This window comes from Lutra lutra, chromosome 2 (genome assembly GCF_902655055.1).
Source record: "Lutra lutra chromosome 2, mLutLut1.2, whole genome shotgun sequence".
NCBI classification, from domain to species: domain Eukaryota; kingdom Metazoa; phylum Chordata; class Mammalia; order Carnivora; family Mustelidae; genus Lutra; species Lutra lutra.
Genome location: NC_062279.1, coordinates 88,088,011 through 89,241,443, shown reverse-complemented (window position 1 = coordinate 89,241,443; position 1,153,433 = coordinate 88,088,011). Strand labels below are relative to the sequence as shown.

The 1,153,433-nt window shown below is 38.4% G+C and overlaps 6 protein-coding genes, 2 long non-coding RNA genes, 1 other non-coding gene and 3 pseudogenes across 41 annotated transcripts; 7 read left to right on the top strand and 5 right to left on the bottom strand.

Moving 5' to 3' along the window:
- Positions 1-3,528: 3,528 nt before the first annotated feature.
- Positions 3,529-231,191, bottom strand: AFF1 (ALF transcription elongation factor 1). Of its 6 annotated transcripts, none has more exons than XM_047717922.1 (24): positions 230,911-231,191; positions 214,778-214,851; positions 115,720-115,840; positions 114,384-115,304; positions 75,643-75,684; positions 70,454-70,540; positions 69,455-69,491; positions 66,063-66,114; positions 56,519-56,573; positions 56,360-56,397; positions 53,370-53,526; positions 47,305-48,270; positions 37,970-38,073; positions 36,733-36,988; positions 35,904-35,995; positions 35,662-35,722; positions 31,650-31,786; positions 30,995-31,063; positions 30,232-30,369; positions 28,105-28,310; positions 20,859-27,069; positions 18,765-18,950; positions 18,391-18,465; positions 3,529-5,607 (listed from the first exon to the last, which is right to left on the bottom strand). In XM_047717922.1, exons 2-21 carry the CDS (start codon positions 214,813-214,815, stop codon positions 26,948-26,950), a joined length of 3,699 nt encoding a protein of 1,232 aa, XP_047573878.1. In that variant the 5' UTR covers positions 214,816-214,851; positions 230,911-231,191; the 3' UTR covers positions 3,529-5,607; positions 18,391-18,465; positions 18,765-18,950; positions 20,859-26,947. The 6 variants fall into 6 exon arrangements, with proteins under 6 accessions (XP_047573878.1, XP_047573873.1, XP_047573876.1 ...); XM_047717917.1 differs by having other exon boundaries at positions 75,643-75,687; positions 230,911-231,190; XM_047717920.1 differs by having other exon boundaries at positions 18,765-18,945; positions 75,643-75,687; positions 230,911-231,190.
- LOC125093145 (uncharacterized) lies at positions 153,075-154,496 on the top strand. Its single transcript, XR_007125163.1, has 2 exons — positions 153,075-153,182; positions 154,198-154,496. It is a non-coding gene; the product is annotated as an uncharacterized LOC125093145 (long non-coding RNA).
- Positions 231,192-268,403: 37,212 nt separating the features above from the next.
- Positions 268,404-274,553, bottom strand: LOC125093143 (uncharacterized). 2 transcript variants are annotated; one of them, XR_007125161.1, is made up of 3 exons: positions 274,225-274,553; positions 273,658-273,706; positions 268,404-268,459 (listed from the first exon to the last, which is right to left on the bottom strand). It is a non-coding gene; the product is annotated as an uncharacterized LOC125093143 (long non-coding RNA). The 2 variants fall into 2 exon arrangements; XR_007125162.1 differs by lacking the exon at positions 268,404-268,459 and adding an exon at positions 271,451-271,516 and having other exon boundaries at positions 274,225-274,549.
- A 1-nt stretch (position 274,554) lies between these two features.
- Positions 274,555-279,114, top strand: C2H4orf36 (chromosome 2 C4orf36 homolog). 4 transcript variants are annotated; one of them, XM_047717915.1, is made up of 5 exons: positions 274,555-274,606; positions 274,643-274,819; positions 275,264-275,400; positions 278,484-278,638; positions 278,872-279,114. In XM_047717915.1, the coding sequence occupies exons 3-5, from the start codon at positions 275,336-275,338 to the stop codon at positions 279,003-279,005; spliced, it is 354 nt and encodes a 117-aa protein (XP_047573871.1). In that variant the 5' UTR covers positions 274,555-274,606; positions 274,643-274,819; positions 275,264-275,335; the 3' UTR covers positions 279,006-279,114. The 4 variants fall into 4 exon arrangements, with proteins under 4 accessions (XP_047573871.1, XP_047573870.1, XP_047573872.1 ...); XM_047717914.1 differs by having other exon boundaries at positions 274,643-274,867; positions 278,872-279,094; XM_047717916.1 differs by lacking the exons at positions 274,555-274,606; positions 274,643-274,819 and adding an exon at positions 274,885-274,905 and having other exon boundaries at positions 278,872-279,094.
- A 19,675-nt stretch (positions 279,115-298,789) lies between these two features.
- On the top strand, positions 298,790-328,368 carry SLC10A6 (solute carrier family 10 member 6). Its single transcript, XM_047717912.1, has 6 exons — positions 298,790-299,173; positions 314,243-314,361; positions 316,306-316,394; positions 318,940-319,115; positions 321,786-321,943; positions 326,505-328,368. The coding sequence occupies exons 1-6, from the start codon at positions 298,797-298,799 to the stop codon at positions 326,717-326,719; spliced, it is 1,134 nt and encodes a 377-aa protein (XP_047573868.1). The 5' UTR covers positions 298,790-298,796; the 3' UTR covers positions 326,720-328,368.
- Positions 328,369-334,229: 5,861 nt separating this feature from the next.
- PTPN13 (protein tyrosine phosphatase non-receptor type 13) lies at positions 334,230-542,521 on the bottom strand. 10 transcript variants are annotated; one of them, XM_047717886.1, is made up of 48 exons: positions 542,022-542,521; positions 492,367-492,486; positions 466,309-466,487; positions 456,955-457,020; positions 454,663-454,848; positions 446,964-447,051; positions 436,400-436,963; positions 423,961-424,056; positions 423,453-423,546; positions 415,317-415,536; positions 410,631-410,705; positions 410,325-410,499; positions 408,239-408,392; positions 407,834-407,972; positions 406,753-406,905; positions 403,666-403,848; positions 400,325-400,487; positions 395,377-395,794; positions 395,142-395,239; positions 393,510-393,566; positions 385,433-385,522; positions 384,994-385,101; positions 384,470-384,601; positions 380,404-380,867; positions 379,200-379,346; positions 377,864-377,957; positions 377,158-377,243; positions 376,315-376,474; positions 374,733-374,947; positions 374,518-374,616; positions 371,259-371,623; positions 370,121-370,304; positions 368,885-369,043; positions 368,174-368,345; positions 367,865-368,075; positions 364,589-364,656; positions 361,480-361,541; positions 358,992-359,136; positions 357,992-358,129; positions 357,805-357,893; positions 352,906-352,961; positions 349,394-349,500; positions 347,097-347,245; positions 345,559-345,649; positions 342,220-342,557; positions 339,993-340,208; positions 337,293-337,355; positions 334,230-334,931 (listed from the first exon to the last, which is right to left on the bottom strand). In XM_047717886.1, the coding sequence occupies exons 2-48, from the start codon at positions 492,479-492,481 to the stop codon at positions 334,842-334,844; spliced, it is 7,521 nt and encodes a 2,506-aa protein (XP_047573842.1). In that variant the 5' UTR covers positions 492,482-492,486; positions 542,022-542,521; the 3' UTR covers positions 334,230-334,841. The 10 variants fall into 10 exon arrangements, with proteins under 10 accessions (XP_047573842.1, XP_047573844.1, XP_047573843.1 ...); XM_047717888.1 differs by having other exon boundaries at positions 359,043-359,136; XM_047717887.1 differs by having other exon boundaries at positions 379,215-379,346.
- On the top strand, positions 440,670-442,313 carry LOC125093833 (phosphatidylinositol-glycan biosynthesis class F protein-like; annotated as a pseudogene).
- Positions 447,969-448,438, top strand: LOC125093139 (40S ribosomal protein S24-like; annotated as a pseudogene).
- Positions 542,522-542,720: 199 nt separating the features above from the next.
- On the top strand, positions 542,721-1,141,085 carry MAPK10 (mitogen-activated protein kinase 10). 15 transcript variants are annotated; one of them, XM_047717902.1, is made up of 16 exons: positions 542,721-542,907; positions 543,007-543,105; positions 546,577-546,651; positions 816,992-817,106; positions 980,742-980,813; positions 1,005,025-1,005,194; positions 1,053,618-1,053,747; positions 1,057,855-1,057,913; positions 1,058,771-1,058,909; positions 1,059,624-1,059,789; positions 1,062,501-1,062,572; positions 1,089,282-1,089,464; positions 1,093,028-1,093,152; positions 1,123,695-1,123,758; positions 1,125,713-1,125,790; positions 1,139,690-1,141,085. In XM_047717902.1, the coding sequence occupies exons 5-16, from the start codon at positions 980,748-980,750 to the stop codon at positions 1,139,830-1,139,832; spliced, it is 1,395 nt and encodes a 464-aa protein (XP_047573858.1). In that variant the 5' UTR covers positions 542,721-542,907; positions 543,007-543,105; positions 546,577-546,651; positions 816,992-817,106; positions 980,742-980,747; the 3' UTR covers positions 1,139,833-1,141,085. The 15 variants fall into 15 exon arrangements, 13 of the variants coding, with proteins under 13 accessions (XP_047573858.1, XP_047573855.1, XP_047573856.1 ...); XM_047717899.1 differs by having other exon boundaries at positions 542,721-543,105; XR_007125159.1 differs by lacking the exons at positions 542,721-542,907; positions 543,007-543,105; positions 546,577-546,651 and adding exons at positions 811,285-811,810; positions 1,119,041-1,119,111 and having other exon boundaries at positions 1,139,690-1,139,825.
- On the bottom strand, positions 647,628-648,091 carry LOC125094101 (ATP synthase F(0) complex subunit C2, mitochondrial-like; annotated as a pseudogene).
- On the bottom strand, positions 889,783-889,887 carry LOC125094553 (U6 spliceosomal RNA). Its single transcript, XR_007125573.1, has one exon. It is a non-coding gene; the product is annotated as a U6 spliceosomal RNA (small nuclear RNA).
- LOC125093140 (transcription initiation factor IIA subunit 2-like) lies at positions 1,079,052-1,079,542 on the top strand. The gene has a single exon (XM_047717910.1). It carries the CDS (start codon positions 1,079,052-1,079,054, stop codon positions 1,079,388-1,079,390), a length of 339 nt encoding a protein of 112 aa, XP_047573866.1. The 3' UTR covers positions 1,079,391-1,079,542.
- Positions 1,141,086-1,153,433: the final 12,348 nt, after the last annotated feature.

Sequence of the window (1,153,433 nt, the reverse complement as noted above, 5' to 3'; positions counted from 1 at the left end):
GAGATCATGACCTGAGCCGAAGGCAGAGGCTTTAACCCACTGAGCCACCCAGGCACCCCTGAAACACTTTCCTCTTGAAGTAAATGTGTTTATTTCACTTTAATCTGGTAATGTGGTGAATCACACATTTAAAATTTTTTAAATGTTGAGCCGTCTTTACATTCTTGGGCTAAAGCCAACTTGATCATTAAGTAAGGATTTTTTTTTTTTAAATACAGTTCAGAACTTTAATTGCTGATATTTTGTTTAAGACTTTACATCTGTGCTCAGAGTGAGATTAATCTGTAACTTTGTTTTCATTGTTTTTAGCCTCATAAAATGAGTTATGGAATATTCTGTTCTATGAATTACTTAACATTGAGATCCACTTTTTGAACATCTGCTAGAACTTAATTATAAAACCACTAGGGCCTACAGTTTTCTTTTGTGGCAAAATTCACTACCAGTTCATTATTTTATTGATAATAGCATATTTTAGAATTTTTAAGTCGGTTTGGCAAGCTTTGTTTTTTTAAAATGCCAACATTTTCTGGATCCCACAAGTTATATTTTCATTATTTCATTTCATTAATGTTCACTTCTAAATAATTTTATGTTTATTACAAGTTTTTCTTTGAGCCATGAATTTAGAAGTGGTTTTTTTTTTTAAGATTTTATTTATTTGACAGACAGATCACAAGTAGGCAGAGAGGCAGGCAGAGAAAGGAGGAAGCAGGCTCCCCGCTGAGCAGAGAGCCCCATGCGGGGCTCCATCCCAGGACCCTGGGATCATGACCTGAGCCGAAGGCAGAGGCTTTAATCCACTGAGCCACCCAGGCGCCCCCTAGAAGTGTATTTTTAAATTACTGTTTTTAATTTCATTTGATCAGTGATCATGATCTATTTGATTCCACTTCATGGAAATATATTGAACTTGTCTTATGGCCAATTATGGAGTTAAATTTTGTTATTTATATAAAACTATTTTTGCACTATATCAAACTAGCAGTTCGTGCTGCTCAATCTTCTTATACGTTGCCATTTTTTCCTTTCTAATCTCTTCCTCAACAGAGGAAGTGTAATCATATTATAATTAGTTGTATGTGTTGAGGTTTTAGATGAGTTGAGCATTTTAAGTTGTGTGTTTTCAGATGTGTATTTGTTTCTAGGAACTTTATCCTGAAAGGGAGTTCTCACTGGTTAGTTTTGAGAGTTCATGGCCCAAAAATACTTCAGCGTTTTCAGACCTGTCTCAGAACCTTTGCTTTCTCAGTATTTGAGAAGGCAAAACCCCATCCAGTTTCGGTACTGTCCCAGAGCTGCTACTCCGAATTTTCCAGTTGTGGTTCACATTCCTGGTTGCTTTCCCCCTGCTCAGCACACTAAAATTCATCATCTCTCTTCCAACATTTGTTACTCAGTATTTTAGTTGTTTCCCAATCCACATGTAAACATATTTCTTTGGGTTCACTTTGGTCATTTTTCTTTTGTGATCTTGGACATTCCTTCTGAGGTTCTTTGTTTTCTAAAGGATGTTTTTCTAGAAGTTACTTTAAGGAAGTTCAAGATCATTCAGCTTCTGTTCATCTGAAAATGTCATTTTACTGCCATTTTTAGATCTAAAAATTTTTTTTAAATGTAGTTGACAAAATCATGTATTTATATATTAAAGACTCAGGGCTGAGTCTGAGGTCCATACTGGGTGTAGAGATTACATTTCTATATGGGGTGGGGGACATGATTTGACGTATATATATCCATCACCTCACTGTCGCTCTTATGTGTCTGGTGAGAACGCTTACAGTCTAGTCTCACCAGATTTCAAGTACACAATACTTACTGTTAATACTAGTTAATACTTTTCTTTCAACAATTTGAAGTTATTACACTATCATCTGGTTTCCTTTGTAGTTTAAGATAACTACTGTCCTTTCCTTCCTATGGAATCTCCTTTTACTTTCTGCTACTATTCAAATCTTTTCATCTGTTCTGTAGTGTCTTTATAATGTATCTAGATGGGTGTCTATTTATCATGTCATCTTTCTGCTCATAAAATTTCAACCCCCGACTCTGAATATCACTTCTTTTTCTGGGACCTTGCAGAGAGCTGAAATGAAAAGTAATAAAATAGTTTAATCTGCTGTTACACCACTGAATCTCTAATTTCAATGCTGTTTTTCATTCCCAAAATATTATCTCATTGTCTTTTAGATAGCCTTGGCCTAAAGCTTTTTGATTCTTTTTTGCTTTTGTTTCTTTGAGCATTTCATGCATAGTGAACTTTATATCCTGTGGCTGGTAATTCTAGGTCTGAAGTCTTTGGGGGGTCCTAAATCTATTTATTGTCAATGAATTTTTCTTTATGGTGCCATGCTACCACTGCTTGTGATGATTTTGTGAATGCTTTCTTGGTTGAATTTGTGGGACTCCAAAGGTTCTAAATCGGCCATGTTTTTCTCAGGTTTTCCATTTCTTTTTTTTCTTTTTTTTTTTTTTAAAGATTTTATTTAAGGTTTTCCATTTCTTTTCTAGGCCATGAACTGCCCCTTGGACACTACAGCCCTCTTCTTGGTTCCTGGTCTAATTTGGGGTACTTGGCTCCGCTCCTCCCCTTACCATTCATGCAAGGTTTAGTCTCAGTCCCAGTGCTGATAAGGGCAGGTGTCCTCAGGACAACTATGGCTTTTCTATTTACCATTCCTGTTTATACATTGTCCTTGGAGGCTTCCCTGCTTTCCTGAAAATCTAGTTAGCATCTTAAAATGTTATTTTATCCAGTAACTAATAGTAATGGGAAAGCCCTTCGGAGGGTGCTGGCTCACTTAGCAGGCACAGCATGGGACTCTTGGTCTCAAGGTCATGAGATCAATCCCCATGCTGGGCCTAGCACTTACTTTAAAAAATAGTAAGATGGGGCACCAGTGGCTCAGTGGTTTAAAGCCTCTGCCTTCAGCTCAGGTCATGATCTCAGCGTCCTGGGATCGAGCCCCGCCTTGGGCTCTCTGCTCAGCAGGGAGCCTGCTTCCTCCTCTCTCTCTCTGCCTGCCTCTCTGCCTACTTGTGATCTCTGTCAAATGAATAAATAAAATCTTAAAAACAAACAAAAAAACCCCTTCATTTAAAAAATAGTAAGGTGTATTTTATTTTTTTAAATTAGCCTTTAGTACTTCCACAAGTAGAGTGTTGCCACTGCCGTTCTAGAGCCAAAGAAAATGATGTAGCTTTGTCTTGATATTCTCTTAACTTTCTCTTACTACTACCGGACCCCTTTGTACAATTTAATTGAGTATATTAGGGGTGCCTGGGTGGCTCAGTGGGTTAAGCCGCTGCCTTCGGCTCAGGTCATGATCCCAGGGTCCTGGGACCAAGCCCCGCATCGGGCTCTCTGCTCAGTATGGTGCCTGCTTCCTCCTCTCTCTCTGCCTGCTTCTCTGCCTGCTTGTGATCTCTATCAAATAAAAATAAAATCTTAAAAAAAATCATTGTAACTGAGTATCTTAGACCTTAAACTGAGTTTTTAGTCCCAGGTATTTGTTATACCTGGAGGTTTGTTTTTCGTGTTTGTTTGTTTTCTTAAGATTTTATTTGAGAGAGTGAGAGGGAGCAAACAAGGGCAGGGGAGAAGTAGACCCCCCACAGAGCCACTCAGGGTGCCCCTTGAAGTTTCTTTCTTGAGTAAATTTAAAAATCAGGAATTTATAAAGGATAATTCAGGATATATAACATTACTTTGGAATAGATGTGTCTATCACTTCTTGTCTCCAGTATGAGTTTTTTTATACACACCAGACCCTTAATTTGATACTATAAATCCCTTTATAAATGTGACTCCACAGTACTGGTTTTCATTAAGAGAATATTTGTGTTCTGCCTGAAGCTTTGCAACTTTTTTTTTAGTGTTTCCATTTTGGCCTCTGGCCAAAAGTAATAAATTTTTTACCTGATTCCCCTGCCCCTGCCACATTCATCTGTAAACAATGTTCTTTTTTCCTGTCTGGAAACCAGAGCCTAGGACTGAAAGGATTCAGGGCTATTTGTATTATATTCTAACAGTGCTCTCATTTTTTCCTTCTACTTCATTTCTCAGTACCTATTCTAATGCAGTATTAAATCAGTGTGTTTTGGATCCAGCTTTATTGAGGTATAATTTATATAAAATTCATTTACCATGTTCATAATCCATCCTTTACCAAGTTTAGAGTTGTGCCAACATTACCATAATCCAGATTTAAACATTTTCATCAATCCCTGCCCCCACATTTTTATGACCCTTCCTGCAATTCATCTCCACTTCTCCCCAGGCAGCCAGTGATGTGGTTTCCTTCTTTAAATTTGCCTTTTCTGGGTATAGGTGAAATCGTATTCTAGACAGTTTTGCATCTGGCTTCTTAGTATAAATATTTTGAGGTTCACCTCAAAAACCAATCTATACTCTAGCATTTTTATTGCTGAATAGCATATATCCTCTTCTGTATATATCACATTGTTTATCCAGTCACCAACTGGTTACCAACTTTTGGCTATTTCTGAACTTTTGACAGCAGCAGCATACATAACAGAATACCAATTACCAAAGTAGTAATTAATAAAAGTTTATTGTGCATATACTGGGAGCATTCAAACCACGGAATGAGGCTCAAGGGTGTATTATCAAAGAGTTTATGTAGTGGGAAAGCATGACTGTTTATTCTTCCCAGTGATTAACAAGGAACTGGTCAGTGGTCACCTCTTATCAACTTTGGGAAACATTTCAAGTTTTGCTTATGAATTTTAGAATCATAAGCAAGAAATGACCCAGGTCAAGTTAATCTTGCAAAGTGAGTTCAGTGTGTATGACTAAACTGGTTTTGTCGGCCCAAGGAATTTTTAAGGTTGGTCTCCATTTGTTTTTAATAACCGCCCCCTTTTGGTCATTTCCTTGGCAGGCTGAGAGTACTATTAACCAGTACAGTGCTGTTCTCAGTTACCACCGTTCATCGAGTCACACCACAGAATCACGTGTTCAGGGTTTTCATCCAGTTGAGTTGTCAGACTGGAGGGCCGTGTAGTCACCATCTTCACTGTACCTGGGGTTACTGTTGCGTTCATCCAGTTGTCTGGTAATGGTATGTCGGCGGCTGTGACAGGCACCGAAAACCCTCAAGAGCGGACAACGCATCGGAGAGGTGAATATGATGGCTGTAAGGAAAACAGCACCAAGGACTGGAAGATTCCCCAGAGTGGAGATAACCACTTGGGGGAAAAAAATGAAACCCACTTACATACACAGGCACAACATGATGTATTAGCATTCATGTCCTCACGATTTCTTAAAACACCCTTATATTCGTCCTGCCCTGATTCAGCTGAGCTTTCACCTGAATTAGGTCTCTGTATAATGTGAGCCAACAGGTAGTTTAACAAGATGCATTTCAGCGGAAACAAAAGATAAAAATTAATAGTTCCAGTAAACTGCAGAGCTGTCAGTTGAGAAAATTTCTAGTGTTGGGTTCAGATGGAGTGGGGGCAAGCAGTGAGAGTCTACAGGTCTTCCTGGTTTGCAGTGTGAACGTGAGTGAGACAGCGAAGCTGTGGTGAGGATTTCTCTGAAGTTTGTATCCAACTGTGCAGCTTTAAGCTTGCATGGCTCTGGGGGAAAAGGGAAGTTTTAGTTTTATAGTAATTCTAAGTCAAAAGAGTGGGAGAAAACTGGATGTGTTAGTTTTTGGAGTTCTAGCCAGATACTGGAACAAACTAGAAGAATGCAGAATCTAGTCTAGTTTACAGGTAGAAAATAAACCTCAAAAACAACAGCACTAGAATCTTACTGAAAGGCAATTTTTTTTTTAAGATTTTATTTATTTATTTGACAGAGATCACAAGTAGGCAGAGAGGCAGGCAGAGTGAGAGGGAGAAACAGGCTCCCCGCTGAGCAGAGAGCCCGATGTGGGGCTCGATCCCAGGACCCCGGGATCATGACCTGAGCTGAAGGCAGAGGCTTTAACCCACTGAGCCACCCAGGTGCCCCTGAAAGGCAATTTTTTAAAAGAGATTTTATTTATTTATGTATTTGTTAGAGAGCGAGCACAAGCGGAGGGAGCAGCAGGTTTCCCGCTGAGCAAGGAGCCTGACTCCAGACTCTATCCCAGGACCCTGGTCAGACACTTAACCCACTGAGCCATCCAGGTATCCAGAAAGGTTAATTTTTCTCATCGCTCCCACTATGATCAGAGATAATGACAATAGACTAATTTGTTTGCAAAGTAAATCCAGTTTCAATAAAGTTGACCTAATTAACTACCCAAGTGCAGCAAGTAAGAATAGGGACTGACTGGTTTGCTGGGACTTTTTTTTTTTTTTTAAAGATTTTATTTATTTGACAGAGAGAGAAAGAGAGATCACAAGCAGGCAGGGAGGCAGGCAGAGAGAGGAGGAAGCAGGCTCTCCGCTGAGCAGAGAGCCCGATGTGGGGCTCAATCCCAGGACCCTGGGATCATGACCTGAGCCAAAGGCAGAGGCTTAACCCACTGAGCCACCCAGGCGCCCCTTGCTGGGACTTTTTTATGATAAGGAATCTCAGATGGGACTTTAAAAAGCTTGAGACTAGGAAGCCAAGCCTAGGACTTACCCAACAGTGTCCTTTTACAAAGAGAACAGATTCTTACTGAACCAATTAATTTTTTTTTTGAGAGAGAGGGAGAGAGAGCATGTGTGCACGCACGCGAGTGGGGTTTGCAGGGGAGGGCAGAGAGAATCTTAGGCAGCCTCTATGCCCAATGCAGAGACCTGCATGGGGCTCCATCTCACAACCCTGAGATCATGAACTGAGCTAAAAACAAGAGTCAGACATTCAATTGACAGCCACCCAGGCTACCCTGAACTAATTAAATCGTTTTCAAAATCTGGAGAGATCAGGTGGAGAGAAAGTGATAAATGCTTCAGCCTTTGTTGCAAACATACACTTTGCCAAATTACTGTAAGTTACAGATAGCTTAAGAGAGGAGAAAAAGGGGTCCTTTGAAAAAACATTAAAGAACCAGCAGTGTTTTAAATGAAATCATAAAAATTCTAATCATCTTCATAAATTCATTTAGTTGTACGTAATTGTTTTGTTTCATCTTGCATTAGCAGCTTTATGAATCAATTTTCCATTAGAGCTTTAGAAATTCTTACCCAGTTTAGTGTTATGAAAGTTCCCAGAAGCCTGCATCTTTGAATAATTGTCAAGCTCTTTTCCATGAATTTCTTTTAAAATGAAGCATTTTTGCAGGAACATTTCTGCAAAATCATCAGAGTAAACAACTACTGTATATAATTGGCAAAAGACTTAAAAATCTGGTGACAACGGGGCGCCTGGGTGGCTCAGTGGCTTAAAGCCTCTGCCTAAAGTTCAGGTCATGATCTCAGGGTCCTGGGATCGAGCCCCACATCGGGCTCTCTGCTCAGCGGGGAGCCTGCTTCCATCTCTCTCTGCCTCTCTGCCTACTTGTGATCTCTGTCAAATAAATATATAAAATCTTTAAAAAAAAAATCTGGTGACAATTCCTATATATACACCCCCAAAATGATGCAACTGGCAAGTAAATTTGGTTATTTTATATGATCTATTTTAAGATCCTACTTGAAACTATGATAATACTGTACCAGGACATGAAATTCTTGAAAATCTTATTCTTATTTTAATGACCTCTATATCCCAGAAATAGGCTCTAAGAAGGTTAAGCAATTACAAATTATTTGACATTTCCCATGCAATTTAATGTATCAAATAAGACTAAATAAATTAGTACTTCTCTTTTTCATTCAGAATTTGATTTGGGGAAGTTTGTCAAAAATGTCAAAAGATTTAAAACATTTGATCCAATATGATCATTGGCCACTGTGACAAAATACTTTGTTATCCATTCAACCAAAGTGGTGATTTCAGAGGCAAATACAGAAAAGTTTCATAGTTGTAAAAAACCTTAGCTTTTTTAATAGAGAAGACTCAAAGGTGTGAAGCAGGAAATATTTTCTAAGACACAGCTTTGTTTCCTAGGCAAATTAGATTAAATTTTTTAAAAAAACCCACTTTGGGACGCCTGGGTGGCTCAGTGGGTTAAGCCGCTGCCTTCGGCTCAGGTCATGATCCCAGGGTCCTGGGATCGAGTCCCGCGTTGGGCTCCTTGCTCAGCAGGGAGCCTGCCTCTCTCTCCGCCTCTGCCTGCCTCTCTGCCTGCTTGTGTGCTTTCCCTCTCTTTCTTAAAAAAAAAAAAAAAAAAAAAAAAAAAAAAAAAAAAAAAAAAAAAAACCACTTTGTTGACAATTTCTTATTAAAAGCAGACCAATAATCTAAGAAAAAAAACTTGGTTCTTTTAACAGAGAGGAAACGAAATTTTAATTTTGCATCAGTACACTTTTGATCTTAAATATCTTTTTAAAACTTAATGAAGGGGCCCCTGGGTGGCTCAATGGGTTAAGCCTCTGCCTTCGGCTCAGGTCATGATCTCAGGGTCCTGGGATGGAGCCCCGCATCGGGCTCTCTGCTCAGCGAGAAGCCTGCTTCCCCCTCTCTGCCTACTTGTGATCTCTGTCAAATAAAATAAAAATTAAAAAAAACTTAAATCCATTCTAATCTTGGCTTGATCACACACGAGATTCCTTTCTCAAGATTCCCTTTTCACAAACCCTCTGTAACTTTCTATATCCAATTAGGTTTTGTCATTTTTCCTTTCTTCTTCTGGAACAATCATTTTACTTTAGGACAAAATTATTTTTTTTCCTAAAAAGGCAAAACCCCAAAGTCCTTCATACCTTTCCTTATGCAAAAAACACATTCTATTTTCCTTACCTTTTTTTTTTTTTTTTTAAGTAGGCTCCATGCCCAGCATGAACCCAACATAGAGCCTTGAACTCATGACCTTGAGATCAAGACCCAAGTTGAGACCAGGAGTTGGATGCTCAACTGACAGCTACCCAGGTGCCCCTCCTTACCTACTTTTCATCTACAGTTCATTGGGGTTTTTTTTCCCCCAAAGATTTTGACAGATCACAAGTAGGCAGAGAGGCAGAGAGGAGGAAGCAGGCTCCCCACTGAGCAGGGAGCCCAATGCGGGGCTCAATCCCAGGACCTTGGGATCATGACCTGAGCCAAAGGCAGAGGCTTAACCCACTGAGCCACCCAGGCGCCCCTACAGTTCGTTTTTTTAGCCCTCTTATTTCTAATAGTTTTAATTACATATATTAGAATTCTTAGCTGTTTTCACTAGGAATTACGGATTCTAAGGAAAAAAAATTGTGGGTTGACAAATTTATAAATATATCTCATAGTTTCTAGAAGTATATTCTTCCTCAGGTTTTCTTGGTGTGGCACCAACCATGCTTACTAATGAACCCAAATATCTTTTATCTCCCTGTAGAAAATTAAAAAGCCCAAAGTAGGTACACATTAAATGCTAAATGTAAGTTTAGAAATGATCTAGACATTCAATGAATATCCATCATTCAGTGTAAATTAGTACAAACGTCAAGTTACTGGTTTAAACACTCATGTTTGGATTAGGCATCAACCAACCAACCATCTTATTTTTCTTTTTGGCAAATTTTGAAGACATACCTGCTTTTATTAAACTAGCAAACTTAAACAAGTTTTTATTTATCTAAGATTATCTCAGATCATATGACCTTGAAAAACATCTGGGTTAGTTCTTTTATACTTCTGACAGTATACTTGGTAACACTTAATTTTCTTCAAGTGAATTAAATAGAACTCTTTGCAATTTAATTTGGGTAATACCATCTGGAAGAAGAAAAATAATCACACCTGTAATATACAAAGGCATACATAAACATACAGACCCACAGAGATCTTAAAGCTTTTGTTGTGAAAATTTTACCCACATCTCAGGGACAAAAGTCAAAAGAATTGTTGGATCCAAGTTGGTTTTTGGTTTTTTTGTTTGTTTTTTGGGAGAGCGCACATGCCTGCGACAGTGGAGGGAGTAGGAGCAGAGGGAGAGAATCTTAAGCAGGCTGCAAAACCAGCACGGAGCCCGACGAGGGGCTTGATCTCACGATCCCAAGATCATGACCTGAGAAGAAATCAAGAGTGGGACCTGCAACCAACTGGAGCCCCCCAGGTGCCTCCCAAACTGTGTTTCTGACAGATGGACATTTGTACACCGTAAGAATGCTTTCAGAGCTCTTTCTGGAGTCATTTGTCTTTTAGAAGCTTCTGCATATCAGTGAAAGGATGCATTCCATGGTCTCTGAAAGGTTTGGAATCTTCTAAGGTGCTTCTTAAGGTAGACCTATCTACACTAAACGTTCCCCAACGTGGTCACCACAATTTCAAAAGTTCACTCATTTTCCAAAAAGGCAGAAGAGCCTCCTCCATAGACCACGCAGAAATTATCTTTGCCTTTAGGTGTCTAGACAGCCCTATTTTCCTAATGGTTTCAGAACATGGGGAATCACATTCCATGCCCCCACCATTCACCCTCTGAACAGAACAGAGTGACTCACCAGGAAGCCCCAACAAGCAAAATGCAGGTGTGCACTGGCGAGCTCGAAGCACAAAGAACAGAGCTCAGATCCCACAGACCTCCCCTCAGGGTCCAGGATCAGTGAGAAAGCAGGGAGCCCGGGGGCTTCGTGGGTACCAGCACCTGCTGGTTCACTGGCCTTGGCAGACATTTGGGGTCTACTTTGGATCCCACTTCTGTTGCCAGGACATGGGGAAAATTCAGAAATAACAGAAGTAAAACCAACCCATCACCAAAGCAGTAATTAGTAAAAGTATATTGTACACAGCAGGAGCACTCAAACCAAAACATGGAATGAGGCTCAGAGGAATATTTGTTCTCAAGCAGCTTATATAGTGAGAAAGCAGCAGCTGTTTGTTCTTCAGCGTTTGGTTGCAGGAGAATTTTCTTAAGTGGCGGGGAACTGGTCAGTGTGTTTTCTCCTACCACCTTTGGGAACTGTTCAGGTTTTGGTTATGATTTTCGGAGGCATAAACAAGAAATGACCCAGGTCAAGCTAGTCTTGCAAAATAAGCCAAATTAAGTTTTGTTTGTGTGACTAAATTGGTTTTGTCTGTTCAGAGAATTTTCAAGGCTAGTCTCTTTTTTAAACACTGCCATGAATGTTGATGAGCATGTCTCTACATGTTTTATCTTCATAGGTTCATACAACTGGAACTGTTGGGTTGTACGGTTACAATTTTTAAGAAACTACCAAACTTATCCACAGTGGCTGTATTATATCCTATTCCCATCCGCACAGTATGAGGTTGCTGGCTGCTTTTCATCATCTCCTACAATGCATACTGTCTTCTTTGCTTACAGCCATTCTACTGGGTGTGAAGAGGGACCTTTCGTGGTTAAATCCATGTATTTTTTCCTAAGGGAAATGTCTGCTCTCTAGTGGTGCATTCTGCATATTGCACTTGGAATAAGGGCACTAATGAAAAGCTTAAAGCTAAAACTTGTTAAAATTTACATTCATTTCATGTTGTGCCTGCATTGCTTAACAGAGTGCAATTTGAGGCCCAGGTTCAAAATGTTTTCCTCATTACCACTAATAGTAATCCTCAGGAGCTGGCTGTTGGCTTTGGTTTGGACTTAATCCCTAGAGGTACATTATGGTCAAAACTCTACGTTTTTGGGCTTCAGATCTCCCCACTTTACGCACGCGGATCTTCTGGTGTGTGGGTTTACACCTGCGAGTGGCTAATGCCTATGACTAAGGGGAGGAAGAGGACAGAGTTTTGTTGACTCAAACCTACCACATCCTTTCAAGTCAGAGCCAGAGAAGGAAATAATTCTTACTAGGGAATGAATGTAAATTCCTTTTAATGAACTGCACACAAATGGAATGTCTAGTGGCTCCTTGGTATTTTCAGGTAACACTCTGTAAATATGCCTGTAGAGAGCTGTAAAGTTTTAGGAGAATGGGTCTCAGCTGACCACAGGCTCCCAGGTTCTGCTGAAAGAAGATTCTGAGCACTGTGCACATTAAAAATAGCAAAGAAATTGAGCCAAGGAAGGAACCTGGCCAGGGATTTACTTTCTTACAGGAATGTATATTTGTTAAGTAATGAAAGATGTGGCTTCAGGAAATGAGGGAAGTAGAACCAAACATTTAATGGCTTAACGTAAGAACCTACGACTTGTGCTTTAATAGAACAGGATATCACACTTTTTAAAAAAACAGAATGTCCGTATGTGAAATTCCCCTAACTTCCTGTGTTGTAGGTGTACGCATCATGCTAACAACGCATCAGACTATCCTTCAACATCCATTCAACAACTTTGGATATTCGTTGTGTATGTGTAGATACACATACACATAAATACATATGCAAAGGCCTGAACACAGAATAGTAGAGAATATAACGGATGGCCTCCCTGTGACATTTTTGTACACAGTAATTCTAATATTCCGAACTGAGGTAGCTAGAAAGGTGTAAGGTTTAGAATAGAAGAAGGTCTATTCAACTTCAGGTTAAGCACTGGATAGAAGGGAAAATTAAAATACTCTGGAATTAAAATAATTTTAAACATGTATTAGAACTTTAAAGATGTTGCTATAATGAATGCTGCCATATATAAAGAACATGTAGAAACTTTGATTCATCCATTATTGCTGTCATGATGACCAAAACAAAATAAGGAGATACTGGAATTATTAAACAGGGACATATTTTTTTCTTCTGCCTTTTGAAAATTGGTGTTTTAGAGGCAAGTCCGGTGAACAGTATTGTTTAACTCTTCCCAGAAAAATGACCGTAAAATAAGATGTATGCTTGCCCATCTAGTCCCGCAAACGACTCCAAAGCGTTCTCCACCTGTTTGGAACAGCGCTCACACAATGCACATGTGCAACTGTCCCCCACCCCAAGATGATGATTTTGAAGGACAATGGCTGTTTAATAAGTTCTGTGTATCCCTAAATTTTAACCCATCACACTTAACAAATATATTACTAACATTATTCACTTCACAGACTTTAGGATAGCCCTTCTTTTTAGTCACGAGTGAGGAAATACAGCACCAGACATTCAGGTGACTTGTACAAGGTAGAGGATGATGGAATACTGTTTCTGGCTTCTGGTTATTTTTCCTAGACACTGTATTGTGAAAGTGAGATGTGTCCTGCTGAGCCAAGGCATTCAGCCTTCAAAGTCATCAGTGTCTGAGCTAAAGTTTTATTTGGTCCTATATTCTCCAACCTGGAGGGCCCTGGGTGGCTGGGTAGGGGGGTGGGTGGGAATCCATGCTGTTGCCTGTTTCAGTTATTTCATATTTGCTGGGATTTTAACCTTTAAAGCTTACTTTGTACTGCTCATGACTTTAGACTTTTGTTTTATGCTAGTTTCTTTAAAGGTTTATCACTAATTTGTTTTATTGTATTAAATAAGACATGTCCTCATTAAAAGAAAAAAACCTGTCAATTTCAGCATGCACTAGAGGTGTACTTATTAGTTCTAGTAAATGGAGAAAATCTGCAAGGCATGAGCAAAGCAACATCAGACTCGGAAAATCCCCCACGGTGCTGGTCACTGTCTAATGACGCAGATTCTCAGGACTTCCTTCTCAAGTTGTATTTTACAGACCTTCTAATTCCTACCCACAACCCGATTTTATGAATTGTTAGAACAGAGTTAGGATACTGGTTGTAGATGACATTAAAACAGCTTATTAAAAAACAAAAAACAGCAGCTTATATTGGTGCCTGGGTAGCTTAACTGGTTAAACGTCTGACTCTTGGGTTTGGCTCAGGTCAAAATCTCGGGGTCCTAAGATCGAGCCCCGCATCGGGCTTGTCGGCTTGTTCCTCTCCTTCCCACTTGGCATGTGTATGTGTTCTCTCTTAAATAAAATCTTAAAACAAACAAACAAACAACAACAACAAAAAACACCCCCCCCCCAGAAACAGCTTAAAAAAAAAAAAAAAAAAAAAGCCACATTTCCTCTAGCTCATTCCCATAAGCAAAATCCTTCATCATAAAAGTCAGACAAATCTGTATCATAATCTGGGTCTCACATTTTATTACCTGCTTGACCATAACTTACTCACCTTTAGTTTATCACCTATAAACCATAATAATGACTAATTTGAAAGGTGGTTTTAAAAATATAGACTATGGAAAATATACAGCACAAGTAGTTTTTAACCCATGATCCTTTCCCCTTCCCCAGGTTTCCATTTTCTAGGTCTATTGTGCCATAGGGATGGGGATGTATCATGGATATAGTAAATGAAAGGAAAAAAGGCTGAGCAGCTCCATTTTGCTCCAGGGAATTTAGGACAAATACACAGCACACAAGAGGAGTGCTGTCCTCTGCCTAATAGATAAACTGGCTTATACCATGCTGTGAAGCTTAAAATAACTCAGTCTGAACAGTGTAGCCATAGGGTGTTAGTTTTACAAAAGCATCTATATTAGGACTGGCTGGAGGTAAGGACAACGGCGATCTGAAGTTACCTGTCACCTGGATGGAAAAGAGACACGCCCATCCGGAGCTGGGCACCCGGCCCTATGCTCCATGGTAACACATTCTGAGGCAGGTCACTTGACACAAAGCTCAGGCTACTGAATGGACCGAAGTAAACTTCACAGGGATAAAAGATCAGTCTTCCCTGGTTCTTTTACCTTTATTAAAATAAGCAAGTATCAGGTTAATAAGATTGCAGTCAAATGAGGCTTGGGACTGACCTGTGACTAATTTTAATCTCTATAGGCCATAAAGAAACCTACGGTGACATTCATTCTGCACATCCAGTGGGCTGCAAAACTGCCAGTATTTCAGAGTTTTCAATTTATCCAGGATGAATGTCATTTGCTTGGACAAGTAATATGTTCTAAAGATTAATGGACCTTCAAATTCTGTATGTCCGTGTTGTGTATATGGTCTCACTTAGGGATCGATCATCACCTCCAACAGGGTTGGAAAAAAAAGAAATGGGAATTGTAAGCAGCTCATGGATGATGTTTGGAGCAAACTTGGGAACAGTCAATGCAGTGGGTTAGAGGCTATCAACAACCTAGTCCAGGTCTCCTTATTTACAAATTAGAAGAAAGATAACCTCATAGAAAATGAGCTAAGCACAGGAACAGGCATTCCATGGAATCAGAAACAAATGGCCAATACACTTGTGACAAAATGGTCAATTTCAGTTGTCAGAGGAGTGCAAATTGTATAAGGTTTTTCACATTGTATCCAAAGCTGGCAAAGATGTATGCCCAAGCTGATAAAGGCCTTATGTAAAAATCCCACAGCCAACATCATACTCAATGGTGGAAAACTGAGAGCCCTTCCCCTAAGGTCGGAGCAAGACAAGGATGTCCACTCTCGCCAGTTTTACTCAGCATAGTACTGGGAGTCCACTATAGCACTCGATAACAAAAAGAAATAAAAGGCATCCTGATTGGTAAGGAAGAAGTAAAACTCACTGCTCACTGTATGCAGATGACAGGATACTACAAGGAGAAAACCCTGGAGACCCTACCAGGAAACTACTAGAACCAATGAATGAATTCAGTAAGGTCGCAGGATACGAAATCAATGCACAATGCCATCTGCTGCATTCTTATGCACTAATAATGAAGGAGCAGAAAGAGAAATTAAGAAAACAATCCCATTTATAATTGCATCAAAAGGAATAAAATACCTAAGAATAAACTTAAGAAGGTGAAAGACCCATCTATACTCTGAAAACTGATTTAATGAAAAAAAAAAAAAACAAAAACAACAAAAAAAAAAAAAACCTCTGAAACACTGACGACTGGAATTAAAGATGACGCAAAGAGATGGAAAGACATTCCATGCTCATAGGTTGGAAGAATAAATGCTGTTAAAATGTCTACATTACTCAAAGCAATCTACAGATTTAATGTAATCCCTATCAAAACACTAGCAGCATTTTTCACAGAACTAGAACAAACAATCCTAAGATTTGTATGGAACCACAAAAGACCCCGGATAGCCAAAGCAACTGGAAAAAGAGAAAGAAAACTGGAGGTATCACAATTCTGGATTTCAAACTGTATTATAAAGGGGTGGTAAATAAAACAGCATGGTACTAACATAACGATTGACAGATCAATGGAATAGAAGAAAACCCAGATATGAACCCACAATTACATGGTCAATTAATCTTCACCCATAAAGAATATTCATCAATAAATGAATATACAAGGGCACCTGGGTGGCTCAGTTGGTTAATTAAGCCACTGCCTTCGGCTCAGGTCATGATCCCAGAGTCCCAGGATCGAGGCCCGCATCAGGCTCCCAGCTCCGTGAGGAATCTGCTTCTCCCTGACCTTCTCCCTTCTCATGCTCTCTCTTACTCACTCTCTCTCTCTCTCTCTCTCAAATAAATAAATAAAATCTTTTTTAAAAAATGAATATACAGTGGAAAAAAGACAGTCTCTTCAACAAATGATGTTGGTAAAACTAGACAGCTACATGCAAAGGAATGAAACCAGACCACTTTCTTTCATCCATAGAAACAAACTCAAAATGGATTAAAGACCTAGATGTGAGACCTGAAATCATAAAAAATTTTTGGAGAGCACAGGCAGTAATTTCTCTGACACTGGCCATAGCAACATTTTTCTAGCTATGTTCCATAAACTATCGAGACTACGTCAAAATGAAAAGCTTGTGCACAACAAATCAAGAAAAGTAAAATGCAACCTACTGAATGGGAGAAGATATTTGCAAATAACTTATCCAATAAAGGGTTACTATCCAAAATATATTAAAAACTTACATAACTCAACATCTAAAAAAACCAAATAATCCAGAAGACATGAACAGATGTGAACAGATATTTCTCCAAAGAAGACAGACACACGAAAAGATGCTCAACACCACTCACCACCAGGAAATGCAAATCAAAACCACCGTGAGGGGGACGCCGGGGTGGCTCAGTTAAGCATCTTCCTTCAGCTCAGGTCATGATCGCAGGGTCCTGGGATCCAGTCCCACCTTGGGCTCCTCGCTCAGCAAGGAGCCTGCTTCTCCCCCTGCTTCTCACTCCCCCTGCTGGTACACTTGTACTCTTTCTCTGGCAAATAAAATCTTAAGGAAAAAAAAAAAAGCCAAAAAAAGAAAAACCCTAAACAAACCACCATGAGGTATTGCTTCATACCTCTCAGAATGTCTAAAATCAAAAACACAAGAAACAAGTGTTGGTGAGGATATAGAGAGAAAGGAATCCTCTTGCACTGTTGGTGGGGATGTAAGCTGGTGTAGCCGCTGCAGGGGAAACATTATGGAAGGTTCTCAAAAAATTAAAAATAGGACTGCTCTATGATCCAGCAATTGTGTTATGGGGTATTTTACCCCCAAAATACAAAAACACTAATTCAAAGGGATACATGCACTCCTATGTTTACTGCATCATTACTTACCATAGCCAAACTATGGAAGCATTCCAAGTGTCCACTGATAGATGAACGGATAAAGAAGATGTGTTATATACAACAGGAGAGTATTATTCAGCCATTGAAAAGAATGAAATCTTGCTATTTGCAACATGGATAGAGCTAGAGAGTATAATGCTAAATGAAATGTCCGTCAGAAAAAGACAAATGCCGTAAGATCTTACTCATAGGTGGAATTTAAGAAACAAATGAGTGGGGGGAAAAAGACAAACCAAGAAACAGACTCTTAACTATAGAGAACAAGCTAATGGCTAACCAGAGGGGAGGTGTGGGGGGTGTGTGGAAAGATTAAAGAGTAAATTTATCACGATGATAAATAAATAAGGGGGGGTGGAGAGTACACGCCCATCCACAGTTGGTATGAGAGCTTTTTGGGAGAAGTGGTTTGGTTAACATAAAAAATTTTAAATTTAACTTATCTTTTGATGCAGATATCCCCCTTACAAAAATTTATCCTATAAAAATACTTAAAAGAATGCAAGATGATGTGTATATCAAGATTCCTCAAAAAAAAATAAAAAACAAACCCAAAACCTCAGTAGAGCACTGTAGCAGACTAATGGGACTGGGGGGTGCCCAGGGGAGGCATGTATGCATAATGCAAGAATGTTTACAGAAAGGGCGATATATCCTTACTGAATAATATTTCGTAGCCAAAATAGGATTACCATAAAAAGACTGAAGAAACTGAAAAGAATGAGAATACAGTATATTCCACATTTATGTTTATAAACAAGGTGTAAGTGCATAATAAAAGTTCTGGAATGAAATGCAACAAATTTCATGGCTCTTAACTCTAGAAGGAAAGGGATGAAGTATGTCTGCCCTTGCAATTTCTGCTCTGTATGCTTTTTATGTCATTTGATTTTTTTTTAATAGCCTATGTGTAAATCAGTTGAAAACAGGACTTTTTAAAAAAATCCCAAAATGATCTACATGTATATGTAGGCTTGGGAAGCTCTGCAAAGCCACTCTAGCCTATCACTTACTCCCACCTTAAGATGCTTGGCGAATCCTCAGTTGCAATCGTGGGTGCTGAGTCCTGCCTACAAGAAGAGTTTCTTCAAAGACTGCAGGACAAAGATGGAAAAGCAGGGAGCTGACAGTGAAATTTGAAGACATACTTCTAAAGCCCATGCCGTTGAGTACAACTTATTTTTCAAATCCAAGAGTGTACGTAACTGTAGAAAAATATGTGTGTGTGTGTGCCTGTGTGTGTGTGCTGTTGTTTAGATGATAATTTACAGGAATATTTAGCAGTAGAGAGCTACAAACCCATCATTGTTTCTGCCGCCTACCCATGAAGTAAGGTAAATGAGAAGTTAGGACTGGGCCCCAGTAATAGAAAAGGGTGATTTACAGCACTTACCCAGGACAGGAACATAGTCTTTTGAAGCTAAAATAGAATTGTCTGTTTAGAAAGTGTTCCAGGTCTGCCCTCCAGTCTGTTGGAATGGCACAGTTCTTTATTATCTGAGCCTTGATGTCGCACTAGAGTCTTGCCTTCAGCGGAGTGTGGTCTACGGGAAACCACAGACACCGACAGAGTCCTGTTCTAAGACAAAACAGACGAGACAAGGACATTTATCTGAGCACAGCCGAAGTACCCGCAGATAAATCTCTGGTCATATTACAGTAAAGACCCGTTGTGCTTCAGTCGTTTAGAATGGCTTGGAAGATTCTCAACAGCTAGATGTCCCAAGTAGCTGGGGATGTGACCATTGTCATGTCCAACAACCCTGGCAAACAGTGAACAAACATCTATTTACATAATCCAGGCTCCCAAAGTGCAGAAATGCTTGCCAATACAAAGCCTGAGAAGGACACAAAGGGCAAGGACAGCTCACCTGAGTCGGCACCAGTACTCAGTGATAACACCGCTGCCTCACAGCACCCCTAGACACCACAAGCAGAAACTACAAAGACATTGGTAGAAGTTGGCCTACTTAAAACAAACTTCACTTATAAGAGCCATATTAAAAACTGAAATGTGAAAGATAGAAATCTTTCTAACACAGTAAGAGGTTAATATCCCAAATACATAAATCAGCCTGAAAGGGATCATCTATTCTTTTTTTTTTTTTTTTGTCATAGAGAGAGAAGCGAGAGTGAGCACAGGCAGACAGAGTGGCAGGCAGAGGCAGAGGGAGAAGCAGGCTCCCCGCCAAGCAAGGAGCCCGATGTGGGACTCGATCCCAGGACGCTGGGATCATGACCTGAGCCGAAGGCAGCTGCTTAACCAACTGAGCCACCCAGGCGTCCCGCGGGATCATCTATTCTTTTCTGTTGCTCAGCTTCCTCTCTCTTCCTTGAGAACCCTTCCTAATGGTGAACTCACTACATGATTGAGGTGAAAACCTTCCGCCTATCTACTGAGCTGGGCACTTGAACTGGGTGTTAGGGTACTGGTCATATAACCCACACTCTGCGAATGGCAGCTTGGTATGGGATGGGAAAAAATAGTACCATAGGGACAAAATGTAAGAAGCCACCGTTTCCCACCTAAAGAATTAGGTGGGGATTCCCGCCCCTCCCCGTGCCTTGCATTCTCCAAACATGATACCCAGGCTTGGTAAATGAACAGGTTATCAGTGCATGCTAAAATCACGAAGTGTCCGAGGTTGTGGGACCAGGGAAAAGCCTGTATTCACAACAGCGTTTCAGTGATTGTATCCTAACCAAACATCCAAAGTCAGCATCACTAACATTTTTAGCTGCCTCCTGATAGGACACAATGTGAAGTACACCACATCCCCCATGGGGTCCTGCCAAATATCATCCAGCCTCTAAGACCTAACCCCAGTTTGCGGGAAATACAGGATTTGGACAAATGAATTAAAGGATGCTTCGGGAAACACACAAATCCAAGATGTAGGACATCATATTTTTTAAAAGATTTTTTTATATAATGACTAAATGTTACACACGAAACTTGACTGAATCCTGGTTTAAAAAAGAAGCTCCAAGACCTCTCAGGGACAATTACACAAATTTTAACATGAACTGAGTATTAGAGGTCTGTTGAAAACTTTTCTTAGATGATACCAGATGAAATGCGTGAACTTTTTTGGACTGAAACCTAATTCAACATACATATATACATGGCACACATTTACCTAAGGACATATGGTAAAATTTTAATTGCTGAATCTGTCCAAGTAGTTTGATTCAGGGATGGCTGTGGAAACATTCTTTACCATAGCACCTAATTAGAAATAATCTCAGTGTCTAACAAGGATGTTGGCTAAATAAACTGGTACAACCAACGAAGGATAATAACTACGAACATCTGTAACAGACAAGACAGGACATGGGACTTTTTTGTGTGAAAAAGATGAAAACCAAAGATTTTATGAACTGTCTGTCAAAGCCTAATTCAAATGAGTATCTGCCCTTTAGCTTCTCTTAATGAGAACTAAAAAGACTCCCTTTTCCCCACACATGCTTGCCTTTTTGTGCTTACCAGTTCCTGCTGCTTGTCGATTCTACCACAAGCTTGCTGAGTGAGGATGGGGGTCTGTTCAGCAGGACCAATGCAAGTAGAGGTCACCTAACCTACAGAACAAAAAATGAAACAAAAAGAGGAGGGTAGTGAGGTCTTTCTCAGTGTTCAGTCAGAGGCTAGAGGGTAGCTGTGGGGATATTGTGGTGCAGTAAGGGGAAGAAGTAAATTAAAGGAGCCACGAACATTTGTGAATGTTCATGCCAGGTACTATGCTAAGCTCTCCAGAACCATCTAGCCCAATCCTTACCATCTTACTACTAGTTAGACACCAAATCAACGAAGCTGATAAAGGCGAAAACCCCAGAGAGGTTAAGTGACTTGCCCAAGGCCACACAGCAAACTCAAGAACCAGGATTCAAATTCACCAAGTCAGATTTCAGCACCTCAGTTTTTCCTGATTTACCAAAATCACTGAGGAAGAACATGAGTTCTTTCAGAGTAGCAAAGGGAGGAGAGATCAGACGGCCTCTCAAAGCCTTTCAGTACTAACAAATCTGTCCACCCAACAAATATTGAAAACAGGCAAATTATGGTCACCGGTGCACCTGGCACTCAATGTCAGAAAGAGAAGATACCACACTCGTGAGAGGTTAATCTGTGTGACAGAAGTTCTTAAAAATAAAAGAAGGATGAGCTTCCCTCTGCCCACATGTCTTTTCCCATTTCAACAAAATAAATAATAAATGAGGGTGTGTTATTCCACCATGTCAGAATCTTCTTGGCTGTAAGTGGTAATTATATATAGCAATTTTAGGAATTACTTTATTCAGGCAAAATGAAAGCATGGATTCAACCCCAGTGATTTCTCTAAATTTTTATTAATTTTTTTTTTTACAGCTCGATCCTCTTGTGAAAAGGAAAGAATTTGAAGATTAACAAGTCAATTACATTTTTTTTAAACAGCAATTAATCCTCATTACAGAGAACAACAAACAAAAGATCTGTGGCACGTTATCTTTGGAAAGATCTTTTGCAAATTTTTCTTCTAAAAAAAGAAAACTATAATTTTCACAGATCACATATGTCTCTTTCAAAGGACTATACAAGGCGGCTAAATTTTATTCACAAAAGCCCCAAGTTGCAGTTCCATTGCTGAAGTAGATAAAATACATGGAGTCCCCGTCACTTGGGTTGCACATCTTCCCATTGAGAGCATCACTGCTTCCCTATCCTACGTACAAACTCACTGTGTGGACTAGACAGCTGGCACGTTATTCCACAAGAACTAAAGACAAATTCATATTTCAGACCAGTGATCGTTTATCAACTGGACCAACTTACTCCTTTTTTAAACAATTTTAATACCAAGATTTGACTTCCTCTAAAGTTATAAGAAAGCAACAAATATATAATATAATATAATATATAATGGTAATAAATAAAAAAAGGCAACCCTGCTCAGGTATCATCCAAAACATGATCACATTCAGAAAGAAACAAAAAACAAAGAAGATTTGGGACACATGCCTATAAACACACACACACACACACACACACGCACACAAGAACAGTGTATACTTGATATCTGAGGGGATATGTGCAGTAATTTTAACAATACACGTTGATGGCCCGAACAAAAGGCGAAGTTAATACTGCCTGTGTTAAGCATCACTTAAACATCTACTTTTAAGCAAAGCACATTACCTTCCTTAGGTCGGCCATCGCCTGGTCTTACCAGTGCAGCTGGGCCAGCCTTGCTGCCAGTGGTCTTATTCCCTTGTCCTTCCAGACCAGTAGAGTATCATCTAGGCTCACAGGAGCTGTGTTTCCTTCCTGTCTTTGTGGGTAGAGAAATACAGGCACTTTCTTACCCATCACAGTACCTGTTGAGATCTGTTGCACAGTGGAACATAGTGTGATTTCCCTGGGACAATGGGAAATTCACAGCCCCCGTAAGCAGACAGATGGTGCTTGCCAACTCATCGTTAAGAACTCAAGAACATGGCCAGTGTCATCATTCTCAGTCGACGAGAAACCAACACAACTGGATTGCATACTGGAGGTTTATATGGTAGAAATACCACCTGCGGTGTTTGAAGGAAAATCCGCAACACCATGTAATTCTGCCACTCCACCTCCAGCAAACAAAATGACGGAAGATAAAAAGGCACAGGAGAAACCTTCTATTCGTTAATTCTCAATAGGACCAAAAACAATCAAAAGAGACAACCCACTGCAGAAAGGGAACAAAGAAGTACCGCCATGATCTCCTACATGCCTCAAGGGCCATTTACATAACTCACTTTCCAGTGAGCAAATCTCTGCATCTGTGTTTCTAAAAGAAGCTCAACTACTCTAGCAAAATGGAAATACTGGTACTTGATGGTAAAGACTGTAATAGAATAAGTGGCAATGTTTTTCAAAGATTTGTGTAGTGTCTGGGGAAAAAAAATCCTTAAGAAAAAAAGCAGACCCGGTGGTGGGAGGTAGGGAATCAAGCCTTCCTGGATTCATTAACCTGAAGATGAATAAATACGCATCAAACTTCATGAAGCAGGAGAACAAAAGGTGCAAGACCCACATTAACATGTCTTAAAGCCGTATCAAAATAAATACAGCATTATCCCCAAATTAGTATTATTTCAAAACTAGGTTTGGTCAACAAAGGCACAAGGAATACATCTAATTCAAACAGCCTTATACTCTGTGTGTGTGAATGTTTGCATGCATACAACACACACATGTCCTTTCTAGATTAGACACAAAAGCTGTTCATTTTGGAGGACATAATGGTTCATCTTTTTGCTTCTAAAATTATTGGGCAGGAATCCTAACAAAATAGTAAGCTCCTGACTCTACTACCATGAATATTTAAGGTACCAATTAAGGCAAATTTTCGGCCAGAAAGGGGTCGACTGTTAGGTTCTCAAAAGCCTGAGATCTGGAATTAAAGGATATAAACGTGTTCTAACTTGTCTGGGGGAGAAAGCAAAGTATCTTGGTCAAAACAGATCTATAAAATAAAGGTCATTTTATTTAAAAAAAATAAAATGACTCCGTGTCATTCACTGAGTGTGACGTAGAAGCCATTCTGTTGCGGTTCTCATCCTGACAAGAGGCCTGCTGGACCCTCGCTTCTTCACCACAGCTTGCATGTGGGCAGTGTTTTCACATTCTTAACCCAGTGTCATTTGGCAAATTTCAGTGAAGCGTCTTTCATTCTTTAGCAGGACCCCTAGTCTGGCTAAAATCTCAAGCTCAGTGATTCACATTTTAATTATCTCCAGAAAGGACAGAAACATTCAACATTTTAAAAAGTAAAACAGTGTTCTTCCATTTCTTAGTAAAGACACACACACACATACACACACGCACATGAACACACAAAACTGTAGTGCCAAAGGCAAGATTTTACAATTTTCACTCCTTAAGATATTTTTGTATTTGTCTCATTTTATAATCTAGTCCTTTCAATTATCTACCTCAGTACAAATTCTGCCTTTGGGAATTTAAGCATGCAGTGAAAAAGTGCAGTGATTTTTAAAATTCTCTAGATTTCTATATACAACTGTAACAGGAAAAAGACCTTATGAACATTAAGGATTCATCAGCCACTATTTTTCACATACTCTATTTAAAAAGTAGCCACCGGGAATCCTTTTAGGTACAATGCAGTAAGAATCAGAAATACTCCATGTTCAAAATACTACAAATTGATCTCTGCAAATTGATTAGTTTTTCAAGGGACAAATTTTCAATATAAAGGTCAGGGGGGAAAAACACTACTCACAAAGAATAAGGCCACTGAGAAAGCAATTGGTTTTTTGGTTTTTGTTTTTTTTTTTCCTTTTTCTTTTAGAAGTGGCTGAGAAATGGACTCAGAAATGTCTTCAGTCACAGGAGCGCTGTTGCTCATAGATGGCGCGCACGCGCGCGCGCGCACACACACACACACACTCCAACACAGTCTGCATAGATCATAACCTGTCTGAAGATGACATGGCCTCCCAAACTGACAGGTGACTTGTACTGGGGAATGGTGGGTTAAGGGGGACAGAGAAGACCAAGTGAATAAGGGGGGAAAGGACATTAAATAATCACATAAACCTCATTCTGGTGTCCTGTTTCACACATATTAAGAGATGGACACGATGTCACAACCCACCAGACAATTACTGCTTAATTAACGGAAGGTTCTGTTGAATGGCTCTGCTTCAGAACATCAGTGAATGAAATAGGTCCATCAAGATCACATATCCGGTTCTCATGCTCAGATATATTCCTGTTGGACGTAACTCTCTGGCCTTCACCAAACATGAGGTGCCAAACCTCTCAACTAGCTACCGATAAAAAAGAATAGGTTGGATAAGACACTGAAGGAACAGCTTCACACAGACAATTCATAAGTGAAAATCATCACCACTCCCATCCTCTACACATCCCTTTATGTACTGACCAAATCACTGAGTTCTTACATTCCTCATACGGACTTTTGACCTCTTCATTATAAAGATGGCATTCCCTTCTTCATTAGTAGTATGAAAATGACAAACATTCTGGGTAGGAAACAAAATGTAAAGGGGCAGAATGGGATAAAGGGAGAGAAAAATGAACCAAGGGTAGTGATAACACTCACTCCTCAATTTTAATACATGTGCAAATTCTACTTCTAAAAGGGATATCAAGAATTGGCTTTTAAAAATACTGAACTCAAAATAATGCTTCCAATAACCTTCAAAGTTTCGATTAAAAAAAATCTGTGCTTATGGTTATGTGGGAATTTTGATTGTTTTCTTTCCTTTTAGGTCATTCCCTATGAACTTGGTTTAATATCTCTAATACGGCAATAACAACATATGGGAAGGCCACAGTTCCTCTTCAATCCAATCAAATCTAGTTGATTGAGAACACTTTGGAGTGAAGGCATGCGGTGACAATTTTTTTTTTTTAAGTCTAATTAACCACCCAAATCTCCATATCCTCTCAGGAAGTTAATTTACCCTAGACAATCAAGGGCTCAAAAAATCTACTTTTGCTATAAATATAAAATAATCTGTAGCAGAAAAATATAGCCTCTCTAAGAAGTAGATTTCATTTTTGTTTGCTGACAAAATTGTGAGTTGGTTAGACAACATGAGTTACCACATAACTTTAGACCACAGATCAGCACCTCAAATTCCAGCTCTACTTAAACAAAAACTAAAAAGCACTTTAGCCATCTGGTCAGGTATAAATGTTGGTTCCCTTCTTCCCCAAGGTAGAAAATTCAGAATATAGTCAACGGTTGACTGCCTTTCGCTGAAGCAGGGGGTAGGGACCGCAGCGCCACATCCTCCATTGTGCGTGCGAGCTCAAGATGGCTTCCCCGTGGGCGGTAGCTCCTCCCTCCACTGCTCCGACTTACGCTGACTCCCAGCAGTGACGGACAAATCAGAACTGGGGTGAACGCATGGTACTCCAGGCAATGGGGGAGCGGGGTGGGGAGGGGGAGTTGCCTTCGATTTCATAAATTGTGACAATACTTGGTATTATCAAAGCCACTGTTCACAGGCAGAAAGTGGGGTACAGTGGAGTCCTTCACAACTTAGCTTTATAGATGACCGTCAAAATTTACTAAACAAATATTTCCCCCAAAACTTAAAAGAAAAAAAATCATCCACAGAACCCTACACCAAAATTCATTGTTTAAAAAAGTTCCTTCTGCGACTAGACTAGGGTGGCTACTGAGGTGACAGGAACGTGCTCTCAGAACTGAAACTGCTTCTCCTCATTTCATCTGCCGTTTGCATCCTGCTGGTTAAAAAAAGTACGGAAATGTTTCTAGACCACTCACACGCCCACTCAGTCTACATTGCACTTCTGTCCTTTAGTTAGGAAAGGCAAGATCATCTCTGAGGCCAGCCTCCTCCTTTCTGCTTCTGCATAACCACCATGTCCAACCAACGATCACATAAGTTCTTGAAAGTTTAAGTGGACAAGAGTCCTGGCCATCTCATGGTGCTTCTCTTCTCAAGTTTGGTGTCTTGATGAGACAAACGTCTGAACTGTTTTTGAGGCTTTCAATGTGCAAAAAAGTCCCCAAGAAATCAAATCAACTTGGGCCTCCGTTAAGGTGTTTTGGTTGCTTGCTTTAGCCGCTGAAAACCCTGTCTTGTATAGTACACCAGATCCATCAAACTGCTGTTGAGGGCCAAGGCACACACACTTGTGCTGAGCTGAGCAAAAAATTCTGCAAACAAAGCAAAACCAAAACCAAGTAAACACATTTGCACACACAGAAATAAAAATGGAAACATAAAAAGTCAACATTCCAGCAACTGTATCCCCACAACATTCCGTACACTTCATCACAGCAAAAAATCGCAGTCTCCTGTAATGGCTCACTGGTTCTCCACGTCCCTCCACAACACTGGAATGTAAGCCCTGGGCTGGTTCTTGAGCTGAATCCATAATGCCTGGCACAGTGGCTTGTGCTGGAAAATACCCAACCTGCACTACTGGGTCAATGGATGGGTGAATCAAAGAAAATCAAACCAAACTCCCAACATGTGAAGAGCATCATTAGTCTGCTAAGAAAGAGAGTAAAATTCTAGGAGGCAATGAGAAATACAAGTGGCTATAGGTGGTGGGCCACTGCCTTCCCTACAGCCAGGAAAGAATCTGGAACGGCATTACCGGGGCAGTTACATATCAGCATTTACTCAGTGGTCCCCGGACTGACAGGGAGCAGTTCCTCTAACAACAGGGAGCAGTTAGAGGGACAGGGAGCAGTTCCTCTAACAACACACACTATCCCATCTCCCGAACTTTCTCCAAGGTTTCTTCTTCTCAAAGTCGTCTCAGGAATGTTTTCTAGGCCACACTTCTTATACTGTTGCTAACCGTCTTTCTCAACAGGTACTGAAAACAAACATGCGACTCAGTATTTAGGTCACACGACCTCAGGTACCAAGCTGGTCGTGTGCAGAGACAGCAGGTCCCTTCCCCTCTTCACCTGCCTCGCCCCTCTGCTAGCATGTCAGTTCAGGCTGACACAGTGACACCAGAACTTCTAGGGGGCAACCGCTCCTAAGTTAACACGGAGGTCTGACTCCGCACCACAGAGCTCAAGAAAGAACTGCGGCTGGGTCACGAGGCAGAACGGAGGAGAGCAAATACCTACACACTCCCTTCTCTTCAGAACACGGAACATAAACTCCAAACCAACAACGTTCCTCCCTCCTGCTCCCCATGCCCCAGGAGTTACCACCACAGAGCCATTTACCTTTATTCTTCCTTGTAAGGACTTCAGCCTGCTCCCAAAGATCAAAGGCGGTAAGGACATGGGAAGTAATGGTGACATATGAAGATGTCATGTTTTGGATGGTGACAGGCATGCCGCTGCTCCCTACGCTGCCAGCACTTGGCTGGGACCCGACAGAGCCAGCAGGAGAAGGCATTGGAGAGAGAGGGGACGGTGTGCCTGTGGTTCTGGAAAGCAGGAGAAAGAAGAGAACTGGTGAGTCACCTAAACCCGCAGACTACGGACTACTTGTCTCTGGGACTGCAGTCCAGTTATAGAGTTCTGAGGTGTACTAGCCAAAACAATCACTTCCAGAAGATCAGAGATGCCTTTCACCTTCAGTATTTGGAGACTTTATTTCAGGACACACAAGATGGGGCCCATCAAACAGAGAATGTAACTGGGTGGAAGCAAGGTGTCCTTCGCTGGACACGGAATCAGGAGGCACATTATGTTCCAAATACGCTCGTTCCATTTCCAGTCCACTCCCTCGGCCTGGAAGCCCTTCCTTCCCCGCCCCCAACAACTCAGTTCTAGCTTCCACCAAGACAATGCTTCCCCGTGAAGATGGTTCTCATCTCCTACATCTTCGTTCTCTCATCCAGTCAAACAAGGACTGACACCAGCTCCACGCTCGGCACTCTTCTGGACCCCAGATAGACAGCATAGCCTCCCTCTGGCCACCACCTGAACTGGTCTCTTCGCATTTACCTATTAATTTACCCACTGCACTTCTCACATCCCATTATACTCTTGCGCCTATTTCTTTTCCTTCCTTGAAGGCTGGGACCATTTCTTACGAATCATGGCATTTCTGGCACTTAACACTGAGAGGAGGCTCTTCCTAATAAGTATCTACTGAATCGGTGCTTGGCTGAACCAAGGACAGGATGCCTCCGAGGAGATGGACAGGAGGCACTGCACCTCAGGGGATGCGCTCTTCTCCCTGTTCTCCTTCTGGCTACCTACCTGCACGGGCCTTGATGGGCCTCAAGTGAGAAACATGCGGAAAACACTGAGATGGGAAAGGTAATGGAAAGATCAAGGTCAAGCAGCAGGAGCCTCATGATTGGGTCCATCTGCCCTTGGGGGCTGCAGGGACCCCAAGTGTCCCCCACAGAATATATACCGTGAAGGACTAGAGAGCAATCTCCACGAGGGCAGAAATTCTTGTCTGCTTTGTTTACTGCTTTATCCTCTGTGCCTAAAAACAAGGTTTGGTAGAGAAAACCAAGTTTATAGTTTGCTATAAACTGGCTGGGCAAATGGGGAAGGAGTTATCTAAAATAATGTGAATGACAATTAATTAACTTAGAATTAACATCTGAGGTGAGTGGCATGAAAATTTTCGGAAGTAAGAAGTTACTTCTCAGTCAGGACTTTTTTTTTTTTTTTTAAAGAGAGGCCATATGGGAATCTCTCCTTTTGAATGTGCTAGAAATGGGGCAGTCTTCTAGGTGATATTCTTAAAATAGCAGAACTTATCAGAACTGGGAACTTTTCAAGGAATATAACCAAATTAAAAAAAAAAAAATACTAGGCAAGTACTACAGGGTAGAAAATTTTAACTTCATCTTAACAACACCTGCACAAAAATTCTGTTTCTCACCATCTTATGGCACAAATGAACACCTTCAGTTCACAAAGGAGGTGGGAGTTAGCGAGAGATAGTTTTCATTATTAATAGTACTGTCATGGACCCTAGATAAGGGGATTTGGTTCTAGAAAGTTCTTATTTACTGAAATGCCAAGACAATATGTCCTACAGACAGAGAAAAGACTTTGGCTCTAGTTGGCTCTGCCTGTTTTGTGTTGTCAGACGTATCTGTAGATCCTCAAAGCTCTAAAATTTTGACCTGAGATTCTCTGTAATTATCTTCTTAAGTTACTGACTCAGCAGACTTATAACCTTTCCTTGACTTGTAACCATTCCTCAAAGAGGTAGAAATACACTAATAATTTAAGTTTAAGGAGCAATTCAGCACACAGATGTAACACAATTTTTGGAAAGCCAAAGTCATACAAATGGCTGCAAAAGCAAGAGGTAAACATAGAGGTATATAAAGGTAACCTGATTCTGAGAATTATTTAAATTAGACTTTTCATTACCTTGCAACGCATGGAGAAGGCGCCTGGGCAACTTTGAAAAGACTGCTGAAGTGTTCGTTAAGAGCACGAGAATACTTTATTGCTATATCTTTTTTACAACGAAACATCGCCATGTTCAAAATGGACTGGCAACGCATGCTATGAACATAAACAGAAGTGAGAGTGAAGTGTTACTTTTGTAAACACAAGTACCAGCACTACACAAAGCCATCTAACTAACTTTTCACAGTCTAAGGAACACACAGGGCTTTCCTCATCTACGTGAGGAAGAACATCTTAAGACTCTTACTGTTCACACTATCCTCAAAAGGAAATCAGACATAAAGGGGTGCCTGGGTGGCTCAGTCACCTGAGCACCCCATTCTGGATTTTGGCTCAGGTCACGGCTTCAGGGTCCTGAGATCAAGCCCTAGGTTGGGCTCTACGCTAGGTGTGGAGCCTGCTTAAGGTATTCTCTCTCTCCTTCTCTCTGTCCCTCCCCACAAAGTAAACATTGGTGGAAAAACACAAATACATAGAAATATCACTTAAGTTATGAGACCAAAGCATCTACTGAGTCAACAGTAAAATGGCGGTAGATGCCTTTCATAAAAAGTAACTATCAGTGGGATTAACCCCTTGCCCACACACTCTACTTTCTGGTATTGTTTTGCCTTTCACTATTAATTTCCATGTGAAGAAAACAAATTTCAAAATTTTTTTTTGTAACAGCAAAAGATGCAACAGCAAATACCATTTAGACAAGTGAAAAAAATGTACACACCATAAAACAGCAAATATTTTCTCTTGTGGAGCTGAGGCGTCTGAGAAGGATTTTAATGACATTATAAATCTATAGGAAAATGCAAAAATACATCAGGTTAACCAAAGGCAGTTAGAAAAGCCAAGGCGCAAAGTCATCTTATTTTGTTTGTCTTGGTTTTATGTTGATTTTCCTGAAGATGTGAAGACATGAAAACCACGCAGAAAAAAACCCCAGGCTTTAGAGCAGTAATTCAGGCCATTCAGCAAAGCAGGCAAAAACATGTCTCTTCTCTGGCCTGTCTACCTGCTGGGAACCACGTAGACTCAAGTCCTCACTGAGTCCCCTGCCCAAACACAGATAAAAAAGGGAGCTGACCCGGAGCTGCCAACACATCTGATAAGACAGCCAAACTGGAAAAACCCGCCTCTCCCTGAAAGGCCTGGCATTTCACAGTCCGCCTGGCAAAAGGACGGAGCTGGACCAAGTCCCTCCATTCTAGCACTTCAGCTAGGATACAACTTTCATGTTGGGCCCAAGAGATGGTCCTGGATCAGTAACTTTTTTTAAGGCTCTCTTCATTACGTCGTCTTCCTACTACATTTGAATCGATTCCAACAATAAAGGCGAGGACGGAGAAGCACGAAGGAAAATGGCAAAATGACACGGCACTTACTTAATGAGGTCCACGCTTTCTGCGTACACCGAGTAGGCCGACTTGCACGCCGGGCTCTCCGACTCCATGGCAATCCCGCACTCAATAAGGGACAAGGCGGCCTCCAAGTACTTAAAAGCCTTCCCAACCTTGTCCGTCTGCAGAAGAACATGGTCAGCATTAGGCCTCAGACAGACTTAACTGTTTATTTTCTCAACGACATTCTTTACCTCAGCTTCCCTCCACTGTCTTCGGTTAATTATGGCTAAGGAAAAGCCTGAGAATAACTCGAAATAATAACCCAAGCCTGCTGGCCCTGACCCGCTGCAAAATCTCCCTTAGCAAAAAAGTAGTAGGAAAAAGAAAACAATCTTACAAAGACTACTATCTCAAAGTCTTAAACTACATAATCAAACCAAGGCAGTAAGCACGTCATTGTTACGCATGTAAACTACTCACTATGTGATTCTCCTAAGAAGCAGATTTCCTACGCACCTAGACTGACGCAGACACAAATTTCTTTGTATGTGTTGAAGTTTATCATATAAGCAACAGGAAACATTATGGTTTAGGAGCATCTAAGGACTTCTGTCTAACAATAATTGTCTTCTGTATTTTAGAGCCAAACAGATTATCCAACCTCATGTGGAGGTCAGGGTTAAATGTGCAAGGCTATCCCTGGGCCAGCGAGGTTAAAACTTCAGAGTCCCTTAAAGGACAAGGAGAAACATGGAGGAGATCAAATCCTGGCGGTCACCTACACCTGAAGGCGTGCAGCATCGCGGACATGGCCAGCTCCTCCGGGACAGGGATGGCGCCTCCACCTTTCCTCTACACTTGCCATATGCACCACATGTTACGAGAGCAACCAATTCACTCGTATCCAAGTCTGCAGTTTCTGCTAATGCTTTCAATTTGCTACATTCAAAGAGAATTAAAAAGAGCCAAGATGCAAGTGGAGTATAAGGAGATGGTGACATATCGGCAAAGAAAGACAGTGTGGGGCTGCTAATTTTTTAAAAAATAACGTGGATCTTAAATATTTTTTCTAGAGAAAGTCAGGCTCAGAAAATCAGTAACAGTATGGAGGTTCCTCAAAAAGTTAAAAATACAAACACCCTATGATCCAGCAGATGTACTACTAGGTATCTACCTAAATTATACAAAAATACAGATTCAAAGAGGCACACGCACCCCAGTGTTTACAACAGCGTTAGCAACAAGAGCCAAACTAGGGAGAGCACGCCCAGATGTCCACCGACGGATGAATGGATAAAGATGTTGGGGGGAGTGTGTGTGTGTGTAAACATATATATGTATATATAAATGGAATATTACTCAACGATCAAAAAGAATGAAATCTTACCATTTACAGTGGCGTTGATGGAGTCAGAGTGTATTATTGTAAGTGAAATAAGTCAATCAGAGAAAGACAAATACTCTATGATTTCACTTATGGGGAATTTAAGAAACCAAACAGATGAACATAGGGGAAGGGATGGGAAAATAAAAGAAGATAAAAACAGAGAGGGAGGCAAACCATAAAACAGACTCTTGACTGTAGAGAACAAACTGAGGGCTGCTGGAGGGAATGGGTGGGAGGTGGCACTGATGGGTGATGGGCAATAAGTAGGACACTTGTGATCCAACACTGGGTGTTGTATGTAAGTGACGAATCAATAAATTCTACTCCTGAAACTAGTATTACATGATATAGAAAAATTAAGAAAAATTAAGAAAAACTTGAAACATTAAGTATTATATTTAGTAAGTGCTGTCAACTTCTTGTACTTGAAAAATATCTTATATGTTTAAGAAAAAGTGTTTTACATTTCAAAAAAAGAAAAGGAAAAAGAAAATTAGTGACAAAGAATAAAGATCAAATTGGCACGCCCCCCACTAAACCAGCGGTACATGGCTTTACTGGTTTGCTTCACTGGTGAGAATATAACTCCTCAAATTTGTTTACTTAATGCTATCTCTTTCATGGAAATTCCAAGATTTATACGGCCTCAGTTCATAAATGAAAGGAACTACAGTAAAAAGAACTATAGTAACTATATATAAGGTTACTATATAGTTACTATATATAAAATGACTATATAGTTATTATATATAAAGTTACTATATAGTTACTACATATAGTAACTAAAAAAAAGTATAGTAAAACAAAAAATTGCCAATATCCACTTCTTTGAGCAAAGTATTCTGTAAGGCTAACAATGACAATATTCCTGTAATAGCTTCCTGGGTTGCTCTGGAGACGGTGTTCAAGCAGTTGTGTCCTCACTTCCCTACTCAACCTTGAGTAACGCAGAGAAAAAAATACATTCCTCTATGCTCAGAGGTGCACTTAACTATGTGGAATGCAAAAGGGACCGATGTGAGACCTTGTGCAAGTAAGGAGAATTATTACTTTTCTTTATTTGACAGGGGGGTGGAGAGAGAGCTTGACAGCACATGCAAGGAGAAGGTGCAGAGGGAGAAGTAGGCTCCCCGCTGAGCAGGGAGCCTGATGTGGGACTTGATCCCGGGACCCTGGGACCATGACCTGAACTGAAGAAAGATTCTCAACTGACTAAGCCACCCAGGTGCCCCCAAATAAAGGAGAATTAAAGAAGAATAAAGAGGCTGCCCATTCCGGTTTTTGTCCAAACCAGAGTATTTTCAGAGTGAAATGAGCTATTATTAGGTATTAAAATGAGCTGCAACAAGGTATAAAGCAGGACTGAACTGGGCACACTGGGATATATGGGCAGCTTAGGTAGGGAGGAAGAAGAGGTGCATCTGTATAAATTAATTTGTATATAAAACAAAAACAAAGTTCCCTGGACTACTGTTTGAATCATGAAGGAATCCAGTGGCTGAAAGCGTGCAACGTCAACGTTAAGTTTTAGACAACCGGCTGACAAAGTACTGAGTATTTACTCTTTTGCAGATCTCAAAAGGTTCTTACAGTTCTGGCACCAACTTTGGGGTGCAGTCTGCAGGCAGCCAAGAGCATAAGCCAGGACCTGGGAGGGGGTGGCGGGCGGCCACCCTGCTCTTCCCCCGTGGCACAAGGTTCAATAGATGGTATTTGCAGGGGCTGAGGCTCAGAGAAAACATTAAATAAATAAAAGCCCCTGAGTCTTAGATGTTTGAACATGACAAAGGGCCGGCATTATCTAATTATACTGCCACAGCAATGTAAGAGCACATTTAATTATGGATGCAATTAACAACAAAAGCACCACTTCCCAGAAAGTTCCAACAGCCACTGGGTAAAGAGAGCTCATTTTGTAAAAGCATGTTTACCAACACTGCAATCATTATTACCTTCATCTTAAAACTTTACCTAAGGGCACTTGTCTACTCTTCCCTCGGGTTATTATCTCAAGGGCTTGGAGACAATTTTGGAGCAACAGACTACGTCAGCTTCCGTAATCTTTCAGGCGGAACACAAACTGATCAACTTTCAAGAGCAGAACACGCCTCCCACATCCAAAGAACTGACTCAGTGGCAAGAGGAAGCCCTCGTGTATTAAATCAGCACCAGGCAGACTAAACTTCCATTCATTTAGATACAAAACTTGTCACTAGGTACCCTGTATATTCGCCCACGTTCAGACTGAGTCAAAGCAAATAATTTCGCTAAGAATCCGTTACCCCTCACTTGATAAAACCCACTGATCCATGGGGCACCTTGGGGACTCAGTTGGTTAAGCAACTGCCTTCGGCTCAGGTCATGATCCTGGAGTACCAGGATCAAGTCCCACATCGGGCTCCTGCTCTATGGGGAGTCTGCTTCTCCTCTCCATGCTCTCTTTCACGGTCACTCTCTCTCAAATAAATAAATAAATAAATAAATAAATCTTTTAAAACAAACAAAAAAATCCACTGATCCTGCTTTACTTTGTGGCCTCCGTTGGCCCTCTCCCACCCCCTCCGTACCCCCACCCTCACCCTGGAGTTCAGTGATAAGGAATTCAATGAGACCACAGAGATCTTATCAGAAAACATTCTACCAAAGGGACGGAAGAGCCAAACTGACCATTAATTCTGCTTTCTGCTTCAACTTTTTGGCCTCCTTCATGTGAAAATCTGCTTGTTGTCTGAAAGAGAAGCAAAGACCAGGGGTGGGTCAAAGGAACCTGGAATTACTAGACTGGACAGGATGACTGAAGACTAACGGGGTGAAAAAGGCTGGGAGAAGCCAGGGCAGAGGAGGGGGGAAGCTGAGAAGAGGCAGAGGAAACAGGAGGAAAGCAGCAGCAGGAAAAGCCAGGGTCTTACCTGTCAAGCTTCACCGGAGGCTTCCCTGGTTTAGAGTTACCATTTGGCAAAGAAGGCACTAGAAAAGGATATGCAGTATCTCCAGAAGACCCCTTTAAAAAAAAAAATCATCATACAGGTCACACTCCAACAGTTAAAATCATTGACCTAAATATACCACCCCTCTAAATTAGCCCAAAGTAGTAGCTTAAAAAAAGAGGAAATCAAGCACTGTACAATTTAGCTTAGCAAAGCATTTTCCTAGCTAGATTCAGCTTAAACTGTAGGCTCTGAATGTACTGAGGACCACAACGATATGAGACAAGAATGTCCAAAAGACAAGATAACCAACAAACCTAATCATAACGTTTTCTCTTTGTCAACATGCACCCGCCCCCACCACCGCCCCTGCAGGTTGGCAGGAAAAAAGGACCTTGTATTTGAGAAAGTGGCTACTTTTTTCCCATTACGACCAATAATGTAAGTATTTGATACCAAGCATGCAAACCAAGAACTAAGCTGGGTAACATTTTTTTACTGCAAAACACCTGATAGGAAATTAACACAAAAATCTATTCCAATTTTTCACCCCTGAACCACTTTGTTAAGGAAGAATAAATAGCCTCTAAACTTACATGGAAAATTTACCATCTTTTTCACTCTCACAAGGAGAACTTTAACCACAAGTAACTCATTACTGCCTTATTAACAGGGATGAAGAGTCCTGAAATACCATCATGAGGAACCTCTCTTATTTGGGAACTTAAAGCTGTACTGATGGATAAAGTTCCATAAGTTCCAGCCATCATCCCCGCCCCCCACCTGCCCCCCGGCCCCACCACCAACTTACTTTGTGCTCCTGACAGCTTCCAGATCCCTTCCCCTCTACTTTTCTGTGCTTGGGAGCAGAAGAGTCTTTGTGGCTGCCCTTGCTACTACTGGCACTTTGGGGAGGGTCCTGGCTGCAGGGGTCGGCTTCCCGCTTTGGCCTCTTTTGTGCAGGCTTGGCTGGCTTCTGGGAGGAGGAGGAGGAGGAAGAGGAGGATGACGCAGATGGGGGTGGAAGCACTTCCTTCTTTGAGGGCTCAGAGGAGGGCCTGGATGTTCTGGAAGGAGACATCATGCAAAATTAACAAGACAGAACACGAGCCATATAACTTAGTAGTTTAGTTTTAAGAGAAAATGGCTGCTGACACCAAAAATTAAGAAATCATAGAGCACGAAATCCATTCTTGTAGAAAGGCCAAATTTCAGGGACTTTGGGTACCTCTGAGATATCTAGACCAATCTATAAATAATGGATTAAGTTGTATGGTTTGTCACTAAGCTCCCAGAGTCCACCACCCTACTCTCCCCCAAGTTAGTCTTATTAGCTGCTCCCCAACCTGTACCTTTCTCTGACAAGCAGGCTAGCCCAGATGCCACCTCCTCTTTCCTCCTCCATCCTCCCCTCCCCCATATCTCTGTTGGCTCCCACCCAGTGACACTCCGCACTTTCTTTTGCCAAGTCATTTCATGAAACGATTTCTTGAATAAACCAGAGAATGAATAACCGTTATTTTTTTATATTCACACCTTCCTGGAGCAACCCCCTGTCCTGTGGCCACCTTTCTCCAAAGCAAGGGACTTAGGGAATAGGCCTGGGCACCCTCGGTAATCGCCTGAAGAAAGAGCACTGAGCCCAGGCTCCCAGGGTTCAACTGCTAGCTCCAACTGTCAAGAATCTTGTGACTGTGAACAAGTCATTTTCTTTCTCTGTGCCTCTGTTTCCAGTTCTGCAAAGTAGGGATAATAATAATAGCACGCTTCTTGTTTTTGTGAAAAATTCTTTTAGAAAGAAATTACTTCCACATGTTCAGGAAATTTTCCATAGTTAAAATGTCTGAAAAACCTTAGTTTGGGCTCAACAAATTGTGATTTTGCAAAAGGTCCTCATGGATGAAAGCAACGTGAAAACAGAGTGCATCACCAAAATGAGCCCAATGGTGTGCTGATCTGCTCCTACCGCATAGGAGAAATGTTTTTGCCCTTCAAGACCCAGGAAGACTGGATCACCTGTCGGGGCTATTGCTAATCTCTATACTCACTTTGTTTTAGAAGATTCTTTGTGGGAGGATGAAGATGATGACTGTGACTTGGTTTCTTTCTCCGGTCTGGCTTTCTTGCTATCATGGTCTTTCTCTGCTTCAGCCTATTAGTGTATTATAACAAAGTACACTGTTAAAACACAGATGTACGGACAAAACAGAAAAGACTACACAGCAAAGGTAAAGAGAGTCACTGGACTTTCGGCGACACCTATACGCACACAGCAAACTTCTAAGTACCTATACTGTGTGTGTTTCAGGGTACAGAGGGAAGTAGACAATCGAGATTTGGTAATTTGTACAGAGACAGATTTTCGCACAAGGAAGGAGTATTCTTCCCACCCAGAGAAGGGAGGATGTCTATGTCTAAGTAAGGGCTGACAACAGGAAGAGTACGTAATAGTTCTCACCACATCACTGACGTTTTTCTAAATAGAAAAGGATCAATAAAGCATGCATATTCACAGCAAGTGACAAGGGATGATTTTATGAGTAAGGACATCCCCGTTTCTTTCAAAATGACCATCCACTTATGCCCACTAATTTATTCTTTGTATAAAATTAGGAGTGGAGTATTTAAGGCTCACTTTTCATCTAATGAAAAACAAGAATACTGTTGAGAAAGAAACAGGGTTACAAAACCCTCTGTCTGTAACTTACAGAGAGGACTAGAAAGACATACAACAAAAAGCGGTTACTTTGGGATTCTCTTTTTTCTCCTCCACTGACACAACTGTCTTCCTTCCTTTTTAAGAGACTGTCTTTCTCTCTCTATATACATATATGGGGACACATGTTTCTACTTCTCAAGAAACTTGGAAAAAATGAAGGATAAGTATAATTTTAATGAGGGAAGAGTACAAGCAGAATTCTAATTCTACAGAGAGTCACATACCTCAGAAACATCTGTCTGCACCAAATAAAGTGCAAGCTAAATACACGCAATGATTAAGAGAACAAAGAACTCTTCCCGGCAGAAGTCTTTCTCCCTGGTCAACAAGCAGACCAGGTTCACGTAGACTCAGTGACTTCACAGCGGCTTCCTTCCCACGGGTCTGAGCTCACAGAAGCACTCCATGGGAAGAACAGCAAGTGACAATAAAGTGATTGCTGGGAGTCCTTCAATTAATTCTGATGCTCATTTAGAACGAAACTCCTCCAACTGTCAGTTCACCAAGAGAGAAATCTGGGACACCACCCAGTCAATCTAGGACAATCCCTAAAAAACCTGAAATCCTCTGTTAAACCCTTAGAGGAAAGAAAACATTCTTCACGCTAACCGATTGTGAGAGGCCCTGATTTTCACCACCGTCTCTCCCTCATTCCCTAATTTCTACAAGAAAAATGAATAAATTAAGATGGGCAGAGCTTATTAATAAGCAGCTTGGCCCCGCTCAAAGGAAAGGGACTGGGAAAACCATGCCCTTCCCCCACCAGACATTCTGCAAACAAATGTGCCAGAGTGTGCCCGTTCTTTCAGCCCTTTGGGTCTCCTCTGGAAAAGCGTTTTATCTCTTGTTTCAAAATGGACCACTCAAGGTGGCTTACAAAGGTACAGGTTCCTTGGTGTGTACACAAGTGAGACTAGGAAGAAGGGAAAATGTGGGGAGAGAAGAGAAACGAAGTGCAAGGGAAGGCTTCCCCTCCTCCAGGCTGATTCCGCATGGCCTGCACATGGCCGACAGCCGCCAGACGGCCTCTAGACAGAACTTGGACATGGCTGGTCCAAAGTGACTAAGCTCAAAGACTCAGTGCACAAATGGGAAATGTAATTATTTTTATATTGATTAAATGCTGAAGTGGTGATGTTTTAGTTATACTGGATTAAATAAAAATTTAAAAATTATTTTCACTGTTTTTTTTGCCTTTTTGTATTTTTAAATGTGGTTACTAGAAAATTTAAAATCAGATTATGTGGTGTACTTTGTATTCCTAGGAGACAGTGCTGTGCTACAGTTTTCTAGAGGAGATCTGCAAACTGGGCTCTGAACTTTCAATTAGCAACACAAAGGAGGAATTAGGTTAGGGGTTAGGGTTAGGGGTGCCTGGCTGGTTCAGTTGTTTAAGTGTCCGACTTTTGATTTCAGCTCAGGTCATGATCTTGGGGCTGCAGGATCAAGCCCCAGTGTTGGGCTCTGTGCTCAGCAGGGAGTCTGCTTGAAATTCTCTCTCCCTCTGCCCCTCCCCTTGCTCTAACAGCAAAGGTACAGATTACAGATTAGAGAACAACAGAAATATGCTCAGAAATATAACCATTTATTACAGAAGACTGGAGAAAAAGCACCCTGGGGGACCCTAGTAAGGAGAGAATGTGACGTAAATAAACAGGCACATCTTAAAGGCATAGCTGAAAGAGGAGAGGGAATTTCACACAGCTGTTTCTCTTGTGGCCTTCAGCAAGGAAGTCGGGGCCAGCAGCAGAATTCTGGAGCACAATTCAGAAGAAATGAAAGGCGCTGGCACATGCCAGGAGAAGCCTCCTGGGGTTCCACACAGCACACAGACGCCCATCAACAATTCGTAATGGTGACCCTTGATAGATCATCAAGTCTAGCAGAGAAGAGAGAGTAATCTGGAAATGACTGGGTTAAGATAGAACCTTACTATTCTCCTTGTCAGTTAAGAACCTACTGTGCCCAAGTGTGTCTACCACCGGTGAGCCCACTAAATTCCCCTCCGTTTTAGATTAAGGGCTGGGAAGTTGGCCCAGCAACCAGTGTGAGAAGATGGGGGATTTCTCTCTGCGCAAAGTCACAGATTTGCTGAACTATCCAGACAGGCATTAACTTGTACACATGGTAGTTAGCAATATATACTTTTTCCAGTGGAAGGTAATTAATGACACATAGGATAAGTCCCCACGGGAAAACTAGGCATAAACTGTCCACAAGGTTACTTCCTCAAAGGTTACTTCCTTTAAAAAAACAAACACACACACACACACACACAAACAAAAAACAAAAAACAAAAAAGCCCACCAAACCCCAGAGGTGGAATGAGAGTTCATTTTTGTTTGTCTACCTTCACACTGCTTAGGGCATGCTGGTTAGGACCATAAACCAAAGTGGCAGACCTTAGACACCACACATGAGTATAAGCCTGTCACAAGGAGTCAGCCCTCACGAACTGGACACACCCCTGGCTTGTACCAATCAGTGACTTAAGAGAACCGCTACAAAACCCCCAAGAAATCACCAAACACAAACGCTGACACTAACACGAAACGCCCGTGTTGGCGCTGACTAGAGTACTATGCTCACGGCACTGACAGGCAGTGCTGACAAACCATCACATTTTGTAAGCTGGGACAAAGTAAGCCATTAAACCCAATGAGCAACATTTCCCCTCGTGATGGCCCTTGCCTGCCTGACCTCAAGCCTGGGGGCCTAAGGTGAGGGTCTCTGTACATTGTGCACTTGAAACGCCATCATCTGCTGTCTGGAACAGTCACAGAGGCTTCCCTGGAGTAAGCATTTGTGAAGTGGCACAGAAAGTAGGGTGAGTGGCTGAGGTCCCCAGGAGCAGACCCAGTGCTACAACTCTAAGCGGCTGGATTTAGGAAAGGGCCCTGAAACAGCACGCCAAGCAGTACTGAGCGGCGAGAAATGCAGTCTTGAATTCCGAGGCTGAAAAGCAGGAGGCAAGGTGTTCTTCAGATGTTTCTGGGACAAGCAGCCTTTTGAAGATGAGACGAGGGTGATGTACTCTCTCTTCAAGAGGACAAAGAAATCTCCTGCGCCCTGTGGGTTAGCCACAGGCCAAGCCCCATTCCAGGGAACCCTGTGTCTGCTCTGGGCTTTGGGCTTCCCTTTCTCTAGAGGGATAAGCGCATCGACAGCACCTGCATCTGCAACAGGAGGAGGCTGGGGGCTGGTGACTGGTTCGTAACTGACCTGTTTGCTTTTCTTAACCTGTGGGTCAGGCGGCCAAGGATTACCTGCCCGAGGCTGCCCCACCCGCAGAGTCGCAGTCAAGTCCCAAGACCATAAAAGGAAGAGCTCAGGCTGTGCTGGGCCAGGTTGGCTGCCAAAGAAGAGCTCCTGCAGGGCAGCCGCAGGCCTGCCCCAGCATCTGGCTCACCGTCCAAGTACCCACAGGTAGCAAAGGGAAAGCGAAAGCAGCTTTTCCAAAATGGACACTCATTTTAGGCCACAGAGTTTCTACCAGGAGCTTAGCTACAACAAAGCCAAGGAGCATTTAAAAGGGAAACAGATGTAGAAGGTAGAGGGGCGTGGGGGTGGGGACGCGGCACACTGGAGTGGCAGGAATGGGGACAGCAGAGGGACTGAGCCAGGATGACACTCTGTCAGAGTCAGGATACCACCAATCTCAAACCTCTCTCCAATAATCCCCCCCAAGAAGACACTTGGCCACCAAAAAAAAGAGAAACCAACCATCGTGTGTGAAAGAGAAGAACATCGCTAGACCACAGGAGCCAGCGCGAGCTCCAGACCTACTTTTGCTAAGCAGCCAAGTGATGTTAGAGCCTTCCGGGATCCCATTTAGAAAAGGGAACAGCTGAGCTAGTGACCTGTAGTATTTTAGCGCTCAAAACTCTAAGACCGTTGTCTCCCTCATGGAAGCAAGCGGGCTTGGTAGCACCTGGGGACAGGAAAAGTAGAGAAGCAGCCTTCTGGGAAACTCAGGATTTGCCTCTGCAGGAGGTTCACTAAGACAATGACACAGTGGACATCAGGTCCAATTAGCACCAATAATGAGGGCAGGGATTGAGAAGACAGATTACAGTCACTAGGATAAATACTACAGAAAAGGAAAAATAATGCGCTTTCCCCTTCTTCTTGGTGAGGAAATACACAAGCATCAAGATCGGTTTAAAACAGCCTCAGCAGGGGTGTCTGAGTGGCTCAGTCGTTAAGGGTCTTGCCTCTGGCTCAGGTCATGAGCCGGGAGACCTGGGATAGAGCCCAGCATCAGGCAAGCCTGCTTCTCCCTCCCCACTCCCCCTGCTTGTGTTCCCTCTCTCACTATGCCTCTCTCTGTCAAATAAATAAATAAAATCTTTAAATAAATAAATAAAATACAACCTTGGCTACCATCTCATACAGTTATGATGCTCTTCTTAGGGCAATTAACAAGGCATGAAGAAATCAGACATCAGTGACTTTAGGAAACTGTAAGGCATGACTTTTCAAACCCTCGATTTTGAAGAAGACTAACGGGAAATGTTGGTCTGAATAAACCATCAAGGAAAGACAGTCAGACCCTGGATACAAGAAGGGACTGAATGATCTGCAAGCAACAGAAACACAGTTTCCCACGACATCCCAGAACTTCCTCTTCCCATTCCCCAAAACTGACATAAATGACAGCTCCGAAATGTTACTTCCAAAAATGCCAAAGCTTCTTGGTCAGAGAAGCAGTTATTTTGAAAAATGAAAAGGCAGACTTGAATGAATATACCTCCTTGTTTGGCTATCTGTCTACACAATGGTTAGGACAGTCTGGCATTTTATTTGAGAGGCGATCCAGACAATGACTGAAATTAAATGAGATATTACAGGGACACCTGGGCGGCCTAGCCGGTAAAGCGCCTTCAGCTCAAGTCATGACCTCAGGGTCGTGTGAGATCAATTGCTTTATCTGGATCCTTGCTCACAGGGGAGCCTGCTTCTACTTCTGCCTCCCGTTCTGCCTGCCTGTGCTCTCTCTTGCTCGTTCTCTGTCAAATAAAATCTTAAAAAAAAAAAAAAAAAGAGAGAGAGAGAGAGATCTACAAAATGCCTAGAACGCTTAACCCGCACACGGAGCGCCATGCATGTTAGGCGTACTGTTAGAATGATCTCGACTGCACTGGGCTGACTGTGTTTATTCTACTGTACCTCTCGACTTCCATTTGTCCTCACGGCCTGGGAAACATAAGCATGGTTTACAAACTGTTGAAATGAAAACACAAGTTGTATTTGAAGTTCTAAACTATAAGCTAGATGAAGAAATTTGTGGTTTTTGTACGGAGCACTACGTCAAGTCACACCTATTTTCTCCCACAGTTTTCTCCATTTTTCGTCATGAACTGCCCCCTGCCCAGTCCTTTAAAGGAGTAAGTACTTTTCTGCAGAGGCCATGGCTGACAGCTTCATCAGAGCTGCTTTTACCCACCATTACGTCCTTAGGGTGATCTTCTGCTTTTAAGTCTAAAGTGGCTTCAAGGATCTGTTAACCTCCCCAAAATTTGTGCTACATTTTGCACCACGAAAGGAAGAGACAGGATTTAAGCGAAAAACTAACGTTCAGGGGCGGGGGGGAGGTGCCTGGCTGCCTCAGTCAGTAGAGCATGTGACTCAGTCTCACGGTGATTGAGTTTGAACCCCATGACGGGCATGGAGTCTACTGAAAAATCAAAAAAGAAAACAGAGAAAAAAAACAAAATTTCACTAATGTGAAGGATCAGGCACATTCTTCAACTGCTCAGAGAGTTTTCTAGTGTTCACACTTAAAATGAAAGCAATGAACAAACCGTCACCATCCACACTTGTGGCAAAGCGCTGAGGCTTGAACAGAGACCAGACCTGCCTGCCTCGGGGCCCAGGCACACAAACTGGGGGAGGCAGCCGTTCTGTGGGAAGGCCCGAACAGTGGGAGTCAGGGCCCTGACAGGAAACAGGGGAGCCCACCCACTCCGGGAAGGAGCTCAGGTTCATACTCCCAATATTCATAATACCTGGAACCCAGCAGAATAAAACCAAAAGACCATGATTCTCTGATCATGAAATAAGTACACAGTTGGATTATTTTCAAATCAATTTATCAGACAGCTTCTAACTAGTGACATACTTTAGGCAAGGAATTCCTCACTGCCTAGATCCATGATGTCGAAGGAGCCCACCAGAGGATACTCTCGGTCCAAAGAACCAGCTTTGTACAATCCCCAGCCCTGCTGTACGGCTCTGCTCCAGCAGTTCCCAGCTCTGCCAGACATCAGGATTCAAAAAACACCAATGAAGGGGGCAAGAGAGGGGGTGCAAACCCCACTGGCGGCCATAAATGCTTCCGGAGTGACCATCATGTGTAGCCAGGGTCTGGAACAGACCAGTCTGGTTCAGACCCCGATCTTGCCGGTATCACAGTGGAGGGGCAAAACAGTTCCCAGGGGCAGATCTCTGCTGCCTGCCAAAGCATTCAAGAAAGCATATATCTGATTCAGCTGAGAGTCATTATTTCTCCATCCTCTAGACAGAGAGCTAAGTGAGCTGCCCTAGTGGAGCAAGGCCAAGGGCTGGGAACAGCTCTTTAGAGGGCACGACTCACATACTCAACAGGGAGAGCTGAGACTCCCATTCCAGAGCTGCAAGCAATGCTTCTAGATTTGCACTGGGGTATGGACTGGGCTGAGAACTGTCTGCGGAAGCCTCCAATTTCTAACATTCCCAATTAGTACCTATTTTAGAAGCAAATACTTTGCCCCACTCCAGCTAATGCAGAAGGCTCACTAGAGACTAGGTAAGACCATGACGGTTGGGAGATGAATGATAAAAAGATATCGCAGGAGGAAGGGGGCGTAAAGGAGTGCCTTCTTAAAAAATATTTATTTTAGAGCAAGCGAGCAAGAGAGAGAGCATGCACAGGGGGAGGGGCAGAGGCAGAAAACCTTCAAGCAGACTCCCCGCTGAGCACGCAGTCTGATGCAGGGCTTGATCCCATGACCCACGAGACCATGATCTAAGCCAAAACCAAGAGTAAGAGGCTTAACTGGCTGAGCCACCAGGTACCTCCAAGGAGAGTACTTTTGAACCTCTCTTGGGAATATGAGATGTAGGGACCTTTTTCCTAGCCAGGCCCATCACAATTTCATCCATAAAGTTTTACACTTTTTAACACACACCCAGACCATCTTAAAAGTTATCCAACCTGGGAATATACCCTCTTCTAGCTGAAACAGCACTGACCAGAACCGGATCCCACCCAGCCCGAGTTGTCGGCTGCAGTTACGGTGGTGATACACACCCTCACGTCTCATTCAACAAGCTTCTGGAAAAAACAGTCGCCCTTTGCCATTTGATAAAGTCATGTTATATTTTTAACCTAGTGGAGTAATTGGTTGAATCACAGACAGGACAGCAGGCTTCATGATCTTTCTGTCCTTTGTTATTCTTAGCTCAACCTTCAGGACTGAGTAAGAAGTTTTTTTGTGTACTTATAAGAGTGTTAAAAAAATTTTTAACCCTTGTCAGCAGGAAAGAGTTGGCTCTTCTTGGGCCTTTCACTCTGAATCTTGAACAAATTTGGAAAGAATGCCACTGGAGGAAAAAGTCACTTATCTTTTGCCATGAAGCACCAGCAACAGTGTATCAGGAGCTCAGTGATTCAAGATCTAGGAAGGAAGGAAGGAAGGAGTCTGTCCAAAACAGTGGTGTGTCCAAGTTAACTCTGGATCTTAAGTGGTGTATGAATGGTTTTTGTTTTTTTAAAGATTTTATTTATTTCTTTAACAGAGAGAGAGAGAGAAAGAGAGAACCTAAGCAGGGAGAGCGGAAGAGGGAGAAGCAGACTCCCCGATCACCAGGGAGCCTGAGGTGGAGCTCAATCCCAGGACCCTAGGGATCATGACCTGAGCCAAAGGAAGACGCTTCACCAACTGAGCCACCCAGGTGCCCCATGAATGTTTCTCTTTCCCCATTTTGTTTGTTCCTTAAATGAAATTTCCAAAAATTGTGATAACAAAATGACAGATTTTCAATACCTCGTAATATACCATTATCAGTCCTGTTTATTACTCCACAAGGTGTCCTAACCGTGTGTCTAATAGCTCTATAACTTTTTTTTTATAATGTTCTGCTTATGAATAAAAGCCTTTTATAGAGGTCACACATTCTAAATCTGGTGGTTTCAAATTAATGAGGCGCTAGGCAGCCCTGAGTTAAAACACAGATGTAGTACCGGTGCTAAATGGGTCAGACCACGGGAGAAAGCCGGCGTATGGCAGTTCTTTCAGTAATTCAGAACACTGATTAACATTTCAGTTCATGGAAGATACTCATTTCTAGGGCAGAACTTAATAATGGGTTGGGTGGTAAATACCAATGTTATCATAAAAAATAAAGGTGTACCCCAAAATGCTACATTATCCTATAACAAGATATCCTTTTCCATGCCTGCTGCACTTTTTCTCAAACTAGCAAAACTGCTGAAGGGATCTAGCATTTGCTACTGCTTGGAGGCAAAGTGGGAAGCCTGTAGGTCCACAGTGACAGGGTCATTCTGGTGTAGGAGCAAAGGCTACATGAGATCAGAGCAGATTTCCCCCCTGTCCTAAGACAACTCAGGGCTCACAGCCAGCCCCAGGCCAACAGCAGGTACAATCCACCCGCTTCACTCACCTTTCTTTTTTTGGCCAACTTGTTTGAATTGTCTGCTCCTCTCTTCTCCGACTCCAGCTTCTTCCCTGCGGGGGGCTGCTTGTCCTCAGGTTTCCTCGGACGGCCCCCCTTGCCAGGAAGCTGGGGTATCCGAGAAAGAAGGTCCAGGGTTATCTTCACCATCAAGATTGGTGGGGGAGGAGTGTCCCTGAGTGGGGACAGCAGCTTAGGGTCTCTCCCAGGTCCTGGGAGCTTGTCCTTCCTGCGGTCCTCCTGGACGACCACAGCGCGCCGGCAGCCACTAGTCCTGCCGCTGCTGCCACTGCCACCGCTGCCATGAGGCGGGCCCTGGCTCTGCGTCAGGGGAACCAGGGCAAAGTGCTCGGGGCTCCTGGCCCCCACATTGTCCTTCGTGGGCTCTGGGCCCGAGAGTGCCTTTGAGGGGGCCAGCGGCCCGCTCCTGTGCTTCTTCCGCTCGCTGGGGCTGGGTGCCGCGGGCTTGGGCTCTCTGCTGTCTCCGGCACGGGGCCTCCCTTTCGTCTTCACCTTGGGCTTGTCTTTGGAAGGCTGGTCTTTGGAGCCGTATGGAGGGGGTCCTGGCTCACTTTCCACCTGCAGGCCGGCCCGTGGGTCTGCCTGGGCCGAGGCCTTGACAGGCTTCTTGGGTTGTTTGGTTCCAACGGTCTGCCTCTGCAGGGGTTCCTGCTGCGCGGGGGACTTCTGACAGCTTCTCTTGCCGGTGTGGGGGCCTTCAGAGGAGCCCCGAGGGGCTTTGCTGGAGCTTTTGAGGGGAGGATCTTTGGATTCCGTGCGCTCTTGACCGTGACTGGCGGTGGGGCCGCTGCAGTCGCCCCCACCCTTGCCCTTACTGTCCGGGTGCCGAGACGGGGGCTCTGCGTTCCCCTGCGCGTCTGGGGGCGCTGTGGGCTGGCTGACTTTGGTCAGCCAGTTGTCCAGCTGCCATTTGTTCGTTGTGGGAGGCTCAGGCTAAAAACAAAGGACAAGAGAAAAATGTGAACTGACCAAGGATGATAAGCTCTTCTGTGTTAGTCAACCAATTGTACAGGACTCCCCCAGGGAGATGCAGCCATTCCCAAACCTAAGAATTCGGTCCTTTTTATCCTTCTCTTAATTACAGGTCAGAGTCTCTCTCTCTCTCTTCCCCCCAACCCAGGTCAGAGTCTCCTAATAATTAACTCTTAACACAATCTTCCAATCTGTTTGTACTACATGAATTTTTGTTGTAGCACATGCTGACTAATGACAGACCATGAGGTACAGACCACTGACCACTGCTGAGAAATCTTTGTAATATTAAGTGTTTTGTTTTCATGGTAATTACAGTGCGATTTAGACAGAACTGACACATTTTGGCCTGTAAACAATCAGAAAATAAAGGGAGAAATAAAGAATGAACAGAATCCTTTTATCAAAAGGATTTTCAGAAGGCTAATGAATAAATTAATTCTTAGTGATTACCTACAGGCTTTATTCTGTTTTCTGAGACACTTTTCAATTGAAAATGACCTTCCTCAAGACTTGATTTCATCTCTTTACTTAAAAACATTCAACATTCATACATGACAAGGCTGGCAGTATATCACGGATTACAGCCTGACTTTCAAATTTTCACCTTGGTAAAAGAACAAGTGAAGTCATGTTAACCAACTAAATTGGTCGCTAACTTCAGTCCCACTTGAATTCTTTAAAAATCAAACATTAAGTCTCTTGTTAGGGACAATCTTATCTGAATAAGATCTGTTTTTCTGAGAAACACAGGGAGGCTCCAGAGCACACAATTAAAGCGGTGAGATTAGACTGATGATATGTACATCTGATCCAAGGAATAAACAGAGTTCCTGATTTCTGGTATCTTAACTGTTGTTTAAATCTTTGTTGCTGACTGACTACTGATGAATCCCAACAGGTCTCTCTAAGTAGATTATTAAAAGCAGACCCAAGGACATTTGGATCTCCAAGTTCCACTCTATGTCTTGCACATAGTGGTGGACGTGAGATATTTACTTGAGCATTTCCACAGGCATATTACTCTATGTACACATCTTACACCATATGGAAATAAATTCGCATCTAAAAGGGTGGGCAATGATTACACCTTTTGAAAGGGCAGTACATCACCGACATGCTACATGTTTCTAAGACCCATTCATTCTGATGGGTGGTTTGTATGAATCATATACATAGTGCACCAGGATGTTAACTGAAAGATATTCCACGTGGAATCTAACTGGTGAGATGACAGATAAGGAGATCACTGCAGTAGGTGGACGGTATTTTACAGGGAGAGATGGCTAACAATTTTCCTGAGTGGAACGTCCCAAACAATTCAACTCTGTAAGAACACAACAACCTAGTACAGCGAGACATGCGGATATATTGTAAATAGCTAGGAAGAAGTTACGTTAAAAAATGATCAGGTAGGTATTTCCTCGGCTTGGTATTTCCTCGGTTCCAGAAGAGGAACTTTAAGGAACCAGGTATGACTAAACTTTGGCCACAAAGAGGGCTGCAGAACTGTTTTTTCTGCCTGCCCCTTACTGCTGCTTAATCTAATAGATCTCCTTCAGTATCAACGCTACACCCAGGCTCTCATTTGAATTTCAGAGCAGGGAGGAGGGAAGAAGGAAAGTGCCCTAGAGCGCCAGGCATTTATTTTGCCACAGGAAATCTAAAACTGTATTCCATATTCTGAAAAGACAGGAGGATGGTGAAGGGTGGAGAAAAAGATCAGCACCCAATACCTACTTGTCAGACAGTATTTCCTGCAAACACTTTAGGGGGTGGTAATCCAGACGGCTAACTGGGGACAAGGCATTAGGATATATCCTTTGCCACTCACCTTAGGAACTGAACCCTTCAAACTCTGTCTTGGGAGGGGTGCGGCTCTCCCACCTGGGAGGAGTTCACAGCCCACTGGAATCACTGACATACTCTACAGGAGAGGATTTATTCATGAACCAAAAAGGAAAGTCATTCCTGGTATAGATAACATCTGCTCTCCCCCCACCCCAAAACAGGGCAGTATAAGATACATTTAGTAGGAATGTCCTACTAAAGGAATGTCCTGATTACAGAAATAAAACACATTTTCTTCTACCGTGGTCCTAAAAATGTCCAGAAGGCAGGCATATGGCCCAAATGCAGGGTAAAATTGAGTCTATGTACCCAGACAAGGAGAAAGGGTAAGGCCAATCCTTTCTACAGACCTGCTATGGAGACGGGAAAATGTACAGAATTCTTTTAAGGTCAGATATTTGGATGTTGGGAATGGGAAAAACTTTAACATAAGGGATCGACTGAAACGGATTTCACAACGAATTTTAAGTCTAAGTGCTGGGTAGGATCAAGGTTTGGCCTTTGCTTTCTTGTCCTGCCTTTCCTCGTGCCCCACCGCCAGCCTCCCAGGGCTGGCGCAACCCAAACACTGCACACTGGGCATGAAAAAATACCGGACTGGTTTTCATTTGGCACCTTCATAAACGTCTGTCTGTCCCTTTACATCTCCTAACTCCTCAAACTGTCAGAAGTTTGTGTATTTTAGGATGAATTGTAATGCTGAATAAAAAGTTTTGAGGTATACACAAATATGCCCTTTTTATTATTTTATTTTTAGTAAAAACATCATCATTATTAGTGAGTAGGAGTCCTAAAATGAAAGGAAAAGAAAAAGAAGAGAAGTGTGAGAGAGGCCTGCTGTCATAGTAAAAAAGACCTCAGAGTTAGATGGCCATGGGCCTGAATCTTGGTGTCGCTACCTTTTCACAGGGAAAAGACAGCTCCCCATCTCACAGGGTGGACAGAGAGCTAAGTCAAATAATTCATGGAAAAGTACCAAGTGTCTAGGAGGCAAATCAACAAAGGCAGTTTACTACAAAAAACAAACAAACAAAAAACTGGACAATGAATTGATTAGAAAACTAAGGAGATCCTCCTTGAATAACTAAGAATAAAAGCATTTTTTTCTGAACCGAAGCAATAAAAAGACGACGGCTTGTCCATCCTACATATTCTGAAAAGCTGAGATTTACATTTTGATTCACACTATAAAGCAGACACTGAAAGTGGCTTTCCCCCAAGTTCGCCGTCAGCCCATTGACAGACATAGGACATTTGAGATCTCATAAGATCACTGGACTACTTTGTCAAATGAACTTAAAATGGAGCCATAAAAAGCAAAATTCTCAGTGTTAAAACCAGATTTTTAAAAGGGTGAGAAAGTTAAAACAAGTAACTGTGGCCTATTGTGGAATTCATGTTACTCTCACACAGATTTACAAAAAGGCAGGTATTCCTTTTCAAGGCAGAGAAGGTCGTTAAATACACTGGAAAAAATCAAAGACCCAGACTAAGTATTTCTGGTGAAGTCAAGTGTCAGGATATGACATATAAACTGTGTCCCAAATCTAGACAGATCTGCTCATCAACACAAAGGTACAAATAGGAGCCTCTTTGGTAAGGTGCTTTAAAAAAATAAAGTAGGATGGGAACATTTATTTTTCAACTAAGAGTCTCTAAATCTACTCCAGTAACCTTCTGAGCAGTAAGATACAACGGATTCAAAAAAAGATACAATGGTTTCATTAATACAAACACCAGATTAAATTTTTCTTTCAAGTTTCAATTATTCAGCCAAGTCTGTACCATTTCCATTTTATTTCAACTAAATTTTATTATTTAATCTAATTCTCTTCCTTCTTTTATCAACCAAACAAGCATGCAGATTTTTCTAATTGAATAAGGTGAGACATAAAGTAAAGATCTTATAAACAAGGAAGAATCACACAATTTGTCCACAAAGCCTAGTCAGTATCTTTTTCCCTGAGGCACAGAAAAATGATTTCAACAGTAATTAGTATCACGCAAGGAAACATTCCCCAGAAATACAGAGAGTAGTGTCCAAAATCTGAAAGGCATTTTAAGTGCAGTTAATGCTGATTCATGTTTATTCACGCCAGAAAATATTTATTGAGCACTTACTCTGTGTCAGACATAAATTCGTATCTAACAAAAAAATGACAGTTATTTTTCCAGCCTCCCTTGCCCTCCCCCGGCTGTTAAGCTCACTACGTGTTCTCCAGATGCATTCGGTTAATGCTCTAGTGGAACTGCCTTGATTGCTGCACGGCAGAGACAAACACCGGGAACTTTTAACGCTTTCTTAATCAGAAAGGCTCTTTCCCAGGATTCCCATCTAAAATATGCAGAGTAATTTTCTCTATACAAGCTGGTCTAGCTCACCAAGAATGTCTTTCTTCCCTTTTCATGCTGGAAGACTATTGGAAGTAGTCTTCCCCAGCATAATTTTTACATGGCTACTCCAAGTTTTGAGGGCATCTGGCAGCCCAGATTGTTATTAAACTTCTTGTGCTCAACGATCCATAAAAAAAAAAACAGAATAGTATAAATCCTCCAGATAAACTTAATGCTGGCGATTTGCCGTCTCATCCGTTTATCTTACAGAATTTCCCAAGGGTGGGTGACAGGCAAACACAATTAACCCTGTTTCACATGGAGCAAAGGGAGCAAGAAACAGCCCTGGCAAAGCCACTTGGCCATCCATTTAATGCATGGCTTTTAGTGATTCAAAAATAGAACCTCTGATGACTTATAGTAGTTCACGTTCCTGCCATCTGCTAAACTGGGCTGCCTCCTTTTGATTTCCTTAATTCATGCATTCCTGAAATTTCAAAAAGAATTTTCATTAAGATTAAAACAGCAGCCTACTAAAAAACGAGTTCTTTTTTTCAATAGAAGAGAAAAGAAAATGGTGTGCAAACATTCTTAATGAGTTGCTCTTCCCAACAACGCTAGCAACAACAGAGAAGAACTTATCATTTTAAACAGGAGAGAGAAGACCGCTCTCCCAAATCTCTCGTGCCGAACGTCTGGTAAGAAGTCAACGGAAACGGCAGACTCTACGCAGCACGGGAGTCGGAAACAGCCGTCCCAGGGGGGCAGCACCACTCAGCCCAGGGTCAGCACTGGCCCACAGCAGACTCTAGCCCCGAAAGACAGGACGCCGCCATCTTAGATGGCCTCTCTGCCTCCTGGAGGGGACACGGTACCTCAGGAGCCGGAGTTTCTAGGGGCTCATTCTCTTCGCTGTCACTTGAGCTGCTCTCGCTCTCCGAGTCCGAGGAGCTGTCTGAGTCACTGGTGCTCTCTGACTCGGCGCTGCTGGAATGTGCTGAGGCCGCTGCTGCTGGAAGTGACTGCGGGGCACTGCGAAGCAACCCAGACAGAGAGTCTGAAGACACCTCACAAGGTGGATGTTTTCCCTCTCTACGTATTTCCCCTCTTGGCCACTTTGTTGCTACTCAAAAGAAAGGGCCTCAGTATTACCTAATATTACTAAATCAACCATACCATCCAGTTCAGAGAAAGGCCCAGAGGGGCTCAAAAACCAGTGAAAAATCCTTAAAATAGCTCACCAAAGAATTACATAAAAGAGAAGCCTGTGGAATTTTGCTCCTCAAGAACATTTTGAGCCACAAAATTTACATTTGATGGTTTACCAAATTCTATGAGAATCTGGTAAACCAGAGCATGGACAGGCCGCCTATTTTTCTAAGTAAAGTTTTGTTGGAACATGTCCACTCCCATTATTTTACATATTCTCTATGTCTGCCTTTACACCCTAGAAGCAGAGCTGAATAGTTTCCAGACAGGCTAGACGGCCCACAAAGCCTAAAATACTTACTTTCTGACCCTTTAAGTTTACTTTAAGTGGGTATATATTAGCCCAAAGAAGTTAATTTACCAAAGAAGAACAAAAACATTAAAATCTCCCTCTATTCTCTATATGAAAACTACCCAAATGGTAACCAGAGAATATTGAATATACTGAATATAAATGGGTGTTCCTCTAGACAGTGACCTCAAAGGTAATCCAGTCACACTCTTGGGTAGGATGATAAAAGAGGCCTTTCTTTACAACTGGCTTAGCATCACCCCCCAAAACCACCCAAAGCAGAGATTAACTACTCCAGTTTTAAGAACAGGGCAATCAGGGCATGTGGGTGGCTCAGAGAGTTAAGTGTCTGCCTTTGGCTCAGGTCATGATTCCCAGCTCCTGGGATCGAGTCCTATGTCTGGCTCCCAGCTCAGCGAGAAGTCTACTTCTCCCTCTCCCTCTGCCTCTCCCCTCTGCTTGTGCTGTCTCAAATGAATAAATAAAATCTCAAAAAAAAAAAGGAAGAAGAAGAAGCAGGTGGTGGCAATAATTCTAGGTCAGTGAGAAAACACACAATGATCGCACTCCTGGAGACACACACAGAATTTCACAGCCCGTCTTAAAAATTTGCCCTGGATGGAATTAGCCACAGCAATAAATCAATAACTGAAATCTTGAAAGCCTCCACATCTACCTAAAATATGAAATAACTTACTAAATGAAATTGTTTATTAAAATAAGTAGAAAAAAATATTATATAAAAGTCACTAGTTGAAGTAATTTTAAAACACACACACTATGCTATGATGTAATTTCCTCATATAAAAACGTTACATGGAGCTTGTGATCCCTTTCACACTGGTAGCTTAAGTCAGTGATGACTGGAATGAGATGCACTCTTAATGTTATTCCTGCTTCTAATTTATGGCCACCTTTCCTTTTTTCTTTTCTGTCACTTTCAAGTTAGGCTGTTTTGTCATAATTTACAGGACCTTAAAAGCTACCAGAAATTACTGAACAGAATATAAACAAATGAGCAGAGCTTATGAATATACGATCTTTCTCCACATGAACTATCACATCGCCTGTTCGACAGGAAGAGTTTATTGTTGTGCTTGTCTCAGAATGCATGACCTCATCTCACCAAGTACAACAGCTACTGCAGTTTAACTCTTTGCCCGTGGAAGGCAGGTAATGGAATATTAAATCATTAAATTCAGTACCAGAGGAAAATATTATAAAGGTAGTTCAGATAACTCCCATTTCCAAAAACTAAAGCATCTTATTTTCTGAAATATGGCTGCTGTTTACAAAGTGAAAAGAGTGCCATTTTTCATCACACTAACATGCATTCTAGCTCATTTTTAAAAGCAGCTGAGGGGCACCTAGCTGGGCTCCATCGGTAGAGCATGGAACTCCTGATCTCGGGGTTGTGGGTTCAAGCCCCATGTTCGGTATAGAGATTACTTAAAATCTATTTATAAAATGAATTAAAATAAAATGAAAGTAGCTGAAACAATTAGAAATTCATGACTGAGAAAACAGGCACTATAGAAAAGAATTTACAGAAATGATTCAGCTTTATGATTTTTGAAAACAGCAAATATATCTTCCATAAAAACTTTCATAAAAACATTGGGCTCTTTATAGCATAACCTTTAAAATACTGGTTATATAATACTGATGAAAGTGATTTCAGCTTATTTTTAAACTCTCAAAAAAATTATTTTAATTAAAGATTTTATTTATTTTATTTGACCAAGAGAGGGAGCGCATGCACAAAGAGAGGGGGAGCACCAGAGGGAGAGGGAGAAGCAGACTCCCTACTGAGCAGGGAGCTGATGTGAGGCTGACATGGGCTCTGTGCCAGGACCGTGGAATCATGACCTGAGCTGAAGGCAGACACTTAACCGACAGAGCTACCCAGGCGCCCCCAAAATTTTATTTATTTTTAAAGATTTTATTTATTTACTTGAGAGAGTGAGAGAGAATGAGCACAAGCAAAGGGAAAGGCAGACCTCCACTGAGCAGGGAGCCTGATGCAGGACTTGATCCCAGGATCCCAAGATCCTGACCTGAGCTGAAGGCAGACACTCAACTGACTGAGTCACCCAGGCGCCCCATAAACTCAAAAATTTTAAACATCTAAACTGATGTTTTTGGTATGTACAGGGACTTTCTCTTTTATAGCATTAACAACCTCTCCAGGCTGACTAGAGCTTCAAAAAATTTAGAGCTTCCAAAAAATTAAATAGGTACTTTCTTCTAACTGTGATCCTTCATGTCCTTCCCCAGGATGAAGCTATGAAAGCACTAAATAGGGCTGTATTTCCTCCATTTGGTAGAAAAGGCAAACACTTTGCTCGCACACGCACACGATACCTTGGAGGTGCAGATGCAGGAGGAGGCTTCTCTGGGCTCTAGGAATTCACAATAAGGGGAAGGAGGACGAGGAAAAGAACAAACAACAGGTTAGGATACACAGCTCAGAAATACCAGATTTAAAAGGATTCTTGGTATGTTGGGGTGTACAAAACTTACTTGTTCGTTGTCACTGTCCTCACTGTCACTGAGCTGAAGGTCATCTTCAAGCATGCTGAAATGGGCAGGGACAGAGACATTGTGGGATTTAAAATATTTCTAGAAACTTGTTTCAGCATACAAATAGAAAATATGCTTAATGATTAAAAAAAGAGGGATGGGATAGGTCTAATTTTAATTTATTCATCAAATGCTTCATTTTCCTGGAAATGCAAGTTTTACTACTAGAACACAGAAACGCGTTTAGTCCACGCTCCTTACCACCTCAAGACTGACTCTCTGACACATTCTGAGCATTAAAAAAGCAGAACTACCACAAGATTGGGATCTGTGGCCAGCCCTGAGACTCAAGTTCCCAGGTCTATAAACACAAAACAAACAAGAACAACAACAAAGACAAGAACACATGCACAACACACTCTACTTTCTTCTATAGTCTCTGAATGGAATAAGTGATTAACCATTAATAAGCTAATAGTAGATAAGTACTTGTGAAGTGTTGCGAATGGTGTCAGGACACCTTAAGAAGTGCTCTACGTGAACTCCATACACAGTAAGATACAGGAAGCTATTGAGGCCGTGGTCACCAAACCATGCAGGTACCTTCCACTTCTGTCCAAAGGACATTATTAATATTGTGCTTTATTTTTCACTGCTCCCCCCCATGCAAATTCTCACACACAAAGTCTGCTTAAACACTAATTATTTGAAAGAGTAGTAATACAAATAATCTTGTTGTCTAAACAGTATGTTTAACCTTACTGATATCACTCTGGTGAAAATAAAACCTCAGTTCATTTCCTCAAAGTTATCATCATACTTATATCTACGCATTCTGGCTTATGAGCAACCTAAATATTAAAAGCAAACATGACACTTCAATTTTTTAAAAAGTCATTTTCCAATCTGTACATGTTTACTGAAATCTTAGCCCTTCCCTGTTTCCTCCCTCTTACCATCTTCCATGGGGATGCCTATGTATCAAAAGAATGAATTAGTCGTTAACTGCTTGCTCCCACTTCCCCCCAATTTATGAGCATAACTATTTGAGGAAATATTATTAGTGCAAGTGAAAACAAAGCCAATCTGCTTAAGTATTATTAATGCTCCAAAAAGCAAAATTATGTTGGAGGTTAGAATTCTTTAGTATTTCTAAAAACACCTCTTCAACCAATAATCTGACCAGTGATTTTTACTATAAACCCATTAGCCTGCCACTGAAGTTAGCAAGTATGATTACTTTGAGAATCCTTGGTAAAATCACTGTATTTTCTAATGAAAATAAATGCTAAAACTTGGCTCTTTCATAAGGACCACCTACATGCAGTGTTGTAACTCTGCCAAGGAACTATTTTCACCAACAAATGTACTAAAACTATCCTGTAATCAAGTTTCTAAAAAATATGAAAACTGCTAGCTACTTATAAATGTAGAGGCTGCTTGATATTTACCTAACGAGAGCTCCCTTATTTTAGCAAGGCTAGAAAACACAACCTTCAGATGCAGGACTTGGCAGTAGATATCATAATCATGATGGTATACAAGAAAAAGTCACACAACAGTGTTACTTGCCAAGTCGTGGCTTGGCTGGGGTATACCTAAGCTAAAGATAAACGATGTATCTTTGAATAAATATAAGGTATAATACAACCCGAAACAAAACAAAACAAAACCCGACAGTGTATTCAATATTAACTACCACCAATAAAACCACAAGAAGTGGACCTCTTGGTTTCTAAGTCACTGAGTTTTGCATAAAACTGATTTGCTTTAATTTCCTGAAACATCAATAACCAGGTAACTAATCACAATTCCTCTTGTAAGCAGGGGGTTAAATATTCTAAGTTGTCTGCCTGGCTTCCACAAATACATTCTGCTAACACATTAAGCTAGAAAGCATATGTTCTGACTTTTTGCTCTACTTGTTCTTAGGGAATAAAAGGGACTGTAAAAATGTCCCAGATTCTAAGAATTTCCCCTTTAGAGTCTTACATAGACAATAACAAAATAAGCCTGCAGGTATGACACCTACAGAGATGAGGGACAGTGACCTCAAGGAAGAATGCTCCAGATATCACCAAAGAAACACTCAGAAAGCAATGATAAACCAATAGGGTCAAACAAAATCTACCACTTATGTAGGATATACTGGTTATTTATACATGATATTTCATTTAATCAAAATTCATGGTCCAATTTATTTGATACAAAAATCAGTTTGTTATTGTTAAGAGTGAGCTCCAATAGGCCCAATGTGGGGCTTGAACTCACGACCCCAAGATCAAGAGTCGCATGTTCTATCAATTGAGACAGCCAGGCACCCAAGGCAAAAATCAACAAAGTGAATTGTCCGTGTCTGCCACCTCTGCTAAGAGCAACCACAGAATCTTCCAGAAACCAGAGTTTATTATATCACCAGAATAGCAGCTCAACATAAACCAGCATGCTATTAGTGGGGCTAAGAAAGATACTTCTAAAAGCTTTTTTTTTAGCAAACCTGTACTGAATCTATAGTAAGAAAAAAGTTATTTAAAAACCGTATCTAAGTTTTACTAATACAGAAAATTATGAATGCCAATGTGACTTAAAAAAGAAAGAATCCATATAGTTGGGGGAAATCTAACTTGATAAAAGATAAAGGTTTTATTTTTAGAGATAAGGACAAAAATTTAAAGGAAGCAGCTGCTAAAATCGCCAACTTGTCCCACCAACAAATCTATCTGAGGCCAAGCACATAACTCTAGCACACCTCCCATGGTACATGTGGGAGAACTGGTCCTTAATGTGAAAAATGGGAAAACTAATTACAGCACATCTGGGTGACCAGCTCTGTACTCACTAGATGGGAATCGAACCTCTTAGACCCTGTCTCACTCCTACCAGTTAGATCTAGGTCAAGAGAGCATAAGGCCCGGGGCACCTGGGTGGCTCAGTGGGTTAAGCCGCTGCCTTCGGCTCGGGTCATGATCTCGGGGTCCTGGGATCGAGTCCCGCGTCGGGCTCTCTGCTCAGCAGGGAGCCTGCTTCCCTCTCTCTCTCTCTCTCTCTGCCTGCCTCTCCATCTACTTGTGATCTCTCTCTGTCAAATAAATAAATAAAATCTTAAAAAAAAAAAAAAAAAAAAAAGAGAGCATAAGGCCCAAGGGACATCCTCAACTAGAAGCTTTTCTGGGACAGGACCAAGTCATTTTCACCTTCACATCTTCTATATCCAGGACTTGGCAGGTAACCCTAAAAGGCCAGCTGAACGAGTTGCACCCCACCTGCTGAGGAGGTAACAGTACCAGAGAGCTGTGCCCACCGTGTCATCAGAGTCTCCAGACACTGCCTTTACTTACGGCCCTGCAGGCTGCCCCTGATCATCCCCTCACACTCTGAGGGCAAGGAAACGGCTCAGAATGGCCGCGGAGCCCGCGCGGCCCCAGATCTGGAACGCAAAAGCCATCTCACACGATCGCCTTGCTCCGGCCCATAGAGGGCGTAATGGCTAGAAAACCTACGTGACAGGACCAAACCTAAAGCTCCAGACTCCCTGGACAGAGAAAGACTTTGATTTAAAAAGAAAACAGTAATTATCCTGTTGGAATAAAATGGATACACTCTTTTTCCCTTGTGAAAATAGATGAATTATAAACCTTCTATACTTTTAAAATTGGTTAAATGACTAATCTCACTTCCAAACACCAAGACAAAAGCAGCTATTTCAAAGCATATGCCGCCATACGGCCTACCTTGGCACCGTTCAAAAGAAGCCCAACACTCAGGTACAGCAACTCTTTGAACTAACACGTAGACTTAACCACATTTTACATTACTGGTGAGGTACAGTTTTTACTTAAAGGTTACAAACAGTCCTCAAACCCCTTTGTACAAATACATTCTTCAGGCAGCTGCTCTGCAAAGCTCAGAGGGCCATGGACACGTTCTGGCAGGCAGGCTTCGGTGACTCAGAGCCCGATTGTTACTGTGTGAAGACACACAAGACAAGCCTTGATTCCTTTTCCATTCCCCAGTCCTGGGCTTGCCAGAGACTTCACTGACAATAGTCTGTAACATCTCAATTCAAACCCCAAAACTACTTAAATAAGCTGATTTTTTAGATCAGCATTTCCCCCAACCCGGCCATACATTTTATTTGGAAAAGAGCAAGTGAAGGCAAGATCATGATAATTAATAAGTCACACCCCGGGTATTAGGTGTGTATAAGATGGCTAGTAATACTTTTCAGAAACCGCTAATGGAACATGTGAGAAGGTGTGAACTTGAATAATCTCACAAACTGAAAACTGACTTGAGGATAGAACAGGCAAGAGAGGGCAGAGAAAGAGAAAGAGGCTGGCTCCAAAGCAGAAGTAGGTAATTCCCCAAACCTAAAATTCAATCAGGCTGTGATTTCCTTTTTTTGATCAAGGGTAGAAATAAGGACTGCAAATGTTTTGCAGGAGCCGGTGGAAGACAACAAATTATGGAGAAAGCTCCACATATAGGAAATGAAAAACTGGAAAAGCAAAGCTCAAGAAGTTGTGCTACTGCATATGAGGGGAACTGTCCAAATGGGGACAGTGGCTGGCATTATTCAAATTCACGGAGGGATGGTCTATGGGAGATGATAAACAAACAAGACAGGGGAAAGGGACAACACACAGAGTAATTAAGGTTTCGGTCGATAAAGTAAAAATTGTCACAGGTGTAAAAGACTATTTAAAATCCATGGATGGGGGTGACTGGGTGGCTCAGTGGGTTAAAGCCTCTGCCTTCGGCTCAGGTCATGATCTCAGGGTCCTGGGATCGAGCCCCACATTGGGGTCTCAGCAGGGAGCTGCCTCCCTCTCTCTCTCTCTGCCTGTCTCTCTGCCTACTTGTGATCTCTGTCAAATACATAAATAAAATCTTTAAAAAAAAAATAAAATAAAATCCATGGATGAAGTGAAGATTATCTGAGGTCACATAAGGACATGAGAAAAATTACAAGAATATAAACAAGGGGAAATCTAAAGTTAGTAAGTAAGATTAAATCAGTAAGTATGACAGGGGTGGCTTAGTTAGTAAGAGCATGCAACTCTTGATCTTGGGGGTTGTGAGTTCGGGCCCCATGTTAAGTGGAGAGATTACTTAAAAAAATAAGTATGACAGGGGTGCCTGGATGGCTCAGTTGGTTGGGCCTCTGCCTTCGGCTCAGGTCATGATCTCAGAGTCCTGAGATCGAGCCCCGCATCGGGCTCCCTGATCAGTGGGGAGTCTGCTTCTCTCCCTCTCCTTCTCCCTCTCTCCCACCCCCCTCTCTCTTTGCCTCTCTGCCTACTTGTGGTCTGTCAATAAATAAATAAATAAATAAATAAATAAATAAATAAATAGTAAGTATGACAAATAAGGTATTAGTGCAAGAATGACATACTGGGGGCACCTGGGTGGCTCAGTGGGTTAAAGCCTCTGCCTTCGGCTCAGGTCATGGTCCCAGTGTCCTGGGATCGAGCCCCACATCAGGCTCTGTGCTCTGCAGGGAGCCTGCTTCCTCCTCTCTCTCTATCTGTCTGCCTCTCTGCCTACTTGTGATCTCTGTCTGTCAAATAAATAAATAAAATCTTTAAAAAAAAAAAAAAAAAAAAGAATGACATACTGGACAACCAGGAAAAACCTAGAAAAATTATTGCTAGAAATCCCATGTATTAGTATTGTTTATACATGTATTTAATGAATTATCTGTGCGACAGTCTTCTTTTCACATTTACTCTCAGTACTTACTACATGCCAGGCCCTGCTCTAGATTCCGTGGATATAACTCTACACACAGACAAAATCCCTGCCTTCTGACCCTTACAGTCTAAGAGATAAACAATAAAATATATACTTTCCCAGTGAAAAGGAAAATAAACAACTAAAATATTTTTTCCCAATGGGTAAAAAGCCTATGGAGGGGAATAAAAGAGTAAAATGGATGTGGGTATTGCTTTTCTACATGCGGCAGTTAGGGAAGTGTACACTGGTAAGGGGATGGCATCCACTGCAGGAATAGAAGGTAGAGTGACTGGGGCACAGAAAACAGCAAGGAGGGGCGCCTGGGTGGCTTAGTGAAGCATCTGCCTTCAGCTCAGGTCATGATCCCAGAGTCCTGGGATGGAGCCCCTCATCAGCCTCCCTGCTCGGTGGGGAGCCTGCTTCTCCCTGTCTGCACCCCACCCCCGCTTGTGTTCTCTTTCTCTCTCAAATAAAATCAATAAAAAGGAGGAAAGAAAGAAGAAAGGAAAGAGGGAAAAAAAGGAAAGTGGGAAGTAAAGGGGAAAGGAAAGAAAAGAAAAAAAGCAAGGAGGCCAATGTGGCCACAATGGGAAGTATACCAGAATATGGGGGAAGAGGGATTGTAAGGGGGGTAAAGGGGTAAGTTTCTGGCAGGCTTTGGAGGTCCTTTGCAGGGTAGGACAGAATACACATTCTTATGGAAACAGACCACATCTTGTGGATTTAATAGCCCAGCATCCCACAGTGGGTGGAATGCACAAACTGCCCTCAGGGCTAACAGATTGTTGGCGAATTAAAACATATCTTATTCAGGGGCACCTGGGTGGCTCAATGGGTTAAAGCCCGGGCCTTCAGCTCGGGTGGTGATCCTGTGGTCCTGGGATAGAGCCCTGAGTCAGGCTTTCTGCTTAGGGGGGAACCTGCTTCCCCCTCTCTTTCTCCCTGCCTCTCCCCCTACTTGAGATCTCTGTCTGTTGAATAAATAAAATCTTAAAAAAAAAAAAAAAATCCGTATTCAATCTTTCAGTCCATTTTAAATTAGTCTACAGTCACTTACTGCAGGAAATTAGCAGTTACAATCAAATGTGAGACTTAAATGGACCTCCACAAGCTCCTTCAAAACCACGCTTTGCAAAGGCAAAGGAACTACTTCAAAGTTGTCACTGCCTGTAAGAATTACGACTCCCAATGTTTTCAAATGGCTTCAGAGCCTGCTGCAAGATCTATCAAGCCCCTTTAGACGTGGCAGAAATTCTCTGCCTCCCTCTCTCATCATTCAGACTCCAGATCACATGTCACCTCCTCTGTGAGACCTTTCCTGACCTCCCTCCCGGAAGTATCGCCACCACCCAAAAGAACTGCTTGCTCCCCAAGCCTGTCACCATCGCAGCACCTAGTCTGTACAACATGCCACCACATTAAGTTACAAGACACAGAAGACAAGAATTCTATCTTAGTGGCCACTGCTTCCAAGTACCTAGAGCAGCACCGGGCACACGGCATGCGTTCACTAATTATGCCCCGAACGGAGGAGTGGAAGCAATTTTTGGAAAGATCTCCAGGTCATCTGGAACCAAGTCCAGAGAACAATATTATAACGATTCCCAACTACTAGCAACTGAAAGAAAAAGCATTAAGACCTAGATTGGTTTTTTAAAACCACAGTACACAGATCCCAAAATGAACATTTTTTCGCCCTGACATTCCAAGTGCATGAGACCATCTCTCTGGCACTCTGCCACTCACATACTTTCACTGCACGTCCAAAAGCCTTCACACGGACACTAGATCAGACTGACCAAGGAGCACTAACAGATGGGACATACCAAGTCTGAAACCAGGACTGCACTTTCCAAACTAATCAGGACACAGGAGTGATTCCTTTCCCCAGAGGTAAGCTCCGGGATCCATCCCGGCAGCCCCGCCCACCCAACCACAACCAGAGCCCCCTCCTTCTCTCCAGAACCCCGCTACCACTTTCCTCGGTCATGCTTCCCTTTCCTCTTCACCTCCATGGGCCCGGCCTTCCTCCCCTCCTTCGGTCTCCTAGGATCATAACAAATACTCTTTTCCAGGTGATTTTATATATGGCAAATGAACAGTTCTGTAAAGAAAGCACTACGTATGTCGGAAGACAGAAGCAGGGCTGTGACACACTTGCAGGCACCTCTGAGTCCAGGTCTTGAACTCAGAAGGAGGACGGCCCGGCTCTCTGAGGAGCAAAACCAGCACAGAAAATGGCCCAAGACCCTACCAACTCCTGGTGCCTGAAAGCTGATGGAAATGGGTGTGAGAGGGTGTGACATTGGCCTGCAAGGTCTGAAGCTGCTTCCTGGGTCCTGCTCCCATCCAGTGGCCTTTCCTCCTCTCCCCACAGGCTCAAGGACAAGACCGCTGCCTTCTCTCCGTGCTGCTGCCACCACACACTGCTCCGTGGGGAACCCTGCCTTCTCTTCCTCCAGCAAAGGGGGATGCAAGCTCTTCAATCCCTCCTTCCTTGCTGCTCCAAAAGACACTGAAGGTAAAAGGCCTTTTACCGTCTAAAGGGCTTTATTACCAATCATTACAGAGAGCACAAGGTGTAAAACCTTGGGGGAAGTTCGAGCTTCCAGAGAACCACTACAATTGCGGTCCCTCATGCTACAGTTTCTGTTCTCCCCCAGCCAGCGAATGGTTTAACAAAGCTCCTCCTTACTCCAGAATTCAAGAGCCAGTAACATTTAAAAAGGAAGGAAGAAAGAAAGAGAGGGAAAAAGGAAAGAAAAGGCACACAGGGTTAAAAACTTTTTTGTTTTTTCCTGGTAAAGGACAATAAAAAGAAGCAAAAATCTCACCATGTGCCAGTACCACAAATGAAGTCTTATTACATGCACCAAAAAGTCCATCATTCAAACTGTAATAAATTAATCTTTATAAAAAACATCTCGCCATATTGTTCTCTTTTTCTTATTTTGCAATAGAGAAGTGAAACAGGACATCGAGGAGCTGGTGCTTGGGAGCAGTGATTTAACCGGGTCCCACATTCAGTCACAGTTAAAAGATAAAACAAGCTCTCTGCCTCGAGGACACAGTTTTTCAAAATATCCAGCCCCCAGCAATGAGCCCTTCCGAGATACACGGAACCAGTGGCGCCCAGAGCCAAGCTGAAGCTTTACCCTGACATCCTGGGAGGTTGGCAGCTCAAGGGCAGCGACCAATTAGATACTGAAGGAGTATCACTTTGTTCTCAAAAACCTTTGGCAGTTGGATGAAAAGAAATAAGTATTACTTCAATACCATCAAGAAATGACAATGTGGGTTCAATCGCTGACTTAAAAACCTTTATTATGTACTTTAAACTGTTCTAAAAACCCCAAATGTATCTAGACTTACTTGGCCTTAATAAAGAACAGCTGGGCAACAGGACTCGTTCTTTATTACTCAGAATTAGGCCAAAAAAGTGGCAAAAAAAAAAAAAAATCTCAAATTGTACACAACCCCTTAAATTTGTTTTCCACAGCAAAAGCTATTTAAGACTGAAATTTACCACGCTAAGACCTTCTGTTTTCCACAGTTAATATGTAAAGAATGGCTCAAATGCTTTTCTTTTGAGAAAACCCCTTAGCAAACTCTCTTGTGGTACCTGACCCTTCAGCAGAAGAACTTAATCCAGGCACAAATGTAGGGCACTGCTTCGTTTTATAATGCAGCAGTAGTTTATGAAAGTCATTACTTGAAAGCAGTAGGAAAAAATCTAAGCAATGGATTTACATGGGAAATTAATGATGTCACGTTATAAACTTTTAATTAACAAAAGCATTTTACTTACGATGTCCCCTGCTGAGAATTAGTGTGGATTTTTGAAGATGTATCATATTGTTCTGTGAGGGGAGGAAAATGATCAGAGCAGCACAATGAGATACATTCTTGAGTTTATTTGTTATAAATCCCCCTTTTTTGTGCTGTCCCCGACCCTCCGTCCTCACCTCTTCCACCTGAACACTTAGTCTACTTCGACTCAGTCAACCATGGTGCCTGCTATACACACTGCACTTGGTACAATCTCACCATTATAGAATACCACTTATGTTACCTCTAGAAAGACGACTTGCTCAGAATCGAAAAATCCTACCCCTGCTGGCAGCACATCCTACCCCATGGCTGGCAACTTTCCTATCCGCTGGAGACCTGACTTTCTCTGATGTCAGCTGGCAGTGGGGGACTCCCATGGAAGCCCCAGGACAGGGCTGCTCTCACTCCCACCTCATCTGCCCCTCCCCATCTATCAATGACTTACTAGCACTTCCTTTTTGCAGCCTCTGACCTCTGTAGAGTGTGAGTTCCCTCTCACCTGTCCCCCCATTATTCAACACCTGCCCCCATTCACTTATTCATACTGCCTCGTAGACACAAGATGTGCAAGGCATTCGACCCTATCCTCGATGAGTTCGCAAGTGACTGAGGAATGTGATAGGCACAAAAATATCTCCAATGGCGGGCAGCGTGAGAGGAGCACACAAATTAACCACATAAATGAACTGTCTCAGGAATCTAAGAATGGTCTCTCTATTGGTTGTGACTAAAAGAAGGCAAGTCAGACAAAGAGCAAAATGAACTGTGTCACAAAAGATGGGGGAGATTTTGACAGAATGCTAGCCAAAGGGAGAGGGGGAGGAAGGCCTTCAGGCAGGAGACAGTGCGAGCAGGGGCTTAGAAGAGGGAAGATTTAAAATGGCACAGAATTGGTAAAGGATGGGGTGCAAAATGTGTGGATACCATGGGAAGACAGGTGAAGGTCAGATTTAGAGGGCACTGAATGCCAGGGTAGTAAGTTATAACTCTGTTTGGCAATGACACACCACCAGTAATAGGGACATGACAGACTCCTCAGAAAGACTAGTGGTGCCACCTGGTAGAACCTAGGAGCTTCCCTAGAAGGGAATGGGCAATATTAACCGTGAAGGCAACAAACTATCTTCTGGGAAGCTGCTTTAGGCTTGATGTAATAGGGAACTGGAAGTGGAATGGAAATCCGGGAGCCTTTTAGCCCGGGGGTTGAATGAGATTTCCCAAAGTGTCATGTGGAGATCTTGCAATTAATCACTTCATCCTCACGGTGGCAGCAGCTCTTACATGGTGTTTGTAACTGCTTCCCCTCAGGGCTACTACAAACTGGAGGGGCTAAGGTCACTGTTCTCCTCACTCACAGGGACTCTCATATACGGGTCTTCACTGGGTTTGAAGCGCCACAAGGCTCTGGTTGTCCTTAGGCATACTTCATTCTCCGCAGACTCCAAAACCTTAGGATAATTCTCTCTTCACCCAACATACAACTAGACCTCTCGAGGGTTCAACTAGGCCCCACTCTCACAAAATAAACAAGGTTCCCCGGGACATGGACAGACAGAGTGGCAGCAGCATGAAAAACCACAGGATAAGCATAGATAGAGTGAGCCAAGACCCACTGGAGACGTGCCAGGCTCTGAAAACGCCTCGGAGCGAGGAGAGATGGGCCCACACTACTCCACCTGCTGGCCGAGAGGGCCACCCATCCTCCACCAAGAAAGGGCTTACCAGCTCCTCTTCAGCTAGATTTTGCTAAAAGGGGAAATCAAACAATTTAAAGGCTTAAAAGGTCTTTCTAAACCAGGAGTCAGCAATCATCAAAGCTGTAACCCAGTGGGAGGCATATGATCCACCAGCCAGACAGCCCTAGCAAATGGGGAGCGGGGACAGCAAGGGGTAAAGGGGCATACAGCAAGCCTGGACAAAGCTGAGCCAGCCATCCAGCAGAGCCCTGTGCCACTCCACTGCTTATCTGTCTCTGGAGAGGCTGCCAAGATGCTGAGAGAAAAAGATGCCCCCATCTCTGCAAGAAGCCATTAATTTCTGTTAATTTTACCTTGCCGCTTTTTACGATACTATGGCAAGATGACCAGGTTTCTTTCTCTGCGTTTGGGGGAAATTCAGGTCTCATTCGGTATCTAGAGCAGAGGATGGCAAACTTTTTCTATAAAGGTCAGACAGCAAATATTTCAGACTTTGCATGCTGTACCTTGTTGCATAATAATAAATGAACAGGCATGGCTGTGTCCTGAGAAAACCTTCTTTATAAAAACGAGCTGCAGAACAGATCAACTCTCAGGATAGATCTCAGGATATGGTGGGCCCACCCCTGCTCTAGAGGAAAGAATATTCTGTTTCATGCTTTCCTCATCTTTTCTATTCTCCTCATATCCTTGCAATTTAAACTGTAAAAAATTCAGGGAAAAAATGTAAGTGAGAGAATAGAAGGAGGTGGGGAGATTTGAGGAAGAGTCATCTCCATGGAGTACCTCTGTGCAACCTTCTCCCAACATACATACGTACCCTACTTCGTTGTCCTATTATTTTGGAAGACTAATACTTCAGAACTTGGACACGTACCACATATTAATAAACTAAATGACTGCAGGGGCGCCTGGGTGGCTCAGTGGTTAACCGGCTGCCTTTGGCTCAGGTCATGATCCCAGCATCGGGCTCCCTGCTCAGTGGGAAGCCTGCTTCCCCCTCTCCCACTCCCCTGCTTGTGTTCCCTCTCTCTCTGTGTCCATCAAATAAATAAATAAACTCTTTTAAAAGGGTGGGGAGGTGCGGCTGGGTGGCTCAGTCGGTAAAGCATCTGCCTTCAGGTCAAGTCAACATCCCACGGTCCTGGGATCGAGCCCCACATCGGGCTGCCTGCTCCATGGGGAGCCTGCTTCTCCCTCTGTCCCTCCCCCTGCTTGTCTCTCATGACCTCTCTCTCAAATAATTAAATAAAATCTTAAAAAAAAAAAAAAAAAGAAGAAGAAGAAGAAGAAGCTATGTACTCTATTCATATAAATTTCTTACTTTTGTTAGGAAAAAAACACAAGAACCACACAAAATACCCCAATCTGTTCTATATACCATTTCTGGGTTGCTTTCAGAGTCACATTCATGATGTATGGATAGATCAGTAACTGTATTTGTTATAATTATGACACATTATATTTGTCAAGTACTTTACTAGGACATCATCATTAACTCTGCAACAATCTGAAATTCCACCTAAAGAACAGCTTATTGCTTGTGCTCCCTTCCTAGTCTTTCAAAACAGGAAGCCCTCATCTGTGCTGGGCTATTTTTCATTTTATTTTTTTTATATTAAAACAACAAAAACTTTGCTTTGGTCTCCAATGCAATAAAAGCTCCACTTACTTTGGTTTTGGGTTGCAGAACTGATGTGCTGAGAATCCTAGAAAGAAAAAAAAAATCTCTAGTTATTAAAATATTAAGGTTTATAAATCTAAGGCTGCATCACTGCTAACTGTGATGAACACTGATAAATGGGTTTTATTTTTTCTATTTATTACTTATTTCTTCTACTCTTACCTAGAACTTATTTTTCCTTGGGTGTTGAGCAAACATCTATTTATTTATTTCCACAAAGTATAATGTTTTACCTTAAAGCCAGTAACAAAGAACAACATTAAAAAAAACTATCATGAGAAAATATGTAAAGTATCTAATACAACAAATTCAGGTCTGGTAGATATAACCTCTTTTGAAAACAGTTTCATGGAAAGAAATAGCTATGATATATTAAGAGTATGCATGTATACCAACCTGGACAGAACACAGATCTGAAGGTGCTATTCTATACCCTGAAGCTTATCCCAAAATACAAATAAGCAAAGGAAAATGGGAGTGTTTAAAACACACTGTTCAAAACTACTTCAACGGAAACATGCAAGTCAGCAACTGATCCACTTGTTATTAAAACCAGCACTAACGTAGATGATCACAGCAAACCTGAAGAAAATTAGGAGGCATGAAAAGTCTAAGATCTACGTGTTACACATGTACCTAAATTCCAGATGAGGAATCAGACAACTACCTCGCTTACTTACCCTGGACTTCTGTTTTCCCATGTCTCAGTAAGAAGACTCAAATGAGAGAATTGACTGAAAAGCCCAAAAAACTTTCATAAGCTATAAAACCTTGTACAAATATATATAAGATGTTCCTACTCACATTAACTTGGGGAGTGAAGTGTTTGAAAACATTATGAAGCACTTTAAGAAGCTAAATTAGTGGCAAATTTAACCTAATCTGTGAAGATTTCAACAGTCAGTACTAGGTTAATCTAGCTCACAACAATACTTCAGACTTTCAAGAGGTGTGGATACAGTGCCTGCTGTACTTGGAAGGAATTACCTTTGTGGGAAAAGGAAATTTGGAGGGCTCAGCTGTACTAGGCGTGTGTATTGCTGTCAAAGGAGGCGGCCATGAGTGGGTCATTTCCTGGAAAGAGATTTGGAAAAGAAAGAGTAAATTATAAATAGAACACTTACTGCTACATAAGTTAACTTTTTAAACTAATGTAAAGTGCACTGGTGGTAAATAAAAAGTGGAATCTTAAAAGTTATTTTACTTTTTTAAAAGACTCCTACTTAACGGGTTATGTTCAAACGCTGAAAACCTCCAACTCACCAAACAGAAATCAGTCCAAAGAAGAAAATCAAGAATACAGAACATGAACGGTCTTAACACTGTATAAAGCATATAAACAGTAATAGGTATTAACAGAGCTTATGTAACTGGGAGCATGGAGTCTCTACTCAATGCTTTCTTTCTCCTTCAGCTTCTTTATTGCATTTCCTGGAATTATTTAAGTTCAAAGGAAGAAGAACTTTCCTGTTTGACTTAAGCAAACAAGTAATTCAGGTCACTTGTTCCACTTGGGAGAGTTTTAATGGATTTGACCCTCCCCTGATACACACTATTAGTACATACAAATTTTTTTTTTGAGGAAGGGGCCTTAAAAAATTACCTTCCCTTTCCAGTAATAGAAGTTTCACTTCTATTCACTATTTTCATGGAGGCAAGATTTCTCCCTCACAAATTAATATATTTATCTTGACATGAATTCTTCTTTTCTAAGCACACTCATGACCTAACAGTCCATTTTGCTAAAACACTGGGGGAAAACGGGTCAGATTAAACATGTGTAATCACAAATACATGCATGCATGTGTGTGTTCACACACGCACACACACACTTTGGTAAAGAGCTAAAATGGCATTGGAGATCATTCATATCAACTTTTTTTTTTTTAAGATTTTATTTATTTGTGAGAGAGAGAGAGAGAGCTCAATCAAGAGGAGCAGCAGGCAGAGGGAGAAGCAGACTCCCTGCTGGGTGGAGAGCCCGGTACGGGTCTCAATCCCAGGACCCCGGGATCATGACCTGAGCTGAAGACAGATGCTTAACCAACTGAGCCACCCAGGTGTCCCTCAACCCCTTCATTTTTATAGATGAGAAAACTGAGTCAGAATGACTAGATCAGGCTGATGGCTGAGAACACAGAGCGTGGGTTTGCTCCTCCGGTCTAACAGCAGGAAGTTCATTCCCACATGTGTCACACTTGCCTGGGAAACTGGCTTAAAGATGGACAGGCAACTTCCTACCAACAAGCTGATGACCCCAGACTGTGCTGAATTACTTCACTTGTACAACACAGTATATTACAGAACACTGCACTCTTTTCAGAGTGCGGACAACCTCTCCATTACCAAAGAAATGCCACCTGATCCTTGAACAACTGGAGATGGATCTCTAGCAGTATTTCCATTCCCAACCTCTGCACCTTCTCCCTTGCCTTTCCCCACAGCCACTCTCTGGGCTGCTATCACCGCAGGACAGACATAAGTGACCTGCCACAGGGATAAGCAAAGTCTCCGAGGCTAGCTTTCTTAATTTTTGCTAAAGGTGAAGACATACCCCTGCCTACAGACTAACCCTCTGTTTTGTGCAGCACAAAGGAAGAATTCTGTCCTCAAATCCCGGACTGGAATCTGAACTCTGATCTTTACCAGCCCCAGGGAGCCCAAGGTGCCTGAGCCCTCTGGCACCTGTTCTCAGTGAAAGGTGAACTAAGACCATTTATTTTCCTGAGGGGTGATAATTTATGTACTGTTGTATTGGTCATAGAAAGTACTTAATAAATTAAGAGCATCCTAACTTCTAATTAAGTCTAGTTTCTCAAGAATATCAATATTGCACCAAAGAGAGCTCCCTCCTGTTTTATTTATTTTACTATCCTTTAAGGAATGGGATCATTATATTGCTACAATGTAAAAATGCAATTAATTGAAGTGTTTGAAAGTATCCCCTCTCTTCGTTTTCCAAGAATTTTTTTAGAATCCCAATGGTATCTATGGCTTTTAGTCACCAATTATTCCCAGAAAATGTCTATTGTACTCACAATGCCCAAGGCTGCCCCAGCTATTAAATTAGGCCGTTGGAAAGTGCATCAACTCTTTCAGGCCCTAAGTTGTTTGCCAAAAGTCTGAAAGAATTTATATACTTCCCTAAATGCCTAGCTTACTGGAGGGAGTTAGGCCTTAGGAGAATCGCGGCCATAAGGCGAGGAGGCTGCCCACAATTGCATGCAAGGCCAGGAATTCGCTACCCACCTTAGCAATAACTTATCATCACACCTGCCTCAGTCTTGGCTTCTAGGCACCATGGATGCTATAGCTTCTCACTCTCCACCTTGCTCCTTCTACTCTAGACACACCACCTAGCTCCTGATGCTCTTCTATTATACCGACCTGTTCCCACCTCAAAGGTTTTTTGCATTCTTTCCTCTTCATTCACCTGCCGTAGGACTCACAGTACTTAGCAATACCTGACATTTTTATTACATAATTATCTTTCCCCACAATCCCCTTTAGAGCAAGAACTCAAGTCGTCTTCATACAGAATCCCCAGTGCCTAGGAAAGTATTTGAGCCTTAGTGGGCATTTGTTGCATAAATGAATGAACGAACGCTAGTGCTGCCACTGACTGTCACAGCGTCACTGGGAGGCTACACCGAGGTCATGTCCCCGAGGACTGTACTAACTTTCCCAGGAGGTTGCCCAGGCGATCACACTGTAAGGGGAGAACAAGCTGTTTCCATACACCCAATGAGGACATGAGGGCACAGTGCCCTGTCTGAAGCTCGTATGGGACCAATTCCTAGTTTCTAGTAGTGTCTATCTGGTATCTCCTTACCCCCATTAGCCTTCAGAAATACAGGCCACTCCCTCCCCTTCATTAAAACACTTCCATTTTTAATATTTCCACCAGAGAACCAAATAGTATCATCTACGACTGATTTTTTTTTTCTGTTAGGGAACTATTTACTGCTTCTATTGCCCATCAGAAAGATTTACGTTAGGATTCTTGGCGATCTTCATAGATTGCTCATACAAGAGAAGAACAAGAACCATGAGGCAGAGGAAAATACCTGGATCAGCAAGAGAGGGGGAGCTAGATCACACGCCAGAGATCATCTATTAGCCCAGGGCCTTCAATTTACTTGCAAGGAAACCAAGGCCCAAGGCAGTACACGTGATGTAGCTGGAGCTCCAAAGAGAGGAGAAAAGAAGGGGCACAGACTCCAAGTCTCTGCTGTGCAAAGGCCTGTGCCCCTTCTCAGTCCAGGACAGCCTTCTGTCTGGTTTCTGTACAATTTCCAAAAGAAAAAACTCCTCTGGTTGTCTGCATTAACCATTCACTTTCATGTATTTCCAGGTAAGGAAAAACCCATCAAAGTGATGTTGGCTTAGAGGTGGAGAGTTTATTAAATGGGTTTATTAAATTAAAATTGTTTGTCTGGTGCTCTAATACCATCGTCCTAATTAAGGGATTCCACAAGTAATATATTAACCCACATCAAAACCTAAGAGTAGCATTTGACATATACAGAAGACAAACTTATCTACATTGTTGCATATACTTTTGTAGTAACTATAAAACAAATCACATACACTTTCAGAGAAAATGCTAAACCTTATTTTACAACTAAGTCATCTGTTGTTTTTATGACTCATCATACCAAAAGATTTCAGAAATCGCAGAAGGAAAGGATGAAACAAAAGCTTGATCAAGATAACCTGTTTATTATTAATCGTTCAAGTTGCTTCAGAAATACTGCTCAATTCTAGCAGAACAAAGCATGTTTTCTTAGAGATATTTCTTTCTCAGAAGATCCTAACTTCAAAAGTAGGGGACAAAGAAAACAAAAATGATGGGACTACTTTCTATACTTTCTAAACATCTGGGCAGGCACTACCTTAGTCAAAATTTTTGCAAGTGAGAAGGTAAGCTATAGAATTACTGGTTTCAGGGGCGCCTGGGGGACGCAGTCGGTTGAATGTCTGAGACCCTTGGTTTCAGCTCAGGTAGTGATCTCAGGGTCATGACATCAAGCCCCGCACTGGGCTCTGGGAGGAGTCTCTGTCTCCTTCTACCAAACCAACTCCCCTAATCGCACTCTCTCTCTAAAATAAATCAATAAATCTTAAAAAAAAAAAAAAAAAAAAAAAAAAAAAAAGAACTGGTTTCAGTTCCACCTTACTTTACAACGGAAAATTAAAGGAAAAAATTGGGCAAACATGTATTTTGAGGGAAAGTGAGCAGTGATGATACAAATGAACAGGTCCATGTGTCATGTATATTTGCACTTCAAAAATAAGATCAGAAAACTTCTAGTAAAAGATAAAGCAAGAATATCATTAAATCCCACACAGAGGAAAGTTAAAAAGCTGAAGAAAAAGGATGAGAAATAAACAAAACCCTTAGTTACTACTATTATAGTACTTGGGGGGCATTAAATTTAGCTCTAGATTTCCTGGAAATTAAAGCCAAAATGGGAAACTCAACAACTTATATAATTCTTCTCTGATAAAAAGAAAGCATGCTGGTTCATGAGAAGAATGGATTTATTTTTTCCTGGAGCTGAATTCTAGGAGGCATTTGTTGTCCTTGTGCAAAAAGCCTTGAACCTACACATGATGGGTTCAATGATATATCTGCAGAAGCAGTACAAATGTTCATGGCACCATCTCAAGAAACAAGAGTGAAAAATAACCCTTCACGGTAGGCTTATAGATGTCCATTTACTTTCTACTGCTTTTTAAAAAATTCCTTTAAAAATTCATGGCCTCACTAAAGATGAGGCCATACCTATCGGGTGTGACCTACAAAATACCAAGAGGGATACATCTAGCACTATTTAACCCCTTAAATTAAGAGGCCTTCTCTTCCTGAGAAGTGAGCCACTCTTGTGGGTCTTTATGAACAACCATCAGAAAAACCTGAGCGAGGTCTTGAAACTCTAGTCCAAATGCCTTGCAGCTTGTAGACTTTAATTAACAGAATCTGTCAGAGAGCTCCATTAGGCTCTTAAGAGTCCCTCTGTTCCTATTCTGGTTTATTTTGCATTGGAAGGTGTGAGGAGGGGAACTGTTTGAAGGGGTTTGGAATGGCAACTGTTCATTAAAGTCAAAGTCAATGGATATCCGTCTACTTCCTTCAGTATTTCTTCAAATGGAGAAACAGTAAAGGAACTCACCTTCAGAATCTCTTCAACACAATGAACTTCATTGGAGTAGGTCTGCTAAAAGTGGGGGAAAAAAAAAAAGGAAAATCTTAGCACAAACAAACAAAATCCAACTCAAGCGATGATACTAGTGGGTACTGGTATTCATCCAGCAACACTGCTGCAAGGGTGACCACCTTAGGACCACCTTTCACTGGCAGAGTAGTAGGAGCTTCACATTCTGGAGCAAACAAGACCAGAGACCAACCTGACTTCATCCGGGGGGGAACGCTTCTGCTGGAGACAAATGGAGACTAATTTGGACCCTCGGGTCAACATTTCCAAAGGAAAACGTATACCTTAAAGAAAATTAGTAAATCTAGAGGAATAATAGACATAATGAAAGTGGAGGCAGAAAGACAGGAAAGAGGGGTCACAGCTTGCTCCGTAGTAACATCTGTCCAGCCAGCCAAGGGAAATGAACACAGTGATGGAAATCAGGTGGACACCTCAGTGAGCCCACAGTAAAGAGGCGAACACCAAATCAAGGATAGTTTAGATTTTCTGGGTAATAATCTAGCTGGCCAAAGACTGTCTTTAAAATAATGGCATTCACTCTAATGTCTCTACCCCTCCTTCAAGTCAGCATTTCACAGTATATATGCACATGTATACACACACGTACACACAAACATGCCCCGTATTTCCCCAGAGAAAGACCCCAGGGAGAGAGGAGTTTTCCTAGTGGCCTCTATGAAAGATCTACTACTTATACTTCTTCCTGATTCTCAGCTAAACAAATGACAGCTGCTACCACTACTATCACCACCACAGCCAGTGTCTAGGAAATGTCATTTTTACAGTCTTTATATCTTTAAGTGCAAAGAAAATGGAAAAGTAAAACAAAAAACACTAAAACAAAACAACAACAACCAAAAAAAACAATTTTTCCTTAACTAGAGACATGAAACAAATCCCATGACCTCATCCTTTTCACTGGAAAAGCAACTTTTTGCTCTGTGTCAATTCAGAGCCAAGTGCCCTGGGCAAGTTCTATACAACACACACCCCTCCTGTGACTGCCACTACTGTGTGCATAAAGCACTGGTCTTCCCAGTCCGTGGGGTCCAATACCTGCCTCACAGCTGGAGAGGAGAAGAAAGGGGTTTTTTCCTGGCTCTCATTTCTAATCTGAGTGTAATTTAATACAGCATTAGTTGCCAATTCCTGATCTAGGATTCATTAACTCACCACTCCAGTTTAAGGATGAAGGAAAAGGAAAGAAAAGAGCATATAACACTCACACGGTCGTGCAATCAAACTGAACAGGCATGTCAATGTTCAAATGTGATTTACCCTGACTGGGTCTGTTCTTAAAACATGCAAATTTCATGGAAACAATTGTGTCGAAATGTTTGCACTTTGATATTTTTGAGGAAGTTAGAAGGTATAACCAAAGAATCAAGGGTATCCCTTGATGTCCTATCAGATCTGCCTTTAGGCATTCTGCATGTCACTAACTACATTTCCTTACCTGCTTTTTGGTTTTTTCAAAACCATTAAGAGATGCCTAAAAATTGGGCCAAACGTAACCAAACCTTTTAGTACAAATGTCAGAAACAGAACTGAATGCTGTTTTGACCTGAGAGTAAAAGGTAAGAATAGTCTATGGTTTCAATTTTTCACATGCATCATCAGGAAAAATAACAATTATAAGTTGAAGGTGAATCAATACAATAGAGCATATAGCATATTACTACCGACCCTGGTCAAACAGTCCCCTCATTCCCATCTGTTCCTGGAATGCAAACAGGAATCCAATCAACATGTCTGGGAATCAACGAAATAGTGAAGCATGTTGGAATGAGAGAGAAAAAGATTTGCCCACTGCTTCTGACAGAATGAGATGTGAAGGCTGTAACTTCAGGACGCTAATAAAAGACTTTCCAATCTTCGTAATTATTCAAGGAGTCAACACTTAGCCAAGATGCTTTATGTCACTAAAAGATTTTTTTCCTAAAGCTTTATTACATGAGATGAAGCAGAACTGAAGAAATTTTTCTAAAGCTCAGAATTTATTAGTATCTGGGTATGATAAATATTGCTAAGTAGACAAACTTTAACCCATTTAACCCATTTAAAATTGTAAATAAGGTCTTAGTGTTCAAGCATTCATTCGTTTTATTTACTGTGATTTTTTCCTATTAGATCCACTATGAGAGTGGGAATATTTCAAGGGAGTGCAGGAATTCCATTCCAAATACATGAGGGTATTAACATATTTAAAGACCTCTGAGCAGCACTGTTTATAATAGCAAATAACTGGAAATAATCAAATACCCAAAAACAGGAGTCTAGCTAAAGACCTTCACACATCCACACAGCAGTGTGCTACAGAGAATTAAAATAATAATGTAAATGTACGGGCTTGCATGGAAAGATGCTTAAGATATTTTCAATTTGTTCTTTAGAAATAATTTTGTATTGAGAGAAAAGTTGTGAAAACAGAAAATAGAAAAAAAAATTCCCACAAACCGTTCACCCAGATTCCCCAAATGTCAGCATCCTACCACATTTTTTATTTTTTTCTCTCCCACCCATCTACCCTGAACCATTTTTAAGAGTAAGTCAGAGAGAGTTAATGCCCCTTCACTCTTAAATACCTCTGTGAGTACCAAGATGTATTTTTAAAATGATATTTAACTATTTAACAGAGGGGAGGTTTCCAAGATAGTCTGAATAACACGAGCCCATTTTATGTTCCATCTACCTGAGATTCTGATCTCTACTCTTCTGCCGACCCAAATTAGAGACTCTAGTTTAAGAGGGTATGTGTTTCAAATGTGTCTGCAGAGAAAGATCTGTAAGGACAGGCTCCCTTGTTTCATCAAGTAGAGTCTGGCACCTCCAAGTCTGCTGCCAGAAGGAGACCTTCCAAAAGGGGGGGGGGGGGGGGAGTTCAACAAACCATTATGGCCCAATCCCTTACTTAAAATCCACTTTGGCCACAGGGTCTCCCACTGAGCTCTGCCATTCCTGCTGGGAGAATCCAGGCTCCTTGGAACAAACACTGCAGCCCAAGAGGAAGTAAACACTAAGCCTCTCTAAAGCACAGCCTAGTTAAGGCTGAAGATCTTCAGGTAAGACCTCCCCAAAGAATAAGAGGTGACAAAAAGCAACAACAAGGAAAATCTCTGCTAGCTGCACGAATCAGGAAGTTGTACTTCGCAGGTCCCTTCCTCGTCCAGCTCTTGCTCCCAGTGTGTAGACAGTGACTACAACCACAAATCCTACTACCGTCTCTCACATTCAACATCTAGGTTCCTAGGGGAGTGCAGCTCTTCCCTCCTGCCCACTTGTGGCTACCTCACAAATCTGGTGTCTGTGTGTAGACTGACCTCGTTTCCTCACTAGGGTATGGCCTTAACACAGGAACCGTAATTCTATTCAACTAAAAATAAAATGATAGCAGCTACTTACTGAATACCTATTGTACCTGGCATGGCATTAACCTCTTTACCTACTATTATTTCCTCTATTTGATACCATCTATTGTAAAATGCAACAGCATTGGCTTGGGGGGCAGAGGCAGGGAGACTGCACTAAATGTCCCCATCAATTGTAGATCTGGCCCTCATTACAGAAACATAAAAATGACATACCACAGCTAACGTTACATTCAACTATGAAAAGCTAGAAGCTTTTCCTCTAAGATGGGGAATAAGACAAGGATGCCTACTTCTGCCACTTTATTCAACAGAGTAACTGGAAGTTACTAGGCACAGCAATCAGACGAGGAACAAAAGGCATTCAAACTGGAAAATAAGTATAACTGTCCCAATTTGCAGATGACATACTATATATAGAAAACTCTAAAGACTTCACCAGAAAACTATTAGAATAAATGAATTCAGTAAAGCTTCAGGATACAAAATAATATACATAAATCTGCTGCATTTCTGTATACTAGTAACTATCAGAAAGAGAAATTAAGAAAACAATCCCAGGGAGTGCCTGGGTTAAGTGGGTTCAGCCCCACTGGGCTCAGTGGGTTAAGTCTCTGCCTTCAGCTCAGGTCATGATCTCAGAGTCCTGGGACTCAAACCCTCCCCCGAAAAATCTGGCTCCCTGCTCAGCAGGGAGCCTGCTTCCCCACCCTCCCACCCCTGCCTCTCTGCCTACTTGTGATCTCTCTGTCAAATAAATAAAATCTTAAAAAAAAAAAAGAAAAGAAAAAAAGAAAACAATCCCATTTATAATTACATCCAAAAACAAACCCATACAAAACACCTAGGAATAAATTTAAACAAGAAAGTAAAAGACCAAGACTCTGAAAACGAGAAGACCCTGATGAAAGAAACTGAAAATAATACAAATAAACAAACATATATCATGCTCATAGACTAGAAGAATATTGTTAAAACGTCCATACTACCCAAAAATAAAACATTCATACTACCCAAAACAATCCACAGATTCAGTGTCATCTATCAAAACACCAATGGTATTTTTCACAGAACTAGAACAAACAGTACTGGAATTTGTACAGAACCAAAATAGACTCAAACAGCCCAAGCAGTCTTGAGAAAGAAGAACAAAGCTGAAGGTATCACACTCCCTGATCTCAAACTATACTACAAAGCTATAGTAAGCAAAACAATATGGTACTGGTACAAGAATAGACACAGAGAGCAAGAGACCAGAATAGAGTCCAGAAATATAAACCTGCTTGTACAGTCAATTAATCTTCAACAAAGGAAGCAAGAATATACAATGGGAAAAAGACTCTTAAATAAATGGTGCTGGGAACACTGGACAGCTACATACAAAAGAATGTAACTGCATCACCTTCTTACATCATACACAAAAATAAACTAAAAAATGGATTAGAGACTTAAATCTAAGACCGGAAACCATGAAAGTCCTGGGGGTGGGGGGGAACCCTAGGCAGTAATCTCTTGGACATCGTCTAAGCAGTACTTGTTTGGATCTGTCTGCTCAGGCAAGAACAAAAGTAAAGATAAATAAATGGGACCACATCAAACTAAAAGTCTTCTGCACAGTAAGGGAAACTATCAGCAAAACAAAAAGGCAACCTACTGAATGGGAGAGGAGAATATTTGCAAATGATATAATCAATAAGGGATTAACACTCAAAATACACACAGAACTCACGACTACTATCCAGAAAACAATCCAATTAAGAAATGGGCAGGATGCCTGGGTGGCTCAGTCGGTTAAGCCGCTGCCTGCCTTCAGCTCAGGTTGTGATCCCAGGGTCATAGGATCAAGTCCCACATCGGGCTCCTTGCTCAACAGGGAGCCTGCCTCTCTCTCTCTGCCTCTGCCTGCCACTGTACTTGCTTGTGCTCTTTTTCTGACAAATAAATAAAGTCTTAAAAAAAAAAAAATGGGGGCGCCTGGGTGGCTCAGTGGGTTAAGCCTCTGCCTTCGGCTCAGGTCATGATCTCAGGGTCCTGGGATCACGCCCCACATGGGACTCTCTGCTCAACAGGGAGCCTGCTTCTTCCTCTCTCTCTCTCTCTCTCTCTCTCTCTCTCTCTGCTTACCTCTCTGCCTACTTGTGATCTCTCTCTGTCAAATAAATAAATAAAATCTTAAAAAAAAAAAAAAAAGGAAAGACTTAACAAAGGAAATAAACTCATAGATACAAAGAGCAATTTGGTTGCCAGAGGAGGGGAAGGGGTTTGGGGGCGGCTGAGGAAAAGGGATAAAGAGATACAAACTTCCAGTTATAAAATAAATAAGACACAGGATGCAATCAATGTACAGCATAGGGAATATAGTTAATAACAGGTAACAACTTTGTATAGTGACAGATGGTAGCTAGATTTATTATGGTGATCACTCCATAATGTATATAAAGATTGAATCACTATGTTGTACAATTGAAACTAATATTGTGTGTCAATTACACTTTGGCAACAACAAAATAAATCTCTGAGGGAATTCTGTATTAACACTCCAATTCTATCAACTTCCGTGGTATGTATTATCCCGTTTTCTAAAGTGAGATTGAATTTTGGAGAAATTAAGGTACATGTCCGAAGTCACACAATGCTCTGGACTGGCTGAGGCTGGGTTCACAACAGTGTTAAAACTACCTTTCCAAACACCTCCAACATTCGGGCAAGGGACAAACACGTTTTAGCATTTTAAGGAGGGGACGTGATTCCAGTTGTCTTATGCATGACCAAACACATTTTTTTAAGAACAATGTTTTGCCTCTGTTCGTGCAAAGTAGTACTCTGGGATTCAGATCTAACTGCCTCTTAGCACTACAGGTGCGTCAGACTAGAAAAGGCATCAACACTGGCCTCGTTCTGATTTCTTACTCCTCTTGGAATGACACCGTAAGCATACGGAAATGCACTGATATCAAAATAAAATACGTTCGTAAATGTCTTCTAAGCATGACTCAAGTTTGTTTTAGTTTTAGTAAGCTGAAAAGAGCTGGAGGGAAGAACTCACCACTGAGACCAGGAAGCCCTTCGCAATATTGTATCTTAAGTCTCTCAAGTTTCAACAGAGCAGCACTTCTGTAACAACGCTGTTCTCAAACACCCTTAGTTATCACTAACCAGGAACCGGAGGGAGCACAAAGGCAGCATGCAGAGGAAGGAAGCCAGAAGATCTTGAATTCTAGCTCTGGCTCTGCTGAGGACTGGCTCTCTAATGCCGCCTGAGATTCAAGTTCTTTGGGACTATTTCCTGATGGTGATAAAGGGATAGTATTACCAATCCTAACCAATACACATCTGCTGGTATGCTTTCAGGCTCAGAACTCAGAACATGAAAATAAATTTCCAGATTTTAGCTTTAGAGACTTCTTACACACTAGTTCATCCAAATTATATGTCAATGTCTTAAGTAACAGACTACTGGAAATAAACGTACTGGGGACAAAAGGGAAATTTTTTGCATTGTTTCCTCCTTAGAAACATTAGGACTACTCTTAGAAACTATTTTTCACCTGACTGGCAAAACAAAAAACTGACAATACTGTGTCTATAAGATAGTTATGAGGAAACAGGCACTCTAATACACTGGTTAGTGGCAGGGTAACAGGTCACAACTTTGGAAGACCCCAATTAGGCAAAAGCCCCCAAATTCTAATTTTCTGTACTCTGACACAGCAATGTGGCTTCTAGCACCAACTTCTAGGTGTACACACAGTCATCTGTACAAAGTTAGTCACTTCAGCCTAGTTTGCAAATAGTGAGAGACTGGGAACAATCTAAATGCCCATCTAGGGATAACTGGCTAAGAAAACTGTGATACGTGCCCCTTACACAAAAGTACTATGCAGCTATGACGGAATGAGGACTGTCTTCATGTACTGATTTGGGGGCAATCTCCAAGATGTATTGTTAAGCAATAAACATAAAGGGAAAAGGGGAAAAAAATAGGTGCAGTGTATGCCAGGATCTGTATCAGTGACAAGACAATGGAAGAGAACATGAAGGTGGAGTTACTAATGATACCTGAAACACCACTGAGAATATGGACGAGAGGAAGCCTGGCACATCAGCGGCTTCCAGAAGGGAGAATTAAGGGGTCGGGGGGTGTCAGTGGGAAGCTTTTCTATGTACATATTTTTATCCTTTAAATTCTCTATCACAAAATAGATTATCTATTCATAAATAAAAAGAAAATCAGGCTGAGATTTTTAAAAATAGGGATAAAAATTTTTACTCAAAGTACAGTCAAATGTCTTCTGCCACATTTGTCTTTACTTTCTATTAGTCTTCCTCTAAGTGACTTTCCTTCTCCCAAACACACACCTATGTGCATCTATTCCCAGCCTCTTCCTCACTGCTCTGGGCTTGCCCCAGCTAAAGCTCAGTGCGCCGAGCTGCTCGTAGCTTTGCGGTCAGCCTTCCATCGGCGCCTGTGAGGTGTTCCTGTGGAAATCCGGGACTACTGTTAAGGTGTGGGCCAGGGTCTACTAACTAATTCACTCTTTCTTCCCAAACTAACCTACAAAGTCCTTGAAAGAGGTGCACTGTTTGGGTTTGCTTTTTTAGAATCAGTCAAAATACTTAAATACTGAGCAGCCACATATGAAATACACAAAACCTCGTGAGGAAGAAATAAGACAATATATGTTAAAGCTAATGCTATACAAACAAATGCAGGCATTTATCATGAAGATGCCATAATCCCCATTTCCAAGAGATAGATTAGAGAAGGAAACCAAAAGGCCTGCCTGAGCAAGGTTCTGACGCAAAATTAATTTTATTCTGTGAATACAAAGTAAATTCCCTCAACAGCGAGGCCTATTACAAGAACACGCTCATACTGCTTGGGTGTGCCTACTTAGGCTGGAAAGTTATAAAGGTGCTAGAAATATTAGATTTCAGAAGCATCAAGCCCTTTGGGCAACTATCTAAACATCTACTTCCACACCTGGTATTTTAGAAGACTTTTTAAAATCCCTAGACAGATTTATAGGCACACTTATGGTACAAATATTTTTAAACACAAAGCTATAGATCGTTAATATGGAAGGAGGGATAATGAGCTTGGAAACAGAACAGGGCACTCTTAACAGTGTAATAGTATTTGGTAAATTGCAAGCGAACTTTAACTGTTAAATTCTAAAAAATTAGGGGCGCCTGGGTGGCTCAGTGGGTTAAAGCCTCTGCCTTCGGCTCAGGTCATGATCCCAGGGTCCTGGGATCAAGCCCCGCATCGGGCTCTCTGCGCAGCAGGGACCCTGCTTCTCCCTCTCTCTGCCTTCCTCTCTGCCTACTTGTGATCTTTGTCTGTCAAATAAATAAATAAATAAAAATTTAAAAAAAAATTCTAAAAAATTAAACACCCTCCTATCGCTCCCCAAATATTTTCAAGTAATGGAAAGGTTCTGAATAGACCTTAAAATGTGATATGCTCTAATATGTAGCAAAGAATCACTCACATTTCCTTGGAACCCTTTTTTTAAATGCCAAACTGTCTGCCACACATGAAGGCTACCACAATTAATGTCATGCCAATTGCAGAAATCTCTATCTATAGCTCTCCAAATAAATTTTTCAAGGAAAGACAATGATAAAGGACAAAATCATTTTAAAGATGAGGGATGTCTATAGGACACCTACAGTTATCATCCACCAAAAATTTACTATGGAAAGACCATGCTTTCTACTTATATTGGAGGCTCTAGAAAGAGCGGTCGTGTGGAAACAGAGGTGTCACAAACACTGGCAGACCTTTTCTGGAAGTCTCCTTACTCCTTGACTCCCTACCTTCAACTCTAAAAGATAGCCTTAGTGTTTTCATTTGTTTTCCACAGCCTCGTTTCTTATTTGATGGGGTGTAGGGGTTTATTCATCTCTGTGTCTCCCAAGACCTCAGCATAATTCTGGACTAACACAAATGAGCAAGTAATATTTGTGAAACAAATTTGCTTTTGTCATTTCATGGCATCTCTGACAAAATTCAGAAACATGAACTTACCAAAAAGAATGAGTATTTTAGGCAAATTCTCTTTTTCCTATATATTAGAAGCAATGTTTGTTCTTACTTGTAACATTCCAGACAGACATCTTCACAGAACAATGACACTTCTTAAAATACAGAAATCCTCAATTTAAAAAAATATATTACAACAAAATTCCATCACGACCACCAAACCCCATCAGATGTTCTTAAAGAGTATGGGGATGTGAATTTCTCCAGGCAAAGTTTCAGATGTAAGAGTAAAACAGGAGATCATGACTAGTGAGAGAGGGGGTACATCAGACATGCTTGGGTTGGGGTGAGGAAAGGCATGTGTCTCCTTGAGAGAGGACATCAAGAAATATTCTAGGGATGAACACAGAATAAGAATGCTGGAAGCCTGGAAGATGGGGTGACACCCCAATTCACTTATTAAACAAAAGCTAATATCCCTGATTTAAAAGTTCACCTTTAGGTAAACTCCAATTTTTATAGGCAAATTATTATTTCCTTGTCTTTCATGAACTAAAGCAAACTAAAAATGAGAAGAACCCTAAATATTATTACTCAAACTTATAAAACCTCACCAGAAGTATTCTGAACTTTTAAAGATAAGTATGAATATGTTTACTGTTCCTTTCCAGGCACTTTGATTTTACCTAATTTGCTTTAGTATCATTAATATTTAATTTTTCTAAAATGTGTGAAATTGGGGCTCCTGGGTGGCTCAGTGGGTTAGGCCTCTGCCTTCGGCTCAGGTCATGATCCCAGCGTCCTGGGATGGAGCCCCGCATCAGGCTCTCTGCTCAGCGGGGAGCCTGTTTCCTCCTCTCTGCCTACTTGTAATTTCTGTCAAATAAAAAGTAAAATGTGTGAAATTTATAAAAGCTCATAATTTATATTAACTACTTAAAATAGTCTGGAAATTCTGTTTAGATCTCTATTAAAACAAAGTATCTTTTCATTATGGAACCTAGGATCTAGTTCTTAAGATTTGTTTTAAATAGATAAAAATACGGACAGTGACTAGCCTTCCCCACATACATAATTATAAAAACTTCATCTAAATGTACAAATGGGGGCGCCTGGGTGGCTCAGCGGGTTAAAGCCTCTGCCTTCGGCTCAGGTCATGATCCCAGGGTCCTGGGATCGAGCCCCACATCGGGCTCTCTGCTCAGCAGGGAGCCTGCTTCCTCCCTCTCTCTCTCTCTCTCTCTCTCTGCCTGCCTCTCTGCCTACTTGTAATCTCTGTCAAATAAATAAATAAAATCTTAAAAAAAAAATAAAATAAATGTACAAATGAATGTGAACACTAGAAGTGTTGGTTTCATTTATTTTATTACTATTATTTTCCTAAGATTGCCTGAGTGTGTACATTTTAATGTATTTGGCAAGGCTTCTGTAGAGCCACAGGTAACAGTTCCAATTAAAAAAAAAAAAAAATACTGGGGCGCCTGGGTGGCTCAGTCATTAGATGTCTGCCTTCGGCTCAAGTCGTGGTCTCGGGGTCCTGGGATAGAGCCCCGCATCGGGCTCCCTGCTCGGCGGGGAGCCTGCTTCTCCCTCTCCCACTCCCCCCAGCTTGTGTTCCCTCTCTCACTGTGTCTGTCTCTGTCTCTCTCTCTGTCAAATAAATAAATATTTTAAAAATACTATTTATGTTTATGCACCATGTACAGAAATGTCTTCAGTAGATATTATTTATGATGATGTCAACTAGTTTTCTTGGTATAAAAGTTAAGTGGAAGGGGGTCTACCTGAGGCAGGTTTAACTGACTTAAAAACAAAGAACCTGGATGAAAAACAAATGTAAAAAACTTCCCACTGTTTGACAGTACTTCTGTCTAATCTTGGTAATGCACCACCTTTCTAACTTTTTGGCTGAGAACCACTACCATTCAGCATGTAATAAGGTATCAGAAATCTCCAATGCTCTTGAGACTTGAAAACACTGGGCCTTTGATGAGAAGATCACATGAGACCCCATGAAGCCCACTGTGGGCTTAGCAACCATGAATGATTTAGTAAGAGTGGCTAAAAAGGCACTGCTTTAAGGAAGGAAGAAAAAAAAAAAAAAGGAAGGAAGGAAGGAATGAAAGGGAAAGGGAAAAGAAAGAAGGAAAAGAGTAAAGAGCGAGAAAGAGGCATCTCAAAGAACAAGTCTGGACACTGGTTCCAGTGATAATAAACTGACAAGTTCTTTCAAATGAACCAAACTATATGATCTATTCCTTCCAGAAACAACCCTATTCACTGAAACAATCTTAACAGTTTTCTCTAATAGAGACTTAATTTTTTTTTATTTTTGAGTGGGTACATTAATTTGCAGAGCATGAAGACTTTCAATTAAAATATATCACTGTAGGGAGGGTGTTACACTGCAGTGTGATGGTGTTTGATGACCATGCTTACCCCCAATTCCATCCCACCCTTCTTTCTCCTGCACTCACTCGTGTGTGCTCATGCGCTCTCTCTCTCTCTCTCTCTCTCTCTCTCTCACACACACACACACACACACACGCGCGCGCATATGATTGCTCTCTCACAAATCATATTAACTGATGGTTCTGAGTCTAAAACAACACCACTAAATTACTTTGTCAACCACGACCGGATTTATAGATACATAAACCTGTATTACTGCTCCTCCTTTGAGTGTATGTGTCTATCAAACTTAAGTGGCAAACAGTGTTCAGGAACCATGTCTAATTCTATAGGGTGCCTGGACTTTTTTTTCCAAAGCTGAGCAAAAGCTAAGCCTAGAAAGGCACCAGAAAAAAATTTTCCATCAGTTTCTGGATTAGGTTGAAAGAAACTGAAGTCATATGAATAAGATAAGCCATTTAATCCATGCTTTGTCTGAAAGAACATAAAGATTTTTATCTTGGGTTTATTCCAAGAGTAATCTTAACAGTCCCCTCTGGGCTAGGTGTGGGTTGTCTGTCTCCTGGCATGATGACTTTTCAAAACAAAAAACAGAACCCAGTGGAAAAAAAAAGGACAGAAAATTACTGAAGCAGGCATAAATGCTCTGAGGAAGCAATTTGAGCTTCAAACTACCTTGGGGATTACTGATACTATAATAAACAGAGGAGAGAAGGAAAATAAAGATGGCCTTGCCCTTTATATCTAATTCTGAGCAAGTAAATTCCCCCATTTCTTGGGGCTTTAATGTTAAGTAACAAACAACCAGGTTGCTTGCAAGGGTCTAGAAAAAGGGCCAAAGATCATTTTGGGAAAGTAGAATTCATTTAATATTGTAACATTATGAATGGTTACAAATCACTTATTCAATCCTATCATCAAAGAGGACCTAAAATGAAGAGACAATTTTGCTTTTCCAAAATCTATTAAAAACCAGATTCAATCATTCTTTTTTAGGGAAAAAAATAATAAAGTTTACTAATTCCACTGACTCTCTGGTAGATTTAATAATCTTTTTCTTTTCCTGCATTATCTTTGCATGTAAATTTGGTCTGAAAGTTTAGACAAACTGCAACAAGATCCTAGTAGAGCTCATCTCATAAAGTGATTTACTCTACTGGTCAAAGTGAAAAAGTTTAATAACAGTGTTTTGAACAAATATTTAGTCACTCAACAAGTGCTAGGTTTTTTTTGTTTTGTTTTTTAATATATAAATGCAAGGGGCAGGATAAATATATATAAAAATTTTTTCTTTGCAGGGCACCTGGGTGTTTCAGTTGGTTGAGCACCCAACTCTTGATTTCAGCTCAAGGTCACAATCTCAGGGTGGTGAGACAGAGCCCCAAATGGGGCTTCATGCTAAGGGTAGAACCTGCTTGGGACTCTCTCTCTCGTTCTCCCTCCGCCCCTCCCCCAGCTCATGCACCGGCTCTCTCAAAAAAAATAAGCAAAATAAATTTTAGTCTTGCATGTATCTTAAATAGGTATTTCATATGTGCAAATCAAGAACACTCTTTGCTTGTAAAATAAATGTACTCTAATATCTATTTTTTATTTATTTACTTTATTTAAATTAAATATATTTATTATTAATTTATAAATTAAATATTTATTATTTATTTACTAATTTATTTACTTACTTTGATTTATTTACTTAAAGATTTTATTTATTTACTTATTTGAGAGTGTGTGAGTGGCAGGAGGAGCGGAGGGAGAAGGACAAGCAGACTGAGCAGAGCAGGGAGCCCAATGCCCAGCTCAATCCCATGACCCTGAGATCACCACCTGAGGTGAAATCAAGAATTGGATGCCTAACCAAACCAGCTGAGCCACCCAGGTGCCCCTCATACCTGCTGAATTTAAAGCATTTTAAACATTCAGACTATATATAATCACTATTCTAAAAGTTGCAGCAGCAAACAGTTTATGCCCATCATATGACCCAGCTCACAACTTGCCCCACGTCGGTATTTTCCACTCTCACTCTCCCCGTTCTTCTCATTCCCTCAACAATGACACACACCTGCAGTAAAGTTTTAAAAGTACTCTTGACTTAAGCCCAGAGCCCTTAACCTAAGACTCCCAACTGTCTGACAGTTTTTTTTTTAATTTATTTATTTTTAAAGATTGTATTTATTTATTTGAGAGAGAGAGCATGAGGGGGGAGAGGGTCAGAGGGAGAAGCAGATTTATTTCCCACTGAGCAGGGAGCCAGATGCAGGACTCGATCCTGGGACTCCAGGATTTTGACCTGAACTGAACTGAAATGAACCAAGTGAGGTGAAATCAAGAATTGGATGCCTAACCAACCGAGCCACCCAGGCGCCCTGTTTTAAGGCAAGGGTAAGTCAACCCTATCTGTCGTAATTCACAATATTCTTGCATTTATTGTCGTTCCTGATTTCCTAGGCTACAGAATCTATGTGCCAGAGAAGAGAGAATATGAAAAATGGTCGACCATTCCAACAGTGGCAACAAAACAATTCCTTTTGAAAACTGCCTTTAAGAGAAGGGAGGGTCAAATGAGCAGAAGTAAATTACATCTGAGTCGTACATAAATCCAACTGTGGTTCTCCTGACTACTCCTTACACCTGGCACACGGCCTGCTGAGAAGACGCTCTTGGAGCACAGGTCACTTTTTTACTGACAGTGTCATAATCAATCACAGTGCCAGCCTGGGGGATGAGGATAGGAAAGGGCACACGCTATTTAAAAAGTCCTTTCACTCTATAAAGTTCTTTAACTGGTATACAGCCGAATCTTCTGTAAAAATAAGCAATATTATTTATACTGCCACAATAATGCTGTCTACCAAGTAACAGTAGGTGAACCTGAAGAATTTTAGGCTCCAGAGCAGGAAGTCTTATATGCTTTATCTTTTTTTTTTTTTTTTAGATTTTATTTAGGGGCAGCTGGGTGGCTCAGTGGGCTCTCTGCTTGGCAGGGAGCCTGTTTCGCCCCCTCTCTCTGCCTGTCTCTCTGCCTACTTGTGATCTCTGTCAAATAAATAAATCTTCCCCCCCCAAAGATTATTATTATTATTATTTAACACAGAGAGATCACAAGTAGGCAGAGGGGCAGGCAGAGAGAGGGGGGAAGCAGGCTCCCCACCAAGCAGAGAGCCCAATGCAGGGTCTGATCCCAGGACCCTGGGATCATGACCTGAGCTGAAGGCAGAGGCTTTAACCCACTGAGCCACCCAGGCGCTCCTGTTTTATTATCTCTTTTAGTAAAACTTTTAAGAGCCATCTCAATGTCAAACATTGTTTCCTTAATAAAATTCTCTCAAAAGCTTTTTGTAGGACAAAATAAGCCAGTTTCTTCTGGACTTAATTAGAACAAGTTCTTAAAACAAACACTATTTATGACAGGCTTAAGTCACTTGAAAACTCTATCCCTTTCTAAATCTGAAGCTAATAGGTCCTCCGACTCATTTTAGTACACAGTTCCTACTTTTAAAAAAGCCCAAAGGTAGGAGTGCCTGGGTGGCTCAGTCAGTTAAGCGTCTGCCTTTAGCTCAGGTCATGATCCCAGAGTCCTGCCATCCAGCTTCATCAGGCTCCCTGTTCAGCAGGCAGTCTGCTTTGCCTGCTCCGTCTGCCTGCTGCTCCCTCTACTTGTGCTCTCTCGCTCACTCTCTTTTTCTCTCAGTCTGTGTCAAATAAATAAATAAAATCTTTAAAAAAAGAAGAGCTCAAAGGTATAACCTGAATTCAAATCAATCAAGGAAACATTCACACTATAGTAACTTGAGGGTCCGCCCTCCTCTCTCGTTACTTGTGCCCAATTTCTCCACTTTCTTGTTGTTGACACAAGATTCACTACTGCTTCATCTTAAACAAATTCTGTCTTCTGAGGGGAAAAAAATGTAAACACCGTCATCTTCTCTAACTAGCCTTTCAGCACATAAATTTACATCCCACACAGACACAGCCTATGTGACCATGAACTATGCTGAATAAACTAATTAAGAACCAAATAACTGTAAGAATACTAAAATCCATCTCCTACACTTGCCCGTACCAAAGTAAAATTACCTCAAAATATTCTTTTACTGCTGAAAATCAATTATTACTTATAAGTTAAAATTTGGGCAGGAGTCCCACAATCATTTGAATTTGACCCAAATTCCATTTGCTGGAAAACAAAAGCAAAGCAATAAAAGCCAAGGGGGGGAAAGGAGAGAGAGGGAGAGAAACCAGAATGGGGAAACATACACATGTATACACACACACACGCAAGCTTTTAACCTGCCAATATCTTCCATTTGTACCTCTACTTTTTTAGAAAGACAAAAGAAACCATCAGTATTTGCCAAGAGATCTGGAAGTTCAAGACCAGAGTTTGAAAGATGGACCCCCCCCCAAAAAAAAGAAAGAAAGAAAGAAAGGAAAAGAAATCTAAGTGGTAAAGAACTGCTTAAAGTGTTTTTTAATTTCTTTACAAAGGATTGCCAAAAATGGGCTGTGACTGCATACAGATAGAAAACAATAACATTATACTTTTTCTACTTTTACTCCATTCTTTCATTAGAAAGAGACAGTGACAGAGAAAGGAAAATCCATAATCCAAACCAACAACCTCGAAAATCTCAGGAGATATTCAGTCTCTAGTGGCAGCCAAAAGGGGAAGGAAAAAAAAAAAAAGCCGCAGCACACACCACACCACACCACCTGTCTGCTACCTGTCAAGTGTATAGCAAGGGAGGGGCCATGGGAGGGGCCGTACACCTGGGGCTGGAAGCTTACTGACCTTGTTTAGAAGGTCAGGCACGCAGCAGCGCTCAACTAGAGGTTACTCTGACCTTTCTCCTCTTTGATGTTACCCCTAGCAGAGGCGGCAAAAGAGAAGAGAGGCAAGAGAAAGGGAGGGAACAAGAGAAGGGCAGGATGGAGGGAGAGGAAGGGGGAGGGAGAGAGGTTTCTTCCTCTTCTGAGGCCTCACTTTCTCACCTGCTTGCTCCCCACCTGAATGTCAGGCGCGCACTTGCTGGTACTTACTGCGGGGCAGCTGTTCACTGAGGGTACTTACCTCTGTGAGCATGTCTTACTGCCTTCCTACATGGCAAAAAGCTCCCCTGTTTTCCTACATCCCCTTGCCAGCCCTCACCGGTGCCACTAGGCCACTGTCTTTTGTGCGAGAGGCTGCAATGGCGGCCCTGACAGGAAAGAACTTTTAATCTCTTCCCTTGTACTGAGCCATAAGAAGCAGCGAGTGCTCCCGGCACAACTCCCCTGGCTCTGCTCCTAAAAATGCTCTCTCAAGTACACCGTTGCTTAGCAATATTCGCCTTCCCCCTGTACATTTGAAATTGGCAACATCTGTCCCTTTAGCAGTTTTGACTTGTGCAAAGCACCATGCTCACAGTTTAAAAACATACGGCTTTAGGAAATGGGCAATCCTCCACTCTTCCTGTCACAACCAGGCATGTGAAGACCCCCCCAAAATGGTTTAAATCTTCACTCTGCTGTACTTTGCTTTCAAGGTTGATATAAAAATTTTCATGATTTAAAAGTGCCAATAGCACAAAAGCAAAATTTGGAAGCCACCACTGGGAGTTCCTATTAAACCCCACCTAATAAGTGTCTGCAGGATGACACCTGAGGATGGGCGGGAAGTAAATGCCATTCAGCTCAAAATTATCTAACTAATTCTATCACCAGGTACTATATACACATATGTATCAGAGAAAACATAATGCATATTAGTAAGTATGTATAACATATAAATACAGGCAATGTATTCACAGACTAGGATAGGCAATGTTCACGCTCACATCAGAACCCAACTGCATTAACAAAAAGACACCAACACAGACACACACACACTGATCAATGGCAAAGGAACCTAAAGAGTCTAGAGAAAAAAAAAATCATTTAAGTAATTCCAGCATTATGTATTTCAAAACAAATGATCTTAAGTTTCCTAAGCTTTTTAAATTTATCCCTCAACAGTCATCTTAGTATTTTGCTAAAGTTACTCATTAACGTGAAAGTAGTTCATAATGCTGTAATTTTACACATAAGAAAAAAATCTAACATAAAAATGATTTTTATGGGTAGTATATAGGTTCTGCAAATAACTTTACTTACCTAATACACTGATGGGAAATAAAAATCCGAGTAATAAAAAGCATAAAAGTCAACAGAGAACTGAATGACATACTCTGTGCGTTGGAACTTTGGTGTGCCATTATTTTTGTTTCTTTAAAGAAATCAGGATACAGTTTTCTTTTTGGCCAAACCAATTTTGACAGATTAGAAACACATGTTTTCAAAGACATTCTATAGGAACAGAGTTCCAGCTACAAAGGGCAGGGTGACCTACTGGTCTCATCAAGTCTACCTGGAACTCATAAGCAGCAGAAAAGACTAGGTGATTCTTATGGCCACTAAAAATACATCCAAATGGTCCTTGATTCTGCAAATTTAATGGCAGCCCTGAATTCCCATTAACCTGCATGGATCTATAATCCTGCTTAGCCAACAAACATGACTTCAACACCCCAGAAACCACTTCCCATCGTAGCTCATCACTCATACATGCCCAGATGCAAACAGAAATTCTGGTGAAGTGAGGCTTTTTACTGCACTTTATGAGAGGAACCTGAGCAGACTTTGCAAGCGGGGATTCTCAAAAGTCTCAAATGTTCCTCCAAGTCACCCTCAGTGGTTCTGGCCTTGCAGGGTAGTGCTTTTGAGCAAGGGTCTGCCCCAAACTAGACAGACCAACTTCCAGATAAGGCTCTGCCAGGAACCAACTAATTACAAGCTCACAGCATGGAAAAGGCTTAAACACAGTACCTGGTAGACTGTACATTCTTAATAAAATATATCATTTTTACTCTTATACTCTTACAAAAGCCTCAGTTTTTTAAAAATTTTCTTTTTCCCATCCTACTAAACTTTCCCACTTCTCCACACCACCACCCAAAAACAACCTTTATTTAATTAATGTGTATGAAAACTTCCTCTGGAAGGGGGGAGAGAACTCTGAAGGAATGAATGAATGACAACAAACTTTCTATTTTTTAATAATTATATAATATAATCCTTGCTTGTACCTTCCTCTGATTTATCCCTGAACAGCCAAGGTATCCTCAGCTTTGGAGCAGCCATCACCTGTGGACGCTTGTGTCTGCAATATGTTTCTAATAAGTTCTGAATTAATTAATGTGGGGAAAACACAGTAATTTGTAGAGGCTGGCTCCAGGCCCTGGGGACTGGCAGGATGGAAGAACCCTGGGCAGGGTCTCTGGTGCTGTCCACCAGGCAAGTGCTGATAAGCCCTAAGGGTTCCGCTGAGCCTGCCTCCAGGAGAGCCTTCGCGTCAAGCCATTTAATAGACAAGAAGAAAGTGCAAAAAAAGCTTTTCCTGAGAAGAGGACCAGCCAGGGGAAAACAGTGACTGCCCACGTCACCACTGCCCTTCTCCATGACTGCCCTTCTGCAGAGTCTACTGGGCGGGCAATCAATGAGGGGTCACTAGAAAGCCAAACCCTTACTTAACCAACTAGAGCATTCTTGAGAATATCTCCATTCTGATGCTTCTGGCATGAGACTTACTCTTAAGGATGAATGCCATGCATGACCTATCCCAAGCAAGGGAACTAAAACACAGGCTGTAATACTCATCAAAATCAGTTGTGTCTTGGGGCACCTGGGTGGCTCAGTGGGTTAAGGCCTCTGCCTTCAGCTCAGGTCATGATCTCAGGGTCCTGGGATCAAGTCCCCACATCAGGCTCTCTGCTCAGCAGGGAGCCTGCTTCCTCCTCTCTCTCTGCCTGCCTCCCTGCCTACTTGTGATCTCTCTGTCAATTAAATAAATAAAATCTTAAAAAAAAAAAATCAGTTGTGTCTTCATTACCATGTAGGGATAACTCTACCCTATTCTGGCATCTTGAAGAAAATCTATGGCCCTTGTACTGTTTCCACCTCTGAAAAAATACTCAAATAGAATTAAGCCCCAAACTCCTTCAAATCCTACATACCTAGTAACTTTGCAGAACAACCTGCTGGCAGAGTCAGAAATAAATTTCAAACAGTATTATCATAAAAGTGTTCTAAAAAATATTCCTCACTCAAGAAAAATTTCTATAGTATGATACTGGTAGCAGCAGTAGCAGCTATCAGTAGTAGAAACATTTATTAAGTACCAGTTGAACAGAAGAGGCAGAGGAAGGGGGCACGGAAACTGGGGACAAAATTGAGTTCTGAACAGAGAGAAGCTCTTCAAGCATGAAGAGGTCCTTCACTGGTGAAGACAAGGAAATGTTTTAAGTCACCACCAGGCCTCAAGCTTATTTTCCTTCTCTGACACCGGCCCATCGCTAGCCAAACTTTGTAAATTCTTTCCTCTGTGATTCAAAGTATAGTCTGAAGCAGTTTTACCCAGACTCCAGTCATTTCCACACGATCTTGACAAGGACGCCATATTATATCACAGCACTGCCTATATTATTTCCTTTAAATCAACTTATGATCAATTTAGTTTTTCACTGGCCTTGCCATAAGTAACAATATTTATGAAATCCTGAATTCGAAGTGCTGATACATTTTTTTTTTTTTAAACTCACTTTAAGATACATAAAATAAATACCGGTGGCACGACCCTGTTTTGGAAGTTCAGATACTAATCAATATTATTTGAACCAAAAACTGAACGGATGTCCTGGGACATTTCATTGATGTTTTTCAGAAAAGCTGTGGTGACTTCCCTACTTCATAAAGTCATCCTATTTTAGTAGTTTATATAAGTGTTGCCCATCCTCTGTATCAGACTCAGGAAACCTTAAGAAATTATGTGAATATGCCTACTCGTGGCTATCCTTACTGGATTTGTGACCCAGATGACAAAATTAACACTCTACGACCTGCAGTTCAGTACCATAATTTTCCCCCCATATGTTTCGTGATGCCCAAATTGATTAAAAGCTCTTCGCAACTAGCCCACATGGAGATCTCCCAACAAACACAATTCCGAAATCCTGAAAACACAGCAGGTACTCAGTAATTTATTAGGGTACAAAATATTCATTCGGGTCTCTTATTTTAAAAAGCATTATTTTAGGGGTGCCTGAGTGGCTCAGTGGATTAAAGCCTCTGCCTTCGGCTCAGGTCATGATCTCAGGGTCCTGGGATCTAGCCCCGCATCGGGCTCTCTGCTCAGCAGGGAGTCTGCTTCCCCCCTCTCTCTCTGCCTGCCTCTCTGCCTGCTTGTGATCTGTCAAATATATAAGTAAAATCTTTTTTTAAAAAATGCGTTATTTTACAATTTGAACAAAATTAAATGCATGACATAGAATTTCATTACTTCACCAAGACACCTAAGAACCACAATCAAACCAACCCAAAACATTAGGACACTTCTTGGGATCTTGATGATTTCTAAACATAGTTATAAAGTCAGTAAAGGTAACTTGAAGATGGGTAATATACCATTTTCCTATGGTGTGAATTTGCTTTTACTGTTCCTGCATGCCCACGAAGGTGGGACATCATACAACCTACTCTATGTCAGGCAAATGTATATCCCATTTCATCTTCCTATTGGTCCTGAAGCTCAAGAAGAAATGTCTCGGGCGCCTGGGTGGCTCAGTGGTTAAAGCCTCTGCCTTCGGCTCAGGTCATGATCTCAGGGTCCTGGGATCGAGTCCCGCATCGGGCTCTCTGCTCGGCAGGGAGCCTGCCTCCTCCTCCTGTCTCTCTCTGCCTGCCTCTCTGCCTACTTGTAATCTGTCTGTCAAATAAATTTTAAAAAAATCTTTAAAAAAAAAAAAAGAAGAAGAAGAAATGTCTCATTTAAAGAGGGAGGAAAATGAACCCAGGCATTCTGACGCCATAGTGCCATCTGTTAGACAGATTACCTCCCATTTTTATTTCTTTAAAGACTTCGCTCAAAACTACTGGGGTGCCTGGATGGCTCAGTCGGTTGAAATCTTGCTTTTGGGTCTGGCCATGATCTCAGGGTCTGGGCTGGGCGTGGAGACTATTTAAGAATTCTTTAGGTTCTGCTCCCTCTGCCCCACTCTTCCCTCCCCCTTGCATGCACACAATGCTGCTACGAGTAAGAGGAGGAAGAGAGGGAAGGAAGGAGGAAGGAGGTAGAGAAGGAGGAAGGAAGGAAAGGGGGTGAGATGAAGGAATAAATTAATTCAAAACAATTAAAAGTACCCAAATTTCGGATTCTAAGCCAAGGCAAAGAGGTGAATCTACAAAATTACTCATACACTCAGACAATATTAGAATAACTATGATAACAACATAGACACAGCAGCTATTAAATATTTACTATATGCCAGTCACTGAGGATTTCATGTACATTTTCTTATTTAAGCCTGACAACTACTTTATAAGAAAAATTCTATTATTTCTGTTGTACAGAAAAGTAATTTTTAGTATGTATGTATGTACGTATTTCAGTATTTAAGTAATTTGCCTGTAGTCTAAAAGCTAGTTTGAGATAATGCAAACCCAAGTATTCCTTAATCCAAAAATCATACTCTTAACCACTACCTATAATGTCTTAAAAAGTCCCATCTAATTAGCCAAAAAACAAACAAAATAAACAAGATTACAGAAAAAAATTTACAGTGTATCTTCATTCCCTTCAACAACTCCAAAGTTTCTAGTGTCCCATGGATTATATGTTCTATTATAGATTATTTACTCCTAGTTATTAATAAGTATTAACACATCAAAATTCTCAGTAATGATATCGACAGAGGAGAAACAAAATCATACCCAACAAGAAAGAATAGTTCGGAAATTCTCCAAAACAGACACACCCCAGTTCTTAAATAGTACCCTATACTAATTAAGTACTATGTGCATATCTGTATAAGTATAGAAACCTGTACCCTATAGAAACTTCAACATGAGTTGTCCACACAACTACAGGAACAATATTGTTAAGATCAGCCTTTTGGGGGGTGATGGGAGTCTCTGGAGCTACCCAGGAGTCAAAGCTATTGTATCTCTTTCTCTCTTCCACTTCCTGTTTCAACCAATAAAGTCTGTTCATATCATAAAAATAAAAACAGAAACAAAAACATGTATAAATGTTGCTAAGATCAGAGGAAGGAAAGCAGCTCTTATTTGCTGAATGGGCACTGAAAGCCCATTTCCCATTATTTGCTACAGAAATAAGAAAAATTAATTTTGAATAAAAGGTATTGAAGAATATGCTACTGGACTCCGTATAGGAGACGGCATCAGCATCCAACTGCCAAGAATTCAAATTCCTTTAAAAAAAAAAAAAAAAAAAAAAAGAGGGGCGCCTGGGTGACTCAGTGGGTTAAGCTGCTGCCTTCGGCTCGGGTCATGATCTCAGGGTCCTGGGATCTAGTCCCGCGTCGGGCTCTCTGCTCAGCAGGGAGCCTGCTTCCCTCTCTCTCTCTCTCTCTCTGCCTGCCTCTCTGTCTACCTGTGATCTCTCTCTGTCAAATAAATAAATAAAATCTTTAAAAAAAAAAGGAAAAAAAAGAATCGTAATATTTCAGAGCTGAGAAAAGCATGACTGACTGACTACCCACCTCCTCATTTAGTAAAACTAAGACAGCAAATATTTCTACACGGAAATTTTCTACAAGAAAAATGAGAACCCATGTTCCATGGTTTTGGGCGGTAGCAAACAACTTTAAAAAGTTAAGTAAGCTAACACTGTGGGGTTTTCTTTAAAATGACTTAAGTGTCTGAATCATACATTTAAAGGCTTATCAGAAAACATCTCTATATTTGGAAAGGGGCAAAAGATGAAGAAGCAAAGCAGGACCAACTTTACACAATTTCTTTTAAAAGTGTGAAAATCAGGGATGGGCTGACTCAGTTGGAAGAGCGTTCGACTCTTGATCTCAGGATTGTAAGTTCAAGTCCCGCGTTGGGCACAGAGCTTAATTTAAAAAAAAAAAAAAAAAAAGTTTGAAAATCAACTACTTTTCACTTTAACTAGATACCACTAAACACATTTCATTATAAAACCTGAAAAGATATGTCTTTTGCATGTCTGAGTTTTCATCCATCAGATCTGTCCGCGGGGGGGAACAATCATAAGGATATAGAAATACCTGAATTCGCAGAGAGCGAACACTGTCACTCACAGGGCTCAAGCAAGGTCGGGGAGCAAGCCAGCGTGTATGTCCTAAAGGATTAGCCAATCGCTGCTTTGCAGGAATGTAAGACCTATGTTGCCAATGCTTAAAGGGAAAAAAAATTAAAATCCAGATTTCAATGTGACACTAATTTTCAGTCTAATTTTCAGTCCCTGGCCTTCCGAGGCTGTGGACTCTCTAAAGTTGGCTTTAGTGCTTCCTTCTCTCACAAACTGGGGGGGGGGGGGGGGGCTGCGTAGGGGAACACCATACACGGAACACGCTCACTTTGAAGACATGAGTCTCTTTTTCTATGAAGCAAAGCCCCACCTATATCACAGACATCTTCAGTCCTCAGGGAGACCGTGAAAGGGCCATCTGTGTGGGGGACACAGGATGGTCAGCCCCACGGCTATACTGTGCAATGGTCCTGTTTGCCACACGAGCACCTGCCAAAGCCTGCTTCAGGGGCTTGGCATATGCAGCCTGACAGATCACCAGAAACACGAAACCAAGTAGGCAAAACAAACCACAGTGTAGTTATTTTACATGACTTGCATGGAATAAATCTGTGAACTATAGGTGAGTCATCACATAATAAAGGACTCAATTAGGTTCAGAACAACACACCAGTGTTTTGCCTCATGGTAGCAACTAGCTCACTGGGATCTTGAGAGAGTATAAGGAACATAAAGGACCCTGGTGTCCCTGTTTTACTCTTTCCTGCAAGATAATTAATCTTACTAGAAAATTAAACCCAGGTTGCCAGCTGGGCATTTTCAGGGTCAATAATTCTTAAGTTACTAGGATACCAATTAATGATACCCAAGTGGCCTAGAAGAGTTAATGCCCCTACCCAAAATGGTTGGCCCATTCCCAAAAAAGTGATTCATTCAATGGCAAAATATTTAAAATTGAGAGTCCTCCAAGATTAACAGCAATTTTATCATATGTGAGCACTTATAGAAAAATAAACCCAAAATTCACTGAAGGAAATTTGGTGTCTTATTTAATAAAGAGGAAAGCACCTTACATACATGACAGATACAGAAAAATCATGACTTTCCAAATTTTATAGTACATAAAACCACCTGATTAATCTCTAAACTCAATACTAAAAGTCCAGCAATTAGGAGGCTGGAGCTCTACTAAGAACACCTAATGATCAGATTAGGCTGCTTATTTTCAAATCCACACATCAGAATGCCTAGCGTGACCCAGGAAATACTTAGGATGAAAATGGTAAGTCAAACAATTTAAGAAATTGCCGAACTTAGTGTCCTAAATAGGTGTCCTAAATAGGAAATACAGTCCTGCATCAAACTGTCCCCCCACACACTCCGATAAACATTTGTAATAGATTATCTTTCAGACCACAGATTCAATGGAACTAAGAACTTGAGCTCAGCACAGAACAGGAAAATCCCTGTTTTTGCTCCTGTCCTCCCTTGTGCTAAACACAAAGGATAAAGAAGCAAAAGAGACACAAGATTCTGCCCTCAAAATGTTTTTACCACCTGGAGAAGGACACGGAGGATAACACCAAGAAGTCCTGAGACAGAAGCCTGGGTACCAGGAGCACGGAGGAGAAGCCATCTCTTTCAGGGTCTGGGGGATACAGAAATGACAAGGAAGCATCAAGCAGGAGGGCCCTATCCCATGCATGCAGAAACAGGTAAGAATCCCATCAAGAAAGCAACTGGGGGAGGGAGAAGTTGGAGAGCAGGCAATTGGAAATAATCTAGATTTTCATCTTGGGCAATGAAGAGGTACTGAAGGATTTTTTTTTTCTTTAAAGATTCTATTTATTGGGGCACCTGGGTGGCTCAGTGGGTTAAAGCCTCTGCCTTCGGCTCAGGTCATGATCCCAGGGTCCTGGGATCAAGCCCCGCATCGGGCTCTCTGCTCAGCAGGGAGCCTGCTTCCCCTCCTCTCTCTCTGCCTGCCTTCTGTCTACTTGTGAGCTCTCTCTCTCTGTCAAATAAAGAAATAAAATCTTTAAAAAAAAAAAAAGATTCTATTTATTTATTTGACAGAGAGAGAGAGATAGAGAGAAAGGGAACACAAGCAGGGGAGAGGGAGAAGGGAGAAGCAGGGAGAGGGAGAAGCAGGCTTCCCGTGGATAAGGCAGCCTGATGTGGGGCTTGATCCCAGGATGCTGGGATGATGACCTGAGCCGAAGGTAGACACTTAATGACTGAGCCACACCCAGGCACCCCGTACTGAAGGATTTTAAACTAGAATGACTTGCTTCGATTTTCATATAATAAAATCATACTCTTGTGCAGCAGTATGGCAGGTAGTTTAAAGAGAAGGAAAAGGGCAGAGAAAGACAGGTTAGAAAGAAGGTACAGTAGTTCATGGGTGCCTGGATGGCTCAGTTGGCTAAGCATCTGCATTCGGCTCAGGTCACGATCCCGGGGTCCTGGGATCAAACCCCACGTCGGGCTCCCTGCTCGGCAGGAAGCCTGCTTTTCTCCCTCTCCTACTCCCCCTGCTTGTATTCCCTCTCTCGCTGTCTCTCTGTCAAATAAGTGATAAAATCTTAAAAAAAAAAAAAAAAAGAAGTAATAGTAGTAGTAGTAGTGGTAGTAGTAATTACAGCAGTTCAAAGTCAGCTTTAATAAAAATCTGAACCAAAGATGGGACCATGAGGGACAGAGAAAAGGAGAAGCTTTCAACGTTATTTAGCAGGCAACACCCACGGGACTGGGTTGACAAGTGGATAGTGCAGGGGATTGGAAGGAATGGAGACTGACAACCAGGAAGAAGGAGAATGTTTCGTGTGGATGAAGAGGTACAGGAAACGTTAACGAAATCCGTCAGAGGCGCTGAATTTGAGATGCCTGTGCAGCGTCAACAAGAGTGGGATTAAGATGATCTAGAGCTGAAAAAACTTTCTGCAGTTTTAGGCTAAAAAAATCAATTTGGTGGTCACGAGGGGGCAAGCAGTTAACTCTTGTGTGCAGATGAGATCACCAGCAAAAGGCTGCAGAATGAGAAAGGATGGCTGAAGGCAGAGCTTGGGGAAGAGGCGGGGAAGGCAGCCTCCGGTGGGGACTGTTAAAGCATGTGTGAAGAGGCAGGAGAAAAACCAGTGGGCAGTGTGTCAGGGCACGGTGGTCAACAGTGTCAGAGGCCATGTAGAGGCCAAGCAGGCCTCGCCCACCTCAAGAGTGCGCCGTGACTCTGTCCACCAGACGTCCAGTGCTGGCAGCACTATTGGGGGCATGGGAACCTCGCAGCCTGCGATGGGTTCCGAGATTACCTGGAAGGAGAGGACGCACACAAAGTATGTTTACTTCTTTCTCAGAGCTTTGGCTAGGAAAGGAACAAGAAAGAGGTAATTAGAGTAAAACAGGAGTGAGGAAAGGCCCGACTATAACTACAGACTCTTCAGAAAGAGGCAAGTAATAAGGGAAAGGCTTAAAGTAACCAAAAGGGGTGTGCAGATTCAAGGGCAAGAGAAGGATCAGCCCCTTCTGTGAGATCGAAGGGAAAGAGGTAAATGGTGGATGTAAATACGGATTTGGGGGGTTAGGGAGGTCAATGTAGGAGAGAACTGAGAGATCTCGTAACTGGTGGCCTCCTTCCTTAAGGGGTAGAAACCTCAGAGAAAGCCATATGGCCACCACCACCAAGACTGAGTTTCAGTCATCGTGAATCATCTGTTCCGCCCAATACGTGCATTTATCAGGCACTGACAGGAAGGCAAGGCCGTGGAGAAAAGCAGAGATCTTAATGGTTCAAATCAAAGTGTTAAACAAATGAACATTACTCCACAAAAGCCACGTTTTGTGGCAGAAAGAGGATGGGAACTAGGAGCCAAGACTCCTGGTTTCATGTCCCCAGCTCTGCCACTTAGGAGTTCAAATCATTAAACTTCTTAGAGACTGCATTCCATGGCATGTAAAACGGTGATTCATGCCACCGGCCCTAATTCACAAGGTTGCTGTGACAATCAAGAGAGAAACAAATAAGCAAGTACTTTGGAATTAAAAAGGGGTGGGGTGTCGGTGGCAGTGAAATACTTTCAAGTGCCTTAGTCGAAGGGACAGATTTATACCAGGAGCTGCCAAGCTATGGGAATGTGGCCACAGGAGCATAGGGGCTTTTGCTGTCAGGCAGGGCTGGGCAGCAGTGCCCCTCAGCAAACCAATTCTTTTTTTTTTTTTTTTTTTAAAGATTTTATTTATTTGACAGAGAGAGCGAGATCACAAGTAGGCAGAGAGGCAGGCAGAGAGAGAGGAGGAAGCAGGCTCCCTGCGGAGCAGAGAACCCAATGCGGGGCTTGATCCCAGGACCCTGGGATCATGACCTGAGCTGAAGGCAGAGGCTTTAACCCACTGAGCCACTCAGGCGCCCCTCAGCAAACCAATTCTTGAAATGTTCTTGATAACATCACCCCTAAGCAAATGCTGTCTTTCCCTAGGCTCTTCGCTGTCTGATTTTAACACTTGTATATCAAATTTTTAGGGCTTTATTCAAGCTAGCATCTTAACTTGGAATTCCTGGTCCCCTTGATCTGATCCCACCCACATTTCTAAAGCATACACCAATCAGTGTTCAAAGCCTTTCTACTTGCCCAACATCTCATTCTGATAACCCTCTTTCTATATTCTACCTTTTCCTTAAAGCCCAGTTCAAATTTTAACTCTAATTGCTCCTTCTACCCGCCCCCACTGAGCTCTTGTTACGTGCCAAATGCTGTTCTAAGCATTTGACATAGACTGCCCTCAATCTAGTGGCTCCCCTGTACAGATAAATAAACTAGTATCAACACGGCAAGGTCAAGTTTCCTGCCCAAGGTCTCACAGAATTGTAACCCCATGCTGAAGTGTCTGCCATCAAGCCAAATTAATTTCTCCTCTTTATTAAGCACCGGAGCTTGGATAAATTATTCATAAGGAACTGAAAAATTTCACAAACTGTCACCATTCTCAGGATGTAGGCTCATCTCCCCATCTTTCTGCTCTGCCTCTCCCCAAGCACTCTTGCTAGGTTCCTGCGTCTTCCCTCCATGTTCCTTCTCTCCACTTTACCGCAGCCTGGAATGCACTTTTGCCAATACCCAAAACTGGAAGTGATACAAAAGTCCACCCTCAAAGAATGTACAACTTCCTCTTCTGAAAGACAGCATAAAGTAGGGGTCATAGTTAAGAGTGTGGATGCAAGCCAGACTACTTAGCTCTGGATTCCAGCGCCAGCACTTAAGGCCTGGGTAAACCCGGACAAACGAATCTCTCTATTCCCTCTGTTGAGTCTTTCGGTAAAACTGCAGTAATAACAATGCCTACCACATGGGATAGATGCAAGGATTAAATGAGTTAATGCACAAAAAGCATTTAGAAATGTTCCCACCGTAAAGGAAAAAGGAGAACCGGGTGAGCATTAGAAGACCACAATTAGCAGTTCAACACTACCTTGTTCGTACTGATGATACTTTGTATTGTTTTATACTATGTAATAAATGTACTGCATCAGTGTCTTTCTCTCCCATTAGCTCCCTTTATATCTAGTGGGTGTTCAAATGCTTGTGAACTAAAAAGGCAGAAACCTAGAATGTAAAGAGGTAAATCCTTCCAGACCAAACGGTTTCTGACAAGAAAAGAATTCTTAACATTTTTAAAGAATGTCCACATTATTTGATAATAAAAAAAGAACTTTTTCATAAGTTAACATGTTCTCAAGTATGAAAAAAATGTTAGAAGTAAATTCTACAGCATAAGAATTCTGTAAAAAAAAATAAAAATAGATTTTGTAAGTTTATAAGTGTTTGTAAGAACTGCAGTAAATGTGAACAACATGGAATGCTTACTTTAATTCACACAGCTCAATTCAAAGCTTCAAATTCCGGTCCAATATATATTTTCAGAGTTCTACTATTTGTACACTGGAACACACAAAAAACCCAAGATGATTTATCTAAGGGACAGAGCTAGAAATAGGACCTCTAATTACTTAAATACTGAGGCCCCTAGATTAAAACATTAAACCTCAAAACCCTTCAGCCAAAGGATTAAGGAGATTAGAGTGGGCTTGACAAATTACCACAGGGTTAGGGGGGAAAAAATGCAGACAGAAAGTAGGCCAAGCTTACACAAGGAATGAAATGGAAGTTCAAGAGAAAACTAATGCTGTGTGTGCACCCTGAACCTCTAGGGGGGAAAGGACTGTCAATCCAGTGATTTCAACAATTAAAGAAAACAGTATCAGTATAAAAATAGCTCTTATAAAGTTCTTGGAAAATGTGAACATGCAGCAAAGTTAACCTTGGAAAAGAACGATTTTCAAATAGATCTTGGCAACTGGAGAAAAGAAATACAAGGCCAAAGAATAAACTTGTTATGATAACAAGAACCAGGATTCTCTCTTAAAAGGAATTCTGCTTAAACAGCTCATTAGTATTGGCCACTCCCATCAAACAACCCAAATCAAAGCTACTAACTCGGTCATCAACAGACTCCCCTTGGAATATTTGGTTTTCTGTCCCTGAAGATTATCTGTTGGCTCAAAATAAATCACAATTCATCTAGTCAAGAGCTAAAATGACTCCAGTGGCTACGTGAGAGCCTGGGAGAGCACTCGGCCTGGAAAGATTCTAAAGAGTTGAATGTCTACATTTTGGCAAAGGCACAACATGAGGGACCTAGGAGGGATCCAATAACTCTCCACAAACATCTCAAGTGTGAAAACAATGAGAAGGAACAGGAATTTCTTATCCTGGTACCAAATGTACTTCTGGCATTTTTTAGAAGGAAGAGAAGAACATAAAACAAACAAAACAGCTCCAATTAATAGCACCCAAAAAGACTTTCAAGGTTCAACTGCAAGCTTTCTTCTTGGGCTACTATATATAATTCCATTATTCATAGTAACTAATGTCTAGCAACTTTTGAGCTTCTCAAAAATATCTTGCCTAGGGTGTCTGGGTGGCTCAGTGGGTTAAGCCTCTGCCTTCGGCTCGAGTCGTGGTCTCAGCGTCCTGGGATCGAGTCCCGCATGGGGTTGTTTGCTCAGCAGAGAGCCTGCTTCCCCCTCTCTCTCTGCCTACTTGTGATTTCTCTCTCTGTGTGTCAAATAAATAAATAAAATCTTTTTTTCTTAATTTTTTTTAAAGAGTTTATTTATTTGACAGAGAGAGAGATCACAAGTAGGCAGAGAAGCAGGCAGAGAGAGAGAAGGAAACAGGCTCCTCGCTGAGCAGAGAGCCCGATGTGGGACTCGATCCCAGGACCCTGGGATCATGACCTGAGCTGAAGGCAGAGGCTTAACCCGCTGAGCCACCCAGGCACCCCATAAATAAAATCTTAAAAAAAAAAAAAAAAAAATCTTGCCTATATTACTCAGAATGTTTCCTTCAGAGTTGAACCTGTTTCTTCAAACTCAAAAAATTACTAGGATCAGGAAATTAAAGGCAGCAGCTTCCACTCAGCTCTAGCTGGTGAAACTGAAATTGTATTTTTCACCAGACTTCTCCAGTTTGTAATTATGGGCTCAAAGGAAAAACAAACACACACTCTCTCTCTCTCTCTCTCCCCCTCTCCCTCTCTCTCTCCCCACTCTCTCGGGCAAAACAAAATAGTCCATAGGCCCAATCTAGTGCTCGGGGTTGTTTGTAGTTTCTGCTCTAAAATTTCTGTCCGTCACTTGCTACTATTTTTTCACTTCTATATTTAGGTATTTGGGGGCTCTAGCATCTAGCCAGCCTCTAAGCAGATCAGTGAGTTACTATTTAATATTTCTCATAGACTGGAAGTATTCTGCTCCAGACACCCAGCATCATCAGGGACTTGTGTACACAGACAGCCTCCCCACTTTGTTACCATTTCCTTAACACAAACATTTAAGTAGAGCAGGTCTGCCCAAGCTAACGGAGCACTAACTCCTGGAATCTAATTTAATTTGCTATGAAAGAGTTACTGTAATAAAAACATCTTTAGAAAACTGAAGAAAGCTAGATAAGCTGGACAAGGTCGTATCAGAATCTTACTCTCCCCACAAGCCTGACAATGTTGGGGACACAAGAAAGGAAACAGGGACCATGGAGAAAGGAGAGCAGAGTGTTTGGAGTCTTTCTCCCTCATTCCTTCCCTGGGGCTGCTCTCATTCAATTCAGCCTGATCTTTTTGTCTGAGGCCCACTTGGGAGACACTAGGACCACCATGAAGAGGGCTGTCTTCCACCATGCTGGGGTGGGTTTTCAGCCCTTGTCGAGTAGTTTTCCTGTCCACGCTCTAGAACAAACCTCCTGAAAACCACAGACAAAGATTCTGGAGCCTACGTATACCTGCAGAACCATCTCCTAAGGTGGAAGACTAGGGATTCTTATTTCCTACAACTTGTATCTTTAGCTGCCTTCCCCAGGCGGTTCTGATGTGCTGCCAAGTTTCGGAATGAATGCAAAAAAATCCCCTTGGATCTACAGTACTGAGTTTATACCCCAAGAGGACTTGTCACGGTCTCTGCACATCACGTGGCATTAGCCAGTGGCACACGCTGCTCCCTCTTACTGGAATACTGAGGCTGCCTAACCCTTAGCACATCTGCCATGGTCTGAAGGTCTATGTGCTCCCCAAATTCATGCTGAATTCCTAAACTCATGCGGAAACCCCAAAGGTGATGGCAGAAAGAGGTGGCGCCTTTGGGCAGAGCCCTTGCCAATGGGATCAGTGCCTTATAAAGAAGTTCCAGAGATCCCAGCTCCTTTCACCAAGTGAGAATACAGTGAGAAAACGCCAACTAGGAACTAGAAAGAAGGTCCTCTTGAGAATGTGATTACTCCTAGTGCCTTGACCCTGGACTTCCAGCCTTCGGAACTGCGAGAAATAAATTTCTGTTGTTTATAAGCTACCCAGTCTGTGGTATTTTGTTCACAGCAGCCCAAACAGACTAAGACAACCACTCACTTCTGTGACTTTTACTCGCTATTTAGGTCTTGTTTGAATTCTTCTCTGAGCTCCTTCATTCTAAGCCACAGCCCCTCTTTATCCCTCTTACAACAAATTGTGGATTCCTTCCTTTACAGAGCTTGCCCAAGTTCTTACAATTTAATCTGAGTGGCTATCTGCATGATGTCAGTTCCTAACTAGATGGTCAAGGTCCAAGAGGCTCAGAACCACGTGTTTTGCCCACTGTTTTAACCCCATTCCCAGCACGAGGCCTGCCACATAGTAGGTGCTCTGGGTATTTTAGTTAGAAGGTGCAGAGCTGCTGATGTGTACAGGGGAGAATGAACTACTGAACCTCACATCAACAGGATACGTGACACCAACACACCAAAGCTGAACTGCCTCAAGGGTTAGTTGCTCTTTTCAAGGTTTAAGGTAATAAGAGAACTAATATGGAAGTAGGAAAGACTATTTGCACATATGAATGCACAGTGAGTCACTATTACACAATTTTCCACTGTGGATTAATTCGCACTGTTAGGCTGGCAGTTTACTGCAAATGGAAGGCTCAGTTTAGGAATTGCCATGAGTCAAGATAGTCCAACAACAATGAATTCACAGCCGCAGGTGACACCCAGGTTTTGGAAACTAGGTAGAAGCTTTTGGTAACAGAAATCATTCCTCACTGATGCCATAAGAGGCCACAAGGAAATCGGAAACCACCAGGACTCAAAATCGGATTCATCTGGAGGGGTATGGCACGGGGCCACGTAAGGAGATAGAAGCAGCGACAAATTCAAGTTCATAGTAAGTTCTCCAGATGCCAGTCAGTTATTTGAATAAATTAAGATAACTGTACCATTTACATGCATACTTCAAGCTAAGTGAAAAAAACAGAAAGCAATCATTTCTACTACTTTATAAGCAGAGTCTCATGTTCCCAGCATGGTCTTCAGTTTCTGTTTCTGAAGACCCAACCCATCCTCATTGCTTCCCACCTGCTTGCAGCCCCTTGCCACTCGTAAGCTGAGCCAGGAAGGGCCTTGCTTCAGGGAATTTTCAGGCAGTCTAGTCCTAAAGCTTTAAATACCTATTATACGCAAACGTAGCCCAAACCTATCATTTCCAGTCTTAACATTTTTTTCTGAGCTGGTCTACAACTTGTCGCATCTACCTGGACAAATAATGACATATCAAACTTAATATCTGATCTACTCAGACCTCCTGGTTTTCCCTCCAGACTTGTTCCACTCAGGTCATGCCCACCTCAGCAGCAGTTACCATCCCAGCATCCAAATCTATCAAGTCAAACAATCCTTGATGTCTCACTTTTCCTCACCTCAGGCGCACTCCCATCTCCAGTCAACCAAAGCCCTACCAGGTCCCTGCCAAAAACATCTGGAATCTGCCTGGTCCACTCCTATTATCCTACTCCAAACTGTCATCATCTCTCAAGCCCTACCTGGTCTCCCTGCTTCCAGCCCTGTCCCTCAAGCCATTTTCTACCCAGAAGCCAGAATGATTTTTTTCAGAAAAGGAAGATCCATCTCTGCCCCGCTCAAGACCTTCCAGCAGTCTCCATTCGTACTTAATAAGCCTAAGTAGAAAGATCACAGAACTGAGAGTTTGAGCTCCAGCTCTGCTACTAACTGTAAATCTTGGCCAAATTCTGCAACTTCCTCCTCCCAGGCCTTAGTTACAAAATGAAAGGGCTGTGTACATTTAGCTACAGAAGTCTAATATTCTAAACCCAGTACACAACTTAAAATGCCCGTCTTGGCTTATTCCATTTCTGTGTCAATAAAACATCTATTTCATAAAGCTTGTAATCTAATCCCCCACTCCCCATCCTGGGGCCTATGCTCAGGAACACAACACAGACATGCCCCAGTTTTTCTCTCACTTTCATCTGATATCTTTGGGTGGAAAAGAAGGATGGGGCAACTGGGTGGCTCAGCTGGCTGAGCATCCAACTCCTGATCTCAGCTCAGGTCTTGATCTCGGGGTCATGAGTTCAAGCCTGTGCTGGGCTCCACGCAGGGCATGGAGCCTACTTTAAAAAAAAAAAAAAAAGGATGGGTGCCTAGGTGGCTCACTCAAGTCAAGCATTTGCCTTTGACTCAGGTCATGATCTCAGAGTCCTGGGATCAAGCTGGGCTTCAGGCTCCCTGCTCAGTCGGAAGTCTTCTCCCTCTGTCCCTCTGCCTTCCCTACCATCGCTTGTTGGGTCTCAAATAAAATTAAAAGAGGGATAGAGAGGAATTTCACTCAGCCTTCAGCTTGGTTGGGCAGGTCCATCTGATGTGGCAACTCTACTGCTAGAAAGTGTCCGAGTCTTGGCTGTACCCCTCCGATGGGTCATTTCAAGCTGCTAGATATCTTCCAGATGACACAAAACTAAAACTGACACGCCCACAGAAACCAAGGGCAGATTTTTGTGAGCCAGGCCTCAATGTGGTCAGATTATTGACCTTTTGGGGCCCCTGCGTGGCTCAGTCAGTTAAGGATCTGCCTTCAGCTCAGGTCACGATCCCAGGGTCCTGGGATAAGCCCCGCACTGGGCGCTCCCTGCTCAGCAGGGAGGCTGCTTCTCCCTCCCGGTCTGCCTCCTACACCCCAACCATACTCTGTCTTTCTCACTCTCTTTCTCAAATAAAAGAATAAAACCTTCAACAACAACAACAACAACAAAAAGAATATTGACCTTTGGATCATTTTTGTCCTGTAGGATTCTAGGAAAGACTAAGTTTTAACTGTGAGAATGACTTATTCCAGAAAAGAGTATCATTTTTTAGGAGAACCAAGTAAAATATACAAACCACGTTTGTTTCCCACAAAATGCAAGGGCAGTGTGGTGTAAGGAACTCACATGGACGTGGCTTGAGAATGAAGGAGAGCCAGGCAGTCGAGACGATTTTCCCAATTTGGTTCTTTTTTTTTTTTTTTTTTTAAAGATTTTATTTATTTATTTGACAGAGACAAATCACAAGTAAGCAGAGAGGCAGGCAGAGAGAGAGGAGGAAGCAGGCTCCCTGCTGAGCAGAAAGCCCGATGTGGGGCTCGAACCCAGGACCTGGGATCATGACCTGAGCCGAAGGCAGCGGCTTAACCCACTGAGCCACCCAGGCGCCCCCCAATTTGGTTCATTTCTTAAAATACTGTTTCGTGGAAGCCGTGGGGAAGGGGGTGGCAGCAAAGAAACAAACCGCAAAACCCTCAAACCCAGAAAGCCAGAAAAGAAAACCTCCTCCGACTTGCTTTAGGACAAATTAAGCAAATAAAGGAAAACCACTTAGCTATCCCCACGCCCCTTCTCTCAGGGCTACCAAGAGCCAACTTCCTCTATCCCCCATTCTCTAGCCTTCTTCCCCACCGTCACAGTCACAAACATCCCTAGATACTCCTAATATTCTGGTTGTATATCCAGAGTTTACTTGCTCGGGGGTGAATTCCCTGCGTTTTTGGAGCCCCATCTCTATGCCTTCCTTTGATTCATTAGAATATTAAAATTTGAGATCTTAATACCCCTGCTTCCTGGACTGACACCCCCTCCACTCTGAGGTCTTGGCTCTGAACTCCCCCTTCACACCGGCTGCGCAGCGCCCTCCATGTGCGCAGGGACTCCAAGGCAGTTGGTACTACAGCCGGTACTAGCATGAGAACCCTGAAGAGAAACTAGGCAGAGCCATCATATTAAAATGAACGCTTGCTGCAAACACAGGCCAGACACAGAAAAGTTTACATCTACTCAAACTACTGCCAGCAGAAGACCCTGTGCCAAGAAAACCCCATTCTCCAATTACCGAACCTGGGGAGGATTTTGCTCATTTCAAAGATCCACTCAGAAAATACTCGGGCCATCTGGCATGGTCCTAGGTTTGAAATACACACTAAATCTGAGGAGCTTTGAGGCCTTAGAGAAATCTCAACTTGGCTTATCTGTCTTTCACCAAGGAAGGAAAAAGTTAACCAGGACTCTCCTCTGGAAGGTCTACTGGAAATCCGATTGGTTGACCACAGTAACCAGGTTCCCAGCTTTAAGGCTGCCATCTGAAACTTTTTCCAAGTACCAAGCAGTAGGACAGTCTGCACTCAGTCTGCACTCTAATTGTTTCTGGTGTGGAGGCTGACCTACACACTACTAGACTGTCATCGCCCCTGTGGCAGGGACCAGTACTGGCTTGGCATTTCACCCCCCACTTAGACATATGGTCCAGCATTTGGTAAACAATGTAAACATTTGCTGATTTTTCTTGAATTTGCTTTAAAGCAATTTTTAGTTGCTTTTTTTTTTTTTTTTTTAAAGAAAATACATTTAAATTCACCTCTCATTGGTTTTTTAAACTGGGAAAAACAGAACATACCTTATTTGACAAACAAAGCAAAGAAATTCACACTAAGTTCTTCACTGAAAAAATTATAAAGCAGGCTGACTGGCCATTATGAGGGGGGGATATCTCACTTCATCCCACTCCACCCTAATTTGCTGCCTACCCCTCCACCCAGGACAGCACAAAACGTTTTTAACAAATATCTCATTACAGTGAATCTTCATGACTTGAGGTTAAATGTAGAGCTCTGCCAGCCTGATCACTTCCACCACTTGCTGTCCTCCCCCTTTCCCATTTTTCCCTCAGCCTCCACACAAGTCCCATTCTGAGGACATCCAGACTCACTCCAGCTCAACAGCTGACTGTGGACAGAGCATAACCTCTTCTAAACCAAAAGCTGACACCCCAGAGGAACAGATTTTCCTCCTTCAAGATAAGGGTTATCTTTCCTGGAGTCTGTTTGGTTTTGTTTTTAAGCCTTAAGGAATTTTTTACCTTCAAGCCCCAGGTAAGACTGCAATCTGGTTGCACACTGAAGCCTCTGAGCAATGGATATGCAAATTAGAAGGTTTATACAATAGCTGTGACTAAACCAAGGACATTACCTTAACAGATAAGCTTTCAGACAAATTCACTTCAAACATTCCACTTTGCACTACTAATCTGAATTTTGGAGTAACTATTGCTAATTTAGAATTTCACTGATAAGATATGGGCCCTGATTCTCTTCATTCAAATACAATGCAGCCATTTACCAAAGGAGCGGGAGAAAGGAATTTTTTTGTTGTTGTTTAAAAAGATAAAAGTATTTTGGTCACTTGAAAAAAACATTGCTGAATAGCTTTCTATATCGTCTTTGTGACTCACTTCAAAGGAGACACCCCCAGTCTTCTTAGGTGGTAAATAAAAATACATCAGACAGAACTTTAGTTTCAGATTTTCTTGTAATTTACACGGAACACATCTTTAGAAATACTTTGCCTTCAACATTTTAATCTCTTATTTTTACTTTTTTATGGTTTGGATCTCAGAAAAATCAACTGGAGCTGAGGAAGTAACCCACATTGGGCTCCCTGCTCAGCGGGAAGCCTGCTTCTCCTCCCACTCCCCCTGCTTGTGTTCCCTCTCTCTGTCAAATAAATTAAAAAAAAAAAAAGTCAGTGTTCCCCCAAACAAGTAAAGACAAAAACAAAAACAAAAAACCATGACAGCTCAAAATCTTCCTGAAACTTTCTCATGATAAATACCATGACTTGGCTGTGGGCCATACAGATGTATACATTTTTCAAAACATAGCAAACTGTACTCTTAAATCTATACTTTACAGCATATAAATTATGGTTCAGTAAAAATACTGAAAAACAACAACAAAAAACCTTCCTGAAAATCACATTTCAGTATCTGTTAGCAATAATTCCTATCAGACCTGAGTTCTCTGTGGGGCAACAAGATCCTAAAGCCAAAAAGGAATCTCACAACCCAAAAGCCACGGATACCCAGGTCCCCACTTCTCCAGAAACTTCCATCTCGAATTTTCCTTCACACTGGAATTGCCCCAGATACAAAATTCCACTCACCTCAGCTGACTGAGATGGCATCTTCAGCTTGGTGAGCTTGGCTTTGGCAGGCACTTTTAAGTCTGTTTTTTCAAAGGTCTGTGGCCGGTAGTCTTCCGGCAGTGGTTTCAGTTCAGGAGACTCACTAGGAGCCTGATCTTGACCATCCATGGGCCGGACATAAGCCGTGGGCTTCTGCTGCATTGCAGCAGTTTTTGAGGGGAGGGAGGGTGGGGGGAAAGTCTGAGAAGGTGGCTGGGGAGGGGCCACGCCAAGGCTGGCAACTGCCACTAAACTGTCTTGAGGAGTCTCTTTATCGTGGGCCTTTACCACGAGGTCTTTGGGAGATTTGGCCGGGCAATAGCCTTTGCTGTTACTGTTACTGCTGTGAACCTTGCTGCTTCCTTGTGTCCTGGGAAGAGTTTGCTGGTTGGAATGTACAGGTGACAGTGGGGGAACTGGAGAAGGCAAGCAGAGTAAGGGAGCGAGCTCCCTCTCTGGAGCCAAGCCTGTCACCATAGCACAGCGGTCTCCATCAGCTCTGCGCTCACCCTTTTTGTGATGACTGGAGCCGCAGCCCTCCTGACTGAGGTGATCTTGGGTCAGGTGCTGGCTGTCTGGTGGGCCATAGCTTTTGACATGAGGATTTGACATTGGTTCCATTCTTGGCTGTGCCATCTTTGGATTGTGGCTAATGTTACCAACAGGAAGTGGTCCAGAGGCAGGAGTGTTAACAGGCTGGTGGTGGGCACTAGTGTGGAAGGAGTGGGGTGGAATGCTGCTCCCCTTCTCAGGAAATAAAGGATATCTTGGCTTTCCCAACCTACTTTCAGAAGCATCCAAGTGATGAGGGTGGGACTTGGTACTAAGGAACTCCTTCACTTCTTCATAGTTTCCCAACATGTTCTGTATTCGACTGGATAGCTCATCACCTTTTTCTGTCTGGAAAAAGATAGCAGAGTTAGATTGGAGTGGGGGAGGCGCGTGGAGGGCACTAAGGAAAATCAGCATTTAATAAATAATGTTACATAGTACCATTTAAAGGAAAAAAAAAAAAACAAACTTCAATTTAATGTGTAACCTAACATTTAACATGCAGTTTAAACTCGGTTCCCCTGTTGAGAAGTCTGTCCTGGACAAACATTACTAAAGACAGGAGACTAACATTACAAAAGAAGATCACAAACTCTAGCAATTTGAACAAGGTTCAGAGAATTTTCATAGTTTGTTTTCAAAGACAATCTAAGATAAGTTGTCTTATTTCCACATATATGGCCCTTGTTCAAACTCACCTTCATCACAGAGTTAAACATGGTGATAAATCAGGCTTTCTAGTATTCAATAAATAAATAAATACCTTATAGGGCTCTCCAAAAAGGGGGATCTTTTCAGGAAAGGCCTCTTTCTCTTGGTGAGCTTCCTGGTTGCGTCTTTCCTTCTCTCTAATTCGAAGCAGGTTTCTGTCTTCATTGTACAAGCTGTTTCAGATGCCACAAAAGAATAAAAATAATGAAATGTATCAGTGTCCAAGTTTTGCTATGCATATGTGCATGTATGAGGGAGACCAGGAGAAGTCAACAAGAAGTGATGACAAGGGTAAGGTTTTAAAGAAGGCCTAAGTCCCTCAACCCACTCCTGGATTAAAGGCTGTGACTCTCCGGCCTTGGTCCTGGCTCCAGAAACCTAAGCATTCACTCTGGAATACTGACTCAGGACTGACTCCAAACTGAACAGTCTTTTATAGGCAGTCGTGGAACAGAGACAAGATTAATGATATTTTTACTTTCAGCTTGCAAAATATGGGGTAGAGGTAGGAGCTTTTCATCTGACGGAGTCGGCAGGATGTGAACTTTAAGAAAGGCTGTTTTCCTGGATCAGTATTATACATTTTGGAAGATTAAAATCAAAAGGCTTATTTCATAATTAAAAGATTACCAAGCACCCAAAACAGCATTTACTTTATTCTCAGCCTATCCTACTGGGAGTGTCTTGGCATGTTAAACCCAAAAAGATAATTTTTATTTCTCATTTCAAATATCAGGGATGGGAAAATCCAATTTTAGATGTCAGCTTTACCTACCAAGAAGTCTGATAATCTGATTGCCCTACTTAAACCACATAAAAATACATCCTAAATCATCAGCCCTGGCACCAAAAGGGGTTAAAAATGCATTCACTGACAAATGGCAGAGAAGGAAACCAACCAGAGTGCAGTTTTAGCCAGTAGGTAAACCAAAGTGGGCCTGCCTCAGGTGGGGAACACAGGCCACACCCTCCTGACCCCCCACATGGGATATATAATAATGAAAACAGGAACTATAAACTGAATTTTTGCCCTCATACACTTGCTTCCAGGGCAGCTACTGAATCTTTGCCCCCAACATTATGTGAATAAATAAGAAGGAAAACATTAGACTGTCCTGCTAAAACCGTATGTACATTTAGAAACTCCGGTCCTGATCTCAGACACCCCTTTTTCCTGACTCTCTGCTCTCATGACTTCTCTTATTCCCTCTTACTGCTCTCCCTGCCTCCCCAACATCTTGTCCCTCTAAACTAGCTTTTTCATGGACATAAACACAATCTAAGCTATGGTTCTCATGCCACTGTCCACATTTTAAAATACCAGGCATTTGGTGGCTCTTTGTTGATGCAGAATAAACTAAATCCTTGCTTTGGCGCTAAAATCCCCCCAAGAATCTGGAACAGATCTACTCTAGATATTACCCCCCACTGTTTCCCTGCAGGCCTGCCCCATGCATTCTAACCAGCCAGCCATGTCCATTCCCCAAACATACCCTGTTAAAAGCAGTCTTTTGCATTCCACTCCCCACCCCAGAACTCTGAACGATAACCAATTCTTCCAAGACCAGCTTACCCATGAAATAGGATTCTCCTGCAAACCATCTCTGTATTCCAGGCATTCCAGACTATTCCTTACTCCTCCTTGGTATCCGGACTTTGATGCTTTCATTCTAATCACACACATTTCCTCTGCTTCTCTCTCAACCTCACATCCCCATCCCCAATTTTCAGCTACCAGCACATCTCCTGAGTGGTTCCGATGATACCCACTCTAAAAGCTTCCTCAAATCCACCAAGCCTGTGCTGATGGAAGATACTGATTGCTTCTCTCTCCTCCTCACCTTTCCCCCAGAATGTGAACTCCATCAAAACAGAACCTCTCATTTATTTCTCTCCTGATCCTAATGCATGGTACTTTACACAGAAACTAATTATTAAATATTTTCAAATTAAAAAACAGCCACTATGCTTACAGTGTATTTTTAAAAACACACTTGTAATTAAAAATAAAATTAACTCTGGAAGACATATGCAAAAACAATTTTTTTAAAAAACAGCCATTTAAAAAAGTGATTTTTCTCTATCTCCATAGCCTTAAGGTGGTAGGGAGTCTAAGCTACTTGGCTATATTCACCTAGATGTGGAAAAGAATTCCCTGCTTAGACCACCACAACAAAAACTTTTCCTAAACGATGGATATCTCGATGGCCTACTTTATAGGAGAACTACAAGGGAACAATTTATGTTGAAGTCAACATACTGAAAAGAGGAGAAAAAAACTAAATCAGAAACTGGCTTTGGAGTCTTCTTTAACAGAGCTTGAATCTCACATGTTTTGGACAGTCAGATTTATCTCTGGTTGAAAGAAGCATGGTGGACTTGATCACTCAGGAATTCCTTTCAGTTATTTTAGAATTTTGGTAATTCCTCAATGGCTTTTAAAAATTTAAAAAAAAAAAAAAAGAGGGTTGATCAGGAAGTGACTTTTTCCCTTCAAACTTGCTCTTCCCGCCACTTTGTTTGCAGAGGGGGTGGGGAACGCAACTGTCCTGTGAGCAACCTGAAGGACGAGCATCCCTTTTCCAAAGTTCCTTGGTATGAGGACCCCGCATGGGGTGCACACAGCAGCAGCTTCCCCAGGGCATCTGCTTTACCATTCTCTCCCTTCCTGATTCTGCGGGTTCCAACACTCGAGTCCCGGCCCACTTCTGAATCGCTACCTTTGTCTCCAAAAAGGTAATCCCAAATGGCAAAATTCTCAGCTCCAGATTGAAAACTGGGGGTGTGAACAAGTAGTGCCTCAACCATCAGGCCGCCTGGGGTCCTCACGTAATTTTCCTGTCAATGTCACACATACCTGTAAGAAAAGCTACTCTGGCTAAAAAGTACTGAAGTGTTTCTAAATTGATCAGCACCGCCTTATCTCGATATCAGTTCCGTAAGTTTTTCCCACACACTTCTAGGTTTTAGTTCTAAAATAAAAAAATTGCTATGGAAATAATAAGAACCCAATTTTACAACATTCCGAACACTGGCTTATTGCTATGTGATTCAAAAATCAAGGTACCTCCCACAGGGAAGAAATCCCATTAAATTAGGGACTCTGTTTAATTAAAGGTTTACTTCATTAGATTAAAAAAGTTAAAACCCACATCAAGATTTTTATTGGCAGACATATGGAATACTATACCAATTTTGAAACAAGCTTTGATTTTTTTTTTTAAGATTAACCACTACCCTTCTTCAATTGAAAAACCCAAAAAATAGTGAGATGAGAAAAGACCACACAAGTGGCCATGGTAGGATGAGTTTTAGGAGGTCTAGACTTTGTGAAAGAAACACACTCTCCCCCCTCATCCTCCCTTGGGTCTCACTCCCCAAGGCTCCTCCCCAAGGGCAGGGCAGAAGAAGGCAGAAGAGACAGGAAGTGATGAGTCCACAATTCCCAGGACTACACTGGATCGGCAGTGGGCTCTCACTCTTCTGGACTGTCTACCTTCTCCTTGCCATTGACCAGGTTTTACCAGTTGTACTGGGGAGAGCTTTCTGGTTTATCTGGGTTTTACTTCCTCTAAGTTTTCAACGGTTTAAAGAATGGTTTCTTAAGGTTCATAAGCAATTTTTTTCATGAATATCTTCTTTTTCTTGGTTCCATTTTGGTATCAGGGGAAACACAAATTTTAGAAGTATCAACATAATAAGTAGCATAAGTAAGTAAATCACTGTTCAGCCTTACACATCATTTTTAATCCAAGCTACAAGAAAAGAGCGGGTGGATGGAAAATTTTCAATGAGGGGATTTTAGGTAGCAGTACATGTTCTACATGATTCACAGACTGTTAATTACCTTTGAATAATTACAAGTTGGCTATCACTTCATTTAATTAAAGGTGGCGTTTCTCCTCTGGTGTAGAGGAGAAAACATTCTCCCTCTCAGGATAACCTCATCCCGACATCAGCCTTCATCAGCCTTTCAGGGTCAGAGTTCCTCATTGTTCCACACAGAACAGAGTGAGGCACAAGTGCTCCTTCCCTGCTCCCCACAGAGCATTTTGTATGAGATGAGGAGTTCCCAAACCAGTGAGCACTAGAATCACCTGGAGGACCTGCTGGAACGTGGAGCGCAAAGACTTATCCCCCACCCCGAGTTTCTGAATCAGTAGATCCCATGCAGGGCAACTTTCTGGGTGGTTCTGAGGAGTACAAGAGAGCATATTCTTCTTGGGCTCTGTGGATCACTTTAATAAAGCTTACCAAAAACAGGAGCAACGATGACAGCTACAACAAGGCTGCCAAGGACTGCCACTACTCAATGTCTGCTATTCAGTCAACACGGATGTAGGCACATCACACCTGTCCCCTATTTAATTTTCACAACACCTCCATCAGAGGTAGAGTATGACCCCCATTTTCTGGGTGGGGGAGAAAAAAAAGATAAAGCTCAGAGATTAATCTGCGGTAAATGATAGACCTTAAAATTCAAATGCTGGTCTGCTTGGCAAAAGCGCATGTATTCTTAATCACAGTTCTGCCAGCAAGTTCTGCACAGCAAGGCTGTGGTAAGTAGGGCAACAACAAAGGCAGTGTGCTGTACGTGTGCTCACTCACAATCACTCCTAATTCCTTGTTCTCAAAGATAAGCGAGGTTTTATCCCTGCCAGCAGAGCAATCTCAGAACCACGAAATATGTTTGGTTAAATGTATCCACACGGGTCTGTCTTTGCCGACCGACCTGACACAGAGCCCTTGGAGAGAGGACCGGGCGGCAGCATTAAGTTACTCCTCCAGTTTAAAAACTGCATTACAATTCTTATTTTAGAGGCCTTTTTTTTTTCTTTTTGGAGCCCTTTTTAATTTACACATTTGAGGTCCCTAGCTCCATGATAACCTCTGGATTCACAAGTCATCTCCAATGTGCTAAGGGGCTCTTCACATTCATTTCTTTCAAGGACGGGCTGTAAATAAACTTGCACCAAACCTGCCATTCTACGCCCGACATCAGGCCCCCCTCCCAGGAACTTCTGGCCACTGACCTAGGCCATGTTGCTTGGGCCACGATGCCTGTTGTCTGGTCAGCCCAGAAGTCCCCACCTAGGGAGAAAAAGGCCACCAAATCAGAGGAGGCTCTGACGCACTGACAGCACTCATAAACAAGGCCCCAGGAGTAGGGGATGTGTGTGCAAAGTCTGACCCCCAGAGCAGATAGCCAGGAGTTCCACCACAAATCCACCTAAGTAAAATAGGGACTTATTGTCAGTCGCCACACGCCTGCTTTTGAGATATATACTACTGTCCACCAGCCGTGGAGGTGCAGTGCTGATACATCAAAAAGATCCCTGCAAAATACAACAAACTACCTGCCTCCACTTTTATTATTTTCTTTTAAAGATTTTTTATTTATTTATTTGACAGACAGAGATCACAAGTAGACAGAAAGCCAGGCAGAGAGAGAGGAGGAAGCAGGCTCCCTGCTGAGCAGAGTCCTGGGATCATGACCTGGGCCAAAGGCAGAGGCCTTAACCCACTGAACCACCCAGGCGCCTCCCACCCCACCCTAGGCTTGAGTTTCCAGAGCCTGGTGTGCCCAGCAGAACACAAGTGCACAAGCCATTGCGAAGGGGGGCTGTGCCACAGATGCCTGCAGCGACCAAATTCTGCCGCTCTCATCCACACAGGAGCCTGAGCGACGCTGGGAAATGGAAAATCTGCCAGGATGCTCTCACTCTCTGAGAGGTGGTGAAACTCCTGAGGAATTCAGAGCTGCCCGTTCAGCCGAACGCAGTCATTTAGTCAAGCCCATGCTGGGGCCTGTCGGGGCCCACTGACTCTGACTTTTCAAATGCTCCTCCTTGGAGTTGTGGGTGGGTGTGGTAAAACACTCTGAATAGAAGGACGAAATCACAGTCCGTAGGGACTCATGAGAGCGATCCTCTTTCTCACCCTGCCTTGCACTGAAAAAGGAAAGGAACGGACGTGGAAGGAGGAACAGACGGTACCAGGAAGGCCCATGTTGAGCGTGAGCTGAGGGGCAGCATGGGGCTAGGCCATCGTCTGGCTGGGAGCATCTTCTTCCAGGCTGGAGCCCACGGGCCCTGCTGCTAATCTAGGTTAGTCATGCAGGATCGCTGGATGCCAGTGGGCGCTTCCATGGCAACACTGGCCCACGGGGCAGGCTGTGCACAGCTGACTATGCATTTATCACCCTTGACTGGCCACTTCACACAGACCTGCCCCTGATAGATGTGACCAACTCTCTAGAACTCACGTTTAAAAGTTTAATTCTCCCTTGGGGGACAGAGTGTAATTTCTCCAGTGTAGTCATCTCCTGAGGCATGGAAGAGACATTTGGCCGGAAGGGAAAGAAAAATCCTCAAATCAACAACGTACATTCATTTTGGAAAAGAAGGGTCTTTTTACTGCTTTAGAAGCAGCACTACATCACTCTGATTTGAATATACAAAAGATCAAACAAAACGAAAAACTCTCAAATCTGTTTCCAAAAGTTGGGCAAGCCTGGTTTAGAGACAGTGACAGAACATGTCACAAACCAAGAGGCAGAAGGATGGCAGGTTTGGGATCTTACTCTTGTGCAAGCGACCTTTCTATTTCATTCTGAAAACCACCCCTGTTGACTTTTACACTCTATCTTCTGGCCCTTTTTTCCCAAGTTTCTCTAGCCGGACAATCTAACATCCAGGAAACATTTTTCACACACTACAGAAAAAAGTCAATATACTTCAAAGCACAAAGTTGGCTTTGTCATTAAAACTGTATCAGTCATCAATACAAGTTAAACATGAGAAATCAACATGGCTCCATGTTAGAATGAAGAAGTGTTGCTTCAAAGAATGGAAAATCTTTTCTTTCGCTTTGTGCATATGAAAGAATTTTCAACAAGCTTTCTTGTAATAAAAATCACGAGGCTAAATCTTCCAAAGATTTCACCTTTATTACTTCCCCCATCACCTAACACACACGACACAAAGAAAAAACAATCAAAGACTTAATCCTTAATTTCAAAAACCAAATCTGATTTAATATAAAAGATAAGTATCAGCCAAGGGAAATGACAAAACAGCATTATGTCACCGTTGTTTTCCTGGAGGAGCTCCCAGGGGATCTTCTCAAAGTAACAGCTCTCTGCTACTCACTTCTGCTTGCCACAGAAGACTCAGCCTTATTAGAATACTGCAAGAGTTGTACAGAACTCCCATTTTGCAAAATTAAATCAACCTTTAAGATTTTTTTATGTAATTTAAAGGCATACGATAAGTTTTAAACTAAGTGAGAGAGCCTCTACCCAGGCAAACTTGAGTCAAAGTCAGTCACTTCCATCCTAATTTTTTATGTAATTTAAAGGCATACGATAAGTTTTAAACTAAGTGAGAGAGCCTCTACCCAGGCAAACTTGAGTCAAAGTCAGCCACTTCCATCCTAATGAGAGTCATGTTAATTTACCTTTCAAAATCAATCTGCCACTTACTTTGCTGCATGCATGTTAGTATGTAGCAAAGGCCTGAAAGGATTCACTTATAAAAATCTATCAAGAAGGAGCACCAGGTTAGGGTGGAGGAGGTAAGTGGTAGTGTGGTGGTTTAAGGAATATTTTAACTTTTTTTTTCCCCCCAAAAGAAAGTATCCATTTACTATTTGTGTAGTTAAAATTTTTGATTAAAAACAAAAGAAAATGCCTCGTACAGCATCAAGATCAGGACTAAAGAAATACAAAGGTGTTGAACATTTCGTCAGTAATCCTCACTGGAACCTATGAACACAGTTTTGGATGCTGGACTCAGTCTTCTTTTTTTTTTTTTTATATCTTATTTACTTATTTGACACAGAGAGAGAGGGAGACAGCGAGAGAGGAAACGCAAGCAGAATGAGTGAGAGGGAGAAAAGCAGACTCACCGCTAAACGGGGAGCCCAACTCGGGGGCTTGATCCCAGGACTCTGAGATCATGACCTGAGCCGAAGGCAGCCGCTTAACAACTGAGCCACCAAAGCGCCCCTAAATGTGTCTTTTACCTTTTTTTTTTTTTTTTTTTTAATATTTTAGTTATTTGAGAGAGCGTGCGCACAAGCAGGGGGATCAGCAGAGGGAGGAGGAGAAGCGGAGGCAGACGTTTAACGACTAAGCCACCCAGGCATCCCTGGACTCAGTCGTTGATCATTACTAATAATTACAGGCCATCTGCACAAGGCAGTGCCTTAGAGACTATGTTCCAAAGTCCAAACACAAGCGGCTGTTATTTAGAAAAGTATCTTATCTTAACAGATCATAAATATATTCAAGAGGCATATTTACCCTATAGATGGAAAAGCACAAGAATCTGTCTTCTCCAATGATCTTAAAAGGCCAGTGAGGAAAGCTGTGTGGGTGGGGATACACAGCTCTAACAAGAGGAGGATGAGGGGAAGGGAGACAGATGAGAAACTGCATTTCTGTGTAGGACATAGTCCCTTATCTTCTAAACATGTTTTTTTTTTTAATGCATTTTAACATTAAAAAAAAAGATGAAGAACTAGTACTGACTGAGGAAGGTCATCATGCAAATGGCACAATTACACAAACCCCAAGAGTAGGAAGAAATCGCTCCTCACCTTGAAGATTTGACAATCTATATGCTAGGGGTTAGTAAATATACCATTTGAAATGTGAAGACATTAATGTTACTGAGAAATTCCAGAAAACGGCAGTCTCTCGGAGGGATCCCTAAAATGCTGACAGTTTTTACTTCCGGTTCACTGAAAGCAGATACAGAAATCACCCTCCCTTCCCTCAGTGGCAAAAGGCTCACTAGAGATAAATCTGCCACCTGACTATTTCTGTCCCCCCATTTAATTAGAAAGGTCCCCGGTGTTCTGAGCTCCCTCAGTCCGCCTGCTTTACTGGCAACTGCACATTTGGCACCAATGAGAAACATGGGTAGCAGCTGTTGGCTCTTCCCCTACAGGTCTCATTTGTACTAGGATCAACCAGAGCACTGGCCTCATTACCATGCCGTTCTTCTTACATACTCAACTGACCATGAAGGACCACATCACATACCTATAAAATAATGAGGCTGGCGAAAGTCTGCTCATTACAGCCACAAAATAAAAGAATGCAGTGGTCACAAACGAAGAATGTAGACTAGCAAGCTCAAAGTTCTGGGCTTTTCTTTAAATGCTTGTCTCATTTATTTACACTCAACAACAACAACAACAACAACAGTTTGGGGTATTAAACCTATTAAGCATCCAAAATTCAAATGAAGCATCGTGTGGACTTCTTACTTGCGACTCAGTACGGAGTACGGCCCCAACAGGCTCCTTGCCTGGGCGACTCTGCTCCACACAGGTACCTCATCGAATTTTCTAAAAATCATGAATCTGATCTTATTATTCACCTATTTATAACTTTTTCCGAGCCAAATGCTGCCTACAGGATTAAAGATGATTGGTGGTTAAGCCAAGCACACCCTTCATGGTTGGGCTCCAATGAGAAGCCTCTAACTTTCAGGGGGCAAGACCTCTTTCTGCTTATTTCTCACCCCAAAGTAGATTAAGACCCACTTCTGCCCCTCTCTCTCTTCTAGACACTACAAAAACAAGAAATTGGGAGGCATGGGGCGGGGGCCACAGTCCTTGTCTCTGCCAGTTCTCTCATGAACTCCTCCCTTGACTTTGAAAACCTTCTGAAATATCCCTGCCCCTCAGTCACAGTCCCCAGCCCCAAGCTCCACTCTCACCTCCCATCCCTGCTGTGAATGATTCCTTTCTCCGCCATACATCTGTTTTTGCAAATCTGTCCATGTTTACATTTACAAAAACCAGATAGAGTGCACACGTGCCTACAGATTTTCTTTATTAGAATGAGCTCCTTAAAGGCAAGACTACTCCTGAGAGTACAATGCTCAGTAAAAAGTGATGCTTATTACACACATCTGACTTGATTATATTCAAACATTACTCAATTTCAAACAATCCAGAATTCTACTCAAGTCTGCCAGTCTTATTCATTATCTGATGACAAAATATGATTCACTGTCTGATACCTAAAACTGACTTTACCAGATTGTTGTACCCATCAAATGACTCAAGTTTGGAAGGAGGCTGACAGCTCTCTTTCCTAGGTCAGCCACGAAAGCTGCCTCAGAAAACACCGTATGTTTATCAGTTAATATTACAGGCTTTCATTTTTCAGTTACTATATTACTAGTCATGAAAGTCCAAGTATACTACACCAAAAAAAAAAAGTGTGAGTTATATTTATAGCAAACACACATTTAATTTTAAATCAAATCAAGTAAGATTCAGAATGATATTAATAAGCTGCCTCTAGGACTAAAACTTCAACAACAAAAATCCCACAATGAAAAATCTCTCCATGCTGTTATAAATGCATAGTGGGGAAAACAAAACAAAAAATACAGGATCTAAGGAGTTTTAAAACACAAATGAGGGGCACCTGGGTGGCTCAGTGGGTTAAGCCTCTGCCTTCCGCTCAGGTCATGATCTCAGGGTCCTGGGATCCAGCCCCGCATTGGGTTCTCTGCTCAGTGGAGAGCCTGCTTCCCTTCCTCTCTCTCTGCCTGCCTCTCTATTTGTGATCTCTTTCTGTCAAATAAATAAATAAAATCTTAAAAAAAAAAAAAAAAAAAAAGAAAGAAACACACACAAATGAGATTATGTGGCTCCTCCTACTGCTGAAAGATCACCGCAGGCTTCCCTTAGCGTTCAAGATTAAAACCCAGAAGCCTCACCTAGAAGGCTCCATCCCAGCACACCTCCTTTTTTTTTTTAATTAACATATATTATTTGTCCCGGGGGTACGGGTCTGTGAATTGTCAGGCTTACACATTTCACAGCACTCAGCATAGGACATACCCTCCCCAATGTCCATTACCCAGTCACTCTATCCATCTCCCCCACCCCTAGCAGCCCTCAGTTTGTTTTGTGAGATTAAGAGTCTCTTATGGTTTGTCTCCCTCCTGATCCCATCTAGTTTCATTTTTTTCCCTCCCTACCCACCACGACCCCGCCCACCTCTCAAATTCCTCATATCAGGGAGATCATATGATAATTGTCTTTCTCTGATTGACTTATTACACTCAGCATAATACCCTCTAGTTCCATCCACATTGTTGCAAATGGCAAGATTTCATTTCTTTTGAAGGCTGCACAGTATTCCATTGTATATCTATACCACATCTTCTTTATCCATTCATCTGTTGATGGACATCTAGATTCTTTCCATAGTTTGGCTATTGTGGACATTGCTGCTACAAACATTCAGGTGCACGTGCCCCTTCGGATCACTTCTTTGTATCTTTAGGGTAAATATCCAGTAGTGCAATTCCTGGATCATAGGGTAGCTCTATTTTCAACTTTCTGAGGAACCTCCATGCTGTTTTCCACAGTGGCTGCACCAGGTTGCATTCCCACCAACAATGTAGGAGGGTTCCCCTTCTTTTTCCGCATCCTGTCCAGCATCTGTCATTCCCTGACTTGTTAATTTTAGCCATTCTGACTGGTGTAAGGTGGTATCTCATTGAGCACACCTCCTCTTAAATGCTACCTCCAGATATATTCCCCTCCCTCTGCCCTTCTCAAATACTAGCCACAACGGCCTTTTCATGCCTGGATTGAGTGGAGCAGTGCATTGCTGATCCCCACCAGGATGCTCTATCCAGAGAGCTGAGGGCCTTGTCACCAACACCTCAGGTTAAGCGCACTCTTCCACAGGTCCCAGATCCAAATGGGCACTTGGCCCCACCAGCAGGAGTTCTGCAGCACTCCTCCCTGCTTCATCTCTTTATCACTATCTAAACCTATCTTGTCTATCCATTTATCTGTTTAAATTATGTCTGGCTCTCCACCCTCACCTCCTCCAAGAATGTAAGTTTCAGAAGGTCAGATACCATTTCTCTCTCCCAGCACACTGTGTACCCAACACTAACCCATTAGGCTAAACGAGTATTGGCTGAATGGATGGAAATCGGCATACAGATGCAGAACCTCAAGTAGTGGTTTCTTTTAAAAACAAAACTATAATAACAACAAAAAAACCATACAATCTGAAGCTAACAGAAGCATTTTCAAGAGACAGTACAAAAGAGTATTTTTTTAAACCAGGCAGATATGGACAGCATCCTACAAATAACAGATTCATAGATCAAATTGTCAAGTACCACACAGAAAGCAAGAGAAAGACAAATCATTCCTAAACTCATCTTGTATCTCACGAGACTGCTGAAATGCCTCTAAGGGGATTTAAAAAAAAAAAAAGCAACTATTCTCTCAAGTAATTATTCAGGAGCAAGTGTATTTTTTGTTTGTTGAGAAGAGTCTTGAGAGATCAAACATATGAAGTGGATATTTTTTGTCACTTCACATCCTGAGCACCCGCTAATTCCCAACATACATCCAACTGAATGAATTACATTCTACAGAACAGCTTAAAAACTATACAGATTTACCATTCGGAGGAAAAGTCCCTCCCAATGACTGAACGCACACACATTCCAGAGAACCAATTGCACCGCATATGATAAGAAGAACTCTTTGAAACCGGGCCAATGTACCAAGTACTACTTCAGCCAGAATAAATGCTCAGCATTTAGACTTGCTAACCAACAGCAAAAAGCAACAGGAAAAGGCTTACATTTGGAAAATGAAAGGAAAAACAATGTCTATGTATTGATAAGAACAGTGAAGAACAATGGGATAATAAGGAAACTGGCAAGAGGTGATTTATTTTTCTAAAGAAGAAAATATTAAGAAACATTTTTTTTTTAAGATTTTATTTATTTGACAGAGAGAAATCACAAGTAGGCAGAGAGACAGAGGGGAGGAAGCAGGCTCCCTGCGGAGCAGAGAGCCCGATGCGGGCGGGGCTCGATCCCAGGACCTGGGATCATGACCTGAGCCGAAGGCAGAGGCTTTAACCCACTGAGCCACCCAGGCGCCCCAGAAACATTTATTCTTTACATGAGTACAGAGAGACCCATCAGCACATTTCAGTTACTGAACAAACAAACAAAAAATGGTACGGCTCCTCCTCCATTCAGCTAATGAAACTCACTCCGTTACGGGAGCCTAGCAAGGACTAAACCCAAGGATGGATCTTCCATTCTCTGGTCAACTCACAACCTCCAGTAGAAGCTGCTGCCAACTACATGTTAAACAGGGGAAAGAAGCTGCTGTGGACATGTATATACAATATGATCAACCTTCTACCACAGAAAAAAATTCTTTTTCAGGCTCCAACATAAAAACACAAAGATATCCAAACCTACTTGCATATCACACAAAACAGATGACAACAATGTAAGAAACGAGTGTTGGTGTGTTTTTACAGAATCGTCAAGCTTTTTCTTTACCTCCCTACTTACAGTCATCTTCTTTTGGTTTAATTGCACATGTCACATTTGTTTTCACAGAAAGAAAGCTTAATGTCACAAAAACTAGAGGCAGCCTCATTATTCTATTCCATTTCATCCCACAGACATTTCAAGAAGGAAGAACAGGGAGATTATTATATAGGAGAAGAAAGCTGGAAACATGTATTGGTATTTTATATGGCAACAAGCAACAATTACATGTTTCTAAATATTCTCATTTTCATCATAACCCCAGCTCACCTCCTACCACTGGCTATAATTGGCATCTCCTTAAAGCTAAACAGTAAGTCATTGTTTTTCTGGAGAAGTCTCCCTTCATTTTGACCTCTGCTAAGCAGTGTTATGAGCCTTACAAAGCTTGTCAGGATTCTTTGGCCTGGATTTTGGCCCAGCCACAGACATTTATATGCAGAATATATCATCTTTTCCCCATCACTGCCAACAAGCAGTTCACTTGCTTAAAACAAAGGGTATTTATCAAACTTAATACACAACCCTCTACCTTCTTCAACACAAGTAAACTAGAATCTGAGAATTCACTCCATTTTTTTTTTAAGTACATTTCAGGAGCTTCAAAGATTGTGTCTTTTATAATCCTATAAAATTTCCATTTTTAGCTCTCTGAGAAGCAGAAGCAAATATATCCATTGTAAGGAAACAATAAGCAAACATTTAAAGTTACCAAATGCCCTGATGATTTATATTAAAAAACCTCCGACTGTAAAAGTTTCTTCCAACAGAATTGCATTTAAATATTATGCCACTTAAAGTTATTTAAGAGTACGAAGGCACTTCTATGGTTTTCCAGAGTCCAACTAAGATCTTAAGCCTCACAGAATAAAAAACAGAAAATCTATTTGTTTCCAGTCAATACTGACTCCCCGTCTATGTGCTAGACCTAAGGACAAAAGAAGTAAGGGTTCTACAATCTAGGGGGAGAAATACAAAAGGGGGGTAGGGGCAGACTGCTAAGAGTGATTGCAGAGGTTGGTTCCAAGTGCTAAAGAATCAGGGGAGAAAAACACCAACTCTCAAGGAAGGGGGCTGGGATGATTTACTTAAGAGCGGTGACATCTGAGCTTGAAGAATGGACAGGACTTTGGAAGAGGGGAGGGTGTCCCCACGCCCCTTCTGAGAAAGCATGTAAGTTGTGGAGGGGTGATCAGTCACCACGGGGTGTTTGCACCATCTTACTTCATTCCCCAACTCCAGCTCCAAATTTCTCCTCAAAAGGGTCCAAAGAACCACTGACAATTCATGGGGATAACGGCCTTTTGCAGCTATCTGCTCCACTTGGCTGGCTTAGAGCCTCCGTGATATTTTAGGGCGGCAATCCCCTGAGAATTGCCTGTGGACTTTCCTCAGCCTGGAACAATGACCTCAAATTACTTTGCACATAAAAAACCGTCAATTTTAGGAAAAGAACTGAGTGGGGATGTCACAGTTTAGAACGCAAATGGACTTAACTGGCCTCAGATGATCGCAAAAACAAAACTGACCACTCCTCCCACCCCTCCATTCTCCTCATAGCCCAAAGAATATAGTCCGGGTGCCCACTTGCTCTGTAAAGTCTGGCCTGACTTCCTAATTCAAATGATTTTACACTATTTTCAAGACCTCTTCCTGTCCTTGTGTTTGTTGAGCCAGCAGTCACAATTCCGTATTTTAAAAGTTCAGTAATAAATTTAAAAGGAGGGGCACCTGAGTGGCTCAGTGTGTTAAAGCCTCTCCCTTCGGCTCAGGTCATGATCCCAGGGTTCTGGGATCGAGCCCTGCATCGCATTGGGCTCTCTGCTCAGCGGGGAGCCTGCTTCCTCCTCTCTCTGCCTGCCTTTCTGCCTACTTGTGATCTCTGTCTGTCAAATAAATAAATAAAATCTTTAAAAAAAAAAAAAAAAAGAATAAGGCTACCAGTGGCAAAGAGGGGGGATAAAAAACTCCAATTTGAATGAACATTGATCAATGCTTGAATTTCAACCTAAAAGTGTACAGTAACCAAAGTTTGCAGAAACAAAAAGATGAACTAGACCAGAGGTTAGTAAACTGGCTCGTGAGGTGAATCTCGCCTAGCTATCTATTTTTATAAATAAAGATTTATTGCAACACAGCCCCACACTGTGTATGGTCACTTTGGTCCTGGAACAGCAGAGGAGACTTGTTACAACAAAGACTGCATGGACAGCAAAGCCTGAGATACTTACCATCTGGTCCTTTACAGAAAAAGTTTGTCAGCCCTTGGACTAGACCCTAAATTATCAAGAAACATAAAGGTGAATTTTTTTAAAGTTATTTTGAAGTGTTTCATTTTAAAGGAGTACAAAATTATTTCAGAAATAGTTCCTTCTGAAACATGTAAGGCTTTCAGTAACAACCAAATTTCTCTCTTATCAGCTTTCCTGACCTGAGGGGGAAAGATGAGAAATCTCCACTCTTGTCTCTATCTAGTTTTAATAAGCCTTACTCTTTTATTCCAAAATATTAGCATAATGTAGTATGTGGTAAAAAGTGTGCCAAGCTGGCAACCTCCAGGGTCTGGCACCACCTGCTGTATGATCTTATCTACTCCCTCCAGGACTCAGCTCTAATACCCTGCCTGGCCTTGTGGTCAACAGCCTCAAAAGGCTGGTTGAGGGTGGTAACCTCGACCAGGCTGAAAGTGGTAAAAAGTGTATGTTGGTGAAAGTTTGGGAAACGTAGGGGGCATAAAAACCATTCCCGTCACTGGTTCCAGCTGCATCTTCAACAGAATAATGGACTTCACACTACAATTATGTAGGATTTTTAGGATGACGTGAATGGGGAAGGACAGAATATGAGGGAGATCGCAGAGCAAAAGAAAACCTAAGGAGAAGCTCTGGGATTAAAAACTCCCGAGGCACAGTGAGTCCATCCAACTTCCCTGAGCTATCTACTCAGGCAGGCGGGTGTGGTTTGCGGAAAATATGAAGAATTAAGGCAGTGGTTGCTATTTTCTTTTTTTAAGACTTTATTTGTTTATTTGACAGACAAGAGATCACAAGCAGGCAGAGAAGCAGGCAGAGAGAGAGAGAGGTGGAAGCAGGCTCCCTGTTGAGCAGAGAGCCATGTGCGGGGCTTGATCCCAGGACCCTGGGATCATGACCTGAGCCAAAGGCAGAGGCTTTAACCTGCTGAGCCACCCGGGCGCTCCACCCCGCCAGTGGTTGCTATTGAAGGTCAGAACTTACTGTTCCTCAAGTGTCCTGGTTCTTGACAAGTCTGGTGAGAGACTGCATCACTGTATTTGAATACCTTTATTTAAATAAAAGGACATTTGTCAGGTTGACAGTGTGAAGACACAAGCTGCCAGCCTTGATAAAATTAAACTGAGATCTTCAAATAAAGGTAGAGTGAACCCCTAACACATTTTAATCTTATTCCTTGGATTTAAAGCCTTGTAGGGGATCTCTCTCTAATTATGGCTATCCTCTCTCTGCACTCAGGGTAATGTTGCTTCCCTACAACTCTAGCCCAATCACACACTCAACCATTCCCTTACAATAAAATAGATGAGAAGTGGCTGAAATGTTTACATTAGACTTTACCAAAAACGCCAGAGGATAACAGAACAGAAATAAACAGGTTACATCCAACCAGATAATTTGACTGACAAATTACAACTTGCCCACTTAACCTCGGGGGCCCCTGGTATCTACGGACCCACCACCAGGTTACTTGGGAAGGCATTCTTTCACTCCCAGACTTCTCTCATTCATCCTGGATCATCCATGCAGGGTGAGTGACATTAACTAAGTCCACCTCTTTCAGGAGAGACCCTCATCTCCCTACGGATGACTTCCACAGCACGATCCTGGAAGAACACGACCCAGCCATCCTGGCACCCCTCCACTACATGTGCTCCTTAAGCAGCAGGCTTTAATTACATTCAGTCACATGCATTCCACTGTTATCCAGAAATAGGGAATCCTTACAGAAGACAAGGGTCTGTACTCCCCCATGAAGTATCTTGACTGGGAAAAGGGCTAATCCAAAAAAAAAAAAAAAAAAAAAGTAATGATTTTGGACTCAAGCCTTCAAAGCACTCTATAAAGAAGGCTTTGCTTATTTTAAAGAAGCAGTCACCATATGCCTAGTCACAGAAGAATTTTTAGTCTGTGACAGTCAGGGGAGAAGTCATTTTAAAAACAGTGCCTGGGTGGCTCAGTTGGTTAAGTGTCTGCCTTGGGCTCAGGTCATGATCCCAGGATCCTGGGATCAAGTCCCATGTCAGGCTTCTTGCTCAGTGGGAAGTCTGCTTCTGCCATTCCCTCTGTCTGTACTCTCTCCCTTTCTCTCTGTCAAATAAATAAATAAAATATTTAAAAATCATCATAATAAAATAAAAACAATATTCAAGACACGCCCAGGTGGCTCAGTCGGTAAAGCGTCTGACTGTTGATTTCAACTCAGGTCATGATCTCAGGGTCCTGGGATCAAGCCCTGGTTGGCTCCCTGCTCAGTGGGGTGTCTGTTTGAGGAGTTCTGTCCCTCTTCCTCTGCCCCTCCTCCTGCTTACTCTGTCTCTCTCAAAATAAATAAATCTTTAAAAATAATTAAAAAATTAAAAAATACACAGAAATGATACCTTGAAAGGAGAAAAATAAAACAGGAATGAGTCCATTTACTCATCTTCTAATCATCTTCCCACATACATACCGAAAAATAATCCTAAAATTAGTTCTATATCTTCACAGGGGTTTGGGTTATAGAGACATATACACTATCAAAATGTACCAGAACACCTAAAATTTGTGCGTTTCCTGGCATACCTGACTTGTGGTTAAAGGGGAAAAACCCTGTAAATAAATACTTTAGTTAATGACATACAAGCTGAAGTATTTGGGGATCTGCAATTGACCCAAGGAGCATAAGAATTAATGGATGATACAGCAATGAAGAGATGAGTACATTCGTGTTAACACAAATACAGTGTTAATAGTTTAATCTAGGAATAAGGCTTTTTACTATGAAATTCTCCCAACTTCCTGAATGTTTAAAAATTTTCTTAATACAATGTTAGGGAAAAGAGCCACAAGAATAAATGAGTAAATATGGCAGGATCTAAGAGGCTACCAAACACGGGTAGACCCCACACGGTTTCATCACACACACCTACAGATACAACGTGGGTTTAACCAGAAGTCTCCATCAGAGAGGGGTAAGGGGGTGGTGGTGCACCCGAGTGGCCCACCCTGCCAAGCGTCCGACTCTTGGTTTCAGCTCAGGTCCTGATCTCAGCCCACACTGGACTGTGAGCTCAGCAGGGAGCCTGTTAGAGATGCCTGGGTGGCTCAGACAGTTAAGGGGTTGCCTTTGGCTGGGATCGTGATCCCAGGGTTCTAGCATCGAGTCCCATGTCAGGCTCATTGCTCAGTGGGGAGCCTGCTTCTCTCTCTGCCTCTGCCTGCTTGTGCTCTCTCTCTCTCTGACAAATAAATAAAATCTTAAAAAAAAAAAAAAAAAAGTGGTGGGTAAGTGGGAAGCACAAATTCAGCTATTAACTAGTATAGTGGCTCCGTGAAAGGCAAGGAACTGAAGAGTGGTCCTGAACTCTGTGAGGTAGACGATGACAGCTGCTGTTGGCAGAAGTGAAACAGCCTGAGCATATGTGTGCCTGCACGCTGCACAAGTTTATCTGTGTGTGCGCACTGAGCAAAACCTAACCTCGCTCCTTCAAAACCTTCCGCTCTGCTCTATCGAGAAGCTACAAGGGATCCAGCAGAGACACATGCATCTGGAGGAGGACATTTCAGAATCCCATTTGGAAAGCTTTCAGGGCAACCTCCTTAGCCGCCACGAGACTTAATTCACCTCTCCCTCCCCCCCTCCTCCAATCTTCACCTTTGTAAAAGAAAAATCATTGTTTTTTTCCCCTACTTGAGAACTAGGTTGGTTGAGGTTTCAGAAAATTAATCTCCTCCAATTCTTGTCCTACTTCTTCACGTACAGATTTAGTGCCTATAAAGGAACCACTGGAATCACATTTCCTTCTTCATATTTCAAAGTGTTTTTCCTGCAAGACCTTCCCAACAAAATTACCAAGCCAGAAAGCTCTGGGCTTTAAGGAGGGCCTGATTCTATGGTTTCCCTAGTTTAAGTTACATCTGATATCTAAGACACAAAAGGCCCGACATTTTAGACATGCACTGTACACAAGTAAATTTGTAATACAATAGGTGGTTATCATACACCTACCAATCTCCCTTTCTGCATATTTTCTCCCTTGAGTTGAAAAATACTGCTGCAGTCAAGCTTTTCCCCACCAGATATGTTGAGGCCCCATGTCACTCAGAATTCTTTCCTTGCCGCTTTAAAAGGCTCGCTTTAGTTCTCTGCTAATGGGCTCCCTCACCTCTGACCCCTCCACGTCACCTCCTGCAACAGAGCAACGGGATGGCCACTCAAGGTCCCCGAATCCAGACAGCTGTGTATCAGTCTCCTAAGCAGCTTGGCTGAACTCGAGGAAGGCAGAGAGGAAGCTGAGTAATACACAACAGGATGGGACACTCTGGTCACCAGCATCAGACACTTGTTAAGAGCATAGTCTCTGGAGTGAGGGATGGTTCACACATGTGCTCCAGGACTTTCGAGTAGTGTCCTCTGGGCAAGTCATTTAAGCTGAATGTCAGCCATTTAAAAAAGGTTGTGGTCATCACAGTACCAGTTCCCTAAAACCAGTGTGAGGTTTAAGTGACTAATGCCTTATAGTACCACAGTAAACTGAAAGCACTCAGGCAAGAAAGAAAGGAGAAACCCGAAAATGTCTCCAGATGCCCCTCCAGTTGTGCTCTTTTAAAAAAAACCCAGGTTTTACACTTTCCAAATTTGCAGTTTCTATCTATGCAAGGCTTTGTCCTCCCCAACACCTCTCCTTTCCTCACCACCACCTTCAGAAGTGTTTCTTCCATTTCTCCCTTTCCTACAGGGCTATGGAACCCACATGGTGCCCAGCTGCAGCCTACACACTCGCACTACCTCCTAAACAAACAGGCTAACTGACACACCTCTGAGGCCGGCACTGGGTGAGCGGAGTCTGAACAGATGTTCTCTGAGGCACAGATATCCGCATACCTGTGAAGAGAGCAGGGGTTCAACTCTGGCACTACAGACATTCTGAACCAAATCATTCTGTGTGTCAGAGAACGCATCCTAAGACGTCTGGCAGGATCCCTGGCCTCCACCTTAGGTAATGGCAGCACACTGTTTTCCTGGCTGTGACAATCAAATACGTTTCTAGACTTTGCCAAATATCCCAGAGGGCGGTGGGGGTAAAATAACCTCCTTCTCTTTTCCCTGCCTCCCCTGTGTTGAGAGGCACTGCTGGAGAGTATCAGAAATATTCCCCCAAGTCACAGCATTCATTTCCTACTGAAGCAGCAGCTACCACAATCGGCATATTCAGAACAGGCACGGGAAATCGTAATGACTACATCTGTGACATGTCAAAATTCTGTCACTACTAGCTACGGCCGACAGGGTAAGTCACAAACTCAAAGCTCGAACTGTACCAAAGGTTCAAAACTGTTGTAAGAATTAAGTGAACTAATGCATACATAAGTGCGTAGCCCAGGGCCTGGCAAAGGGTAAGTATTCACTAACCCCTGAGCTACTATTAGTAAGCATATACAGGTTCTCCCCTCACCCATTCTTTCTATGTTCCTCCCACCTATCTCCCCAAGGACAAAGTAAAATAATTCAATACTAAACACAGTACAATGGTCCCTAGAGCTGATAACATATGCAGTGGGGTAAGACCAGAAGAAGAAAAGGAGAATCCAAGAATGGCAGAAGTATGGTGTCTTGCAGCAGAGGCAAAGGTGTACACACATTCCCACTCAACAGGAAGAGGCAGAAGGATGCCTGTTCACTCCAAAACGAGTTTCTTATAAGGAAGCAGCATCCTGAAAGAGGAAGGGTACAAGGAATTTCACATCTTCTATCCAGGGAAGTTCCATCCACGTAATTCTCCCTTTTCAAATAATACAGGGGTTCTCTGAGTTACAAATACCCCACAGCTTCAAATAGTTGTATTGTCTCTCCTTAAATCCCCATGCAGTAAGTAACCAAGTTGTGGGGAAAAGGCACTTCCCAGCGCAGGGCACTAGCAAACACTGACCTCACATTTCTTCTGTATGTTTCTTCACCCTGAGAGGAATTTTACACATACTAGGTTTCCCTACTCTCATCTCGTTCCCTTTTCCTGTTTCATACACCTCAGTTAAGAGACACACACACAAAAAAATGCTCCATTTTCTCCATCCCTCTTTTCCTCCATAGTAAACCAAGAAGCACTGACCATACAGGTAAGTGTATTAAGGACAAAGATGACATTTATGTGAGTCTAGAGTAGATGAGTAGAGGCTGTGAGGCAGATGTCACTTGCTGGCTCTGTAACCATGATCAGTCCATCACTGAGAGTCAGTCACTTAATCTCCATGAGCCTCAGTTTCTTCATCTGTACAATGGCAGGGATAACCCCTGCCCTACAGATTCAATGATATCAATTATGTGAATTCTTGGCTCAAAGCTCAAAACATAAAAGAAGGCACACTAAAAGGACTGCTATTATCATATACCAAAATTATACATAATGTCTGTGTCCTTCAAATACCCAAAGTTTACCAACAGAAATACTCCCAAGAGAATTCATTTTTTCCACCTTTTCTCCCTATTAAACCTAAAGGTCCCTTACAACACTCATCCCTCTCACCAAAAGAACCAACTTAAGCAGAAGATACTGTCTTATTCAAGCATGGTTCATCCGCCTTGTTTAATCAATTGTACTGTTTTCCATTATTTTACCACATGTTTGACATTTTGGCACCATAAGTGAAGAAACATTCTGGGTTCAGCCTGGGGCCTAACCTTCATCACACGATTTTTGTTGCTGCTTCTGCAAAATATTTTCTGTGCTCCAAACCCATTTCTGGAAGAAGAGCAGTTTGTAAATAGGAAACCATGCATGCTTTCTTTTTAAATTACCAACATCTATTGAAATAACATCCACTCTTACCAGCAATTCAACTATGAAAACATAATGAAAGAAATGATTTTGAATTAAATAAGAAAGGTTTCCTCTCCCCTTCCCCCCACCCCACCCCCCAAAAAAAGATTACAGTGGCTCTTGCTGTCCTATTTGGGCACAATTTTTAAAGAAATTCTATAAACATACAAGACCTGAATTTTTCTATTCCTGATCATCTAAACAATTGAAAGTTTATAAAGTTAAAGACAACTGCCAAAAATCTGTTTATTTCCTTATCACTTTTAAAATGAGATCACAGGGGCACCTGGGTGGCTCAGTTGGTTGGGCAGCTGCCTTCGGCTCAGGTCATGATCCCAGCGTCCTGGGATCGAGTCCCGCATCGGGCTCCTTGCTCATCAGGGAGCCTGCTTCTCCCTCTGCCTCTGCCTACCACTCTGTCTGCCTGTGCTCATGCTCGCTCCCTCTCTCTCTCTGACAAATAAATAAATAAAATCTTTAAAAAAAAAAATTTTTTTTAAAAAATGAGATCACAAAAGCAAGAACTGCAATTTTTTATTGGCTAATTTTATTTTTTTATTTTTTAGGGATTTTATTTATTTATTTGACAGACAGAGATCACAATTTGGCAGAGAGCCCAATGGGGGGGGGGCTTGATCCCAGGACTGGGGGATCATGACCCGGGCTGAAGGCAGAGTCTTTAACCCACTGAGCCACCCAGGCGCCCCTTTTTATTGGCTAATTTTAAACTAACATTTAAAAGTACAATGAGGGGCGCCTGGGTGGCTCAGTGGGTTAAGCCGCTGCCTTCGGCTCAGGTCATGATCTCAGGGTCTTGGGATGGAGTCCCGCGTCGGGCTCTCTGCTCAGTAGGGAGCCTGCTTCCCTCTCTCTTTCTCTCTGCCTGCCTCTCTGTCTAATTGTGATCTCTCTCTCTCTCTCTCTCTGTCAAATAAATAAATAAATAATCTTTAAAAATAAATAAATAAAAGTACAATGAGAAATGACCATTTCAGTCTGCATTAGGATTCCAACCTCTGCTGAGGCAACATCTGTGTTTGATGTGAGCACATGTATACATGTACCTGTGTGTACGAACAGAAAAGAAAAATCCCAGGTCTTCGATTTTTAGTTTGTGAGTTATACTAGTAGCTCTTCTTCAATTATGACAGTCTTATAAATAAACACAAATGAGCGAAGCTCATAAATATGGTATTCAGAGTAGTTTCCATACCCAGCATCATGAACAGACAGTAACACCTATGTGTGGCAGTATGTTAATATCTGTCACTACCTTGGCTCCTAGCAGAAGGTATAAAATAACACCTTGCTTTAGTCAATATTAACTAGGCTGCTTTTGGCTTTTAAAAATATACTCTTAGCATGGCATTTCTAAGCACAAAAAGAACTTAAAGTCTTATGTTCCTCTTCAAATTTAAGACAAAATGACAATCTAAAATAAAAAATCACAACAGCCTAAAGCAACCACCACTTCATCTTTTTCCCCACACATTCAATAAATCACCTATCAAGCATATATCAAGAATGATTCAAAATTTTGCAACATTTATGTGTAAAGAAAAAGCGGAAAAGGAACAAGAATGAATTGTTTGGTCAGGTTGTTGAAAATTACAGAAGATGCTTCCCTTAATTAAAATTAACTTTAACATATTATTGCTTTTGTTTTACTGAATTACAGAACATTTCAACGAGTTGAAATTGCATCTATTATGGTCAAGAAAAAGTGAATGAAAAAAAGTCTGCTCAGAAGTGAGATCCTCTCAGGGCACCTGACTGACTCAATCAGTGGAGCATGTAACTCTTCATCTTGGATTGTGAGTTCAAGCCCCACGCTGGGTGCAGAGATTACTGAAAAATAAAATCTTAAAAAAAGAAAGTTTTAAAAAAGAAAAGAAAACAGATCTTTTCTACAGCAACAGAGACCACAAAATCCTCCTTCTGCCTAAAGTCCAATATAAGTCACCTATAGAAATATGATTCCACTCCAGAGAGATTAACAATGCATTCCTCTGGAACAAAAGCAAATGTGTATCTTCACTTCCTCCTGGAGAAACTGAGGCAAACAAGATTTCCCAGACATCCCAAGATAAACAAGCATGTCTGCCTAGTGATTCAGGAGTCCCTGGCACCCAAACCTACTCTTTTCCATATTATGAAAATCTGCAAAGAACAGAGTAATCCTGTCTAAAACTTTAATACTTCTGAAAAACAGGATGAGGTTTTTATAGGAAGTCATCCCATTTAAAGGCCACTAGCTATTCTTTTTTTACAGATACTAAGTTGATCTTGAAAAATATCCATGAGAACTCCAAAAGCACAAGTATGGCTCTCTCCCATATCAACACACATTGTAAAGGTACAGTGATTGAGTCTGGCAATGGCTCTTGAATAGAGAGAACAGGATGGCTACTCTGGAGGGAGAGGAGAAGGCTCTAGAACCCTCACCTCTTAAACCAAAATAAAATCCACACAGATAAAAGATATAAAGATACGGCTTTTAAAAAAAATATATCACCAATACTCAAAGAAACCTTCTGGAAGAAGACTTAAGGAATTAAGACTTGGCAGGGAGGCAACTTAAAATGAAGACATAACAATTATGAATATCTACGCAACAGAAGAACCATGTCAACATTCGTAAAGCAAAAATTTCAGAAGATTATTAGGAGAAATAAAAGCTCATTGACCGTATCAGACTCATTGTATCTCTCAGTCCACAAAATGGACAAAAATAAGAATGCAGAAATTATGTAACACAGGTCTAATGCACAAACCCACATTTAACTCTGGACCCTGAAGATAAAGAATACACATTCTTCTTCTATGTTCACAATACGTTCATAAAATTATCACATATTATGCCACAAGAGGTCCACAACTAAATATGTTTGGTTGAAAATGACTGCAAAGCAGAGGTACAGGAGAGATGAGGTGATAATGAACACAGGATCCCTGAAGTAACTCGTATAACCAAACACAGCTGTGACGCAGGCGGCGGAAAGAACTTTCAGTTCCTATAGTAGTTCCTTGTGATCACATTTTTTCAAGAAGCCACAGAATCCCTTGAGAAAGAGGTACTTACACCAGCTGCTACTTCCTAAAATACCCAAGGTAGAAGATGATCTATTTCCTATTTCTGAGAGACTAAAAGAACTCCACCTTCCACTGTGTTTTCACATTTAATTATCTTCAATGAGAAGTTCGTTCCTGGGCTTTTTCTTAAACCCCGGAACACATATAACTTATTAATTCAAGATCTGTTTTGGGCAGAGGGGGAGGCCATCTTTCACCACACTTCCTATAGCAGTCTTTCACACGCATAAAAGGTCGCTTTGTAAATTAACCTTCGTATTTAATAGCCAGGCTAAATATCCTCCTTACTGTCTACATCTTCACTTCCTCATGACTGGACTCCCTGAGCTGGGACTTCCCTAATTCTATCGCCAATCCTTATTTGATGGCTTTCCAAACTAAGTGTACTATCACATTTCTTTTCCACATGTTTAACTTGTTTATATTTATGCACCAATTATGGCAAGCTCTTCGAAAACATAGTCCCTATTTTAAAAGTACAATTTGTTATGGAACTCATTTTGGCTTTATCAAAAAACAAAATAAAACAAAACACAGGGCTGAGTTTTGATAGAATTAATCCACAAAAATAATTTTTATTTCAAGAAACTGCCTCATGGCAGTATTTCCTAAAACCATACTTGCCCTGTTGAAAAAATGCTACCTTTCCACTATCATCACTTATTTCCATGTATATTCTGAAAGGGCAATTACTTTTAACACACATCATGACCTGCCTTTTCTCCACTTCAGGTCAACTTTGTCAGAGGTCCTTGAGACTGACGTGAGATCAAGTTCCACACTCCATTATTCTCTGTCACGGCACCCCATTTGTTTTTGTCATGGTGCTTTAACAGTTTGTGATTGTTTCATTGGCCAGTTTAACTTTATGTCCTCCACCCAACCTCCCCACCCTGCCACCAGCTATGAGCGTCTCTTCACACGGGGGGAGGCAGACAGATGGGTCTTAACCAGCTTAGAGCCCTGCACACACTGTGGTCAGCTCTCAGTGAGCAGCAAGGCATTCATCAATACACAATATGGATAATATTAAAAGCACTGTGAACTGGTCACAGCCATAAAGCTATTAATGCTGATATAATCTTTAAAGGGGGTAGGTACATTAATCCCCAGAAGCAGTGAATTCCAGTGACATGCCATAATGTTCTGAGGCTCCAAAGCTGAAAGCACACTGGGCAGACTCATGAAAGGCAGCCATGTAGGAGACTGCAAACCAGGGCCTCACAGCTCTTTTACAGAAAAGCAGCGGGAGTGCTGAAAAGATGATTCACTTTCACTACCATCACACACACACACACACACACATCTAAAGACAACTCCAGAGCATTTCATGAAGTATTTTTGTTCATAAAATAGATCTATCTTTTCCTGAAGTTTGGAACACACGACTGACTGGGGGCATATGGTCACCACCTTCCTCTAGCAGGACCCAAGTTTTAAAGATAATTTCCAGAAGCTCCACGCAGATAACCTATCTCTGCATGCAAGACTGCAGTGAATGGGAACAGCTAATTTTTGCCTGAATGTTTTTATTTAAAAAAAAAAATGCATTTAAATGACAATATCTAGGTTTATTTTGCAGTTCTGAAATAAGGGATTTATATATGTTTATAAAATGCATATATGTAAAATTTATATATATTTACAAAATGTAGTTTAATATAAATATTTTACAAAAACATATACAGCTATTTGCGGGGTTTATGAGCTGTGTGTTGGAAGATTCACTTCCTATTTTGACAAAAACATGCACTTATAACTTTAAATGTTAATTTGGTTTTAAGTATTCCTGGATACAAGTTTCTTCGTCAAAAAGCCCAACCAATTTTATATATACTATAAAGTATTTTCTATGAAAAAACTGTTGTGTTTTTAAGCCACAAGTATTTAAAGTATCATTTTAATAATCAAATGCAAAACTGACCAGATCTCAGAACCACCAGTTCCACAGTTCAGCTGCCTCTAAAGATAGCAAAATAACTTGCAAAAAATTGACTGAATTAGATCAATTTGGGCTAAGGTGGACATATAGTCTGAAAACAGTTCAGTGGTTTTTTTTTTTTCAAAAGTAAGGCATAAAACTATCCCAGGACCCAGCAATTCAACCAAGCAAAAAAGGAAAATGCACGTCTACATAAAGACTTGCATGCAAATGTTCACAGGAGCATTATTCCTAAGTCCCCACCCCTAACCCATGAGCACAAACACACACACATGAGAGAGAGAGAGAGAAACAACCAGTCCATCATATTCAAGCAGCAGATTGCTATTCAGTTATTATAAGGAGAGAACTGATACATGCTACGCCATAGATGAACCTCAAAAAAAAATCGTGGAAGTGAAAAAAGCCAGATGTTAGAAACCACAAGATTCCATGTAGGTGAAGTACCCACAGAAAGCCACATTTACAAACAAAAAGATTTTTGTATGGGGCAAGGAACACGGATTACCTATAAATGGACATAAGAGACCTTACTGGGGAGATAAGCTGTCCTAAAAATGATTTATGGTGGTGGCTGTATCACTTGAGTAAAAATAGTAAAATTGTACACTTGAAATGGGCAACTCTTATGATATGTAAAATATACTTCAAAGCTGTACAGGGAAAGAAAAAAAAACTTGGGCTAAGAAAATAATTCATAAAATGAGAAATAACATAAGAGATAAAAAGATCTGGGTGACAGTGAATGTATCCTGATTAAAGCAAGCTATTCCTCTCCCCCTTCTGCCAAAAAAGTCATTTACCAAGCAGCCAAAGACCAAGTAGGCATAAAGTTTCTACTCCACTCTTTAAAATAATAGATAACAACAACACCTTGGAGGTACCACCAGAATATGGGTGACCTCAGGAAGAAACCAAGTTTTATTCTAGGATTATCATGAGAACTGTCATGATCTTTTCAAAGCCTATGAATTAAAGTCCACATCATGTAAATCTAATGATTTTCACTTTATCCTTAGAAAAACATGACTTAAAATAAGAAAAATATGAAGCTGTTTGTAAGAATAAGGCAGCTCTCAACCATCGGCAAAATGATAAAAATTATCAAACTCAATCTTTTATTAACTTCCAATCTGGTTAGGGGTTTTCTTGTCTTCTGGGCACAGTTCCCATTTAAAAAAAAAAAAAAAACGGTTTAATCAGTATTCTGAATTTTACTAAAACCAAGGGACACAACAAGCAGACAACATTCATCTCTTTATTCTTTCCAACATTTTCAGCTTGAAACTGATTTTGGAAACAAATGTAACATACTGGGTTCCACTGTATCTTTTTACAATGCTAATGTTAGTAAATGTGCCTGCCTAATTTCTTTCCTGCAGTGCAAAGTTTATATTTACACAGCTTTTTTAAATGGAGAGTTAGCACAAGCATGGTTTAACTCTAAAAGAGAAGTGAGGGGTAAAGAGAGCTACACCAACTGCAAAATAACAGAAAACCCTAATTCTTAGAAGTGTAATTACAGATCAACGCTACTTGGGGAAAAAAATGAGAGTTAGCTATGTGTTCCTGCCCGGAATTTTGTACCAATAAATATCCCTTTTAACAATTTTTTTAAAGTATTTAAAATTCAACATATTAACTCAAGAGGTTCTGTTTTCCTTTATAAACACACACACCAAAATCATAATATCATGTACTAGAAACAGCTAACACTATCAACTTACTAGGTAGGCCATCTTACTTAGAAATGTCTATGGTAAAATATTAATTTATCAATCAGGAGAAAAAATAAGTAATTTCTGCAAAACCAGGAAACGGGTTTCATTCCTTTACAAAAAACAAAGGGAACTGGTTAGTTTTATACCACTTTCCAAAAATTTACATCCACAGTAAATCAGGTACACCTGCATTTTTAAGGCAACAAGAATAAGGAGAGCAATTTAATAAGTCATCCAGATGCACATTATCCAGAATGAAAGTCGGGTGAGAGACCAGGCTCTATCATGACCACATATATTACATGCACCAAATCAAAATTTAATTACACTGCAGGATACAGTTTGTGAATTGTGCTACATAGTTTATCAACTGCTCCCCTTTTGACAGGGCCATTTCCTGAAGGAAAGTTCCAAGAACTGAAAAGTTACAACACCTACATACCAGAAAGTGTTTCCTGAATTTTGCTACATGAACTAACATCTGCTATAATTTGAACATTTACTTCCCAGTAGGAATCCCATTTAAAATTTTTGTTGAACATTATTTGTTCAACAATAGTAGATGCAGATAATGTTTTGTTAAAACAACAACAAAAAACCCCAAAACCACCACCACCACCACTACCACCTTTCAGTTTCATACAGTTTGGATATAACTGACCAATTCACAGTTGTAACTTTTCCCCTGGGAACAAAAACATCTGCCACCTGATAAACTGGAGTATGTGTGGTAGAGTATCCATTCGTAGTTTTGGGAGGCAGCCCAGAACAGGAGAGGGCAAATTAAATATCCAGGCCCCTGAGAAGAAACAATTCTTAGGAAAGTGCTGCATAATCAAAATTGGGTATTACTTCTTGGTATCTTCCTTTTCCTTTTATTTCTTAAATTTTAAGAGCATCTGGACACTTCAGCAGTTAGTTTGTAACAGATACATAAATTTACAGAGATACAACCTACCTTTCCTATCAACCTCTTGTCTATTTCAATGGGGGAAGGAGGCCATGTGTATATATCAGGATATATTAAGTCAAAATGTAACTGCACTGTGTATCTCTCACACACATATCTCTCACATACAGACTCCATTTCACAAAGGGTAGTAGGGTGGGCCTCTGGCCTCAGAGAAGGTCTCCACCCAAGCTCCACCCCAGACCTGTCCAATCAGTATGGCGGAGAGGGGGTTGAATCAACACATTGGCAAGCACTCCTGGTGATTCTAGTGTCTAGTCAAGTTTGAGAACCTTGAACTTAATAGAACTACACTGCATCTAAAATATTTTCTCAAAAAAAAAAAATTATTTTCTCTAATTGACAGTCCAGCAGTAAGCAACACCAAAAAGAAATGCAAGATCATGTGGGGTAAAATACAGGTAAGCCTGTTAACATCCTTAACTCTCTTCTAGCCCACCCAAAGGATCGTATCATGTCAGCCCACAAGTCTCCAAGTATTCATTATCACATGAGCCATTATGGAGGAACAACAATAGTTTTTGAGTGTGGTCAAATTGCGGGTGCCCTTTGAAGGGTGCCCTTTAAAATACCTAATACCAAAGTAATGGCCATTTAGGTATCAACTGACAATATATATTTCCTCCTTCAGTTAGCTTCCGTTCTTTTTGACAAGATGTCACTACTGGGATTCCTCTTACTATATTAACTTGACATCAAATTCCTGCCTGAGTAATAGCCTTAAGAATCTGGTCATTCAATCAGGTTAAATTAAAAACAAAGCCAATAAACCATAACAAGGAAACACGTTCACCAGAGAACAAGACTTGCAGGATATTAAGTCCGCTGGCTTTGTGGCTGTTGGGTTAAGCTTTAACTCACTGGGGATAGCTTGGAAAAGGGAAAAGTTTGCACAGAGGAAAGATTCTCAACACTGATCACTGCCAAAACACAAAAAGTCCACACTTGGGATTGTTTTGAAGTTAATTTTTACTTTAGGGTCTCCAGGGCATTAATACCAAGAGATCTTATTTTCCCTCTTGAGGCCTAAAGCTAAGCACCACCTGACACATTTGTATTTGAGAAAGGTATTACTGTGCATTCTACCTGCTTTATTATTCGAGCAAATGAATACATGTATACTCATAATAAAATTAACAATCTGAAGCAGAGCTAAAATACAACTTTATCTCTCCCAATTGTTTTCACTTACGTAAAAAAGGTAATCATGTAAGCTGCTGTAAAGTTATGTACACACCCTATGCCAACAAAATGTAACTGAACCACAACAGAGATTATGATATTCAAGCTTGTTATGTTTATACTTCTGAGCCAAGAAACTTTGTCCTAAAGATGCAGACTGAACTTCCAACTAGTACGGAGGGGAAAATCAGAATACACTACTCGCTGTAGTTCTCACTACAACTCATGTACAGGACTTTCTCTTTTAAAAGACAGATTCTGGAATTAAGTTTATTTGCCAATCTTGGAAAACAAACGAAATAGAGAAATTTCCTAATAGAAAACTAAGTTTATATATTTAGAAGCAATCAAATTATATGTTATACCTCAAAGCAGTAATGAAGATAATTGGCTTTGTAATTCCTCCACTCTACAGCTACTGGGTAATACATAGATTTGGATGTTCAAACCAACTGACAGTAGCAAAATGAGATTTCCCTGTACCCAGTACCAAAATGAGATAATCCCCATGATTAAGACAACATTTTTCATTACTGAGAATACATGAAATTTAAATTGCTTAAATGCAGCATTCACTAAATTCCATTTTCAGAAGCGTATAAGAGCTATTGAATATCTTTTCACAGAATCCCCTAAATCTCTTGAAAGATCACGTGCTTTAATGTTGCCAAAGAACATCCCCATAAACCAGCTGACTGAAAAAAATGACTCAATTCTCTTTCTTTATCTTGGAAGAAGCTGTCGTCTGTGAGTCAGGAAGCTCAGCTGGCTTCTCAGGATGAACCAGAAGGAAATCACTTAAGAGACCTGTCTGTGTTTCTCTTCTGTCAAGGACACTGTTTACAATGGCGTCATAAGGGAAAAAATGAAGACATTCACTGGGTCAGAATACTGCATAAATTATTTCCCTCTTGAAATCACTTCCTTGAACCGCACTTTCCAAAATACCGGAGCATTCTTCTTTGATATTTGCTCATACTCCATCAGAGCTTCTTTGCTTTCATGAATTTTCTTCTAGGGTAATCAGCAGTTCACAAATCAGGAGGGCAGAGGACAGAGCAAAACTGGTTCTACACCAGTTTAAGAGCAATGCTTTTTGCAATGGAAAAATTTCCCTCACCAGTCAGAGATCCACCAAAAACCGGCTTCATAATAATCTTGGGAACAATCTGATTCTGCTTTATTATTATTATTTTTTTAAACTTCATTAACTTCAGTCAAATTCAAACAAAAACACTGTGGGAGAACTGACTAAACCTAATTTCCTTTTGCAATTTGTCTGAAAGTGCTTTCTTGCAAGATGTGCTCAGCCACCAGATGCTACTCTCCTACAGAATTTCAACTCGCCCCTCCCCTCCCTCTTAGGGGCAGGGAGCAGAGGGCTTCCCCAGGAGCACAAGGTGGGTTTTGAAACTGGCTAATTCGTGGCTGTAGGTGAAGGTATGTATATATTCCTTTCTACAACTCAAAGATTGCTTCAAAGAAGGGGTTAGTAGAGATGAGGAACCAGACAAAGCCCTTCTTTCTGTTTTATCCATCAACACACTCCTCAATCTAAAGCAAGCTAATCCTCACAGCAAAGTATAAATCTTCAAACTACTAAGATTCCAAAGGCTTGCCTTTCTCAAAAGAGGGCATGCCAGGTTATATACTCTATAAAGCATTCTGAGCCTGAGATCAGATTTTGGACACTAAGGCCATGATGATCTATTTCACATTAAAGAAAGCAAGTCTGTTACAATTCCCAACAGAAAGTAGTCAATGTATCTGTTGTATTTACAGATTCCAACCTGAGAGCTGAGGCATAGCATATGTCTTGCTTTAACTGATACTGCATTTCTAAGTGGCTGCCTTTCTCTGCAACTCCAATATTCAAACCAAATATTAAATGTTTTCAAAATATTGACCCAAAATCTAATTTTTTTAAATGTAAGGAAGTGACCTCTCATTCAAGAGATGTCTCCCCACTTCTGGGAGAAAACAATGAACCACAAAGCAAAACAAAATAATCAATTTCCTACTTTTGGGCGCCCCCCCCCATTTTTAGGTTTTAAAATGAGGGAGGGGACAGGTCAACTTCAATTTATAAAGGTTCACAAGCTAAGAAATACTTAGGTAGTCCCTCACTCACTCAAAATACTTTTAGCTTATGCTCGAGATAGTAAAAATGTGAGACATCTTAAGGAGCTGACAATAGAAGACAAATACACTGCCTAGCCTATTCACATGAAAAATTAGTGATATACCAACCATAAGTATCAAATGAAGAATATTACCTTACAGCAATGCCAAACCATGACAGAAAAGTGCCAAGGCCATCTCATGTATTCACTGTCAGGGCCAAAAAATTCATTTTCATCCAAGTTCTCATCTACCTGTTCTACTAAGGAAAAAAAAAAAAGTCAAACTATTTTAAATAGTGCACCATGAAACGACTGTGTTTAGAACAAATTGAGCTATGAATCTTGGGGCCAATAAGTCCAACAATCCAAACTAATTGTTCCAAGAGCAAACAGATACTATGGGTGGCACTTGGGCAAGATTTTACAACCCTAGATTATAAATCAGAGGTGATGGTTTTGTTTCTCTTAACACTGCTCTCAACAATTCCACCCAGCTTGAGGTTTCCTTGAAATCCAAAAATATGTGCCATCTTCTCTTCAGAGAATCTAAAAGAGAATCTTTAGAGAATCTCAAAGATTACCTACTGTCCCACAAAACACAATGTCTAGAAGTGCCTGGATGGCTCAGTCGGTTAAGCATCAGCCTTCAGCTCAGGTCATGATCCCAAAGTCATAGGACCAGGCCTATCCCTGCTCAGTGGAGAGCCTGCTTCTTCCTCTGTCCCCCCTCCCCACAAATAAATCTTTAAAAAGACAGACAGACAAATACAACGTCTATATGAGCACGGACCACATTCCAGATCTAACTGTAGAAAATGAATACTTACAACTTGTGAGATAGACTCCCATTATGCAGGCTAAGAAAACAACAGCCATCATGGCCTCAGTGGCTTTGTTCCTAATTCAGGGGCCTGTCTGAAGTCCAGGTATTAGAGCAGAATATACACAGTCCTCCTAATCCAATTACTAACAAGATCAACTACCATACTGATAATTCAGATTTTTCCCTTTTGTAGCAAAGCACTTTTAGCAGAAATTGCTTTTTGTACACTTATATTGAGGCTCTGAAGCTTCCTTTTCACAGCTCACCTCAGGATTAAAGGGGAAGGTCTGGAAGTAAGGAAATGCTATAGAGCAGCTCCAGTCAGGCTCTGTTCTTTCTACCTATGTGTCCTCAGGGAAGAAAAAGGCTGGCTGGGCCTCAGTTTCTTTAACTATAAATGTGAAAAATAAAAGGACTTACCTATTTAAGTGACTAAGAAAGATCAAAGACATAATCCAATTAAAGCAGCTGTGCCTGGCACACTACATGCAGTGTCCAATTAGCTATTACCTCATTTTACTCTTAAAGAGCTGAGGCACTGAAATCACTTGCACCTGAGTTCCGATCCCAGCTCTCTGTTACTGAATTCTGTTGGATGGTATTTACTTAATTTCTTAGACCAAGGTATTTTAATCGAAGGCCTTATTCCACAGACCCCCTTGGCAGTTAAATTTCATTAAAGGTTAGCAAAACAAAGATGCAACTCTTGCTTCTCACCTAAGTTTTCCCACTACTTGGTCCCAAGAACCCCTTTCTTAGAATAACCGAGAACGTGGGGGCAGGGGATAAACCACGAAACTGAGAGGATTAAACATCCAAAGCAGATATCGCACTATACGGAGTAGTTGCTTCTCTTCCTGGAAAGTTCTCTTAGGAAAAAAATCTCCAATTTTATGTGACCCAAACTTCAGTGTTCAAGCATCTATTTCTTTCACTGGTACACCTGGGTTTTCAGACCTGAAACATATTTAGCCCTCTAAGACATCCCCAAATCACTGTACTACATCAAATATCAACTGGAAGACCTCTATTACTTCAAATAGGTGACACCAAACTACTTTCTAGTAAAACTAAAAGTTAAAAAAGGACTTAAATATAACTCCTAAGTTTCCCTTAGCACCAGATACTGTCACAACTAAAACGAGTTCACACACAACAGTCTGACTTGTGTAATGATCACTGATGCCTTGTCACCACTCCTTAACACTCATCACAAAAAAAGGAACCAACCATGGAAAGTCAGAGCCCGGGGTTCTTAAAAAGAGCGTTCCTCTGACAGCAACTGTAGTTCATTATCCTCTCCCCTCACCAGCCCCGGTACATTCCCGGTCTTTGCCTACTCAGCAGATTCTCGCAAGCTGTGCCGTTTGATGTGGAATACATTTTAGCAGTAAAATTTTCGATCACTCACCAGCCAAATTCTCAACCACCTTCTCCAAGGCGAGGTGTTTTTACATTAAGTGCCTCCAAAATTCCGACCAAAATACTAACCGTCCCCCCCTCCCCGCCACTTTCAAATCAAGAGACCTAAAGGGAGGTGCACAAAGAAACTAAATGAAAATTTGGGCCAAGGCAAACAAGTGAAAACAACTTAATTCCTCCGAAAATAACAATTATTTTGGAAGACGGAAGAAATTTAACTTCTTACTTTAACTCAACCCCTCTCCTCTATTCCGCAGGAATTGTCCAGTATACTCTCCCAACTGTTTGTCCCCCCACCCCGAGCTTTTTTTTTTTTTTTTTTTTTAAATCTGACGTTAAGTAATGAACCACAGCATCGGGAATGATGAGAAAGCAATGACAAAGCTGCTTCCTGCCGGTCTTCTTCGCAGCACCCCAACCCTCCCCCCCCCACCCCTGCCCGCAACCTTCAATTCCCCTAGCCACGAACACAATTTAAAAAGTTTCTCTCGGCGCCCGGCTTACCTTGACTGGGCTGCCATCATTCAGTTTACAGAGCTCAAGGACTTCTGTCCATCGGAGCCTTCAACCCGCGGCCCTTCCGCCAGCGCCGCGCTCACCATTTGCTGGGGCCGGGCGGGGACGGTCTCCCCAGCGCGACTCCCCGGCGTTACCGGACTACCTGCTCCCGAACCCGGGCGTCCTCAGTGCAGCTCCGGGCTCGGGCCGTATAGGCTCCCACTAAGCCTGATGGACATCCGGGCACTGGGGCCTCTGCAGGCGAACTACACTTTGGACCAGCTCGGGGAACGTCGCGTCCGTGTGCAGAGCCAGTGAGATCCCTCGGGGCGATTTCGCAGAAGGGAAACCGGAGAAGCCCACGGCCACAGCCCACCAGCGCACAGCTCCCAGCGAGCAGCACCAGAGCTCGGGCCGGCGTCGGAAGAGAAGCGAAATCGTCTGTCCGCTCCCTGAAAGTTGCCGGAGTTCGCCCGAATACCCCCTGCCAAGAAAGTTCTGGTGGTACGGTCCGCCTCCTTAAATGGGCACGGCGCTCCGCGGGCCCGAGCCGGAGGCTGCGCCGGGCGGGGGCAGCGAGCCCGAACGCCGACGCACCCCGCGCGCCCGCTCGCTCGCGGTCGAGCCCCGCCTGCAGGCTCCTGGCTAGCGTTCTCTTGCCAGGTTTTAACAATGTACAAACACACCGCGGGAACACACAGTACCCGGCCGCTCTTAGAACTCCAGCTCCGATCTGAGTATTTGTTGAATATCGGGCCCCAACAGGCTGCAGGGAGCAAGACACACAACCACAGCAGCAGTAAACCACGTTCGCTCCTTTTGATCATTCCAATGCGTGCAGTCAGGAAATGTGCAACTAACGCACCCTTGTTTTACTTTGCTCGCTTTCGGTTTTGATTTCATTACATTGAGAAAACATTTACAAGACGCCCTTCCCTTTCTTGGGACAACATACAGATTACAAAGTAAACAATAACTCATTTTGGGGTTGGCATTTTAAAAACAATCACGGAGGGGGCGCCTGGGTGGCTCAGTGGGTTAAGCTGCTGCCTTCGGCTCAGGTCATGATCTCAGGGTCCTGGGATCGAGTCCCACATCGGGCTCTCTGCTCAGCGGGAAGCCTGCTTCCCTCTCTCTCTCTCTCTGCCTTCCTCTCCGTCTACTTGTGATCTCTCTCTGTCAAATAAATAAAAATAAAAATCTTTAAAAAAAACAAAAACAAAAACAATCACTGAGGATGCAAACCATCAACGTAGTGAACACTCTTCAAGAAGTACAAACCCAAACGGGCCCTACTAAGAGGACCAGGGAAGGCATTTGAGCAGTGCCTGAAGGTAAGCAGGGCAAACCTTAGGTGGGCAGAGACGGAAGACGGCTGGGCTACCCTATCTCGCGGGCTCCAGCAGCACACTGTAGGAACTGGAAACTTAAATGAATGCCTGCCCTGGAGACTCCTCAGTTCCCCCTGGAGCCGTTCCAGTGTTGCCCACCTCACAAAGAGGTACTCCGGACTGTATTACTAATAAGCCATGGAATACCGGCATGTTGACCTCTGGCGAGAAAACATACAATGCTGGGAGGAAGGCCCAGTGCATCTTTATGTGTGGTTCTGGAAGTGTGATCAGTGGACTCTGGGGAGTCCCCAAGAACCTCTCAGAGGTCAGAACTATTTTTAGAGTAACACAAAGACATGGCCTGTCTTGTTCACTGTGCTGACATTTGCAGTAATGGTGCAAAAGCAATTGTAACTGCTGGCGTGTTAGCACCAACCAAGGCAGTGGCTGCAAACAGCACTAATATCAGGGCATTCTTCACCACCACACACTAGCAGTTAAAACAAGGAGCCTTTCCGAATGTCCTTAATAAAGCAAGCAGCAGGAATGACGACTTTCGTTAAATCTCAACAAGGCCTCAAGTAGAGGTCTTTTTGATGTTCTCTGTGAGAAAATGAGAAGTACACACAAACAGCTCTGCTCCTGCAGAGTGAAGGAAAGGAAAGCACTTGTGTAACTGAGTTGCGAGCTAAACCAGCTGTTTTGTCAGGGACTACCATTTTTAAGCGCAAGAACAAATGATGAACTGTGCTTTTTCCGACTTGGGTTTTCAGCAGTCATTTTCTCAAAAATGAACAAAGTGAGTCTGTTGCCTCAAGGAAAACAACTGACAGTATTTATTGCCGATGATAAAACTGGAGCTTTCAAGCATTTCGGAAAACTTTACATCTGCCACTGTGAGCTTGATAGTGTCTCAATAATTAAAAGACTTTTCCAATGAGATCAGAGGAGGACATAGTCCTGACTTCATTTTGCCTTCAAATCTGTTCTTCTTGTTGTTTTTTTCCCCCTCCAGCTTTACCTGTTAACTCACGCAAGGGATCCAGTGGGCAAACATCCAGTGATGGGAACCAAAACTACCCCCTCTAGCAATAAGGGCTGCCCTCACATCAGCAAGACCCTGCGTGACTGACCCCAAGACAATAATCAACCTGACCTTTTGCTGCTCTGCTGCAGAGTACGCACCAATCTTTGTTGTGTTTTCCCTATATAAACTTAGACATATTCTCAGCACCTTGGAGACAGTTCTTAGGCCATTAGCCCATGGTATTCCTGGTACTGGCTTCACTGAAATAAATTCCTTTCTTGTTTCACTACTCCTGGTCTCTCAGCCTTTAAATTTTGTTAGCGGTGAATGGCAGAACCTGGTTGGTTTGTCGCCGCTTCCCACCTACCCCCTGGCCAGGTGTTCCTGCATCCTTGGGCTCCAGTAACAAATTTTCTGCTGAGTCGGGCCAGGAACTGTGCTTCCATTTTGTCCAGCCCTCTTAGGATTCCTGGTTCTCCGAGAGCTGGTTGCAGGGCGCCAGAGCTCGTCTGTTCATTTCCTAAATCAGGGACTACGACAGGTCGGAGACAACCACAAGTGATTAGTTGACCTCAGGCAGCTGGAGAGTGAAGAGAACAGAGCTGCCAAAACTTGTTTTGGGGACACTCCTTTCCCCTAGCCCCATATAGGAACAAACTGCCTTTGCCACATTTTGTGAAGCAGAGAAATGAACTAAGGAGTAAGTGGGCCCAAAAGACTTTGTTCCTGGTATATGCACGCTGGGCCCCGTCCTTCTCTAGTTCCCTGCTGTCTGAGCTCCTTGAAACCATTTTGGGCTTGCATGGTTCATTCATATGATTTGCAACAAGGAATTTATAGAATTTGTCATTAGAAGTACCGTTAGAAGGAGGGAAGGGACGAGTGGCAAGTAGAAAAGTCAGGATATGTGTTTGTAAGCTCTCTTGAAGTGTGTTTAAGAACGGGAAGTACTATTTCCATATCCCCTCACCGCCCCCTAAAGAGAATACTGGCTGACTAGTCTATTTTTAGCTATGACCCTATGACTAAAAAGAAGATAGTATTTTACTGTAACACCGCCTGGCCTATGTATATTAAGCGCAGAGGAAAGATGCTCCTGAATGACTCTCTTAGAGTTCTTCCTCCCATTCAGTTACCACCAAACAGGGCGTTTTGATTTGGCTTTAGCTTGTGGAGAAGCTGTTTGGTTCAGTTAGTGAAGCCCCAACTTTTGAGGAAGAATGAATGCTAACAGAGGTACTCTTAGCTTCATTTAGTATTTCTACTGTGTTCTTTCTGAACTTTTGCCTACGAAGATGGGAGATACTTCTTTTTCCAAAGAAAGTCCATTAGGACATACTTTGAATAAATGCGGCAGAGGGCTAAAAAGCAACCAGAGAAAAAGCCTGTTTTGCAGGAGGGAAGACAGGAGATGGAGATAAAGGAATGTTAGTCCAAACTTTGAGTCTACCTCCACCCTTGCTGGGGGCACCCTGCCACCTCTGCCACCACCTCCTCCACCCTCCTGTTTCCGTACCACCACCGGTTTGGCTGGCACAGCTGGCTCCTTCGTTATCCTTGGTGCTTCCAGTGCCATGGGCTCCTGCTCCCCCTACCTTCACCATCAAGGAGCAAAAAGCACCCCAAACTGTTGGGCCCCCTCTATACGAGGTGCGAACTAAAGCACCTCCCAAATCAGCAGGAAGGAGTCCAGGAGCTCCCCTAGACTCAACCCACCTACTTCAGATTTCCCCCCAGGAGCCCCAGGTAAAACTGACAGTGGGGAACAAACTGATGGACTTTTTAGGGGACACAGGTGCAGAATACCTGGTATTAAAGCAAATTCAAAGTTGTTAATTAAAAAAGACATGTCTTTAGAGTTATCAGAATTAAATACAAAACTCATTCTACCAAGGTTTACTAAAGGTCGAGTAAGTTCATGTTATCTCTGTTGCAATTGGTCAGCAAAAAGAAGACCCAAAGTGATGGCTAATTTAGTCTCTCTCATGAAGTAATTGTTAAAAGCAAGTCGATTTTTAAAAAGGTTTATAGATAAAAAAAAAATTTTTTTTTTTTTAAGATTTATTTGAGAAAGAGAGCAGGAGCACATTCAAGGTGGGGCGGGGGTGGGGGGGTGCAGAGGAAAACCAAGAGAATCCCAAGCAGACTCCCCACCGAGCCCGGAGGCAGACAGGGGCTTGAGATCATGACCTGAGTGGAAATCAACAGTCAGACACTGAAATCAACTGAGCCACCAGGCACCTCTAAGAGTAAAGTTTTAAACAGCTTTCAAAATCTTTGGTAAACTAATACTTTGAAATTTCACTAGTTAAATAACAAATTGGTTTGAACTCACTGTATATGTAAGTCTTTTCCAAGTAAGATAAAATACTGAAACATTACTTACTAAACACAGGTTTATCTGCTTTTGGCCTCTTATTACAAAGAAAATAAAGATAGTTGGGCCTACTAGTAAACATATTTTATGCTTCATTGAAAGTTATACTATGAAAGAACATATTCCTAAAAATTATGAAATATATTTATAAATTTGTCAACCTAAAGAATTCTGGTTGTAACAGTTCACAGTCGGTTACTAAAGTTTTCACTGGATGTAATTAAGACTGCTAGATGTGATAAGGAGAGCAACTCTCTGTAGGGAAAGTAAGATGTGCTTCTGATAAGAAAGGTTAGGAGAATGGGAGTACAATTTTGTTGCGGAAAAAGAAAGTAGTTTTGTCCCAAAACGAGACTGGTTAGAGAGAGAAAACTTAGGATAAAATCTGAATGTAAGAAACAAAAACAAAAAACAAACCCTTGTGGAAGGTTTGTGAAGGGGAATCTTTGCAAAACAGTTTTGTGCATGTTTCAGGAGTGACTAGGATTGGAATGAATGAATTTTAAAAGGACACTGGTATAAGACTGGGATTTGGGTTTCTTTTTTTCTTTCTGTAAAAATGACAAAGTTTTCTTAGATTATTGGTCTACTCTTGATAAGAAATTGTAAACAAAGTTGTTGTTTTTTTTTTAAATCTGCCCCCAAAAAACAGTTTCCATGTTTTGTCTTTATGAGGTATTTGATTAAGAAGATTAAAACTTCTCATTATTTTTTTTTTAAAGATTTTATTTATTTATTTGACAGAGAGAGATCACAAGTAGATGGAGAGGCAGGCAGAGAGAGAGAGAGGGAAGCAGGATCTCTGCTGAGCAGAGAACCCAATGCGGGACTCGATCCCAGGACCCTGAGATCATGACCTGAGCCGAAGGCAGCGGTTTAACCCACTGAGCCACCCAGGCGCCCAAAACTTCTCATTATTAAAGAGGCTAAGTTTTTGCTAACGACTATGTAACCTATAGAATCTCTTATTGCCACTTGGGTTAAATAAATAATTAAATGTTATATTTTATATTGATTTGTAATTCTATCTAGGCATGTTTCTTTAAAACCTGCGGTTTTAAAAAATGATTAACTTAAAAAATAATAAGACCTGAGGTTTTCAACAATACCTCCCTAAAATTCAAATTCTAAATGAAGTCTTTTTGACTAATCAGGCTTGTTTATTTATTTGTTAAATTACACGGGAAGCACTGTCAAATGATGATAAACCTTCTTAGGTTATACTGCATAGGCAAATGCTGTAACTGTCCTAGAATTTTTTTTATTTTATTTATTTGAGTGAGAGAGTGAGAGAAAGAGAGAGTATGAGGAGGGGAGGGGCAGAGGGAGAAGGAGAAGCAGGCTCCCCTCTGAGCAGGGAGCCCAATACAGGACTCAATCCCAGAACCCTGAGATCATGACCTGAGCAGAAGGCAGATGCTAAACTGACTGAGCCACCCACGCACCCCTCTGCCCTAGAAATTATATTAAATTCTTAAAGTTTTAATATGTCCTGGTATGAGGCCATCACTTGATATTCTACTTACTGAAATGCCATATGTCACAGAAAGAACTGGATCTCCTTATCAACTGCATTATAAAGAACTCATCAGATCTTTAAGCAGCCCATCTCTGAGTCTTCTGTCATTTACACTTACTGTTCTGATGCTCTTGCAAAACATGTTTCATCTTCAAGGAAACTCATGAAAAGGACTTTTGACAAATACGGGTTTCTGATATCCTTAAATCGCAAAACTAAACTGGATAAGAATTTCCAAAACTAATGGAAAAGTTGCAAACAGAACAAGATTTAGTAACAAGGAAGTAAATGAATTGAGGAAGATGTTTATAGTTTTTATGACTCTCCTTTGAAACACTGTTTGTTCTCTCATGTTTGCTCTTCCAGATTTAATGACATTTTTTTCTCTTAAAATATCTATGACTTACAGAAATATGATAAAATAGTCCTTTATGAACGAATGGAAACAATCTTTTCTCCCAATCTGAACCCTCTAGAATTCAGGAACTCTCAGTAAGTATTCTCTTTCATGACAATTATAATTGGTGACATACATTTAATAAGAATCTGTTCTCCTTATAACGGAACACCACTGGAAACACTGGTTATATTACCAAGGCTTTGTGTGGAATGTCATATTTGACAGAGACATACATAGACTCAGATATGACCACATACTTTTAAGGAACTGAAATTGACTTTATGCAGCCAACAGACCTCCTTGAAGATGTGCCCGGATACTCTGCTTACCGAGTTCCCAGGAGCCTTACCAAGTGAGTCAAGAATGTCACTTCCTGGCAGATGCAGGACTTAGGATGCTTGGGGGACCTCAAGAAGAGAGGAATTCACCCAAATCTACAGGTATTGCAGTAGGATCTGATGGCAAATATTTGACTTGACTTCTCACCTTGAGAGGCTATTAAAAGTTCAATCTGAAATTCCTTATAAAAAATTCCAGCAAGGGGCATCTGGGTGGCTCAATCAGTTAAGCATCTGCCTTCAGCGCAAGTCATGATCACAGGGTCCTGGGATGGAGCCCCACATTGGGCTCCCTGCCCAGTGGGGAGCCTGCTTCTACCTCTTCCTCTGCTGCTCCCCCTGCTTGGGCTCTCTGTCAATTACTATTCTTGCTGTGCTTGTGTAAATAATTAGGCCAAGTTTGTTAAAAACTGGACTTGTTTTACAAACTGGTTTTACTATGGCTATCTTTGTTGGAAATGAGGGTGATTTTAGAGAGAAAAATGATGTCTCAATAACACACTTTTGTGGATGTTAGATTCTAGTTTTGATTGTCTTTAAAGGTTTGTTGTTCACCTAACCTACACAGCTTGAGGCAAACTTCAGAGAAATTGCCACAATAACTCACGTATAGACAATCTTCGTGTCTGTCACTCCATGAGGATAATAAAAAGACCCATGGGCATATAACTGAGCAGTTGAACAAGGGGAGGCACTTGCTCGTTAGGAATTCTTAACACTCCCTTCTCAGTCCACATTAAGTCTAAGGTGGCCCACTGGACTAACTTTCTCAAATTATTCACCGAGGTCAAACAGGACCTCCCTGAGGAAACACAAGTTGGAGGTGAATATTTCTCTGGGTATACTTTGCTCCCCTGGTGGGAAGGTACAGCTCATCACCATGTGTTTCCCTTAGGAAAGGAACAGATAAATGCCATCCCCACCCACACCCCACCCTACCCCACGTGTGGGAAATGAAGAACACGGCAGAACTGAGTAGCTAACTGCTGATTAAGTCCAATGGAGTAAAGCTGCTCCCCTATGCAATGAAAAGCTAGATAGTATTCGGGGATCATCTCAGCCAATTCCTGACAACTGTGTAACTCAACCATCACCTTGATGGATTGATTCTATGCGGCCGGGATGGCAAAAATCGCTCCTTAAAAACCACAGAGTGTACCCCACTCTATGGGGTTAGCTATGGACTTGTAGAAATAATGGATGGCTTTCCCTTCCTTATGATTAGATTAGTTGATGTACTTGGGGATGAGCTATCTCCCACTGATTAAATTCAAGTTAAATTCCAGCAATTTCTCATAACTGGGGTATTGTTAAAGCTCAACTTCAGGCAAAGAGGGCTTCTTTTTTTTTTTTTTTTTAAGATTTTATTTATTTATTTCACAGTCAGAGATCACAAGTAGGCAGAGAGAGGGGGAAGCAGGCTCCCCGCTGAGCAGAGAGCCCGATGCGGTGCTCAATCCCAGGACCCTGAGATCATGACCTGAGCCGAAGGCAGAGGCTTAACCCACTGAGCCACCCAGGTGCCCCCAAAGAGCGCTTCTTGACAGTTTTATCCCTTAGCTATATTTGTCCCCGAAGCTGCCTCTATCAATGTGGGGGGCTTTAGCCAAGCATACAACAGCCACCTTTGTGCAAACCCAGCATGCAGTCACTCTCCTAAATGATGAAACCCCAGCAATTCAAAAGGAAGCCCTTCAAAACTCTACGGTCCTTGACATTTTGACTGCAGCCCAAGGAGGAACCTGTGCTCTCATTAAAACAGAATGTTAGGTCTCTATTCCAAATTACTCAAAAAAATGTAACTGAAGCCGTGAAAGATTTAAACAAACACATAACTGCTACAGATGCCCTACTTCTAGATCCTTTCAGCAGCTGACTAAATTCGATTCCTTTTGAATGGAAATATGCCCTGCTAAGCATTGCTGTATTTCTTGTTCATCTTTCTGGTTGTTGTTTGACTCTGTATTTGTCACACAGAAGCCCATGCTTATACCGGCTCAGAGATGCCCTTACCATCCTCCTCAGCAGGGACACAAGAAACCAAATTCTCCTAGCCTGTCAAAATCTTCCATTCCAAAATTCCTACATTACCCCTGGTCCGCGGGAAGTAGTTACAGCAGAAGTGACCGTCATCTGTCCTTCCCTTGAAAGGAATGATGAGGCGACAGTAAGGATTTGAAGAAGGACCCAGTCTTTGCCATGATTTACTCCATTTTGCCTTCAACTTTTTCTGCTTAATAGCTTTGTTTTTCCCTCCAGCTTATCTGTTAACTCAGGCAAAAACACAGCAGGCAAAACATCCCGTGATGGGAACCAAAACTACCCCCTCAAGCATTAAAACTACTCCCCTGATGCCAGCAAGACCCCATGATCCACCCCAAGACAACAGTCAACCTGACCTTTGCTGCTGCTGCTGCTGCTGCGAGTACCTACTGATCTCTGCTCCGCGTCTTCCCCATATAAACTTAGAAGTATTCTCAGCACCTTGGAGACATTTTTAGGACATTAGTCTCTGTCTTCCCAGTGTTGACCTCACTGAAATTCCTTTCTTGTCTCTGGGCCTTTAGATATTTTTAGTGGCAAGTGGCAGAACCTGGTCTGTTTGCCCCCCAGTTGTTCTGGCACCCTTGAGCTCCCATAACAAGATGAGGGAAATAAATGTGATTTTAGAAGATCTGCCTAACTTTGTGACCAGCATCTTCTAATTGAAACAAAGTCATGCATGGGTAGAACAGTCACTGAAAGTGTATGACAGAACAATGGATTTTAATGTATCAAAGTAAAAAAATAAAACACCTCAGTGACAGGATATCAGACTCTATATTGTGACCAAACTTTAAGAAAATATGACTTGTATAGTTTGGGTATAATATCAAAGGAGGCATTAAAATACTGCTGTCCTTTTCTGTGTGAGGCTGGATTGTCTTCATAGATTTCAACAAAACAACACTGGAACAGGGGTGCCTGGGTGGCTCAGTGGGTTGGGCTGCTGCCTTCGGCTCAGGTCATGATCTCAGGGTCCTGGGATCGAATCCCGCATCGGGCTCTCTGCTCAGCAGGGAGTCTGCTTCTCTCTCTCTCTCTCTCTGCCTGCCTCTCTGTCTACTTGTGATCTCTCTCTGTCAAATAAATAAATAAAATCTTAAAAAAAAAAAAACTGGAACAGATAGAATAAAGAAACATATGTGAGAATCTATTGTATTAACCTTCTACTGTGTTAAGAATAAAGAGATTTGCATATGTAAAATAATGCCATAGCTGTGATCAGTTTATTTTATTTTGGAAATAGTTTTTTTCAATAAGAAAGTATTTAAATTAACAATGGGTTTATTATTTTAAATATTTAATGTTTTAAATATCTCAATATCAATTTTTTTAATAAAATATTTTATTTGTCAGAGAGAGAAAAAGAGAGCACAAGCAGGGGGAGCAGCAGACAAAAAGAGAAGCAGCTTCCCCACTGAGCATAGAGCTCAATGAGGGACTCTATCCAAGGACCCTGGGATCATGACCTGAGCTGAAGGCAGATGTCTAACTGAGCCACCCAGGCATCCCTCAGTTTTAATTTCTAATCCAGTAAGCATCAATAGATAAAACCCAAATATGTAAAACTCCTTGGGGTTCTCAATATAATTGTGGGGCACAAACTTTTCCATGTCCTTTGCTAATACTTCCGTGTCCACCTCACCTCTCCACACTCATCATGGCTTCTTCGGCATTACAGGTAATATTCTTATAATTAGTCCCATGTAACCTCTTAGCACCTCCATCAGCTTTGAAAAAATATGGTCAGATCACCTGAGGCTTGTGTTTAAAAAAAAAGTGGAGTCTAGAACGACTGAATCAAAGTCCTCGTGGGCTGAGGTCCCAGGGATATGCATTTCAGCACATTCTCCAGGTAATACTTGTCTGCTTCTAGGTGAGAACCACTTAACCTAGAATTCTAAATGCCTATTTAGAAAATAATGTTAAGAGCTTTTTGATTCACTATCTGTTTATAATGCTTGAATCATTTTATAGCAGCAGTTGGACAGCATTTATCTTCATTGTCAGAGACCTCTATCAAAAAATAATACACCACTGCATGCATAAATTCATAGAGTGATAAACCTTCAAGGAAACAGTATAAACTCAGGGGAAAAGTCTACCCCTAAGAATTTTCTGCTTGCCATTTCCTCCCATGTTTCTCCTACTCTTCTCAATACAAACTAGGATCATCTGTGCTTTAAACAAATTGGTATCAGACACCTAAGTAAGATGAAACAGTATTTCATAAGAGCATTTACTCATCACAGTCTCCACTTACCACAGGCTGGAAATATAACAACAAAATTACATGTTTCCTCTGTGAACTATGTTAATTGTTCTGGCACTATTTAAATAGAAAGAAATGAAAGAATATAGCGAACAGTTCCCCAAAAAGAAAAAGGGAATCACCAGATCATGATTACACCTGAGATTACCCAGGCTGTCAAAACTGTTTGTAAATTAGAGAGGGTAATTTAAAACTGAAGCGGGATTATATTTGACTTGTAATAGATCTAAAAATACTAGAGGAAAGTGCAAGAGAAATTTTCTGGAGTTAGACACTGTCTGTGGCTGAAGTACAGCAATACGAACATGGGTGTTACCACTTCCAAGCATCTGGAAACCACCACAGTGTCCCCACCACAGACCTGTTCAGTAATGAAACTGAACAAAGACAACATTTTTAACCTTTGGCGGGGCGGAGGGGCACAAAATTCTGTGGTTTTCCAATGAAATTTGAGGAGAAAGCCCCACGTATACGTCCGTTATACTCTGATGTGTTCATGATCTCCCTGGCACGCACTGAGGGAGCCCCCTGAGGTCCTGTAGACGTCAAGTGGAGAATGGCTGGGCCCCGAAGCACGCTCAAACTGGACCAGCTCACAGACCCAACTCAGTTTACAAGTAAGAGGTAAGATCACCTGTTCAACCTTCACTGCCCCTTTAAAAACTTGGAGCTATCTTATTAACTACCCAGTGCAGTGAAGAATTGCTAATGAAAACAGAAAGATGTTACAAGACACCAAAACATCATCTATACAACAAAATCAGTTTCTCCGTACAGTGAGAATATGCTAATCAGTTTACATTTTCTGAATTAATCCTAGAGTGACCAAGTATGCTAAAACCAAAAGGTACACAATGTAATAAATAGTATAGAATTTACAAGGTGAGTGCGACAGACTATTTTACAATCCAAGCTATGTTCTTGAATCAAAGAGTATCTTTCTATTAGCTTTGTAAGTTAACAGTCTTTATTTTGTTTTTTTTTAAGATTTTATTTATTTATTTGACAGAGAGAGATCGCAGGTAGGCAATCCGGGGCTCGATTTAGAAGGCAAAATCTTTTTAACATACCTTAGCTGAAATTAAAGGGCAGGGCGGGGGGTGGGGTGGGGGATGGAGAGAGGTTACATAGGTTGCCTTAATCCAAAATGTAAAATGCCTCATTCAATGTACTATACACATTTGGTCCACAACATTCAATGACTCTACTCTTTCATAGCATTTTGGGTCTAAAAGTTACATAGGTCAAATCTCCTAAGGATTATTACTTCATTTCAGTGGAATGTTGTTTAATGAGGGCACTGCAAAATTCGCTTCACCAAAAGACTGCTCAAGGTTCCCAATGGAAGATCTCACATAAAGCAGAAAAGGAGAGAAGAGACAAAGGAAGAATAAAAGGCTGAGCAGTCTGAGGAGGACAGAACTAGCAGGGAAAACTGTATCATAAGCATCACTGGAAATTAACTGGCTCCCTCTTAAGTTATGACCTCAACACAAAGCAGTCCTCCCCTCACCTCTCTTGACCCTCTTCTTCCCCAGGCACTATTCCAAAGCTTTATTCTCCATTTCTCAGGTCCTTTACTGTGGTCTTCAAACTGGTGACCCAAGGAAATTCGCAAGAGGTATGAGGGCAAAGGTTTTAGGTAAACCTCTTTCCAAGGTCCTTAACTCCCAAATGCCCTCTTCAGCCTTTCCCTTCATTTCCCACTTGCCTTTCCCTACCTGACCAAGAAAAGCAGGCCTCTCACTCATCCCAAATCAAGGGTACACTGCTCCAGGGTGTAAACACCTCTGAGGCCAAGAACAGATCTATGTAGGAGAATTCCTGAGCTCCAATCAAGAAATATTCATGGATGGTTCCTCATTAAAGACATTTAGGTAACCAATCTGTAGCAAGGCCCATCCCTTCTCTGGCTAGCTATAGAGAATTACAAAACTAGGTAGAAGATTTTCTCTCATAGGTTTGAAAATGAAGACTTGCAGTTTTTTTCAACATTCTGGTGGGGGGGGGGCGTTTACAGAAGCAAAAATGTTGAGGACTACCACCCAACTTCAGCTCACTCTTCACTGAATGAATGTCTTTTTCTCTACTTCTAGTTTACACTTTTCCACATCTCCTTCTACTTGTGCATTGTTAGAGCATCTCTCCTCACCATCCCCAAGATCCCTGCCCCTCCACACCAATGACTTATTCTCAACCTGCAAACAAGCTCAAGTTTCCAAAACCCCATCCCAATGCATGCATGCACACACACACACACACACACACAGAGCGCCTTAAAAAATTTTCTTTTTGGACTTTTTATTGAGAAAGAAAGAGAGAGAGAGAGATCACAAGCAGGGGAGAAGGGTAGAAGGAGAAGCAGGGAGCCCAGTGTGGGACTTGATCCCAGGACCCAGGCATCATGACCTGAGCCAAAGGCAGAAGCCTAACCGACTGAGCCACCCAGGTGCCCTATTTTTTTTTTTTTAACTTTAGAATAATCATAGCTTTATGGAAAAGTTGCAAAGAATTCCCATATACCTCCTAGTCAATTTCCCCATTTTCACACTTATAGCACTATTTCTCATTGGCCAAAACTGAGAAATCAACACTGGTATATTACTTGGAACTCCAGACTTTGTTTTGAATTCAGTTTTTCCATTAATGTTCTCTATCTGTTCCAAAAGCAAATCCACGGTATTGCACACTTTGTTCTGTGAGAGTATCTCTGTTTTTCTTGGCTTTTCGTGACCTTCACAGTTTTGAGTTCAGACCAGGTGTGCTGTGGAATGTCCCCCTCACCTCCCCCACCAATCTGGGTTTATCTGATGTTTTCCCTTGAAGGAAAGGACAGAATTATACTCCACCTCCTGTAGAGTGTGGGTGGTATCTACACATCCTATTTGAATTCTTCTGTGGGAAGGATTAGCTTCTTCTCCATTTATTAATTCATATAATCATTTCTTTATATCAGTATGGGTTCATGGCTACTTTATCCTTTGGGTTATAGTTCAGTGCTACATTATTTATTTTATTCATCAAATTATTCCAGCCCTGGCCATGGGGTGCTCTCAGGTTAGCTCTTTGTCCCTTTGATTTGCTCCCATACTTTTGTCTTTTTTTTTTTTTAATTATTTTATTTACCCATTTGACAGATCACAAGTAGGCAGAGAGAGAGGGGGGAAGCAGACTCCCTGCTGAGCAGAGAGCCCAATGTGGGGCTCAATCCCAGAATCCCGAGATCATGACCTGAGCCAAAGGCAGAGGCCTAAACCACTGAGCCACCCAGGCGCCCCCTTACTTTTGTCTTTTGAGTACTTCCCTAACTCCTGGTCCTCCAAGATATTCCAGGCTCATTGATTTTTCTCAACCCCGGTTCTAGAACCAGCCATTTCTCTCACGTTATCAGTCTCCTCTTCTTAAAAGCTATCACCTGGGGACGCCTGGGTGGCTCAGTTGGTTAAGCGGCTGCCTTTGGCTCAGGTCATGATCCCAGCGTCCTGGGATCGAGTCCCACATCGGGCTCCTTGCTCAGCGGGGAGCCTGCTTCTCCCTCTGCCTCTGCCTACCACTCTGTCTTCCTGTGCTCATGCTCTCTCTCTCTCTCTCTCTAACAAATAAATAAATAAATAAAATCTTTAAAAAAAAAAAAAAAGCTATCACCTGGGGCACCTGGGTGGCTCAGTTGGCTAAGCACCTGCCTCTTGGTTTCAGCCCAGGTCATGATCTCGAGGTCATGATCTCAGGCTTGTGAAATGGAGCCCCTTGTGAAACGGGTCCCACACGGGGATCCCTGCTCATTTGGGAGTCTCCTTCTCTCCCCCACTTTTCCCCTCTCCCCCTCTCTCCCTTTGCCCCATCCCCCTGCTCTAGTTCTCACTAAATAAATCTTTTAAGAAGAGAGAAAGAAAGAAAGAAAGAAAGAAGCTATCACCCAATCTCCTGCCATCCCAGCCAAACTTCCTAAATGAAGCTTCCTTGGTGATGTCAATGACCACCCTCCTTGGAGCTCTCCTCTGTGGACTTTTAGGATGCCAGTCTATCTGGGGGGAACTCATTTTATAATCTTTCTGCTCACACATCCGGAATTCATTATAAGACGTTAGAAAACTTCACTTAACTCTCAGTCTCTGTATGTGGTCTTGGACAATACCATCAATGACTCTCCAAAAGTTTAACTCAGCCCAAACCTCTCTCCACAACTCCACGTTCATTCTTTCCAGCTGCCCAGAAACATGATCCTGAGTATGAAAAGGCACTCGGAAGGCTGTCCAAAATGTATCATTCACTTAGTGAAAAGTGTGTCACCCTAGAGATGCCAAGAGACACCTATCATTCAGCCTGACCTGCTGCTTAGTCTGCAAAGGGCATTTTCTTTATAAAGGACACAATGCCTCCCACCCCAAAGAAGGGATGGGAAAGAACTGAGAGAAGAAGGCTGAAGTTGGTTCTATTCTTGTAAATAAAAGCAGAAGGCAGAATTTTAAAAGGGCTTTCAATCAGCAGATCAGGAGGGACATGAGTAACAAATCTAAAAAATGTCATTATCCTTATTTTTTTTAAAGATTTTATTTATTTATTTGACAGAGAGAGAGATCACAAGTAGGCAGAGAGGCAGGCAGCGAGAGGGGGAAGCAGGCTCCCCGCTGAGCAGAGAGCCCGATGCGGCGCTCGATCCCAGGATCCTGGGATCATGACCTGAGCTGAAGGCAGAGGCTTTAACCCACTGAGCCACCCACGTGCCCCTGTCATTATCTTTATAATGTGTTTAACTGTAATGAACAGCAGTAAACATCTTAACACCTACTTCCTTACATTTCTAACTAGGAAAAAACAGTGAGTGTGCACCACAACAGGTGGTGTGGGGAGTAGTGCCACCTTAAAAAAAAAGAAAAGACAACATGAGGTAGAGAGACAAAAGACGGCCTGAGAAACAGCCACAGGCCAGACAGTGACCCCCAGCAACTCAACAGGGCCAGAATTAATCAGACCCCAATTCCATCAACCCATTCCTCTCCCCTTGGTCCCTTGGTTATCCACCAGTATCCATCACCCAAACTAAAGATCAGTTACTCCTTTTCCTGGTTCCTTCTCCACATGTAATCACCACCCAAATCACAGAGGTCTCTTAAGATAGTAAAAATGCAGGGGTGCAGGGATACAGGGGTGGGGATCTCTTCACTTGAACTACTTCTCTATTATTTTCAATTTAAAGATTTTTATTTATTTTCAGATTGAATGAAAGAGAGAGCATGCACAGGAAGGACAGAGGGGAGAGAATCTCAAGCAGACTGTGCTCAGTGAGGAGCCAGACGCAGAGCTCGATCCCATGACCCTGAGCTCATGACCTCAGCGGAAACCAAGAGTCAGACATGTTAACCAATGCACCACCCAGATGCCCCTCTATTATTTTCAATTTACACTAGTCTCTAAATGCTTTATCTTCCCCTGGGCTGAATATGCTACCACCTCCTGTTTTATAAAAATATTTAAAGATACAGGAAGATATTATAATATAGCGTAAGGTTTAGGGGGGAAAAAAAGCAATCACAATACAGTGCATTTGTTAGGAAACCACTTCATCAAAATTTACTTGAATATGAATATTAAAAAGTTTGACTGGGCCTCTGTACCAAAATGCTTGCTATAGATATTTCTGGATGAAAGGAGCAAATGGTTTGTCTTATTCTGGGCATCTAAATATTTTCTAATTATTATAAAATGAACATATAGCTGAGCTGCATTCCTAGCCTTTAAAACAAAACAAAAATCACAATTATTATAAAAAATAAACTATAATCAGGGGTGCCTGGGTGGCTCAGTCGGCTAAGCAGCTGCCTTTGGCTAAGGTCATGATCTGAGGGTTCTGAGATGGAGCCCCACATCAGGCTTCCTGCTCAATGGGGAGTCTGCTTCTCCCTCTCCCTCTACTGCTCCCCCTGCTTGTGCCTCACTCATGAGCATGCACACACTCTCTCTCTCAAATAAATAAATAAAATCTTTAAAAAATGAAATAAATAAACTATAATCAAATCTCAGTTCCAGAAAGGAGACCAAGGTCATCTAATCCACATCTCTATGCAAGAATGCTCTCTCTCTACCTAGACTAGTCTAAGAATCTCAGGAACATCTATTGTAATTGAAAAGCAGCCCCTCCCACTGCTGGCCCAGGATGAGACCAGAAAGTTCGGTGCTCCACAGACCTAAAATTGGCTTCCCTGCAGCTGTCATCATTGGTTCTACTTCTGCCCTCTTGATCCTAATGTAGCTGTCCAGCTTTCTTATGCTTACTGTTTGAGAGTATTTCTTATTCTTCTTCCCTTATACCTATGCATGTTTTTAAATTTAAAATGCATCTAAAATAAAATAAAATGTATCTACTGTAAGGGTATTGTGTTGGGTGAAGCCCGGTCTGCTGGATTTTTGCCTTGTAATTGAAATGTTCAGTAACTTATTTTAATTATTGATGTTGTTGGGTTTAAGTTCTACCAACTTGTTTTTTGTCTTCTATTTTCCCTCGAGATTCCTGTTGCACCTTTCCTGCATTCTTTTGCAGATTTTCAGGCCCCACCCAAACCTACAGAATCAGAAAATGTGGGTGTGGCCCAACAACTCGCATCTAGGTGATTCTGTTTTACACGAAAAGTTTAGAAACCCCTGCTCTAGGGCTAACAGAATGCATCCTTAATGTACCAAATTCTATTTAGCGTCAATCTTGTACCTATTCCCAGGTGACACTTTTATCATCTAATTCCTTTTGGAAATTAAAAATAATCACAAGGTCTTCTAGAACCCCTACCATTCTCTTACTTAGTTCAGGTTCTTTCTCATACATCATGATGGGTTGGTTTTGTTTTTGTTTTTGTTTTCCAATAGCTTAAGAATTCTTTCTCTTGCCAACCTCTCCCCACTTAGCCTTCAACACTACTGCCAGAATATATCATTCCTAAAATACACATCAGATGTTACTCTCTTATGGGAAAAAAAGGAAAAGAGAAGATAAAATGCCTGCGGCCTTCAGGATGAAGACCATACTTCTTGCAGGGACATCCAATGCCCATCCCCGTTGGGTCAAACTTCAGCAGCCCTTCCCCTCGGCTAACCCCCTCCACTGCTTCTTCAGCTGATCGCCAAAGACACCCTCCACCAGACACCTCTCATGCCAGGCATCTTTGCACGAGAGTATTTTCTCCCTTGGAATGCTCTTTCTCCCCTCTCTAGCTGGAGACCCCCTACCAATTTTCAAATCCCAACCAACGCAGGTCTTCTCAGAGCCTCCTCTGCTATCTTAACCTTCAAGCTCTCCCACAATCTCCCAGCTCTCCTGTATATCAAGTCACGAGGTGGGACAGGATCAAGGGGAAAGTGTGCTCGTTAGAGGAAAGGCAGCCAAAAGATAACGCTGCTAATAGATAATGACTGAAACAGAGGACTGTGAGGAACTCCCGCTCTCGGCAGCTGTGAGACTGCTTCCAGCACCTGGGCCCGAGGAAGAGCTCTGCCCCCAACCAAAAGAACCTTCTAAGAAGCCCTCTTCATTATGTAATCGCTGGACTCTGCCCTAGGTCCACAAATGGAGATCACTGAACTACTGTCGACATTTCAGAAAGTCCAAAGGAAATCACATATTTGCCCATGGAAAGTAGGAGCAGGACTCTGCTCTGGGCCTTCCTGGAGGGTATGCCAACTCCGTGTGGTAAAACCAGGGAGCTCACGCTCACCAGGAAGTCTGACTGACTGACGAGCTTATGTGGTTTGATTACTTGAAAAATGGGAAGACAGCAAAGATGTTTAAATGGAGTTTCTTTCGTAGAGGGGTTCTTTCAAAACATGGGGTCCAAAGGAGAAGGGAGAAAATAATAATAATTTAAAACACACACACAGAGGACATGACTTAGAAGACAGGTACTTCACAGATGTGAACTAATAATGGGAACCATTCAGATCCTTCAGACTGAGCCCTAGTCCACAGCCTTGACTCTAAAGGAGAGTCACCTGGGGATACGGAAACATTCCCGTCACTCGGGGCCACACCCCAGGCCAATGACTGGAGGTGGGATGCCTGCGTCAGTATTTTTAAAATCTTCTCGGGTAATTTAATGTGAAGCCAAGTTTGAAAACCTCTGCTTTTTAGCCTTGCTACCTCACGTGAGGACGGCAGAGCAGCAGCGGTGGCAGCCCTACATGGGAGGTTGCTTAGAAACACAGAATCATGATCCCAGTGTCCTAGAATTGAGTCCCACATCGGGCTCCTTGTTCAACTCGGAGCCTGCTTTGCCCTCTCACTCTGCCTGCCGTTCCCCCTGCTTATGCTCTCTCTCTCTGACAAATAAATAAATAAAATCTTAAAAGAAAAAAAAAAAAGATCTCATCTCCCCACATACAAAAAGAGGTTATGTCTACTACTGATGTTTGCCTGTGATAGCCAGGCTCTCCCTAAATGGATTTTTTCCCCTAGCCAATGTTTGAATCCAAACGATTCTAAAAACCTAACTTGAGGCACGAGTTTTGCATTCCACTGGCGGGCAGAGCTTCTTCAAAAAATCAGGGGGTTTCATTTGAGGTCCTGAGCTCTGAGCTGCCACGCAGGTCACACGCCAAACAGGAAGATTAAAATGAAACCTAAGCAGCATTTATTAAGCATCTATTATGTCCAAAGCCCCGCACAACCCAATAGGAGAGCTTTAAAAATCCTTGTCTTCTAAGTACTTACTAACTCAGGGAAAGGGCATTTTTCTATGTCCTAAATATCTTGAAAATATAACAAATGTAAAGAACAAAAAGTTGGGGGCGCCTGGGTGGCTCAGTAGGTTAGGCCTCTGCCTTCGGCTCAGGTCGTGGTCTCAGGGTCCTGGGATCGAGCCCCGCATGGGGCTCTCTGCTCAGCAGGGAGCCTGCTTCCCCCCCTCTCTCTGCCTCTCTGCCTACTTGTGGTCTCTGTCAAATAAATAAATAAAAATCTTTAAAAAAACGAACAAAAAGTTGATTAACCAATTATATATCCCTTCATAATCAAGGATCTCTAAGTCACGGAGTTAGTTTTAAACATCATGTTTAAGGATTCCTTTAAGACACTTAGACCAGTTTTAGTTCACAAGTGTTGCCCATAGTCTCAGAAAGAAGGCGACTTCCTGGCTAAGAACGCATCCAGTTCCAGCAGTCTCTGGTGAGAACTCTCAGCTGGGAATTCTACTCCCAGTTGACAGACTAGTTAGTGCCCTTTAACATCTCAAAGCCAGCTGGCCTCCCGCCTTAAAATGATTAACAACTTAATGGGTCCCTAAGCTCCTACCACTTGGAAATTCACAGAAAGATGACTTTTTGCCAAATACAAAATGCCCTCACTGTGTGTGCTTGAGATGTTCAGTAACAGTCCTCAATATCAAAGTCTGGGCACAGTGGCAAGGAGGGTGCTGGAATAATTTTGCTAGTGATAGGAACTGTGAGTGTTTGCTGAGCACCCACAGTACACAGTGCTTTGTCCATATTCAATTAATTTCCACCGCAAGCCATTAAGCCAAGTGCAGTTTCACCATCCCTGCTTTACAGAGAATGATGGTGAGGCCCACGGAATTGGGTGATTTTCTTAGTTACACAGCTGGTAAGTGGCGGGACTGAGCTATGACCTTGCTCTTCATCACTGTGCCAACTGGCCTCTGGAGAAGCTACTCGTTACACTGTCTAGCCGTCAGTCACTGGATCACTTTTTCGGTCTTTTAGGAAATACTTTCCCTGACATTTAGCTATGTTGATTCATCACAGTACTCCCAAATTTGACCTTACTTTTTGAACTCGGCTAGACGGCTTCTGCAAAAGGCAAACAGGGATATATTATCACAGTTGGTCTGGTCTGGTGTTCTCCAGGTGTGTCTGGGGGTTGAAAGAAATTCCAGGGGTGCCTGGCTGGCTCAGTCCATAAAGCACGTGACTCTTAATCTCAAGGTCATGAATTCAAGCCCCACATCAGGCATGAAGCCAACTTAAAATAAAAATAAATATTTTTTTAAAAAGAAATTTGGTATCTGGGGACCAGGGCATCTACCATATTTTAATGACTAAAGATAACAATAATTATTATATACATATATATGTATGTGCGTGCGTGCGTGCGTGTGTGTGTGTGTGTGTGTATAGCAAGTTGAGGTAAACATGGAACTCCAGTGTGGGTTTTTTTTTTTTACCTGATGTTTCAGATGCTTTGAACACTCAAGTTTCCTGCCATAAAGATGTGGTTAAGAGATGCCCGTCTCCCTCCTGGCAGAAAGTCTGTCTTTAAAGCTGTAAGTTAACCTGATGAAGTCTGAGGGATAACAGTAAGGCAGTTATCGATGGTGGTGTCGTGTAGGACAATCACCTTATGAAGAGAAAGTGCTTTCGGAATAAGAACTTGGCTGAAACAATTTCAACTAACAGCATTTCTCTCTCCTCTCTACCCTCTCCTTTAATAAATGCACAGTCGCAGGGAGCCATACATGCAGGTTATATATTTCCAACAACCTTAAGTAAGTGGATCACAGCTGATAAAATAACAAGCAAAAAAAAACATTCTCTATGCAAACAATTTCCCTAATGCTCATACATTTATTCTCAGAGTTGAACCAAGTTCCTGGGAAATACACCATTTTGAACAGCCTCGCAGCCCACACTGTAATATTTAAGCCCCAGTTTTTCCATCAGCTTTGATGACATCTAAAGCATGCTGCCCCAAACATACTTGGCAAGTGCCTCCTTTGTGCTCAGCTTACTCACTGCTGGCAGATCGCAGAGCCGCTCAGGGATGGCAGGCACCCTCTTTGTGGGCAGTCTGAAACTGCCCTTGGGGGACGTGGGATTTCCAGAAGTTGTGTTACACACAAACTCCGCTTACAGCTCTGTCAAGATGTACCTATCCCATGGCCTTGTGTTTTCTTCATACCTCTTTCCTGTCAACAGCTGACCAGGGCTCTCTGAATATTACCAAAGCAGGGGTGCTGACGGCTCCCACCCAAGGGGGCCTGCTATCTTCTACAAGCCTTGTGGTCTTCAAGAAGTGCTGAATTGCTACTACTCCAAGTGGCTATTGCCTCTGGTTTCCACCTGGATCTGAGTTATCAACTCTTGAGGAATGAAGTCTTCCACACAGAAGGTTGACTGTCAGCCAAGTCTAACTCAGCCCAGTCCATAAATTGATTATTGTCAAGCTCCTGCTGGACCCCTCACTCAAAGCTCAGAACTGTTATGGTCAGACCCTGCTCAGGAGAGGGCGAAGGGCCAGGAAAAAAAAAAATCACAGAGGAGTTTTCTAGGGACTAGGATCATCAGGCCATTCAGGCTGCGCCCTAGAGTTCTGCTCACAGAGGTACACTGTTAAATAAAGGCTTCACCACGTGCAACACTACCTCTTGAACTTGAGAGTGTAAGACTCCTAGAAGAAAAACAAGAGGAAGTGGCTATTGCATAAGGAGCAGAGAAAAAAAAACAAGAAAGGCCACTAATCTTATCTCTTCCTTATTTTATAGGTAAGAAACTCAAGCCCCAGCGTTTCCCAGGTTTAAATAGACTTTAATATGATTTCTTAAAAAACATAACCACAATAAAATGATCCCATCTAAAATGTTTTCTTTAAAAACATAAAAACAGGGGGGCGCCTGGGTGGCTCAGTGGGTTAAAGCCTCTGCCTTTGGCTCAGGTCGTGATCCCAGGGTCCTGGGATCCTGCTTCCCCCACTCTCTCTCTCAGCCTGCCGCTCTGCCTACTTCTGATCTGTCAAATAAATAAATAAATAAAATCTTCTAAAAAAATAAAAATAAACATAAAAACAGGGGCACCTGGGTAGCTCAGTTGGTAAAGCACCTGACTCTTAGTTTCAGCTTAGGCGACGATCCCCACTCTGGGGGTCAGCCTCACTCACATCAGGCTCTGAAGTCCCTGCATATTCTCTGCCCCGCCCTACCCACACCCAGGCTCACATGCGTGCTCGCTCTTTCTCTAAAATAAATAAAATCATCTTTAAAAATTAAAGAAAACACAATGTTTTCTTTAATATTAATTACTAACATTAATAAAATTTTCCTTTAATAGCCTCAAATACCCACTCTTCAAATTTAATTAGTATGCTTAGATCAAACAGGATTTTTTTACTACAGGGTTATGTCTCTTGGGTTTTTTAAATAGCCTATACATTTTTTTGCCTACAGATTTGTTGGGAAAAAAAAGACTACTTCCTGTAGTGTACTCAGGTTATGGATTTTGCTGACAGCATGCAGGAAGTGTCCTTAACACGTTTTTCGGTCCACTGTGTTTCCCATAAGCTGACTCAACCAGATCCCTGTCCAAACTTCTGGAAAGACTATTCCAGAAGTGGTTTGTCTACACCCCACTAAATCACATCAGGGTACACAACAGTTTCCTCTTGATAAAAAAAAATCTTAACATTAAATAACAGGTTTATACAGGTATAAATAGCAGGTGTTATTAGCCACCCTAAACCATCCTATTGAAAAGCTTCTCACCAGTTTTTAACCTAATGATATTATCAGCTACTGGTGATCACTGCCTATTCAGTTTGAGAATGCAAATACTGAAATGATAATATTTCAGTGCTATCACTTTATTTGTTAATGTTTTTCTACAAGTAACTTTTCCTCCTTAATTATTTGGCTACCCAGTTTGTTCAGGAAACTAGGATTAATGCTTGATACCTTGTTTTCATTTTTTAAAAATTATGAGCCGGTTTCCTACCAGTTTCCAAAGGTGATTAATGGATGTTGTTGTTTTAATTACCAGTTTAATGGGTGCCTGGGTGGCTCAGTGGATTAAGCCTCTACCTTCGGCTCAGGTCATGATCTCTGGGTCCTCGGATGGAGCCCGGCATCAGCTCCCTGCTCATCAGGGAGCCTGTTTCCCCCCTCTCTGCCTACTTGTGATCTCTCTCCCTCTGTCAAATAAATAAATAAAATCTTTTTTAAAAAATTACCAGTTTAGGGGCGCCTGGGTGGCTCAGTGGGTTAAAGCCTCTGCCTTCGGCTCGGGTCATGATCCCAGGATCCTGGGATCGAGCCCCGCATCGGGCTCTCTGCTCAGCGGGAAGCCTGCCTCCTCCTCCTCTCTCTCTCTCTCTCTCTCTCTGCCTACTTGTGATCTCTGTCTGTCAAATAAATAAATAAAATCTTAAAAAAAAATAAAAAATTACCAGTTTAAATCCCTGGGTTTAAACATATTTGTTATGTTTTAATCCACTCAGTTTTATTCTTCTAAGCTTTTATGCTACCATTTGGCTGCTGGGAAACCCTTCAAATTGTTTTCGGAGTCTTTTTGTTACCACACGAATGGTCTTTAATAGGGCAATGCTTTCTGGTAATGATGAGGAAATTGTAGGCTCATGGTGTACATTTCTAGACCCAGACCTAAAACTGGTCTTCACTTCCTTAAGACCTAGTTTCTTTTATTGGGAAATGGTATGTAAAATCCACACTGTGGGATATGGAAGAGAGCCTTGCTGCTGGCATGGCCATTTTTTAGTTTTTTCCCCTCCAAGAGATAGAGGAAGAAAATGAAGGGTTTTTTGTTTTTGTTTTTTAAAGATTGTATTCAGGGACACCTGGGTGGCTCAGTCGATTGAGCATCTGCCTTCAGCTCAGGTTACGATCCCAGGGTCCCAGGATCAAGCCCCTTGTTGGGTCACCCTGCTCAGCGGGGAGCCTGCTTCTCCCTCTTCCCTGCATTTTTTTTTAAGATTTTATTTATCAGATAGAGATCACAAGTAGGCAGAGAGGCAGGCAGAGAGAGAGAGGGAAGCAGGCTCCCTGCTGAGCACAGAGCCTGATGCAGGGCTCGATCCCAGTACCCTGGGATCATGACCTGAGCTGAAGGCAGAGGCTTTAAGCCACTAAGCCACCCAGGCACCCCTCTTCCCTGCCTTCTGCTTATGCTATCTCTCACTCACTCTCTCTCTCTCTCAAATAAAGAAATATAATCTTTTAAAGAAATAAAAAATAAAAAGATTTTATTTTGTGCAACAGAGCATGCAAGCAGGGGGAGGGACAGAGTGAGAGAACCTTAAACAAGCTCCACGCTCAGTGCAGAGCCCGATGTAGGGCTCACTCTCACAGCCCCAAAATCATGCATGACCTAGGCCAAAATCAAGAGCCAGATGCTCAACCGAGCACCCAGGTGTCCCAAAAATGCAATTTTAGAAAAGACAGTAGGCATCATTAGTTTCCATGGATATTTCTAATTAAATTTAGGATCACCCTGTTTTTACTTACCCTGTTTGATTTTGAAAACTTTGTTTCTTAACAGTAAAGTAACACCTCTGTCATTACTAGCCACTTTTGTTGAGAAAAGTTTACACTGTTTCACCAGATCATTTGAAATACAGATAGTCTTCACTTCACAGAGTAATGAAGGACCATAAAAAGCTGAAATTCTGGTAGTGCCTGGGTCGCTCAATTGACTAAGCCTCTGCCTTAGACTCAGGTCATGATCCCAGAGTCCTGGCATCGAGCCCAGCATTGGGCTCCCTGCTCAGTGGATAGTCTGCTTTTCCCTCTACCTCCCTCCGCCTGTGCTCATGCACTTGCTTATTCTAATAAATAAAATCTTTAAAAAAAAAAAAAAAAAAAAAGGCTGAAACTGCAAAAAACAATCCTAATAATCAATGCAGAAAATTACAATTGTTGGGGTGTCTGAGTGGCTCAGCTGGTTGACCATCTGCCTTCAGCTCAGATCATGATCCTGGGGTTCTGGAATTGAGCCCTGCATCGGGCTCCCTGGTTGGCAGGAGTCTGTTTCTCCCTTTTACTCAGTGTGCATTCAGTCTCTCTCAAAAAATAAAATCTTTTAAAAAAAATTACAACTGTTCCATGTCCTTTACAAATTTCTGTCAAAATACTAAAATGTATGCTATGAGTCTAAAGGTTTACAGGGAAAAAACTTCTATATAACTTACAAGTCACATAACTTAAAAGTAACATAGAAGTTATATATAGGGACGCCTGGGTGGCTCAGTTGGTTAAGCAGCTGCCTTCGGCTCAGGTCATGATCCCGGCGTCCTGGGATCGAGTCCCACTTCGGGCTCCTTGCTTGGCGGCGAGCCTGCTTCTCCCTCTGCCTCTGCCTGCCACTCTGCCTGTGCTCACTCTTGCTTCTCTCTATGACAAATAAATAAATTTTAAAAAAAAAAATCTTTAAAAAAGAAGTTATATATAAATAACATACAAATATGAGAGATAGTTTCTAGGAAAATGAAGAGTAAAACTAGTATTTACTAAATATGCTGTAATTTGGGGCACCTGGGTGGCTCTGTTAGTTCAGTGTCCAATTCTTGATTTCGGCTCAGGTCATGATCTCAGGGTCATGAGACGGAGCTCCAAGTTGGGCTCTGCACTGGGCACAGAGTCTGCTTAAGATTCTTTCCCTCCCTCTCCCTCTGCCCCTTCCCCCGACACTCTTACTCTCAAAATAAAGAAATAAATAAAAAATAAAACTAGATGTAAAACATTAACACATGGAGAATTAGAGGGTTTAATTTCTTTAAGAAAAAACTTTCTAAGAGTACTTTGAACAGTGCTTGCAGTCTTGTCACATAACTCACAACACAAAGCAGACATCTCTTCTACACCTTGGCAAGCCGTCATACTCCTCTAGGCATGGATCAACTTCCAACATTTTAACCTTGGCTCTTTCAGTGTAGTGAAATGTCTCAATGTGGTGAAGTAAGCGTTCCTTTAACATGAGTGCTTCTGGGCACCTCATCCCCCCGAGGACATCACCCTCCTCCTCACCACAACCTCTTTCCTCACTCAGGTCAACAAGCACCTCTCCACGGTGTTCCTCTGTGGCCGCACATTTCCAGTCAGACACTTCTTCTGTAGCTTTCTTTGTGCTCCTTCAGCATTTCTCTCTCAGCATGGTCACTTTCTCTTTCTTTCTGCACTTTCATATTTGTTAGCCAATTCTCTCTTTCGATTATCCATTTCTGTGAAATGCCCCAGGGGTTTATCACTGGGAGACAAGGAGTCAACACAACTACAGGGACCAATCACCAGCAGGCTTTAAAAGAAGTGACACCATTGGTTACCGATGGTGATGCCCTTTGTTATTTATACAGTGATTTGCGGAGTAATGAACAAGTTTGGACTTTGTGAAATTGCTGTGCTAACTGAAATCTGAACCACTGCGTTTCAGGACTGCTGTTACTGAAACCATGATAATGGAAATTTGTGCACACTGGAACTGTGCAAAGCAAGGACACACTATGATTCCTATCAGTAAAGACAAACCACCAGCCTGAGAAACTATTAGATTCATTTCTTTCGTTGTTGCTTTCCATTTTTAAGGGCTGGTTTCACCCTCCATAATTTTGGTTTAATTCTGCTTTATAATTATGTATAACATTTAGCAGTCCCAAGGTGAGCCACAAGGTATATTCAGGAAAATCTAGTTTCTATTTTTGTCCCCCATCAATGTTTGGGTTATCTATTATTCTTTTAATATAAGCAAATGCATATGCATTTTCATATTCTTCCCTTACTGAATTTTACTATATATTTTTTAAAAGATTTTATTTACTTATTTGACAGAGATCACAAGTAGGCAGAGAGGCAGGCAGAGAGAGAGAGAGGAGGAAGCAGGCTCCCAGCTGAGCAGAGAGCCCGATGTGGGGCTGGATCTCAGGACCCTGAGATGATGACCTGAGCCTAAGGCAGAAGCTTAACCCACTGAGCCACCCAGGCGCCTCTTTACTATATTTTTTAAAAAATTATTTACTTAGGGTGCCTGGGTGGCTCAGTTGGTTAGACAACTGCCTTTGGCTCAGGTCATAGTCCTGGCATCCTCGAATGGAGTCCCGCATCAAGCTGCCTGCTTGGCCCGGAGTCTGCTTCTCCCTCTGACCCTACCCCCTCTCATGCTCTCTCTCTCTCTCCTCTCATTCTCCTTCTCTTGAATAAATAAATAAAATCTTAAAAAAAAAAAAAATTACTTATTTTAGAGAGAGAGTGCACCGGCACATGGGCAGTGTGAGGCGGAGGGCAGAAAGAGACAGAATCTCCAGCAAACTCCTTGCTAAGCGAGGAGCCCCACTCCTGGGCTCAAGGCTGGGACCCTGAGATCATGACCTGAGCCAAAATCAAGTCAGATGCATGGGGCACCTGGGTGGCTCACTCGGTTAGGGGTTTGCCTTCAGCTCATGTCATGATCCCAGTGTCCAAGACTGAGCCCCACAATGGGCTCCCTGCTCAGCAGGGAATGTGCTTTTCCCTCTCCCTCCGCCCGGCTCTCCTGCATTCTCTCTCTCTCAAATAAATAAATAAAATCTTTGTTGGAAGGGGAGAATCAGATGCTTAACTCACTGAGCCACTCAGGTGCCCCCCTTCTTTCTGTACATTTAAAAAATACATCATTTTTAAAAAAAATAAAAAAATACATCATTTTAGAAAATGATGTATCTTAGAGATTACACAATAGTACAGAATAAAGTCCTCATTTCATTTTATACCTTTAAAATGCTCCATTATGTTGAAGTACCAGTTTTTTAAGTTTATTTGTTTATGTATGTGTGTATGTAATCTCCGCACCCAATGCGGGGCTTGAACTCAGGACCCTGAGATCCAGAGTTCCATGCTCTTCTGACTGGTGCCCCAGAGTACCAGATTTCTTTTAAACCAACTTCCTAATCATATTTGGATTATTTCATCTTTTGCTTGCTATTACATTTAGTCTGTAATGAATAAACCTGTAGATACCTTTTTCTTATTGTTGCCAGTGTATCTTGGGGATAAATTCCTAGAAGTGAGCTGGCTGAATCAAAGAGTGAATCCAAATGATTTTGCTACTCCCTGCCAACCCCCCCTCAAAGGGTTATAGCATTCTGCATTCCCGCCAGCTATGTATGAAAGTACTTTGTCCCCCTACAGTCTTATCAATAAAACATGTTGTCAAACTTTTTATTTTTACCACCCTGATAGACAAGATATGAGAGCTTAGTTTAGTTTTCATTTGCATCTCTTTTAATTTGCATGACTGCACATCTTTTCTTATTAAAGGAACATTTTAAAAATATAACTGCTCTGACAGGTTTGATATTTTAGAATAAGAGTTTTCAAAGAAAATCTTCACTCAGGGCACCTGGGTCGCTCAGTCAGCTAGGTGTCTGCCTTGGGCTCAGGTCCCAATATCCTGGGATAGAGCCCCGCACTGAGCCCCACATGGAGCCCCAAATCGCATTGGGCTCTCTGCTCAGTGGGGAACCTGCTTCCCCCTCCCCCTCTGCCTGCCTCTCTGCCTACTTGAGATCTTTGTCTGTCAAATAAATAAATAAAATCTTAAAAAAAAAAAAAAAAAAAAACCTGTAACTAGGTACCCCTCATCAAACATGAAACTCAATGCTGTTTATGGATTAAGTCCAAGAACAAAGAGCCCAGAAAGGTACTTTGTCCAACGACAAGGATATATCCCCTGTCCCACATGAGCGGAATAATTTCTATTCAGGATTAAAAATTGAGAAGTGAGCAGGCTTACTGTACAGACTTCACACTGTGCAGTTTACTAAACAGATTCTGTCATGACAAAAAATGGAAACGTAAAATGAAAAATAACCTACCTTCAATGAGACATCATTAAAAAAAATCAAATAATTCTGAGATTCTTTGACTGAAGCAATTATACTTCTAAACAAAAACCCCAATACAGAGGTTACTGGGGTGGCTGAGTCAGTTAAGCATCTGCCTTTGGCTCAGGTCATGATCCCGGGGTCCTGGGATGGAGCCCCAAGGTCTGGAGATGTCTGGGGATAGAGCCCTGGGGTCCTGGGATGGAGCCCTGAGGCAGGGCTCCTTGCCCAGTGAAGGGGCCTGTTTTTCCCTCTTCCTCAGCCTCTTCCCATGCTTCCGAGCTCTCTCGCTGTCAAATAAATAAATAAAATCTTAAAAAAAAAAAAAAAAATACAACCACACCACTCCATAGCCTATTTCTCATCAAACCTCTCAGCAACCATTTACCTTTTCCCTTCCACCCACGATTAAAAGTGTCAGAGTCAACACAACCCCGGGCAGAGTACACAGTTGGTTCATCCTTGTTCCCCCACAGCGCCGTGTGCCGTAGACTCTCCATAAATACTTGGTGAGTTAAAGAATGAAAACACCCTCCCATAGCAACATGCCCAGACTTTTCCATGGGAGGACCTTTCTCCTGAATTATAAGTTAGGACAACTCCCTAGTAAACCTTTCAAATAAATTCAACCACCACCTCTTGAGTGCCCAGCCTGTGCCAGTGTCAAGCCCTGTCCTTGGCAGGGGCATGCAAAGATGAGTAACACACAGCCCTTGACACCCCGGGGGAATTCAGTCTAGTGTGAGAAACACAAACTATAAAGTACAATGGGAACATGCCACCACGGAGATAAAACGGTGTGGGAACACAGGTGAAGGAACACGTAATTATGCAGGGAATGAGGAGAAAAGGTGAGGTCAGAAAATCCACAAAGTACCATCCTGGTCCCCTCCCCACCAACACACAGGCTCCTGCTTGCTCTAAAATGCTATTTGAGAAACTCCAAAATGATCAAGTCGTTCCATGGCAGATACCCCGTGACAAGTCTGCGGCAGGTCCCAGCTTCTCTCCCCGCAGCACCAAGTCCACAAGCAGCAGACCTGTAGTGAGTGTGCACCTGCTCTGCTCGACCCTCTGCCAGGCACTTTATAGGTTCTTATTTAATCCTTACAATAACCTGATGATTTGGCTGCTATCACCTCAGCTTTACAGATGAGGAAACAGAGGCACAGATTTTCCCCCCCCCACCAAAACTTATCCTATAAGTGGGAATGCCAGACGCTGATACCTGAGCCCGGTTCTGGCTCCAGAGCCCCCGCCTTCTTCCCCCCTCTTCCCAGTCTCATTTCCTACCTCTAGGCTCCTCACACTATAAAATATCAGTAGTATCAAAGTACTTAAAAAAAAAATACTTTGGGGGCGCCTGGGTGGCTCAGCCATTAAGAGGCTGACTTCAGCTCAGGCCATGATCCCGGGGTTCTGGGATTGAGCCCTATATTAGGCTCCTGGCTCAGTAGAAAGCCTGCTTCTCCCTCTCCCACTCCCCCTGCTCGTGTACCCTCTCTCGCTGTGTCTCTCCCCGTCAAAATAAATAAATAAAATCTTAAAAAAAAAAAAAAAGACTATTTATTTGAGAGAGAGAACACAAGCAGGGGGAGTGGGAGAGAGAAGCAGGCGTCTCGCCGAACAGGGAGCCCCATGAGGGGGCCTCGGTTATCAAAGGGGCCCAGAGTACCAAAGTACTTTAAACTCTGTGAACACAAGTTATTTTAAGCTTCTGCTTTTGCCTGGAAAGCCCTTCAGTCACCCCTCACAAATCTTCCTCTCTCTCTTAAATAAGTAAAATCTTTAAAGAAAATAAAAATAAGGGGCGCCTGGGTGGCTCAGTGGGTTGGGGCCTCTGCCTTCAGCTCAGGTCATGGTTCCGGGGTCCTGGGATCGAGCCCCTGCATTGGGCTCTCTGCTCGGCGGGGAGCCTGCTTCCCCCTCTCTTTCTGTCTGCCTCTCTGCCTACTTGTGATCTCTGTCTGTCAAGTAAATAAATAAAACCTTTAAAAAAATAATAATAAAATAAAATAAAGAGAAAAAATAAAATTGACTTCCCTACCCTCCAAGTTACTTGCTTTCTCAAATTAAAGGGGTTTTTCGCAGTTTCTAAAATCTGATTTCTTCTCCCCCACCAGAACATAGGCTTCATGGGGGCAGGAAACGTAATGTCTATTCTGTCATACTTCCAACACCTAACCCTAGCACTTAGTGGTATTAATAAATATTTGCATACCTGCCTCCTTATACTACTAACTTCTTGGAAAAAAGACTGTCTTCACCAGTTCTGAATCCCCAACACAGGGGAGCCTGGGTGACTCAGTGGGTTAAAACCTCTGCCTTTGGTCAGGTCATGATCCCAGGGTCCTGGGATCAAATCCGGGATATGGCTCTCTGCTCAGCAGGGAGCCTGCTTCCCCCTCTCTCTCTGCCTGCCCTCTGCCTACTTGTGATCTCGATCTCTCTCCCTCTCTCTCTCTCTCTCTCTGTTAAATAAATAAATAAAATCTTCGAAAAACAAAGTCTTTGCATCCCCAACATATAACACATGGAACCACCTCAATAAATGTTTGCTGAATTAAAGCCAAATTAAGGTTATGGCAGGACCAAAAGGATTTTCCCTGGGGGACAAAGTAGTTTTGGAAGATCATTCAAGGCATGGGACCAATATGGCCAGAAACACAGAGGCAGGAGAAGAGGCAGCACTTGGTGAAAAGGTGCTCTGCACAGCAGGGAGCCTGAGAAAGGTGAGGAAAGCACTGGAGAGGGGAGCAGCCCAGCAGGATGCAGTGAGACTTGGCAGTATTTCTCTTTACGCAGCAATGATCTAGGCAAAGTTTTTAATGGAGTTGTGGATTTTTTTTTTAAGATTTTATTTACTTATTTGAGAGAGAGAGAGAGTATGAGTGAGAGCACAAGGAGGGGAGGAACAGAGGGAGAAGGAGTTACAGACTCCCCATGAGCAGGGATGCGGGGCTTAATCCCAGGGCTCTGAGATCATGACCTGAGCTGAAGGCAGAAGGTTGACCGACTAAGCCACCCAGGTGCCTCCAAGCAGTTGTGTTTGGGGTTTTGTTTTGTTTTTTAAGATTTTATTTATTTGACAGGCAGAGATCACAGGTAGGCAGAGAGGCAGGCAGAGAGAGAGAGGAAAGCAAGGCTCCCCGCTGAGCAGAGAGCCCCATGCGGGGCTCGATCCCAGGACCCTGAGATCATGACCTGAGCTGAAGGCAGAGGCTTTAACCCACTGAGCCACCCAGGCGCCCATGCAGTTGTGGTTTTTGAAAGGTCATTCCAAACAGATAGATAAAGGGATTACAAAAATCCAACCAGCACTGTCAATAACATTCACAAGATGGAAGGAAAAGAAAGAAGGCCTGGAGTCCAAGCCAGAATCTCCTATGCCACAACCTGAAAGCTCATTTTTGTATCAGGATCTGCGTTTTTAGCTAGGCATCAAAATTCCTTTCTGAATTTGATTTACACCACCAAAATGTACCGTCCAGCTTTTTCTCTTAAGTGTATACTAATGCTTTCCTGTGACTCCACATTGTTAACCTTCACTATATTTTATATGAATGCTCTTAGTTACAAGAAATACCATCCTTTCAGGAAATCACAAGTTAGCAATTCTTGAAGCCATTTCTTAATACCTTCATTGGCACTTAAAATCCTAGGAGAAAAGCAACTTCACAGTTACCAAAATGATACTGGTGGAACAACAGTTATTTACACTTAATATGAATCACTGAATGCACACAAACTTAAACCCAGAAGTTGAAATCTGCCATAGCGCCACATTGACCAAGATGATATGATCCCGAAGCCCCCAAAGGAAAGTGGAAATGAGCAGAATAACCATATTTCTCACCGTAGGACACTTAATTCCTTCTACAATCCTGTAACATTTTACTGAGACTGCCCTTAGAGCATTTATCATGCAGTTTCATAATTTATCTGTGTGTCCATCTTGCTAGCTAAACAGACAGGGACTCATATTTTTATCATCTTTGATACATCAGATTTTTTAAAAAGATATTATTTATTTTACAGAGAGAGAGAGAGAGAGCACAAGCAGGGGGAGCAGCAGAGACAGAGGGAGAAGCAGGCTCCCCACATCCCAGTACCCTGGGATCATGACCTGAGCCGAGGGCAAATGCTTAACTGACTGACTGAGCCACCCAGGTGCCCAAATGCAACAGATTTCAACATTCCCCCGGCCATAGTGTTTAATAAGTACTTGCTGAATGAATGAATGAAAACAATTCTCAAAAAGGAGGGCTTTCCTGATAAAAACTCTGTCAGTCCTCGCTGTGATTCTAGGAAATAAAGCTCGACAAATGTGTTATTTGGATACTTCCTTTCTCTTTACCAAGCAATTTGCTTCCAGAAATAATAAGGAAAAAGAGAAGTTGCTACACTAGTCCAAATATCTGCATTAAAGTTTTTTTAATTTAACACCACAATTTGCACACTTCCTTTTTCCCTATGATAAAAGGTGTGGCGATTTCAGAAAAAAAGACAGGGACTGAGGACAAAACGGGAAGCCCAGTGTAAAATTCAGCATCAACTACAAAGCAATTCTGTAGGTTATTTCTATAGAACATGCTCTCACCCCACCCCACCCCTCCAACAGGCTGCAGGAGCCAGTTGTGATGGGCATGGGACCCAACCTAACTGGTCTCCCCACCTCTAGGTCCTGCCAGCTCCACATTTTGCTGCCAAGCTAATCTCTCTACAGCACAGCCTGTGATCAACAGGACCTAATGAAATCATCATTGTCCTCCCCCGTCCAACGCCTCCGTGCAGTGCAGTCGCACTCCTTAAATAAAGTTCACTGCAACAACAGGCCAGAGCCTCAGGGAGGGATCCCTGACCTATCTCACACCCACTAAGGTAAATCCTACAGATTCTCCTTTCCTGGTTTTCTTTGTCCTTCTCACTTTTTTTTTTTTTTTAAAGATTTTATTTATTTATTTGTCAGAGAGAGAGAGAGAGAGAGCACAGGCAGACAGAGTGGCAGGCAGAGGCAGAGGGAGAAGCAGGCTCCCTACAGAACAAGGAGCCCGATGTGGGACTCGATCCCAGGACGCTGGGATCACGACCTGAGCCGAAGGCAGCGGCTTAACCCACTGAGCCACCCAGGCGTCCCCTGTCCTTCTCACTTTTGACCCCATATCCGCTCCCTCTTCCAGGGTTAGTCGGCCTAACCTAGATTAGCTATGACCAATAAAAATATAATGGGGGCTACAAATGTAAGTCTCCATTTGCCAACAGCCACATTAAAAAGGTAAAAAGAAACCAGGGCAATACATTTTAATAATGTTTTAACTTAAAACCAATATAACCAAAAAGTAATTTCCTCGTTTGATTTTTAACCAATACAAAGTTAATGATGAGATGTTTTACTTTTTCTCCTCTCCAGACCAGTCTTTGAAATCTGCCTATACTGTTCTTTTCCAGGCCATCTCAGATCAGACCAGCCACGTTTCAAGCGCCACACATGGCCGGCCAGCAGCCACTGTACTGATAGAACAGCTTGGGCTCAGATACCATGACCCCACAGCACCCACTGCCTCCCTCCTTTTTCACCTCCTGCAAAGACTTGATTCCAGCTGAAAACAGACCTTTCCCCCAAGCCTGTCTTCTTTCATGGCACTCCTCTGGCTGTCCCTTGGGTCCGAAATATCTTCTGGTCCTCTCCAAACTCCAATACCCAGCTCCAGCACTACCTCACTCGTGAAGCCTTTCCGGTTACCCCCACTCATAATTCACCTCTACCTCCTGCGAACTTCCAGTTCTCATCTTGCAACTCTGTAACAACATTAGTGCTGTCGCCTGTTGTACCCAACAGACTGCAAACACCTTAAGGGCATAATACTGCTATTTCTATTATAGCTCTTTTTTTTTTTTTTTAAGATTTTATTTATTTATTTGACAGAGAGATCACAAGCAGGCAGAGAGGCAGGCAGAGAGAGAGGAGGAAGCAGGCTCCCTGCTGAGCAGAGAGCCTGATGCGGGGCTCGATTCCCAGGACTCTGAGATCATGACCTGAGCCGAAGGCAGCGGCTTAACCCACTGAGCCACCCAGGCGCCCCTCTATTATAGCTCTTAAAGAACACGGCATACTGCTTTGCCCACAGCAGACCATGATATATGCTAGCTTCTGATGACGTAACTCTTTAATTTACCAGCTTTATGGTAAGTAAGTGTACCCTTAACATGCACACTCAAGGTACAGATGGTTCCAAGGTAAGTTTAACCACTGAATGCGTAGGTGCATCCAAACCCTGCCTGCTGGGGGGTGAGGGGGGCACGAGGGGAATCAACACTAAGTCATACTCTGACTCAAAATTCTAGCAAACATCCTGGATCAGAAGTATTATCTTGACACAAGAAGAGAGCGAGGCTAGAACCCCTGGAAATCCAGTACAGCATCTTGGGCCTAATGCCATAATAATTCATCAGACATCTAACTATTAAAAATAACATGTTGTAACATATCAGAAAATGGAAAGTCCCAGATTAGATACCCTTATCTCTATGACAGAGTGCCAAAGTGACAGCCAGGAAAACTCGGGGCCTGGTCCCTGCTCTGTAATATTTGACGTTCCTGTACCAAACCTTTAATTCTCTCTACTTGTGGAGTGAGGAGGAAGCACAGTCCCCACCCAGGGCAGAGATAGGGTCTTTCACTCAGGCCCACCACAGTGTAAACGCCACAAAGCTTTCCCGAGGGACCCTGTTAAAAGGACATGCAGACACTGCTACTCCTCCGGTCAAAAATAGTTCTCTATCTGACTCTAACAACTTTCCAGCAGCCTAAAAGCCCTACATAATCTGGATTCCTGCAGGCTCTCTCCGACCTCATCCCTCTCCCCCTGGTCACTGCTCCAGGATCACTGGTTGCCTCGGTCAACGTGCAAAACACATGCTGCCCCAGGGCCTCCGCACAAACTCCCCCTCCCTGAAAAGCTTCCCCACCCCCAGCCTCCAGTCATCTGCCAGGTTCATGCTCTTTCAGGTCTCCAACATTTCCGCATCAGAGAAGCCTGTCTGATGTAAAATACAATAGAGCACCACTTTCCTGCACAGATCTGACACTGCTTACCCCACCAACAGGCCTTCATAACCCAGAGCTGTTACATGTTTACTCTTCGTCTTTCCCTACACTGGACATGAGCTCGGGGAGAGCAAGATCCTGCTGGCTTTATTTGTTCCTGTATCCTCACTGTCCAGAATAATGCCTGGAATGCAAAACAAACAGATATTTACTGGCTGAATAAGTGAATAGGCAACATTTTAACTTTCCTTTGGAAGTAGCAGAACAGGAATGCCTGAGTGGCTCAGTCGGTTAAGCAGCTGCCTTCAATTCAGCTCAGGTCATGATCCCAGGGTCCTGGGATGGAGCCTCCTTGTGCTCCTTTCTGAGCAGGGAGCCTACTTCTCCCTCTCCTCTGCCCCACCCCCCACACACACCTGCTTCTGCTCTCTCTCTCATGAATAAATATTTTTAAAAAGAAAAAAAAAAAAAAAGGAGGAGCACCTGGGTGGTACAGTCAGTTAAGCACCTGATTTTAATTTTGGCTCAGGTAATGATCTCAGGCTTGATCTCAGAGATCAAGTTCCACGTCTGGCTCTGCAACCAGTGCAGAGTCTGCTAGTCCCTCTCCCTTCCTCCACTTGAACGTTGCGCAAACGCACGTGTGCGCTCTCTCTCTCAAATAAGTAAATATTTTAAAAATAAATAAAAAATTAAGAAAGGAATTAAAAAGGGTGGCTGGGTGGCTGAGTGGTTAAGTGACTGCCTTCGGCTCAGGTCATGATTCCAGGGTCCTGGGATCGAGTCCCACATTGGGCTCCCTGCTTGGTGGGAAGCCTGCTTCTCCCTCCCCCCCTCCCCCCGGCTTGTGTTCCCTCTCGCGCTGCCTCTGTCAAATAAATAAAATCTTAAAAAAAGGAAAAAGAACATAACAGAAGAGACCATTCCCTCACTTTTTCAAATAGTTTATAAAGTGTTTTCATTTTGATATAATACATGCACATCAAGAAAAAAAATTACCCATAAGTTTATAAATTTAAAAAACAAAAGTCATGCTACTGGGCGTCCTAAATAATCCTATTCCCAACGAAATTAACACTGCAAAGGTTGGTAAATGTCCTTTCAGACCCATTCTATGTATGTCTACATTCCTATTCATAAAAACAGAATCGTATCTTTTGATTTTATTCTGCAATTCATACACTGTATCATGCCATGTTTACCTATTAATATTATCTCTTTTTTTAATAGCTACTCTTCTATTTTGTAGGTATATCCTAGTTTAGAATTCAGCCCCCTGTTGATGGAATGATTCCTGTGTCTTATTTGAAAAGACAAAAATAGAGTTTCTTGGGTTTGTTTTGTTTTGTTTTGTTTTTTTCCAGGCCAAATAATCTGCCCTCTGGGCTAAGACATTAGGATCTCACCTACACATCCTGAAACATCAAGCAGAAACTGATGTAGATTAATGAAGGAACAGGGAGAAACTCCACACAGAGGGTACCACTTAAGACCTGAAACCAATGGACACAATCTTCTGCTTCCTACCAAAGGGCCCCTTCAACTCTCTTCACAATTCAACAAGCATTTTATAAAGCTACAGATAATTCTCAGGCCCTCTGTTTTCTCCCGTTCTTTTTTCTCTCCTTCTGAAAGATGGATTACCCCAGTCCAGCACTAACCCCCACACAGTCTCAAAAAGAATACCACCTATCAATTCTCTTTCACCCATGTGTTCTGCAGAAGAGATCCGTAAAAGGTCCCTGTGAGACCCTCCAATAGCAGACTTTATTTCCTGAGCTGCCTTCATGATTTATACAGAAATGTCTCCCCCTATTCTGTCTCCAGCAGTGATCCCAGAGCAGGATGTTGCTCATAAATCTTTTCCTTCGGCTTACCCACCACCCACTGACCAGCTTATTTTTACAAGAGTTGCCATTTCCCATACTCCCCTAGTGTAAGCCCCCACGTCACAAAGTCCTGATGCCGAGGTCTTTGTCCATCACAAGAACCAGGCACAGTCAAAATGTCATACTTCTGCCATTGTGAATGCAGAAAATTCTACAAGGCGCCATATATAAAGGAATGTTGATGTATTTAAAAACACACCCTGACTCCAGAGAGACAAAAGCTGGCAAATCGCTAAGAGGCCATGACCATTTCTTGACGGTAGAAGTGAATTCTCATTTGTTTTTAAAATGTTAATTTATGGGGCATCTGGGTGGCTCAGGCAGTTGAGTGTCTGCCTTCAGCTCATGTCATGATCCCGGGGTCCTGGAATAGAGCCCCTCGGCAAGCTCCTTGCTCAGCGGGGAGCTTGCTTCCCCCTCTGCCCCTCCCCCCCAGCTTGTGCTCTCTCTCGCTGTTCACTCTCTCAAATAAATAAAACCTTAAATATACATATAATATTAATTTACTGACTATCTTCTTAGTCCAGGTATAACGCCAGCCTTTGGAGACACAAAGATGACAGCCCTTAAATCAGCTATCTGATCACAGAATCTCGTAAAGCAGCATCACAGCAATTTAGGAAATAAATGCCATAATAACAGGCAGTATCTCCAAGAGGCGGGGGACCACTGCTGCCCACAGGTGACAGCAGAAGCTGCATGGAGCAGGCAAGTGAACCAACAGTTGAACAGCATTTGATATGCTGAGCCATCCTTCCTATGCTCTCTTCTCTTGGCCCCCAACCTAGTACTCCCTTGTTTTTCCTCACAGTCCATTCCTTTTACTTCTCAAGCTCCTTGAAACTTCTTGCCACTGCGTTTCCTCTTCTTGGGCATTTTCATTTTCTCACCCTCCCAAGAAAATCTCATGGATAACTGTGGTCCAATTTCTACTAAACAAATCTGTATCCTAGGTCCAGACCTTCCCCAGAGAGCTCCAGTCTTAGATAACCAACTCCCCACGTGACATCTCCCCTTCTAAGGAGGTGTTTAGGGATCTCAAGCTTAAACACGCCCCCAAAGAACTTACAGCACATCCAGTCTTCCCCACCTTGCCAGCAGCATCTCCCAGTAACAGACCCAAAAAATTAGGCGTTGTTCTTGACCGCTCTCTTTTATACATCCTTTCTGTCCAAATACCTACAAATCCTTTGTCGCTATTTCTCCAAAATTATCCAGAATCGATTTGGTCCTTTCCAGCTCTCCCATGAACCACTTAATAGGCCCCCAACTGGTTTCTCTGCGTCCTCTTCTGCCCTACTGCCTCTTCTGCTCCATTCTCCATTTGATAAGTGACCTTCTAAAATCATGTCAACCATTGACCTATTTATAATTCTTTGAGGACTTCCCCTAAATACAAAGTCAAATTTCTTAGCATGGGTCACCAGATCATTTCCTGGTTTGGTACTCTATTCTCCAGCTTTACTGAAATTTATTCAGTTTCTCAAAAGAGGCTTATGTTTGGGACGCCTGGGTGGCTCAGTTGGTTGGACGACTGCCTTCGGCTCAGGTCATGGTCCCGGGGTCCTGGGATCGAGTCCCACGTCGGGCTCCCAGCTCCATGGGGAGTCTGCTTCTCCCTCTGACCTTCTCCTCCCTCATGCTCTCTCTCACTGTCTCGCTCTCAAATAAATAAATAAAATCTTTAAAAAAAAAAAAAAAGAGGCTTATGTTTTATTTGCTTTTAACCCAAACCCTTCCCAAGTGTGTTTCCTCTGACGTGGAATACATTTTTCTTCTCCCCATTCCACCACCCAACTGTTTCAACTGACTACCTCTTAAACAAACATATATTCATTATCTGCCCTACCTCCTCCTTCTCCAAGAAGTCTGCCTCGATTATTCTGCAAATCTGCATTTAGGTGCCCTTTCCATATGCTCCGGCAAAGCCCTGTACTTCCTGGGCAGCACTTAGAGATGAAGGAAGCAAAGGCAGCGTATGCCAAAGCACATAATTTGAAAGACAAAAGCCTGCAAAAAGAACTTCTGTACAGCTAAGCACCAGGGTTGGTGGAAAAATTGGAGATGAGACTTGAAGAAAAGGCGGAGACCCTGGGGATGGAGGTTTGGGTGCCCCATTAAGGGAATCCAACTATAAACAGTAGATGATAGGGAGCCTTGGAAGTTTTTTAGGGAAAGAAGCAAAATGAATGTAAGGGGAACCTCTTAGCTCAATGCAGTTCCTCCTACTGAGGAGCAGGGATGAAGTCAGAACGGACAGCACCAGATGCACCTTGAGAGAGACAGAGGAATCCGGAGAGGGAAATGATGGCAGTGTGGAAGCAGTTCTGGCTCACAAATCCAGATGTGGGAGTCACCTATCTTAGGTAGGACAGCCACAGTGAGACTGTACAGAGAAAAGATGTGGTAAGAAGGAAGCAAGTTGAGGACAAAGGCTGAGGAATGACAACTTTTATAAAGCAGGAAAGAAAGGAAGTTGTGTGTGGAAGTGGGAGGGGCCGTCAGAAGGGTAAAGAGCTTATGAGCCAGCGTGAGCATCCCAGGGACCTTATTGGGGAATAGGGAAGGCAATATCCCATCATGTGCCCTATTTACTCGGTGGCCCTCTGGACATAGTAGGTGCTGAGCATTTGTTGAAGTGTAAAATAATACACTGAGCTCCTCTGTCCAGGTTACATATATTCCAAAGAAACTACATCTATTTCTCAGATTATCAAGATACTATCTTACTACAAAGAGATACTGGGAGAGACAGTCCAAAACCACACCCATTCCCTGATTCAAAGGACACTATATGTGAATCCTTATGAAAAGAAACAACACAATTTTTCTTCCTACAAGTAATTACCCTCTAGCATTTCAAATTGAGGGTTTTAATGTATTCTATCTTCATAAAGGAGAGAAATCTTTAGTGTAAAAAGGTCATCTGAGTGGATGGAATAGGGAAGAGGTACAGAGACTTGGACAATGACAGACAAACACTGATGGAGAAGACTGGGCATGGGCAAAGGGAAGGTGCAGGCAATACCCAGGAGCTGAAATCGACCCACGATAAAAGGCCAGTCAGCAAACTGGCAGAACTGAGTAACTCTTACTGATTCAAAAATGCCATTAGCCTCCTAATGATACCAAGTTATCAACATGTCCTTTCTGAACCATAACCAAGGACCCCATTGAAAATACATGCAATATTCCTGCTTTTCTGGCTATACTGCTTTCCTAGACACAGACTCAGAATGCCAAGCAGAGGGAAAAAGATGTCTTCCCCTATGGGCCATACCCTTGACTCCTCTTTTGCTCACGGGTTGATAAGAGAAAAGGATTAGCAAGTGCATGTAGAGAACCTGTGCGTTAACCCAAGCCTAACACCCTGGCTCCAAACAGACAACAGTACTGGGAGATGACACTGACAAATTAGCCTGAAAAGTAAAATACATGCGATTTTTTAAGCATTTTTAAGGCTTGCTGTACTTTAAAGCAATTTGGGTTTTTGTTTCGTTTAGCAATATGTTTTTAAAAGGTCAATGAAGATAAATAGGTAGCAGTAAATCACTGTTTACACAATTCTGAAGACTTTACACACAGGCCTTAAAATGTACTTTTTGATAACTGGGTCACCAAGTAATTGCCCCAACTGTGACAAGATTTCACAGAGACACCAAGTTAACGCATTAGTAATACAGCAAGAACTTTGAGCTATCTTTGCCATAAAGAGCAAATGAATACCCATGACAACCGTCCCCCCTCTCTCTCTCTCTCCCTCTGACAGCAACAACAGAGGCAAATTCAATCATTCATTAATCACAGGTTATTTGCAAAGCACAGAGATAATCCTGAGGGATGAAACAGGCCTCTGCTGTAAAAGTAGTTAACAATTTACACAGATGTGTGAAATAACACTGAGACAAAGGAAAATAAGCACCAGAGGTTGTATCCTTCTGGGTCTGATCAGGAAAGAGAAACCACACAATAATATGAACAGAAATTTCATACAAAAAAATACAACTTTCATAGGGGAATTTTTTTTTTTTAAGATTTTATTTATTTATTTGACAAAGAGAGACACAGTGAGAGAGGGAACACAAGCAGGGGCGGTGGGAGGGAGAAGCAGACTTCCCGCTGAGCAGGGAGCCGGATGCGGGCTCCATGCCAAGACCCTGGGATCATGACCTGAGCAGAAGGCAGATGCTTAATGACTGAGCCACCCAGGCGCCCCTCACAGGGGAATTAAAGACAACTCTAAGGGTACCCAGAGCTGAGAGAGGGTACCCAAGGAGGAACAAACTTTGAAGAGGACCCCCTCCCCAAAACTGGAGCTGGGATGTCACTGGAAAGGGCGTGCTGGCAGCCTGCTGGGTGGCAGGGAAGTTGGCTGGAATTGGTCTACAGTCCTAACAGAGCAGCGAGGAACCATCCTCTGGGGTGCAGAGCGGGAGCTGGGCACTTTCACAGGCACGAGGCCTGGAGAGTGCAGTGTCTGCACTGAGAGGAGAAAGCCAAGGGCTGGCACCGAGACAGAGCACCACTGGGGATGGGCACACCCACCATGTGGGTGCTCACAATGACACATGTACAGCGGGAGTGAGAAAGAGAAGCAACTGCAACCAGGAAGAGAGGACCACCCCCCCCCACCCCTCCAGTACCCTCTACTGGCCAAGTTTAACACCGTGCTCCCGGTGAAGGAGAAACAGAGTCGACTTTAACAGAGCAGGTACTGAAGGGTGAAGTTGGAAAAGGGAAGAAATAATGAAACTGGGGCACAGAGGAAAGGACAAAGGTCAGAGTGCACAAAAAGAGCAATACATTTCTTGGGGGATCAGAGTTCTAAAAGAGATATTATTTCAGTGGAACCTGGAAGAATGAGAAAGATTTCTGAAAGACGGGGTGAAGGGGAGGCTGGAAAGTGACAGAAAACTCATTCCAGGTTAAGAGGACGGTTTTATTATTAACTCTGGGATGTTGGGCAAACCATCTCACTTCTTTAAGCCTACCCACCTTATAAGATACCCGGAAGGTTAAAATGCAACAGTGGACTGTTAATAATGCTTTGAAAAAAGTTTAAAACACTAGGGCGCCCACAGGGTTCAGTTGGTTGAGAATCTGACTCCTGGTTTCGCCTCAGGTCATGACCTCCAGGTCGCAGGATCGAGCCCTGGGTAGGCCTGACACTCAGCAAAGAGTCTGCTTGAGATTCTCTCTCTCCCCTCCTTGGGGGCAAGTGTGCGTTCTCTCTCTTTCTGTCTCTCAGAAATAAATGAAAAAATTAATTAAATTTTTAATTAAAAAAATTAAAAAGTATAAAGCACTATATGAAAATCACTTGTAATACCTTTACATTAGTAACTAGAATGCAAGCTCTAGCATGGGCTCCTACCAGCTAACTACTCTCATCCTAACCTCTTCCCTGCCACCCACTCCCCCTAGCTCCTGGGAGACACCTATGACATCAAGGCCCTATCTGTGTAAGTCACTGCTGAATGAATGAGCAGATCTTGGATTATCAGAACAGAGAAGACTTCCCCCCCCTCAAAAGATTTCATTCATTTGACAGACAGAGATCACAAGTAGGCGGAGAGGCAGGCAGAGAGAGAGGAGGAAGCAGGCTCCGCGCTGAGCAGAGAGCCCGATGCGGGGCTCGATCCCAGGACCCTGAGACCATGACCCGAGCCGAAGGCAGAGGCCTAACCCACTGAGCCACCCAGGGGCCCCCAGAGAAGACTTTTCATTTAAAATCAAACTAACCCAGGAGCTCCTGGGTGGCTCAGTCGTTAAGCATCTGCCTTCAGCTAGGGTTATGATTCCGGGGTCCTAAGATTGAGCCCCCCATCAGGCTCTCTGCTTGGGGGGAGCCTGCTTCTCCCTTTCCCACTCCCCCTACTTGGGTTCCCTCTCCCACTGTCTCTCTCTGTCAAATAAATAAATAAAATCTTAAAAAAATAAAATAAAACTAACCCAAAGGAAATATTTCCTTAAAATAAAAAGGTTAAAAAGTATTATTAAATATCCTCTCTACATAATTAGGCATACTTATCTTGATGGATATCCTAATCTATATATATATATATATTTTTTTTTAAGATTATTTATTTATTTGAGAGAGAGACAGTGAAAGAAAGCACATGAAAGGGGAGAAGGTCAGAGGGAAAAGCAGGCTCCCCATGGAGCTGGGAGCCCGATGTGGGATTTGATCCGGGGACTCCGGGATCATGACCTGAGCCGAAGGCAGTTGCTTAACCAACTGAACCATGCAGGTGTCCCCTAAACTATATTCTTAATGTAACATTTTAACAGGAATATGAAATGAGGATTTTATTGAGACATGAATGAGAAGTGTTACCTACCATTTAGGAATTACCCAAACGCTCAGTAATATAAATCCCACAGTAACAAACAAAAACCATTCTCATGCTCACTTAAGCAGCCCATATACTTTAAAAAAAAAAAAAAAAAAATCAATCTCAATCACCTGAGCCCACAGTTTGCAGGAACATGTGATTAGGCAGGTCACACACTGCCACACGGCCAGACCCCTGTCACTGACCAGGTGTTCCAGAGCTGGGTCTCAAGAGCACAGCAGGTCTATTTCCCAAACAGTGCCCAGGGGAGCCCAGGCTTTTAAACCCTAAAGGTGCTTTAGGAACATCAGAGTACAAATTCTCTAGGCCCTGTACGCTAAAATTCTCAAAGGCAGGTCAACAGAAAGGGAAACAAATTAGTATTTATTAAATACTGACTCGTTGTAGGCACACTGCTGGATTTTAAAAAAATACAGTATCTCTTTCATTCTTTCTTTTTTTTTTTTTTTAAGTAGGCTCCATGCCCAACATGGGGCTTGAACTCACGACCCTAAGATTAGGAGTCGTGTGCTCTCCTGACTGAGCCAGCCAGGCGCCTCACATCATTATTCTTATTTTACAGATGAAGGAAGTGGGGTTTGGAGAGGTTAAATAAACTGCCCAACATTACACAATCTAGTGGGGCGAGAATTCAAGCCCAGGTCTAACGGATTTTAAAGCAAACTTTTTCCCTTAAATTTCAGCTGCCTCCAGGTGAAAATCAATGGCAGACTCTCAGTGGGCTCGGTAAGACCTCTACTCACCTGGGTCACTACTGTAGGTTGAGGACATGGGGACAGAAAGGAAAAGTAACACTGACACTAAGAACTGTTCCAAATATCCTCCCCTCTCATTCCCCTCGTTGCCTACGCTCTCAAGTCTTTTGTTTTTGTTTCTTTTTTACAAGCTAGCACATATATTTAAACATAGTTTTTAGACAAGATATAGTCTCAGCTCTCATTTATGAAATATCTTGTCGAATCAACACCTCCATTCTTAAGGACAGTTCCCTATCTCAGTCATCACGCGCACTCTGGAGGAAACTAAGTCTCACCGGATGTTGAAAAGATAATCTGAAATGAGAACTGCTACAACTTTTAACCGTTGAGACGTTGATTTATTACCAGGCCACCACCTGACATCTGTGCCATGCTCTACAGACCACGAGGTGCCCTCCAAGACAACACACACCATCTCACCAGGAGGACGACAGCAGCTTCGCTAGAGGTGAGCTAGGGAGATCCGAACTTATCCTAGGCCGGGCACCACCTCTGTCCCTCAATTCATCTTTTACCTGCCGTTGGCTCATCAGTCACCCAGCACTACCCCTTCTTTCTTGGCCCTTCTCCACCGTCTACACGTCAATGTTAAGAAACCAGCTCTGGATGCATATTTCTGTAACTAGGGAAGCCAGGTCGACACACTGTCCCAGGAACAGCCTTTGATGTAATACTCCTTTATGGTGTCAGAAAAGCAACAGTCCGCTCCAGAAAATCTCTGCCCCAAACCTCAGAGTTTCAAATCAGAGCTCAGAACGTGCTTCCTTACCACAAGCTTCTGCCAAGACAACATGGACCAGGGGGTTAAGGGCACAGGGTCTGGTGATAAAAGGAAGGTAGCCGGAGTATCAACCACCAACCGGTCAGTGAGCGTCTCCTTGCCTTTTTTCATCTGTAAAATACACCCTCACAGGAAACCGAGATTGAAATGAAATCATGCCTATCAAATAAAGACATATTAGCACAAATTCTGGTCTCTGTGCTCCTCAAACCTTAGCCATTATTGGCATCTGAGCTCACAAAGACAATGCTAAGGGAAGCATCTCCCACAGGCTCAGCATTCCAGTATCAGATTATGGTCGCCTCCAAGACTCTTATCTCTGGTTGAATCAGCCCGGCTGGAGGACTGCTTCTCTACCCAACCGTCCAGGGACCTGCTTGCTCCCCTCCAGCTGTGACCTCTGTTCCTTTCTCAAGTTGTACCACTTGTTTGGAAGATACACTCAGAAGGCGATTACCAAACATCTGGAAAGTCAGTAAACACATTAGAAGTCCTGGGTGCCCGGCGCCTTACAAGTTCCACTCGAGTTACAAAGGGCAGTCTCTGACCTTCAATTTAACATCTGGTTGGAGCTTAGACTAACTAACAAAGGAGCCAGGTGAAAACCCAGCAAGAGATAAGCTTGATGGGGAGTTGAGTACACAAGGGAGGGAGTTTACCAAAGGTGGACCTTCAACTCTGCGGGGCTGGATTTATTAATATTTATTTGGGCTTTGGTTCTATAAAATGCTAGATTATTAGTGTTCATAACAGCATCACTTTCAACAGAAACACTGAACATGAAGTGTTCAAATACCATCATTTCGGTGAAAGGTTTCCATCGCATGCAAAGCCCTGCACTACACAAATAACAAAGGAACAGAACTTTCACCTTTAAAAGTAAAACTGAAAATAACAGCCTTTGGACTTCTTTACAAAGTTTTGAGGATTCACTTGAAAACTGGCCTCTTTCTGCGCCACACAGGACTCAGGGAGTTTTTTCCTTGAGGTTGGATGGGAAAAGGAGCAGAGGAAGTGTCTAAGCCCTTAACCACCACAGAGGTACAGAGGTCAAGAAATCTGCCTTGGTCCCCTTAGGGCAACAATCACATCTTCGAACCCAGTGCTCTCAGATCTCCATCTTAGAGGAGGACCCACGAGGCCATCTGGAACCGGGCACACTTATCCCTTATTTGAGAGTCACAGCCAACCCAGAGTAACCTCGGCAGCCTCCTCACGACCTTATCAGAAATCTTCTTCAGTGTGAACAGTCAGAATTCCAATGAGGAGCAACCCCACACTCGGCACTAGGAAACCCTGTTTTCTTTTAATTAAAAAAAAAAAAAAAAAAATGGGAGAGGTCACCCCTCAGCTTTGTTTACAAGTAATGAGTCCAGCAGTCCCCATTTATCACCCCTGGAGATTCTCTTACACTTTGATGTGAAAAGAGTCAGGACCCATTGTGATTTCAACTACTCCAACAGCACTCCTTTCATTTGCAAACGAAGCCCCAGCCCCAGCAAGAACCAACTGTCAGAAAAAAATCATTGCCTTTCCTTCCAATGATTTATCAGAGATGGGGGGAGAGAAGCTGGCTTTAAGACAGACTTTCTAGAAAGGATTCCCAGCACATCCCTAATGAATTCCCAACCTTTGCTAGTTCTTTCGGCCCCTTTCCCAAATTCCACTGCTCACAAAAGGCGACCTTCTCTCTTGAAACCATCCCCTTTGGAGGGGCTTTCTCTCTCTCCTTTAAGCTTACAGACAAAGGCCGAGTGACTTAGCTCAACCCATTTTTTTAAGGTGTTCTCTCCCTCAGGGCAATGCTCCAGAATGAGAAAAATACCTGGCTTGGCCATAACGGACGTTCGACCATCCCAATAACTGGGTCACGAGACATCTGTTTTAAGCCATCTTTGTCATTCTCTGGCAGTAAATGGAATGGAGTATTAAGGAAGTTTAAAATATTTTTTTAAATTTATTTGACAGAGAGAGATCACAAGTAGACAGAGAGGCAGGCAGAGAGAGAGAGAGAGAGAGGGAAGCAGGCTCCCTGCCGAGCAGAGAGCCCGATGCGGGACTCGATCCCAGGACCCTGAGATCATGACCTGAGCCGAAGGCAGCGGCTTAACCCACTGAGCCACCCAGGCGCCCCAGAGCATTAAGGAAGTTTAAAAGGGAAGAGGATTTAAAGATTTCTTAACATATCTAAGTATCCAACAGCGTAGTCAAAAATACACAGCATGACTAGTAAGGATTTGTCAAGTAAACCTTAAAAATTAGAATATAACATACATTTAAAATGTATACAGCTCCTGCTGCCATTTGCAACATGAATGGACCTAGGGACCTAACGCTGAGTGAAGTCTGTCAGAGAAAGACAAATACTGTATGATTTCACTCATGTGGAATTTAAGAAATAAAACAAATGAACAAAGAATAAGAGAGGCAAAGAAAACCCAGACTCTTTTTTTTTTTTTTTAAGATTTTAATTAATTATTTGACAGAGAGACACAGCAAGAGAAGGAACACAAGCAGGGGCAGTGGAAGAGAGAGAGAACAGGCTTCCCGCAGAGCAGGGAGCCCCAAGCAAGGCTGGATCCCAGGCACTGAGCCACCCAGGCACCTCAAAAATCTAGACTCTTAAACATAGAGAACAAACCGGTGGTTGCCAGAGGGGAGGTGAAGGGGGGAGGGGTGAACTAGATAAAGGGGATTCTGAAGAGTAGAGTTCTGTGATGAGCACTGAGTAATGTACAGAATTGTTGAGTCATTATATTGTACACCTCAAACTAGTAACACTGCATGTTAATTATATTTCAATTTTTTAAAAGTGCACAGTTCACAAATGCATTTCACAGAAACATACTCTTGTAACCGGCACCCAGATCAAAACACAGAACAACACCAGCACTGTTGCACTATCCAACTATTTTTAGCAAAAAGACTTATCTTGACTCTAACTGAGCTTTACAGCTAACTTCCATTCTACAGGAAATACCCAGGATAGAACCACAGGGATTGTCAACCTCAGCAATGCTGACATTTGGAGCCAGAAAATTCCTTGTAGTGCGGGCCATCCTGTGCACTGCAGGATATTTAGCAGCACTCCAGTCCTGGACCCACTGGATTTTGACAACTAAAAATCTCTTCAGATGTTGTCAAATGTCCCCCCAACCCTGGGTAGGGGGAGAATTATTCCTGGTTGAAAACCACTGACACACAAGAACAAGTTAAAAACATTAAGAGTTAACAAACAGGGCACCTGGGTGGCTCAGTGGGTTAAGCCGCTGCCTTCAGCTCAGGTCATGATCTCAGGGTCCTGGGATCGAGTCCCACATCGGGCTCTCTGCTCAGCAGGGAGCCTGCTTCCCTCTCTCTCTCTCTCTCTCTGCCTGCCTCTCCGTCTACTTGTGATCTCTCTCTGTCAAATAAATAAATAAAATCTTTAAAAAAAAAAAAAAAAAGAGTTAAACAGATAAATCCACAAAGTAGATCACATAGAGTCAACTCAATTCTACAAGCAGTCCGTCCCTCCCACCCCCATCCCCACCATTCCAGACTTCAAGCTCTATTACAAAGCTGTCATCATCAAGACAGTATGGTACTGCCACAAAAACAGACACATAGATCAATGGAACAGAATAGAGAGCCCAGAAATAGACCCTCAAATCTATAGTCAACTAATCTTCGACAAAGCAGGAAAGAATGTCCCATGGAAAAAAAGACAGTTTCTTCAACAAATGGTGCTGGGAAAATTGGACAGCCACATGCAGAAGAATGAAACTGGACCATTTCCTTACACCACACACAAAAATAGACTCCAAATGGGTGAAAGACCTCAATGTGAGACAGGAATCCATCAAAACCCTTGAGGAGAACACAGGCAGCAACCTCTTCGACCTCAGCTACAGCAACTTCTTCCTAGAAACATCGCCAAAGGCATGGGAAGCAAGGGCAAAAGCGAACTATGGGGACTTCAACAAGATCAAAAGCTTTTGCACAGCAAAGGAAACAGTCAACAGAACCAAAAGACAACTGACAGAATGGGAGAAAATATTCACAAATGACATATCAGATAAAGGGCTAGTATCCAAAATCTATAAAGAACTTATCAAACTCAACACCCAGAGAATAATCCAATCAAGAAATGGGCAGAAGACATGAACAGACATTTCTGCAAAGAAGACATCCAGATGGCCAACAGGCACATGAAACAGTGTTCCACATCACTTGGCATCAGGGAAATACAAATCAAAACCACAATGAGATATCACCTCACACCAGTCAGAATGGCTGAAATTAACAAGTCAGGAAATGGCAGATGCTGGCGAGGATGCCGAGAAATGGGAACCCTCCTACACTGTTGGTGGGAATGCAAGCTGGTGCAGCCACTCTGGAAAACAGCATGGAGATTCCTCAAAAAGTTGAAAATAGAGCTACCCTATGACCCAGGAATTGTACTGTAAATACCCTAAAGATACAAATGTAGTGATCCGAAGGGGCACGTGCACCCGAATGTTTATAGCAGCAATGTCCACAATAGCCAAACTATGGAAAGAACCTAGATGTCCATCAACAGATGAATGGATAAAGAAGATGTGGTATAGCTATACAATGGAATTCTATGCAGCCATCGAAAGAAATGAAATCTTGCCATTTGCCAACAATGTGGATGGAACTAGAGGATATTATGCTTAGCGAAGTAAGTCAATCAGAGAAAGACAATTATCATATGATCTCTCTGATACAAGGAATTTGAGAGACAGGGCAGGGGGTTATGAGGCGTAGGGAAGAAAAAAATGAAACGTGATGGGATCGGGAGGGACACAAACCATAAGAGACTCTTAATCTCAGGAAACAAACTGAGGGTTGCTGGGAGTGGGACAATAGGGACAGGGTGGCTGAGTTATGGACATTGGGAAGGGTATGTGCTATGCTGAGTGCTGTGAAATGTCTAAACCTGATGATTCACAGACCTGTACCCCTGGGGCAAATAATACATTATGTTAATAAAAATAATCAAAAATAAAAAGATACTGTTTGTGACAAAAATAAAAGTAGATGATTATCCTTAGCAATCATTTTAGTGTTATGTGTTGATTACCCAAAGGGATCACAGCAATAAAATACATTTTCTGGATTAAAAAAAACAGAAACAAAAAAACAGATGCCGGGGCACCTGGGTGGTTCAGTGGGTTAAAGCCTCTGCTTTCGGCTCGGGTCACGATCCCAGGGTCCTGGGATAGAGCCCAGCATCGTGCTCTCTGCTCAGCAGGGAGCCTGCTTTCCTTCCTCTCTCTCTCTCTCTCTCTCTGCCTGCCTCTCTGCCTGCTTATGATCTCTGTCAAATAAATTAAAAAAAAAAAAACAAAAAAAACAACAAAAAAAACAGATGCCTGAGATTTACTTTAAAACACTTCAGCAAAGAAGAAAAATTTTAAAAAGACAAAGGATAGGGGCGCCTGGGTGGCTCAGTGGGTTAGGCCACTGCCTTCGGCTCAGGTCATGGTCTCGGGGTCCTGGGATCGAGCCCCGCATCGGGCTCTCTGCTCGGCCGGGAGCCTGCTTTCCCCTCTCTCTCTGCCTGCCTCTCTGCCTGCCTCTCTGCCTACTTGTGATCTCTCTCTCTGTCACATAAAAAAATAAAATAAAAATTTAAAAAAAAAAAAGACAAAGGATAGATTTCTCAAGTGTAGCAAAATACTGAGAAATGTTAAATATGCGAAAAGGTTAATGTCTGAATAGGGACGCCTGGGTGGCTCAGCTCAGTCGTTTAAAGTGTCTGCCTTCAGCTCAAGTCAGGATCCTAGGATCCAGGGATGGAGCCCCACATCAGGCTCCCTGCTCCACAGGAAGCCTGTTCTCCCTTTCCCACTCCCCCTGTTTTAGTTCCTTCTCTTGCTGTCTCTCTATCAAATAAATAAATAAATAAATTTTTAAAAAGTAATGTCTGGGGATGCCTGGATGGCTCAGTTGGTTAAGCGACTGCCTTCGGCTCAGGTCATGATCCTGGAGTCCCAGGATCGAGTCCCATATCGGACTCCCTGCTTGGCAGGGAGTCTGCTTCTCCCTATGACCCTCCTATTTCTCATGCTCATTCTCTCTCTCACACTCTCTCTCTCAAATAAATAAATAAAATCTTAAAAAAAAAAAAAAGTAATGTCTGAATACTTCTATGAAGAAAATGTCTTTAAATTTTTATTTGGAAAATTTTCTTTTAAAGCAAAGGAGAGAAAAGGAAAAGGGTAGGCAAGAACTATGATTAAGTCCATACTAAATTAGATTACCAAGGCCAAAGAGAGCCAATATTATTTCTTTATTGCTGCTTCAATGCACAAGATTTCTTTTCCTCCCTGCCTTTAAACTCTCTCTTCTTAACACGAAGTCCTGGATGACCTCATGCTTCTGGTAGCTTTAATAAGAGGTTCTTCTTATATCTATGAACATCTTACTTACATTAACATACACAATCCAGCATCTACAACTTTAGCAACAAAAATGGTGGCAGTGTACATTGTACTTTATAAAAAAGGCATCGTTTGATGAAGACATCCGAACTTCTTGGTCAAGAGCCGAAATGCAACTGCACAGTCCCTCACATGTTAAATGTTATTCTGTGTAGTAATTTAAGAATTTCACAACCCAAACAAACTACTTGCCCCCAGCATTTCCCAGAGTCTGATTCACACGTTCAGCTATTAACTTCTCCAGGCCTTTGCTTCCTCTCCAGTACACGGAGGCCGATTACCATCTAATCTGACCACTTTACAGGGTTATCCTGAGCTACAGAAAACAAGACTCTGATTCCGAAATAATGTCCTCCAGGCTTCTAGAAACCACAGGAACCTGGAACAAAAATTCTCTTCTTCCTAGCCCTGTTCCACAGATTCTTAAAGAGGCTAACTGCTGCAGCTCCCGGAAAAAAAGGATTATCATCATTGAAGCCTCCCAGAAAGAAGGAAAAGATTCTTCTGCAAATCAGGATACCATAAACTTAGGATCCCTATAAAGATGGTGTAATCCAGGGCAGCTAAGTGGCTCAGTGGGTTGAAGCCTCTGCCTTCGGCTCAGGTCATGGTCCCGGGGTCCCGGGGTCCCCGGGTCCCAGGATCAAGCCCCGCATCATCAGGCTCTCTGCTTGGTGGGGAGCCTGCTTAACCTTCCTCTCTCTCTGCCTGCCCCTCTGCCTACTTGTGATCTCTGTCTGTCAAATAAATAAATAAAATCTTTAAAAAAAAAAAAAAAAAAGATAGTGTAATCCCAAACAGTTTAACTCAATGTCCACCTTATCTATCACCACAGACCAAAGTGTCACCTAAAATCAACTTAGACTAGTATCCATTAGAAGGCAGTAAACAATATTAATCCGTTCTCTTCCAGCTCTCAGCATTAGCACAGCTCAGGGCTGAAGGCAAAGAGAAAAACCACATGCAAATGAATCTGAAACTGACCCACCAACACAGTGAACCGGAACCTAGAATAATCTAAAGATGACTCTAGGGCGCCTCGGTGGCTCAGTTGGTGAAGCGTCTGCCTTCGGCTGGGGTCATGACCCAGGAGTCCCAGAATGGAGTTCTGCATTGGGCTCCCCTGCTCACTGCCTCACCACTCCTCAGGGTGTCTGCTCCTCGCTCCTCCTCTCCCCCCCTCCCCTCTTTCGTGCTTACTTTCTCTCAAATAAGATCTCCAAAAATAAAAAAATAAAGGTGACTCTAAACATGACTCTATGTTACAAGAAAGCAATCCCACTTCTATACCTATCCAAAAGAAATGAAAACATATGTGCAATATTATTCATAATAGCCAAAAAGTGGATACAACCCAAATGTCCATCAATTGGTGAAGAGTAAATAAAACATTGGTATAGCCATACAAAGGATTATGTGGCAAACAAAAAAGAATGAAATATTGACACATACTACACAACATGGATGAGTCTTGAAAACTTTACACTAAGTCAAAGAAGCCAGTCTCACACACACACACACACACACACACACACACACACACACACCCATATTATATGACTGCATTTATAGGTAATGTTCAGAACAGGCAAAACGACTAAGTATATTAATAGGTGCCTGGGGCTAGGGTAGGAAGCAGGCAGCTGCATCTACTGGGAGAGCAATTCTGAAAATGGACTGTAGAAATGGCTGCACAACTCAGCAAATTTACTAAAAATCATTAAATTGCATACTTAAAATGGCGTGTAAATTATACCTCCATAAAGCATTTCTTTGTTTTTGTTTCTTTAATATATAAAGACGATGCTACTTGTAGAAAAGAAAATACCACGCAGCCGTGTTTTCTTATACTCTGTGTGTGATTTAGGACAATCCCGCTGCCAGTATTAAATGTAAAATAGACCACAGTAAAACTTTTAAGTGTATCCACATGCTCTGCAAATAAACACACTCTGTGTTTTGTTCTTAAAGGTCTGTTTCCTCTATGATTCTTCTTTGTACAAATGCTATTCCTGGAGTAGCTCACAAAACAATCTCTTCTATCCAAAGAGTTGCCTCTGAACAAAGCCTTTCCCCTCAGAATTAAGGAAGCTTCTGACTCCCTTGAAATCCACCATTCTACCATCATCGCCAAAGTGGTGGCATTAATAATTCACTCAGGATTTACATTGCAGGAGGTCCTACGATAAGCACTTTACACACATTCTTCTTCTTATCCCCATTTTTTTTTCTTATCCCCATTTTAACGAGGCTTTAAAAGTTGAGCGATTTGCCCTAGTAACCAACGTGCCACAGATCTAAAAATAGCTATCCCACCGCAGGGTCCCACACTCCGGCTTGCCCTATCACAGATGTAATACTAGCTCAACTGGATTTTACTGGAGGAAATTATGCAGTATTTCGATAGTTTAGCCTCCCTCCCCCCAAATTTAACCGTCCCTTTGGGAGATAAGTATTTCTGAAAAAGATTTCCTCAGGTCTGGGATAAGCCTGAAGCCAAACTCTTCTAAACCCCTCAAACTTCGAGACTCATCTTCAATACTACTTCTGACAATGTCACAAACTTAATGATTAGGAACCATTTTCTAAAATAAAGGGATGCAGTATGAGTTCTATAGAGAAAACATTACCGCACTTGTAAATCAGGCCTTAAACGACTTGCTTGGCAAACACAGGAAACCTTCCTGGTTCCCCAGTTCACAATCCAGGTGTGGATTATTTACAGTGCCCAGGCCAATCACTGTTCCAGGAAAACACGGCAAACAGCCATTAATCTCTCTAGTAAGCATCTGGAAGTTAGGCCCCTGATTTACTCACACAAAGAAAATCTGTCCATATAATAGGTGTTAATCGGCTTAACACCTTGTAGCTTCCTTCCTAATTGAGGACTCTCCTCAATCAGGAGAGTTAAACATTATTTCAGACTCTCCTGGGGAAGGAGAGCTTCCAACAGTACAGTACTATAGTACAACTCAGCACTCACAAAATTCAATCTTTCAAATCTTCCCAAATACTGAAAACCATATCTCCGCAGATTTCCTAAAATATGTATAAAAAGTACCTGCTCTTAACGGCAGAAAACACTAAAAACGTGTCCCACAAATCTGGTGGTGGAGCCTAAAATAAAATTACTTTCATTCTTCTGTTCTACCTTCATGTTTTCCACCCATCACCAAGTAACATTTTCCCAAAATATATCGCAGTTCTACTCTCTGGCTTCACTTACCTGGGCCCAGTTTCAGAAGAATGTAATTTAGTAGGCACTTTGTAAAAATTAACTTTAGTTTCAGGATTCCAAGAAGGAAATGAGACATTTCAATCAATAAGTAAGAGTAATAAGGGTAGGGGCGCCTGGGTGGCTCAGTGGGTTAAAGCCTCTGCCTTCGGCTCAGGTCATGATCCCAGGGTCCTGGGATTGAGCTCCAGATCAGGCTCTCTGCTCAGCGGGGAGCCTGCTTCCTCCTCTCTCTCTGCCTGCCTCTCTGCCTACTTGTGATCTCTCTCTCTCTCTGTCAAATAAATAAAATCTTTAAATTAAAAAAAAAAGAGTAATAAGGGTAAGAAGGGAAACAGACTGGTGAAATGGCAAGAAGCCACATTCTCTCAATAAGGAAAAAGAAATAACTAAAAACTCCAGGAAAAATGAAAACACCATTCAAAGATGAAGCAGTTTAAAATGTGGCATGAATCTGAACAATTTACTCAGCTAAAGAACTGATCTGTCCTGACCAAAGTGAACCTTCTCTTTCAAGTGGTACCTGTGATAACTTTGAGCCCATATGAAATATGACCCTATATGAAATACTAAATGAAACCCTAAACCCTATTTTGCTTCCTGGTGAAAATAACATAAATAGGGCTATTGATTTTTCAACTTATATTATCAATTTAGAGACAAAGCTCTTAAGGTACAATTATAAAATGAAATGTGCTGTCAATGTGGACTATTTAAAACTAAAAGCAGAGCTAAGAGTTGGAGGGTGGAAGAGGAAGGAAGAAAGAGTAAGGATAATTATATTATCATATGAGCCTGTGGAAAGTACAAAAGAAAGAAACAAAAATATTTACTACAGACTATATAAAATATACCTAACATAGTAGTCTAGTATAAAATACACTGAGATGGGGCACCTGGGTGGCTCAGTGGGTTAAAACCTCTGCCTTCGGCTCAGGTCATGATCCCAGGGTCCTGGGATGGAGAGCCGACCCCCCCCCCCCCCCCCCCCCCCCCCGCAATTGGGCTCTCTGCTCAGCAGGGAGTCTGCTTCCTCCTCTCTCTGTGCCTGCCTTTCTGACTACTTGTGACCTCTGTTTATCAAATAAATAAATAAAATCTTAAAAAAAAAAATACACTGAGATATTTAAAAGTTAAAGATACTTAAATTTATGAAATAGGATAAAAATAACAAACATCACAACTGAATAGAAAACATAAAAAGTATACGATACGATTAAATAAATAAAATTTGAAAATAAAATAAAATAAAATAAATAAAATTTGAAAGCAAACAAAACAAATTCAAGCTGTTAAAGTCAGAACAGTGGCAGCCTTTGAGGGAGTTAGTAGCTGTGAGGGGACAAGAGGAGGCTTCTAGAAAGCTGGTATTGTCACTTGATGGGCTACACAAGTGTGTTCACTTTGTGAAAACGCACTGAACTGTACTAATAATGTCTGCCCTATTCAGTTTGTTATACACCAATAACAATTTTTAGAAAGAACAAAAAGAAAGGGGAGGAAAAGGAAGGTGGGGGTAAATATAAGTGAGGTGACATTCACTAGTGTCTAATATTGATAAATCTGTAAATCAGAGAATAAGCCTATTATTAATCAGGACTAAAACAAATATTATCTTTACAGATGACATTAATATTCTGCCCACGCTTATGACTTGTGATAGCCCTGAGCAAAGTAAGGGCTCACACTCAGATTTTTATTTAGTTTGAACAATTAGAGTCGCATACTCAATACACATCTGTTTCCTTTCAAGTACGAGCTAGCCCTGGGCCGGTTCCTCATGAATTTTATGGTTTCTTTTTCTCTGGACTACTGAAAAATTAACCTGTCATGATTAAACATTTAAACAGTGAGCTATTGATATATATTAAAAATTGAGCTCCACTGAGGACTTCCCCTAGCTTTATCACTTGTACTGGGTATTAAAACTAAAAGGAGCACATCAGGGAGGCCATGAGTTGAAAAAATAAAACTGGTTCTATAACTGCCAGAATGTTACTATAAATGCCATTTACCCTTCCTAATAATTACTAACAATAGCAAACATATGTAAATAATACAAAATACTTTTTTTATTTATTTATTTTTCTTTTTTTTTTTTTAAGATTTTATTTATTTATTTGACAGAGAGATCACAAGCAGGCAGAGAGGCAGGCAAAGAGAGAGGAGGAAGCAGGCTCCCTGCTGAGCAGAGAGCCCGATGCGGGACTCGATCCCAGGACCCCGAGATCATGACCTGACCCGAAGGCAGCGGCTTAACCCACTTAGCCACCCAGGCGCCCTATTTATTTGTTTTTCTTAAAGACTTCATTTATTTTTTATTTTTTTTTTTAAGATTTTATTTATTTATTTGACAGAGAGAAATCACAAGTAAGCAGAGAGGCAGGCAGAGAGAGAGGAGGAAGCAGGCTCCCTGCTGAGCAGAAAGCCCGATGTGGGGCTCAAACCCAGGACCCTGGGATCATGACCTGAGCCGAAGGCAGACACTTAACGACTGAACAACCCAGGCACACCAAAATACTTTTTAATCTTGCCACTGATAATAGCTTATTATAATTGATTGTGTTATCAGAATTTATATAGGATGCAAATTATATAGAAAATTACATAGAAATTTTTAAAAATCAAATGCCCACAAAAATCTTACAGTTGAAATTTAAAATTTCTTCATCCTCTTAAAGGTTCACCATTCTGATACTTAGATTCCTTGGTAGGAAGACCCAGTTTTAATATGCTATAGACTTCAAGTCTTCCTAATTGATGAAATTCAAAGGAACCCGACTCAAAATGCCAACATTTTTCTAGAAAAGGCCTAATGATAAAAAAAATTAAAAATTAATTGAAAAAATCAAATAAATTAGAAAAGGACTAATGACTTCAGAGGAAACATGGAAATGTAATCAGATGTGAATATAAAAATTCTAAAAACAAAAAGTAATGAAAAGAAGTACCTGAATATTAAAATCTATGGAAATACAGTGAAACAGTAGGGCATCATTGCCAGAAGAAACAACCAATGGAACAAAAGAGTCCAACAGAAGACTCAAGAATATGGGGCGCCTGATGACTCAGTCGTTAAGCATCTGCCTTTGGCTCAGGTCATGATCCCAGGATCCTGAGATCGAGCTAGGTATCGGGCTCCCTGCTTGGCAGGAAGCCTGCTTCTCCCTCCCCAACTCCCCCTGCTACTATTCCCTCTCTTGCTGTCTCTCTCTCTGTCAAATAAATAAATAAAATCTTAAAAAAAAAGACTCAAGAACGTGATGGAATTAAGATGCACCACTCAAATTAGTTGAGAAAAGACAGGTGATTTAATAAATTATATTGAAACAACTGACTAGACTTTTGCTTTAAAAAAAAAAAAATGGCTCCTGGGGCACCTGGGTGGCTCAGTTGGCTAAGCATCCGACTTGATTTCAAGCTCAGATCATGTCAGGATCTTGAGATTGAGCCCCGTATTGGGCTCCCCTCTCAGCAAGAAATCTGCTTGAGACTCCCTCTCTCCCTCTGCTTCTGCCCCTCCCCCAGTTCACGTGTTCACGCATGCTCTTTCTCAAATAAATACATCTTTTTTTTTTTTTTAAAGATTTTATTTATTTATTTGACAGAGAGAGATCACAAGCAGACGGAGAGGCAGGCAGAGAGAGAGAGAGAGGGAAGCAGGCTTCTTGCTGAGCAGAGAGCCCAATGCGGGACTCGATCCCAGGACCCTGAGATCATGACCTGAGCCGAAGGCAGCGGCTTAACCCACTGAGCCACCCAGGCGCCCTAAATACATCTTTTAAAACATTAAATAAGGGGTACCTGGGTGGCTCAGTGGGTTAAAGCCTCTGCCTTCGGCGCAGGTCATGATCCCACAGTCCTGGGATCGAGCCCGTATCAGGCTCTCTGCTCAGCAGGGAGCCTGCTTCCCTCTCTCTCTGCCTGCCTCTGCCTACTTGTGATCTCTCTCTATCTGTCAAATAAATAAATAAATAAATAATCTTAAAAAAATAAAATAAAATAAAATAAAACATTAAATAAATTGGGCACCTGGGTGGCTCAGTGGGTTAAGCCTCTGCCTTCAGCTCAGGTCCTGATCTCAGGGTCCTGGGATCAAGCTCAGCATCTGTCTCTCTGCTCAGTAGGGAGCCTGTTTCCCCCTCTCTCTCTGCCTGTGTCTCTGCCTACTTGTGACCTCTCTCTGTGTGTCAAGTAAACAAATAAAATCTTTTAAAAAATAGTATGAAATAAAAATAAAAATTAAAAAATAAAAAATGGGTCCCTAACATCCCTTGGACTTCTCATTCTCCTACTAATATGGAAATTTATAGCACACACTAGACACTAAAATTAATTACAGACAGATCAAAATATTAAAAAGTCTAAGATCGGGGCGCCTGGGTGGCTCAGTGGGTTAAGCTGCTGCCTTCGGCTCAGGTCATGATCTCGGAGTCCTGGGATCGAGCCCCGCATCGCATCGGGCTCTCTGCTCAGCAGGGAGCCTGCTTCCTCCTCTCTCTGCCTGCCTCTCTGCCTGCTTGTGATCTCTCTGTCAAATAAATAAAAAAATAAAATAAAATAAAATAAAATAAAATAAAATAAATTAAAAAAATAAAAAGTCTAAGATCTGGGGCACCTGGCTGTCTCAGTCAGTACAGCATGTGACTCCTGATCTCAGGGTGTAAGTTCAAGCCCCACATGGAATAGTGAACTAACTTTAATATTCATTAAAAATTTTAAAAATCTAGGGGTGCCTGGGCAGCTCAGTGGGTTAAAGCCTCTGCCTTCAGCTCAGGTCATGATCCCAGAGTCCTGGGATCCAGCCCCGAATCCCCCCACCCGACATGGGGCTCTCTGCTCAGCAGGGAACCTGCTTCCTCCTCTCTCTGCCTCCTCTCTCTCTGCCTGCCTCTCTGCCTACTTGTGATCACTGTCTGTCAAGTAAATAAATAAATAATCAAAACAAAATTTTTTTTTAATGTAAAAGTCTAAGATCTCACATGGGTCACAAATGAAGGGAGCCAAGCAGTAAAGTAAATAGTGAGCCCAATAGTGTGGAAACTGTAGCAAACTAGAAAGCATCTGTGCTCGTCTGAACTTTTTTTTTTTTTTTTTTTTTTTTAAAAACATCAAGTCTTTCTGACAAATACCTGACAAAGAATGTCTGCAGGAGGGAGCAGGTGGGAATTCTGGAGTTCTGGCTGACCCGCAGGTTGAGAGGCTGAACTCGGTGGGCACCCCTGAAGCCCACTGGTGACATATACCACTTGGTAAGTTCTGAATTGGAAGTCTCTAAGCGCTGGCCTTGAGGAAGAGAGCAGCAGCCCTCCAATGGTATCCGAGCACTGCCATGCAGCAGTGGGAGCCCAGTGTTGTTAAATCTTGTATTTCTGAAGAGAAGATGGAAGTCTAGATGGTTATGTAAAAAACATGGGCAGATCTCTTTATTTTTTTTTATTTATTTTTTTTTTTTGGAACACTGTGAGGGGCCAAACAAAACCCATCTGGTGACCAGATCTGTCCCAGAGGCCACTGGCTCACAAGTTGATTTAAATGCAAAAAATGAAGGCATTCAAGTGCCAGCAGAGATCACATGATGTTATTTGCACAATCTCGGAGCTGGAAAGACCTTTCTCAGCACAATCAAAACCAGAACCCATAAAGGACAAGGCATTTAACTGCATAAAAATGTAAAACTTATGTGTAGCCGAACATCACGAACAAGCCTGAAGACAGCTGACAACAGCGTCCCAGAGCTCCAGCAGAACGGGGGCTGCTGCAGCCTGGGTCACATGCCTTCCTCTGTGGGGGAGGACAGTGCCCTGTGTCTAACAACAGTACCCCCGGGGCCACCTGGAATAGAGGAAGAGTTTCCTAAATGAGCCAGAAAGGGAAGTAGGAAAGCATCCACGCAGGACCTTCCAGAATTACAGGCACCATCAACTGTTACTGAAGAAATATTAATTGAGTAAGCTTGAGTCGACATGCCTCATACATTAATACATTTCTGAATATCTAACAGTAAAAATGAAAATTGATCAGTGACATTAAGAATTCCCTCTGGATAGCAAATGAGTTATTCTTAACAACTGCTTCAGAATGTTAATAGGCTCCCCTCGGCCAACCCTGATCATGTAGGAGATCGAAGAAGGAAGTTAACTGTATATGCACCCTCAGGAGGAGAGATCTGAAAGCAGTACCACGAAACTGACAGCATTCCCTCCTCCAAAGCTCTCAGGAGAAGGTGGATTTCATGAACAGGTGGCTCATTTCTCCAAAGCTGTGTAATACCGACCAAGATCTTAAACACAGAATCTGATCTACTATAACAGCCATATGTTAAAGACATGAGTTAGGAGGCTCAGAAAGTACTAGACTGAAAGAAAATATGGAGCCAGTCTAACAGGTTTGGCTTCATGCAGAGAAAACGAAAATTTTCCCATATTTTCTCGCACCGTAAAAATGAAAAGGATCACGTTTATGCTTTCAAAAATACATCATCAACTTGAATATTGTCCTATCTTTGAATCGTGGATTTCACCGTTACCTGCTGCTGCTGCTCTGGACTCTTTCAGTAAACGCCATTGCTGCCCGTCAGTGCAAAATAACAAGTCTGCTCATCTGAAAGGGAAAAAGCAACCTGTGAATATTAGCCCATATGTCGACTCATAGGTATACATGACTTGCAAGAAAATCTTACTGAAAACAGAATTCAGTGTTCTCATGTAACTAGAAAGTGGTTCTTCTTCAACTCTCAAGTTGTAGGAACAAACTAGTTACTGTACACCAAAGGCCAAATGTACTTTTACTTTTGATGCTGCTACTCAAAGCCCTCTTAGCAAGAAGAAATGTGCACAAGTTTATCACGAGGAGGAAGGAAGGAAGGAACATCCCCCACCCCACGTCTATTCTTGCCAGAGTACTGCGTTGAGCGCTTTCTAAATGACATTTCACGTAAACATTAAACTTGCAAGGCAGACGCTAATACCCCATATACCAATAAGTAATTTTACAAATAGGAAAACTGAAACTTGGTTTTAAGAAATTTGCCTGAGGTAACAGGTTGTGTGAGCACCCTCCCTAGAATCAAAAGGTAGAAAGGTAAGAGTATGCAAAGAAAGGAAATCAGCCAGTTGGTTTTTACATAAGAATACCTAATTTTAAAAAGTGGGGCAAATAAGGGCAAAACGTAAGAATTGACTTCCACTTCTGAAAGGTGCTTAAACCCCAAAGACATTTTTATTTTTGGGCATTCTCTCAAGAGTAGCAGTCAAGGGGTGCCTGGGTGGCTCAGTGGGTTAAAGCCTCTGCCTTCGGCTCAGGTTATGATCCCAGAGTGCTGGGATCGAGCCCCGCATCGGGCTCTCTGCTCAGCAGGGAACGTGCTTTCCCATCTCTCTCTCTGCCTGCCTCTCTGCCTACTTACGATCTCTCTGTCAAATAAATAAAATATATTTTTTAAAGATTTTATTTATTTATTTGACAGAGATCACAAGCAGGCAGAGAAGCAGGTAGAGAGAGAGAGGGAAGCAGGCTCCCCGCTGAGCAGAGAGCCCAATGCAGGGCTCGATCTCAGGACCCTGGGATCATGACCTGAGCTGAAGGCAGAGGCTTTAACCCACTGAGCCACCCAGGCGCCCCAATAAATAAAATATTAAAAAAAAAAAAAAAAGAAAGAAAGAAAAAGAAAAAGAAAAAAAGAAAAGGTTCTACAACCTGGGCAGACGGCCTTGGTCCTGTCCTGTGTATCTCTAGAAACAACCTTTCTATGGTTAACACTATCACCAGCTGTTTCCTTTTCCCTTTCTTGTATGTATTTGTAATTTACCGTACTTCTCCTAACTTGCTTTAAATAGTTTCCATTTTTCAACCATCCTTAAGGCCAAGGATCTATTACAAATGATCTTGGTACAGATTTAACAAACTATGTGATACAAATGAAAACACACTGAACTCGTAACAGTTTTAGCTTGCCTCTTATGTTTAAGAGACTAACTGTTACACTTCCCGTACAGCTGAAACACTGCATATAGTCCAGCTCTACTCTGACACCTGATAAGGTCTTTTATCTCCTCCTCCATGAAATTAAGTTCGCTGACCACAATGTTTCCGGACCAGTAGATATCACTATCACTCTGTCTCCTCCCCCCAAGAAAGAATGCAACATGGATGCTACAAATATTCTAATTAAACTCCCACAGGTGGAGCTCCAAGTTTTTCAGGGTCAAACATGCTTTGAAGTAGCACACTCCACCCTGCTATAGTAGCCCTACAGGGGCTTAAGCAAGTTTCCTAAATTCTCCATCTGAAATCCCAATCATTCCCCCCACCAACCCTACCACCTCCGTCGCCCTTTTCTCTCCCTTTCCCTCTCTCCAACACACTTTTACTTCCCTTCCCTCTCTTTCTCTACCCCCCTCCCCCCTTCCTTTTTCCACTTACTCCCTCCTCCTTCCCTTTCTCTCCCTTAACCTGTTTTGCTGCTCTCATTTTCTCTCTCTTGACATCTAGGGCTGGGCACACAGCAGGTGCCCAATAAAAGAGTGTGTCATTTCAGCATTATTCTTTGCAACACTGAAGAGTCCATGATGGCAGTCTCCCACACGACCCTCCCAATCAAGACATCCACCTGCTTGCAGGCCAAAAACGTGCCCTCCCTAGGGCTTGTTGGAGAGCAAGAGGGCACGCAGGAGGAAGTAGGTTGGGTTACGGAGGAACACTGACCTTGAGGATGGTCCTAAGTTCTATTTGTTCATTTAAGTCACTAAGCCAGCAAATATTTCCTGAGCATCTACTCTAAGCCATGTAAAGAGAGTAAGGGTGAAGAAAACAGGTTTACCATCACTGAGCTTGCAAACTATAGGAGTTTAGCAAAGATGACACATAAGAAAAATTCACAGATATTGAATATTAAAAGGTACTATAGAGAAAAATTAAAGTGTAGAGTGCCAGCAAGGAACCAAGGTAAGGTGTTGCAATTTTACATAGGGTGATCAGAGACTCTAACATCTGAGCAAAGACCAAAAGGAAATGAGGGGCAAACCATGCAGAACTGCAGTGAAAGATGGTCCTAGAGCTCTAGGTGATAATGATGCGTCAATGCAAATGCATCATTTGTAACTAATATACCACTTTGCTGGGAGATGTGGGTTATGGGGAGGCTGTGCACAGGGGTGGGGAGGGGGGTACGGGGCAGACAGGGAGGTCTATAGGAAATGTCTGTATCCTCTGTTCAATTTTGCTGAGAACAAAAAAACTGTTCTTTAAAAAGTCTATTTTGGGGGTGCCTGAGTGGCTCAGTAGGTTGGGTCTCTGCCTTTGGCTCAGGTCATGATCTCAGGGTCCTGGGATTGAGCCCCACGTCCGGCTCTCTGCTCAGCAGGGAGCCTGCTTCCTCCCCACCCCCACCACCACCTGCCTCTCTGCCTACTGTCTGTCCAATAGATAAACTCTTTTTAATAAAAAAATAAATAAAATAAAAAGTCTATTTTGGGGGCACCTGGGTGGCTCAGTCAATTAAGCAGCTCTTGATTTTGGCTCGGGTCCTGATCTCAGAGTCCTGGGATTGAGCCCTGGCATCAGGCTCCATGCTCAGTGGGGAGTCTGCTTGAGGATTCTCTCTCCCTCTGCCCCTCCCCCAACTCATATGTGTTCACAGTCACACACACGCAAGGGCTCTTGCTCTCTCTCTCTCAAATGAATAACTAAATCTTCAAGGTCTATTCTTTTTAACTGTCTTAGAGATGGACAAGTCCAACACTGAAGGGGTCAGCCAAACCTGTGGGTTTCACCACCGGCTTCTTGGGTGAGTAGATACAATAAAAAGTGAAAGAAACATTCTCTGAGGGATCCAGTGCCAGGGCACAGCCAGGAACTTGTCTATTCAACTCAAATTCTTTATTCTTTAATTTGCCAGGTGGCAGGTGCAAAGAGGCTGCATCCTCAGATTACTGTTATCTCAATTATGTCTCACTAAAAAAAAACAAAGTTAGCCCATGAAAGACTGTTTAGGTGCTGATGTATGAATCACATAGCTGTACGGAGCAGCCATGCAACTCACAAGGTTAGGTTAGGTTGGAATGAAGACCTACTGTAGTCAGGAAGTTATTAACATAAACTACTGCTAAGAAAGGCAATTAGTATATGCTTAGATGTCTCTTTCAAAGACTCTTTCTCAAAAACACGGTCACAAAACTGGACCATTTCCTTACACCATACATAAAATAGACTCAAAATGGATGAAAGACCTCAATGTGAGACAGGAATCCATCAAAATCTTAAGAGTAGAACATGGGCAGCAACCTCTTTGACCTCAGCCACAGCAACTTCTTCCTAGAAACATCGGCAAAGGCAAGAGAAACAAGGGCAAAAATGAACTATGGGGACTTCATCAAGATCAAAAGGTTTGCACAGCAAAGAAAACAGTCAACAAAACCAAAAGACAACCAAGAGAATAAGAGAAGATATTTGCAAATGACATTATCAGATAAAGGGCTAGTATCCAAAATCCATAAAGAACTTATCAAACTCAATAGCCAAAGAACAAATAATCTAATCAAGAAATGGGCAGAAGACATGAACATACATTTCTCCAAAAAAGACATCCAAATGGGGGGTGCCTGGGAGGCTCAGTCGTTGGGTGTCTGCCTTCAGCTCAGGTCATGATCCCAGGGTCCTGGGTTCATGCCCCACATCGGGCTCTCTGCTCGGCAGGAAGCCTGCACCATCCTCTCCCATTCCCCTGCTTCTGTTCTCTCTCTCGCTGTCTCACTCATTCAAATAAATTAATAAAATCTTTTTGAAAATTTAAAAAAAAAAGACATCTAAATGGCCAACAGACACATGAAAAGATGCTCAACATCACTTGGCATCAGAGAAATACAAATCAAAACCACAATGAGATACCACCTCACACCAGTCAGAATGGCTAAAATTAACAAGTTAGGAAGTGAGAGATGTTGGCGAGGATGTGGAGAAAGGGGAACCCTCCTACACTGTTGGTGGGAATGCAAGCTGGTGCAGCCACTCTGGAAAACAGTATGGAGGTTCCTCAAAAAGTTGAAAATAGGGATGCCTGGGTGGCTCGGTTGGTTGGACGACTGCCTTTGGTCAGATCATGATCCTGGAGTCCCGGAATCGAGTCCCGCATCGGGCTCCCGGCTCCGCGGGGAGTCTGCTTCTCTCTCTGACCTTCTACTCGCTCATGCTCTCTCTCTCACTGTCTCTCTCTCAAATAAATAAAATAAAATCTTTAAAAAAAAAAAAAAAAGTTGAAAATAGAGCTACCCTATGACCCAGCAACTGCACTAGTGGGTATTAGCCCCAAAGAAACAAATGTAGTGATCTGAAGGGACACCTGCACCCAAATGTTTATAGCAGCGATGCCCACAACAGCCAAACTATGGAAAGAGCCCAGTTGTCCACTGACAGATGAATGGATAAAGAAGAGGTGGTATGGGCGCCTGGGTGGCTGAGTCGGTTAAGCGGCTGCCTTCGCCTCAGGTCACGACCCCAGGGTTCTGGGACTGCGCCCCCATCGGGATCCCTCATCAGTGGAGAGTCTGCTTCTCCCTCTTCCTCTGCCTGCTGCTCTGCCTACTTTTGCTCTCTATCTCTCTAATAAATAAATAAAATCTTTAAAAAAAAAAAAGAGGTGGTATATATACACAATGGAATATTAAGCAGTCATCACAAAAAATGGAACCTTAGAATTTGCAATGACATGGATGGGTATTATGCTAAGCATAGAGAGTATTATGCTAAGCAAAATAAGTCAATCAGAGAAAGGCAATTATCATATGATCTTACTGATATGTGGAATTTAAGAAACAAAACAGAGGATCATAGGGGAAGAGAGGAAAAAATAAAACAAGAGGAAACCAGAGAGGGCAACAAACCACACGAGACTCTTAATCTTAGGAAACTGAGGGTTGCTGGAGGGGAAGGGCAGTGGAGGGATGGTTGGTGCTGGACGTGAAGGGGAGCATGTGATGTAATGAGCAGTGGGTGTTATACGAGACTGTTGAATCACAGACCTGTCCTCTGAAACCAGTAATACACTGTATGTTAAATAACTGAATTTAAATTTTAGAAATGACTTAAAACAAAAATATAGTCACATGTGTACAAGGGATTATGTGCAATAAAATATTATTTAGAGCATTAAGAAAACTGGTACTGACTTAAGACATGCCAACACAAAAATGGCAAAATCAATTATGACACATCATGAGACGCAACAGATCAAGAGAATACGTTTATCTAAAACAAGATATATAACATACAATGTGAGCCAATTTGCTTAAAAAATGCTTTTTATTTATGCACCATAAACGGGCAAATGTGCATACATGAGCACACATGTGTACACATGTGTACACACACATACACCAAACTGTAACTGGTGACTTCTCCGGAAAGAGGCACATCCATTATATATGCTATGAATCCTTTATTATCTGTATAAACACATTTTTCTCTAAATACAGGGGCTGGGAGGAAAATGGACTGGCCTATAAATATTGAAATCAGAAGGTCTTAAGTTTTCACACATTTTTAAATATTATTTCCCTAGATTATAAAGACAAAATGTGATGGGCAGGGGGCGTTAGTTTAAAATCCTCCTATTAAAAAAAAAAAAAAGCAGAGAAAGTACCAACTTGGCTGTACAGCAAAAAAGAGGATGGGTTCAAGTGAGACAGGTGATCAGTTCTGGCAAATTAAACCCCACCAGCCTCAGTGTTCCCATCCGTAAAATGGAAAGTAGCAAATTTTACAGTATTACTGAAAAGAGTGAATTATACACCCTAGCTAAAATGCCTAGCACACTGACACATCAGAGGCACTCAACACATAGCTGCTCTTGGGGCTTGGACAGGGGGAGAGGAATACATAGCAGCTCTTTTAAGTCAGCAACATCTATGTTACATTTTATATAGGTTAAACAAATATGTTTCATTTGCTAATGTACCCTGCCAGGTCTTCTATAGTCCTTCCAGCCTCTTGCAACAAATTTATTCAGAAGTAAAAATGTCGGGGAGCCTTGGTGGCTCAGTCGGTTAACCATGTGCCTTCCGCTCGGGTCTTGATGCCACAGTCCTAGCATTGAGACCCTGGTCCAGCTCCCTGCTCAGTGGAGGCTGCTTCTCCCTCACCGTCACTCCCTACCCCTCACATCCCTTTCGCATGTGGTATCTCAAATAAATAAAATCTTAAAAAAAAAAAAAGTCATGCATATCAAAGTGCTTTTCTCACCAAAATAGCAGGTAAAATAACTCGAGTAAAAAAAATTTTTCCTTCATTTTTTCTGGTTATTTTCCTGCCAATCAAAGCACATGCTTGGGGAAATTCATATGTTGCTTTTCAGCGACAACAGAGATAAGGTCTCAAAGCCCCATGACCATGACCATGACCCAGTTCCCAAAGAAGAATATGAGGAAAAGAACTCGGTCCAGTTCCAGAGGGAGAGTGGACTGGTCAGTAGTCCCTGTCAAGTCTACTTCCCTTCCCCACACATTCCTCCAGGAGTTAACAGTCTCCTGGTAACAGGCAATGTGTCAGGGGTGAGTCATGGATCATACACTGTTTGCGTCAGCATTCTCCCCCAACTCTGCGCCACGCCGATCATGGCCCCAAATTGAACTGATCACTCACAGTTCCTTTAGCTCTCCAATGACATGTGGCACCCTTAGTTCAGAAATCCATAATGGATTTCCCTGTCTCTTCACCTCAAAATCCTTGTTCAAGAGGACTCTGGTGCTACCCCAAACTCAAGTAAACCTTTCCTATCTTATTGGGTCTCTCATCATTTGGCTCTCTGCCCAGTGATATATTCTCAAAGAGGCCTTGCTGGTTACAGTGGCTAATGTAGTACTGTTGTGCCTTCAACCACATCCTTCAGCCAACCACTCTCAATGCTGTTATAATCTACACGGGTTAGGAATGTGTCTAGCTGCAAGTAACAACTTCTTAATAATGGAAATTTATGGGACGCCTGGGTGGCTCAGTTGGTTGGACGACTGCCTTCGGCTCAGGGCATGATCCTGGGAGTCCCGGGATCGAGTCCCGCATCGGGCTCCCAGCTCCATGGGGAGTCTGCTTCTCTCTCTGACCTTCTCCTTGCTCATGCTCTCTCTCACTGCCTCTCTCTCAAATAAATAAAAAATCTTTAAAAAAAAAAAATAATAATGGAAATTTATCCTTCCAGAGCAAGTCCAGAAGAAGGTGGCTAGTGGTATAGTGTTAGTTGTTCAACAAGGCCATCAAGAACTCTGGCCCTTCTGCTCTGCCATATTTAGCATGGCATCTTCATGTTTGTCACCTCGTGGTATAAAAAGGTTGCTGCCATAACCAGGTATCTTACCTACATTTAAGACTGGAAGAAGATGAGGGCACCTGGGTGGCTCAGTGGGTTAAGCCACTGCCTTCAGCTCAGGTCATGATCTCGGGTACTGGGATCGAGTCCCACATCGGGCTCTCTGCTCAGCAAGAAGCCTGCTTCCCTCTCTCTCTCTCTCTCTCTGCCTGCCTCTCCGTCTACTTGTGATCTCTGTCAAATAAATAAATAAAATCTTTAAAAAAAAAAAAAAAAAGACTGGAAGAAGATGAGAAGAGAAACGTGTGGCTCTGGCAACCAAACCCTTCTCCTTTTGTCGGGAAAAGAAAATCCTTCCCCAAGATGTTGCTTATCAAAAACCAGAGCCAGGTCACATGGCCTCCTAAAGCTACAGGGGAGGCAGGTGAGTCAGGACACAAATTGTTAGCACTGGCTAAGAACAAGCCTGATCTATCGCCTAAGACCAGCACAATGCAGTCCCACACACAATTAAGGTTCTTTTAACAATGAAACAAACGGGAATGGGCATTGGATAGGATAGGAACAGTGCTGGCCACACTTATTTTTCATAGTACTTACCATCTGCAATCACTTTACACAAAATAATAAAAATAAATAAATAAATGTTAACTGCTCACATTCTTTCAAAAGAATACAAGCTCCTGGTCTAGCTCCACATATACACACCCAGAATGTGTCTTTTAAAATAGTCAAGTTGTGGGCGCCTGGGTGGCTCAGTGGGTTAAGCCGCTGCCTATGGCTCAGGTCATGATCTCAGGGTCCTGGGATCGAGTCCCACATCGGGTTCTCTGCTCAGCGGAGATCCTGCTTCCCTCTCTCTCTCTCTGCCTGCCTCTCCATCTACTTGTGATCTCTCTCTGTCAAATAAATAAATAAAATCTTTAAAAAAATAAAATAAAATAAAATAAAATAAAATAAAATAAAATAGTCAAGTTGCTCACAGTAGGCAGGTATTATACTCATATATAAGCACTGAAAGTAGCGGGGATTGCCCAGGTTATCCTGTAGTGGCAAATTAACCTCAAAATCTCAGGGTCTTGACAGAACGAAGGTTTATTTCATATTCACTCCTCATGTCCATTGCATACTGGTGTGTTGGGGTAGGAAAGAGGGCAAAGAGCTTTCCTCTACACTGAGAAACCCAAACTGTTGGAATCTTCTACTATTTCAAAATGTGTCTTCAGGGTTTGTTATAGTAAAAGAGAGCTGGAGGGTCTCAGGAGAGCCACTTAAATGCTTTAGCTCAGAAACACATGTTACTCCCCCAGACAGCCCACTGCACGGAATTAGTCATGTGGCTTTTTTTCCCCCCAAAGTTTTATTTATTTATTTTCCCCCTCCCCCCAGTAATCTGTGCACCCAACATGGGGCTCGAATTCATGACCCCGAGATCAAGAGTTGCATTCCCTTCAAGAGTCCCATGCTCCTTCGACTGAGCCAGCCAGACACCCCCGGAATCAGTCACATGATTCTATGTAATCATAATGAGGCAGAGAAACATAAAGAACACATGAATATGGGTAGTAAATGTTTCTGCCTCATTCTCCATGGGCTGCTACAAAAATGCTCCATCCCATTTTAAAATGCAGACCCATGGGACGCCTGGGTGGCTCAGTTGGTTGAGCAGCTGCCTTCGGCTCGGGTCATGATCCCAGCGTCCTGGGATCGAGTCCCGCATCGGGCTCCTTGCTCATCAGGGAGCCTGCTTCTCCCTCTGCCTCTGCCTGCCATTCTGTCTGCCTGTGCTTGCTCTCTCTCCCTCTCTCTCTCTGACAAATAAATAAATAAAATCTTTAAAAAAAAATAAAAATAAAAATAAAATGCAGACCCATGAAAGAAATTCCTTGGAACAAACTCACAGTTAGGGATACTCAGTAAAGCAATTATTTCATCTTACAAGGTAATACTTACCATTAAAGGCACACATACACACATTGTTCCTTCAGGAATAATAACAGGAAATATCTATGTAGTACGTATTATGCTCTGCTCCATGTACTTGCCAAATTTTAGTACCTTTAATCTACTCAGCTACCCAGTAAGGGAGATCTAATTAGGAGTAACAACCTTATTAACCCTGTCTTGTAAGGGAATGGAAGACTGTTAGAAGCCAGTTCTCCATGCGTCCATGGCATTTCTGCATATTGTACAAGCAGAGGCACGAAAGGTCTTTGTTCCAGACAATGTTTAAGGAACTCTGTATAGAGAACAGCCTTAGAAAAAAAGAGACTGTCTCCTACAGCACAGGGCAGCATGTTTACTGCTCAGTATAAACAGAATAACGTCTCCCCCTCCGGAGCAAAGGGCAGGCATGCTTACTGCCCATTATAAAGGATTAGGATTCCCTTAGCTCAGGATTCCTCTCCTGTAATGCAACCCTTTTTATTTCCAGGTGTCATCTGACTCTCTCCACATCTCGCTTTGGAAAATGGTGCTTAGGGAACCAGTGTAGGAATATGTTGACGGTCTGGCTACGGCTATTATTATGAGCAATAAAGTCATTCCCGTGACCCCATGAAACTGTGGCAGGTTAACCTGTTAGCTTGAAAGTAGGGTAAAATCTCAGAGCCTTCACAGTTTTTTGACAAAAATTTAAGTAATTTGCCTAAGGTGTGACAGCTAGTAGGTGGCACATGCAAGATTCAATCCCAAGCTGTCTGGTTCAATAACCATGCTTTTAAATTTTTAAATTCTCTGCTCTATGGCAGTAGTTCTGGAAGTGTAGTTCCAGAACTAGCATCATCAATATCACTTGTGAACATGTTTCAAATGCAAATTCTTGGGCATTACCCCAGACCTACTGAATCAAAAATCTGGGGGGCTTAAGGGATGGTAGAGGAGACGTTATGTATTGACAAGTCTTCCAGAATATTCTGACAATGTAAGTTTGAAAACCATTGCTATACTGCATATATTCGCCGAATCTATAAAACTGAAGGAAATGGTATATCCTGATTCACATGGGGATATGACTGACCTTTCATAACATAAACAGCTATCAAACTCTAAGGGAGGTGGTTCCGAAGCCCTTGCATGTCATTTTTTTAGGAAGGTAAGAATCTCCATGTGGTGCAAATAAGCACCACATGTCTTTTTAACAGGCCTGCATAATATTTTCCTTTGGAGTCACAAATAGATGTCCAGAATGCTAAATGAAAATACCTGCTTTTTTATTCCCATAATGATCAGAAAGAATTACTTAGCCAAGGGAGAAACACTATTTATATTTTAGAGTCAAGCTGTAATTCTTAAAAAACAGGAAACCACGTATCAACAAAGCCAACTCAGTGTACCATAGTGGAAAGGGCACCAGGCTTTGAGTCACAGAGTCAAGTCACTTAACTTCTTCAACTCAATTTCCTGATTTTAAAATGGAAAATGAACTCCAACTTTAGAGCTGCAATTAAGCTTAAATGATACAGTACTTGAAAGCTGTTGGTAAATAACTTTTATGCTACGTGAATGTTAAGTCCACCTACATGAGTTCTCTTTCTCGATCGTGGTGTTATCACAGTTTCTCCAAAGTTTAGAGTACTGCCTGGCACACAGAAGATGCCCCACACATATGAGGTATTAGGAATGGATCTGAAGCAGTCTGTTAATGATGTAATTGACTTCTCTGGACTCCACTTGTCACAATAATTTCAGCCTTTTAATAGGAAAAAGTCACTTGAAGAAGAAATCCTTAGTCATGTTTAAAATGGGCCAGCTAATTTAAGAAAATCAGCTGATTTTCTTCCCCTGGAGAATACTACTGAAGGAGTTCTGTCCTAAGCATAAGACAGAAACGCCTATTAGCAACCCTGATGGACTTAGAACCTCAGGATTTCAAGTCTACAGTACTCTCTTGTGCATATATGAACAGTCAGGAATAAAGGATGTGTACCTACAAAGAACTACATATTTCACATTTACTTCTACACTGTGGTAAAATTTTAATAAATGGATTACAGGGTTTATGAAATCTATTTTAATAAAATCTGAAATTCAAGTCAGCAAATACTAAATAAACTACTACTGTATAAATAAAAACTACTACTGTATAAATAAAAAAGAGGGACAGCTAGAAAACTACAGCCAATTAAGTATCATTTGGAAAGAGAATATATAATTTAATGAGGAAAATATAATCTACAAAACTTTGTAGATTTATGTTAATGCAGTTCCTTAATTTGTACTCTCTCCAAATCCTTTCTCAATCTCCTGAAAAATTAGTTAATAATCTAGAGTTCTTGAAAAAGGGGAACTTGAAGCTTTTAGCTTCAACAGACATATCTAAGTTAGCAAATGAATTCAAGTTGAAGGTCAGCTTTCAGTACAGGGCTTTAATAGTAAGCATACTATCCCAACTATGTCTTATAATTATCCAAATATTTATAAATAAATTAGCTCTACCTTTTAAAAAGTGAAAGCATCAGTCCATCTTAAGATTTGTAATTTGAGGGGCGCCTGGGTGGCTCAGTGGGTTAAGCCGCTGCCTTCGGCTCAGGTCATGATCCCAGGTCCTGGGTTCGAGCCCCACATCGGGCTTTCTGCTCAGCAGGGAGCCTGCTTCCTCCTCTCTCTCTGCCTGCCTCTCTGCTTACTTGTGATTTCTCTCTGTCAAATAAATAAATAAAATCTTTAAAAAAAAAAAAAAGATTTGTAATTTGAGGGCGCCTGGGTGGCTCAGTGGGTTAAAGCCTCTGCCTTCGGCTCAGGTCGTGATCTCAGGGTCCTGGGATCGAGCCCCGCATCCAGCTCAGTGGGGAGCCTGCTTCCCTTCCTCTCTCTCTGCCTGCCTCTCTGCCTACTTGTGGTCTCTGTCTGTCTGTCAAATAAATAAATAGAATCTTTAAAAAAAAAAAAAAAGATTTGTAATTTGAACGACCAATTAACTTCATAAATGCTTATGTAAATTCATTTGATGAAAGCACAAATTACAGCTGAGCATAAAACTCCTTTCACTTGCTTCTTATTAGAAAAATTATTAAGAGACATCTGGGTGGTGCAGTCGGTTAAGGGACTGACTCTTGGCTTCAGCTCAGGTTGTGTTCTCAGGGTTGTGGGATCAAGCTCCAGACTGGCTCCTGGGCTTGTGCCGAGCAAGGAATCTGCTTAAAGAGTCTCTCTCCCTCTCTCTGTGCCCCCTCCAGCTTGTGCGCACTCTCTCTCTCTCTCTCTCAAATAAATAAATATTTTTTTAGAATTCCAAAGGAAAACAATATTAATTTTTAGAACTGCAAAGGAAAACAATACTAAAAAATTTCCGGAGCGCCTGCATGGCTCAGTGGGTTTAAGCCTCTGCCTTCGGCTCAGGTCATGATTTCAGGGTCCTAGGATCAAGCCCCACATCGGGCTCTCTGCTCAGCGGGGAGCCTGCTTCCCCCTTCTCTCTCTGCCTGTCTCTCTGCCTACTTGTGATCTCTGTCTGTCAAATAAATAAATAAATCTTTTAAAAAACAAACAAAAAAAAAAGTTTGTCCTTTCTAAACTTAATTTTTTTTTAACCCATCTTTTCAACTCAAGGCGATATTACTTCAACTGAACAATCACATGGCTACAGTGACTTGTGGACGTTTTCAGACATGCAACTCATATGTATTGTAATGGGACAATACTCTTCCAAAATTAATCCAAAATCTAATTAAGAACCTTAGTTAAGGGGCGCCTGGGTGGCTCAGTGGGTTAAGCCGCTGCCTTCGGCTCAGGTCATGATCTCAGTGTCCTGGGATGGAGGCCCGCATCGGGCTCTCTGCTCAGCAGGGAGCCTGCTTCCTCCTCTCTCTCTGCCTGCTTGTGATCTCTCTGTCAAATAAATAAATAAAATCTTTAAAAAAAAAAAAAAGAACCTTAGTTAATAAAACAGTAACTTTTAGCTCAACCCAACCCTTCCAAATTCAGTCAAGCCAGATAGGAAAGAGAAGAGACAGCCAGTTTTGATGTAGTCTAACTACTACCTCAAAGTACTAAGTTTTAACACCCCACAGTGAAACAGTGACTTCTGGTGGCAAAAAATGCAGGCATACTCCGCATTTTGCCAGAGAAAGCAATGTTTAAAATTACTGGGCTTTTCTGACCTTAAATTCTCAGTCCCTGGATGACCTCTGTATTCAAATTTGACATGCTGTGATTCTTCAAGATTGTATTTTTTACAGAGTTGAAGAGTTAATCAAATCACAAATGCCAAAGCCACTACAGAAATCTGATTGCTACAGAGAATGTATAAGACATGTTACGTCTTGGGACGCCTGGGTGGCTCAGTTGGTTGGACGACTGCCTTCGGCTCAGGTCATGATCCCGGAGTCCAGGGATCGAGTCCCGCATCGGGCTCCTAGCTCCATGGGGAGTCTGCTTCTCCCTCTGACCTTCTCCTCGCTCATGCTCTCTCTCACTGTCTCTCTCTCAAATAAATAAATAAAATCTTAAAAAAAAAAAAAAGACATGTTATGTCTTATAAAAGGATATCTACATATCCCTTCAACACACTGAGCCACCCAGGAGCCCCTAAGCTCATTTTTTCCAAAGCCTTGTGTCGTAGTCTTCAATGTCTTAAACATCCCAAGTCCTTTCGGTGGTTCCCTCTCTCCTAAATCAGCTAAATTCAAATTAATCTTTCTAGTTTTACACGATAAGTACTACGAGTTGCTCTTTTGCTTTCTCTCCTAGTTTCCCTTAATTCTCTTGGGTCATTACTCTTTAGTACTCTCCATGCCTTTTCTGCATCTTTACCTTCAAATACAATATTTTCTAACACTGGCAAGGGACAACACCTTTAAATTAAAACAGGAGAACCATCCAGAATTTTCAACTCTCCTGTGAATTTATTTCCAGAATATCCACTCAAGGAATCCTTTCCACTAAAGATGAAAGGCAAGCTAAGGAAATACATTAGACAGAGGAAGTAAACATTGAAACAGGGCCATGCCTAGGGATGCTCAAGTCTCTGAAGAGAACTAGATTCATAGTCCAAAGGTCTTTTTCTTTTACCGGCCTTCTATCTCCACCCGGAGCCTGACTGACGCACAGAGCTCCGGGAGAGGTATCCCACCTCTGCCTACTTTCTACGAAATCTGCCAGACCTTGCTCTGAAATAATCTTGCACAAGCAAAATCCCCACACTTTTCAGGGCGCTCCCCTGTCTGATGTTTCTGGGTCTCAATTTCTGAGCTTATTTCACTTTGCAACTGTCCCAGGAACTGGGTCTTCGCCTTAATTACGGTTTCTCATTTAAGGTTTTAAATGTCTGGTTCCTCGATTATAGGTCATTCCCGGCCCCCGGCCCTCAACGTGCACTGACAGTGTTAAAAAAGCCCGATCCCACAATTTAAAAAAACATAGCAAAACATGGTCTGCAAGCGCCCGCTCTCCCTCGTACCTCCCCTCCCCGCAAAAGAGACTGGCTCCCGGAAGAAACGCACACATCTCCACCTCCAAAGCCAAAGGTCTTCCTGGCACAATCTGCATAACAATACTGGGGTGTATGTGAGTGCAGAAACTCCTGTAAGTCCAACCTACTAAGAAAGTATCGAGACCTTCGAAGGTCCCTTGCAAATTCATTAATGTAACTACCATTACGTTAAGGTGGGTACGATTTACACAACTTTCCAATTCCTCTCCCTTTTAATTCGACGACCCTGGTGTTTGCAACGTCGGGGGCTCGAATGCAGCAGTCACGGGAGGATCAGACAACGGCGGGAAAAATTATCAAGAGAAATTAACTAGTTCCACGTTCTGCAGATGCCGTCCCCCTGAGCCCCAGGGGCAAATCACAGAAGGTGCCTTCAACTTTCCCCCTCGCTCTCTCCAGGCTGCGGACCACCGAACACGCGCCTTCCTCTCAATCACCATTAGATCGGACGGGATCCAGTAATTCTCCCAACCACACGCAAAGAGGAGGCTGACAATGACGGGAGGGAAGGGGAACTCGGGATGGATGAGAGAAAAGCCCCGCTTTTACTCCCCGAGAAACTTCTGGGACACTTCTATTACGCAACCCCGAGACTAGGTTCCAAAACAGAACATCCTTCCGCAAGACGCGGGGCGCACCGGGAGACGTCGGATTTGGGAGAGTAGGGAAGGAAAATGGGTCTCTTCCTGTGTTTCCCACCGCTCCACCCCCAGTTCTTCCAGACGCTACCTGCCCCGGATTTGCAAGGGTGATGCGAGCTCCGCGTCTCCTTCGCTCGTTCCCACCGGAAAAGTGGAAACGCCAGCTACTTGAGTCAGCGTGCTGGGAAGCAGGCAGCGAGGCGGGGAGAGCCTGGGCTTCCCAGAAGTCAGCGGCTGCGGCTTTCCCAGCGAGGCTGACCCCCAGCCCGGGGGCGCACAGGGGCTCCGCTTACCTTCCTGACCTTTGCTCCTCCAGTCTCAAGTCTTGCGCCCTCGCCACCTCCGCTCTCCCCTGACCTGTTGCGGTGGGGAAGGGGCGCGGGTGCGGAGAGCGAAGAGGAAAGCGTCCTCCCCCAAGTCAGAGGCGGCTCGCACCAGTCTCCGCTCGCGAGCCGCGGAGGCGAAAATGCAGCTGCGCCCGCGACGCGCGCAGGCGACGGCCGAGTGCGCAGGGGCCGCGCGCTAGTCCGCTTGCTGGCCCACTAGCTCCGAGCGCCCGCAGAGCCTGAACGCCCCGGAGGCAAGGCCACGCCCTCCTCGGGAAGCCCCGCCCCCCGGCCTGGCCCGCCCCCACCCTGCAGCCCCGCGCTAGGCGGATCAGCCTGGCCCACGCCCTCTAGCTGGCACCACCCAAATGGCTAGGAACGTCGCCACCCTCCTCGGGAAACCGGTGGGAGGATCCAGGGGGAGCGGCAGCGGAGGATGGAATACTGCGGTGACCGCACCGGCAGCGTGGGTGACCCTGCCCCGGGCTGATGTGGGGCGCAAGAACCCTTTCTCTTCCTCAGAGGGATTCAGCTCAGCGTCAAGTTCTGACTAAAAGTGGCAAGGAGACCTTCTGCAATTTCCTATACAATTGAAACAGATTCTGTGCCCTTTAAAGGAGATAACACATCTGGAGAGTGTTTTCCAGTTTATAGAGGGCTTTTCACACTCACAGGCCCAACTCATCTTCACAACAACCTTATAAAATAGATACATCATTATTGCCATTTCCCAAATAATGAAACCGAGGAGCTGAAAATTAAGTGTTGTGCCCAAGGTCCGCAAGCTACAAAGTGGCACGGGAAACAGATCTGATTCCAACCTCTGGGTTCTTGCATTTCACTGCCCAAACCCAGAAGATCCTCGTAGGGGTAGGGGTTTTGGCAAACAGAACCAAAGGAAGAAGGGAAAGCTAATGTCTAGTTGAAATGCTAGCTGTTCCTTCTATGAATATAAGGAAAGCATCGAGTTTGGTCTTTGCGCCATCTTTCCTCCCTCACGGAAAGAGATGCAGAAAGATGACACTGAACGGCTCAGATGGGTTTTTACAGTATCATAATGGTTTAAAGTGGGTGAAATTATTTGGATGAAGAAGATTACCTTTCTCAACAGTAATATGATGTAAATGTATAGTAATGAATGAAAATAACCCCCTCAGTGCCCTTTGTATTTCTTCTCACCCTTCTCTTCCCCTTCCTCCTCCTCCTTCTTGTCGCTATTGCTTTGCCCCTCATTACTCCTTCCTCATGTACATGAACGGTGTGGATTGAAAACCTAATCAATAGATATTTGCATTTCCAAATTAAACCTTTGATTACCTGGCTTAATTTCCCATGGACTGTGTTCCAAAATATAACTCTTCTTCCTCCTCCCTATGCTCCCATGATGATATTGATTTGGCTTACCTTAACCGCTTAAATAATGAAGGTGCCTTGGTGTGCCTCCGGACAAAAACTTTAGAGGTCATCTATGAGAAGGAGTCACCTCTGACAGGTGTTTGTATAGTTCTTAAAAGTTTCTAATAGAGATTGGTATTTATTCTAATCAGAACAAACATTTTAACCTTTTTGTTACAGAACTAATACATTTCATTGTAATATATATGTGCATAATATTTTATAATCTAAAGGTCTTTACTATTCCTATCTAAAATTTTTTCCTTTGTCATGTTCCTTTAATCATCCTATTCTACCTCCTAATACCTTCAAACTGGTCAGCTTAGTAAATAATGTTGAGAGTTTGATACTTTTATTTTCCTGCTTTTAAAGCTGAAGGATGTAATTTTGCAACAACTTTTTGTAGAAGATGATGTAGTTTTGCTTCAGAGAGTAGTCCATTCCATTTATATGAATATTCTTAAGGCAGTATGCTAGGTGATAGGCCATATCAATGACAAAGTTTCCAGTGCCTAGCAGAAACAAACAAGTAAATGAATAATTCCAACGCATAGTTCTAGTGATTGATTTCTGGAAAGATGGTAGCTTATTTAAAAACACTAAAGTAAGGGGCGCCTGGGTGGCCCAGTGGGTTAAAGCCTCTGCCTTCGGCTCAGGTCATGATCCCAGGGTCCAGCCCCGCATCCAGCCCCGCATCCAGCCCTGCATCCCTCTCTCTGCTCAGCAGGGGGCCTGCTTCCTCCTCTCTCTCTGCTTGCTTCTCTGCCTACTTGTGAACCCTGTCTGTTAAATAAATATATACACATATATATATTAATATTTTAAAGCACTAAAGTCAAAATTAATTTTTTTTTAAATTTTATTTACTTATTTGAAAGACACAGGGAGAGTGAGAGATGAGAGAGGAGAAGGTCCGAGGGAGAAACAGAATCCCTGCAGAGCTGGGAGCCAAATTCGGGACTCGATCCCAGTATTCCAGGATCACAACCTGAGCCAAAGGCAGTGGCCTAACCAACCGAGACACGCAGGTGCCCAAAATTAATTTTTTTAAGATTTTATTTATTCATTTGACAGAGAGCACAAGCAGGAGGAGCAGCAGGCAGAGGAAGAAGCAGGCCCCCTGCTGAGCAGGGAGCTTGATCCAGAACTCAATCCCAGGACCCTGGGATCAGGGACCTGAGCTGAAGGCAGAGGCTTAACAGACTAAGTCACCCAGGCATCCCCAAAATTAATTTTTTAAGATTTTATTTATTTATTTGACTGAGAGAGCACAAGCAGGTGGAGCAGGAGAGGGAGAATCAGGTTCCCCACTGAGCAGGGATCCCATTGTTTTGGGGCTCAATCCCAGGACTCTGGAGATCATGACCTGAGCCAAAGGCAGATGCCCAACTGACTGAGCCACTTAGGTACCCCTAAATTTTTTCATAATAAATAAAAAGCAGGATAGTTATTCTAGTGAGTTTTTTTTTCTTTCTTTCGAAAGTTGTCTTTCTGAGGCACCTGGCTGACTCAGTGAGAAGAGCATGTGACTCTTGACTTTGGGGTCCTGAGTTTGAGCCCCATGTTGGTGGAGCAATTACTACTGAGGGGCAGAGGGAGAGGGAGAGAGAAAATCTTAAGCAGCCTCCACGCCCAGCATGGACCCAGTGCGGAGCTGGAACTCACGATCCTGAGATCATGACCTGAGCTGAAATCAAGAGTCAGATGCTTAATTAACTGAGCTTCCCACACGCCCCCACTTTTCCCTTTTTAAAGAGTACTTTTAAAACTACCTCTTGGGGTGCCTGGATGGCTCAGTGGGTTAAAGCCTCTGCCTTCAGCTCAGGTCTTGATCCCAGGGTCTGGGGAGGGTCTGAGGATCAAGCCCTGCATCAGGCTCTCTGCTCAGCAGGGAGCCTGCTTCCTCCTCTCTCTCTGCTTGCCTCTCTGCCTACCTTTGATCTCTGTCTGTCAAATAAATAAATAAAATCTTAAAAAAAAAAAAAAACTACCTCTTAATGTAAGGACTCCTGGGATGCTTCTTGACAATTTTCAGCCATGTTTTTATTTAAAATTTAAAGACAAACAAGTGAACACCCTGGGACTCACAGAAATTCATAGGCTGTATTCTCAAAGCACCCGAATGGTACAAAGAGGCAGGAACATAATGTTAAAATGGAGACTGGTGGGAAATGTACCTGCACCATGAAATGGATGGCTGTTGCTTGGCCAGCCTAAAGCGCTCTTAAACTCTGCAGTCAGCAAGACCAGCAGTTTAAATTATGTTACTCCAGGGGCACCTGGGTGGCTCAGTTGGTTAAGCGGCTGTCTTCTCCTCAGGTCATAATCCCGGAGTCCAGAGGATCAAGTCCCACATCGGGCTCCCGGCTCTGCAGGAAGTCTGCTTATCTCTCTGACTCTTCCCTCTCATGGTCTCTCTCTCACTCACTCTCTCAAATATTTAAAAAAAAAGAAAAGAAAAATTACGTTACTCCAAAACTACTGTATGTATATTTCAAAGGGATAATTTCTTCAAAGTGTAAATAAACCTCAACCAAACTGAAAGCTGAGTATACACTTGTAAAAGAAAACAAGCAGGGGCCCCTGGGGGGCTCAATGGGTTAAGCCTCTGCCTTGGGCTCAGATCATATCTCAGAGTTCTGGGATTCAGCCCCGCATCTGGCTCTCTGCTCAGCAGGGAGCCTGCTTCTCCCTCTCTCTCTGCCTGCCTCTCTGCCTACTTGTGATCTCTCTCTCTCTCTCTCTCTCTCTGTCAAATAAATAAATAAAATATTTTAAAAAGAAAAGAAAAGAAAACAAGCAACACAGAGTTGGGAGGTGTACAGATGAGGAGAAAGCGACAGCGAGGAGGGAGGTGGAACATTTAGCCTAAACCAGGTAAGGGAAAGTGGTGGAAGAGCCAGTTCCCCAAAAAAAGAATACAAAGAGGGGGTAGTAGGACTTTGGGGCAAAGATTACAAGGGGCAGTGATAAGATAGAAGATAGGAAAGGTCAACAGGAAACTGCTGGTAAAGTAACCGCCATGCCAAGCTAGAGTTTTCCTTTCATCCTAAGTGCAGTAGGTAGGAGACTTAATCAGGCTGTATTTTATTTTATTTTATTTTATTTTATTTTAAAGATTTATTTATTTGACGGAGAGAGTACAAATAGGGGAGAGGCAGGCAGAGGGAAAGGGAGGAGCAGACTCCCCGCTGACAGGGGGCCTGATGTGGGGATTGATCCCAGAACTCTATGAACCCAATCTGAGCCCAAGACAGTTGCTTAACTGACTGAGCCACCCAGGCGTCTCTGGCTGCATTTTAGACAGACTACTGTGGCTATCTTGTGAAAATGAATAGGAGGGACACCTGGGTGGCTCAGTGGGTTAAATGTCTGCCTTCATCTCAGCAGGGAGCCTGCTTCTCCCTCTGCCTGCCCTCCCCCTGCTTGTGCTCACCTGCTCTCTCTCTGACAAATAAATACAATATTTAAAAAAAAAAAAAAAAGGAAAATGAATAGGACACTGGAAGGCTGCCGTCATAATCCCCAAGACCACGTAGTAAGAAATAGTGCTGAGAGCTCAGCATAGACTGTAGGCAGATACAGAAATTCCTAGCTTTACATCTCAACCAGGGAGGCAGATATGCAAATGTAAACCTGCTGTCTTCCGCTCTAAAAAGAACGAGGTGCAATATTACTGTAATTAAAATAACTTCTTTATTTCATCATGAATATTTAGCAGAAAATATGGTTCCGAGTAACCTGACATCACTTTTTCTAACCAGTACAGTAAAAGTTTCATATGGTGTGGGAGTTTTTACTCATTGCTAGTACATACTACTTCCCAATCCCAGTGGGGATTAGGAATGTTTTTTAGTTATGTGGTAATATTGTTAAACTGATTTCATATTTATAATAGCAATTTGAAAAATCCCAATTAATCTGGAGCAAAAGAACATGAGCACAACATCCATATTTTTCTCTAAAAAATTAATGTGGGATTTAACTGAATTTCCATAATTTATCAGACATTTCACACACAAAATTTTATTTAATTCTCTTGAAAACATGTGTCTATATATAGTTCATGTATAAAGAAGGAAAGAGCTCAGAGAGATCATCTCCATCATGATTATACAGAAAATAAACAGAGGAAGTACTTGAACCCAGCTCTTCTGTGGTTCCAGGTCATGTTCTTACCACTGTACACAGAATTAGATTAGTATAAATATCTCAACTATGTCTATTACAGTTAAATCCACATCAGCAGGCCTGAGAGAGTTAGCAATGGGTTTTTATTCTGACAGTGACATCTGGAGGGTTAAATAGGATGAAGATAAGAAAAATCTGAGTAATTATGGGAAAATCAAATAGCTGGGAAGTACAAAAAGGAAAGACATGATTCAGAGCTAGAGTACAAGAGCCAAGTTATGGTGCCCCCATGGGAGAAGGATTGGTGGTAAGAGTACTTACCAACTATGGCACAACTTCAAGAATTCAATACTCAATACTATGATTCACCTCAACCCATATCTCTCTTCTAAGTTCCAGACTTATTTATTTATTTATTTATTTATTTATTTGACAGAGAGAGAGACAGAGAGGAGTCACAAGCAGAGGCAGGGGCAGAGGGAGAAGCTGGCTACCCGCTGAGCAGGGAGCCCAATGCAGGGCTCCATCCCAGGACCCCGGGATCATGACCTGAGCTGAAGGCAGACACTAACCGACTGAGCCACCCAGGCACCCATGAAAGTTCCAGACTTTCATGCTCATTTGTTCACAGGAAATTTCCACATGGTTGTGCCATAGGCAAAACAAATCAGCATACGAAGTATGAAATACAAATCATTTAATTCTGTCCCCCTATTCTTTCCCAACTCACCCAACCCAATTCCTCCTACTTTGTTTTCAACTTTTTATAATTGTACCATTATAGACCCAAGATTCAGGTTCAAATGTTCATTACCTACCAAGTCATATTTTACTTTCTTTTTTTTTTTTTTTAAGATTTTATTTTTTTATTTGACAGAAAGAGAGTGGGAAGGGCAGAAGGAGAATCAGACTCCGGGCTAAGCAGGGAGCCCGAGGTGGGGCTCGATCCTAGGATGCTGGGATCATGAACTGAGCCAAAGGCAGACACTTAACCGATTGAGCCACACAGGTGTCCCCATATTTTACTTCCTATTTAAATATCTCCCTCCCCTAGACATTCCCTTCCCTTTCTTATTGTATTTCTTCATTCTTTCATTGAATAGCTACTAAGTGTCAAGTACTGACTCTGTTCCATTCTGGGATATAATGACAAATAAGAAACTTGACTTGTCTTTGCACAGTTCACATCTAGAAGGAGAGTATGGAAGGCAGAATTCTAAATGACCCCCAAGATTCCCCATCCTGCTGTGTATTTGCTATTTAACTTTTCTTTCCTTGAATGTCGGTGAGCCCAACCTAATCAGGTGAGCTCTTTTTTTTTAAAAAAAGAAGATCTAGCTGCCAAAGGAGGAGGAAGGCAGAGATATTTGACGCTATAGCAGAAGCTCTCCCATTGGCCTTGAAGGAGAAGATCACCATGTTATAGAGAGGGCCATGTGACAAGGACCGGAAAGTGTCTTTGGGAACTGAGAATAGTCTTTGGACACCAGCTGCAATAAAACAGGAACCTTAGTCATACAACTAATTCTGCCAAGGGAACTTGGAAATGGATCTTTCCTTGGTCAAGCCTGTGGAGGAGGATACAGCGGCCAAAACCTTGATTTCAGCCTGGTAGGATCCTGTGCACCGGGCCCAGGTAAAGTAGTGTGCCTTCTCAGTTACAGAAACTGTGAGGTCAAAAATGTGTATTGTTTTCAACTGTGAGGTTTGTGGTAATTTGTTAGGTAGCAGTAGAAAACTAAAACAAAGAGATAAATTCATTGTTCTACCAGTCTGCTTGGTGCTATGAGGTATGCGTAGAACGCTATTAGAGCATAGATAGGAGCATCTAACAAACACTGATGGACTCAGGGACAACATTCTGTCAGAGGCAGAGCCTAGGATAATAACGAAGAGAAAGAGGGAGTTGGGGGAAATATGAGTCATTAGCAAAGGGCATAATGCTACGTGGACAAAGGGAGATAAACACACACAAGTCCCAAAGTGATGGAGTTCATGGTGAATTTTAGAAACTAGAAATACTTCAGTATGCCCGAAATTAGGAGGAAATTGGTAAAAGATGACGATGGAGATGTAAGAAAGGGCAAGACAAAAACCCAGCCCATGACCCTTCACTGATTGTATAACATGTGCTGGCCCAGGGTGTAGACTCAGCTGTGGTGATGTATCCGTGTGTGTCCGAGTTGCTTATTTGCCTTACATCCAGTCCCAGCTCACCCAGTCTCCGCTGTGGATCACAAGGGATTGATTCTTGCAAATCACCTTTCCTAGGTTGCTGTGCTGGGAAACTGACTTCTGTCTAGGTTTGGCCAATGGATGTCACTGGAAGGAGACTGGAGGGCAGAGTGAGAGGAGACTCTGGAGTGTCTCTCCCCTCCCTCTGCTTTGGGCAGGGCTCCGAGCCAGGGGCTGCCCCTCCTCCCTAGCTCTAGCTCCCCCGTGTCCTGATCAGCAGCTCTGCCTCCTGGGGTCTGCTAACACTGTCTGGCCTTAGTGCCAGCCTTGGAAGTGACCATTGCTTCCTGCAGTTGCTTAATCCCCTGTTTGGTCTTTCAGTTCTTCGGTCCGAAAGACTGTCTTCTCTTATTAAATTCTATTAAATTACCTGGCAGGAGTGTTATTTTCCTAATTGGATCCTCACTGAATCAACATGTTTTAGAGACAAAGAGACTGAACTTCAGAGGTGCCTGGGTGGCTCGGTGGGTTAAAGCCTCTGCCTTCCGCTCAGGTCATGATTCCAGGGTCCTGGGATCGAGCCCCACATCGACTCTCCGCTCAGCAGGGAGCCTGCTTTCCCTCCCCCTCCCTGCCTGCCTCTGCCTACTTGTGATCTCTGTCTGTCAAATAAATAAGTAAAATCTTAAAAAAAAAAAAAAAAAGAGAGAGAGAGAGACTGAAATTCAGAAAGACTGAACAACTTGCTTAGTATCCCGCTAAGTTAGGCTACTGTGGGTCTGGGATAGAGACCAAGTACGGTGACTCTAGCAAGCTGCACTGTGTCTCTGAGTTTACATCACCATACTAAGTGAGCTCCTTTGTATTTCACTACTCCACACCCTCTGAACTGTTCTCCATCCCTCCTCAGTCCTTTCTCTCTTGTGTGTTCTCCACAATGCTGCCAGATGAATCGTCCTAAAGCATATCTCCGGTCATGTGACATATCTGGCACTGGCAAAGAGAACTAAGCACCATCTCTCCATTCTAGACTCCAGACTTTCCAAAAGAGGTGTTTTTTTTTTTTTTTTTTTTTGTTAAAGATTTTACTTATTTATTTGCCAGAGAGATTACAAGTAGGCAGAGAGGCAGGCAGGGGGGCGGGGTGGGAAGCAGGCTCTCTGCTGAGCAGAGAGCCCAATGCAGGGCTGGATCCCAGGACCCTGAGATCATGACCTGAGCCACAGGCAGAGGCTTAACCCACTGAACCACCCAGGAGCCCCTCCAAAAGAGTTCTTAATCAGTCTTTCCGGCTTCACTTTTGTTAAATATTTCACTCTACTAGAAATCTACCCTTTATACTTTTATATCTTTGCTTATATGTTTCTTTCCTTTCCTTTTCTTTCCTTTTTTTTTTAAACAAATTTATGTATTCTTTTAAGTAGACTCCATGCCCAGCAATTAGGGTCCAATGTGGAGCTTGAATTCACTACTCTGAGATTAAGACCTGAACCGAAATCAAGAGTTGGATGCTTAACCAACTGAGCCAACTAGGGACCCCTTTGCGTATACTGTTCCTGTTCCTTTTAGCAAGAATGTTCTCTTTTCATCTTTTGAAATAAATCTCTCTCAGTTCTACCTATTGATAGAATATTTGTCTTTCAAAACTTATTCATTCATTCGTTCATATTCATTCATTCATTCATAAAACAAAAGTGGGCAAGGTACATTCTAGGAGAAAGAAGAAAATTGTTCCTATCATGTAGAGTAGGGATTGGCAAACTTTTTTCTATAAAGGGCCAGATGGCAATTATTTTTTAAATTTTTATTTATTTATTTGACAGAGATCACAAGTAGGCAGAGAAGCAGGCAAAGAGAGAGGGGGAAGCAGGCTCCCCGCTGAGCAGAGAGCCCGATGTGGGGCTCGATCCCAGGACCCTGGGATCATGACCTGAGCCGAAGGTAGAGGCTTTAACCCACTAAGCCACCCACGTGCCCCCAGATGGGAAATATTTTAAATATTTAAACTTTGTGGGCCACATGGTCTCTGTTGGAACTACTCAACTCTTCCATTGTAGCAGAAAAACAGCCGTAGATCATACATAAATGAACATAAATATATCAATAAAACTTTATTTACAAAAATAGATGACAAGCTGGATTAGTCCATAGGCTGTAGTTTGTTGATCTCTCCTTTAGAAACTCATATCAAACAAATGGAAATGCTAGCAGGAAATGATAATGAACAAAACATAGCAAAGAGATGTGGAGAATAGTAGTAGTATCAGCATCTTTGTAAGAGGAGTCTCAAAAGACAAAATGCAAAAGAATAAGGAAGAACAGGATGTTTTATATATTTGAAGAAATAATATATTTGAAGAAATAATAAAAATTCTCATAACTAATGAAGAATGATTTTATTTATCTATTTATTTATTTTTAAAGATTTTATTTATTTATTTGACAGAGAGATCACAAGCAGGCAGAGAGGCAGGCAGAGAGAGGAGGAAGCAGGCTCCCCGCTGAGCAGAGAGCCCGAAGCGGGGCTCGATCCCAGGACTCCGAGATCATGACCTGAGCCGAAGGCAGCGGCCTAACCCACTGAGCCACCCAGGCGCCCCTGAAGAATGATTTTAGATCAGAAAGTTCAGAGAAGACATAAGGAAACACTCAGAGACAAGTTATAGTGAAAGAGTACTAGAGATAAAGAAAAGGTCTGAAACTTTCTAGAAAGAGAGAACATATAATCTGCAAAGGAGAATAGGAATCATACCAATATTAGAATTTTCAACAGCATACTGGCTGCAGGAAGGCAAAGGAGTAGTCTATGTTATACTGAAAAAAAACCCTTGAGCCTAGAATATTATATTCACCCAGATTGTCTTTCAAATATAAAGGTAGGAAAAGTGATATTAAGCCTCAAGTGTACGAGTTCTCAGAAAATTTGCCGCAGAAAGACTCACATTGAAAACGTTTTTGAGGAAGTACAAAAATGAGAAGAAAAATTAAAAAAAATCCTGATGTGTGTTTTTTTTTTAAAGATTTTATTTATTTATTTGACAGAGAGAAATCACAAGTAGGCAGAGAGGCAGGCAGAGAGAGAGGAGGAAGCAGGCTCCCTGCTGAGCAGAAAGCCGGATGTGGGGCTTGAACCCAGGACCTGGGATCATGACCTGAGCCAAAGGCAGCGGCTTAACCCACTGAGCCACCCAGGCGCCCCAATCCTGATGTGTTTTAAGAGAGATCAGAAGTAACTGTATCATATATTTAGGTACAGTTTGTTGTAGCTTTAAAAAAGAAAAAGTAGGCGTGCCTGGGTGGCTCAGATGGTTAACTATCTGCCTTTGGCTACGGTCGTGATCCTAAAGTCCTGGGATCGAGCCCCACATCTGGGCTCCCTGCTCAGAGGGTAGCTTGCTTTCCCCCTCTCCCTCTGCTGTTCCCCCTACTTGTGCTCTCTCACTCTGTCAAATAAATAAAATCTTAAAAAAAGAAAAGAAAAGAAAAAGCAGCTAGAACTAAAGAAAAGAGAAAGAAATAATACATCCATTACAACACAGAACTAAAATCCTAGCTATTATTAATGTGATGGCTGCTTTGGGAGGATATGAAAGGGACAGGAGAGCATGCTAATATATATTTGTTAGGGTAATAATAAGGACTTGATGAGTTTAGGAAATGAATAGAAAGAAAATAAATAAGGTTATGTTTTTATCAGTCTGGAAACAGAGACCACACCCATAATTTATCAGTAATATTTAATGTAATATTATGGACTAACCAAAGGTGGTTAACTATTAGGAGAGGTAAAAGAGAACTCTACAGAATAGCAAATGTGAACACCACAACTATGTCAATGCTTGAGGGAAAACATCCAGCCACCCACTTGGAACAGACCCCGCCCCAACCCGAAGCTGACGTCCTTGGAGAGGATAAGGCTGCATCGACGGGAAGTCCTGCAACAGCCCAGAGCTGGGGCGCGGCCTGCAGGCCAGGGACGGTCCCCTGGAAGCGATCCGTTCAGAGTGGTGGTGAAAGCTGCCACTGGGTCTTCATAGGAGACATCCCAGGAACGGGAAGATCCGAGAAGGGAAGCCACCTACCTCTCTGCTACGTCTTGCGGTGTCCCTCCAGTGCCCTCTGCTGTAAGGCCCAACACTGGACCAGCAGGCAAACAAGCCGAGCTCACAGGGTCCAGCTCCAGGTGGCCTGGGAGCTGGCAAGCAATGAACTGTAACAATCCTCTTCCATTTTTTTTGTCCCACTCAGTGTTATTTTCTTATTATTCATCCATGTTCTATGTGTATATTTACTGAATATACTGCCTTGAGCACACTTCCTAATTAACCTTTTTTGGTGTTTTTTTGGGGTATTTTACTATTGTGTTGGGGGGGGTAGAAAACTAATAATAATGCAAACGACTTAGCCCATAGAAATGGAAACGAATTGTGTTAGTGGAATACAATTGATTATTTCCTGCTGATTAGAACATTTTGTATCTTTTTGTAAATTCATTCTTTTAGCATTCCTTGCATTCTATTTATGTGTGGTGGTTATTTGAATTCTCCTTAGATCTAGTTGTAACATCTTACTGGCTTCTTCATTAATTATTGAGGTAAATAAAACCTGTGACACATATTCATTTTATATTTGTATGAGAGTTATGATCTTAACTTTCTTTCTTTCTTTTTAAAGATTTTATTTGACACAGAAAGAGAGAGCACACAAGCAGGGGGAACATCAAAGGGAGAGGAAGAAGCAGGCTCCCCATCAAGCAGAGAGCCTGATGTGGGCTCAATCCCAGGTTCCTGAGATTATGACCTGAGCTGAAGGGAGATGCCCAACCAAGCCACCCAGGCGCCCTTCTTTCTTTTTCCTTTTCCTTTTCCTTTCCCTTTCCCCTTTCCTTTCCTCTCCTCTTCCCTCCTCTCCCCTCCCCTCCCCTCCCTTCCCCTCCCCTCCCCTCCTCTCCTCTCCTCTCCTCTCCTCTCCTCTCCTCTCCTTTCCTTTCCTATCCTCCCCTTCCCCTCCCTTCCCTTTCCTTTTCCTTTCCTTTCCCTCCTTCCCTCCCTCTCCCTTTCCCCCTTCCTTCCTTCCTTCCTTCCTTCCTTCCTTCCTTCCTTCCTTCCTTTTTTATTTATTTGTCAGAGAGAGAGAGAGAGAACAAGCACAAGCAGGGGGAGCAGGAGAGGAGAAGCATGCTCCCTGCTGAGCAAGGAGCCTGATGCAGAACTTGATCCCAGGACCCTGGGATCATAATCTGAGCAGAGCTTTAAAAAAAAAGGGGGGGGGGCGCGTGGTGGCTCAGTGGGTTAAGCCGCTGCCTTCGGCTCAGGTCATGATCCCAGGTCCTGGGTTCAAGCCCCACATCGGGCTTTCCGCTCGGCGGGGAGCCTGCTTCCTCCTCTCTCTTTGCTTGCCTCTCTGCCTACTTGTGATTTCTCTCTGTCAAATAAATGAATAAAATCTTTAAAAAATAATAATAATAATCTGAGCAGAGGGCAGACACATAACTGACTGAGCCATCCAGATGTCCCCTAAATCTTCATTCTTTTTTTTTTTTGAAGATTTTATTTATTCACTTGACAGACAGAGATCACAAGTAGGCAGAGAGGCAGGCAGAGAGAGAGGAGGAAGCAGGCTCCCCGCAGAGCAGAGAGCCCGATGCGGGGCTTGATCCCAGGACCCTAGGATCGTGACCTGAGCTGAAGGAAGAGGCTTTAACCCACCGAGCCACCCAAGCGCCCCTAAATCTTCATTCTTGAAGCATTTCAGTCCTTGGTATTCCTCCCCCTTGTTATTTTTTGTTTTATTTAATTTAAATTAAATTAATTAACATAAAATATATTATTAGTTTCAGTGGTAGAGTTCAGGGATTCATCAGTTGCATATAATACCCAGTGCTTACTACATCACGTGCCCTCCTTAATGCCCATCACCCAGTTAATCCATGTTCCTATCCACCTCCCCTACAATAACCCCAGTTTGTTTCCTATAGTTAAGAGTCTCTTACGGTTTTTCTCCCTCTCTGGTTTAATCTTATTTTGTTTTCCCCTCCTTTCCTCTATGGTCCTCTGTTTTGGTTCTTAAATTCCGCATATGAGTGAAATCATATGATAATTGTCTTTCTCTGATTGACTTATTTCCCTTAGCATAATACCCTTTAATTCTATCCATGTCATTGCAAATGCTAAGATTTCATCCCTTTTGATGGCTAAGTAATAGTCCACTGTATATATGTACCACTTCTTTATCAATTCATTTATCAGGGGACAGCTGGGCTCTTTTCATAGTTTGGCTATTGTGGACATTGCTGCTATAAACATTGGGGTACTTAATAGTGCAATTGCTGGGTTGTAGAGTAGCTCTCTTTTCAACTATCTGAGAAATCTCCATACTGTTTATCCTGCCCCACCTTCTTAAAAGATTATATTTATTTATTTGACAGACAGATCACAAGTAGGCAGAGAGGCAGGCAGAGAGAGAGGAAAGGAAGCAGGCTCCCTGCTGAGCAGAAAGCCCAACATGGGGCTTGATCCCAGGACCCTGGGATCATGACCCGAGCCGAAGGCAGAGGCTTTAACCCACTGAGCCCCTATCCTGCCCCTTTTTGAATACAGTTTTCTATTAACACTTAACTATTGGGCATGGAAGTACTAAGATATATTCCAGGAAATGCCCTGGGTTTCAGATATAGTCCTGTTTGTACTTATAGGTTAGCAGCAACCTAAGTTCCCTCTTGGTAATTGGGATCAGTCACTCCAGCAGTAGAGGGATGTCTTTTTTTTTTTTTTTTAAGATTTTATTTATTTATTTGAGAGAGAGACAGTGAGAGAGAGCATGAGCGAGGAGAAGGTCAGAGGGAGAAGCAGACTCCCCGTGGAGCTGGGAGCCCGATGCGGGACTCGATCCCGGGACTCCGGGATCATGACCTGAGCCAAAAGCAGTCGTCCAACCAACTGAGCCACCCAGGCGTCTCAGAGGGATGTCTTTTACTGCCTGCTGGTTTGTCACATAAGAAGTCCAAGATGGCCAGGTGGCAGCCTCATCTTCCAATTTAGTGCATGCGTTGTTGTGTCCCCTGGTGGAAGCATTCATCCCTTTGGAACAAAGACCTTTAAAGCAGCAAATCTGAGTTCCCTGGATGGGAAGGAAAAAAACTATGAGTAGGTTATGTGATATAATGGTGAGAGGAGCCACTCCGACTTACATCCCTTGATTCCAGAATCCACATATTCTGGCGTGGAAAAGACAACACCATATAATGATCTCTGATTCAAAGTATACACTGCATTTTGTAAGTCAGAACTCTGGCTTTGAAGATGTTGTCTCACATCTGGCACCATTACTGAGTTTTCAGTAAGCAATTCCACCTTTAAGTTAAAAGTAGCCGCTTATAGATGATGGAGTATGTGATGAAACCAGGCAATTCTGTAGGCTTAAGTTCACTGCTGCATTTCTCTTGGTATGAAATGAGTTTCTTGATCAGAAGCAATGCTGCTGGAATACTGTAATGGTGAATAAGGCATTCTGTGAGTCTACTGATGGAGGTCCTGGCGGAATTATCAGTAGAGGAGGCATCTATACCCAGAATGTGTGTCTATTATAGTGAGGAGGATTTTCTGCCCTCTCAACAATGGAAGAGCTCCAGTGCAGTCTACCTGCTACCAGGCGGCTGGGCAATAGCGTCTTACCAAGGGCCACAGCTGATCTCTGCGGTTGGTGGATATGGCATTCAGCAATAGCATTAGCCAGGTCAGTCTTGGCAATGAGAAGTCCATGTAGTTGGGTCTATGGCTAACTTCCATCCTTGCCATAATCATTTTGTTCATGGGCCCACCGAATAAGCACTGGGTGTCTGGGGAAAGAGGTCTGATCCATAGAGCATCCCATTTTGTCCACTTGATTATTAAGAGCCTCCTCCGTAGTGAACATCCTTTGGTAATCGTTCACATAGACAAAAATATCTTCGCAGTCTATGTCTTTTCCAAGAAGACCACCAACATTCCACTTCTCTATACTTTCTTGTCACTAATATTTCTATCTCTTTTGTCCCCTCACCATCCAAACAAACTGTTAGCAACCACACATGACTCAGTGTAGGTATATCATCTTCTCACATCAGACAAGGCAGATCTATTAGTTTCCTCATTTCTAAGCCACAAATCAGGTGGCTTAGAATAACAAAAGTTTATTGTCTCATAGTTCCACAGGCTAGAAGTCTGAAATCTAAGTGTCAGTAGGGCCATCCTCTCTCTGAAGGCCCCTACGGGGGGATTATTTCTCTCCTCTTCCTAGCTACTGATGGTCGCTGGCGATCCTCGGTGTTCCTTGACTTACAGATATATCACTCCAATCTCTGCCTCTGTGGTCATATGGCATCTTCCCTGTGTATTCAGGTCCAAATTTTCCTCCAGTTCCTGGGTACCAGTTACTGGGTTAGGGCCCATCTTAGTCCAGTATGACCTCATCTTAACTTGGTTATATCGGCAAAGATGCTATTTCCAAATGAGGTCACATTCCCAGGTTCTGAGAGGACATTATTCAATTCAGTACAGTACACAATCCTTCTGAGGCTATTTCCTTTCCCCACTGTCCATTAGGGTTATTTCTGGGTGGAGTTTTGTTTAAACATATTGCAATGAAGTTAAAAGTTAATTACAAAAGTATACATGTAATTTCACGTATTTAAAAATTAAGTTACATATTACTAAATAACCTTTATGTTTAAAAGGAAAGTACAAAGTAAATTAGTACTTAGAAATAAATGATAATGAATATGTTACATGTAAATACTTTTGGATTACAGATAAAGCATTTCTTAGAGAAAAAAATTGTAATTTACAAGTATTTATTAAAAAACAAGATAGGTTTTTTAGTTTAATTAATTTATTTATTTATAAAAGATTTTATTTACTTATTTGACAGACAGAGATCACAAGGAAGCGGAGAGGCAGGCAGAGAGAGAGGAGGAAGCAGGCTCCCTGCCAAGCAGAGAGCCCCATGTGGGGCTCGATTCCAGGACCCTGGGATCATGACCTGAGCCGAAGGCAGAGGCTTTAACCCACTGAGCCACCCAGGCGCCCCTATTTATTTATTTATTTTAAAGATTTTATTTATTTATTTATTTGACAGACAGAAATCACAAGTAGGCAGTAAGGCAGACAGAGAGAGACGGGGAGGGAGGCTCCCTGCCGAACAGAGAACCTAATGCAGGGCTCAATCCCAGGACCCTGGGATCATGACCTGAGCCGAAGGCAGAGACTTTAACCCACTGAGCTACCCAGCACCCCTATTTATTTATTTTTTAAAGATTTAATTAATTTATTTGACAGACAGAAATCACAAGTAGGCAGAGAGGCAGGCAGAGATCGAGGGGGAAGCAGGATCCCCGCAGAGCAGAGAGCCTGATGTGGGGCTTGATCCCAGGACCCTGAGACCATGACCTGAGCCAAAGGTAGAGGCTCAGTCCACTGAGCTACCCAGGCACCCTTAGTTTTTTAAAATTTATTTGAGAGAGAGAGAATCCAGGAGGGTCAGAGGGAGAAGGAGAGAGAATCTCAAGCAGACTCCACAGTGAGTGTAGAGACCAAAGCAGGATGACCTGAATGAGTGAGAAGACATTCCATGCCTTTGGGTTGGATAACTTATTATAAAGAGAGTAACTTTCCCAAATTAATCTATAAATTCAATGCAAACTTCATCAAAATTTTCGTGGAAAATTTTAAGGAACTTGATAAACTCACTCATAGAAAAGAGTAAAAGTCTGTAAATAGCTAAGTCAACCCTGGAAAAGTTGAATAAAAAGTAGATTTTGCTTTATCAGATATTAGGGCATATCACAAAGAAATAGTAATAAATGCTGGATTTTGTTGACATAGAAATAAGTAAGAAATGAGATTGCCATATGGAGACAATAAAACTGGGTCCCTTCCTATTATTATGTACAAGGGGAAACTAAAGATTATTTAAGAGGATAGATATGAAAGATAAAAAATATATTTTAATAGAAGTAAAAGTAGATTTTTTTGGAGCAAGGAACTTGGAAGGTGAGAACTAATCATAGGCAGTGGCCGTGGGGACGTAAGGGTCAAGATATTTAGGAGGTTACCACTGACAGACTTCTATCTTTCTCTGCCTTATATTGCTGTTGCAAAGTTTGGAGGAGATAGCTGAAGTGGGTATAAATTATAAATGTATACACATATACATTGCTTTATATTATATAGTTATGTGTGGTAGTTTTATGGCACAGTGTTACAGGAATAGAATTTGGTGTAAGAAGACCTGAGTTCAAGTCATGGACCTGTCATTGACTTAGTGTGACCATGAGCCTTAGTTTTCTTAGCTCCATAACGTAGATGGTCAAAAAAAGTTAAAACCTGTTACATACTAACTATAGAGCTCAACCTATCAATATCCTGTTTTTCCACTTGGACATCCTCCTTCCTATTATAGTTGATCTTTGGTGTATGTCTGTATCTGGGAATATTCTTTCTTTCACACAATAGATAGCTCAATTCAAACAGGACTTAACAAAAAAGACAAAAAGGGGAAGGGGAATTATTAGCTCTTGTAGATTTAAAATCCATGAATAGATCTAACTTCTAACACGGCTGAATTCAGATGCTCAAAATATATTTCAGGAAGGTGTCCCACTTCATGTCCTGGCTCTCTTCTTCATGAGTTAGGTGTGTCCTGTCTGCTGTTCCCAGGAGTTTCAGGCTTTTATTTCCATAGTTCCAAGATGGAAAGAGGACTTTTTGTTGCAAACTCTCCCAAAAGTTCTGGGATATATGCTGTTTGGGTTAACTTGATTCCCTCTTTCATCCTTGAGTCGGTGGCTGTAGTCAAGCTGGCGGTATTTATGTTGATCAGCTTATGCCAATGTCATGTGATCATTCCTAGAATCTGGGGTGGGGTCAGGTGCACACAAACTATGAGTACTGGAAGTGGGATGGGAGTGGTTTCCAAGGAAACACAGGACTCTATAATAAAAAAGGAGAGGAGGAGGAGGAGGTGTGTGGGAGAGAAAAATAATATTTATTGAATCTTTTCCCTTTTCTTTGTCTTTAGTACTCATTTTAACAGGAAAACATCTATGAAAATGTTGCAGGAACCAGAGACCTGGTGATGAGCTCTTGGGGAGGAACCTGACTTGAATTCAAGGACAGCTGGGTATATGAGAGACAGGGTTGTGCAGGAAGAGTTACTTGGAAACTGGTAAAGCCCCTTCCCTCAACTCCACAGCATACAGAGAGTGTTTTTCTTTAATGAACTTATTCAGATACGGTTCATACCAATGGTTCACTAATTTACAATGCACAAATCAACAGTTTTTTGTAATATACAGAGTTGTGTGACCATGATCACCATCAATTTTAGACACTTCAGCATCCCCAGGAGCAACTCTGTATCCTTTAGCTATCATTCCCTCTCCCCTTAATTTCCCCATCCCACCAGCCTTAGGCAACCACTACTTTTTGTCTCTATAGATTTCCCTATTCTAGGGGCACCTGGGTGGCTCAGTGGGTTAAAGCCTCTGCCTTCAGCTCAGGTCATGATCCCAGGGTCCTGGGATCGAGCCCCACATTGGGCTCTCTGCTTAGCGGGGAGCCTGCTTCCTCCTCTCTCTCTCTCTGCCTGCCTCTCTGCCTACTTGTGATCTCTGTTTGTCAAATAAATAAAAACTTAAAAAAATAAAATAAATAAAATAGATTTCCCTATTCTATACATTCAATATAAATGTAATAATATATATGATCTTTGGTGACTGGCAGCTTTTACTCAGCATAATGTTTCCAAGTTTCATGTATGTTGTTGCATCTATTAGTACTTCATTTCTTTTAATGGTTGAAGAATAGTCCATTATATAGATATACCGTATTTTGTTTATTCCATTCATTAGTTGATGTATGTTTGGGTTGTTTCCAGCTTTGGGTATTGCTTTTGCGTGGAAATATGTTTTGATTTCCCTTAGGTATATATTTAAGGGTGGAATTGCTGGGTTACATGGTAACACTGTTTAACTTTTTGAGGAACTGCCCGATTGTTTTCCCAAATGGCTTTATCACTTTACATTCACAACAAGAATGGAGGAAAGCTCCAATTTCCCCACATCATAGCATGATCTCTCTATTATCTGTGTTTTAAAAAAATCACAGCCATGGGGCACCTGGGTGGCTCAGTGGGTTGAGCCGCTGCCTTCGGCTCAGGTCATGATCTCAGAGTCCTGGGATTGAGCCCCGCATCGGGCTCTCTGCTCAGTAGGGAGCCTGCTTCCTCCTCTCTCTCTGCCTGCCTCTCTGCCTGCTTGTGATCTATCTGTCAAAAAAAAAAAAAAAAAAATCTTAAAAAAAAAAAATCACAGCCATACTAGTAGATGTTATAGTTTTGCTTCGTATTTCCCTAATGGCTAATGATGTTGAGCATCTTTTCGAGTAATTGTTGGCCATTTGTATATCTTCATTGGAAGAAGGTCTGTTCAAATGTGTGTGTGTGTGTGTGTATATATATATGATTTGCAATTTTTTTCTCATTCTGTGGATTGTCTTTCTACTGTCAAGAAGACAGTAAATTTGAAGCACAAATTAAAAAATTTTAAAGTCCAATTTATCCATTTTTCCTTTTGCCACTTGATTTTTATTTTTTTAATATTTTATTTATTTATTTGACAGACAGAGATCACAAGTAGGCAGAGAGGCAGGCAGACAGAGAGGAAGGGAAGCAGGCTCCCTGCTAAGCAGAGAGCCCCATATGGGGCTCGATTCCAGGACCCCGAGATCATGACCCGAGCCGAAGGCAGAGGCTTTAACCCACTGAGCCACCCAGGCACCCCTCGAACTTGATTTTTAACATGCCACACTGCTTTTTTTTTTTTTTTTTTTGTAATTTTTAATTTTGAATATAGTTGACTTCGGGTGTAAAACTTTTAAATATTTATTTATTTATCACCCTTGCTGCTTTTAAACCTGATCCTTCATACAAAAGCTAATCTCTGTTTCTTTTACACATTACACATAAGATCTCACAAATACTTAGGTGAATCCTAAGAATCTTAAAAAAAAAAAAAAGACTCATAAGCATGGGACATCAGAACCTGAATAAGGTGAGAAGGATATCTACCCAGGGGTGGCCAGATATGAAGGGTCAGACCCACAGAAGCTAGGAGGACATCCATGTATGGGAGTGTTTCAGAACTGGGTGCTGGGCCAAGAAAGGAAGGCATCCACACACACGGGAGCAGCCTGGTGGTGGAGTCAGAACCTGAACGTGCAATGAAAGTCATTCATGCTGGGGAGGGGGAGCATCTCAGTGCACTTGAGAGCCCAAATGGTGGGAGAGGGCTTTCATACTGAGGGTGGAATAACCTGGAATAGAGCATGGACTACAAGTGAGATGAACAGGATATCTGCATGGGGGAGAGGGTGGTGGAGGTTTTGGGATAGTGACTATATTCAGGAATATTGATCAAATATTAAGGATAATAAGGGGCAGGTTTCTCACTATTGGAGAAGGGATTAAAAATATAGAAAGGAAGAAAATTGGAATGAAATTTGTGGTGGATTAGGATTGGAGGTATTGGTTTAAACTCACAGTTTTTGATATATAGAGATCGATACACAAACATAGATATAAATACATGTGCATGCATTTACATATATGTATTCACATATACATGTCCATCCATGCATAACATATATGTACACACATGTATTGATGAGATATGTCTCCTGAAAGAACTTGGGAGTAGTGGCATCCCCATAGCCATGAGCAAAACAGTCCCCAGATACTGGTCTCTAAATACCATTTTGAGAGCAGGCGAGGCAGCTTGTGTAAGGATAAAGCCAGGCATTGACTATTGGGAACTGTTCATTCTAGGAACGGAGAGTGGAGCTGCTCACAGCGGGAGCACAGGGTCCTATAGTTGTTTGGGGACCAACTTTGGATCCGCACCAAGACTGAGCTGGATCTCAGCTTTGGATTTATCAGTTAAATGGTGTATTGACAACAGTGTTATCTTTAACATTTCTGAGCCTCAGCTCTTCATTTGTAAATAGGTCACTATAAGTATAGAAAGGGAAAAAATAAGTCAAATGTCTGGTAGATTGTTAGCACTCAGTATTCTTTTTTTTTGGAGATTTTATTTATTTATTTGACAGAGAGAGAGATCATAAGTAGGCAGAGAGGCAGGCAGAGAGAGAAGGAGAAGCAGGCTCCCCACTGAGCAGAGAGTCTAATGCAATTCGGGACTCAATCCCAGGACCCTGGGATCATGACCTGAGCAGAAGGCAGAGGCTTTAACCCACTAAGCCACCCAGGCGCCCTGAGCACTCAGTATTCTTTTTTTCTTTCTTTCTTTTTTTAATTTTTATTTTTTATAAACATATAATGTATTTTTATCCCCAGGGGTACAGGTCTGTGAATTGCCAGGTTTACACACTTCACAGCACTCACCATAGCACATACCCTCCCCAATGTCCATAACCCCACCCTCCTCTCTCAATCCCCCTCCCCCCAGCAACCCTCAGTTTGTTTTGTGAGATTAAGAGTCATTTATGGTTTGTCTCCCTCTCAATCCCATCTTGTTTCATTTACTCTTCTCCTACCCCCTTAACCCCCCATGTTGCATCTCCACTTCCTCATATCAGGGAGATCATATGATAGTTATCTTTCTCCGATTGACTTATTTCGCTAAGCATGATACCCTCTAGTTCCATCCATGTCGTCGCAAATGGCAAGATTTCATTTCTTTTGATGGCTGCATAGTATTCCATTATATATATATATATATATATATATATATATATATATATATACCACATCTTCTTTATCCATTCATCTGTTGATGGACATCTAGGTTCTTTCCATAGTTTGGCTATTGTAGACATTGCTGCTATAAACATTCGGGTGCACGTGCCCCTTCGGATCACTACGTTTGTCGTTTGTATATTGTATATTTAGGGTAAATACCCAGTCACTCAGTATTCTTTTTTTTTTTTTAAGATTTTATTTATTTATTTGACAGAGAGAGATCACAAGCAGGCAGAGAGGCAGGCAGAGAGAGAGGAGGAAGCAGGCTCCCCGCCAAGCAGAGAGACCGATGCGGGGCTCGATCCCAGGACCCTGAGATCATGACCTGAGCCGAAGGCAGCGGCTCAACCCACTGAGCCACCCAGGCGCCCCTCACTCAGTATTCTTAATGAGAACACCAGGAAGGCATGGTGCAGCAGTGAGAAAATAAATCACAGAAATAAACAAAAACAAAAGGACTCTGAAAACTTTCCAAAATCTTCATCTAAGCTCAGAAGGCCAGGAACTTAGTGGAGTTCTAGGGACTTTTCAGTTCCATATACCAGCTATGAAATTAATCTGTAATGCTTTCACATTAATTAAGTCTATTAATATAAAATTTATGGTAGGAGATCTGACCTGTGTGTTGGATTGTCCCAAGAGTGGGGTGTCAGATGGAGTGGAATAAGAGACATTATTCCAGTTTGACTTTATCCCATAGAACTAATGAGCTAGGGAAATTCCTATGAAAATGGGCTGACCCTGGGATCTCACTACGGCTCAAAACAGTTTTCTCAGCTTCCTCCCTCCCTCAGTAGTGCTTATATCCAACAAGTCACCGAGCCTTTCTCCTCAGTTTCCCCACAGTTCTCCTTACTTCACCTCCACTCTGGTTCCAGCCTTCCCTTCTGACTTGGATATTTTGTGCAAAACTTTCTAACTGGTCTTCCTGCCGCTAGTTATTATGTTTCCGAATCATTCTCCATCCTGCCACATGGTGATTTCCATTTTCTCAAGGATTAATCTGATTGCATAATGTCCACAGTAAAACTCCTTAAATCCTATTTCTTCCATGATAAATTTTGCCCTCCTTAGATGGCATTCAAGGACCTCCTGCCACATAAACAGCTACAACCAATAGAGGTCACTCACTCCCTGTCCTTTGGGACCATATTTCACATTTCTTTTTTAAAAAGAATTTATTTATTTATTTATTTGAGAGAAAGAATGTGGGGTGGGGGTGTAGGAGCAGAGGAGGAGGGAGAGGGAGGGGAAAAAAATCTCAAGCAGACTCCTGGCTGGGTGGGGAGCCCAATGTGGGGCTCGATGTCACCACCCTGAGATCACGACCTTAGCTGAAACCAAGAGTCAGACACTTAACTGAGGAGCTGCCCAGGAGCCCCCATATTTCACTTTAAAAAAAAATATTTCACATTTCTACCTAAACTTTTTACCTAAGCCTTCCTTCCTTTTCCTTTTGCAGTGATTGTTTTTTTAATATCTTGTCATTAAAATGTTTTAAATCACAGTTTAAAATGCCCACAGCAAAACAAAGAATATAAAAATCGTGATATAAGGATCAGTCTCCTGTCTATCACATTTCTTGGCAACTACAACTTTTATTCTTGTGGTTATTTTCATATCGTCCTCCATATTTCTAAATAGCTTATGTTGTTACTCAATTAAAAAATTTGCAAACAAACAGAGGTCCAGGACCAGACAGCTTCACAAGGGAATTCTACCAAACATTTGAAGGTTATTTATTTATTTATTCATGAGAGACAGAGAGACAGAGAGAGAGAGGCAGAGGCAGAAAAAGGCTCCCCATGGAGCAGGGAGCCCAATGCTGGACTTGATCCCAGGACTCTGGGATCCTGACCTGAGCTGAAGGCATCACTTAACTGATTGAGCTACCCAGGCACCCAAAACATTGTAGGTTTTAAACTCTACCAAACATTTATTTTTTTTTAAAGATTTTTATTTATTTATTTGAGAGAGTGAGAGCATGAGAGGGGGAGGGTCAGATGGAGAGGCAGACTCCCTGCTGAGCAGGGAGCCTGAGATGGGACTCAATCCGGGGACTCCAAAATCATGACCTGAGCCAAAGGCAGTTGCTTAACCAACTGAGCCACCCAGGGACCCTCTACCAAACATTTAAAGAACAGTTAATATCTATTCTTTTCTAACTATTTAAAAAAAATAGAAAGGAAAGAAAATTTCCAAATTCATTCTATGAGGCAATCCAACATCTCTGATGAACATGGATACAAAAACCCTCAACAAAATACTAGCAAACTGAACCCAACAATACATTAAACAAACAAACTGAACCCAACAATACATTAAAAAAATAATTCGCCACAATCAAGTGGAATTTATTTCTGGGATGCAAAAGTGCTTTAATATTCATTGTGCTACTCACATCAGTAAGAGAAAGGATAGTAAGAGAAAGGATAAAAACCATCTGATCATTTTTTGAACCATATGATCATTTCTTTCTTTCTTTCTTTTTTTTTTTTTTTTGGGTTAAAGATTTTATTTTTTTATTTGACAGAGAGAGACACAGCGAGAGAGGGAACACAAGCAGGGGGACGGGGAAAGGGAGAAGCAGGCTTCCTGCTGATAGGGAGCCCAACGCAGGGCTTGATCCCAGGACCCTGGGATCATGACCTGAGCTGAAGGCAGATGCTTAACCAACTGAGCCACCCAGGCATCCCTGATCATTTCAATAGATGTAGAAAAAGTACTTGATAAATGTCGATCTGTTCATGACAAAAACCCTCAACAAGCAGGTTTAGGGAGAACATATCTCAACATAATAAAGGCCTTATACAAAAACCCATAGCTAATATCATACTCAATGAGGAAAAACTGAGAGCCTTTCCCCTAAGTTCAGGAAGAAGACAAGGATGTCTATGCTCACCACTTTCATTCATCATAGTATTAGAAGTTCTCGCCACAACAATCAGACACAAAAAGAAATAAAAGGCATCCAAATCGGGAAGGAAGAAGTAAAACTTTCACTATCTGCACATGACATGATACTATACAGAGAAAACCTTAAAGATTCCACTAAAAAAACTGCTAGAACTGATACATGAGTTCAGTAAAGTTGCAGGATACAAATCAATGTAGAGAAATCTGTTGCATTTCTACACACCAATAATGAAGAAGCAGAAAGAGAAATGAAGAAAACAATCCCATTTGCAATGGCAACAAAGATAACAAAATACCTAGGAATAAATTTTACCAAAGAGGTAAAAGACCTGTACTCTGAAAACTATAAAATATTGATGAAAGAAATTGAAGACAACACAAAGAAATAGACATTTCATGCTCATGGATTGGAAGAACAAATTTGTTAAAATGCTAATATTACTCAAAGCAATCTACAGAATTAATGCAATCCTTCTCAAAACACCAACAGTATTTTTCATAGAACTGGAACAAACAGTCCTAAAATTTGTATGGAATCATAGGAGATCCTGAATAGCCAAAGCAATCTTGAAAACAAGAACAAAACTGGAGGTATTGCAATTCCAGACTTCAAGTTATACTACAAAGCTGTAGTAATCAAAACATTTCATGGTACTGGCACCAAAATGGACACATAGATTAACAGAACAGAATAGAAAACCCAGAAACAAATCCATGATTATGTGGCCAACTAATCTTCAACATAGCAGGAAAGAATATCCACACACTTTTCCAAAGGGAAAAAGACAGTCTTTTCAGCAAATGGTATTGGGAAAACTGGACATGCAAAGAATGAAACTGGAACATTTCCTTACCCCATACACATGAACATTTTTCCAAAGAAGAGATATGGCCAACATGAAAAGATGCTCAACATCACTTATCATCAGAGAAATGCAAATCAAAACTACCATGAGCTATCCCCTCACTCCTCTCAGAACTGCTGAAATAAAAAAAAAAACACAAGAAACAACAATTGTTGGTGAGGATGTGGTGGAAATGAATCCTTGTGCAATACTGATGGGAAAGCAAACTGTTGCAGCCACGTGAGAAACAGTAAGGAGTTTCCTCAAAAAATTAAGAATAGGGGGCGCCTGGGTGGCTCAGTGGGTTAAAGCCTCTGCCTTAGGCTCAGGTCATGATCCCAGGGTCCTGGGATCGAGCCCCACATCGGGCTCTCTGCTCGGCGGGGAGCCTGCTTCCTCCTCTCTCTCTGCCTCTGCCTACTTGTGATCTCTATCTGTCAAATAAATAAATAAAATCTTTAAAAAAAAATTAAGAATAGAAATACAACGTGATCCAGTAATTGTACTACTGGGTATTTACCCCCAAATTACAAAGACACTAATTCAAATTCAAAGGGATATATGCATCTCTATGTTTATAGCAACATTTACCATAGCCAAATTATGGAAGCAGCTCATGTCCATTGATAGATGAATGGATGAAGAAGAGGTGGTATATAAATATATATATATGAAATTGAGCCATAAAAAATAATGAAATCTTGCCATTTGCAACAACATGGAGGGAGCTAGAGAGTATAATGCTAAACGAAGTAAATCAGTCAGAGAAAGATAAATACCATGATTTCATTCTTATGTGGAATTCAAGAAACAAAACAAATGAATGAAAGGAAAAAAAGAGAAATAAACAAACCAAGAAACAGACTCTTTTTTTTTTTTAAAGATTTTATTTATTGGGCGCCTGGGTGGCTCAGTGGGTTAAGCCGCTCGCTGCCTTCGGCTCAGGTCATGATCTCAGGGTCCTGGGATCGAGTCCCGCGTCGGGCTCTCTGCTCAGCAGGGAGCCTGCTTCCCTTCCTCTCTCTCTGTCTGCCTCTCTGCCTACTTGTGATCTCTGTCTGTCAAATAAATAAATAAAATCTTAAAAAAAAAAGATTTTATTTATTTATTTGACAGAGAGAGAACACAAGTAGGCAGAGAGGCAAGCAGAGAGGAGAGAGAGGAGGAAGCAGGCTCCCGCCGAGCAGAGAGCCCTATGGGGTACTCGATCTTAGGACCCTGAGATCATGACCTGAGCTGAAGGCAGAGGCTTAACCCACCGAGCCACCTAGGCGCCCCATGACTCTTTTTTTTTTTTTTTAAGATTTTATTTATTTTATTTATTTGACAGAGAGAGAGAGAGAGAGAGAGATCACAAATAGGCAGAGAGGCAGGCAGAGAGAAAGGGGGAAGCAGGCTCCCCATTGAGCGGAGAGCCCGATGCGGGGCTCGATCCCAGGACCCTGAGACCATGACCTGAGCCGAAGGCAGAGGCTTAACCCACTGAGCCACCTAGGTGCCCCAAGAAACAGACTCTTAACTAAAGAGAACTGATGGTTGGTTACCAGGGGGTAGGCGGGTGGGGAGATGGGGGAAGTAGGTGAAGAGGGTTAGGAGTATACTTATTATGAGGAGTACTGTGTAATGTAAGAATTGTATAAATACAATTCTAATGTATAGAATGAATATAATACTGTAGGTTAACTATACTGGAATTAAAGTAAAAAAATAAAAAAATTAGGTATCTATGGACTTTCTACTACTGAAAATTTCACTCTTCTTTCACACACACTCACATTTTTCACACCTTTCCTGTCCACATATCCTGCCAGGTGCTAAAGGTGTTTTCCCCTTATAGAAGTGCCCTCAGAGTTTGCCCACCATTATCTTTCTGGGACCTTTCCTCACTTCCCATGATGAAAATCTTATTTACTTACAGTACCTGTCTTCTCCTCATGACGGAGGTCTGGTCTTGCCTCCTGGATTCTATGCTGACACAGGAGACCACACTTAGAGTCCGGAGGAATTACAAAGGGCTTGGGATCTGAACAAGCACTTTTGCTCAGAACCTTTGCATTGTGTCACCTTTAATCATGCACTGGCCTCTCGGCCAACTGTCATCCCTTCTTGACCCAATTCCTCATATGTATGGTGTCACTTTGGACGAACTGGAACTACAGTTCCCAGAATCCCCTTCCTTGCGTGATTTGCCTTAGAGTTGAAAAAAATTGCCCAAGCATGAGATTTGGTAGGTAGTAGAGAAAGAGCAGTCATGCTCTGGAAGAAACACACAGAGAGGTTTGTATAAGTTGGTTGTCCCCACTCTCCCCCATACCCGTGGCGGGTTTTGTATGTTCTTGCTCTCGCCTGCCCCATACCGGGCTCTTCTCTCAAGTGCAGGCCCCACTAACCAGCAGTGACTCCTGGCTGGGCCGTTCCACCCTCACAGCTGAAGCGCCTGGTTTCTCAGTTGGCTTTGCAAGCCCCATCTTGTCCACCTCTGCCAGCACTAAAGGAGGGCTGGTCAGTGACTTTTCCCTGATCCTTCAACTTCTGCTTTTCCCTTAATTCTCCTGCTTCTTCAACAATAGTAGGTAGACGTCATTACAGCTTCTAGCATATAATGAATCCTCAATAAACATTTACTAAACAAATAAAATCTTAAAAACAAAACAAAACAAAACTAAAAGGGGCGCCTGGGTGACTCAGTGGGTTAAGCCTCTGCCTTCGGCTCAGGTCATGATCTCAGGGTCCTGGGATGGAGCCCCGCATCAGGTTCTCTACTCAGCAGGGAGCCTGCTTCCCCCCCACCCCACCGCCGCCTACTTGTGATCTCTCTGTCAAACAAATAAAATCTTAAAAACAAAACAAAACAAAAATAAAATTAACATTTACTAAATGACCTTTTGTTTACAGAAAGAAGTAAAAAGAAAGAAACTACTTGGGGCAGCTGGGTGGCTCAGTTGGCTAAGCATCTGCCTTTGGTTTAAGTCATGATCCCAGGGTCCTGGAATCGAGTCCCGAGTTGGGCTCTCTGTTCAGTGGGGAGCCTGCTTCTTCCTCTCCTTCTGCTGCTCCTAATGTTTATGCTCTCTCTCTCTGTCAAATAAATAAAATCTTAAAAACAAACAACAAGAAAACCAACTACTTGTCTCATTGAACTGGCCTAGATGCCAGATGGTGAAGATTCTCTTCACAATTTTGGCTAAGAGGAAAAGGTGCTTCCCAAACTCTTATTACTTATTTCTTAAAATAATTCCACAAGGCATATTCCTTAAAAAAAAAAAAAAAAAGGCACAGTTGAAATAAAGAAATGAAAGTAGCATACTTAAGATCCTGGGGCAAAAGAGGAAGTAAACCAAAATTAGAACTTGTGGTTATGTTTTCCCGAGCTTACAACTGAAGTTTGGTTAGCAAATCATTAAGTTTTATCTTCCCTACTTTATCACACCCACTTTTGTTCACCATCACCTCTTCTGCACCTTAAATGTATACATATGTATGTTTGTCTAAACATCACCAGGAAAAAAATATATCAAAGTTTATAGAAGTACTTGTTGAAAGTTCTTCAAAGGGGAATATATTCAAGTCAATTTAAAAAAATATTTATTGAGCATGTACGTGTAAGAAAACTTAGACTTCAGGCCAAGTAAGGATGAATAGAGAGTCAATGTGCTGTGATGTTCCCATTGGAGAAAGTTTATAAAGATTCTTTGGTGTGGAACCATTGTTGGTTATTACTCAGTTCCTGTTCTCAGTACCCTGTCTCTTTCTCATTCCTTAGGTGAGTTTTGGGGTTGTGGTTTCACATGAAGATACACCCAAAGTAGCTTAATGGGATTCAGCAGAAACAGGTCCTCCAGGCCTTGCCCCACCTAAGAGAATATTTTATTATTTCCTAGGCAGGTAGTTCTTAAAATTTACCACTAAACTTTCACCTGGAAAGCCTCTTTAAAATGTGGAATCCAGGTTGCTGGGGAAGGGTGGCTGGGTTATGGACACCAGGGAGGGTATGTGCTATGGTGAGTGCTGTGAATTGTGTAAGACTCATGATTCACAGATCTGTACCCGTGGGGCAAACAATACATTATACGTTAAAAAAAAAAAAAAAAAAAAGGACATAGTTATGGAATAGAATGTGGGGAGGATTGCAGAGAAATTAAGAAAATTTTTACTTATTTATAATGAAATTTTGAAGAATGATAATAAGTCAAGGTATTGTAATATTGTGGTATAATATATTGGGGAAACCACCAAAGTAAAAATTTTGCAGAATTTGTTTCTATCCATATTTCCTAATAAATAGCTGAATGATCTTAAAAAAAAAAAAGTAGAATCCAGGGGTGTCTGGCTGGCTCAGTTGGAGAAGCATGTTACTCTTGATCTCGGGGTCATGACTTCAAGTCTCACGTTGGATGTAGAGATCACTTAAAAATAAATAAACTTTAAAAGAATAAAATAAAATGCAGAATCCTGGGCTTCCTTCCTCACACTTCCCAACAACTCTGCTCCTGCTGATTAAAATTCAGGTTAACGGGGCACCTGGGTGGCTCAGTGAATTAAAGCTTCTGCCTTCAGCCTAGGTCATGATCCCAGGGCCCTGGGATTGAGCCCCACATCTGGCTCTCTGCTCAGCGGGGAGCCTGCTTCCCTTCCTCTCTCTCTGCCTGCCTCTCTGCCTGCTTGTGATCTCTGTCAGTTATTTATTTAAAAAATTTAAAAATTTTTAAAAATTTAATTTAAATTTTAAAGAAATTTAAAAAAAAATTTCAGGTTATCTACAGAATTTCTATTTTTCATAAGACTCCAGGCCCTCATCTGATGCAATGGTCTCCAGGCCAGTTTCAGGGAAATGTCCAAAAACACCTGAAAGAGAATCAGCTGGGCACTTATTTTTTGAAAGCTGATTCTCGATCCCTCTGAATTAGAATTTTGGTGGCAGGGCCTGGGAATATTCATTTTAAATTCATCTCCCACTTGATTTTTACGACTTCCCAGATGCCCTTTGAGAAGAATTAGCAGATCTCCTACTTTATATTTAAAGCCCAGTTTAGATACAAAGTCCTCTGGACAGAGAAACAGAAAAAAGAGAAGGCTTTCCTTGCTAGTAAACATTGATTTTAGAATCATTCCTTCCTATACCTTAGAATCTATTCCCGGCTTATTGCTATTCTAAGTATTTCCTGGGAAAAGTCTGGGTTCCCAAGTTCAGGCAGTTCATATACCGTCTGAGGTAGTCAGGACTGCTGGTGGGCTCATCTGAGGCAGCCCTTATTTGCAGATCAAACACAGGCAGGCCCATCAAACAGTAACAGGAGCCACAGAAACCCTGGGGGTTGTTAGGCAGCGTCTTCCTAAAGAATGAGGCCAAGGTCTTTCTGGGGCCACCTGTCTGCTTCCCTGACCCATCCCATTCTGACATTCCTCATTCCCAAAGCCATGTCTAACATTCCAGATGCCAGTTCTGTAAAACAGTCACTTGTCATTCAGATCACTTGAAAAGGGTATGAGGTGGTCGTGGGGAGTGAAACAAGCATCCTGAGATGGATATGGGTTTGAATCTTGGCCTCCCCTGCTTAGCAGGCCTGAGTGTGGACCAGCTACTGAGCCTCAAAGGTAACTGCTGGGAGGGGCCGTGTGAAGTCTGGAAAGCTGGTGTGTGAGAGCACTGGAGAGGGACCAGAGACACGGTACATTCCTCTCTTCCTGACTCCCTAGTTCCTTTCATCCTCATTCATTCCTCCTTATTCCATCTCTCACCCTCCCTGCTGCAGACAGCTGGGCTGGCTTGTAAATTTCAGAAGACTTTCTTCAGCCTCTCCCCTCTTCACGTTGTGGAGGACTCTGCTTAGGCACTACTTGTTCTCACCAGCCTCCCAAAACCAGAGCAACTTCTTGGTCATCTTTGCTGTAGCCAAAGCTGCTGCAAGGACTGACAGGGAACATTTGCTGAGCACCAGGCAAGTGCCAAGTGCCAAGAACTGAAGACACTATAGGAAAAGTGCTTAGGGTGGTGGCTGGCTTATTTAGTCAATTATAGCTATTACTCACCATTGTTTTGCTATTTACTTCTCAAAGTGAGCCTGGATGGGGCGCCTGGGTGGCTAAGTCTGTTAAGGGTCTGCCTTCAGCTCAGGTCATGATCCCGGGCTCCTAGGATCCAGCCCCACATTATCAGACTCCCTGGTCATTGGGGAGTCTGCTTCTCTTCCTCTCCCTCTGCTCCCTACGCACCCTGTGTGTGTGTGTGTGTGTGTGTGCACTCTCTCAAATAAATCAATAAATCTTAAAAATAAAAACAACAAAAAAAGAGAGACTGGAGAGTGGGTCCTGACTGCTGTTCTGCTCTTTACAGGTGAAAAACCTGAGGCCCAGAAGAAACTAAGTAACTTGTTCCCAATCACATGGTGATCAGTGAAATTAGAATTTTAACCCAGTCTAGAGACAGCTTCAAAATCCATACTTTTTCAACTGCCATTATTAAGATCTCAGTATGAGGTCTTACATTCAGAACAAATACGGGAAAACTTCAGAAAAAGCTGCTAGCTCTGGAGATGTACACATTTTCATTTTTTTTGTGTGTGAAAAATTAAAGTGCCTTATAAATAACTTCAAAAAAGTCACACAGTATTTGTGGGTAAAGTGACAACACTAAACAAGAATGGAAATCCATTGATAAGCTGCTGACATTGGGTGATGTGTAGATGGAGATGCGGTATGTGCATCTCTTTGCCTTTGTATATTTTTGAAATTGTCTTCATTGAAGAGTTAAAAACCAAATTCATTTCATGTCTGTCCAAAATATGGTGATTGTGTATGGTAGCAGATTATCTGCTACTCTAAATTTGTAGTTGATAGACTTCATATTTTGTGAGGATTCTGTGATTTTTGAAGATTTGGAAGACTAAGTTTTTAGTTTTTAAACTCTCGAAATATACAAAATTATATTTGCTGTATAATATTTGTTATATAAAATAACACAAAATATTTATATTTGTTGTATAATAATTTGTTGTCTAATATAATTTGTTGTATAAAATTTGTTGTGGCCATGACAGCCCTATGGTGAAAGTCTAATTATCTCCATCTTGCAGATGAAACGCTGCAGCACTGAGGGAACTCCCTGGCTGGAGGACTCTTAGCTAGGGGGAGGGGATTCTGAACTCAGGTGGAATTCTCAGGTCCACACATATTTTGTTGCTTGCCTTGAGGGCACCATGAATACTTATTCATCTTAAGTCTCAGTTGGGAATGATTTTTACCACAAATACGGGGAACCATACTATAGCTTAAGTGGCTTAATCAAAAAAGAGCATTAATATTCTCACGTAATAGGAGATTAGAATGATGCATTTCAGGCATGATGCCACACCTCAGACATGCCTCGGTGGCTCTAGGTGCTTTCCGTCCTTATGCTCAGTCACCCCTGTTGATGCCTTCCCATTGTTACACCTATCTGCTCATTGGCAGGGGACGGTGGCGTCACACAACTTTTCAACGCACTTGTGACACAGGAAGAAAGGTCAGGGGAAGTGCTAGGGAATTCTTAAGGGTTTTTCTCTCCTTAGCAGGAAGCAGAATGTTTCACAGAGGATCCCAGTAGACTTCCTCTTTGTCTCATTGGCCAGAGCTTTGTCCATGGTCACTCCTAGTGAGAAGAAAAACTAGGAAATCGAGGATCTAGTAAAGAAGGATAAAATTACTAGGGTTGAATTTGATAAGTGGTTCGTGAGCCTGAGGACACATTAAATCACTGTGAAGTTGAATTATTGCTGTTATTTAAAAATATATAGATCTTTACTTAGAGTTTTTTTAGAAACAGGGGAGAGGTTTATACCAAATACCACAGCAAAGTTTCTGAAATACACATTTTTTTTTTTTTAAAGATTTTATTTATTTATTTGAGAGAGAGACAGTGAGAGAGAGCATGAGCTAGGAGAAGGTCAGAGGGAGAAGCAGACTCCCCATGGAGCTGGGAGCCTGATGTGGGACTCGATCCCGGGATTCCGGGATCATGACCTGAGCCGAAGGCAGTCGTCCAACCAACTGAGCCACCCAGGCGTCCCTGAAATACACATTTTAACATTTCTCTATCCCCAAAGTCTCGCTTCTTCTATCAGTTACCCTAGCCTCATACTGTCTCTCCAAAAACATGAACAGCTTTGGAATTCTTCTTATTACACCCTCTTTCTACTTTTTTCTCCTCTTAACTCTTAATCATTTCCAGATCTTTCCTTATACTTCTCTTTATCTCTTTCTCATGTAGGAGTCAGCTAGCCTATTGTGTTAATTACCTATTGGTGTAACAAATTAGTCCCAATTTAGTGTCTTAAAATACCCAGGTTATCTCAAAGATTCTGTGGGCCGGGAATTTGAGGGCAGCTTAGTTGGATGTCTGTGGCTCAGTGTCTCTCATGAGGTTATAATTAAGATGTATGCAAGGGCTACGGTCATCTAAAAGCTTGACTCAGGATGGAGGATCTCTTTCTAAGATGGCTCACTCATACAGCTGTTGACTTGAGGCCCGACTTCCTCGCTCCATGGTCTTTCTGTAGGTCTGCTCAACATGGTGGCTGGCTTCTCCCAAAGACAGTGATCTGAAGGTAGCCATAGTGCCTTTTCTGACAAGAGTCTCTGAGGCCTACACTGTCACTTTTATTTTATTCTATTTGTTAGAAGAGGGTTGCACTCAAGGAGAGGAGACTAAAGCACTCTCACTACACACACACACACACACACACACACACACACACACACACATGCATGCACACAAACCATGTTAACTATTAACTATGTGGGGTGGTGGATTATCTCAACCTTGGTAATCATTTTATTTTATTTGAGTTTTTAAAATTTTTTCAAATATTTTATTTATTTATTTGAGATAGAGAGTGGAGCGAGAGAGCAGGAGCAGAGGAGTAGAGGGAGAGGGGGAAGCAGGCTCTCCACTGAGCAGGAAGCCAGATGTGGGGTCGGATCCCCAAACCCTGGGATCATGACCTGAGCTGAAGGCAGAGGGTTAACTGACTGAGCCACCCTGAGACACCCAGGTGTCCCCTGGTAATCATTTTACACTGTACATGCGTAGCAAATCATTACATTGTACACTTTAAATATATATAGTAATATTAGCCAATTTTCTCTCAATATAATAAAAAAAGAACCTATCTTGGAAAATCAAGCAGATGGAAAAAGGATTAAGGAGTAAAATTCACAGACAGTTTTATCATTAGGAAGTCAGTGTTTATGCAAGTCCAAAAAGTTCTACACTTTGAAATAACTTCTCTTAAATCCTGAATTTAAGTAGATTGTGATTTAATGTCTATGGGGGCTTACAGACCTTCCAATTTTAGATTTTGGCTTAAAAAGGGCATCTTAATTCTTTCAAGATGACTTTAACAACTGACAGAAAGGGTGGTGATAATTTCTTTTTCCACATTTCTCTAAGCTGAGAATGTATACTTTTCATAATTGACGTATATCTTCACGGGAAAAGAGAGCCTTACTTGTTTTTACTTTTTGTATTGAACAATAATTGACATGTGCAACTTAGTGACTTGATATTTATATACACTAAGAAATGGTCACCACGGTACATCTAGTTACTATCTGTCACCATATAGTTTTTACAATATTATCGACTATATTCCCATTGTTGTACTTCTCATCCCTGTGGATCATTTATTTTATAACTAGAAGATCATTAACCTTCCTCTCTTTTTTTGTTCACACCCCCTGTTCTCTTCTTCTCTGGCAACAAACACTTCATTCTTTATATCTGAGTCTGTTTCTGTTTTGCTTTGCTTCTTCATTTGCTTTATATTTAGATTGTACATATAAGTGAAATCATATGGTATTTGTCTTTGTATGAATTATTTCACATAGCAGAGTACACTTTAGGTCTATCCATGTGGTTGCGATTGACAAGATTTTATTCTTTTTTATGGCTGTGTAATATTCTATTCTATATATATACATATGTATGTATATGTATATACATACCACATTTTCTTTATCCATTCATCTACTGATGGATGACTTTTCCTATCTTGAATATTGTCAATAGTGCTGCAATAAACATAGGGGGTGCATATGTCTTTTTTAGTGTTTTCATTTTCTTTGGCTAAATATCCAGAAGTGGAATTGCTGGATCATATGGTATTTCTACTTTTAATTTTTTGAGGAGCCTCCATATTGTTTTCCACAGTGGGTGCACCAATGTACATTCCCACAAAAGAGTTTCCTTTTCTCCTCTTCCTTGTCAACACTTGTAATTTCTTATCTTTTTTTTCCCTTGTCTTTTTGACACTAGCCATTCTGACCCTTGTTGGGTGATACCTCATTGAGGTTTTGATTTGCACTTCCCTGATGGTTAGTGATATTTAGTATCTTTGTGTCTGCTGGCTATCTGGATGTCTTCTATGAAAAAATGTGTATTCAGAGCCCCTGTCTGTTTTTTGGAAAAAGATTTATTTATTTATTTTAGTAAAGTTGGGGGGAGAGGGGGAGGGAACGAGAGTCCCAAGCAGACTCCACCTTGAATGCAGAGCCCGACACAGGGCTTGATCTCACATCCCTGAGATCACAACCTGAGCCGAAACCAAGAGTCAGATGCTTAACTAACTGTACCTCCCAGGTGACCTCTCTGTCCATTTTTTAATTGTTTGTTTTTCTGATATTGAGTTCTATGAGCTCTTTTTTTTTTAAAAGATTTATTTATTTATTTATTTATTTGACAGACAGAGATCACAAGTAGGCAGAGAGGCAGGCAGAGAGAGAGGAAGGGAAGCAGGCTCCCTGCTGAGCAGAGAGCCCGACGCGGGACTCGATCTCAGGACCCTGAGATCATGACCTGAGCTGAAGGCAGTGGCTTAACCCACTGAGCCACCCAGGCGCCCATGTTCTATGAGCTCTTTATATATTTTGGATGTTAACCATGTATGGGATATATATAATTTACAAACATCTTTTACCATTCAGTAGACTGTCTTTTTGTTTTGTTGATGGTTTCCTTTGCTTTGCAAAAGCTTTTCAGTTTGATGTAGTCAAAATAGTTTATTTTTGCTTTTGCTGTTTTTGCCTCTGGAGATAGATCTAAAAAAATATTGCTAAAAGTGATGTCACAGAGTTTACCTCCTATGTTTTCTTCTAGGAATTTTATGGTTTCAGGTCTTACATTTAAGTCTTTAATCATTTTGAATTTATTTTTGTATATGGTGTAAAAAAGTGGTTCAGTTTCATTCTTTTTGCATGTTGCTGTGAAAAACTCTAAAAGAGCTTTTCTTACAAATGGGGGTGGGGGGAAAGAGGGACAAATTTTAAACTATGGGGCCAATCACAAAGCTTTGCATACAGAAAGTGCTCGATAGATGTGTGTTAAATTGGCTTGAATCTAATTGAACGAAAGCTTATGATGAACTATGAACCACTGAGATGAATAAAATTAAAAGGACTATATGGATATCATAAGCCAGGGATATAAATCTTCAAAAAAAGAAGGATAGGGCAAATAAACTTGATAGCCTATATGAACTTTAATGAATTCTTTCCTATTTACCTATTTTTAAGTAATGTCTATGCCCAATATGGGGTTTGAACTTATGATCCCAAGATCAAGAGTCACATGTTCTACCTACTGAACCAGCCAGGCACCCTGAACTTTAATGAATTCTTTACATAAATATGTCAAAATACGAAATAGGTAAATTTATTAAAAGTCATTTGCTAACTAATTAACAACTTAGCACTGTAATTACATGAAAGATTTAGAGTCATGGAATCAATCATAAAAATATTTTGGGGAATTACTGGTTTGGTTTCATAAATGACACAAAGGCTTAGACACTTTTCATATTTATAAAGGGTCTCTAACCTAGGTTTTCTTTATTTCTAGTTAGACCTCTTCTATCAGAGCATATTACCTCTTCATCTGGTATGTATCTCCTCAGGAAAAAGCTCAATTGATTCAATTTATTATTTACTTGAAAAATCAATAAAATGTGACTAATTTTAACAAATATTTAATGAATAACTGGAGATCTCATCTTAATTTTCTTATTGTTCCTACTTCCCTAGTTATTATAAATTAGCATGAAATTGAAATGCCAACTGGACTAAAGTAGGTAAGTCCTTTGTTTAAATTAGTACTTTGTAAGGTGACATTGTAACACTTCAAAGCCCTCATATATTACGATGTGTAAAGAAATACCTTTCTTCCTGTTCTTACAACTTACGCCTTATGCCCGCACAGTGGAGCGATTCCAGTGTAGCTGTCGGGGGCTAGCTATCCTGATGCGATCTGCTCCATGGCAGATGCAGGTTCATGGTGCCTGCCAGGGAATCAGCCAGGGGATCCTTACTGCTCTAGACTTTGTTCTGGGGAGAATCCTAGGCTGTAAATCGCATGCCATAGTATTGGATTAGGTAATAGATTCTGACCTGCTTTGTCTCCCAAAGAACAGGAGTTTATCAACTGGGCACCTGGGAAATTGTAATTTATACCTCTAAGGAGAGCAGAGGAGTCTGGACAACTAACTGTGGCTATTATTTTCTGTATGTACAGAAACCTACTCTGTTGGGGGGCCTGGGTGGCTCAGTCGGTTAAGCATCTGTCTTGGGCTCATGTAATGGTCCCAGGAGCCTGGCCAGGATGGAGCCCCAAGTTGGGTTCCCTGCTCAGCAGGGAGTCTGCTTCTTCCTTCCCCTCTGCTGCTCCCCCTGCTTATGCTCTCTTTCTCAAATAAATAAATAAAATCTAAAAAAAAAAAAAAAGAAACCTATTCTGTCAATTTCAAATAAAATGGGCAGGTTGTCAATGTTATTGGAGAGATGCAATGGACATTTCAGGGACAGAGGGATATATAGTTCAGTCAGGAGATCCAGAGAACTCAAAGGAAGTATAGGTCAGGAGTGAAATTGACCTGGGCTAAATTAGGTTCTGCAGTTTACTAGTTGTGTAATTGTAAGCAAGTCATTTAGTAGCCCTATAAACCCTTTTCTTCCTTAACTGTCCTAGGGAAACTATTATCTTCTTCTCCACTAAACTGTGAGGTTCAGATTGCAGGGAGAAGAATGATTGCTGGCATGCAGTAGGTGCCCGAAATATTTTGTTCATCTATGCATGATGAGAAATTAAAAGAATATTTGAAAAGGGCAGTTACAAAAATATTTACAAGTTTATACCTTAAAACCTTGCCTTAATTACAATTCTGGGAAAATGTACAGTATGGTACAGAGAAAAAGATCAGAATTGCATAGTCTTGGTCAAGTTCTGTGACTTTGGAAAATTTTTCCTGCTTAAGGTGCCTCAGTTTTTACTTCTCTAATATCCCTAAAAATCACACCACTAAATTTATAATAGCAAAAATGGTTATGATAATTAAGTGAGGCAATGTGTAGGAAGTACCTTGAACAGTGCCCCAAATGCAGTAAACACACTACTATTGCTTTTTTGTTGCATTACAAGATTGTTAACCTCATCTCTTTGCATACCTGTTTGTACCTCAGTTCTAACAGTAGGTGGCAGCAATGCTCTCTTAATCAATTTGAATGAACACTGCCAATTTTTTGGAATAATTAGTGAAGGCTTACTGTGTGTAGGGCACCAGAAAAGCAGGGGGATAGAGATCATAAAGAAAAGAATGGAAGGGAGGAGGAGGAAAGAAGAAACAGGGGGTGGGTGGGAGACAAAGAAATGTTTAGAAATGATGTGATAATTCAAAAGAAAATACTAAAATAGTCTTTATGGGCGTGGAGCAAGAACCAGATCTCAATTGGACAGCCTTCTACCTTATAGGATTTAATGTTACTTAAAAAATATATTTTATTTATTTATTTGACACAGAGAGATCACAAGTAGGCAGAGAGGCAGGCAGAGAGAGAGAGAGAGAGAGAGAGAGGAGGAAGCAGGTTCCCCGCCCAGCAGAGAGCCCGACGTGGGACTTGATCCCAGGACCCTGGGATCATGACCCGAGCTGTAGGCAGAGGCTCAACTCACTGAGCCACCCAGGCGCCCCTGTTATTTTTGTTTTTAAAGACATGTGGGAGAGTGGTATTTACCATATATTTTCTGTGTTGACAATTTTTTTTTAAATTTTATTTATTTATTTGACAGAGATCACAAGTAGGCAGAGAGGCAGGCAGAGAGAGAGAGAGGAGGAAGCAGGCTCCCTGCTGAGCAGAGAGCCCGATGTGGGGCTTGATCCCAGGACCCTGAGATCATGACCCGAGCTGAAGGCAGAGGCCTCAAGCCACTGAGCCACCCAGGCGCCCCATGTGTTGACAATTTTTAAGTCTCTCTTAACTGGTCCTAGATGAGATTTTAGCTGCCCAGAAGGAATCTATAAAGCATAAGGTGTTTTACCCTTCATTTTTATCAAATTATTAATCTCAATTATAAAAATATAGCTATTTTCCTCTGTGTAACATACTCCTTCTACAATAAGACACTTAGTGTATATTAGTTATCTGCTGCTCTGTAACAAATAGTCTAAAGGTGGGTGGCTTAAAATGATAAGCATTCATTTTCATATTTTCTGAGGGCCAGGAATACTGGAGCGGCTTAGTTAGGTGGTTCTCACTCAGGGTCTCCCATGAAGTTTCAGTGAAGACATCAGCTGGGGCTGCAGTCATCTGAAAGCTTGATGGAGGCTTGGAGGATCTGCTTCCAAGCTGGCTCACTCACGTGGGTGGTGGCAAGAGGCCTCAGCACCTCACCGGTTGTTGGTTAGAGGCCTCTATCCCTTTGCCTGTGAGTTTCTCCATAAGATGGCTTGAGAGTGCCCTAACATGGCATCTGATCTCTTCTAGGGTCTCTCTTGGATTTTCTCACTAGATCCAAGAGAGACCACAAGAAGGAAGCCACAATACCGTTTATGACTTGGTTTCAGAAGTCATACTCTGAAACTTCTACTGTATTTGTTCAAAATGAGTCACCTAGGAAGTAACTAAACACTATTCTCAGGAATCATATACAGGAAGCGAGGTTCAAAAATGGAGAAATCACAGGCTGTCTAATCTCTCTTAGTGGGGCCATGGACATATATATCATCCTCTCCCTGGAGCTTAATTTCTTCCTCCATAAAAAGAGAACAGCCGGGACGCCTGGGTGGCTCAGTTGGTTAAGCGGCTGCCTTCAGCTCAGGTCATGATCCCAGCGTCCTGGGATCGAGTCCCACATCGGGCTCCTTGCTCAGCGGGGAGCCTGCTTCTCCCTCTGCCTCTGCCTACCACTCTGTCTGCCTGTGCTCATGCTCGCTCCCTCTCTCTCTCTCTCTCTCTCTTTCTAACAAATAAATAAATAAATAAAATCTTAAAAAAAAAAAAAAAAAAAAGAGAACAGCCATAGCATCTTGAGCCACAACTCTAAAGTGGCTATTCTCTGCTCCATCTAGGTGTGATTTCAGTTAGCAACTTGGTCTCTATTTTTTCATCTCTAAAATGAAATGATCTTAGACAGTGGCTTTCACACTTTTTAGACCCATTGTGAGAACTATATTTTATATTGAAACTGCATACGCGCAGGCATGAAAAAGAGTCCATATGGATAACAAAAAAGTAAGTTCCACAAAACAATACTTATTCTCATGATGTACTCACATTCACTAGCCTCTGCCCCATTCTATGTTAATTTGTTTGAAAAAAATTCAGTTCAAGATCTACGCATTGATGTTACAGCCCATTGAAGGGTTCAACATTCCTTGTGTTAAAAGCTAACACCCACTCTCACTCCTTGAGGCTCCCTTTTCAATGGTATTAGAACAGAAATGTTAAAGAGTGAAGGAGTCCTCACCTTCTAATTTTGGGGAAGCAAAATGCACCTTCAAACGGGGTTCAAGCCGGGGCGCCTGGGTGGCTCAGTGGGTTAAAGCCTCTGCCTTCGGCTTGGGTCATGATGCCAGGGTCCTGGATTGAGCCCCACATCGGGCTCTCTGCTCTGGGGCAAGCCTGCTTCCCCCCTCTCACACTGCTTGCCTCTCTGCCTACTTGTGATCTCTCTCTGTCAAATAAATTAAAAAAAAGGGGGGGGGTGGTTCAAGCCTACCAGCCTATCCTAATGGGCCGGGAGCTAGTATCAGAGGCTTCTTGTCAGGGTGGAAAGGGTACCGTGTTTAGCTTCAAAAGCTGGCCCTGTCGGGGCGCCTGGGTGGCTCAGTGGGTTAAGCCGCTGCCTTCGGCTCAGGTCATGATCCCAGGTCCTGGGTTCGAGCCCCACATCGGGCTTTCTGCTCAGCAGGGAGCCTGCTTCCTCCTCTCTCTGCCTGCCTCTCTGCCTACTTGTGATTTCTCTCTGTCAAATAAATAAATAAAATCTTCAAAAAAAAAAAAAAAAAAAGCTGGCCCTGCGACTCATGAGCTCTGCCACCTCAGGCAGTCCCTTAACCTGAGTTCATTCCTCCCTTCCATAATTGGAATAGTAAGTATCCCTTGCCTATCTCATAAAGTTGTTAGCAGGCACAAAATGAGACAATTAGTCACTTACCATGTTGGCAGAGAAATGACAGACATGATCTTTATTCCTCACAAGGACCCTGCAAGATACAGAGTATGACACTTGTTTTACAGATGGAGAAATTGAGGATTAGAGAATTTACACAGGCAAGACCTTAAAGTTAGCGAGTGGCAGAACTAGAGTGCCAAGTCCGTTCTGACTCCCAAGACCTATGGGAAGGAGGCATGCTATCTTCATTTGACGTTTAAGTGGTGACCATCGGACGTATTAAAATACAGATTCATCCTGAATCACTTCAGTATAATGACTTCATAAACTGGCCCATGAGTCGACCTTTTCTAATCTGTCATGTCCTGACCACGACAACACGTAACTTATCACAGGTAGGCTTGGGGCTTTTTCGCGTTTCTAGCTGCCTTGACCCACCAGGGACAGCGAACATTGACAATACCGCCTCGCTCACGCTGAACACGTCAGCACTGAGCACATTTCTGTAAGCGGTACCCCCAAATGGTCCCCACAACTAATTCCCCGGGTCGCTTCAGTACAATTCCCTGACATTTAAAAGTGTCATTTTCAGAGAAAGGCCTAGCTTACATCTCTTTCGTTCCCAAGTTTTGTTCCGTCAAGGGTGTGCGAGCCTTGGCCGCTTAACCCGAGGGCCCCCGCGGGACCCTGTCCCGGGCTTGGCTCCCTTAGGCCCCGGCGGGCGGGACTGGCACCACAAAGCCCTTTATTGAAGCCTCCGCGTGACGCGAGGCACCCGGCTCCTGGGCGCTGCCCGCAACTCGGGAGCGAGCAGGACGGAGGCGTGTGCCCGCGGCGCGGGCCCGCAGCTGTGCGCGGCAATGGGCGCCTAATTGGGCGCGCGCTCCGAAACCAGCGAGTGCGGATAATCAGGCGCGGGCGCCCGCTCCCCCTCCCGGGATCCCAGAGACCCGCCCTCGAGGCCCCGGCTGACTGGGCGTGCCGGCCGCGCGTGGGGTGGGGTTGGGAGGAGGGGTGGGGTTGGGAGGGGGGTGGGGTTGGGAGGAGGGGCGGGGCGCCGGCGTGGGAAGGGGCGCTGGGAGGTCCTGCCCCTCCGCCCTCCGCCTCGGGCTCTGCAGGCGGCCGAGGCTCCACCCGCTTCCTGGAGCCGGGTCCCGCTCCGAACTGCGCCCCGGGGCGGCGGGGAGGTTCGCTCCTCCGAAGGGTGGGGGCGAGGAGGGTGGTAGGGGTTCCTACAGTGGGCCGCTTCCGGGTAAGCTGAGATTTCGGAAAAAGGGAAAACCCGGGAAGGTCGGCATTCCTTTAAAGGGCTCGGGCGGGGAACGGGAAGTTCCCGTGTTCGCAGAGCCTTTCGTCGCTTAACGTTGCCCAAGTCCGACACGTTTGGGTGCGGTGTTGGAGCCAGTTTGGCAGGTTGGGCAGTGACGGAATGCCGATGCTGTTAACTTGGCTTTTTCTCCGTCCTCGGTAAGAAAGGATCAAATGAGTTCATGGAAAATGAAAGAGAACACGGTTGTACCTTAGGGGTTCAGCTTCAAGGAATATTTGTTAGGGATGTTCTGACATCCAGAAATGCTCTTTCTAAATCTTTTTATTGTGTGGGTATTAAAGTGAAAGCCATTAATTCTGAGAGTTGCAAACATTACAGGTAAAGCGAACAGAATATGCCAGTCATTCCATCCGGCACCTATGTTAGGAAATTGGACCGTGGTGATTCACCATGGCTTACGGCTTGCCAAGAAAGAACACAGTGAAAACCATATTGCGGGGCAGTTGTTATAACGTGTAAGTATTTTCATCACTGTGAGCATTGACTGGGGGTCGGGAGTGTCCTTGGTAAAATAAAAGTACCGGAAGCCTTATGTTCCCCATGAGATACCGGGCTAGGCGGTTTCAGTTATCTGAATAGTGATTTTTAAAGGGAAATGCTTTTTTTTTTTTAAGATCTTTACTTATTTATTTGACAGAAAGAGATCACAAGTAGGCAGAGAGGCAGGCAGAGAGAGAGGGGCGCGGGGGTGAGGGGGAGCAGGCTCCCCGCTGAGCAGAGAGCCGGATGTGGGGCTCCACCCCAGGACCCTGAGATCATGACCTGAGCCAAGGCAGAGGCTTAACCCAGGGAGCCACCCAGGTGTTCCTAATGGGAAATGCTTTTTTTTTTTTTTAAAGATTTATTTATTTATTTGATGGAGAGAGAGAGAGATCGCAAGCAGGCAGAGAGGCAGGCAGAGAGAGAGGGGGAGAAGCAGGCTCCCTGCTGAGCAGAGAGCCCGATGCGGGGCTCGATTCCAGGACCCTGAGATCATGACCTGAGCCAAGGCAGAGGCTTAACCCACTGAGCCACCCAGGCGCCCCGGGAAATGCTTTTAATAAGAATTTATAAATCATCTTACTTGGTCTTTACAACAAAACAACACAGACTGAGGTTCGGAGAAGTGGGTTGATCAAAATCACACAGTCATGAAGTAAACAAGTGACAGGGATGGAAGTCTGTGTTCTTACTCGGAAGTAATATCTACTACTGTCAATACGTTAAAATTCCTCTGTAGAGAGTGTAAATCTACCTAAAAATGTCAGGTATATCTCCCCCCACCCCCTTAGGTTTTTTTTTTTTTTTTTTCCAAATTATTTACTTGAGAGTGACAGGGAGAACAATCGAGTACAAGCAGGGGGGAGCTATGAACTTTGCTCCCTCTCCCACCATTTCTTGTGTAGCCTAATGGGTAAGACCTCAGATTCTAGAGTCTGACTTTCTGGGTTCAAATCCTAAACCCATGAGCACAACAGCCTTGTGATCTTGAGCAAGTTGTTCTACTCCTGTTTCCTAATCCTTCAAATGAACATAATAATAATACCTGCCTACCTCACAGGGTTGCTGTGGCAATTAAAAATGTTCATATAGGCAAACTGATTAAAATAGTGCCCAGCATACAGCAAATGCTAGATAAAAATTAGGTGTTTTATTCCTCATCTTTCAAAATCAACATATAAGGATAAACCTCATTCTTTCATTCTGTGTATGTACCACAGTGTGTTTAACTAGGCTCTTCCTGTGTGCTATTATTAAGTCTATTTTGTGAGATTTTTTGGACAAAGAATGCTTCAGTGAACATTCTTACAAATGCGTCTTTGTGTCCTTGTTCAAATGCATTTATAAGAATTGTAGACTTCAAGTCCTTCCTTAAAGTTAGATGATGAAGTGGCAAGGAAGCTGGAGGAGGAAAACAAGTAGACCCATGTACAGAACACTCTCATTTCCCTGATTTGTACCAAAGCAGGTCTTCTACCTTTCCTAGTGCATATGAACTCATATAGACTCTATGAGATGAGAAACATGTAGTTGATATTTTAAATTTCCAAACTAGAACATATAAAACAATTCATTTGAAGTTCATGGTGATTATTTTTAGTATTATAGTTTGGGATTTCCTCCCCTTCTCCATTTTTCTGAGGATTCTCTTGGTTCTAGTGCTTCTAAATATCTATTCCTAGGCTAAGTACCAGCTCTGATTCTTAATTAACTTCTGAGTCTCTGTTTCTTTGTCTACCTGCATGGTGGTTATAAAGATTGAAATAAGATCACACAATCAAAGCCTTTGTGTATGTCAAGCACCCTGCTCAATGCTTGATTATTCCCCTTTTCCCTTCCCTAATATGACCCTAATTGTGATCAGCCATAAAAGACTTGGAGCGTACAGTTCTTTCTTTCTTTTTTTTAATTTAAGATTTTATTTATTCATCTGTCAGAGAGAGAGAAAGAGCACAAGCAAGGGGAGAGGCAGGCAGAGGGAATAGCAGGCTCTCCACTGAGCAAGGAGCCTGATATGGGACTCAATTCCAAGACGATGAAATCATGACTGGAGCTCAAGGCAGATGATTAACCTACTAAGCCACCCAGGCATCCCAGAGCATACAGTTCTTAATCACATCCTCTTAAAAGAGATGGAAAGATTGGATTGACTGCAGGGAGGGTTTTTTTTTTTTTAAAGGATTTTATTTATTTATTTGACAGACAGAGATCACAAGTAGACAGAGAGGCAGGCAGAGGGAGAGAGGAGGAAGCAGGCTCCCTGCAGAGCAGAGAGCCTGATGTGGGGCTTGATCCCAGGACACCAGGATCACCACCTGAGCTGAAGGCAGAGGCTTTAACCCACTGAGCCACCCAGGTGCCCAGGGAGGCTATTTTTGAATAAAACTTCCTGCCATTAAAATTCATAATTTTTCAATATATCTCTATGTTAGAATATATGTATGTGTGTGTGTGTATTACGTTATACATTTATTTTATTTTTTTTAAAGATTTTATTTATTTGACAGAGATAGAGATCACAAGTATGCAGAGAGGCAGGCAGAGAGAAAGGGGGAAGCAGGCTCCCTGCCAAGCAGAGAGCCTGATGCGGGGCTCCATTCCAGGACCCTGGGATCATGACCTCAGCTGAAAGGCTTAACCCACTGAGCCATCCAGGTGCCCCTACATTATACATTTAATGTAAGGCTCTTTTTCCTGGCTAAATTTGCAACTCTGGAAAATCCCGAAATCTCCCCATAAGCGAAAATGTCTAGTGGAAAATAGAACTGAGAATTAAGATGTCTTCTGTATATCCCACAATAGATGCTCAGTAAATACTTTTTTTTTTTTTTTAAGATTTTTATTCATTTATTTGACAGAGAGAGATCACAAGCAGTCAGAGAGGCAGGCAGAGAGAGAGGAGGAAGCAGGCTCCCTGCCGAGCAGAGAGCCCGACGCGGGGCTTGATCCCAGGACCCTGAGACCATGACCTGAGCCGAAGGCAGCGGCTTAACCCACTGAGCCACCCAGGCGCCCCTCAGTAAATACTTTTTAATGAATTAATGAATTTTTGCTCCAGACAGGAACCTTGGGAACTTGCACTGCTTACAGAGACCTGGTACACGAACCTAGCCAACATCAAGTTGCCATTCTTGGGAGAAATTTCATTTGGTAGTCCTTTACACCTCAAAAAAACTAAAACCATTAAGAATGCTCTACTCCCTTCTGCAGAATGTAAGTTCTGTAAAAGCTACTTTAGCAAATAGCAAATTTTATCTGTGTTATTTTGCTTATTATCAGAGAAATGTTTAAATATACTCATTCACACCATACCCCTCATCTATGTAGCCCTTCTTGTTTAGTATCGAAGAATGTGAATTTTGCCGTGTGATTCAATGTTCATTTTTAATAATATTATGTCTGGTGAAAAAGGTCCGTTGGATTGCTCCATATATTTTATTTTCCAGCTATGAAACTTGAAAGGGAGTATGAAATGAAGCGCTTGAATCGCCTGAAATGTCAGGAGAATGTAGCTGAGGAAATTCAGCTTTCCCTAAGGGAAAGGCAAGTTGGTTTGAGAAGACCTCTTCCACCTAAGTGATATCATCTCGTAGTTGAACCTGTACTCAGTGCTTTCCACATCCAAAGGCAATGAAGGTCTCCAGCCTTTTGCTGTGTGAAGTTGGGTACAGACCTACAAATGTCCACTGATGGACGAGCCAGCTCCTGTGGGTTGGTGGACAGCTCTGATGGATCTTCTGTGTTCCTGCCACTTACTTCTTCCTTTGTATCACACGTGACAACACTGTAAGTAGATGAAAAAGTAGTTGGAATTAAGTCGTTTATGTGATTAGTCATTGTGATTTTTGTAAAATTGCACCAAGGGAGGAGGAAACTTGTCAGAGATATTATTTTGAATTTGCATCTTTGAGACACCAAAAAGGAGAGAGAAAAATTCTGTTTTTTTTTTTTTTTTAAGATTTTATTTTTCAGTAAACTTCATATCCAACATGGGGCTTGAACTCACAACCATGAGATCAAGCGTCACAGGTTCCAATGACAGAGCCAGCCAGGCATCCAGAGAAAAATTCTTCTAAACATGGTAGACTAAAAAATTTTATTTGGTTAAGAAAAATTTTAGGTTTCATTTTAGTAACTCTTTAGTTTCCAATGTTCAGTAACACATCAATTACTATTCTCATGCCATACTTTATTTTTATCTATCTATCTATCTATCTATCTATCTATCTAGGCTCCATGCCCAGCATGGAGCCCAGTGTGCAGCTTGAACTCACAACTCTGAGATCAAGACCTGAGCAAAATCAAGAGTTGGAGACTCATCTGACTGAGCCACCCAAGGACCCCTCTCATGTGGTACTTTTATTTTTTATTTATTTTTCCTAAAGATTTTATTTATTTATTTGACAGAGAGAGAGAGAGAGAGATCACAAGTAGGCAGAGAGGCAGGTAGAGAGGGGGAAGCAGGCTCACCGTCGGGCAGAGAGCCCAATGTGGGGCTCGATCCTAGGACCCTGAGACCATGACTGGAGCCAAAGGCAGAGGCTCCAACTCACTGAGCCACCCAGGCGCCCCTCATGTGGTACTTTTAAAGTGGCAATTCGTAGAACTTACTTTCTGCTTGTGTTTTCCCAAAAAACCGTCCTTTTGCGTTTGGTTAATTTCGTGTTGTCTCTCTGGGATGTCCTTGGAGCATGTGAAACACACACAAATATATGCAGATGACATGAAAATGCAAAGACCTAATTTTAAGGAAAATGGTTATTTAGAGAGAGGTTAGAGAATGGGGACTTAATAAGCTGAAAAATGTTGGACTAGCATAAATCAGTTTTCCTAGAATTTGAATCCAGCATGGCACAGTTGGATATGAAAGTTATATTTGAGAGGTGCCTGGGTGGCTCAGTCACGAAGTGTCTGCTGTTGGCTCAGGTCATGATCCCAGGGTCCTGGGATCGAGCTTGCATCAGGCTCCCTGCTCAGTGGGAAGCCTGCTTCTCCCTCTCCCACCTCCCCTGCTAGTGTTCTTTCTCTCACTGTGTCTCTGGCAATAAGTTTTTAAAATCTTTAAGAAAATGAAAGTTAGATTTGAGCACAATTTAGTGTTTGTTAGATGAATCAGTAGGGGTTTGGTGTCTTCTGTTCTCTTAGTCTCATTCCCAAAGGTCTCGTGGCCTTGTTAAGAGTTCATGCTTGACACTTGGTGGCCTTCTTCAGCTCTCAGCTTGGCTGCTTCTAGTGGTGTGACCACTAGAGAGTTGCTTTATGTCTCCGAGTTTCAGTTTTCTTTCATGTAAAACAGGAATGTTACTGGTACCTACTACACAGTTGTCTTGAGGATTAAATGGAAACTGGCCCACAGTGAGAATTATTCCACTAGTTATTCCGGTGATCGCTGTGAGCATCACTGCCTTTTTATTGCTGTAATCTCTGAGTATCAGCCTGACTCTGTTGACCTTTGTGGAGATCAAAAGTCTTGAATTTTCAAGAATTGGGTTTTGTTCTTGTCAATGTATATATATTCACCAGACCATACATGAGCTGATTTTTTAGTTTAAAATCTGGCCATTGTACCTATGGCATCTCCTGATTATTTCTGTTTAAAAAACGATAATCTCTGATGATCAGTTTGTCACTTCTGTCTTTTTTTTAGTAAAGATATTTTTAAAAAAATATTTTGTTTATTTATTTGACAGACGGAGATCACAAGTAGGCAGAGAAGCAGGCAGAGAGAGAAGAGGAAGCAGGCTCCCTGCCCAGCAGGGAGCCCGATGAGGGGCTCAATCCCAGGACCCCAGGATCATGACCGGAGCCAAAGGCAGAGGCTCCAACCCACTGAGCCACCCAGGCACCACTTTAGTAAAGATTTTATTTATTCATTTCACAGAGAGAGGCACAGCAAGAGAGGGAACACAAGCAGGGGAAGTGGGAGAGGGAGAAGCAGCTTCCAGTTGAGCAGGGTGTCTGATGTGGTGCTGGATCCCAAGACCCTGGGATCATGACCCAAGGTGAAGGCAGACACCTAATGACTGAGCCACCCCAGTGCCCCATCTTTTTTAAAAAAATTTTTAAAGATTTTATTGATTTATTTGACAGAGCACAAGCACAAGTCTTGTCTTACTTTACCCTGAACTGTTTATTTCCACACGGTTACGTAGCTCTCTCTGATTTCTGTGTTCTCATCATGGGGATTCACTTCACACTCTTTGACGTAGGTGCTCCTGTTTCTTCTGTGTCTGACCATCCTCTTTCTTGGTTTATTTATTTATTTTTATTACAGTGGAGCATATTCTCCAGTGGTTATCTGAGAAAGGGTGCATGTGAGGAAATTTTTTTTGAGGTCTTATCGTCCAAAGTTTGTATTTTATGCTCAGATTTCATTGATAGATTGGCTGAGTGTAGAATTGTAGGTTGTAAATAATGTTTCTTTAAAATTGTGGAGGATTTGTGTATTTCTTTTTAGTTTTTGGTATTGTTAGTGAGCATTCCAAAGTCATTTTTACTTTGGATGCTTTCCTTGAAACCTGCTTTTTTCTCTCTGGAAGCTATGGCATCTTCTAAATCCCACTGTTATGATAGGCATCATGGTGTAAGACTAATAATCCGATACAAGATGGTCAGGTAGAGCCCTGGGCGTAGAGCACGCGCCACCGGGATTGAATGCTGGTTTCACCGCTTATTAAGATGTGTTGTCTGGGACAAATTATTTAACTTTCCTGTGCTTTAGTTCCTTCCCCTGTAAAAGTCGGTAGTGATAGGGGCGCCTGGGTGGCTCAGTCGGTTAAATGTCCGACTCTCGATTTTGGCTCAGGTCATGATATCAGGGTCATGAGATCTAGTCCTGCACTGGGCTCTGTGCTGGATGTGGGGCCTGCTTAAGATTCTCTCTCTGCCTCTGACCCTCCCCCAACTCACGTGCTTTCTCTCTAAAAAAAAAAAAAAAAAAGTGGGTAGTGATAGTTGTGACAAGTAAATGAGTTAAATATGTGAAGCATCTAGAACAGTGCCTGGCACAGAGTAAGCACTAACAGCAGTAACTACTCTTACCAGTACCTGTCATGCTTGGTACTACACAGGCCCTTGCAATCTGAAAATTCATTGCCTTAAGTTGTGGGAAATTATATTAATTTTTTGGTACATATTTCTACTTTATCATTTTCTCAACACATTCTAGAAGTACCATTAATATATGCTACATCTTCTGTACTGGCCTTCTAATTTTTTTATCTTTTCTCTCTTGTTTTCCAACCTTTTGTCTTTTGCTTCAGTTTCTGGAAGAAGCTCTGAGTTTTATCCTCTAACCATTATAAGTGTTTAATTTCTGGTCTCCTATTTTTTCCTCTGAAGGCTTGCTCCTCTCCTTTTTATTTATTTATTTTTATTTTTTATTTATTTATTTTTTAAAAGATTTTATTTATTTATTTGACAGAGAGGCAGGCAGAGAGAGAGAGAGGGGGAAGCAGACTCCCCGCTGAGCAGAGAGCCCGATGCGGGGCTCGATCCCAGGACCCTGGGATCATGACCTGAGCCGAAGGCAGAGGCTTTAACCCACTGAGCCACCCAGGCGCCTCGCTCCTCTCCTTTTTAAAAAGTAACCTTTTTTATTCATGATTGCCTATCTTCCCTTAGCTCTCTGAGGACACAAAATAGATTCTTCTCCCTGAATTGTATGTGTTTCCTCAACACTGTTTTTCTGTTTATTTTTATTTCTGTCTTTCACGCGAAGAGCTCTCCCAGTAATCCAGGTGTGACCATGCATAACTTAAGGAAATAGATGTGGCTTGGCTAATATAGGCCTGACTCAGGGGTCATGGAAGAAGTAGAAACCACAAGACGGTGCCTTTGATTGGATGTGGTTGCGTGAGGGGATGTGTGTGAATGAAGGAGAGGAATTTACGGTGAATTCCAGACTGTGGGTTCGGGAAGGGAAGAATTGTCTTGGGTGTGTAGGAGCTATGTTAATTTTAGGTAAGTTGGTATTGGAAGTTCTTGGTAGACATGAGTGGTGGGTTTTATAGGGAGGAGTGGGTACAGGGAAGAAAGGTGAAACCATGGGTATCTTTGGGCTCATTAGGAGGAGTGCGAAGAATGAACAAGGAGTGGTAGTGAACGTTCTGAAACTTTGGTTGGCTTAGATACTGAAACCCTCGGTGAATTGCATGCTGTATTTTATTTTTAATGAAAAATATTATAGTATAGAAATTTAACAGTAAATAGTTGAAATTTTTGGAAAGAATCTTCATTTTTTTCAGTTGATAAAAATTGTCCTCAGTGAAAACATGGGGTCAGAAGAGGGGGAGAGAGAAGGGAAAGGAAAAAAGAAAAAACCCATATAATAAAATCTTAGATGTAGAAACTCTTTCAGTTGCTCTATTTATATCCTGTAGTCCTCACAATGACCCTGCAAGAAAGAAAGGACAATCACAGAGCAGAGCAGAGTTCTAACATCAGAGGGGAAAAGTTTGTGGATGGGGTTGGGCCAGGATCTTGATGAGGCAGAACTTTCACCAATGGCTGACAGGGCAGCAAGCATAAAGGGGAAAAAAAGAACTCTCCCTTTGTTCACTTTCTTTAAGTACTATATTTATATCCAGTGTAAAACAGATTTAGAGCTTTAGGTGTAGGGCATGGACCACCCAGGACTAAGTACCAGTCCCACCACATAATAGCTGTGTCATCTCAGATAAATTATTGGGCTCTTGCTTTCACTTGGTTTCTCTAGCCTCTTTTTATTGTAGTCTTAAGAATGGTTATCTTCTTTTCATTCCAGTAAATGGTGCAGTTTCTATTCTATTATGTAGGCCAAAAACCTAGTGTCCCTTGCTTTCTCTTTCCTCCCAGTTCAATCCATCTGCAACTCTTGTTGGGTCTGTCTTCAGAAAATATCCCACATGTATCCATTCTTTCTCCACCTCTGTCACACTTATCCACCCCTCCACCATCTCTTGTTTGGAACACAATAAAAGGCCCATAACTGGTCTCCTTGCATTCGTCTTTGGCTTTCTTTAGTCTTCCCTTAGCAGCCATAGTGATTTTTTAAGGGCACTCATGCAGAGGCCCCTGGCTGACTCAGTTGGAAGAACATGGACTCTTGATCTCAGGATCATGACTTTTGAGCCCAACCATGGATGCAGAGATTACTTAAAAAACAAACAAAACTTTAAAAAGTAACATTCATATCATTGCTGAAAAGATCACTTCTCTCTCCCGAGTAATACCCTTTCCTGAGGCCTACAAGGCCCCCCCTATGTTTGTTATTTGATACTTGCTTTCCTTTTGGACCTGTTCCCACTCATCTCTCAGTCCTACTGGGTGCAAAACATTAACCTAATCCTGTATCTGACATATCAGACTTGTTTCTGCCTTGGAACATTTGTACTTGCTGTTTATTTTCCCCAAGGTTGTCTTCCCTCAGACTGTCACAGAGACGTTTCCTAACTATTTAGGGCCCATTCAAATGACATCTCTGGAGGGAGGCTTACTATGACCACCCCCCACAACCCCCCACCCCTGATAAATTGGACTTTCCTTTTACTCAGTCACTTTCTGTGATGGCACCCTCTTTTAATTCCTTTATAGGACTGATGGAATTATCTGCAATTATTTGCTTACTTGTTTTTTTTTTTTTAAGATTTTATTTATTTATTTGACAGAGAGAGATCACAAGTAGGCAGAGAGTCAGGCAGAGAGAGAGAGAGAGGGGAGGAAGCAGGCTCTCCACTGAGCAGAGAGCCTGATGCGGGACTCGATCCCAGGACCCTGAGATCATGACCTGAGCCGAAGGCAGAGGCTTAACCCACTGAGCCACCCAGGCGCCCCTGCTTACTTGTTTGTTATTTTTCCATGGTGTCTCTGTTGTCTACAATAGTATCTACCCATAGTAGCCATTCTATTGATATTTCTTTAATGAATGAGTGTATTACCTTAAAAATTGTTGAAAAGGTGTCACTTTTGTATATGTGCTACCGAAGTGAGCATGAAAAGGTGTCACTTTTGGAGAGAGTGATCAGATGATTTGACTTCTGCTATTTCCTCCCTATATATCCTTTTTTTAAAAAGTAGTCTCTAGGAGCACCTGGGTGGCTCAGGCAGTTAAACATCTACCTTGGGCTCAGTTTATGATCCCAGGGTCTTGGGATCGAGCCCTATGTAGTGCTCCCTGCTCAGTGGGAGTCTACTTCTCCCTCTCCCTCTGCTCCTCTCCTTTGCTCGTGTTGTCGCTTTCTCTCTCTCAAATAAATTAAAAAAAAAAAAAAAAAGGTAATCTCTACACCCAACGTGGGGCTTGAGCTCACAACCCAGAGATCAAGAGTCTCATGCCCTGCTGAATGAGCCAGCCAGGAGCCCCTTCCTATATATGCTTTGACACACATTTTTTTTTTTTTCCAGTTTTATTGGGTATGATTGGATGTACCATAAACTGTATATATTTGAATTACAAGGTAATGAGTTTTGACACCTGTGAGATCAATATCACGATCAAGGTAATGAACATAGTTATCCCCTCGAGTTTTCTTGTGCCCTTGTAATCCATCCCTTTCACTGCTCTTCTTTCCTCAGCCCCCACCCTGCATGCCCCCACCCCCACCCCCAAGCAATCACTGATCTAGCTGCATTCTGGCACTATAGGGTAATTTGTGTTTTTGAGGATTTTATATACATGGAATCGTACAATATGTATTTTTTGGGGGTCCGGCTTCTTTTACTCAGCATATTTGAGAGTCATCCATGTTGTCGTACATGTGTTCCTTTTCATTGCTGAGTGGTTTTCCATTGCATGGATATCCTACCCTTTGTTTATCCATAAACTTTTTGATCGGTTTCTAGTTCTGAACGCTTATAAATACAGCTGCTGTGAGCGTCGTATGGGCATGTTCTTTCGTTTATTTTGAATGAGCACCTCAAGGAGAGGAATGGCTGGGTTGTATGCCAGGTACATGTTTAACCTTGTCCATTTCCAGATCCCTCTTTTAGTTTTGAAGGAATCAGGGGTTAGATGAAGGATTTGTAACCTCCCTATGGTGACACAGCTTTAAAAGAGGTGGGATTGAGATGGAATTCTAGATCCACATGAATTCTAAGTCTAACCTTTTTCAGAAGACTATGCTTGGGGTGCCTGAGTGGCTGAGTTGTTAAGTGTCTGCCTTCGGCTTGCGTCATGATCCCAGGGTCCTGGGATCGAGCCCTGCATCAGGCTCCCTGCTCAGCAGGGAGTCTGTTTCTCCCTCTCCCTCTCCTCCTCCTTGTGTTTCCTCTCCCGATATCTCTGTCAAATAAATGAATAAAATCTTAAAAAAAAAAAAAAGAAGACTATGCTTGGTCCATCTTTGGCCCAATGTCTATGGCTTGTTGAGAAAGTGAATATTGGAAAATATGGCTGGTATGGGGCAAGTAGGTCCTTTACTAAAATTTGGAGTGAGGGATGAGTTTAGCTCAATGGTTTTCCATGAAGGGTGATTTTTGCCTTCCTCCCCCCTCAGGACATTTGGCGATGTCTGTAAACATTTTTGGCTAACTTAACTATAGGGTATCATAAAGGCATCTAATGGGTAAAGTCCAGGGATGCCACCAACTCTCCTACAACACACAGGACATCCCCTGACAACAAGGAGATTTCCAGCCCCAAGTGTCAATGGCATCGAGGCTGCGAGACCCTGATTTAGCTGATTGGTTTAAGCTACTCAGGACACATTGCTGAAACAGAAGTTTGGGTCAAACTGCATGGCTGAGAATCCTGAGGTGGGGGTATTTCCCTAAAAGAAATGCAGCCCATGACAAGAAGAGGAGGAATGCTGGACAGCAATTAGCATGAGCTAGATGTCTCCAGTTCTCTTTTGGCTACTTACATTCAATCATATTCTTCTTTCCATATTATAAAACCTCAAATTATAAAACTCTCAAAATTGTATCGAGTTATACAACAGCTCTGCGTCCAGAATTTCAGTGGTCTTGAGTCTGGATCTTGCAACCAATGGCTAAATAATACACCATTAACCCAATATAACACAATTGATACACCATGATGGAGAGAAGACAGGATGGATACTTATTTTTTTTTTTTTAAAGATTTTATTTATTTATTTGACAGACAGAGATCACAAGTAGGCAGAGAGGCAGGCAGAGAGAGAGGAAGGGAAGCAGGCTCCCTGCTGAGCAGAGAGCCCGATGCGGGGCTCGATCCCAGGACCCTGGGATCATGACCTGAGCCGAAGGCAGCGGCTTTAACCCACTGAGCCACCCAGGCGCCCCGGGTTGGATACTTATAAAGAAAAGGTTTGGCCCTTTAGTCTTCAAGGAGATCATGGGCCACAGACCTGGTGTTCCTTCTTCGGTATTTGGGGGCAGATGGCCAAGGGGTTGCTGAAACTATTCCAACTTCATTGAGTCATTAATCCACCATCAGGGACCTCAAGGTGAAATTCAATTATAGTTTTTTTTTCACTTCATTTGGGAGACAAAGGGGAAGGAACCAGACAATAGGGGCATTGATAGGGAAGTTTATGGATGTTTTCATTGTACCTCAGAACTGATATAACCTATGAGAAGAACCTAGGAATCTTGGCTTACTGTATTTGGAATTATGGGCATCAAATAATAGTCTTTTTTTTTTTAAGATTTTATTTATTTATTTGACAGACAGAGATCACAAGTAGGCAGAGAGGCAGGCAGAGAGAGAGAGAGGAGGAAGCAGGCTCCCCGCTAAGCAGAGAGCCCGATGTGGGGCTTGATCCCAGGACCCTGGGATAATGACCTGAGGTGAAGGCAGAGGCTTTAACCCACTGAGCCACCCAGGTGCCCCTCAAATAATAGTCATAATTGGTCCCTAGGGAAGGCAATGTTGCCAACGTACCCGGAGTCTCAGGCTCTGTTTTCGAATTGTCTAGTAGGCTTCTGCCTTCCATTCATATCTCCTTTCCGTTCATTCCCTTTCCTTCTCCTTGAATTATCTGTCTTCACTCTACGGACTTGTTCTGCACCTTGCAACTTTCACAGCGTTGAAATGTGGCTGTCGTCACCTCCCTGGGCTGCAGTTGCAGGTGACATGTTTTTCTTACGTGGAATTACCTTTCTGTCAAAGCAAATCCTTCCCAGTTCCAGAAGCAGACTTCCTCTCTCATGGTTTCAGAGATTGCTCACCAGAGGACTATTTAGTGTTGGCATTTAGTCTCCTGCTTTCCACCACATATGTAGAACAGGTAAGATAAGCACAACGTGAACCCAACACACAACTGTATACTGGGCAGCCTTCCCTGCACCACCTCCTTCCCCAGAAGCTCTGTCGTATCAGAGCTCAGGTGTTCCCTGGAGGCTCACCATCAGAAAGATAGCAGGGCAGTTTAACAACAGTGAAATTGCTTCACACGAGTCGTGGAAATAGCTAGCATGATTTCCTTCAATTTGAGAGTAGGTATATTTCCTAATTTTGGTTTTATTTTATGATACAATCACATGACAAGTATATATATATATTTTATCCCTTATGGCTCTCTTAGTATTTGAAAGAAATTTTCTAAGCTGTAACAAAAGGTTTTGAAAAACAAATCAGAAAATTGGAAGCAGGAGCAAAGGAGAATTTATTTATTTTTTGATACTGACATTGTTATTTTTCTGGGTGAGATGCAACAGATGCTATTGATAATAATAACCAACACAATAGCTAATATTTATTGAGCACTTCGACTATTCCAGGCACAGTAGCTAGAAAATGTCAGATCAAAAGCTGGAAGCTCAGACCAGATGCTTGCCACTGAGGCCTGGTTTTCCTGTAAAATGCAGATGCTTGAGCTCAGCAGCAGCCTTTATTTTGATTGATTTTGGCTAGAGTACTAGGTACATGGCCTCTGGCTTAGCAATGGAGGGTGGAGAAAAAACACTTCTGATCCTTTTCAAGCCAAGGCTTGAGGGCTTAACCTCTGTTGAAAGTATATAAAAGGGGGCGCCTGGGTGGCTCAGTGGGTTAAAGCCTCTGCCTTCCGCTCAGGTCATGATCTCAGGGTCCTGGGATCGAGCCCCAATCAGACTCTCTGCTCCGCAGGGAGCCTGCTTCCTCCTCTCTCTGCCTGCCTCTCTGCCTACTTGTGATCTCTGTGTCAAATAAATAAATAAAATCTTAAAAAAAAAAAAAGAAAGTATATTAAAGCATATAAAGAACTCTTTTCAGCATTACTGAAAAGTATCTTGCTTTCTCTGCTCCTACCCTTCTTCCTGGGGGTAGTTGGGGTATGTGGTCAAGGATCTATTTTGCTTATATATTCTTTTAGGGAGGCTGCTATGAAATAGCTTACAACCTACAGCGAATGCTAGGTCGTATTCCTTGAATTTAGGATCCTGCGTGTTTGACTCAGGTAGCTACTTCAAAATAAGAGTTGCTCAGCCGTGGGAATTAGGACGTTCCTCTCTTCGGCTGTTGTTCTTTCACAATGTCAGTCAACACCTTTTCTGTGCACCTGCTGCCTCATCTGAAAAGGCACGTGAGTTAAGGGTTTAGGAAGGTGAAGAAGAATGACCAGGATGTGACATATAGTTTGAGTGGGAGGAATAATATTTTATATGAGTGGAACTTGTAAACGCTCATGATTTCATCTATTTTTCATGTATGGTATAGACCCCAGATTTGACTCCTATGATCTCACCTTATCATTTCCTAGCTTAGCCCCTGGAAGGTTGTTTAACTTCTATAAGTTTCTCCCCATTCCTGAGTAAATGAGGGTAATAATGGTACGTGAGTGATAAGATTGTTGGGGGGATTAACTGAAATATTTTTTTTCCTTCCCCATCTTGGACTCTCCAGCTGGGGCCCTGTAAACTAGACAAAAAGGTTAATGAGGGAAAGGAAGTTTATTAACATGTCCATTGCAAATACACATGGGCACACTCAGAGAGTAACTCAAAGAGGTGTTAGAATTTGGGATTATATGGCATCGTAAAAGAATGAGAGAGAAGTGACAAGACAAAGAAAAAGGAGTTTGAGCCTGTAGGGGTGGCAAATTGTGGGAAGGCAAATATATGGGCAAACTAACTGTAGATAAGGTCTAGATTTAGCAAGGTTTTTTCTGTAGATTCCTCTGGGATAGATTTCTCCAGGCTAGTAGGGTCTAGAGGGATCTCTTGGGGTTAGCTTCTGTCCTTCCTGGTAGAGAGGGAAAGGGAGACACCTTTACACATTTATGTCCTATTTTCAGGCCTATAGAGGGAGGGCAGGGAGTTGTGCTTGTATTTGCTTCTTCTCAGTTGTCTTCTGCTCAAAATAATCCTTATGTGAAAGTGGCATATTTTGGGGTGGCGTGTTCTACCACCCTGCACATATAGAGACCTATTACAGGACCCGGTACATAGGAAAGACTCAATACATGCTAGTTGGTTTTACTGTTATCATCACAGAAAATCACTATCAGTTATTTCTCCAATGGCTGACAAATCCCATTAATCTTATCTATTCAAGATTTTCTTATAGTTCTAGGGGTCAAACACTCTGAAAGAAATTTTATTTTATCTTTTTTAAAGATTTTATTTATTTTTTTGACAGAGAAAGAGAGATAGTGAGAGAGGGAACACAAGCAAAGGGAGTGGGAGAGGGAGAAGCAGGCTTCCTGCTGAGTAGGGAGCCCGATGGGGGCGCTCAATCCTGGGTCTCTGGGATCATGACCTGAGCTAAAGGCAGACACTTAATGCCTGAGCCACCCAGGCACCTCCCCCCCCATTTTTTTTTTTTTTTAAAGATTTTATTTATTTGAGAGAGAGCAAGAGCAAGAGCACAAGCGGGGGAGCAGCAGAGGTGGAGGGAGAGAGAGTCTGAAGCAGACTCTGCACCAAGCGCAGAGCTTGGGTGGATCTTGATCCCAGGACCCCAAATCATGACCTGAGCGGAAACCAAGAGTTGGATGCTTAGCCGACTGAGCCACCCAGGTGCCCCAACAGTCCATGAAAATTTATGGTTATAATCTCTCTCTCTCTCTTTTTTTATGGTTATAATCTTTTTTTTTTAAGATTTTATTTATTTATTTGACAGAGATCACAAGTAGGCAGAGAGGCAGGCAGGGAGGGGGGTGGAGAGCAGGCTTCCCGCTGAGCAGAGAGCCCGATGTGGGGCTCGATCCCAGGACCCTGGAATCATGACTGGAGCTGAAGGCAGAGGCTTTTAACCCACTGAGCCACCCAGGCACCCCTTATGGTTATAATCTTAATAACATCTGATCTGACGAGCTGAGGCCAGAAAAGGTTGTTGAGAAAAGGACCACAAATACTATTATAACTAGCATGCCACCTGTGCAGGTAAACACGTCTTTCCAGCTGATTCCAGGTGCTTCATTTTCCCTTCTGGTTATTTTATTCTGAAGGTGGAGGGGTGCTGTTTCAGGGTAAACATTTTGTTAGCCCGCTTTTCTTTGTCCTGACTTGGCCTGTCAGTTCTTCTCACGCCCTTACATTCCATATTCTGCAGGTATCTCTTACCTGGAAGCTTTGGTATTTGTGAGTCTCCCTTATAAAAACCCAAGAACAAAGATAGTGATTGAGTCATCTCAGCAGTCTGGCTCCTCAGAGTCATCAGGCTCTTATCACGTTTTAGGAGCTGCTTGAAATAATCACAACTTCGTCTGTCTCTGTTCCTTTTTCCTTAATTATAAAACAGTAATTTTTGGCCATTTCAAAGATATGACATAGTACCGAAAGTATAACGAAAAAAAATCATCCATAATCCTACATACAGAAGCAATCACTGAATTTTTGCAGTTGAATTTGGTCTCTTTATGTTATTGTTATTTATTTAAGTTTTTGTTTATTAAGTATTCTCTACATCCAATGTGGGACTCGAACTCACAACCCCAAGGTCAAAAATCTGATGCTCTTCTGACTGAGCCAGCCAGGTACCCCTATGTGCTTACTATTTTAACATGGCTGGGAGCATTCTATCTGTACTTATCTATATCTTTTTTTTTTTTTTTGCTTTATCTTCTAATAAAAACATTTCTCATTGTCAAAATATTTACATTTTAAATAGCTCCACAGTATCTCATTGTATCATAGTTTACTTAAATTAGTCTCACTTTGGAAATTTAAAATCCCTGTTTTCTTGATCTATAAATAGCAATGGTAATATAAATAAGAATGTATTTATAAATAATAATGCTGGGGCACCTGGGTGGCTCAGTCTGTTAAGCGTCAGCCTTCGACTCAGGTCATGATCCCAGGGTCCTGGGATTGAGCCACACATCAGGCTCCCTGCTCAGCAGGGAGTCCGCTTCTCCCTCCCCTGCTCCCCTTGCTTGTGCTCTCTCTGTCAAATCAATCAATCAGTCAATCTTAAAACAAACCAACAAACAATGTTATTATGGAATCATTTGCCCCGAATGGAATCATTTGCCCCAATAAATTTCTGCCCGTATTGAAGGTTATTTATGAAGACAGGGTTTTAGACAGTGACAAAGGCTCTGTGACATAGTGCCAGACTTTTCCCTGAAAGTTTACATGAATTTTCAATCAAGAGTTACATGTTCTACAAACTGAGCCAGCCAGGCACCCTGGAACCTATAGGATTCTTTATGTCCTTCAAGCATCTAGATGTTTCCCCTTATACTAATTTTCAGAGTTTGCTGAACAATTCCTTAACCATGTTGAATTACCTTTCATTTTGGCACATTCCCTTCAACCTTTATATTCCTAGACAGAAGAGGCTGGCTTTTTGGTTTTCTTGAAGAGTATCTTTCACCTTTAATTCTATTTGCAGAGAATAGAAATACAGGAGATATTTCCTGTGATTTGTATAGCTGTATCTCAAAATTAAGGTGTATAAATGTGGCACAGATTCAGGTGCATTTTAAGCTTGTGAGTACATAAATTGAGAAATTAGGGATTAGTTGGTTTATTTCTCCATGTTTATTCCAAATTGTGGTATTTTATACCTCAGCTATGTTTAACTGATAGTTTTTTCAGAATGATTCTGTTATTGACTGCTTTCATTGCTTCCCATTGATGTGTTCCAGGAAAATGAGGATAGGCTGAGAATTAGCCTAGGATTTTAATCCTAATGTTAATTGACTTGTCTAATAACACTGGACAAATCATAGGACCCTAGTAGGCCTTTGTTTCCTTATCTGTGAAGCAGGAATGGTAGTAGTTACCTCTTAGAACAGATGTGAAGATTGAATGGGGTCTCATGAACTGCTTCATTAACTTAGGGTATAAATTTGGTCATTCCTTTTAAAAATTTCTAATCACTTGAATCCCCACATGCCAATTACATTTAGGATCCCCTATTTAAAATCTCCTTTACAATACTTTTTAAAGATTTTATTTATTTATTTTAGAGAGACAGAGAGATCGTGAGTGGGGAGAGGGGTTGAGGGAGATGGAGAGGGAGAATCCCAAGCAGAATTTGTGCTGAGCATGATCCCAGGACCCTGAGATATGACTGGAGCTGAAATCAAGAGTCTAATGCTGAACCAACTGAGTCACCCAGGTGCCCCTAAAAATCTCTTTTACAAACTACAAGAGCTCCAGGAGCTTACTCTTTCAAGGGAGTTTCCTTCCCAGGATGGGGACAAACTGGGAAAAACCTGGCATCCACTGGTAGGCCCTGTTTGCAGCTGTTGCTGCTTTATTGGGACCTTTTCAATCAGTTGTTTCTACCCAGTCAGATGGTCTATTGCGCACTGCTGCCTTGCCCCTTCTAGTCCACATCGTTGCATACAACGTGGCGGTGCTAAAGCTTGACCCCTCAAGGTTACTTTTTTTTAGCTTATATCCACATACTCAGTCACTGTGCCCTGTATCATCCTGTGATGTCTGTGCCAGGGTGACTTGATCTAGAGGAAATTGTCCGGACACCCCTTGCTTTCATGGTGGGTCATTGGACTTTAGTATCTTTTCCCGACAGTGGACCTCAGCTGAAACCATCCTAACTCATTTGAGAAATTCTTTTTTTTTTTTTAAATTAATTTTTTATTTTTTCAGCATAACAGTATTCATTATTTTTGCACCACACCCAGTGCTCCATGCAATCTGTGCCCTCTACAATACCCACCACCTGGTGCCCCCAACCTCCCACCCCCCACCCCTTCAAAATTCTCAGATCGTTTTTCAGAGTCCATAGTCTCTCATGGTTCACCTCCCCTTTCAATTTCCCTCAACTCCCTTCTCCTCTCCATCTCCCCTTGTCCTCCATGCTATTTGTTATGCTCCACAAATAAGTGAAACCATACGATAATTGACTCTCTCTGCTTGACTTATTTCACTCAGCATAATCTCTTCCAGTCCCGTCCATGTTGCTACAAAACTTGGGTATTCATCCTTTCTTTTTTCTTTTTTTTTTTTTTTACAGCTTTATAAACATATATTTTTATCCCCAGGGGTACAGGTCTGCGAATCGCCAGGTTTACACACTTCACAGCACTCACCATAGCACATACCCTCCCCAATATCCATAACCCCACCCCCCCTCCCAACCCGCTCCCCCCATCAACCCTCAGTTTGTTTTGTGAGATTAAGAGTCACTTATGGTTTGTCTCCCTCCCAATCCCATCTTGTTTCATTTACTCTTCTCCTACCCCCTCAACCCCCCATGTTGCATCTCCTCTCCCTCATATCAGGGAGATCATATGATAGTTGTCTTTCTCCGATTGACTTATTTCGCTAAGCATGATACCCTCTAGTTCCATCCACGTCGTCGCAAATGGCAAGATTTCATTTCTTTTATGGCTGCATAGTATTCCATTGTGTATATATACCACATCTTCTTTATCCATTCGTCTGTAGATGGACATCTAGGTTCTTTCCATAGTTTGGCTATTGTAGACATTGCTGCTATAAACATTTGGGTGCACGTGCCCCTTCGGATCACTACGTTTGTATCTTTAGGGTAAATACCCAGCAGTGCAATTGCTGGGTCATAGGGTAGTTCTATTTTCAACATTTTGAGGAACCTCCATGCTGTTTTCCAGAGTGGTTGCACCAGCTTGCATTCCCACCAACAGTGTAGGAGGGTTCCCCTTTCTCCGCATCCTCGCCAGCATCTGTCATTTCCTGACTTGTTAATTTTAGCCATTCTGACTGGTGTGAGGTGATATCTCATGGTGGTTTTGATTTGTATTTCCCTGATGCCGAGTGATATGGAGCACTTTTTCATGTGTCTGCTGGCCATCTGGATGTCTTCTTTGCAGAAATGTCTGTTCATGTCCTCTGCCCATTTCTTGATTGGATTATTTGTTCTTTGGGTGTTGAGTTTGCTAAGTTCTTTATAGATTTTGGACACTAGCCCTTTATCTGATATGTCATTTGCAAATATCTTCTCCCATTCTGTCAGTTGTCTTTTGGTTTTGTTCACTGTTTCCTTTGCTGTGCAAAAGCTTTTGATCTTGATAAAATCCCAAAAGTTCATTTTTGCCCTTGCTTCCCTTGCCTTTGGTGATGTTCCTAGGAAGATGTTGCTGCGGCTGAGGTCGAAGAGGTTGCTGCCGGTGTTCTCCTCGAGGATTTTGATGGATTCCTTTCTCACATTGAGATCCTTCATCCATTTTGAGTCTATTTTCGTGTGTGGTGTAAGGAAATGATCCAATTTCATTTTTCTGCATGTGGCTGTCCAATTTTCCCAACACCATTTATTGAAGAGGCTGTCTTTTTTCCATTGGACATTCTTTCCTGCTTTGTCGAAGATGAGTTGACCATAGAGTTGAGGGTCCATTTCTGGGCTCTCTATTCTGTTCCATTGATCTATGTGTCTGTTTTTGTGCCACATTTGAGAACTTCTGATAGCACTTTATTTCAAAGGGTAAGAGTCCAAGGTCACTTTCCCTTTCAGGAAGCTCCTAACATCCACTATGCAATGGAGCCCCTTCCCAGCTATCAGAGCTGAGTACCAAGCAAAAGTTCCTATCAGGTCCTTGATGATGAATGTCTCATTAAACTCAAATTTGGTTAACTAAGAAGGGCCTTTGAGTGACTTTCAGGAACAAAGAGGGTCTGTCAAAGGCTTTTTGACATTATCCAGACAGAAATAATGTGATACCTTCTCTCACTAAAGTAAAAACCAAAGAAAGTCTGCTGCACTAGACACAGACACGTATGTGTGAAGGACCCAGCATACTGTCACCTAGTAGGTGCTTAGAAAATGTTCTGTCTTCCTCCTCCATTCTTCCTCAGCTCGACCACATCTCTGCCCCCTTCAGCTGGAAACACAAAGCTTTCCAAAGACCTAACTCATTCCTAACTGTCCATTTCTCTGCTGAGCTTTTCACTGATATAGCACAGGTGGTTCTGGGTTGTCTTCTTCTTCTTCTTTTTTTTTTGTTAAGGATTTTATTTATTCATTTGTTTGCTATCAGAGAGAGAGAAAGAAAGAGCACACAAGCAGGGGGAGCAGCAGGCAGAGGGAGAAGCAGGCTCCCCACTAAGCAGGGAGCCTGCTGCGGGACTCAATCCCAGGATCCTGGGATCATGACCTGAGCTGAAGGCAGATGTTGAACTTACTAAACCACCCGGGGCCTCCTGGGTTGTCTTCTGACAGGCTCACCAAGCTTGGTGTAAACACTGGCTTATTCTTGAGCTTGAATCAGGAGTTGGTGGCAGTAGGTCCTCATGCTGACCTCTGATGGCTTCCAGCGAGTTTCTACGTTCAGAGCTGCTTTTACGGTGTCTTTGCCTAAGCCAGTTTATACTCTCCACTTTCTTCAAATAGTCAGATTTTTCTTAAAGATTTATTTCTTTATTTTAGTGGGGGAGGGGCAGAGGAAGAGGGAGAGACTCAAGCAGACTCCCTGCTGAGTGTGAAGCCCCCAGTTCAGTCACAACCCTGAGTTCATGACCTGAGCCAAAACCAAGGTTTGGAAGGTCAACCAACTGAGCCACCTAGGTGTCCCTCAAATTGTCAGATTTTGTTTCACATTTGTATTTTATTTGTATTTTTTCAAGATTTTATTTATTTATTTGAGAGGGAGACAGCACAAGCAGAGGGAGGGGCAGAGAGAGAAGCAGACTCCCCGCTGAGTGGGGAGCCTGATGTGGGACTTGATCCCAGGACCCCAGGATCATGACCTGAGCCAAAGGCAGATGCTTAACCAACTGAGCCACCCAGGTGCTCCTTAATTTGTATTTTTATGTAGCAAACATGCTCAGAGCTTTTTGTCATGGAAAATAACTTGCTAATCCAAAAATAAGCAATGCATAGCTAATATTCCTCTTAAGACAGGTAGAGGTGTTTTATAAAGTGTACCTTGTCACCAACCATTACCCCATAAATAAACTTTCTGCTCTCTGAGAAAGGGTGTGGCATCTGCTCTTTTGTAGGTTTAGTTTCATGGAACCATATTTTCCTTGTCTGGTTTTCCAATGAGATGTGTGTCTGTGTGGTTAAGACAAAGAGAAGGGCCCCTGGGCCATTGCGGTCAGAGGCTGGCCTCAGACTATCCCCAGCCTTCAAGACAAGCTCTTTATTACATTCTCTTCCAGAATTCCCAGGCCTCATCACAAGACCCAGGGGTGTGGCATCCCAAAGCCGACTCTGTTCTCCAAAAGAAAGTGACAGCTTCCTTGTATTATTTTGGGTACAGAAATGAGTTTTCACATGTTCGATGAAACAATTCAGGTGCTTAATACCATATTATTCTTTTTTCTATTCAGGTGTTTAATTACTGGCTTCAGATACAAATTCTAGTAGAAAAAGAAGACAAACTGAGGGGTGCCTGGCTGGCTCAGTCAGTAGAGCATGCAACTCCTGACCTCAGGGTCCTGAGTTCAAGCCCTAGGTTGGGTTTGGAGTGTACTTAAAAAAAAAAAAAAAGAGAGAAATCAATAAAGAAGAAAAATTGAGACCAATTCTGAAGCACTCCTGAAATGATCGATCCTTGCTCCCTCCTGACATTTTCTTAACTGAACTTTTGCTTTAATATTTTCAACAGAAATGTTTTGCTAATGCGAGGGGGAGTGGCTTTGGCTTAACGCCTTTGTTTTTTCCAGTTAGCCTTCCTCTCCACAAAGCATTGCATCCTGCTTCTTTGAAATCCCCATTGAATTTGGACAAATTATGTCTTGGCACTCAACCCATTTTCCTGGAACACAATGTGATGCTGACGACACAGCCCAGTCACTCCACTTGACAATAAATTTGCTTGTCTCATTTCACTTGAATATTCAGTGGTGAGTAAGAACAGAAGTGGAAAGCCTTACTTACTGCAGTTTATTATATGTTTCGTGCCCATGATAATTACTTTTATAATGCCATTCATGAATGCATTGATCAGATTAGGCTGAATCACCTGGCTGGCCAATAAGCATTGGAATGATTCTCCATGCATGACTTGGTTGCATTATTACAAAACGTGGCTGAGACCTGCCCAGCCATTGCGGCAGACGTTCATTTGTGATGCTGCCTTAAGGAGATGAAGAGATGAGAGCCAACTGTTCCAGCAGCTCAGCCTGTGCTGCTAACAGTTCAGAAGAGGAGCTGCCAGTGGGACCGGAGGCACATGGGAACCTTGAACTCGTTTTCACAGTGGTGTCCGCCGTGATGATGGGCCTGCTCATGTTCTCCCTGGGATGCTCTGTGGAGTTCCAGAAGCTCTGGGCACACATCAGGAGACCCTGGGGCATTGCTGTGGGACTCCTCTGCCAGTTTGGCCTCATGCCTCTCACAGCCTATCTCCTGGCCATCAGTTTTTCTCTGAAGCCTGTCCAAGCAATTGCCGTTCTCATCATGGGGTGCTGCCCTGGGGGAACCATCTCCAACATTTTCACCTTCTGGGTCGAAGGAGATATGGATCTCAGGTAAGGTACACTAGGGAAGCCCGGAAGTCTCCCCCGATAGCCCTGACACCTTTGTGTTTAAATTCTGCTGATCTTTAGGTAGAGGTTCCAGTGCGTAGTGTTTTATGGATTCTAATCCTGGAAAAAGAGAAAGGACTTTCCTTTCTGAGCTTAAAATGTGCTGGGCTGTGATCATCCGCTGTGTTACTGGCAGCTGCTTCTCTGAGTAGTGGGGCTCGGTTCATGTGTAATAGTGGAGGCAGGTTTCCTCCTCCCCCGATGGCCCGTCCTAGGCATGAACTCATTCTCGCCCACACTGGCAGTGTTAACAGTCTCGGTTCCCAGTCTCCCAGGACATAGGCTGAGCATCCCAGAAAGCTCATGGCAGGGGTCTCTTTGGTGGTGGTGGGAGTGGTGGTGGCAGAACCGGAATGGCGCCCCTGTAGCTCTAGTCAGCAGGTGTTACCTTGACATCTATCTTATGAAGCAAGTATTTGGAAGCACTGGGTAAAGGGGCTTTTGGGGTATGTGACAGACATAGCCTGTTTTAAGTGCTGCTGGAGTTAGTTGAGTTGACCTGGGGAGCAACATCAAGACTTTCATGACTGAAAATGTTCTTTCTTGTTGGTTTGCAGACTAAACATTCATCATTAGCGTCTCATTCTTTTGGGTTAAGCCAGGGACCTTACCCAGTTGTGTAAATAAATGCTCTGTGGGAGACACTAGGCTTTATTATTCATTTACACTTTAATGAGGATGAATTAATCACATATCTTTGGGAGTACCTCTTTTGATACTGAAAAAGGGGCATTTGAAGAAAGAATAGAGGGAACGTTTGGGTGGCTCAGTCCGTTAAACATCTGCAGCCTTCAACTCAGGTCATAATCCCAGGTCCTGGGATCAAGCCCCGAGTTGGGCTCCCTGCTCAGTGGAGAGAATACTTCTCCCTTTGCCTGCTGCTCCCCCCATTTGTGCTCTCTCTCTCTCTCTGACAAAGAAACAAATAAAATCCCTTTTTTTTTTTTTTTTAGAGAAAGAATAGAGAAGGCACAGTTGGGAAAATAAAAGCAAAAAACAGTGGTCTTTCTAGATTCTTTGTTTACTTATGAACCGTTTCACCTCCTACGCAAGGGGAGGATGAGTTATGAATGTAAATCTTTGCTCGATGTGTATGTCATGTAGTTGAGATTTATTACGCGCTCATGGCGAATCCAAGGTGCTGGTGGTGCTGGGAGTTGGCATCAGTGGAACAGCTATAGGTCTGGGCTTCCAGTTCCCTGCATGTGCTGAATGCTTAGCAGACAAACTGTTTCACATGTGATTTTTAATGGGTTCATATTTTCATATGACAATGCTTTGAGTTACCCACTTATTGGGGGTTTGAAAAGAATCACTAATCCAAAAAAAAATACATTAATATGCACTGCTAATGCTGATTACATAAAGTTGATCATTAACATGAAAATTGGAAGATGAAAAGTATTCTTTATGCAGTCTACATATCAGTGGTAAGTTGTGGGGCCTAAATATTCTTGGAAAGGAAAAGGACATTGTATAAGTTGAGTGAGTATGTTGTGAGGCATGAGGTAGGTGCTTTCTGTACTCTTTCTCTTCTTTCGTGGTTCTCATAATAACTTTGTAAGTGACCCTTTCTTATCCTGAGTGTTAACAGCTGAGAAAATGGGGACTCAGATTGGTTAAGGAGTTCGCCAAATGCTACAGCCAAGTATGGAATAAGGCAGATGGGAATTTACATCTGTTTCTCATCACCCTGCAATTTAGGCATTTTCTTCCATGCCATTTATTAACACAAACTTGATCTTCTGTTCTGAGTAGGAGCATAAATTTTAAAGCAGTGGGGCACCTGGGTGGCTTAGTGGTTAAGCCTTTGCCTTCAGCTCAGGTCATGATCTCAGGGTCCTGGGATCGAGTCCCGTGTTGGGCTCTCTGCTCTTCGGGGAGCCTGCTTCCTTCTCTCTCTCTCTCTCTCTGCCTGCCTCTCTGCCCACTTGTGATCTCTCTCTGTCAAATAAATAAAATCTTTAAAAAAAAAAAAATCTTAAAGTAGTGTTCTCAAACACTTCTGCTCTGGGAAAGAGAACATTTATTAACTTCATCTTTTATTAGTCGACATTGTAATAAAAGTACCAGTGAATAGGAAGTCTATAAAAGATAAAGCTCATTTTACTTCCTTTTGCCAACTCTGTCCTTAATTAGTTTCATGTTAGTCAAATTATTTAACCTATAAACCTCATCTCCTCATTTGTAAAATGGGTTACAATTACCTATTCCCCACAAGACTGTATTTTAAGGAGGAAATATACATTCAGGGTGCCAGGCACATGGTAGATACGTAATAAATATTAACTACTTCTCCCCCTTTTTAGAAATTTTGATTGTGAATCTCACAAACAAAAAATAAGCAAAAAACAAAACAAAACCAAACCCTGTAAGAAACAAAATTTTAAAACGGTGACTAAACATTAGATTTTCAAAAGCTTATTGATACGAGTAACAAAAATCTTAATTCTCAGTGAAAATTGCAACTAGGAGAAAATTCAGTGTTCTTGATTGAGTGTCCAAGTTCATTACATTTCTTCCCACTTGATTACCAACAAAAATAACTTTCAAGACAAAAAAAAAATCAGATAGTCCTTTGTAGCAATTCTGTTTTCATGCTAGATAAAACCTTAGGACTTTAGAACATCTTTGTTTCACTAAAGAGGAAATTGAAGTCTAGCTTTGCGCAGATCGCCCAAACATATTTCTCATGCCTTAATTCTGTACTTCATTCAGTCTACCTGTAGTTCTCCTGGTGTTCACCCCAAGCAGGGCGTTTCAGAATCAACATGTATAAACCAGTTTCTGCATTTTGCGTGTGAGACGATAACACCCTCGCTGTCCCAGTCACCTGGGCTCATCACCTAAGCATTCCCCTGTGGCTCCTTTCATTCTTCAGCTAATTCACTCAATCCGATGTCTAGACCTGTGGCCCATCCTCTCATTTGTCACTCACAGCCAGTGCTTCCTCCTCCTCTCCACTGCCTGTTCCTTAGGGCAGGCCCTCATAATTCCTTTCCTGGCCAATTGCAGCATCTTCACAGTCTTCTCGCCATCTTGGGTCTCTCCACCATGGTTTGAGTATGTGGATGAGGCAGCTCTGGGGTCAGACTATCTATATTTAAATCCGGACTTGGTAACTCTTTCCTATAACTGGAAATCATAACACTTTCCTATGGTATTGTAAACAGAAATGGACATGTTATGCATATAAAGGCTTCTCAACACCTAGAGACCTGGGTAGACATTAAGCCAGGTCTAACATACTTCTCCGGGTTTATTTCCTAATAAGCACAAACTAGTCTGTAGTGAAAATGGACTACTCACTGTTCTTTGAATATATCCCACACTTTCCCAACTTCCATTCCCTCACCTGGAATGCCTATTTGGTCCCTTCTAGTCATAATATTGTTCTTCATTATAATTGTTCTGGAAAGCAACAGGCTGGTGTATATATATGAAGAGCCTAAAAAATTACCCTGTTCCTGGACTGAGCTCAGCTCATCTTGGCTAGGTTCTTTTACATGTGTGGGGACTGGATAAATGTAGATTGGTTTTGGATAGCCTCATCTGGGACTACTGGATTCTCTTCCAGAAGGTCTCTCTTCTCCAGCAGGCTAGCCTAGACCTGATCATATGATAGAAGCAGGTTCTGAAAAAGAGGAAGCATACAAAGTCTCTTGATATCTGGGCTGGAAACCAGTTCATCATCATTTTTACCGCATCCCATTGGCCAGTGCCTTTTGCAAGACCAGCCCAGATTCAAGGAATGGAGAAGTAGTTTCTGCCTCTTGATGGGTGAGCTGCAAGGTCAAATTGCAGAGGGCGTGGCTAAGAACAGGGTGAAGAATTGGGGACCTTTTTTTTTTTTTTTAAATTTTATTTATTCACTTGACACAGAGATCACAAGTAGGCAGAGAGGCAGGAAGAGACAGAGAGGAGGAAGCAGGATCCCCACTGAGCAGAGATCCTGATGCGGGGCTCAATCCCAGGACCTCAGGACCATGACCCGAGCCGAAGGCAGAGGCTTTAACCCATTGAGCCAGCCAGGTGCCCCAATTGGGGACCTTTTTACAATCTACTGTACTAAAGATGGACAGAATTCTTGCCTTTGAGGGTAGGACGTGAAAACTAGGATTTGGCATTATACTGTAATGGTTAAGTGCACCCTGGGGCCAGCAAGCAGAGCTGTCACTAACTGGGTCATCTTGGCAGACTATATAAATTCTTTATGCTTCAGGGGCACCTGGATGGCTCAGTTGGTTTAAGTGTCCGACTTGACTTCAGGTCATCATCTCAGGGTTGTAAGAACTATCCCCGCCTTGGGCTCCGCGTCCAGTGTGGAGCCTGCTTAAGATTCTCTGTCTTCCTCTGCTCCCCCTCCTCACTTGTGTGCTCTCTCTCTCTCTCTTAAAAATTAAAAAAAAAAAAAAATTCTTTATGCTTCAGTTTCCTCACTTCTAAAATAGGGGGAAGCATAACCTGCCTCATGGGTTGTACTGACGGTTGAATGAATATACATGAAGTGCGTAGAATCTCAGCCGGCACGAAATGCTCTGCGTCTTTTTAAGGGGCCGGCAAAAGAGCACCGTGTCAGGGTCTGTGTTTTCGTCTCTGCTCAAGAAGCTGTGTGACTGGGGCACCTGGGTGGCTCAGTGGGTTGGGCCGCTGCCTTCAGCTCAGGTCATGATCTCAGGGTCCTGGGATCGAGCCCCGCATCGGGGGTCTCTGCTCAGCAGGGAGCCTGCTTCCTCCTCTCTCTCTGCCTGCCTCTCTGCCTGCTTGTGATCTCTCTCTGTCAAATAAATAAATAAAATCTTAAAAAAAAAAAAAAAGAAGCTGTGTGACTTTGAATAATTGCTTCTCTGGACCTCAATTTCCTCTTTCGTAGAATCAATGCATTAGACTCTCTAAGGTCCTTTTAAAATGTACAGAACATAAAATCGACCATTTGAATCGTTTTCAAGGCTACAGTTCAGTGGCATTATTAGTCCACTGCCGTTGCTGTGGGTCAGCAGTGGCCGTCTCTCCATAGTTCTTATCTTCTCAGACTGAAACTCCGTACTCCTTACACAATAACCCCCTTCCCCTTCAGACCCTGTCAACCACAATCTCCCTTCTGTCTCTTTGAATTGGACTAAATGTCTCACCTAAGTGAAATCGTACAATATCTGTCCTTTTCTATCTGACTTAGATTTCTATCTGACTGACTTCTTCACTTAACATAATGTCTCCAGCGTGCATCCCTGTTGTATCATGTGTCGGAATATCCTTCCTTTTTAAGGCTGTATATTGTGTGTATTCATCCCGTGTATACATGCGCATGTGCAAATCTCCAGATCCATTCAGCTGTCCACGGACACTGCATCGTTTCCTTCGTTTGGCTTTGTGAATAATGCTGCTGTGAACGTGAGTGTGCGTATCCGTTGGCATTCCTGCTTTCAATTCTTTTGGGTATAAAGCGCAGTGGATCTGAGGCCTTTTTAAGTTTTAAGTATTTTGGATAATGGGAAAAGAAAAGCAGTTTGTAAAGTCTGTGTTCCTCGCCCCCCACCCCAGTTTTCAATGTTCTTTTTGAAACTGTTTGACAGAGATGCCTGCCTTCTCTGTCCCCATAGCACCAAATATGTACTACTACTATGTTTTTTAAGATTATATTTATTTATTTGACAGAGACAGCAAGAGAGGGAACACAAGCAGAGGGGAGTGGGAGAGGGAGAAGCAGGCTCCCCGTTGAGCAGGGAGCCCCACCTGGGGCTTGATCCCAGGACCCCAGATGCTCAATGACTGAGCCACCAAGGCCCCCCCAAATATGTACTGCTTGTTATCTGTAGGAGGGCGTGGTATGCCCTGAGCTACTCATCTGCCTGACCCATGACTTCTGCAGTCCCCTCGAGGGCTTGCTCACCTCTGCATGCTCAGTGCCAGCCTGGAGGTGGGAAGGGCTCCAAAATGCCACGTCAGCAACTGAAGGGAACTTTCTGATTGCCTGTGTGTGATTTAGAAACCCCTCTGGAAATGCAGTCTGTTTACTGGTGTGACTCAGGACCACTCCCACTGTCTTTAGTTCGATAACTTTTGATATTCGAGGTCCATTCTTCCCCAAGGATGTAGTTGTGTCCTGGAGCCTGAGGGGTTCAGTGGCCAGTTTTGGCCTTTGACCTTTAAAGTAGCTCTTGGTCCTTCAGCAGGCACCTGAACTTTGGATTCTTCAGGTCAGGCTGACATGGTCTGGTAGGGAACTGAAGATCATCTTAGGAGACAGAACTTCGGGGTGCCTGGACAGCTCAGTTGGTTAAATATCTGCCTTCAGCTCAGGTCATGATCTCAGGGTCTTGGGATGGAGCCCTGCATCGGGCTCCCTGCTCAGCAGAGAGTCTACTTCTCCCTCAGCCTCTGCTCCTCCCTGCTGTGCTCTCTCTCTTTTCCTCTCAAATAAGTAAATAAAATCTTAAAAAAAAAAGAGAGAACTTCGATTGAATCCATGTGACTCCATGAAACTTTCTCTAAGTCTCTGTACCTTCATTTCCTTGCCTATGCAATGGAAATAATGCCTACACATATGGTGGGGTGCCTGGAAGGTGCGGTCAGTTTAGCATCTGACTCTTGGTTTCGGCTCAGGTCGTGATCTCAGGGTCCTGAGATTGAGCCCTACGTCGGGCCCCTAGCTCAGCCCAGAGTTGGCTTAAGACTGTCTCTCCCTCTCCCCACCTCTACCTCTACCCCTCCGCACTTCTAAAATAAATAAATAAATCTTTTATTTATTTATTTACTTATTTTATTTTTTTTAAACATATAATATATTTTTATCCCCAGGGGTACAGGTCTGTGAATCGCTAGGTTTACACACTTCACAGCACTCACCATAGCACATACCCTCCCCAATGTCCATAACCCCACCCCCCTCTCCCAACCCCCCTCCCCCCATCAACCCTCAGTTTGTTTTGTGAGATTAAGAGTCACTTATGGATAAATAAATAAATCTTAAAAAATACCTATCCTATGGTTACTGTATAGATGAAAAGGGAACATATACCTAAAAGCATGAGGTATAATACTTAGCAGGTGGTGCTCAACAAATGCTAGTTATTGTTGTGGAGAGGCAGCAGACAGGAGTAACATTTAGATTGGGGGATAGAAAACCTGGCCTTGAACTCTTTTCTAAGGCCAAGTTGGTTGGACCTGAGCTGATGGCGTACTCCATGTTCATTTGCCTAGCCACATGGTTCTTAATTTTTTTCCAGTGGAGAAGCAAGTGTGTACTTTCATAGTTTTGAATGTTAGAATTCCTAATTTTATTAGTTTGATACAAAAACAACCTTTACATAATTTAAATCCAATTGCAAAATGGTATACTTACAGGCACTGTGTTTTCATATACTGCATATATATGTCATTTCCTTGTTTTAATGGAGGGGCAGGATTTACCTGTTTGTCCGGACTTGCTGAAGCTGTCTCATTATTCTCTGTAATAATTTGGGGAGGGTGATACCATTCTTCTCAGTGCAAGTGGAATCTTGTTATACTGAAGTCAGCTTTTGCCAACAGTTTTCCTAAATGTGAACAGCCAAGAGACCCAGTTAGCCACATCCTCCATTTACACTACACTGGGATTTCATGGCAGTAAAAGGAAAGGTGTAACTTCCACTGTACTCACACACGTTCACTGTGTGCTTTTACAGCTTTGTGAGTATTTCTTTTTTTTTTTTTTAAGATTTTATTTATTCATTTGAGAGAGAGACAGAGAGACAGACAGAGAGCACACAAGCAGGGGAAGGGGCTGAGGGAGAGGCAGAAGCAGACTCCCCACTGAGCAGGGAGACCAACATGTGGCTCAGTCCCAGGACTGGACATCATGACCTGAGCCCAAGGTGGACGCTTAACTGACTGAGCCATCCAGGTGCCCCATTTTTTAAAAAGATTTTATTTACTCATTTGAGGGAGACAGAAAAAACTTTGTGGGTATTTCTAACAGTTGGCAGAGCACCATCTATCAAGCACCATGGGCTTGAACATTTGTGTAAAGGACAGAAGCAGAAACCTATGTAATCAGGGATAAAGAATCAGTCTGATAGAAATCTCACATTTGCTTCCCACAGTTATGAATCTTGCCTCTCTGCTGTTTGTGCCAAAACAATTCAGTGGGAAAGTGCTATGCAACTTCTCCAGAAGTTCAAGATTAAAGCAATGTAATGTGGAATTTCTTTCAGGACTTAGTAATATCAAGAGCCAAGGAATGTGGCATTATCATAGGCTAAGAATTTGGAAGAGCTTCCCTTTACCCTCTTCGTGGATACAGTTTTGAGAGCTGTGGCAAACTGCTTTTCTTCCTTTCTCTGTTCTCTAGGTAGGAAGAAGTCTGCTCCAAGTAATCTTTCTTAATAGGATAAAATAATTTTAAACTTCATATAGAACAAAAATATATGCAAAAACTGCTAAGAAAAGTTTGAAAAGAAAAATTTAAGTGGAGGGGCACCTGGGTGGCTCAGTGGATTAAAGCCTTTGCCTTCGGCTCAGGTCATAGACCCAGGGTCCTGGGATCGAGCCCCAAGTCGGGCTCTCTGCTTGGTGGAGAGCCTGCTTTCATTCCAATCTCTCTCTGCCTGCCTCTCTGCCTACTTGTGTTCTCTGTCTGTCAAATAAATAAATAAAATCTTAAAAAAAAATTTAAGTGGAAGTATTTGTTCTAGTATATGTGAAAACACACTATGAAAACAATGTGATTAGGAGTCTGGTATTTGCTTAGGAAAAAAATACATTGAATACTTTTGGACATTTAACATATAAGGAGGTTGGCGCTTCAATTTACTGGAAAATTACTTATTTAAAGAATAGTATTGACATACTTGCCCCTCAATATAGAAGACATAGATTAGCCTCAGACCTTCCACCATATAAAATATAAATGTTAAATGAGCTAAAAATATAAATATAAAATATCAACCTATAAAAAAGTAAGAAGTGGGGACAACATTTGAATACCCTTAGGATAGGAAGAAATCTTTAACAAGAAAATCTCAGAAGCCATTAAAAAAATGGACAGAGGGCGCCTGAGTGGCTCAGTCTTTAAGTGTCTGCCTTTGGCTCAGGTCATGATCCTGGGGTCCTGGGAATAGAGCCCTGCATCAGGAAGTCTGCTTCTCCCTCTCCCACTCCCCCTGCTTGTGTTCCCTCTCTTGCTGTTTCTCTCTCTGTCAAATAAATACAATCTTTTAAAAAAAATGGACAGATACGAGTATCTCAGTGTATTGCCATGAGTATAGTCAAAAACATACAGTAAGTTTGCAGACACTATTTGTATTATACATGATGATACACACTCTAATTTTAAAAGAGCTCCTACAAGTAGAGAAGAAAAAGTCAGACAGACAAAGCTGTTTACAGAGGACATCCAAGAGGTCAGTAAGTATGAAAGAAAGCACAAGCTCATAGAGGGTCAGATATATAATAAAATAACAGATATTTTTCTGTTTTGTTTTTTGTTTTGTTTTGTTTCTAGATTTTCTTTATTTATTCGAGAGAGAGAATGAGAGAGAGAACACATGAGAGGGGGGAGGGTCAGAGGGAGAAGCAGACTCCCCACTGAGCAGGGAGCCAGATGCTGGACTAGATCCTGGAACTCCAGGATCATGACCTGAGCCAAAGGCAGTCACTTAACCAACTGAGCCACCCAGGCGCCTTAACAGGTGTATTTTTCAATGTTCTCATGAGAATTAAAAGGGATTGATTGTATCCAGTACTGGGCAAGATTGTGAAAGTAACAGTCTTTTTGGAAAATAATATGGTGGTATCTGTTGAAATAAAAAACAGACCTTTGACATAGCAATTCCGTTTTGAGGAATCTATTCTACAGAAATAAAAGAATTATTTCAAGTGAAATTCATATAAGAATGTTTATCATAACTTTGTTTATAGTGGAAAAGCACTCAAAGCAATTTATTCATCACTAATGAAGTGATTGAAGACATGGCATATTTAGATTACAGTGTACTCTGCATTCTTTAAGTGTAAGAATTTAAGCTACATGTATTGCCCTGAAGGGATATCTATGATTAAGGGGAGGAGAAAAGCAACCAAGCCGCAGAGTAAGGTGTACTGTGTGATTGCTTTAAAAAGAAAAAAACAAAGCTAAAAAGAAAGAAAGAAAAATCCTCTATTCATTGAACAAGCAACTAGAAAATAGGAGTGTGTAAAAGAAAAACTTAAGGAAACAAGAAACTAAAAAAGAAAATAGAAGGACCGATTGAAAGAAATAAGAGAAGGGAAATATACAATCACTTGTGAATGACCTAGGTCTGGGTTTCTCTATTTTTTTAAATTAAAAAAATTTTTAAAGATTTTATTTATTTGAGAGACATAGAAAGCATGAGTGGGGGGCGGGAGGTGAGAGGCAGAGGGAGAGGGAGAAGCAGTCTCCTTGCTGAGTAGGCAGCCCCAGAGGGGGCTCAATCCCAGGACCTGAGCCGAAGGCAGGCACTTAACCGACTGAGCCACCCAGGTGCCCCCTAAGTCTGGAGTTCTGAAAAGGGTACCCATCAGCTAAATATTTGCTCCTTAAAATGTTATTTACATTTGTAATTGAAAAAGCTTGATTTTAGTTATTTAGAAGAAAATTTCTCTTTTTCTGGGTTACTACTGAGATGTTTGCCACTGCAATTCAGTGTGAAGGGATCATTTCACTAAGATTTTCAAGGTTCACTTTCAGATACATGACATAGGTGGAAGGCAGAGAGAGCATTGTCCTAGCACCAAGGTACTGACACATTGGTTCATTCTTTGATTCATACATTTATTCAGTAATTATTTTTTTTAAAGATTTTATGTATTTATTTGTCAGAGAGAGAGAGAGAGAAAGCACAAGCAGGCAGAGGCAGAGAGAGAAGCAGGCTCCCTGCTGAGCAAGGAACCCCACATGGGACTCGATCCCAGGATCCTGGGATCATGACCTGAGCTGAAGGCAGCGGCTTAACCGACTGAGCCACCCAGGCGTCCCTATTCAGTAATTATTTAAAGAGCTCCTCCAATGTGCCATAGCATAAGACTGCCAGATTCAAAGCCAATAAGGTCCTTGTCCTCAAGCAACTCACAGTTAGCCAGCCTGCCACACATCGATAGGTAACAAGCACTGGTGTAGGATACGGTATATGAGGTAAGGCCAATAAAAATGTCTAGAGGGCAATGCCAGCTGTTCCTCCAGGATGAACATTCTTAGTGCAGAGAGCTACACCGCAGCACTGAGAAAGGGTAAGCCCATGGTCAGCCAGGTTTGGGTGGAAAATGCTTTCAATATCCCCAAGCCATACATATGCTTGTACATATACAAGCTAAATATACATGGCTTATATTTACAGCAAAGCCCCTCAGTGTAGAATCTGATAGAAAAAATCCTGAATCTTCAGACTGGGAGCCGTGCTAATCAGTTTCCCATAAAGGTGCGCTCCCGAGGTAGGCTGGGAAGTGGTGTGGCTCTCAGTCTCTTGGCCATTTGTGCCCGGGACGCAGAGTGGGCGTGTACTGTGCGCAAGGCAGTCTGTGGTGAGCACTCAAACAATGACTCTTCAAAGGTTTCCAGACTCCTGGATCCGGAGTTGAGGTGGACAGACTCTATCTAGCTCTACCCCCGGGTTGTGTTATGTGATGCTCTATTTGCCTCACCTCATCAAATAGAGCAGCATTAACTGTCTAGAGACAGTTTGTACATGCTTAGACAGGTTGTATAATTTTGCCCTGCAATTAAAAAATATTTTATTGGCCTGAAGGACATCTGATGTCCATTTACCTAGTTCCCCTAATTTTACTGACTCTTTCACTGGTTCCATCACCCAGAGGAGGACAAAGAACAGCCCACGCTTGGGAGTTGGGAGCAGAGGTGAAGGAGGAAAGGATGGTTCTGAGGTGGAGGCATAGAAAACTGGGGGAAGGTTGGATGGTCCCAAATCCACTTCTTGGGCTCTCATCCTTTTTGATCTTCTGCTGGCATTTAGCTTTCATTTGAGGGCTCTTTCTTCTCAGCTTTCAAGAAGCATGTTCTCCTAGGTCTCCGTCCACTCCTCTGCTCTCTCTCTACATGCACCGTGGCTTCCCTCCCTCGCCCCTGTCCAGAGTAGGGTGTCTGCTCCCCGAGCCCCTGGTCTCTCATTATGTATGCTTTCCTCCTTGCACGAAGCTGTGCATTTTACTGTGTCACTAATTCCTGTTCTCCAGTTAAGAAATGTAAAGACTTAGAAAAATAAGGCTTTATATATTTGGAAAAAATAGAAACAACATATTATAACTTTGGGAAGCAATAGCATTCTGTACGATGCAATAAAACTGTGGTAGTCAAGAGTTTTTATGGGTCATGATCTCAGGGTCGTGAGATCGAGCCCCATATGGGCTCAACACTGGGCATGGAGCCTGCTTATTCTCTCCCTCCCACTCACTCTGCCCCTCCCGTCTTCTTAAAAAAGAAAAAGAAAAAAAAAGGAAAAAAGGTCTTTAAAGGTTCTAAACTAAAGGATTTTTACTCCTCTATATTAATGTACTTGCAAATCCTCAAGACTCACAGTACTAAATTTGTTATCCTTTTCACTTGGAGACAATCTCAATCACAGCAAAGAGAAATGAATTGTCTATCAGAGATTATTCCAGCTTCGGGGCGGCTGGGTGGCTCAGTCAGTCATTAAGCGTCTGCCTTTGGCTCAGGTCCTGATCCCAGGGTCCTGGGATGGAGCTCCACATAGGGCTCCCAGCTTGGCGGGAAGGCTGCTTCTCCCTCTCCTTCTCCCTCTGCCTGTGTTCCCTCTCTCACTGTATCTCTCTCTGTCAAATACATAAATAAAATCTTAAAAAAAAAAGAAATCATTCCAGCTTTCTTTAACAAAGACCAAAACTCTGTTCTGGTTATTGTCATTTGTTTTCCTGGTAAAGCTGTGTGGCGTGGCTGTGGTCAGGCTGTTTGGGTTTGGTTCATTCAGCTCCTGCACCTACATTTCATTTCCCAAGATGGCCAGATTCCCAAGTCTAGTGCTGACAGCAGCTGTGGTCCTGAGTTTTCCTTTGCCCACCCAGGATATTTCTGATGCATGTCCTGTTGTCATCCCTAACTTAATGTGTAACACCACCCCCCCAGGTTGATGCTAAGTGACCAGTTCTTTTGTCTGGTCGCTTTTGTCACTTACAGCACCATTTTGGAGTCCAGAAATCTTACTTTTGATTGCAACTCACCACTCCAATTCCTGTTTCTAATCATGGGATTATACAACATTAGAATTCAAAGCAGACTTCTAATTGAGTCTAGCATCCCACATCAGTTCTTTCTTGCTATGGTTCTGTAAATTCTCTGGCTCTGTCCAGCTTGTTCTGTCTGAGAATCTGTGCTGGGGAGTCCCTTTTCTGTCCCTTGGGATCTTAGTGCATGCGGTGTTTGGGTAACTTCTTCTGACAGATATTTATAACACTTCACGCTGGGCAAATGCTTAGCCTTGTGGCAAACTTGCCCTATTTCCATTTCGTGGTAGCAAAATTAGACAAAGAAATTATGCAAGCACAAAGCTACAGACCAATATTTCTTATGAATATTTATGCAAACTTCTAAAAATACAAACGTTTTTTAAAAAGATTGACTTATTTGGGAGAAAGAGAACAGGGGAAGCAGGAGAGGAAGAGAATATCCAAGCAGACGGCTGCTGAACGTGGAGCTCTACACGGGGCTTGATCCTAGGACCCATGAGATTGTGACCTGAGCCGAAGCCAAGAATCGGTTGCTCAACCGACTGAGCCACCCAGGTGTTCCTAAGGCAAACATTTTTAATAGGGCACCTCCATGGATGGATGGCAGGTGTGAAAAATGGTGCAGCTGCTTTGGAAATACCATTTCCTGAGCAAGTTCAGCTGTGATCCAGCAATTCCACTCCTGGTGTCCACCTGAGAGAACTGAATTCATGTCTGCACAAAAAATTGTGCACACATATTCATAGCTGCATTATTCATAGTAACCAAAAATTGGAAACTCCTCAAATGTCTCTCAGTTAATGGAAGGGCAGCAATAATGTGCTCTACCCACGCAATAGACTATTACTCTATCATGAAAAGGAATGGCATGCTGATACCTGCTAAAATGTGGCTGAGGGGCACCTGGGTGGCTCAGTGGGTTAAAGCCTCTGCCTTCGGCTCCTGTCATGATCTCAGGGTCCTGGGATCGAGCCCCACATCGGGCTCTCTGCTCGGCGGGGAGCCTGCTTCTCCCTCTCACTCTGCCTGCCTCTCTGCCTACTTGTGATCTCTCTCAAATAAATAAAATTTAAAAAAAAGAAAAAAAATAAAATGTGGCTGAAGCTCAAAAACATTATGCTAAGTGAAAGAGGCCAGACACACAAAAAGGCCACATATTGTATGACAGTATTCATATGAAAGGTCCAGAATGGGAAATCCGATAAAGACAGAAAACGGATTACTGGTTGCCGGGGACTAGGAAAAGAAGAGCATGAAGAGCAGCAGCTGAGGGGTGGGGTTTCTCCTTGGGTTGATAAAAAAATCATGGAAATAGAGAATGTTGCACAGTCTTGTGAATATATTAAAACACTTAAAATAATGAATTTTATGCTTTATGAATTATAGCTCAATAGAAAAAAAACTGTATAAAGCAAAACCACCACCACCAACAAAACCCCTTATGGCACCTACCAGAACACTGAGGACAACTAGGTTCTCAAATAAATATGGGTTGATGGAGGAGCATCAAGTACTGCTAGAAATCTCTTTCTAGACCACAAATACAGCTGTCATTTGTTGAATCACAAGACAGGAGTGAGCTTCAAGTAACTTGCCCCACGTAATCTCAAAGGCCCTGGGTGTTGCTTTTGGTCAAGACTTAAATCCATCGTTTCAAACTCTTCCTCTTTTTTTTTTTTTTTTTTAAAGTAGGCTCCATGCCCAGTGTGGGGCTTGAACTCATGACCCTGAGATCAAGAGTCACACGCTCCACTGACTGAGCAAGCCAGGCAACCCTCAAACTTCTCCTCTTAAGCATCATTTTAATTTCACTTTCAGCATCACCATGACAACCTGTTCCACAGTGGCCGCTCTGGGAATGATGCCGCTCTGCCTGTATGTCTACACCTTGTCCTGGAATCTTGAGCAGAATCTTACCATCCCGTATCAGAACATAGGTCTGTATGGGGCTGATGGAATGGAATAGTAATAGTAATGGTGAGGGGAATGACAAGAGCTGGTGTTTGTTATGCGTGTCCTCTCTGTGGGTTTCTAAATAAACACGTTCTCCAACACTTCTATATAGATTCTATGACTGGTTCCACTTCCTAGGTTTTTAGGATCATAGAATCTGTTAAGTTACTTTACCAAGTTTGTGCTGCTGATGAGTGAAGAATTGAATGCTGACTCAGGGATCTGATGACAAAATCCAAGCTTTTAACCTTACAAGAGTTCCCATCTGAAAATAAAGAAAGAGAAGTTACTTATTAAAAACATGCTTATATAGTGTACTGCAAAGCCATTGGTCTTGTTAAGATCCAAAGGTTAACTGGATCACAGTGGGTCTAATGAGACCTTACTTCCCCAAACTCCACTTTTCCCATGGCCTGTGAGCCTTGACATTTTTAATGATCCAACATGAATGATTCCTTTCTATCGTTAGAGCGTATCCTCATGCCACAACCATACCCATATTTCTTCCATAGCTCCTTTCAAGACCGTCATTTTTCATTAAACTCTGTCCCCCATTTTAAAAAGATTTTAGGGGCACCTGGGTGGCTCAGTGGGTTAAAGCCTCTGCCTTCGGCTCAGGTCATGATCTCAGGGTCCTGGGATCAAGCCCCACATGGGGCTCTCTGCTCAGCAGGGAGCCTGATCCCCCTTCTCTCTCTGCCTGCCTCTCTGCCTACTTGAGCTCTCTCTCTCTCTCTCTCTGTCCAAAAAAAAAAAAAAAAAAAGACTTTATTTATTTGACAGAGAGTGAGAGGGAACACAAGCAGGGGAAGTGGGAGAGGGAGAAGCAGGCTTCCAGCAGAGTGGGACACCCGACACCGGCCTCGATCCCAGGACCCTGAGATCACGACCTGAGCCAAAAACAGATGCTTAAAGACTGAGCCACCCCTATGCCCCAAACTCTTCCATTTTTCTAGAGATCTCAGTCGACTTACTAGGCTGGGAAGAAAACCTTGGTGAAATGATCTGGTTATTCTCTTTTGCTCAGAGTCTTTGGAGAATTGGCTGAAACTGTGATTCTTAAAACTGTCTTGTCTGGAGTCTCAAGTAATCACTTGGAGAGCTTTACAGCCCAGGGCCCACAGTTCAAAAACAGAAATAGAGCCATGTTCCCCTAACCACTGGAGCCCACTGAATTTGTAAAATTTGAGTGAAATATTGGAAATCATAATTTTATGCACAACTTTTTCTAATTAGTAAGTTGTTTACATATTCTGTTTAGATAATATACTCTAAAAGGCACTTGTGAACAAAACCCAACATATTAGGAGCAACTCATGTAACTTTGCAGCCAGTTTTGCAGGCATTTGGCCAGATTTGGAAGCAAGTGGATTCCTGCTCTGCGGAGCCTGCCTTCAATGCTTTTATTCACTTGCGCTAATTAGAGGGCATTTTTTGCCCGCCCACCTTTGGGTTACTTGGCTACACTTGCAGAATATGAGAAATTGCTTTGGTATGTGGAACAGATGCTGTTTTTATATCTGCAATAGGTATTCTTTACTTTGTGAAACAATTGACCCTTTGGCTTTAAATGGGGAAATAGGAGCTGTGGCCACAGAGGGTTGACCCCTTGCGTAGCAATCAAAGAAGTTTGCCGACTCCTCCTGTTTTCTAATTTTTACATTTCTGGTCGTCTCTAAAATTCCATGTCGTCATCAGAGGGATTTGGAGAGGGAAATGATGGGACATGAACAGTGGCATTCAGTCATAATGTATACCCTTCAAACATCGTCTTCCAGAGGTTTTTTTCCTTTCTTTACATTTGGAGGCGGATCCAGAAATAAAATGCAGCCTTAATTAAAGCCTTTATCTAATGGAAATAGACATGGTTGAGGACTGGGCACTCCAGGGGAGGGGGATATTGTCTGATGGATTTTTCTTCTCCCCAGGAATCACCCTTGTGTGCCTGACCATCCCCGTGGCCTTCGGAATCTATGTGAATTACAGGTGGCCTAAGCAATCCAAAATCATTCTCAAGGTAAGCAGCTCCCAATGGTGGTAAATGAATCCTTACACGCAGAGACTGGAAAGACGGATGGAGACAGTGACTGGAACAGACGGGCCAGTCGGACACAGCCCCACCCCCAGCAATTTTCCTTACGTGTCCTGTGTTTTTGGATCTAGCCTCCCTATTTCTTCCGCTCTTGTCAGCCATGCTCTGTCATTCCCTTCGGCCCACACACTGAGGCTTAGGACACACTGATAAGTGTGGGACTCCTGCTTTAGTGACTATAAAGCTACGGCGTGTGTGTGGCCAGGGAAGAACCTAGAGCCCATGTCTTTACCAGGCTCCACACGAGTGCTGTTGAGGTCAATGCTGGTCAGGTGTGCAGGGCTGGAGGCCCAGGGTGAAGAGTAGGGGTGTTTCCATGAAAAAGTGGGGAGGTGGTTTCAGAAGCATTTCCGAAGAAGCTTCCGGGGTTGTAGTTTGTGCACACAAACCAGGGCTGCTGACCACGTGAACAACTGTCAAAGTGAAATTGTGCAGAATGCACTGAGGAGTCTGGCCATGGAGTGATGGCAGCTAGAACCTCCTACCTCTTCTTGACTTCCCAGCATTGTCCTCTGTCTGCTGGAGGAACAGGCACATGTCTTTGTGTAAAAAAGATCTCCAAAATAACTTTTAAAAATACCTAAAAATGACTTTTAAAAATAAAAGAATAGCTTTAAAAAATGTTGAGGCGTTCTCAACAAATGTGTCAACAACCTAGGATATTTTCGATTTTTCCAAGTATGAATCATTTTGGAAGATGTAAGATTGCGTCATGTGTTGCTTTATGAAGATTTTTACGATGCCCTACTTACATTTTACATTTCCAGAGAAACAGACATTTGGGGCTAATTGGAGGTTCAACGAATACATCTCAGTTCATTTGAGTTCGGGATTTATGATTTCGTTTTTGCCGTGTAGCCCCACATGCCTCTCCACGTACCCACACCAGAGGCTGCTGCTTTCTCCTTTTGGCACAAGACGGAACAACTCCCACGATTCCTCCAGTGAGATGAAGTGGGGAAGAAGGGTTGACAAGCAGACAGAGAGCTGGAGGAAGGCTTCAGTGTTGCACATTTGGATTGCATTTGAGTGGGAGACTGTTATTTCAGTGGGAGAGAATGGCCAGCGCGTTTGTGTATGCTGTAATTTTGTTTGCAAAACAAGAGGACCGAGTGTGATCAGGAACCTCTTACTTTTCAAATACTCTATTTCTGATAAAGTACTATCACGTACTCTGTTTTGTTAATTTTGGTGTTTCCAGATCCTCTGTTAGTCCCTTAGTGTCAATGGAGAAATCATGTAAATTTTCTGTAGGTGACATTTATTGTATGTAAAGAGCAGATTTAAAACCCCTTTCTTTTGCCTATTTCATAGGAGGCGTGACAAAAAATATTTAATAATATGCATAAATATTCTGGAGCACCTTAGTAGAAAACTAGGATAAGTTAATCATTATTTTGATATAGTTTCATTTTCTGCTCTTGGTCCTTTGTTAATTCTAGATATGACATATTTTCTGAACACATTGCTCTTGGTAAATTTTTAACCTTTGAAATCCTTTTATGATAGAAAGACAAAGAGGGATTCTGACAATCAGAGGACTTCTTTGTGTGTTCTAGCATCTTCTCATTAAGAAGCGGCCCAGTCTGTCTTTGTGTTGAGCAGTAAAAATAATCTTGGAGCAGGTCTACAGTGCACTGGTTTGTTTTGGCTTTGTTCTGCTCCCCGTGACCACCTTCTTCTATACCTCAAAACATTTCAAATCCCAGTTGACGCTGTACTAAGTTGTCTACATACTTTGTTGTCTACATGGTATGAATGGGAGCTTGTCAAAGTCCTAATTTCCTCCAAATATTCTGGGTCTGGCTTCCTTTCTCTCTGATCTAAAACTGAAACTATTGGAAATTCCTTTTTGTTGGTTTCTTGTTTTTGCTGAACAATATAAGGAAGAACAGTATTCATTTGGGAGAGGAAAGAGGTATCTCTTAGTATTTATGTTACATTAATGTCAGCCCAGATTGTCTAATAAAGAATGGGTGCATTTCACTTGGAGGAGAGAAGGGCAGGGATCAAGTAAGGAGCCACTGGCAGTCGAGGGGGTGGTAGGAAGAGAGTGGCAGATGGCGAGGCAGTACAGACTTCAGATAAGAGGTTACCAGTGAAGGATCTGAGAAGTGCCTGTAGTGGGGTATTGGAGACTTATTGCCAGATTCCACTTGTCTCATGAATTTGTCCTATCCATGAAAATCTTCACTACCCGTTCCTTCTGGCAAAATCCTCTACTTCAAGGCAAACAATACATAAAATAAGGCTTAGACTGTGTCAAGCCTCACCAGTTTCCAGCTTAGCCAAGTCAGTTGACCAGTTTGGAGCTTAAGTTTCTTTTCCCTAAACTGAGATTGGATTTGGTGGTAAGTCCCCTCTTTGTTCCAAAACACCTAGGTTCCTGGCTTCTTAGAACAGTGATGGACTTTTCAAAATAGAACTAAAAGACCATAATGTTTACATGTATTTTATTGGTTTGCTTTAGATTGGGGCCATTGTTGGTGGGGTCCTCCTTTTGGTGGTCGCAGTTGCTGGTGTGGTGTTGGCAAAAGGATCTTGGAATTCAGACATCACTCTTCTGACCATCAGTTTCATCTTTCCTTTGATTGGCCATGTCACGGGCTTTCTGCTGGCACTTCTTACCCACCAGTCTTGGCAGAGGTACAGTTCAATGATCCCTACACTTTTTTGGAGGAGGATAAAGTAAACAGTCAGCCACTGGCAGGCTTTGCTGCCTGGCTGTGTCAGGAGTCTTGACTTACAAGGTGGATGGAACAGGGTAACTCAACGCAGAGAGGGTGAAAAGATCATGGTAGTTCTTACATAAATGAGAGTAAAGGCCAGATTGATGGGAAGTTGTAATCTGTGAAATTAGGATTGGGTTGTTAACACCATGTGTTGGAATCTGGACACATTTCTCTTCTTATTCTAGTAATTAGATAGGGGTGAGATGGTCTCATTAAATACAGAGATCATCCTAGAGTATAAGCAAAATTCAAGAGATGAAACATTTATCCACACTTATGCCAAATTCTATAAAAGTGCTAGTTCTAAGGGACAAGGGGAGAAAGGACAAACTGGAGACGTAAGAAAGGAATTTATCTGACATATTATCATTACAAGTTGGGGCATATAATTTATAAATTTTTGAAATATTAAAAATGGTAATACTCCATGTTGTTATATCTATAGATGAGTATTAACATACAATGTTGGAGGGAACATAAATTGTCAAAAACTCACCGGAAGGCAATTTCGTTATATCAATAGCCTTATACATATTTATAGCTGTTCACTCAGTGATTTTACTTCTAGAAATCTGTCCTGAAGCTAGGACTCTCAGATAAGCACGCGAATATTGATGTGCAAGGATGTTAATTGCAGTGTTATTTATAAATCTAAAAATAGAAACAATTAAATACCTAACAATAGGGAGATACTTAATTCATGGTGTGTCTATGTGATAGAATATGATGCATCAATTTTAATGCTTTTGGAAAATACTTAAAAGATAAATTTAAAAGAGAATAGAAAATGGGATACATTTTGATTCCCATTTTGTGGAAGAAAGCAAAAGAATTTTATGCATGGAAAAATACTGGAAGAAATACACCATATGCTAATACTGTTTAATTTTGAGTAGTAGGATTAAGAGTAATTTTAGTTTATTAATTTTGGGGGTATATTTCCCAAGGTTTCCAATAAGTATGTACCACTTCTGAAGTCAAAAAAGAATAACTGAAGAAAAGTGAACTAGGTGGTTGAACTTCAGAGGTGGAGTTTGGGAGATGAAAAAGCTTCAAAGATAGATTTAAGTAAAAGAGAACAGAAAGTGGTATGCATTTTGATTTTTATTTTGTAGTAGAAATCTCTTTTTAGTCTACTTGGGGAACATAGAGGATTATGCCAGGTACAGGGTAAGACTCTGTCTGTGGTATCTCATTTACTTTTTACTACAAGCCTGAGAAGTAGTTATTATTAGTACTCCCATTCTACAGATGAGCGAATCCTTCAAGACATTAAATAACGTGACCAAGTTCATAGAGCCAGAATGTGGCGGAGTTAGGAATCGAACGGGGTTTTTTTTGCAAAGCCGATAATCAGGAACACAGACTGCTGAGTGGTTGAAATATAACTGAATCTGGAGAGGAAGTATTGCTATGGCCAAATGTAGTTAACAATCTTGTTTTTTTCATACCTGATGGCTAGAGAAGGATCAGATGGATATACTGCATTTGCCTTGTGAATGGCCCAGGTTTGAGGTCCAGCTGTGCAGCTTAATCATCTCAAGTAATTGGTAGGGTCTGAAAGGAGAGTGGTCTAAAGAAAGCAAAGCAAAGCAAGCCAGAGAGTAAGCACAAATAAAAAAAGAGCTGCAGAACTTGCCCTGTACCAGTATTTTCATGCCCACATTATACCTCCCCTGGTTACCTCCATATTCCAAACCAGCTTGTAGAGAGAGGCTGGTTTATATTCTGAAACACCTCTTTCCTCTCTTCACTTCCATCTATAGAAACCCAAAGACCCCCTTTATAAACTGAAGACAGATGAAACTGCTTAACCCAACCCATGATGTCCTGCTAATGTCTTCCTTTTACTCCCTCCTGATTTTTCTTTTTCAAGTGAGGCTTCTCTCTCTCTCTCTCTTTCTCTCTCTCTCTTTTTGCAATTAGAAAACTACGGAAAAGTAGAAAGAAGGAAAATTGTGTTCCTAAATTCTTTCACCAAAGAATTTTAGACAGGTGGTTTTAGACATTGGCTTTCATTTAGGGTTTTTATGTTTACCTTCAAGTTTTATTTCGTTCCTACTGTTTCATAACTCTAATTCACCTTTCCATTCTCCTCTCCAATCCTCACTCCACACAGACTGGCTCACGGCACATGTACTGCCTCCTAGTAGGCACAGCTCATACCTGTCCCTAGAATGTTAATTGTAGCCACCGTCCCACGTTCAATGGCTCTCACACCATCACCGTTTCATCTGCCTTTGCCTTTTTAAAGCCTTCTCTAACCATTTATGCCACTTTTATGAATTTTTATAGCATCTCCCTGACCCACGATCATATTTTGTCTTGTGTTGTTACTGGACCTTTCCTGTGTGTCAGTCATATCTTTCCACCCAGATTCTTCAGGCAGGTTCCTAGGGTCCTGTTCCGAAGTGCCTCTCCGGAAGGCCACCTGCAGAGCAGACACACTCAGCAAATAATTATTAAATGAGTAAACATTTTTAGTGGCCTAACCTCATAGCTTACATTTATTGCTATATAGAAGAGAAAAATTTAAGAAGAGTCCTTATTGCTAGTAACTTTTGAAAAATACTTTCCTTGGTAGGTGCAGGACAATTTCCTTAGAAACTGGAGCTCAGAATATTCAGATGTGCGTCACCATGCTCCAGCTGTCTTTCACCACCAAGCAGTTGGTCCAGATGCTTAGTTTCCCGTTGGCCTATGGACTCTTCCAGCTGTTGGATGGATTTCTCATTGTTGCAGGTGAGGAGAGCCCCCATTAGGTAGATTTGGTTGAAAATCGTCAGTCCAGTTTACTAACTTCTTTTTCAGTCTGAACATGCATGTGCTACTCTTGTGGTACGTTGTTAGCCTGCCATTTTTTGGGGAAAACAAAGTGCACACACACATTCCTTTGCTTTCATAGCAAAAATATTAAAATATGTGAAAGTAAACTTACAAACAAACATGCTTCACAAAAAACAGTGTACTATTAGAACTTGGATTCTAGGACTTGATAAGTTTCCAGGAGCAATAATTTATCTTCAAAATGACATTTTTTATGTTTCATCAAGAGCCATGAAGTCTTCCAAATGCCAATTATTTCACAATGCTTCTGTGACTAAGAATTGTGCTGAATGGTTGTGAAATATTTTCCAACAATGAAATATGAAACATACACAGATATTGAATTACCACACTTGTATACACAGGTATCCCATATATGGGATATATAAAAATCCATACAGCCAAATATACATCATTTTAGAGTCAGTCCTTAGGTGGGTTCACAGAAAGTAAATTTAAAAAGATATCAATGAGGGCACCTGGGTGGCTCAGTCGGTTAAGCATCTTGACTCTTGGTTTCGGCTCAGGTCATGGTCTCAGGGTTGGGAGATTGAGCCCCATGTCAGGCACTGCTCTCAGCAGGGAGTCTGCTTGAAGATTCCCTCGCTCATACGCCCTCCCAAGTAAATAAATAAGTCTTTTTAAAAAAAGACGTCAGTACATATACACACATATATTTTCATCTTGGACCATTGTAATTTTCACTGTTATCAGGATACTGATATGACTGGTTGTACACTGATTGCTGATATAACAGTCAACATAAGGAATACTTGGGGTTTAAATTTGCCACAAAATAAAAGAGAAATCTTCACAGAGTAAAACTCACTGGTCTTAGATCTAAGTTTTAATTTCTTCTCTTTAGTGCGATTGTGAAGGAAGGACCATGTCAGGCTTGTTCCCAGCTATCTCCCAGCACTCAGGGGAGCACCTGACTCATAGCAAGCAAGCACTCCACAGGTGTTGCTGGTTGACTGACTGACTGACTGAACGAATGAATGGATGAATAGATGAGCCACCAGTGGCCTGAAAGAACGTATGCGTGAGCTGTCAGTGACCTCATTCACAAACGGTCCATTCCAGATAGAAATAGCCATTTTGATACACTGAGTTCTTTTGCTCCATAGTACCCCCCTCCTTTTTTTTATCGAGGTATACTTGACATACATTGTATTAGTTTCAGGTATATAACAAATGATTCATATTTGTGAATATTATGATCACCACAGTAAGTCCAGTTAACTTCTGCCCCATGTGTAGAGGTTTTTTTTCATTGTGATGAGAACTTTTAAAAACTTACTCTCTTGGCAACTTTCAACTGTATAATACAGTATTATCAACTGCAGACACCATGCTGTACATTGCATCCCCATGACTCACGTATTTGATAATTGGAAGTTTGTACCTTTTGACTCCCTTCACTGATACCCCCCACCCGCCCCCCCAGCCCTGGGCAACCACCTATTTATTCTCTATCTCTATGAGCTTGGTTTTGGTATGTTGTATTTCCATTTTTCTTTGTCTCAGGTGTTTTATTTCACTTCTCATTTCTTTGTTGACCCATTGGTTTTTCAATAGCATGTTGTTTAGTCTCCACATATTTGCGAATTTTCAGTTTTCTTCTTGCAGTTGATTTCTAGTTTCGTACCATTGTGGTCAGAAAAGATGCTAGCTATGATTTTAATTTTTCAAACTTGTTAAGCTTGTTTTGTGGCCTAACATATGCTCTACCCTGGAGACTGTTCCATGAGCTCTTGAGAAGAATATATATTCTGTTGTTTTTGGATGGAATGTTCTTTATATATCTGTTAAGCCCATGCGGTCTAATGTGTCATTCAAGGCCAATGTTTCTTTATTGATTTTCTGTCTGGATATTCTATTCATTGATGTAAGTGGGGTATCAAAGACCCATATTATTATTGTGTTGCTGATAATTTCTCCCTTTAGGTCTGTAATATTTGCTTTATATATTTAGGTGTTCCTATGTTGTGTGCATATATATAAATGTTATACCCTCTTGTTGGATTGACCCCTTTGCCATTAGGGAATGCCCTTGTCTCTCTTTACAGGTTTTTTTTTTTTTTAAGATTTTATTTATTTGACAGAGATCACAAGTAGCAGAGAGGCAGGCAGAGAGAGAGGGGGAAGCAGGCTCCCTGCTGAGCAGAGAGCCCGATGTGGGGCTCGATCCCAGGACCCTGAGATCATGATCTGAGCAAAAGCAGAGGTTTAACCCACTGAGCCACCCAGGCACCCCTACAGGTTTTGTTTTAAAGTGTATTTTGTTCGATGTGAGTATAGCTACCCCAGCTTTCTTTTGGTTTCTACTTGCATGAAACATCTTTCTCCATCACTTCACTTTTTCAGTGTCCTTAAATCTTAAGTGAGTCTCCTGTGGGCAGCATAGAAATGGGTCTTGTTTTTTAATCTATTCAGCCACTCTTTAACCTTTTTTTTTTTTTTTAATTTATTTGTCAGAGAGAGAGGGAGAGAGAGCGAGCACAGGCGGACAGAATGGCAGGCAGAGGCAGAGGGAGAAGCAGGCTCCCCGCCAAGCAAGGAGCCCGATGTGGGACTCGATCCCAGGACGCTGGGATCATGACCTGAGCCGAAGGCAGCTGCTTAACCAACTGAGCCACCCAGGCGTCCCCTCTTTAACCTTTTGTTCGGAGACTTTAGTCCATTTACATTTAAAGTAACTGGGCATGGAGTTACTGACATTGACATTGTTTTCTGGCTCTTTCTAGGTCCTTTCTTCTTCTGTTCCTTTCTTCTCCTCTGTGGTTTGATGACTTTCTTTAGCGGTCTGTTTAGACCCCTTTCTCCTTTTTTGTGTATCTACTGTAGATTTCTGCTTGGTGTGTTACCATGAGGCTTACATGTAACAACTTGTATTTATAACAGTCTATTTTAAGTTGGTAACAACCTAAGTTTGAACACATTCTAAAGCCCTACATTTTTATTCCCCCTCCATGTTTTGTTTTTTTTGTTTTTTTTTTGAGGTCATATTTTACATCTTTTTATTTTGTGTATTTCTTAACTAATTACTTTGATTAGTTTTGCAACTTTTGTCTTTTAACCTTCATACTAGCTCTATAAGTGATAAATTCACTACTTTTCTGTATGTTTATCTTTACCAGTGAGATTTATACTTTCATATGTTTTCTCGTTACTAGTTAGCACCCTTTCTTTTCAGCTTAAGGACATCCCTTTAATATTTCTTGTAAGTGTTGATGAACCCCTTTAGATTTTGCTTGTCTGGAAAACTCTTTATTTCACCTCCGCTTCTGAATGATAATTCTGCTGGGTAGAGTGTTCCTCGTTGGAAGTTTTTTCCTTTCAGCACTTTGAATGTATCATGACATTCCTTCTAGCCTACGAAGTTTCTGCTGAAAAATCTGTGGATAGCCTTATGGGGTTCCCCCTGTATGCAACAAGTTGTTTTTCTCTTGCTGCTTTTATGATTCTCTCTTGTCTTTAACTTTTAACATTTTAATTATAATGTGTCTTGGTATGGCTCTTGAGTTTGTCTTATTATGGAACTCTCTTCCTGGACCTAGATGTCAGTTTCTTTTTCTGTGCCTCAGTCTGATGCTGTAAAATGAAGAAATGAGTCTCTTCTACATAAAGTTCTGGGCATTTTTCAAGGGGCTGCTCCTGTGCTGGGCCCTGGGGCAGGACAGTTGGTTTGCAGTTCCTCCATTCACCACAGATCTGTGGTTCTCATGTGCTCCAGACCCGTTGGTCTTAAAAGCCAGATGTTTGGGGGGCTTGTTTCTCAGATACCTATATTAAAAGTTGGAGTGCCTAATCTGGGGTATGAGTCCTTGGCTTCTGAGGGAGAAGGTCCATGTTTTGAGTTCCCTCCTGATTGTGGGTGGCCCTGTCTGGGTGAGGCTTATGGTGAGATTTCATCTCAGTCTTTCCTACCCACTTTCACGTGGTTTCCCTCCCTTCTGTCTGATGTTATGGGGTTGTTCTGACTGTTTTTAGGGTTTTTTCCCCAGAGAAACTTAGTGTGTCTATGGGAGGAGATGAGTTTAGGATCTGCCTATGTTGTCTTCTTCTTCTTCTTCTTCTTTTTTTTTTTTTTAAAGATTTTATTTATTTGAGAGAGGGGAGAGAGAGACAGAGAGAGTGTGCAAGCATGAGCAGGGGAGAGAGGCAGAAGCAGAGGGAAAAGCAGCCTCTCCTCTGAGCGGAGACCCTGATTCGGGACTCAATCCTAGGTGCCAGGGATCATGACCTGAGCCAAAGACACATGTTTAACCAACTGAGCCACTCAGGCGTCCTGCTTATGTTGCCTTTTGGAACTAGAGCCCCATTTTCCATCTCTTTTCCCCCTTCATTTCTGTGTGTTTACACCTATGTGACCCAAAGCAAACATGGCCCCAGAGTACATGATATCACTATATTACAGTCTTTGCTGAAGTGATTTTTCAACACTTGTTTTAACAACACTTGTTTTAACACCCAGCATACAAGATGTACAAGAGGAGACTGAAGAATGAACACAGGAAAAAGGACACAGGTTGTGCAGAAGGCTGCCATAAAAAGAAATCTGCTTCTCTCAAAGAGACCAGTGCTTTCTTGGAGGTGAATGAAGAAGTTGCCTTCACTCCTGGACCTTCAGTGCCGATGGATCTCCACACAGCTCTTGAGCCATCCGGCCCCATCTCCTCTTGTACCTAGTAAGGGTTGCTGGCCTGCCCGGTCTCCGTCTTCCTCAGCGGCCAGTAAAGACAGTGCAGAGCTGATGCGTGGATCTCATTGGCAGGGCCTGTGGGAATATTTGAATATTTATATTTTCATGTGGTTTGTGAATTGTCATTGGATCCATTTTTGAAAATGTATTTCACTTACTTCAGGGAGTTTTTTTTGGGGGGGGGCGTTGCTCAATATGTTTACTGGCTGCTGTGTGTGTTTTTGTCTTCCCGTGCAGTGAAGATTAACTCCTGTTGTTATGCAAAGTCATTCTGGATTAGATGTCACCTCCCACTACATACAGCTCTCATAAAAAAATGTGGTCATGTCTGAAATGGTTGTTATTTTTTAAGGGCTTGGAAATCTTTTGGGATTATAGATGTAATACGGTGTAGAGGGAATTAATGACCACTTGAGGTTAAAATGTGAATGCCCCATATTTTCACTCTCTAATGATAAGCACACGTATAGCCTTCTAATTTTTGTTTGTTATATCATTTTAAGAAACATTGAGATCATTCTATATATACTGTTTCATAAGTCATTTAATGACATAGTATGGAGAATCTTGTCATGTCAGTTTTTGTTGATCTACCTCATTCTTTAGAACAGTGGCTTCACAGAAGTATTCCATTGCATAGAAGGACTGTAATTTATTAAACCATTCCTTATTTGTGGACATTTAAATAGCTTTGAACTTATTGGTATTATAATGCTGCTGCAAATACCCGAATTGTTGTGCAAGTATTTTTAGAGGATCACTTCCTACAACTTGAAATGTCAGGCCAACCTCACATTAAAATGTTGGGCAGGCCGCTGTCCAATGATGTACGGCAGAGACCGAATGGGGCTGGCTTCCCACAGCTGCACCAGTCTGAAGAAGGATCAGTTCTAATTTGTGAAAATATCTCATTTAAGATTGCATTTTAAAAATTATGACTGAAGTAGAGTATTTTTCATGATCACTTGCCTATTCATGTCCTTTGCTTGCCTTTCGATTTGCTTTCCTTTTCGATTGATACATTGTAACACATGACAAATAATGACCCTTTGTCCTGTTTTGTCAACATTTTACCTACTTTCAATCTTTTTTGTTTTCCTATGTCTTTTGTCATATAGAAGCTTTGTATTTTTTACATATTCAGCTTTATTAGTCTTTTTAAAAATGCTTTTTGACCTTGGTGTCTGTCAAATGTTAGAATGTTTATGTTTTTGTGTGGGTTATGAATTGTGAAAGTATTTCTTTTTGAGAATGTATTTGCAGGAAGTTCTGTTTGAGGGTTTGCACAACAAATTTACCCTCTGCTGTGTGTACTGTCTGTCAGCAAAACCCATCCCCCTCTCTTCTTACATTATTAAAAATATTTCCCATATATTTTCCTATGACTTTTATGAACTAAATATGTAAATGGTTATTCCATTTTGCATCTACATTTTTGTGTGGTGTGTTAAGAATCTAATTTTTTTATGGTTAATTAATTGATCCAACATCATATATTGAATCATTCATCTTTCCTGATTTGAAGTGCTGCCTTTCTCATACAACTTCCTATATAATGTGGGACTCTACTTAGTTCCATTTTTCTCTATTTTTATTTGTAAGTTTTGAAATGTGTAAGAAAGTATATTGTCTGAGATTTAGTGCTTTATAATTTTAATTTGTAAGTATTCCCAAGAACCTGTGGGTTAATATGATGGTAATGATTACTGTGGCATATTCACAACAATTAAGAATGCCATTGTGGTAGTACAAAAAGAGCCCCATTAGGTCACAAGTATATTTTTATGGAAAAGAACTATGTAGACTGTGACATGTTTGTTGGTTCTCAACTGCTGCTTTCTTACTTGAGGATTCCATTTATCTACCTGATGAATGTTTATGTGTCAAGAAACTAGTCCGTGCTGTGTCTAGGCCCATGAGACATGCAGCTGTAACACGCAGGAAGGTTCCTGCTGGCAGGGTCATAGTCAGTGGGAATAGATCCCTGCAATGAGTGCTCGCTTTGGCAGCACATATACTAGATCCCTGCAATAAGGAGTCCGTGGAGCTGGGCGCTAACACAAACCCCCAGTTCTAAAATGAGCATTAACATGAACTTTAAAGAATCCACAAAAAATGGATTTCTAGATTGTTTCTTTAAACAGGCACCTAACACAAAGTGGTGAAATCCAATGCTCCGTTCTGAAGATATTAAGTACATGGTCATTATTTACCACAGTCTGGGGACAAAACCACCAAAAGCCACACTCTAAGATAGTCACAACACAAATCAAGGTAAGGAGTTTGAAAGTCGTCCTGTCAGAAAACTGTCATTTCCAGAAGTGGTTTGTAAACGTGGTGCTGAGAACTGGACACAGTCAAGTTGTCCCGGAGGCTACACATTATCTTTCTTATGGAGAATGTAGCTGGAAACGAAAAAAAAGCTCTAGCTGAATAAATTGTATTTTAACTGATCTAAATAATCATGGGTTCGTGGGGGCGCCTGGGTGACTTAGTCAAGCATCCGCCTTCAGCTCAGGTCATGACCTGGGGTCTTGAGATCAAGCCCCCTGTCGGGCTCCCCATTTAGCAGGGAGTCTGATTCTCCTTCTGCCCCGCAGCTCCCCCAACCCCCCTCTCTCAAGGGGGGTTTGAGAGAGTGCTCTCTCTCTCTCTCAAATAAATTTAAAAAAAAAATCTTCAAGCAATAACAAAATAATCATGGATTCATAAAAGCCAGAACCTAAATGAAGCTCAGAAGTGGGGCCAGAGAAATAATATTAAGAATGCAGGGCCCCTGGGTTGCTTGGTGGGTTGGGCCTCTGCCTTCAGCTCAGGTTGTGGTCCCAGGGTCCTGGGATTGGCCTGCATGGGGCTCTCTGCTCCGTGGGGGGGCTGCTCCCCCCTGCCACTCTCTGCCTGCCTCTCTGCCTACTTGTGATCTCTGTCTGTCAAATAAATAAATAAAATCTTTAATTAAAAAAAAAAAAAAAAGGAATGCATTCAGCTCTACATCTGAAAAAGAGCTGCTGGACAGTTGAGAGCCTCAACTTCCCTCCAGAGGGAAGAACATGGGCTTTGCCAGGGCTACTCACTGTATTCCATTTACAGAGCTAGGACACTTTGGGAGTTGGGGGTTGAAGTTAGGCTGACTTCGAATTGAATTCCAACTCTGTTATTTGGGCAACATGGGGCAAGTGACTGTCCCTCTGAACTTTAGTTTCCTCTCTTAAAAAGAGGGTGATAACATTGGATCCTAAACACCCCGGGAGTAGAAAACACTTGGTATGATGTGTGGGAAGTGTGCCCTAAGTGTGAACAGTTCCCTTCCTCCCGCATCTATAATACATCCTAGAGTACAAAGCGGAGTTCAGCCTAATCCCCACAGCCGGTTTAATAAATCGATTTTTTAAAAAAAGATTTTATTAATTTGAAGGAGAGAGAGTGCGTGCAAGCACAAGGTGGAGAGGGGCAGAAGTTGGCTCCCTGCTGAGCAGGGAGACCAACATGGGGTTCAATCCCAGGACCCCGAGATCATGACCTGAGGCATGATCATGATCATGACCAAAGGCAGACACTTAACTGACTGAGTCACCCAGGTGCCTCAGTGAATCATATTTTAGCTACTAAGCAACCTTCTGACCACAAAGTACACACCTTTGTGTGTACTTTGTCCACCTGGAGGGGCCCCACCTGAATAATTACTCATTCTGCTGGATAGAGCTAAGCCAAACACTTGGCAACATAGTTTCTCAGTAAGTATCCGGAGAGTTTGCTTAGCATGACCTCTAGAATATAGAGGTGAATGGATAAAAATACGTAGTCTTCGTGAAGCTGAAGATTACTTTCAAATACTTCCTGTCTGTGAATTTTCAAGTTATAAATTCAGATACTTCTGGGGTTAGAAGGATCTTTTTTTTTTTTTTTTTTAGATTATTTATTTATTTATTTGGCAGACAGAGATCGCAAGTAGGCAGAGAGGCAGGCAGAGAGAGAGAAGGAAGCCTTCAGGCTCCCTGCCGAGCAGAGAGCCTGATGTGGGGCTCGATCCCATGGACCCTGGGATCATGACCTGAGCTGAAGGCAGAGGCTTAACCCTCTGAGCCACCCAGGAGCCCCGGGTTAGGAGGATCTTAAACAACTGAACAGTGTTAGCTACTAAGGAGTGGTGGAAACCGGCAGAAGGGGAAAGGCACATGCTGCTTGCTGCTACCCTATATCTACTGTTCCTTTTGCCCTTATTAACAGAACCAAGATTTTGTTCAGGACAGCAATGACTGGCTAAAATTAGCTTTCTTGAAGTTATAGATGGTTATGTGACACAGTTCTTGTTATTAAGACACAAGTGGGGAAGTCTGCTTGTGATTTCCGGAAAATTTTGCTATCTTGCCCCAGGCACTGATTGGCCCTTTCTCCTTGTCAATCCTATTTCCTTCCTGGAATGTGGATGTAATAGCCATAGCTGAAGCAGCCATTTTCCGGCAGTGAAGGCAAGGCCAGGGTAATCATGTATCTGTTGACATTCTTGAACTGTAGAACCAACCCCAGCAACTGTCTGATTTTGAATTTGTTTTCTTAAGGAAAGAAATCTCTGATCTGTAGAAGCCCGTTTGGTTAGTTTTTGGCAACTTGCAGTCAAATGCAATTCCAAATTAATATATTACAATTTGCATTGGCTTTAAAATATTATGCAGATTAATGCATAATTTGTTAACAATTATCTCCGCCATAACAAAGTACCTTGAATATTTCTGAATTATGTAAAATGGGAACACATTCTCTCAATGTCAAGGTATCTATCACCAGAGGATACTTTTAACTTCTTGGATATATCAGATTGCATTTAGATAACTAGTCATTTTAAAAGCAAGAGATCTAGTAGGCTAACTGGAACCACAGACAGGAACACCTGATTTTTGTGCAACAGCCATTTTTCTCCTTTAACAATGGTAATTCAGAAATATTTTTATTAATGGCACTTACTGAAGTTTTGATTTGGGGACAAATGCTGTTTCTAATCCTGCAATGCTTAGGACTATACTTAAGAAACCATTCTTTTAGGGTGCCTGGGTGGCTCAGTTGGCTGGGTGTCGGCCTTCAGCTCATGGTCATGGTCTTGGGATCAAGTCCCACCTCGGGCTCTGCTTAGTGGGGAAACTACTTCTCCCTCTCCCTCTGACTCTCCTCCCTGCTTCTGCTTTCTCTGTCTCAAATAAAAACATAAAATCTTAATAAAAGATACCATTCATTTATAACATACAATTTCAGTTTTAGAAATAGAGTCCATCACAATTTATGCTTCCCTTTCTGTAGCACAGAGTTGTCACGGGCAAAGAGCTCGGCCAACTCGTTTCCCAGCTTCCTTGCACTTGGGGGCACCATTTGGGCAGTTCATTTGGGCTGAGGGAATGGGTGGCAACGATGTCCTTTGCTTCTACGCCTGCCCAGCTCATAAAATCTCCCATGGGTGGTCCTCTATGCTCTTTCCGCTTTCTGGCTGGGGGAATGGAGACAATTCCCAGGATGACTTTGGAAGTTGTGTGTTGATTATAGAACCTCCTTCAGCGTGGGTTGCTGGAAATTGGAAGAGAGAGCGAGCGATCTTGCTGAGCTGTTCACCTGCCCAGAACCGTTGGGCATACAAGAAATAAGCTTCTATTACGTTTGAGCTGTTACATCTCCTGGTGTATATTTTATAGTACTTAGCTATCTAATGTGTGTTAAGAGCCTCATGGTATTTATCCAGTCATCTGATACCTAAGTGCCCCCGCGTGCCACTTGGCTCAGTGGCCTTACCACGCAAGTGCCATGCACTTTCTTTCTTTCTTTTTTTTTTTTTTTAAGATTTTATTTATTTGACAGAGATCACAAGTAGCAGAGAGGCAGGCAGAGAGAGAGGGGGAAGCAGGCTCCCTGCTGAGCAGAGAGCCCGATGTGGGGCTCGATCCCAAGACCCTGAGATCATGACCTGAGCTGAAGGCAGAGGTTTAATCCACTGAGCCACCCAGGTGCCCCTGCCATGCACTTTCTAACCAGAGTGGCCCTAGCCAATGTCTCATCCCATTCCATGGTAGTGGCGCCAGGTCCCAGATGAGGGCGGTAACATGTTTGCTCTAATGAAGTTTCCATTCAGGGGTCGTAAACTGAAACCACATTTTCTTGCCACAGTTTCCATTTCCTAGCTACATTCTTTCCAGAAAAAAGATCCTTCTTCAGCTTTCCCCTCTCTCCTCTCTGTTGTTGACTGCAGATGATAGCTAATCACCTCCAGCTGCACTGGCTCCCAGGGCCCTGCTGGCCTGGTTTCCTGTGCTTATGACAGGAAAACAAGGACTCAGGATTCCAACGGGCTCAGAACATTAGTTTCCAAATATCTTTTAAAGCAGCAGAGCCCTTTTTTTCAAATGAAATGTTCAGCTACAATGCAATCTATAAAAGCTGTTCTGATTGAAGTAGGAATGGTGGTGGTGATTCTCTTGCCAGATTTGGAGCTACTTCAGACCAGGTGGGGAGTCAAATGTATGGTGGTGGGGTTCTGTGCATTTACTGCTGTCTTCTCCCTCAAACAGCCTCTGATATTCAGGGTTGGATTCCTGCAAATCGTTGCACTTGGATAAGATCAGAAATTCAAGTTTACGAGTTCCAATGCGTTAGTCCCATGAGGACAAATCAAGCAGTCTCCCAGGTTTCGCAGGAGCATCACTTCCGGCTGAGGGGAAAACTGCTGGCAGAATTAGGACTGAGGGAAAGGCGGTCAGCGCTGGGAATCAGAAGCAGGCTCTTTGAGGCAGATCGCTTTCCCTTAAGGCAGAACCAAGTATAATCTCCCAGGAAATGTGATATTGTTTTCTTTTGATTACCCCTTGTCAGCTTAGATATTCTGAGTTTTACTTCAATTAGAACTTGAAAGTATTCTGATTTATGCATCAGGCACAGTAAGCTGGAAGTCAGGGAGGCAGAAGGCAGGGAGACTGAATGTTTTCACTACTGTTGGTCAGTACAGGACCCACACATCACACCCCGAAGATTTACCAGGGTTTCCAACAACGCTCTTGGTCCCTGTGGATGCCATGACTGGGACCAAGTGGGGAGATGGGAAATTGGGGTTCAAAAGTTCTTGCTTCCCCTGAGGCCTGTGTGTTAAGAAGTAACACACTGAAGGGAGATGGTGGAGGGATGGGGTAACTGGGTGATGGGCATTAAAGAGGGCACTTGATGGTTGAGCACTGGGTATTAGATGCAACTGATGAATCACTAAGTTCTACCCCTGGAACCAATAATACAGTATATATTAACCAAATTGAATTTAAATTAAAACACACACACACACACACACACACTGAAGGAACATCTGGGTGGTTCAGTCGGTTAAGCGTCTGACTCTCGAGTCTCAGCTCAGGTCTTGATCTCGGGTTGTGAGTTCAAACCTGGAGTTGGGCTCCACACTGGGAGTAGAGCCTACTTAAAAACAATAAAAAGAAGAAAGAAAGAACACATTGCTGAAAATGTTTGCATACACTTTGGATTGTTCATATTTTTAAGATGTATTTTTATTTACAAAGTGAGATGATGCATAACAAATATAATGCAGTTACAAATGTATCTGATAACTCAATTTTCATGAAAAAGTATATAAATATATTACAGGAAATTCTATATAGTAAACATTAGAAACTGATACAGTAAACATTTGCTACCTTTTTTCTATGCCAATATTACTGTCACTTAAAGCTTAAATACTGGTTTCAAGTATCCCCTATAAAATAACTCTATTAAAATACTGGGAAAGAATTTTGCTATAAACAAGATTGGTGGATTAAAAATAGACTCGGCGTGTCCTTGCAACATCAGCTATAATCAAAAGCTGCCTTAATCACCCCTAAGATCTGCACTGTTCGGTTAGTGTCAAAAAATTTTAAATTATCACAGGCTAAAGTAGCTGTAAAAATACAGCATTTCAATATTATTTATTGTTGTGAAGAATGCCCCTCTAAGGTAGAGGAGAATAAGCATAATGATACTGTATGGACTTGCTGCCCTGTGATCTTTATTTTAAGCAGATAACAGGAACGCCTGTTGGAGGTTGGGAGCGAGACGAAGCATCCAGAAGGCTGTTCTTTTCATGTTATTTCAAAGCTGTGGCTGTTCTTTTTGCTCTTCTTCAGCTTGAAGACGTGTCAGCACATAAAGGATGACTTGATAGCAGAAAATATATTGATCCTATGGCAAGAAAAAAAAAGAGAGAAGACTCTAGATGTATAATATGAGTAATTTTGAAAATATGGAAAAATTTTGTGATAATGTTTAATATAAGAAGCAGGATATAGAATTGTGCAGTGTCATCGAAATGATAAGAAACTGAACCAGACTGACAAAATGAGGAGGGGCAAAGCCGTGGAGGTGAGTGAGTAGGCAGGTGGAAATACCCCAGAGTCCTAACTGAAATTGTCTGTGGTAGGACACATTTATTTCTGTGCTTTGGTAATATTTATAATTTGCTCTTATAATGGAAAAATAAAGTTCCTACAAAATTTCCTCTAGATTTATTGAACTCATCTTGATGTTTTGAAATGTCAAAAAATTAATACCCAAGAAGCTACACAAAATAATATTCTTTAAATATTTGGAACGAAAGAATATGAAAATCAAAGTTTTCGGGAAATCAACTCTTTTTTGGTGAAATTACTCTCTGTTAAGTTGACGATGCAGGGATCTGAGCTTTTTTAAATATACTTTGCAAGGAATTAATGAGTCTGAGGGTGGACAGAAAAAATTCACAATATACTAAATGGAAAGCAACAAAACACTAACGACAGTTGAATCTCATTTAAAATGGTTGGGTGTATGTGAGCATTCATGCCTGTTACACATGTGCTTGGTCTAAAGAATGTAAGAATGTTGTTTAAAACATGCGCAGTTCTGAGAAATAGGAATATAGGTAACCCTTTTATTTCCTTGGTGCTCTTCTGTACTTTAACTTTTCCTACATTTGCACATGATCATCCTTGACTTTCTCTCAGGCCACCAACAATCCATTAGCAAACCTACTTCACACCATGGCCTCTTCTCCCTATATCCACACACTACAGGCTGGGCCCACTGCCTGCTGCCAAACTGACCTCCCTGCTTCTAACCCTGCGTCCTCCTCCCCAAGTCGGTCTTATTCTAATACAGTGGCCAGAGAGGACCTTTACAATGGAAGTCAGGTCATGTCAGTCCACACTGATAATGCTGCGCTGTCTCCATTTCCCTCAGAGAAGACCCCAGGCCCTGGCCCTGTCACCTCCCCTTTTCACCTCAGCCACCCCAACCATGGCCATTCTCAAGCACACCAGGTCTGCTCCTGCCTCAGAGCAGATGGCTTTGTCTGCCTGAAATACTCGTACTCTTGGATAGCCTCATGTGCCCACTGTACCTCCTTCAAGTCTTTGCTTCAGTGTTACTTCCTCGGGCTGCTACTCTATTTAAAATACCTCCCCCAGCCTGCCATGCCTCAACCTCTTTGCCTCGCTCTATTTTTCTTTTTTCTTCTAAAGCACTTACCACCTTCAAAGATCCTATATAACTTACTTAGTTAATGTGTTTAATAACTGCCTTACTCATCACCACCTCATGAGGGGGTCTGGTCTTTGTTCCAAACACGGATGTGCTCCAAGCGCCTACAAGAGTGCCTGGTCCACAGCAGGCCCTCAGTAAGTACTTGTTGAATGAGTCAGTTTCCTGGGTCTAAGGAACTGCTTATACAGATCAGTATGCTTTCTTAACCTAAAAAAGTGTGCAACTCAGCTTAATATTTAGGAGGTTTAACTTGAATTAAAAAGGTATCTGAAGGCTAAGGAGGGAAATTTTAATTTTAAAGATGGTAAACTTCTATATTCTTCAAGAGGTAGAGAAATGTGAATTTATGAGATATGAAAATAGCTTCCATATCCCTCCTCACACTACAAACAGTAAGGATAGTCAAACCATTGAGAGCAGACAGATACTCTATAAAATGTAGTTCCTGTGAAAGACATGTCTGTAGGTCAGCCTGTGATATAACCCATGGTTTGATTTCAGGTAAGAGAAATGGAAAACATTATCAAAACACAGGATACACAAACCTACCCATTCACTCTGCCCCATGAGTGTCTTCTCTAAGCTAAGCAACTCTATCCTGCCTTCTGGACTTCTCGTCTATGCTGCCGAAACCATTCCCTCTCAGGGAATTTCTGTGGCAAGAATGTTACCTTCTTTAAAGTTGGAAATGGGGAAAGAATGCCACTAAATTATATGCTATTTTATATCAACCCAAACTACCCCCCCCCAACATGCTGCCCCATTCTCTATATATTGTTAAGTGCAAATACTGCATTTTCTCATTTCCTGCATTTAAATTAAAGGCAAAATTTAATGAGGTATCTTTGAAGTATTTTAATGTTTTTCTGAATTAGTCTTCATGCTTAAAAAAAAAGTCCTTTATTACCATAAATCTTTGGTTTTATGTTATAACATGGGGACCATTTAAGAAGAGAACCAGAATTTTGAAAACTTCAGAACCTTCATGAAAATCCTCATTAGAAGATACCAACCAAGACTCACCTCTGTCTGAACCATTCCATGTCTTTGCAGCCTCATGCAGCGCACTAAGTCAGAGATGTCAAACTGCCAAAGAAAACAGGGTCTGTGTGTTAGATAAAAAGGGTTACTGAATTTTAACCCCAAAGATTCCATACCTCCTCCTCCTCTTAGCAGTATTGGGAAACTGTTCTGGACAAAAGTCAGTGAACTGATCCTGCCAACATTTGATAATTTTATTTATGATCTTTGTTAAGAATTAGGGGTGGTTATTCTACTTGAAAATCCCCAACAAAAAACATCCACAAAAGAAATTCTCCCCCCTCTGGAATTTGACTAATTTCTCTCTCTCTTTTTAAAAATTTTTAAAGATTTTGGGGCGCCTGGGTGGCTCAGTGGGTTAAAGCCTCTGCCTTCGGCTCAGGTCATGATCCCAAGGTCCTGGGATCGAGCCCCGCATCGGGCTCTCTGCGCAGCGAGGAGCCTGCTTCCCCTTCTCTCTCTCTCTCTGCCTGCCTTTCTGCCTACTTGTGATCTCTGTCTGTCAAATAAATAAATAAAATCTTTAAAAAAAAATAAAAATTTTAAAGATTTTATTTATTTGTCAGAGAGAGAGAGACAGAGACCACACAGGCAGGGGGAGCAGCAGGCAGAGGGAGAGGTAGGCTCCCCACTGAGCAAGGAGCCTGATGTGGGACTCGATCCCAGGCCCCTGGCATCATGACCTGAGTCAAAGGCAGATACTTAACCTGACTGAGGTTAACCTGACTGAGCCACCCAGGCATCCCAGGGATTTGACTATTTTCTAATATCAACATTAAAAAAAAAAAAAAAAAAAAGGTAAACCATTTTTCTTACAGTTTGCTTTTCAGATTAAAATTCCTGATCTTTTTATTTTCACTGATATTGCCACTTTGAAACAAGGGAGAAATAGACTTTGTTTCATTCTACTTAAATTATTGGTAGACACAATAGTGTGTATAGAGCAAGACAATTGCTTTTAGTGAAAATTCTTTAAGAGACCATGATTTTACAGTAAGATATTCTAACATTTTAAGTAAGGTTTATACTAATTTAGATTTTTTTAAAAGATTTTATTTATTTATTTGACAGAGATCACAAGTAGGCAGAGAGGCAAGCAGAGAGAGCGAGAGAGAGAGAGAGAGAGAGAGAGAGGAGGAAGCAGGCTCCCTGCTGAGCAGAGAGCCCGACGTGGGACTCGATCCCAGGACCTGGGATCATGACCTGAGCTGAAGGCAGAGGCTTTAACCTACTGAGCCACCCAGGCGCCCACTAATTTAGATTTTAAATAAGATTATACTCATTAATTTTGTTTACTTAGTAATATTTTTTGAAGTGGGAATAGTTTAGAGACTAGCATCAATTTGTAGAACAAAGTATACATTTCCCACTCATAGGTAAACAATAACAAAAATATGTCTTTTTATTTCATAAATATACTTTCTTTTATGCTTCTCTCTCTACATCTGTTTCTAAAGATTTTTATTTATTCACTTGAGAGAGACTGAGCGCAAGAGCACACAAGTGAGGGGAAGGGCAGAGGGACAAGCAGGCTCCCTGCTGAGCAAGGAGCACACCTCAGGGCCAGATACTAGGACCATGAGATCATGACCTGAGCCATAGTCAGACACTTAACTGACTGAACCACCCAGGCGCCCATACACACACACACACACACACACGCACATTTTTAAAGTAAGCTCCGCACCCAATGTGAGGCTTGCACTCTGAACCCCAAGGTCAAGAGCGGCATGTTCTACCGACTGAACTATCCAGGCACCCCAGTGCTTCAATATTTCTATCCCTAAGTATGACAGTGAAACTGACTTTACCGTGTAGAAGCCTACAGACTATAAAGAGTAAATCTAATATTGCATAAGAAATTTTAAGCACATGGTTAAAACCAGTAGAACAAATATAAAATTGAAATATTACATCTTCTTGATTATGGTCTGAGTAGTTTTGGACATTAACTAAAATAAAAAAAAATTTTAAAAGATTTAATTTGGGGTGGCTGGGTGGCTCAGATGGTTGAGTGTCTTTTTGACTCAGGTCGTGATCCCAGGGTCCTGGGATTGAGTCCCCAGTTGGGCTCCCTGCTCAGTGGGGAGTCTGCTTCTCCTTCTCCCTATGCCTGCTGCTCCCCTTGCTTGTGCTCTTTTTCTTTCTGTCAGATAAATAAATAAAATCTTAAAAAAAAAAAAAGAGTAGATAGTCCTTTAAAAAAAGATATAATGTATTTATTTGAGAGAGAGAGAGAGATCATGTGCATGAGTTGGGGGAAGGGGCAGAGGGAGAGGGAGAAGCAGACTCCTCGCTGAGCTGGGAGCCCTATGTAGGGCTCGATCCCAGGACCCCAAGATCATGACCTGAGGCAAAGGCAGACACTGAACCAAATGAGCCATCCAGGCATCCTTAAAATACAATTTGATATAGTAAGAAAATTAAGGCATTCATAAAAGCTACTAAATAGGGGTGTCTGGCTGCCTCAGTTGGAACATGTGACTCTTGATCTTGGGGTTGTGGGATTGAGCCCCACATCAGGTATAGAGATTACTTACAAAAAATCTTAAGATTTCACTTAAGTAACCCCCCAAAAACCCTGCTAAATAAAAAAATTCCAAGATCATAACACAGTATTAAAAATTAGATTCCACTGTTAATTCTGGTTGACTTCTAGTTCAGCCTGTATGTTGTACTCACTTCCAGATCTTGACTGATTAATCCTAAGACCACATCTATGCATATCAGGGTCCCTGAACGTCCGATGCCAGCGCTGCAGTGTGTGATGATTGGTCCGGATCTATGAATGTGTCTCATGTACGAGATAAAAGTGAGCAAGTCGTCTGGCTGAGAAGGTGTATCGTGGTCTGGCCAGGCAGTGAAATTCAGATGAGAAATATGTCGTATCTCTCCTGTCTGAAATTGTACAATACAAGAAATAGATAAATACTGTATCGTTCGCACATATGTTTTAGTTCTTCATAATATACGGTCCTTTCAAACTTTGACTTGCCCATTGGATCAAATCAAAGGACAGATGCAGGAGACCAGAAGACTCGGTCCCACGACACAGAGAGGTCCCACACCACACATACACTGGTATCAAGGAGATTTTAAACACTGGTAACTTCTTTTGAAACCCTAAAAGCAGATTACATTGATATGAGTAACAACCTTTCTAAATGCCTCCACCTCAAAGGTACTCTAGATAAAAGCCACCGTCAGTGCAATGGCTTACAAGCCCTTGACCCAGCTCCTTCTCAGACCTGACCTGTTCCTGGTAGTCGCTTTGCTCCACCACAGGGACCTCTCTGTGGTTCTTTGAAAACACGAGGTACAGTTCAAGTCTTTGCACTTGCCTTTGCACTTGCTGTTTCTGACTGAAATCCCTCCCTGCCCCCTCATCCCTTGGCTCAATCAACTCCTTTAGAGTTTTTTCCACAGCATCATCAACACTAGTGTTTCCTCATTAAAAAGTGAACTCCATGAGGTCAGAGATTTCTTTTTGTCTGTATGCCTAACTGCTGAATCCCTAGATTCCATAACAGGGCCCAGGCTGTACAAACCTTCTATTAATTAAACAAATCATTTAAGGAATACTGAATGACTGCATTAGCATAAGTAATGGGTAGGCTGGTGTGAATGAATAAAAAGGTATAATCTTTAATTATTTATAAAATCACATAAAAAACCATGAAGGAAATCATTAGGCTATGTTACATGTGACCAACAGAATCAAGTCCAAGTCCAAAAGGAAACCCATTAGGGTTGAGCATCAAACAACATGGGTTTGAATTGTACAGGTCCATTTATATGCGGGTTTTTTTTAATAGTACAGTACTGTAAATATTTTCTCTTCTTTATGATTTCCTTGACATTTTTTTCCCTCTAGCTTAGTTTGTTGTAAGAATCAGTCTATAATACATATAATATCTAAAATATGTGTTAAAGGACTATTCATATTACCAGTAAGACTTTAGGTCAATAGTAGACTGTTAGTAGTTAAGTTTATGGAGAGTCCAAAGTTATACGTGGATTTTGGATTGCATGGGAGTCAGTACCCCTAACTCCCGTTTCATTCAAGGGTCAACCATACTTATACTTAAGCTAGTATTACTGGGAGGAGGGTGAAATTGAGGGAGTGCGGAGGTGAGGAAAAGTAGCAGCTTTAAGGTATATCCATTTATCTCATTCAAGCTAAATTGATTCAAACAGTAGATTCCATTTCTTTTTTTTTTTTTTTTTAAGATTTTTATTTATTTATTTGACAGAGAGAAATCACAAGTAGGCAGAGAGGCAGGCAGAGAGAGAAGGAAGCAGGCTCCCCGCTGAGCAGAAAGCCCGATGTGGGGCTCGAACCCAGGACCTGGGATCATGACCTGAGCCGAAGGCAGCGGCTTAACCCACTGAGCCACCCAGGCGCCCCATCAAGCTAAATTGATTCAATGGTGAGGTGGCCATAGAAGGAATTACCCAAATGACAAACATTTATGCTACAATTGTCCATGCATTACCAAATATGTTGTGCTTATGGGGGAATATTTGCTACTCAGAGATTTTTAATTGATTGTTTTATTCATTCTTAGAGGTTTCACCTTAAAAAACAAAACAAAACAAAAACACATTTCTAGCACATAGCTTCTGAGCCATTCTGTTCTATCACTAAGCAAAGGATGATGGATGGTCACCTTAAAGGCGTGTATTCTCATTTCATCCTAACACAGTATGCATTGGAGGAAACTGGCAGTAAGAAGGTCACACTTAAGTGTCTGTTAGATAAAAAATAATGGGTGACATTAGTTCCACTGAAATGAGAAGCCCCAAGTTTCTGGCTTTCATTTAGAAATATACTGATGTGGAAAGTGTCCAGGCCTGCATTCCAACTAGGAGATAAGCCTTAGGAGACGGGAAGATTTAACTCACTTACCTGAATCTCTTCTAGGGCCATTGCTCGTACTACAAAGCCCTTCAGCTGCTGCATTCTCACGAGAGCCAGCCGAAGCCTGTCACTGACCATTGTTGTTTGGCCTAGAATGTTAGGCCAGTAGCGCTGGCATTTTATTTTTTCCCCTTCTACTTCTTGGGTCATCATGGCTATCACTGTGGATTTTTGTTCCCAAATCATCTGCCAGAAATCTCCAACAGTTGTAGGGAGAGGTCCTTGGCAGGCAATGTAAACAAACTCTTCTTTTCCCACGGGTATCTTAATGAAGCTGGCGTTGATATAGCCGCCTTCATCTCCAAGAGGAACTCTTGTGGCATCATCTGTGAATTTCCCACCACAAAACAGAGCCATCTATATCATGCATTTTTAAACAAGAGCCTCATAAACAGCATGAGTCAAAAATTACGAGAAATTTCTCAGAACCATAAATGAAATCATACTTTTTAATAAAGGCATATTTTCAAATTACAGTCAAATCATTTGATATTTACTCATTTTGCTCTTGTTACAAGTATATCTAAGATGTCAACTCAATGAGTTTCTGACAATTTGATATTATTTACACAGATTTGGTTAATTAAAATTAATAAATCAATTAATACATTTAGAACTTCTTAATAAGTTCCTAGAGAAACAAACATAACTTTGCTACTTCTTATCCATCCTTATTTTTTTTTTAAAGATTTTATTTATTTATTTGACAGAGAGAAATCACAAGTAGACAGAGAGGCAGGCAGAGAGAGAGGGGGAAGCAGGCTCCTCGCTGAGCAGAGAGCCTGATGCGGGGCTCGATCTCAGGGTCCTGGAATCCCAGGACCCTGAGATCATGACTTGAGCCAAAGACAGAGGCTTAACCCACTGAGCCACCCAGGCACCCCTTATCCATCCTTATTTTTAATGACGATAATGATGAATTTAATGAATGACAATGCCAGAATATTATTTCATAAAATAAAAATTAGTATTATAATCAAACGATCAAAGTACTTCTTACAAATATAATTGGCATAATTACCTCTTGTTCATCTAATTAAATTATATACTTTTAAATCAGCAGCCAAAATATTAACCCAGTAAGTAAAAAGGTAACTCACTTTATTCTCCAGGCATACAGGCCCCCATCTTTGTCTGGTTGTAATTTCATAGTCAAAATATAAATTTTCAAACCAGTGAAAACTATATGTAAGCCAACTTGTCCAAGAGAATTAATCAGTATGTACTGTATGTAATCAAAAGTCATTTCTATTTAAAACATTTATAAATTTAACTGGTAATTTCTATGATTATCAAATTACGACTTCAGTAGTGTTTCAAAATCCTCCATCAATTGCCCTTCAATTACTTGACTTCTACCTCTGAGTCCATGGAAAAAAATCCACTCAGTAGTTTTAGATTTATGGCTTATCTCATCTGACTTTGAGAGGCTAGTTTGGACATTTTGGGGGGTGGTGCTGAAATAATTCCTACCTACTTTATGCTGAACCATTATTGATTTCATTTTAAAATGCTAAGATTCAGTTTTCACAGGAAGTTTTCCAAAATAAATTTTTTGTCTTACAACTTGATTGAAAAAATTCAGTTGTATTGTTATTTATTACATGATTTGCCACTATTCTATTTATTTTTGAATTTATGACTTCCTGGTAAAGAAAGGATTGTTGTATCAGACACGGTGGAACCCAGTGTGCTGATATATATAAATATGGCTGATGACTACTGTAAGAAGTTGCTTTAAAAAAAAAGTTGCTAGACATTAATATTTTGGCTATATCCCTATATATTAAAAAAATCACGTTGATTGGTGAAATTAGTAAAATGCGGTAAAAAAAAATTCCCCTTTTTCCTGCTAATATCTGAACAATTCAAACTCTATGCAACTTGGTAGTACCATTGTTGATACCACTGCAGCCACATGCGTGTATAATGTATCATAGAAATTTCTCTGAAGTTAGAATGAGTGGAATAAATAGATGTTGGTGTGACACATGAACTAAGAAACTGCTCATGTTGAAGTGAATTCATGAATGACAATTTTTAAAAAAAAATTTAAATTTATTTTTTTTAAAGAAGGCTCCACATGCAATGTAGGGCTTGAACTCATGACCCTGAGATCAAGAGTCATACAGTCTAGCAACCAAGCCAACTAGGCACTCCTTCCTGTAGAAGCTGATTCATATTTTTTAAAAAAAGATTTTGTTTATTTATTTGTCAGAGAGACAGCGAGAGAGCACAAGCTGGGGGAGCAGCAGACAGAGGGAGAAGCAGACTCCCCACTGAGCCAGGAGCCCGATGTGAAACTCGATCCCACGACCCCAGGATCATGACCTGAGCGGAAAGCAGATGCTTAACTGACTAAGCCACCCAGGCGCCCCAATTCATATATTAAAAAAAAAAAAAAGATTTTATTTATTTATTTGACAGAGAGAGAGAGAGAGAGAGAGAGAGAGAGATCACAAGTAGGCAGAGAGGCAGGCAGAGAAAGAGGGGGAAACAGGCTCCCTGCTTCCTGAGATCACGACCTGAGCCTGAGCTGAAAGCAGAGGCTTAACCCACTGAGCCACCCAGATGCCCCCCAATTCATATTTTTAAGAAGACCTTAAAATTACTGATTTGGGGGGCACCTGGGTGGCTCAGTGGGTTAAGCCGCTGCCTTCGGCTCAGGTCATGATCCCAGAGTCCTGGGATCGAGTCCCGCATCGGGCTCGCTGCTCAGCAGGAAGCCTGCTTCCCTTCCTCTCTCTCTGCCTGCCTCTCTGCCTACTTGTGATCTCTGTCTGTCAAATAAATAAATAAAATCTTTAAAAAAAAAATTACTGATTTGGGGTGCCTGGGTGGCTTAGTCAGTTAAGAATTGGATTCTTGATTTTGGTTCAGGTCATGATCTCAGAGTCATGAGGTAGAGCTCAGGCCCTGCACTTAGCAGGGAGTCTGCTTGAGATTCTCTCCCTTTCCCTCTCCTTCGGTCCCTTCCCTCTCCTCACACATGTGCATGCTCTCTTTCTCTCTCAAATAAATAAATAAATATTTAAAAATAATAAAACTACTGATTTGGCATCACTGATTAATTTCTAATACTATGCTGCAAAATCCATGAATGTCTGAATAGGATATAGCCAAAATTTGATTTTTCAGAATATATATTTTAAAAAGGAATTTACATTGTATATCTAAATGTATTTGTTACTGATATAAATATCTGAATATGTGTTTGTGTGTGTGTGTGCACACTTGTGTTAGAGATAGAGTAAACTAGCACAAAAGTTTTAAATCAGTTCAAATTATATTAGACATATATTTGATTTGAAGCCAAATTAAACTTACAGGGAAGTATATTTTTATATCGATTCTTTCTTCTGTTTTCCTTAGTTTGTCCAATCAGACACTGATCCAAAGGTTTTAATTCTTGAAGATTCTGCAAGAAAAAAATGGAAATAAAGTTAAATTTGCTGAGATAAGCCGTAATTCAGTAACAATTGCAAATGCTTTAAATATGCAGGGTGTAAAACTGGCTACTGATCAGGGCAGACTTTGAGTGTTAAGAAATAGGTATGTTCTGTTAAGATAAGCGAGTCTAAAACCCCAAAACTAATCTGATACACCAGTTGTTGAAATATATTGTTGCAAATATCTTTAACACGTAGTCAACTAAATTTGTGAGGCTGGAATTTGTACCTTAATTTTAAATTTCAGTTTAAAGAGATCTATAATTATATTTTAGGAAAAAAATATAAAAGCAACTTTGGCTTAAAGTAATGAGCTGGAGCAGAATTTCTTGACAATATTGTCTATGGGATCATAGAATATCCCATGTGGCAGAGTTGTGGTTAGATAGTCCTAGATAGTTGGTTTTTAAAGCCAACTTTCACTTTTCATTCACTCATTAATCCACCCATTTTTCTCTTCATCCATCCATCCACGCAAATATATATTGAAAATGCCTCCTAGATGCAGGACACTGTAATAAGTGCTAGGAATACAGTGGTGAGAAAGGAGATATGATTCTGGTTCTCCCTGAGCTTACAGACTACTGGGAGAAAGAATCAGTAAAGAAGTAAACAAATGCTGTGATAAATGCTTTGAAGAAATTAACAAGCTGTATGTTAGGAAAAAAATAAAGATCTACTTTATAGAGTGCTGTGATGGCAGGTCTTTGGAATGGTGACATTTAAACTTAAGCCTTTAAGAAGAAATTGCTGTAAAATGGAGAGGAAGTATTGTGAGATTGTTTCCAATATATGAATGCGATTTACATTATTCTAAATATTAAACACAAAGCATCTATTACATTCCAGAAGCTCTCAAAAGAAGTTAGCTCCTTTCACTTTAGTGGTTATGAAAAGCTCAGGAAGTGGGCAAAGCAAGCATATGGTTTGAGGGAGATGAACAAGGTAAACCTCAAAACCACAGTGGTGCTACATTCCTCTTTGGCCTAGTGGTAAGTATGGACGTTGCCAACAAGACCACATGAGCAAGGGCTCTGAACCACTGCACTGAACAGAGGGGCATATTTCTGGAGCTATATTAAAACTGTTACTAAATAAACCAAATCAACAGTATTCTAATTATAAAGTTTAGTAAATGGTTGGAATTGACCCTTGACTTAAAAAAAAGTCTATCTCTACTCTGAGGCAGGAAAGTTAATCTTTGGAGAGATTTATCAAGCTCCAAAGCAGTTAAGGAGATCTCTTTAAAACAATACAACTAGGATCCTAATTGGGAGAATTAATTTTCTGCTGGATAGGAAAAGATGGTGCCTCTTAGTTGGAAGTAAAGTTGCAAAGTAATGGACATTTTAAAAATTTCTCCTAATTTTGCATAAAACTTTGTTTGGGAAAGAAACATTGGCAGAAGCCACTTACCTCTAGCTCCTTAGAAGGAATTCCTTGATCTAATAAACCTCTCAATGTTTGAATGACTGATTTCAACTTGGTACCAGTGTATTTACCAGAGGGGAGCACTTTGACGATTGGGAGTGCAGCAAGCTCCTCATTTGTCAGAAAGGGATGATCTAAGAGACAATAGTTGATTTTTTAAAAGATTTTATTTATTTATTTATTTATTTATATATAGAGAAAGCACAAGGATGGGGGGGTTGTGGCAGTGGGAGAGGGAGAAGCAGACTCCCAGCTGAGCAGGGAGTCCAACGTGGGGCTTTATCCCAGGACCCTGAGATCATGACCCAAACTGAAGACAGACACTTAACTGACAGAGTCACCCAGGTGCACCGACAGCAGTTGTTTAAAAAAAACAAAACAAAACAAAACAAAAAAACCCCCTCAAAGTGACTTAGCTAATAAGGGAACGGATTTGAGCCTATTCTCACCTCATCTATTTTTACAAAAGCAAGAGTCTTCAGAATTAATAAGGCAGGAGAACAGGCAGGCAGATACCTACAATTAACACAATAAAATCTTGGCCATATAGCAAGGCCCTTGTACCCAACTTTTAAGGAAACACCTCACTGACTGCTCAGAAATTCTTAAGGCTCTTGGCTCTCATGTACTTACAGTTTCTAGAAGAGTTTCAAAATATCTAGTCCTGGTATTGCTTTGCACTTAAATTAACTTCCAAGCACATTGGGGAAAAGATGAAGGGAGATGCTTCACAAATTCCTTATAATGGGACATGCACTAGAAACACGGATGCCTCCTCTCTCTACCCTGGTTTGGTACTCAGTGCCTGTATCCTGGGCATTTGAAAGCTTTCTCAATACAAATTAAAACTGGGGGGTCTCCAGGAGCTTATCAAATGAGTGACATCAGTGTCTTGGGAGAAGTATGTATCTAATTTAGGACCTGCTCTACGGAAACTGCTTATACCAGAAGGCAACTATTATCCTGGAAAAAAGCAGGAGAGAGTTCTTGCTATAGTCTTGCAGCTACAAGTATAGCTTTTGTGATGATGCAGCTACTAGGTAGGCAACAATAACACTGGCTCTGTGGGGTACACAGAGCCGTACAAGATACTTCAAGAAGCTGAATATCCGGTGGGGTGAAGGCTAGTTGTAAATACAGAGTACACTTACAAAAAATAACTCTAAGCTTTTATAGAACAGAGTGTAAAGGCAACAGGAGCCCAAGGGCTGGAGATGAGCATGGGCTACAGAATTTGACAAGAGCACCAACGCTGATACCAACAGTTTACCTAAATCGAAAAAGTGTTAAATCAACTTTAATTTCCTTTAACAACTAAGACTTAATTAACAACTATTAATTTCCTTTAACAACTAAGATTTCAGATTACAAACCATGTCTTTCATTGCATTAATATAACATTGCCTTTATAAAAAAACAGAAATGATACACTAGATGGAGCCTCATTTCTCCACTGCCTCAGTTATAAAATAAAAGAGGCAGTACTAGGATAGAGCAAATGACTCTTAGTTTTAAAAAATGAGGTTAAGATGCAAGGGTATTAATTTCCTATTTTTGAGGGACGCCTGGGTGGCTCAGTTGGTTAAGCAGCTGCCTTCGGCTCAGGTCATGATCCCAGCGTCCTGGGATCGAGTCCCACATCGGGCTCCTTGCTTGGCGGGGAGCCTGCTTCTCCCTCTGCCTCTGCCTGCCATTCTGTCTGCCTGTGCTTGCTCGCTCTCCTCTCTCTCTCTGACAAATAAATAAAATCTTTAAAAAAAAAAAAAAAAAAAAAAAAAAAAATTTCCTATTTTTGAGCTATTCTATCAATTTTATTAGAAATAAAATGCGTTTCTCAACTATTGTCCAGAATGGCAAAATTGTGTGACTTTGTGTTTCTAATTATTTACATGTTTATTTGTGTGTTTTACTTTAAGCCACTGAGAATTTTAGCCTACACTTGTGCAAATATCTAGTTATAAAACTGAATGTTGATGTTTGTTTATGTGATTTTACCTTATGTATGGAAACAAATAATGTACACATACAGTGAAATAACACATCCATATATTCTGAAAACTAACTTTTGAACGCTTTTTTTGATCTATTTTTTTTTAACTCTTTAAAAATTTTTTTATGAACATATAATGTATTATTAGCCCCAGGGGTACAGGTCTGTGAATCGCCAAGTTTACACACTTCACAGCACTCACCATAGCACATACCCTCCCCAATGTCCATAACCCCACCACCCTCTCCCAGTCTATTATTTTTGATGAGAAAATTGCTCAGAAAATTCTTGCCTTTATAGGAATCTTCATGGTTTGTGGTTTCTATTGGCAATTCATCACTTCCCCATGTTATCTCGTCCTCGTCATCTGGCTTCCTTTCTTGTGACTTTTGAATTAAGCTATGACAACAAAACACAGTGGTAATATTTTATTCAGTTTTGTCCCTGAAATAAATTTAAATATTATGTCCTTGATCCCTTTGTTTCCACTACAATTTCATGATATTTAAAAATAAATCATCTGATTAAAAAAACCCAAGTCCAGGGGCGCCTGGGTGGCTCAGTGGGTTAGGCCGCTGCCTTCGGCTCAGGTCATGATCTCAGGGTCCTGGGATTGAGCCCCGCATCTGGCACTCTGCTCAGCAGGGAGCCTGCTTCCTCCTTTCTCTGCCTGCCTCTCTGCCTGCTTGTGATCTCTCTGTCGGATAAATAAATAAAATCTTAAAAAAAAAAAAAAAACAAAAAAAACCCCAAGTCCACAATTCCTAAAATTCATTGGTGATTGGAAATTAAACTCAAGTATAGAATTGTTTAATATAGTCTAAAATTAATCCTCAAACAAAACCTGTCTTGAACCTTAGATTGAAGGAGTCCTCTCTGGGATAGAGAGTGGTTGGTTTCCGCCCTTCAGTGTGGATAACCCATTACAATTGTGTGAGAATAGCTCATCTTTTTTTTTTTTTTTTTCCCTTTTTAAGTAGGCTCAATGCCCAGCGTGAACCCCAACGTGGGGCTTGAACTCACTACCCTGAGATCAAGACCTGAGCTGAAATCAAGAGTTGGACACTTAACTGAGCCACCCAGGCAACCCTCTCTTGTCTTTTTAATAGCTCCCTACTATTGTATTGCATGGCGGTATCTTAATTTATTTATAGAGGTCCCTATGGATAGACATCCATTTTTTGCTACAGTGGGGAGCTAGAAGGACACTTCTGTATCAGGGCACTCACTTAATGTAATAAAGCACAGTACACGTTCTCATTATTTAGGGGTACACAGTAGATGCCATCTCCCCAGTAAGGCGGACGGGTAGGCAAGAGAATCTAGGCAAATGAAATGTTTAGTGACGAGGTGAAAAAGGATAATGTAAAAGGCTGAACACATCTTTCCATTTTCTGATATTCAGGAGGAGCAAGGCAGTACATCTGTCTGATGACAGTAGGACACACCACTAAAGCAAGACATGTACAATTCTCCCCAGACGTCAATAACAGGGCTGCAATTATGCTGCTTTGATGGCGGATGTTTTCCTCTACTCCAGCTAATTGTGGGTTACAATTAACATTTAATTTGCAAGCTCTGCATCCATGAGGTTGCTTTTGTCACCAGTAAGTACATTTTATCTGTAAGGATATAGTTTGGAGATCCTTCCATTAGCCATTACCTTCTTTCTCATTCTTTTGATTAGCTGCTTTAGTATTTCATGGGTGCTTGTGTGAGTATATCTTAACTTATTTTGTGTATATTACCTTTTTTTTGAAGTAAAAATGATTTTGCAATGAAACTTTTATAGAAATGTTTTTGCACACATGTTGTAGTAGGAGCACTTCTTAGAAGTCAAATTACTAGACTGAAGGTTAGGTACTACAGTTCTTTCAATCTATGACATCTATCCCTGCAAGATACACTGTTGTTTACATTAAGAAACAATATTGATGATTGTACATGATTTCAGAGATCGTAAAATTAAAAAGTATCTAAGAATTAGTAATCTGCAGATAAAATTTATGTTAATAGTGTTTCTAACTGCCACCCAAATAAATTACATATACTTATCTACACTTCCTTTTTCCTCCCCTTCCCCTGCCTAACAGAGTAGAGCCTGTCTATATCTTTACAATTACTGGCCACTGGCCCAGATATTTGTTAATCTTTTAAATGTATGTATGTATGTATGTACTTGTGATTTTATTTATTTATATGACAGAGAGAAGAGAGAGAGAGAGAGAGGGAGAGAGGGAACACAAGCAGCAGGAATATGAGGAAGAAGCAGGCTTCCTGCTGAGCAGAGAGCCAGATGGAGGGCTCCATCCCAGGACACTGAGATCATGACCTGAGCTGAAGGCAGACACTGAGCCATCCAGGAACCCCTAATCTTTTAAATTTAAACTGTATGCATTTCTACATTAATAATATGTACCCCTTTAATTTTATTTAGTCAAAAGTAAAGTACTGTCAATTTGCTTTTCTAGGAAAATGTAAGTAGCTCCCTTTGTTAGGTTATTATCTAATATGGGGCAAAACTTATTTATGTACACTCACTTTGTTGGCCAACTGATTTGTATAACTTTAAAAAAAAATTTTTTTTTTTAAATTTATTTGACAGACAGAGATCACAAGTAGGCAGAGAGGCAGGCAGAGAGGGAGGAAGGAAAGCAGGCTCCCCGCTGAGCAGAGAGCCGGATGCAGGGCTCCATCCCAGGACCCTGGGATTGTGACCTGAGCCGAAGGCAGAGGGTTTAACCCACTGAGCCACCCAGGTGCCCCGAACTTTTTTTTTTTTAAGATTTTATTTATTTATTTGACAGAGAGAGATTGCAAGTAGGCATAGAGGCAGGTGGGGGGGTGGGGAAGCAGGCTCCCCGCTGAGCAGAGAGCCTGATGCGGGGCTTGATCCCAGGACCCTGAGCTCATGATCTGAGCCGAAGGCAGAGGCTTAACCACCCCTTGTATAACTTTTTTAAAAAACACTAAACAAGGTATTTGGACAAATCCTCTTTTGTATTTGAGACTGTTTTCAACAAGAGACAAAATTTTGGGATTTTAAAATGTTTCTTATCTTATTTGGCTATATTTTAACCCTTTTAGAAGATAATCACTATCATCATTGTTGGCACATTCCCTTTTATTTTTTTTTTAAGATTTTATTTATTTATTTGACAGACAGAGATCACAAGTAGGCAGAGAGTCAGGCAGAGAGAAAGGAAGGGAAGCAGGCTCCCTGCTGAGCAGAGAGCCCGATGCGGGGTTCGATCCCAGGACTCTGGGATCATGACCTGAGCCGAAGGCAGAGGCTTTAACCCACTGAGCCACCCAGGCGCCCCGGCACATTCCCTTTTAGACCTTTCTTTCAGTTTTCCCATGGTCAAGGATATACTTATTTTTTGGAGGGATGTTTTACTAAACACACTATCACATGTCAGTAGAACCTCCTTGTAACTGTATTTTAAGAATAATCTTAATATTCAAGTGTAGGTCCATAATTTAGTCAAATATTCTCCTTTTATTGGAAAAGAATAAATTAATTTCAAAAGCAATATCTAAATGGAAATCTTCATGGCACTTCTTTCTTTCTTTCTTTGACAGACAGAGATCACAAGTAGACAGAGAGGCAGGCAAAGAGAGAGAGGAGGAAGCAGGCTCCCTGCTAAGCAGAGACCCCGATGCAGGACTCGATCCCAGGACCCTGGGATCACGACCTGAGCCGAAGGCAGAGGCTTAACCCACTGAGCCACCAAGGTGCCCCTTTCATGGCACTTCTAAAAAGGAATGGAATCGTTATACTTTAAAAGATTATTTTCTTACCTTTCACTTTTTACCTTTTCTTCACCATATTCTTCACAGCCGTTCATTTTGACAGACTAAAATAAAGAGAAATAAAAATCCCTTCAGCCCATTGTTAAAAAAAATCAATCTCACAATGTTCAGTTTTTTCCTGTTAATTATTTCCTATATTTACTGTTATGTCCATCCTCCTGTAACAAAGACACGTATGATACTCAAAGTCAAACTGTGGCTAAGGCATCTTGAGTGACCCAAGAGTTTCTGCTGGTTCCACCTGCTCACCTTCACACTCATCTTGGCTTTTCATTTCTTATGTAAGGGTATTAACAGCATAGAGGTAAGGAGAAAGCAAGATGAAAAGCTAAAGTATGATTACTTAGATATGCATATTCGGTATATACTTTTACATGACTTCATTTTTTTTTAAAGAATTTATTTATTTGAGAGAGAAAGAATGAGTATTGGGGAGAGGAAGAGAGAAAAGAAAGAGATAGAGAGACTCAGACTCCCTGCTGAGCAGGGAGCCTGATGCGGTGCTCGATCCCAGGACCCTGAGATCATGACCTGGACTGAAGGCAGATACTTAACCAGCTGAGCCACCCAGGTGCCCTACACTACTTCAGTGTTAAAATCTGAAAATGGGCTCTTCAGAAATGTCTTGGCAATTTTCAATGTATTAAATTATTTTTCCCTTTTATTATTAAAGTAAGGATTCTCTCCATGGAGAACACTGATCAATCAGCTTGTATTGTAACGAAGTATGATGTCTCAGAGACCCAAATACTGCAGGAGCAGTTTGCTACAACTAGAAGAATATGCTAAATTTCATTATTACATGGTTAATAAATCTTACATTTCAATCTTTTTTAAAAAAATTTTTTTAAAGATTGCATTTATTTACTTGACAGAATCAGACAAAGTGGGAGAGGGAAAACAAGTAGGGGGAGTGGGAGAGGGAGAAGCAGGCTTCCCGCTAAGCAGGGAGCCTGACGTGGGGCTCGATCCCAGGACTCTGGGATCAGGACCTGAGCTGAAGTCAGACGCCTAACAACTGAGCCACCCAGGGGCCCCCATTTCAATCTTTAGTAGGACAAATTACCTTAACAATTATTTTAACAAATGCCTGTATTGTCGCTATTATTCCCTTGTTCTTTAAAACACCCTGGGAAGGGCGCCTGGGTGGCTCAGTGGGTAGAGCCTCTGCCTTTAGCGCAAGCCATGATCTCAGGGTCCTGGGATCAGCCCCGCATTGGGCTCTCTGCTCAGCAGGGAGCCTGCTTCTGGCTCTCTGCCTACTTGTGATCTCTCTCTCTGTCAAATAAATAAATAACATCTTTAAAAAGAAATAAATAAAACACTCTGAATCCCATATAAATATTTATCAGGACATGTTTTTATTATAGTTTTAAAAAAATTACACTTATTTATTTACATGTGTACAACTCCCAAGTTGACTACTAGACCATACAAGCAAATTTAGGATAGAAACCCTGACATACCTTCTTACCCTGTTACCCCAGCTTCATCAGAGTCAAACAAGTTCAGTAATAGCTAAATGAATACTTTTCAAAGTTTACTTGATAATTTACACTATGTATATGACTGGCATTCATTCCTTCATTCATAAATAAGACTCAGACATGGGACTTAAGTATTTCATTAAGAAGTAGTCAAGTATAGAGTGACAAATTACAGCTGAGTGACAAATAACTGTGAATTATACTACACTCTTCATAATACAATGATTAGTAGCTTAACTTTTGGCCCATAGGGTTAAAACCCTAAAACTTTCGGGGTTGTACATATAATCTATTTATTCCACTACTGGGTATTTACTTAAGAAAATGAAAACATGAATTTGAAAAGAAGTACCCCTATGTTTATGGCAGGGTTTTTTTTTTTTTTAGTAATCTTTACACCCAAAATGGGGCTTGAACTCACAATCCCGAGATCAAGAGCCATCTGAGCCAGTCAGTGCCCCTACTGGCAGCATTATTTACAATAGCCAAGATATGGAAACAACCCAAGTATCCACCAATAGAGGAATAAAAAAGATGAGATCTTGGCATTTGTGACAACATGGATAGACCAACAGGGTATCATGTTAAGTGAAATAAGACAAAGACAAATATCATATGATTTCACTGAGATGTGGAATCTAAAAAATAAATGAACAAACAAATAACAGAAAGAGACTCATAAATACAGAGAAGAAACTGGTGGTTGCCAGAGTGGACAGGGTTGGGAGTATGGGCAAAACAGGTGAAGGAGATTAAGAGGTACAAACTTTTAGTTATAAAATAAGTAAGTCATGAAGATGAAAAGTACAGCACTGGAAATGGAGTCAGTAATACTGTAATAACTTTCTATGGTTACAGGTGATAAATTATACTTAATGCGGTAAGCACTGAATAATGTATACAATTGTTAAATCACTATGTTGTATAACTAAAATGAATATAACATTGTATTTCAAATATATTTCAATAATAAAAGCTAAAAAAAAAAACCAACCCACAAAGCTTCCAGCGTTGTAGAATACACTGTTAAGAACTGATGCAGTTGGGGCGCCTGGGTGGCTCAGTGGGTTAAAGCCTCTGCCTTTGGCTCAGGTCATGATCCTAGAGCCCTGGGATGGAGCCCTGCATTCCCTGCATTGGGCTCTCTGCTCAGCAGGGAGCCTGCTTCCCCCCTCTCTCTGCCTGCCTCTCTGCCTACTTGTGATCTCTGTCTGTCAAATAAATAAACACAATCTAAAAAAACAAAACAAAACAAAAAACTGATGCAGTTGGAGCGCCTGGCTGGCTCAGTGGGTTAAAGCTTCTGCCTTCGGCTCAAGTCATGACCTCAGAGTCTTGGGATCAAGCCCCCCCATCAGGCTCTCTGCTCAGCGGGGAGCCTGCTTCTCTCTCTGCCTGCCTCTCTGCCTACTTGTGATCTCTCTGTCAAATAAATAAATAAATAAATCTTAAAAAAAAAGAACTGATGCAGTAAGTAATCTGCAATTTGTTTACAGTGATCCCGAAGAGATGCACTTATGAAAAACTGAATATTTTCAGAAGTTGTAAGAAACTTAAAATTAGGGCACCTGGGTGGCTCAGTGGGTTAAAGCCTCTGCCTTTGGCTCTGGTCATGATCTCAGAGTCCTGGGACTGAGCCCCTCATCAGACTCTCTGCTCAGCGTGGAACTTGCTTCCCCCTCACCCCTTTGCCTGCTTGTGATCTCTCTCTGTCAAATAAATAAAATCTTAAAAAAAAAAAAAGAAAGAAAAGAAACTTAAAATTACTCCAATACAGGCACTATTCTAGAAATAAAAGATGAAACAGAAAACTCTTCCAGAATATTGGCTTAGTCTTCCTTGCAGCTATGGAGGTTAGTCATATTTGTCTTTTCTGAATTTGTCTGCTTATGAATATAAATTCCACAGTGATTTTAACACATTTAGAGTTTGGTACAAATGAAACTTCATGTTTTTATCTCAGTACTTTGTTTTTTCCTTTCTTGAATTTGTTTCTTTACTTTTCTTTGTTTTGCTTACTCTTAGTTAAAATCTCTTCTGAAGCAGAAGTTTCATATATTCAAGTGTCAATTTATTAATTTTAAGGATGGACTGACCCAAAATGTTTGGTCATCTTCAATTCTCAAGGTGCAAATTTGTGGGATCTAACAGTACTTTGGTGGTAGAGCAACTATATGATATGAACGTTAATTAAGTAATTAATTAACTAAAGCTTTATTTATTTGAGAGAGAGCGTGAGTTCTCTCATGGTAGGGAGGAACAAAGGGAAAGGGAGAAGCAGACTCCTCACTGGGCAGGGAGCTCAATGCACGGCCTTAATCTTAGGACCCTGAATTCATGACCTGAGCTGAAGGCAGACCTTTAATTGCATGAGCCACCCGGGTGCCCCTTAACCTTAATTTTTAGATTTGTACTGGATAGTTTTACATCCTAATTTCTTCCAAGTGAAATTTAATATCATTTTATCTCAGTACTTTGTTTCCTCCTTTCTTGAATTTGTTTTTTTACTTTCTTATTTTTTTTTCCTTTTTTACACTCTGCTTCTCATTAAAAAAAAAGTTGAAAGATTTTTATGGGACAGTATTTAATTTATGGGTAAATCTAGGGAGAATTTAAACTTTAGGTAAAAAGAATAGAAATATTTAATATTTCTTTTGCTTGTTTGCAGAGCTTTAAAGTTTTTGTAATATAGGTCTTACACATTTTGGGTTGAATTTATGCTTATAGTTTTTTTTTGTTTTTAACTATTGTGAATGAAATTTTACTTAATTACATATTTTATAACCGGTTAAAGCAAAGACTTTGTTATGGTCTGAATTGTGATTCCCCCAGAATTCAGAGGTTGAAGCCCTACTCCCAATGTGACAATGTTTGGAGATAGGTCTTTATGGTGGTAATTAAGGCTGAATGAGGTCATAAGGATGGGGCACCAATTCAACAGGACTGGTGCCCTTGTAAGAAAAGGAAGAAATACCAGGAGTGCACAAACACAGAGGCCATGTGAGGACATAATGAAAAGCTGGCCATCTGTAAGCCAAAGAGAGAGGTCTCATCAGAAACCAACCCTGCTGGCACATTGATCTTGGACTTCCAGTCTCCAAAATTGTGAGAAAAGGAATTTCTGTATTTTAAGCCACCCAGTCGGTGGTATTTTGCGATGGCAGTCCAAGCACATGACCACAGGCTGCAAACTCAAATGTCTACGGGAACAAGACAGATAAATATAAACCTGTGAATGCCAGGGTCAGGGCAGGGGGTGAGCAGTGCTGGGAAATCGGAAACAGTGGAGGCGAGGGAGGCAGAGGAAGGCCTCCGCAGAGAAAGCAAGCTTTCAGTAGGGAGGTACATGATTCTAACAAGATACAGCATCCTAGAATGTTTATCTAGGTATCATCCTTACCTCCGTAAAATCTTCAGGTAACGGTGAACCGTCACAGTCTGTGTCTTCTGCTCTCTCTTCAGATAACTTCCCATTGGTTTTCAATGAACCTGGAAGAGAAATAAATGGGCCAAAAAGAATTAAAATGCTCCCCAGAGGCCTTTTTGTATTCCTTAGTATACTGACTTCTTCCCTCTGGTTCATCTACCTGGAACACAGGCATCTCCTGCTGCGTTATTTTGGTTTAAAAGATTCTGGGCTTCCTCATCCACAACATCCAGCAGAGACTGAATGACTTCAGCTTCTTGAGGATCATCATAGATATCATCTTCTGGTACATTAGATTCTTGGAAAATAGGAATTCACATGAGATTTTACTATAAAAATACTGACATGAGAAAGAGACACTGTGTCAAATCAAGAATAGTACAGCTTTTGGATTTTAAGCCTCGCCTTTGAAAAGCAACCAGGACAGGAAAAGCAGTTTACACTCGTGGAACCTAGTCATTTCTAGTCCCAGCACGACTCTGGCTGCCATGACGAAAGACCACACAAATACAACTTAAAAAGAATAAACCAAAATCTATGTCTGTGAAGCAATAACCTAATGCTTATTTTCCTAAATTAACCCCAAATTATTAATTTATGAAAGAAACTCAACTAAAGAAGTTATGTTACAAAGATTAAGGATATACTAGAGCGCCTGGATGGGTCAGTTGGTTAAGGGTCCAACTCTTGGTTTTCGGCTCAGGTCAGGATATCGGGGTCATGAGATGGGAGCCCCGACGTCCCACACTGTGTTGGGGGTGGAGCCTGCTTAAGATTATCTCACTCCCTCTCTCTCTGCCCAACCCCCCGACTGCCATGGGTGCTCTTGCGCACATGCTCTCTCTTAAAAAAAAAAAATAAAATTTACAAAGATTAAGGATATAAGAGAGTAGCCCAAACATACTCAAGAAACATTTTCTAAATTATTAGGTGAATTGCTGTTTCAAAGAATATAAGCAACACTATCAAACAAAAACAGCTGTCTTTTCTAACATTTAAAAATATTTTTTTAATATTAGAGATGAGAATGAGTACAGGACATTTGTACAGTAATGCCGCTAACAATAATTTTACATTGTTCTTTTATTTCTTTGAACAACAGTCCTTCTTTTTTACACTACAGAAACATGTTTGCCCAATAGCTAATATCTTTTTATTACCTGAATTATTAGGGCATTTAGAGTAACTGGATGATTGATGTGGAAAACTACCTTTGGAGAGAATCAAGTTTGCGGATCCCTTCATTTGATAAGTAGAGCATTTTCCTTCAGGGTACAAAACTTCAGTTATTTCTTCCCCATTAACCTAAGGTATGAAACCAGAGCAAATCATTAGTTTATATTTTACTAATTTCCAGGATTAGGGAGGGACTGTAGATTACCCCACCAGGTTCTTCTCTCCCTCTTTCTTAGTATAAAATCGATTTTCTATCTACCCACAATAGATCAGTGTTTCTAGGAAACATTGGTACAATGGAATGTACAAAGAGGATGGGACTATCCATCACCAAAAATCTCCGGAAACAGATTATACATAACATGAAATCATTATTTTTATGCCAAGAATTCTCACAATGTTTACTATTACAAATTTTGAGTTGCCAAAGAAAACTTTATTACGTAGTATTTCCTAAATCTGTTTGCAGAAATCTTTTTTTTGAGGCATATTTTATGGGACTTATCTTTCATAAAACTTTTTAGGAAAGTTTTATAGGATCACAAAACTTAGAAGTTGAGGGAAAGGGAAAAAAATTGTCTTTTAGGGGCTCCTGGGTGGCTCAGTGGGTTGGGCCTCTGCCTTTGGCTTGGATCATGATCTCAGGGTCCTGGGATGAAACCCCGCATCGGGTGTTCTGCTCAGTGGGGAGCCTGCTTCCCCCCAACTCTCTGCCTGCCTCTCTGTCTACTTGTGATCTCTCTCTCTGTCAAATAAATATATAAAATCTTAAAAAAAATCGTCTTTTAAGTACTAGTGATGCTGTGACTTGGACAGACTCTAGGTTAGCATTCTGGTCAACTGCTGGGTATAAAGACTTTCAAAATCTAGTCTAAATCTCATCTCAATTTAAGAAAAGTAACAATGGGTGCATAACTGTAGTTATTGAATAGAATGTAACTTTCTAATTCCATGGTAAATTGTGAACACTTCATGGTACATGGCCTATTGAAAGAAAACTGATTTGAGCAAAAATGCATCATTAATGACTAGAATAAATTAAAATAAATATATAAAAATAAAAGACGGTTTGCTCTGAAGATCTTACTCTTTTCATCAAGACAAAAGTAGAAATGGTAGATGCAACAGAATTGTTTCTTTATAACTACTGTTTATATAATGTCAAGTTTTACTGGATTGTGAAACTTTAATCTTTTTGAGAAATTCATAGTACAGACATTAGCATCAAGGACAGAACATTGTTTGAACAACTTCCTGGAATATTTGAACTCCAACAAAAAATGTTTGCAACCATGAATAACAAAGGTCCTAGTTTTTAAGTGTTTTATATAATTTAAACAGAAATTAATCCCATCCCTTTCAACAACATGCTGATATTTAAAAAGAAAATGAACATGATACAGTATGACTAACACTAGAAATGCACGAAAATTCAGGTGGTCCAGCTGTGTGTAATTGCAGACCTTTAGAACAAACAGAATAGTGGGTGTTGCTCTATCTCAATTATTTTTGTGTCCCAATCATTTCTGCCTAATAATTCTTCTACTACAATATCTTTTCAGGATTTGCTAGACCAGTGAGCTGAAAGACATAGAATTTTGACCTTCTGGACACCAAATTTTCCTACTATACTAAATCCAACTCTTACCCAGAAATCTTGTTGAGATGATAGGATTTTCAGATTCCTAGGGGACCAATGCCTCAGCTCTGGATCTTACATGGAAAGACTTTCAGATAGTGGGGTTCAGAACAGACTGTATGGGATGTGTGTGGGATTAAACAATTCCACAAAATGAAGACCCAGCTGGGATCATTTTAGAATGTACGTTACATGCCAGAAGAAAATCTTAAAAAGAAATGCTAACCAAACAAATGGGCATATGTAAGGCCTTAAAGAAAAAGCTCAAAGTGGAATTTAGTTACGTATTAAAGCAGTTTTGTTAAACCACCTCCAGATTTTTCTGCACTAATCTTAAATAATTAAGTTGTTACATTTGATTATGCGGTAAAGCATTTCCCATGTCTTTTAAAAAGCAAATAAACCTATATCTTCTGTCAGTGCCATCTGTACTAGCAGTACAGAACTGTCATTTGAGAGTCACTGCTGGTCAACATTAACCCAAAGGACCAGTTCTGCTCTTAATTATGTTCTTCTCTCCTGGGGAGTAAGACACAACCAAAAGAATTGTGCACACTAATAAAAAAAATCCCAGCGTTAAAGCTATCTGTACAAGTAATTAGCTTATACAAGACCTAAATATGTGCCAAATATTGGAGGGTTACTTGTGTGGGGGTTTTTCACTGTGTGCTTTCCTTAGCAAGGCCATGAGTTCACTAAAATAGATTCCAACTTTCACAACATGTATCTAAAAAAGACAAATATTCAAATGTGAAATCAGTTTGGTTCAAGACAAACAAGTTTGTTACAATAGCTAAGGAAGTATGACACAAAGAAGGCGGCCTTTTCCTTACCTTGGAGAATGAATTACTAGGAGTGAGGACAGGTTTGCAGCAAGACTCCACAGGGTGATGACCTGGAAGGGACAACACAGAAAGTCAGGGAAGAGCCAGCTGGAACCACAAGAGGGACATCAAAGGAGTGAAAGAAAACCCACATTTCTGTGCATATTCTTATTTTTTTTAAAAGATTTTATTTATTTATTTGACAGAGAGAGAGGTCACAGTAGGCAGAGAGGCAGGCAGAGAGAGAGGAGGAAGCAGGCTCCCCGCTGAGCAGAGAGCCCGATGTGGGGCTCGATCCCAGGACCCTGAGATCATGACCTGAGCTGAAGGCAGAGGCTTAACCCACTGAGCCACCCAGGTGCCCTTCTGTGCATATTCTTATTTTTATTAGTGTACCAGAAGAGGTCATAATACAAAGTGATTTAAAACCAACTAGAAGGAATCAAATATTACAAAAGGGTTTATCCCAAGGAAAAAGCTAATTTCTTGAAAGAAAATACTATAGTTTGCACGAGAGCTCAGTTTGGGCTGAATGGTTTTACTTTGAGACACTGAATATAAATTACCCTGACTGAATGGGAGAGATAACACATTGTTATGTGACATATGCTCACTTTACTACTTAAGGGAAGGTAGCAAGCCATGTATATCATTTCATAAAGGCAATCGATTTAACACAGTAAAATAAGTTATGGATACAACTAAATAGAACTTTTAACATATGTCTAAGCCAAATGTTAATTTTAACTCTTAGCCATTAGCACGTAGATTCAATACATATACTAAAATAAAATGATCTTTCTTACAGTTAAAAAGTCATATTTAAAAATCATTTGCTTCATTAAATTATATTTTTAAGAGATTTTCTGAAAGATATAGTAGAGTTTGGAAAAGTTAAAAAGGAAAAAAAAATAGAAAAGAAAAAAATACAAATAAGTGTATTCAAGGACGTCTATTTGAGAATGATCTGAAAGTAATTCTACCTAGAGGGGCGTGTGGGTGGCTCAGTGGGTTAAGTGGCAGACTGGTGATTTTGGCTCAGCTCATGATCTCATGGGTGGTGAGGTCAAGCTCAGTGTGGGGCTCTGCACTCAGTGGGGACTCGGCTTGAGAATCTCTCCCTTTGTCCCTGCCCCGACTTGTGTGTGCGCTCAGTCAAATGAATAAATGAATCTTAAAAAAAAAAAAAAAAAAAAATCACCTAGAAAGATGAAGGTTGACCTGAAATTTGTAGGGATAAATTTCTATAATCATGTGGATGATGTTATGAAGAGCTAAGAATGCCTTTTAATATCATTTCCAGGAGATACAATACATTATTAAACTTCCAGGAAAAATACTGAAAGTGCACCAATAATAGACTACTGGTTCAAAAAATCATCCCGAAATAGTACAAAACACAATAGTTTATTACTTGCAATCTCTCCCTCCTATTCCCCTAAATGCCCCTCACCTTCTTTGTCTCCAAGCAACCACTAACCTGCTTTGTCACTATAATTTGGATTTTCTATAATTTTGAAAAAATGGAATAATACAGTATCAACTCTTTTCTGTCTGGCTTCTTTTATTCCAGGGTCTTATTTCGAGGTTATTTTGATTGTGTTGCTATATGTCTCAACAGGCCATTTTTATTACTAAGTAGTATACTTAGTATACTGTTGTTTGGATATATTGGTTCAATAGTTTTTGGACATTTGAGTGGTTTGTGATTTTGATTTTTACCAAGGAAGCTGCTAAAACATTCATGGACAGGTTTCTGTGTCTGAGTAAATAGAGGAGTGGAATGGCTGGGTCATATGGGAGGCCCATGTTTAAATTTTTAAGAAATTGTCTGTTTTATAAAATGGCTATACCATTTTATATTCTCATCACTATAAGAGGGTTCCTATTATTGATAACTATATGATTTTCAGAACTCATAAAGAAATCAGTTCTGTGGAAGTCAAATCAGAGAATCCCATAAAGACAGATCACTGGGCAATTTCTACAAGGCTGGGGTGGCAGAGCACAGCTCTCTTTAGTTAAGATGACCCAGAGGTTCCTAGGAAATGCTCTCCTGACTTTTCTATGAGGTAGTCCGACTCTAATGTGAACTGGAACTAATAGAGCGTAGTAAGGATCCCTAAGGCATTCAAGATAACAGAGCAGGAGGCGAAGAGATGTGCTTTAGTATTTAACAGATAAATCAGAACTGCAGTAATGAGATCCTTTTGGTATTTAGATACTACTGCCTGATAACCTAAAAGTTTACTTGTGTATGAAGTACGGAATTCACATTTCAAATACATTAATTTCACATTCCCCTGTGTCTATCATTCTTATTATTATATTAACACTAGCATTTAAAAGCTACACTTACTGAGCCCAATTATGTAAAGGAGAGCATGGAATCAGACACCCCAGGTTTAAATTCTGGCTTTACATTTATTAACTCTGTGAGCTTGGGCAAGTTGTCAGACTTCTCTGTCTCAGTTTCCCCTTTTATTAATGGAGGATTATAATAACACTATTCTCACGGAGTTGTTGTGAGGACTAAAGCAATTTAAAGAATGCTTAGTCCAGAGTAAGCATTAAATTTATGTTAGCGACTGCCACAATTACTAACACTACAATTTCTATTATTATGCTAAAATGTAAGGCAGATAAGATACTTTGTATATTTGTTGCCTTATTCACAGTGTCCACACCAACACCTGGCACAATGAAGAGATTCAATAATTGTCTGAATAAATTATTATGTGACAATTATTATGATAAGCATTTCACGTATTATTATCCTATTTATCCTTCATTATAAACTTATAAGATAGCTACTATTAATATTCTTATTTTACTGATAGGAAATAGAGGCTTAGATAGGGATCAAGTAACTCGCAAAGGTCACATAGAACTTATAAAATCAGGTCTATTTTGGCCATAAATCCCATGGTCCATGCTACTCTACTATTTCAATGTTTTTATTTAAATGTAATGTTTTGCACTTAGAGAGATCCTGAAAAACACTCTACTCTGGAAGGGCAATAAAAACATTGTAGTGATAGTCTTCAAACTTGTTTTTGGGAAAAAAAAAATTTATCTCTGCATAACTACTTGTATCATAAAACAAATGTATCCTTACCATTGGCTTTGGTTGACTGAGTTGAAAAGGCAGACCTCTTAGAACTTGGGACTACTGGATGACCATCTCTGTGTTATTAAAAAAAAAAGAAAGAAAGAAAAGGGAATTCCAGATTAATATGTTTATTTAAATACCCTTTGAACCATCTGCTAACTATTGAGCTTCAGGAATTTTATTTTATTTATTTATTTTTTTAAAAAAGATTTTATTTATTTATTTGACAGATCACAAGTAGGCAGAGAGGCAGGCAGAGAGAGAGAGAAGGAAGCAGGCTCTCCGAGGAGCAGAGAGCCCGATGTGGGGCTTGATCCCAGGATCCTGGGATCATGACCTGAGCCGAAGGCAGAGGCCCAACACACTGAGCCACCCAGGCACGCCCAGGAATTTTATTTTAGATGGGCTTCAGAGGGAGGACTGGGCACTCCCGAAACTGTAGACAAAATTTGTATCAATTTACATTTACATATTCTCTGGAGAGAGATATTCTTGACTGAAAAAAGATTAAGAATCACTTCTTTACATGATCTTTCTCTAGGTCTGTTTAACACATTACCACATTTCCCCTCTTGTTAAAACATTTGTAATATTCTGATCTAATTAGTTCACTATACTTGGGCGATAGTTCAAAGATAACTTAGGAATTATAGTATTGATCACTACCTTTCATATATCTGAGGCCCTTGATATGTGTTTTTAAAAAATTATTTAAAGTGAAACCTAGACAAAATATATATGTTCAAAGGATCATAAGAAGGATAGTACCACCCGATGTGAAAATCTGTCAAAAAGACAGCACCTGGAAGCAGAGGACTAGTATGCAATCTTCTCATTGCTAGTACTTGAGAGAAAAGAGAGTCTGCCTAAAGTATACAGTGCTAGGAGAAGCAATTTGGGTTCTGTATGTTCTTCTTGGGTACCCTAGGAGTGCAAGGCCCTGACTGCTTTTTATCTGGGCCAATTCTCAAGGCTATGTTTGTAGTGAGAAAGCTTGAGGGATGAGGCAGCCTCTCTCTCCAAATAAAAAGCAGATTTCTTACAGGGTGACATAAAGGGGCAGGTTCTCTCTTCTCCTCGTGGTATTCAATGATACGACCCACTACATGTTCAGGAATCCACTGGGCCCACATGTACCATATTTGGGAGACTTAGAAGATGTGTGGAATTGACACTGATACCACGCCCATGCTGCTCGTGGTGGTTACTCAAAAAATATTTTGTCTCTGATCCAGGAGTTTCATACCTTCTACCAGCACCCAAGAAACAGTAACTGGGTGGTTTATTAGCTTGCAAGTCAGGTAAGACGACAGACCCTGTATAGTTCTTGACACACAGACAAATCTCTATCCCTCTGTTAGAGCTACCCCTTGGACTCTGAAGAGGACAGATGTGTATACAGTAGTGGAGAAAGCTGGACAAAGAAAGAAGGGGAAAGCAATTGTGGCTAGCACCACTATAACTGTAGTGACTACAGTGAAGATAAAAGCAGAAAGGCAAAAGGAAGTGATTTTAGGGCTGGGGTAAAGGGTACTCTATGGATTTTGAGGCCAAAAAATTCGGCTAGAACTATGGTTAGAGGAGATGTTAATTTTCACAAAAATATTTTCCAGGTTGTTTGAACACTTTTCTTCACTAATTAATATTCAGCTACATCTATGAAAATAAATGCAAGCCAATCAAATTTTTAGAAATATAGGAGGGAACAAGATCAGGGATTACATTTAAAGAATTAAAGTACACAGTCTAATTTAAGGTTTGAGAAGGAACAAATGTTTATGATAACATAATTTAATTATAGTTCCTGTATATTGAAAGACATACTATGTAAAACTCACCATGTATCACAGATACAAATGTAACATAAATCTGTAATCCAGAAAGTCTGGTTGTATATACATTGTGGTAGGCAGAATAATAGTCCCACAAAGATGTCTACATTCTAATCTCCAAACCTGTGAATATGTTACCTTACATGGTAGAAGGGATTTTGCAGATGTACGTTAAGGATCTAAAGATGGGGAGATTTGGGTGGGCCCAATGTGATCATGGGGGTCCTTATAAGTGAAATAAGAAGGAAAGGTGGAATCAGAGAAAGAGATGTGAATACAGAAGTAGAGTGCTGTTCCTGTTCGCTTTGAAGATGGAAGAGAGCCATGATCCAAGGGATACAGGCAATCTCTAGAAGGTAGAAAAGACAAGAAAATGGATTTTCTTCTAGAGCCTACGGAAGGAATGCGGCCCTGATAGCAACTTGATTTTCGCCCAGTGAAACCCACTTTGTATTTCTGCTTCTTAAGATAATAAACTTCTATCATTTAAGCCACTATAACTTATAATAAACTTCTATCATTTAAGCCACTATATTTGTAGGAGTTTGAAATGAATACACACATTTTTTTCTAACTCATTTCTATTATTAAGTGAAAGAAAAGTGCCTATTAGCACTTCTTATAATGTGAAATTGTTATAAGGTATAGTGAAAGTGATAATTCTATGCCCCAATGGTTGTAGATATGAGGTTTGGGTAGGACTGACTTTGCCCCAGCTCCAGGAATGGGCCAGGACTGGTCTAGGCCAATCAGTCTCTTTGCCTCAGTTCAGGGACCAGCATTTAGGTCTACGGCAATCAGCAGACCGTCCTTGCTTTATCATGGTTACTGGGGAGACTTGTCAGAAGATTGTTCTGGATAGTGCAGTATGTAGGTGTGAGACATGAAACTGACACAGACATTTAACAATCATGAAGGAAACACAGAAAAGGAAGAATAACTGAAAACAGCAAAAAATGGAACCAGAGCCCGGATCAAATTTTACCTAACGACCAGCTCATCTTTGGACTTTTAAAATCATATAAACCCTTTACTGTTTAAACCAAGTTGAGTTGTATTTTTCCTGTTTACTTACAACTGAAAACATCCTGACGACAATGGTAACCACCCTCTTAGCAACTGCAAACACGTAACCAAACACTAATCCACTTAACGTGCTCTTGGAATCTCCTATCAGTAAGTCTATTCTGGGGGTGCCTGGCTGGTTCAGTTGGAAGGACATGCGACTCTTGATCTTGGGGTTGTGAGTTCGAGCCCCATGTCAGGTATAGAGATTACTTAAATAAATAAAAAATGTTAAAAAAAAAAAAAGTCTGTTCTAACTTTATTAATTCTTGCCAGTTTAGCTGTGAGTTACTAATTTAGGAGTAGCTTTTTAAAATAGCCTAAGTGTAATCAACAGCCTGGCACTTGTGCGAACACACAAAACCCACAAGTAATTGCAGAGTACCTTGTTGCTTTTAGCACCACTGAAGGAAGTGACATGTCTAATGCTCTATTAGCTTCTTCCAAGGTCATTCCTTGTGTGCTGACTCCATTCACATAGTGGATGATGTCCAACAGCTGGAGGTTACCCTCAATGGCTGCAACTGACCTCGGGTTAATATCACTAATATATACCACTTGATGAAGACTGTCATGACCGCCAGATAAGGAAAAACCTTCAGGGAATAGAAAATATTGGTTTCCTCAGTCTTAAGAGTACTTTTTTTAACCTAGCCAAGAAAATCACCCCACACAAAGCTTGAATGTGCATTACCCAACTCCTCCTTGTTGCATGTTAATGTAATGTCAGGGAGCAAATGAGGCAGCACTGGCATCCTGGGTAATTCTAGAACTCGTCCTAGAACTAAACTGACTGTCTTGGGTGCCGCTCGGAGCAGATTCACTGCATCTGTGTGAGTCATGTTTGTAACATCCGTATCATTAACCTACAAAAATGAGAAATAGGCAAAAACAGGATTAGAAGTTGCTACGGAAATACAGTAATCTCCCTACCTATATATTAGCCAGTAAGAGAGTGGTCTCCAATTTATGGCGAATTCTCTTTATTGTGGAAATCATAAATACAATGATCAAATAATTATACGCAAAGTAATAATGTAAAATACAAATGCATCATTATTTTGCAAATATAGGAAATTTATCCTCATAGTAGTTTAAGAAACTTTCTGTCCCTGATACCCAAGATAGCTTATTTAATGCTTTAACTGAGATTACAGGGACTTCCTAATTAAAAAGAAGCTGTAAACATTCCTTCCTAATTAAAAAGGAACTGTAAGTATTCTTACATTCAACTGTAAGAAACTGTTAACCATATAAGGCCTTTATCATTAAGAAGTGGAGATGGGACATATAAACTAAACAATAAATGGAGTGTTATATTAACTCAACCTTCTTGTTCTTCCTTCTCCAGCCTTGGCTTAGTTTTTGGCTATATCTATACAAATCCATTCTGGTAACGTCTCACCTTTATAAGCCGGTCCCCAGGTCTGAGCCTTCCATCACTTTTGGCTGGATCTTGAATGACATCATGAACATAACAACCAATACTCTGATTGCCTTTGGTTACTGTAAAACCCAGGCTTCCTTTTTCTGATTTAATTAGGGTAATGAGGAGTTCTACTTCCTAAGGAAAGAAAACAGTGACTCTTCAGGTTGTCTATTTTTGCTCATCAACACAGAGTTTAAAGTAAATTTTAAAAGGTTACTGAGCTTAACCAAGTGAAGAAGCTAGGTCTATCTGATTCTAGATAGAATGTATCCCCATTTAAAAGTTGGGTTTAGGTACAGTACTATGTATTTGTCTAAAGACAGCAGAGACAAAACCTCCTCATGCTTCAATTTTTTTATTTTCAGGATAACAAGGACTCATATTCATTAGTGGTTATACTATGATGATCAAAGAACACATTTTCCGTGGAAGGTTCAGAAAAACTCTTCATATATTTCTAAACTGTCAAGATAGATACCAAGCATCATAAAAGAAAAGGTTTTCTTGTAAAAACATGAAGCCTTTGGGTGACTAAATATTACAGCTTCATTTAATTGCATAAATAATTTTAAAAAATTTTTTTAAATAAAAAATAATTTTTAAAAAATCTCTAAAAAAAGATTTTGAACAAGATATGAAGGTTGCTTATAGCTTTTCTAAAGGAAATCATTCAAAGATTTTCTTCTCTCTGAGAAAAGATTATTTTCTACTGCTGAAAATGAAACTGAAGATATAGATGTCACACATGCACACACACACACACACACACACACACACACACACCAAGTATCTGGAGAGATTAATTCCAAAATATTTATGATTTTTAGGTGGTGAGATCATCAGTGATTTTAATCATTTTTTTCTTTGTTTTTTAATTTTCTTATAACAAATATTTATTACTTGGATAATAAAAGCAATATTGAAAAAGGCTGTTTCAATCAATGTAAAGGATATTATTCTTGGAAATTTGGCTTCCAAACTGAATGTAAGGGTTAGAAGTCCTAGGGCTATTAGTGCAATGTAAAGGATTCCATTTGGGCACACACAAAAGTGTGGATAAGAAAAAAATTACATTCAAAGTTGATTAAAAATTAAATAGGCAACTCATCAGAATTTGGGAAACAGACACTATTTTAGGTGCTCTACATATATTTCATTTAATCCTTACTTGAGAAAATATGGAGTTTTCTTAATACAGAGGAAACAACTCACCAGCTCAAAGTCTTCAAAGTGGTTTTCCAAGTCATTTTTCAGAGATGTCAAATTTTCTTGTCTAGCTGGTTCAGAAATGTGATATATATGATATTTATCCATTGAATTAGTGCAAGCAGATTCTGCTTGGGGTTGATAGCTCCGTCCAAGAGTCATGTCCGATGGTAGAGGGGAAGGAGGATTGCTACACAAAGAAGCAAGACTATTTTCAAATACATTTCAATCTAATATAGTAAGTTTGTGCCACAAACAGAAAATGCTTAACAAATATTCATGGCTGCATTTGGTTGTGATCCTGACTCTGGATTTTTGCCTGCCTCTGGACTATGAATTTATTTTATATTTATTATATGCTAACATTACCAATTTTTATTCTCTGTCTGGGTATTATGAAGCTCTTCAAGCTGCATAAATTACTAAGACAGGTCAAGTAAATATACTTTTGATTCCTAGTTGTTAATTCAAGGCTGAAGCTAATGTTATCAGAAGCCTAATGTGTGTTTCAGCAGAATAAGGAAAAAAAAGAAATAAGAAAAGAATGCAAGTCTCATTTTGGTAGTTATTTTTGATGATACAATGGGGAAAAAAAACCCCAAACACCCAAGAACTTGAACAAATATGGTTGCAATGGGATATACACAAAGATGTAGCCAAACAATAAAATGTGTGAATAACTGTTAGAGGTATAAATGTAGTCTTTCTTCTTGCCTTTGTTCTTTCAATCATCTTTCCCCACCTTCTGCAGTCTTATATCCGACCTTTTTAAACTCTATGTCTCTTCCCTCCCAACCACTTCTGTTTATATTTGTATTCCCTACTCTCCTGCCCATCACTACCTAAATAGGTCTCTTCTCTTTAAGTAATATGAATGATGATGAAATGCAAACAACTTTCCCGATTTTGAGAAACATGCTCAAGAGATCAGCAAGTCTGAGGTTAAAGGCTAAAGAGCTTACTGGTTTGCTAACTAACACCATCAGGCACAGTAACTAGATACCTAATATAGTCATCATCTGCCTGATCACTGTGAAGCTCATTCACACACAGATGTATTTCATCCTTCGAGAAATGCAGGTTGCTGCTCCCATTACTCACAATAACCGGTTGCTCTGAGTGTGACCCATAATATTGACAATACCTGTCCTCGCCTTCTGGTTTACTGGGTGTTTTCTGAGGGTAGTAAAACATGGTACAAATGGTATCTTCTTGACTTTTAGATGCTTCATGTTGACTTTGTGCCTGGGATACCATGTTGTTAAGAGTCTGATGCAAAGATGAACTCCAGCTCATATTTGGTATTTTTGCTGGAGCTTTCACCAAGTCCTCTTCTCCACTCCCACTACTGTCACTATAACTGTCTCTCCTGGATGGGGATGTGCACGATTTCTTGCTTGTGTCATACATCTCATTTTCATCTGAGCTGGTGCCCTGCTCCACACATGCTGGTTGAGAAGAGTCTTTCGTGTTGTTTGGGAGCACTTGTGCTGGAGAGTGCAGTGGGGTCTGTAATGCACACAGTGAAAAAGAAAGAGTCTGATGACTTATATTAACTTTAGAACACTTTATTGAGGGGTGCTTAGGTGGCTCATTCAGTTAAGCATCTGACTTCGGCTCAGGTTGTGACCTGGGGATCCAGGGATGGAGATCTGAGCTGGGCTCCCGACCCAGAGGGGAGTCTGCTTCTGCCCCTCCCTCTGCCCATGCACACTCTCTCTCACACAATAAATAAATAAAATCTTAAAAAGGAGATGCCTGGGTCGCTCAGTCAGTTTAGCGGCTGCCTTCAGCTCAGGTCATGATCCCAGGGTTCTGGGATCGGGTCCTGCATTGGGCGGGTGGGGGGGGGGGTGCTTGCTCAGCAGGGAGCCTGCTTCTGTCTCTGCCTACTGTTCTCTCTGCTTGTGCCTGCTCTCTTGCTCTCTCTGACAAATAAATAAAATCTTTAAAAAACAAAATCTTAAAAAAATGAACACTTAAATGAAAAGGAACATGTTGAACAACAGCACTTTCTATTAAAATATTCACTTATATTTTGATAATAAAGGTAATTTATGCTCATTGGAGAACAAAACCATATATAAATATCATATATAAAAATAACTGTTGGGCGCCTGCGTGGCTCAGTGGGTTAAGCCTCTGCTTTCAGCTCAGGTCATGATCTCAGAGTCCTGGGATTGAAGCCCGCATCGGGCTCTCTGCTCGGCGGGGAGCCTGTTTCCCCTTCTCTCTCTGTGCCTGCCTCTCTGCCTACTTGTGACCTCTCTCTCTCTGTCAAATAAATAAATAAAATCTTTAAAAAAAAACCAACTCTTAATATTACATGACTTATACTATATTTTATAATTTGTATCCTTTTTTTTTTTTTTTAGGATTTTATTTTTAAGTACTCTCTCTATCTAACATGGGGCTCAAACTCAGGACCCTGAGGTCAAGGGTCGCATGCTCCACTGACTGAAATAGCCAGGCACCCCTGTAAATTACTTTCAAATTTAGGTTTCTATCATGAGTACTTTCTGAAGTCCTTACACATGCTTTGAAAAAAACTGCATAAAACTGCGTAATGATCCCACAATGGCTATGCCTTACATTTATTTCAGAATTATTTTATACGGAATTGTTGCTAACTTTTTACTATTAACAGAAATCCAGAGATTCTTTTTTTTTTTTTTTAAAGATTTTATTTATTTATTTGACAGAGAGGTCACAAGCAGGCAGAGAGGCAGGCAGAGAGAGAGGAGGAAGCAGGCTCCCTGCTGAGCAGAGAGCCCGATGCGGGGCTCGATCCCAGGACTCTGAGATCATGACCTGAGCCGAAGGCAGCGGCTTAACCCACTGAGCCACCCAGGCGCCCCCAGAGATTCTTTGTATGTACATTTCCACCCCAGTTTCTCGTTATTTCCTTATAATTTTCCATTTTTTAAAAAGATTTTATTTATTTATTTGAGAGAGAGAGAGAGAGAGACAGAGATTGCAACAGAGAGCACAAGCAGGAAAGAGAGGAAGAATCAGGCTTCCTGCCTAGCATGGGGCTGGATCCCAGGACCCTGGGATCATAACATGAGCTCAAGGTAGCTGCTCAACTGAGCCACCCAGATGCCCTCCTTGCAACTGTATATTTAATAATCAGCACATAGGATGTTCTTAAAGGCCTTGTTAATATTTCCAGATTGCTTTCTGGAAGGGTTGTATCAATTTATACACTCACTAAGAGAGTTCCACTCAGTTCTTATCTGGTGCCCAAAACCAATGAAATTCTCATAAAATGCTGTTTAAAATACACCTTCAGAAATGAAGCTTTCCTAGTAATGTCCTAACACTACCCCACTCCCTGATATAAAAGCCAAGGTTTCTGGGGCTAGACATTTCTGCTTTTCATATCCAGGAGTCATGTTTATTTTTAATGGAATACTCTTTTAAGTAGACAGGACAAAATCTTTCTTCAGTTATATTATTATTCATCTAAGTATGGATTCCTATCTATCAGCATGTAATTTATAAATAACCATCAGAATAGATTTGGGATCCTTTAACTGTTTCCTTGACATAAGAAAGGGAAATGGACAAACATATTGCTTACTCTATAATTTCTGGAATTAAAAATAAAGTCATAAATTCTTTTTTTTTTTTAAAGATTTTATTCACTTATTTGACAGAGAGAGACATAGAGAGGGAATACAAGAAGGGGGAGTGGGAGAGGTGAGAAGCACGCCTCCTGCTTAGCAGAGAGCCCGATGCGGGGCTCAATCCCAGGACCCTGGGATCATGACCTGAGCCGAAGGCAGACGCTTAACTGACTGAGCCACCCAGGCGCCCCTAAAGGCAGAAATGCTTAAATAATTTTCATTTTTATCTAAACTAGCTCAGAATGAGAATTATGCTTTCCAGTTTGGTTCAATGAAGAAATGGACAAAAGGGTTTTTTTTTTTTTAAAGATTTTATTTATTTATTTGATAGACGGAGATCACAAGTAGGCAGAGAAGCAGGCAGAGAGAAAGGAGGAAGCAGGCTCCCCGCTGAGCAGAGAGCCCGATGCAGGGCTCGATCCCAGGACCCTGAGATCATGACCTGAACCGAAGGCAGAGGCTTTAACCCACTGAGCCACCCAGGTGCCCTGGACAAAAGGATTTTGTAACCATTATTTTGTATCTTTTCCTAATTACACTTAGAAAACAAACTCCTACAATTCTAGAATTCCAGAAGTGGAAAGGAGAGAAAGGAAAGTGAATTGAATTACTTTATATTACAAATGCAGAATGCACTCAGAGGCTCCATGACTCCTAGCTAAAGAATAAGGTAGGATGAAACCCAGGAGCCATCAATCAATGATGAAACCACTGTAGCTGAATTAATCACTCAACTGCTATTCTATAAAAAAACAGACTTTTCACAGGTCTCACCAAAAGAGCAGGGTCAATTTCCGGTAGCACACCAGGTGAAGGTCTACAGAGCAGCAAGGATACTTCTGGGGATGTACCCCTGAGAGCAGATATGACTTCCTAGGGGTATCATGAATGACAAACAAAGATACAGTTCAGCCAGAATTATGAAATCATTATGAAAGGCCAATCCATCTCATTATTAAAAGTGCTACATTTAACACCTGGGGGCTCACCTGCTGAGACAGTCCTTTCAAAGAGGCTCCATTCACTTTCAAGATAACATCTCCCACATCAATTTTTCCACTTTCTGCTGCTGGCTGTCCAGGAAAGAGCTTTTTAACCCTTACTATGCTGGCATTCATTTGTTCAGGAATCAGACTGTCTTCTCGAGAAAAACTGAATCCTAGACCTGAGCTATTTTTCAACAATTTTACTTCAAACGTATTCTCTGGAGAGAAAAAAAAAAGATATAAAAAACTTAAATATTCTTAACATGCTATCTTGAGATGAACATATGAATATACAAACATATATACTTTAAGATACATCTTAAAAAAGCCCATTTTCTCAGAAAATTTATAGCTTTATAGGCACTTACTATACTTTTATTCTATATTCAAATTCTACCTCACACTCTTTTGTTAAGAAAACTTAATAAACTAAGCTGCATGAACTAAGCTACTTGAACAGGAGAGGGTTTTGATATTAAGGTTCTGAAAATAAAATTATGTTTCAATCCCATGTATTTTAAAAGACTGTAGAATAACATAAAAAAAAGAGAAAAATCTGGAAAGGAGAGGAATGAGGAAAATTTGGGTACATAATGGGAGAGAGATGGTAGGAAGAGCAAAACAAATGTTAGAGAAGGGTGGAGGAAAGTAAGTGGATATTCTAATGTTTTAGTGAGGCATACTTTACTTTAGTAAGCTGCAACAGCATTTTGAAGAAATTCTTATCAACAAAATAAGCTGAAAGAATAATAACCAGGAAAGAATGAAAAAAACACATCTAAAGAAGGAGTGATGGAAAAAATAAAGAATACCAGGTAGTAAGATAAAGTGAGTATGCTAATTTTGTTTTCATAATGAGATAAAATAATACAGGTTGGGCTAATTTTTCTCCTTATATTTGTGACTAATTCAGAGGTACTAACATTTGGCAATCAAAAAAGGATTTAAAATAAAAGACAACAATGACTATATACCACCACCATCATTTATAAAGTAAAGGACATCTATGCCCCTAAAAATGAGATAAATGGAATCTCAGAATAAAGGGTACTTTTGTATTATGAACAGTTTTAGCCTTATGAAAGGCTACATCATTCTTAATTTTCCTATTTTCCTACCAAGTAGTGTTATGTCCAAAGGCTTGCAAAATTTTTAAGAAAGACCACTATCTGGCAACTATGAGGTGAATTTCTGCCTAGGGTTAGCTTGACAGATTCATAAAATGAAAGCAAAATATACAAAATGTTAAGAGTCAAGGTTTCATATGGATTTAAAGCCATTCTTGGCAATTATTTGTATATTTTTTTCCTTCGAAAATTTCATTTGAATTTTACACTATTGAAAGCACTATTAGGTGGCCATAATTTGTCTTATGCATGACTTCATTAACTAAGGTCTTTCAAACTCTAAGAGGTGCACATAGGTGTCTTAAAAAAAATTGGTATAGTGCTCCATCAGATTATTTACAGTTGACAAGAGTAATTAGAGAAACTCAGCCATGAATTATGATCCAATATATAAAAATTAAATTTTGAGTAAGTCAGTAAGAAGTTAAAGGTGAGATGACAGTCTCTCGAGGCCTGACCTTCAGTGACAAAGCTGTAGTCTTTGACATGAGTCATTTTCTTCGTTTTTTCTGGGGCTTGACCTTGGGCATCTGGATCTGGAAGGGTACACTGTAGGGACAGGGGGACACGTTCTTTGGATGCTGGAGACTGCCCCTTTTCTAATAACAGGTGAACCACCTGGACAAATGGAATAGCACTTCATTAACTAAGAAGAATTATTAGAAAGTAGATACTTTTTTTGTATAGTTGTTGGTATAAAATCATTTACAATAACTACTTGGTCCACCAAAATATAGGTAGAGGAAGAAAAAAAATGAAGAAACAAAGCAAGGGATTGAAAATCAAAATCAAGGTTTTCTTTTTTTCTCTCCCTCTGCCCTTCTCTCACTTTCTTTTTCTTAAAAAAAAAATTTCTCTTCTAGAATGAACATAAACATGTTATAGAAAATTTGGGCACTAGAATAAAATCACCACTATAATATACAGACCATTAAAAATAATTTGGTAAACTTCAGAAAAAAATTTAGCCTTTGGCTGAAAAATGACTAAAATGAAAATCACTAGGTATTTGTAGATGTTTACAAAAAATTTTAAAAATGCAATCCCCACCATTTCTCCTGTCATATCTGGTAATAATAGGGCTAAATATGATATAGAAAGCCAAGTTTCCTCAGTGAAAAATTTCTGTCATAATACTTGCTTCCCAATTTGAAGGAAAAGAAAATTCCAGAACATTTACAGGAATCAGACTTGGTTTCTTGACTAACAAATTTGGAGACCTAAGCGAGACAGATATTATTCACACATTATTATGTTCTTCTAACATATCTTAAAAGGTTGGTATAATGAGCTATTATTACTTGTCCGGTATTTCTCAGCGTTTCCACAGCCTGCTTGTGGGTAGCTCCTTCCAGACTAACTCCATTGACGGCAAGGACACGATCACCTATAAATTAAGCAGTAATTTTGAAAAAAGCAAAGTTATAAGATAAAGATTCTATATGCTTTTTAATATCTTGTGCTATTGTTTTATATTGATTTATTTGAGGAGAGACTCAGAAATTCTGGACAAACTCAAGTCACAGAGTCTCTTTAATACATACCTACTTTCCAAATTCTATGACTAAATCTTAAATACAATTTTGAACAAGATATTATTGTATGTATTATAGAATCAATTTAAATCATGGAAAAAGATAAACTGACTACAAATGTAGAGAGATTAGAAGAAACTAAGCTAGTTAGTTTTTATTAAAAATGTAGACATCAGAGTGTTTTTACAAGGGCACCATTCCTTTCCCATTTTCTGGCAATTTGCTTCTTCAAAAGTACAAAACATGAAATAAAACACTGTCAAGATATTTTCTGATACTAGAGAATAGGCTGAAAAGAAGAGTTTTTAGAATGACATCAGGGAGTTTTTTAACACTTAAGTCTTAAAATAATTGCACATGTTTTTATTTTATATTATGAGTATTTGAAGTCTCTATCAACTTTCTAATTTCTTATTTATTTGTTGAAGTGATAATCCTATGTATAATTCCTGTACACACACAAACACTCTACCTTTGTGAATTCTACCATCGGACTCAGCTGCTCCCTTGGGAATAACAGCTTTCACATAAATGCCACCATGTCTGACACTGGTATTCACACCTCCCTAAGTGGAAAAAGACAAATAAAATAACATTTTGTCATATGGATAATTTCACACTCCATCTTTCAAATCTGAGACCTAGAAAGCATTCAGTTCCTCAGCCAAACCATCAGCACATCAGCACATGCAATTAATTCAAAACCCAAGAATATTTCTAGCCAGGTTTTCCAAATGTAAAGCAGTTACTCTTTAGAAAACTCTTTACTCAGAAAACAACATGCTGGATCTTGAGTATATGAACTGCTCTCCCTTTGTAAGACTATATCATGCATTACGAGCAAGCAGAAAGCAAAATCCATCTATGCAAAATTAGTATGAGAACATGACTGTCAGAAAAAAACAGCATATAGAGTAATTTACTTCAGATCATATTTGGTAAACTGCAACTTGCAAATCTATGAGTCAAGGAACTTTTTTTTTAATTTTAAAAGGCTCTGGTAGGTTAGTTTTGTTACACTGTAAATGAGACTTAATGAGTAGATTCTCCATCTCTTGTGAATGCACAGGTTTTAGCTCCCTTCACACCAGGAAGATAATAAAATTCTAAAGAAGTCAAGGGCAAGAGGTAAAGAGTTACAATATTTTAAAAAGTGCTTGAAAAAAAAATAAATAAAAAGTGCTTGAAAATTAGGTTTTCTTTTTGACTTCTATATGTTAATAGTGCTATTTCTACCATGTTTGGAAATGGTTTTTCCTAACTAACAATATCCTTTAAATGTCATAAAGATAAATAAATAAACAATTTAGAATTAATAGACTAGAATTCTAAAGTATTTTCATCAAGTAGCCTATGCTTATATTTAAATACTATAAAAGTACATATGTTCCTTGGGAACCTCTAATTTTAATATACTAGTCATGTTTACAATTAGGATATATTATGGGGAGTAAGGGCATGTAAATACACATTAGAATTTATTTATGATGTAGGTTAAAGTGTGTTACCCGATGTTCATGTAGAAGTGTCAAATGTATGTAAAACACACTTATTAATTTTATATTTTCTTAGTCTTGTGTTCAGATTAAGCATTATGAAATCTATGTAGTTTAAGTAAGTAGGATTTGTCTAATTTCTTCTAAACCACAGGAAAAAGTCACTAGCACATAGCTTTTTAAAAAAGTTTTAAGATACAATTTCAATTTGTAATTTGGGAAATTATTTGACAGGTTTCCCTTCAGAAGCAAAATAAATAAGTTGGCATACAATAGGCTGCTGGAAATGGAGAAGAGGAAACATTTGAAAACCTTGTCAAACAGTACCGTGACACTTATCCCCAAGCTGTTATCATTTTTAGCCAGTTCAACCTCAAAGATATCTCCAGGTTTAGGAAGTGATGAAGGAAAAGTTTTAAAATTCATTTTGTTGGATGTATTCATTGAGGAGGAAGATTCCTTAACAAAGAAAAACAAACAAAAGGATTTCTTGTTAGAGTCAAAATGAATTACTACTGGAAGATCAATATATGCTTTTTGGAAAAATTAAGGAAAGCAAGATATTAAGGGATAGACTAAATTCAAAGATCATGAGGGCTGGAAGCCATCTCAGAGATCATCTAATCCAATGCCTTTATATTTTATGGTTGAGGAAATTGAGGTCTAGAGATTAAAGGGCTTGCTTCAGGTCAAACAGCTAGATAAGGCAGAGTGAAGCCCAGAATCCAGTTCAAACCTGGCTTTTACATAATCTTTGTCCAATGTTTTTTATGCTCTCACATTAAGAAAGTATTTCTCTTTCCTTAAAAATCAATATATATCAAGCAGCAGCTTTCAACTGGGACCACTAAGATGAAGGGGCTTCATGCTTACTTTGGTTACATTTACAAATCCAGTATAAACAGAGGCACAACAGCTAAGCCCCATTTGTAAGGGCATAACCCTCTTATGTGGAATGTTGGTTCCTCCGTGAATCAAGAGCTCAAGTTTCTTTTCTGAATCCTCTTGTGAATGTGAGTTTACATTTACATCATTTCTAGGAAATGAGCAATTCTGTATGTTGTTGTTCTTATTATTTTCAAATGTTCAGAACTTTAGAAGAATTTAGGCTATCCACATAGTCAAATGCCCATTATACGAACTGTTTAGGAACAACTATTCCAGATATTAAATTCTTATTGATATAAACATTAAGTATGCAAGAGATAAACAACCTGTAGAAAATAAGCATAACCTGATTATTCATTTCTTTCCCAACTTCCAGGTTGCAAGTATCCAGTATCATAGCCATTTTAGAGTTAGTATTCAAAGCTGCTAAATTGTCTGAAAGTTAGCATCAAATGCAGTAGCAGTTAGTAACACAGGACATAAACTATTCCTCCTTTCCAGAATAAGATAAGCCGTTTATAGTAGGTTATTTTCCTCTGTAATATATTCGCTGTTATTTGTTTTATTCAATGAAAAAAAAAAAAAAAAGAAAACAACAACAAACCCAGAGATTCAAATTAAACTATGCCTTTTTTGGTGTTTGATGATCCTGACTGCTCGAATAAGTAGCTTCATCCGTGTCTGAATCTCCGCGGTCAGAGTAATCTGTTGCATCAGAAATGCCTGGTTTTTTCGTTTTGCCTCGGTTACTGTCCGTAGCAGTCCTCTTCTTCTCAGTGGTTTTGGATATCACCGAAGGGGAAGGGCTGCCGCGCTGTGTTTCCTGCCAGGTTCGGTCACCCGCAGGGCTGGCAAAGAAACCATTGACCTGGCTCTGGGACAAGCTGGCACTTTCAGTCCTGGAATCCTGAGAACTCAGGCTTCCTTCACGCAGGCCCCCAGACAGCCCAAAAGAGCTCTCTGAGACATGCCTTGGGGTACCCTGTGGCCAGCGGTGGTCCTCAGAAGAATCTACAGCACTGTCTTGCATGTAGGAAGGTTTCTTCATGTAGTTTTTCATGCCATTGGCCATGTGCACAGGAGTAGAAGGCACTAGAAGTCAAAATCCATCAAGGGGAATAACAGGTAAGTGACACATATACCTGTGCTTACATACTCGTACAGTGTTTCTTAATGATCGTGAAAGGATTTTACATAGCGTAACGTATTCATAACACCTGATCTGGGGCCTGGAGCCAAAATGAGGACCTGACAAATATCGCAGGTGCTATTTTCTTTGCCCCTTCTTTTGATCATTTCTGTTGCATCTTCTATGAAAGTGCATACCCTCCTTGCCTTAACTCCCCCTTTCCATTCTCTAATACCTATTTCAAGTCAGTCTCCTCTATGAAAACTTCAATTCCCTAACTAGAAATAATCTGAATCATCAAAACTCCTTGCTCCTTATTTAGTGGTTATTTATTTACCTATTTTATATTGTCCTTCTAGACTGCATTTTTTAGACTCCAAATAATTATCAAGGCAACCCCAAATTCCTTATGTATACGGTTCTTATCAAGAGCCACCTAAAGCTTTCCTAAGTAAGACACAAATCAAAGATTTCAGGAAAAAAATTACAGTTGTAAATTTATAAAATATTAAAAGTTCTTTGTGAGCAAGTGAAACCAAGGGAAATTTAAAAGAGGAATGAGCAACTGGAGAGAAAATGTTTGCAAAAATAACAAAAAATAATCAATTATCCCTAACAAAGAGTTTCTAAAAGAAAGAGATGTAAAACTCCTGTACAACAAGGGTATGGAATGTAGACTGGAAATTCAGAGTGAAATACAAATCATAAGTATATGAAAAGATATTCTCACGTTGCTCAGGGATGTGCAGTTTAGTGCAGTTTTCTAGCTCTGTGGCTGATGTAAATGAGAATGACTGATAATTTCTCATACCACTGTTGGTGTGAGGAGAGCACTGTCACATGTACATGGCTGACTAAATATTAATAAAACTTAGGCAATAGATAGCACTTGTCAAAAATTCAAATGGGCATATGCAATCTAATTCTAAGTGTCTAAACTCTAGGAATATGTACATTTTCTAGTGGTGTATATACAAGTGTGTTTGTTGGAAACCACATTTATAAAAGAATTATAGCTATCCTGGATATACAATAAAAGAAAAACATTACATTTTGATGCACCCATGACATGAAATATATCGCCACATGAAAAAAGTGTATATTCATGGATGTTTAGAATATAGAGTATGCAACTTGCAAACTGATATTTAGATTAAAAAAAAGTGTATGTGTCTATGTGTGTGTGTGTGTGTGTGTGTACACAAGAGGCAGTATTTTTTCCCCCCAAATTTATCTCTAATATACAGAGAATGACATAGTCATCAAAGAGTTTCCCTAGAGAATGGGTATAAGGGAACTTTTCTTTTTTACTTCATTGATTTCTGTATAAATTGGATTTGTTTTAACTGACTAGTATGTATTCTATAACTTTAAATATATTAGCAAACAAAGAAAAATAAAAACCTTTCTTTTGGTGGTTGATACCTGAGACAGAAAGCCTAAGGTATATGTTCTAGGTTCTTTGAGTTTTATTTCAAGTTATACTACAGTATAGCTTAACATATGGTAAGATTAATCTAGCTTTCTGAAGTTAACAGTTTCACAGAACTATACTTTAACATTATGCTCTTAACTTTTATTAAGAATAAATAGTAAAAAATAAAATAACCACATGAAAGTCTGCTAAAAAGAAAAGCTTTATTGGTCCCTACACTAGGTAAAGTTTCTCTGCTAAATACTCTCAGTACCTTGGACTTCTTCTTAACATTTATCATAGTTACAATGAAACATTTGTTTAGCTAGTTGTTCAATATTTGCCTTCCCTGATAAAGTGTAAGTCCCATGAGGCTGGCAGAGTTTGTGTCCTGCACATCACAGGCATTCAGTAAACATTTGTTGAACAAATGAATGCATTTTATATAAAATATCTATTGAAAAGAAAATAATGAGGGGAGTCCCTTAGAGCTTTATTTAGATGTAAAATGAGTTTCTTCTGAATTCATATGCTTCTTTTGCTAAAAAAGGGTGAATAAAAGATCCCAATTTTTTTTTCCTTTTTTTTTGGTCTTGGCTGCTTGAAAAGAAGTATGCTACATTTTCAAATGTAATCATCTTCCTCTGCCTAAGGTGATCAGGCTACAATTCAATTATAAGGCTCTTTTGGGCAGTGATGGTGTTTTCTATTTGTTGTGTTTGTTCAAGTAACAAGTACTGAAAACATTATTTATATATGTACATATTTTGTATACACACACACACACACTATATATATATATAAAACACTTAGTGAATAAAAGAAAGTGCAGTCAAAATAACTCGTCTGTATACAACCTGAGAAAGTTTTATGTCACAACATATGGTAAAAAATGTTTTCTTTTTGTTTCTATTGTATCTTAATTGTCTGAAATTATGCCAAAAATCCACTATCTAAACTTGTTTTACAGGTAACATTGAAATATTCTTTTACATATTTCTCAGTATCTTTGGGGTGAAGGTAACTCGCACATAATTAGCACTACAACGTTTTTGAAAAATACTGTTAAAAATCACAACTAAAACTCACATGTAAGTGCTTAATAGGTACCAGGCAATGTGCTAATTCTTTACATGTATTATCTCATTTAATTTTCTTTTCTTTTTTTTTTTTTTTTAAGATTTTATTTATTTATTTGACATAGAGAGATCACAAGCAGGTAGAGAGGCAGGCAGAGAGACAGGAGGAAGCAGGCTCCCTGCTGAGCAGAGAGCCCGATGTGGGACTCGATCCCAGGACTCCGAGATCATGACCTGAGCCGAAGGCAGCGGCTTAACCCACTGAGCCACCCAGGCGCCCATAATTTTCAAAACCTATAAGATAAGCACGTCATATTCAGCATTTGATATATGAGTGGATTGAGGTTTAGCAAATTCAAGTGATTTGCTTGCTGTATGCAGTATTAAGCAGTGGAGACAGAGTCTGACCCTAGACTTTGGAGCTCTTCCCACTGCACGTGCTGTGTGTCCTTCTCTCACAAACACTGCCTCACTACTGCAGCTCCCGAACAACTCTGTGCAAGGTAGACAAGGCAGAGCCAAGATCACTGTCTCATTCTTAACAAAAAATAACCATGACTCAAACTCAAGTCATCTCATCTTGGTCAAGGGCCTTTTCTGCCACAACATGCTAATGGCAGGAATTATGAGACAAAATGGTATGCTCTTGTTTTAAAATTTCTGATGTTTTTATATTTTTATTTTTTACAGTCTTGTTCAGGTTAGGACTTCGTAGATAACAATTACATAGTTATATTAATTAGACAAGGGTAAAGAGTTTTATTTCTGATTGGGCCTAGGAAGGGATGGAATGCAGCAAGTACTCAAGATTTACTTAAGTGATGTCGATTTGGCACAGCAAATCCACTTTTATGCGCAGAGTACTGGAGATGAATGAGATAGAAAATCTCAGAAGTGATGAATGAAAAGTTACACTAATAATGTATAATATTAAACAGAGCTACCTATATTAAATTTTCAGGAAGGAAATAAGGACCTTAAAACCACCTGGAGCTTTAATCTAATCCATGATATGGAAGTATTTGTGAAAAGTGAAACAGAATACACAGCTAAGAAACATCCAAAACATTACCTTTGGGTATCTTCTCTTTTGGCTGAGAGATAACAAGAGTCACATCTTCAGGAGCTTTTTGCAAAATTTCAATCGCAGCATGGTGGCTGACCCCTTCGAGACTCACACTATTCACAGATATCAAACGGTCTCCTGTAAAAACAGACAATCCAGTATTTTCTTTCTTTCTTTTTAAAAATATTTTATTTATTTATTTGACAGACAGAGATCACAAGCAGGCAGAGAGGTAGGCAGAGAGAGAGGGAAGCAGTCTCTCTGCCAAGCAGAGAGCCCCATGTGGGACTCGATCCCAGGACCTGAGATCATGACCCCAGCTGAAGGCAGAGGCTTTAACCCACTGAGCCACCCAGGCACCCGACAATCCAGTATTTTCAAAAACGAAGAGAAATTCATGCTAAGTCTTAGAAATGCTACTGCCGACATTATTTTTCACTATCTTTGTTTTTCCTGAGTTCTACTTTTGCCATCTGTGCAAATTCATGCCTGTCAGTTAAGTACTCAGGAAATCAACTAATGTGAAGTACCTGGCTTTAAGCATCCATCCAAGTCAGCTGGTCCTCCAGGGGTAACTGAACTAATAAATACACCTAGATCCAGTCTTCCCATCTTCTCTCCACCAATGATTTGAAATCCTGTGAAACAGTACATTTAAGAAAGATCTTCATGACACTGGTGCTTTCAAGGACTAATGAGCAGTCTGTCTGATGCAGAGAAGTGTAGAGATTCTCAGATCAGATATGATCAGTAAGTAACACATGTGAAATGGGACTGTTGAATTCGGTAAAAGTTTTGTTTGTGGGCATTTCATCTTTCACATTTCCTGACTAGGTGGGTGGGGTGAAGGGGCTGTGGGGAGGCAACCAGTATCTTGATCCGTGGCGGGCTGGTGCCTTAATGCCAATATTATACTACAGAATGTTTCTCTTTGAACTTTTACTCCCTTGAAGAATCTCAGTGACTTACCTAAGCCATACTTTGCATCTTTTTTCAGGTTCACCAAGGTGATCTCTCTTTCTGGTGAAGATACTATGCTCCATCTTTTGTGTAGCACATCTATTGGAAAAGTATAATGTTAAGATAAAAGAAACATAACACCCTCAGGCATTAAGACCATCTGCTTGTCCCAATTTAAATGTTAATAAAATTCATTAATAGATTACTTGGTCACTTTCAAATTCTCTTTCAAGTAATATTACGCCATCATCTTGTATATTGAATGTGATTGATAGTCGACAAAGGGACTGATTATCATCACATGGTTCAATATATGACTATCATGCCACTGACATCATCATATTAATTCCTCATAAATGATTCCCTGTGAAATAAGTATATTTCAGGTACAAATGAGCAAATAACTCTCAAGAGTTTAATAAATGATTTGAGCAGGTTTACTTACTCAGCTAGTACAGGCAAGAGCCGAACCTTAAACTTAAGTTTTCTGACACTGTTTTTCTGTTACATCATAGGTGACTTCCTGAATTTGACAATGCTTACTATATTAAGAATTTTCCAGTAACTAGTAGTTCACATTTTTACTTGCAATGAATAAAATATTCACGGTCAGTTGTATGGCAAAACAGCAATAAGAGGAAAATGCATTTACTTTTAAAAATCCTGCTAATAATGACTTGGCTAGCACATTTATGTTCTCAAAGGACTTTTATTTACTTATTTGTGGAGCAATCTTATGAGTTAGGTAAAGAGATTTTAAATTACAGCTTTGCAGATGGAGAATAATAGTTCATGACTTGTTCAAAATTACAGTTAGTATCACTCCCAGTAAAATGCCTTTTGTCAGCTTTTCTCTTTTTTGCTGCCATCCTGCTGTGTGTGGCTGACTGTTTCTCGCCATGTCTTCTCACAAGACTTTCAGAATCAAGCGATTCCCAGCCAAGAAACAAAAGCCGAATCGTCCCATTCCCCAGTGGATTCGGACGAAAACTGGTAATAAAGTCAGGTACAACTCCATGAGGAGGTGCTGGAGAAGAACCAGGCTGGGTCTAGAAGGCATCACACATCATGTGATGACATACCTGACTGGCATACATATTTACTTAAGTTGCGTGAAGATCATGTGTTCTATCCTGTCACTCTGTAAACATCCTTCCTACCTGGCCAATAAACACATTTTATCAGGGAATAAATGTGAGACCTTTTGGCTCTAAGAAAAAAAAAAAAAGCCTTAGTCAGTACTTGATAAATGCTAGTTAAATAAATTGAGGGAATGTTAGCATCAGAGCTAGAATTTACTTTTCTTATTTCCACTGAGGGCTTTTTTTTTTTTTTTTTGAGTAGGTTGATCATTCACAAATACCACCGAAATTAAAGCAATAAATATGCTACTTAAGTGTCATGTTAATAAAATTACTTCATTTACTTAGCAATCTGAGCAATGTGAACACACACACACACCCACACTTTCTTTCACCTCTATCTATTAGGGGCTGAATTGTGTCCCTTTACCCCCACCCCCAAATTTATATGTTGAACCCCTGACTCCTAGTACCTTAGAACTTAACTGTATTTGGAGATAGATTAATAAATAAATAATTAACATGAGTTCTTTAGGGCAAATCCTAATCCAGTAGGACTGGTGTCCTTATAAGAGGGAATTTGAATACTGACATGTGCATGCCTGTGGGCACACAGAGGGAAGACCATGAAGACAGAGGGAGAAGACTGCCATCTACAAGCTAAGGAGAGGTCACAGAAGAAATCAATGCTGCCAACATCTTGATCTCAGACTTCTAGCCTCCAGAACTGTGAGAAAATAAGTTTCCGTTCTTTAAGTCACCCAGTCTGTGGGACCTTGTTTTAGCAGCTCTAGCAAATTAATATACTTATAAATATCAATTATAATTCGATAGTTCCAACTGGTTTGTGTGAGAGTGGTGGTATTGATGGTAGATGAATGCAACACATTAGGGAAAATAATTTCTGTAAACAAAACTTTCAAATTAATCTCTACATAGTTCTTAAGTATACTGAAGCTTTTCGAAAATTACAGATTATTTGCCAACATATGACTATCCGTGGATTTAAAATTGTATGAATAAGTTATAAAATAAGTAGTAATTTTGTTACATAACATGTATTAATGCTTAAATGATGCAAACGTGATACTTCATATTCTAGAAATAAACCAACTTAATACCAGAAAAAAATAACAGGAATCATTTGCTCTCTCGAGTCAATTAACTTTGTCCCTTAAACACTAAGAATTAATGCAACTGGCTAGCTCTCTGTAGCATACATGTCCCTATTTCATTGTTTCTTTTTGCCTACAACTTAGTTATAATCGATCAGAGTAGTAGTAGTTCAGTATTTCTAATTAATAAGATTTCAAAAAGAAAAAAAATCACTGGACAATGGTGTGAAAGACCATTATACATCGGGCATGTGTATATATATGTATATAGATACATACACATACATATAAGAATAAAGCCCACGAATTAGTTAATGCCTAGCTTAATATCATCATCTTTTACCCTAAAATAGACAATAAAATGTTTTTATCCTAAAATAGACAAGAATCTCTAATTTTCAGCTCAGATGAACAAAATACAACAGGACAAACCCATAGAATAAAGTGAAACAAATAAAAGGATAAGGTTAGGTTAAGTATTAAATGTATAGTTTTATCCCCATTGTGAAGACAAACTCCCTTTGCTTTATGCAAAGTGTTTTGCCCTCAATTATAAAACTGCTCAATAGTCTTAATGTGCCTAGAGTACCTGTAACAAGTCAAAGGTATGGATTCAAAGTATAAAATCCTATTTTCTTTTCCAATGTATGTACTAACAATATCTGTTATTTATCTTTCTTATTTGGCTAGTGTGTGTGTGTGTGTGTGTGTGTGTGTGTGTGTGTGTTTGAAAAGGTATTTCCCAGGTAAACATTATTAGAATATGTATATAAAATACACACACTGAATGTGCACTGTTTTTATGTACTTGTGTCTAGAAGCAACAGATGCAGCTCTCTACAGTCAAGGATTCACCAGCAGGATTTGCGTAATCACTCAGTTGATTACTTTTTCATCCTCAAATGTTGACTGAACAACTTTCCTGTCAAAGTCCCTCACTAGGCAATTTGGGAAAATAAAATGAGATAATATATATATGAAAGTTGGTGCATAGTAAAAGTGAGCTAGAGAATCAGTCTGGCTTCAAGAGCAAAGACCCAGCCTGAGTAATGGAAATGTTACCAGTCAATGAAACAGCTGCATTACAAAGGCATGATGAGTCAGGCCCGTTAAACAGGAGAGGCTTCTTCCTGCCAGAAATAAAGACTTCAAGGAAACGGGGTAGGATTTTAATAGGTGGATTATGGAGATGGTTATACAGCAATATAAGGCATTAGCAAAGGCTGAGATGGAAAGAAGGTAGAAAGGGTCCTGGAGAAATGTCACAGATCAGTTTGGTTAGAGTACAAGACTTGAGTAGGGCAGAGATAAATATCCTTTCAGAAAGGGGGCTGTGTGCACTCATTCTTTTTAACAGGGTTGTCCTCCTCTGCAGCCCCACCGATATACAGTAAGATACTAATGTGAGCACAGAAAGAAGGCAGGACGGTGTGCAGCTGTGTTACTCCACAGTACTGTGCACATGCCCAGTTTCTGTCTGTATTCTATATGTATTCTCCTCATGTAGATGCTCAAAATACTTTCCCTTTGGTTAAAAAAAAAAAAAAAAAAGACAGAAAGAAGTATCTGAGGGAAATAGTACAGGACAACTCAAGTAAACTGAAAGAAATGAATAGAATTTATGATCTGAAAGTAAGGCAGCCAGGTATTTTAAGAACCAAGACATTTCTGAGTTATTTGTATTATTATATAAAAATAAGCTTTAATATTGAAGGAGTACATATTTTTAAATCCTAAAAGGGATTTTCTTTCTTTTCCCATTAGTATACTCTAGAAACACAGAAAATTCTAAGAACATTTTAAAGTGAAAAAGAGCTTCAACTTCAAATGTCCACTTCTTTAAGTAGCATATGCTGGTGTCATTCCCAATAATGTTTACATGGGAAATATCTTTAGAATAATTGCTAAATGTAAACTTTAGAAAATGTAAACCCTCTCTGCATTAGATACATTTGTTTCACTGTTGCCTCTCTCATCTCTCTTAAAGTTCATGTGGGCATATATAGTCCCTGACTAAAATAACTGTACACACTAATGAAAGATAGATCTACGATTAAACTAAATTTCCTACTAAGACCTTATTTCTGATAAGGCCAACTCAAGTAATCAATCTGAGTATGAGTCAACAATTTTTTTTGCAAGAAAAAATGATTTTATTGGTTACAGATATAGGTCCTTTTCAAGTGTCAGACAGCACCGTGCTACCCAATCTATGAGGAACTGGACTGTAGGTGGAGACGACTCTGGATAAATCCATCAGTCATTCCAGGGGAAAGGCCCATTTCAAATCTTGGAGATGATGGGTCAGCAGCACCATATTGATATAAAAACAAAGATAGGTATTTTTCATTATTATACTACCTAATATACTAACTGCTCCAATGGTAGGGAGAGGGGGATAATAATGGAAATGTGAGTGTTTTATTTCTGTGCCAGCACTAATTAGCTGAATAAACTGGGGCCATATAACATCTCTGGGACTTATTAAACTCACCCATAGAATGTAAAGGCTTGGTTTGAATACACTTTAAATTTCCTTTCAGTTTCAATTTAGCTGACTCTATGTTTTGCATCCGGTCAATTCATATGTCTGTTGAAACCTTCTGTGAGCACTTTGGACTTCAATTTTTATTATAATTTTCAACTTTGTATGTATTCTAATTAAGACTTACATGGAAAAATCTAGCATTAACATTATACTTGTCCTTGACATCTGACTAAACAAAGTGTTTTAAAATCTGCTTATGTAACATTTTATTACTTGGAATAGAGGTTGTCACAAGGACAATAATCAGTCTTAATATTGGGGAAAAAAGCGTATTTCAGTGTCTGTACCAGGTTACTCTGCACTCGAATAACCTACTTTACATGAGCTTTTTGCTTTGTGCATCTTGTTTTTTTTTTTTTTTTTTTTAAAGAATGACTACAGGACCCATTATACACCTATCCAAAAAAACCCCACAACAGATGGCCAACACACAGGAAAAGATAACTGATCAACATTGCTAATTTTCAAAGACATGCAGACCTGAAAAATTAAAAAAAAAAATTTTTTTTTTTGAAGATTAGAATACACTGAATGTACTTGCATGCAAATATAAGAGATCTTCCTTATGGGTTGAAAGTCCAATGAATGAAATATTCTAATCTCCAAAATGATTTAGGGATTCTTAAAGTAAGTGTATGTACTTACCAAAGAGTAGTGCATCTCATTTTTAAGAGTCCAGTGTTTGACCCCATTTTTATGGTTTGGATAGGAAGGAAGGTAATAAATTTAGCTAAGAGTTACTTTTCAATTATATAGTAATCCTGATTTACAGTAAAACAAGAAACACTGAAAACCAATTTTACATAATTGTTGCATCAGTTCTACATTTTCTTTTTTTGGTTTTTACTCTCTTGGGAAGAAGAATTATAAGAAATGTGTGCGTATTTTTTAAAGATGAAGGAACATTTTTTTTGAAATCACAATCAGAGGTTTGTAATCCTTTACATATCTCTGTCTTATTAGAAAATTCATGTCTTTTTTTCTTTTATCTTCTTTGTCAAGTTTCACATTATTTAAGGGTCTCTGAAAGTCACAAAAGGTTAAGATTGAATTCTATTTGTTGGTTCTTGTATTAAATGGTGAATAATTCAGTATTAACTGATGCTAAGTTCTAAGTGTCTTCTAATAATCCTGGCCAGCAAGGAAGAACACTGAAATTAGATAAGAAGTCCTATATTTGATTCATGGGCAAGTAATTTAATTTTTGGATACTCAGTTACCTTATTTGGAAAAATGTGTTTGCCATGTTCTTTTGTATGAATTTTGGACTTGATTCTCAACAGGGCACTAAGTCAGGACTAGATGAGCAGATTCTAAGAGAACTTTGAAGAAAACAAGAAAACAAACTTGTCTGCAAGCCAGCTGGCGTACACCTCCACAGGAAGGTGGGACCTTAGCGGGGGACCCTAACCTCAGAAGACGAGGTTTCTGAAGGATTTTTTTTTTTTAAGATTTTATTTATTTATTTGACAGACAGATCACAAGGAGGCTGAGAGGCAGGCAGAGAGAGAGAGAGAGGAGGAAGCAGGCTCCCTGCTGAGCAGAGAGCCCGATGCGGGGCTCGATCCCAGGACCCTGGGATCATGACCTGAGCCGAAGGCAGAGGCTTAGAGGTTTCTGAAGGTTTAAACAGAGCAACTACCCTGCACATTTTGCTCATTTGGTGTCTACTGCAAATTCATATTCTTTTCCATCAGAACCTAGGTTTAAACACATTTCAGGTTCCCGTCTTTTATTAGATCATTATCCAGCTTCTTTCAAAAGATTAGCTTGGAGAAACAATACCTACAAATAATTAGGCATTATTATGTTAGGACACAGTCTAAAGAGTAAACCAGAGTATGGGCTCAGGAAACACAGATCATGTGTTCAAATCATGGCTCCAGCACTTGCCAGCTCCTTGACATTCTGCACAACTCAACCTCTCTATGTTTTGGTATCTCATTTGTGAAAAGGAAATGATATTACCACCTGCCTCATAGGATTGTTGTGGGAATTAAATGAGGGATTAAACATAAAGCACTTAGAACTCTGTCTGGCACAGGTAAGCACTCAATAACTATTAGTCAAAATTTTTACCAGTATGGACTTGTTAAAATTCGCTATTTTGGACACAGAGATATTCTAAACTAGACCATGCAAGACATCTGGTCACTGTAAAGCTATATATGATGGTCTTAGTAACTTTGTTTAAAAAAAGATTTTACTTTTTTATTTGAGAGAGAGAGCATAAGTAGGCAGAGTGGCAGGTAGAGGGAGAGGGAGAAGCAGGCTCCCCACTAAGCAGAGAGCCTGATGTGGGGCTCGATCCCAGGACCCCGGGATCATGACCTGAGCCAAAGGCAGATGCTTAAGTGAATGAGCCATCTAGGCACCTCCAAATTCATTTTTTATTATTATTTTTTAAAAGATTTTATTTATTTATTTGACAGACAGAGATTTCAAGTAGGCAGAGAGGCAGGCAGAGAGAGAGGAGGAAGCAGGCTCCCTGTTGAGCAGAGAGCCCGATGTGGGGCTCGATCCCAGGACTCTGAGATCATGACCTGAGCCGAAGGCAGAGGCTTTAACCCACTGAGCCACCCAGGCGTCCCCAAATTCATTTTTTAAAAGAAGATTTGAGAACGAGTGCACCCATGCACAAGTGGGGTGAGGGGCAATGGGAGAGGGAGAGAATCTCTAGATGACTCTGCATTGAGCGTGGAGCTGCATGCCGGTTTGATCTCAGGACCCATGAGATCGTGACCTGAGCTGAAACCAAGAGTTGGATGTTCAACCGACTGAGCCACCCAGCTCCTCTTCAAATTCTTTCCATAATATTTAGGATAACACTTGGAGCTAGTCCCTATTTAGTTCTCCAGCATCCCTCTGGCCCCACATGTCTCCATACTGAGATGCTTGCAGTTCCCTGAATCTGTTACCCTCTCGCTTGTATCCCTGTCTGATTACACTATGACCTTGTTCTGGAATGCATCCTCACAACATTCTGTTTGAATTTCCTCCTTTTATCTCCAGAGCCACCTCAAGCATCCTCCATTAAAATAACTGCTTCAGTTAAAACTCTTTTTAGTCAAGATTCTCTTCCACCTGAACTACTATCTTAGTAGCTCTCCAGGTGTCCTTATTTATAATCCATCATTTCTCTAGTTCATCATCTAGTCTACATCACAGGTCCCATCACATCACCATGGTGCTGAAAATCACAGCTCTCCTTTGACTCCAGAGTAAGACCTAAAATTCTTCGAATGGAATTGAAGACTCTTCAATATTATGTCCAAGACTATCTCATGAGGTACAAGAGAAAAGATATGATGGAAAGGAGGGGAAACATTTTGTAAACCTACCATTTTCTTTTAAGGGTACTTGGGATGAAGAATTTCCAGAACTATGCAAAGTCATTCCTGTGGCATAAATTAAATTATTAGACAGTTCATAAAATGGTCAGTGATTTCTGTTAAATTCTATAAAAATCAATAAAACATTGAGGTGGCAACATTTTTAAAAATTTACAATCAGAAGAATGTTTTCCCAAAATGGGCTTATGTATTATTTTTAATGTCTAAGTAAAGCATATTAGCTTGTTTTGCAGAATAAATTTAAACACAAATGTATTGTTTCTGGCAATGACATTTTGATATGTCAAATATGAAATGATGAAACTGAAATGAGTTTTAGAAGCACTTGTTCAAATGTTAAAAGAAAATTTAATATTCAGTAAGAATGAGTAACCTTAATCAAAAAACAAATGCAGAAAATAAATTTTCTTTCATGAGCGAGTTTTACTCTGTATTTTTCAATGAAATATTTACTATTCTACATCTGATATGTGCTGGATTTTTATGGAGATGAAAGCATTTCTAATGAAAATAGCTTAGAATCTACAAGGGATCCCATTATATATGAATACATTTTGAAAAGTATTTTCTAAAAGCTTGAACTAGTGTCTTCTTAGGCTATTTTCAACATATAGGGTGGTGACCTATAAGGAGAAATCTTGCCTTTTATCTCTTTATGGTTTTTCACCAATTCAATTTAAGTTGATGCTGGTGTCATCTCTAAAAGCTGTGGAAGCCCACACTTGATAATGTAATGTTGCTTTCTGTAAAGATCTACCTACTGTAGAGCTCTCTTTTGACTTCATTTACTAAACAGATCTTCAACCCAGCTACAGATAAAAAAGTTATTTTTTAACTTTGTGTAATTATGGTTAAATGATCAAATGTTAGTCTAAGTGAGAGTTAACAAGTATTACTTGGTAAAATAGCAGAAGAGGGTGTTCTTCTTGTTTCTCTTTTGTCTCCCCAGCTGCCTCCTATTACAAGTAGTCATTCACAACTCCGTGCTTAAATATCTACTCCTCTGAAAGAGTCCAGTTGCATTTCCCTTTTACGATGTATTAAGCAACAGGAAACCTGAACTATTTATCTTATAAGATAGTATGTGTTTATAAACTTCTATATTTAAATACTTAGTATGTTCCAGCTAGATGGGAGAATTGGAAAAAAACTTAAAATCAACTAAGAATTTCTACCTACCAAACATAGTACATTTCATAAAATTATCTGGTTTGAGAGATAACTGCATTCCTGCTAAGCTGAAAGTACCCTAAATAAACCTTTCTTTAAAAAGTACAGAATGAGTGGAGCCCACTCCCACAAGCTTGTATGGGAAATCCAAAGGAAGGCTGTCCAAAGCCATGGTACCAGACTGTCTGGGTTCTCTCAGTATGACCGTCACGGTTTTTAACTGTGACAAGAGAAAATGAAGTAACAGTCTGTGCCTTGAAGTAATCACCTGTTAATTCAGCTTTTGATTTGACTTGGTGCATTTTAAGTAGACTAAAATTTCATATTCCTAAGCAGTTTTGGCAATTAGGACATCGGAAAAAAATAATATGTTGGTCACTAACATTATTTCGTTCATTTCACTATGAACATGAGGTACGGGAGAAAGAAGGTAAGCTTATTTATGCTGACCTATAACATATGCTTGCCCCGGGTCTTCAAAGGATGAGGAGTCTGATTCCTGTTTCCTCCTTTCAGGACTTCTATTTAAACTTGCAACAGACTTTGAACTAAAGAGGGAAAAGGAAGGTAGGAGGGGAATGTGTCAATGTAAAAAAATATGGTGAAAATAATAAAATGTCAAAACAAAAACAAATGTATGAAATGTAGAATTTTCACATATGTATTTGGGTAATGATGTTCTTACTTATTAAGTTTTGTGAATCCTGCCAAAGATTCTGTATCAGATCTCGCCATCTGGTGTAATGGTTTTCCTACCAACTCCGCAATGCTCTGTGGTGGGGATTCCATGTTAACAATGACATTTTTCCGATGAGGGTAGAGAGAGGCCTGACTGAGATCGTGGTATGATTTACTCATCCCTCTAGGCTTTTCCTCCCATGAAGCTTTGTCACTCTTCTCTTTTGCACTGTTTTGCAATGGCTGGTAAAGCGACAGCTCTGAGCAGGAGAGCCTCTTCAGAATCTCAGCTTGAACTGACAGAGGTCGAACGGCAAGTTTGTTCAGGGTGCTGCTGGCCAGACTGCCAGTGCTGATTGCTCGTCCCATATTAAATCCTCTAATGGACTCCGCTTGGAGATTCAGGCTCCTAAACGAAGCTCTCTCTACAAGGAAATAGGATGGCTTTACATGATGGAAACACCGCAGTACCTTTATGAGAAGCGTTAGTTCAATAAATAAAATACAGCATGCACTTTTTAATTGTTTTGATTGCCAACATAAGTAGCAGCTTTCCAAGTGTGGCAATTGAGGATCGGAAAAAGGAGTTGGGTTTTCAAACCATCTCTCCATCCTTGTAGCTCTCTTGCAGCCAGGGCCTGGTCAGCATTTCCTACCTCATCTAGTGAATCCTGAGCATCTAATAACGTTTGGGCTTCAGGCTTGCTGAGTCCAAATTCCTAATTACGGGTTTCAGTTAAAAATGAAAACAGCATTTCACAGAAATTTCAACCCCAGTGGTGTCTCGGCTAAAATGCCTGCAAGCCAAGGATGGGGAGAGGGAGAGCTAGAGCCTGGAAAGGCTAACATGAAAAGGAAGCTATGCAGAGGAGAATGTTGCCCAGAGAAAAAGTTCTTGAGTACTACTATATTTTTTTAAAGCTCATGGCAGATTGTGACGGTTGTGCCACCCTGTGAATATACTGAAAACCACTGAATTGTATACTTTCAGTGGGCAAACTATTGAGCATGGGAATTATGTCTCAATAAGACTGTTACCAAAAAAAGAAGAAAAAAAGCTTTTACAGAAAATTATTTCAAAATTTTATTTTATTTTTTCAGTGTTCCAAGATTCATTGTTTATGCACCACACCCAGTGCCAGAAAATGATTTTTTTTTTTGGTTGATATTTCATTACTATGCCAAACTCACCTTCCCACTTGGTTGACTTTTCATGATTTAACTGAGGCACAAGAGCCATGGGAGAATCAAGTATTACGTGCCTTCTTTCATTTTATTGGTTTCGGTTAATAAACGGGATCAAGGAGCAGGGGTTCTCATTATGTTTAAATTCCTCTCACTCCTAAATACACACCCAAAGTCTTTTAGAGGCTCAATTTAGAGATACTCTATGACAAATGCTTGGCTTCCTCTATTTTGTGAGAGCCAATGTCATGGCAATATTTGAGGCTATCAACAAAAGCACCGTATCACAGAATTTTAGCATCAAAATCCTTTCAAGTAAATAAAGAGCCAGGAGCACAAAATTTCAAATGATTTAGTTCATGCATTGGTAATCCACATTCCAAGGGACTCCCCATTTGGTGCCTTCATAGAAAGTACCAACCCTGTGTTGCACACTATAAGGAATACAACTTGACCACTATGTAAAACAGCTGCAAAAACTTTCTTTAAAAAAAAAAAAAAGTCAAATGTTGACTTAGATCTTTAGATTCTGTTTCATTTACCTTCTAATTCCCAGGAGGATTAATAATTAATAGTTTATGTCAGGTATAAAGAGATAGGAAAACACTGAAGATTTTTAAAATGCATCAGAATGAAGTTTAAACAAACATGTTTCATTGTCACCACGAAAATTCAATGTCCTTTCACAGAACTGGAAATGGACACCAAATTAAAACATTTTAGAATAAAAATAAGATATTGGTTTTAAAATTCCCAGAATGATCTTTAGCTTAAAATACAGTTTTATTAGAGCAGATCACACGATTTTTATTTTCTTTTGCTTTGAGAGCAAACTGTGATCAAAGATGTAAAACTGAGTCTTACACAGATTCAACTACCAGGAAATGCCTTTATACCCAACAGGTTTCTTCACCGTTAAGGAAGATGTAGACCACACTTTGGTAGAAAAAGGGACAGACTGTTTTGTAAACATACCTGAGATTATGCTAGACAAATCCATTCACAGCCTAGTCCTGGGGAAGACTGAAAATGCTGCATATATTCATTGGATGGGAGCATAAACCATCCATTTATCTGATCTATCGTTCATCCATTTCACCTGGCAAGGACTCCAGTATGGATTGCCAGGATGGGAAAGGACATTCGAATGAATCTACATCCTCATACTAATGTTTCAGATTTGAATTCAAAGGTTGGCTGTTCTACACAGAATCTGCCATCCACACTACCTAATCTCTGCTTGTGCTGTCATTCAGTACTTTGTACGGTTTGGTATTTCCTTCTATCATCAACTTAACTGTATGCTCTTTTGAGGACAGCGACTTCATTGATTTCTGTTATTTCACAGCACTCGGCATCATCTCTTCCAAGTAGTAAGTGCTCAATAAATGATTATTAATCTAAATTTCATTCTATGCAAATTAGTTTTTTTGAAAACTCATCAAATAAAAATTAAGAGATCAGGGTTCCAGCCTCATTTGACCTCTATTAGGTTAGGTGAGACACTGTGCTCTGACCCTGTTTTCTCATCAGTGAAATTTGGGACTAAAAGGCCTCTAGGATTCTAGCACCATCATTCTATGATGCTAAAGAAGCATCATACATTTGTTAACCCATCAACCGCCTATGGACAACACCGGTTATTTTCACTTGTCTAGTACAGATAGGTAAGTAGGCAGGTAGTTACTTCTATGCCATTAGAACAACAACAACAAAAATTCCTTTAAAGGTTTAACAAAATCTGGGAAAAGATGTAGATAATACCATCTTAAAGTGCTTTCACATATGAGTTCAAGGATACACAGCTGTTGTGTTCCTTGGCACAAACCTGTGAGATATACAGGGTATTCCCACTTTGTGGATGAGGAAAATGAGACTCCTAGAAATCAGTTACTTTCCTATGGGGTCATTATATTACTACTACTATTTCTATTAGTGGTAGTAGTGGTAAAACAATGTTGATGATGGTGAAGATAACAATAATGAATATTTATTCAATACTTACTCTGTGCCAGGCACCTTGAAGGGGGTTACATGTATGAAGTCATTTAATCTTCACAACAACCTCATGATATAGGTATTATCATTATGACTATACTATCATTTTACAGACAAGAACTAAGGTAGAGTTTAAGTGCCTGCCGAAGGTTTCAGAGCTTCAGAGCTATACTTCAGAGCTATAAGTAATAGAGCAAGGTTTGGATCCTGACAGTCTGATCCAGAGTTCACGCTGTTAACTAACTACTACTTTGCTCTTCAGTATAAGAAATGCTGAGGATGAAAGGCTGGCTTTGTGGTTTTGTCTTCTGATTGTTTTCATAATAGCACATTATACCACATCTGTAAGGATGCAACCTTCAATTGTATAATTTTGGTTTGTTATTGATTAGAGTATTAGTCCAAGTAGGAATACTGATAGCTCTAACAAGTTTGATATTTCATTGCACTTTTAAAATATGCAAGAGCATATAATTTTTTAGCAGATCAAAGTAGGTAAAGAAAAGGAATAATGAGATTACTTTACAGCAGTAGTTACCATATTCTAGCATGCATAAAAGTCGTTACCGAAGAAAGCCTGTTAAAACGCAGATTCCAGGGACCCAATACCCAATGATGGTGATTCACCAAGTTTTAGGTAGGTTTCTGGAATCTTCATTTTTAATAAGCATACACCCCTACCATCTTAACTCTGAAAGGCTGAGAAACATCTAGTCATAGGCTGCCATCACCCCAGTCTGATCCAACGGGGAATACATTTTTTTGTACGATTTCAGGATGTGAGGAAGTTTGGATACAGAATTCACAGGACTCTGCCACACAAGTCATCAGTGCTATTCCATTAAATTAAAAAATCTAATTCTTCAGAGTATTTCACAGAAGTTTACAAGAATTTACTATGCAGAACTTGACTTTGTATAACTTTAATCTCTACATGTGGTGTTCCAGAGTAAACTTTAAATATTTCAGTTCTGTTGGAGAATTTTATATATTTAAATCTTTAATTAATTAATTAATTATTATTATTTTTTTTTGAGATATATTTTTTAGAGCTGAATCAGTTTCTTCTGCTGGTTCTTTTTCAAAAAGAACTGAAATCACTCTACTGAGCATTTATACTGGGTATGCGGGTTACCGATTTCAGTCTCTGAAGAGGGACACACTCAAGTAAAAGTAACAGGTGGGAAATCTGCCACCCCCAAACCATTATAGTACGTAACTTCGCTGTCCTGGGTGCACACTCCCCTTGCCCCCTACCTCATTTCTTGTGTTTTTTACCCTCACCTGGAAAGCCCTTCCATTTATCTTAGTTATTTTTGTCCTTCAAATTCCAGTTCAAGTGTCACCACTGCAGTATTCTGGCCTCTGATCTCCCCCTCTCTTACTGCAGATCATGTAGTCTGTTATTAAAACCTGGACCCTCTAATGTGTATTATTGCTTCATGCACATTGGCTTTACCTTCCCCAAAAGTATGTAATTCTACTATGGGTAGAGACTATGACCCAAATGCCATATTTACATCAGTTAGCTTCATGATTTGCACGAAATAGACATTTCAACAGGTACTCCCTGACTGATCTGGGGGGCTGTTTTCAAAATGAACATGAAGTTGAAATCCCAGCTTCATGTGTGGCACCTTTAAAAAGTTGACTTAGTCATTTAACATCTATATACCTTGTAATGTTCATCCTAGACACGGAAAGTCTTTTAAAATTTGTGGCAAAAACCAAGCTTGCACCCTGATCATCTGGCACAATGTTTTTCTCCTTACCAATATCCTGGGCATCTTGGTTGCTCTGTCTTGCTCTCATCTGCAGCTGGAACTTATGCTGGGAAGAGCAGAGGTGGAGCAGGTACTGGCAAACCTTACTGTTGTCTGTCTGGAAAGCATGTTTTATTCCATCCGATGTATTTTGCAATGTGATTTTCTTTTTCTACAACATTAATCAGGGGTGTTAATAATTAGGATGCTTTCCTACCACATGACTGAATTCTGTAACCAATAATAAGTACAGATATTATTTTTATTTTTCATTTAATACTCATTAAGTGTGAGTGTTCCTTGACCTGCATCTAGTATAAACAGACCCTGTTATTATAACAGATTCAGCAAATAAATCAAATTAATATCACTTGTCACTTTCAAATATTATAGCTTAAATCAGACAGTATACAAGCTACCAGCAAGCGAAAAGTTTCTTTTAATATTATTGATATTTTTACTATATTGCAACATTTGCAAACACCATAACTATTTGAAAAAGACATTACAAAAATATATTCTTTTTTTTTTAAAGATTTTATTTATTTATTTGACAGACAGAGATCACAAGTAGACAGAGAGGCAGGCAGAGAGAGAGAGGAGGAAGCAGGCTCCCTGCTGAGCAGAGAGCCCGATGCGGGACTCGATCCCAGGACCCTGAGATCATGACCTGAGCCGAAGGCAGCGGCTCAACCCACTGAGCCACCCAGGCGCCCAAAAATATATTCTTCTTGGGTACAAAAATGAAGTTCAAAAACAATTGATTTATTGATATATAAGAGCTATGATTCTGCCAAAAGAATCTTGATGGCCTGAAGGCTGGTATGGAAATTGTGAGACGTTAAAAGAAAATGTGAGAATAGAGAGGCACCGGGTAACATGGCTGCTGGAATGAGAGATAAAACACATCAACATTTAGAGACTGAGGGATTCTTGCATTCAAATTAGGGGAAACAGGAGAACCACCAATTAGTGTTATCTTTTCAATGTTTCTTGAGAAATAAACGTGTCTTGTGTAAGAGGGCAGCCCAAATGTTGCAACCTCTGGGGTGAGGCTTGCAGATGATCTGTATGTTTTAAAAGACTAGCATTCAGCATGCTAGGAATCTAAGACTAATGTCTCTGGAGAATTACTTAAGTCCAATTAGGTTTTACTCTAGCTCTTGGCTGCTTCTACTGTGCAAATTATTCCCTCTACTCATGTCCCTTGTCTTCAAATGCAGAAACATTTGGTGATATTCACAAATGACACAATAACAGAGTATTACTGAAACTTCAATTGTGCAGGTTTGCCTTCTTCATAATTTCTGGTCTTGTTAAACTATAAATTTTTAAATTGACTTTGTTTATATAAATTCACTAAAACTTTATATCAAAACTATAAATAGAAAACCACTATGCCATAAATAGAATCCAGGTATTAAAAATATGTAATCGGTGTGCCCAGGTCGCTCAGTTGGTTAAGCACCTGCCTTCAGCTCAGGTCATGATCCCAGGATCCTGGGATCGAGCCCTGCATGGGGCTCCCTGTTAAGCAGGGTGTCCGCTTCTTTCTCTTCCTCTGCCCCTGGCACCTGCTCATGCTCTTTCTCTAGCTCAAATAAATAAATAAATAAATAAATAAAATCTTTTAAAAAATATATGTAATCAATGCAATAAAAGCAAAATAAGGTTATTAAATTCTAGCTGAATATGTTGCCAATGAAATCTCTGGGACCCTGTTCTCTCTTTCTTACAAAAGGAAATCAGCAAGTATTAAAGTGGAATTAAAGACTCAGTAGCACCAAACTAGTACCTTGACTAGTAGTAGCATACCTAGTGAATTGAAATAGTTGGGGAATTTTTTTTCCAAACAAACATAACCACAGTCAAGTAATTCCCTAGGATATTGTTCTCCAAAGTTGTAAAGCTGTACAGGTTTGAAACAAATTATAAGAATATTCTAAGTGTTTACTGAAAAACTGGACAAGAAATGTGTCCAAGGGAATTCAGTTGTGAGAGATGAGAAAAGGCGAAGGAGGGTGACATTTCCATCTCCCCAGAGGGTAGTGGGGGTGGGGGGAAAGGAGGGTTTAAAAGGGCTCTGTGTTGGAGAAGGAAGTTTGGGATAAACAAGTTTTGTTAAACACAAGAACAGTCTGCGTGGGAATGCGATCTCTTCTCTATTACTGGAGATCTTTAAAAATGAGCTAATCACAGCTAGTTCTACATATGGCAGGACTGGTGTGCTAGCTTGGCAAACAACTGAGAGCTGAATGCTAGATAATTTATTTGATTTGTTGCCTTTCCTAAATCGGTCCAAATTAGATTTGTAGTTAATTAATCTAAGCTTTCCTGCAGATATTTGCTCTGCCAGCATTTCCACTGGGGAAGGTAAATTATACCAGGGCAATTTCCTGGTCTTGACAATCTTGGGAAGATGAGGCTGTCTGGGCTTTCCTGAGAGAACACATTATTATCTAGGAATCTTAGTGGTACCTCTGGGTTTCACAGGAAACCAACCAACTAACCATCAAGTCTAGAACTGATTTCAAAGGTCTCTAAGTTGAAAATTAACCAGAGTAAGTTGGGACCTTAAGATTGGTATCCTTTAAACAGTGTTCTAGTGGGACTGTATTTTAGCCCAAATATGGGATCTAGTAGTCCTTAGAGATCTCAGTAGTCCTTGCATACCATTAGGAAAACAAATACGTATCTTAACATATTTTTTTATTCACCTCTGGGGCTTCCCAATTGCATTTCAATGTTCAGAACTCCAACGACTTCCAAAATCAAAATACGCCTTTATGGCTTACTATCTTTCATAAACATGATATTCTACAACTTTATCTCCACATGAAGTATACACTAAAACTTAAAACTACAGAAAGTTCTGGGACATTAAAAATTTTTTTCAGTTCATAAAATCCAATAAATCTCTGGACTGCTGAAATTCAAGCATAGTTGCTGTGAGGGCGCCACTATTGAGCTAGACAAAATTTACTAGGGTTAAAATAATTATTTTAAAATATATATTAGAGAGATTCCTCCATGTGAGAAGTTAGTAACCCAGAATAGGTTCTGAATTAATAGAAAGTCAACTTGTTGTAATTTAACTAAGTTAATTGAGCGTGTAACCAGCTAGGAATGTATACTATTCTTTTAAAAATCACTTCCTGATAAAACTAAGACCAAATAAAAATCTCAATAATACTTTCTACAACTGAGAAGAGTTAAATAGTATTAAAATGTATTAGCCCTACTGAATAGAAGAATCTAAAGTTTACTTAAGGATAATCAATTAATAGGTTACATTTGAATTGACAACACGTATTTTAAAATATAACGAAAAGGAGTTTAAATGGACATACGGAAAAAGAAATCTTCTTGGTTTCCCTCCATGGAAAGCGAAGGACTAGTGTGCGAATTCCATTGTGAACCTCAAACACAAGGACACCTTTAGAATAGACTCCAAGCAATATTCCAGTTTGCGACTTTTTCTCAGGGTGCACTCGATGAAAATGAACTCCATATTCTGTCAGTCTTTGGCAGACCTGTTGGAATAATAGCACATCATAGCAATGTACCTTGGTAGAAGGTGACAAAGATATAGAAAGTTGTACCACTGTAGTTTGATATGGAAAGGAGAGTCTTTTCAACAAATGGTGCTGAGGGGTGCCTGGGTGGCTCAGCCGTTAAGCATTTGCCTTCAGCTCAGGTCATGAACCCAGGGTCCTGGGATCCAGCCCTGATAGTTGGGAAACCTGCTTCTCCCTCTCCCACTCCCGCTGCTTGTGTTCCCTCTCTCGCTGTCTTTCTCAGTCAAATAAATAAATAAAATTAAACAAAACAAAACAAATAGTGCCAAAACAAATGGGTATTCACAGGTAAAAAAATGAATCTTGACCTCTATTACACTGAATATATGAAAATTAACCCCAAACGGGTCATAGACCTAAATACAGGAACTACAACCATAAAGCTTAGAAAATCTTTATGGGAACGGATTTGAAAGAAATTTCTTCGTGGGACATAAAAAACATGAACTATAGAATAAAAAAATGGTAAACTGAAACATTTGCTCTTCAAAAGTCAGTGATAAGAAATATAAATGCAATGGGGCACCTGGGTGGCTCAGTCAGTTAAGTGTCTGACTCTTGATTTCAGCTCAGGTCATGATCTCAGGGTGGTGAGATCAAGCCCTGCTCCGTGCTCAGTGGGGAGTCTGCTGCTTAAGATTCTCTCTCTTACCCTCTCAATCTCCCTCTCTTTAAAAAAAAAAAAAAAGGGAAAAGAAAATATAAAGGCAGGCTACATACTGGGAGATAAACATATTATATATCTGAGAAAGGAACTGTACCCAGACATATAGAAAGCATGTATTTCTTAGCAATAAGGAGACACATAACCAGATACAGAGATGGGCAAAAGATTTTATTAAACACTTCAATGGAAAAGATACATGAATGGCAAATAAACACATGAAAAGATGCTCACCGTAAATAGTAATTAGGAAAATACACATTAAAACCACAATGATATACTACTACTTACCTATTTCAGTAATTAAAAAGACTGAGGATACCAAGTATTTTGAGGCTGTGGAGCAACTAGAAATCTCACACATTACTGGTAGTACTGTAACATTGGACAACCACTTTAGAACAATCTGGCAATTTCTTATAAAGTGAAACATGCGCTTTCCAAAGATCCCAGCAAACCTACTCTTAGGTAATCACTCAAAAGAAGTAAAAACCATGTGCTCACATGAAAATGTGTATTTGAAAGTTTACGGAAGCTTTATATCCATCAACTAATGAAAAAATAAATAGGTTGTGTATCTGTAGAAAGAGAAACTACCCAGCAAAAAACAAAAACCAACAAGAAACCAGCCCCCCAACAACAACAGCAAAAAAACCAACAACAACAAAAACTGTTGATATGCGTCATATCATGGATGAATCTCAAAAGTATTCTTTCTAAGTGAAAAGAGCCAGATACAGAAGACTACTACATAATACATAATTCTTTTTATGAAATTCTAGACAAGAAAAAACTATGGTGATAGAAGATCAGTAGTTGCCAAGGGCTGGCATGGTGGTGGTGGGGGATTGACTGCAAAGGGACACGAGGAAGTTTTTTGGTGTTGGAAATGTTTTATATCAAGGGTTGGCAAATCTTTGTCTTTAAAGGACCAGATATGGGATGCCTTGCTGTCTTGGTCCAAAGAGCATGATTTGCAGAAAGATGTAAAAGAAGTATAAATTTAGAAAGGTGTATTAATGTGATTTAAAAAAACTCAGGTTAGAATAAAGATGCTAGAGTTAAAGAGAACGGAGTAACAGGATATATTATTAGAAGGAGTAGGGCAACCCACTTATGCATTAAGCACACTACTTACAGGGAGAACACTAAAGCTCAGGAAGGTTAAATATATTGTCCAAGTTCACACAGCTGGTTGAAACAAGAATTCAAATGCAAGACTGTCTGACTACAAATTCCCAAGCAAATTTTTACCACTATGCTAATCTGCTTTCTACCTTTATTAATAAAAATATAAACTTTTTATGATCTTCAAGTATAAAAATGTAATAACTAAAGGAAAACATAACTACATAATTCAATGTCTTTAAATGTTGACTCAATTTAAATAAAACAAACCCCCTTATATGTCTTAGCACAAACCCTAGATTAAAGGTGATGTAAGTGGGTGGGTGCAACCCCTTCATAGATACATATAGGGCTGGGAACTTTAGTTCCCTTCAATATGGAGCAAATAGAAGGCACACTGTTACATACTAGGGAGCTAAATCAGGAGAATGTTCTGAAAGTTTGTCTTCTCAATAGAATACTATACTTGCTATTCTCATTGGAAGTTAACACAATACTATCTTTCCTGATCATAAATGGACAATTTATCTGAGGTCTCAAAGAAAGCTGGTGGCAGACCTGGAACCATAAAGCCATTTTTTCTGACCCCATTTCATTATCTGAATTAGTCGGCATTTGTGAAACACTATTTTTAGAGGATGTAATTGTATTTTAAGCTTTTTAAGAAAAAACAAAGCAAAATAATTCTAGAATCCATATGACCTCCCCTCTTATAGCCAGTCAAAAAATTCAGTCGTTACTTCTTTATAATGTATCTTGATACATTTATAGTGTATCTTGAGTATGGAACTGAATAAAAGCAGCGAATCTATAGTCATACAGGTATGAGTTCGAATCAGTTTTGCCCCACATACCAGCCATTGACTTTGGGAATATTACATTTGCTCTTTGAGCTTTAGTCCTCTCTTTCACAAGATAATTAAAATACCATGGTTTTAGCCAGGAAGAAGTGAGATAATTCACAGTATCAGTTATTGGCACTTGAGCTTTTAGATACATATGTCCTCCATTTCTTGCTTACTTTGAAAAAGATAGAAACTTTATCATTTGTAATTTTGCATGCTTACCTTTAAAAATTCTAACTCTGTCTCTTTTTCAGAAGCTCCTGCATAGGTATTATGCAATTTTGGTAACTCTTCTTTAACATAGGATAAATCAAGTTTCTCCATCACTCTGGGAGGCAAATAATGCTCCAGTCTAAAATAAGACATACCATGAACCTAGAAGAGAGAATGTTTTTATAAGCAATTGTTTGCCCTCTTCCTTCTATCTTAAAGTTCTTGCCTCAACCAAGAGGTAAGACACTTTTATTTAGACTTCTCCCTGAGGAGTGAGTTTTAGAGGAAATGTATCATTCTTTCTCTTTCATCCAGTGAGGTAAAATGACTGAACTGATTAGCAAGCTTAAAGAGACAGACAATAAGGGCCAAATGTCACTATAGTTGTGGTTAATGTTAAGTATGCTACTCAAGTGGCTCTGATTCTTGCCCCTTGCTTCCTCTCAGATCCACTTTTTTCAGGAATGATTGGCCAGAAACATCTGTTCTCTGTACAGTGAACTCTGCTAGCTTCTCAGCCCATCACAGCATGGATCCATGTGGAAGGCAGAAGACCCCTTCGATCCAGATTTGGCTTGTAACCCTTGTGCCTACTATCCATTAATTAGAAATTGGGAGAAGGAAGGGTAAATGCTAGATATCCTGAAATTGTGAAGCAAGAAATTTTACACAGAAAAAAAGAGAGAGAAAGCTACACTGTACGATTTTATATACCAATGTATATGGGGAACCTAGTCACTCTAAGGTACCAAACTAGCCTCAAAAATCTCCAGATCTTGGGGCACCTTGGTGGCACAGTTGGTTGAGCATCCGACTCTTGATTTCAACTCAGGTCATGACCTCAGGGTTGTGGGACTGAAACGTTGTGTCAAGCTCTATGCTCAGTGGGGAGGCTGCTTGAGATTGTTACTTGACCTCCCTCTGCCTCTCCCACTGTCTTTCTCTCTCTCCGATAGATAAATCCTAAAAAAACCCAACAACAACTCCAGACCTAAATAGCAAACACATCAACCAGGTTCAGTTTTTAATTATGTCGAGGATAAAAATATCAATATAAAAGTGGCCCCTGGAGAAAAAAACCAAATCCTACCTCTGGTTGATAATCTCCATATTCAGCTTGGAGAGCCAAGGATGCCAGCAATAAAGAAGTCTCATCATCACAGTGCATCCTTTCCTCCAAGATATCCTTTCGCAGTTGAAGATAATACTGATGACAGGTCAGGGTATGTCTAGAAAAACAAATGCATACTAAACGTCTATGCTTTATCTTGAATCTGGAGAGATTCTTATTATTGGCATATAAGTTGAGTTCCTAAGATGGTTTATTATCAAGCTTTTAAGGCACAAGAATTTAATAAACTATGTTGAAGGAAATATTTCTTTGATGATAGAGAAGATGTTTTCATTGATCATATTCAAGTAATTCAGTATCAGTAAACTAAAGGGTCCAAAGACCAGAAGCCAAAAAGACAAGAATAGAAACTTGTGTACTCACTGTATCAAACTAACATCATCCATGAAAAATTTAATTCGGAAAAACAAAGTAAAATTAACCGCGGCTTTGCTCTTTTTCTTTGGCTCTTCTTTCCATCCCTCTGGGGCCACTTTGGTTAATTTTAAATCAGGATCAACAAAGAAATATTCATTATCTAAGACAGAATGAGAAAACATTCAGATAAAAATACTTCAATGTTTTCTTCTGATTCCTTTGTGGGTTTTGGTGGGGGGGCTGACTTGCACAAAATAGTTCCACATAAGAATAAAATAAGAAAAAAAAAGAATAAAATAAGATTGTTAAGAAGTATGGCAGGGAATGCTGAGGGCAACTGCATACAGTGGGGGCAATATGATGTGGCTGAGTCTTTTAAGACTGAGGGTTCTAAGGGCAGACAGAACTGGATTCAACTCTACCGCGTCATTTATTATCTGCATGATACTGAAAAAATTATTTAACCTTTCTAGACATTAGTTCTTTTTTTTTTTTAAGGATTTTATTTATTTATTTGACAGACAGAGATCACAAGTAGGCAGAGAGGCAGACAGAGAGGAGGAAGCAGGATCCCTGCTGAGCAGAGAGCCCAATGTGGGGCTCGATCCCAGGTCCCTGGGATCATGACCTGAGCCGAAGGTAGAGGCTTTAACCCACTGAGCCACCCAAGCGCCCCTCTAGACATTAGTTTTCTTGTCTGTAAAATCAGGATAGTGATAATTCCTGCATTATTGTATTATTGTAGGGATCAAATGACCTAAGGCATATAAAACACTTGGAAAGCATGCAGCATATGGTAAGCATTCAATAAATATTAGTTATTATTTACTATTACTGAGTTTTCAACTGAAACCTAGAGGAAAAAATACTCATCATTTTATTTTTTCATTCTATAATTCCATCTAAATATTATTGACTCCAAATAAAAGTTTATTCAATAAAATCTGACTTATCCAGAACGTTCAAGAAATTAGGTGTATTACAAACAGAAATTGTGATTAATTATTCATATGAATGGTATTACCTGATTAGTCTAAACTTTTAATAAGTAAAGTGACAGAACATTAGTAGGCACTAATTGAATGTTTATTGGATGACTCTACAAAGTGAACTATTAGTTTTTAAGAAACGAGAATTCAAAAACTAAATTGAAGGAAACATTTCTTCTGTGACAAAGAAGACATTATCCTAATCTTGTAGGGTTTTAAGATAATTTGATCCTCAACTACAATTGACCGTACTCTGTTGTCTAAGCTAAGTTAAATTTTGAGGTAAACAGGAATTTGATATATTGAAGAGTAATTTATAAATACAATGATTTAGTAACGCCCAACTTCGAAGCAGTAAGAAGCTATGGAAATTCTACCTAATAAATAGGAGTGATTTCTACTGAAGCTATGCTCTGAGACCACTGGGAATGTCACAAAGTTCACTACACAAACGTAAAGCTTAAAAAATACATAAAATGAGGGCGCCTGGGTGGCTCAGTGGGTTAAGCCGCTGCCTTCGGCTCAGGTCATGATCTCAGGGTCCTGGGATCGAGTCCCACATCGGGCTCTCTGCTCAGCAAGAGGCCTGCTTCCCTCTCTCTCTCTGCCTGCCTCTCCGTCTACTTGTGATCTCTGTCTGTCAAATAAATAAATAAAATCTTTAAAAAAAAAAATACGTAAAATGATGTATTTGCCGTCATGAAGTGAAAACGTTTAAAAAAGACACTGTATGTTTTAAGGATGGTAGGCTAAAGAAGCTGATGTGGAGATTCAGAAATAGGATCCTGCTATATATTTAAATTCAGATTAGCAGGATACTAATATCTAGAGTACATATCTAGGCAATTGACATATATAATGATCCCCCAAATATAATAATTAAAATCCACTTTAGTATACTGAGCTAAAGAAAAATCTTCACCATCAGGTAGAGAAGATGCAAAAAGACAAGCTATTAAAACAATGAACCTAACTCCTCCTTCTCAACGCTGATGTGTTCATGTAGTTAACATTTCCCAAGACAAGTTGGGCAATAACAGGTATGGAAGTCAGCTGGTTGCCAAGTTTCCACATTGCACACTGAACTTAAAATATCTTGGTACCTTTGAGGGTAGCTAAAGCAAACAAATGATGTTCCACTAAGCCAATGTGTGCCACGACCATATCAAACACATCTTTACATATAGTTTTGGTATCACAAGTCAGTTCCAGTCTCTGCCCACTCAGAAGCATTATGTTTACTTTTCTTCGGTTATCCTCATTCTTCCCTTTCTTGGCCTACGATTGAAAAAAAAAAAAAAAAAGAATGACATTTATTAAAGTAAACCTTATAAGAATTTTAACTGCTTTTTAAAAGTCATTACTGAAATTATTTTCCAAGAGTAACACAAACTGGTTTTATTACTTACAAGGATAGACCGTGGCAAATCCAAAGATATAAATGGTTCAATCGTCATCTTCACAAACTCAGGGCCAAAGAAATTCTGCAAATTACATAAGTAGAATCAACAGTTTTTACCTTTTAATCTAGGTCTTTCCTTAACAGGCAAAGAATATTAATAATAATGATGATGATAATAATAATAATGATTATAACAATAAAGTACATGTAAAGCCACCACACCAGAACCAGGTGATCTGAAACAAATGTAGGAACTTTAAATAAAAAAGTATGGTAGATTTTATGAAGAACAGGAATGGAATGTAAATGTATACCAAATGTAAACAGAAGTTCTTCCTCAGTTTCCTTTTCTACCAGTGATGTCAAATGTAAAGCCTTGCTTCATACAGTTTTACAAGTTTTTCATTTTTTGGCCTTCAGATAAACTCAGAGTCTCAAAAAAAAGAAATAGGAGTCTTAATTACTGAAGAGTTATCAAGCTCATGATAAGGATTTGGTTTAGTACTACTAAGGTGTGAAGTGATTGAACACAATCTCATTTTCCTTTAGAGAGTGACATTCCCTGTATCCTAAAATAAATGTAGTTAAAGGACAACATCTACTTTGTAATTACAAAATACACATATCCATTCATAATCATGTGCTTGGAAGCCCGTGGCACTCACTGTCTTTTTTTTTTTTTATAAGTAGTTGACAGCTAAGGATATTACAGATATCAGCCTTCGTACCCCATTGCTGCCTCCAGTGAGAAAACATTATCTCAGGAGATAGGGGAGACTGAGGAGCTAGGGAAAGTGGAGTCCACACACTATATTACTGCTTCTTAATCTACTTCTTCCCTGCATGTCTTGCATATCCAGAAGTTTCTGCCAAGAGTGGATAACTGGTTGAGGAAATTACTTAAAATGTTAGACTCCAGGTGAGAGCAGGATTCAGAACAGACTGAGAGATTAGGTGCAAATGTAAAATGTAAAGTAAAATGAAATGGCTAATCTTGAGGCCAAAGTCAGGTGGTGTGTGTGTGTGCACGTATGCATTAATGCACATGATACGTTTGCACTCATGAAGGTTACTGGAGTTTTATTTTTGTTGGTTTCTTCCTTGATTGCTTGGTGTTGGAATTCTATCCAGTTGACCAAGTGTGGAACATGTGACAGATACCATTTAAGTAAAACTTTAACCTTAAGGGTTTGTTAATACTCAACGAACCAGTAGGACACATTTTAAATGAGAACAGAAATAGAGCAGAAAAAATAAAATGGTCTGCCTTGGGAAATATAGAATCCAATACAGATAAACTAATGTAACAGTGTATAAACAAGTTAAAAGGCGTCTGCAACCAGAAGTAACATAGAAAAAATTAGGGGGGCCTGAGTGGCTCAGTTGTTGAGCATCTGCCTTCAGTTACGTCATGATCCCAGGGTCCTGGGATCCAGTCCACATCAGACTCCCTGCTCTGTAGAGAGCCTGTTTCTCCCTCTACTACTCCCCATGCTTGTATTCCCTCTCTTGCTGTGTCTCTGCTAAATAAATAAATAAAATTAAAAAAAAAAAAAAGAAAAAATTAAATACTTAAATTTTGGGAAAGAACATTAATTAAATGGGATGATTGTTCCTTCAACTACTAAAACTACTTTTCAGCACCAAAAACATACCCTTTCTGCTCTTTTCAGAAAAAAACATGTGGTCCTTTGAGGACCACCAGTTCACATACTGTAGCCACTGATACAGGAAGTCTTTGATGAAGAGTTGTTTGTTATTGAAATAGCCAGAAACTGAATGCCTAAAAGGCAACACAGATTTTTAGTGAGATGGCATGTAACAGTGGCATACTGCAAAGGTACAGAATGCCATTTATGAATCTCTAATGAGCCATGTTCAGCATTAGCTCTCTGAAATTATCATTTATGAAAAAGGTGTATATGTACGTGCTCTTTATGCTTTATGCATTCCTTAAATTATTAGAAGCCCACACTATTTTGTATGATATCCTGCCTAGTGTTTAATTTTGACAACGGTATTGGTGATAATGACAAATCGATGAGGCCTTATGGACTTTCTTCCTTTCTGCTTAATCATATTTTATTGGACTCGAGCAACTTTAAAAGTAGACAATATCTTATAAATTACAACCCAATTCCACATTTAAAAAATTAGCATAATAAAGAACAAAGTGGTTTAAAAATTTGGCTAAAATCATATAACAGCATTATTAACAATAGAAACCAGGGGTGTCTGGGTGGCTCAGTGGGTTAAGCCTCTGCCTTCGGCTCAGGTCATGATCTCAGGGTTCTGGGATCGAACCCTGCATCAGGCTCTCTGCTCAGCAGGGAGCCTGCTTCCTCCTCTTTCTCTCTCTGCCTGCCTCTCTGCCTACTTGTGATCTCTGTCTGTCAAATAAATAAATAAAAATCTAAAAAAAAAAACCAACAAAAAACAAACCAGAATAGAAACCAAGTCTTCGAATTTGTGGTTCAAACATTTTTCACCACCCAGTACTGTTTCTTCTCCTTAGAAAACAATGAGGGGAAATTTGAATTCTATCAACTTCAGAGCATATATATATATATGTATATATATATATGCTTTTAAGACAACTTTGAACTCTTAATCTCACAAAACAAACTGAGGGTTGCTGGGGGTGGGTGGGGGGGAGAGGGTGGTTGGGTTATGGACATTGGGGAGGGTATATGCTACGGTGAGTGCTGTGAAGTGTGTAACTGACGACTCACATACCTGTATCCCTGGGGCTAATCATACATTATATGTTAATTTAAAAAAAAAAAAAAAAAGGCAATTCTTTGAAAAGAGCAACAAAAAAACCAAAACAGAATGTGGGTAATACACAGCGCAGAACTAAAAAGAAAAAAATTCATCCTAGATTTTTATCACATTTACTACTATTTATTTCATGTTTGAAGAATTATTTGTATAGGGACATTACAAACAAGATACTGCCTCATGTATCACATTGGTGATGATAAAAGAATAGAAAGACAATATCCTGAGTAGGTAAGACTATGGTGAAAGAGGCATGATCACAGGAAGCATAAAATCATACAAATGTTTTGACGTGCAATCTGACAAGATGAATCAAATGTCTTAAAAGGTGTTTGCCTTTCACTTGGCTATTCTACTTGGAGGAAGTTACCTGAAAAGATTTAGCTAAAGGGATGTTCATCAAAGCATTGCTTGCAATAGCAACAATAACAAATTAGAAGTATTTCCAGTGTCTAGGAGCGCCTGGGTGGCTCAGTCGGTTAAGCATCTGCCTTCATTTCAGGTCATGATCTGGTGGTTCTGGGATTGAGCCAGGCTTGGAGTCCCTCATCGCATGAGGCTCCCTGCTCAGTGGGAAGTCTGCTTCTTCCTTTCCCTTTTCCTTCCTATCCCCCACTCCTGCTCTCTCTCAAATAAATAAATAAAAACTTTGAAAAGAAAAAAAAAGAAATATTTTCAATGTCCAATAACTGGAAACTGATTGAAGAAATCATGGTACATGATAAATTCATATAATGAAGTACTTGACAGCTCTTAACAGTAATACTATAGAGGTTGTAAAATGTTCAAGATATTTTACATGAGGACTGTTCTTTTTAAGCTTAGTTTAGAAAAAAACATATGTTGAAAGAAAAATAAACACATTAAAAAAAATCCCCCTGACGGGGGCGCCTGGGTGGCTCAGTGGGTTAAGCTGCTGCCTTCGGCTCAGGTCATGATCTCAGAGTCCTGGGATCGAGCCCCACATCGGGCTCTCTGCTCGGCAGGGAGCCTGCTTCCTCCTCTCTCTCTGCCTGCCTCTTTGCCTGCTTGTGACCTCTCTGTCAAATAAATAAATAAAATCTTTAAAAAAAAAAAAAAAATCCCCCTGATGTATGACACAGATTTTTTTCCTTTTGTCTTTCAATATTGTAATGCAAAGATACAATGTTTGAAGCTCATGTAATCATCTTTTGACTACAAAGTAAATCACTATCAAAAATCTGAGAATGGCAGAGCAGAAAGATGGAATATACGTGATAACATTCTTGAGCTTCTGAACTAACCCTTCACTCTCTATTCCTATTTTTCTTGGTTTGTGAGATAATAAATTTTTTCTTTTTCTTTTTCTTTTTTTAATTTATTTAACAGACAGAGATCACAAGTAGGCAGAGAGGCAGGCAGAGAGAGAGGAAGGGAAGCAGGCTTCCCACGGAGCAAAGAGCCTGATGCAGGGCTTGATCCCAGGACCCTGAGATCATGACCCGAGCTGAAGGCAGAGGCTTTAACCCACTGAGCCACTCAGGCGCCCCCACCAGTGTAATTATTATGGAATTTTGATTTCATCTACAGGTAACTTTAGGACACCTACAGAATTTAAAAGTGTTTTGCATAACATTTTCCTGTGAGTATGTTAACTAACTGGAATTTTTTTAAAAAAGATTTATTTATTTAAGAGAAAGAGAATGAGAGAGAGAGAGAGAGCATGAGCAGGGGGAGAGGCAGAGGGAGAGGGAGTAGACTCCCCCCTGAGCAGGGAGCCTGACACTGGGCTTGATCCCAGGATCCCGAGATCATGACCCAAACTGAAGGCAGATGCTTAACAGACTGAGCCACCGAGGCACCCAACCAACTGGAATTTAAGTAAAAACTTAAAAAAAGAAATTTCCCTGTGAGATTATGTTTAAATGCAATAATCTGAGAATTAACTTACCCTTAGTTTTCTTTGGGTCATGGCTGTTTCAAGGGCCATTTCTCGTAAGGGATCCCTACTGATGTCAAGCATAGAGGCTTTGATTGTGTCTCCTGGATACAGGCTCAGCCGAGACTGTCTAAGGGCCATTCTGGCTTGCAGCTGCATCATTTCTTCTTCTTGCCGTTTTAGCATAATCTCTTGACTAATTACATTGCCTTCAAGGGGTGTTTCATATTGTCTATTACAGAGAAAAGAGAAGAAAACAATTATTTTGGCCTAATTCAAGAAAGAAAAACAGGTGAAGTAAGATATCATGAATTTAAACAATTTTTATTTAGTCATCCCAGAAGAACCCCTGCAGTAACATTTCAATCCTACTTTTATTTTATTGATAAGTGTATGCTGTCCTGTTTCCACCAGATAGATCTACATGTTCCACCTCTTCTCTAAACATTCTAGCATCCTCTGACAGAGAAAGGGGAACCCTCCTACACTGTTGTTGGGAATGAAAGCTGGTGTAACCACTCTGGAAAACAGCATGGAGGTTCCTCAAAATGTTGAAAATAGAGCTACCCTATGACCCAGCAATTGCACTACTGGGTATCTACCCTAAAGATACAAATGTAGTGATCCGAAGGGGCACGTGCACCCGAATGTTTACAGCAGCAATGTCTACAATAGTCAAACTATGGAAAGAACCTAGATGTCCATCAACAGACGAATGGATAAAGAAGATGTGGTATAGATAGATACACAATGGAATACTATGCAGCCATCAAAAGAAATGAAATCTTGCCATTTGCGACGACGTGGATGGAACTAGAGGGTATCATGCTTAGTGAAATAAGTCAATCGGAGAAAGACAACTATCATATGATCTCCCTGATATGAGGAAGTGGAGATGCAATGTGGGGGGTTTGGGAGGTAGGAAAAGAATAAATGAAACATGATGGGATGGGGAGGGAGACAAACCATAAGAGACTCTTGATCTCACAAAACAAACTGAGGGTTGCTGGAGGGAGAGGGGTCGGGAGAGGGTGGTGGGGTTATGGACATTGGGGAGGGTATGTGCTATGGTGAGTGCTGTGAAGTGTATAAACCTGGTGATTCACAGACCTGCAGCCCTGGGGCTAATAATACATTATATGCTTATAAAAAACTAAAATTTAAAACAACAACAACAACAAAAAGCATTCTAGCATCCTCTGAAACTGCTTCCACTGCAGTTCTCTTCAGATGGGGCTGTTTATTTTTATAGTCCTGTACCACTGGGCCTGCAGATGGGATAGAGTTTCCCCTTAATTCATATTTTTAAAAAAGATTTATTTATTTATTTGAGAGAGAGTGAGAAAGAGCGAGTACAAGCAGGAGGGCAGAGGGAGAGGGAGCGAGAATCCGAAGCAGACTCCATGTGGAGCACAGAGCCTGACGTGGGACTAGATCTCATAATTCTGAGACCACAATCCTAGCTGAATCCAAGAGCTGGACGCTCAACTGACTGCGCCACCCAGGTGCCCCTAGATTCCCCTTATTTCTGCTTCCAGACCATTACTGACCTACAAGAGCCCCCAGCTTCCCTGAAATACATGATATGAAATCACTTATTCCCCCGCTCTGCTTTTGCTCTAGACATTTAGTTGTCCTACTGGTGAACTCTCCCTTATTCATTAGACATTTAAGTACCTGATGTCAGGACTCCTGTCATCATTCAAGATTGTGTTACAGAGGCTGGGGAGTCCTCCAACACTCTAGCCTCCCACACCCCAACCAGCCAGTCATCGACTTCCAAGGTTGTGTCGCCTATAAACAGTAACTGCACTACCTCTAAAAATGTCCTATTTCCATCCTCCAATGAACTCTCTATATAATCTTATCTTTTTCACTCACTACCTCTAATACCCTTCTTCAAATAATTCACTGACTCCACCACTTTCTCTATTACCCATCTTTTACCCTTATACTGAATTCCAAGGCCCATCATTAAAATCACTCTTTTTCTTTTTATATTTTACTTATTTCTTTGACAGAGAGAGACACAGCAAGAGAGGGAACACAAGCAGGGGGAGTGGGAGAGGGAGAAGCAGGTTTCCCGCCAAGCAGGGAGCCTGGTGCAGGGCTCGATCCCAGGACCCTGGGACCACTCTTTTGCAGACAAACTAAACTCTCAAGAAATTGCAGAACCACGCTGACTGATCTCACTGGGCTCTCAGCGCTGTCTGGTAACTTATTTTCTTAGAGAACTACTTGATACCTTCTTCGCCTTCCCTTGTCTTTTCAAAGCTCAAATACTCTCTCCCTCTTTCTCTCTACTGATGACCTTTCCTCAGTTTTCTTGGTGAACTAAAAAGCAATCAGGAAAAAACTTCCTCAACCTATGCCACCAAACTTTCCAGATATACATCCATATGTTCTGTCTTCTCTTCTGTAACCGTGATGGATCTCCTGCAGCCTTACAGAGGCCTGACACCTCTCCGGGGCATGGAATTCCATCCGCTCTCCTACTCAGAGACTTTGCCCTTGCAGTTATTCCTTCACGTGCATTCATACTATCGTACACTATGTTATTGTCATTAGTCTACAAACACGATGTACTATTTCCTACTCAGAACAAAAACAAAATTCTCCTTTGGTTGTACATCCTCTTTTGGACTCTATCCCCATTTTTTCCTGCTGTCTTTCAGAGTAAATTTCTTCGCATCATTTAAGTTTTATCTCCACTTCATCTCCCACTCTCTTGATCTCAAACCAACAGTTTTAGTCCCTACTATTTCACACCAAAGCTGTTCACAAAAATGACTGACCTCATCGTTGTCAAGGTCCAAGGATAATCCTCAATTTTCATTTTACTTGACCTCTAAGCACCAAAAGACACAGTTGCTCAGTCTTTCCTATTCTTTTCATTTGTTTTGTTTCAGAGGCGGGGAGGGGCAAGGGAGAGGGAGAAAGAATCCTAAGCAGGCTCTGCATGCAGCATGGTGTAGGACATGGAGCTGAGCTCATGACCCTGCGATCATGACCTGAGCCGAAATCAAGACACTGGACGCTTAAATGACAGAGCCACCCAGGTGTAGTCCTTCCTAGTCTTAAAATATTTTCCTTCTGGAAAACCTTCTGAAAAAAAAAAATGCTCTTCATTTTCCTTCTACTTTATTGGCTTTTCCTTTTTGGCTCTTTTGTTGGTGCCTCCTTCATTTTTAATATTTTTTCCCTTGTCCAATTTTTCTCATTCACCAGTTGCTTCACAACATAACTGGGGATCATTCTTGATTTCTCTATCCTACAAATCTCCTATCTAATTGAGCAGCAAATCCTGAAAGCACAACCTTGAAAATATCTATATCTGACTCTTCTCTATCACTAGCAATCTAATCTGGGCTATATCCATCCAAATGGATGTGGGGCTAGATCTCACTATCCTTACTTCCTAACTCTTTTACTCCTGTAATCTGTTCTTCAGAGAACAGAACAGAGTAATCCCATTAAATGTATATCAGACCTCTGTTTTCAAGCCCCCAATGGCTTCCCATCATACATCCAAAGTGTTCACTTAAGCTCCTGAGGTATGAGAAGATTTGGATTCTGGTTACTATCTACTCTGCCTTTCTCTCATTCTGCTGCACCCACATGTCCTTCCTGTATTCCTCTGATATACAACACATCTCTCATAATGCAAGGCCTCTGCTCTTGACATTCTCTTTGCCTGGAAGGAACCCTCTGTCTCCTGATATCTGCATAGCTCACCCTGTCACTTAAAATAGTTTTCTGTTAAAATATAATCCTTAGGAAAGGCCTCCTCTAATCACTCTACCTATGTAAAATAGAACTTGGACATCACAACCCTGTACTCTCTATCCCTTCATCCTGCTTTCTTTTTTTTTTTAATGTCTTTTTAAATTAAATTTTTTAGTATTGAAGTGTAGTTGATATACAATGGTATAGTTTCAGGTGAACAACACAGGGTTATGACAATTCTATATCTCTCAATGCTCACACCATGTCAAGTATAGTCAGCATACAAAGTTATTACAATATTATAGACTATATTCTCAATGCTGTACTTTTCATTTCTGTGACTTACTTATTTTATAACTGAAAGAATGTACCTCTTAATCCTCTATATTTATTTCACTCCCTCACTACTTTCACAATCAATAGTTTGTAGGGGCACCTGGGTGGCTCAGTGGGTTAAAGCCTCTGCTTTTGGCTCAGGTCATATTCTCGGGGTCCTGGGATTCAGCCCCACATTGGGCTCTCTGTTCAGTGGGGTGCTTGCTTCCCCCTCTCTCTGCCTGCCTCTCTGCCTACTTGTGACCTCTCTCTGTAAAATAAATAAATAAAGTCTTAAAAAAAAAAGAAAAAAATAGTTTGTTCTCTGTATTAAGGTCTGTTTCTGTTTTGTTTGTTCATTTGTTTTGTTTTCTTAGATTCCACATATAAATGAAATCATATGGTATTCACCTTTCTCTGTTTGACTTATTTCACTCAGCATAATACCCTCTAGGTCCATCCATGTTGTTGCAAATGGCAAGATCTCATTATTTTTTATGGCTGAGTAATATTCCAGGGGGTGTGTGTGTGTGTGTGTGTGTGTGTGTGTGTGTCTTCTCTATCCATTCATCTACTGATGGGCACTTGGGTTGCTTCCATTTCTTGGTTATTGTAAATAGTGTTGTAGTAAACACAGAGATACAAATATGTTTTTAAACTAGTGTTTTCAATTTCCTTTGGGTAAATATCCACTAGTGGAATTATTGGATCATATGGTATTTCTACTTATAATTTTTTGAGGACTCTCCATACTGTTTCCCACAATGGTTGCACCACTTTACATTCCCACCAGCTGTACACCAGATTCCTTTTTCTCCACCTCCTCACCAACACTTGTTTCTTGTCTTTTTGATTTCAGGCATTCTGGCAGGTGTGAGGTGATACCACGTTGTGGTTTTGATTTGCATTTCCCTGATAATTAATGATGTTGAGCATCTTCTCATGTGCCTATCAGTCATCTGTATGTGTTCTTTTTGAAAAAATGTCTATTCAGGTCCGCTGCCCATTTTTAAATTGGATCACTTGGCCTCTTCTTGGTGTGAATTGTATAATTTCTTTATCTATCCTGGGTATGATTCCTTATCAGAAATATCACTTATAGATATCTTCTCCCATTCAGTAGGTTGACTTTTCACTTTGTTGATCAGTTTCCCTCTGTGTGCACTCTCTATCCCCTTAGCCTGCTTTATTTTTCTTTAAAGCACCATCATTATCTGAATGTGCATTACTCACTTGTTTTTTAATGGTTTATTCGCTATCTCTCAACCCTAGAAATTCCTTGAGGGACACTTTTTCTTGGTTTTGTTCATGATTCTATCTCCAGTACCTAAAAGTTCCCAGTACATGGTAGGTACACAGCAATCACTTCTTGAGAAAATGAGAAAATGACAAAATCTCACTTAGTGAGGGGTCAAGGATAATAATAAGAATCTATACATTTTAACTTGCACCTAATATATTTATTAAATATATTAGCTTTCTTGTTCAAATTATTTTAGACCAGAGTTACAAACAGATAGAAAAAATGACTATCAGTTTATCTCTTTCAACACAATATTTGGTAGAGTCCCTATAAAGGCTAAAAAGTTTGAGAGACAACAAAATAAAAAATAAAACCTAAACAAAGCAAACAAATGAACAAAAAACAAAGAAAATCTGAATCATTTAGGAATGAATAAGTAGGTTGCTTTAAGTTAGAAAAATAGGTTACCTCGTCAAGCAGATAGGCACAGAAGCAGTGGGAATTGTATTATGTATAAACTGTACTTCAAAAGTTAACACAGAAAAAACTTAGAGATGTTCTTTGGAAAACAGCTTTGAATATCCTTTTTGGTCACTGAAAGACACTTTTGATAACTCAGAATCAAAAAATTACTCATTCTGCTGTATCTGACTCATAATTTCTTGTTAATTTCCCCCCACCCCCAATGATACAAATCAAAAAGCACTGCCTGGATCTGTTTTTCCATTTCATTTTAGCTAAAGGGAATGGAAATTTTTATAAAGAAGCATGCAAACATGTCTAAATAGAGAACTATTTATAGATCTCACAAATATATGACCTAAAGAACAAAACAGGGCCTCCTAGTTGTATGCCAGCATGCTAAGGATGTTATCAGAAACCTTTGTTCACATTCAGAAAATTCTGCACTGAAATAAGGAATTTAGAGTATTAGTTAATGTGTTTTTCTGTGGGCAGAAAAAGGGGGTGAGATTTGTCTAAAAGAAGTAGAGTTTAGCATCTTACATGGAATATAGCATATACAGAGACTTAACAATCTACTTCTCCTTGAAATACTTTTTTATATATGTCTTTGTCTAATGGAGAGGCTATAAATGACATATTGAGTTTTTCTTTCCCTACTAAAGTGTGAAATAAAAGATAGTTTATAATTAGAATATGATTTAGGTGGCTTTAAAGTTAATGTGCCCTAAAAATAAAACTTGGAAACAAACAGTTGAAACAAATATTCTCTCATAATCTCTTGATGTAACTTATCAAGAAAATTGAAATAAGAGTCACAAAATGATTTAATTTCATTTGGAGGAAGATGTTCTTAAACAACTTTAATAAAAAATCAATTTTTAATACACAAGCCCAATAATTCTCCAGTTGTTATCTTTAACATGTTTTCATTGAGCTGAAGAGCAACATACTATTTATATAAATTTTCTCCAAATTAAATATATAGAGAGGAGTGACTCCCTCAATTCACCACAGAACTGACTGCATTTCAATATTTGCTTTGTATTGCTGTTCATCCCAAAATGCTTTTGTGTCTTTAAGAAAACCGTATAACATCAAACATAAACCTATCTTTGTTTCTTACCTCTTTATTCAAAATTACCCAATCATGGTTATCACCACAATGGGGTCCTAGTAATATAAAATTCTATTATGCAAATAAAATACTGCTTTAGATAAATGAATGCTTATTAGAGCTTTCCTCCAAGGAAATAAAGTTATCATGGATTATTTTAAAAGGCATAAGAGAGAAGAGAAAAAGACATAAATTTAATAAAAACCACAATATTAAAAGGAATAACTTTAGTGTAATGTATTTAATTACTTGGAGTCTAAACCCTAGATAAATTGTCTGTTTTATTCACATGGCTAGGGTTACCTGGTCTATTAATAGTTTACAGGTGTGAAACACTGTCTGCCAGAATTAATTAGCTAAGGGGCAAGTTTTTGTTAATCTCCAAATGATTCTTTTGTATATGGTGATACTTGAATTAAACGAACTAAGATATAAAATTTAAAAGGACTTCCATAGTTTGGGAGTAAATTCTGAAGCAACATCTGGTTCTGTAATAACATATTACAAATGTCAAATTAATGTTTAACATTAACAATATGCTTTTCTTCATGTAAGGGACCTGTGCACACATTTAAAGAAAATACATCAAAATATTCAGTATTGACTTGACACTTTTCAGTTTAAAAAAAGTAAATCAATATATAACTATAATACCACCATCCTAAGCACAGCACAAGAATAATACCTAACACCTTATAAGAAAGGTGAATATTTCCGTATGAAAATGAACTTGAAAGCCCAAATTGAACTTAAAAAAAAAAAAAACCACAAAAAAAACCAAGATAACCTCTTTTAAGCCAGTAAATATGTAGTGAATAGTTAACTTTTTACATAATAGGTTACTTAGTAGTAACCTAGTCATTATTCATTCAACAAAAAATACTCCCTGAAAACCTGCTTGTTTAACCTATTCAACTTTTTGAAAGAGAAATTATTCTCTTAGAAATCAAGGTTTACTATCTTCTCACAGATTCTTGATGCCATCCCTTCAGAATTTCCTGTTAGTAAGTTATTTTAGATACATATTGACAATTTTAATTTCAAGCACAAACTAAAAATAATCACAGCCAATTCTAATTTTAAAAAATTCCAATAACTCAAACATAAACAACTACAATGTCTTCCATGTAATTAAATGAATTTTCAAGAACTCAAAGAAGAGGTAAAGAAAAAGGAAAATAGAGACTATAGAGAAAAGAGGATAATTTTCAAAAATTCTCCCTGATTCTAATTAAAAAAAACTGACATTGGCAATTTAGTGTTACTATTTTTTCATATTACATACCTTGGTCTCTGTGACTGGCTTTGACTTGGGTTTTCATCTACCCCTGTGAAACCGCTGTTGGATTCAAACCTTTTGGAAGCTTCACTTTTTCGTACTAATTAAAGAATGAAAAAAGGAATGAATAAAGAGAAAACTGCACAGGTGATAAAAATATGAAGTAGCCTTATTTAAAACTCAAACATTTAGCAGATACGCTAAGGTAATTTTAACAAATCATGTTCATACCATCAAATTAATGACATAATGTCATTAAACTCTTCAGAGACAAGTCACATTATTTTTGAAGACAATGAATTTTTTCCCATTATGAAAATGACTATATTGTTGTTTGATGATGTTTGATGCTATTAAGGTCCTAAAATACTGTTAAAAAGAGTAATCAGCAGCTTTTTATGATTTTTGTATTTATAGAGAATGATTCTTTTGACACCTTATATCTTAACATCACTGAAAAAGAAGGACGTTCATGGTTTCTCAAAAACATTTTGGTTACTCAAATGTCTCTCACCTTGTCGGAAATCTGATTCAGAGGAAATGATAGATGGACTTTCACTGGAGGTACTAAAGATATCACTGTGGTAAGTTTTGTATCTTCGAATTGGTTCTAAAAAACAAAAACATTAAAAAGCAAATGCATTAACTATTACACACAAATCAAATCAAATATTACATTTACTCTTATGAGACTACAACATTTTATATATTGCTTTAAATTTACCAATTGCTGGATGGTATTCAAACAACATAATTCCAATTTCGAGGCAGTCTGGCATACTGGTTAAGAATCTGGACTCTGACACCAGATTATCTGGGCTTAGATCTCAGCTCACTACTTGCCAGCTGTGTGACATGTTAGGAACTTTCCAGAAATGAGAATCCGAGCATATTACTATTATTTGTTAAAGTCTTCAGGATTCAGTTTAAAACCTCCTTCACTTGGTATCCAAAGCCTTTCATAACCTGGTCTCTGACTACATTTATAGCTGTGGCTCTTAATACTGTGGAGTCACAGATTCATTTATTAGAATTTGATGAAAACTACAGACCTCTCTCCACCCACTCCCCAAAACATACAAAAGCACAAATATTTAAATAGAACATTAAAAATTTAATGTAAGAAAAAAATAGACTGAATGAGTTATCTGAGTCTTTGTGGCAGGATTGGATGTCTACGCAGGATGTTAGTGGATGATAAGCCTGTAGATTGAGAGAGACTGAAGTTGCAAATGATGGTGGAGAAAATTGATGAAAAAAAGGTGCAGGAAACAGAATATGAAAAACAAAACAAAACCCCAACACACATGGATTGTCATTTTGGCAAAGAGGAAGGACTTTTTCTTCTTAAGAAATGACGGACAAGGGAAAGAGTGAAAATACAGAAGGAATCACAAGATAGATACCCATATCAGAGGTTGCCTTACTCCCAGTAATAAAACATGTGTCACTTCCTGGGAGCCAGTGGCTGGGAGCTTGAGAAGAGTAAAGAAATTCTGCTATGAAGAATGTGATAAGAGTCAGTAAAAACCACATGAAAACTTTTATATAGCCATTGAGGGTTTAGATTAGGCTGGAACGCATGAATTTCATTGGAACCAGTCGGAATGGTTTTGCAGCTTTTTCTTGGCACCAGAGAAAGAAAACCATGGGAAACACCTAGAACTGAGGGAGGAGACATGGGATGTATGACGGCACACAATGGATATATGGGAGGGATTCTTTTTCACTAGTCTGCAAGCTTGAGAACTTCACAAAATGAATGGACTTATTCCTGGTGCTGCAAGGTGTTCAGTAGAGATTGTTAAAAGAAAAAGGGATGAATAAATTAATGAAATAGTCAAAAGACACCGCAGGAACCAGGCTTGTAGAACCAGGAGGAAGATGATGGGCTGGAGGACTAAGGAGGTCACGCTGAGACAAAGAAGGAAAAATGGCCACTTGCTAGAAAGGAAGTTGCACATCGTTCTTGGGGCAATGTTTACCTGAGGATGTAGGCATTATACACAACACCCCTATTTTGTTCAGCTTTGTACACACTGAATATGAATAAGAAATAATACCATAATTAATGAAAAGAGTTTTGGGATTGAAAATCCAAATATTTACTAGTACTTTAAAAAAATGATTCCATTCTACCACAAGGAAGTGTGATGGTAAATAAGATAAGTTTTAAAAAAATTTCTCTGGTTTAAGATAAATATGATGGGAAAAGATTTTACAAGACATCAAATAATGGTTTTGTCTAGTTCTATTTAAACTTAACCAATTAACTTAAGTAATTGTTACTTAAGTTAATTGGTTACTTAAGAAGAATTGCTATTTTCCAAGGGCACTGAAGAAGTTTGTTATATTGTTATAGAACTGCCATGTTAAATTTTTGAGGGATTCCCCGAAGTAACTTGAACAGCAAACCTGGCATTGCAATGTACAGGACAGTAAATGAGACCAACAAGGCCAAGGAGAGGACTCAAATGTACAGAGACAATATGGTTTTTACCTTACAAAGAAAAGTACACAGTCTCAATAAGCCTATTTAGTAGACAGAGTAGAGAACTTCAGTCACTTGGATGTTATGCCATGCAATAACAATTTCACACCCCACACTGAATTTACTTTTTAAAAAATTAATTAATTTGTCAGACAGAAAGAGAGAGAGCATGCGAGTATACACAAGCAGGGGAAGCAGCTGGCAGAGGGAGAAGCAGACTCCCCATTGAGCAAGGAGCCTGACTTGGGGCTCGAACCCAGGACCCTGGGATCATGACCTGAACCAAAGGCAGACACTTAACCAACAAACCACCCAGGTGTCCCACGAATTTACTGCTTTATAACTATTTCTGCCAAGTGGGTGTTAAGTTAGTAAATAAATTTTAAGTTGAATTTCCGTTCTTTGGTGGTGCTTCATTATTGTTCTTACATTATTTCCTGAGTCCATGTTCTCTTTCCTTTTTTCGATTCTTGGGTTCCTTCTGTGAGACAAATTAATGTAATATTATCCCCTTTTAAATGCATAACAATAACTCACTTTCCCTTGATGAACTGTTGGTTTGTAAATGTTCTCAGCATCACACCTGCAGGGAGGGAGAGCACTGACATATGATGCCTTATTGTTTTATAGTAATGTGGCACTGGTACTCCAGAAACATGGCGAGGATGACTAGATTTGCAGCACTACTAGGGAACAGAAGGCTTTCTTTTCTTCTTCAAAGACTGGGGTAGGAGTGGAAGTCTGTGTTAATTAAAGTGTAGGAATTGCTTTTGTAAGCTTCTTGTATTCTGGAATGTATCTTTTAAAAATGTTGTCAGCCACGTTCCTTTCATGTAGGGGCATGGCCAGATTAAAATTCCCAGGCATTATTTACTACTCAGTTATGCTTAGGAGAAAGGCTAGCCTTTGTAAGTATTGGCTTTCCATTTCTGAATTAAATAATAAATTTAACCATTTCAAGAATTATTACAAAATTCCCTGCAAACATAAGATTATTACGAACACTTTACCAAGAGTGTATCTTGCATTGGTGTATATGGAGAGCCATATTTTGCATGCTTACAGATCAAGTGATCTGATAGAACATTGCTTGGTTTTCTGAGATGACCTACTTAAAGGCATCCAGTAGACACTAACTAGTTCCAGAGTAGATTCTGTCCACTGTTCTGGTCTGCAGAAGAAGGGTGATCCCTAATTATCCATGCATTGTCTTTACATTATAGACGACTCTTTTTTTTTTTTGAAGGATCCAGATATCACAGATATGTTTTCTATCTATATTTAAATGTATAATAGAAGCACTTTAGGTTTGGTCCAGATCCTAGGAATGGGGTATTTTTTTTTTTTAAGATTTTATTTATTTATGTGAGAGAGAGCATGAGAGGGGAGAAGGTCAGAGGGAGAAGCAAACTCCCCATGGAGCTGGGAGCCCAATGTGGGACCCGATCCCGGGACTCTGGGATCATGACCTGAGCCAAAGGCAGTCGCTTAACCAACTGAGCCACCCAAGCGCCCAGGAATGGGGTCTTAACTGAATGATTAAAAAAGAAAAAAAAAAAATTTTTATTATGAAAACTTCTACAGAGACACAAAAACAGAAAGCACAATACATCCTCACATACCCATCTTCCAGAACAACAAAATCTACTGATTGCTATTTTAATTAAAAAGTATCAGACTATTTTTTTAAACAAAGAAGTGCTTCTAAGTATTTATAGTATACACAAAGTTTTATGAATGCCAAAATTCTTGAACCATGTGAAATGGACTTATTAAGAATATTCAAATACGCTTTTTATAAAATGCACATATGGCCACCTTCACTGCAATGTTAACATTTTAACAGCAAAATTTTAAGCTTTCGCCATTATAATTGCAGAACTGTATTTGACTTTTGTGGGATAGAATTAGATTCAGTATCTGATTTGTTGACTTGCAAATTCCGCAGTTAGTAAATATTTAAATGAAGTTTACATTGTACAAATCAGTGTTCCGGGGTCCATTTAGGGTCATGATTATTCTTCATTTCACTAGACAATTTCCTTCTCTTTGATTTCCTATGAGTACTTAGGTTTTAGATATGGAAAGTGAAGTTGTGGGAAAGAATCTTAGTGTAGAAATAATGAATGCAGAAGAATAAATGCGAGCGTAAAATCAGCCTCGATACATGTCGCCAAAAAAAGCAGCACCAAACTGGGCGTATGTGAGTCTATGTATATAAACACATAGAACACAAAGGAACATTTCTCTCCAAAAGCATTCTGTAGACTAGCGGAGAGAGAATGAGAAGAATAGGATCCACAGAAGGATGGCTTAAAGCATTAACATTTGGAGAGAAGTCTAGTTATAGAGATTTTGTAATCATATATACTCTGATAATTGAAGACATCTTTTCATTTCTAGCACTATTTTACCATAATTGAAAGTATACTATTTTTTTTGTCAGAATACAAGATATAAAAATCTGAGGTATTTTATTATTCTTCAACCATAATCTGATCCTTTAAACAAAAATCACTCCAGCCCTAATATCCTATCGACTTCACTTACATAGTAACAATAAGAGACAGCTTTTCAATAGGCTAGAGCATTTAGCCATAGTTTTGGCAATTAGAGTCATAATTTCTACCACCACTTATCACACTTACCACTTCAAACATATAAAGCTATAGTATGTGATCATGAACACTATACTTTTAATATTTAGCATATCATGGAGATTTACATGATAGTCTAAGCTTACATAAAGTTATTTCAGAGGAAATGTTCAAATCTACAATATTCACATTAAAATCAAACTAAGCCAGCCCAAACTATAATCTAAAAACATAATTTACAAGTGATACATATTCAAGCTTAGACAAGTGACAGGCAGAAAGTAAGACTCAAAACAACTGCAGCATCAGGAACTAAATAACTATAAAAATTTTTTAAACTCTGCATTTTTAAGGTTATGACCCTAATGAAATATTTCAATTTTCAAATACACCAAAGAAACAAAAGTAATAACATTATGTTTTCATATATGAAGTGTTTTTCTCTGCTTTTTTCCAGGGCATTCATTTTAGGGAATAAAGATTATTCCTTTTATATGTTCACTAGAGCCCACTGTATTCTATGTTATATAATGCTACATGCTATGTGAATAGAACATATTCTAAAATCCCTTGAGAGCTAGACATGATCAATAAAATTTTTAATCAGGAGGAACAGAACTCATGCAAGGGTAAAAATACATAACTGAGGAAAAATATATGGAGAAATGCTGTGCCCTGCAAATTACTTTATAGATGTAAAATTTGTGCAGCAGAAAGAATGAAGTTTCCAGTTCCCTCGATCTATATAATGTAGTAGCTACCAATCTGGGCTGTGTCTTGCATCTGGACTGGCTATACCACTCTTCTAGAATCCTCCAGGATCCCGTGTTATAATGACTTCACTGCCCCTTCTAAAGCTTTCAGAGTCCAGAGCTCTAAAGGAAGTTGACTGCATTTGATGTTGGTTGGTAAGGCTATGACTTTCTTGGATTTGGACAAAACACAGGAGAGGGAGGTAGGATGTCTCCTAAATACACAGAATTCATCAGAGAATGTCATATCACATATCTGAAAAAACACTTACTAAATATTTAATATTAATAGCTACATTGCAATACTCAGTTTAGATTAAACCATCACATAGGATATAGTGGTTGGTACTAAGGACATAGCTATGAATTAGACCATGCCAACTTTCTTATTTTATTTTTTTCTTTAAAGATCTTATTTATTCATTCATTTGACAGAGAGAGAGAGAGAGAGAGTGAATGAGCACAAGCAGGGGGAGGGGTACAGGGAGAAGGAGAAGCAACCCCCGACTCAGCATGGAGCGAGAGTTGGGGCTTGATCCTAGGACCCTGGGATCATGACCCGAGCTGAAGGCAGACACTTAACTGAGTGAGCCATCCAGACACCCCCAGACCATGTCAAATTTCTGATATTTATGACGAGAAACAAGCTCCTCAAAACAAAAAATTTCAATGAAAATATGACATCATCCTACATTGGGAAGGTGAGATAAGGCTTCCTGAACCTGGCTATAAATGAAAGTTTTTTTTTTTAATTAATTAATTTATTTCACAGAGAGAGAGAGAGAGATGGAGAGCACATAAAAGTGGGGAGGGGTGTACGGACAGAGAGGGAGAGAAAGAATCTTAAGCAGGCTCCACGCCCAGCACAGAGTGAATGTGGGGCTTGAGCTCAGGACTGAGATCACGACCTGAGCCGAAATCAAGAGTCAGATGTTTAACTGACTGAGCCACCCAGGCGCCTCAGTTTTGGATTTTAAAAGAGAGCTAAGTTTTGAAGAAAAATTTCTCTCTTCATAACATGTCACGAGAAGTATCCTGCATGCTGAACTGTAGTATTTATAAACCCATCCCCTTGTTTTTCTGAAACGCAACTATAAAAACACGTGAACTTTCAGATTCAATCTTCTCATGACAATGAAACAAACATTAAGGTGCCTCAGTAATCAGCGCAGGCTCATGTACTTGAGCATTTACATATTCTGGTTGCACAACACAGAGTTTAAGCTGCATTCACAGGCACAGAATAGCAAACCTAGGCTCGACCAGAGGTCACAACACTGTTGTTTTTAAGCAACAGTTAAGGTTGAAGGAAAGTAGATTGACTTAAAACCCCTTACATAGTAATATTTAACCATGGTCATTTTTGAAGGATTTAATTATATCTGTTTTTCATATTCCCTTCTAGTATTTATACAGAATGCAGAGGAGTTTTGACTGTTGGAAGCCAAATGTTATTCATGGTCCCCGCCCAGGGTGTGGAGTGCTGTTCATACTATACTGACAGTACTGGCTCCAAGTCAGTCTCTCATAATCAGGAATGTGTTGCCAACCCACGCGGCAATGTTAGATAGGGAGCGTGCGGTAATTACATACAAGAGAGACAGTGACAGATACTTCTATAAGAAAACACAATATATCAGATTTTGAGATGGAGTAAAAAGGTGGAAAAAAGATACTAGGAACAAGAGAAAAAGGGAGAAAGTAGACTAGGATAGTCCTCTGCTGGGGTGAAAACAGTGAAATGAAAAGAAAAAAGCAAAAAAAGTCACATTAAATTTTACAATTAGTTTCCACAATATAAACCTGTTATTTTTCTTCCTGCCCCTTCCTTACTGTTTTTTATATGTAGAAAACTATCTGAAAGATTAAGTACTAACTTAGTAAGTATAGAAATAGTCTTATATTTATAATTTTTAAACTTCAACTACAGTTTCTTTCTCAGGGTCTTTTCCGTTCCTTTCTTATTTTGTTCTCAAGGAAATCAGAACACTCAATGTTCACCACTACTCTTTAGTAGTTTACACCCTTATTTCATTGGCTATAGGATAACCATCTTACAAGATCCTATTGTAGGAAAGCTCCATTAAAATACTCTCTACCACAATAGAGCATGAGACATCATAGAGCTCCATCTTAACCCCTATCCAGTGTGGTTTGCTGCAGAAAGAACAAAAACTGCCTCATTTGAGCCTGTTTTCATTTTACTATCTCATTTTACTGTATTAAAAATTATATAATTTTTTTAAGGAAGAGACTGAAGGGGTTTGTTAATTGGTTAGCTAAATGCCCAACCTTCCAGTCAGTAAAAAATTTTCCAAATAACGTATCTGAAATGTATCTCGTTTCTGCCTGAAATCAGAACGGCAGAGTGGAAAAAATCTTTCTCTGGGTTTCAAGAGATCTGGATTCTAAACACAGCTCTGTAATAAATTACGAATTATGTATCTCCTTTGGCAACCTAGACTACTCTGGGCTTTTGAAAGTGAGAGGTTTGGTTTAAATAGTATCCAGATTCCTTCTAGTACCAAACTCTGCTCTTCCCTGTGTTAGCTGGCTGGTTGATGTTGTCAGCTAAGGAAATGCTATAGAGATGATTTAGGAAAAGGCTCCTTTCAAGAGGATGGACTAAGGAAAGGGCTATACATTTGAGGTTGAAGCACACAACTGTCTTTCTTTTTTTTTTCTTAAAGATTTTATTTATTTGAGATAGAGAAAGAGGGAGCGGGACAGAGAGAGACAGCAGGAAGAGGAGCAGAGGGAAAGGGAGAAGCAGACTCTGCAGTGAGTGCACAGCTATACGCAGTGATCAATCCCACAATCCTGAGGTCATGCCCTGAGCTGAAATCAAGAGTCAGATGCTGAACTGACTGAGCCACCCAGGCATCCCAGACAACTGTCTCCCCTATTAGTTCAATGAGCCTCCTTGCATGCTTAAAAGGACAAACCAAAATTTGGCAGTTACTTTTCTTCCAGTTGCTGTATTAATCCAATGAACATTGGAACACATCTTTTTAAAAATTAGGAAGTAACAGAGATTTGGAAATTCTTAGACTAGAGCTCTGAAATCTAGATGGAAATCCACAATTTCCCATAATGATGGAAACGCTATCATTAACTAGTTACGTGGTCTTGGGTAAGTTATTAAATCTTCATGAGCTCAGGAATATATACTCCAAGGCCTCTTCTAATTCTATAATTACTGATAGCCAGTAGCAACTGCCAGATTTAAAGATCACAAAAATCGTACAGAGCACTATTAATATTTTTAAATGGCTTAAAACAAGAGTATTTAAAAAGAAATGTGTCATTAGCAATATCCACTGTTTTGCTTGATTTCTCACACATAAAATAGACCAGTGAAGCCTACTTTTCATGAGAATTAAATGAGATAAATGGGATTTGTATTGTTTTCCACTTTTTTCTTCTTTGTATACTAGCTAAAATCTTTATATTAACAATCTGCGCTTTTCTTTGAACAGCTAACAAATTATTTCACTTTTAGAATATGCACAGTATAAAACCAGCAAATTACTCAACTAAATAACTAAGAATTATTGCTTTTGAATTCCAAACATCAACATTCATTTTGAAGAATACCTTTAGTTTAAAGCAAATATAACTTATTACTACTTTAAAGTTATTATATAATAATGGAGTTTATTTAAGATGGTGTAAGCACTTCCATAATATACCAACATTTTCAAGGTGTTTGTTTAACTTGGTTATAAAATACACTTTGGGAAAAATGAGTACGTTCTTTGTGAGAACAAATGCTTTTGAAAACTTCAATAGCAAAGAAAGATTTCAGGATGAAAATGGTCCTGTATCAAACGATTTAAAGCACATTTTATTTCTAAAAAGAAATCTTTTCGGGGCACCTGGGCGGCTCAGTCGGTTAAAGCCTCTGCCTTCAGCTCAGGTCAGGATCCCAGGATCCTGGGATCGAGCCCCACATCGGGCTCTCTGCTAGGCAGGGAGCCTGCTTCCTCCTCTCTCTCTGCCTGCTTCTCTGCCTGCTTGTGATCTCTGTCTGTCAAATAAATAAGTAAAATCTTAAAAAAAAAAAAAAAGGAAAACAGAACTTTAATATAGAAAAAAAAATACACAGATATAAAAAAAAAGAAATCTTTTCCTTTTCTTCTTTTCTTGAATCTCTTGTAATGAATATAAAATTTCTAAATTTAGAAGTAAGGTTTTTAACAAGTTACCATTTTAATAAATAAGGTCAATAACATTATACATCATCTTTGTAGATATATGTGCATATTTGGAAACAAGTTGTCAACAAATTCGTGTATTTGAATTTCTTTAACACATGTGCCTGCACACATTCCTTACAAGATAAAAGCCTCATATGGAAACTAGGAGATACTTTGGCTTACTGCTCATTTTATATGTAATTAAAAAAAAATCACCTATTCAAACAAAGTATATCAGACTAGTGTAGCATAATTTTACACATTAAATATATTTCCATGACTGTCTGATTTCTTTACTGTTTAGCTCTCAAACCTAAGTTCAATTGTAAAAATAACATTTTCTCAGACTTCACTAAATCATACAACTATTAATTTAACAAATATGAAATAAATAATCTTTTATTTATTTATTTATTTTTAAAGATTTATTTGACAGAGAGAGACACAGTAAGAGAGTGGGGAGTGGGAGAGGGAGAGTGGGAGAGGGAGAAGCAGGCCTCCCGCCAAGCAGGGAGCCTGATGTGGGGCTCGATCCCAGAACCCTGGGACCCTGACCCGAGCTGAAGGCAGACACTTAACGACTGAGCCACCCAGGCGCCCCTGAAGTAAATAATCTTTTAAAACACACACATGAGAACATAAGAAATTAGGATTTAATTTTTAATATTCACACGTTAATTACCCAATTTCTTAAATGTTAGAAATAGACAGCTACATCAATAGGTAGCTTTACTATTTATACTCTGAGACTATCACAGTTTTATCTATTTGAATAAGTAAGGGTTTGTTTGTTTTTTCCCCCCACAAAGGGCAAAAATTCTTCACATAAACTTCTCTACAAGGGCATGTTCATAAGAAGGTCAGGCTGTTTTTCATATGCTAGTTGTTGTACAACATTAAGTAATCATGAAGTACAACTTATGGAAGAGAAGACTTTAAGCTACAGAAAGTGCCTTTTCTGCCTTTCAACTCTAAAAACTTACTGATCAGAGTTAAACAGTAAAATCATGTATATAACAAATTTCTAAGCTATTTTCTGTCCTTGAAAGTTTTCAGATCAAGATTACATACAATCATCTCATAAAGCTGGCTAGTGTTTATTTATTTATTTATTAAGTGCTCACTTCGGCAGCACATATATTTATTTATTTATTAAGATTTTACTTATTTATTTGACAGAGAGAGAGAGCACAAGTAGCGGAGTAGCAGGCAAAGCAACTGGAAAAAGCAGGCTCTTTGCCTGAGCAGGGCGCCCAATGCGGGACTCAATCCCAGGACCTTGGGATCATGATCTGAGCCGAGGGCAGATACTTAACCAACTGAGCCACCCAGGTGCCTCTAGTGTTTTCTTTAAATGCACATACATACATACCTGTAATATCAAATAAGTGTTCAATAATTTCCTGTATAATTTCAAATTCATTGCCAATTTGCAATTCCTGAATTGAAAAAAAGAAGCAAAGCTTCTTTTATTAGAAGTAAAGCACAATGTGTAGATTATGTTCAGTCCAGAGCTAAACTTAACCTTAAGTAACAGAACAAACCAGTGGCAGAGCACTTTAAAAATCAAAAATATTCCACTGGAACAATGGCCTTAAAAATGAATACGACCCTTTATTATGCCACTACTCTTGTTGAACTAGAAACACCTTAAAGTTCTCTCTCAGCTATGTCCCATGTTGCCCTACAAGGCAACGCACCAGTCTATAAATGCATTGAGACATTTTAATCTTCAAAAATGTAGAGGATTAGATTGATAATTCTAATTTTGTTTTCTCTTCCATTTATTTATGTTTAAAAAAGGCCTCTATCCATGTCTAACACATAATTTTATTCTACTCAATACATTGAGGTTTATGTACCAATCAGGTATTTTTGAACTAGAGCTATGCTCTGCAAATAAGAATTTATCATCGATAAAGTTGCACCTCATCCTCATATTGTGATACTTTGATTTGTTAATCCCCTTACATTCATTACCGAATCTACTTTTGTTGAGCACCTTTGACAGATGGGATAACTTACCCTTGAAGGGATTGCGCCCAGTTGCTGAAGAAAGGATCACACTGCTACTGATGCAGTAAATAATTCAAGCTTGGGCTGTCTGCCTCTAAATCAATAAACCTACACACCATAACTTCTAAAATATAGATTTAAAACTTCATTCCAGACCAAACAAATTATGTCCTCTAAGAGTTGCGTCCCCTATGTTTCTTTTTTGAAGTGGGTGGTCTGAGAGCCAAAGCACTCCTACCAGGCTATTCTGCCTCCCTAGAATTGCTGGTTTGGATTACTGCCTCTTATTTCCATTAACCAGTCCTGTAGGGAAGCCTCTTTTGAGAGTGCAAGATACAGGGGGTGCCTGGGTGGCTCAGTGGGTTAAGTCTCTACCTTCGGCTCAGGTCATGATCTCAGGGTCCTGGGATTGAGCCCCGTATCGGGCTCTCTGCTCGGCGGGGAGCCTGCTTCCCCCCATCTCTCTGCCTGCCTCTCTGTCTGCTTATGATCTCTCTCTCTGTCAAAAAAATAAATAAAATCTTAAAAAAAAAAAAGAGAGAGTGCAAGATGCACAGTGCTGTGGAGGAGAAAAACAAGTAGAAAACATTGCTCCTGCCTTGAGAAGCTTACAATCTAAAAACATGCTACCCAAAATATTTAAGTGCTATACAATGCCTGGACTGGGATGCTTACTAGAGATGACTAGATGACTAGAGACAACTAGAGATGAGTAGTGTCGTTTGATTAGGGTTTTGGTGGAGAGGACAGAAACTGACAGAGAAGAGGCTAACATGGTATAAAGCTTTGGCAGTGGAAATAAGACCTGTGGAATGGTTTAATAACCCTTCTTTATTTCAAAACACAATTTTAAATATTTCATTTCAATTCTCTCTCAAACAGATACAAAATTACTGACCTTCTACATTCATGGCTTCTCTCAGAATGTGAAGTTTCTTTTGTCTCTCTCGAATTCGGTCCAAAGCACTTGATATTGCTGAGGAAGTGGGCAATTCTCTCATGTGAAACATTGGATCCACTTTCTGAGGGCCAAAGATATCCAAGGCTATGCTTCCATCCGAGTATCTTGCTTCCTTTTTTCTAGGAGTAGTTGAAGTTCGCACTGTTACTGCCTGAGGGAGGTACTGTCGGAATCCACCAGTTTCCCCAGAAAAGTCTCTGTCAGCTGTGCAAAGCAAGTCCATGGATGAAGCCCAAATCTTCTTCTTGGGAAGCATATCAATGCCAGGGAGAGTTTTTTTTTCTGGGCCACTAGTTTTGAACTGGTAAGGGGAGCAGGCATTTTCAGAATCTTCGTGTCTGGAATTATTATCTGATGAAATGTCCTTGAAATAATCTTCCTCATCTTGTGTGTCTCTGATGGACAGAAATCCCATAGATTTACTAAGCCCTTTGTTAAGAAAGGTCTGATGAGAGAATGGAGACTTGTGTATGTCTAGTACATCAGAAGTAGTGCTTCTTCCTGGAATGATAAGAATCTATCATGTATGCACAGAAGTTTTAGAAAATAACTGGAATGTAACCTTACTATTGACAGTGAAAGTGCTGGTAATTTCCTAAATCTTCCTAATGGAGGATCAGAGATGAAATGGATGGCAGTAATAATGAAAGTGGAAAGAGATGCTATGTTTGTATAACTTTTCATAGTCCAATGTTTCTTACCCAGTGAAAACAATAATGTATTGAGCTTACTTTTTTGACTAGTAGTATTTTATATTCATCAAAGGTGAATTATTTGGTTTTTAAAAATAGACAAAGTAAAAAAAAAAAATAGGCGAAAGTTTCTGATACTATCCAGCTTGGCAGAATATTAATTTAATCCATGAAATGATTTAGGATAATAATAGAATGTAGAGTATACTCCTTTAACTTCTAAAGATATAATTCAACTGCATATCACTTCAACATGAAGACTTGGTATGTTCTGGTTGTTTAAATATTTTTAAAGAAGAAACAGAATTCTTGCTATATTCTGGATGAAAAAAAGATCGCAGCATTTGGAATTCTTAAGTATTAAAGTTTTATTATGATTAAATACATTTTCAGAAAATTTGACTGTTTGAAATCCAGATAATCTGATTGTTCAAATTATGTAAGAATCTTAATTTTTCCAGGGCAGACCATCATGTATTAAAACATGCATTATTTTAATTATTATTTAATTATTTTAATACATTAAAACATGTATTAAAACAAGTCTTTTGGGGCGCCTGGGTGGCTCAGTGGGTTAAGCCACTGCCTTCGGCTCAGGTCATGATCTCAGGGTCCTGGGATCGAGCCCCGCATTGGGCTCTCTGCTCAGCAGGAAGCCTGCTTCCGTTCCTCTCTCTCTGCCTGCCTCTCTGCCTACTTGTGATCTCTCTCTGTCAAATAAATAAATAAAATCTTAAAAAAAAAATAGCCTTTACTCTTAAACATAAATGCATCAATATTTGTCAACTGGAATTAAGTACTAATTCCTTTTATTCTTTGGTCCTTATGTGTTGATGTAGTTAAAAATCAGTAAGGCATTCTAATTTGTTTTATGGCACCAGTCTATAAATGCATTGAGACACAGCAAAAATGTCCAACCAGAAATTAATTTTTGGAATTCAGAGTCAGTAACACAAAAAATCATATATATGTATACTGTATATGTATATTTTATATATATATGTATATGTATGTATGTATATGACTCCACTATAGGAAAAGAAATGTAGAAAAATACTTCAGAGTTACTAACCCAAAAGCCCATGAACACTGAAGATTTCCTATTTGACCTTCTGTGATCCCTCTTAATAACTTATTTGCTATGTATACAATATAAAATAATGACTAAAACTTTCCTAGTAGTAATAAATTGCTTAGTAATTCATCCAAATAAGTCAATTTCCTCTTCAGGGTGATAGCTATAAGCTTTAATTCCCTGACTCCACATTTCACCTTAAAAATCTTAGAAAAGCGAATTCATTTCAGAATGGTCAACAAATAATTTCTTACTGGAAAATTAGACTCAAACATTTTGCTTTTCTTGCAACTCATCTTCCCTGGACATGGATCCACTTAAGTGCAGATAAGGATAACACCAATATTTGGGCCGTGTCATATAAAGAACACTGAGAATATACCACACCACAATTAGACATAGATTGTCACACTCTAGCTTCTAATCTAATTTAAAACTGATAAACACATCTATGTTATAGTATTTTATTTTATTTTTTTTTTTATGTTATAGTATTTTAGAAGTAAATTACATTCTTAAACAAACCTCATATTGAAACTCATTAATTTAAGATTTTATTAAGAAATAGAGAACAGAGATATTCTTGAAAATTAGGTAAAAAATAAGAATTGAAAGGACTTAAGGAATCATACAATCATAGATGAGCTCAACAGTCTGTCTTCTTTTACTGCCTTGATTCCCAAAAAGTAGCCAAAACTTAAAGAAAATCCAACAAATGAGGATTTTGGCAACATCATAAATCCATAGTCAAACACCTTGGACCCTCAATATCAATGTGTTGACAGTAATTTCACTCACTCTCCACAATGCTTCACTTTTCCTCATTTTTCAAATTTCCCACATTAATTCTGTCTTTTCTTTTCTGATGATCTTGTCTCATATTTCATCAAGAAAATAGAATCTGTCAAAAGAAAGCTTCTCATTTTCCCATGGCTAATTTTATACATCTACCGGTGTCTGTCTATCTTTTCTTTCGTCTCAAAAGATGAAATTTTCTACCAGTTGAAGGCGAATTCCCAATATGTGTCCAATCCCCCTTTCATGTTACCCGAGATTTTACTTCTTTGGTTAATGTCTGCCCTCAAACTTAACTAACCCCCTTCTCTGTTGAGTCATTCCCATTAGTATCTCTATAATAAACAAAATCTCTCCCCTGTTACTACATTTCCTTCTAGCTCCCTTTGTCACCAAATTCTTATTTTCCATTAGTACTCTACTGACTTTAGTCAATTTCCAACTTCTCCACACCTTGGGAACTTCCATTATGTAAAACTAATGACCTCCATACTGCTAAATCCAACAGATGTTTTGATCTATATCTTACTTACCTCTCAGCAACAACTGATGGTGATGACAGCTACTTAATGAAGTACTTTCATCTCTTTACAAGACCGGTTTTCTCCTACTTAGACTGCTCATTCTTAATTTTTGCTTTTTCCTCCTCTATTGGAGGATATCTAAATGTTGGAATTCCTCAGGTATCAGTTTCAGAACCTTATCTTTTCACTCTCTTCTTGTATAATTTCATCTACTAACAAAGCTAATTAACTACATACTGATAACTCCCAAGTTGATATTCTTGGCACCAACAACTTCTGGGAGCTCCAATCTCATATAATTGAGACTTCTATGAGTATATCCTAAAAGCACCTCAAACTGAACATGCTTAACACTATTTTTTGCTTGCCACATCCAGAGATGTCCACTCAACTTCAATCTTCCCAGTTTCAGTAAGTGGCATCACTACCTAACTGATGGCTCAAAACATCAGTTTTGAGCACCATCCTGAAATCCTTCATCATCCTTATTGCTTGTATCAAATCCATCAGAAGTGCTGGCTATTTAACTTCTCAAAGATATCTTACTCCATGTAATTATTTCCTTTTTCACTGACATCGCCCTACTCCCAGTTAAGATTATCACTTGACTAGAAAACTGCAACAGCTTCTGGAGAGGGCTCCCTTCTTTCTTCACGCAACTACTTCTCTACTCGGCAGCCAGTGTTATCTTCTCAAACTACATATTCCGTGATGTCACCACCCTTTTATTTTATTTTATTTTTTTAAAAATTTTTTAATATATTTATTTATTTGACAGCAGGAGGGATTACAATTAGAAAGAGAAGCAGACAGAGAGAGGGGGAAAGCAGGCTCCCCACTGGGCAGGAAGCCCGATATGGGGCTCGATCCCAGGACCCCGAGATCATGACCCGAGCTGAAGGCAGAGGCTTAACCCACTGAGCCACCCAGGTGCCCCACCCTTTTAAATAAGTCTCAAAGCATACTATCACACTCAAAATAAAATTAAGACTCCTTTCAGATCTGCCATTTGAATCTTTTAGTCTCATCTCCACTTCTTCTATTCCATCCAGGCCACAGGTTTTCCTGTTAAGTTCTCTTATATGTTAGGACCTTTATACATAAAATTTTCTATGCCCTGAATGGTCCAGACCTTTCTCATGGTTAGTTTTTCTTATTCTATACTTTTATTTGAAATATGACAGTGAGGCCTACCCTAACCACTATTGAAATAATCATTTTCTAAGTGTATCATGAGTCTATTCCATTCCTAACAGGTAGATTTATCATTCTCTTATACGTCATTAGTATTTATTGATGACAATATATTAATGGGCCATGGTATCCTAAAAGAGCCATGTCTTCTCACCAGCCATATGAGACTTAAAACTAATTGCTAATAAGGTGGCTCTTGGATAACTACTGCTCTATAAATGCTAAGCTTTTGCTTTATGCAAATTAATAGATATAAAAAATATTCCAATTCCTATTTATTGGAAGTCCAGAAAGTTAAAAGAAAAGTTCAGAACATTACCATTTTTAGACTCTGTAAGGTAGTACAAAATTGTAATGAAAATAATTTAGAAGTTTGCACTACCTTCCTATTCTGCTTCTACAAAATACGCCAAATTTAACTATTTCTCAATTTGCTCTACATGCCTGAATATCCCATTATGATAGCCAGCTTAAAATTTCATAACCATTATTTATAAAAGATTTTTAAACATAATAAGGTCTCTTCTAGTAGCCAGTAAAATAAACAAAGGAATGGGTAAATAGGAAGAGGACTGTGTGAGAGAGAAGGGGTTGGGAGGGATTGATACTCCTGGGAAAATGGGAAAAAAATTGTGGAGGTGTGAAACAAAGTTCAGAGTGATATGTATATACCTGTTAGATACTGTCTAAAGTAAAATTCTAAGAGCTCTGAGCCACAAAAGCATTAAAGGGAGAAATTTGAGTGTGGATCACTTTTGAAGAAAGAAAAAGGTAGTGGTAGGAAAGAGATGTTTGGGTCTCACAGGCTTGCACCTGCCTAAGGGTCAGGGAAGCCAGTCATACCTAATGGTGGGAGGCAGTAACCCCTGCTTCTCTTCCACAGGCAGGAGAGTTAGACAGCCTCTCAAAACACTGTGAAAGATAACCGATAGCAAGAGACTACTGCATACCCATCTTTTATGCAGATTTTCAATTATCCTAAGCATTTCAGTCCATCATTCTTCTTAGAGAACTTTTCAATATTGGAAACACACTTGACATGGTTGGGCATCTGTTCTGCTTTTGTAACTGCCGTCAAGCTAGTATTATATTTAGTAGTGAAACCAAATACATCCACTAAAAGAAGTTCATTATCATACAAGATGACCAGATTTTTGAAATGCTGTATCTAATTTCTTATGTGATGTTTCTTCTTTCACATAAATTTTGTTCTACATGGAGCACCACTCACAGAGTTGGTGGTGGAAACATTTTCATTTGTAGTTATTTTGTCTACTTTTACTACTGTACCTTTTTCATGTTTGTTAGAACCAAACGTCAAAGCACGGCTAAGAATTTTCAGTAGAAATGGAGTCACCACTTGGGATAACAGTCTTCAGATCATTACAATTTCTAGCTCTATAGGAACATGGCTTGGAGCCTTTTCTAGTCCACTCAATTGGGAAAGACTGTCGCAGATACGGCCCATCTCCTGTACACTTGGAGTGACTTTTGGCTACATGGCTGGCCTTGTGATTTCACCACTGTAGATACACTGGAATAAAAAGCAACTTACATACAAGAACAAATAACTGGAGCAAAGGGAGAGAAGACATTTCTTTGTGCAGATTCCATATAGACTGTGCAGACACATGTATATGGGTCTAAGCCAGGCAGTTCCATTTATAGCACCGTTTTTTAATGTAGTTACAACATGATGTGACTGTTTTTGTAGTACAACATAATGTGCTTTTCTAACCCCTGAGAGATTGTACTTCTAGTTGAAATAAAATATTTATAATAGAAAAAATAAAAAAGGAAAGAGACGTTTGGAGCTAAGTGCTTTTTCCAGTGGGTCTAATATCTTAGGACTGTTTTTGTTTGCCCCCCCACCTTTTTCGGTAATTTTATTTATTTATTTTTTTCAGTGTTCCAAGATTCATTGTTGTGTTTGCTTTTTTGGATGAAAAAGGAGACATACCTTTATCTAGGCAACAGAGATGTGGATTTTGGCTTGTATAAGCACACCCTTTTTAAATCACATATTCTTAACTGGCTCTCAATGCATTTTGTCCTATCAGTGATCCTATCTTCAGCTGTACATCTGGATATGGAATTGCATGATTAACACATCACAAGTGGATAAAATATATATAGCATCACATATCATCATGGTTGCCTTATATTGCTAAAGTACTACTGAAAAAGTTTCACTAATCTGGGAACTAAAAATGAGAGCTCAGCTATAGAATATGGCTCTTTAAATGAGGAGAAACAGGAATTCTAGGCTCATTTTATCAGGTGCATAGGCTGCTAGACCAGTGAAAACCATATACTGTTGTTAGTACCAGTGCTCCTTACTAACTTCATTTGAGACTAGATAAAATGCAATTTCTACACCTGCTTTCCAAATCTTTCTGAACATGTGCTCAGCTATTTTTATTATTTTACTTAAGAGGCAATAAACAGCACTGAAATCATTAAGTACATCTAATAGCTGTGCTCACTACCCATTTTGATCACAGGAAGTTAATGTTATTTTTGAAGGCAATGCCACTGGAGTGACTCTTAAAGGGTTTCAGGTAGAAACTTCTTTAATATTTCCTCATCCTGGGAGAGTTACTAGCTCCTTCCACTATACTCACAGAGCATGCTGGCCCTCTCTTAGGACATTTCTTTCACGATTTTAAAATTATCTGTTATATTAGATATCTGTCATCACTCCCACTCGTTTCCTCACTCCACTCCCAACTGGAACAGTAACATAAGAAACCATGTCTTACCTGTTTCTGTATTTCTAGTTCTTGATTAAAGACATTCCAAAACAATGCTTATAGAATGGATTATTACATAACTCTTGGAAACCTTTTAAACCCAATTTAGGTAGCGTAATCTACCAGAAAGATTACTGTTAAAACACCTGGGTTTTAATTCTAACTTTACCAAACTCAATCCATGAGGTTGGGCAAGCCACTTAATTTCCATATTTCTCATTTCCTTCATCTACGATGCTGCGGACATTACTTATTATACCTTCTTCTTAAAGATGACAGGGTAAATGTACTAACACTCAATGAAATATAATGAGCTCTTCTGAACAAGGGCAACATAAAATTCTAAATTCCACCTCCTTTTTGTTTTTATCAGCATATCATTATCTACCCAGGGGGAATTTAAAAGTTTTTTTGAGAGGAAATCATGAAACCAGAAATCAAAAGATCTCCTACAAAAGTTTTAGATCCTATTACTTAAAAAATCAAATTATTCAAAACAGGATAACCGGTGACTATAGGTGGATTTTACATCTCTTGAAAAGGCTCTGAGTTCAAAGAGAGTTTACAAACAACATTAGATTATATACAATTACAAGTATCCAAATAGAAAATCAAACCATAAACATTCTCCTTTTGGAGAATACACAGCTTGCTAAAAACTAAATGAGGGAAAAATAAATAAAAATAAAATATTTTAAGAACATAAAAAGTCTTCATAATAGGACATATCCCGTTTATTTCAGTCAAATTGAAAAAAATCTCCCTTGTAAAGTACATTTTAACTATATTTGTTAAGTATGATTAACATCAGCTTTAATTGGATATCATCATTCACCTTTCCCCTCATACAAGACTCAAAAGACTTAAGCATCTCTTAGAAGCTAACTTCAAAATGACATTTCAGTATTAAAAGAGGTTTCCTGATTCCCCATCTGTCCTCACAAGTGTGTTCAAGTACACACAAAAAGAAACATGGTATTGTCAATACACCCAAGTTCTGAAGCACTATCATGCTGATCTGATCATGGTGTAGGTTTCCGCCTTAAGCTTGGCAGGAAATGCTTGATTTCTTTTTGCTGAGTGAAGCCATTTTATCAGCATTGGCAGTATAAAATAACAAAATGGGGGCAGACAGCCTGCAAGTTTAGGCCTTTGCTTTTGTTAACAGATCTGAGAGGTAAGATATAAAGAGAGACCTTTCAAGGTCATTGACTCGTAGATAAAAAAATGTTTTGTTAAGTTTCAGTTGAAGAATCAAATCACTTAGACACATTATCCCTAAAATTGTTTACTTCTTTTAACTTAATTCTGTATCTCAATGCCCATTTTGACATCTTCTTTATTGAAAACTACGGCCAGGAGCCTAATAAACTAAAGCTATCAGTACATACAGGTTTCAGGTTGGTTGCAAAGAGAATGCTTTCATAGTGATGTAGTTTAACAAGGCTCTTTGTTACAAGTGACCACTGACGGAGAAGAACTGCACTGCCCAAAACTAACATTTGGGCCCTAAAAAATATTTCTTCTTCACAAGTCCATTTTTTTAATCTTAAGGTTTTTATATTACATTAGTATAAGCCACTGACTATTAGCTGCTAATTGCTTGTCTTAAATAAGTATAATTAGTACATTATGTCAATTTGGTCTTTGAGATGTGGTTTTATACATGTGTTGAAGGCAAATTAAGACCGCCCTTGAGCAGTACTACTGTGGAAAGCAATGCCTAAGAAGAATTTAAGAATTCTCTTGTATTACACTTGATCTCAAAAAGGCTATTAAGTGTAAGGACCTCCAATTCTACCCAAAATGTAAATATAAACAAAATCTGGTGTATCTTGAATGACAAATTGTAATTCCTTACAAATTTCCTTGAGTTTCGATATAGGGAAGATGTAACTCTCCAATAAAGGGATAGGACTATTAGAAAATAAAATCAATGGATAGTCCATTTACAGATTTCTCTGTTAAATTTTTAAAGTTACTTGTGTCAGTTCTAGATTATCTGCATTTGGATAGTCCGTTAGTCAAAAGAATTCTCAAGAGCTATTAGACAATAATATTAAATATTTCTTAATATTGTAAAAAATCACAAAAGGCATTAATAATTTGGTTTAAAACTTCTGATATATTTGTTGTTACAGTAAGAAAATAGTCTATGTTAACACTTGAGTCTTTAAAATTTGGTAAACTAAATATAGCAGAGTAATTTTTTTTCTTTTCTATAAAATTTATGTTGGATATGGATAAAATGGGGGTCTCATATATATAGCAACATTTCTGATTTTTAGGAAAAAATGAAGCATATTTAAAAATTAATAATCAATAATATAATATTATTGTTACTAACTCAACAAATAACAAACAAGCAAACCAACTTCAATTCCATACCATGACCATTTAATGATATTAGGAAAATATAGAAGGAAATTCCAGAAAGTAAGTAACGAACAGGAAGAGAAATAAGGAAGGAAGGGAGAGAGGAATGGAGACGCAGACAGAGAGGGAGGGAGGGAGAAGGATTGGTGGAAGGGAGTAAGAAATTAGAAACATGATAAATAAGAGAAACAGAAATCATTGAAATCTAATTCACTTATTAAAATGCTCATTATGTCTCCTTGAAAAAAACCTTTCTACTTGCTATTGGCATTTAACTATAATTTTCTATTACTCAATTTTAAAACAGGAGTCTGACTGAAAATTTGATGGATTAACAAAGTGCTGCTCTTCTTGGCACCAAGGTTCCCACTATAGCATATCTCAAATCTTTAAAGGGAAAGCAAGGGCATGTGTTATGATGAGCACTGGCTGTTACATGCAATTAATGAACTGTTAAACACTACATCAGAAACTAATGATGTAAAACAAACAAACAAACAAACAACTAATGATTTACTCTATGTTGGCTAACTGAACATCATAATAATTTTAAAAAGGGCAATATTATTCCCTATAAGAAGATGTGTCTATACATGTATTTCCTTACTATACTTGGGCCTCTCTCTATATACACACAAATATAGAGAGAGTTCTAAAATTAACTTGGAGGGTCATTGGTTCCCATCAAAAAAAAAAAAGAGAGAAAGAACTGGAACAGAAAATGGCAGCAAAAATAATGTTGCTTTCTGAAACTTTGATTTAGTACTGTTTCACCTTGCTTTAAAATATATTTTTAATATAAAATTCCATGACACAGATGATAAAGTAAATAAATGTTATTACTGTAATAATATTGGAAAGGAAATGATTTACTGTGGGAGTTCTGTCTTAGTAATGTTTTTTGCATAATTTTAATGGGTTTCTATATTAATACAGTTAGTGCTCTTGTCTGTTCCTTGTCTCCACCTTGCATACTTATGTTCTAATTATGGTCACAATTATCAGATTCCAAAGCCAGGTAAGTATGATTTCATTAAAAGAAACAATGAAATAAGGTTAAAACTTAAAGATTTCCTACTAATATACTCTTACCTGTTGGTAATCCTTTTCCTCTCAATCGGTCTCGAATAGCTTGACTTCGATCAGGCTTTTGTTCATTGTTATGGGAAAGTTGATCCGTCTGTACACAGTAATAAAAAATCAAATTTGACACAAGAATCTCCCCTTCATGTTCATGGTAATTATCTACAGAATGACACCAGTTAGACAATTTTTAGAGTAGTGTTAAGTAAAACACTCCACGTTTGCTATTCTTAATTTGTTTTTCTTCACAGGATTTATGTAGCTCAGTTCTGGCCAATCCATCTTCAGGAAATGAAAGACAAGACAGAAAATTATTTACTAACTAGGAAACAAAGTTAGCTGAACCGAAGTAATTAAAATGAGCTCCATCTGAAAACAATAAACTAGAGGAGTCTTCTTCTGTCTGATAACTATGTTAATCGCTCAAGTTCGATTGTAATTTTAAAAACACATTAATTCTGATATAATAAACTTTCTCCTGATTATAACTAAGCACTGAGGGTACTGACTTAAATTATTTTCAAAAGTAATTTTCTAGATTTTTCCTGCCAGAAATTACATTTTTGAAATGCTTTAAGCCAAGTGGACATACTGAGAGATGATAATTAAATTTAAATCAATGATCTTTTGAATATCCTTTTTAACACAATGCTTGAATAGTCTTAGGCTTTAATAACTTTAACTGAGGGTACTCATTTAAAATAAAGCATATCGGGTGCCTGGGTGGCTCAGTGGGTTAAGCCTCTGCCTTCGGCTCAGGTCTTGATCTCAGGTTCTTGAGATCGAGTCCCGCATCAGGCTCTTGGCTCAGCAGGCTCAGGTCATGATCTCAGGTTCTTGAGATCGAGTCCCGCATCAGGCTCTCGGCTCAGCAGGGAGCCTGTTTCCCCCTCTCTCTCCGCCTGCCTCTCTGCCTACTTGTGATCTCTCTCTGTGTGTCAAATAAATAAATGAAATCTTAAAAAAAAAAAATCACTTTTTTCCTCTCTAGCTGCTGGAACCTCAGCTGCCATTATGAATGCCACAGTAACTGTCCAGTCCGGGAAGTTCGCACCAACTGACTTCTTCAGCTGAAACAAATGGTCATTGATGTTCTTCATTCCGTAAAGGCAACAGTACCTAAGACAGAAATTCGGGAAAAGCCAGCCAAAATGTACAAAACCACACCAGATTTCATCTTTGTGTTTGGACTCAGAACCCATTTTCGTGGTGGCAAGACAAGTGGCTTTGACATGATTTATGATTCAGTAGATTATGCAAAGAAAAATGAACCCAAATCAGACTTGCAAGACATGGCCCGTATGAGAAGAAAAGTACCTCAAGAAAACAGCTAAAGAAACACAAGAACAGAATGAAGGAAGTCAGGGGGACTGAAAAAGCCAATGATGGTGCTGGCAAAAAGAAATGAAGTGTCTAGTAGCGAGCTGGAGATTGGACAACAGAAGAGGAGTAAAGATCCTGCAGTGACTTTATGGGTGGTGATTATGCAGATATTTCATAAGAGGATTAATTAACAAAGAACTTTTAAAAAAACATTAATAAAATAAAGCATATCAGAGGGGAGGTGTGTGAGGGGATGGGTGAAACAGGCAAAGGAGATTAAGAGTACACTTATCATGATGAGCACCTGAGCACAGAGTAATGATGTACAGAACTGTTAAATCACTATATTGTACACCTGAAACTAATCTAACACTGTATGTTAACTATACTGGAATTAGAAACATAAAAAATGTGTTAATGGAAAAAAAGCATATTACCTTTAAAAAACAAAATAAAAGTGTATCAAATTTGATCAAATTCCACATCATAAGGGATGAAAAATTAGAACACTGGGTTTATTTAGATGATCGAGTAGAAGCTTCAAGAAATAAACAAAGGAGGGCGCTTGGGTGGCTCAGTTGGTTAAGCGACTGCCTTCGGCTCAGGTCACGATCCTGGAGTCCAGGCATAGAGTCCCAAATTGGGCTCTCAGCTCTATGGGGAGTCTGCTTCTCCCTCTGACCTTCTCCCCTCTCATGCTCTCTCTCACTCTCTCTCTCTCGAATACATAAATAAAATCTTTAAAAAAAAAAAGAAATAAACGAAATAAACAAAGGAGAGATAATGATGAAGAGATATTAAAGTCTAGCATCAAGAGCATGCATACATATTTGCTTATACACATAGATATACAATCATTTTAATATTCTTCCATTAGTGAAACTTGTTTGAATATGGATTAAAAATCCACTTATGGTAGTAGTTTAAGGTAGTATATTCAAGGTATTATGTTCCCTACTTATAAGAAGACTTAAATGGAAATATTTCTGGAATGATGTCATCCTTTAAATTAAATGGTATTTGTAGTGTATTGAACTATGTTGTCAGTAACTGAAGAGATAAGGAACATCCTGCATCTGGGAATGCCTGCATTGACACTATTATTAATAACAGCTGTCATTTATTGAGCAAGTACTATAAAGCAGGCACTGCTTTAGGCGCTTTACTTACTTTATTTAATCCTCAAAACCCATATGTGGTAGGGTTACTAACCGCGTACTGCTGACAAAGAGATAAATAGTAAGGAAACTTCTAAGAACCTTGAAGAAGCTCCTCAACATTGAAATAATTATCTTCACAACTGTTCAGTAATACGAGTGGATGGTATGTGTTACTATTCCCATTTTACGGATAAGTGGAATCGAGGTCAAAGATACATAACATTAAATCAGTAGAAGAACCAAGACAAGTAAGCTGGCCTGCAGACTTTACATTCTACGCTGATTAACTTTAGGTAGATAAGAGTGATGGTCACCTGAAATGAATTTCACGCTAAGCAAAAGACTAAATCATTCTCTTAGCTCCTGGAGGCAAAACAGTGTCCGAGGAGCAAAACGGCTAACAGCTTGGGCTCTGGGGCCAGAGAGATCTGGGCTCCAACTGTGTCTATAATTTACGAAGTGTGTGGTCATGGGCAGATTATTTAATCTTTCTAACCTTTAGTTTTGTTATCTCTAAAATGAGGGTCAAAGTATCTTTCGTAACCTAAGACTGTTAGGATGAGCAAAAGTGGAAGAGCGCATAAGCCATTTAGCACAGTGCCTGGCATAAAACAAACATTTAAAAAAAAAAAAAAAGGTAGCTGTTGGAGCTCTGTCTGTTGGATGATGACCAGGAGTCTAGCAAGAGCAACGGAAAGCTGAGGGGAACAATGTTATTTCTTCTTAATAGAAATCTGCCTCTGGAAAGGCAGGCTATCCGTATACTAACTCTGATTGACCCTTCTATTCTTCTCTCCTACTCAACAATCCCACAACACACCCCATATCAGACTTAATACTGTTCCTCAAATATATCCCGCTCTTGATGATTTCACAGCATTTATCCAGGCTTACTTCCCTCTGCCTAGATTACATTCTATCAGACTACTGGATCTAGTTCAAAGCGCTATTTTTCGATGCAGTCATAACTTATATACTTTCCCTCAAAACTTCGTAACTTTAAAAATTCTTCCTGTATTGCTTTTCATATCTTCCTCTGCATTTTATAATTAAGCAAATGGTTGTAGAACTTTAAATAAGAGCTCCTAGAAGGTAGAGCAAGTATTTTGCTCAAAGTTGTACCTTCTGTAGTATCCAGACAGCTTTCACATTTAGACGAGCAATTTTAGTTACTGTAATAAACTGGCTTAAATACTACATGTAAAGAGATGAAGATCTTTTATTTAATACAGGCAACTATTAGAAGGACAACAGAATTCCAAGGGGGACTATTTCTTCATTGAAAGAAGGAAGAAAAAATAATTCCAGCAATTTTACATAGGGATAAAATCAGCAAGACAAGTCTTAGAGGAGATGTGGTAAAATAGAAAGATCCCTGGACTAATAGGAAATATGTGTCCCATAAACTCTGTGAGTTTCAATTTCCTTATTTAAAAAGTGAAGGAATTAGTATAGATCACTATTTCTCAAAGGAAGTTTTATGGAACATTAGTATTATGAGGAAATTCGGTAAAAAAAGAAAAAAAAAAGAGAGACCCAAATAAGTTTGGGGAATGTTTTATCTACGTGTGCATCACTCTTGAAGGTGAGTAATATAGTCTAGTGTATTAAAGGCTCTGAGAAATTCTGCAGTGAAAATACATTTTAATTACTCTTACACAGGTTTTCCTCAAACTTATTTGATCAAAAAAGAATTTTTTTTAAAGATTTTATTTATTTATTTGACAGACAGAGATCACAAGTAGGCAGAGAGGCAGACAGAGAGGGAGAAGCAGGCTTCCCGCAGAGCAGAGAGCCTGATGCAGGGCCCGATCCCAGGACCCTGGGATCACGACCTGAGCCCAAGGCAGAGGCTTAACCCACTGAGCCACCCAGTTACCCCGATCACAAAAGAATTTTTAAAAACAAAACTGTATTTGATAATACGTAGGAAACTTTGCTCTGGATAGGTGGCTTTCAGAGCTTTTTCGTCGTTTCACCTTTGTTTAAAAAAAAAAATCAGATGCAGGAATATAAACAAATAAGTAAACTAAGACGGGAGCAGCTCGAGTTAAGGCGGAGAAACAAGCGGGCAAGAGCCCGTTCATTCAGCCTCTACTACCCATCGTCCTTTCATGGAAGTGCCAAGGCTGCACAGGGTACAGTTTACAAACTATTTGCCTGGAAGAATCTGTGAGCCTGTTTCTTGTCAACTAGCAAACTGCATGGAATGCAGATATACCCCTGCCAGCCATACAACATCCTGGTTAAGAGAGCAAAACTGACAAGAAAGAAGCCATCAAGAACACTATGTGACAGTGGCAAATTGTAGTTCACAGAAAGAAGGACCTCACTCAGGTACCACAACTCTAAAGCTTAAGAGCAGAAAAAGTTTGGATCTAGATCAGATATAAAAAACCAAGGAGTATCCAAGTGCTGCATATTCATGTCTTTTTGTCCCAGATAAAGTGTCACTATTACACATGATTTGCAGAGATAGGACTACAGATACAGGGTTTGTTGTTCTTGGGATTTTTCTTACCTATGGCAAGGGAGAGAATGAGAGAGTCCAGGTCTTGGGGCAATCTTGTGGGGATACAAGCATATATCATCTCCTACACAGCAGATGACAGTATCCATAGAAGATGGGGAGAATTTTGGGAATACTTAAGGGGTCCAGACAAATAAGTGGCCAAGAAAGGTGTATAAAGTAACAGAAAGTGCATTATTAATGCTAAAACCCGTTTTGTATGTCAATGTATTTTTCACAATAGACAGGACCACTTGCTGGAAGCGTCTTATGATGTAAGAAAGGAAGCAAGAGTCCATATCTGGGCTCTCTACTCTGTTTCACTGATCTATGTGTCTATTTTTGTGCCAGTACTATAAGGGTCTATTTAACCAGAGCGACTCCATTTTGGTTAAATAGCCATTTTGTTGTTTGTGCAGTAAACTTAAAATTGACCCGGCCCCCCTGAGAAACTTACTTAAAAGCAAGTCCAGAAAACCAGTAAAATGTAGTCAGCTGGTTCCTGATAACAGAGCCCATAATACAAGGGCGAGTCAGGCCAGATGGAGACATCTAATCAGTACGAAGTACTGTTTGTAACAGTGAGAAGGTCTTGCCCAAACCAAAATGACTCCATCTTGGGAAGGACGACCATCTTATTATTCACACTGAATATGTTAACTGACTAAGCCTTCCTGGAAAGTACTGTTTGTAACAGTTCCTGGTATGGGGTAATCTTGAATAACAAGTCACCAGACCAGATGGAACTAGTAGCCAATCAGCAAGAAACACACAAACCCAGTGGGTTGAGATACCAAGATATGAGTTGCAGTTTTACCCAATAAAAGGTAGCCTGTAAGATTGGGAGGGGTCGCTCTCTTTAGAGGCGGCCCTGACCGGTCAGTCGATTCTTGAGCCTGTAAGCTGGGGGTGGTCGCCCTCTTCGGAGACGGCCTTGGCCTGTCAGACTGACTTCTAATACTTGGCAGAGAATAAAGCTTTGCATAACTTTCACTTTGTCTCAGTCTTGTTCCTTTGATAACGGACCCCAACAGTACCATGCTGTCTTGATGATCACAGCTTTGTAATATAGCTTGAAATCAGGCAATGTGATACCCTCAGCAACTCTATGGTCAACTAATCTTCGACAAAGCAGAAAAAAATATCCAATGGAAAAAAAGTCTCTTCAATAAATGGTGCTGGGAAGATTGGACAACTATGTACACAAGAATGAAACTCAACCATTCTCTTACACTATACACAAAGATAAACTTAAAATGGATGAAAGACCTCAATGTAAGACTGGAATCCATCAAAATCCTAAAAGAACATAAGCAGTAACCTCTTCGACATCGGCCATAGCAACTTCTTTCAAGACATGTCTCCAAAAGCGAGGGAAACAAAAGTGAAAATGAAATTTTGGGACTTCATCAAGATAAAAAGCTTTCAACAAAACAAAGAGGCAACCCACGGAATGGGAGAAGTTATTTGCACATGACACTATAGACAAAGGGCTGATATCTAAGATCTATAAAGAAACTACTCAAAAACACCTAAAAAAACAAATAATCAAGTCAAAAAATGGGTAGAAGACATGAACAGACAATTCTCTGAAGAAGACATACAAATGGCTAACAGACATGAAAAAATGTTCATCATCATTAGCCATCAGGGAAATTCAAATCAAAACCACATTGAGATACCACCTTACACCAGTTAGAATGGCAAAAATTGACAAGGCAAGAAAAAACAAGTGTTGGAGAAGTTGTGGAGAAAGGGGAACCCTCTTACACTGTTGGTGGGAATCCAAGTTGGTGCAGCCACTTTGGAAAGCAGTGTGGAGGTTCCTCAAAAAATTAAAAATAGAGCTATCCTCTGACCCAGCAATTGCACTACTGGGGTATTTACCCCCAAAATACAGATGTAGTGAAAAGAAGGGCCATAAGTACCCCAATGTTCATAGGAATAATGTCCACAATAGCCAAACTGTGGAAAGAGCTGAGATGCCCTTCAACAGACGAATGGATAAAGATGATGTGGTCCATATACACAGTGGAATATGACTTAGCCATTAGAAAGGATGAGTACCCAACTTTTGCATCAACATGGATGGGACTGGAGGAGATGATGCTGAGTGAAATAAGTCAAGCAGAGAAAGTCAATTATCATATGATTTCACTTATTTGTGGAACATAAGGGATAGCATGGAGTACATTAGGAGAAGAAAGGGAAAAATGGAGGGGGGTGGGAATTGGAGTGGGAGATGAACCACAAGAGACTATGGGCTCTGGGAAACAAACTGAGGATTTTAGAAGGGAGGGGAATAGTGGGATGGGTGAGCCTAGTGATGGGTTTTAAGGAGGGCACAGATTGCATGGAGCACTTGGTGTTCTACACAAACAATGAATCATGGAACACTACATCAAAAACTAATGATATACTGTATGGGGACTAACATAACTTAATAAAAAAAAAAAGAAAGGAGGCAAGAGCAGACATTTTCAGCTCTAACATGTTCTAAAAAAGGACAAATTCTCATGAAATCTAAGAGATTAAGTTATTGCACTGGGCTTCTAAATTTTAAGTCCTGTTTCAAGTGAACAATTAACATTAGAACAAGGAATTTAAAGTATTGTTCCTAGTCTTCCTTGAGAAAATGCTGCCTATAGTATCTTTAAAAAGAGTTTTGCTAAATTTTAAAATATGACTATATGTACCAGTTGAAACTGTAGCTTACCCCAGAAAGATTTCCCAGAACCAGTTTTACCAACTGCTTCACATAGGAAAATGAAGGTGCACAATTGCTATTTCTGATGTGGGCACTGCAAGCATCCAGAACGGTCCGAACAGAAACTCGAGCATAAATAACGTCTTCACACATTCCAAGCAGGATGCTGTTGAGATGATCCCCAAGCTTGATAGGCTGAATATAAAGAAAGGAAAAGCCACTTTGAAAAGTGTGTGTAAATCTTCTCTAAATGAGATAAGCTATTTCAGGAGTCAGAGGAACCAGACCAAACATACTTCAAATACTTTGAAGGAAAGGAACTCCTTGTCTAGCAGCATATATATTTATATATATATATTTTTTCATAACTCAAAAAAATTATTAGCAGAAGATGGTTAACATAACTCTCCCAAGATAGGAAGTATTACAGAAAACTCAGTGTTTTGTTATTTTTTTTGTATGATAAAGAAATGGAATTCCTCCGTTATTCAAGTCTTTTGGTAAGCAGTTATGTGAATGTGAATGTGTACGCACATTTTGGGTGAATAAATGATTTCCTAACAATCAAAAACATGTAATATATTCAATATAATTTGACACTGATGATAACTTAGATTTCAAATACTACATGACTTAAGATCATTTATATATAAGTTCTCTTTACGCTGGTGAAACAGAGAAACTGTAATATAAGATTTTTTAATTAGTTGACATATTTGTAGAATATTCTATCCAAATGTCCAATAAGTATACTAAAAAATGCAATTAAAACCAAAAAAGAGCCACTACACAACTCAACAGAAAGGCTAAAAAGAAAAAGACTGATAATTTGAAGTACTGATAAGAGAAAAGCATTGTTGGTGGGAGTTTAAACCGGTACAACCATTTTGATGAAGCATGCTCTTCCTGTGACCCTTCCTTTCCACTTCTCATCCATTTGGGTGTTATGTCATCCTTTAGATCTCAGCTTGGATGCAATGCCCTTCAGTAAACTCATCCTAACCCTCAATGTGTAGTTAGAGGCTCCAACTCTGGTTTTCCACAGCACCCCCCATTTTCCTACCATAGCATTCACACACTGTTATAATTGGCTATTTTTATGCCTGTACTCATTGATGTACCCCACAGGGCTGGGCCTTACATTCCAAGTGTCTAGTACAGTGTCTGACACAAGACAGGGGCTTAATACTTCTGAAATGGTATTACATATTTGTAAAATGATTGTGATTTCTGATAGCAAGATATGTTAAAGTTTATACTTCCATTCCAATTTATACATTATTGATATTTACTTAATTTTTGGCTCTCTGAAGAGTATAAAGTATTAATCATAGGCTGTGATCACATTTTACACTAAGTTAGGTTGTACAATATAGGATACCAATATTAGTAATAATTTAATTTTTTCACCTATATTTATAAACTTGGAACTGAGGAGAGAGAGTAAATCGCAGTATTTTTCATGATACAAAATGAGACCAAACCAAGTTGAAGATGTCATCCATCTCTCTTAGGATGGATCTTAGGATGTCTGAATTTTAGACTAAAAGCCTAAATAAAATGCCTATTACTTCTTAATTTGATAAAACAGACCAAAACAACCCTTATACCTAGTTATTTTTGGTTTTGACTTCTACATGCCTAAAATAAAACGTAATTCTGTATGTTATATCTTTGCTTTGATGAAATATAGCTATTTTTAAATTTTCAACTTCAAGTTATTATTATTTTTACATTGGGTCTTCAGGAATCTCTTATTTTAGAAAATAAGAACTAGAAACAGCCCAAAGGTCATCAGAACCCAAAACTTCAGAAAGTGTTGCTTTAATGTCAGTGTCTGTTGCCATAGGCTTAGTGAAGTACGATTTTGAAGGATTAAGGAAAAAAATGTAATAAGTATAAACTGTATTTTGAGACATAGTTAGAACTACTATTCCTATGTGTCTGCATCAAAAAACATTATCACTTTAGTTCAAGAATGAATCATCAACATTTAGAATCCCTCTTATCAGTCATTACAATAGAAGAAATACAGTGGACTCCCATTTCTCTTGCTATAATTTTTGAAGAGGCCACTACACTTCACCGACTAAATTGTATGTAGATAGTAACTGCTATAATTCTAAGAACATTCTGAGAACGATAGTGCCTTTAGTACTTTATAATTTAATTGAGAGTATGACATTATTAATGTGAACAAATAGCATAGGAATGCTGGTATGACTCCTAACATGCTGTAGAACATAAAAATATAAGGAAGAGCTTTCTAAAAAGATGTACAGATGTGACAATTTGACTTACTTGGCTCTGAGGCACTTCGTGATCAGCCCCCCAGTACAAAGTCATTCCAAGAGAATAAATATGGATCTAGGAACAGAATTTTAAAAATCATTTTATGGTGAAATAAAATTTAAAACTTTAGCAAGTACTAAAAAAACACGATTTAGTGAGTACTGTATATTCATGACTTTTTTTGGTCCCAGATAAAGTATAACACATGATTTGAGAAAAATCATCATTTCAAATTTTATGTAAATGTGAGAGCTTAAAATAGAAAAGAATGGAAATTATCACAACAGATTTTTCCCCATAATTCCCCAGCCTATCATCTAGGAGTATTTTTGTTACTTCTAACTTAAGTTTCTTTATGCAAACTCATGCAAATATACTTTGTCCCCCCCCCCTTTTTTTAAACTAAGTAATCTCTATGCCAAATATGGGCCTTGAACTCATTAGCCCAAGATCAAGACTTGCATGCTTTATAGACTGAGCCAGCCAGGTGCCCCACAAATATATATTTTTATAAATGTCAGAAGCTTTAAAAATTACACCACACTTGCATTTTTAAGTTAACAAGAGATATATGTGATGTCATTTTGTACATGCAGCTATTTCTCTCCAATCTCTCGAATTGATTCTCTGAGATTATGTATTGAAGAGTAAGTCATCTGTAGTTTGATACACATTGTTGGATTTCCCTACACAGAAGTTGGGGATATAAAAAACCCATTTTACATTTCTGCCGGCAACATTTAAGAGATTTTTTTCACAAGTCCTGTCTATAGAATATGCTACAAAGATCTGATTTTTGCAAATGTAGAAAGAGAAAAAAATCTCATGAAAGGTTTTCTTTTCACTGAAGTTCTGATTAGCATTTTTCTTAGTAAGAAAGAATGGAGTAATGGAGGAAAAGAAGCTGGGTGAAAAAAGATATTTTTGCATTGTTCGTATGCTTCTTGAGTTTAGAAAAATAATAGCACGTTTTTATGCTCATAGGAGTGATTCAACACAGAAAACTGGAATTGCAGGAGAGAGCAGAGGTTGTTGGGAGAAGACTGTTGAGTAAGTGGGAGGAGTGGAAGTGAAAGCACAAATGAGGGAGTTGGCTTTATGGAGGAGGACGGATGGTTCATCTATGGTAAGGAGACAGAGAAGATGGGAATTTATGTGAGTAATCTGGTAGTGGTATACTGGGAGAAGTTTCTCCTGACTGCTTCTACTTCTTTCCTGTGAAACAGGAAGTGAGATGAAAGTGAGGACAGTTAATCTTATAAGTAATCATTTCCCATTTTTCCTCCTGTTAAGAAATTCAGAGCTAACCTTTTAGCTCATCTCTATCAATACTGCATAATCTTACTACTTGCAATTTTTTTGTACCAGTCTTACTCCAGCACCATCTTATTTTCTTGCCTTTATTTTCACCTTGGTCTTATTTTCTCACATTTATTTTTTAACTCTCTACGCTCTCTCAAATTCTCTTTAGAAACAGGTGAGGTATGCACAAATAAAACTGGGTATTCCTTTTTACAATTTCATAGCACTTTAACCTACTCCAACTTTGTCTCCTAAATGATTCTAAATCTCAGAGTACAAAAGTTGTTCCTCTTTTCAAATATTTTCATTGCTCCCAATTAAAAAAAAAATCCCAATTCTTCATTATGAGAAACAGGGCTCACTCTAACTTGCTTCTACCTCCTTTTTCTAGATAGATTTATAAGTCTTCCTTCTGTTATTACTCCTTCACCTATCATAACCTAAACATTTCAGCACCACTAATTAATTTTCTGTTGCCAAAATAATCCTTCTGTTTCTCAATTTTTCTTGAACAGTTCTTTCTTTCTTCATTTGACAATAAAATTCCTACACATTACTGATGGTCTAGAGATGTATACAATATAAATTTTCCCAAACAGGATAAAGCATTCTCTTTCATGTAGTTATATTTCACTTGCATCTCTAATGAAACAGTTAACTAATATTGCCTATAATATAGTTAAGAAGTGTCCATGTTTGTATTCCTTGAGGAAGTCTTTTTTACATATCTTATAATACCTCTTAGCAACTAACACAGAACTTGCATATAGTATATATTCAATATATGCCTGCTGAACTTCATGAGATGTATACATAGCATAGTGCAGGCTATTTGTATATTTCTGTTCAGATTCTTTTTAAAGAACCTCATATGTGAACACCTTTTCAAAGGGCCTCATATATGAAAAATACTTTTCATGGCTTTAGCATAAATAACTAATTATATATTCAAATATATTTCTCTTAACATATTCATATTGATTTGTGATTCTCGAGTGCTTAAGATTCTTTATTATATTTATTGCTCAATATGCTAAATGAGTTATTATATTTTAATAATTTTTATACATGACTATATAAAATTAGTAGCACAATTCTTAAAACTAGGTTATAAAATTATATACTTGATGATCATCTATGTATATAGTATAATGATTAATTCTGTATGTCAATTTGACTGGGCCACAGGATGCCTAGACAGTTGGTCAAACATTACTCTGGGAATTTTTGTGAGAGTTTTTGGATTAAATGAACACTTAATTTAAGTAGACTGAGTAAAGTAGATTGCTCTCTAATGTGGGTGGGCCTCATCCAATCATTTGAAGGCCTGAGTAGAACAAAATGGTTTACCCATTCCTGAGGAACAAAAACTATCTTTCTGTGTGACTGCATTTGAATGAGGACATCAACTTTTTTCTTGGCTTTGGACTTGAACTGAAACATCAATTCTCCTGGTTGTCAGGCCTTTGGAGTTGGAAAGGACTAGAACTGTCAGACTTGGAAAGTGGACTTAAGAAATTCAGGCAATTAAGTAGATATGTGAAAAGGGAGGAGCCAGAGATAAAGATACAATGAAAATGTGACATGGGTAAGAGGACACTTGAGTGAGCTAGTTAATATACCTCATTTGTCTTTATAGTTATAATGGGCTGGAATGTAAACTCCATAAGTGGAAGGAATTTGTCCCACTTACTACCCTATCCCAGGGCCTAGAACAGCACTTGACATATACCGGAAATATTTAGTGGGTGTTTATTCTCTGCTGGGTATTGTTCTAAGTAACTTACAGGTATTATTTAACTTTCTAATAACCCTATGAGGCAAGTACTATCATTATCCCTTTACATATAAGTCACCTGAACCATAGAAAGGTAAACAAATTGCATGGGGTCACACATCTTTCAAGTGACAAAGCCAGAAATTTTACTCAGAACCCATACTTGATAAATATTTGTTGAAAAATAAAATGGGATAATAATGAAAACAGTCATCACTGAGAAGGCTCACAGATGGAAGGTATTCTTCCACCTCTACATCCATTCTCTAAAGAGGAGATGTTAAGTCTTTGAAGACTTATCTAACTGCCCATAAGTCACTGGGTAAGATACTGCAGTCTGATATGCAGATACCTCTCACCCAGTGATCTCTGTGAAGAAGTAAGAACTGCTTTATGTGTGCTACATAGTTCCTTTTAGCAAAACCCCTTGGCACTTTGTGGCTATGCATTTAATAGCAACAAAGCATAAATAGCTTTGGGTGAAAAAAATCCTGAGTTGTTTCTACTCATTCAACAAATTTTCAGGGCCACTAAGTGGCAGATATGGCATAGACCAACAGTTCTCCAGCTTCAACACAGATCAGTATCATCCGGTAAAACATAGACACAGAGGGTCCTACGTCTAGGATCTCTGATTTAGTAGATCTGGTGTGGGGTCTGAGAACTTGCTTTTCTAACAGGTTCCCATAAGATGCTGAATAGAGCAGAAGGGAAATAACAATGAGTAGGACAGGCAGGGTCCCTTCCATCTCAAACCTTCTGCTATAGTAAACAAGACAAGATAATGCGATGTGGGGCACCTGGGTGGCTCAGTGGGTTAAGCCGCTGCCTTCGGCTCGGGTCATGATCTCAGGGTCCTGGGATGGAGTCCCGCATCGGGCTCTCTGCTCAGCAGGGAGCCTGCTTCCTTTCCTCTCCCTCTCCCTGCCTCTCTGCCTACTTGTGATCTCTCTTTGTCAAATAAATAAGTTAAAAATCTTAAAAAAAAAAAAGATAATGCGATGTACAAGACAGTATACAGAGAGTAGAATTAGTGTAAAAGAAAGCTTTAGATCTACAGGAAATGTTAGCCAGGCAATGAGGGGATGAGACAAGAGCTGAGATGGCATGAAAGAGAATTGGAGGCTGAAGGAAAGGAATTGCAAAGGCTAAGAAAAAAATAAAGCACTTAGCACATCCAAGACATTGAAGTCCAGAATGGCTGAAGCTTAGAGCTTGGGAAAAAGTGTGCTCAGAGGGAAGGCTTGTGCAGTACACACTCAAAGGCCATGGTACGGAGTCTAGAGTTTATTCAAGGGAAACAGAGAATCTGAATAATTTTAAGCAGCAAAAGGATAAGATCAGACATGGGGTTTCAAAATTGTACTGACTATAGTTTAAAGAACAGACTGGACAACTTATATTTATATTGTTGTATACCAGAACTCTCAAACTTCTTCATCTTGCAAAACTGAAACTCTATATCCACTAAACACAAATTTCTCCATCCCTCTCACCAGCCCTGGGTAATCACGTTTCTACTTCCTGTTTCTATGGTCTGTCTACTTTAGATATGTCACAGGAGTATAATCATACGGTATTTGTCTTTGTGTGACTGGCTTATTTGCTGAGCATAATGTCCAAAGGGTTACCCATGTTGTAGCATGTGATAGGATTTCCTTCTTTTTAGAGGCTGTATAATATTCTGTTGGGTGTGTATGCCACATTTTCTTTATCCATTCATCCATCAATGAACATTTCAGTTGCTTCTTCTGAGGTATTAAGAATAATACTGCAATGAATGTGGGTATGCAACTATCTCTTCAAGACCTTGCTTTGAATTCTTTTGGATATACAACCAGAAGTTAGATTGTTGGATTACACAGGAATCACACAGGGATGTCCATACTGTTTTCCATAATGGTCACACCATTTTACATAACTAAAAACAGTGCATAAAAGTTCTGTTGTCTCTGCATCCTTGATAACACTTGCTATTTTTTGTTCTTTTGTTGGTAGCCGTCCTAGTGGGTGTGACAGATTATCTCCACAACCCCAGCATTTAAAATGTTCAAATTAATGATTTTACTTCATATTAGACTCTGGTACTAGACAGTCCTGGAGTTTGTTTATTTGTTTGCTTGTTTGTTTTAGTGATTTGCATAGTGTCCATCATGTAACAAGTATACTTGTCAAATTTATGGATGAATGAATAGACAAATGGGAAGGAGGGGGAAAAAGGATGCATTAATAAGATTTAATATAAAGTAAATAAATTATAATATGCATAAGGGAATTTGGTCTTTTTTTTTTTTAAAGATTTTATTTTTAAGTAATCTCTACACTCAATGTGGAGCTTGAACTTAGAGCTGTGAGATCAAGAGTCACGTGCTCCATGGACTGAGCCAGCCAGGTGCCCCAGGTATTTTTTTGACAAATTCAGTTGAGGCTACTGCTAGGGTTGGAGAAGTCCAGTATTGTTCTTACAAAAATGACCCTTGATATTCAAGAAGCACAAAGATAGTAACAACCATATTTCCTGACATTTAGACAGCAAGTTGGTGGAAACGAACACTTAAAAATGAAGATTCCTTTGGTTTATCAGGGATATAGTACAAATCCCTGGGGCATATCAATATTCTTGAAGACAAATCAAAACAAGAATTTGATTCAGATTCCAATCCCATCAAACTGATTTCAAAAGAACTGCCCAATTAAGTGCATCATGTGCTATGCAAGCAGGAAGTGAACAATTACCATGTAAAACAGAAAAGCCAGAGGATCAAAAGCTTAGTGTGACCTGTATAAACCTGTGTAGTTTTAAAGAGGCATGTTATCTTGAAAAGTAAAATTTTAAGGCAAATAAATGAAAGTGCCTATTTATAGAGCTGGTACTGAAGTAAGTTTTTTCCAAACATATACAGTTTCCAAACAAGTTCCATTGAATAAAGAGAACATTTTTATGCATCAAGGTCTTACTAAGCACTCATTATTATTCACAATACTGTGCTAGGCATTGAGTATTATTTTTAAAAATAACAGTACGCATGTATTGAATGCTAGTTAATGACATATCCTTAACTCATAGAAGTCATGAAATGCAGTTACCATCCTCTTTTTCAGTACACCCCTTCCCCATTAAAATCAGAATATTAGAGTGGTGATTTTTAATTTTAATTTCCATACTAACAATATCAAATTAGTTTCCATGAATTTATTGGCCATTAGTCGTCAAATAGATATATGTTCTTTTGCACCCCACTCCCACCAAAAAAAGAATACTAGAATATAGGACTATTCCTCTGACCTTTGCTTATATTTATATTGCAAACAGGAATGGATCAAGAAAATTGCCTTTGATTTTCTTTACACTTAGAATTACACTGGCGGTTTTGAAGCATGAGTAAACTAGGAGTTCCAATTAGATGCACTAAGAAATCAACTCTACTGCCCATTTTTTCACATGATTATCTGTTTTGTGTGTGTTGAATTTGAGGAGTTCTTTATAGATCTTGGATATCAGCCCTTTGTCTGTAGTATCATTTGCGAAATAAACTGAGGGTTTTGGGGGGGAGAGGGATGGGGGGTTGGGTGAGCCTGGTGGTGTGTATTAAGGAGAGCACATATTGCATGGAGCACTGGGTATGGTGCATAAACAATAAATCTTGGAACACTGAAAAAAATAAAATTAAATTAATAAAATAAAATTTAAAAAAAGAATATTTGAGTGGCCACTGAGCATATGAAAAGATACACTGATCATCAAGGAAATGTACTTACATTTACTTATATATAATATATAGTAAAAAATCATTGTATATATATTTGCATTTCCTTGATGATTAACATGGCAGTATTTCAACCAATTGTTGAAAAGGATGCAAAGCAAATTGAATTCTGACACATTCCTAATGTAAATTTAAATTTGTAAAAATAAATAAATAAGAAATAAATCTGCACAACCACTTGAAAAAACAAACAAACAAAAAGAAATCAACTCTATTTTAACATAGTAATGGCAACAATCCCACACCCATCCATCCCTGCTCCTAAGTACTTAGCCTAGTAATAGATAGGTGTCAAATCACTTTCCCAAACATGTGCTGTAACAGTACCTAAACACAGGACAGTTTACTAGTTTGGGTATCTTGACATCATGGGGCAAAATGGGAAAGCCTTCAGCAAATGAAAAGCACTTGTACACCTGAAATTTCAACTAAGCACTTTTTTCTTTTATTGTGGATTTTCAATACTTTAAAGAATTCATGAACACCTGTGCAAAACTTTTCATAATTAGAAAAAAACCCTAGTGAAATTCAATAGAAATTTTTAAAAGTAAGGTAGGCATGTCTTTATTGCAGTTTTTCTTCATTTTTCTGAGGTCACCAGATCCACTTGAGAGACTGATAAAGTTATGGACACTGTTCTTCAAAAGTGCTCAGACATGCAAAACTTAATATGCTATTTCATTGGTTTGTAAATATCTTGAACCTCAATTAAGATTTAGAGATCCTGGGGCCCCTGGGTGGCTCAGTCGGTCAAATATCTGCCTTCGGCTCAGGTCATGATCTCAGGGTCCTGGGATTGTGCCTTGTGATGGGCTCTCTGCGTGGCGGGATGTCTCTTTGATGATTCTCTCCCTTTGCCCCTCCTCTGGCTCCTGCTCTCTCAAATAAATAACTCTTTCAAGTAAAATGCACATACTTTTTCATTTAATAATTTTACTATTAGAAAATATTAGGTTAATGTGGAATAATGTATGGGAAATGATATTCATACCCAATTCTGAATTCTCCAAGTTCCATATCTAAATTACCACAGTGAGCTGCACACTAACTGTCTATCTATTTTTTTCACAGCCTGATTAGATCTGATGTCAATGGTACTGCCATCATCAGACTGCATATTTCTCTCATAAATTTTCCTTAATTGTTCCGTCAAATGAACTGTCAAACTTTGCTAGCTTCACTTCCATTGTATCCCCTTCATCCATGCCTTTACATTCCCAAGGCATGACTTGATTTTTAGTTCTTCCCCCCAATTATTAAACACCTCAGTTAGATTTCTATACAGTTCAGTTCCTATACATTCTCTTATTTGTGTGTGCAGTATAGATTCTATATATTGTACAGATTCCTATATAATCCAATTCCTATACAATCTTTCATCTTACCTAGTTATCCACTTTTGTAAACATACCCTCTAAAATCACAAATCACACTATGTCACTGTCCTAAAAATATGACTCAGAAGAAAGTCTCAAGGTCTGACATTCAAAGTTTTCTTTATTCTGATCAAATAGCTTTCTTCTTTTTATCCACAGCCTTCCTAGCCTAACTGGTCTAACTAAATATTTCCCTATTACAGTGGGCAATTTCTTACCTCTTATCATTGCATGTAGTAATAACCTTGAGTGTAATGCTCATTTCTACCTATTTTTATTTTTCTAAATTCTATTCATTCTTCATAGTCCAATACAAATGCTACCTTTTCTGTAATTATCATTCTAAGCCAAAAATTGCTCTTCTCCAGCATCCTAATATACTCTACCCCTGTATACAGCATTTATTTCAATCCATATATTACAGATTGTTTTTTTTTTTTTTAAGATTTCATTTATTTGACAGACAGAGATCACAAGTAGGCAGAGAGGCAGGCAGAGAGAGGGGAGGAAGCAGGCTCCCCGCTGAGCAGAGAGCCCGACGCGGGGCTCGATCCCAGGACCCCGGGATCACGACCCGAGCCCAAGGCAGAGGCCTTAACCCACTGAGCCACCCAGGCGCCCCTACAGATGGTTTTATACACATTAATCAGGATCAATTTTCTTCTTCTTCTTCTTCTTCTTTTTTTTAAAGTAGGCTCTACAATCAGTGCAGAGCCCAGTATGGAGCCTGAACTCATGACCTGAATATTGAGACCTGAGCGGAGATTAAGAGTCGGATGCTTAACTGACTGAGCCACCCAAGTATGCTGATCAGGATCAATTTATAGTTATTTTTGCATTTTTCTCACAAGTGCAGTTCTTTATACACAGCAGGCATTTAATAAATATCTTTAAACATGAATTAATTACAGCTCACATTTTAAAAATGTTTTCTTCAATCCATAAATTTTTATAAAACTACTTTGGATTCTTATACAAAATAATGTGAACTTCTTGAATACATAATTATTTAAAATTCAATGGCTGTTTTTTCAGAGGGTTGAGGTAGGTTAGCCCGATGCCTTTTACATTTCCTACTCCACTAAAAAAACAAAAAACAAAAACGAAAACAAAAAATTAAGCAAGAATATTTAAGAATTACCTTTTCAACATCTGAAAGAGAAGTCAGTGACTGATTTTGAAGAACCTCTGGTGCGGTGAATGCACGAAGGTCCTGATTGGAAATATTTTCATCTGTAAATGACACACTACCGGATGGCAGCAACAGCAGAGACCACGGAGAAATGATGAAACCAAGGGCAGCAGGATCAGCTATGCTTACTGGTTTGTAATCACACAGAATATAAAGGAGAAAAAAAAAACCTGTTTAAAATTATAATCGCAGTATAGATCATTTAAATGACTATCCCAACTTACTCATATTTATGTTAACATGTTAACATACACCAAAGCAACATGCTACAAAGAGAATGGGTTTCATGTATCTACTATTGCTAGCATTATTAACAACATCACCTTGATTTGGCTTAACCTTTTAAAACTTAGATGATAAACCTTGGAGAGCAGAAATAGAAAATTTTCACTGTCAGTCATAAGAATTAAATTTGGTTCAAAAACTTGACCACAGTGATATAGATGAGCATAAGGATCGAGTGGTTCCTTAAACTTTGGGAGGGGGGGAATCATGGATTTTTTTGAGGATTTGGTGAAAAATATGGTCTCTTTTTTTGAGGATATAGATAAATATAAAACTGCATACAAAAGAGATTCAAGGATCTCCTTACAGCCCACTCATGGACCTCCTTACAGCCCACTCATGGACCCTATGTTAAGCTTTCCTCATTTAGACTATTGTGTTCTGAAACACAGAAAATAATTCCTTTGATAATTCATCAGATTTGGACTTAGTAAGGTTTCAACTATAGAGAATGTCTCTCGTTTTGCATCAAAATAGATATTTGTCTGAATTCAGATTTGTCTTGTTTGCATTTGTTCATTATTTTGCCAGAATTTCCGACAGCTTCTGTACTACCAAGTGTGATCATTGGGGTCTCTAACATTTTTTTGTTTTAATGTTTGCATGTATGGGTGCCTAATAGCACATGTTTAAGAGAGTATCAAAAACAAAACAAAACAACAACAACAACACCACACACACACACTCTCTCTCTCTCCTTCGATTTCAGCAGGCCTGCTCGCAAAAGTAAAAGTATACATTAGGCTCAACAAAATAGACTTATTAGAGGTAATTTATTCTGTCCTCCCATTGCAAAAGGAAACTAATCTATGTTTTAAGGTAACTGCTACATGACCTGGATTATGGACTCAAGAAACTGCTAGAGGGGAGTCACAAAAGGTCTGTGGCTGCTGGTGCCACTCTTTCTCAGCCCAGCAGGCTGTACTGATATCTCTCTACGTCTAAGAAACTGACCAAAGTCAAAGGTACAATTTGTTAAACATACTACAGTATCTATGCTTTCCTGAAAACAACTTTTATTAGAAGGGAATTATTCATCCTTTCTGACTTTTTAACCAGAATTTGACTTATGTTAATAAAAAGTAAACTATTAAAATTCATTCCTTTTCTGAAGATTAAAAAGACAATTGTATGTTCTCCTGTATTTTTTATGAATCTGAAACATGTCTTTAGTAACTGTGTCAAGGAAGAAAAACGAGTTTGAATGTATCCTTTCATCAGTGAGCACATCTCCTGTTACACTGAAGCTGAGTCACAGACCAGTGGTCCTTATAGTCCCACCCGATCACATCAGGCGGCTAAAAACATGGCCCGCAATTCTTATGGTAAAATATGTTTTAATGAGTCATCACAGCTGGTAAAACCTAAGTATATTGTCTCTCATAACCACTTTACACATTTTCTGTTAAAAGCTTCTTCTTGGGTATTTCATGCATAAATATTACACAGTCTAATGAAAGAGAACTCAAACAGGGCAGAACAATATTTTCCTTGCCTAACAATCCTATTTAAAATACTGATATTTTCCATGTCACAGATATTATAAAACTGTCTACAGTCAATTCCTTTCAAATTAGCAATAAAACGGAACAAACATTAGGAGACCAATAAGGAAGGCCACCTACTAATATCTGGTATGAGATGATGATGGCCTGGAACCACATAGTGGTCGTAGGAGTGGTGAGAACCTGTTGGGACCCGAATGTTTTTTAGAGGTAGCGACAACAGAATTCCTGAAAAACTGGATGTGAAGCAAGAGAATGAGAAGAATCAGGATGACTCCAAGATTTTGGTCTCAGTAATGGGAAGAATGGAGTGTCTTCAACTGAGTTAGAGCACGGGTTGCAGAAGTAGGGGTTGGGAGGTGTTGGTAGGAATCAGAACTTTACTTTGAGACCTACTATGTTTAAGGTAACTATTAGATATTCAAATGGGGGTATCAGTAGGCAGGTGGGTTGGAATTTGGGAGGAAGGTCTGAACTGGAGATACATTTGGGGGGTTAATGGCCTAATAGACGGTATTCAAAGTCTTGTGCCTGGATGAGCTCAGCAAAAAATGAGTTCAGATAGAAAAGAAATCAAGGGCAAGGACCATACCCTTAATGTTAGGACATACTCCAACATTAAGACTAATGGCTCCTTGTCAGTTTTTTTTCCACAGGTTGTTCTTCTTTTGGGCATCTGTGCACGCATGGTGCTACAATCTCCCTCTCACACTTCTTTCACTCATCACTGCCAATCTCCACCCCCACTATTTTAAATGATTCTTTTTATTAGCCTTTCTATGCCATTCCCCAGTATCTAATCCTAAATCTAAGAGAGGAGGCTAGGGTTTTAACTCTCATTTCTGATTCCTGTCAGACTTATTTGGGGATAGAATTATGATTTTTTTGTATACTTGTTACCACTTGAATTTATAAATAATAGGAAATCACAGCTAATGGAGAGGCATAAATCCCACTCAGACATCTAAAGGCTATGTCCTGTCTTGCCATATTGGGTGCTAGTGTCCACTTAGACCAAAAGAGCTTGCTACACTTCTCTTCCTCATTCGAGGCCACAGACTAACCCTACCCCATCCTTGACAGGGTAGCACAGAAGAGAAACTGAAGGTAAAGGTAATCCATGATTGCTTAGCACTACAATATTAAGAGATTTATTTACCAGCACAACCAAGGTCAGCAAAACTATTGGTCCTCTGGCAAGACCTTTTATCTTTCAAATTGTACTTTATACCACAGCTTTGTGTTTGTTTGTTTTTACTGAATATCTAAGGTTATTATATATTATAAACAGTATTATTATATACTGTTTTTATATACAGTTTATATACAGTATTTATATATACTGTTTTTATAAACAGTATTCATATTTAAACACAACCTTCCCAACATGACAAGTCATTTGCTCAGAGAGCCTACAGTACTACTGTAGTACAGTACTACTGGGGAGATAAAGTGTATTTATGAATAAATACAAGATAGAAAGCATAAGGTATCTAAGAGAGAAAAAAGAACACAAAAGGGAGTTTAGAGGACAGCATAATTACTTCAACTACAATGAAGAAAGAATTAATTTCCTTTTTTTTTATATGTGGCCCTTAAATATGAGTAAGATTTGACCATGGTTCATGGTTAAGAGGGAGATTCCAAGAAAAGAAACAGCCAAAGCAAAGACATGTGGTCAGGAAATTATTAAGTTTGTACAAGGAACAGCAAGATCTTTGGGCAGAGAAATGGTAGAGAGCAGTGAGAAACAAAATCACCAAGGCGGGTCATATTTTCACTTATTAGAAAACACATACACATAAAGAAATGACAGATATTTTCATTGTTTTCAAATGTGATTTTTAAAGGTCTGGAAATAGAGCTAAAGCAGCTGCAACAACAAACTGCATTGCTGTCAAATACCCAAAACACACACGTACGACATTTAGTATTAGATTCTTTAGAGAACAGTCAAACCACAAAATATATTTTTCAATAGTTGTAAAGGGTTATGCAAACCTACAAGTGAGGAAATTTAGAGTAGTGGCTCAAATCAGTATAATTCACTGTCCTTGTCTAACCACAAGGGAAGAATTTAAAGCAAATGCATGCAAAATCCTTCACAGAATGCTAACAAAAGAATATTTAAAAATGGAATTCCAGAAGCTTGTAATTTGATGTCCTGTGTTTTACTTGTGTGATGATTATCCTCAAGAATGCTATTATTATGAAACAGTAAATCAGATGTGAACTGATTCCAGTAGTTAAATGATTCTATTTATAGACTTTTACCAACATTCCACAGAAAAAGTTGCTTAAACAAGTGGCAAGAGGCAAAGTTAGAAATAAACAAAAATCTGATATGCAAAGAAATATCTTACTCAGAGCTTCTTTCCAATGTTCCCTTAAAATAAGTCCCATAGACATGCTTGTATTAAAATTTTTTTTAAAGATTTAGTTTATTTATTTGGGAGAGAGCACAGACCTGTGGGTGAGTACAAGTGAGGGGAAGGGTAGAAGGGGAGGTACAGAGAGAGGGAAAGAGAGAATCTCAAGCAGACTCCAAGCTGTTCATGGACCCTGACATGGGGCTCCATCTCACAACCCTGAGATCATGACCTGAGCCAAAATCAGGAGTCGGATGCTTAACCGACTGAGCCACCCAGGTGCCCCACCATACTGTTTTTCCCCAGAAGAGTTTACTTTTTATTGTCTCCTTCATTTTATTTTTTGGCCTTCCAATTATGGTATAAAGATTAGGGCAATGACCATGACCGGTAACAAACATGATAAGAGAACTAAACAGAAATCATCTAAAGACTTAGAATAATGACATCATTTTGGCCTGAAATATCCCTTTGCCTATTTAAGTATATATACAGAAATTGTAGTCCTTCTATTCCATATGTTCTATTAGAGTGCTTGTCAAAAATTTATGCAGTGGCCACTGTTCCAAACTCCAAAAAATTTGATGAAGTCACTCTTAATACACAATTCTCAAAAATTCAGTTTATATGTATATACAAACATATATAGTGTTAAATAAATCATCTGGTATAACAATGCATAAAAAATCGGTTCAGAACGTTTGAACTTTTACTTGATTAGTAAAACTTTGTGATAAATTATTTAAGATTCACTAGGAATTATAGGCTATGCTACAGATCGATTCCCAATTCAAAATTTGTTGATTCCTCATAAATTGTTACTACTGGTTTAAAACTTCAGTTTCTCTGACATGGATTAGAATAAAATAGCAATCTTATTTTGAAAAAAAAAGTGTAAATAATTGGAATTAAGACATCTATTTCTCTCTCTCAAATAAATAAATCTTTAAAAATTAAAAAGAGAGAGAGAGGAAGTATAGTATAATGATTAGGACTTCAGACGGATGCCAGCATCCCTGGGTTAATATCCTAGGTTTGACTTTTATAGCTTATACTGTGATCTTAAATAAGTTACCTAGCCTCTCTTTGCCTCGACTTCCTCATATGATAGGTTAGGTTGTTGTGAGGATTCATGGAAAAAGCCCTTGGAACTGTTCCTGGCACACAGTAAGTACAATACAAAAGTAGTGGCTATTATGCTCTCTTTGGCAGCGCACAGACAACAGTGGTTGCTATTACTATTTAATGTCTTTTCTTTGAAGATACCACATGTAGACAGTACATCTAAGAAAACTCACTGTATTTAAGTTCATCCTCAATCTCCTACTTAGCTCCCCCCCACATGGAATGGAACACAAGGAGCATACCATATATAACAGGTACTGTACATTTCAGAAGAATAGATCAAATTAGATTTTTAGGAACTTTTTGACATCTAGTATCTAGAAGTCATATTAGAAATACGGATAATTTAAAGTATTAAGCATCCTAAAATATTATTTTTTCTTTAATTCCTTGGGGGAATGTACCTTCTATAAGTGTTCTATTTATTATATTGTATTCCTAGTTAGCAATGTTACCAAATTTAGAAAAACTAGTTTACAATTTTATAATCATCCAGTTTGTACTTACTAACTATTCATGTGAAATTGGTGTTTTACTGTACCTAGTGATTATCTTTAGGTATGACATAAATTATTAGATGAAGATGTTTATCTGGGATGTACACATATCAACTATGTTATCAACATACAATTTTAAAAATTTTTATTTGTAATAGAAGTGATAGCATGCTGATAAAATGAAATTATGCAGACATGCCTTCCAAATTGATGTATTTTATGAGCTTCTCTTGACTACAATAGGAAAAAAAGGCATTTTTTTCTTCATGATGACATTTACTCACACTAATATACACATTCTTTTTCTTTTTTGCTTTTAAACACTGAACACATGCAAGCCACCTATCCAAACCACAACCACTGGAATCTTGGTATGGCATCTGATCAATTAGGCTTCTAGTAGTTTTGTTTTGTTTATGCACTTGCAAGATTCTTGAGGTAATTCCAAACCGTGCATCTTGTTAAGAGAACATGAAAGAGATCTGAATTTTAAAAAGAGGTATATAGGCAATCTATATTAGTAAAAGTGAATTGGTTATAATTATTAAAAGCAACAGGGCTTATACAGCTAGATAATATGAATACACAAGGAACCAGGTCCCTATGAATTTGCTCTCTACTTCAGCAAACTTTCTTGGCCACCCAATCCAAAGAGCATGAAAGAAATAGCAGCAGTTCCTTTCACGTCTTCTTTCATTCGTATCATATTCTGAGGAAGTTGTCTACTTTATTCTCTTCATATATTAAGTTCCTCCCCTTTCTTTGCACTCATCAATAAAAACTGCACACCTAAAAATCATACACCAAAATACTGAACAAAATGCTTTTGTAACTCTGTTTTCATACGTTTCTTCTAGAATGGAAGTGTTTTAAGGATATTAACTATGAAATTTTTAAAAAAGATTTTATTTATTTATTTGTCAGAGGAAGAGAGAGATCAAGAGAGTGAGCACAAGCAGAGAGAACAGCAAGCAGAGGCAGAAGCAGGCACCCTGCTGAGCAAGGAGCCCAATGCGGGACTTGATTCCAGCACCATGGGATCAGGACCTGAGCTGAAGGCAGTCGCTTAACTGACTGAGCCACCCAGGCATCCCTGAATTTCTTAAAGATCAGGTACAAAGCAATTACAATGAGGTAATTGCAATATTTGAAAAAAAAAATGAATTTGTTTACAATTCCAACACTTAACCACAGGTTCACAGTCTTTTAAAGGTGTCCTTCCGTCCTGCTCTGCTATGACAATAATTTGCCAATTTACATTTTGCCAGTCACAAAAAAAGGTTATTTTGGAGCTTCATTATGAAGGAAAACAAAGTTTTCTTTCAATACCAGGTAGTTTAAATTATTCACTGAGAGATTATACTTTATTCTATTCTTTTTCTTTTTTTAATTTTATTTATTTATTTGTCAGACAGAGATCACAAGTAAGCAGAGAGACAGGCAGAGAGAGAGGAAGGGAAGCAGGCTCTCGGCCAAGCAGAAAGCTGGACTCGGGGCTCGATCCCAGGACCCTGGGATCATGACCTGAGCCGAAGGCAGAGGCTTTAACCCACTGAGCCACCCAGGCGCCTCTACTTTATTCTATTCTTGAATCTTTATTATTATCAGTTATTCTAAGTATGAGTCAAAAGAAGTGTCAGCTTAGTTCATCAGAATATTGAAACAAACTTTGAATTTACAAAGGATCTGCCTTAGATTGAGGTAACACAAGCCTCCTGTCTCCTAGTGTCCTAAGTCTCAGAATTTTGGTGTGAATTTTTAAAGACAGGGCACAGGATTCTGCACAGTATTTTCTAAAAGCTTCCTGGAGATTCAGATACCTATAACAGTTGAGCTGACACACATAAAAGAACTATTACCCTTAAGAGGGTCAGTAAAATGGTATCACAGCTCAATTAAGTTGCTTCTTGACCTTGTACTTGTTTCATTTCTACGTCAATTAACGGACTGTAAGAAGATCAGGAGATGGAGAGTATGTACGAGTTTATATTCTCCCCTAATGCTTAATTTTTTTTTTCAGTTTATAAAGCCACAAAAGAGGCATTTTTCAAGAGATATGGCAAACGAGAGTGTTTTATTCAAATTATAATACAGTCATTTTGTATTAGAAAAGCAGAATGCCTGTCAGAAATAATTTTAGACTAGAAGTAAGACCTAGATAGTTCTTCTCTATTTATAAGGAAGGAGCTGGATAAATGGCACCAAACTGAAGATCCCACTGTGCATTTAGAAATAAGTTGCCTTACTCACCTAATCAAATGATCTTCATTTGGTTTTTTCTTTCTTGTCCCCAAAGTAAAGAAAACTACAAATGAACTTCCTATGCATTTTGCTTTTTTAAAAAAAATTATTTTTATTAACATATAATGTATTATTTGCCCCAGGGGTACAGGTCTGTGAATCATCAGCTTACTCATTTCATAACACTCACCATAGCACATACCCTCCCCAATAGCCATAACCTAACTACCCTATCCCACCCCCTCCTGCCCCCCAGCAACCTTCAGTTCGTTTTGTGAGTTAATTAAGAGTCTCTTATGGTTTGTCTCCCTCCCGATTCCATCTTGTTTCATTTCTTCCTTGCATTTTGCTTCTTTGCCCCTTTCTACAAATCCAGGGAATATCTATGTTGTACCTCTTCAGGCCTTGCAGGGAGCACCTCTGATCTCCTACCTTGTCTGATATATGCATGTATCCTTACACATACAACTTGTATTTAGAAAAGACACTGGGACTAACAACAAATTTTATTTCCTGAAGGAGAGTCCAAATGTCGAGAACAAAACTATTTCCCATATATGAAATCTTTTACGCTGCAGACTTCTAAAAGACAAATTTGCTTGAAAGTGGTTTCTTGCTGAAAATATGCCAATCATATCTTATTTAACCAACCCAATCAAGTAGTTGTGACAATGCTCATCTTGAATGGTAAAGTCTATTTCAAAACTTGGTTATATTTTGGAACCCAGTGCTAAACTTCTTAAAGCATTGGCATTTTTTTTTTTTTAAGATTTTATTTATTTGACAGAGAGACAGCGAGAGAAGGAACACAGCAGGGGGAGTGGAAAAGCGAGAAACAGGCTCCCATGGAGAAGGGACCTGGATGAGGGTCTTGATCCCAGGACCCTGAGATCATGACCTGAGCCGAAGGTAGACGCTTAACAACTGAGCAGTCCAGGTGCCCCTTTCAAAGGCATTTCTACTGCTTCCCAGCACCTTCCTGACAGCCTCTGTAGATTATGCAGTGGCTGCATTACATTTTGTCAGACAAATTAAACTATAACCAAGGTAATCAGCAACAGAAATAAATTTTAAATTAAAGGCCATTTATAAAACAAGTTTTATTTTTTTCCCTCCAACACATTTTCAAGTACCTAAAAAAACATCTTTTCCCACTACTGCTATCTGAATAACACTGGAGGAAAAAGATTACAAATTTTCAAGAATGAACTCAGCAACTTCTCTTTACTTTCGAGGACCTGGAATTTATACAATAGCTGAAAAACAAAAAATATTAAGGATGACTGGCATTTATTTCATTTTTTAAGAACTGGATGAAAAAGTTAATGAAGTTTAGTTTATATTTTCAATTTCTAGAAAAAGGAAGTACAGAGAGAGACTTTTTTTGCCAGAGAGAAATTGACTTTAATTATGACAACATGATTCCACATGACCATGATCTGAAGCTATTTATGAAAAATATTTTTGTGATTACTAATGCTATTCTCTGCTGCTCTTCAGATACCCCATCCTATTTACATTTTCAAGAATTTGTCCTTCTGAAGAGAAATGGGAGAAGGAGGCTTGTTTGAATGGCAAATGATTCCACTGTCCAAAAAGAAATATTAGGACACATTTCTTGTAAAAATGTAAAACATGACTGATACACATCACCCAAAAGGCAACGATCTTAACTGGTTACTAAATGATAGGAAGCATAAAGCTCCCTTTTAATTTCTGTAGTTGAGAATATAGAGAAGTAATCATAAAACATTTTCTTTAAAAAGCTTGGTCATATAATGTGGATGAATCTCAGAATGTTGAGTAAAAGAATTGAGACACAAAACAGTTTACATTGTATGATTCTATTTATATGATGTTTAAAATAAAGCAAAATTTATATATGTAACAGGTCAGAAGAATGATTATTCTTGGTAGTCAAGAATTAACTAGGAAAACAAAGAAACGCACATGTATATGGCCAAATAATATACAACAAAGGAGACAACACTATACCAATGGGGGAAGACAGTCTCTTCAACAAATGGTGTTGGGAAAACTGGACAGCTACATGCAGAAGAATGAAGGTGGACCACCTTCTCACACCACACACAAAAATAAACTCAAAATGGATTAAAGACCTAAGAGTGAGACCTGAAACCATAAAACTCATAGAAGAGATCATAGGGAATAATTTCTTTGACATAAGCTATAGCAACGTTTTTCTACTTATGTCTCCTCAGGAAAGGAAAACAAAAAACAAAAATAAACTACTGGGATTGCATCAATATAAAAAGCTTTTGGGATGCGTGTGTGGCTCAGTCAGTTAAATGTCTGTCTTTGGCTCAGGTCATTATCCTTGAGTCCCCGGATCAAGCCGGACATCTGCTGGGCTCCTTGCTCCTCTCTCTGACCCCTCCCGCCTTGTGCTCTCCCTCTCTGACTCTCTCTCAAATAAAGAAATGAAATCTTTAAAAAAAAAAAAAAAGTTTTTGCACAGCGAAGGAAACCATCAACAAATAAAAAGGCAACCTTCTGAACAGAAGATATTTGCAAATGATATAGCCAATAACAGATTAAGATCCAAAATATGAAACTAGTTACACAACTCAACACCAAAAAACCAAACAATCTGATTAAAAAATGAACAGAGCTGGATGCATAAGAGGTTCAGTTGGTTAAGCATCTGCCTTCGCCTTAGGTCATGCTCCTTTCTCTACCTGCCACCCACCCTGCTATGCTCTTTCTCTCTGATAAATAAATAAATAACATCTTTAAAAATAAAAAATGAATAAAAAATAAAGATAAGAAATGGAGAGAGGACCTGAAAAGACATTTTACCAAAGACATACAGATGGCCAACAGACACATGAAAAGATGTTCAACATCACTAATCATCAGGGAAATGCAAATCAAAACTACAACTAGATATCATCTTATACCTGTCAGAATGGCTAAAATAAAAAAGACAAGAAATAAGTGTTGGTGAGGATACGGAGAAAAGGGAAAACTGTGCGTTATTGGTAGGAATGTAAACTGGTACAGCCACTGTGAAAAACAGTGTGGAGTTTCCTCAAAAAAATTAAAAACAGAAATATATGATCCAGTAATACCACTACTGGGTATTTACCCAAACAAAACAAAACAAAACAAATTCAAAAAAGATACATGCAGCTCTATGTTTATTACAGCATTATTTACAATAACCAAGATATGGAATTAACCTCAGTGTCCATTGATAGACAAATGGATAAGGAAGATGTGGTACACACACACACACACACACACACACACACACACACAAACACACACATACACACAGGAATATTACAAGTCACAAAAAAGGATGAGATCTTGCCATTTGGGTTAACATGAATGGACCTAGAGGGAATTATGCTAAGTAAGTCTGAAAGAGAAAGACAAATACCATAAGATTTTACTCATATGTGGAATCTAAAATCAAGTAAATAAATAATCAAAAAGCAGAATCATATCTATACACACAGAGAATAAACCAATGGCTGCCAAAAGGGAGAGGGTGGAGGGTAGGAAAAACGAGTGAAGGGAAGTGGGAGATATAGGCTTCCAGTTATGGAATGAATAAGTTATGGGAATAAAAGGCACAGCATAGGTAATACAGTTAATAATATTGTAGGGGCACTTATGTGGTTTAGTCGGTTAAACGCGGAAGTCTTGGTTTTGGCTCAGATCATGACTTTAGGATTATGAGATTGAGCTCTATGTTGGGTGTGGAGCCGGCTTGAGAGTCTCTCTCTCTCCCTCACCCTCTGCCCTTCCCCCACACCACAGGCTCTCTTTCTCTTCCCCCCCAAATTAATAAATATTATAAGAGGGTTTTATGACAAAAGATGGTAGCTACATTTGTGCTGAGCACAGCATAACATATACAGAAGTTGAATCACTGTGTTGTATACCTGAAACTATGTAACACTGTGTCTCAGCTATAATCAAAGAAGGAGGAGGCGGAGGAGAAGGAAGAAGGAGAACTGAAAGGAAGGAGCGTGAGGGAGACCGCCCAGGTTCTATATCTTGATCTGGGTGGTAGTTATATGGGTGTGTGCTTTCATATAATTCATCAGGCTGTACAATTAACAATAATGCTCTTTATTAAGTAGGTGAGGTGGATTAAGAAGTACAAACTTCCAGTTATTAAAAAGAAAAAAGCAAAACACTCGTTACTACATACATGATACCTCAATATTTAAAAAAAAAATCCTTAAATATGAAATTCAAACAATACTTATTGTGAGTAAAATTCTTTTTATCAGCACAGGATGAGGCTAGAAAGAATGACCTGTAGTCAGTTGAATATCTGCTTTTGGCTCAGGTCATGATCCCAGGGTCCTAGGATTTAGCCCCATGTTGGGCTCCCTGCTCAGTGGGGGAGCCTGCTTCACCCTTTCCCTCTGTTTGTGCTCTATCACATGCCCTCTGTCAAGCAAATTTTAAAAAAATGTATGACTCTTTAAATTTGTAAAATGGTCTGTCACATCTCGCGCGAAAAAAATTTCAAATCAAAACAGTGTATTGACTGTGTATTTATGAGGGGGAGGCGTGGTTTACTACAAGTGCTTCATACACTTGTTAAGCAACTGACATTATTCATTTTAAGAATGCTAGATACTAATTTCATGTTTTATGGTTTGTTTCCAGGGAGAGAAATGGGGTAATGCTGTCTGGTTCAAACACACTTAACTTGAAGGACCTGTTCATTGTGGCTTTATAAAGACAGGGCAAGATGTGGCTTGTCAGACAACTGATACACCCTGTTAATCAAGAAAATTATGATTGTAGATAATTAGGAATGTAATATGAAGAGAGTAGTTAGGATTTGGTCTTTTAAAAGCTGCATAGACTGTACAAAGATTTACTCAAAAGATTTTAATCCATAAAAACTTTCTATATTTACTACAAAGGCTTATAAAACCAACCAACCAAGAAATCAGTTTGAAGTTCAGTGCTTTGTCTCCCTTCTCAAGGCTGAGTTCAGTTATTTATTCCTCATTGGTTCTACCAGATTGGAAGTTGCACATTTCTCTCTCTCTCTCTCTTTTTTTTTAAGATTTTATTTATTTGGCAGAGAGAGAGATCACAAGTAGGCAGAGAGGCAGGCAGAGAGGGGGAAGCAGGCTCCCTGCTGAGCAGAAAGCCAGATGTGGGGCTCGATCCTAGGACCCTGAGATCATGACCTGGGCCGAAGGCAGAGGCCTAACCCACTGAAACACCCAGGCACGCCTGCACATTTCTCTTTTTGTTTTCTGATTATCTCACAAATTTTGAAGATATTACTATGCAAGCTCTAAAGTCAATAAACCTATCATTCCCATAAGTCAGACCTTTAAGCTCCTATCATTTACCTGAATATTATTATCTGTAAATTTAAATTTGACATCATCTTTCCTGATGTTTTAATATAGACAATGCTCATTTAGATTTGCCATCAAGTTAGCTAATTGCTGTGCTTATCATTCCTTTGTTAAGCCTTCTTCTTCCTTCTGGGTTAAATTTCCTTCTTCTGGAAATGCATCTTTTAGTAGTTTCTTCAATGATGTTTCATTGATGGTAAATATTCACTTTTTCATGAAAATGCTTTTGTTTTGCCAGTTTAAGAGGACATTAAATTCTATTTGCACATTCTGGTACAGTAGCGATTACCCACATACCGCTTTTAAGAACTGGAAATGTGCCTAACATAAGTGAGAAACTGAATTTCACATATATTTTAAATTTTAAAATGAAAGTGCACCTGCGTGGCTCAGTTGGTTAAGTGACTTCTTGATCTCAGGGTCATGTGTTCAAGCCCTGTGTTGGACTCCATGCTGGTCATGGAGTCTACTTAAAAAAATAAATAAATTTAAGAATGAATATTTATTTAGTTATTGGGAAACTGCTTAAAGTATGCTTGGAACAGCTTGAGTATGTAAATATACTTTTTCATCAATACATTTCATAAGACCTAAATATTCTTGATGAAATTTAGAGTATATTGAGATGGGTTATGAATATAAAATAGATTTTAAATTAGTATAAATAAGTGTACATCTTATTAATACTTTTTAATATTGACTACATATTAGAATATTTTAATAGATTAAATACAGTAAAATTAACTTCATCTATTTCTTTTTTTTTCTTTTTCTTTTTATTTATTTATTTTTTTAAGATTTTATTTTTTTTTAATTTTATTTTTTATAAACATATAATATATTTTTATCCCCAGGGGTACAGGTCTGTGAATCGGCAGGTTTACATACTTCACAGCACTCACCATAGCACATACCCTCCCCAATGTCCATAACCCCACTCCCCCTTCCCAACCCCCCTCCCCCCATCACATCTATTTCTTTTTAAACCTTTTTAAAAATGGCTCCTAGAGAAAGGGGAACCCTCCTACACTGCTGGTGGGAGTGCAAGCTGGTGCAACCACTCTGGAAAACAGTATGGAGGTTCCTCAAAAAGTTGAAAATAGAGCTACCTTATGACTCAGCAATCACACTATTGGGTATTTACTCTAAAGATACAAATGTAGTGATCTGAAGGGGCACGTGAACCGAATGTTTATAGCAGCAATGTCCACAATAGCCAAACTAAGGAAAGAACCTAGAGGTCCATCAACAGATGAATGGATAAAGAAGATGTGATATATATATATAGGAATACTATGCAGCCATCAAAAGAAATGAAATCTTGGGCGCCTGGGTGGCTCAGTGGGTTAAGCCGCTGCCTTCGGCTCAGGTCATGATCTCAGGGTCCTGGGATCGAGCCCCGAATCGGGCTCTCTGCTCAGCGGGGAGCCTGCTTCCTCCTCTCTCTCTGCCTGCCTCTCTGCCTGCTTGTGCTCTCTCTCTGTCAAATAAATAAATAAAAAATCTTTAAAAAAAAAAAAAAAGAAATGAAATCTTGCCATTTGTAATGACGTAGATGGAACTAGAGGGTATTATGCTTAGCGAAATAAGTCAATCAGAGAAAGACAATTATCATATGACCTCCCTGATATGAGGAAGTTGAGAGGCAATGTAGGGGGTTTGGGGGTAGGAAAAGAATAAATGAAACAAGACGGGATCAGGAGGGAGACAAACCATAAGAGATTCTTAATCTCACAAGGGTTGAGTGTTGCTGGGGGGGAGGGGGGGAGGGAGACGGTGGAGGGGTTATGGACATTGGGAAAGGTATGTGCTATGAACTGTGCAAACCTGGTGATTCACAGACCTGTACCCCTGGGGCTAATACATTATATGTTAATAAAAAATTAAAAATAAAAAAAAAACGGCTCCTAGATAATTTTAAATTATATCTATGATACATATTATATTTCCATTAGACAATGTTGTTTTAGGTTCAATAAATTTGTTCTTCAATAAATAGGTTCTTCAATAAATTTTCTTCTTTTATTATTTTAAAAATAATTACAACATATTCTCATAGCACTTTTAAGGTAATATTTTACCAAATTCTGATTCTATTTTTGCTGTTATGAAGTCCACATTTAGCCCAAGTGTTTTTTCATTGTAACTAATCCATGTTTTCTTTTTTGAAGGCTTTAAAAAACTTCTCTTTGTCTATTGTGTTCTGTATGTCCAAGCCCATGAATCTAGGTATGGATATATATCTATTTCTTTTGACTGTGACTTAAACTTCTGGAATATGAAGCTGTATGTATTTAATCAATTCTGAAAAATTCTCTATTATTATATTTTCATTTATTGTTCTATTTCTCATTCTCTCTAGTTTTCTTTTTTGGTACTCATCTTAGGGATATGTTGGACCTTCTCATTCAATCTTCCAAGAACCTTAACTCCCTTATATTTTTAATATCCAAGTGAATTCCTCAGTTCTACTGTACAGTTTACTAATTTTCTCTATAAAAAGAAAAGGGAATCTGTGTAAACTGCTTTTAAAGATCTCCTACGAGGTTATGAGCTTAGGAACTATATATTTAATTTCTAGATGTTTTAATTTTTTATAATCCTGCCTATATTAATTTGCTAAGGTTACCACTACAAGTATCAGAGCCAGAGTAACTTCAACAATAGAATTTTCTCACAATTCTGGAATCTAGAAATATATGAGCATGGTGCCAGTAGGCCTGGTTTCTGTTATGGCCTCTCTCTTTGGCTTGTCAGTGGCCATCTTCTCCTTGTGTCCTCACATAGTCTTTGCTCTGTGTGTGTCTGTCCTAATTTCTTATTATTAAAACATCAGTCATATTGGATTAGAGCCCACTCAAATAATCTCATTTTAACTTAATTAGCTCTTTAAAGACCCACCTCCAAATACAGTCATATCAGGAGCTATCAGGAGTTAGGATTTCAATATAGGACTCTTGAAAGAACAAAATACAGGCTGTAACCCTGCCTGTTTTTAAAATTTTCAGTATCTTGAACTGCCCCCCCATATTTCTATCACTTTAATATATTATACTTTATATACTGTTTATACATACTAATTAGATGATTCTATTATAAGAATTTGATAATTAATTTTTAAAGGTGGGGAATCTGCCTTTGGCTTGGGTCGTGATCTAGGGGTCCTAGATTGGGTCCCACATTGTGTTCCCTGCTTAGCAGGAAGTCTGCTTCTCCCTCTGACCTCTCCTTCTGCCCCTCCCCCTGCTTGTGCTCTCACTCTTTCAAATAATTAAAACTTAAAAAAAAAAAAGAGTTTCAAAACAAACAGAAATCCCCACAGTTTCAAATTAAGAAAAAAAGGCTAAGTTCTAAATTTAAAAACAATTTTTCAAAAACATTTGATATATTTTTAAAGTAGCTATATTAAAGCATAATATGACACATAATAACTACATATATTGAAAGAGTACAATTTGATTTTCTGACATTTGAATACACTTGTAAAACTATTATCGCTATCAAGATAATAAACATATCCACCACCCCACAAAAGTTTTCTAATACACTTTGTAATCCCTGCATTCTATCCTTTCTTCAACTTCTCATCCCCAAGCAACCACTAATCTCCTTTATTGCTATAGTGTAGTTTGCATATTTTAGGGTTTTAGATTAGAATCATACCATATGGGGTTTTTTTTTGTCTGATTTCCTTCATTATTTTGAAATTAACCCACATTGCTCCATGTATCAAAAATTTACCTCTTTTTTCCTCAAAAAGTTGAAAATAGAGCTACCCTATGACCCAGCAATCGCACTACTGGTTTTTACCTTAAAGATACAAATGTAGTGATCCAAAGGCACACGTGTACCCGAATGTTTATAGCAGCAATGTCCACAATAGCCAAACTATGGAAAGAACCTAGAGGTCCATCAACAGATGAATGGATAAAGAAGATGTGGTATATATATTCAATGGAATACTATGCAGCCATCAAAAGAAATGAAATCTTGCCATTTGCAATGACGTGGATGGAACTAGAGGGTATTATGCTAAGTAAAAAAAGTCAATCGGAGAAAGACAATTATCATATGACCTCCCTGATATGAGGAAGTTGAGAGGCAACATGGGGGTTTTTAGGGGTAGGAAGGGAATAAATGAAACAAGATGGGATCGGGAGGGAGATAAACCGTAAGAGACTCTTAATATCACAAAACAAACTGAGAGTTGCCAGGGGGAGGGGGGAAGGGTAAAGGGGGTTGGGTTATGGACATTGGGGAGGGTATGTGCTATGGTGAGTGCTGTGAAGTGTGTAAACCTGGCGATTCACAGACCTGTACCCCTGGGGCTAATAATACATTACATGTCAATAAAAAAAAAAAAGCTTAGCCCTTTTTATTGCTGTGTGTTGTTTCATTATATGGACATACTATAATTTGTTTATCCATTCACCTGTTGAAGGACATTTGGTTTGCTTCCAGGTTTTGCCTACTGCAAATAAAGCTAAGATGAGTATCTACTACAGGGCTTTGTATGAACATAGGTTTTAATTTTTTTTTATTTTTTTTTTAAAGATTTTATTGATTTATTTGACAGAGAGAAATCAGAAGTAGGCAGAGAGGCAGACAGAGAGAAGGGGGGAAGCAGACTCTCCGCCGAGCAGAGAGTCCGATGCGGGGCTTGATCCCAGGACCCTGAGATCATGACCCGAGCCGAAGGCAGAGGCCTAAACCACTGAGCCACCCAGGCACCCCTAGGTTTTAATTTCTTTTGGTTAAGTATTTATAAGTGTATGATAAGTGTATATTTAACTTCTCAAGAAACTTATAAAACAGTTTCTAAAATGTGAAACTGGATCATTTTATATCCCCAGCAGTATATATATTCTAATAGATGTGAAATAATATCTTTGCGGCTTTAATCTTACATCTTCCCGATGACTAATGATATTGAGATTTTGTATTTATTTCCCTGAAGTCTAATAATTTCAAGTTATTTGAAGTCAGAAATTTGCATATCTTCTTTGGAAAGCTAACTCTTCAAATCTTCTGCCTATTTTGGGGGTTTGCTTGCTCCTTACTATTAAGTTTTGAGAATTCTTTATATATTCTGGATACAAGCCTTTTATCAGTTACATCATTTCAAATATTTCCTCCCAGTTTGTGACTTCTCCTGTCATTCTTTTAATAATGTGTTAAGAAGATCTCAGGGTCCTAAGATTGAACACCCTGGGTTCTGTGCTGAGTGTGGAGCCTGCTAATGATTCCCCTCTCCCTTTCCTTCTGCCGCCCCCCTCACTCTCATGCTCTCTCTTTCACACACACAAATTTTTTTTTTTTTGCCTCTATGTTCATGAGTTATATTGGTCTATAGTTTTATTTTCTTTAATATTGTTGTCTGATTTTTTTTAAGATTATTTATTTATTTGGCAGAGAGATCCCAAGTAGGCAGAGAGGCAGACAGAGAGAGAGGGAAGCAGGCTCGCCGCTGAGCAGAGATTCCCAATGTGGGGCTCGATCCCAGGACCCTGAGATCAGGACGTGAGCCAAAGGCAGAGGCTTAACCCGCTGAGCCACCCAGGTGCCCCTTGTCTGATTTTGATATTAATGTTGACCTCACAGAATTAGTTGGGAAGTATTTGCTTCTCTTCAATTTTCTTCAGGTGTTTGATATAGAATTTGCTATTATTTCTTCCATAAATTTTTAGAATTCTCTAGTGAAGCAATGTGGGCTTGGGATTTTCTTTGTGGAACATTTACAAATATACGTTCATTCACCTTCATAGATATAGGGCAATCCAGGTTGTCTACTCATTCTTGAATGAACTTTGGTAGTTTCGTCTTTTAAGGTGTCCGTTTTAATTTCAACACTGAATTTCAATTTCCATTTCAATTTTTTCAACATCTTTGGTCCTAACTTTCCCTTATTATTCCTTTAATATCTGTAGAATCTGAAGTGATACCACTTTTGTCCCCTGATGTTACTTCTCTAAACATCCTGAACATCCTAGAACATCCTCTAAACATCCTAGAAAGGCAATCAATTTTTAAACTTTATTGTCATGTATAATGAAGTAATTTTATGGCTCTAAATAGGTATTGCTCATAATGACTTATTTTAGGATAGTTATATTAATTCTGCTCTGCCAACATTAATTCTTATAAGTCATTTAAATCAGGCCATGTTTCCTTATCTCTAAAAATGATTAGGTGAAATGCATTAAGATCTTTCCAGATCAAAGATCATATTTGATTCTATAAATAAAAATATACATGTATGTGTGGTTGAGTTTATGTATCCCTTGTATGCTATTTTTTCCTTTCAGTAGCAAGAAAATTTCCCTAAAAGTATTTACTTTTCTTTTTTTTTTTAAAAGATTTTATTTATTTTTTTGAGAGAGGTAGAGAGAGCATGAGCAGGGAGGAAGGAGAGGGAGAAAGAGATGCTCTGCTGAGGAAGGAGTCCCACATGGGGCTCGATCCCACAACCCTGGGATACTGATCTGAGCTGAAGGCCGACACAACCAACCGAGCCACCCAGGCACCCTCCCTAAAAGAAAGTTATTTATAGGGGCGCCTGGGTGGCTCAGTGGGTTAAAGCCTCTGCCTTCGGCTCAGGTCATGGGTCCTGGGATCAGGCGCAGGGTCCTGGGATCGAGCCCCAAGTCGGGGGGTGGGGTCCTCTGCTCAATGCGGGGCCTGCTTCCCTCTCTCTCTCTGCCTGTCTCTCTGCCTACTTGTGATCTCTGTCAAATAAACAAATAAAATCTTGATTAAAAAACGAGTTATTTATAATTTATTTACTTATTTATTTTTTACTTACTTACTTATTAATAAATTTATTTATTTATTTGGCATAGATACCTGAGAAAGGGTACACAAGCAGGGGAAGTGGGAGAGGGAGAAGCAGGCTTCCCACTGAACAGGGAGTCCAATGTGGTGCTCAGTCCTGGGATCATGACCTGAGCTAAAGGCAGATGCTTAACAATGGAGCCACCCAGGCACCCTGAAAGTATTTATTAGTGAAAGCAAATGCTCAAAATTAAAAAAAACAAAAAACAAAACCACTTACATTTCACTTAATTTTGATAATAAAATAATACACAATTCTCTAGTAAGACTGTTTTTTAAAAAGGTATCTACAAATTCTACTTTTTTTTTTTTTTAAAGATTTTATTTATTTATTTGACAGAGAGAGATCACAAGTAGATGGAGAGGCAGGCAGAGAGAGAGAGAGAGGGAAGCAGGCTCCCTGCTGAGCAGAGAGCCCGACGCGGGCCTCGATCCCAGGACCCTGAGATCATGACCTGAGCCGAAGGCAGCGGCTTAACCCACTGAGCCACCCAGGCGCCCTACAAATTCTACTTTTTAAATTAGAATTTTTTTGTTCCTCAAAAAGCGAGGAACAGAGAAATTTATTTGATATTTGTCCCAGATATCTGTAGTAATTTGTTTTCATTCACGCATATAAGTGTTTACAGTGAAATACCGCCAAAATGTCTATTTGCCCTGTTCTCTGCAAACTTATTCAAATTTGTTTCCCAAAAAGAAAAAGAAATATAACAGACTTCTCAATTTTCCAAGGATATTTGCTGTTAACTCTGTTTTTATTTAGACAGTGAATGTTGCTCATTTTTTAGCACTTTATCAAAATGCTTTATTCTATTTTTAACTATTTATTTAATTTACCAATTTCATTAATTATTATCTTATTTAATAAACAGGGAACCAGAATGACTACACATAAAGGGTTTATATCCTTGTCTCAGTAAGGGAGACTATCTCTTTTCCTCTGATTAGTCATGAAGGGGAAACATTAGCAACAACCAATCATCCACACTAATACTTTAAAATCCCTTAGATTCAAAACATTGTTTTCTGCAAAGAGCAACAGTTCTGTAACTAAGAAAAAGAAAATGATAGATTTGGGGAATGAATATTATAAACTAAATATTCCAGGGCAGCAGTAATTTCATTTCTAAAGATGATCTAGAAAGCATATGAAGATGGCATTGCTTTCTTATTATCTAGGACTACTTAGTTTTTGCAAGAGTTCATCCGTGATGTAAAATCTAAAATCTTAAGTGAATATATGCTATCCAATCTATTAATAAAGTGCATTGAGAAGCATACAGTTAGAGTGTCACGATATGGAAGGACCCTTAATGAAATTCTTCCAGAACTTTTATTTCACTTACCACTTTAATATCCTATTTAAAAAATAGGCAAAAAAAAAGAGAGGGGTGTCCCTGGGTGGCTCAGTCAGTTAAGCATCTGCCTACGGCTCAGGTCACGATCTGGAGTCCTGGGATTGAGCCCCACACTGAGTCTTGCATCTCGCTCCCTGCTCAGTGGGGGAGTCAGCGTCTCCCTCTCCCTCTGCTCCTTCCCAGCTCATGCATACCCTTGTTCTCTCTCACATAAATAAAATATTTTTAAAAAATAAGCAAAAAAGTAAAATCCAGCTGTCTACTATATTACAAGTGATACATAAATTACAATACAGATGATTTGAAAATAAAGAAGAAAAGATATACTAGGTAAATGGCAAGGAAAGGAAGCAGAGGTGGTAATATTAAGAGCAGACTGGATAGAATTTAAGTCAATAAGTAGTAAAAAGGAATAAAAAAAGAGTTATTTTATATTGATAAAACATCCAGTCCATTTAAATTAGTCATTAGCCATTATATGCATCATACAAAATAGCACAAAAACACATATTGGCAGTAGTAAGAAGACAGGCAAACACATCATTATAATGGGAGATTTTAACGATCTCTATGAATTCGACAGATTAAGTATACAAACTCATATGGTTACAGAAAAATTTCAAAAGCACTAATATTAACAAGGTTAATTTATATCTTAGAAATAGAATATACACATTCCTTTCAAATTCCCACAGGATAATTTTTTTTTTTTAAAGATTTATTTATTTGACGGGGGGGTGGGGGAGAGAGAGAGATCACAAGTAGGCAGAGAGGCAGGCAGAGAGAGAGGGGGATGCAGGCTCCCCGCTGAGCAGAGAGCCCGATATGGGGCTCGATCCCAGGATCCTGAGATCATGACCTGAGCCGAAGGCAGTGGCTTAACCCACTGAGCCACCCAGGTGCCCCCCCACAGGATATTTTACAAATTAGACCATGTGCAAGGCCATAACAAAATCTTGTAAAAATTCTAAAAACTAGTCACATAGATCACACATTTTAACAATCATAAGACACTAAAACTAAGAAACTTGTAATGAAAAGACAACCAATTACCAGCATTACCATCATCTAAATGTGTGGAATTATAGTTTTCAAAAAGTTCTATATTTTTACTTCTCTGAAAAGAAAATCATTTATTATTTATTTATTTTTAAAAAGACTTTACTTCTTTGACACAGAGAGAAAGAGATCACAAGTAGGCAGAGAGGCAGGCAGAGAGAGAGGAGGAAGCAGGGTCCCTGCTGAGCGGAGAGCCTGACGCGGGGCATGATCCCAGGACCCTGGGACCATGATCTGAGCCGAAGGCAGAGGTTTAACCCATGAGCCACGTAGGTGCCCAGTAAACTCATTTAAAGGTGATGTTTTTCAATAAGGTCATGCTTAGATTATCATTATTCTATGAATAACAACCACAATAATTTTGTTTTTTAAAAAAAGGCCAAAAGCCTTAAATTGCTGGGAGGCTCAAAAAGAGGAAAAAAACATCTTCTTAATTTGTGTTCAATAATCTCCCAGTGGAAATGTTTATTTCCAGCCTTGTATTCATAGGAGCTCATACTTGAACCTATATACTGAAAAAGACACAGGAGCCATGTGCAAGTTCAAGATAGAGGAGAAACACCACCCATCAGAACCAAAACTAAGGTTTACATAATAGGCACAAAAAGACAAAACCAAAGGGCGCCTGGGTGGCTCGGTGGGTTAAAGCCTCTGCCTTCGGCTGCGGTCATGATCCCGGGGTTCTGGGATCGAGCCCCACATCGGGCTCTCTGCTCAACAGGGAGCCTGCTTCCCCCTCTCTCTCTGCCTGCCTCTCTGCCTACTTGTGATCTCTCTCTCTGTTAAATAAATAAATAAAATCTTAAAAAAAAGAAAAGACAAAACCAAGAGAAGAAAATGCATTTTAGAAAAACAAACTTCTTAGAGACCACTGTATTTTACTTGCTTTTCCACTGCTAACAGTCCTACTGTTATTCATAAGGGGGTGTACTAGAAAACCAAGACCAACACCATTCCTTCACAAACTAAGCAAAGTAATAATTTTTTTTTTAAAGATTTTATTTATTGATTTGACAGAGAGATCACAAGCAGGCAGAGAGGCAGGCAGAGAGAGGAGGAAGCAGGCTCCCTGCTGAGCAGAGAGCCCGATGCGGGGCTCGATCCCAGGACTCTGAGATCATGACCCGAGCCGAAGGCAGTGGTTTAACCCACTGAGCCACCCAGGCACCCCAGTAATAATTTTTTAATTTCAGTTTGTTATAATAGTCAGGAGAAGAACTTGGGCCAAAAAGACACCGTGTTATCAAACAAAGAAATGAAAATCTAAGAGATTTCAGGTAAAAAAAAAAAATCAAATAAGCATAAATTCCCTCCAAATAAATACAAATTTCCAATTGGCAATTACAGTAGTTGGTAATTTCTAGACTGCCAAAGAAGCCAAATTCAATTTCTCTGTATTACTGTTGTTTCCCTGTGAATTGGACTGCAACTCCCATTGGATAGTGTTTAAGACCTAAATGCCTCACAATTCATTTTATAACATAACCAGTCTCTCCATTGTAATGTGCCAATATGCTGTGCAGTAATTTTATCTCAATGACAAGTACTTTACATTCAGACATTCAATCTCTATTAACATTATAAAATTTGAAAGAAGAAAACCCCCAGGTATTTGCAGTGTGCCAGATACTCTGTATGAGTCATGGCCAGGGCAGTGATCCTGCCATTAGTATAATAAAAAGAGGTATTATCTCTCCCTCCTTTGAACATCTGTAGTACTTACTGCCCCAATCATTTATTTGGCACAGTAAACTCTACACATGCATCCTGTCTGATCTGAGTGAGCCTTTAAGGCCAACGGTGTCCTCTACTTGGGATCTTCCACACAAAACCTCACAGCCAACAGTTGTTTCTTAAATATTAAACTGGCTATTAGCTAAGGAACGCCACCAACATATCCTTCCTTCAACAACATCTTTGGAGCACGGTTACTGCTCTATATTCTGGAATACCCATACTTCTTAATTGTCTGACAATTAAAATTAAAATGAAGCAAAGACAAGGTCTACTTAAAATAGCTAGATTTAAGTAAGTGGCATTATATAAAACGAATACATTTTCTTTAGAGTAATCCTAACTCTAATCAAAGATTCTCAAACACCTAGTTTATAGCAGAATTGGGAGTGGCATTATATAATACGAATACATTTTCTTTAGAGTAATCCTAACTCTAATCAAAGATTCTCAAACACCTAGTTTATAGCAGAATTGGGAGGGCCCTAACACTGTTTCAAATTCCTGTCCCTGGATTAGAATGTAAAAGCAACTATGGCAAAGCTTTATCACCTATCTCCAAACATTCTTCCTCTCTGCTCTAGACCTTCTTATACTCAATGAGTGGTCACCCCTACACCTTCCAAAAGTTTCCCATGGCTCATGGTCTTCAGCGATTCCCCCGCATAATGATTCTCTCACAGGTATCAGAATATCCTTAAGGACTTGATAAACATAAATTGCTGGGCCCTACCCCTAGAGTTTTGTATTCAGTAGGTCTAGCATGGGCCTACGTTATTTGCGTTTCTAACCAATTTCAGATGATGGAGATGCTACCCATCCAGATACCATACTTTGAGAAACCATTATATGCTCAAATCTTCCCCCATTTCTGTAACAATTATTGTGTCTGATTAAATTACTCAAAACAGTTTTAAAGTTTAATTCTTCTTTTAGATGAAGCTTGGTTTCTTTATTTACTATTCTGAATAGGTGTTGGCCATGTGGTCTGAATGGTGAATACCATCTTCATGTAGAGCATTTCAGTAGAGTATTAAATGTTTCTGGACAGTGACTCCCTAACTTTTCCAGCTCCAAAATGCCACACAGTGATTTGGACCAGGTGATCATCTCTATAGGGAAGCACCAAACTAGTTATACAATCTACATTATCCCAATTTGGAGTTACAGGGATACACATATTATTGTTTCTGACAGGAATGTTTTCCCCTGCTTCTCCTCTGGTTAACTTCTCTTCTTTCAGATCTTAGCTCAGAGATGACTTATTCAGGGAACTTTCCTTTTCTTCCCCATGACCGGGTCAAATCCTATTAGGGGTCATAGCCACTGATTCCCCTCCTTTGTAGCCCTTGTCATGGTTGCATTTTTTACATTTGCTTATATATTTTACTAATAGCAATTTTCTGCACTGGATTACAAGCTCCCGTCAATGTTTTTGGTTTTGATCAGCATTGTATTTTCAGCACCTAGCACAATATGAGGGACAAAGAAGATGTTCAAATGAAGGTAGAGAAGATCTGAGCTTTTTTAGTCCAAAGAAAGATAAAAAAAAGTATTCCTTTCTATATTCTGCCTCCTTATGTGTTTTTCACCTGATATGCCAAAAAAAAAAAAAAAAAAAGGACAAAAAGACTTACCTTTTCTGAATAATTCTTGGAGACTTTCAGCACTTTGATTTAATACAGCCCATATTTCTTCTTCCTGCAGAGGTCCACCCCGCACCTCGAGGGCCTCAGCTAGTGACACGTGCATATTACCTAAGAAGCAAAGGTAACAGATGGGGTACACATGAACAACTTGTACTGCACTTACAGTAGTGAAGTTCCCTACTAGTGATGAGAGACTGAGGTTCCTGCCTACCTAATTTCTCAATATGGTCTTCAATCTAGGCATTACCCTACAGCTCAAATTCATAGAGGATAAAGGAACTGGAGGGAAAAAAACCTCAAACCAGCTCCTTGCCCTAGCCCCATAGGGCCAGCTTTTTGGTCTGAACCAGAAAACAGATGATGACTATTCATGGGAGAAAACAGAAAGTTCAAGGTACCAGGAGGCAGCAAAGTGCAGATGATTACATCAAAACAGCCAGACAGAACAGCAGGCCTTACAGATTATGTTCTAGGCTTCCTTCTATGCATCCCAGCTAAAATGAGGAGAGGAGCTCCTACAGCCTCAATGCGTGGAGCTGAACTAAGATGGAGCACGTTTCTTCCACTCACTAACTGATTGCTCTGACTTCGGTCCATGTAGTATAACTATAAGTTTTGCACTGAATGGACTTAAGTACTTCTAGGTCCAACTATGCTGTCAACTTATCATTTGCCCTTGGAAAAGTCATTTCATGTCTAAAACTCAGTTTCTCATATGTGACATGGGAATAATAATAATAATTAATAATAATGATGCCATTTTCGGGTTTATAATGGAGAAAAAGTCTATTCCTGTAAACGTGCTTTGTAATCTAACTCTAGGGAGAATGAATTAAAAACTCAGAAGGGTGACTTTGTAGGGACATTTTTGTAGGGTCAGTTTTTTTCAATGGCATTCAATTAAGTGGGTGATATAATGACAATTTTTAAGGTTTTCTATGGGGCACAATAATCCTTCTTTCATTGTGAAAGGTGGGAATGCAGCTAATCAATATCATCATACATTAAGTTTCCTTCATTGACATTTCTTGAAAAGACAATTGTTCTTCATCACTAAGATTTCTAACCATCCCAACCAATTTAAGCGTAATGTGCATAATGTATATCTCTTGGTAGGCAGAAAGAGATGGGTTTGGAAAAGAAGCTAGAGGAAGTGGAAAATGTTAAATGCTTATTTTCTGTAATTATATCCTTCATTAAATTTTAAAGTTAACATATAAAAAACAGCTGTTTCAGACAAAAGCTGACTTTGTTTATTCAACTAACAAGGATAGCTAATATTTTTTTTTTAATTTGTATTTATGTTACTTTAACCCAGACTGGAAAAAGGCAACTCAAACTACAAATGAGGACAACCTTGTCCTGCCACTTTCCTTTTCAAATGTTTACCATAGCATTTTATGCTTAGGATCTGCCTTGAGGAGTATGCACTTAAATGTACAATGTAGTAGTTAAAAGGGAAGATATAAGATATTGCTTAGAAAAAGCCAAAGGCATTTTTACCTAGCTTATACAGAAGTGATTATTTATTCAGGCACCCATCCCCCCCCAAAATACTCTGTCTCTTATGCACTTGATTAAATGATAGTACATTAAAAAAAAAAAAGAATAAGCTGCATTGCTTTCTAAGAGACATCTGAGTTATTATCTTCTGCATAAAGCACCGTATGAAATTTGAAGTTTCAACAGACACATCAAGATATTATTAGAAATCAGATACCAACAGGATTTGTGAGATAGTCTACCCTGTAGCAAATTTCCAAAGTAAGATGTCTGAGAACAGGTTACCTTGCTCTAAAGCCTACACACAAGATAAAAAGAGTAGAGAGAAAATTGCATATGAAGAAATTTCTTTGAAGATAGCTATACTGATTTTCATGCCCCCACCAAAACAGGAGGTGTATAGAAAGGTGCCTTTGTTTGACCCTACCTGGTAAACGAGGCCTCCATTGGACCCCTATGAGTGCTTCTCTGATATTAGGGAGAATGCCATTGGGAGGACACCACAGACTGGTGCCTGAGGAGGGCACATGAGATTCAGAGTGAGAAAGCATGCTGTTTTTGGGATGGGGAGATGTAAATAAGCAGGCCCACACAGATGGCTAGCTTGGAGCTACCAAAATCCTACTCAGATGATGAAAATGTTACAAAATTCAGGTTGTGGTAATGGTTGCATAACTCCGTGTCTGCACTAAAAACCACTGAAGGTACATTTTAGAAGAGTAAATTTTATGATATGTCAATTATATCTCAGGAAAGTTATCTTAAAAAAACACAAAACCCCAACCCTACTCAGAGTACCTCTTGAGTTCCCAGAGTACCTCCAGAAGGGGGAAGGTGGAGGAAGGGTGGATGAACAGGAAGGATGAGAGGGTAGGAATAGAAGGAGGAGAAGGAAGAGGAAAAAGAATTCAGTACTGGCTCATAGGAGGAATCATTTTCTGAAATGTCACAGGAAATATAGCTCCAGTAAAGGTCTCTGAAGAACACACAAAAGTACACATACGAGAAAGAGTCAGCCTTAAGAACTTACAAGTTCAAAAAGAGTTATGAGTCCGGTAAAAAATTGTTTGCCTCTACCTTTCTTCCTGCCCCCAGTTTAAATTCTGATGCGATCAGATAAAGCAACTTTCCAGTGGGTAAGGAGATAAACAACAGAAAGAAAAAGTCAAGCACGCTGCCTTTCACCTATAGCTAACCGTAGCAAGGGGAGGGAATAGTTTTAGCTTTGAATGAGGACATAACTGCTGATTAATATACTAACTAGGCACTTTTAATTATGGAATTGACACTGTATTTTCAACTTGAGTGACTGTAATTATTAAGTGACTATAAGGAGAGAATGATGGACCTGCGTTTTTAATATTCATTCATTCATTTATTTATTTATTTTGAGAGAGAGAGAGAAAGAGAGAGAGAGAGAGTGGGCCTCCACATGCATGCGAGTGGGAGGGGGCAGAGGGAAAGGAGAGAGAGAATCAAGCAGGCTTCATGCCCAGTGTGGAGCCCGATGTGGGCGTTTGATCTCACCACCATGAGGTCATGACCTGAGCCAAAGTCAAGTGTCAGGCACCTAACTGACTCAGACACCCAGATGCTCCAGAATGAGTTTTTTACATAGAGGCAAGAGAAGAACTTCTCTTATGAAAGGAAGGAAAGAAGGAAGAGAGGACGGAAGGAAGGAAGGGAAACAGAATAAATTGCTTATGATTATACCTTATTCATTGTAAAGAAAGTGATCTGTATCACACACACCAAGTTTTTTTTTTTTTTTTAAAGATTTTATTTATTTATTTGACAGAGAGAGATCACAAGTAGACAGAAAGGCAGGCAGAGAGAGAGAGAGAGAGGGAAGCAGGCTCCCTGCTGAGCAGAGAGCCCGATGCGGGACTCGATCCCAGGACCCTGAGATCATGACCTGAGCCGAAGGCAGCGGCTTAACCCACTGAGCCACCCAGGCGCCCGACCAAGTTTTAAATCTTAAGATACAGATTTTTACTTATTTTTAAAGGAATATGTTTTTAAAATATAACTATTTCCTATAAGAAAATGAAAAAGTAAAAGTAACTTCTCAACCAACAGAATTTTTTTCAGTGTTTGACTTCTCTATCTATAAAGATTACTAGTTATACTTCTGTTGTTTGACTCAATCAGGCTGAATTGTATTTTATTAATCTTCTTAATTTTTATTAAATTTTTTCCTATTTAGTGTAGTGGGATCTCTATGCATCTCTGGTTGGAACTTTTGGAACTCTAAAACATAGAAGGAACATTGTTTTTTCAAACAATATTATCTAGCTACAGAATAGATGGAAATTTATAATTTATAGTTCGCTAAAAAAAAAAGGCTTAAGATTTTTAAAAAGTGCATCACCCTTCTAATCGCCCAGTCTCAAAACTTAATGTAATGTTAGAGCAGCTTTCTAAAAATCAAACACTATACCTTCTAAATTGTCACCATGTTTGGTGACCATCATCATCTTTTTTTCTATTAGTTTTATTCACCTTTACTACAGGTTTCCAGATTATTAGTTCTGAAAGGACAAGACAAAGGAATGAAAGAACGGCAGAAGTAGAAGGATGCAAAAAGGAAAAAAAAAAAGAGAAGAAGTGGAGAAAAGGAAGCTTGAAGTCAACCAATAGACAAGGGAAACAATTTGTCATGAAATTTAATATTTTTTAAGTTTTTTTTTTGGGGGGGGCAGAGGGAGCGAAAGCACAAGCAGGGAAAACGGTAGAGACAGAGAGAAGTAGGTTTCTGCTAAGCAGGGAGCCCACTGTGAGGCTGGATCCCACAACCCTGGGATCATGACCTGAGCCGAAGGCAGACGCTTAATGCATGACCCAGGCGCCCCTGTCATGAAAATTCTTGAAAGTGTATTACTTCAGTTATTTTCTTTAGGCACAGTACCAGATAACCTGGGGTAGAGATGTATGACTGGAATTATTTTACTATCAAAGAGGTTCTGCTTTACAGTAAATTTAACCATATTCTTCACTTTTGTTTCCTTGAATGTTGTTGGTTACATAAATAAGTTTAAGGGAAGACTTTCAAATAAGAAAAATTAATTATATTACATAACCAGAATCATTATTGTGTTTTTAGTTAACACAAGTATTAATCGTCATGACCTTAAATCTGTGCCCAGTCCACAAAGCCACAAAAGGATTCTAACAGATGTCATTTTAATCCTGAGGGATTTGTGTCACTCACAAATAGGGAGCCCAGAAAAGTGATTCCAGAAAGAATGAAATAGTAAACAGATTAATTGAATCCAATCAAGTCAAGTAACAACTTGTCTGGGGGTGGGGGGTAGACTAATGAATTCGGTGTGTCTAAGTTGATTCTAAGGAAATAGGGCTATAAGATTACCCTATTTTAGAACAAAACAACTATAGAATACAGCTGTGTGTATCTGCCACTAGTTTTGGGCAAATATCCACTCACCGTCTTGGCTAAAGACATCTTTGGTCATTAAAAAACCATGAGCTGAGAAAGCAACCCCCCAAATTATAAGTATCTTTTAACCTAAAAGATTCACAATGAAGTTAATAAAAAGTTTAAGAGAAATAAGCTCATATAATGGTATTTTTGAAAATTAAAGAACCTTTGGGGCACCTGGGTGGCTCATTTGGTCAAGTGTCCAACTCCTGATTTTGGCTCAGGTCATGATCTCAGGGTCGGGGGATTGAGCCCTCCACGGGGCTCCCCACTGGGTGGCGTGTCTGCTTGAGATTCTCTCTCTACCCCTCCTCTTGCTCATGCATATGCTCTCTTTAAAATAAATAAATAAATCTTGGGACACCTGGGTGGCTCAGTCGGTTAAATCACTGCCTTCGGCTCAGGTCATATAATCCCAGGGTCCTTGGATCAAGTCCTGCATCGGTTCCTTGCTCAGCAGGGAGCCTGCTTCTCTCTCTGCCTCTGTCTGCTGCTCCCCCTGCCTGCTTGTGCTCACTCTCTCTCTCTCTGACAAATAAACAAATAGATAAAATCTTCAAAAAAAATCTTAAAAAATAAAATTAAAGAATCTGTATATATTTGGTATTTAGTTGTTTCTAATGTTTAAGAGAACTAGGTCAGATACAATAACAGATAGACTTTGTGATGCCAATTTAAATAAAGTAATTGGGAAAATGAGTGCAGGCTTGTATTTTAAAATGTACAAAATGCCACTGGAACATCTAAGAGAACTTAAATCTCAGCATACTTACACGTTTTCATTCATCAGGTTTATTTAAGTACTCGAGAAGGGTTGTTTTTTTGTTTTGTTTTGTTTTTTTTGGTCAGTCAGACAACGGAAATATCTTTTATTTTTAAAGATTTATTTATTTTAGAAAGAGAGAGCATAAGTGGAAGAGGCAGAGGAAGAGGTAGAGAGAGAATCTCAAGCCAACTCTGCAATGAGCAAATCTGACACAGGGCTCAATTTCACCATCCCGGGATCACTACCAGAGCCAAAACCAAGAGTTAGACGTTCAACCAACTGTGCCACCAAGGTGCCCTTGAAATACTTTTAAAAATTTACTGTTAGTTGTATGAGTGCAGTTTAAAATATTTAAGAAAATTTAATTAATAAAGTTTGGAAAATGTGGTTACAAACCAAAGAACTCCTTAAGAGTAACTAAAAATCATCTACAAGTATAACTAAATTGACCTTAGAAGCTTAAGAACTAGGTTTTAGAATTTCTTATTTAATAATAATTTAAAAATTATTTTCAATAACCTTTTCTGCATACCATAATACCCCGGTGGCCATTTTTTAAAAACTCTATTTATTTTAGAAAGAGAGAAAGAGAGAGACAGCACACAAGTGGGCAGGGCAGAGCGAGACGGAAGGAGAATCTCAAGTGGACTCTTCGCTGAGCATGGAGCTGACACAGGGCCGACATGGGGCTCAATCTCACGACCCCAAGATCAGGACCTGAGCTGAAATCAAGAGTTAGATGTTCAATGAACTGCACCACCCAGGCACCCCACAAGCCTTTTTTTTTAAAAGTTAGGAGAAAATCAATTAGACAAACTCTTCTTAGACACAGTATCAAATGGAAAAGGGGACCATCTTGCGTGGTTGACGGGAATGCAAACTGGTGTAGCTGCCCTGGGGAACAGTATGGAGGTTCCTCAAAAAGTTAAAAATAGAGCTATCCTATGATCCACCAATTGTACTAGTAGGTATTTACCCAAAGGATACATAAATACTGATTCTAAGGGGCACCTGCACCCCAAAATTTATAGCAGCAATGTCCACAACAGCCAAACTATGAAAAGAGCCCAGATGCCCACCTGCATATGAATGGATAAAGGGACACTGTGTGTGTACACACAAATATGCACACAGAGACACACAGAGATACACACACACACACAAATACGCAGCCATCAAAAAGAATGAAGGCTTGCGCTGCCTTCGGCTCAGGTCATGATCTCAGGGTCCTGGGATCGAGTCCCGCATCGGGCTCTCTGCTCGGCAGGGAGCCTGCTTCCCTCTCTCTCTCTCTCTGCCTGCCTCTCTGCCTACTCGTGATCTCTCTCTGTCAAATAAATAAATAAATAAAATCTTTAAAAAAAAAAAAGAATGAAGGCTTGCCATTTGCAACAATGTGGATGAAACTAAGGGGTATTATGCTGAATGAAATAAGTCAGAGTAAGACCAATACTATATGATTTCACTAATATGTGGAATTTAAGAAATAAAACAGATGAACATAGGGGAAGGAAAGGAAAAATTAAAAAAAAAATGAAAACAGAGGAGACAAATAATTGTTTGAGGATGGCATTGCCCTGTAGGAAGCCTGTGGGAGTGATTATAAAGCGACATGAGAAAATGACTGGAGATGATGCGTATGTTCATTACCTGTATTGTGATGATGATTTCACAGCTGCATAAATATTTCATAACTTACCAAATTGTATACTTTAAATACGTATAGTTTATTATATACATATGTCAATTATGCATCAATAACACTGTTTAAAAGAGGAAAAACAATCTAAACTTCACAAAAGCAAGACAGCAATGCTTTTCTTTGTCTCATGAAGTTGTCTGAATTTTTTTTTATTGTCAGAAGAAACCAACCCCCAACTTAGGTAACACATGCTTTTTAAAAACAAAACATGCTGAGCGAAGTAAGTCAACCAGAGAAAGACAATTACCATATGATCTCCCTGATATAAGGAATTTGAGAAGTAATGTGGGGGATGGGGGTTGAGAGGTAGGGAAGGAAAAAATGGAATAAGCTGGGATTGGGAGGGAGAAAAACCATAAGAGACTCTTTTTTTTTTAAAAGATTTTATTCATTTACTTGACAGATAGAGATCACAAGTAGTCAGAGAGGCAGGCAGAGAGAGAGGAGAAAGCAGGCTCCCTGCGGAGCAGAGAGCCCGATGTGGGGCTCGATCCCAGGACCCTGGGATCATGACCTGAGCCGAAGGCAGAGGCGCTTTAACCCACTGAGCCACCCAGGTGCCCCCCATAAGAGACTCTTAATCTCACAAAACAAACTGAGGGTTGTGGTGGGGTGGGGGGTAGGGATAGGGTGATTGGGTTATGGACATTGGGGAAGGTATGTGTTATAGTGAGTACTGTGAAGTGTGTAAGCCTGACGATTCACAGACCTGTACCCCTGGGGCTAATAATATATTATATATTAATAAAAAATAAAAAATATTTAAAAAAGTCATATTCCTGCAAAAAACAAAACAAAACACTTGTTTTCTAAGAATTAACTTCTCCCACTTAAAAAACAAATCTATAAGACTACAAAAACAAAATCTATGGCTAAGGTCTACAATCTTCCTCCTCAAACAGCCAAAGCATATCTGAGATGCCATGTAACTTAGACATTGGTAAAATTAGAATTTGTGCTTTGATAACACAATCTTTTTAAAAACCCATTATTCAAGAAAGCAATCCCTTGTTTTTCTCTCAACTTCTAATTTTGTAAGCATTTAGGCCCAAAATGATAAACACAATAATTAGAGGACACATTAAATAGTGTGAGATTATTTCTACTTTTTAACTACTGATCCAGAATGGTTGACACCAAGACAGATACATTCAAAGTAGAAACAATAAAAGCACTATTATAACTCTAGAAGACTGAAAGTGAATCTCCCTAAATAAATGAATAAATACATTACAATTTCTTTCCATTAGGGTATAGGTAAATACAGATTAAAGAGTGGGGAAAAAACATTATTGCCTAATATAGTCCAGAGAGATTAAGGAAGAATTGGGATTTTTTAGGAGAAAAAGAGATAAAACCTAGTGAAGTTTTAATTGGAGGTTGCCACAGAATAGAAAACAGCATGTGTCTAAACATTTTTATTGAAGTTGGAGCAAGGCTTAATATTTGTCAACTTTTCCATTTTACTTTTCCAGTGAGAGAAGAGAAACTAAAACAAACTCAAGCCTAAATTGCTTTTCTGAGCCTCTGGCTCATGTCAACCACTTATCTAAACAGAAATCATATATGCCTGTTCCCTGCTTTCAAAGACAGCTTCAAAAAACAAGAAGAAAAACTCTGGAATGCTTCACCCTCTATATATCACTTAAACTTAGGAGAAAAGTAAAATGGGGGGTGCCTGGGTGGCTCAGCGGGTTAAGCCTCTGCCTTCAGCTTGGGTCATAGTCTCAGGGTCCTGGGATCAAGCCCCGCATTGGGCCCTCTGCTCACTTGGGAGCCTGCTTTCCTTCCTCTCTCTGCCTCTCTGCCTGCCTCTCTGCCTACTTGCGATCTCTGTCAAATAGATAAATAAAATCTTAAAAAAAAAAAAAAAGTAAAATGGGAGGGGGAAATCCCTAATTTCACATGTTACATTTTTCCTCGCCAACTGGGAAGTACCAACAGAAAGTAACGTAATGATAGAATTTCAGTTCTGAGTATTGTCTTTCTACATCACCCCTCCTCCCCACCCACTCACTTTTGCTAAGATTATTGCTTTTTTTTTTTTTTTTTTTTTTTTTTGTCAGACCTTTGGAAATGTCTCCTGAAGGATCATTGCTTTAGAGCACTTACTGGTTGTCCTCAAGAAATGCAGACTTAAAATATATCAGAGGGGGCAGCCACTAAAGGAAACAAATATGCATAAAGCATGAAAGATTAAGAAAAAAATTCCTATTTGTCCCTTATAGCATAATAAACAAATTAGTGTGGTAGGCAGAACTTTGAAATTGCCCTGAACATTCCTTCCATGTTATGAACAGCCTATGTAGGGGGTACATGGCAAAGACCAGGAGTGGCCTACAGGAGCAGGCAGTGTACTCCAGCGAACAACCATTAAGAAAATGGTCCTGCAATCACAAGGAACTGAATTCTAACAACCAGTGAGCATGGCATAGGATTCTGAGCCTGCGATGATACTGTAGTCCCAACTGACATTTTGATTTCAGTCTGGTTAGATCCTAAAAGGGGATCCAGTTAATTTACACCCAGACTCCTGACCAACAAGAAAAGTAAAATCATAAATGTGTTGCTTTAAGATGCTAAATTTTAAGCAGATAATTTGTTACACTAGAAAACTAATACAAATTTTGGTACCTGAACAAGGAATGCTGTATTAATAATAAAAACCTGAGCATGGCTTTGGAATTGGATATTGAATAGAAGCTGTGAGAATTTTGAGATGTGTGATAGGGAAAGTCTAACTTGCCTTGGATAGAACATTAATAGACATCTGGACCTTAATCTGGATGCTGCTGGTAAGGACTCAGAAGGAAATGAGGAACATGGTACAGGCATAACTTGGAGATACTGCGGGTCCAGTTTCACACCACCACAATAAAGTGAGTACTGAAATAAAGCAAATCAAATGAAATTTTTGGTTTCCCAGGGCAGATAAATTATGATTACACTATAAAGTACTAAGTGTACGATAGTGTTATGTTTAAAAAAAAAAAATCACTGTATATACCTTAACTTTACATTTACATTTACACTTAACTTTAGTGCTAAAGAATGCTAAGTGCCATCTAAACTTTCAGTGAATTATCTTGCTGGTAGATGGTCTTGCCTTGATGTTGATGGTGCTAACAGATCAAGGTGGTGGTTGCTAAAGGCTGGGGTGGCTGTGGCAATTTCTTAAAATAAGACAACACTGAAAAGGCCACATTGATGGATTCTTTCAGCATGGCACCCATAGTAGAACTTTTTAAAAAACTGGAGTCAAGCTGGGGCGCCTGGATGGCTCAGTTGGTTAAGCATCTGACTCTTGATTTCTGCTCGGGTCATGATCTTAGGGTTGTGAGCTGGAGCCAAGTGTTGGGCTAAATGTTCAGCAAGGAGACTGCTTGAAATTCTCTCTCTCCTTCTTATTGTCCCTCCACACCTCCCATGTAAGCTCTCTCTTAAATAAATAAATAAGTTTTTAATAATAAATAAAATAAAAACTGGAGTCGATCCTCTCAAACCCTGTTCCTTCTTTATCAATGAAGTTGATGTAATATTCTAGATCCTTTGCTGTCATTTTGACAATCTTCATAGTATCTTCACCAGGAGTAGATTGTATCTCAAGAAACCACTTTCTTAGCTCATCCATAAGAAGCCACTCTTCGTCTGTTAGATTTATCGTGAGGTTGCAGCAATTCAGTCACACCTTTTGGCTCCACTTTTCATTCTAGTTCTTTTGCTATTTCTACCATAGCTGCAGTTACTTCCTCTACTTGCACTCCTCAAATGCATCCTCCATCCGAGGCTCAGAATCCTATGCCAAAGTCAACTTCTTCCAAAAGTCCTATTAATGTTGATACAGTTACCCCTTCCCATGAATCATGAATGTTTTTAATGACATCCAGAAAGTTCAATACTTTCTGGAAGGTTTTCAATGTATTTTTCACAGGCCCATCAGATGAATCACTGTCTATGGCAACTATAATCCTTACAATATGTATTTCTTAAATACAAAGTCACAAATAGTCCTTGATTTATTTATGGGCTGAGAATGGATGTTGTGTCAGCATGCACGAAAACAACATTAGTCTTGTACATGTCCATGAGAGCTCTGGGGTGACCAGGTGAATTGTCAATGAGCACTGATATTTTGAAAGGTATCTTTTTTCCTGAGCAAGCAGGTCTCAAGAATGGGCTTAAATATTCAGTAAACCATGCTATAAATAGATTTGTTGTCATCCGGGCTTTGTTGTTCCATTGAGGTGCAGGCAGATTAGATTTCACATAATTTTTAAGGGCCCGAGGAATTTCAGAATGGTTGAGTATTGAGAGTCACCAGCTGCACTACCCTTAACAAGAGAGCCAGCCTGTGTTTTGAAGCTTTGAAGCCAGGCATCAACTTTTCCTCTCTAAGCCACCTAAGTCCTAGATGGCATTGCCTTCCAATAGAAAGCTATTTCATCTACATTGAAAATCTGTTTACTGATGCCTTCAGTAATCACCTTAGTTAGATCTTCTGAATATCTTGCTGCAGTTTCTACATTACCACCTGCTGCTTCACTTTGACTTTTATGTTATTTTTTAAAAAGATTTTATTTATTTGAGAGAGAGAGAGAGAGAGAGAGAGAGAGCATGAGCAGGGAAAAAGGAGTACAAGGAGACAGACGCAGGCTCCCCACCAAGCAGGGAGCCCGACTGGGACTCGATCCCAGGATCCTGAGATCATGAACTGAGCAGAAGGTAGACGCTTCACTGACTGAGCTACCCAAGAGCCCTTGACTTTTATGTTATAAAGATGGCTTCTTTCCTTAAACTTCATGAAATAACCTCTGCTAGCATCCATCTTCTCTTTTGCAGATTCCTCACCACTCTCAGCTTTCAGAGAACTGAAGAGAATTGGGTCCATATTCTGGATTAGGCTTTGACAAGGGCATCTTGTGTGGCTGGTTTGATCTTCTGTCTTCTATCCAGGCCAATAAAACTTACTCCATATCAGCAATAAGGTTGTTCCACTTTCTTATAATTCCTGTGTTCACTAGAGTAGCACTTATTAATTTTCCTTAAAGAACTTTCCCTTTGCATTTACAACTTGGTTAGCTGTTTGGCACAAGAGACCTAGCTTTTGGCCTATCGTGGATTTTGAAATGCCTTCCTCACTAAGCTTAATTATTTCTAACCTTTGATTTCAAGTGAGAGACATATGATTCTTCCTTTCACTTAAAGGCCCTTGTAGAGTTATTAATTAGCCTGATTTCACTATTGTTGTGTCTCAGGGAATAGGGGAATATGAGGAGTGGGAAAGAGATGGGGGAACTGTCAGTTGGAGGAGCAGTTAGAGTACATGCAATGTTTACTGATTACATTAACAATCTTATATTGGCACAATTTGTGGCATCCCAAAACTATTACAATAGTAACAGCAAAGATTACTGATCACACAGCACCATAACAAAATAGTTAAAAATTTGAAATCTACAAGAGCAAATACTGTTGGAAAAATGGCACTGACAGACTGGCTCAAGGCAGGTTGCCACAAATATTCAACTTCTTAAAAAAAAAAAAAAAGTATCTGCAGAGTGCAGTAAAATGGGGTATGCCTCTACTGGAAGTTGGAATAAGGGGGACCCTTGTTATGTAGTAGCAGAAAGCTTGGCAACGTTGTATCCTACAGTTATATGGAAAGCAGAACTTACCAGTGTTAAAACTGGATATATAACTAAGGACATTTCCAAGTGATGTGTTGAAGGTGTTGTTTGGTTCACTTTTATTCTTTATAGTAAAATGCAAAAGGGAAGAGATAAATTGAGGAACTAGTTACTAAAGAGAAAGGAAATAGGCCTAGATGATTTCTAAAATGCCCAGCCTCTCCAAATAGAAAGATGCTAAAAATAAAAAATGTTTAACAAAAGAACGATGGAGAAAAATACTTTTTTTAAAAAAAGATTTTATTATTTGAGAGAGAGAGAGAGAGAGAGCCCATGAGTGTGTGGGGGGGTGTGCACGGGGAGGGGTAGAAGAACAAGCAGACTCACACTAAGCATGAAGCCCAAGGCAGGGCTCCATCTCACCACCCTGAGATCATGACCTGAGCCAAAATCAAGAGTTGGAGGCTTTCCTGACTGAGTCACCCAGGCACCCCAAAAGATGACTGTCTGGTAAGATTTCAAAAAGATCAAAAGGCCAAAGATTTAGTCACACAAAGGACCCTTTCAATATTTTAAGGGCCTCTAGTAAACTTTGGAGTTTTCCCTTAGCCATCTCAGCAGAGGGCAAAGACAAAAAAAGGATTATTTCATTTCTTGAAAACCCTACAAGTGTAGCTTTTGTCAAATGCAGTGAATCCCTGTGAAAGCCACTCAAAACCCAGAGTTTGAGGAAATTATTTCAGCATAAACACTACCAATTTGAACTAAAATGAAACAGAAGGAATATAAAATGGAAAAAGGCTGTTGGACTCCTCCCAAATGCCTGGCAGAAAGAAGTCTGATAAAACAAAGCAACTGCAAACATATATAACCTTCAAGAAAACGAAGAATGTTTCAGAAGGCAGAACCAAGACTGGGAAGATAGAGTTGAGAGCCATGAATGTCTGTTCCTAGGCTTTGAAACCTAACCCAACCCAGCTGGGCTTGGTCTGCCAACATGGATTTCAGAACTGTTATGGACCAGTGACTCCTTTTTTAACTTTCGATTCTGTCCTTGCTATTTTGAACCATAATGACTATAATAATTATCCTGTGCCTGTACCACTATTTTATGTTGTGATGCTCTTTAATTTTACAGGTTCACAGATGACAAACAGGAGCCTCACCTATATCTAATTTAGATGATTTAAATAAGACTTTGAACTTTGAGCTGATGCTTTAATAAGATGAGAAAACTGGGAACCACGGTAACAGATGGATTTTGCTTCTGTGTATGTAAGGTGTAGGAGACATGAATACTTTAGGTCCAGAAGGTAGGCTGTGGTAGGCAGAATTCTGAGGTGGACTCCTGCCCCTCTGGTATACCAGACCTGTATAATCCCTTCCCCTTGAGTGTGAGCAGGACCTATCAGTAACAAAGGATAGTCTCAGTTGATTAGGTTATGTTAAAGAAGACTCTGTTGGAGCAGATTGTTTGTTTGCTTTAAAGATTTTATTTATTTGACAGAGAGTACAAGCAGGGGAGCAGCAGACAGAGGGAGAAGGAGAAGCAGGTTCCCTGCTGAACAGAGATCCTGACATGGGGCTCAATCCCAGGACCCTAGGATCATGATCTGAGCCTAAGGCAGATGCCTAAATGACCGAGCCACCCAGGCGCCCACTTCATGTTTTAACTGACAAAGCAATTTGCACTGAGGTACCTTTTATAATACTCTGTTTGGGATGTGATGTTACATGGTCCAGAAAGGTTGACCAAGGCTCACACTACTCCAAAGTGAAGTACTCACATAAGCAAGACAAACAGTGACAGTTTATTAAAGAGATTCCTGCTACTTTTCTGATTTTCTACCATTTAGCCTTCAATGTCCATTTATGATCTAACTGATAAGAACCTGACTTTTAGAGGTGTTAGAAGACAGAAGGGAAGAAACACTACTATTCAGCATATAATAGAATATTGTAGATGAAAGTGATGTCTATCTTCACCTCCTGTCCTTTCTTACAAATCTATTAAATCTAAAAAGTTTGGGTAAATTTATACCGCAGTAAAATAAAGTAGTAGGAGTCATTAGTCATTATAGTCTAACTATAGTAGTAGTTAGTCATTATGACTAACATAGTCAGTCTTTGTTAATGTGGACAAAATCAACTTTGATTCTAGAGAAAATAAATGAAAAGAGTAAGCCCAAACAACTTCAGAAGTCACAGATGAAGCATAATAAATCTAAGCATATTCCAGTAGTTCCAACAATAATTACAACTTAATATACAGAGAGAGTAAAAATTCTACTTAAACTGCTTTGTTCTAAAAATGATTTTTGATATTACCAATTTCCACTTCAAAACGTTTAACATGTTGGGGCGCCTGGGTGGCTCAGTGGGTTAAAGCCTCTGCCTTCGGCTCAGGTCATGATCCCAGGGTCCTGGGATCGAGCCCCGCGTCGGGCTCTCTGCTCGGCGGGGAGCCTGCTTCCCTTCCTCTCTCTCTCTGCCTGCCTCTCTGCCTACTTGTGATCTCTGTCTGCCAAATAAATAAATAAAATCTTTAAAAAAAAAAAAAAGTTTAACATGTCAACCTTAAGAATGACTAATTTTTATATCTAAATAATAAATTCAACAAATCTAAAACCCAAATCTAAAAACATTAAGCAGCAATAGAGATATTTATATTGAATGCTGTTGTTCATTATGTGATTTTCATATTATATCACATAATATAATTGTGATTACTAAATTAGGTTATTGTTATAGTTTAAGTAGTAACATGACTTACAAGAACTCATGAATTTAATTTCAAACCATGGGGTTTGGGCTACTGTCTTATTCTGCTGGGAATCCAACTAACTCTAAAAGGATGTATTTCTCAATGTGTCATTTTTATATCTATAATTTTAACTTAATTAACTACACAGTTCTCTTGTGTAACTGTCATAAATAAGAATGACTAATATGCAAAATAATGGAGAACTTTTTACACAAGATAAAGGAATTCTGGCTTATAGACAAATGACAAAATCACTTTGGATAAATTATTCAAATTTACTGTTAATGTATTACAGATTAGAACTGTAATAATATGCTCCACTATAATTCATTTCTCAAAATTCTGACTTGAATTTCTGATTACATCACATCATCTCTTCTAACTCTAATCAATGCCACTCAGTGTCAGAATTTTTACTCATATAATCTCCATCCATTCTCATACAGCAAGTGTTCTCTATATCCAGTTTTTATTGGAGAATGCACCTGCTACCAAGACTTCACTTAATCACATGAGGGCAGTTTATTCCAAAATATAGCTCCAACCTTGAGATAGCCTTGGTCTAAATACTGGATTTTCAATTTTAACTATGTATTTTCTCATTTTTTCCCTGGATAGATACTGTCCTCTGAAATCAAACTCAATAAATCTAAAGCCTAAAACAGACTTTTTCTCCGAATTAGCCACTCAAACTGTTCCAAACAGATTAATGGGACCACTACTTCTCTGGTGGCCAGGCTTAAGGTCCCACTTCTTTGCCTTCTTTTTTTCTCCTTTTCCCCTTCATCCTGTCACCAAAAACTGTTTCTTATCCACTCTTAATATCTCCCAATTTATCTTTCTTTCAAGTCTCATTTTTCCTACCATCCATTCTTTCCCCTTATGTTGTATGTATACATACTTTTGAATTTTTTTTTTTTAAAGATTTTTGTTTATTTATTTGACAGACAGAGATCACAGGTAGGCAGCGAGACAGGCAGAGAGAGAGGAGGAAGCAGGTTCCCTGCTGAGCAGAGAGCCCGATGCGGGGCTGGATCCCAGGACCCTGGGATCATGGCCTGAGCCGAAGGCAGAGGCTTTAACCCACTGAGCCAACCCAGGCGCCCCTACTTTTGAATTTTTTAAAAAACAGTGGTTATTCTGTAAATATATTTCTTTGACTTGTTTTCTTCACTCCAAAACATTTGTGAGAGTCATCATGTTCATCTGTGTTGCTTATTCACTTTCACTACTGAATAGGATTCCACTGTTGGAATTTGGATTGTTTTTAGTTTTTTTGCTAACAAAAATAATATTGCTATGAACATTTTGTATGCATGATAATTGAGAAGAAATTCTGGGCTATATAGTATGCACATCTCTGACACTTAGATAAAGCCAAGTTTCTTTTCTTTTTTCTTTTTTTTAAAAGAATGTGTTTAAAAAAGAAAAAGAATGTGTTTGTCAGAAAGAATGAGAGCACAAGCAGAGGGAGTGGTGGGCAGAGGGAGAAGCAGGCTCCTCACTGAGCAGGGAGCCTGATGTGGGACTCAGTCCCAGGACCCTGGGATCATGACCTAAGCTGAAGGAAGATGCTCAACCGACTAAGCCACCCAGATGTCCCTGATTTTACTTTTATTTACTTTTATTTATTTTTTTATTTTAATTTTATTTAATTTTTTAAAAGATTTTATTTATTTATTTCATAGAGATCACGAGTAGGCTTTAAAAGTAGGCTTTAACCCATTGAGCCACCCAGGCGCCCCTTTTTCCTGTCTTATTGCACAGAACTGTTACTGAGCTTAATCTCCTGTATTATACTCGGTCAGCCAATTAGCTCATTTCAAAAGTGAAACCTTTCTCATTTTGTTTGTTTTGGTTTTCTTTGTTTGTTTGTTTGTTTTGCAGTTTGTCCTCAGGGAGAAAAATATATTCTATAACTTGGAAAGTTCTTACAATCAGACTGAAGAGAATAAACATACTTCATTTTCAACAATGTCAGTAATTTAGTGTGTGTTCTTAGATAAAACATTTCACAAAATTAAGTCCCTTTAACCAAAGCCCAGTTTCAAATGAGGTCTTTGGAAATGAAGAACTTTAAAAAGAAAAAGAAAACTCTACCTCTTGACCCTGTGTAGGAATGATCTTCTGAAGTATTTGTACAGTGCCCTACTACCTTTAAAAATGAAAGTGGGACTGTTTCAGGAGGGACTCAAGTTGAGAACATACCCAAATATTTCATCCATTTGGATACATGAAATACTTTATTTATATAGAACAATATTAGTGATTTTGAGGGTTTCTATCAATTTAGACTAGGATGTCATGAATATTACATATGATATAATATAAATAACAAAACCCAGAAAATACTAAGCATCATGTTCTTTGAATCATAGTGTTCATATATAGTGAGTCACACTCTCCTTCAGTAATAAAAACACAGAACATAATTAACTTACCACTATGCTCATTAATCAGATGCCAGTGTTTAAGGCTTGTTTCTACAACCCAGATTACTGGAGACCTAGCCAGCTTCAGATACCTTTAGATCTTCTCAAACAGATAAAGTCACTATTTTGGAAGTAAGTTTAAGAATAAATGTCAAAAACTATTAAACTTTGTAGCCCCAGCTCTTTTCCCCTCTAATTACCTGAGGGTTTGCAATTACTTGATTACTGCTGAAGAGTTACCCCTTTTGTTTATGTATTTATTGTCCCTGGAAGCCTCTCCTATTTATCCCTAAAACGCAGACTTCCAACGTAATCTTCTGTTGTGTAGGCTACCCACTACCTCTGACTGGATCTTGTACTTCTAGTGTCTCACTGGCTTGTTGAATTCCTTATACTCAGAAGACAGACAAAGTTTGATATGGGATTCACACTGCAAGCTATGAATGTAAGCAGAAAGTCCTTTGTTAGGGGTGTGATCACTTTAACAATTAGTGGACCAAAAATTCTTACATTCACAATAGGCAAGAGAATATTTAATTTTTTTTAAATTTTAATCTTTACTTTCAAAAAAACAGTCTTTGAATATAAACTTGATTGTACTGTATAAATTGTAATTGGGTTCAATTCCACTCTCAAGTCCCTAGAATTATGCCAAAGTATTCCCTAAGGTAATAGAATTTCTTATAAAGCTAGAGAGCATCTTTAATGAAATTTATGTTTGCAATCCCTTATCTGCAATTCCAGAAAAAGCAAAAACATTTTTGTAATTTATTTGAAGGCAAACCTGACCTGAGCTTTTTTGGTGACAAAACCTGACCTGACTTGAGACTATTTATAGTTTTTATTTATCTTGCTTAGCATGAATATTAGTAAGTTTGCCACAGAAATGTTGGTGTATTGGGCTACTGGATGCTGACCTGGATCCAGACCTTTGCTGGAAATGTTTCATAATATACGGTATAAGCACAGCATTAGTTTTCTAAACCCTAAGAAACCCTCATTATGAAAACACAGCTAGTCCAGAGTTTCACCTGAATGGTTGGGAACCTATACATAAATAGACATAAGGGCTAAGGTGAAGCTAGATTTCTTTCTTTCATCTTCTCCTTTCTCTCCATCCCTTTCCCTCTCCCTCTTCTTTCCTTCCTCCTTTTTCTAATAAAGTCAGTAGTTATAATCCAACTAGTAATATTAGATGTGCTAGGAGTTCTGTCCTTTTTTTTTTTTTAAGGTTTTATATGTTTATTTGACAGAGTGAGAGAGAGCACAAGTAGTAGGAGAAGCAGATAGAGGGAGAGGGAGAAGCAGGCTCCCCACTGAGCAAAGAGCCCAATGTGGGGCCCAATCCTAGGACCCTGAGATCATGACCTAAGCCTAAGGCAGACTGAGCCACCTAGGTACCCCAGGAGTTCTGTCCTCAAAACTTTTTTTTCCCCAGATTTTTTTTAAGTACTCTCCACCCATCATGGGGCTCAAACTTAACAACCCAGAGATCAAGAGTCTCGTGTTTTATGGACTAGTCAGCCAGGCACCCCCCTTAATACATTTTAATTGACCTTAATACCTTCTGTATTTCATCATTTACAATGGAATTGATAACAGACAGAACCTTAAAGAAACACTATTCCTTCTTAAAATTTTTACTTTGTCTCCAAAAGGTCATTTGACTTAACACTGCAACCCTGTCATATTAGGTTATTTTGATTTTATTCCTTCTGAATTACAGGTTGAGTAATTACCACACAGCATAGTGTAATTGTGTTGAATTTAGACTGGTACAGTATGAAAACTAGGGCAGTTGCCCTATTCCATACCTTATAGACCAGTCTGAACATAAGTTATAAGTATTATTTTTTATCATTTATTTGAGCTTAGATTTTTTTTTTTTTTTCTTTTTGGCTGATGGTAGTAAAGAGTAACTCTTTAAAAACATACTGTAGGGGCACCTGGGTGGCTCAGTGGGTTAAAGCCTCTGCCTTCGGCTCAGGTCATGGTCCCAGGGTCCTGGGATGGAGCCCTGCATTGGGCTCTCTGCTCAGCAGGAAGCCTGCTTCCCTCTCTCTCTCGCCTGCCTCTCTGCCCACTTGTGATCTCTGTCAGGTAAATAAATAAAATCTTTAAAAATAAAAAATAAAAACATACTGTAGTTTTGAGAGAGAATTACAGAATGCAGAATTCAGGCTTATGGAATTCTCAGTAATTAAATACATAAAATCCTTTTTAAAGTAAGCAAGTGAAGGCTAGAAAAATCTCACCTATTTGTTGTGAATATAAATCATCTGTTTCTAATGATGAGTGTTGAGGTTTTTAAGTGAGTGAAATAAATTGGACTTTAAAAGTAAAATCAGGGGTGCCTGGGTGGCTCAAGTGGGTTAAAGCTTCTGCCTTTGGCTTAGGTCATGATCCCAGGGTTCTGGGATCGAACCCCACATCGGGCTCTCTGCTCAGTGGGGAGCCTGCTTCCTCCTCTCTCTCTCTGCCTGCCTCTGCCTGCTTGTGATCTCTGTCTGTCAAATAAATAAATAAAATCTCTAAAAGTAAAATCAGGGGGCACTTGGGTGGCTCAGTGGATTAAGCCTCTGCTTTCGGCTCAGGTTACAATCTCAGGGTCCTGGGATCGAGTCCCGCATCAGGCTTTCTGCTCAGCAGGGAGCCTGCTTCCCCCTCTCTCTCTGCCTGCCTCTCTGCCTGCTTGTCTGTCAAATAAATAAATAAAGTCTTTAAAAAAAAAACACAGAAAGTACTATATTCCATGAGGTAGGTACTATGATTATTTCATGTTACAAATGAGGAGTTGAGGCACAGAGATTACATAACCGGCCCAGGATTATGTAGCTAGTTCATTGTGGAGCTGGGATGTGAACTCAAGCACTATGAATATCTTCATTTGAAAATGGGGATTGCTGAGTTAGTACATGCAATAATGTTTGAACATGTGCTTGGCACATAACAATCGCTTAATAAATGTTAGCTATTATTATTAAAAATTGGACTACTGACATCTCAATAAAGAAAACTGGATTTTTCAATCTTTCTGGCAGCCCACAGATGGAAATTTGATAAAGAAAAGGGGAATGTAGGCTGCATTTTTATAAGGAAACTAGCCTGAGATAGGCTGAACTATAGATGCAGGGAGCCTGCTTCCTTCTCTCTCTCTGCCCGCCTCTCTGCCTGCTTATGATCTCTCTGTCAAATAAATAAATAAAATCTTTAAAAAAAAAAATTAAAAAAAAAAAAAGAAAATTCATGCTCTTTGATCTTTTAAATATTTGATAAAAGGGTAAATCTTAACTTAAAGAAGAGAAACCGCTGGCTGTTTTAGTAAGCAAACAATACAGATAGAGAAGAGAGAATTCTGGAAGTCTTCCATATCCTGAGGTCTTTCAGTTCTTAGGAGGAGTGGAAAGAGGGCAGTGGGGAAGAGACCCAAATACAACTCCTACCACCATATTATATTTCCATATTTCTAAATGTCTTTTCTACATCTCTTGATTATCTTATTTGACTTATGGTGGGGGTTTTCTTTCTTTTCTTTTTAAGATTTTATGTATTTATTTGAAAGAGAGAGAGTGAGAGAGAGCATGAGTGGGGGGAGGGGCAAAGGGAGAAGAACAAGCAGACTCCCTGCTGGGCAGGGAGCCCACTGCTTGATCCCCAGGGTGGCTGGATCCCAGGACCTTAGATCCCAGGACCCAGATCATGACCTGAGAAAAAGGCAGTTGCTTAGCTCCCTGAGTTACCGAGGCGCCCCTACAGTAGGGCTTTTCTAAGAGTAATATTTATAAATAAGGAGAGAATTTTTGCAGCTAAATTTTAGAAAACTGAATTCTACAATAAGAAGTTACTATTTTTAATTCTGCTTCAATACTTCTGATTAGGTCATGGAAAAAGTCCCAGGTTAATGCTAGTTTGTTTTACTTGCTAATCTCCCTTTTAACAGAGACAGTCCTGAGCTTGAAACCTTGCTGCACAGGCAGGCCACCCTATCATACCTGACATTTCATAACATGATTATGTTTTCATGTATCAAAATGGAATTGACTTTTGCACTTACCTTCCAGTAATGGGACATCTGACTGGTTTTCCATGTAAGAAAATAATACTGATCTAAGATTTCCTTTTTAAACAAATTCAAGCATGAAAATGAGGTATTTTTAAAATACTAAGTAAATGGCATTAAGATATAGCAAAGACTGTAGTATAATGGTAGTACTCAAACAAATACAGTATGAGAAATATAAGCTAATTCTATTCTTAAGGGAAAATAGGTGAAGATGACAGGCATGTCATTTCTACAATTCAAAACTGGGGGCGCCTGGGTGGCTCAGTGGGTTAAGCCTCCACCTTCAGCTCGGGTCACGATCTCAGGGTGCTGGGATCGAGCCCTGCATCAGGTTCTCTGCTCAGCCGGGAGTCTGCTTCCCTTTCTCTCTCCCTGCCTGCCTCTCTGCCTACCTGTGATCTTTGTCTGTCAAATAAATAAAATCTTTAAAAATAAAATATAAAATAAAATAAAATTCAAAACTGAATTTTTTATTTCAACTACTAAAGCTTTCCTCCAGTATTCCCCATTTTGAAATGGAACTGAGCCATTTATTCAGGTCACAAACTTTAGAATCACCTGACCTCTATCTCTCCCTCATATCCCATATTCAATCTCTTAGAAAATACTAGTAGCTCTTATTTCAAAAATAGGTCCTGGGGGCACCTGGGTGGCTCGGTGGATTAAAGCCTCTGCCTTTGGCTCAGGTCATGATCCCAGGGTCCTGGGATCAAGCCCCACATCAGGCTCTCTGCTCAGCAGGGAGCCTGCTTCCTCCCCTCTCTGCCTGCTTCTCTGCCTACTTGTGATCTCCGTCTCTCAAATAAATAAATAAAATCTTAAAAAAAAAAAAATAGGCCCTGAATCCCTCTGACAAGTCTCATGACCTCTACTGCTGCCCTACAGTCTTGGCTACTATATACTGTCTAGAAGAACGCTGTCCAGTCAAACTTCCTACGATGATGGATATGTCTTACATTTGTGCTATCTAGTATGATGAAGTTACTAGCTACATGTGGCTATTGAGCCCTTGAAATACAGCTAGTGCGAGAGAGGAACTGAATTTTAAAATTTTACTTAATTTTTAGGGGCACCTGGGTGGCTCCATTGGTTAAGCATGTAACTCTCGATTTCAGCTCAGGTCTTAACCTCAGGATCATGAGTTCAAGTCCTGCGATTTTTAAGTAAAAACAAAACAAAACATTTACTTAGTTTTAATTAATTTAAATTGTTACATAACTTGTGGCAACTGTACTGGACATTGGAAGTCTAGAAGACCAAAACAGTGGGGTTATAATGGGTCTCTTTGCTTCCTCCCTTACCCCCTTGTACTTTATTCCCAATATAGTACCTATAGTGATCCTGTTTAAATGCAGATCTAATCATGTAATTGCTCTGCTTCTTGGTTTCGCACCTCACTTAGAATGAAAATCTCAGATCTCTACTTAGTTTTATAGCTTCCTACGTAATTTTTCTCCAGGCTACCTCTCCACCTCAACTACTCTCTCACTTTCAGTCCTGACATATTCAATTCTAGCTAGTGACCCAAGCCCTTGCATTCGTCTGTAACACTCCTGTCTCAAATATCCACAAGGCTGAGCCTCCTCACTTTATTCAGTCCTTGATCAATTACCTCACAGAAAGGGGTTCCTTGAGCATCCAATGTGAAATAGGAGCATTACCTCCTCCCTCTCACATCCTTATCCAATTACATAATATTTCACAGCATTTACAATACCTGACCATATAATAATCTTTATTGAAATGTTTCTTGCAGCCAAATGTAAAACTCATGAGGACAGAGATTTTGTCTCTATCGTTAAATGATATATCCTCCAAATATTTATGGAATGACTGAATAAACTTAAATCTCATTTACCCTCTCTTAGCCTCACATTTATATAACAAATGTTTGTTCAGTGCTCATTATTTATAAGGCATTACCTTAGACAATGTGGGTAGGGGCGCCTGGGTGGCTCACTGGGTTAAAGCCTCTGCCTTTGGCTCAGGTCATGATCCCAGGGTCCTGGGATCCAGCCCCACATCAGGCTCTCTGCTCATCAGGGAGCCTGTTTCCTCCTTTCTTTCTCTCTCTGCCTACCTCTCTGCCTACTTGTGATCTCCGTCAAATAAATAAAATCTTAGACAATGTGGGTAATTTAAATTGACAGAAGCCTAAACCTTGTAAACTGGGTCACCAATGGAAAAAATCTCCAAGTTCCTTAAATCCTAAAATGCTGATTCTTCAGCTGGAATTCGTTGAGACTTTCTCATGAGGATGAGAGTAGGAATACAGAGCATATCTGTCCTCTCATATTATAACATTTGCCATCTGGCAGGATGCCTTGGTGGCTCAGTCAGTTAAGCATCTGCCTTCGGCTCAGGTCATGATCTCAGAGTCCTGGGACTGGGTCCCGCATCAGGATCCTTACTCAGTGGAGTAATTGCTCCACTCAGTGCTTCTCCCTCTGCCTGCAGCTCCCCCTGCTTCTGCTCCCTTTCTGACAAATAAATAAATAGAATCTTTAAAACATTTGCCATCTGGAAGGAGTAGTCTTCTCACAGTATTCCTAACAGAATGCAGAAATGTGACTAATGAGTTAAAATTAGGTAGATTTCAGTCCAATACATAGACTCTCCAACAATACTGAAAAACTCTTGAGGTAATATCCTGAAGTGGTCAAGCAGAGGGAAATAACTATATGTAGGGGATAATATATTTTCCTTTACTAGGTGAGTGGAATGGACTTCAGTGACATCTAACATATTTTCCAGGTCTAACATTATACTGACTGTAAAATGCTATAATGAATGCAAGTTAATACATCAGTCATTTTCCGGCAAGTTGCTTCCTGCTTGTTACAAGTAATAAGTCCCAAAGCTGACAAGTAGCAAGTAATTATAATGAGAGTCAAAACAGAGTTAACACACAAATAATCTACTGAACAATGAAGAATACTTTATACCTGTATCATAGAAATATACCCAAGTAACAGGTTGAATCATACAAAATTGATCATATATGACCATTTTCATGGTTCAACTCAAAAACGTGCTAGATTTTATTACCACAGTCACAGTGTTATTTCCACATCAGTGCTATTAGAGAGTCAGTCAGTCATTTAAATGTATTTGGTTAAGAACAGGGCGCTTGGGTGACTCAGTTGGTTAAGCATCTGCAGTTGGTTCAGGTCACGATCCCAGAGTCCTGGGATCAAGTCCTACACTGGGCTCCCTGCTCAGTGTGAAGTCTGCTTCTCCCTCTGTTCCTCAACCTACTCATGCTCTCTCACTCTCTCTCAAATAAATACATAAAATCTTTTAAAGATAAATAAATAAATAAAAATATTTGGTTAAAAAATTAAAATCAATTCAACAGCAAATGCTTTTTTCTAAAATTTCACTTAGACAACAAAATAGAGGTCCTTAGTTCAGGCAGTAGACCATAAGAGAGTCGGTCTTAAAATCAACAACTAATAGGTCAATTAATTCTTAAGATCTTAAAAAACAGCTAAAACAAATTGTGTACTAAAATATGTGTTAATACTAAACATGCAGTTCAGTAGCAGATTCAAACTTGTTAGTGAATAATCAGAACCTGGACGACAACCTCTTACTTCCATTAGTAATTCCATCTTAGGTAATCAGGGCAATTTTGTATTTCTACCAGGTTTTGTCTTCATTCAAAAACCAAGCATAATTTTTAAAGCCTGTTCTTTTATGAAGGGCATTTCAACATTCTAAACCTAAATCTACATCTTAGCAGTCTAGTGTTAGAGGTATTTCCAAAATCAGCAATACTGTCATTGGCACCATTCATTTAGTACTGATTTTTGCATAAGCAAGTTTCACCTTCTCCATTACAGAACTTTCTGTTTAAATGCATGGCCAACACAGAGCAACTTTCATATCAGGAAATGAATTCTGGTGGCTTTTGACTGTAAAAACCCAAAATGATTAAATTTACCTGATAATTCCAATTGATTTTTTTTTAAAGATTTTATTTATTTATTTGATAGAGATTACAAGTAGTCAGAGAGGCAGGCAGAGAGAGAGAGGAGGAAGCAGGTTCCCTGCTGAGCAGAGAGCCCGATGCGGGGCTCAATCCCAGGACCCTGAGATGGTGACCTGAGCTGAAGGCAGAGGCTTTAACCCACTGAGCCACCCAGGCGCCCCCAACTGATTTTTGACTGGTATTGACTAATTGGCCATGACAAAACTACTCTGGCAAAGGCAAAGGAAATACTTAAACATCAAACTAAAGGTAATGACTTCATGAGAAATGATGAAAATTCTTATGACAAATAAGGTGATTCTTCTTGAAGAACGTATCTCATCATTTTGGAAAATTAATCATGACATAAACTCTTAAATGAAAATAAATTTGCATTATAATACAGAAATTTTCCTTTAAACTAATGAGTCAACTTATAGAGCAATTTAGAGTGGGGTTACTTTGTTTTGTTTATACATGGGAGTAATGAAGAATTTTGTTCTCCGGTTAAGCTTATTGATAAAAATTTCACCTTAAACAATGTCTACAAATCTGTCTTATATATTAGAGTACAACAAAGACTACTTTGAATAGCTGAAAATTTGCTGCTATGATGTTTCATACTAAAAGTAAATTAGTATGGTACTTACTTTTCTTAGTCATGTACCTCTTAGTACCTTACCCTTAAAAATACTAGAACTGACAATTATGAATTTAAAAAATATTCAGTTCCTAACAGACATTCTCCCCAACCACTCTTCTTTTTTCTTGGCAGAATCATCTGTCTTCCACTACAGGGGCTGGAAATGCTGGATACTTCCCAGACTCCCTCAGTTAGTTTATAGGCAGCAACCCAATCTAGCTAACGGTACTGAAACACAATCTAGTGAGAGGGAAATTAGGAAAGACTTTCATCCTAATAAAAAGACACATGAGAGAAAACGTCTTTATTCTTTGTCTAGCTATGCAGAAAAAGAGTTAACACAGCAGGCTACTGACGAAGTTGGCCTTTGGCTGGGGTCTGGGAACTTAGATTTTGAGAGGGTTCCCACCATTCCCACAGCTTGGAAGAGTACCTCACTGTCTAAACTGTTTGTTCAAACAATGTGGTTTATACTAAATACGTGCTTTCCTTCCAGGAGTCTGGAATTTTGTACATGTTAGGCCCAGGGAATCTACCTGACTAGCCCCCAGTAAAAATCTGAGCACTGTCTAATGAGTTTCCCTGGTAGACAATATTTAACATGTGTTGTAACAGCTTGTTGCTGAGGGAATTAAGCACATCCTGTGTGACTCCACTGGGAGATGGCTCTCCCAAGTATGCTCTTGGTTACCCTTGCCCTTCACCCCATTGCCTTTTCCCTTTGTTGATTTCCCTTTTGTTGCAGCCAATCTTTTGTGCTGAGTCCTGTGAGTTCTCCTACCAAATCATGGAACCTGGCTTGGTCTTGGGGCCCCCAAAACACAAGCCAGTTGGGTGTCTAAAGGTAATATTTGGAACCGTAGCAGCCATATTTATAGCAACTACTAGAGGATAAGCCTTAAGAATTGGAGAAAATATTCAAAAAATGAGTAGGGGGGAAAAAGGCAAGCAAGTGCAAGCTATGAACCTTATGAAATGCATGATTGAGCTGCTGAATAAGCCTATGAACTTCCTACCTCCAGACATTTATGTTTAACATTTCAAAAATAAGACATTTTAGCATTTGCAATGGAAATAATCCTTATAACTTTTCCAAGCTTACTAAAAAAAGTGATCATCTAAAAGTAAAATAGGATTACTTACAGACATTACTCTTTGGATATTTTAAATTTTAGATTAATTTCTCCAGAAAAGCAAGAAAATAAAAGAAACATAGTTGGAAAACTTCTCATTTCATGGCATTTCTTTAAATAGTAATAACTAAAGTTGGAGAGTGCCTATATTTCAGTAGATTATTCAAAGCTTTGTCCATTTCATCTAAGTTCTGAATTTATTGGCAAAAATCATTGATAATATTCCTTTATGATTCTTTTAATAAATGCAGTAACTGTCATGATAGGTCACCTCTTTTATTTCTGACACTGGTAATTAGAGTCTTCTCTTTTTCCTGATCAGTCTGGCTAGTTTATACATGTACTAGTTCTTCTCAAACAAGCAATTTCAGGTTTCATTAATTTTGTTTGTTTGTTTTCTGTTTCATTTCTCCTCTTATCTTTATTCTTTCTTCTAGTTACTACTTTGTTCCTTTTTCTAGGTGAAGGCTGTTGAGACTTTTCTTACTATTGGTGTTTAGTGCTATAAATTTCCCCTAAGTCTTGCTTGTAGGAGCTTACACCCCACCATTTTAACATATTATGTTGTCATTTTTATCCAGAACAATATACTTTCTCATTTCCTCTTGCAACCATGGGTTCTTCAGAAGTGTTATTTAGTTTTCAAATACTTTAGGATTTTCCAGAGATGCTTTGTAGAACTTGAATACATTTAAATGCATTAAAACTCGCTTTATGGGGGCGCTCAGTCAGTTAAGCATCTGCCTTCAATTCAGGTCATGATCCCAGGGTCCTGGGATCAAACCCCTGATTCGGGTTCCTGCCCAGCGGGTAGTCTGCTTCTCCCTCTCTGCCACACCCCCGCTTCTGCTCTCTCTCTCTTCCATATAAATAAATAAAATCTTAAAAAACAAAACAAAACAAAAAACACCTTCTCCTATGGTCAAGGATATGAACTAACTTGGTGAATATACTGTGTGCACTGTAAAAAAATGTATATTCTGCCATTGTTGGGTGAAGTGTTTTATAAATGTTATTTAGGTCATGTTAGTTGATTGTGATGTTCAAGTATTATACTGTATTGATTTCCTACTTATCCTGTCAGATATTGAGAGAAACATATTGAAATCTCTAACTGTAATTATGGATGTTTCAATTTCTACTCACAGTTCTGTTTTTGCTTTGTTTATTTTGAAGTTCTGATACTAGGTGCATAAGTGTTTAGACCTGCTACATCTTCTTGATATACTGAACTCACTGTCATTATGAAACAGTATTCTTTTTACCCGGGTAAAATTCTTCGTCCTCAGATCAACTTTGTCCATATTAATACATCTAGTTTTCTTTCAATTAGTTTAGTTGACATACTACATATTTTCTTGCACATAATTGGGTCTTGACTTTTTAATCCAATCTGACAAGCTTTGCTATTTTATTGTGGGTTTTAAATAATTTATATTAAATGTGATTATTGAGAGAGGTAGGTTTTATCATTTTGTTATTTTTTTATTTGCCTCATCTGCCCCCCCCTTTTTTGGATTATTATTTTTTTTATAATACCATTTTATCTCTTTTGTTGGCTTTTAGCTGTTAACTGTTTTTTGTTGTTATTTTAGTCACTGCTAAAGGGTTTATAGTGTACACCTTTAACTTATCCACAGTCTACTTCAAGTAACATTACATCAAACTTATATAAGAATCTACATTGTATATTTCCAGTATTCTTCTCCCAACCTGCATTATTGCCATGCATTTCATTTTTACATGTTATAACCCCCATACCACATTGTTATTTTTGTTTAAAGTCAATTATCTTTTTTAAAAAAGGTATTATTATTTTTATATTTATAATTTTATAATATTATTTTAAAAAAGATATTATTATTGCACGTAAGAAAATATAAGCACATTAAGAAGTACCAATCTTTATCCGTAGGTATTTTTAAAATCATTCCTATGTGACTTCAACATTATTATTAGTACAAGTCAGATTACTCAAATTTAAACTTTTTCTTCCATTTATCTGATCTTCTAAGTAAAGTCATAAATGTTGCAACTGTTTTTTAAAATGAAAGAGAAAGATTATTAAATTACTTAGGTCTGTAGTCTAAGTGTTTAGTGAAACCTGGCTAAGGGAATTCAAGGGTTGGTTCCCTGATGATAGAGGTTCATCACTTCCCTGGGACAGACGCAAACATGTTTTTTTCCTCCTTCCATAACTCCAGAGGGCATATTTTGAACTACATAAAGCTAGAAATAGAGACTTTGACTCATTGGCTCTCACATCTGTATAAATTTTTTATCTAAAAATATATTAGAGTTAAAAGTGCCAACTTGGATGGCCTTGACCATTCCACTAGAAATAATCTGATACATGTGAGGAATTAATGACATCTGCCAAGCTGTCTGTTAACTCCTCTTTTATTTCAACCTCCTTAACTCTTTACTTGGTCTCTTTGCCCTATAATCACCTGTTCTGTACTCTTTCCTACTTCCCTGGAAAGGCACTGTAGAAAAATGGCAAAGAACCTAAGCTGTAGTTAGAGTCCGACAGAGTTTAAGTCCCAGTTCCTTCATTTACTATTCTATAGTCTCAGAAAGTTATTTTGCCTTCCTAGAACTTACTTTCTTCATCTGTAATAAGAAAACAGTAATGGTACTTGATTATAGGGCTGCTAGATAGATTAAATCAAACAATATAGGCAAAACTCCTTGCCCATAGTAAGTGGTCAAATGTCATCCATTATTATTTCTTTACTTCATTTTGGGATTTTTTTTTAAAAAGTAGGCTTATCAATCTACTTGTCTCAGACTTTCAGCAATTACCTTTTAAAGATATTTAAATAATAAGAAAAACAGGGCATCTATTACCAAGGTAGTTTGCATTTCCAGTGTTCTTCATTTCACTATGTAGATCCATTTGGTATCACTTCCCTTCTGCCTAAAGGATTTCATTTCTTGTAGTGCAGGTTGGTAATGAATTCGTTCAGCTATTGTATCTCTGAAAAAGCCTTTATTTCACCTCAATTTTGAAAGATTTCATTAGGCAGAGATCTAGGCTGACAGTTTCTTTCAGTAAAGATATTGCTGTACTATATTCTTATTTGCATCATTTCTGGCCAGAAATATACTGCCATCCTTTTTTTGTTCTTCCTGTGAATGTCTTTTTTTTCTTTGACTACATTTAAGATTTTCTCTTTCTCACAGATTTTGAACAGTTTGAATATGAATTGCCTTGGTGTAATCTTCACGCTGGGGTTTATTGAGATTCTGAATCTGTTTACAGCTTTCATCATAGTTGGAAAACTTTCAGCCATTATTTATTAGATTATTTTTTCCATCAGGCCTTCTTTCTCTTCTCCTTTTAGGGACTCAAATTTCATGTATATTAGGTCACTTGAAATTATCCTACAACTCAAACATGTTCTGTTCATTTTTAAATTATTTCCCTTTCTTCGTGTATTTCATTTTGAATCATTTATACTGGTTTGTCTTCCAGTTTACAAATGCTTCCTTCTGCAAAGTTTAATCTGCCATTAATCCCATCCCATCTATTTTTCATCTGACATCATAGTCTCCATCTTTAGAAGTTCATTGTGTTCCTACTTAACTTTTGTACATATGGATTACAGTTACAACTATTATAAAAAATGCACTTATCTGTTGATTCTAACCTCTGTATCAGTTTGGACTCAGTTTAAATGATTTTTCTTCTCATTATGGGTCTTATTTTCCTGCTTCATTTCATGCCTCGAAATTTTTCACTGGATGCTGAGTATGTTAATAAATATTTTTGCGTTTGCTTAGGAATGAAGTTAAATTAGTTGAAAACTTGGAAGTTTCATACTTTTGGGTCTAGCTTTTCAGATTTGTTAGGCTGGCCCAGAGCAATGCTCAGTCCAGGTCTAATTAATTATTCCTCGCTCCTGGAACAGGTTGTTGTGTACTCCACCTACTGTCCCATGAATCTTGAGGTTTCCAGCCTGGTTTGTGGAACAGGGACTATTCCTGGCCCTGCTGACAAGTACTGTTTCCTCTAATTCTTTTGTGTGGTTCTTCTCTACTCAGGAAGTGTCCTCCCATACCTGTACTTGTCGAATACTCTGCTGAATACTTGAAGGGGACCCTCTGCAGGTCTTTGGGGTTCTCTCTCTGTGCTGTTTTCCCTCTCTATTATTCTGTTCTGTAACTCTACTTGCCTCAGTTTTCCTAAACTTTTCAGCAACATCTACCGAATCCAGGGAGTCTACCATGCTCTAACCTGGCTTCCCGTATCTTGCACCACAGCCTAGAAACCCTCTCAAGGTAGTAAGCTGAGCAATCACAAGGCTCACCTTATTTCCATGTCTCAGGGATATCATTATTTGATGTCTGGTGTCTTAAAAATTTTTTGTTTCACAAATTTTGTCCATTTTTTGTTTGTCATCGGCTGGAGGGTAAATCCCTTCCCTGTTATTCCTTCTTGACTAGAAGTCTAAGTTTCACTAGCTTATTATGTTTATTTCTCTGTACTGAACCATTGTAAATGGCATCTCAGTTCAATCATCCCTGATGGATTGGGGTCAAATCTTACACGGTTATGAGGCTGACTCTTTAGATTGTTTCTGTGTGGGTCTTTTCACTAACTGCCTTAAAGGCAGTCATTCTTCTGTTTAAAAAGCACATTTCAAAGAAATAGTACTAAGGCTAAGGAATTTTAATGCTATGGGGAAGAATGTCTAGAAGTTTGTGCAGCTAAGTAAGTCACAAAGTGATTTTCATTCTACAGAGTTTCTATAAGAAGGATTTTTCTTCTTTTATAACTTTTGCAAATGAAAAGAACATTCATGGGAGGAGCAAGGAGATACTGAATGTGGAGGCAGGAAAAAGGAAGAATAGCAGAACTTGAGAAGGGATTGAAAATAAAACTTTCTAAGAAAGAAACCAAAAATCTGATACATTTACACAGCAGACTGTGTCTTTTATTTATTTTAGAAAATAGTCTTTTCTTTCTTCCTACACAAAAATCCAGTGTTTACTTAACTAATACGCTAGGGTGAAATATTAGTCAAAGCAGATAGCTGGAAGCACGATTATCCCTTAATAAATATGAAAACAAAACATGGCAAGTTCTTGCAAGTGTAAGATAGTCAAGATGATTCCCATAGCATAGATTTTTATACCTTTAGCCCATGGGCTTTATTTGGCCTGCAGACATGTTGTATATGGCCTATAGAGTAATGGCCACACCATGTTTTTAAAAAGTGTTATTTGGTGGCCAATATTAATAAACTGGAAGATTTCATGAATTGGAGAGATTTCATATAAAAATTTTGCGGAAAGACAGATGGTAGCACACAAGGTAGGTAACAGATGTCACCTTTGTTAGAGTCAGCCTTTTAGTTCACTACAATGTCAGTGTCCATCATTCACTACTGTTTTCCCCCATCACTCAACTACCCCTGGCCCTCTCAGCATTTTAGATATTTAAGCTAGTGACACCTGATTAAGAGTATGTATGACAATATCCCAACAAATGTACCCATTTTTTTTAACTTAGAAAACAAATATATAAAAGCATCACTATAATATCTTTTTTTTTTTTTTTTGGTAAGGGGAGATGGGATTTTTAGAAAGATAACATTGAAAAGAGTACTTATATAAAATTAAAAAAAAAAGAAAAAAAAAAGAAAAGAGTACTTATTTCCTACCAATTGTAGGAAAGCTGCACCTGGGGCACATTTTAAACTGTAGATTCCTGGTGGTGTAGGAGGTAACCCAAAATGTTTATTTTTAACTAATTCACAGGTAATTCAGATACAGCTCAAATTTGGAAGCCACAACCTATCTTCTGCCTATGTTTCAAAAAGTACACATAAAAGGAAGCATAATTACAAAGAGCTAAAACAATGTTATTAGAAAATTATGCTCTGGCACACTTTTTCTCATAATGCACTTTACTTAAACAGGAAAAATGTAAACTTCAGGTATACAGTAAGAGTAACTCTGTATTTAGTTTTCAGTATTCACTTCAACCAAGAAAACTAGAAAAGCAAGCATTTTTTAAAAAAGGTGCTATATATCAAATTTCTGTATGTCAAAAATTTCTTTTTTTTGGGGGGGGTTTCTTTGCACCGCAGTGCTTTATAAGAGAACTGAAATAAGGGTCCAAGTTCCCCTTACAACTTCATGATCCAACTTCAGCTGTACCCAATACTTGTCAACGTCAGTTAAAAGAAAAATTTCAACTTAAACAAAACTGTACCATTACTGATAAGACATTCAAGTTTGCTTTTTACTATGACAGATTTTTAAGTACTAATAAAAGAATGGGATTAACAGGTCAAAAGTATGAGAAATGTTCGACTAACAGTAAAAAAGAAAAGCAGAAAAATTAAGTGTACTATTATATAAAAAAAGAAAACTTTATTTGTAAAAATTCTTTTCAAAATCAAATAAATTTTTAGCATATTAAAATGGTACATGTTTCACATTTAGGAAGACTAAAACATCAGTATGGCACATCATTCATTAATGTTTCCTCATCGCTTTGGAGACATTACTGAAAATGAAAGATACAGAAGAGCACTCCAGGGAAGGGACCTGGAGATAGGAATAGAAAGATGACTTACTTTCCAATTGCTGTACCTTCCAGTCTTGTACACTATATATGTATTACCTATTCTAAAAAATAAAAAAGTAGTCTTTATGTGCTATAATTAAAGTCTGTACAACACATCTCCTTCATAGGGCAACAAAACTATTTACTTAACAAAAGAACTACATGATCCCTGAAACTATTTGCATGAGAACAGTATACAACTCTTAAGTGCAAAAAAAGAAAAGTAAAAAAAAAAATGTGAAGGCAGTTAAGGAGAGGGTTAATAAGTGACTTTCTGTCTCAAAAAATGTTAGGATACAGTTCCACTTCTCTAAATAAAAGTGAGTGCCAACCAGCTATGTTGTGAATGAATTTTAAAACCACATGATAAACTAAAACTTAGAAACTTTTGGAGTTCTCCTATCAGATACTTTTTACACCACCACATACAAAGCATGCAGGGCTACTGAAAGAGCTGATCCAAAGGAGAAGAAAAGAAACTTTGTTAACAGTCACCAACAGTTTGGGGCTCTGTAAATAACAGCTGTCAACCAAACCAAAGGACAATTTTTAAATGAACTAAGAATGGAATGGAGAGTGGGTCAAAGTATTCTTAATTACCATACCTCAAGAAGATCATTACTTCTAACCCTGAGCTAAAAGTTATAAATGATTCTCACTATTAAAATGTAAACAGGAGAAGGGAACAGACTGACGAGATTCACAATGCTGGTTCTCCCACTTAACTGTCTGTACTACTTTGGGCAAATCTCTACCTCGGCTTCTTTACCTGTAAAAATGAAGATAACAGTAGTATCCACCTTAAGGCTGCTTTGAGGATTAAATATTTACTACATTAAACAGTACAATTTATAAATGTGTGTATTATCATTATTATCTAAACATCCTTATAAAACAATAACCCAGCCTCAAAGTACATCTCTGGTTGTCTAAATCACTGGCTAAGAGAATTTGATGCATTTTAATAAGTAAGCCTCCTCTATATTTTAAAAAAATCATGTAAAATATGTTTCTCAACAGAAAAATTCTGTATGTCATGAGCTCTTCAAAATCTACTCTTCCCCTTACATAACACCATTTAGAACATTTTTGTTTTTTCCTGGCCTTTTCTAAAATTAAAGTTTTCCTATTTGTATTTACCCAAAGAATACAAAAATACTAATTCAAAGGGATACATGCCCTCTGATGTTTATTAGCAGCATTATCTACAGAAGCCAAATTATGGAAACAGCCCAAGTGTCCATCAACTAATGAATGAATAAAGAATATGTGGGATACACACATACTCAGGAATATCATTCAGCCATAAAAAAGAATGAACTCTTGTCATCTGCAACAACATGGATGGAGCTAGAGAGTATAATGCTAAGTGAAATAAGTCAGAGAAAGACAAACAGAATATTATTTCACTCATATGTGGAATTTAAGTAACAATAACAACAAAAAACCAAACAAAAACCAAAATCAAAACCAAGTGGATGGGAAAAGAGAGAGGCAAACCAAGAAACAGACTCTTAATTATAGATAACAAACTCATGGTTACCAGGGTGTAGGTGGATAAAGGATGGGCTGAATGGGTGACGGGGATTTAGGAGGGCACTTGTGATGAGCACCAGGTGTTGCATAGAAGTGTTCAATCACTGTATTATACCTCTGAAACTAATACAACACTATATGTTAACTAACTGGAATTTATTTATTTATTAAAGATTTTATTTATTTATTTGGCAGGCAGAGATTACAAGTAGGCAAGAGGCAGGCAGAGAGAGAAGGGGAAGCAGGCTCCCCATTGAGCAGAGAGCCTGATGTGGGACTCGATCCAAGGACCCTGAGATCATGACCTGAGCCTAACGCAGAGGCTTTAGCCCACAGAGCCACCCAGGTGCCCCACTAACTGGAATTTAAATAAAAACTTTAAAAAACACGAAAATAAATTAAAACCATATCTATCTCAAAAAAAAGATATTTTATTTTAGATTATTTAAAGATTTATTATGTTAAATACACTTTAAGACAATTTTTAATAATTTTAAATATATAAGACTAACTTCTCTGTTTTCATTTAATGAACAATGCATATTACCCAATTAAATTATGTAAGAAAAAAATTAAAGTTTTCATAAAAAATAAAATAAAAACTATGGTTATAATCATGCTTTACTAAGTTTTACCTTTTTTCTATTTATACATTATTTCCACATTATAAACAACCTCTTTAAACCTAAATTTTTGAGGATCACAAAATTCCATTGTAAGGATTTAGAATAATTCATTCCTCCTGTCAGCTACTACATTGTTTCCAATTTTACACCATTACGAATAATGCAGTGATGAGCATTCAAACGTTTTTTAAAGATTTTCAAAAGGGCACTTTATTATCTTTACTTTACTCAACAGTTTATAGAAACTTGACTGCTAAGAAGACCACAGGTCAGGAGAAGGAGACCTTGAGGGAAAAAAAGCTGAAAGGAAAATACACTACCATTCCAAGAATGACTTTTGAAAAGTTCATGAACAATTTCATAAACTTAGATTCCAGCATAGACTATGGAGTTCTCTTACACATTTTCTATGCAAACTGAGGTAATTTCTTCCCTCTCTTTGATACTGTTCATTTTAAAAGATACTACTCACACAAGAAGCTATGTATGGTTAACATCATTAACTTTGGAGTCAAACAGATTCAAAATCCCTGCTCCACAACCTACTAGCTAGTTGTGTGACCTATGACCACTCATTAAGTCTTTCTAAGCCTTAGTTTTCTCATCTATAATTTAAGAGTAATAGCATCCACTGCAGAGGATTGTTGTAAAAATAAATAATATTCTATGTGTCCGATTCTTAAAATAGTGTCTAGCACATAGTAAATACACAAACAGCATCATATCACTTACTGTTTCCAATATTCAATGTTTTGGTCATCTCAAAGACATCATAAATATATGTGGTCTGTGTATAAATTATCGGCTTAATCTACAGATTATGATGGCACAGATAAATATTTACAAACTGATATATTACATAGTTTTTAAAATATTATTCAGTCTAAAAAGCTAATTGTCAAAATATAGAGATATGAAAAGCTCCGGCGCCTGGGGGGCTCAGTTGGTTAAGCAACTGCCTTTGGCTCAGGTAATGATCCTGGAGTCCCAGGATTGAGTCCCATATTGGGCCCTTGCTCAGCGGGGAGTCTGCTTCTCCCTCTGACCTCTCCCCTCTCACACTCTCTCTCTTTCATTCTCTCTCTCCCTCTCAAAATAAATAAATAAAATCTTAAAAAAAAAAAAGAAAATGTCTGTAAAATCCCTCATTTTTTAAAGATTAAATAATAGTTTTAATGGAGTCATAAGAAATGAATTCCATCATTGAAACAATTTCTCTTCTTGGGGTGCCTGGGTGGCTCAGTTGGTTAAGACTCTGCCTTGGGCTTGGGACATGATCTCAGAGTCTTGGGATAGAGCCCCATGTTGGGCTCCTGGCTCAGCCAGGAGTCTCCTTCTCCCTCGCCCCTCTGCTTGTGCTTTTTCTCTCACTCTCTCTCTCTCCCTCTCTCTCAAATAAATAAAATCTTAAAAAAAAAAATTATTTCTCTTCCAACAGAATAAACTAAGTCTTTTTTTTTTCACATGATTAAAGGTCAAATATATTTAAAAGGATGCTAAGTGAATTAGGAGTAATTTATAAGCTAGAGTAACATTAATTCTCCTAGTTTTTTTTTTCCCTTATAGCTATTTGGTAATAAAAAAGCAGTAGAAAAGGAAAGTGCACCAGCTACCATCATGTACACTTTATTACTTTTTTAAGATTTTATTTTTTTATTTGACAGAGAGATAGAGAGGGCCAGAGAGCACAAGCTAGGGTGGTGATGGGGAGAGGATGGCCAAGGGAGAAGGAGACTCCTGATCCCAAGACCCTTGGATCTTGACGTGAGCCAAAGGCAGCTACTTAACCCACCAAGCCACCCAGATGCCCCTTATGTACATTTTATTAATCCTTTAGCCCACCTGGCCAGCTGAGATATATTTTAAGAGTCCTATACTGAATTTTGTTATTAGTTAACAATCAACTAAGTGATTTAGGCAATCAACTATGTGTAAATAGCCTAGAGGATTAGCATTATATTGTTTTAGAAATTAAAGAATAAAGCAAGTCCTGAGTTGGTAAAATACTAATAATATTTTAAAATTATACTTCCTACATCACATTTGCTATAGCAGATAAAGTATTTATCTAAATTACAAATGGAAAGAAGGGCTTATTACAAACTTTTTAGGATTTGCTGTCTGCCAAGTATAATGCTAACTTCTAAGAGGATTAAAAAAATTTTGTAGCAAAAGCAATTTGCAGACAACATTCCCAATTATTTTTAAGTTTTGAATCCTACAGATAACTATAATCATAATAATTAATATAAAAGCTGACAGGAAAGTCACATTAGTGGCAAATAAATAACCTTACAAAGGCAGAACATTAAACAACAGGATGTGATTTTTATTTTAAACACCCTTTCTGAATTTACAGTTTAGATAGCTCACTTTAAATATAATTCCTAATCTCAGAATAAGTGAACCAAACTAACTTATGTACAAAGAATTTCCAATTGAACATCAAACATACTTTAGAGTCAAGATCCTTTGTCAGCTTGTCTTGTTAAAGTGGCAGATAGCAACAAATGATAAATATCTTTCAATCAATAGCTAACAAAACTCAGTAAGAACTGAGGAAAATTACTTCCCATTTGATCCAATGCTTTCAGCCTCAGTGAGGTTTCCTCGTTATGCTAAGCTTCTTATTTTATTTGACCATCACAGACTGCAATAATCCTTATACTTACTGTTTATTTTCTGCAGACATAGATTAGGGCCATCACTGTTCAAATTATTACTGTGCTTATTCATTGTTTTCTAATATCTATTGGTTTCCTATCCGCATTTTTTTAAACCTAGGTTTTAAGTTTTTTGGTAGGAACCATTTCCTTTTATTTTTCAAACATTTCTCAAAATACAGAAAAAAGTTCTAAACAGAGTCACAAATACTTTATAGCCATGTAATTCGTTTAGACAAAAACCAAATGACATACAAGATAAAAATAAATTTATGTTACTTATAAAACATTTCTAATTGTTGCTATTTTAACTGCAGTCAAACAATCCTGTGGGTATTTCTTTTTCTACCAATTTCCATATTTTTCACATATTCAAAGGGATATGGCAGATTTCCTCACTTTATTTCCTTTAAAATGTCAACCATTTTAGTCTTAACATGACCTATATGTAGCTACCATGTCTAAAAAGATCTTACATAGGGGCACCTGGATGGGGCAGTCAGTTAGTACCCAACTCTTGGCTTTGGCTCAGGTTGCAATCTTGAGCTATGAGATCAAGGTGCATCAGGCTCCTCGCTTAGCGCAGCGTCTGCTTGAAATTCTATCTCCCTCTCCACCCCTCATCTAAAATAAATAAATACATCTTTAAAAGCCAATAACAATAATAAGTAAAATAAATAAAAACATTTACATAAAAAACAATCTGATAACCAAGGCATAGCCAATGACCTAACCAAGACAATGTATACTAGAGAGGCTGAAATTTGGGTGATAAAGAGATAAACCATGTGTTAAATATCAAGTGGCAAGTCAATAAAAACAAGTTCCCTTCCATCCCCCCCAAAACCTAGCATATGGTCTATAATTTATCTATGCATACTATAGTGAAAATCCATTAAACTAGAAACAAATGGAGATCAGACGTTAGGAACTCTGGCAAAAACAATAATTGAATCCCCAATATCCATTCTCCTTAATTAGTTTTGGGACAGTCAGCAAGAATCTAGAATTTCTAGCTTCCATAGCAAGTAGGGAAGGCCAGTATAAATAGAAGTCACTAGGTAAGTCTTTCAAGAAAACTTTTTGAAAGGATCAGATTCATCTGGAAGGCACACCCTGTTTTGCCATTTTTCCCATTTCTTCCATATTCTGCCTGCCTGTAAAGACAACATATTTTGAACAGAATGCTGGCAGTCATTTTGTGACCACAGGCCATCTTGAGGAGGAAAGCCATGCATCAAGGAGGTAGAAAAGAAGAGGTCTGAGTTCACTACCAGTCTTGAAACTGTCATACTTGCTCTGGAGTACTGTGCTTGGATTTTGTGATATGTTAGAGAAAAATATATCCCTAAATCCTCCTACACTGTTAGTGGGAATGCAAGCTGGTGCAACCACTCTGGAAAACAGCATGGAGGTTCCTCAAAAAGTTGAAAATAGAGCTACCCTATGACCCAGCAATTGCACTACTGGGTATTAACCCTAAAGATACAAATGTAGTGATCCGAAAGGGCACATGCACCTGAATGTTTATAGCAGCAATGTCCACAATAGCCAAACTATGGAAAGAACCTAGAGGTCCATCAACAGATGAATGGATTAAGAAGATGTGGTATATATATACAATGGAATACTATGCAGCCATCAAAAGAAATGAAATCTTGCCATTTGTGATGACGTGGATGGAACTAGAGGGTATTATGCTTAGCGAAATAACTTAATTGGAGAAAGACAACTATCATATGATCTCCCTGATAAGAAGTCGAGAAGCAGCACGGGGAATTTGGGGGTAGGAAAAGAATAAATGAAACAAGATGGGATCAGGAAGGAGCCAACCATAAGAGACTCTTAATCTCACAAAACAAACTGAGGGTTGCTGGAGGGAGGGGGGTAGGGAGAGGGTGGTTGGGTTATGGACACTGGGGAGGGTATGTGCTATGGTGAGTGCTGTGAAGTGTGTAAACCTGGCGATTCACAGACCTGTACCCTTGGGGCTAATAATACACTATATGTTAATCAAAGAAAAGAAAAATATACCCCTAGCTTCTTTAGGCCATTGAACCTTGTACGCTGTATTTAGGTCTCTTGTACTAGCAATTTCTAATTGGAAAAAGTGAAACCAACAATTCATTGCATTAGTCTTGGATAGGGCAAGCACAAAGAATATCCCAGGCAGCATTTCTCAAATCAGCACTCCTATTATGAGAGATGCTAAGAGATGTACGATGATTTCTGTAGTTACTGACAAATAAATGAAAAATTATATATATATATATATATATATATATATATAAATAAAATCTGGGAGATTAATGAGGTTTATTAGCATATTGAAGATTCTAAGCGTGTTCACAGTATTAGTTAGGAAGTGTGCCCAAACATATATTCTAAACAATTTTAGTTTTTATGCTATACAATACTCCCAGGAATACAACAACCTAAGATTTACAAATATTAGGTAATAGCGCTGTGTGTTTGTGAGATTATGAACATGTATTTTAACATATATTATAAACATGTATTTAAATATATTAGAATTTATATACCTGAGAGTGTTGTATTTCAAAATAGATACTTTAGAAGGATACATACATTTGTCCTCAAACATAATATCAGAAACATTTCTGGGGCTCTTTTTTAAAATTACATTTAGAGTCATATTTTAAAAATCATTCCTTTTACTTTATAAGCATTTTTCATTTTAATTCAAGTTTAATAATTAATTCCTCATTAAATACTCACCTTTCTAAAACAATAACAAATCTTTAATTGAATCAAACCTACTTTCAAAGGTATACTGCCAAAAAGGAGATTCAAAAAAAATGTTATATACGTTTCAAAATTAACTCCAAAACAGGAGATGTAATATTCTAAAAATGAGTACTGTGAAGAGAATGACATTTATTTTTACAAGTTCCACTAAGTGTATAAAAATCACTTATATCAGTAAGTGCAGGATAAGTGAAAGAAACATGTAACCCAAGAAACAAAGTAGTGCCATAAACTGAAACAAAAAAATACATTAAAGTTCATATATTACATTTATCTGTGTTTAAAAAAAAAACTGTTATAAATCGAAGTATACCAAAAATAATAACAGGTAGTATTTATTAAATACTTAGTTTGCATTAGGCACTACTTGAAGTGCTTATGTATATTAACTCATTTGGTCCTTAAAAAATTCCATAAAGGGGCGCCTGGGTGGCTCAGTTGGTTAAAGCATCTGCCTTCGGCTCAGGTCATGATCCCAGGGTCGTGGGATTGAGCCCCACATCTGGTTCTCTGCTCATCAGGGAGTCTGCTACCCCCCCCAACCCTGCCTGCCTACTTGTGATCTCTGTCAAATAAATAAATAAAATATTTTTTAAAAAGTCCTCTGAGAGGTTTGATCATTATCTTCATTTTGCAGATGAGGAAATTAAAGTACACTGAGGTTAAGAAACTTGCACAAGCTAAATCATAGTCAGAAATCAAAACCCAAGCAGACCAGCTCCTTTGTCTATGCTCTAAATACCATGCTATTCTGTCTCTCTAAATCAAGCAGGTGTGGTCAACACCATGCACAGCTGCATCTAAAAACAATTCATATATACTCAGATAGGTACAATTGTGTTCATAAAGTTTTACAAGACAGTTTTACATGTTGTTTAATTTAATCTTCACAGCTGTTCTAGGTCAGTATATCCTGTCAATAAATGGACTTAGTTGGCATGAATTCAAGTAATTAAAGCTCTGTGGTCATAGATTATTCCACTTATCTGCTGTCTTAGAAATGTGTCCTTTCTGTGCCTTGCGGAGGGTCTGGCAGAGAAAAGGGATTCAGTGTATATTTACTGAATAAAGAACAACTAAAAAGGAAGCTGGACATCAGAATGCGGTCAGATTGGTCCCGATTCATCAATACAACTATTATAAAAACACTTAGCTAGCTTGGCTCATCAACAGCGATTCTTTAGTATCCATTTAGGTGGAAGAACAGTATTACTCATTTTTCAATTAAATCTTAGTATCTCAATACAATCGTAAAATTCCTTTGAAGTCAGAAGTCTTGATGTACTAACATAAACACTAAGACTTAGATGTATACTTAAAAAATGACTCAGGATGGTCTTCATTTACACTATGAGTATGATATATTTTGTGGCCACATTAGAACATTTTCTTTTATTTAAAGATTAAAGGAAATTCCTATTAAATTTTAATAATGGAGAATATAGTCTAGATTTTTCATTGTAAGAATTGTATCATATGAGTGTTGGAGGGTATGTTAGCTTGAATTATAACTAAAGTAACAGTATTGTTGGGTACTATGTAATAACATAGTTCCTTTTTGCTATTCATTTGTATACACCTCAAAGCAGTGCTAAAATTTCGAAGTTCTGATTGAAGTGAACTGAATGATACATATCTACAATTTAGTTTTATCTATTTTAGTTTTGATAATTGATCATTTCTGAACTAAAGTTTCTATTCTACTATATGTATATAGATACATATATTTTAATTATTAGCGTTTTGTTTTGCTTTTTGTTTTACAACACTTATTCTAGCTTTCATGAAGTACAGCTATTATAGCTTTGGCAGATTTTCACATAATACTTAAAAAATTGAGAGATGTTATATTTGAAAGACTGCCTGACACTTATACCTTAACCTAAGTATAGATACTAGAAGGATGAATTATACTATGTTCAAATAACTCCATAAAATTACATCTCAGCACAAATTAAGAATATGAAAAATACTGAGGAGGGAATAAATCAAAACCTTTCAATGAGGGAAATTCCTGTACCAAAGTATTGATTTACTTCAAAACTGAATTGTATTATGTTCTCCAGAAGAGATATCTGACTACACTAAGACTTAAAATGATCAATCATCTTTTAATAGTTTAAATGTTTATTTTAAAATGATACTTTTCTAGAAAAAGTGCATTAAGTAATACTTAGTAGTGCTAGGAGAAACTAAATTTCTTAAAAGGGTTCCCTAATTTTAAAAACTTCCCAGACTCTATCTCTTTTCCAAAAAACTCCAAGAAGAAACAAATGGAAAACACCAACTTTGAATATTTCTACCACATTCTCAAGTTGTATAATCATTCTAACCTTAAGTTATTCTACAAGAAAGTTTCATTTTTCCCTCACAGACTACATTAGAGCTAAGTGAAAAAGCATCAAAACATGAAAACAATATTGTATACAAAACAATACATCAGGCATCTTTCAACAAAATAGCTCTCCTTGTCTGGAGGCAACTTGTGTGATCTGAATAGGTTTAAAAAAAAAAAAAAAGCATGTGTTTATGTAAAAGGAAATGTACCATCCACCAATAGGAAAAACAAAAAAAGAATACTTTTAATTGAAAATAATTTGTTTCCATTTCTACTCAGAGCACGCTAAACCAATAAAGAAAACTGATATTTTAGGGTTTGCAGGGGGTGGTATACAAACGAGATGGACTGCACACAGTCCATCTGTGCATCGGTAGTTAACAAGTGGTAAACACCAATAAAATTCATTGACACAGTGTTAGCTTCCAACCACCTCAAATTATTTAGGAACCTCATTTTTTGTTGAAGGGGATGCTTTCCTTTGTGGGAAAAAATAAAGTCTCTCATGCATCTGTATGTTCATGTTAAAACTAATACGCTGGTTTTCTGTTAGAAAATTTGATCATATCATGTGACAACTAAGCGTTTCTATAGGAAAACAAACAAAAAACAAAAACAGCTTAACCAGATAGAAAAACCTAGAATCAAATTCCAACACTTGAATTGAAATGATGACTTTCTCTGTTTCCCAACTTGAAACTGCTGGAGTACATGAGGGCAATGAAGCCACTGGTTAGATTTAGGGCATACTGATGCAAATAATACACACAAGTACACTTGATCTTAGCCAAAAGGCCTAGAAGCGATATACACACAAGTACATTGAAGTTCCACCTCTCAGTTAACTTTGAAAAGGAAAACCTTATAACTAAGTATAGCAGATTGAGAAAGGATGTAATATATGCACCAAATATGTGGTATTTCTCTGCACTAGAAAAAAAGTATAAAAAGTAATATTATATTTTAAATTATAAATCTGAAGGAAATGAATACACACACTCACTTCAGATGACAAGAAAATGGAATATAAATTTCAAAACTGCTAGGTAGTGTATCAACTATGCTACAATAAAAAACTAAAATTAAAAAAAAAACCTTCAGGTAATACAGAATTTTGTGATTATAGAAATTTTCCATATCTGAGCTGTCTGATAGAGCATTTACTAGCCACAAGTGGCTACTGAGCACCTCAAATATGGTTAGCGGGAACGAAAACTTGAATCTTAAATTGCATTTAATTAAATTAATGTAAATTTGGCCACATGTATCTGGGACTGTAACATTGGACAGTGCAGCACTAAAGAAGTAGAGAGAAATATTTGTACCTTAAATTCTGATTCAAATAGTAAAAGTCTTGTACATGGGCATATACCTAGGTATATGAGAGAGTTGTTTCTGAGACAGTTTTTTTTTTTAAATTCTTGTGACGTATGAACAGAAAAGGACTATGACACAACATAAAAATGATGCTGCATTTGTGGGGACAAATTTTCTATACTCATTTTCTAGAGAGGACTAGAATATTGGTTTAAAAGTTAGCTCCAAGTTGTAATTTTCTTAGGGGGCTTCCAAAAATATGGATGCCCAGGTCTCATCCCCCCAACCTTCTGGTTTAATTGGTTTGGGTTGGGTCCTGGGCATAAAAATTTTTAAAGCTACCCTGGTGATTCTAACATGCAGCCAGAGTTGAGTACTACTAAACTAGAAAGAAAAATGAGAAAATGTTTATTAGGCATAGATGCAGTATGCAACTTAAGACATTTCTTTGCTGGTAGGCAAAGACAGCCTTTGACAACCCAAATTTACGTCAAAACACCTGAGGGTTAAATATGAGCTACACATTCTAAACATTCAGAAGTGACTTGGGTTATACAATCATAAATTTTTATCAGTGAATAGTATTCAATTATGTAAAAGAGATTAGAAGCGAAGGAAATAAACGAAATATTGAGTGTCAACTTGCCTTTGCCACTTTCATGTATATTTTATTTCATCCTCAACCTAACTTGGGAGGTAGATATTACTAATTTGCTTAACGATGTGGAAAGTAGATTTAAAGATATTCTCTGGGATTGGACATGTTTGTCAAACAGTAAAGTCCACACTCCACAGTAGAAGGATTCTCTCTGGGGAAGTTTGTTTCAGTAAAATTTCACACTGGAATCAAACAAAAAAACGGAAAAGAGGAAGAAAGAAAAAGGAGGATTCCGTGGTGGAACACAGGATATAAGGCAAACACACTAAAACAGGTACTTTAACCAGTCTGGGTTCCTGCATTATCCAGGTATCTGATAGCAAACCCTGGGAAAAACAGGTTTGTCTGTGGTTCAAATCTACACCAGCCTCTACACCAGACCATTTAGGAGTAGCTGCCTTTTATCCTAAGAAGTTAAACCATTGGTCTCCTACTGCCTCATAAGCTATTTGGTAGAGTCACACATTCTTCGGACAGGATAGAACAAGATGCTTATTCACAGCTAGCTGCCTGACACTAAACAGGGATAAGACAGGGGTTTTAAAGAGTTTTTCATTTTACCCCCTCCACTTAAAGGATTATTGGAACTCCCCACAGAGCATGTTATAGACCACAGTTTTGATATGGTATATTTACTCTGAGCATAGAACTTTTATTTTAACCTAGGCCATGAAAGTCTTACATTAATTTACTCATTAAAAGCCATCTATTAAAAATTCCTGAGTTGTTCAACCCATTTTAATTTTCAATTTAAGGGAGAAAGTTTCTCAGAGAAAAAAAAAAAAAAAAAGGTAAACCCAGAGCAACAAACCCCGCACACCCTACATATCAGGACTAATCCTTCTATCCTGAGACTCAGTGTCTTTTCTCCTTTTTCAGGCTCCCACTCTGTAAAGTGACATTAACACAATGGTGTCACATTTAGTTACATCTGAGGTTAGAAAGAATATCTTCAGTCACTGATCTAATTAATGGCACAGACTTCTCCCAAAGCATATTCCAAAATAGGAATACATAGATAGGATTAACTCCTAAATGCACTGGCTTAGGGTATGGTAGTGTTTCATTTCAATTTCAAATGGTATTTATTACTATTTAATTATACTACCAAAAAAAGTTTCATAATTCAAAATTACAAACTCTTGTCAAAAAAGAGGAAGCAGCAGCAGTAGCTTATCCCCACTAGCCCTTTTCTCCCCAGTATGTTTCAGGACCTGGAAAAAAAATACTAAGTTGATATAAGAAAAGCTATGATGTTTCCCCATCCAATCCTTAGCCGATTAAAAGTGGACTAAAACAAGGATTAGACTTGTTTTTTCTTAATAATAAACAATACATAAACTCCATTTTTAAAAAGAATGATACCTATTATCTACACAGAAACAACTGATTAGCCAATTCTCACATTTACTTCCTGCATTGGAGGCAGGCCTCCAGAAAAAGACAATGTAAGTTCTACAACTTTTGATCCCTATTATAGTGCCCAAATTCATCCTTTAAATTGGCATTCGTTTTAACAGTTTGTGTATGTGTTACTTGTGACATGAAAAGCTATATATAAATATTTTTGGATGTTAGTAATCACCCTCCAAAAACTAAGTAGGCTTTACGTGCAGTAAACATTTGGTGGCACAAATGTAAATTCAAAAAGGCAAACCTAAAAACATGGCAAAAGTCATAATTCTCTAATTGTAAAAGTGAAAGTCATTACAAATTAATCTTTTCTTTCTTAATAAGTAACCACAGATATTTTTCTAGCCTTAATTCCAGCTTCCATCCTACCTTCTCCCCCACACATACTCCCACAAAGCCTCTAGAACATCAAAGTTAGGACACAATGTTATTATGAAAAAGTAGAATACATTTAGGATTGGCTAATAGAGCAGTTAGTCTGCCTGTGTATGCAATTAGTGAATCAATACAAGCATAGACTTAATAAAAAATACTAATGATATTAAAAGGAGAAATAATGTTTTTCAAAGCACCACCACGGCAAGCAGTAAGCATGATGCAAGTTTTCACTTTGATCCTGCTAACCCAGTCATCACGAATTTGGGAAAATACCAACCCTTGTTTCAAAATACAGCGACTTTTCTGTATTTTCCAATCCTTAGCAAAACTCTACAGACGTAAATTTTTAAGTCTTGCTAATTAGTTACCAGTGCCCTTCATCCCGAAGATTAGTTGTCCTACATTTTGTTTAGGTCTCCGCCTTGAAAACAAACCCGATTGCCCCATTTTCTGAGAGGTAAACTCAGCTCCAGGCAGCTCCCTATGAAGTCACCGCGTTTGTTGTTTCAAAGATGCAATTAAACGAACATGACACAAGGCTGTCGAAGAGATTAGTTGGAAGTGTGTGGAGGTGTCAATCATATATGTGGAAGACCAATGAAAACTGTATTGCTACAAATCTATTTTAGTTGTAATATATCTCCCCATTCCCCCTTCTCCAATATATTCACAACGTAGGGCAATTAAACTTGGTGAGAACTTAGTCGACTTTAGCAAACTTTAGCTTTCCAGCTTTCTGTACTTAGAATCCAGCAATGAGCAAAGGCGGGGTGGGGGCGGGGGTGGGGGACTTAACCCAGGCACCGAGAAGAAAAGCAATAAAAGAGCTTGCATCAGGCAGTGTCTCTCCCTCTGCCCCTCTTCCTCCCTTCCCACCCCCTCTTCTCTAAGCCCTTACATATACACATTCTTCTGGGCGGCCTCTAACCACAGCATGTCCACAGTCATTTACAGAAATTAGAAACAGACTCCGGGATCCCTTCCCACAGCACGCACAGCGCAGAGCTGTGCTAGCAGGATGGGGCGATGTCACTCCCTACTACCTCGCAATCTCTTACTCCCCCTCTGGGGTTTCATTCCCAAGAATCCGGCCTTCCTCCACGGAGAAGGTGGGGAAAATTCACAGTGAAATTCCGTCTCATCCTTCCCCACCCAGCACCTCACCGCGAAAACCAAAGAAAAGTTCCTTCCCCACCAGGGCAACAGAGGAGTTGGTTTCAGGGGCCAGAGCAAGAGCTGGGAGAGGAGAGGGAGCGTGGTGTACTTGGTTTTGCACTTCTGCGTGTCCACACCAGAGCCCAGGGCTGCTCTCGTCCTTACCCGCTCGTCCGGAGACCGGTCCTGCTACTGGAGCGCGAGGCGAGGGCTGAGGGGACGCGGCGTCGGGGCGGGCCGCCGGCAGCAGCCTCGGGCGTCGAGAGCCACCACCTCTTCTCCGCCGAGCGGCTGCGGGCGTGGGCCGAAGGAGCTGAAGAAGGAGCCTGGGGAGGGGGAGAAGAGGAGCAGCATCTCCTCCTCCTCCACGCCTCGGAAACGCCCCTCCAGCGGCGACCCCCGCCGACCGCCTGACCCCCGAGCGCTGGAGTTCCCCGTCCGCCCTCCCGGGCACTGCGCGCCTCCCAGAGCTACGCCCAGACTCTCCTGAGCGGGGCGGCTCAACTCCTGCGGCCGGCTCTGAGAGCTGCCGGGTGGGCTAAGGCGGACCGGGGAGCGAGGGACTGCCGCGCGCCAGCGAGACCGTCTCTAGGGGCCGTAATCATGGTGCGTGACCCTCGCCGCACCGCCGCCGCCGGAGCCACTAGCTCCCAGCGCCCGCTCCACCTCAGGCACCCGCGCCGGCCCCGCCCCCGTTCCTGTCACTCAAAAGCCTTCCCGGGCTCCAGGAGGACAGCAATGGGCGCCCGGGCGCTTCCCTCCGCCTCATTGGCCCTCCGGGCCTCCCGCTCCGCCCCCTCCCTAGGGACGAAGTCGCCGGGGAGACCAGCGCCCCGGTTCCCATGACAACCGGTGCCCAGGGCCTGGCTTTTAGAGTTCTGGCTAACTAGACGCTCAGGTTGGTCGCGGGGCAGCGAAGTTTCTATCCCCTGCAGTGCGGACTCCTAATTTCAGGCCACGTCCCCCACGCTTCCAGCTTCCGAAACAGAACTTTATGGCCCTAGGGAGAGTGAGGGAGCGTGAAAAATGTCTAACTGCTTGCTCTTCCCCTGTGAATCTAAGTAACCCCTCCCCCCGCCCCCCCCCCTCGTCCTCCCTGGCCTCCAGCCTTGTTTCCATATTCTCACCGGGTGGATTTGGGCTTTCAAAGGGTGAGGAGAAGAGGGAAGAGAGAGAAAGAGCAGGGCTGTGCCAGCTCCTTGCAGTAATATAGCAACTTGGAAATGGCGAGGTCAACGAAAACAGCTCGGTGAGTTTTCCCACACTTGTAAAGTGATCTTCAAAGGTGTGCTGGCAGCACTTCGTCAACCCCAGATGCCCTCGGGGAAACGCAAATACTCATATTTTTGAAATAAGGATGTAAATTCTTCTGTTAAAATTCCTCTGAAACTAAGATGATCCTAAAGTTAAAAAAATTAAGTAAAAGATTCGACGTAATCAAATAAAATAAAGAATACCCATTTTTCCATATAGCGCTACCCATTGCCACTTGGCAAATTTATGTCCTAGCAGCTATCGCCCTCCTGCACACAGAAAGATTTGGCTTTCCACGATCAACAAGAAAGTCTTCCCGGATTCATGAGCAAACAATATCTTGTCATTGGAGTTTCAAAAGTTTGAATTTACTTTCAGAGGATAAGGTAAACTGGTCCACTCTGGACAGGGGACCTGGGGGTAAACGTAGTTCTGGGCTGACGGTGTTGAGTCCTAGGTGAATCTAAACTTCATGGCTGCTCCAAAATGGAGAGATCTGAGGTAAAATTAAAACTGCAATCCTAGGTTCCCTAGCCCCTGAGGCTGCTGTACATGTATGATGAATGAGGGAATTAATAGTAATGATTTACCTTTGGCGAGCACTTGACTTTTCATTATCTCATTTACTAAATGAATAACTGTGATGGATGTGTTTAGTCAAATATGCCTTGCAAGTATGCACTGAATGTAATTACTCACACTGCTAAATACAATGGAAAATGCACAGCAAAATTTTAAGATAAGGCCCTTGCCCTCAGGGAGCTAACCACAGAGCCTAAGAAAGAAAAGTAGCATTCTTGAAACAATTTGAGATTATGGTTAGAATGTGCAGCCAAACTTTGAGCACAGTAGCAGATGAAAGAAAGTCTGTGGTAGGTTGAATGGGCTGGATTAGTCATATTAAGGAGCTGGGCTCTGAAGAAGGGTAGGTGGTGGGATGAACGAAGCATAGATGAAAAAAGACAGACAATCCAAGGAAACATTAAACCAGGTGCAACAGCAGGAATAGAGAGTGGTGATAGTAAATAATAGTGAGAAGACCAGCCCAGTTGAACTAGAGAAAGAAGTGAAGGATTGGAGTTGGAGCCCCCATTTTCTGAAATAGGAGTTTTTGGGTGTTCTGGTTCACGTATGACAGAGCTGAGGTAGAACATGTGCCTCTGTTTGTCACTGAAAGAAAGTTCATATATTTATTAGAAAGAAAAGCAAATCCATAATACTTGGAATAGCTTGCAAATTCAAGTCAAAAAGAAAGTATGAAGAGTACAGTGTTGATAGGTTGGAAATTTTCTCAAAAGTAGACAAACCAGTGTTGTGAGTATTGTTTTTTTTTTTTTTTCCCCCCTCCATTAAGGCCATTTCAGGTGGTTACCCTCAAGGCTTTTTCACCAGTAATCCTTCTGTTTTGCATGAGGTAAAAAGTTGGTTTTAAAATAAATGGCTATGATACTAAAACCTGATGAAGAGTTTAAAGAGTACACAATAGAGAAATCTACAAGTTAATCTCCTTTTGGATATAATGTAAAATTAAAATGCATACTTAAGATACACTTAGACCCCAGAAGTATGTTAAAAATCCTATTGCAAAATCAAGATAATTATGCCAGGTACATAAGAATGAATCAGTAATAGAAAACTTACTCATTTTGTTGGCTATATTAATATGTCAAGGAAGAAAAAAACCTGTATGAGTGTTTCAGTTGATGATGAAATGGATTTTGTAAAATCCAACATCATTCTTTAATAAAAACTTTTAAAGAATTTAGGATACATACTTTAACAATATCTATTTTATACCCAATCCAGAAGCTTCCTTTATAATGGAACAATTATTCTCATTAAACATGGCAAGAATGCTCATCATCATACCATGAAAGGATATGATAGCCAATCCAATGAGACATGGAATAGGAATACAAAATTAAATACTGAACATAAGTCAGGGTTGTCATTTACTTGCAAAAAGTAAAAAAACTCCAAGGATCAGTTGAAAAACTTTTACAGGCCATGAAAGGTGAGTTAAGTTAACCAGTTTTAAAAATTAACATACAAAATGAAGAGTTTTCCCATGTACAAATTGTAACCAGTTAGAACATACACCATATAAAAAAAATCCTATTTATAATGACCACAGTGAAATAGCTAGAAATGAGTACTAAAAGAAATTAATAAAACTTACTTTTTTAAAAATAAAACTTACTTTAAAAATGAATTTATGAGACAAAAATGTTTGAATAAATAAGAGATAGGGGCACCTGGGTAGCTCACTTGGTTGAGCATCTGACTCTGATCTCAGCTCAGGTTGTGAGTTCAAGCCCTGTGTTGGGTCCACTCCGGGTATGAACTTACTAAAGAAAGAAAAGAAAGAAAGAAAGAGAAAGAATAAATAAACAAACAAATAAATAAATAAAATCTTAAAAAAAATACATGTATCTAGTTATATGGCAATATTTATACCAACTACTATTTCTCTGAGGATTAGAATTACAGTAAACATTGCATTTCTGAAATGTTTTTATTTAAAATCTTTACAACATGTGCCTGTCACTTTTGTTAAAGTCTAGGGTGTTAAGAAGACAAACTGCCAGCTATAAAATAAATAAGTCATGTGGATGTAATGTACACAGTCAGACTGCACTTAATAATACTGTATTGTATATTTGAGAATTGCTGAGAGTAGATCTTAAAAGTTTTCATCACAAGAAAAAAACTTTTTTGTAAATTAATGAAATTGAAACAAAACAAGAAATTGAGTTCCTCAGTCCCGCTACACACAAGTGGCTTGTGGCTGCTGAATGGAAGAGCACAGACACAGAGCGTTTCCATTATCACTAGAAGTCCTTTTGGACAATGCTACCTTAGAGGCTAGCATAGCTGATTTTTCTCTTAAAGACTAAGTAAAAATGATTTCTCTTTTGCCAGCTTCTATAAACAAACAAAAGGGTCAACAGATTATCACTACTAACATAAAGAAACTAAATAGCTGGTCTTAACACATATTTAATTGGGCTCCCAAGTAGCTCATGGACCTCAGAACACTCATCACTTAGAGACCAACCTTGCATCACACTCTAAGTCAGGAACATTTTATGTGGGGCCCATGGATCGCCCCGTAATGGACTCCTTGAGATTGTATTCCAGGTATGTGTGTTTGTGCAGTTATCTAGGGAAAGCATCTGTACATTTCAACACATTCAAAAAGGGGTTTATATCTTTCCAAGAGGTTGAGATTGTGTGCTTTAAATGCCAATGGTTTAAAAATACCACGTTTACCTTGAAGATTGAAATGAATTCTAAGCTAATCTAAGTCTGTAAATAGCCATGTTTTCCCAGCTGGCTTCTTGTGTTCATCTCAATATGAAATATTTGTATTCAGGCTTGTACCAACTATGTTCGTGTTTTTCCTCCTTTAAGCCCAGAAACACATTACCCCACCCCCACTTTTTTTTTTTTTTTTTGCTTACAGAGTAAGGACTGTGATGGGAAATTTGCCCAGGGGAGAAGCAGAAACAAGATAAGTAATCCACCAAAACATGAGCAGGTAATTGGAGCACAAAGTCTGGCAGTGCTTAAGGAAGACTTGGTGAGATGGTACTGACACTTCCAAGCGAACCAAGAATTGGCTGGGGAAAAAAAGCAGCAATGGAAACCAGATTGGACTACAATTACCCTCAGGTCCATTGAATAAACAGGTTGTTTTCTTTTGGTGGTAGCTGAACTCTAGAATGTGAGAATTCCCCTAGGATGTAGAGTTACATGACAGCAATGGCACAGAAAACTCTAAATGTTGGGAGGTGGCCTGGTAGTTCAGTAAATGAAAGAGCACGGCATTTGCACTCAAAAGACCTATGTGCAAATCTTGACAAGTCACTTCTCTTCTTTGAGTGTCATTTTCCTCATTCATAAAGTGAAGGAAATAAGAATAGCTGATATGTCTCACACAGAATAGCCTGTAATGTTCTTTCAGTATTCAACAGGATTATGTGAAATCTGTGTGTGAAAACTGTAAAGTGCTGTTTAAGAAAATCAAAGAACAATAAGAACAAAAGGTATGCAGATTTTTGGTATTAGTTCTAGACTTACTGAGAAATTTTTTTTTTTTTAAATAGTGTCTTTCATTCTGACAAGAAACTTTAAAAAATATCTATCAGGTACCAGGGCTCACTAGTCCCATGAAAGGTTAAGTCAGAAAAAATTGATTGTGGTGCTCCTGTCACTTCCACTCTTCTTTGCCAACAATTCTTAGCTCTTTTCCAATTTACCCCTCCTGGCCCCAGATTGACCAGGATTTGTTAGTCTCTCTGATAGGGCTGGCGGCATGTTAGGCTAAAAAAACCATCACCCACTCCTGCGTTTGCCAGTTGTTTAATGGCTCTGCCTGAGCCAAAACATTTCCTGAATGCCTTGGCTAGAGACTCTCCCTTTTAGCCACTAACGAGTTAAACTGCAAAGGTGTTAACTTTAGAATGTGGAAGTTAAAATTCACTTTACCTTCCAGCTTTCTCTCTTAGCACTTCAGTATGGATTGGTAGTTGTCATGTAAAACCCCAGGGGTGAGAGATACTGGAGCCGTAAACTGTAATTAATGAAGGGGAAGAGGGAAAGAGGGAAGCTAGTTTCAGTGTGAGTGGAAGAGAAAGAGAGAGTGAGAGAGAAGGATTTGCGGGGGGAGAGGTGTGTGCTATGAGGTTGACCGGCAGGGTGATGATACCAAGGGAGGGGATCAGGGAAGTATGCGTAGTACTAAAGGGGTGTGGCGCAGAAGTCAAACTGCCTAATTCTCAATTTTTACTAGGGCTGGTCCTGTCTCTGACTCATTTCTACTACTTGTCCTGGCAAGTTATGTAACTGCCTATTCAGTTTGGTTGAAGGGAGTATGGCAAATAACTGCAACCCTTCTGTTTTTTGAAACTAAGCTGTGTTTGAACATACACAAAGAAATTTAATAAGAACATGCTGTCATCTAAATCTGACCTATAGGGACTTGCCTTAGGGTTCATGACTGCTAATCTTGATTTTCTTAGGTGTTCCCAGAAATGGAGACCAAATCAGAAATTAAGCTTTCTAGTATAAGTTGTGTTTTAAAGAGGGTGATTTCACGCTGTCTGGTGCGAGTGAGCTGCTGTGCAAGAAAGTTGATCATTAAAGGCTTTATTAGGCCGAGTCGGAGTGTTTAATAAAACAAAGCATCACTCTGTAAACATTTCTTAAAAGTTGATTGATTTTTGGGGTGCCTGGGTGGCTCAGTGGGTTAAAGCCTTTGCCTTCAGCTCAGGTCATGATTCCAGGGTCCTGGGATCAAGTCCCGCATTGGGCTCTCTGCTCAGCAGGGAGCCTGCTTCCCCGCTCCTTCTCTCTCTGCCTGCCTCTCTGCCTACTTGTGATCTCTGTCTGTCAAATAAATAAATAAAATCTTAAAAAAAAAAAAGTTGATAGTTGATAGATTCTTACATCTTCTCCTGGAATGTCTAACAGAAAACAGAGGTGAAAAAATAGTCTTATCTGCAGACACTAATGATCAATTTAGGGCTAAATCCTGAGCTAGGATACTCCTATAAACCGGAGAAATGCTGAACCTGCCACATTTTACAACCACAGAAGAGGAAACTTCTTAGAGAGTTGAAGCTGTTAGGATGAGTAGTTCTTTAGTTTACTTTAAAGTTAGAGAATGAGGGGCGCCTGGGTGGCTCAGTGGGTTAAACCTCTGCTTTTGCTCAGGTCATGATCTCAGGGTCCTGAGATTGAGCCCCGAATCGAGCCCTGCATCGGGCTCTCTGCTCAACAGGGGGAGCCTGCTTCCCCCTCTCTCTCTGCCTGCCTCTCTGCCTACTTGTGATCTCTCTGTCAAATAAATAAATAAGATCTTAAAAAAAAATAAAGTTAGAGAACGATTAAAAATTATACATATGCAGGGACGCCTGGGTGGCTCAGTTGGTTGAGGAGCTGCCTTCGGCTCAGGTCATGATCCCAGCGTCCTGGAATCGAGTCCCACATCCGGCTCCTTATTCTGTGGGGAGCCTGCTTCTCCCTCTGCCTCTGCCTGCCACTCTGTCTGCCTGTGCTCGCTCGCTCTCTCTCTTTCTGACAAATAAATAAATAAAATCTTTAAAAAAAATTATACATATGCAAATTAAGTATTTTATTTTTACCAAGAGCCTATTATTATACATTCATTAGCCAATCTCTTGATGTTGGGCCAAGGCTTTTCTGACCATAAATCTGCTGTTGAGAGGTGTAGGTTCTCATTTTTACAGAAACCTTGCATAAATGCAAAATGTTCAATTTTCTGGTTTCGTTTTTTTTTTGTTTTTTTTTTTTAAAGATTTTATTTATTTATTTGACAGAGAGAAATCACAAGTAGGCAGAGAGGCAGGCAGAGAGAGAGGAGGAAGCAGGCTCCCTGCTGAGCAGAAAGCCCGATGTGGGGCTCGAACCCAGGACCTGGGGTCATGACCTGAGCCGAAGGCAGCGGCTTAACCCACTGAGCCACCCAGGCGCCCCTGGTTTCGTTTTTGTTAAAGGAAATGTAGAACTTGAGGACACTTGTGTCATATATTCCAGTTTTTTTTTGCCTCTGGTAATTCATGGCAGTAACTTGTCTTTACATAGCATTCAACTTCATTTTTTAAAAAATTGTGGTACGGACACCTGGGTGGCTCAGTTGGTTGGGCAACTGCCTTCGGCTCGGGTCATGATACCAAGGTCCTGGGATCGAGCCCCGCATGGGGCTCCTGCTCAGTGGGGAGCCTGCTTCTCCCTCTCCCTCTGCTGTTCTGCCTGCTTGTGCTCTCTTGCTCTCTCTGTCAAGTAAATAAATAAAATCTTTAAAAAAAAAATTGTGGTAAAATATACATAACCCAAAATTCACTACTTTAAGTGTTTTTAAATTTCAACTTTATTTTCACTTTGCACTTTGCACTTAGTAAAGTATATAAAAATTAAATTACCTAATTACATTAGCAAGAATAACTCACATTAAGAATTTGGGAAATTAAAACTTTTTTAAAAAGATTTATTTACTTTAGAGAGAGCGAGAGAACCCATGTGCACATGTGATCTGGGTTGGGGGCTGATGGTGGAGGGGTAGAGGGGGAGGGAGAAAAAGAATCCTTAAGCAGGCTCTCCACTTGGTGCTCAGCCCGATGTGAGACTTGATCCCAGGACATGAGATCATGACCTGAACCAAAATCAAGAGTCAGCCGCTTAACCAACGGAGCCATGCAGGTGCCCCTAAAAAAATTGATTTTTATGTAAGCTTCAGAAGGTCACAATTTTAGTCTGTTTTATTCACTGGTGTGTCCCTGCCTCCTAGAATAGAACCTGTCACAGCATGGACACTCAGATACTATTAAGGGAATGAATGAATGGCTACTGGTAGTTATAACTCAGCTGGAGGAAGCATAAATGTGCAGGTATGCTATGATATAGCCCATTAATAAACTTTCAGTGGCTACGGACATCAGTTTTTTTATAGGGGGAATGGAGAACATTGGTTAATCTTATGGTTTGTCTAAATGAAGGTCATTTAATAAAACTGTTTTCTTTCTTTCTTTTTCTTTTTTTTTTTTTGGACTGAACTTTTCTTTAGTAGAGTTATTTTATTTTGAAAAATCCCAATATGGTGTTTAACACAATATCTTATACGCAATAAGTTTCAGAAGATATTAATCTTTGTGGATTGTTGGTTGATCTTGGAGCGAGGAGGGGAAAAGAGACTTTTCTATTCTCTCAAAACAGTTACTGAACTTTGCCATTAATATAAACTCAAAGAATAATGAACTCTCTTCCCTTTGATCAGAGAATATACTCCAATTACTCAGTTTTCAATAAACATTCCCTTGCTTCATTGTAGTTTGAGTGATCCTCCATTCGCTTGTCCAGTTCTCTGTATGCGGAAGTCTTCTCAGTACCATCAATGGCAACTTGAATTAGATGAAGAGTTAAAGTATCTATCATCCAAAAGTATGTTAGCTAAAAATCACTGTCTTTAAAATTCTCACCAGCTTGGCCCATAGACTGGATGGATTCCGGTTATACTACTAACACAGATTGACCCCCATCTTCTTCCATACATAGGACCCCTAGACTCCTGAAAACGTAGGCTACCTCCCATACTTCCAGTATTCTCCAGGTGATGTTTTACATGTGTTCTGTAATGTTTGACTTTGTGCTTATACTCAAACTCCTCCTGAAAATCTAATGCCTGAACATCATTTGCAGTAGTGTGCTTGCTTGTACCCTCCATGAGACAATCAGTATTAGTGTCAAGGAGATCATCTCTCCGTGCTCCTGAAGCTGTCAACAATGAGCCAGAGCTGGGCTGGGCTCAACTGCCAAATTAAGGCCACCATTGTGCCATACTTGGTCACGTGATTCTCGAAGCAACACTGCTTATGTTCATTATATCACCATGTCTCTGATGAGGGGCGCCTGGGTGGCTCAGTTAGTTAATCCTCTGCCTTTGGCTCAGGTCATGATCCCAGGGTCTTGGGATTGAGCTCCACATTGGGCTCCTAGCTTAGGGGAGTCTGCTTTTCCCTCTCCCTGCTATTCATGCATTCTCTGTCTCACTCGCTCGCTCTCACTCTCTCTTTCTCAAAAAAATAGATACAATCTTAAAAAAATAATTTAAAAGGGCGCCTGGGTGGCTCAGTGGGTTAAGCTGCTGCCTTTGGCTCAGGTCACGATCTCAGGGTCCTGGGATCGAGTCCCGCATCGGGCTCTTTGCTCAGCAGGGAGCCTGCTTCCCTCTCTCCCTCTCTGCCTGCCTCTTTGTCTACTTGTGATCTCTCTCTGTCAAATAAATAAATGAAATCTTAAAAAAAAATAAAAGCTAAAGACTAGCTCAAGCAGTCTTTTAAAAAAATCATTTAAAAAATATCTCTGATGACATTAACTATTTTAAGTAGATGGAGATGAAGGGAAGTAGTCATCATGACATGGCTTTGCCTTTGTTGTCCCCACCCTACCCACACACTTGCACTCGTACACATACTCTTTCCCCATTCTTAGGCCAAACATAGGAAGTATTTCTGTGTGTAAGCTCTTTCAGATAGTTGCTTTGAGACATCATCACCCCTCCCATCCAGCAAATAGTCAGATTCTGATAATCAGAATATTGCTGGAGGATGTGGTGGGGAATCAGTACCATTCTTTTTTAGATAAGAGAGATAGTCTCTAGTTAGAGCATCGTCTTTTACTTTGGACATCTAACAATGTTCTTCTCAGTAGAATATAGACTCTTTGAGGACAGTACATCAGAAAGGCTATTAGGTCCAAGAAATAAAATATCTGATAAGTAGTGACTTAAACAGAAAGGATTATTTTTCTCATAAGAAGCCACATGGTAGGCAGCTGCTTCTGATGTCCAAGCCTGGGTCACTGCAGTTCAGTTCTTCTTTGCCTTCCTCTTGTAATCCTAATAGGATGGCTGTAACTGCAGATATACAATTCTCTTTCAAGACCAACAGAACAATGGAGAAGTATGGAGTCAGCCTTTGCTGTTTTCCCTCTCTTCCTCTTTCTCTCTCTCCATATATATATATATATATATATATATATATATATCCACATATATAAAATTTATATATATATGAATTTAATATAAAATTAAAACTTTTCCCAAAAGACTATACTCCAGTATGTATTTACCTTCATATTATTGGCTGAAATTGTCTAAGGCTAAGTACAAGGAAAGCAAGGAAGTAAGTGCTTAGTTTTATAGTGAAGGCGGGAATGGGAAATAGGGTTTGGAAATGGATATTGGATTATGGAAGCAATCACCAGTATCTGCTACTTTAGGATTCTCAGCATGGGTATACTACAGGCAGAGTTTGGTTTTGGTGAGAGTAGAGTGAACAAGTTACATGGATGTAGTAACAATAAGTTTTTTCATGAATCTTTGGTAAACAAGCAAGAACTTTATAAGCTATTTCAATTTAAAACAAATTTTAAATAACAATACAATAATATTTTCATAAAATAATGTATTCATTATCTTTATGTCACTTCAACAATTATATTAACATATTCAACGATAACCACAGTATTAAAATATAAAAGTAGTTATCAACTAAAATTTAGAAATCTTACAAAAGAGATTATACTTTATGTGAAGTATCCTTTGTTTCTCAGTTTCTATGGAAAATATTCTTTCAAATTACTAGTCTTTCAGAGGTCCATTGGTTTAGTTCCCAATTTCTGTTTGGTGGTCATCCGTGCCAGGCCTCTGCCTCTCTCTCCCCCCACACTGTTTTATAAGTGTGTTTTCTTTTCTTTTCTTTTTTTTTTTTTAAGATTTTATTTATTTATTTGACAGAGAGAGATCACAAGTAGACAGAGAGGCAGGCAGAGAGAGAGAGAGGGAAGCAGGCTCCCTGCTGAGCAGAGAGCCCGATGTGGGACTCGATCCCAGGACCCTGAGATCATGACCTGAGCCGAAGGCAGCGGCTTAACCCACTGAGCCACCCAGGCGCCCCTATAAGTGTGTTTTCTTTAGATGATATAGGTATTTCAGTTTTGCTCTAGTTGTAGATTAAGCCAAGTAAAATGTAACAGCTCTAAGGCACAAGAGGCTTGTCATGGAGAAGAAAACAAAGAGCCAAAGTAGTTACTTCGATATGATCATGAATGAAGTTAAGTTTTATATAGTTTTGGCAAAACCAAAGTCGTGAGTTAATATTTGTATGATACATACAAAACGTCTTTTGTTTAATTTTGCCCGTTTCATACTGCTATTATAATCATTCTCTGAAAAGCATATATTTATATTAGTAATATAGCATCTTTCCCTTGAAAATAATATCATTTTGTATGGTACTTCCAACAGTGTAAAGAAAAATGTATTCATTATTTTGCCTTGGACTTTTAAATTTCTTCCTGCCAACATGGATTGCTTTTGACCTTGAAAGAACTAAAAATTCCTTTTGGCTTACCTTTTCTATTCTTTCATAAATGAATTTATAATTGTTGTTACTTTCATTTTTATATATGGTAAATATTGCTTGTACTTTTGAAGACAAAGAAAAAAGCTTATAAATTCACTATAAGATTCCTGAGAATTCTTAATATGCTTGGCACCTGATTAATAATATTTTAGCAGAAAATAAACTTTTATTTAGGCATCAACAAATCATTTGATTCACTTGCCACCTCAGTGTTTGAAGATAGGTATGAGTGATATACCATGTTTTTGTAATCTCTAGAAACTCAATAATAACGTATAACATGCAGTTCAACGGTTATGCAGTGTTTTTATTCCTATTACTATTTTTAAAAATTGATAGTGTATGCAAAGATATATGGATATAGATTGTACAAAGAATTTCAAGTTCTTACATCTCATCTTCATCAGAGGAACACATACAAGGATGTAGAACTCAAAGAAAAATAACTTTGCTATGCAAAACTGAACAAGAGTGAACATATAAATTTGTTCAGACAGAACATCTGCCAGGAGGATTTGATGTGATTGAAATGATCTTTGGAGAAGTATTGTTAAAGTACTTATTGTTTTTCTTTGTTTTTATTTTTGTGCTTGTGAATATATATAATTTTCATGGAAGAACCTTGACTTAATTTTCCTAATTAGAAGACTAATATAATCTATAATTTGACAGTTTTATCATATTTTTGATAGCATATTATTATTTTTTAACCTCTAGAGAGTTGGAAGGAGCATATACCTTCTTTGCTTATGGTAGTTATTAATTAGATAGCTAATTTTTTCTTGTTATTTTATATTTCTTTTCTTTTTTTTTTAAAAGATTTTATTTATTTATTTGACAAGAGAGATCACAAGTAGACAGAGAGGCAGGCAGAGAGAGAGAGGGAAGCAGGCTTCTTGCTGAGCAGAGAGCCCGATGCAGGACTTGATCCCAGGACCCTGAGATCATGACCTGAGCCGAAGGCAGCGGCTTAACCCACTGAGCCACCCAGGCGCCCCTATTTTATATTTCTTAAAATTTTTTCTCTCCTTGCTTTGAGGCATGCAGCTAATTTTTCCATTTCTTTCTGTAGTCTTTTATTTGAGATAAGGGTATGTTCATATACCTAAAGAAATTCAAATAGATATGGTGCAATAACTTCTGATTGTCTCCTAGGTCTCTCCTTATGTTCAAAGTAATTTCTTTCCCCACTTCAGACAGAAGAGAGCCACTAAATTTAATATATACCCCAAAGATAATATTAATTTGAATTGGAAAAGAAGACCATTCATTCAAATACCATTGACATTCTATAATAGTGATTTTCCCATGAATATAGAATAGGCTTTGCTCCTGGGAAGAATCTTAGAAGGGACAGAGAAAAAAAAACCTCTCCTTTGATTTCACAGTTCTAACCAAATTAACCATGCTGTAAAGCCCTGTGAAGAGGAGTATTCCCACGTTAACTTGGTGGATAGTTATGTGCTGCATTTTTTCTTTTTCTCTTCTACCAAGTCCCCATTATGAGCTCCACCCTAAGAAATGGGTTTCCAACTGAGCTGCCCAGGTTGCATGGGGTTGGGGATTGGAAAACAAATGATAGAAAGAAAGGTGGAAGTGTTTAATTATTTATACAATTCCAAGCCCCATAACTTCCCATTAAAATCTTGTTGGAAAAAATTTGATTTCAATGTGATTAGTTAGACTTTTAGCATTTGTTTTATAATCTTTCACTATGCCAAGAATGATATTTTCTTTAGATACGAGAAATTAAAAACTTTGATAAAGTGGCGTGTTATTTAAATTTTAAGCAATTACTATTGAACAGTACAAAAAATGATACAAAATTTAGCCAAACTAAAACCACTGATTTAATTAATTAATTAATTTTTAAAAGAGTTTACTTATTTATTTTAGAGAAAGAGAGTATGCACATGAAAGTGAGGGGAGGAGGAGAGGAGAGAGAGAATCTCAAGCAGACTCCCCACTGAGCAGGGACACCCCCCCACAACCTGGGGCTCGATCCCAGGACCCTGGGATCATGACCTGAGCCAAAGGCAGACACTTAATGACTGAGCCACCCAGGTGCCCCAAAACATAACTATTTGTTAAAGTACAGTACAGGTTTTCTTGAAGTCGGCTTAACTAGTAATTTTAAAATATATTAAAAACAGAAATTGTACACCTGATTTAAAAAAATTTTTTTAGTACCTGAAAACTAAAAAACTTTAAAAATTGTTAAGTAATTATTTCATAATTAAATAGTTAAATAATTGTTATATAATTATTATGATGGTCAATATCTTTAATAGAGAGATGTCATCTCTCTGGACTTAAATTTTCCAATTTATTAAGTGATGAGTCTAAGATGGCCAGACTTTAACTAACATAAATTTTTTTTTAATGATTTTATTTATTTATTTATTTATTTATTTATTTGTGAGAGAGAGCAGAGGCAGGGGGTGGAGCAGAGGGAGAGGGAGAGAAACTCTCAGGCAGATTCCTACTGAGTTTGGAGCCTGACGCAGGGCTGAATCTCATACCCCTGAGATCATGACCTGAGTCGAAATCAAGAGTGAGGCTCTTAACCAACTGAGCTACCCAGGTGCCGCAACTAACATAAATTTTTAAAAAAATATTGTTATGTGAAATAAAGTAAGAAATAGAACAGTGCATATGGGAAAGAAGAAAAATACACACACATATATGCACCTGTATATGTATCTAGATTTGCTGTATTTACATAAAGAAATATTGAGAGGATTCAGCCCATCAAAAATGCTATTAATAGTGGTTACTTGTAAGGAACAGGGAAGAATGGGCAGTATTCATGAATGTGGACAGCAGTTGGAGCAATACTTCTTACTGTATACACTTTGATATCATTTTGCCTTATGAAACATGTGAAATTGCCTAGTCAGAGCAAGCACAGCAAAAGGCACACATACAGAACCTTAAACAGGAAAAGAAATATCTGAGGAAAGAAAATAAAGCTGGAGCGAAGGAAATAGAGATGGGGAAGATTCTTGAAAATGGCTTTTGTTGGGGTGCCTGGGTGGCTTAGTGGGTTGAAGCCTCTGCCTTCGGCTCAGGTCATGATCCCAGGGTTCTGGGATCAGCCCTGCATGGGGCTCTCTGCTCCACAGGGAGCCTGCTTCCTCCTCTCTCTCTCTGCCTGCCTCTCTGCCTACTTGTGATCTCTGTCTGTCAAAATAAATAAATAAAATATTAAAAAAAAAAGAAAAAGAAAAAGAAAATGGCTTTTGTTTTCTCTGAGAGTAAAGAGATACTCTGTTGACCCAATGTATTGCTATAGGAGTGACTTGAACTTGGTATCTTTCTTCCTGTCCCCACAGCTCATCCTGTTAAAGTCTGTTGTTACCATTGCAAGATATTGGGGGGTGGGGGGATGAGTTTCCAAGTTGAATTTGTGTTTTCTATATGGATCTTTAAAGGTTGTGTGATATATACGTATTTAAAAATAATGATTAAGAATAATAGTGTCATCCTTATTTATCTTGGCTCTAATATTTTTTAAAAAATAACTTCATTGTTTCTCTAATATAGATGCTTTTATATATGTAATTATAGAGCTGGTAATCTATCATTATCTAGTAAAGCTATTTTTTCTTGTTTGCTTATAATAAGGTCTGAAATAGCTTTTCCATTAGGAATCCAGATCATCAGGATTTTCTGTCTGAAATCCTTCATTATGTTGCAAGTTGGAACTTGATATGCAAGATGTCAATCAAGACAAAAGTTTTCTTTTTATATATTCTGTCCTCCATGCATTTTTCCTACTTTTCATTTAATCAAAATTTGCTGAGAGACAACTCTTATAAATTGCATTTTTCTAAACACCTCTAAAATATAGGAAACATGGGGCACCTGGGTGGCTCAGTCGTTAAGCGTATCCTTCAGCTCAGGTCATGAACCCAGGGTCCTAGGATTGAGCCCCACATCAGGCTCCGTGCTCCGGAAGCCTGCTTCTCCCTCTCCCACTCCCCCTGCTTCTGTTCCCTTTCTTGCTGTCTGTCTCTGCCAAATAAATAAATAAAATCCTTAAAAAAATTAAAAAAAATTTAAAAATATGGTAAACAATGATTAAGCTGAGAATAGTTTATGATTTGAATGTTCATAAATATTTTAACATTCAAAAATAAATATAATTCAAATAAATCTTCAGTCTTTGAAAAAACAGCAAGAAACAAGAAAAGCAAACAATAAACAACACTCAAAACCAAACAAACCCAAAACAGTCCACTGGCTCTTATTTAGTTGAGGCAACTAGTTTTAATTTTTCCAGCTCTTTCTTCTGATAGTTACTTTCATGTTCCTAAATAACATCCATAAGCTGCTGTTGAAAGGCAGCATACTAAGGTGATATTCAAAAGCTCCTAGAATGCAAATCCCAGCTCTGTAGTCACCACTTCCCTTTATTCTTGGTCACTGTTTCTAAATAGGCACAACTGACATACCATGCCAGGTAGCTTTTTGCTGTAGGCAGCTATTCTGTGCCTTTTAGCATATGTAGTGTATCCGTGGTCTCTCTACCCATTAGATTCCAGTAGCACTCTCCCCCAGGCGGTAACAACGAAAAATGTCTTCAGACATTGCCAAATGTCCCCAGGAGAAACAAATTCACCCCCAATTGCGAACCATGGATCTTGGGGAAGTTAAGCTTTCTGTGACTTTGTTCCTTCACCAGCAAACTGGAATTAGTAATAGAACCAACTCATAGAGCCAATATGAGGACTAAATAAATAGCATTTCTGAAGCATTTACTGCCTTGCACAGTAAGTATTCTATAACTATTTGCTAATTACAGTTATATATTTAATTTTTCAGCTTTATGTTTTATCCATTAGACTTCCATTCCTCTCATTTTCCTAATACAATTATCACAATTTCTGTTTATATTAATATTTGGTATTTATAATGATTATGATAACATATTATTCAAAACTGAGTCACAGTGCATTAGCATATTCATTTATATTCAGTGTATTTATTTTCTTGTACTTTTTTCCCTGCTAGAGTAAATAATTGCATCTTTGTTTTTGATTTTGTTTGCTCAGTTTTCTATGTAGCTAAATATCCCTAGGCTGTCTGTTGGAAACACAAATCTACCTGATAAGATTGGACACATTTGGCAAATCAATAATTTTTCTTTCTCTCTCGTAGATACTCTTCTTAGAGCTTTGCATTCTGCTCCAATATAGACCTGTTGGTCTTTAGGCCTAGCATCTGGAATTTCTTTGCGCCATTGTCCTGGGATTCCTTTTATCTTTATTGTGTGTTTGATCCCCTATTTCTGGATCTTATGCCTTGTTCTTTCTCCTCCTAGTTTTCTCCTTTGATTTAATGAATTACACCCTCCAGTAGACTCTTTGAATGTCTAAAATCTATTTATTTTAATATAATTATTATATTTTGGAAATTATTTTCCCTCAAAATGTTAAAAGTATTATTTCACTGTCTCTTAACTTAAAGAGTTGCAGTTGAAAAGTTTGATACCATTCCAGTTCTGAATATTTGTATATAAATTGTTTCTCCTCAGTGGAATGTTTGCAATTCTTGTCCATTTTGTCCCTGGTGCTCTGAAGTTTCACAACGATGAGCATAATACAGATCTTTTTAATATCATTGTTTTGGGTGCTGAAAATCCAGGCTTTTTAGTTCAGGGAAATTTTCTTGTAATATACCTCCATTAATAACTCTGCTTGTCCCTTTCATCCCACAATACCTCTGCTTTCTCTTTGTGGAGCTACCATTAATAACATGCTGAATCTCAAATTTTCTGATACTCTATTCTCCCTTCATTTTCATCCCTTTGTCTTTTCTCCTCTCTTTTCTGGAAAAAATTTTAAATGTCTTCTTTCTTTCTTCCTTCCTTTCTTCCTTCCTACCTTCCTTCCTTCCTTTCTTTTTTTTTTTTTTGGTTTAGATTTTTAGTTATAGAAGTTCTTTTAAGTTCTTTGAGTGATCCTTTTAAAAATACACAGTATTATGTTATCTTTCCTAGGATGTATTAGCTTTTCCTCTCTCTGAAGATACCAATGATACTTTTGAATATTTTCTTTGCTCATTGTACTGTTTCCTCCAAGTGCCTTTTCCCCACTGTTTATTTGGTTTTGTTTTTATGTTAGAGGCTTCTCTCAAATGTCCTGTGATCCTTGTCTACCCTTTCATGTTTAAGAAATAAAACTATCATTATTTTCAGATGGCATGAATCCAAGTCCCAAGAAATTTTTAAAAAAATCTAAAATTAATGAATGAATTATTTAGCTGTTCTTAGGACACAAAAATCAATTATTTTTCTTTGCAATGAAAGATAGAAATTGAAACTTTAAAAAATATCATAACAGCATCAAAACATGAATATTATAGGATAAATAAGTATTATAGGATAAATCTATAAGATAAATCTATTATAGGAAGATTTATTCACTGAAAACTAAGACACTGGTGATAAAAATGAAAGATGACCTAATAACTGGAGGGATGTGAAAGAAATGCTCTTTTTAAGGTGTGAATTATCTCACATTTATCTATAGAATCCATCAATTCAAATAAAAATTGAAACAACATTTTGGTATAAATGCACAGACTTACTATAAAATTTATTTGGAAATGCAACGGCAAAAGTATTTTGAAACAGAAAAACAAACTACACGGTCAAATGATCTTCAACAAAGATGACAGGGTTATTTAATGATGTAAAAGATAGATTTTTAAAAGATGGTGCAGGAACAATTGAATATCAATTCAAATATGCAAAAAATTTTAATGTGAAATTTTATATTAAACCTAAAAGCTACCTCCCAATAGATAAAGAGAAATTAACTTGAAATGAATCATAGACCAAAAACTATGAAATCTAGTTATCTAGAAAGCTATCTAGAAGAAAGCTTTAAAAATTTTTTAGAAGAAAACATAAAAGAGGGCACCTGGATGGCTCAGTGGGTTAAGCGTCTGCCTTTCACTTGATCCCAGGGTCCTGGGATCAAGTCCTGCACTGGGCTCCCTAGCCAGTTGGGGAGTCTCCTTCTCTCTCCCTTTGCCCCTCCCCCTGGTCATGCTCTCTTTCTTTCTCTCACTTGCTCTCTCTCAAATTAATAAATAAAATCCTTTAAAAAAATCGAAAACATAGAAGGAAATATTTGTGACCTTTGGTTAGCAAAGAGTTCTTAGGACATAAAAAGAATGAACTATAAATGAAAGAAATTAATACATGTTATCAAAATGAAGACCCTGGGAGTGCCTTGCTACCTCAGTCAGTAGACCTTAGGACCCTTGATCTCAGGGTTGTAAGTTCAAGCTTCAAGTTGGGGGTAGGGTTTATTTAAAAAAAAAAAAAAAGAACAATTAAAAAAAAAAGCAAAATTAAGACCTTGTGCTCTTCAAAAGACTATTGCCAATGAAAAAACAAGCAGATTAAAGCCACAGATTAGGAGAAAATATTTGTGAAAGACAAATTAAGAATTTACATACAGGGTCACGGGGTACCTGGGTGGCTCAGTGGGTTAAAGCCTCTGCCTTCGGCTCAGGTCGTGATCCCAGGGTCCTGGGATCGAGCTCCACATCGGGCTCTCTGCTCAGCTGAGAGCCTGCTTCCCCTCCTCTCTGCCTACTTGTGATCTCTGTCAAATAAATAAATAAAATCTTAAAAATATATATATACACACACACACATATATATATTAAGATTTTATTATATATAATATATGTATATATATAAGATTTTATTATATATAATATATGTATACATATTTTATATATATATATATATACACACACATATATATATACGCACACACACAGGGTCACCTGGGTGGCTCAGTTGGTTAAGCAGCCAATTCTTGATTTTCACTCAGGTCATGATCCTCAGGGTCCTGGGATTAAGCCCCGAATCAAGCTCCATACTCAGCGAGGAGTCTGCTTGAAATTCTCTCTCTCTCCTCTCTCTTTGTTACTTCTCCCCCACCCTCTGGGTCTCTTGCTCTCTATCTCTCAAATAAATAAATATTTTTTAAAAATTTATATCCAAAAAATAAAAAGAACTCTCAAAACTCAAGAAAACAACCTAGTTTTTAAAATGAGCGAAAGATTTAAGCAGATATTTCATTAAAGTTGATATCCAGGGGCACCTGGGTGGCTCAGTGGGTTAAGCCTCTGCTTTTGTTTCAGGTCATGATCCCAGGGTCCTGGAATCAAGTCCTGCATTGGGCTCCTTGCTCAGGGGGAGCCTGCTTTTCCCTCTGCCTGCTGCTCCCCCTGCTTATGTTCTCTCTCTCTCTCTCTCTCTCTGACAAATAAATAAATAAAATCTTAAAAAAAAAAAGAGGAGGGTGCATCTAGGTGGCTCAGTCGGTTAAACATCTGCCTTTGGCTCAGGTCATGATTTCAGGGTCCTCCAGGGAACCTGCTTCTCCCTCCCCTGCTCTCCCTGCTATGCTCTCTCTCTCTCTCTCAAATAAATAAAACCTTATAAAAAAAATAAAGAAGATGGGGCTGCCTGGTTGGCTCAGTGGGTTAAGCCTCTGCTTTCAGCCCAGGTCATGATCTCAGGGTCCTGGGATCGAGTCCCACATCGGGCTCTCTGCTAGGCAGGGAGACTGCTTCCTCCTCTCTCTCTCTCTCTCTCTCTCTACTTGTGATCTCTCTCTGTCAAATAAATAAAATCTTTAAAAAAAAAATAAAAAATAAAGAAGATTGGGCACCTAGGTGGCTCAGTCTGTTGAGTATCTGCCTTTGGCTCAGGTCATGATCTCAGGTTTCTGGGACCGAGCCCGGCTTCTGGCTCCCTGCTTGGCAGGAAGCCTGCTTTTCCCTCTCCTACTCCCTCTGCTTGTGTTCCCTCTCTCACTATGCCTCTCTGTCAAATAAATAAATAAAATCTTAAAAAAAAAAAAGAAGATATCCAGCTGGCAAATAAGCACATAATGATTCATAATTATGGATGAATAATTCATTAATTACTGAATATTCAACATAATTCATTAGTGAAATGCAAATAAAAACTAAAATGAGAGGTCATTATATATATTCCAGAATGGCTAAATTTAACAAGTTTGTCACTGCTGTTACTGGTAAGGATGCAGATTACTGGAACCTTCAGACTTTATACTGGTGGGAATGTGATATCATACAACTGCTTTGGAAAACAACTTAGCACTTTCTTATAAAGTTGACAGTTTCACAGAGATGAGACCTGTGCAACCGAATAAGGCCTCATGCTTAGAAAAACCCTACACTTGACTTAATGTTCTACTGTTGTTATATTGAAATCCTTAATAATTTCATCTTCGTTTTGTACTTGTGTCTGGATTTGATCTTGAACTTGTGTTCTGTTTTTGTTTGTTTGTTTGTTTGTTTTGAACTTGTGTTTTGTAATTAAAGTCCTTTGGAGTGCTGGAACACATGCCGTATGTCTGCTACCTCTTGCTGCTCCATTTGCATACAGTGTTCCAGATGCCCCATAAACACATTATTCCAGTGGGTCCATGATGCATGAGAGTTTAGTGAGACTCAGGATTGTACAAGGTAGGCTAGGTATATCTATGACAGAGTAAGTGGGGATAGACAGGCCCGAAAAGTCATGTTATCTGTCTGAATCAGAATTATTTCTAATGCAGAAAGAAGGTAATGGCATTCTAAAAAACACAAATGAGCAAGGAACCCTATCATATTTTTTTAAATTCTTTTTACTTCACAGTATTGATAAAATAGTTATGGTGAAATTATTGATGCCAATAAGTCAAAAGTAGTGAAGTGGTAGAATATGTGCATATTGACACTTGAAATAGATAATTGAGTTAGTTTTATGTAGTATTTCCGCTATTAGGCTAAAAACAAATTACATATGCATGTGTGAGCTACAAAATATGAATTGTGCAATTTCAGTGATTCTATATAGGAATCAAATGCTCTTAAATTTGCATTTAAAAAGGGCATTGTCCAATATAAAGATGAATGGTGAAATTTGGGTTAATAATTTAAATTTAAAATTTTCCTTTCCTTAGAAAAATAATAAATAGCAAATAAGAAAAATACCATGATAAAAAAAAAAAGAAGAAAGAAAAGAAAAAGGAAAAACACCATGACAAGTCAAAGGAGAGACTGAAGAAGAAAAAAAAGACTTTCTATTTCAGTATTTTTTTTTTTAAGATTTTATTTATTTATTTGACAGAGAGAGATCACAAGCAGGCAGAGAGGCAGGCAGAGAGAGAGGAGGAAGCAGGCTCCCTGCTGAGCAGAGAGCCCGATGCGGGGCTCGATCCCAGGACCCTGAGATCATGACCTGAGCCGAAGGCAGCGGCTTAACCCACTGAGCCACCAGGCGCCCCTATTTCAGTATTTTTAATGACCTTTTTTTCCCTGCTTTTTGAACAAGGAGCCCAGCATATTTTATAGCTGACCTATATAAATTAATTATATGCTTAAGTTATAATTTTCTATATGACTGGGGCAGCTGGGTGGCTCAGTGGGTTAAGCATTTGCCTTTGGCTCTAGTCATGTTTCCAGAGGCCTGGGATGGAGCCCTGCATCTGGCTCTCTGCTCAGTGGGGAGTCTGCTTCTCCCTCCCCTTTTCTCCTCCCTCACCCCTGCTTGTGCACTCGCTCTCTCTCTCTCTCTAGCTTGTTCTTGCTTTATCTCAAATCAATAAATAAAATCTTAAAAAAAAAATTAACCATAAGAAGTCCGTTCTTGGGCTTCAATGTAGCATTCACAGGAACTATCCATCCAGATATCCTGTGGAGCTAAATGGGAGAACAGATTAATTCTCATCGTTTAGAATATAGATTTTTACTTTACTTTAATTTAATTTAGTAACCCTTGTCTTGCTTAGTGAACCCAAGTCCAGTGTTTAAAATCTTTGGAGAGTAAATCTCCAGTCTTCCATTGAGTGGAGGGAAGGTTGTTGCCTTGATACATGTGGTTGTCAGGAAATGGGGGATTGAATGGCCTGTTTCTTATTCAGACTTTTAACCAAGCCTCCTATTTGTGGCTCCACTGGCAATCATTTTTTAGAGCTACTAGGTGTCTCCAGTTCCTGAGGTTTTCCAAGGTTTTGCCTAATGAATTCATTTGCTTCTGGATTTTCCCAGTTATAAGTACTTACCTTTCAGCCTCTGGTCTGCTAAGAAGTCAGTTACTACTTGATCAGATACTTTGCAGTTTTCAGTTTATTTTTGACAGTTCTCTCTATTTTCTTTCCAGTGTTTATATTTATTTTTTTAATATTAAAAAAATTCCTTTCCTGCCGTCATTTTTGTGACATTTTATGAGAAAGGAGGGATAAGCATATACATGTGTTCTATTCATTACCTGCCACTGGAAATATATATTTAAAAATTGGATGTCACTTCAAAGATTTTTATTGTTTTTTAAAATTTATTTTCTATAGACTTCTGTCACTAAAAAAATTAAATATTTTACTCTTTTACATAAAACAGTGCAATGTTTAAAAATGAACAGTGAATACACTGAAGGCAGGACAGGCACACAGCAATAAGAAAACACGTAACAAGGACCCACATTCATAGGAGGAGTAGAGATTATGGGGTCTTCACAAGAGCATTTCCCACCCACACTCATCATCAGGCAACTGGTTGTAGTTAGAATCTAGCCCATGGTTGGGGTACAGAGTGAAGAATCATCAACATGTGAAACAAATCATTACCTATTCCTATCAGGGTATCTGCTTATCTGAGAACCTGAACTGACCATGGAAGACTATAGTTTTCCTACCAGCCATCCTTGGTGACCCCTCTGCTTATTCCCCTTGTTTTGTTTATTCCTCCTTAACTTTTCAGACTCAGTCCTATGCAATCTCCTCCCAGAAGTCTACCCTGAAACCATTACACAAAGGTAATTTAGATACTCCTCCCCAATATTTTCATTATTACTTCAGTTCTCAAGTTATAGTCTCTATTGTTGTATTTACCACATTACAGTATAATCACATTTAATTATTTCAGGGGTTAGCACACTTTTTCTGTAAAAGTTTATAGTTAGTAAATATTTTAGGCTTTGCAAACCAAGAGACAAAATCAAGGTTATTATGTAGGTACTTATATAATTCAAGAGAAAATAAAATTTTAATGATTTTTATTGACAAAATTAAAAATAAAATGATAATAAGTATGTTTTCTAATAATAACTGATATAGCTATTGAAGAATGGAATTCTTTCAGAGAGGATACCATTTCTCTTACTTGTGGCTCAAAGTTAGTGTTTCCATTAAATTGATTGCAATTTGTTATCTGTAAAAACCATTCTTAGCTCATGAGCCTTACAAAAATAGGCAGTGAATTTTCCTGACCTGTGTTCTATTTATTTAATTCGTTGTCATTACTATACTTTGAGACCTGGGACCTGTCTTGGTCTTATTTATCTTTGAGTTCCCAGGCAACACACTACCTAGCACATTAAAGGTGCTTACTAACTTAAAACATTTTTTTTTCAAGCAATGAAGAATTGTGAGTCTTTGTTATCTCAGACTTACCTTAATGGGTAATAACTTGACTTTATGTATTACCTTTCCTGTAAGGATTTTAGATGTGTTATGTCATATCTATTATCTAATATGCAATAAGAAAAGGATAAATGTTGTTATTCCCATTTCACTGATAAGAAAGTGATACAGTAGTAGAGAGCTAAGACTAGAACTAAGGAATTATGATTCTTAGCTATGGAGAGTTTTCAAAAGGATTACAGCACATATTCTCAGGTATGTATGTGCTTGTCCATTTCAAGAATTATTAATTATCAGAAAACTCAGAGGTATAAGTAAACTAGCATGTACTAGCATAGATAAGGAAATTACTATAGCACCTGGGGGGAAAAATGCAAAAATTTGACTACAACTTAAAAAAACTCCTAGAAATAATTATCTGATGTCAGACACCATATTTTAAGTAATATTTAAATGTATACCATGCAATATGAGTAACTTAAAAATGCAGTCTTAAAAGAGATATACCAAAATGAATGTTATTACCATAAAGAAATGAGGAAATTGGTGATTATCAGTGAAGAATGATATAAGTTACTTTTATATCTATCTGGCAATTTAGGAAAGGAACAGGATGTTTTCAGTGAGATAAACTTGTATTTTTTTTGTAGCCAGTAATTTCCTAAGAGGTTCCACCCTAGTCTTTGTTTCCAGTGGGTCCATCAGCATCACATCAATGTTATTAACAATGGTATTTATTGAGTACTTTTGAGTTCTAGTTTCTGGGAATAAAAAATAGACAGTAGGCCTGATCCTTGACCTTGGGAAGAGGGGAAAATATGTGTAGGATAAAAATGGATGATATAGGGGCGCCTGGGTGGCTCAGTCGTTAAGCATCTGCCTTTGGCTTGGGTCATGATCCCAGGGTCCTGAGTTCGAGCCCCGCATTGGGCTGCCTCCTCAGCACAAGGCCTGCTTCCCCTTGTCCCATTCCCTCTGCTTATGTTCCCTCTCTCTGTGTGTTCCTCTCTGTCAAATTAATAAAATCTTTTTAAAAAATGGATGATATAATATGAATTAAAGACCACATGGTTGTTCAGACAATACTTGTCAGATGGTTACAGGAAGGAAGTGTTCTGTTCCATGAGGGTATGAATATGTATGGATCTGTTGGTGGGTAGATAGTTGGGAAGACTTCCTGGAAGACGTAGCACTTAAACTGCATCTTCAAGAAAGGTAAAGGGGAAGTGATAAAACACTTGGGAAGGGTTTGAGCAAAACTCTGAAGGCAGAAAGAATGTGAATGATATGTTCAGGAATCAACAAATAGATCAGTCTATCTTGAGCAGGAGTTTTATGTATGTAAGGAAGTAGCTGGAAATACATTTGAAGTGGTAGAGAGCAACGTGAAGAGAAAGGCTGAGTAGAAGAACTTGAAAATTGAGTAGAGAAAGTGGTGAGCTGTCAAAGAAATTTAAACAGGAAGATGGGAAAGGGATAGGCAGCAAGCATGGTAAAAAAGCTGAATCTTATCTATTCCTGGGGCAGAAGCATGTGAATACTGGATTATTTTGGTACATAAATGAGTGCTACATAGAAAATGCTATATCCATGTACTTGTTTTTCATTGTGCTTTATTTCTCTTAGAAATAAATTTCTCTTTGGTTTACAAAAAGCTAAATACAATTTTTTCTGTAATGATTCAGAAGGAACTTGAAGATTTTTCAGTGCCTCAACTGTATGTCCCATTTTTTAATCAATTATGAGATTGTGGATGAGCTGAAGTGTTACCTTTTGGAGAAGATTCCTGTGTTTGAGAGCATCTTTGTAGTCTACCAGAGTGTTAGGAATTATTTATTTAATATCTACATTTAAGATTTTTGTATTCTCTCTAGTCTTTTAATATCACTACAAAGTAATAAAAATGCTGGGAATTAGAACTTTTAGTTCATTTTAACATGGATTTATTCTTCTGAGCAAAGTAAGAAATGAGCATATGTGTAATTTAAAGTATATTCTGCAGGCTCTCGGCTCAGCAGGGAGCCTGCTTCCCCTGCCCCCACCTCTGCCTGCCTCTCTGCCTACTTGTGATCTCTGTCAAATACATTTTAAAAAATATTTAAAAAGGGGGGGCACCTGGGTGGCTCAGTGGGTTAAGCCTCTGCCTTCGGCTCAGGTCATGATCTCAGGGTTCTGGATTGAACCCTGCATCGGGCTCTCTGCTCAGCAGGGAACCTGCTTCCCCCCCACCCCACCCCACCTGCCTCTCTGCCTACTTGTGATCTCTGTCAAATGAATTTAAAAAAAAAAAATTTAAAGTATACTCTAAAAACCCAAATGAATAAATAAAAATATACTCTGGATTTCATCAATAAAAATGTATTGCTCTTGGCTATTAAAAAACAAATTTGTCCATGGATGAGTTTGATTTGACTAATATGTTGTTGGTGTACAGTAGGAGGCTGACCTATCTTCTCTTCTGTCCCCACCTTCTCATATTCTGAGTAAACTGGGGAGCCATCTGGCTGCCACATGTGCAAGCAGCTGTATTCTCAAGTGGGAGTGGGAAATGTAAGAAGAATTCTTACAGAAGCCCATTTGTAGGGTTAGACTTCCTCCTGCTCGTCTGGTTAAGTTCTCAGGATGCCAAACCATTAAGCACACTTTCCAGTGTGGGAGGCCCTTGAAACTCCCCCACATCTCTGGCTTGAATAAATGTAGATTGTTCCACAAGCCTAGGCAAATACTCTATTGTGTTACTCTCCAGAGTAGTTTGACCTTGTACACTTGAAGAATTCTTCCCCAGGAGTCTCTTGCCCTACCGGAAACTTACCCTTTTCAGAGCTTTGAGCCCTAAATGCAGCCTAAAGAACAGTTGCTTGTTCCATCCATTTCCTTAAAATGTGGAGGAAGAGGGGAAAGGATCTCTCCTATGGCCTCATACCTGAGTAGGATCATATAGACTTCTCTGCTTTGCAGAGTGGGGAGTGGGAGAATGGGATTCATTTGGTGGTATCTCAGCATTTCTTCATCCATAGGCAAGTAAATGCCTTGCACAACCCTTTCTTATCTTCTTTTTGTGGTCAGCTAGAATTCCTTTTGAATCAAGTACTAAATCTTAAGGAAGGGAGGGAAGAAAGATGGTACTGGGGAAACCAACAAGAGGCTCTGAGACCAGCTGCTTTGCAGGGAGACAACTCCTGTACTACTTCTGACAGTTGCAGTCTCCTTCCTCTTCTCTCCTTGTGTTTCTTTTTGAAAGCACCATGCATCCAACATTTCTTAGTGGTCAGGAGATAGTTCACCTCATAGCTACATGAACTGGAAGGTAGTAGGTTACATGTATTAAGTAATCAGAAAAGTTACTTCAATCCCAAATGGGCTTTACCGTGATGATACCATAAACATAGAAGATAAAAATAAATAAATATTTCAGCGCATAAAATCTGGACATTTACCTGTTTGTGTATAAATAATGCCACTATTTTGAATAAGTTCTTTTTTAGATATTCTGAATTTCCCCTCTCTCCTGGAATTTTCAGAATGATATCATCCACTGACCTCAATACCTTTTTATAACTTCTTCCTATTTTATGAATGAATGAAATGTTTGTGTGAGAAATTAGAAGTTTCTTGTAAGGAAACTGTAAATCAAGATACAATGATGAATAAAATTCCTTTCTTTAATTATCAAATCTAATTTAATAATTTAGTAATTCAGTCAAAATAAATAATTGATAAAATTATTAGTAAATGTTTATAAATAAATAAAAATATTAACAATCAATTTATTATTAATTATGAAAATAAATTTAAGTTCCACTTCTTTTATTTCTAAAAAACTTTATATAACATTCATCTCTACTATGTATTTGCCCTTCTCTCTGCACTTGCTGGCTCCTCTCACTGTAAGTCTTTGAACACCTCACAAATATTACTAACCTGCTCAATATATATGACACATGCCAAGAGGTATGTGGGGGTTTTTATATGCTTGTAAGGAAGAAAGAAATAAACATAACAATACAAGGTAGTATTTGACTGGTGCCATAAGAGTGATACAAAGAAAGAACTTAGAGCATTTAGATGAGACAGACAGGGACAGAGACACACAGAGAGAAAGATACCAGTTTCGGCTAGGGGAATTCTGGGTAAACTTTATGGAAGAAGAAGCATATGAATGTGACCTTAAATGGGTAGGATTTCAATACACAGAACTCTAAACACAGGGAACAATGTAATCCAGAGTGGAAAAATGGGAAAGTGTATGCCAGTTATAGAGAATGATTTGCCATGGAGTTTAACTTACATGTGGGGATATTGCAGCAGATAAAGTTGATGAGCAGATTGACATATGATTTTAGAAGCATTGAGGCTGAGGCTAGACTAAGAAATTAAAACTTTATTCCAAAGGCATTAGTTCTTGAACTTTTGGACAGAATTATACAATCTTGTATGAATACGATCCCAATGAAAGCTAGAATGAATAGTCAATCCAGGAATGATCAAGTGAGAGGATTTACCAGAGATTAAATTATTTTAGCCTCTTTTTGGAGGACACCATTGTAATAATCTAAGCAGGATTTGGTAAATACCCAAACTGGGATGATAAAAATTAGAATAGGTGGGGGTGGGAGGGAAAGGAATGGTTCATCATAAATTGCAAAGGAGGAAACAGTTTCTATTTCTTCTAACTAGATTGTCAGTTTCCTGAGCACAAGGATTTTGTCTGTGTCTTGTCTCCTTTATTACCTAATTCATCCATGTTCAGATAGTGTGCTTTCACATAATTATGCCTTGTGTAGGCTCTTAAGTGATATGTATATTTCACTCTGTCTGTCTGTCTATCTATCTGTCTCTAGCTCTAGTTCTTCATAAAAAGCAGAACTCAGTAATACCGGACCAGTTTTTCATTTACTGTAAATCAGTAACAGGAGCAACAATGAAGAGTTGATTCTGGAAAAGGAAAGAGGAGGGTTATGAATTGCTCTCAGTGAAAAATGAAAGAGCTTTTGAAACTGAGCTCAAATATGCCTGGAGCACATGAAAGTCTGGTTTATTAAGGCATGATCGAATGATTATTAGAAATACCACCACCACTACTACTACTACTCATTATATTATTCATATATCATAAAAAAATCATGATACACAGCCACTGACAGAGTAATCTAGGAAACTGAGCAGGGCTTTTACTACAATGTAAGAAGAATTTAATGTGCATTGCTCTATTTCTGACATGAACTCTATAAGAGCAAAAGACTTTATTCTTTGTCCAGGTCATTAAATATATCCCATGATGTCCTAGTTCCCAGCAGGAAAGAATCTACTGACTGTATGAAAATGATTTTAACGGAGTACCTGGGTGGCTCAGTTGTTAAGTGTCTGCCCTTGGCTCAGATCATGATCCCAGGGTCCTGGGATGGAGCCCCACAATGAACTCCAAATGGCGCTCACTGCTCAGCAGGAAGCTTGCTTCTCTTTCTCCCACTCCTCTGCTTGTGTTCCCTCTCTCACTATCTCTGTCAAATAAATAAATAAAATCTTTAAAAAATAGAAACGTAAGTGATTTTAAGGCTCTTTGTTTTGAATTGAAAATAGTTTACCAAGTTTCTACCCCAAATCAGTAAGGACTATTGCACAGTTTGGGTTTTTTTCCCCTTCCTGTTTTGCAATGCTAAGTTTATAGCTTGCTGCATCAGTTAAAAAGGGGAATGCCAATATATTACTACTTAACTACTTCAGATTAGCTGTTAGAGAGATAAGGGTGATGAATGGTGTTTAGCTCCAAATGGTGAAATTGACCTAGTTCTAAGCTACCAGATAGAACAGGCAGGTTTATCAGCTACTCCCTAAAATAAATATTTGTGAGTGTGTGGCAAATAAGTATAACTGATTCTATCTGAACCTTAGCATAAGAATTCCATTATAAGCTGCAGTGTATATTGAAAGATGTGTCCTTATTTTGAAAGTTCTCATTTAAGGAAGATGGAATATATTTTTATTTTAGGAAGAAAAGATTATTTTGTAATGTCCAAGCTATATGGCACACTATATGAACTTTTGACAATACTTAAAATATCTAGCAATTGAGATTTGCTCAATCTGACCCTGAGACTTGGAGTGTTATTCATTCATAGTGAAAAGCTATTTTCCCTACTTTAAAAAATTTTTTTAAAAGATTTTATTTATTTATTTGACACAGAGAGAGAGAGAGATCACAAGTAGGCAGAGAGGCAAGCAGAAAGAGGGGGAAGCAGGCTCCCCGCCAAGCAGAGAGCCCGATGTGGGGCTCCATCCCAGGATCCTGAGATTATGACCTGAGCCGAAGGGAGAGGCTTAACCCACTGAGCCACCCAGCTACCCTTATTTTCCCTAAATTATATAAATTAAAAAGTGTGATATACTTAATTAAATCATGGTAAAGTTCATTATATATATATATATATATCTCAGAATTTTTATTTTATTTTATTTTATTATTTTTTTCTATCTCAGAAATTTTAAACAAAATATTTAATCCTGAGATCATATGACTAGTAATGTCCTAAATTTAAAAATTGGTGGTTTTGTGGCTCCTGGGTGACTTGTTGGTTAAGCATATGCTTTCAGCTCAGGTCATGATCTCAGGGTCCTGGGATTGAGCTCCCTGCTCAGCAGGTCTGCTTGTCCCTCTCCCTCTGATCCTCCTCCTTCCTTGAGCTCTCTCTCGCTCCCTGTCTCAAATAAATAAATAACATCTTAAAAAAATAAAAACTGATGGTTTTATATTAAGAAAGGTGAGTGGGCATGAAGGGTACAGTATAGCATAAAATATTTGAATAGTATGGTTTCAAAAGTTTGAAAATTAAAATGGTGTGTTTTCTGCCTTTCCTCTCTTTACCTTTTCCTCAAAGGTAATGATTGCATTGTATTTTACACAATTAACCAAAACAGAGCTGGGAAGAAAAAGACTTTATTGTGAAAAGAGAGACCGTTTGCTGGTAGCATGATCTGATAAAATTTAATGGAACAGTAGGACTTTTTTTTTAATAGTAAGACATTTTAAGAAAACCAAAAGTGGGGTGCCTGGGTGGCTGAGTCAGTTAAGTGTCTGTCTTCAGCCCAGGTCATGATCCTGGGGTCCTGGGATCCAGCCCCACGTTTGGCTCCCTGCTCAGTAGGGAGTCTGCTTCTCCCTCTCCCTCTTCCACTTCCTCTGCTTCCACTTCTCTCTATCAAACAAATAAATAAAATCTTAAAAAAATAAAAAACCCCAAAGCATAAACAAACCAAATTTGGAATAAATCTAATACTAGAGATATCTCCCAATGAGCATTTCCTTTTCATTACCATTTAAGAAAAATTGTATGTAATTTTTAAAATCCTGTGGTTTTTAATTTTCTTTTTAAAAATATTGAAATACAGGGTGCCTGGGTGGCTCAGTGGGTTAAAGCCTCTGCCTTCAGCTCAGGTCATGATCCCAGGGTCCTGGGATCTGAGCCCCAATCGGGCTCTCTGCTCTGCGGAGAGACTGCTTCTTCCTCTCTCTCCCTGCCTGCCTCTCTTGCCTACTTGTAATCTCTGTCTGTCAAATAAATAAATAAAATCTTTAAAAAAAAATTGAAATGCAGTTGATAAACAATGTTATATTAGTTTCAGGTGAACAACATAGTGATTCAACAATTCTGTATATCACCATAAGTGTAGTTGCCATCTGCCACTATACAATGTTATTATAATATTATTAACTATATTCCTGATGCTGCTCTTTTCATCTCTGGGACTTGTCTATTTTATAACTGGAAGTTTGTACCTTTTAATCTCTTTTGCCTATTTCACCCATAATTAAAAATCCTGTGATTTAAAATTTTTTAAAGATGTGCATTATCTCTTTTAATAAGAGACGCTAATCATGCGAGGGATAGAAAAACAAAGCTATTGGATTTGGTTAAGCCTGCAAATAAACTTTTGGAGATGTCTAAACAAAAAATAAGTGATAAGTGATAATAACAAAAAAAGTGATAAAAAGTGTTAGTTTTCTTTTCTCATTTCAGTAGCATACATTTACCACTGAATTAAATAGACATGCAGATTTTTTTTCACAGTCAATGTGAAGCATAGTGCAATAGCAGAGAAACTAGTTGTAACTGGGTTTACGCAGATCTTCAGTTCACAAAGAGCACAAGCCTGAACAAGCCAGCATGAGTCACTGTATGAGGTTGTATCATAATAATATTACCATAAAGGTTTTTAGGTGAATGGCCTCTGTGGACTTTAAAATGTCCTTAAAAGATCTGATACTGTGTGCTAGAATTTCCTGAAAGTTTTATATCTAATTGTAAGTCATATGTACTGTAATTTCTTCAGGGTACCAAGTTGTACATTTAGTCGTAAAATGTCAAAAATCTAAAATAAATCTTCAAAGAGGGAATGTAAATTTTATAGAATGAGAAAGTGATTCAACTAAACTATGTTGATAAATGAGAAACTTGTTCTGTTGAGGATGTTAAAACATTGATGCTGACAGGAAGGAGAAATGAAGAAGCCAATGGCAGGGTTATCTGTGAGGAGTTTCGTAGCTTACACTGAATGAGTCCCTGATTTAGTCTATGTCACTGGGCAAATCTCATACTAATCTCTTTTTGTCTTGGTTTCCTCAACTATAAAAAGGGGATAATAATACCAACCTGTCTCAGAGGGGTGTAGTAAGAATTAATTAAGGCCCATAAAAGCTTTTAAAGGCCAAAGATGAAAGACACCAAAAGAGTACAAAGCCTCATCATTAGCCCTGAAGTTGATGGACTATAGAAATTTGTTTATTGAGGGCGCCTGGGTGGCTCAGTGGGTTAAGCCGCTGCCTTCAGCTCAGGTCATGATCTCAGGGTCCTGGGATCGAGTCCCGCATCGGGCTCTCTGCTCAGCAGGGAGCCTGCTTCCCTCTCTCTCTCTCTGCCTGCCTCTCTGTCTACTTGTGATCTCTCTCTGTCAAATAAACAAATAAAATCTTAAAAAAAAAAAGAAATTTGTTTATTGATGGAGAAATTCTGAAATAAGAATTCAAATAAGAATATACTTTCCTAGATTTATGTGACTTATATTTATGAATTGATTCATAAGTGTGTTTTGTTGGGGTGCTCTATATTTAAATTTTCTTTTTTTTTTTTAAGATTTTATTTATTTATTTGACAGAGAGAGAGATCACAAGTAGGCAGAGAGGCAGGCAGAGAGAGAGAGGGAGAAGCAGGCTCCCCGCCGAGCAGAGAGCCCGATGTGGGGCTCGATTCCAGGACCCTGGGATCATGACCCGAGCCGAAGGCAGAGGCTTTAACCCACTGAGCCACCCAGGCGCCCTATATTTAAATTTTCAATCTAGGCTATCAAGAATGAAGATCATAATAATTTAAAAACAGAAATTGTAGCCCGTTGGAATTAAAAAAATATTTTTTATTTACTTTTTGTTTTACCCTGTGTGTTATCAATAAACTAATCAGGTATTTATTTTTAAAGAATGATTGAGGCTTGTAGAGCTTCTTGGGGGTAGGTGAAAGAATGAACATTAAAGTTTTTGTCACTATTTAGCAGCAAGGTAACAATGTTTCAGTTTAAGATCCAGATGTTATTAAATACTACCTGAGTTAGGACATTTATTTAATCAAGGGAAATATGCTTCTCTGAATGGATGAATTTAAGAGCCAATAGAAAGAGTATATGAAAATAACAATTTCATTTTTAGAAATTTGACTCCTAATGCATCCTACTTGCCCCACCAATCATATATTCAGTTTCTTGGATGCCAAATAATTAATATGAAAACAAAAAACATTGTGATGAATCAGTCACCTCTATGTTCTATAATAAGGAAAAAATACTTGTCACCTACTTTTGGGTGAAATGAAACAGCATTTTGATTTCATTAAATTTCAACAGCTAGTACTAAGTAAATGAACAAATTTACCCTTTTTAATATCAGTTTATCAGAAGTTGGCAAATGATTACAACTAGAGCTAATAAGACTTTTGAGATATTATTCCCTAATTAAATAATTGCTCAGTTGGATGGACTCTTGGGTGACATAAATAAGCAATGAAACTGTCATACCTCAGAGTTCTACCTTTCTTAGGCTTCTAAAATGTACTATTTTTTAGTGATAGCCTTTCATCAGGTTGGTTCATGGGAGCAATTCATTACTGATGTTTATTTTGCTTTGGATTGGGCTGTAAAATTACTCTACAATAACATAACTTAGGAGGTTGTTATTTTAGAATTATTATATCCTATACTGGTTGTGGTCAAGAAAAAGACAGACTGGAAAACGAGAAGTAATAACATCTTTAAAACATTTACTATTGCCATAAAAAAAGATTTGGTTACACTCTACTTAGAATTTCATTAATGAAACACTTCATATTTCATTTGTTAAAAACTCATTTATCCTTTACCCAAAAATTTGAATGTAAACATTAACTGTCAGGGTTGATAGCCATGCAATTAACCAGCTTAATTTTGGTTAGAAGATGAATGATTCACTGCTTTCTTGTGTCTGATGAGTAGGCAAAGCACTGTATTTAAAATGGCTCTGACCCAGAGGGTGAATCTTACTGGTTTCACTGCCCAGCCCACTCAGGAAAAATAAAAGTCCTAGAGGTTACAGCTGATCAGAGACTGAGCATGAAATCGTAAGGGCATCTTATAACTTGACTATCTTGACAATGTTATAAAATGGTTTTCATTTTTCACATTATTGAATTTGAAAAAAATTAAGGATTTTCAGCGTTTGGAAAGTATTTTCTAATTTACCTTTTGGTTTAGTTATTATTTTTTATCTCAGACTTAAAAGGGCTCCGTAATAAATAAACACCATATTTTTGTTTTGCTCAACATCTAATTCTTTTTGCAATCACAGTTCTGTTTTCTGAATTAAAAATATCTTTCCTTTCCCTAGGGTCTGTTTTTTGTAGTCTCTTTTAGTTGACAGAAGTAGATTATCTTCATCTCCAGTGACCAAGTCAGCAATTACTTTGCAGTTTCCTCTGGTCCAAGATTGTCTAAAAATATTTCTTTTCTATTTCTGCTAAATATTACATGAGAGTTAAAGTAAGTTTTTTATCCTTTTTAATGCACATGTGTTATATTTTATTATATTAAGGCAATGGATGAGTATATTTTATTAGAATATCATCTAGAACTTTGTAAAGAGATAGTAAAGCTTTTCATTTAAGATAATTCAGTAAAGATATATTCAGAATGTTTTACCTAAAAGAGCAAGAGGGATGAATAAAAGCTCTTTATACTCTGCAGTAAAAGCAGTTCTAAGAAGGAAGTTTATAGCAATACAGGCCTACTTCAAGAAACAAGAAAAAACTCAAATAAACAATTTAACCTTACGACTAAAGGAACTAGAAAAAGAGAAAAAACAAAGCCTAAAGTTAGTAGATAGAAGGAAATAAAGATCAGAGCAGAAATATATGAAATAGGGATGCCTGGATGGCTCAGTCAGTTAAAGTGTCTGACTCTTGATTTTGGCTCAGGTCATGATCTCAGGATTGTGAGATGGAGCCCCACATTGGGCTCAGTGCTGGGCATGGAACGTGCATAAGATTCTCCTTCTTCCAGGACACCTGGGTGGCCCAGTGGGTTAAAGCCTCTACCTTCGGCTCAGGTCATGGTCTCAGGGTCCTGGGATTAAGTGTCATCGGGCTCTCTGCTCAGTGGGGAGCCTGCTTCCTCCTCTCTCTCTGCCTGCTTCTCTGACTACTTGTGATCTCTATCAAATAAATAAATAAAATCTTAAAAAAAGTTCTCCTTCCTCTGCCCCTCCTGTCCTTCTCTTTCCCTCTCTAGAAAGAAGAAAAAAAAAAATAACATAAAATAAAGACTTAAAAAATGATAGGAAAAAAGCAATGAACCCAAGTACTGGTTCTTTGAAAAGATAAACAAAATGTTAAACCTTTAGCCAGACTGATCAAGGAAAAAGAGAGAGGACCTAAATAGTCAGAAATTAGAGAACTAACAGTCAAGACCACAGAAATACAAAGGATTATAAGAGACCACTATGAAAATTTATATGGCAACAAATTGGACAACCCAGAAGAAGTGGATAATTTCCTAGAAACATATACTCTTCCAAAACTGAATCAGGAAGAAATAAAAAATCTGAACAGACCAATTACTAGTAACAAAATTAAATTGGCAATAAAAAAAAAAACTCCTAGCAAAAAAATGTCGAGGACTAGATGGGTTCACAGCTAAATTCTACCAAATATTTTAAAAAGAGTTAATACCTATTCCCCTCAAACTATTCCAAAAAGTAAAAGAGGAAAAAAAGCTTCCAAATACATTCTATGAGGCTAACATTACTCTGATACCAAAACTAGACAAAGACACTGCGAAAGAAGAAAACTACAGGCCAGTATTCCTGATGAACACAGATGTAAAAATCCTCAACAAAATATTAGCAACCCACATTCAACAATACATAAAAGGAATCATTCACTATAATCAAGTGGAATTTATCCTGGGGATGCAAAGATGGTTCAATATTTGCAAATAAATCAATGTTACACCACATTAACAAAATGAAGGATAAAAATGATGTAGTCATCTCAATAGATACAGAAAAAAAATTTGACAGTATTCAACATTTGTTCATGATATGATAAAAACTCTTTACAAAGTGGGTTTAGAGTGAACATACCTCAATGTAATAAATGTCATATATGAAAAGCCCACAGTTAACATCATACTCAAGGATGAGAAACTAAGAGTTTTTCCTCTAAGATCAGGAACAAGACAAGTCCTAGCCACAGTAATCAAAATGGAAGTCCTAGCCATAGCAATCAGATAAGAAAAAGAAATAAAAGGAATCCAAATTTTCAAGGGAGAAGTTATATTGTCGCTATTTGCAGATGGAAGTCCTAGCCGCAGCAATCAGAAAAAGAAACAAAAGGAATCCAGATTGCTAAGGAAGAAGTTATATTGTCACTATTTGCATATAATATGATACTATACATAGAAAGCCCTAAAGACTCCACCAAAAACCTATTACCAGTAATAAATGAATTCAATAAAGTTACAGGATTCAAAATAAGTACCAGAAACTGATTGCATTTCTATACACTAATAATGAATATGAGAAAGAGAAATTAAGACAGCAATTGCATTACAATTGTACCAAAAATATAAAATACCTAGGAATAAGATTAACCAATGAGGTGGAAAGCCTGTACTCTGAAAAGTACAAAACATTAATGAAAGAAATTAAAGATGATGAAAACAAATGAAAAGATATCCCATGCTCATGGAATGGAAGAATTAATATTGCTAAAATGTTTATACTACACAAAGCAACAACCTACAGATTCAATGCAATCCCTATCAAAATATCAACAGCATTTTTTATAGAACTAGAATAAATAATACTAAAATTTGTATGGAACCACAACCACCAAAGCAATTTTGAGAAAGAACAAAGCTGGAGGTATCTCAATTTCAGATTTCAAGATACACTACAAATCTGTAGCAATCAGAACAGTATAGTACTGTCACAAAAATTGATATAGACCAATGGACAGAATAGAGAGACCAGAAATATGCTCATGCTTATATGATCAATTAGTGTATCTTGGTGGAGGGCATAATTTTCTGTATGCTTTAACATTTTTCAAATAAAAATTAAAAAAGGAAAAAAGGCTCTATGTCCTCAAGAAACTTGTACTTTCTCAGGGTAGCTGATGTAGAATTCAGTGTTCTTCAAATTTCATCAATAATGGATACAGACCAGGTTACATTAAATATAAAAACATGTGCTGCCTTGGCTTTTTCCTATTCCTCTTCATGAATTGTGTTTTGCCCCTCATTTCCCATATGTGTTTCTGAGACAGTGTAGAAAATGTTTGATCAGTTTGACAAAGTGACCAGATAAAATGCTGTGTCTCAAAACAATGAAATCCATACTCTGGATAAAACATAATCTTAGTAGCCAGACTAATCTTCTGGTATCTTCAGATTAAGCTCTTTTATTTTATAAATGGAGTTTCTGATGATTAGTAATACATTCATATCTAGTCAAATAGTCACATTTTTGATTTTCTATGACCCCGGTGGAGACGAGGTTAATTCAAAAGTGCTCCTCATTCTTAAATTAGCTAATAGTTATTGTATTTTCCTCTACAAAACCTCATAAGCTTTTAGTAATGGACAAAGTGTAAACCTGTTTTTTCCCTTATGTGATATTTCATCTTGTTCATTTAAATAACACAGTGAATATAATCAAATAAAAGGTTCAGAGATTAAAATTTATATAATACAGAAAATGGAAGTTCATTAGATAACATCATTTGATTGCTCAAGAATTGATTCTAGGCTAAGACATTCATTGGATCCTAATTTGACATAAGAAATTGAGTTATTAAACCAAAAAACATTTATTCAGCCATATTAAGACATTCTGCTTAGAAATCCAGGACTCAAATTTGCAAAAACCTTGAGATAATGTTTACTGTTACAGAAGTCATTCTAGTGGAAGAAGCAAACACATGAAGAAATAAATTGAATAAAGAGAAATAAATGCTATGGTAGTTGCTAGGAATGTCAGGGATTGCTTGACAAAGGAGGTGAACTCTGGATAGTCTTGAAGACAGAATGCTATATAAAGAAAAGGGGGAAAAGGGCATTTCAGGCAAAGAGAACAAAATGTGCAAAGGCATAGAGTTTTGAAAAGATATGTGAGAAGTTCATTGTGGTTTGGAGCTTAGGGTTGTGGTGTAGAGTGGAAGGAAATGAAATTGGAACAGTGTATTGGGGTTACATCAGGAAGGGCACTGTACTGAGACAAAAGCTTGTCTTTTATAGAGCAGCTAGTGGGAAATCAGGAGAAGTTGTTAAACAAAGGGAAGGATGTAATCGTATTTGTTTGGTAAGAATATAATTATGGCAGGAGTGTAAAAATGGATTGTAAGAGAGATTGATTGGGGAGAGACCAGATAGGGCACTATGTCATTGGTCTAGAGTAGAAACCATAAGAGCCTGAATTGAATTAGTGGCAGTAGAAATGGGAAAGAATGGTCATATTTTGGATATATTTCTAAACAGAAAGGGATAGGATTTGGGTATGGATGGTTAGGGAAGAGTAGGGACTTTAGGATGAGTTTTTTGGATTCAGTTGGGAGAATAAAGATATTGATTTCACTAACCATAATGGGAAATGAGGGAATACTTAAAGAGCTGTGATTATTTTAGTCTTTTTACTGCTTTAGGTTGAAGTGCTTGTTGGATAGCCAGTTAACAAGCATTTGCAAAAAGCTGGACTGGAACTGAAAGATAGGTTGGAACTAGAGATACAGACTTGGGAATTATGAGCATGTAAACAGCTTCTAGAATGTAGATGAAAGCATGTATCTAAAAGTGCAGAAGGGAGTTGCACGGGTGGCTCAGTCTGTTAAGTGTCTGCCTTCAGCTTCGTCATGATCTCAGGGTCCTGGGATTTAACCCCACATTGGGCTCTCTGCTTGCAGGGAATGTGCTCTCCCTCTCCTCCCTGCTTGTGCTTTCTCTTGCTATTTCTCTCTCTCTCTCAAATAAAGAAAATCCTCAAAAAAAAAAAAAAGTGCAGAAGAAATGGCCACCGAGAATGAAACTATGGAAAACATCAACATATAAGACAATGTCCCTCATTCATTTTTAACCCATGCCTTCTTTGAAAATACAAAAATCTCAGCTTACCTCTAATCATGGCAATTCAGATATTTCCCCTCAAAGTTCTGTTATAGCACTTAATTTCTTCACTCCCCTGCCCTCCCTTTCTTTTAAGAATTTCTAATTGAAGAAGTTGTCTATGGCAAAGGAGCCCTTGAAGAAAACTGAGGGGCTCTTAGAGAAGTAGAAGGAAAATCAGGAGTGAATGACATCTTAGAAGACAGGGTCATATTAGTATTATATCCTTACTACAAACCCTGACCAAATTGTATGAACCGAATCTGAGCACTGCCTTTCATCATAGAACTGGGTGGAATGGTTGACTTGGTGCCTGTGTCCCAACAGAGCTGTAGAGGTCTGAGTCCTTCTCTTGGCTTGAGTTCCCCAGCATACTTGGAATTGTGCATATAGTTTTTGTTCCTCTTTTGGGACAGAAAGACCTCAACCCCACCTCCAATTATTTTTCTCTTAAAGCTGCTGAGGTAAAAGTAGAAGGGTTGGAAGAAGGAATCTGGGGTATATGGGAAGAGAGTGAGTGGCTCCATGCCAGTAAGCAAAGCATGTTTGCTTTCCATTTTGTTTGACCCAGTGGCTACTCATGGCTCAACCAAAACTAAGTTCTGATATTTTCAGACCACCCAATGCCCTCTATTAGCTTTGGGGATTCCTTGGCCCTCTCTTTTCCCTCTCAGAGGAGAGTGAGCAGCAATTAAAGCACCATTTAGGTAATTTGTTTCAATCCTGCTTCTTGACACTTAAACTGTAAACATTCAGGAAAAGGTAGGGTGGTGAAAAGCTCCTCCCCCACCTCCCATCTGCCCTTGTCTATTGTTTGGGTAAGCCCTTCACTACTCACTGGGTCCTGGGGAGTCTTCTGATAAGCCTTAACTCAGTTCTTATGATCTCTTGGCTTTGCTCTTCCAGAAAGCTGTGCTTGTCAGTATCCCATGCTTGTCATCAAAAGTTGTCAAATTAGCTTGCCATAGTTTTGTGTATGTTGGCAAAAGACATGAGACTCCCAGGTCAGAATAAGAGGTCTTATTACTCGTCAGGCAAGCATAAGCCATATGAGCTTCATGTTCATGTCATTTATGCCCCCATAAATCTTTTTTTTTAAAGATTTATTTATTTATTTTTTTATTTGACAGACAGGTATCACAAGTAGGCAGAGTGGCAGGCAGAGAGCAAGGGGGAAGCAGGCTCCCCGCTGAGCAGAGAGCCTGACTGGGGGCTTGATCCCAGGACCCTGACCCATGACCCTGGGATCATGACCTGAGCTAAAGGCAGAGGCTTTAACCCACTGAGCCATCCAGACGGCCCTATGACCCCCTACATCTTATGGAGGTGATGTGCATTGGCCCAGGTGAGTGCCACAGAGGCAGTGGTTTTGCATCACAGTTGAAGAACCCTAAGCTTAAGAAACCCCAATCAATTAAGGGGGCTGCAAGATAAGCTGCCCAACCTTTGCCCTGGAGGGAAACATTATCTTAATTATACTGTGCAGCAAACAAACCTGCTGTCTGCTCTAAAGAGATATACTTCTATCTTCCAAGGTTGTTCTTTGTACAGACATCCTTGAAAAGGTAATCTAGAAAAAAAAAGCCATTTCCTCTGCTTGCGTGTTGTGCAGAAATGTGAGAGACCATGGCAAATTGTTTCCCAACTAGTAGAGTCTGAGTATTCTTCTCTTTCTCTCTCTCTTAAACCCTCCCTTTTGTGTTTATTATTTCCTCCTCTTTATTTGTTTTTAAATTGCAATTTAATCCACTAAAATGATCATTTAATAATAGATATCCTCTAATGATAAAAAGCAGAAAAAAATTGTTTTTAAACTTATGAAAATAAAATTCAGGATCTAACTATTATGGCAGCAAAGTGTTGCAAGAAAATATTTGGGTAAATGAAAATTCATGCTATTTTGCTATTTTTGAAGTACTTAATCAACTTTAATGAAAATTCAAAATTAGGAATGATTTTTTTGACAATATTTTACTCACTGTTTATGAGATAAGCTTAATTACAATTACTCATTGAATAAAGGATTCCTAAAATTATAGAAATATTCTTTTATCTGGTTTTGCCTATTAGAAAATTCATAGACAAAAGCAAAACAAAATTTAAAAAATTGACATTACTGCATTTAGCATAATAAGATGTGACCATTAGGGATGCCTGGGTGGCTCAGTTGGTTAAACATCTGCCTTTGGTTCAGGTCATGATCCCAACGTCCTGGGATGGAGACCCGTATGAGGCTCCCTGCTCAGGGGGGAGGGGTGTCTCCTTCTCCCTCTCCACCTCCTGCTCCACCTGTTTTGTGCTCTCTTTCTCTCTCTCTGACAAATAAAAAAATAAAATATGTTTAAAAAAAAGATGGGGTCATTAAATAGTAGCAAACATAAATTTCTATAATATAAATGAAGTAGGTTTATTTGATGAACTAACATATACATACACCATTTTTACTGTAAATATTAGAAGATTGAAGTCAAACCAACTATACAAACTACCACAAACTGGATAACTGTAATGTACTATGGATAGCATTATTGCTGTTCACTTAGTTCTTCTTCCCTATTTTAAAGAAATAAGAGGGTTGTACATACCTGCCTCCTTGAAGCGAGGTGTAACCAGGTGTCTAGCTTTGGCCTATGAAATGTGTGTAGAAGTGACATATGTCACTTTCAGGAAGAAAATTTATTACCAGTGTTGTAGAAACATGGGATGATAATGGTATTTATATATTAAATACCATTAAAAAATACCCATAAAAGTATTATGGGTACCATAATACTGAAGCAACATAGAAAGTAGACGAACACACAAAGAAAAGCAAGCCTCAGAGGACTTCATGTGAGCAAAAATTAAACTTTAATTCTAGGGGCGCCTGGATGGCTCAGTCGTTGGGAGTCTGCCTTTGGCTCAGGTTGTGATCCTGGGGTACTCCGATCGAGCCCCCTGTTGAGCCCCATATTGAGCCCCGTGAGCCCTGTGTCAAGCCCTGCGTTGGGCTCCCTGCTGGGCGGGGGGCCTGCTTCTCCCTCTCCCATTCTCCCTGCTTGTGTTCCCTCTCTTGCTGTGTCTCTCCCTGTTAAATAAATAAATAAAATCTTAAAAAAAAACTTTAATTTTATTGAACCTCTGACATTGGAAGTTTTTTTTTTTTTAAACTGAAGCTCTGCTTTACAGTAATGTTATTGCAACTTTTAAATTTTAAATTCTGATGCATATTGAATGTTCTATCAGCCTTGTAGATCTAACACACCAAAACAAAACAGAAGAACTGTCTGTTGTCATACAGTGGGTATGTGTACTTTTGAGTCCTGAATGTTCAACTTGGGTAAAGGCTCAGAATGTTTATGAGAAAGATATCTCTTAGGAAACATTTACTTGGAGAAGTTTTTTGTCCTTGAAGCAAATGGTAAATATATACTAGTTGTAGATTACTACAACTAGGGAGTTGTACTGATTGGAAAGCTGTTCTTGAAAGGTATTGATAATAATACATAATAACTTACAGGTCATTTGTGAGGTAGATTTTCTTATTTTCTGCCCTGAGAAGTTCCAAGAGGCCTGACTTTTAGGATATAATACGTTTTATGTCTTTTTTTTTTTTTAATGTATTCTTCTTTGATGAGGGTATAGTTTTTGAGGAAAGTATTTTATTTAAAAAAACTTAAATGAACTTAAAATGTCATGTTATAATGCTACTGATTCTTTTTGTATCCCAAATGTTTAAAATAGAATGTAAGTAAATGGAAATAATAAGTAGAAATTTATTAATTCTTTCAACCAGTATTTACTGAGTGCTTATTTTCACTGAAAGCTGTGTTAAGCACTGGGAGGGAATACAACTGAGAACAAAACAGACACTTTCAATTTTCATAAAATGTAACATAAATAAACTAAATAAATATATAATTATTGTCTAGGAGGTAGAAATATAATTCTGTGCTGGGGGAGAGAAGCATTGGCTTTTTAAATCTTAGGAGACTCTAATTTATCAGATTTTCAACTTCCTTTGATTGCAAGCTGTAGGCAGAGTATTTTCTGTCTCTGCAGAGTGGAAGTCCTTTCTACCATTGCTTGAACTCTGGGTGGCTTTAGCTCAAGCTTATAAGAATTTGATGCAGCTGACAAATACCAGTATTCTGATCTTTTTCTAATCTTTTCCTGAGTACTACGTTCTTATTTTTTTATTCTTTATTTAAATTCAATTTAGTTAATATATACTGTGTTATTAGTTACTGGGGTAGAATTTAGTGATTCATCAGTTGCATATAACACCCAGTGCTCATTCCATTAAGTGCCCTCCTTACTTCCCATCACCCAGTTACCCCATCCCCCACCCACCTCCCTTCCAGCAGCCCTCAGTGTGTTTCCTAGAGTTCAGTCTCTCTTATGGTTTGCCTCCCTATTTCCACCTTGTTTTATTTTTCCAAGTACTACATTCTTTTTTTTTTTTTAACCATTTTTTTTTAATAAGTACTACATTCTTAATTAGCAAGTGGTCTGACTTCCAAGTTATCATAAGTAACAGTTTATTAAATATTTTGCTGAGACATAAGAAGGGTTGCTAACTTTCCAGCTCTTTGGAAAGAATTCCAGCTACTTTCATTGAGCTGGTGCTACATATTTCAGGATTTGTCTTTGAAGCAGCCTCTCTTGTACACAGAATTTTTTATTAGTTAGTATTAAATTTGACTCTGATTGGCAGAAATTTTCAAATAATAATGACCTAAAATAGGTTTTCTTTTTTTGTGAGTGCCCTAAAGTAGTTAATAGAAGGTTAGTTTGACATTCCAATGTGTCTAGGATCCAGGGTCATCCTGTCATTTTCCATTGTGGATAAAGGTTACCTCACAGCTTGAGCTGGCTGCTGTCAAAGAATGAAAAATGAGTTGATAGAGAATTGTTTATGTCATGCTCTTTGGCATACTATGTCTGTCTTAAAATGAAAATATTTATTAATTGCTCATTGATCTGAATTTCATTACAATAATTCTAACCTCAGGTTTTTTGTTTGTTTGTTTTGAAGATTTTTTTTTATTTATTTGACAAAGAGAGAGAGAGAGATCACAAGTAGGCAGAGTGGCAGGCGGGCGGGGTGGGGGGGAAGCAGGCTCCCTGCTGAGCAGAGAGCCTGACGTGGGGCTCGATCCCAGGACCTCAGGATCATAACCTGAGCTGAAGGCAGAGGCTTAACCCACTGAGCCACCCAGGCGCCCCTAACCTCAGGTTTTTGGTATTATAACATATATCCACTTTTCTCAAGGATAATGTTGAAATTCCCAAAATGAAATTAACTTTTGTGTGTATGTGAGGAGTTGGATTACAAAAGCAAATGAACCTAAAAATGATGACGAAATTGGTGTTTGGTAAATAGCTACTTTCCTGTGCAGTGATATTTGTGACCCCTTACATTTTGATATTTCTTTTTTTTTTTTTTAAAGATTTTATTTATTTATTTGACAGAGAGATCACAAGCAGGCAGAGAGGCAGGCAGAGAGAGAGGAGGAAGCAGGCTCCCCGCTGAGCAGAGAGCCCGATGCGGGGCTCAATCCCAGGACTCTGAGATCATGACCTGAGCCGAAGGCAGCGGCTTAACCCACTGAGCCACCCAGGCGCCCCCATTTTGATATTTCTGCTCATATAGTATCATTATTTTATTGTTTAAGAAAATTGACATCTGAATCATTTGTAAGTTGAGATCAAGATCAATGATCCCAAAATTCACTTTATCCAGAAGGATAACTCTACTCCAGACAGGTTGATATATTTGTGAGTCTCAACAGGCAATCATATTGTGGTATTGGAAAAATTCTATTGCAAAATTAATTTTCACTCCAGTTCAAAGATTTTTCTGTACAAGTGGAATATAAAATAATAGTTTTGAAAGTGAGGAGCACCTGGGTGGCTCAGTCGTTAATCATCTGCTTTCAGCTCGGGACATGATCCCAGGGTCCGGGGATTGAGCCCTGTATCAGGCTGCCTGCTTGGCAGGAAGTCTGCTTCTTCCTCTCCCACTCCCCCTGCTTGTGTTTCCTCTCTCGCTGTGTCTTTCTCTGTCAAATAAATAAATAAAATCTTTAAAAATATATAGTTTTGAAAGTGATATGGTTAACTCTTGTAGTCTTCATTTATACATGATAAAATTAAAATGAACTTAAAATATTTTCTTTTAAAATATCAGTAAAACAGGGATACCTGGGTGGCTCAGTTGGTTAAGTGTCTGTCTTTGGCTCAGGTCATGATCCCATGGTCCTGGGATCAAGTCCCTAGTCCAGATTCTGGCTCAGTGGGGAGTCTGCTTCTCCCTCTGCCTGCCACTCCCCCTGCTTGTGCTCTCTCTCTGTCTCTCTGACAAATAAAATCTTTAAAAAAAATTAAAGTATGAGTAAAACAAAATAGTCATGATCAAAACTTTGTAGTCTCTGAAAAAAAGTTGGTTTATCTCAAAGTTATCAAATAATAAATATTACTAATTGAAAATGAAGGGCCAAAGGAAATAATTTGGTGTTGGCACAGGTAATTATTTCTCACCATTTTCCAACTAATATACAGTCAGAATACTTTTCAAAGCTGGAAGAAATTGTATAAAATTTTGTTCAAGAATTAATCATGATATAATTGATGCCTTCGTTTTTATACTACATTTAATTAAATGTGTATTTTTTCACTTCTAATTTTTCACAGTGCATACAATTATCTTAAGTTGAACACAGTATTTAGTACATTCAAAAATATTTTTAATAATTTCATCTGTGGATAATTTTTATCACAACCATAATAAATGGTTAAGATTTCTATTTTTATAAATTTTCATTTCTATTTGATACTTTGTAATATATTTATACACCTTGGTATTTTAAATCTACTAAATACTTAGCTTCACTGATTTTTAAAATTTAAAATAAAATATTGGTATTTATACTGGTCTGTTAGCATTAAATGGAATAAATAGTGAATCACCAGTAGTATTTTCACTTTGCTGTAGAACTGAAATGACTAAACTTTAATAGTGAAAGCATCAATTTAGTTGGGCCTCACAGTAATTTTTTTTTTTAAGATTTTATTTATTTGACAGACAGAGATCACAAGTAGGCAGAGAGGCAGACAGAGAGAGAAGAGGAAGCAGGCTGAGCAGAGAGCCCAATGCCGGGCTCGATCCCAAAACCCTGGGATCATAACTGGAGCTGAAGGCAGAGGCTTTAACCCACTGAGCCATCCAGGCACCCTGGGCCTCATAGTACTATAAGACTATAAAAGTATTTGAAAAGAACCAGAACTATCTGAAATATGTTTTTTGTCATTTCCATATCTGAGAGCTGTATATGATGACCTTCTGAACTCTCTTGTTCATAGTGAGCAGGTTGTGGTCTAGTGAGATAATAAAAATACTAGGATTAGAAGTACCACTGAGGGCCTCCAGACCTGCTACTGCTCATAGAAAAGCAGAGATAAGAGGTCTTCTGACTTCAATAATTCAGGTCTCCCTCTTGAACTTTTACAGTGGGAATTTACCTCAGGGATTTTTTTTTTCCCCCGAATGCATTACTGAACCCATCCATATCTGCTTTCAATTGTGGGGCAGGACTGACTTTATGGGTATAGGTCTGGTACTGTGACACAAGACCCACACTTGGTAGTTTCCCTTGTCTGGTTTACTGATCTGTTCTTGCCCTTCTGAAATTCTTAGTAAGAGTTGAGCCCCACATTAAAACAACTTTTTAAAAAGATTTTTATTTATTTATTTGAGAGAGAGAGAAAGAGGGAGAAAGAGAAAGCATGTGCTCATGCATGAGGGGCGGGACAGAGGGGGAGGAAGGGGGACAAGCAGACTCCTTTGGAGCACGGAGCCCGACTTGGGGTACTTGTGGGGCCCCAGCTGGGGCTCCACACAGGGCTTGATCTCCGGATCCTGAGATCATGACTGGGGCCAAACTCAAGAGTTGGAAGCTCAATTGACTAAGTCACTCCGGTAACACCTTGAGCCCCATATTTTCATTTTGTAATGGATCTTGCAAATTATGTAACCAGTTCTGTTGCAGTGGTTTTGCCTTTATTTTTAAAGGAAGAATGATACCCATACTCCCTAATGTATGCCTAATGTATTATTTATTTTTTTAAATGTGAAATTTGTGCTTATTCTATTTGGATGTATTTAGGATTAAGGCAAACCGCCCGTGGTTAGAGAGTAAGTGAAGCAAATGTTTGAAGTGCTGAACTGTATTCTTTCTTCCCATCAACATCCCTCTTCTTTTTTCCTGTCTATCAGGGTCTTTATGCTTCCCTCTGGACTTCCCTTCAGGCCTCTCCCTGACATCCTGCCATGGAAAATGCACAATCACACATATATTTCATTTATGGACATTCCTACCAAGACAAATTTGCTTTCTCCTCCATTACCATAGAGACCTACATTGTATCACTGGAAAGCATTCTCAGATGATATTTTAGTAATTCTTCTCAAGTCTTTTCATCGTGGTCTTAACCACCATGGAAAAAGTGTCTGTTTCCGAGAAGTTGCTCTGGGAAGAACACACCTGCTTTTTTTCCTGTCTTAATCACAGATGCCCATAACATCAGGGATGAGGGGAGAGAAATAGACATGAGGGAGAAAGTACCTTATTTCTTCATGCACTCATTCCTGAGAATCAGCCTTTTAATCTGAAACATCCATTCTATCCCTTAAGAAGTTTTCAGGTGAACAGATCCTTACACTCATTTCAAAACTCTGTATCCTTGCTTGTGCTCACCCTGCCCTGCTTTCTTAGCCTTGTGATGATATACACTTGGGCCTTACAACTTTTTTTTGTCTCCTTAACTGTCCAATATGTTAATATTTGTAATAAGAAAAAAAAAAACCCAACACTTGGAAACATGGCCATGACATTTTTTTCTTGCCTACTTGCCTTCCTCCTTCTTTTGTTCTTGTCCTCCCTCCTTCCTCCCTTCTTTTCTTGTTTTTAAAATTCTTCCTTAGGAAGGAAGTCAGAAGATCTTGTTTCTTCTTGAAATAGTGAAATTTAAAAAAAAAGAAGAAGAAGAAAATGAACAATTTTCAACGTTGAAGGACAAAACTTACGGGCTTGTCTCTGTAACCATGAAGTTGCTCTGTCAGCAAAAGCCCTTTGTTCACCACAGGAAGCAATCTGGTCATAGCAACTTCCTTTCTAGCCCTTCAATAGAACGATTGTCTCTGAAGTTTGCCAGATAGACACACTACCAGAAATCCCCATTGTGAACAAAATGGAAATGATCTTTTTTATAACCACGATCTATACTTAAAGTGGCTACATTTTATTTTACTTACATTTTCTGTTTATTAAATTAGTTTACATTACTCACTGATCTCTGTGTTAGATTTGAAATTGGTGAATGGAAGCAGGTGATGCTTTGATTCGCTGAATTAAAATGATGTTGGGACTTGAAACAGTTTACAAGGGAAGAGAGAGAGAGAGATAAGGGACTATTTAGATGTTTGCAACTTCCTATCCTGCTATATTTTCAGTGAGAATGGTTGGGCGGCAGTTTAACTCTGATGCAGGCTGTGATGTCAGTCTTGTCTGCAGAGTCACTGGTTTTTTGGGGGGCGGTTGTTTAAACCATAAGTCATTTAAGTACCTTCTTGTTTTTAATTTGAGGGTTCTTTATCTCTTCTATGTTACCTCCTGCTCCCTCCCTTCATATTAGAAAATTATTTTCCATTCATGGATTATACTAATAAACACTAGAGAGGCAATGCATGACCTCTTGGGTTATTTTAGAATAATGACTTAATCTCTTGTGAAAAAAAAAAAAAAAAACCCTTCTCAAGCATTCTTTTGGGGGAGATAACCTTCTTATTGGAATTCCTCAATCCCTCCCACATTCTCCATTCTTTTCCCTCCCCATCAGCACACTGACTTTGGCAAAGAGACAAATCACCATTTCTCCCTGTTTGCTTTTCTTCAGTCTCAGTTTAATGACATTTCTACCTTTTATTGTTTTTTTCATTTCTATCCTGTAAAGTTACCTACTGCTAGTTTTGGGGTTCTTTCACTGGAGTGACTGTCTACTAGTGTTTTCTCTTCTCCTTTCCCTTCTTCACTTAGTGATTCATTCCATCTCTTTAAATCTCATCTTGAAACATTCCCGGGCCTGTTTTTTTTGGACTGAGCCTGACTCCCACGCAGTCCTGTTCCCTTTACACTCCCTTAATGTACTTGCCAAGGTTGCAAGTGTGCTTAATTGTATCTTTCCTGCATTCAAATTTTAGTTCTTCTCTTAGTAGTTTAAAAAATTCAAGTTTTTCTTGGAAAAGATCACCCAGTTCATTTCCATTCTATTTTCTTCTTTTAGGTTAGAAATTAAGATAAACAGAAAGAAGGGAAGTCGATTTTTACTATACAGAATTAAAGGGTTTGGGACGTATATTTTCCTTAGAGCCCTAAAAGTTAAAGACATCTCTTGAGACATGGTGGAGAGTTTCGGGCCACGCATTACTCTGGTTCATGGGGAGTTTGTCCTGGGCAAGCCAAAGAGGACGTTTAGACATTATACACAAAAAGAGGAAGAACATTCCCAGAGGAAGTTGCAAGATATGGATATAAGAATGGAAGACCAAAAAAAAAAAAAAAAAGAAAAGAAAACAGGTGAGAGATTAGTTTGATGAAGTTGTGGTTAGTTTAGATAGATACAAAAGTTGCTAGTATGGTCTTCGTTATTCCTGCAGCTTCATTTCTGCTGTACCCTTCTATGTGTCCCTATCTGGGCTACACTTAGGTCCTCTCCCCAGACAGGGCCCCACTAACAGAGGATATGTCATGAAATATCGCACTGCACCCCCTTTGGGCTTCCTTGGCTTTGCGATTTCCTGGATTGAGGCAGTAGCAAATCTGCCTTTCCCTAGGTCCCTCTTTAATTAAGCCTTTCCCCGCCGTCTGTGGCTCTGCTGACCAACTGCATGATAAGGCAATATGCTGTCGATAGGAAGAGATCTAGCACCATCCGGTATGGTGGTGCTCGGGGTTCTTGGGCTAATCGGGGACCGACGTCAGGGTCATGTGCTAGCTGCATTCTCATTTTCGTAACAGGCAATATTGGCTTGTAAAATGTCCCTTCTGAGAGAGATAGCATGAACACAAGATGGAAAACATCAAAGTGATATGGTTAGGTTTCTGTCTCAGAAGCAAAACAAGCAGAGTTCCCTTGAGAGCATTATGAAAGTTAAAACGTTGACTGGAATCACTGGGACACTTATCCTAGAAATGCTGAGAGCTGGAACCTGAGCCTCAGGTCTGGTGGACAGGTCAGTGACCTCTGTGATCTTGTAGGGAGTTTAATCCTTCATTTCACAGTTGAAGAGACTTGAGACACAGGGAGGTTGAGAGACTTAATGAAGGCCCCCTGCTTGTTCCTGACAGAGTCAGACCTAACCTCGGGTCTCTAGGAGCTCCAACGAGTCCTCTTCCTGTTGCCCCACAAGGCCGTATAGTTCTCATGCTTGCTGCTGCTGGCTGACCCAGGATGCCTGGAGACAAAGACCTATGACATGTCTTATTAATGTCATTGGGTTTTCTAACGTTATTTTTCTGGACATATGGATAATACTTCTCTCTTTCCATATTCTGAATAAAAATACAAAGGGGAAATTTAGAGGAGAAGACAAAATTTAAAAATGAAGGGAGAAGAAAATAACAGTATTGGTAATCTCGTTACCCAGAGTGATCATTATTAACATTTTGTTTATTTCCTTCTAATCTTTTCCACACGGAGCTCTGTGTGTGTGTGTGTGCGCGCGCGCACATGCCAGTGTGCTCTTGTGCACGTACAGAATTGGGATTATGTATTTCATATCAGCTGGCATTCTTCGGTTGCAAATAACAGAAACTGACCTAGTTTCAAATTTAAGGAAGGAAAGGAATTTCTTGGCAGGCTACAAAGTCAAAGGAACACCCAGGCCTTGAAAAAATAGGACCCAGGAAAGCAAGCTGCTTTTGTCAGATGAAGAGAGAATAAATACTGGATAGGTCAAAATGGCATTGTACACAGATGTCCTAGTTTTGTAATAACAAATTTTGTGTAAAAAATAACTTTACATTTCTTTGTGACTAAAGTCAGTTTCTTGCCCATTCAGACTTCCTTTCAAGGTCTCTCCTTTTCACCTCACTTCCTCCCTCCCTGGGATGACCTCTGGGAACAGGGGAAGCTCATGCTGCCGTCCTGACACAGGGGATGGGTATATGGGCCTTGTGTTACCATCCAGTTCCTTCTGACTGAGGTCTTCCCTTGTGTGGATTTTGCCTGTGGGTTCCTGGCCCCACTGATCTGCAGCTAATTTAGCACATCCCTTATATTCTGGGCATGGGCAGTGCAGTATAATTGCAGCCGGAAGTTTTGTCATCTCTCCCCAATGTTGCTGAGAACCCATCTCCCCTGGCTTTAGTATGGGGCCATCCTATCCTCCACTGTGGTCATCCTCCACCCCCACCCACCCACAAGTGGTTGTGTTATTGTTCTCAGCTCTGCAGGAACCATCAGGATTGTGGGGGCAGGTGGCTCTTACAGGCCCCTTCTGTCTCTAGTCCTGACCTGTAGCCATTCATAAGGTCTTCAGCAGCCACCCTGTGTTGTCAGTATGCATTCCAAAGTGGCTTCTCCCTGATTTCATGAAGGAAGTGGAAAAGTACCTTCTTTTCTCTGATCCTGGAGCCTATCTGGAGCAGAAGAATCCATCTTGAATTCCAACCCAGGAAGGGCGGCAGTCCTCTCAGGGACTCTTCTTACGTCTTTCTTCATTTTTCCTCTTTCTTCAGTCTTTCTTCTGCAACCTAGGAGGGAATTTTCTTCTTCCTTCCACCAGGCAGGAAATTGACTTTAGGCTAAATACTGCATTATTTTTATTCTGTGATTAATTTTTGTCATCTCTATATGCAAGTCCTCTAGATTTTGCCTCAAAGTTATAATCATGTCCTTTATATTAATTAGAAAAAAACCAATTTACCCACAGTGGCTTAGCTCTTATGTATCAATGCTTTGCTTCCGAGTGGTAAGCGTGCTATGAGTGAAAAATGCATTCAAGCAGAGCAGTGGATTTCTGTTCTCCTAAGGCAATAGCTCCAATTGAGCCAATAGGTAGAGAGCTACAGAACAAAATAAGTGATTTGGTAAAAGGAAAAACCTCAATTAAAAATTTCCAACATAGGTTTATCTTTCTACATTCAGTTTAATATCCTGTGTTTTACTATCAATAGTGTTTTCTTTCTTTTTTCTTTTTTTTTTTTTAAAGATTTTATTTATTTGAGAGAGAGAATGAGAGAGAGAGCATGAGAAGAGGGAGGGTCAGAGGGAGAAGCAGACTCCCCACCAAGCAGGAAGTCCGATGCAGGACTTGATCCCGAGACTCAAGGATCATGACCCGAGCCGAAGGCAGTCACCCAAACAACTGAGCCACCCAGGTGCCTCCTTTTTTTCTTTAAAAAAAATATTTATTTATTTATTTATTTGACAGAGAGAAAGAAAGAAGAGAGCACAAGCAGGGGGTGGGAGTGGGAAGGGTGAGGAGCAGAGGAAGAGGGAGAAGCAGACTCCCCACTGAGCAGAGAGCCCTGATTTGGGGCTTGATCCTGAAACCCTGATCTGATCTGGAGGCAGACACTTAACTGACTGAGCCACCCAGGCACCCCTCGACAGTGTTTTCTAATACAGGGTTGCACAGTACTTAATCATCTACCCAGTTGTTTAGTTGTCCCATTACTCATTTAACCTTCCTCCCATGAAAACTGATAGAGGGAAACCTCACTAAAATGCAGTCAGGAGGCTTGGCAGGGGGAGTTCTCATGCTCCTACCCATATCCTACCACTTATCACCAATTGCAGACCCAATAGGATTTTCCCAGCCCTCACTAGCTTATCAGCTTACGGGAACAAAAGGAGGCCATATTAAAAACTAAAAAGTTCAGTTTGCTCCCCTCCACGCTCTTCTGTTAGCTAATTTGTGAGCACTTAGTGTTTTGGAAATTTTCTCTGAGCCCCGGGATCAAATTTTCCTAAAAGTGCCTAAGGCTTCACCTTTGTGTCCACATACCCACCTCCTTTTGGTTGTCTTTGCCTCAGCCTAGTAGCTGAAGTTTAGAGCTTCAGAATGTTTCGGGCCAAGTGCAGGAGGGTGCCTCCTCTTCTAGTGTGTCACTCTATCTAACAGGCCTCGAGCTGTGCTGGTATGTGCCAGTGCTTCACAAATAATGAAATTGCTCATTTAGATTTGATTTCTTTTTCTTCTCCCTTTCCCTTTTCCTTTCTTTCACTTTCTTCTTTTTCTTTTTCTGAGTGGCCTCTCTCCCTTCATCTGTAGGAGTTCAATGGGGGAGCTGAACTAGAAGATATATCTGAAAGACAGACCAGACTGTACCAATGAAAACTGCTGTTTTATTGGCTGAAACTCATTATTCCTAATTTCTTCCTTTCAAAGTGTTCTTTTACAAGAGGCTCTTCAGTTTGCATACAAATAGGTTTTAAAGCAAGCCCGCCTCAAACATTCAACCTTGCTGAGCATTGATTTTCACTTGGACTCAAGCTGATGTGTCTATTAAAACATTTTTATTTTTATTATTTGTTTATTAAAGATCTTATTAATTTATTTGACAGAGAGAGAGAAAGAGTGCACAAACAAGGGGAGCAGCAGAAGGAGAGGAAGAAGCAGGCTCCCTAGTGATCAGGGAGCCTAATGCCCGCTCCATCCAAGGACCCTGGGATCATGACCTAAGCTGATGGTACACCCTTAACTGACCAAACCACCCAGGCGCTCCTATAACATTTTTGAAAATAATTTTAATTTGGCAGGTGAAATTACGTCTTGTAGGTGTTTAAATTTCATTTCTTTACTATTAATCAGGCCAGGCATTTTTCCACATACTTATTTCTAATTTCTATTTCTTCCCTATGATTTATCTGGTCAAATCCTTTCTCGTTATTCCATGGTATTTCATATGAAATTTAAAAATATTAGTCATTTAGGGATGCCTGGGTGGCTCAGTTGGTTGAGCGGCTGCCTTCGGCTCAAGTCATGATCCCAGCGTCTTGGGATCGAGTCCCCCATCGGGCTCCTTGCTCTGCAGGGATCCTGCTTCTCCCTCTGACACTCTGTCTGCCTGTGCTCTCTCTCTCTCTGACAAATAAATAAATAAATAAAATCTTAAAAAAAATATTAGTCATATAAAGCTTTTTTTGTTTTTAAATATTTTATTTATTTTTTAGAAAGACAGTGCCTGCATGCACACAGGAGCAGAGGGAGGGGCAGAGGAAGCCAGACAGGGAGAAGTCGACTCCCCACTGAGCTGGGAGCCAGACCAACTGCTAGATCCCAGGACCCTAAGATCTTGACCTGAGCTGAAGTCAGACACTTAATTGACAGCCACCCAGGTGCCCCTAGTCATATAAACCTTGGAATCATCATGTTTATTAGAAATAGTTCTTCCATTTTTTGGGGGGGGGTCTTTTCATTATTATTTTTATAAGTATAAAAGTTGAACATTTTTTGATGTACTGTGTTCGTGGATAACAATGAATATGGTAAAGACATTTCCTGCCAATTTGGTTTAAGAGGGTATAAAGCAATTCCAGGGCACCTGGGTGGCTCAGTGAGTTAAGCCTCTGTCTTCAGCTCAGGTCATGGTCTCAGGGTCTTGGGATCGAGCCCCGCATCGGGCTCTCTGCTCAGCGGGGACCCTGCTTCCCCCTCTCTCTCTGCCTGCCTCTCTGCCTACTTGTGCTCTCTCTCTGTCAAATAAATAAAAATCTTTAAAAAAGTCTGTTTAAAAAAAAAAAGGGTATAAAGCAATTCCAACCAAAATCTTGAAAGGTTGGATGTAAAAGCTTACAACGTTATTGTTTAATGGAATAAACAATATGGAATAAAAAAGGACTAAAATCATCCAAAATACACTTAAAGAAAAAGAACAAAACAGACACATTTACCTTACAAGATATTAATATTTATTATAAGGTTGAAGACAGTGTGGTGTGATGCTGGGATAGAATACTCAACTGGGAAAAGTACAGAAAATGGTGCTGGAGTAATTGGTTATTCATATGCAAAAAGAATTTTGTCTCGGTATTCCTCCATATATAAGCAAAAACCCCTGTGGATTAAAGACCAAATTATGAAAGGTAAAACTTTTAAACTTTTAGAAGACAATTCAGGACACTATCTTTTTAAAAGTGGAATAGGAAAAATTTATAAAACAATGCCCACAAAATACAAACTGTAGATTAAAAAATTGATAAGTTCAGCTACATTAAAATTAATAATAGTGGTTTATCAAAAGATAATGACCAGATAAACTGAACGAGAAGACATTTCTATACATATAAACTAGGAAGGATTGGTTCACAGGACAAAGAATCTTGAAAAGCAAAATGATGAAGACACAAACAACCTGATAGAAAATTAGGCAAATGATAAGAACTTTAAATATTTCTTAGGGAAGCTTTGAGACTTGAGTCCCAGTAAGCTGGCTTCTGTGTCCTTTTGACATGTCACCCATCATTCTTCAGATACCTCTTTATTAATGCCACAATGAAGTATCCCAAGCTCATTTGCACTTTCTCTTTCCCAGCCCTTGGATGAGCCATTTCTCCAGGGATCCCTGACTCCTTTTATTTTATTTATTTGTATTTGGAGATTGGCAAATTTCCAAATTTGTATTTGGATATTGGAGAATTATATTTGGAAACCAAGATCTGCCTGCTAGGTACAATTATTACTACCATGGTGTTGCTGCCACTATTCCCTCTCTGTGGACAGAGATAGGAAATACTTGTACACACACACACACACACACACACACACACACACACACCTATCTTTATTTCCATAGAAATCTACAATACTGAAAACCATTATTCAGACAGACACCTCCAATGCTAACTATTATCATGAAGTATATAATACATTTTTGATTAGTATAATATACAATGTTGAAATAAGTGACACTTTTTATTCCTGAAGGGAGTGAGGAGAAGTGAGTTGGGGGAAATCGGAGGGGGAGACAAACCATGAGAGACTGTGGACTCTGAGAAAGAAACAGAGAGTTTTGTGGGGGGTGGGGGAGTGGTAGTGGGTATTAAGGAGGGTATGCATTGCATGGAGCACTGGGTGTGGTGCATAAACAATGAATTTTGGAACACTGAAAATAAAATAAATTAAATTAAAAAAAGAAAGAAAGAAAGACAACCCTAGGCACAAGAAAGCTAATTGTTTTTGAGATGTTCTCTACAACTGAAAGAAGAAAAGTGAAGTTGAATTTTAACAAGACTGAATTTTTCTTTTAAGAAGACAGTATGTAAAGTCCGACTCAGGAAAGTTTTAAAGTTGAAATTAAAATAGAGAAAGCGATTCACTAGAAAGCTTGTGAAACCTCAGGATGAATAAATGTAAGTGTCTGGGCTTTGTGACTGCAGTACATTAGTTGCTCATTGAGGGAATGTACCCTAGTACACATCTGTTTCCATCTAGAAAAATAAACAAAAAAGCCCTTTCTTAGCCCTGGCTCTACTTCTTTGAATTATGTCAAGTAAAATTAAACATTGAAAACCAGAAACTGGGGGCGCCTGGGTGGCTCAGTGGGTTAAGCCGCTGCCTTCAGCTCAGGTCATGATCCCAGGTCCTGGGTTCGAGCCCCGCATCGGGCTTTCTGCTCAGCAGGGAGCCTGCTTCCTCCTCTCTCTCTGTCTGCCTCTCTGCCTACTTGTGATTTCTCTCTGTCAAATAAATAAATAAAAAATCTTAAAAAAAAAAAAAAAAGAAAACCAGAAACTGTCCGAAGAAAGCAGATTTATGTAAGCATATTTACTAGCATAAAGCATTATGTAAAAGGACTGCCTGTTGAGTGTTGAAGAGATTTTTAGTGTGGGTTTTGTTCTCCTATATATCACTAAATTCTTTAGTAGATATTGTTATTGCCTCGATCTTGCCTTGATCCAGACTATCTCCTCATTTTCCTATATCAATTTTCAGTTGATCAGAACCTCAAGGTTATCAGTTTCTAGGGACATGAAAAAATGTCCCCATTCTCTTTCTTATTGAATTGCTTAGACTCACTGTCAATTTCTAAGATACACCCCATAATTTTCTTGGGTCTACTCTATTCTACAAAAATACTATGGCCATAGACTTGATAGAAATTTTCTGGTATTATTTGTATTACATTTGATAAAACATTTTGAAATATCCTGTGCTATATTTCAATAGACAGCGAATGTTTCAAAATTTCAGCCTGGGAATTTGGTGGATCAAATTCTTTGAGTTTAGCTTGTTTTGCACTTTTCCTTTTGAAAGTTGTTTTACTACCATAGGAGGTTAAAGAACTTATGGAGATATCTCATAGCATACAGAATACTTTTAAATGTATTCTTGGATGAATTAAGTATATTTTTGATAGAAAAGAATATAGTTAACCTAGGCTATATCTTCAAGTGATTCTTGAATTGTGCATATTTTTTTAAAGGTTTTATTTTTATTTTGTTCATGAGAGACAAAGAGAGAGAGGCAGAAGCAGAGGGAGAAACAGGCTTCCCCTGGAGCAGGGAACCCAATGTGGGACTCCATCTCAGGACTCTGGGATCATGGCCAGAGCCAGGGCAGATGCTTAACTGACTGAGATATTCAGGTGTCCCTTGGGTTGTCCATTTTGCATAAATCGTTAAATATGTTTAGGCCGTAATTAGCTTGGATTATTTTCTAGCTTAAATTTTGTAATTTTATAATTTTCTAGCTGGCTTTGGCAGAAGAATCTCAGGTGCTCACTTCTCAGACAAAGTTCAAGCGGCCATTTCTTTATTGTCACCAAAAAACTAAAAATAAAAACAAGGATGTAAAAAGCCAGTTATGAGAAGATTGAGAAAAAGTATTAAGTCCTGAACACAAAATCGCATGAGTCCATTGTATTGGTTTTTTAAGTCCCAGGGTAAAACAGGGGCCTCTTCCATGGGCAGGATCAGATAAGTTTCCATTTGCTTCTAAAGATGAGTGGAGAAAGTATTATATAAATTAGCTTTTTATTTTGGGATAATTTTAGGTTCACAAAAAGTTGTAAACGAAGTACAAAGCTTCTGTATATTCCTCAAAATTTTCCCTTAATGATAGTATCTTATAATACCATCATGTATTTGTCAGAACTAAGAAGCCAACATTGGTACATCGCTATTTTTAAACTTCATACTTTATTTGGATTTCTCTAGTTTTTCCACCAATGTCCGTTTTCTGTTCCAGGATCCACTTCAGGATACCACATTACATTTAGTCATCACATCTCCTTAATCCCTTTTAGTCTGTGACAGTTTCTCAAATCCTTCCTTGTTTTTCATGACCTGAATAGTTTTGTGGTATAGCGGTCAGGTGTTTTAGTTTTGTTTTCCTCATGATTAAGTTGAGATTACAAGTTTTTGGAAAGAATATCCAAAGAATATCCAAGAGGGCTAAAGCACCCTTCTCATCACCTCGTATCATAAGTACATGCCATCCACATGACTAAGCCTAGTGATGTTAACTGCTGTTTGTCAGATTTCTCCATTGGAAAGTTACTATTTTCCATTTCTAAACCCTATTCATTGGAAGCAAGTCACTAAATCTCACTCACACTTGAGCGGGGAGAGGGTGTGTGGGGAATTAATCTGTACCTCCAAGAAGCAGGAGTTTCAATGTATATCATTGGGAAGTCATCTGTAAGAAAAATCAATCTCTTCTCCCTCTCACCCCATTTATTTATTTATTCACTCATTTGTATCAATATGGATTCATGTATATTTATTTTATACTTTGGATTGTAATCCATGAGCTCTGGGCTCATCTATATAAGTCCTATCCAAGCCCTAGATTCAGCATTCCTCTGAGAAGCCCTGTTCCTTCAATAGAGAATAATATTTGGAAGAAATTTTATAATGGATTATAGTCTAGGTAGACTTAGACAGATAAAGCCTAGACAATTTTTACAATAGTGATCAATGGCATGATCTAAACTCTGGGAATTTTACCAGAAACCACCCTACTGAGAAATTTAATGAAAATTCCACAAAGACATTTAAGTGAATTATAGGATTGAGGAAGAATATTCATACTATATTGTCTTGGAAATTTTTATTAGAATGAGCAGAATTTATCAAGCTGACAGTATATTAAATCTCTATGATTCATACCTAAGGAGCGTTGAAGTGGAATTCAGTGGGGTCTTTTTTTTTTTTTTTTTAATTTATTTGACAGAGAGAGATCACAAGTAGGCAGAGAGGCAGACAGAGAGAGAGAGAGGAGAAAGCAGGCTCCCTGCCAAGCAGAGAGCCCGATGCGAGACTCGATCCCAGGACCCTGAGATCACAACCTGAGCCGAAGGCAGAGGCTTATTAACCCAATTTCAGTGGGTTCTGAGAACAGCTTGCATGAAATTTGTTGGAACTTAGGTAAACAGGAATAAAATCTAAAATTAATAAATAGGTTCATACTTAAATTTTCTGACTAACTTAAAAAACTATTTTTTATGGATTGATAATTATGATTCTTGAAAATGTAGTAGCATTCTGGTTATATTTCAAAGAAAATGTGGCGTTCATAATCAAAAGCACTAAGAAGAGTAGAAAGACATAAAAGACACTGCTTCTGCCTTCCAGAGAGGTAAATAATACAAGGAAACATTATGTAGTGGGAAAGACAAGTGTTAATGAAGAGCCTTGGGAGCTGTAAAATAAATAAATTTAGTGGCTATGGCAACAGGATCCCTGAGGAGGCTGTATTTTTAAAGGTACCCAGGGCCCATGATTCTAAGCAAAAAGTGGTAGTACATCTGTAAGATGCAGAGGGAAACTGAGATAGTGAAGGAGATTGGTTCTTCTCTCTCTCATGGGGGAAACGTACTCACTAGTCAGGGAATAAGTGAGATTGGGTCCATGGGACTTGAACTCCACAGAGGGTGGGAGAATCAAGCAGTAGGACCATGAGCAGGAAGCAACACCTTGGTGAAATATATTTGGTTAGTAACCCTTATGTTTATAATCTGCTTATATGCTTTATTTGAAAGCTCATTGTTCAGAATCAGGCCGCAAAGCAGTCTAGAAGAAACCAGAGCCAAAAACTGGAAAGAACAAAGGTACATCCAGAGCAAATACTCAGTCCTGTGAGATCTCAGCAGGGAGATATTTGGCTAGTTAAGGATCTTGAAAGAACAAGTGCTGATGGAGATCTCTATTTTGATTTTCTGTCAAACTCTTTGGTACTGTTCTTTCCCCCTCCCTCATGTTGTAAATGATTCATTAAAAAATTTATTTATTTTACTGTAGTAAAATACACATAACATAAAATTTGCTATTTTCATTATTTTTCAGTGTACATTTTAGTTTTATTAAGTACATTCCCATTATTGTGCAACCATCACCACTGTTCATATCTAGAGCTATTCTTCATTCCATACTGAAACTCGGTACCAATTAAACAATTATTCTCCATTCCTCTCTTCCACCAGTCCTTGGTAACCACTATTCTGCTTTCATTGTCTGAAAGGTACCTGTCTACTTTAGGTACCTCATTTAAGCAGAATCATATAATGTCTTCCTTTAGTGTACGACTTATTTCACTTAGCATAATGCCTTTCAAGTTTCATCCATATTGTACTAAAGTAGTCACAGTCAAATTATGCTGAGTTTTTGCTTTTTTTCTGAGTCCATTTCATAGGTTGAAGTATATAGGAAGACACACGAAACACACATAGAAGGACAAAAGTGTGTGGCATCATCAGTAGGGTCCATGGATTCTAAGTGGTTCCAGACACTTTAGCTACTAAAGGCAGAGTTAGAGAGTGAGTTCTAGGCATAGTACTAAGGATATGGGCAACAAAGGACCAAATAAGAGACTGAAACCAATGGTATGAGGCTATGATGTTGGACTGGGGCAGAGATATCAGGCAGGAAGGACCTCGAATTCTGTGAGTCCTAGAGTTGAGTGCATATGGAGGTTACTGTAAATTCAGAAATGTGGAGAGAAAGGTCCCAGGGAGTGACTCACATGTGAGGAAAGGAGGGTACTCTGGCTGGTTGTTGCAAGAAGGTTTTCATAGAAAAGGCAGTATATAAATAACGTGGGTAGAATTTGGACAGGGAGGGAGAACTGGAAGGATGATCTATTCAGAGCAAATGGCATTAGGAGAGGGAGAGAGATGGAAACTACAAGATGCTTTTGGAGCTAAATAGACCAGTTGGCTGACTCTACAGAGGGTTTGTGGAATGCAGAAGGAGATAGGATTAGGTTGATGATGCCAGTTTATACAGTGCACTTATTGCTAGATAAATTATTCTGATTATTTTGTAAATAATGGATCTTATTAGAAAAAGGACCAGCTTTATCTTTCCTTTGCCTGCACTCCTGCAGCCTTAATTTTGACCTTAATTAGAATAGTTAGCATAGTTCATCTTTTGGTAGGTCGTGAAATGTTTGTAACTCCTGTGAGAAAAGAAGCTACCTGAAGGCAGAGCTGTTTTATTCAAGCTCATGTCCCTCAGAGTGTTAAACCACAAAGTTTTGAACTTCTCAGTTCCTCATTAAGCATTCTTTGAATGGAATGATGTTAGATTAGGGACTTTGATGGGAGAATGGGGTAAAATGGTCAAGGCTATTAATTAGGAAGATTAATATGATAAGAATGTGTAAGGGGACACCTGGGTGGCTCAGTCGTTAAGCGTCTCTCTTTGGCTCAGGTCATGATCCCAGGATATCCTGGGATTGAGTCCTGCATTGGGCTCCCTGCCCAGCGAAAAGCCTGCTTCTCCCTCTTCCCTTGTGTTTCCTCTCTTGCTGTGTCTCTCTCTGTCAAACAAATAAATAAAATCTTAAAAAAAAAATGCGTAGGGAAAATAGAGGCAGGTTGACCATAGTGAAGTGGTGAAGTAACAGAAGGTATTTCTCCACTAGCCCTGAAGAAGGGAAGGATTTGAAAACAAATCTGAGAGTTTACCCACTCTTTATATGCCAGTAGTTTTTTATTGATAGCTGAAAACAGAAGTTTGGAAGGAAGAAAGAAAGAAAAACTGAGAAATGAGTCATCAATTACTCTGCCTGCATATTTTCTCCTGTGGAATCCTGAACATGTTACATAACACAGGAGAACAAATATAATTTCTTTTTCTCAGAGGTCACAGAAGTTGGTGTTTCTATAGAAAATGCTGTCTCTATTAGTGAGAAAGTAAAAATGATGCAGCTGTTTTTGTTTCCTGTTTGGATTTATTGTGGTGGTCTTGTGGGTTCAGTGTAGAAGTGTTTCCTACTGTCTGTGAACAGTAGAAAATAACATTATATTTGAACAGATTTTTGTTGGCACATGGAAGCACAGTGAAGTGTTTTCTAGTTATATAGAGATATATAGTCACTGAGAGTTAAGCCTGTGAAATTTACCCACAAGCAGTAGATTAACCACCTTTGCAAGTAAAAAAAAAAAAAAGATTGCCTGTAAGTCTGGGTCTAAAGTGTTTGGACAAACCTTAGGGGATACAAATTCCTCAGCAACACTTTGGCATGAGAAAAATCAGTACTTCGTTTTCCAAATCAAATGAAATCTGGCAACAAGCCCCCACTCATGTTGGGGCTCATGGTGAGAAGCCAAATGTCAATAATTATTAAGGGCTCTTTCCCTTTCCTGAGGGTTTATCTTTGGTAGCTTCCCAGAAACTTGTTAACTAAACTCCTGAGATTTACTTAGAGGATGAGTGACTCCTCTCCCTCTTTCTTGGTACTTGGTGGAATCTTTTGTTGAGGCCTCCTGGTCTGGTGTCTGGCCTTCTCATGTCGCTCAGTTCTAGCCTGGGTGCTTTGTTTCAGTAGAGACCATGACTTGCCATCTCTCACAGCTCCAAATCCTGTCCCCATTCTGTGTTAGAGATTCACCCCTCTATTCCTCTGGCGGCAATTTCTATCTTACCTCCATACCACTTCTGCTGGTCAATTAGCTGAATCTCCTCCAATCTTCCTCAAACACAAAAGCTGATTACTTCCCTTTGGTGAGGGAGGCAAGGAACTAAGGCTTCAGAAACCAGTGCTTCCTTTTTCTTGCGGTGGGGGAAAGAGATTTCTAATCCTTCTTTGGTGAGTCTGTAGCAATAATAACAAATAACAATACGATAGTAAAATAACCCAAACAACCACCACCACCACCTCAAATCAATGCCAAGGTACCAGTTCAGTTTTTTCTGATTAACTCATCGGGTTACATACCATATACTCTAGTCAAGGGTATTTGAGGGTATTCTGAGTGAGGGGTCTTTTTTTCTTTAAAGATTTTATTTATTTATTTGACAGAGAGACAGCAAAGAGGGAACACAAGCAGGGGGAATGGGGGGTGGAGCACTGAGCAGGGAGACTGATGCAGGACTTGATCCCATGACCTGAGCTGAAGGCAGTCCACTTCACGACTGAGCCACCCAGGAACCCCCAGAGGGAGGGGTCTTAAGAACGATGATAATGTAATGGTGTTGCTGGATGCTTTTTCTGCTGGTCCCTCCAGTTCTTGGTCATACCGCTTCGAAGAATGAAGAGGTAGACCAGAAGAAGAGTGGTGGACAGCAAAGTGAAGCTTATTGAATGATAGTAGGAGGCTCCCAAAGTGGGAAGGGACTGGAGAGAGTTGCCGCTGGAATTTCTTAGTCTAGGAGTTATTAGGGGTTTGTTGGCTGGCGATTTTAATCTGATTAACCCTCGATGCGCCTGTCATCCTATCAGGTTTTTGTCCATGTGCTCATCCACCTATCAGGTAGTTGTTCACCTGGGCAAGGGTGGAGGGCTCCTTCCAGGGTGCCGTGAAATCCTTTTAAGGGTGTTTTCCTCTTAGGGAAAGCCCACATGCCTTTCTTCTGACTATCTTTCATTCTTGGGCTCAAATAGAATCATTTACTTTATTACCGGCATAGGCAAAAACTGGTTAACCTGAGAGTTTGATTAACAGATGGGAATCTGGGGAAAAGATAACCAGTGAGCGAGAATTTTTCAGTAAATCTCTAGCAGTCTTTAAATAGTTGGGTTATGTTGGTAGGTATATTGTTATGGTGGAAAAGGAGGCACCAAGTGATCATTAGCTTGACAGTCATGGAAATTATCCAACCCCTCACCTTTGTTCTAATTTCTCCCCTCCTGGTCAGTTCCTGATCCTGCATGGTCAAGGTCTCATCGTGGTAGCCAGGCAGCCCTGAGAAGTCTTATTCATGTGGCCAGTCAGTACCATTTCTCATCTAATTTAGTTCTGTCCAAGTTTAAAAAAAAAAAAAATTGTTTTTAGTAAGATGACTATAGAAAAAAGTATAGCTACTTTTGGTAAGTTCTTGTTTTCCTACTCTATCTATTCTAATCATTTATTTTTTAAAAATTTTTTTAAGATTTTATTTATCTATTTGAGAGAGAGAGACTTGTGTGTGGGCACATGTGTGGAAGGGCAAGGGTGGGGGGCAGAGGAGGAGGGAGAAGGACAGGTGACTCCATGCTGAGCATGAGCCTGTGGCAGGTCTCAATCCCATGAGCCTGAAATCATGACCTGAGCCAAAATCAAGAGTCTAACTGACTTGAGCCATCCACGTGCCCTAACATTCTAATCATTAAGAACTGAAATCATAATGGTGTCTGAGCCCTATATGGACAATGGGAACCAAATGCATAGATAAGACTTACAGGATGTTGAGTAGGAATTTTCTTTTGGCCACTTTACTGTTAAGATCCAAACTGAAGGCAAAAGTCACAATGTGTTCCATATTCTAAATTTATAAAGTCACCAGCAGTTGGGGTCAGCGACCTTCCTGCAGGAGTCTGTGTGAATGGTTCATAGTTAGAGAACTATTTCAACCACTCATCACATCCCCACTTCTCAAGGGAGGTTGGAAGAAGGGAAGACAGCCTTTTGAGGAGTAAATGTACAGTCTATTTTTTCTCTCAAGACCCATATGTGAGGGAGGGGAGCTCAAGTAAATCTCTCAAAAATAAAAGTAAACAAAAAAAAAAAAAAAAAAAAAAAAAAAAAAAAAATAAAAGTAAACATTTTGTAGATTTTTTGTTCCCTGGACATATCTCCTCCTCCTCCTCCTCCTTATCTTTTAAGATTTTATTTATTTATTTGAGAGAGAATGAGAGAAAGAGAGAGCATGAGAAGGGGGAGGTTCAGAGGAGAAGGGGAGAAGCAGACTCCCTGCTAAGCAAAGACCCCAGTGCGGAACTCGATCTTGGGACTCAAGCTCATGACCTGAGCAGAAGGCAGTTGCTGAACCAACTGAGCCACCCAAACACCCCGATGTATGACCTTCTGAGTAGCAGATTTGCTGATGTGCCTTGTGTGCTACTGGAATATAGGAAAAGAACTGAGAAAAGATGGGGTGAGTAGAGTGCATGTAGTTAGAGAGGGGGCCTCTGCCTCAAAGTAGAGGTGAGGAAGTACTCACATGGCTGCAAGATATTGATTCTGAGAGTTGGTTCTGAGAATATATGAAATTAGCAGCCACAGTTGTTCCAGGATTGATGCAGTATGAGGGGTGAAGAGGGGCCTATATGTGGGGGCAAGCCACGAGGGGAGCATCTGCCAAAGGATATAACGAAATCTTTCATCAGAGCACAGTCTTGGAACCACCACTGGTTCTCACAGAGCACATAGACAGTAGTCCAGACTTGTAGTTATCATCAACCCAGGAGAGGACAACAGCTTGCCCAGTCACATGAGGAAATGCTCCTGTTCCTTTTCTTCTTCCTCCCTGCCTCAATCCCACAGCAGCTCATGCCTGGTAGAAGAAGCGGGTGGAGGTAACAAAGAGCCAGAACCTATTCTCTCCACTTCAGTCCCCACATCTGACAAACTCCCTTAAGCCTTTAGTCCTAACTGAAAGCTTCACCTCTTCTGGATCATGGGACAAGCAGAGTGTTGATTATACAACTAGAGTGTTTAAGTGAACAGGACTGAGTCTGAAATAGCTGAATAAGATGGTTATAATAATTATATCTGGTTGAAAAGCACATCATTGGCAAGATGTATTGGAGGAGATGTTTTTTTAATTTAATTTTTTATTGTACAAGTATATTTTATTAGTACATCATCAAAGGGAGGAGCTGTTAATGCAGCAGGAAAGTGGTATTTGTTTGGGAAACTTACTGGAAAAATAAAACCATTACATGTCCATAATGAATTGGTATTCCTTAATAGACAACATTTTTAAACAAATTTTTGAATAATTATATATACACATGTTACAGAATTCAAAGAGAAAGGAAATAGTAAAAATTGGGGTGCCTAGGTGGCTCAGTCGTTAAGTCTGCCTTCAGCTCAGGTCATGATCCAAGGGTCCTGAGATCAAGCCCCACATTGGGTTCCCTGCTTGGCGGGAAGCCTGCTTGTCTGTCTCCTACTCCCCCTGCTTGTGTTCCCTCACTGGCTGTGTCTCTCTCTGTCAAATAAATAAATAAAATCTTGAAAAAAAAAAAAAGAACATGGTAAAAATAAAATATAAGTTTCCCCACCCTTTTCTTTCTCCCAACCATGCAGTTATTATATTTCTTTCTGGAAATACCACAGAATTGCTTTGTATTAAAGTTTTTAAAAATAGTCTTATAATTCTCAATCAACTCTATAATGCTGATGAACATATATAAGAAATATATGGGCCAGGTCCTTCTCTACACCTTAGCATTATTTTTCAGAAGTTCTTGCTAGACAGCGTCATCTTGTCCTCATTATTTCTTTTTGACCCAGTGAATCTGTGTTGAAATTCCCCAAAAGCAAATGTTTAGAATATCCTCTAGTTTTTGCTTTTTAATTTTGAATCTTTGAAACAGCTGTTCCTATATTAGTTATGTTTTATGATTTGCTTATTCCTATATCACTCCTTATATTTTGCTTATTCAAGTAAAACTGCTTTATTCATCAAAGATTTTAAGTCCTGTTCAGAGATGAGTTTAGCATCAGAAAGAACACTGATAATGCTGGTCTCCATTCCTGTCTCCTTGAATCATTTAGGATTCTGTTTAAGTTATGCAACCTTTCTGCTTGCTTCTGTCAGTCATGGAACTGAATAAAGACAACTTACTTTCTTTTTCTTTATACACTGGGGAGAAAGTTTTATTCACCCGGACTGCCTTCGTCACAGGCCAAGAACAGATGTTGAGAAGTTGACTTTTTTTTCAGTGACTGGATTTTAGAACTAGGGTGTGGGTGGGGTCAAAAACAGTTTTCATTGGCCTAAGGCCAAATTAAAATCTAGGTCACATGATTGTAAGCCTGGGAACCTCCTCACTCTCAGGTCTAAATTCGTTTTACAATTCCTTGTCTGATTGTGTGGGGCTTTTATGTCAATGACCATCCTTTAGCTTATAAGCTCCTCAAGGACAGAGGTTGTAAGTTATTTAGTTTGAATACTTCATGACAGAAATCAGAATATTTTGTACATAGCGGGTGGTGGATAAAGTATCTGTTGAGTGACGGGCTAAAGGGCTTAGCCTTAATTCAGTAATGATCAGGATACTTACAACAACAATAAAAACCAAAAGCCAAAAGCCAAAAAAACCTAATTCAGTAATAGAAAGGAGAGAGAGTTTAAATAGAATTGTCTGACCAGAGATATGTTTAGAAAGATGAGCGTGGTGTAGAGTTGTCAGAGTTAGCAAACAATATGGGATGCCCTGTATTTTATCTGGCGTTCCTGGTATATTGTTAATATAGCCTGTGTAGATTGAGGAGGAAGAGAGTGGGGAGAGGCGGGAAATTATTGAAATTACTGTGCAAGAGAATGGTTTCTGACAATGATACACAGGGACTGGATTTGGGGCACACTGTGGGTATAGGATGGGCAGGACTTGCTGACTGGATGTGGGAGGTGAGGGAGAAGTGAAATCCAAAGTGGTCGCTTTGCAAATTTTTTAAAATTTAGATTACTGAGTAGATGACTACAGAAAAAAATCATCTCCAGAAAGCTGGGAGGAGACCAGGTTTGTGTAGGAGAGGAATAGGATTAAGAAAGAAAATAAGTTCCAATTTAAACATTGTCGGTTTAGAAGTGGGAATGACCGGTGGATATTTAGAGATACAAGCTGAGATCCTGGAGGAGATTTAGTAGGGACAGACACATGAACTTTCTGAGAAGGACCTGGAAGCAGAGGGTAGAAAGGTTTTACTGGAATATATCCAGTTATTGATCCAAGGTGAGGATGTGTCTCCTGATGCAGAATTTGGATCAAGAAAGAGAAGAATATAAATGTTCCCTTAAACGGTGGTATATATGTTGTTAGTGTAACTATTTTTGAAATGGTGATGTAAGCCTAACAGAGCAATGGTGAAGCGAGCAGTTTTTCTTGTAGAAATTAATTAATTAATCTTACCAGAGTCACTGACAGCTTTGTCCTTGGGTGAGATACCAAGGGCAAGGAACAATCCTAATAGGTGATGCTGCTTCTGCTTGAGTCCCTTCTGGCTTTCTTGGGTTGTGTATTCTTGGGCAAATATATTGAGGATTCAAAGTAGAGAGATGTGTGTGTGTGTGTGTGTGTGTGTACCACCAGTCCATAACCCTTCTGCAACTTTGCATTTGTGATCAATGAATATGTACTTAAAAAAGTGACTAAATCAATTAATTTTAAATAATTAGCTAGACATACAGTTGTATTAATAATAGCAGCATAAAGGTCATAGAGCAGATGTACTAGAAATTTAGAAAATTCATTATTTCCCATGGGTCTTTCGAGGTCTCAAGGAAGAATTCATTGGGTAGGAAATTTATGTTAGAAAAGCATAGAAACTGGAGAACAGTCCAAAATATATATTACAGCCGTGTCATGTTCTCTTTCCTCAGCGTTCAAGTTCTTGGCTGCACATAGGGACAAAGTCCATGTATAGCGGGGTTGGAATTTTCCCTCCCATGAGGACAGAATGGGATGTCAGCACCTGTGTACAGTGGGCTTTTCCATTGTGGGGAGGAAGAACAGAGTGGGAATAACTGGACAAAAATATTATGAACTAGTGCATAAAACAAAGAAGTCCCAGAGGTAGGAAAATCAGACAGAAGGGTGTAGCTTCCCCTATAGGTAATTCCTCCCCTCTGCAATCAGCAATTGGAGTTTGATAATCTGAGAACTAAGTAAAAATGGAAGGGTTTAAATGTGGAAGGGAAAAAAAAAAAACCCCAAAAACAACCAACCCAGAATTAAAGAAACAAAACTACAACCTCTACCATGACTCCAACAAAACGGGGCGGGGGGAGGCAGGGGGTTGTAGGGGGAGGGGTTGGGGGGGATGGTTTAAATGTTTGGAGCTCCATCTTCTGGTCATGAAACAAGATAGAACTGATAGTGATTAATCATAAATGCTAAAATGTATAGAAAGGAATTATATTACATATATCATTTCAATTAATTTATCTTGTTCTGCCAAATAAACTAGAAACTCTTGAATTTAGAAATTAAGGCTCTTCATCATCTGTTCAATCTCCTGCTTCATTCTCATCCGTTCACCCATTTTAACAGGCACATACTCAAGCCTGCCAGGTAAACAGTACACAGAACTCAGTGGGAGGTGCAAATCCATGAGCCTTGGCACCTGTTTTCAAGGATCCACTCTTGAACTCACATGCCATCAAAAAACCACGTTGGTTAGTTTAGCATAACCACACAAATGGCATGTGAATAATGCTTCTCTCCACAAATGAAAACTTGACAGATGGCTATATTTTCCTTTGACTGGCACGCCAGTCATAATCCTCTCTTCTTTCTAGAAGAAACCATAGATGTAGGTTTGTGGCTGTGAGGTACATAGACATGTACACACACAAGTTTTTTAGTACGTCTAATAAACTCGAGTAGGGGTGTATGTATATGTGACTATGTTTTACACAAGAAGTCAAATATTGTACCACTGTATGCAATTGCTTTTACCCTTAAGAATACATCTTAGAGGGGCACCTGGGTGGCTCAGTTGGTTAAGCATCTGCCTTTGGCTCAGGTCATGATCCCAGGGTCCTGGAATGGAGCCCCAATTTGGGCTCCCCGCTCAGTGGGGTGCCTGCTTCTCCCTCTTCCTCTGCCGTTCTCTCTGCTCATTCTCTCTCTCAGTCTCTCTCTTTCAAATAAATAAGTAAAATCTTTAAAAAAAATACATCTTAGGGATTTACATATGACATTATTATACATATATCTAGTTTAGTTTTTTAATAGTGACATAGTAGTCCATAATATTTAGCTTGTCTCCTTTTTAGGCTTGAATTACAACAATGCTGTGATAAACATTCTTATGCACACGGGTATTTTCTAGGAGAGATGCGGAGAAGTGGGATTGTTGGGCTGCAGGTTATGTGAATTTTGGGTTAGATAGACTATTGCTGGCTGAAGTAGCAAGTATAGTGAAAGAGCTCTTCTTCCACCTTCTTTTGTCTGCATATCTGCCAACACTTCATATTCTCAGACTTTTAAATTCTTGGGGGTCAATCTGATAGCTAAGAACTGGTATTTCTTTCTTTTTTTTTTTTTTAAGATTTTTATTTATTTATTTGACAAAGAGCGATCACAAGTAGGCGGAGAGGCAGGCAGAGAGAGAGGTGGAGGCAGGCTCCCCGCTGAGCAGAGAGCCTGATGTGGGGCTCCATCTCAGGACCCTGAGATCATGACCTGAGCCGAAGGCAGAGGCTTAACCCACTGAGCCACCCAGGTGCCCTGGTATTTTATTGTTATTTTTACTTTTACTTCCCTGGTTGTCCATCTTTTTATGTTTACTAACCATTTCATCTTGGAATTGCCTCTTATTCTTTTCATGTTTATATTCTTTATTCACTTTTATTGTATATATATATATATATATATAAAGGAATCCTTTGTATATTCAGGAAAATAGTTTGTTATAAATGGAAAATATATTTTCTAGAGTATTTCTCCTCTTAAAAATACTGCCAAGGGTGTTATTTATAATATATAGGTTTTAATTTTATTTTAAAGAGTTTTTATTTATTTGATAGACAGAGATTACAAGTAGTCAGAGAGGCAGGCAGGGAGAGAAGAGGAAGCAGGCTCCCCGCTGAGCAGAGAGCCCCATGTGGGGCTTGATCCCAAGACCCGGAGACCATGACCTGAGCCGAAGGCAGAGGCTTAACCCACTGAGCCACCCAGGCGCCCCCATAGGTTTTAATTTATCAACCTAATTTATCCTGATTATTCCTGATATATATCCTTATATAGTCTCATGCATATATATGCTTGGATTTTTGTGTATATTGTAGCAGTTGTGGTCAGAGCCTCACCTATACCCCCTTGGGCCTTACAGCTATGTAAAGCTATCTCAGCTGTATCTGCAAATATACACATGCCTAAGATTTCTTCTTCTAGCCTATTGGTACATTAAAGCCATGTCTATGTTATCTTTGTCATAGAAAATCTTTTAGTGGAACAGTGGGTTCACAGCATATTTTTCAGTATCTCATCTGTAACTAGTATAATACTATGCACTGTGATACAATGGGAAGAGACCGATAAATAAAAATAAATTTATGAGGTACTTACATCTTATGCAGGAATTCACACTTAAGAGAACAAATGAAAAAATAAAACTTTCACAAAACAATTTATCAGTAGAAAATTTATTTGAAAAATTGTTATGAAACTGCTAAATGGTGTGGAGGAATGAAAAGAATGTGGTGTTGGTTAACCAGGAAAACTTACAGAAATAGGTGAAGGTTGAATCGAAATGATGATGTGAGGATGATATTAGGCAAAGAGCAGTAAGCAGGGGACTTTGGTTGGCATGGAAAAATAGTGCAAGGTCAATAATTAGCGTATTGTATTCATGAGGGATGCAGGGTGGGTGGGCTTTGGTGGTGCGAAGGCTCTGCTGGGGACATTTAAAGGGAGGAGGAGGCTGTAGGCAAACTTGGAGGCAGGTGAAGTTGAACTTGGAAGCTCTACTGGACCAGTCTTTTGGCAACTCTTTTCCTACTTTTGGCACTCCCTTTAGACCCATCCCTTCCCCCAGGCAGTCATTATGTGTCTCATTGCCAGCTTTTACTTAGGTACACGCTCACTCAGGTGTAGATGATGACGATTAAAAATTTAGAAAGGCAAAGCAATTGGAGGGTGGGGTGGGAAGAAGAGGAAGAAAGGTTTTTCTACTTAAAATCTAAATATGAACAAGGGCACAGGTGTGAAGGTTTATGGATAATACAGAGAAAAGATAGTGGTTTCATTTGGCTAGTATCGTAGGGTTCCTAATGTTTTTGTGAGGATTTTTTTTTCTTTTTTAAAATTTATTTATTTGCCAGAGATCACAAGTAGTCAGAGAGGCAGGCAGAGAGAGAGAGTGGAAGAGAAGCAGACTCCCTGCTGAGCAGAGAGCCCCATTTGGGGCTGGGTCCCAGGACTCTGGGATCATGACCCAAGCTGAAGGCAGAAGCTTTAACCCACTGAGCCACCCAGGCGCCCCGAGGATTTCTTGTTAATATGGAAAAAAAAATCAATAGGCATCTACATAGTATTGACTGCATTATTAGTATTTTTTGATTGAAAAAGTATAGTGATAAAATATACTTTAAGTTAGTGTTTTAAAATAAAGTGTGTGTGTGTGTTAGAAATGTCTTTAGTTTACAGACAGTAATTGGCATTGTGTGGATTCACAGACCCCTTTATATAACTTATATATCTTATATAAGTTATATATCTATATATCTTATATAACTTATATAACTTCAATACCTCCTTCAATACCCTGTAGCTCCTTCACCTACAGATTGAGTTCTACTGGGCTAGCATAGGGTTTCTATAAGGAGGGTCATTTTATAAGTGATTTGTTCATTCATTGAACAGATATTTATTGAACTAAGGGCAAGGTGTTGTATTAGACTTTGGGACTGTAGCTGTGAAAGAAAGCCCTTTTTGTCTGAAAGCTTATATTCTAGTGGGAAGAGAGAGACAAAAAATAATATATATATAACTATGATATTTTGAAGGGTGTTAAGTGTTATGGAAAATAGGGAGGGCCTGGGTAGGCTAAGAAGACTATTACTCAAATAGAATGGAGAGAGAGAAGCTCTCTAGTCTGGTGATATTTGAATAGACCTTTGAATGCTTTAGAGCCATGCAGCTCTCAGAGGAAGAGTGCTCAGGTCAAGGGAACTGCTGTTGCAAAGCTCCAGAAATGGGAGCATGTTTGTTGTCCTTGAGTAACAATAAGAAGATAGGTATGGCTAGAGTAGGGTTAGAGAGGTGGAGGAGTGCTAAAGGAAGAGGTCAGAAAGGTGGTGGGTAGCCAGCCATAGCATATAGGGTCTTACAGGCCATTGTAAGTGTTTTGAATTTTACCCTACATGAAATAGAAAGAAGCAATTGGAGAACTTTAATTAGAATAGTGACATAATCTGACCTATGTTTTTTTTTTTTTTAAAGATTTTATTTATTTATTTGTCAGAGAGAGAGAGAGAGAGAGAGAGAGCGAGCACAGGCAGACAGAGTGGCAGGCAGAGGCAGAGGGAGAAGCAGGCTCCCCACAGAACAAGGAGCCCGATGTGGGACTCGATCCAAGGACGCTGGGATCATGACCTGAGACAAAGGCAGCGGCTTAAACAACTGAGCCATCCAGGCGTCCCCTGACCTATGTTTTAAAAGTATCACCACGGCTGGGGCATCCGGGTGGCTCAGTTGGTTAAGCGGCTGCCTTCCGCTCAGGTCAGGATTCCAGGGTCCTGGGATCGAGCCCCAGATCGGGCTCCCTGCTCAGCGGAGAGCCTGCTTCTCTCTCTCCCCCTCTCCCTGCCGCTCTGCTTACTTGTGCTCTCTCTCTAGCTCTCTGTCAAATAAACAAAAACAAAAACAAAATAAAAGTATCACCATGGCTGTTTATGAAATAAATTATTAGGTAAGAGTTGAAGCAGGAGACCAAACTGTAGAAATCCAGGCTAGAGATTTAGTCAGATGTTTCTGACTCTTTGAATAAAATTAAGACTGAGAACTGACCCTTGGATTTGGCAATGTGAAGGTACTAAAGAGTATATACTCAATTTGGTAGTAGGCAATAAAGAGCCTTTGAAGATTTTATAGAGAAGTGATATCATCAGCATTGTACTTTATGAAGATCTGTTGGTAGTAGTAGATGAGAAGGATTAGATTATTTATTTGACAGAGAGAGATCACAAGTAGATGGAGAGGCAGGCAGAGAGAGAGAGAGGGAAGCAGGATCTCCACTGAGCAGAGAACCCGATGTGGGACTCGATCCCAGGACCCTGAGATCATGACCTGAGCCGAAGGCAGCGGCTTAACCCACTGAGCCACCCAGGCGCCCAGAGAAGGATTAGATTAAATGGAAAAAAATCTGAGGATAGAAAGCATATTTTAGGTGCCCATTTTATTAAAAGAGTATGGGGTAGCAAAGGTGGGAATGGAAAGAAAGGTTGTTTCAGAGTCTGAATTGAAAAATTAGACAATTGAAGGGATATAGGACAAGATAGAGACAGAAGAGTCAAAGCTAAATTTTAAAAAATTGTGTGATTAGGAAAATTGTAGTTCCACTAATAGAAATAGTCAGGAACAGAGAATGGTATCTGTAATCTTGTCTGTCATAGCTTTGAAGTTCTAGACATCTAGGTTGATGTGCTCACCTTTCAATTATTTTGTTTTTAATGATCTTCTATTGGCAGTTCCTCCTTTGAGACTCCAGAGGCATCTGGTGAATCATGATCTTCTGACTGGCAGAAAGTCAATTCACATTTTTGGAGGTCTTGGCAAAAGGATCCATAGTTCTTAGAATAAACCTTTGTTACTTTGCCTTGTGGTTTATATTGATGATCCACACAAAATAAGAACCACACAAAAAATTCCTTAGTTTCCTTTATGTGCTAACTTTGAGGTGTGCATGGTAAGTTTCGGTGAAGATGTCCTTCAGAATGGAAATGCAAGTGTGGAATATAGAAGGGCAATGAAAATTGAAGATTACAATGTGACAACTAGGTTGCTATCAAACTGGATAAGAATTGCAAGGGAAAGAATGTAAAAAGAGAATATTAATTATAGGTGCTGGAAGAATTCTACATAGTAGGAGTGTTAATTTTAAAAATTGGTGGGGTTGGAGGAGGAGATGTACATTTGAAAGCTATTGAGATTTTAAAAGTTTTCGCCATGTGAAAGAACTGATAATTATGTGATATGATAGAGGTGTTAGCTAATGCTATGATAATGATATTGCAATATATAAATTTATAAAATCAACATGTTATATACCTTAAATTCATGTAATATGTCAATTATATCTCAATTTGAGGAAAAGGGAAGAAAATAAAAAAATATATCAAGAAAATTCCTCAAGAAGAAAATTTTTGTTAGTCAGTCATCTTGATGGACCTATATTGAAGTGATATAGCATGCTATATTCAGAGCATGCTGAGAGTGGTCTGGTGCTGCTATAATGACAAATAAACAAGAAGGTTTATGAAGTTTGAAGGAACAGTCTGGAGGATGAGTGTGAGAAAGTCCAGGACCTGGAAAAAATTGGGAGAAAGGAAAAAATGGAATGGGATGGAGTAGATGTTGGAGTCGAAATGGGACAGGGACTAGGACCCCAAGAGAGATGATCAGTGATAAATTTCTGATTGTGGATGTGGCTTTGGATTTTTAATCACATCTCTTTGATTTTAGGATACCATAATAATGTCCATTTAATAAAAGCTTTTCAGGATAAAATATGACAAGATATTAAATGTAGATAGATTGTGAAAAAAATCAAAATTCCAAAACATTGAAATGGGAAAAATGTATCTTTGAACAGAAATAATTCTACTTGAGATCTTTTGCTATGCTGTGCTGTGCTGTGATACAGTATACCCTCATCTCATGTTGTCACTGAAACTTCAATGAAGATGTATGATCATAGTTATAGTATGATTAGATTTTATGAGAATAAGTGTTTTAGGGAAATTAGTAGAAAGTATTCTGTGTTGAAATCAATACAGAGTAAAGCTGAGGAAACACAAGAGATGATACTTGAGAATTCAGGAGAAGCAAGAAATCTGAGGAGGTGACTCAATATAATGTAAACACCCTTAGAATTTATGAAGATATTAGGTGTGATGTGGGAGATATTTGTTTTCCACATGTATGGTGGTAAGATAGGTATTCTTTCCATTTTAATTCACATAGTATATTTTTAAAGTATGTGTCAATGGAAAGAGGTGGTGACTATTTTGGGGACATCTAGTTTGTAAATACATGGGTCATGACATGTTTGAGAAAGAAAAGAAGAAATGGACATAAGAAAAGTGGTAGAAGAAAATAATCTCTGTATGACTTTATATCTGAACTGGTTAAGATGTCATTGAATTTGTTGACCTTTCAAAGTCTCTTCAGTCCTGTAATGCAATGATCTACCTTTTTTTTTTTTTTTGAGTAAGGGATAATCATTCCAAAAACTGTCTTTACTTTCAAATCAGAAGAATGTTAACTTTGTGCTTTTGGAGGATGAAATGGATATGAGTCTTCTTTACCTTTCTTGTAAACCTGTCCAGATCACAAGTTTTCAAATTGATCAAATTGTTAGGGAAATTGGCAGAAAAGTTCAACCATGTATACTCTGAGTGAAGGACAGTCATTTCGTTCTCTGACACAATGTAATGATGAACCCTGTTTGTTTGTCTCTCATAACTGCCATAGAATTTGTTCTTTGCACAATGATGTATGTGTACATGCATGAATGTTTGTGTGTGTGTGTGTGTGTGTGTGTGTGTGTGTGTATTGTGTTTTCCCTTTGAAGACTCTTAGTTTTCTTTGAAACTGTATGTCCACAGGTAAGCTATGGATGGGTAGTATGCATTTGCCCCAAATAATTTTAAGAGAATTAATGCTTGTCATCACCAGGGACTTCCTATTTGCTATTTTTCTTTCTGTTACACAAGCAAGTGGGCATTAGGATATAGAACTTGAAAAGAGCTTCAAGAGCCCCATGTCACATAATAAAATGATATTTCAGTTTTATATGCCAAAACAATATATATATTACAAATAATACCTTGGTTCAGAAATATATGAAATATTAACATATACTTATTATATAATATAGCTGTGTACTTAGTTGAAAATTGTTGAGGACTGTATATGAAATAGCACACACCTCACCATAGTGCACATTTGAACTCAAGAAACATCAATTGAACTAAAATGTCAGTTTATTGTTTAAATTTCCTATGAACTTTAGGTTACTATTGCTAGTTTCAATCACAAAAAATCAGGGACACCTGGGTAACTCAGTCAGTTAAGCATCTTGCCTTCAGCTCAGGGCATGATCCCAGAGTCCTGGGATCAGGTCCCGTGTTGGGCTCCCTGCTCAGTGGGAAGTCTGCTTCTCCCTCTTCTCTGTTCATGCTCTCTCTCAGATAAATAAAACATTAAAAAAAATCACAAAAAATCAAATTTTCTTTTTTTCAAGTTGTATGGTTTCGAATCACTGCAGATTGAATCTTTATTGTCATATTAAAGTATAAAGACTTAGAAAGCTTACCAGAGATATTTTTATTATTGACCTCTCTAATCAGTTTATAGTCTTAAAAGTTAAGGGGTTTTAAGTAGTTATTACAGAAAAAAAGCATATTGCTCTAATATAAAAGTTTTCAATGTTTGCTTTGTAGATGCAATATATAGATTTAAGTTGTTTCGGGATTCATATTTGACCTAATGTGTATTCATAACTATTTTAGTTGTAATCACATGGCTTTCATTTTGCATGCCTAATAAGGTTAACTGATGAGTCAGACTAATGATATTACTTTATGCTTCTCTAGTATCTTTCATCTACAGATTACTTAATACTTGGTAAGTATTAATTAAACATCACAACACACCTTGGAAGAAAGGTAAGTATTATTAACCTTTTATGAGGAAATCAATACAAGGGGCTTAGGTGAGGCAAATATTAGATATATAAAACTGAGTTTATAGGATAAGGTGTTTAATAATGCTTCTTCCTGGGTATAGGAAGAGAAGCATATGTGTAATTACTACAAAATAACCAATGTTTATGGGGAATGTAAATTGTAAGAGGCCCAGAAGCCTTTGTGAAATTAATTTTGGAGATTAGGTATGAAACTGAGGCTCCCGGTTATATCAGTGTGTATCACCTAGTACCCAAATTTATCTTCTTCCTGATGAAGAAAATCAGGTTAGGATTACTGCTACATGCTTGAACTTAGTAACTCTAATAGAATCATATGATCTGGGTGTTCTAGCACAGCCCTGATTTCAAATGAGCTGATGTGCTCCTCCCATTTGTGGATTCAAAGTGTTCTTATTGTGTGACCTGATTTTTGGTTTGAGAATTGAATCACTATAGCTATTATGGCAAGTTTTGAAACTGTGTTTTATCCCAAAATGAAGTGGGTATTGAGCAATTATCAGGTAATTTGGGTGATTTAGATAGCTGGCTTATCAGTTGCAAATTTCTTTCAAATGCTAGTAACACAGAGAGGAATTGAACAAGATGAAATTTTTTTTTTCTTTCATAAAGCAAGGCTAAGGAAAGATAATACAGGTTTGTATGGGGTGTCTAAAGTGTCTTCAAGGATCCAAGATCTTACTCTTTTTCTCTACCATCCATAACATGTGGTTTCCATCCCTGAGGTTGTCTTAGGGACCAAAATGGTTGCTAGGGTTCCAGATATCAATTACTTGTTCCAGACAAGGAAGTAGGAGGGGCAAAAATGTATACTCTACTTGTCTGTCTTAAGGAGAGTTCTCTGAAGGCTCACTTAGCATTTATTAGCAATCCTTAATTGCAGGGAAGGTTAATAAATGCAGTCATTTTAATTGGACATACCACTACTTGGAATAAAATCAAAGTTTTATTATTAAGGAAAAGAAGAGAATAAATCAGATACTTGAAAAGTATATTTTACTTTACAAAATCCTAATTGCAAAAGGGTGTGGACATCTAGTAGTAATTAGCATTTAATTTTTTTTTTTTTTGCAAGAATGCTTAAGATCTATTCTTTCAGCAAATTTCAATTACACAATATAGTATTGTCAACGATAGTTACCATGCTAGATATTAGATCCTTAGAACTTATTTATTTGTAACTGGAAGTTTGAATCCTTTTACTAACTTCTCTCCATTTTCCTCACCCTTCTCCCAGCCCCTGGCAACCACTATTCTCCTCATTGTTTCTGTAAATTTGACTTTTTATTTTTATTTTTTTATTTTTAAAGATTTTATTTATTTGACAGAGAGAGAAATCACAAATAGGCAGAGAGGCAGGCAGAGAGAGGGGGAAGCAGGCTCTCTGATGCGGGAGAGCCCAATGCGGGACTCGATTCCAGGACCCTGAGATCATGACCTGAGCTGAAGGCAGAGGCTTAACCCACTGAGCCACCCAGGCGCCCTAAGTTTGACTTTTTAAAAAACAATTCCACATATAATTGATACCATTCTGTCTGGTTTGTTTAACTTTGTCTTTCTCTGTCTGGCTCATTTTATTTAACATAATACCCTCAAGGTCTATCTATCCATGTTGTGGTAAATGACAGGATTTCCTTTTTTTTTTTAAAGAATGAATAGACTTTATTTGTGTTTGTATATATGACATTTTCTTCCTTTTTTATGATTTTTTTTTTACTTTTTATGTTTAGTTGAAGTATAGTTGACACACAATATTTTATTAGTTTCAGGTGTACAGTTTAGTGATTCAACAACTCTATATGTTATGCTGTCTTCACCACAAGTGTAATTACTTTCTATTGCTGTAAAATTTATTTACAGTATTATTGACTATATTTCCTATGCTGTACTTTTTATCCCTGTGACTTATTTATTTTACAACTGTAAGTTTGTACCTCTTAATCCCCTTCACCTATTTTGCCTATCTCCCTACCACCCTCCCCCCGATAACCACTAGTTTGTTCTCCATATTTACAAGTGTTTTTGTTTTTTCTTTTTTCATTTTTTTAATATTTCAGATATAAGTAAAATCATATGGTATTTATCTTTCTCAGTCTGACTTAATTTAACTTTTTTAAATTAATAATTTTTATTAACATATAATGTATTATTTGCCCCGGGGGTACAGGTCTGTGAATCGTCAGCCTTACATACTTCACAGCACTCACCTATCACATACCCTCCCCAATGTCCATACCCTCTTCATACCCTCTTCCCCCAGCAACCCTCTCCATACCCTCTTCCCCCAGCAATCCTCAGTTTGTTTCCTGAGATTTAAGAGTCTCTTATGGATTGTCTCTCTCCCAATCCCAACTTGTTTCATTTTATCCTTCCCTACCCCCAGCCACCCCCTTTCTCATATCAGGGAGATCATATGATAATTATCTTCCTCTGATTGACTTATTTGGCTCAGCATAATACCTTCTAGTTCCATCCATGCCATTGCAAATGGCAAGATTTCATTTCTTTTGATGGCTGCATAGTATTCCATTATGTATCTATATATATCTATATATATATCTATATATGTGTGTGTGTGTGTGTGTGTGTGTGTGTATACACACACACCACATCTTCTTTATACATTCTTCTGTTGATGGGCATCTGTCTAGGTTCTTTCCATAGTTTGGCTATTGTGGACATTGCTGCTATAAACATTTGGGTGCAGGTACCCCTTCGGATCACTAAATTCGTATCTTTAGGATAAATACCCAGTAGTGCAATTACTGGGTCATAGGGTAGCTCTATTTCCAACTTTTGGAGGGATCTCCATACTGTTTTCCAGAGTGGCTGCACAGCTTGCATTCCCACCAACAGTGTAGGAGGGTTCCCCTTTCTCCACATCCTCACCAACATCTGCTGTTTCCTGACTTGTCAATTTTAGCCATTCTGACTAGTGTGCGGTGGTATCTCATTGTGGTTTTGATTTGTATTTCCCTGATGCTGAGTGATGTGGAGCCCTTTTTCATGTGTCTGTTGGCCATCTGGATGCCTTCTTTGCAGAAATATCTGTTCATGTCCTCTGCCCATTTCTTTTCTTTTTTTTTTTTTTAAGATTTTATTTATTTATTTGACAGCAAGAGACACAGTGAGAGAGGGAACAGAAGCAGGGGGAGTGGGAGAGGGAGAAGCAGGCACCCCGCTGGGCAGGGAGCCCGATGCGGGGCTCGATTCCAGGACCCCGGGACCATGACCCAAGCTGAAGGCAGATGCTTAACAACTGAGCACCCAGGCGCCCCCCTCTGCCCATTTCTTGATTGGATTATTTGTTCTTTGGGTATTGAGTTTGATAAGTTCTTCATAGATTTTGGATACTAGCCCTTTATCTGATAATGTCCTTTGCAAATATCTTCTCCCATTCTGTCAGTTGTCTTTTGGTTTTGTTGACTGTTTCCTTTGCTGTGCAAAAGGTTTTGATCTTGATGAAATCCCAATAGTTCATTTTTGCCCTTGCTTCCCTTGCCTTTGGTGATGTTTCTAGGAAGAAGTTGATGTGGCTGAGGTTGAAGAGGTTGGTTGCTGCCTGTGTTCTCCTCAAGGATTTTTGATGGATTCCTGTCTCACATTGAGTTCTTTCATTCATTTGACACCTATTTTTGTGTGTGGTGTAAGGAAATGGTCCAGTTTCATTTTTCTGCATGTGGCTGTCCAATTTTCCCACCACCATTTGTTGAAGAGACTGTCTTTTCCCATTGGACATTCTTTCTTGCTTTGTTGAAGATTAGTTGACCATAGAGTTGAGGGTCTATTTCTGGGCTCTCTATTTTGTTCCATGGATCTATGTGTCTGTTTTTGTGGCAGTACCATACTGTCTTGATGTTTGCAGGTTTGTAATAGTGCTTGAAGTCTGGAATTGTGATGCCACCAACTTGGCTTTCTTTTTCAATATTCCTCTGGCTATTCGAGGTCTTTTCTGGTTCCATATAAATTTTATGATTATTTGTTCCTTTTCCTTGGAAAAATTGATGAGATTTGATAAGGATTACATTAAATGTGTAGATTGCTTTAGGTAGCATAGACATTTTCACAATATTTGTTCTTCCAATCCATGAACATGGAATGTTTTTCCATTTTTTTGTGTCTTTTTTTAAAAGATTTTATTTATTTATTTGACAGACAGAGATCACATGTAGGCAGAGGCAGGCAGAGAGAGAGAGAGAGGAAGGGAAGCAGGCTCCCTGCTGAGCATAGAGCCTGATGTGGAACTCAATCCCAGGACCCCGGGATCATGACCTGAGCCGAAGGCAGAGGCTTTAACCCACTTAGCCACCCAGGCGCCCCTCTTTGTGTCTTTTTATTTTTATTTCTCCAGACAGGGTTTCTCTAATATCTTCCATGCTTTTTTTGAGCCCAGCTAGCACCTTGAGAATCGTCATTCTGAACTCTAGATCTGACATATTACCAATGTCCCTATTGATTAGGTCATTAGCTGTCAGTAGTGTCTCTTGTTCTTTTTTTTTTGTGATGTGTTTTCCCACCTTGTCATTTTATCCATATAAGAATATATGAATGAGAGAATAAAATACTAAAAGGGTGGCAAAGACCCCAGAATAATGTATGCTAACCAAATCAGAGGAGACCCCAAACCAGGGAAAGATGAAATAGGGTAAAAAGGAAAAAAAAAAAAAATATATATATATATATATATATATTTATATATATATGTATTAGAACAGGCCCACCCACTTGATTTTGGGTGTATTTTGGTCTCTTAGAAGAAATTACCTCTCAAAGTTTTAAAGAAAGAAAAACTTATATATATACTAAAATAAGGGTAAACATGATGAAGGGATGGAATATGACTGTAAAGATAAAAAATTTTAAAAATTCTAAAAAAGGAATTAATAAGTTGGTTGGAAAAAGAAAGAAGGAAAAGAAGAAGAGGGTGAGAGAATGTGCTCAGGCTGGAGACTAGAAGAAAGCCCTGTGCTAGATTTAGAGTAAATTTTGATCTATTAGAAGAAATTGTATCCAAAATTTTTTAGGAAAAAACCCCCCATATGTATACAAAAAATAAGGTTAAATACAATAAAGGATAAAATATGACTATAATAATGAAGGGTTAAAAAGATTTTTTTTTCCCAGAAAGGTATTAAGATAAACTTGTTAAAAAATGTTAAAAAAGGAAAGAAGAAAAGTTAAAAAAATTAGAATAAGAAAAAAAATAAAATAAAAAAAAATTTAACTTAACTTTGTAAGACTAAAGGATCATGGGGAGAAAACCATGAATTCCGGGCATTGCTTTCGCCTATCTCTGGAGTTCTGCTGTTCTCCTTGATTGGTGAGTTTGGTCTTGGTTGGATGTTCTTACTGATCTTCTGGGGGAGGGGCCCCCAAACACTATAATAAGAGATGAGGAAGGACACTATATCATACTCAAAGGGTCTGTCCAACAAGAAGATCTAACAATTTTAAATATCTATACCCCTAACATGGGAGCAGCCAACTATATAAACCAATTAATAACAAAATCAAAGAAATACATTGACAATAATACAATAATATTAGGGGACTTTAACACCCCCTCACTGAAATGGACAGTGATTCTCAAATGTCTTTGCCCAACGTGGAATTGTACCACCCTTGCCATGGGCCAGGCTAAGAAATCTGCTCGAGTTAGCTCTTGGGAGTTTTTGTTCCCTGAACACTTTCCATTGAGCTCTGCAGGATGGGAATGAGAATGGTGTCCTCCCAATCTTTGGCCTGGAGGAGCTGAGAGCTCGGCGCCCCACTCCTCAGTGCACCCTCAGAGAAAAGTGATCAATCACTCCCATCTCCCAGGTCTCCGGCGTGCTCTGAGCTCACCTGGCCTGTGACGCAGCATTTTGGTCTCTGATGCACAGCCCTGTTTGGAGTCTCCAAATCAAGCAGATTCCTGCCTCCGGAGGAGAAAGGTGAGTCTCCCTGGATCTGCCACTTGTGGGGTACCTGCTCAAAGAGCAGTGGTCTGACTATGTCATGGATCATTGTTTAAGGTAACCCGGAGCTGAGAGCTCACTCCTCGGCTCTGTCTCTGTAGTTGGCTTCCCTGCTCTGATACCTGGGGGCTCTGCCACACTCAGACACTCCTGATCTTTCAATGACCACATGGGTCCTGAGACCACACTGTCCCTGCAATGGCTCCACCCCTGCTTAGCCTCTGGAGTGATGTCCCTCAGTGGAGCAGACTTCTAAAAATTCTGATTTTGTGTTCCATTGCTCCATTGCTTGCCAGGAGCCGGCCCCTCCCCCTATGGTCTATCTTCCCGTGGCTTTGGATTCACTTCTCTGCACATCCTACCTTTCAGAAAGTGGTCTATTTTCTGTTCCTAGAATTGCTGCTCTTCTTCTCTTTGATCTCCTGTTGAGTTTGTAGGTGTTCAGAATGGTTTGATAAATATCTAGCTGAGCTCCTGCAACCTGATGTCATCTCAGTCTGCTCCTCCTCCACCATCTTGCCTCTCTCCTCATTGACCTGACTTAATTTAACTCTGAGTAATACTCTCTGATCCATCCATGTTGTCATGAATGGCAAGCTTTCATTCTATTTTATGGCTGAGTAATCCTCCATGGTGTGTGTGTGTTTGTGTGTATAAACTGTAACTTACTTATTCATTTGCCTATGGATGGATACTTGGGTTGTTGAGGAACTTACCTCTAAAATTTTCTCTTAGGAGTTTTATCATTTTAGGTCTTAAATTTAGGTCTTTTAATCCATTTTGTGTTGATTTTTGTACATGGTGTTGACAGTGGTCCAGTTATTCTTCTGCATGTGTCTGTGCAGTTTTCTCAACACCATTTGCTAAAAAGAATATCCTCCCTCTATTGGATATTCTTATCTCCTTTGTTATAAATTAACTGACCCATGTATGCATGTGTTTATTCCTGGGCTATCCTGTACCACTACCACTGATCTATATATCTGTTTTTATGTCAATACCATATTGTTAGGATTACTATAGGTTTGTAATATAGTTTGAAATCAGTAAGTGTGGTGCCTTCAGTGTTGTTTTCCTGTCTCAAGATTGCTTTGGCTATCTGGGGTCTTTTGTGGTTCCATACAAATTTTAGGATCATTTTTTTCTGTTTCTGAAAAAATGCCATTGTAATTTGATAGTGATTGCATTAAATCTGTAAATTGCTTTGGGTAGTATGGACATTTTAACAATATTCTTCTAATCTGTGAGCTCAGAACACATTTCTTTTTGAAAGATTTTATTTATTTATTTGACAGAGAGAGAGATCACAGCAGGCAGAGAGGCAGGCAGAGAGAGAGAGAGGAGGAAGCAGGCTCCCTGGCGAGCAGAGAGCCCAATGTGGGGCTCGATCCCAGAACCCTGGGACCATGACCTGAGCCAAAGGCAGAGGCTTCAACCCACTGAGCCACCCAGGCACCCCCAGAACATATTTCTATTTGTTTGTATCTCTTTTGATTTCTTTCCTCAATATCTTACAGATTTTAGCATATAGATCTTTCACCTTCTTGTTTAAGTTTATTCCTAAGTATTTAATTCTTTTGATACTATTGTAAATTGGATTAAAAAAAAAACTTTCTTTCTTATAGTTCACTATTGGTGTAGTGAAGTGCAGCTGATTTTTGCATGCTGCAACCTTATGTATTTCCTAGTCCTAACAGGGTAGTGGACGTCCAAACATTGTGAGGCGATAGCTCATTGTGGTTTTGGTTTGCTTTTCCCTGATGGGTATAAATGTTGATCACCTTCCCATGTACCTATTGGCTATTTTTATGTCTTCTTTGGAAAGTTGTTTATTCAGGCCCTTTGTCTATTTTTAAATTGCGTTATTTATTTATTTAGGTTTTGAGCTGTATGAGCCAGTTGGGATTCTTTGTAACTGGATGTGATCTTTAAAAAGTAAATGATCGGGGCGCCTGGGTGGCTCAGTCGGTTAAGCCTCTGCCTTCAGCTCAGGTCATGGTCTCAGGGTCCTGGGATCGAGCCTCACATCAGGCTCTCTGCTCATCAGGGAGCCTGCTTCCTCCTCTCTCTCTGCCTGCCTCTCTAACTACTTGTAATCTCTGTCTATCAAATAAATAAATAAAATCTTTGAAAAAAAAATAAAATAAAAAGTAAATGATCAATTCCATATTTGATGCAAACATACAGTCAGGTGGACTTTGATTTAAGGTAAGAAGGTAGTTTAGAGACATATTCTAAAAATATGCATAGTTAAGTATTTCACAAATTCCAAGAGCTTTGTTATTTTACTGTTGGGTTTCAATAGCTGAATCTATAGAGAAACACAGATAAGGGGCTGAAGGAAGTCTGGAGTTTATTTATAGGGCAAAAGGGGGTTAATGTTGGAGAAGAATAATATTTGCAGCTCAGAGGTCCTTCTAATGATAGCTGTATGCTTAGGCAACAATAAATATATGATGTATCCTGCATATGTGTGGTGGTAACTTACAGCTTAGAGAGTCACCCCTATTTTATTATTATTTTTTATTTTTTATTTTTATTTTTTATTTTTATTTATTTATTTATTTATTTAAAGATTTTATTTATTTATTTGACAGAGAGAGATCACAAGTAGACGGAGAGGCAGGCAGAGAGAGAGAGAGAGGGAAGCAGGCTTCTTGCTGAGCAGAGAGCCCGATGTGGGACTCGATCCCAGGACCCTGAGATCATGACCTGAGCCGAAGGCAGCGGCTTAACCCACTGAGCCACCCAGGCGCCCCTATTTTTATTTTTTTTTAAGATTTTATTTATTTATTTGACAGAGAGAAATCACAAGTAGGCAGAGAGGCAGGCAGAGAGAGGGGGAAGCAGGCTCCCTGCTGAGCAGAAAGCCCGATGTGGGGCTTGAACCCAGGACCTTGGATCATGACCTGAGCCGAAGGCAGCGGCTTAACCCACTGAGCCACCCAGGCGCCCACCCCTATTTTATTATAAACTTATAATATGGTAGGATTGTTGATGGGTCAGCTCTCACTAAACTTTATCTTTTGTTTACTTAAAGGAGATTTGGAAGCTTATGGGTCCTCATTTGAATGAAACTCATCTCCACTTTATCTATGCCTATGGACTTCTCCATTTTTTTTGTCCAGAAGACACAATCAGTCACCTTTCAGGGCACTCAGTTTGTTGAAGTTCTAAAGGTCTCCAAAAATAATTGCTCTGTTACTTCCTTGGTTTGGAACATAATTAGAACTAGATAATAGCGTCAAGCAGATGAAATAAAGGTGGGACTCAGTTTTGTAGTTAACAGTGGTTTTCTTAGGACTGAACCCAGAAATAGGCAGTCCTTCTCCTGGCTATCTGTGCACCTTGCTCTCCAGAGGCAGTCTCTTTCACCTAAGGTGACATAACTTATTGTTGAAACCAAGATGCTTTTGAAGTTAAAGAGGGTGCTAGTAGAGTGAAATGTCAGGATTGTTCAGGGAAATTATAACATGAGGTCACTGACTTTTATCTCATGACAGCAGTCAAAGTAGAAAGCATACCCTCTTTAGGCAGGCAGACCCAAGAGGAAGGGAACGAAGCCTATCACACAGTTCCTTCTCCCTAACACACTAATCCCATAAAAAGTTCTTCACCCCCCAAGGGAGAAGTGAGGGATAGCCCAGGAAGCCAGCTATGCTCATGGAAAATCCATCCTCATAGAACCCATAGAGAACAGTAGAGTTTTCTCATTAGGCCTGTCTCTAATATTTTACACAGAGAAGGGACAGAGTGGGGCTGGAGGAGTGGTGAGCAAGAGCTGATTGTTAGCTTCTCACTCCACATTCAGAAATACTTGGTAGATTGAAACTGGCCACGAGGGGAGTATGTATACCATGGCATGATTTGGCAAACTACAAATCATGACCTTCTTTCTTCTCCTCTGATAGAGTTATTTGTTAAAGATCTGTCAGCATACTACTTGGCCCTGGACTGGAGTTTTATTTCTTCTGGGTTTATGGTTGCTCCCTCCCCCTGCCCCCATCATCTAGTGGAGATATTCTTGATCAGTGATCAATGGCACATTTTTCATTGCCATGGAAAAAAACTTCCAACCTTTGCACGTTTGTATGCTTCTCAGGGGTGTACGCCATTGGGCTTGCTCCCCATCAGCCTAAACAGCTGCTGTGCTGTCTGTGCTCTCAGTCCTCTGTCCTAGAAGAACCAAGGAACCCAAGGATGGATTTTCTATTTGGTACTAAGGCTGGCCATTCAGTGCAGGCCTTTCCAGTTCCTTGCAAAATCTACTGAGATGAAAAGCATAAGCATCACTTTGATACTTTGAGAGTCTTCCAGGTGTTGACAATGAGAAACAGGATTGTTCATGGGGACCTGAAATTCCTGGCAATGGTATTACCAGTAAAATTGCAAAATCCCTGAGTTTTAGAAGTTTGGAAGCTCTGAATGTGAGTTCTATTTATGCAAATTACAACTGTGGAACTTTATAAAATAGATCTCATTGCTTGGAGGTTCTTTTATTTTTTCCTTTAATTTTTTGGAATGTTCTTTTAAAGTGGGAACAATATTCTCCAATTAGAAAATTTTGGGGATAAATAATATAGCATGTGAAAATGAGTTGTAAAACTTAAAAAGCTATGTTAACATAAAGTAATAAGGCATTATAAGGAGAGCATATATTTTGTGGCAAAAGGAGAGATAAGTTATTTCTGTCACTTTAGTTAATTATTTGTAGGACAGGAAATAGCTGGATTATCCATAAGGCTGATAAAGGCTGTGTGAAGCCCTAATCTAGAAAAGGAATATTGACTTATTTTTAGAGGAAAGGATTTGCTATCTTCCTCAAGTCCCTCAAACAAATTTACCATTATTGGAAAAGTAGGAACTTGGGTATCTTTATGCTTATTTTAATGTTTTAAAATTATAATTTGGAAAGGAGTTGGATATTGAATTAAAAAAAAAAATCACATAGAATTTCTTAAAAAAAAACCAAAATCCCAAAACCTAATTCCACCACTGAAATGATTTCTACTTAGGTTCTTATACCTTTTTTTTCCCCCAAAGATTTTATTTATATATCTGACAGAGATAGAGGTCAAAAGTAGGCAGAGAAGCAGGCAGAGAGAGGAGGAAGCAGGCTCCCCGCTGAGCAGAGAGCTCGACTGAGCTGAAGGCAGAGGCTTAACCCATTGAGCCACCCAGGCATCCCTTTATACCTTTTAAAAAATTTAATTAATTAATTAATTAATTTTTAAGCAAGCTCCATGCTCAACATGAAGCCCAATGCAGGTTTGAATTCACGACACTGAGATCAAGACCTAAGCTGAAATCAACGTTTGGACACTTAACCATCTGAACCACCCAAGTATCCCTAGATTCTTGTACCTTTTAATATCTTAAACAGGACTGAGGTAAAAGTAAGACTTCAGAGGCATGTTTTGTCATGTACTTTGTACAGAACGCACAGGGCTGTTTTTTTCCTGCACATTGCAGACATATCCTAAATATAAGATTGCTTTAGTGTGCTGTTTCCTTGTAAAACACAAAATAAATCATTAAAAAATTTTTAATTGGAATTATGTTTGTCTTTTGTTTTTTTTAAAGAAGGTAAGGAAAAATGAAATCCTTCAGGTTTGAGACTTTTACGTGTGGGTTTTTCAGATGTATCTTGGCCTCCCTCTAGTGGTTGCTGAGGTAAGCTGAACCAAAACCTGGGCCAAAGAGCTCATTCTTTGAGTCAGAAATAGAGTTTTGAACATTTAAGCCTCAGTTTAAATGACTGGAAAGCATGTAATGAATCTCAGGTTTTGGCATTTCTTTGATACTCAAGCTAATTTGCATTTGGGTTCCTATCGTTTTTTAAAAAAGATTTTATTTATTTATATGAGAGAGTGACATAGATAGCGAGAGCATGCAGGAATTGGGGGAGCCACAGAGGGAGAGGGAGAAGCAGGCTCCCGGAGCCCAACTCTGGGGTTGATCCCAGGACTCTGAGATCATGAGCCAAAGCAGGTGCTTAACCAACTGAATCGCCCAGGTGCCCCTCTGTTGTTGATATTATTTGAACTTTATTTGTGATTAATTTTGGTGTAAGGGTGTGTGTGTGTGTTTGTGTATGTGTGTGTGTGTTTGTGTATTTTTTCCCACAGAAAATGGACCCCTGTGTCCAGTTATAAATTTTAAGATTTTTATGCTTTATATAATATCTTCTGGTACAAATTCTAGGAAAAAGATTTTTATTACTACATTTTTGGCCAAATTTGAAATTGCTGCCAATTTACAGGGAAATCAGAAGACAGAAGAACATGGTAGAATATACTGAGGACTAGGAGGAAATTGGGAAGATGGCAGAGTAGAAAAACCCTGAGCTCACCCTGTCCTGTTTTCAACTCAATATTATCCACATCCAAGTCAATAAACTGGAGAGCCATCCGAAGTCTGGCTGAGCAAACTCCACAACTAAATACACAGGTGAAGTGTATCTGAAAGTTTAGGAAGGTTAGAAAGGTAGACAGAGGCTGCCCATAGGAGGAAGGGAGCTACACTTGGGAAGAGGGCAGAGAAACAGGACCTCACACCAGGAAGTTCACACAGGAAGACTAATTCTCCTGGCATTTGGCTTTAAAAACCAGAGGGAAAACCAGTGGGGCTTGAAAGACAGAGCTTTGGAGGTCAACTGACTCAGCCCTGAGGGCGAGTGATAGCTGGTCTCCACCCTTAAAGAAACAGCAGCCTGTGTGGAGAGGCAACATGAAAAACGGCATTTTAAACAAGGGTGGGTGGGTAGCAAATGGGAGATCTGTTTATATTGATCTCTGTGCATGTTGGGGGACTTCTCCAAAAACAACAGAGCTGGCAGGGGCCATTTTATTCCCTCCCCACCCTGCCCCCTAAGCATAGACACTTGCTGGAGGTGGGGCTGCAGAGCTGCCTGTCACCAAACCTGCTAGTAGCACACCACACCCACAAGCTCTCCTGAGGGCTCCAAGCCTGCTGGTCTCAGCCCCCCTACTCAGGGCAAATTTTGTGAAAGCTGAGTGGGCAGACTGCCTAGCCACCAGGTGCATAGCTGCCACCAAGTGCTGTGCACATTTGCCCTGACACACTTAGCTGTGCACCCCCAGTCACCCTTGCTTGTCTAGACCAGCCCTGCTCTTCTGATGTGTGGCTGCCAGGTGCAGAGCCATGGCCATGCTGTGTCCTGCCACCAGCAGCAGGCCAGACTGCTGCACATGCCCAGCAACATGGCCCAGCCTTATGCTCCTGGCTGCCAGTGTGCAGATTCTAGCCACTCCAGTGCTTTAGGAGATCCTGCATAGGACTAGTGGCCCAGGGCACATATTGCTAACATCACTGCCATGCTCTCAAATTCCCCAACAGGCACACACCTCACACAGCTGGCCTGTCTGGGTCCCACTACCACCACAGAGAGCAAACACAGCCTGCAACAGGCAGAGAGTCAGTGCAGACGACAGCACGTGAAGGAAAAGAGACTCAGACATAACAGCAGGGCATAAACAACACATATAGGATACTCTCCTGAAGTGCCAGGTTCTGATGAATAGGGGACACTGCACTTCAGGGCTCTACAGGATCTCCTCTTTAGAAAGTCACTACTTTCAAGAGCAGAAGACATAGCTGACTTTCTTAACACAGAGAAATAGAGAGAGACAGAATGAGGAAATGGAGAAATTTATCTCAAATGAAAGAACAGGACAATGCCATAGGCAGAGATCTATATGAAACAGATATAAGTAACATGCCTAATAGAGTTTAGAGCAATGATCATAAGGATACTCACTGGACTTGAGAAAAGAGGGGAAGACATGAGCAAGACCCTTAACACATAGGTAAAGAATAACATAGTAGAGATAAAGGGTATAATAAATGAAAATAGAAACACACTTGATGGAATAAACAGCAGGATGGAAAAAGCAGAGGAATGAGTTAGGACAGAATAATGGAAAGTAATCAAGAACAAAAGAGAGAGAAAAGAATTATGCAATGTGAGAATAGATGTAGGGAATTTAGTGACTCCATAAAATGTAATAACATTTGTATTAAAGGAGTCCCAGAAGAAGAAAAGAGAAAAGGGGGCAGAAAATTTATTCGAAGAAATAATAGCTGAAAAATTCCCTAATCTAGGGAAGGAAACACATACCCAGATTCAGGAGGCACAGAGAACTCCCAACAGAATCAACAAAAGCAGACTTACACCAGGACATATTGTAATTAAATTGGCGAAATATAGCATTAAAAGCAGCAAGATAAAAGAAGTCATTGACTTACAAAGGAAAATCCACAAGGCTAGCAGATTTTTCAGCAGAAACTTCCCAAGCCAAAAGAGAGGGGCCTGATAAATTCAAAACACTGAATAGGATAATCTGCAGCCAAGAATACTCTATCCAGAAAGGCTATTATTCAGAATAGAAGGAGAGATAAAGAGTTTTCCAGACAAACAAAAACTAAAGGAGTTTTAGTTGACCATGAAACCAGCCTTGCAAAATATTAAAAGGGATTCTTTGAGTGCAAAGGAGAGACCAAAAGTGACAGTTAAAGGCAGAAAAAAAACCACACAAGCAGTAAAAGTGTATATTTCTGTAAAAAATCAGTCAAGACTTACAAAATAAAAGAATGTAAAATATCATAACATACTTAAAATGTTTGGAGAAGAGGAGAAAAGAATGGATTCATACCTAAATGACCATCAACTTAATATAGACTGCTATATGCAGAAGAGGTTAAATGCAGATCTAATGTTAACCATATTTCAAAACCTACTAACAAATATGCAAAGAATAAAGAGAAAGAAATCCAAATATATCACTAAAGAAAATTAAAAAGGGGGCGCCTGGGTGGCTCAGTGGGTTAAAGCCTCTGTCTTCGGCTCAGGTCATGATCCCAGGGTCCTGGGATCGAGCTCTGCATCGGTGTCTCTGCTCAGCAGGGAGCCTGCTTCCCTGCTCTCTCTGCCTACCTCTATGCCCACTTGTGATCTGTCTGTCAAATAAGTAAAGAAAATCTTTAAAAAAAAAAAAAGAAAATTAAAAAAAACATGAAACACAAGAAAGGATTAGAGAAATCTTCAAAAACAACTACAAACCAGTAATAAAAAGGCAATAAATACATACCTATCAATAATTACTTTTCATGTAAATGGACCAAACATTCCAATCACAAGAGGTTGGGTGACAGAACAGATAAAAAAAGTAAGACCCATCTATATGTTGCCTACCAGAGGCCCATTTTAGACTTAAAGTCACCTGCAGATTGAAAGTGAGAGGATAAAGAAACATCTATCATGCAAATGGATGTCAAAAGAAAGCTGTGTAGCAATACTTATATCAATGATATATCAATGATACTTTAAAACAAAGACTGTAGCAAGAGACAAAGAAGGACCCTATATAATCACAAAGGGGGCAGTCCAACAAGAGATATAACAATTATAAATATTAATGCACCCAATATGGGAACATCTAAATACATAAAACATTTAAAAACACATAAAGGAAATAATTGATAATAATACAATAATAGTAGGGACTTAAACAGCCCACTTACATCAGTGGACAGATCATCCAAACAACATCAACAATGGCTTTGAATGACACACTGGGCCAGATGGATTTAACAGGTATATTCAGAACATTCCACCCTAAAACAGCAGAATACATGTTCTTTTCAAGTGCACATAGTACAGTCTTTAGAATAGATAACATAATAGTGCACAAAACAAGCTTCAACAAATTTAAGATCGAAATCATACCATGCATGCTTTCTGACAACAATGCTGTGAAACTAGAAGTCAGCAATAAGAAAAAAATCTGTGAAGACTACAAATATATGAAGTCTAAGTAACATGCTACTAAACAATGAATGGGTCAACTAGGAAATAAAAGAAGAAATAAAAAAGCACATGGAGGGGCGCCTGGGTGGCTCAGTGGGTTGAGCTGCTGCCTTCGGCTCGGGTCATGATCTCAGGGTCCTGGGATCGAGTCCCGCATCGGGCTCTCTGCTCGGCGGGAAGCCTGCTTCCCCCTCTCTCTCTCTCTCTGCCTGCTTCTCTGCCTACTTGTGATCTCTGTGTGTCAAATAAATAAATAAAATCTTTAAAAAAAAAAAAGCACATGGAAACAAATGAAAATGAAAACATAATGGTTCAACCCCTTGGGATGCAGCAAAAGCAGGTCTAAGAGGGAAGTTTGTAGCAATACAGGTCTACTTCAAGAAGCAAGAAAAATCTCAAATGAACAACCTAACCTTGCACCTAAAGGAGCTAGAAAAAGAACAACAAACAAAACCTAAAACCAACAGAAGGAAGAAATAATAAAGATTAGAGCAGAAATAAATGATACAGAAACTAAAAAGACAATAGAACAGATCAATGAAACCAGGAACTTGTTCTTTGAAAAAATAAAAAAAAATTGATAAACTTATAAGCCAGGCTTATGAAGAAGAAAAGAGAAAGGACTCAAATAAGTAAAATCCGAAATGAAAGAGGAGATATAACAACTAACACCACAGAAATACAAACAATCATAAGAGAATATTATAAAAACCCAAATGCCAACGAATTAGACAACCCAAGAGAAGTGGATAAATTCCTAGAAACATATCAATGGCTAAAACTGAAACAGAAGGAAATAAAAAATTTGAATAGATCAATAACCAGCAAAGAAATTATGTCAGTAATCAAAAAACTCCCAGGGTGCCTGGGTGGCTCAGTTGGTTAAGTATCTGACTCTTGATTTTGGCTCAGGTTATGATCTCAGGATTGTGAGATGGAGCCCCACATTGGGCTCTGTGCTGGGTGGGCAGTCTGCTTAAGATTCTCTCTCTCTCTTTCTCCCTTTGCCCCTCCCCTCCTCCATCTCTAAAAAAGAAAAAACAAAAAGTCTCCCAAACAGAAGTCCAGAATCAAATGGCTTCACAGGTGAATTCCACCAAACGTTTATAGAAGAGTTAATAGCTGTTCTTCTCAATCTATTCCAAAAAATAGAAAAGGAAGGAAGACTTCCAAATTCATTCTGAGGCCAGGATTACCCTGATACCAAAACCAGATAAAGACAGAACTAAAAAGGAGAACTATAGATCAATGTCCCTGATAAACATAGATGCAAAAATTCTCAACAAAATACTAGCAAACTGAACTGAAAAATATGTTTTAAAAAGTCATTCACCACGATCAAGTGGGATTTATTCCTTGGGTTGCAAATGTGGTTTAATATTTGCAAATCAACCAATGTGATACATCACATCAATAGGAGAAAGGATAAGAACCATGTGGTCATTTTAACAGATGCAGAAAAAGCATTTGATAAAATACAACATCCATTTATGATAAAGACCTTCAACAAAATAGGGTTAGAGAAAACACACCTCAACATATTAGAGGCCATCCATGAAAAACCTACAACTTACATCATCCTCAGTGGGGAAAAACAGAGCTTTCTCTGTAAGAATAGGAATAAGGGAAGATGTCCACTATCACCATTTAAAAAAAAATATTTTATTTATTTATTTGACAGAGAGAGAGATCACAAGCAGGCAGAGAAGCAGGCAGAGAGAGAGAGGGGAAACAGGTTCCCTGCTGAGCAGAGAGCCCAATGTGGGGCTCGATCCCAGGACCCTGAGAACATGACCTGAACTGAAGGCAGAGGCTTAACCCACTGAGCCACCCTGGCACCGCCATTATCACCATCTTTATTCAACATAATACTGGAACACCTGGCCATAGCAATCAGACAACAAAAAGATATAAGGGGCATCCAAATTGGTAAGGAAGAAGTAAAATTTTTACTATTTGCAGATGACAGGATACTATATATAGAAAACCCTAAAGACACCACCAAAAAAACATTAAAACTGATAAGTAAATTCAGTAAAGTCTCAGGATACAAAATTATTGTACAGAAGTCTGTTGCATCTCTATATACCAATAATGAAGCAGCAGAAAGAGATAGTAAAACATAACATTTACATTTGCATTAAAATACCTAGGAATAAACCTAACCAAAAAGGTGAAAGTCTTGTATTCTGAAAATTATGAAATACTGATGAAAAAAATTGAAGATGACACAAATAAATGGAAAGACATTCCATGCTCATGGATTGGAAGAACAGATAGTATTAAAATGTCTATACTTCCCAAAACAATCTACACATTTAAGGCAATCCTTATCAAAATACCAATAATATTTTTCACAGAACTAGAACAAACAGTCCTAAAATTTGTATGAAACCACAAAAGATCCCAAATCGACAAAGCATTCTTGAAAAAGAAAATCAAAGCTAGAGGCATCATGATTCCTTTAAGTTTTATTACAAAGCTGTAGTGATCAAAACTCTAAGGTACTAGCAGAAAAATAGATCAGTAGAACAGAACAGAAAACCCAGAAATAAACCCACAATTATATGGTCAGTTAATTTTCAACAAAGCAGGAAAGAATATCCAAAGGGAAAAAGATAGTCTTTTCAACAAATGGTGCTGGGAAAACTGGACAGCAACATGCAAAAGAACGAAACTGGACCACTTTCTTACACCATACACAAAAATAAATTCAAAATGGATTAAAGACCTAAATATGATACCTGAAACCATTAAAATCCTAGAAGAGAACATGGGCAGTAACCTCTTTGACATTGCCCATAACAACTTTTTTCTACCTATGTATCTCGGACATTTTAACAAACCTTTTTTTTTTTTTTTTTAAAGATTTATTTCTTTATTTTAGAGAGAGAGAAAGAGCATGAGCAGGAGGGACAGAGAGAGAAGGAGAGAGAATCTCAAGCAGGCTCTGTGATGAGGGCAGGCCCTGATGTGGCACTTGATCTCATGACCCCAAGATCATGACCTGAGCTAAAATCCAAGAGTTGGACACTTAACCAACTCCACCCCCCAGGTGCCTCTAGACATATGTCTCTTGAGGCAAGGGAAACAAAGCAAAAATAAACTAATGGGACTACATGAAATTAAAAAGCTTCCAAATAGGGAAGGAAACAAACAACAAAACTAAAAGGCTATTTATGAAATGGGAAAAGATATTTGCAAATGACATATCTAGTAAAGGCTTAGTATCCAAAATATATAAAGAACTGACACAACTCAACACCCAAGAAAACAAATAACTCAATTGAAAAATGGGCAGAAGACATGAATAGACTTTTTTCCAAAGGAGACATCCAGATGGCCAACAAACACATGAAAAGATGTTCATCATCACTTATCATCAGGGAACTACAAATCAAATCTGCAATGAGATATTATCTTACACTCGTCAGAATGGCTAAAATCAACAACACAAGAAACAACAAGTGTTGGCAAGGATGAGGAAAAAGGGGAGGTGTCTTACACTGGTGGCGGGAATGCAAACTGGTACAGCCACTATGGAAAACCACATGGAATTTCTTCAAAAAGTTAAAAATAGAAATATCCTCCAATCCAGCAATTGTACTACTGGGCATTTACCCAAAGAATAAAAAAATATTAATTCAAAGGATTATGTGCACCCCAATGTTTATAGCAGCAAAGTCCACAATAGCCAAAATATGGAAAGATGGAAAGAGCTCAGATGTCCATTGACAGATGAATGGATAAAGAAGATGAAAGGATAAAGAAGAACGGATAAAGAAGCCATAAAAAAGAATGAAATCTTGCTATTTGCAACAACATGGATGGAGCTAGACAGTGTAATATGCTAAGGGAAATAAGTCAATTGGAGGAAGACAAATAGCATAAGATTTCACTCATATGTGAAATTTAAGAAACAAAACAAACAAGCAAAGGAAAAAAATGAGACACAGTTAAAGCAAGAAACAGACTTTGAGTTATAGAGTACAATCTGATGGTGACCATGGGGCAGGGGGTGAGGGATGGGTTAAATAGGTGATGGAAATTAAGGAATGCACCGGAATCAAAATGAAAATAAAGAAAAAGAATATACTGAGAAGATGTAATCAAACAGAAATTCTACAGGACATTCAAGCACAATTCTTCAACAAATAAATTGCAAGAAGAAAAAAAAGGAGATGAAAGTGGAACCTGAAAATTAAAAGAGACTTAAAAGACTATTATTATTTCCTAATCGGTTCCTTATTTGGATCCAGATTAAAATAAGCGTGGTGAAAAAAATCTATTTGTAAGATTTATGAGACAATTAAGTACTTGATACTACATGTTTGATATTATCAAGGAATTATTTTTAGGTGTGATATGGTATTTTAGTTATGTTTAAAGACAAGTTGTTATCTTTTAGAGATTCACATTAAAATATTTATAAATGAAATTATATAACACCTGGGATTTGTTTCAAATATTTGGGGGAAAAGCAGATGGATGGAGATGTGAATAGGGCAAAATTGGCCATGGGCTAATGGGTGTTGGCCTCAGATGGATACATGGGAATTTATTACATCATTTTATCTACTTTTGAGTATATTTGAAATTCTCCGTAATTAAACATTAAAATCTCTATAAATTGGTTACAATGTTTTTACAAGATTGGGCCCCCTGCACCCAAATCAGTCTGAAATAAAGCATGACCCTTGCAGGTTTTAAATTGAATTATTTCTCCTCAGAATCCCCAAGATAAACCCAGACCACTTCCTAATCTCCAACATACGTGTTTTGCCATTCATTCAACAAATAGTTATCAAGTGCCTAATATAGGTTTAGGGATAAGCAGTGTTGATTAAAAAAAAAAAAAAAAAGCAAGCAAAAAAAGGCAATAGTTCCTGCCTTCACCGAGTTCACGGATTAATAGGTTTTAATGATCCAGGCTAAGACTGTAATTAATAACAAGTCTTTACTGAAAGTTTAAAGATGAAGGACAACATAAGTCACAACTTCTGTACCAACCAACACTGGGTTTCTGTCCATCTCTTGGTCTAATTCCACTTGCCTAGGGGCCATTTTTTCCCCCACTCTTGTAATTATTCTGGACTAAACATGACTCAGAATCTAGGACAGATGAACTTTAAGGACCCAGAGAGAGAATATTTTTCCAAAAAACTTATATCTGCTTCCCCAAGTTCTCATTTCTTGCCAGGGTTAACCTTTTTTCTAGGAACTTAGGAAAAAAAACCCTGGAATTTCAAGACAGGTAGAATGGGCACAAGCTTTGAAAGTTAGATTAAAAAAGAATGTGGAGGCAAATTTCAACCCTTTATAAGGTAGAATTTTCTAACCATTTTTGCTGGCCAATGTAAGGAGGTAGGATAGCTATTTGTCAAGGATACAGAAGAGAAATTATCAGTGGGTGGGAGTTTAAACTTAGCTAGCCAAAGCTCCTGTTTAGTTGCTAACATTACACTCTTTGAACAATGAAAATGGGGATGTTAAAGACTCTGTAACATCTGAAAGGAAGAGGAATTTCAGGGTTAGAGATGTTTTGCTTATGCTTCTATAATCACATAATAAACCTTCAATTTATATGTAAGGTGGATGTAGATGAACTTTAGGCATCAGGGTTATCATATGTGTCAGTAGAGAGGGCACTGTCCCTAGAATGTGGGAGCAGTGGTGAAATCATCTCTTGCAGGTCCTACATTCTCAGAAGAGACTCGAGCAGATTCTTCTCTAAGAGCAGTTTCCCTGGAACTCTTGAAGTGCTGTTATTCAATGGGATGTCCTAGGTCATCTAGGATAGTTTGAGTCATCCTGTAGGCTGGTCTCAAGCAGACAGTACAGGCTATGTTACCCACCAATCATAGGCCTCGGCACACCACATTTGATGTATTGTTACTACTTAGGTTAGAACTAACTCCTGAAACACCACCACCGTCACTGTATTAGGGTTAGCTAGATTACACTGGGTGACAACTGTGAAATCTTAGTGGCTTATGGCAGCAAGATGTATTTCTCAGTTTACACTACATGCCTGTGGGTTGGCTGGAGTTCTGCTCAAGTCTTCCTCCTCTGCAATCCATGATGTTGGAATCACCACCATCTGAAACATTGCCAATCACCATGGTTGAGGAAAAGAGTGAATTTGAAAATGCATACTGGCTCTTCTTGAAATAGTGTTTTGGGTTCTGGGTTGTGGCACTTTTTTTTTTAAAGATTTTATTTATTTGATAGATACACAGCGAGAGAGGGAACACAAGCAGGGGTAATGGGAGTGGGAGAAGGAGAAGCAGGCTTGCTGCAGAGTGGGGAGCCCTACACGGGGCTGGATCCCAGGACCCTGGGATCAGGACCTGAACTGAAGGCAGACACTTAACAACTGAGCCACCCAGGCACCCCGTGGGTTGTGGCATCTTAACTGTATTAGGACTGGGATCCAGGAATAACTGGATCCAGCCTTTCAGTAGGAATCCCTCTTTACAAGATCCTGAAAAAAAAAATGCATGAAGGAAATATACCGTGTTTCTATTGAAGAATTCCAATGAACTAGATTGAATTCTATCAGGAACTGTATCTCATAAGCTATGTTAGTCTGAACAGTTTAGGATTAAAAGGGGTTAAATGCCTGTTCTGTTTACTTTTACTCCAAAGCGGGGATCTGAATCACATTCCTATTACTCCATAACTACCAAGGAGAGGCTGAAGAGAACATGAAACACAGGGGAAGGAACTAGAGAGCTTTTGTCTCAAAACCTAGAGGAGAGCTTGTATGGAATGCATTTCCATTACCAAGCAACATGGGGAGGGAAGCCAGAGAACCTGGAGAAAGGAAGAGAGCAAGAGCCTACCAGTGGAAAGCAGGCAGGGTGGCAAATGGCCGGGCTGTCTCAGGAAGAACAAACTCAAGACCATAGCTTACTCTTCTTGGAGATCAGGGGAAGAGAGGTAGGAGAGATATAAAACACGTATACGTATTACCTTTTTAAAAACAATTTCAGAATTTGCAGCCAGGGAGGGCAGCCCACAAAACTGTATCTTCATAAACAACTCAGCACCATTCATACGTAGGTACTTAATACTGAAGAGAAAGGCATGAGGAAATGGTGTCTCCTTAACCATGGGCTTCCTTCTGGGCAGGGTCGGAGTAAAGGAGGAAAATGAGCAGGGCTTTGTTATAGGGATTTTTTTCCCTTTAGGCTTTGTTATCTGACAAGAATGACCCTGAACTAAAGCATGTAGATGAATGTAGCATTATTAGTTAACAATCTATTTTTATTTTTCAGTGGGAAGGTGTGTCACTTTAATGCTTAGACTTTAAAAAGTTCTTCGTAGGTTGTTGTTTATGCTGATTCCTTATAATTTTATTCTATATTTTTCAAGCATGTACAAGTATTTTTATTTTTTCTTAACAGCGGATGAGAAATGGTCTATTTTTTTACCTTACACATAGAGTGTGGCTAGGGACTGTGACTAAGTGTGAATGTCCTCTCCTGCTTCTAATTTGGGTCTTTAACCACTTCCTTTTCAGCAAGGATTCTTTTCTTCTTTTTTTTTTAAGATTAAGATTTTTTAAAAAACATTATTTATTTATTTGACACACAGAGAGAAAGACAGAGTGCACAACTAGGGGGAGGGGCAGATGGAGAGGGAGAAGCAGACTCCCTGCTGAGTAGGAAGCCTATCTGGGGCTCGATCTCATGACCTGAGCCAAGGCAGGCACTTGACCAGCTGAGCCACCCAGATGCCCCTCAGCAAGGATCCTTTCAAGCAAAATAATGTCCCAATGAGTTTGTTATTTTATTTTTTGCAGACAGTGGTTTCTTAGTGGCAGGTACCTCTGTTTTTTTTCTTAATAATAATGGCAAAATTCTATTTAGCTATTCAGATATGAAATTGACAAAATTGACAAAATTGATTTAGCTATTCAGATATGAAATGAGGTTGTGATTATGTGAGTTTATTTCTCAGGGTAAGAGAAGTAGGAATACTGTCTGCAGATTCAGGGTACAATTACTAGACTAGTTGGAGAGGAACATGCTGATTACCCTGACAGAAGGTCTTCAGAAGGCATGGTAAGGATTGGGATCTGATAACACCAGCAGGCAGTTCAGTCACAGGGAGGGCAGACTTAGAAAGTAGCTTTTTTTTTTTTTTTTTAAGACTTATCATATGACTTGGCAATTTTTTTTTTTTAAGTTTCTATTTATTCATTTGAGAGAGAGAGAGAGAGAGAGACAGAGCAGGGGGAGAGGCAGAGGAGGAGGGAGAAGCAGACTCCCCGCTGAGCAGACAGCCCAACATGGGCGTCCTGGGATCATGACCTGAGCAGAAGGCAGAGGCATTATGTGAGCCACCCCGGCGCCCCTACAAAGCAGCATTTTTAACATCAGGAGCTGTGGCCAACTCTTTCCCTTAACCCTTTCTCTTCCCTAGATTAGCACCTGATTCCTGGGTATCCCCTGTGGGCAGAATACTCTTCCTTCACCCCTGTATAATCTAAAACTATCCCTCTACCCTCGCTAGCTCTGTGGTGATGAGGTGGTGGTTCAGCTTGTGGGCTTTGCAGTCAGACTTCCCGTGTTCAGCCTCTGACACCACCATGCACATGACTTTGGCAAGTCACTTAATTTCAGGAGGCCTCAGTTTTCTTATTTGGAAAGTGACAGTAATTTTTTCCTATTTCTTTGTGGAATGGCTAAGTGAGATGCTTAGTATAAATTGCTTAACAAAATGCTGGAACTCTTGTAGGTGTTGAATAAAGGTATGTGCTCTCTCTCTCTAAAATCACTCTTGGGGGTCAAATTTTCCAAGGTGGCTTGATTTTTAAGTGATGTGGATAAACTATAGGATCATGTTTTGCTTTTGGTTCAGAGAATATACTTACAGGGCACCTGGGCGGCTCAGTTGGTTAAACAACTGCCTTCGGCTCAGGTCATGGTCCCAGAGTCCCGGGATTGAGTCCTGTATTGGGCTCTCAGCTCCACGGGGGAGTCCGCTTCTCCCTCTGACCTTCTCCCCTCTCATGCTCTCTCTCACATAAATAAATAAATAAATAAATAAATAAGGCTCTTTAAAAAAAAAAGAAAATATACTTATAATACCTATTACTTCTAAGATGAAGACACCTGAAAACTACAGTTTAAAAAAGCATTTTATCTATGAGGGATGTCAGAGCAAGTTATTATTTGTCCATTTGATCTTAACCCCTTATACTGGAGCAATGTATTTGCATAAAAAGCAAGCTTAAAAAGCTCTCTGTGTAGTCTTCGCACATTCTAGGTTGTTGCTCAGGATCCTCTTCTTTCTGTTATTTCCCCTTCCTCATTCATTTGTTCCCAGATTGTAGTTTGGGTTCCCTTTTATCTGGTCGGATTCTGGGACTGGATTCCACTTTGAAAGTTGCTTCTGGCTACTTTAGATTTGATAACCTTCAGCTTTCTTGTCATTTTCGGCCTTAGTACCTTGCCCATCTCCCAGCTCTTCTCATCTCTTTGCATACAGGGTTGAGACTGATTGTAGGAGGAGACCTAGGCAACTCTGAGTAGGAGATACTGGGAGACACTATAATGCTGACTTTTCATTCACCCAGCCTGCGGTAAACCAGCATTGCCCTGGTGGGCATTCAGATTCATAATCAGAGTCTCTAGAACTTGGGGGTGGGCTTGGGAGGATATAACAAAGCTCCATGGCAATGACAAGATGGAGCTTCAGAGGGACACAGCAGGATCTTACTCTGAGCAAATACTTAGCTATCATCAACCACATGGGTGCCTCTGTTGGGCAGATGTGTATGCCCTTCACTTTGGTCATGCCACTGTCTTTCCTGCCATGTAGCTGTCAGTATGTAAAGTAAACTTTGTTGTTCACCTGCTTTTAAGGAAGTTGAATCCTATGTCTGTGTCTGTTTTCATCAGTTATGGTGCCATCATCCAAATGATCACTGTGCCCTCTTCTAGCCCCTGTTCCACAAGATTCTACCTGCACCTGCAAGAGCCTTCAAGACTCTGAGAGGGGAGCCCGGAGTGTAGATGTTTCTAGAGAGCAATCTACATCTTTCTCTCTATACAGAAACAAACTAATAACCAAAAAATAAATAAGCAGTGGTTTTGAGGACGTAGGGAATTTAGCTGGATGGCATTTTGAAGCCAGGAACTCTATCTTACTCATCTTGCCTCCCTAACATGTCTCATAATTTCTGGTGCATAGTAGTGTTGGAATTTTAGGAGCCGAATAAGTGACACATTGCTTTCCTTCTTAAGCTGTGAATCAATTAAGAGATAGGGGACTCAGATAGCTGAAAATCAACAGGTTGCTGCTAGCACATAAGCTGTCATTGTTCAGATTAGAAAAAGGCTTCTTCTTCTTCCTTTGGGCATAAGAATTAGAAGAAACCCACTCCTGGAAGATGATTGTAAAGAGGACTGCCTCTGGGTAGAAAAACTGCGAGAAATGTGTGGAAGAGTTGGCTTCATGTGGGAGAAGCTGGTCTAGTTTCTAGTCCCTTTTTGTCCTTTCAGCAAGTGGTCTGGAGATCAAAACAGGAAGATATTTATTTTGGTTTTTTTGTTTGTTTGTTTTTAGATAATCTCTCATTAGTTGAATTTAACCCTTCAAAATAGTAGTATTCTCTCTGTAGGGGCAGAGCCTGGCCTACTATGCTTATCTCCCCCCACCCCTCACTAATACAGTATTTATTTGTCTTCCCTCTGTCAAACCTTGAGCCAACCACTTTCCCCAGACTGCCTGGGGAGGTATATGAAAAGGAACATACACAGGGCAAATGAGACATAGGAGAAAGAGCTATGGAAGGCGGAGACAGCTCTTTCGCATGGTGAAGAGGATGAGAAAGGCCACCATCAGGCAAAGGAGCCCCATGACCTCTAAGAGAACAAAACCCAGAATGGCGTAGGAGAAGAGCTGTTGCTTCAGAGAGGGGTTCCTGGCCTAACCAATGGTAAGGCTCTCAAACACAGTCCCAATTCCAGCCCCAGAGCCAGCCACCTCTACCGTGGCAGCCCCAGCCCCTATGAACTTGTCTGCTGTGTTGATGTCCCTTGAAATGGTGCTGGGGTTTGGAAGCTGTGACTAGGAATAAGTGAGGTGAGGGTATGTGGGGCTGCTAAGTTGCTGAGGCTCTCATCTGTCCTTGTCTCTGGTGGTTTTAGCACCACGGCAGACAGTGACCCACTCTAGAGTTGAGAGGTGCTCCTGACCAAGAAGAGGGTGAAGAAATTTGCCCAGGTGTACATTTTCAGGGGATGAGGGGCTGTGGCAAGAGAGCTGCTTCCAGTGCAGAGAAGACATGCTTATAATATAGTAGAGAGTCAACTAGGACATGCCTTCCCTACACTGGAAGATATGAACAAGATTGGCTCAGGAGAGCCTCTGCCAAGTTCTTTCTCCCAAAGTCCACGATAACATATACTTACTTTCTTTCCCTTGGGATGAATAAGTGAGGAGATGGGGAGGGAGGCTAGGAGTATTATTATTGTTGCAGGATGGAATCAGGAGACCAGGAGAGAAAGGAGGTTCTCTGTAAGACAAGTACTGGGTGTTTTCTGAATGAACGGATGTGTTTCAAGAAGAGGCAGATGTGCTGTTTATTATAAAAATGTAGTTAGGAAAGAACAATGATAGACTATTCAGAAGGGAAGTTTTGTAAGCTTAAATGAATGTTTTGTGACTTGTTAATATATTGGGAATATGTTAATCATACCTGGCTTGACATTGGAGGTAGGGGGTTTGCCTATGACAGAAAAAGGGCATTGGAAGGACTTTACTGTTCAGAGACTAAGTTGGAAATTATTCAAGATATGTCGATTTTGGTAGAGAAAGGTTAATCAACTCATTTGGAAATTTGATGAGAAGGAAGGAGATAAGGAGTTAGAGCAATGATTTCATAACTTTGTTATATCTCTAGTGGAAGTAAAAAGAATTAACTTTTTGCACATGATGTTGCACAAGAAAGTGATGGAAGAAATGGAAGGTTTATTTTGGGGCCTTTTTGGGGGGATTTGGTGTGTATGTATGTTGCTTATTATGCTCTAATAATGTTATTATTAATTAAGATTATTTTCTATTTATAAATGAATTAATTCATATTAGTTTATCAGCTTAATCAAGGATTTTGAGGTTGTAGAAATGTGAAGAAACGAATTTTGATGGTGGATCAGTTGTTGGGTGGGTAGTGGGTGACATTAGGATAAAGATGGGTAACCAGGAGGCAGGGTGAGAGTAGTACCTACTTGGAGCTATTTAAGTCTGTATTAATTATCTTTTGCTGCATAAACAACTACCTCAAGGCTTAGTAACTTAAAACACAAAGCTATGGGATGGTTAAGGTAAGGGATGAGCTTGGTGGTTTTCTTGCTGGTCTTAGCTAGGCTTACTCATGAGTCTGTGGTTTCTAGCTGCTTCTAGATAAGTTGGTAGGTCAGCTGAGGGTTGGCTGGAGCTGATGGCCTCCCTTACATGTCTGGGAGTTGGCTGGCTGTGGGCTAGGGTATCTTGTTTCTCCTCCTGTAGTCTCTTATCCTCTAGCAGGTTACAACAAGCCTGTGAAATGGTGGTTTCCAGTTTCCAGGTGCAGCAAGGGAATAAATACAAGTACTTTCAAGCCTCTGATGTACCATGTGTTTGTTGTCCCATTTGGCAGGTCATATGGCCAAACTCAGATTCAAAGGGTAGGGAAATAGAATCTCTCTTTTGATGGGAGGATCTATAATGCTACAGAGAGGGAAAGGATTTTATGCCATTTTCTGCCATCTGCAGGATTCTAGGCTGAGTGTAGACTGCAGGGGTGTGGATGGGGGGAGAGGAGGGCAGTAAAGATAATCTTTGTTTACTTCACAGCTCTTCGTGGTACTGCCCCTAACTTGGTCGGAGTGCCATTGTGTAGTTAAAAGAAATGCGGCAGACTTAGAAACTAAAGTTAATACCAGAAATTACTGGGAAAAGGGAAAGCTAGTACAGGAAAGAAGTGTGGGTGATTAGGGGATACATATTGCAAAAATAGTTTTTTAAAAAAGATTTTTATTTATTTGAGAGAGAGAGAGAGAGCATGAGTGGGGGTAGGGCAGTGGGGCAGAGGGAGAAGCAGACTCCCCACTGAGCAGGAAGCCCGACGTGGGACTCCATCCCAGAACCCCGAGATCATGACCCAAGCCAAAGGCAGATGCTCAACTGACTGAGCCACACAGGCGCCCTGCAAAAAGCTTTTTATGTTGCCCAAGACTTAGTTCTACATAGTATTTCAACTCAGTCCAGTAATCTAGATCTAGTTACTGGCGTGTTAGGAAAATTGGGTTATAGGTATTACCCAATTCATAAAATTGTATGCAAGGAGCTTGAGAAAACCAGAAGTCACACTTATTAGTGCTGAAACCAGACATTGATGAAAAGGTATTATTTCCCTTATTGTTGGGGACAGTTGTGCTAGGAGTAGACATCTTACAATGGGGTCTTTATCATCAGCTATGTCAAGATATTACAGAATTGTGCATACAGGAACCTTAATGAGATGATTAATGATCTAAGCAGAGCATCATTTCGATGTGGGAGGAGGTGGTGAAATGGTGGGAGGGAGCTGCTTTTCTTGCAGTGAGCTCGTCTATCCAGGGACTGAATTAAGATGGCAAGTGGAACCAAGGGAAAACTTGGCTCATTTTCTCCTTACCTGCGCCTTATCTTCTCTTTTCTAGGTAGTGTCAGATCTTGAGACCTCTGAATCCCAATTTCCTCTCAGTAAAACAAGGACAATAATACCTGTCACTTAGGCTGTTGAGCAATCTACTTAAAATTAAGGTGTGGACTTTACATCACCCAGAATTCCTTTACCTTTCTTGTCTTTTGTGTTTGTTCATCGATATTTTTAAAAGGAAGACAGGTTTTTTTAGAGCAGTTTTCGGTTCACAGCATAACTGGGGAGAAACTACAGATATTTCCCATGTGCCCCCTGCCCTCACAGAGGCATAGCCTTCCTATTATCAATATCACCTACCAGTGTGGTACCTTTGTTTGATTTTAAGTTTTAATTTGAAATTATTTCAAACAAATGAAAAAGCTGAAATAATAATAGAGGACTCCCATATACCCTTTATCCAGATTTAACAAATTTGGATACTTTGCATGGTTGCTTTATTATATCTTTCTTTCATTCTTTCCAAATATACATCATTTAAATTTATTTTTATAAATCATTTGAAAGTAGATTGTAATGTCATTCCCTTTGACCTCTTAGTACTTTACTGTGTATTTCCTAAGAAAAATAATAGTCTCTTACATTGCCACAGTACAGTTGTCAAATTCAGGAAATTTAACAATGAAACAATATTTTTTCCAGTCTATAGTTCATAATCCAGTTTGTCAATAGCCCTCATAATGTCTCTTATAGCACTTTTTAACCTTCCAGTATGATATTCAGTTCAGGATCACATATTCCAATTTGAGTAACTTTTAAAAAAAAAGATTTTATTTATTTACTTGAGAGAGAGAATGAGAGAGAGAGAGCATGAGAGGGGAGAGGGTCAGAGGAAGAAGCAGACTCCCCACTGAGCAGGGAGCCTGATGCGGGACTCTATCCCAGGACTCCAGGATCATGACCTGAGCTGAAGGCAGTCACTTAACCAACTGAGCCACCCAGGCGCCTCACATATTGCAATTTGTTGTTGTATTTCTTTAGTATCCAAATATGAAAGATTTCCTCAGTTTTTCTTCATCTTTGATGTTACTGTTATTTTAAAAAAATACAAGACTGCTACTTTATAGAATTTTCATTACTTTGGGTTTGTCTGGTGTTTTCTGATGATTGGACTCAGATCACACGTCCCTAGATGTATATGACGTCATCAATGTGTGCTTCTTAGAGTAGCACAACTGGCGGCATACAATGTCTGCCTTCCCCTTATTGGTGATGTTAATTTGGTCACCTGATCAAAGTGTTTTCTGGTTTCTCCACTGTACAGTTACTATTTCCCTCTTCCAACCACTAAATAATCTGTGGGGAAATACTTTGGGGCTATGCACATATTCTGCTTCTTATCAAACTTTTCTTCCTAGATTTCATATCCATATGAAATTCTTATCCGGATGAATCTTTTTTTTTTTTTTTTTTTTTAAAGATTATTTATTTATTATTTTTGTGAGAGAGAGAGAGTGAGCACAAGTGAGCTGGGGGTGGTGGGGAAGCAAACTTCTGCTGAGCAGGGAGCTGGATGTGGGACTCCATCTCAGGACCCCAGGATCATGACCTGAGCCAAATGCAGCTGCTTAACCAACTGAGCTACTTCCAGGGCTTTCTTTGGCAACTTCATTCCATAATTTTATCTCTTTTTTTTTTTTTCCCCATAGTAAGAATGTGGCTCCCAGGGACATCATCACATTAATTTATCTTCTCAGTCTTAAAATATCCACAAAATAGTTTCAAATTGCTGCAGTAATATCACAATGAGAAACAAACCTACTAGAAAGAGTTCAAGATTTGACTGCAGTTCTTTTGTTCCTAGATTATGGGTATAAAGTCAAAATGCTGTGCTCAAAATTTCCTTGGATTGGTTAATTTTTTTTCCTCTTCTGTGTGATATTTATCCTCCCCTATCCTTGACATGGTTATTCAATTAAAATACAGTTGTGTTAGTTTCTCTGGCCACTAAGTTTTAGGTTTTTTTTCCCCCTCCTTTACTCCATCTTCCTGAATCTAAAATCTATAGCCTACTTTATTAGCCTGCTAGGGCTGCCATAACAGAATACTATCAATTGGGTGGCTTGAATAACAGAAATTTGTTTTCTCACAGTTCTGGAGGTTGGAAGTCCAAGATCAAAGTTCCTACTGGGTGGGTTTCTAGTGAGGCCTATTTTCCTGGCTTGTAGATTACCACCTTCTTGAGTGTCCTCACACTATCTTTCCTCTCTGCTCAGGTACCCCTGGTGTCTCTTCCTATTCTTATAAGGACACCAGTCCTGGTGGATTAGAACCTCATTCTTTGATCTCATTTAAACTTAATTACCTCCATAAAGGCCTTTTTTGCAAAGGATATTGAGGGTTAGTCTTCAACATCTGAATTGGTGATCATTGGGGTGCGTGACGAAATTTCAGATCTCCCATGAAGCTCTTGGAACTGCTTTTGAAACTCATTAAAAGCTGCTGACTCCTTTTGGTTCAGTTTCTTCCTTGTTTACCTGTTTACTTCCTTATTAATTTTTTTACATATTCTTCCAATCATTCATTAATTTACATATTCAAAAACTATTTGTTGAATACCTTCTAAGCATTAGGCACTTTGCTAGACATGGGAAATATAATGGTGAAGAGGAAAACAGAAAAAGGATATGTCCCAGGAGCTTATAGTCAACTGGGGAAGTCTGACATTGACCAAAGAATCAGCCAAATTAAAATTAAAGGGAATTAAAGAGACTCAGAAATAAAATCAAGATAATTAGGCTGGTTGAGTTTCTGAGATAAGGTTGTTACAACAACCTACAATAGCTTGCTTTTTTGTACCTTACTCTATACTGAGTAGCTGTTATTAATAAACCAGCACAAAATTTAGTAGTCTGAGGTGGCAAGCACTTATTATTCCTCAGGAGGCTATGGTTGGTTAGACTTGACTGATTTTGACGGAGCTTGCTCAAGTGTTGATGGTCAGCTTTTGGGTTGCCTGAGAGCTAGTTGGTTAAGGATGGCCTTGACTGGGGCAACTCAACTTACTCCACAAGGAGTGTTTCACATCCTTCTAGACAGCTAAACTGGCAGTGTTCCTGTGGTGATGGGCAGGGTTCAAGAGGGAGAGCTGAAGCACGAAAACACTTTTTAAAGCTTCTGCTTACCTCCTATTTCCCAGTGTTGCAATGGGCAAAGCAAGTCACATGGCCAGGCCAACTTCATTTTGGGGAGGGGGTCCTACTAGAGGGCAAGAATAAAAGGAGGCATGAAAGATTGGGGCCATCAGTGTAACCTATATTCTCTATATTATGATATTTCTGTTTCTGCCATTCCCTTGAATCTGTTCTCAATTACCAAGTCTAGTAGACTAGTTTTGGATCTTATACTCCCTGACCTCTTCATAGCACTTGGCACTATTGACCATTCCACTTTTTGTTTAAGATATCTTTCTCCTTTGATTTTGAGAACAGTATTTTCTCCTGGTTTTCTTCCTATGTTTCTTATTGTACATTTTTCTCCTTCCTCATGGCCTCCCTTTTTTTTTTTTCTTGTTCCTTTAGTTTTGGGTTTCCCAGCTATGTGAGCTGGAAAGTCCACAGAGAGTCCACAAACAGCACTTCTTTCTTCATCTCCTAAGTTTAATATCATTTGAAGAATAAAACACATAGAGATAAAGACCCACCTTCATCACTGATAAAACTAATTATAAAATGTGTCTTTGATGGGGCGCCTGGGTGGCTCAGTGGGTTAAGCCGCTGCCTTCGGCTCAGGTCATGATCTCAGAGTCCTGGGATCGAGCCCCGCATCGGGCTCTCTGCTCAGCGGGGAGCCTGCTTCCTCCTCTCTCTCTGCCTGCCTCTCTGCCTGCTTGTGATCTCTCTCTGTCAAATAAATAAATAAAATCTTTTAAAAAAAATGTGTCTTTGAATGGGTATTTACAATGCATGATGAAATACTTAGCCATAGAATTTAACTCCTGCTCCTAGTCACAGTTTGAGGCATTGGGGAGCAGGGACAAGGAATATCCTGAAGAGAGGCTGATAGTCAAAGAGAGAGAAAAGAAGAGGCTAGTCCTCAGTTCCTTCCCTAGAGCTCACTCTGTGGGATGTAATAAGTGGAGAAATAGGCCAAGAACACTACTCTAGTGGAATTCCTCCATGTATTAATTTGAGTCCAGTGGAAAAAAGGTTCTTCCCTGATTCCAAAATTCTGTCATTGATCCTCTTCTATTTTTATTTTAGTCTCTCTAGAAATGCCATTTACACATGTAGTGATTTAACTACCTATTTATATTCCCTTTCTCTTTAGTACAGAATTCTGGCCAATATTTCCTAGACTATTGCTTATGTTTTTTAGATGTTGAACATAAGTGAACTTAATGCATTCCAAATTGAAATTATTTATTTATTCATTTAGTCAATAAAAATTATCCAAGACATTTCCAATTTTCCCATCCTGCTTCTTATCTCAGGGCTGTCGTCTGCCCAGTGACCCAAACCAAAAACCAGAAAGTCCTTGTGAGTTCTCTCCCTTACTTCTCAACATTCAGTCTGCCATTCCAGTCTTATTCATTCAATCTTGTAGATATCTCTAACCTGACTTATTTTACTTCACATAAACGCTAACTTAATTCAGCCTCTTGACATATCTCCCTTAGGTTTATACAAAACCTCTTAAATATTCTACCCCCTGCCTCCTATCTTCTCTCTTTAATTTATCCTGTATAGTGCACAAGAGACGGTTTTCTGGTACACGATATTCTGCATTATGAAAAAGAGTATACCTTTTAGAGCAGAGGTTTAGAGAGGTTTCTCTAAGTTTCAGGTTTCTTTCTCTCTTTTTTTTAATCTATAAAATGAAGATAATGCCCACCTTGTCTGGTTTTTAAAAATATTTATGTGGCTGTATGAAACACGCTCAAGCACAGTGGCTAGTCTAGTACCACACTCTCCTGATGGTTAGGATTACGTTCTGGGGTAGGCTTTGCGCTAACTGCTTTGTGCACAACCTTATTTATCTTCATTTCTCTTTGAATGGGTTTTATTATCCCCACTTTATGGACGATGAAATGCACAAGCTGTACAGTCACATAGAAAGTGAAGTGGCAGGGAATTCCAGCCCAGCCAGTGGGTCGCCGCAACACCTGCTCCTAACCACACCACAGTTATTTTGAGAGCTAGGGTGGGAAAATGAGAACATTGTGAAATTTAGCCTCTGTCCTTAGCTGCTAGATAAATTTGGGTAAGTTTCTTTTCTTTTTTTTTTTTTTTTAAAGATTTTATTTATTTATTTGACAGAGATCACAAGTAGATGGAGAGGAAGGCAGAGAGAGAGAGAGAGAGGGAAGCAGGCTTCCTGCCGAGCAGAGAGCCCGATGCAGGACTCGATCCCAGGACCCCGAGATCATGACCTGAGCCGAAGGCAGCGGCCCAACCCACTGAGCCACCCAGGCGCCCAAATTTGGGTAAGTTTCTTAAAGTTTTTGAGCATCAGTTATCTATAAAATAAGGACATAATGCCTACTTATAACATGGTAAAGAGAGTTGAATAAGAATGAATCATATAGGGGTGCCTGGCTGGCTCCATACATAGAGCATAGAGTGACCCTTGATCTTGGGGTTGTGAATTCAACTCCACATTGTGGAGCTTCTTAAAAAAAAAAAAGAATGAATAATATTAAATGAATGGCACACAAGAGCACTCAGTAAAGGAGATCTATGATTATCATTATTTCTAAATTAAAAATGCAGTTGTTTAGCTACTCTGTTTAAGAATCCCATTGTTTTCTCTGGCTCCAGGGAAAAGCTCACACTCTTTAACATGGCACACCAAGCCTTGCATTAATGCCTCCTCCCCTCATCTTCCAGCCTGAGCTTTAATAATAATCACTTGCAGTTCCCCAAATGTGAATTGTTGTCTCATAATTCTCTGCCTTTGTAGTGCTGCGTCCTTGTCCTGAAGAAGCTTCCCTCTTTCTCTTGTTTCCACCCAACCATTTTATCTTCTGTCTAACTCTCATTCTTTAAGGATGGGATTCCCCTCCTCCCCTGCCTCTCCCCTCCTTTTTTTCTTTTCCACAAAGCGGTATTTGGTGAATATGTCCAACTCCTTCAATCACGGCTGGACGTTCTTCCTTAGATTCCTTTGTAAGTGTGCAGAGGTCCATGGAACCTCATTTCACAACTGTTTACTGGTCATTTCCCCCTCCCTAGACTGTGAGCTACTACAGAGATAAAGATTGAGTCTTTCATTTTGGTATTCCAGGACTTAGCACAGTGTAGGCGCTCAGTGACTGTCAGATGTGTGAAGATTAAATGCAATAATCAAAGGCATAGTAGAGCCTGGCTCTTGGCAGGTGCTTAATAATAAATATTTTCTAACATTTTAATAATTTTTGCACGGTATGTTTATTATATACTATATTCTATTTTAATAACATTTATTTAATTATTTATAATTTTAAGGTAATGTTTTGTGGCTCAGCATTCTTTGTATTACCCTTTGTTCCCTTGTACACATTTTAGTATTTCATCAACATGTTTAATGAAGTCTCTCTGCTACAGTTTATTCCACATTCTCACTTACCAGTTGGAAGTACTTAGAAAGTGATTCTGCAAAGTGGTTATTTTCCTCGTGGTTCGGAGACAGTGACCGTCCCCAGTTATTCGGGTTTTTTTAAAGCACAATCACTAACCAAATGTAATGTCTTTTGTTAAATCATTAACTAATCTAAAATATGGACATTCCCACTAAATCAAACTAAAAAGAACCGGCAAGGATTATACAAAAACGACACAAAGAGATAAACAGGACAAGCAACACAAAAAAGGTGGCAATCTTTTAGAAAGGTATAGTTTGCTAATCCTACTGTGTCTTCTCTTTTGACAAAGATTCAGTGCTGGAAGCCCCTGCAGGGAGAGGGTGGAGGAGGAAGCAAGGACCAACAGGGACACAATTTCAGTGTTTTGACAGCTTAGTCAGAGAGTGAATTGCTGCAGGCATTTGCACATTTTAACCCCTGCTGTAACAGCTAGAATTCTTTCTTGCACTATCCAAATCCAAGAATTAGCTCTTTGAAAAGCTGAACATCTCATGCCTCCCAAAAAAAAAAAAAAAGTATCAGGTGAACAAGAAATTGAATAAACTCAAATCTCTGTTAGGTGGCAAGGATTTATTTTATATTAATTTTCATGCTTCCATCCTTCATTACGCTGTTATCCCAGACATAACCAAGAGTGCTAGAGCACTGTGCCTTATTCTCTTGGGCTCCATGTGTAAAATTTCAACAACACATTCTGGCAGGATGAGCAGATTTAATGGTTAAGGAGTTAAAAAGTCTGCTATGATTTAGTCCCAAAGTTGATTGAGTTAGTGCTTTGTAATTTGTAGATGTTTCGGGTCCTTTCTTTTGTCAAAACAGTGCTTATTGGAAAAGGAAAGTCAATAGGTAATAGTTTCTCATTGTTGGAATAAAGCATGGTCTTTTAGGATGGCAGGAGCTTTCTCTCTGTCTCTCTGTCTCTCCGTCTCCCTGTCACCCCTTCTTGCTCTCAGTAAGTAGAAATGAGGATAAAAAGAGAAAGTAAAAAAGAAGTGTAGTGTTTAGGACACTGACTTAATATAGCATTGTGTTCTGCAAGTAGGATTTATTTTCTTGGTCTGACTGTTGTTTGAAATGAAAACTAGTAGCACTAAGCTTGGGTATCATTACAAAATTTCAACTTAACAATTCACAATCACCTACCACTATGTTAGGCACAGCAGAGAATTTAAGAGTTATAAAACAATGTCCATCTGTCCTAGCTCCCTATAAATAAATTAGGCAGGAGTGTACATTTCAGCAAAAATGTCTATTTTATAATTTATTTTAAAAATTTTTTCTTCTTTTCCCCCCTCTTTCCAAGGTTTTATTTAAATTCTAGTTAACCTACAGTGTAATATTAGTTCCAGTTACAGAATTTAGTGATTCAGCATGTACAAATAATACCCAGTGCTCCTCACAAGTGCCGTCTTTAATACCTTTTATAATTTATTTTTAAGCTAGTAAGAATCTTTGTGAATAAACAAGGGCAGCATTACATCATTTAGAATGATTCTTCTCCCTGAAATATTATACTTAATTGTATTGTGAAATAAATTTTAAATTTTTGGAGAAGTTTGGTTTCTAATAAACTGCAATATTTCCCCCTTCTCTTTCATTACTCTTGTTCTTTTCTATGGCTTTTCATGTAGAATTACTAAAACTCCATGATTTACTTCCACTTGACTTTGAAGTAGTGAAAGGAAATAACTCAAAAATGCCAAAAACGTAGAAAATCAAGTAGTCCAGAGGTGAACTTGTCAGGCTGGTGGTTTTCAACAGATGGTTTCAAGCAGCTAATTTGAATTTTTTGTTCTCTTAAAATGGTAAGACCGCCCTGTTATCTCAGGCACCTGTTTCTAGCAGTTCATACTTGCCTTTAAACCACTCTTTGAATTGTAATGGAATTAAGTGGTTGCTCAGCCTTGAGAACAAATAAGCCTCCTTAAGTACTTAACTCACTACAGGAGAGAGACTTCCGGGAGGTTTATTATGTGTCACAGCTAGGGTCAACACTCAAATAATAGACGAGAACCTCACCAGATATTTTTAATGGAGACTAATTATGGGGTAAACAAGAGGAATGGAGGCTGCAAGTTGTAGAAGTGCAGAGGTGGGAGTAACAGTGGGAAAGGTTTTTACTCCCCTACTTTCACAGCTTTCATAGGAACAATTCTGCAGCCTCAGAGCTGTGTTTGACCAATTGAATTTGGGAAGGGATTATGGTGATTTTAATGCCAATGGCTACAAGTTTTTACCACCTTTCTTTTCTTTTTTTTTCTTTTAAATTTTATTTATTTGACACACAGAGAGATCACAAGTAGGCAGAGAGGCAGGCAGAGAGAGAGGAGGAAGCAGGCTCCCTGCTGAGCAGAGAGCCCGATGCGGGCCTCGATCCCAGAACCCTGGGACCATGACCTGAGCCGAAGGCAGAGGCTTTAACCCACTGAGCCACCCAGGCGCCCTCACCTTTATTTTCAAACGTTGTTTTCATCATCTTATGCCAGGGTGGAAGGCGGTTATTTACAAAAACTCCTGGAGAGCGGTCAGAATGTATTCACTCATATACTTATACCTTCATTTATATGTTTACTCAAGCTTCTTTAGAAGGCTCACTTTGTGTCAAGTACTGTATTAGTCAATACTTTGTCTTCGGCACGATTTCTAGTTTTGTGAATTAAACTGGGGTGTAGTGGGGTGAGGTGGGCAAGGGTGATGATGAAGGTAGAAGAGACATATTTTCATGACCAGTATGATATTTGGTGCAAGGAACATTCTTAGTGTATTCTGGTGCATACAATAGATAATGGAACTTGCTGAGTCATGTTTGGACATGTCTATGTTTTTGAAGGACAACTGCTGAGTTCTCATTCATAATAACTCCAATTTAAGTATTTCACTTGGGTTTCATTTCATTATATAATAGTAAGTTAATTACGTGCTTTGTTTTTCAAAACAGTTTATTAATTTTAACATTATGGATTTGGTCTCAGGAGGTCTTGGTTATTGTATATGCAAGCTATGTTAACATTGTTTAATCTCTGCTAGAGATTGCCCTCCAAGAACCTTTAAAACTTTACATGTTAACCAGAAAAATAGTCAAATGTATGCTTATAGCTACTTCATTCACCTCTAACAAATAACTGAGTGTCAATGATATACCAAAAGCCTTCAAAGTTTGATGAGATTGAATTCCTGGTGGAAATAAATACAAGATATAGTGTAAAGTTAAAAAAACTGCTAAATAATATGTAGTGCATGATCCCATATATGAATAACAAGGCACATATATACGCATAGAAACATGTGGGACCTGACTGAATTGTTTGAATTGTTTGTTTTTTGTTTTTAAGATTATACTGGTTTATTTTAAAGATAGAGAAAGAGAGCATGAGTTGGGGGGTGGAGCAGAGGGAGAGGGATAAGCAGACTCTGTGTTGAGCATAGAACTTGATGCTGGGCTCCATCCCAGGATCCTGGGATCATGACCCGAGCCAAAGTTGAGTCTGACAGCAACAAGCTGAGCCACCTGAGAGCACCCAGACTGAATGGTTAATAGCATTTATCTCTGGAAGATAGCATGACTTGTTGCCCAAATCACTTCTCTGGGAGTTTTCCTTTCCAGAGGGAAAAGGCATTTTTGGCAGTTATAGATACATTACAAATCCCTGACCCTTACTGACCTCAGCTGGTGGGCCAGGGGCAGGCATCAGAACAAGAGAGAACCAAATCATTGCCTAGATTGAACCAGTTTAGATTCTTTCTAATGAGGGTTTTTAATATGGACACAGAAATGCAGATGAGTTGATAAATTTGCTAGGGCTGGGAGGCATGGCTGTGTTTGAGTCATGGGAGTGAAGGAACAGAAAAAACTAGGTTGGGAGTGGAAGAAGAAAGACTACTTCCTGATCCCAGTCCAATTTCTAAGACTCAGCTATGGAAGTCTGACTGTACTTTCTGTCTTTGAGCCCTTTTGAAATACTTCTGATATTTTTTTCTTTTTAAATAAAAAAGCCTCTCTATATGTATATAGTTTGAGTAGACTTCTTACAATTAAGAAAACTTACACAGTTTTTGATGAAAGTGGTTTTCTCTTTTTGTAAAACTCAGTTCTGTTGTTCTAAGGTAATGTCTATAGCTGTTATGTGATATCTGTTGAAATGTGGCCAGTTTTGGCTCCTTCCAAATAGAAATACAATGCTTGTGGTTTCAACATATTTTAAGGCCACTATTTCCAAGCAAAACATTTAGAAAGACTTCAAAGTTTTCCTAGGTCCTAGATAGAACATCTAAAGAAACAGTATTTTCATTGCCAAGTAAAAGTGAATCAGAAATGATATTATTTCCTCTGAAAAATTCCAGGGAATATTTTTTCCCTATGTATTTATGTATATAATATTTTACATATTTCTTGAATTTAACCTTGTATTGCAGTCTACAACTTTATCTGTTCTTTGTATCTGTAATTTTTTTTTACCTCATTGTATAAGTAAAATGCCAAATTACTCCTCTCAAATGTTCACAAATGGATAATTGAATAAACCTGCTAAGCCATTGTATTTGAAGATTTCTTAATAAGATCCATAAATACCATTTAGAGTTGTTTTTATTAGACTGAAAACACTGTGGGAAAATAAGATTGTGGAAGACACAATATTAGCCTACTGGAAAAAAGTATTTTAACGGACTAAAGTGAACTTCTTCTTTTTTTTTTTTAAGATTTTACTTATTTATTTGACTCAGAGAGAGATCACAAGTAGGCAGAGAGGCGGGGGGGGGGGTGTTGGGGAGTGGGGTGAGGGGGCGGAAGCAGGCTCCCCGCTGAGCAGAGAGCCCTATGTGGGGCTTGATCCCAGGACCCTGAGATCATGACTCGAGCTGAAGGCAGAGGCTTAACCCATTGAGCCACCCAGGCGCCCCTAAAGTAAACTTCTATTATCAAAGTAAGTTTATATACTTTTGAGAGTTCTATTTTTCTAAAAAGGAAAACTCTTTTAACTTGGAATGTTCATCAATTTAAAGACGAAAAACAGCTGAAATTAGAATTTGATATATAATGCACTTCAGCTTCCTGTACTCAATTTTGAGTCTTCCTGAACTTAATTTGATTTTCCTGTATTTGATTTGATACATGTAATAAGTTTATTATGACATTGTTTATTATGACAATTGTTTTATTTTTGATGAATGTTGCTATGAAATTTTCTCAATAACTGCCACAAATCCTAAACTCTTGAAAAGCAATTGGCTAATTTCATTCAAAGGCAAAATTCTCAAATTACTCCAGGTTCCACATATTTTATTTACATTTTTAGTTTCTACAATTATCCTTCTCGGTTCATGTTAGAGAGTCATCCAGAAATCACCTCGGTTCATCTTTGTTTAAAAAAAAAAAGTAAAAATATAACAGATGCATTGTAGTAATAATATAGCAATTTCTGCTGCAGGCAAAAGCATCATTCAGGCTTTTAATTAAGCCAGCTGCATTTCAGCATGCTAACAAATAGACTCTATCAGATCTTCCTGAAATTTGTATTATAGCATATATGATAACAAGAATGATGTGGTAAAATGTCTTATATTTTAGGGAAACAACATTTATCATATAATCAACTTTATTTTAAATTGTAAATATATTTTTACTTTTCAGGTGAACTTAGGAAAGACTATGTATAATTTGAAGAAGACATAAAAGGCCAATTATTTTGAGAAGAGATTGCTTTGGGTATAGGGTTTCACTAGATTCAGTTTTCATTAGTTGATTTCTTATTTTCTAAGAATAGATCAGTTGGACACTTAGGAAATAACTTTTTCTTAATGATAATTTCCCCATAATGTCAAAATTTCCTTACATCTGTACTCTAAACACTAAATATTTTAATTTTTAAAAAAGATTTTATTTATTTATTTGAGAGAGAGAGAGAGAGAAAGAGAGAGAGAGAGAGAATCAGAGGGGGAAGGGCAGAGGAGAAGCCCCGCCCATGTGGGGCTCCATCCTGGAAATCCAGGATCATGACCTGAGCTGAAGGCAGTCGCTCAACCACCTGAGCCACCCAGGTGCCCCTAAATATTTTCACTTTTAATTAACATCCGTAAGTATTTTACTAAAAATAGAATTTATAACTTGGGCTTTGTGTTGGTAAATGTAATAGCTACTAATCCTAATTGCTAGATTTTGAGTTGTGTGACTTTCACTTTGGTTTATTTGGGCATTCTTTTTATTATTGTTTCACTTCACCTTTTAACTATCTTCTATGATAATTTCTTAAAAATCTTTTTTGGTCTTTTCTTAAAGGAGGATTTTCTGTATGCAAAGTAACTCATTCTACTGATGTTTAGTTCTTTCCCTTGGCACCACACAGTTATGAATTCTTTTGGTTGCAAAGATTAAATAAAGAAGGAACAAGAGACAGATAAGAGAAAAGGAAAAGAGGAGAAAAATAGGGGAATGAAATGCAAACAGATGAAGAAATTTTATTTAACAGAAAGAGGTATAAGTAAAAATATTAACTTTGGGGAAAACAAATAGATTAAAAAGATTAGGAAATAGATAAATATTAAAATAAAAAGACATCATAAGATAAATATCCTATGTTATTTATTTTGGTGAAAGCAAACAAATCTCATGAATAAAAAGAAGTTAAATTCTCCTAGAAGATGTTAATGTCAAAATATCTATTCAGACTTGTCATAAAAACATAATCTTGCACCATGAACATATTCTGATATTTTCTTTGTAAATATAATTCTCTGGGACAGGAAACTCCAAATGACATCAATTTTGCGTTTCAATTACAAACAAAATTAAAATTATTTTAGAATAAAAATAGGATGCATCTTCACTTAGAAGCCAGATGTCTTATTAAATATAATTTCCTCTGTTGGCTGCTTTATATTAAGGGTAGATTTAAAACAAGAACAGCTTCTGTGAAATATAATTATACCCCTTGTGTGGCTTTCATGGTCATGGAGGCTGGGATATGAAAGTAATTGACAGAGAAATCTGCAAAACAGTTTTTTTTTTTTTAAATCTAAAAGAGTTGCTTAACTCTTAAATCAGCTATCATTTTCTTTTGCTATTCCAGATCCTTGTATTGTCTAATTATGTTGGATTGATTGACACAGTCATTCAGTTTCCTATTATGATTTTTTTCAGAAAAAGCCCTAACATTCAGTCATCACATAATTTGGTGGAGTTTACATTTTTTTTTTTACAGTTTTCTTAGTCTTATGAAAGCTCTAAGATGGATACAGTACTATTAAAGACAGAAGCATAGCTACATCTGGTGTTTGGGAGTTATGAGTTATTTTGTTTCTTTCTATGAGCCCAATCTGATGAAAGAGAGATTTCTTTTGTGTATTGATTATTTTGATTTTGCTTCTCCTCCTCTTTTAAAAAAAATTATTCTTAAAGCATATAGCTCCCAATGGAAGGTATCTGCTACCTTCTTTCTGCTACTTGCGTTTAATGAGACTGGAAATTACTGGCCATTGGAAAATATTGGCAAGAAGTGATGCCTGGTTCTTCAAATAAAATTCACTCAGGTGCTCTCTGTCCAGAGGACAGAATCATAGTATCCAGAAGCTGGTTACATTGTCTACCAGCCATTCAATACTTGCTTTCTAAGTGTTTATACAGATCATGTCTGGACTCTGGCACTGGTGAAGTGCTTGTGGCTTTCACAGTAGCCCATTCCACTTTTGGACAACTTGGTTAGAGAGTTCTTTATTCGATTGTGCTGAAGCCTTTCTAAAATTTTTGTTTACCAATCCCACCTCTACTTTTTTGTTGTTATCGTTTTTTTTGTTTTAATCACACTTCTACTTAATGGCAACACACAGGAACTTCTATTCTCCCACATAATAACCCTTTTTTATATCAGAAGATAGGTGCTCTGCTATCTGAATCATTTCTTTCCCAGATTTAACATTCTCTTTTCCTTCACTGGTATTTCATATGAGTTCCCTGACCAACCTGGTCAATCAGGAATTCTTTTTTTTTTTTTTTTAAAGATTTTATTTATTTATTTATTTGAGAGAGAGAGTGAGTGAGAGAGAGCATGAGAGGGGAGAAGGTCAGAGGGAGAAGCAGACTCCCCGTGGAGCTGGGAGCCCGATGTAAGACTTCATCCTGGGGATCAGGACCCAAGCTGAAGGCAGTGGCCCAACCAACTGAGCCACCCAGGTGTCCGTCAGTCAGGAATTCTTAATCCTACATCTGCTATTGCCATTAAAAAAAAAAAAGATTTTATTTATTTATTTGACAGAGAGAGAGATCACAAGTAGGCAGAGAGGCAGACAGGGGGTGGGGGGTCGGTGTAGAAGAAGGTTCCCTGCTGAGCAGAGAGTCCGATGCGGGGCTTGATTCTAGGATCCTGAGACCATGATCCAAGCTGAAGGCAGAGGCTTTAACCCGCTGAGCCACCCAGGTGCCCCTGCTATTGCCATTTTTATCAAGACATTTTGAAAAACAGTTGTTTCAACTTTTTAGTCAACTACTTTTTCTACTTCATAAGGGTTTTTCAAAATCTATCTTGTATAATGAAATATTCAAAATGCAAAATATGTTCTTCAGGATCTACTTTGTATCATGGAATATTCAAAATGTAAAAAAAGTACATGTATCTGAACTGTCAAATAAAAAATCAAAAATTAGGAGAGACTTTATGTGAGAAGATTATTGCAAGATAGGGAAAGGAACTATTGCAATAGAAAGAATGTTCTGACTGTAAGATCTGCACGCATCTCAAGAGTTATGCAGAAAGGGACTTTGTTTTGTAGAAAGGTGTGGGGAAGTGGGATGAAGGACTAGCAAAACTGAGTAGTAGATTGGAGAACATTCTACTCTGTGGCTAGTCCATTCTGAGGAGGGTGGGTGAAGAAAGTGTTGTCTGCTTGCTGAAGTTCAGGGACCTGGAACTGGGAGAAAGGCTTAACCACAGTTTGATTAACATGCATTTTGTTCTGACTCTTCAGTTGGGTCAAGAGGTTCAGCTAAGCATTTATGAGGCAAAGAATGGCAATTTGGAAGATCTGGATCTGGCCATATCTAAGATAAACAAAGGGGCATCTGTGAGTCTTATCTAGTATACATGGAGACCAGTGCTGCTTTGCAGTGAGTCATTTTCCCAGAACATGAAAGAGTTGGGTAGGGAGATTTCTTCAACCATCACTGTTTTCCAGGATCACAGGCTTCAGTAAAACTCGATATTTTTACTATTCACTACCTGATTTAACAATGTCAACATTTTTTACCAAATAAGAGAAGTCTCTTAAGTTTCTCTTTGCAAGGGGCACATATCACTATGCCCTCATTTTATTGGTGAAAGCAAGTGACATGGGATGAGGGTATATAATCTCCCACAGTTGAGCCTGGTAGGGAGGGGCAGCAAATATTTTCACAGTGGTGCATTCTACCATTCCAATTTTCCCAATCCCTTTTTTTTTGTGGTTTGTACCTTTTATGCTATATCTAAGAAATAATTTCCTAATCATATTTCATAAAAATATTTTCCTATACTTTTTGAAAGACTTGATTTTTTATATTTGTGTTTTTGATCTATCTGGAATGTATTTTTGGGTATGGTGTGAGATAGAGATCTAAGTTTATCTCACTTTTTTCTTATGGATAATCAAATATGCCTACCAGAATTCACTGGCTATTTATCCCTTTTCTTCTGATATTCTTAATGTGATCTGTGCCATGTATCCTATTCCCATGTATATGTAGTCTCTTTCTGGCATCGCTAATGGGTTCTGTTTGTCTATTTGTATATGCCTATGACAAAAACCAAAATAGATATGTATTTTTAAATTCACAAATATATCCAAGTATGGTTCAGCCTTGGGGTTTTAATTACTCAAGGGATACTTTTTCTTTAACCTGAGATCTAGATTGAAATTATTTCCTCATTTGTCTATGCTGTTGGGTGTAGTATTTTTTGTTTTTGTTTTTGTTTTCTCATAGGTTTCCTATCATGTAGAAAGCTTTTTCCATCTTTCCTAGGTCTGCCCTACAGATCCGTGTATCTGCTTTTTACTTATATCTCTGCTTTGAGTTCCTGCTTCATTTCAGGCCCTTGAAATTTATTTTTATTTATAATAATAATAAATAATTTATTATAAATTATTTTTTATTTATATAAAATAATAAAATAATTTATTATTATTTACCCAGCTATGTAATTAATTTGGTACTTATATTTTATCCAGCATTTTGTTATGTTGATTATGTGAGGAGAGTATACACTTCAGTCCAGCCTGTTGCTGAAAACCATAATGGACACTTTAAAAGTTGAAAATCTACAATATTCAAGTGAGGAAAGATCTAATTACATTTAGTGGTAATCTGATGAACAAAAAGAGATATTTTACAGATCATAAATCATCTCAGGGTGTCTCAAGTTATATATTGAAGCAACCAGCTTTTAAAATTAATTAAAAAGCTACTTGTTAAACCCAAGCTATTTTGATAGGCATACTCAGCTTATAGGAAATTCTCTGGCATTTGTCCTCACTATGATGTGTTGAGTTTAATATCTATGCCAATTTTCTCTAATTATTCTCGGTAAATATCAGAATCAAAATGAGAGTCTTTCAGATTTCTGTGTGTGTGTGTGTGTGTGTGTGTGTGTGTGTGTGTCTTTCTGTGTGTGTAGAAGGGAAGGAGGTAGTTGGAATTAGGGAAAGGGAAGAGGGAGGGAAATATTTCTTTTGTTCTTGCCCTCTCCCTATAGCTGCTTCCCTACTTGCAACAATTTCTCTCACTTGCAAGCTTAGAGCAAAAATGAGTATTAGGTGTAGCCTAAGTATCTGATGCCTGGATGAGCCTTAACCACTTAACAGAAGATCTAATTACTTACATTCCCCCAACAAGAATCACCTTGCTTTGGTACATTTGTGCTGCACCTTAGTCATTCCTGGTTCTAGCCTGTTCTCTCTTGTTTAGTTCCTACCCATGGTTTTAGTTCTGCTTTGGGCCTCTGCATGCTCTACTTGTTTTAATAATACAGTGGGTAAATATGCAGACTCTGGAGCCAGATGGTGTAGTTTCAAATCCTGGCTTGACACTTATCAGTTGTAGGATCTTGGACATCTCAGTCTTTCTGTATTTCAGTCTCCTCACCTGTAAAATGGATATAAAACTAATAGCTACCTCATTGGGTTGTGGGGATTATGTCGTAAGTCGGTTGTCCAATATCCTCAGATTTCTTTTCCATTTTTGTACATGCATGTTTCCAATGAAATGTCACTTCCAAGCCAGCACCTGGTGTCTTTGTGGTCATTTGCTCTTGCCTGTCAGAACCTGCATTATTTGTATCATCTGAGACCTGAAAGTACTTGGTGATTTTTTTTGTCGCTTGTTCCTCTCTTCCCTGTCTTTAATCAATGACTGACACATCTTCAGCTTTCTTGCCCCCTAGCCATCAGACACACCTGGTGATATGAAACTAACTCTGAGATATGTTTTACACCAGAGGTCCCATGGGGTTGAGCTTTTCTCCAGCATGACTTACACCTTTGCTTATGCTGGGTTGTAAGTGTTCAAATAGCTGTATTGTGTGAAATTCTATAAAACTAGCTTTGCCATGAAAATGTTATTATAGCTGGAATTATAGGTAGGCTATTGTGATTTTTGTCTCTCGCCATAAAAAAAGTAAAGCAGTGGAATTCACACCCCAAGAGTATCTGAAGAGGCAGAAACAGAGATAAATGAGACATTTGAGTTACTATAAAATAAGACTCTGGATCTCCCCCATCCCATTTATAAATTTCATTTATAAATTAAATACTATTTATAAATTTCATTTATAAATTAAATGAAATTTAATTTCATTTATAAGTTAAATAATATTATAAATTACTATTATTTTCATTTATAAATTTCATTTATAAAATTAAATTTTCATTTATAAATTTATTTTATAAATACATTATTTATAAATTAAATAATTTCATTTATAAATTAAATAATATTGCTTTTCAAATAGACTCTTGCACTTAGAAAACATTTCAACTTAGACAAATTCCGAATGCTGATGAATAATATTTAGCTTAGGTTTTGAAGCATGTAGGATGAAAGAGTTATGTCAAAGTTTTGAGCTTTGGAGTATCTGCGGATCTTAGATTGGATAAGAATTCCCTCTTCACAACACTGTAAATTTAGAGAGAGACTGAAACTATATTATACTGATGTTTCATTCAGGACTAACCTCCACTATAAATTTACCAAACTATAAGTGATATTTACTGTTCATAGTTATAATGTTCAGGGACAGGATTTGATATAGTGTATTAGATTTTATTGTTGCTGTAACAAATTACTACAAATTTAGAGGCTTAAAACAACATGGATTTATTATCTCATAGTTTTCATGGGTTAGGATTTTTCTATTTATTTATTTGTTTGTTTTTTATTTTTAAAGATTTTATTTATTTGAGAGTGTGCGAGCAAGCGAGTGAGTGCAAGCAGGGAGAGCAGTGAGAGGGAGATGCGGGCTTCCCTCCAAGCAGGAAGCCTGATGTCGGGCTTGATCCTAGGACTCTGAGATCATGACTTGAGCCAGAGGCAGAAGCTTAATGGGCTGAGCACCCAGGCACCCAAGACTGTCTTTTTCTTATTGTATTTTCTTGGCCTCCTTTGTCATAGAAGCGTGGGTTTATTTCTGGGCTCTCTCTTCTGTTTCATTGATCTATGTGACTATTTTTGTTCTTTAGCTTCAATTTGTATTCTAAGTTTCTAAAGTAAATAGGAGGTATATGTTTATATTACTTTCATGACCATAATGACACTTACTATTATCTTTTGGTTAGTACCTATTGGTCAGCTCAGAGCTCCAGAAGATTTTGATGGATTATAGGAATAGAAAATTTTCATGGAAAATTAGATCTGGAGGTAAGAAAATGAGCCTGCAGAAGAGACAATTAACAAGTGGTTAGTAGATGTAATAGAATAAAATCCCCATTTATAGTAGTGATAAAATATGAAATACCTGAGAATGAAGTTAACAAAAATTTGCAAAATCTATGTGAAAAAATTAAAATATTATTAAAGAACACAGAGAAAACATGGACAAATGTTAAGGAATACCATACTCTTGGATAAGAAAACAATTACTATAAAGCTGACATTCCTCCCTAAGTTTATCAATTAATTTAAGCTGAAGTACTAGTAAGGTATTTTTGACTTAACTACACAAGTTGATTCTAAATTTCATATGGAAAAATGATCAAAGAACTATAGCCTGGAAAATTCTAACAAAAAAGAAGTAAGAGAGAGAGATTTAGGAAGAATTTGCTGGCTACATATTAATATGTATATGCCACAGTAAAGCTACATTAATTAAAAGTGTGACACTGGTATATGAAAAAAAGGAATGGAAAATAAAGAAATAGAGTTAAATGTATATGGATTTTAATATAAAAGTGATATTTTAAGTCAATGGTGGAAAGATATTTTGTTCAATAAATTGTTAAGGGACATTGGTTAGTTTCTTCAAAAAAAGCTTAAAAGGTGACCCCTGTATCCCCCAAAATAGATGGGTTGAAGACATAAATACTAAAATAAATATTAAATGTGAAAACATAATAGTATCAGAGGAATAATGGGAGATGATTTCATAACCTTGGTATTTAGAAGGCCTTTCCACAAATGACATAACCCCCCTGAAATTCATTAAATGATTTAATTCTACTTTGTGCAAATTAAAAAAGCCAAAAGCATAATAAACATAGAAAAATGATAAAACTGGAAAAAATATGAAATATATTATACAAAGTACTTAATTTTTTTAAATATGTAAGATATCCTATAAATCAATAAAGAAAAAGACTGTAGGCTAACTGAAAATGAGGAAACTTCACGAAAAAGGAATGAAAATGACTCAGATGGGGGTGGCTGGGTGGCTCAGGTGTTTAAGCGTCTGTCTTCAGCTCAGGTCATGATCTCCGGGTCCTGGAATTGAGTCCTGTGCTGGACTGCCGGCTCAGCAGGGAACCTGCTTCTCCCTCTTCCACTCCCCCCGCTTGTGCTCTCTCTCTGTGTCAAGTAAATAAATAAAATCTTAAAAAAAAAAAAAAAAGAAAGAAAATGACTCCGATGAAAACACTTCATTCATGATAAGAGAAAGACAAATATAAAACCGTAGTAATATACCACTATTTTCACGATATTAAGTTGGTAAAATTTTATAAGGAAATAAAGAAACTTACACTTTTACAGGACTGGTGGGAATGTAAATTGATACAAACTGTCTGGAGGATAACCTAGCAATATCTGGCAATATAAGAAATTCAGGCAGGGACATCTGGGTGGATCAGTCGGTTAATTGTCTGACTTCAGCTCAAGTCATGATCTCTGGGTCCTGGGATTGAGCTCAGTGCGGGGAGTCTGCTTGTCCCTCCCCGCTGTCATGCTCACTCTCTCTCTCCTCTCAAGTAAATAATAAAATCTTTAAAAAAATATTCATGCAGCCTTTGATCCTGCTGTATATTTTCTATGTATTGATCCTATTTATACATGAGTATGATGACTATGTACAAAGATATTCATGACAGTACTGTTTATAATAGAAACATTTGGAAGTAACACAAATGCCCTTTAATAAATATTGGTTAAATACACTATGGTTTGTGAGAGTAATAAGAACTTTTTTGAATGTTTATTGTGTGTCAAGTACTATAGTAAGCACTTTACATATATAATCTAATTTAACCCTCACAGCAAATATATGAGGAAGGACCCATTATTATCCTCTTTTACAAAAGGGAAAACTGAGGCACAGAAAGGACAACTAACTTACTCCTGATAAGTAGTAGGGCTGGGACTCAAAGTTAGGCTTTGGAATAGACATATTCTTACTAGGGTACAGTTTCTCCCATACATTTTAAATTCTAGGAAGGTGTGAAAAAGAAGTTCAAGGAAGCCACTCTATGTATTGTACTGGTGATCTAGATTGCCTAGAAACACACACATGTATATGTATTTCTAAGATACATATTTTGTGAAAAAACTGCAAGGAATAGAATGGTATAGCATTTCATCTTTGTGGAAAAAAGAATATATTGATAAATTTTTATCAATACATGGGCTATCTTCATAGATGCACAAAAAAATTAGCACTAGTGTTTGCATTAGGGGAGAGGAACTGAGTGTCTTTGTGAACAGAGGAAGGAAGATTTATATATGTTTATTCTGCGTATTTTGAATTTTGTGCCATGAACATATGCTCTTTATTAAAGAAAAAGAAATTAAATAAAAAAAAACCAAAAGTGGTAAACATAGGGAAGGGTAATTCAGAGGTCTGGTTTACACAGCGTGTTTTTGGAACTGTCATACTTCCGTTGTAAGGAGTTCATGTTATGAAAATTTAACATGCACCATAAATAAGTGAGAGGATGAGTTCCAAAAACCAAGAAAAGATATTTATTTATAACATATAGAACCCACAAAAGATTATTGCCTACACATCAGTAAGGAAAAAGGTAAACAAACTAATAGAAAAAATGAATGAGGATATGAGCAGGTAAATCATTGAAGAGGGAATTTAGGCTAATGAACACATGAAAAGATGATCAACCACACTAGAATTATGGGAAGGCAAATTTAAATGAGCTATTTCATTTCATACCCCAATATTTTAAAGTTTGATGATAAGAAGTATCAGTGAAGATGGCTAGCAATAGCAGGAATGGCTGGTGGAATGCAAATTGGTCACCCACTTTGGGGAATAACGTGGCAATGCCTAGCAGAGTGGAAGATTCCCCTGAAGACCCTGTGACTCAACAGTTCCAATACACATGTGCTCAGGAAACATGTACAAGGATGTTCACAGTGGAGTTTTTTTTTTTTTTTTAAAGATTTTATTTATTTATTTGACAGAGAGATCACAAGCAGGCAGAGAGGCAGGCAGAGAGAGAGGAGGAAGCAGGCTCCCTGCCGAGCAGAGAGCCCGATGCGGGGCTCGATCCCAGGACCCTGAGATTATGACCCGAGCCGAAGGCAGCGGCTTAACCCACTGAGCCACCCAGGCGCCCCCACAGTGGAGTTTTTTAAAATAAAAATTTGTTGGATATATCAGATAATATGATTCTCAAATATATCTTAGAATTTCCTTTTTTTTTTTTAAGATTTTATTTATTTATTTGAGAGAGAGACAGTGAGAGAGAGCATGAGCGAGGAGAAGGTCAGAGGGAGAAGCAGACTCCCCATGGAGCTGGGAGCCCGATGCGGGACTTGATCTCGGGACTCCGGGATCATGACCTGAGCTGAAGGCAGTCGTCCAACCAACTGAGCCACCCAGGGGTCCCTAGAATTTCCTTTTTAAAAACACTATTTATTTATTTATTTATTAGAGAGAGAGAGGGAGAGGGTGAGCAGGGAGAGGGGCTGAGGGAGAGGGAGACAGACTCCCTAGGACACTGAGATCATGACCTGAGCTGAAATCAAAAGTCAAACACTTAGCCAACTGAGGCACCCAGACGTCTCTTAGAATTTCTTTCTTTTTTTTTTTTTAAATTTTTGATTTTTGATTTAATTTTCTTTTCTATAATCCACTAAAGAAAATACTAGAATCATGACCTATCTTAGAATTTCTAAAGAACTTGGCAGTCGATACCCATGGCATCTATGAAATTGGCTTTGCTACCATGCTTTTACATTTTTAGGGGCTGTCCTAGCATTTGCAATGTACATTTACAACAAATTCAAATACACTTTCAAATAATATTTTACCATTTCAGAGGTTATACTTGGTTAATATAAAGTGCTTGGATAAAATTTTATGTGTCAAATTGTCTGGCTAAAGGACCCAGTTTAAACACATTTTTTCTGGGTGTGTGTCTGTGAGGTGTTTCTAGATGAGATGAACATTTGAATTAGTGGACTCTATAAGTGTTTGCCCTCCCCAATATGAGTGAGCATCATGCAGTCTGGTGAGGGCCTGAATAGAACAAAGGGTAGGAGAAAGGAATTTACCTCCCTCCACCCCTTCTGTCACCCCCATCCTGTCTCACTGATTGAGCTAAGACATATCATATCATTTTTTTTTTTAAGATTTTATTTATTTGTTTGAGAGAGAGAGAGCACAAACAGGGGGAGTGCAGGGGAAGAGGGAGAAGCAGACTCTCCACTGAATGGGGAGCCCAACGTGGGACTTGATCCCAGGATACTGGGATCATGACCTGAACCAAAGGCAAATGCTTCACTGACTGAGCCCCCCAAGCACCCTCCTGTCATCTTTTACTGTGCTCAGTTGGGATTTACACAATTGGCTCCTCTAGCTCCCAGGCCTTAAGAACTTAGACTGAATTACATCATAGCCTTTCCTGGGTCTTCAGCTTGCTGATGGCAGATATTGGGATTTCATAACCTCCATAATTGTGTGAGCCAATTCTTCACTCTGTGTGTGTGTGTGTGTGTGTGTGTGTGTGTGCTATTCGTTCTGTTTCTCTGGAAAACTTTAATACACAAAGTATTCCTGATTTCTTCCTCCCATCCCTTGTATCATTGCTGTCATTATTTCACTTTTATATAAGCAATAATCATTGAATACACTGTTGCTATTATTATTCTGAACAAACTGTTATATGTTAGGTTTGCTAAGAATAAGAAAAATAAAAATTTTTATTTAAATGCACTTATTCTTTCTCTAGTACTCTTCCTTTTTATGTTAGAACTTTCGGACCTGTATCATTTTCCTTCTCTCTGAAGAAGTTCTTTAAACATTTCTTGTAAATCAGATCTACTAGCAACATATTCCCTCAATTTTTATTTTTCTGAGAAAGTGTTTCTCCTTTACTTTTGAACAATTTCACAGGACATAGAATTCTATTTTGCTAGTTTTTTTCCTCTTAAGACTTGAAATATTTCACTCTACTTTGTTCTTGCTTGCATGCTTTCTGGAGAAATCATATGTAATTCTTATCTGTGTTCCTTTCTATGGGTAAAGTGTTTTATCTGCTGGATTCTTTCAAGATCTTTTATTTTCTAAAAAAATTGAGATATAATTGACATATAGCAAGATTTTTTCTATGAATTTGGTATTTTGTGGTTTGAATAGGATATATCCAGATGTGGTGTTTGTTTGTTTGTTTAGTCTTTGGAGCGTTTATCTTGGCCCATGTTCTTTGAGCTTCCTGGAGCTATGATTGGGTGTCACACATTAATTTGAGGAAATTCTCTGTTATCACTGCTTCAAATATTACTTTTGTTCTTTTCTGTCTTTGTTGTCCTTCTGTTATTCCCATTATACATACGTTACATATTTTGTAGTTGTCCCCCAGTTTTTGGATGTTCTTTTTTCTTTCTTTTTTTTTTCTTAGTCTTTTTATCTTTGTTTTTCAGTTTCTATTGCCATATCCTTAAGTTCAGAAATTCTTTTCTCATCTATGTCTAGTCTATTAATGAGCTCATCAAAGGCATTCTTCACTTTCGTTATAGTGTTTTTGATTTCTAACATTTCTTTTTGGATACTTTCCAAAGTAAAGTAACCCTATTTCAATCTAGGAACACAAAAGGAGGTTTCCTTATATGTTATTATTAAAGTATGGAGACAAAAATCAAATAGCTTCGGGACGCCTGAGTGGCTCAGTCAGCTAAGCATCTGCCTTGGGCTCAGATCATGATCCCAAAGTCCTGGGATCAAGTCCCTCATCAGACTCCTTGCTTGGTAGGGAGCCTGCTTCTCTCTCTAACTGTGGTTCACCCTGCTTGCATGCGTGCTCTCTCTTTTTCACAAATAAATAAATAAAATCTTAAAAAAAGATCAAACAGGCTCAACAAAAATTGTCACATTCCCTAGGAAATGCTGACGGAAACCAAATCAGACTCAGACTTCTCTAGAGCAAATAAAACTAATGTTTTGTTTTTCCATTTTATCCTTGATATGTTAATCACAAAAAGAAAAAGCATTGGTGACATTTTTCAAATATAATGATAGCTAGAGTCATTGTGTGATACTTGATACTTTCTTAGAATTTCTATCTATTTAGATTACCCATCTGTTCTTGCATTTTGTTTATTTTTTCCATTATAGCTCTGAGCATATTCATCATAGTTGTTTTAAATTCATAGTCTGATATTCCAACATTCCTGCCACATCTGAATCTGGTTCTGATGCTTGTTCCTGCTCTTCAAACTGTGGTTTTTGCCTTTTATTATGCCTTGTAGTTTTTTGTTCAAAGCTAGACTTGATATACTGGCTAAAAGGAACTCCTGTAAGTAGGCCTTTAGTGGTGTGGTGGTAAGGTATGGGGAAGTGTTCTATAATCCTTTGATGAGGTCTCAGTCATTTAGTGAGCTTGAATCCCTGCTCTGTCAACTTCACAAGTGCTTCTCAGCTTTCCCCCCTGCCTTAGGTAGGACAGGATGGCTAGAGGGACTAGAGTTGGGGTTAAGTGGGAGAAGGCTATAGTCTCTTCCCCCAAGTACTTTAGGCTATGATAAAACCCCAATCATTTAGGGTCTGGGAAAATACTTTTTCTTGAGGGCACGCCTTGTTAAGAATAGAATGCTCTGGTAATTTCAAAATGGTTACTTTTATCCTCCCTTTGCCAGAAGCACAAGAAGGTTTCCTTCTAATCTCCTCTGAGAACTTGGTAAAGGTCCTAAAGCTAAATCTTACAAAAGTTTGGGGTCTCCTAAAATTTTAACTCTTGGATTTGTCCACACTGTGTCTTCAGTAATTCAGTTACAGTTCAGCTTTTTCTACCCTGGCAGTGGTTCCCATGGAGGTTTCTGTTTATGGATTTCTGCTCTGGTAAATTGGGATACTCTATACTCGTTTTTCTAAATTTGGGACCAGCACTTTCCCCTGTGTCCTCAACTTTTTGGTGGACCTAAAAAATGTTACTGATTTTCATTTTTTTACTTATAGTTGGAATGGACTGCCTAGTTCCAAACTCTTTACATGCCTGACTGGAAACTGGATGTCTGGTCAGTGGCTATTGTTTTTAATACTGAAAAATTTGAAAATTCCTAAATATCTGTCATTAGGAGAAGGAATAATTAAATTGTGATATACTAATATAATGGAATATTATAATGCAGTTAAATGAATGTATTGATTTATATGGTTTAAAGTGGCAGTACCACAAAAATAGAGTAAAATAAAGAAGGTGCTGAATAACACATAGAAAATAATCCTATGTATTGTTTATGCACATGTATGTTAGTATTAAAAGGAAAATAATATAAGAAAGGTACATATCATCAAGATAGTGGTTCCTTCTGGAGATGTAAGAGGTATTTGAATCAGTGAGGGATAAAACAGAGACTTCATTGTGTATAATATTTTATTTCCAAAAGAACAAAAGATTTAAAGCAAATACAGCAAAGTCTTAACACATGTTAATTATATGTGCTTTTAGGAAAGTTAGTTAAGCTCCAAGATCTTTAATTTTCTTTTTTTTGTCATAGAGACAGTAGTAATACTTAATTGGTAGTTGTTTTGAGGGTTAAATTAGATCATCTATATTTCTATTATATTAAAAATTTTTATAATAAAAATGTAAAGAAAGGTTAATTTGAAAAAAGAGATATTTTAAGACTTTGAATGAACTTAAAAATGACATTATGTGGATTACGATTGTAATAAGTTCTACCATATTCAGCTCAAATAAGAACAAATATATTTGCTAGTAGGCCTTATTCTAGCTGGCATTTTATTTGGAAAATGCCACTAATGCTTCTCCTTTCAGTGATTAACCAATCAAGGATAAAATGGAAAAACAAAACATTAGTTTTATTTGTTCTAGAGGAGTCAGTCTGTATTGGTTTCCATCAGCGTTACCCAGGGAATGTGATTGTTTGATTTTTGTTTCCTTACTTTAATAACTCACAAGGAGACCTCCTTTTTGTCCTAGAAATACAATTTGTTTTCAAGCTCCTAGTGGGATTTAGTACTGTTTCTATTCATTAACAAAATACCAGGAAGCTGCAGGAGAGCCTTCAATGCGGACAAGAGAGAGAACCAGAATGCTCTTTGAATGCTGCTTATCTGTCTTCTCTTCTGATTCTTTGTCTTCTAGTGTGGGGGGTGCCTCTGATCTGATTGACACCTTACTCCATGTTTTCTAAATTACTAGAGTCTTTATGGCATATTGGATTGCTGTTAACCTTGAACAGTGCTTTTGAATGACTTGGAAAATACCTTCTATTTAGGGAAATGCTCATTTTGTGCTCTAGTTGCCGGTAGGCTGAGATTATTAAAAAAGATAAAGGAGATAAAGTCCTCAGGGCATCATCTTTCTAGCTTTAAGTGAAAAGAAATCTACATAGCCACATGAACTAGGAAAGCCACTGTTTGAAGCCTGAAAATTCTTTTGTGAAATAGCATGTTTTTGAGACATGTGCTTTGTGGCTAAAAGGTTTCTGTAACTACGTAATGTAAAATTAGGTCTTTTAGACCCAAACTGAGGGAAGAAACTGTTAAAGCGTGAGTTCCTTTGTGAACTCAAGGCCTGTAGTAAATAAGAACAAAGATATTTTAGCAGTTCTGGTGGAGGTTAGGATGAATCAGAATACGACCTTATCTAGGTCAGATATTGTCTATGACTAAGTGAAAAAGCCTAGGGAGTCCCAGGTTTACTTTGAAGAGCACACAGGCACGTATACTTCCATGGTGTATACGTGCAAATATACACACACAAATGTACCCCAACTCCTTTATCTGGCATTGCTGAGGAATGAAGTTTTCCCCTATACAAATGAAACTTACTCAATGAAATAGAATAGTTTAATATTTAATATGAATCTGTCTTCTTTAATAAGTATACCAACCACATTTTAACGTTTTCTTGATGATTCATCCATCACTATTAATAATTAAATATGATGTTTTTATTTCTCTGTAATGCTTAGCTTTTATTCCTTCCCCCACCTCTGTTTCTAAAGCAGTACTCATTACAGAAAATCAGAAATACAAAGAGGAAAACACCATTTATTACACTTATCCAGAGATAATAAATGCTAACTCTGTATTTTCAAATGCACAGTCATATGTACATAGAGTCTTAAACAAATAGAAACATTCAGTAATATCTTTTGTGATCTGTCTTTTCTCATGGTGATTTATCGTGAGTACTTCTTTTTGTATCAGCAGAACCCATACCATTTGAAAGGACATATTATATTTTATTTCAACAATGCCATACTCTTAGATTATGTTCAACATTCTTATACCACAAACAACACTGTGTTTAATGTGCATGTGTATGTTGGTATGTATGTGTATATAAATATGTACCTTTATTTTTTATTTTTTATTTTTTTTTTAAGATGTTTATTTATTTATTTATTTGACAGAGAGAAATCACAAGTAAGCAGAGAGGCAGGCAGAGAGAGAGGAGGAAGCGGGCTCCCTGCTGAGCAGAAAGCCCAATGTGGGGCTCGAACCCAGGACCTGGGATCATGACCCGAGCCGAAGGCAGCGGCCTAACCCACTGAGCCACCCAGGCGCCCAAATATGTACCTTTATATGCATTCTTGATTATTCCCTTATAATAAATTATTAGATATGGGATTTACATCTCAAGAAACATACATATTTTTGAAGATTCTGATGTGTTTGGTCAGTCAGGGCTAATATTTATTCATGTATGTTGGTGTGGCTATACAGCTAGTCTAGGGCTGGTGTCCACCCTGATTGTTCAGTGTCTGTGCTGCACTGCTGATTAAATATCTTGAAATGTTTATTTTTACAAACCATCCATAGGAAAGTAATATGCATGTGCATTCCCACTTAGATTTACATTTTGGAGAGAGGTGAAAGGATCTCCTTTAAGGTTTTGTTTTTATTCTCATGTAAAATAAATACTTGAAACTCAGAAAATATTTAAACATAGAAATTTTGGGGTTAGAAAGCAGAATTTTTCCCCATGAATTAAAATAGACAGTACTTAAAAGATTTAAGCAGACACTTCACTAAAGTTATATGAATAACAACTAAAGACATGAGAAGGTGCTACACAGCATTAGTCATTTGAGAAATATAAATTAAATCCAAAATGAGAGAGTACCACAAACCTGTTGTAATGGATAAAAAAAAATAATAATAAGGCAAGTTCCAAATGTTGATAAGAATGCAGAACAACTGGAACTGTCACATATTGCTGGTAGGAATGCAAAAATGGTATAGCCTCTTGGAAAAGTGACTGTTCTTTTAACATTAAACACACACTTACCAGATGACCCAGCAATTTGGCTTCTAAGTACTAAAGACAATGAAAAACTTCTATCTACCCAAAAACACACACAAATATTTACAGTGTCTTTGTCCATAATTGCCAAATACTCAAAACAGCTTAAATATTCTCCACTGATGTATACATATAAATGTGTGATACATCTATGCAGTGGAATAACACTCAGAAATTAAAAGAATGAATATGAATATTGATGCACATAGGAATATGAAGTAATCTGACATTTCTTCAGACTCAATAGGCCACGTAAAATATGACTCCACCTATTTTACAGGAAAGGGAAAAATTATAGGGATAGAAAACAATTCAGTTGTTGCCAGGGGTTGCTAGGGCTGGGGTGAAAGAGAGACTTTATTTTTTTAAAGATTTCATTTATTTATTTGAGAGAGAGAGTGTCCACATGCATGTGTGCAAGCAGGTGGAGGGGCAGACAGAGGGAGAAGGAGTGGGAGTAGCAGGCTTCCTGCTGAGCCCCTGCCCTGGGGCTCCATCCCAGGATTCTGGAATCACAACCTGAGCTGAAGGCAGATGCTTAACTGACTGAGCCACCCAGGCATCCTTCGGCTGCCTACCCCCTCTCCCCTCCCCCAACCAGAGAGACTTTAAAGTTGTATCATGAGGATATTTTTAGGGTCAGGGAAATGATAAATAGTGGCATAGCTATATGACAGTATGCATTTATCAGTATGCATGGAAATGGCCATCAAAAAAAGTTAACTGTAGGGAAATTTAAAAATTGCCTAAAAATTTGTATTTAAATTTTAAATAAAAATTTTAAATTCTATTTTTATAGGAAAAAGAAAATAGCATGCTGAAGCATCTGTTGTGGCCATAAGAATGGGTATTGTATACTTCCAACAAATGGGAGAGTGATTGACCAAAGGGCCCAGTTGCTGTGTTTGAAATCCTTAGGTGCAATTTGCCAATGACTGAGCATGGCATAACAGGGATTACAAGGCAAGTCCATTCTGAGTGGTCATGGGATTCCCAGGTGGCCTTTTTGAACCTCCTGTAGACTACCCCATAGAGTAGGACACTTCCACCCAACTTTCCTTTCTTCCTCTACTTAAGTCAGACTTGAATGGTGGTTATGGCTTTCCTAGGTTCATTAGCTTCTCCCACAGGCATTTCTCTGAGTAAAATCCTTGCACATTTAATATTGTCTTGGCAGCTTCTTCTTGTAGGATTTGAACTAACACAACTACTTTTGTACTCTATAATTTGATCACCACAGAGATAAAATGCTTAATCACATTTTAAACATATTTTACCTAATCATTTTTTTCTTTAAGATTTTATTTATTTTTTGACAGAGATCATAAGTAGGCAGAGAGGCAGGCAGAGAAAGAGAGAGGGGGAAGCAGACTCCCCAATGAGCAGAGAGCCTGATGTGGGGCTTGATCCCAGGACCCTGAGATCATGACCTGAGCTGAAGGCAGAGCCTTTAACCCACTGAGCCACCCAGGTGCCCTTCAATCCTTTTTTTCATAGAAATATTTATTGAAGTACGATATACATAAAGGAAAATATACAAAAAATTAAGTATATAGCTGTATGGATTTTCACAATTTGAAAATGTCACCCAGTTAAAGAATAAGAACATTTCTGGTCACTCAGAAGTTTCTTCTTCCAACTTAACGCTGTCAGTCAGTGACTAACTGCCTCTCAAAGTAATTAGTGGCCTGAATTTTTAACACTATGTATCTGTTTGCCTATTTATGAATTTTATGTAAGTGGTATCACTCAGGAGCTACTTTTATTTTGGTTTGGCATCTTTTAATCATCATTATGTTTTTGAGAATTATTCATGATGGTTAATTTAGCAACAAGTTATTCCTTTGCTTTGTTGTAGATGATTCCATTAAATGAGTATGTCACAATTTATTTATCAATTCTACTATTGATGGACATCAGTTTTTGTTTTTGTTTTTACTTTAGTGTTCTTACAAATAATGCTGTAATGAACATATTTGAACATGTCTTCTGATATAAATAAATAAATAGAGCCAGTGTATCACAAGGAGTAGAATGGCAAAATCATAAGTTATACATATGGTCATAGTAAGAAGATATTACCAATTTTTCAAAGTGGTTACCCTCCCACTAGTCATGTAAAAACATTCTTTTTCCTCTCCATCCTCATCATTATCAATATAAAATTGATAGTAATATGTAGTAATAAAGGAAAATTATAGGCCAATTTCTCTTATAGATGAAAAAGCAACAAATTTTAAATCCATTTTTAGCAAACAAAATTAAGAATCTAAGAAAGATAATATATTACAATTTAATTTGGTTTATTGCAAGAATGTAAGAATGTGAGTTTAACATTTGAGATATCAATTGATGTAATTCTGTATAATAACAGAATAAAAGAAAAACAGTTGTAGTTATCCAAATGGAAGGAAAAAGGCACTTGATAAAATTTAACACCTGAGCATGGTAAAAAACCAAAACCAAAACCAAAAACTGAACTGTCAGCAAACTGAAGAAAAGGGAGCTTTCTTAATAAAGAATATCAGTAAAAAGCCCATGGCAAACATTATTTGTAATGATAAAATATTGAAGGCTTTGCCCTAACATAAGGAAAGAGACAAGGAGATGTTCTTTATCATCACTTCTATTTAATTTTCTTTTATGTGAGGGTCCTGCCATGGGCAATAAGACAAGAAAAAATGGTGTAAGTATTGGGAAGGAGGAAATAAAACAATCATTATGTACAGATGACATAATTAGATTCAAATAAAACCCAAAGACTACAGGTAAATTTTAGAATTAATAAGTGAATTTACCTAGGTTGTTGGATACAAAGTCAGTATATAGAAAAAAATTTTGTTTCTACATGCCAGCAACAAAACTGTTGGAAAATGAAATTTTCAGAAGACGTAATTTAAAATAGCATCAGAAAAGGCTACAGTGGTGCTTATATAAAATGACCACAGACTGCTATGCTTTTGGTGTTTTCTAATCAGACTTTTGATAGTTTTCCTGTCTGTTCCCTTAGTGGATTGTTGGATGCCATTTGGTTGCTATCAGTATGTATGCCTCTAACTGCAATTTTTACAGGTTTTTTTTTTTTTTTTTTTTTTTTTTTTTTTTTTTTTTTGTGCCTCAGATGTGTTAAAATTGGGAAATCAATAAAAACATAGAGTGGGTAAAAATTATCTTAATAAAACTGAAAGGATTTTAGCTTCTAGCCTTTGTGACTTGACTTCATTTTGGCCACCTATGAGTTACTCACAGCCCTGTATATATATATCTAGGGTCTAGTTTTACTCAAAAGTGATTGAGATTGCTAGAAGTAAAAAATCCAGGGAAGAGGGGTAGTATTCTGTACCTACATCTCTTTAGATGATAGAAGAGACTGATAAACTCTCCCATTCCTTACTTGAATAGGGCATTCTTTTTCTTTTCTTTTCTTTTCTTTTCTTTTCTTTTCTTTTCTTTTCTTTTCTTTTTTTTCTTTTAAGTAGGCTCCATGCTGGGTGGGGCTTGAACTCACAATCCCAAGATTAAGACCTGACTTGAGATCAAGAGTCAGAGGTTTAACCAACCTAGCCAACAAGGTGTCCCTTGAATAAGTTTGCCTTGAGAATATTTCATCGTGAAAGTAAAGGAAAAAAAAAAAAACTTCATTTTAGCTTCTGTAGGGGAATATTATTTTATTTTTTTGGCACAGAAATTTTTTTTAAAAATTAAATTTATTTATTTATTTATTTAATAAACATATAATGTATTTTTATCCCCAGGGGTACAGGTCTGTGAATCGCCAGGTTTACACATTTCACAGCACTCATCATAGCACATACCCTCCCCAATGTCCATATCCCCACCACCCTCTCCCATCCCCCCTCCCCCCAGCAACCCTCCGTCTGTTTTTTGAGATTGAGTCTTTTATGGTTTGTCTCCCTCCTGATCCCATCTTCTTTCATTTTTTCTTTTCTTACCCCCCCCCCCACATTGCATCTCCACTTCTTCATATCAGGGATATCATATGATAGTTGTCTTTCTCCGATTGACTTATTTCGCTAAGCATAATACCCTCTAGTTCCATCCACGTCTTCGCAAATGGCAAGATTTCATTTCTTTTGATGGCTGCATAGTATTCCATTGTGTATATATACCACATCTTCTTTATCCATTCAACTGTTGATGGACATCTAGGTTCTTTCCATAGTTTGGCTATTTTGGACGTTGCTGCTATAAACATTCGGGTGCACGTGCCCCTTCAGAGCACCACGTTTGTATCTTTAGGATATATACCCAGTAGTGCAATTGCTGGGTCATAGGGTAGCTCTAGTTTCAGTTTTTCGAGGAACCTCCACACGGTTTTCCAGAGTGGTTGCACCAGCTTGCATTCCCACCAACAGTGTAGGAGGGCTCCCCTCTCTCCGCATCCTCGCCAGCATCTGTTATTTCCTGACTTGTTAATTTTAGCCATTCTGACTAGTGTGAGGTGGTATCTCATTGTGGTTTTGATTTGTATTTCCCTGATGCCGAGTGATGTGGAGCATTTTTTCATGTGTCTGTTGGCCATCTGGATGTCTTTGCAGAAATGTCTGTTCATGTCTTCTACTCATTTCTTGATTGGATTATTTGTTCTTTGGGTGTTGAGTTTGCTAAGCTCTTTATAGATTTTGGACACTAGCCCTTTATCTGATATGTCGTTTGCAAGTATCTTCTCCCATTCTGTCAGTTGTCTTTTGGTTTTGTTAATTGTTTCCTTTGCTGTGCAAAAGCTTTTGATCTTGATGAAATCCCAATAGTTCATTTTTGCCCTGCTTCTGTTGTCTTTGGTGATGTTCCTAGGCAGAAGTTGCTGCGGTTGAGGTCAAAGAGGTTGCTGCCTGTGTTCTCCTCAAGGATTTTGATGGATTTCTTTCTCACATTGAGGTCCTTCATCCATTTTGAGTCTATTTTCGTGTGTGGTGTAAGGAAATAGTCCAATTTCATTTTTCTTCATGTGGCTGTCCAATTTTCCCAGTACCATTTGTTGAAGAGGCTGTCTTTTTTCCATTGGACATTCCTTCCTGCTTTGTCAAAGATTAGTTGACCATAGAGTTGAGGGTCTATTTCTGGGCTCTCTATTCTGTTCCATTGATCTATGTTTCTGTTTTTGTGGCTCAGAAATTTTAAGCAAAATATTGTGATTATTTCCCTTGGAACAAGAATTTGGTATAAATTTTATCACTAAATTTGATGTTAGATATTGTTGGGGAGGAAGAAATTTCACCCACTCTTCAAGATTCTTCTGGCTGGACTAAGAGTCAAATTAACACAAAACAGATTAATAGGAGAAAATAAAATTTAGTTTTTTATGTATGGGGAATCCACACAGACATGAAATTCCAAAGATGGGCAGCAAGAGGCTTATATGACATCTGGAGCTAAGGAGAGAGATAAGGGTCTAGGGATACAAAGAAGAGGAAGACTATTAGCATGAAGGTTAGAAATGATGTTTGGAAAAGAAAAGTTGCCCTCCTATGCAAATAAGTTTCTTAGGTAAAGAAGAATCTTTAATAGCTCTCTTCCTGGCACTGTCTCTTCTTTCCAATGTAAACTTAGACAGTTGAGGAGAAGGTGAAGTGTTTTTCCTGAATCTTCTGGGTTTTGATTGCTTCTAACTCAAAATAATTTTCATGCCAAAGTGACCCATCTTGAGCCTGCCTTTAGTCCGTACAATACCAACTCTGATATAATTTAAAATTCCCAGTGACTCTTACATTATGTTGCACTGGCTTTATGAAGACTTTGTTTCTTTTAAAAAAAAATTTATTTATTTATTTATTTGAGGAAGAGAGGAAGTGAGAGCATGGGCTGGCTGAAGGGCAGAGGGAGAAGCAGACTCCCAGCTGAGCAGGGAGCCCAACGTGGGACTTGATCCCAGGACCCTGGGATCATGACCTGAGCTGAAGGCAGATGCTTAACCAATTGAGAAGCCCAGGCACCCAAGAAAACTTTGTTTCTGATATTAGTTGAATTAAATAAGATTATAGCCAAGTAAGTACTATTAACCAGGTAAGCCAGTAATTATCAGAACCCAATGAGCACTGAATTTCTGTATCTAATGTAAAGAACAAAAGAGACTAGTAAACAGCTAGCCTTTTCTGGCTGATAGGAGCTACTGGAACTACATTTTTAAATATTTCAGCTCTAGCTATAGTCTATGGGTGCTGTGGTGGCATTATAATAGTCTCTCTTCTATTGTAATTTGTTACATTTCATTTAAGAAATGCTAGTGGTAGCTCCCCCAAATTGATTTCACTGCTTATTAATGTGTCATGAACTTCGGTTTGAAAACTACAAGTGTAGGCGAGACCAAGGATCAGTCTTACTGATGTTCCCTTAATCTGGAGCCTTGGCACTGGCCATCAGTCCAGTCATGGTCTAGTAGTTAATTAATACCTCAAGTCCATCTGCTGTTCAGCCTGATAAAAAGGCTCAGACTGTGAGAATATTTTCACACTGGTCCACAGATGGGAAAATGAGATGATTTATAATTCCCTCTACATTTTTCTTTGTTCACAAAGCTCTATTTGTCTACTTTCTACTTTTAAAGTGGTTAATATAAAAAGTCATCAATTTGATTGAAACATGGGTAGGCTAGGGGAGATTAAAAATAAGACCCGAAAGCTGATCCAGAATTTCTGTGTTTGTGGAGTGGGACTGCAAACCTTATTATGAGGGTAATAACATGGTGAATATATGTAAAACATCTGCACAGAGCGTAGTGTGGGGTGAATGGTTGTTTGTATCCCTGTATTGATGCACCTTTGTAACATGATTTTCCATTCTGTCCATATAGAAATGAAGTTTATCTTTTTGATCTATCTACCCACACAACTCCCACTTGAGTCTGGGCTGTTCATATTTACTTTGACTAATAAAATGTGGTTGAAGTAATATTGTGGTGCTTCTATGCTGAGGCATCAAGAGGTCTTGAGTTTTTGTTTTTATCCTTTTGAAATTCTTTGACTTCCAAGTGAAGAAGTTTTCTTGAAAATGAGAAACCAGATAAAAGAGAAGCCCAATCAATAGCCAACATCATGGGAGGGAGGCTGATTAGCCTGCTCAGCCCAGTTGCTATAGACTGGATGTTTGTGTCTCTCCAAAATTCATATGTTAAATCCTAATGCTCAATATGATGGTATTTGAGGGTGGGGCATTGGGGAGGTGATTAGGTCATGAGGGTGAAATCTTTATGAATGAGATTGGATACCCTTAGAAAAGAGGCTCCAGAGAAATTCCTTATCCCTTCTGCCATGTGAGGACACAGTGAGAAGACAGTCTATCTATGCATTAAGAAATGGGCTCTTACCAGATACCATATTTGATCAGAATAATTTCATGTGAGACCAGCAGAAAAACCACCCATCTGAACCCAGTACAAACTGTTGATACATAGAATCATAAACAAGTAAAGTGGGTATGATTTTATTTTACTTTATTTTATGTTTTTATTTATATTATTATTTTTTAAAATGGGTGTGATTTTAAGCTACTGATTTGTAGTAGTTTATTATACAGGGATAGATGAGTAAAAAATCTGGCATATTATAAATGTTCAATAAATGAGTATAAATCCTTGCCTGTTAAAGGATAGGTAAATTTATCTTAAAGTTCAGTTTCAAAGGGAATCCTTCTAGATTATTGGGATTTATTTCTTAGGTGGATGTCTTAGAATGTTATTTGACTTATTATTCTTCTCATACTGTTTATCTCATTTTTGATCACTATACATATATATCTAAAATCATTGAAGACAAAATTGAGTGTGTTAAAAGTTTGTAAACCAGGAGGAATCTTAGCAATTGCTTAGTTGGGGTCGCTTACATAGTGATAAAAAGGTTGGGTAAGTGGAACAGAAATATCATAGTCTTTGGAGATAGGTCCGTATTTTACAGTGGAAAAGATCTGGGAACTTGAACATTTTTTGTCCCTCCTACGAGAAAACAATGAGACAGATAATTTTCTTTTTTGAGCCTATTGGGGGATTATATGACTCTAAATTTTGCAAGTGCAGATTATTTTTTCATAATATTTGTGGAGGAAATACTAGCAATAGCTAACACTTCTGAGCATTTAATGTGTCAGGCATGTTCTAAGCATTTTGTAATTAATTCTCAATTTCCTTCTCTGAATAAAGGGATAATAATAGTTGGTATAGGTGAGGAAAGTGAGGCACAGTGACTCGATTTGTGTTCTCTGGAAATAGAATCCAAGATGGGGTTCCTGATGCAAGTGATTTATTGCAGGAATACTCTCAGAAGAAAGTGAGAGTAGAATAGCTCTTCTCAGCTGAAGAGCACCTAGTCCTATGGGGAGTTCTGCACTATTAACTGCACTGAAGGTTTGAAACTACCTTGAGGAAAGGAATCTAGCTTTTTATATTCCTCTACTGGGCAGTTATCAGCTGTGGGTGGGCCCCAGCTATGGTTTCTGGAGTGTTTAATGTCCTTGTTGGACAGGAAGCTCCTATTGCCCAAGGGAAATTCTTGATAGAAAGAGGCAAATGTGAGTCAATAACAGAAATTACAGCAGTTAGGGGATGGAAGTACCAATGGATTATGGAGATCTGAGAGGGACATCAACAGTGTCTGATTCAGTCTTCCCTTGCACTGATGAAATCCACTTGCTTCTCATGTTAATTTCACTCTGTTTAAGTGTAGCCTCTCCAGGATTCTTGTAGAACCCTATTTCTGGAAAAACCCATAAGAGGAAGTTTAGTAGGACAAACTGAAGTCCCTCTTGCAGCAGTTGATCCTGAGATCCATAACTGATACCCATTATCTTTTGCTTTTACCTTTCATTCTATTCTCTTTTCCTCCTGACTAGCACTGCTTCAGTTCTACAAGGCCTGCCTACTGTGGTGATCAAGACCCTTAATAATGGAAAGTCTGAGCTCCTGATTGCCTTGTCTTTATCAAACTAACTTTCTTGAATTTACCCATTTAGAGTTGAAAGTGGGCATATGAATACCAAAAGATGTCCTGCAGATCATGTCTAAGTATCAATTCATAATTCTACCTGGGCCCACTAGGTATCATCCCCAGGATGACCAGGTTTAATTATCACTGCCAGTATATTAACTTTTCTGTTTGCTGGTTTTCTGGCACAAAGAACATAAAGTGACCAGGCAGTAACTATAGTTCAGTGGAGTTCTTAACGTATCCCCTGGTAGAAATGAGTACCCAGTGAGAGTCAGGATCTCTAGACCCACGTATCTAAAGATAGAGGGAAAGGAAGCACAAATTCATCAAGTGGGTTACTGAAGTGATTGTGAGTAGAACAGCTACTTCTACCCCTTTGTTCTCATATATTTTACCTTTTGGAGACATAGCACAGAAGAAAAGCTCTTGGTTTGATGAGTATACTGCATCCTGATGGTTAGTGCTCTGTCTTCATAGTGTGTCATCTCTAAACTGGCCTTATGCTAGATCTTGAAGAAGCAGTGTTCTATCAGGCCAGCAGCTCTGGATGGTGGCAGTGTGTGTTAGACTAGTAGATTTTATTTATTTATTTTTTTAAGATTTATTTATTTATTTGACAGACAGAGATCACAAGTAGGCAGAGAGGCAGACAGAGAGAGAGGAAGGGAAGCAGGCTCGCTACCAAGCAGAGCGCCTGATGCGGGGCTCAATCCCAGGACCCTGGGATCATGACCTGATCTGAAGGCAGAGGCTTTAACCCACTGAGCCACCCAGGCGCCCTTAGACTAGTAGATTTTATTATCAGCAAATCATTATTCCTCCTTTCCCATAAAATGGGTTCCTTGGCATAATGTCATGAGAGATCTCAGCCTATAATTGGAATAGTTGTCAATCCTGGTCAGATAAGTCATTGTTCTTTTCAGGAAGGAAAGGACCTGGTATAATCATTTTTGCATTAATAGGCTGGTGGTTATCCATGAGGGATGGCTCTGTATTGGAGGCGCAGGATTTATCTCTTTTGCTGACATGTTGGACAGTCTACAGTGAAAGCAGCGAGATCAACTTTGATTAGATGGAGCTTGTGCTGTGCAGTCATGAATACATAGCCTCCATTCTTGCTGCTATTTGCTTTCTGAAACCTTTGTTTCAACACTGGGGTGGCCAACTACAGAAGCTAGTTGACATCCTCAATGCAGAGTCATCCTGTTCACCTCATTTTTTAGCAATTATTCTGTGCTAGATGCTCTCTGTGTAAACGAGTAGTTGGGTATTATCAGCTTGCACTGGTGTACTGAGCTGGCCATATGTGAACCAAGTTCAGTTTTTGCTCTTCATCAGCTGGTCCTGAGGAACCCTTCCATCTCCACCCCTATTAGATCCCAGGGTGAGCTGAGGGAAAGGCATTGGTGCAACAGTGGTGAATGACATAGGAATTTGGACACAGGTCATGCAGCTTTCTTGTGTCCTTTGAACCTGCCAGTTATACTACTTTAATTTTATAAGTATTTTCAGGGTTGGTTCTCTGGAAGCGAGCTTAGGAAAAAGTTTGAGGTACAAGGTGGTTTTTAAAGAATCAACATTTGTGGGATGCCTGGGTGACTCAGTAATTAAGCATCTGCCTTCAGCTCAGGTCATGATCCCAGGGTCCTGGGATTGAATCCCTTGCTCAGCAGGGAGCCTGCTTCTCCTTCTGCTTGCCACTCCCCCTGCTTGTACTCTCTCTCTTTCACAAATAAAAAAATCTTTAAAAAAAATTCAACGTTTATGACAGGAAATAGAAAGCAGCAAGATTAGGAAGAGAAGGAAATCAGACTTCCATGTAGGTCCACCAAGGCCTCAGCTGACCTGGCTGGGAGCTCTGCAGCCAATGGTGTCCATTGGAGTGTCTTGCAACAGGCTGCAACAGCCAGGCCTTTGCACACTTATGTCACTCAGTCACCAAGTGTGGTACTGGAAACAAGGAGACCTTGGGCTAACTGTCTCATTATAGCTGAGGCAGACCTGGAAGGAACAGATAACTGGAAGATCTCTGCACATTCTACTGTTGGCTGGCAAGTCTGTTTTTGAGGGGTCTCTATATCTATTTCATCCAGCCTAACCTTATGACACAATAAGATGATTCTGACAGTGTTATCTGCAATTACAACGGCATGTCTAAAGATCAGATTCTCAAATTCCACCTGGGCCCAGGAACATGTCAGAAACTGTTTTAAAATGGTACACAGCTGGGGCACCTGGGTGGCTCAGTGGGTTAAGCCTTTGCCTTCGGCTCAGGTCATGATCTCAGGGTCCTGGGATCGAGCCCCGTATCAGGCTCTTTGCTCAGCAGGGGGCCTGCTTCTCTTTCTCTCTCTGCCTGCCTCTCTGCCTACTTGTGATCTTTCTCTGTCAAATAAATAAATAAAATCTTAAAAAAAAAGGTACACAATTCTATGCTACAGATGGCTTGCCTTTATTATCAAAGCCTAAGGGTGTGTGCTGTGATTCCCTTTTGGAGCTTGCCAGAAATTCCACTTGTTGTCTTTTTCTCCCAAAGTTACCTATACTGCCAGGGATTTGCTGGTTACTATGACCCAAGATGTGCTTATACCACAGCCTAGACCTTCCGTAAAGCCTTAAATTCATTCATTCATGCCCTGGGACCAAATCAAATCTAGCTGTCTTCTTCATCAGCCAATAAATGGTTTGATGTTATATTCCAAATGTGGAATATACTGCAGTAAATTTCAAGGTGGTTTACTAAGTGTTGTGCTTTCTTAGTGGTAAAATATAGAAGGTGGATAACTTGCTCTTTAATTTGAAGGAGACAGTTGAGCATGACCCAAACCACTGGAATTTTAAAAATTTTACTGATGAGAAGGCCCTTGAATTTTTGTAGTGTTTATTTCTCACTCTCTGGAGCACATGAGTCTTATTGTGGCACCCAGAATACCTTTTACTTCTTGCTAATCAGATCTGATTCATATGATATTATCAGTGTAGTGAATTAATGGGATGCTCTGTAGAATGTCCAATGGTCCAAGTGCCTTTGTTATAACAGGTAACAGGAGAATTATAGCTGGGAGTTGAGAATCTGAATTAACATTGTTGTTTGTGTCATGTGAATGCAAACCATGAAACAGAATGGGCCAGGACTCCATTTACTACCTCATCTCTGTAATGAAACTTTATCACTAGATAATCAGTGTCAACTGAGACCCTGTGTATAATAGCCCCTTCAAAGATCTGGTATTCTCTTTTCCCATTGTATCATTAACTGAATGTATTGCTGTAGTCCCTTGAGGGAAGGTTTGGGGAATTACTATTATATACACTTTCCATGGTATTTTATAATCCTTCCTAATATAGATCTAGCATCTTCTTCAGTGAGTGAGTTCTGGGTCTGAGAATTGGCTCAGGTCTGGAAATTGGGCAAGGAATCATGATTTTAGGAGGGCTGACTTAAGCCTTCTGCTCATTCATTTATCATCTCCTGTGGCTTTTTAAATTAAGGATTTAGTGGCTGTTCATTTATCTTTCTTCGAGGAACTCTATTTTTTATTTGCCATCTCTATTGATTCTTGTGAGTCAGACCATCCTGTCCTTGCTGCCCATTATGGTAATTACACCTTTCTTGTGTCTAAGGGTTAGGTGCCACCACTTAGCTTTGCTATTCTGGGATCCTGTCATCCCCATGCAACAGTGAATGCTGTTCTATAGCAGCATCTCCTATTACCAGCTCTAGCTTTCAGAGGATGATCAATCCCCAAGAAGCTTCCTATGTACAAATCTCTAAAGTCTGTTTTCTGAAGACCCAGCCTGCACTGAGTTAAGCCAAATTAACTAAAATTTCTTTACTGTGGGGTTTTGAAGTATCATTTATGTGAAAGTAGAATAGAAATTTCCATGAAAAGAATATAAAATTTTTAGTAGAAACCCTGCTTAACTATTTTGCCAGGTAACACTTAACCTAAACTCTCAAACTGGCACTGAATTGAACCCTCAATGTTGCCAATATTATAGATGAAAAAGATCACAAAATATTATTTTAATTTTTAATTCCTTAATTATGAGCATATTTTCATATAATGCTTGTCTTTCATTTTCTAATAGCTCTTCATTATTTGCTCAATTAAAAATTGGTTTGTTAGTTTTTTATTGATTTTGTAGAAGCTCCATATGTGTTTGGGAAATAGGTCTTTGCCTAACATGATAGAAAATACTTTTTCTTGATTATCATTTGACTTTTGAAATTGTGTTTTTTTAAGATTTTTTTTTTAAATTTGAGAGAGAGAGAGAGAGAGAGAATGAAAGAGTGAGCATGAGAGGGGGAAGATCAGAGGGAGGAGGAGACCCTTTGCTGAGCAAGGAGGCTGATGCAGGACTTGATCCCAGGACTCCAGGATCATGACCTGAGCTGAAGGCAGTCGCTCAACCAAGTCACCCAGGCACCTGACTTTTGGAATTGCTTAAGAGCTTTCTTTAGTCTCTTTTTTCTTTTCTCTTCATTCTTCTCTTCATCTATTTCTACCTTCTTCCCTCCTTCCCTTACTCCTTTCTTACTTTTTTCCCTGCTTTCTTTTCAAGCCTAAGCCATTGCAACAATAGTAGTCTTCTAACAATACCTGCCTTTCATTCCTATCCCTGTCAGTTTGTTCTCTATACAACAGCCAGAATGATTTTTTTTTTTTTAAAGGACACATGTGAAAAGTACACTATGGCCTCCCATACTTCACTGGTTTCTTGTTGCTCTGAGGATAAGATATTGAACTGGTTTACAAGGCTTCTCTAATCTGAGCTCTTGCCTACTCCTATAGCCCCATCTCCAGCCAATTGCTTTCTTTTCCACTACTGTTACACGCCCTCTTTCCCCTCAGATCCTTCCCACAGACAGTCAGCTGCCCCTCTTTGTGCTCCTACAACTTTGCCTAGACAATTGTTTTGTTCTTCAGTTCTTAGCTTAAACCTCCCTTCTCTAGGGACAGTTTTTCCACCCCTCAGATTAGGTTTAGTTAACTATCTGTGTTTCTTGCTGGAGTCTAGTCGCTGTGCTGTCAGGAATTTTCTTTTTTTCTCCCTCTCCCTCCTTTTGTATTCTGAACACTTAACCAAGGGCCTGGCATGAGTTAGATGCTCAATGAATAATTGCTAAAGACTGTTGGTTGAGTGACGGAATGATTGAGGTTTAAGAAATAGGCAGTAGAAAAATGACTTTAATGCTATACTGAATTTATACTTCTTGCTGTAGAAAATAAAAAGCCATTGAACCATTTAATAACAGAGACCAGTTTTATGTTTTATGCTATTCTTTCCTCTCTTCTTACAGAATGTTGGATTTTCAGTCAATAACTATTTCTTCAGTATTTTTTTTTTTTTATATAACCAGGAACCTACACGGTTACATAGTAGAATATCTGTAATTCCTTAAGTGACATAGAATGCATTCTTTCTTCATTAGTTTTGGGAATTGATTTTAAAGGCAAATCATTATCTCTATATATTTGACTTCTTTTATTTTAAGCCAGAAGTTTCTAAAAGAGGGGCACCTGGGTCGCTCAGCTTGTTGAGCATCTGACTCTTGGTTTCGGCTCAGGTTATGATCTCAGGGTGTGAGAAGGAGCCCCGTGTCGGGGCTTGAGTTTTTTGCCCCTTCTCTTTCTCTTCCCCCTTTCCCCTCTCCTCACTCACAGGAGCATGCTCTTGTTCTCTAAATAAATAAATAAAATCTTAAAAAAAAAAAGAGATTTACCATCATTTTCCAGTACTCTGCCAACAAAAAAAAATTTTAGTGGTCTTAGCCATAACATAATATATTTTGAAATAGATTAATATCATTGTATTAGGGAATCACAGATTTTAATAATAATCATATGCTTAATACTACTTTTGTGAAGGAAGGAAAAAACCTCTGTGTCAGGTCTTGAAAAAAGGTCTGCTTGTTGTCTTACATCTTTTAATCTAGAAATTATTAGATGATGATCTTATAAACAACATGATAATAACAATAATAACAACAACAGAATAATAATAAAAACAGAAAAGATATCTCTGTGTTGCTTTGCAGATTGACTCAATAATTTCTGTTTTAATTATATTAGCACTATTTTCATTTATGTAATGCTTTTTGTGTTTGAATTGCTACCTAAAATTAATTAATCCTAATACTAAACCCTGAAAGGCAGATAAGAATTATCTTCATTTTACAGATTAAGTTAAATGTACCATATTCCAGATGATTAATGCTTTGAAATCTCTAATACAAAATGGTTTATGTTCCTCTGGAAACATGTAGAAATCCAAATTTACATAGTAATTATGTGTTCAATTGTGCTGAGAAAGCAACTGGCAGGCCCAGATAATCTTTCAAAAGAAATACTGATAATATACAAAATGGAGGAAAGCAGTTTTTTAAAAATCCATGTTGAATGATAATATTATTATTCATATATGGTGATTCCTTCCTAAGAAGTCCTCCAAGCTAAAGACAAAAACAAAAAAACAAAACCACAAGAATCTTGGTAAATGCTGGTATAATGTGCAGAACAAATCCAATGGTGGGTAAAATTTGCATCTTGACAAATGAAAAAGAAGTCTATTTGGAGATAACAATGATGCACAGCCATTTCCTTATCACTTAGTACATAAGTACTAGTATTGGGCTGCATTCTGGTTACTATTAATATACCTTCTGCATGAAGAAAATTTATGTGAGGGTGATTTGTGTTAAAAAAAAGAAATAATGAAATATTAAGAAGTAATTCTTTAGCCTTATATTGTGAAAGGACTCTTTACTATACCATTTCCATTTTGAAACAACACAGCACTTTTTCTCTTTTTTTCACAGCAGAGAAACAAGTTATAATTGTTAAGTGAAAAAATAGGAAAGATCTATATATCTTTCCCATTTCCTCAATACTGTGATTCATTGTGGTCAGAAGAAAAGCCATCCCATGCAAAAATAGAAAAGGAGAGTGTCTGGATGCTGGTATTTCAGTTCAGTGAGAACAGTTTCTTCAACACTGCCTGGTATTATGCAGAAGTGCCAGAAATATTACTATTTAGAGATTCAGGAATTTCTTTTCTGGTAATATGGCATACCAGGTATCTGGAGTAACCCTTCTGGTAAAGAAAATCTACAGTTCCTAGATAAAATTTAAAAAAATATATAATGCTTAGGTGACCTATTTGAAAAATAAGGAAAATGTTGAAATGACAAGAAGGCATGAATCAGAAGGGCAAGAGATAATCAGAATCATTTTAATGAGCTGTGAAAGAGGTATGGCAGACCAATTGTGGGATTTATATAAAGTGCAAGGTTAGGTCACAAAGCTAGATGTTCCACATCTTCAGTGAATGGACAAGAAAAATTCCTGCCTCCCAGAAGGTGATGTAGGCATTCTTGCCTGTCTCTGCCTTGTGTCTGTGGGAAGCAGGAGAAAATGTGTCCTTTAAGAAGTCTCCATGAGGGACGCCTGGGTGGCTCAGTTGGTTAAGCAGCTGCCTTCAGCTCAGGTCATGATCCCAGTTTCCTGGGATCAAGTCCCACATCGGTCTCCTTGCTCGGCAGGGAGCCTGCTTCTCCCTCTGCCTCTGCCTGCTGCTCTGCCTGCCTGTGCTCTTTCTCTCTCTCTCTCTCTCTGACAAATAAATAAATTTTAAAAAATTAAAAAAAAAGTTTCCATGAGACTAGCCCTTACATAGATTTTTTTTCCCCCAAAATCCATACTACTATGGACTAAAACTGAAAACTAAAGTGCTCTTGGGATTTGAATATTTCCGTGTGTCTTCTTTTTCATTTAAAAAATTTTTTAGTTAACATTTAATGTATCGTTTGCCCTGGAGGTACAGGTCTGTGAATTGTCAGGCTTAAACATTTCACAGCACTCACCATATCACATTCCCCAATATCCATACCCCAACCATCCTCTCTATACCCCCACTCCCCTCAGCAACCCTTTGTTTTGTGAGATTAATAGTCTTCTATGGTTTATCTCCCTCCTAATCCCACCTTGTTTAATTTATTCCTTCCTTACTCCTAAAATACCCCATCCTGCCTCTCAAATTCCTCATATCAGGGGTATCATATGATAATTATCTTTCTCCGATTGACTTATTTCACTCAGCATAATACCCTCTAGATCCATCCATGTCATTGCAAATGGCATCATTTCTTTTGCTTGCTTTTAATTTTTATTTATTTATTTAACAGAGAGAGATCACAAGTAGGCAGAGAGGCAGGCAGGGGGTGGGGCAGGAAGCAGGCTCCCTGCCGAGCAGAGAGCCTGATGCAGGGCTTGATCCCAGACCGTGAGATCATGACCTGAGCCAAAGTCAGAGGCTTAACTCACTGAGCCACCCAGGTGCCCCCGCATCATTTCTTTGATGGATGCATAGTATTCCATTGCGTATATATACCACATCTTCTTTATCCATCCATCTGTTGATGTCATCTAGGTTCTTTCATAGTTTGGCTATTGTGGACATTGCTGCTGTGAACCTTTAGGCGCATGTGCCCCTGCAGATCACTACATTCATATCCTTAGGGTAAATATCCAGTAGTGTGATTGCTGGGTCATGGGGTAGCTCTATTTTCAACTCGTTGAGGAACCTCCATACTGTTTTCCAGAATGGCTACCCTAGCTTGTATTCCCACCAACAGTGTAGGAGTTTTCTCCGCATCCTCGCCAGGATCTGTCATTTCCTGACTTGTTAGTTTTAGCCATTCTGACTGGTGTGTGGTATTATCTCAATGCGGTTTTGATTTGTATTTCCCTGATGCTGAGTGATGTGGAGCACTTTTTCATGTGTCTGTTGGCCATCTGGATGTCTTCTTTGCAGAAATGTCTGTTCATGTCTTCTACTCATTTCTTGATTGGATTATTTGTTCTTTGGGTGTTGAGTTTGCTAAGCTCTTTATAGATTTTGGACACTAGCCCTTTATCTGATATGTCATTTGCAAATATCTTCTCCCATTCTGATAGTTGTTTTTTGGTTTTGTTCACTGTTTCCTTTGCTGTGCAAAAGCTTTTGATCTTGAAATCCCAATAGTTCATTTTTGCCCTTGCTTCACCCTTGCCTTTGATGATGTTCCTAGGAAGAAGTTGCTGTGGCTAAGGTTGAAGAGTTTGTTGCCTGTGTTCTCCTCAAGGATTTTGATGGTTTCCTATCTCACATTGAGGTCTTTCATCCATTTTGAGTCTATTTTTGTGTGTGGTGTAAGGAAATGGTCCAGTTTCATTTTTATGCATGTGGCTGTCCAATTTTCCCAGTACCATTTGTTGAAGAGTCTGTCTATTCTCCATTGGACATCCCTTCCTGCTTTGTTGAAGATTAGTTGACCATAGTGTTGAGGGTCTATTTCTGGGCTCTCTATTCTGTTCCATGGATCTATGTGTCTGTTTTTGTGTCAGTACCATACTGTCTTGATGATGACAGCTTTGTAACAGAGCTTGAGGTCTGGAATTGTGATGCCACCAACTTTGGCTTTCTTTTTCAACATTCCTTTGGCTATTTGGGGTCTTTTCTGTTTCCATATGAATTTTAGGATTATTTGTTTCTTTTATTTGGAATAATTGATGGTATTTTGATAGGAATTGCATTAAATGTGTAGATTGCTTTAGGTGGCATAGACATTTTCACAATATTTGTTCTTCTAATCCATGAGCATGGAACGTTTTCCTATTTCTTTGTGTCTTCCTCAATTTCTTTCATGAGTATGTTATAGTTTTCTGAGTGCAGATTCTTTGCCCCTTTGGTTGGTTTATTCCTGGGTATCTTAGGGTTTTGGGTGGAATTGTAAATGGGATCAACTCCTTAATTTCTCTTTCTTCTGTCTTGCTGTTGGTGTATAGAAATGCAACTGATTTCTGTGCATTGATTTGATATCCTGACACTTTACTGAATTCCTGTATGAGTTCTAGCCATTTTGGAGTGGAGTCTTTTGGGTTTTCCACATAAAGTATCATATCATCTGCAAAGAGTGAGAGTTTGAGTTCTTCTTGCCAATTCGGATGCCTTTTATTTCTTTTTGTTGTCTGATTGGTGAGGTTAGGACTTCTAATACTATGTTAAATAGCACTGGTGACAGTGGACATCCCTGCCATGTTCCTGACCTTAGGGGAAAAGCTCCCAGTTTTTCCCCATTGAGAGTGATATTTGCAGTGGGTTTTTCATAGATGGCTTTGATGATATTGAGGTATGTACCCTTTGTCCCTACATTTTGAAGAGTTTTGGTCAAGAAAGGATGCTGTACTTTGTCAAATGCTTTTTCAGCATCTATTGAGAGTATCATATGGTTCTTGTTCTTTCTTTTATTAATGTATTGTATCACATTGATTGATTTGTGGATGTTGAGCCAACCTTGTAGCCCGGGAATAAATCCCACTTGCTCGTGGTAAATAATCCTTTTAATATAGTGTTGGATCCTATTGGCTCGTATTTTGGTGAGAATTTTAGCATCTGTGTTCATCAAGGATATTGGTTTGTAATTCTTTTTGATGAAGTCTTTGTCTGGTTTTGGGATCAAGGTAATGCTGGCCTCATAAAATGAGTTTGGAAGTTTTCCTTCCATTTCTTTTTTTGGGGACAGTTTCGGGAGAATAGATATTAATTCTTCTTGAAATGTTTGGTAGAATCCCCCTGGGAAGCTCTCTGGTCCTGGGCTCTTATTTATTGGGAGATTTTTGATGATGGCTTCAATCTCCTTACTGGTTATGGGTCTGTTCTGGTTTTCTATTTCTTCCTGGTTCAGTTTTGTTAGTTTATACATCTCTAGGAATGCATCCATTTCTTCCAGATTGTCAAATTTGCTGGCGTAGAGTTGCTCATAACATTTCTTATAATTGTTTGTATTTCTTTGGTGTTGGTTGTGATCTCTCCTCTATCATTGATGATTTTATGAATTTGAGTCCTTTCTCTTTTCTTTTTGATAAGTCTAGCCAGGGGTTTATCAGTCTTACTAATTCTTTCAAAGAACCAGCTCCTAGTTTTGTTGATCTGTTCTACAGTTCTTTTAGTTTCTATTTCATTGATTTCTGCTCTGATCTTGATTATTTCCCTTCTACTGCTGTGTTTAGGCTTTCTTTGTTGTTCTTTCTCCAGCTCCTTTAGGTGTCGGGTTAGGTTGAGACCTTTCTTGTTTCTTGAGAAAGACTTGTATCCCTATATACTTTCCTCTCAGGACTGCCTTTGCTGCATCCCAAATATTTTGAACAGTTGTGTTTTCATTATCATTTGTTTCCATGAATTTTTTCAATTCTTCTTTAATTTCCTGGTTGACCCATTCATTCTTTAGTAGGATGCTCTTTAGCCTCCATATATTTGAGTTCTTTCCAACTTTCCTCTTGTGATTGTGTTCTAGCTTCAGAGCATTGTGGTCTGAAAATATGCAGGGAATGATCCCAATCTTTTGATACTGGTTGAGACCTGATTTATGACCCAGGATGTGACCTATTCTGGAGAATGTTCCATGTGCTCTAGAGAAGTATGTGTATTCTGTTGTTTTGGGATGGAATGTTCTGAATATAACTCTGATGTCCATCTGGTCCAATGTGTCATTTAAGGCCTTTGTTTCCTTGTTGATCTTTTGCTTGGATGTGCTGTCCATTTCAGTGATGGGGGTGTTAAAGTCCCCCACTATTATTGTATTCTTGTCAATGTGTTTCTTATATTTTGTTATTAATTCATTTATATATTTGGCTGCTCCCGTGTTAGGGGGATAGATATTTAAAATTGTTAGTTCTTCTTGTTGGACAGACCCTTTGAGTATGATATAGTGTCCTTCCTCATCTCTTATTATAGTCTTTGGCTTAAAATCTAATTGATCTGACATAAGAATTGCCATCCCAGCTTTCTTTTGATGTCCATTAGCATGGTAAATGGTTTTCTATCCCCTTGCTTTGAATCTGAAGCTGTCTTCGGGTCTAAAATGAGTTTCTTGTAGACAGCATATTGATGGGTCTTTTTTTTTTTTTTTTTTTTAAATCCATTCTGATACCCTTTGTCTTTTGATGTGGCATTTAGCCCATTTACATTCAGAGTAACTATCAAAAGATGTGAATTTAGTTTCATTGTATTGTCTGTAAGGTGACTGTTACTGTATATTGTCTCTGTTCCTTTCTGGTCTATGTTACTTTTAGGTTCTCTCTTTGCTTAGAGGACCCCTTTCAATATTTCCTGTAGGGCTGGTTTGGTGTTTGCAAATTCTTTTAGCTTTTGTTTGTCCTGGAAGATTTTTATTTCTCCTTCTATCTTCAATGATAGCCTACCTGGATATAATATTCTTGGCTGCATATTTTTCTCATTTAGTGCTCTGAATATATCATGCCAGTTCTTTCTGGCCTGCCAGGTCTGTGTGGATAAGTCTGCTGCCAATCTAATATTTTTATCATTGTATGTTACAGACTTCTTGTCACAAGCTGCTTTCAGGAATTTCTTTTTGTCATTAAGACTTGTAAGTTTTAGTATTAGATGATGGGATGTGGGCTCATTTTTATTGCTTTTGAGGGCATTCTCTGTGTCTCCTGGGTTTTGATGCTTGTTCCCTTTGCCATATTAGGAAAATTCTCTACTATAATTCATTCCAATATACCTTCTGTCCCTCTCTTTCTTCTTCTTCTGGAATCCCAATTATTCTAATATTGTTTCATCTTATGGTATCAGTTATCTTTTGAATTCTCCCCTTGTGGTCCTGTAGTTGTTTGTCTCTCTTTTGCTCAGTTTCTTTGTTCTCCATCATTTGGTCTTCTATATCACTAGTTCTCTCTTCTGCCTCATTTATCCTGGCAGTAAGAGGCTCCATTTTTTAGTTGCACCTCGTTAATAGATTTTTTTATTTCAAATTGCTTAGATTTTAGTTCTTTTATTTCTCCAGAAAGGGATTTTATTTCTCCAGAAATGGTTTCTCTAGTCTCTTCCATGCCTTTTTTGACCCCATCTAGCACCTTAAGAATCGTAATTCTGAACTCCAGTTCTGACATATTACCAATGTCCGTATTAAGTGCCTAGCCATTGGTATTGTGTCTTGTTCTTTTTTTTTCTTTTAAGATTTTATTTATTTGACAGAGAGAGATCACAAGTAGACAAAGAGGCAGGCGGAGAGGGAGAGAGGGAAGCAGGCTCCCTGCTGAGCAAAGAGCCCGATGCGGGACTTGATCCCAGGACCCTGAGATCATGACCTGAGCCGAAGGCAGCGGCTTAACCCACTGAGCCACCCAGATGCCCTTGTTCTTTCTTTTTGTGGTGAGTTTTTCTGCCTTGTCATTTTATCCAGATAAGACTATTTGAATGTGAGAATAAAATACTAAAAAGGTGGCAAAGACCATAGAAAAATTTATGCTAAGCAAATCAGAAGATACCCACAAGTGGTAGGAGAAGATGGGGGAAAAAAGAAATAAAATAAAAAATAAAAAATTATATATATATTAGACTGGTGAATAGAGCAGAGCCACCCACTTGATTTTGGGTGTATTCTGGTTTCTTAGAAGAAGCTACCTCCCAATATTTTAAAGAAAGAAAAGCATATATATGTGTATATATATATACATACACACACACACACACACACACACACAAATAAGGATAAACACGAAGGGATGGAATATGACTGTAGAGACTAAAATTTTTTTTTTAAAGATTTTATTTAGTTATTTGACAGACAGAGATCACAAGTAGGCAGAGAGGCAGGCAGAGAGAGAGAGGAAGGGAAGCAGGCTCTCTGCTGAGCAGAGAGCCCGATGCGGGGCTTGATCCCAGGACCCTGAGACCATGACCTGAGCCGAAGGCAGAGGTTTAACCCACTGAGCCACCCAGGTGCCACTGTAGAGACTAAAATTAAAAAAAAAAAAAATTCTAATAAAGGAATTGATAAGTTGGCTGGAAAAAATAAAGGAGAGAATGTGCTCAGGCTGGAGACTAGAACAAAGCCATGTGTTAGATTTAGGGTATATTTTGATCTATTAGAAGAAATTGTATCCCAAATTTCAAAAAAAACCCAAAAACCTATATGTATACAAAAAGAAGTTTAAATACAATGAAGGGATAAAATACAATGAAGATTCTTTTTTTAAAGGTATTGTTAAGATAAAGTAGTTAAAAAACATTAGAAGAGGAAAGAGGAAAAGTTAAAAAAATATAATAAGAAAAAAATAAAATTAAAAAATTTAACTTTGTAAGACTAAAGGATCATGGGGAAAAAAATCCATGAATTCTATATGTTCCTTTCCTCTGGCTGTGGAGTTCCACTGTTCTCCCTGATCAGTGCGCTTGGTCTTGGCTGGATGTTCTTGCGGATCTGGGGGAGGGGCCTGGTGCAGTGAGTATCAAATGTCTTTGCTGGAGGTGGAATTGTACAGCTCTTGCCAGGGGCCAGGCTACATAATCTGCTTCTGTTTGCTCTCGGTAGCTTTTGTTCCCTGAACACTTTCTGCAAGCTTTAGAGGACAGGAATGAAAAATGGTGGCCTCCCAATCTCCAGCCCCAGAGGAGGCAAGAGCTCGGGGCCCCACTACTCAGTGCCCTCTTAGAGAAAAGCAGTCAATCCCTCCTGTCTCCTTGGTCCTGAGCCATGCTCTGTGTTCACCCGGCCTGTGAGTGTTTCTATCTCTGGTGCACAGCCCTGTTTGGAGTCTCCAAATCCAGCAGATTCCTGCTGCATGTTCCTGCACTGCTCCTCCTGGAGGAGAAAGGAGTGGGGAGGTCTCTCTGGATCTTACACTTGTGGGGTTTCTGCTTGAAAAGCAGTGGCCCAACTGTTCTTTGGATCATGGTTTAAGGTAACCTGGGTTGAACGCTCACTCCTCAGCTCTGTCTCTGTAATTGGCTTCCCTGCTCCAATACTTGGGAGCTCTGCCACACTCAGACACCCCTGATCTTTCTGTGACTCTGCAGGACCTGAGACCACACTATCCCCACCAGGGCTCCACCCCCGCTTAGCCTCTGGAACAATATCCCTCAGTGGAGCAGACTTCTAAAAGTTCTGATTTTGTGCTCTGCTGCTCCACTGCTTGCCAGGAGCTGCCCCCTTCCAGTTATTTCAGATTCACTTCTCCACACATCATACCTTTCAGATAGTGGTTGAATTTCTGCTCTTCTTTTCTTCTATCTCCTGTTGAGTTTGTAGGTGTTTGGAATGGTCTGATACCTATCTAGCTGGACTCCTAGGACCTGATGTCATTTTAGTCTGCTACTCCTCTGCCATCTGGGCCTGAATCCTTCATACATTTTGATTTGAATGTTTTTGGACCCCTACAAAAATCAAAGACAAATCTCTGGAGGAAATAGTTATAATCTCAGGCCTCAATCAAATATCCTGATGACAAAATTCCTATGTGTATGAGCAGATAATAAAAATCACAAAATATATGCAGAACCAGTGTGCAAGAACCAATAAAAATACCAAAGTATGAAATCACACCAGCAAAGACTATGATATTGGAATTTATCAAATGTAGTATGAATATTTAGTATGTTGGTTTTTTTTTTTTCAAGATTTTATTTATTTGACAGAGAGAGAGAGAGAGAGATCACAAGTAGGCAGAGAGGCAGGCAGAGAGAGAGAGGGGAAGTAGCCTCCCTTCTGAGCAGAGGGCCTGATGCAAGCCAGGGTGACCCTGAGACCATTACCTGAGTCGAAGGCAGAGGCTTAACCCACTTAGCCACCCAGGTGCCCCACTATTTAGTATTTTTAAGGAACATGCAGGATATAATCAGAAGTACCATAAAGGACAGTAGTCTACCAAAACATTTTAGGGTAGTCACTAAATAACAGAAGTAGAGTATAATTATTACCACATATTGAAGGGAGAAATATGAAATAAGAGATTTTTTATGTAAATTAGTTTCAACTTTTTAAGCTGTCAATATATACTAGAGAATTTTGTGCAATCTCTTCTTCACACCTCAGGGGAAACATCTTAACCGTCTTTCTCTTCTGCCATTTTTCCTTTCTCTTTTTGTTTTTCTTTCTTTTTTTTCTCTAAAGATTTTATTTATTTGACAGAGATACAGTGAGAGAGGGAACACAAGCAGGGGGAGTGGGAGAGGGAGAAGCTTGGCAGGGAGCCTGATGCAGTGTTCCATCCCAGGACCCTGGGATCATAACCCGAGCTTAAGGCAGCCGCTTAACCCACTAAGCTACCCAGGTGCCCCTTTCTTTTTCTTTTTTCTTTGGGCACCTGGTATGTAATAGGATTCATGTAGGTGCTGTGGACTCAGAAATAAATAAGACACCTTGGTTTTTGTTTGTAAGCAGTTCAAAGACCACCTATTCTTTGGCAGCTCTGAAAGAAGGAAAATTCTGATGAGAAAAAGAAGGGATAATTTTCATCTATTGGAATATGAATGGAGCTTCACAAAGGGCAATGATGAGAAACCAGAAGTTAGGAGGGCCCTACACACTGAGCTATTAACACAGTTCTGAGTAGTGAGGGTAACATAGACTGGTTTTATTGATTTGGAAACCACAATTGACTATTTAATGCAGCTTAGATATTTTCCTTGAAAAAAGTGATCAAGTTGAAGAAATGAAAAACTAGGTACTGATTCTCTGCAGATTTTCTTTCCTTTTCCCAACATTTATTATGTGTTGAGTACTTTACATTCCTTCAACTACTTCATTCTCTCAAATGACATATGAGATAGGTAGTGTTGTTATTTCTATTTTAAAGATGGGGAAAAGAAGGCTAAACTGGGCAAAGTGACTTGCACAAGAACATGAATGGTAAGTGAACAGAAAGGGATCCACATCTAAATAAGCTGAGGATATAAAATTAAAAACAGTTCAGCATACAACTTTTCTGATGTGTTTCCCAGATACTTTATGTATTCCTAAAAGGAATTTCCTTTTAGGAAATGTAATATTTCCTAAACTTGTGAAATTAGTATGTTTAACCCACACAACTTGTGGAATACAAAACAAATGCCTCTCTCTGGAAAATTTTTCAGGGAGATGTATTTCCCTATCCCCTGGGTGAAAACTTGATTAATGCCAAATTTTCTGATCATTTAGTAATAAAATCTTTGATTTACTTTAAGTTAGAAGCAGCATCTCAGGTTAGTAAGTAAACATTCTCTCTCTTGGCAGGGGCTAGTTGCGGGGTGGCATTTCTCTCTAGCCAGCTGCTTTAATAGGACCCTTCCTCAGAAGGAGGGAGGGAGGGAAAAGGAGGTAGAAAGTTCTTAATTTGCCCGACCATAGCATGGCTTTATGTTGGGGATTTTGGCAGATGTCTAATGCTGGATCTTTCTCTCCTGGGTGTTTTGGAAGCTTCTCTGCATCTTTTCTGACAGAGGCACTGATGTTCTATTTTTCTTTTTAATTTTTATTTATTTATTTAAAAATTTAATTTAATTTTATTTATATTTATTTATTTTTATTTCTTTTTTTTTTTTAAAGATTTATTTATTTATTTATTTGACAGAGAGAAATCACAAGTAGGCAGAGAGGCAGGCAGAGAGAGAGAGAGGAGGAAGCAGGCTCCCTGCTGAGCAGAAAGCCCGATGTGGGGCTCGAACCCAGGACCTGGGATCATGACCTGAGCCGAAGGCAGCGGCTTAACCCACTGAGCCACCCAGGCGCCCCTTTATTTTTATTTCTATTTTATTGCTCTCAGCCTTGTTTTTTGTTTTTGTTTTTGTTTTTTGTTTTTGTTTTTATTTGGGTTATCTGTTCCATACAGATCCAGTCTCTTGAGCCCACTCACTCCTCCAAGGTAGTCTTCTTGCCAGGTGTAAATGGCTGTAGACCATTTTCCTTTCAGATGGCCCACCTCTGGAATATATTTACACATTGGAATACATGTATGTATTCTTTAGCCTGACAAACTGGGGGTGTTGAGGCCAAGACAAGGTGGCTACCCCTCTCTTTTTCCTGCCTATGGGCTCCAACTATGATTTCTTGGTTACTGGCTTTTGTAGGTTAGGAGTAAGCCTCCATTTCACTTTGTGTGCTCAACTACAGGGGTCATATATTATCCTCTCTGATTAGAACCATTAAACTTTCATAGATTTGAAATGAGGAGGCAAACAGTTCTTCATCCTCCTCAGCACTTTTTGATAATGGCGGGGAGTAGACTTATAGTACTTTAAAGGGTCCCTTTAAATAAATGCTTCATGGGTGCCTGGGTGGCTCAGTGGGTTAAAGCCTCTGCCTTTGGCTCAGGTCATGATCCCAAGGTCCTAGGATCAAGCGCCGCATTGGGCTCTCTGCTCAACCGGGGGAGCCTGCTTCTCCCCCATGCCATCCACTGTCTGCCTCTCTGCCCACTTGTGATCTCTCTCTCTCTCTCTCTGTCAAATAAATAAATAAAATCTTAAAAAAAAAATAAGTCCTTTATACAAATCCTCTCATTCTATTTCATTGAATCTAAGAGATCCTTTATATTAGTTATCTATTGCTGCCTAACAAACTATCTCACACTGTTTCTGAGAGTGCAGAATTCTGGATCAACACAAAGTCATGTTGGCTAGGGTCTTTTTTGAGGTGGTAGTCAATGTATTGGACAGGCTACAGTCATGTGATGTTTTGACTAAGGCTAGAAGACTCCCTTCCAAGACAACTAACTCATGAGGTTGTTGGCAAGAGGCTTCATTTCCTTCCTGGCTGTTAACAAAAGGACTCAGCTCTATACCATATGAGCTATTGATAGAATTGTTCATGACTTTTCTCAAAGCCCAAAGTAAGTGGTGTGAGAGACCAAGACAAAACAGCAATATCTTTTATAATCTCATCTTGGAAATGATGTGCTAGGACTTCTGACATATTCTATTGATTACATAGTCCACACCTGGTACACTGTGGGAGGGGACTACATAGGCTGTGAATGACAGGAGGTGGGGGTCATTGGGAGCCATCTTGGGTGCTGGGTACAACACAATCTACTGTAAATGCACCATTTATTTTATACACCACTAAGAAAGAAAAAAAATGTTGACAACAATGATACACCATCAAGCATAAGACATATCTGACTTTGGAAATGTTCAAATATGATAGAAATGAGTCTTAAAATTGATGACATGCTAAATATCTCCCTTGTGGGTAAGGATATTTTAAAATCACAACATTGATTCTTGATTATTTCTATTGAAAACTGCATCTTGGTCTAGAAAGTTGCTTTAGATTTTTTAATCTATTGTATTTTGGGTACTTCAGTTGAAACCACCAGTTTTCCCTTTCTCCTCTTCCCCTCTCCACCTTTTTGCTTGAACCAATTTCATGTACTAATTTTCTGCTGAATGCTTTTGGGAATGTTGTTCTAGTTTGAATGCTGGTTAGTTCTCTCTGCTTGTTTCTGCAGTTTAAATCCCTTTATTATTAAATATTAACAGAGTGCCAACAGTGATTGCAGATTACAGTAGGACACAGATACTTTTTAAGTGGCTTTGTAATCTCATTTTATAGAGAGGATAAGTTACAGCAAACATAATGAAAATATCTACTCCACTGGATGGTGGAGAAAATTTTTGATTTAAAATAATTTGATAAGCTAGTTCACATATTTAAATTACATCTTTGAAGGTCTGATGAACTTTACAATTTTTAATACAACTTATTTAGAAGTGTTTACTTACATAAATGCAGGTTAATAATTGTGACTGTTTAGTATTATCTACCAATATAATTTGATACTTAAAAATTACAACCATATTTGGGGGCACCTGGGTGGCTCAGTGGGTTAGGGTCTCTGACTCTGAAGTCAGGCAAAGCTAGGTTGAATATCATTTTCACTCATTACTGGTGGTGTTTCTGAGCAAAATATTAGCCTCTTTGGGCTTCAGCTACCTCTTCTGTAAAATAAGAATGATGTTACCTTCTCTACCAGGAAGTAGTAAAAATTAAATAACATAGTTTATGTAAAGCCTTAGCTTATTGACTGGAGCACAGTGGCCCCTCAAAAAAGGTAGTTATTATTATTATTTTCCAAGAGGTAGTGCTCCTTATTATTAATTTGTATTTAACATACTTGGAAAAGCATTGTGAATGCATTTTCAGAGCACACAGTAACACACTCTGGAAACACACACATTTCAGGTTGTGTGATACTGATATTTTCAGCATAGCCTGTGGACATCTCAGATATACTCTGGAGATAAAGGGTGGCTGGTATATGATGCTATCATCATGTCAGATGTAACAGGTGTGGGGCCTCCAGATTTTCTAGAGAAAATTAAAAAAAAAATACATAGATTTTTAAAAAACTATCTTCTGTAACCTACCATCTAACTGCCATAATCATTAGCTAGGACGGCTACTACGCCTACTAAAGCTGTTGTAGCTATTTGAGTTTTATTATATGCCAAAGTAGTTTACATACATTAACTGGTTTAATTTCTTAGTTAATCCTTATTTTTTATTATTTTTATTAATAAAAGCTAAGTATCCTTTCTCAGCTCATTCTAGTTAAACCAAGTTCTGCCTGATCCCAGAGATCTTACTCTGTCCTTTTATGTCTTGATTCCTTTCTCCTCTAAATCCTCTGGTTGATTTTTTTTTTAAATTTTTTTTTGCATATGCATATATATTCTGTGTTTAGCTTCTGGATATTTAGCTTCTCAGTTAGAGGCCTTGCCTAAAATTCTTTGTATCCTCAGCATATAAATATAGTGCATATGTATAACAGATGCTCAGTCATTATTTACTGCTGTTATCTTGATGCTTTGATATTTCAAGAATGGAAAGATAATTGAAGGCTGGGTATTTAAATATTTTGTTCCACCTAGATTTTTTAATAGAAATATTTATGTGATAATAATGAGGAAAATTCTTAGAATGCCACTATCACAGAATGCCTTTTCTTTTCACAATTGCTTCTGCAGGTAATATGCATTGTACACTAAGCTATTTTGACTTCATTGTGATGCTGTTGTGTATGTAAGTACTATGAGGGGAATATAACCACCACAATCATTTTAGTTCTATGTATTTCTGAAAGGAGGGTCCAGAAAAAGAGTACTGATATCTGCCAGAGGAAAACAGTGAAGCTAATGAGAAAATAAACTTTAGTTTTCAACCCTCACAAAGCACCTTAGCAAATAACAAAGGCTGGGGAAAGACTTAAAATTCATTTAAAAAAACTCTTATGCTTTTCTTAATGTGTTTTGCTTCCTGATATAATTCCTATTTGCTAGGATTTTCCAATTTTCATTATCTTAACAGACTGTTCTCATTTTGATAACACTCCCAGTTGAATTTCAGATACCCTCCTGTGTATCATATACCCTTAAAACTTTTCATTGTTTTGTTTATATACTCATCAGTCTGTTTTGAAATTTACTTGAGTAATTAACTTGAGAGTTAAAAATATCCTGCCTTAAAGTACACTAAAGATAACTATATCTTTGTTGGCTTACCAAGATATTAATATCTTGGTAAGTGCCAATGATATTAATATATGTAATGTTTAAAATGATATTAATATATGTCCCTGACAGGATTTTGTCAGAGGATTAGAACAATATTATTGTTTTTTTTTTTTTTAAGATTTTATTTATTTCTTTGAGAGAGTGAAAGAGAGCATGCACAGGGGGAGGGAGAGGGGCAGAAGGAGAAGGAGGCTCCCCTCTGAACAGGGAGCCTGATGCAGGACTTGATCCTATGACCTTGAGATCATGACCTGGGCTGAAGGCAGCTGCTTAACTGACTGAGCCACCCAGGCACCCAGTATTGTTGGTTTTTAAAAGATTTCTCTAACTGTAGTATAGACAATATTTGCAGCTAAATTAGTGGTGGGCTAAGATCTACGGGCCGGCCCTTCCTTCCTGAGCTATACTCTATTTCCTTTCCTTGGTGCTGTGTATCTCCTTTGCCTGGAGCAGGCTCCTTCTTCCCTGAACAACCCATTGTCCAGCTAGCTAACTTCTACTTGCTTTTTTAGATATAAGCTCAAATGCAGCCTCTTCTATGAATAAAATGACCATATAATTAGAACCTCATGAGATATTTTGAGGGACACTATTAAAAACAATCCTAGGAAAATATGTGTAAAATTGATTTTCCCAACAAAACAGGGATCTATGGCAATCCATACATCCCCTAGTTGCTTTTACTTATGTCTTCATAACATTCTGTACTATTATTCCTACTCTTGGATGTATTCTTCTTCTTCTTCTTCTTTTTATTTTTTTTTGGATGTAGTATTCTTAATGGTTAAGGCCATGGACCTTCAAGTCAGGCCACCAGAATTCAAATCTCAGCTCTGTTTCCTCATTTTGAGCTGTGTGACTTTGGTCAAGTCACACAAACCCTCAATTTACTGTCTTCATTTGTGAAATGTGGGTAATGATGGTATTTCCTTAATGATTATTTTATTGTGGACAAAAAATTAATAATACATACAAAATACTTAGCACAGAACCTGGCACATACTTAGGATTCATTAAATATTAAACATTACTGTTCTTTTCAAATAGGACTACAATTATGGTTATAGGTCTTTCTCCCCTGATAGACTTTGAACTCCTTAGGGCAGGGACCATGTATTATTTATTCACCTTTGCAATCTTAGTTTACAACACAGTGCCTAGTGTACAATGAATTTTTTAAGAATGACTAAAAATGCAGAAAAGATGAAAGTCAACCTCAAGATTTTTAAAATTCTCTTCACCTTTTACAATATGAAGGAAGAAAGTTTAAGTATGTTTCTTGGGTCACAAGAGAAAGAATCAGAATTTAGTTCTCTTCATTGCCTGGCTATTATGCATAGGGTCTAATTTAATCTTAGTGAGAATAAATAGAGGATATCTATATACTATCAGGTAAATATTGAAGTAATTAGAAGGGTCTGTTTCTCAAAATCTGGAACAAGTGCAAATGTTTATTCAGTTACTACTTAGGAGCACTGATGTTTTTAGATAAAATTAAATAGCAACTTTTTTGGCTTAGTTCCATTTTTGTTTATAAGCCTACAATTTCAATCATACACAGAGCTAAAAATTAAAATAAAACTTATTATCTCAAGAATTGTTCAAAACATAAAGATGATTTAGGTAAGCCAACTAAATAAGTCAGAAATGAGATGCTTATACATTTCCTTTAAACCTGAGCAATTTAAAATATTTTAAAGAGTATCAATAATTTATTGCTATTAAACATAAGAAAATAATTTGCATGAAGGCATAGTACCCACTAATCCAAACAATATGAATCCGGTACTTGTTATTATTGTCAGTCAGTGTAGTAAAAGCAAAAAAGAACAATAGAACTTGGTGAAATGACCCAGAAGATAGTAACTCCTATTTCGCATTTGAATTAGTCACATGTATATGCACATACATGTGCATGTACACACTGCATTACTTCATCCAAAATAGGTTTTGTATACTTAAAAACTGGATTTTTTTAGACAGTTACATTAGTTACATTAGTTTATTTTTTCTTTGGTCTCTTAGGGCACCATCATTCCCTGGATTTTTGTACTAATGATGGGGCTGTCAATTAAAGTGCTTATGGTTAATATGAAAGAGTTTTAACAAAGGAGAACTAGTTCCTCAGTAATCCCAAATAAATATTTAGTTTTACATCTAATTTGTTTCTGAGTAAACTCTTTTTTTTTTGATATTGTATTCCAGTATTTAGAAAAATGGATTGAGAGCTGTCCTTATAAGTAAGTGAAATAGGTGACTGCCTGGGGCAGGTGCTTTTTGCTCAAATCTACCTGAACCATTGCCTCTCAAGTGAATTGCAGCCTCTTGTCAAACATTTATGGTATGTTTATTGTAATTCCCTTTATGACTCATATTTCTTGGTAGCCTCTAAACTTTTTCGGAAAAGGAACCAGGTCTTATTCTTTGTTTATCCCAGTGGTTGGTGCAGAACATGGCACATATTTATTGACATTCAGAATATTGGTGATGGAATGAGTGAGTGAGTACAATTCTATTAATAGCCACAATGATGACTAAGATACAGTTAGAAGTTTTTCCTTGGGTCCTTATTTCTTTTGTTTTCAAGACCTTCTATAACAATTCAATGTTTATCATTATGCATATTAGTTGATGTCACTGAGCCAGAGAGATTTCTAGAAACAGATATAAGAGAATATAAGCCAGAACTCAGGACACAGGTGTTTCAAAGCTTTATGCATTTTTTATAAATCAATATTTTTTTATGAAGCATTATTTAATTTTTATTAAAAAGCCACTCCTCAAAATTGGTAAATTTGAAATTCAAGTAAAGTGTATACACAAAGCAAATACCAAGTGATTTTAAAGATTTTATTTTATTTTATTTTTTTAATTTATTTGACAGAGAGAGAGATCACAAGTAGAGAAAGAGAGAGAGAGAGGAGGAGGCAGGCTCCCTGCCTAGCAGAGAGCCTGATGTGGGACTTGATCCCAGAACCCTGAGATCAGGACCTGAGCTGAAGGCAGAAGCTTAACCCACTTAGCCACCCAGGCAGCCCCCAAGTGATTATTACAGCAACTCAACTTTATCACTTATGAATATATTAAATTTTATGGAAAGGAATTGACTTAAAATGTGATCTCCAACACTGATAGTATAGGCCATCTGATTTGAGTCTTACTGTATAATGATGTAAAATCACATTGTATGATAAATTGTTATATATATACATGTACATATATATAATTTTTATGTTCATAAGTGTATGTGTTGTAGAGATCAATTGCTAAATAAGGATGCACAGCAATATTTTACATATGGTATTTAATTTGTAGAAATGATGTTTAAATTATTCTACCACCCTTAAAGGAAGAAGGAAAGCAAAACCAGTAAAATTGGTAAAAACATAGAGACATGATAAATACCTTTTCATTTAGAAAATGACTTATTTTTATATTCAGGACTGTTCTTCAATAGAATATTCTTCAAGGCCAGCAAAAGAGGTATATTTTCAAATTTCTGAAAGAAAACATCTTAGGTGGGTCCTTGCAAATATTCTGCCATTACTGCTTTGTGATAAATAATGTTTAATTGATGTAGCCTTTAAGAAAGATCACAATTCTGGACTTCAAGTGCTATTACAAAGTTGTAATCAGCAAGACAGTATGGTACTGGCACAAAAACAGACACATAGATCCATGGAACAGAAGAGAAAACTCAGAAATAGACCCTCAACTCTATAGTCAACTAATCTTCGACAAAGCAGGAAAGAATGTCCAATGGCAAACAGACAGTCTTCAATAAATGGTGTTGGGAAAATTGGATAGCCACATGCAGAAGAATGAAACTGGACCATTTCCTTATACCACAAACAAAAATTGACTCAAAATGGTTGAAAGGCCTCAATGTGAGACAGGAATCCATCAAAATCCTTGAGGAAAACACAGGCAACAACCCTTTCAACCTCAGCCGCAGCAACTTCTTCCTAGAAACATTTCCAAAGGCAAGGGAAACAAAGGTAAAAATGAACTATTGGGACTTCATCAAGATTAAAACCTTTTGCACAGGAAAGGAAAGAGTCAACAAAACCAAAAGACAACTGACAGAATGGGAGAAGATATTTGCAAATGACATATCAGATAAAGGGCTAGTATCCAAAATCTATAAAGAGCTTATCAAACTCAACACCCAAAGAACAAATAATCCAATCAAGAAATGGGCAGAAGACATGAACAGACATTTCTGCAAAGAAAACACCCAAGGTAGGGTGGGGGGAGAAAACGTCCAGGGGCATCTGGGTGGTTCAGTGGGTTAAGCCTTTGCCTTCAGCTCAGGTCATGATATCCAGAGTCATGGGATCAAGCCCTGCATCAGGCTCTCTGCTTGGCTGGAAGCCTGCTTACCCCTCTCTCTCTCTCTCTCTGCTTACTTATGATCTCTCTCTCTCTCTGTCAAATAAATAAATAAAATCTTAAAAAAAAACAACAACAACATTATAATGGCCAACAGACACATGAAAAGGTGCTCCACATCACTTGGCATCTGGGAAATACAAATCAAAACCACAATGAGATACCACTTCACACCAGTCAGAATGGCTAAAATTAACTGGTCAGGAAACGACAAGTGTTGGTGAGGATGCGGAGAAAGGGGAACCCTCCTACGCTGTTGGTGGGAATGCAAACTGGTGCAACCACTCTGGAAAACAGTATGGAGGTTCTTCAGAAAGTTGAAAATAGAGGTATTCTACAACCCAGCAACTGCACTACTGGGCATTTACCCCAAAGATACAAATGTAGTGATCTGAAGGGGTGCAACACCCCAACATTTATAGCAGCAATGTCCACAATAGCCAAACTATGGAAAGAACCCAGATGTCCATTGACAGATGAATGGATTAAGAAGATGTGGTATATAAATACAATGGAATACTATGCAGTTATCCAAAAAGTAATCTTGCCATTTGCAATGATGTGGATGGAACTACAGGGTATTATGCTAAGCAAAATAAGTCAATCAGAGAAAGACAATTATCATATGATCTCTCTGATATGTGGAATTTAAGATACAAGGCAGAGGATCATAGGAGAAAAGAGGAAACAAATGAAACAAGATGAAACCAGAGAGGGAGACAAACCAGAAGAGATTCTTAATCATAGGAAACAAACTGAGGGTTGCTGGAGGGGTGGGGAGTGGAGGTATGGAGTAACTGGGTGATGGATATTGAGGAGGGTATGTGATGTAATGAGCACTGGGTATTATATAAGACTGATAAATCACAGACCTGTACCTCTGAAACCAATAATATATTATATGTTAATTGAATTTAAATAGAAATGTTTAAAAAAGAAAATAGTGAGTAAGCAAAAGGTATATGGCCAGTAAATTCTAAGCAAAGACAGAGGGAAAAAAAAAACCAAAAAACAAATGAAGGAGCATTTGTATTAAAATCTGCAGTTGCTAATTTTAGCTTATAATTGATTAGGTCTTCTTGATGAGTTTTAAGTTACTGCTTTGGTACAATTGACAATAAATGATTTTGCCAGAAGTATAGTAATCTCTTATTTTAATTATAATTTCTCTCTAACTGATATCTGAAAATAGAACACTTTCTATGATATTGGATAAAAGTACACAAATTTTTTTAAAAAGATAAGGTTTGAAGAGCAAACACATTTTAGATGGTGATTTAGAAATGGCAAACACCACACATTGAGAAAATAACTCTAGATTAAAAAAAAGTCATTTATTTTTCCTAGCTATACACTCCCAATTTGCTGTTAAATCGTTATTCAACAGTGTTTATTGATTACTGTGTGCCTTTAGTGGTTATACTATTAATCATAATCTCCAACATTCATTGGGTGTACACTGTGTGTAGATTACCATACTAAAGGGAGTTAGTAGTTTGAGATGATTAATAGTGTGTTTATCTGCAGTACAGCCGGGTTCTGCTGTGTTCTTTTTTTTTTTTTTTTTTTTTTAAAGATTTATTTATTTATTTGACAGAGAGAGATCACAAGCAGACAGAGAGGCAGGCAGGCAGAGAGAGAGAGAGGGAAGCAGGCTCCCAGCTGAGCAGAGAGTCCGATGCGGGACTCGATCCCAGGACCCCGGTTTCATGACCTGAGCCGAAGGCAGCGGCTTAACCCACTGAGCCACCCAGGCGCCCCATGCTGTGTTCTGTTTGGGGCTTGATGCTTCACTGAGGTCAGGTGTAGTATGTTTAGAGAAAAAGGTTTGTTCAAGGTCATTTGAAACAAGGGAATAGCTTTGTAACGAAGAAGAATTTCTGTATTTTAGGCCAAATTTTGGGGAAGATATCTTATGTATTTTCTCTATAATTCTTCACCCTTTGAGTACATATTATATATCATACATACACGTGCAAAGTACTATATGAGTAAAAGATTAATAAAACATAGCATCTATATACAAAATGTACCTGTTACCTATCTTCTGTTGGGATAATTCATATCCTACAGTATGAAGGACATTTTCATTTTCCTAGGGGAATAAGATCTTTTAGGCTAAGAAGCCAAACAAGCCAAGTCTTGAAAGGAGAGAAGAGGATTTGAGAAAGGTCAGTGAATGGAGATTACTTGAATGAGGCAGCAGGAATGGCCTTAAGCATACTGGAAATCCAGTAGGATCTCACAAGGGTAAGTAAGTTTCTCAAGGACAATCTCCAGATTAATTTAAACAATCTCAGAAATCATCTATAAGTGGATATTAAACTTAGTACCTCAAGCCTTCCTTGTTCAACTCCATCACCATTCAGTTTCTGTGGTTAAGTGACTCATGCTGAAATAGCTAGACCTTGGGCGATAGCTTTAAACATGTTACTCAAGCATTATTTTGAATTACAGGCAGGGACATTGAAGAAGAGATACACTTGGGAAATGGCCTATATTTGTGGCAGTTTAAGAATCTGTTTTTAAAATTAAATCTACACATATAAACCACCACAGAGAATCAAAACAATTTTTTGGGGGATAATTAAATGTAAATAAATAAAAACCTCACTGTAATTCTTTAGTTACTCAAATAATCAGTATTGAAGGTTTTCTTTTTCTTGGGAGAATATGAATTTTCTCCAAGAGCCCTAGCATTTAAAAATTCGACTTTTATTTATTAATTATTATTATTATTTAAGATTTTATTTATTTGTCAGAGAGAGAGCACAATCAGGAGGAGCAGCAGCCAAAGGGAAAAGCAGGACTCAATCCCAGGACCATGGGATTATAACCTGAGCCAAAAGCAGACGCTTAATCAATTGAGCCACCCACATGTCCCTATTATTTTTTTAATAAATATTTATTTTTATTTTTATTTTTTTTAAAAGTAATCTCTACACCCAACGTGGGGCTCAAATTCACAACCCAATATCTAGAGTTGCCCACTCCACTGGCTGAGCCAGCCAGGCACCCTCAAATATTCTACTTTTAAAATAACTTCAAAAATCATGCAAAGAACACATTTATTGTACAAGATTAACAGATAGAAATGTACAAAAGGGAAGAAAAAATTTAAAAAGAAGCTTTGATGATTCTTAGAAAACAGTTGTTCATTTTTTAATGTATCATACACTATTTCTAGGTGTGCATATAGATGGTAGTTATCACAGGTTTTTTTTTTTCCTTAGTTAGAGAAATGAGCAGAGAGTGGTGAGCAGTGAAGAGATGGGCAGTTTATCCTACATATATATCCTACATATAACCCACCTACATGAGCAATTCCATTAAGAGATTTTAAAGAAAGAGGCTCTTGTTTTTTCTTTTTTTTTTAAAGATTTTATTTGAGAAAGAATGAGGGAGAGACTACAGTAGAGAGCGTGACAGAGAGAGAGAGAAGGAGAAACAGACTTCTTGCTGAGCTGGGAGCCTGATGTGGGGCTCAATCCCAGAACTCTGAGATCATGATCTGAGCTGAGGGCAGCTGCTTAACCAACTGAGCCATCTGGGTGCCCCAAAAGAGGCTCTTAATACAGTGGGGAGAAAACAATGTTTCCACCTCGGGCCCCAACTTTCCATCTTTCCCTTGGGTTCAGGGCTGGAAATTTCTAACTGTTAGGAATCCATTCCTGGAGAAGAATGTGGCTGATGGTGGATTAGTGTAGGGGACTCCCTCTGGACCGTAGGTTAGCCGCTATTGGACACTCATATATGTTGTTGGTGTTGGGAAACTAAGAATTCAATTTGAATCTCTGTCATCTGAACAAGAAAGGTATGCATGGAGGTAGCTTCATGCTATTGACTAGGTTTTAATTCTCTTAAAATATGTCACAACCCAGGCCTTGTCATCAAAAACAGGGGCTTGATCTGTCCTGGCTAATTTTGTAAGGGAATTTTGGGACAGATGATGAAGGATGTAGGAAGTACACCTATATCCTTTTCCACCTGGTCTCTCTTTATAAATTAATAAAAATAACAGGAACAATCTCATAAGCATTTACCTTGTTCCAGGCTCTATACTCATGAACTCATTTGATTCTCAAAACACTCCATGAGGATGGTTGTGTTTGTTTTATAGGGTTAAACAACAGATTAAGTGTCTTAAACAACAGAAATTTATTTTGGAGACTTGAATCAGGATCAAGATGTTGGTAGGGTTGTTTTCTCCTGAGATCTCTCTTCTTGGTGTGGAGATGGCTACCTTCTCACTGTGTGTTCACATGGCCCTTCTATTAGGTATGCATTCCTGAGATTCATTCTTCTTATAAGGATCAAGTTCCTATTGGATTAGAGCCCCTAACTTATGACCACGTTTAACCTTATTACTACTTTAAGGACCCCCCAAATATAGGCACTTTGGGTTTTAGCGCTTCAACATATGAATTTTTTTGGGGGGGATCACAATTCAGTCCATAATAATGATGTGGTTACTATCTCCATTTTAAAGAAGAGATGATTTTACAGATTTTAATTTACCAGGATCACCTAGGTAATGAAGAACTCCAAATACAGCTTTGTGTGGTCCGGAATGTGTACTCTTGACCACCATGCTGTACTGCCACAAGATGCAACTTAGATACTTTTTTTCATTGTCAAGCTCCATTCTCCACTACAACTATTATACTTTCCTCTAGGATTCTGGCATTAGGTTGTCCTTCAGTTTTACTTTTCAAGGCCGTTGTGAATTTTTAAAAAATTGAGTGTTTTTGTGAGAATACAAAAGAAATTGTATTAGTGACTACTAAATGGTTTTTAGCCATTTGGACTACCTAACTTCTGATCTCAAGTATATTTTGTATGGGTGCAAATAACTATGAAATTATATAAAATCTATAGAACTTCTTATCAGATTAGAGTAGGTATATTCTATCCCAAATAAAATACCTGCTTACTCCGTTTCCTATTAATTATAATACTTCTTTACAAAAGGAAACGTGGTGCCAGAGATTCAGAGCATCTGTCTTTTCCTTGTAGTTATCAAAAGTGGTGTTGTGTAATAATGCTGCTTTATAATTTCTCAAAGCAGAACTCAATTTGACCTCAACAGAATTAAAATTCTGAAGTCATGAGGTAAAAATGGCACCGAAAGTTAATCTGATTCTTCTATGACTATTTTAATTTTCTCATGTCACTGACAATCATAGACTGCAGATTGCCTCAATCACCCTATGTTAATATATACCAGGCATTTGTCAGATTCAAATGCCTTAATGAAGATCTTAATGTTAAAACTCTTTGCCCCAAGAACAATTTAATATAGACTGAAGTTTTAGCCAGAGTTCTGGTGTCTTCCTTCATCTAGGATTTTCAGTTTTCATTGGCATTTTACTTTCAATTGGAGTCTTGCTGCTTTGGAGAACAAGTAAAAGAAGAGTAATGAATATGTAGGCAGAGGGAGACTCCTGATACAGGGATAAAATAAGGCCATGGTGCTCTTTTACCTTGTATCCCTTCTATCTAACAATGTCTAGTATGTACATAGTAAGTACTCACTGAATGTTTATTGAGAGATTGAATGTTGCTACTGGATTGAGTGTGGCAACTAACCAAACTGCTGAAAGTCCACTGTAAGAGTCATACCATTATCCAAAAGTCTCTTTACAAGCTGGTAAGGATTTTTCTACACATTTTTTTTCTAGGGAAGTTGCTACCTTGTACCTCCACCCAGCTCCCTGCCTACTTCTACCTTCAAGTCAACTATAATTAAATATAAAAACTATTTAAATAAAACACAGAAGATAACATATTTGTCTTCTAGGTCATTACAGTTTTGTGGATGGGCATAAGATGTACACACATGAAGCATTAGATATTTAAAAAAATATTTATTCATTATTTATTTGAGAGAGAGAGAGAGAACGAGTGGGAAGACTTGCAGAGGGAAAGAATCTTCAAACAGACTCCCTGCTGAGCATGGAATCCCACACAGGTTTCTATCCCATGACTCATGAGAACATGATCTGAGCCAAAACCAACAGCTGGATTGCTTAACTGATTGAGCCACAATGGCACCCCAAGCATTAGATATTTTAAAGTACCAAACATCACAGAAAATTTTGACTTTTTTAATGCAAAGAATTTCTATTGCTCACAACAGATGTGTGTGTGTGTGTTTGAGATTTTATTTATTTATTTGACAGACAGCAAGAGAGGGAACACAAGCAAGGGAAGTGGGAGAGAGAGAAGCAGGCTTCCCATTGAGCAGGGAGCCTGGTGCGGGGGCTCGATCCCAGGACCCTGAGACCATGACCTGAGCCAAATCAGATGATTAACGACTGAGCCACCCAGGCGCCCCCATGACAGATGTGTTTTATTAAGTAGACCCATGTAATTGCTTAGATAGTAGCTGCATTGTTGTTTTTAGTGACTGAGCTATATAAAACATATATTTTCACATTCTTAATTCTTCCAAAGGAGAAAAGGAAAAAAAAGGAAAAAAAGAAAAAAGCAGAAGTGCCAAAGCTCTCCTCTTTTTTGCTACAGAAGAATTTTGGGGGAACTTTGTAAAGATTTGGAAGAGGTTAAGTAGCGGGCTTTCACTATAACTTAGAAACTGCCAGGAAGGTGTTATTCTCAACAATGACCTTCTGTTGGTAGCAGGCCACCTGGCACTGGTTGGGGTGGAAAGGCTGGACCCTGAACTCTGGAAGTTTGGTTCTCTTTTTTTTCCCACCTGTGATCATTTGTTTTGTTTCTTAAATTCCACAGATGAGTGAAATCATATGGTATTTGTCTTTTTTGGACTTATTTCACTTAGCATAATACTCTCTAGCTCCATCCGTCTTATTGCAAATGGCAAGATTCCATTCTTTTTAAATTTTTTTGGCTGAATAATATTCCAGTGTGTTTGTGTATAGATATAAACACATACCGCATCTTTATCCATTCTTTAGTTGATGGCCATTTGGGTTGTTTCCATAATTTGGCTATTGTGAATCATGTTACTTTTAACCTCAGGGTGCGTGTAATTCCTTTGAATTAGTATTTTTATACTCTTTGGGTAAATACCTAGTAGTGCAGTTGCAGTCTTTTCAACAAATCATGTTGGGGAAACTGGACAGGCTCATGCAAAAGAATGAAACTGCACCACCTTCTTTTTTTTTTTTTTTAAAGATTTTATTTATGTATTTGACAGAGAGAGATCACAAGTAGGTGGAGAGGCAGGCAGAGAGAGAGGGAGAAGCAGGCTCCCCGCTGAGCAGAGAGCCCGATGCGGGGCTCGATCCCAGGACCCTGGGATCATGACCTGAGCTGAAGGCAGAGGCTTTAACCCATTGAGCCACCCAGGTGCCCCACTGCACCACCTTCTTATACCAGACAAAAAAATGAATTCAAAATGGATTAAAGACCTAAATGTAAGATAGGAAACCATTAAAATCCTAGAGGAGAACAGTGGCAGTAACCTCTTTGACATCGGATGTAGCAACTTCTTACTAGATCTATCTCCTGGGGCAAGGGAAACCAAAGCAAAAATAAACTATTGGTTCTGCACAGCTAAGGAAACAATCTGCAAAACTAAAAGGCAACCTACAGAATGGGAGACAATATTTGCAAATGACATATCTGATAAAGGGCTAGTATACAAAACATATAAAGAACTTATACAACTCAACACCCCCCTAATACATATGTTTTTAATTGTTGAAAGAAAAGAATGCAGAAACTGGGACCTACTAAGAGTTCTGTGATATAGTTATCTAGGCTAAAGGAAAAAGTCAACACAGACTGGCCAAAATAATAAGAAACTTATTTCAAAATGGAGAATTCCAGAAGTAATATGGATGTCAGGCAGTTTGATCAGGACACTGATTCATAAAATTATTTTGGTTCTACCCTACTCTGTATGTTTGTTTCTTCCACAGACTGCTTTCTTCATGATAATAAAGTGGCAGTTATTGTACCTACATATCACATACTTTGCCGAAATAGAGATTATCTGTATACCAGAATATCCAGCATAAGGCCTGAGATTTTTTTCTGATTGTATTAGCCTAGAACACATGCTCACGAATGAACTGACAATTGTGCATAGAGGGTAGAATGCAAAGATTAGTTCAGTTTAGGTTATATACTCCATTCCTGGGTCTAGTGGTCAAGCCAGCTTTTCTAGAACCACATGGGTACAACATTATCGATATGGGGTAGAATGGTTGTTAGAATGATAACCAGACTGACTGTCCATTACATTCACAAACACTCTTTTTTAGTGGACCTGAATCAAAATGTGAAAGAAAAAAAAAAGATTCCTTGTAGATAAATCATGTTCACAGTGCCTAAAATTATGGCCAGATTTTCTTAAAATTAGAAAAAAAAATACAACTAATTGCAGTTATCCCTTACCCCATTCTTTAAAAAAGCCACACAAATGGGTTTAGTGTCATCATTTATTTATTAATTCTTTTACAAATTTAATAAAAATTGAGAGTCTATTATGTGCTAAGACCTTGGCTGGAATTCAGAGATTACAGACCTCCCCATCTAATAAGGGGGCAGACAGGCAATTATAATTCAATATGGTAAATGTAATTGAACAGCAAAATAAAGTGGTTAGCATTATGGACTCTGCTGGCAGACTGACTGAGCTTAAGTCTGCGCATTGCCTTTAACCCGGTGGATGGCATTTGTAGACCAAATCTGTGAATCTATTCCCTCGGCACTCACCATTTTCTTTTCTGTGACTACAGGGATGTCTACCTCCTTCCATCCTCCATATGTACTCTTGATCTTATTTTCCTGCCCATCTTGTCAGGAACATTTATTTTCTATACTTCAGTTTCCTTTCAACAAGGTAAGGATAATAATATTGCTTTTCATATAGGGATGTCCCAAGTGTTAAGCATAATATTGCCTATAAAGGGTTTAATATAAATCCTGGAAAATAAGGAGTGCTAAACAAATATTAACTATTAACTATTTATGGTGGAGCTATGTTTGGTGAAAGTGTTGAGATCTGGAATCTAACAAGGCTTTTATTCCTACTTCACCTGATTAATTCACATTCGTATTTGAAAATTTATCTCAGACTCATGTCCTATTCTGGGTTGGGGCAAATAATCTTCCAGTGTATTCCAGTAGTTCCCTGGGGGATAGCATCATTATACAGAGTACTTAATCAATGTAGGTTGTATCTTCTTGCTTACTTCTCTGTTTTTCTGAGTATATTGTAAGCTAGTGGTTCTAAGACTGAACTTGTAGTAGAATGGCTGGACTTAATCTTGGAGTTTCTGATTCAGTAGGTCTGGAATGAGGTGTGAGAGCTTGTGATTCTTACCAATTCTAGGTGAAGCTGAGGCTGTTGATTCGGAGACTACACTTTGAGAACTACTGCTATAAACTTCTGGAGTGCTTACTCAACCAGACTCACAGTGAAAGGCCAAAAGGTTCTGTTTGCCTCTTTGTTGCTAGCACAGTCATGTTCCATATACAATTCTTCCCCTTACCCTTATTTTTCTGAAACGTCCAGTGCTCATACGTTCTCCTGCTCTTCTTAGAGGATGGTCTAATATTAATCATGTGCATCTTTGTGAAATTATATCAGGCAATGCTGCCAGAAAGGAAACCCATCTTCAATGTTCTCCAGCTTAGAAAAAGAAAATCCTTTTGAGCATCTTCTGGTTTCTTTATTTGCCTAAGTTCTTTCTAGTCTTAGGCACCGATTATTCTGCTCAGGAGATTGAAGGTTTGTTTTTTCACCTCACTATTTCTTCTATTTTGTCATTTATCAAGGACTATATAGATGTGAGTTATTGGGCTGGTTGAAAGAAAAAGATGATGATAAATGCTAGCATTTGTTATTCCAGGCACCGGGGTAAGAGAATTAACTAATTGAATTCTCACAACACACCTATGAAGAGTTTCTATTATTTGATTGTTACAGATGAGGAAACAGACACTTGCCTTAAGTCACACAAACGATAAACCAGTACTCTACCAACTAAGGATGTGTTACTAGAACTACGTTAAAGAGCTTGATCAGGTCTGGAACAACCCATATATGTCCACATATTCTGTGGCTCTAAATGATGTTAGGATGGTAAATATCTATATTTAAAAACTTATTTTTAATTTGATGAAATAGTTGTATATAAGTTTGCTATATTGAATACTGAACAAAATTATATGTGGGCCATGTCAATATGCAAATTTACATTTGGTTTCTTTAAAGCTATGAATTCTGAGAGTCTGAATTCTCAAAACCAAATTATGTTGGCACCTCTTTGGACTAAATTTAAATGTTTAAAAGAATAAAATATAAATATTTAAAAGAACATAGCTAAGTTTCCCTTTAACTGCTATTTGAAGTGTATAGCCAATTATTACATATCACTCTACCATTATGTCATATCAAACAGTCAATTTTCATCTTAACATCACAAAATAAGTCTGTGTCTTTATAAAAATTATATGAAATATGAGAAATGGTATTACCCATTATGATTATTGAACATAATTGGTGAGTCCAGACCCAGAAACCAGGAATATTGGGCAGATTGGTTCAGATTGGTTGACCAGTCAGATTGGCTTGGAGGAGAACAACCCAGTCAGAATATGGAGCTCAGTGTCTGGACCCCATGGTAGCAGGTAATAAGACTCAGACAGCTGTCACTACTGTTGACATTTATTGAGTGCTCACCATGTGCTAGGCACTTTCTAAGCCTTCAAAATACTAAATCATTCAATTCTCATATGAATTAGGTCTATTATTATCCCTATTTTACAGATGAAGAGACTGAAGCTTGAAATGTTCAATGATTTGTTTAGGGTCACATAGTAACTGAAGACCCTGGCAATTGACTCCAGGTAGTTTAGCTTCAGAATGAGCATGTAGAAGGTTTATAATGAAGTAGTATGTAGCTGGTACAACATGCAGTGAACCTTAAAATCGGTAAGGTGTGAAAAAATCCAGGTGGACCTTGGAGAAGGTAGGCTTTAAGTTGAAGTATAGAAACAGGGTCTAGTTTTGGGGAGTATGACAAAGGTAAGCCAAAGTCCCAGACATAGGCTTCCTATGATTTCTAATTCCCCATGTTCTTTCGGTGGGTGCTGCCCTGGGGAGTGACTGTGCAGATTTTTTCTGTATTGAATGACTTTAATTACACAGTGGCAATAACATCCATTATATGGAGTGTTGTTCACTTCCAATGGAGATGTTAAAAGCTTTGCTTAAAAGCAGTAGCCAGTTCTCCATTGCTCTGAGTAGATTCTTGATTTTGAATTATACCAGGGAGTTATCAAAATAAATTAAAAAATTTGCTAAGACAAAACAACAATAGATAAGACAATATTAGGGCCAGAAAGACACATAGGGATTCAGTACTCAGGTCACTTTGCATATAGGTATTTTCTGCAAATTATAAAAAGGTATCCCTTCTTCCCAGCAGTTAGCATGATAAGGGGACTGGACTATAGGAGGGATTTTAACATCAGGCTTATAGGGTCCTTTAGCTAACTTTGCATTAAAAATTGTTTCATTCTATAGATATAATATAATCCCTATCAAAATTACAATGACCTTTTTCACAAAAATACGTAAAACAACCCTAAAATTTGTACAGAGTCATAAAAGACCCCAAATAGCCAAAGCAATCCTGAGAAAGAACAAAACTAGAGGCATCACATTTCCTGGTTTCAAACTATACAGCAAAGCTATTATAATCAAAACAGTATGGTCCTGGCATTAAAATAGACACATTGGTCAATGGAACAGAGTCAGGAGCATAGAAATAAACCTTAGCATATACATACATATAACACTTGATATGGAAGCTAAGAATACACAATGGAGAAAGGACAGTGTTTTTAATAAATGGGGTTGGGAAAACTGGATGACCACATGTAGAAGAATGAGATTGGATACTTATCTCATACCACTCAGAAAAATAAACTTGAAATGAACTAAAAAGTTAAACATAAGATCTGATATTCTAAAACTCCTAGAAAAAAACACAGGGAAAAATCTTCTTGATATTGGTCTTGGCAATAATTTTTTGGATAGACATCAAAAGCACAAAGAACAGAAACAAAAATAAACAAGTTGTACTACATCAAACTAAAAAGCTTCTGCACAGCAAAAGAAACAATCAACAAAATGAAAAGTCAACATATGGAATGGAAGCAAGATATGTGCAAGTCATATATATGATAAGGGGTTAATATTCAAAATATATTAAGAACTTGTATAACTCAATAGCAAAACAACCAAACAACCTAATAAAAAAATGAGCAGAGGAACTGAATAGTTTTCCAAAGAAGATATACAAATGACCAAGAGGCACATGGAAAGGTTCTGGACATCAATAATCATCAGAGAAATGCAAGTCAAAACCACAAATAGATCACCGCACATGATAAAATATCTAAGAGATCGCAAGTGTTGATGAAGGTTTGGAAAAAAGGGAGCTCTTGAGCACTGTTGTTAAGAATGTAAATTGGTATAGTTACCATGGGAAATAGTATGGAGATTCCTCAAAAAATTAAAAATAGAACTACCATAGGGTTCAGCAATTCTACTTCTAGGTATATATCCAAAGGAATTGAAATCAGGATCTTGTAGAGATATCACTACACCTATGTTCACTGTAGCATTATTCACAATACCCAAGATATGGAAACAAGTGCTTGTCAATGAATTGATGGATAAATCAATGTCTAATATGTGTATAAATCACATATATATATGTATTACATATATAAGTGTACACACACACACACACACACACACACACACACAATGGAATGCAATTCAGCCATGAGAAAGAAGGAAATTCTGCCATTTGTGACAACTTGGATGAAACTTGAGTGTATTATACTAAGTGAAATAAGTGCGACAGAGAAAGATAAATACTGTGTTATCATTTATATGTGGAATTTAAAAAAGCCAAACTCAGAGAAACAAAGAGTTGAATGGTAGGTACCAGAAGTTGACAGTGGGTGAAATAGAGAGGTATTGATCAAAGGGTACAAACTTCTAGCTATAGGACAGATAAACTCTGGGGACATAATGTACAACATGGTGATTATAGATAATAATACTGAATTATATACCTTAATGTTGTGAAGACAGTAAATTTTAGATGCTCTCATCACAAAAAAGAAATGGTAATTATGTGAGGGGATGAAAGTGTTGGCTAATGTTATGGTGGAAATCATTTTGTAATTTATAAGTGCATCAAACCAACATGTTGTATGCCGTAAACTTACACAATGTCATATGTCAATTATATCTCAATAAAGCTGGAAAGGAGGTGCCTGGCTGCCTCGGTCAGTAGAGCATGCAGCTTTTGATCTCAGGGTCATGAGTTTAAACCTCATGTTAGGCATAGAGCTTACTTAAAAAAAAAATAGATAAATAAATAAAGCTGGAAAGGAAAAACAAAGAGCAAACAACACCGACAGACTAAAAATTCCTTCTTGCCAATTTCTCTTAGTAAGAGAAGTCTGCTTATTATTTCCAGCCAAATCAGGAAGAAAAAAAAAAAAGATACTGAACTGCCTAGCTCAAATTTCCACAGTATTTCTTCTGACTCCTCATGGCTTTCCTAGGCCCTTGGCAATGGAGGAATAGAAAGAAAAACTCCTTTTTGACTACATAACTAGCACTTAGCCTGGCAGCTGGTTTCTAAATTCCTGCAAGTTCTTTCAGTATGGGGTATCTGCTAGATCCTTGCTTCTACACTTAATGGATTCCCTTATCAACCAGCTCTAAGTGATAGATGACAGAGTAAATAGTTGGACTGGATCTTTAAAAATGATTTAATAAGGCGACTGTTACTTTATAAACCCAAACCATTAAATATGGCCTGACAACTACACATGTCCTTATGGGCACAAGAGTAGCTACCTTCTACTGAATGCTGCAGGTCACATGCTATAAAGTACTTTATACAAAGCAAAAGTAAGTGAAAATTGGAAACATGCCAGAATCATACCAAGCTCTTGTGTACGATTTTCTTGTTTGATCCAAATAAACCATTCTCAGAAGCAGGTCATAACACTATCCTTATTTTCTTATTCAAGGTTATAGAGTTTGGAAGTATATCCATGGGGATTTGAACCCAGGAAGCCTATCTCCAGAGCAAGAGCCCTTGACCACTGCACTACTCTTATTGTACGGCTTTGAAACCAGGGCTTTAAATATCTGGTGCATATGTTGACCTGCAAGATTCCTTCCAGTGCTGTGTATAGATTTGTCCTTTTCTGCTTGCAGATTATCTTTCTCTGAAATGTTTTTGGTTCTTTTCTTTTTAAATGGAGCTTAAAAAATGACAGGATCAAACTGCCGGAACTCAACTTCAAAACTGAATTTAAAGAGATCATAAGAGTTTTAAACAGTGATAAAATGCTTTTTGCATAGTATATAAAAGAAAGCATCACACCTAATGGGTGATATAGAAGTACATGAAACAGCATGCATTGGTGAATGCATTATTGTAAAAAATGCCAATGAATCAAGAATCAAGAGTGATGGAAGGATGGAATTCGAGAAAACAGCCATGGACTCTGTGCATTCAGCCTTAGGGTGCAATTTTGTCACAGGAATAGTTAATTGCAAGAGGCATTTTGAGAGCATTCACTGATTGCCTTGCTGTTCGGCCGTGACTGTTGCACCACTTCCTTCTCTACCAGTCAGGTAGTATAGTTGTTAAGTACACCCTGAGTGAAGATCATTTCATGAGAATGGAACACAGTATTGTTCAGACTTTGGAAAAGGATCCCTAAAACTTGACTGAGAAATCAAGGAAGACATAAGAAATAGATAATGTGCTCTGCAGCAAAGGAAACAGTCAATAAAACAAAGAGGCAGCCCAGGGAATGGGAGAAGATTTTTCGCAAATGACACTACAAATAAAGGGCTGATATCCAAGATCTATAAAGAACTCCTCAAACTCAACACACATATAACAGATAATCATGGCAAAAAATGGGCAGAAGACATGAACAGACACTTTTCCAAAGAAGATATACAAATGGTTAACAGAGACATGAAAAAATGTTCATCATCATTAGCCATCAGGGAGATTCAAATCAAAACCACATTGAGATACCACCTTATACCAGTCAGAATGGCCAAAATCAACAAGACAGTAAACAACAAGTGTTGACAAGGATGTGGAGAAAGGGGAACCCTCTTACACTGTTAGTGGGAATGCAAGTTAGTGCAGCCACTTTGGAAAAAAGTGTGAAGATTCCTTAAGAAATTAAAAACAGGGCCACCTTATGACCCTATAATTGCACTACTGGGTATTTACCCCGAAGTTACAAATGTAGTGAAAAGAAGGGCCATCTGTACCCTAATGTTCATAGCAGCAATGGCCACAGTTGCCAAATTGTGGAAAGAGCCAAGATGCCCTTCAAAAGATGAAAGGATAAAGAAGATATGGTCCATATATACAATGGAGTATTATGCCTCCATCAGAAAGGATGAATACCCAACTTTTGTAGCAACATGAATGGGACTGGAGGAGATTATGCTGAGTGAAATAAATCAAACAGAGAGAATCAATTATTATATGGTTTCACTTACTTGTGGAGCATAAGGAATTACATGGAGGACTTTGGGAGATGGAGAGGAGAAGTGAGTTGGGAGAAATCGGAGGGGGAGATGAAACATAAGACACTGTGGACTCTTAAACAAACTGAAGGTTTTGGAGGGGAGGTGGGGTGGGGGGTTGGGTGAGCCTGGTGGTGGGTATTAAGGAGGGCACGTATTGCATGGAGCACTGGGTGTGGTGCATAAACAATGAATTTTGGAACACTGAAAAAAATTAAATTAAACTAAAAAGAAAGATAATGTGCTCTGATTTGGGGACTTGGCAACAGCAGATTACAACTGAGAATTACAAGTCTGGACCTGACATCATGACAACATGATTATTACCTTGGTCTTTGGTATTAGACATGTCATAAGGATTCTTTTTACTTTGGGAGGATAAGCAGACACAAAGAAGGGGCTCAGAAAGGGGAAAAGAAAGTGCTTACTCAAGTTACGTCTAAAAAAGGCACAGACTGGGTGTTATAACTAATCATGCCATATCATACAATACCAAGAATCCATATAAAGCCATCAGTATTTCTTGTTTCTGAATTATCAGGAAAAAAGTTGACTTAGTTCCTGCCGTTCTTCCTCTGATTCAATATTTATCACTCGACACCATATTTAACTGCTGCTCTAGCCTTCGTTGTATCATCAGTTCTATAAGATCTCATGAGAGGTGTCAGCTATGAGAATGTACCTTTGCACACTTCAAACTGCAGGGGATAATTGACCAAGTGCTCTGGCCACTCGCTCTGAAATCCACTGTTGTGTCTGAGCCCAGGTCCTGTTTCCATGACTGCCTCCAGTCTGTGACCAGCTGGCAGAGATACGAAGGCAGGCCAGTTCCTGGGAGACTTGGGCCAACTTTGGATTCAAGTTCTCCCCAGTGGCCTTCCTAAACATTCTAGACTGCACTGCAATTTATAATGCTCCCCCCACAACTTTCTCCCCTCCCTTTTTTTCCCACTCAGAAATTTCTGCTAATGAAATCCTTGAACTTTTTATCCCATTTTAGCATCTACTTCTCAGAAAATCTGGACTAACATACTATGGTATAGAGGATTTTCCCTCTCACAATCCCAAATGTTTTGCTTACAGGTTTGATGGCTTCTTTGAAAATATTCTGGCTGATGAGTTTGTTTATATTTTCTGTACAGACTGGACATATTTTAAAACAGTATTTTAAGTTGACCAAATAAGTGCTGCTGCCCTGTGAATTTGCATGAATTAAAATTGTGAATTCCAGAGACAGTGATGGTAACTCATATGATGCTATGTTTGCCCATACAGGTGGCTTTAGACATGGTTGGATCAAAGGACTCAAACTTTGTGATCAGAATACCATCTTGGGGCGCCTGGGTGGCTTAGTGGGTTAAGCCTCTGCCTTCGGCTCAAGTCATGATCTCAGAGTCCTGGGATCCAGCCCTGCATAGCGTTCTCTGCTCAGCGGGGAGCCTGTTTCCCCCTCCCTCTCTCTGCCTGCCTCTCTGCCTACTTGTAATCTCTGTCAAAAAAAAAAAAAAAAAGAAAGAAAGAAAGAATACCATCTCAATTCTGCTTTCCTCTGCACTGGTTTTGTTTTCTTCTAAAGCATACTCTCCCTGAAGTGAAAACAATTTCTTCTTAGCAGTTCTAGACTTAGATCATCTCACTGTGAATAATTGCAGTGAAATCAGAATACCAGATTCCCTATGCTCCAGTAAATCTCAGGTATAACTTTCCTTGTTCCAGAATGTGTCATGTGCCCATATGGAACTAATGAGTATGGCCAGAGGCATGGGGTGCTTTTTACCCACGTCTGAGTTGTGCTTTCACCTCTGGAGCTGCACAGTGAGCGAGGAGGAGGGCGAGTTTTTCAAAAGAAAGTTTAAAGACACTCCAAAACAGTAGCAGCTGTCCAATACTGAGGTTATGAACCCAATACAAATTTCAGTACTGCTCTCTTTGGGCAGATAATATGTCCTAATACTTGTAAAATGACCTGTAAATACTGCTATAAATAATCTATTTTCACTTTTACAACATCCTGTGATTATTTTATAGATGGGAAAATGAAAATTTAGATATTAAGGGATTTGTTCAGGGTCATAGTGGTCAGTAATAAAATATATATATATTTATACTCCCCTTTCAAGACACAGAATAAAATAGAAAAATTGATGTGAGACAGAAATATGTTAGACTAAAAGGTACAGAGTAGAACATGGAGAATATTGTGCTCTATGTAATGAATTTGGGTCACATATTTAGGTGTAATTTTCTAGGTAGACAAAGGAAAATGAGAAACATAATAAGAAAAAGGCATATCAGCTCACAATGGGTATAAAGCTTTTTCTAGCTATAAGATACAAAAAATATTTATTATGTGGCACTTTATATAGGATGCTCTAGTAAGTAACAATCTCAACATCTCTCTAGCTATGACAGATTTTTTTTTTAGCTATTACAGTTTTTATTTTTTAATTTTTTTCTCCCCTAGCTTTTTTTAAAAAAATTTTATTTATTTATTTGACAGAGAGAGAGATCACAAGTAGGCAGAGGCAGGCAGAGAGAGAGGGGGGCAAGCAGGCTCTCCACTGAGCATAGATCTTGATGCGGGGCTCAATTCCAGGACCTGAGATCATGCCTTGAGCTGAAGGCAGAGGCTTAACCCACTGAGCCACCCAGGCACCCCCTATTACAATTTTATTTTTTATTTTATTTTATTTTTTAAAGATTTATTTATTTATTTGACAGAGAGAGATCACAAGTAGACAGAGAGGCAAGCAGAGAGAGAGAGGAGGAAGCAGGCTCCCTGCTGAGCAGAGAGCCCGATGCGGGACTCGATCCCAGGACCCTGAGATCATGACCTGAGCCGAAGGCAGCGGCTTAACCCACTAAGCCACCCAGGCGCCCCCCCATTACAATTTTTAATAACATTTCTTATATCATCTATCACTGGAAGCCAAGAGTCTGAATCCAAAGTATCAATCAGTAAAAGCTAGTCCTAGTGGAGGACAGGATAATGTATACCTATATACCTATATACCACATTATGTATTCACATACATAAAAGATACAAATCATATCACAAATTACATTTTTGTTGTAATATATAGGATGCTAATGATAACCTCTTTGTTCATGATAGAGTTTGGTATTTTTTTTTTAAAGATTTTATTTATTTATTTGACAGACCGAGATCACAAGTAGGCAGAGAGGCAGGTGGAGAGAGAGGGGAAAGCAGGCTCCCTGCTGAGCAGCAGGGCTCGATCCCAGGACCCTAAGATCATGACCTGAGCTGAAGGCAGAGGCTTAACCCACTGAGCCACCCAGGCGCCCCTGGTATTTGTTTTTGACTCAAAAATTAGCAACTTTCCTGTAGTAATTTGCTTTAAACATTTTTAATACTGTTAAAGGAATAGAAGCAAATCAGAAATTAAATTCCATTAATAAAGCATGTAGTCAGATATAATAAGTCCATTAACTTGTAATTCTGTAAATTATAATTTACTGAGAAAATTGACCTAGTGACCCACATTTGATTTTGCAATCAATGTTTACTGTCCATGCATATGTAAGCATATAATAAAATCTTCTTATGTTTATTGGATCTGATGTAACTTAGACAAAATGAAAGAATAGTAGTTATTTATAGCTTAGGGTAGAATTGTTTTATAAGTAGATCTTATAGTTAAGCCTCTGAACTTCTGCCACTAAAATGTCATTGAATTAGGAGTAAGTGGTTTCCAAAGAACATGCAAGGGAGCAAATCCCACCATTAAACTCTTCTTTCAGAGAGCAGTATCTGTTACATGTTGAATAACATCTTACACAATTAGAAAGCTTATGATAATGTTTTATTTTTGTGAAAAATGTAAATCGACTCAAGCTCATTTATTACAGAAAATAAATGAACAGTTAAAAATATCCTAGTTTGAGTAAACTAATATGGGCTTTGGAACTAAAAGATATTTTCTGTTGTGCTTTCATATCTTTGTGATAATTTACTATTCCTAGTAAGATGAACTTCTCCACTATTTAGAAAGGAAGGAAGGAAGGAAAGTGAGAGAAGAGGGAAGGAAGGAAGGGAGGAAGGAAGAAGAAAATAATTACTATCTTTTGCTTATTTTACTTATACATTACTATAGCAATGTTCTCAGTTCTTGAAAGATGTCTGCTCCCTCTTAATATGACATTTGTCTTGAGAAACTGTACTAAACATGAGTGTGGAAAAGGATGCCTCAGTAAATAATGTCAGAGAAGAGGTAAGCTTTTGTCAGGAACTTACCTAACCCAAGGCATATCATTAAAATTTCCAATATAGTGGCAAAATAATGATAGCTTAACAGAAACTTTATACATGATGTGATTTTAAGATTTGAGAAATATATTTATATGTCTGTATGAGAATATATTACTCATATGTTTATGTATTAACAATATATGCCACAAAGAACTCTTTAGTTGTATCATATTTTTAAGGTTGTAGTTCCCCATACTCATTTACATCTCATCAAAGTGATTTTTTTTGTAGAAACTGTATAAATATCATGAAAAATTTATTTATTTAATAAATATTTTATTTATTTATTTGAGAGAGAGAGAGAGAGCGAGCATGAGCAGAGTGGAGAAGCAGAGGGAGTGGGAGAAACAGATTCCCTGTTGAGCAGAGAGCCCAATGTAGAGTTTCATCCAGGACCCTAGGATCATGACGTGAGCTGAAGGCAGATGCTTAACAGACTGAGCCACTCAGGGATCTCTGTATTATAAAAAATTTAAAATGAGTGTCTTTTTAAGTAGTTATCAAGATTTCATTCTTTTCTAATATTGCTAAGCAGAATTAACTGTTTCCTTATCTGTGTCTTCATTGCACAAGGGCAGCATTTGTCACATACTGCTGCTAAGGAACCACCTCAAACTGTAAGAACATTAAGGCCAGGGCTCTCTTGCTCATCTTCTACTCCCAGTGCTTATTAGAGCATCTAATGTATGATAGTTGCTCAGTTGTGGGTTTGTCAAATGAACCAACTGATAAAGTAATATTGGGTTCAGGTTACAGCTGTGATTCTTGCCCTCAAACATAATACAAAAGTGGAGATTGTATATTACTTATTAATAATAAGGGACATTAATACTGGAAGAAAAACTATGTGGTAAGTAAGAATCTTTTGACTTACATATGAATTCAGCCTTGAGAGAGGCAGAATCGTGCAGTAACTAGGAGCATGGATTCTACAGACCTATCTGAGTTCAGTCTCAGCTCTGCTGTTCACTAGCAGCCTGACTGCCAACAAGTGATTTAACTTTCTGAGCTTGTCTTCTCATCTTAAAGATGTTGATAATAATACTAGCTACCACATAGAGTTGTCATGAATTTAAATGAGTTAGTCTTCTTCGAGTAGTGAAAGTGGCATCTGGCATATAATATTCAGTCATAATTAGCCATAAGATTTTGGAACTTTTATAAAAAATATCTTTAGAAGTAGTATACTGTGGACATTTCCCCCCACCAGATTAAATTTCAGTGTTTCTTCATTACCTAAAAAGCAAAGTTTGTCAGTCTCTCTAGCTACCTACCTACATATTTAGCTTCCTATCTATCATCTATCAATTATCTATCTCAGAATTTCATTGAAGACTAGTATTAGGAGTGATGACAATTGGGGTACAGAAGAAGAGTAGAAAGTAGGTAGTTCTCTATGCTTGCTTCTTTTTAAAAATTTAATATATTTTATTTTTTAAATTAACATATAATATATTATTTGCCCCAGGCATACAGGTCTGTGAATTGTCAGGCTTAGACATTTCACAGCACTCACCATAGCACATATTCTCCCCAATGTCCATAACCCAGCCACCCTACCCCTACCCCCTTACATCCAGCAACCCTCAGTTTGTTTTGTGAGATTAAGAGTCTCTTATGGTTTGTCTCCCTCCTGATCCCATCTTGTTTCATTTTTTCCCTCCCTACCCTCCACAAACCCCCACGCTGCCTCTCAAATTCCTCATATCAGAAAGATCATATGATAATTCTTTCTCTGAATGACTTATTTCACTTAGCATAATACTCTCTAGTTCCATCCATGTCGTTGCAAATGGCAAGATTTTTCTTTTTTTGATGGCTGCATAGTATTTCATTGTGTATATATACCACATCTTCTTTATCCATTCATCTGTTGATGACATCTAGGTTCTTTCCATAGTTTGGCTATTGTGGACATTTCTATGCTTGCTTCTTGAAAAAGCACCATGTTCTCTACCTGAAGGTTGAATGGAAGGAGACAAGCCTGAATATGTACTTATTTTGACATGGCAGATTTAGTATTTTCTTAATTATTTGTGAAATCCATTTAGAAAACTGAAGCTACTGACTATTTTCATCTTTTCCCCCCTTATCATTGACTATCAGAATAAATTTTAAATGGATTGTCACTGAATGCAAGTGCTAAGGGTCAAATATATGGTGACTGATGACACACCTTTCTAAATGAGGAGGAAAGGAGGGTCTTGAGCAGGGAGGACAACTGTAGGTGCAGCCAGTCCATTAGAAAAAGAAGGCATCTTGTGCTGTGGAGCCCAGAGAAGGAAAACAAGCACTTTCTGGAAGTTCCCAATGTCTTGAGAAGTGCAAAGATGCCAAACACCACATAACTTTTCTTCCAGAATATTTGGGAATCCTTAAAAGAGAAGAGGTACTCTTGTCTTGAATAATGAAAGGAAGGAAAGTGAGAAAACACAATTGAAAACACAAATGAAGTAGTTGACCTTCTATACCTTGGCAATTCTACATAAAATACAGTTGCAATGTGGCCACATTTTCTTCATCAGAATTTTTTTTTGCAATGGCCAGTGAAGCTCCATGGAGTAGAGATTATCTATCTATCTATCTATCTATCTATCTATCTATCTATCTATCATCTACCCACATATTTATCTATCAATCACAACACTTAAAGGACAAATTTATAAAGATAACAACGAAAGATTTCATTTAGAATGACTAAATCCTTTTTGCAGAGTGAGAACCACACATAGTTACTTATGTTAGGCCAACCACAATGGGATTCTTAATTTATAATCCCTTCTTACTGAGGAATTAATAGAAACATTTTAGGTATTTAATCAACATTTTTTCAATTATATGCTCATTTCATCTTTTTCTTCTTTCCCACATAGTTTTACTTTAGGCTAGCATTGTTCAATAAAGATATAAAGTAAGCCACAAAGGCGAAACATGTATGGAATTTAAAATTTTCCTAAAGCCATGTTAACTTTTTTTCATGAGCTGAAATTAATTACCATTATCTGATGATTTTTTAAAAAAAGATTTTATTTATTTGAGAGAGAGAGAGAGATAGAAGGTGCACAGAGAAAGGTGTAGAGGGAAGGGGAGAAGCAAATTCCCTGCTGAGCAGGGAGCCCAACAGGGGGTTCCATCCTAGCACCCTGGGATCAGGGCCTGAGCTGAAGGCAGATGCTTAACAGAACTACTCAGGTGCACCCAAGATCTGGTGATTTAATGTTGAACCATTTTCTTCACAAGGATTTAGCTGCATCTTGTATACTTTTGTTGTTCTTGGCATTTTTGCTATTAATACTTCTTAATTATTGGTTACTACATGAAAGTATGGTTTTAGAAAACACTGGTACATGTTAGCTAATAAAGATATTAATCAAAATGGCTTAGCTAAAAACTACAAGTGACAAGGAGAAAGCATCTACTTTATAAGATTAAATTTAGATAATTAATTTTGGTTAGTTGTCCAAATATAAGACAGTTGAATTTTTAAATACGTTAGATATTAACCAATAAATATGGATTCAGACTTAAACCATAATATTGAGTGCTTCATTTTTGGTATGACTATAAAACGAAGCAACAGCTCTTGTTTTTGGATGAAAGTCTGAGCTTATAGTACCCTTTGGCTCCTAAATAGCTTGTATAGAATAATATTGCAATAATGTAGTGGATTTTTGTTGACTTATTACTGTGAATGGGTATACTTTGAACTGTTTTCCAGAAGTGATGGAAAATTTACATGGCCTCTCGTTTTGGAGATCAAACTCTCCCACAGATTATGTCACAGGGGACACAGATCTTTGGAGCTATTGATCCCCCTCAGTCACTAGAGCAGCTGGGTTGTGCCTGGGATGGTGGAGGGGTGGGGGTGAGGTGCCCCAGAGCCTTTGGCTGTCACCTCAGCTAGGACCAACCTCATTCATTTTCCCAGAATACCTTGTAAATATCATTTTCTCTGTGAGTCAAGATTTGGTAAAGGCTTTTTCATACTCTGTTATAGTAGATTCAAATCTCATTTCATTATTTATTTATTTATTTTAAAAAAGATTTTATTTATTATTTATTTGACAGAGATCACAAGTAGGCAGAGAGAGAGGAGGAAGCAGGCTCCCCGCTGAGCAGAGAGCCAGATGTGGGGCTCGATCCCAGGACTCTAAGATCATGACCTGAGCTGAAGACAGAGGCTTTAACCCACTGAGCCACCCAGGTGCCCCTCATTTCATTTTTTAAAACAAATGAGATCCTACTCAAGTAGAAAATGTGTTAACATGTCAAACAAATAGTGTGTTTCCCCCCAATATCCCTTTCCATAGTTAATTGTGACTTGAGTTTTCAGGTTTCTAAGTGAAGTTTAATTTTACCTTTCTTTTCTCCTTAAACACACTGTTACTAATTCTCCACTTTTAAAAATCATACACACTATTAATTATTTAAAATCCTCTTTAATATTTTTTGAGATAAAAAGCAAATATGTTTAAACTAGAAATCAGTCAAAATAAAGGGTGAATAGTTATTTTCACGTGATGGATGTTTCCCTGATTTTGGTGTATACTTTGAGGATAGAGCCTCTTTAAAAATAATCATTAAAAAAATGCTTTAGTTTCGAAATGCTGATAAACCAAGTATGAACAAATGGCACATTGTTATTTGCTCAAAGAGAAATAATTTCAAGGATCATCAATTCCTATTTCTTATTAGTCATTTGATATTTTCATTCTTCACTAACATGTTCTAAATGTTATGTTCCTAATGTTGCAATAATTGAGTGGCTCTTAAATACTGTTAAAGAGGTGCTTCACCTTATTTGACTTAGTGAAACATAAAGAAGGAAGAAAGACATTTAAGGTCACATAGCGAGGTACTACAGAACTTACAGTCATGTCTTTATTGTTGTCCCTCGTGTCATGGAGAGCCTTTGTTTTCATTTTCCATCATTCTGCTTAAAGCTTGTGAGTATGACCAGGCTGATGGATTTAATGGTAATGTCTCACAGAGTTTAAATACAAGGCACTCCTGTTAGCAACACATCATAGATTGGTTCTTTTTAAAAAGCTAAAAATATTCCTTGAAATCTTCCCCCAAACCTGTAACTTAATGGAACAAAAGCTGTAGTAGCAGTATTTAAAATATTTGGCTGGTAAATATTTGTACAGTAGTGGTTTTTTAAGAAACATTTTTTATCATGAACATTAGTGAGTTGTAGGTCATCATGAATATTTTTCTAAGTTTCTGAAAAATTATAGGACTGTCAAAGTCAATTTATATAATAATCAAATTTCTTGATTCTCTGATGTATATCTTTTTCTTTGTATCTGTAAAGACTAGTAAGGATTTCTTTTAAAAAAGGAGCAAAGTGATTAATTTGATATAAAAGAGGAACCTGTAGGAAATGAAATTAGATGGCCAAAAATTTGAGTTGAATTTATTGGAGTAAATATCCACAGGTTTATTGCATAAACATTTGAGTTATCTTGTTAAATGAGCTTAACTTTCCAATCAATGGCATGCTTGAAGGGAAAAAAAAATTCCTTTTAATTTTTTTCTCTTGATGAAAGGTCAAGACATGACTATTTTTAGCAACACATTTGAAATTGATTTCTACTTAAATAATTTACATACATATGGGTAATCCTCATTAAACCTGGCAAGTGTGCTTTGCCTTGAAGACAGTTTTTGCAAGAACTCACATTCTAAATCAAACTAAATCCTTGAACAATAGACTACAGAAGATTAGGTTAAATTTCCTTTGTATAGGAGTAGTTTATCAAACAGAAAACTTCTAAAAGTTCTCTTTATACTTCTCCATCTCCCTAAAGTTTCACATTCATAATAATTGCTAGAAACCTCTCCTTTCCTTTTACAGTTTCTTCACCAACAGATTGTGACCATCCACTTCTTCCTCACGCCTTCTCCTGAGTCCTTCCAGTTGTCTAAAGTCCCATTAGTGAGTTTATTCACACATTCAGCAAGTATTTACTGAGCACCTACTATGTGTCTGACACCATCCTGAGGACTGGGATGCAGTGAACTCTTATCCTCATTTTACCTGTTACGACTTTTACTTTATTTATTTTTTTAATTAAGATCCAACTCAAATTTCTTTATCAAATAGGCAAAAAGAAAAAAAAATGATGGTTTATGTGAATAACAGACATGCTTTGGTTCAAAACTCAAAAGGTATCCTTAGAACCCAGTTTTCTACTCTGCTTCTTCTTAGTTGGCTCCATTTTCATGCTGTATCAGTTGGCCTTACTGAGTTTCAGGTTCACAGCATAATAGTACCCAGTTCAGCATAAGAAATACTCTCTTCCCTGATGCTGCAAAGAAAATTTTGGAATTGAGCTTATTGATCCCAATTGGCCTCTTTTGTGTCTGGTGTCCCCTCCAAAGATCACCAGTGTGGCCAGGAGGTGGAGCAGTGTTGCTTGGTTAAGCCTATGGGATGCATTACTCCTGGGTTCTAGAGGAAGAGTTTGTTTTACATGAAAGAGTTTTGCTGAAAATGTGAAAAGAGTAGTTGCCCAGAAGGGAATGAATGTGAGCACATTCTGGGTCATCAAAAGACAGTGGTCCCTGTGGCTGTTCTAGTGCTTTCCCCTCAAGGACCTCATCTCCCCTCCCCATGGTAATAAATGATATCCTCTACCTATTAGATGTGAATTTATAGCATCATCCACTCTAATTTCACACTCAATGTAGGAATTTCTTCTCCTGTATTCCCAAGACATTCAGATCTTCATTTGAGGATCACCAGAGATAAGATTTCACTGCATCGAGAGATAGCCTGACCACTGGCTCTCTAAGCCATAAAATCAGGTCTCTGCTCACTTTCCACTCTATATTTAGCTTGATGTGGAGTTACAAAAAAAAGTTGTGAATGCTTAGGATAGTTTGATTCTTCTTCAATTATAACATCCTTTAAAAGCTTGCATATAGACAAAGATCGCATATGACTAATGATTTAACTACTCAGGCTAATATGACCAGAGGGTAAAATTTAAAGTTTTAATGGATTTTGTTTCCATTTGCTCTTATCTTAGAGGATAATTATTCAAGCAGAACGTTCTACTATGATTAGAATGGTGATCTACGATTATATTTATGGATCCTTGAATTCCAGTGACATTCAAGTTTGAGAAATTTAAATACAATTTTATGTACTAAAACTGTGCTTAAGGAAGAAGCTATTAAATATAAAAACAGGCTTGACTGTAAATTATGCATCTTTAGTTTCATTTTCCTCGGTTTCATAACTGGTTTGTGTGTAGACTCTCATGTCTGAAAATGAATCCAAATGTGGGGAAAACAATATTCTGCTATTTTTAGAAAGGTTGCACTGACAGCACAAAGAGATAAAACAATTAAACCTCTCAGTTGTGTGGCATAGGCTCTGACTGCCAGTCTCTCAGAGTGAAGCATATGAAGATACCAAGGATAATCCCTGCATGGAGAGAAGATTAGTAATTTGATTCTCGGGCCCTAAATGTTTTAGAAGGTGCTTCCAAATATTGAATTCCTCAGGAGAAGCTTTCAGGGCCTCAAAACACAAATAAGACCTGCTATTCATGCACATCAAACAATTCTAAGTTAGTACTTTTAGATAACAAATGTGAGATATTAGAATCACTAATTCCAGATGGAACCAAGAGTAATGATTTACCTAGGGTAATGCTGAAGTTCAAGGTAGAGTTGGAGGAATAAACTCAGGGCTAACTGCAAGGAAAGACTGTTTTAATCCTTGCCTTCACCCTGGAAGAAGTTTATATAAGAGCACAGATGAGGTTTTATCTGTGCAGCCATAATGCAGTTTCATGAAGAATAGCTCATAGAAGCTAATTCTTGAAGAGGCAAAGCCTGTAAGAGACATACCTCCTCTCCTTACAATGAGCTGCTAAAGATATACTGATTGATATATATATATCTAGATATATATCTATATCTATATCTATCTATCTATATATCTATATCTATATCTATCTATCTATATATATATATGGATGTCAATTAAACCATTCATCACTTGTACTTTGCTTTTCTAAATAAGAACCAACTGCTTATGTAAGTACACAGAGGGGGTATGTTTCTTTCTTTCCTAACAATGGGCATCATGTTCATGAAGATGCATTCAACTTTAAGTACCTGTCTGGGCATTTCATATAGATGATGAAAGCTAGTATTTGTAAATATGGCCAGGGAAATTTCCATAGCTGAAAATCAACAACACAGACTTTATTCAGATATTTAGCATTTTTGGTCACATTAGGTTGTAAAGAAATGTTATAAAACCATCACTTTATACTTTTTTCTTAAAGTTATTTTTTCTCATGAACCTAATCATCACCTTCTATCCTTTGGAAAGTGTTTTAACAAAATGTGAATAAGAAATTGGTTATATGTTAAATAAGAGAAACTAAAAGGCATCTTGATTTAGCCTTAAACTTCTGGTGGTGACATTTAGTCAGGGTGAACTACACAAAGTTATGTTCTGGATCAAGATCTTTCCTTTTCCCTTTCCTTTTCTTAAAAGAGTATATGCTACTTTTATCTCCTACCAGGATGTAACAGATACAATATTTCATTTTATTCTAGGCAACATAAGACAATAGATTAGCGATTTGAAACAGAAGGGGATATGACACACTCCTGGAAGAAATGTTTCAGAGGGTGTTTTGGGGTCTTTATCGGGTGTTACAGTGATTGTGGGTCCAACTGGCCTTTAATGGGCTGGGATGAAGGGGGCTAGATGTTGTGCAGTGTTTGGGACAGCCCCACAAAATTATGAATCGTCCCATGATCTGTGCAACTTTCCAGTATCTCGCAAGTTATAGACCTTTATATTTTGTCCTGGTTTTCATGAAGTTTTTAGGAATGCAATTACTGTGTAAGTAGAGGAGAGATCTTATACAGTGTTTTTATGTTTTCAGAGTTACTAGGGATTAGTAAAGAGTTCAAAATATATTACTGAAGGCAGTATCACTTCTGGAATTTGAATTGCTAAAATGGATCATTCTGCCTTTATTGAATACATTTTGAAAGACCCTCTCTCTCTCTCTCCTATCCAACTCTGAATATATTTATTTACCCCTTATTTAAAAATGACAAAAATAGAGCAGAAAGTTTGACGATATTCAATTGAATATTGCCTTTTTAAAAAATCCACTTTAATTTATTATAATTGAGAACAAACATCTGCCTTCCTTTTCTTTTCTAGCAGACCCATACCTGAAAATTTAAATAAGGAAATGCATATTATTTTAGTGTGTACATAAAATTTTATTTCTTCCTTATTTCACAGTTGAGGCTTTGTATTGATTCTCTGAAATTATATATGTAGGTACATTGTATTATTTCTAAATTTCACTCCATGGTAGTAAATGAGGGTGATAAAAAGATTTGTTATTAAAAGTATGTATTGGGTTGGATAGGATTGAAAACCTGTCAATAGATCTGCCTACCAAAGTGAGATGCCAAAATAAATTGCAGAATTTTCAAAGAAAACAAACCTTTGCAATACTTTTTGACACCTTAGTCATTGCAAGAATTTAAAAGTAATTAGAACATGGAGGGTGGGGAGAATTTGTAAAGAAAAAAAAAAGAGATGTCTTTGAAAACAGCCTTGTGGCCTCCACAGCACCATTTCATGTACCACCTTAGCCTAGAGGATCACTAAGTACAACAAGATTCCAGCAGGTGAGGTCTGTGTGGAGTGGACCATGAATAATATGGTGCCTAAGGACAAGGAAAAGGGGTAGGTAATCATAAGCCAAAAGTAATGGATTTGTCCCTGTCAAAGAAGCTTCCTCTATAGAACCCACAAGTATGCCCAAGAAAGTCAGCCTTAAATTAGAATTAGCTGACTCAGAGTGTAAGCTGTCTAATCAGGCAGGTAATGTCCTAACTCCTTCATTTCATGTGCCTCTTCTACTCTAATCTGGGGCTTGAGAGTGAGGAAGGAGTAAGTGAGGACAAAGAACAGAGCAAGCCCATACTCCTTCCTAAGACCAGTGATAGTCAACCATAGGCCTCTGCTGCAGGAGGAGGAAGAAAATTCTTACCTTGGAGTGAAGACTGAAGTGTAGATGAATATATAGGATTGAAACATCTAATTCTGAATGGAGACCTTTTTTTTTCTTAACTAAAAGCAGCTACATGGGCCATCTATTATATCAGAGTGAGTCAATAGGCAATGAGGCCTGATTGAGACATAGATTTCACCTAGAAAGAAAGGAAAAATTTCCCCCACTGAACAAAGTTTAAGGGGACTCTCAGGACAAAAATATCTGGTAACTGCTCACAAATCAAAAAATAAATTAGGTGAAAATCGTGCTCCAGGAATAACCTGCCCCCCCACCCCTGCTCTTTATTCTTCTGAGAGGGCTCATACTCACATGTTGTCTTTATCTTCTCTCCGATATCCTTATATCTGTCCTTTACATTACACCTTGGTGAGATTATATCAGTATACCTGTGCTTTTAGTATCTGTAACTGTAGAAGAAAAAGCCTTCCTCCTGTTGGAGGATCTTTAGTCTCCTTTTCAGGAAGTAGAAGAGCTGTATGAAAATTGATTTATTCTAACAGCATGTAAATGATGGTTCAATGATAAAAATTTGTAATCTGCTGTAAAGGAACACCACTTCTGTGTGTCTCCTCTTCTCTCAGTGCTCTGCTACAACACAATTCCCCTTCTGACCCCAGATGAATGGGATTTCCACACATCAAGCAATTTTGTGATACACATTGGGTGTCATACAATTTGACTCAATTGTGACATGACCTACCTGGAGATAGCATCAGATCCCACAGGTGAAGGCCTCAGTTCCACAAGACTGACTCCCACCCCCCACCCACAACTTTAGGCATTGATCCCAAGTATAGGTTGTTACCCGCACTTCTGACCCATTGGCTATAAATTAGAAGTTTCTACAATCCCTTTTAGGATCTCAATTAATTTGGTAGAGTGGCTGACAGAACTCAGGAAAACAGTTCACTTAACTAGATTACTATTTATTATAGAAGGGTATAAATAAGGAACAGCCAAATGGAAGTGATACTTAGGGAAAGGTATGGGGAAAAGGGCATGAAATGTCCTCCTTAGGCATGTGCCACTCTCCCTGCACATCTGTGTTCACCAACCCTGGAAGGTTTCCAAGTTCTGTCCTTTGGGTTTTTAATGTAGGTTTTATCACCTATGCATGATTGATTAAGTCATCATCCATTGGTGGTTTAACCCAATCTCCCACTCCCCTTTCCAGAGATGAGGGAGATGGTGAGGGAGTGCTTAAGGTTCCGATCTCCTAATAAAGGCTGGTTCCCCTGGCAACCAAACCACCACCCTTGGGTTACTTAGGGACTTTCAAGAAATCACCTCATATACTAACATAATATACTAACATATACTAACATATATGTTAATATACTAACATATACTCAGGTATGGTTGAAAGGGGCTTGTTATGAATAATAAAAGACAACTTTATCCTTCTAATCACTTAAGAAATACCAAAGATTTTAGGAGATTTGTGCCAGGAATGGGAGAACGATCACAAATATATTTCTTATTATAAAGCACAATATCACATCTATCCTTGACAATTAATGTATGTTTTGGGTGTTTCAAAGTATTGGAAGGCAGTAACTTTAAGGGATTATTCATAAATAATTCATAACATAATAATATATCTGAGGCAATAAAGAAGAGATCTGGCCATGCAATGAATTTGAACTCCTATATCTGTTGAGGAAAGCACAATCAAATATATCAAGGTCTAGTATTAATATACTCTCCATTTATAATAGTTAAAAGTATTTATAATTTAAATTATGATCACCTACTACCTTACTAAATGTAAATAAAATGTTAAATAAATATGGTAGTAAAATGTAAGTAAAAAATGTAAATAAAAAATAAGTAAAATGGTTAACTGAGACAAGCTCAAATTCCCCAGAAAGTAAGTTTATTTGGGAATAGCAGAGGAATTGCAGTTCAGGAAACACATGGTGGAGCAAGCTATAGGAGAGTTCATTGAGGCTTTGGGGTAAGCTATATTCACAGGCAAGGAGTGCACAGAAAGGGAAGTGCAGCCAGAGTACATGCAGAAACTTCATTGGCTTGAGGATGGGTAGCAGTTCTTGGCAGATGTTCATTGGTCAGGAGACAGGTCTCGGTCTTCTGTAAATCAAGCAATTAATGGAAGTCAGTCTTTCATATCTAAAGTTCTGTTCTTCTAAGGTGTGTGCATGAGATTCTCCATTTTATATCCTCTAGTTCCATTTTAGGTTGAAATCCTTTCACGATGAAATTTTTAGTCTTTAAAAACATGCAAGTTTCAGTAACAAATCATCTTAGAAACATGTAATATTAAGAGTTAAGTATCCTGTGCATAGCAGCTAGGTCCATTAAAAAAAGAAAGGAGGGGGGCACCTGGGTGGCTCAGTGGGTTAAACCTCTGCCTTCAGCTCAGGTCATGATCTTAGGGTCCTGGGATCGAGCCCTGCATCTGGCTCTCTGCTCAGCAGGGAGCGTGCTTCTCCCTCTCTCTCTTCCTGCCTCTCTTCCTACTTGTGATCTCTCTGTCAAATAAATAAATACAATCTTAAAAAAAAAAAGGATTTTTAAAAAAAGATTTATTTATTTGAGAGAGAGCAAAAGAGTGGGCAGAGGAAGAGGGAGAGGGAGAGAGAGTCCCAAGCAAAGTCCATGCTGAGAGCAGAGCCCACTGAGTGGCTTCATCCCATAACCCCAAGATCATGACCCCAGCCAAAACCAAGAGTCAGACGCCCAACTGACTGCACCATCCTGGTGCCCCAAGAATGATTTTTTAAAAATGCATATATATTACATACATACATATATGTATACACATACACACACATATATATACATACATGTATATATGATCTCTTTATGCAGAAGTTTAAGCTTTGAGAGTTTAAATTGTGTTACTGAATACAAATATATACCTTTCATAGTAGTTACCATATAAACAGTCATATCAGTGGTTTAAGTTAAATTATGAACTTTAGGTTAAACATGTAATATTCAGTACCATGTAACAACAACTCACTAAACTGACCAGGAAGGAATAACAACCCATAAGAACAAAAGCAAAGGGAGAGGAGACATCAGCAGATAAAAGATGGCAGCAAGGTTTTAGAAGATGGCAAGTTGGAGGATAAGCAGTGACTACTTTATATAGCAGACAAAACCAAAACCTAAGTGTCCACATAGGGACAAGCCAACATGAAAGACACCAGTTATTGAATTTATAACCTCTTTGAAAAAATTATAAATTAACACCAACAACTTGGTTAATTAGTTGTGTCTAGAGAATCTGAGTGCTTACTGTCTGTCAGGTACATATATAAATTCAGTTAGGAATTACATATATTATATAGGCAAGTCACTTAATATCTCTGGGTCTCTGGGTTCTAAACTATAAAATGAGGAAGTGAGGTTGGACAACTTTGGCCTTTGGACACTGTGATACATTATATTACTACTTTCATTATACTTCTGTACTGGTCCATCCCTACAGGGCTCCTACTTTAGAATCTGCTCTTAACCTCCTTCCAACCCACTTCCTGTTGAGAGGACTACAGTTCCACCCCCACTGATGACAGACTTGGCCATATAAATTGCTCTTGGTATAGAAATGTAAGCAGAACATACACACAACATTTTAAAAATTAACATATAATGTGTTATTTGCCCAGGGGTACAGGTCAGTGAATCGACAGGCTTACACTCTTCATAGCACTCACCATAGCACATACCCTCCCCAATGTCCATAACCCAATTACCCTCTCCATAACCCCCTCTCTCTAGCAACTTTCAGTTTGCTCAGCATAATACCCTCTAGTTTCATCCACGTCATTACAAATGGCAAGATTTCATTTCTTTTGATGGCTGCATAGTATTCCGTTGTATATATATCCCCCACATCTTCTTTATCCATTCATCTGTTGATGGACATCTAGGTTCTTTCCATAGTTTGGCTATTGTGGACATTGCTGCCATAAACATTTGGGTTCACATGCCCCTTTGGATCACTACATTCGTATCTTTAGGGTAAATACCCAGTAGTGCAATTGCTGGGTCATAGGGTAGTTCTATTTTCAACTTTTTGAGGAACCTCCATGCTGTTTTCCAGAGTGGTTGCACCAGCTTGCATTCCCACGAACAGTGTAGGAGGGTTCCCCTTTCTCCACATCCTTGCCAGCATCTGTTGTTTCCTGACTTGTTAATTTTAGCCATTCTGACTGGTGTGAGATGGTATCTCATTGTGGTTTTGATTTGTATTTCCCTGAATGCCGAGTGATGTGGAGCATTTTTTCATGTGTCTGTTGGCCATCTGGATATCTTCTTTGCAGAGATGTCTGTTCATGTCCTCTGCCCATTTCTTGGTTGGATTATTTGTTCTTTGGGTGTTGAGATTGAATTTTTATGATGATTATTATTTTACTAAAATTATTAAAATCTTATTAAAATTATTATTTTACTATTCTTTATAGATTTTGGATACTAGCCCTTTATCTGATATGCCATTTCAAATATCTTCTCCCATTCTGTCCGTTGTCTTTTGGTTTTATTGACTGTTTCGTTTGCTGTGCAAAAGCTTTTGATCTTGAAGTCCCAATGGTTCATTTTTGCCCTTGTTTCCCTTGCCTTTGGCGATGTTTCTAGGAAGAAGTTGCTGTGGCTGAGGTTGAAGAGGTTGCTGCCTGTGTTCTCCTCAAGGATTTTGATGGATTCCTTTCATCCACTTGGAGTCTATTTTTGTGTGTGGTGTAAGGAAATGGTCCATTTTCATTGTTCTGCATATGGCTGTCCAATTTTCCCACCACTATTTGTTGAAAAGACTGTCTTTTTCCCATTGGACATTCTTTGCTGCTTTGTTGAAGATTAGTTGACCATAGAGTTGAGGATCTATTTCTGGGCTCTCTATTCTGTTCCATGGATCTATGTGTCTGTTTTTGTGTCAGTACCATACTGTCTTGATGATGACAGCTTTGTAATAGAGCTTGAAGTCTGGAATTATGATGCCACCAACTTTGGCTTTCTTTTTCAACATTCCTCTGGCTATTCGAGGTCTTTTCTGGTTTCATATAAATTTTAGGATTATTTGTTCCATTTCTTTGAAAAATATTGATGATATTTTGATAGGGATTGTGTTAAAAGTGTAGATTGCTTTAGGTAGCATAGTCATTTTCACAATATTCTTCCAATCCATAAGCATGGAATGTTTTTCCATTTCTTTTGTCTTCTTCAATTTCTTTCATGAGTACTTTATAGTTTTCTGAGTACAGATTCTTTGCCTCTTTGGTTAGGTTTATTCCTGGGTTTTGTATGGTTTTGGGTGCAATTGTAAATGGGATCGACTCCTTAATATCTCTTTCTTCTTTCTTGCTGTTGCTGTGTAGAAATGCAACTGATTTCTGTGCATTGATTTTATATCCTGACACTTTACTAAACTCCTGTACAAGTTCTAGCAGATTTGGAGTGGAGTCTTTTGTGTTTTCCACATAAAGTATCATATCATCTGCAAAGAGTGAGAGTTTGACTTCTTTGGCGATTTGGATACCTTCAATTTCTTTTTGGTGTCTGATTGCTGATGCTAGGACTTCTAGTACTATGTTGAATAGCAGTGGTGATAATGGATATCCCTACCATGTTCCTGACCTTAGAAGAAAAGCTCCCAGTTTTTCTCCATTGAAAATGATATTCGCTGTGGGTTTTTCACAGATGGCTTTGATGATATTGAGGTATCCCTACATTTTTTATCCCTACACTTTGAAGAGTTTTGATCAAGAAAAGATGCGTACTTTGTCAAATGCTTTTTTAGCACCTATTGAGAGTATCATATGGTTCTTGTTCTTTCTTTTATTAATGTGTTGTATTACATTTATTGATTTGTGGATGTTGAACCAAACTTGCAGCCCAGGAATAAATCCCACTTGGTCGGGGTGAATAATCCTTTTAATGTACTGTTGGATCCTATTGCCTAGTATTTTGGTGAGAATTTTCGCATCTGTGTTCATCAAGGATATTGGTCTATAATTCTTTTTTTTTGATGGGGTCTTTGTCCGGTTTTGGGATCAAGGTAATGCTTGCCTCATAAAATGAGTTTGGAAGTTTTCCTTCCATTTCTATTTTTTGGAACAGTTTCAGGAGAATAGGTATTAATTCTTCTTGAAATGTTTGGTAGAATTCCCCTGGGAAGATTCTGGCCCTGAGTTCTTGTTTGTTGGGAGATTTTTGATGACTGCTTCGATCTCCTTACTGGTTATGGGTCTGTTCAGGTTTTCTATTTCTTCCTGGCTCAGTTTTGGTCATTTCTACGTTTCTAGAAATGCATCCATTTCTTCCAGTTTGTCAAATTTGCTGGCGTATACTTGTTCTTAACATGTTCTTAAAATTGTATTTTTTTGGTGTTGGTTGTGATCTCTCCTCTTTCATTATTGATCTTATTCATTTATTCATTTCTCTTTTCTTTTTGATAAATCTGGACAGGGGTTTATCAATCTTATTAATTCTTTCAAAGAACCAGCTCCTAGTTTCATTGATTTGTTCTACTGTTCTTTTGGTTTCTATTTCATTGATTTCTGTTCTGATCTTTATGATTTCTCTTCTCCTGCTGGGTTTAGGCTTTCTTTGCTGTTCTTTCTCTAGCTTCTTTAGGTGTAGGGTTAGGTTGTGTATTTGAGAACTTTCTTGTTTTTTGAGAAAGTCTTGTGTGGCTTGTATGGCTATATACATTTCTCTCAGGACCGCCTTTGCTGCATCCCAAACATTTTGAACCATTGTGTGTTCATTCTCATTTGTTCCCATGAATTGTTTCAATTCTTCTTTAATTTCCTGGTTAACCCATTCATTCTTTAGTAGGATGCTCTTTAGCCTCCATGTATTTGAGTTCTTTCCAACTTTCCTCTTGTGATTGAGTTCTAGCTTCAGAGCATTGTGGTCTGAAAATAGGCAGGGAATGATCCCAATCTTTTGATACCAGTTGAGACCTGATTTATGACCTAGGATGTGATCTATTCTGGAGAATGTTCCATGTGCACTAGAGAAGAATGTGTATTCTATTGCTTTGAGATGAAATGTTCTGAATATATCTGTGATGTCCATCTGGTCCAGTGTGTAATTTAAGACCTTTATTTCCTTGTTGATCTTTTGCTTGGATGATCTGTCCATTTCAGTGAAGAGAATGTTAAAGTCGCCTACTATCATTGTATTATTGTCAATGTGTTTCTTTGATTTTGTTATTAATTGGTTTATGTAGTTGGCTGCTCCCATGTTAGGGGCATAGATATTTAAAATTGTTAGATCTTCTTGTTGGACAGACCCTTTGAGTATGATATAGTGTTCTTCTTCATTTCTTATTATAGTCTTTGGCTTAAAATCTAATTGATTTGATATAAGGATTGCCACCCCAGCTTTCTTTTGATGTCCGTCAGCATGGTAAATTGTTTTCCACCCCCTCACTTTAAATCTGGAGGTGTTTTTGCGTCTAAAATGAGTTTCTTGTAGACACCATATTGATTTTTTTTTTTTTTAATGCATTCTGATACCCTGTGTCTTTTGATTGGGGCATTTATGCCATTTACATTCAAGGTAACTATTGAAAGATATGAATTTAGTGCCATTGTATTGCCTGTAAGGTGAGTCAGATCCCCCTTCAAAATGAAGGAATTCCTGCCCAGGTGGGAAGTGCCATTGGATCATGAATTTCCCATGACAGTCTGCATCTGGTAACTGAATGAGTGGAGTATAAAGGCCAAGCAATTTTGGCCTCATTTGGGATACACTGCTGGCAGTGCTTGCTCCAGAGTGAGCTCCAGAGCTTCTTGTTCTGACCAATCTACTCCTTCTACTTTCTTCACAGGTGTTGACTTCATATCACACCATGCCCTCCAAATTCTATTTTGGCATCTGCTTCTAATGATCCCAACCTGTGACTTAAGCCGTGTCTGATCTGCACTTGTTAAAGCCATCAGGTGGTTTGCCTATTGCTCAAGTCCCTCTGCCACTAGAATTGCATGTCCTGAATAGCAGTTGCTCCTTCAGCTTGAGTTCCAGAATGAAGACAATGGGGATCACAGCTATAGCTAACCTGCAAAGGTTAGCTACATAACTACATAACTACATAAACCAATTAATAACAAAACATGAGCATAAAATTAACCTTTGTTGCTGAAAGATTTGTTGTCATAGGGTGTTTATAATAGTAGGATAGCTTAATCAAAGCTGAATAATAATACTATCCAAATATATAATAACAAATAATAAAAATGTTAACTGACCCCCCTAAATTTAATAGCTATCTACACAAATATAAGATTATTTGTATGGCCAAATCTTCATAAGACATTTTTAAAATATTATTTCCAGAATTAAAAACAATGTCCAGTTTAGCATGACTAAATTAATCTCTATGCTATGTTGGATTTTAAGGAACTGGTAAAGGGTTTGCCTTGTAGGGGCACCTGGGTGTGTCAGTGGGCTAAATCCTCTGCCTTTGGCTCAGGTCATGATCCCAGGGTCCTGGCATTGAGCCCCACATTGGGCTCTCTGCTCAGCAGGGAGCTTGCTTCCCTTCCTCCCTCTCTGCCTGTCTCTCTGCTTACTTGTGATCTCTGTCTGTCAAATAAATAAATAAAATCTAAAAAAAAAGGGGGGGGGTTTGCCTTGTAGAACACCAAATGCTTCATTGTTTGGAAAGGACTAGCTGAAGAAGAAGTGTGTCCATATCTATGCATAAACACTATTAAGTCTCTGTTCTACATGTGATGTCTAGCATACAATAAAAAAAGTTACGAGGCATATAAAAGCCAAGAAATCATAACTCAGTATTAAGAGACAACAGAATCAGACTCAGAAAGACCTGAAGTTTGAAGCTATAATACAGGAATAAACTTATCCTGGTAAAATAAATAGGAATTGTGAAAGAAAAACCTAAAGGTAATAATGCCATCACTAGGCATGAGATGACTCAGGCGGTCAAAAATTATCTATTTACTTTGGCTTATGTAAGAAATAATATAGTCCATGCCTTGGGGGTATTGAAATGTTTCAAATCCTTAGTGTAAGTATTTATGGAAAATTTAGGAGACTTGGATTTCCTTTTGGATAAGCACAGAGGAATCCACATTGTTGTTTACATTTCATGTTATAATGGATTAATGTGTTGGTGACTTGAAACTAACTATCTTTGTATTAGTTTGCCAGGACTACTATATCAAAGTATCACAGACTGAGCACCTTAAATAAGAGAAACTTTTTTGCTCTCAATTCTGGAGGCTAGAAGTCTGAGATCAAGGTTTTACCAGGGTTGGTTTCTTCTGAGGCCTTTCTCTTTGGCTTGTAGATATTCATTTTCTCCTCCCTCTGTCTTCACATGGTCATTGCTATGTGTGTCTCTGTCTTAATCTCCCCTTCTTATAAGGACCTCTTTTTTTATTATTAACATATAATGTATTATTTATTTCAAGGGTATAGGTCTTTGATTTATCAGTCTTACATAATATGCAGCACTCACAACACGTACCCTCCTCAGTGTCCATCACTTAGCCACCTCATCCCTCCCACGCCCCCCTCCACTCTAATAACCCTTAGTTTATTTCCTGAGATTGAAAGTCTCTTATGGTTTGTCTTTCTCTTTGGTTTTGTCTTGTTTCATTTTTTCCCTCCCTTACCATTTGATCCACTGCCTTGATTCTCAAATTCTATGTATCAGAGAGATCATATGATAATTGTTTTTCTCTGATCGACTTATTTCACTTAGCATAATACTCTCTAATTCCACCCATATCATTGCAAATGGCAAGATTACATTTTTTTGATGGCTACTTAGTATTTCAGATTGTGTGTGTGTGTGTGTGTCTATACACCACATATTCTTTATCCATTCATCTGTTGATGGACATTAGGCTCTTTCCATAGCTCGGCTATTATGGATATTGCTGCTATAAACATTCAGGTGCACGTGCCCCTTCGGATCACTATGTTTGTATCTTTTGGGAAAATACCCAGTAGTGCAAATGCTGGGTCATAGGGTAGCTGTATTTTCAGCTTTTTAAGGAACTTCCATACTGTTTTCCAGAGTGGCTGCACCAGATTGCATTTTCACCAACAGTGTAGGAGGGTTCCCCTTTCTCTGCAGCCTTACCAACATCTGTCATTTCCTGACTTATTAATTTTAGCCATTCTGACTGGTGTGAGATGGTATCTCATTGTGGTTTTGATTTGTATTTCCCTGAGGCTGAGTGATGTGGAGCATTTTTTCATGTGTCTGTTGGCCATTTGAATGTCTTCTCTGCAGAAATGTCTGTTCATGTCCTCTGCCCATTTCTTGATTGGATTATTTGTTCCTTGGCTCTTGAGTTTTTTATAGGTAAGAACTTATCTATTTGATAAGTTCTTTATAAATTTTGGACACTAGCCCTTTATTTGATATACCATTTCCAAATATCTTCTCCCATTATGTCAGTTGTCTTTTGGTTTTATTGACTGTTTTCTTTGCTGTGTAAAGCTTTTTATTTTGATGATGTCCTCATAGTTCATTTTTGCCCTTGCTTCCCTTGCCTTTGGTGATGTGTCTACCAAGAAGTTGCTGTGGCTGAGGTTGAAGAGGTTGCTGCCTGTGTTCTCTTCAAGGATTTTGATGGATTCCTGTCTCACACTGAGGTCTTTCATCCATTCTGAGTCTATTTTTGTGTATGGTGTAAGGAAATGGTCCAGTTTCATTGTTCTGCATGTGGCTGTCCAATTTTCCCAACACCATTTGTTGAAAAGACTGTCATTTTTCCATTGGATATTCTTTCCTGCTTTATTGAAGATTAGTTGACCAAAGAGTTAAGGGTCCATTTCTGGTCTCTCTATTCTGTTCCACTGATCTATGTGTCTGTTTTTGTGGCAGTACCATACTGTCTTAATGATGACAGCTTTGTAATAGAGCTTGAAGTCTGGAATTGTGATGCCGCCAGCTTTGCTTTTCTTTTTCAGCATTCCTGTGGCTAGTCAGGGTCTTTTCTTGTTCATACAAATTTAAGATTATTTGTTCCATTTTTGCGAAAAAAGTTGTTGGCATTTTGATAGGGATGTATTAAATGTGTAGATTGCTCTAGGTAGTATAAACATTTTAGCAATATTTTTTCTTCCAATCCATGCGCATGGAACATTTTTCCATTTCTTTGTGTCTTCCTCAAGTTCTTTCTTGAGCATTCTATAGTTCTCTGAGTACAGCTTCTTTATCTCTTTGGTTAGATTTATTCTATTAGGAGCTCTTCTTATAAGGACTTCTAATTAGTCATATTGGACTTGGGTTGGGTCCACTTTAATGACTTCACTTTAACTTAATAACCTCTTTAAAGACCATATCCCAAATACAGCCACATTCTAAGGTAGTAAGGGTTAGGACTTCATCATATAAATTTTGAGGGAACTCAATTCATCCCCTGATAACATTTAAATGAAAAGACAACCAACTAAAGGTAGACTTAGGGAATTATTGGAATTTGTTCACTTGGGTAAGCCTGATAAATCTAGGGTTACATTTCCAGAGTGCCTTCTAAGTCTATTCTTGTAATACTTTCAGTTTCTTATTTGTTTCACTGTAGTCCATACCTGTTAGCCAGATCCTTAAATGCTTCCATGTAGCTACTGTTTTAATAGATGGCTCCAACATAAAACAAAAGGAAATCAAGCTGATTCACCCTCAAACTGAAAACAACAACCCTACAAATGAAACATTATTATTATTTTTGAAAGATTGTATGTATTTATTTAACAGAGAAAGCACAACAAGAGAGGGAACACAAGCAGGGGGAGTGGGAGAAGGGGAGGAAGCTTCCGGATGAGAAGAGAGCCCAGTGTGGGGCTTGATACAAGGATCCTGGGATCATGACCTGAGCCAAAGGCAGACACTTAATGACTGAGGCACCCAGGTGCCCCTAAAACATTATTTTTAAGATGCATCAATAACAGTGATGAAAATCTAGACAATCCTTGATTTCTTTGGCAGCCTTTGTGGAGAGAAGATCGAAAGGGAGGTTTAAGAATAATAGTTTCCACACATCTAGTAAAAGACTAATCGTTTTTTTTAGCCATGGTAACAAATAATTATCAGAACTGGTTTTAAACTTGTCAAAGACAACTCACCTCAGTGCATATAATTCTTCAGGCCAACCAATCAGTGACAGCCCGTTACATCTGAAAGTCAGCCAAACTCAGCTTCAGTGAATATGCTTTGAAGATCAGACTATTACCGACAGTCTGACCCACCTAGCCATGCTTCCACAGCTAATATCAACCTGCTTTTGCCTCTGTAAATCTGCCAGTTCCTGAACTCCTTGCTTCCTGAAACTCCTATGCAATATCAATAGTCTGTTCTGCTCAGGGAATTTGTACATAAGCGGAATCACTCTCTCTAAGCAACAACTTTACCTTTGTGGTTTTGTTTCAGACTCTCAGTAGTGGCATCATCCTTTGCCTCTCATTATCTTATCACCCGAACCTCATTTGCCACTGAGATGCAGAATAGTATAGTGGTAATGAACCTGGACTCTAGGCTGATTCTGCCGCATTATGGCTGTGTGATTGTGAGCAACTTGGCTATGCCCTGATTTTTTCATTTGTGCAATTGAGAGAAGTAATAACCTCTTTCTCACAGTGTTAAATTAAATATATGAATCACTTAAAAATTATGTAGAACTTACACTTAATAGAAGAGCCATAAGGTAAGTATTTAATAAGGCCTTACAAATATTAGTTAATATTACTATTTCTTGCTTTTATAAACACCTAGCATAAGTTTAAAGTTAAAAGAAGGTAAAAGGCTTTACCAGTCTTTTATAATTCAAGGATTGGCTTGCATTTTTTAAGATTAGTATTTTTAAAATATAGCCTTAATTCTTTTAAAACTTGGAGGCATTGTCCCTATGTATGTGTGTGTGTACATATCATATATAAACATATATATATGTGTCTCTGACAATTTTGAAACTATTTCCATTGTTTGAGGATTAGCTTGACTACATTTGAGGGAGAGCAAATACCTATTTAATATAGTTTATACTAACAACAAGGTAGCAGTAGGAATAAATATGTGGTTGTTTATTGCTAAGAGCTAGCATACTGAGTTCTATATTTCAATTTTGTACTAAGAATATTACATGTATTATATTTTATTCATTAATTCATTCATTTGTTTATTTATTCATTTAACAAAAATTTATTATGTGCCTACTTTATGCCAGACAGTGTTCTGGGGCTAGAAGTAAAATGATGAGCTGTTGTGTTGAATCTTGGCTCCTTTTGAAAATCAAAAATATGATGATATAGTTTATATTATTTATTACTGTTTATCTTTATGTGTGTTAAGGTTATATGAAGAAAAATAGTTTGGATATTGCCTTTGTTACATAGATTCAACTGCCATCCTTGAATTGACTTATTAGACTATAACATTGGAAATGCAAAGAGACTGAGGCAAGTTTTTGCACATCAAGAGGTTAGTCAGGATTTCCAGAAGCAGTAAGTCACAGACAGTATGTATCTTGCTCTTTGAATTCAAATTCCCATAAGGACCAATAAGTAATTCACCTCATATATCATTTGGCAAATAACTGAATTGACTCTGAGATAATCTGCTCGATTTTTCTTTTTTTTTTAATTAAAAACATTTTTTTTTTGCTGGATTCTTCTTGCATTCACTTTTATATCTGCTGTATTTGGATGTTAATTAACATTTGTTAGTTATTAATTTTAAAGTTATATGCAAAAGTTAATACTCATACATTTTTATATTCTTACCGATAGCTATAATATATATACATATTGATTGACAGAAATAAGTAGTGTAAATGCCATCTAGTACTGTAACATGTTTTATATAAGTGATGTGTGTATTATGTACACACGCACACTTTTTTCTGAACTATTTGAAGTAAATTACAAGTTAAATTATACATTATGACTTTTTTAAACTGTGAATTTTTAACATGATATAATGTGATATAGTTATAACTTAACAAATTTACATTGATCATCTACCATTTGCTTAGTACTTTTACTATTTTAAAATTTTTTACTTTTTCTGCATTCTTTGTTTGCATATTTAAAATAATTTTTAAAGAGACAGCTTTCTCACTATGTTAAGTAACTATCATAAACCATGCACTCAAGTAGCATATAGTAACTTATATAAGTAAAAGCCAGGTAGATACAGTTAAAAACAAGCACCTGATATTAGGAGAGAATCTAAAAAATAATTTAGAAAAACACTCATTGGAGTGCCTGGATGGTGCAGTGGGTTAAGTTTCTGACTCTTGGTTTTGGCTCAGGTCTGTGGTCTCAGGGTCATGAGATGGAGCCCCATGCAGGGCTCCGTGCTCAGCAGGGAGTCTGCTTAAAAGGCTCTCTCCCTTGTCCTGTGCCCCTCCCCACCTTCTCTCAAATAAATAAATAAAATCTAAAAAAAACCAACAACAACAACACTCACTAATTGAAGAACAGAGTCAGCTCAGTTTACTCTTTTCATGTCAACATGAATCATGTAGCTGCCTTTTTCCCCCCTTCTTTTTCCTTTTCTGACAAGAGTGAAAATAATAGCTTCCGAACGAGGGGACCTAGGATTTCCCTTCACTTGTGTTGAATAATGTGTGGTGATTGAATAGAACACTGTGGTCCAGGCATTGTCAGCTGTTCAGAGGTAAGTGGGACTTGCTCCAGTCCAAACCTGAACCTTGAGGACAAATATAAGGAAATGCTTTTTAGAAGTTGAGATTCTGGGTGAACTGCTAAAATTAAATACTGTGTGATTTGGTAAAGCCTGTACCTAAATAGTTGTTTATTATGAAAGGAAGCTCTAATTTATTGTTTCTAGTTTAATATGTGCCCATTTTAATGATGAGCATATTTTGGTAGTAATACCCAAGAGCAGAAAATCATTGGCAAAATTAAATTGAATCAGGCAGGAAATGGTCTTTTTTTATTCAAGTAAAGTGCAATTTACTTCTATCCTTAAGCTTGAGGAACATCCTCCCTGCCTAAGACCGTTACTGCTGTCCTCCCCAAAACCAGCCAAACAAGTACAACTCAACCAAATCCCTGCCTATTCTCCCCCCACAAGCCCCAGTCACGAAATTCATAATAATATACACTGCAGCTATATGCAAGTCAGATCAGGGTATTTCTCCAGAATTTTTCTTGTCCATAGACCTTTGTTTTAATCTCTTCCACATCCCTGGTTTTCATCCTATTGGCTTCATGTCTAGATTTTCTCTTTCTGTATATCCTTTAAACTGAATAATCTTTTTAGACAGCCCACCCCACTCCTCTACTAAAGTATTGAAGCAAGTGATGTTCCACATCCAACCCAGTCTCCAAGGATATTCTAGCCCAACCTAGATCTCAGAGCCCCAGATAATTCCATTATATTATCTGAAAAGTGGGTACCTGATAGTCAAGATTTAAACCATTAAGTTTCAACTTGCAGTATACTTATCCTTTCTGTTGGCAGAGAACTTAAATTGCACAATCAAACCTTTTTTAATAATCTCTATAGTCAATCAACAAATATTTGCTAAGCAACTGTACCTAAGTCAGATATTTTGTGTAGAGTTTGAAGGGGGTCAATAAAGGACCTTTTCCTTCTTGCCTAGATTCTGAATAATCTAAGTATAAAAATAGCAAGGTGGATGGAAGCAAAATATCATCTCTATCACTCATAGAGGAAGATTGAGCTTAGATTCATGAGAAAACCACATAGGCTAATGAACTGAATCTCAGAATTAGATATACCTACTCATATGGTCACTGCAGTGCTAGACCAGGTTAGACCTTTCCCACAGAGAGATGACTGAGGTCCTAGAAGTGAGGTGAAAAACATCTCTTGCAGGCAAGTAGCTCCCAAGAGAAAATGGTGCCACCAAACATGCCCAGTTATTTTCCCTAATTTTTCATTTCTTTTATAGGAAAAGTGCATAAAGAGACAGAGATATGAGAAGGACACTAAGGAAAGTTATCTCTGTGTGAGCTAGAAGTGGGGTAATGGGATTCCATTCTGACAATTCACTAACAATAAAGTGGTGCACAGACATGATCCCTCCATCATGGAATTCATAATCCAGTAGGGAATTGTAGATATTAAACCTATAATTACAAATGATGAAGTGGGATGTAATTCTTTTGTATTGTACTTTCAGGAGGGCAGATTTTAGGTGATGAATTGCATGGTTTTGTTTTGTTTTATTTTTATTTTTGAAATTTTATAACTGTGAGGAAATTCTTTGGAAAGCTTGTGCCACTTCTGGGACTGATTTTTGCTTCATTAGACTTTAAAATGGCAGATTAGCAATTATTGTTAGACTGGTAACCATAATCAACAGGATGTTGGTATATTAAAATGGCTGCATAACAAATAGAAATTTACCAATTGTAAGGGAATCAATAACTTGCTGATATTTCTATTCATTAATTGTAGAAATATTTCATATTAAAACTTATTTTTTCCTCTAAAATTGAGAAAGATAAGTAGTAAAGGAAAAGTGAATGAAGATGAAAGTATGAAAAAATTGTTTTTATGTACTTTTTAAACTCCAAATAAATTCTACCATGCCAGTGCTATGCCCAAGGGTATTACATATGTAAGAAAGGTGTTTTCATGCAATTATTTATCTTTTTTTTTTTGAAATTTATTTGACAGAAAGAGAGATCATAGATAGGCAGAGAGGCAGGCAGAGAGAGAGGAGGAAGCAGGCCCCCCGCTGAGCAGAGAGCCCGAAGCGGGGCTCAATCCCAGGACCCTGAGATCATGACCTGAGCCGAAGGCAAAGGCTTAACCCACTGAGCCACCCAGGCGCCCCCATGCAATTATTTAGAAATCTGTTTTTTCCTTCTCTTTGGCTTTGTTGGAAATTGCTAAAACTTTAATTGTTTTCTTTTAGTACAGGTGTGCATGATAATTTGTTACTTTACTAAAACTTTGCAAGATGAGTTGTCATAATTTGTATGAAACTCTCATAGGTAAAAAACAAGCATTTACTGATATCCTGTATATCCAGTCCTACAATCAGCATCTCTGTTGTCTCTGCATTCAAAATATATTCTGAGTCCAATCACCTCTCTTATTTTCTGCTCCTATTATCCTCATTCAACTCTTTATCATTTTTTGCCTAATTTGTTTACTTGTCTCTATTTTTTCTACATAGACTCTGATCTCCAAGTACCTCCTGCTCCCAGAATGGGTTTTTGGTGTAAATCAGACCCTGTCACATCCAGAATTCAACATCCCATGGTTTGCCATTACACAGAATATAATTTGAAGTCCCTACCACATCTCCTGGCTACCCCTCTGGCCTCATTTCCTGTTGTTGTCCCACTACTTCCTGACCTCCTTGCTCTTTTTTGAGTACACAAGCTCTATCCTGTCTTGGGGTTTTTGGATTTGCTATCCTTTCTTCCTCACATACACAAACTTCTCTGCTTAAACACCTGTTTTTTTTCTGCAATTGTAATGCAACCTCATGTAGTTGCAATTGTCCCCAGTACCTGGCATGCCAAAGAAATTGTTAAATGAATGAATAGTCTGATGACAAAATCAAACTAACATTCTGTATTCGAAAGATGACCCAGATAAATGAAGTAATGGCGAAGGCTGGGGAAGCTTTCATATTTCTCCAGTGCTTGTAATTTTTAAGTGTACTATAGAACTTGTGAGTACTAACTAGTCCATGAAACTTCAGGATATAATGATGAAAGAGATGATACATCTTCTAAGTTGAGAAATGAGCACAAGAGACGTGAGGATTAAAAATTAATCAAAGGAGATAAACTAGTCCATTTAATTCATTAAAATTATGATGTTCTTTAGCTGCACATATTTGTTCTTTCACCTTTCAACTATGTGTGAGGCACATATGTCATCTCTATTAATGATTGAATAAGTTTTCTTTTTCTTTAGAATTATTTGTGTTCATTGTAGCTCACCTAACTTTTTAAATGGTATTTAGCATTTTTTTTTAAAGTGAAGTTCCTGAATCTTCTACCTATATTGAATCTATGTTTAACGGATAAAATAAAATTGAAGAAGGGAATATTATATTATTCTCTATTAGAAAAAAGGCAAAATTTCTAGGTTTTAAAGTCATGTCTAAATGTTTAATTTGATTATTTTTGGTCAATATTTTATCCTGAATTGACATAAAAATATACCAACAGTTTATTTTATCTTACTGGTTCACATTTAAATCATATTCTTCATGAAATTAATGTTTTCCTTCTAACATTAAGATGTTCCATGGGAAAATGTAGAAGTAGAATCTAGGGAGGGAGTTGGATTCATAAATTGTTTTTCTACCTGCCCATCATATGCTGAGTGGAAAAATGAGGTTGTTGAAAGGTTTAATGAAAGAATAGGAGGTTAAGTTCTACCCCTTCCTGGGGAAAGCTTGGTCTGGCAGCAGGGAGATTCTAGGGCCATTGTTGTCGAGATCATATAGCATAGAGGCATCATTAAAAGGTTGATGGGTTTGCCACTTGCTGGCTACTTGGCCTGGAGTATACTCAATACCTCTTAGAGGAAAGGCTATTATAAGGAGCTCAGACTCTTCTAAACTTATACCCAAAGGGAAAGAAAATAAAAGAAGAAGCTTTCATGGAAAGGAAGCCTGATGTGTGTGTGAGACTACATTTATCTTATTTAATTCACATGAGATGAGTATCTTCTAAGCACCTGAAAATTCTTAACCCAATTTAATTCTTATGACACTTTTATGAGGAATGTGGGATCATTAACCTTATTTTACTGATGAAAAAACTAAAGCACAGAGAAGTTAAGCAGCTTTCCCAAGATCATAAAGCAAGTAAAAAGCAAAAGAAGCGTGGGTTTGAACCCAGACAATCTGCCTCTGTGTCCATGCACTTGATACTACTCTCTGCTGCTTCTCACGGTGGCTTAAAACAGCTGTTCTCCAACAGAAAGCATTGTAACGCTCACCAGAACAGTGAGCACCACTGTGCAGGAATTGGGTGGTTCACATTCTCAGATGAAATTCATCTTTGGTAATCCAAGGACTTTGTAAACTATACTTGCTCTTATTTTTATTTTAGTATCTTGAATGATTTTGTTTATTTATATATTTACTTATTTTTGCCCTTTCAAAATTTATTCTTTTTTTTTTTTTTTTTGGTAAACACGCATAAAATTTACCACTTTAACCACTTTAAGAGTACAGTTCAGTAGTGTTAAGTATATTCACATTGTTGAACAGCCAGCCTCCAGAACTTTTTCATCTTGCAAAACTGAAACTCTTATTAAAAAGAAAACCACAGACCCCAAATGGCATGACTCAGGTTAAGGCCCCAAGTCAGTAAATGAAGACTTAATACCTAACCTACCTGCAGTCTCAACCACCCAGGAATGTAATCTTCAACCAGTCAACCTCCTCCTCCTCTTCCTTCTCCTTCTCTTCTCCCTCACTGGCCACCTCCCCCTCTCTATCACCCTCCTCCTCCTCCTCCTCCTCCAATGTCTTCTCTCTGCCTTTAAACATCTTTGTATTATTTAGCTCAGAGGAGCTCTCCTCTACTTGCTAGATGGGATGCTGCCTGATTCATGAATTGTTTAGTAGAGCCAATTAGATTTTCACATTTACTCAGTTGAATTTTGTTTTTTAACATGCTATACCCATTAAACAAGTCCCCATTTCCCCCTTCTTCTAGACCCTGGTAGACACTATTGTACTTTCTATTTCTGTGAATTTGATTAATCTAGGTACCTCATATAAACGAAATCATATAGTATTTGCACTTTTGTAACTGGCCTATTCATTTACCATAATGTTCTTAAGATTCATTTATGTGGTAGCATGTGTCAAAATTTCCTTTCTTTGCAAGGCTGAATATTATTGTATAAAATATATATATACCATATTTTGTTTGTCCATTAATTCATTGATAGATACATGGGCTCCTTCCATCTTTTGGCTATCATGAATAATGCTGCTATAAATGTGCATATACAAGTGAGCCTATTTATTTTAACCAGTATTCATTTTCATTTTATTAATTAGGTTAACATGTCCAGTAACTACTTTTTATTTCTACCTTTTAACTTTTCTCTATTTAAAGTTTGTCTATACTCTAAATTTCATTTGTTATACACACTTTTGCATTCTTTTCACTGAACATTTTTATTATTATTATTAGTTTACCTGTTCTAGCCTGTTCCATTAGCTTAACTTAGTTTCATATATAAAATAAGGATTTTTTTACCAGGTAAGAGATTTCATAATGTTTTTCATGAATATGAGGTAAGAACTGTGTGAATATTGAGTCAGATTTTATTTCTTGAGTGTATTTTAAATATCCATATATATTTTTAAAAAATATTATTTTTTTTTCTTTTTTTTTTTTTTTACAGCTTTATAAACATATATTTTTATACCCAGGGGTACAGGTCTGCGAATCACCAGGTTTACACACTTCACAGCACTCACCATAGCACATACCCTCCCCAATATCCATAACCCCACCCCCCTCTCCCAACCCCCCTCCCCCCATCAACCCTCAGTTTGTTTTGTGAGATTAAGAGTCACTTATGGTTTGTCTCCCTCCCAATCCCATCTTGTTTCATTTACTCTTCTCCTAACCCCTCAACCCCCCATGTTGCATCTCCTCTCCCTCATATCAGGGAGATCATATGATAGTTGTCTTTCTCCGATTGACTTATTTCGCTAAGCATGATACCCTCTAGTTCCATCCACGTCGTCGCAAATGGCAAGATTTCATTTCTTTTGATGGCTGGATAGTATTCCATTGTGTATATATACCACTTCTTCTTTATCCATTCGTCTGTAGATGGACATCTAGGTTCTTTCCATAGTTTGGCTATTGTAGACATTGCTGCTATAAACATTAGGGTGCACATGCCCCTTCAGATCACTACGTTTGTATCTTTAGGGTAAATACCCAGCATTGCAATTGCAGGGTCATAGGGTAGTTCTATTTTCAACATTTTGAGGAACCTCCATGCTGTTTTCCAGAGTGGTTGCACCAGCTTGCATTCCCACCAACAGTGTAGGAGGGTTCCCCTTTCTCCGTATCCTCACCAGCATCTGTCATTTCCTGACTTGTTAATTTTAGCCATTCTGACTGGTGTGAGGTGATACCTCATTGTGGTTTTGATTTGTATTTCCCTGATGCCGAGTGATATGGAGCACTTTTTCATGTGTCTGTTGGCCATCTGGATGTCTTCTTTGCAGAAATGTCTGTTCATGTCCTCTGCCCATTTCTTGATTGGATTCTTTGTTCTTTGGGTGTTGAGTTTGCTAAGTTCTTTATAGATTTTGGACTCTAGCCCTTTATCTGATATGTCATTTGCAAATATCTTCTCCCATTCTGTCAGTTGACTTTTGGTTTTGTTAACTGTTTCCTTTGCTGTGCAAAAGCTTTTGATCTTGATAAAATCCCAAAAGTTCATTTTTGCCCTTGCTTCCCTTGCCTTTGGTGATGTTCCTAGGAAGATGTTGCTGTGGCTGAGGTCGAAGAGGTTGCTGCCTGTGTTCTCCTCAAGGATTTTGATGGATTCCTTTCTCACATTGAGATCCTTCATCCATTTTGAGTCTATTTTTGTGTGTGGTGTAAGGAAATGATCCAATTTCATTTTTCTGCATGTGGCTGTCCAATTTTCCCAACACCATTTATTGAAGAGGCTGTCTTTGTTCCATTGGACATTCTTTCCTGCTTTGTCGAAGATGAGTTGACCATAGAGTTGAGGGTCTATTTCTGGGCTCTCTATTCTGTTCCATTGATCTATGTGTCTGTTTTTGTGCCAGTACCATGCTGTCTTGATGATGACAGCTTTGTAATAGAGCTTGAAGTCCGGAATTGTGATGCCACCAACTTTGGCTTTCTTTTTCAATATTCCTTTGGCTATTTGAGGTCTTTTCTGGTTCCATATAAATTTTAGGATTATTTGTTCCATTTCTTTGAAAAAAATGGATGGTACTTTGATAGGAATTGCATTAAATGTGTAGATTGCTTTAGGTAGCATAGACATTTTCACAATATTTATTCTTCCAATCCAGGAGCATGGAACATTTTTCCATTTCTTTGTGTCTTCCTCAATTTCTTTCATGAGTACTTTATAGTTTTCTGAGTATAGATTCTTAGTCTCTTTAGTTAGGTTTATTCCTAGGTATCTTATAGTTTTGGGTGCAATTGTAAATGGGATGGACTCCTTAATTTCTCTTTCTTCTGTCTTGTTGTTGGTGTAGAGAAATGCAACTGATTTCTGTGCATTGATTTTATATCCTGACACTTTACTGAATTCCTGTACAAGTTCTAGCAGTTTTGGAGTGGAGTCTTTTGGGTTTTCCACATATAGTATCATATCATCTGCAAAGAGTGATAGTTTGACTTCTTCTTTGCCGATTTGGATGCCTTTAATTTCCTTTTGTTGTCTGATTGCTGAGGCTAGGACTTCTAGTACTATGTTGAATAGCAGTGGTGATAATGGACATCCCTGCCGTGTTCCTGACCTTAGCGGAAAAGCTTTCAGTTTTTCTCCATTGAGAATGATATTTGCGGTGGGTTTTTCATAGATGGCTTTGATAATATTGAGGTATGTGCCGTCTATCCCTACACTTTGAAGAGTTTTGATCAGGAAGGGATGCTGTACTTTGTCAAATGCTTTTTCAGCATCTATGGAGAGTATCATATGGTTCTTGTTCTTTCTTTTATTAATGTGTTGTATCACATTGATTGATTTGCGGATGTTGAACCAACCTTGCAGCCCTGGAATAAATCCCACTTGGTCGTGGTGAATAATCCTTTTAATGTACTGTTGAATCCTATTGGCTAGTATTTTGGCGAGAATTTTTGCATCTGTGTTCATCAAGGATATTGGTCTGTAGTTCTCTTTTTTGTTGGGATCCTTGTCTGGTTTTGGGATCAAGGTGATGCTGGCCTCATAAAATGAGTTTGGAAGTTTTCCTTCTATTTCTATTTTTTGGAACAGTTTCAGGAGAATAGGAATTAGTTCTTCTTTAAATGTTTGGTAGAATTCCCCCGGGAAGCCATCTGGCCCTGGGCTTTTGTTTGTTTGGAGATTTTTGATGACTGTTTCAATCTCCTTACTGGTTATGAGTCTGTTCAGGCTTTCTATTTCTTCCTGGTTCAGTTGTGGTAGTTTATATGTCTCTAGGAATGCATCCATTTCTTCCAGATTGTCCAATTTGTTGGCGTAGAGTTGCTCATAGTATGTTCTTATAATTGTCTGTATTTCTTTGGTGTTCGTTGTGATCTCTCCTCTTTATTCATGATTTTATTTATTTGGGTCCTTTCTCTTTTCTTTTTGATAAGTCTGGCCAGGGGTTTATCAATCTTATTAATTCTTTCAAAGAACCAGCTCCTAGTTTCGTTGATTTGTTCTATTGTTTTTTTGGTTTCTATTTCATTGATTTCTGCTCTGATCTTTATGATTTCTCTTCTCCTGCTGGGTTTAGGGTTTCTTTCTTGTTCTTTCTCCAGCTCCTTAGGTGTAGGGTTAGGTTGTGTACCTGAGACCTTTCTTGTTTCTTGAGAAAGGCTTGTACCGCTATATATTATCCTCTCAGGACTGCCTTTGTTGTGTCCCACAGATTCTGAACCATTGTGTTTTCATTATCATTTGTTTCCATAAATTTTTTCAATTCTTCTTTAATTTCCTGGTTGACCCATTCATTCTTTAGAAGGATGCTGTTTAGTCTCCATGTATTTGGGTTCTTTCCAAATTTCCTCTTGTTATTGAGTTCTAGCTTTAGAGCATTGTGGTCTGAAAATATGCAGGGAATGATCCCAATCTTTTGATACTGGTTGAGACATGATTTAGGACCAAGAATGTGATCTATTCTGGAGAATGTTCCATGTGCGCTATAGAAGAATGTGTATTCTGTTGCTTTGGGATGAAATGTTCTGAATATATCTGTGATGTCCATCTGGTCCAGTGTGTCATTTAAGGCCTTGATTTCCTTGTTGATCTTTTGCTTGGATGATCTGTCCATTTCAGTGAGGGGAGTGTTAAAATCCCCTACTATTATTGTATTCTTGTCGATGTGTTTCTTTGATTTTGTTATTAATTGGTTTATATAGTTGGCTGCTCCCACATTAGGGGCATAGATATTTAAAACTGTTAGATCTTCTTGTTGGACAGTTCCTTTGAGTATGATATAGTGTCCTTCCTCATCTCTTATTATAGTCTTTGGCTTAAAATCTAATTGATCTGATATAAGGATTGCCACTCCTGCTTTCTTCTGATGTCCATTAGCATGGTAAATTCTTTTCCACCCCCTCACTTTAAACCTGGAGGTGTCTTCGGGTTTAAGATGAGTTTCTTGTAGGCAACATATAGATGGTTTTTTTTTTTTTAATCCATTCTGATACCCTGTGTCTTTTGATTGGGGCATTTAGCCCATTAACATTCAGGGTAAGTATTGAGAGATATGAATTTAGTGCCATTGTATTGCCTGTAAGGTGACTGTTATTGTATATTGTCTCTGTTTCTTTCTGATCTACTACTTTTAGGGTCTCTCTTTGCTTAGAGGACCCCTTTCAATATTTCCTGTAGAGCTGGTTTGGTATTTGCATATTCTTTCAGTTTTTGTTTGTCCTGGAAGCTTTTAATCTCTCCTTCTATTTTCAATGATAGCCTAGCTGGATATAGTATTCTTGGCTGCATGTTTTTCTCATTTAGTACTCTGAATATATCATGCCAGCTCTTTCTGGCCTGCCAGGTCTCTGTGGATAAGTCTGCTGCCAATCTAATATTTTTACCATTGTACATTACAGACTTCTTTTCCCGGGCTGCTTTCAGGATCTTTTCTTTGTCACTAAGATGTGTAAATTTTACTATTAGGTGACGGGGTGTGGACCTATTCTTATTGATTTTGAGGGGGGTTCTCTGAACCTCCTGAATTTTGATGCTTGTTCTCTTTGCCATATTGGGGAAATTCTCTCCAATAATTCTCTCCAATATACCTTCTGCTCCCCTCTCTGTTTCCTCTTCTTCTGGAATCCCAATTATTCTAATATTGTTTCGTCTTATGGTGTCACTTATCTCTCGAATTCTCCCCTCGTGGTCCAGTAGCTGTTTGTCCCTCTTTTGCTCAGCTTCTTTATTCTCTGTCATTTGGTCTTCTATATCACTAATTCTTTCTTCTGCCTCATTTATCCTAGCAGTGAGAGCCTCCATTTTTGATTGCACCTCATAGCTTTTTTGATTTCAACTTGGTTAGATTTTAGTTCTTTTATTTCTCCAGAAAGGGCTTTTATATCTCCCGAGAGGGTTGCTTTAATATCTTCCATGCCTTTTTCAAGCCCGGCTAGAACCTTGAGAATCGTCATTCTGAACTCTATATCTGACATATTACCAATGTCTGTATTGATTAGGTCCCTAGCCTTTGGTACTGCCTCTTGTCTTTTTTTTGTTGTGAATTTTTCCGCCTTGTCATTTTGTCCAGATAAGAGTTTATGAAGGAGCAAGTAAAATACTAAAAGGGTGGCAACAACCCCAGGAAAATATGCTTTAGCCAAATCAGAAGAGATCCCGAATTGTGAGGGGGGAGAAAGGGGATAAAAAGGGGTTCAGAAAGAAAGAAAAAAAAAAAGAAACTATTAAAAAAAAGAAAGCCGATAAAGAAAAAATATAAAAAGAGGAAAAAAAAAAATATATATATATTAGATAAACTATTTAAAAAACTTTAAAAAAGAAAACGGTAAAAGTTAAAAAAATTTAGCAGAAGAGGAGAAAAAGAAAAAAAAATTGAAAAAGAAAAAAAAATTAAATTAACTGCAAGGCTAAAAATTCATGGGGAGAAAGCCATGAGTTCCGTGCTTTGCTTTTTTCTCCTCTGGAATTCCGCCGTTCTCCTTGGTATTGAAACTGCACTCCTTGGTAGGTGAACTTGGTCCTGGCTGGGTTTCCTGTTGATCTTCTGGGGGAGGGGCCTGTTGTAGTGATTCTCAAGTGTCTTTGCCCCAGGCGGAGTTGCACCGCCCTTACCCGGGGCCGGGCTGAGGAATCCGCTCGGGTTTGCTTTCCGGAGCTTTTGTTCCCTGAGCGCTTTCCGTAGAGTTCTGGAGGACGGGAATGAAGATGGCGGCCTCCCGGTCTCCGGCCCGGAGGAGCTGAGAGCCCGGGGCCCCACTCCTCAGTGCGCCCTCAGAGAACAGCGCCCAATGACTCCCGTCACCCTGGCCTCCGGCCGCGCTCCGAGCTGACCGAGCCTGCGACCAGTTCAAGGCAACCCCGAGCTGAGAGTCACTCCTCGGCTCTGTCTCTGTAGCCGGCTTCCCCGTTCTAATACCGGTAAGCTCTGTGACACTCAGACACCCCTGATCCTTCTGCGACCCTGCGGGACCTGAGGCCGCGCTGACCCTGCCTGGGCTTCACCCCAGTTAAGCCTCTGGAGCGATGTCCCTCAGTGGAACAGACTTTTAAAAGTCCTGATTTTGCTCCGTTGCTCCGCTGCTCGCCGGGAGCCAGCCCCTCCCCCCGCGGTCTATCTTCCTGTCGTTTTGGATTCACTTCTCCGCCAGTCCTACCTTTCAGATAGTGGTTGATTTTCTGTTTCTAGAATTGCTGTTCTTCTTCTCTTCGATCTCCTGTTGGATTTGTAGGTGTTTGCAATCTTTAGATAAGCTATTTAGCTGATCTTCCGCTACCCGAAGTAGTCTCAGCCTGCTACTTCTCTGCCATCTTGACTCCTCCTATTTTTAAAAAATATTCTTAAAAGATTTATTTATTATAGAGAGAGAGAGGGAGAGAAAGCACAAACAGGAGGGTCAGAGGCAGAAGGAGAGAGAATCTGAAGCAGACTCCATTCTGAGCACAGAGCCTGATGCAAGGCTCAAACTCACAACCCTGAGATCATGACCTGAGCCAAAATCAAGAGTTGGATGCTTAACTGAGGTGCCCCTATTTTAAATATATTTTATTTAGCAATAAGAACATTAAAATGTGACCTAAAACAGATTTACTATAACAAAAATCACCAGCACATTAACCTATGCTGCTAAAACGGCACATTCATTCATAATTCAGTTATTCATCATGTGTTTATTGAGCTCCATCCTTATCCCAGCCACTGTGTTAGGTGGTAGGTGAACTAGCTGCCATGGCCCATATCTTCAAAATGTTTTCAGTTCACAGGTGAACCACATATTAAAAATAAACAAGTAAAATACAGAATTGCTAACTGTGATAAGGCCTGAGGTAAATAATAGGTAGAGTTAATTAGGATAATGAGTAAGAACGTAATTTAACAAGTGGTGGGGCTGGTGAGGAAAGGTCACTCAGGGCTATGTAAAACTGAGATCTGAAAAATGAGTGGGGTCAATGCAAGGTCAATGTGGGATAGAGAGTTGTACTAAGTATTTTCCATTTGCATCTCCAGATCCACTCTCCACCTTTCTTCACCCTTCTTTTTGTTCTGGGAGGCAGACATGAATGGACTATAATAGGTATCTCAGTGGTCTCAACTGGAGAATGATTTTGATTTCCAGGGGACATTTTGACAGTGCCGGAGACATTTTGGTTGTCGTAACATCTAGTGGGATGCTGCTAAATGTCCTACAATGCACAGGACAGTGCCCCCTCCCCCTCCGGAGAATTACAGATCCAAAATGATGGCAATAGTGCCACAGTAGAGAAGCTCTGTGGAGGGAGGAAAGCAATATCAGGGATTTTGTTCCCCAGGCTCCTTCCCTGTAAAATTATCTTTAGTTTGCTGTGTCTGATGCCTGAAAGGTGTATGCCCTCACAAAATGGACAATTCTATCTGACTCCTTCTCATTGAATCTAGGATGCTGGGCACTATCCTTCATGGGTCCTGTACACTTACATCTTTGTAAATAATCCCTTTGAAAAAAAAATTCACCTCATCCTTTTAAAATACGCCATCTACTTCCTGTTGTGGCCTTGAATGATATAAGGGTGTTCCTAGAAGAATAGCCCTTGGGGCGTCTGAGTGGCACAGTGGGTTGATCTGTAGACTCTTGGTTTCTTTTGACTCTTGCGTCATGATCTCAGGGTTATGGGATTGGGCCCGAGATGGCCCTGTCCCTGCTCAGTGCAAAGTCTGCTCAAGACTCTCCCTCTCCCTCTGTCCCCTGCCTTCTGCTCTCTTTCCTTTTCAAATAAATAAATAAATCTTTAAAAAAAAGAAAAAGAAAAAAATTGCCTGTGTGAGGACTCCAGGAGCTAGAGCCATGGGAGTGAGGTGCTCTTGCCACAAGTACTGCATAAGGCAGAGAGGAAGGGACACAAATTCCTTGGCTTCTCCCTTTATTCCAACTTCTAATCTTCTGTAGTGCCCCCCATTAAATGAACCCAATGAAAAGATAGCTAGCAAAGAGAGTCAGATGCTTAACCAACTGAACCACCCAGGTGCCCCCAGAAATCCTGATTTTTAAATGAAATCTTTCCATTTTTAAACTGTGGCAACTAATTAAAAAATATATGCTATAAACTAAACTGGATTTGAGTCCAGGCCCTAGAGTCTAGAGGGATGAGTTTACAACCTCCAACCTACATAAACTAATTGTAAATGAGCTGTAGATTTTAAGTTTTTAGCTCTGCTCTGGTCTCTCTCTCTTTCTTTTTTAAACTCAGGGTTTGTGAGCCAGATCCATTAAAAAAAATGTTATTTTCCAACAACAAAGAAGTACAGAATCAGATTTCATGCTGGTAATGACAGGTCTGTAGCTGTCACCCATGAGTCAGGGTTGAAAATGTCCAGTTCATCAAAATTGCCACATTGTGCTCATTGGTGACTTTTACTATATACAAATACTGTGAGTCTGAACCTGCACAATGTGTTTATAATTAATTAAACATTGCTTTACAGATTTTGTACACAGGACTCTGTATGAGATTTTGTTGAGGAAAGGAGAAAGGATTTCACTTAAAAAACTGAAAACAAGGAGACCAGATGAATACACTAATGGTTTGTGTTAGGAAAATAGATAACCAGAAGTCTAAAGCTCAGCACTAAAATGGTTAGAAAAGTCAATTTATCAGTGGCAGTCCTTATCTATGATTGGCCTGTTCTCTTTGTTAAGACTGGGGCAAAGGCACAGTTTGGGGCTAAATTACTTCAAGCAAAGTCAATGAATAATTGGGATGTGGTGTCTCCAGAGATGCGTTGATGCCAGGGAAATCAGACCTACATAAAGGAGTGGCAATTATAAAATTGGAAACTTGAAGCCACATATAATAGATCTTGATCAAATCACATTTTAACAGAAAATGAAAAGAAAGCAAATGATTCCCACCCCCCATAAATGTACTATTCACGTGCACCATGAGTTTTACCCTCTGGAAGTGCCTGTCGTCGTAGAGTTGTGGTGCATATAGTTAGAGATTTAGGTTTCATCCTTTTCACATCTTCAAGAAAAAAATGTGTCTGTTAGGCTCTGTCTTAAGAAAGATTCTTTGGTTTCTAAGATAAACTCTAATTCCTTATCATGGGACATAAGCTGTCTGTTTTCTGTTTTTCCATCAAGCCCCAACTCTTACCACACAAGCACTGCCGCTCTCCTGTCTCTGTGCTCTTATGCTCTTACCTTACTTCATTACTTTTCATTACTGGAACTCACCAGACTCTTCCATGCTACCCTGAACGCGTTTATGTTGCTTCTTCTTTTTGGAAAGCTCTTTTAAGCTGACATTCACGTGCTATTCCATTAAATCTTTCTTACCTGACAGGTGGAACAGACTGTTTTCTCCTTTGTAGTTTTACAGTTTGTACATTGCCTGTCACAATTCATGGAACACATTTCAGTTCTGCCCCAACCTTCTTGAGGGTCAGGTGCATGAGAGATTTATGTCTATCTCTCCTATGCATACAGTCATCCCATCTCAGTGCTAGGTACAAAAGAAGTGCCAAATAGATACTTAGTGACTGAATAATATTTTCTTTCACAGAATTTTCAGGATGTCAGAGTAAATGTGTAAGATTGATGTACTTAGTCATTTACCAAATATTTATCTAGTGCACATGGTACATGTCAGGCATTGTTTGGGTGTTGAAGACACATCAGTAAACAAAACATTGTCCCACCCTTATACATTTTTGAGGGCAAGACAGGAAATAAACACATAAACATTTAATATATCAGAAAGGGTTAACTGCTGTAAAGAAAAACATAACCACTGAATAAGGCCTAGAAGTGATGTGGGGCACTATAGTAAGCAGGCTTGTCAAAAAGTCCTCAGTAGAGGACATTTCCAAGAGTTCTGAATGAGTTGAGATACAAATAATGCACATATTTTAAGGAAGAGAGTTACAGACAGAAGAACACTTAAGTGCAAAAGCCATGAGGTGGAAGCATTCTTGACTTTTCAGAGAAACAGCCAAGTCAGTGCTGGCTGGAGGGGGAAAAGAGTGAAGGAGAGAGGGTAGAGAATGAGGTCAGTGGGGGAGCCAGGAGTCAGAGCATGAGGGGCCTGGTAGGCCATGATAAGGAATTTGCATTTTATTCTCATTGTGTCGGGAGCCACTGTGTGTTTTGTGTAGTGAAGAGACAAGATACCATTGATTGCTATGGTTTCTTTGGGAAGAATAAACCATAAGTGAGCATGAAGGGAAGCTGCGGGACTATGCTAGTTTTTCTAGGGCTGCTGGAGCCAAATAACACAAACTAGGCAGCTTAAACCACAGAAATTTACTGTCTATCAGTTCTGGAGATCAGAAATGTGAAAGCAAGGTGCTGGCAGGATTAGTTCCTGGGAGGGAAGGAGCTGTTCCAGACCTCTTTTCTTGGCTTGTGAATGGCTATCTTTTCTCTGGCCACTTCAAATATCTTTTTTTTCTATGCATATCTGTCTGTGTCCCAGTTTCTCCCTTTTGTAAGGACACCATGTCCCTAAAGGACTGGGAACCCACCCTGTATTGGATTTGGGGCCCACTCTACTCCAGTATGACCTCATCATAACTAATTACATCTGAAAACCATCTGGACTGTATTTCTGAATAAGGTCATATTCTGAGGTACCGGGGACTTCCATACATCTTTTTGAGGGAACACAATTCAGTATAGAACAGACACTTTAAAATATTTACTCCTTCATTGCTTATACTTGATTGTTTTTTTGATTTACTGATTCATTCATTATTCATTCAACAAAAATACATTGAGTGTTTACCAGGAACTCTCTGGGTATGGTAGATACTTAATGGTATCTGCTCAGAACCAAAGATGAGTCTTGAGACTGTCCAAGGAGAAAAAAAGGGATTAATTTAATTTATTATGGAGTATTTTCCTTTATGTTGAGAGATGACTGGAGTTTTATTGAATGGATCTCAATTCTACTAGCTGAGTGTGAATTCTATTTCATCAGTAGAGTGGGATAATACCCAGAATAAAATAAATGTTAAGGACCATAGTACAATGCTTGTCACATAGTAGATACTCCATTTTGTGTTAAACTGTTGTGGAACTGAGGGAATTAATTTATGTTTATATCTACTGTATTAGAATGATGACAAGTTCACAGCATTTATTACAGAAAATTATGTGAGGTTCACATAAAAGATAAGAAGGTACTTACATTTTGGATTGAGAGAGTGTTTTCTATTGGCCTGTTATATTTCTTGTAAATTGAATCTGATTTCTATTGAATTTTTGTATGTTTTATGAGTTGGACTTAAATTCTGATTTGCCTATCACGGATTTATCACTGGAAACTATTGTAATTTCTTGGTGTTACTTGTGATAGTGAATAACCTGGCCCATGTTTGTGTTTCAAGTGCTCTTACTTGTGTTCTAGATCTTTGGTCAGTTCTCTTTTCATTACCTTATGCTGATTCCTTCTCTACATTCCTAGAAATTATCCACAAAATCCATCATTGTCTACAGTATGTGTGTATGTGTGTGTGTATATGTGTGTGAAAAGGAAAAACCCACTTCTGTTTTTCTCTTATTACATTCACAACACTTTGTGTGACTCTGACCAGTGTAAAACTGGTGTCACTTCTGAAGCCAGATATGTGGATTTTTTCCCTCACACACGCGATTTTCTGACACCAACCTGTAATTCAATTCAATTCTGACATGAACTGGAGTTAGTGCAGACCCCACAGATTAAGCACTCAGTCCCACCAGACTGTCCCCCTCTTCAGATACCAATCACAAGCAGTATGCTCCCAGGTTTCTCACGACTTCTCTCTAACTTGGCTACAAATCAGAGGTTTCCATGACCCCTCCTTGGATTCTGTCATTTGCCACAACAGTGCACAGAACCCAGGGAAACATGTTGACCAGTGATGATAAGCTCTCTGAATTCCATACCCTTGGGAGTTTTATGGAGGCTTCATCACATCGGCATGGCTGATCATTAACTTAATCTCCAGCCCATTTCCCCTTCGCCAGGTATGGAAGATGGGGCTGAATATTCCAAACTTCTAATAATGGTTTAATCTTTCTGGTGACCAGCCACCACCCTGAAGCCTCTTGAGTCTCTTCTTTAGAACAAAAGATGTTCTCTCCTAAGTCCCAGGAAATCCCAAGGGATTTAGGAGCTCTGTGCCAGGAATGGGTAGGGGACAGGGAGAAAGGCAGAAATCAGAATATATGTTTTCTATTATTTCACAGTGTGCATTTCTAAGGTTTCCCCCAATCACCCCAGCTAGAAATAATCTTTTTCCCAAACTTCCTTTGCCTTATTCCTACTGCTTTACTGAATTAGGAATTTTAAAAACCTTGCCTTATGATTATTTGTATTCATGTCCAGTAAAACATTGAGCCCCTTCAATGAACAGAAGCAATATCTGAACAAGTTTTGTCTTTACCATGTACAGTAGATATTCAAAGAGTATTTGTTGACTGGATGAATACTTGTTTGTATGTGTATGTGTGTATACATGCATTCCTAATACCATTGCATTTCATTTCTGTAGATGATGTTTCCAATAAAGGTATGCAGCTGTGGTTGAAAAACTACTACCACTATCTTTTCTACATTGCCTATAAGAGGTGGGTTTTCAGTTTAGGGACTGTAGCTATTTGAGGAGACTGAAACTTTGTCTGTTAGATTCATGGTTGTCTTAAAATCTTTGCTGAAAAAAGAGCAGTCACTTTAAAAAAAAAAGATTTTATTTATTTATTTGACAAAGAGATATCACAAGTAGGCAGAGAGGCAGGCAGAGAGAGAGGAGGAAGCAGGCTCTCTGCTGAGCAGAGAGCCTGATGCGGGACTTGATTCCAGGACCCTGATAGCATGACCTGAGCCAAAGGCAGAGGCTTAACCCACTGAGCCACCCAGGCGCCCCACATTTTTTTTTTTTTTTTAAATAGAGGAATACCAGGCGTTCTATGAGCTGCTGCTGTTTCTCAGCAGTTCACGGCCGTGCCATGTTTTTATAAAAGCTGTGCTACACTACATCTTTGAAGGCAGCCTTCTGCTTTCTTATTTGGAGGTTTCTCTGCTTCTGCTTAAAAGATTGTATTGCCCTGACTGCCAATTCTCCATATGCACCACAAAGGCAACAGTAGCAATAGGACATGATTAGTGTTCTGATTGAGTGGGGGAGAAGACCTTATTGGATGGTACTACTTTTATAACTTAAGTTCACTAACTTAACCTCTTAAGTTTAACCCCCCTTAACCTCTCAATGTATAAACTTCGGTCTCAGATATGCATGTATTTAAATCCTGGTTCATCTAGTTTTTAGCTGTGTTATTCTGGATAAATGACTTAAACTCTCTTTATGTCATAATTTTCTTGTCCATTAAGGATAATATGCCTACCCACCTAATAAATAAAAATTTGAGAAGAAAAATAAACCTCCCTGTCTGACAGGACAGTAGTGAGGACCGTAGTGATATAGCATGAGCCCAAGCACACAGTGGATCATCATAAATGTTAAGGACATAATGGTCAAGAGATGCTGTGACTTTAGAGCTGATGTCTGTAAATGTAGCCTAGTGCCTGGTACAAAGTATGTTTTTAGTGGCTAGTAGCTAAAATAGTAACAAGGACATCAATGATGGTATTAGTGATAACAGGGATAAAAATGATGGCAAGTAAGACTTTATTACAAGGTAATATATATTAAATGTCTTAGAAAGTCAGAACTTTCTTTAGCAGTGGTTCCTGTTCTCCTTGCCTTATATTTTCATTTTTAGTGCAAATGTTTGGTTTGCATATTTTGCTTCATAAGACAATCCGGTCGAAGAGTTTGTATTTCTCCAGTACTTTCCTTTTCACTTCAACTAGAGTGTTATCTCCTTACTCACATCCAAATATGGTATGTTTTTCCTTACTTTTAGTCTATTCTCCTTAAATCCCAACTGCCCAAATTGTATTCATTGCTCAAGGATCATCTTAAGATTCTCTCTTCCAGGGGCGCCTGATTGGCTCAGTGGGTTAAGCCTCTGTCTTCTTTTCAGGCCATGATCTCAGGGTCCTGAGATTGAGCCCTGCATCAGGCTCTCAGGGAGCTTGCTTCCCCCACTCTTTCTGCTTGCTGCTCTGCCTACTCGTGATCTCTCTCTCTCTCTCTCTGTCAAATAAATAAATAAAATCTTAAAAAAAAAAGATTCTGTCTTAGGTTTTTTTGTTTGTTTGTTTGTTTGTTTTTTAAATAACATATAATGTACTATTAGCCCCAGGGGTACAGGTCTGTGAATCGCCAGGTTACACACTTCACAGCACTCAACTTAACTCATACCCTCCCCAATGTCCATAAACCCACTCCCCTCTCCTGACTCCCCTCCCCCCAGCAACCCTCAGTTTGTTTTGTGAGATTAAGAGTCACTTATGGTTTGTCTCCCTCCCAATCCCATCTTGTTTCATTTATTCTTTTGCTACCTCCCAAACCCCCCATGTTGCATCTCCTCTACCTCATATCAGGGAGATCATATGATAGCTGTCTTTCTCTGATTGACTTATTTCGCTAAGTGTAATACCCTCTAGTTCCATCCATGTCATCGCAAATGGCAAGATTTCATTTTTTGATGGCTGTGTAGTATTCCATTGTATATTTATACCACTCTTCTTTATCCATTCATCTGTTGATGGACATCTAGGTTCTTTCCATAGTTTGGCTATTGTGGACATTGCTGCTATAAACATTCGGGTGCACATGCCCCTTTGGATCACTACATTCGTTTCTTTAGGGTAAATATCCAGTAGTGCAATTGCTGGGTCATAGGTAGCTCTAATTTCAACTTTTTGAGGAACCTCCATGCTGTTTTCCAGAGTGGTTGCACCAGCTTGCATTCCCCCCAACAGTGTAGGAGGGTTCCCCTTTCTCTGCATCCTTGCTAGCATCTGTCATTTCCTGACTGGTTAATTTTAGCCATTCTGACTGGTATGAGGTAGTATCTCACTGTGGTTTTGATTTGTATTTCCCTGATGCTGAGTGATGTTGAGCACTTTTCAAGTGTCTGTTGACCATCTGGATGTCTTCTTTGCAGAAATGTATGTTCATGTCCTTTTCCCATTTCTCGATTGGATTATTTATTCTTTGGGTGTTGAGTTTGCTAAGTTCTTTATAGATTTTGGATACTAGCCCTTTATCTGATATGTCATTTGCAAATATCTTCTCCCATTCTGTCAGTTGTCTTTTGGTTTTGTTGACTGTTTCCTTTGCTGTATAAAAGCTTTTGATCTTGATGAAGTTTCAGTAGTTCATTTTTGGCCTTGTTTCCCTTGCCTTTGGTGATGTTTCTTGGAAGAAGTTACTGTGGCTGAGGTTGAAGAGGTTGCTGCCTGTGTTCTCAAGGATTTTGATGGATTCCTTTCTCACATTGAGGTCCTTCATCCATTTTGAGTCTATTTTCATGTGTGGTGTAAAGAATTGGTCCAGTTTCATTTTTCTGCTTGTGGCTTCCAATTTTCCCAACACCATTTGTTGAAGAGACTGTCTTTAATCCATTGGACATTCTTTCCTGCTTTGTTGAAGATTAGTTGACCATAGAGTTGAGGGTCTATTTCTGGGCTCTCTATTCTGTTCCATTGATCTATGTGTCTGTTTTTGTGTCAGTACCATACTGTCTTGATGATGACAGCTTTGTAATAGAGCTTGAAGTCTGGAATTGTGATGCTGCCAACTTTGGCTTTCTTTTTCAATACTCCTCTGGCTATTCAAGGTCTTTTCTGGTTCCATACAAATTTTAGGATTATTTTTTCCATTTCTTTGGAAAAAAAAAGGATGGATTTTGATAGGGATTGTGTTAAAAGTGTAGATTGCTTTAGGTAGCATAGACATTTTCACAATATTTGTTCTTCCAATCCAGGAGCATGGAATGTTTTTCCATTTCTTCTGTCTTCCTCAATTTCTTTCATGAGTACTTTATAGTTTTCTTAGTATAGATTCTTTGCCTCTTTGGTTAGGTTTATTCCTAGGTACCTTATGGTTTTGGGTGCAATTGTAAATGGGATTGACTCCTTAATTTCTCTTTCTTCTGTCTTGTTGGTGGTGTAAAGAAATGCATTGATTTTATATCCTGACACTTTACTGAATTCCTGTACAAGTTCTAGCAGTTTTGGAGTGGAGTCTTTTGCGTGTTCCACATAGAGTATTATATCATCTGCAAAGAGTGAGAGTTTAACTTCTTCTTTGCCGATTTGGATGCCTTTAATTTATTTTTGGTGTCTGATTGCTGAGGCTAGGACTTCTAGTACTATGTTGAATAGCAGTGGTGATAATGGACATCCCTGCCGTGTTCCTGACCTTAGCAGAAAAGCTTTCAGTTTTTCTCCATTGAGAATGATATTTGCGGTGGGTTTTTCATAGATGGCTTTGATGATATTGAGGTATGTGCCCTCTATCCCTACACTTTGCAGAGTTTTAATCAGGAAAGGATGGATGCATACTTTGTCAAATGATATTTCAGCATCTATTGAGAGTATCATATGGTTTTTGTTCTTTCTTTTATTAATGTGTTGTATCACATTGATTGATTTGTGGATGTTGAACCAACCTTGCATCGCAGGAATAAATCCCACTTGGTGGTTGTGAATAATCCTTTTAAAGTACTGTTGGATCCTATTGGCTAGTATTTTGGTGAGAATTTTTGCACCTGTGTTCATGAAGGATATTGATCTGTAATTCTCTTTTTTGATGGGATCCTTGTCTGGTTTTGGGATCAAGGTGATGCTGGCCTCATAAAATGAATTTGGAAGTTTTCCTTCCATTTCTATTTTTTGGAACAGTTTTGGGAGAATAGGAATTAATTCTTCTTTAAATGTTTGGTAGAATTCCCCCTGGGAAGCCATCTGGCCTGGGCTTTTGTTTGTTTGGAGATTTTTGATGACTGTTTCAATCTCCTTACTGGTTATGGTTCTCTTCAGGTTTTCTATTTCTTCCTGGTTCAGTTGTGGTAGTTTATATGTCTCTAGGAATGCATCCATTTCTTCCAGATTGTCAAATTTGTTGGCGTAGAGTTGCTCATAGTATGTTCTTATAATTGTCTGTCTTTCTTTGGTGTTAGTTATGATCTCTCCTCTTTCATTCATGATTTTATTTATTTGGGTCCTTTCTCTTTTCTTTTTGATAAGTCTGGCCAAGGGTTTATCAATCTTATTAATTCTTTCAAAGAACCAGCTCCTAGTTTCGTTAATTTGTTCTATTGTTGTTGTTTTTTTTTTTTTTTTTGGTTTCTATTTCATTGATTTCTGCTCTGATCTTTATGATTTCTCTTCTCCTGCTGGGTTTAGGGTTTCTTTCTTGTTCTTTCTCCAGCTCCTTTAGGTGTAGGGTTAGGTTGTGTACCTGAGACCTTTCTTGTTTCTTGAGAAAGGCTTGTACCGCTATATATTTTCCTCTCAGGACTGCCTTTGTTGTGTCCCACAGATTTTGAACCATTGTGTTTTCATTATCATTTGTTTCCATGAATTGTTTCAATTCTTCTTTAATTTCCTGGTTGACCCATTCATTCTTGAGAAGGATGCTGATTAGTTTCCATGTATTGGGGTTCATTCCAAATTTCCTCTTGTGATTGAGTTCTAGCTTCAGAGCATTGTGGTCTGAAAATAGGCAGGGAATTATCCCAGTCTTTTGATACCGGTTGAGACCCGATTTACGACCCAGGATGTGATCTATTCTGGAGAATGTTCCATGTGCGCTATAGAAGAATGTGTATTCTGTTGCTTTGGGATGAAATGTTCTGAATATATCTGTGATGTCCATCTGTACAGTGTGTCATTTAAGGCCTTTATTTTCTTGTTGATCTTTTGCTTGGATGATCTGTCCATTTCAGTGAAGAGAATGTTAAAGTTGCCTACAATCATTGTATTATTGTTGATGTGTTTCTTTGATTTTGTTATTAATTGGTTTATGTAGTTGGCTGCTCCCATGTTAGGGGCATAGATATTTAAAATTGTTAGATCTTCCTGTTGGACGGGCCCTTTGAGTATGATATAGTGTCCTTCCTCATCTCTTATTATAGACTTTGGCTTAAAATCTAATTGATCTGATATAAAGATTGCCACCCCAGCTTTCTTTTGATGTCCATCAGCATGGTAAATGGTTTTCCACCCCCTCACTTTAAATCCGGAGGTGTCTTTGGGTCTAAAATGAGTTTCTTGTAGACAGCATATTGATGGGTTTTGTTTTTTTATCCATTCTGATACCCTGTGTCTTTTGATTGGGGCATTTAGCCCATTCACATTCAGGGTAACTATTAAGAGATATGAATTTAGTGCCATTGTATTGCCTGTAAGGTGACTGTTACTGTATATTATCTCTGTTCCTTTCTGGTCTACTACTTTTAGGCTCTCTCCTTGCTTAGAGGACCCCTTTCAATATTTCCTGTAGAGCTGGTTTGGTGTTTGCAAATTCTTTCAGTTTTTGTTTGTCCTGGATGCTTTTAATCTCTCCTTCTATTTTCAATGATAGCCTAGCTGGATATAGTATTCTTGGCTGCATGTTTTTCTCGTTTAGTGCTCTGAATATATCATGCTAGCTCTTTCTGGCCTGCCAGGTCTCTGTGGATAAGTCTGCTGCAAATCTAATATTTTTGAAATTGTATGTTACAGACTTCTTTTCCCCGGCTGCTTTCAGGATTTTGTCTTTGTCACTAAGACGTGTAAATTTTACTATTAGGTGATGGGGTGTCGACCTATTCTTATTGATTTGGGGGGGTTCTCTGAACCTCCTGGATTTTGATGCTTGTTCCCTTTGCCATATTGGGGAAATTCTCTACAATAATTATCTCCAATATACCTTCTGCTGCCCTCTCTCTTTTTCTTCTGGAATCCCAATTATTCTAACATTGTTTCATCTTATGGTGTCACTTATCTCTCGAATTCTCCCCTCATGGTCCAGTAGCTGCTTGTCCCTCTTTTGCTCAGCTTTCTTTATTCTCTGTCATTTGGTCTTCTATATCACTAATTCTTTCTTCTGCCTCATTTATCCTAGCAGTCAGAGCCTCCATTTTTTATTCCACCTCATTAATAGCTTTTTTAAATTTCAACTTGGTTATATTTTAGTTCTTTTATTTCTCCAGAAAGGGCTTTTATATCTCCTGAGACGGTTTCTCTAATATCTTCCATGCCTTTTTCGTGCCCGGCTAGAACCTTGAGAATTGTCATTCTGAACTCTAGATCTGACATATTACCAATGTCTGTATTGATTAGGTCCCTGGCCTTCAGTACTGCCTCTTGTTCTTTTTTTTGTGGTGAAATTTTCTGTCTTGTCATTTTGTCCAGATAAGAGTATATGAAGGAGCAAGTTAAATATTAAAAGGGTGGCAAAGACCCAAGGAAAATATGCTTTAACCAAATCAGAAGAGATCCCAAATCGTGAGGGGGAAGAAAGGGGATACAAAGAGGTTCAGAAAGAAAAAAAAAAAAAAGAAACAATTAATAAAAGAAGAAAAAATATAAAAAAGAAAAAATATATATATATTAGATAAACTAGTTTTAAATGTTAAGAAAAAGAAAAGCGTAAAAGTAAAAAAAATTTGGCAGAAGAAGAGAGAAAAAACAATTGAAAAAGAAAAAAAAATTAACCACAAGACTAAAGAATCATGGGGAGAAAACCATGAGTTCCGTGCTTTGCTTTCTCCTTCTCTGGAATTCTGCTGCTCTGCTTGGTATTGAAACTGCACTCCTTGGTAGGTGAACTTGGTCCTGGCTGGATTTCTTGTTGATCTTCTGGGGGAGGGGCCTGTTGTAGTGATTCTCAAGTGTCTTTGCCCCAGGAGGAATTGCACCGCCCTTACCAGGGGCCAGGCTGAGTAATCTGCTTGGGTATGCTTTAGGGAGCTTTTGTTCTCTGAGCACTTTCCGTAGAGTTCCGGAGGATGGGAATGAAGATGGCCGCCTCCCAGTCTCCGGCCCAGAGGAGCCAAGAGCTCGGGGCCCCACTCCTCAGTGCGCCCTCAGAGAACAGTGCCCATTTACTCCCATCTCCCTGGCCTCCAGCCACACTCTGAGATCACTGAGCCTGCGACCGGTTCAAGGTAACTCTGAGCTGTGAGCTCACTCCTTGGCTCTGTCTCTGTAGCCGGCTTCCCTGTTCTAATACCTGCAAGCTCTGCGACATTCAGACACCCCCGATCCTTCTGTGACCCTGCGGGACCTGAGGCCACGCTGACCCCGCATGGGCTTCACCCCGGATTAGCCTCTGGAGCAATGTCCCTCAGCGGAACAGACTTTTAAAAGTCCTGATTTTGTGCTCCGTTGCTCCGCCACTTGCGGGGAGCTGGCCCCTCCCCCAGCAGTCTATCTTCCCGTCGCTTTGGATTCACTTCTCTGCCCGTCCTACCTTTCAGAAAGTGGTTGATTTTCTGTTTCTAGAATTGCTGTTCTTCTTCTCTTCAATCTCCCCTTGGATTTGTAGGTGTTTGCAATCTTTAGACAAGCTATCTAGCTGATCTCCTGCTACCTGAAGTAGTTTCAGCCTGCTACTTCACCACCATCTTGACTACTCCCTCATTTAATTTTTTTAAATTTAATTTTTTTTCTTCTGCTAAATTTTTTTTAACTTTTACCCTTTTCTTTTTTAACGTTTTTTAACTAGTTTATCTTAACAATACCTTCCATAAAAAATAATAATAATCTTTTTTGAGCCTTTATTTTTATAGTCAAATTTTATCCTTCGTTGTATTTAACCTTATTTTTTGTATACACATAGGATTTATCTTCAAAAAATTTGGGGTACAACTTCTTCTAATAGATCAAAATATACCCTAAATCTAGCTCTGGGCTTGTTCTAGTCTCCAGCCAAATCAAATTGTCTCCACTTTCTTTTTTTTTATTCTCCCAACCAACTTACTTTATCAACTCATTTTTTAGAAATAAAAAAAATTTTTTATCTTTATAGGCATATTCCATTCCTTCATCGTGTTTACACTAATATGCATTTTTCATTCTTTAAAATTTTGTGAGGTAGTTTCTTCTAAGAGACCAAAATACTCCCAAACTAAATGGGTGACCCTGTCCTAGTCACCAGTCTAATATATACATATATATTTTTTCCTTTTTTATATTTTTCTTTATTTTCTTCTTTTTTTAATTCTTTTTTTTCTGAATTTCTTTTTACCCCCTTTCTTCCTCCCGTGATATGGGGTCTCTTCAGATTAGGTGAAAGCACATTTTACTGGGCATGTTGCTACCCTTTTAGTATTTTATTCACTCCTTCATATATTCTTATCTGGATAAAATGACAAGGCAGAAAAACTCACCACAAAAAAAAGAACAAGAGGCAGTACCAAAGGCCAGGGACCTAATCAATACAGACATTGGTAATATGTCAGATCAAGAGTTCAGAATGACGATTCTCAAGGTTCTAGCCAAATTGAAAAAGGCATGGAAGATATTAGAGAAACACTGTCTGGAGAAATAAAAGCCCTTTATGGAGAAAAAAAACCTAAAATCTAACCAAGTTGAAATAAAAAAAGCTATTAATGAAGTGGAATAAAAAATGGAGGCTCTCACTGCTAGGATAAATGAGGCAGAAGAGAGAATTATGATATAGAAGACCAAATGACAGAGAATAAAGAAAGCTGAGCAAAAGAGGGACAAGCAGCTACTGGACCATGAGGGGAGAATTCGAGAGATAAGTGACACCATAAGATGAAACAATGTTAGAATAATTGGGATTCCAGAAGAAAAAGAGAGAGGGCAGCAGAAGGTATATTGGAGATAATTATTGTAGAGAATTTCCCCAATATGGCAAAGGGAACAAGCATCAAAATCCAGGAGGTTCAGAGAACCCCCCCAAATCAATAAGAATAGGTCGACACCCCATCACCTAATAGTAAAATTTACACGTCTTAGTGACAAAGACAAAATCCTGAAAGCAGCCGGGGAAAAGAAGTCTGTAACATACAATTTCAAAAATATTAGATTTGCAGCAGACTTATCCACAGAGACCTGGCAGGCCAGAAAGAGCTAGCATGATATATTCAGAGCACTAAACGAGAAAAACATGCAGCCAAGAATACTATATCCAGCTAGGCTATCATTGAAAATAGAAGGAGAGATTAAAAGCATCCAGGACAAACAAAAACTGAAAGAATTTGCAAACACCAAACCAGCTCTACAGGAAATATTGAAAGGGGTCCTCTAAGCAAGGAGAGAGCCTAAAAGTAGTAGACCAGAAAGGAACAGAGATAATATACAGTAACAGTCACCTTACAGGCAATACAATGGCACTAAATTCATATCTCTTAATAGTTACCCTGAATGTGAATGGGCTAAATGCCCCAATCAAAAGACACAGGGTATCAGAATGGATAAAAAAACAAAACCCATCAATATGCTGTCTACAAGAAACTCATTTTAGACCCAAAGACACCTCCGGATTTAAAGTGAGGGGGTGGAAAACCATTTACCATGCTGATGGACATCAAAAGAAAGCTGGGGTGGCAATCTTTATATCAGATCAATTAGATTTTAAGCCAAAGTCTATAATAAGAGATGAGGAAGGACACTATATCATACTCAAAGGGCCCGTCCAACAGGAAGATCTAACAATTTTAAATATCTATGCCCCTAACATGGGAGCAGCCAACTACATAAACCAATTAATAACAAAATCAAAGAAACACATCAACAATAATACAATGATTGTAGGCAACTTTAACATTCTCTTCACTGAAATGGACAGATCATCCAAGCAAAAGATCAACAAGAAAATAAAGGCCTTAAATGACACACTGTACAGATGGACATCACAGATATATTCAGAACATTTCATCCCAAAGCAACAGAATACACATTCTTCTATAGCGCACATGGAACATTCTCCAGAATAGATCACATCCTGGGTCGTAAATCGGGTCTCAACCGGTATCAAAAGACTGGGATAATTCCCTGCCTATTTTCAGACCACAATGCTCTGAAGCTAGAACTCAATCACAAGAGGAAATTTGGAATGAACCCCAATACATGGAAACTAATCAGCATCCTTCTCAAGAATGAATGGGTCAACCAGGAAATTAAAGAAGAATTGAAACAATTCATGGAAACAAATGATAATGAAAACACAATGGTTCAAAATCTGTGGGACACAACAAAGGCAGTCCTGAGAGGAAAATATATAGCGGTACAAGCCTTTCTCAAGAAACAAGAAAGGTCTCAGGTACACAACCTAACCCTACACCTAAAGGAGCTGGAGAAAGAACAAGAAAGAAACCCTAAACCCAGCAGGAGAAGAGAAATCATAAAGATCAGAGCAGAAATCAATGAAATAGAAACCAAAAAAAAAAAAAAAACAACAACAATAGAACAAATTAACGAAACTAGGAGCTGGTTCTTTGAAAGAATTAATAAGATTGATAAACCCTTGGCCAGACTTATCAAAAAGAAAAGAGAAAGGACCCAAATAAATAAAATCATGAATGAAAGAGGAGAGATCATAACTAACACCAAAGAAAGACAGACAATTATAAGAACATACTATGAGCAACTCTACGCCAACAAATTTGACAATCTGGAAGAAATGGATGCATTCCTAGAGACATATAAACTACCACAACTGAACCAGGAAGAAATAGAAAACCTGAAGAGAACCATAACCAGTAAGGAGATTGAAACAGTCATCAAAAATCTCCAAACAGGGGCACCTGGGTGGCTCAGTGGATTAAGCCTCTGCCTTCGGCTCAGGTCATGATCTCAGGGTTCTGGGATCGAGCCCCGCATCAGGCTCTCTGCTCAGCAGGGAGCTTGCTTCCTCCTCTCTCTCTGCCTGCCTGTCTGCCTACTTATGATCTCTATCTGTCAAATAAATGAATAAAATCTTTAAAAAAAAATCTCCAAACAAACAAAAGCCCAGGCCAGACGGCTTCCTGGGGGGAATTCTACCAAACATTTCAAGAAGAATTAATTCTTATTCTCCTGAAACTGTTCCAAAAAATAGAAATGGAAGGAAAACTTCCAAACTCATTTTATGAGGCCAGCATCACCTTGATCCCAAAACCAGACAAGGATCCCATCAAAAAAGAGAATTACAGACCAATATCCTTGATGAACATAGGTGCAAAAATTCTCGCCAAAATACTAGCCAATAGGATCCAACAGTACTTTAAAAGGATTATTCACAACAACCAAGTGGGATTTATTCCTGGCATGCAAGGTTGGTTCAACATCCACAAATCAATCAATGTGATACAACACATTAATAAAAGAAAGAACAAGAACCATATGACACTCTCAATAGATGCTGAAACAGCATTTGTCAAAGTACACTATCCCTTATCAAAACTCTGCAAAGTGTAGGGATAGAGGGCACATACCTCAATATCATCAAAGCCATCTATGAGAAACCCACCGCAAATATCATTCTCAATGGAGAAAAACTGAAAGCTTTTCCGCTAAGGTCAGGAACACGACAGGGATGTCCATTATCCCCCACTGCTATTCAACATAGTACTAGAAGTCCTAGCCTCAGCAATCAGACACCAAAAATAAATTAAAGGCATCCAAATTGGCAAAGAAGAAGTCAAACTATCACTCTTTGCAGATCATATGATACTATATATAGGAAAGCCAAAAGAATCCACTCCAAAACTGCTAGAACTTGTACAGGAACTCAGTAAAGTGTCAGGATATAAAATCAATGCACAGAAATCAGTTGCATTTTTCTACACCACCAAGACAGAAGAAGAGAAATTAAGGAGTCCATCCCATTTACAATTGCACCCAAAAGTATAAGATACCTAGGAATAAACCTAACCAAAGTGGCTAAGAATCTATACTCAGAAAACTATAGAGTACTCATGAAAGAAATTAATACAAAAGGAATGGAAAAATGTTCCATGCTCCTGGATTGGAAGTACAAATATTGTGAAAATATCTATGCTACCTAAAGCAATCTACACTTTTAATGCAATCCCTATCAAAATCCCACCCATTTTTTTCAAAGAAATGGGACAAATAATCCTAAAATTTATATGGAACCAGAAAAGAGCTCAAATAGCCAACAAAATATTGAAAAAGAAAGCCAGTGTTGGTGGCATCACAATTCCGGACTTCAAGCTCTATTACAAAGCTGTCATCATCAAGACAGCATGGTACTGGCACAAAAACAGACACATAGATTCATGGAACAGAATAGAGAGCCCAGAAATAGACCCTCAACTTTATGTTCAACAAATCTTCGATAAAGCAGGAAAGAATGTCCAGTGGAAAAAAGACAGCCTCTTCAATAAATCGTGTTGGGAAAATTGGACAGCCATATGCAGAAAAATAATATTGGACCATTTCCTTACACTACACATGAAAATAGACTCAAAATGGATGAAGGACCTCAATGTGAGAAAGGAATCCATCAAAATCCTTGCACCACAGCCTGCAAACTCTTCAACCTCAGCTGCAGCAGCTTCTTCCTAGAAACATCGCGAAAGGCAAGGGAACCAAGGACAAAAATGAACTATTGGTATTTCATCAAGATCAAAAGCTTTTGCACAGCAAAGGAAACAGTTAACAAAACTTAAAGACAACTGAGAGAATGGGAGAAGATACTTGCAAATGACATATCAGATAAAGGGCTAGTGTCCAAAATCTATAAAGAACTTATCAAACTCAACACCCAAAGAACAAAGAATCCAATCAAGAAATGGGCAGAGGACATGGACAGACATTTCTGCAAAGAGGACATCCAGATGGCCAACAGACTCATGAAAAAGTTCTCCACATTACTTGGCATCAGGGAAATACAAATCAAAACCACAGTGAGATATCACCTCACACCAGTCAGAATGGCTAAAATTAACAAGTCAGGAAATGACAGATGCTGGCGAGGATGCAGAGAAAGGGGAACCCTCCTACACTGTTGGTGGGAATGCAAGCTGGTGCAGCAACCCTGGAAAACAACAGGGAGGTTCCTCAAAGCGTTGAAAATAGAGCTACCCTATGACCCAGCAATTGCACTACTGGGTATTTACCCTAAAGATACAAATGTAGTGATCTGAAGGGGCATGTGCACCCGAATGTTTATAGCAGCAATGTCTACAATAGCCAAACTATGGAAAGAACCTAGATGTCCATCAACAGATGAATGGATAAAGAAGAAGTGGTATATATACACAATGGAATACTATGCATCCATCAAAAGAAATGAAATCGTGCCATTTGTGATTATGTGGATGGAACTGGAGGGTATCATGCTTAGTGAAATAAGTGAATTGGAGAAAGACAACTCTCATATGATCTCCCTGATATGAGGAAGTGGAGATGCAATGTGGGGGGTCATTAGGGGGGTAGGAAAAGAATAAATGAAACCGGATGGGATCGGGAGGGAGAGAAACCATAAATGACTCTTAATCTCACAAAACAAACAGGGTTGCTGGGAGGAGGAGGGTCAGGAGAGGGGGGTGGGGTTATGGAAACTGGGGAGGGTATGTGCTATGGTGAGTGCTGTGAAGTGTGTAAACCTGGCGATTCACAGACCTGTACCCCTGGGAATAAAATATATGTTTATTAAATATAAAAAATAATAAAAAAGGGGCAAAAAATATAAAATTCATTTGAAAAATTATTTTAGGATATACATTTTGATTCAATTTTGAGAAATTTAGTTTTTTTTAACTTCCAGTTTTTTAGTACTTTTAATTTAATAATATGAAATATAATTTTTCAGAAGGGAGAAACTGAATGTGGCTTCTGAAATTTTTAAATTATGAAGTAGTTTTGCAAATGACTAGTGTGTCCCAGGTGGAAGCATCATAAAAAATACATGACTGACTCTCTGAGAAAATACATTATTATATATCTTGAAATGACAGAGAATATGAGTGAACACTGACCCTTTGCATTCCCCTCATATTTATTCAGTCACCCAGTTCTACTGATTTATCTTTCATAATTTTGCTTGTTTTTACCAAACCATTTGCATCCTTTTGCCACCATCTTAATTCATGGCATAATAATCTAATTGTTGAAAGTGTAGCTAGGTGACACTCTTCTTTAGCAACACCACTGTTACAATTCTTGACTTCTTCCTTTTGTAACTTTTGAAGCTGGGACCTTTAATTCTCATCTAAGGGTTCAAGTCCATTTTGGACTTTGGGATAGGATGATAAGCCTTCCTAGTTTGCCTGGGACCAAGGAGTTTCTTGGTATATGGAACTTGCTAATACTTGGGAAGTTTCTGGCAAATGGATATGAGTTCGTAACCTACTCTAGGACCAATTTTGATAAGATATCTTAGTGCAGTTATTGATTTTACTGTGAAGTCCCCACTTGGATTCAGAAATGGAATTCTTACTCCAATTTCACTAGCTTGATTCCTTTGTGTTCCCCTATTCCAGTCCCTTCCCACTTACTGTTTGGAAAGCCAGTTCATCAGTACCATCATTTCTTCCAGAGTCTCATGTCCTGACACTGAAAGGTAGTTCCTACAGCAGAACCTAAGGATACGCTTCTTCCCAGCCTTCTCTGAAAAATCTGGATTTTTAATGCCTGAATTCTTATTTCTTATTTGTTAGGTAAACCTCAATTCTCTGCTTCACTTTGGAGGATCGATTAGATCTCTTAAGATTCTATTGACACTGATTATGGCCTTTCCTTTGGTGGGTTTGCTTGGGTCTGCAAAATCAAGATTCATGGTATGGGGCCAGATTTTCAGGTTTAGGAGGAGCTTTAACTCATTGTCCACAGCAATTTTCATCTTCTTGGTGGTTCAATTTACATAGAGTGAAATGCACTAATCTTAGGAATTATGCTTCGAGGAGTTCTGACAAATGGTTAGACCTATGTAATAACTTACACCTCTATTGCGATGCAGAACATTTCATCATTACAGAAATTTTCCTCTTGCACTCACCACAATCTTCAACCCTGTGGCTCCACCAGGCCATCTGATTTTCATCAGCACAGAACAATTTTCTTTGTTCTAGAACTTTTTATAAATGGATTTATAAAGTTAATGCTCTCTTTTGTCTCACTTTTTCCCACTTAGCATGTTTTTGAGATTCATCACTGTTATTGCATGTTTCAGTAGTTAATTCTGAAGATGTAATATCACAAAGTTTTCATTTGTAAGTGAAAGGAGATCTCCATATTTAGAGAACAAGAAATATTCCTGCAAATCTTCAGTTCCATCACTGACTACAAACGTGCTATTAAGTAAAGTTGTATATAAGAAATAGTAACTACAGGGGCGCCTGGGTGGCTCAGTGGGTTAAAGCCTCTGCCTTCAGCTGAGGTCATGGTCTCAGGGTCCTGGGATCGAGCCCCACATTGGGCTTTCTGCTCAGCAGGGAACCTGCTTCTTCCTCTCTCTCTGCCTGCCTCTCTGCCTAGTTGTAATCTCTGTATATCAAATAAATAAATAAAAATCTTTAAAAAAATAGTAACTACAATTCTGTGCTTTTGAAGATAAGAACTTATATTCATTTATTCTCTTAAAACTCTTCTTTCTAAAATCTTCCCAGTTGATAGTACTGATGGAATTTCAGGTCAGACTTCTAGATTAAATAGTTTCATTTCAAAACACTTTGAAAAGAGTTTAAAAAAGTTAATGTTTCAATATTAAGTTTGTAACAGAAGCTACCTATTTAATATTGGATATCTCAATACTTAACACTCCATAATAATACCCGAGATAAAAATTTTGATGACTGGTAAAAGAATTATATAACCTTACTGATCACCTACCAAGTATAAAAAAATATAACAGACTCCTGAAAAAGGGAACTTTCAGGGAAGACAATGAAAACTAAGAAAGATTAAGTTACAGTCAAGTTTGAGGTAGGATATAGTGAAGGGAGGTCCTAAACATATTGCATTGGATTGAGAAAGTGCAATAGAGATTTACATTAAGATTATCTTATTGAGGGCTTTAAGTAAGTTTTTGGGGCACCTGGGTGGCTCAGTGGGTTAAAGCCTCTGCCTTCAACTCAGGTCATGATCTCAGAGTCCTGGGATCGAGCCCCACATCGGGCTCTCTGCTCAGAATGGAGCCTGCTTCCTCCTCTCTCTCTGCCTGCTTCTCTGCCTACTTGTGATCTCTGTCTGTCAAATAAATAAATAAAAAATCTTTTTAAAAAAAGTAAAGTTTTTGTTTTCTTCAATCAGGAATGGCATCTATTTAGTGTAGATTTTTAAAAACTTATTATTTTTTATCATTTTCTTTCATATTTTATTTACTTATTTTTTTTCTCACCGTAACACATACCCACCCCAAAGTCCATTACCTAGCCACCCCATCCCCCTACCAGCAACCCTCAGTTTGTCTCCTGAGTTTAAAAGTCTCTTATGGTTGTCTCCCTCTCTGGTTTTATCTTGTTTAATTTTTCCCAAGCTTCCCTTATGATCCTCTGTCTTGTTTCCTAAATTCCTCATATCAGTGAGATCATATGATAATTGTCTTTCTCTGATTGACTTATTTCACTTAGCATAATAACCTCTAGTTCCATCCATGTCATTGTAAATGACAAGATATTGGGGTTTTATTGATGGCTACATAGTATTCCAACATATACACACACACACACACACACTCACACACATACACATACATACACACACACACACATACACACACACACATACACACATACACACACACACACACCACATCTTTATCCATTCATCTTTTGATGGGCCTCTAGGTTCTTTCCATAGTTTGGCTGTGGACATTGCTGCTATAAACATTGGGGCACATGTGCCTATTTGGATCACTACATTTGTATCTTTGGTGTAAATACCCAGTAGTGCAGTTGCTGGTTATAGGTGGCTCTATTTTCAGCTTTTTGAGGACCCTCCATACTGTTTTCCAGAGTGGCTATACCAACTTGCATTCCCACCATCAGTGTAGGAGGGTTCCTCTTTCTCTGCATCCTTGCCAACATCTGTCATTTCCTGACTGGTTAATTTTAGCCATTCTGACTGGTGTGAGGTGGTATTTCACTGTGGTTTTGATTTGTATTTCCCTGATGCTGAGTGATGTTGAGCATTGTTTCATGTGTCTGTTGGCCATTTGGATGTCTTTTTTACAGAAATGTCTGTTTAGGCCTTCTGCCCATTATTGGTTGAATTATTTGTTTTTTGGGTGCTGAGTTTGATAAGTTCTTTATAGATTTGCATACCAGCCCTTTATCTGATATATCATTTGTGAATATCTTCTCCCATTCTGTCAGTTGTCTTTTGGTTTTGTTGCCTGTTTCCTTTGCTGTGCAAAGGCTTTCTTTTTTTAAATTTTTAAATTTTTGAATTAAAATATAATGTATTATTAGCCCTACGGGTACAGGTCTGTGAATTGCGAGGTTTACACACTTCACAGCACTCACCATAGCATACACCACCCTTCCCAATATCCATAACCCAACCACACTCTCCCACCCCTCCCCTTGGCAACCCTCAGTTTGTTTTGTGAGATGAAGAGTCTCTTATGGTTTGTCTTCCTCCCAGTCCCATCTTCTTTCATTTATTCCTTTCCTACTCCCCAAATTCCCCATCTTGCTTCTTAAATTCCTCATATCAGCGAGATCATATGATATTTGTCTTTCTCTGATTGACTTATTTCACTCAGCATAATATCCTCTAGTTCCATCCACGTCATTGCAAATGGCAAGATTTCATTTCTTTTGATGGCTGCATAGTATTCCATTATATATTTATACCACTTCTTCTTTATCCATTCATCTGTTGATGGACATCTATGTTCTTTCATGGTTTGGCTATTGTGGACATTTCTGCTATGAACATTCAGGTTCACATGCCCCTTTGGATCACAACATTCGTATCCTTAGGGTAAATATCCAGTAGTGCAGTTGCTGGGTCATAGGGTAGCTCTATTTTCAACTCTTTGAGGATCCTCCATGCTGTTTTCCAGAGTGGCTGCACCAGCTTGCATTCCCACCAACAGTGTAGGAGGGTTCCCCTTTCTCCACATCCTTGCCAGCATCTGTCATTTCCTGACTGGTTAATTTTAGCCATTGTGACTGGTGTGAGGTGGTATCTCATTGTGGTTTTGATTTGTATTCCCCTGATGCCGAGTGATGTGGAGCACTGTTTCATGTGCCTGTTGGCCATCTGGATGTCTTCTTTGCAGAAATGTCTGTTCATGTCCTCTGCCCATTTCTTGATTGGATTATTTGTTCTTTGGGTGTTGAGTTTGATTAAGTTCTTTATAGATTTTGGATACTAGCCCTTTATCTGATATGTCATTTGCAAATATCTTCTCCCATTCTGTCAGTTGTCTTTTGGTTTTGTTGACTGTTTCCTTTGCTGTGCAAAAGCTTTTGATCTTGATGAAGTCTCAATAGTTCATTTTTGCCTTTGCTTCCCTTGCCTTTGGCGATGTTTCTAGGAAGAAGCTGCTGCGGCTGAGGTTGAAGAGTTTGCAGGCTGTGTTCTCGAGGATTTTGATGGATTCCTGTATCACATTGAGTTCTTTCATCCATTTGGCATCCATTTTTATGTGTGGTGTAAGGAAATGGTGGTTTCATTGTTCTACGTGTGGCTGTCCAATTTCCCTAACACCATTTGTTGAAGAGACTGTCTTTTTTCCATTGGACATTCTTTCCTGCTTTGTCAAAGATTAGTTGACCATAGAATTAAGGGTTCATTTCTGTTCGATTGATCCATGTGTCTGTTTTTGTGCCAGTACCATACCGTCTTGATGATGACAGCTTTGTAATAGAAGTTGAAGTCTGGAATTGTGATGCCACCAACTTTGGTTTTCTTTGCCAACATTCCTCTGGCTATTCAGGCTCTTTTCTGGTTCCATATAAATTTTAGGATTATTTATTCCATTTCTTTGAAAAAAATTGATGGTATTTTGATAGGGATTACATTAAATGTGTAGATTGCTTTAGGTAGCATGAACAGTTTCATAATATTTGTTCTTCTGATCCATAAGCATGGAATGTTTTTCCATTTCTTTGTGTCTTCCTCAATTTCTTTCATTAGTACTTTATAGTTTTCTGAGTACAGATTCTTTGCCTCTTTGGTTAGGTTTATTCCTAGGTATCTTATGGTTTTGGGTGAAATTGTAAATGGGATTGACTCCTTAATTTCTCTTTCTGTCTTTCTGTTGGTGTATAGAAATGCAACTGATTTCTGTGTGTTGATTTTATATCCTGACACTTTACTGAATTCCTGTATGAGTTCTAGCAGTTTTTGCATGGAGTCTTTATGGTTTTCCACATAGAGTATAATATCATGTGCAAAGAGTGATAGTTTGACTTCTTGTTTGTTGATTTGGATGCCTTTAATTTCTTTTTGTTGTCTGATTGCTGAGGCTAGGACTTCTAGTACTATGTTGAATAGCAGTGATGATAGTAGACATCCCTGCTGTGTTCCTAACTTTAGGGGAAAAGTTCTCAGATTTTCTGCATTGAGAATGACATTCATTGTGGGCTTTTCATAGATGGCTTTGACAATATTGAGGAATGTATTCTCTATCCCTATGCTTTGAAGAATTTTGATCAAGAAAGGATGCTGTGCTTTGTCAAATGCTTTTTCAGCATCTATTGAGAGTATTATATGGTTCTTGTTCTTTCCGTTATCAATGTACTGTATCACATTGATTGATTTGTGGATGTTGAACCAACCTTGCAGCTCAAGATTAAATCCCACTTGGTCGGTGTGAATAATCCTTTTAAAGTACTGTTGGATCTTCTTGGCTATTATTTTGATGAGAATTTTTGCATCCGTGTTTATCAAGGATATTGATCTGTAATTCTCCTTTTTGATGAGGTCTTTGTCTGGTTTTGGGATCAAGGTGATGCTGGCCTCATAAAATGAGTTTGGAAGTTTTCCTTCCATTTCTATTTTTTGGAACAGTTTCAGGAGAATAGGAAATAATTCTTCTTGAAATGTTTGGTAGAATCCCCCTGGGAAGCTCTCTGGCCCCCTGAGCTCTCTGGCTCTCTTGTTTATTGGGAGATTTTTGATGACTGCTTCAATCTCCTTACTGGTTATGGGTCTGTTCAGGTTTTTTATTTCTTCCTGGCTCAGTTTTGGTCATTTCTAAGTTTCTAGGAATGCATCCATTTCTTCCAGTTTGTCAAATTTGCTGGCGTATAGTTTTTCTTAACATGTTCTTAAAATTGTTTGTATTTCTTTGGTGTTGGTTGTGATCTCTCCTCTTTCATTTATGATCTTATTCATTTATTCATTTCTCTTTTCTTTTTGATAAGTCTGTCCAGGGGTTTATCAATCTTATTAATTCTTTCAAAGAACCATCTCCTAGTTTCATTGATCTGTTCTACAAATTTTTTAGTTTCTATTTTATTGATTTCTGTTCTGATCTTTATGATTTCTCTTCTCCTGCTGGGTTTAGGCTTTCTTTGCCGTTCTTTCTCTAGCTTCTTTAGGTGTAGGGTTAGGTTGTGTATTTGAGAACTTTCTTGTTTTTTGAGAAAGGCTTGTATCACTATACACTTTTCTCTCAGGACTGCCTTTGCTGCATCCCAAACATTTGAACAGTTGTGTTTTCATTTTCATTTGTTTCCATGGAGTTTTAATTTTACATCTTCTTTAACTCCCTGATTGACCCATTCATTCTTTAGTAGGGTGCTCTTTAGCCTCCATGTATTTGAGTTCTTTCCAACTTTCCTCTTGTGATTGAGTTCTAACTTCAGAGCATTGTGGCCTGAAAATATGCAGGGAATGATCATAAAGTTTTGGTATCAGCTGAGACTTGATATGTTACCCAGGATGTGATCTATTCTGGAGAATGTTCCATGTACACTGGAGAGGGATGTATATTCTATTGCTTTGGGATGAAGTGTTCTGAATATATCTGTGATGTTCATCTGGTCCAGTGTGTCATTTAAGACCTTTATTTCCTTGTTGATCTTTTGCTTAGATGTTCTATTTCCGTGAGGGTAGTGTTAAAGTCCCCTACTATTATTGTTTTATTGTCAATGTCTTTCTTTGATTTTGTTACTAACTGCTTTATACAGTTTGCTCCTCCCATGTTAGGGGTATAGGTATTAAAAATTGTTAGATCTTCTTGTTGGAGAGACCCTTTAAGTATGATATAGTGTCCTTCCTCATCTCTTATTATAGTCTTTGGCTTAAAACCTAATTTGTCTGATAGGATTATAACCCCAGCTTTCTTTTAATGTCCATTAGCATAGTAAGTTGTTTTCTACCCCTTCACTTTAAATCTGGAGGTGTCTTTGGGTAAAATGAGTTTCTTTCAGATAGCATATAGCCTGTGTCTTTTGATTGGGGTATTTAGCCCATTTACATTCAGGATAACTATTGAAAGATATGAATTTAGTGACATTGTATTGCCTGTAAGATGACTGTTACTGTATATTGTCTCTGTTCCTTTCTGGTTTATGTTACTTTTAGGCTGTCTTTTGCTTAGAGGACTCCTTTCAATATTTCCTGTAGAGCTGGCTTGCTGTTTGCAAATTCTTTTAGTTTTTGTTTTTCCTGGAAGCTTTTTATTTCTCCTTCTATTTTCAATGACAGCCTAGCTGGATATAATATTCTTGGCTGCATATTTATCTCATTTAGTGCTATGAATATATCATGCCAGTCCTTTCTGGTCTGCTAAGTCTCTGTGGATAGGTCTGTTGCCAATCTAATATATCTGCCATTGTATGTTACAAGCCTCTTGTCCTGAGCTCTTTTCAGGATTTTTCTCTTTGTCTCTGTGACTTGTAAGTTTTACTAGATGATGGAGTGTGCACCTATTGTTATTGATTTTGAGGGGAGTTCTCTGTGCCTCCTGGATTCTGATGCTTGTTTCCTTCCCCAAATTAGGGACATTCTGTGCTAAAATTTGCTCCAATATACCTTCTGCCCCTCTCTCTCTCTCCTTCTACTGGGATCCCAAATATTCTAATATTGTTTTGTCTTATGGTATCACTTATCTCTCGAATTCTCCCCCTGTGATCCAGTGTTGTTTGTCTCTCTTTTTCTCAGCTTCTTTATTTTCCATCATTTGGTCTTCTGTATCACTAATTCTCTCTTCTGCATCATTTATCCTAACAGTAAGAGCCTCCGTTTTTTATTGCACCTCATTAATAGCTTTTTTAAATTTCAACTTGGGTAGATTTTAGTTCTTTTATTTCTCCAGAAAGAGATTCTGTAGTATCTTCTAGGTTTTTCCAAGCCCAACTATAATCGTCATTCTGAACTCTAGTTCTGACATATTACCAATGTCTGTATTGACAGACATTGCCCAGCAGACATTACTGCGTCTTGTTCTTTTTTTTTTTTCAGTGAGTGTTTCAGCCTTGTCATTTTGTCCAGAGAAGAATAGATGAATGAGAGAACAAAATGCTAAAAGTGTAACAAATACCCCAGAAAAATATACACTAACCAAATCAGAAGAGACCAGAAGCCAGAGGGAGAAAGAAAGGGGAAAAAAAAAAGTATGATTAATCTGGTGAATAGAACAGACACACACTTGATTTGGGGTGTATTTTGGTCTGTTAGAAGAAACTGCCTCCCAAAATCTTAAAGAAAGACACACACCCACACACATACTCACACACACAGAATATGAGTGTAAAGATGAAAATTTAAAAAAATTAAAAAAAAAAGGGATTGATAAGGTAAGTAATTAGTTGGAAAAAAAAAAAAGAAGAGAATGTGATTCATCTGGAGAGTAGAACAGAGCCATACACTAGATTTAGGTTGAATTTTGGTGTGTTAGAAGAAATTGTATCCCAAAATTTTAAAGAAATAATAACTTACCTGTATACAAAAAATAAGGTTAAATACAATGAAGGGATAGAATATGACTATAAAAATGAAAATTAGGTAAAAGAGGAGTCAGGATGGCGGAGAAGTAGCAGGCTGAGACTACTTCAGGTAACAGGAGATCAGCTAGATAGCTTATCTAAAGATTACAAACACCTACAAATCCAATGGGAGATCGAAGAGAAGAAGAACAGCAATTCTAGAAACAGAAAATCAACCACTTTCTGAAAGGTAGGACTGGCGCAGAAGTGAATCCAAAGCGACGGGAAGATAGATCGCGGGGGGAGGGGCTGGCTGCCATCAAGCAAAAGAGCAAAGGAGCACAAAATCAGGACTTTTAAAAGTCTGTTCCACTGAGGGACATTGCTCCAGAGGCTTAACCAGGGTAAAGCCCATGCGGGGTCACAGAAGGATCAGGGGTGTCTGAGTGTTGCAGAGCTTGCAGGTATTGGAACGGGGAAGCCGGCTACAGAGACAGAGCCAAGGAGTGAGCTCTCAGCTCAGGCTTACCTTGAACCGGTCGCAGGCTCGGTCAGCTCAGAGCGTGGCTGGAAGCCAGGGTGACGGGAATAATTGGGCACTTTTCTCTGAGGGTGCACTGAGGAGTGGGGCCCAGGGCTCTCGGCTACTCTGGGCCAGAGACTGGGAGGCCGCCATCTTCATTCCCGTCCTGCAGAACTCTACGGAAAGCGCTCAGGGAACAAAAGCTTCCGAAAGCAAACCCAAGCAGATTACTCAGCCTGGCCCCTGGTAAGGGTGGTACAATTCCGCCTGGGGCAAAGACACTTGAGAATCACTACAACAGGCCCCTTCCCCAGAAGATTAACAAGAAATCCAGCCAGGACCAAGTTCACCTACCAAGGAGTGCAGTTTCAATACCAAGGAGAGCAGCTGAATTCCAGAGGAGGAGAAAGCAAAGCACGGAACTCATGGCTTTCTCCCCATGATTCTTCAGCCTTGAGTTAATTTAATTTTTTTTCTTTTTCAATCTTTTTCAATTTTTTTTCTCTTCTTCTGCCAAATTTTTTTTAACCTTTACCCTTTTCTTTTTTAACGTTTTTTAACTAGCTTATCTATCTATATATTTTTTTCTTTTTTATATTTTTCTTTGTTTTCTTTTTCTTTTTCTTTTTTTTTTCTTTCTGAACTTCTTTTTATCCCCTTTCTCGCCCCTCATGATTTGGGATCTCTTCTGATTTGGTTAAAGCATATTTTACTGGGGTTGTTGCCATCCTTTTAGTATTTTACTTGCTCCTTCATATACTCTTATCTGGATAAAATGACAAGGTGGAAAACTTCACCATAAAAAAAAGAACAAGAGGCTGTACTGAAGGCTAGGCACCTAATCAATACAGACACTGGTAATATGTCAGATCTAGAGTTCAGAATGACAATTCTCAAGGTTCTAGCCGGGCTCGAAAAAGGCATGGAAGATATTAGAGAAACACTCTTGGGAGATACAAAAGCCCTTTCTGGAGAAATAAAAGAACTAAAATCTAACCAAGTTGAAAAAAAAAGCTATTAATGAGGTGGAATAAAAAATGGAGGCTCTGACTGCTAGGATAAATGAGGCAGAAGAAAGAATTAGTGATATAGAAGACCAAATGACAGAGAATAAAGAAAGCTGAGCAAAAGAGGGACAAGCAGCTACTGGACCATGAGGGGAGAATTCGAGAGATAAGTGACACCATAAGATGAAACAATGTTAGAATAATTGGGATTCCAGAAGAAAAAGAGAGAGGGCAGCAGAAGGTATATTGGAGATAATTATTGTAGAGAATTTCCCCAATATGGCAAAGGGAACAAGCATCAAAATCCAGGAGGTTCAGAGAACCCCCCCAAATCAATAAGAATAGGTCGACACCCCATCACCTAATAGTAAAATTTACACGTCTTAGTGACAAAGACAAAATCCTGAAAGCAGCCGGGGAAAAGAAGTCTGTAACATACAATTTCAAAAATATTAGATTTGCAGCAGACTTATCCACAGAGACCTGGCAGGCCAGAAAGAGCTAGCATGATATATTCAGAGCACTAAACGAGAAAAACATGCAGCCAAGAATACTATATCCAGCTAGGCTATCATTGAAAATAGAAGGAGAGATTAAAAGCATCCAGGACAAACAAAAACTGAAAGAATTTGCAAACACCAAACCAGCTCTACAGGAAATATTGAAAGGGGTCCTCTAAGCAAGGAGAGAGCCTAAAAGTAGTAGACCAGAAAGGAACAGAGATAATATACAGTAACAGTCACCTTACAGGCAATACAATGGCACTAAATTCATATCTCTTAATAGTTACCCTGAATGTGAATGGGCTAAATGCCCCAATCAAAAGACACAGGGTATCAGAATGGATAAAAAAACAAAACCCATCAATATGCTGTCTACAAGAAACTCATTTTAGACCCAAAGACACCTCCGGATTTAAAGTGAGGGGGTGGAAAACCATTTACCATGCTGATGGACATCAAAAGAAAGCTGGGGTGGCAATCTTTATATCAGATCAATTAGATTTTAAGCCAAAGTCTATAATAAGAGATGAGGAAGGACACTATATCATACTCAAAGGGCCCGTCCAACAGGAAGATCTAACAATTTTAAATATCTATGCCCCTAACATGGGAGCAGCCAACTACATAAACCAATTAATAACAAAATCAAAGAAACACATCAACAATAATACAATGATTGTAGGCAACTTTAACATTCTCTTCACTGAAATGGACAGATCATCCAAGCAAAAGATCAACAAGAAAATAAAGGCCTTAAATGACACACTGTACAGATGGACATCACAGATATATTCAGAACATTTCATCCCAAAGCAACAGAATACACATTCTTCTATAGCGCACATGGAACATTCTCCAGAATAGATCACATCCTGGGTCGTAAATCGGGTCTCAACCGGTATCAAAAGACTGGGATAATTCCCTGCCTATTTTCAGACCACAATGCTCTGAAGCTAGAACTCAATCACAAGAGGAAATTTGGAATGAACCCCAATACATGGAAACTAATCAGCATCCTTCTCAAGAATGAATGGGTCAACCAGGAAATTAAAGAAGAATTGAAACAATTCATGGAAACAAATGATAAAACACATGGTCAATATCTGTGGGACACAACAAAGGCTGTCCTGAGAGGAAAATATATAGTGGTATAAGCCTTTCTCAAGAAACAAGGAAGGTCTCAGGTACATAACCTAACCCTACACCTAAAGGAGCTGGAGAAAGAACAAGAAAGAAACCCTAAACCCAGCAGGAGAAGAGAAATCATAAAGATCAGAGCAGAAATCAATGAAATAGAAACAAACAAACAAAAAAAACCACAATAGAACAAATTAACGAAACTAGGAGCTGGTTCTTTGAAAGAATTAATAAGATTGATAAACCCCTGGCCAGACTTATCAAAAAGAAAAGAGAAAGGACCCAAATAAATAAAATCATGAATGAAAGAGGAGAGATCACAACTAACCCCAAAGAAATACAGACAATTATAAGAACATACTATGAGCAACTCTATGCCAACAAATTTGACAATCTGGAAGAAATGGATGCATTCCTAGAGACATATAAACTACCACAACTGAACCAGGAAGACTCAGAAAACCTGAGAGACCCATAACCAGTAAGGAGATTGAAACAGTCATCAAAAATCTCCAAACAAACAAAAGCCCAGGCCAGACGGATTTCTGGGGGGAATTCTACCAAACATTTAAAGAAGAACTTATTCCTATTCTCCTGAAACTGTTCCAAAAAATAGAAATGGAAGGAAAACTTCCAAACTCATTTTATGAGGCCAGCATCACCTTGAACCCAAAACCAGACAAGGATCCCATCAAAAAAGAGAACTACAGACCAATATCCTTGATGAACACAGATGCAAAATTCTCGCCAAAATACTAGCCAATAGGATCAACAGTACATTAAAAGGATTATTCACCACGACCAAGTGGGATTTATTCCAGGGCTGCAAGGCTGGTTCAACATCCACAAATCAATCAATGTGATACAACACATTAATAAAAGAAAGAACAAGAACCATATGATACTCTCAATAGATGCTGAAATAGCATTTGACAAAGTACAGCATCCCTTCCTGATCAAAACTCTTCAAAGTGTAGGGATAGACGGCACATACCTCAATATTATCAAAGCCATCTATGAAAAACCCACTGCAAATATCATTCTCAATGGAGAAAAACTGAAAGCTTTTCCGCTAAGGTCAGGAACACGGCAGGGATGTCCATTATCACCACTGCTATTCAACATAGTACTAGAAGTCCTAGCCTCAGCAATAAGACAACAAAAGGAAATTAAAGGCATCCAAATCGGCAAAGAAGAAGTCAAACTATCACTCTTCACAGATGATATGATACTAAATGTGGAAAACCCAAAAGATTCCACTCCAAAACTGCTAGAACTTGTACAGGAATTCAGTAAAGTGTCAGGATATAAAATCAATGCACAGAAATCAGTTGCATTTCTCTACACCAACGACAAGCAGAAGATAGAGAAATTAAGGAGTCAATCCCATTTACAGTTGCACCCAAAACTATAAGATACCTAGGAATAAACCTAACCAAAGAGGCTGAGAATCTATACACAGAAAACTATAAAGTACTCATGAAAGAAATTGAGGAAGACACAAAGAAATGGAAAAATGTTCCATGCTCCTGGATTGGAAGAATAAATATTGTGAAAATGTCTATGCTACCTAAAGCAATCTACACATTTAATGCAATTCCTATCAAAATACCATCCATTTTTTCCAAAGAAATGGAACAAATAATCCTAAAATTTGTATAGAACCAGAAAAGACCTAGAATAGCCAAAGGAATATTGAGAAAGAAAGCCAATGTTGGTGGCATCACAATTCCAGACTTCAAGCTCTATTACAAAGCTGTCATCATCAAGACAGCATGGTACTGGCACAAAAACAGACACATAGATCAATGGAACAGAATAGAGAGCCCAGAAATAGACCCTCAACTCTATGGTCAACTCATCTTCGACAAAGCAGGAAAGAATGTCCAATGGAAAAAAGACAGTCTCTTCAACAAATGGTGTTGGGAAAATTGGACAGCCACATGCAGAAAAATGGAATTGGACCATTTCCTTACACCACACACAAAAATAGACTCAAAATGGATGAAGGACCTCAATGTGAGAAAGGAATCCATCAAAATCCTTGAGGAGAACACAGGCAGCAACCTCTTCGGCCTCAGCCGCAGCAACATCTTCCTAGGAACATCGCCAAAGGCAAGGGAAGCAAGGGCAAAAATGAACTATTGGGATTTCATCAAGATCAAAAGCTTTTGCACAGCAAAGGAAACAGTTAACAAAACCAAAAGACAACTGACAGAATGGGAGAAGATATTTGCAAACAACATATCAGATAAAGGGCTAGTGTCCAAAATCTATAAAGAGCTTAGCAAACTCAGCACCCAAAGAACAAATAATCCTATCAAGAAATGGGCAGAAGACATGAACAGACATTTCTGCAAAGAAGACATCCAGATGGCCAACAGACACATGACAATGTGCTCCATATCACTCGGCATCAGGGAAATACAAATCAAAACCACAATGAGGTATCACCTCACGCCAGTCAGAATGGCTAAAATTAAGAAGTTAGGAAATGACAGATGCTGGCGAAGATACGGAGAAAGGGGAACCCTCCTACACTGTTGGTGGGAATGCAAGCTGTTGCAGCCACTCTGTAAAACAGCATGGAGGATCCTCAAAAAGTTGAAAATAGAACTATCCTATGACCCAGCAATTGCATTGCTGGTATTTACCCTAAAGAATCAAACGTAGTGATCCAAAGGGGCACGTGCACCCGAATGTTTATAGCAGCAATGTCTACAATAGCCAAACTATGGAAAGAACCTAGATGTCCATCAGCAGATGAATGGATAAAGAAGAAGTGGTATATATACACAATGGAATACTATCCAGCCATCAAAAGAAATGAAATCTTGCCATTTGCGACGACGTGGATGGAACTAGAGGGTATCATGCTTAGCGAAATAAGTCAATCGGAGAAAGACAACTATCATATGATCTCCCTGATATGAGGGAGAGGAGATGCAACATGGGGGGTTAAGGGGTTAGGAGAAGAGTAAATGAAACAAGATGGGATTGGGAGGGAGACAAACCATAAGTGACTCTTAATCTCACAAAACAAACTGAGGGTTGCTGGGGGGAAGGGGGTTGGGGGGTTATGGACATTGGGGAGGGTATGTGCTATGGTGAGTGCTGTGAAGTGTGTAAACCTGGCAATTCACAGACCTGTACCCCTGGGGATAAAAATATATTATATGTTTATAAAAAATAAAAAATAAAAAAAATTTTTAAAAATTTAAAAAAGTGAAAATTAAAAAAGATTTTTAGAAAGATATTGAAAATATACAATATTTAAAATAGGTTAAAATAGGGAAGAGGAAACATTAAAAATAGTGAAAGAATAAAATGGTGAAAATTTTAAAAGTTTAACTTTGAAAAGACTGTGGAATCATGGGGAAAAAACATGAATTCTCTATGCGGTGTTCCCCTAGCACTGGTGTTTTTGAGTTCTCATTGATCAGTAAACTTGGTCCTGGCTGGATGTTCTTGCCGATCTTCTGGGGGAGAGGCCTATTGCAGTGATCTCAAATATCTTTGCCTGAAGCGGAATTGCACCGCCTTTGCCAAGGGCCAGGCTAAGTAAACTGCTGTGGTTCATTTTCAGTAGCTTTTGTTCCCTGAATGTTTTCTGTAAAGTTTTGGAGGACAGGAATAAAAATGTTAGCCTCCCAATCTGCAGCCCCGGAGGAGCTGTGGGCTCTTGGCCCCACTCCTCCGTGCACCCTCAGAGAAAAGTTGTCAATCGTTCATGTCTCCCTGGTTTCCGGCTGCACTCTGTGCTCACCTGGACTGTGAGTGAGCATTTCTATCCTTGGCGTACAGCCCTGTTTGGAGTCTCCAAAATCAGCAGATTCCTGCCACACATTCCCATGCCACTCCTCCCAGTGGAGGAAGCGGGGAGTCTGCCTGGATCTGCCACTTGTGGGGTTTCTTCTTGAAGAGGAGTGGCCTGAGTGTGCATTGGATCATGATTTAAGGTAACCCTGAGCTGAGAGTGCACTCCTCTGCTCCAGTCTCTGTAGCCAGCCTCCCCGCTCTGATACCTGGGAGCTCTGCCACACTCAGACATCCCTGGTCTTTTTGTGGCCCCACAGATCCTCAGACCACAGTGTCCCAGCCAGGGTTCCACCCACCCATTCCACCCTACTCTTAGCCTCTGGAGTGACATCTCTCAGAGAAGAAGACTTCTCAACGTTCTGATTTTGGGGATGCCTAGGTGGCTCAGTTGGTTAATTGTCTGCCTTTGGCTCAGGTCATTGTACCAAGGTCCTGGTATTGAGTCCTGTGTCAGGCTTCTTGCTAAAGTGGGGAGCCTGTTTCTCCTTCTGGCTAATGCTCCCCCTGTTCATGCTCTTTCTTCTCTCCTTTTCTGACAAATAAATAAATAAATAAATAAACCCCCAAACTATAAAAGTTCCAATTTTGTGCTCTGCTGCTCTACTGCTTGCTGGGAGCCAGCCTCTCCCCCCATGGTCTTTCTTCTCTATATTGCCTCAGGTTCACTTCACACATCCTACCTTCTAGAAACTGGTTGCTTTTCTGTTCCTAGAATTGCTGCTCTTCTTCTCTTTGATCTCCTGTTGATTTTGTTGGTGTTCAGAATGGTTTGATAACTACCAAGCTGAATTCCTGGGACCAGACAAAATTTAGGTATCCTAGTCCTCTGCCATCTTGCTCCTCCCTCCTAGTGTGATTTTTTAAAAGCTGACTTGTATGAAATGATCTAATTTGAGGGAATTAACTTTTTTATATTTTAAAGAATAGACTCAAAAGACCATTTTGATCATCTAAATATTAGAGAAATGAGTTGGTTGAGATTTAAAGCTCTAAATAGTAAAATCTACCTCCAAATCTATGAACAATATTGGTATCTATTATTCTTGATAAATTGTGTCATCAAGAATTAATACCTAATGGAAGAAAATGGTTGGTTTTAACCTATTCTTAGTTGACATTCTTTTTTATTGCTGAATAGTATACTACTATATGAATATATCATAATTTATTCATTTTCCTGTTGGTGCACTTTGAGTTGTTTCTAATTTTTACCAATTATAAATAAAGCTGGCATACACATTTATGTACAAGTTTTGTTTTTTTTTTAAATGGAAATATGTTTCTATTCTCTTCGGTGACTATCAATAGAATTGTCGAGTAATACTGTAGGTATATGGTTATCATTAAAAAGAAAAGAACAACACTGCCAAACCATTTTTTCAATGTAGTTTTATCATTTTATACTTACACCATTAATGTAGGAGAGTTCTGGTTTCTCTATATTTTAGCCAATATTTAGTGTTGTTAGTCTTTTTAAATTTTTGTCATTTTATGGGTATAAAATGGCATTGATTGCAGTTTTAATTTGCATTTCTCTGATGATTAATGATGCTAAACACTTTTTAATGTGCTTATCGACTATTTATAACTCTCCCTTGTCAATTACCTACTCAGACATTAAGAAAAATTGTTTTATCATTGAGTTGTAGGATATTTTTATATAATCTAGAATTTGTATTTGAATTTGATAGTATCATATAATTATATCAAGAGTATTTTCAGCTGTTTATCAGGATTATTTTCTTTTAGTCTGTGGCTTGTCTCTTTCATTTCCTTAATGGTGACTTGAATAAATGGAAGCTTTTGATTTTGTTTAAGTCTATTTTTTTTTTCTTTTATGGTGCTTTCTGTGTCCCAAAGAAATCTTTGCTTACTCCAAGATGAGAAAGTAATTTTCCTTCTACAAGATGTATTTTATCCTAATAGCTTTATAGATTTTAGCTTTTATGTTTCAGTGCATAATTTATTTCTAATTTTTGTGTTTGCAATGTAAGAGTCCTATTTTTTTTTCATTGATACCCAGTTATTAAAAATTAACTTTTGATATCAAAGCTTAGAATGCAATAACTTAAAACCATGAATGCTAATTATATTGTACTATAAAGTTGCTTGGCTAATCAATAGATATTTTTGCTTGTGACATGGTTTTCTTATAGATAGACCCATTGCCAAGACTAATAGTTAATAACCGATTCCTGTTCAACTTGAAATTAGAGTAAAACAATATCCAAAACCTTTTCTTGGCCAATAGATTAAAAAGACAGAAAAATTCATGCAAGCTTTTTTTCCCCTGATTCCCTCCTGAAAAAAACAACAGCGGCAACGATGAATACAAAAGCTGAAGTAGTCCCACACAGTTTTAAGATCTTTTAGTGCCTACGATCACTGCTTGGTTTATATCTGTTGCATATTATATCTTTTCTCTTAACATATGGAAGAAGGCTCTTCTTCATGTAAATATGCTAGTTCTAAAACAATGCACAATGATATAAAACTCAGCATTACTTGGTGTCAATGTTTAGAAACCCACCGCAAAGTTGTTTAAGCAAAAAAGAAATTTGATTAGATAATGTAACTTGAGAATCCAAGGCCTGAGGCTTGTTAGGTCAAATGTGAATTGAAAATTTTCCTTGTGTAAAGGAAATATTTTAAAAAGGTTAAAGAAATTTGGTAGTTTTTTTTTTCAATAGTAGAAGTGGTTAATTGTCCTCTTTCTGAAAGAGTGTTACTTGTAGATGCTAAAACTGTATGGAGATTTACAAATATATTCTAACAGTCAGCAGCAGGGCAAATTACTTAAATAAAATAGAGGTATTTGTCCCAGATAGTAATAATACGGTTTGTGTCAGTGTTCCAGAGAATAATCTGCAATAGAAAAAACAAACAACCCTTGGTTTGTTAACTCAGATTAACAGTACTCCCCCCCACCCCACCATGTTCTGATTGGAGTGGAAGAATCAGTTTGTTGAGTTTGGTGTAGTAGGTATTAATTTATGATTTTTATAAAAACCAAGGAACCGGAGAAGAGGGCTAGTGCTGTGCAAATGACCTCTGGGATCTGGCTGGGACTCAGATGCTCACTTCTCTGCTGAGGTGATTACCATCCTTGTTTGTTTTGACATTGAGAGAGACTACAAGTCTCACTTTGTGCTGTTTGCAAAAAGCTGAGCGTTGAAAAGCAGAGATTGACTGTATTTCTTCCGGTGTTTTGGTCTGCAGGCGTTTGTTCCTCAGCCCTGCGGTGTACAGGGCCAGGGCTGCATGGAGCAGATTGTTTCTCTGGGTTGTGCCGACGGGCTGCTGATGTCGTAGTTCCTGACAGTGGCTGCCAGCAAACCTCATTCCTTTCCATTTTGCCTGGTCCTCATTTCACCGGAAAACACAGCAGCTGTAGCCGCACACAGACTTTTTCCTCTTTCCCTTTCCCCCTCTCACCCCTCCCTAGACCTCTCTGGGCTTTGACGTCATGTGTGCTCCTTTCGGTTGCCATAGCAACCCCATTCCCCAAGCCCTCTGTCCGTCTCCTCTGGTAGGTTCCACAATGGTACAGGCAGCATCACGCTGCACAATGGTTTCCAGGCAGTGAAAGAGGGTGATTCAGCAAGCCACTCTTCTTCTTCTTCTTTTAAAAAAAATCCTCCCCTTCTTTTTTTATTTTTATGGGGGTGGGTGGTGCTTGTTATATGCCTACCTTTTTCTTTTCTTTTTTCATTTTTATAATTTTCCTTTTTTCTCCTCACCCCTCAATTCTTCGGGGCTTGAGTGACTTTAAGATTGGGTTTTCTTGGAAATCACCTGTCTATCATTAATTTTAAACCATTTCCCCACCTCCAAAGAATCTATTCCTTATTACAATTTGGAATGTGGTTAATGAAAAACAAGTAGGGAGGATTTCTGGGGCAAACACTGCTGGATCAGGATCGTAGTTCTCAAGCACGGAATGGTAGGTGGCTCTTTGCTCCTTCTGGGTTCTAACCTATTTTTTGGAGGGTGGGGTGATGCCTATTAATTGCTCCTGGTGGGGTGGGAGAGCGAGCATGGGAAAAGTGGGAGTGATGGGATGGAAAGCAGGTTTATGAAGTGAAGTACCTCTGAGGCAAGAAGCCACCAGCCTTTCCTTCTGTGTGGAGCATCTCCCCAGACTTGGGCGTGTGGAAACCTTCGTGTTTGGAGTGAGGGTTGGCAGAGGGTGGGAGGGAGCTTTCTTATTGTGACCAGGGGTTTTTAGACCAATGCAGAGCTACAGAAGAAGGGAAGAGAAAAACAGCGGGGGGAGAGGGAGAGAGTGGGGGGAGAGAGAGAGAGAGAGAGAGAGAAAGAGACAGAGAGACAGCGAACAGCTGTGCTTGTTAGAAGTGCTGACCTCAGTCCTATATCTAAGAAATGCTCTAGGTTCCATAAAACATTAAAAAATCACGTCATTAAGTATGCATTTATGTTTACTTCCTGAGAGGTGTAATTTAAATAAATAGTTTGGATCATATTTATTTATAGTAGAGAATGGTATTTATGTATCTTAGTTGCAAAACTAATGACACTACTCTTGCAGAGACATTCTAGGCTAAATTCAGGCCAGGGAGAGGAACACAGGACAGGGGTCGGTAAGAGATTAGAAGAAACATTGGCATTGCAGTAGCATAGGTAAGGGGTCCCTTTAAGAAAGTGATCTCCTAGTCACAGCAGGCAGCATTTTTTTTTTTTTTTTTTAATGGCAGGGTTCCCATATCTGTGCTGGGATACTGTGTCCCCTAGAAATGTCAGATCTCTTTTGGGAAAAAAATATCAGAAACGAGCATGGCAATATACTTACCAGAATTTATGCTTTTGTGCCTGCAGCAAAATAAATGTGATTTATTAGAAAATCTTTGAGTACATTCAAGGTTAGAGATTGTTCAAGAAAAATTATATATGTATTTTTTTTCCCCTCCACGTTTAAATCTAGAGTCTGTCTCTGTTTTTACCTTCTGACACTTAACTTCCCTGGGTACTGCCTTTTAGCTGTAGAAAAAGAATGGCTTATTCCATGGCAGGAGGCTCCGAAGGAATCACAAGGCTGTTTACATGGGCTGTCTTTGCTGCAGAGCCCTCCAGGGTCTGTGCAGCAGCCCTGCGTGCTGCTGGGGGGTTGACGGCAACTTTTATGAACGAACCAGAAAGAGGCAGGCTAAGTCATGGGACAGAATACAGTTCAGAGGCAAGGAAAATAAGTGCACTCAGCAGTGCTTAGCCCACGGTCTGATTTCTCCCTCTATCCATCGTCTGCTAGCTGTCAGACCCTGGAGGATCTCACAGAATGCTGATCAACATACCAAAAATGGTTGCAGGAATGACCACTTCTCTCAGAGAGGCTTCTGTACATGTTCTACCTTAGGTGAGCCTATATGTTGTCAGTACAGATAGCGATGCTCGAGAATGAGCTCACGACCTTCTGACTCTACTTCGGAACCATTGGATTTTAGGGGCCAGACCGCTCGGAGAGAGCAGTTTTGCTGCCTTTGGCATGTATTCCGTTTCCTGCCTTCATCTCACTCTTAATGGACACAGAGTACTGGGTTAGCTTATTTTATTACACAGAGCAAACTGGATTTTCTCTTCCCCACAACGGAACTACAGCAAATCAGATGACAAAGGTGGTATGACCTTAGATATGAAAGAGTCTCCCTGCTTCCTCATCTGCACATCACTCCCTCCTGTTGTAGAGTAGCTTTAATTTGATGAGCTCCTGGTGTTACAGAATCTTTGCAGTACTGGTTAAAAAAAATTCTTGATGATGAGGCAGTAAGAAAGCATATGTAGAGTGGAAAAATCAGCTGCCTCCAGCTTCCTGCTTGCTTGCCCCAGAACAGCATCTGCTGTTGGGAGGAGTGTGTTTGTCATGCTCGAAGGGGATGTTTGTGAACAGATCCCAGAGGGACCCAGTGTGTTTTGCTGTCATTGTCTGGTATGTCTGTACCTATTAGTATTTAATGGTTTCATGGGACGTGACCAGTGGTTTTCAAGGTTAGAATGAACTGAAACTTGATTGTGGATGCTAAAAATAAATGTATATTTTTAAGTTGCAGGAAAATTTATAAGATTTCCCTGGTTAATATATCTTATAGGAATATTATAAGCAAAAGGGATCTGCCTAACCTCAGTAATGTGAAAAAGCCTTCCATGGTTAAAGGTAAAGCATCCCATATTTAAAGTCTTTTTTTTTTTTTAAAGCTTGATTGTAGCTTTATGTAAATGAATTTATGTCTTTGGATGTAATCTTAATGAAAAAGTCTTTTAATAATGATGATAAAAATAAAGACACATTGGGGGCTTTCTTGTTTGTTAAACATGGGGGCAGATGCTCTCCCTTCCTGTTCTCATTCTGGCTTCAGGTCACATTTGCAGCTAAAAGACTTTGCATGGAATTTGTGTGTACAAATCGAATGATTGCTTAGTTACTTATGAGAATAATGGGTCTCAAAGCAAGGGAGCCTTCCTTCAATTAGAAGAAGTAAACAAACTGACACTTAAAATTCTTTCTCCGTTGCCTTTACTATTTCCTTTTGCAGTGTCCTTTAAGCTTTTGGTTGGACATTGCAACACTTAAGCAAAAAGAAGCACAAAGTGTCCAGGAATGACAGAAAGGAGTACAGTGCTGTATTTGCTGCAGGCAGAGTATTTCCTCCCCACTACACTTGCATCTCACTACACCTTCTTCTGAGGACCACTGACTTGCATAAAGTTGGGCCTGGAGACTACTGGGGGAGTGCTTATTGGTAAAGAAGAACAAGATCCATTTATTTCTTTAGTATATTAAGCATATTTATTGCATTATATAAGTCTGAGATGAGACATTGCTGCTGATTCAGATAAAAGATCATGCTGCATATTGATCATTTCTTTTTGAAAGAGAAAATGCAATTGAGAATTGGAGCTTGAATTTTAGAAATTTACCTATATATAGTACCTATTTTCATAGCAAAGTTGTAAGGTTTTGACTAAAGATTTTTTAGTTTGAGTGCATTTTATCCTTAAGAGAAAATCAAGGCAAAGAGGGGGAAAGTGAAAAATCTGTAGTTTTAAGTATTATCCTACCTCTCTCTCCCCATTTCTTATCATGAATCTTGGTAGAAACTCCAAATGGAGAGCTCAGGTAATATTGAAAACCCTTAAACCAAAGACCCTTTTTGGTATGAGAAGTAAACTACAAATTTATACTTATTTTTTTTCTTTTTTAAAGATTTTATTTATTTATTTGACAGAGAGAGAGAGATCACAAATAGGCAGAGAGGCAGGCACTGAGAGAGGGGGAAGCAAGCTCCCTGCTGAGCAGAGAGCCTGATGAGGGCCTCGATCCCAGGACCTTGAGACCATGACCTGAACTGAAGGCAGAGGTTTAACCCACTGAGCCACCCAGGCACCCTATACTTATTTTTGATAAAGAATTTTTCTAGTTGAATTGATGTTTTGGATCCATAATAAGCCACTATGGCCTTTCTCACTGTTCTTATCTCTGAGATGCGAAAGCCATTGGCTTATAGAACTAATGCTCCTAGGAATGGAAATTAAAGTTTTGAATGGAAAAAAAGATGACTGAAGTTTCCTTAGAAGCATTCCTAACCCACAGTCGCTCTGAAATCCCATATGGTGTACAGGTGTAAGGTGAAGTTCCCCTACAGAGCCATCAGGCATTTGCAGACTAGCCTCCTCAGTAATAAACAGGATTTTTGCTACTGTGTGTGTGTGTGTGTGTGTGTGTGTGTTGTAGAAAACAGGAAAAAGATGTTATCACCCAGCAGTGACTTAAAAAATACTAGAAATTCTTTTTAGTGACTTCTCTTCCTAGAAGTAAAACTGCCTCCTGGATTTTGGATGTTAACCTGCCTGGGTCCTCCATGTGCTTCCTGAAAATGAGTTTCTTCAAGTAACTGTCCTCTTCTCACAGAAGATCTGAAAGCACTGATAGTGTAGTGAGAGCTCTCAGGCCCATTTATCTGGCAAGGTTTTTCAGTGTCTATACTTCTGCCTTCCTAGCACTTATCACACAATACAGTAATGGCCTCTTCCTGTTTCCTGTGTTTTCTACGAAAGTATAATCTCTCAGGTACTGACTGTGTCTGTTTGGCACATTATTGGGACACAATAAATATTACTTGGACGAATGTCTTCCGTGTACAGATCTCTGCTAAGTGCAAAGGAAGGAAGAGTTCGGAGCCATTTGGGGAGATGAGGTTAAATAAAGATGGTATATAATCAAGGGCTCTCTTAGTAATTTGACAAGAAATAGAACAGGAATTCAGAGGAGAACGAAATACACGTGACATTGGAGGCTACATTGAGATGTCTGGGGACATAGTGGGGAAAGAATTCGTAGTAGAAAATTGTAAGCACCTGACCAGGAAAGGGACTCTTATTTGGAGCAGAGAGGAGGTTTATTTTTGGTCTGATGAACATACTTTCCAAAGTTCTAGAAATCAAAACTTATGGTTTGATAATGGGTAGGGCATTGGAAACTGGCAAATCTTGGAGAATCTGGTCCAATATAATCTCAAAAAGGAACAGTAACAGATTGAAGTTACAAACCTATTTTTGTAACTAGATCAGATTATGGGAAAGCATACATACAGGTCTGTTTCCAGCTTCAGAAAAACTTCAGTTTAGTTTTATTCTATTTCACATACTTCAGAGGTTTGTGAACTTCTCCTCCTCTTTTAGTTGGTAGGTATGAAACCCATCATTCCAATGAAATCTTGCATGAAAAGCAGACTGTATAAACATTTAAAAAGCAGACTGTATAAAGTGGGACAGTGGAGCTGTCCCAGTTGAAGCTGAGTAGGGTGCCTTGTATCTCAAAACCAAATCCATATCACAGAGCCAAATACCATGTCAACTAAAGTAATAATTATTAATTGGGCTTATGTTCAGATTTTAAAATATCCAGCTACTCTGGTGTTGGTAACACCAAAGTTCTTGTGCTTGTAATACATTTGGACAGAGTGAACTACCTTCAGGTGTTTTATTCCCTCATCCTGTGTCCCATCACTCATTTCCAGTTGCCTTTGTCAGTCTTTTGGTTTCCTAAATGCAGATGAGATTCCCATTTAAGTGTTAAGATCAAATTCATTTTGTGTTTTTGCTTTGACTTTAGGCTAGCGTGAGGAACACCAACAGCAGGACCATCTCAGATCTTCATTATGGCAACTCATGCAAGAAGCTGTTGAATTAGAACAATTTCCTATAGATGAGAAACCATACAAGCAGTGGTGAGTCACAAATTTAAAAATGTTCCTTAGCAGAAAACATGTGACCCCCATAACCACTTTAAATATTGCATGGGATTTAGTATGGATCTGAAGAAATACTGTTCTAAATAATTTCAACTAAAGAAGTGAAAATCAACAGGACAGAATGTTTAACTGCTGGTGCCACATAGAGCAGCATGAAGTCTGGCAGTGCATGGGTGTGTTGTAAAACACCACAGTGCTACCACACTCCATGATACCAGTCCGGTAAGACAGCCCTAATGAACAATTTCATGTGCCTGAGTAACAGCTGGTAACAGTGTTTTTCAGTGGCTTTTTAAACTTATGACATAATTCTATATTTTACCAATTCATCCCCTCTGGTAGAAGAATTCGTTCTGAGCTAAATTATAATGCTCAATACCTTTCAGGAAGACACATATAAATGTATATATATGTAAATATATAGGAGTATATAAAGAATTATATAATATATATATCAATATAACATTTACATCCTTGGAAATAAGGCGAGAGAAATCATAGCACAGTTTTATAAAATTCAATTCATAGACATTTACCCTACAAATCTTTTTGCTTAATACAATAATATTAAAAGTAGATCTAGTTTCTCTGTTAGTTGCGATAATTTTGAAAACTTACTATCTTATAAAAATATCAGCACACACAGGCAGAATTTTTTTTAATCAAATACTTGATGCTTTATAGTCACCAAAGTCAATAATCAACAGACTCCAGCAGAGATGAACCAATCATAATCTGTCAAATAACTTTTTTGAGAAATAGTGCATGACAGTGGTGCTTGTAAGACTCCAGAAGAAGCTGTTTTGTACTAGTGATCAATATATTTCTTTCATTGGCTTAGTGGCTCATATAACACTGGGTAGGTAGGCTGTCTTGTGAATTAATGCATGAACTATAACTGCAGAAGACTGTTGAAATTAACCCTATACTTATTTCACCTCATGATTTTCATTACAGTCTGCTTATAGTGGATATTGAGAAAATATATATAATAGTCATCACTGTGCTGTGATTAATCAACATGTATTAAATGCATGTTTGTTATGAAAGAGAATAACATGTTGCCAATAATCAACCATCGTGGATCTAAAGTAAGGTCAATTTTATATGGCTGAATGTGATATTTTGGGTAATGCACCCCTTCCAGTGATGTAGAAAACATATATTGCCCCATCTTAGACATTTATTCATTAAGCAAACATTTGTTGAAAATCTGTGATGTAGATATTATCCTTAACTCTTGTGATAGTTGAAAGAGATAGTACCTGCCTTAAAGGAGCTTTCAGTCTAAAATGGTGCTTATGATAAAATGTGCCTTTAAGTGGGGTGATTTATTCAAAGAGTGTGTTCCTTACACAGAGTGTTCCATGGGTTAACTTCCATGTTAAAGGAAGTGCAGCAGAGGAGAGGCTAATACAGATGGCATGGGGAGTTGTCAAGGCAGACTTTCCAAAGGGAGTGGTATGTTAACTGAAAGTTAAGGATAATAAAAAAATAACCAGAGGAAAGGGAGCAGGGGGAATATTCTCCAAGGGTCCAGATTCTTGGCAGAGTATGATTTTTTGTGAGTTCTATGTGTCATTTACTGTGTTAGGGCATAAATGGTGGTGGTGGAAATGAAGCTGAAGAGGGTACAGGAGATATACCATGAAGGATCTCTTAAAGATAAAAAATTTGAATTTTATTCCAAAATGAAGAACTTTTAAAAGACTAAGTAGGAGAATGACATAATCAGGTTTATTATTTAATTGTGAAATATATCATAGACTTAGCAAAGTGTATAAGGCAAATATGGTTTAAAGAACAATTACAAAGCAAACCTCATTTAACTGCCATTCATATTGAGGAATAAATTCCCAGTAAATCCCTATGTTCTCCTTTAGAATCACATACTTTTTCTTCCCCACTAGAGATGACCACTTACTGCTATCCTACCTTTTGTCATACCTGTTCCTTGTTCCCTTGCTTTTCTTTGTAGGCTTTCCATTTTCCAGTCATAATATATGTATATATGATATATATAATTGAATTTGGTTTGTGTAATATATATATATATATTATATATTGTTAATCAACTGATTTTGCTAAACATTGTAAGATTTTCCATATTAATGGAAATTAATATAATAATATATATATAAAGGAAATTAATATAGTTTATTAATATAATTGTAGTTTAGTCATATAATATATTCATATAATTGTATAGTATTCTACTCTGTGAATATACTAAATTTACTTTTCCATTTTACAGTTGGTGAATATTTGGGTTGTTTCTACATTATTTTGCTAGTATGTGTGCATGAACTGAGTTATTTACATATAAAAATAAATAATTTATGTAAATATATTTGTTAAATATAATAAAGATATTTATTATAATTATAAATACATTTATAATAAAGTTATTAAGTTATATATAAATATAGTTGCTTGCAGATTCTAATAGACATGTGTAAGGGCTTCTTTTGGATAAATATTGAGGAAAGGAAGTACTGAATTTGGGGGTGTGTGCACATTTAGTTTTTCTAGGTGATGCCAGAATATTGTCCCCAAGCAGTTATATCAGTTTACACTCTCACCAGCAATATAAGAGAAATTCTATACTCCCCCAACATTTGATTTATAAGTTCTTAAATTTTGCTAATCAAGTGGATATGTAATTGTACTCATAAAAGTATTAATTGGCCTTTTGTTGATTACTAATGAAGAACATCTTTTCATTTTTTATTGGCCATTTGATTTTCTTCTTTTGTGAAGTACTGCTCAAGTGTTTATGAGATTTGTCTTTCAAAATAATAACTAGCATTTACTGAGGTCTTAGGTGAAACAGCATTGTGCTAAGCCCTTTGCAAGAATTTTATCTCCATATCATCCCTATGATTTACAGATAAGGAAATTCAGGGTTAGAGAGGTTAAATAACTTACTAACAGTCACACAGCTAAGAAGCAGTGGGCTTTAGTATTCAATTGCAGGGCTTTCTGACTCCAGACTTCTTCCATTTTTCAGATAGTGTTTGGGGAAGATTAGATTGGAGCCAGAGGGAACGCCTAAGGTGTGGGAATCCAATTTAAAAATCATAGGAACATAATCCAAAGAATCACCAATAAAATAAAAGTACAAAGCAACTGGACTCAGTAATGAATGTCATGGGTGAGGAAGAGGTAGGACATATAAAAAGTCTCCAGTTTTAATACCTGTTCGCTAGGCAGAGTCAATATTATTTATATGCTGTATATTTATATTCCAGTTGTTGTGGTAGATTTTAAAAATTATGATTCTATGATTCAATAAGAAATGAATTTAGTTCAGGGGACCATAAAATTTAGGGTTAAGAGACCACAGTGTTTATTTGGATCAACTCTTCACTGTTTTAAAATGTGGAACTTGGTGTGAAAAGAGTTTTAAATGCCTTGCTTAAGCATACATGTTGCTGAGTGTCAGATGAAGAATAGATAGCAGGCCTACAAAGAATACAAAGGAGTAACAACTTTCCTGATTTTTAAATTAATAGGTGAAAATACAGTCAATTTATCTGCTAAACATTTTTTTAGTTGCCTTGTCATCATTGTTAGCAGGTTTATTTAATGTCACCTAGAATGTTACCTTCTTGCCCTTGATTCTACCAGTGAAACCACCAGATCTGATTTGCAGTTGTTACCAACTGCAAATTGTTACTGTTGTTACCAACTGCAAGTTGTTACTGCCCTACTTATTTTGACGTACTCCATTGCCTATGTAATAAATTTCTTTCACCTTAATATGTACAGCATTCCCATCCATCTCCGTTTTAGGAACTGATAACCTTTTGAATTGTTTGGGGATGCTAACGTGCTTCATTCTCATAACACACACTCAAGTGTTTCTTACCTCTGTGATACTTCATACTGTCTATCTTGTCCAAATTCATTCCACCCAACTTTTAGTTAGTCATTTGCCATCTTTTAAGACCTTTGCAGACCAACAGCATGGGCACCATCTGGGGCTTGATAGAAAAGCAGTGTCTCAAGTCCCACCCAGATCTCTTGACTCCAAATCTTTCAAACAAGATTCACAGGTGATTTAAATTTTGAGAGGTTCTGCTGAGACTTACTCTAGATTTCATTAGGTGTTATCTCCTTCCAGAAATGTTTCCTGACTCCTTCTAGTGGCATTCCTTTCTAGTGTTCTCACAGTAGCCAAGGTATATCTATCTCATTGCATTACCATGATGTTTTATTAACTATTTATATATCTGTCTCTGCAACTTATTTGTGAGTAATTTGACTCAGATCTAATTATCTTTGAGTTTTCCATCCCTAGCACAGTGCCTGATACATGGTAGCATTACACAAATGTTTGTTGAGTGATTGATGAAAGAAAGAAAAAAGAGCAAGAGGGAGACACATAGAAAGATAGAAACAGGCAGAAAAGATAAAATCACAAGCAGAAAAGACACACAGCCAAAGGACTACATAGAGAAGTAACTAGACTACAAAAAATTATGCTGTCAATATAGACTGGAAAGCAGCCTCACAGAGAGTCTACAGTCTTATTTAAGTAGACTGAGTAATAAATATGAATATTGTTGGCCAACTCCCTCAGAAGCAAAGAATACCTTAATTTCTCAATAAAATCAATATAGTTTTATGGTTATTGTTTTTGTTGAGCAAATTTTATCAAAATTTGTTTTATTTTCCTAAACAAAGGATTCTACTTAACTAGTCAGAGACTGTTCCGAATATTATGTGAATGTGGATAGAGAATTCAGGTTTGTTTTGAAGCTGTGGGGACGGAAATAAGAGACCAGTGAGTAGAAAGTAGGCATGATACATAAAAGACCTTTCTGATGATTAGAATTATCTGCAAGTTTGTGCTTTTAGAAGAATAGCAAATTTTCCAGCATTGCAAGTATTTAACCATCTTCATGGCTGACCAAATATTAAGAACATTTTAGAGGTGCTACTACTTGATGGGGAAGATTGAAGTCAATGACCTCTACAGTTTAGGGTTCTTATGAATTATGAGTCTAGTGTTGTTCAGAGTAGTGCAGGAAGAATGGAGGTTATAATAAAGATTATAATAGTGGATAACATTTATTGAGTGATTTTTTTGTGCCACTCACTGTTCAAAGCACTTTGCATCCACTAATTCACTGAATCCTCACAGAAATCCTACTGAGCGTTTCCATTTTACAAATGATGACACTGAAGCCTGGGAGCTTTCATAACTTGCCATTGGTCATGCAACTAATGTTGGTAGACTCCATGGAGTCCAACTTGGGAGCACTTCTTCTTTTAATCACTGTGTTGAATCCTTCTTAGTATTAAAGGTGAAAGTTGGACTGACTAGAGTCTTAAAACATTGATGTGGTTTGAATTCCAAGAAAGTGTAAAAACAGGAATTCCAAGAAGTGATAACAGCATAATCAAAGTAAAGAGAGATAGAAATGAACATAACAGGTTTGTGGAACCAAATACATTATAAATGAGATGAATAAGAGGATATTCAGAAATTTGTTATTATAGTGCAATATTGTCTTGTTTTTCAATGGCTGCAAGTTACCAAGATGGGAAGCCAAGTCCTTAGGACTTTTTCACCCTCATAAAACCAACATAACTAGCCCCCATATTGTATAAAAATTTAAAGGCTTTTCACCAATTGGTGGAACTTCAGTCTATATCTCCTAGGAAAATAGATTTGGGACTGTCACTGTTTGAGAGGACCTAAATAATTTGATGTCGTATCAGGAAAAAATAATGTTGTCTTTACAAGTTGGCACTTTACTGGAGCTTATTTGAAGAGTGAGTTAACATTAATTTTACCATATCTCAGATCCTTCATAGAGAATTCCAGGTATTTCAATAACCACTGCTAGAGGAAGTACTATTAAAATAGAAGTATGAGATCTTAATGAAAATTTGGTTAACATAAAAAATATTTTCAGATTAGGGTTGGTTGAAAAATTTAGTCCATACTTAAGCAGATTCATAACATGTGATAATCTATATTTATAGTGCAGATACCAAAAACATCTGCTGGCTACTTCAAAGTTTTCTTTCTAATTGTACTTTTGGAAGTTGTAGGTGATTTGTTTGTTCTTTAAAGGCCCACTTTTAAGCTCCTTTAGATTTGAGAGTGGATAACTTTGACAATATTGTCTTTAGAAAATCCTTTATAAATCTTAAGAATCAGAATAATTCTGCCTTGAAATTTAGTTTAATAAGATTTAAAGCTATTGTACTTCCCAAATGCCCCCAAAAAAGGTTGAATAAAATATGTTAGGCAAAAACTGCACGTTTTTGAAATAGTGGGTAGAAAACAAATTAAACTGTTTTTTATCTTTTGTGAATTTCAGCTACATATATCATGTCACAAGTCTGTTGACTGTCCTCTTGCCAAGCAGATTCGGGTCAGTGATGTGGAATGTCACAGGCAATCAAATCTCATATGTTGAGTTTCTTTTCTAGTCTTGGTTCTGAGTACAGATGTCTGACTCTGTGTTATAATTTAAGGAGCCAAACACCCTTTTGTTCTTTGCTTCTAAACCTGATATAGTATGTGAAATTCCCACTTACTTCTCTGGTTGAACACTGTTCCTATTAAAATAGTAATGTTATGAAGTAAATTGGTTGGTTAGCTAACCTGGGAAGCTAAAACTTGAATTACGGTGTGAATTGGTGATAATGGATGTTGAATCATGGATAACAACCACACTTGGATTAATGTCTTAACACATTAAACTAAGAGATTAAAGGAAGGGGATATATGGGAAAGAATTTTATATGGAGAGGGAATCAAGATTGGTGTCAAAGACAGTACCTTTTTTTTTTTTTGTAATATCCAACATTTCCTCAGTGCTTGCTCATTGCCAGGCTGTGTCCTTAGCCATTTACATGAATTAATTCATTTAAGATGAGGGTCTTACGTGATAGCTGTTATTAGTATTCTCATTTAACAGATGAGGAAATTGAGCACAGAGAAGTAACTTGTGCAAGGTGACCTATGAGTCCTGGAATTGAGATTCAAGCCCAGAGAGGTTCAAAACTCATTCTTCCACTGCCCTCGTAGTTGACAATAGTGGTGCAGAAGGGTGTTTGGTTGTTGGTGTCTGGTACACAGTAGGTGTTTAGTGAATGGTGAATAAGTGTTTGAGGCCTTTGTATGTTGACTGCCCAGACTAAAGGCAGGCAAGTCACACAGATCAGCTACTAAAAAGGGTGAAATTTCCTATTTGTTAAACTTATCTCTAGAAAATGTTTTTCTAGAGTCTCCAGTCCTGTGTATCTTTTTTCCAGTACTGCTCTACACTCACCTCTTGACTTTCCAGAGAGGAGGAACAGCCTTTGTTTCCCTGACTGGCTCTGTGTCACTTTCTTATTGCCATCTCTTCTTCAGGCTGCCATAGCTTTTCCCTAAGTTTCCTTCTCCCTCTCTTCTGCGCCTTCCCACTGTCACTGTGATTCTATCTGAAAAACTTCTATCCTTCAAGGTCCGGTTCACATCCACTGTCCTCTGGGAACTCTTGCCCAACTGTCATTCACACTCCTTCATTCTCCCAAATTGAAATATGTCTAAATAATATATATCCAATAAAGTGGTATGGGCTTTAGTGCCAGACACCTGGCTTTCAGTCTGCTTCTGCCACACTGTGGAAGTTTCCCTGCCAGGGCCTTATTTTCCCCAAATAGGATGTGCCCCCAGAACTTTTATCAAGACAGTACTTTGCTAGGGGCTTAGCAGATTATTTAAAAATTCTCATCATGTAGTTTCTGGGAAAGGAAGAGACCTTGATGTTAGGTTCTCATCCTGGCTGTGTCACTAATTAATATTCCTTTGGGCAAGTCTTAACCTAGCTGAGCTTCAACTGTGTATGAAGGAGTTGTGATAGATGATGTTTAAATTTCTTTTTAACTGTGAAAACTCTGTGTATTAAATTATACAGTTGAATTAAAGCATGGGATAATACCCAAAAGACCAGGGCTAGTGGACTACCTTAGTAGTGAGGGTAGACTTGGCCTGTGAAAGGACCTCGTGAGAATGGAAAGCAGCTTCATAGACAACTGGAAGGGAAGAATAGGCCAGATGGAGGTTTATAAGGGTCTTGAAGACAGACTTTCCATGCCCAAGTTTGCTCTAACCCAACCTCTTTAATTATCTTTAGCTTCACATTGTCACTCTAAATCAAAAGATAAGATATTTGAATTATAGGAAGTCACTTCTAATTATTGAGACTTTATTATCCATAAAGAAGATAACTTATGCACAAGGCAACCAAATGATTGCATCTACTTTCCAGATTTGTATCTTTCTTTTTATCTTAAAGTTATCTGTTGTTATCAAAGGGCTATTATGTACAAATGTTTGCTCATTGATTTACTAATGAGGGACTCTTTAAAAATTTGCCTTTAAAAATTATGGTCTCTAAACTGTACTGGGATTTTCCAGCATATCAGTTGAAACTATTGGTATTTCTATTACCTTGGCATATCTATTACCTTAGATATCATATCAATACAAGAGATTTGGATAAGGGTTAATGGATATTTTCAATGGGCAGATTACTGTGGTAGAATCTTTGAAGAATGAGTAAGACACAATTCTTCCCTCTCGCCAACTCTTCTTTCCTTTTCCTCCCTCCCTTCCTTCCTTCCTTCCTTCCTTCCTTCCTTCTCCCTCAAATATTTACTGGTTGCCTCTTTTGGGCTAGGTGCAGCAGCAACAAAGATAAATTCTATTTAGCCTTTGCCTTAAGCAGCTCACTACCAAACTTGGGGCCTTTATATGGGGAGAGAAAGGGGAAATACTTGTAAATAAATGAATCCTCACATAGGATAGTTGCTTTAATAGATATTGAGTTCAGGAAGCAGTCAATTACAAACTCAACTACTCAATTGGGATTCTGCAGAGAGACATGAGTCTCAGTGTTCTTTTTTTTTTTTTAAAGATTTTATTCATTTATTTGACAGAGAGAGAGAGAGAGAGATCACAAGCAGGCAGAGAGGCAGGCAGAGAGAGGGAGAAGCAGGCTCACTGCTGAGCAGAGAGCCCGATGCGGGGCTCGATCCCAGGACCCTGAGATCACGACCTGAGCCGAAGGCAGAGGCTTAACCCACTGAGCCACCCAGGTGCCCCGAGTCTCAGTGTTCTATAGCAGCAGTGCTCAGACTTTGTGGTCTCATGATCCTTTTACGCTCTTGAAAATTATTAACCACAAGCTTTGGTTTATGTGGGTTATACTCATTGGTATTTACTGTATTAGAAATTAAGACAAAAGTTTAGAATATTCATGTAATTCATGTATGAATTAGCAATAGTAAACCCATTACATGTTAACATAATGTATCTTTTTATGAAAACTACTTTTTACAGAACAGAAATAGTATAGTTACAAATGGTATTGTTTTACATTTTTGTGAATCTGTTTTACGATTAGTTTAAAAGAAGATAGCTGAATTCTTTTTATATACTTATGGCTTTAATTTGTTGTTATAAAACACATCATGTAGTCTCTGGAAGACTTTACATTTTAGAGTAAATGAGAATGATGACAACAAACTGTATCTTTATATTATTGGAATTAGTTTTGACTTCAGGAAGCCCCCTGAAAGGGTCTTAGGGGTCCTCAGGAGGTCTTGTGTACTATAACTTGAGAACACCAAAAAGCATCTGCTGTATATAATACATTAACTTCTTTTATGCATCTAGAATGGTATGTACTACTTTAAAAAAAACAAAACATAGTGTGCTTGGTTAGTCACAGGAGGAACTCCAGATGTGAAAGACTGTAAGACTGTAACCTCCATGAAGGCAGAGAGATCATTTCTCTTTTTCACTCATTACCCATCACAGGGTCTGACACATAGGTGACTTTTCTGGGAATCTCAGTGATAGAATATTTTATTTTACTTTAAAGATTTTATTTATTTATTTGACAGAGAGAGATCACAAGTAGGCAGAGAGGCAGGCAGAGAAAGAGGGGGAAGCAGGATCCCCTCTGAGCAGAGAGCCCTTTGTGGGACTCAATCCCAGGACCCTGGGATCATGACCTGAGCCAAAGACAGAGGCTTAACCCACTGAGCCACCCAGGTGCCCTGACAGAGTATTTTAATAAGATAGATGTACTTTCACAAGTCACTATAGACCTAGGAAGAATATGGTGAGTGCCACAAATAAAGGTTAAGTGTGTGTTATGGAGTTGGAGGGAGAGGCCATTTTTAACTGAGGTATTAGAAGGGAGTCCGGGAGGAGAGGGCATTGGAGTAGAGTTGTGAAGATGATTTTGGTAGTCAGTGTTGGAATTGGCAAGGTTACTTCTAGAAGAGGAAATACAATGAGCAAGGACCAGAGTGGGTTTGGGGTTCAGAAGTTTAGGTTTGTGTAATTTAGAGATGGAGGACATGGCAGTTAGAGATATGGTGGACAAAATAGATTAGGGACAGACTGAGGAGATTGTGAGTGATCTATGAAGGAATTTTTAGTCTGTCTTTATAGATAATGAGGAGCTATTGCTATTTTTTGAGCAGGCTTAAGTAAATGATTTTGGCAGCAATGTTGAGAGTAGTTTGGAAAAGAGAGAGGATGGAAGCAGGATGAGCAGTTAGAGGGAGGAAAGGAATGATAATCCAGTTTGAAGAAGAGATAGTAAGAACCAGAATAAGTGGAAAGGGATCCAGTAGATAGGAAGGTCTCTGGATTTTAGGTAATTTGGAGTAAGAAGTTATGAAAGAGATAGTGCTTCAGTCAGTAAGGAAGGGAACTACTGAGTTCTTTATCATTTCATTATAAGCCAAATCACAGTATTAATAAGCAGTTTTACACAGGTCCTTGGGCTTTGGTTTTTCCATATGTAGAATATAGAAATGGATTGCTTGCCTATTTGTGTCACAAGAGTCCATATAAGGATAAATGAGCTCTTTTGACAGAAAGGTGCTCTGTTAATCTAAGCCATCAATAATAAAAATGAGAATGTTTGCCAGGTGCTTTTGCTCCTGTTTTGAAGGCTGCTATGTAAATATGAAATACAGCCTGGACCTGTTGTCACTGTAAATAATAGTAAAGTCATTACCACAAAATGCCTACGCAGCAAAATTGTTCTCTGTCAATTCCAAAGTGAGAAGATGAAGCCACGCATGGAAGTCCATTCTCTTTTGTTTATTATGAATTTTGCTTACTGTAAACTATTTTCCTGGTTAGTAGAGAAGTCATTTTAATAGTATTTGGATTTCATTTTATCTCATTATTTGCATCCTTCTTTTCTGGTCAGGTTTTCCATCATTATCAGGGCCCTCATTATCCTGACTTTTCTCTGTGCACATGGAACAGCATTTGCTATATCAGTACTTGTATCTGTGCTCTTGTTAACTGTGGCTCCTTTCATTAATTTAACACATAGCTATATGATATGGTGGTCAAGCATGTAAACTCCAGAGTTAGACTGCTTGGGTTTAAATCCAAATTCTGTTACTTCGTATGAGATCCTGGTTAAGAATGTTACTAATAATGGTGCTGATCTCATAAGGCCATTGCGAAGGTAATGAACGAAAAGAACAGAGCATTAAGTGCTCAGTAACTGCAAGGTTTTGTTTTGGTTTGGGCCAAATTTATTATCATTATCATCAACATGTCTTTTTCCTCATCAGGATCCTTTTCCATACCTTTTTATTTTCTTAAATTTTATTTTATTTCTTTTTTCAGTGTTCCAAGATTCATTGTTTATGCACCACACCCAGTGCTCCATGCAATACGTGCCCTCCTTAATACCCACCATCAGGCTCACCCAACCCCCCGATCCTCATCCCCTCCAAAACCCTCAGTTTGTTTCTTAGAGTCCACAGTCTCTCATGGTTTGTCTCCCCCTCCGACTTCCCCCAACTCCAACTGGTATCAACATGGGTGGGACTGGAGGAGATAATGCTGAGTGAATTAAGTCAAGCAGAGAGATTCAATTATCATATGGTTTCATTTAATTGTGGAGCATAAGGAATAACATGGGGTCAATCAATCACCTTTTCTTTACTGAGAATAACATTTCTTAGTATTTGAAGAGTATTGAAGAATTTCCCAAATTTTAAATTTTACTTATTTTCCATATATCTGCCTTTCTATCTTTTTCTCTCTCTTACTGGGCTTTCTTGTATCTAACAAATCAAGTACTTAATTCTGCTGTGAATATAAGGGATCCAATAACTTGTTCTAACCATCGGACTGGTATTATTTCCCATGGCACACTGCTGTACTCCCACACAGTTTTCCTGTAAAGAGAATTTTTTGCCATCTTCCTTTTTTACTGTAGTATTTTACTCATTCTGTTCTCCAGATCTGTAACAGTCTGTTTCTGTCCTTGCTATTGATCATGTCTCTAAAGGCACTTTCCTATATTAGCTCAGATTCACTAAGATCTATGTGGCGCATATATCACGCTGTGGATATACAGTGCATGGCTGGGGCTACAACAGAAACTGCTCTGCTCACCAAACCAAGGCTCATTTTTAAATTTATGTAAGTACTTTAAGAGTTTTTAGATGACTGTGGTCCTGCTTAGCATTTAGTCAGTTGTTAAATATCTATTACTATTGTTAAGTAATGTTTATAAATTCCTGTGAGTTTTGGTCAAATATATCATTGGCAGATTCTTCTCTTGTTGTGGTTTCATGGACTGAGTATTCATCCACCATTTCTCTCTACATTGTCTCTAACTTCTATGGGACAAAAACCAAGTGAAGGCAATGATGTTGCTTCCTATGAAAAGTTGATTCATATTTGTTAATAGTGAACCTATTCAAATTGTAGGGGGTGGAATGAAAATGACTTTTGAAAATAGCTGCTAACAGAGGAGGAAAAATGATTTGGGTAGTAAGGCAAATCAGAATACATTAGCATTTAATCAGCTTCTTCTTTTACTATTCCAGTATTGAGTATCTGTCTCAATCAGAAACTGTTTAGAAATTGTAGAAATTGTTTAGATGAATATACAAGGAGGGAGTTTCCCTTTTGTAAATTGTGATACTCAAACTGATACTAGGTCACTGAGATTTCAATCTAGCACCTTGGCTTTACCTATATTTCAGAATGGGGTACACTTATTTTAGCCATCTGTTAGTTGTGTGATCTTCCATGTTACCTAGTGCCGGGTCTCTGTGTTCTCATCTGTAAAATGGGACCAACAAAATCATCTGTCTCATAAGGTAGTTCTGAGAACTTAAATTAATTTTCACAAGAGATATAAGATATAAGAGATTTAAAGTTATTAGAATAGTGCCTGGCACATAACAAAATTTCAATACCGATTAGCAAGTATTGTTACCTACCTGAAATAGTATGGTGGTTTAGAGCTTGATTCTGTAATCAGATAGCTAGGTTTGAGTTCTAACTCCATCGCTTATTGCTTGGGTAATTTTGGACTCCTCTTATAACTTCTCTGATCCTCTGTTTCATTTTCAGTTCAGACAATGGTGATATCTACTTCACAGCGTTTCTGTGAGGATAAATGAAAATCATTTAGTATCGTTTTCATTGGCTATTAGCTATTTTTTTAATTCTTATGACACATCTAGTAATTATAATTATAAATACTTACAGACTACTTAGTCTGAGCCAGGCAATATCACAAGTACATTCTATATATTATCTCATTTATTCTTCATAATACTCACAATGACATAGGTACTATTGTTATTATACCCATTTTACAGATGAGCAAACTGAGGCACAAAGAGGTTAGGCAACATGTTCAAGCTATAACAGTGAGTGACAGAGCAGAATCTGTAAACTTCTGCATTGCACTTTATTGTCTCTTATGAAAATAAAGAAAAAATTTGAATATGATGCCTGGAGAATAAAATTAGACTGTCAGGCTAATGATTGAGGTTTTCACTGTGTCCTATCCTCTTTCAACCTCAACTCTGTTCATATAGTGACATAAACCTGGTTAAAATGAAGGTTAGGAAGTAACACTAAAGAAGAAAAGAAGGTGAGATGGCCTCGTGAGAGGGGAACCTAAATTCTCTGTGGTTATGTAAGGGAGTGAAGTCTCCAGTCTTTTTTACCCAAGATAAGATCCTGCTGTCTTGGGGATGCAGTGAGAGCAGGGTTTACACAAAGACTTTTGGTCATATTTCACTTCAACTTCTTCCCTTCCTGACTGTTTGCCTCAGTCACTGCATGATACTGTCTGAGGCCCCAGGCAACTGTGCATATTTGCCATTTCTTTCCTTTTAGTTTTTAAAATCATATGTTGTTGGGATTGATGTTCTGGTGACAGCTGAGATGACTTTGGTCTGCAACCCTGCTCTTACATCATGTATGGTATATGGTATAGTAGTCAGCGACAGCAGGGCATGGCGCCCAAGGGCTTCCTCTTTCCAGCCACACAGATCAGATCCATATTTCCAATCTGACACTGGGCAAGCTATGGAAAAGGTAGAGAGCTGGGGAATGTAAGAAAAAAAAATGGTCTATAAAATAATACTCTGCTCTTTTTGTAAGTGAGATGATGTACATGGACATGGTTTTCACATTCTCATTTTCCCTGCAAATGTAACATTAAAAAATAATTTCCATAGACATTCTGAGAAGAATAAAAGCAAGGAATTAGTCAAGGAAAGTAAGGAGAAGAGGAGGTGTTGCATTATTTGTTAAAGAAAGTATAGACTGGGGGTGCCTGGGTGGCTCAGTTGTTAAGCATCTGCCTTTGGCTCAGGTCATGATCCCAGCCAGGGTCCTGGGATCGTGCCCTGCCTCTGGCTCCCTGGTCAGCAGGAAGCCTGCTTCTCCCTCTCCCACTCCCTCAACTTGTGTTCCCTCTCTTACTGTGTCTGTCTCTGTCAAATAAATAAATAAAATCTTTAAAAAAAAAAAGGAAGTACAGATTGGAATGGAGGAAACTGGAATCTGAGCAATTGGACTATTGGAAAATGCAAATAGATATTGGAAATGCATATATGTGAAGGGTAAAATGACCAGCCTGATGTGTTGGAATATTTGGGCAAACCAGTGGGGGCTTGAATGCCAGGCAGAGGATTCTAGATGATATCCAGGTGGCCTCAGCCCATCCCCAGCATCAGGGCTTTCAACCCAGAAACAGATTCGCAGGGTAACACAGAAAACTAAAAAGCAAGATTTTCTTTTATTTTTATTTTTTATTTTATTTTTTAAAGATTTTATTTATTTATTTGACAGACAGAGATCACAAGTAGACAGAGAGGCAGGCAGAGAGAGAGAGGGAAGCAGGTTCCCTGCCGAGCAGAGAGCCCAACGTGGGACTCGATCCCAGGACCCTGAGATCATGACCTGAGCCGAAGGCAGCGGCTTAACCCACTGAGCCACCCAGGCGCCCAAGATTTTCTTTTATTATGTGTGATGTAGCAGTGGTGGATTACTTGATAGCTCTTGATCTAGGCATTGATACAATGGCTATTTGTCGTAGTCCTTCTTTCTTCCTGGGTTGCAAGCTTGGTCTAGATTATCCATTCATTTTGCGGGTAGATGCCACCATCTAAAGGACCCAGAATTCTCATCACTTCTTTCCATTTCCCAACTCTCTCTCTGGTGTGAGACAATTTGTTCTTTATGACTCTGAAACACAAAGGGGCTTATTACACACTTTCTTCTGGATATCCACTCATGTAAGTGTGAACAGAGACCTTGAGCAGTTTCTGAGGAGCCCCCATCTGAAGTGATTCAGGTATGATTTGCCTTTCTGAGGTGATCAGAGTGACTATCAACTCCTGTAACTAGTGCAGAAACTGCTTCTGAATTTGGTCTATGATGAGACTTCTAGTTACATTAAACTTACTGTGCAGGAATAAAGGCATCTGGAGGTATTGTTAGTTAGGACAGATTTGGTTTCATTTATTCCTTCAATAAATATTTATCGAACACTACTGTGTGCCAGGTTCCTTTGTAGCTGTGGGGATGCTGTAATGAATATAATAGATTAAATAGATTAAAAAATCATCCCTGGCTTCAAGAGTCCTTTCTGGTTGAAACAGACAGACAATACATCAGATGGATAACTAAGATATATTGTATATTAGATGGAGGAAATTGTCAGAAGAATATTAAAGTGGGAGGGTCGTTATGGAGTGTGGTGTAGGGTTTTGATTTTAACTATGGTGACCAGGGAAGGCATCTCCAGAAAGTCATGGAACAAAGACCTTATTTCATATGTCTTCATAGGCTTGTGTTCCTCCCTCTTTGTAGTTCCACGTTTGTCCCTTCTGAAGTTGTATACTTAATAAAAGTGAAAGCACTTCCTGGATAAATGTTCTACGCCTTATCTTCTTGGATAAGACCTTTTATGTAAGGGTTTGTCGGTAGATCAAGATTTGCTTGGTAGATCCTCCAAACAAATCTTAAGAATCATTTATAGGAGAAAGAAAGGTTGTCAAATTTAAGTTAAATCATTTAATTCTGATTAAGACAAGTTTTCAAACAGTTAGTCACAATGGTTTAGCTTTCCCCAAATACATCTACCACTAGTTTAAGGGAAAACTTTTTTTACTCTCTCTTTCATGAAATTGATTCTGCCTCTCCTTAGAAATTATCTGATATTAATTTATAGAAGTAATGTCAGATTCTAGTTGTTTTCTAAAAGTTATTATATGGCATTTCCATGTTCATTTATAATTTGGTATTACAAGGATTTCAACACAAATTATGCTTTTCTTTTCATGTAGAAAAGGTTTTGATTCTCGTTTGATTTTTCTCCACTAATTTCCAACTCAAGATGGCATCTCTGCCACCTTCCACTCACATATACTATATATAAGTAATTTGGCATATCCATTGCAGAGGGAGGGAGGGAGGGAGAGAGAGGGAGAAATAGCAGAGGGTGAGAAAGAGACTTTAAATATTTCAGTAAAATATGAGAAATATTATTATCAGCTGGGCTATAGTATTTTTTGTGGACATATGACAGGGCTACTGAAGGTAGTTTAGATGTCAGGGAAAACCTTTTGAGTAAAAATAGTTGGGTAGGAATTAGCCAGATGAAGGAGGGGGTTGGTGGAGTGGGAGAAAGTTCCAGACTGAGGAAACAGCATTTGTGAAGGTCTATAGGTGAAAGTTGTATGCGAGAGAGAGGGATAGTAAATGATGCTTATGAAATATGCCAAATTACATTATGAAGAGCTGTATCCTCCATGTTCATTATGATTCAGAAGAGTTTTAAACAAAGGGTTGAAGACTTGATCATATTTGAGTGTTGGGAGAATGCTCTTTTGCTGTGTGGAAAATGTTTAGAGAAGGCTACTACTGATGGTGAAGGGACAACATGGCTGTTGTAGGGGTCCAGGAGAAACACAAAGGTGGCCTGGCCTGGCTCTGTAGAGTCAGAAGAGAAGGCGGATGTGTTAGAGGGATATTTAGGCAGTAAGTAAGAATCTGCAGCATTTGGAAAATGAGAAGAATGAGAGAGTCAGACACGATTCCTGATGCTGGCTTGTGTGGGTGGTGGCTGCAATTTTAGAGGAAGAGAACACTGGAGGAGGAGCAGACTTGGAAGGAAGATGAATTCAGCTGTGGTCATGTGGAACTTGAGCTACCCTGTAGGCAGTTGCATGTGTGTGTTTAAAGTTTAAGAGATAGGCGTGGGCCACAGATTATGTTTAGGCTTCATCAATAAGCAGGACACTGTAGTCTGGGAGAAGAAAGAATCTAGGGAGAAGACTTGATGAATACTGACAGAGAAGTAGGAGGGTAGTAGTAATAAAAATGATAAAAGCTAAAATGTCAGGATGTCTGGGTGGCTCAATTGGCTAAGCATCTGCCTTCAGCTGTGGTCATGATCTCGAGGTCCCAGGATCAAGTCCTGCCTTCAGCGTCCTGTTCAGCAGGGGGTGGGGGTGGGGTCCTGGTTCTCCCTCTACCTGCCATTCCTCCCTGCTTGTGCACTTGCTTGCATGCACTCTCTTACTCTCTGACAAATGAAAAAAATAGGAAAGGTATATGACATTTACTGTGTGCTCAGATTGTTTCATGCACTCTTACACATATTAAATAAATTTAACCTTCTCAAGAGGTGCTACTGGTATCCCTGATTTTATACATGGAAAATACATGGTTTACAGACCATCACATGGCCAGTATGTTGCAGAGCTGGTTTTAATCTAAGTAATCTCACTTCAGAGTTTGTGGGCTCTTTCTCTACATTCTTCTGAAAACTGTGGGCATGTGCTATCTGGAAATTCTGGGAAGGGAAGGAGTCACTAGCATTGTCATTGTCCAGAGGCCAAAATCAGGGCCAAAAGTTGTTCGTTAGGCTCAATGACATTTGCCCTTAATGAGAACTTGTTTGCTGTTGTGGTGGTCCAAGAAGATGGGTCTCAATAGGTTGAGGGCCTATGGATAGATTGAACAAATGAAGACAGCAAGTAGAGATGATGCTGTCTAGCAGTCTGGCTGGAAAGTGAGGAGAGCAGAGCTGTCCCCTGTTGAAAGAATTCAGTGACTGTTTGCTTGAGGAAACTCTCAGTACCTGTTCTTTGTTGAATGAAAAACAGGGCAATGAAGCCAACAGACACGACTTGATATGGAGGTAGAACAGAGGTTCTTCATGAGAGCAATACATTTGTGAAACGTTGTTTTTGTTTTGTTTTGTTTTTTTTTGGAGGATGCAGATATAGCCTAAAATACTCATAAAACAATCCTTGTTGATAAATTATAGAATTTTTTGCTTTTTAAAAATCTCTGCAGCTACACAATGATTAGTTGAGTACCAGCACCCATCAGTCAGCAGCATTAAATTGGGTTGCAAAACCTATGGCCAGAAACATACTGATTTGTGACTTTTCTCTTAAGAACTGGGGAGCAAATACATTAAAAATTTTAAGCAGACACAAATGGAGTACTCTCACCCAGGACAAATGACAATCATCTTTTAGAACATTTTACTCCATTTGCTCACTTCTTTCCATTTATTAATCTAAAATTACAGATGGCAAAGATTGCCTTGGGAAAGTTTTCCTAAAAACTACTTTTCCTTGTAACTTCAAATCTAGCTTAATTTTAACCTAAGGCTTTTGTCTAGAAGGTCAGCTGGACCACCATACCTGCTATTACCTCCAGATTATTAAGGAGTTCTTGCGAAAGATTTTGTGGAAAGTTACAGCCTGAACTGGCCTATTTCTCTGTGGGAATTTAGGACACAGGAAAATGTCACAGATGCCACAGTGGAACTATGCTGTGTCAAACCACATGCATTACCTTCATACAAAGGTGACTGGGATATGTTCTCTAAAATTCTGTGTAATTTGTTTGGTGGCATTCATTCCTTTTTCCATTACAGAGAGCTGAGATTACAGAGAGTACTTTTTTTTTTTAAACTGAATCTGAAAGCTGTGTTGGTTCCATAAGTTTTTTCCTTCCCTATCTTAGATCATCATGAGACTGATGAGCTTGTGACTTGTTTTTAGAATAATTAAAAAAAAATCTCCCTACTGATGACAGGTGATTTATAAAATGATGCATTTAAATGTAAAGTTGCATATACTGTAAAGTTTTACTTAGAATAAATTTATTTAAAGTTTAATTAAATTTGTTTAAACATAAAATGCACTTAAATGTAAACTTTTATTATTTTTAATGCTTTAATTTACTTATACCTCTAGTTTGTGTCTTTTGAAACATCCATAGTGTATTTGCATATTGTTTGGAGGGAAAAAAACCATGTGTGCTATTAGTAGAGCTTTGCTATTTGGGCTAAACTTTCATTTTTAGGAAAACAATATAAGATTATCAGTTAGTCACTTAAGAGTCCTATTTCCACATTAATAAAGGAAAAAGGAAGAGGAAGCAAGATTAATCATAGAAAGATACAGTTAAGGATTAAATGAATTTTAGTTGTAACTCAGCAAAAGCATATGCTAAACCAGTTAAATAATAATATTGGTATTTTTTTTTCTAAACAGGCCTTATCATAATTATACTTGCCTAATCATTTATCATGTTATACATTTCCCCACATTAACTATAAAACATATTTCATGAGGTTCATTTCACAATTGATTTGTTGCTCTTAATAAAAAATGCTTGAGCTGTCCCCTGTTGAAAGAATTCAGTGACTGTTTGCTTGAGAAAACTCTCAGTACCTGTTCTTTGTTGAATGGAAAACAGGGCAATGAAGCCAACTGAGAACATTTTTCTTGTCAGTTCAGCGACCAATCATGAGAGTGAATGAACACCTATGTTCTCATGCTGTACCTCTTAGTGGCCTTTCCTGAGCATGATAAACAGAGGTGTGGTGTTTTTCCTCCCCACTCTGGCTTATTAGACTATACTCTTGAACTTACAGGCTAACATAAGAGTGAAGAGGGGACTCTGCAATCATATTTAAACTTGAACATGGTTATACATCATGTTCAAGACATACGCTATGTTCTCTATCTTGCCTGTGTGCCATTAGGTAAGGGAATAAATATCCCTTCCCCATTTTGGCGGCTGCCTGCCTTGTGCAAAATTATCTCCTTCTTTGGAAAAGCCTGTTTTCTGGCTTCATGCTTTATTTAGTGAGAGTTTGAGAAAGTCTTTGTTTTTAAGAACCTTCCTGATGGTTTAAGTCAACCTTGAGAGAGGGAGGCATTGTTCTTCTTACTGTCCTCACATTTCCCTCTCTAGCTTCCCCATAAAGATTAGTAGTTATCTCAGATGTTTAAAACATATATAGTGACCTGCACTCTATCTCTGAGTTTATAGATTTATTATAGGTCTTTTGCAAAATTGATATGCTGCTTGTCAGTATTTGTTTCATTTTTAGTAAATTTTTTTCAAACTATTATTCATCCAACAGATACTTATGAGCATCTGTTACACGTTAGGCATTATATATTAATGCTAGGACGAACATGAATAAAAGAGATCATCTATATGGCTTATAGATGATCTCTTTGTATCTAGAAGGAATACCATCAAGTATATTATACAAATTTAATTAGTTTAGGATTTTGACAATAAATTCAAAATACTTAACCTATCATTATGACCATGTCAAATTAACATGTAGAAATGAAAGCAAACTCCTTAGCCATGATTCCTATAGCTTTTCTTTAGTTTGCAGTAGAATTTCCCCCACATGTGGAAGAGCAGAAAGGGAAAAGTAATGACAAAGATGAAATTTATCTTGAAAATCTGTTGCTTGCATCTGCTTTTGTTTCACTCGTGGGTAGTTTGTAAATCCTGTTCAGTTGAGTTCATAAAGCTAGGAGGTTCCTGAGCTTCTCACGAACTTCTACTTGAACACAGAGAAACTAAAAGTGCTATATTATGATTACATTAATTTCGATAGAGAAACACTGATTATTCTGAACAACCAGCACAATATACCTCTTTGTGAATTCTCATGCATGCTGATGCTTATTTCAAGGGATAAAGGTACAAATATACACACATTTATACAAAGCATGTACACATATATTCTCATGAGTTCTCACTGGTGGCTCACCCTAACTGAACTTTTCTCAATTAAAGATGCCAAACTCTATTAAATTAAAGATCTAGAAAATAGATGCCTCTGTCTCAGTCCTTATTCAAGTAAGATTTAATTGTTTTACTTCTTTGCTTATATTTATAACTGGGGGTATAATAGCAGTTGAAAATAATAGAAGACATTCTTAAAATATGACAGGTTTTCCCCAAAAGGGTACTTGCCTACCTGTCTGTCTTCTTTCCTTCCTTTTCATTTTAGGAAGACAGAAATGAGGTGACTCGTAAACACCAGAGAATGAGGTTATATTAAAAGTAGGAGAAGAAAAGGCAGATTTGTGATTGAATTTCTGCATAAGGGTAGGGCAGATGGCACAGTGAAGAGCCCAAGTGATAGGAAAAGGCAGAGAGGAGAGTGCTCACAGTGTTGTAAGCCCAAGTTGGGATATCTTATTGCTGCTAGCCTAGACTAAGCTCAGGACTTTGTCTTTGCTTATGGTAATAGGCTGTGGAAGTAAAAGGCATCTTCCTCTTCATAATTTGTGATAGTTTCCTATTTAAATAAAATTGTAATAGTACAATTTAGCGTCTAGGTAATGTGCCTTTAAAAGCTCTATAGTTGTGGGCACCTGGGTGGCTCAGTCAGTTAAGCATTTGACTCTTTGTTTTGGCTCACGTCATAATCTCAGGGTCATGAGATTGAACCCTGTGTTGGGCTCCATGCTCAGTGCAGTCTGCTTGAGACCTTTTCTCTCTCCCCATCCTTTTCCCCCACCCCTGCTCGTGTGAGTGCTCTCTCGCTCTGAAATAAATAAAATGTATAAAATCTCTATAATAATAATAATAATATGAAAAAGAGTAGTACTAAGATATTAGTGAATTAAAAACTTATATGCATTCATCCAACTAATTAAGATATGTTTAAATACATCTATGTTTGTGGAGCATCTTTTATTGATAATAGAACTTATTTATAACATTTTATAAATATTAAATAACTATCAAGATTTTGGAAAAAATAATATTTAAAATGTACAGTATTATGCTACTTAATTAGCATATGCAAGATACTGAGATCATGTTATTTTTCAAAGAACTGTTTTGTTTTTTTTTTTTTAAAGATTTTATTTATTTGTCAGAGAGAGGAGAGCGAGCGAGCACAGGCAGACAGAATGGCAGGCAGAGGCAGAGGGAGAAGCAGGCTCCCCGCCAAGCAAGGAGCCCGATGTGGGACTCGATCCCAGGACGCTGGGATCATGACCTGAGCCGAAGGCAGCTGCTTAACCAACTGAGCCACCCAGGCGTCCCCAAAGAACTGTTTTTAAGGGGCACCTGGGTGGGCTCAGTTGTTAAGTGTCTGCCTTCAGCTCAGGTCATGATCCCAGGGTTCTGGGATTGAGCCCTGCATCAAGCTCCCTGCTAAGGGAGCCTGCTTCTCCCTCCCCTACTCCCTCCGCTGTGTTCCCTCTCTCACTGTGTCTCTCTTTGCCAAATAAATAAATAAAATCTTTTTTAAAAAAAGAACTGTATTTAATGCAAGAGTGAAACTGGTGAATGTTTAACTATTTGCAAAAGAAAGTAATGATATAAGTAATTCAGAGAAAAATGTCAGATACACAAGATAGAAGATAGAATTTCCATGAGGTTTTACTGGTTAAAGCACCATGTTGGTTCTGACTGAAGAAAAAAAATTGTAGTTTTTTTTTTTTTTTTTTTTTTTTTTTTTAGATTTTATTCATTTATTTGTCAGAGAGAGAGGGAGAGAGAGCGAGCACAGGCAGACAGAATGGCAGGCAGAGGCAGAGGGAGAAGCAGGCTCACTGCCGAGCAAGGAGCCCGATGTGGGACTCCATCCCAGGACGCTGGGATCATGACCTGAGCTGAAGGCAGCTGCTTAACCAACTGAGCCACCCAGGCGTCCCAAAATTGTAGTTTTTAAACCTCAGGTTGAGGAAATCTATACTAAAAAGAAAAAAAAATCGAAGTATTCTGTATTTGGTAAACTTTACTTGGAATATTAAAGGTTCCCAAGATTTGTGAAATTTAATGAAGATTTTGAGTTTAAATCAGATGGACTACATACTACATAATATTTAAAAAGTTCTTGTATATTACATGTACTCATGTTATAAAAAAGTTCTTAAAGTAGATTTAAGAATGCTAAAAGTATCACTTCTCGGCCTTTTGGCTAAGATCACGTGAAGAATGATAAAAGTAATATAACAAATAAGAAGTTGGCTAAATACATTCATTGTATAGATTTGAAGTCAAGTAAGCATGTATATTTCCTGTGCTACTAGGCATATTTATACAACTGTTAACATGGACAGTTTATTCCATTTTTTGTTAGCAATTTTGTCTCCATACTGAATGTGGTTGACTTTTAGTTATTATTTGTTATTGCTTAATTTTCTTCCTAGTAGTAGAAAGATCTATAGACTTGTACTTGGTAGCTTTTCAGCTATTTCATCTTAAAAATGTAGTATAAATTGACCACAGATGACTCTAGTAATATACTACTCTAAAGGGAATTTGGTCTGTAAAACACCTTTCTTTTTCAATACTCAGGGAGAGTTGCAAGAGAAAGGGAGAAGTTATAATGAACCATCTTGCCTTTAAATCTCTTCTAGATCACTCTTGCCCTGGCTCCGATCCTCACCACCTCTCAGTTAAACCACTGCAGTTGTCTTCTCCCTCCTGGCCTCTGCCTCAGCTCTCTACCCACTTGAATTGATGAGACACTGGTGTCAGAGTTAATTTTCTAAAATATATTGGACAGGGGCCTGGGTGGCTCAGTGGGTTAAGCCTCTGCCTTCAGCTCGGGTCATGATCTCAGGGTCCTGGGATGAAGCCCCGCGTTAGGCTCTCTGTTCAGCAGGGAGCCTGCTTCCCTCTCTCTCTCTGTCTGCCTCTCTGCCTACTTGTGATCTCTCTCTGTCCAATAAATAAATAAAATCTTAAAAAAAATAAAATATATTGGACATGTCTTCTTCCTATTTACATGCTTCCAACAGGCTTTTCCCTTGGAGTCCAAATTTCTTACTACAGTAGCAAAGTCACGTTAGTCTTGCCAGTCTTATTTCCTGTCCCTTTGAATCTGAAATCGGTTATTCCCTGAACAAGCCTTATCCTTCCATGCATTTCCTTCTGACTGGAATATTCTATGCTTCCTAATTCTGGTTTTTGGGTAATGACATTCATTTTGCAGTGTCACTGACTCCTTGAAGGCCTTTCTGGACATTTTCTCACTTAGCAAAAGTAATGCTTTTTTTTTTTTTTTTTTTTTTTTTTAATCCCCAGGGCTTTTTTTTTTTTTTTTTAAGATTTTATTTATTTATTTGACACAGAGAGAGAGAGAGATCACAAGGAGGCAGAGAGGCAGGCAGAGAGAGGGGGGAAGCAGGCTCCCCACTGAGCAGAGAGCCTGATGCGGGGCTCGATTCCAGGACCCTGAGATCATGACCTGAGCTGAAGGCAGAGGCTTAACCCACTGAGCCACCCAGGCGCCCCCCCCAGAGCTCTTTTGACTGAGAAATTCTCAAGGGTAGGATTATTTTCTTCTTACTAGTCCTCTGGTGTACTGTATGAACTTATAAGGTGATCAGTAAATATTGGTTGACGAATGATTAAATTCTGCTTGGGGTTTTTGGCTCATAAATTCATTATATATTCTTTTATTTGCATATAATTTATCTATTTGATACTTATTAAATATATATTAGTAATCTAAGTGATTGTATCATTAAGGAAAATATTAAGGTGAAATGAATTAAGGCACAAGAATCTACTGTATTTTAAGTAAAATTGTATTTTAATTAGAAAAAACTTTTAACTATGACGAAATAATGTTCTGATTTAAATTTTATTTTATTTTAAAACTTCAGATATAGTCAAATCTTTCTAAAATCTATTTGAATTCCTAGATCTAAGGACATGTGTTTTGCATAATAAGCATTCAAAATTACTTAGGACCATGTTTTCATGAAATTTGAGAAGTATCTCATCTCATACTCACCTAAAGATTACTGAATAGTATTATTTGTTGATGATGTTAATTCAAGAAATGAGAGATAGCATAGTATGGTGGTCAAGCAAAATGAATTTAGAATCAAAGTGGGTTTAAATGCTAAGTTTAATTATTATTGGAATAAATAAATTTGAGAAGTTACTGTGCCTTAATTTCTTTTTCTTTTTTTTTTTAATTTTTTTTATTTTTTTCAGCATAACAGTATTCATTATTTTTTTTTTTAAAGATTTTATTTATTTGACAGACAGAGATCACAGTAGGCAGAGAGGCAGGCAGAGAGAGAGAGAGCAGGAAGCAGGCTCCCCGCTGAGCAGAGAGCCCGATGCGGGGCTCGATCCCAGGACCCTGGGATCATGACCTGAGCCGAAGGCAGAGGCTTTAACCCACTGAGCCACCCAGGTGCCCCAGTATTCATTATTTTTGCACCACACCCAGTGCTCCATGCAATCCGTGCCCTCTACAATACCCACCACCTGGTGCCCCCAACCTCCCACCCCCCACCCCTTCAAAATTCTCAGATCGTTTTTCAGAGTCCATAGTCTCTCATGGTTCACCTCCCCTTCCAATTTCCCTCAACTCCCTTCTCCTCTCCATCTCCCCTTGTCCTCCATGCTATTCTTTATGCTCCACAAATAAGTGAAACCATATGATAATTGACTCTCTCTGCTTGACTTATTTCACTCAGCATAATCTCTTCCAGTCCCGTCCATGTTGCTACAAAACTTGGGGATTCATCCTTTCTTTCTTTTTTTTTTTTAAATGGAGATAATAATGATAGTCTTCCTCAGGAGATTATTTTGTGAATTAAATGATTTATTTCATGTAAAAGTACTTGGACAGTAAGGCGCTTTTATATAATAGCTAATGCTTACTGATTTTCCAGTAAGGTCAGTAAACATTAGCTATTATTATTATTCATAAATTACTTCGCTCTTTTCCTCCATGCTCTGTGAAACTTCACTTATTCAATTATTGGTGTAGTGTTCTTTATCCTTTTGTAGGAGTATTTTCCAGTTCAAATTACAACTTTAGTTGGAAACTCAGAAATACAGAAGGTTGAATTAAAATTACAATGAAAGGAAAATTGGAAATTAGAAATTAAATTGAACTTCCTATTTCCTTTGTATAAAAGTTCATATCTAAAACAGTTTGCTGGGGCACCTGGGTGGCTCAGTGAGTTAAAGCCTATGCTTTCAGCTCAGGTCATGATCCCAGAGTCCTGGGATTGAGTCCCACATTGGGCTTTCTGCTGAGCAAGGAGCCTGCTTCCCACCCCCCTCTGCCTGCCTCTCTGCCTACTTGTGATCTCTGTCTGTTAAATAAATAAATAAAATCTTTGAAAAAAAAAAAAAAACACAACAGTTTGCAATTTAGAAGTCAATATGCAGTGAGTGCCAAAGCCAAAGTATGAGAGCCTGTGCAGAATACAAACTAAAAAGTCATCTTAAAATGGACAACTCTTTTGATGAAGAGCAAATTTTTAAAATATGTTTTAGAGGGTATTCAGATTTCAAAGTAAGTGAGGAAATTTACAGACAGGGGTTCCTGACAAGGGGACTAAGAAGTGAGGAAAAACAAACTGATTAATAATGCTCTTTATGATAGAATTTTTATGATGGATTTTATAGAGAGTATGACTTTTTATGTTTCTATCCATAATAATTAGATTATTTGAGCAAAATGAAGGAGGAAGGAGAGATGAGTCTGAATAAATGACACTATTAATATCTTCCCAGCTTTAACCATACCTCTGTCTAAATATTACCTTTTTTCCCCAGACACCTCTTTCTAATAATTGTCAGAAGTTGAGTCCATAAACTAAATATAATGAAGGTGATATGGTGTAAGGGATTTGAAAACAGACTATTACTTGGATTCAAATCTTGTTGCTGCCATTTACAAGTTTTATGATTTGGGCATTTTTGACTACATTACATCTGTTTTCTATGTAAAATGGGGAAAACAATAGTACATATGAAATAGTGTTGTGTGGACTGAGTGATAAATGTATGGGTCTAGTGTCTAGCACACAAGCAGTTAATAAATTTGGTTATCATCTTTATATCTTGTCAATTCTGCTATTAAACTAGCTTCTAAAATGCCTAATATGACCATTCTTTTTGACTCTAATATTGCTTCTTTAAAACAACAGTTTAGAAACTTTCCACCTAAAACAAAGAGAAGCTGTACAATATTTTCAAGTGTACCACTTAGAATGGGTCAATAACAGACTAAGTATTTGTTCAATCCTGAATTTCAATGATGGCAAAGAAATATTCTTGCAGTAAAAGGTATCAAGTAATGAATTTTTTAGAAGGGAGTTAACTTCTCTTTAGATTAAGATAGGCATTGTTTTCATGCATACTTTTTCAAAGTATATATTGTTTGGTCATTCGAGACTCTTAATTATCCCAGAATCAACTTATGAGTTTGTATATAATAAATAATATAGTATTGACTATCATAGTAATAATTTTTGATAATTCTATTATTATATGGCATCTTCTAGCCAGGTGCTGATACTGTAGGGACTATGGCAGAGAATTCTGTCTGTCATTAGTACAATTCTTTCCAAATTATGTTATCTTCTTTCTGGGACTTTCAGGTTTTGTTTAGACTGTCATAGGAGAGGTTGTGATTGTAAAATCTGGTAGGCCTGTCTTAAACTCTGATTGTGACATTTACTTGTTGAATGATCTTGGACAAGTTAGTTCTCCAAAGTGCTCAACACGAATTGGTGAGGTATAAATATAATTACATATATAAAACATTTGGCCCAATGTCTGGCACAGCATTGGAAACACTATTTCTAATGTATTTCAGATTTGTAAGTCATCTGGGGTGCCTTTATAATGGAAATGAAATGTGAGACCACATTGAGAGGTTTAGAGATTACACAGATCTTACTCCTGAGGGACCATGAAGAAGATAGCAGAGAGAAAGTTTACCTTTTATTAGCAGCATTTTCTGTCCAGCATGTGTGGTGGATTTCAACTACATCTCCTGCTATGATAAATGCCATTTCTCAAAATGAACTTTTTTTTTCTACGAGATCTGGAGAATAATTTTTTTTTTCCTGGCCTGACTATATTCAATTTGGAGTGACCTTGGTGAGCATCTAGGCTACAATTATTGACTGTAAATTGTCCAGGAAGGAGAACCGGGGCTTCTCTGGGCCCAGGGGTGGGCCAGTAATAATATGCTGTGATAGTACAGGGGATAATATTTATCTGATACAAACCCTCTGAAACAAACAGCAGCTATTGCTACCGACATTTCAGAACTAAGTAGTCAGTCCTATGAACAAGTGTGGACTTGAACTTGAATTCTGCCATGGCAGTGACTCTCAGATACTGATTCTTCTTCCTTTTTAACTTAAGTAGAAGGCTTTTAGACTTCTGTATAGGCAACAGTCAGGTCGGTTGCCTCCTCCTGGCCAATTAACTTATGTTAGAATTCATAACTTCATGTCTCCTTTTTTTGTACTGTCTCATTCTCTGAGTTACATAAATAGAATCTCTGCAGAATGTGTGCTAGAATTCTCTGCAGAATGTGACTAGATTATGTTCTAAAATGTTTCACATGTAAGGGATGCAGTCTCCTGAGATATGAGAGGCTGATGAAGAAAAGAAATTTCAAGGGCAAACAAATGCAAATTTTTCACATCTGTAAACAAAATTGTCAGAAGCTGTTCCTTAAATGGTTTCTCATGACTCAAAACATGCCATAGTGCTGTTAAATATGTGCATTAATTTGGGGCTATAGTTTAGTTACTATAGATCAAGACAGATGATTTTATGGAATTATGAACCCTTGATTTACTGTGGTATTTAAAATTTATCTGATAATTCTTTATAGAGCTTCCTTTTATTCATTTTTTATTTTTTTAAAAAGGTTTTATTTATTTATTTGACTGACAGAGATCACAAGTAGGCAGAGAGGCAGGCAGAGAAAGAGGGGGAAGCAGGCTCCCTGCTGGGCAGAGAGCCTGATGTGGGGCTCAATCCCAGGACCCTGGGACCATGATCTGAGCCGAAGGCAGAGGCTTAACCCACTGAGCCACCCAGGCGCCCCCAGATCTTCATTTAAAAAGGAGGTATATTACAAATGAAAGCAGTGCATATCTGTCTTAGAGTTACAAAACAGGTTTGCAATTTGTGTAAGATGTTTGGTAAATCTACCCACATAGACTCCTTATTATCCAAAACTAAGTCACTGATGTTCATTCTTTCTGGCAATAAATGTAGATACTCTACTTGATTTAGTATGAGATTATTTGGGAACCTGGAATAGACATAAACATCACTCCTGAAAATGTGAACCAAGTAAAATCACTGCAGCCTCTCATTTAAGGTTTGGAAATATAAGAGGCTGTCATTGGAATTACCTTCTAACAAACAAGGTATAGAGGAACCTTATTTATTTGGTCTCATAATTTCTGAACTATGGATTGGGAGATCTATTTTTGAATTAAAGACTATGTTGATTCGAATAACATACCTAGTCTGATACTTGTATTTTACAGATGAAAACCACAGAGTTGACAGGTTAATTGATTCATCCAAAGTCATGTGGCTTCTTGGTAACAGAGCTAGTCTCTTGCTTCCCCAAACCACTGTTCCCCTCTTTACACTGATTAGTCATTACTTTCAAATGTCTCCTCTAAAGAGATAAATTTTCAGAAAATCAGAGTCTGCAGCAGAGATTAAGGAGGGCCTGGGTACAAGTACTGTATTTTGGAGGTCATTCTGAAGGGCAGGAGTGAGGGAGAGGGAGAATAAGAGAAGGAACAACGTGTCTGCCACGGGCAGCTGGGGCTCCTTTGGTTAAGACCTCCTGAGAGGCAAGCATGAAGTATCTCAAGGATGTTTGTTTAAAGACCTGAGCCAGAAGAAGCATTTGGGAACAATGGCTGCTGTCCCTTGTTGGTTGAAGGTTGTCCCTGCGGATATTAACTCCTCCAGCACTTTCAGGCTGAGGTTGCTCAGAGACCCAGCTGGCTTTGTTGGAGTTAGAGAAAGCCTGGAGTGAGAGAAGAAAGACAATAAATTTCCCATTCTTTACTCACAGTCTTTCAGTTGAAATTATGTATCAAAACACATCTAGCATTTTAGTATCTTGAAACTTTGACCTGAAGAGTGAGTGTTGATGATCCCTTCTGCTATTTAACTTCAGAAACATCCTGTGACTCACTGGTCCAATAAATGTGGCTATTTCCCCTTTTCCATGTCCAGTTAGAAGGACATTTTATGGATAATCCAGGTGGTACTACTTCGGTTTTCAAGTGAAGAATTGATATAAAAAGGGGTTAAACAATCTGCTCTGATCCCACAACTACTAATGTTCTTCCTTCCCATTTATACTGCCTGATTATTTAGCTTTTCAAATGGATTTTCTTACAGATTATCGAACCATTAAGTTCTATAGATATTTGAGTTGAATTGGTTAAGACAATCTAATGCAGCCAAATTTTTATAATTCTAAAATTTTCCTTGATTTTTTTTTGTTTTAGTGGGTTTCTCCATACACCCCAAATAACAGTACTCCTTGAAAAAAAGTGATATACATAAGTTCATGTGATTTCTTTTAGAATTTTATTTATTTTATAGTGATTACTGATATTTCATATTCTTCATAAAATCAACCCCGAATAGATTAGAGGCTGTATTAGGTTGTATAATATATCTTCAAAATTCATGTCTACCTGGAAGCTGTGGATGTAACTTTATTTGGAAATAGGATCTTTGCAGATGTAATCAAATTAAGATGAGATTATGTTGGATTGTGACTGGTGTTCTTATAAGAGGAAATAAATTTGGACACAAAGACACAGACACATGGGGAGAAGGCTATGGAAAGATAGGGGCAGAGATGAAGTGATGCATCTATAAGTCAAGGAATGCCAAGGATTGCCAGCAGGCATCAGAAGCTAGAGGAGGCAAGGAAGGATCCTGCCCTAGAGCCTTCAGAGACACCATGGTCTTGCCAACACCCCGATTTATGACTTATAGCCTCCAGAACTCTGAGAGAATAAATTTCTGTTGTTTTAAACCAAGCTTATGGTACTTTAGGGCAGCCCTAGGAAACTAATACAGTTGCTAAAATAGTGTGGCAAATAATTTTCAGGATTATTTATAGTATCCATATCTATCCTGGGAGAGCTATGAGGACAATCAGTCAACACTGGTTCTTGAGTACTAAACAACTGCTCAGGAATATTTTAGAATGATAAGAGGGTGCAAAGGAAGAAGACAGAGTTTTAACTCTCAAGGAATTCATTGCTGATTTCTGGAGATAAAACAAACACTATAAAGCAGAAAGCATAATTAGTAGATAATGTCATACTGACTAGAAGTGCTGTAAGATTTCAAAGAAGGAAGGCTTTCTTGTGTTTCAAAGGTACATTTGAATTCAGCCTAACATGGTGGGAGGACTTGTAAAGGAAAGCACGGGAGTGAATGGTGGCCATCTCCTAGGGAGAGGAGAGAGCATAAACAAAAGCACAAAGGTGGGAAAGAGCTTCATAGACATAAAAGTGATCTCACTGGAATGGAGGTGAAAAAATTGGGACCAGGGAAGAGACTAAGATGGAAGAAGAAGAGTAAGACTGCCCAGATTCATAACAGTGTTCCAGAAAACTTGTGATGACAGATAGTTTTGGGATACAAATTTATCAGGTGATAAAACATGCTGTGTGGTAGTGGTGGACACTACTCTTGGGGGGAAAATCCTGTTTTGAGTTTACCAATAACCCACTGTTTTATGACTTCTAGTAGGATATAGCTCTTGTTAGGTCTCACATTGGATTAGACCGAGCATGAACTCAGATGGCTGGGTTCAGAGTCCAGAGTACTCACCATTATGCCATGGTAACCCCTAGATCAGAGCTTGAAAACTGATTTATTTTTTGGCAGGATCCATGTATAGTAAGATCGTAAGTCCTATAGTAAGGTTTAAAAAATTTAAATATTAATTAGTAACCACTTAAAATCCAGAGATTTACCTATTTATATAAAATTATAAAATCTGAAGCATCAGGTGGGCATTTCTATCATGGCAACAACCAGCTACAGTTATTGCCATTTAGATGGTTTCTGTGTTGTCCAGGTTGCCCAGAACCAACTCAGCTGTCCTATGAATCTCTGACACTTGTTTAGCCCCTGGGCGCATTTGAATTTGCAAGCCCCGGACAAATGTTTTCTGTTTTCTGAGTCGATGGCTATTTTCTTAACTGTGGTGAAAATAACATTACCTAACATTTGGCCAATTCTGAGTAATTGCAAATTCATTTGTACTTTAAAATTGTAAAATTTTAACATATTCTCTTTAACTTATGCTTTTTTAGTCTTTGTGTGTGTATAAGAGAGAAAAGAGAGAAGAGGAGAGAAAGGAGACAGATCATACCTTATTTAATTTACTGTGAAATTTCAATGGAAAAAGATAATTCTTATGTAGATATCATTAGTCGTATGACCAATTCACATTTATATTTATATGTCAGTATTCTCTCTCTTCTTAATAAAAAGTTCGTTTTCAGTTTTTTTGGTCAGTTTTAATTTAGAATAGAGAAACATACACAAATACCGGGTTTCATCTTACTGCAAAAATACTTTCATATGTGAATGTTACTTTTGGTACATGCAGTAAGTCATCTATTTACATATGTGTTACTAAGGATCAGATATGCCATATGCTTCCTTTCATTCTCTTTCTCTTTTTTTCTTTGTTGTGTCATATAGTGTTGGTTTTATGTAATTTGTGTTGCTTCTGGAAAAGTGAAATCAGCTTTAGATAGGGAGTAGTGCTAGTCTTTGTCTACAAAAGCATTTTGAAACTAAGCTTCTTACTTGAATTCTAGTGCTGTTAACATACAGCGTCCTATTAGTTTCAGGTATACAATATAGTAATTCAACAATTATACATATTATTCCGTGTTCATCGTGAAAAGTGTACTCTTTAATCCCCATCACCTATTTCACCCATCCCCTCACCCACCTCCCCTCTGGAAACCAACAATTTGTTCTCTGTAGTTAAGAGTCTGTTTCTTGTTTGTCTCTCTCTTCTTAATATGTTCATTGTTTTGTTTCTTAAATTCCAGGTATGAGTGAAATCGTATGGTATTTATCTTTCTGGGGCTGACTTATCTCACTTAGCATTATACTCTCTAGCTACACCCATGTTGTTGCAAATGGTGAGACTTCCAGTACTTCTAGTACTATGATGAATAAAAGTGGTGAGCACGGACATCCTTGTCTTATTCTTGAAGTTAAGGGGAAAGCTTCAGTTTTTCCTCATTGGGTATGATGTTTGCTGTACATTTTTCACATATTGTACCTCCATGTTTATTGCAGCATTTTTATCAATAGCCAAATTATGGAAGCAACCCAGGTGTCCATCAATAGAAGAAGGGATAAAGATGTGGTGTACATATATACAATGGAATATTATTCAGCTGTAAGAAAGAATGAGAGATCTTGCCATTTGCAACAACATAGATGTAGCTAGGGAGTATTAATCTCATTAAAATGAGCAGACATTTCACCAAAGAAGATTATACAGATGGCCAACAAACACATGGAATGATGCTTAACATCACTCACCAGGGAAATGCAAATCTAAGTTACAATGAGATCACCTCACACCTGTCAGAATGGCTAATATCAAAGACACAAGAAACAAGCGTTGATGAGGGCATGGAGAAATAGGAACCCTTATGCATTCTTGGTGGGAATGGAAACTGCTGTAGCACTGTGGAAAACAGTGTGGAGGTTCATCAGAAAGAACTACCCTGCAATCCAGTAATCACATTATGCATATTTACTCAAAAATATAAAGAACTAATTCAAAGGGATGCATGCACTCCTGTTAATAGCAGCATTATTTACAACAGGCAAATTATGGAAGCAGCTCAAGTGTCCATCAATAATGAATAGCAAAGATGTAGTATACATATTATTTCTTTTTATTGTCTTGTTCTTGTGGCTAGGACTTTCAGTACCATGTTGAATAGAAGTGGTGAGCTTGGACGTCCCTGTTTTGTTTCTGACCCTAGGGGAAAAGCTTTCAGTTTTCTTCCAGTGAGTATGGTATTTGCTGTGGGTTTTTCATATGAGTCTTTTGTTATCTTGAGTCTTTTGTTATGTTATGTTGTTTGTTATGTTAAACCTACTTTGTTGAGGGTTTTTATCATGAGTGGATATTGTACTTTGTCAAATGATTTTTCTGCATCTATTGAAATGACCATATGGTTCTTATCCTTTCTTATTGATGTGATGTTTTGTGTTGATTGATTTGTGAATATTGACCCACCCTTGCATCCTGGGTATAAATCCCACTTGATTGTAGTGAATGATTTTTTTTAAGCTGTTGTTGGATTCTCTTTGCTTTTTCATTGAGGATTTTTGCATCTATGTTCATCAGAGATATTGGCTTATAGTTCTCTTTTTTTTTGTGGTGTCTTTATCTGCTTTTGGTATCGGGGTGGTCTCATAGAATGAATTTGGAAGTTCTCCTTCCTCTTCTATACTTTTGGAATAGTTTGAAAAGAATAGGTATTAACTTTTCTTGAAATGTTGGGTAAAGAATTAACCTGTGAAGCCATCTTGTCCTGGACTTTTGTTGTTGGGAGTTTTTTTTTTTTTTTTTTTTAAGAGATCGCAAGTAGGCAGAGAGGCAGGCAGACAGAGAGGAGGAAGCAGGCTCCCCGCTGAGCAGAGAGCCCGATGTGGGGCTCGATCCCAGGACCCTGAGATCATGACCTGAGCCGAAGGCAGAGGCTTAACCCACTGAGCCACCCAGGTGCCCCTGTTGGGAGTTTTTTGATTGCTGATTCAATTTCATTGCTCGTAATCAGTTATTTAAATTTTCTGTTTCTTCCTGCTTCAATTTTGGTAGGTTATGTTTTTCTAGGAATTTATCCATTTCTTTTAGGTTGTCCAATTTGCTTACATATAATTTTTCATAATATTTTCTTACAATTGTTTGTATTTCTGTGGTGTTGGTTGTTATTTCTCCTTTTTCATTTATGATTTCTTTTAGTCTTCTCTCTCCTTCTTCTTCTTCTTCTTCTTCTTTTTTTTTTTAATGAATCTAGCTAGAAGTTTATCAATTTCATTTACCTTTTCCAAGAGCCAGCTCCTGGTTCATTGATGTAATTTTTAGTTTCTATATCATTTATTTCTCCTCTCATCTTTATTATTTCCTTCCTTCTGATGGTATTGTGTTTTATTTGTTCTTTTTGTAGCTCCTTTAGGTGCAAGGTTAGGTTTTTTATTTGAAATTTTCCTTGCTTCTTGAGGTAGACCTGTACTGTTATAAACTTCCTTCTTAGAACTGCTTTTGTTGCATCCCAAAGATTTTGGATCATTGTATTTTCATTTTCATTTGTTTCCATGTAATTTTTTATTTCTTCTTTTATTTTTAATTTTTTTAATAGAATCTTTTCCTTTTTTTTTTTAAGATTTTATTTATTTATTTGACAGACAGAGATCACAAGTAAACAGAGAGAGAGGAAGTGAAGCAGGCTCCCTGCCAAGCAGAGAGCCTGATGTGGAGCTTGATCCCAGGACCCTGGGATCATGACCCCAGCTGAAGGCAGAGGCTTTAACCCACTGAGCCACCCAGGTGCCCCTATTTCTTCTTTTATTTCCTAGTTGACCCATTCATTATTTGTTAGCATGTTATTTAGCTTCCATATGTTTGTGGTCTTTCCAGACTTTTTCTTGTGGTTGTTTATAGTGTTTATGGTGTTGTGGTCAGAGGTAACACATGGTATGACTTCTTTCTTTCTGTATTTGTTGAGGCTTGTTTTGTGGCCTACTATGTGATCTGTTCTGGAGAATGATGCATATACATTTGAAAAGAATGTATATTCTGCTCTTTTAGAATGGGATATTTTGAATACATCTATTAAATCCATCCAGTCCAGTGTGTCATTCAAAGCCACTGTTTCCTTGATGTTGGTGGGGTTTGTGTTGTTCTTCTGGGGGTGGGGACCCCAAACCCCAGGACTGAGACAAGTATGACTATGAAGGGTGGATCCATCTAAGTGTGGGGCTTGGGGGGGTGACAGCAGTTAAATGGGTGAGGGGATGCAGGGCTATAGGTATAGGTAGTGAGTGTCAGCAGCACCACAATCATTCCCACAGGTGACTATGTGTTTATGCTGGAGGGTGATGGAGGGAGGTGGCATGTGCCAATTCCTTTGTTCCTGGAGAGGTCTCCCTGTCTTCTCTGAGCTACCTCTGAGATTGGTAAATAACTCTCCCTTGGATATTCTCCTGGTAATTTTCAAAATGCTGCTTCCATACCGTATCTCCGCTCGTTGTTTGTTGTACTATCTTTTTAAAGTTGGGGACTCAGCTTCCTGATGCCCTCCGGGCTCTCCCAGAGCAGAGCTATCGTGTTTTAAAATTTCAGGCTTTAAGTCCCACTTGTGGATTGTTTATTTATTTATTTTTTAAAATAATGTAGATTGTCAATATTCTTTTTAAATTTATTTTTATTATTTTAGTCACCATACATTATATAAAAAACTGAGCCCTACTGGTTTTAAGAACTCATGAGATTTAGCTTTCAAAGCCAAATATTCTGGGGATTTTTCTTCCCAGTGCAAGGCACAGTCTTCCTGGTGTGATAATCTCTTTCTTGTCCTTCTCCACAATCTCAGCTCCCTCCCAATAGTGGATGGCCACCATCCATTTTACTCCCCAGTCATGGCTATACCTTTCCTACCTTCTTTGATGTGACCTCTTCCCTACCTTTATTGTTCTGTCAGTCTTTGGTTCATTTTCTGAGTTATTTAAACTGATTTGAGTGTTATCTAGTTGTGTGCTTGGGACGAGGCAAACTTAGGGTTCTCCTACTCCATCATCTTCCTAGCCTTTTCCTTTGGGGCATTTCTTAGGAACATATCACTCTAGCAATGGAATCTTTTTTTTTTTTTAAAGATTTATTTATTTACTTATTTGACAGAGAGAGAGAGAGAGAGAAAGATAACTCAAGTAGGCAGAGAGAGAGGGGGAAGCAAGGCTCCCCACTGAGCAGAGGGCCTGATGCAGGGCTCAATCCCAGGACCCTGAGATCATGACCTGAACTGAAGACAGAGGCCCAACCCACTGAGTCACTTAGGTGCCCTAGCAATGGAATCTTTTTAAGGAAAATTCATAGACAGGCTTTATTTAAGAATAGGTGTAGAGATTTACTTGCACTTAAGAACAGAGAAATCTTAGGTGTGAAACTTTTTACTGCTTTGAGGAAGAAAGTAATATTTTGTTTTTCTGTATATTTCAGAAGTTATTAATTTTTTTGTTAGGTGAAAGTCTAGGTGATTAAATTTTAATACAATATGCATTTGAGACCGAGTGACTTCTGTACACTTAATTTTTCTTATTTGCTACATCTGTCTCAATATCAGAAAATACTTAACTTTATCTAAGTTATAAAATTATTCTTATTTACTGCAGAAAGCAACTCTGTACATATACATAAGTAAAATGAAAAATCAAAAATTATTCTTGTACAACCTACTTGGAAGGTATTTTGACAATTTAGTATGTAGCAAGGACTCTAGAAATACACACATTGTTGGGTTTAGTAATTCCATTTGTAAGATGTATTGGATGTGTATAATAAAAAATATAAAGATATTTATCAGCATAATTTATAACAGCAGAAATTACAAACGGTTCATCTAGGAAGTAAAGAGCCTCACATGTCTACTGTCATGCATACGAAGAAATTCTGAACTATGGGGTCCATCTCTGCAAAAACTGAAATCATTTGGTGAGGAAACACAGTTACATTTTTTAGTCGCATTTGCTCGCCCTAGTAAAAATATTTGTTATTCTCCGTGGTAATGTTGGGGATGGAAATCCTTAAGTTGCAAGCAGAAATTATCTCAACAGTATCCCATAATGTAAGATCAGTACTATTTTAAGAACAGTCATGGTGAAAAAATTAAGAATCATAAAAAAAGTAGAAGTTCATCTTGAATTATCTATAAAACTAATGAATAATAAGAGTCTAGGATTTCCACTTATAATTTTCATCCACTTAATATTATTTTCTCTTTTAAACTTCTCTATTAATATTGAGCCATTTCTGTTGATCTTAATATAGTTATACTACTCAAGCAATATAAATGTGTTATACTTGTTAGCATGTCAGCAGTGATGTTTGTTTTTGAGAGCAAATATGTACAATCCTTATGATTTTGTGTGTGTGTGTGCATGTGTGTTTATTCAACTTAAAGTTGTGTAATCATAAAGTGCTTGGGAATTTGGCTGCTCATACTTTGTGTTTGGGGCCTGTTTCTGACCTTGGGCTCTCATAGGAAACCTATATAATAGCCCATCTTAAAAGTAATGTTCTGACCTCTGCCACAGTAGGAGATGTGGAGTAAATAATTAAAGTTGCCTTCAAAAAAAGCATTCCACAGCAGAAAAGGAATAAAGAATCTTCCTCAAGAAGAAAAACCACTAAATCACACAGTGAGAAATGAGGGAAAAAAATAACCCAGAGCAAGTTATCATAAATAGTGCCTCAAGAAAGGGAATGATATTTTAGAAAGAGGACTCATACCTAGAAAAGTGAAAACATTTCAGTGGATTTCCAGGCTGTTGGCAATTTTAAAATCAACTTCTCCCTTGACATTATATATTGATTTTTATAATATTGGTAGTATATTTATGTTGCTTGTAAGGAAGTTACTAATGGAGGAGCCAATGTACAATGCACATTGATCAGAAAGCTTCACACTTTACCAAGTCACTGAGTTATATAATACCTGCTATATAAATGTATGACCCATATTTAAAAAACCTATTCTCTGTACTTGCTGAGGGTATTACTAATTAACAGTTCAAAGGAGAGTGGTTCGGCACCTAACCCTTAGATTTGCACATGGTCTGGGACAAATCGTTGCTGGCTTAGACTACATTTATTAAGTACTTACTGTGTGTCGGGCACTGCTCTAATCTCTTCGCATGTCTTCACTCTTTGAGTCTCCTTAACAATTCAGTGCAGAAGGTCCTGTCATTATTCCTGTTTCAGGATATGGTTACTCAAAAAAAAAGAGACGTTAATAACTTGTGTAAAGTCACATACTTAGAAGGTGGCAGTGCTGTGATTTGAACTGAGGCCAGTTTTAACCACTACAAATGACTTTCAGGTTATGGCAAGGAAAAGAGAAGTCCTAGTGGTTGATTTTTGTTTATATTGATATTGCTATAAACATCTCGTTCATGCAATTGTTTTGCTGGCTGTTGAATACCGATATGGCAGGTAGCTAAAGGCATTGTGGCCCTTGGTCTTTACTTCCTGAGCATAGGCCTCCTTCCCTTATTACACTAACACAGTACACAAGCACAGAGCTGTCAAGAGATCTGCGTGACAGAGTTCATCTGTTCTTTGTGTACCTTACCAGGATTTGCCTGTGGCAGTGCTGGAGATGTTGGCATCAAATAGCATCAGTGGGGAATGCAGGATTACATTGGAGCCTCAATTATTTTTCATTTTAGTTACAAAGTATGAAGTAGAAATTTTAAGTAGGAAAGCAAGTTATTAAATAAATAACAAAAACTGAGAGAGAGGCCAGATCCCTGTGCCAGAAATTATATTCTCTTCTAAGACTTTGATTTTGAAAGGATTCTTCCCCTGCCTTAATGTGAGGATTGTAGGATTTTTTTTTTTCAATTTCATTGCTAGAAGAGATTTCAGTGTCTTAAGTTTTCAATCTCTAGGTGAACTCACATGATGGTGATGATGATGATGATAATGATAGTAGTAGTAGTTAAATAGCCCCTGACCATGTGCCAGGCACTGTTCTAAGGACTTTACATGTATACCTGATTCATCACCTTATCGAATATGTTTAGAATTTCTTTTTTTAAAAAATCTTCTTTTTGTTGTTGTGCTATGTTAGTCACCATACAATACATCATTAGTTTGAATATGTTTAGAATTTCTTAAAAAGATGTTATTTATTTATTTATTTGAGAGAGAGAGTGCGCAAGAGAAAGCACGAGCGGTGGTGGTGGGGAGGTGCAGAGGGAGAAGCAGGCTTCCCGCTGAGCAGGGAGACCATTGCTGGACTTGATCCCAGGACTCTGGGATCATGACCTGAGCTGAAGGTAGGTGCTTAACTGACTGAGCCACCCAGGCATCCTTGAATATGTTTAGTATTATGAAAGGAAGTTCACTGAATAAAATTTAAATTTCTAAAGAGATCTCTCTAATAACTCTTTCAGTTAAGTGCCAGTTATGTTTGCAAAATCAGCAGGAAAAGTACATTGCTTTTCATTTTTAAAATGATATGCTTTCTTTCCAATTCCAGAAAGCTTTGAAAATCTCCTTTCTCCTTGGTCAGCAGAGCACGTGCTTTATTCCCCTAGTCTATTCTAAACTAAGCTAAAAGCCTGACGATTCATCAGGTTTGTGGATATTATTTTTCAACAGATGCACCCGTATAGGCTATTTATAATTCAACTAAGTCATGCCATGAGACACATCTTTACTTGCACAATTGGGGATGACCTACAGGAATTCAAATAAGGACAGAGGCATAGAGGTATTATATAATTGTGTCCTCTTACAATTTATTTTCTTTCTCTTTTTTTTTTTTGCCTCTAATCTTCAATTCAAGACAGTAATTCAGCAAAGAAAGAAGACTTCTCTCATTTTAAGCTCTATGCAGAAACATTGGATAATAATGTCAAATGTTTCATTTTTTTGGAAAAAATTGCAATGATAAAATCAATTTATTTTTGGCATTAGATAAGAAACTCATTCTTATCTTTTTTCCCCTGGAGGTTTAAGGTATTAAAAAGGTATCTAAAGAACACAAATAGATGAACCTATTTCAAAAACCTGCTTAAATTCCAACCTGAAATTCACCATGTTCAATAATAATTTTCTTCCCCCAAATTAATTCATTTCTTTTTTGTACTTCCCTATTAATGTTAACAATTCCATTATTTCCCTTATGGACTGGGGTCAGAATCTGAGTGATTTTTGATAGGTCTTTCTTAATCATTATATTCACCCGTTGATACATTTTATAGGTTCTAAAAAATGAGTCTTGTCTCTATGATTCCATGTTTAGAGCTCTAGTTCAGGACTCATTCATTCATTGCTTCATTGCTGGGATAATGGCTATTTATTGGTGTCCTACCTCTCTTCTCTAATCTATATGATGCAAGACTTGGACTACTCCTTAAAAATCTTTAATTATTTCCTCTTGCCTCACAATTAACTACAAACTTCTCAGCCTGGAATTCAAGGATCATGGCACCATTTCTACTGTTCCTATTTTATTTGATGTATTTACCTAACCAGTTTGTGTTTTAAGCAAACTAAACTTTTCATCATGTCTTGAACATGAATCATGAATTTCTCTTTCCTGTCTTTGCACTCTTTTAAAGCTATAACCTTACTTTTAGTCTCTACCTTTTGAAATCATATTTGCCTGCATATGTCTGTGCTTATTACTACCAACTCATTCTCCTTATCCCAAACTAAACCATTACCCTTTATGCATATTCATAGCCCTCTATATTTCTCCTAAATTTCCTTGTATTATGATTAATGTTGAATTTTCTCATGCACATGTATATTAGCCCAGTTGAATAGAATTGGGATTCCTCACTAGCTCTCAATTACATATCAGAAAGACTCAAAGATCTTCCTTTAGCATATTAAAAACATAGTCTGGGGCACCTGGGTGGCTCAGTGGGTTAAAGCCTCTGCCTTCAGTTCAGGTCATGATCCAGGGTCCTGGAATCGAGCCCGGCATCAGACTCTTTGTGCAGCAGGGAGCCTGCTTCTCCCTCTCTCTCTGCCTGCCTCTCTGCCTACTTGTGATCTCTGTCTGCCAAATAAATAAATAAAGTCTTTAAAACAAACAAACAAACAACATAGTGTGAAACAACTATGGACTTATGGACTCCTTCTATCACAAGGTAGATTATGTAAATACATGTTTGTTTTTTAATTAATGGACCTGAAAGTGCCTTTTCTGGATATTTAGCTTGATTTATACAATTGTAAGTCAGCTGCGGACTTTTTACCCCTAATAGTTGACATTAGTTATGCTTCATTTTCTCTTTTGGACCTCCTTATGATACATGATTTGTTATTTGTGGTTCACAACTGGAATAACTGCACAGACTTAGAAGGTCATTAAACCTAGGCTGAATTATAGACTCTAAGCTTACTTTAGCCACATATAATAATCTAGTATTGGAAATTAAGTTTATTTCCATTCATGAAGGCTACATATATACACGAGTAAACATAGAGAATGATTATTACTGCAATGTTAGTTCCTGGCCTTCATGGCAAGGTTCAATGGGTAAAGGCTATCTCAGAAAATGTTAAGTTAAATCTTTTTATTCATTGTCAAAATTTTCCCAAGAGTAAACAACAAACACATGCTACAACTTCTCTTTGATTCTCCCACTAAGGAAATTAAATTATCTTTAAATTTGAAAAAGAAAGTTATATCAATTATATTGCATATTTTGTTTTCCATAATGATTCTGGGCATACTATATCATATTTACGGTTTTGAGAGGAAATGTAATAGTGTCTTTGGGATTCTTAAATTGATGCAAATAGTTTGCTTGTGGCCAGATTAGGAAGGAGTTTTGAGTGAATACAATAATTCAGTAGCTCGCAAAGTGTAATTTGGGGATCTCTGAAGTGCCTGAGATCCTTGCAGGAAATAGGGACAAGAATTTTTTGTAATAGTGCTAAGAAACTATTTGATGTTTTTTACACTCATCTTTTCAAGAATGTGCAGTAAAGTTTTTCAGAGGTTACATGATACATGATAGCACAACAGATTAAATGCAAACACAAATATGAGAATCCAGCTCTCTTTATTAAGCCAGATATTAAATATAGTTGTAAAAATATAAAATGGTATTATTCTTCTAATTTTTTTAAGGTATTGTTATTTTTTATTTTTAGCTTAAATTTCTAAAATGGTAAATCTGATAGATAGGACAATCATAAACAGAAGTTCTTTGGAGATCTAAATTATTTTTAAGAGGCTCCAGAGAAAAAGTTTGATAAATACTGCATTGGAGGGGCGCCTGGGTGGTTCAGTGGTTAAGCGTCTGATTTCAGCTATGATCCCAGTTTCCTGGGATGGAGCCCTGTATCAGGCTCCCTGCTCAGTGGGAAGCCTGCTTTCCCTCTCCTAGTCTCCCTGCTTGTGTTCCCTCTCTCGCTGTGTCTCTCTCTGTCAAATAAATGAATAAAATCTTTTAAAGAAATTACTGCATAGAGCATATAAAATAAATTTCCAATATTATCAAACAGATTATCTAGTTTTTTGTGTTTTTTTTTTTACGTGGTAATTGCATTATTTTAAGTTGTGATAATATCTGGCATGAAAATTGGTTCCATTTCTTGACTTTTTAATAATAATGAGAATTAGCAGAGACTCCTGCCTGTCTTAAAAAAGAAAATGACTGTGTCAGTTTTAACATTATTTCAATTTTTCTTGAAACTTGAAATAAATAACAATAAAATCATATATCTATTCTCTTGCTTTACCATTATATTTCAGAATTACCTTTTCTCTGATTCTTAATAATTTTAATTCTAGTATGTGACTATCACTAAGTTACTGAAAATGATTTTAATATTCTTACGTAATGGAAATATAAGTTTTCCCAGGGGAATAATCTTAAAACAATCCAACAATAATTGCTTGAGTTTTTCGGAATCTACATGACTTTTTCCTAGGTTAACTTTTATAGATGGAAGTATGCATAGAAAGAGAGACATTGTTAAAGTTTAGAAAACAAACAGGAAAAAATTAAATTTTTGGTTAAGAAATTCTTCAAAACAATCCATAAATGTAGAAAATACAGATTTGAAAAAATAAAGAATTCAGAGTAAGGAAATAGTAAACATTTTTTAGCTTCACACTTTAAGGTTAGAAATCCTTCAGTGGCTTCCCAGTGATTTTGGACAGTCTAAACTGTTTTGCAGAGCAGGTGAGGTCTTTCACAATTTGACCCCAAACTCCCATTCCAGTTAATCTTAGCTTCTTTCCATGACTGCATTGGCCTCTCTCTCCTCCCATAGCCTCAATTTTAGTCATATCCACGTACTTACTTTTCCATATCTCTTTGTTTTTAATATATTTTCCTCCAAATCTGGAAGGCCTCTTTACTCTGTTAGGAAAAATTGTTCAAGACTTGGGAATTGACTAAAGGGATGACTGGGTATTATCTAGAGGATCCTCTGGGATTGTTGATTCTGTAGGGGTGTACAGAGTTGATTGATTTTCTATTGACTAGACTATTCACAACTTTGTAGTGGTAGAAGTTAAGTTGCAGAAAACTGACAGCATTGTAAATGATTCTTATCCATAACAATACAAATGATTCCTGTTTGTAGTAATGTAAATAATTTTGTCCAGCAGAGGCTATAGATCTCTGTAAGTCCAATAAAATATCTGACACATGCTCATTTTATATATGACTGAGACTAATTTTTTTAGATTTTTGCAAGTTATATTTTAGTATCTGCCTTTCTCAACTGCTCTGTATAAAACTCCTATTTACTCTTTAAAACATAGTGAAAATACCATTTTCTCAATGGGATCTATTGTATTTCCCTAATCAAAATTAGCTTCTTGGGGCTCCTGGGTGGCTCAGTGGGCTAAAGCCTCTGCTTTCGGCTTGGGTCGTGGTCCCAGGGTCCTGGGATCGAGCCCCGCATCGGGCTCTCTGCTCAGCGGGGAGCCTGCTTCCTCCTCTCTCTCTGCCTACTTCTCTGCCTACTTGTGATCCCTGTCTGCCAAATAAATAAATAAAATATTTAAAAAAAATTAGCTTCTTAATTCATAATGCTCCCATTGCACTTTGAATCTACTTCTACTATAGCTCTTACTAAATTGTAGTATATCTGTATATATTTCTGTTTTTTTCCACTAGAGTCATTCTTCAAAGGCAAAAACACTGTATTTTATTTATCTTTGTGTTACCTATTCCTTTGCCGTGTGTATAGCACATGACATGGAGACATTTGCTTGGTAAATGTTTATTGATGAACGCAAGTAGAAATCACAGAAGGAGGTGATGGGTATGTTTTAGTGTTTCTTGATGAAAAGGACTTGGCTATTGAGACCAAAAACTAAAGTAACTTTTCACTATATAGTGAAAATTATATTTTCCCATAAACTCTATAAGTAACTTTTCACTTATAGAGTTTATGCGAAAATATAATTTAGCATGAAATTGAAAAAAGTTGAAAGAAGAAACATAATGAAGCCAGAATAACTTAGAAGAGATAGGAATTAAGAGATCTAAGACTTAGAGGATTGTACTATGGATTTTTTTTTACTGAATTGCTATAGTCAAGACATTTTTCTTTTGTCATACTTTATACATCTAAATTAGAGATAATAATTATTATAATTACAAAGACAGAGGAATTCCCATAAAGGGACGTTTAAGTCAAAAGTGAGCAGGAGGGGGGCACTTGGGTGGCTCAGTGGGTTAAAGCCTCTGCCTTTGGCTCAAGTCATGGTCCCAGGGTCCTGGGATCGAGCCCCACATCGGGCTCTCTGCTCGGCGGGGAGCCTGCTTCCTTCTCTCTCTCTCTCTGCCTGCCTCTCTGCCTACTTGTGATCTCTGTCTGTCAAATAAATAAATAAAATCTTTTAAAAAAAAAAGTGAGCAGGAGGCAGCCTTACTTAGCTCATTTGGCTATGAGTGAGAATGAAAGTAGTTAAAAAATATATGACTTTCGGGGCGCCTGGGTGGCTCAGTGGGTTAAGCTGCTGCCTTCGGCTCAGGTCATGATCTCAGGGTCCTGGGATCGAGTCCCACATCGGGCTCTCTGCTCAGCAGGAGGCCTGCTTCCCTCTCTCTCTCTCTCTCTCTCTGCCTTCCTCTCTGTCTACTTGTGATCTCTCTCTGTCAAATAAATAAATAAAATCTTAAAAAAATATATATATGACTTTTATTTACAACTTGAAATATATAACTATGGCTTGTAATAAAATTAAAAAGTGGCTTGACTCCTTACTCTGAACTCAAAAGGGTCTTTTACTTAGCATTATCTTCACATCCGTATAATTTTCTTTTTTATTTTATTTATGTGTTTTTAGGAACCAGTTTTTGACAATAAGCAATAATTAGACTGAAGAGATAGACAGTTTTGTCTGTCAGGTATTTTGCACAATTAAATTTAATTGTGTTTGGATACCCCAAGATTCAGATATTTTTAGAACTGTTTGGATCATTTTTCTGAAACAGAGTGATTTCTAGTATTTACTTCATAAGTAGGTAATTTACATATAGTGGACTTAACAATCAGCAGTAAATTCTGAATTTATGTCCTAGCAGGTGAGAGAATCCAAACTATTTACTAACACATCACAGTGCTGTTTCCATAGCAACAGAGGCCAGTTACTGTCAGCCCAGAGTCACTTTGACGGTTGACTTCAGCAGTGAACCCTGTGTGATGCTGCCAAACATCTGGCTTCTGTGTTTCCTGTTCCAAGCAATTGTTTCTTATTCTGAATACTAATGACTAGTCTACAAAGGCTGTGGTTCAATTCCACTGAAGATGGGTCTGGGAATCATATGTGGAAAAGTAGTGAGCATTTTGCCTGTAGTGAATTAAAAACTGTGTGTAATTGGATTGTACATGCCCTAACGAGCTATGCCAGTAGTTGATTAATAATGTTACCTTGCTATTATTAAGCAGATGGTCCTAAATGAGAAATGACAGCACATCCATCATCATTGAGTCAAATACTCTTTTTTAGGAAGGCTTGCTGACTTTGGCTGGCTGACACCATCATGTAAATCCAAATGATTGTGCACATGTATGCCAGGAGAAAAATAAATTTGCAACTGAAGTGGTTTTTTGCTGTTTAAAATGTTCGTATATTGATTGCTCTGAAATGAAGAAAAAGCAGCTGCCTGAGATGCCAGTGAAATGACTGCGAAATTTAAAATGAGAGGGAGAAAAGCTAAGCAGTTTTTGCTCTTTAAAAATGAAGAGAACTATGATTTTGAAGTTATGGTTTTATGATGGCTATCCGTGTAGGTAATTGGGACCCTCTTTGTGTGGGTCACACTCTAAACCAATCTGAAGACTTGTTACACTTATGCTTCTTTCTAGAGCATAAGTTCCTTGAAGGTAGGCTCTTTCCATCATTGTGTTCCTAATAGCCAACACATGGCCTGACACACATTAAATGCTCAATAGCTAATGAATCCAAGTGAAAAATCAATGAATCACCTGCAAAAAGTTTCTGGTACGTAAGCCCATCAAACTTCCTGGAAGAAGCTATTAGACAATTCTCTTAATTGAATTGCTTAATAGCCCACTACTGTAAATCCTCACACTAAGTGTCTGGTGTGGAGCCTTCGTTGGCATTTACTTATGGCTGTGGCCACTCCAAATGTCTGTTCCCAGTAGATACTACTCAAAAGTAGCTCTTCTTATCAACACTTTTTTTTCTCCAGCTAGTGAATCCAATTTTTCATAGTTGGTGGTACTATTTGCCATTTCAAAGTCTTAGATTGGCCCTCCCCTCTATCTCATCATAGTCAAAGTTCCCAGTAGTTGTTTTAGGCAAGGAGTTCTGAGGTTGTTCCTCCTCTTGTGCCAAATCTTGTCTCTTGTTCTGGGGGCAATTCTTCTGTACTCTCCTCCCCAAAGGCATTTGGCAATATCTGGAGTCACTTTGGGTTGTTACAGTCTAGCAGGGGGTGGGGCAGGTTGGGGAGTGCTACTGGCATCTAGTAAAGTGGAGGCCAGGGAGACTGCTTACTGTCCTACAATGAACAGGGAAGCCCTCACAACAAGGACTTATTTGACACAAAATGTCAATAGTGCTAAGGTTGAGAACTCCTTCCTGGGTACTCAAGCTCTTTCATGAAGTTTTTCCCAAACTATACCCTCCTTATCTCCCTTTTTTTCCCATATGAGAAAACAGGCTTAGCGTGTTGTCTTACACTTTTAAAATTTGCTTTCTTTACCTCAACATGTTGCCAGACTCCTATTCTTTGCTACCAGTGTCTGAGCTTAGGTACATAGTTATCTTTGCTGCTAGACCCAAATTCCAGAGCATAGGTAGGCAAATATGCAAAATGAATTCCAGTAATAATCAATCCTGAATAGCCTGTTGTTTTTAAGGGAGACGTATAAAGAAAGCTTTACAGGGGACCCTCCTACACTTTTGGCAGGGACGCAAGCTGGTACAGCCACTCTGGAAAACAGCATGGAGGTTCATCAAAAAGTTAAAAATAGAGCTACTCTATGACCCAGCAATTGCACTACTAGGTCTTTATCCAAAGAATATGAACAGTGATTCAAAGGGACATATGCATCCCAATGTTTATAGCAGCAATGTCCACAATAGCCAAACTATGGAAAGAGTCCAGCTGTCCATCGACAGATGAATGGATAAAGAAGATGTGATATAGACACAATGGAATATTACTCAGCCATCAGAAAGGATGAATATTTACCATTTACATCGACATGGATGGAACTGGAGGGGATTATGCTGAGTGCAATAAGTCAATCAGAGAAAAACAAGTATCATATGATTTCACTCATATGTGGAATTTAAGAAACAAAACAGACGAACATTGGGGAAAGGAGGGAAAAATAAAATAAGCTGAAATCAGAGAGGGAGACAAACATAAGAGATTCTTTAACTATGGGAAACAAACTGAGGGTTGCTGGAGGGGAGTTTGGTGCGGGGGATGGAGTAACTGGGTGATGGGCATTAAGGTGGGCACATGGCGTAATGAACACTGGGTGTTATATACAACTCATGAGTCACTAAACTCTACCTCTGAAATGAATAACACACTACATGTTAATTAATTGATTTTTAAAAAAGAGAAAGAACGCTCTATAAATACACCCACATGCAGTTTTAAAGCTGCTTTATAAATAATAATATTTTGTATTGTTCTAAACCTTTTCACCGTAGAGGAATTTTAAGTTGGGTATTTGTGTATTACATCAAAGTTTGGAAATTTTGGAAAGCAAAGTTCGGAAAGCAAATGTGATTCAACAATCTTAATATCATTCTTAGGATGGGCATGTTTTGTCTTTGAAAATCCCAAACTGATCTGACTGTTTTTAAAAAGGAATTGAGGGGCGCCTGGGTGGCTCAGTTGGTTAAGCGACTGCCTTCGGCTCAGGTCATGATCCTGGAGTCCTGGGATCGAGTCCCGCATCGGGCTCCCTGCTCGGCAGGGAGTCTGCTTCTCCCGCTGACCTCTCTCTCTCTCTCTCATTCTCTCTCTCTCAAATAAATAAATAAAATCTTTAAAAAAAAATAAAAAGGAATTGATTGTTTTTGTGCATGGATATGGGGCTCAAATTTGGGATTCTGACATGAAAAATTTAGATAAGTGTATGACACTGGAGAGACCTTTCCAAAACCTTAAGAAGGAAATATTGTCACTTGTTTAATGATTTCAGCGACACTTAAAGAAAGGAGGGAAGCACTTCATCTTTACAGTTCTTTGCAAATATTAATTAATTAATCTACATAACCCTATTATAAGAAATGTATTATTAACTCTCTCTGAAGATTTGAACACTGTTTACCATATAATATTCTAGTTTAGCAAATTCATGAACAGTGATTAAGGGTAGTGTTTCTATTTCCAAATACTATAATTAAATCCTTTTCTTGGATACTGTCTTTGTAAATTGCATAACATAGTAATTTTTAGTCTTGCCTTTAGAAGACTAGTGTTGATTGTTTAAGAGAAAGGAAATCTAGATAATAAACTTACAAGGTGCTGAGATAAATGAATGCTAATGTTATATTAATTAATATCTATATATTGCCAAAGTCAAGTCTGTTGTCACTTTTCCTTTTAATTTTTACTTACAATACTTTTTAAAGTTCCCTTTTAAGAATATTCACATATTTAAAGTCGTAAAGTGAAGAAGGTATTGTTTTTACTACTACTTTTATTCTGAAATACAAATTTCCTTATTTTAGTCTGATTTCTATTTATTGCACCATCAAATTGATTTAAATTATGGACAAGAAGATCATATTTCACAAGTATTCAAATAATTGGTAGGACCTCCAGGTTTCTTTCCTTATAAATAGTAGTTTAGAAGTTACATTAGTACTATTAATACTGGCTTCACAGTGGGGAAAAAGCAGAATTATCTCTTTCTACTTTTTCTATCCTCATTTCCTCAAATCTATTCCTTTTCTCCATAAAGAAAAAGAGATAACTAAATCAAAAGCTCTCTACCCATCATCTGCTTTAAGTTTTTGGAAGTTGAGTATAAGGGAAAAGGAAAATAAAAACAAAGTAGGAGGGTGGTGGGTGGTAAATGCTGTTATTTGGGTGAGTCACTGACAGATCAGGTACAAATATTTAATTGGCTGTTTGAATGAACCCTGATCATGTACTGATGGCTAGAAAAAATGCTTGTCAGTAACCATGATTATGTTATAACAGGCAACAAATATTTATTAAGCATCTACTATGTGTCTGGCCCTGGGACACAGTGAGACACAGTCTCTGCCCTCATAGAACTCTCTGTGGGGAGACACAGTGGAACAGTTCTTAGTTCAAACATTTGTGGTATTTAGAGCCTGCAGAGTTGAAGGCATCTTTACAGAAGGGCTTCAGGAATTTACTACAGCTCAGTATTCCAGTATTTCTGATGGCTAGAGGAAGGTCTTAAATGGGAGTTAATCTGATGATGGCATGTTTTACTTAAAGATTATAGAAAATTCAGACCTATTTACTCTATTATTGAGTTTCATTATTTTATTTTATTTTTAATTTTTAAAAAAGATTGTATTTATTTGACACAGAGAGACAGCGAGAGAAGGGATACAAGCAGGGGGAGTGGGAGAGGGAGAAGCGGCTTCCTGCTGAGCAGGAAGCCCATGGTGGGGCTTGATCCCAGGACCCTGGGATCATGACCTGAGCTGAAGGCAGACTCTTAACGACTGAACCACTCAGGTGCCCCTCATTTTTATATTTTAAAGATTTTTATTTATTTATTTATTTGTCAGAGAGAGAGGGAGAGAGAGCAAGCACAGGCAGACAGAATGGCAGGCAGAGGCAGAGGGAGAAGCAGGCTCCCCGCCAAGCAAGGAACCTGATGTCGGACTCGATCCCAGGACGCTGGGATCATGACCTGAGTCGAAGGCAGCCGCTTAACCAACTGAGCCACCCAGGTGTCCCCATTTTTATATTTTAAAAAGTGTGCTTCGTGCCTTTTGTATGCCAAGATCTGGGAAGGAATTCAATCATTCAATAATTAATATTGACACAGTAGAAATGTCTATAAACTCTTGGGGAATACGAACAAGTAAACAGGAAATGATAATAAAGTGTGATAAATATTGTTATGGGTAATCTGGAGTGCGTTGGAAGGGATTAGCGAGGATTTAAAGAGGAACTCACATTCAAGCTGGGTCTTACAAAAACATAAATTAAAGTAGGTCCATTGAGACTATGGGACCAGCATTTTTGGCAGATGAAACAGCATTAAAAACTTTGATTTTTTATGTTTGAGAACAAACACAGAGAACCACAAATGGTCCACGTGACTATGGGTGGAACTGAGGAGATATTAGCCATGAATCTAAAGAGATAAGTAGGGCCAGATCATGAAGGACCTTTTATGTCATCTCAGAAAACTTTGGATTTATCCAGGTAAAAAGAGGGAGTGAATTGACAAGAGTATCAGAGAGAAGGGTCACTATAAGATTTGTGTTTTGCATATAATCACTCTGGCTGCATTGCAGGGAAAGGAATAGAATAGAGTCAAGTTTAGAGATAGGTTAAGAAAATGATAACATTGAATAATGTGTATGGAACCAATTACAGGGACAAAATTGTTGCCAGTAATCATTTTTGTCATAAAATTATTTAAATATGTATAAACATAAAATCCTATAATATATTTATGTTTGTAGTTTTATATATCTATAAAACAAACAGATTTGTGGGCACCTGGGTGGCTCAGTTGGTTAAGTGACTGCCTTCAGCTCAGGTCATGATCCTGGAGCCCTGGAATTGAGCCCATCATCGGGTTCCCTGCTTGGCAGGGAGTTTGCTTCTCCCTCTGACCCTCCTCCTTCTCATGCTCTCTCTCTCATCCTCTCTCTCTCTCTCTCAAACAAATAAAATCTTAAAAAAATACAAAACAAACAGATTTGCAAATTAAGTATCAACCAGATTAAAAAAATAATAAAATTTAAATAACATTAAATTACTATGGTAAGATGGTCTGGTTTCACTGAAAATAAAACCCTGATGTTAAGTTTTAAGATAGATTTTTTTTTTTATGTTTTACTTCTTAATTTGATTCTGAGTATGATGTACCCTTATTTGAGTCATCTCGATAGGTACTGGTTTCTTTTTCCTCTTTTAGAAACAAATTCATTTTAAATGACCAATCTCTTATCTTGATGACCCAAAATATAATAGTGTACCACAAAATATAGTACTAAAAAGCTAAAAATACTATTTAAGAAAATACTCTTCACTACATATCCTTACTGTCCCCAAGTGATTATAAGGTGATACATACAAATAAGGCATCTGTGCAAAAATTAGCTTATAACAAATATGTGGTGATGACTTAGACCAGGTTCTTAGGGGTTTGATGTTTATGGTATTGGTGTGGGTACTTTGATGCCTCCAATATTTCCTCTGTCCTCCCTCTCTCTTTTCTTCTTTTGGGGTGTTACAAAGTTTGGGTTGGTACCTCAAACAGTGGTGTCTTCTATTGACCTGAACTATTCATTTGTATATCAGCTCAAGTTTCTCATTCACTCTGGATAATTAAAGAACAGCATTTTAACACCTGTTGCTTTTTTTGTGGTGCACAAAGTCTCCGTTTATTAAATTACAAAAACTAAAGCCTTAGCCAATAAATGTTTCTTTCATTTACAAAGTATGTTGGTAATATAGAAGTTTCGTCGGTATTTTAATTGGTAAAAAATTTAATATAGATATAATAATGTCTGATTGCTTCAGTATGACTTTAGAAACAAACCTCATTCATTCATTCAATATTTATTGAAAGCCCATCCTGTGCCAGGGACTTGGGATACAACTTGCACAAGAAAGACAAAGCAGCTAATGAAAGCTAGAGATGCTTGTTAACACTTCCAAAGTCCAAAATCTATAAAGAACTTAGCAAACTCAACACCCAAAGAACAAAAAATCCAATCAAGAAATGGGCAGAGGACATGAACAGACATTTCTGCAAAGAAGACATCCAGATGGCCAACAGACACATGAAAAAGTGCTCCATATCACTTGGCATCAGGGAAATACAAATCAAAACCACCATGAGATATCACCTCACACCAGTCAGAATGGCTAAAATTAACAAGTCAGGAAATGACAGATGCTGGCGAGGATGCGGAGAAAGGGGAACCCTCCTACACTGTTGGTGGGAATGCAAGCTGGTGCAACCACTCTGGAAAACAGCATGGAGGTTCCTCAAAATGTTGAAAATAGAACTACCCTATGACCCTGCAATTGCACTACTGGGTATTTACCCTAAAGATACAAACGTAGTGATCCGAAGGGGCACGTGCACCCGAATGTTTATAGCAGCAATGTCTACAATAGCCAAACTATGGAAAGAACCTAGATGTCCATCTACAGACGAATGGCTAAAGAAGATGTGGTATATATACACAATGGAATACTATGCAACCATCAAAAGAAATGAAATCTTGCCATTTGCGACGACGTGGATGGAACTAGAGGGTATCATGCTTAGCGAAATAAGTCAATTGGAGAAAGACAACTATCATATAATCTCCCTGATATGAGGGAGAGGAGATGCAACATGGGGGGTTGAGGGGTTAGGAGAAGAGTAAATGAAACAAGATGGGATTGGGAGGGAGACAAACCATAAGTGACTCTTAATCTCACAAAACAAACTGAGGGTTGATGGGGGGAGGGGGTTGGGAGAGGGGGGTGGGGTTATGGATATTGGGGAGGGTATGTGCTATGGTGAGTGCTGTGAAGTGTGTAAACCTGGCGATTCGCAGACCTGTACCCCTGGGGATAAAAATATATGTTTATAAAGCTGTAAAAAAAAAAAAAAAGAAAAAAGAAAGGATGAATTCCCAAGTTTTGTAGCAACATGGACAGGACTGGAAGAGATTATGCTGAGTGAAATAAGTCAAGCAGAGAGAGTCAATTATCATATGGTTTCACTTATTTGTGGAGCATAACAAATAGCATGGAGGACAAGGGGAGATGGAGAGGAGAAGGGAGTTGAGGGAAATTGGAAGGGGAGGTGAACCATGAGAGACTATGGACTCTGAAAAACGATCTGAGAATTTTGAAGGGGTCGGGGGTGGGAGGTTGGGGGCACCAGGTGGTGGGTATTGTAGAGGGCACGGATTGCATGGAGCACTGGGTGTGGTGCAAAAATAATGAATACTGTTATGCTGAAAAAAAAAAAAAAAAGAAATGCAATTTTTCAGGCCCCACTCCAAGTCTATGCATCAGTACCTCTGAGGGTGAAGGGGTCCAGCTCAGTCTGTTTACCAAGTCCTATTGGGGAATTCTGATACACACTGAACTGTGATAGCTACTGCTTTCACAGGCTGACAGATTGATCTCTTCTAATACCAAGAATACAAGAAGTCAATTTTTCTTGAGGCAGAGGTCCTATGAATAGAATTTACAAAAAATGTTTTAAGGAAAAATTTTTAAACATGCACATTCAGGGTCATTGAATGACTGAGATATAAGAAATTTTTTTTTTTTAAGATTTTATTTATTTATTTGACAGACAGAGATCATAAGTAGGCAGAAAGGCAGGCAGAGAGAGAGGAAGGGAAGCAGGCTCCTCGCTGAGCAGAGAGCCCGATGTGGGGCACCATCCCAGGACCCTGGGATCACGACCTGAGCCGAAGGCAGAGGCTTTAACCCACTGAGCCACGCAGGTGCCCCAAGATGTAAGAAATTCTTGAGAATCTGACTGCTTTTCTTCTTTCTTACAGTGGGTTAGATCCCTTGTTTTACCCAAGTCTGTGGTAGGAGATTCTTTATGCCATTTAAATAGCTTATAGGCAAAGGAAATTATATTTGCATTACAGTTCTGTGTTCATCAGTCTATATTGCTTTGTAATTTTTCTTATTTTTAAATCTCATCTAGTTTGAAATTCCTACTTGGTTCTGTTTGGTTCCATTTTATCTGAGGGATAAAGCTTTCCTTCATATCCCACCCTTACAAAAAATTGTCCATGCCTCTATTCAGGACTAAGTGTCCAGTGTAGGGCCACCCAGAGCTGGCTCTTTTTATTTCCTTGGTGCTTCTAAAGATGGGAGGCCCTGTTCCTCCTTCCCACTTCTGAGGCCTCTACCATTCCTTCTTTTTCAGCAGCCACTGCTGCACTTTCTCCTTGCCTCGCCACAAATCCAATCCAAACTAATCTTCAACAGCAAGAGAAAAGAGAGTTTGGACTGCAACTAAATCTTTGTGTTTGCATTTCTACTGGATTCTTTAAGACTTTGTTTCGGTTACTGTGTTGGTCAGGGGAAGGAAAAAGTAGCCTTTAGGCTATTTTTAAATTAATAAGGAAGAAAGGAGAGGAGAAATGCTGAGAATATACATTTACTAATATGAAGGTATATTTTGATGCCAGAAGACACAATACTAAAAGATATGTTATGTCATAATTTTATAAAACCATATTTTCTATTTCTTTTATATTATAGTAGACAACCAATACACATGGGAGCCAGAGTTATTTTTCTAAAATATTCTCTTGACAAATATTCTTTGTGTACTTAGTATGTGCCAGAATCTTTTGCAGATGTTAGGGAGAGAGCAGTGAACATGGGGAGAAAAATCTCTTCCCTCATAAAGGTTAGAGTATAGTGAGGAAAACTGGCAGAAACCAAAATACATAAAATGTAGAGCAAACTAGATGGTGAGAAGTTTTGTGAGAAAAATAAACCAGAGAAGGAAGTAAAGAGTAGGGAGGAGAAGACATATTTAAGTGAGGAGGTCAGGCAGGGCCTTACTGAAAGGAGAGCACAGACCTGAGGAGGTGAGGGAGCAGACAGATACCTGGGGAAGTGTATGCTAGGCAGAGGGAGCAGCTAGTGCAAAGGCCCTGAGGCCTAGGGAAAAGAGGGAAAAAGTGGGAGGTGAAATCCCATGGGCCTTGTGAGTCAGTGGTTTTTGACTTTTCATTTTTTGAAATTTCTCATTTCAGACACTACATTTTTCATAATCAGAAATCCTATTTGGATCTATTTTTTAATCTTCTTCCTCCCCATTATATATATGTGTATTCTTCTTTTTTTTTTTTAAAGATTTTATTTATTTATTTGTCATAGAGAGAGAAGCGAGAGTGAGCACAGGCAGACAGAGTGGCAGGCAGAGGCAGAGGGAGAAGCAGGCTCCATGCCAAGCAAGGAGCCCGATGTGGGACTCGATCCCAGGACGCTGGGATCATGACCTGAGCCGAAGGCAGCTGCTTAACCAACTGAGCCACCCAGGCGTCCCATATATGTGTCTTCTTTATATCCTCGAGGACATTTATAAAATACATAAAATCTACTTTAAACTTCTTGTCTGCTAATTGTAACCTTTCTGCCATTTCTGGGTCTGTTTCTATTGGCTGATTTTTTTTTTCTCTTTCTCATAGTCATATTTTTCTGTTGCTTTGCATATCTGACAACTTGTTATTGAACATTTTCTTTAATTATGTAGACATGAAAACCAGGAGAATATGAGTGTTGGGCTTTGTTCTAGTGTATAATTAAGTTACTTTGGATCATGCTGACCTTTCCAAATCTTGCTTTTATGCTTTATTTGGGAGAGTCTGCTGTAGCCTTTAAGGCTAATTTAGCTGCAGAACTTAGGCAATACTCTTCTGAGGACTCTACCCAAGTTCCATGGATAACCAGTTTTTTCCACTCTGACTGGTGAGAAGACAAACTATTCCCAGCCTGACCTGAGCTCTGAGAATTGCTTCAGGAAGTTCTATCCATAGCCGTGTAGGGCATTAACCCAGATGTATGCCAATCAGTACTCAGCAGAGTCTCAGAGGGCTTTCTCTTCAGATTTCAGGAGTTCTTTCTCTCTACTTTCCAGTCCTCTGCCCCAGGGATCCTAGCTCGCTTAGCCTCCCTGAACTCATCTCCTCACTTGCATCAGACTGTGAGACTGTTAAGCTTTCTTAGGCTTCTCCTTCCCTGCGGCTTTAAGGCTGTCTCTAGGCAATAATTTGGAGAAAATGAAAAGATCACTTCATTATTTTTTTCACCTCATGGGTCACAATCTTGCTCTGGCTATTGTTCAGTGTCATTTTCATATATAAATTCTAATTCTTCTTCTTCTCCTTCTCCTTCTCCTCCTCCTTCTTCTTCTTCTCCTCCTCCTCCTCTTCCTCCTCCCCCTCTTCCTCCTCCTCCTCTTCCTCCTCCTCTTCTTCCTCCTCCTCTTCCTTCTCCCTCTCCCCCTCCCTCTCCTTCCTCTTCTCTTTCTCCTCCTCCTCCTCCTCCTTCTTCTTCTCATTCTCATTCTCCTCCCTTCTCCTTCTCCTCTTCCTCCCCCTCCTCCCTCTCCACCTCCTCCTCCTTCTCCTCCTCTTCCTCCTCCTCCTCCTCCATCCATCAGGAGGTCCATTCTCTTGGCTCTTAGTCCTTCACAGGGAGAAACAGATGTCCTAGTATAACTTCTAATGGCCAAACATGTGGACTAATTAAACTCTTTCAGAACCTGACCTGTTTATATTTATATGTGAATTCTGGCCCACATTTAAAAACCTATGTACAACAGAAACATAAATTCTGGCCATGTGTTTTGGATTGTGCTATCTCAAAGTTAACCTGGCAGTAAGGATTTATTGCAGAGTAGCTCAGAGAACTACGAATGGAAGAGTGGAGAAGTGAGAGAGGGAAGGGAAAAAACACTAAATGGTGTGTTGTCAACTCACTTACCAGATATACCAAAGGACTCAATCCTGCAGAGAAACTTGAGGAAGTAGAATAAATTTAGCCTAGCCCAGAGCTATTGCAATTAAGTGCGGCAGCTGTATATCTCTCTCCACTCCTCATCCATTATTTATTGAGAGCTGCTTCTGTGGGTGTTAACTCTCTGCACTTTTGAGTTTGTCCTGTGTGTAGGTTGAGCATGTTCACTGTGGCCAGAGAGAAGCCCTCAGGCAGAGAACTTCAGGTGTTCATAGGGAGCAGCCTTCATAATGTAGAGGTAAAAACCAGAGGGAAATAAGTGGGGGTACTAATAATGTTACTAGCACCGGACAGAAGAGTGAATTCAACTCACTCTAAAGCAGCAATGCAATGTGCTCGTCTTTCGACCCAACTGTTGAAATAGACCTGACTTAATAGCTACAGGCTTATATCAATCTTCTCTTCCTTTCATAGTAATTAGAGAATGTTTTCTAAGGTTTTATTTCTTAAAAGTACAGTGAATTCACAAGGAATGAATAATTCTGTACATATACCTGTACATTTGACCCTATGACATTTTGGCATATTAATTTTTTAATAAAAATATATTGAGGGGCGCCTGGGTGGCTCAGTGGGTTAAAGCCTCTGCCTTCGGCTCAGGTCATGATCCCAGGGTCCTGGGATCGAGCCCCACATCGGGCTCTCTGCTCGGCGGGGAGCCTGCTTCCCCCTCTCTTTCTGCCTGTCTCACTGCCTACCTGTGATCTCTATCTGTCAAATAAATAAATAAAATCTTAAAAAAAAAAAAATATATATATATATATATATATTGACATTTTTTATTGCCTTTTTTTCCTTAAGTAGGTTTTACACCCAGCATGGAGCCCAATGTGGGGCACAAACTCAAAACCCTGAGGTCATGACCTGAGCTGAGATCAAGAGTCAAACGCTTAAACAACTGAGCCACCCAGGCACTCCTTATTGTCTTTTTAAATAGTGGGCATGAAGTAGATTTCAGATTTTGTTGAAGACTCAATAATTTTATTTAATGTCGTGCATTGAAACCATAGACACAGTTATATTTGTACATATGGAGAGAAGGAAATTTAGGATAGATGGGCACGTTGATAGTGGTTTTCTTTGACAAAACTTTTCATGCTGACTTAGTTTTATGCATTTGTATCTTTCCCCTGAAAGAAAAGGTGTATTGTGGTAGCCTGGTCAGGGAAACAGTAGTGAGTTATGCAAAAATAGTTATGAGATCACAGACCACCACAACCTTCTCTAAAGTAGTTTTATTGCCCCTCCCATCTCCCAAATCATCTCATCCAAGCTATTATAAAACATATATTATCTCTGCATCACAAATACAGTTGATTCCAGGAATCCCTCATTCACTTACCCAAATGCTTTTCCCTCCAATGTGTCGTTGACAGAATGAAATGAGGATTATGCTTCAACATTTTATGATTTTGTACCATAGATGCAGAGGGAAGGATTTATTTTCTTAATAGTCATTGAAGTCAATATCATCTTACACTTTTTGGACATCACTCAGTTGCACACATTTCTGCACATTCCTCAACTTTTTGTTAGGAATAGAATACTAAACAGTATTTTCTTAAAAAAAGAATTCCAGGTTTAATAATTAGAGACTGAAAATTTTGCAAGGTTTCTGATTAATTGGCCAACTTTGTTATAAATACTCTTCAGAATCAGCAACACTGTAAAATGTAGGAAAAAGTATCATTCTCTGTGGGCTCAATTTGTGAAATAATACTGTGGTTCAGGAATGTTCAGGAAAAAGTCTGATGACTCTTAACTATAGAAAACAAACAGGAGGTGGATGGGTGAGTGGGTGAAATAGGTAAAGGGTGATTAAGTGTAGACATAGCTTGATGAGCACTGAGAAATATAAGTCACTATACTGTAAGCTGAAATTAATATAACACTGCATGTTTACTATACTGGAATTAAAATTAAAAAAAAAAAGTCGAGGTAACGGTTGTTTTTTCTGAGGGAAGCATGATTGCCTAAAGTTTTCTTTTACTATATGTACAAAAAATGTATAAAATCATTAGGAAAGAAGCCATATGGCTGTCCATATATTTATATACAATTCACTCCCAAATATTTAATTTCATAAGAATTTGTAGCATTAGCTCTTACAAAATGAATTTGGTTTTCCTTCTCCTGTCTCAGCCTAAGGACATTTAGTTCCTTAGAGTCCTTTCAGTTTGAAAGTTGGCAAATATCAGTAGCAATATAAAATCACCTAGAATGATTGCTGGTTCTTAGAGATGAATTATCTGAAAATCTAAAAATTTATGCTGAAATGTTATGATTTACATTTATTTTCATCCCAGCATCTACCCTTCCAGTGCCTGGTCTCAGTTTGAAATGTCAAAGCTAAATGCATTTCTTTAAAAAAAAAAAATGTGTATAGCTCAGTCGACTGCCTCTGTTCAAATAAAACCTTGTACTTTTTCTGTTACCATTGGCCAGTGATGGGGTGTGCTTGGATGTCACTCAGAACCATTCATCAGAGCATCAGATAGATGCATAGGCCAGTGTGATATGTAGCATGGCTACCTAGATGGCTGACTCAGGACCTATAAAACATTTCTTTTTCTTTTTTTTTTAAAAGATTTTATTTATTTATTTGAGAGAGAGAGAGAGCAAAAAGGGTAAACAGGGAAACTCCCTGTTGAGCAGGGACCCCGATGTGGGACTGGATCCCAGGACCCTGAGATCATGACCTGAGCTGAAGGCAGATGCTTATCTGACTGAGCCACCCAGGCAACCCCCTGTAAAGTATTTCAACAGACGCCTGTTTGCACATTGATTTCACACAGGTAGGTTGTAAGTCATGCTAGATTAAATTCTGTAAGGGAAATGGTGTGAGTTTTCTTGGCTTATTATATCCCCAGTGCCTGCTGTGGTGCTGAGATGTCAGTATATAATCCGTGAACAAATGATTTAAATCTCAGATTTTTTTCTGATGTATTCTCTGTCATGCACAGGTGACATCTGATCCAGTTCTCCACCTGTCCTGGCCCTGACTTCACTTTGATTAGGCCTCTCGTGACCTTACCTGTGTGTGAACTTATGATGCTATGCTGTTGTTTTCCCATTTATGAGTTTTCTTTCACACCAGATTGAATGTTCCATGACAGTGGTCTTGCTGCCTTATATATTCTTGCATCATCAAAGTCTACAGTAGTTTACACAATGTCTGGTAGACATTTTGCAAGCTAGTCTTTTAACATGTTTAAAACATGTGCAAGTAACTCTTTCTTCTACACATTTCTCCCCCCCACTTCAGGAAGACGAGTCTAAGTTTAAAGCTAAGCTTTGATTAAAAAACAAAGGAAAAAGGCCAAATTTTTAAAGCTCCTAGATCTGATGTAGAGGTTGATGACTTTGTTCATTTAGTCAGTCAGTATTATTGAGTACTGAGTGGCTGCTGGGTAGCAGGCACTATTCTAGGTGCTGAGGAAATAGCAATGAATAACACATTCTCAAATCCCTGCCTTTATGGATTTATTCCAATGAGTAAAATAGACAATGTAAAACATCTAGTCTACTAATAGTGATAAAGTGCTAAGGAGATGAAATAAAGCTGGGAAAAGGGATACAGGTGACTGGGAGAGTGGGTTGACATTTTTGTCATTAGGGTGGCCATTGCCAACACCATTGAGAAGGTAACTGGGTAAAAACCTGAGAAAAGAGAGACTGTTAACTGCACACAACTGGAATAGCATCTCAGAGAGAAGCAGCAGCTGGTAAATCCACTGGTTAATTCTTAGTTCTCATGGACTCATCCTCCTCAGGATGTCTTAATAGATCAGGTAACCCTGCTACCCAGGTTGCTCTCCCAGGTTTTCTCTGGTCCAACTGATGGCTCCTTTGCTGGTTTCTCGATCTCATCATTTTGAAACATTGGAGTACTTGATAGCTCAATTATCATAATTATTTTCTTCCCTTTCCACTTCCTATACTTGCTCGCACAGTCCTGTGGCTAAATACACATAAATGACTGAAATCTGTGTTTCCAACTCTGACTTCTTTGATCATATTCTATCCAGACCTGCATACATAATTAACATCTCATCTATGCTCATCCCAAATTTATTATGTTCAAATTAAAACTTTCATTTTCAGTCCCATTATCAATACCTTCTTCACCTTATTCTTTGTTATTTCAGTAAGTGTCATAATTATTCACGTAGTTGCTCAAGTTAAAACTTGGGAGTCTTGCATAATGCCCTTTTTCTCTCACATCTAACAGAATGCCCATTGGCAAGTCCTGTTAGATCTAACTGCAAAATATTTCCCTCAAATGAGTACTTCTTTCTGCCTTGAGAGCTGCTTCCCCTACTCTAAGACATCATCATCTTTTTCTAAAAATACAAAAATTAAGAATAATATAAGAATACATCATGGATCATATATTATAATTATATAATATACTATATATAAAATATATTTGAATGTAATGATAATCTTGGAATATAAGAATGTTATATTTTAGTACAAATAATATGGTATATATGAGATCTATATAATATAAACAGCAAATATAATTTGTCATTATATATTAATATACCCTATAATATGATATAGTTAGACATATATGTATATCATAACATAAATACAAAACTTATCTCTTCAATTTTTTTTCTCTATGCTTTCACTCTAATTCTCTGCTTCTGCCTCTTTATACTTTATTCCCCATGCAGCATCTAGAGTCACTCTTTAAGAATAAAAATATGATCATGTCACTCTTATGCTCAAAAACGTTTGATGACTTTCCATCCTCCAAGAAGCAAATCCAGCCTCCTTGAGATGGGCAGCAGGCCCTGCATGATCTAGTCCTTAGCTGCTTTGGGACTCTGTAGTCTTCCCTGTCACTCTCCACTCCCATGCTAAGTGGGTTCGTGCCTTTTCCGTAGATGCTCTTTGCCTGGACCACTCGCTTGGATATCCTTCGTGCTCCTTTGCTTCATTCATGTTTGCCCAAATATCACATCAGCACAGAGGCTATCCCTGACTTCTCTGTCTAAAATGGAATCCTTTACCAGTCTATATCCCTTGTTTTATTTTATTTTTCTTAATAGCTTTCATCAGTGTACAGCAATATAGTGTATATTTCTTTGATTTGGGGGGTTTATTTTCTATTGTACAACTAGGGCTGAGTCTTTTTTACTTTTATTTTTCACTGCTATATAGCGTGGTACTTACAGTGGTGCTTGACACAGAGCAGATGCTTGTAGAATGAATGAATCAAAAGCTCTCTTCTGAGTTTCCATAATCTTCGATTTACAGCCTTATCATAGCACTTTAAAAAGTGTGTTTTAATTGGAAGTAATATCTTACATTCATTAGACTGTGAGCCCTTGGAAGGAAAAGACCATTAACATTCATCTCTGATTTACCGATGTTCAGAAAAGGACTGGGCACGTAGCGGTACTTCATGAAAGTGCTTTGAATGAATTAATGATTACTTAGTCTCATTGTTCCCTAAAGAAGCAATTCAGGGAATCTCTGGTGTTTTCCCAAAGCAGTAGGCTAGTAACATTGTTGTAATCGACTATCTTACATTAGGCAAAATGCACTCCATTTCTGGTTTAGAAAATAGTTGAGTGATAATCTAAAACCATATGTGATTTTAGACTATAATTTTTAATAATGAAAAGCATGCAATTTTTCACATGACAGAAAATCCAGAATTTAAGACATTAAGACAACAAACAGAGAGTTCACATCTTAGATTTGGTACAGTTTGACACCGGTCATTGTCTAGTCCAGTGTCTTAGTTTACTCATGCTGAACCTGAGGGCCAGAGCTTGGGAGTTGACAAAACTAAATCTAGAGCTGGGACACCTGGGCAGTCCAGTTCTTCCAGTTTTTCCCTCCCCGTGCCAGTCTTCCATACCTAACTCAGCTTCCTTGGTTTGGGTGATCACGTCTCCAGTGGTAACCCCGGAAGCTGTACATAGCCTACCTCTTCATTCTCTTGGGTTTTCTTATATTAGATTTTCTTTCCTATATATTTAGAAGCATCAGTGATTCAGTTCAGTGGGTTCCATTTTTATCACAGGAACGTGAACAATGCAGACACAGTAGATCTGATTTTTAGACAAATTTCAAGGTACAGCTTGATTCTAGCTATCACCAACACTATTGAGAACCATCCTTAACTTGAGTCATCTCTGTTGTGATTATTTCTGCTATGACCAAGTGTCATATCACCCTTTAAAAAAGTCACCCTTTAAAAAAAAAGGTTTGGTTAAATTTGTGCATTAATGTATAACTTATGTATGAATGGGAATAATTTTAACGGAAGCATTTAAACAGAGAGAATTGCATTATATCTGGAATATTTAGGGACAATAAAGATACCTTGACTCTCTTGAGCTTTTTTAGAACACCTGCTGTTTAGAAGTACAGAATAAACCATTACTTACAACTCTTTTCTTAAAGGATGGCAGCTGTGTTTCCTACCTGGAGATGAATATTCCTTTTTTTAAAAAACAGGTCTTAACAAATTTTATTATAGTATTCCCAGAAATACAATCAATTTACTGATTGTAAATCTATACCATTCATGCTTTTCTTTTTTTTTTAATTTTAAGAATATACTTAGATTACATGTTGAGTTAATGTGGCCCTTTTTTGGTAATAAAACAAAAACAACAAAACCAAAAGTTTGTGGATAAGACATTTTGATAGAAATAGTTTAAAATTAATAGATACTTAGAAAATTTAACACTAGAGTCACCGCTAAGGCAATTGCAGTGTTTCTATTTGACTTTGACAAGCAGAGGCGGCACTTTAAGAAAGTGTTTATTGATTGATTGTAAAGGGTGAATACTGGATTTATTGGTCTATAACCTTAGAAAATGGATTTTGGTATTTTAAAGTCTTCTTGATGATCTTTCCTTGCCCAGCTCATAAAGTGCTCCTCCTTTGTCCTCCCGTAACACCTGGAGCAAATCATCCTATTTTCTTCATTGATTTCAAATGGTGTGTTTACACTCTGGTATTTCCTGAATGCATCTGAAGTTCCCTGAAGGCAGATATGATTCTCTATTGCTGTTGACGGTGCATTCTACCAAACAGGCTCTAACTCGCTCTCTGTCCATCAATTTCCAAATCCTGTTGGTTCAGCCTTTAAATTTCTCTTTCTTTAGTCTTTACTGACACTGAGAAGTATCACCAACAAACCAACAGGGTTACTCTGCCTCAGGCTACTCTTTGTTGGGGAGCTGGAAGTGGAACACGCTGTAGAGATAAAGACCTTTCTCTCTACCCATGCCTTGTGTACGTGAGGTGTCCCACACTGCCTGGATTTGTATCTCTGCTGTGCCATTTACTAACCCTGCCACTTATTAGCTGTGTGACCTTGGAGAAGTTTTTTTACTTCTCTCTGCTTCTGTTTCCTCATCTCTAAAATGGGGCTAAAAATAGGACCTACCTCATGTGGCTGCTATGAGAATGAAAATAAGTGAGTTAATATATATAAAGCCCTTAAAACAGTGCCTGGCACAGAGTGAACATTTTAAATGTTAGCTGCTGTAGTTATTATTATTCATTACTAGCCAGTAATACTGCCCCTTTAGGTAGTCATGGAAGAGAGTAATAACAGAATCTCTGTGGGAATAAAGTGGTAAGAACACCTCCCCAAAGCCCTTGGGGTTTGTTGAGAGCTACTGCTCTAGGCTAGAGAGCCAATGCTGCCCTAAGCAGTGGGCAAGCCAGCTTTAGACCCAAAGGGTGGAAGCAATTTGGTTATAATTTACTGCTGTGCAGATCAAGGAATACAAACTGACAACTGACACTGGTTTGATTTGTTAGCCCATACAATTCTTTAAAAGTAGATGCAAATATATAGATTTTAGTCTTCTCTGAAATTCATGCATGAGATAACACTGAAATTATGTAACTGCTTTCTTCAAGTAAGTAAATCTCCAAGTTTTAAGTATGGAACTGGAAAGAAATCTCAGAAGTGCTTTTAGAAGATGTGAATTTTGTCTGAAAAATATCCTTTAAGGGAAGATACCATGATTTTGTTAAAAATAGCCTTTCGCTGGCTTCCTCTAATGCATTCACTCCTACCATCCATCCTAAATATCTACAAAACAGAGGGAAACACACAAAGTCACATCAGGAACAAAAACAAGGGCTAACTATTTTTGCTAGATTCCTAGGGATTTTCCATTGCAAGATCATGGAAACTAGACCAAGAAAAGCAATGGACAGTCTGCATGGCAAGAAAGAGTAAAAATCTTGCTCTTGTGAAAGTAGGTACAAAGATCTTTTGTTTCTTTGTTACTTCATACCCTTGGCAGAAATAAAGATCTACCAACTCAAAAACTGGTTTATAATCCTTTTACTGTATATATACTACATTTTTAGACAATCAAATATTGTTATACACCTGTTACCAGTACATTGTTTCTATATCACACAGAGGCTGACTTTGTGTAGAGACTGGATCAGTGAGGAAAATAGCACTAATAATATGGGTGGTAAATATTAATTTTAATATTCACTGAGCTTCTGCTACAGCCAGATGGCTATTCAAAGGACATTCACTGTAGGTCTTAGTTTGTTTAAGCCTCAAAATAACCTATGAGGCAGGTAGTATTACTGTTCTATTTACTATTTTCTAGATGAGAGAACAAAGACACAGAGCACTGTGGAGGACAAACTTGAGAAGCATAGCCAAAGCAGAGGGAAAGGACAATGAAATGATGATAGCGTAGCTGATAGATATGGAAACTGGGGAACATAACTCCAACCAAACATGGAATGGAAATCATTCAAAGAAGCAAGTAAGAAGAATTGAAGTGAAAGTAATAACCTTCCTGAAGTAATGAAAGGTCTGAGCATGTGCAGCTCCTTGCTAAGGAAGAAGAGGCAGCTGAGCAAAGTTGCTAAGAGGTAGTCTTTCTAGATTCAGGTTCTTTCTTTACCACAAGTTGGGTGACCTTTGGGCAAATTACTTAATTCTTCTAAACCTCTGTATCTTCATTTGTAAAATGGGGGTAACCATGATAGTATGTTCTTCATATTTTTTTTTAATAAGGATTAAGTGAGCCTTACATGTAAAGTAGTACATAAAACTGTGACACATAGTGAGTTCCTAATAAGTGATAGCTATTTTTGTCATTATTATTATTATTGTTATTATTAAATGGGTAAAGAGAAAGGGGAGGAGAATTCATGGTCAAGTAATTGGGGAGGTTCTAATTAACTGGGATTGTTTATGGTATGTTTCTTCATAGCCTTTAATATGTTTACCTAAATTATAAAACTTCAAGTAGGGAATTCATAGATTTATTTAGCCACAAAACCTCCTTGCTTTTTATTGTTTCTTGTTGAATACAAATAATGTCTTGTGGGACTCTGGTGTTCTACCATCCACAGTCTAGGAAATGTTCTTTATTTCACACACATTGTACAGGAGAATAGGAAAACAGACATAACAATGTCTTTGATGACCTGCACTGCAAACAACTAACCATCAAAGAAAGTGCTTTTACCTTTACAAAACCTCATGAATACACTTCTTTCTCCATTGTACAAAACCACGTATCTAGGCACTCAAACCTTATGATCACTCAATCTTGTCAGTGTCATCAGCTTTAACATTGAAAGTTTTTCGACATTTTCGTAGAATATTGTAAAAAAATGAGTTAAAATTGGCATAGCTCCAGCCTTCTGGGAGATTTATTTTACCATATTATTATTCCTTCAAAATGTTTGTAGTTCATTGCCCATTGTGTCATAGGAATACTATTCACTTGTGTGTTGACATTATATCTCTCTAGTATTCCTTATTTGGTATCAGAGTAATACTGAATTAACATTAAAAAAACACATTATTCAGAAGTTCTGTTTAATTTTTTCCTTCCAGCACTGCTGGTAGATTATATTAATCAATGTTTTGTTTTATTTGATGTTTCTGTGTCGGATGGCATATCCTACATGGCTTTCCACAACTGGGAATGGGCTTATTCAGAGAGAAGTTAATGAGCTTCTGTAGGAATTATTCCCACTATATCCCATTACTACTAAGCTGGGTTGGGATATATAATTAGAAATAAAATCTGTTGGGATCCCAGTGATTCCTTCCCATGTAGAAAAGAATGAAACTGTTTCATTATTGTATAAAGATTAATCAGACTGAGATGCATATCACACGCAATCTGCTGAGGAGATGGCAGTGAAAGAAATCTCACCATTTAATACAGCTAAGTAGGCAAATACAATTCATTACAGTTATGCTAATTTATCTTTATTGAAAGAAAAAATAAAATTTCTTGTATCTTTTTTCTTAATTCAAGTGTAATTGACATCTAACATTATGTTAGTTTCAGGTGTGCAACATAATGATTTGTATTTGTATACATTGTGAAATGATCACCACAATAAGTCCAGTTACCATCTGGTACCATAAGAATTACATTTTTTTTTCTTATGATGAGAACTTTCAAGATTTGTTCTCTTCGCAACTTTCAAATATGCTGTACAATATTATTGACTATAGTCAACATGCTGTACATTACATCCTCTTAACATTTCTTGTACAAGTGGAAGTTTGCTCCTCAGCTTGTATCTTTATGACAAGCAGGAAATAGCATCATGAAGCCAAACACAGAGGTTTAAATTCCCACAGAGTCCGGTTGGGGCGTGGGGGTGGTGAGGGGGAGTGGAAGGAATGCCATCCACCCTCCTAAAGGTTCACACTTCAAAGAAATTGCTCTGAGGTCTCTGAGAAATGCATTCCTGGGATGCAGAACTAGTGTGAGGTTTATTAATCTTTTAAAAGACTTATATACATCTCAAAATGACAGAGAAATCATTTGATCAAGTTTTCTAAGGTAAATGCTAAAGGGAGGGAGAGGAGTACTCTTCCCTTTTGGCTCTAGGGAAAAATCAAGTATTTTTTTTTAGAACTGTATTTACCCTTGCAATTTCTCATTTTCGCTACTCCTTTATAAGTTGCGCTGTAGTTTCTAAATTATCTCCATTTGTTTCTCCTTTTTCTGAGCAGTATGCAGTTGTATAAATATCCAGCAAATCCATAGTAAAATAGAAAACCAAGCAATTACCAGAACTACAATGGGATGAATTTTAAAAATTAATATAATGTTCACCTTGAGGAAATATCTTTTTTTGAGGAAGTATCTTTAAATAGATCACACTAATAGTATAATTCATTAGAATTTTTGATTCTTGATTAGCAGTGTGTAACATTTTCATTGTACATTACATTCACAAACTCTAGTGGAGGCTTTGGCTTGTGCTTTCATTATTTTGTATTTTCTTATGAAAACTTATCCAATCCAAGTTTGTAATATAATAATATGAATTTTTAATTGAGTTTTTCTTACAAGGCCTAATGAATTTCTCCCAAGGTCTCATCAGTCGTGTAAGTAATATTGCATTTACATGGTAATCTAGGCCCTTCAGTAATTATTCCATCTTCCCAAATAATATTTCCTATGTGCAAAACATGAAGATACCTATGGCTGTTCTCTAGTATTGATGTCTTTTTATGAGGCACCCACTGAAGGTCACAGATTGGACTTCTAGTGTTTAATGTATAATGAGTTGTGTTGAGAATAATCCCACACTGGGCCATTTTTTGCATAGGTCTAATCAATAGTTGTATTGTCCATTAAATCTCCATGAATAATGGCTTTCCACCTTTGTTTGCTTTCCATCCTGGGCCTGGAGAGAACTTGCACAATGGGCAGCTCGGATATGATGAAATGTCTGTGAGCCCTTCCTCAATGAGCCTACTTTCCAATAGGGTTTCCTTTCCTTTCCAAACACCAACTCAAGAAACTTCATCCCCTTTTAGTCAAAGTGTAATCTGAGGACAATGTTTTCAGAGGAAGACTGAGACAGACTTTGGAAAACAGCATCAGGGTACTACACAGCATGTTTGTGGTTGACCACAAATAAGAGAACCTAACATTTACAAATTTGAGCAGCAAGGCGATTTATTGGAAAGGCATGCAATGGCTCAGAGAACAGCAGGAACACTGGAGTTAAGGGGGAATGGGGAAGATGGCTAGCAAAGAAGAAATAGGCAGCTGAGAGCACGGTCTCATTTCCATCCAGGGAGAGTTTGTCTGGAGTGGTGGGGCTGGGAACTTTTTGCTTGCTTGATTCTGCTGATGTTGCCCCTTCACACATTATACTTTTAGGAGTCAAAATTTCAGTCACAAGTATCTGATCATTTGGAGCCATCCTCCAGTAATGCTAGCTTCTTTATAGCAAGAGAGTAAAGGGAGACAAAGAGTGATCCCTCCTTCCCTTTGAGTGGGAGATGTCTCTCTGCCTCCAGACTTCTGTCACATGGTGCTCACTTTATGCACGTACAGTTCTAAGTGCTTTGTGTATATTAATTCATTTATTCTTAAGCAACTCTGTGTGGCAGATATTATTTTTTCCATTTGTACAGTAGAGAAATTGGTCACAGAAAGTTTATTTATTTAATTTAATTTTTAAATTTAAATTTTAGTTTTTAGATGTAGTTTGCTCCAATCACACAGTAAATGGTAGAGAGAGAATCTGAAGCTAGGCACTCAAGTTGCAGAATGAGTGCCTTCTCACTCTTGCTCAGCCTTAACAAAGACAAGTGTTCGGAGGTTTTACTATAAAGAAAAGGAAATAAAGACAGAAAAATGAAAATAACAAATCAAGTCAACAGCAAATCAACAATCAAATGCTTGGTTTGTATGGTAATAACATATGTAATTTCCATTTTCTCTATATTTTATATATTATATATTCATGTGTTTCTTAAACATGTAATTTTGATATAATGTTAGATTTATAGGAGACTTGCAAAGACAGTACAGTTTCCATATGTAGTTTTTACTCAACTTCCTTTTGGTTAATATTTCACATAGCCATAGAAGAATGAACAAAGCAAAGAAATTAATAGTAATCCATCACTATCAACAAACTACAGACTTTATCCAATTTCCTGTTTTTCTACTAATGTCCTTTGTCTGTTCCAAGGTCTTGTCCAGGATCCTCCATTGCATTTACTTACCATGTATGTCTCCTTACCTTCCATCTGTGCCAGTTCCTTGTGACTTGATACTTTGAATGAATAATGGTCAAGTATTCTGTACAACATTCTTCAATTTGGGCTTGTCTGATGCTTTCTTATGATACGATTAATATGAATTTAGAGGAGGAATGTCCTTTCTGGTGCATTCTATCGGGGAGTTATATCAATATGTTAGATTATTAGGATTTTAACATTGACTACTTGGTTATGGTGGCTCTGTTTTATTTTTTAATTATAATTTTTCTTTACTTTAAAACATATTGCTAAGTTAACATTTCTAATATTTAGATTTTTAAAATTTCTTATTGCAGATCTTATATCGCAAAACCTCTAACTCATATGGATTCCTAGACCACATATAACTAACTCACTCTTGCTGTTCAGTAACCACATTTTTGTGATTTAGAACATAAGCTGTTCCTTAAGCCACACATAACTACATGCTCCAACTGATGTGTAATAAGCTAAGTGAGAGATGAGCAGTCCACTCTGTCCACGGTTTGGAGGAAACTCTATAACCAAAGGCAATCCTTATTCTGATGCCAAATGTAGTGCCACACTAGGGAGTTAGTGAATTATAGTCAATTCTACTTAATGAGTATCAGGGCCATTTCTTTTGCTGTTCTTGAAAGCTACATTTGTTAGTAAGGCCTTGAGGCCAATTTGCCTATTAGCTTAGGTTTTATGATACTATGTACAGCTCATTTAAAACAATTCTCCATACATGAAATTGTACATCTGTCTTTTGAAATGTGTAAAATGTGTTAAAATAGTGATGTAGACAAATTATTGTCAAAGAAAACCATTTTGCAGTTTTCCCTGTGTAAGCCCATGATCTTTTGTAATTTGTACATCTTGCTTATAACTGAAGTACATATTTGAAAACCATTATGATTTTATTCTTTTGTATTTCATATATATATATATATATATATATATATACACACACACACACGGAACTTTATATCTATTTAGTATAATTTATTATTATTATTTAAACTCTTTCTTCCTTATACTAGAGAGCCAATCTGTAAACTGTTTTAATTTTTTGCAACTTTAGGAGTACTATTATGTATTGTTTGTGTGTGTTTGTTTCCTCTTCAAAATAAATGGTAACATCTGCTCTAGGCCTCCCAACAGACAGTGAAAAAACGTTTTTTGTTTTGTTTTGTTTTGTTTTTAAAATAGAATGCTTCACGAATTTGCATGTCATCCTTGCTTAGGGGCCATGCTAGTCTTCTCTGTTGTTCTAATTTTAGCATATGTGCTGCCAAAGTGAGCATGAGAGTAAAAATTTTTAATGTTTGGTAAGCCATTTGTTAAAATGAAATTTTAACAATCATCCATTAAATGGATGATAATGACAATGTGGCTAAGAATAGAGAAGGAATAAAAGTACATACTCATGATAAGTCAGTGTTTAGTGTTTTACAGTTCTAGCAATGCTCTTACATTTATCAACTTGGAACATGGTAATCCTGGTTATTTCGAACCTCATTCTGTGTATTTTGCTTTTGCAAAAAGAACTTAGCATTTACAAAAGTTACCTTCTGCTTAGACATATAGTCACACAATCATTAGTTTTTATCTCAGTGCTTAGGCACTTTAAAGAGCATCTTAGTAATCTTAGTATTAAATTTAAGTGTGTTATATGATTACCATAAAACAATTTTGTTAGTTTTTCACTGCCAAGAGCTAGTATGGAATCCTAGAACTCTGGTTTTTGACCTTAACATTATTGTGTGAGAAATCATAAAAATTAAAAAAAAAAAAAAACCCTCAGTTTACTTTCCAGGATATGCCACAAATGATAGATCTACAAATCAGTTTTCTCCTTTTTATGTTACTTTTCGTTTGTTTTCAGGTGAGTGTGGAGAAATGGGAGAAACCATTTGGCAGAAGGGAGCAAGATACAAAATTGAAAATTAAATATTTCCATAGATCCTTTTAGGTTTCTGGACAGATTAAAGAGCACTTACTCACAGAAAGCATGCAGTAGTGGTGTGCTGGAGCTGGCATGTACCAGCTTGCAAGAAACAGTTGTTAAATTCTAAAGAGTTTGGTTACCCAGTTATTCAACATGGCCATTATTAAAAATCAAAATGTATAAGCTCACAATTAAATACCATTAAAGAAAAAGGTAGGGGCACCTGGGTGGCTCAGTGGGTTAAAGCCTCTGCCTTCAGCTCAGGTCATGATCCCAGGGTCCTGGGATCGAGCCCCACATCAGGCTCTCTGTCAGTGGGGGGCCTGCTTCCTCCTCTCTCTCTCTGCCTGCCTCTCTGCCTACTTATGATCTGTCTGACAACTAACTAAATAAATAAATCTTTAAATTTTTTTTAAAAGATTTTATTTATTTGACAGACAGAGATCACAAGCAGGCAGAGAGAGGAAGGGAAGCAGGCCCCCTGCTGAGCAGAAAGCCCAATGCAGGGCTCGATCCCAGCACCCTGGGATCATGACCTGAGCTGAAGGCAGAGGCTTAACCCACTGAGCCACCCAGGTGCCCCAATGAAAAAATCTTAAAAAAAAAAAAAAAGAAAAAGGTAATACAAACTCAACACTCATCATTTCCTAGTTTTTAAGTTATGCTTTAGTATTATTAATTATTTAATTTATACTCTTGCAGTTATTTATATCTGTATCTTTGAAATACTCATAATGATGTGCCAATGCCCACCCTCTCCCAGTTCTGTGCATAGAGATTTCATGATGGTAGCTTGATAAGCTTATGATTAACATTATGAGTACATAGTCTCTTGAAGAAAATAAAATTAAATATGGTGGGAGACCATGTGATTTTAAACCACTAAACTTTGATCATTACTAACTTTCTGTCAGTCAAACACACTACTCTCCTATTTACCTCAGGGTATTTCATTTTGCTGCTGTATTCCCTCTACTTGGGATCCTATCCCTTCCACTGTACACTCGGATATCTTTTTCCCCATCAGAGCTTATGTCATTCTTTTAGAAAACCCTTGTCGGATTATCCTGCCTATTCCCTCACCTGACAAATTTGACATTCCTTCACATGGTCTTTCTTTTCCTTAGAGCACTTACTAATCATTGAAAGTATATGGTTTATTTATGTTTACTGTCTTTCTCCCTTACTATAATATAAACTCCTCAAGGGAAGACTCTTCAATTATATTTTGAGTTCTGGTTTTTCAATGCCTAAAAGAGGGCCAGACACACAATAGATAGTATATATATATATATATATATATATATATATATATATTTTTTTTTTTTTAAGATTTTATTTATTTATTTGAGAGAGAGACAGTGAGAGAGAGCATGAGCGAGGAGAAGGTCAGAGAGAGAAGCAGACTCCCCACGGAGCCGGGAGTCCGATGTGGGACTCGATCCCGGGACTCCAGGATCATGACCCGAGCCGAAGGCAGTTGTCCAACCAACTGAGCCACCCAGGCGTCCCGATAGTATATTTTTGTTTAAAAAATCATTTAATATTTGAATAGACAATATCAATGAAAGTCATCTAATTTAAAATTGAGGTTGAGAGATAAAGTAATATTTGAATATGAGATAATGAAATTAAACTATTACCACTTGACAAAAAAAGAGACTCTAAGATACTGAGATAACTTTTACAAAGAAAACACTTTTTGGGGGGGTGTCATTTATATACATGAAAAGATACTGAACTCTTGCTACATTTCATGAGGGATAGAATTTGGGAGTAGATTATGTCAAAATTCCAGTTAGAGATGGGATTTGTAATTACATTAATTATTCTGTACTCATCTGTAGAAATAATCCTTCTCAAGCAACATAATTTGCATGAATGAGGGAAATTATTTTAAGGAACAGCAGCATATTCAGATTTTTTTGTGGCAGTCCTCCAGCTACAGAAGCTAGCTGTCAAGAACTACTTTCTTTCCCAGAAGGCTTTTGTAAGGTGGAAGCTGAGGCTGCAGTTCTATTCCAAGCCAAACTTTGTACAATATGAGCAAATAAAATGCAAAAGAACATTTTCAGTGACTTTGACGAGGGTAGATATTTCTAATATTTAAGAGCCTAGTCAAGTTCATTGCTGCTTTTTTTTTTTAAAGATTTTATTTATTTATTTGACAGAAAGAGATCACAAGTAGGCAGAGAGGCAGGCAGAGAGAGAGAGAGGGGAAGCAGGATCCCTGCTGAGCAGAGAGCCCGATGTGGGGCTCGATCCCAGGAACCTGAGATCATGACCTGAGCCGAAGGCAGAGGCTTAACCCACTGAGCCACCCAGGTGCCCCTATTGCTGCTTTTTAAAAGTGTGATCGGGATGGATAGATTATCTGCAATCTATCCATGTGATTATATGTGGTTCTTAAATTGAGGAATAAAGCATAACAAGGATATTGCTTAAAAGGAGTAATGTGGAGATTGGCATATATTTGGGGAAAAGCACACTTGTTAAATCATTCATTTATTCCACAGAGAGTTTTTAGGTATTAATTATGTGTTAGGCATTGTTTTAGGTGCTGGGAATACATGAGAGAAATACTTTCTATCTTTAAACAGTTTAATAGGGGAATAAAAACAAGTAAACAGGTTATTGCAACATAGTGTGATAAATGGTAGGATGAGAATGTTCAAGCCTTTTTTAAGAGCACATGAAAGAGACAACTAGCCCAGATTTATGATGTTTGAGAAGTTAATCATATGATCATTATTCACCTTATGGGTTAAGAAGTCTCTGACTGGTATGCAAAGAATGAATTGAAGACAATGAATTGAAACAAAAATTTAAAAACTGGCTCTTCAGGGGAACAAAACCCTAGGATTGTGCAATTTGTCCATTTCTGTGGTGTAAATATTTCCACTATGCTGACTTTAAAGCTACCAAGCTAGTAGACATGGTAGATTTGAAGTTACAAGGGAAAGAGAATAAATGCCAGAGGAAGACTCCTGGAAAATGAGATAAAGGTAGGTTCAAGATGGAAGGAGATTGACTTGGTCCTTAACTAACCAAAGGAAAGAATAAGGGTGTGGATCCAGGTATATTTTTTGTGGCTTATGGTTAGTGTTAGAGTTACGATTTACAGAAATAATTTGAAAATTTTCTATCTACTCTTTTGATGAGGACTGCTAAATTGTCCTCTGCTATTAATTTTCTTTTTTTCTTATTAGTAATAGGACCTCCCTTGCAATGGCCTTCCTTGCAGGTAATGTGGTTATGTGACTATATTTGGGCTAATGGAATATGAATGGGATGATATATATATCTTTCAGGAAAAGTACAGTAAGTGGCTTACTCTGGATTACCCTTTCTCTTTCCACTTGACTGGGAAATGACTAAAATGGTATCCAGTCTTGGATACAGAGGTGAAAACCACATGTTGTCATCATGTGAGGGCAGGAGTCAACCTGTCTGTTTGGGATCCTGGCTATCCTCCTGAGCAAAGCTTAGATTGCTTGCCTATCTGCCTTTGTATGTTATGTAAGAAGAAAATAAGCATTTATCATATTTAAGTACTGGGTTTTAGAGTCTCTTTGTTACAGTAAGTTTAGATTATACCCTGACTAGTACAGAGAGATTCTGTATCCTCTGTGCATGAGGAGATGAAATTATTTTCTAAGAATTTAGAGTTGGTTGGAAAGGGCATACAGTTTGAAAAGAGTAAAATTAGTTTAATAGCTAGGGGTTGGGGGATAGGATAAGAGATATAGGTACTAGGAAAATATAGAAACATTGGTTGGTAATCTTGAGGACTAGAAGACCACTGATCATGGAAAAAGGAAATGATATAAACAAGAATTATCTAAATAAACTCAACAAAATGGTGAAAGCCCTAAGAAACAATTTTAATGTAGGCCATGCAATTTGTATCAGAAATGTTTGCATTTCTCAGACTTACACTTAAAAACCATTTAATGAGCTATTTAAAGCTGAAAGTATATTTTCAGTGTTATATACTTATTTTTTTATTTTATATTTTGAGAGAGACAATGTGAGTAAGCAAGCAGGAGTGGGAGGGGCAGAGGGTGAGGGAGAGAGGGAATTTTAAGCAGGCTACATGCCTAGCACAGAGCCCAGTGTGGGGTTCAGCCTCACAACCCTGGGATCATGACCTGAGCCTAAATCCAGAGAGATGCTAAACCAACTGAGCCAGCCAGGTGCCCCTCAATGTCACATATTGAAAATCTACACATATATAGCTTATAGGCTTGCTTGACTTTGAAGCCAAATATACTAGCTATATTTAATTACCAGATAAAATAGGAATAAAGTGCTAGGATCACTGAAATTAAGTAAGTAAAAAAATGTTTTACCCTTATCGTGGGAAGTTTCCTGAAGGAGATGGATTTTTAATTAAAACTAAAAGTTCATATATCTTTACACTTAGAAAACTAGAGCCCATACTATTGATTTTACCCTTCTACTATCATACATCTTTTCAAGAGGTAGTAGAATCATACTTGACTTTAGGATCTTTTAGGCCTAGACGGATGTATCTCTATAGTAGTCTTTCATAAAATGGTGAAACTTTTTGTGGTATTTAATTTTGTTTGGGTCTTTAAACACTGAATAAGATGTGATTTTAAGTGTGATGTTCCCAATATGGATCATGTAGAATTAAATATTTGGAATCACACATTAGAAATAGACTATATAGTTTCCTTGTCACAGATTTTGCTTTTATTTTACCTGAAATTTGATGCATATTATTTTAAGTTGTGACCTTTATATTCTAGCAGTGGAACATCTAGTAATCCTATGTTTTGCACAAAATTAGGTAGAATCTCATTCCCTAAGTAGTTATGGAGTAAGGGTTTTTATATTTCTGCTTATTTATCAGGCAGTGTAATTAGAAGTGATTCTTTAAGAATCCACCATGATCAGAGTAAATCATGTTTATCCTGTGGAAGAAACTGGTGCATGTTCATCCAGTGACCACACAAAATTATTATCATAGGTTGAATTTTCTTTGTTTTAATCAAGATCCTTTGTTTTCATGAAGTGGGCTCAGTTTATAATGCCAGTGAAGGCAGTTTTGGAGATAGGTAAGGTATGTTTGTCCATGTAAAGCCTTAAAGAAGCTTGGTGTTCACTGGAAAAATGTTTTAATTTGGGAGACAAAGCCCTAAGCCAAATTCCTTGTTATCTGCAATTTAATTGAGAAAATTACTTAACCTCAGTCTTTCTGTCAAGTTTGATTGAGAGAGAACTGCTAGTTGGAGGTACACTAGAATGCTGGGTACTTAAACTATCTTGAGACTTCCTGAAGGGAGGTAATATGTATGTAATAGGGATAAAAAATATTAATGTGTGAGGAGACACCCTTTTCTCTATTTTCCTTCCTAACCAATTTACAGTGCATATTGGCATAATCTTTAGAGGCTAAACAATAAAAGCACAAAAGGGTACATGCATGAAGACACTGTTTTGAGAGAAAAAGAGAATAGCAAGGGAATAGAAAGGGAAAGTCTCATCTCTTGATGTTAAAGACTGTTGGAAGAAAATTTAGGGAAGAGAGTTGAAAGTGGGAGTGGGGAAAATTAGAAATCAATAAGAATGAGGAAAAATATGATTTTAAAGAAAAGGGGTATAAATTAGATTCCTTTAATATTTTATTATTTAATATTTTTTATATTAATATTAAATAAAATATCCTTAATATTTCCAAGAGTTATACCTAGGAGTTAGAATTACTTTTTTAAAAAAGATTTTATTTATTTATTAGACAGAGATCACAAGTAGGTAGAGAGGCAGGCAGAGAGAGAGGAGGAAGCAGGCTCCCTGCCGAGCAGAGAGCCCGACGCAAGGCTCGATCCCAGGACCCTGAGATCATGACCTGAGTTGAAGGCAGAGGCTTTAACCCACTGAGCCACGCAGGCGCCCCTAGAATTACTTTTTTTAAGAAATAAAAATTATTTCTTTAAAATGCAAATACTTTGATAATAATATAATAGTTAAATGGGAACTCTAGTAGGTTGGCACCCAGTACCCTAAAGAGATTTTCAATTGAAACTTCTTCTTCTTTTTTTTTTTTTTTAAAGATTTTATTTATTTATTTAACAGAGAGAGATCACAAGTAGACGGAGAGGAAGGCAGAGAGAGAGAGAGAGGAAAGCAGTCTTCTTGCTGAGCAGAGAGCCCGATGTGGGACTCGATCCCAGGACCCTGAGATCATGACCTGAGCCGAAGGCAGCGGCTTAATCCACTGAGCCACCCAGGCGCCCGAAACTTCTTTTTTTATGTTCAGTTAGCCAACATATAGTACATCATTAGTTTTTGAGAATTACTTTTAAATTACCTTTGGTTGTTGCATTTTATTTCTTTGAATATGGCACTTTGCACCAGTATTTGAGTTTATGTAAAAACCACAAAAATGATGAATTAGCTCTGTATTTTGAAATACTTTAGATTTGTACTTTATAAAAATCAAATATGAAGACAAAAACTTTCAAACAATATTAATATCTGATTGCTAAGAAAGTCAGACTTGGTGACTCTTGGTAAGAAATCAAATTCTCTGGACATCGCAAACACAACTACAAAACTGTATTTTCTCCTGAAATATTTTATCAATCTTGTTACCATGAACCAGTTAATATCTATGCTATAAAAGTACAAATGAAACATATTTACTATTTTCCCTTGACTGATTTTATTGACAGGACTTTAGAAAAGTATGAAATGTGAACTGTTGATTTGAGAATTTTTTGGATTTTGGTGATAGGTGCAGCTTATGTCTTGGCTTTATTAATGGCTCAGGACAATTGTCTTTCTTTTGTTAGGCCCTGGGCAGGATAAAATTCTGCATTGCATGGCTTTAATTTTCCTTTTATTACAGTGGAGCTTGTGGTTTCCCTAAAGCAAGGATGTTGTCATGTACCCTATGTTGAATAGAAATTGTAGACTTAAAAACATTTCAACAGAATAATGAAGATTCCATAATTAGATATGTTAAAGTGTTAGTTTTCACTTGACTGTTTTATTTTATAGAATTTTTTAAAAGCCTTGCTAAATAACATTGTGGTATATTTATTTAAAAGAGGGCTGCCATAGACCCACTATCCAGGAGGGCAACTGCACAATTTGTGGATGGCTTCTAGGTAAAAGAGCAAAATCATTCGTGCATTTCACAAGAGAAACAGGTGATGCAATACACTCAATATGCATGTTTGGTCCCAGGATGTGTGAGACCTGCTAAGCTTGAGCCATATGGCAAATATCTTCAGGAAAGGTAGACTTGAGACAGAAGCAAATAACAGAAGTGGTTTGCCCTCCTCAGACCTATGAACAATTTTAACCCACTTCTGTTTGGACTATTCTTGTATAGACATGAGCTACATTGGAAACAATATAATCAACAATAATAAAAATAATAAAAAAAATAATAAAAAAACAATCAACAATAATAAAAGCAAAATGGCAAAGTAAAAGAAATCATTTTTAAGTGCTGGTTAGATATATTGTGTTTTTATGTTTCTTACCCAAAATCTTTAACTTAAAATTTAATAATTAATATAAATATGTGGAAAAAAAAACTTTAAGCTCTGTTTCATACTATACAGAAATTAATTTAGGCTAGATTAGAGACAAACATATAAACGAAAGCCATAAAACTTCTAGAAAAAAATTATTTTACACTTTAGAGTATGTAAATCTTCTTAGGAACCAGAGACCATTAAATTATAAAATAAAAAATATGATAGGGGGCCTGGGTGGCTCATTCAGTTAAGTGTCTGCCTTCAGTTCAGGTCATGACACCAGAATCCTGGGATTGAGTACCACGTCAGGCTCCCTGCTCAGTGGGGAGTCTGCTTCTTCCTGTCCCTGTGTCCTTCCCTCTGTTCCTTCTCTCTCTGTCTCTCTTGATCACTCTCTCTTTCAAATAAATAAATAAAATCTTTTTAAAAATATGATAAAAATAAGGGTAAATTCCTCTTGTTCAAAAACAGTGCTAGGAAGAAGAAAAGGTAAACCATACATTGGAATTAAATATTTGAATATAGAATCTAACAAAGAACTTGTTCTCAGAAACATACAACAAATTACAATATAGTGATTCAGCTTCTCTATATGTTGTTATGCTAGGCTCACCAAAAATGTCATCTGTCACCATACAACCCATTTTTGTGTATGGTGTTAGAAAATGGTACAGTTTCATTCTGCTGCATGTATCTGTCCAATTTTCCCAACACCATTTTTTTTTGCTGTTGTTTTGTTTTTTTAAGGATTTTATTTATTTATTTGACCGACAGAGATCACAAGTAGGCAGAGGCAGGCAGAGAGAGAGAGGAGGAAGCAGGCTCCCTGTGGAGCAGAGGGCCCAATGTGGGGCTTGATCCCAGGACCCTGGGATCATGACCTGAGCCAAAGGCAGAGGTTTTAACCCACTGAGCCACCCAGGCACCCCCCAACACCATTTGTTGAGAAGACTATCTTTCCCCCATTGTATATTCTTGCCTCCTTTGTCAAAGATTAATTGACCATATATGTGTGGGTTTAGTTCTGGGCTCTATTCCGTTCTGTAGATCTATGTGTCTACCTTTGTGCCAGTGCCATACCATTTTGATTACCACAGCTTTGTGCTATATTTTGAGGTCTAGAATTGTGATACTTTTGGGTTTGTTCTTTTTTCTCAAAACTGCTTTGGCTATTTGGGGTCTTTGTGTCCATACAACTTTTAGCATTATTTCTTATACTTCTGTGAAAAATGTTGTAGGTATTTCAGTAGGGATTGCATTGAATCTGTAGATTCCTTTGGTTTCCAGAATACACACACATATATTTTTCTTTCTTCTTTTTTCTTGTGTTTTTTTTCTTTTCAAATTTTTCATTTAAAATCTAGTTAGTTAACATATGGTGCAATATTGGTTTTAGTAGTAGAGTTCAGTGATTTATCACTTACATATAATATCCAGTGCTCATCCTAACAAGTGTCCTCCTAATACCTATTACCCATCTAGCCCATCTCCCTACTCCTTCTTCCATCAACACTCAGTTTATTCTGTCTTTGAGTCTCTTATTGTCTGTTTCCTTCTCTCTCTTTTTTTTCTCCCTTCCCATATGTTCATCTGTTTTGTTTCTTAAATTCCACATATAAGTGAAATCATAGGTATTTGTCTTTTTCTGACTTCTTTCTTTCTTTTTTTTTTTTTAAGATTTTATTTGTCAGAGAGAGAGAGAGAGTGAGCACAGGCAGACAGAATGGCAGGCAGTGGCAGAGGGAGAAGCAGGCTCCCTGCTGAGCAAGGAGCCCGATATGGGACTCGATCCCAGGACACCAGGATCATGACCTGAGCTGAAGGCAGCTGCTCAACCAACTGAGCCACCCAGGCGTCCCTCTGACTTATTTCACTTAGCATAATATACTCTAGCTCCATCCATGACATTGCAATGGCAAGGTTTCATTCTTTCTGATGGCTGAGTAATATTCTGCTGCATATATATATATATATATATATATATATATATATATATATATGCCACATATTCATTATCCATCCCAGAATATACTTTTAAAAAGTTCCTATGACAAACGAAAGTGACAAACGAGCCAGTTGAAGAAATTGGGCAAAAGATTTGAACAGACACTTCTCAAAAGAAGACATAGGAAAGGCCAAAAAGCACTTGGAAGCCATCGATCTTATTAGTCATCAGAGAAATGCAAATTAAAACCACCATGAAATATCATATGTTACCGACTAGGATGTCCATTATACCAAATGGTGATATGTGGAGCAACTAGACCTTTCACCTATTGCCAAAGAGGACAAAATTGTACAACTACTTCAGAAAGCAGTTGGCAGTTTCTTTTTCTTTCTTCTTCTTCTTTTTAAGATTGATTTATTTATTTGAGAGAGAGAGTGTGTGCATGAGTGGTTGGAGGAGAGGGAGAGGGAGGGAATCCCAAGCAGTCTCCCTGCTGAGCGCAGAGCCCCACAGGGGGCTCAATCTCATGATCCTGAGATCATGACCTGAGCTGAAACCAAGAGTGGGATCTTAACTGACTGAGCCACCCAGGCACTCCTGTTTGCTAGTTTCTTAAAAAGTTAACATATGCCTACCTATGACCCTATAATTCCATTCCTAGATCTTTATTTACCCAAGAAAAAAGAAAGCATATTTCCACAAAAAGACTTGTACTTGAATGTTCATAGCAATTTTATTGATAATTGCCCCAACCTGGAAACACCTCCTAAATTTCAACAACAGGTGAACAAATAAATCAATTGTGGTATATTCATTCAGAGAAATAATGCCCATTAATAGAAAAGGATCAATTATTGATGCATGGTGCAGCATACATGATCTTAAAAACATTGCTCTGAGAAAAATCAAGCAGGCACATATGACTGTATGCTGCATAATTGCATTTTAGAAAGTACAAGAACAGGCAAAATTAATCTATGGCAATAGAGTTCAAAACTGGTTGCTTATGGGAGCTGAGGATGGTCTATAAGTGACACAGGAGACTTTCTGGCATGATAGACATATTTAATTAGTGGTGGCAGGGTGTACATATGCATCAGAAATCCTCAAATTACATATTTAAGATTTGCTCATTTCACTATCTATTGATTTTATCTCAATAAAAATTTTAATTCTTAATTATTATAGTGTCTCCTAAATGGTACAGGAAGTGGTTCAAAGGACTTTAATATAAATGGCATCTTTACCTTAATAACAAAGGTAAACAAAAGGCATTTGATTTATCTTCTACTCTTTTATCAGTAGGAGTCAAAGATTATTTGGGACTTCCCAGTACCTGGCTTTCTCCTCTAAATTTCATGTGTTTTAAAACTATCGGGATTCTAGAAATTTTAAATTAGTTTTCATATTCTTCTGCATACAAAATTCTAGTTATACCACACTATACAATGTTTTGCCTTCCTACATTTTTGATAATAATTACAGAATTTACAATGGTAATCTGCACATTTCACAATTAGTATTCACTGATTTTTGTTCATCTCTCACTTTTCTTCACTCTTTTCTGTTTCAGGCAAAGAGTAAGTAAAAATTACCTCCTAAGATTATACTAAAATGTTGAGTGCCTGAAATCAAATTAATCTCTTCATTTCAGGTGTCAGAATGCTGAGAAAATTTTGAACAGTAAGACCCCAAATTTCTAGTTGGAATTAGAAATATTAGAATTTTGTATTCAATTTCCATGCCTAAATGGATGCCATAGGAAATTGATTCATGTAATACTTTTAAAACACTTTCTAATTTTTTTAAAAAAATTAAGGTTTTTTAAGTTAATATCTACATTTTTTCTTATTTGAAATTGTAAACTCTTATAAATTGATGTTATATTTTCAAAATGCTCTTTATAGTCTTTGAATTAAAATATGCAATTATTCAGAAAATAGTCTTAGGATAACATATTTTACTATAAAAATGACTAAGATTTTTAGAATTTAGGCCAACTCACTATAGAAATGTGTTTTAATCAGAATTTTCTTATTAATATTTTTACTACTGTTATACAGGAAACTTGAATATTATATTACCTTAAGAACTGATGACAAATATTGAATTTTGTGTATCAAGATGAGGCTTAATTACTCTTTTATAATTTTTATTTTGTTATGTAGGAATTTATTATTAATTTGACTGTGGCTGGGTTTGACTCACTGTGGGAGCAAGGCATACAGTATTTGAAATGAAAGTGCTCTCCAAATGGGAGTAGACAAAGGGAGGAAAAAAAAAGAATATTGAATTAATAAATGAAGTGGGCTGCATTGAGGTGAGAGAGTAGATACAGAGATGTGGGGCCTTGAGTACTAAGACAAGATGTATAAACTCAATATGTTCAAGGGCACTCAAGCACTTTCTGAATTAAATTATTAAAACCTAGGAATTTAGAGGAAGAACTTGAGTGTAGCAAGGTAGTCATGGTGATAAAAAGGGAAGGTTTTAGAAAATGCAATTTGAATTAACTGTAAGAAGATTTAAAGCAGTGAGTCTAGCAAAGAAAAATTTGAATTTGTTAAAATGACAAGAACCAACTACATTAAGGTGTTCAGGCATACGTCATAATGACAGGGCAATGTACTCACGATATAGCCTAATAGCTCACTCTCATAGACTGGCGGGTTCTAATGATATATGTAGTGTATATTTAGGAAGCCTGGAGAGGAACACAGAGAATATGGCATTACATTGCAATAATTTGTTTACTTTTTATCTCATAGTATAAGAATGACTTTTATTTTTGTATAGCCTTCATATATTTTTTAAAAACATTTTATTTATTTTAGAAAGAGAGTGCATGTGAGGGGGTGGTGAGGAGTAGAGGGAGAGGGTAGATTCTGCACTGAGTGCCCCACCTGATGCAGGGCTTGATCTCACAACCCTTAGATCAGGACCTGAGCCGAAACCAAGAGTCAGATACTTAATCAGCTGAGCCAACCAGTCTCCCCTAGCTTTTATATTTTGAACAGAGAAAGGTGCATTCTAGCCATTTAATAAATGTTGGGAGACATTATGAAGTAATCAGATCATTAGGGTATATATTATACCATGTACCATGTGCTATTATAGACACTGGGCACATAATGGAGAACAGCATAGAAATAATCATGTCCCTCAAAGATTTTACTTTCTACTGCGGGCGACAGAGTAGAAGAGACAATTATATGTAGTTCATTCATTCATTCATTTATTCATTCACATACTGGTAATTCCTGTAAAGCATTTAAAAATGGGGTAATATGTAGTAAAGGGGAGGGATGGAATAGTGGCTAGGTGAGAATGGTCAGAGAAGGCCATTGGGAGGATATAAGGATTTGATTAAGACCTGAATTGTGAGATGGAGAGGCAGCCATATGAAGACCTGGGGAAAGAGTATTTCAAGGAGGAAGGAACTTCAAAAGCAAAAGCAATAGTGATGAGGTTTGCTTGTTCAAGAGAAAGAAAGAAGGATAGCCAGACCAGATTAGAGTAAGCAGTAGAGGATGGAGAGACATGAGGCCTGAGAAGTAGCCAGAGACCATTAATGTAGAGCCTGTGGGCTGTGGTAAGGATTTTAGTTTTCATTCCAGTTGTAATGGGAGCTAGGGAGATGGGGGAGTGGTGATTTATGTTTTAGAAAGATCACTTTGGTTGCTGTGTGATGTCAAGACTGCAGGTGGAGGGTAACTAGGAGGCTATTACAATGGTTCACTTGAAAGATTCTGAAGGTTTGGAATAGAGCTATGGCAGTAAAGATGGAGTGAAAGTGGCCTGATTTGGGATCTATTTTGTAGTGGAGTGGGCATGACTTCTGAAGAATTATATGTGGAGTATGAAGGGAAGATGAAGGACTGAGGAGGACACATAGGTTTTCCACTTGGACAATTGGGGGATAGTGCAGCTATTTAGAGAGATGGCAAAAATTTGATGAGGGGAATAAAGTGTGTGTGTGTGTGTGTGTGTGTGTGTGTGTGTATGAATAGTTTTATTTTGTCCATGTTGTTTCAACAAATGAATTTTGATAAAATTTTTCTGAGCACATCCTGTGTTCCAGCCACTGTTCTACATGCTGGGAAAACAGAAAAAAAGAAGAAATTCATCTTCAAAGAGCTGACATAACTGAGAAAGACAAACAACAAATAAGTAAATACATACTCAGTTTGTTAGATGTTGCTAATGTCTGTGGATAAATATAAAAACATAAATGAAGGAAAGTGCTAAAGGTGGAGGTAGGCTTGCTATTTTTAAAGTGTGATCATGGAAGCCCATTTTAATAAGGTGACATTTGACAAGAGGTTTGAAGACAGTGAGGGTACTAGACATGTGAATATATAGGAAAAGGATTTTCAGGTAGAGAGAACAGCAAGTTTCCTTGTTGCTCCTTCACCTGCCATGAAGCATGTGTATGTTGGTTATTAGAGGACCAGCAAGGAAGGAGATCAGTGTGGAATGAACTGGGGTTGGAGGAATGACAGAAGATGATTCCAGGAGAGGCAGGGCACCAAAGATATAGGATGTTGTGAGCCATTGTAAACAATTTGCTTTTTACTCTGGGTAAATCCAATGGTGGATTTTGAATGGAGGGATTCTTTCTTTCTTTCTTTCTTTCTTTCTTTCTTTCTTTCTTTCTTTCTTTCTTTCTGGCAGGGGGAGGAGCACAAGCAGGAGCAGGAAGGGCAAAGGGAAAGGAACAGAGAGAATAATAAGCAGGTACCATTCCTAGCACAGAGTCTGACATGGGATTTGATTTCATGATCCTGAGATCATGACCTGAGTCTAAATCAAGAGTCAGATGCTTAACTGACTGAGCCACCCAGGTGCCCTGAGGAATTCATCGTTTTAAACAACATTTCTTCAGTTGTTGTTTGTTGGTAGTCCCCACTGAGGCAAGAACTGAGGGAAAGATACTAGTTGGGAGGCTATTTTCATCATTTAGCCTTGAAGTGTTGGTGTTTTAGATCAGAATGGTAGTAGTGAGGATGATAATAGGTGATTGAATTCTGAGCATATAATGAAACCAGAACAGATAGGACTTGCTGACAGATTGGATTTGGGGTGTTAAAGTAAAAGAGGAGAATCAATGATGGCTGCAAGATTTTGGAAGGATGGCATTGATATTTATGGAAATGAGGAAGACCTCAGGATGGGTAAGTTTTAGGAGAAGAACAAGTATTAGTTTCTGGGCATTTTAATTTTGAGACATCTATTAGAGATATAAGTGGTGATGTGGAGTGTACACACACACACACACACACACACACACACACACACTGGGCTTTGGTGGAGAAATCCTAATTGTAGGTAGAAATTTGGGAGTGGTCAGCATTAGATAATATTCAAAGAGACAATAACTTAGGGAAGGAAAGGAGGAGAGAAAAGTCGGGGGAATGAAGATCTGGGCATTTCCACATTTGGAGGTCAGGAAATGTTGAGACTGAGAAGGAGAGACAAGGTAGGCAGAGAACTCGGAGACTAAGTGAAGAAAAATTTCCAAAAAGAAAAGAATGGTTAACTGTGTCATATGAGACCAGGAGATCAAAAATATTTGAGGTCTGAAATTTTATCATTGGATTTGGCAACATGGAAGTCATTAAAATTTGGCAAGATCTGTCTCAGTGGGTGGTAGGGGCAAAAGGCTAACTGGAATGGATTCAAGAGAGAAGGAGAAGAGGGAATTTGAAAACAACAAATACAGACTTTAAAGGAGTTTTTTTTTTGAAAGGACACAGAGAAACGGAATGTAGCTTGAATGGGACATAGTTTCAACAGAAGCTGTTCTTTTTTTTTTTTTTTAAAGGCTGATTTATTCATTTGAGAGAGAGAGAGGGAGAGCAGGAGGGGCAGAGGGAGAGGGAGTGAGAATCTGAAGGAGAATCCACACTCAGCACAGAGCCCAACACAGAGTGTATGCATGACCCTGAGATCACGACCAGAACTGAAACCAAGAGTTGGACACTCAACTGACTGAGCCACCCTGGCACCCGTCAACAGAAGTTTTTGTTCTCTTTTTTTTTAGATAAGTGATGTAGACACATCTGTATGCTCATGACAATGATTTAGCAGAATGTGAAAACTTGGTATAGGAAAGACTGAGAAAATGAGAGCTATTAGAGCAAGTACTAGAGCATAAGAGAAACGGTTGGCAAAGATCTGAAAAGCAACACTACTTGCAGTACAGTGGACCAAAAGACAGAGAGAATAAGAATTGGTGATGGGAAGATGAAGAAGAAAACATTTTGAATTATGATGTAAGGTTATCAGGTTATAGTGGAGCAGAAGAGGTCTTTGAAGATTTCAAGACAATGAGAAGGAGGAATGAAACAGTAGTTTGTGATCATGAGATTTGAATTTCTGAGGGAAGAACCATGGATTATTCATAGCAATGCTAAGAAATGACTCAAATTTGAAGTGAGAGTAATCATTACAGTTAGGATTTTCTCCAGGTTCTGGCGAGAATAATTGGGTAGTTGTTTTCAACAAGGGCCAGTGTTTTTCTTTATGCAGTTATGATGAAGGAAGAGCTTATGCCATTTTAATAAATAACAACTTCAGTCTTCCATAACCTTGGAGCCATGGTTGATTCTTTTCTCTTTATTTTGCACACCAAATCCAATCTGTCAGAGGATAATTACAGGGCTAGACTATGGGTGAAATGCTGAATAAAAAAGGAAGCAGGATGTTTGGAGTCAGGAGCTGGAAATGAGAAGTGGTAGGGGGAGTAGATTGGAGATCCCTAGTGAGGATGGCAAAGTACTGGTATGGTTTACTAGATGGGTGATTTGGATGCAAAGCAGGTATTTTGAAACTGAGATGTGAAGGTGCTGCAGTTATCAATGATGGTTAAAACTTGAAAGTAGAACCATGTGAAACTGGGATTAAAAAATCATCAGAGCTAAGGTGGTTAAGGAACTGAGAGGTCAGCATATTTGTTGGATGTTGAAGGATCAGTAAGAAAGCAACAGACATAAAAGACAACAAGTTAGGTGTTAAGGTCATTAACAAATAAAGAGTCACTAGGAAGTGGATTTATGGCATCAAAAAAGAATGAGTGGTAAACTCTAATGAAACAAACTTCACATGATTTAGGATTTGAAAGATAAACTCTTTGGAGAAGGCATTGGAGAGGAACAAACTAAATCTACTTGAAATAGCTGAGATGAGTGGTACGTGAAACAAACTATAGCTACCACTTGAGAGCATTGTAAAGGAAAATCTGTTGTTGGTTATAACAAGAAGGTAAAACTCAATTTGAGCACACAGGTGGGGGAGCTTGCTGATTGAAGACTTTAAATTCCAGAGGGCAAGATGGAAGGGTACAGGAGAGTAGAAACAAATTAGGGCATGTCCAGAGTAGTGTGAGGGTCACCCTTCCTGGAAGAATGGATAATTTGTCAGACTAGGACTTCTTCTTCTTATTATTATTTTTTAAAATATTTTATTTATTTATTTGACAGACAGAGATCACAAGTAGGCAAAGAGGCAGGCAGAGAGGAGAGAGGAGGAAGCAGGCTCCCTGCAGAGCAGAGAGCCCCAACGTGGGGCTCAATCCCAGGACCCTGGGATCATGACCTGAACCGAAGGCAGAGGCTTTAACCCACTGAGCCACCCGGGTGCCCCAGACTAGGATTTATGATGATGGAGAGGAAAGGGAAAGTGAAGACATGATGAGACTCATCCTGTAAGCCTCCATGCAAGAAGTATCTGAAGACCTTCAAGTGGATGACTCTTCTGGAGGGAAAGAGGTAGCTCATGAGAATTAAGATGTTGTGATGGCTTGAGATATTGAGAAGAAGGAAGAGGATATGAAGGGAATAAGTACATTTATGTGGCTTTTGATTCAGGGGCTTTCTTAGAATTTTTCCTTTGTCTACTGTTCTAAAAATTAAAAGAGGGCAATGTTATTTTTGCAGAAGCAAATTAAAGCATTTGGGAAAATCTATGCTAAAAAATAACTACCATAGGCTTTTTCATTCAGGACATTTATTTTGTAGTTACTAACCCATTTCCAAGTGATTGTGTACATTTACATTTGAATTACATACCTGTTCATTTGTTTCAACCTATTCACTCAGCATAGAAGCTTGCTCCGGAGACCAAAGTGATCCCAATAGCTTGGCTCCTCAAATAAACCTGAATAAAAGAAAATACAGTGTACAAATATATACCCATACCATCAAAGACAGATTTGATCAGGGTTGAAATGAAAAACCTTATCATTTTGGGAGAATACATACTATTTTTTACATTGTTGTGTTTTTAATATTTTGCACTATCTGGGCCTGATTATATAGACGCAGATTTAGTAATCATTCAAAGCTCAAGAAGATTAAGTGAATTTCAGAGTTGGAAACAGAATGAAGCTCTCAAAATCCTGGTTCATTTGAGATTTGTCAAGATATTATTAATACAATTCATCATCCAGGGATCAAATACATAATCCTTTTCTGTTATTATTTTTTTACAAGATTTGAATGGATATTTACATGATGTATCCAGTTGCTACTCCGATTGACTTGGGATAGTAGAGAAAGTAGGAAATGTCTATTTGGTTTAGAAGATCCCCCTTAACCTCTGTTTCCAAATGTCTCTGACATCATCAGTCTGTGAGTACAAATGGGGCCAAATTACAATAATCAAAAGTTTGCCTTTATTGCTAGTTATTGTTCTAACCATTTGCATGTATGAATCTTAGTAGAGATTATTATGACCTCCATTTTATAGATGAGAAAACTGTAGCACTGATCATTAAATAACAAGGTCAGACAACTATTAAGTGGTAAGTCAACATTTGAACCCAGGGACTGACTCCAGAACATAAAATCTTATTAATGTCTTGTATTATTTCATACTGTGGGAGCTTCCAGCTCCTTACCTGCTGAAACTGGCCCTCAGCTTCCATTTACCAGATATTTCTCCTCTTTCCCTTGGTGTTACTTACACCTAGCAAGCATTTCAGGGAAGTTCCAAAAAGTTCCTCACATGTTCTCTCGAACTAATCTGCCAACAGAGTTTACAGAATTTCTGCCAATTGTTCTTTTCTTGGTTTCACTGTTCCCTATCCATATCTCTACTTATAAAGCAGTCTCATTATCAGATGTGAAAATGTTGAGGTCTGTGTTAAAGGTGCTACCCTTGCTGCTTGGAAAACTATCAGTCCTCAAGGTCAGGCCAGGTGTGAAGGTCAGATGCAGAAGTGGATAATGAACCTTGCAGCAGCTCAGATTGTCACCTCAACACTGTAACAGAATTGCTTGTGGACAGCACTTAAAAAAAAAAAAACTATTGAAAATAGTTTCTGCAGTTTCTCTAATGCATCTGTCAGTTTGTGCTCCACATATCCTAAGGGGTTGAAAGAGAACAGAAGCGTTCTCTTGTTCTTCACATCTATTCTTCTTCAGTGCTCATTTGCCAGAAACAAAATGAAATGAAAAACCTAAATGGGTTCCTCTTTGTCACCAAAGTCAATGCATTTCAAGCTATGTCAGTGGATACTCAAGGGGGCCACCCATGCATTCCATACCCTGGCAGGCTGTCTTTGGGTTTAATAAGGACTTTGAATTCACTTACTTCATAACAATTTTTTTTAGGCTGTTGGGTGAAGGAATGCTTCTGAACAAGTTTAGAATCTCTATGTAAATTTCAGGGCCATCAAAAAACAAGAAAGGACACATATTTTAGCAGAAAGAGGCATATTAAGGAATTTCATTAGAATCTCAAAGAACTAGTTGGAGTGCTAGCCTTAGGCACAAATATGAATTAGATTGTATTTGTTTTCGGTGTTGCCAGCTTCTTCCTTTTCAACCTTTCATTTCTTTCCTTGCTATAACTCTTTATCAGAATCAGGAAAAAATAAAAAGCAAATGTAACTATCAATTTAGGTTTAATACCTTTTTACATTTTAAACCCATTTCAAATGATAGATGATAGACTACTGTATTACCAAAGGAGTTTCAGACATCACTGACAGGCATTGGAAAGACGGGCAGAGGATTTAAAAGTCCTGTGTGACAGCCTTAAAAATCACAGCTCAAAACTTACCAGCTACTCTGACTTCAAGGCTGTTCAGTTAGTAGGTCTATTTAAAGATTTTTCTAATGCATGCTGAGAAAGGAAACACAAGTATGTTGTCTCTTCTTGTTCTTGTATGGTGTGAAACTCATTTGCCTAGGACAGTTTTTTACTTTGTCAATGTTTGTACTTTAAAAGACCATATTCTTAATTTGGACTGGTAACAGTGCCAAATATCTTGGCAACTTAACAAAAAGATAGTTTTAATGTTAAAGGAAAATCATATACCATGAAGGCTGTCATAATATGTTGCACTGATAGGGGAAAGATAGAATTAATATGACATTTTCTTGTTAACTTCAAATTTCAAAATTAAAAAACATTTTTAATGTTTTTACAAGCAAAAAATAAAAGTCCTGAACACATAATTTTTTGCTCTTTATATCTGCAGCAACTAGAAATAATATATTTACTTTTATATTTAACAACAATCATAATTTTGATTGCTTATTTGATATTGTGAGTTGATATGAGAAAATTAAGCAGCAGAAGATTTCTACAGCTATGTAGAATTTTTAAATCTCTTAATATACCTGAATGGATCTTTAGAAATGAACCCTTAGTTGAAATGTGCTTCATAATAGCTCTTGAGTATTAATTATGTTATCAATAATAATGTAATATACCACATTTTCCTGTACATATTATATGCCAAACATCAACATATATCACCTTTAGTGTTTATTAAAACCCTGTGGGATATGTCTTGTTCTTCCTAATTTGCAGAAGAAATAGAAGTTCAGGTAGTTTTGTTGACTTGCTCAGGATCAGTGAAATACTAGAACTGAAACTCAAATGTTCCTCTGCTCCAACCTAAAGCCTTTGCTCTTTCAACTGTATCCTACTACATCTCCAAAACAAAAATCAAACCCAGACTATTTGTAATACTAGTATATAACTGGCAGTGTCTATAACAGCTTGGGTTTTGACAGGGGGGAAATATAGCAAGGTCATGGGGGATAGGGTAATATGTAAACATCAAAAGTTAGAGGTAATCCTACTGCTATTCAACATAGTATTCAACATAGTACTAGAAGTCCTAGCCTCAGCAATCAGACAACAAAAGGAAATTAAAGGCATCCAAATCGGCAAAGAAGAAGTCAAACTATCACTCTTTGCAGATGATATGATACTATATGTGGAAAACCCAAAAGACTCCACTCCAAAACTGCTAGAACTTGTACAGGAATTCAGTAAAGTGTCAGGATATAAAATCAATGCACAGAAATCAGTTGCACTTCTCTACACCAACAACAAGACAGAAGAAAAGAAATTAAGGAGTCAATCCCATTTATAATTGCACTCAAAACTATAAGATACCTAGGAATAAACCTAACCAATGAGGCCAAGAATCTATATTCAGAAAACTATAAAGTACTCATGAAAGAAATTGAGGAAGACACAAAAAAATGGAAAAATGTTCCATGCTCCTGGATTGGAAGAATAAATATTGTGAAAATGTCTATTCTACCTAAAGCAGTCTACACATTTAATGCAATCCCTATCAAAATTCCATCCATTTTTTTCAAAGAAATGGAACTAATAATCCTAAAATTTATATGGAACCAGAAAAGACCTCGAATAGCCAAAGGAATATTGAAAAAAAGCCAAAGTTGGTGGCATCACAATTCCGGACTTCAAGCTCTATTACAAAGCTGTCATCATCAAGACAGCATGGTACTGGCACAAAAACAGACACATAGATCAATGGAACAGAATAGAGAGCCCAGAAATGGACCCTCAACTCTATGGTCAACTCATCTTCGACAAAGCAGGAAAGAATGTCCAATGGAACAAAGACAGCCTCTTCAATAAATGGTGTTGGGAAAATTGGACAGCCACATGCAGAAAAATGAAATTGGATCATTTCCTTACACCACACACGAAAATAGACTCAAAATGGATGAAGGATCTCAATGTGAGAAAGGAATCCATCAAAATCCTCGAGGAGAACACAGGCAGCAACCTCTTCGACCTCAGCCGCATCAACATCTTCCTAGGAACATCGCCAAAGGCAAGGGAAACAAGGGCAAAAATGAACTTTTGGGATTTTATCAAGATCAAAAGCTTTTGCACAGCAAAGGAAACAGTTAACAAAACCAAAAGACAACTGACAGAATGGGAGAAGATATTTGCAAATGACATATCAGATAAAGGGCTAGTGTCCAAAATCTATAAAGAACTTAGCAAACTCAACACCCAAAGAACAAATAATCCAATCAAGAAATGGGCAGAGGACATGAACAGACATTTCTGCAAAGAAGACATCCAGATGGCCAACAGACACATGAAAAACTGCTCCAAATCACTCGGCATCAGGGGAATACAAATCAAAACCACCATGAGATATCACCTCACACCAGTCAGAATGGCTAAAATTAACAAGTCAGGAAATGACAGATGCTGGCGAGGATGCGGAGAAAGGGAACCCTCCTACACTGTTGGTGGGAATGCAAGCTGGTGCAACCACTCTGGAAAACAGCATGGAGGTTCCTCAAAATGTTGAAAATAGAACTACCCTATGACCCAGCAATTGCACTGCTGGGTATTTACCCTAAAGATACAAACGTAGTGATCCGAAGGGGCATGTGCACCCGAAAGTTTATAGCAGCAATGTCTACAATAGCCAAACTATGGAAAGAACCTAGATGTCCATCAACAGACGAATGGATAAGGAAGATGTGGTATATATACACAATGGAATACCATGCAGCCATCAAAAGAAATGAAATCTTGCCATTTGCGACGACGTGGATGGAACTAGAGGGTATCATGCTTAGCGAAATAAGTCAATTGGAGAAAGACAACTATCATATGATCTCCCTGATATGAGGGAGAGGAGATGCAACATGGGGGGTTGAGGGGTTAGGAGAAGAGTAAATGAAACAAGATGGGATTGGGAGGGAGACAAACCATAAGCGACTCTTAATCTCACAAAACAAACTGAGGGTTGATGGGGGGAGGGGGTTGGGAGAGGGGGGTGGGGTTTTGGATATTAGGGAGGGTATGTGCTATGGTGAGTGCTGTGAAGTGTGTAAACCTGGCGATTCGCAGACCTGTACCCCTGGGGATAAAAATATACGTTTATAAAGCTGTAAAAAAAAAAAAAAAAAAGAAAAAAGAAAAAAGAAAGGATGAATACCCAAGTTTTGTAGCAACATGGACGGGACTGGAAGAGATTATGCTGAGTGAAATAAGTCAAGCAGAGAGAGTCAATTATCATATGGTTTCACTTATTTGTGGAGCATAACAAATAGTATGGAGGACAAGGGGAGATGGAGAGGAGAAGGGAGTTGAGGGAAATTGGAAGGGGAGGTGAACCATGAGAGACTATGGACTCTGAAAAACGATCTGAGAATTTTGAAGGGGTGGGGGGTGGGAGGTTGGGGGCACCAGGTGGTGGGTATTGTAGAGGGCACGGATTGCATGGAGCACTGGGTGTGGTGCAAAAATAATGAATACTGTTATGCTGAAAAAAAAAATTAAAAAAAAGAAAAGTTAGAGGTAATCCTACTGCTATTCAACATAGTATTCAACATAGTACTAGAAGTCCTAGCCTCAGCAATCAGACAACAAAAGGAAATTAAAGGCATCCAAATCGGCAAAGAAGAAGTCAAACTATCACTCTTTGCAGATGATATGATACTATATGTGGAAAACCCAAAAGACTCCACTCCAAAACTGCTAGAACTTGTACAGGAATTCAGTAAAGTGTCAGGATATAAAATCAATGCACAGAAATCAGTTGCACTTCTCTACACCAACAACAAGACAGAAGAAAAGAAATTAAGGAGTCAATCCCATTTATAATTGCACTCAAAACTATAAGATACCTAGGAATAAACCTAACCAAAGAGACTAAGAATCTATACTCAGAAAACTATAAAGTACTCATGAAAGAAATTGAGGAAGACACAAAGAAATGGAAAAATGTTCCATGCTCCTGGATTGGAAGAATAAATATTGTGAAAATGTCTATGCTACCTAAAGCAGTCTACACATTTAATGCAATCCCTATCAAAATTCCATCCATTTTTTTCAAAGAAATGGAACAAATAATCCTAAAATTTATATGGAACCAGAAAAGACCTCGAATAGCCAAAGGAATATTGAAAAAGAAAGCCAAAGTTGGTGGCATCACAATTCCGGACTTCAAGCTCTATTACAAAGCTGTCATCATCAAGACAGCATGGTGCTGGCACAAAAACAGACACATAGATCAATGGAACAGAATAGAGAGCCCAGAAATAGACCCCCAACTCTATGGTCAACTCATCTTCGACAAAGCAGGAAAGAATGTCCAATGGAAAAAAGACAGTCTCTTTAACAAATGGTGTTGGGAAAATTGGACAGCCACATGCAGAAAAATGAAATTGGACCATTTCCTTACACCACACACGAAAATAGACTCAAAATGGATGAAGGACCTCAATGTGAGAAAGGAATCCATCAAAATCCTTGAGGAGAACACAGGCAGCAACCTCTTCGACCTCAGCTGCAGCAACATCTTCCTAGGAATATTGCCAAAGGCAAGGGAAGCAAGGGCAAAAATGAACTATTGGGATTTTATCAAGATCAAAAGCTTTTGCACAGCAAAGGAAACAGTTAACAAAACCAAAAGACAACTGACAGAATGGGAGAAGATATTTGCAAATGACATATCAGATAAAGGGCTAGTGTTCAAAATCTATAAAGAACTTAGCAAACTCAACACCCAAAGAACAAATAATCTAATCAAGAAATGGGCAGAAGACATGAACAGACATTTCTGCAAAGAAGACATCCAGATGGCCAGCAGACACATGAAAAAGTACTCCACATCACTCGGCATCAGGGAAATACAAATCAAAACCACAATGAGATATCACCTCACACCTCACACAGTCAGAATGGCTAAAATTAACAAGTCAGGAAATGACAGATGCTGGCAAGGATGCGGAGAAAGGGGAACCCTCCTACGCTGTTCATGGGAATGCAAGCTGGTGCAACCACTCTGGAAAACAGCATGGAGGTTCCTCAAAATGTTGAAAATAGAACTACCCTATGACCCAGCAATTGCACTCCTGGGTATTTACCCTAAAGATACAAACATAGTGATCTGCAGGGGCATGTGCACCCGAATGTTTATAGCAGCAATGTCTACAATAGCCAAACTATGGAAAGAACCTAGATGTCCATCAAGAGATGAATGGATAAAGAAGAAGTGGTGTATATACACAGTAGAATACTATGCAGCCATCAAAAGAAATGAAATCTTGCCATTTACGATGACATGGATGGAACTAGAGGGTATCATGCTTAGCGAAATAAGTCAATCGGAGAAAGACAACTATCATATGATCTCCGTGATATGAGGAAGTGGAGATGCAACATGGGGAGTTAAGGGGGTAGGAGAAGAATAAATGAAACAAGATGGGATTGGGAGGGAGACAAACCATAAGTGACTCTTAGTCTCACAAAACAAACTGAGGGTTGCTGGGGGGAGGGAGGTTGTGAGAGGGGGGTGGGGTTATGGACATTGGGAGGGTATGTGCTATGGTGAGTGCTGTGAAGTGTGTAAACCTGGCGATTCACAGAACTGTACCCCTGGGGATAAAAATATATGTTTATAAAAAATTTTAAAAAAGAAAAAAAAAAGAAAAAAATTATAATGATCAAAAAAAAAAGTAAGAGGTAATTCTACCTAGATTAGACTAAGTTTGGAGAAGTAGAAGCACTGAAGGTGGGTTATGGCTAGTGGTAAAACCAAGTAGACATATCAGGAGAGGAAACTATATTACAAGAGATTTGAAAATTAGCGAAGCAGAGGTCTTTCAGTCAGAATTCTGTACAATCGGTAATGTGAGGAGCCTTTAATAAAGGGACTAAGTTAAACATTGGACAGGGTGTAGAGAAATAACAAAGGATAGTGTGATCTCTATCTCTAAGTAACAACAGGAAGCTATTACCACCCATAAGTCTACAGGGGTGAGGGGACAGTAGTTCCTAAAATTTGGAGATGACATTGTGTGGGGAGGCTATAATACAGTAACTATGACCTTTACAACCATCCCACTTACCTCACAAGAAGCGTGCTCAAGGAATGAATATCCCAACCTTTTGTTCCACCCTCCCTGCCCTTCTGTTGCTCAACAGAAAGCTGGAAGTCAAAGCAGTCTGTTGACAAGTTCCGTGTTAGCCAGCCCCTCAAACACAGAGAAGATTGGAGAAAATTGGGGTGGAGATCTGGAGATGCAAACGGATGTTACCCAGCACAAGATGTCAGGCAGCGGGTCAGTAACTTGATTCAAAATCAAGGAGAGGGCCAAGCTGGGACAACAAGAAAGCTGAGTTAGATCAAATGAGACTTGAGAACTAAGGCTCCAGTGAACTTATTCACCCATCCATCCTTCCATCCATCCATCCATCCATCCATCCATCCAACAAAACATTCTTTAGTTTTATATGCCAGACATGTATTTTTACAGCATATGGTTTTTGTACAAGGTGCAGTTCACTGTATGAGCTCAGTCATGAAGTATATTAAAAGGGCAACCACAAACATATTCCTGGTGTGTTTATTAATTATTTATGTACTGTTCTGTTATCTACTATCACTCTAAACTCTGAAGGCAGAAACAGGGAGTCTTTTCTTAGGTTCTATTAAGTAATCAGTCTCACAAGATTACCATAACTCACATGTGGCATCAAAGTTGCTTAGAAAGCACACAGGGCAGGAACCCAAGTTGTCCAGGGCTGCATCAGGGATTGCTACTCCTTGGAACTAGCCCTCACATCAGTCCATGCTAATGTCTGTACGGCAGTCTAGCAGCTTTACTTTTTGGTTCCCCAGGGGACATCTCAGGTTTGAAAGAGTAATTCTCAGAAGAAGCAGTTATGAGGGGCGCCTGGGTGGCTCAGTGGGTTAGAGCCTCTGCCTTCGGCTCAGGTCATGATCCCGGGATCCTGGGATCGAGCCCTGCATCGGGCTCTCTGCTCGGCAGGGAGCCTGCTTCCTCCTCTCTCTCTGCCTGCCTCTCTGCCTACTTGTGATCTCTCTCTCTCTCTCTGTCAAATAAATAAATAAATAAAATCTTTAAAAAAAAAAAAAAAGAAGAAGCAGTTATGAAAGATCCCCAGGCTTAAAACTTTTTATATCACAGGAGCCAATATCTCTTATAGCAGTCCAGAGGCAGACTTCTATAGAAGGTATGCCCAATTATAAGAGTCTAAAACTATGGTATTCCCATGAAGTACTTATCATTCATTTATAGATTTTACCATTCTGGATGCAATTAACCAAGCAGAAATGTAGCTGATGTACTTCCTTTATCAGGTTGCCAAGGGAACTGATCTGTAAATGAGTTGGATGTCAAATTCTAAGAGAGAAAGGGGGAAGATTTTTTTTTAACCCTTTGCCTTAATGTAGCATATTCCAAAATAGTATTTGTTGGATCAAATAGAACCAGAGGATGGCATGAAAATGGCATGGGGCAGTTAAAGTTCCTTACTGAGCTAGAGTTTGACAGCTCAAAAGACAAATTCAGCTCTTGTTACAAAAAAGAAAGCTCACATTCCATTTTGTACCAGCAAATGATTTTAAATAGTCAGTGAGCCAACAGGATATTCTAAAGAGATGGTCCATCATAAGCTGATGGATTGTTATTGAAACTATTATTATATGAAGAACAATGAACTAGATCTGGTTCTGTATTCAGGTAGCTCTTGGAATTAGCTGATATCTTAATATTTAGTTTGCAGTGCACAAAAACATTAAAAAATGATTTATTTTTCTGTGTCATGAAAAATGTGTTAGCATGGAAATATATATATATATAACTTGAGACAATCTGGGTTTGAAACATGACTGCTAACTACAAACTGTGATTATGAATAAATTACTTCTGCATTCTTCAGTTCCTTCATCTAGATACTGAGGAACATGTTGGTGACTGTTTTATAGGGTTATTGTGATGATTGCAAAATGCAAAACTATTAGAATAGTGAATGGCACTTAGTAAGTGTTCAATATGTGCTTACAACTATTAACTTTCTTAAAGCCAAACAATTAATATTTAGTAGAAGTAAAAATTGAATCCAGGTTTTCATTTTCCAATTTCATTATTCTTTCCAGCCTTCCACACTGTATGTGCAATATATACTTAAAATTTCTTTAGAATAATACATGTTTTGCCCATGGCACACTCTGGCATCTCGAGATAGTATTGCTTAGTTATAATTGTATGGTTTATTTCTGAATTGTGATCATTTGGTTAAATTTATTAAATAAGGACTGCTGGTTGATAGTTTTCATTTATAGATGCAAATGACTTGGAGGGTAATGGTTTTTACTTTTATCTTTTTAAATTTATAAAAGAAAATTCAGTATAACAAGTGATTAATTACCTAACGAGTATTCAAAATTATAGGAAAAATGTCACTGAGTGCTGAGAGCAAAAATTTCCTTGATCTACCTCTAAATATCTCACTTTCATGTTATTAGAACTGTAAATCTCACGTTGTGTTTTAAATGCTGCCTGGTTACATAAAGTATAGATTCATTTTTCACATCCACAGTAACATTCACCTCAATCAGGAAGTTTTAGGTAAAATATTGTACTTAGAAAAGGTACTTTATGGAAGGCATATAAATATAGATCTATGTTATCTGTGTGAGTGAATAGCTATAACTGGTTGGAGGACAAGAAGACCATTGGGAGAGAGTTTGGATTGTCTGTGGGACTTCCAAATGTAGATGTTTAGGAAGAAGTTAGCTATACAGGTCTGGAATTAAGGAGAAAGACTTGCACTGGAAATATAGATATTTAGTGGCTAACATGAAGGAAATAGTTCAGACCATGACAGTGGCTGAGACCTCTCAGGGAGAATAGAAGAAAGTAGGAAAACCTGGGGGAGACTAAAAGTTAAGGAAGTGTAGAGAAGATTGCAAAGGAAGTGAAGAAAAAAGGCCAAGAGTCAAGAGAAAACCCAAGAGAGACTGTTGTCCTGCAAACTAAGATCCATTCCTTAAATACGTATCTTTTGAGCTCTTACGTTCTATGAGATGTTGAGATAAATCAGTGAACACAACAGAGAAACTTATTTGGTACCGGGGAGAGATAGGCAAAAATAGAGTAAATAAGTAAATTCCATATTTTGTTAAAAGATGATAAATACAATAAAATATAATAAAGTAGTATAAAAGTGTGTAAGAATGTTGCAATTTTATTTTTAATATTTTAAATATTTTATTTATTTATTTGACAGAAAGAGAGCAAGCACAAGCACAAATGGGGGAGTGGCAGGCAGAGGGAGAGGGAAAAGAGGGCTCCTAGCTGAGCAAGGAGCCTCTTGTGTTTCAATCCCAGGACCCTGGGATCATGACCTGAGCCAAAGGCAGAAGCTTAACTGACTGAGCCAAACAGGTGTCCCCAGTATTGAAATTTTAAATTGGGTAGTCTGGGTAGGTAGACAAGAAGATGATATTTGAGCAAAGACTTGGAAGAGATAAAGTGAGCAAGAGATCAATTTCAGAAAGGGTACAGTACATATTTCAGGAGGGTTAGGTAAGGTACTAATTGAAAAGCTTCCATTTGATTTTTAAAATTTAGAGTATTTGTTGACCTAGGCCAAAGCAGATTTGGTGGCACTGGAGGACATAGAAGGCAGATTGCATTGAGTAGATGAATAAATGTAAAGTGAGGAGGGAAAGGCAACAACACAGACCTCTATTTCTACTAATATAAGTATGAAGAAAAAGAGAAAAAACAGTATGGTGTCCAGAGAAATAGATTAATAAAGATTTTGTTTAATAAGGATTTTGTTCCATTTTATTATTAGATATGAGAGACTTGAACGTAATTATAGACAGGAGAGAAGTCAGCATAGAAGGGATTAAAGATCCAGCTATGCGGGAGGATGCTAATTAATGGGAAGAGGTACTTGAGGATATGGGAAGTGGAACGAAGAGAATGGGATTAAAAAAAGAACTCTTCTACTGGCACAAAAATGAATGAGAAAATATTGAGTTGCTTAGAAATAAATTAGTGTTGGGAGTTGGCAAATTATGACTTTGTTTTCTCTATGAAGTAAGTAATTATGGTCCTTTGTTAAAAAATGATAAAGTAGGTAATAAAGGCATAAGACCTGGGATGATGCCATACAACTAACTATTGTGAGACAAAGAAAAAGGAAACAACTAGGATGACAGAACAATTTTGAGGGTCTACTTGAAGCTGGAGTTCATGAATTTTTCATACCATTCATCTTCATGTTTAGGTATTCTGTCCTTTTGCATGCATTCTGTCTTCTCTCTAGTAGGCTTTATGCATCTTGGCATAGAAGAGAAATGATTAGACAGCTGAATCAATCCAGGCCTGAAGTTATGCCTGGTTTGTGTGATGAATTGACTGTGAGAATGGGAGTTAAGGGGTTTGGTAAGAGTATACTCAAAATGATACTTACATTAGTCATAGAAGAGAGAGAATAAATAGGAGTGGACTGGTGAATTTGAACCAAATGGTGAGATTAAAGGGCAGAGAAGAAGATGGAGTGTGTAGGGAGGAACTGGAGATATAAGAGGATGTGATTCAATGAATCTGATCCTGGAGTTTAATGTTTCAAAAATGAGGCGGTTCTGGGTTATATAAAGCCTAAGATGTGGATGCCTGAAGTGAAATGGAGGTGGGCAATTTAATGGAACTGAGAAGGAGTGAGAACTGTGAAGCGAGGCTGTTGGAGAGGTAAAACACATGGGGATTGAATTCACCAAGCAAGATGGTGGGGATTAAGAGGAGACTGTGATCCAAGTATAAAGTAATTGATGAATCAGTGCAAGACTGTACTGAGGAAGAAAAGAGAGAGGCAACACATGGATCACATGGCCCCAAAAGAAGATTTCGTAATGTTTCAAGTATTCTGTGAGACTCAAGAAGAGCTCCTTGGAAATTCACTCACAATGGATATGGTATATAGATTCAGTATTTGTCTTTTTTAATAATAATTCAGCTTTAATTTATTATATTTATCAATTTATCATAACCCAACTCCACTTAAATTGATTCCTTAATTAATTGGGTATTGCTACTTTCAACTATACTTTTATGAATGAGAGCAAATCATAAGCAAATAAGTTATTCTCAGGGATTAAAAAATGCCAGTTTCTTGGTCATGTAGAGTAGAGGAAATATTCATGTTAGTATCCTATATTTTCTACATTTACTTCTTTATAAGCACACAGTGAGAAATGACATTTGTAAGAAAGGCAAAGGAATGGCTAGTTACCTGTTATAAAAGACCTAGTGCCAATCATTAAAAATTGAATATAATATTTAAGGTTTCAGACACCAAATGACATATATTTGAAAATAAGTGTGATTTTAGTATACCTGTTGTATAGCTATTTGCCCTGAAAGAAATCTAGGTACTTATTAAAAAAATCTAAATACTTGTTCTTTTTGCAATATAGATCCTATTTCTATGAAAGTCTGAAAGGATTTTTCTCTAATTTTAATGGAATTCTGAGGTCTCGGAATAAGCACAACAGAAACATAATGTTGGTAATTTTGACCAACTTCTAAACAGGAGCATTTTAAAGAATGGAAACTTTTACAGCATGACTTTACAGCTATAATCTTCCTCTGTAATTAACTCAATAAGTTTTTGACTGTGGGCAATTAAAGTAGATAGGTTGATTTTAGTTAAATGTGTATTTTCACTCTTCTCTGGAGAGGATGTGTAAACTACTGACACATTCATGCATTGTGGTAAAGGTATTGGCTCAGTCTATCTTTAAATATGAGATTAGTTGATTGTAGAGACAAAAACCATTGTTAATTTTGTTATACAAAATATGTTAAAAATTATTTTGGGGGAAGAATGGGGGAAAATATCTTGGATTTGGTGTATATGCCATACATGAAGTTCATAAATACAGAAACTTTTCTATATTGCCTGAAAATGCTAAATTTAGTAATAATATATCTGTCTGATACCTTTCCCTCCTTCATTTCCATTTTTCTTCTCTATTTTCTTTCTTTGCATTCTTTGGTACTTTTTCATTGAATAATTCTATATTAATATTTAAGTACATGCAAGGTATTGTTTGATGCTGTAAATTCACAGGAGAAATATTCTCCATGCTTGACCTATATTCTGTTGGGGAGAAAATTAAGACAAAGAGATATCTAAGATGCAAGATAGTGCCAGATTATCCAAGAAGCATGTTTTAGTTTACATTTCAGGTCTTAGCAAAACTGAGGCTCATGTTTCTTCCTGAAGGAAAAGAAAATTTGGTTTTGAGAAATGTTTCTAGAATTTGTAATCAGAAAAAATTAGAGTCTTGATTTTTTGTACACACACACACACACACACACACACACACACACACACACACAGAGGAATGTTACCCAGTCATCAAAAAGGATGAAATCTTACCATTTGCAATGATGTGAATGGAACTAGGGGTTATTATACTAAGTGAAATAAGTCAATTAGAGAAAGACAATTATATGAGAAAGTCAATTAGAGAAAGACAGTTATTTAAGAAACAAAAGAGTATCATAGGGCAAGGGAGGGAAAATCAAATAATCTGAAATCAGAGAGGAAGACAAACCATAGGAAACAAACTGAGGGTTGCTGGAGGGGAGGTGTATAGGGGGATGGGGCAACTGGGTGATGGGCATTAAAGAGAGCATGTGATGTAATGAGCGCTGGGTGATATATGCAACTGATGAATCCCTGAACTCTACCTCTGAAACTAATAATATACTCTATGTTAATTAATTGAATTTAAATAAAATAAAATTAAAAAATAAAATATTCAGTATTAATATAAAATTTGTCCTCCAAGATAAGATTGTAGTTTGAATTAGATACGTAGTAGAGGTCTCCAAAGTCCTCTGCCTGGCACTGAAGAAGAGCAGACAGGATAGAAAATGTATCTGGATAGCATATATGCATTGAGAAAGAAAGGAAGCCCTTCCACTTCAGAATGCCTCCCTCTGCCCAGCATTCTCTTTTAAAAGGTCATGTGATTGAGGAAGAAATTAGTAAGGGTGAGAGATGTCACAGATGACCTTATATTAATACTCTTCATTCATTGACACCAGGACATACATTTAAAAAATTCTGCACATTAAAAAAGCAGGTGCATTTATTTTGGAGCCCACAGGGAGTTGCTATCAGTAAACTGGAGAACAGAAGTGATCCTAGGCAAAATTGGACCAGAAGGTTTTTTCCATTTCCTTACTCTTCACAAACCCCACTTTTTACCCTACCCAGGTCTCCTGGGTCGTCTTTTCTTTTTTTTAAGAAATAAGAATCTCTTTATCATTGTTTTTCTTCAGAAAATAGGAATCCAAAAATGTGTTACTCTGATTAAGCAGATTGGTCACTTTAGTGATATTACTGGTATGTCATTGCAGAGGAATTGTTTTTGATGGTTAGTTTATCATCTATTGAAAAATAAACATGGTCATGACAAGTGTTTAGATACTTTTTGAAAATATTTATAAAAGCATGTTGCATTTATTTCAAGCCTTTTAAAAAAGGTGTTTTGTTTAACATTTAGAATGTAGATTGCTATCTTTCCTTAATGTTTTGAATAATGTGGAAGCAACTATCTGTTGTGATGGCAAATTCCTTCACTTCCATGGGTTGTTTCCTGAAGTTTTATTTCAGTGAGAAAATTATTGGCCAATTGGTTCAAAATAACACTTTAACTGCATGATTGAGTTTACTTCTTCCCAACTATGATTCCAAAATTTACAGCATTGGTCACAGAGGAAAAATAATAGTTCTCTCCTACAGTCAATCTGGCATGTCCCCTGGCTGTGTTGTGGCTCATGACCATTGGTGAAATTAATCAGCTTGGCTCTTTGAGAACATGTTTCCTTGACACAAGTACATGGTTAAGGCCCTAGGAAACATTGTCCATGGCTTGTTTACAGCAATGGCTAAGTTTCCAGAAATTCTGTGATTTACTTTTTTCTTCTTTCTTTGCTACTTTCTCTATTCCATAGTGAAGAAATTTAAAGACAGGGAATTCTAGATGACTCCTCTATGACATTTAGACATTATTAAAATTTTCAGAGATAATTTGAATTTTTACTTCAAAGTTGGGTGAATTTTACCTCTTTTTAATTTTTTTCATTCCAAAACTCTCTAGACTTTTAGTCAATATTAATAGTAGAAGCATAGTTCAATTGGAATAAAAGCTATTTTTATAATATACTTAACTAGAGGCTGTTAAAATCTCCTTCTGTCAGTGTTTGAAATAGAATAAAGCTTATCTGTCCGGGATGTTTTAAGACCTCTGATATGGGTTCTTAAAATGACCCCATGTACAGTGCAAGGACCACTTTGAAATTAACCACTTGCCTCTGTAGTTACTGGAGAGAAATATTTACTCCAAAACTCTCTGTAGTCTAGACAAATAGATTTATCTAATCAATGATTACAGTTCATTGCATGTATTAAAATTCCTGCAATAGTTTGTAAAGATCAGTATTTTTGTGAGTCCAGCTGAACAATTTGCTATGGAAAACCCTACAAGGTCATTTAGTCAATCTTCCTGCTTTTGAACAAAGACAAACTTGTAAGAAATAGTAATAGATACTATTTTTAGATGCCTTATATTTGTGCACTGTGACCAGCTTCACTTCATGGGATTTCCCCCTTTTTAGTCATGTAGCTTTTTGTGGTACAATCACTTAACATCTTTATTTAACATTCTTATGTTTCAATCATGTGTAGACCACACATTCAGGACCAAGTTTATTAAGGCATCATTAGGTAATCATGAGGTTTTTCTGGTCTATTCCCTCAGTTACAAGCATCTTGACTATGTTGTCATGAGAGTGGCCACCTGGCCTAGAAATTGGTCTTTAAAATATTTGAAAAGGCTGTATAATATGGGATTCAAGGCAATAAAAAGATTTGTTAGCAATGGTCAAACGCACTATATGGACCAAAAAAGTATATCCCTTGTGCTGATCATTTCTTGCAAACTGCATATTCAGGCAGCACAACCCCAGTCATGATTGACCTCAAGTCCTTTCCACCACTTCTCTTTGCTGTCTTATTCCACTCACAGTGGAACCTGGCAAAGGTTTTTAAAAATTATCTTTCTAGTCTCTTGCTGGAAGTGGTGGTCATGTGACATGTTTCCACCCAAGCAGAAGTCCGCTGATGGAGTGTCTGAGAAAATTTCACATTATAAGTTAACAGGGACCAATTTGGTGTGTACTGGACCATCCCTACTTCTTTTAGCAGCTGATGAAGGTGTAATATCCAGTGTTACAGCAACCATCTTGTGATGCTAGAAGACTCTGCATGGGAGAATCACAGAGACGTGGGCCTTAAATAATCAAGCCACTAAGCCAATACCAATCCCAGAATCTGCTCAAATCCAGGTATTTTTTGGAAGTAACAAAAATGAAGTTCTATTTATTGTTTTGTTGCATGTTTGTAGAGAGAGAGAGAGAGAGAGTACACACATACACACACACATACACACACATATACACACACACACATAACATAAAATTCTTGTATTCACTATCAGTTTCTCCTCATTAAGATACTGATAGAAATTGGAGGTTGAAAGGCAAAGAGAATTTTCTTGGGCCTACTCGGATTTCTTACCCTATGTTATTTTGGTTTGTTAATTCAAATTAGTTTCGCATTCACTAAATTCTACTTTTTTTTTTAAGATTTTATTTATTTGTTTGACAGAGAGACAGAGAAAGAGCACAAGTAGGCAGAGGAAGAGGGACAAGCAGGCTCTCCACTGAGTGGGGAGCCCAATATGGGTCTCGATCCAAAGACTCTGGGATCATGACTTGAGCTGAAGGCAGCTGTTTAACCAACTGAGCCACCCAGGTTCCCCTAAATTCTACTCTTTAAAGCAATTTCAGAGCCATCTAAGTCTTTCTGAATTTATACCAAGTGTAGATTTCCAATAGTATCTTTACAGATAGCACTTCGTCTTTTCATCATTGCAATGCTGAAATTTATGGTTTGTTCTTTGAAATATTTAATAAGATTGCCAATTACCTGCCCTGTTTTTCCCAGAAACAATGGCATCACTTGTCTTTGGGGGTCTCCAATCTGCTTCTCTATTACCTCTCATGATGGGGTCAATCTTTCTGGTTGGCCCTGCACTATTAGGAGATACTGGTCCCAATTCTAAATTTGGATGAGGAAGAGGAGTTGCCTGGTAGAATCTGGTCTGAGAAAGTTTCTTCCTTAATGGAGTCATGAGGTCTATTAAAAATTCTTCTGTGGTATCATCAAAATTTTTTTCTGGCTGTAGCCATTTTAGATTTTATTATTTAGTAATTTTATATTCATTCAGTTCTAAGCTGCATTTTCATAAAATTCCTAGTGCTTATAACATGTATATAGTAGGTGTTCAAAAGGTATGTTATTTAAATATTAAATGACAAATTGAGAATTAAAAAACTGTATTGAGTCCTCTGAATGAGTTAGAATACAGTTAGTTATCTCATATGAAGTTGTGAGTTGGCTTTATTGGAAGAAGTTAATAAATGAACATTTTAATTTAAATAATCAGCTAATTTCCAATAATACCTTAAAACTAACTGTGAAGGAGATTAGAAAAATTAGTAAAGCAATAATGAAGCACTTGAGAAATCACAATGAGAAATTATAATTGCTAAGAAAGTAACCACAGGATTTTATAAATATCAGGGTTGCACAAACACCATAATGATGATTAAAAAGGTCTCTTGAGCTTTTGACTCTGGCCTTAGATAGAGAACTAGCAAAGCCAAAGAAACACAGCTTCGACCTCTATTTAACTCTACAACCGCAACAAAGGATAATGGTGGCTGAAATGAAGAAAAGCGTTAAGTGACTTCATGCACAAGACCAAAAGACCAGAGGGACTTTTGAGACTGACCAGGAGTGCAGTTTTAGAGCTCGTCTCTTTTCTTATTTTTTTGAAGCACACTTGGAGCTGCCATCATTCTCAAGCATTCCCAATGCTCTTCTAGTTACATGATACTGATCATGATTTTCCCTGCTGCCTAGAATGCCTTTTCTATACTGTAAAACTCCTAGTCATCTTTCAAGAACCAAATAAAATGTTACCTTCTCTGTGAAGTACTCATAAAGCCCTTGAAATTCCCTTCTCTATGCTCTGAGAACACCTACATCACACACACACATGCAGTACACAACAAATCGTGTTGCTATAGGACTATTATAACTATAACTCCTGTAACTATAGTTATAGGACTGGGGAGACAAGATGGCAGAGAAGTAGGAGGAGGTGCTGTTTCAACCTGTACCCTAAAGTGAGCTGATTACCTACCAAAGAACTCTGATTACCCATGAAATCAGCCTGAGATTAGAATTATACACTTCTGGATTTCTATGGGGGCAGAAGACGCCAGTGGGCAGGTAAAGTGGAGTGGGAACATCAGACTGATATTGGAAGATAAACAAAAGGGGGAGGGAGCCACCAGAAGCGACCCACTGGAAAGTAATATAGTTATAGGACTATTACATATTATGGTAATTTGTTGTCTTCCTGGACATTAATTCTATGAGGGTAGGAGCTGTGACTCATTTATCTCACTAAACCAGAACCTCACAATGCCCAAGACGGAGTAGTACTCAATAAATATTTGTCAAATGAATGAGTGTCCTGGAAAAGAAGTGACTTGGCTGTAAGATTAAGTGGTAGTTAAGATAAATATTGTATTACAATAGGTCGTGGGATCAGGGCAGAAGGAAAATACAGGTTAGATTAAACAATGATTGTTAGCAATTTAGAATTTGTAAATAAGTTGCTTAATTATACCAGTATTTCTCAGGATGCCCTTGGGTATGGGAAAGAGATCCCCTATTCAAAGTTGGCTTAAACAATAAAGGAAATTGTTATCCACATAGAAGAAAGTAGAGAGACAGAGTAAGCTGAGAGTATAGTAAACTGAGGGCTCTAGGCTCACAAATTCATGATTCTCTTGGCTCTTCTCTCCTTTATCTGGGCTTTGACACCAGACTGGTTTCCTTTAAGATTGGCAGTATATACATCCTTGTTTTAGAGTAGACCTTACTTTCTACTATGAAGTAAACATTCTTCCTTTTAGTCTGATTGGTCCAACTTAGGTTGTGCACTCGCCTGGGTCATCATGGTGGTTGAGGAATGCCATTTAATGATGGTAAGGTAGTTGGGATGATTGTGATTGGCCCTCTTGACGGACACCCTCTTGAAGTTGTACGGAACTAACTCACCCCGACCAAACAGGCTGAGTGTGGGAGAATATAATGGTTAAGAGCCAGATATCCTCACTGCCTGTTCAAATCCCATCTCTTCTGTCTACCTGCTCTGTGAACAGCTTAACTAACTGAGTCTCATTTGTAGTGGGGGGTGATAATAGTACTTTATAAATACTGTAAGGTTTAAGTGAGTTATTAGACATAAACTATTAAGAACACAGCATAAGCACTATTGAAGGTACTAGCTCTCACTTTTTAATTACTTAAACGAAACGGATGTTGTTTTAGAAAGGCTACAGAAGGGAATAAGTTCTATGTAGGCAAGGAACAATGTTCTTTATGTAAACTTTTGTTTTCTCTCTTTTAGGATTATCCAATTTATTTTTGAAAGTCTATCACTATACAGTGATGCGTCTCAGATTTAAATGGAAGGGCAGTCATGTGGAAGAGCATATACTCACTGCTTGTTAAACATGTCTCGAAAATAAGAAAGAATATCAGCATTTTAATTCTGAGAGTGTATATTCTGCCAGTCCTGTGGTCATACAAACTGATTATACATAAAATAGCTAGAAATAATTTAGACTAATATACTTTTAGGGTTCAATTAGATTCTTAAACACCATCCATTTTACCCTTTCATTAAAATTAAGAAGTTTAGACCCCAAGGAATTAAGTGAACTTGTCCAAGATTATAGTTTATGGTGAGATTGGTTTTAGAGTCAAGGATTTAAACTTCACTTGCATGCTATTAAACTGGTCTGTATGACATCCCTCTTGAGTGCTAGACCCACACACCTAAATAATTAAACATAGAGTTATATTCCTCTTACTAAGAATTAGCACTTGTGCTAGGCTATGTTCTGTAATTTGTAGTATAGGACCAGATATATAGTTGGAGTCAGCAAATCAATGTCTTCAAAGCAACTTTAATATAGGCTATAGAAAGAACTCTTATAGTTAATATCATGACACGTACACAGGATTAAGAGACAAGCAACACAGTCTACTGGACATAATTTATTTGAGTTGTATTTTTTTAGGAATTTTGTTGCAAATGGTAGCTTTAATTTTTAGATAAATTTAATGACTTAGAATGTCAAGCAGATTTCCTGGAGAAAGCTATGCAAATGTTTATAGAGAGGAAATAAAATGCCCATCTAAATCACGTTTTTTTTTTTATTAATTTTTTATTTTTTCAGCATAACAGTATTCATTAATTTTGCACCACACCCAGTGCTCCATGCAATCCGTGCCCTCTACAATACCCACCACCTGGTGCCCCCAACCTCCCACCCCCCACCCCTTCAAAATTCTCAGATCGTTTTTCAGAGTCCATAGTCTCTCATGGTTCACCTCCCCTTCCAATTTCCCTCAACTCCCTTCTCCTCTCCATCTCCCCTTGTCTCCATGCTATTTGTTATGCTCCACAAATAAGTGAAACCATATGATAATTGACTCTCTCTGCTTGACTTATTTCACTCAGCATAATCTCTTCCAGTCCCGTCCATGTTGCTACAAAACTTGGGTATTCATCCTTTCTTTTTTCTTTTTCTTTTTTTTTTTTTTACAGCTTATAAACATATATTTTTATCCCCAGGGGTACAGGTCTGCGAATCGCCAGGTTTACACACTTCACAGCACTCACCATAGCACATACCCTCCCCAATATCCATAACCCCACCCCACTTTCCCAACCCCTCCCCCCATCAACCCTCAGTTTGTTTTGTGAGATTAAGAGTCACTTATGGTTTGTCTCCCTCCCAATCCCATCTTGTTTCATTTATTCTTCTCCAACCCCCTTAACCCCCCATGTTGCATCTCCACTTCCTCATATCAGGGAGATCATATGATAGTTGTCTTTCTCCAATTGACTTATTTCGCTAAGCATGATACCCTCTAGTTCCATCCACGTCGTCGCAAATGGCAAGATTTCATTTCTTTTGATGGCTGCATGGTATTCCATTGTGTATATATACCACATCTTCTTTATCCATTCGTCTGTAGATGGACATCTAGGTTCTTTCCATAGTTTGGCTATTGTAGACATTGCTGCTATAAACATTCGGGTGCACGTGCCCCTTCGGATCACTACGTTTGTATCTTTAGGGTAAATACCCAGCAGTGCAATTGCTGGGTCATAGGGTAGTTCTATTTTCAACTTTTTGAGGAACCTCCATGCTGTTTTCCAGAGTCATTGCACCAGCTTGCATTCCCACCAAGAGTGTAGGAGGGTTCCCTTTCTCCGCATCCTCGCCAGCATCTGTCATTTCCTGACTTGTTAATTTTAGCCATTCTGACTGGTGTGAGGTGATATCTCATGGTGGTTTTGATTTGTATTTCCCTGATGCCAAGTGATATGGAGCACTTTTTCATGTGTCTGTTGGCCATCTGGATGTCTTCTTTGCAGAAATGTCTGTTCATGTCCTCTGCCCATTTCTTGATTGGATTATTTGTTCTTTGGGTGTTGAGTTTGCTAAGTTCTTTATAGATTTTGGACACTAGCCCTTTATCTGATATGTCATTTGCAAATATCTTCTCCCATTCTGTCAGTTGTCTTTTGGTTTTGTTAACTGTTTCCTTTGCTGTGCAAAAGCTTTTGATCTTGATAAAATCCCAAAAGTTCATTTTTGCCCTTGCTTCCCTTGCCTTTGGTGATGTTCCTAGGAAGATGTTGCTGTGGCTGACGTCGAAGAGGTTGCTGCCTGTGTTCTCCTCAAGGATTTTGATGGATTCCTTTCTCACATTGAGATCCTTCATCCATTTTGAGTCTATTTTTGTGTGTGGTGTAAGGAAATGATCCAATTTCATTTTTCTGCATGTGGCTGTCCAATTTTCCCAACACCATTTATTGAAGAGGCTGTCTTTTTTCCATTGGACATTCTTTCCTGCTTTGTTGAAGATGAGTTGACCATAGAGTTGGGGGTCTATTTCTGGGCTCTCTATTCTGTTCCATTGATCTATGTGTCTGTTTTTGTGCCAGTACCATGCTGTCTTGATGATGACAGCTTTGTAATAGAGCTTGAAGTCCGGAATTGTGATGCCACCAACTTTGGCTTTTTTTCAATATTCCTTTGGCTATTCGAGGTCTTTTCTGGTTCCATATAAATTTTAGGATTATTTGTTCCATTTCTTTGAAAAAAATGGATGTTACTTTGATAGGAATTGCATTGAATGTGTAGATTGCTTTAGGTAGCATAGACATTTTCACAATATTTATTCTTCCAATCCAGGAGCTTGGAACATTTTTCCATTTCTTTGTGTCTTCCTCAATTTCTTTCATGAGTACTTTATAGTTTTCTGAGTATAGATTCTTAGTCTCTTTGGTTAGGTTTATTCCTAGGTATCTTATAGTTTTGGGTGCAATTGTAAATGGGATGGACTCCTTAATTTCTCTTTCTTCTGTCTTGTTGTTGGTGTAGAGAAATGCAACTGATTTCTGTGCATTGATTTTGTATCCTGACACTTTACTGAATTCCTGTACAAGTTCTAGAAGTTTGGAGTGGAGCCTTTTGGGTTTTCCACATATAGTATCATATCATCTGCAAAGAGTGATAGTTTGACTTCTTCTTTGCCGATTTGGATGCCTTTAATTTCCTTTTGTTGTCTGATTGCTGAGGCTAGGACTTCTAGTCCTATGTTGAATAGCAGTGGTGATAACGGACATCCCTGCCGTGTTCCTGACCTTAGCGGAAAAGCTTTCAGTTTTTCTCCATTGAGAATGATATTTGCGGTGGGTTTTTCATAGGTGGCTTTGATAATATTGAGGTATGTGCCGTCTATCCCTACACTTTGAAGAGTTTTGATCAGGAAGGGATGCTGTACTTTGTCAAATGCTTTTTCAGCATCTATGGAGAGTATCATATGGTTCTTGTTCTTTCTTTTATTAATGTGTTGTATCACATTGATTGATTTGCGGATGTTGAACCAACCTTGCAGCCCTGGAATAAATCCCACTTGGTCGTGGTGAATAATCCTTTTAATGTACTGTTGAATCCTATTGGCTAGTATTTTGGCGAGAATTTTTGCATCTGTGTTCATCAAGGATATTGGTCTGTAGTTCTCTTTTTTGTTGGGATCCTTTTCTGGTTTTGGGATCAAGGTGATGCTGGCCTCATAAAATGAGTTTGGAAGTTTTCCTTCTATTGCTATTTTTTGGAACAGTTTCAGGAGAATAGGAATTAGTTCTTCTTTAAATGTTTGGTAGAATTCCCCCGGGAAGCCGTCTGGCCCTGGGCTTTTGTTTGTTTGGAGATATTTGATGACTGTTTCAATCTCCTTACTGGTTATGGGTCTGTTGAGGCTTTCTATTTCTTCCTGGTTCAGTTGTGGTAGTTTATATGTCTCTAGGAATGCATCCATTTCTTCCGAATTGTCAAATTTGTTGGCGTAGAGTTGCTCATAGTATGTTCTTATAATTGTCTGTATTTCTTTGGTGTTCGTTGTGATCTCTCCTCTTTCATTCATGATTTTATTTATTTGGGTCCTTTCTCTTTTCTTTTTGATAAGTCTGGCCAGGGGTTTATCAATCTTATTAATTCTTTCAAAGAACCAGCTCCTAGTTTCGTTGATTTGTTCTATTGTTTTTTTGGTTTCTATTTCATTGATTTCTGCTCTAATCTTTATGATTTCTCTTCTCCTGCTGGGTTTAGGGTTTCTTTCTTGTTCTTTCTCCAGCTCCTTTAGGTGTAGGGTTAGGTTGTGTACCTGAGACCTTTCTTGTTTCTTGAGAAAGGCTTGTACCGCTATATATTTCCCTCTCAGGACTGCCTTTGTTGTGTCCGACAGATTCTGTACCGTTGTGTTTTCATTATCATTTGTTTCCATAAATTTTTTCAATTCTTCTTTAATTTCCTGGTTGACCCATTCATTCTTTAGAAGGATGCTGTTTAGTCTCCATGTATTTGGGTTCTTTCCAAATTTCCTCTTGTTATTGAGTTCTAGCTTTAGAGCATTGTGGTCTGAAAATATGCAGGGAATGATCCCAATCTTTTGATACCGGTTGAGACTTGATTTAGGACCAAGAATGTGATCTATTCTGGAGAATGTTCCATGTGCACTAGAGAAGAATGTGTATTCTGTTGCTTTGGGATGAAATGTTCTGAATATATCTGTGATGTCCATCTGGTCCAGTGTGTCATTTAAGGCCTTGATTTCCTTGTTGATCTTTTGCTTGGATGATCTGTCCATTTCAGTGAGGGGAGTGTTAAAATCCCCTACTATTATTGTATTCTTGTCGATGTGTTTCTTTGATTTTGTTATTAATTGGTTTATATAGTTGGCTGCTCCCACGTTAGGGGCATAGATATTTAAAACTGTTAGATCTTCTTGTTGGACAGTTTCTTTGAGTATGATATAGTGTCCTTCCTCATCTCTTATTATAGTCTTTGGCTTAAAATCTAATTGATCTGATATAAGGATTGCCACTCCTGCTTTCTTCTGATGTCCATTAGCATGGTAAATTCTTTTCCACCCCCTCACTTTAAACCTAGAGGTGTCTTCGGGTTTAAGATGAGTTTCTTGTAGGCAACATATAGATGGGTTTTGTTTTTTTATCCATTCTGATACCCTGTGTCTTTTGATTGGGGCATTTAGCCCATTAACATTCAGGGTAAGTATTGAGAGATATGAATTTAGTGCCATTGTATTGCCTGTAAGGTGACTGTTATTGTATATTGTCTCTGTTTCTTTCTGATCTACTACTTTTAGGGTCTCTCTTTGCTTAGAGGACCCCTTTCAATATTTCCTGTAGAGCTGGTTTGGTATTTGCAAATTCTTTCAGTTTTTGTTTGTCCTGGAAGCTTTTAATCTCTCCTTCTATTTTCAATGATAGCCTAGCTGGATATAGTATTCTTGGCTGCATGTTTTTCTCATTTAGTACTTTGAATATATCATGCCAGCTCTTTCTGGCCTGCCAGGTCTCTGTAGTTAAGTCTGCTGCCAATCTAATATTTTTACCATTGTACGTTACAGACTTCTTTTCCCGGGCTGCTTTCAGGATCTTTTCTTTGTCACTAAGACTTGTAAATTTTACTATTAGGTGACGGGGTGTGGACCTATTCTTATTGATTTTGAGGGGGGTTCTCTGAACCTCCTGGATTTTGATGCTTGTTCCCTTTGCCATATTGGGGAAATTCTCTCCAATAATTCTCTCCAATATACCTTCTGCTCCCCTCTCTGTTTCCTCTTCTTCTGGAATCCCAATTATTCTAATGTTGTTTCGTCTTATGGTGTCACTTATCTCTCGAATTCTCCCCTCGTGGTCCAGTAGCTGTTTGTCCCTCTTCTGCTCAGCTTCTTTATTCTCTGTCATTTGGTCTTCTATATCGCTAATTCTTTCTTCTGCCTCATTTATCCTAGCAGTGAGAGCCTCCATTTTTGATTGCACCTCATTAATAGCTTTTTTGATTTCAACTTGGTTAGATTTTAGTTCTTTTATTTCTCCAGAAAGGGCTTTTATATCTCCCGAGAGGTTTGCTTTAATATCTTCCATGCCTTTTTTGAGCCCGGCTAGAACCTTGAGAATCGTCATTCTGAACTCTATATCTGACATATTACCAATGTCTGTATTGATTAGGTCCCTAGCCTTTGGTACTGCCTCTTGTTCTTTTTTTTGTTGTGAATTTTTCCGCCTTGTCATTTTGTCCAGATAAGAGTTTATGAAGGAGCAAGTAAAATACTAAAAGGGTGGCAACAACCCCAGGAAAATATGCTTTAGCCAAATCAGAAGAGATCCCAAATCGTGAGGGGGGAGAAAGGGGATAAAAAGGGGTTCAAAAAGAAAAAAAAAAGAAAGAAACTATTTAAAAAAAGAAAGCCGATAAAGAAAAAATATAAAAAGAGGAAAAAATATATATATATTAGATAAACTATTTAAAAAACGTTAAAAATGAAAACGGTAAAAGTTAAAAAAAATTTAGCAGAAGAAGAGAAAAAGAAAAAAAAATTGAAAAAGAAAAAAAAATTAAATTAACTGCAAGGCTAAAAAATCATGGGGAGAAAGCCATGAGTTCCGTGCTTTGCTTTCTTCTCCTCTGGAATTCCGCCGCTCTCCTTGGTATTGAAACAGCACTCCTAGGTAGGTGAACTTGGTCCTGCCTGGGTTTCCCGTTGATCTTCTGGGGGAGGGGCCTGTTGTAGTGATTCTCAAGCGTCTTTGCCCCAGGCGGAGTTGCACCGCCCTTACCCGGGGCCGCGCTGAGTAGCTGAGTAATCCGCTCGGGTTTGCTTTCGGGAGCTTTTGTTCCCTGAGCGCTTTCTGTAGAGTTCCGGAGGATGGGAATGAAGATGGCGGCCTCCCGGTCTCCGGCCTGGAGGAGCCGATAGCCCGGGGCCCCACTCCTCAGTGCGCCCTCAGAGAACAGCGCCCAATGACTCCCGTCACCCTGGCCTCTGGCCGTGCTCCGAGCTGACCAAGCCTGCGACTGGTTCAAGGCAACCCCGAGCTGAGAATCACTCCTCGGCTCTGTCTCTGCAGCTGGCTTCCCCGTTCTAATACTGGTAAGCTCTGCGACACTCAGACACCCCCGATCCTTCTGCGACTGGGCTTCCAGTTAAGCCTCTGGAGCGATGTCCCTCAGCGGAACAGACTTTTAAAAGTCCTGATTTTGCTCCGTTGCTCCGCCGCTTGCCGGGAGCCGGCCCCTCCCCCCGCGGTCTATCTTCCCGTCGCTTTGGATTCACTTCTCCACCAGTCCTACCTTTCAGATAGTGGTTGATTTTCTGTTTCTAGGATTGCTGTTCTTCTTCTCTTCAATCTCCCGTTGGATTTGTAGGTGTTTGCAATCTTTAGATAAGCTATTTAGCTGATCTCCCGCTACCCGAAGTAGTCTCAGCCTGCTACTTCTCCGCCATCTTGACTCCTCCTCCCAGACTCCTAAATCACATGTTGATTGAAGTTCTTAAATATTAGATTTGGAAAGTGTTACATAGTGAATATTGTCCATGTTCAAGGATGGAGGAGCTTTTTAAATTTCACAGTATGATTTTATTTATATGTTATTTTATATTTTTAAAGATACATTTATTTATTTGAGAGAGAAAGTGTTTGTGTGTGCTGGGGAGAGGGGGCAGCGAGAGAGGGGGAGAGAGAATTCTCAAGCAGACTCCCTGCTGAGCATGGAGCTAGACCCTGGGCTCATTCCCAGGACCGTGAGATCATAACCTGAGCTGAAATCAAGAGTTGGATGCTTAACTGACTGAGCACCCAGGCACTGCCTCACAGTATAATTTAAAAAGAAAATTTCACAGTCTCAAAGAGATCACATGATGCAATTCAAAGTAAAAAAAAAAAAGGCAAAGATACTTAACAAGAAGCTCAAGATGTCTTTTAAATTGGTTGCTGACATTTTATTGCCTTACCAACATGTCTTCCAGGAATCACAAAACACATACACATACTTTGTGTGGTACTTTATAGTTCTCTGATGTTCACTGGAAGCATCATAAGCCACTTTACAATTCCTGCAGGACCCTGTTTTTATTAGAGTTGCTGCTCATCTGGCAGTTCACTTATTCATGCTGAAGGATGCTATTAAGGACTATTGTGAATTGAAACACTAAAACTGCCCTTCATTTGATGCATAATTAAATAGAGGCATAAGATCAAGTAAGTATTAATGAACAATAATATATTTCAAAAATCCAATTTAGGAATTGAAGGCATCTCAAATGCTAGAAAATTTACCTTTCATATATTTGCCACTGCATAGGTTTGCACGATTCAGTGCAGTCTTTGGTTTCATGTTATCATTCATTAAACATGATTTCGCATGAATGTGTTATAATTTCACAAATTATTAAGGAGCACAAACTGGTTGGCTTTGTTTTTCTAAGGGTTTTTTTTTTTTTTAAGTACCTAAACACTTTGCTTCTCTTTTTCCTGACTTTTCCCCTAGCTCTACACTTCTTTAGTTGTACCCTAAAAGCTATAAAAACATCTAGAAAAGTGTGTATCTGTATAGTGCAGTGGATATGTTAATGTCAGCCTTCACTTATGTGACTCTTCTTTTTTTTTTAAAGATTTTATTTATTTATTTGACAGACAGAGATCACAAGCAGGCAGAGAGGCAGGCAGAGAGAGAGGAAGGGAAGCAGGCTCCCTGCTGAGCAGAGAGCCCGATGCGGGACTCGATCCCAGGACCCTGAGATCATGACCTGAGCCGAAGGCAGCGGCTTAACCCACTGAGCCACCCAGGCGCCCCACTTATGTGACTCTTAAACCATGCTTCCATTTGGGCTTCTTTCCTGAACTGTAGCATTAATCATGAAACAAATATTTATTGGGTTGCTACTATGTTCTATGTGATATTCTAAGTGTTTCATGTGTAGCAATGAATCAAAAGCCAACATTCCCTGCCATAGTGGAACTTATATTCTAATGGATCAGGGATGAGGTTGGAGGAGTAGCAGAGGACAGGCAATAAACAAATAAAATACATTATAAGTTTATAGAGAACAGTGTTATGGATTGAGGAAAGCAGAAAAGGGGGTTCAGAATATTGGGATTGGCAGGTAGCAATTTTAACTAGGGTGTTCAGTGAAGACCTCATTGGGACTGTGATGTATGAGTTAAGAGCTGAAGCAGGCCAGGGCAGAAAACACGTGGATATCAGGAAGAAGAGATTTTTAGGCTGAGGAAAGAGCATGTCCAAAGGCCCTGAGGTCAGAGTGTACCTGAAGTTTATGAGGAGCTATCATGCCTCTGTGGTTGGAATGGAATAAATTAAGGCAAGGAAAAGTAAAGAGAAAGTTCAGAAATGTTGATGGTACTAGATTGAGTAACCCAATAGACCACTTTGAGGATTTTGGACTTCACTGAGGTCCATGAGGCTGGAGCCATTTGGGGTTTTGAACAGTAAAGAGAGATATACTCTGAGATATTAGCAATGTTTCTTTGGTGGTTGTGTGTAGAATAGACCAGAAATATGCGACTGTAGCAACTAACTGTCTCTACCATTAAGGTTTCCAAGCACCTCAAACTCAACACTGCCTCTATTATCTCACTGTAGTCTCCTCCTTTTTCTGGAGCCCCAATTTTAGTTGATGGCATCACCATTTAAATTATAGGAATAATATGACTTATCAAACAGTCTGGAAAATAATCTGGAAACTGAGTGAGGCAATGGGGTAGAGAAAAGGAGACTTGGTGTAATTTTTTTTTTCTTGACTCTTCTCTCTCCTCCTAATCGGTTGCTGCATGGCTTCTTGCAGAAAATGTGTGCAAGTTCTACCTACTTTTTTTTTTTTAAAGATTTACTATTTATATAACAGACAGAGATCATAAGTAGGCAGAGAGTCAGGCAGAGAGAGAGAGAGGAGGAAGTAGGCTCCCCACTGAGCAGAGAGCCTGATGCGGGGCTCGATCCCAGGACCCTGGGATCATGACCTGAGCCAAAGGCAGAGGCTTCAACCCACTGAGCCACCCAGGCACCGCTGTAATTGTAGTTTTGATTTGCATTCCCCTGATGATAGGTGATGTTGAGCATCTTTTCATGTGTCTGTTGGCTATCTGTATGTCTCCTTTGGAAAAATGTCTATTCATGTCTTCTGCCCATTTTTTAATTGGATTATTCATTTTTGGGGTGTTGGATTTTATAAGTTCTTTATTTATTTTGGATACTGACCCTATATCAGATATGTCATTTGCAAATATCTTCTCACATTCTGTAAGTTTGTTGATTGTTTCCTTTGCTGTGTGTGAGGTTTTTATTTTGATTTAGTTCTAATGGTTAAATTTTTATTTTGTTTCCCTTATCTCAGCAGGCATTTCTAGAAAAAGTTGCTGTGGCTGATGTCAAAGAAGTTACTACCTTTATTCTCTTCTAGGACAGAAGATTCATGATGAAATATTCAATTTATTACTTTTGTGTTTTTTTTTGTGTTTATACTGTGTTTTCTCCTTCCTACTCAAAGAGTCCCCTTTAATATTTTGCAGGGCTGGTTTAGTAGCTACAGACTTCTTTAGTTTTTATTTGTTTGTTTGTTTGTTTGTTTTTTGTCTGGGAAAATTTTTTTAATCTCTCCTAGTCTGAATGGCAACCTTGCTGGATAGAGTATTCTTGGCTATAGATTTTTTCCATTCAGGCTTTGGAATATATCATGCCACTCCCTTCTGGCTTGCCAAGTTTCTGGTGAAAAATCTCTAGCTAGCCTTATGGATTTTCCCTCATAAGTTAATAACTTCTTTTGTTTTGTTGCTTTTAAGATTTTTTTCATTGTCATTGTATTTGCAAATTTAATTACAATATGTCTTGGTGTGAGCCTGCTTTTGTTGATTTTGATAGGAGTTTTCTGTGCCCCCTGGATCTGGATGTTTGTTTCCTTCCGCAGATTAGGGAAGTTTTCAGCTATTATATTTTCAGATAAATTCTCTACTCCTTTCTCTCTCTCTCTCTCCTTCTGAGACTTCTATAATATTAATGTTATTATGTTTAATGAAGTCATGCTGTCCCCTAAGTCTATTTCTATTTTGCATAGTTCTTTCTCTCATTTGTTCAGCTTCATTATTTCCCATTACTTTGTCTTCTAGGTCATTAATTTTTTCCTCTGATTATTCCAGCCTTGTGTTCATTGTATCAATTATGTTTCTAATCTCATTTATTGTACTCTTCATCTCTGATTGATACTTTTTTAACTTTTTCATCTCTGTGGAAAAGGTCTTGCTGTTTGTTTCCTATTCTTTTCTAAAGCCCAGTGAATATCCTTATGATCATTGCTTTAAATTTTCCATCAGGCATGTTTCTTATATCTGTTTCACCGAGATCTTTGGCTATGGCCTTATTGTGATAAATTCCTCTGTTTTGGCTTTTTGTCTAAGTCTCTGCCTTCTTCTCTGTGTTAGAAAGGACAGTTATGTCTCCTGCTCCCAAATGTAATGTCCTTATGAAAACGAGATCATGTAGTGGCCGTGGCCTGGCACATCAGGAAGTGTCTCTAGTGTGTGCTGCATGCATTCTGCTTTTGTGTTCTGACTGCTCTATCCTTCAGTCCAGTTGTCTGCAGAGGCTCTTCTTGCCTGCTGTGAGCAGTGTTTGGTCCCTGGCCTAAATGTGGCAAGTTATAACTAGATATGCTCTGGTGTGCTTAATGAGACCTGTCATCACCTCCACCAGAACTGAGGCCCTGTAAAACTCTTTGGTCAGGACACATGGTTTGGGTAAGTGTTTGTGCTGGTCTTCTGGAGGAGAGTTCCACCATACTGGCACTGAGGCAAGTGTGACTGAGAGGGAGAGTTCCACTGGAGTGCAGTGGGGTGGAGCCTGGTATATGCAAGTTAGGCAGCCAGTGTCCCACCACACTGCTTTCCACAGTTGGCTGTGTTATGCTGAGGGGTTAGGGAGGAAAATGGTGCTAGCCAGCCCCGTTGTTTCTGGAGAGGTGTCTTTGTGAACACTACCTTTCACAGACATGTTCCAAGATGAGTGAATAATCTCACCCACTGTGTGCTCCAGGCAACTCTTCAGATTGCTGTTTTCATGCTATCTGCTTCTGGGTTGTTTGCTTGTCTTCTCTCCAAGAGCAGCACAGTGTCCTCTGGGCTCTATCTTAGCCACACCCACTGACCTTCAAAACTCTAGGCCATAAGCCCCACTGGTTGCAAGGATTCTTGAAATTTAGCCTTTATTATTTTTCAAGCTTGGAGACTTTGGAGAAAGGTTCTCCTTGTGCATTCCCCTGTGTACTGCTCTCTCTCTCTCTCTCACTCTTCTCTACAACCATGCCTCCTTCCCCTCTGCAGCAGTTTAAATCTGTTTCTTCCCTGAACTACATCTCCCTACTTCCTATTTTCTTTAATAGGGCCTCTTCTTTCCCTTCAGTTTTAAAGTCTGTTTTATCAGTCTTCAGGTTGATTTCTGGGGTAGTTGGGATGATTTGTTAGTTATCTAGTTGTGTTCATGGGACAAGGCAAGCCTGGCATCCTCCTATTCCACCACCATTGTTGGAACTCCATGTGGTCTTTCATAATGGTTATCTTGTATTTTATTATAACAAAATCTCAGCTCATTAAACATATTTTAGTGGTGCATAATTGATGTGTTTGGGATTGCGGTGTGGGCAGTAGATATGAAGAAATTAAACTTGACTTGAAATGCAACTTTTCTTTTTCCATTGGGATTTAATTAGGATCTTTATGTTTAAACTCACCAAAATTTAATGCTTAATGACTAAGCCACTGAGGCGCCCCTTGTTTCTTAATAAAACGACTGTAGTTGCAACATGGACTTCAACTAAATTCTGTATTCATTGTTGCTCATGAAGGACTCAAATGAAGACAAAAAGCTAGATTGACTGAAACTATGCCTTACCTGGGAGTCTGTCTTCATTCATTCAACAAATATTTATTGAATACCAATCACTGTGATGCCTGGTTTAAGTGGGTTAAGCGTTTGCCTTTGGCTCAGGTCATAATCCCAGTGTCCGGGTATCAAGTCCTACATTGGGTTCCCTGCTCAGTGGGGAGACTTCTTCTCCCTCTGCCTGCTTCTTCCTCTGCCTGCTGTTCCCCCTGCTTGTGATCATGTGCTCTCTCTCTCTCTCTCTCTCTGACAAATAAATAAATAAAATCTCAAAAGAATACCAATCACAGACCTGTACTGTGTAAGGTGCTGAGGATGCAAACATGAATAAAATGTCTTCCTTCCTTAAGAACTTTATTGTATAGTGGGTAAAAGACATTTATAACTGTAAGGTAGATAGGGTGATAGAAATGTATGTATGGTATCTTAGGACCATTCTGGAGTGTCAGTTTTCCCAGTCTGGGTCTGGCAGGAGTGGTCTGACAAGAATTCTAAGATGAATTTTTATCTTAACTGAATATTAAATATAAAAATAAGTTAAAAATTAGAAATATATGGGAGAAGGATTTCAGGGAGAGGAAATTGCTTAAGGAAGGGAAAGAAAGAAAACGTGGGATATCACAAGCAATTTAGGGTTGTTAAAACAAAGTAAGGTAAGAATAGGAAGAAGGTCAGAACAGGAAAGAGGTAAGGCTAGAGAGGCAGACAGTGGTCAGATCAGGTAGGACAGAGAAACTCGATTATATATAAGGTGGGCATACCTAAATTAGTATTGTTTTATATTTTGTTTGTTTGTTTTTCCTGTGCAATAATACCATTCTTTGAGAATCTGTGAAGATATTTAGTTAGTTATTATATACACATAATACCCAAGGCTGGTCTAAATGTATTTTAGAAAAGATTCTATCTTGTAACTGATTTTGCTGACAGATGAGAAAATATTCTAGAGACCTGAGAGTAATACTATCTGTATGTCTTTTTTCAAACAGTTTTAATATTATGCAAAGTAGATATTTAAATTTTTTGATACCCCCAGGAGAACAAATATGTGGGGATCAGTGTGAGAAAGCTGCCTTTTCATTTCTGGTTTATTGGGGGTCTTATGTTTTCATGACTGACAAGACTGTGACATACACAATGTATTACTTTAAACATAACACTTTTTTTCAAAAATCAGGGAAAGCAATTCACCAAATCCATTAAAAACATACTTCAAAGTGAAGCCAGGTAAATTGGATTTACAGTGCCTTGGGAGTAAACATTTCTCATGTGCGAAACTTATAATAATTTGAAATGGCATTAGTAAATATTTAGGGACAACCATATCAGACTCTTAAGAAATTCATTTTCACTGTGGAAATGGTCTTCAGTCATACTTGTAATAGAGAACACAGAATTCTTTAGCATGTTGTCCTAACATGGAACTGAAAATTAAGTTCCAGGCACATCTGTCATTTCATATTTTCTGAAATTATTTTTGAAACTCTCGAGGAGAGTTAAAATGATGGTTTCTTCCTAGATTCTTACATTGTTGGGTAGCCTATTCAAAACTAATACAGTTATATGCAATTAACAGTTTTGAATTAAAATCTTAGAGGAAAATATATTTAAGGTTTGATGCTGTTTACTACCCTAGCTTGTGTTCTATAAAATAATTTCAAAATAATCTTAAAACTCTGGCATGACTGGTGGTGGGTATTAAGAAGGGCACGCATTACATGGAGGACTGAGTGTGGTGAATAAGCAATGAATCTTGGAATACTGAAAAAATAAAATTAAAAAAAAAACCTCTTAGGCATAATATATTGTAATGATGGCCATTAAACCATTATCTTTTAACCTGTCACTAATAATATGCCAAGGTTTTCTTCCATTTTAAAATCATTTAATTGCATTTCTTTCCTTTATATTTAGCACATAACAATTATAAGATGCACTATGATCTTGAAATATAGCTGCTTACTAAAAGTCTGGTAAAGTCTGGCTTTAAATGGAGAGTAAGTATTGGATATTTAGACACCCAAGTGATAAAACAGAAACTTGCTTTTTACTTATCTTGTGAATTTCTCACAGACTTACATTCCTTTTTTTCTAAAATCATGCCTGCCAACCTCACCTCATTGAGAAGTATGTGAGCACATGTTGAAAGCTGGAAATCCCTATGTAATGAAAAATATTTTTAACTTTTTAAAAATGAAAGTTCATATTTAATTAGTGTGATACATGTACCACTTTCATTACTCTATATGTTGACATAATTAAAAGTTTCTTCTTGATCTACTCTCAGAGAAATCTACTGATGGAAGCCTCTGTTTCTATTCTCTCTCTTTTAAAATTCAATGCTTATGTATGTCTATATCTTATCTATAGCTATATTTATATCTATATATATATATCAGGGTGTATATCCATGGCTATATTTACAGAGAATGTATAGGAGAGAAACTTAACAATGAAGCTTGTATCCGTGGGCACAAAGAATATAATGTCATGTGGAAATATTCCCTATAGCTTTTAAGTGTGACTAGGTTAAATATATGCATTAATATTTTATTAGTAACTCTTAAGTATAAGAATTTAAAAATAGGAATAAATGATATATTCACTGTCTCCTATTCCTTTACTGATAAAATATGGCAACTATGTCAGTGTTCTGAAGACCACTGCCAGGTTTAGAGATTCATAGGATTCGTAGGACTCAGAATACAGTTATACTTACAGCTAGAATTTATTAAGTTGAAAAGATGCAAAGTACAATTTGCAAAAGGAACAAACATACAGGGTGAAGTTTGAAGGAAACCATACTCAAACTTCCAAGAGTCATCTCCCAGTAGAATATCACAGGACATGCATAATTTCTCTAGTAACAAATTATGACAATATGGCTGCCAGGAAAGCTCATTTGGGACCCATTGCTTAAGATATTTGTGCCTAAGTTATGTTGTTCCCTCTGTCTGGCATGTGCTAAAATGTGAAAGTCTCAGTAGGAAAGCAGGTGTTCAGTATAAACCACATTGCTTGTACATAGGGTTTGACATTCCTAGCAATTCTGACAATGGAAGAAGCATCCCTCCAATCCAAGTTTCCATACTTTAGCCAATGGCTGAAATTTCAAGCAGGACTTTTTAAGGATAGCACTCTCTGGTCTGCTATTAACTCTTTACTACACAAAACCCAAATATATTAAACTATTTAGATTCTCATGTGGTATTAAAACTTTTTTTCCCTTAGGGTATTAATGTGCTTTAGCAGTTGAATTTACACACTAATTGAGAGCAGTTAACTTCAAGGTTTCTTTGGGCCAACTAAATATTTATGTCTATAAATTTTAAATTATTGCAAAAATAAATGAGGGTTGATTTTCATTGCAATAGAGAAATTGCAATAACATCCAAGATGTTATTTCTACAAATGGTGACTCTCATTCATTTTTGGTAATTTTTATTTAATTTCAATTTAAAATATAAGGTTCTCTGACTTTATTTCTCAAACTTGGGAGAAAACACAAACTGAGGTATATATAGTCCTATGCTGTGATTTTGTTTTCCTAAATGTGGGAGGTAAAGAAGGAAGAAATACATATGTTCTTAATTTTTAAAATTTTTTTTACAGTATATTATTATTTTTATTTATTTATTTGTTTCTTTTATTATGTTCAGTTAGCTGCTGTATAGTACATCAGGTTTTTTTTAAAGATTTTATTTATTTATTTGATATACAGAGAGGCAGGCAGAGGGTGGGAGGGGCAGGCTCCCCGCCAAGCAGAAAGCCCGATGCGGGGCTTGATCCCAGGACCCTGGGATCATGACCTGAGCCGAAGGCAGAGGCTTAACCCGCTGAACCACCCAGGTGCCCCAATACATCATTAGTTTTTGATGTAGGTTTCAATGATTCATTAGTGTCATATGTTCTTAATTTAAATCAATAGTGCTGATATTGGGTTACTGATATTTGATCTTCAACCACTCTATCTCCTTCAAATCATTCATTAAAGTGACCCAGAGTGATCATTTTAAAACACAAATCTGATCATATCATGCTTATCCTGATACTGTTCAGTCACTTATGTTTCTCCAAGTTCTATTGTGTTTTGCCCACATCAGTCCTTCTGTCTGAAATTCTCTGCACTTCTCTTATCTATCTCGCTTCTACTTATTCTTCAGGTTTCAGCCCATATATTAATTCCTTAATATTTTTAACTGACCAGGATTGACCCTATTATAATAGTAAGGCAGCATAGAATCATATACTTTTCTTCCCTGGAAGTTGTCACTTCCACTGTTGAAAAATTGACATTAATTGAAATGATAATGATTAATGTCTGTACTTAACATTAGACTGAAATTTCCATTATATCCTTAGTGTGTAGCAGACTTCTAGCCCTGTTGTATATATTAAATAAATGCTTATTATATGAAAACTTTGGGAAATTTTTATTTGTTCATCCTCTTGGATCGTTAGAATTGAGGTAGGGATCTAACTCCTACATAGGAAATTTGGGGTATTATAGAATGGCAACTCAGCCATAGATCAAACAAGACCAAACAATGACAAACCTGTGCCATATTTAAGTCTTTAATATGAAGGGGTGTTATGCTCACTTTACAGAGTACGAATGGATCCCTACTTAAAATTTGGTTCAGATGCTGAGACTAGTGATGCTATCATGCACCAAGAATGTATGAGAAGACTTAATACTCATATAGTGAGGTTTTCTGGGGAGAGGACAGCATGTTCCTAAGCAGGTCCACAAAGACCACCACCCAATGGACCTATATGTTGCACAGGATATCAGTCTTTGTCCTGAACCCTCTAAAGAAAGGGCAACTCCTGATTAAAACATACATCCTGAGCCTAGCAACAGTGGTGGCATATTTTGGAATCAAGACACATGATTTAATCTGAGACACACAGATAAGTCTTGGCCAAGACACATGACCCAGGGCCACTTTAAGGAAGACCCCAACCACATACTCCAGTCCCTAGATCCCAAATAGTGAAACTTCCAACATAGGTCAGTTAAATCCTAGTAGAAGCTTAGTAGAACTCAGCAAATGAAGCACAAAATAGCACAGCTCAAATCACAAGTAGGTCAGCAGGCAGCAGCTCAAAGTGCATGCTCTCTAACAGGCAGAAGAGTCAGTCAGCAAGCCAAAGCAAGAGAAGAAAGACACCCAGCAGTGGAGGTTATCATCTAGACATGCCTACTGTGCCAATTGTTATGGTCACCCTACAGAGGAGAGATGGGTATCCCACCCAAAATTTACTTCATATATTGGTACTGCTGATACTATACATGCACCAAGAGAGTACGACAAGGCTAATTATTCATGTAATGAGACTTTCTGGGGGAGAGCAGACAAGCTCCTAAGCAGGTCCAAAAATGGGTTGAGAGAACAGGGAAAGAAGACTGGGTTGGTGTTTTATTGTGGTTAGTGGTGGGGCTGGGATGAGCGTTTCTGTGTACATGGCTTACTGCTTAGATGTTTTGAACTTCTTTATGTCACCAAAAGAGGGGGCATCTGAGCTTTCTAACCAGCTTCCCCAGTCAGGTGTGGGGCAGAAGGGAAGGGGCAAAGGGAAAGCGAGAAAGCTATCAGCTATCAAACAACAAAAATGGTATCTGACTCTATATTATAAGAGGGTGGGAAAGAGCTGCATGTATGTTTCTGAGAGGCCTATTTTGGTGTTTGAAGTATGCCTGTTGATAGGAAATGTTGGGGATATTATTTATGTAAGTGATCCTTTTATATGTGTTAAAAACCATGCCTGAGAAAACCTCTCTTGCTTTCTTTAATTCTCAAATTATATAATTTAATGTAAAGATTTACTGTAATACTGATTAACTAAGCCAATTATTGGCTTTGCAGATTTCGATTACCATTCAATGAGTCCAGTTCAAAATTGTGAATTCTGTCTGAATTTTATTTTATCATACAGAATTCATATAGGAAGTCAGTCAACTAGAATAGGCATGAGTAAATAAACTCATTCGGACAGTCATTACAATTTATGATTTATATATGGCCACAATATGTAAATAGTTATTTAAAAAGATCCAATGTAAAACTGAACCTCTAGGCCCGTTTAATGAGAAATCTCATTAGAGTGGTCTCTTTTTCAGTTTCAGTTATGTGGGTTGAGCTTGGTCAGCTCTGGCCTTGTAGTTTTTTTGTTTTTTTTTTTAAGATTTTATTTATTTATTTGACACAGAGAGAGAGAGATCACAACTAGGTAGAGGGGCAGGCAGAGGGAGAGGGAGAAGCAGACTCCCCACTGAGCAGGGAGCCCAATACAGGGCTCTATCCCAGGACCTTGGGATCATGACCCCAGCTGAAGGCAGAAGCTTAACAGATTGAACCACCCAGGCACCCCTGGCCTTGCAGTTTTAAGTTGTGGTTTGGTATCATTCTCCCAGAAGTTGCCCACTGGCATGGATCTTCCATTATACAACACTGAACTTGTTTTTAAAATTATCTGAATGGACAGAATATAAATTCAGTGAAGGAAAAAAAAATTTTTTGTTTGGTTCATTGCTATACCCTCAGTGTCTGAGCAATGTAATACTAGCTACTGAAGAAACATTTGTAGTTGAGTTCCTTGACAAGAAGTACTTTTTAACTTTTTGATAATTAAAGATAGTTAATTATAATTTTGTTAAGTTATAAGCCTAATTTCAATTTCAGAATTTTGGTGTTCCTTGAACAGAGTACCATGTTGTTTGTTTAAATTTAAATATATTAAGATAAGTAATTAGAAACAGAAATCCACTGGAATCTCTAGAAGGAATAATACGCAAAGCAATTTGTTAAGCTTTTAGAAGTATGCATATTATTTATGTTTATTTGATACATTTGATTTTAAGGGTATAGAAATTTCATATGAGCCCAATGACAGTATGTAAATTATAGTCAGTTTTCCAGGGAACTAGATAGGTAAGATTCTTATTTTAGATTCTCTTTCTTTTTCAGGGAACTACATTATCTTCTTCTTTCTCTTAGTTTCCTTTTTTTTTTTTTTTCATATTACTGGAAATACTGTGAGGGAGGGGATAAGAATAAGGAGTATGGATTCAGATTGCGAAGGTTGAATTCTAGTTTTATGTAAATATGTGACTTTGGGCAAGTTACTTACCTCCTCTGTAACTCAATTTTTTTAATCTATAAAATGTGGCTAACAAGAGTAGTATCTATCTCATAAGGTTATTGTGAAGATTAAATGAGATAATGTATGTAAAGCATTTAGCATAATCCTGGGCACATAGGTAAGTGTTTAAAAAGTGTTAGTGTTTATTACATTTTAGTAATGACTAAAATGTATCATTATAGTAACATGTGCTCATCATGGCTTTCTTCTTGTACCTCCATAGTCTCATTTTGAAACACAATTTATTCCTTCACTTAATTTATAGTCTCTTAATTTTTTAATTTGAAATTTACAAGAAAAATACAAGGATGGCCCAGATCACAATTTTGGGCCAGATCACAGAGATTATAGCTTTCTGTCCTAGGTTAGCCCAGTCTAATCAGTTGTGTTGGAGTGGGGTATGGATCAAAAGGTATAAAACATAGCCTTAGACAGTGGGCCTATGGACCAACATATCTAGTTTAGTAACACATAAGGAACTATACATATCTACAAATACCCAGGTGTATGTACTGCTGACCTCAACTAATTGCCTAGATCTACAATCAAATAACATGTAATATCAATGTAACTATTCCATTAATAGAAATTGTTTTAGGATTAGTCAATGATGTGAAATCTATACAATTGGTTTGCTTAAAAAATTGTGTTTGCTTATATGTTTTCCCTACATTTGGAAATACTTAATCTATTTATTTTATTTTATTTTATTAAGATTTTATTTATTTATTTGAGAGAGAAAGAGAGACATGCCCTGAGCCATGTACACAGAAAGCCTCATCCCAGCCCCACCACTAATCACAATAAAATACAAACTCAGTCTTCTTTACCTGTTTTCTCAACCCATTTTTGGACCTGCTTAGGAACTTGTCTGCTCTCCCCCCAGAAAGAGAGACAGCATGGGTGGGGAGGGGAAGTGGGAGAGGGACAAGCAGACTCCCCACTGAGCAGGGAGCCCAAGATCATGGCCTGAGCCAAAGGCAGACACTTAACCAACTGAGCCATTCAGTTGCCCCTAATCCATTTTATTTTTAAATTATTTCAAAATCAAAATAATATTTATGTTAGTAGAGGTTATTTTAAACTTAGCTGGAAATATATTTTATTTTCCAAAATGAATTCATTGACACAAAGATTTTAACAAACAGAAAGAAAAACTGAAAAGACATTAAGAGTGGCTTAAATAAAGAGGCTGGGAATATGTTAGATATGCCTGGTCAGTCAGGCTAATGTTGTCTTTAACTACTGGATATGCAATAAAATGCATTTCTAGGACAGTTTTACTCTGTTTGCACTTTGCTGCTGAACATTTCTATGTATTTGTAGCTTAGTCTAATAGCCCTTAGCACCAGGGCTATCTATATTGAATTTAAAATCTTCTCAGGGAGGTAAAGAATATCCTCTCCTGTATTTTTTTTTTGGTTTATCCATCTAAATAACATAATACTGGTTTTAATTATCCAGTCTAGATATCTACATTTAAAAAAGAAAACCTTAAAGTTTTCTTTAACTCAGAATGTTATGAAGATGATGACAGAATTCCTTGAAAATATCAAACCAGTTTCCCTAATGAGATCAACATACAGTTGAATAATAAGGGAGTAATGGGTTCCAGTGGTAATTTTCAGTTTTTCCCCACTAAGAAACTAATGCTAATCTGTAAACAATTAGCTGAGGAAAGTTTCTGTATGGGTTCTAAGTGGACCTTTTCTAGGTACTATGTGTTTTTTTTTTTAAGATTTTATTTATTTATTTGACAGAGAAAGAGATCACAAGTAGGCAGAGAGGCAGGCAGAGAGAGAGGAAGGGAAGCAGGCTCCCTGTCGAGCAGAGAGCCTGATGTGGGGCTCCATCCCAGGACCCTGAGATCATGACCTGAGCCGAAGACAGAGGCTTTAACACACGGAGCCACACAGGTGCCCCACTATGTGGTTTTTGTTCTGTGAAATCTCTACTCTACTCTTCTCTTTCTCTTGCTTTTAGTAGGTTAAGCAGAAAGGAATTTAGTAAAAGAGCTCACAGATCTTCTGGATGGCTGTAAGACCAGTCAAGAGCTAAGGGTGAGAAGGCATAGTGAGGAGCCTAAAGAAAGGAACGATTCTGGACTCTGGTGCTTCTGGACACCTGCTACCACTGCCTTCTCCCATTATTCATTGCTGCCAAGCACTGTTCTCCAGCTGATCTAGAGCTTTGAATTACTTCCTCAGGAGAAATCTTGGAGAGTCACATCAGATCAACTGTGCTTAGGTTTTGGCCATATTCTCTCTAATAAGAATCAGAGAAAAGAAATAGCTTTTCTCCATGCACTTCAGTTGGAAAAGGCTAGATCCTGAGTCCCATCTATTTTGGGATTCCTCATAGCATGAAAGTTTTTTCTTAATGGTTTGCTAATGCTACAGGTGTAAGCTGTACCTTATTATAAGTTGTAGTTTTGTTTAGGCATCAAAGAAAGGCCCATACCTTGTTTGGTTAAAGCATGGTGTTCGAATGCTGTGTTTTCCTTATCAACTCACTCTTATAATGGCTTTAATGCTGTAGTTAAGCTTATTAAACCTGGAAGCTATATTCTGTCTTCTAAGAACGGTAGATATTTTTTGTTACATTCTTTCCCACCAAACACATTTTTTTCTTCTTGGAATGACACATGAAAAATATGGGAATTGATTGTAAATAGAGTAAAAATAAACTCATATGTTGGTGTACTTTGTCTTTTCATTTCTTGTCATGAGGAATCAGTGGCAAACTAAATCTTCCTGAAGTAGAGCTACTCTTCAACGTACAGAATTCAGCAACTAAAAACTGATAAGAAGTTGACTAAAGTACTCTTCAGGGGGTGCTACGGCCAGGAAATTTTATTGCTATGTTTCCTTAAAAGTAGTTTCATCAGTCATATAGAGTCTTGGAGTTTGGCTTGCATTAGGCCTAAAGCTTCACAAAGTGTACATTTGTGGTAGTCTTGATCAGTTGCTTATCCTCAGGGCCCCACACAAGGGTTGGCACATAAATAATACCCAATAAATATTTTTTCATTGGATAATTAATGAAAAATTTTCAACATATGAATTGCCATATTAATATTGAGCTCATGTATTGAAATATGGATTTATTTTTTTAAAAGATTTTATTTATTTATTTGACAGACAGAGATCACAAATAGGCGGGGTGGGGGAAGCAGGCTCCCTGAAGAGAGCCCGATGTAGGGCTCCATCCCAGGGTCCTGGGATCATGACCTGAGCTGGAGGCAGAGGCTTTAACCCACTGAGACACCCAGGTGCCCCGAAATATGGATTTCTATACTCCGGATATAAGCCACTATGGAAGCTCACCCTGGGAGGTTGGGGGGGTGAGATGGTGAGGTAGAACTTAAGTGTCCCCTCCCAGAGTGGGTGGATATCTACATAAATTATTTGGAACACATTGGTAGAGAGATTTGTCATTTATTTATTTGCTTACTTATTTGTTTGTTTATATCAATATGGACTTGTGTATTTATTTTATACTTTGGGTTATAATACAGTGCTACATTATTTATGTTGTTGCTGAAATTGTTCCATATTTGGCCACTGGCGTCTCTTTCACATTGGCTCTTATGTCCCTTTGGCATGCCCTTATTCGTAGTATTCTCAGTTATGATATGTCTCCAGTCTTTCAGGTATCTAAGCACCTGCTAGTGCATTGCATTCCAGGTCATCACCCGTGGAAGTTATAGCACTTGTTCCACTAGTGCATGCTAGGTCTTATTACTAGTGATGGGATCATCCTTACCAGCCAGACAAATTATCTAAATCCCAATTGCATCTTAAAGTGGGCTTCCCAGAACTATTCATGGTATCAACTTTTCTAGGATGGATTCCCTGGGAAACATGTTCTGAGCCAGAGTGATGTTTTGGGGAGTGCTTTTAGAAAAACACCTAGAGGAGGTAGGAAAATCAGCCTGGGCAGAAGGTGAAGCCAGACTGCAATGCATTTGCAGCAGAGGCTTCAGCTAATTCCACGGGTATCTGTGAGGTTGGAGTGACCCTACAGAGATGTCTTAAGACAAAGGATAGGTATGTGTGGGAGTTTAAGGGGTTGGTACTCCACATTCACTGGGAAAAGGGTGTAACCTTGGGGAGAGAAGCTCCCTTTAACAGTGGGCCATTTGTGGGGAGAGGCTCAGCTGTGTACTGTGGGCAGGCAAAACTCCAAGCACCTGGAGAAATGAGTGACTCAGTCCTGAAGGGAGAATCTGGAGTTATGACACAGCATCCACTGCAAATGAGAAATGTGCCTGTTTTATTACTTATAAATATGCTTGGTTACTGCAATTTCTATACTGTCTTGTTGGCTGCATAAGATAAATTAGCAGAGTACCATCCAATATGGCTTTTTCTTCCTACATTTTGAGCTTTTCCTTTCAATCCACTGACCTGTAAAAGCCAGTGACATGCTTAATGGCATTTTCTCAAAGCAATTTCTTAGAATTTATACCTTCGTACTCCTGTTTAGTTTGATTTCGACCCATAAACGCTTTTCAATTTTCCCCGTTTGGCTCCAAACTGGATTTTTCACATTTCTACATTTTTCCTTGGAGTTTGAAGCCTGACTGTAGAAATTAATTGACATTTCCCACTTCCTTTCTACTCAGTGGACTTTGTCCCAGCTGGGCTAGCAGAAGTCTGCTTTCAACTTGAGGAAAGGGAGAGAAAAGTGATACAAAAAAAATAAACATGCTAATCTTTAGGCATGTTCAAGTCATTCCTTCAAAATTTCCTATGTTGTGAGACAACGTAAGATACCATTGCATCTACTCACCATATTTAAAGGTTATAGAGAGCCTAGAGATAAGGACAGAAATTAATTAAATAAACAAAAAGAGACGTTTGCCCTGATCCAAATGCTAAAATGCTAGATACAAATATCATAACAAATATATTAAACTGAGTATATCACTAGAAGAAACCTTAAACACTGTGTTTATTGTTAAGAAATACTTGTAAAAGTTTGAACTAGCTTTTCTAACTCTAAACACAAGTGGAGTTCTGTGTGTGTGTGTGTGTGTGTGTGTGTGTGTATACATATACCTATGTATCCTTCTAAATGCCAACCAGTTAATTATGTAATAAATGTACATAAAAGGAGAAAAGTAAATGTTTCTCTTGCTTTTAAGGAATTCATGGCATCCATCGCTGCCCTTCTTTCCTACCTGTAGACCGTCTACTTATCAAAATGTAAAGACTCTGTTACCACTGTCAAAAAAAAAAAAAGGACATGATTTACGATTCTTACATTCTTTTGAAATTATGTTCCTCCTTTACTCCTTTAATAGCTTTATATTTCTCACATTGTTCAGTTAAAAAAATACAGAGGTCAAAATTGAACAGAGGTTCAATTCAAAACACAGAGGCTAGTATACTGTTAGCTTTTGTTTATTTGTTTTTACTGTGAATGAAGCATTTGGCATGAGTTGCTTTTATAAGTTAGTGATGGCTAAATATAGGTCAGCCTTCTAATGGCTTTATTTGAACTTAATATTTGTTGTGACATTTCGACCAATCATGAAATGTCATGGATGAAATTAAACCAAACTAAATTTATATGACATAAAATTGTATTTCGTCATGGGCCATATTTAAATGCCTTTTGATTTGTTTACATATTTATTTATTTGACAGAGATCACAAGTAGGCAGAGAGGCAGGCAGAGAGAGAGGAGGAAGTAGGGTCCCCGCCGAGCAGAGAGCCCAGTGTGGGGCTCGATCCCAGGACCCCCAGATCGTGACCTGAGCTGAAGGCAGAGGCTTTAACCCACTGAGCCACCCATGTGCCCCTGTTTACATTTTTTTTTTACATGTAGTTTTATTATTGACATTTATGTAGGGCATGTTTTAAAGTGGTCTTTTAAATGCAACTCAGTATATCATAATTTACTTAGATTGGATATGGGTAAATTTTCTAAACATAAGCTTTGTAGAAACATGCAGTTTTATGTTGTAAGATTAGGTAATATGTTGTAATTCATATATATATTTCTGGAAAAGAAAATACTAAAACAATTAATTATAAACACTAAAAATCCTTCATCTGTAGATGGTTTTTGATAGATGTTTCCTTCTCCTTACTCCATTCCATAACCTATAATTTGCTTTGGTTTACATTGGCAGGTACTTAAAACCATTTCAATATAAGAATATTAACATTCTACTTAAAGAATACACCTTTTTTCCTATGACATACTTAATTACATAAAGAAAAAATCTCCAAATTATCTATTAATTTGGTTGTCATTAAATCACATTCTTCTAAAAAGGTTTAGAGTTACTTGATTAAAATTGCTACAATTTGTTTTAACAACCTCAAAACAGTAAGACACATTTCTATATTTCTTAAAATATTAGATATATTATTTTTACAAGAAATATTTTTTAAAATATCCACTGTACTTAGGCTGAAAGAATAAGGGAACATTTAATTTTATGTGAATTTATGGCTATTCTTTCTGCTTGAAACATTGGGATTATACTGAGTTTGTGTTGGCAGTGTCCCAAATAGCCGCTTTTTATTTCTTCATTCAATGAAGTTTTGGCTAAATTAAAAATTTAAAAAGATTTGACTGTGCAAGATAGCATGTAATAATGTCTGCCGAAGGAAAGGGTTAGTTGGATAGATCTGCCTCCCAAACTAGGAGGTGGAAGGAAACCATGAGGGAGACAATGAGAAAGACTTCAGGTAGCAGGAAGAAGACGGATGTGGAGGGGACTGAGAGAGGTGTAGATAAAAAGGAAGGGCTGTAAACCTTGTCTCTGGGGTTTGTGTGGTGATGAATACGTCCCTGCAAAAAGAGCTAGCTGGAACCCCTGGAGAAAGCTGCCTCCATTTTCATCCTCCCTTTTACTTATCTCTACTTCAGAGTTTATGGTTAATTATTTTTAGACATCATTTCCCTCTTGCCCTCTTCACTCCCATTCTGTTGCTAAGTGACTGGAAGATAGAGTGACCTCTGAATTTATTCTTCTCATTATATTGTTAGATTTTTTTCCACATCACTTAAGGGACCAAGTTGTTTGTGTAAGTTCAACACCCCTCCAGTGTTCAAGTTGACATTTCACCTAATGAATAGCCCCCCTTGGCCTAGTTATTCTGGGGATGCATAATTAAAGCAATAATGCTACTTGTTTAGTGGAATTAAGATTTCATTTTGCCTTTTGAATTAATTGCCCAAAGGTTTATTTCTTTTTTCTTGCTTAAGGCATATTATTATGCCCATTTGTGTTAAAATAAATATATTTTTAAACATCCATCCTTAGAAAAATTAAAAAGTTACTTTAATGGCAAAATTTTAACCCTGAGGATTTAAAAATAAATACGTATATGTACAATATTTTAATTTTATGGGAATTCCATAAAGGCACTGATTTTGGCCTTTTGTTTTTGAATCCTTTAGTATTGTACATGACTTTCCAATATAGCTATCTGACATACAGTGGAAACTAACTATATGTATATTTTTCATTGAGTCCCTGTGATGAGAATTTGAATTTTTTTTGAAATGAGGTTAATATTAAAAATGGTTTCACATATTATAAGGAATTCTTACTAAAAATCAAAATGCTTTTGTGTGTAGTACTATTGTTATTTTTACTCTTTGGAACTTTATATATATTTAACCTCTATGATGTGAAATGTTATTTATCTATCAAACTGGATATATAAGAAACACATATATAGCACTTATTATGTAAAAGGCACTGTATGCTTTACAAATGTTATTTTATTAATGTAGAATCAGTGAGGAAAATAATATCTTCTTTTCTCTCTGGCAACAATTTGGAAAAGTGCATGTGTAATCCATACACAAACACATACAAACCTAGAAATGATTACAGATGTCTGGAACATGAGGATGCTAGAAGCTGACACTCTGATGGTGGTGCAGAGGGTTTTGCGCAGTAACTAAAGGGCTGAATTTTATACTTGTTGATATTTAAATAGCAAAATGTCTTGAGAAATGTTGAAGAAAAAGATGTAACTAGGCAGAGATAGTGGTTAATATACCTCACCTGGATAAGATACTTCTTGTGTTTGATGGCGAGATCTAAACAGGTGGTGTCTGTTAAAATCATTAGAACCAATTTTTTTAATGAAAAGATGTTGGAAAAGTCATGTTTCTCTGTATTAATGTAATTCTGTGCAGGATATTTTAGAAAAAGAAGTTAAATATTTGTGTCTTGGTTCAGGCCCTATGTATATGAATTTTAGGTACAATTTGGGAAAAAAAATCAATCCCTGAGAGGCCATTTCTAATATATTTAAAATGTTTCTTGGTCAGTGTTTTTGAGAAATTTAATCTGTGTTTACTGTGTCGCATTTGGGAGATTTGGATTTGAATCCTATTGCCTCACTGATGATGTATGAATTTGGAAGATTTCCTAGCCATTTATCATTAGACCTTAAGTTTTTTATCTGTGAAAAGAAGTAGCTTAGACATTTGCTATGTTTTCTTTTAGCTAAAAAGAGAAGTTGAAAGCTTAGCATCTGTTATTTTACAATATGCTGTAATAGCATTTTTAAAATAAGATTTTATTTATTTATTTGTCAGAGAGAGAAAGAGAGAGAGAGCGAGCACAAGCAAGGGGAGTGGTAGGCAGAGAGAGAAGCAGACTTCCCCAGAGCAAGGAGCCAATTTAGGACTCAATCCCAGAACTTTGGGACAGTGACCTGACCTGAAGGCAGACACTTAATGACTGAGCCACCCAGGTGCCCCCTGTAATAGCATTTTTTAATTAAAAAGATGCAGTCTTCACTATAAAACTGAAAAATACATAAAAGCACAAGTATTGGGGCACCTGGGTGGCTCAGTGGGTTAAAGCCTCTGCCTTCAGCTCAGGTCATGATCCCAGGGTCCTGGGATTGAGCCCCGAATCGTGCTCTCTGCTCCGCAGGGAGCCTGCATTCCCCTCTCTCTGTGCCTGCCTCTCTGCCTACTTGTGATCTCTGTTTGTCAAATAAATAAATAAAATCTTAGATAAAAAAAGCACAAGTATTAAATATATTAAGCATGTGCATTTTTCTATCTCTATAGAACTATATTCATACCTTCTTTTTAAAAAAAAGATTGGGGGACATATTGCACACATTTTTGTTTTGTTTTTTCACTTAACAATGTATTGTGAATATACATATTATGATTTATAAATGGATAAATGGAATTGTTATTTTTTTTAAAGATTTTTATTTATTTGATAGATGGAGATCACAAGTAGGCAGAGAGGCAGGGAGAGAGAGGAGGAAGCAGGCTCCTTGCTGAGCAGAGAGCCAGATGCCGGGCTTGATCCCAGGACCCTGGCATCATGACCTGAGCCAAAGGCAGAGGCTTCAATCCACTGAGCCACCCCCAGGTGCCCCGAATTATGTTGTTTTTTAAAATACTTTTATTAGAGGAACCTAAGTGGCTTAGTCAAGTCAAACTCTTGGTTTCAGCTCAGGTCATGATCCCAAGCCGTTAAATTGAGCCCCATGTTGGGCTCTGCACTGGGTGTGGAGCCTGCTTAAGATCTTTCTCTCCCCCTCTCCTCCTGTCCCTCCCCGCTCTGCCCCTCTCAAAACAAAATTACTTTTGTTAATCCATTTTTATTGAACATTTAGCTTTTCAGTTATTTTACTATGAATAATGCTATGGTTGACATTCTTATAGATTAATCTTTGTATAGACACTTGATTTTATCTCTAGCATAAATTCTTAGGTATGGGATTCTTTAAATCTTAAATGCATTTTTAAGCAATTGAATATCTTATCAAACTACCTCCAAAGTTTGTATCAACTTTAATTTGCAACATCTATAATTTATCCAAGAAATGTTTATTTGGCCCCTATTTTATATTGGACAGACATGAATGAAGTGAGGTATTGAGAGAAATAGAAGTCTGGGAAGAAAAGAGCAGGGTTGGTCTGTTCTGCATTGAATATTAGTCATCAAGAAACTTCAAGAATTTGAGAAGTAAAGCAATATTTTGTTCTTTTATTTCTTTGCTATTAAGCAGAAAAAAAATTTTTTTTAAAGTTACTTTGATGGCAGTTTTGTATTGGGACTATTTTGTTGTGTTGACTACCTTGCTTGGCTTCTGTGTCCCTCTTTGATGAAGGAAGAAAGTGAATGGTAATGTTAATTACTTCTCCAATTGGTTGCAAATCATAGGATGTTTTTGCTATCAAAATTAGATAACTTTACTTTCCATTCTATATTGGTAATAAGCTGATCTTTTTTTTTTTTTTTTTGTATGCTTTAGTGTTCTCTTTTATTGTTTTTGTGTTGGTTCTGTTCTGTGTTTTCGTTTCTCTTTTTTTTATGGTTCTGTTTTGTGTTTTAAAGTAACATTTCTAATGTGCCACTTTTCCTACTTTAATACTTTTATACTCAGTTCAATTGTTCTTTTATGGGGATTCTGACACTTATCTCTAGTTGCTTTTAAGATTTTATCACTGTGTTGGTTGCTCTTTGTAATATTTTTAGGTGTGGATTTATTCTTATCTATCCTGCTAAGAACTTCATTATGGTTTTCAGCTATTTAGGAGATTTAATTGTCATTATCAATTCAAATATTATCACTTGCCCATTCTGTTTAATTTGCTTTATTGCTTCTGAAACCCCGTTGTATTTATTTTGGACCTTGTTATTCTATTGCCTATATCTCCCAATCTTTTATATTTTCCATCTCTTTGTTAGTATGTGATAAATTCTTATAAATTTTTTTCTAGTTGATTAGCTCGACTGTTTCTCTTTAGCCTGTACAACCCATTAGGCTTTTAATTTAAAAGCTTCTTTTCCCACAACTTCTGTTTAGTTCATTTTAAATATGTTTTTTTCTTTTTATCATAGTGATAGTTCATTTCTTATGGCACTTGTCTCTTATTCTGATTCTTTAATTATTTTGTTTATTTCTACTTACGGTCTTTCCAATTGTTTTCATCATATAAAGTTCTTGTGTGGTAATACTTCTTTTATAGTATCTGATGATTCTCCCTTGTGGTATTGGCTTTCCTTGTGATATTTCTGGAAATTAGTGATTTATCTTTTAATTTCTTCTTTCATTTCTGGTACCTGGTTACTTCCAGTGGTGTTTTAGTAGATGTTTAATCACCAGGCCACTGAAGAAAGCTTGTTGGTTTGTAGCATTTACCAGTTTCTATGGTATAAATATTCTCACCAAAGCTAGTTCTAACCTACTGAAGTAGTGTCTTCAAGCTTGGAGTTGGGAAAAGCTGTGCTAATTGTGGGAGCCAACTTCAGAACACCACTGGCAATTTTCCTCTTCTAATGTAAATTCAACTGCGCAGTAACTACTTTTTGTTACAGTTTACCCAGCTCATCTGGAGTTTTTTGATGTAAGAGTTTCCATGTTAGCTAAGCCTAGCAGTTTTCTAGGACCAGAAGCAATGCTGTATGTTCAATATTAAGAAAACTTAAAAATGTTTTTATGTATTATAATTTTCAATGTAATTGGTGAATTTCACTGTTTTTATACTTCTTATTTTATATGTCCTTTCTCTTAATAATCCTCCCTATTTCTTATATATTTGCATCCTTCTCATCTCTTATATTCTGGTCTCCATTGCTTTACTCCTGCTAAATAAGTTTCTCAAAGGATTTCTATGGAACCAATAGTCTTGTTACATGAATAATATTTTAAGAGATACTTAGCTTTTAGATGTAGATAAGCACAGATAACTGGAAGAGAGTAGGATTCATTAGATATTAAATATTATTTATTAGAAAGTATTTTCTGTTACCTACACAGTTATGATTAGAGACATTAATTTATTTTTGTCATTATACTGAGGTTGGTAATATGCTTCTAGATGTTTGTGTTGAGAGTGTTCTAAATCAGAGGTTGGTGACGTTTTCTTTTTCTTTTTAAAATTTATTTTAATTTTTTTTATAAACATATAATGTATTATTAGCCACAGGGGTACAGGTCTGGGAATCAACAGGTTTATACACTTCACAGCACTCACCATAGCACATACCCTCCCCAATGTCCGTAACCCCACCACCATCTCCCTACGCCCCCTCCCTGAACCAAATGTGACCTCAGTTTGTTTTGTGAGATTAAGAATCTCTCATGGTTTGTCTCCCTCCCGATCCCATCTTGTTTCATTTATTCTTTTCCTACCCCTCAAACCCCCCACGTTGCACCTCCACTTCCTCATATCAGGGAGATCATATGGTAGTTGTCTTTCTCTGATTGACTTATTTTGCTAAGTATAATACCCTCTAGTTCCATCCACGTTGTTGCAAATGGCAAGATTTCATTGCTTTTGATGGCTGCATAGTATTCCATTGTATGTATATACCACATCTTCTTTACCCATTCATCTTTTGGTGGACATCTAGGTTCTTTCAATAGTTTGGCTATTGTGGACATTGCTGCTATAAACTTTCGGGTGCACGTGCCCCTTCAGACCACTACGTTTGTATCTTTAGGGTAAATACCCAGTGGTGCAATTGCTGGGTCATAGGGTAGCTCTATTTTCAACTTTTTGAGGAACCTCCATACTGTTTTCCAGAGTGGCTGCACAAGCTTGCATTCCCACCAACAGTGTAGGAGGGTTCCCTTTTCTCCGCATCCTCGCCAGCATCTGTCATTTCCTGACTTGTTAATTTTAGGCATTCTGACTGGTGTGAGGTGGTATCTCATTGTGGTTTTCATTTGTATTTCCCCGATGCCGAGTGATGTGCCTGTTGGCCATCTGGATGTCTTCTTTGCAGAAATGTCTGTTCATGTCCTCTGCCCATTTCTTGATTGGATTATTTGTTCTTTGGGTGTTGAGTTTGATAAGCTTCTTAGAGATTTTGGATACTAGCCCTTTATCTGATATGTCACTTGCAAATATCTTCTCCCATTCTGTCAGTTGTCTTTTGGTTTTGTTAACTGTTTCCTTTGCTGTGCAAAAGCTTTTGATCTTGTTGAAGTCCCAATAGTTCATTTTTGCCCTTGCTTCCCTTGCCTTTGGCGATGTTCCTAGGAAGAAGTTGCTGTGATTGAGGTTGAAGAGTTTGCTGCCTGTGTTCTCCTCAAGGATTTTGATGGATTCCTTTCTCACATTGAGGTCTTACATCTGTTTGGAGTCTAGTTTCATGTGTGGTGTAAGGAAATGGTCCAGTTTCATTGTTCTGCATGTGGCTGTCCAATTTTCACAGCACCACTAGTTGAAGAGACTGTGTTTTTTCCATTGGATATTCTTTCCTTCTTTGTCGAAGATGAGTTGACCATAGAGTTGAGGGTCTATTTCTGGGCTATCTATTCTGTTCCATTGATCTATGTGTCTGTTTTATGGCAGTACCATACTATCTTGATGATGACAGCTTTGTAGTAGAGCTTGAAGTCTGGAATTGTGATGCCACCAACTTTGGCTTTCTTTTTCAATATTCCTCTGGCTATTTGAGGTCTTTTCTTGTTCCATATAAATTTTAGGATTATTTGTTCCATTTCTTTGAAAAAAATGGATGGAATTTTGATAGAGATTGCATTAAATGTGTAGATTGCTTTAGGTAGCATAGACATTTTCACAATATTTATTCTTCCAATCCAGGAGCATGAAACATTTTTCCATTTCTTTGTGTCTTCCTCAATTTCTTTCATTAATACTTTATAGTTTTCTGAGTATAGATTCTTTGCCTCTTTGGTCAGGTTTATTCCTAGGTATCTTATGGTTTTGGGTGCAATTTGTAAATGGGATTGACTCCTTAATTTTTCTTCTGTCTTGTTGTTGGTGTAAAGAAATGCAACTGATTTCTGTGCATTGATTTTATCCTGACACTTTACTGAATTCCTGTACAAGTTCCAGCAGATTTGGAGTGGAGTCTTTTGGGTTTTCCACATATAGTATCATATCATCTGCAAAGAGTGATAGTTTAACTTCTTCTTTGCTGATTTGGATGCCTTTAATTTCTTTTTGTTGTCTGATTGCTGAGGTTAGAACTTCTAGTACTATGTTGAATAGCAATGGTGATAATGGACATCCCTGCCGTGTTCCTGACCTTAGCGGAAAAGCTCTCAGGTTTTCTCCATCGAGACTGATATTTGCGGTGGGTTTTTCATAGATGGCTTTGATGATATTGAGGTATGTGCCCTTTATCCCTACACTTTGAAGAGTTTTGATCAGGAAGGGATGCTATACTTTGTCAAATGTTTTTTCAACATCTATTGAGAATATCATATGGTTCTTGTTCTTTCTTTTATTAATGTATTGTATCACATTGATTGATTTGATCCAACCTTGCAGCCCTGGAATAAATCCCACTTGTTGTGGTGAATAATCCTTTTAATGTACTGTTGAATCCTATTGGCTAGTATTTTGGTGAGAATTTTTGATCTGTGTTCATCAAGGATATTGCTCTCTAATTCTCTTTTTTGATGGGATCCTTGTCTGGTTTTGGGATCAAGGTGATGCTGGCCTCATAAAATGAGTTTGGAAGTGTTCCTTCCATTCCTATTTTTGGAACAGTTTCATGAGAATAGGAATTAATTCTTCCTGCAATGTTTGGTAGAATTCCCCTGGGAAGCCGTCTGGCCCTGGGCTCTTCTTTGTTGGGAAATTTTTGATGACTCCTTCAATCTCCTTATTGATTATGGGTCTGTTCAGGTTTTTTATTTCTTCCTGATTCAGTTGTGGTAGTTTATATGTCTCTAGGAATGCATCCATTTCTTCAAGATTGTCAAATTTGCTGGCGTAGAGTTGCTCATAATATGTTCTTAAAATTGTTTTTATTTCTTTGGTGTTGGTTGTGATCTCTCCTCTTTCATTCATGATTTTATTTATTTGGGTCCTTTCTCTTTTCTTTTTGATAAGTCTGGCCAGGGGTTTTTCAATCCTATTAATTCTTTCAAAGAACCAGCTCCTAGTTTTGTTGATTTGTTCCATTGTTTTTTTTTTTTTGTTTGTTTGTTTGTTTGTTTCTATTTCATTGATTTCTGCTCTGATCTTTATGATTTCTCTTCTCCTGCTAGATTTAGGCTTTCTTTGTTGTTCTTTCTCCAGCTCCTTTAGGTGTAGGCTTAGGTTGTGTATTCGTGACCTTTCTCATTTCTTGAGGAAGGCTTGTATCACTGTTTATTTTCCTCTCAGGACCGCTTTGCTGTGTCCCACAGATTTTGAACCGTTGTGTTTTCAGTATCATTTGTTTCCATGAATTTTTTCAATTCTTCCTTAACTCTCTGGTTGACCCATTCATTCTTTAGAAGGATGGTCTTTAGTCTCCACGTATTTGGATTCTTTCCAAATTTCCTCTTGTGTTTGAGTTCTAGCTTCAGAGCATTGTGGTCTGAAAATAGGCAGGGAATGATCCTAATCTTTTGATACCAGTTGAGACCTGAACATGACCCAGGATGTGATCTATTCTGGAGACCGTTCCATGTGCACTAGAGAAGAATGTGTATTCTGTTGCTTTGGGATGAAATATTTTGAATATTTCTGTGATGTCCATCTGGTCCAGTGTGTCATTTAAGGCCTTTATTTCCTTATTGATCTTTTGCTTGGATGATCTGTCCATTTCAGTGTAGAGAGTGTTAAAGTTGCCTACTATCATTGTATTATTGTCAATGTGTTTCTTTGATTTTGTTATTAATTGGTTTATGTAGTTGGCTGCTCCTATGTTAGGGGCATAGATATTTAAAATTGTTAGACCTTCTTGTTGGACAGACCCTTTGAGTATGATATAGTGTCCTTCCTCATCTCTTATTATAGTCTTTGGATTAAAATCTAATTGATCTGATATAAAGATTGCCACCCCAGCTTTCTTTTGATGTCCATCAGCATGGTAAATGGTTTTCTACCTCCTCACTTTAAATCTGGAAGTGTCTTCGGGTCTAAATTAGTTTCTTGTAGGCAGCATATTGATGGGTTTTGTTTTTTTATCCATTCTGATATCCTGTGTCTTTTGATTGGGGCATTTAGCCCATTAACATTCAGGGTAACTATTGAGAGATATGAATTTAGTGTCATTGTATTGCCTGTAAGGTGACTATTACTGTATATTTTCTCTGTTCCTTTCTGGTCTACTACTTTTGGGTTTTCTCTTTGCTTAGAGGACCCCTTTCAATATTTCCTGTAGAGCTGGTTTGGTGTTTACAAATTCTTTCAGTTTTTGTCCTGGAAGCTTTTTATCTCTCCTTCTATTTTTATCTCTCCTTCTATTTTCAATGATAGCCTAGCTGGATATAGTATTCTTGGCTACATGTTTTTCTCCTTTAGTGCTCTGAATATATCATGCCAATTCTCTCTGGCTTGCCAGGTCTCTGTGGATAAATCTGCTGCCAATCTAATATTACAGACTTCTTTTCCCGGGCTGCATTCAGGATTTTCTCTTGTCACTAAGACTTATAAATTTTACTATTAGATGATGGGGTGTGGACCTATTCTTATTGATTTTGAGGGGGGTTCTCTGCACCTCCTGGATTTTGAGGCTTGTTCCCTTTGCCATATTAGGGAAATTCTCTACAATAATTCTCCCAATATACCTTCTACTCCCCCCCCTCTTCTTCTTCTGGAATCCCAATTATTCTAATATTGTTTTGTCTTATGGTGTCACTTATCTCTCAAATTCTCCCCTCGTGGTCCAGTAGTTGTTTGTCTCTCTTTTGCTCAGCTTCTTTATTCTCCATCATTTGGTCTCCTATATCACTAATTCTCTCTTCTGCTCATTTATCCTAGCAGTAAGAGCCTCCATTTTTTATTGCCCCTCATTAATAACTTTTTTTATTTCAACTTGGTTAGATTTTAGTTCTTTTATTTCTCCAGAAAGGGCTTTTATTTCTCCAGACACAGCTTCTCTAATTAATATCTTCCATGCCTTTTTCAAGCCCAGCTAGCACGTTGAGCATCACATTCTGAACTGTAGATCTGATATATTACCAATGTCTGTATTGATTAGGTCCCTAGCCTTCAGTACTGCCTCTTGTTCTTTTTTTTTTTTTGTGGTGAGTTTTTCTGCCATGTCATTTTATCCAGATAAGAATATATGAAGGAGCAAATAAAATACTAAAAGGGTGACAACAACCCCAGGAAAATGTGCTTTAACCAAATCAGAAGAGACCCCAAATCATGGGGGTGGGGAAAGGGGTGTAAAAAGAAATTTAGAAAAAAAAAAGAAAAAGAAAACAAATAAAGAAAAAAATATATATATATTAGACTGGTGACTAGAACAGGGCCACCCATTAAATTTTGGGAGTATTTTGGCCTCTTAGAGGAAACTACCTCCCCAAATTTTATTTTATTTTTAATGAATGATTGATTGATTGATTGATTTATCAGAGAGAGAGAGAGTGAGCAAACACAGCAGACAGAGTGGCAGGCAGAGGCAGAGGGAGAAGCAATTTCCCTGCCGAGCAAGGAGCCTGATGTGGGACTCAATCCCAGGATGCTGGGATCATGACTGAAGGCAGCTGGTTAACCAACTGAGCCACTTGGGCGTCCCTAGCTCCCAAAATTTTAAAGAATGAAAAACATACATAAGGGTAAACACAATGAAGGGATGGAATATGACTATAAAGATGAAAATTTTTAAAAAAAATATTTCTAAAAAAGGAGTTGCTAAGATAAGTTGGTTGGGAGAATAAAGAAAATGAAAGTGCAGAGAATTTGCTCAGGCTGGAGACTAAAACAAAGCCCTGTGCTAGATTTAGGGTGTATTTTGATCTATTGGAAGAAGTTGTACCCCAAATCTTTTTTAGAAGAAAAAACCCTATGTGTATACAAAAAATAAAGTTAGATACAATGAAGGATAAAATACGACTATAATAATGAAGTTCAAAAAAGAAATTTTTTTTGATGAAAGGTATTATTAAGATAAACTGGTTAAAAAACATTAAGAGAGGAAAGGGTAAAAGTTAAAAAATATTTAGCAGAAGAAAAAAATAAAATAAAATAAATTAATTAATTTTGCAAGACTTAAGAATCATGGGGAGAAAGCCATGAATTCCATGCTTTGCTTTCTCCTCCTCTGGAATTCCGCTGTTCTCCTTGGTAAGTGAACTTGGTCATGGCTGGATTTCTTGCTGATCTTCTTGGGGAAGGGCCTGCTGTAGTGATTCTCAAGTGTCTTTGCCCGAGGTGGAATAGCACCACCTTTACCAGGGGCCAGGCTAAGTAATCTTCTTGGGTTCACTTTCGGGATCTTTCGTTCCCTGAATGCTTTCCATAGAGTTCTGGAGGACAGGAATTAAAATGACAGCTTCCCAATCTCTGGCCCAGAGGAGCTAAGAGCTCAGGGCCCCACTCCTCAGTGTGCCCTCAGAGAAAAGTGCTCAATCACTCCCATCTCCCTGGTCTTCGTGTGCACTCTGAGCTCACCCAGCCTGTGACCAAGCGTCTCTGTCTCTGACAAACAGCCCTACCTGGAGTCTCTGAACCCCAAAGATCCCTGTGCTCTGACAGGGGTGTCTCTCTGTATCTTGTGGGGTCTCCACTCACACAGCAATGGCCTGTGCCACAGATCACGATTTAAGGTAACCCAAGTTGAGAGCTCACTCCTGGGCTCCGTCTCTGTAGCCGGCTTCCCGGCTCTAATACCTGTGAGCTCTGCGACACTCAGATGGCCCTGATCCTTCTAATTTTAAATTTTTTAATTTTTAAATAAAATATAATAATTTTAATAAATATAAATAATAAATAAATATAATAATTTTTAATATAATATATTTTTTATTTTTTAAAACTTTTTAAATTTAATTTAATTTTTATTTTCAGTGTTCCAAGAGTCATTGTTTATGTACCATACCCAGTGCTCCATGTAATACATGCCCTCCTTAATACCCACCACCAGGCTCACCCAATCCCAAACCCCCTAACCTTCAAAACCCTGAATTTGTTTCTCAGAGTCCACAGTCTCTCATGGTTTGTTTCCCCCTCCGATTTCCCCCAACTCACTTCTCCTCTCCATCTCCCAATGTCCTCCGTGTTATTCCTTATGCTCCACAAGTAAGTGAAACTATATGACATTGACTTTGTCTGCTTGACTTATTTCACTCAGCATAATCTCCTCCAGTCCTGTCCAGTTTGATTAAAAAAAGTTCAGTGTTCATTCCTTTCTGATGGAGGTGTAACACTCCATTATATATATGGAACATATCTTCTTTATACATCTGTTGAAGGGCATCTTGGCTCTTTCCACAGTTTGGCCACTGTGGCCATTGCTGCTATGAACATTGGGGTACAGATGGCCCTTCTTTTTACTACATCTGTATCTTTGGGGTAAATACCCAGTAGTGCAATTGTAGTGCAATTGTAGGGTCGTAGGGTAGCTCTATTTTTAATTTCTTCAGGAATCTCCACACTGTTTCCCAAACTTGCTTTCCCACCAACAGTGTAAGAGTGTTCCCCTTTCTCCACATCCTCTCCAACATTGTTATTTACTGTCTTGTTGATTTTGGCCATTTAACTGGTATATGGTGGTATCTCAATGTGGTTTTGATTTGAATCTCCCTGATGGCTAATGATGATGAACATTTTTTCATGTGTCTGGTTAACCATGTGTATGTCGTTTTTGGAGCAGTGTCTGTTCATGTCTTCTGCCTATTTTTTGATTTGATTATCTGTTTTGTGTGTATTGAGTTTGAAGAGTTCTTTATAGATCTTGGATATCAACCCTTTGTCTGTAGTGTCATTTGCGAATATCTTCTCCCATTCCATGGATTTCCTCTTTGTTTTGTTGACTATTTCTTTTGCTGTGCAGAAGCTTTTGATCTTGATGAAGTCCTGAAAGTTCATTTTCACTTTTGTTTCCTTTGCCTTTGGAGACATGTCTTGAAAGAAGTTGTTGTGGCTGATGTCGAAGAAGTTACTCCCTATGTTCTCCTCTAGGATTTTGATAGATTCCTGCCTCACATTGAGGTCTTTTATACATTTTGAGTTTTCTTTGTGTGTTGTGTAAAAGAATGGTTGAGTTTCATTCTTCTATACATAGCTGTCCAGTTTTCCCAGCACCATTTATTGAAGAGACTATCTTTTTTTCCACTGTGTGTTTTTTCTGCTTTGTCGAAGATTATTTGACCATCGACTTGTGGGTCTATATCTGGGCTCCCTACTCTGTTCCACTGGTCTATGTGTCTGTTTTTGTGCCAGTACCATGCTGTCTTGGTGATCACAGCTTTGTAGTAAAGCTTGAAATCAGGCAACGTGATGCCCCCAGTTTTGTTCTTCTTTTTCAATATTTCCTTGAAATTCGGAGTCTCTTTTGGTTCCATACAAATTTTAGGATTGTTTATTCCAGCTCTTTGAAAATGCCAGTGGAATTTTGATTGGGATGACATTGAAAGTATAGATTGCTCTAGGCAGTATAGACATTTTAACAATGTTTATTTTTCCGATCCATGAGCATGGAATGCTCCTCCATCTTTTTGTGTCTTCAATTTCTTTCATATGAGTGTTCTGTAGTTCCTCAAGTACAGATCCTTTACCTCTTTGGTTAGGTTTATTCCCGGGTATCTTTTGGTTCTTGGTGCTATGGTAAATGGAATTGATTCTCTCATTTCCATTTCTATATTTTCATTGTTAGTGTATAAGAAAGCAGCTAATTTCTGTACATTGATTTTATATCATGCCATACTGAATTGCTGTATGAGTTCCAGTAGTTTGAGGGTGGAGTCTTTTGGGTTTTCCATATAAAGTATCATGTCATCTGTGAAGAGAGAGAGAGTTTGACTTCTTCTTTGCCAATTTGAATATCTTTTATTTCTTTTTGTTGTCTGATTGCTGTTGCAATCACTTCTGATATTATTTTGAACAACAGTGGTGAGTGTGGACATCCTTGTTGTGTTCCTGATCTCAAAAGGAAGACTGTCAGCTTTTTCCCATTAAGGATGATATTCGCTGTGGGTTTTTTGTAGATAGATTTTATGATGTTGAGGAATGTTCCCTCTATCCCTATACTTTAAAGGGTTTTAATCAGGAACAGATGCTGTATCTGTCAAATGCTTTTTCTGCATCAATTGAGAGGACCATGTGGTTCTTCTCTCTTCTCTTATTGATTTGTTCTATCACATTGATTGATTTGCATACATTGAACCCCCCTTGCATCCCAGGGATAATCCTACCTGGTCATGGTGGATAGTCTTTTTAATGTACTCTTGGATCCTATAAGCTAGGATCTTTTGTTGATAATCTTGGCATCCATATTCATCAGGGTTATTGGTCTGAAATTCTTTTCAGTGGGGTTTTTGCCTGGTTTGGGGATCAGGGTAATGCTAGCTTCATAGAAAGAGTGTGGAAGTTCTCCTTTTGTTTCTATTTTCTGAAACAGCTTCAGGAGAATAGGTATTATTTCTTCCTTGAATGTTTGGTAGAATGCCCCAGGGAATCTGTCAGGTCCTGGGCTCTTATTTTTTGGGAGGTTTTTGATTACTGCTTCAATCTCGTCTCTAGATATTGGTCTGTTTAGGTCATCAATTTCTTCCTGATTCAGTTTTGGAAGTTTCCAGGTTTCCAGGAATGCATCCATTTTGTGTACATTGCTTAGTTTATTGGCATATAGCTGTTGATAATAATTTCTGATGATTTTTTCTATTTCCTTGGTGTTGGTCATGATCTCTCCCTTTTCATTCATAATTTTATTAATTTGGGTCCTCTCTCTCTTCTTTTGGATTAGTATGGCCAGTTGTTTATCAATCTTATTGATTCTTTCAAAAAACCAGTTTCTAGTTTCATTGATGTGTTCTACTGTATCTCTAGTTTTTATCTCATTGATCTCTGCTCTCATCTTCATTATTTGCCTCCTTGTGCATGGGGTGGGCTTAATTTGTTGTTGATTTTCCAGTTCTTTAAGATATAAAGAGAGCTGGTATATTCTGGATTTTTCAATTTTTTTGAGTGAGGCTTGGATGGCTATATATTTCTCCCTGAGGACCACCTTTGCATTATCCCATAGGTTTTGGACCGATGTGTCTTCATTCTTATTGAATTGTTTAAGTTCTTCTTTGATTTCCTGGTTGTTCCAAATATTCTTAAGCAGCGTGGTCTTTAGCTTCCAAGTGTTTGAATTCCTTCCAAACTTTTTCTCATGGTTGAGTTCCAGTTTCAAAGCACTGTGGTCTGAGAAATATGCAGGGAATAATCTCAATCTTTTGGTATCAGTTGAGCCCTGATTTGTGACCCAGTATGTGGTCTATTCTGGAGAAATTTCCATGTGTGTTTGAGAAGAATGAGTATTCTGTTGTTTTAGCATGGAATGTCCTGTATATGTCTATGAGGTCCATCTGGTCCAATGTGTCATTCAATGGTCTTGTTTCTTTATTGGTTTTTTGCTTGGATGATCTGTCTATTACTGAGACTGGCATGTTAAGATCCCCTACTATTAATGTATTCATATCAATATGACTCTTTATCTTGATTAACAGTTGTCTTATGTAGTTGGCTGCTCCCGTATTGGGGGCATAAATATTTACAATTGTTAGACCTTCTTGGTGGATAGACTCTTTAAGAATGATGTAATGTCCTTCTTTATCTCTGACTACAGTCTTTAGTTTAAAATCTAATTTATCTGATATGAGAATCATTACCCCAGCTTTCTCTTGAGGCCCATTGGCATGAAAGATGCTTCTCTATCCCTTCACTTTAAGTCTGGATGTATCTTTAGGTTCCAAATGGTCTCTTGTAGACAACATATGGACGGGTCCTGTTGTTTTATCCAATCTGTGAACCTGCGCCATTTTATGGGAGCATTTAGGCCACTCACATTTAAAGTGATTATTGAAAGATTTGTTTTTATTGAGTCCTTGTTTCTATAGATTGTCTCTGTAAATTTCTGGTCTATGTCACTCTTGGGTTCTTTCTTCTTTTATAGATCCCCCTTTCACATTTCTTGCAGTGCCAGCTTGGTGGTCAAATACTCTTTTAAACCTTGCCCTTTTTGGAAGCTCTTTATCTCTCCATCCACTTTGAATGTCAACCTTGCTGGATAAAGTATTCTTGGCTGCATATTCTTCTCATTTAGTGCCCTGAATATGTCTTGCCAGCCCTTTCTGGCTTGCCAGGTTTCTGTAGACAGGTCTGATGTTATTCTTATGGTCCTTCCTCTGTACATAAGGAGTCTCTTCCCCCTTGCTGCCCTCAGAAGCTCTTGTCTAAAATTATGATTCGTCAGTCTCACAATCAAGTGCCTTGAGGTCTTTTGAGATTTGTTGATCTTGCGGGGGGGGGGGGGTGTTCTTTCTGCCTCTAGGGCACGAATTCTGGTTCTAATCCCCAGATTGGGATAATTTTCATCCAGAATTTGTTCAACTATATCTTCTAGTCTTCTCTCTTTCTCCAACCCCTCAGGGATCTGAATAATTCTGATGTTGGAACATTTCATGACATCATTTATTTCCCTAATTCTATTCTCATGGCTTTTAAGCTACTTCTTCCATGCCTCCTCCTGATCCTTTTTCTCTATCAGTTTGTCCTCTAGATACTAATTCTATCTTCTGCATCAGTTATCCTAGCTGTTAGAGAATTTACATTAGATTGTATCTCATTGTTAACATTTTTAATTTCTTTCCAGGTGGCTTTCACTTCTGCCCTTAGAGTTTCTATGTTGTCACTAATGGTTTTCTCCAACCTAGCCATTGCCTGGATAACTGTTACCCTGAATTCCCCTTCCGACATACTGTTTATGTCCGTATCCAATAGTTTTTATGGAGAGGGTACAGTTTCTGGATTTTTTCCTCTGTTGGTGTTCCTCCTCCTAGCAATTTTGGTGAGAGGTGTTTGAGGGGATGTATAGCTGAATATATCAACCATGTTCCAGGCAAGATGCACCCTGGAAGGCTTCAGAGCAAGTCAGCACCAAAGAGAAAAAAGAAAAAAGAGAGAGAGGGGGAAAAAAAGAGAAGACCCAGCCAGAATGGGCCCCCAAATCTAAGATTTATAAGGTATATGAACAAAAATGGACAAACAAAAAGACCGACAAAAGTAAATGACAAGGAAAAAAAAACAAACCCAGCCAAAATGAACCCCAAGGATAAGATTAATATAATACCAGAACAAAAAAACAAATACACAGAAACACTGATAGACGAAAAAGATGGGAGGGCGGTTATAAATCCTTGATGTGGAAGAGGAAGTTTATTTTGATTCTTCCTGGGTTGTCTTGATATCTTTGTTAAAGGACTCAACTTTCCAGAGATAAAGGGAGATTAAAACTGGTTTATATTTAAGAGTAGTATTAGGGAAAGAGGATTACCTTGAAGCTTATATCTATATGTATATAAAAAAATAGAAAAGAAAAAGGAAAACACAGGTATACGTATGAAAAAAGTTCAAGTTAAAAGGTTATTATGGAATATGTTGTATTAAACCTCTAGTTGTAATGGTAAGTAGGTTAAAAAAAATTAAAAAGAACAAGAATAGTGAGAACGAATTAAAAATGAAAGTTGTATCTATGAAATATACAGGTTTTAGGGCAATACCGGGAGCTTAATATCTTCTTTTCCCCTGATATTGGGGTTTTACAGTTTTGTGGGGACTCTGTGGTGGTTGTCCTCTTGTTCTTTTGGTTTGCTTTTTGGTGGAGGGGCCTGCCATGTTGTTTTTCATTCAGTCTTGCTTGGGTTGAGTCCTTCTGCCCCCTATTAAGAGGCTGGGCACTGTGGAAACCAGTTTTTCAGGCTTTTGTTCTCTGGAGGTTTTTGTTCTTTGGCAGCTTTTTGAGGCTTTTCAGAGGTTTAGTGGAAAGCAAACTGCACCCAGACCCCACTCAGAGAGAAGCCTCAGTCTTCTTCCCTCTGTACCATTGCTCAGCAATGAACTCTGCAAACTCCGCTGAACTGAGCAACCTCCCACAGGCTGTGCATGCCCCCAGCCACCATCTCAGGGGTTGCCCGAAGTGCTCACTTGTCTCTGCACCCCCTAGCAACTAAAACCATGAGTGATATCGGTCCAAGGAGCCCGCTTCCAGTGGCTGCCTTTGCCAGGACTGCTGTCTGGGGTCCAGACCTCACGGTTGCGCAGGTCTTCCCCGAGGAATCCCGACCAGAGATTGCGCTGAGTTCCTTCAGGCACAGGCTAGGACCATCCAGACCCTCCGCTGGTCCTAGAGACTGCTGGCTAGCACCCATGAAGAGTTCTTTCAGGTGCAGGCAGGGAGTGTGGTTCAGACCCTATTCGGTACAGTGCTCACACAACACAAAAGACTGTAGCTCTAGAGAGCACAGGCTGGTGCCTACACCTGACTCCCTCATGCAAGGGAGGGTGTGTACCCAGCTGAGCGATGGTACAAGCAGTGCAATGCCAGGGACTCAAGGGACCAGGAACTGGAGGCTCCGTCATACTCTCTCTGGCACAGGTGGTCACTGGTGCTGGCCATCCTGGGTCCATGGGCTTAGGCCTGTGCCCGTGACTGCCTGATTCCACCAGTTGCCCCTTAAGATCTTTTGCTCTTTTTGAGTGCTTTTAACTAGACTCCAAGTTAATGCTTGTCCGCAATCACAGGGCACTTTTGTATTGGGGTATTACTTTCTTATGGGTCACATCTGGTGGCTCCCCCCCTCTTCTGTTTATCCTCTGATATCAGTCTAGGCATTCCCACTCTGCTTTGCCTCTCCACTGGTGTCTTCTGCCCCCATAGAGATCCAAAAGTGTATAACCCTACATCTCAGGCTGATTTCATGGGTGTTCAGAGTGTTCTGGTAGATATTTAGCTCACATTAGGGGACTGACTGAAACAGGGTCTTCTACTTCTCTGCCATCTTGCCTATTACCAATATTACCTTCAAAAAATGTTTTAATTTTTTTAGATAAGCTCTATGCCCAATATGGGGCTTGAACTCACAACCCTGAGACCAAGAGCTACATGCTTTACTGAGAGCCAGCCAGGTGCCCCTGGCAACCTTTCCTAAAAAGGGTCATATATAAATATTTTATATTTATTTTATTTTATTTTATTTTATTTTAATCTTTGTAGGCCATATAGTTTCTGTGACTAGTTACAAAAATCTACTATTATAGTGTGAAAGCAGCCTTAGACAATATGTAAACTAATGGGTGGCTGTGTTCCAATAAAACTTTATTTACAAAAAATGGTGGTGAGTTGAATTTGGTCCATCCTCCACAGTTTGCTGACTTCTGCTCTAAATGATAGTCCATGGACCAAAAGATTTAATAATATCTTAAAGTCATCAAATGCACAGTTCTTAAATACAATTAAATTTAATTCTACTTCTCTATCAGCACTAAAAAGATAATTACTTATTTCATGATATATTTACTTTTCATTTTTTAAATATGTACATTTTTAATACATAGTTGGGAGAATTCTTTTGGACATAGAAGGGACAGAGTTTTGTGTGTGTGTGTGTGTGTGTGTGTGTAACTATGACTTTGTATTCTAATATTGTACAGATACTTACAGGCTGTTAAGAGAGTCATCTGTTGTGCTCGCTTTGGCAGCACATATACTAAAAAAAAAAAGAGAGAGAGAGAGAGTCATCTGTTAATAAGTTCGATAGGTTATAAATACAAAAACTATTTACAGATGAGTTTGTTTTATATTAGTTAAACTTGGAAAGTGCTGGGTCTCAAAACACTTTTTGTAATCAGTTGTTCATTTAGTTTTCTCTTGCAAGTATTACATTTCAGTGACAAACCATGGGAGACTGGACCTGCCCAGAACAATTTGATTTTTTGCATCTATGAAGCTTCTCAAACCTCCTGTGGTTTAGTTGGCACATCTCAAATATAAAAGAATTTAAATATTGATCTAAGCTATTAAAATAGATCATAGTTACATTCTTTTATAGCAACTACTCTGCACCATTTCAACGTAATAAATTCTTAAGTATATCTCATTCATATAACTTGGCCTACTGCTTTGCTCAGAGTAACTATTAACTCATATAGGCATGTAATGAAGAGAAACACAATATAGTACATAGCAAGGAGTATACATACAGAGATTTTTCCCAGGAGAACAACCAGTAATTGAAAGTACTAAATTCCCCGAATTATCATCCCCTCCCTTTTCAAACTACTCATGGGTCCTACCTATATTGCTTCAAGATGTTGCCACTAGTTCCATTTTAGACTAATATCAAGATAATGTCCTGGCCATTTATGTTGTTTCCATGTAATGGTGCCAAATTCTCTCTGCCATGCTATCAGGAAATATAATTATCAAACTAGTTTTCTGTAATTCACTGAGATTACCATACTGAACATTCTTTTTCTTTTAATGTCCCTTTGTGGCACAAGAAGTTTCTGCAGTGACTTGGTGACTTAGTCATGGTGCTACATTTGGAATCTTTATAATGCAACCAGGAAAGGTCAGGATGCTTGCTTTCCACAGCAAGATTATTTACTCATTAAAAATTAAAATACATTGTTCATTTCAGGTGGTGGGCTGTATGTTATTATTACCCATATGTCCAATTCAGCGGTACAGAACTAAAACAGGCTTGCTGGGTAACATTTCTGAGGTCATCTGGGTTGGACTCTTTCATACTTTCACTACTATTAACTCCTCATTCCTAATTTGTTAACATCAAAAGTATTGAAAACTTACAGATATCAATATGCAAAGATAATGAAAATACTTAGATTTGTGCTAGAGACAGAAAGAAGTTTTTTCATTTGGTTTTCCTTTTATTCAATAAACATTTACTTGACATTAGCTATATACTAAGAATAGTTTGGGCCCTGGGGTTGTGAACATGAATAAAACATAGTCACTTTCCCTGAGGAGGTCATAATGTAGTATGGAATAGACATATGAACAAACAGTTACAATATTGTAAGATATTCATAATAAAAGTACAAACAAAGTGTTGTGAGAAGACTGAAGGAAAAACTGAAGAGTGGCTGGCAGAACATTTCCTCACTTAATGCATGCTGTGTGATAATGAGACAATAATGAATGGAACAATATATTTTAAATGCTGGAAATGAGCATCTGGAAAATGAAAATAAAATAAAAACACCATTTTCAATAACCTTAAAGAAAGGTGTGAAAGAACTATACAGAGAAAATATGTAGCAAATGTAAAATACCCTTCTTTGTAATTTATTAATTTCTTTCAAATAGAATTGCTTATTTAAAGCAAAAATAATAGCAATCTGTTATGGGGTTTATGAAATATGTATAAATGAAATATATGACAACAATTGTTCAAGGGACCAGAGGAGAGACTTGAAATATACTATTATAAGTTTCTTAAACTGTATGTGAAATAGAATAATATTATTTGAAGCTAGATGACTTAAAAATGCAGGTTGTAAACTCTAGACCACCCACTAAAAAAAGTATAACTAGTAAGCTTTTATTTATTTATTTTTAAAGACTTTATTTATTTATTTGACAGAGATCACAAGTAGGCAGAGAGGCAGGCAGAGAGAGGGAGGGGTGTGGGGCTCAATCCTGGGACCCTGAGACCATGACCTGAGCCAAAGGCAGAGCTTAACCCACTGAGCCACCCAGGTGCCCTACAATAAGCTTTTAGACAAAATAAAATGGACAAGAAAAAGATAATTCTTCCCAAAAAAGACTGAGAAGGAGGAAAAATAGAATAAAGAATACAGAGGTAAAATACTAAACAAGTAGTAGAGTGGTAGGCTTGATCTCAGCAATATCCACATTTACTTTAAATGTGAATGGACTAAATACATCTATTAAAAGACAAAGATTATCAGCATGTCCTCACTTCTATTCAACATTGTATTGGAGTAAGCAATTACTAAGTAATTGGAGTAAGCAAGGAAAAACAGATTAGAGAGGAAAAAGGAAAAACTATCTTCACTTGCAGACTTTTCTGTGTATAAGGAAAATCCTAAACAACCTATAAAATATTTACTGGATTTAATAAATGAATTTAGTAGTGTGATAGAATGCAAGGTCACTTACAAAAATTAACATTATTTTTAAAAATAAGTATTTAGGAAATGGAAATTAAAAATATACCATTTACACTAGCATAAAAATATAAATGCTAAAGAATAAACTTAAAGAGAAACATACAAGGTTTATACACTGAAATTTATAAAACATTCCTGAGATAAATTAGAACTAAAATAAATGGGAAAAAATATAATAATTATGGATAAAAACACCTAATATTGTTAAGATATCTTCTCAAATTCCAGAAAGTTAAAAAAAATTTTTTTTTGAAATGTCAGGCTGATTTTAAAGTTCATGTGGAAAGGCAAAGACCTAGAAGGGTCTCCCAAATAAAAAGAAGAAAAAAATTTGGAGGACTTACCTAATTTGAAGAACTTATAAAGCTCAGTTAACAAGACAGAATGATACTGGAGTGTTAAATAACAGAAAGTCTAGAAGAACAAAAGTTCCAGAATTTCTCAATTCAGTAGTTTAATATTATCATCAAGCACAGTTTCTTCTATCTTCCTGCTTAATCCCTTGGCATTTCTCTTCAAGATCATTTCCCATTAATGGCTATTATGAATGTTTTGGTTCCAGGCATTAGTGCCTACAAAGCAAAGGTCAGCAAAAGAATAAACAACCACTAGTTCTTTGTGTCACTTGAATTGTTTTCTATTATAAAATATTTGACATTTCAAATAGTATTTCATATATGTAGGCTTTAAAAAATAATAATGAAACAAACATGCAAATTGAATAAGTCGACATGAATCCTTGAACTTTATTACTCACATTAATATCAGTAGATACAATATCAACATTCATTTCAATTTCTTAGGCCCCCAACCCCACAGGATGATTCAAACAAAGTCAGGTGACTACTGCATATACAGTGGGTTACATTATAGAAGAGGAACTGGAAGCGTAAGGAACCCAAATCTTTATAATTGGCAGTTAACGTGGCTTGCCCCAAAGGGACACCTTATCTTTATTATACAGGAGAGTAATCAAACCTGCCCTTTTCTCCATAAGGAGATACTATCTCTCTCCCAAGATTGTTTGCTATATAATTATCCTTGAGAAGATAGTCTGGAATAAAAACAGTCAATGCTTCTGTTTTCAAGACATGCAGAAATGTGAAAAGACCTAATTAAAGAATTGTCTTTCAACAGAGGTGTGTTTCCTCCCCACTCTCTGCCCCACATATTTATCATGCATGTTTCAGCATAATTTAATGCATAGTTTCTTCTTTCCCCAAGCATCTGAAATGCAGACTTTAACATAATTAGGATTCCATGTATATATGTTTCTATTTTTGGTTCTTTATTAATTTATAAGCCTATCTTTGCATCAATCCCACATACGTTTACTTTAGCTTTCTACCTTTTTAATCTCCACAAACATCTACTTTTTTCTTCTTCGAGAATGTCTTGTATATGTTCTTGCCCTTTCATTCTTTCTTAAATTTAAAAAATCTGCCATATTCCTATATATTTTTTCTTGCAGTGCAGACCTTCCTTCTGAAATTGTATTGCTAGCTCTCCTATAGTTTGTTTAAAACTTCCTCTATTGAACAAACTGAGAGTTGCTGGAGGGAGGTAGATGGGGGGGAATGGACTAGCTGGGTGTTGGGCATTAAGGAGGGCACTTGTTGGGATGAGCACTGGGTGTTATATGTAAGTGATGAATCACTAAATTCTACTCCTGAAATCAATACTACACTAGATGTTAACTAACTTGATTTTAAATAATAATAATAATAAAAAGCTGCAACCACTGTGACTATACCTCACCAAATAAAACAAACAAACAAACTTCCTCTACTAAGCTCAGTGTGGGTGTCTTCAATGTGACTTCCCAGCATAGATAGGTTCTGAGCTTTGTTTCCTGAACTCTACACACTACTCTTTAAAAGCTAAAGTTCTCATCTTCAGATACCAGTAGATTGCCTGGGGCCAAGTGGCAGCTTTAGCTCATTTATTTCTCTGCACGAAATCTTTCTCATTGTTTTCAACCTCTTAGAATTTTTCTTTTCTTTTCTTTCCTTTCCTTTCCTTTCCTTTCCTTTTCTTTTCTTTTCTTTTCTTTTCTTTTTCTTTCTTTCTTTCTTTTGGCAGTTTAGTTATGCATTAAAAATATATTTTGTATATTTCATCTAACTTTTTTAGGAGGTTACACTGAAAGTGGTTTTCAGGATACCTAATAATTCCTCTTGTCAGACACAGAAGTCTTGTGTCAGTGTGGTTTTAAAACTGTTTAACTCACAGAATTGTGTCTTGCACACAATAAACATTCAGTAAAGTGTGCCTAATTGAACTGAAAAAGGTTTCAGTTGGTTTTCTCTGATGCTGCTTCATCATACTCAAATGACTTAATACCTAATCTGGTATTACCATCATTACATGATTTTATTCTCTCCTTAAAAAAATATTGATTTTATCCTCTCCTTTGCAAAATTAAAAAATATTTCAAAAATACAGAAAAAATAATATAATGGAAATCTTTGTTCTTAACTACCAAGACTAAATTGATGTTTACATAGTGCCCATTCTTTTCAGTCCTGGTTTTATGATTGTATAACAAAACAATGTACATAATTTTGTATATTTAAAAATTTTATAACAATAATACAGTGATCTTCATACCCCTTTGGAACTTGCTTTTTCTCCACTCAACATCATGTTTGAAAAATTTATCTATGCTGATACATTAAGCTCAAATTCAATTATTCCACATCCTGTATATAATTCTATTATCCATTATAGTTTATTTAAAAGTCCCTTTATTCTATGATAAAATCCTTACATATATGCTCTTGAGCATGTGTTTGGGATTTTTGAAGTTAGATGCCTACAATGGAAAGTGCTATATAATAGAATGTTCTAAATTTTAACTTATTAAGTATATATCCAGTTCCTTATATCTAATCTTTATGATTGTGGTGGTATTGATCATTATAAAAATAAGATATTCTACCTTATTTTATCATTTAGTGTTTATGATTTATGAAAAGTACCTAGCACTAGTCAGGATACAGATTATGCTAAACATATGTAATGCATGACACCTTGTGTTTAATTCAAATTACATTAAAGTTTATACTATTAAATAATGAACAATTAGGTGATTTGGAAATTCATGCCCCCCCTTTTTCTATAGGTATTTATGAGCCTCCATTTATTGTACTACTGCAGTGAACCAACCTTGGATGTGAAAATTGCCTTTTGTCAGGTGTGTGTTCCTTACAGGTAAAACAAGGTACAGTATATTCTCTTGTATTTCCATTTGCCATTTTAGCTTGCATATGTGCCACATCAAATTAGTGTTTATGCAGCATTAAAAATAATTTGGGAATTAGAAGTGGATAGTTACATTTTTTTTTCTTTCTCAGTTCACTTAAGTGAGAATGAAATGAAAATAATTCTTTTTAATGGTTATAAATTAATCACTGGGTTAAGTGATTTCTTACTAGATTTTATTTATACTTAATGACAGTAATGTCTTTTCTAATACTGGAAATATGGCTTGAATCATCAAAATAGTGAAAGTCTGTATTATTATTTTTCATTGTAAGGACTGATGAGCCCTCTGTAGCAGATTTCCGATGCCCTCAGATAATAACATCCCAGGTGTTCTCAGTTGATTTTTGATGCCCAGTGCTAACCGATAGTTAGTAAAAGGGTAAACAAGAAGAACAGGAAATAAAGGTATAGAAGGTAGTGTGTATGGAGCAGAAAAGAGTCTGCTCTCCTGTATTCATACATATTCCATTCTTAAGAAAGAGGCTACGTGGGGTATTTATTCCTACTACAGGTATTTTTAGGGTAATCCTAACTTTAATCTGTTGTTATGGTATTAATTAATAGTGTTTCCTTTTACTCTCAGGATTATTCTTTGGATAATAAATTATAGTAACTTTATTCATGATCTAAGCAAAAAGCAATTCAGTTTTTCTGTACTGATTTTCATTGTTATCCTCTCATTGAGTGGTGCTGTAAACAGGGAGTGACATGCATCCTTTGAAACAAGGTCTAAAAAATAACTCTGCACCTTCTATTACTTTAAAACAATCTTTTCTGTTTCTGAAAGTAATATGTGCTTGTTACAGAAAGTGTGAAAAAATAAAAAGGGAAACAAACATTGGCAAATCTATTCTCTCTTGGCCTAAGTAGAATCTCTATAGGCAAGTAAAATGTGTTACAGGCTATGAATAGGATTTACTGATCTGATCTGCCTCAACTCCCTGACCTCTAAATGTCATAGTGCTGGAAGCCTCAGGCATTTAGATAATTTCTCTTCTGTAATAAGAATTCTGGAACTGGACAGCCTTGGTTAGAAACTCTATCACTTATAGCCATTTACTTACGACCTTGGGCAAGTTACTTAACCTCTCTGTGTTTTAGTTTCTAAATTTGTAAAAAGAGGAAAAGAAAAGTATTACCTTCTAGGTTATGAGAATTGAACGAGTTAATACTTGCAGAGCAATGAGAACAGTGCTGGAATATGTTTATTGAATAGCTGAATAGATTTTAAATAAATTTACCTTCATTATTCTGGTGCTCCAATAGAGTCCCTGTTTTAAGTATTATCAGTATCTTGACTAACTTCATAGTTTTCTCTCCAACCCAAATCTCTCCCAGAACTGGACCATGTCCAACTGCTTGTTCTGTGTCTTTGCTTAGATGTTAATAGGCATATCAAATTCTGCATACACCAAACCAAATTCCTGGTCTTTCCTCCAAAATTACTCTGTTCTAATTCAGTAAATGCTAAATTCACCTTTCCCAGTTGCTTAGAACAAAATCTTTGGAATCATCTTTGGGGCAGCACTTCACATTCAATTTGTCAGGAAATACTATTGTTTGTACATTCAAAACATATCTGAAATCTCACCATTTCCCACCATTCTCTCCACTACCACTTTGATCCAACCTACTTAACCTCTTGCCTGGATTGTCACCAGAGTTTCCACATTTGCTCATTCCCAAATGGTTTACTCTCAAACATCAAGAAGAATAATATTTTGAAAAGTATAAGTGAGATCATGTCACTCCTTGGCTATAACTGAAGCAAAACAGAAAAACCTTTCGATGTCTTCCATTTCACTTACAGTAAAAATCAAAATTCCTAAAATAAATACCCTAGCATTTACCGCTTAGCCACCTAGAAGCCCCCTCCCAGAAGTGCTTTTCCTTTATTTTCCTCTTGGCCTACTCCACCACTGTCAGGGCTTTCTTCAAATGTAATTTTTTAAGGGAATCTTTCTTGACTATCCTATTTAAAATTGCCCCTTCCAACCTACACTGACTACCCAACTTCCCAGCCTTTCTTTTTTTTTCCCCTCCGTAACACTTTTTGGTAGCTGATATACCATATATGTGACTGGTATGTTGCTTCTCTCTCTCTACTCCAATGCATTTTTCACATGGGCAGGAGCCAACTTACACGGGCTCACAAGAGTTGATTGTGCACCTCTCTCCCCAACTGAAAAGTTCAGTGATGTGAGGTTGGTAGATGGAAGTCTGTTATTATAGAAGCGTGTATATTATGTAAATAAGCAATTACTATGATAAGTCTCCTCCCTCCAAATGTTGAACAATTTGCCCAGCATACTGTTGGAATTTTGCACGTGGCATGGTGTAGACTTTCACTGGATGTTTACCTAATGAATCAATGAAGGTATATGTTTGGTTTAGGTAATCAGTTACACCTGTGACTGTGCTTTGGTTGAAAGGAGCAGGACTGAATTTCTGGGTAAACTCTCTGGGCCCTACCTTACCACTTGCAAGCAATGTGACTGTGTGCTATTTCTTTTCTTTTTTTTTTTTTGTAAAGATTTTATTTATTTGACAGAGAGAGATCACAAGTGGGCAGAGAGGCAAGCAGAGAGAGAGAGAGAGGAGGAAGCAGGCTCCCTGCAGAGCAGAGAGCCTGATGTGGGACTCGATCCCAGGACCCCGAGATCATGACCTGAGCTGAAGGCAGAGGCTTAACCCACTGAGCCACCCAGGTGCCCCGATTGTGTGCTATTTCATTAGCTGCCATGAGCCTATCCATTTACTGAAGGCATTAATACTTAAAAACAAACCACAACGAAACAAAAAACTAATTCATGTTTTATATACCTCAAGTTTAAATCTGAACTTCAAAAATTCTCAGTAAAAAAGATCTCAAAACTTATGCTATATTTTTTAATCCAGAGTCTTTTTGTAGGTTGAAGTTATTTTTTAAAATCAGCTCCCAACATTTGGGTACAGATGCAGAATATCTATTTCTAGTAAGGCTTCTTTGAAAGCAAGGGAAGAAAGAGAAGTGAAGCATGAACTTTATTAGTAACTGAATTTTTTTTTGCTTACTATGAGCTTTGGTATCTAGATACATGCAAATTCAATAACTTAAAAAAACTCTAAAAATATTACAGTAAGCGGAATGTTGCTGGTCATGACTAAGACCATTTTATATACTTTCCATGTAAAATTTTTATTTGGTAATGTTTATTTATTTATTTTCTCTTCTGTAGCTCTGTGCCTGATTTACTGTTCTAGCAATTTAGAGAAAAGAATGTATTCATTTCTAGAGGCAGAAATTTCTACTGGGTTTCACTTTCAAACTATGTTTTTCAGAAACTTCTTATTTCATGAGACATCTCACACGTTCTTGGTATGCTATAGTGTTTACGCTGATCACCAGGAGAGTTAGGTTGCTCCCAGCTTCTTGCCAGACAGACAATGCACAAAGATATATGATCAAGTATACTCAGATTCCAACTCTCTTGAGTCTTAATCTGTGGCTTTTTATATTATGTTTATATTTCTAATTTTTCAGTTCTTATCAATAAGAAGTTATAGAAAATATAGAGAACAAACTTTCCCGGATAGTTTTTTATCAAAAGGAAATATGTGTATTATTTGTAATGGTGTTGACCTTATTTTTTAGTTGAATTACTTGAAGAACACAGGAGTCATTGAATTTTTTAGCTACTCCTATTAAATTTTAAAAAAATATTCCAGTAGGCAGATTTGCAGGCAAGAGGTCTCTCATTATATTCTGGGGAGAAATTTGTCTTTGTAATATTAGACAGTAAAAGAATAATCTTTAGTTTGGACTCGTATGAATCCTTTACAAAAATATAGACTGACAGGGAATTGAAAAGTGCACACACTCTCTCGGTCCCCCTGAAAAATAGGTGAGCCTTCTTAGCTTTCTTTTCTCAATTGAACAGAGAATTGCAGAGCTATTTAATTTCACTTTCCCACATTGAAAAAAAGTCTGTTTAAAGGGCTACTTTTGGAACTCTGTGGTACTGAACAGATGAGTCAAGATTTTAGCCAAGGAATTCATACACACAGAAATGCTTGTTAGAAACCGCATGCATGTCCATGGGTACGTACAGCATTTATCACATCCTGACGTGCATTACCATTAGGTGTGCAGGTTGTGTTTTTCCCTCTCCATGGGGACTGACTGCCTCAGGGACAGGACAAGGGCATCCTCATCTTTGATTTCCAAGTCCAGAAATCTACCTTAATTCCATTACTGTGCAATAAATATCTTTTGAATAAAAGAGGGTAAATAAAAACTTAATAGAGAAACACCACTTCCCTAGTAGACATTTGTTTCCTTGCTTTTCAAAATCAAGTCAATTTCTCAACATCTTAACATTTTATAAGTGTACATTAATGGACTTAATTGTATTTTGGTTATTTTGCTATTATAAATCAGTGTTAACCTAACAATTATCTAAACATTATTAACTTGTTGTCCTTTCTAAATGTTTATTGATGTTTGAGTTGGTTATGAATCATTTAAAATGATTTCTTAATTTCCGATTTTCACAGAGGGTTCAATCAATGAATCAAGAATTATAAATATAAGTAGAACTAGGAATAAAGAGACTGAGCCCATTGAGGTTCTTTTTGGCTATGAAACAGAAACTCTTTCTGCCTCCTTACATTTTCTATGAAAGGAGATAGCTATGTGTTGACAGATTGATTCCACCATTTATGTATTCAATACATCTTTACTAAGTACCTATAATATAAAGCTGCATCTTGTAAAAACTAGGGATACAAAGAACACAGTGTCTAAAGCACGACAGAGAGTGGCTGAGCTTCTAATCTTGAAACCTATTCCTCTTTGAGTTAAAGAACGCAGCAACAGCTATGTGTTAAACAAGGAGTCAGAAAAAAAGCCTAATCTCAATAGTTACCAAAGAAGAGTTTATTTTATCTCATTTAATCTTCACATCACTATTATCAAAGGCATAATCCAATTGTGTTTTATTCTGGACTTGGAAATCTCAGCTATTTTACTAGAAGGTCTTTCCCTGGTCTCATTATGAACTTTTTGAAATTTGTTGGTGTACAGTGTTTTAACAGAAGCAAGTAGCAGTCAAATATAATGGGAACTTACTCACTACAATTAAATGCAAAAAAAGCCCAAGATTTATTGGTCCCCAGTAGGAAAAAAGAACACTCATATGAATTCCAAAGCATGTTTGTGATATATAAAGTCTAAAATATTACTGAGGATATGACAAAATTAGTCTCATTTTGAAGTTATTGTCAAATTGTTCTTCAGTGTCTTTAGAGTTCTTACTATTTTTTGGTTTAATCCTTATGAGATAAGATAGTCAAGACTGACCATGTTGAATTTTTTCCTAGTTAAGATAGTGTTTTTTTTTTAAATAGACATAAAACATTACAGATGACTTGTCTAGTTGATTGAATTTGATTTTATTACTCAAATGTCTGGATAATAAAGCACTATGTGTATACATGGAATAATTTCCTTAGCCACTGATGATGGCTATTCTAAATAGATGAAAACTTACTCTTATAGCAAATTTGCCAATCACTTCTGATTTATTATTTTTTAGTGTTCAGATGTTTTCCTCTTTTGATCTTTAGAAATTTCAGGATTTTAGCAAATATTTTATGGGCTGCATTCACTTTTTAGAGGTTTTTATAAACTTGGAAATAAATAAACCAGGGAACTCCTAAAGATAGGTATTCTAGAATGCCCATGGAATGGTTTAGTTTTAAGTGATACGTTCAGATCACAGTACCTAGGACATTTAAAATACATTAAACATGATGCCAGGGTTATATGGTTTAAAAATTTTTTTTTCTTTCCTTTTAAAACATACTGAATTTAACGTAACTTGATTTGCTCAACTTTATCTCATTTGATGGGTCTATGGGTTTCTGCTTCAAAGACAATGAAACTATCTGGTCAAAATTTTTACACTTAAAATTGGATGGCTATCTTAGATGGGAATACTTTTATACCAACATTAGAGGAAAAGAGCAACAAAGGAAAATATATTCTGATGGGGCAAGGCAAAGAAAAACCTGTGTAATGTAACAGGGAAACTGAAAACCACTTTTGCTGGTCTGTGAAAAGCATTGGTTGTATATTTTAGATTTGAGGGGGATTGTCTGCCACCTCAAAACACCAACTTAGACATTGACTTCCATATAAATATGGCTTAAGGAAATCAGTAGATTGAACCTGAATATATTTGAAGTTCTGGGTATTTCGTAAACAAATAGCTATGATTTTGAGGTATAAACTGATAAACCTTTCCTTTATTATATTAGTTTTTCATGTAATAGGGAAAGAAAATATTTACCTTAGTTTTTCCTTTTTTTAAAGATTTTTTATTTATTTACTAGAGAGAGCGAGCAAGAGACAGGCAGTTGGAGTGGCAGGCTGAGGGAGAGGGAGAAGCTGGTTCCCATGGTGGGACAAGATCTCAAGACCTTGGGGTTATGACCTGAGGTGAAGGCAGCTGTTTAACTGACTGAGCCACCCAGGCATCCCTTAGTTTCTTCTTTTAAGGGGTTTCTTCTCCTGTGTGTTATTCGAGGAAGCCCAACTCTGATTTTCTTCTATATCTTATACATAGCATTTAATTTTGCATACCTTAAAAAAAAAATCCCAACATAAATGCTTTAGTGCATGGACTGTCCAGGTAAATTATTAAAGACATAGCAAACATTATTGTAAAAACATGGTACATCTTGAATCACAAAATAAATCACTAAGTTATCTACACTATCAGGATAACTAACAATTCTATTTTTATGAATGAGTATTTCATGATGTTTGAAAATAGTTTTTTTCATATGCCCACACATGACAATGGCTGCAGTGAATTTCAAAGAGTAAATTTAATGTTGTATTTGTGTCTTATACCTTGGGCAGGTTTTTTCACCTAATGATTTATTAAATAACTATTTGAGTTAATGAGTAGATTCAGTTAGGCTACAAAGATTAACAAAAAAATGTAAAGGTCTTAAGATTTGGTTCTGTAATGATGAACTTTTCTATATTGTTTGATTGTGGGTATGTCTTTGGTTTTCTTTTTTTGTTGTTGTTGTTGTTGTGACTATTTTTTTTATTTGATTTTTTAATAAATATATAATATATTTTTATCCCCAGGGGTACAGGTCTGCGAATCGCCAGGTTTACACACTTCACAGCACTCACCATAGCACATACCCTCCCCAATGTCCATAATCCCACCCCCCCTCTCCCAACCCCCTTCCCCCCATCAACCCTCAGTTTGTTTTGTGAGATTAAGAGTCACTTATGGTTTGTCTCCCTCCCAATCCCATCTTGTTTCATTTACTCTTCTCCTACCCCCTTAACCCCCTATGTCGCATCTCTTCTCCCTCATATCAGGGAGATCATATGATAGTTGTCTTTCTCCCATTGACTTATTTCGCTAAGCATGATGACTTCTAGTTCCATCCACGTCGTCGCAAATGGCAAGATTTCATTTCTTTTGATGGCTGCATAGTATTCCATTGTGTATATATACCACTTCTTCTATATCCATTCGCCTGTTGATGGACATCTAGGTTCTTTCCATAGTTTGGCTATTGTAGACAATGCTGCTATAAACATTCGGGTGCATGTGCCCCTTCAGGTCACTATGTTTGTATCTTTAGGGTAAATACCCAGCAGTGCAATTGCTGGGTCATAGGGTAGTTCTATTTTCAACTTTTTGAGGAACCTCCATGCTGTTTTCCAGAGTCATTGCACCAGCTTGCATTCCCACCAAGAGTGTAGGAGGGTTCCCTTTCTCCGCATCCTCGCCAGCATCTGTCATTTCCTGACTTGTTAATTTTAGCCATTCTGACTGGTGTGAGGTGATATCTCATGGTGGTTTTGATTTGTATTTCCCTGATGCCAAGTGATATGGAGCACTTTTTCATGTGTCTGTTGGCCATCTGGATGTCTTCTTTGCAGAAATGTCTGTTCATGTCCTCTGCCCATTTCTTGATTGGATTATTTGTTCTTTGGGTGTTGAGTTTGCTAAGTTCTTTATAGATTTTGGACACTAGCCCTTTATCTGATATGTCATTTGCAAATATCTTCTCCCATTCTGTCAGTTGTCTTTTGGTTTTGTTAACTGTTTCCTTTGCTGTGCAAAAGCTTTTGATCTTGATAAAATCCCAAAAGTTCATTTTTGCCCTTGCTTCCCTTGCCTTTGGTGATGTTCCTAGGAAGATGTTGCTGTGGCTGACGTTGAAGAGGTTGCTGCCTGTGTTCTCCTCAAGGATTTTGATGGATTCCTTTCTCACATTGAGGTCCTTCATCCATTTTGAGTCTATTTTCGTGTGTGGTGTAAGGAAATGGTCCAATTTCATTTTTCTGCATGTGGCTGTCCAATTTTCCCAACACCATTTATTGAAGAGACTGTCTTTTTTCCATTGGACATTCTTTCCTGCTTTGTCGAAGATTAGTTGGCCATAGAGTTGAGGGTCTATTTCTGGGCTCTCTATTCTGTTCCATTGATCTATGTGTCTGTTTTTGTGCCAGTACCATGCTGTCTTGATGATGACAGCTTTGTAATAGAGCTTGAAGTCCGGAATTGTGATGCCACCAACTTTGGCTTTCTTTTTCAATATTCCTCTGGCTATTTGAGGTCTTTTCTGGTTCCATATAAATTTTAGGATTATTTGTTCCATTTCTTTGAAAAAAATGGATGGTACTTTAATAGGAATTGCATTACATGTGTAGATTGCTTTAGGTAGCATAGACATTTTCACAATATTTATTCTTCCAATCCAGGAGCATGGAACATTTTTCCATTTCTTTGTGTCTTCCTCAATTTCTTTATTGAGTACTTTATAGTTTTCTGAGTATAGATTCTTAGTCTCTTTGGTTAGGTTTATTGCTAGGTATCTTATAGTTTTGGGTGCAATTGTAAATGGGATTGACTCCTTAATTTCTATTTCTTCTGTCTTGTTGTTGGTGTAGAGAAATGCAACTGATTTCTGTGCACTGATTTTGTATCCTGACACTTTACTGAATTCCTGTACAAGTTCTAGCAGTTTTGGAGTGGAGTCTTTTGGGTTTTCCACATTTAGTATCATATCATCTGCAAAGAGTGATAGTTTGACTTCTTCTTTGCCGATTTGGATGCCTTTAATTTCCTTTTGTTGTCTGATTGCTGAGGTTAGGACTTCTAGTACTATGTTGAATAGCAGTGGTGATAATGGACATCCCTGCCATGTTCTTGACCTTAGCGGAAAAGCTTTCAGTTTTTCTCCTTTGAGAATGATATTTGCGGTGGGTTTTTCATAGATGGCTTTGAAAATATTGAGGTATGTGCCCTCTATCCCTACACTTTGAAGAGTTTTGATCAGGAAGGGATGCTATACTTTGTCAAATGCTTTTTCAGCATCTATGGAGAGTATCATATGGTTCTTCTTTCTTTTATTAATGTGTTGTATCACATTGATTGATTTTCGGATGTTGAACCAACTTTGCAGCCCTGGAATAAATCCCACTTGGTCGTGGTGAATAATCCTTTTAATGTACTGTTGAATCCTATTGGCTAGTATTTTGGCGAGAATTTTTTCATCTGTGTTCATCAAGGATATTGGTCTGTAGATCTCTTTTTTGATGGGATCCTTGTCTGGTTTTGGGATCAAGGTGATGCTGGCCTCATAAAATGAGTTTGGAAGTTTTCCTTCCATTTCTATTTTTTGGAACAGTTTCAGGAGAATAGGAATTAGTTCTTCTTTAAATGTTTGGTAGAGGGGCGCCTGGGTGGCTCAGTGGGTTAAAGCCTCTGCCTTCGGCTCAGGTCATGATCCCAGGGTCCTGGGATCAAGCCCCGCATCGGGCTCTCTGCTCAGCGGGGAGCCTGCTTCCTCCTCTCTCTCTGCCTGCCTCTCTGCCTACTTGTGATCTCTGTCTGTCAAATAAATAAATAAAAAAATATTTAAAAAAAAAAAAAGAATAAATGTTTGGTAGAATTCCCCCCGGAAGCCATCTGGCCCTGGACTTTTGTTTTTTTGGAAATTTTTGATGATTGCTTCAAACTCCTTAGTGGTTATGGGTCTGTTCAGGCTTTCTATTTCTTCCTGGTTCAGTTGTGGTAGTTTATATGTCTCTAGGAATGCATCCATTTCTTCCAGATTGTCAAATTTGTTGGCATAGAGTTGCTCATAGTATGTTCTTATAATCGTCTGTATTTCTTTGGTGTTCGTTGTGATCTCTCCTCTTTCATTCATGATTTTATTTATTTGGGTCCTTTCTCTTTTCTTTTTGATATGTCTGGCCAGCAGTTTATCAATCTTATTAATTCTTTCAAAGAACCAGCTCCTAGTTTCATTGATTTGTTCTATTCTGTTTTTTTTTTTTTTTTTTGGTTTCTATTTCATTGATTTCTGCTCTGATCTTTATGATTTCTCTTCTCCTGCTGGGTTTAGGGTTTCTTTCTTGTTCTTTCTCCAGCTCCTTTAGGTGTAGGGTTAGGTTGTGTACCTGAGACCTTTCTTGTTTCTTGAGAAAGGCTTGTACCGCTATATATTTCCCTCTCAGGACTGCCTTTGTTGTGTCCCACAGATTCTGAACCGTTGTGTTTTCATTATCATTTGTTTCCGTAAATTTTTTCAATTCTTCTTTAATTTCCTGGTTGACCCATTCATTCTTTAGAAGGATGCTGTTTAGTCTCCATGTATTTGGGTTCTTTCCAAATTTCCTCTTGTGATTGAGTTCTAGCTTCAGAGCATTGTGGTCTGAAAATATGCAGGGAATGATCCCAATCTTTTGATACTGGTTGAGACTTGATTTAGGACCAAGAATGTGATCTATTCTGGAGAATGTTCCATGTGCACTAGAGAAGAATGTGTATTCTGTTGCTTTGGGATGAAATGTTCTGAATATATCTGTGATGTCCATCTGGTCCAGTGTGTCATTTAAGGCCTTGATTTCCTTGTTGATCTTTTGCTTGGATGATCTGTCCATTTCAGTGAGGGGAGTGTTAAAATCCCCTACTATTATTGTATTCTGGTCGATGTGTTTCTTTGATTTTGTTATTAATTGGTTTATATAGTTGGCTGCTCCCACGTTAGGGGCATAGATATTTAAAATTGTTAGATCTTCTTGTTGGACAGTTCCTTTGAGTATGATATAGTGTCCTTCCTCATCTCTTATTATAGTCTTTGGATTAAAATCTAATTGATCTGATATAAGGATTGCCACTCCTGCTTTCTTCTGATGTCCATTAGCATGGTAAATTCTTTTCCACCCTCTCACTTTAAATCTGGAGGTGTCTTCGGGTTTAAGATGAGTTTCTTGTAGGCAACATATAGATGGGTTTTGTTTTTTTATCCATTCTGATACCCTGTGTCTTTTGATTGGGGCATTTAGCCCATTAACATTCAGGGTAAGTATTGAGAGATATGAATTTAGTGCCATTGTATTGCCTGTAAGGTGACTGTTATTGTATATTGTCTCTGTTTCTTTCTGATCTACTACTTTTAGGGTCTCTCTTTGCTTAGAGGACCCCTTTCAATATTTCCTGTAGAACTGGTTTGGTATTTGCAAATTCTTTCAGTTTTTGTTTGTCCTGGAAGCTTTTAATCTCTCCTTCTATTTTCAATGATAGCCTAGCTGAATATAGTATTCTTGGCTGCTGTTTTTCTCGTTTAGTACTCTGAATATATCATGCCAGCTCTTTCTGGCCTGCCAGGTCTCTGTGGATGAGTCTGCTGCCAATCTAATATTTTTACCATTGTACGTTACAGACTTCTTTTCCCGGGCTGCTTTCAGGATCTTTTCTTTGTCACTAAGACTTGTAAATTTTACTATTAGGTGACGGGGTGTGGACCTATTCTTATTGATTTTGAGGGGGGTTCTCTGAACCTCCTGGATTTTGATGCTTGTTCCCTTTGCCATATTGGGGAAATTCTCTCCAATAATTCTCTCCAATATACCTTCTGCTCCCCTCTCTGTTTCCTCTTCTTCTGGAATCCCAATTATTCTAATGTTGTTTCGTCTTATGGTGTCACTTATCTCTCGAATTCTCCCCTCGTGGTCCAGTAGCTGTTTGTCCCTCTTTTGCTCAGCTTCTTTATTCTCTGTCATTTGGTCTTCTATATCACTAATTCTTTCTACTCCCTCATTTATCCTAGCAGTGAGAGCCTCCATTTTTGATTGCACCTCATTAATAGCTTTTTTGATTTCAACTTGGTTAGATTTTAGTTCTTTTATTTCTCCAGAAAGGGCTTTTATATCTCCCGAGAGGGTTGCTTTAATATCTTCCTTGCCTTTTTCGAGCCCGGCTAGAACCTTGAGAATCGTCATTCTGAACTCTATATCTGACATATTACCAATATCTGTATTGATTAGGTCCCTAGCCTTTGGTACTGCCTCTTGTTCTTTTTTTTGTTGTGAATTTTTCCGCCTTGTCATTTTGTCCAGATAAGAGTATATGAAGGAGCAAGTAAAATACTAAAAGCGTGGCAACAACCCCAGGAAAATATGCTTTAGCCAAATCAGAAGAGATCTCAAATCGTGAGGGGGGAGAAAGGGGATAAAAAGAGGTTCAGAAAGGAAAAAAAAAAAAGAAACAATTAAAAAAAGAAAACCGATAAAGAAAAAATATAAAAAGAAAAAAATATATATATATTAGATAAACTATTTAAAAAACGTTAAAAAAGACAACGGTAAAAGTTAAAAAAATTTAGCAGAAGAAGAGAAAAAAAAATTGAAAAAGAAAAAAAAATTAAATTAACTGCAAGGCTAAAGAATCATGGGGAGAAAGCCATGAGTTCCGTGCTTTGCTTTCTCCTCCTCTGGAATTCCGCTGCTCTCCTTGGTAATGAAACTGCACTCCTTGGTAGGTGAACTTGGTCCTGGCTGGGTTTCTTGTTGATCTTCTGGGGGAGGGGCCTGTTGTAGTGATTCTCAAGTGTCTTTGCCCCAGGCGGAGTTGCACCGCCCTTACCCTGAGCCGGTCTGAGTAATCCGATTGGGTTTGCTTTCGGGAGCTTTTGTTCCCTGAGCGCTTTCCATAGAGTTCTGGAGGGCGGGAATGAAGATTGCGGCCTCCCGGTCTCTGGCCCGGAAGAGCCGAGAGCCGGGTGCCCCACTCCTCAGTGTGCCCTCAGAGAACAGTGCCCAATTACTCCCGTCACCCTGGCCTCCAGCCGCGCTCCGAGCTGACCGAGTCTGCGACCGGTTCAAGGTAACCCCGAGCTTAGAGCTCACTACTCGGCCTTGTCTCTGTAGCCGGCTTCCCCGTTCTAATACCTGTAATTTCTGCAACACTCAGACACCCCCGATCCTTCTGTGTCCCTGCGGGACCTGAGGCCACGCTGACCCCACCTGGGCTTCACCCAGGTTAAGCCTCTGGAGCGATGTCCCTGAGCGGAACAGACTTTTAAATTTCCTGATTTTGTGCTCCGTTGCTCCGCCGCTTGCCGGGAGCCGGCCCCTTCCCCCCATGGTCTGGTCTATCTTCCCGTCACTTTGGATTCACTTCTCCGCCAGTCCTACCTTTCAGAAAGTGGTTGATTTTCTGTTTCTAGAGTTGTTGTTCTTCTCTTCGATCTCCCGTTGGATTTGTAGGCGTTTGCAATCTTTAGATAAGCTATTTAGCTGATCTCCCGCTACCTGAAGTAGTCTCAGCCTGCTACTTCTCCGCCATCTTGACTCCTCTCATGTCTTTGGTTTTCTTGAGGCACAAAAGAGTTTGAACTGACTTCTTTTTGAATGATCTTAGTACAAATAAAAATGTAGCTTAGTACTACAAGATCAGTTATGGTTGAGGTATTAATCAAATTTAAATGAAGTTATTGCCTACATCTTTAAAAATATTTATGCTGTAAATATCACAGAATTATCTGTGGTTTTCAGTGAATGGTAAATCATGCTTAATATGTGGTTTCTATTTTGATCTATATAGTATTCTTAAGCAATCAACTAATACCATAAATGCACTATTTTAATTCTATGTGAGACTTTGGAAAATGCATTAAGTGATAATTTTACTTTTTGGTACAGGTATTATCTGAGATTGGGGTACATGATAAACAAAGGCTGAATTTTTCAGTAGGTTAAGAAGAATAATGTTAACTTAGATAATGAGTTCTAAAACCAGTTCCAAATTTGGAATGTGTCATTCAACTCTTCTGTTCATCTTCTCTAAAGGTGAATATTTATTTGGTTATATATTCTATACATCTCTAAATTATTCTTAAAAAGATTAAGGCAGTTACAAAAGTGCATATCCAAAGAGATGAAAACCCAGACTTTGGAGAACACAGAACTGCTAAACTTTGGTACTGATTAGATCTTTTTTATGTTTGTGCAATGACAGAATCAATATCATTTGGATTTAAGAATACTGCTCTTTGCACTGGGTATTATATAAGACTACTGAATCACAGACTTGTACCCCTGAAACAAATAATACATTATATGTTAATTATTGAATTTAAATTAAAAAAGAAAAGGATAAAAAAAGAACACTACTCTTTGTTGTACATATGAAAACAAAGTTCTAGTGTCCATTTTAAAATGTATCATTTGATAAGTTCTAATTTCCTCTTCTAAAAATACAAAAATTGTTTTATAGATAAGTCAGTGAAATTTAGGTAACTTGTGAACATTTTGATTCCTAAGTGACTTTTACTTCCTTATGAGGGAATATAGCCTCTTACTCCTACCCTGAGAAAGAATTTCTTAAAAATGAACTCTTATTTATTAGCCTGGAAAATTTTTCCTGTCTTGATTCTATAATACCTCTTATTATTGCCTATTTTAGAATTTTTTTTTATTGTAGACAAACTGGAAATATGTAAATAAGAAATGTAGAATTCAGTGTGATTTGTTCTGTAGGTTAGATCATTGTGATAATGAAGTCAGCATTCCAGGTTTGATCCTGTAAGGAAGAATTTAATATTAAACTCTTTGAGGGCAGGAACTTTCTATTCTTGGTGCCTGGAACATTGCCTGACACAATTGTAAGACCAAAATAAATATTTGTTGAATGAAAAACATACCCCAGTAATAGGTAGACCTCAAGTCTCAGTGACTTATTTCTTCTAATACAAACTATAGTACAGGTTAACTAGGGTGACTCAGGAATTTTGGTTTCTGCCACCTTGTGACTCAGGAATTTAGGTTCTTGCCATCTCATGCTGTGCCAACTAAGACACCAGATTGTGGAAAGAGATGGATTGTGGTGGCACATGCCTTAAATGCCCCTGCATTGGCTAACACCTGCCATTTCTACTGTGGTTCATGGGGCAGAACTCATCACATGGCGCTAATAGAACTGCAGGGCAAGGCTGGGAAATGTGGTATAGCCCATGAATATTCATGGAATATGATTTTTCCCACAAACAAAAATACAGAAAATATTTTATTACCTGACCATTCTGAACCCTGTTGGTTAAACATTAACTGTATAGCAATATCATAGTGTCTTTGGATGGCCCTACAGTTCAAGCCAACTTTTTGTTAATAACATTCTTAAATTGCTAATTAGCTATGTGTTTTTAAATGTTATCTAACTTCTCAATAATATTAATTATAGTAGTAGTAATAATGATAATAACAATCAACTTTGTTGAGGGTTTCTTTATAAGCTTATACCACACTGAGAGCTTTACATACACTATCTCATTTAACCTTCTCACTAATGAAAAGAAGTAGATTATTGCTGTCATTCCATAAAAAAGTACACTGACGGTAAGATTTTAAAAAGTTTAACCAACACCTGATAGTCAGGATTTTAAGATAAAAGCTAGATTTTTATCCTTCCTGAAGTTCTTAGTCTAGGATTTCTCGATTGCAAAATGAGAATATTAAGTCTTATGTGAAGTGTTTTATTATAACCCAGCACAGTGTCTGGTCCTGACACCAGCTTGGTGCATAGCAGGCATTGAAGCAGTATTAGTTTTCTTCCTTCACATACAGATAACAGGAGGCAGAAGCCAGGCCTACTGTATTATTGATTACTGTTTTGTGCTTTTTCACGTCATTGAAAATAATGGTTAAACATAATTTAAGTCTTAAAGTTTTACTTCATTATTGATTTTTTATACTCCATTGATTCCACAGAGTACCCATCTCTGGGCAACCAATATAAAAGTCATATACATTTCAGGCTTTAGTCATCCTTAGAGAGTAATGCTTTAGGTAACAGAGTGGAGAAAATATGCTCTTGACAGAACAAAATTGAGTCCTAAATATCCTTAAGTATTGTTGTCTCAAATCTCCTCCTTTAAAACTCAAATGTAAATAATTTGATTCCGACTCAAAAATGGATTAAATACATGCTTCTTTGCCATAACAAATGGAATAAGAGGCATGGTTTCTGCTGACTTTCTGCAACAGTTGGAGTAGCATCATGAAGCAAATCAATATGCTGGTCATAACTATGAGAACGAATAGCTCAATATCATTTGTGCCTAAAGCACAATCATCACTTTTTGGCAGATACTTTCAGTATCCAAATGACAATACTAAAATAATATTCAACAGACTGACCAGTTAATTTTCTGGAGATGCATTTTGTAGCAAATTTATCTTGGCTATTCTGTTGAGATAGATCAGTGTTATATCCATAACATCTTTGAAAGTGCATGGCAAACAGTAGGTGATCAATATATATTTAGCAAATGAATGAAATCAGACCCTTTAAATTTCTAGGCAGTTCTGAAAGTCTGGCTTTTCCTCACCAACACTATCTATTTCAACCCTGAATTATGTAATGTTCAGTTAAATTCAGACTCTGGGATAAATCAATTGATAAATATAAGAGAAGGGAATGCTATTACTTCATTTGGTTGATTTTTCTAAGCCCTATTCCTTTTTTTTTAAATAAGATTTTATTTATTTTTTAGACACAGAGAGATCACAAGTAGGCAGAGCAGCAGGCAGAGAGGGGGGGGGAAGCAGGCTCCCTGCTGGGCAGAGAGCCCGATGCGGGGCTCCATTGCAGGACCCTGAGATCATGACTTGAGCCGAAGGCAGTGGCTTAACCCACTGAGCTGCCCAGGTGTCCTCTAAGCCCTATTCCTATAGCTCACCTTATCTTAAGAAAATCATATCATTGTTCTAAATTATTTTAGCTGACCTAGTGAATGGTTTAGTTAAAAAAAAAAAAGAGCCCGTGTTTTGGAGTTGAATGAACTTCAGTTCATATTAATTGACATCACTAATTAATAGTTCCAAGACTGTGAGCCAACTAACAGCTCTGTATGCCACTTTCCTCACCTGTCGTCAGTGTTAAATACAGTATTTAACAGAATATAAAGTTCACCTTTAGTAGGTAAGCAATTAAGACCGCTTCACTTTTCTTTCTCCCCTTGAATTATTGAGAACTGATTTCATATAAATCATATGAAATATATTTTTATGTCTTTGATTAAAAATATATCAACTGCTTGATGTTTGATTCCCAGAGTTATTATATAAAGAACTATTGAATATATTCTTCCTGAAGTTAAGTGCTAGAGAAATTTTATCTTTCCTGTGAACTGGTATGATATATTCTATGGGATTAATGAATCAAAACTTTCCACTCATTGTGTTTTGTTGTTGTTGTCATTATTTTTTTCTTTTGGCTTGGTGGAAGAATTACACTTTTGTGCTCAAGGCAATAGATATTCATAACTTAAGCCTTCTGGTAAAACTGTCATCTCCTAGTCTGCTTTGTTTGAGATCTGTTCCTAAACCTGGATTTAATGTTTCATTGTTCCCCTATCTTTGATGATGTTCTGCACAAATCAGAATATAAATAATAAATTAATGAAAGAATAAAACGACTTAAGTTTTCACAGCTGTTAAGTACAGAAATAATCCAGACGTGGTGCTATTTTCAGCTATATCATTCAAGAGGAACTAATGAAGCTTAACCTCTAAAAATTTCTAAACCTTAATGTCTCCTGCTAGGGAACGGACGAGCAGTAACATAGAACAGTCATGTACAAATGAAAATGGGGAGGGAGTACTTGTGGCATATAGGTTATTAAGTTTGAGAATAATGCAGTCAAGGTTTTGGACACCTTCAGGATAAGATCAGTAATGTAGGATGTTTTTATTCTCAGAACTCCATAGCTATAGGCTAGCAGCTAACTGGTTATGGGGACTCTTTGCACAAAGCACTTTCTTACTGGCCTACAGAACATAAAGTCTTTTCACAGAACAGATTATATTCAGACTTCCTCTCTAATAAACTGCCTACCAGCCAGCAACAATAACAGCTTCCTTTAATTTAGCTTTAAAAATTTTGGCAGTTGGGGACAGGGAGGAAATTGATTTGCTTTGAATTTTTGCAAAAAAATTCTCTTATATCCACACAGAAATAATTATTGATTCATTTCAACACAAGATTAATATTCAGTAATGAGTTACTTTAAAAAATAATGTGAATCAATAATAGAAGAAACTATTCCAAACCTATAATTATTTTGATATTGATTTTCATAAGTTACCACTGTGGTGATTTATAATTTTTAATATAATATGTCTTATTATAATTAACATAATTAATTAACATAATTAACTTCTTCTCTGGAGAGAGGCTTTCCATTGGTGAGCATTTATAATACCTTTGGGTTTTATTATAAATTCAATATAAATTGATGATGGAATGTTTATTTTCATGAACTAATTGAGAAAACATTAATTGGATACTATATTACACCTGTGAGAGAGGGAAACACTCCCCTGGGAATATGATGTCTGGGCCAGCTAATGAGGTGCTGATACCAAAGAGAGTCACCGTGAAATTTTTGATTCTATATCTTTTGTTTGCTTGGTTTGACCTGCATTTACTTCCAGTTTTGGTCTCTCTAGCTCTCTTTAAATGTCTTTTACATCTACTATTTTCTAAAATAGTGGTTCTCTTAAGTGTAGAACTTGTTAGCAATATGAACCTTGGCCTTACCCTAATTCTGTTGAATCAGAAACTTTTAGTGGGGCTAGCAATCTATTTTTTACAAGCTCCTCAGGTAGTTCTGATCCATTTTAAAACTTCAGAATCTGTACCTCACACTATAGGCAAGTCATTTCTTCCCAATGTGAGGGCTTGATTCTTCCCTTTTTGGGTTTAGCTCAACAGTTCTGTGACCTGAACTAAGAATATGCTAAAACACATAACTGGAGAAAAATCTTTCTAGCATTGATAACTTTTTTATAGTATACTTAATGGCATACTTTCATAGGAACATATTACAGGAAAAAGTTTATATTTGAACTTTATAATCATGACAAGGAAGACTACATGGAAATTGAGAATAAAATATACTGTAGTAAATATGTTCTGAGCTTTTTGAAATTCAATTTGTTTTTGTAAGCTTGGGGCACAGATGAGATCTGGGGGAAGCTTTTCAACACAACATATTTGCCATCAAATTTTTGGTTACAGCATCAATCCAAGAAAATTGCCAATGCTGTTTTCTCTGTGTCTTACTGTTTAATAATTAAAATACCTTTTCCCATGGGATGCCTAGGTGACTCAGTCAGTTAAGCGTCCAGCTCTTGATTTTGGCTCAGGTCCTGATCTCAGGGTCATGAGATCAGGTCTGCATCGGGCTTCACCTGGCATGGAGACTGCTTAGAATTCTCTCTCTCCCTTTCCCTCTGCCTCTCCCCACCTCACTCATGCTCTCTGCCCAGCCCTCCAAAAAATAAAACAAATAAAAAAAATAATAAAATAACCTTTTCCCAATTATGTGACATACTATGAAAGATGTTTTCTTTTCTTTTTTTTTAAAGATTTTATTTATTTATTTGACAGAGAGAGAGATCACAAGTAGGCAGAGAGTCAGACAGAGAGAGAGAGAGAGAGAGAAGCAGGCTCCCTGCTGAGCAAAGAGCCCGATGCGGGGCTCGATCCCAGGACCCTGAGATCATGACCTGAGCCGAAGGCAGTGGCTTAATCCACTGAGCCACCCAGATGCCCCTGAAGGATGTTTTCTAACTTTTAGATTTTATGTAAAGTTTAATTCAAAACTAGGTATGAAAAGGATACTTGAAATTTGTGTGTGTGTGTGTGTGTGTGTGTATAAGTGTGAATTCACAAACTTTATAATGATGATTTTCAATGTTATTGTGAGATATTACAATGGAGATAAAAGATCACTAAGTAATTTTTATTTTAGAAAATGTGTCAAGTCATTAGATATTTCATTTGAATACCTTTTTTGTCACTTTTTGACTGGGAATTCTCTTACTGAGAGTTTCCTGCTAGTATAAACTCTAGGATTGTTTTAACCAATTCTATCAAACTACTAAGTCCAAATATAGCTTCCCCCATTGTATGAAAAGTTCTGTTATAGGGATGCACTGACAAAAATTACTGGACACTTCTCAGCAGTGTGAACAATTGCTGAGATGCAATGATACACTTACTCCATTAAAGCACCTGGCCAAATGTTAACCTGTCTCAATACTGAGATTTCTTAAGTCCTTGAGTCTGGGGCGGTGGGACTCTTTCAAATACTTGAATCTGGGGTGAGGAGTAATCCTTGTCCTAACTAGGACTCTGATTTCCACTCTGGGTGCACCGTGAACGATGGAATTCGGCAATCCATAAAGACACAAAATGTGTTCCCGGGTATAGATGCAGAAATAATCATTTTACTTTTCACATATGTCAGTCAGAGGTATAAGTTCTGTTTCACAGTCTTCCAGTGATCCTTCCTCTATAATGTACCATTCTTAACATTCATCAGCATACTTAGAGGGCTTACTGGAACCAGATTATTGGGCCTTACCCACAGAGTTTCCGATTCAATAGGTATGGGATGGGAGTGAGCATCAGCATTTCTAACAGGTTTCCAGGGCATGCTGATGCTGATGCTCCAGAAAGGACACCAGGAGAACAATTGCTTTGATCTGACTTTCTCAGTCAGATTCTCAAATCTTCAATCAGAACCTCCTGGATTGCCTAGGAATCTTCAGATCATCACGACCTATGATGATGACCTAAATCCAAATCTCCAGGGCAGTGTGATAATGATTTGCCTTTTGTCAAGCTCCTTAGGTGTTCCAGGTATACATCTACATTTAAGAAGCAGTTCCAGGGGAGGGCCAGGGATACTGTTAGCTGGAGAAAACACAATCATGTCTCCTCTCAAACATTGCCAGTGTTATACCCATGGATTGGCATCTAGTAGTTGTTTTATATATAGTAAATGAATTAATGAAAATGAATGAATGCAAGCAATCAGTTGATATTCCTTTTTGTTTCCAGCACTTTTTCTTTATTCTACTATAGAATATATCATCCATATTTCAACTACTTGTTTACTTGACTGCCTCCATCTAGACAGACACCTTATCTTTTTGTTGTATCTCCAGGGCCAAACCCAGCATCTAGCACCTAATATGTATATTATCAGTATTTGTTAGAGTAAATGATTGTAAATGTTGAGTAGAATATCTCTTCGGGTTTGTCTGAAAAAGATGTGTGAATTGTTAAATTCCCTTGAATTATTGTATATTCCCTCTGAATATATATTAAAATGTTTATTCCCTCTGAATATACATTAAAATGTAGGAAGAGGAGGGCCAGCACAGTGGATTCAAGTATAATGTGAAGACTGAGACCAAGGCTAGAAAAGCCACAGGCAAGTGTGAAGGAGTAAGGTGGTACCAAGATACAGCATGACGTCAGGGGTCTGGAACATAAAACATTACATGTTCAGCATATATATGCAGTTGGAACAATGACATTTTTGAGGTGAAGAGAATAAGTGGGGGAACAAAAAGTGGATTATATAGGTTTGATGAAGCTAGTATGTACTAAGAATTTTGTGGGTGATCAGAAATGAGAACATTAAGGGATATAAAAAGGATTAGAACATGGCAAATGAAGTCAGGCACTTCATCCATTCCAAATTACAAATTACAGCCTCCCTGAACAGATTTATAGTTCCCTGTTTTTTTGTTTCTGTTTTTAAGATTTATTTTGAGAGAGAGAGAGCATGCGCATGGTAGAGTAGGAGCTAAGAGAGTCTGAAGTGGACTCTGCTGAGCATGGAGCCTAGGCCGATCTCTGTCTCTCTACCCTAAGATCAGGACCTCAGCAGAAACCAAGAATCCAATGTTCGACTGGCTCTGTCACCCAGGCACCCCTATCCTGTTTTTTAATATAGTCTTTTTTTTAAAAAAAAGATTTATTTATTTATTTATTTGACAGAGAGGGAGAGATCACAAGCAGGCAGAGAGAGAGAGAGAGGAGGAAGCAGGCTCCCTGCTGAGCGGAGAGCCCGATGCGGGGCTCGATCCCCGAACCCTGGGACCATGACCTGAGCTGAAGGCAGAGGCTTCAACTCTCTGAGCCACCCAGGTGCCCCTGTTTTTTAATAGCCTTGTTTAATTTCCTATTCCGTGCTTCCCAGACTTATCTCCTGGATTTCAGTCCTCTCCTTATTGTACTCATAAATCACCTGAATTTTCAGTCTTTTGTCCAAACAACCTAGATTCCTCATCTTTAGTCCATTCTGTTCTTTGAGATCTGTGTGTATTTGTACTGGATTGGCTGCCACCATGTGTCTTCCAGTCATGGGCTGGTGTTGATCACGAACATTTTACTTTAAGTCTGTCTGCGGTTGTAAGGTCCGTGCACTAGATTGGTAAGTTTTGCCACTCAGTCCTTGTAGTCCCCACTGTACTTTCCTTGTTTATATAATTTGGTGCCACCTGGCTCCCTTTCCAAGAGCATGTAGGGACATGTTAGTTTGTACTTCTATTTCAGTTCTTTTTATTTAGAAATGAAATGCCAAAATATTTCTAAGGACAATGGTTTTATCACCAACCAGAGGTTCAGAGCCTAAGAAGGTCTAAATCTTCTTTCAAATTATGTTAAGAATCACATTTCCAGAAGTCAATGCATATTAAAACCATACAAAGATCTTTTTAGTTTAGATTCTGGACTCAGAACACTAAAGGCAGGGTTTTTTTTTTTTTTTTTCATTTACTAATTAAAACTTTGGCATAACTCAAAAGTCATGAGGTATGTAAGAAATTATTCATGAATGTCCCATTCATTGCAGGACAACCAGCATTGTTTGATAAGCTGACTAAAAGGCACATCTCCCACCATATGGTATACCAAAACATGCCCACAATTTCCCAAATGCCCAGGAAAGGTTAATCCCACTTCTAAAGAGAACCATTGATTTGAACTATTCCATTTTCAATTTTTGGGATTGGGAAGGAACCCACAGAACATAAATCCTCAAAACCTGAGCAAAATTGGCAAAAAGGAGAAAGGATGACTATTGGGTAGACATCCACTAGTGTGTGCCACAAGAAACAAGCTAGACAATATCGTATAAGATGCTTTCTATGTATAAAGTTGGAACTATTTAATGTTACAAAATACAATATAAGTTTATTTATGTGTAAACAATAATCATGCATAATGGATATTTACATTAAGTATATTCATAAATCATGATTCAAAATTTTAAGGACATACTCTTCAATTGGTAAATATAATAGGGAGAAGAACTCTTAAAGATAACAAAAGATACAAAATCAAGATATTTAAATCTAAGCTTGCAAAGAATAAATAGATGTCATGTGGCATTTTAGAATAATGTTAATTTGGACTAAAATTGTTCAATGTTTAATGTAAGATAATAGCATTTTTGGTGTTATTGAGAACAGATGAAGTTAACACTATTTAATTCAAATTTACCTAATTAAAAAATTAAACTGCACATTATCTTGTATCTCATTTCTTTCTGAGAAATGGATATAGATACAATCTCTTATCCTTTCTTCTATGATTTTATAATGGATGACTAGGAATCAACTCTGAAATTTCTAGCCTAGTCAATGGACCCAGTATGTTTAGTACATGTTTGCTTCATAAATAATTAAATGGTTTTAATGAAACATTTCAGAAAAGATTATATAGATCTAATGTAAGATTATTTTATTATTAATAGTTTTAATATTGAAAACAAATTTTTCTATGTATTTTTCTGAGTTCATTTACTCCAGATTATCTTACATAGATGAATACATATTTTTTATACGAAATACAGGTTTATGTAATGATGATAGAAGACTATGAATTAGTATATTAAAAGAACATGCTTTTCTATATCTTGCTATCATTCTGATTGTTCATTTTCTCATGTTTTTGTTGTTCTTTTCACAGGGATTCGATAAACAAGTGGATGTGTCATATATTGCCAAACATTACAACATGAGCAAAAGCAAAGTTGACAACCAATTCTACAGTGTGGAAGTGGGAGACTCAACCTTCACAGTTCTCAAGCGCTACCAGAATTTGAAGCCTATTGGCTCTGGGGCTCAGGGAATAGTTTGGTGAGTGGAATATATATACATATTTATTTATTTATTTATTTATTTATTTATTTATTTATTGAAGTATAATTAACATACAGTGTTTTATTAGTTTCAGGTGTACAACGTATTCAACACTTCTATACATTACTCTGCTCATCATGATAAATGCAGTCACCATCTGTCACCAAATATTACAATCTTATTCACCATATTTTCTATGTTGTACTTTTCATCTCTGTGACTTCTTTATTTTATAACTGGAATTTTGTGCTTTTAATCCCCTTTATCTGTTTCACCCATCCCCCTGCCAGCCTCCCCTCTGACAACCACCAGTTTGTTCTCTCTATTTAATAATCTGGTTTTTGGTTGCTGTTTGTCTCTTTGTTTTGCTTTTTAGATTTCACATGTGAGTAGGATGGTATTTATCTTTCTCTGTCTGACTTATTTCACTTAACTTGTCTTTTTAAAGGCACTAATGCTGTGTTTGCCAACTAGCCACAAATACACACACAAACATAAATAAATAGCATGATTTGAGAATTACAAGCATTATTTGTAATTCATTACCCATTTACTAAAAGTATGTACAACTTTGCTTGTCACTAGTCTTTCTACTCACCAAAAATGTCCATTACACAACCATGGAGAAACAAAGAAAGCCAGAGGTTTTCTACCTGTTGCTAATACATTTAGAAAATTTTATTTGGATGTTTATGAAGGTAAGAAATGAGGGGCTATGTGTTAAGATAACAAGCAAATAAAATTTCCTGCACTCTAAGAAAGTATAAATGATATATCAAGTGTTCCTGTCACTTTTAGAATTCAATATTTAAAATTCAGTTACCTATTAGAAAAAGTGGTATTTAAAAATGTCTGTTGTACATTTCCAAGATGGAAAGATTCTGGGCTCCCTTAGTAACCATTCTCTTATGACATTTTTGAGTAGCAGTCTAAAATGATGACAAATCAAAGCTTGATTACTTGTTATAAAATTCTTACAAAAGTGATGATACCAAATTGATAAGCATTTAGTTTACACAGTTTTAACTTGCAGTGTAGCCATCAAATGTATTTAGTATGAATTTATTAACATAATAATTTTCAACTTGATAACTCATACTTGTAAGTAAAAATTTAGCATGTACACCATAAATATGTATATTTATTTTTAGAAGATATTTTCTTAGATCAATACACTTATGTGTTATATAAATTACTGTTACATTAGTGTTGTCCATTTGGAAACACGAACACTTTTAAACGATGAGCTAAAGATGAAATAAACATTATTTAAAAACATATTTTGGGGTGCCTGGGTGGCTCAGTGGGTTAAAGCCTCTGCCTTTGGCTCAGGTCATAGATCCCAGGGTCTTGGGATCGAGCCCCACATCTGGCTCTCTGTGCGGCAGGGATTCTGCTTCCTCCTCTCTCTCTGCCTGCCTCTCTGCCTACCTGTGATCTCTGTCTGTCAAATAAATAAATAAATAATCTTAAAATAAACCCCATATTTTATTTATAACCTTTTTTCACTCATTTGGTACAATGTAATTTTGATGATAGCAATGTGGTAGTGGTAGTGTTCATTATTTTTTAACCTTTCATTTTATATTTCATAAACAATTTTAAAATCTGGTTCACTTCATTTTTTATTTTTTTAAGACTTTTTTTTTAAAGAAAAATGGTTCACAGTAAAATTGAGAGAAAGGTACAGAGATTTTCCATATTCCTCTATATTCCTCCTACCTCCACACATGCATAATCTCTCCCATCATCAACATTCCCCCACAAAAGTGGTACATTTACTACAATTGATACATTAATACATCATAATTACTAAAGCCCATAGTAAACATTAGGGTTTATTCCTGGTGTTGTACTTTCTATGGATTTAAACAAATGTAAAATGATATGTATTCATTATTATGGTATCATACAGAGTATTTCCACTGCCTTAAAAATTCTTTATACTCCACATGTTCATCCCTCCTTTTACTCCGAACTCCTGGCAACCATTGATCTTTTTATTGTTTCCATAGATTTTAAAGATTATTTATTTATTTGTTTGAGAGAGAGAGCAAATGCAGTGGTGAGGAGCAGAAGGATAGGGAGAGGCAGACTCCCTGTTTACCAGGGAGCCTGAGGCGGGGCTCCGTTGCAGGACACTGAGATCATGACCTGAGCCAAAGGCAGACGCTTAACCAAGTGAGCCACCCTGGCACCATTTTATTGTTTCCATAAATTTGCCTTTTCTAGGATGTCATATAGTTGGAATCAAACAGAATATAGACTTTTTAGATCGGCTTCTTTCACTTAGTAATATGTACGTCAGGCTCTCTCATGTCTTTTCATAGATTGATAACTCATTTCTTTTTGTCACTGAATATTTCATTGTCTAGGTATGCCACAGTTTATCTCTTCACCTGCTTTAAGACATCTTGGTTTGTTCCAGGTTTTGGTAATTATAAATAAAGCTGCTTTAAATATCCATATACAGGTTTTTGTGTGGACATAAATTTTAAAGTTTCACTTCATTTTGATAACAGGTTTTAAGTTCACTCTCAATGCTTAGTGAAAATGGCAGCAGTGCATGGTTGGTGCACTTGTAAATAATTTACTAGCATTTCAACCTGATTTATCAAATATACCAAAGCTTTTATTGAAATTTATGTCAATTAGTTGGTGTTTTTGCTATTTAAAACTGGAGCAGTTTAATATTTTTAACAATGGATCAAAACTTTTATTTCAAAGATACTTAGGTAAAGAAATTCTTATTCTTAGTTTTTATTTATTTATTAGTTATGGTGAGGGTATGAGGTGAACCTCTTTGTGACACAAAATAATTTCTTGACATGGAAGGCAGAATAATGATCCCGCCAAAGACACCCAGACTCTAATCCCCCAGAATCCTTAACTATGTTATTTTATGTGGCAAGAGGGACACTGTGGATGTGATTAAGGTTAAGGGCATTATTATGGGGAGTTCATCCTGAGCTTTCAGGAGATAACAGTCAAATTACATGAGTTCTTAAAAAGTGGAAAAGAAAGGCAGAAGAGGAGGTCAGAGAGATGCAGTGGGAAAGGAGAGATGAAATTTAAAACATGAGAAAGACTTGCTTTATTGTTGCTGGCTTTGAAGACAGAGGATGAAGGTCATGAGTCAAAGAAGTGGGTGGCTTCCAGAAGCTGGGAATGGCTATCAACTGCCAACCAGCAAGAATGCACAGACTGCATTAGAGTCATGCAACCACAGGGAATTGGAATCTCCCAACAAACCCAAACGAACATGGAAACAGATTCTCCTCTAGCACCTCCAGAAAGGAGTCAGTCTGCTAACATTCTGACGTTAGCCTGGTGAGGCCCACATAAGGACTTTGGACCTGCAGAACTGTCAGATAATAAATTCGTGTTGTTTAAGCAGTTAAGTTTGTGGAGGTTTGTTGTGCAGCAGTACTAATACAGACAGTATAATAAAGATTCTACTATTAAGTTAAATGCTGTAAATCTCCTAGAGCAGGCACACTGAACTATAATGTTTTCAGAGGAAGGAATTTATGGTGCCACTGTCAATCTCCCTCAAACTATGGAATTTCTTTTTTCCTTTGAAAAATTTTTTACCCTAGGTAATATGAGACCAACTGCTAGAGTGGGATAATATGTGTTTGGGAGGGACCGATATTAATTTGTTTATTAAATATTAATAATTTTAATTTACTTTCTACATTGCAATATATGTTTATATTTTCTGCATTCTACTAGATGTCTTATATACTACCTGGGGAGTGGGAACTCTATTTAGGAAATCACTGCATTTATGAACAACTTTCAAAATGTAATAGAAGATAAGACAAAAAAATTTTTATGAAGGAGAAGAGACAGGAAATGGAGAAAGCAGAGGGATTTCTGGTTATCTTTCTTCAAAGGAAAATTGTAGAACATAGGAAAGTTTTGTTACATTTCTCAGTTCATACTCATTGGGATTGTTTTATTTTCCTTTTAACAAAACTGTCACAGAAAATGAGGACAGTAGTGAAAGTAAGCTAATAGATTTTTAATGATTGAAATGATTGAAAAATAGACCCAAAGCAACATTTTTCTCAAGAAGTTAGCAGACTGTCCCAGAAACATCTGAAAAGCTACTAAAAATTTTGTGGAATATTTTTGGGACATTTTGCTTTTCTATTTCTCCTTGTATAGGGCAGAAATCACCTTAGGTCTTAGGTATACTAACTGAAATAGATTTTAATAAATAAAATGTCCTTGAGTAAAATTTTTAATCTAGTTTTACAACAAGTTTATCAGCAGGTTTGTCAGTAAGGACACCTGAATTCCAAAATGTTAGCCTTGGAGTTTCCTGGGATTATTATTAGTCTTTTGGTTTATAGCTGAGGGAAATAGAGCTAGCAAAGACCAAGATGAAAGGATAAAAATAGGATGGCATATTCCTCTTCCTTATCTTCCAGCTTGCTACTCTACTTTGTGCATAGACACCACAATTCCAGCACATTCCTTTCCCGACATGAATATAGTTGTCCCTCTTTCTCAACATAGTTTGAGATATCTTTGTTTATTTATCATGACTTAGGTTAATAAGTATACTATTTCTCTTGAAGAGCCATTCTTTTATTATTTTTTCCTCTCTATCTGCAGCCTTTAATTTAATTTCCTTTTTATTGCCTTTTGTCATATAAACTCACACCTCTCCTACATCAAACACACATCCATTTTCAGACATATTTCTAAAATCTACAGACCATTCCTCTGTTCATGAACACTCAAATTTGTGTATTTTGAATGTCCCATATAATCCTGAGTATATGATTGGGAGAATTTGGGAATTAGGAGTATCTGGGGACCTTGGGCATTGGAAGCAGATAATCCGAAATAGATGATTCATTTATTTTGGCTTATTTTCTTTAGAACAGGAATAAAACATGGAGGAACCAGTTCCAAAAGAGATATTTATCATCAATTTTTGTTTTTTATGTGCCACTACAAAATTTTGTGTGTTTGTATATTAAGGATTTTGCTTTTCAAGTGCAAATGTTGACATATTGGTACTTATGTTTGAAGTGGAATCTCATTTCTACTGTTTCAGTTACCTTAAATTTATTATTGAGTTCTTATACTTTCTTTCCTCTCTTTGGATTGCTTCACTACTTACCTACTATCAGGAGAACAAACAGGCAATACTAAAATGTCTTCAAAAGGAAATAATCACTACTATGCTATTTTTTCATTCACCATGGATAACGGACCAAAAATGTCATTATTGAAAATCATTAAATAAAATATGATGGGAAATATTTTGGAATAAATGAAAATTTTCTTCCTATTTCCTTTTTTTTAAAGATTTTATTTATTTATTTGACAGAGAGAGATCATAAGTAGGCAGAAAGGCAGACAGAGAGAGAGGGGAAGCAGGTTCCCCATTGAGCAAAGAGCCCATGTGGGGCTCTATTCCAGGACCCAAAGATCATGACCTGAGCCGAAGGCAGAGGCTTAACCCACTGAGCCACCCAAGTGCCCCTTCCTACTTATGAGAAAAAAAAAAAAAAAAAGATTATCTATTGTAACAGAAAGAGACAATGATTGAGCAGGGTCCAAGATGGCAGTGTAGGAAGGTTGTGGACTCACTTCCTCCCATGAACTTCCAAGTCTACACCTACATAAGGATCATTTCCCTCTGGAAAAGATCTGAAAACTGGATGAACTTTTCTCTGCAATAAAGGATAAAACGACCACATCAAGAATGGTAGATGAGGGGCACCTGGGTGGTTCAGTGGGTTAAAGCCTCTGCCTTTGGCTCAGGTCATGATCCCAGGGTCCTGGAATTGAGCCCCACATCGTGATCTCTGCTCAGCAGGGAGCCTGCTTCCTCCTCTCTCTCTGCCTGCTTCTCTGCCTACCTGTGATCTCCGTCTGTCAAATAAATAAAATCTTTAAAAAAAAAAAAAGAATGGTAGATGAGACAGAGAAAAAATCTTGCAAAAACCCCACCCCCAATGCAGCAATACACAATTGGGAGGGATCTCATCTGATAAGCATATCTCCCAGAGGAGCAAAGGGTTGGTGTCCCACATCAGGCATCCTGGCCTGGGGGTTGCGCACCAGAAAAATGAACCCCCAGAATGTCTGGTTTGGAAAACCAATGAGGCTGATGTCTGGGGATCCCAAAGTGCCATAGGAAACTGAAGTTCCCCTCTTGGAAGTCTCATGTGTGGTCATGCTCTCCCTAAGTTCCAGTGAATAAATAGCAATTTGAAAAATACTTAGAATATTGGTGAGGGAGATTCATTTGCTGATCTGAGGTCATTGGGTTGAGGGGTGGGGGGTATCTGAGATTCTCCCTGGAGACAGAGGCACTGACAGATGCCATTGTTATACTCTCCACACAAATTGCTACTATAAGCAGGTAAGCTTGGACATGGAATCATAGCTGGGACAAGCTGGGGTAAGAACTTATAGCACTTGCTGAAACTAGAGAGCAGAGGCAATTACAACTCCCCCCGTTCCATGACTGGGGAAGACAAGAACAAGCAGTCATGGCATTTTTCCACACTCTGCCTAAAGATAGTGCATGCACTGACAAGAGTTCTCTCTTGCTCTATCACTGAAGCCTGCAAGTATGCATAAACAAGACATTTTCTTTCTGTCTTTCTGAAGCAGGCAGGCATACGCTGCCTACTAAACTCTTCAGCTGCCTTGCTAGAGCCAGGGGCATGTGCAATCTACACAGGGGTCTCGATCACCTGACCCTGATGGCCAAGAGGACCGGCATTCCAGAGCTCCATAGGACTGTAACAACCAGAAAGACAGCTCTTGGCAGGCCACTGCCCATAGGGAAGTATGCAGACAGCAGACTGAAACACAGCTCCTGTCTTCCTATGAAAAAGGCCTATTTACTTAGCCTGTAGCTTCAGCCTGAAGGACATGCTTCTGGTTTTTTTTACACATTTAGAGGTCTAGGAGCAAAACCAGGGAGACACCATGCTTGTACACTCCCTTGACTTTACTGTAGCTCAGTGTGACTTCCCAGAAAGGAGCTCATATACTCTTTTGGAGCTCCCATTGCAATTATCACCTAGGGACACCTCCAGATCTCCTGGTCTGGAGGCTGACAGGGATTAAATTGCAGACTCATAGGACTGTATATATTTACATACTCTAAAGCTGTTGTCTGAGGGTTTGGCTTCCAATCAGCCTGAAATCAGGTGCTAAATGAGATTCTTCCCCTTGGATCACTGACTCTAACATGGGGTTATATCAAGAATAAATCAGGAATTTTAGACAACCACAAACATAAAAGTTCAAGGAATAACCAAAAGCTAGGGCAAGGTTGAATGAGTAGGATCAAGACTGAAGGAGGTAGCTATTTTGCCAAATATACAGAAACACAGAGAGTCAAACACAATGAAGAAAAAGAAATATATTCTAAATGAAAGAACAAGACAAAAATTCAGAAAGAGATCTAATGATAAGATATACCTGATAAAGAACTTAAAGTAATGGTCATAAAGATGTTCACTGAACTCGGGAGAAGAATGGATGAGCATAGTGAGAACTTTAACAAAGAGATAGAAAACAAGAAAGTACCAAACAGATGTCACAGAGCTGAAGAATATGACTGAGCTGAAAAATATGCATGGGGTTCAATAGCAGACTGGATGAAGTAGAAGAATGGATCAGCAACTTGGAAGAGAAAGCATTAGACTCATCCAGGCAGAGGGGCCCCCAAATAGTAATAATAATAAATGAAAATAATTTAAGGGACCTCTGAGATAATATCAAACAGAATAACATTCAGAAAGGTCCAGAAGCAGAAAGAGAGAAAGAGACAGAAAGCTTATTTAAAAAAATAATGGCTGAAAACTTCCTTTACCTGAGAAGGGAAATGGACATCCAGGACCAGTAAGCCCAGAGAACTTCATATAAAATGAACTCAAATAGCTCCACACCAAGTAATATAATAATTAAATTGCCAATAGCTAAAGAGAGAATCTTAAAAGCATAAAGGAAAAAAAAAAAAAAGTTAAAAGGGAAACTCCATAAAGCAATCAGCAGATTTCTCAACAGAAACTTTTCAGGCCAGAAGGGAGTGGTACAATATATCCAAAGTGCTGAAAGAAAGACAAAAAACAAAAAACAAAAAAAGTTTCAGCCAGAAATATGCTACCTGGCAAGATTATTTATTCAGATTTGAAGGAGAGATAAAGAGTTTTTTAGAAAAGCAAAAACTAAAGGAGTTTACTACTACCAAACTGACCTTACAAGAAATATTGAAGGGACCTCTTTAAGCTGAAAAAAAAAAAAAAAGGCAAAAAATAATAACAAGGAAACGTATGAAAGTGAAAATCTCACCAGAAAAGGTAAGAATATAGGAAAGGCAATAGGTTAATCACTTTTAAAGTTACTTCAGAAGATTAAAAGACAAAAGTAGTAAAATTAACTAAAACTATAATAATTAAGAGACATATACAATAAAAATGTAAAATGTGACATCAAAAACATAAATTGGCAAGGGAGTAAAAGTATTGGAATGTGTTCAAATTTAAGTTGCTATCAACTTAAAAAAAGACTGTTATATAAATAGGCTGTTATATGTAAGCCTCCTGGAAATCACAAAGCAAAAACATAACGTAAATACAAAAAAGAAAATAAGAAAGGAATCTAAACATAACATTAAATAAATTCATCAAGCCACAAGGAAAAGAAAAAAAGAAGAAAGAAAGAGAAGAACTGCAAAAATGGCCAGAAAACAATGAACAAAATGGCAATAAGTATATACTTATCAGGAATTATTTCAAATGTAGATGGACTGAATTCTGCAATCAAAAGACAAAGAGTGGCTGAATGGATCTTAAATGGATCTTAAAAAAGGACAAATTTAGATGCACCTGGGTGGCTCAGTCATTTAAGTGTCTGCCTTCAGCTCAGGTCATGATCCCAGGGTCCTGGGATCAAGCCCCACCTTGAGCTCTCTGCTCAGTGGGGAACCTGCTTCTCCCCACCTACCTTCTTGTGCTCTTTCTTTCTGTGTCAAATAAATAAATAAATAAAATCGTTTTAAAAAAAGATACAATTTGTATACTGTCAATAAGAGTCTCACTTCAGATGTAAGGGTACACAAACTGAAAATGAAGGGATAGAAAATGATGTTTCATGCACATGGAAACAAAAAGAAAGCTGGAGTAGCTATACTCTTATAGACAAAATAGACTAAAATAGACCATAATAAAAGATGAAGAAAGACATTATATAATGATAAAGGGGTCAGTCCAATAAGATAAAACAGGTATAAATATATATGCACCCAATATTGGAGCACTAAATATGTATAACAAATACCAATGGACCTAAAGGGAGAAACTGACAACAATACAATAATAATGGGGATTTAACACTCAACTTTTCTCAGTGGATGGATCAACCAGACAGAAAATCAATAAGGAAGCATCAGCCTTAAATGACATGTTAGACCAAATAGACTAGACCTATTTATAAAACAGGATACATATTCTTCTCAAGTCCATGTGGCTCATTCTTGAGAATAGATGACATATTAGGTGACAAAACAAGTTTCAAAAGTTCAAGAAAACTAAAATCATATCAAGCATATTTTCTGACCACAGTAATATGAAACTAATTGTCAATTACAAGAAGACAACCAGAAAAACAGCAAATATGAAGAGATAAAACAATATGTTACTGAACAACTGTGGGGTCATAGAAGAAGTTAAAAAAATAAATAAATAATACCTAGAGATAAAAGAAAACAAATAACATATACCAAAATCTAGATGATGCAGCAAAAACAGTTGCAAGAGAAAAGTTCACAGTGTCCACCTAAAGACATGAGAGAAAACTCAAATAAACCCTCCAACACACAAAAATCTGGGACAGGACAGCTTCGTTGGTTAATACTACCAAATAGTTAAAGATGTAATACCTATCCTTTCAAACTCTTCCAAAAAATTGAAGAGGTTGGAATCTTTCAAATTCATTTTACATGGACAGTATTACCCTGATACCCAAACCGGAGTAGAACACCACACAAAAAGAAAATTATAGGCCAATATCCTTGATGAACATAGATGGAAAAATCCCAACAAAATATTAGCAAACTCAATTCAAACAGAGATAGACAAATGCTTCATGACTTCACTTGTATGTGGAAACAAAACCTGGACTCATTGATGCAGAAGAACAGATTGGTGTTCCCCAGAAGAAAGAAGGTTTGGGTGATGGGCAAAATGGGTGAGGGGGATTAAGAAGTACAGACTTCCAGTTATAAAATAAGTAAGTCATGGGAATGTAATATACAACATGGTGAATATAATCAATAACAAACACCATATTAACTTTGTAATGTGACAGATGGTAACTGGACTTACTGTGATGACCATTTTGCAATGTACATAAATGTCAAATCAATATGTTGTACACTTGAAACTAACATAATATTGTATGTCAACAATACCTTAATAAATTTAAAAAAAGAAGAAACAATGATTCTGCTTCTCCATGTGAACAAAGAAGTCCTCTGTACCTTCCTAGGTGTAATATTGTAATCTAGAAGATGCTTTTTTAACAACAGTAGTCCAATGCTAGATGAGCAAATATTTCAGAACATTTTTCTAATCATCAGAAGAGGATCTCATTAGGGTTGTTTCTACTACCCATGCCAGAACAAAAAAAGAACATAGGAACAAATCAGCAGAGAGTTTACTACTGTCTTCTATCACTTCCATCCTGCTGTTGCTTGTCAAGCCAAGAAACATTTCTGTTTTCTTTATTTCTTTCTCCAAAGATGATTCAAACTGACAATGAAAGTGGTGGCAAAAGTCAGCAACAAAGACTTTAAGCAAAGAAGACTTGCCAAGGTTGGTCGGCTCTTTAACTGAAAAGAGCTGATTATACAGTAATGACAAGAATTAAAACCATATTCTTTCCGTTCTTGGGCTTGTTCTCTTTGTCATCTTCTTATAATCAGCTTGTAAGCAGTACCAATCCAATTTTGCAAGGTGATCTTTTATAGGATATTTGTATCAAAGATGAAAGCTTAATACTGACTAAAGCAGAGACTTTGTGTGGCTTATAAAAACTCTGTGCCTAGAAAATTAAATATTTAGAAATAAGATGATACATTTTATGTTAACTAAACTTTTATGAATTCCAATTAGAGCTAGAGATAGAATTTATAATCAGAATTGAAATAATTGTATCGATAAGATGCACTGGAAATAACCAATATCTTAAATTGGATATATCCATATATTTATGTACATAATATATAACCAATACATAATTTATAATACATATTATATGTATATATATAATGCATACTTATTAATCCAATGGATTCATTTATCTTAATTGAATATATGCCAGAAACAGAGAAACACACATGAATTTCGTACATACAGATATATATATATATATATATATATATATATATATATATACTTCTGTTTTTCCACAAAAATCCAAAAAATCCTTTCTGGTGAATGTCCTTCAATTAGTGATCTACAGCAACAAAATCCTATGTAGGTAAACAATCTAAGATATAAGTCGCCAGGCATGTTCAACAGAACCTTGGGTGTTAATGTATTCCTGTTTTCTTACCTTCCTTTCATAAGTGGACATTGGTGAATAGAGATTCGCCAATGTGATAGACATTCCTGGCAATGTCCTTTCATCTTAGTCAAGTTATTAGATTGACTAAAGGGAGGTCTAAAATTCCTGTACTAATGGACAAGGAATGAAAACATTCCATAAGTGGGGCAACTAGGTGGCTCAAATGATTAAGTGTCTGCATTCAGCTCAGGTTATGACCTCCAGGCCCTGGATCGAGCCCCATATTGGGCTCCATGCTCAGCAGGGAGTCTGCATCTCCCTCTCCCCCGACTTCCCCTCCCCGACTCATGTTCTCTCTCTTAAATGAATAAATAAAATCTTAAAAAAACCCCAAACTATTCCATAAGGAACACTGTGGTGTAGGAAAGGAAGTTGTTACAGCATTTTAACTAGTGAGCCCTTCCTTAGCCCAACGTTTCATACTGCAGGTTATCTTGTGTAGATACACATGGTTTAAATCTTGTTTATTCCCAAGTACGATTCGAAGATGAAAAACATAGATGTGACTTGGTATCTACCCAACATATAAGGGACTTGGGGAGTAAGGGATCCCATGTACATCAGAGTAGAATATTGATAATGTGACAAATCAAAACCACTCCCAAAGGAGTGTGTTATTGACTGCCAAGTTCCCCATGCCTTAGATAGTAGGAGTGCAGAAGGACAGGGCTTTTCTTTGTTGTTTGTTTTATTTTTGTTTTTTTAAATTGTGGACCACAATTTGAATCTTTGACTTTCTACTTCTACATAGTACTAGTAGGTAGAATCACTGTGGGTAGGTCAGAGAACTCATCAAAAACGAAACTGGATACAATGAAGTAGCAGAATCAAGCACGAAACAAAAAAAAATCTTTGAATTTTTCAGAAGTGCAAAAAAATTTCTGGTAATAATGCCAAGTCAAGTCATATTAGTAAAGCAATTGCTGTCCATGGAAACTTCTTCAAATGATAATAGCCTCTAAGTACTGGAAAATTGGCTTATTGTAGGTTCTCTCTTTTTAATGTACTCATTTTTATTAAAGAAAAAGACACGCTTGAGTCACTGACACTTTTAACACCTTTTCTAGTCTTGGTGACGAATTGGAGCTATTCCTTTTACACACTGATTAAATCTTTGAACTAATAGCACAATTTTTCTTTTTTTTTAAAGATGGCTTGTGAAGTTTAGGGAATATTTGTAAATAGTACCAGAAAAAAAGAGATAGAAATTTAGTAATATTAGGGCACATGATGCAAGATATTCTATATCTGTTTATTGTTGATTATGATTAGGAAGGAAATTAATTACATAAATTATTTGAATTCTATAAAATATTTACACATTTAAATATTATCAATTCAATTATAGATACTTTAAGATATCTTATATTGTCATGTTTTGTCTTTGTAGTTATAAATATACTTACACTTCAAGATAATTGGATTTACCATTGTATTTCATCAATGATTGTATTTAAATTTATCTCTAGACCTTGGTTTATGCATCTGTAAAATGGGGATAATATTTATCTTACAGGACTCAAAAAGATAAAATTAGATATAAGAAATTGCCTTAAATCTGATATTATCATGACCTTAATGTTTTAAATTTATTTTTTAAAGATTTTATTTATTTATTTGAGAGAGAGAGAAAGAGGCAGAGAGAGTGAGAGCAGCATGAGCAGGGGGAAGGGTGGAAGGAGAGGGAGAAGCAGACTCCCCACTGAGCAGGGAGCCCAGCTCAGGGCTGGATCCCAGAACTCTGAGATCATGACCTGAGCAGAAGGCAGACACTTAACAGACTGAGCCACCCAGGTACCCCTTGCTGTGACTTTTAATAGATTCAAGGAAGGTAGACTTAATGTTACTTTTTTTAACCAGTGGAAGATTGCAAAAGGTCAATTTACATAATCCAGGAAGATGGCTGATTGTACCAGCTACATTATTATCAAAATGTGCATATTATATTCACATTATAGTTGAGAACATGGGATTTAAAAAAATTATTAGTATTCCATAAGTGAGTCTAGCAAAGAAACATCTGAACATTTTTGTTCCTATCTTGCATTCTGAGCTCCAGTTAACCAAGATTATTTATAGTATCTTTACAAGTTTTAAATATTAGTTTTTAAATTTGTAACATGACTGCAGAGACCCAGCTAACCATCTTTAAGCACAGACTTCGGATACAAGAGTTTTGTGATTATGAGGTTGATGGTGTGAAGAGAAATGGGTAAAATCATCCAGAGGATTTCCTGAAGTATCAGACTTCCTGTGTAACATAAAAGACATGGGATCAGTGGATCCTGAATGATGATTTTATTTGGTTTCTGGACACATCACTCACAGTCCTATTGCACATTTCTTAGAGATCCTAAAGAACCATTTTGCTAAATGATGCGTCTTTAGTCACACATTTCCAGTTAGCCCCTGACCAGTGGAGATGACTGCTTTGATCCACATCTGGAATAGCAGCACATTTTGTATCCCTGTTTTTTTCCATTAATTTTACAATTTAGACTCTTAATTGCAACCTTCTCGATATAAGGAGCATTGAGCTTCAAATATTGCCTTTATATTGGTAAGAGGCATGAAGTTGCAGTGGTCTGTGCAATAGGACAGAAATGATATTTTTTCCCCCAAATTTTGCCTTTGGGACCTTTTGCTTTGCACAATCCCCAAGTACATACTTCCTCTATTTCTTAATTGATGGTTAATATTTATGAATTTTTTTCCTTCCTAGAGAAAATGTGGTATTTTGAGAAAATATGGGTAGAAGTCAATTGCAGAATGCTTACAGAAAAAAAATTATGTAAAATCCATATTTCTGCATATTAGCCATTAAGTATGTATGTGTTCACATTTGTAAATATATAATGGCCCATGTGATAATCAAAACTGAAGAGTTTGGTAGTTTAAAATCTTAAAAATTATATTTGTTTTTTAGAACGTAGTATGGACATTTATTCTGAATCTGTCATTTTTCAGTAAATTTGTAATTAATTTATATACCTGTAGTAAAAACTGATAGCAAGAGTTTGTACCCAGAAGCATTTTTCCTGGCAGAGGGGCAAAACAGTCATTTAAATTTCCATAGACAATTATTTACTTACAGATGATTCAGTCTTCTCCGTAAATCATGTGTTGATATAAACAATCAGGAGAAGTAATTAGCAAACACATTTATTTATTTATTTTTCAGTTTCTACTTTAATCCCAAAGATTAGATGGCTAAGTAAGACTGATTCTTACTTCTCTTAAGGACCTATTCTTCTAGGGCTTCAGTAGATTATTTTCATTGCAAAAATAAAATTGGTTTATGGCCCATGTTCTATTCACGCATCTCTAGATGCGTAAATCCTGGTTAATTGTTAGGATTAAAGTGCATCCATGGTTATATTTTTAAAAAGAAACCATAATTTAAATATAAATACCTAAAGGCTTATTCCTGCACTATCCAGTGCATCTTAAAGAGCCTATGTTCCTTACAGAAAGGAAGCCAAGTCTTCAGTTAAATTATGCTAAAATAGCAGATGGCAATTGCTTTTCCTCAGATTCCAGAAATCATTCTCTTTTACTGCTCTATTCTATCTGTAGGAAAGGCGGCTAAAAACAAACAAACAAAAAACCAAAAGAAGAGCAGGTAGGTGTTATAAATATTGTAACTAAAAATACTAAGGTTTCGAGGAACTTTTTATAAAGCTCAGAAGGAAGGTAATTGGCCCCTTTCTCTACAGTCATGCTCCTGGCCCATTTCAGCATCACATTCTGTTTATAGAGTCTGAGTTGTCTTGCTAATCACGGATTTGAATGCGGGAGCTGAGGACAAAGGAAGACATCTTTTGGTTTGGAAATTTGAGTGACAGCCCTATCATTTCCTTGTTCCACTCTCTACTCTGGGTTAGTTAAATTTATTTAAAATATTTGACTTGTCAAGTGAGTTTCATTTTACATGTCCAAAGTTATGAATTAAGACTTGGACAGTTGCATTTTAAGCTTCTCTCTATGATGGGGGAATCTAAATCACTATCAGAGAGGGAATTTAGCCACTTCATTTGACATGGGATTTCTTATATTTAAAGACACATACTTTAAAGTTCTCTTAGCTATGACCTTCCTCATCTTTATTCACCTTTATTTTTTATCATTAAAATATTTTCAGGATGCCTGGGTGGCTCAGTTAAGTATTTGCCTTCAGCTCAGGTCATGATCCCAGGGTCCTGGGATTGAGCCCTGCATCTGGCTCCCTGCTCAGCAGGGAGTCTGCTTCTCCCTCTGTCTGCCGCTCCCCCTGCCTGTGCATGCTGTCTCTTTCTGACAAATAAAAAATAAAATTTAAAATAAAATATTTTCCACAGAAGATTTTAATATGTCCATTCATAAAAATCAAGATTTTACTCCTAAACCAGGGAGATAAAACGCAAATAACATTTAAAATTTGTTTTTCTTTGGGTTCACCTAGGATTGGAAAATATGGTTGGGGAATAAGTGCTCTGAACAAGGACATGTGGATGAAGGAGCATGTGGGGGCCGCCCTCCAGCCTGGGAGACCCCTTTACCCAGAGGAGCGGCCTTTTCCTAGTCTCACACCAACTACGGGTCTAGTGGCTGATCCAGAATAAATGAATTTTAGATTTCCAGGTGGCCAATGGGAGAAACTCAAATAAGCTAGCAAAAATATAAGTTGGAGAATAACTAATATTGCAAAAATGTAGCAAACCTAGAATATCAAATGATTGACTGGCACAGAGGTTTAAGGTGCCTAAGAAAATGCAAAAATCAGGGAGCAGAGGAAAACTGTGAGCCACATTGTCACCTTAACATAGTCCCTTCTTCTACCTCCTTTTTCTCCTTGCATCTCCTTAAGGGCAGGAGTCTTTCAGGGCCTCCCTGTTCTCTGAACCTGGCATTCTCCTGTTAGATTACCTTTTTTCCCTTTAGCCTGGAACTGGGAAAATGATTTTCAGAGACAGTCTCAGACGCTCTCTGTGTTCTTCCCTCTTTGTCCTCTGAAGCTCCCTGTTTTCTAAACCTCCATTCAGATCAGTCCAACTGGCTGTTTTCTGTGCTGCTGGAAGGCAGAGCTCAGCTTGTGAAATCGCATAATCACGCTGATTTCCTCCATTATGAGTTTATGAGCTTCATCCTCAGCTGGGCCCTTGTTGCTGCTTAGCAATCCTTTTACTTACGTGTCTCATCAGCTCCCTATCTCATTTCCCATGGTGGCTGTTACAGTCCTTTTACAACCATCATCGCCAGCAACCAATTCCACTTCGCCCGCCCCATATTTTGCAGAAGGCTTTACCTCCTACTTCCTGGAGAAAACAGATGTCCTTAGGCCTGTGAGCTCCCAATTTCCCCTTCCACCTCCTAGTTCTGTCATCTGTGGTCTTCTCTGCTTCTCCACGAGGAGCTCCCGGAGGAGGCTGGGCGCCACCTGTGTTCTCAATTCCATCCTCTCCCCCCGGGACCTATGACTTGCTCTTTATCTTGTATCACCTGCCTCCTGTCTTCCAGTATCTTCTCCCCTGCTTACCAAAGTCCTCCCAATGAATTCTCATGTAAAAAGAAAAGTTATTTAGGATGTTCCTGCCCCTCAAATTAGCTCTCCGAGTCTCCCTCATCTTCAAAATTTTGAATACAGTAGTCTGAATTTAGTGTCTCTACATACTATTGCCATTTTCACTTCATGGACCGTGCCCCAGTTCTATCACCATAATTCCTTGAGTGGAGTAGGATGCTATGGAAAAGGCTATCGTGACCCCCTAAATCATTAATCCACTGATTAATTCCTTTTTCAGCTCCTATTTTCTACTTCTCTGTAAGTTTGGAAATGTTCAATATCATCAAATTCTTCTTGAATATCTGTCTGCCCTTGATTTTCAAGCTGGGAATTTTCAAAATCTGCCCTTTGTTTGGAATTGGATTAACTGCTCAGTGCACAAAACACAGCATAACATGGTAGTTAAGAATGTAGACTCTGAAACTATAGGACTCTAACCCTGGCTAGGATCCTGGCTCAGTCTTATCAGTGTGTGATCTCAGTTATTTCACCTGAAGATAAGTCTGGTAGAAATATGTACTTACAGGGTTGTTAAAACACTCTAAATGGGTTAATATTATGCTTGGCTTGAGTAAATAGTCAATACTTGTTAGTTTTCATTAGTGTTACCTAACCTGAGTCATGGCCAGTTTCTAAGAGATTGGTTACATGGAGAAAAATTTTTTATAGTTTAATATGCAGAAAGACAATGAAATAATCTAATCCAAATCTCCTGAAGGCAAGGCTGGAATCAAGAGCCCGAGCAAAATGAGCTAAAGAGGAAGGTACTACTTCCAAACCCTATTTAGAGGGAGATTCTAAGTGAGAGATGGAAGCAGATTTCAAGAACCAGTATAGAACTGGATCAAAGTGGAAGAAGTTTGGGAACAATGAAATGAATCTAAGACATTGTTTACAGAATAAAGTTGTTCACGGAATAAAATTCAGAATTTTTGTTTTGTTCTTAAAGATTTTACCTATTTATTTGACAGAGAAAGACACAGTGAGAGAGGGAACAGGAGCAGGGGGGAGTGGGAGAGGGAGAAGCAGGCTCCCCACTGAGCAGGGAGCCCGATGGAGGGCTCCATCCCAGGACTCTGGGATCAGGACCCAAGCTGAAGGCAGAGGCTTAATGACTGAGCCACCCAGGCACCCCTGAAACTCAAATATTTTAGAATGGCATACTGGTCAATGTTCCCAAATGTGCCGGCCGCTTTTTTGCTTCTGGTATATATGTGAAGATATTTTCCCCACCGGAGATGGTCTTGACCTGTTTGTCATTCTACACAGGAAATTGCTGCTTATTTCAGTTTTCAGCTGTAAGTTTACCAAGTTTATGAAACCTTAACTCGCCTCTCCTACTGCTTAGCAAATGTAATTACTCTCTTTATCTGCATTGACATAACATACTATATTTACATCTCTTTGGGCACTATTCATATTTTTATTGCTATTTAAGTCTACATCTGTTGTTGGATCATGAATCTCCTTGAGACAAAAGTCCTGGCTAATTCATCCTTACAGTCTCAAGACTTCAAAAGTGTCTAGCACATAATGGAAACACCTTAAATGCTGATGTTGCGTATTCAATCCATCAATACTCTAATGTGTATATCTATGTCTGTCTGTCCATCTATCAGTCTGTCTACTGTTATTAAATAGTATGTCCTTCTAATTTTGAGATTAAACCAGATATAATCAGAATACTTAAAATAGAGACTAAAATCAACTCTACGAAATACAAATGCAACTATTAATGCAATAATTAGAATAATTTTACTTTCCCTAATAATTATGCCTTGAGCTAATCTAAGAATGAGCTAGTAATACCACAATTGATTTTTCAAATCATTTACTAAATGCTATACCAATTTGTATTTGATCTGATAATATTGAATAAGACAAATGGCAAGTTCTAAAAGAATCATTAAAAGTACAATTCAAGGACTTGATGGAAAGTCACGAAAAATATTCTTCCATTTTTTCATGTCTAAATGTGAAAGAGATAACATAGTCACTATAAATTACAATTTATGGCAACCATACAGAAAGTATTTAGAGTTATAAGGTTGGAAAATCAGACATGAATGCCACTGATACAGCTAAAGCCACTACTGGGGATATGTTTATCAGTACTGTTCATGTGAGAAACATTACTGGAATAAGGGGAGAATGACTAGGCTTAATAAAGTGAAGAAGATACTGTTATGCTGAAAAAATAAAAAAAAAATAAAAAAAATTAAAAATGAAAAAAAAAGATAATAAAACACACTTCAAAAAAAAATAAAGTGAAGAAGATGTAAAATATGGTAATTGTTTAGATTCATTGCTTATAAACCTGAAATACAGAAAAATGAAGGAAAACAACAAAAAAATGGAATCTCATCCCTGTGGTCACTCATTAATTCATTTTCATTCAATGAATATTTATTGAGTGACTGATTCACAGTAGGCATTGTGCTATGTCATAAGGATATAAAACCGAATAGACAGGGTCAATGATCCTGCCACCTATCCAGTCAAGAGGCAGACATATAAACATATTAATGCCATTGCTTTTCTTCGGCTAACTCCTTCACACCCTTCAATTCCTATACATTAGAATAATTCTGGTGGCTATAATAAATTGACCAAAAAATCCAATAGGGGATCCAGTAGAAGTTTATTTCTTTTTCGTCAGGTTGGGGAGAGGTAAATGACTGGGTGATGGGAAGGTGTCTACACCATTCAGTGATGTGAGGAGCCAGGCTGATGAAGACTGCCACCTGTGGCATCCAAGGTCTCCAAACAGCAGATAACTATAAAATAATGGAGGGACCTTTATTGGGCAGGCCCGGAAGTGGTGTGTTTCCTGTCTGCTCGCATTCCACTGGCTAGAACTCAGTTATATGGCCACTTTTAGTTTAATAAGGAGGCTGGAAATGTCATCTAGATGTGTGGCTAAGAAGAGGAAGAGGACTAGGGTTTGAGTCTTTGTCCTATGTAAATATTCATCATTCCCCCAAATCCAAGGTCAGTGCCCGTCTGATATGTTCCCACATCACCCTGTACTTTCTTTGTCAAATGATCATCACACTAGCTTTACATTGTTTTATTTCCTACTAGATACATACTCCTTACAAGCAGAGACTGTGAGGCTTGCCCCCAATTGTATTTCTACAGGTTAACACAGCTCCTGGCACAGAGTAGGCACTTAATATTTATTGCTGTAAACTCTTCATCTCTTGTTCACTCCCAACTCGCTGGCTTCCACTTCTGTGCACGTCACTGTGGGATGGCCCTCGTCATTACCAGTAACCAAATGCCAGAACTATCAAGGACTCTTTTGTCTCCGTCTTATTTGATTTGTTACTTGCTACTTCACTTTGATACTCTTTTCTTTAGGTTTTGCCTCTGAGTTTTTCAGTTTTACTTTTTCAGTTCTTGTGCAGACTCCTTTCTGTGAAGTTGGCTTTCAAAGGTGAGGTCTTGGTTGTTAAGTGATTGCAATGTCATGGGTAAAGGAGAGGATATGTTTTCAAAAGATAGGAAAGCCCATGTACCCCAGCAGAGAGGAAACGCTGATGCTGGAGAGTGAGAGAGGAGATGGAGACAGAGATATAGGAACACAGAGAAATAGCAAGAAACAGATGACAGATACACAAAAAGAAGAGGAAGAGAGGCGTTAGAGATGCACAAGGACACAGAGCGGGCAGTTGACAGACACCCAGAGAAAAACAGAGGGAGACAGAGAGACAGAAGATATCAGAAAAGGAAAGCATATTTGTTAGAGAACAATTTCTGAGAAAGTAGGAAGATCCTAATGGGATTAGCTTTGAAAAGAGGCAATAATTCTCCATGGAAGAGCAAAATTGAGAAAACCTCTTTTCTTTTGTTTACGATGAACAGTGTTTGATATAACATTTCTTCACTGAGAGTGCTTTACTCTCAAATAGTGGTGGAAATCTGAATGGAAAAAGAAGTCTTTTGACTATGCAGCTACATATGAAAAGACAATTGAAAGGAAAAAGCAGAATGAATGTTAGAGAAGAGCATTAGTCACAGAGCAACTCTTACAAAATTGCCACTTCTGTGTCTTTGTACTTTGAGGAGGATGAAACTCATCAGTCGAAGTGCCTTATCATTGATATCTTTTCTTTCGTTCAATATGGTAACAGGTAAGGAGTAGAAATGTAGACTCAGCTACTATGTCCACAGTGTACACCTTACCTAATGGTGTTCATAGATCTTTGTATCTTTTATAGCTCATTGTTGGTTTAATATCTACTTTCATTTCTTTTGTCCCAAAAGCAAACATGATGTTTCTAGATCAGAAACAGATTATTGTTACAGCAGTATCTGCATTGGTTACCTATGACCCTTCTCCCCTTTCAGGGCTATGTTATCAAGGCCAGATGCTACATGTATATGCAAGGGGATTTTTGCACTACCAAGAAGAAATTATGAATCAGAGTTTGTATAGAAACTGCTACACAGCTGCCAACTTCTCCTTCTGAGAGATTGAGAGAGAGAGAGAGAGATCAAATATTCCCAGTATGAATAGATCTTTTCTGGGAAAAGAAAGGAAAGATCCCTCTTTTACAATCCCTTGGAAGGTAAACAGATGGTTCTGGGATTCACCTACTTTGAAATAAACACATTTCTCTCTGGAAGTCTCTATTTATTCATTGTTTAACTCCAAGATTTGTCCTTTATCTATTTTTTTTAAGACTTTATTTGAGAGAGCAAGAGAAAGGGAAAGAGAGCATGAGGGGAGAGGGGCAAAGGGAGAAGGAGAAGCAGGCTCCCACTGAGCAGAAAGCCCAACAAGGGGCTGGATCCCAGAACCCTAGGATCTTGACCTGAACTGAAGGCAGATGCTTAAATGACTGAGCCACCCAGGCCCCCCTCTAGATTTGTTCTTTAGCCGCGTTCCAGTTTTCTTTGCTCTGAAAGCCCTTATGATGCAGAAACATTAAAATACCTCTATGAGGGGCACCTGGGTGGCTCAGTGGGTTAAGGCCTCTGCCTTCGGCTCAGGTCATGATCTCAAGGTCCTGGGATCGAGCCCCGCATCGGGCTCTCTGCTCAGTGGAGAGCCTGCTTCCTCCTCTCTCTCTCTGCCGGCCTCTGCCTACATGTGATCTCTGTCTGTCAAATAAATAAATAAAATCTTAAAAAAAAAATACCTCTATGAGGTATATACTATTATTTACATGAATAATATAAAATTCCATCCTTACAAAGTAATAACATTTCTGGAATCAAATAACCTTGTAAAATGGTTGTTTAAAAATAATTTTAAAATAATGGTTGTGTCGTAAAAACATTTTGTTTTTAACAACTTTCATTTAACTAGAATGCAAGATCTTTTAATATTTTAATTAAATCAATTCATAAGTACATGTGGTGTGACTATATATACATACTTTTTCTGTGTGCATAAACCAAAATAACCCTTTTAAACACACTAATAGGAAAGGGACCAGTAAATCGGTACCTCTTCACAGAAATCTTGCTAATTCCCATTGTATGCACTCAAAGAATATTTAATACCAACTTCATTTGGAACACAGTAATAGCACAAACAACACAGTTGAGATTCAATGTTATTTTCATCCTATCTCTGAAGAGCTTAGCACCTGAGAACCATTTTCCTTGGTTATCAAAATGCATGCCAATAAAGAATCTTAAAAATATGAATGTCTGTTTCCTCATAGTGTAATGATTCGCCTTGAAGTCAGGACCCACATTAACTTCACTCTATGCCATTTAATTTATAATTTATTTATCACCTAATAAGTACTAGGCACCATGCTAGATGCTGAATCTACTGTTATGAACAAAAGTAGATAGGGTTCTACCTCTCTTTCCAAATTTTTGTCTAGTAAATAGGATCCAGTTATAGATATCTGTGTTAAATACGATATACCCCTAACAAAGATACGCAAAGTACAGTGGCTTAAACACTTCTCTTCCCCATTAAAGTCCGAGTTGCTGCATAGTTCCAGGGGATATGGCAATTTTGCTTTGCAAGGTGACTCAGAAATACAGGCATCTTGACAATGTTATTCTTGCCTACATGCCAAAGTCACTAGGGTCACATTCCAATTTGTGGGAAGAGATAAATAGTAAGTGGGAAGCAAGCAACCTATCTGTAAGCATATGACCCAGAAGTCGAACATTTCACTTCTGCTTTCATCCATTATCCTGAACTTAATCACAAGGTTACATCTGGCTCTAAGGGATGCTGGGAAATACGTTTTCTGTTGACTGCCATATGCCTATCTAAACTAGGGAGGTTCTTATAACTATGAAGAGGAAGAGGATGGATTTTGGAAAAACTGAGGTTTCTGAAATAGTAAGTTTTCTGTATCTGGATCTGATAACTGATACCCAGTCCCTTTTCTTGTTCATCAGACTTTGCTTTGTGGGCCCTTCCTCAAGTCAGTTTTTAGGTTGTAGTTCTTGATCCCTCTGGTCCTTAGCTGTGTCCCAGCCAGCTGCATTAGGTGGATTAGGGCCAACTGATTCTCAGGAAATGCCACAAGGTAACATAAATTATACAATAAATAAATGGATTAGTGTCCTGCTAGTCTGATGCAATCCTCTTGTCTGTCTCCTTCAGCCTGTTTTCCCAAAATCTTTCACACTGTCTGGAACACAAGTGGTACTGAAAAAAATCTTTGTTGAATGAATAATGAACAAATGAATGCCATATGTTATGGTAGTGGCTCTGACTTACATTCTTTTTTCCCTCTTATTTTACTTTTGTTTAACTCCGTGAATCACACTACTGGGGACAGAGAGAGAACCAGGAATAGGGCTTTTAATCTGGCTCTGAATGTTTTCAGGATAAAAGTTATTGTTGCATTTCTCTCATCTTCTCTTTGATAGTTATCCAAGATATTTGAGGATGGTCGTATATTTTAAAGTGTTATAGAAAAGAATGCAAATGTAATCTTATTGCCTATTTTAAAGACAGAATACTGGGATCCAAACTGAGAATGTTTGACAGTTGTCATATAAGTTATTCACATTAGAAGCTTTGACTTTCGATCCATTGCTCTTTTTAGTATTGCATTAATTCTAAAATTTTAGGTGCCCTATACCAGATACATCTGAGGTTCATAAGCAGATCAGCTGCCTTTAAATTAAGTGCATAGTCTTCCTTAGTAGTTCTCAAAGCATGGTTCCTTGGCTGTAGCAACAGCATCAGACTTTCCTGGGAATTTGCTTGAAATGCAAATTTATGCCTCTCACCCCAGACCCAGAAACTCCGAAACTCTGGGGCCCAAGTTCAACAATGTATTTTTTAACCAGCTCTCTGGGTGATCAGATGCTCACTCAAGTTTCAGAGCCACTGTCTTGTATTGATAGGACAGCACACAGCATGTATCAAGACATTGTCTCTAATGATGTAGATTCCCATAACCAAAACTACCAATCATGGAGAACCTACAAAGTGCCACTCTGCTAGATGCTATATGTACCTAGGCTCATTTAATCACCACAAGAGTCTGGAAAATCGTTATTACTATCTGAGTTTTATAAATGAGATAATTAAGGCTTAGAGAGGTCAAATTTCAAGCTCCTCCCCCCAAAGCACCACGATTACATAATTTGAAATTGGCAAGGATGAGATTTTTAAACTCCTATTGTCTAACTCCAGTAATCATGAGTTTTCTAAAGCACTGCTTTAAAAAATACACTGGATTATAATTTACTCATTGAGAGGTATGGAAAATAAGAATATTTGATATTTGAAACATAAAGTTTTCAGGACCATGAACTGCTTTCAAATTTTCTCTAGGTATAATGTATTCATTAAAATGCTACTTTGAGTTTGACCAACCTTCTTTTAGTATAGCTGTATATGCAAAACAGTATTCTGCCAGGAAAAAAAATATGTCAGCTTTCTTTAAGCAATTTATTTCTGTTTTTACTGTTTGTAGAACTTGGTAGCGGTCTGGTAGAGGCAGAGGTATAACCTTCACAGTTGATGTTCCTCCCTGAAGGCCTTGCTTGAGAGTTGCCACATGGCCTTTGAGAGATGGACTACATCCTGAGGGTATCTGAGAGTCAATATGGCCAGAAATATCCCAGTTTTTCAAAATGGAAGGGCACAGGACTCTGGGATAAATTAAATGCCCTGGATCTCATAGTTCATCATTCCCAGGTCTCTGGGGAACTAGCTGACCTGTCTCTCCTCAAACAGTTACTGATGCATGAAGCTACCTGGGTATATAGAGTGTAGATAGTGAAAATTTAATATACATTCTTTCTTAACCTTTTTTTTTTTAAAAGATTTTATTTATTTATTTATTTGACAGAGATCACAAGTAGGCAGAGAGGCAGGCAGAGAGAGAGGGAAGCAGGCTCCCTGCTGAGCAGGGAACCTGATTCGGGGCTCAATCCCAGGACCCTGGGATCATGACCTGAGCCGAAAGCAGAGGCTTTAACCCACTGAGCCACCCAGGCGCCCCCTTTCTTAACCTTTTATTTGTTTTTTATCTGTGGAGGGATGAGTCCTGAATAAACATTGCCCATTAATAATTTGCCTACAGTGGGTAGTTCTGGTTATTGCCAGAAACTCTGGAGGCTGTTGTCAGATCTTCAGATTTTTTTCAGAGAAGCAGGATATATGTATATTCGCTACGCACATGTGTGTGTGTGAAATCTAATATTAAAATTTTAGTTATTTTAACATTCTGTAGGCAAAAATCTACATTTGTGGGCTGGTTATGTTCATCACATGTTTACTTTGCATTTTCCATAGACTTTTGGTGCTTAACTTAAAAATTACTCCCTTCAAGTTCATGTATTTCTTTAGCATTATTATCTGAATTAATCTTATCATTCGCCTGAGGTTCCCTTCTTTTTGAGTCACAGCTAATAGATTAAAGACCAAACAATAAAGAAACCTCGACTTAAAATCTAACTGGGTTGGCACAATGCCATCAGCATATAAAGTAGCTAAGTGACTTAGGTAGGTTACTTATAATCTCTGAACCTTGTTTTCAGTATCAATACAGGAGCATAAAAAGTGTCCAGCAATATCTTTGGGTATATAGTAGATAGTTAATTCCTGCATGTTACCCTGTTTCATTCTGACCCAAAAAAATTTGAAAAAAAATGGATTTTCCCCTCAAATATAATGAAACTAGCAATATTTTTTCTATTTTTTTACTCCCAGGAAAATAAAATTCTACAAATAATTTTACAGAAACAATGCTATTCAGGGAAATAACTATAAAAATGATAACACATATGTCCTTTATTGTATTAGTTAATCTTTAAGTGGTGAAATCTCTTACATTTTTGTTAACTAAAATGGAAAGAGAAAACAAGTTTTCAGTATAACTACTTTAGGATTGACCTCTCCTGTGCTCCAAAAGGCAGGAATGGATATGGGTTCTCCAAAAGCACCTGAGTTGCCAATTTTGGGCAAAATGTATTGAAATTTGGGTCCATTTTTTGATGCTTCAAGGTAGTGACCTAATTTAGAGTCCTAAAACAAAAAAGTAAGGCAGGAAATCTAGCTGTAATATATAGATCATCAAAAGGATGAAATTTATATTACTTTCTTAATGGTTTATTTGTCATACCTTCATAACTGAGTTTTTTTCCCCCCTCATGGAACAATTAAAATCCAGATGGATAGCTTTTCTTTGTCTTTTTTCCATGTCAGAAAATATAATTGATCTAGAATGAAGTGAGAGCTCATTGATGAACAAGAAGATCTGGATAACTAAATCCACTACTAAAACCTTTTACCTTGAGGATTGTCTTGGTCAGCTGAGGCTGCTGTAACAAACTAACATAAACTGGGCAGTTTATAGACAACATAAATTTATTTCTCATAGTTCTAGAGACTGAAAGCCCAAGATCAGGTTGACTGCATCATCAGGTTTTCTCATGGTGAGAGCCTGCCTCCTAGTTGAGGCAGATAGCCTAGATGACTATCTTCTCACTGTGTCATCACATGGTGAAAGAGGAAACAAGTTCTCTTCAGACTCTTAAAAGCACACTAATTCTATTTGGGAGGGCTCCACCCCTAAGATCTCATCTAATCCTAATCACCTCCCAAAGACCCCACTTCCTAGTACCATCACATTAGGGAATAGCGTTCAGTATACACATTTTGGGGGGATACATTCAGTCTATAACAGGGTGAACTGTGGTGAACTGTGGTGAACATACCCTTAGTAACCTCTAATGAGTCAAATCCTTGTATACCCCCCTCCTTCTGGGTGCAGACAGAACAGATAATATTCTAGACAATAAAATATGGCAAGAGTGATGCGATAATCACTTCCTTGATTAGGTGCTGTTATAAGACTCTATCTTGTGAGACTGAATGTGAGAGTTTTCTCTTGGCTTTGAAAAACTAAGCCACCATAATATAAGTGGGCCATGAATCTGTGGCTTAGAAGTGGCCTCTTCGAGTTGATAGGAGCCTCTGGCTGAGAGCTAGCAAGGAAATAATGACCTCCATTCTATAACCACAAGAGACTAAATTCTTCCAACAACCATGTGAACTCAGAAGAGAACCCGAAGACCCAGAAAGTTCCTTCAGCCTGTCAACACCTTGACTATAGCCTTTCGAGACCCTGAACAAAGAATTCAGCTGGGCTATGCATGGGCTTCTAATCTACAACAACTCTGAGATAAGAAATATATGTTACATTAACCCATTAAATTCGGGGTAATTTATTATGCTTCCTGGAAGACTAACACAAAGCCATCTCATTTGCCCTCCTCAGGCTTCCTCAGTTATTTCTTATAATGGGATGAGATTTAGAAATGTGTCAGTCATATCTCTCCCTATGTCTGGAGGATTTTAGACAACTGTATGTCTACTGGCTACTGATTCATTAACATGTTAGGACTAGGAGTGTTTTTAAACACTTTGTTGTTAAACTTTGCATTGTTAAACTTTGCTGCAATGAGGGACTTCACAACTTACTTATTTTACTTAAATGCACACCATATAGGTTGGGGCGGGGGAGTCACTTCTTAATGCAAAGCAAACTGAGACAGAAATAAGCCCTGTTCAGACAGAGTTTTCCAAAAAAAATTACTATGTACCTGGTTTTGTCCTTCTTCTAACAATTGGAAGATTCTCACTGAAGCTATTTAGATGTGATAATATTTACATGATTTGATGGTTTAATGACCTGAGACATTGTGCTGTAACTCTTAGTATCTTGTCCAAGGGATAAGTATCTCTTGTTCACCATGGGACTACAATTTTTATAATTTTTTCTATGATGCAAGTATTGTTTTTTGTAAATAGTATCCTTTTGGTAAGATGGTTTTGATTCCTTCAAGCAAACCTTAGTGATTAACAATGCTGAGATTAAACTGTATATTTCAATGTTTCTTTAGAACATGAGACAAAATCTTATAGAATCTGGGTCACAAATATGCTGTGTGATTTTGGATAAGTTCATTGTTTTCTTTAGGCCTCAACTTCCTTATGTCTAAATAAAATGAGGGTATTGGTTCAATGATTAAAAGTCTTTCTAGTTAATTTCTAGCTAAAAATTCAGTAAGCCATTTACTATTTGTGGAAATGCACAATATGCTTTTTCTTTCCTTTTGAAAATTGCTGCTGACAAGCACAATGCTTTTAGTGCTTTACAAAGTACTTATTGTGCATCTAATATAAAGCAGAGTTGGGGAGCCTGGGAAATAATTACCAAGTTTCACATCTCCAGCAGCCAAAGTTGTGTGTGTATTACACAATGGGATAGAGCAAATGGGGTAGAGACTAATGACATTGTGCCAGATTTGGTAATTAACTGCTATAAGCTGAGTTTGAGTTAGACATTTTCAATTTAAAATTTAAAATTGGCCTGACAAAGGACTTTTTCCATTCTGTAACATGAGTATATGATTCTGACTAGGTAAATTAGTTGTCTGTCGACTCATAATTATATTTGATAATATACATAGGAAGGGAACGGTTATTGAATGAGAGCTAGGGATATTTAGTTTGGAAAGAGGTTGCATTTTCAGGGAGATGGAAGAGATCTTCAAATATTTGAAGACAGCTGTGAGTAAACTTATTCAGTCTGGGTTCAGAGAACATCATAGAATTAATGGGAGTTGGATTTTGGCTCAATTTAGAAAGAACTTTATCAGAGTCAGGGCCATTCATCAATGGTTGTCTTCCTCATGAAGGGGTAAGCAATTGGTTACTGATAAGTTTTAAACAAAAGCTGGTTGGTGAGTTTCTCTTAGAGGTGTTGTGTTTTACACAGAATGTCTTCATTTGGTGAACATTAGATGAAATGAACTTTTTAGTTTTCTTCCCATCCAAAGTTTATGTAGTTTTTTGTTACCTTGGAGGCACTACTTATAATTTATCAGTGCTTTCAAGCAGAGAATCTGCTGCTAGAAGGTGGCTAAGTGATCTTAGGTTCAGATTTGAATGGGATATCTCCTTAACTTATCCAGCACATTGTCAGTTAGGACTGTATCTCGGATGGAGTCACAGTGAACATGTCTGGCTCTAAATTCCATGTCCAAACCAAAAATTTTGGCTAGGTATGCTGGATTCATATATGTTAACATGTACAAAATGAGTTTCTTAAAGTTCATACCCTTCTTTAAACAGAACTGTAGGCACATGGCTTCATCTTTCAGGCTGTTATAACGAAGTACCTTGGATTTGGCGGCTTATAAACAACAGAAATTTATTTCTTACAGTTCTAGAGGCTGCAAAATTTAAGATCAAGTCACCAGCAGATTTGGTATCTAGTGAAGTCTGCTTTCTGGTTCACAGACCCTGCCTTCTAGTACAACCTCACATGGCACAAAGGGAGTGGGATCTCTGTGGGGCTGCTTTTATAAGGGCTCTGATCCAATTATGAAGGCTCTGCCTTCATGACCTAATCATTTCCCAAAGGCTCCACCTTCAAATACCATCACATTGAGCATGAAGATTTCAATATGTGAATTTGGGGGTAGAAACAAACATTCGAATTGCAGGAGTACATTTCTTCGAGAAATGTTAAATAGTTTACTCTACGATTTTGGTTGGCCCTGTAGACTGTTTTTGCTATGGGCATGTAAAATGTTATGGACAGGACACACTTAAGTTTGCTGGGCCCTAACCTTACAACATTTGGGAGACCTTCTTTAAGAAAAATCACAAATATAAAATTCATAATGAAAGCAAATTATTTATTTAGAATAAAAATAAATTACATGAGGTGGGTAAGGATAAATAGGTGGAGGGCAGAGGATTTGTAGGGCAGTAAAAATACTCTGTGTGATACTACAGTGATGATTAACATGTCCAAACCCATAGGATGTACAACACCAAGAATAAACTATAATATTATAAACTATGGAGATAATGATGTATTAATGTCTGTTCATCAACTGTAAAAAATTTACCACTCTGGTGGGGGATGTTGATAATGGGGGAAGCTATGCATGTGTGGGGGCAGGGGGAGTAAAGGACATCTTGGTTCCTTCCCCTTAATTTTGCTGTAAACCTAAAATTGCTCCAAAAAACTAAAGTCTTGGGATGCCTGGGTGGCTCAGTTGGTTAAGCCACTGCCTTCAGCTCAGGTCATGATCCCAGCGTCCTGGGATCGAGTCCCACATCAGGCTCCTTGTTCTGTGGGGAGCCTGCTTCTCCCTTTGCCTCTGCCTGCCACTCTGTCTGCCTGTGCTCGCTTTCTCTCTCTCTCTCTGACAAATAAATAAATAAAATCTTAAAAAAAAATTATAAAAAAAACCAAAGTCTTAATAAAAAATAAATGTCAACTCTTTGAAAAAAAATTACAACAAATCTCAAATTGAAAAAATTACCACAGAATCATAAGATCCTGAAAAATAAATTCTTTTATTAATTAATATAATGCTCCTTTTACTATGTTTCTGGCTGCATACGCTTTGAACATGTCTTCTTATGACAATGACTGTAATATTATTACAGAGAAAACTGAAATAAAACGTAGTCTCCTCTCTTGGTTGGTTGAAACTTATCTTTTATTATTGATAGTTTAAAAGATTTTATTTATTTATTTGGCAGAGAGAGAGAGACAGAGAGACAGAGATCACAAATAGGCAGTGAGGCAGTCAGAGAGAGAAGGGGAAGCAGGCTCCCTGCCTGGCAGAGAGCCCAATGCGGGGCTCAATCCCAGGACCCTGAGATCATGACCTGAGCCGAAGGCAGAGGCTTAACCTACTGAGCCACCCAGGTGCCCCTATTATTGATAGTTTAGAAAATACTTTTCATCTTCACAATTCATTACTGATATTGTCATATATACATATTTAGGATTATTGTCAAATAGGAGAAAAACTCTTCCTAGTTTCTTTTAAGTATAGGCTTCAATAATGGAAAACATTGTTTACAAATTATCTTCTAGCTTCATGCATTTCAAACCTTGTTTCTCCACTAACTACCTCCGTAGCTACACACTTCTAGTGTCAGGAAGTTTTCCCACAGTGATCTAACTGCTGGCCCTGCACTTCCTGTCACGAGATTGGGCACCAGGTCAATGGGCCCAGAGGTAGCAATATTCTTCAAAATCATACCTACACCAGGAAAAGTTGTAATGATTAAATACATAACTTATTGTAAAACATAACCCACTGAACCAAAATAAATGTATTCCTACTTTAATTTCCCCTTGGATCCTCAAAAGACCTGTAGCCTCTCCAATTTTACCTGATAAAAGGGAAAGTTGGTGAACGGGGAGAGGAGTATAAAGAGACCATGGTCTTAACCCTAGAAAATCTAAATGTAAGCAGCATTAAGTCTTGCTCTTTTGAACCTTATATAATTTGCAAGCTAAAAGAATTGGAGTTGAGATTAAGATCAGGAATATTAGGAGCAAATTTTTGTTGAAGTACGTGCCAAAATTAATCCCTAGACTTCACAGTCTTGAAAATGCATTTTTGATCACCATTATAGTCCTTCTAAGGTTTTAATAGTCATATTATCTGTGAATCTTCAACAAGATAAACTTATTTGGTTAGATGAATTTTCCAATACGAAAAATGTATTCTATTTGGGTTTTCTTTTCAATAATCAATAAGGGGCAATATAAAATCATTATAAGAATAACTGCTATAGTATTTAGTATTTTAACTTGATATGCATCAGCAAAAAGAATTGCAGAAGAATTTTAAGTTTTATCTGAAAATTGAGGATTACATAAATTACTCATTAACTCAGTATGGATTAGAGTACTATCTTATCTTCCAACTAGAGGTAGAACAATGATGAGGTGACCGTCAGAGTTAAGTTCTATGTTGGTATTTCATTGAGTTTATATTTGGTAATCCCTTCTGACTGGTATATTTCAATTTACCTCATTGTTCCTATCAAACACTGTTGGCTGTGTCTTCTAAGTTGGTATTTTAAAGTCTCATTTCATAATTTAAGTGTGGTATTTTGAGAGTCAGTGTCAGCATTCATGTAAAATGGTATTTGCATTGTCTCATAAATAACACAATTTAAAAATATTTAGTGGCAAGTAGAATACTTTTTAGCATTAACATTTTACATTTGTTACTGACCTATAAACAGTATTTATGCTGAAACATCTGACTAATTACATTTTTGGCACAACATGCTGCCAGTAATTTGATCAGAAACTCATGGGGCCTCTTTCTACCCCCCCTTGTTTCTACCTTGAAACTGCAATAAAGCTGTAATTGATGACGTAGATTGGGGAAGAATTATAGTTCTTGTTTTAAAAATACAGCAACTAGTGCAGATGCCAAGATAAATCCTAGCTAAGTAGGTATTTCCCTAACTGTACTTTTAAAAACTGTTATATTAATCTTGACATGCAGTTTGGGTTTTTTAAATCCTCAAATTCAATACCACATCCTACAGTGATAATTCTTTGTGTTTATTATGTTCTCTACTTCTTGACTCCTAAACTTTTTGTATGCCTTTTAGGTAGATAATCAAAACGACCGGATCTTCTTTGTAGTGTTTTCAATTATTAAAATGAAGCTGCATTATCTCACTTGAAATTTTTGTTTCTAGAAGGAGCAAATATTAGAATATTAGTGCCTCAGTTTCAGTAATTCTTCAACCCCACAAAGACCTACAATCTACAAACTGTCATCATTTCTGTTCCTGACCACCCTCATGTACTCGTTTTTCTTTTTATGCAGGTTAGACGTTGTGCCTCATATTATAATATGTCCCCTGTACAAACTGTCAACTACCAAGGCCTCTCTTCCTTCCTGGTAAAGTTCAAATACTGGTTAAATCTAACACCTTAGCAGTAAGACAGATGAATGTGGCTGGAGAAAAACACTTAGTTGTATTGACTATTCATACCTAATTTCAAGACTAGCAAGATTAGGTGGACTTTATTGCTGTTCAGGATCTCAGGTCCACTTTTATTTCTACTATTTTAGGTGACAATTTTATCCCTTCACTCTTGCCTTAAAACTGTAAGATCTTTTTCCCCACCCTTTTACTCAGCCGGTGATCTTGCTTCCTATTTCATTGCAAAACTTAAAGTCAGCAGAATGAAAATCCACAAGGTGCCCCTCCATCCATAACCACCTACATACTGGCATCTGAACTCCATTAATCTGCTTTCCCTGCTGATTTCATCCTATATAAGCTAATCCCACACTTGGCAACTAGATCCCTCTCCATTTTTCATCTCCAGCAATTATCCTCTTTGGCATCCTCCAGATTTCCTTAAAAGTAGATCTTCCACCAGCATCTCATATTTTCTAATTTTTTAGCCTAATATTTTTTGTTTGTATTTTATTCCTCTATTTTGTATTCCCCAATATGTTAGTTTTTTGAGTACAAGAAGCTTAACTTGTACTTGTATCTATCACAATAAATATTAGTAAGTTTTTGCTTAATTTTGTAGCATATGACATGATTTTTTAACATTTAAATTCAACCTTCTATGAAGTAGTTTAGTTTATCCAAATAAAAATATCCAATAAATCAAAATAGAAACATGGTAGAAGCTCAGTAAATTTCTGTTTTTTGAGCAAGTAAAGGGAAAAATCAATCAATCATCTCAAATGAACTTGTTTCAAAAATGAATATTCAAATTAAAAAGAAATGCACCCTAGAATTCCATTCCCCTATAGTGCTTACTAAAAGGCAAAGAGAAGTATTATTTTTTAAAATCCTAGGACACAGAATTTAAGTGTTCAAATGATCTCACTTATATATTATTTATGCTGTCCCAGAATAAGATGATTAACAAAAATACACATGTGATGTGCACACAGGCATACATACGTACACCATACTGTCATTTTTACCAATGACACAGGAAGAATCTTTGTGAAAAGAGAGTTTTTAAATAAGTCTTGTATATTCTGACCCTTTCCTAAACTTGGGCTGCATCACAAAAGAGTCCATCAATAAATATACTTTCCATCTTGGTTCTTATGAAGGTTGGGTGCCTCTTGTTTCTAACTGAGCACACATAAAAGCACAAAGCAGGATGTAGTGGGAGGGTGTTAAAATCAGCTGGCCAGGAAATCTATTTGGGGTCAGTAAACGGCTTGTTAATGACACCAACAGGAAAAAGGTGGAGAGTACAAGAAGCGGGCACGCATTTAGGGGTAAAATCAATAGTCATATTTGATTGGTGTGGTACTTCTTCACTGGCTGGGCAAAGAAATTTCATTGTGTAGTCTCAAAGTGCTAATTTTCTATCACCGTGTAAAATTCTCGGTGATATAGGCTATATGAGAAGAAGATTATGTAGACCAGACCTTGTCTGAACAATCTTCATGTTTGTTTAAAACAAAGAACAGCTAACACCCGCAGAATTTACTAGCCATTTATCTGGTTTTACCACATTTCTCATAGAAATTGACCTTATTAAAATAATTTTGTGATTTTTCTGTGCTTTTGGTTTTTAGTATTTCTTGGAAGCTCACTTCTTTTATAAACACAAGGAATAAAGCTTCAACAGGAGAGGGAATTCTGTCCCCAAATTTCTCATGTGCTAATTTTTTTGTGAGCAAGTCATTTAACCATTCTGTACCTCAGTTTTCTTAGATCTAGTAGTTCACCACATTTCTATAAAAATACAGCAAGTTAATGTTAATATCTGTAAGAAAATAAATGCAAATTGTAGTTATTATCATGAAGTCACTTTTCTATTATCGACTTTCTCAGTTATCAAAGTAAATATTATTTAACTATTTATTGATCAAATTTATAAATGAATAATGAATTGCAAGTTAGAATCAGAAAGCCTGCAATCCTAATGAAATATTTTGCAAATATATATAATTTTTGTTAGTAATAAAGATAATAAAGTGTCAAAAATTCTAATAGTTCAAGAAAACGGAAGACAAATTAATAGATCTCACAGTCACAGTCATATGAATCTATTACATCTTAATTTTTCAAATGTGTGTTATACTTCTATATGTTAATAATGAAAATGTTTAACCTTTTATTTGAAATAATTTCAAAATTGTGGAAATTTTGCAAGAAAAGTAAAAATAACTATAACAAGATTATACTAATACTTATTTCATATGGTTTTAGTGAGGGTCAAATGAGTTCATATTTGTAGAGTGTTAAGAAATTTTAGATACAAAAAAAGAAATTTTAGATGCAAATGAGTGGGAGAAAAAGTGCTTAGAACTAATAAATACTGGTTGTTATTACTAAGCTTCAGTTTCGTCACCTGAACAATGGGGATAATAAGAGTCCCTGTCTTATGATTATTGCATACATAAACTTAGAAGCCCAAGATTTTCCCAGGCTCAGTTAATGACACCTTATGCTACATGCATAACAAAACTTCTTACTGGAAGAAACCCAATCCCGAGTTCTAGGATTGCTTGGATAACATTACAATAATATCAAAATGGCCTTTACAGAGGTTTTTTATTTGTTTGTTTGTTTGTCTTTTTGGTTTTGTTTTTGACCTAGAGTCAGTAGTTAACATCAAGTCTTCCCATTTGGGTTTTACCTAGGTTTCATATCAATAGCTGTCCATGTGAGGGTGAGTCTAGTTGATCTTTGCTGAATTAAATCTGGCAAATTATTTGATCCTAGGAAAACATGTATTGGAAGAAAATACAGTCACAATATTGGTTATAGGAAGTGCTAATAAAATTTAGGTAAAAATAAAACAGTTTATTTGTTAATCTCCCAGTTTTTATACTGGGATCTTTGTACTTCAGGGTGGGGTTGGGTGGGGAGGGGTGTGAGTAGAACAGCTAGGAATACTCAGAGCTCCTTGAAAACATGGCAGGTCATCCTGAAACTCAAATTTCATGTGAAGACTGAAATGTTATTGGGGAAATAAAATTTTATATTAAAAGAAACATGGATATATATACAGTTAAAATACAGATTTTATATGAATTTTAAAGATGATGTGTAAGACTAAAAATATTTAATAGCTGTTCAAGTCATGTTTGTAGAAATTCAAGACCTATAAGTTCACTCTGCTCTGCCACTGGGAGTACTTCAATCATCAATTAGTTTACTCATTTAACAAATATTTATTTATTTATTTTTAAAGATTTTATTTATTTATTTGAAAGAGAGAGAGAGAGCGAGTGAGTAAGAAAGAGCACATGAGCAGGGGGAGAGGCAGATTCCCCAGGTGAGCAGGGAGCCTGACGTGGGTTTGATCTCAGGACCCTGGGATCAAGACCTGAGCCAAAGGCAGAGGCTTAACCGACTTGGCCACTCAGGCGCCCCTAACAAATACTTATTTAATATCAACTATATGCCAGATACTGTGCCATACTCTCAATGGAAAGGTGAGAAAGACTCTCATTACAGCATTATTTACAATCATCAAGACATAGAAATAACTTAAGTGCCCACTGATGGACAAATGGGTAAAGAAAATGTGATATAATGTGGTGTGTGTGTGTGATGGAATATTGTTCAGCCATAAAAAGAAATCCTGCCATTTGTGACAACATGACAACTTTGAGGGCCTTGTGCTAAATGAAATAAGTCAGACAGAGAAAGATAAATAATATAGAATTGCACTTATATGTGGAATCTAAAGAAAGAAAAACTTACAGAAACAGATCGGTGGCTGCCAGAGATGGGGTGAGGTAGGGGATTAGGTAAATGTGGTCTAAAGGAATAACTTTCCAGTTATAAGATATATAACTGGGGATTCTGGGGATGTAATGCATAGCATGGTGACTATAGTCAACAATGGTGTGTTATATCTTTGAATGTCCCTAAAAGAAAAGATCTCAAAAGTTTATATCACAGGAAAAATACGTTCTAACTATATGAGGTGATGGATGTTAACTAAGCTTATTGCGGTAATCATTTTGCAATATATACATTTATCAAATAATCATATCATGTACTTTAATATAACATGGCAATTACATCTCAATAAAACTAGGGAAAAAATTAGGATCAAGACTAATGTGGCTCCTGCCCTCATGGGACTCGCAATCAAGCTGTGGGGCAGGTTTGCTATTGTTATTGTTAAGCTACCTTATTTTTCATAGCAACTTGATGAGGTTCTATTATTATTAAGACTGTGCTACCCAAGACATTTTCCTCTAAGTGCTAAAAATAAGCAGGATTCTTAGACACAAAATAATGTGGGCAGGGATAGCCCAATTTAAATATAATAAGACTCTGTGAGAATGGTCAGGTATAGATTTAGAGAAGCAAGAACTGGTGCAATGAGACATTTAAAGGTCAGTCTCTATAGTGCATTTGATGAATGGTAATGGCAAGGGAGTTTGAGTTAAGTGGATCAATTTGAAAATATACATTGGAGGTAAATACAGTCCTTCTTTATGGATTAGATATGAGGAAGAGATGAGAAGGGAAAAACTGAAGTGACTTCTACACTTGAACAAATGGTTGTTTAAGGGAAAGATCAGAGGAGGGCAATTTAAGGCTAAGAGAGAAATCAAAAGTTTGTTCAGTTTGGGGCATATTAATTTTCAGATGTTTCTGAGACGTACAATTAGAGGTGTTGGGTAGACAATTATATATGTGAATCAGGAGCTTTGGGAAAGACATGATAGCTGAAGAAAGTAACTTGGCATCCTATGTAACACAGCCATTTACTAATATGATGCTTAGTTTATTTTCACTGTTGTCCTTTAGCTTATATAATGCCCTTTTACTAACATATTTAAAGCTCTGGAAGTAAACATTCAGCAATAGCAAATACAATTTCATGCAAAAAGCATGTAGAGGATACAAAGCTAAATCCTTCAGGATTTGGGCCTTTAAGGAGCACTGAGGACAGAAAAAGATGCAGTGAAAGTCTGTATGTAATCAGTCTACTACAGTGATGGTACAAACAAGCTGCTGCAGAGACAGAACTCAATTTCCTAAATATCAGCCCAAAATACCAGAGTAGGAAGTGAATACAAAAAAAATAAACACTATAAAGAAGTCCTGGGGCATAAACAATACCCAGTGTAAATTCTACGTGGACATGTTGGGAGCTGTTGGGGGCATTTCATAGTGAGCAGTCCTACACCGGTCATCAGGGTAGTGGAGAGTAGTCAAAAAGCCAGCAACATTGTCCTGGGGCAGGTGTGGAGGAAGAGGTGGTAGGCCCATAGGTTGGGCCAAGTTGACTCTTACAATTTGTCTTATGTATGGGAAGCATTTGTGGCTCTTATCAGTCACCTAATGGATCTCATCAATTTTGCAGGTGTAAAGAAATAGTCCCAGCCCCTGAGCCAAAGGACCATCTTACCATCTCTAGTTTGCTCATTTTAAACAGCACATTTTTTATCTCAAGGCCAACTTGAGAGTCAGCTGTTTCAGAGTCAAGTTACTGGAAGAAAAAAAAGAGAGGTTGCATTCAGTAAGATTCCCCCCCCCCCCCCCCCCCCCCCGCCTTTTAGCTAAGTCAGTCATCATCTAAGTTCTTTTTTTTTTTTTTAAAGATTTTATTTATTCATTTGACAGAGAGAGATCACAAGTAGGCAGAGAGGCAGGCAGAGAGAGAGGAAGAAGCAGGCTCCCCACTGAGCAGAGAGCCCGATGCGGGGCTCGATCCCAGGACCCTGAGATCATGACCTGAGCCGAAGGCAGCGGCTTAACCCGCTGAGCCACCCAGGCGCCCCATCATCTAAGTTCTGAAACTTGTCTAGGTTGCTTTGCAGATCTTTAAGGAAAATCTTGTTAGAATAAAACTACTAGCCGTAAATCCTACTTCAGATTTTATTGCCAGGAAATGGCTAAAGGTGGGAATGTAGCAGTAACTCCAGAAAAGCAATTCCTTTCTTCTGCCTCTTCTGTCTTATGGGAGTAACTTGCAAAAGCCTCTTCAGCCAGGTCCCGTGGTCATGAACGGTAGGGACCTTTGCATTTATTCTCTAAGTTGGGAAAATTTTGATAATAAAAGGGCACATTGAAATACATTGATGGATGTAAAAATAGTGCTATTAAAATTGTTTTAAATTAACTTATTCTTAAGAAATAAACTAAAAATACAAATTCAAAAATTGATTTATATTGCTTACTAAATATAAAAAATATAACGTGAGAAGAATAATTTATTCTTGGTATATTCTGATATATTTTATGAGACTGACACACTGTCCACTGCACTAAGAAGGCTATATATTCTGATATATTTTAATAGTTTAAAACTTCCTAGCCCTTTCTGTCTATAATATAGTTTCAGTGGTATTTTTCTGAAGAAGACTTTTTGTTAATGTGATTGTATTATTCTGAAATTGTATTATATGTGAAATTTCTAGATTTGTATTACAATATATGAGTGTTTAGGCCTCAGTTTTTTTTTCATAAAAACTGTTTCCCCCTTTCATTTAGAGCTCCTTTGCTAATAAATAATTGTATAAGACAGAACTTGTCAAGTAGGTTGCCCAAATTTACAGTCTTTTAATGGTTTGTCACATTTAGATGCTGAAAAATTATAGGTACTTACAATCACAATATAAATATCCTGAAATGAAGAACTCCTTCAAATCCTATACATAATATGAATATACCATAGAATTAGGAACTCTGTCAAAAGATTATTCTTACAAATTAAGGTATTCTAAATCATGTTTATAGAATTTCAAAATTAATGTCTTCTCTTTGAAAACTCATTTTTTTGAATTTGATTTATCAGTTCCTTTCTCGCTTCAGTTCCCTCCAGAGCATTTCAGTGTGCTTTTATTTGCAAGTTTTGTTTATAACTATTCTGCTATTCCCTAAGAACTTCAAGAGCTGAAGTATTAGGATTCTATGAATACTACGAATAAAGATTTCCAAATGATTTTGAAAAAAAAAAAGCATCTAAAATTTAGGACTTACTTACAAAGTTGTTCTTCAGTCAGAATTATGAAGGCTGCCAAGAAAATGTTGATTTCCTGGCTAAAACACCTTTATTTTTTTGATTCAACATCAGCTCTGTCTTCAAAATTTTGTAATAATGTGATTCTCACCATGTATGTATGTATAAAAATATTTATAAATTTTGGTACCTACAAATTCTATTTTTTATTGATATAAAATTGACATATCATATTTTATGAGTTTCAGGTTTATGCAAATTATATTTTGATTTATAGAATACTGCAATTTATTTGGACCCAATGTGAATTACATTTGTGTTGCAACTAATTCAAATGCTTTTCTATTCCACAGATTTCTTAATTTTAGGAAGAAAATTGTTTTAATATGATGATATTTTCCAAAATAATTTGTATTTGTGTTATTGTGTTTTTGTGTTATTGAAAAAAAACAAGTAACAGGTCTTCAATGTTATTTTTAAATATTTTATTTTACTTTATTTATTTTATTTTATTTCTTTTCAGTGTTCCAGAATTCCTTGTTTATGCGCCACACCCAGTGATCCATGCAAAATGTGCCCTCCGTAATACCCACCACCAGGCTCACCCAACCCCTTCCCGCACCAAAACACTTTTCACTCTATTGTCAGATGTTTCACTTTGAATTTCCATAAGTTTTACTTTGAGTCATTGAGTTGTACAGAAAATCAAACTACTCTTGAAAAGTACTGATTTTATATTTGAAGCATTTGGTAAAATGAAATAAAAATTTAAATGCTTACAAAATTATTTTTCTGCTAATAGAAAAACCCCTTAGAGCTGAAAATGAACAGAACTAATTTAGAAAAACAGACATTCGACCTAAATGAAAAGTCACATTTCAAGAGTAATCTGTAAATGTACCTTTTGCAGGTGCATGTATTAAATCACTGTGTTTGGACACAGTCTTCTTGAAATAATTACTGACTTTGAAATAGATACCGACATTCCTTTAGGAGAATTATTTTCTGGTTTTCATCTGGTTGTGCCTGAGAAAACATAAGAAATGTAAATTCAGTATGTAGTATTTTAATTAAATATGTCATCTCAGTTTTCTTTATTTTTGCCAAAAGGGTTTATTGCAAAGTTAAAGAAGCTTCACTAGACATTAAAAACATAAATAATTATAGCTTTATACCACATAAATGACAAATATGCATTCCAAGGATATTCTGACTGCTCTCTATGTGCTGTCTCTATGCTCTATAGCAGCCTGGCCAGCCTTACATATTTCATACCAAGCAAAACTGTAAATTCCCAAGTTTCTAACTTACCCTATCAAAGGGCAGCCTGACAGCTTTGTGGATTCTATAGGTTAAAACATGGGTATGAGCATACATGGGTGGTGCACTGAATGCTGATTAAGGGCAGCAGGGTGGGCATGAGACAACTTGTCAGATGAAATAAGAGCAAGAGAGGCCGTACCTGCATGCACCCTATAACCCCATCTCACTGAGATGAAGCAGTTCTTCTCTGGGAGCCTTCGGTTTCTTCTCCAATGCCATCATCCTATTTTGATTTCCAAGAATATGGTTGCCTTATGTCTAGGGCAGCCATCTTGTTTAGGTTCATCTGTTTTTGGTGGTGACAAGTATGTTGAGCTGGTCCCATATTCTTCATCAAGGTAGTAGGTCTTTGTGAAATGTGCCCTGTCACTAGTCCACTGAAGGGCTGCAATGCACTAGTTCAGTTTCTAGTGTTTGGATTGTTGCTGCTTTCAATGCTGTCTTCAAGGGAAGGGCTGCTGAGCCCCTTGCTGCCCGTACTTCAACTCTGTTGGTCCTTGAATGGTTTTGGTTGGAATCTATGTCACTAGGCGTGGTCATCTAGGTTAGTTTGTTGCAAAGGTGAAATGGCTTTACTCGATGTTGAGCTCTGAGCGCACCTACTTTTGTCTGTAATTGGACCCTGCCTTTTGCTTAGAGAAAGATCCAGGTGAACTCCACAGCTTATTGCTGTTTGGCCATGAGTTATTGCTTGTCAAATGTTGTATTCCCAGAAAATATCCTATGAGATGGAGACTGCATGCAAGAGATTTATTAGGAAGTGTCTCAGCGGTTTATACCTGTGGGAAGGACAAGAGGCACAGAGGCAGAAGTTCAGCTGCAACACAATCTCAAAGGAAGCCTCTGCTGACCCTACTGGGAGTTCTGAAGATACAATGAGTCTTTCCAGCTGTCCTGCATTGGGATGAGGTGGTCAGGCGTTTACGATGCCATGTTCATCAGTCATTGAGTGAAGGCTGCCCATGAAGAAGTGTAGTCTTTGGTTAAGCATATCTTTGCTGAAATTATACCCAAAGTGGGGTAAGAGTTGAGGGACTGTCTGCTGGCAGCACTCCCAGCACCTGGGATAATAAGTCCTTTATTATTGAAGGGGAATCTTAGCAATGCAACACAGCACCGGTACTTTCCTTTGATGCACTGAAGGAGCACTATCATTGGCTTTTTTTTTTTTTCTAATATGCTGAGAATCAGTTTGCAGAAAATCAAAAGTCGAAAGTGCCTAGGGTCTATAAGAGTTATAATGTACCCCTAAAAACCAGATATGCCTAATTCTAGACTTTCCATTAATATTTTTATTACTTAAGTCATTATTGCTAGAATTCTATTGCTGTAGTCAAAAGGTTCCCTGACAAAATACAAGCAACCTACTTTAGTTAAGCAATTCAATGACAAAAGCGACTAATCAAAAAACCCACTGTTGGCGTTTGATGGGTGATTTGGGAAGGCTTCTACTGAGGAGATGATATTTGGGCTGAAACCTGAATCGCAAGATGGAATCAGGTAAATAAGGATGTGGGAAGAGCCTGCCTGGCAGAAGGAGGAATGGTTGTGAAAGTCCTGAGGCAGAGATAAGTTTGCCAGGTTCCCCAACACTGTTCTCCTTGGTGGAATGAATCAGTATCTCCAGAGCATCTCTAGGGACTGTAATGTTTGGGAATAAAAGTAAGATTTTTAAAGGCATTGGGAAGATTTTTTTTTTTTTTTTGGTAGCTTTTGACTAAAGTCCTGGCCTTTGGAAAAAGTCAAATGAGAATGTGGGAAAGAGAAAAGAGCAATGAAGAGTGCAGTGTTTACCCCAGGATGGAATCTGGCCTGCTGGGCTATTGCTTAAGACATTTAAGATGCTGCAATGATAAGGTTTAAAAAATTTTTTTTTTAATTTTTTTAAGATAAAGTTATCATAAGGCCTAGAGATTTTTTAAAAATTATCTTTTGGCAGGGTGCCTGGGTGGCTCAGTCAGTTAAGTGTCTGCCTTCAGCTCAGATCATGGTCCCAAGGTCCTGGGACCCATGTTGTGCTCAGCGGGGAGCCTGCTTCTCCCTCTTCTCCCCATTTGTGCTCTCTCTCACTATCTCACTCTCTCTCTAAAGTAAATAAATAAAATTTAAAAAATGAATTATCTTTGGCCCATAAACATGTTAATATGACCAACAATGTTTTAAATGTGAAAGGGAAAGGGAACAAGAAGATTATCAAATGAATGATTATTTAAGAAGATGAATATTTGTGCAAGAGGTTGTCTGCAATTGCCCGAAAGAAAAGAAAAGACCCTATTAAATATGTTGAGAATAAGAATTGCCTGCAGAGAGGTGTGTGTCCCCATGCATGTGTTTATATAAATATATTCAAGGAAGTTAATTTAACTTTGTAGCATCATTAAATGACAGGAACATAACAACAAAAGGCTACATCTTTCTTTTATAAATAAGCCTGGTAGAAGTGGAGGTGAGTTAGTACTGTGCATCAAGAAATTGTGGAAAATTTTTAGCAAAATTGCTGGAAAGTTGCTGGAAGTTGCTGGAAAATCTTCATAAAGATTTACCTCTTACCTGCATGATGATAAAAGGAAAAAAAAACTACTTAAAGAAAAAAAAGTAAGGTGCTATGAACAAAGACTCTTAAAAAAAATGACTCAAGGGTAATGGAGAACTTTCAGACATCAATTTCTGATGCCAATTTTCAGAGGTATTTGCTAAACTGTTGCCAGTAATCACTGAGGAATTATAGAGGACAGGGATGATTGTAGTGTCATCTGGGGTTCATGGCAGGAGACAGAAACATTTAAAGTAGGCAACATGGTAAATTGGGTGCTTTCACAATCATTGGAAGGCCTGGAGAAGTGGCCTCTAGTCTGGGCTTCTTGGAATGACTCCCAGACTCTAGAGAGCTGAGTCTCCAGGGGACCTCCCACCTCTGAGTATCCGAGAACCACTGAGCTTCCAGTTACAATACATGATTGTAACTGAGATTTAGGAATCTTAGAGCTGAAACTGTGCCCTTGTTACTACTGGTGTCACTAGTCCGTGATGCTGGTGACTGGGCCCTGGAATCTAGAATCCACTGTTGCCTTTCCTTTAACCCCTCTTCTCACCCAGGAATTTGGATAATGAATATTTGCAGAAGGAACTTTCACATCTCCATGGCCTTGCTTTCCAACCAAGGAACACTAGAAAATGACCACCCTCTCTTTTGCCTTATAAATCTCTCATAGTTGCATCAACGTGGCAGGATCTTATTGGAGACTGGAGCACTAGCTACAAAAGCATCTGGGAATTGTACATTTAACTCCCAAGTCTCTTCCAGCCTAGAAGACATGACACAAGATGGCAAATGGAAATTCAGTGAGCCAAACCAGAGTATTCCATTCAACTGTAGACAGGCAAACATTCTTATTCCTTTAAAGGGAAGAGAAAGATTATAAGAGACATCTGCTGAGCTTGACATTGACCTTAGTATTGGTTAGAAAAGACACCTTTTGTGAACCATTAAGAAAGGATGTAGCAACCACTGGGAATGAAGCGTTCATTAAAAATAAATCGTAGTGGATAACTTATTAAAGTGTTAGTAGATCCAAATGGCTTAATATATCTAGATTTTAATAAGGCCTAACTTTTTGCCCTAAACTTTTATATCATGGGACAAACTTGGGAAATGCAGTTAAGAGAGTGATATAGTTAAGTGGATTTGTAGTTAGTAGAAAAATTAAAAACTGATGATTAGTAGTAGATATATGTCCGATTGTAGCACATGCCATAGGAAGTTCTATTTTATCCCCCATTACATAATGACTCCTACAAGAATACTGATTTTAAAAATAGGAATGGTTATTATTTATTAAGAGCTTACTCTTGGTGAGGCACTGTAGATACATTATTGCCTCTTTTACTCATTGCAGTAGTCTTGTCAGGCTGTTATCTCCATTTTAAATGTGAGGAAACTAATGGCAGAGAGTCTAAGTGGCTTGCCCCTAGCTTCACATCTAGTAAGCAGCAGTGCTGAGATTCGTACCTAAAATAGCTTCAAGGAAGAGGTACTAGTGTGGAGAAAACCACAACATTTCTGGGAGACACTGGTCAGAACTTGCCAGGAACCCCAGAGCATGGCATTTTCTCAGGCATTCCACATGAGGTTGGAAGATGGCCCACTGTCCTTCGGGATCTGGCTGGTATCTCAGGGACTCAAACTCACACTGACAAACATGCACTAGAGACTCTATAAAAAAAACAGATGCTGATTTACTAACACATGAGAAATGTAGTAGTCAAGCTGACCAAATATAGGTAATATGCCGGCATGCAAAAATCTGAGGGAGAGCGTGATCAGAATGTTGACTGCACAAGGTAGACTCAGCCTCATCAGGGGATGCTGGTCAGAATGCTAACTGTCAACATTTTTTGCCAATCAAAATACAGATGTACACATCTGCCTGACTGACTGGGTCCCTGGACCTACGTGGAAGGGCACTTATCCAGTCAGACGTGCCAGAATTTGCCTTTCTGATTCCTTTCTAAGGCCCACATGACTGATTGTTATTCTTTCTTTAGATAATTTAATGACTTCACCTAAGTTGTTTTGGCCTAAAATTTATTCTTTCTTTTTAAGGTGACTGTTTTGATTGATTTTCTGCTGATGCAATTTCTTAGCTACAGAAAACAAATTTTATTTCTGTGTTTCCAAATTCGCTGTTGTCCTTGGGCACGACTGAAAAGATGTAGGTCTATTTGACTGTTTCCTTTACCTGTGCCGCCACTGGTAGGTTCACAAGAACAGCAGAATCAGTGCTGACATGAATAGTTTGAAAGCAGCACAGGTTTTTAAAAAGACAGTACTTTTAATTAACATAGGTTCACTATGAATCAATAGTGTGTGATATTGTTATCAAAAAGCCAAGGCAGGGCGCCTGGGTGGCTCAGTGGGTTAAGCCGCTGTTTTCGGCTCAGGTCATGATCTCAGGGTCCTGGGATCGAGTCCCACATCGGGCTCTCTGCTCAGCAAGAAGCCTGCTTCCCTCTCTCTCTCTCTCTGCCTGCCTCTCCGTCTACTTGTGATCTCTCTCTGTCAAATAAATAAATAATAAAATCTTTAAAAAAAAAAAAAAAAAGCCAAGGCAGACTTAGCTGTATTAACTGTGTTGGTGGAGTGACGGAGCTAGTGAATGAATAAAGAATTTGTTAGCACTCCCCTAATCTTCAGTGATACTCCATGCCTAGTCTCACGATGTTTATTCGGTTCAGGATCCACATTTTCAGATAACAACAGACTGGAATTTATTCAGAGGAAACTGACCAGATGGTGATAGGACCTGAAATCACATTCTGACAAATTGTGGTAGGATATTAGTAGTGTTTAGCTTGAGAAAGAAAAGACTTAGGGAAAAAATAAGAGGAGCCAAGAGCTACTGGGTGCTTATAGACTAGACCAAGGGTTGTGCTCATTCCTTTAATGGATTTCAGATATTATAGATATGCTACAATGGAAAAGGGGCTACTCTGCTTCAAGAGTTACCCTGGTAGGCGGAGAAAGTCCCTAGAAACCATAGAGGCAACTTTGCTTATTAGAATAATGACATTTCTAATTCTTAACAACATAACGAGCCACCTCAATATTAACACATCATGTTTTTGGAGATGCTCAAGTAGAGACTGGCCAAACTTTTTATGGAGATATTTTGGAGGAGAATAAGTATCAAATGGAAGAATAAGTATTAAATGGACACAGGGACCGAATGAACTATAAGACCTTGTCCAATCTTATCCTGCTAGTCATCATTATCTTACAATACAGTAACCCCTTTTTGATGTTTTAGTTTAGTGGCATGAACACAGCATAGTTAATGCCACTTCCAAGTCAACAGATCAATTGTAGAGAACACTGATTGCTGCATTCCTTCCTGGCAATTAAGACAAAATCCAACACCATCTGAAGCCGCAGGGACGGGGGACCAGAAAATCTGTGAGTGAGTCATTAGGTATAATACCAAGAAGAGACTCAGTTCCTTATTTGATCCCCAGACCCACATATTGTGAGTGTGGGAGAAACAGTCCTGTATGTGGATTGCTTTTCAAAGCATGGCAAGTTTTCACTCTCAAATAGTTTGAAAGCATCAAATGTTAGTGGCATTCATTCCTGTCTTTGTATTTAAATGCAGTTATTTATGCTTCTAAAAACCCTATGATTACATTCCTTATTTTGAGCTTCATTATTGTTAATGTTCACACTTCACACATCAACCAACATTTACATTCATGGCAATGAATGTCATACCTTAGAATATGGTTCCTGTGAATGGGAAAGAATAATGTTCACTTAAAATAACCAAACAACAATGGAGTTTTATAGCTAGAGAAAACCTAAATATCACATATTATTAGATGAGAAATTCAAGCTCAGAGAGATTAAATGACTTGCCACATTCACATGGCTGGACCAGTAGAAAGCAGAGCACTTTCCTTTTTTTCTTTTGTCTCCCACTCAAGGAGGCAGTTGTATGCTGTGGTTTTTTGGCAAGATACTCTCCTTTTTTTCTTTTCCTAGCAAGTAGAATAGTTTGATACTAGTCACTTCTAGCTCTTTATTCATAGCCTAATTGGCATGGGACCAGAGGAGAAAGTATCAGAGAAGGATTTCAAAATAGTATTTTCTTTACCCATCCCCTTACTCATATTAGTCGGCAGAAACTCTAAGGGCTTCTTGGTTCCTAACTCTGGATTGCTCTTGGGTCCCTGCAGTGCTGCGTATGATGCTGTTCTTGACAGAAATGTGGCCATTAAGAAGCTCAGCAGACCCTTTCAGAACCAAACGCACGCCAAGAGAGCTTACCGGGAGCTGGTCCTCATGAAGTGTGTGAACCATAAGAACGTGAGTCGTTATTTTTAACCCTCTGGCAGTGGGAGGTTGTGAGATTGGAGAAAGAACATCTGTGTGCCAACTTGAGTAGGAAGGGCTTTCTTTACTTTGTCATTTCTGCCTGTTAAGATTGTTTATCCTTCCATATGTTACATTTGATTTCATTGTCCTCATGATAGCTTTCTGCTTAAAAATCATCTCAAAACCATATGGTGGAAGAGGGGATAAATTTGATAGATATTTCCTGCTGTGAAATTAACCATATTTGGTTATCTTGTTCCAAAATAACCAGAGAGTTCCAGACTTCTTCCAAAGTAATCAAAAGCAAACAAATACAAAGCCAAAAAATATCCTGCAGAACATTATATTTCTTTATAATTTAAATTTAATTATTAATGGGTGAAAATTTTTATCTCCTTTTTCCTTTAGCTATAGTCTGGCAGTGGCCTTCGAATGTTCACTCTGCTTTAGCATCTTCTTTTTTGTAGGGCTGGGCCTATGTGTGGCGACATGTCTGCAAAGGCTGTCAGGACAGGATCATCAAGACCTTTTCGCACGGGAACTAAGTAGGGTATACCATCATAGATAGGACTTTCTTCAACTTCAGAGTATAAGCTTCTTCCACTGCAGACAAAGGCTTCTAGAATTCTTTCTATGCTCCCGTTCTTCTTAGTAAGGGTACATGTTAGATCACTCATTATTTTAATAATAACTATTATTAATAAAGAATTTATAAATATGGTGCATATAACTTATTACATCTAAACGTATGATGAAAATAAATGATAAATTATTATACTAAAACTATAACAATAGCTATCCTAACTCCCTGCAAAGTTTTTCTTAAGTATGAAAATCACACAAGATATATGAAATTATCAGCACAGTTTTATAACAAGGGAATTTGTCATGAGGCCAACCATCTCTCACTAAGAAGAAGCAAATGTATATATGAGAGTTTAGTTGGAAGATATTTGAAATACAAATATGTGGATTGTTTCTCCAGTGACAGTGTTTCTCTTTTCCTCTATCGTTCCACTGACTTTGCGATTCAGCCATTTGACACATAGTTGTTAAATAAATGAAATGTACCCCATGTACAGATGTAGATGCTAAGATTACAGTAGTGGAGATAACAGAAGCTAATCCCTGCCTGTGTGGAGCTCATGTTGTACTGGTGAAAGAAAAAGACCATCCGGAAAATAGATAGGCAAATGTAGAGAATGTCAGAAGGTGATAAGCACTATTAGGGAAAACAAGGTGAAGAAAGAAAATTATTCTAGTCAGTGCTGGGTGTGTGGGCTTACTTTTTATTTTTTTATTATTTTTTAAAGATTTTATTTATTTATTTGACAGACAGAGATCACAAGTAGGCAGAGAGGCAGGCAGAGAGAGAGGGGGAAGCAAGCTCCCCACTGAGCAGAGAGCCTGATGTGGGGCTCGATCCCAGGACCCTGGGATCGTGACCTGAGCTGAAGGCAGAGGCTTTAACCCACTGAGCCACTCAGGCACCCCTGGGCTTACTTTTTAAAATAGAGTGAGCAGGAAAGGTCTCACTAAAGAGGCAAATTTGATGAAGAATGCACCCATCTCTAATTTGACCATGCAAGGAACATGCTACTTCTAAAAAGGAATATATAAATGATGGCAAGGTTGATTCATAAGAAAAGTCATTCTACTAAAGCAATTTATTCTGCCAGTATGTTAAATAAAGGCAGGAACAAGATTAACCACATAGCCAATGCAATCTATTTTTATGATAGCAGACAGGATGAGAAATCCCATGGGCAATGGAAAATGGATAGATGCAAGCAATGAAGCAACTGTATGGGAAATTTTGATAGTTTGTGACTTCATATATTTACATTTCCCTAGTCTTCCTTCCAACCCCCATAATGCAATAAACACACTGTAGAGAAATTCCCGTGTATCTGGTGAATTTGAGGGAATCCTACTCCCTGTTCTTGACTGAAATGTAGAGGTTCACATTTATGATACCTAAAAAGAAGTTCGCAATTGAAAGGATTATTTGTAAATGGCTTTCTACCTGCTACCCCCCTTTTGTGTATGTCCATGTGCCCTTCTGTACGTCTGTGGAACTAATTTTCTGGAACTCATTAACAGAAAGGAAGTTCACTCACACCAAATGGAAGTTCCACATTCTTACTTGTGATACTAAATAAAAGCAGTCAGAATGCAGAACTCTGTAAATGCTGTGGAAAGTAAAGTAAAACATTAAAGTAATCCCAACTAAATCTTTAATAATAGAGAAGAGAATGCATTTAGAAAATGAATGCTTAATTCTAGGAAGTGAGAGCTAATGTGATTGTGGGGCCAGAAAAAACACTGATTCATATCTGCATTTTAAGATGCTAGAATAGGGGTGCCTGGGTGGCTCCGTGGGTTAAGCCTCTGCCTTCGGCTCAGGTCATGGTCTTGGGGTCCTGGGAGCCTGCTTCCCCCCCTCTCTCCGCCTGCCTCTTTCCCGTGTGATCTCTGTCTGTCAAAAAAAAAAAAAAAAAAATCTTTAAAGATGCTAGAATAAAGGAACCGAATCAGATTCCTGTGTGAAATTGTTGAAACAAAATGAAAATACCTGTGATGTGATTTTTTTAATGACACAGTTTCCAAATGATTAGTAGAAGACATTAGAATTTACAAGGGAGAAAGAAAGAACAGAGGGAAATCAGAGAAGATGAGGCTATAAAACAAGGGACTAGGAAATGGAAAAATAAGAATACATAGTGGAGAAGTTACCTTTTAAAATAATCTTGATTTACACAAAATTGTAATGCTATTGTCTAAATTAATTTTGGAATAGCTAGATTATTCATTTTCCAGGTGATACAGGTTAACATTTTTCCATATTTAAGGGCTGTTTGTGTATGGGGTGTGTGTGTGTATGTGCCTGTGCACAGTCTCTAATGATTTTGTTTGAACAAATACCAAAATGAATTAATTTGCAAGATTGATGAAATACTAGAAAAACGGCCCCCAAATACGAGTGATATACACAATGAAAGATGTATCACAAAGACATTTTTCAACATAACACTATCAGTTTACAGAGTAAGATACTTTGTGATTTTTTTTTTGTCAATAATTCTTCAACAAATGAAAGCTACATGTGGCCTAAAGCATTCCCTGGATTTGACTGCATTTCTCAGATATTTAAAATCACTTCATATGTTTCCATACCACTCATAAAATTTACTAAAATTTATTAATTCATAGCTTAAAATGTTTAAATCTGAAACTTGTTCTTGTCCAGTTTTTGTGAAATAGTTGATTCTATCTTATGAGTAGAAGATTGTTATTCATATTTTAAAATTTTTATTTTGTACTGGCACATTAGTAGAGAATATTTAGCTGAAAGGACATTTTGAGTTGTTTATGTATACAGTACATTTGGAAATGTGACAAAGTTTTTTTTTTAATTTACTATGTTAGAAGGTAAACCTCTTTGCTACCTAATACATAAAATAAACAAAACAGGAAACAAAACATTTAAGAAACAGAATTTTGAATAATTTTTAAATATATTTTCCACGAAAATTCACAGTGATATCATCTAGAATATACCTTTTCCCAACCTATCATTATAGCTTATTTTAAATAATATTTGTGTGTGAAATAGAAGCCAAAAAACTAAATAGCAACACACAAAAAATCTTAAGTTAGAGAACCACCTCGTTCATTTGGAGGAAAAACATGACCTTGCTACATCTTGGTGGGTGTTTTGCTGCTGCCCATTTTCTTACATGGCTTTTCTTCTTTTTTTATTTGTTAATTACTACTCTGTATTCTACCAAGGAGGATCACACTCTAGGCAATATTTCAATTATATACCTTCTCTGACTCCTCCTTCAGTCTAAGAACTTAAGCTTTTTAATTATATTTAACTTGAAGACATACATCATGTGTCCTTTCTGAATACATTTTTCTGTGTTCTGTGTGACTGTTGCAGATATTTTTTTCCAACTTTTCTCTTTCTATGGTAGCGCTAGTGTATGACTTTGAGTTGGGTTAAATACTCATTTAAATATGCTTTTTAAATAATTCATTCTCTCCCTTTTTCTTTCTCTCCTTCCTCTGTCCCTTCCACTGTTTCTTTTCCAGATTATTAGTTTATTAAATGTCTTCACACCCCAGAAAACATTGGAGGAGTTCCAAGATGTGTAAGTAACAAAACTCATGAAGGAAGGGAGAGCATAGCACTCAAACAACTCAAGGGAAATTGACAAAATCAATGGATGAAATCCCTTGTAGGGATTGAAGGGAGATAAGAGCTAATAGCAAATGAAAAAGATCCAGTGATGGAACAGAAGTTTCTGTTTCTGGTGTTACTTCCTGGAAAGACACTTCTGCTTCTGTCTGGTCTTCTGGTGCTTATGCTTTATTGTCCAATATCTTTGATTTAATCAGAGAAGATTTATTATTATGTATTTTTATTATCAATCGACTTTGAGCTTTCTAGAATGACTCTATTCACTTTGAGAAATAAATTATAAGAAGGCCATGTTAAAAATCATTTAAAAATCTTTATTTCTATTTCTGTGGTGCCTTTGATTTTGTGCAAAAAGAATCTATCTAAAAGTAAAGTGACAATAACAGAGGACAGAAAATGAATCTTAGTACGTTGTCTTCTTTGACACAGATACATGGCGTTTAGTGGAAGATGCTATTCTGATTTTTTTTTTTCTTATTTGTAATCATAATACTGAAGAAAGAATTCAGGGAATTTGAAGAAAAGTGAGGACAAGAGGAAGGTAGAAAATATATGGGTAGGGGGAAAATAGAAAATATATGAGCAGAAACCACACACTAATAAATGCCACTTCTGCTAGTAACCTTGTGGTAGAGTTAGCATGGCTAACATGTGGGCAATACATGAAAGTTTTTCATAATCTTAATTCGGTCAAAGGTAGAGCTGGGAAGTTTGGAAGACTTACGGATTTAGGAGGGGATTCTGACCTCTTTGAAGGACTTCACAGATCTTGTGATTTAGAACTAACCTTGTGGATTTACTTTCCAGTTACTTAGTCATGGAACTAATGGATGCCAACCTGTGTCAGGTGATTCAGATGGAATTAGACCACGAGCGAATGTCTTACCTGCTATACCAAATGTTGTGTGGCATTAAGCACCTTCATTCTGCTGGAATTATTCACAGGGTAAGACCACCTCCTCCAGAAGTATAATTAAGGTGTTTCTGGAGAAAAGAAAGAGCAACTGTAGGTTATTTTCTTTATGTAGAAAGGGTAAGTTGAATATAATGTACTTCCTCATTTCTTTTAAAATAGAATTAGCACAAAGTACACTAACGTGTAGAAGAGAATTTAAGTGATACTGTAGCTGCTTTTGTTTTGCATTTTGTTTCAGTGCATTGAGAGTCAACTTCTGAGAAGCCTCATGTTTTCTAGTCTCTTGATTGGCAGAGGTCATTATGTGCAGCTGAAATAAGACTGTTCATTTCCATAGTTTGTGTCTGGCAGCATAAAGACAGCTTCCCTGATCTGCTCTTCTGTCAGGCCTAGAAATGAAAAATAAGCTGAAAGGTCTATGTTGCCACAAGGAGAAACCTAACAATGACAAAAATGATATGTCATTTATTCTAAAACCTCTTCCTAAGATGAGCCTAAATTATAAAATGGATAGTCCAATTCTCTTCTGGGTTTAAGAAGTTTTTGAAGATATCTTAAAAATATCAAAAAGCCAATTGTAAACTTCTTTCAGAGCAGTAATCATTTGCTTCATATAGCGCTTTGCAGTCAAGGAGGGGGGCCCTAACAGTACTATTGCAAGACTGCCATATTGATTAAGTAGATAGAAATTATATGTTCCATTTGCTGCTGGCTTTTAATTTCTTCTCTTGTTCCTATCGTCAGGATTTAAAACCAAGTAACATTGTAGTCAAGTCTGATTGTACATTGAAAATCCTCGACTTTGGACTGGCCAGGACAGCAGGCACGAGCTTCATGATGACTCCGTATGTGGTCACACGTTACTATAGAGCCCCCGAGGTTATTCTGGGAATGGGCTACAAGGAGAACGGTAAGAAGGCTTCGGCACAGCAGTCACAGAAACCATGAAGAAAATGTGTATACATGTTAGATGGCCAAGGGCAATGTTCTTTTTCATGTATATGTATATATATTATGTATATTTATGTATATACATATTTCATGTATATGTATATATATTATTTCTATTTTTAATAGGACTGCCAACGTTCATATTTAGAAGGTTTTTAAAAATACTACTAGGAAGAATCACTCGTTAAAAGTGAGAAGGATGTTTCTGAAAAGTAAGCTTTGCCATAAGAGCACTAACATGTTATGGCCAAAAAGAACTGTGGGTAGAATCTGATTAAACAGTCAAGCAGGTATTGATTAGCACATATGCTGGAGTTATTGAGACAAATTGCTATCTGAGTTGCAGCTTAGCTCTAAGTAAGTATGAAAACAGGAAATAGTCTGTTGCATTAAGCCATTTGGCGTTGTAGCTATCTTAGGTTGATGGCTCTAGTCCTAGGAAAAGACAAAAAGATGTCACAAATCCTTGGAGCAAGAATCTTATAAATGCTCAAAGAATAGTCAATTTAGAATAATCCAAATTGTTCAAGTTGGATAAGAGTTTCTTTAATCCTTTAAACTGCTCTGTGAGTAATATTTAGGATAGCAAATACCTAGTAAATTTTTATAAGTTCCAAATCATGGAGAAAATATTCAATTTTATATTATTGCTTTCAGTAAAAAAATCTAGTATTCATGAACGCTTTTAAAGAAAAGAATCTTCAAAATGCATTGCAATTTGATTTTATTAAAGGCTTTATAAAACATCTATTAGAATGCATTGCCATATATTATTTTGAAAAGAATACCTCTAACAAGTAATGTAACATATTAAAAAATATATCTAATAAACCTAAGAATTAAAATTGTTGTAAATTAGGATTGGATGTATGTGCTCAATGTATCTTGCATGGTTACTTTATGTTTTATTCTATTTAATTCCTAGCAGTCTATTTTTATAAATTTTATAAAAATAATTATTTTTACATGCAGGTACTACAGGGTGCATTTATGAAAATTCCCTGGCCACCAAAGTTTTAAAAACTTTCTTTGTGTACTTTCAGATTAGAAGAAGGCCAATACTTCTGTGCATTTGTGCAGAGGAAAGGGAGAAGTCAGGTCTTAGGAAGGTCAGGTTCATTTTGGTGAACGATGGCAGGATTCTGTTAACTTTTAACTTGGAAGAGGCAAATCTACTCCTTTTCCCAAGGTCTAATATCACATCTAACTTATTTGGAAAAGAAGATATTTGTATACATTTTTCACAGGCTGTTTGTAAAAAAAAATCAAAGGGGAACCAATTTTAAGAAATCAAGAAATCAAACATCTATAGAGCTCTGGGGGTAGGGTCTGAGTTTTCCTCTCATGGTGTTATGGATCTTTGCTGCACAAATGGCATGTAATTTCCTCCTTTTTCCTTCCCTCACCAGAAAAGGTTGCAAGTTACTGCCTTAATTTTTTTTTACTTCTCTAGATCTGTGAAGGCATAGCTAGCACCCTTGTGCTGCCCTCTTGCCTATGAGAGGAAAGTTATCATGCAGAAAACCCGCTTGTTCCTCTATCAGGCATGCCCAGCTATCCCATGCACCTAACCCTGCCTTCCTTCCCCAAAAAACATTTCAGCCTAATGTTTTTGCCCCGAAGTTGCCTTGGTCATTACTAAAAAGCAAGCTGGAAGACGGTAAAGATTGGTAAGAGAAGGTGAAGCATGTTTGGTTAACGAGTATGACAATTGAGAAATAAACAATACAAACAAATAAAACAATTTTTTAAAAAATTCTATTTATTTGTCAGAGAGAGAGGGAGCACAGGCAGACAGAATGGCAGGCAGAGGCAGAGAGAGAAGCAGGCTCCCCACTGAGCAAGGAGCCCAATGCGGGACTCCATTCCAGGACGCTGGGATCACGACCTGAGCCAAAGGCAGCTGCTTAACCAACTGAGCCACCCAGGCATCCCACAAACAAAACAGTTTTTAAACACCTTTAATACCTTTTCACTTTACTTCCAGATGACTCCTTTATACATGTGCTAATTGATCATATCTTTGTTCTTGAAATACTTCAAATAGAAACTAAAACTGATGTTTATTTACAAGGATAACTTCTGAAGGAAAAACTAAGTCCCAAACACCAGGAATTCCAATACTTCTGCCTTTAAACCACAGTTCTAGCCATTTCCTAGTTTCTTGGATTTGCTTGCGTGTACATTGTTTTGAACCAACCAAATAAACAAACAAACAAACAAACAAACAAAAAACTAGGGAACAAAAGAGTGGTCTCTTGTTGCCCTATTCCACGTAACTGAGTGGAATAGAAAATGGAAAAGGTTGATTAAAATTATTTTCGCTATATCCAGCAAATAGTCAAAAACCCCGGATCTCTTTTAGCCGCCACCTGCTATGGAGATGCATTTGGTGTCGTTTCTGTTTTTCCATGTCACCTCTTTGGCACTGGCACTACAGAGGTGATCTGAGGTATCATAACGTAATTTTCAAAAATTAATATGAGTTCTCATACTAAACATTGCTAATGTACTATTACAGTGTTGGTTTTGATTTCAGTGTAACTTTTGGTGGGAGACAAAAATTGTACCTTCTAATCAAACTGTTCTTTTTTCCTCCTCCTTCAGAGATCAATTATCTTAGTTAACTACTTTCCTCCCTTTTCTTCACTTCCCTCTCTCCTGTTCTAGTGGATATATGGTCTGTGGGATGCATTATGGGAGAAATGGTTCGCCACAAAATCCTCTTTCCAGGAAGGGACTGTATCCTTGTACCTTTTGCTGCAGCTTTACCTGTTCTGTTCTCTCTCCCTTTAAACACATAATGATTTTACCAGGAGAGTAAAGATAGAAGCAAAAAGTTGGGTAAGTGGTGTCATTGTGATTAAAAAACAAAGTGATGATTTATATAACCTGACCAGTACTGAACACTCCCTACTGCAATGATCTGTTTTAATTAAAATTTTAATGGGCTTTTTTTTTCTTTAAATTATTTTCTTGTCTGTAACTCAAAATAACATTACTATTTTTTTGTAAATAAGAGAAGTCACCAAATCCCGAATTATTAAAATGTTTTTATCTTTATAACTAGCAAAAAGAGTTACTATTTGCAAGTATTTTCCATCTTTTTTCTAAAACCATTTTATGCTTCTACAACATTTAGGCATAATAATTTCTCTCCTTGCTGACATCCTAAACTTCTGTCTAGTTTCATTGATTTGAATTACTCTTGACACTGTCTAGTCTTAAATAGGTCAATATAGCGTATCCTCCTTAAATCTTGAACTTCCACATTTAAAAATCATAATTATTATTCAGATTGCCAGAGATCAGCAGGGTTTAAAATAGGCTTCCCATACTTGACTTGGAGATATGACTGAGACCCAGATAATTGCTTTTCCAATGAAATTTAAAATTTTAAGAAGTAATATTTATTCAACTTCTACCACTAAATCCTGTATTAGATTCCATCAGAAATTTCTTGGAGAGCTATCTGTGATTTAGAATTATTAAGTGAGCTTGCATATTTCTGAAATGACCAAAAGTTCATTCTCAAACAATGTCACATATTAGTGTTTACAATATGCAGGTAATAAAGTTTATATATTAATAGAGAATATATTTTATACATATAGAAATACCCTCATAACATACAATCATGCAAATCTAGGTGGAACTGTTGCCAACTTTAACAGTGATAATGCAAGATTGAGTTTAGTATATTTACTATATATGAAATTTTTTAGAAACTCGCAACAAATATGTGTTCTATAACTCTATTAAATATTGTATCTGATTAATAAGAAAACTCTATTAAGGAACTCTTTTATTATGTAAGAAAGATTATGGTTATTATTTAGTAGATTCAATGAGAAATTTATACTACCATGAGCACTCATTTCTGTAGGCATTTATTTACTCTGCTGGGTATTAGTAAAATATTCTCTAAATTCCAATAGTAAAGCAAGAGTAATGACATCTTCTAAAACTATACTGTCCATTAGGTAACCACTAACCACATGTAGCTATTCAGTACTAAAATTATGACTAGTCTGAACTGAGGTTTATTTTATGTGCAAAATGCATACTAGATTTTGAGGATATAAAAAGAAAGCATATAAAATATCTCAATTTTTATGTTGCTATTAAAATGACAATACTTCCTTTTACTTTTATTTTATTTTAAACTATTTATATTTTGAGGACAAATTAAATATCCAAGGTAGTTGAATTGAATAATATTATAATTTAAATTCATATTTAAATGTACTGACTTCATATAAACGTAGGAGTGTGTGTGTGTGTGTGTGTGTATGTATGTATGTGCTTTTTTCTTTGGGGTATAATATATTTCAGACCAAAAAAAAGGAACTTCTCAATCAGTACTCAAAGTGAAGTTGCACAGCTATGTCTTTATAATGCACTGGTTAGTGGAAGATAAAAAGTCACAAAATATCTCATTTCCATGTGATGTTATTATAAGTCACTTGATTTCCATGTGGCCTGGTTCTCTGAGATCTACTATAGCTCTTCAGACATTTATCAGGATTACTTTTCTCCTATTTTAGCAGTATTAAATTTAAAAACCAATAAAATTAGAAAAAGTCAAAGTATTTTCTAGCCCAAAATGTCTTTCAGGAAAAAAAGCAAACAAAGATAATAACATCATATTGATAATTCTCTATTCTTCCAATGATTGTTTTCTTGGAGGTCTTTTTTTCCTTTATTAAAGTTTGTTTCAGGAAAATATTTAGAACTGAGAGTAAATTGTGCTAAGATCAGCACATAAAATGTATATCCTTGAAAAAAGTGATCCTATAAATTGAATAAACTTTAAAACAAAAATTTAGATTGTGATAAGGATTTGTATTCAGTATTCCTTTATCTCAGTGATGATCATATAAAATAATGGTCTTTGTTAGCCTACTGCCATATATGATAATGAGCTTGCATACAGACTTTAAAGTCAATGGAAAAGTTATGTAAAGACATTTAGAGTGGAAAACATCTAGTTTAAGTTAAATTTTACTTAAATATGAGTAAATGATTTCTAGATAAAATGTGTTAGAAGAACTGCCTTTTTTCTGGAAATGTTTCCACTTAGATTTAAATCCTTAGTTCATTTTACCTTTAATTAAAATGATAATTTAATATCTTAAGTCATGAACACATTTAAAAATTAAATTGTAGCATCCCTATTAAACAGTGGATTACTGTACTCAGTGTTTTTGAGTGGAATTGTTTCATTAATCTTTAAATGAAGCTACAAGTTTATGATTAGAGCTTCCCACCAATAGTTGAAATATCAGAGCATTGAATTAATTTCACTAACCATGATGATCAGATACAAGATTTGGGATTGATGGAGTATTTATGGAGAGACGAATCATACCAACATTTTAACATATTTTAATGATTCCAGCTTGTACTGACAGTAATAGCAAAGTGTAGTATATGCTAATTGATTTCTTCCGAGACTCTTCAGAGATGTAAAAAAAAAAGCAATCATAAGTTTCTGTGACTTTCCCTTATAATTATTCAGAGTAATTTCTATTAAATTTTTCTGAGGGTGAAAAATTATATGATAATACTCTATCATCATGATCGACATTATTCCTCTCTCCCACAGAACTTTTTAACATTCTCTTTCTTAATCTGAACCTACAACAAAAATAGTAAAACACCTTGACAAATTGGGAAAGCTTATGAAATTATTATTTATGACTGAAGTTTTACCTATTTTCCTGCATTAAAATGGTCTTGCATTTTGAGAAACACTGTGTGGGTTTCTGAGCTACTGATATGATCCAGATGATATCACAGGGTAGTTTCTTGATTATTAAATTGTTGGCGAAATACATACATACATACACACATATGTACACATACATATATACATATTTGCTTTTCCATTAATTAATTTTTTGATTTTTTTAATATCCAAAGGATTATTTATAAAATATTTGTTTTTATCATGTGAATGGTTTAATTATACAAACATATACTATTACACACTCAATTTTTATTATAGTGTTATGATTAAAACCTATTTCATAGTCTACATATTGACATATGGTATTACTAAAAATTCTTCGGCCCATGACAAATTTCATGACATGACAGTAAATATATGATGTCCATTATCTTCTTTAGTCCAATGGTCATAAAAGAGGTACCAGTCACTTTGCATTTCATTCAGATTTTGTTTCTTTCAACAATATCTTATAGTAAAGTTACGCTGTCTTAGAAGTTGTGTTTTTTTTTTTTAAAGGACATTTAGTCCCTGACTCCCTCCCCCACCCCAAACTCCAAAGGGGGCATGCCATATTCTGGATTACTGAAGTTTCATAATACCAGTAGAATTTTCATATAATACAAATTCTTTCTTAAAGCCTACTTCTTTTAGATATATTCTTTTTATATTTTTTTCTTCCATTCTACTTCAAATGGCAACAACTTCTTCAAGCAAGACTTGTGAAGCCCTTTATCTAGAGTTCTTGGCCAGAGTTCCTTGGACCAGGGGGATATTAAAGAGAGGCACACTGTATTCATTTGAAATTTCTAGACTTCAAGTATATTATCTTCAATTAAGGCCAAATAGCCCCCTTTTCTTTTCCCTCTGAAGACATGAGAAATTTCAGTTAGGATGAAAATGATGTACACATAAACTTGCCAAAGAGCCAAGTTATTAAGGAACAGATAAATGATTTGTCAAAAATGTACTTGAGTAAACAAGGTAAACATCCTCAAATTTAATGAATGTCATAGCTTTTCTAAGCTTGAACATGAAAATTAGGAATAGTCAAAATAAAGTGAATCAAAGTGAATCTCTAATGTAGAGAGATATTCTTACTCCTTCTTACCTCTTTGAAATAACCATGCTTACTTTCTAATAAACTTTTGCAGCTAATACATTACTATAGTCCGAGGCTAATATTATGGTAATACAGTATTATCTCAAACCATATATGATTTATGACTTTAAATAAAGGTATGAAGTAAAACTTCAGTCATTCTTTCATACCCTTAACACATTGCAGATAATCATGAACATTAAAAAACTTTTCACTTTTATTTCTTTGTACTTGTTTAGAATATATTTTTAGCATTAATTTGTTTACTACTCTTTTATTATTATTTTGAGAAAATCTGAGTAAGACAGGAATCACTAGATTAGTAACTCCAGATAGAGGTGATCTAGAAAGATGGAAGGGGGACACAATTCTAAGAGGAAAATCCCTCTTGCAGAAAGTTGAGACTAGACCAGAGTACAGCAGAAGGCAGGAGAAGGCATAAGGTCATAAAAGGAATTCACGGTGATATATTGCAAGGAAGCAGCAACCCAGGATGGACTTCCAGGGTGGAATGGAAGACAAGAAATTGAGGATCTGGACCTTGACCCCTTGATGTCTAGGAGAGGAGCTGCTGAGGGCTAGTTTTCGCAAAGCTCTGCTAGGAGTACTCAGAAGTTCCGTCTCCTAGAAATGCACGCAGAAAAGTTTAAAAGCATATTATTTTTTCCTGTTCCTCTACAGTTTTATAAACAGAATACTGAGTGATTTTTTTTAATGAAGTGAAAAATATCAAGGGGGGAAGCCACAAACAATAAAATACATTCTTTTGTCATTACTGTGATATTCCATTCAAACAGTCCTGGCCTCAGGTGGCCCTTAGGACAGAGTTTGTGAACAGTGATACCTTCTGTGTGCAACCCCCTTTCTTCCTTCCACAGTCCACTGGAAGTCAAGTGCATACTGGAATAGGGCTCTAAGAACTGGCTTCTGGTCCTGTTCTGTTTGGTCATGTGACCTCCTCTAAATTTTAATTTACTTTATAAAATACCTCCTCTCCTTATCTTACAGGATTGCTATGGAGATAAAACATTAGATGTTTACAAACATACACATACCTGTAAATACCTTCAAAGCTAAGAAACACAATATTTTATAAAGTTAAATAGATTGGGGACACTCCAGCCCAAATAACCTTCAAATTGATTTAGATAAACTAAAAAAATGAAAGTAACTGAAAGTCTACCTAGAATAAAAAAATTTCTCTCAAAGGATGTGAAATGAAAATTATCTGTGAATTAGACAACAGTAAAAAGCAAGAAAAATAAAGTTTGCCATTTGCTAAAATACTTCTGTAACCTGATGTACAGAATAAAGTGAAGATACTGATATTGGTGATGATGTGAGACATCTGGAGCCAGTGTTTGTTGTTTATTGATCAGAACAATGAAAAGTAAAAAGAAAAATTTAAAGAAAAAGACATTTTCCAACATTAGGAATTCTTTGAATTACTTGTTCCTATACACTACAGAATTACATGGATTTTGAAGAATGACATTTAAAACAAATTGGTGCAGTAAAAAATTATTTAAATCTTTTTATGGCAAAATATTTTGTAAGTTTATTAGTCTATTTTATTTGTAACTTAATATAAAGGTAAAAATTTTCTCCTTTGCTCCAAGTTGCAGTGGATTTTTTCTGTTTCATAAAAAAGCAAATCAGAAATAGAAAGTGTTTTAAATAAAGGTTAAAAATTAATAATATGATGACATAGAAGTTCTAAAACAAAGAAAGCAAGTTGAATCGGTAGCCTCAGACAGAGAATCTTCCTTTGATTTTTTGGCATTAGAATATTCAGCATTCCATAAATGTTATTTTTCTTCTTTAGATTTACATGTGTAAAATATATATGTTTCTTTAGTCTTTTATAATCCCTTCTCTTCACTGGAGTTTAAAACAATGTGCTCTTGTTGACTAATTTATAACTTTTGAAACAAACTTTTCAAAGAAACGTTGTGATATTAGAAAATCATATGAAATCTTGCTATTGTATATTGTGGTATGCTTTGAAAGAAAATATATCAAAACACATTGTCTGAATCCTATGTCAAGTGAAGCTATAGTTAGATTAGGGAGAAAAACAATCCGTTCTCACAATTGTGTTACCAGAGTCACATAATGTCCTAGTTGGAAGATATTTGCCAGGTTGCTAGATAGACATTCACATAGTCCAAAAACATTTCATTGTAGATTACAACCAAAGCCATTGGACAAAATGTGGAAATAGCAATAGAATGCTTTATTTAGATTTAAGCTGCCTGAGCCTACATTATATCATTTCTCTCTCTTGACTAGAACAGAAAAAAAGAAGATAACTTAGCATAATTTAATGCCTGACAAATGATATGATGACACTTGAGATTTTCTCACTTAGAAAATTAATCACCATAATTTAGTAACACCAAAACTTACTTTACGTCCCTTCAAGGGAAAGTGACTCAGTTTCTGAGTGTCACCATTGCAAATGAATTTCCTTTCTGCCTACGGGAATACTGATGATGGGAGAGGAAATGTAATAAATCAGAATCGTAAAAGCAACCAGAATTCTAATTGGGCAGCACTCATGTACAAAACTCTTACAGAGACCCAAATACTATATCAGGCAGTCTCAGAAAGCATCAAAATCCAGTTTCCAACAGTAATCACATTTGCAAATTTCTTCTCAGGTCTATGCATGATCAGTATTCATTGAAATATCTTGACAAATCTCATAAAATAATCTAATCTTCTTGCTAAGCAGATATGTATGTTAGTTGAGGGAAGACTTACCACCAACCCCACATCCCTGTTCTGACAAGATTTAGTATCAAATTCTTTTATTACCTATTTCCTGTTTTAGTTGTGATGAATAATTCACAAAATCTGGTGCAATGAGTTTATCTTGAGAAATAATCTTATCTTGAGTATATAAGGATCCATATAAATGTGCATATATTCTACGTTTGTAATTCATATTAATAGAGTTTATCATTTCTAGGCACAAGGCTTAGCACTTAGGTGGTATAAGCATGGAGAGTCTGTAGGAATAATGATTAGTGAATAAGGTTAAATGGGAATGGGAAATGGGGAAGCTTTCTAGGGTATTGTTACTCAAAGCTTCCTTAAAATAGAGAAAATAGAGCTCATTATATTAATCAGTAGTTCAGATCTAGAGTTTTTAATCTCTGCATTATTTTTTGAAAAGCTTTATGATCTATTAAGTCTACTTTGGGTTCTGACATGAAGATAAATTTCCAAAAAATAATCTCTTTTAACTTTGAAATATCTGCATCCAGCAGAGCCACACAAAGGAGAACTGGAAGATATGCCAATTATTAATACCAATTATTAAACCAACAACTATCTAGAACCATTTGAGACTGAAGCAACATAAGGACTAAGATTCCATTTAGATTACCTGTTACTGTTATTGCTGTTATTTAAAGGTATATGTGAGGGAGTGAAAGTCAAGGGATTTTAGTCTGAAACATGAGAATCTATCAGTTTTAGGAAAGGAGTGGCCAGGGATAATAGGCTATATTCGCATAAGTTAAGATTATTATTTAGATGAGGAAGCAGGGCAATTTCTTTTTGGATAATGGGAAAAGTTCCATAGGGTCAGCTGTGATTGAGTATGTGGAATGCATTTTTAAGTGGTTTTAATAGTGAAAGGATCACCCAGTGACTTGTGAGTTTCCCTCACTGGAAAGACTTCCTTATTATATCTAAATATAATATTAAATAAACATTAAATAAACTTTTCCAGAATATATTTAATACCAATATATAATTCATACTTAGTTACCAAGCAATGTAGAAGGATCTTTACCAGGCATAATCCTATCATATCCTTTTTAAAATTTTTACATGATAAATACTATTTATCATCCCCATTTTAGAGGATGAAATTGATATTTAGAGAGATGAAGTACCTTGACCAACGTTATAGAGTTAAAAAGCAATCGAGTTGGTTCTGTAGCAGAAAAATGAGTATCTGCCAGAGATAATATAGAAGAGATTTTTTTCATTAAATAAAAAATAAGAATTGATGTTTTCTAACTCCCCGATACGAATACTCCCAGATTCTTTTTGTGGCAGAAGCCACCTTTTCCGAGTGTTTGAACGGGTACAGGCAAGAGAAAACCCTGCTTATTGAGTTTTTATCTCTCTATATTTTTTTGTCTTTGTCTTCCACAATATCTATAAAAATAGATACACTGTAAATAGCAACTTAGACTGGTCACTTTGGACAGTATGATAAGAAAACTTGCAATTCCAAAATAAATGCATTTTCAGAGATCTTTTTTCTGTTAATCAAAGATTCTCACAATACCAATCTCTTGTGAGACAGGGATTATCCATAATTACAAATGCATTAATAATAAAGGGATGCGCAACTGTTTGCTCTATCTTTCCCTGATATTTTTGCATGTCACTTGCTTTCCTAAAATGGAAGCAAAACAGATTTGCTTCTCTTGGTATGCTTGTCACCTTCAAAGCTGTAACCATTTCTTTGCAGTGATCATTCTGTTTAGGTGTTAAGTCAAATAATGGAAACTTTGAGTTTAACCTGAGTGAGATTTTCACATTGGAAAGAATCTCATGAGGAATTCTTTAAGGTCACTGCCAAATTACAAAATGTAATTTGAAGAGTAAGTGGAGCAAAATTATAGTGTACTGCTATTTTAATGCCTTTTCCTATTTGCTCCCCCTCAACATCCCTTATTCTTCTAGGTTATCTTCTCCCTTAAGAATGACTTATCTCTCTTTTTGACTTTTCAATAGGAACTCGTGAGTAACCAAGTATGGTTAAAGAGAGAGATTTTACTTTCTTGCTTCGCCTTTTCCCATTTTGCCCCTCCCTGTGTACCCTCTGCCCTAGCTTACTGGTTTTAAGTTCTGGTTGATAACTGGCAATAGCGGAGAAGCCATTGTAATTCCACCTTGAATTCCGGGTTTCTCTGGATTCATAGTCTGAGAAGTGTCAGCTCTTTAAATCATGTTGTTCATTTCATGTTGAACCATCCCATTTTGAAAGCCAGTATTTCTTACCATTATAAAGCAACCATGTTTATAAGAATAAGTCAAGGCTTCCTGTTTAGAAACATGCTCCTTTGATGGAAGTCAATGAAACTGAGCCAGCATATTTCGAAACATTCATTCTTGAACTGGCATTTCACTTCTGGAAATTTATTCGTATTTATAAATAAGAGTAACTGTGTTTTGTAAAAGAAACCCTTTCTTTTGAGGTTTCTGGCAGCTCAGCTTTTTTTTTTTTTTTTCAAATATAGTATATGAAAGAATAAAAAAGAAACCAATTTGCATGTTTCCCATATTAAAACAATCTAGAATAATTTACAATACAAATCAGTAAGACTCTAGAAGATGAATGCAAATTAGACCTTTTAAATCAAAAACTAAATTAATCATTGAATTATAATTGCAAAGTAATATTATCATGCATTAAGTAGCATCGAGTGGCACTGTTAGTTCAGTTGCATAGCAGAGAGGGCCCTGACATTCTTGTGCTCTCCCTATTTTGCTGTTTTAAAACACTAATGATCATGAGACTGGCCTCTGAGCCAGTCAGTGAAAGGTCAGACCATTGCTCTACAGCGTAGGTAGCCAAGTGTTTTCATTTATTTGCTGTTCTATTCCTATCTTCTTGTTTATCTTCATTTCATTTTTGTTTTCAGTTGACATGTGGTCAGTAGGGTGCATCATGGGAGAAATGATAAAAGGTGCAGTGCTGTTTCCTGGCACTGATCGTATCCTTCTTAGCAGCCAGTGGTCTTCCTGGGTGTCATTCTCAAATCAACTCCCTTTGGTCTAACACAACACTGCTGATGGTATATACTCACCGTCTTTAGAGGGGTTCTAAGGGACTCCAATGTCAAATATTTACCAGCTGGCATCGTGGTAGAGTAACCTAGTCTCCTAGATAGATCTCATGTGGATAATACAGTATCAAACATTCAGCATGCTTTCAAAATGTCAGCCTTAAAATTCAGTCCTATGAAACTAACAGTGATATGCTCTTCTCTACTGTTTCTCTTTTGGGGAGAGTAGATGTTTTAAAATTAAGTTATTTTCATAACTAGATAATAAATGACAAAATATTTCAGTTTTAAGACTGGAGATTTATGCTTTTAAGAAATATTCACTTGATGGGGCGTCTGGGTGGCTCAGTGTGTTGGGCCGCTGCCTTCGGCTCAGGTCATGATCTCAGGGTCCTGGGATCGAGTCCCGCGTCGGGCTCTCTGCTCAGCAGGGAGCCTGCTTCCCTCCCTCTTTCTGCCTGCCTCTCTGTCTACTTGTGATCTCTCTCTGTCAAATAAATAAATAAAATCTTTAAAATATCTTAAAAAAAAAGAAATATTCACTTGACATGGAAATCTTTAACCAGTTAGATTCTTTTTCACCCTAAAAACGTGGGAGGTTTATTTTATTTTTTTATTTTTATTTTTTTTAAAGATTTTATTTATTTGACAGAGAGAGAGATCACAAGTAGAGAGAGAGAGAGGAGGAAGCAGGCTCCCTGCCTAGCAGAGAGCCCGATGTGGGACTCGATCCGAGGACCCTGAGATCATGACCTGAGCTGAAGGCAGAGGCTTAACCCACTGAGCCACCCAGGCAGCCCATGTGGGAGGTTTATATTAACACATATGAATTTCATTTTAAAATTGACCAACATCTTTTAAAATTCTTTTTGTCATTTACTTCATTTCTAGGAATAATAGGTCCAATTCCTGTTCTTGTTTTTTCTACATTATTAACAAATGCAAAAATTAAAACCTCATTAGTTAATAATGATTATATAAAATTTCTGAAGAAACAAATTTCTGTCACTTGAATAAGTAAAAGTGATCTTAGGCAGCTAATAGTTAACAAGTAAAGATTCTAGGAGCTCTTCAGTATTAAATAGATACAGACACTGTGTTATTGTTATATGGGTGTGTAATAATTTATTTTCTTAAATTGGTTAAATATTCTACACCCAGTCACTTATGAAGATACTATGTTTTCATCATATTAAAGATAAAGCCTCTGCTTAAATGACTATGATTCAAAAATAAAATCAAACCTATAATAATGGGGTTTTAATGTATAATTAAAGTAAACCTAATTACTAATATAGTGCATCTTAACCATATTACAATTAGCTATTTGCTTTGAGGAATAACGTATTACTTATATGGATATATATATAGTTTTATACAAATACTCTCTGTGTGTATTAAAGGACCAGTTTGGGAAATGACTGAGTTAGGCACTCAATTAATTTTTATTGAATGTATGAGCTAACCTAAAAAGGTTTATTTTGTAAAAATAAAACTGCACTGTTTTTACTTCTATTCTTTTTTCTAGTCTTATTTATGACACATTTATTTTTTAAAGTTTTTGTCTATATTGCAGTTTTGTCTTCTAAATATTCAGTTTATTAAATAACATCAATAAATTTACCACATTCATGTTTATGTTAATGTTGTTTCAAAGTTAGTTAGCTTGATAAAAACTAAATTTCTTCAGATTTCTGAGAAACAGGATTGTTTTTTTCATTTCCAAGGGATTTTAAACTTTACTTTGGTCTTTGGACATCAACATGAAACGGTTCTTAAGTTTTGGCTAATTTTAGGCATTTGATGAAAATAGACTCAATCTGTTAACTTTGTACTCTGCTTTTTCAGTTCTTTGTGGTAACTGAAATGAACATTTGCCACCTCTAAATTAAAATGATTGATTTTCACTACTTTCCTCTCATTTTCTATTTAAAAAATCAAATCAGGTTTCTACAATGGAGTTAATAAGTGCAGATTAACATTTCTTTGAATACATTTTTGGGGAGAAGTTGCTTGGGTATCATTTCTAATTTGGATATTAAAATCCTTTGTAAGTAAAGCTTTAGGCTGCTACTAATGTTAAAAACTCATAGTAGATGAGCTTTCAATGCCTACACTTGATATTTTTATATTGACTTATTTCTGGGATTCTTCTTATAGGGATCTATTTGTAAATTTCTTGAAGGACAAATGCTAATTATTTTCTAAAGTGGCTTCTCTGAGTGTAGGATGTGGTCTTTTAATGATTTCAAACATGTCAGTTAAAGTTTAAGTCATTCTTTTTCAAGCAAAAAAATTATGAACACTGACTATCATAAGGTAAAACATTTAAAATGCAAGATAGATTATTTTTTAAATTCTCTATTATTAGAAATGAGTTCTGTGAAGAGGCAATAAAATTGTATCTAAATTTATTAGTTAAATAGAGCCTTTTAAATAGAGTTAGAGATATACAATATGTATATACATGTGGATACGATATGTATCCATACAATACATCATAAGAAGATCATATTATTTTAATCAACATATCCTTACTTATATGAAGGGATTCTCAAAATAAATGATTGCTAGAAATCCTTGCAATATGAGCTATGCATGTCTTCTTAATATATAAACCAATTCAACAACAAAATTTAAAATATTAATAAGACATTATCCCCTTTATCCTTTACATCTAAAATATTTCAGCATGTTATTTTTAGCATTAAGAACTTTAGATAGCTAAATGCTGTTTTTAAAATGTTACATATTTATATGCTACTTTATTAGTAAATATATTTAAAATATATATTAACTGAATTTTTTCAAATCAAATGTTTTTAATTCTCTACAGAAGGATCAGAACTCAACTACTGAGATAATTTTGGGATATCAAATGAATTTCATTATTGCAGAAATTCTTACTTTAAGAATTACAAAATATATCATCAAGTGAATTGATGTTAAATATACAGCTTTTGAAGATCAAAAAATAAATACACATATACTATCACTCAGATTAAAAAATAGAATATTACCAATATCTTTGAGTCTTTTTGTGTCTCCCCAGTCATATCCTTCACTCTCCCCAGAGATCCTAAATACATATTTTTACAACCTTCTTGACTTTCTTTATATTTTACCACAGGTATATTTATCTCTAAGCAGCATATGGTTTAGTTTTATATGTTTTACATATTACACAAGACACATTATTTTGCTACTTGCTTTTTGTTGAAGTTAACATTAAATTTTTGAGATTTGTTCATGTTGATCCATTAGATAGTTCATTCATTTTCATTGATGTAAAGTATTGCAGTCTCAATATTCCATAGTGAATTCATTCTCCTATAAATAGGCTTTGGAATATATTCAGGTTTTTTGTTTTTATTTTTGCTTTTATAAACAATGAATCTATGAATATGTATGTATCATATGGGAGATACAAGGGAAAGGAGCATATGGGAAAGGTTTTTTTTTTTTTTTTTTTTTTTTTAATGATAAATTCTTGGGTGCATGGGGATGCACATTTTAAACCTGACAATGTAACATCAGATTGAATTCTAGAGTAGCATAAATAAATATAACTGTCTACTTCCCATCATCACTAACTCTTGGTATTGCCAGATTTGTTTTTAAATTTGTTACCAATCTCTTGGATATAAAATACTATTTTATTGGAGGCTAATTTATATTTTCTTAACTATAAGGGAGGCTAAGCATCTTTTCTAGTATTTATTGGCCATTAATATTTTCCCCTTGGTAAAGTTTCTTCTTAAACATTTTTTATTGTATTTTTAAAAATTGATTACTAAGAGTTCATTATATATTCTGACAAATATTTTTGTCAGTTTTTATGCATTGCAAATATCTTCTCCCTGTATTTAGATAGTTTTCCCATTTTATTTTATAATGATTTTGGACTTTGGCAATCTTTTTTTTAGTGTGCATGTATTTTTATGTCTTAAGAATCCTTTTATGCTTTTATATTCTCTTATAATTTTACTATAATGGTTTTAAAGATTAATCTTTTACATTTAAGCATTTAGTTCACTTGGAATTGATTTTTGTGTTTGGTGTCAAAGAGGGATCTAATTTATTTTATTTCAATTCCATTTATTGACTAGCTTATTCTTTCTTTACTGGTCTATAAGGCTTACTTTCCTAAGTTTCCACACACTGAGGGAGAGGGTTTTAGATTCTGGGCCCTTTATTTTGTTCCACTGGTCTCTTTCTCTATCTTTATACCACTACTACCTTTTCTTCATACAAATGTATAATATATACATATATCAGGTAAGGTAAATATCTCACCTTTTTTGCCTTCTTCAGGTATCTTAGCTATTAATGAATCATTGCTTTTCCACAAACATTTTAGAATTGGCTTGTTAAGATTCCTATTGGTATTTATACTGTAGCTATTATTATAATTATAACAAATATTATTTAATATTTTATTAATTATTAGTAATTAATACTAAATATTATTTATTAATAATATATGATAAATAACAATCCAATGATTATTATTAAATCCATAGTTCAATATGTGGGAAATTGCCTTTTTAATTTGGATAATATTTATCTTTCTCCTGAACACATGAGGATCTTAGCATAAACTAATTTAGGTTATTATTATACCAACTTAAATATGGTATCTGAACCCAGTATTTTAGTTCTTTTTCTTTAGCCTCATGAATTGACAATATTATTAGAATATTGCATGCAGTTAGAGTTTGTTTAGATTCACCTTTATATGAAAGAATTTGCTTGGCTTATCACTACTTCTTGCAATTTGGCCCTTTAAGCTTATTTTCCTTTTTTTCAACTTTAAAAATCAAGTTTATTTTTCCACATCAACAACAAATAATATGAAAATAATAATATGAATATAATGTCTCATCATAATATCAAATCAAAGAAAATAGACCTTTGGTTTCCAGTTCCACATGTAAGAAGCTTAGAAGTCATCACTCCATTCTAAGAAGTAAAAAGGCTGAACAGATTGAAAATCATCAGCTCTCTTGGATCTGCAAGAGTGGGAAGACGCAGAGAAAGCTACTGCCCCCAACCAAGGGAAACAGACAAATACAGGGATTTATGTCAAGGGTAGAAAAATATGAACTATAATTAACAAATTTCTAAGAACTCAGTGTAGACACCTCTCAGATTTAAAAACTCCAGGGAGAGTCAGTCATATGGCACCACAACATCATTAGATTTATCTCCAGGAACTTCATCAGTTTCCAGAAAATATCTGAGAAAGATTGCCTCATTTTTCCCATAGCGGGAAAAGGAACCATTTTGAAATATACCAGAACACTCTGTTTTTCTTATTTCTCTTTGTTTACCTTTATTAAGTTTTTTAATTTTATTTTTTTAAAGATTTTTATTTATTTATTTGACAGACAGATCACAAGTAGGCAGAGAGAGAGAGGAGGAGGAAGGCTCCCTGCCAATCAGAGAGCCCAATTCGGGGCTCAATCCCAGGACCCTGGGATCATGACCTGAGCCGAAGGCAGAGGCTTAACCCACTGAGCCACCCAGGCATCCCAAGTTTTTTCATTTTAATTCCAATTTAGTTAACATACAGTGTTCTATTAACATACAGTGTTCTATTAATTCTAATACAATAGAGTGATTCAACAGTTTTATACATTATTCAGTGTTCTTTATTTAATTTAATTTTATATTGTGTTATCTTAGTCACCATGCAGTACATCATTAATTATTTTTTAAAAGATTTTATTTATTTGAGAGAGAGAGAGTGAGAGAAAGATTGTGAGAGGGGAGAGGGTCAGAGGAAGAAGCAGACTCCCCGCCGAGCAGGGATCCTGGGACTCCAGGCTTATGACCTGAGCCGAAGACAGTTGCTTAACCAACTGAGCCACCCAGGTACCCATATCATTAGTTTTCGACATAGTGTTTACTGATTCATTAGTTATGTATAACACCCAGTGCTCCATGCAATCCATGCCCTCCTTAATACCCATCACTAGGCTCACCTATCCCCCTACTCCCCTCCCTTCTAAAACTTTCAATTCGTTTCCCAGAGTCTATAGTGTCTTATGATTCATCTCCCACTCCGATTTCTCTCCCTTCATTTTTCCCTTCTCCTAATGTTCTCCTTGTTATTCCTTATGCATCCACAGTTAAGTGAAACCATATAACTGACTTTCCCCATTTGACTTATTTCACTCAGCATAATCTCCTCCAGTCCCATCCAAGCTGATGCAAAAGTTGAGTATTCATCCTTTGTGAAGACTGAGTAATATTTCATTGTGTATATAGAATATATCTATTTGTCTGTTGAAGTGCATCTTGGCTCTTTCCACAGTTTGGCTATTGTGGACATTGCTGCTATGAACACTCAGTGCTGTTCTTGATACGTGTACTCTTTAAGCCCCATCAGGTACTTCAGCCATCCTTTCTCTCCCTTGACTCTGGTAACCATCAGTTTGTCCTCTATAGTTAAGATTCTCTTTCTTGGCTGACTGTGCTGCTTCTCTCCGATCCGTGGTGGGAAGCATCTTCCCCACAGGACATCAGTGCAAGCCTGAATAAGAAAAACAATTTCTTCCTCCTAAGCCATGGCTCATCAGTTGTACAGAAATACCTCTTTGGGAAACAGTCTCCAGGGCAGCCTTAATGAGCTCATACAGTCTCAACAGATCACCGCCCCTACCACCACTAAGTTGCCCTTCAAGTTACCTCATTTTGATAAAGCTATAAATTCAGTATTGGTGCAGATGGTCAGGAACGGAGTCAATTTCAGGAGCTCTCTAAATACAAACAGATTCTGTGATAACGAGTGGAATTTTGTATTGAATGATGTTGAATTCAGAAAGGTGACAGAACTTACTAAAGTGGATAAAGTGAAAATTGTAGCCACTGATGGTAAAGATACTGGCTCCAATTCTACAGAATGAATAGAAAAAAATGGCTTTTTTATGCCATCTTCTTTTATTATTCATCTCTTTTTTGAAGAGAAGCATAGCAGAGACATTTTTTAATTTATTCTATCATCGCAGAAATGACTGCACTATGCTATATATACTATCAGAATTCTAGTAGAAAGAGGCTTATAACTACAGCCTCTGTTATTACCTTTTCAGTGTGAAGAAACAGAAGGTTTTTTTTTTTTAATATTGTTGCCTTCCTAAGAACATTCTTGAATAAACTCATTTTAAACGGCCCCCTCCAAAAAGAATCTGTTTCTTGGTTCGTCTCTCTTTTTTTCCTTTGCTCCTTTGTTTTGTTTCTTAAATTCCACATATGAGTGAATTCATATGGTATTTGACTTTATTGACTTATTTTGATGAGCATTATATTCTCTAGCTCCATCCATGTCATTGCAAATAGAAAAAGTTCATTCTTTTTATGACTGAATAATATTCCATTGTATATACACTTCTTTTTATCCATTCATCTGCTGACGGACATTTGGACTGCTTCCATAATTTGGCTATTGTAAATCATGCTGCAATAAGCATGGGGTGCATGTATCCATTTGAATTAGTTTTTGTTTTCTTTGGATAAATACCCAGTAGTGCAATTACTGGATCATAGGGTGATTTTAACTTCTTGAGGAACCTCCATACTATTTTCCATAGTGGCTGCACCAGTTTGCATTCCCATTAATAAAGCATGAGAATTCCCATTTCTCCACTTCTTCATCCACACTTTTTCTTGTGTTTTTGATTTTAGCCATTTTGACAGGTGTGAGGCGATTTTGTTGTAGTTCTGATTTGTATTTCTCTGATGAGTGATGTTGAGCATCTTTTCATGTCTCTGTTGGTCATCTATATGTCTTCTTTGGAAAAATGTTTGTTCATTTCTTATTCCCATTTTTTGTAATGTTTTAATATTTTTTATTAATAAATGACATTTATTTACATGGATACATTTTAATTAAGTTGTAGTTCAGAAAGTTTTCTATTTTTTTTTTTTAGGTTTACAAGATTTTTTTTTCCCTCACCATAGCACATATCCTCCCCAGTGTCCATCACCCAGCCACCCACCCCTCCCACCCCCTCCCTTCCAGCAACCCTCAGTTTGTTTCCTGAGATTGAGTCTCTTATGGTTTGTCTCCCTCTTTGCCCATTTTTAAATTGCTTGTGAGTGTTTATTTATATCAGTTCTTTATGTATTTTGGATACTAACCCTTCATTGGTTATATCATTTACAAATATCTTCTTCCAGTGTAGGTTACCTTTTACTTTTGTTGATTGTTTCCTTTCGTGTGCAGAATCTTTTTATCTTGATGTAGTCCCAATAGTTTCTTACTCTTATTTCCCTTGCCTCAGGAGATATATCTAGAAAAAGCTGCTATGGCTGATGTCAGAGACATTGTCAGTGCTCTCTTCTATGATTTTTATGGTTTCAGATTCACATTTAGGTCTTTAGTCCATTTTGAATTTATTTTTGTGTACGGTCTAAAAAAGTGGTCCACTTTCATTCTTTTGCATGTAGCTGTCCAGTTTTCCCAACACCATTTGTTGAAGAGACTGCCTTTTCCTCATTGCATATTCTTTCCTCTTTTATCAAAGATTAATTGACCACAGAATTGTGGATTTATTTCTTGATTTTTCTATTCTGATCCATTGATCTCTGTGTCTATTTTTATGTTGGTACCATACTGCTTTGATAACTATAGCTTTGTAGTATAAATTGAAGTCTGGAATTGTGATACTTTCAGCTTTGTCTTTCTTTCTTTCTTTCTTTCTTTCTTTCTTTCTTTCTTTTTCAGAGAGAGAGAGAGAGAGAGAGGAAGGGCAGAGGGTGAGGGAGAGAGAGTATCATAAAATCTTTCTTTCTTTCTTTTCTTTTTTTTAGTATCTTAAAATCTTAAATTCTGTCTCACAACCCTGAGATCATAATCTGAGCCAGTATCAGGAATTGGATGCTTAACTGACTAAGCCACCCAGGTGCCTCTGTTTTTCTTTTCTTTTTTTAAAGGACTTCATTTATTTGATGGAGAGAGAGACACAATGAGAGAGGGAACACAAGCAGGAAGAGTGGGAGGGAGAAGCAGGCTCCCTACTAAGCAGGGAGCCCAATGCAGGGCTTGATACCAGGACCCTGGGATCGGGACCTGAAACCAATGCAGATGCTTAACAACTGAGCCATCCAGGCAACCCATGTTTTTCCTTTTCAAGATTGCTTTGGCTATTTGGAGTGTTTTGTGGTTTCATACAAATTTTAGGATTGTTTGTTCCAGTTCTGTGAAAAACACTATTGGTATTTTGATAGGGATTGCATTAAATCTGTAAATCGCTTTGTAATTGGTAATGTGGGCATTTTAACAGTATTTGCTCTTCTAACCCATGTGCATGGAATGTCTCAATTTCTCTGTGCTGTCTTGAATTTCTTTCATCAGCGTTTTCTAGTTTTTGGAGTCTTTAACCTCTTTGGTTAGTTTTTTTTTCCTAGGTAGTTTATTGGTTTTGGTGCCATTGTAAATGGGATTATTTTTTAAATTTCTCTTTCTGCTGTTTCATTATTGGTGTATATAAATGCAACTGATTGGGGCACCTGGGTGCCTCAGTGGGTTAAGCCTCTTCCTTAGGCTCAGGTCATGGTCTCAGGGTCCCAGGATCGAGGCCCGCATAGGGCTCTCTGCTCAGCAGGGAGCCTGCTTCCCCCTCTCTCTCTGTCTGCCTCTCTGCCTACTTGTTATCTCTCTCTGTCAAATAAATAAATAAAATCTTTTAAAAAAAAAAGCAATAAATGCAACTGATTTCTGTATGTTGATTTTGTATCTTGGGACTTTAGTGAGTTCATTTATCAGTTCTAATAGTTTTTTTGGTGGAGTCTTTCAGGATTTTCTATATGTAGTATCCTGCCATCTGCAAATAGTAAAAGTTTTACTTCCTTTTTTACTAATTTGGATGCCTTTAATTTATTTTTGTTGTCTGTTGCTGTGTCTAGAACTTCCAGTACTATCTTGAATAAAAGTGGTGAGCATGAACATCCTTGTCTTGTTCCTAACCTTAGGGGAAAGGCTCTCATTTTCCCCCATTGTGGTTATGTTAGCTGTGGGTGTTTTGTATATGGCTTTTATTATGTTGAGATATGTTCCATCCAAACCTACTTTATTGTGGGTTTTTATCATGAATGGATATTATACTTTGTCAAATGCTTTTTCTGTGTCTATTGAAATGATTATATGTTTTTACCCATTCTCTTCTTGATGTGATGTATTTTGAGATTATTTACTTACTCTAAAGAATATCCTTTAAAATTTCTTTAGTAAAAGTCTTTGATGATAAAACATTTTTTTCCTTTTTGAATGGGGTTCCCTTACTTGACAGATAGTTTTTTTGGATGTGGAACTTTAGATTAACATGTTATTTTCTTCCAGCTTTTTAAGATACTATTCTACGGCTTTTTTTTTTACAGTATTTCTGGTGAATAAGGAGCTGTCAGTTTAATAGTTTAATAGTCATCTTTGGACATAGTCTGTCCTTTCTGTCTGCTTTCATTTAGGATTTTTTTTCCTTGGTCTTCAATTACTTACTGTTCCTCTACCATTTACTTGGTGTGGATATATTTCTTTTCTTTTCCTTTCCTTTCTTTTCTTTTCTTTCTTACTTATCTCCCTTGGGACTAAATGTGTTTCACAAATCCAACCAATCTACAATTCCTGAAATTTCTCAGTTTTCATTTCTTTGAATATTTTCTCTCTCTTATTCTTTATATTTATATTATATATATATATTTATATTATCATTTCTTTGAATATTTTCTCTCTCCTATTCTTTATATTATATTTATATTTTATATATATCTTTATATTATCATTTCTTTGAATATTTTCTTTCTCCTATTCTTTATATTATCTCCATAATAAAACTCTGTTTGAACTTAAAGTAGACATTCATTTATTTAACAAGTACTGTTGAGCGCTTACTATGTGTTTCCTATTTCTAGTTTCTAGAAACTATGTTTCTAGGCATTTATCAGTAAACAGAACTGACTGAAAACTTGCCATGATGAAATTTACAATAAAAGGTACTGTATTAGAAGGGATTATGACTAAGGAATAAGAGGGTTGAAGGGCTAGGATGGGGGCAGAGATAATCTCTGTTTTTAAAAATTTAAACATTAAAAAGTTTTGGCCAGTATGCCTCATATAGATGTTTTCTTGATCTCCTATAAACCTGATTGTCCCTTTTTAATTTCCCTTTTTTATAGTCTTGTGCCCCCAAATGGATTTAATCAAAGGGTCTCAAAGCACAGACTACAGCTTTCCAAAACTCCCATTAAATAGAATTTTATATTTCTGTTGGTGTTAGTAGTTTTTATTACCTCCTTTCTTTAAATTCATTGTATTTACCAATTTTAAAAGGATTTTGATATTTTTCAGCTATAAAATACAGATATCAAGTTAAATTATCCCCAAGGCCTCTTCCCAGTTTCAAAATGCAGGTAGGGTCACATCCAGTCTTTATGAGGCCAGATTATCATATAGCTTGAGGAAGGTATTTTGTAAAAACATAATTTATTTATATAATGAATATCAAATTAGATACAGAGTCTTATAAGGGGTTTGTGCAAATGAGGGACCCCAAAGGTAAACCTTTAATAGCTTAAAAAAATTCCACTGTTGTGACAACATATTTATATATATTGGATTTCCTTATATGTGAAGTGTCTCTCCATTTTTTGCTTTGTAAGGAAATACAGATTACAGTAATAAATAGATTTATAAGACAAAATGGGTTATACAGAAATTCATACACATCATGCTTCAAATATCAGCCTTTGGATATTCTGAATCCCATAGTATTCCATTCACAATCTGTTGCCAGTGACCAAATAGCCTTTACTCAAATTGTCAGCTTTCAGTTTTTTTAATGTGTTTGGCTCATAATATTTCTTCTTCCTGTGCTCATTTATAATAAAAATAAATGTTAGTTACTATTATGCATTAAAACACTTATTCATATTTCAGTTACCAGAGTTTGGGGAGTAGCTTTTGAGAGAAAATAAAGATTTTCAAATAAAAAGAGTAAAAAGAATTTTAAAGTAACAGAACAGCTCAAGACATAACTATAAAAATCTGCATCCAGAACTCTGTCATATATAAATTTCTACCCTCATCTTTAAAATTGTCTTCAGAAGTAAGAGTTCTTTTGAGAGCAAATTTTATCTTAAAGAAATATAGAATAATTACTGAAATAAACTGTCAAATATTTTGAACATTATATTGAGTAGCTTTTATATGTTTTATAAGTAGTACCCACAGGTGATAGCAACATATAATTTTCATCCTTCCCTAGATGATGATGAGCAGAACCATTCACCCTTTGCTGGGAGACTGTGTGTCACTTCCTATAATTTCCCATCATTTTTCAGGAAAGTGACATGAGCAAGAGGGATAAATATCAGTATTTTTTTTTTCACTGAAGTATTTTCAGATGAATGACCCTTAAGTTTTCCATAGCAAGTAGGTATGGATTAATCTTCTGATGAAATTGACCCTATTCTAATTTGTGTAATAGACCTGAAATATGTTAATACTATTTTCTTTTTCTTTTCTTTTTTTTTTTAAGATTTTATTTATTTATTTGACAGACCGAGATCACAAGTAGGCAGAGAGGCAGGCGGGGGATGGGGGGGGCAGGCTCCCTGCTGAGCAGAGAGCCCAATGTAGGGCTTGATCCCAGGACCCTGGGATCATGACCAGAGCAGAAGGTAGAGGCTTTAACCCACTGAGCCACCCAGGCACCCCAATACTATATTCTTAATTCTGGATTTAGTAATTCACAAGAGACTTTTAGTATATTCTATGTTAGTATTTCTCAAAATATAGTCCTGGGCTATCTGGATTACAATTACTATTGATATTTTTTAATATCATGCTAGACTTATGGACTCAGAATCTTGTTGATTAGTGGGGAGAGGGGAGCAATCTATATTTAGTAAGTTCTCTATGTTATGAATATTCAAGTTTGGGAGCCATGATTTTATATCATGACACCTAACAAATGGCACAACACAGTACCAAGTCAGCTAGTTGGCTTGCAAAATAGTATAGTCTCTCCTGGAACTTTCTAGACAGACAAGTCTCTTTTGAGGCAAAATTATCTTTTTAAAAAAATGTAGTTGAGAATTTGGAGACAAACGCTGATACTCTTTAAATCTCAAATAGATGTGAGGGGTTTTTTTGTTTTGTTTTTTTGTTTTTTTACAAAATATTTACTCTGAGACACAGTAAAACCAAGTCTGGATTCATGGAGGTGTCAACTCTGGAAAACACATTCATAATAACAAAAAAGTAACCAATGATGAGAAAAAACATAAAAAGAAGATACAGTTATTCACAGGACATAATAGAATGTGCTTTATGATTCCACTTAGTAGTTTCTGGAAGCTTAAATGTGCATAGAATAAATTATGTTCATAATTCTGATCCAGAATACCCAGAGAAGGATAAAGCATTTTTTGTACATTGTGTTCAAGGCAGTTTGTGATGTTTTAGAAAGTTGCACAACCAAGAAAGTTAAAATACAAGGAGTACATGAAATGTAAGCTCTTAGCTAATTGATAAAATTAACTGGAATAATTTTCAAACTTAGAATTTCAGATACATACTTTTACAATACATACTTCTTTGTTTTATTCATACCTTATAATATTATTTGTTGAATATGTTAGAAATAGTCACTATTTGCACATTATCTTGTCATCATACTCTATAAAATCAAACTTGGTAATATGGCTATTTTTTATGTAGTGAATTTACAATTAGATGAGGAAATTGTCAATTCCTATTAGATGACATTTTTCTATTTTTATTAAATGCCTTATAATTATGTTAAGTGTGATATTTTTAAAATAGTAGATCAAAAATATAAAATATTTATTTTATATATTATAATAAAATATTTATATTTATTACTTTTTGATAAGTGCACAGACTAGAATCTATAAATATTCAGATCCTTACTCAGCATAAAAATGACTTATGAGTATTGTAAAGCAAACAAATCCTTTTACAAAAATGATTTTAGCCGTTCTGTGAAATAATATTTATCATGTTTTCAACACATGATCATAAAAATCTAGTTAAAACTTGATGTATTTTTTTAAAAATATGATTGCTATGGAAATCTGATAATTTAAAAATTCTTCTAAAACACACCACTTTATTGTCTATTTAAAATATTAATAAAATTAATTATTTTATGTGTGAATATGTTGACCTGATAATTAGGGATACAGTTTAAGAGATATTCTTTAGGGCTCATGACAAGCATACTATCAATTTTATGCCGAAGAAAAGCAATTTCTACCACATCAGTTCCAAACTTGCTCTTTTCCTTACTGGAATCCTTGGAACAAATGCTGGACTTTCAGCAGAGAGATATGACTCCCAATTGTGGCTTATATTTGGTTAATTATGATTATAGAGAAATATCATGTGGTTAACTAAGAATAGTTGAACAAAGTTGTTCATGTTGGGATCCTGTGAACATCCAGAAAACAAGCACTTACTACTTAATAAAACTATTCATGTTAATAGGAGCAAAGAACTTGAAATGGATTGGTTCAAATAAAGGCACACACTTTTAAAGATAGCTATACCACATATTTACCTTTAGAACATTCAACTACTACATTGACAATAATGAAAGATTCTTGTTTTCCTCCTTTTTGTAAACTATTATATCTAGCACTGCAGTGGTGTTTCATTTAAAAAGCAATCTAAGGTAGGAAACATACTGAACGCATCTATAGACTTTAATTCTAATTTGTAAAAAGAAACATTTGACACTTCTTGTTTAACAACTTCCAGAATATTTGACTCTACTTAAACTTTATTATAAAAATACTATGGAATTGTCTTGGGAATGCTATTCTACAAATAATATTTTACTGAATAACTTTGAAATTCTAGCTAAATATACCTAGAATATTAGTGTGTAGCAAGTATTTTCCAACTTTGCTAAATAACTCCTTTATGGAAAATCTGATAGCTTCTTTGCCTTTATTTTTAGTTTGACATCAGGTCTTCAGAATTTGAAGGAAGTATGACCAGTGATTAAATGATGGCTTGGTAGGGCATGATAACCTAACTGTATTAGAGAGTAGACTTCTTTTCATAATTTACAGTGTAAGCATGGAGATTTATTGAACCTTAATTAGTGTTTTCTATTTAAATATCGCTAAATAGTTATAGTTTACCTGTGTATATAGTACTAACATAAGTTTTTGTCTAAGAATAACCTTTAATTCTAACCTTTGTTATCTTTCAGTTTATTTGTTCCTAATGAGTCTGACTTACTACTATATTCTCATGCACATTGTAACTTAGATGAACTTTTATTGACATGTGTTCTTATTTAATTATTCCTACTGTTTTATAAGGGAATATTCTTAAGTTTTTCCCACCCCCCCTCCATTTTTTAATATTACACAATCATATATTTTTAACCTAATAGTTAAGAGGCTGTATAATAATTTAAATTTTATTCAGCTAGATTATAAGGGAGATAGAAGAGGATTTGCAAATTCACTTGATGTTATCTTTGCTCAGTCTTTTATCTACTTTGCAATATATATTTATTTTTGTTAAATTCATTGGTTTTGTCTTTTGTCAGGGCTGCTGATCTTTTTTAGTCCAACACTACTAAATAGCTAGGGGTAAAGATTTTACAAATCTCAACTGAGTAATTTTATAGTTAGATCCCTGAACTGTTACAAATTACAGTAGCAAAAATGAATTAATTAACACCAAAGGATAAAGTTGTAGAAAAGTAAACAATGTAAGAGAGAGCACTGCTTGTGTTATTGTATTTAAGAATAATTTCTAAGTTCTATCATTCATTGACACACAGCAAGGAAATCTGTTTGAAATTAACTTCTTCCAGTTGGTTCTTTAGAGTTTTCATGAGTGGTATTTATCATTCACAAGGCTCTGATATATCAAACATTAATGATAAATGGAAAAGAAAATCTTGATCAGTGAGTATATCTGTCAAAGATCCTCAATTTGGGGAGTATTAATTTTCATAGAGAAGTAATATTTTCCTGTAGAATTCCCCATGCTTACTATACTTTAGAAATACAAACACTTGGATGGAAATCTGTTGTCTTAAGTTGAACATCCTGTATTTATCCTGATACCTCATTGAAAGGAATATTCTGGAATGCAGGGGATTACTATCAGAAGTAACAAAAATAGGTATAAAATCATAATTACTTTGAGAACTAGACATTTTTAAAAGTCCTTGGAGAAGAATAATGAGTTATTTTATTTTCAAAAATTATACTGATCCCATATGTGATGCATTAGTAAGATGAAGAGATGATGAAATTTCCTAGAGAAAGGAAGAGAAAAATCTTAAAAAGGAATTGTTAAAAATGTAAATGAATCTTATAAAATATTTATGTATTGGTCATTTTTAGTAAACAAATGATTGGGGTAATTTCATGATAAAAATATTTTGTGCCATATTTTTTCTCATTTAAATCACATGGTTATATAGAAGCCTTTCTCAATATAAGAAATTCTTCTTCTGTCATTTAAATACATTTTCATCTTTACAACTCAAGGACTATTTCATGATATCCTATTTTGTTCAGTAATGCTAGTTTCCCAAAAGTGTATTTATGCCACAGGTGAATTTAAAATTCCAGGAAGAGTCATTGTCTGACAATTCTGGTTATATATTCTAATCCTTTCTGCTTATTAAACTCCAGTTATATTGGTGATTGCTCAGGATTTGGAGAAGCAGTTAGTCTCCCAACTAGTGAAAAGCAAGACCTAGTAGGTTTGCACTTTTTTTTGCCCTTAACCATTCAATTCTCAGATATTGACCAGTGGAACAAGGTAATTGAGCAACTAGGAACACCATGTCCGGAATTCATGAAGAAATTGCAACCTACAGTAAGAAACTATGTGGAGAATCGGCCCAAGTATGCAGGACTCACCTTCCCCAAGCTCTTTCCAGATTCCCTCTTCCCAGCGGACTCTGAGCACAATAAACTCAAAGGTATGCCTATCAGGGAAAATTTCAGAACTACCATGAGGGCAATGGCCTGAACAATGGTAGGGACAAATGATAGAGACCCCTCTCTTTAACTTGAACTACCTCAATTTAAGGAGTATTTTTTAAAGATTTTTAGAATTATTATTATTATTATGTTTACTAAGAGCATGTGATCAAGGATTTTAGAATTGTGTGGATATTCAGAGGGAAAGATAGTAATAAATGATGTGACACTGGTATGGGTAAACTATGTCATGAAGCTTATTTGGAATCTCAAAATTCTTTTGCAGTGTAACTCTAAAAGACCAATGTGATACACATTGAAGTCATAGTTCCAATTCTTTTTATTACCTGGGGAATATTTTCAACACAGTTTTTGGTTGTGAAATCTTGGAGATGCTGGTGTTTGAGTTTTTGATTTGTATTTTATAGAATGTTCAACCACTATTTTTTCAGAGTGACAAATGAGATTTACTTACACATTTTATATTCAGTAGAAATACTTTCATTAATAAGTAGTTCTTACTACTACTATGTCTGTAGTTAAGAACTTCAGTAACAAATCTTAGTTTCTTCACCCACAAAACTTGGATAATAATGCCTTAGTCATAGGATTAGAGACAAGGGATAAATTTGGCAATGTTTAAATATATACTATAAATAATATTCTATTTCTTATTTTTATTTAGAACATTTAGAGAACTGATTTTGAAACAAATTTGATTTTTTTCCTTGCCTGGGCTCAAACACTGTCCCTGAAAATCTGTGTGGACCTGGATGAGTTATCTAAACTATCTATACTTCCTTTAACAAATGAAAGTAGAAAGTGTCTACCTTAGGATCATTGGGAGGATTAACTGAGTAAATATTTTGTCAAGGGCTTAGAACAATGCCTGCCTCACAGTAAATACTCAATAGCTGTTAGACATTTAAAAAAACGTAATAATTATTTAAAATGTAACTGTATCTATCAAAAAAGGAAAAGGATACATGCTTTTTTTTTTATTTTGGATACATGCTTTTGAAAGTTGACCCCAAATGTTCAGTGGGTAATTAATTAACACAGACTTAACTTACAGACAAAATTCATAGCTAATACAGACTTAAATGAGACAGAGGAACTAAAATGTGGTGCTATCTCTCAAGTCTTATCATCCCCAGACATTTATCTCATGGGTTTTAAGTGTGCAGCATCATTCCTGTGTTCGTGACAGGTTTATTGCATGGTTGGGTTTCTTCCTTCAGTTGGCTGCACAGTCAATGGCAACAGACTAAATGATTACTAAATTTGCTGCTTTTAAAATCAACACTGCCTATACACAGATTGAAGAAGAGCTAATATTCTAAACAGAGATTTGAAGAATTTAAGTCTTTATGATGCTAATTGACATGTCAGGCAAAGGTAATCCCTTTATATGAAGACACTCGTAGTATAACAATGTGGGGATGATAAAAGCCCTGATCAAATTATTTGAGATAATGACAGCACTTGTAGAAAAACTACTAAATAAAATACCACGCTTCATAATATAATTCTGACTTTCTTGAGTTTTTTTGTTTTCAATCTACTTTCAATCTCTATGATTATATTATTTTTATAAATTATATGCTAGTTTATATATTTATAATTATTCAAGGTGATTTTAATATAAAAATTGGTAAATTATAAGGAATTATACAAATAATTAGAGAGAAGAATTCTTTCTATTGTTATTTAAAAAGAGCATAAAACATTTGCAAATAAAAGAATGAGAGAGGAGAAATTGAAACATTTTCTTTCTCCTCATTTTGTTCCCTTCAAATAGTATTGGTCATTGTTTCTGAGAGATTCTTTGGTATTACTGTAGTTCATGCCCCTACTGATGAGGAGCCCATTCCAACCCTCAACCATTCTAAGAGCAGAAACATGGAGGGTTTGATGGGAGAATCTGTGGGAGGTGGGGGTGTGTGTCTGGGTATAAAATCAGTTACAAAAAAAATAAAATCAGTTACAAATCAAAGAGATCTTTGAATCAATGAAATGAATAAATATACCCCTGTTGGGCCATTAGAGGGAGTCATGGAACAAATAGAATATTTTCCCCATAAAATTTTCAAATCAGATTGGAACGGTATTTTCTGTAAAATTTTGTGTCTTTAGAGATTGAAAACTAAGTGTCTTTTTGCACTGTCATTAAATAATTATACTTACTTATTATTATTAATTATACTTACTTACTGATTGCACTTACCGATATACTTACTTACTGATTATCACCATTTGTTTATTTATTTTTTGGCCTCTCTGACACCTCACACTGGAGCTGACACAGAGTAGACATTTAGTATTTTAAAAACTGAACTAGATCAGCATATTAATATGGTTGCTGAGATGTGTGGATTCTTACTCTCAGATCTGTCCCCTCCTGTCTATCGTTGCAGCTTCTCCCCCTGTTAAAGACTTCATCATCTCTCCCATCCTCAAAAAAGTCACTCCTGACCTCCTTGTCTCCCTCTAGTCAATACTTTATCCATTTTTTTCCTTCTCAGAAAAGCTTTTAAAAAGAGCAAACTACATCCACTTTATCTGCTTCCTTTTAAAAAACTTCATTCTTTCCCATTTATTTTTAATTACATGAGAGATGTATATTCTCCCCTCCTCAGAGGTAACTATTATTTTCAGTTTGTTGATTATTCATGCGGACCTTTTCTACACATTTATATACATTAATAGGAAGAGAGGGAAATTTTATTGGGAAGGGGCAGATGTACACAAATGGTAACATGATCTGTGGATTATTCTTGCAACTTCATTTTTTTGCTTAATAACATGTTCATGTTCATATAAATCTACCTCGTTCTTTTAAACTGCTAACTACAATTCCATGGTACATTTGTACCATAGTTCACTTTTTTTGCTCTTTAGATGGAAATTTGACTGTTTAAAGTTATTTTCTTATTCCAAAACCAATGCTGCAGTGGACATCTTTTCTGTATTTTTTTCATGAACATGCACAATTGTTTCTCTAGTCTGTATACCTAAAAGTGGAACTGATGGGTCATAAGGTATTCACATGTAAAATTTTTTTTTTTAAAGATTTTATTTATTTATTTGACAGAGAGAGAGCACAAGTAGGTAGACAGGCAAGCAGAGAGAGAGAGGAGAAAGCAGGCTCCCTGCCAAGCAGAGAGGCTGATGCGGGACTTGATCCCAGGACCCTGAGATCACGACCTGAGCCGAAGGCAGAGGCTTAACCCACTTAGCCTCCCAGGCGCCCCCACATGTAAAATTTTTAATGGATAGTCCAAATTTGCCTCATAAAAATATTTATCAATGTATAAAGTACAACATGAATGAACTTACCCAGTGTTAGTAAATATCATGCCATCTTTTATTTTTTCAATCTGATGAATAAAAATTATTTCCCTGTTTCATTTTGCATTTCCCTAGTCACTTGGTAAAGTTGCTTGATGTTTGAAAAGAAGGTGCTAGCTTATCTTTGTTTTCTTAATTTCCTCCTCCCTTCAACAAATTTTCCTGCCAAAGTCAAAATTTTACTAATTGTTTCTCTCACTCATCCTTTCAGCCAGCCAAGCCAGGGACTTACTGTCAAAGATGCTAGTGATCGACCCAGCAAAAAGAATATCGGTGGATGACGCTTTACAGCATCCTTACATCAACGTTTGGTATGACCCTGCCGAAGTGGAGGCGGTAAGACATAGGCTCATTGACTTTCCTACCACAGACAAATCAGAGTAACTGGGTGCTCAGTGTGGAGAACTGCAAGAGAGTTAGAAACCAAAAGCACACACGAAGGACTACATGCAATTCCCAAGTTACAAAGTTATTACCTTCCCCTCTAAGAGTTATTTTCTCCCACCCATACATGTATTTTTTTAAAGATTTATTTATTTATTTGACAGAGATACAGTGACAGAGGGAGTGTGCTCCTTTTTCAGGGTTTTCCATGAGAGATGATGATTTATTTAGTACAAAAAGCCTTAGCCATCCATGAAACACAACCATTTGTTTTTGTTAAATTGTTAACATTTCCAGTATCTCCTTTTTTTATGTTTAATTCCCAGCCTCTCCTGATACAAACTAAGTAGCAGAAATCATAATAGAGAATAAATTGCTTTGCCTCTCTTTCCTTGGTAAGATGCCTGTCATTAGTTAATGCGGCACTGCAAACATTTTCCAGAGGGAGCTTTCACCAGGCCCTTGGTGACTTTGTGAAACCTCACACAGATTAGATGAGAAAAAATAGGTAGTCCAATGCAGAGTATTTCAAGTTTATTCTAAATTCACTGCCACGGTAAGATGAACCTCCATATTATAAATCTAGGCAGAGTTTAGGAATCTTCTCAGAAGCATCACTTCATCACTTTTTTTTTTTAACTCTTTCAATCCATTCAATATTTTCTCACCCATCTCTTTCTTATATCTTTGCCTTTCCCTTTTCTGTGTGGAGACAAGACAAAGGGTTGTTGTTCCCCATGTGTCTTCTATATGCTTCCTAATGGGAATGTCCTTTTGTCCCTCTTCTAAATGTTACCATCAACAATGTTATCTTCTCCTCAAAGCCTCAATATCTCAAATTCTTAGAATACCTCTCTGCTAAATGATATATTTTTTAACACAACAACTTCAAATTACTTTGCTTGAATGGGTTTTTAACATTCTATTTGAAATACTCTCTTTGCTTGCTTTCTCATGTCTTTCTCTGTACCAAAGTATTCTTTCTTGAGCATAGTTTTGCTTTGTTTCAGCTTCCTTTTGTTTTATTGTGCACCTGCCCATGTCAAGATGCAAAATTCAAACTGACATAATTCTTATCCCTTCATCCTTCACTGAGGAAGTGACAGCTGACAGATAGGAGTGAGGATTAGGGAGAGTTAAACTTTATAAACATAATATTCAAGAAACTACTTTCCATAGTAGTCCAATCCTTATACATTCAAAAATTTTGGAGAAAATACTTCAGTGATAAATGAGTCTCTCAAGTGTGGAAACTGGGGTGTAATAGTTCCTTGGTGACATTTTCTTAAAATCTGTTCTCTTAAGCAGTTTTATACTGATGTTGACTTTTCACTTTGCTTAGAATTTTTAGTCACCTGATTTGATTCTTACAAAATAAAATCCTAATATTTTTATGGATAAAAGAATCACCTTTAGTCTCCCACTCTTGGGAAGTACTTTCAAAGATGTTCTTGGGACAGAATGAGGTAATGAAATAAGTAAGAGAGAGTACAATGTGTATATATGTGGAAGGTAAGTGTAAACATTTTCTCGTGGATAATTTTCAAGAAAATACTTTAGGTTATGTTGATAAAAATTTTAGACAAACAAATTATTTGAAATTGCTGCTTCTCGTTTATTTTGATCATTCAAATCATATGGTGTCTTTATTTTTTCTTATATGTATTGTAATATGTGTAATCTGTTTTTAATAGATGGTGACCCAGAGTTTAATTGCAATAGTAAAGTCTGCATTTGTAATTCATTTGTGATTATGTTGCCTATAAAAGAGACAGCTGTTTAGAATCTATAACAACATGTTAATGAATAGCATCGTGAGTTTTTAAAATTTGACTTTTTATGAAAAATTTCTTTGAAGGATAAAAAGGTAAAATTTAGGGCACTAAAATGGCTAGAACTCTTTTTTCTCCCTCATTTCAATATTGTCATCCTGGGGAATGGATAGTAACAACATAAGATGTGAATTTTAGGGGAAGGATTTGATAGATCCAGAAGATTTAGGAAAAGGGATCACTTAATGCAAAGAAGAACAGCAGGTATTTAACATTTAGATTGGGATCATTGGTCATACAAGGGTAAACATGTATCACATCTAGACATGTTGCAGTGAGTAGGTCAGAATCCTGATCCCAGGGCAAGGATAATTTATTACTCTATAAAATGTATTATAGAAGTCACAACTAGGAAGAGACAGATCCTAAAGATGCTAGAAGCAGTGGTCAACTATGCTTTCTGCAATACACTTAGACATAATGCCTTTGTTATTGCATGTGAACATGCATTTAAAGTAAAATGACCTTTCTTTATGAATGCATGGCAAAGCTATAATTTCAAAGATATATTTTCTGCCAAGAGTGCCAGGAATATTTTGCAACATAAACTCTGGTGTGTTTTATAATTTAAGCAAATGGAAATATTGAATAATCAGAATTTCCATGAGTAGAAGTCATCCAGGATATCCAGGCTCAAGAAGCCTTCAAGTAACTCACATGATGTTATAGAGGGGAGAAAATTCAAAGATGAGAGGAGAGAAAAAAATATGTTACATTGAACGAAAATAGAGGCAAGTGGAGAAGGATAAAGAAGAAAGTGCAAGAGAATGTGATGTCTTCAGGTAAAATGGGAAGGAGAGGAGAGAAATGCTATGTGTACTAATCTATTCATCATACTACAAGCTGTCTTATCACCTGTTTCCAAAAGTGCCAACATACTTAGATGAAAAGAGAAGAGCTTAGGAATGCTGTCATAACTCTAAGAGAGAAAATTATTCATGTAGCCATGAAGTTGGGGAATTTAAAAATTGAATGTCAAGGTTAATGGTGATCTGTGTAATAGTGCATAAAGAGTTTTAAAGTTACAACTGCTCAAATTATTAGCAACTTCTTATTCAAATAATGTTCAGAGTAACAAAAGAATGGGCCCCAAACAGAGTGCAAAGGCCACATCTAGTGTCAATCCTTTTTCACAAAAAAGTTGGAAGGCATTCTAACTCGGGTTCAATATTCATCAAGAGAACAAAAACATTATAATACAAATGCAATTTATTCAGTTGAGTGCATCTTCACAGGTATGAAAAATAGGGTAGGTTGAAATTTCTGCTCTCCCACTTACTGGCTGGCCTTGATCAAGTTTTTTAAACTTTCTGCAACTCAGTTCTCTTAACTAAGAATGGAGAGCATGGATACTTCCTTCACAGTATTTTTCTGAGAATATAAAGCATTAATGTACATAATGTGCTCAGTACAGTACTACCATCAGTAAGGATCATATAAATTTTTCTTATTATTATTGCTGTTGTTACTATAAAGAATTTTACATGCAAGGCTCAACTACATTTTGATATTTGGAAAGATACATATATTTAGTAAAAAAGCCTAGCTGGCCAAGAAACTGCAGAAGTATTGTACAACATTAAAAAAAAAAATACAACATTTAAAAAAAAAAAGTATGTAGCTCCTACAAGATTTTAAAATGCTGGTCCTTTTCTTGCATGATATATGCCCACTTCTACCTTGTCAAGTGTAAGAGAATTTGGTGCCATTTATTTAAGCCCAAATAGAGGGACATTATATAGTTCATAAATCCTTGTAATTATCTTTATGAAACTAGAGGATATTCAGGACTGTTTGGGGAATCACTTTAAATATCTTCTCTGTGCTCTGTTAGAGGGAAATATAGGACCAGTGAGGATCAGTTGCCTTATTTCTACCAGATTCTTGAGTGTAGAAACTCTGTTAGAGAACAGGGTGGTTTTCACTTTGCAACCTCTAAGAATAGAGATATAGAGGCACTTCAGGGGCATTATCATGGACTGCAAGCCAAGAAAGAGTTGGTTAACTATGTTTCAGGACACATAAATAGGAAATTTAAGAAGAATATGAAATGTGACCTTTTTTAAAGCAGACTTTTACTTTTCTTGGAAATTCTAGAGCACCTCGAGAAAGGTTTCTATAGTTGTTTTGCATTGCTGGGGCCGTGAGGGAGAGAAAGAGACAAGAGCAGGTGAGGGAGGGGAGGGAGACTTGATATGTTCAGCAGCTAAACCAAAGACTTCAAAAGTCATCCCCATAAGGAAGCTAATTAAAAATGTAGGGGGCAGAGAAGGACATTTGTTTATCTTGGTTCATGACAGAAAGGAAGGATCAGGACCTGACACTAGAACCATCTTCAAAGATGGGACTGATACTGGGGACCAGGCTCGTGAGCAGCAGTGTTCAGCCAAATCCACTGTTGTGTTGAAGGCCTTGCCTCAGAGAGCCTTAGATACAGTCCTCAATGGTCAAAACATTATTCTGGAAATCTGGACAGAGGGGTAGTTTGGTCAGTCAGGCAGTTGGTATCTAAAAATTGTTTTCTCTAGTGGGCAAGCCCTGGAGACTTGAGAATCCAGAAAAGTGCAGGCAGGCAACACAGGGCCTTCCATATGGTAGCTGAGTCAAAGTTCCAGGAGGGAACGCTGGAACAGAGGCATGGAATGTGGACCCAGGGCTGAGTAGATTGAGGAGAGAGGCTGGAAATATTTTGGTTGAGAATATAAATACACATTTCATCCTTATAGAGACCAAAGAGATGGTGTGATTAATCCAATCAGTCTGGGTAGAATATGATTAAGAAGGCAAGGTAACACTGAGTTTGTTTATTATTTCTTACCTAATTCAAAACTAATCTGAGACTTGGGACAGGCTGGGTGGGAATTTAATCTACCTGTACAGATCTTGAGTTAAACCATCTGGTCTTCAGATTCCCAGTGAGTGTATAACCCCAGAAACAGAGTAACACATGTTTTAGCACTGGAGTTCAATTAAAATAACCACTTAGAAAAATGTAAGCCCCAAATAGTCAGTAATGTCACACATTACTGTTTGTAACATAAGGTAATTAATAAAGTCTTAAGTGTTTTATTGACGTTATTATTTACTATGCATTCCTTTAGGGACTATGTTAGTTTTTGCCTCCAGTAAAAGGATTTATAGGAACAAGCTAACCTGGCTATGTTAAGCTCTTTTATTGCAAGGCCATCGTAGATTTCCTGCTCTTTGAAGAGAGTTACTACTTGACATTGTTTTAGCCATTTTCTTGTCTGCCATTGTATCTTATCAGTCATTACCAAAGAAAACACATGGAAAGGATCATCAACCATACAGGAAATATGCATTTTTTTCAATCTTCTTGTAACATAGATATGCAAATTTTCTTTCATTTATTTTTTGAAGCCCCACTTCCTTTTTTTTTAAATTGAAGTATAGTTGACACACAGTATTACATTAGTTTCAGGTATGCAACATAGTGATCCTGCAAGTCTATGCATTATGCTACAAGTGTTGCTACCACCTGTTACCATATGCTATTACAATATCATTGATTATAGTTCCTGTGCTGTACTTTTGTCATTATGACTTACTCATTCCATAATAGGAGGCCTGTATCTCCCCCTTCCTTTCATTCATTTTGCCCAACCCCCAAACCTTTCCCTTCTGGCAACTATCAATTTGTTTTTTCATTTACTAGTCTGTTTCTGCTTTTTGTTTGTTTCTTTACTCATTTGTTTTTATAGATTTCACATATAAGTGAGATCACATGGTATTTCTCTTTCTCTGTCTGACTTCCTTCACTTAGTATAATACCCGCTAGGTCCATCCATGTGTCTCAAATGGCAATCTCTCATTCCTTTTTTATGGCTATGTAATATTCCTCTGTGTGTGTATGTGTGTGCATTTACACACTACATGTTCCTTGTCCATTTTTCTGTTGGTGGGTATTTAGGTTGCTTCCATATCTTGGCTATTGTATAATATTACTATAAACATAAGGGTTCATATATCTTTCCAAATCAATGTTTTCATTTTCTTTGGGCAAATATCCAGTAGAGGAATTACTGAATCATATGGTATTTCTATTTTGTTTAAAGATTTATTTATTTATTTATTTATTTATTTATTTGAGAGAGATTTATTTATTTACATGAGCAGGGGAAGGAGCAAGAGATAGGGATAGGGGAAGCAGACTCCCAGCTCAGCTAGATCAGAGCTCAGTCTGACAACCCTGAGATCATGATCAGAGCTGAAACCAAGAGCTGGAAACTTAACCAACTGAGCCACCCAGGCATCCTTAGTATTTGTATTTTTAATTCTTCAAAGAATCTCCATAATGTTTTCCATATTGGCTGCACCAATTTATTTCCTACCAACAGTCCATGAGAGTTCTCCTTTCTCTATATCTGGTCTAACACCTGTTGTTCCTTGTGTTTTCCTTTCAGCAATTCTTAGAGGTGTTGAGGTGATATCTCATTGTGGTTTTGATTTGCATTTCTCTAATATATTAGTGATATTGAAAATCTTTTCATGTGTCTATTGGCCATCTTTATGTCCTCTTTGGAAAAATGTCTACTTGGGTCCTATGCCCATTTTTAAAAATTGAATTATTTGTTTTGTTTTGTTTTGTTTTTGATGTTGAGTTGTAGAAGTTATTTATATATTTTGAATACTAATTGCTTACCGTACATACTATTTACAAATAAATATATGAATTTTAATGTTCCATATATCTGAAAAATGTTCAAGGAAAATCTTTTTTGTTATTGTTGTTGTTTAAGGTAAATTTTAAATGAGAGCTTAGAGATCATTGTAGAATGGTTTTGTCCTATTGTTCAGCAAATATCAACATTTAGAATATCAACTCTTCAACTGTGAGCAGCTATAGAAACACAGGACCAGAAAACATGATGAAGAAAGAAGGATAAGGCTGAACATGGGGTCAGAAAGCATTGAGAAGAAAATCAGAAGGCTGTGGTCAAAGTAGTGCAGATTCCAGAGCTTGATCTGAGCAATTCAGGGTGAGAGCTGATACCAATTTGTGGACAGATCAGACAGGAAAGGCAGATAACAGTTCAGGAGAGACATGTGGCCTGATGTCAGAATTCTAAACAGATGCAACAACAAAGGGCATTTTAAGCAGTGGCAAAGCTAAGGATATTTTCCAATTCAATGCAAAAGTCAAGAACAAGTACTCTTGGAACAACCCAGGAATTTTGCAATCGTAGGAAGCTACTACCAGCCCTAGAATGAGGAGCTGATTTACTGGGGCCCAGCCCTCGATAATGATGGCTCTCTAGTGGGAGTCAGACATACAGTCAGAGGAGATACAGCAGGGGAGTCGAGAGAAATAGCCTGGCTTTTCTCCACTCCCTCCATCTCCTAGCAGTGTCTCCCTCCTGTCAGCTAGACCAGCCCTAAGTCAGCTGAGAGGTGAGCCTGGGAAATGTAGCCTGCAGAGCTGGCCTCTGAGACTTAGAGCAGAAAAAGGAAGGGTGAAGACTGTATTTGTAGGCAAATAGGGTGAGGGCTGGCACTTACCTATCCATTCTTTCCTCATTCATAGCTCCAAACTTCTGACTAAGTAACACTGAAGTAAAACTGACTTAAAACTTTGGAGATTGGAAGAGGTGCTCAGGGGCCTCACTAGGTAAAAATGAAGTAAACATTACCTCTAATAACCTTAATAATTATTTTATTTTCTTAGGTATCTTGTGATTTCTTTCTAAGGAATCACAAGTACTATGCCAAACGGATAGTCTTGGCATAACAGTAGTTCTCATTGGATTTTTAATTGAACGTGCATACTTTCTTTTATATGTTGGTGTCACTTCTTCAGTTGTTTGTTATATGGTTGATGAGGAGGCTGAACCTTGTTAACCCAATGTTGGACAATATGTGTTTAGGGAGAATGAGGGATTCAGCCATTTGCTTTCATTTAGGTTGTTTTAATTCTATTCTGCTATTGCCCACTAGGTAAAAATACATCAAAAAGAAAAAAAAAAAAAGACCTCTATCTTTCTTCTCACCCACCTCTTATTTCTTCTTTGTCTTTCCTTTTCTTCTTAGCCTTTTCTCTTTTATTATTCAGCTCCTATGGAGCTGTTCATACAGGCTTTGATTATTTATTAACAGTTTAATATTCATTCATTTCACAAATGTCATTGAACCCAATCTGTGGTAGCCCACTGACCTACAGGTGCTGGTAATTCAGCAGTGAGTTTAAAAAGGAAAACAAGTTACTGCTTTCATTGATGTTGGTGGGCTTTTATTCTGTTAACAATTAATGGGAATTTTTACTGATTGGGAATCGTATAACTTATCATCTCTGGGCATAATCCTCTCAAATATGGGTCATCTATCTTATTTGACTATTTAACTTATTTAGTGTATAATTTTCTGAATGCAAGAAGAATCTGTAATAACTTCTGTCAATGTTAACCAGTTATAACTAAATCACAATGACTATCTTCTGATCTTTAACTAGATGTACATCAATTCCTTTGAATTATACTTAACAAATCATATTCATTTCTCTCTAGCTATAATTTTAAAAAAAGCTATTTGGCTTTGAATATAAATCAATGCCCTGATCAGGTTTTACTAATTGAAATGCATAGATTATTATTGAATAATCAAAGAATCCTGAAGTTGGCATCCAAAGCTTTGGAAAGATTTCATTTATTATTTAAAGATTCATCTAAAAATGTATTAACTATCTGGAGCCTTCAGACAAAAATCAACTGGTTGAGAATGATGTTGTGGGATTATTCTCATTCTCTACTTCTTATTCTCTTGAATATATTTTTATAATAAAAACTAATATCATGTCTTAACTTCCTTAAACCTACTTTATGAATGACTTATTGTTTGTGTTGTCTTTATCTTCATTAACTGTGGCTTAGCCAGTTGTCTTCTTCTAAATTCTTGTTAGTTCATAAATTCCTAAAACAACGTGGTAAGGAGTAGGCTTATGAATATATTCAATTATAAATGCATTAAATGCATTCTGCTAGACCCAGAGTGTATATAAATTTAGAAATAAGAAAAAATATAGGCTGCCATGAATATGAATTTGATGCATCTACTGTTCAAACAGTTCATCAGTAGTAGTCCACTTTTTGGCAATAAACCACTGAATAAAATGCATATGTGTTTGCTTTAAATATTTTATAATCTCTTTATTAAATCAGTTGAGTTTAATACTGTTGTGCTAAACGTGAAGTATCTAGAAGAGATGATTTAAATGAGTTATAAAGGAAAACAGTTTTCTGCATAGGCTGTGTTACTCCCATTGAGAGGAAATGGGATTATCCTCTTTGTAGCTGACATTTCTCTGTGTTGAATCATATCAAAAGGTTAGGGCATGTCCTGAAGACAGTTTCGGAAGAAGTCATCAGTCTGAAATTCAGAAGCCGTTGTTTTTGTTTCCTGATTTCCCCCACGGGATACAGACACATGCTTAAACAGTTAATAGATGTTATTTTTGTTTGCCTTTGGAGTGCTTGAGAAGGAAGCATTTTGGATATAAAGTGTATTATAAAACATTTAATAGTAGCTCTCAAACTGTAGAAAAGAACTTTTAAGTACTTAAACAAACATAACCTGCAACGTTTGAGTTACTTCAAAATTTTTTTTGTAGCAATCTGAAAATTTTTTTGAGGATGAAAAATTACATTTCACTAAAACAAAAACACAGTGTCTGTTAACATTTAAAAGTCATTGCCTCCATTGCTTTGCATTAGAGAAAAACATAAATGGTGCTAATGTCTCTGAGTATGACTGAGGATTTTATTAGTGATCTTATTACTAGTTTGCTTCTTGACACTATATAGCTACACCCACTTTTAGTAAGAAATTAAAAATAAATCCCCCCCTTTTTAGATCCTTGCAATCATGTTTTTTCTCCTTGAGATTAACTCAGAAAACTTAGAGTTTTTTTCTTTTACACTTATAACCAGACATATCTGTATATGATAAAGCACATGAATTGAATTTTCTTAAGGAAGTCCTATATGGAGCTTTTATAAGGAGAATTGCTTTCTTTCTTTCTTTTTATTTATTTATTTATTTGTTTGTTTGTGTGTTTGTTTTTATTTGGGAGATAGGGAAAGAACACAAGAGAGGGGAGGGGGAATAGAAGGGAGAAATGCCCCCCCCCGGAGCAAGGAGCCCGACACAGGACTCAATCTCAGGACCCTGGAATCACAACCTGAGTTGAAGGCAGATGCTTAACTGGCTGAGCTATCCAGGTGCCCTGAGAATTACTTTCAAAAAGACTTCTCAAGGGAGCCTGGGTGACTCAATGGGTTAAGCCGCTGCCTTCGGCTCAGGTCACGATCTCAGGGTCCTGGGATCGAGTCCCACATCAGGCTCTCAGCTCAGCAGGGAGCCTGCTTCCCTCTCCCTCTCTCTCTGCCTGCCTCTCTGCCTACTTGTGATCTCTGTCAAATAAATAAATAAAATCTTAAAAAAAAAAAAGACTTCTCAGATTGTTTCTAGCAATTTAAAAACATTGAATAAATATGTGTAAGTTCTCTTAAATATTTTTACAAGTAGAACAACTTACCTCATTTCAGAGCAGGGAAAAGAACAACTAAAAATGGCACCTGAAATATTTAATGTTAGCGATTTCATTTCCATAGTATGATATAGCATTAACTATGGTGTTTTAAATTAGGCAATCAGTCTAAATATTTCCCTAGTGCCCATCACTAGTCTGGTCTATACAGTAATCTGTATGCAATTCACGGTGACCCTATGTTGTCAGGAGCTGGGAAGAGAATGAGGTTACTGAGTAATGCTGTGAGGTGAAATACCATTACTCTCTTCTCTCCTTCTAAAACTGCAAACATTTAAATTCTGTTTCTCAGACTAAATGTTCCTATGAATTTTTTTAAGTATGATTTGTTCTCCTCACACAGAGTTAATAAACTGGCTGAATCCCTCTCTCAGCTGTTCTCTCCATCTGTCCTGACACAAGGACTACCTCTTTGAGTCTTATGATTTCTTATTATTATAGCATACAACATGCTGTGAAAAAGCTAGGGCAACACCCTGGCATGCTTAGTTTGAGAAATAGCTTAGTGCCATCTATCTGTCATGGAAGACCCTTTTAGTGGGGAGCTGAACTCTGGGTAGGTTTGTTGTACTCGGAATGTCTATAAATTTAGAAATAAGTAGGAAGAAACAAGTTATAATGGATGTGAATTTGATACACTCTAATTGTGTGTTTAACTATAGAAAGAGCAATTCATATTTTGTGATTCTCATTTGCTTGGTGAAAGTTAAATCAATATCTCTAATTTCTAATATCTGCCATTTGCAGAATTCTAAATTTCCATCTGTTCATGCTGATGTATTCTTTCAGCAATAAAATGTGAGCAATTTACTAATTGCCTTCCAGAGAAAATATAACTTGCATTGCATTTCACATGCCCAGTGCTTCAGCTGTTACAGTGAAGATATCTTTTGAATCACACCGGAATTGTTTTGATGCCATGTATTATGTTGGTGGGAGCTTGTCAAAATGTTTGTTGTACATAGATTTAGCCACCTGCTTTTGGTGGCCCCTCTCCCTACATGACTTATAAGAAAAATACGTACTTCACTCAGAAACTAATTTATTTGTCGCTAATTTTAGCAAACTGTTCTACTGAACAAAACATTCTCCTTGATTTCAAATCATTGGGATAGTCAAAATCCACTGAATATATAGGATTCTTGAGTGTCAAACCTGGAGTAGTGGAATAATTCATTCTCAGGAGATACCTGTTTGCTGACTGGTAGAGCCTATGCTCAGGTTTTTCTTTTCACATAGTACATTGAGCCCTGTAGACAGTGAATAGTATTATTACTCTCTTGAATATAAACCACTGAAGGAGAATTCTTCTTGAAAAGTGAGGGGAAAAGCAGAAATTATTTTTCTAGGATATTCCACATCTGGTGTTCTTTGAGAGGCTCAGTCAAATGTTCTGTCAAGTTCTTCCAAATCTATAATTTTTTTCTTCTCTCCTAGTTGATCTCTTAGGTATTATGAGATCCATCTACTTAACTCAAGGGAGTAGGAACTTATGAGGGTGTATGTATTTTCTTTCCTTTTTTTTTAAAAGATTTTATTTATTTATTAATTTGAGAGAGACAGACAGACAGAGATAGTGAGAGAGAGCATAGGCAGGGAGGAGAGGGAGAAGCAGGCTCCCCGCTAATCAGGGAGCCCGATGTGGGGTTTGATCCCAGGACCCTGGGATCAGGACCTGAGCAGAAGGCAGACGCTTAACCCACTGAGCCACCCAGGCACCCCCTGTATTTTCTTAATATTAATATTTTCATCCTGGAAAGAAGAGATTATTCAATTATGGCATCTGTCTAAGGGTGCCACAAAGTAGTGTAATCCATAAACTGTGGGAGAAAAAGATATATAATGCACTCCCCTTTTAGATCTGCTTCTTTATATATATATATATATATATATATATATATATATATATATTTTTTTTTTTTTTTATTTGACAGAGAGATCACAAGTAGGCAGAGAGGCAGGCAGAGAGAGAGGAGGAAGAAGAATCCCTGCCGCACAGAGAGCCGGATGTGGGGCTCGATCCCAAGACCCTGGGATCTATGACCTGAGCCAAAGGCAGAGGCTTTAACCCACTGAGCCACCCAGGCACCCCTAGATCTGCTTCTTAAGAGATAAGCAAAGAAGTCAATGTTGGAATTGTGAAGTGTTCTATTAATGAAAACTTACCAGTTTTTTACAGTAAGAACAAGAATACAAAGAGAAGGGAAAGAGTAGAGTAGGAGTAGGTCAGAAGAGAGGATATCTATTCAACAGCTTTGCCTTGTAGAGGTCATAAAAATGGCTAATCTCTAAGATGCATAACCTATTTGGTAATTTGCATTCCTGCCTTATTTGTTCACCTGCAGTGTTGCTAAAATAATCAAATTAGACTGTTTCTTCACCATAATTTTTTGTGTTTCATAGAAGAATCCCTTCTAAACTACTGCATATATAAATCCAAGGGCAGCCCTAAGGCACTCCAACCCATCCTCTTATCATTATGAGTGTGTTTAATATACAGCCTTTATTGATAAAGAAATGAATACTGCAGAAGTAGTAATGTTTTCTGCAAGGCCCATATGTTAATTATTACATAGAAACCTTGTGATTTCAAGATCACCTCATTTCTATTCCTAGTAGTAATTCTTATTAGGTGGAGAGCCCTGTTTAAGTTTCTAAATCTGCTCTGGTTTGCTACTTAAAATGTTGTCTTTTCTGTGTCTCTACAAGATTCAATGAGGTTTGCATGATCAACTTTTTAATAGTATATTCTCGTAGTATAGTCTCCTTTTAAAAAAAAAATCCCCAAATATACACATGCCGATCGTGCACAATTCCGTCTCAAGTGATAGTGCATCCCAGTCCTATGTTGGGCACTGCAGCAAAGCTAAGATCACAAATGAGGGAAACATTCCCCTGCCCTTTCTGGCCTCACAATCTAACTTAGTAGCTTTCTTATTCTAGGATTCATTTACCACTAGAGATTCCTTGGATAGGTTTTTCAGAGCTTGTGAAAAAAGTCTTGAAATTTTATGTCTGTAATTTTATGTGTATATCTTCCTAGAGATTGCCCAGGGTAGTTCATAAGCATTATGACATTTTTAGAGATATTACCTCTGAATTTAACTCTAATATTTTAAAAAGCATCTGTCTACCACAGAAAGGTCTGAATGAGGGGGATACAAAATATGGATAATTTACTGTTAGAGTTGTCTATTCATTACAGGCATAACTAAAAGAATTAAGGCACTGCTTAGAAAATCTCAGCTTATTTCCTTGAGATAATTCTTATTTGTGAGACAAGATCTTTCATCTGTAAATATCCAACTTTTTAAGGAAGGTATGTAGAGGGATGTGACAGATCAATATAAAGCACTATGATTTCAGTTTTCAATTATTGTGACTTTTAAATTTTACTGACAATATGAAGAAGTTTCCTATGGCCCTAGGTAAATTTAAAATGTCCTTTTTTTTTCAAGAAATAGAAATTAGCAGCCAGTGTCTATTTTCAAGTAGGTAACCCCTCTCTTGTGCTATGAAGCTTTCAAGAGTTCATTTGGCAAATTTGTTTACAGCTTTGCGGTGGCATTGTTCCAGATTTCATGAGAATGGCCAGTCCAACTCTCCTTTTATCCTGCTTCTACTTTGTTTCTCCTCATGAAGGATGCACTTCCTTTGCACTATCCGTTTTTCTCTGCTCTGTTTGTCTCCAGAGATTTTTGTTTGTTTCTTTTTTTCCAAGAAGATGTTTATGTTGTGCATTGCAACATAAAAGTAAAACAAGTGAACACGAAAGCCCATAAAATGGCATAACTTCTTCATTATGCAGGGGGATCATAGAGTTAAATCAGTCAACCATCTTGCATCAGAATTCATGCTTAGAGTTGTTTATACTATCAAGGTTAAGAGGTAAATTGAGAAGTTTCACATTCTGGGGAGGGGAGGAAATAATTAGAAAGTATGATCCTTAATGATGCTGAAAATATATGTGCAGTCATGTGAAAGCACTTATTAATCCTGTAGAATGTTTATCTTGACTTTTTTTAGCCCCAAATGAAAACTGCAGAGATGAAGTCAGCATGCCACTTAGAACTGTACTATAACTAAAAGTCTATGGACTGGAAGTTTGGGGAGCTGCAGATGCAGGAAAAGGGTGGGCAGGAAGCATTCTTGAGTGCTAAATCATGGTAACCTTCAGATTCAGGGAAAAGACTGGATCTGAACCTTTTCTTACCAAGTGTAGAACCATTGCTTGGGCCCTAGGGCATCCATTATATGTGAGGAGAGGGTAAAATGGATTCAGCCAACGATGAGACAGAATATTGAAAAGGTTACACTCCCTTTTTATAAGTCTATTAAAAGTTTATGGTCTTTCACAGAGTATGTGATATAATAAAATTATTACGTCCCTTTCTAAAGGCAAGATAGTCATAAGAATGATGAAAACCACTTCCATAACTTGGTGAAGGTTTAATAGGAGACTCACGGGGTCATTTGTGGAATATTGGCCTATGATATCTTGTGAAGGAATGAAATTTATTATTTTGAAAAATGTTTTTTAATTCATAACCAAAAGAAATTCCCTCCAGCTTCTAATTCCAGGGAGAATCTGATTCCCATCTCTGTGTGTTTTTTGAAAACTGAGCTCCTTTCATGTTCCTTTAAAAGTAGTGAGGGATAAAATGCTATATGCCTTTTATATAAGGTGGTTATATAAGGTACTTATATAAGTAAGGTGGCTTACTCCTGGTTTCAGCTCAGGTCACGATCTCGGTCCTGGGATTGAGCCCCACCTCAGACTCTGCGCTCAGCAGGGAGTTTGCTTGGGATTCTCTCTCTCTTCCTCTCCCTCTGTACCCCCCCCCCTGCATTCTCTCTCTCTCTTGTTCTCTCAAAAATACATAAATAAACTCTTAAAAAAAAAAGATGATGGTAAAATGAATGTTAAATGGCAGTGGGGATGAAGAAAAAACAACAAATTCAGAGATGTTTTTGGTGGAATAATTGTTGCAACTAACCTTTACCTATTAAATGTCCCAACCAACAATGTTTTAAGAGATAAGGTATTATACGTGAAAGTGGTCGGTAAACTTTGAAACCACTCAGTGTTACCAAAGAAGGACTTTTTAGCCTACAGTTGTGATTGAAATAGTTAAAATCTAACAGTTTAAGCCTATATGACATAAGGGAAATAAAAATGTCATTTATTTCTATCTCATTAATAAAAATCTCAGAATTATTTTCTTTTTAAATTTGTCCTTAGACAATTTCATTACTGGATGAAAAGGCATGTTCTGTTTGAAAAAATATCCACTATGTGAAATGTATTAATTAAATAGAAAGATAGGGAAAATGTAATGTACCTTACGTTAGTACATAGTCCTCTATGATGGCGTTTGTAAAGAAGAAACTTGAGCGATTCTCAACATTTTGTCTCCCACAACATACCTGAGAAACAGTCGTCAATTCTTTATGGTTATCAGTTCATCAGCACTCACTAAGATAATGAGTTTTGATGGGATGTGTGAGGTATATCAAATTCTTGTGGCCAAATAATTAACTGGAAATAATTCCTCACCCTCAGATCATTCTGTTTCCTACCCAGTCACCCACTACTTCAGAACACTGTGTCCTCATCACACATACCTTCGATATTACTGCTTTAGGAGCAGCTTGAGGATAGCTGCTTTTTTGTCTCATCCATGGGATCATCAAAGTCACTACATGAAGTTCTTAGCACACTGTATGTTTTGGGAATAATTTATTGAATTAATGAAGTGTTTTAAATCAATTTATATTGACTATTTTTTTAACCTTCCCACCCATGTTTCTAGTCTGCATTACCCCAGTGAAAAGAAGCACTACCACTACCTCTGGATACCATTATTCCTATTTTACAGAATTTTATTTTTTTTTTATTTTTAAAGATTTTATTTATTTATTTGTCAGAGAGAGTGAGCACAGGCAGACAGAGTGGTAGGCAGAGGCAGAGGGAGAAGCAGGCTCCCCGCCGAGCAGGGAGCCCAATGTGGGACTCGATCCCACGATGCTGGGATCATGACCTGAGCCAAGGGCAGCCGCTCAACCAACTGAGCCACCCAGGTGTCCCCTATTTTACAGAATTTTAGAGTGACTTTTACACAGTAACAAAGCTAAAAACCAAGGTTCCAAGCCAGTGCTCATTTCATTATGTAACAATATCTTTTAAAAAGCTCTATTTTTCATCATGTACAAGGTCTTTTAATAATGTGGGCATACTTGGGGCACCTGGGTGGCTCAGTGGGTTAGAGCCTCTGCCTTCGGCTCGGGTCATGGTCCCAGGGTCCTGGGATGGAGCCCCACGTGGGGCTCTCTGCTCAGCAGGGAGCCTGCTTCCTCCTCTCTCTCTCTGCCTGCCTCTCTGCCTACTTGTGATCTCTATCTGTCAAATAAATAAAATAAAATCTTAAAAAAAAATTAAATAAATAAATAAATAAATAAAAATAAATAAATAAAAATAAAAATAAAAAAATGTACATACTGATAACATATAGGATAGAAATGAATTTTAAATATTTGCCACTTTTTTGATAAACACTTTGTGTATAAAAGGGATACATGACTGTTTTCTTATATAACGTGCCAGACATACTGAACCCATATAGAGAGAAGAGGCAGTAATTATTAGGTTAGTACAACTCTTTATACTTCATTGAAAAGTTTTATTAATCCTGAATCTTTATGTCATGTCCAAGATTTTTCAGAGAAATCAATGCAAGGGAGGAAAAAAATTGTATAAAAATTATATATTTTTAAGTTAATAAAAATACTTTGCAATTGAAAAAATATTATAATTTAAGTTAAAATACAATAGTATTTCTATAATAACAGTAAAGCATAAGAAAACCCATTTTTCTTAATATAATTTCTAATTCTGTAATTATCTATATTCACTGTGGATTTGCATCTTAGGGCTGCTTGTTTATGCTAACTTGAGGAGTATGGTTTTCTCTGGTTAATATCCCTAGGGTGGATTGTTACCGAGTCATGTTACTAATATAGAAATGCTAAAGATGATCCCCCCTGTTCATTTGCTTCTGTTTTGTGACTATAGGGCAGAGGTACAAATGACTTGTGGTCTTAATTATAGGCTAACGTAGAAATATTTGTATACAGTGTATTGATTTTTCACCCAGAATGTTTCTCTAGTTTCCTAAAGCTCATTTTTGCCTTATAACATATCACTGAAGCTAATATGGCCTTTGCTTGGGGAAAGCCTTACAATAAAAACTTTTGTGTCTTAGGGCAGCTGGGTGAACTCATCTGTTAAACATCTGTCTTCAGCTCAGGTCATGATCCCCAGGTCCTAGGATCCAGGCTGGCATCAAGCTCCCTGCTCTTCGGGAAGCCTACTTTTCCCTCTCCCTCTGTCTGCCATTCCCTCTGCTTGTTCTCTCTCTCTCTCTCTGTCAAATAAATAAATGAAATATTTTTTTTAAAAAGTATGTATAAAAATAAACTTTTGCTTCTTGAAATCTTAAGTTAACATATTTTTCCTTATAACCTTCCATGTGCCATTATCATATCACACATTATGCTGAAATGATCCACATTTAGGTCTGTCTCTCCCAACTCCACTAATCTAAATTTCGTTGGGAGCAATAATTCAGTGCAGAAAATAGTGATGAGAGCAGTGGCTGGCACATATTGTATGACCAATACGTTTAATTTGAGTTTAATTCAACTATACTGTACTGACCACTTTTCTAGTGTTTATAAAACCCTCTCTCATACCCAAACTTATTTAAGTCTCAAGAAAACCCAAGAAAGTGATGATTATCCTCAATCAATCTTACTGAACTTACCTTCTAAATATTTCCTGACTTGGACCACTCCTCATCTGTTGGTCTACGCAAACATCATCTCTGCCCTGGACTATGTCATAGTCCTCAGCCTGTCTTCCAGTCCTCTTGTGTCCCTGGTAGTCTGTTCTCCAAATGGCTAGGGTTTTCCTTTCAAAATGTGAAACAGTTTACATAATTACCCTACTAATACTCCCCATTGGCTTCTCATCCTATTTATAACAAAATTCAAAGTAATTGCAATGGCTTACATGGCTGGAATTCAATGTTGTTCCAGATGTAGTTATCATCACCCACAGTAAGAAAGGTGTTTTGTATTGTGATTCCATGTCAAGATCTTAACCTGAGTGGAAACCAAGAGTCGGGCACTTAACCGATGAAGTCATCCAGGCACCCCTCCCCACAACTACTTTCTGGTTTCATTTTCTGTACTCCCGCCTTTCCACTCTGCTCCAGTGTCCTGCCTCCTTGCTGTTCATTAACCATGCCAAGCAAGCTCCCCCATCGGGGTCTTTGCATTGCAGTTTCTTCTGCCTGGACTATTTTTCCTCCAGATATCTATATGGCTTTCTCCATTACTTCATTCAAATCTTTGCTCAAATGTTATCTTATCAAATAAGCATCATCGAATGCCTATTATGTAGTTTGTACAGTGTTAGACTTTGAAAAACAAAGATAGAATTTTTGTCCTGAAGACTTTGCCCCCAGTCTAGTGATAAGTAAAACAAGTAGATGTTGAGTGATAAGTTGTCCAAACTTTAAGTTAATTGATGCACGTAGAAAAAAATTCAACTTAGCAGTGTGGGTTAGAGAAGGCTCCTGGAAGGACTAATATCTAAATAGAAGAATCATGAAGGGTAAAGCAAGAAATATCCAAGTAAAAAAAAGACAGGCAGACAAAAGGGCTATGCAAAAATCCCAGTGTTAGAAGAGGTTTGGGAGAACTGCAAACATTTGGGGGTGACTCCATGAAGAAAAGTGAGAAGTGATTTGGCCCGCTGGGCAGGAACAAGGCAAGGAAGGAGTGACTAAATGTTGTGAGCATGTACTCTCACCTGAGCATGAAGGAAAGGCATTTAAAACCAACAAGCAGACAAATAGCATTATGAGATTTGAGCCTGTCTGTCTGCAAAATGAGACTGGAGTAGAAAAAAGGAAGATGGCGGGGGGGGGGGGGGCGCGTAAATCTGTAGTAACATAGGTTAGAATTGATGGTAGCCTGAGGGTAGATGTAGGTAAAAGATTAAAGAGATATTTAGATGCTAAAACCAATATGAATTGTAAATGCTTAGATTTGGGGTTTAAGGTGGTAGAATTCAAGAATGAATTATAGCATGTAGTAGTTGGTTAATAAATACTTGAATGAATGAAAAAGGATTTATGACTTGGACACTGGGTGATTAGTAGTGCAATCACTCAGCCTTTTTGATTAAAGAACCATTGAAAAATTTAATTTCCAGGGAATTGTAAAGAGAATTTTCATTTTCAAGACATGATTAAATTTTTTGATGGCATAAAGCTAATAAATTTGCTACCTAACATCTGAGAAAGCTACAGAACAGAATGAAAAATAGAGAAATCTAAATTTAACTTTAAGAGTTAAAGAGTTTCTAATTATACTTAGTTCACATTATAATTAAAATTTACATTGTTAATTTTCAAAGGTTCCTCTAGTCACTTAGTGTGTGATGTCTCCAGACAACTTTAGTGCTTTTCATGTATAACAAATTATAATACAGTGCTTTGCACATAGAAGTCCTCAAAAGAAATTTGCCAAATTACCTAGAAGGATATTTGTTATATATTCGGAATTTTTTCCTCCTGAATAAAGCACTTTATGAAACTCTTCCCAGATAATTAAGAGTGATAGCAAATGAAATGACTTGCCCAAGGTCACTCATCTTACTAGTGTCAAAGTCAACGGTGCTCTGAATCCCTTACTCTTTTCATTGTTCCTATCAAGAAATCTGTGGCTTGGGCGCCTGGGTGGCTCAGTGGGTTAAGCCGCTGCCTTCGGCTCAGGTCATGATCTCAGGGTCCTGGGATCGAGGCTCGCATCGGGCTCTCTGCTCAGCGGGGAGCCTGCTTCCCTCTCTCTCTCTCTCTCTCTCTGCCTGCCTCTCTGTCTACTTGTGATCTCTCTCTGTCAAATAAATAAATAAAATCTTAAAAAAAAAAAAAAAAGAAAAATCTGTGGCTTATTCAAGAGGCTCAGAGATTCTTCTTGGTCACTTTGGCCAAAGGCTGAATTTGATTATGAGATACGAATCTCATGTTCACTTTAATTACAACACATAAATCTCTCTATCCCTCTTCTTTAAAACCAAAGCATATAATGTTTTCTGTCCACAAATCGTTTTATTCTACTAAGAAATAAATATCATTGAAGACAGAGAGAAAATCACAGTTTCTCTGTCGTATTTTCTCTTGCATCTATACAAATGAAACATACTTAAGCAAATGACAAAACTTGACTTGAATACTATATAAATAGTTAGAATAGAGGTCTGGTCTTGGTTGCACATGAGAATTACCTGGGGAGCTTTCAACTACACCGATGCCTAGATCTCATTCCAGACCAATTATATTAAAATCTCTGGGGGTGCAGTTCAGGCATCAGCATTTTAAAAGGTCAGAGATGGCTTCAGTGTACAACCATAGTTGAGAACTCCTGGGTGAGAGCACCACAAACAATCTGAGGGTTTCGGAGGGGAGGGGTGGGGGAGGGGGTAACAGGGTGATGGGTATTGAGGAGGAGAGGTACTGTGATGAGCACTGGGTGTTATATGTAACTAATGAATCATTGAATACTACATCAAAAACTAACGATGTTCTATACAGTGGCTAACTGAACATAATAAAAAATAAATTTAAAAAAAGCAAATAGCGCCTTTTACTTAATATTTGCTTCTTTTCCAACCACAAGGTGGCAGCATCACAATACAGTGCACATACGGACGTCGTGATGGAGTGGTTTTGGAAATTTGTGTCTGTAATATTAATTAATAGCATTTTGAGGGTTTTTCTAGCTGGAGGAAGCATTATTCACTCTTTTTCTTACTGTTCTTGGTGGCTTTGTTGACTAATAAAACTTTTAAATATATTTATTTCCACGGGTTGGATTAGCAGGAACTATATTATAAGCTCTAGTTGGTTGTGAAGAACATGGATTTTGTATTCAGATGGATGTGGGTTTAAACACTGCCTCTTTAATCTCTTCGTGCTTTAGTGGTATGCCTAGAAAAGGAGGGTTGTTATAAGGACTAAATGAGATAATATATGAAAATATGACTGGTACCAGAATGAAGATGTCGGGGAGGCTACAGTGATCATGCTATGATAGACCTGGGTACACAAAGTCCAGAAAAACTCAGGATACAGTGCTTTTTTGTGTATGGTTTTTCTTTTCTGCATGTGGATCTCTTCTCTCTCTGTTCATTTGTCAATTTCCACTAATAATTTTTATACAATTGTATAACTGTATAATTACCTGCCTTCATTTTAAAGAACAAAGGCAATTTTTTTTTTACTACACCTTTATAAGTGGAAGGTACCATTAGCAATGGAAGTAACTTCCTTTATTGCCAAGTTTCTGTAAGAAATTAGCCTTTGTTTACTCACAATTACTGTAGTTCTCTTCCCAAGCCTTGAAACTGTCTTCTCTAAGTCACCAGTGGCTCCCTATGTGCCAGCTCCAAAGAAAACTATCATACATCTTTGCTATTTGAATAAGTCGACAACATTATCCTTCCTGACCTGTTTACCCCTTGCCTTCTGTGGTGACACCACTCTTGTTCTCCGGTCTCCATTGCTATTTGAGTTGTCTTTTCTTCTCTTAGAATTGTGAATCCCAGGAGGTCTCCTGTAGGTCTCCTAGGTCTCCTACGGACCTAATTTCTTTTTACCCTGGGAATCTTATCTTTGACCACAGCCTTAATTTTAATTACCACAAATGACTCTCAAATCTAGGCATTGTCCCATAAAGTTATCCTGCATTCCAGATCTACAGCTCTAATACCACAGTCATTAAAAATGGCATCTCAAAATAACATGTCAAATTTTGAAATGGTTGTATCCCCTATTAACACAAAACTACCACCTTCTCTTCCCCCTCATCACACCTTTCAATCCATGGCACTACTTTCCACCCAGATGACTGAACCAGATCCATGGGAGTCATCTTATACTCATTATTCAGCTCCCTTATAACCGAAATGTCAGACCTTATCAGTTCTTTACCACCTCCCACAAAACACTTCTTTTTTTTTTTTTCTAAAGATTTTATTTATTTATTTGACAGAGAGAGATCACAAGCAGGCAGAGAGGCAGGCAGAGAGACAGGAGGAAGCAGGCTCCCTGCTGAGCAGAGAGCCCGATGCGGGACTCGATCCCAGGACTCCAAGATCATGACCTGAGCCGAAGGCAGCGGCTTAACCCACTGAGCCACCCAGGCGCCCCTCCCACAAAACACTTCTTAAAGGAGTGATTCCATCTCACAAGTCTTCTTTCGTACCTCACACTTACTCTGACATAGCACAGACTGACTTCTGTACCTGAGTAGTTCTTGTTAAGGTCACTCTGCTATGCCATTTATGCCTGCCTACCTGTCTTTCTTTCTGCTCTTATAGGATACCCCTGAGAGCCCTTCTTCTCGGGCTCTGCTTAGGGACCGAATGTAAGGCAACTTAGGAAAGGAAAATTAATCACATTAGTGTTCAGAGACAGATTTTATTAGCCTTTTATCCCCCCATTGTGGAGTACTCTCAAGTCATCAGACTTTTAAAGGGCATTGACTTCATTCTTAGTATTGGATTGTTTAATTTCTGTTCAAGAGCACATAGTTCCTAAAACTTGCCCGAGAAATTTTTAAAAAACCAATCAATAGTGCATTGCAAATTATCATTTGTCTCCTTTTAGAAGGTACTGAAAATTTTGGTACTTGGAAACCAAGTCATTTGTTACTGCATACTAAGGTTACATAGAGAATCAATGTAATTTTTAGTCAGCTATTTTGATAATTGTGCATATTGCTGTTATACTTCTATTAATTTGGAAGATTGTTGGTAAGATTATTGTTAAGCAAATATTGATCTTGGCTGTGGATAATGAACTGTTCTTGGTGCTACAGGGATATAAAGTTTTAGAAAAAATAGAATATACTAAACAGTGTCATTGGTCAAAAAGTTGTAAAAAGGTACATATTTGTGCAACATAAAAATTACTCCATCTAAATATTTATTTTCCATTCAGGAGGTTAAAATGTTAAGAATTTCTATTCATCAACAATTTAAAATACATTTGGAAAAGTTATTCTATATGTATAGATTCAAGGAAATAGAAATTTTTGCACATTTCTTCAAATGGATTTTCTGATTTAATTTTATACCAAAATCTACCCTTCTTGGTTGAAGCATTACAATGAATCGTGCATCTTTTCACATTCCTCAAGCTGCAAAAGTCAATATGAAAAGACAAAGCAAATTTCCATAGGAAATAATATCATGTTCTTGATCCAGCTGCCGAATTAATAGAGAATGAACACACTGAAAGAAAATGCTATTTAAAGCCTTCAAATGAGGCATTTTCAACAAGACAGCAGAACACAGAAAAAAGTGGAACAAAACCATATTGTATGCCTAATTAGGACAAAAGATGCAGAAAACAAACACTAACGTGATGATTGTCATATGGTTCAGATCATGACTGATACAGAAACAATGTTAAATCAGAGCTCAAAAATGGATAGAAAAAACAACATTGCATGACTTAGATTTCTTATATCTGGTTCTCATCTCTTTTGAGATTCACATGTATAGAGGTCTTGATGTTGTCCAAGATATTTTGAGTGAAACGATCAGGATGCAAGTGTTGACTGCTTGATGATATTTGCCAGGTCTAGCTACTTGTGTAGACTGACAGAAAATTGGAACAGAAATCAGAGTGGCAGGCTCAACTTTGTCACTAATGAAAATCTTTTTGTTAAGTGTTGAATTATTCAACTTAACATTTCTGCAACCCAGAAGAATTTCTCCATCCCATCATCTTTTCCCGTAAGAGATAACGCATTCTATTCCTAACTCTGCTACCAATTAACTCCATGACTATGGACAAATCACCTGGGCTGTTTTTATATTCTCATTTGCAATTTGCATAAGGGTGGCACTTGATAATCTCTAAACTCTCTTCCATCACTAACATTCTGTGATGCTATTGAAGACAGGGTTATTTTGAAGACTAGGGAAAGAATAAATTCACACATTTTACTTAATTATTACTTAAATATATGACATAAAATGAAGTCGCAGGAGAGCAAGTTGTACCTTGGGGGAATCAATTAGGAATTTGAATAATACTGATGAAAGAGATCTCTTCAGCAAGAAATCATGCCCGAAGGCAAGAGCTTGAAAGAATGCCAACAGAATCCATATTGCTCAATCCCAATTTTATTGTGTAGAATTGTACTCTTTTACATGCTTTCTGGAAAAAGCCCATACTTTATAGATAAGTTTTACATTTTAAAAATGAAGAAAAAGAAAGGAAAATGCTGACATGAAATCTTAGAGCAGGAAAGGGTGTACAGTTGCCATTGTTGAGAATCCAGTAATAGAAAATGTTACAATTTTGTTATTTATTTCATCCTCTAATTACTGTATACCTGTGATCATCGATATGCCATGTCATAACATTGCTATGAGGGGAGCTCACATAATTATTCTCCAAACACTTGTGACAGTGAAGGGCCTAGATCTATTAGTAACTATAAGGACAACAAGCACAAACTGAGACATGCTGTTACCCTATTGGCTTGTGTTTCTATTTCTTGTTTTAGGAACATGATTACTTTAAATATTGTTGCATACTATCATATGATCTCCCTGATATGAGGGAGAGGAGATGCAACATGGGGAGTTAAGGGGGTAGGAGAAGAATAAATGTAACAAGATGGGATTGGGAGGGAGACAAACCATAAGTGACTCTTAATCTCACAAAACAAACTGAGGGTTGATGGGGGGAGGGGGGTTGGGAGGGGGGGTGGAGTTATGGATATTGGGGAGGGTATGTGCTATGGTGAGTGCTGTGAAGTGTGTAAACCTGGCGATTCGCAGACCTGTACCCCTGGGGATAAAAATATATGTTTATAAAAAATAAAAAAATAAATAAATATTGTTGCATTATCCCTTATTTTAAGTTAATCTCTATTACCGTTTGTTCTGAATTGTTCTTTAAATTGGGTTTTAATTAAAAAATCCATTGTCAATTAGTTATGTGACTTCAAGATATTTTTAAAGGAATTCTTTTGAATCTTTGTTTTCTGATCTAACAATTATTTAAAAGGGCATATATAAAAAGCCTAGCACATAGCATCTTCTCAGAGAAAAAAAAGTGACTTCTTCCCCTAATTATATAGAGAACAGTGTTCTTGGTTTATTAAACTCTCAAAGATAGTTGGGAAAGCAGATTTGAGAGCATTATAACTGTCTTTGTGTGCATGTGAGTGTGTGTGTGTGTGTGTGTGTGTGTGTGTGTGTGTGTGACAATGTGTTCTGCAGTTCCTTTTTAAAAAATTTATATACAATATCCATATTGGTTTTGAGGACATTTCTTTTATATTGTTCCACTTTTTCTAGATGCTATCTGATACTGAAGTCTTCCATCAAAGATCTGTCTGGATCTTTCTGTGTGTGGTAACAGTTTTGAGGTTTGGAAACCTTTATGGGGTTTAAAATCATGCTTTGTATTATGCCCTTCTGGTGCTTTAAAAGCCAAGATCTTCATTTGTTTCATTCACAAGAAATAGAGAATCACTTCCTCTTTCTGAAACTCTCTGATCACTTGACTTCTATAGCATTGCAATGTTTTCATTATCCATGTATTTCTTTAAATGTTCCTTGTTTCCTTTCTTCTCCTTCTTCTGCTTCTCATCCTCCTTCTCCATCTTAGTCTACTTCCCTTCTTCTAGTCACCCTTTAAACCTTCGTGTCACAGGGGTCCATTTTGGACCTTTACTCTTCCTACCTGCATTCACTCTGTGGGTGATCTGAGGCACTGTCATGATTTCAACAAATACCTCTTGCTGAAAGTCTCAAATCTATATATCTCTAGCCAACAGCATTCCTATGATCTCAGATCATCTATTTAATTCTTAAATAAACATCTCTGCCCACATAGCACTTGGCTTACCTCTCTTACCAACCTCACTTTCCTTTTAACATTCTCTGTTTCTTTAGATGGCTCCATAAACACCATCATTGTCCAGTTACTTGACTTAGAAATATGGGAATCATTCTTCTTTATCTAATGATGTCCACATTAGATAAAAAATAAAATTCTACCAATTTGGTTTGTTATCATTTATTAATTATTCTTAAATCTGCACTTTCTATCCATCTTTACCTTCCCTGCCCTGGTCAAACCTTTTATCTTCTAGATCATGCATTAGCTCTCTAACCCTTCTCTCTGGTTTCTGTGGTGTCTTTCTTCAGTCCAGCCTTAGATTTGTTCATGCCATTCTCTTAAATTCTTCAGTGATTTCTCCTCCCCTTCAGGAATAAGTCTTTGCTCTGTATTGTGGTACCCAAGAGCGTCCTTGACATAGCCTTGACCTGACCCATCTTCTTCTCTAGGCACAGCTCTTATCCCTTGGCACTTCTGACCACATATGTTATATGTTGCTATCATGGAATTGCTTCCAGTACTCTCTGCATGTATGTACACCTGTAGAAAGGAACGTGCATCCACTACCACCACTGCTATGTTTTCTAGGTACTGTGCCCTTGGCCTGAAGTCATCTTTTTCTTCTTCTCCTTTCTTTTTGACAACATCTCACACATCCTTTGCTCACTGAACTAGTACAGATGTAATCTACTCCAAGAAGCAAAAGGTTTTCCTGGCATTTTGTTAGCATTTCTCCGCTCTATTCCCATATATATATGCATATATTTTTTATCATATTGTGTATTAATTTTCTGTTTTATATAAGTCTTACCCCACTAAATTGTGAGCTTCTTGAGGTCAGCAGCCATATTACTCAGTTTTGAATTTTCAATTTCTAATATAGTCTGGCACACATTAGGTGCCCAAGCCCTTAACTGAATGAATGAATGTAATAAATGAATATGTTCATCCTAATATTTACTAACTCATAATGATTATATATCTGTTCATGCGTTATCTCATTTAATTGAAATGATTTGTGCATGTGTATGTAATAACATCAATATAAAACACATCTATATTAAATTATTGTTTATTTAATCCATTGGAATTCATGGCTCCATATCTGCAAGAATTTCAAACAAGGAAGGAGAGCCCCAAATCTTCAAAAATAACTGAAGGAGAATCTTCAGTCTCTTGAGGAATATTCAAAAACATGCAAGTTGGGGTGCCTGGGTGGCTCAGTGGGTTAAGCCTCTGCCTTTGGCTTAGGTCATGATCTCAGGGTCCTGAGATCCAGCCCCACATCCGGTTCTCTGCTCAGCAGGGAGCCTGCTTCTCCCCTCTCTCTCTGCCTGCTTCTCTGCCTGCTTGTCATCTCTGTCTGTCAAATAAATAAATAAAATCTTTAAAAAAAAAACCCATGCAAGTCACAAGCTCTAATAACATTCCATATATTATCCTTAATTTCATTTTATCCTTAATTTTCTCACATCTGAAATTGTTCTAATCTACCAAATTCTCCTAAAATATTCTCTGGAGTGCTTCCTTTATCCCCACTCCTCATTTCTTTTTATTTAGATTGTTACTTGGGCAAAGAGAATCCTTCCTGTTTAATAAGGAGAGGGGGAGGGAACAACGGAGCAACAGAACACCAGCTTCTCTTTAGAAGGAAGTATTATGGGCAATTGCATCTAATGATCGCTGTCTAAGCACATATATATGTATGTTTGAATAGGACATTACTTTCTTTAAATTATTGGTTGATTCCTCTTTTATATTATTATGTGGAAGCATCTTTCTGTGAATGTACCCTTCCACTGCAGGTGATTACATCCCTTCCTTAAAATAAAACAAAACAGAACTCTGAACATGTAGCTCTTGCAGGCAACCTATAAAGCAAGTATGTCTTACAGCCCTATTGGTTTTTTGAAAGGAAAAATCTTGGGCTCAGTACTTTTTCTCTGTAGTTTGTTCGTGGCTAGATTCTATGTACTTCATGCTTATGCATTACCAACAGCTGTAAGATGAAGACCCAAGGAAAGCCTCTCTCAAAATAGTTTTGTTGCAAAGAGAAAATGGCATTTATGCACTTTGGCAGAAACTGTACTCTGAGCCATGTTCAATTTTGAAACTTGAATGGAAAAATCCACCCCATGGAGAAGTAAACCACATAGGGTCCCGAGCTGAGTCTATCGTTAGAATAAGAAAGAGGCACCAACAAGGCATAGAGCTCTGGGGACATTTGAGAGCTTATGCATGCTGTGTCTGGCAGGGGACCTCCACACGACAATACACATGTTCAAGAAGGCAAAGCGGGAAACATGCCCTTGGCAAAGTGTCTTTACATAACCAGAATTTGGCTTTGCATTAGCCTACTTAGATGACAGTTTCACAAATTAAAACAAAACAAAACAAACAAACAACAACAACAAAACCCACTTTTTTTTTTTTTTACTGATTTACTCATTACATCATAATATTCCTTTATTCCTTGGGAATCCTTTATAGTTTGGATTAGAAGCTTCTGCCTTAGTCAGGTCCTAAAGGCAGTGTCTCATCTCCCAGTCCCCTCACCTTTATGTAGTCAGTGTTTCTGTGTTCTCACTAGTGTCATGGGGTAGTGTGGGGTCTCATTTTGCTTAGTTCTTTCAGTAAAGACTACTCAGCCAGCCACATGTGAATCACAGTAGTTGGTTTAAAGCCCTTTGCCTCAGTAGCAATTCCAGGTGTTAAAGGAATGTCTGGCCGCATCAGTAGTTATTTCTCAAAAAATTCAGTGTTGTGCTAAGTTGCCCACCCCAACTGGGAAAATTTTTCTGTTTTCATACCCAATTACCTCTGTAATATGTGAGGCTGCCCAGCATATCAGGGCTAGAATGAATATGTTTGTCCTGATTCAGGTTACCAGAAGTTCTAAATGTAGTAAAGAAGGGCTACTTTAGTAGTAAGGTGCTGCTGATGGCCAACAACCTCCAACAGAAGGCAGGAGCTATCTCTGAAAGTCTTGTCCAAAGCCTTCCTATGATAGTCGTTTTTGAAGGATGCATGTCCTCATAGGCCTGAGTCACTAACTGAGTAATTCTTTTAGATTCTTACAACAATTTTTGCTTTTGGAGTGTAAGACAGGATGAACTGTAGGGTGCCCTGTCTTGTGGCACCAGAAATTGGCAAGTCTTCTTTCATTCAGTCCATTGCTAGCCAGTGGAGCTCCTCAGCCCCTTCTCTATCTACTTTATGGTAATATATTTTCCAAGAGATTATTTTTTTATTTCCATGTCACTTGGTCTTAAGTAGACCTACCTTAGGTCATCATGATAGATCTCCTCTATCAGGAGATCTATTCCTCTTCAACAGGAAGAAGTCAGGGAATCTATCTGAGACCCTCCTTCCTGGAAGGCACCTGGATTGGTGAAAAATCTTTACTTTTCCATCTCTGAACTCTTTATAGCAGAGGAATCTTGACTCCCTAAGTCAGATTGAAGGCCTTGTGATTTCATGTCTCCCAAATGGCCTTCAGGGGTTGACGGTGATCCACTTCAGTAGAAAACTGGCAGAGTCTTCAGTCTGAGGGGGGAAAATATCATTTAAATATAAAATGAAGGTATTTTATGATGTTTCACAAAAAAAAAAAGGTAGATTATATCTAAATCTGTCTTTATACTAAGAACTTGTACTGTGGTCTGTTGAGAGGAGTCAAAGACTCTTCTTCAGGAGGGTCCAAAAGTGGAACAAAACCTTATTAGTGGGGACTAGTTTTGGTAGGGTTCTGTTATCGAGGAAGTGAGTGGGGGGGGGGATAGCTTCTGAATCTTTGTAAGCAAATAATCTTGTTTGCTTTTTAAAGACTAGCTCTTAGTTGCTTATACTTGGGTTCTGAATCAGGTTTGGGAACTGAGCTCTCAGTTTGAATTCTGCTGCAGTAAATATAAGCATGTATTTTGTCAATAATATATATCAGCATATAAATGAACCCTTCATAAGTCTGCAGGGAAACTTTAACTTCTGCACTACTGCAATTACCACTAATTTATGGGTAATTGAATAGCAAGGGAGTCCCACATGCTGGAAGAGTTTGGTTATATTTGAGTTATTACACAAAGTTTATTGTTTGTTTTTATTCTGCAGCCTCCACCTCAGATTTATGACAAACAATTGGATGAAAGAGAACACACCATTGAAGAATGGAAAGGTGACTCTACCACTTAAATATACATTTTGCTTTATTGAAACTCAGAAATCATCTTTGAGGCATCTCCCTTTAAAGCAATTTAGTAACAGATTATTTCATAATCACTATCCTTATACTAATTTGAAAGCTCTCAAAACTTTATCTGTCTTTTCATACTAATAACAATATTGCATTTACTCAAGAATGAAAGGAATTAATTACTAACACATTTTAAAATAGTACCAATTGTCAAAGTATTTGTCATGGTGGAGGGCAAGCTTCAATTCAAAATTTCAGAATGACACATTCCATATTCGTACATAAAATTATCACATAAAATAAAATTATGTCTAAGATAGCTTTAGACATTAGAAAATATAAGATAGTTAATATATAAGATAAGAGAGTTAATATATGAATTCATTTACTTCATTTATAGGACTTGAAAATTTATTTATTTATTTATTTTTTTAAAGATTTTATTTATTTATTTGACAGAGAGAGATCACAAGTAGACAGAGAGGCAGGCAGAGAGAGAGAGAGAGAGAGAGGGAAGCAGGCTCCCTGCTGAGCAGAGAGCCCGATGCGGGCCTCCATCCCAGGACCCTGAGATCATGACCTGAGCCGAAGGCAGCGGCTTAACCCACTGAGCCACCCAGGCTCCCAGGACTTGAAAATTTAAATAGAAAAAATATATATCTAAATGGTTTATTTATCCTTCAAAGTAAGAAAATAATGAATAAACACATTAGTTCATTTTTTTCACCAGAATTCTTCCAAGCACATAATACATGGTCAAGATTACACTCAGGATGAAATAAACCGGAAACTATGAAGAATTGTTAAACTAATATAAATAACTACAGAGTAGAATAAATATGAAAAACTAAATGCAGATCATAACAAACCATTAGGTTAAAATGAGGAGAAACATAAATGGAATATCTGAAGAAAAGAAATATTTTAGCTGCTTTGAAAGAATTAATCACTATAAGTTGGGGAGGAAAAACAGGAAAATACCAGTATAGGGACATATGGGGAAAACAAAGGGTAGAAACGGTCAAAAAGTTTTATAATGATAGCAAAGAGATTTCTCTAGTCAAGGGGTCCTGTTGGAGAATATGGAAAGATGAATATATTCTGTTTGTGTGTGTTCATACAAATAGTGTACCAAAGTAAATAAAATTGCTAAATGATAGGCAGAAAAGACTTGATTTGATCTAATAAGGACCAGAAGTTAGTCTTAAGGGTTTGTGTGTAAGTAGCTACTAGGATATAAATATCACTTGAGGATAAACACGGACTAACTTGGAAACTGAAAAAACAAATACTTGTAAAGACAACGATTATATAAATTGCAACCTGCTGCCAAGCAAGAGTAAGTAGCACTGAGTTTTAGTTAAAAGGGGAAAATTAAAAGGAAGAAGATATACACGTTTAACTCTAGCAAAGAAAAAACTAGACATGGTTGCCAGTTTGGGAATAAATGCAATAATTGTTATGACGTTGGGTTTAACCAAGTTTGGTTTTACAAACCCAAGATTTGAGTCAAGCAAAAAATGAAAAATGAAGAAAGAGTTAGAAAATTATAGGGAAGCAGTAGTTTAAAGTCAGGAGGGTGTATGTCTTAGGGAGTGAATATAGAAGAAATACGGAAGCTCAAAACTGAGCCATTAAATAAAGTTCTTAAGAGATAAAGTTAGATGGCATTAGAAATTCCCCCAAGGAATTCAGAACCAAGTAAAATGTGTATTCTTCACACATTTGTTTGGTCAAATGCTTTATTGAGCACTTAGTTTTGCTGGGTTCTGTGATACTATAAGAAAATGTAGAAATAGAAGAGTAAAAGAATCCCAATTGATTTGCAGTTTACTCAATTGCATCAAAATGTTATTATTTGTCATCAACTAGTAAGTTTACACTGCGTATTAAAAAGAAATTTGTTTTTTATGACACTGATATTTGTTTCTTACAGAACTTATCTACAAAGAAGTAATGAATTCAGAAGAAAAGACTAAAAACGGTGTTGTAAAAGGACAACCTTCTCCTTCAGGTACTCACTCTCAGTGAATAACTAATAAACCAGTACTTGTGTTTTTTGTTTTTTTGTTTTGTTTTTGTTTTTGTTTTTGTTTTGGCCTTGAGGAGGAATCACAGCCAATAACATTGCTAATAGAGCATGTGAACTAATATCTCATGATTATTTCTGTCTCGTGACTTTCCTTTTTTTTTTTTTTTAAGATTTTATTTATTTGTCAGGGACAGGGAGAGCACAAACAGGGGGAGCAGCAGGCAGAGGGAGAAGCAGGCTCCCTGCTGAGCAAGGAGCCCACTGCAGTCTGGATACCAGGACCCTGGGATCGTGACCTGAGCTGAAGGCAGATGCTTAACCCACTGACAGCCCATGAGTCCTCTCTAGTGATTTTCATTCCATTCCTTTTGATATTTAGTATGGCATTCATTCTAATTCTGATTATGATGACTAGCACAAGAGTTCTTTCAGAATTATTTTAAGATAAGGTGTATCTTGAAGAAATGTTAACGTGGGCTCGTTAAAGGATAACTGCTTCTCATCAAAACACAGCCATCATACACTCTACCACATCAGTGTAGAGGTCAGGAATCCCTCCAGCCAAAACCTCTTTCCTCAGTCACTCCAGTGTTGCAACTCTTCCCAAGGCTGATATGACAGTAGTTAAAGCATCTGCTAATATGGGTTCTGATTAAAGTCAGCATGGAAAATCTCTCAGTTCGTCATCTACAGAATCAAACACACATTTGTATATAAACTGTACATATTTTGCTGATCCTAATAATGTGCTTTAGGATTACTTGAGATAATTTACTTACACCCAATGCTAATATATTTTTCCAAAGACCTATGTTCTAAATGTAAAAAAAATATATATTTAAAGAGTTTTAGAAAGTGTGATAGCTTATCTCTAGCTTTAAACTACACTCAACTCATGCTGGCAAGAAAATAGACTGCAAATGATCAGTTGTTTAGAGGAAAATGAATTTGGTGCCCTACCTTTGATAAAAAAATTTTCCTCATGCACTTTAAATTGTTTCAGGAAAAAAATGTAGGATGAATTAATCAATTCTTCATACTGATACTACTTTTTGAATAACTGGTTTGCACCCAAATCACTATAATGCCCAAACAGATACAATTCAGTTATGACATGTTTTTCTCATTTGAATCAAGCCCAATTCTATCACAAGTCTTTCTGTCCCTCAAAGAAGGTGAAGGCAATCACTGGGGTTGTCTGCCCACCCTGCTCATTCATTCTACATCCAGATTTATACAGGTCTGTAAAAGTCATGCCAAACTTATCTGCATGTTCTGTCTGCTGCTGATTAAGGAACCCAAAGACCAAATCTAACAGCCTCAAGACACCACCTGCTAAGGCAGAAAGGCACCTTGTTTTAAGAACTTCCATAATGACCAGAACATGTTTTTCTCTAATCATTAAGCAGTCAAAATACAAAAAAAAAAAAAAAGTCAAAATACAAGATCCAGTGAAGGTGAACTAGGAGCCCAGGTTAGGACTAGACCAATTTTTTTGCAAGGTCTCTTCTATTTATCTTTAATTCAAGGTATCATTTATTCATCTTCTTTCCTTTTTTCAGAGAGCTTGGGATCATACCACCCACTTCAGGACATCCCAACTTCTGCTTCTTTCCTCTTCCTTTTTCCCTCAGCCCCAACCAGGTCTCCAGTTCATCTGTGATGACATAAAATCCGCAATTTTCTTTTCAATATTTTCACAACACTTCCACAAAAATCCTGTTCTCATGACTCGTTTTATGCCAACCGTACAGTTCAGGGAAGGCAAAAAGAGACTGAGGATGGTACAAGTGAGATTATTTATTCATTAAAGGGATGGGATGTGTGGTCTGCCATACAAAGAAACTTCTAAATATTTGGTAAGGGAATGCAGTTTGTATATAATCAAGGCATAAGTCTTTAATCATTAAAACCATAATTCTTATACAAAAAGAAAGTGAGTACATGTAGAAATTTCCTTTAACTCATTAATGAGGGAAATGGACGGTTGGCAAAGGTAGTTTAATGAAGATATGAGTAATTAGGATTTATGTGGCTGTGAGAAAAAGAGGATTACTGAAATAAGATCACCAAATTAAAACAAAAATTACAAATGTCCTACAGAACAATGAAACCTATCTTTGTGGTTATTTTTTCTACCAGGCAGAAAAAAATGATAGTTTATTAGTTTTTTATAGGTTTACATTGCTGTAAAACATCTAGCTTCTAATCAATTATGTATATTAAGTCAAACAAAGTTATGTTCCACAAAACAGTCAAATGATCCTTAGGTGGGCATTTTACAAAAGGCTCAAGTGTGATATTAAAAGGCTGCATAGTCATTTTTCCCCCTAATCCCACATGTTGGATATTCTGAATAGTATCTAAAGTTAATCACATATACAACTGTGTCCTCTGAATAGGGGGCCAAAGTCTTGACCAAGTAAACCCTTAAGTTTGTAAGAAATACATTTAAGGTGAATAAAACCAAAGACTAGTTTATATAACAGTTTGTTATTTCTGGAGGGGCTGGAAAATAAAGCCATTCTACTAAATTATTTAATGATAAATATAACCTAGTCTTAGATAATTAAAACATTGGGCCAGGGTGTATGAAATTGTTGCCAATTCAGATTCAATTTATTTAAAATCAAACACATCATTCCATTTAGATTCACCACCCCCCCACCCAGGAGTAAATTTTTCTTTCATTTTTCCCATTTATTAATGGCAGCTCTATTTTCTCAGCCTCCCAGTCTGAAACCCTGACTGACCTTTTACTCCATACTTACATTATCTCTGACAGTCACTTTTTACATCCTAAAAATTCTGCTTGCTGGATGTCTTAATCTAATTACCACCAACCTTTCCCATTAACACCACTATGATTAAAGTTTTCCTGAAGTAATCTGTGTGACTTTAGTCTCTACCTAAGTTGATCTTTCAAGACTACAAGTTTGGAAATGCCACTGATAAGTGCACTCCAATGGCTTTGCCTTGTATATGGTTTAAGCCTACTAACCCTTTCCTGACACTGATGGCCCTCTTAATATATGCCCAGTTTTTCCACCTTTACATTACACCTATTGTAGGTTCCTATATTACCACTATTTTACTTTATTGGACCCCTGCCTTTTAGAAAGCTGCACATTCTAAATTGTTCTCTTATCAAGTACTACCATTTCCCAAAATATTTTTCATATCTTTCCTAAAGGACTTTTCATATTTCTCAAAGAATGAGATAGTTCCTTCTTACCGGTCCTACTAGTCCCTATATTTTAAATAGTGTTTCATAACCTCTTATTGATTATAAATTCAGTTGAGAAGAAAGACTGTATGTATCCATCCTTGTGTGCCATGCAGTGCCTAAGTATTGTGCCTTGCATACAATAGTAGCTTGATAAATACTTATTAATTTGAAAATTGCTGCTCAGGTCCTCCCTTACCATATTTCTTGGTGCTATTCCAAAGATGGGATTCAAAACAGGATCATAGCTTTAATACAGTATGCAACTCAATATGCTCTTATGCCAAGAAGTATTTATTTGACCTATTGATTGCCATAAAGAGAAATGAGTCAAGTATCAAGTATGTGCAATGCTGTCATTGGTTTGGCACCTGCTCATGCTTCAGATAAAGGTTTGCTTTCAGATGGTTATTCGGTTATTTATTTATTCTGGAAAATGCATATTCCTAAATTTTTTGTGGTCTTGTTTATTGTGTTAATGATTAACATGCCACTGAAAATATGCCCCTTAGGACTTATGTACAAGGGAGAAGGCTGAGCCATTTTTTTTTTAAAACCATTATAACTACCTGTAACTGTCCTGAAATATCTACCTTGTACATGTGCCCTAAACTATAGTTGACTGGCTTAACCAATTTGTAGTTAAAATGATGTGGGTTCAATCTTTCACTACCTGACTTGAAAGGAGAAAATTCATGGCTTAATTTTGAGAAATCATACATATACTATGTATCACATGATATAATGATGTATGATATAATTGTATGCATCGTGTAGAAGCATAGGACACCTTTATGCGGGGGCTGACTACTAGCTCCTGAGAGCCAGTTGTCTATATCTCTCCCAACTCTAAGTGTTTTAACCTTGTTTTAGCAGCGTGGTATCCACCATGCAGGATTTAAGATATGGAAATTGGCTGACTCTACAAATCAGGGCAATTTTTCTCCCTGGAAAGCCAAGTATTGATTTTTTATGGACACACCACTGTGTATGTGTGTTTGTGTGTGTGCATGCACACATGTGCACATGTGCATGCACACATAATATGTATGTATGCAGTAGACGGTGCTGGAAAAAAAGCAATTACTAAGAAAACTTGAAAAGTCAGCTTTTTTGCATTCTTCATTGTATTCAACTTTCTTCATTACTGTTTGCATATCATATTTTATTTTGTAAAGAGCTAGGATGAAGTGATATTACAACATAGACTTCCTTATTATTAAGTCATGGCAACACTGGGAACCTGACAGCAAGAGAATAAGTTAAAGCAGTTTCCAGTGACAAATTGTTCTAATACCCAAATTCATGTTTTAGTGATACCTTTAAAATATAAATAGGAAGTTAAGTGTGCATTTGCAGAACAATATATAGGTTTGAAATTTATTGATGGAATTGTTGTATATCAATAAGAAATAAATCTAAACTTCAGATATGTTTCTGAATAAATAATTGTACTCCCTTCTTCTATCTGATTTCACTTGCATAGTGATTTATTTCCAAGAATAACATGGCTGCTTGCTTTCTGAATTGATTTGTAAAGACTGCTAAGGGAAAAGTAGTCCAAGTATAGAAATTAATTTTCTTCTAAAGCATTTGTTATAAAATATTAGATCTAGAACAAATATAGGAGGTCATCTAATCCAAAATTTCTTAGCCTGTTCCCCACCCCTGTTCCACCCAAGAAGTAAGTCTCCCATAAATAACAATGACTCACCAAAATAAAGATGCTTAGCATCAGGATGGGTAGAGATTTTTCAGAGTCTCTAAATGGCAGATAAATTTTTCTAGGTGACTTTAATAGACAACACCGCCCCCCCCACCACGACTCACCATATTCCATACGCTATGGCAGTGTGCTGTTAAAAATCAGAGTCAATGATCTAGTCCAGTAGTTACTATTTTTTTTTATTAATTTTTTTTATTTTTTTCAGCATAACAGTATTCATTAACTATTTTTTATTTAAAAATCTTAGCCCCGGGATGCCTGGGTGGCTCAGTTGGTTAAGCCTCTGCTTTCGGCTCAGGTCATGATCCCAGGGTTCTGGGATCGAGCCCCGCATCGGGCTCTCTGCTCAGCGGGGAGCCTGCTTTCCTTCCTCTCTCTCTGCCTGCCTCTCTGCCTACTTGTGATCTCTGGCTGTCAAATAAATAAATAAAATCTTTAAAAAAAATTAAATTAAAAAAAAAATCTTAGCCCCAAAGAAGTTGAGAGTCAAGATGATGCATAAAAAGAAGGGAATATATCTCAGTGATTTTTAAAAATTTTAATATTTCTTCTATTTCTCTGTGTCTACATTTTGTATGTGAATGCGTCAGGAAAATAATTTCCTTTTAAAAAGCTGAACATTTTGGGACGCCTGGGTAGTTTACCTGGTTAAGCATCTGCCTTCAGCCTGGGTCATGATCCCGGGGTCCTGCGATCAAGTCCTGCCTTGGTCTCTCTGATCATTGAGGAAACTGCTTCTCTTTCTGTCACTCCCCCTGCTTGTGCTCTCTCTCTCTCTGTCTTTTTCTCTCACTCTTTCTCTCTGGCAAATAAATAAATAAATAAAATCTTTAAAAAAATGCAGAACATTTTTCCTGAAATAATGAATATCTTTTGGCTACATATAGAAATATGTATACAAATATGTTTAGAAAATTTCATTAGCATAATGTCCTTTCATGAAAGCTTTTTTTTGGGGGGGGGGGTCACATAGAGTTGAAAGTAAGCTACTGTTCCTCATTTGCAACCCTATTACTATTTTCAGTTACTTTTAATAGCACTTTTAGTGACAAAAATTTTAATGCTTTATTGATGGCAAATTTTTAAAAATGCATTTCTCTACTAGTCTCTGAAAAAAAAAATATAGAAGGAAGGCGTATTTATCACACTGCTAGGGTATCCTGGATAAGTTGACCTTATAATCAAATTCAAGTCAGTTCCATTCAATTTAAGGGATTTTCATAAACTGTTTGGCAGTAAATTAGCAATTTGAAGCCAAGGTCCATGTCTTGATTCTTCTATTTGCGCTTGGTTTTATGGTTTACAAAGTTTATTTATTACCCACATAGAAAGAGACCTGAAAGGACCATCCAACAAAGCCAGAGCGGCTGCAGTCAAGAGGGTATTTGTTAGAGTGGAATGGAAGAAGTCATACGGAAGCAAAGTTTTTTATGCAATAGTGAGGGACTGCTTGATGTTTTACAGCCTTCTTTTTTAAAGGACTGATTAATGGCATTTGCTAATTTCTATGGTGTAATTATTCTTATTGTGACCAATTTCAAGCTGCTGCTGTGACACCAGTGAAGGCAGAGTTGGAAAGAGATGCTGATGCTCATACTTGGCTCCCAGTAGCCACTGAATTCAGCTCTAGCACACTGATAGCCAGTACATGTGATCATACCATCACAGCACTTTACAGAGAGGACCCACTCTCATACAACAGGCAGTTGTAATGGGAATTTTACAGGGGAAACATTAGAAGAAAAGATCTTTCTTAATGAATCTGTGCCATAAAAATTAGGAACAACAGTCTTTTTGAAACCATAGAAATACAGCTGATAAAGATTCTGAACTTTGAATAATTGAATACTAACTGTGATTTGCTTTCAACATTGATACAATAAAGGCAGGACCATTCAATTATAGAAGATAGCCAGCTGGTGAACAAAGGGAGAAGAAAGACAATGCTAACAAAATTATTTCCTTCAGCCAAAAATAGGTTAGCAGTTTCACTAGTTCCATAGAAGGGAGAAACTTGCTTTCCCTCACAAAACCTGTCTAGAAGAGTATACGCAAAAGAGACTCAGTGCTTTGTCAAACTGGTTACTTATCCTGTGCTGGACAGCAGAGATGGAGGAAGATAGGAGAAATGGTGAAGTGTGATGAAAGAGGTAAGAAGAAGCAAGGGAAACAAACATGAGGTGATCATGTAGTGAAACTCTGTGTAATAATGAGATGACTTACGTGGCATAACACCTAGAATGTTTCACAAGTGTGTTGACAATATGCTGCTTATTAAAATAGGTGTAGTGGGGGTGCTGTGTAGTTTATAAGCATAATCTGCAGTATGATCCCTTCCATATGAAGAGTTTATTAAGCACTACTTTCAGTTTTGCTGCCTTCATTCAGTATTATTTATAGATTTATTAATCTATAATCTATAATTTTTATTTTTTTAAATATAAATTTGTTTTTCTGGGGAAATGTCCTCAATGTTCTTTGTATCAGTTTTCTAGCTGCCATTGTTGTAGGTTTCTGTTTATTTGTAAAAATCGAATTGTGTTCTTAGAAGGGAGCCTTGTCTCAGCTAGTTTCTATCTCATTCTTGAGTCGATATTCAACTTTAACTGTATCAGATCATGTCCACATCACCAACTTCAGCCAGAAAAGGAGAAAAACCTTAGCTCAAGGGAAGACCAGCACTATATGTAGAGATACTTTTAAATAGTTTTTGATTTGTATTAAGCCAAAACTTTATTTTAAAACTTCAAACTGATGATTTTGTCACAATTTAAATAAAGCACGCTAACCAAAATCTTCCTCGTTAACCTGGGCAGTTTGATTATAACACTCATCAGATGTATATGTCTTCATTTGATCCATTTGGTCTCGGATCCATTGACACTGAGATTTCCTATTTATTCAGTCAGTTGTAATTCTGTATATTAACAATGATGGAGCACGGGGTGTGGTGCATACATGAATTTTGGAACACTGAAAAAAAAATCAAATTAAATTAAAAAAACAATTCTATTTAAAATAACATCAAAAAGAATAAAATACAAATTTAACAACAAAAAAAGTGCAAACCCTCTACTCTGAAAACTACAGAACATTGTTGAAAGAAATTAGACTTAAATAATAAAAAGACATTCCATCTATTCACTGGTTAGATTTAATGTTGTTATGATGACAATACTCTCCAAATTGATCTACAGATTAAACACAATATCCATCATTCACAGCTGCCTTTTTCTTTGCTGAAATTGACAGTCTGTTCTTAAAATTCACATGGAAATACAGGGGATACCGAATAGCCAAAACAATCTTGAAAAAAAAAACAACCCACAATTTTAGAGGATTCACACTTCCTGATTTCAAAATTTACTGCAATGCTGCAATGCTCACAACAGTGTGTTATTTGCCTATATTATACATATAAAAATAAAATTGAGAGTCCCTTATGTTTATGGTCCCTTGATTTGTTGCAAGGATTTCAAGACAACCCCATGCAAAGAATTGTCTTTTCAATGAATGGTAGTAGGACAGCTAGATATCCACATGCGAAAGAATGAAGATGAACTCCTACTTCATTTGGTACATAAGAATGGATTATAAATGGATCATAGACTGAAGTGTAAAAGCTAAAATTTTAAAACTCTTACAGGAAAACATAGGAATAAATTTTCATGATCTTGACTTAGGAAATGATTTCTTAGATATGACACTAAAAGCACAATGGCAAAAGGAAAAAAATAGGTAAATTCAACTTCATCAAAATTAAAAATATGTGTTCTTCAAAAGACACCATCAATAAAGTGAAAAGATGATCCATAGGATAAGAGGAAAACATTTGAAAATCTTGTGTAATAAGAGGCTTGTATCCTGAATACATAAAGAACTCTTGCAATTCAATAATAAGAAAATAACACAATTAAAAAATGGCAATAGGATCTGAATCGACATTTTTCCAATGGCCAACAAGCACATGAAAAGATACCCAACATGATTAGCCATTAGGCAAATACAAATAAAACCACAATGAAATACCATTTAACATACTCTAGGATGGCCACAATAAAAGAGATGATGAGGAGTTCTGGAGAGGGTAAGAGAAAAATTGGAGCCCTTCATACAGTGCTGGTAAGAGTGTAAACTGGTGTAGTCACTTTATTCCTCAAATGTGAAACATAGCTACTCTGCGATCTGCCGACTCCACTCTTTAGGTATTTACCCAAGAGAAAGAAAAACTTGTATATGAAAGTTCATAACATTATTCATAAAAGCAAAAAATAATAACAGCTTAAATATCTGTCAAATACCCATCAACTAGTAAATAGGTAAACAAAAGGGAGATACCCATACAGTGGAACATTATTCAGGAGTAAGAAGGGATAAAGTATTGCTACATGCTACGGCATGAGTGAACCTTGAAAACAATGTGCTATGTGAAAGAAGCCAGTCACAAAAGATCATGTACCATTCCGTTTATATAGTAAGTCCAGAAGAGGCAGCTTTATAGACAGAAAGTGGGTTAGTCATTGCCTATGGCTGGGTGGATAAGTAAGAAATAGTATGCTGTTGGGGTGATGAAAATCTCACAAAATTGATTATGATAATGGTTGGACAACTTTGTGAATATCCTAAAAATGAATGAAGTATACAAATTAAATTTGTGAATTACATCTCAATAAAGCTGTTAAAAAAAGATAGGCAATATTTCATATTTTAAGTAAAAACTAAATCTAAATGATAGTATCATAATTTTATTTTTTTAATATTTTAAAAGATTTTATTTATTTGAGAGAGAGAGGATGAGAGAGAGAGCACAAGAGTGGGTAGGGTCAGAGGGAGAAGCAGATGCCCCCCCTGAGCAGAGAGCCTGACGTGGGACTTGATCAGGGACTCCAGGATCGTGACCTGAGCTGAAGGCAGTTGCTTAACCAACTGAGCCACCTAGGCATTCCAGTATCATAATTTTAAAGATTTTATTTATTTATTTGACAGAGAGAGAGATCACAAGTAGGCAGAGAGGCAGGCAGAGAGAGAGAGTGAAGCAGGCTCCCTGCCAAGCAGAGTGTCCCGATGCAGGGCTCGATCCCAGGATCCTGAGATCATGACCTGAGCCGAAGGCAGAGGCTTTAACCCACTGAGTCACCCAGGTGCCCCTCATTTTTTTTTTTAAAGATTTTATTCCAGTATCATAATTTTAAAGTCATGCATAGTATGGGGATATGTCATCCAAGAGATGAATGGATGTATGAGCAAAGCCATCACATTCTGTCAGCCCACAATTGTTTGAGACTTGTGTCTAGTTTTAATCTCTACCCTTTAATAAGGATGTGGAAAATTGAAGATTCTGAGCAGTCAATCATAGTGATGCTAAATTATTACTGACCAAAATTTGTGAAAACACATAGGATTTTGGTATCAGTATAATTTAATCCAAATTGTGGAGTGGAGGACAGACCCGGACACTCGGGCTATGTAAGGAAGTCAAAGGTTATCTCCCAGTATATGAAATTCACTAGTATATGTCAGAAGAAGAAATGAACTAGCTCTGCACCATATCTATAAAGGATACAATTAAGTAAAGTTGGAATAAATTGAAGCCAGGGAACCTTTACATTACACATTGTTCTGATAATAAGACTATTACAGGAAGATGATAACAAGAGTTTTAATAGTCTAGAGACATTTAAGATCAGGAGATATTCATACTTTTTAGTGTTTAAAGAACATGAAAAATGCATAAGCTTTTTTTGTATATAAAATAACAGGATACAAAATAATATATACTAAATGATCACAATTAGAAAAACTTCATAGCAAAAACACTAGAGAGACATATACCCAAAGTTTAGCAGTTATTATTATTTGAGGATCAGTGCCTATTGTCTTTTTTATTCTTTCAGATTCCCCGTAATTTATATAAGTATGTTTATAATCAACAAATAAAATTTTAAAATACTTACAAAATACATATGATCTTTCTTAGCTTATGTGTATGGGTCCTCTCCACATTTTGTCACATTTTCATCACATTTTTTCTATACAGAAGAGATGTCTACCCAAAGAGCAAAGAAATTATTTTAACCTCTCCACTTCATAGATCTTTATTTTTTTTTTTTAATTTGAGTATAGTTGACACACAATGTTACATTAGTTTTAGGTTTACAGCATAGTGATTCCGCTTCTCTATACTTTATGCTGTGTTCACCACAAGTGTTGCGTGTCATCTTACGTTATTATTTAGTATATTCCCTATCTTGTGCCTCTTATTCCTGTGACTTACTCAATCCATAACTAGAAGCCTGTATTTCCTACTGCTCTTTACCCATGTTGCCCATCCTCCCACCCTTCTGCCCTCTGGCAACCATCAGTTCGTTCTCTGTGTTTATAGGTCTGATTTTGCTTTTTGTTTGTTTGTTTGTTTATGCACTTGTTTTGTTTTTTAGATTCCACATATGAGTGAAATCATATGGCATGTCTTTCTCAGTCTGCCTTATTTCACTTTGTATAATAACCTCTAAATCCATCCATGTGGTTCCAAATGGCACGATCTCATCCTTTTTAATGGCTGTACAATATTCCATTACATATATTTTATATGTATATATAAATACCATATCTTCCACACATACCATATATATATATATGGTATATATATATAATACATATACCTACTATATATAGTATATGTAAATACCACATACTTCCATACCATACCATACTGATGTATACATAAATACTACATCTTCCTTATCCATTTATCTATCAATGGACACATAGGTTGCTTTCATATCTTGGCTATGGTAAATAATATTGTAATAAACATAGTGGTGCATGTATCTTCTCAAATTAGTGTTGTTTCCTTTGGGTAAATACTCGGTAATGAAGTTATTGGATTATATGGTATTTCTGTCTTTTAAATTTTTTGAGGAAACTCCATAGTGTTTTTACACAGTGGCTGTACCAATTTATATTCCCATCAATAGTACATAAGGATTTATTTTTCTCCACATTCTCATCAACACTTGTTATTTCTTCTTTTTCTTCTTCTTTTGTTCTTAATGCTGGCCAATCTTACAAAGGTCAGGTGATGTGTCTTTGTGGTTTTAATTTGCATTTCTCTGATGAGGTGGGGCATCTTTTCATAGGTCTGCTGGCCATCTGTATGTCTTCTTTGGAAAAATGTCTATTCAGGTCCTCTGCCCATATTTTTAATTGGATTGCTTTCTGGTGTTGAGTCATGGAAGTTTGTAGATTTTTTTCTGACTTATTAGATCTTTATGATAACACTACTGTAACTTATTTTTAATTTGTTATTTTTTCACCAGATGTATTTTGCACACTATATTTGCTCAAAAGAGAACATTTTAGTGGGAATTCTTCATCTCTGATTTTATTAGATGACTTATACTACAGATATTTTTAATTGCAAGCTATTTCACAAAGCATGCTTTTTACCACCTGTATTGCTTACATATGAAGAATATATAAAGAGAAGAATAAACTGTTTCCAGGGTGTTATGGTTAATTATATTTTATAATGCCTCTGGCTTATCTGTCCTTTGTAGTTCTCAAAGACATAACTCAGCAAGTATTACTGAGTGATTACCCTGAGCAAGTTTCTTCTCAGAGTTTCAAAATCTTTATATTCCCACAGAGCAGATAAATACTTTTTCAAATTAATTTGATAATTCAGAATTTTTGTTTGTAGATCACCAGGTAAGCAAACCTGCTAGAAAGTAAACACACAATCAAAAAGTGTGCTCTAGCATGGAGGCTACTTAAAAAAAAAGTGCTCTGGCTGCTTCTTCTATTATTATTGTTATTATTATTATTATTATTATTATTTGGTATTTGGTTTATAGTAACTTTCACTGAAAGTCCTACTTAGCTTTTCTGCATGGATTTTAAGTTTGATATCACATTAATGACTATAATAATGTTTACTTAATATGCCATCATTTTTCAAGAGCTATAGTCTCCAAGTAATTCTGATTTCTGCTTAGCCCATATTTTTGGAATAGGACCCTTACATGTGTTTGTTTTATAAAGCCCTGCATTAAAAACATCCAGGTTCAGATCATTACATTAAAAGGTCTTGCTTGGGGCACCTGGGTGGCTCGGTGGGCTAAAGCCTTTACCTTCAGCTCAAGTAATGATCTCAGGGTCCTGGGATTGAGCCCCACATCTGGCTCTCTGCTCAGCAGCGAATCTGTTTCCTGCCCCCCCTCTGCCTGCCTCTCTGCCTACTTGTGATCTTTCTCTGTCAAATAAATAAATAAAATCTTAAAAAAAAATGTCTTGCTCATCTTCCTTCTCAAAAGGGCAGTGATCTTCCCAACCTTTGACTAGACAGCATCTAGGCGCTTCTAAAAAATGCAAACGCTTTGGCCTAACCCAGGCTAATTATATGACACTATTGGAGGTGGGAGGGGTGACTGGGGTTTTTTAGTAGGGTATTTTTGTTTGCCTGCCTTTGTTTTCTTTTAAGAGCATTACAGGTGGTTTATAAGGTAGAATAACTTGTGACTAGGGACTCTGCCTTGTTATGTCTCGATTTTCACCATCTAACAGTGCCCTGGATTAGTTGTTTTTGTTTTTTTTTTTAAAGATTTTTTTTATTTATTTGACAGACAGAAATCACAAGTAGGCAGAGAAGCAGGCAGAGAGAGAGAGGAGGAAGCAGGTTCCCCGCTGAGCAGAGAGCCCGACGCAGGGCTCAATCCCAGGACCCTGGGATCATGACCTGAGCCGAAGGCAGAGGCTTAACCCACTGAGCCACTCAGATGCCCCTGGATTAGCTGTTCTTAAAAGGCTTGTTGAATGAATGATGGACTAAACATCACCTCTTGTATTTGCCCAGGCCTGCATCTTGAGTCACATGAAGTTGGGTTGAGTTCCAGATTTAGTCATGTTGGTCTTCATTTTCTTAGCACAGGTGCAGCAGTGAACAGCAGTGAGAGTCTCCCTCCATCTTCGTCCGTCAATGACATCTCCTCCATGTCCACCGACCAGACCCTGGCATCTGACACTGACAGCAGCCTGGAAGCTTCAGCAGGACCCCTGGGTTGTTGCAGGTGACTAGCCGCCTGCCTGCGAAACCCAGCGTTCTTCAGGAGATGATGTGATGGAACACACACACACACACACACGCCCACGCAGACACGCATGCACACACACAAATGCAGACACACAGCTCTAAGAAAATGGCAAGGGAGAGAATCCGAGCCTAAAATTGAAACCAATCTTTCAGCCTGCTTCTTCTCCGGAGTTCTGTATTGCAGCTAAGCTAAATGTATATTTAACTTCTAGTTGCTCTTGCTTTGGTCTTCCTCCAATGATGCTTACTACAGAAAGCAACTCAAACACAATTAGAAAAGCGTTTTCCATAAAGTGTAATTTTAATGGCTGCAAAACCAGCAACCTGTAACTGCCCTTTCAAATGGCATGACAAGGTGTGCAGTGGCCCCATCCAGCATGTGTGTGTCTCTATCTTGCATCTACCTGCTCCTTTTGGCCTAGTCAGATGGATGTAGATACAGATCCGCATGTGTCTGTATTCATACAGCACTACTTACTTAGAGACGCTACTGTCAGTGTCCTCAGGGCTCTACCAAGATGTCATGCACTGGGGTACCACATGGTCCATTTCATGTGATCTATTACTCTGCCATAAACCCATCTGTAATATATTGCCAGTATATAAGCTATTTAGTTTGTTAATTGATTAAGCTGTATGTCTTATAAGAAAAATGTAAAGGGGGAAAATATGGGGGGAGTGAGCTCTCTTGGACCCTTGAAGATGTAGCTTCCAAATTTGAACTGATTAAATGGCACCTGTATACCAATTTGTAGAAAGAACATATGTGATGCTTATGTACAGTGTGGGGGCGGGAGGGAGTGACAGTTTCCAGGTACTAAACGGTTTGGCCTTTAGAAGGAAGGTGGGAATAAAAGCTGACAGCAAGCAGGTAGGAGAGACTCGAGGATAGCATTGCGGTGAGGAAGACCTCGAGGAGATAATTACCCAGACACTAGGAGACACCGACATCGTGTTTTAGACAGTAGACTCCATTTGTCACTTATAAATTATGTGTCACAACTGGAAAGGGCATGGCAGGTGGAGAGGCAGGGTTACAGAGTCCATATCTGATGGTAAAAAAAATCCCTCCCTGGAGCAGAGTGGAGTTGCCTCTGGATGATGTCCTTAACAGGAAATGAACCTACATAGACTATTTTCTGACTGTGGGTTATGTTTTCCATAAGTGTGCTACTTCCCAGGTTTATACCCTGCACGGTTTTAAGAAATGTTAGTTTCCTCTTCTGGAATAAAATATATATATATATATATTAATTTCTTAAAAACAAACAAACCCAAAACAAAGGGGTGATCCTCAGGTCAGCATTGGAAAAGATTTCCACAGACATTACTATTCCTCAGGGGTTTCCCTGACTCCTTACTATGGCTGATGTTTCATGTTTATTTATTTTCATAAATTCAGACAATTCAAGAAGGGCTGATCATCTGAGTTTTGTACTGCAGTTGATGTGACAGCAATAACTCTCCCCATAAGTTACTGCTGCTAAATAGCTTTAGCAATATGAGTCTGTCTCAAAAGCCATGAAGCATTTGTGTCAATGTTTAGCAAAATCACCTGAATTTAGTTCAAATCAAATGAAAGTGCTCTCCCGGGCACTTGAGAAGGCACTGTGAAACATCTTGGTTATATACAAGGCAATCCCAGGGAGACTTCTCAGCAATAACAGGGGCCGGGGGGAGGCTTCCCTTCTTACTCACTTCGGTGAAGTGCCCGTCACAGCTCTTTGCACTCTGACCATTTTGGTGCTCGCCGACGTGGTGGTGGTACTTCACCTGAAGAAGTGAAACACATGAAACGGAAGGTTGATGAGTGGGCTGTGACTGGCGAATGGAATCCCTTCAAAAATAGGGCAAACAAGAATGCTGTGCTCTGAAAACTGCCTTAAATACAACAATAGGGAAGCTTTGTCTCTTTCAAGCAATAGAGCCAACCCCCACCATCACCATGTGAGCAATGCTGCTGTTTATGAGATTGCTTCACAGTAGGAAGCCTGACAAGAGGTCATTTGTTTAAAATGGGGAGAAAAAAAAACACATTTAGCTTGTGCAGCTTGTCCCCTGGAATGAAAGTGGCCCAGCTTCTTTCTCTTGCTGCCAATCTTTTTGGTTAATATTGCAGATGACCTGATTTTTAAAGTATCTCCGCATTCACATGGGCTCTCTCTCTCTCTCTCCTCTGTCACACTTCCCGTCCTCCACTTTTTAAAAGTTCTCTGATTCCCTCATCCTTTACCTCCTTTCTCTGTATTTTTCTCTTGCTATGACTGTGTCCTCTCTATGCCTGACTTTCTAGCACATGGGATTAAGTGCAGGGAACAGGCAACTGTTTGAAAGAAAGTAAGTCACAAAGGTAATTTCATCAGACACAAAATGATATTAAAAGCCAGAAGGAACCCTCCAGCCAGCATCTTAGAAGTGCTTGACAGTTAGACTATCTTTCATGGGTGCAGAAGTGGTGATTTCTTTTCACTCAGATTAAGCCAAACAAGAACAAGGCAATGCTCCCCTGCTATGCCCACCTTCTCTAAACTCTGCTAGTCTGATTGATCTCTCCTGCTGTATGGCCCTTGGGTGCCAGTCACCTTTGGCCACATCACCCTTACAGCCAAGAAAAAATGGAATAAATCCTTCAGATTGAAATCTCATGTACAAATGAAGAGTTTGGCTTCTTGCCTACTTATAGGATTAATGGTACTAGGTTATCAAAGCAAGTAGGTAATTAGACAACAGAGAGGATCATCATTTCAAAAGCTCACCAGCCCTTCACCATCTTGGGTCCACTTTATTATAATATAGATTTTCAGGAGGTGATTCTGTTATTATCAAATTCTCAGAATGTATTAGGTTCTACAGTGAGCCTTTTCTTTAAAAAATAAGTATTTCCTATAGAGTCACCTGTTAATTCCAAAGGACTTTCTTGCTTTTCAGACTTGGAAGTGTCAAGTCACCTGGAACTATATTCCTGGGAGAAGGAAGGTCCTGCCTGTGGTTGGGGTTCATTTGGGAATGTGAGGTTGATAGTCTGAGAGGCCTAACCTTGGCTCATTTCTATAGGACTGATGGTTCCGCAGTGATCCTTAATGATATGTTCTGTAGTATTTTGTAGGAGAGATGGCTGTGTGCCCATATGCATGCAGGAATTAAATTGTTGGGAGAGCTTGGCAGAACCACTACCACTTTGAAGTGTCGATTTGTTTTTTGGCCAGTGTGTTCATTTTTAAAAAGAGATGCATTGGCCTTACAACCAAATTTCTTCTTGTGGAATAAGAACCGGTAATAATCTTGCATCTTCAAGAACCTGATGACTGAGCTTTGTAGGAATGTGTACTTGAGGTGGACCCGGTCCTGGCTGATTCCCTCCAATGGGAGTAAGCTATTTGATTCAAAGCCAAGGCAACAGTTTTTGTTCAATCTTCTACCATGATAAGAAAATATTACTTAAGGATACTGATAGTAGCTGACTGGTAGATCAAGAAATAGGCCTTGACAAAGGGAATAAGTGGAATAGATGAGATGAGACTCCATCAATCCTTTTATGACCTGCCAGGGGAAAAATTAGCAAAACTGACTTTTAAATTTTAAATAGTCATCGCAAAGTCTAAATTCTACAAAATCTACTTCTTTTAATTCTCTTAACATATGACAATCGAAATCTTAAAAACATTATGCTCCATAAAGAATGTTGTCAGCCTAAAAAAAAAAAAAAAAAAAAAAAAAAAAAAAAAAAAAAAAAAAGAATGTTGTCAGCCTGCTTTGCTGAAGAATTTATCTTCTACAGCTCAGAGAAAGGAATGATATTGTCCCAGCAATCTTTGATCCCAATCACTTTGGGTCTGAAGAGGGACCCCACTCCCTTCCCACAAGCTCCCCCCAACATTTTAATTGTGAGTCCTACATTTTCTACAGATGAAATTAAACCAAGCAGGGATACTCCTTTCTGTAAAAACAAACAAACAAGTTGCAATGTAAATAATTATATTAGTCATTTTCCATGTGACTAAAATATAAGATTTTCTTACTTGTTTTGGCACTTAGACAGTTCTTTGTCTGAAATGGTTCACTCTGACCCATTTCCTTGGTCAGTCAAGTTGAAATGGAAGGCCTCTGTTTGTATGTGGACTCCTGTGTATCTAACTTATGATTATGTGGGACCAATGGCCAGTATATTCTAATGAACACAAATCTCCCAACCCTTGTCTAGCATTAAACTGTTCACCTTGCCATGTTTATCTTGCAACAAGACCTAACTTGCACATGCCTGTTATTCTGCATGATTGGACTCAAAGATTATTACCAATGATAAAAATTGTCCTGTGTCAGTGTTTATAAAATGGACTTAAAGCACACCCACGTTCATATACACCTCACCCTTATAGTTCTAAGTCAACCCTCGAAGGCAAAACCATGCATGTCCAGTTTCCTTGCAAGGTCTTAGTGGTGAGAAGTGAAAGTCAGCCTGATGGATCAAATGCAATCTCAGTGATGTTTAATAAGGCTTTGAAATTATTTAAATCATATCTGTGTTCCTTTGCATTCTCTTTTTTCTTTCTGTTTTTTCCCTTTATTTTCAAAATGTCGGTGGAACAAGAGGGTGAGTGGGGGAGACCTTTGGATTTTTTGGACTCTTTGTAGGTGGATGCTGACTCAATACATTGTGATTTCTGTTTCTTATGAATTATTAAAAACCAGAGTGAATCTGCTTCCCTCAACATAAAACCAAATGCAAATCCAGACTTTGTTGGGAGTTTGCCTGTTGACAATGGTTATTGTGCTGCTCGTTGTCTCGGGTTTCATGTCCTGACAGGAACTCTGAAGCATATCACATGATTTCATAGTATGGTTTGATTATACCAGGGAATAAATAAGAAACAAGGAATGACCTACCTTCTCACTATGGGTAAAGAGTGTGTAATATGCATGTGACCAGAAGCCCGTGTTGTAATTTGAGACCCATTTCTCCTAAAAATGACCTCCATTTCTGTCTGCAGATAGTAGTTGTATATATGCAATTTGGTAAGTTTCTTTTAAGGTATGTATAAAATCAATGAAGGGGGAAATCATTTTCTGTAAGGATTAGATGAGTAGAACAGGACTAAATATCCTTGCGTTAATTTATCAGAATTCTTTTTTTTATATTACATTTTTTAAATTATTATGTTCAGTTAGCCTCCATATAGTACATCATTAGTTTTTGATGTAGTGTTCAACAATTCATTAGTTGCTTATAACATCCAGTGCTCCTCATCACCTGTCCCCTCTTTAATATCAGAATTCCTAATCAGTTTAATTATTACCCAAGAGAGAAGGTAAGCAGGTTTTTTGTCCATATGGCAGGCAATCTTAATATCTTAAACTCCCTGATGAATTAAAAAAACAGTTAGATTTTGTGGCTTGATAAGGAAGTCACTGAACCTGTGTTAATTTAGCTGGAAGTATCTGAAAATGTCAAGGAATGGCCTTTCTGTTTCTGTAAATAAAACATTTTATTTAACTGGTTCACTATTAGAAAATCACTATTAGAAGATAAACTTATATATTCTTTTGAGTTAACACAATTTATCCTTTTACTTATAAGAAAAATAGAAGCCAAATGCCTTTTGCATCTATGGCATAGTTTCTGTTCCATTTTTAAACCACAACTCTTAACTCTTTTTTTTTTTAAAGATTTTATTTATTTATTTGACAGAGAGAGATCACAAGTAGGCAGAGAGGCAGGCAGAGAGAGAGAGGGGGAAGCAGGCTCCCCCCCGAGCAGAGAGCCTAATGTGGGGCTCGATCCCAGGACCCTGGGATCATGACCTGAGCCGAAGGCAGAGGCCTTAACCCACTGAGCCACCCAGACACCCAACTCTTTACTCTTTTAGTAAAGTAAGTTTTAAAATGGCCACATATAGGTACCTGAAAATACCTCCAATCTTAAGAAGGGAAATTGCATTCCACTGGATTGCTCTTAGAGAGAAAGGGTCAGAAGGAGATATTGGTGCATTCTAGATATCGTAAAACTTTACCAAATATTTGGGTAATTTGACTAACTTTGGACTGAGGAGAAAAAAGCCATCTTGAGATCACCTTTCTTGCGGCTACTTATTTAAGGACCAATCTAGGAGGATGGTTCTGTTTTTTCAATAACTGCACTGGGTTTTACCCAAGGTAGAGGTTTTCGATATCATCAATTTATCACAATGCAATTCATACTTGCACCGTGCCTTTCCCCCAAGGGTTTTGAAAGGTATTAAGGTGGGCATGTATTGCATGGAGCCACGGTGTTATATGTAAACAATGAATCTTGGAACACTACATCAAAAACTAATGACGTACTGTATGGTGTCTAACATAACGTGATAAAAAAATTCTAATAAAAAAAAGAAAGGAAGGAAGGAAGGAAGAAAGAAAGGCACACTTGGAACACATTTTCAAGCAGTGAAGTACACTGAAAATCCCACTGTCTCAGATCACTTCCTGTCAGGCACCACTGCATGGGGCACGTTCTCTCTCTCAGCTCCAGACTGAATTCCATCTGCTCAACCTTTTACAGAAGTGTGTTCTGTTTTAGTTACTGAAAACAAGCTGTGGGAATGAGCATTTCTCAAACAATTGAAATGTGATGACCGATACACAAACAAGAGTCAAATGCTCGTTTGGAATCTCCCACCCTTTCTAGGCCACATATATCTTGCTTTAAAGACATGCTTCTCCTGTTATAAAAGCCAACATGAAATAAGTCTGAAATGCAGTTTCAGAGGATCAAGTTTCACTCCGTGGAGTGGGTGATTTCACTCCCTTGTCACTGAACTTCTGGTCCTGTGCTTTCCCGGATCTGGAATCTCTGTTTACCCAACAGTCTAGATTGTTTGGAACTCAAAAGCAGGTGCAGAATGTGATACATCTTAAAACATTCCACACTCTGACTAGGAAAGTGTCTCACTCATAGTTTGCCTGTTATCAATGTTTTCCCATTCACGTTGGTGAAAATATTTGAACAATATCAATTTTTAGGACCCAAATAATATTTCACGTGGGCTAGGGAAACTAGTAATATTAAAATATTTCTTATAAAAGTATAAAAGGAGCACTTTGAAAAGCAATTTTTATTCTTTAGTGTTAATACATTACAGACTTGGATTTGGTGCAAATTTTCAAAATTTGATGCAAATTAAGCTCTAAGAAAATTTGTTTTCTTTCTTTTAAAATAACGATGTGTTCATTAGTGGTGTGACCCAAATGAGCCCATTTTTATTACTCCCTTAAAGCAATGAAACAAGAAATCTGCTTCTTTCAGTATTATCATTTTGTTGAAATGAATTAGCATGAGAGAATTTTGGGTATTTTCCACGACATTATAGGAGATCAAACCATTTTTACATTTATTTAAAAAAGTAGCATGGAGATAAAAAACAACAGTAGATCTGCATCAAGTCAGTGGGAAATATGTGTATCTGCACTCTTTTTCCTTTAATTAAAAGGTAGACTGCTATTTTCGGTATGTTTTAAACAAATGTCAGTCTCCAAATAAAGGGAGAAATGTGATGACATCCTGAGACCTTATCAATGACTTACAGTATCGGTGTCCTGAAAAGAATAGATAAAATTTTTTGAGGCTAAAAGCCAAACAAAACAAAAACAAAAACAATCAAACCAGGATGTTTCTTTTCTGCATTATATGAGATTTATTTTGATACCGTTTCCTCTGGAGCAAGTATGTCCAGAGGCTGGGCTCGAGGCTTGTATTTCTGGCACCAAAACCTCTAAATCAGCAAATACCATCACAATGGATGCTGGAGTCTCTCTGTGGTGATACTCTCATAGGAAGCCAAATCTCTGAAATTGGTGCAGTCTGCGGGTAATGACTGGAGCCTACAATGATTTAACACAGAATTTAGTTATTTTTTATTAAAAGTTCCAACTCAGAACATCCCTGAATATCTGAACCAGAAATTGGACATTGAGCTCTGAACATTCACTCGTTGATTCACATCACAAATATGGACTGAGCACTTACAATCTCCTAAGGACTGTTCTTGGCACACATGGTTGTGATGAATTCAGGCAAACCTTTCTGCCTTCATGTAGTCTATATTCTAATGGGGGAATAAGGTAGTGGAAAGCGTTAAGAAAACAAAGCAGGTTAAAGAGGAAAAGGCATGATAAGGGATGTTATTTAGATGAGGTGGTCAGGGAGGGCCTCTCAAAAAAGATGGTATTTGAGCATAAACCCAAATAAAGTGAGAGAGTGAGCCATATTCGTATCTGAGGCAAAAGCAAGTGCAAGTGCCATCAGGTAAGAGCCTAGAGAGAGAGAGAGTGAGAGAGAGAGAGAGAGCCTGTGTGTATGTGTGTGTATCTGTGTGTATGGATATGGCATGACCAAAAGTCTTGTGGGTGAAACAAAATGGACAAGAGAAAGTATGACAGGAAGTGAAATTGAAGAGCTAGGCAGGGGTCAGAGCTTGGCAACATCTTGGGATTTTATTCTAAATATAGGAAAATGGATAGATTTGAGCAGGAAAATGATATAATCTAAATTTTCCTTTTAAAAGGATCTCTATGGCTGCTGAATAGGGAGAGGAGGTTGAGAAGAAAGATAAGAATGGGGCCCCAGAGGCTCTTATAAGATATAACAGTAGCACAGGAAGATACGATGGGGCTTGGACTGGAGAGTGGAGGAGCTGAGATGGGGGTGGTTTTAGGACATAACTAAGGATATGTTGTGAAAGCAGTTCACAATTTTATTAATTTTATTAATTTATTTGCTGATAAATTAATATGTGATATGAAAGAATCAGGATGACTCCAGAATTTTTAAGAATCTAAACCAAAAACAAATAAAACATGGAGCTCCATGAGGGGATGCAGAGCCGCACAGATGGTCAGGTTAACTTCTAATGCCTTCCAAAAACACCCAAACACAGCTCCCACCCCCTCTGCTGAAAAAAAGTTTAAAGTTTTTAAAAAGTTTAAAAGTGTTTTTTAAACACTTAAATTACTTGATAGTAAGTAATGGTGTGGTTGACTGAAGTGGTAAACAACAGGTTAGAAGCATATTTGGGAAGAAAATCATACTTTTTTGCGAAATGTTAGTTGGAGATATTAGATAGCCTAGTGAAGTAGCAGAGATGTCTACAGGGCTGGAGTAACGGAAGAAGTTGAGCTGAAACATAAATCTGAACATAACCAGCTTGTAAGTGTTATTTATAACCATGAGACTGTATGGATCACCAAGAGACTAGGGGTAGATAAAGATGAGAATATGGAGATACCTCTTGCTCCAACATACAGAAATTAATAAATAGTTGAGTATTCTGAGGAATGTCCAGTGAGGCAAAAATCAGGAAAGTGTGCTATCCTGGAAGCCAAGTAAAGAAGTTTAAAAAATGAGGGACTGGGCACCTAGGACAATACTACTGAGTGGCTGAAGAAGATGGGGCTAAAGATTCACATTTGGACTTGATTTTTTTTAAATTTTTTTTTAAGATTTTATTTGTTTATTTGACAGACAGAAATCACAAGTAGAGTAGAGAAGCAGGCAGAGAGAGAGAAGGGGAAGCAAGCTCCCTGCCGAGCAGAGAGGCTGATGTGGGGCTCGATCCCAGGACCCTGGGATCATGACCTGAACTGAAGGCAGAGGCTTTAACCCAATGAGCCACCCAGGCTCCCCTGGACTTGATTTTTATGAAGGTCATTGCTGACATATTAGAGCATGTTCTCTGCAGTATTGAGCAAGAAAGCATGACTTAGTGAATTCAGGAGAATATGGCATGTGAGGAATTAGACATAGGTAAGGAAAATTCAAGAAAGTGAAAATTCTAGAAAGTGAAGCAGAAGAATTATGTGGAAATAAGACATGAATATGACATGAGAGAATTTTAAGAAAGCTATTATAGCATGGGTATATGTTGATAGGATTATTATATAAAGAGCAAAAATTCACAATGTAAGAGAGAAAGAATATTTATTTGAAGGAGTAATGTGCTTGAAAAGGCCAGAGGGATGTGTATGGGAGGAGCACTTGGCTTGGTTGGAGCAGGTGGCACAGTCATTGTAGCAGGAGGTATGATGGTGTGTACAGGTTGCATGTAGACAGTTGGGTAGATAATATGATGGAACACAAAGACATACTCTTTTGGTATTGTTTTCTTAGTTATCAGTAAGTTGGGTTATATAAGTGATGTTACTACCTGAGAATGGGAAGGGGAAGAGCTTATGGAGGCTTGAGAAGTGTGACACTGACCTTAAAAAGTAGGAAGTTAAGATACTAGACAATGATGAGAACCATGTGAATTATATTTATATAGATAGAAGATGGAACAACTCAACATGGTGCTCTTTTGCTATCCATCCATATTTAGTTTCTTAGGTTCAGGTTAGGAATAAGAAGGAATTGGATTTAGCCAGAGTTGGGCTGGGTGTTTTTCCTTACCATATGAGTACGGTGGTGGAAGAAAATATGAAGGGATTTGAGAACAAGGAAAATAATTATAATGAGGAACCATAGAAGCTGAGCTGGTCAAGGAGGGAAGCAATGACATGAGGGGATGATAGCCATTATCAAAGTCAGGTGTCAAATGTGTTTTTTAATGCACCATGTGGGGCTCATTTGAATAAGGAGTTAAATTGTCAACTCTTTGGGGGTTTCTAAAAATTGTTGGAGTGATGGTGGTAAGGGAATGACCTAAGAAGGTCATTGGCTGAGGGCCAATTTAACTCCTTATTCAAATGATTCAGTACTTTCTACTTGAGAAAGGTAACCTTCCCTAAATGGGCTGGTCTCACCTGGGCTTAGCCCTCCAGGGACCAGAAATGTGGCAACTACACATGGTCCATAAATGAGTATACTCAGTCCTGGCCCCAAGCCCCAAATGGTGCATTAAAAAACACACTTTACATTTGCTAGACTTTCTACTCAAAGGTCTACAGTAGATTTGGTAGGTTTCCACTGCTCGGGGAGCTGTTCATTTTCCACATTGCTTTGCAGCAAGGAGCCCTTAAGCGGGGCGTCAACTCATTCCCCATCTGTGCAATTAAAAAGACTGTAAAGAGAATAACAAAATAGGCCTTTGGGAGCCACAAGGCCACACTCTTTTTCTGTGGTTTGTGAGTTCCAACAAGGCAGAAGGTGTCTGGCTCTGGATGCTTTATTTGAATAAAAGAATGGAAGCCTCCTGGGTGTTAAGTGTTTTCAGATATCCTGGTGGTATGTGAGTGAGTCTTTATGGCCAAGACCACCCCAGGTCTTAAAAGATCACCCCAGACCACCCCAAAAATCACCCTAAGCCCTGAAAGTGCTTAGGCATATGCTTTTCCATGGACTAGGGAAGCCCCTGCCCCAAACTGCTAAGCTCTCTGAAAACTTCCTACTTATTCTTTAGGACTCATATCATGGTCATGGCTCTGCATTGCTTTTCCCAGCCTCATTTTTGTTATCTTGAACTCCTTTCACAGAACACTATCTTATGGGGTAGTTATTTAGAAATGAGGTATCCCAGACAGCAAGCCTAGGGCTGGTGTGGCAGCCTTCAAGCAATATTCACTAATGGTGACACAGATGTGAGTCTAGGCACATTCATTCGTCATATTCTTAGACTTTCATTGTTTCTTACCTGATACCTTTAAAACCAAACATATTCTTCAGTGTCCACACTGAGTTGATGCAGGACAGTTACGGGTGGTCCTTGGAACATTATTCTCAGATTGTGGAGGTAACTGTATGATCTCTGGTAGAAAGTATGCTTTGGGTTACCTCTTCCTTGCCATCAAATCTCTGGCAGATTATCCAAGCAAAGGTAAATTTAGTCTCCCTGGGACAAAATTATATCCTCTGCTGGTGAGCCAAATTCTTGAGGCCAGACTCTATTTTCTAGAAGCTGGAACACTCTTTCAGTAGAAAGAATTTGAGGGATAACAGCTACCATTTATTGAACACGTACAATATATCAATATATACTGTGTGAGTCAATTTACTTAGTCATTTCTCAAAAAAAAATCCTACTTTTCAGAAAAACAAATTGAGGTTTACCAACATCATGTAACTTTTCTTAAATTCTTACAGCTACAAAGTCATAGAACTAAGATTTGAAATCCAGGCAGGTCTCTGATTTCAAAAGCTTTATGCCTATCATTTCCTGTGATGTTACTCTAAGCAAGAAATCATTCTGCAATGAGAGGAATATTGAGGTTTATGGCCAAGGTCACAGTCTTTAAATTCTCCTGGATTTCCAAGGAGAGATAATTATATCAATTAGCAATTATATCAATTATTTCAAAGATCCTACCTGGAAATGACCTATTTTTGTTTGTTTGTTTTTTTTCAACTTAGGGCTTAGCTTGTGAATAAATAAATAGGAATGAGATTATTGAAGTTTCTCTTCAAATTTTTAGTCATTTCATAATAAAATGACATATAGAAACAAAATTTAAAAAGTATAGATGTCAGTGGGCCTACTGTCATGCACAATTCTGTTTTAAGTGTTCTCTGAAGGATACCCAGCTATATGGTTCAGCTAGTGAAACCAACATTATAGACTCAACACTTAGAAGCCAATCCTTTCTCCTGAGCTCATAATTTAAGAATCATTCTAGTCGCTTATTAGTTTTAAAGAGGTCTATACAGGATGTAGCAAATGAACTCTTGATACTACCTACTTATTTCCATTTTATTTTTCTGTCAATTTGTAGTTAATATTTTCTGGGCATTTAGCCAAATTAATGGAAGAACTAGTAGAAACTCAGGCGGACAAGCTACTCATGGTACACAGCGATTGAAGGTCATCACCGCTGAGATTGATAATTAAAATTAGCAGCATCCCTCATAAATCAAAGACCGGATTTACAGCTAACTCTTCATGCTGGCATTCTATGGAATAAAGGGTGGAGATGGAAGGATTTAAGATCAGTCAGATACAATTCTACTCTCTTAGGTAAGGAAGCTCCTTTATTAATAGAGCTATCAACAGGGCTAACTGGCAGTCACTGGGATAGTCATATTACATACCACTTTTAAGTATCACAATGTCACTATTTGGTAGGAGTTATTACCTCCACTTTACTGATGAAAAAACTGAGGCTCAGAAAGGTTAAGTGACTTGTAATTCATTGCTGTGCATCTTGCCTAAGGCATGTTGATGAGATGCATATATAGGTCTTCTTGGCTCTCTGTTTCCTGCTATTTCCATTCTACCATGGTGTTTCCTAAAATGTCTCTTATTGGTGAAGAAAATAATCAGGTATGGAAAAGACTAAAAGAGATATACGCAAATTAGGAGCACAAGGTAACTAACTCTGAGTTGAGATCCTAGAAGCTTTATAGGGGAACTAACATTTGATCTGGCTCTTTAAAAAAAAAAAAATGGTAGGGCTGTGCCAGATAGAAGGAAGGTAGTGAAGATGGACATGACAATAGAAGGTGGAAAGTTCCAGAGGCACGAAGGGGCATGGTAGGGGTGGAGGAAGTGGTAAGAGTTACAAAAAAAAAAAAAAAAAAAAAAAAAAAATGCAGGTCACAGCCTTCTACACTGTGGGAAGGGAACATCCTGTGGGTGAGAGTCTACATGATAGTAGGTAGCAAGGCCATGTATGGTAGGACAGG

What these genes read in the sequence shown, in the direction of transcription:
- MAPK10 (XM_047717902.1), top strand. Translation starts at nt 980,748, where the DNA reads ATGAGCCTCCATTTATTGTACTACTGCAGTGAACCAACCTTGGATGTG. An exon ending in CTGCTGGAATTATTCACAGG is followed by an intron (nt 1,058,910 to 1,059,623) that starts GTAAGACCACCT and finishes TCCTATCGTCAG; the next exon opens with GATTTAAAACCAAGTAACAT. An exon ending in AGGACAACCTTCTCCTTCAG is followed by an intron (nt 1,125,791 to 1,139,689) that starts GTACTCACTCTC and finishes TTCTTAGCACAG; the next exon opens with GTGCAGCAGTGAACAGCAGT.
- C2H4orf36 (XM_047717915.1), top strand. Translation starts at nt 275,336, where the DNA reads ATGGCTTACGGCTTGCCAAGAAAGAACACAGTGAAAACCATATTGCGG. An exon ending in CGGGGCAGTTGTTATAACGT is followed by an intron (nt 275,401 to 278,483) that starts GTAAGTATTTTC and finishes TTTTTGCTCCAG; the next exon opens with ACAGGAACCTTGGGAACTTG. An exon ending in TCTACTCCCTTCTGCAGAAT is followed by an intron (nt 278,639 to 278,871) that starts GTAAGTTCTGTA and finishes TTTATTTTCCAG; the next exon opens with CTATGAAACTTGAAAGGGAG.
- AFF1 (XM_047717917.1), bottom strand. Translation starts at nt 214,815, where the DNA reads ATGGCGTTTACTGAAAGAGTCCAGAGCAGCAGCAGCAG. An exon ending in AATTCTCAGCAGGGGACATC is followed by an intron (nt 56,574 to 66,062) that starts GTAAGTAAAATG and finishes TGCCCATTTCAG; the next exon opens with CATGCTTGAAGATGACCTTC. An exon ending in TAGAAACTCCGGCTCCTGAG is followed by an intron (nt 48,271 to 53,369) that starts GTACCGTGTCCC and finishes CTTTGTTTTTAG; the next exon opens with CCTGAGCCTCCCACAACGAA.
- SLC10A6 (XM_047717912.1), top strand. Translation starts at nt 298,797, where the DNA reads ATGAGAGCCAACTGTTCCAGCAGCTCAGCCTGTGCTGCTAACAGTTCA. An exon ending in GAAGGAGATATGGATCTCAG is followed by an intron (nt 299,174 to 314,242) that starts GTAAGGTACACT and finishes TTTCACTTTCAG; the next exon opens with CATCACCATGACAACCTGTT. An exon ending in TGGATTTCTCATTGTTGCAG is followed by an intron (nt 321,944 to 326,504) that starts GTGAGGAGAGCC and finishes TTTAACACCCAG; the next exon opens with CATACAAGATGTACAAGAGG.
- PTPN13 (XM_047717886.1), bottom strand. Translation starts at nt 492,481, where the DNA reads ATGCACGTGTCACTAGCTGAGGCCCTCGAGGTGCGGGGTGGACCTCTG. An exon ending in ATTTGCCACGGTCTATCCTT is followed by an intron (nt 410,500 to 410,630) that starts GTAAGTAATAAA and finishes TTTCAATCGTAG; the next exon opens with GCCAAGAAAGGGAAGAATGA. An exon ending in CTAGTAATTCATTCTCCAAG is followed by an intron (nt 359,137 to 361,479) that starts GTAAGGAAAAGG and finishes TTCATACCTTAG; the next exon opens with GTTAATGGGGAAGAAATAAC.
- LOC125093140 (XM_047717910.1), top strand. Translation starts at nt 1,079,052, where the DNA reads ATGGCTCATCAGTTGTACAGAAATACCTCTTTGGGAAACAGTCTCCAG.